This window comes from Lissotriton vulgaris, unplaced genomic scaffold, assembly GCF_964263255.1.
Source record: "Lissotriton vulgaris unplaced genomic scaffold, aLisVul1.2 SCAFFOLD_246, whole genome shotgun sequence".
NCBI classification, from domain to species: Eukaryota; Metazoa; Chordata; class Amphibia; order Caudata; family Salamandridae; genus Lissotriton; species Lissotriton vulgaris.
The window spans coordinates 1-1,063,222 of record NW_028249872.1 but is presented as its reverse complement, the minus strand read 5'-3'; the positions used below and the strand labels follow the sequence as shown (position 1 = coordinate 1,063,222).

At 44.2% G+C, this 1,063,222-nt stretch overlaps 1 protein-coding gene across 1 annotated transcript; it reads right to left on the bottom strand.

Moving 5' to 3' along the window:
* Window positions 1-110,457: 110,457 nt before the first annotated feature.
* On the bottom strand, window positions 110,458-649,521 carry LOC147663463 (vomeronasal type-2 receptor 26-like). Its single transcript, XM_086950432.1, has 4 exons — window positions 649,378-649,521; window positions 210,684-210,911; window positions 175,307-175,430; window positions 110,458-111,365 (listed from the first exon to the last, which is right to left on the bottom strand). The coding sequence occupies exons 1-4, from the start codon at window positions 649,435-649,437 to the stop codon at window positions 110,458-110,460; spliced, it is 1,320 nt and encodes a 439-aa protein (XP_086806558.1). The 5' UTR covers window positions 649,438-649,521.
* Between the last annotated feature and the right edge of the window lie 413,701 nt (window positions 649,522-1,063,222).

The window sequence follows — 1,063,222 nt, the reverse complement described above, 5'->3', positions numbered from 1 at the left end:
CCAGCTGTATGCCTGCATCGCACACTGCGTATCTGGACATTGTGGGCCTGGAGGATGACCAGAAGGACACTTGACTTTTTGACTGAGACATTTTGTTGACAAAGATTTCATTTACCCTTTGTAAATAGACTGGTTTCCTTGACGCTCCCTGACATATTTTTTTTTGCCCCATCCCAATGGAGATTTCTGTGGGCCACCCCCTCCTTGCCCCAAGAGGCCTAGATGGGCAGGGTGTTTCTACCCTTCCCCCTTTTTTATTGTTTTTTTCTTCTGACTCAGTTCTAATAAGTCACAAGATGGCTGCCAACACTTCCTGGGTCAAAGGGTTGGCAGCCAATCAGATCTCAACACAGGATTGGGAGGGGTCTCAGATCCACAGCATCTCCATATATACCATTAGTATTTTTTTTTATTTCTCAGCAAGTCCTGATCGGATTTACACCAAATCACAAAAAGGCACTTCCTTGAACCAACGTCTACTTTTCTGACAAATTTACTGTAATTCCGTTCAGCAGTTTGGGCTGTAGCTGTGTCTAAAGGTCCTATGGGAATTTACATGGGAAAACACGCTTTTAAGCACCCCCCTATTCTCGCCCCTTCAAAACAGTTGAAATATCAGCGGAAGGGAGCATTCTATGAGTTTTGAAAACTTTGTGAAATTTCATCAAATGGCGCCAAGGTTATTGGCAAAACAATATACTGTTTTCCTGTGGAAACTAGGTCCTAAGTATACCTACATACCTCTATGTGCACAAGAAAGTTTGCCATCAGACGAAGGTGCACTCTCAAACATGTTCTAGTCATTTATTCTGGAATGCAGCAAAGCCAGCAACATACAGAGAATTCTTATTTTCAGAGGCCTAACGTGTTTCAGACTTCCCCAATCCTTGCTCACACGCCAACTGCATGACAGTACAGCAGACTGTTTGTGGGCACCTGCTCACCAAGTTCCTCCCTGAAGAGGGCCTCTTGAGTATCACAACAAGTGGAGGCCGGTATAAGTAGTCCTGTGTGACTTTATATATTTTGTCAGATTAGGAACAACAGGTGCAGGAGAGTCCCAGCAAACCCAGTAATGTTACTTTGAATTTTCACACTGGAGGGAGATGAACTGTGTTTTAATTTCATGTTTGGCTTCAGCAAACCCACCTGGGATAAAATGAAATGTGTGGGACTACTTATACTGACATGCTTTTGTTGCCTCTGCCTCCTTCAAATTACCTGTAAACACAAATGATAGATAATCTGCTTTCAGTCACCATGAGCCGTGACACTCACAGGCCACACTGAGCCTGTTTGCGCCCTGGTGCACCTTCAAATTGGTGCATAAAGTGCAGACAGGAACAGTGCCCTCTATCACTGATATCTCACTGCTCCCAGGGCAGGTGCAATCTACCTGCTGCCCTGGGGGCAGGGATTTGTGATATACCGGGCAATAGGAGCAGCCTGTCGCCTCTCACAGTGGAAGCGGCACCTGCCTGAACTTCTAAGGGGCGAGAGATGCCCACCTTCAGAAGTAATTTTGGAATTAAGGGCCTCATTTAGATCTTGCTGGCCGGTTACAATGTTTTTGTACCCAAAACCCCAATACTCCTAGCCCCCATGAAGAGCTTCACCCAAACTCACCATATGTCAATGCTATCTGTGATAGGGAATGCCATTTGCCACATGTTTATTAATTATCTTTTCTTCTTCACATGCCCAGAATAAGGGCTTGATTTTGACTTTATCGGGCAGGTTACTCGGTCACAAACAAGTTAGATATCCACCCACCCACTGGTGTAACAAAACCTCTGGGCTCAATCAGGTGCTCTCCGGCCAGGGTGCTGCGTGGAGGGGGCCCCTTTATTTTGGCTACCCCACACCACGGGGGCAGCGGGGGCCTGTGAAACACCCCTGCACCCACCTTATTACAAGTGACATAAGGAATATCAAGGATAAAGTACCTCCTGCTGTACCCTATAAGGATATTGCAGGTCACCTAGGAGTTACATAATCATACAAAGGAACCGGGCTGAGGGCTGAGTTTCTTTAGAAAGTCATGGAACTCTGAGGTGACTTGCAATATCCTTATCGTATACACCAGGGGGTAATTTATCCCATATAATACTTGATCACACCATCACCTTTACCACAAACCACTTAAAATCTTGGTGCACAGCTATTTCAGATGATAGAATGTGCATGTTTGCATCACGAAGTTTAAAAATTAAACCTCTGGTCCAAAACTAAACACATCAAAACCTGTTAGACTCTTTTGCAAACAGACAATAAAAACAGTTCAATGCAAGCCAGTTTTTAAAAAAGCATAAATGCTGCTGTAGCTCAAAATGTGTTCGCGCAGGTAGATTCTACCTTTTCTCTAACTATCCAAAGAGTACATAAAATAAACATCTTCTCTCTCCTCGTCGTTGTGAACTAGATAAATAAGCTGTAGGAAAAGCTCTGATTTGCCAATCAACTCTGCTGTGGCAGCAGGCAGTGTCACATCAGAACTCGACTGTAATAATTGAATGCTAGTTGTTACTTCTTTACTTTATAATCAGCGACTGAGGGCGCCACAAGTTGCTGAGTATTACGAAATTAGAGACTGATGTTTATATAGGGAATACAGAATTGCATGAATTATTAGGAGGTAAGAGACTGTTGTTTATACAAGTGTTACAGAATCTGACGAATTCTAAAGAAAGACCGACTGCAGAATCCTATGTATTAAAAAGGAATTAGAGACTGGTGTTTAAACAGGTATTACACAGTGCCATGCATTGTAAATGAATGAGAGACCGGCGTTATACAAGGATTACAGAGTGAAATGTATTATAAGGGTTTGTTTCTTTCATACTATTTCTTCTGGACGGGGTTTTTACATGTGCTGTAATGTCAGTCTCCACTAGAGGCCAGTATTGCACTGAGAAATGTAAAATACTGGGTGGATAATTACTCTAGTTGAAACGGTTGGTACAAATGTGTGTAATGTGCTCAGGTCTGTTGTGAGTGCATTTTACATATTTAGGGCCTCATTGACAATAATATTAACAATAATAAAACATCTTGTATTGCGCCTGGTTACAGTAGGAACAGTGTGTCCCCACGCTGTATAGACAAAGGACTGGTCCGCACCAGAGAGAAGAATCAAAGAGAAGTTGGGAGGCAAAGACATGAATCTCATAGCTTCGGGAACAGATAGGTTTTTAGTTTTTGACAGAAGCTCCTCTCCGATGGCTCCATCCGAAGTTAAATGGGTAGGGAGTTCCATTGTTTACTGGCCAAGTATTTGAAAGACCGACCACCCATACGCGCCCGGTAAATTCTAGGCACTTGGAAAAGCATACAGCCCAGGGATCTCAAATGGCGTTTGGGTTGATACTTGGTCAGTAATTTTTGGAGATATATTGGCCCTTTCCCTTGGGCAATGCGGTGAGTTATGCACATTGTTTTGAATACAACTCGCTCCCGTATGGGCAGCCAATGGAGAGTGGCTAAGGCACGTTTCCCTGAGGACTTTCTAGACAGGTTAAGTGCCAGTCTGGCAGCTGCGTTCTGCATGCATTGCAGACGATGAATACCCAGGCCCATGTACAATGAATTACTGTAGTCAAGATGGGGAGTTACAAGGGTATGGATTAAAGTGTTCCTACTAGTTGCAGGGAGGGAATCCAGGGTCTTATGCAGGGTCTTAAGGATGCCGTAGCATTTACCTGCTATCCCTCTAGTGTGGTGTTCGAAGGACAGAGTTGCGTCTAAACTGACCCCTAAATTTTTCACCTGCTCTGAGGGCTTTGGGATGGCGCCAAGTTCTGATGGCCACCATGCCGACGACCAGATGGATGGAGTCTTCCCAACACGAGGAGCTCCGTTTTATTCGCATTAAGGCGCAAACAGTTGGTATTCATCCATCCAGCTAATTCACTAAGACATGCCGAGAAGTTAGCTGAGGCTTCTTCAGGACGCCGAGACAGTGTCACTACCAGCTGGGTGTCATCCGCGTATGACACTATCTCGACCCCATAAGTCTCAACTATCTTGGCCAGGGGTGCCACATAAAGATTGAATAGCGTAGGGCTTAAGATTGAGCCTTGCAGTACCCCGTGCCTGAGTGATCGTACTTCCGATTTAAAAGGTGGGCAGTGGACTTGAAATTGCCTAGTTGCCAGGAACGCGTGCATCCATTCATGAGCCAAGCCCTCAATTCCAGCCTCGCTAAGACGAGAGAACAGTAGGGGGTGCGAAACAGTATTGAATGCCGCGCTCAGATCTAATAGGAGTAGCGCAGCTGTCATCCCCTCATCTACTCTACCTCTTAATAGCTCGGTGGACAAGAGGAGAGCTGATTCAGTAGAATTATGTGCTCTGAACCATGACTGCGAGGGGTGGAAATAATGGCCCTCTTCTAAGTGTTTTATCAGCTGAGCATTAACTATCTTTTCCACCACCTTGGCACAGAAGGGCAGAAGCGATTTAGGGCGATAGTTATCTAGCTGGGTTACAATGAGATTGGCCTTTTTCTTTATAGGGATAACCTGCGCTGTTTTCCAGTCTTGTGGTACGTGGCTTGTCTGGAAAGATAATTTAGCCATATGGCTTATATGATTTACAAGAAGTTCAGCCTGATTCCTGAAGATCTTGGGACAAGCTACATCTTTAGGAAAGCCCGATTGGATACTGCGAATAATTCTCAGCAACTCAGTATTATCTGGCACTGTAAAGTGATTGATGCGACAAGTGTTTGTCAGCTCAACAGTAGTGGTGTGGTCTGTGAGTGGGCCATCCATTACCTCCAGAACATTTTTCTATATATTCTCAACTTTTTGTACAAAAAAGTCCGCAATTGCTTCGCAAGTTGCTATAGAGTGCGTATCTGGGGCTATGGTCCTCTCAGATGAGGTGATTCCTTGTAGATAACATAGAGTTCCTTGGCAGAATTCTCGGCCAATTCAATTCTTTTATTTAGAAAGTTTCTTTTGGCTATTCTGATCATCCTATGATAATTTTTTATGCTATTTTTATATTCGAGTTTGGCTGTTTCTTCACATTTACTGCGCCAGATGCGCTCTAGCTTTTTGCACTTCGATTTTGTTGCTTTTAAATCAGCATCAAACCATTGTGCCGAATTAGAGCCCCTTACTGGCGCCTTGGTTGTCCATGGTGCAGCTGCGTCCAGCGCCCTTGTTAGCCAATTCTCGTAATCCATCCAAGCTTCCTCCACACTTTCTTTCAGTGGGGGACTACCTGCCTTTAGGGCGAGCTCTAAATCAGCTTGCTTAAGTTTCCCCCATTGTCTGCGCTTAGATGCCGTCGGCTTGGTTCGTGGGGGTTGTTTAGGCCCTCCTGGAATAGTAAACTTGATCAAGAAGTGGTCTGACCATATTACCTGGATAGGAGGTTGGACCACCACTCCCTCCCTTGACAAGCCCATTGTGCCACTGGTGCATCGCGGTTTTTTATGCACCAGTGGCGCAATCGGCTTGCCTATATTCATAACGACACGTGAAGTCACCCTACGTGACTATTCATGGCCCTGTAAATATAGGCCCCTTTCACGTATTACTCGGTGTGAAAGTGGCCTTCCATGAGCATTCCATGTGTGTTGCTGTGAGTGTTCCCATGCAAGATACATGAAACCTGACACATTCCTTGATTTACAATGATTTGTAAAGCTGGGAATGCGTCAGAATCCTACGCCTCTCCAAGGGAAGTGTACGAAGGGTGCAACAAGGAAAAATATTTGTATTTCTCTTGGTTTCTAGTGAATTGCACAAAGAAGGATTTGTTTACACCTTTTAGGAAGCCACGCCCCTTTCTCCACCACTCTGCAAATGCACCTTCTGTCACAGTACTAGCTGGGAGATGAAGTCCTCTTCGCTCTGGGTGGCTCCTGGGAGCCAACTAGCCCTCCTGTTACCTCTAGTAAGACCCACGCAGCTGGATTTCAGAGCGGTTGTCAGAGGCTATGCCTCCTTCCTCTCCTAATCTGCAAAGACACCTCCTGGCACACTCCTTGTTGGGGAGGAAGTCCATGTTGGTCCTGAGGCCCTCAGGAGGCAAGTGGACCTCACCCCTCATCAGCAATGCACTGAGAGGCATGTTTACAGATTAATAGAGAAAGGGCATGTGGCCTCCGACCAAATCTCAGCAATCCCACTGTGTAGGGTTTACTGGAGGTAACTGCAGGCCTTATTGGCCCCTACGGACTCTCAGCAGCGAAGGGTACTTCATCCACCAACCAGCAGTGTGCCAGAAGACTCATTTGCAGATTAGGGAAAAAAGGAGGCCCGTTCTCTGGTGAGTTTCCAGCTTTTTTTCCCCAGTGTATTTTTTGGGGAATGGTGGCTGTGTGGCCCCTCCTTATCTAGGCACATTCCCTGGGGCCAGACCCTTTTTTTAATTAAAAAATAGGGGGCCATGGGGCCGCCCCTCCTGGTCTTATTTCGGTCCTGGAGACCCCATACCACAGGACCTTTCTTTTAAAATATAAAAAAAACGGGGAACATGTGGCCCTCCTTCCCTGGGCCATTGCCTGGGGTCCAGCCTTTCTTTTAAAAAATAAAATGTTTTGTTTAAAGGGAAGGGGGCCAAGTGGCCCAAATCCCAGGCCATGTTCTGCTTGGGGGACCTCATCCCCTGGGGTTTGGCCTGTTGTGTGGGTGCTATGATCCCACTCAGGACACCTACATTTAATTCATTGGGGACCATGGGGGTGTCTGAAGACCCCGATGGCCCCTGACAGTTCCCTACCTATTGCGGGAGCCAGAATTGCTTTGAAACCCAGAGAGCAGCTCCCGGAACCCAAAAGAATGTTCTTTACTCTGCTTGCTTCACAGCGGGCAAGGAAACAGACACATGCTCTTCTTTCAGCAAGCAAGCTCATTTTGTGCTTTCGAATTTGTTGAAGTAAAGCCAAAGGGGATGATGGATGGAGTGTTGAACATTGCAAGCACTCACCCCATGCCAAGTAATCTGGGTTTAATCCATCATCATTCTTTAGCTCACTCCACCACCGCAGTTCAGACATGGCCATATGCAAATCAGTCCGACCCTGTGCCTCATGGGAACAGTCCAGCCCTAACTGCCAAGCCATGTCTTCCCTGGACCAGAAACAAGCATGCTGGGACCGGTAGCCGTCATCAGCCAGGCTAGCTTGAAACCAGTGGCAAAGTGAGCAAGGGACCCAAGTCTGGGCATACCCAGCCAACTTAGGGCAAACAAAGCAAAACTAAAGGGGATGATGGACGGAGTGTTGAACAATGGAAGCACTCACCCCTAGTCAACTGATCTGTGTTTAATCCATCATCATCCTTTAGCTAATTCCACCACCCCAGTTTAGACATGGCATATTGAAACCAGTTTGACCCTGTGCCTCATTGGAAAAGTCCAGCCCAAACTGCCAAGCCATGCCTTCCCTGGACTGGAAACAAGCATCCTGGGACCGGTTTCTGGCTAATCAGCCGTCATCAGCCAGGCTAGCTTGAATCCAGTGGCAAAGTGAGCAAGGGACCCATGTCTGGGCATACCCTGTCAACTTAGGGTGAACAAAGCAAAACCAAAGGGGATGATGGACGGAGTGATGAACATGGCAAGCACTCGCCCCCAGTTAACTGATCTGGGTTTAATCCATCATCATTCTTTAGCTCACTCCACCACCCCAGTTCAGACATGCCATATTGAAACCAGTTTGACCCTGTGCCTCAAGGGAACAGTCCAGCCCAAACTTCCAAGCCATATCTTCTCTGGAACGGAACCAAACATCCTGGGACCGGTTTCGAGCTAATCAGCCATCATCAGCCAGGCTAGCTTGAATCCAGGGGCAAAATGAGCAAGGGACCCACATATGGGCATACCCTGCCAACTTAGGGTGAACAAAGCAAAACCAAAGGGGAAAGCAGAACTGAATGTGCTGTGGCATGTCGGGAGCTATGGTCCAGCCAAGCCATAGCAAACTGCAATGTCTTCAGGGAGGGCACCCCCAGACATTTTTGGAGTCGGCCCATTATGTGGTCGTCCCTAGGGCTGGGGGTTTGCACCGAACCCCCTTCCTTGTTGTGTTTTTTTACACCTGGTAGGTGGTGGCCTCTGTGACTATGGGGGTGGCCGTAGGGTCTCCCCCTCATTTTTTAGGTCAAGCCTAGAGTCAGTGCACAAGCACTGCTCTAGGGAAGATCTCTGGTAGTTCATTACGTGAGGTAAGCACGCCCATTACCCCGTTCATATTTTTAATTGGCTTGTGTCTCTGTCATTTGTGAATGCTGCCTTCGGATTCGTTTATAGGCTTGTTCGTCCCTCCGTATTACACCCATGTACTCATTTGTATCCTCCCATGGCTACTGGCCCCTTTACTTCGAGTGTTACACGGTCCATGTTATTTACACTGTGAGCACTATTTTCTGTAATGAGGTTTCCTACTCCCCCTCCCTCCCCTTGTCCATGCCATCTCACCCCCTCCCCCACCCGCAATCCAGTTGTCAGCGCCTTTTCGCACCCTTCTCACCCACCCACACTTCCATTGTCCGTGCCTTCCCACCTCGCTCCCATTGTCCGTGATGTAATGCAATAGGTGTTGCATAAATGTGAGTCCCATTACATTGCAAATACTTGTTTGATTTGTCACTGATTGTTAACTCTATCACACCTCATTATCTAGTCTTTGATCTTTCTCTGTCTGCCCTACTCATTCTTTGCAGTGTGATCTGTTTTCCATTTTTATTGCATGTCTTCCTCTCCTTGTGGTTGTTGTCCGTCTTTTCTGTCCATAGGATTGCCTCTGGTTCTCCCTGTTCAGCTCCTCATATTCAGCTCTGATTCTGGCAGGAAGTGGTGTTGGATCGATATACTCTTGTGCCTTCTCTTCCCTTGGATAGATCCCTTCATAGCATACACAGGCAGAAGGCCAAGGCTTCCATGATGGAGGGCCGTGCCTAACCGGGGAACAGCAGATCCAGAGCCTGGAGGATGGCAGGAATTTAGCATGACTGGTAGCCTGCACTACACCCAGCACGAATGGGTGCGCTTTGAGGCTGAGAAATGCTGTTAGGAGGCAGAACGGGCCGAGATGCAAGAAAGCTTGGAGGAAGGGTGGTTGCCTCGAAAGCTGCCCTGTAAAGTACAATTATGGGTAAGATCGGTTGGGAGCCCCATGTGAGGTAAGGTGTTAGACCTGTTGACCCTAGGGTGGTCTTTCCCTATTTTTTTCACCCTTGCCTCATTTTTTCCCACCTTATTTTTGTTGGTCTTAGGTCTCCAGGCACCTTCCCATTGCTAAACAATGCTACAGATCAAGCGCTACTTAAAAAGTTTGGCCTCAACCCAAAAGGTATCGCCAGAAGTTCATAAACTGTCCACACAGAATTGGGTGGATTTTTTCCATTATGCCCGTAAGGCTCTGGATGGTTGGGTGCGTGGCAGCGAGGTACATGATTACGACGGCCTGTAAAATCTTTTTTTGAGAGGGCACCTCTTGGATAAGTGTTTTCCAGAGCTGCTCCAACATCTGGTGGACCGCAGGCTGACTGATCCCCCTGAGCTTGCGGAGGAGGCGGATACTTGGGTTAGCACCCAGGTGTCTCACAAGAGCCCCGGGGGAGATGGCCCGAAAGGCGGAAAGGGTTTCCCCCAGAAGAAAGAGGGGGGAGATAAAAAGAAGGAGTCTCACGAGGCCTAAAAAACAGACAGTTTGGAAAAGGAGTAGGTACCCCACCTCAGTCCAGTTCCCCAAAGCCCACTTACCCTGACAAGAGTCAGCAGCCAAGAATTGTCCGGTGCTACGAATGCAGGGAGGTTGGACACTACAAGGGAGATGCCCAGTGTCACAAATGACCCCCAGGCCCCTAAGGTGGCAAGAGTCCCAGGGTGGCTAGTGTAGCGCTTGGGATGGAGCTGCCCCTAGATAGGGAAGGGGAGTGGACAGGCCTGACCCTGGTTTCACTCGGGGACAGAGAGATGGTCCCAGTGACGTCCTTACCATCGAACACTGCTAAGTACCAGCAGAGGGTGAAGGTTAACGGAGAGGAGGTGGAGGCTCTGGGGGACACAGGTGCCAGCATGACCACCGTAATGAGGCGGCTGGTGTCCCCTGAGCAAGTAGTACCTGATGTGTTCCATCCGGAAGTGTTGGCTGACGGCAGTCTGAGCTACTATCCTGTGGCTCAGGTTTCCTTTGAGTGGGGGGGAGTTAAAGGCCAGTTTAGAGTTGCTGTGAGCCCTGCCTTGCCTGTGGACTGTCTGCTAGGAAATGACCTGAAACATACCGCCTGGAAGGAAGTGGAGTTTAAGGCCCATACTGAGATGCTGGGGTTACCAGGATGGACTTGCGTGGTCACAAGGTCCTTGGCTGCCCAGCAAAGAACTCAACCTGGTTTGGAGCCTGAAACTACGGCCCTAACCAATGCCAGTCCAGAGGAGAATGGAGTGGAGAACACACCCCACATGATGGATTGGGAGCCCACAGAGAAAACCCCGGAGTCCGTGTAGGTGGAGGTTGTTCCCGTTGGGGACTTGCCGACCCTTACCGAGTGGCATGTGGAAGGAGGGCCTATGCGGGCGGAATTCTGTCTGGTGCAGAAGGAGTGCCCTATGCTTGATGGTATGCGGTGGCAGGCCAAAGCCCAAGCAACCAGCCAGGAGACCGGCAGTTTTCATGTGTGCTGGGAGGATGGCCTCCTTTACAGTGAACCTAAGGTTCCGGTGCATGGATCTTCGAGGGCCTTAGTAGTCCCCCAATGCTACCGGGCCTTCCTATTGGAATTGGCGCATGAAATACCTTTGGCTGGACACCTGGGGCAGGACAAGACCTTTGCGCGGCTAGGCCCGCATTTTTATTGGCTCAGGATGAGAGTTGCCTCTGAAACCTATTGCAAGACCTGCAAGACTTTCCAGGTTAGTGGCAAGACTGGGACTAAAGTGAAGGTCCCTTTGGAACTGCTCCTGGTGGTCGGGACCCCTTTTGAGAGGGTCAGAATTGACATTCTTGGGCGGTTGGACCCTCCGACCTCTGTGGGACACCGGTACATCTTGGTGTTAGTGGACCATGCCACTCAGTACCCGGAGGCCATTCCTCTGAGGACCGTCACTGTACCTGTGGTGGCACAGGCTCTTATGGGGATATTTACCAGAGTGGGATTCCCCAAGGTCGTGGTATCAGATAGGGGCACGAACTTCATGTCGGCCTACATGCAGGCCATGTGGAAGGAGTGCAGAGTGACCTATCGGTTCTCCACTCCTTACCACCCCCAGACTAACGGGCTTGTAGAGCACTTTATTAAGACTCTGAAGGGGATGATCCGGAGCCTGCCAGAGGACTTGAGGCGGAAGTGGGACGTCCTTCTCCCTTGACTGCTGTTTTCATACCGCGAGGTACCACAAAATGGAGTTGGGTTCAGCCCTTTCGAGCTGCTTTATGGCCATCCCATTAGGGGGCCCCTCAGTCCTGTCAAGGAGGAATGGGAGAAGACTTGGAAGAAGCTTCCCTGTGATGTCGTCAGCTACATGCTGGCATTCCGCAGCCAGATGGCCAAGCTGTGAAAGGAAGCCTCAGACAACTTGGAGGCTAGCCAAGCCATCATGAAGGAGTGGTATGACCACAACGCTCAGACGGTGGAGTTGGACGCTGGACAAAAGGTGTGGATCATAGAGCCTGGGGAGCTTAGCGCCCTCCAGGACTGGTGGACTGGTCTGTACGAAATTGTGGAGCGTCGAGGCCAGACCACCTAGGTCGTTGACTTGAAGACCCCAGTCAGCCCCATTGGGTGCTCCAAGTCAACCACCTGAAGCCTCACCATGAGCGATCTGAGCTTGCTTTCCTCATGGTGACGGATGGGAGTGAGGAGGTAAAGAGTGAACCTCTTCCTGACCTTCTGGCGGCCCAGGAGAAGGATGGATCGGTGGAGGGAGTTGTCCTCTCCCCATCCTTGACTCCAGAGCAACAGAGGGACTAATGCCAGGTGTTGGAGCAGTACGCCTCGTTGTTCTCCCTCATGCCTGGAATTACACATCTGTGTACCCATGATGTGGACACAGGGGACAGTACGCCTGTAAAAACCAAGTCTTACTGGCTGTCTGATAAAGTTAAGAACAGCATCCAGGGTGAGGTGGCCAAAATACTGGAGCTAGGGGTGATCGTACCTTCCAGCAGCCCTTGGGCTAGTCCGGTTGTGTTGGTGCCGAAAGCGGCCCCACCGGGCACCACACTAGAACTTCGGTTCTTTGTGGACTATCAGGGATTGAACTCTGTCACCAACACAGACGCTCACCCGATCCCACGGGCAGATGAGCTGATTGACCGGCTGGGAGCAGCCTGGTACCTCAGCACCATCGACTTAACATCAGGGTACTGGCAGATTGCCATGGCCGATGGAGCAAAGGTGAAAACAGCGTTCTCCACCCCCGAGGTTCACTTTCAATTTAGAGTGATGCCCTTCGGGCTCAAGAATGCTCTGGTCACTTTCCAGCGGTTGGTGAACCAGGTGCTGTCTGTCCTGGAGTCCTTCTCAGCGGCGTACCTGGATGACATAGCTGTCTTCAGTAGAACCTGGGAGGACCATCTGCAGCATCTCCAGGAGGAGCTGCAGGCTTTGCAACGTACTGGCCTGACCATTAAGGCTAGCAAGTGCCAGATTGGACAGGGATCTGTCGTCTAGCTGGGGCATCTGGTGGGCGGGGGTAAGGTGCAAACCCTCCAGGCCAAAATTGAGACCATCTTGGCCAGGGAGCCCCCCAAAACCCAGACTGAGGTCCGAGCTTTCCTCTGCCTCACTGGCTATTACCGCCGGTTCGTCAAGGGATATGGTACCATCGTAGCCCCCTTGACTGAGTTGATGTCCAAGAAGCAACCACGAAAAGTGATCTGGACGGCTGCTTGCCAGGAGGCATTCGAGACAATGAAGCACGCGATGTGCACCGCTCGGGTGCTTGCAACACCTGACTTCTCGAAAGAGTTCATCGTGCAGACGGACGCTTCTGAGCATGGCATAGGCGCGGTGCTTTCGCAACTCAACAACGATGGCCAAGACCAACCTGTGGCCTTTATCTCCTCTGGAATGACGATGTAGTACCATCGAGCGAGAAGCCTTCGCTGTGGTCTGGGCCTTGAAGAAGTTGAGGCCATACCTGTTTGGCTCTCACTTCCTGATTCAAACAGACCACCGACCCCTTCGCTGGCTCATGCAGATGAGATGCGAAAATCCAAAGTTGCTAAGGTGGTCCATTTCACTACAGGGGATGGACTTTAGGGTGGAACATCGACCCGGAGTTGACCATGCCAATGCTGATGGTCTCTCCCAGGTTTTCCGCCTTGGTGACGAGAACTCCCTAGAGTTTGGGTAGCTCTCCCCACTTTCAGCTGGGGGGGACGCATGTTACACCTGTCAGCCCTAGGGTGGACTTTCCCTATTTTTTTCGCCCTTACCTCATTTTTTCCCACCTTCTTTTTGTTGGCCTTAGGTCTCCTGGCTCCTTCCCATTGCTAAACAATGCTAAGGTGCAGGAGCTCTCCCCTACCAATATGGTTGCCACAGGCCCCTGCTACTGCGTAGTGGACTTGATAGTAGCACCCTAGTTGCCAGGAGCTGGCTGGAACCCCTAAACATTATTGCCATACGAGCCTGCCTTCCCTGCCCACAGCTAGAGTGAGGAAGCTCCTGGAACCTTCCGGAATAGGGGAGTGGTCACCAACTACCATCTCAGAGAGTGGTCACCTGACCTGGGACTATAAAATAAAAAGGAGGGAAACTTTCCAGTCAGTTGGGGCATCGCTGACCTGGGGGACCCTATGCAGGAGACTTAGGTGGTAGGGCCTAGTCAGAAACCTATACTACTGGGGGTGACAGGGTTTAGGCGCTGCCCACCAAGCTGTGTGAGCGACACTGAACTAGCCCACTGATCTGGCCCAGCGGGAGGGAAACCCAGGGACCACCTACAATGACCTGCTGAGGAAACCTGTCAGCAGCCTTCAACTCAACGCCCCCCTCTTCAAGCAACCAAGAATCTGCTTCCACAAAAAGGGTACCAGAACCACCAAGCACCAAGAAGAAATCTAACTGACCAGGACTACTGGGGATCAACCAGGTACTGGGCTGTGCCATCTGTGCCCCCTCTGTTTGCAACTGTGGCCCCTGCACTGTCCTGCCTTCACTGCCTACCCAGCGCTACCCTACTGAGCCCCCTTGAGAAGCGCTGAGGTCCTGGAAGGTATGGTGCCTTGAAGTGCTGTACCTGAGAAGCGCTATACTCAGACTGCCTGTCCTGCTAGAACTGCTGTGACTGCCCCCATAGCGCGTGTCACCCAAGCCCTGGGCCCCCAGGAGAAGCGCTGCAAAGCCTTGCTAGCTCTGTGCTTTGATGCGCTGAGGATAAGCGCTGGTGGCCCCACTCACCGCCGCGGCCCTTGCCGCCCTGCCAGAGCCTCAGGTGCCGTTGGCGGCCTCTGCCGGCTCAGGAGCGCCGACCTCATCACCCCCACGATGGCCCTCGGGGGCCAAGAGAGGGCTGCCGTAAATCTTAGTCAGGTGGCGATCTAAGGAGAGGACCACGAGTTGGTGGAGGCCCTGAAGCCTGCCTCCACCAACACGTGACGGGGGTACCGTCCTGGATCCCGCCCCCTTCAAACGCCGCACAGCCATTGGTCCTGGCTGGTGCACCCCCATTATCTGCGCCCCTATTGGCCGTGAGAGCTAGGTCCCTCTTATAAGCCTTCCCATTGGTCCCCCACACCGCTGACATCACGACAGGCCCGGGAACCAGCAGCTTCACTATCGGAGGGCTCCGGAAGAGCCTGAGAGCCCCTCTGAGCTGTGACGCTCTCGGGCCGGCCCTACCATCAGTGCGGCCCCGTGCCGCTCTGCTGTGCCTGCAGCCGGCCCCTGTCACCCCGAGGCCTGCTGATATCGCCGCAAGGTGCCGAGGAGACCTGAAGAGACCAGGTATCCCCCGGGGAGTAGGGCGAAAGGCTACAGGAGGCCCCGAGTTCGCCCCTCCCCTGTTGTTGGGCCCCGTTGGCCCAGTGAAATCCTTCCAAAGTACTGGAACTGGGCCGGAACCCCAAGAGACACCTTTGAGGCCTAAGTTGGTCCAAGTTCACCCCTGGTTGGGGAAAGTACTTGGTTACAGGCGACTGTTAGACCCTACTACCAGGAGTGTGGCGATTGCCTTACATAATGTTACTCCTGAGTAAGGAAATGTTTATACCTGCCGTAAGAGGAGGTTCACTCTGCTTTAAGGATGTTGCCTGTTTTTTAATGGAAATGTCTATCCTGGCCTGATGAAATGTTCATACTGCTTATTGATTGAGAAGCTGATTGCGACCTCATGTACCAGATCTGCCCCTGCTAAATGCAATATTGATGGAGGTTCCCACTAGTGAATTCCTTGCAGGGGTGATACGATATAATTTTGACAAAGAGGTTATTACCATTTATTTTCTTACAGGTGCTGACTAGGAGCAAGGCTGATGCCAGGCCTACAGTTACTTACTATGTATTATTTATTTATTTATCTATTGATGGCTGAGAAATGAAAAGTATACTCTTTCAAGGAAATGAGAATGGAGTTAATGCTATCTTGATTACCTGATCGCCCCAAATGGTCTATCAGCCGTGACCTTAATCCAGATAAAAGTACATTGTTTTAATCAATCTCATTGGTGTGGTCACAGTCTTTGTGTGTGTTACCTGTCTCAGTGGATGTGTGTGCTGTGTGGTCACTTTACACCTAAGCTTCGGGTGCCTACCTGCTCGAGCCAAGCTACCCCCGGGGGAACTGGTGACCCCAGTTCCTACATAAGGGTTGGCAGACGTTGGCCGACCACAGACCCAGGATATATCTGATGGCACCTCCCACAGTTATATGCAGCCAATGTGTTACTTTAGCAAGTTGGCATGGAGATTTGGAGGCCATTGGGGATTGCTTTACATAGTCCTTGTGTTGACACCTTAAGGTACGGAAGACAGGGAATAGGATCTCATCGATCCAAATATAAGTAGTGGCCCCGCAACCTGCCCCCGCATAGCAAAACACCATCCACTCTCTCACTGCTTGTGCACAGTTCTGTACAGCAGCAGACTTACCCATCGCCATCATTAAATATAGTAATTCTTGTTACCAGGGATCAGAGCCTTATACCTCCTCCACTGTCTGAGCGAGAAGAGGCTGATGCACTTTAGCATTTATGGATTGCAGTCTGCACATCCAAAGTAATCTATGGGAGGGGAGTGATACCTATATCTTGGTCAAATTTGAGCTAAAGTCCTCAAGCAGAGAAAGATGGTGGTCATGCTTCATTCTCCAGCAGCAAGAGATATGAGATGTTGTGAAGGTATCCATAAATGTAGTGCCCCCCCCACCAGTAAACTAAAAACTCAGTGCTGTGTTGTAATATCTGGTGGCTGGAACCACCCAAATGTGTTGAATAGAAGGAGAAACATCAGTCTTTGAGTAAATTTGTCGGGTCTGAGAAGTGTATATGGATGTGAAAAACTCAAAGTTTTGTATGAAACATGTACATCCTCCTGCTCCCCCAATACACAAGCATTTGCAATGCATTTGGTCTTGCATTTACGCGAGTTTAAGCTATTTGCATTGTAAATGACAATGCCTTTTATTTATGCTTCAAAATCCAAAACGTTAATAAAAGACATTGTCATTTACAATGTCAATATCTCAAACTCTTGTAAATGGGAGACCTTTTGCATTGCAAATGCTTGTTAAAAGAATGTATGTGCCCCAAGGAGGTGACGGTACCTGGGGCTGCAGGAGGGCTGGGCATACCCCCACATTCCTAATGTTAAGTGCCCCGGGAAGATGGTGTCACCCTGGGCTGCGGGGAGGCAGCATGCCCCTGCATTAGTTACTATTGAAGTCCTGGTAAGGTGGTGGTCCCCGGGTTTGTGGGGGGGCCCTACAGCCTCCCCCACATTATTTTTGTGTTTCATCTCTGCCCCTGGGAGGGAGCAGTACCCGGGGAAGCGAGGGAGCTGCATGCCTCCCCCACATATAGTTTTATGACTACACCAGGGCAGTGGTGGTGCGTCCATTGTGGGCGTTGGGGCGTTGCCCCACTATCCATGGACGACCGTCACATCACGCAATCGGGCGATTAACAAACAATCGAAAAATAAATTATTGAGCACACAGCGCACTCACACACACCGTCTGTACAGAGCTGTACTGGGACAAGCCCAGAATCATTGGACGTCATTGTCATCGTCATCATCACGGAAGGGTGGGGGGGGCCTTCAGCAATGGGTGACAGTGACAGCAGAAGATAGCGCAGCAGGCAGGGCGCAGCAGTGTGTGCGCATTTTGGACTAGTCATTTTTAGGATTTGCCCACGCATGCACACACACGCAGTAGTACCTTCCCTCCTCCTTCTTCCCTAGCACTCAGACAGCAGGGACCTGGGTCCCCGGGTCTCATTATGGGCAGTATTAGCCCTGCTCTTAGCCAATCCTGGCGCAGTGGCGCTGTTAATGCTGCACCAGGATTGGCTGAGTTACAGCAGACTTCAGCAGGATGGTGCTGCACGTGGGTGGTGGCTGTGCTCAGTGCTGCCGCACTGTATGGCCAATCACATGTGGATATTATGGAAGCCATGAGCAGTGATTGGCCACTGTGGACATGTCACCGCGCCTGGCGTGCCACACAACAACATGAGTCAGAGTCATGAGGAGAGTGAGCGTAGTCGAAGACCTCGTGACTCGTGCCTGCTGCAGTCAGACAGTGAGTGTCTTCTTCATCATCGCACTATTGTGTATACTATCGACTTTGACTCGAGTGACCGTAAGTATTTTAACACAGTCAGTGACTGTGTTTCAGTTCAATGAGTAGTAGAGTGCGTGTGCCGTGCGGTGTGTGTGTGGGTGTGGCTGTACTGTACTTCTGTAAAGTCTCCACTATGAATGGATGAGTAGATGGATGGGTGGATAAGTGAAAGGGGGATGGAGAGAGAAAGGGAGGATGAATGACTGAAAGGGTGAATGGGCGGAAGGATAAGTCACTGGGTGGATGGATGAGTAAGTGAATGGGCGGATGGATGAGTAAGTGAATGGGTGGATGGATGAGTAAGTGAAGGATGCCTGGATGGGTAAAAGGGTAAATTGCTGGATGGGTGAGTGAATAGATGGATGGGTGAAAGGGTGGGTAGATGAATAATGGATTGATGAGTGAAAGGGTGGATGGAGGGATGGATGAGTGAAATGATGGATGGAAGGATATATGGTCGATAGGTTTGAAAATGGTTGGATATGTTTGGATATAGATGGGTACACAGATGGAAGGACAGAATGAATGGTGAAAGACTGAATGATGGATGAAAGAATGATTACACCTTGTAGCACCCATTATCTTAAGTAAGATTTCCTATACATTGACTTTCATGTTAATATGAGTCATTGTCTCTATATAATGTGTGTGTGATGTAACGTACTCCGACACCCTGCCCTACATAATTGGGATGAGTAACACTATAAAAGAAATTAAATACACATGAGATACCGTCTAAGTGAAGATGTAGGGCACCATTGGAGGGTGGTAGCAAGGCCGGACCGGGCATCGGACGTTTCCCTAGGAGGCTGGAACTGGGGAGTGGTTCTGTTCCTGGGGGCTGGCACTGCAAAGTTCCTTGTATATCCAGTAGTTTTCAATCAACAATAAAAGCGGCCTCGCTTATATTCAGGTGTGGTTCACCATTCTCTGGTGACTAATGTACCTGCTGGAGCGAGATGCGAATTTTGAATCGTCTAAGGTAGCAAGCTGCGGCCATACTGAAAAAACGTGAAGTGCATGATTCTCTCAACCTAAAATAAATTTATTTAGACTTGTATTTAGGTGGTTGTTTATGTACTTACTTATATACTATTGCACGACCACCTCTAATGTGTCTGTTAAACGTACATTTTGTCCCGATGTTTTGTCCTGAATTTTGACCTTTTGTCCTGAATTTTTGTCCTGAATTTAGTCCCTTTGTCCTGAACTTTTTATACTCACCGTCCTGAATTTGCACCTATGTTAGTTGGTCACCCTAATGCCATTGCCAATGCCATTCATGTGCTCGGCCTATACCAGCAGCTTCGCTGTTGAGTCGCACAACCATGAGGGGCCGTGACGCCTTCGTGTCTGGCCAGTGCCAGCTCCTGTTGTCTAATAGCCATGGCTCTCCTCTTGTTGATGGCTTGTGCTTTGCTAGGTCACTGTTTTTGGGTGTGTTTCTGGTGTACGGATTTTCCTGGTCCTGGGGTCACTCACTAATACAAGTCCTGCCACTCGGGGGAAGTGCTCCTTTCGATATGTGATGTCTGAAATTTTCTTTCAACTTAAGGAGTCACAGTACAGATGCATACAACAATTTCCCTAGCTGTGTATAACTACTTGTCAGTATCAAACCAACATGTCATGCTCTTCTGAGCAGCGATAAGACACCATTGGGTAGATGCTGAACCCAAAATACAAAAGGTTTTGGGGAGGATAACAATATTTCTGGATATTTATGTATGTTCTTTGGTGCCCGTGTAGACAGGGCACTTAAGGGGCCCTGGCTGCAGACATAATTTTAGGCCATTTATTCATAATATTTAGATTTTGTTGGTGTTAGAAATTACGGAGATGTGTGTGTAGAATAGAAGAACAATTTGAGATATTTAAGAGTTTTGGTAATTACATTATTTTAAAATGCAGGATATATTCAGGACCACTGGAATTTGCGCTATTCTCGGGCTGAGTATATCATGCATAATCTTGGATTTACCACAAATGCCACCTCACTAAAGACTGGATCCATAAAATGCAGATTTCACCCAAAAAGGGTTTTATCTAAAGCAGACCAAAGGTTACTAAGCAGTAAGCACGCTTCACGTGGAGTGCAACAGTTTCTGACATATTTGTGTAAGTCAACTGGCCACCTTACACCACTGTTTTCTCTATTCAGACACAAAAAGTCACCTATATTAATCAATTCAATTTCATTTTATTGTTTGGTTAATAAAAATTGTTACAATATTCGGACAGGTTAAAAGTTACACATTTTAACCCCTTGTCTGCTGATGACGGAACTGCTCTGTCATCAGCTGCGGTGGCGCTGTGCTGATGACGGAGCGGTTCCGTCATGGCCCGCTCGGAGCGCCTGCGCGGCGCGAATTCCGCGCCTGCACTGAGCGTACCATTGAGCGGGGTGGGCCATGACGGAACCCCTCCGTCATAATCACAGCGCCACCGACGCTGGAGACGGAGCGCTTCCGTCACCAGCATGTGGCCGACGCGCGGCCGCCCGCCCTCTTAGCACTGCGGCGGAATAGCCGCCGCAGTGAAGGGGTTAAAAAGATAGGAGAATAAATATTCTATCCCTGGTAGGGACAACACTGATCGTATTTCATCCATTATAATACATTGTTAAGTTCATTAGCAAAGTTTTCAGTATTGTCCTTTCTACCACCACAGACTTCCTTCCTTGAAGCACTATTTGCGCTATGCCTTAGGAGCCTTTATCAGTTCAATTTCTTGTATCAGTTTTGTTACCTTGGTCATAAATTTAACTCCCCAACATGCCAAGATGGATGATGTGCCTCCTAGCCAGTGAGTCACTGCTTGCCGGCAGGTGCGGATGTTTAACGTAATAAAGATGGCCTGTAGGTACCGTCTTTTTAAAGCCAGTAGAGCTGGACATGCACATAGCAGATGCATCAAAGTTTCCTTCTGATATCCACACAGTCTACAGTTGGAACTTTCGACTTGATGTTTCCAAGAGGGCCTTAAGTCCTTTGAGTAGTGCATGCCCATTCGGTAAGTTACAAAAGCTTTTTTTTAAATGTTGACTATAATGTGAAGCTAAATATCCCTGTGGTTTTTGGTGGGTGTAAGAGTTGACTACTGTCCATGCGTGGCGCCGTTTCGTTAAAGATGTTTTATCTTCTAACAAGGAATTCCTTTTTGCTGACCCGTTGGCTACTTTACAGAAGTGCACTTGGTCTATTTTTTTTTCCATACTTCTTGTAGATCCAATGTGGCCAAACAGGTGCTAAGGTAGCTTCTCCATAAGGTGGTGTTAGGCTGGTTTTCCTGATAATTTATTTCCTTCCAGCAGATGTTGTCCGTTGACTTGCTTGGGGTAGAACGAATTTTATGACACAGCTTTGCAAATATGGACATTGACCGGAATTTTTCGTTCTGTAGGCCAAATTCGAGGCGGACTTGGGCGGGCGCGGCTGAGTGCGGCAGATTAAACACTACTTAGTAGTTTTTGTTTTGTAGGTTGTTTAACATTTTTGCCTCCCCTCCTAGCCACGTGGTTAACCCATATGACAAAGTAGGTATGATTTGTGAAGCCATTACTTTCAATAGGTGAGCATAATTTCGGCCGGCCATTTTTTGTTGCAGTTGCCTATAGGCGTAGATAATGATTGGGCCTTCCCTTTTAATACCAGAAAATGCTTCTTTTTTTAATTCCCTTGCTCAAGGGTCATCCCCAAATACTTATATGAGTCCTGTTCTTCAAGGACTGAGTTGTTGATTGACCATTTAAAGTTCAATTTCTTTCCCTCCACTAGCCGTAGCACTTTTGTTTTTTCTTTGTTCAGCTCCAAATTTTCTTGTGCTAAATAAGACGATAACATATTTACTAAGCATTGCAGGCCTATTGGTGTTTTGCTTAGTAGTACTATATCGTCTGCATACTGCAGAATTGGAACTGAAACGTTGCCAAGTTTCGGGGCGTGACTCTCGATTTTTTCTAGATTGCATCCGATGTCTGCAAGGTATAAGTTGAAAAGGCTGGGGGCTAGGACACAGCCTTGTTTTAAGCCGTCCTGGGTCTCGTTTTTTTTTTGTTAGACTGGTCCCATTCCCTTGTTTTACCTTTGCCCATGTGTCACTGTACAGGCTGATTATTGCGTTTAATAATTTGTCCGGCAGCCCCCATTTTCTTAACTATCCCCAGAGTCTTGACCTACTTACGTGGTTGAAAGCTGCTTTTATATCGACAAAACACCCGTATAGTCGTTGGTTCTTTTTTTTGCCGTTCTCCATTAGCAGGCCCAAGGTGGTCAAGTTTGTGATCGTCCCCATCCCTTGTCTAAATCCAATTTGGAAACTAGGGATTATGTTAATGGATTTTGCCCAGTCTTGCAGCTCTTCCAAGAGGCATGAAGCGTAGAGCTTCGCTTCGACATCAATTAAGGAAATCAACCTGTAATTCCCTGGATTTTTTCGATCCCCTTTCTTATGAATTGGGTGAATGATGTTTCCTTTCCATGAAGCAGGTATGTTTCCCTTTGTAAAAATGTGGTTGAATAACACTGTTAAGTGTTCGGCCCAAAATCTTCATTGGTTTTGAATACTGCAGTTGGGAGACCATTTGGTCCAGGAGCCCCCTCAGCTTTGAGTTTTTGAATTAGCATTTTTATGTGGGTGCGGGTAGTCAGAATGTCTTGGTGGAAAATGTCTTTTTCAGGGTTAGCGTTTTTGTGCTTTCTATTACTAGTGCCTATGACTTTTAGTTTATCATGTTCGGTATTAGTTGATAGACCTCGGCTATTTTTGTTTCTATGTGGATTCTTTTTTAGATAAAGGTTCTTCACATAATCTCCCCAGGTCCTGTTCCCGGTTCTGGGGTCCTGTTGCAGTACTATGCCTGAGTTTAGATCATTAATGATGGCCCAAAAGTCTTGAGAGTTTGAATTTTTGCTTGTAAACAGTAGTTTTTCCCAGATCGATTCTTTATATTGTGCCTTTGCCATCCATAGTTTTTTCCTGTATTTTTTCCTCATGCTTCCAATGACGTTATTATTTAGTTTGTTTCCCTGTGCAGCCGATCTTTGTTGGGTCTTTAGTGCCCTGGCTAGTTTTCTCTTTTCTAGTTTTAATTCGGAGTCGAACCATGGTGCTGACTTTACTTTTCAATCTCTTTTCACCCCTGGCAGAACCGAGTGCTTTTCCTTCAGGTCCTCCAATAAATTTTCAAAGTTGTTCACAGGGTCTCCATGTTCTAAGCTCCCGAGTTTAGTCACAAAGTTACTGGCTGTGGACTGGATGTTCTTTGTTTCTCCTCCCTTCCACTTTATTTTCCGGAGGTTACATTTTTCTGGTTTTTGCTGCAGCGAGCATAATTTTTCAGCTCTTGGAACTGCGAAGATCATCCGTATGATTTGGGGGAAATGATCACTTTCCAAGCGCTGAACTATTGAGTAATCCACTATAGAGTTTGTTTTACAGGCACCTACTATTGTAAAGTCTATAGTAGATTTAACCTTTCCACTCATATAGGTGGGTACCGGCAAAGACTGGCCATATTTTTGCTATTTAGAATTGTTACGCCCATTGATTTTATATTGCTCAGTGGAACTTGTTTGGACCCGTGTGCTGCTCTTTTCTCCCTGTTGGGTCTACCTTTGTCGGCGCTCAGTAGGTTACAATTAAAGTCTCCCTATTTTATTTTTTTTTTTTTTTTTATTTTGATATGCTTCTATAGCGCCTGACTAGATCCCCGAAAGGATATCTCTGCGCTTATGATGGAACAAGTATATTTGACCCCTGCCTGATCATAAACAGAAATAGTAAATCATAAGCTGATTAGTTGGAAGAAAAAAGGTGGGTCTTAAGGTGTTTGCGAAAGGATAAATGGTTGGTAATCGAGCTTGATTCGTTGGTTTTTTGAAGGGTTTTAATGAGTTTGATTAGCAATCCCATTTTTTAATTTTTTGCTTTTGGGTCTGGATGTATGTAGATGTTTAACAGTAGAAACTGGTACTGGGACTTTATTGTGATTTTTGTGGCTTGAACCCAGTTTAGCCCGACGTCCAGTTCCTCTTGTTCCCAGTTACATTTTTGTGACGCAAAAGTTGATAGCCCGCCTCGTGGATGCCCATGTTTTGACAGCCTCTCTGTTAGTATGTGATAATAGGTGAATCCTGGAATTCCTGGGTGGGTCGAGTTCCAGGTCTCTTGTAGGAGTATTATATCTTTTTCACCAAAAAATTATTGGGTTTCGTGGTCCTGCTCCATACTACTAAACCCGTGCACATTCCATGAGCATATTCTAATCGTTGCCAGGTTTATTTCTTCCTTGTGTCGAACTTGTATTTTAATCAGATGTTATTAATATCCCCGTGATATACCAAATAAAGGGATTTTGCATGAGTGAAGAAACGAAAAACATATATTTTAAATGCAATTTAATCAGGGCAGAATAGAAATAGTGATTCTTTATCATAATAAACATGTTCTCTTTCACTATTTCAGCAACATTTTGTTTACAACACACTTTACCCAAAGGGCCAGTTATTTTAAAAGGGCACTCACACTTTAGATTAGATGAACCCCAAATATTTTGCATCTCTTTTTATTGTCTAATGTTACATACTCTCCTAACAATTGTGTAGTGTTGAAGGACTGGGCTATTCTAAGGCCCAGCGGTGCCAGGGGACAACACCTGAAACCTTCGTGGGTTACCTGTTCCGGCGTACAAATGACAGAGACACGGGACACTTCTTTCGGCGTCAAAGATCAAGGTTTATTTACTGCAGGGAACACAGAAGTCACAAGAAGTACAACATGTGTAGGTTCTAGGAGACTGCTTCAAATTGCTAAAGTGGATCGCTCCTTTTATACAGTTTTTAGTCATTACACAACATGGTGAACAAACTTTACAATTCAGTTCCCACAGTAAACTTCGAAGGGTTGCTTTCATGTATTCAGGGGTCCGGAACATAATTACAGTAGCATCGTCGGTTCCCAACTGTAAAAGTGCATCATCTCACCATTAGTACATTCCATTCCGGCTGTAAACGAATTAAGGAAGAGTCAGAAAACAGGTGCAAAGGAAGACAAAGATGAATAACAGATTGAAAAGAGTGTAGGGGGGGGTGATATCGGAAACACGATTGCTGATAAACTTTAAAACATATACACTGAAAGAAAGACTACTTAGTGAAGGTCTAAAACAGGGTACTTTGAAAGAGGACAACTGGTCCTTCAGGATTCGCTCAGACATATCCAAGACTACCCAAGACAGACAGTGGGAGTTAGGACAACATATGCAGGAACTAAAATCTCTTGGAGCCAATGTCCAGATGAAATTTCCTGCCGCATTAAGGATAATGTGGAAAAATAAGATGCACAACATCAGAGACCCCAGAGAGGTAGAAACCTTTATTGAGCAAATAAAAGATCAACTACGAACTGAAACAGAACCCCAAGCAAGATGAATATCACAAAATCTAGGCAAAGCAACGAGCTTGAATAGGGCGAAGAATACCGCCCCAAAAGAAGAAGGGAGGCTTCCTCAGGGTGGGAAACAATGAACCCCACAAAAAACGCAAATATCTCATAAAAAGAATGCACGGGTGGGGAGCAAAATAGGGAAAAAAATTGAAAAAATGTCCTCAGCGCTCACAGTAAAAGGAATTATTGGGACCCATAGAACACGGAGAAAACAAGATGCTCATAACAGGAATGGCGACAAAATATAAACAATTCAAGGTACTCTCTTGGAATGTTAATGGACTCAGGACAACTAGCAGAAGGAGAAGGATTCTTGAATATCTGAAGGAAGTAGACAGCGAGATAATTATCCTACAAGAGACGCACCTCCTAAGTACGGAATGGGAACAAATAATGAAGAATTTGAAATGGGTTGACACCTATGTTTGCACAAATCAAGAATGCAATATCAAAGGCATAATAATAATTCTTAAAAAAACACTTAAAGCCAAAATTGAGCACAAATCAGTTGATAACAAGGGAAGATGGGCTTTTATTAAGGTAAGAATATACGAAAATGCATATACCTTGGCAGGGTATTATGGCCCAAATATGGATGACCCAACCCCCCTACAAAAACTGTACACAGAACTACTGTCAACAACTGCCCCGATAATATTAGGTGGAGATTACAATATTTTAATAGATCCGAGCCTAGACAGACATCCCCCAGGGAAACAGTCAAATCTCCCAAAAATGAGAGAATGGCTAGGTAATTATAAAAATGACCTGGGTTTGCTGGATATGTGGAGAGAGAAAGGAGACAAAAAATATCCCTACACTTTTAACAATAAAAAACTTGGTCATAGATCACGAATTGACTACTTCTTAATAAATGGTACATTGCGAGACAAAGTCAAGAACATAGAACATTTACCAGAACATCTATCTGATCACTCGGCGGTACAACTAACCATGCAAATAATGAAAAACAATGTACAATCAAGATGGACAGTAGACCGCACAATATTACTAGATCCACAGGCAGCAGAAGAACTGGAGACAACAACAGCCAATTTTTTTAAGGAAAACCAAACTGGTACATCAAAACAAAATATCTGGGACACATATAAAGCGGTTATTAGAGGCAAGTTATTAAGTTTGGGTTCACACAGAGCCAGGACTGCAAAATTGGAAATTGGAGGTATGGAAAGTGATATTAAAGAACTTGATCTCAAGATAATGTTGGACGCTACTCCAGATGTAAAAGAATCGATAGAGAAACAAAGGCAAGAACTAAAGGAAAGACTGGTAAATCTCCTGGAAAATAAAGTAAAGACTAGATGGGAAGCCAGTAAGTTATCTAATCATGAATATGGAGAAGGATGTGGAAAACTGTTGGCCTGGAAGACAAAAAAAGAGCAAACTAGAAACAAAATAATCTGCATTCAACGAAATAATATAAACGAAACTGAGGACTCCATAATAATGCAGGAATTTGTGAAGTTTTTCTCTAATTTATATAAGGAGGATGTAAATCCCACAGAGGAACAGATCCAGAAGTACCTAGAACATATACCCCTTCCACAACTAACCGAAATGGAAAAAGAAGAGCTAAATAAAGATATCACAGTAGAAGAGGTTAGAACCATCATAAAAGGCCTAAAAAAGGTAAAGCCGCTGGCCCGGACACCTTACCAAATGAGTTCTACCAGATTTTAAGAGACTCTCTGGCGTCACCATTAACAGATTTGCTAAATCTAACATATAAAAAAAAAGAAAACATCCCAGATTCCTGGAACGACGCAACAATTAGCATTATTTTAAAGCCAGGAAAAAACCCAGCAATATGTGAGTCATACAGACCCATCTCACTGCTTAATTGTGATTACAAAATTTATATGCAGGTCATGGCGCAAAGACTAGCAGTGATAATGACTAAACTGATAAATCCTGATCAAAAAGGCTTCATAAAGGGTAGGCAAATACAAGAAATCACACACAAACTTTTTGCCGCAATAGATATAGCCATCGCAGAAAAAGTACCACTAACCATAATCACCTTCGACGCTGCCAAAGCGTTTGACAGAATAAACTGGTCATTCCTTAACAAAGTCATCAATAAATATAATCTAGGAGAAAATTTCGGCAACATGGTGGCAGAGATATATACCAAACCAAGGGCTAAAATATTAGTCAACGGGAACCTCACAAACAACATTGACATACAAAGAGGGACAAGGCAAGGATGCCCACTGTCACCCCTGCTTTTCAATTTATATATTGAAGCCCTTGCAGTCTCGCTAAGAAATCATGCCACAATAACCCCATTTCAGCATCAGGATTGGTCGAAAAAAGTGGCACTATATGCCGACGACTTGATGATTTTTACAAATGACTATAATAGCTCTTCGGTTGCAATAGAGTCCACAATAACCAAGTTCGGAACAGTATCAGGATACCTTACAAATCAAGAAAAAACCGAGGCTATGAGCTGGAACACAACTGTCAACAATCCATATACAAAAGAAAAAATAAAATACTTAGGTATCACATTAGTGAAAGACATAGAAAAAATACCACAGATAAATCTGAATAGAATCACCATTGAAACCACGAAATTACTCAAAGTATGGGATGGGCTACCTCTTAGTTTCCTGGGGAGATCAAATATAGTTAAAATGTCTATTGTGCCTAAATTCACCTATCTATTTAATACAATTCCACTGGAATTCAAGAGAGATGCCTTGAAGAAGATACACGGAAAAATCACAAGTTTTATTTGGTCATCGAAAGGAGCAAGGATATCTTGGAAAAAACTAAGGAGAGGAAAACTTGAAGGGGGAATAGCAAGTCCTGATCTTATTGAATACTGTAAGGCATTCCAATTTAAAAATATGAGACCACTTCTTAAGACCTCCCAGTTTCTCCCTGAATATATGCAAATCATGACTGACAGGTGTGATCATTTCCTATATAAATTTGGACATCCAAAATTCTTCAAGAAAATAAAACTGAAGATATTAATTAATGCAGCAAAAATATGGTACCAAGTTAGAAGCACCTTAAACATACCATACCATACTATAGCTCACATGCCCCTATCTGGGATTCGCCAGGCACTCCAGAATGTGTAAAAGACTCCTTGGCCCTCCCTTTAAAGGAAAATGGAATTGTGAAATGGGGTAAACTGATGATAGGAAGTATCATAATCCCCTGGAACCAGTTAGCTATAAATACAAACGAAACAGTGTCCAAATTTAAGTACTATCAATTGACAAGCTGGGCAAAATCAATCACAGATAAAAAAGAAGGAAATGAAAACATGGAGAAAGAAATGCTGAAATCCTCCCCAATAAAAAAGGAAATATCTAGGTGGTACTGGGCTTTAATCACAGCAGGAGAAGAAGATGTACAGATTCCAGATACATTATGGAGAAATGACATACCAGATGTAGATGTATATAACATTTGGACAAAATCGTTGGAAAAGTGTTGGTCTCACATAAAACCAGCCGCGCTGAAGAGAAATCATCTTTTTACAATACATAGGGCATATTGGACCCCTAAAAAATTATCTAAATTCAAGGGTGCCACCGTCAAAGCTTGCCCAAAATGCGGACTGGAAAGGGCAAACGATCTACATATGTTTATAGACTGCCCCATGATAGACACCTTCTGGAAAGAAGTGGGTAAGATGATATCATTGGCTCTGGGAAAACAAGTAAATGTAAGTATAACTCTTATTATTTTTGGGATTGACTTGAATAACAAATTGGTTAAGTTAACTAAAAACCAAGAAAGCCTATTGTTTGTACTGATACTTCTGGCTAGACGTCAAATTTGTATAAATTGGATTAAACCAACACCGCCTCAGCATGGGGATTGGCTAAACTCAGTAATAAAAACTAATAGAAATGACAGACAAGGGAAACCGGGTAAAAAGTTTAATTTTTGGGAAATCTGGGAAAACTTTTATAATTTGGAGCAGGACTCTTAATGAGCGAATGTGGTCTCGAAAAACAAAGTCCTTTGATTAAAGCGAAGACAATAATTCAGACTGGAATCATTCCCGTCGAGTAGCCAGGAAGGCTAGCTCATTCTCACGTAACCAGAATTATTGATTATGGTAAAGGTCACAGGAGCTCCCAAATCCTAAAAACAACGGATGTGAGAAAAACCCCTCCTCAGATAGACCAATAAGGGGTCGTGAAGGTATAAAATGTTTGGATGGAATGGGTTCCCGAGTAAAACCTTAAACATATATGTCGCAAAATGAGGACAAAAAAATAAATAATAATAATTACAGTAGCATCGTCGGTTCCCAACTGTAAAAGTACATCATCTCACCATTAGTACATTCCATTCCGGCTGTAAACAAATTAAGGAAGAGTCAGAAAACAGGTGCAAAGGAAGACAAAGATGAATAACAGATTAAAAAGAGTGTAGGGGGGGTGATATCGGAAACACGATTGCAGGATCAAAGGAGACATGCCTAATGTATGCACGGCTGAAACAATAGACCGGCACGGCAAGATGAGCCTCGAGCGGGGCCATCTGCCTTTACAGTGCCATCCCCCTCGTCATAAAGACACCCTCAAAGGAACACGTGTCTTCCGCAAGAGTTTAGAAATCCCAGGGTCACGAAGCGGACAGTGTCAGTTCGCTGGCTACTTGAGGGCAAGAAACAAAATGGATGCAGTATCTAAAATGGAACCCGTGGGCTCAGATGAAGAAACCCACAAATAAGATAAACGGTTCAGACTAGCGTAGCGAAAACGCGTACACCCACTAAACTCATCATTTGCGGTTCATAGATACCAAACTCGTTCATTTTCGAGCAAGTAAAAAACACCACTTTAATTGTCACGGAACCTCTGACGCTCCTTTTGCCCTCATGTAGGCAAGCACTAGTCGATATCAGAATCGATCTCGATATAATCATCAGATCATCCAGATGCTGCTGCAACATTATTCTATCCATCAATGCTTCCTTGGTAACAGATGGCCGTCTTATACACGTCGTAGCACAGAGGCCACATAAGGCAGGACCACACTGTACACAAAGACAACACGTGAACAGAAACGCTACAACAACGCCAATGATCATCAGAATCTTCCAACCCCAAGTCGACATCAGGCCCCAAAACCATCCTAGTAGCGTCCAATCACCTACGTCCACGTGTATGGACACGGAGATCTTATGCAACTTCGAAATGGCTTGATAGACAGTTGGAGCGTTATCAGGGATGAAAATGCAGCAACTCGAATGGATCACCTTACATACACCAGCTCTATCTGCAAGAACAACGTCTAAAACCATACGGTTTTGCAACGTCATAAGCCTGTCCGCCTAAAGCTCTGCTGTTATATTACCAAGGGCACTTGCAGTTATATTAGCAGTCGATTCCACCACGCGAGTCAACTGTCTCAGGTTCCTACTATTGATCATAGGTCCCCAAAACGACAAGAAACCCTTAAAGAAGTCTCCTGCTTCTTGACCGGCAGTGTCTTCTTCGCTAATAACACCTCTCACAACTCTAGTCTTGTGATAGTCTGACCCGACTGTGAAGGTCGGTGGCAACAGATTTGCAATATAACAGGTGCCTGAGAAGTCATGAGGCAACCATGCATATGCGCGGTCATAACATACAAAGTATGTACCCTTGGCAGTCAAAAGAACAGGGGAAGAGGCCGTTGGTAAAACATACGTTTCAGTACAAGCACTCCTCCGAAGCTGAGCTCGCGGGCTTTGGCCAAGGCCTTTCAAACAGAAATTACCGAGATGGGGTACGATCCAGATCGGAGACGAGCTTTTAAGCTGCCTATCACCCACTGACATACTATACTCAGCCTCACTCAGATCTCTGTATGCTCGCACCTCTTCCTCTGGAATAAGCGATGCGTCAAAAATATCTCTATCTAAGTCGGCAATCGCTCTTGCCAAAGGTTTGTGGTACAGGCCAGGACCATGATCTGCAGTGCGTGGCTCTCAATGGGGGTAGGAATCTAGTGCGATACCGAACATAGTTTGGAATGCTCGAGCTGACCCCTGGGAACTATAAGGAAGCACCAAGTACGGAATTCCCCTATCCATGGTATGTGGCATTAAACCACACACCCAACAGTTAGTAGTATTCATCACCAACTGATGTTGATGAAGAAGCTGGACAAAGGAGTTATTCATGAATTCCGCACGTCTAACCTGTTCGTTTTGAGGCAGAGGGTGAAAGGAATGTGGAGAAACAGTGGGAGTAGATTTTGGTTCAGAAGAAGAAGTAGGTAAAGCAGAAGGCAATAACGATTGTATTCCCAAATATACTCCACCCACTAATAACATGGAAACAGTCAAGAACAACAGGAACACCTGAAACAGAAAGCATTTAGTTCGGACAACCCTATGCAGTCTAGATCTTTGAGCTAGAGTCTTCTCCACTTCCGACAACTTTGAGAATTCCATCCTCTAAAAACCGTCCGCAATGTTCTTGACGCACTTCGTTCTGAGTAGCGATTATCAATTCCCAGGAGTTCCTAGGAATTGACAAAAGTACCGACCTAGTGTCAGGAACCTGCTAAACAGAAGGAAGTACCCGCGCGGCCCTACAGTCAACCCGGATGTGAGGTTCTTTAATCAAACATTCAAGTGTAGTACAAAATCTCCTAGCTGCGGAAAAACACACGTGGAAAAGAACTCACGAATTAATAGCTGCTACAATGGTTCATAATGTTCAGAATTACAATAAGGGGTAATGTGAATTTCACAAAGGGAGAAAAAGGCAAAAAGTGCTTTATTAGTCTTTGTTGTGAGAACGAAGAAAATATCTGCTTCTCCCATGACGAGTCTGCTCTTCGAATAATTGTTCAGGTTGTGGAACAGAGTCCTGTCGATCAGATGATAGTTCAAGTCTTGAGTTTTCCAATGATGAAGGTTCAACAAATTTATCTGATTGCACTGAAGTGTCTCCTACAGGCTGAGCATCACTGAACGGCACAAATTTCACCGGATTTTCTGTTTCTGTTGCGGCAATGCCTGTTCTCACCCACGAGTCTGCTGGTAAAGGTATTGGTACCTTTTTTGTATGAGTGGCATGCACCCAATTTTTCCGGCCTTCCAAACGAACTGCAGTTCTCGTGGCGAGAAGTACCTGACAAGGGCCCACAAATCTCGGCTCCAAGTTGTGCTTCCTGGCGAAATATCGGGTGACAACTCAGTCACCCGGTTGGAGCCGATGTCCAGGACCCTCTGTCTGTGCCGGCAGTGCTTCAAAGACCTGTTGATGAATTTACCTCAGTTTAGCAGTCAGATCATGAAGATAATCAATTAACATTGGGTACTCAAGACTATCGAAGGACTTAGGCCTAGGAACCCCCCAAACATTCGCAGGACGGCCGAACACAATCTCATATGGGCTAAGCCCTACTCGAGAGTGTTCAGTCGCCCTGGTTGACAAGAGAGCCAGAGGCAAGGCATCAGGCCATGCTAAACCAGTAGTAGCATGAATCTTAGCAAGTTTTAGCTTCAGAGTGCCATTGTACCCTTCCACTAAATCCGCTGACTGGGGATGGTTGGCGCTGTGGAATTTTTCTCTAATTCCAAGGCCTTTACACACACTCTGCATCACACTCCCCACAAACTCACTTCCGTTATCTGACCATACAATCCGTGGCATTCCATACCGAGGAAAGTGTTCCTTCAGTAGGACTTTCGCTGTGGACAAGGCAGTATTATCTTTCAGAGGATAGGCTTGGATCCATCTAGAAAATGCGCAAACCACAACTAAAACGTACTTCAGGTTATTACATCTCTCCATATGGATGAAGTCCAATTGGATAACCTCAAAGGGACATGTAGGAGGAGCAAAATGGCCAGGTGGTGTAGGGGTGCCCTTGCCGGGATTGTACATCATGCATACCATACAATTCTTAACCGCTCTCTCAGCACATTTAGCGATACCATCATTCTTCCATACAGGGGACAGTAACTTGCATATACCTTTCGCACTAATATGCGATAAGCCGTGCGCCATAGTCACAACAGCTAGCACATATGCATCCGGCAACATCCACTTCTGACTTTCTGACAAATCAATCCAACATCCGTGCACATCCAACTTTCCTGTGCTCTCTTTCCACTTAGTCTTTTCAGTTTCGGTGGCCTCATTCTGAATCGCTTTCACACTCTCAACAGTGTCCTCACACATACCAGTCTCTGCAGGCCACATTACTGAACTCGTCACGTACATTCGGGTTGCAAGGTTTCTAGCTGTTTCTTTAGCAATCTCATCCGCAAACGCGTTACCACGACCAACATCATCTGTCACCTTACGGTGCGCACTACATTTAATAATCGCCACCTGCTTGGGCAATGTAATTGCATCCAAAAGATCGTTCACAAGCTGTCCGTGTTGGATCTTCTTGCAATGCGATGTCATAAAGCCTCTTTCTCGCCACAATCGACCAAAGCTATGTGCAACGCCAAATGCATACTGGCTATCGGTAAACACATTCACTCGCTTTCCCTTCGACAAAACACACGCTCTCGTCAACGCAATCAACTCTGCCGCCTGCGCAGAATTCTGATTCAATCTCGCAGTTTCCACAACCGTATTCAACGTTACCACAGCATACGCAGTCATCACATCACCATTCGGCAACTTAAAACACGAACCATCAACATACAAAGTACCATCGGGATCTGCCAATGGAGTTATTTTTAGGTCAACACGACCCTTCGTTTCTTCCTCAGTTCGCAAATAACAATCATGTGGTGGTACATCATCTGACTCCATATTAGTCGGCAACAACTGCATGCGGAACCATCACCGTAAGCATATTATCCATGACCAACCCTGCAGATTGTCGAATGGACACCTCAGCCGCCGCTGTCGCTCTTAGACAACTCGGCAATGCTCTAGCTACCGGATCTAAGGTCGAGGAAAAATATGCACATGGACGCTGCTTACCACCAAATTGCTGCGTCAAAACACTCAACGCGCAACCCTCTCTCTCGTGAACGTATAGTGTAAACGGCTTACTGTAGTCAGGAGTACCTAACACAGGAGCCAAACACAACGCATCACGCAATTCAGAAAAACTTTTCTGACACTCTTCAGTCCATGGCAAAGGAGTAGGAACATCCTTGCACGTGAGGGCTACCAATGGCTTCGCTAGCAATGAAAAATTTGGAATCCATTGCCTGCAGTACGACGTGATACCTAGGAAGGCACGCACATCTCTCTGAGTTGTTGGCACAGTCATTCGAGCGATCGCTGCAATTCTCTCTGGGGTCAACCTTCTTCCCTCCTTTGACAATAAGTGACCTAGATAGGTTACTTCTTGACAACAATATTGCAGTTTAGAAGGTGACACCTTGTGATGCAAGTCACAGAGATGCTGTACCGTAGCAGTTTTACAGATCTCCTTTGTGTCAGCAGCCACCAGCAAGTCATCAACATATTGGATCAAGGCAGCACCAGCCGGTAACACAAACGCATCAAGTTGACTCTTCAGGGCTTGGCTGTATATCGATGGACTCTCACAGTAGCCCTGAGGAGCGCGTTTAAACCTAAAGCTCCGACCACCTAATGAGAAACCGAATAGATCTCTGCTTTCCTCAGCAATTGGAATGCTAAAGAAAGCATTCTTCAGATCGATCACTGAGAACCAAGAAGCAGAGGCTGGAATCAGAGTCAGTAAAGCCGTAATGTCAGGCACCACAGGAAATTGTGGAATCACAATTTTGTTCACCTTCCGTAAATCAATAACGAAACGGTAAACAGGAGGCTTGGATGGATCAGTACATTTCAAGATAGGTAACACAGGACTATTACACACGTTTCCCCGAGTTTCCTCGATAACATCTTTCTCGATCAAATCATAGATGATCGCTAACAACGCTCGTTCTCCATCAAGGGAGATACGATATTAGGGAATACGTGGCAATCGCACATTCGATTTCAACTGAACAACATAGGGAGAGATGTCAAGCAGGCCCACGTCATTGGGACCTGTTGCCCACAAAGATGCAGGAAGAGAACTCAATTCCGGTGGGAGCTTATCAGATGACAAATACATAGGAGAGATCACTCTCTGACCCAAAGTAAGCTCCACTCCCGCAGGAGAACAGTACAAGGTCGCATATAACCGTTTCAGCAAATCCAGGCCCAAAAGATTTTCACCACAACCAATAGTCAAAATCAAAGGAGCTTTCAGCTCGCAAGGCCCAATTGTAAGGGGCAAAGGACTAGAAACTGGATTGCTAACGGGGGCGCCAGAGAATCCAACGGAAACATTCGTTAAGCCAGACAAAGGTGCGCCAGGGAGTTTCGAATACATGATGGAACTTTTCGCTGCACCAGTGTCCAACAGAAAAGGCTCAACTACGCCCGATGTGGCAACTGCGACGTAAGGCCCTCTCTGATCAACCGGAACTGATAGTACTCCCTCTCTTTGTCTGTGGCTGTCCTAGTAGTTACCGTCATCAATATCCTGCTCGACATAATAATCATCCACATGATACTGTGCGGATCTACCTGATGATGAACCATGCTGATCAAAGCAATTATTGGAATGAGACGAATTATTAGAACGCTCATTTTGATTCTGAGTAACACCGCGACCTCTACCACGTGAAGCCTGTTGGGGACCACTACGACCTCCTCTAGCTGAACCACTACTATTTCTGTCCCGCAAAACCGGACAATCAAACTTTAAATGGCCCTCACCTCTACAGTATGAACATTGATTATACCCGAGCATAGATCTCTGCGTGGAAGAGTCATTACGCGACTGTGACCTAGCAGATTGTGATTGCGGTCTATTCCGCTGCTGAGAATCATTTTGATTTGAGCGCGGAGGATACGCTTGCTGTAACAGAACTTTTGTTTTAAGATCTTTTGTTTTCTTATCTGCACAATCATTTTCCTCCTTCTCCCTATTTTCATAATATTGAGCCGTGGCTAATATTTGAGCAGAGGTAGAAACAGCCCACGAACTCTCAGAATTTTTCAATTTGTTGCTAAGGTCAGGCAACAGATTCAATACGAAATTATCTACAAACAACCTCTGACCTCCCTCTGTGCTCATATCCTGACCACTGTGATCGATGAATGCCTCCTCAAATCTCGTAAAGAAATCGGAGACACTCTCGTCCTTCTTTTGCTTGCACATAGACAGTTTATCCCAATTAACTTTCATAGCCGGCATAAGTGTCTTCATAAGGGTAATGATTCTTTGAGGCAGTGCCGTGATTAACTGCTCAGGCTTAGCCCCACCAACCTGTAATGCATCGGCCGCTACAAGTGCAGCCCAATCACCACCTAACTCAGCTGCATGATTTTCTTGGCGAATTTTCACCCAGACCGGTTGAGGTACTACGTTTCCGAACAACATGTCGATATCGGCAAAATTCATGATAGTAGCATCCACTAATTGGGACAACTCTTTAAAGTATCCTGCAGGATTTTTGCGGGGGTCGGGCAAAGATTGTTTCACCTGCAAGACTTCCGACCGCTTCCATGGGAGGTGTATCCAAACCCTCTGGAAGTGTGGCAATATAGCAGGATTGACAGTCGCATCACCTGGCATCCTCACTGGGGGGACTTCTCGCATGGGATACTGACCAGGCGTTGCTATCCACTCCTCAGTGTCATCTTTAAACAATGCTCGAGGTATTACAGTAGGACAAAAAGATAGAAGATGTTCTACAGAACATTACTACCCACAATCATACCACTCGAGAACTGATGCTGAAGTTCAGTTACGTTGGGAGGAACATTGTTTACCTCATCATTATCTATCGCTTCACGAAAACATTTACACATTTCCTCAAACACAAATCTCTGTGTTTTTTACGGGATACAATCCAATTACGCGCCATTCTAATTAACGTATCACGTTCCCTACCACCAGGAAGTTGACTTCGTTGTTGGGTAACATCACAAACATCGGACCCAAGAATCGGTCCAAAAGGGGAGTAAAGATTAGCGACAGTGTTAGGAATGTGTCTCCAAACAGACAGGGAAGAGGAGAAAAGGGGCAACAACATGAGGACTAAACACAGGAGCAGCAGGAGCAGTAGGAGTAGCTACAAGGGCAGAAGTAGTGGGAACAGCAGACTGAGAAGGTATAGGCAGTGGAGCAGTAGGAACAGGAGTAGGTAAAGGAATAGGGACAAGAGGATTCACAAGAACAGGACCAATGGCAGGCTGACCAGCAGCTGCCGGAACAACAGGTTGAGGAACAGGGCGAACTACAGGAGCTGTAGTATCCTGTGCGTATGGAGGTGGCGACTACTGTAGGTAGGACAACAAAGTGTCCTCTACTGCTCCCTCTCCCTTCTTATCAGCACTCAACGGGTAAAACGAGATATCACTTATCCACCGCCATACGTTGCAATCTATCAAAGACTTCCTTTTCCTTCTCTTCTTTGTCTCGCTGAAACTGCTCTGCATTTCTCATCGTCGTAACGATACCTTCTCTCCTATTTTTCTTAAGCTGTTTGATTTCTTTCTGCTTGGACTCTTTACGCCATAACCGAAAGGAATCAAACATGGCCGGCCTTGAATTCTTCTTGAACAATTTTGTTTCTAGATTATCCAAAATTGCTGTTTCGAAACTACCATGAGGTGGCCAACTAAGGACACCGTCATCTTTAGTGTAGCGGACCCAGCAATCATTATATGCAATAGGACCCACTCCATGTCGACTATATAACTCATAGACCGGAGTTCCAACTGGAGGTATTGGACATGAGTCCTCCAATCGGGAATCCGCACCACAACCATTAAAGCAACTAAACAAAGTACTATGGCCAGGCATCGTGCACACTAACCGAGTTTCACAAACTTCAAGGGTTATCGTACTATGATATCTTTGCAAAAAAAAAATGCAAAACCCTCGGTTTTTGGCGATTGCAATTGTCAAATAAAACAACTAAGAACCAGATACTAAGAACCACAAATGCAATGGAACCATGCAACAACTAAGCACCAACAACAACTAAGGACTCTGGGAGCGACCCACAAATACTTAACTGAAAGAACAATGGCGTCACCAGGAAGGCCCGTCAATCGTCTCGCTGTACAAAGGACTATGCCAGGAGCCAAAAACAGGTCGACAGTCAGGGCATCAGTCCGTCGCAGCCGTCAGGAGGCGGGGATCTTCGCGGGAAAAGTCTTCGGGCCACTTGTTTCGACAACAGGATCGATGAAGCGGGGTGCACCTTCCCTCGGAGATTTAACACGAAGTTCCTCACGATCGTCGGGCTTTGGACCGGTACCGCTGATGTCGTCCCACATTGGGCGCCAACTGAAGGACTGGGATATTCTAAGGCCCAGCGGTGCCAGGGGACAACACCTGAAACCTTCGTGGGTTACCTGTTCCGGCGTACAAATGACAGAGACACGGGACACTTCCTTCGGTGTCAAAGATCAAGGTTTATTTACTGCAGGGAACACAGAAGTCACAAGAAGTACAACGTGTGTAGGTTCTAGGAGACTGCTTCAAATTGCTAAAGTGGATCGCTCCTTTTATACAGTTTTTAGTCATTACACAACATGATGAACAAAAGGTTACAATTCAGTTCCCACAGTAAACTTCGAAGGGTTGCTTTCATGTATTCAGGGGTCCGGAACATATTTACAGTAGCATCGTTGGTTCCCAACTGTAAAAGTACATCATCTCACCATTAGTACATTCCATTCCGGCTGTAAACGAATTAAGGAAGAGTCAGAAAACAGGTGCAAAGGAAGACAAAGATGAATAACAGATTGAAAAGAGTGTAGGGGGGGTGATATCGGAAACACGATTGCAGGATCAAAGGAGACATGCCTAATGTATGCACGGCTGAAACAATAGACCGGCACGGCAAGATGAGCCTCGAGCGGGGCCATCTGCCTTTACAGTGCCATCCTCCTCGTCATAAAGACACCCTCAAAGGAACACGTGTCTTCAGCAAGAGTTTAGAAATCCCAGGGTCACGAAGCGGACAGTGTCCGTTCGCTGGCTACTTGAGGGCAAGAAGCAAAATGAATGCGGTATCTAAAATGGAACCCGTGGGCTCAGATGAAGAAACCCACGAATAAGATAAACGGTTCAGACTAGCGTAGCGAAAACGCGTACACCCACTAAACTCATCATTTGCGGTGCATAGATACCAAACTCGTTCATTGTCGAGCGAGTAAAAAACACCACTTTAATTGTCACGGAACCTCAGTGTGGAACAATTTTCTGGAGGGCAGAGTCTTACTCTAAAGAGGTATCTCACGCAGAAACACGTGGCTCTCTCTTGAAATTTGAACTTTATTGTTTAGTTAGTTAAAACGATAACAATTTCGTTAGCAGCGCACAACCAAATAAAAAGAAAACTTTCAAGATATTCGTTAAAACAAAAGACTGTCACATAAAAAATGTAGTATAGACGACAATAAAAACTAAAAGATTTTCTTCAAATTATTCAAAAAATAATTCAAACAAAAATGAGGTGTGATATACGAGTATAGTCTTCCCAATGTTTGGTTTTTTAAGCCAAATTTGAGGCGCATTTGCGCAGGTGAAGCCATGTTGGGTAGTCGATGTACCTTTTTATAAATTTAAGTAATTAAGCTGTTTAATAGGTCTGCATCCTTTCCATGCATTGCTACACTTGCATATGTTAGCGTGGGAAGAACCTTATTCGCCATCACAATTAATAGTGGTTTTAATGATGGTCCTTCCAGTTTCTTTGACAGAGTGCTTAGCCCAAATATTAAAGCTCCCGCTCTTTGCGTCAGATATTTTTTGTGGCCCATTAAGTTGAGCTTATTGTCGATATAGTAGCCCAGATATTTATAATTAGAGACTCTCTCCAACGGTTTACCTTCTAACCAGATAGAGTGTTGTGATACACGGCGGTAGGTTATTAACATTGTTTTAGTTTTTGTAACATTTAAAGCCAACTTGTTTACCGACAGGAAAGCTGAAAGTTCTGTTACTAGTCTAATTAGTCCCACCTTCGTTAGACTCATAAGGACAATATCATCGGCATATGCTAAATGTGTAAGCTGCAAATCGCCTAATTTCGGAGGATGTGCCCGACAGTTGTTCAATTTCCCGGAGAGGTCCGAGATGAAAAGGTTGAATAGATGAGGCACAAGGACACACCCTTGTTTTAAGCCAATCGATGTAAAAACTTTTCTCGATAGCCGGGATCCATCCCCTATTTTGACTTGAGACCAGGTATCAGAATAGAATAGCAAAAGGCCCCTTAATATGTTCTCTGGTATAGACCATGCTCTTAATTTTGACCATAACAGGTTTCGGTCCACACTGTCAAAGGCCGCTTGAAGATCTATAAAACAGAAGTTCAAGTCCTGTTTACTGCTCAAGAATTTTTCCGCTATTATGCTGATGGATAGTATATTTGATGTTGTACCAATCCCTTTTCTGAACCCTGTTTGATTGATAGGGATCAATTCTCTTTCACCTGTCCAAGCTACCAAATCGTTTAAAAGTAGCGATGCAAAATATTTTGCCTCTACGTCCTGCAGTGCTATTAATCTATAGTTGGTCGGATTTGATCTTTCACCACCTTTGTATATTGGCATAACTATAGATCCTTGCCAACTTTCAGGGACTTGATTGCAATTTTGCACGTCTGCAAACAGTTTCGCTAGTCGTGGGCCCCAAAATTCTGGTGCATGTTTATATACTGCTTGTGGGATGCCATTCGGGCCTGGCGCCCCATTTGTTTTGCCCTTTTTAATTATTTTGATTATCTCTTCTACTGTATATGGATTAATCGAAAGATCTGTACTTAATGCATTGCAAAGATTACTGGTAGAAGTCTGACTCCCTTGTTCGTTAACTGTGTAGATTGTATTATGATTTTTTGAGTAAGGATCAATACCTGGAATTTTTGTAGAGGTATCAGTAAATTTTGTCGCAGAAAACCTGGACCACTCAGATTCCTGAACGTTCGATGTAAGTGCATTACAGGGTCTTATTAACTGATTTATAATTTTCCAAAATGTATTTTGAGTTCTGGAGTTTTGAACTAAAAAGCAGTTTGGACCAAAAGCTCTCGTTAATCCTCTTTTTAAATTCCCAGACCTTATTTTTGTATATATTTCTTTGCGCATGAAAGGTGACCAACTGACATGCACCATTGTCGGCTGAATGCAACTTCTTGCGGGTTCTTCGCAGAATCATTTGTATATCTTGAAGTTCTTTCCAATGTTTTCCCTCCGAGGCGTCAGTATTTGTTTTCATCACGGGTAACTTCATTTTTAATTTTAATTTCTCCAAAAAGAGAGACCATGCTTGGATCATATTCAAAGGTGCATTCCCTAGACAATTCAACGTATCCTTTATTATCCTGAACCACTCGATTTTATGTGAGTTGGACCAGTTTATATGTTGTAGATTAGCTGAACATAGATGACCCTCTAGTATATACGAAGGTTGCATTCTTTCCGTGTTAAGGTTACATTTGGTATGTTGCATTGCATGATCACTCATCGGGGTGTATTCAATATAAAAGGTGATCACTAACGGGATTAGTGAAAGACTGCCAATTGTAAAGTCCAAGGTCGATTGCGCCTGTGGACCATGATAAGTTTTTCTTGGGGGTTGGTCTTCCGCTATCCTCCCGTTCAGGACACGCTTACCCAGAAACTCTAGTTCAGTCACTAATTGGGTTGCTAGATGATCCTTCCGAGACCCTAGTCCACCATCTGTCTGTAGAGGAACACCCCAGTGGATGTTATCAGCTGTTAATATGTCCTCTTCCTCTGGAGTTAATATCAGGTTAGAATTGAAGTCACCAGTTATTATAATATTAGACAGTGGTTCTGCAGTGCGTAGGTCCATAATTACGTTACACAATATCGCATTCCTTATCTTTTTCACCTGAAATTTAGGTTGCGTATAATAATTAATCAAGAAGGTTGACTTGATATTGGTAACATTTTGATCTGTTAATTTGATTACTTGAATACTTGGATCGGGGGATTTTAGTTGTTCAGAATTAATTTTTAGAGATGTTGACACATATACTGAAAGGCCACCGATGGCACGGCCATATGTCTTACATTTTTCTGCTGCTACACTAAAGAGTATATAGCCAACAAGTGCAACTTCTTCTTGTAGCCATGTTTCCTGTAGCGCGATTATGTCACATCCGCCCCATTCATCCAATGGAAATCCTCCCTCCAGTAATCTTTTTGCGCCTGCAATGTTCCAAGATAACACATGGATGTCATTACTAGCAGTTTTTTTCGGTTTATCACTAAACGGTCAAATCTTCTGTTTTTTATTTAGGGTACTGGGCAGCCATTTCCGGATATCCTTAGAATGTTGAGTGTCCCCCGATTTATCAGGTTCCGTTTCTGCCCAAGAGGGAGGGGCTTCACTTCTGCCCTTTGCATTATATAAAACTGAGAAGACTGGATTTCGTAGGCTTGAGTGTGCGTCAGAGATTTTCCTGATAAGTTGAACACTGTCCGGCTTCTTCAGAGGAGATGGATAGCATGGGGAAGTGGGCTGTGATATTTGAATGCCCCAACTTTGAAAAAGATCTGATCTACCCAAGATTGCTTTTACTACAGCTGGCATTTTCCAAGTTGTCAATGTTTGTTCATTTATTGTATCCTTAGGGCCTTTAAGAAATTGTACCTGTTCCAGGTCGGTTGATTTAATATCTTTTAGGTCCTCAAATCCAGCCATGAGTTTCAGGATATTGCTCCTATTTAATATGTTGTGGCTTCCCTGTGACTTGTACTCATGAGACCAAATAATTTGGTGTAGTTCTTTGCCGATTTTAGAATTATTTGTACATGACACGATGCCTGCTCCCTCCTTTGCTTGTATCACCTCTATATTCCTTACACAGAATCTTAAAATTTCCTGTGTCGGAGTACTTGGTGTTTCTGAGTTCAATCCTTTGCACTCACAGCGAACATTATCCATGATTACTTGTACGTCCGGATCTGATATTGTTTGTGAAGAAGAGACTGTCATTACCTTTGCCTCATCTTCACTGCACAATGATTTTCGTGCTTGGCTGATTATATTATCAAGAACTGCATTTTTACCTCCTGGGTGGACTTCAACTTGCAATGTTGGGGGTGCTGATTTCAATATAATGCCACTTGATTGCAATCACCCCTCCTTGTTATCATTATCCGAGCCTTGGGCTAAATCTTCCAAAGAGTTGTTCTTATAATTTACTGCTATCTGCGTACCCTGTTTGCCGCTTATATTGCAGTTTTTATCATGTGTTGAGAAGGACAAGTGATTCGTTCTTAACATCTCAGATTGCTGATTTTTTGCGGTGTGTGAAGGGCTAGTCACAGTGCTGGATAATTGTGCGCCTTGCAGGACTGTTTTGGACATCAACTCTCCTTTGTTAGACATGTCATCATTTATTATCATGTCAGAGTGACTTTCACTGATGCAAACATTTTTGGATCTTCCTTGGTTTGGATTGGAGCTGCTTCGCTTTTTTTATTTCTGGCTTTCCGCTCTTTCTTCCTTTGTCTCTTAGTTAGAATTAGCTTTAAAGGCTCTTCATTTCTTGACTCTATTTCGGGAGATGCATTAGTGTCATCATTCGTTTTAGTCTTCCCAAGTGCCGGGTTCACTTCTTTCGTGGATAAATCAGGTGAGGTATTTTTATCAGCCAGTAAGTCTTGGTCAGGTTTGGAACTGTTCGAACCGTCCAACTTCAGATTCGTATTGATAAGTCTTTGGTTTAAAGTGAGAATCTGTTCCAGAATTATAGGAAGTGAACTTAATTTGTCCAAGACTGGTCCACAGGTGCGGGAGGATTAAGGTTGATATGTGTGTGCTTGTGCTCTAAGTATTAAACTATTCAAAGTGTCCAACTTTGTATTTATCCCTGCAATATAGGAAGAAATAATATTCATTAAATCAATTTGAATGTCCTACTTATCTGATTGCATTATCAAAGTTGTTGTTGACGTTTGCAAAGCGCAACCAGATTCACAGACGCCGCATCCTTCAGGGCATTAGACATGAGTTTATCTTTTGATGGGTCATTATGACTTGTAATAAGTATTGGTGATCTGACCTCACTGGAGCCCTTTGGGCTTTGTAATTGCTCAATGAGAGAGGCACTGCCCACTTGCGTAGCCTCTTTAATACACCCCTTTGCGGCTTCTGCAGCTACATCTCCGTTGCCTCGGTAAAACTCGGCCAATACATCCTTCCCTTTATTTTTGTTAATTGATTGGCTTAGGTTGGGGTGGGATAGGGCCAACTCATCTAAGCTCAATTCAATGGGAGCCGTAGAATCATGATCCGATTTTTCTATTGTAGCTAATGGAACTGAGTTTAGATTGTCAAATGTGGAATTTGTTAAAAACTGCGGTATTGTAGATAAGATGGGAGTGTCCTAGGGGGTAATGTGTACTATTGCTGCTGTTGTTATTCCACATTTTGACCCCCTAAGACCTTTTATATTATCGGTATTTACCAGTTGTTCTGTTTGCTTAAATGGGTCACAGGTTTTGATTGTATGAGGACTTTGGTTCCGCGGGGCAGATGCAGATGTAGATGAAGATGTTAAAAAGGCTTCATCTCTCTCAATTAGAGTTTAGCAGCCCTGATGACTAAGCATGGGCAAAATTTGCATATTCACGTTGCGCGAATTCAGTGATTTCCCTGTGAATTCGCGAATTTTCCAGCGAAATCGCTGATTTTTTTGCGATTTGCCCTGGAGTACTTTCTACTGGATAATCCAGTAAGTGCTCCATCATTGGGTAAATGTATAGTGCTTTAACTACACTGCAGCTGCGTAAAGGGCCATAAGATGTGTCTCCAGTGACCATGTGTGCCTGTAAAACAGGCGGTACAAAAGGGGGTGGCGATGGACTGAGCATCTGAATCAATCAAACACTCACACCCAGTCAAAAGATCTGGGTTTAATCCATCAACGTTCTTTAGCCCATTCTGCCACCCCAGTTCAGACATGGCTATATGCAAATCAGTCTGACCCTGTACCTCATGGGAACAGTCCAGCCCGAACTGCCAAGCCATGTCTTCCCTGGACCGGAAACAAGCTTCCAAGGACCGGTTTCTGGCATTCCAGCCGTCTTCAGCCCGGCTTGCTTGAATCCATTGGAAAAGTGAGCAAGGGACTCACGTCTGAGCATACCCTGCCACACTTATGGCGGCCAAAAGCGGTACAAAAGGGGGTGGTGATGGACGGAGCATCTGAATCAATCAAACACTCACACCCAGTCAAAAGATCTGGGTTTAATCCATCACTGTTCTTTAGCCCACTCTGCCACCCCAGTTCAGACATGGCTATATGCAAATCATTCTGACCCTATGCCTCATGGGAACAGTCCAGCCCGAACTGCAAAGCCATGTCTTCCCTGGACCGGAAACAAGCTTCCGAGGACCGGTTTCTGGCATTCCAGCCATCTTCAGCCCGGCTTGCTTGAATCCAGTGTCAAAGTGAGCAAGGGACTCATGTCTGAGCATACCCTGCCACACTTATGGCGGCCAAAAGCGGTACAAAAGGGGGTGGTGATGGACGGAGCATCTGAATCAATCAAACACTCACACCCAGTCAATAGATCTGGGTTTAATCCATCACCGTTCTTTAGCCCATTCTGCCACCCCAGTTCAGACATGGCTATATGCAAATCAGTCTGACTCTGTGCCTCATGGGAACAGTCCAGCCCGAACTGCCAAGCCATGTCTTCCCTGGACCGGAAACAAGCTTCCAAGGACCGGTTTCTGGCATTCCAGCCGTCTTCAGCCCGGCTTGCTTGAATCCAGTGGCAAAGTGAGCAAGGGCCTCACGTCTGAGCATACCCTGCCACACTTATGGCGGCCAAAAGCGGTACAAAAGGGGGTGGTGATGGACGGAGCATCTGAATCAATCAAACACTCACACCCAGTCAATTGATCTGGGTTTAATCCATCACCGTTCTTTAGCCCACTCTGCCACCCCTGTTCAGACATGGCTATATGCAAATCAGTCTGACCCTGTGCCTCATTAAACAGTCCAGCCCAAACTGCCAAGCCATGTCTTCCTTGGACCGGTAACAAGCTTCCGAGGACCGGTTTCTGGCATTCCAGCCGTCTTCAGCCCGGCTTGCTTGAATCCAGTGGCAAAGTGAGCAAGGGACTCACGTCTGAGCATACCCTGCCACACTTATGGCGGCCAAAAGCGGTACAAAAGGGGGTGGTGATGGACGGAGCAACTGAATCAATCAAACACTCACACCCAGTCAATAGATCTGGGTTTAATCCATCACCGTTCTTTAGCCCACTCTGCCACCCTAGTTCAGACATGGCTATATGCAAATCAGTCTGACCCTGTGCCTCATGGGAACAGTCCAGCCCGAACTGCCATGCCATGTCTTCCCCGGACCGGAAACAAGCTTCCGAGGAGCGGTTTCTGGCATTCCAGCCGTCTTCAGCCCGGCTTGCTTGAATCCAGTGGCAAAGTGAGCAAGGGACTCACGTCAGAGCATACCCTGCCACACTTATGGCGGCCAAAAGCGGTACAAAAGGGGGTGGTGATGGACGGAGCATCTGAATCAATCAAACACTCACACCCAGTCAAAAGATCTGGGTTTAATCCATCACCGTTCTTTAGCCCACTCTGCCACCCCAGTTCAGACATGGCTATATGCAAATCAGTCTGACCCTGTGCCTCATGGGAACAGTCCAGCCCGAACTGCCAGCCATGTCTCTCCTGGACCGGAAACAAGCTTCCGAGGACCGGTTTCTGGCATTCCAGCCGTCTTCAGCCCAGCTTGCTATAATCCAGTGGCAAAGTGAGCGCATGGGACTCACGTCTGAGCATACCCTGCCACACGTATGGCAGCCAAAGCGGTACAAAAGGGGGTGGTGATGGACGGAGCATCTGAATCAATCAAACACTCACACCCAGTCAAAAGATCTGGGTTTAATCCATCACTGTTCTTTAGCCCACTCTGCCACCCCAGTTCAGACATGGTTATATGCAAATCACTCTGACCCTATGCCTCATGGGAACAGTCCAGCCCGAACTGCAAAGCCATGTCTTCCCTGGACCGGAAACAAGCTTCCGAGGACCGGTTTCTGGCATTCCAGCCATCTTCAGCCCGGCTTGCTTGAATCCAGTGTCAAAGTGAGCAAGGGACTCATGTCTGAGCATACCCTGCCACACTTATGGCGGCCAAAAGCGGTACAAAAGGGGGTGGTGATGGACGGAGCATCTGAATCAATCAAACACTCACACCCAGTCAATAGATCTGGGTTTAATCCATCACCGTTCTTTAGCCCATTCTGCCACCCCAGTTCAGACATGGCTATATGCAAATCAGTCTGACTCTGTGCCTCATGGGAACAGTCCAGCCCGAACTGCCAAGCCATGTCTTCCCTGGACCGGAAACAAGCTTCCGAGGACCGGTTTCTGGCATTCCAGCCGTCTTCAGCCCGGCTTGCTTGAATCCAGTGGCAAAGTGAGCAAGGGACTCACGTCTGAGCATACCCTGCCACACTTATGGCGGCCAAAAGCGGTACAAAAGGGGGTGGTGATGGACGGAGCATCTGAATCAATCAAACACTCACACCCAGTCAATTGATCTGGGTTTAATCCATCACCGTTCTTTAGCCCACTCTGCCACCCCTGTTCAGACATGGCTATATGCAAATCAGTCGGACCCTGTGCCTCATTAAACAGTCCAGCCCAAACTGCCAAGCCATGTCTTCCCTGGACCGGTAACAAGCTTCCGAGGACCGGTTTCTGGCATTCCAGCCGTCTTCAGCCCGGCTTGCTTGAATCCAGTGGCAAAGTGAGCAAGGGACTCACGTCTGAGCATACCCTGCCACACTTATGGCGGCCAAAAGCGGTACAAAAGGGGGTGGTGATGGACGGAGCAACTGAATCAATCAAACACTCACACCCAGTCAATAGATCTGGGTTTAATCCATCACCGTTCTTTAGCCCACTCTGCCACCCTAGTTCAGACATGGCTATATGCAAATCAGTCTGACCCTGTGCCTCATGGGAACAGTCCAGCCCGAACTGCCATGCCATGTCTTCCCTGGACCGGAAACAAGCTTCCGAGGAGCGGTTTCTGGCATTCCAGCCGTCTTCAGCCCGGCTTGCTTGAATCCAGTGGCAAAGTGAGCAAGGGACTCACGTCTGAGCATACCCTGCCACACTTATGGCGGCCAAAAGCGGTACAAAAGGGGGTGGTGATGGACGGAGCATCTGAATCAATCAAACACTCACACCCAGTCAAAAGATCTGGGTTTAATCCATCACCGTTCTTTAGCCCACTCTGCCACCCCAGTTCAGACATGGCTATATGCAAATCAGTCTGACCCTGTGCCTCATGGGAACAGTCCAGCCCGAACTGCCAGCCATGTCTCTCCTGGACCGGAAACAAGCTTCCGAGGACCGGTTTCTGGCATTCCAGCCGTCTTCAGCCCAGCTTGCTATAATCCAGTGGCAAAGTGAGCGCATGGGACTCACGTCTGAACATACCCTGCCACACGTATGGCATCTAAAGCGGTACAAAAGGGGGTGGTGATGGACGGAGCATCTGAATTAATCAAACACTCACACCCAGTCAAAAGATCTGGGTTTAATCCATCACCGTTCTTTAGCCCACTCTGTCACCCCAGTTCAGACATGCCTATATGCAAATCAGTCTGACCCTGTGCCTCATGGGAACAGTCCAGCCCGAACTGCCAAGCCATGTCTTCCCTGGACCGGAAACAAGTTTCCGAGGACCGGTTTCTGGCATTCCATCCGTCTTCAGCCTGGCTTGCTTGAATCCAGTGGCAAAGTGAGCAAGGACTCACGTCTGAGCATACCCTGCCACACTTATGGCGGTCAAAAGCGGTAGATAAGGGGGTGATGATGGACAGGGCATCTGAATCAATCAAACAATCACACCCAGTCAAAAGATCTGGCTTTAATCCATCACCGTTCTTTAGCCCACTCTGCCACCCCAGTTCAGACATGGCTATATGCAAATCAATCTGACCCTGTGCCTCATTGGTACAGTCCAGCCCGAACTGCCAAGCCATGTCTTCCCTGGACCGGAAACAAGCTTCTGAGGACCGATTTCAGGTGATGCATTGGTGTCATCATTCGTTTTAGTCTTTCCAAGTTCCGGGTTAACTTTTTTCGTGGATAAATCAGGTGAGGGATTTTTATCAGCCAGTAAGTCTTGGTCAGGTTTGGAACTGTTCGAACCGTCCGACTTCAGATCCGTATTGATAAGTCTTTGGTTTAAAGTGAGAATCTGTTCCAGAACTATAGGAAGTGAACTTAATTTGTCCAAGACTGATCCACAGGTGCAGGAGGATTAAGGTTGATATGTGTGTGCTTGTGCTCTAAGTATTAAACTATTCAAATTGTCCAATTTTGTATTTATCCCTGCAATATAGGAAGCAATAATATTCGTTAAATTAATTTGAATGTCCAACTTATCTGATTGCATTATCAAAGTTGTTGTTGACATTTGCAAAGTTTTTAAAAGAGGCGCAACCAGATTCACAGACGCCGCATCCTTAAGGGCATTAGACATGAGTTCATATTTTGATGGGTCATTATGATTTGTAATAATTATTGGTGATCTGACCTCACTGGAGCCCTTTGGGCTTTGTAATTGTTCTATGAGAGAGGCACTGCCCACTTGCTTAGCCTCTTTAATACACCCCTTTGCGGCTTCTGCAGCTACATCTCCGTTGCCTGGGTAAAACTCGGCCAATACATCCTTCACTTTATTTTTGTTAATTGATTGGCTTAGGTTGGGGTGGGAGAGGGCCAACTCATCTAAGCTCAATTCAATTGGAGCCGTACAATCATCATCCGAATTTTCTTTTGTAGCTGTTGGAACTGAGTTTAGATTGTCAAATGTGGAAGATGTTAAAAACTGCGGTATTGTGGATAAGATGGGAGTGTCCTCGGGGGTGATGTGTACTATTGCTGCTGTTATTATTCCACATTTTGTCCCCCTAAGACCTTTTATATTATCGGTATTTACCAGTTGATCTCTTTGCTTAAATGGGTCACAGGTTTTGATTGTATGAGAACTTTGGTTCCCCGGTGCAGATGCAGATGTAGATGTAGATGTTAAAAAAGCTTCATCTCTCTTAATTAAAGTTTAGCTGCCCTGATGACTAAGCATGAGCGAAATTTGCAAATTTCCCCGAGAAATCGCAAAAAAAATCTGCAAATTTGCGCATTTTCACGTGAAGTCGCAGATTTTTTTGCGGTTTGCCCTGGAGTACTTTCTACTGGCTAATCCAGTAAGTGCTCCCTCATAGGGTAAATGTATAGTGTTTTTACTACACTGCAGCTGCGTAAAGGGCCAGAAGATGTGTCTCCAGTGACCATGTGTGCCTGTAACACAGGCACAGGCACACATGGTCACTGGAGACACATCTTCTCACCCTTTAAGCAGCTACAGTGTAGTAAAAGCACTATGGGGCAGATTTACAAGCCGCTTGCGCCTCTTTTGCGCCGCAGTTGCGTCACTTTTGTGATGCAGCAGCAGCACAAAAGATGCGCCATGGTGCTGGGTATTAACAACGTGACGCATCTGAGAGATGCGTCACGTTGTAAAGCCCTGCGCCATCAGGAGGCGATCCGGCGCAGGGGAGGGCGTTCCTGCGCAGGAACGCCTCCTAAAAGTGGCTGAGTGAAATCTACAAGATTTCACTCAGTCAGTTTTAGGCCAATGCTACGTCAAAAACCTGTGCCTGCTTGAAGCAGGCGCAAGCCTTGACGCAGCATTGGGGAGATAGGGCCCCCCAGAGCATTGCTGGAGCTGCGTCGCGCTTGCGATGCAGCTCCAGCAATGCGCTGCTTTTACGGCACAGGTACGTGACGCATCTGTGCCGTTTTTGCCACATGGTGTGCGCATTGTAAATGCGGCGCACCATGGGTGGCGGTGCTGCGGCGCACAATAACTGGCGCATCCCTGGGGATGCACCAGTTATTGTAAATCTGCCCCTATACATTTAGCCAACGAGGGAGCATTTACTAGACAGTAGAAAGTACTCCAGTTGAGTAGAGGTATTGCACAAAAAGGTGGCATCTTCGTGGACAAACACGCAGGGCGGGATTCATTCTGCCCCCTGTTAGACTTGTTTTTTGTGCCCTTCTGCTCTCTGTTAGACTTGTTTTTCCCTTGTTTTTCTGCCCTTCTGCCCTCTGTTAGACTCATTTTCCCCTTGTTTTTCTGCCCTTCTGCCCCCTTTTAGACTTGTTTTTCTGCCCTTCTGCCCTCTGTTAGACTCATTTATTGTGCCCTTCTGCCCTCTATTATTCCCTTGTTTTTGTGCCCTTCTGCCCTCTGTTTGACTCGTTTTTTGTGCCCTTCTGCCCTCTGTTAGACTTGTTTTTGTGCCTTTCTGCCCTATGCATCATCACATCATCACTCAGCGCTACCCCAGCATCACTCAGCACCACCACATTATCACTCAGCACAACCACATTATCACTCAGCACCGCCACAGCACCACTCAGCACCACCACAGCATCACTCAGCACCACCACAGCACCACTCAGCACCACAACAGTACCACTCAGCACCGCCAAAGCACCACTCAGCACCACCACAGCACCACTCAGCACCACCACAGCATCACTCAGCGCCACTACAGCATCACTCAGCACCACCACAGCACCACTCAGCACCACCACAGCACCACTCAGCACCACCACAGCACCACTTTGCACCACCACAGCATCACTCAGCGCCACCACAGCATCACTCAACGCCACCACAGTATCACTCAGCGCAACCACATTATCACTCAGCACCACCACAGCACCACTCAGCACCACCACAGCATCACTCAGCACCACCACAGCATCACTCAGCACCACAACAGCACCAATCAGCACCACCACAGCACCACTCAGCGCTACCACAGCATCACTCAGCACCACCACAGCATCACTCAGCACCACCACAGCATCACTTAGCACCACCACAGCATCATTCAGCACCATCCCAGCATCATTCAGCACCATCCCAGTACCACTCAGCATCACCACAGCACCACTCAGCACCACCACAGCACCACTCAGCGCCACTCCAGCATCAATCTGCGCAAACATTCAACAACAACTGGTTCAAATATGTTCTCTCAATGTTTCAAGCTTTATTACAAATGTCACAAAAAGATGTTAATATTTCACTTCTGTTCGTGGATTTTCGTCACAATAAAATATACTGAACATAATCTTCATAAAAGTTATTTACAAAAGTTTAAGCTATTGCCATTATACATTAAAATCACTTTTGTTTAAGTATTAATTATTTTTAAAAATTAAAAGCCATTGTAATTTGTAATATCAATACATCTAAGTCACGTAAATACAAAACATTTTGCATTACAAATGCTATAGGTGTCTCATTTGCGAAAGTTATACCTATTGGCATTGTAAATGACAAAGCTATTAATTTAGCTATTTTCAAAACCAACACATAAATAAAAATAATTGTCATTTAGAAGACCATTAGCTCAAACTTTCCTAATGCGAGAGCTATTGCATTGCAAATGCTTGTTTTTATATCTGTCAGTGCTTCCTGTTGAGGTTTAATTTTCGTGACCCCTCATTGCCTACTTGTAACTATTTTCTGACCCTGCTTCAAGGGTCAGAGCAGGGTCAGAGAATAGTTGCAAGTAGGCAACGAGGCGCCAGGAAGCACTTACAGGTCTTACAGCAGCAGGTGCCCAAGTTGAAGTTAATTTCTTTGTAACCCTTTTGTAAAAGGTTACAAAAAATTAGCTTCAACTTTTGCACCTGCTGCTGTAACCCTGTAAGTGCTTGGCTGAAAATTCTTCCCCGCTGATTCGCGGATTTTACCGCGATTTCGCGAGGTTCGCGGATCGCGAAATCGCGGAAAATTTTCAGCCCATGCTTACTGATGACAACTGCTGGCACTCTCTGATTTAAAGTATGACATCCTGGCTGAGAAGTGTTGATACTGTCTTATTTAAAGTATAGCAGCCCTGGTGAGAACGGTTGGTACTGTCTTATTTAAGGTAGAGCAGCCCTGGTGAGAAGTGTTGGTACTCTGATTTATAGTATGAAAATGCACCATTTGTCCACTCTCGGGGCTAGAACCCCCCGAAACCCTTGGTAAGTTGTTCCGGCTTGCTAGCTACGCGCGCAATCCTCAGTGCAGTATGACAATTATTCTATGCCATACCATTTTCAAATGTCACTAGCCGCCCTGCCCCAGGGAGGTGGCAGTCCCCAGGGCTTTGAACAGCCCAAGGACGGGCTCCCTTGCACCACTTACTATATTTTCATGATGCCCCCGCCACCTGCAAGAGTCAGTTTCCTTTGTGACCAAGGGAGCTGCTAGCAAGTAATGCCGTTTTCCCTGCTCGCTTCATGGCGGGTGGGGAAACAGTCAAATTCTCTGCTTTCAGCAAGTGAGAGCATTTTGTGCTCTTGTTTGCTGAAAGCTAAGCTGAGTTTGCTAAAACATCTACTGCCATGCTATAGCAAACTGTAATGTCCAGGGGTCGGGCACCCTGGGACATTGCTGGTGCAAGACCAGGGTGGTGATGGTTCCCGGGGGCAGAAGTCTACAACAAACCCCCTTCATTGTTGTGTTTTTGTGCCCTGGATAGATCACAGTCCCTCAAACTGATGGGTTGGCTGAAATGCCTCCTCCACATTTTTAGGTCTTGCATAGGCAGCGCATGCTGCCTCTATGAGGCATGAAGTAGTTAGTATTAGTGGTGAAACCCGCCCATTGCGTTTATATTTGTATTTTCGCTTGCCTTTGGGTAAATCTGGCATTGCTGTTTTTATGTAGCTCATTGATTGGCTGGTGATCTGAAACGTCACTTCCGTTTTGCTGCCGTTTTGCAGGAAGCAGCACTGACCAACTACAGTTTAGTTCCATAGCCTGGGGTTATCTACTCATTTAGGGACTACTGCCTTGTTGGCTTTAACGTAATGTTCAATGATTGTAGGTGAATCACTTCATTTTCCGCTGCTAGTTTATAGTCACTGCTGCACCTTTATTTACCATGACTTTCCTGGGGTTCATCCCCTGTGCCCCCGTCCGCCTCCCTTCACTTCCCTTCTCGCTGCTAACTGCTTCTCGAGCACGCCGGGCTTCGGACTAGTTTCCCCCCTCTTGAGAGGAGGGGAGTATATTTAACCTTGGGCGATTTCCCTTTGTTTCACTTGCGATGACTGCATTCGTGCTCTAGTTTATCATGTTTGCAGAGTTATGATGTCGACAGTAACTATAGTTGTGTAAATCAGCTTTCCCGTGAGTCATTTCTCTCTTGTCAAAGCTAATGGCACCGCGGAACAAGGCGTTCCCGGCTGTTCTGAACACGCACACTTAAAGATCCGGCGTGGCTGCACTCGTCCAACACGACCAACTTCTATTTGTTGAAAATGCAGTGGTTGGCTTAATGCGCCAAGGTTGGAACTAAATTTTAACAGCTCCCCGGGATACTGCATTTTTCTTAGACTGCATATGCATATAGATTATCACTTGCAAGTTAACCTGCTGGTAAAAACGCGCACTTACGTTCTATTGTCTGGCCACTGACCACAGAACTTCTGTCAAATTTACGCTGTTTTTATTGATCACTTAACGTGCCACTCTACATTTTTTTTCTCCCAAATTATCCTCCTTTTTATGTGACGCTGAAAGTGAATTTGATTCCGGTGGGAAGATCCGGAACATGTTTTTCAGATAGCTATGGCAGCATGAAAATGTCTCGATATTTGTTTGTAACTATTCGAAATTCACTCTTGGCAGCCGGCGCTCCCGAGTATTATACAGTAAATAAAGTGTACTCAACATAGTGGAATCTCGAATGCGGAAGCGATGTATCAATCTGATAAACGTCACGGGAACAAAGTTAAAGAAAACGGAACTTGCAAAAGTGTTTGTTGGAATTTCAACATTAGTTCCCCTGTCTTGAGATATATGGGGCACCAGGTATGCGAGAGCCTTTTTGTTTTCTGCCATTTGCTACTTATGCTTTTTACAGATTGTAGCCCAGAGCTGCGGTGGACCCGGAGGTCATGCCGCAACATTGCGGTATGATGATTTTGTTTTTTAGGGCATCTGTTGTCTCGAGGCATCTCTGACTTTAAATTCAGTTGGCAGCCTGTGGGAAACACAGCAATAAATTTGTGCTCAAAGACAAAAATCCCCTTGTCTCGCTGTCCTAATAAGATATGCAGTTTGTCTTTTTGTCTAGTATGTGCAATGTTCTGCTCGCTCCCTCTTTCTCAGTGGGGGTGGAATGCACGCTCCCTGTCAATACTCTTCGCCTAGTATTACTACTTCTCTAGTTTGACATATGGTTAGCAAGCAGTGTATAAGCTCTACTGTTTATGCTATAGAATAAGATACTAGCTATCTCCTTTCATCGGCACAGGCATGTTCTTAATCTGAATGCGCCCTTCATTTTCCGCAGGCTGGCTCGAGCATGGATCCAGACTTGGCTTGCATTTTTTCAGTCAGCATATGATGTGCAAACTCTGGAATGAGAGTTTACTACACAGAATACAAAGACTTCGCGTACTGGAACCGAGTAGGTTTACAGTCTTGGAACAATCTTCATTGAAAGGACGGAGAATCGCCGTCTTGGTTCAACCGAAGCCATGAAGCGAGAGATACCGCTTTGAGTGTTTTTTCCTGAATTCAGGATTAAATACACCTTTTCACATTCAGACCATTATTTGCGGTCTGCAAATTACTTGAGGGTAGGCCGCACCTTAGCGTGTGCGTACCGCCCCTTGTAATATACACGGTCCTGACGAAAACCATAGAATTTTTTTATTGGTTGAAACATGTAGACCTAGTTTACTTTATTATTTCATGTCACATAGCACACTTGGCTATTTTTATAACGGTTTTTAATATAACACTTCTCTAGACACCAAAGCCCTCCTAGTTGGGCAAAGGTGCCACACTTGTTTTTAATTAGGGTTCAGACGCTCAAGAATAAAGTCTTGAACGGAGTAGTACTGGCCCTTTTTAATATACCCTCACACATGCATAGTTAGCACATATAAAAAAACAATATCCCGCTCCACTGTAATCAGGTGTCGTAGCACACCCTGTAGGCATTCGGCCTATGGGGTGGGACCCCGATGATGAAGCATGTCACCAACCAGGTTGGTGAGTGAGGGGTCTTTTTAAAGGACTATTACTGTCCTGCGAACGGTGTTGGGGCACTAATGCGCTTCTGTTAACACATATCTTTGGGAAAAGCGAATCGCCTTTTTCCTCACTGTCAAGGAGGCACTCCTTCTTTGTTATTATATGCTTTTCATGTGGCCCTTTGAAACACCATAGGTGAATTAGTGTCCTTTGGAATACCCTTCAGCACAACAAGACCAGAGGCTGTGACCTTTACCAGAAATTAATAACTTTACCATTCAAGTGCACCCACTGAAGTTACAACCTGGAGTGCACCAATGATAATCCGAGCTAGCAAACATTACATCATTGGTGTGATGTTTAGCTGGTGGTATTTTTAGAATTTTTGTTTAGCAGGTGTTATTTTTAATGGGTGATATTTTTCTAACAGTGTTTAGTATTTATTCAAGAAATAGAATATTGCTTCATGCCTTCTGATGTTCAAAGACCACATGGATTTCTTAGTGCTTGATGCCAGACCACAAGTGCATGACAGAAGGAAAGGTACCCCCTCTAACCGTTAGCCCCTCAACAGCAATTGCCTGTTACATGTCTAAACTTTGTCCTTCTGAGCCTTAACAACAAAAAGTAAAGACTCTTAGTGTGAGAAAGTGTCCTTTTTCTGCATGGTATGCCCCCACTTTTTGCTGGATTGCTGATGTTCATTGACTAAGTGTGCCCCAGGCTCCTGCTAATCAGGTACCCAGGGCCTATATTCCTTCCCTAAAATTGCATTGAAGCCTAAACGCAATTGGGATCTCCGGCCACATGTCAGGTCCTGGTAAATGGTACCAGAGGTACCAGGGCAGTGTCACCAGAGAAGGCCTCTCAGGGCTGCTGCACTTATTGTGCCACCCTTAGAGGTCCTGCACCCTGACACACACACACACACTGCCTTTTCAGGCTGTGTGTCTTGGTGCAGAACAAAGTGAAGAGTCGACATGGCATACCTATCTATGTGCCATGCTCACAAACTACGGCCCTGGCATAAATCAGTCACCCCTCTGGTGAGGGTACAGGTGCATGACCCCCGTACCCCTACAGTGTCCAAGTCCATTCTTCAGCATTGTAAGTGCAGTGCTGCATCAAGAGTATATGGTGCTGGAACTCCACAACAATCAATCATGAAATTTGTATAGCACGCTACACACCCGGAGGGTCTCAAGGCGCTTGGGAGAAGGGGGGGTCCGTTACTGCTCGAACAGCCAGGTCTTGAGTTGCTTCCTGAAGGAGAGGTGGTCTTGGGTAAGACGGAGGTGGAGGGGGAGGGAGTTGCACATTTTGGCTGCCAGGAAGGAGAAGGATCTTCCCCCCATGATGGCTCTTCGACTGCATGGGACGGCGGCAAGGGCGTGGCTGGTCGGTCGTAGCTGGCGGGTGGGAGTGTAGAAGGTCAGGCGGTTGTTGAGGTACCTGGGGTCCAGGTCGTGGAGGGCCTTGTGTGCGTGGGTAAGGAGACGGAACGTGATTCTCTTGCTTACGGGGAGCCAGTGCAGGTCTCTCAGGTGTCCGGAGATGTGGCCGTGTCGGGGGATGTCCAGGATGAGTCGTGCGGAGGCTTTCTGGATGCGTTGGAGTATTTTCTGCAGTTTGGCTGTGGTATCGGTGTAGAGGGTGTTTCCGTAGTCCAGTTGGCTGGTGACGAGTGCCTGGGTGACCGTCTTTCTGGTTTCGGTGGGGATCCATCGGAAGATCTTTCGGAGCATGCGGAGGATGTTGAAACATGATGATGAGACGGCGTTGACTTGTCTGGTCATCAAGAGGGAGGAGTTCAGGATGATGCCCAGGTTGCGTGCGTGGTCCGTTGGTTTGGGTGCGCTTCCCAGGGCAGGGGGCCATCAGGAGTCGTCCCAGGCAGATGGTGATGATCCAAGGATGTGGACTTCCGTCTTGTCTGAGTTCAGCTTCAGGCGGCTGTTCTTCATCCACTAGGCTACGTCTTTCATCCCTTCGTGTAGGTTGGTTCTGGGGGTGGCGGGGTCGTTGGTGAGGGAGAGGATCAGCTGGGTGTCGTCTGCATAGGAGATGATGTTGAGGTTGTGTTGGCTTGCGATGGCTGCGAGGGGGCACATGTAGACGTTGAAGAGGGTCGGCCGGAGTGATGAACCTTGTGGTACGCCGCAGATGACTTAGGTGTCTCTGGATCTGAACGGGGGGAGGCGGACTCTCTGCGTTCTTCGGGCGAGGAACGAGATGATCCAGTCTAGTGCCTTCTCCTGGATTCCGACGTTGCTGAGGCGTTGTACTAGGGTGCGGTGGCAGACAGTCTTGAACGCTGCAGAGAGGTCCAGGAGGATGAGGGCCGCTGTTTTCCCATTGTCGAGCAGGGTTCGGATGTCGTCAGTGACTGCGATGAGGGCGGTCTCGGTGCTGTGGTTGGCTCGGAAGCCTGACTGTGAGTGGTTGAGGGATCCGTTCATCTCGAGGAAGGCGACAAGCTGTTTGTTGACGGTCTTTTCGATGACTTTGGCGGGGAACGGGAGGAGCAAGATGGGGCGGTAGTTCTTGAGGTCGGTGGGGTCTGCTGATGGTTTCTTCAGGAGGGCGCTGAGTTTGGTATGCTTCCAGCTCTCCGGGAAGGTGGCGGTATTGAAGGAGCAGTTGATGATGTCCCGGAGTTGGGGTGCGATGACGGAGTCGGCCTTGTTGAAGACGTGGTGGGGGCATGGGTCGGTTGGCGATCCGGAGTGGATGGTGTTCATTGTGTGGATGGTGTCTTCGGTGCTGACTGGGGTACAGGCGTGGAGGGTGATGGTGGGGGGCATTGGTTCTGTGGTTGGGATCGTGGTCTGTTCGCCCAAGCTGTTGTGTATGTCTGCGATCTTGCTGTGGAAGAACGAGGCGAGTGAGTCGCAGAGGTCTTGTGAGGGAGTGATGTCGTTGTTTCCTGCGCTGGGGTTGGAGAGCTCTTTGACGATGCTGAAGAGTTCCTTGCTGTTGTGTGCGTTGTCTATCCGATCCTTGAATGCTGTCTTCTTGGTGGTGTGGATTAGCTGGTGTTGATTGCGGGTGGCATGCTTGAGGGCGGTCATGTTGTCTGTAGTCAGGTTTTTTTGCCAGGCTTTCTCGAGGGTGCGGCAGTTCTTCTTGGAGTTCTTGAGATCGTCATTGAACCAGGGGGCTTTTTTGCTTCTGTTGGGGTGGTTTTTCAGGGGTGCGAGGTCGTCAGTGCAGTTGATGATCCACTGTGTGAGGTTGTCGGCTGCTTAGTCGGGGTCCGTTGATCTGGCGGGAGGGTTCCGGTTCAGGGATGTGGTGAGCTGGTCGGTGGTGATCTTGTTCCAGCTCCTGCGGGGAGCCTGTTGCGGGTGGTGGTGAGTTGTGGTCCTTCTGTAGTTGAAGTGGACGCAGCTGTGGTCTGTCCAGTGGAGTCCGGTGGAGTGGCTGAAGGAGACGTACTTGCTGGAGGAGAAGACTGGGTCAAGCGTGTGTCCAGCGTAGTGGGTGGGGGTGTTCACCAGTTGCTTGAGTCCGAGGTTGGCGAGGTTGTCCAGTAGGGTGGTGGTGTTGTTGTCGTTGTTGTTCTCCAGGTGGAAGTTGAGGTCCCCTAGGAGGATGTAGTCAGCGGAGGCGAGGGCGTGTGGGCTGAAGAAGTCTGCAATGTCTTCGCTGAATTGTGTGCGGGGTCCTGGGGGTCTGTAGATGAGGGTGCCTCTGAGAGTGGTATTGGGGTCGGTGTGTATCTGGAAGTGAAGATGTTCGGCGGCTGTGAGGGTATCGTCGGAGTTGGTCGTGATGCGGATGGTGTTCTTGTGGACAATGGCGATGCCTCCTCCTGTCTGGTTGACGCGGTCTCTCCGGGTGATCTTGTATCCGTCCGGGATGGATATGGCGATGTCGGGCGCTAAGGAGGCGTTCATCCAGGTTTCCGTGAGGAAGGCGACGTCTGGAGCTGTGGTGTCGAGCAGGTTCCATAGTTCCACGGCGCATTTGTGGATTGAGCGGGTGTTGAGCAGGATGCACTTCAAGTGGTTGCTGTTGGTGCTCGGCTTGGCGGGTGCTGGTGCGGTGCATGTCCTGAAGCAGGTGAACTTGCAGGATTGGCAGGTGAAGGGTCCGTGGGTGCATCCTGGGGTGGCTCGGTGGCAATCCGGGATCCGACCGGTGTTGAGTGCGTTGAGGGTGGCGGCGTCGTATGCCCGGCGGGAGGGATGGCATCTGCGGGTGCCAGGGGGTCTGACGATGGCGCGGTCCCGGCGTGGACGGGCGCAGACGGGCTTGCCTTTGGCGCGCCTTCGGCGCGCAAAGGGCGCGCCCGCTGCACGTGAACGCTGCGTGTACGTGCGGACTCTGCCATAAAGGGCGTAGTGGGAGGGAGGACCAGCTGTGAGGCGGGAGAGGGGTGGCGCGGGGAGGGGATCGGGTACTTGGCAGCAGGGGGCGTGGGGGCCACAAGGGAGCAGCGGCAGGGAGCGGGGAGGGTGAGGAGACGGCGAGAAACCCAGGGAAGAACCAAGGCAAAAAACCAAAGAACAACCAAGGAGAAACCAAAAGACTAGAAACAAGCTCAGGGACAGAAGCACTGGGAGCGAGCAGGGACAGGCAGGTGGGGGCACCGGGCACACTCACGGGGAGGCGCGCGGCGGGTGGAGTGACCTTCACCGACCACAGTCTACACTGAAGACTGGGAAGTTTGGTATCAAACTTCTCTGCACATTAAACCCACACTGAAAGATGAGGTGTGCCCACCTCTGCCAACTCTACCCCTCAGGTGGGGGAGGCAAGGTGAAGCACGACTCTGAGTCCCAGTCATCTAGCGGCTGGGGAGACTTAGCCGACCAGGGAAAGGCTCCTGTCCCCCCCTTCCCCCACGGGAGGATGGCAAAATGGGAGTGTAACTACCCCTGGGAAGGGACCCATTGGTCCCTGCCCTTTATCTACCTGTGACGCCCTTAAATCTAGTATGTACAGGCACCCTGAACCTTGCTTCCTCAGATCCAGAAAAGACAAGAAGAAAAGAAGAAGAAGGACATAACAGCTGTGCAGCCAGCTAACAAGAGCAAGACTCCCACTGACTTGCCTCATCCTACCAGGCCTGTCTCTCCTCGAACCTACTGTTGTGAAATTCCGGTGTGTCCTGCAGCCAGCAACCTCAAAAACCCTAGTGGACTTGTCTGCCTTCACTTCCAAAGATTGCGTCTCCCATGAACACCCGTTCGACTGCAACCTCTGGCAGCAGCCGGAGACCTTGAATCCAGCCCACTCTGCACCCACTGAATCTGTCTGGAGCTTGAGTGGAAAAACACCACAAGGAGGTCACCCCAGTGATCCTGACCCAAGATCTGGCCAACTGTGACCTGCCTCAAGCCTCTAGCCGACGCCTGCAGCCTAAATCCAGAAGGACCCTCTGACCGCAACCCTGAGCTGGTAAGAAGATTCTGCCCCAAAAGGCACCCCTGCATCCGGTGCCCCACAGCCCTGTGTGCCCAAACCGACGGTGCCTAACCAACCCTTAACTTCCCAACTTACCTCTTTAAGTTGTGGTCGCACCCAGAAGTCCTTTGTCTCCCTGCCTGCAGTGCTTTTACAAATTGGAGGTTCTCCATAGAAAACAAGAGGGCGCCCGAAGTCGAAATAACACTCAGCACCTGGCCGCCTCAGTGCTGCTAATGGTGCACCTTTTGTGCTACTTTGTTTCCTCATTTACCCTGATCTAAACCCTAGGAGCTTTGCTCCCAGAACCCAGTGGCCTGCTTGCCAGCAGCCACCAACTGGAGGTCCCCCATCGCCCATCGGATAACATTGGGCCTCAATACTCTGCACCCGGCCACCCTAGTGCAGCTGAGGGTGTAACAGTACTGAATCTAGGTATCCAGCACTGAGTTAGAAAAGTAACGTAAAAAGTAACTTACCTGTTGTTAGAAAGGGGTTACCAATTCTAAAGGGGGTAGCATGGAGCAGAGCGGGCAGGCCAAACTCCTGAGGACATGTGTGTAACATCCACGCAATACCCACAGACGACACACCAGGCACAGCACAAAAAGAGGCACAACACCAGTTTGGATGAAAATGAGTAACTTTTGTATTATCTCCAACCTGCAAACGTAAGACACAGTAATCACAATGGGGCACCAACTGGCGCCAGGGCTATGTACACCAGGGGGATTATTTACAGGGGTAATCAGAGAAAGAATAAAAAGGTAAGTCCATGGGTTTCAGGGCTGAAATAAAAAGAGCGTTAGCAATTGACAAGAACCATCAGCAATATCAATGTGAGGGAAAGAAACACTAGGCAGGAAAGCCCATTATGCATAAAATTCGTTAGGCCAGCAACACTCTGCGCATAAACCTGGTGTCAACAACATTAGCAACAGGCCTGAATCACACTAGGCGCAACATCTTGGACATAGCAGTGCACTTAAACTAGTACCGGGCAACAGCCATGAGCCCAGGTCCCCTTCTGGGTATGCTAACACAGGTGACAGTATCCTTAGGCAAAGACAACAATTGATGGACAGAATGCAGAACAATGACATTCATTCACCCCAGTACAGAAATCTGGGCCTAAATCCATCGTTTTTTTTGCACTCCACACCACCCCAGTTCAGACATGGCCAAATGCCAATTAACCTTGACCCTGTGCCTCATGGGAACAGTCCAGCCCGAACTGCCAAGCCATGTCTTTCCTGGACCGGAATCAAGCCTCCTAGGACCGGTTTCGGGCTATCAGCCGTCTTCAGCCAGGATAGCTTGACTCCAGTGGTGTGGAGAGCATGGGACTCACATCTGAGCATACCCATCCCACTCGGGGTGACAAATGCAAAAACAACAATTGATGGACAGAATGCAGAACAATGTCATACATTCACCCCAGTACAGAGATCTGGGCCTAAATCCATTGTTTTGTTGCACTCCACACCACCCCAGTTCAGACATGGCAACATCTTGGGCATAGCAGTGCACTTACACTAGTACCGGGCATCAGCCGTGAGCCCAGGTCCCCTTCTGGGTAGGCTAACACAGGGGACAGTATGCTTAGGCCCAAAACATCAGGCAAGAACGCATTAGGTGGGCACCTATCAGGCCACTACATTAGGTGCGAAACCAGGAGTGGGCATAGGCCTCCGCACACTGCACTAGGCATAAAACCCATAACAGGAATTATATCTACAATGGGGGGATCATGCCCTACACAAAGACATTCGCTAAGGTCCACCTGCTTTATTCTGGCTGAATTGCATGGGGCATCCACAACACTTAAGTAGGCCAAACAACAGTTCACCCTTCAGGCTATTGCCCAGTTCCGGGGCCTTAGTTCCTTTTAGGCCGTCCTTGACTCAGCAAGAGCCAACGGGGCCCGACAACAATTTCCAGTAGGGGCAGGGGTGTCCTGTACAATAATTCAGGGCCTGGGAAAGCCCTATCAGCCAAACACAGGTCCCGGGGGCGGGCACCGACCCTGTGCCGCAACACATCCCCAACTCTGCCACATGCCCCACTCACCAGGATTCCTGCGGGGGGGGCTCCAGCTCCTCGGGTGTCTCCTTTGCAGTAGGGGGGGCAGGCACCGACAATATGCCTCGAGGCCCCCCTTCGTGTACTCCAGTCATCCTCGGGCTCTGCTGTTCCCACGGGGCTCCCTCGACTCCACGAGGGCCCCGCAACACCACCTCTTGGTTCCAGCTCTTTGGGTGGCTCTTTACTTCAATTCTGGCCCCTCTGTGGAGGGGGGGGGTGGTCAGGGGAGGCCCGCGCGGCTCTGGCGCTCTTCCCTGGGCCTCCCTGCTGTCCCCGAGTAGCTCCGGGTCTTCCGGGACTCTCGACGGCCCCGCAGCCAATGGGGCCGCAGTTCTGTGTAGGTGCGGCAACACCTCCCAATCAGGATGCGCCTACGGCCGGTGCGGCAGCCAATCCATGTGTGACGGGCTGGGGGTGTGGCCGGTGAAGTCACCGGTGCCCCAGCCACCTGACGGTGGATTGGGGATTCCAAGGCCCAGCGCAGCCTTCTATAATCCCGCGGCGGCCCTCCCCAGGCTCCGGGGGCCGCAGCGGAGGCCGCAGACAGCAGCAGCACTTTTCCTTGACCCCATGCCGGGCTGAGGCGGTGATTCTGGACCACGGTACTCAATGGCAGGTACCGGCCGTGGCTGGGATGTCGGGCCACTCTCTTTTTATGGTCAATACGGGGTGTGCACCCGTTACATCTGTATCCTGCGGGGTAGGCTCCCGCTTCTTCACTCTCTCCTCGGGCGACACCCCAGGCGGCGGCGGTGATCTTGGGCAGTGCACACGCGGGGTAGGCACCCGCAGCCATCTTAAGCCCACAGTTCTTCCTGGCGCCACAGCGCTCAGCAGACACAGCGTGTGAGGGGGCAACAGCGCTTCCAGGCAGCACAGCGCTACTTCACCGAGGCCAACTCTGCAACAGGGTGCTTAGCAGGTACAGCACTCCAAGATTATAGGGCTTAGCAGGCAGCACTCATCCAGGGCCAGGCAGCGCTTCGCAGGCACAGCTCCTCACGCACAGCGCTTTGACACCCAGCGCTTCTTCTAGGCCCAGTGCTTCCAGGCACCCAGCGAAAGGGGGGCGGACAGTCCCAGCAGCAAGCCCCAGGGTAACACTCCTCACCTCCTGGGGGGGTCCAAGGTGCTCCTTCCCTTCTAGGCACTTTCAAATATGGCGCTCATGTAGCGCAAGGTCCCCGCAGCTTCAGGGACCTAGGCTGGCCCTCCTTTCTTCTCCAGGGGCCAGAGCAGTAGGCACTACTGGGCCAGGTCAACAGTCAGTGGGAGTTTCATCAAAACAGGGCGGTAGGCTGACACCATCCTCCACTGCAGCGTGGCTCTCCTCCTGAACAGCAGCCTGAACTCCTGAAGTGGGGCTTCCACTAGCCCTGGGGACAGTAAGGTGTTCCTAGATCGGTGCAGGGTCCAGCAGACAGGCCCAGGTGGCGGTATCCCCTGGCAGCAACTCCCCTCACGTTCCTGACCCAGCTCTGTCTCAGCACTTGGTGGTACATCCCCCTTATTTATAACCCCCTCACCCCACCTACCAGACAGTGCCAGAAGCTTCTGGAATTCTCTGGCGAACTGGTTCAAACTGGCTCAAGGGGAGGAGTAGAGCACCCTGGGTGCCAGGCTTTCCCTCCAAAAGCAGGGATGGCTGGGTGCCTAACATCTAGACCGCTAACCTACTGCAGTCAGGTGGCACAACGCATAGCCATGGCATCCATTTTAAATACGACATTTCAACAGGGTACATTTTCTTGATGGGGGATTGATAACTGCTCAGCATTGCATTGCGTTAACACATTAACATGGTGTTTCACACCACACATGGCCTATACAGTAACCTTTACCATGGGGGAGACATCCCCAAATTAGGGGGGCGAAAAGCAAACATTTTTGGGGAAAAGGGGCCAAGTCCAACACCTGTAATTTACTGAAAAAGACTATTCATTTCAATGTATTGTATTTGCTAAGTGTTGCAACCTACTGCATCCCCTTCTAAATCAAACAAAGTACAAGTTCTATTGCATTTTCAAACTGTTATATATTCAGCAACGTATTATTGTAAAGTATTTAATGCTGACCTCTGCCAGGCTCGCTTGATTCTAAAAATTGAACAACAGTATATATTTTTATACAAAAACAATTGGCCTAGAGTTCATTTCTTGAGTGCGTGAATTAATTTGCCGACTGAGTGTGCACATCAAATGCTTAACACTGTCCTCTGATACTGCCTTACTTCTCGACCACTCTACCACAAATAGAGAGTAAGGTTCTAACGTTAACCTCTGAATACCTCTGGGGTCACCTGGACTCTATACACACTATACCTCATATTGGTGTAGTATATATAGAGCCAGTTTCCTACATTGGTGGATCTGCGTATGGGGTACACTACTTGCATTTGTTGAACTACTTGGTTTCCACCTGATCACACAACAGAACTCCTTAATTGCCTCAGAATTCTGATTTCTTCAAATTGGCTTTTTCCCAAACTACTTAAAGTCTTGTTAGGGCCTTGCTTAAGTCCCTTTAGAATTTTAGGAAAGAAAAAGTCTCTGTAGTCGAAAGTAGAGGGGTTAGACATTTTTTGTCAGAATGTCTCAAAATAAGAACCCAGCTATTAGTGAAGATAACCATAATGACATAGAGAACATGGTTGAGGAGTTGGAACCGACCCCATACCTTCACTTGTCTTTCAAGGAAGTACTAAAATGGACATCTTTATTTAGTGTGATTCCAGTGGTTACAGCGGTATTCATTTACCATTCAAATATAGTATTTATTTAGTATGCATGAAGACTATGTAGTATGCCCACAAGCCGAAATATGCAAATGAGGGAATACTAGTTCTACTCAACTAGCCTTCAAATACATGATGAACAATTGAATTGATTGATAAAAGAAGACTAGTAGTACTGTGGAAGAGTAGTATTTGAAGTTTAGTAGTATTCTGTTAGGGTTTATTTGCAGCTCTTTCAAGAGCAAAATGAAGGCTGGTCTCATTGATTGCGACCACAGTTTGAAGACTAGTGGTATTCTTTGTGAGCAAAATCTGAATACTAACGGCAATGTTTGTGAAGAGGGTGGGTCGGGGAGGTGACAGGGGGTGCGCGGGGTGCATGCAGGGAGGGTGGCAGGGGGTGTGGCACTGGGGTCGTGCATGGGGGGTTGCGGGGGGTCGCATGGGGGGTCGTGTGGGGGTCATGTTGAGGGTTGCACGGGAGGGTCACCTGGGGAGGGTTTGTGTGGGGAGGGGTTGCATAGGGGTCACGAGGGGGGTCATGCGGGGGTCACACAATGGGGGGTCGTGCAGTGGGGGGGTCATGCAGGGGGCCATACAGGGGGTCATGGGGGTTGCCCAGGGGGGTCACACGGGGGGTCATTTGGGGGGGTCACGCGAGGGGTCATGTGGGGGATGTTGCTCATGGGGGTCGCGTGCGGGGGTTACGTAGGGGGTCACGTGGGGGGTGTCGCACGGAAGGGTCGTGCATGTGGGGTCATGTGGGGGTCACATGGGGGTCACATGGGGGGGTCGCGTGGTGGGGGTCACATGGGGGGGTCAAGTTGGGGGGTTTCGCAGGGGGTTGTGCCGGAGGGTCACGTGGGGAGGGGTTGTGCGGGAGAGGTTGCATAGGGGTCACGAGGGGGGTCATGTGGGGGGTCACACAGTGGGGATTTGTGCAGTGGGGGGTCATGCAGGGGGCCATACAGGGGGTCATGGGGGTTGCCCAGGGGGGTCATGCGGGGGCGGTCATTTGGGGGGGTCACGCGGGGGTCATGTGGGGGATGTTGCATGTGGGGGTCGCGTGCGAGGCTTATGCAGGGTGTCGCGTGGGGGGTGTTGCACGGAAGGGTCGTGCATGTGGGGTCGAGTGGGGGGTCACATGGGGGATCACATGGGGGGGTTGCGTGGAGGGGGTCACGTGGGGGGGTCAATCGGGGGGATATGCAGGGGGTCACATGGGGGGTTGCGGGGTGGGCATGCAGGGGAGGGGGTCACGCAGGGGTGGGGAAACCAACCATTTCTCACAGCAGGCCCTTTCTCCCAACTGGTACTTAGGGGACATGAGAGATCCAGAGCTGCCGACCCTGGAGAGAGCCGTCCTAGTTGAAGGGGTCAGCTGGAGCCATAGTCCATCCTTGCAGTCCATCAGGTTGCTTCACCTTCCAGCTGGGTGTCACTCTCATGTCTTCTCAATAATCCTAGGATGCCACATCCTCCCTTCACCCCTTTCCTAACCCATCTGCACAGCATTTTGGAACAATCCATAATGGTAACTTCGAGTTGTCTCTGTTAAGAGCTCCCCTGCGACCTTCCACCCAGGTTGACAGAGCTGCCTTATCCCTTTCCATCAAAACCTTAAAGTGAGTCCCTCCTGTGTTCCAGAGGGTTTGGCTTCTTCCTTTGTTGTGGTGAGCCTGGGCCAAGCCCAGGTGTGGTGTGACAAGCTAATTATCAGATGCCGATTTCTTCCCCACACCTTTTCTTTCCTAAGCACTGGGCCAAGAATTATTAAAAACCCCTTTTGTGTGTGGAGACCTTTCATCCCACTGTTGTGGACCAGAGAAATTAACTTGGCCTAGTAGGGGAGACAAAGATTTAGAATGTGATAATGAGCTGACAGAGAAATATGACAAATCCTGAAGGGCCATAAGGTGTGTTTGTGGGTAATTGAGAACAGTAAAATCAAACTCAGGTGCATGTTCTTCCCAAGATTGAGACCCTGTAGACCTAAGTGCAGCAAAACTGTACTTGCAGAGGGCAGATTTGGACCATAAAGTGTACACACTGAAAACACCACCACCTTCAGTAAGCACTACAGACCAACACTACGGGCGCCCACTCACATTATAAGACCTACCCCATGTCAATTCCAACCCTGAAGAGTCCCTTCTTCGACAGGCTCTCTATGCACCGGTACTGTTGCTGCATATAACAGTAGTCTCACACGAGCAGCCTGCACAGTGTGCACCAGTGTGTACTCACCTGTTCACATGCGGAGGGAGGGGCTTGGTCTACAAGTAGTCATGCACTTTAAGACGCGTAGCGGCCACGCGCAGCGGGCGCGCCGAAGGAGCGCCGAAGGAGCGCCAAAGGAGGGCCCGTCTGTGCCCGTCCGTGTCCCGGACGTGCCCAGTACCAGCCCCCCTGCTGGTGCACCACGGATGCCCTATTGGACCAACGCCCGATACTCCCGTGAGTACCTTATGGCACTGAAAGTCAGGACCTGTATGTGCAATGCTATATGGGAGGTGGCAGACAGTACATCTCGGGTTTGTCATGCGTGTAATTTTTGCTTCCAACCCACTCTAAATCACCCTGCTCGAAGTCCTGTTGATTCCTCACTCATTAGAGCAGGTTTGATTAATGCAAGGTCACTGGTCAAGGATGCAGCAGATATTTTTGAATTGTTGAGTGAGAATCAGCTGGACTTACTTTTCATTACTGAAACCTGGCTTAATGAGACTTGTGCCCCATCAGTTGAACTTGCTATTCCACGGGGTTACAACATTTCTAGGAATGATCGCCCACTGGGTAGAGGAGGCGGTACTGCTGCTGTCTATTTGGAACAATGGGCCTTTTCCCGTGACCCTCAAGACCAGCTGGCTGACGCCGAGGTGCTCCACTTCTCTTTAGCATTTAATTCTCATCTTACCGTAGGCAGTACACTGGTATACCGGCCTCCGGGATACTCTGGAAACTTTGTGGGGGCACTGGAAGAGGTTATAATCCCACGGGCACTAAGATACTCTAGATATCTCCTCCTGGGGGATTTTAACATCCATGTCGATAGTTTGGACTCTCCGGAGGCTGCCCGCTTAAACAAAGCTCTCTCCATGGCCCAGCTAAAACAATGGGTTATGGCTCCTACTCACTCGGGAGGACATATCCTTGATCTGGTATGCTCCAAATTCGACATTGACATGGCCTGCCCTGAGATAGTGACCTGGTCAGATCATAAGCTGATTAGGTTTGCTTGGTCTCTGACTATTTCTGCTGAGAGCAGTCCTCAAGTTGCTCACGCACAGAAGATTAATTTAGATATCCTGTCAGATTGTCTAGCCGCCTCCCGCCCACTACTTCCCTTAGAAATTGAGGCAGCAGTCAATTCGTTTAACTCATGGGTTGAACATGAGACCGCTGCCTCTATTAAAAAAGGCCGGGTTTGTAGACTACGTACTACCCCCTCCAAACCCTGGTTTTCACATTCTCTCCGCGATCTTAAATCGGATTGTAAGAAACTTGAACGGATTTGGAGACAAGCATATCTGCCTGAGGCAAAGAAGGATCTGCGGGTGGCGCAAAAAAAGTATTATGCGGCCATCAGATCTGCCAAAAGCTGCTATTATGCAGGGCGAATTAATAAAGCTAATAACAACAGCAAGGACATTTTTACCATTCTAAAAAGCTTTGTTTCACCCTGTGCCGCTCAACCTCAGCTGCCCTCATCTGAGAAATGGTGCGAAGAGCTCTCTGTGTTTTTTGTTGAAAAAATTCCCAAAATTCAAGATGACCTGCTAACTGTTTTTAATGGCTTCCCCTCTCCCCTGGCGGCTCCCGCCCCCTGTGATGCCAGAATACACAGAGCAGTTCGCCAACTTTGCCCTGTCATCGAAACTGGACATCGTCGCTGTCCTTGCGGCCTTAAAATCAGGATCCCCCTCTGACCCCTGTCCTGCTAGAGTCCTTGCGGGACTAGCGGAAATAGTTGGAAACGAGGTTACTCAGATTATTAACCTCTCTTTTCTCACTGCAACCGTTCCAGCCTGCTGGAAGCAAGCAAAATTGCTTCCACTCCTGAAAAAAACCGGACTGGACCCTGCCGTCCCCTCCAATTTCCGGCCTATATCATTGCTGCCAGCTTTTGCCAAAATTTGAGAAAATATCGCTTTCAATCAACTGGATAAGTTTGTTGAAACCACTCAGGCACTTCATCCAGCTCAATCTGGTTTCAGAGCGGCCTATAGCACCGAGACTGCCCTAGTTGAAATATCTGAGGCTATCCGGGAATGTTTGGATGGAGGTGGCAGAGCGGCTCTGATTTTATTAGATCTCTCTGCTGCCTTCGATACGGTACCCCACTCCCTTCTGCTTTCCAGACTAGCCGCTATTGGCATTACTGGCCCTGCACTTGACTGGTTGACATCATTTCTAGATAACAGGACGCAACAAGTCTGGATGCCTCCCTTTGCCTCTTCCCCTAAGAAACTTACTACAGGTGTCCCACAAGGCTCCACTCTGAGCCCCATACTTTTTAACATTTATCTTACCCCTTTAATTTACCTTGCAGAACAGTTAGGGGCAAAAATGATGGTTTACGCCGACGATACCCAACTTTTGTTCACCTGGCTTAAGAACAATTTAGAAACGTCGGCGGCCCAACTTTGCCTATCATCTGTTTTCCGATGGTTAGCACTTGCCCAGCTAAAATGTAATGAAAGTAAGTCTGAGATTTTGTTGTATGGCTCCTTTCCTGACAATTTTAGTGACCTCCTCTGGCCTGCTGACCTGCCTTATCCTAAATCCATTGGCGGCCTCGCAAAAAATTTAGGAGTTTGGTTCGGAAATTACCTCAAATTTGAGGATCATTTAAAAAAACTTACGGGGGTCTGTTTCTCCACTTTGAAAACTCTACGTAGGTTTTTTCCCCTTCTCCCGAGAGAGGCTAAAGAGACTGTTATTTGCGCTCTCATACTCTCCAGGTTGGATTACGCGAATGGCCTGTTTTGTGGACTACCGGCCTATCTGATCCACCGTCTTCAGGTCATACAAAATGCCGCGGTGAGACTCCTGTTCAACATACCTAGGAGCTCCAGTGTTCGCCTCCTACTTCGTGACCTCCATTGGCTCCCAGTTGCCCATAGGATTATGTTTAAAATTCTTGTCCTTTCCTATCGCGCTGTCCATCAAACTGGCCCAGTCTACCTGAGGAAAAGGTTTTCCCTATATGTCCCTAACCGCTCCCTCCGGTCGGCCAATCTGTGCCAAATGTCCGTGCCTAAATTTAAGTACTGCAGACTAGGCGGCCAATCCATCGCAGTCAGAGCCGCGAAAGCCTGGAATGTTCTTCCCCTCCACATTAAAGCAGCGCCCACCATCACTGTTTTTAAGAAAGGACTGAAGACCCATCTCTTTAACACCACTCTGTAGGTCTCTTTCCTTTCTCTGTTATTCACTCCAGGAACTCTTTTGCTCCGCCTTCACTTTTTCGCGCCAGGATACTATTTTTTAGTAATAGAGCGCGCTATAAAAGCCTTTATAATAATAATAATAATAACATGTAACCAGACCAGAGCCTCTGACAGTAATTGTACGGCAGTGGCCTTATCTTAAATGGGGGACGCCGCCTGTTAACACACTGCGACCCCAGAAGAATGTTCCAAGGTGTCGTAGACGCGGGCGTGCCGCGCAACCTATGTATCAGCTTCCTTATTTTGTATTCAAGAAATGTTCTTTACCAGCTTTTAGAACTCGCATGTATGTGACTTTAAATGCATGAACCATAGCTTATAATTCTTGATATGCCGCCCTATTTCATTTTACCTTACATAGTCTGGGTCCAACTGAAAAAATGATTAAATGCGTATTTAAAAAAAAAGATATTAACGAGAGTATAGCCATGTGGAATGAAATTCCTGTCAGGTTTTTCGCCACTGCCAGAGCTGAGAGGTAATGACTCCGCATCTTTGGGAAAAGAAAGCAAATATTAAAGAATGGAGTGCACAAGTATATTAAGAGGTAATAAGCTAAGCTCCACGTGTCCCTCAAGCAATGAAGAGCAGATGCAAGCTGAGAACATAACTGTGTGTTTTCTGAACACAGACAAAACGTAGAGTGAATGACCTGATATGAGTGTTGCTATTTTGAAATGAGCCCCTGCTAGAGATGGAGAAATATGGCCAGGCTTAGCATAGAGCTGCAGGTGAGGGAGAAGAAAAGAACCCAATGCAGCAATATTGGAGAGAGAAAGAAAGAGTTCTAGGAGATAAAGACAGAAACTATGAAGTTATGGAAAGATAGGAAAGAGTGACAAGAAGAGGGAGTTGCTTCATTTAAAAAAAGTACAAATATCGATGACATTTTGTGTAACACCAAGATTAAGAAGAGTTGGTAAAGATGTGGGAAAGGGCTCCTCTAGTTCATCGTACAAACATAACACATATTGATGTGTGTATCACTGATCCAAACAGGAAACTGTGTACAATCTGTAATTATATGCACCGTTAGAATAAAGATACAGGGGCATATTAGCAAGGGCTCTATCGCCGCTTTAGCTGGAATTTTGCCAGCTATAGCGGCGATAATTTTATCCCCCTATTAGCAAGCTGTCACTAACAGCAGTTAGTGGCAGCTTTTAGGCGCTAGCAACCAGTTTGGCGCCCACTTTGCATGTCAGCGATATTTATCGCTAATGATATGCAAAGTGGGCGTACCCAACCTGTACGCGACTGAAAGCAGTCGCTAACATGGCTATTGCCTATTAGCAAAGCAGGCTTAGCGATTAAAAATGTTGCGCTACGCGCTATTATCACCAGAACCTAACGCCTGCTCAGACCATGACTTAACCTGTTCATCCAATGGAAGGTGGATATTCAGGTTAAGTCCCGATTAACATTAATGCCTGAATATCGCTGGATTTCCAGAGATATTCATGCATTGAGCCACTATCGCCGGATATTTTATCGCTTTGGAGATTAACGTTGCTAATAGCATGTTATGTCTGCGATAATATCCGGCAATAGACAGCGATAATAAAAATGCGCTAAGCGCATTTAGCAATAAATATCGCTATTTGTTGCTAATATGCGCCAGAGTTTTACAATGCATGGAATGCATAGCCTACATTTGCCACACTTCAGTCAAATATCATCAAGATCTGGGTCCACTGTTCGCGCAGCCTCTCCCCTGCAAGTGATATTTTGTCCCACACCGTCACATGGTGACCTCTCAGGTGAGGTTGACATGTTTTCTTGCGGGACAAATACCTGGTTACTTTATAATTCCAGACCCCCTTCAGGTGTTCTTTCCCCTTACAGCAAGAACAGAAGTGTCTGACTGCAAAGATGTAACTAAACTGCATCAGATGTGTTTGATGGGCTGGTATATTATATTTTAACTTTAGAAACATTAGAAGCAGGTTGAAACTGGAATTCAAGGCCTTTCAGCATGTCGTACAGCCCGTGCCCTGAGTGTAGCCAAATATTCCATTTCTCAAACGACAGTCTGTCTGTAAAATACCTTCTTCGTGGCACCACCATAGAAATGAAATTCAACGTATGCAAAGCATGTCGTTAGTCAGAGTATTGTCTCTCTATATTAGGATTTCCATCACTTACCTGGGCCTGTTCTGAAATAAGCAGTTTAGGATGGAGGAACCTCTCAAACTCGACGGAGGAAAAGATTGCACTGAAAGTGGTCCATGGGTTGTCTTCACAATACTCTGTGTGCCTAGGCTTGCAATCTTGTTTGTGAATCGCCCTCACCCTCTTGTTACGCTTGCCTCGCAGACCTGGTAATGCGCAGGTCAAAAGGTGGCATTTCATCATATGTCCCTACTGTTCTTTTTTCGAAATAGGCCTTGCAGGGCTGTTTATGCAAAGGCCTCGCACAGCTGTTTATGCAAAGCCTCGCAGGGCTGTTTATGCAAAGGCCTTGCAGGGCTGTTTATGCAAAGGCTTTGCAGGGCTGTTTATGCAAAGGCCTCTCAGTGCTGTTTATGCAAAGGGCTTGCAGGGCTGTTTATGCAAAGGCCTCGCAGGGCTGTTTATGCAAAGGCCTTGCAGGGTTGTTTATGCAAAGGCCTCGCAGGGCTGTTTATGCAAAGGCCTCGCAGGGCTGTTTATGCAAAGGCCTCGCATGGTTGTTTATGCAAAGGCCTCGCAGGACTGTTTATGCAAAGGCCTTGCAGGGCTGTTAATGCAAAGGCCTCGCAGGGATGTTTATGCAAAGGCCCCTCTGTGCTGTTTATGCACAGGCTTTGCAGGGCTGTTTATGCAAAGGCCTCTCAGTGCTGTTTATGCAAAGGCCTTGCAGGGCTGTTTATGCAAAGGCCTTGCAGGGGTGTTTATGCAAAGGCCTCGCAGGGTTGTTCATGCAAAGGCCTCGCAGGGCTGTTTATGCAAAGGCCTCGCAGGGCTGTTTATGCAAAGGCCTCGCAGGGCTGTTAATGCAAAGGCCTCGCAGGGATGTTTATGCAAAGGCCCCACTGTGCTGTTTATGCAAAGGCTTTGCAGGGCTGTTTATGCAAAGGCCTCTCAGTGCTGTTTATGCAAAGGCCTTGCAGGGCTGTTTATGCAAAGGCCTCACAGGGCTGTTTATGCAAAGGCCTCGCAGGGTTGTTTATGCAAAGGCCTCGCAGGGCTGTTTATGCAAAGGCCTGGCAGGGCTGTTTATGCAAAGGCCTCGCAGGGTTGTTTATGCAAAGGCCTCGCAGGACTGTTTATGCAAAGGCCTCGCAGGGCTGTTAATGCAAAGGCCTCGCAGGGATGTTTATGCAAAGGCCCCTCTGTGCTGTTTATGCAAAGGCTTTGCAGGGCTGTTTATGCAAAGGACTCTCAGTGCTGTTTATGCAATGGCCTTGCAGGGCTGTTTATGCAAAGGCCTTGCAGGGCTGTTTATGCAAAGGCCTCGCACGGCTGTTTATGCAAAGGCCTCGCAGTGCTGTTTATGCAAATGCCTCGCAGGGCTGTTTATGCAAAGACCTTGCAGGGCTGTTTATGCAAAGGCCTCTCAGTGCTGTTTATGCAAAGGCCTCGCAGGGCTGTTTATGCAAAGGCCTCGCAGGGCTGTTTATGCAAAGGCCTCTCAGTGCTGTTTATGCAAAGGCCTCGCAGGGCTGTTTATGCAAAGGCCTCTCAGTGCTGTTTATGCAAAGGCCTCGCTGGGCTGTTTATGCAAAGGCCTTGCAGGGCTGTTAATGCAAAGGCCTCGCAGGGATGTTTATGCAAAGGCCTCGCAGGGCTGTTTATGCAAAGGCCTCGCAGGGCTGTTTATGCAAAGGCATTGCACGGCTGTTTATGCAAAGGCCTCTCAGTGCTGTTTATGAAAAGGCCTCGCAGGGCTGTTTATGCAAAGGCCTCGCAGGGCTGTTTATGCAAAGTCATTGCAAGGCTGTTTATGCAAAGGCCTCGCAGGGCTGTTTATGCAAAGGCTTTGCAAGGCTGTTTATGCAAAGGCCTCTCAGTGCTGTTTATGCAAAGGCCTCGCAGGGCTGTTTATGCAAAGGCCTCGCAGGGCTGTTTATGCAAAGGCCTCGCAGGGCTGTTTATGCAAAGACCTCTCAGTGCTGTTTATTCAAAGGCCTCGCAGGGCTGTTAATGCAAAGGCCTCGCAGTGCTGTTTATGCAAAGGCCTCGCAGGGCTGTTAATGCAAAGGCCTCGCAGGGATGTTTATGCAAAGGCCCCTCTGTGCTGTTTATGCAAAGGCTTTGCAGGGCTGTTTATGAAAAGGCCTCTCAGTGCTGTTTATGCAAAGGCCTTGCAGGGCTGTTTATGCAAAGGCCTTGCAGGGCTGTTTATGCAAAGGCCTCGCACGGCTGTTTATGCAAAGGCCTCGCAGTGCTGTTTATGCAAAGGCCTCGCAGGGCTGTTTATGCAAAGGCCTCGCAGGGCTGTTTATGCAAAGGCCTCGCAGGGCTGTTTATGCAAAAGCCTCGCAGGGTTGTTTATGCAAAGGCCTCGCAGGACTGTTTATGAAAAGGCCTTGCAGGGCTGTTAATGCAAAGGCCTCGCAGGGATGTTTATGCAAAGGCCCCTCTGTGCTGTTTATGCAAAGGCTTTGCAGGACTGTTTATGCAAAGGCCTCCCAGTGCTGTTTATGCAAAGGCATTGCAGGGCTGTTTATGCAAAGGCCTTGCAGGGCTGTTTATGCAAAGGCCTCGCACGGCTGTTTATGCAAAGGCCTCGCAGTGCTGTTTATGCAAAGGCCTTGCAGGGCTGTTTATGCAAAGGCTTCGCAGGGCTGTTTATGCAAAGGCCTCGCAGGGCTGTTTATGCAAAGGCCTCGCAGGGATGTTTATGCAAAGGCCCCTCTGTGCTGTTTATGCAAAGGCCTCACAGGGCTGTTTATGCAAAGGCCTCTCAGTGCTGTTTATGCAAAGGCCTCGCAGGGCTGTTTATGCAAAGGCCTCGCAGTGCTGTTTATGCAAAGGATGATGGCCGAGGGTGGCCAGGGATGGCGTTTCCGTATGAGAACAGCATTTTTTCCCATTCCTTTGACTCGAAATAGGAAAGATCTTTCTCAACTATCTCTGCTTCTTCTGTGATTTCCTCAGGTGCAGGTTCTCTGATTGTGCGGTGTTCCTGTTGGGCCGAATCTGTTTTGCCATCTCCAAGAGGAATGTCAACTACTTCCTCCTTTGTATCCATTACACTAACCTTTTTAGGATAGATTGCAAATTTATCATTTTGACTGCACGAGATGCTAAAGCTGACCTCATGAGGGAGATGCTACCAAACCTTCACAGAAGTTACAGACAACTAAGGACTTGAAGCAGGGTGTGTTCTTACCTCAGTGTTGTTCAAAATATAAATTTCAGACCTACCACATTCTCTAAACACCTTAAAAGCTCACCCCTCCAAAACTTGCTGGTTCACCCTCGATGCACATCCTGCTCGCCGACGACTTGCTACTAATGAGTCCAACCCCAGTAGACTTTCAGCGCCTTTTAAACATCATTTTTTCTTACACACAGCAGAAGAAATTAGAAGTGAGCATCTCAGCAGTTGCGCGAGCGTGCAGATCAAGACGGCCACCTCCCGCTGAGCTGCAGCGTAGGTGCCCGGTATTGATGATTTTGTGTGGAAGGTAATGACTGCAGGTTATATTTAGAAAACTAAGTACCTGGTCTTTTACGTATACCATTTCTTGAAAAATGTTACGTTGATAAGGCACATAGAATTCTTTCTCATCGTAATGCAAGACAAGATAAGCCTTGTCAAATGATTTTCAAAGTTTAGCATCATCACCATTTAGTTTTGAAATGAAAGACTGCCAGAGACATTACTTCTTTGAAGGGGGGATAAATTCATCAAGATTTTGCTAAGGAAACTGTCACCATTCTCAGGGATTTCACTGATCTTCAACTGAGAAATTCTGGTTATAAATATGGTTTATTTGATCTGTCCACTATGCAAATATGGAAAGATGGGACTTCTACGTTTTTTCAGCACACAGATGATCTTTGTTGCTTCTTGGATCAACCTTCACATTCCTCCAGGAAAACAAATGAGATGGATACCTGACCTTAGTGATATTTGAATATCTGTTTTGCTAGCCTTTTGATTAGAGTATTTTATAAGGGCATGCAAAGTAAGGTTATTCTTGGCATGCGTCAAGGCCTCGCAGGGCTGTTTATGCAAAGGCCTCGCAGGGCTGTTAATGCAAAGGCCTCGCAGGGATGTTTATGCAAAGGCCCCTCTGTGCTGTTTATGCAAAGGCTTTGCAGGGCTGTTTATGCAAAGGCCTCTCAGTGCTGTTTATGTAAAGGCCTTGCAGGGCTGTTTATGCAAAGGCCTCGCAGGGCTGTTTATGCAAAGGCCTCGCAGGGTTGTTTATGCAAAGGCCTCGCAGGGCTGTTTATGCAAAGGCCTGGCAGGGCTGTTTATGCAAAGGCCTCGCAGGGTTGTTTATGCAAAGGCCTCGCAGGACTGTTTATGCAAAGGCCTCGCAGGGCTGTTTATGCAAAGGCCTCTCAGTGCTGTTTATGCAAAGGCCTCGCAGGGCTGTTTATGCAAAGGCCTCGCAGGACTGTTTATGCAAAGGCCTCGCAGGGCTGTTAATGCAAAGGCCTCGCAGGGATGTTTATGCAAAGGCCCCTCTGTGCTGTTTATGCAAAGGCTTTGCAGGGCTGTTTATGCAAAGGACTCTCAGTGCTGTTTATGCAAAGGCCTCTCAGTGCTGTTTATGCAAAGGCCTTGCAGGACTGTTTATGCAAAGGCCTCGCAGGGCTGTTTATGCAAAGGCCTCTCAGTGCTGTTTATGCAAAGGCCTCGCAGGACTGTTTATGCAAAGGCCTCGCAGGGCTGTTAATGCAAAGGCCTCGCAGGGATGTTTATGCAAAGGCCCCTCTGTGCTGTTTATGCAAAGGCTTTGCAGGGCTGTTTATGCAAAGGACTCTCAGTGCTGTTTATGCAATGGCCTTGCAGGGCTGTTTATGCAAAGGCCTTGCAGGGCTGTTTATGCAAAGGCCTCGCACGGCTGTTTATGCAAAGGCCTCGCAGTGCTGTTTATGCAAATGCCTCGCAGGGCTGTTTATGCAAAGACCTTGCAGGGCTGTTTATGCAAAGGCCTCTCAGTGCTGTTTATGCAAAGGCCTCGCAGGGCTGTTTATGCAAAGGCCTCGCAGGGCTGTTTATGCAAAGGCCTCTCAGTGCTGTTTATGCAAAGGCCTCGCAGGGCTGTTTATGCAAAGGCCTCTCAGTGCTGTTTATGCAAAGAACTCGCTGGGCTGTTTATGCAAAGGCCTTGCAGGGCTGTTAATGCAAAGTCCTCGCAGGGATGTTTATGCAAAGGCCTCGCAGGGCTGTTTATGCAAAGGCCTCGCAGGGCTGTTTATGCAAAGGCATTGCACGGCTGTTTATGCAAAGGCCTCTCAGTGCTGTTTATGAAAAGGCCTCGCAGGGCTGTTTATGCAAAGGCCTTGCAGGGCTGTTTATGCAAAGTCATTGCAAGGCTGTTTATGCAAAGGCCTCGCAGGGCTGTTTATGCAAAGGCTTTGCAAGGCTGTTTATGCAAAGGCCTCTCCGTGCTGTTTATGCAAAGGCCTCGCAGGGCTGTTTATGCAAAGGCCTCGCAGGGCTGTTTATGCAAAGGCCTCGCAGGGCTGTTTATGCAAAGACCTCTCAGTGCTGTTTATTCAAAGGCCTCGCAGGGCTGTTTATGCAAAGGCCTCGCAGGGCTGTTAATGCAAAGGCCTCGCAGTGCTGTTTATGCAAAGGCCTCGCAGGGCTGTTAATGCAAAGGCCTCGCAGGGATGTTTATGCAAAGGCCCCTCTGTGCTGTTTATGCAAAGGCTTTGCAGGGCTGTTTATGAAAAGGCCTCTCAGTGCTGTTTATGCAAAGGCCTTGCAGGGCTGTTTATGCAAAGGCCTTGCAGGGCTGTTTATGCAAAGGCCTCGCACGGCTGTTTATGCAAAGGCCTCGCAGTGCTGTTTATGCAAAGGCCTTGCAGGGCTGTTTATGCAAAAGCCTCGCAGGGTTGTTTATGCAAAGGCCTCGCAGGACTGTTTATGAAAAGGCCTCGCAGGGCTGTTAATGCAAAGGCCTCGCAGGGATGTTTATGCAAAGACCCCTCTGTGCTGTTTATGCAAAGGCTTTGCAGGACTGTTTATGCAAAGGCCTCCCAGTGCTGTTTATGCAAAGGCATTGCAGGGCTGTTTATGCAAAGGCCTTGCAGGGCTGTTTATGCAAAGGCCTCGCACGGCTGTTTATGCAAAGGCCTCGCAGTGATGTTTATGCAAAGGCCTCGCAGGGCTGTTTATGCAAAGGCCTTGCAGGGCTGTTCATGCAAAGGCCTCTCAGTGCAGTTTATGCAAAGGCCTCGCAGGGCTGTTTATGCAAAGGCATCGCAGGGCTGTTTATGCAAAGGCCTCTCAGTGCTGTTTATGCAAAGGCCTCGCAGGGCTGTTTATGCAAAGGCCTCTCAGTGCTGTTTATGCAAAGGCCTCGCAGGGATGTTTATGCAAAGGCCTCTCAGTGCTGTTTATGCAAATGTCTCGCTGGGCTGTTTATGCAAAGGCCTCGCAGGGCTGTTTATGCAAAGGCCTTGCAGGGCTGTTTATGCAAAGATCTCGCACGGCTGTTTATGCAAAGGCCTCACAGTGCTGTTTATGCAAAGGCCCCGCAGGGCTGTTTATGAAAAGGCCTCGCAGGGCTGTTTATTCAAAGGCCTCACAGGGTTGTTTATGCAAAGGCCTCGCAGGGCTGTTTATGCAAAGGCCTCGCAGGGCTGTTTATGCAAAGGCCTCGCAGGGTTGTTTATGCAAAGGCCTCGCAGGACTGTTTATGCAAAGGCCTCGCAGGGCTGTTAATGCAAAGGCCTCGCAGGGTTGTTTATGCAAAGGCCTCGCAGGACTGTTTATGCAAAGGCCTCGCAGGGCTGTTAATGCAAAGGCCTCGCAGGGATGTTTATGCAAAGGCCCCTCTGTTCTGTTTATGCAAAGGCTTTGCAGGGCTGTTTATGCAAAGGCCTTGCAGGGCTGTTTATGCAAAGGCCTCGCACAGCTGTTTATGCAAAGGCCTCGTAGTGCTGTTTATGCAAAGGCCTCGCAGGACTGTTTATGCAAAGGCCTCGCAGGGCTGTTTATGCAAAGGCCTCGCAGGGCTGTTTATGCAAAGGCCTCGCAGGGTTGTTTATGCAAAGGCCTCGCAGGACTGTTTATGCAAAGGCCTCGCAGGGCTGTTAATGCAAAGGCCTCGCGGGGATGTTTATGCAAAGGCCCCTCTGTGCTGTTTATGCAAAGGCTTTGCAGGGCTGTTTATGCAAAGGCCTCTCAGTGCTGTTTATGCAAAGGCCTCGCAGGGCTGTTTATGCAAAGGCCTTGCAGGGCTGTTTATGCAAAGGCCTCGCACGGCTGTTTATGCAAAGGCCTCGCAGGGGTGTTTATGCAAAGGCCTTGCAGGGTTGTTTATGCAAAGGCCTCGCAGGACTGTTTATGCAGAGGCCTCGCAGGGCTGTTAATACAAAGGCCTCGCAGGGATGTTTATGCAAAGGCCCCTCTGTGCTGTTTATGCAAAGGCTTTGGAGGGCTGTTTATGCAAAGGCCTCTCAGTGCTGTTTATGCAAATGCCTTGCAGGGCTGTTTATGCAAAGGCCTTGCAGGGCTGTTTATTCAAAGGCCTCGCACGGCTGTTTATGCAAAGGCCTCGCAGGGCTGTTTATGCAAAGGCCTCGCAGGGCTGTTTATGCAAAGGCATTGCAGGGCTGTTTATGCAAAGGCCTCTCAGTGCTGTTTATGCAAAGGCCTCGCAGGGCTGTTTATGCAAAGGCATCGCAGGGCTGTTTATGCAAACGCCTCTCAGTGCTGTTTATGCAAAGGCCTCGCAGGGCTGTTTATGCAAAGGCCTCTCAGTGCTGTTTATGCAAAGGCCTCGCAGGGCTGTTTATGCAAAGGCCTCTCAGTGCTGTTTATGCAAAGGCCTCGCTGGGCTGTTTATGCAAAGGCCTCGCAGGGCTGTTAATGCAAAGGCCTTGCAGGGCTGTTTATGCAAAGGCCTCGCACGTCTGTTTATGCAAAGGCCTCGCAGTGCTGTTTATGCAAAGGCCTCGCAGGGCTGTTTATGCAAAGGCCTTGCAGGGCTGTTTATGCAAAGGCCTCTCAGTGCTGTTTATGCAAAGGCCTCGCAGGGCTGTTTATGCAAAGGCATCGCAGGGCTGTTTATGCAAACGCCTCTCAGTGCTGTTTATGCAAAGGCCTCTCTGTGCTGTTTATCAAAGGCCTCTCAGTACTGTTTATGCAAAGGCCTCGCAGGGCTGTTTATGCAAAGGCCTCGCAGGGCTGTTTATGCAAAGATCTCGCACGGCTGTTTATGCAAAGGCCTCACAGTGCTGTTTATGCAAAGGCCTTGCAGGGCTGTTTATGCAAAGATCTCGCAAGGCTGTTTATGCAAAGGCCTCGCAGGGCTGTTTATGCAAAGGCCTTGCATGGCTGTTTATGCTAAGGCCTCTCAGTGCTGTTTATGCAAAGGCCTCGCAGGGCTGTTTATGCAAAGGCCTCGCAGGGCTGTTTATGCAAAGGCCTCTCAGTGCTGTTTATGCAAAGGCCTTGCAGGGCTGTTTATGCAAAGACCTCTCAGTGCTGTTTATGCAAAGGCCTCGCAGGGCTGTTTATGCAAAGGCCTCTCAGTGCTGTTTATGCAAAGGCCTCGCAGGGCTGTTTATGCAAAGGCCTCTCAGTGCTGTTTATGCAAAGGCCTTGCTAGGTTGTTTATGCAAAGGCCTGGCAGGGTTGTTAATGCAAAGGCCTCCAGGGCTGTTTATGCAAAGGCCTCGCAGGGCTGTTTATGCAAAGGCCTCGCAGGGATGTTTATGCAAAGGCCCCCCTGTGCTGTTTATGCAAAGGCCTCTCAGGGCTGTTTATGCAAAGGTCTCTCAGTGCTGTTTATGCAAAGGCCTCGCAGGACTGTTTATGCAAAGGTCTCGCAGGGCTGTTTATGCAAAGGCCTCGCACGGCTGTTTATGCAAAGGCCTCGCTGTGCTGTTAATGTAAAGGCCTTGCAGGGATGTCTATGCAAAGGCCCCTCTGTGCTGTTTATGCAAAGGCCTTGCTAGGTTGTTTATGCAAAGGCCTGGCAGGGTTGTTTATACAAAGGCCTCGCAGGACTGTTTATGCAAAGGCCTCGCAGGGCTGTTAATGCAAAGGCCTCGCAGGGATGTTTATGCAAAGGCCCCTCTGTTCTGTTTATGCAAAGGCTTTGCAGGGCTGTTTATGCAAAGGCCTTGCAGGGCTGTTTATGCAAAGGCCTCGCACAGCTGTTTATGCAAAGGCCTCGCAGTGCTGTTTATGCAAAGGCCTCGCAGGACTGTTTATGCAAAGGCCTCGCAGGGCTGTTTATGCAAAGGCCTCGCAGAGCTGTTTATGCAAAGGCCTCGCAGGGTTGTTTATGCAAAGGCCTCACAGGACTGTTTATGCAAAGGCCTAGCAGGGCTGCTAATGCAAAGGCCTCGCAGGGATGTTTATGCAAAGGCCCCTCTGTGCTGTTTATGCAAAGGCTTTGCAGGGCTGTTTATGCAAAGGCCTCTCAGTGCTGTTTATGCAAAGGCCTCGCAGGGCTGTTTATGCAAAGGCCTTGCAGGGCTGTTTATGCAAAGGCCTCGCACGGCTGTTTATGCAAAGGCCTCGCAGGGGTGTTTATGCAAAGGCCTCGCAGGGTTGTTTATGCAAAGGCCTCGCAGGACTGTTTATGCAGAGGCCTCGCAGGGCTGTTAATGCAAAGGCCTCGCAGGGATGTTTATGCAAAGGCCCCTCTGTGCTGTTTATGCAAAGGCTTTGCAGGGCTGTTTATGCAAAGGCCTCTCAGTGCTGTTTATGCAAATGCCTTGCAGGGCTGTTTATGCAAAGGCCTTGCAGGGCTGTTTATTCAAAGGCCTCGCACGGCTGTTTATGCAAAGGCCTCGCAGTGCTGTTTATGCAAAGGCCTCGCAGGTCAGTTTATGCAAAAGGCCTCTCAATGCTGTTTATGCAAAGGCCTTGCAGTACTGTTTATGCAAAGGCATCGCAGGGCTGTTTATGCAAACGCCTCTCAGTGCTGTTTATGCAAAGGCCTCACAGGGCTGTTTATGCAAAGGCCTCTCAGTGCTGTTTATGCAAAGGCCTCGCAGGGCTGTTTATGCAAAGGCCTCTCAGTGCTGTTTATGCAAAGGCCTCGCTGGGCTGTTTATGCAAAGGCCTCGCAGGGCTGTTAATGCAAAGGCCTTGCAGGGCTGTTTATGCAAAGGCCTCGCACGGCTGTTTATGCAAAGGCCTCGCAGTGCTGTTTATGCAAAGGCCTCTCAGTGCTGTTTATGCAAAGGCCTCGCAGGGCTGTTTATGCAAAGGCATCGCAGGGCTGTTTATGCAAACGCCTCTCAGTGCTGTTTATGCAAAGGCCTCTCTGTGCTGTTTATGCAAAGGCCTCGCAGGGCTGTTTATGCAAAGGCCTCTCAGTGCTGTTTATGCAAAGGCCTTGCTAGGTTGTTTATGCAAAGGCCTGGCAGAGTTGTTTATGCAAAGGCCTCGCAGGGCTGTTTATGCAAAGGCCTCGCAGGGCTGTTTATGCAAAGGCCTCGCAGGGATGTTTATGCAAAGGCCCCTCTGTGCTGTTTATGCAAAGGCCTCACAGGGCTGTTTATGCAAAGGCCTCTCAGTGCTGTTTATGCAAAGGCCTCGCAGGACTGTTTATGCAAAGGTCTTGCAGGGCTGTTTATGCAAAGGCCTCGCACGGCTGTTTATGCAAAGGCCTCGCTGTGCTGTTAATGTAAAGGCCTTGCAGGGATGTTTATGCTAAGGCCCCTCTGTGCTGTTTATGCAAAGGCCTTGCTAGGTTGTTTATGCAAAGGCCTGGCAGGGTTGTTTATGCAAAGGCCTCGCAGGGCTGTTTATGCAAAGGCCTTGCAGGGCTGTTTATGCAAATGCCTCTCAGTGCTGTTTATGCAAAGGCCTCGCAGAGCTGTTTATGCAAAGGCCTCGCAGGGCTGTTAATGCAAAGGCCTCTCAGTGCTGTTTATGCAAAGGCCTCGCAGGGCTGTTTATGCAAAGGCCTCTCAGTGCTGTTTATGCAAAGGCCTCGCAGGGCTGTTTATGCAAAGGCCTCTCAGTGCTGTTTATGCAAAGGCCCCGTAGGGCTGTTTATGCAAAGGCCTCTCAGTGCTGTTTATGCAAAGGCCTTGCTAGGTTGTTTATGCAAAGGCCTGGCAGGGTTGTTTATGCAAAGGCCTCGCAGGGCTGTTTATGCAAAGGCCTTGCAGGGCTGTTTATGCAAAGGCCTCGCAGGGCTGTTTATGCAAAGGCCTCGCAGGGCTGTTTATGCAAAGGCCTCGCAGGGATGTTTATGCAAAGGCCCCTCTGTGCTGTTTATGCAAAGGCCTCACAGGGCTGTTTATGCAAAGGCCTCTCAGTGCTGTTTATGCAAAGGCCTCGCAGGGCTGTTTATGCAAAGGCCTCGCAGTGCTGTTTATGCAAAGGATGATGGCCGAGGGTGGCCAGGGATGGCGTTTCCGTATGAGAACAGCATTTTTTCCCATTCCTTTGACTCGAAATAGGAAAGATCTTTCTCAACTATCTCTGCTTCTTCTGTGATTTCCTCAGGCGCAGGTTCTCTGATTGTGCGGTGTTCCTGTTGGGCCGAATCTGTTTCGCCATCTCCAAGAGGAATGTCAACTACTTCCTCCTTTGTATCCATTACACTAACCTTTTTAGGATAGATTGCAAATTTATCATTTTGACTGCACGAGATGCTAAAGCTGACCTCATGAGGGAGATGCTACCAAACCTTCACAGAAGTTACAGACAACTAAGGACGTGAAGCAGGGTGTGTTCTTACCTCAGTGTTGTTCAAAATATAAATTTCAGACCTACCACATTCTCTAAACACCTTAAAAGCTCACCCTTCCAAAACTTGCTGGTTCACCCTCGATGCACATCCTGCTCGCCGACGACTTGCTACTAATGAGTTCAACCCCAGTAGACTTACAGCGCCTTTTAAACATCATTTTCTCTTACACACAGCAGAAGAAATTAGAAGTGAGCATCTCAGCAGTTGTGCGAGCGTGCAGATCAAGACGGCCACCTCCCGCTGAGCTGCAGCGTAGGTGCCTGGTATTGATGATTTGGTGTGGAAGGTAATGACTGCAGGTTATATTTAGAAAACTAAGTACCTGGTCTTTTACGTATAACATTTCTTGAAAAATGTTAAATTGATAAGGCACATAGAATTCTTTCTCATCGTAATGCAAGACAAGATAAGCCTTGTCAAATGATTTTCAAAGTTTAGCATCATCACCATTTAGTTTTGAAATGAAAGACTGCCAGAGACATTACTTCTTTAAAGGGGGGATAAATTCATCAAGATTTTGCTAAGGAAACTGTCACCATTCTCAGGGATTTCACTGATCTTCAACTGAGAAATTCTGGTTATAAATATGGTTTATTTGATCTGTCCACTATGCAAATATGGAAAGATAGGACTTCTACGTTTTTTCAGCACACAGATGATCTTTGTTGCTTCTTGGATCAACCTTCACATTCCTCCAGGAAAACAAATGAGATGGATACCTGACCTTAGTGATATTTGAATATCTGTTTTGCTAGCCTTTTGATTAGAGTATTTTATAAGGGCATGCAAAGTAAGGTTATTCTTGGCATGCGTGTGTGCAATTCAAGAGGACTATTTATGTTACTATGTTATCTAATGTTTATTTTTTGTGTCAGTTTGTGTCCTTCTTTTCTTCTCTTTATTGATGTTAGAGCTAATTTATTGTTTCGGTCAATCTTACTCGTCAATCTTTTTATCTATCTTTGTTCTTTTTTCATAATGTCTAGCATTAACGGTATTAATATTGTTTCATTCAATGTTAATGGTTTACTGCACCCTGTTAAACATACTAAGGTTTTACATTTTTTAGCTAGGCATAAAGCAGATATATTTTTACTTCAAGAGACTCATGTAGATGATACAGTTTTTTTCTTACATGAATAAAAAATGGGTGGTTTCTATTATTTAATCTCTGGCTCTCATTAGGAAAAATGCGGTTGTGATTCTTTTTGTAAAAAAATAACATGTTCAGATTTTGCATAAACGTTCTGTTTCATTACAGCCAATATTAAAATTGACACTAAGGATTTACACCTAATTAATGTATATGGTTCTACAAATTATGATTCTGATTTTTGGTCCAGATTTACTTCAGAAGTTCTAAAATTGGGTAATGATCCTCTGATTATTGGAGGGGATTTTAATCTTATTTCTGAACCATTACTGGATATAATCTCCCAAAACAAATTCCGTCTTCCAAAAACTTTTATAAATATCAAATCCTTCTTTAAAACTACTTAAATGGTAGATGTTTACTTTTTTTTCGAATCTACATAATTCTTATTCTTGACTTGAATATTTTTAAATTTTTTGTAGTCTAATATCCTTAATTTTTAATCCCACTGTTCAGAATATAGATATTTGTGACCATGTACTATTATCATGCATTTTATCCATCAACATGGTCAAGGTCGTTGGTGCATGAATACCAATATTGTTCATATTGGCTAAAATAAGCCAAAGTCTGCAATTGATGAATATTTTTCATTCAACCCTGAAGGTTCTACATCTATCACTAATCAATAGGATGCATTTAAACATATTTCAGAGGAGAAACTACTTCCATTATGGCACATGAAAATAAATTATTTAATACTAAAATTAAAGACTTGGATAAACAAATTAGCCAAATATGAACGTCTATATATTACCTCTAACAACATCAAATATAAGGTACAATTGCAGAAATGTCTTTATGAATTGAACTCTGTTTTAAGCAATAGAAAAGGCATACAAATCTCTAATAACAAAGGTAAATTTTGCTTTAGTGCCTATAGATCTGATAGAGCTCTTGCAAACTATCACTGTATAAAAAAAAGAAATAATGCTATTCACCCTCCAAATGGTTCATTTTATTTATCTCACAATTACATAATTAAGGAATGTATTCAATATTATTCAGATGTATATAACAAACCATCTTCTAATAATATAGTGCATATTGATAGTTTTTGAAAGTTTGTGGTTTACCTAAGATTTCGCAAGCAAATGCAACTAAATTGGATCTTCCTATTACTTTAGATGAAATATTTTCAGCAATTACATTTCTGAAGACAAACAAATCTCCAGGTCCAGATGGTATTTCAGCTGAATTTTATAAGGAATTTTCACCTCAGCTTTCATCGCATCTGCGTTCTTTGTTTTCTTAGTTTAGTAATACAGGGTCTACTTTGAGGTTGTTCACGGATGCGATAATTAAAGTCTTCTCGAAACCGGATAAAGACCCTTCGCTGGTTACAAATTATTGCCCTATTTCTTTAATAAATCAAGATTGTAAACTCTATGCAAAAATGATTGTACTAGATTAGCTATTGTACTTCCTCATATTATACATGTGGAAAAGTCTGGCTTTATGAAAAATAGACATTCAACAAATAATGCTAAATTATTACCTTATGCAATTGATGAATGAATGAATGATTAAAATTTATAATGCGCAAACAATAACCCACAGGTATCAAGGCGCCTAACAGAAAGAGGTCAAAAAAGATTATTGCTTTGCTACAGGTACGCTTGCGTGAAAACGTGAGTTTTCAGAGCCCTTTTAAAAGCCTGAAGGGTAGACAGTGATCTTATTTCCAAAGGAAGTGCGTTCCACCATGTAGGGGCTAAGGTGGAGAAGGCCCTACCACCCCATTTCGCTCTCCTGAAGCGTGGGATCGTTAGCAGAAGTCTACCGGAGGATCGTAGAGTTCTGGTGGGGAGATAGCGGAACAGGATGGAGCCTAGACCAGAGGGGCTGTTTCTGGCCAGAGCCTTGTATGTCAGACTTAGGATCTTAAAACGGATCCGGGCCTCTACGGGGAGCCAGTGTAGCAGCTTTCTAGCTTCTGTGGCTGAGGAACGCTTGGGGAGATCCAGAACGAACCTGGCAGCGGCATTTTGGACTCCCTGCAGGCGCTGCAATAGGCCTTTTTCAGGCCCGCATACAGTGCATTGCAATAGTCGATCCTAGAGCCTATCAGAGCAACTGCTAGTTGTTTCCTGGCCCGAAGGGAGAGTTAGTTCCTAATCCTTCTCAGGATATGAATAATGCCCCAGCAGGTGGAGATGGTACGACTAACCTGCTTGCTCATGTCCAGGGCGGGGTCAATCATGACCCCCAAATTCTTGGCAGAGGCAGTAGGGGTGGGACAGGTTCCCAATGACTCTGGCCACCAACTAGACGACCATACTTCCTCTTTCCCTCCGAACACCATCACCTCAGTCTTCTCTCCATTTAGTTTAAGCGAGTTTGTTGTCATCCACTTGCCGACTGCCTCCATGCAAGATCTAAAATTGGAGGCAGTTGGAACGCTAGCATGGGAGAGAGAGACCAGGATCTGGGTGTCGTCAGCGTAGGAAATTATCTCCATCCCATAAGATCTAATCAGCCTGGCAAGTGGGGTCACGTAGATGTTAAAGAGGGTGGGACTTAAAGCCGACCCTTGCGGGACCCCACAATGCACAGGGAGGGATGGAGATAAATAGTCCCCCAGCTTCACTCTTTGTTCTCGGTGGATGAGAAAAGATGTGAGAAGATCCAGGGCTGCTCCATGCACCCCAATCTCCCTCAGCCGAGTTGTTAGTCTAGAGGGGGAAAGGGTATCGAAAGCTGCTGTCAGATCTAAAAGGATCAGGTGGGTGGTCTGGCCCTCATCAACCTGTGTGCGTATGTTATTCAACACAATGGTGAGGGCAGACTCCGTGCTGTGATCCCTCCTTAACCCGTGTTGTGAGAGATCAAGACAGTCCGAGCTTTCGATAAAAGCGGCAAGATGGGAGTTGAGGTGCGCTTCTAGCATCTTTGCTGGGGCAGGGAGAAGGGTGATTGGTCGGAAGGTTTTTAGAACTAATGGGTCCAGGGTGGCCTTTTTTAGGAGAGGTTTTACCACCGCTCTTTTCCACTGCATGGGAAAGACCCCGTCTCTCATGGCTCTGTTCATGATGTCAACCAGAGGAGGAAGAAGGGTTTCTCTGCATTGTTTGAGGATCCTTAGGGGACATTCATCCAGGGGAGAGCCAGACTTCGTTTTGTTAAGTAGGCCGTCGAGAATGTCCACAGAGAGAGGGGGAAAGGAGTCTAAGGTACTCACGCAGGTTGATACTGTTGGGGCGAGATCAATAGGACCTGGGAAGGGGGGCCCATTCATAGTTAATTTTTGAAGTTCCAATGCTGAGTGTATATCAGATATCTTGGTCTGAAAGAAAGAGGCAATGTTGTCGCAGAGCTCTTGAGACGCTATTACCGGATCAGGGGATTGAAGGGTTATGAGTGAGTCTACCACCTTAAAGAGCTCCTTAGAGGAGGTCAAAGAGGTGGTCAGAGTGGTGAAGTATTCTTGTTTAGTTTTGATAACTTCGGCCTTGTATTTTCTGAGCAAGATCTTGTTGGCGTCCTTATCTTTGAAGTTCCATCCTGTATGCCAGAGCCTCTCCTGTCTCCTGACCTCCTGTCTGAGAAGTCTCAGATGTTCTGAGAACCAAGGAGCAGAGGGCTTTTTTCTGGTACAGCGGCAGTATTGTAAGGGGGCTAGTTCGTCTAAGGCTTCTGTCATGGTACGGTCAAACTGCGTAGCAGCTGAAGAAGCAATCTCCTCCAGAGGCGGGCACCATTTGGATGTCCACTTGGAGAGGGAGCTATTAGAAATAGCCTTGAATTTTCTGCGAGGTTCCTGTATGCTCGGAAAGTTAGGAGGCAGAGGTAAGGTAGGATACTTAAGTAAAAATGGAACTGCCATATGGTCAGACCAAGACAGAGGGATGGAATCCTCAGTCGATAACCTCGCATCATTAGTGAAGATGCCGTCAAGGGTATGACCAGCTTGGTGAGTGGAACCCTTGACCAATTGGTCAAAGCCACATGCTGACATGGTGTCCAAGAGGGAGATGGTATCTTTGTTATCGAGCCTTTCTAGATGAAAATTAAAATCACCTAGTATGGTGAAATCTTTTCGGCCGAAGAAAGGTTCAAGGACATGGAATAACTGTTGACCGAAATTCGAACGGAGGCCTGGGGGACGGTACACCAGAATTCCATTTAGAGGAGTTCTGTGGCCACCTTTTATAGAGAAAGAAAGGGCCTGAAAGCTGTCTTCATGGTCCGTGATAGCGACTGTGTGACAGTGAAGATTGTCCCTGCACAGAATGGCGAGTCCTCCACCCACAAAACCCGGTCTGTCGAAACGGGACAGGTATTAGCCCTCAGGTACTGCATCAATAAGAGCCGGACCAGAGGATTCCTTGGCCCATGTTAGACGGGGACTGGGAGGGTCGGCCGAGGACAAGGGAAGAGGCCTCCGGTGAGGGCCGTCTCCAGCGATCGTACAGACAAGTAACTTCCCCCCCACAGATGGACACCACACATGGATAAAGTTAACGTTCTTTATAGGCAATTCTTGAAGTACGGTGGTACGGGACAATGAGCTCAGGACACGAGGATACTCTCAATTCTAGTCTCTGACAGGGAAAAGGGGTAGCGGGACAGTCTTTGTTACCAATCTGGTACTGCGATGAGACGATGGTAGCTCACAATCCTCGAGCTCGGCGTTCGAGAAGGACGGGCCGCGGCAGCGCCAGCAGGTCCCGAGGTGGTCGTAGATAGGAACGGGCCGCGGCAGCGCCAGCAGGTCCCGACGAGGACGAAGGTTGCAAGAAGGCCGCGGCAGCGCCAGCAGGTCCAACGAGGATGAAGGTTGCAGAAGGCCGCGGCAGCGCCAGCAGGCAGGACGACAGTTCACAAGGCAGGGCTGCGGCAGCGCCAGCAGTCCGTCAAGGATGAGTTCTTCACGGTGTCTCTCGACTCCAGGATACAACTGCCTTCCTTTTCTGGAGCTGCCCCAGTTATAGGTCTGGTGCCCTTTGATGTCCGGACCCTCGCACTTGGAGGTCGGGAGGTCCGGGATGAGGGAGTCCAGACACCCAGAAGGGGGGAGGAGCCAGCGCCCGGGGAGGCTGGGGGCGATCGGCACCTGCCGGGGGAGAGCCATCTACACTCCTTTCTCCCATTGACCTGCCAAGTGGTCCGTTCACCTCCTGGGTGAATGGTGGTGCCGGGATGTCGGGGTCTGGCCAGGCCCAGGGTTAGGGTCGAGCTGAGGCCACGCGGCCTCGTGGTGCAGTGTCCAAGATTGCGGCCGGGCCGGGCAATGGTGCTGGCAGTGGCCCGGGCCAGTGATACAGAGATGTCCGGGAGCAGGAGTCCCGTAGGGGACGGTTTGCGGGTTGCTTCTGTGGGTAGCACCTGGAGAGACGGTGTCCGGGCCCTGTCTTGCGGGGAGGTAGCGAGCCCTTCATGTGGCCAGTCCAACATGCGTCCCCCCCAGCTGAAGGCGGGGAGAGTCACCCATCCTCTTGGGGACTTTCCTCGTCGAGGCGGAAAAAGCGTGACAGGCCATCCGCGTTGGCGTGATCCTGGCCAGGTCGGTGCTCCACAGTGAAGTCCATCCCCTGCAGGGAGATGGACCATCGCAATAGTTTGGGATTTCCCCCCCGCATCTGCATTAGCCATTGCAGGGGGCGATGATCTGTTTGCACCTGAAAGTGGGTACCGAAGAGGTAGGGCCAGAGCTTCTTGAGGGCCCACACTACTGTGAAGGCCTCCCTCTCGATGGTGCTCCAGCGCTGTTCTCGGGCCAGTAGGCGTCTGCTGATGAAGGCCACTGGTTGGTCAACTCCATCGGGGTTCAGCTGGGAGAGGACGGCCCCAATGCCATGGTCGGAGGCATCAGTCTGGACGATGAACTCCCGGCTGTAGTCGGGAGCCTGGAGCACAGGGGCGGTGCACATGGTGGCCTTCAGCTTCTCGAAGGCCGCCTGACAGTATGGAGTCCAGTGGATCATTTTTGGGTGCTTTTTGGATGTGAGCTCTGTGAGGGGCCCCACAATGCTGCCATAGTCCTTCACAAACCGCCGGTAGTATCCAGTGAGCCCCAAGAAGGCTCGGACCTCGGTTTGCGTTACGGGGGGCTGCCAGGACTGGATGGCAGCGATCTTGGGCTGGAGGGGGGCCAACAGACCGCTTCCCTCTTGGTGTCCGAGGTAGGTCACGGACCCCTGGCCAATCTGGCATTTGCTGGCCTTGATTGTGAGGCCGGCCCGTTGGAGGGCCTGCAGGACCTCTCGGAGGTGGCGGAGGTGGTCTGACCAGTGGCGGCTGTATACCGCGATATTGTCCAGGTAGGCGGCGCTGAACTCTTCAAGGCCCGCCAATACCTGGTTCACAAGTCATTGAAAAGTGGCTGGAGCGTTTTTCATGCCGAATGGCATCACTTTGAAATGGTAGTGTCCATTCGGGGTGGAGAAAGCGAATCGTTCTTGGGCCCTGGGGGTGAGGCCGATCTGCCAGTAGCCCGCTGTCAGGTCGAAGATGCTGAGGTAGCGGGCAGCCCCCATGCGGTCAACCAGTTCATCTGCCCGGGGAATGGGGTGAGCGTCGGTTCGGGTGACAGCGTTCAGGCACCGATAGTCGTCGCAGAATCGGAGCTCAGGGGTGGTGCCTGGGGCAGCAGCTTTGGGGACCAGCACGACTGGGCTGGCCCAGGGGCTGTCCGAGGGCTCGATGACTCCGAGTGTGAGCATTTTTGATACTTCTTCCTGGATGCAGGCGCGTACCCGATCTGGTACGCGGTACGCCCGGTGTCGGATAGGGGGGCTGTCGCGAGTGTCCACGTCGTGCAAGCACCAGGGGGTGACCCCAGGGGTGAGGGAAAAGAGGGTCGCAAATTGCAGCAGGAGGGCCCGACAGTCTTGGCGCTGCTCCGGGGTCAGGGCATCGGAGAGGCGGACCCCGTCCACTGAACCATCTTTCTCACGGGTCCTCAGTAGGTCAGGGAGGGGCTCGGAGTCTTCTTCCGCTCCACTGTCTGTAGCCATCAGTAGGCTGAGCTCCGAGCGCACAAAGTGGGGTTTGAGTCTGTTGGCGTGGAGGACCCGGAGGGGGTTCCGGGGAGATTCCCTGTCGATGAGATAGGTGACGGGGCTCTTGCGCTCGACCACCTTGAAGGGCCCTGTCCATTTGTCCTTCAAGGCACAAGGTTCGATGGGGGACATCACTCATACTTGCTGGCCAGGTTCGAACTCGATGGAGGAGGCATTTTGATCGTACCATTTCTTCATGTCCTCCTGACTGGCCTCAAGATTGACTTTGGCGATCTCTCTGAATCGTCTGGTCTGATTGCGGAGGGTCAGGAGGTACTTGTAGACGTCTGGAGGGGTTTTCAGGGGGGCCATTTCCCAACCTTCTTTGACTAGGCTGAGGGGCCCTCGAACGGGGTGTCCGTACAGGAGTTCGAAGGGGCTGAAGCCGAGGGACTTCTGGGGGACTTCTCGGTAGGCGAAGAGGAGGCACGGGAGTAGCACATTCCACTGGCGGCGTAGGGGCTCTTCCAACCCCATAATCATTCCCTTGAGAGTGCGGTTGAACCGCTCAACCAGTCCGTTTCCTTGCGGGTGATAGGGGGTTGTGAATCGGTAGGTGACCCCGCACTGCTGCCTTAGGGATTTCATATATTTTGAAATGAAGTTCGTCCCCCTGTCGCTGACGACTTCCCGGGGGAAGCCTACTCGGGAGAAGATCCCCATTAAGGCTCGGCCGACCACTGGTGCTGTTACAGTTCGAATGGGTACGGCCTCGGGATAGCGGGTGGCGTGGTCCACCAGGACTAGGATGAATCGATGCCCTTGTGCCGTTCGGGGGTCCAGGGGCCCCACAATGTCTATTCCCACCTTTTCGAACGGGGTGGTAACAACCGGGAATGGTTGCAGGGGTGCCTTGAGTTTGCGGCCGCTCTTCCCGCTGGCCTGGCAAGTGGGGCAGGACCGGCAGTGGTTGAGGACATCATTTCTCATTTTCGGCCAGTAAAAGTGGGTCACCAGGCGGTTGTAAGTTTTGTCCTGTCCCAAGTGTCCAGCCAGGGGGACATTGTGTGCCAAATTCAACAGGAAGTCTCTAAAGCAGCGGGGCACCACCAACACTCGACCGGCTCCCAACTCCGCGATTCTTTGTTTGCTGTACAATAGGTCATTGTCCCAATAGATCCAGTGGGCCCCGGCGGTATCTCCCGCGCTCTGGGCGAGAGCTTGCTGTCGCAGTCCCTCGAGGGAGGGACAGGTATTTTGCTCTTGCCGGAATTGTTCCTGGGAGGGTCCCCCTTCTTGACGCCACTGAGCCAGATCTGGAAGGTCTTGGGGCTGAGCGAGCTCTTCTTGGGTTTGTTCCGGGGGGTCGGTATGGTCGGCGTCTCCCACTGGAGCGATCGGGGGGGGAGGTGCTGGCCATTCGGGTTCTTCAGGTCTGGGGATTGCGCGGGCGGCCATGGACCGGGTGGTTACGCATGCCCAATCCGGGAGGCCCAACATCCCCAGGTGCTCTCTTCTTTCCACGGCGGCCCACGGGGAACTCTCGAGATCGTTCCCCAGGAGACAGTCCACGGGGGCATCATCGCGGACAGTCACTTTCAACATGCCGGATACTCCTCCCCATTCGAAGGGGACGCAGGCCATCCGACACAGGCTCTCAGAATTGTCGGCTGAACGGACAGGGCAGAGGACGTTCGGCAGGATTTGTTCCGGGGTCACAAGGTGACAGCGGACAGCCGTCACACTGGCCCCCGTGTCACGCAGGGCTTCAGCCTTGCGCCCATTTATGTTCACCCACTGGCTGTATTTTCTGGTGTTGGCGGGTAGGGGAGCCCGCGGGATCATGTCTCTTCCCCCTAGGCACGCCAGGACCATGGCGGCCGGTTCCCACTCTGGTTGCTCCTGTTCGTATTCCTCAGGCTCTTCGGAGACTTGCTCTTCTCCTAGGGCGGCAGCAGCTACCTGGCGGGGCCCGGGAGTCTGGTTCTTTGGGCAGTTCGGGTCACTGGCGTAGTGGCCGACTCGCTGGCATCAGTGACAAGTGACATTGGCTCGGAACCCCGGGCGCATCGGGGGGTTACCCCAGCCGGAAGGGGGCGGGGTGTTGGTAGCGGGAGCGGCCGGGACGGCGTCTCTGCCCCGGCCCTGGCCTCCTCCTCCTCCTCGGGGACAGTGATGACCTTGGTTGTTTCTGTTCTGTTTGTTTGGCCCACTCCGGCCCACTCGGGTGCTCTCCCATCGGTCAGCCTCGGCGGCGAGCTGCCGTGGATCAGTCAATTTACTGTCGAGGAGGTGCTGCCTGAGCTCGACAAAGCAGTTGTTGGAGAGGTGTTCCCACACAATGAGGTTGAAGAGCTGCTCGTAGGTCGTTACGTGGCTTCCCTTGATCCATCCCTCGAAGGCTCGGCTGAAATAGTTCACATATTCCACCCAAGTTGTACCCGGGATTCGGGTGCAGTCGCGGAACCTCTGGCGGTACATTTCGGGTGTAAGCCCATATCGAGTGAGGAGGGCGGCCTTCATGTGGTCATAGGACATCATTTGATGGTCCGGGAGCTGTAGCAGGGCATCGCGGCCTTCATTGACGAACCTCCCCCATAGACCGGCTCCCCAGTCACTTCGATCGATCCGGTGGGAGGTCATGGCGATCTCGTAGGCCTTGAACCACTGTTGTATGTCGTCGTTTCGGAAATATTCTCGGACGACATCTTGGGGGATGTGGACCTTTGGTTCGGTAGCTCCTGGGGTGCGCGGTTGCTCGAGCACCCCCAGGTCTTTGTTCTGCTTCCGTAGTTCTATCTCTGCTAGCTTGCGCTCGTGTTCGTATGCCAGTCTTTTTTCTTCAAGCTCTCTTTGTCTTTGCTTTTCTTCCCGCTCTTCTCGGAGCCGTAGATGTTCTAGGTTCATTTTTTGTCCCTCTAGTTTTAGTTCTCCGTCCAACTTGAGCCGTGCCAACTCTAATTCGTGCAGTCTGCTTTTTTCTCGTTCTTGGATCTCTTCCCGGGAGAGACCCGCTCTCCTTTCTTCGGACGGAGCGGTGCTCGTCTCCGGTGCTTCGATGTTTTGGTCCCGGGGTCCGGCGGCATTTGCTTCGGCCCAGGATTCTAGGGCGTGTTTAAAGTCATCTTTTTTACTCAGACCGGTGGTAGCAATGCCCAGTTCCATACAAAATTGTTTTAATGCTCGATGGCTGTACTCCTCCAGTTTTTCCATTTGGAATTTCTCCGTAGATCCGCTCTCTTTGGTCGACATTGTGGTTTAGTCGTGGGGTGAGTTACTTTCTGTACGATTACGCGTTGGTTCGGATCACGCCGCTGGCCACCAATGTTAGACGGGGACCGGGAGGGTCGGCCGAGGACAAGGGGAGAGGCCTCCGGTGAGGGCCGTCTCCAGCGATCGTACAGACAAGTAACTTCCCCCCCACAGATGGACACCACACAAGGATAAGGTTAACGTTCTTTATAGGCAATTTTTGAAGTACGGTGGTACGGTACAATGAGCTCAGGACACGAGGATCCTCTCAATTCTAGTCTCTGACAGGGAAAAGGGGTAGCGGGACAGTCTTTGTTACCAATCTGGTACTGCGATGAGACGATGGTAGCTCACAATCCTCGAGCTCGGCGTTCGAGAAGGACGGGCCGCGGCAGCGCCAGCAGGTCCCGAGGTGGTCGTAGATAGGAACGGGCCGCGGCAGCGCCAGCAGGTCCCGATGAGGACGAAGGTTGCAAGAAGGCCGCGGCAGCGCCAGCAGGTCCAACGAGGATGAAGGTTGCAGAAGGCCGCAGCAGCGCCAGCAGGCAGGACGACAGTTCACAAGGCAGGGCTGCGGCAGCGCCAGCAGTCCGTCAAGGATGAGTTCTTCACGGTGTCTCTCGACTCCAGGATACAACTGCCTTCCTGCTCTGGAGCTGCCCCAGTTATAGGTCTGGCGCCCTTTGATGTCCGGACCCTCGCACTTGGAGGTCGGGAGGTCCGGGATGAGGGAGTCCAGACACCCAGCAGGGGGGTGGAGCCAGTGCCCGGGGAGGCTGAGGGCGATCGGCACCTGGCGGGGGAGAGCCATCTACACTCCTTTCTCCCATTGACCTGCCAAGTGGTCAGTTCACCTCCTGGGTGGATGGTGGTGCCGGGATGTCGGGGTCTGGCCAGGCCCAGGGTTAGGGTCGAGCTGAGGCCACGCGGCCTCGTGGTGCAGTGTCCAAGATGGCGGCCGGGCCGGGCAATGGTGCTGGCAGTGGCCCGGGCCAGTGATACAGAGATGTCCGGGAGCAGGAGTCCCGTAGGGGACGGTTTGCGGGTTGCTTCTGTGGGTAGCACCTGGAGAGCCGGTGTCCGGGCCCTGTCATGCGGGGAGGGAGCGAGCCCTTCATGTGGCCTGTCCAACAGCCCATGTTTCGGTAATGAAAACCATAGAAGGCTTTCTGAGGGAAACAAATTCTCTGAATATAATGTTATTTTTGATGAGAGAGCGGGCATTTAAAAGGATACCCCTTTCGGACTCAGGAGAATCGACCAGATTGGTCTTAAATATTTTGGGTCGGGGTCTTTTTTCTAGAAGGGATGTGACTATCCCTATTGAGAGTCCTGCAACTACAAGTAAGAGGGCAAAGAAGGTCCTCAGGGGAATAGGTATGCGAGCATATGCGACTTGGGGGTTTAAGAGCGAGTAGCGTTTTAAGGGCATACTTCAGAAGAGGGGGATTGGAGGTGACTTGGGCAGCCATCCAGCTGTCCAGCCCGTCCTCAGCGCGGACGGGCGCAGACGGGCTGGACTCTGGCGTGACTCCGGCGGGCATCCGGCGCGTCCGCAAAATGCGTCCGCTACGCGGAGAAGCCCTTCCCCTTATGTAGGCAGCTAGAGCGCGACAGGGCGGGCCTACCTCCAATATGGCCGCTGTTACACCCTCGCCTCCCCGGGACCAACTCTCAGCGTCAACACTCAGCTGAGAGTGGCCCAGGCGGTAGAGGGAGGAAGGAGGGGTCAGAATGTGAATTCTATCGCTTTTTAAAATCAAGCGCGCGTAATACACAAGTCAAATTACACAGTTTTAAAATGCTTTTTCCTACGAGCGTAGCTCTGCTAGCAATGCAGATTAAAAGGAAGGGCGAGAGAACCTCCAGCTTCCGCCTCAAAGCGTGAAAAGGAAATTCAGCGCGCGAGCTGCAAGCCCCCTTATATAGGCAGCTAGAGCGCGACAGGGCGGGCCTACCTCCAATATGGCCGCTGTTACACCCTCGCCTCCCCGGGACCAACTCTCAGCGTCAACACTCAGCTGAGAGTGGCCCAGGCAGTAGAGGGAGGAAGGAGGACCCAGAATGTGAATTCTATCGCTTTTTAAAATCAAGCGCGAGTAATACACAAGTCAAATTACACAGTTTTAAAATGCTTTTTCCTACAAGCGTAGCTCTGCTAGCAATGCAGATTAAAAGGAAGGGCGAGAGAACCTCTGGCTTCCGCCTCAGAGGGTGAAAAGGAAATTCAGCGCGCGAGCTGCAAGCCCCCTTATGTAGGCAGCTAGAGCGCGACAGGGCGGGCCTACCTCCAATATGGCCGCTGTTACACCCTCGCCTCCCCGGGACCAACTCTCAGTGTCAACACTCAGCTGAGAGTGGCCCAGGCGGTAGAGGGAGGAAGGAGGGGTCAGAATGTGAATTCTATCGCTTTTTAAAATCAAGCGCGAGTAATACACAAGTCAAATTACACAGTTTTAAAATGCTTTTTCCTACGAGCGTAGCTCTGCTAGCAATGCAGATTAAAAGGAAGGGCGAGAGAACCTTCGGCTTCCACCTCAGAGGGTGAAAAAGAAAATGCTAGATCAGATCTGGTCCACTAACCTCGACATCCCCTCTCCTTTGGTCTATTCTTGCCCCTGGTCTGATCACTTTTTTATTTCCTTCCCCTTGCATTTATTCTTGCCTACCCGTCCTCCGATCCCCCATAACCTTCAGGTTCGAAATTGGAAACAGGCTGACATCCCCCATTTCCACTCTATTCTTGCCTCATCATCTCTCCCTGACTATTCTGATTTGGATTCCCAAGCCACCTTTCTTGATCAATGGCTGTCCTCTGCCTGTGATGTCATTGCCCCCATCAAAACTGTTAAGTCCAAACGCCCCCACGACGCTCAGCGCTGGTTTACCTCCACTCTTAAGGCGGACAAACTCCGCCTTAGACAGGCTGAGCGCCGTTGGCGGCGGAATTATGACCCTTTACTCCAAGTCACGTATTCTGATTTATTAAAGGCTTACAAACGGTCGATCATTTCGGCCAAATTATCTTATTTTTCTCAGAAGGTCTTGACCTCGGCATCCAAGACCAAAGAAATTTTTTCTATTGTAGCCGAGCTCTCCCTTCCTGATCGGGTCACCCCTCAGCCCCTTCCCACACAAGCCCTGTGTAACTCTCTTAACTCTTTTTTTTCCGACAAAATCTCTGCGATTAAAAATAACATCCCCCTCACTACTCTGCCTCATGATTCTGTTCTCCCCCCCCCGAATCCCCACTCGTTCTCTAAATTTCCCCCCCTCTCCCTGGATACTTTTCTCTCATTGCTTCAGACTGTGAGCTCCGGCTCGCCTAACGATTGCTGCCCTACGTCCATCTTAAGAGCTGCCTTCGCAGCTTGCCCCGGCCCCCCTCTTGATCTCTTAAACCAATCTCTTCTGTCAGGCTCTGTCCCTAATGCTTTTAAAAGCACTGTGGTGGTTCCCATTTTAAAAAAACCAGGCCTTGACCCCTCCACGTTAGCTAACTACCGCCCCATCTCCCTCCTCCCTTACTTAGGAAAGGTCTTAGAGACCTATGTCACCCGCTGCCTCAGTGCCTTTATCGAGGAAACTCATTTCCTTGACGACCGACAGGCTGGGGTTAGACCCGCCCATTCCACTGAGGCAGTTGTGGTGGCAGTCATGGATACACTGAAACAGGGAGCTGACAGGAATCTGTCCCAGGCCCTTGTACTCTTAGACCTCTCAGCCGCTTTCGACACGGTCGACCATGGTATCTTGGTCGACTGTGTCAGAAATGCTGGCATTTCTGGCTTGGCCCTGTCATGGGTGGTATCTTTTCTTCATTTTCGTTTTCAATCTGTTCGGCTTTCTTCTTTCTCTGCCCCTCTATCCTCTCTTTCCTGTGGTGTCCCCCAGGGTTCTGCTTTGTCCCCGCTTCTGTTCAATTTTTATATGCAGCCCCTTCTTGTCTCCCTTCGTCAGTTTTCACTTATTGCTTTTAACTATGCAGATGATCTGCAGCTTATTTTTCCTCTCAATTCTTCTCCCTCCTCCTGTTCTAATTTTCAAAACGCCATGCTCTTCATCTATGAGTGGATGAACCTTAGTCAACTTAAGCTCAACCCTAGTAAAACAGAGCTGGTGGTGACCGGTGGTTCTCTTACTCCCTGGTCTCCCAACTTCTGGCCTGTAGCTTTGGGTTCCCCTCCCTGTCCAGTGAACACAGTGAAGAGCCTGGGGGTCACTATTTCTAGTGACCTCTCAATGCGGCCTCACATCAACACCATCACTTCGGCTTGTTTTTTCCACCTCCGCCGAATCGGGAAGATTCGCAGGTTTCTATATCAAGAGGCCCTTATTCTTGTTATCCTTGCCCTCATCACCTCACGTCTAGATTATGCCAACTGTCTATACGTGGGGGTCCCTGCCTGCCATCTTTCCCGACTCCAACTGGTCCAGAATCAGGCAGCCAGACTAATTTTTCGGCAGCCTAAGCATCAGCATGTCACCCCTTTGCTGAAAACTTTACACTGGCTCCCAGTTGCATAGCGGTGTGTTTTTAAAATGGCCTGCACCATTTTCAAATCCCTGTTTTAATGCGCTCCTGCCTTTATCTCTTCCTGTTTACTTGCCTATGTCCCTTCCCGTCACCTCAGATCCTCGGCGCATAACCTTCTGATCACCCCTAGGTTTAACCGCAAGAAACATGGAGGAGCTTGCTTCTCCTTCCTTGCTCCGGCTACCTGGAATTCCCTCCCTCTTGCCATTCGTCTGTCTACTGATTATCGTTGCTTTCGAAATTCTCTAAAAACTTACCTGTTCCGTCTGGCGCATGGCTAGCGGCCCTGCCCCTGAATGTTCTCCTTCTATCCGGTCTCGAGCGCCAAGAAACCAATTGGTGTATGTGCGCGGTACCAAATCCTTTTTAATAATAATAATAATAATAATTATTGCCGTTTCCAGCAGGAGCTCTAGCATTAGATTCGGAAAAGGCTTTTGATAAAATTCCTTAGGATTACCTTTTTTGCACCTTGTCTGCTTTCCATTTTGGTATATTGTTTGTTCGTATGATTTCAGCTCTCTACTCTAGTCCGTCTGCCAAACTTTTTATTAATGGTCGACTCTCCCAACTATTTTTCCTCTTTAGAAAAACTAGGAAATGTTGGGCGTTATCTCCCTAAAGTTTTCTTCTTGCAATTGAACCCCTATTAACTGCTATTTTAAATTGTATAGAAAAAAATGGTCCTTCTTGTGTTTCTCATGGTGGGGAATATTGGATGCAATTAAAATGATTGTAGCTTCTTAACTTTTTTATCTTTTTTCAATGCTACCTATTCAACTCCCTCTTAAATGTTAGAAGACCTTTAACACATGTTTCTCTAAATTAATTTAGAAGAACAAATCTCCTGGGTTAATTTATAAAAAAAAAAAATTGTCTAAAAAATGGTGGGTTTGGGTTACCAGATTTACTTGTGTATAATAAAGCTTTTATGTTAAAACAATGTTTTTTATGGTTACAACATTTATAAACCTAATAAATAATCTTAACGGCTTTGTTACAAAAAAAGATTTCATTTGCAACCGTCAGATATTGTTAAATATGAATTGCTCTGTAACTCTATTCTTTATTCATTCCATAATGACTTTCCTTCAATAGTTTCTTCTGATTTAGAAGTCTATTTTCAAACAATTGCATCTTCAACCCACATGGTGTCCTTGTTATATAAAAAATTAAAGAATTCTGATTGGGGTAATGTCAATTTTCTTCCTGCCTTTTGGAATGAAGAATTAGATTTGTCTTTATCTATGGGTATATGGAGGAAGATTTGGTTGAATTTTGTCTCGGGATGGAAGCATGTAACTTTATAATTCCTTTATATTTTTTAATTGTCTATGGACCCTCTTAAAATTATATAATAGAACACTTTTAAATTCTTCCACTGTTTGTTTATTCCCTCCTTGGTCGTCACCTTCCCAGTCGGTCTTTAGAAAGACTTCCTTTCGTCTCTCCTGTCGCCTCTTCCCGCAGCCTCTATCTATTTAAGTCTCTCCTTCTCTCCTCTCTCAATGTATTGAGACTGAACTATTTTGTCTGATGCCCGATGGAGCTACCTGGTTTAGCTATAGGGGAGATGGGCCGTGGATTCCCTCCTTGGTCGTCACCTACCCAGTCGGCCTTTAGACAGACTTCCTTTCGTCTCTCCTGTCGTCTCTTCCCTCATCCTCTGTCTATTTAAGTCTCTCCGTCTCTCCTCTCTCAATGTATTGAGACTGAACTATTTTGTCTGATGCCCGATGGAGCTACCTGGTTTAGCGATAGGGGAGATGGGCAGTGGATTCCCTCCCTGGTCGTCACCTACCCAGTCGGTCTTTAGACAGACTTCATTTCGACTATCCCTTTCATCTCTTCCCTTATCCTCCCTTTCTCACCTCCCCTGTCCCCTCTACTACTTTTCTCTCTCCTTTCTTCCTCTCATAATGTATTCCCTATTTTTTGATGTATTGTGTAATTGTTGATCTCTTTCTGTTACATTGTTAATTCTCATGTAAAGCGCTCTGATACCTTCGGGTCTAGCCAGCGCTATATAAAACTCTTTCAATAAATAAATAAATAAATAAAGGTTTGTTAAGACATATTTTATATGAGTGTCATAGTGTTAAGAAGTTCTGAGATGAAGTTTGGTAGATAATTACTCATATATTGCATGTTATAGATACTTTATCATATACAATAGGTATTTATAAACCCTTTTCTCTCTGCACTCAAATGTCTCTGCTGAACAATGAACTTTTTGATTTCCTCATTTCTACAGCTTTAAAGTAAACTACTACTAATTGGAAAGATACCTTATTAATATCAGTTCATAGGTGATGGGATTGGATAATTTTTACTAGAAGTGGTGCTAATTTGACATTATCTGGTATCTTTCATAATACTCTGAATTATTAAAATGTTCAATCAATCAGGGAGGAAATTATAAGTGCGCTACTCACCCATGAGTACTGTGAAAATCTATTGATGATTATTTGAATTTGAATTGTTAGTAAGTGTTGTTATAGTATAACTTTCTAAGGTTTGGCTTAACACTTAACTTAGTAGCTATATTAAGCTGCAGATATAGAATTATAATGTTGTCCTTTTCATTTATTTTACAGTGATATGATTTTTGTGTTATAGGTACTTTTTAAAAATATTCCTGATGTTTATTTATAAATTATAATGTTTATCTACTTACATATTGTTTTATTGGATTAACATTTGTACTTTTTCGCAATTCTTTTGGGTATGTTTTCTGTTAGCAAAAACTGAATAAAAAATATTTTGAACACATAAGTGATCCTCTATAAAGCTAAAGTAGTAAATTTCACAATAAAATGTTGACCTCCAGAGCCTAGTCCAAGGCTGATCTCTCCTTGAGTGCACCTCACATTATAAATATCTTGGAGGGATTTGATTCTGGAGGGTCCTCCATCCCACAGAGGGAGAGCATGGAGCTAAAGTCTGCCTCTTTAACAACAGGATTTCGGCAGCTCGCAAATCCTTGCATGAATCTATCCTTGGTCCTCTGCAGAAGGTGACAGTAGCCAAACTTCTGTACACCTTAGCCATATGGATTCAAAATTGTGGGAGGAAAAAATGGGGTTTTTTTTAGATCTACTAACAGTTAAGACCTGCCGCTCAGTTGTTAAATTGCCTAACCACATCTCACTCGCCCAGGTGTGCCTTGAATGTGGCCTCAAAAAGCCTTCTTGAAAATCTGTCACTCCTTCCACCATGCTGATAACAACACTGAGACATCTCGGGTGATACATGCAGGAAATACATTCAGGCAACTCAAAAGAGGTGCTCTTAATGCTATAATATAATCTCGCCTTGAAAAAATCATATGGAACTTGAAAAGCGTGTCTAAATAATTCAAGAGCAATATCAATTCTAACACCAATGCACTTTCCTTCCAGGACAACAAAGCACTCTGGCCATGAAGCAGCACACCTGACAAGTTATTAACTCCTACAAAGTTTTAAAACCTCAGTCTTACTACAGCCAAGGATACCCTTTTCATTTGAAGTTGTCATTCATGCAGATGGTTTTTTGTGACCAGTCCTCCTGGGATCAGATGCCTGTGTGGTCCAGGACAAAATATGGGGACAAATGCAGGCCTTGGGGGGAGTACAGAGCTGATTGTTCACCTGTAACTGTTTGCCCGGTGTTACCAGCCTACAGGAAAAAAAACAATAAAGAGGTTCTTTTAACCAAGTCGGAGGTAGACCTTGTAGACAAGCACTCACACAGGCCCTGAAAATACCACTTTGAACATAAGGGTTGTTAAGTTTGCATATTCGTCTCAGATGACGGCAAAGGACCAGTTGGTGAGTGTAAACAATTACAGGTAAAAGAGACACAGGTAATTAAGCAGCTACCCCATTGGAAACACTGTCCCTACTGATATAATATGAAAAATTGTTGTTCTGAAAGAATTGATCTTTTTTAGCATATACATTTTGGTGTAATGGTTTTAATTAACTATGCACTTTACTGATACATCTAAATCTGGGTAGAGAGGGTTCCTTTGCAAGGGATAATTTCACTTGTTTATGATCCATTCAGTGCCAGAAGAGAAGGGGAGAGATAGAGAGGGAAAAAGAGACGGAGCAAGCTAGAGTAAAAGAGAGACATAGAGAGAGGGAGAGGGAAAGAGAGCTAGAGCTAGGGAGAGAAAAAAGAGAGGGAGAGAGATGAAGAGAGACAGAAAAGAAAAATAGAGAGAGAGAATAAAAAGATATATGGAGAGAGAGAATGAAAAGAGGGATGGAGACAGAGGAGGAGAGAAAGTGCTACTCTCTTTTTATGTGGCTCTTGACATGATCAGTGCCACTGTTTCAATTACCGCTGGTGGTCGCCAGGTGGGGAGTGTGCTGGTCCACCATTGTAAGTCCCCTTTGATTACAAAACTCAGTGACTTCTCATGTATAGTGCGTGTAATCAGTGCTGTGAGAAGGCTCTGCAGGATATGTCGCTTACAGGTCTTGGTGGAGTGTGGCATGTGGACAGCATTGTGCAGTGCTTACCAGGTTGCTCTTTGGACAGACCATGGTGTCTGAGCTGCAGTATAGTCAGCAGATGCTGTGACAGTGAAACACAAGAATACACAATACCTAGACAATAGTTGTTACACTCTGTCATCAGTTTTGATGTTCACCCTAATGCCTTCAGGAAAGAGCAGAGGAGGCAGTGATTTCAATGTCCTCGTGGGTCTACAGTATCATCACCCAGTAACTGTGCTTCCCTAAGGCTGGCCAACTCAGCATCTCACTAAGGGGGTTATTACGATGGCGGAAGAACAACCACCACCGGGCCGGCAGTGGCGGTCCTTCTGCTATCACACAGGACTTTCTCACCACCCAATTAGGATGGCGGTGGGTACCGCGGCAGACTCAAAGTCCGTCCGCCACTTCACCGCCAAAGGCAATCGGTCCGATTGCCTGGCGGAAGGTGCAGGATGGCTAAAATGGTGACAGTGCCTAGCAGGCACCGTCCACCAAATTAGGATGTGTGTTCAAAAATGCCTTTCCATGATGGCGGTGCCAACGTAGAAAGGCTGGTGGGGATTGTGTTTGGGGGCCCATTGCTGGCCCCCTCTGTGTGGGGGGGAGGGTGGTTGTGTACTGACCCCCTGCATTTCCCTGCACAGAGTGGCAGGCACTGCAGGGAAATGCACTACGTGGCACTTTCACACTGTGAACGGTGCTGCAGCCAGCAGCACTGTCAGTAATGTTCAGGGCCCAGGATGTTCCCCCCTAATGGGGGGCACATCGTAATTCACTAAGCGAGACCACTGCCTTACCGGCACCTGGTCCCCAGCATGCACTGATGGCCGGCGGGCTGATGTCTGCCCGCCATCCTAATGAGTCCCTGAGGCAGGCTTAGATGAAGGAGCTTCTATTGGGTTTATGAAGCACCACAGATGGTACCTCCTCATGGACAGCAGGGTCTCATGCTTTTGTAACATCATTGAACCTCAACTTCGAGATACAACCCATGCCATCCGCCGGCAACAATATGCAGGTAAGGTGGTCTCTAATGGACCTCATGTTTGAGAAAGTGTTGACGCCATCTTATCAGATAATCTAGGACTCAGCACCTGTGCAGTATCGGAGATGGTGTTAACCTCAAGAACATATGAGTCTATGTCCCCAACAGATGACAGTGTGGCAGCAAATACATCAGCATTGTTTATCTTACCTTATCTTAACCAGAATTTATACAGCGCACATTCACCCGGGGGTTTCATGGCGCTCACCAATAGGTCTAGAAACTGAACCCAGGGAAGAGAAATGGAGTACTAGGCCAGCGTCTGAACAAGCAGCCAAGTTTTAAGCTGCCGCCTGAACTGAAATAGAGTGGTAGAGGAGCGGATCTCCAAAGTGAGGGAGTTCCACAGTTTAGTGGCAAGCGTGGCAAACCTGCGACCTCCCTTCCGTTAGAATTTAAAACCGGGGACATTCAGAAGAATCTGAGAAGCGGACCACAGGTTGCGAGGAGGAGTGTACTTGGGCAAAAGATCCTGGATGAACCTAGGACTGCGTGCTGGAAGAGCTTTAAACGTCATGCAGGCAGTTTTAAAAAGTGTACGCTGTGTAATAGGAAGCCAGTGAAGTTTCTTCAGCAGCGGTCTGGCAGATTGCCAGCGTGGGAGGCGATAGATAAGTCTGGCTGCTTGATTTTGGGCCAACTGGAGGCGTTTACTGAGAGCCACAGGGAGGCCCAGGTAGATGGCATTAGCATAATCTAAGTGTGATAATACCAGTGGCATAACAACCTGGGTCAAAGCGGACTGAGTAAGCATTCAGCTGATCTTTTTTATTTTCCGAAGCTGAAAAAAGCAGGATGACACCACTGCGTTAACCTGAGGCTTTAGTGAGAGCTCATCATCAATAAGTTCCCCTAGACTTTTGACCAATTTGGACGGAGTAGGGGACCGACCAAGTTTGGAGGGCCAATAATGTGGCCCCCAGAGAAGTTTGCTTTTCCCGAAGAGGACCAGCTCCGTCTTTTCAGGATTCAATTTAAGATGGTTACTGTCCATCCAGTGACCTATAAAGAGCATGGCGGACTGAAATTGGCAAACAGATTCTGGGGAGTCATCAATGGTGAAAGTGAGTTGCAGATCATCTGCATAATTAAAAGTAGTGACTTTGAAATGTTTTAATGAGTGCAACAAAGGAAGCATATAAATATTAAACAAAATATGATTGAATAAACCTGCTACAAGGCTTTGAACCCATGAAGGTTTATCTAATAATAAAGTGTGATACAGAAGCCACATTTAATAGTTACTCAAAATGCATGGTACATCAATTCAGGCAATTAGCATGAGGCTGAGTCAAAGGCAGCAAAGAGAAGGACATGAAGGCGCATCTCAGAGTAAACTACTCTACGTCGTAATCAGTGCAAATCATGTTCCACTTACACACTTACAATCTCAAACCATAAAGTCCACTGCAGGAGTACAGACAAGGAGCTTTGAAATGAAGTAAATTCTTCCTTCGGCATTCTTAAATAACAGCATGTCAACGCATGATGCGCATTTTGTCACATGTGATGAAAGAAGAAATGAAAACACACATCATGGCTGCTTTACAATTCAAGTTTAGGCCTGGTTTGCACCTAGATCTGAAAAGCACAGCAAAATATAATTTTTCCAAGTGCAGTGTATTTCTTTTAGCGCAGAAATATAATGTTAGGCACACATTTACTTAAATCACAATTATCGCTCTCAACAGTAAAGCTTTGATCACTAGAACAACAAGCTGATAACGTATTCAATAAGGATCACATGTTCGAGTCAGTAAAACTTTGCTGTGTACAATACAAAGCTAATTGTGTGTAAATTACCAACTGTGACAATACACCAGTACAACGTGAAACCTCTTTGCTTTTTATACATTGGGCTCTGGTGGATTTTCTACCACAAAACTGAGTGCAGAATATTGGCAGCAAAAATATCAAGTCAGAACAGCATCTGCAGCTGTAAAGTCAAGGTAAGTCCATTGGTAAGTCAAGGTATCAGTGTTGCACTGCACTGTGTGATGGAGTAAGGGCATGAATGTGGCACACTTAACAATATATGTTGTATTCCTGTCATTTCTCTGCACTGGCACACAATGCTCTGGCTAGCACCAATGCAGGCGCCCTTGCCCCATGGTGCAAGGGTGCCTGTGTGTTGAGCAGGGACTCTCCCTGCACAAAAACATTCCTCTCAGGAATGTTCCTCTTTCTGTGTGTGCCGCCGAGTACAGCACACAATAAAGATGAAGCAACAGGGGATACACTGATATTTCTCCTTGTTTCGCCTCACCTGGGAAAGCGTGGCAGTTCTGATGTATTCCCAGGTCTACAAGTATTGGTAAATCTGTGAATGCTTCAGCATCCATGGGTGGATACTTGGGAACAACCACTCATCCACCCCTGGAACCCCTTTCCCAGGGCAGAGTAATGCAACACTACGATTTGAGTTGTGATTTATCGTGCCACTCAGGCCCACGTAAGGTGGCCTTGCATGGCTTGATGAATCCCACCTATAATTTACATTGCCCTTGCACCTACTTGCGTGGCCCAAGGGTGAATAAAAACCCATATAAATCTCCCCTAATATTTTTACCTCCACACTGATGTGCCTTGATGATATAAATGTTGTCAAGACACTTAGGGGCTGATTAGGATGGTGGAGACACTGCCACTGACAGGCTGTTATTGGCAGTCTCCCCGTCATCCAGTGCAGCTTTTCCACCAACCATATTTTGATGGCGGGCGGGGTGCAGATGTGTGGAAATCCCAACTGCCATGCATCCGACGGGCTCCTTGAGCCCACAGATGCGGTGAAGGCCGCCCAATCCCTAAAATGGTGGCGTTGCACACCAGGCACAGCCGTTTGGATTAGGATGTTACCTCCCTGCCAGCCTTTCCTATGGCGGTTCATCAGCCTGGTAACGAGCCCCCCCAACACCCCAGACCCTTTTCTTTTGGTGTGGGGGCCACCTATGGTGTCCCCAAATAGATCCCGGTACCAAGTGACTGGCACTGCATGGAGCCTGTCACGTAGTACAGGGATGCGTTGCACATGAGTCTGTCCGCCCTCAAAATTAGATCCATAGATGTGAAGTTAAGAATAGTAAATCTAAATACACACTTATATATGCCTAACTTGACGATATAGTGCTATCCAATAATCTGCACTTGATATTGTTGCGGAACGATGATTTGTCGCTCAGTATTGTGAGATACAACTATCCCAGTCCTGTAAGTCTCAGGGGGTCCCTTGTCTCCCCATTAGATATTCCTTGGTGTTGAGCTCAGGCCTAAGGAGGATGATGTAGACTTTGGGGATGAAGATACAGCCCAGTAATCCAGCACTGGATGTCAGGATGGCGAAGATCTCCACGGCCACCATGTACCTGCCCTTGGTGCTCAGGTACGCTGGGATGAAGGAGACCCAGACGCTGCAGAACACCAGCATGCTGAAGGTGATAAACTGGGCCTCGTTGAAAGTAGCCGGCAACTTTCTAGCTATGGAGGCGACAACAAAACTCAGAAGAGCCAAGACTCCCATATAACCAACCGCAGCATAGAAGGCAACAGCAGAACCCTCGTTGCACTGTAAGATCATCTTCCCAGTTTCTGATCTGGTGTCAATGTCTGGGAACGGGGCAGAGCTGAGGAGCCACACAGTACAGATCACCACCTCCCCCAGTGAGCAGAAGAGCACCAAAAAGCTGGACACTCGTGGGTCCACCCACTTTCTGAGCTTGCTGCCCGGCTTAGTGGCGTTGAAGGCGATGATCACTGTGATAGTTTTGGCTAAAACCGAAGAAACAGCAATAGTGAAAATGATCCCAAATGCAGTTTGCCGGAGGAGACAGGAAGTCTTTGAAGGACGTCCAATGAACAGAAGACAGCAGAGGAAGGACAGCAGGAGGGAGACAAGGAGGATGTAGCTGAGATCTCTGTTATTGGCTTTAACGAGAGGTGTGATCCGGTATTTAATAAAGATTCCCAGCACTCCAGCAGTGAGGAGGGAGAAGAAACTTGTAATAGAGGTTAAGGCAACTCCCAGCTGATCCTCATAGGCCAGGAACTCTATCACCCGTGGAATACAAGCATCTCTCTTCTGATTGGACCACTGATCTTCAGGGCATGCTAAGCAGTTTGCCATATCTGCAGGAAAAGAAAATTGTTCAGTATTACAGAAGATGCTTTCAAGTAGGGAGAGATGAGTGGAATGTGACACATTATAGTTATTCAGACCTGTCCTGCGGCTAGATGTGTACCTGTGTGAGGGTGTACTGTCTGTGGAACATGCGCACTGGGCCTTAGAAAGCCATTACTAAAAATGGATATTGATCCGGCATCTCCATTGAGGTGTCCAGAAGGACAGACATAGTCACAACTGCCAGCTTGCAGGAGTTACCATACTGCGCTTGAGTGCCATCCCAAAACTAGGAGTAGTATCAACATATTATTGACGTGATTGGCTGAAAGGGGGTGGATACACTCATCCTGTCTACATACAAGTATGTATTAGTCGTCAATGGGTCATGCACATGGGCAACAGGAAGATGCTCCTTTTCTCAGAGACATGTCCTCAGCCAATAAAAGAATATCCTTAGAGAAGGGATCATCTAGCAGCACCTGTAACGTAAGGGTCTGGCCCCTGCTTGGAAAAAGTCTCCTTATTGTATTTACCCTGGTGCTGCTGGGTTGGAAATGCAGCCCCTTATGCTACATTATGTGAATTTTTCAATGTTTTAATCTAATCTCCAGATCTTAAATAAGCCTCATTAACTTCAAGACCCCTCCTCTGCAGTATCCTAAAATGTCTCCTCTCTCTGTTCTTGCGTCCCAATACCTCCATGTACAGCTCTTTGTTCTCTAATTAAGGTTTCCACTGTCAAATTTTGAACTATAAATAGACTAATATCAAACTGTAAACAACAAAACAGTATTTAATACTTTAGTCGCAGCCGTTTTTTTGCGGCAGTGCAGCAGTTGCGCGGAGTGGGTGGGGCCGCATCGGTCGTTGGACATTCGCAGCACCAGCAAGGTAGTGCTCCCGACGGTGAATCACCCACAGCAACACCCATTTCACACCCCTTTCATGCAGATACCTACATAAAAGGGTACCATATTTACAAAGTGGCGTTAAGCCACAAAAAGTGACTTAACGCCACTTTATAGATCTGATGCAGGGCAATGCACCACTGGAACATTGGTAAAAGTGACGTTCCAGTAGCGCAATCCCCTTGTAAATATTCCCCATGGTTGATTGATCAAATCAAATTTGAATCAATCCTATTATGTATTTCCCAGAATAAAGAGTGTTGCTTTTTTGAAGAAACACATCTTATTCTAGTCGATTTAGAACCAATTCCTTGGATAATGTTTGAATGCCATAGTGCAGAAGATTGTGGATTGACACATGTTGTGTGCTAGAGCCTGTCCCTTAGACACACAGGTGGGATACTCTGTTCTAACTGGTGCACATGAAAGCTTTTCTTCAGAAGGGGTTGTTTAAGGCATTTTCGGGATGTCTTCTGCGAATTATTGTATGGTTTACTTAAGTAGCATGGACAAAGTCACAACTGACGTTTAAGTTTAGATCTAAAGTCTATCTTTAGACCTGACGTCAACGTTTAGACCTCAACTCTATGCTTAGACCTGAAGTCCTACTCTACATCTGAATTCTAACTTAAGACCTTAAGTCTGAGGCACAAATTTAAAATATTTTTGCATAGGGCAGCGCCACAAGCCTTCTGTCTGTGCTGCTCTACAGCAAAAGATAAGGGGAGGAGTGCACCGTATCTACAAGATATAGCACATTCCTGTCCTTTCTGTCAGCGCTGACACACAAACTGCAGCCGAGCGCCAATGCATGCGCCCTTTCACAATGGTGTAAGGGAGTCTGTGTTGTTGGCATGATTATTTTTGAGCAGGAAGGGACATCAACGGGGACATTGTTCCCGTTATATGTATGCTTCGGAATGCAGCACACATGGAAAGAGGGAAAAATGAGTAATAAACACATTTATCCTTGTTACGTCTGCTTTGGGAAGGCATCAGCTTTGACACTGACCCAGATTTACGCTATGTTGTAAATCTGAGGCAGTGTCAAAGCCCATGGGTGTTGCGTGGGAACACCCACAATAACACCAATGGAACGTCCCTTTCAGGCAGAGTAAGGCATTGCCTTAATGCATATTTACAAAGCCATGAAAAGCCACACAGGGTGGCTTTGCTTGGCCTTGTAGCTATAGGCCCGCACACTGTGCCTCTGTAGTATCACAAAACTGACACTCAGTAAAAGTGCCACAGGGGCATTGTAAATATGTCCCTGAGTTTAGATATAAAGTCCATCTTTAGACCTGAAGTTTAATGCAGCCGGACCACATATGCGAAGAGGTCTTTGATTGCCATTTAAGATGTTCCGTAAATGAACTTCCAGTTACATGTCTGCAACTTAGGAGCTCTCATCTTTGATCTGTAAACTGAATACCTGTGCCCTGAGTGTGCACGGTAAAGCGCTGTGCTGCAGAAAGTGAGATCTGTCCCTGAGTGTGCACAGTACCATGCTGTGCTGCAGACACTAACATCTGTGCAATCAGTGTACAATGTACTGTACTGTTCTTTGCCTGAGTGTCTACAGTAGTGTAGAGTACTGTCGAAACTGAGATCTGTGGCCTGAGTGAGTAAGATAATTTACTCTACTGAAAAAAATGATGTATGAGCCTTGGGTGTGCAAGGTACAGTACCGTAATGCAGAAAATTAGGTCCTTGCCCTGAGTGTGTGTGGTAGAAAAGGGGTACCATCCTGAATATCCTGGGGCAAAGAATTTGTACAGGTCATACTCGCCCTCCTTCTGCCTTCTTCAAGCATGATGCTCCCATTTACATTCAGAGAAGGGCACACCAGGGGTCTAATTCACAAACTGCACTTTGTAGTACATATTGCAGGTTCTACATATTGCAGGTCAAAAGCCTTCGGTTCGAAATCTCCACCACCAGCTGTTGTATATTTTACATGCATGTCTTTCCTACTAAGGGCTCAATTACGATGCAGGCTGAAACAGCTCAGACCGTCGGTTGGAGCCCTTCAGACCTCATCCTAATCGACTGGTTGGATTCCTTTCCAACTGACCGATGTTCATAGGGTGAGTCGGAAGGGAATCTGAATAGGATTTCCAAATGGCCTCCGATGGGCTCAGAGAGCCTGTTTGCCATTCGGAAGCCTTCAGTAATTCCTCGGCCGGCTCTTTCCGACTGAGGGATTACAATGGCCGATTCCCACAGCCTTTCTTTGCCGGCCTTTTTGACACAGAAAGGCTTCGGAAATCTGACTTTGGGGGCCACCAGCAGGGCTCCCATGGGTGCAAGGCCGCCAAATGGCAGCCTAGGGGGCACTTATCATGCCCTCCTTTTGATCCCTGAACCCGGTGACAGGCACTTTAAGGTGCCTGCCTCGGGGAGCAGGGATGAACTGCACCTCTGCTCTTTGCAATAGAAGCATGCATTCCATTCAGAATGCATGCTCCCATTGTAAAGAATAGGATTGTGACAGACCCTACTTGCGGGGCTGGAACCAAAGACAGGAGGTCATTCGGTTCCAGTCTCAACTGATGTTGGATGGACTCCGCCCGTCCAACATCGGAATTGGGCCCTTTGTAATTAATGTAAAAGGGAATCCTGGAGCTGTGCAAAAATAGGGAATAGCTGCAGGTAAATGGGAGTAGTCACCCAGGCCCTCGTCACCAGCCGACTAGACTTTGGGAATGCCCTATATGCCGGAACCACAGTCAAACTTCAGAAAAGACTCCAACGCATACAGAAGGCATTCGCACGACTCATCCTCGACATCCCCTGCCACAGCCACATATCAGCCCACCTGAGAGACCTGCACTGGCTCCCCGTCAACAAAAGGATCATGTTCAGGCTCCTCACCCACACACACAAAGCGTTCCACGACATAGGCCCTGTATACATCAGCAACCGCATCACATTCTACACTCCAACACGCAAAATCCAGTCCGCCAGCCTCGCCCTCGCCACCGTCCCATGGATCCGCAGTACCACCGCCAGAGGAAGATCATTCTCCTACCTGGTGGCCAAAACGTGGAACTCCCTCCCCGCCCACCCACCTACGACTGACCCAAGAGCACCACACATTCAGGAAACACCTCAAGACCTGGCCCTTCGAGCAGTAGCGGCACCCCCCCTCCCCAGCGCCTTGAGACCCAGACGGGTGAGTAGCGCGCTCTACAAGTGTATTGATTGATTGATTGAGTAGTTTAGGGAGGAGCAGGGAGGGGATTAGGATGAGGTAAGGAGAAGTTTATTAATGAACATGCTAATACCAGCCACCACCCACAAATAAATAGGACCATTGTTATTCACAAGTTACATGCCTAATGTTACTACTGCCCTAAAGGTGACAAAATAGTAGCAAATGGGGTCATGGCTAAGATGGCAGTCAGGAAGGAGGCATTTTAAGGAGCTTTGTTCATGGCCTGGCCCATCATCATAGATATACCAGCCCCCCTCCACAATGTGCCCCCAGAGTGGCTGGCATCTGTAAGCACAGTGGAGGGGGCCGCTGAAACGGGCAAAAGCTTGATCCAACATAGCCAGGAGAGAGGCAAAGACAAAAGGTGGTGACCAATGGACAAAGTGTGGGGCCGGCTGGGTGCCTTTGCCACTTAACCCCTTCGATGCTCATGGCGAGCTGAGCTCGTCATGCAGTACACTGCTCGTGTGCTCATGACGAGCTGAGCTTGTCATGAACAATGGTAGTAAATGAGAGTCAGCACAGAGGGGGAATTGCTGCAGCACTGATGGTGTTAAAGAACCCTGATTGCTCTAGCGGGACAATGGAGGCTGGGGGGCTATGAGATTTGGGGCTCTGACTGATCAAACAGCACAACGACATCCAGGTGGCTTGAGGGCCTGTGGGGCCCCGGATTTGATGCAGACCACAGGAGGCCATAGAAGGGACCAACTGGAGCACAGTAGACTCTGGGAGGTCAGGGAAGGCCCCTGTATTGCGACCAGCTGAAGAATGACCTCTAAAGAGGTTGACTAGAAACAAGGACCATAAAGAGGCACCTCTGAGCACTGTGAAGGGGCCGGCTCAGGTGGTGTCTACATGGGAGTACTGAAGTACCTGGTGGGACTGCAGAGCTGCCCCCCTGAATTATACTTGTCCCTCTTGGCTGTGAGCAGGAGGTGTGATGCAAAAGAGTGGAGACACGGGGTATAACGAGAGCTGTAGTTGAGAATTATGCAGTGACGTGCTGTGGAACTAAGAGGTAGGTGGAGGGTGCTTGTGCCTAGGTGAGGGGCTGTGGGTTGACGTCCTGCTGGGCGTGCACTGTAAACATTGCAGCTACATGGTTGGCCCCAATGGGGGTAACGTTGGGAGGCCCTGATGGGGGCAGAAGAAGACGGTGTTTGACCAGACATCAGACCTCACACTGCAACCCATCCTGAATGATGGATGACCAAGGGGTGCCCCCGAGACCTAGAGAGGATGTCCCGCCAAAGCCAAGGAATATGTGTCCCATGTCAAACCCTCCTAGACTCCCTTACAGTAGGGATGGATGTAGACCACCAGAGAATGGACTAAAGAATCACGCAGGCACTATCAAGCAAATAAGAACACAGAACTAGCCCCAGAAAACAGGAAGAACGCATTAGACTTGGATCTTGGTCTCCTGAGGACAGACAACAAGAAACTGGTGGAGAGAGTGGATGGAACAGAGCAAATCTTGGGAGATCTGGGGCCTGGTTTAGGGGTAGTGATGCAGAATTCCAGACCCTACTACAAACAGTTGCCCATCTTTAGGAAAATGTCGAAGACGCAGAAGGCCGGTCGAGACAGAACAATGTGAGAATAGTGGGAGTCACAGAGTTAAAGGAGGAGCCATGCATGTTTCTGGAGGACTGGCTCCCCAGGGAGGTTCTCAAAGGCAAAGCAGCCAAAATACTGATGATTAACCAAGCCAAACTATCTCAACCAATAGTGGCATTGCCGCACAACTTCCGCGACAGGGACCATATCCTGCATTTGGCACGGACACACAGACCCTGGCAAATGGATGATGCCAAAGTGAATATTTATCCCAACTATGCCAATGCCATCCGCAAACAAAGAAATAATTCTGTGTGGTAAAGCAACACCTCCACAAAACCTTAAATACACTTTTTCCACGCGACTGCAGACGCCTGGGAGTGGGGTTGCTACCCCCTCCTGGATCAAGGCAAACAATCTACTAATCAAAAGTGCAGGAGGCAAAAACCGAGGCAGAGAAGACCTTGGGGGTCAGCGTTAGCTCCAATAAGATCCCAGGCAGAGGCGGAATGAGTCAAGGTGATTGCGGACATCCAGAGCTTCAGATTTTGGGGGTCAAGCAACAAAAAGGCGGCCTTGATGAATGACTCAGAAGGGAATTAAAGCGACTATGGGGACAAAGGAATGCTCAGGAGAAACTGACAGTCCAGTAGTCCACTCCAATTACGGCGGGCACAATAATTTGAAGTTACCGATGGCTCGTACAGGCCGATGAGAGACTGTTGAGTGGCCTACGACTTATTCCAGATGCTGGGCTGGCTAGATAAGAAGAGTGAATACAGCAAGGGTGACAAGAAGGGTGACTACAGCCTACCCAGCACCACTATAGTTCTGGAGTAAGATTCCTGAGTGAAAACTTGTTATTCATAAATGCAATGTTGGTATTGTTGTTGGTGGGCTACAGATACCCCGGGCATTGGGGGCACAGGACATTTTGAAACCACAATGTGAGGCGCTTGGGTGGGGGTCATTCAGGGGATGGTTAATGGTACACTGAGATACCTACAAAATTGAAAAATATGGGCCCAAGGGAGACACTCTCGACAATGGTCACATATCGCCTAACAGACAAGAGTCTTCTGCTTAAGGTGTTATCCTGTAACATAAGTTGGCTAGGATGCAAATGGAAGTGGGTATAACGTGGAAATACTTGACACAACTAAATCCAAATATTCTCCTCCAAGAGATGCATCCTACAGGAAATGCTAGTAGAATACTTCACCATGGCAGGACACTCCACTAGTGCATGACAGATACTCACCAAGATCAAGAGGGGTAGACATTCTGGTTCACTGATCGCTACCCCTCAGGGTATCAAACACATGGACAGATAAGTTGGGATGCCAAGCAGCAGTGAGTGGTCAGTGGACTGGGCTCTCCCTCATACTGGCCACTTGGTTTTTCCTGCGGGTTTACAAACAATTGGGCTAGACAAAATGTGAATGTGACTAGCGGAAGTGGTGGGCCCGGTCCTGCTGATTGAGATGTCCTAAATTTAATACATCATGGATAAAGAGATAAAATGACAAAATCAGGCGATCTACCAAGACCAAGACACAACCCACTCCTAGAGATTTTCCTAAAGACCATGGGATTTGTACACCTGTGCTGAGAGGAACATCAGGAAACCCACCAAGACACCTGTAACTCCAATTAGACTCCTTCTACTATTCCTCTGCCATTAAACACCAAGTAGGATTATTTGGGCACTCAGAGATACACTCACAGGGCATATCTAACCACTCACCACTGACAGTACTTCAGCAGAAAAGCATTTAAGAGATCAAGGGAGGAGTGGAAATTGGACCCCTAGGACCTAGCAGCCTGGTAGAATGAGAAACTCATGATGGAGAATAGCCCCTAATACTTCCAGAAGAACTGGTGAACAGCTGCCTCGTAGGTCATCCTGTGAGAGACATACAAGACAGTTTCAAGAGAAATCCTGTTTGCACACATTATGGGCAAACACAAAGAGAGAGATAAAGAGGTGGCAGCTCAAGAGGCACAGATGGCTCAGGGGGAGGGTCATGAAGAGTCAGCTAGAGACAGGGAATAATGAATTGAGGCACCCGCTCTATCAAGAGGTGGTGAAAAGATACAGGGCAAAGAAAGGCAAACTGTATGCGAAGGAAAGCAGACATTTGAGGGGATTCTGGGTCCAGGGCAGAGATCCTGGGTTTACATAGCATGAGCCTTTGTGACACATTTGGAGATACTTTATTACCAGGCTAGAGGGAGTTGACCAAAGGGCCCTTTCTGACTTTGTGGGAGAGGAGCTGGCGCCTACGTTAAGGGGAGATTTGAGTGATTCCATGGAGGCAGACATCTCTGGTGAAGAGTTAGCTGAGGCAATCAGCCAAATGAAAATCAGAATCACTCTGGGGCCAAACAGATTTCCCCCAGCATTGTTCAGGTGTGCAAAAACGCATCTAAGAGGCCGACTCCAATTGATGTACAACAGAGCCCACGGAGTGGACTTTGCATAGGGACATCCATAGAGCAGCACTCATACACAAACAGTGAGGGTTTATGCCTTTTAGGGGCACCAGACACAGTCTCCACAGATTGGTGGGGTGCCTGGTGCATTGCAATCATATTGCTGAGCTGAAGCTCTTCCTTTCTTTAGACGCCAGGAAGGTGTTTGACTCTGTCTAATGATAATCCTCCAAAAATGGGACCCAATGGAAGGGCTTGACATGGGTGAGGATATTATACAAAGATCCATTGGCCAGGGTGAAACTAAATGATGGCTTTTCCATAGAATTGGGCAGGGGCACCAGACATGTCTACTCTCCCTCCTGCTGTTTGAGATGGCGATCAAACCCCTGTCATGTTGGTTGCGAACAAATTTGCTAATACACGGGTTAGGGAGTGACACTGATTGGGAGGAGTTCATATCCCTATTTTTGGATAATATCCTGCTTTATATCTCTGACCCAGATCGATCGGTTCGGAGGGTTTTTGAAATCCGTGAGGTTTTTGACTTGTTTTCATGGCTCTTCATTAACTGTAATACATCAATTGCATTTATATTGTTTTGGAAGCTGATGGAAGCAGACTGGTGGAAATCCCTTGCTGGGAAGCCCTGGGGGTCAAGCACCTCGGCATATTCATAGCATGAGCTTGCATTTAATTCCTATCAGAAAACGCAGAGAAAAAAATATAAAACAGCAGCTGACCATAGGAGCAAGCTGCCTCCCTGCCCATGGGTAAAGGAGCACTTTACACAACTATATATACCTTCCGGAGTTCCTGAAGGTCCTATAGAACACTCTGTTTCCTGTGCCCAAGGGCTTTTTTTAGATCAGCAAATGTAGTCACAAGAGGTTGGTTTCCAAGAATAGGATGTATGACATAGGCATGCATGGCTAAACCACACGTGCCTCTACTATGAGACCCCAACAACGAATGCATCTAACCAACACATTTATTCACCCTGCATGCCTTTACCATGCATGCCTTTACCACACATGCCTTTACCACACGTTTTTGTGGTAAAGTCAAGACCGGTAAAGGGATGTGTGGTAAATAGCACACTCTTACCCCCATTCCCTGAGCCCTAACCACTACCCTGACCCCTCTGAGCCCTAAACACTGCCCAACCCCCGTAAGCCCTAAGCACTACCCAAACCCCCTGAGCCCTTAACACTATCCTGCCTGAGCCCTAAACACTACCCTGACCCCAGGTCCTAAACACTACCCTGACACCCCCCTGAGCTCTAAAACCTACGCAAACCCCCAAGCCCTAAACACTACCTTATCCTAAGACCTAAACACTGCCCTGACTCCCCATGAGTGCTAAAACGACCCTAAACCCCCTGAAACTAAAGACTACACTGCCCCAATGAGCTTAAGACACTATCCAGAACCCCCAGCCCAAAAAACTATCCACACCGCCTGAGCCCTAAAACTATCCTCATCCCTTAAAAAACTACTCCAGCCCCCAAAACCCAGACCCAGCTCCACTTACCTCAACGCGCCCTCTCCCGATCCTTCCAGCTCCTGGGCCTGTCCATCCCAGCATCTAGAGATGCTAGAACAGGGGTATAGGGTAAGACACTTGACTGCACTCTATTCTTTATGTCTTGGTCTAGTTTTATTTATGGGTGCCAGAAACCAGAGGCCACATAACCCTAGACCTCCAAAGTCAATGCCAAAGGCACTATATACAATTCAACACAATGGTACAGCACACCACACTGTATGTAATAACAATAATAAGAATATCAATAAGCCATGGAATTTCTCTTTTCTTGTTTTTATTCCAAATCTTCATACATAAGTAGCCAACGCGTTTCGTCCGAAGGACTTCTTCAGGGCGAATGATTATCAGAATTGCGTCAGGGATTATGTTTTCCAAAGCTTTAACAGTAAGAACCAGTCTTAGTCTGGCTACTTATGTATGAAGATTTGGAATAAAAACAAGAAAAGATAAATTCCATGGCTTATTGATATTCTTATTATTGTTATTACATACTGTGTGGTGTGCTGTACCATTGTGTTGAATCCCAGCATCTATACCTTGCACTGCTATAACCACATATATGCGCTGTTAAGGCATGTGCGTGGTTAAGGCATGGATGGTTGAGCTTGCGGGGAAACTGAATGCGTGGCTCAGCCTGCATTGTTAAGGCTGAATCCCCCAAGCATAGCATAGGCATCCCTTATGAGGAATGTGTTAGATGGGGGCATAGCTCTCCTGTGGAGGGATTCTTCTCAGGTACGGAACTATGCTTGGGGCTATAGAACATCGGTATGTAGGGAATGAGTAACCATACCACCTCAGTGTCTATAAGTTTGAGTCTGACTAGATATAGTGCCTCACTTGCCCTCCTAAGCTTACCAGAGGAACAAGCAAATTGGCATCCCAGAACTCAGCACTCTCGACCCTCTCAGGGATCACAGTAACAGGACACATATTTTCACTCTCTCACTCACACTTGTCCGCAATAAGATAAACAAGAGACACAAAGGAAATTTTGAATATTTATTTAAACTATTGTGCTCTGAAGTGCAGTACTCGGGCCACAATTATAAAACAAATGCAAAGTAAAAATACTGTTAGGATGGACAATAAACTTTATACCATGAAAAGCCCTGTCATGTTATATAACTGAGTAACCTAAACCCCTACCCTTCTACAGAAGATAAATGATTATAAATCAAAGATCTCTTGTACCAGACCCCGTACCTTAGCATACACAGATTCACGTTCTGGTTCACTGACAGAATATCGATGAAAATAGAATTGAAGAAAAAAGGTAAGTACGAAAATATTGAGAACAATATATCATTTACAATAATATAGTTGCATTATATATCGATTTTTAAATATATATTTAATTTAAAATATATTTTACCAAATATAACAAATTAACTTACTGTTAAAAATACATAACAAACTAATATTTAAAATAATAATATAATTAAAGAAAATGTAAATAATATATTATCAAAAAATATATGCATACATATTTAAATACACCATAAATGTAAAATATTTAAGAAGAAAACCAATTTAATAAAAATAAAAAGTAAACAAGACTTTTGTTTTACAATTTAATTATACATAATTTACAAACAAAAAATATTAACATTTTAAAATATTACTATCATAATAAAACAAACACATAATTATATAAATCACAACACGGAGAAACTGTTACCGAAATAGCCGGCGCTGACTCCTTAACGAGCCACGGTGTTCCCCTCTGCTCAGCCAATCACTAAGGGCGGGGCGGAGAATTAGGCGGGGAACTTGTATTTGAATGGTTCTAGCACAGGAGTGGGCACTCTGAAAACTGCGCAGCTACCTTGCGGAAAAAAATTGCTTGTGTTGCACTATGTTTTTATTCTTTTGTTTTAAAAACCGCTGTGTCGCACCTTAATGCACCTTTTAAAATTGTGAATTTGAATTGAATCTCGAAACTGAGAAACTGTTACCGACATAGCCGGCGCTGACTCCTTAACGAGCCACGGTGTTCCCCTCTGCTCAGTCAATCACTAAGGGCGGGGCGGAGAATTAGGCGGGGAACTTGTATTTGAATTTCCAATGCCGCGGGAGTGCAGCGGACCCACGCAGCGGGCACGCCAAAGGCAACCCCGTCTGCGCCCGTCCAAGCCAGCACAGGGCTAGGGGCTAGTCACTCTGCCCGATTCCTCAATTTTACCTCAGAGGAACTTCGAGGGCTTCACCGGGTGTCGTTCCCACTAGACCCTGCCACTAAAATCTACCTGGACAGGAATAGGATCTATCAGCCACGCAATAGCTTTCAAGAAATTTCAACCAGTATGGAGCGGAAAGTTGATGCCATCTCTTCTGAGCAGGTATCGCTTCGCGTACACTATTTAAATACACGCTCCCTAGTTAAACATCAGTTTGAGGTATTCATGCTATTGGTAACTGATCGACCTGATATTTTGATTTGAACTGAAACCTGGTGAACCTCGGATTCTTCACCTGATATCCTGGCTGCACTACCTAATGATTATTATATTCTCCATGCGGACCGTCCATCCGGTAAATCGGGGGGGAGTGGCTGCAATTATCCATCGCAACCTAACATTTACCACAGTCTCTTCTTCGAACCTTGTGGCAGTGGATAATTCGGTCATTACATTGGAATCAGATTCTCCTTCACTGATGTGTGTTGTAATCTATAGGCCTCCTCAGTATATGCCATTATTTCCCCTTACACTGAGTGAGCAATTATCAAATATCACTAAATCAAAAGAGAGAGGGAGGACTAGGTAAGCTAGTCTGAATCCCCGCTTTTATATGTCAAGAAATCAAGGAAGACTAGCTAGGTTTATACAGGTTAGACTCAGTGGAGTACGTATACGTACTCCACTGAGTCTAACCTGTATAAACCTAGCTAGTCTTCCTTGATTTCTTGACAATTATCAAATATACCAACCAACTACACTAATATTATACTAATTGGTGATTTTAACTACTGGTTTAGCGACACACTCGGTGGCCCTCACTCACATGAACTTACAGAGTTACTAACTAACCTTAACCTTATTCAGCATTTGTCCTTGGCGACACATAATAAGGGTCATATACCATGAATCTTAATATCTCTGCCCCTATGATACTTCCATGTTTATGGTCCGACCACTATCCTATAACATTCTCGATTAACAGTACCTCCCAGTATTAAGTCTCCCCCGGTTGAGGGGGGCATGATAAGAAGCTGGGGTACCCTCAATAGAACGGAGTTCATGAACTCCTTAGCTGGCTCAATCCCAATGCCTACTCAGTATCTAAATATCCATGAAGCCCATATCACATCATGGCTCCAAAATGTCAGTGATAAGTTCATTCCATATAAGAAACTTAGATTCAATCGACGGGCTAACGCGCATAAATGGTTCTCCAATGAACTAAGAGAACAGAAGCTAGCACTTCGACAAAGAGAGCAAAAATGGAGACTAAAATACACTCCTGAAGATAAGCTCCTTTATATAGAGGCGCAGAAAAATTATCATGAAGCCATTAATGCGGCAAAGGTAGCTCACTTCTCTACTAGGATTCTGAACTCCAGTAATAAATCAAAGGAGATTTTCTCGATTGTGAATAAGCTATCAAATGCCGAAAGAGTTTTGCTCGAATCTACTCCTACTCAGGAGATTTGTGACAATTTGAATAACTTTTTCTTTGAGAAAATAGCCACAATTAAAGCCAGCATCCCTTGCACTTCTCCCAATGAACCTCTCCTGGCCACACCCACAAACAACTCACTGCTAGAACAGTTCCCTGCGATTAGCCCGAATGCGTTCTCCTTCCTATTGTTGAAAGTAAAATATGGCTAACTGCGGGACTGCTGCCCGCCATATATCTTGAAAGAAATTTTTTCCACCTTCCCGCAGCCTGCTATGTCTCTCCTGAATGCATCACTGTCACAGGGCTGTGTCTCTAAACCATTTAAACATGCAATAGTGGGCCCTTTGGTTAAAAAACCTGCAGCAGATCCATCTAATCCCTCTAACTATTGTCCAATATATGCACTCCCATACCTAGCTAAAATATTTGAGGCACATGTGGCTAAATTCCTATCTAATTTTATGGAACAATCTGGTTATTTGGACCCCCATCAGGCAGGATTTTGTCCTGCCAACTCCACGGACTCAGTCATACTGGCAGTCCTGGATGATATATGTAGGAAAGCTGATTCAGACACCCCTCAGTCTTTGGTGCTCCTGGACTTATCGGCCCTGTTTGACACGGTTTGTAGTGTAGTTCCTATATTCCCAATAGGCTCTGCGCATTGAAATAATATATTCAGCAGTGTAGACGTAGGACTGAGGTCGACTAGGTCTATACTGACTATATTAGACTCCAGTTTTGCCATCTAGCTCAGAGGTCACTAGAAACGTTCTCAAATAAACGAGGAGGAGTTTAACCTCCCTGGAAAGACAAGAAGGGATTAGCTTCTGACAACCATATAACATGACAACTTTGCTCCCTCAGAATAAGAGTGTATCTCTAGAGTTGTGTGAAAACAATAGACAGCTATTTCACTCAGTCAATTGTGCGTACTTAGTTTCACCAGAGTGCAGAGAAAAGAGAGACGGCGTTCTGAATAAAAAGGTATAATTTATTGAGCAGTCTTCCTTCTCATGCAAGAGAAATGAATTGCCACAATTGCAATACTTAATGTAAAGTAAAGTGCGTACAGTAAAAGAAGTATTATGAAATAATACCGTAAAAGCATTGATATGGTTTCTTAGCCATAAGATACTTAAAATGGATAAAATCTATACGTATATATATACATTGACTAACGTACTCAACTGGTGCTTCTAAACTATGCCTATCCCGGTGTACCTGACCTAAGCCTAATACGTGGGAAGGAGTAAGGAAGTAGCAGTTTAAGTTAAGTTTGTTTTGCCAGGAATCTGAATCAAGAATTCTCTTAGAGGGTTTAGTCAGCTCCGTAACTTGGTATTAGAAAGCCGGAGGTCTGGTATCTCTTTGTCAGGACTCGATATCCCAGCAACCCACAAGGGTGGGCTGGAAACGCCGGAGCTGGATTTTCTCGGCTGGAGAAAAAGACAGTGTCTTTCTCAGTGCGTCAAGGAGGAGGGGCAGCGTCCGTGTGCTCTCGCATCAGCTGGGCTCTCGGGCAAGTAGATAACTGCTCTGCTCCAAAACCACCACCATGTGTTTGCTTAAGGCAACGTTGGTATATTTATACCTGAAAGGTGCCGGGTCTGACGTAAGGGTGGACATAAGACGTCAATAAAGATGTCCCCAAGAACTGGCCGTTCTTACAGTGCTCGCAGGAGTTCTATGAAAAATCAAAACAAAAGCAAATGGGGATTTCCCAGGTTGCTGGAGGTTTGGTGTGTTTAGAGAACTCGTTGTGCTTTCTAGGAGTCCGGGGAAGTAGCCTTGCTTAATGTGACTGCATGGGCTGCAGTTAGATATGGATATATTTCTCATGCCATTATAGGGACATTATTGATTATACCCAGAAAAAGGCATAAAATAGGAATATCGATATAGGTTCCTAGATAAAAACACAATAGGTTGACCATAGGATACTGGGGGACCATGTCAGACAGGCTGGTATCCAGGGCCCTGCCCTATATTGGATTGAATCCTTTTTAGAGGGCCGCACCCAAGCAGTACGCCTGGCTAATTTTACCGCACCCAAGTTGACTACTTCGTGCGGGGTCCCACAGGGTTCCTCTTTATCCCCTCACCTGTTTAATCTGTACCTCCAACCCTTAATCAAGTCCTTAAAAGACAGGAATGTGACGACATTCAACTATGCCGATGATCTACAGCTCACATTCATCATAGACAACTCCCTCAATTCAATCACTAATTTTCAGGAAACCATGTTATACATCCGTCATTGGATGGACTACAATCACCTGAAACTTAACCCAGGCAAGACTGAGGTGCTACTGATAGGGGGAAGCCAGGTCTCCTGGGGTCCTCACTATTGGCCAGCAGAACTTGCCCCCCGCAAGCCCTCTACCTCTCTAAAAAGCCTCAGGGTGACCATAGACAGAGATTTATTTCTGAAGACCCAAATAGGGACAATGGTCTCAACCTGCTTCTTTCAATTGCAAAAGATCCGCCACCTGCTTACTAATGCAGCACTAATACAGGTGGTGATAGGTTTGGTACTGTCCCACCTGGACTATGCCAACTCGATCTATTTAGGGTTACCACTCTGCCTGACTAAGCGGCTCCAGCTGGTGCAGTATCAGGCAGCAAGATTGATCCACCAGCAGCCCAGGTGGCAATCTGCCAGACCTCTCTTAAAAAAATTACATTGGCTCCCTCTGCCTCAACGGTCTGCTTTTAAGACAGGCTGTCTAACTTTTAAATCACTAAATAGCCACAGTCCCATATTCCTTAATAATTTGTTATCTAGGTATATCCATACCCGGGATCTTCGCTCCGAACATCTCCACCTGTTAGTCACTCCAAAATTCAACTTGAAACTACATAGAGGCTGTCGTTTTGCATACCTGGCCCCACAGCTGTGGAACCCGTTCCCCTTGGAGATACAGTCTTGCACAGGACTATTGTGTTTTAGGAAACTTCTCAAAACATGGTTATTCAAACAAGCACACGACTAACACGTTTTTCTTTTTGGCTGCGACCAGTTCAGAATAGCGCCATGAAACCTTGGTGTACATGCGCTTTATACATTTTTTATAACATAACATAACATAAAATAACAAAATAAAGTACATTATTAAAAATAAAAATAAATAAACATAAATTTCCCATGTAAAATAAAATTAAAAAAAATACTTTAAATCACACAAAAATAGGATGTTCTACAATAAATATAACATTTATTAAAATATAATATTTGAAAATACTACCATTTACTATTCCCAAAACAATTAACACGACAAAAAATATTATAATTAACAACAAAAAATTATATTCCCGCTCCAGTCAGCGCAACAGTAGGGAAAGTGTTGGATTGCGGAGGGGTAAAATGTACTATCCCCACTCCAGTCAGTCTAACAGTAGGGAAAGTGTTGGATTACGGAGGGGTAACATTTATTATTCCCTCTCCAGTCTGTAGAACAGTAGAGAAAGTATTGCATTGCAAGGGTTACATTTACTATTCAAACTCCAGTCAGTGCAACAGTAGGGAAAGTGTTGGATTGCGGAGGGGTAAAATTTCCTATTTCCACTCCAGTAATTGCAACGGAAGGGAAAGTGATGGATTGCAGAGTGGTAAAATGACCTATCCCCACTCCAGTCAGTCTAACAGTAGGGAAAGTGTTGGATTATGGTGAGGTAAAATTGACTACTCCCACTCCCGTCGGTGCACCACTAAAAACAAGTAAAATATCTTGAACAAAATAAAAAATAAAAATAAAAAAAGTAAATACAATAAAAAACATGTTGAATAAAAAACACAAACCCAGCCCAATATTGTTTTTTAAAGTTGCACAATAAATATAATTATTTAGCAAATAAATAATTATCAATTAATTATTAATTACTAAATGATAAATTACTTCCCACCCTTTATGCCAAAAATACCACATCCTGCACCTAAAACAATTAATTGTACAATTAACATAATTAATTATCAATTAATTAATGATTATTAATTAACAACCAATTATTAACGAATTAAAAAACAATTACTTCCCACCCTTTACCTCAATAATCCCACAACCAGCCCCTAAAAAACAAAAAATACACAATTAACATAATTATCAATTAATTAGATAATAATTTACAACTAATTATTATTGTATTCAAAATAAATTACTTTGCTCCCTTAACCCCCATAAATGCCACACCAGCAAAAACATTTACATAAAAAAACTAGTAATACAACTAACAAACTTAAATGTCCATTAAACACATAACATTAATTTTAAAACAACATTACTTTATTATAACTAAATTACTTCCCACCCTATATCCTTATTCCCCTATAAAGCCACAACCCAATACAGAACTAAAAAAGACAACATTTAATTACATTAAATTTCACAGCTACTAATAATGTAACTAATATAGTAAGAAACATAACCAATAGATAAACAAAAAAATTATGTCATATACATTTTTTAAATATATGCTATAAAACATGACTAATTAAAAAAACAATCAGTTAGTCATTCATTCATAAATACTTTTATTTGATTTCATTAAAAAATCATAAACGGGTGGGTGACCACCATGAGTAAAAATACATTTTAATTTTAAAAACAAAAGAATTTGAAATGTTGAGACAATGGCATTAATGGGTATGCTGGAACTTATTAAATTAGTGAATGATTTCCTTTTTTTCCAGTTCTATTGCAGCCATTTTGAGAAATGTGATTGCTCTGCAGGACAATTGGATTGATAGCCCCCCGAGGCATTGGACGACAGCAGCTCTGCATGTCCGTATTTGTTCCTTCAGAAAACTTCCCGGAGGACCGTTCTTCGGGTCACTACCAGAGAAGGGCATATGCATAATAAGTGTAGGAAGGACTCGTCCCAACCTCCGCATAGGCAACATTCCTTGGGTTGCCAGGGGTATTTCCTTTTTGGTGTCAGATCTTTTGATGAGAATGACCCCAGCCGCAATAACGTTGAGTAGTGTTTTCTCTTCTGGGAGAAGTGATCACGTAAATATGATTGAGGTTTCAGCCACTGATAGCCTTGAATCATGGTCCAGGCGTGTTTTTTTTGTGAGCCTGCTGTTTTGTCCATTAGTAGGGAGGTACTTTTAATTGCGTTGTTCCCTACTGTTTTGAAACTGGAGTAAGTGGGGAGGGTGAGCCAGGCCTCCTCTGCTTGCAATGCCGCGAGGGAGTCTTTCAGTACACTGAGCGTTGAGTTACTTTGCCTGGATTCATTTTCAATTTCCTTCCAGCAGTAGTGTGCTAGGGTGTTGTCCTCTGTGTCCCTCATTTTCCAGTAGTATTTAACTAATGCCCCTTGTCTATCGGGGGTCTGGTTTCTCAGGCCATATTCTAGACGAATTTGGGATGGTGAAATGTGTCGGGGGATTGAGAACAGGACCTTAAAAAGGGTTGATTGTGCTGAGTTTAGGGGGATGACATCTTTCATGTTTAGGATTTCCGAGCCGTATGAAATCAAGGGTAAGAATTGTCCTTAAATAGCTTAAAGGCAAATGGCCTGTGGAGCACCCTGTAAGTTTTTTCTTTAGGACTCTGAAAGCGAACTGCAGTTGTTTAGCTCTGGTACGGGCTTGCCCCAGTTGTAATTTGAAGTTGAGGTTGCGGTCTGTTAGGAAACCTAGATATTTTTATGAGTCTACTGGGGACAGAGGTTGCCCATCCAAGTACCAGGTGAATTTGCGATAAGCCTTGATTTTAACACGTCTGGCAAAACACATCACTTTTGTTTTTTGATGGTTGATGGTTAATTGGGCATTGGTGGTATAAGCTTCTAGTTTGGTGATGAGTCGCTGCAGACCCACAGGTGTTAGAGCGAGGAGCACTACATCGTCCGCGTATTGGAGACTGGGTGTAGGGACGTTACCCAGTTTTGGGGGTCTGATGGAATTGACCATAGTTGATTATCTAGGTCCGCCATATAGATGTTAAAGAGGCAGGGTGCCAGCATACACCCTTGTTTTAATCCGGTAAGGGTTTGAATCTTTTTGGTTATGCTGTTCCCGTCTCCTTTCCTGACCTGGACCCACATCTGGGAGTACAAGTTGATTATGGCGTCCAGGAGTTTGGTTGGAACACCCCAGTTGTGCATTTGTACCCATAGCTTGGCACTTGGGACTTTGTCGAAGGCTGCTTTCAGGTCTATGAAGCATGCATACAAAGGCCTGGACTTTTTGAGAGCTTGGTTGGCGAGCATGGTGACCGCAGAGATGTTAGTGAGTGTGCCCATCCCTGCCCTGAATCCTGTTTGGGTGTAGGGGATGAGGTTACTGCTTCCGACCCAGTCCTCCAGGTCTGCCAGCAAGTTTGATGCATACATTTTGGCCTCTACATCAATTAAGGCTATCAGACGATAGTTGGAGGGGTCAGAGTGGGCACCCGACTTTTATATGGGATTTAGAATACTGCCCTTCCAAGAGTCTGGGATGGAAGAAGAAGCTAAAATTGAAGAAAAAAGTGGCGTGAAGAGATCAGACCAAAATAGGGGATTATGCCGGAACAAAGTGTTTGGTAACCCGTTGGGTCCTGGAGCTCCCTCGGGCTCAGTTTTTTAATTATTTTTAGTACTTACTCCTTCCGGATGTGCGGAGAATATTAGAATGCTTTAGGGTTGGGGGTGATTCTACTATGGCCTGCAACAATTGACTTCTCGCCTGGTTCTGATCCGTGAGTTGCCGGAAGAACCATTGACATATTGTTATATAGGTAATCAATGTGGGCACTCCAGGAGTCCTCCATGATGTCAGAGTTGTAATGCCAGTTTTTGCCATTTGCTAACAGGTTGATTAATGCCCAGAACTGCCTCAAGTCCCTTTGTTTGGTAGACTGGTGGAGTTTGGCCCAGAATTGTTCTTGGAACACTTGTTTTGCTGCCTTGATGGCTTTTTTAAGTTTTTTTCTGGCTTTGGTGATTAGTTGCAGGAGGTCCTGGGAGGGAGCGGAGCACTGAGTGCGTAATCTCCTGAGGTATTTGTTCAGTTGTTGTTTTTGCATCCTGAGGTTTTTTGTGAACCATTCAGCCCCTTGGTGACTATTGACTTTTTTTCCTGTGGCCTGCTTGCAAAATTTTTAATTTAATTCTAGGATAAAGCGCTCCCATGCCTGAGTGTTTATGGGTTCTGTTTGAAGGCTTTCTAAGAGGTTGGTGCAGGTTCCCATGATGACGTTGATTGAATCTGATTTCCAAGCCAGACGTTTTAAATTAAAGCATTGCGTTTGGTGTGATAGTACTCTCGGTGGCACTGGGTTGTCTGTGTTATTTAGTAACATGAATGTTTGCGGTTGGTGGTCGCTTTCAGTCCTATCCAATATTTGGAAGTTTGTGATAGTGGTGAAGAGCTCGTGATCTGTGAAAGTGTAGTCTATTGTTGAAGCAGATTTGTGAGCAATCCCGGTGTGTGCAGATGGACAATCTGTCGGGCTGCTCCCGTTTAGCATTCTCATTGAAAGCTCCGCCAGACTGACCGCACACCTCTTGCTGAGCGTAACTTGTTGTTTAGGTGCGTGTATACACTCATTAGTGGCTTGCAGTAAGTTCAAGTTAAAGTCCCCTGACAGGATGATGTTTGCATCCCGGTGGGCGAGTTTTAGGGTTGTCATTGTTGCTGATAAATGGTCTATACATATATTTTTCCAACTAAACGCTGGATGGATAAAGATGTTAAGTATCAGCAGACAGGTTAGAAGTGGGGCTTCGAGTTTGACACATTGCAGCCAAGAAGACTCGAGGTATATTATTGAAGCTTGCCATGGAATATCGATTGAGACAAACGTTGAAAGACCTCCTTTGACTCTCCCTAGTTTTCCTGCCTTTTAGGAAGGGCTCTGAAATTCTTGTATCCAGTTATGTGGGTAGGGTTAATCATCCAAGTTTCCTGGAAGAGAAGAATTTTATGCTTTAAAATAAATTCCATGAAGCCTGGATCTTCAAGTTTTGTGCTGAGCCCGAACACATTCCAGGAGCAGATGTTACAGCCTTGAAGTCAATTGGGAGCTGCGTAAGAGTTGATTCATGCCATGTCTTGAGATGGTATGGCTCCGATTCGGTCCCAGGGTCCAAGGGGCTTAATGGATTCTGGCTTAGCAAAGGTGATAGTAATGTTCTTAGTTGTGCACTCGTTTCTTTTTTGGGAAGTTTGATGGTCTGATCCTTTTGCCCCCTTTAACAGGCCCTCTGGTTGGTAGACTGGTTGGAGCAGGTTGGGGTAGCAGGGTGGGGTCGATCTTTTTTAACTTGATGCCCCACTTTGCGAATTGGTCCCTCTGCTGCCAAATTTGTTCAATAAAGGAGGTGGCTGAGAACGAGGCTGTGGTGATTTCTTGTCCCATGAAGTACGTGTTCTGTTTAAGTGCAATACTGACAATGTCGCTGGTGGTTATGTGACTCAGGGGGGCAGAGCTTTAAAGAGTTTAAGTAGGATACTTCTATTTAGAATGTCATGGGTTCCCCTTGATACATAATGGGGGATGAAGTCTAATTTATTGGAATTTGGGAAGGAGTCCTGGTGCGATGCTAGATGTATTGCCTTTCCCAAGAAGTTATCGGCCTAGGATGACTCTGTTATTCTCTAGGAAGTGGTCAAGGTTACATCTGCGTTGTTTTGGGTTGGATGTTTGTGTACAATTATCCGGGTTGCTTGGTTGTTTCCCGCATTAGGGTTATTGCCTGTGTCAGTGTGACAGATGTCTCCCCCTAGATTTTCGGTAACTGAAGATGCTATACGTGGACTTAGTGTACTTATGTCTGTCGTAGGATTCTTTAGTTTAATTGCAGAGTTCTCTGGGTGTATTGCCTTGGTGGATTTGAGGTGTTTTTCTTTCAATCGTGGTTTAAATATACTGTAGAATTTCTCTGACAGCAGTAGTTCTCTTTTGATGTTATTTGGACGGTTTGCGTAGGTGAGTTGTGTGGATGAATGGTTCAATTGGTCGTTATATGGAGTTGTGTCCGGAGGAGTGAGGGCTGCATTGTGGTCACTCTGTTTCAGTCCCTGATCGGTTTGGACAGGGAATAAGTTGGTTGCCTGTCTAGATTGCCTTTTGTTTCTTGTTTTTCTTAGGCATTTTCTCTCATGCTTGGTTAGTAACTTGATTGGTGTGAGTGGCTCGGATAGTGGTTGCTCCCCATTTTCAGTTGGATGAAGGGCTGGGGTGTTTGAATTGTTCCGAAATGGAAACAGCGCCGCTTTGTGTCTGTTCTCCCACGTGGCTGGGTGGTTCGGGGTCAGTCGCCCCTAGTGCATTGTTATCTTGCACTGTTTGCGGGGCGTTTTTTTCTGTGGCTTCCCTGCTTGTGACAAGTAGATCTGTTTGGATGGTGGGGACCTCCGCTACTTTGTCTATTATTTGGGTGCAATGGCAGTTAGACGTTTGATATGTAGTTTCCTGGTCTCGCTGCACCCTCAAGACCATCTTGTTGAAAGTTTGCAGTTTCTGTTCTACCCCCTGAACGTGGATTGCTATGATGTTTAAAAGGTCCACTTGGGTATCCAGCTTGTCTGCGTGGTACGACATTGCTTTGGCAATTGTGTCCATTGTTTGTAGCAAGAGCTGCCAGGCTGATGGAATTGAGTTACTGCCAGGTTCGGTAGGAGAAGCCTGGACGCCGTTTGTCCTTTGTATTGAGCGCACTGACCGAGGGGAGTGTAGAAAGGACGGAGTCCTGCTAAGTGATTCCCTGGTTGGGGGTGATTGCTGAAAAAGATTTAAGTCCTGCATTGCCGGGAGGGGAGATTGCGCCTCCTGTTGGATTACCTGACGGGGGGACTGAGAGTGATTCTGTTCTGCTTGTGCTTCATAAAAAAGTGGAGAAAAGGGAGGCTTGTTAATGGGGTTAGGGTTGGCGAATCCCTGGGCCCAGATGTTCCCAGTTGAGTGCGAGATGTTTGTGGTCGTCTCCTCTGCAGGGGCCCCTTCATTGTGACTTTGGGGTCAATCTATACGTGGGGAAAATGAGACAAAAGAAAATGATGTCCAATGTTTAGGATAATCAACTAAAGTGGGGGGGTTGTGTATTTGTGCCTCGAAGACTTGGTTGTGCTGCTTATGTCTGAGTTCGAAAGGAATAAGGGCATTGGACGATAGGAACTGAAGGCTTGGGATGCCAGTAAGTCCTTAATGGGGGGCTTCCAGATGTTTTGGTGACTGGGAACCTTTCCTACCACTCTCCAGGTTCGAAGTTTTCCCACTAGGGGTGCGTGTTGTAACCTCGCTCGCTGGGGGGATGCTGGTTTCGCCTCTTGTGTTGGGGGCGCCGGGGTTACTGCGGAGTCGGTTAGATGAGGTGGATTCTATTACAACGTTTAAAAAGTCAGTGATCAGTGCCCGTTTACTGTTGTTTGGTACAGAGTGGTGCCTTGGGGGGGCTATTGAGATGGTCTTGGTGCTGCCGCCCTGGTTTGCCAGTCGCCACCATAGGTTTTTTTAGTGCGGCAGTTAACCAGTTTCTTGTGGTTGCTACAGTTGTTGCTTTTGCTTTAGTAAGCAGTGGCTGCTTATCTATTGAGGCTCCAAGTTCTGGCCCCTGATGTGTTTCATTTTTGACAGACGGACAGGGGCCGGGGGAGGTCATACATTGGGGTTCTTTGGCTGCTGCCTTGTTCTTTGGTGGAGGTGTGCTTCTTACTCTCCCTGACCGCATCCTCCGTTACACCACTCCTTGGGGAGGGAGTGGGTATGGTTGTGGGAGCAATTAGATAGGGGGAATTAGGAGGTGATGCAAGTTGCACAGGATGTGCGAGGCAACTGGGATCTATTTTCCGTGGCGCAGTGGCAACGTGGCTGGATGGCAGTTGGTTACAGTGGCAGTGATGTCAGAGATGACAGATGGTGGCGGGGGGTGAAGACAGCAGGTGGCTGGTCTATTTGGCACTTCAGTCTGGGGCCTCCTCCTGCTCGCCTTTCTATGCACTTTGGAGAACCCACCAGTGACCCACCAGCACTCCTGCCCACTTGCCTATGTCTTAGCTTGGCTGCTTGGCTGCCACTCTGCTTGCTGCTTGGCTGCCACTCCTCATGCTGCTTGGCTGCCACTCCTCGTGCTGCTTGGCTGCCACACTACTTGCTGCTTGGCTGCCACGCCTCGTGCTGCTTGGCTGCCACGCCACTTGTACCTCTACCTCCTGAGGCACCCCTGACCCGACCCCCACTCACCCCTGCGCGGCCCTCTTGTGGAGGGGGAAGCAGCCGTTATCTGTTGTCTGTTGGCCATGGAGGCAGGGGGCAGAGACAGAAGGAGCAGGGAGGGAGGGGGCAGCAAATGGGGCTAATGAAGCTGATGAGGCGAGCCTGGGAAGAGCGCTCAAATGCTCGAAGAATGTTCAAGTAATTCTCGCTGGACCCCCCTGGTAGAAAGTCCAGGGGCCTGGGGCTCGTGAGGCTGAGAAGGTTGAAAAGTCGTAAAAAGCCACGAAAAAAGCTGCGGCCAATGTCGTGGTTGTTCCCCACTGCGGGCTGCAAGCAAGCTCAAAAAAACAATAATTTATGGATACAATATTAATGACTTCTACATTTTAAAAATGTATATTATTTACCTTCAAATCCATATTCATGACAACTTTATTCTGGCACTTGATATTTCCATGCCATGATTTTTTTCACTCGATATTTTGGTGAGTCGAAATTTGTTCCTCAATATTCTATCTGAACGGTTTATATCTCAACTGATGCGATGCTCTTGCCTCAAAACTCTTGCTTCATGTATGTTTTTGGACTCCTGTGCTCATCTATATGACTAGACATGCTTACTCACAAACAACAGCAGCATGCTCATGTTATGCCTAGATGTTAGTGTCTGACCTGTTACAATAACAAGGGACATTGTTGTTTGCCCTTGTAAGTGCTGTTCAGACTAAATTACAAGAAAATAAGAGAACACAAAAACATCTGGAGGTTCTTTGAGAAAATAATTGTGGCACAAAAGCAAGCGTGTTAATATAGTAACATGTGCAAAAGAAAATGAGGCCCATTACGTCCACAGTTAGGCTGACCTAAGGAAAAGTACAATGGGCCACGCAGGAACCACCCAAAACTCCCTGACCCCCATTTACACTACTGGGCGACCCAACTTCAGACAATCAATGACTGGGTTTATGTATCTCAAAAGGAGCCATTGGTGATGGCAGACAGGAGAGTAAGCTTGAGCGGAAAATCCGTTCCGCTCGCGGATTTTGCGGATTTTCGGGAAATTCGCAATCCACGAACGCTCGCGAATTTACCAAAAATCCGCAAATCGCACGCAGCAGATTTTTTTTTCTTGGTGATACAATTTTGCGGCGCGCGCAGTGCACTTACCGTCATTCAGCGTTTGCTGAGTTGTTTTTCTCGATATTTTGCGAGTGCTGCGCCATTTTGGATCTTGCTGCGGGATCCCGCGGGAGTTTGGCGACCGCGATTACGTCATCGGGCCCGCAACCTTGCACAGAGAGAGTTTGTCAGCGCGAGTACGCCGTGATCACGTATCGCGGGAGTTCGCAATTGCGAACCCGTACATGCGGCGGGCAGCAACAATATCGCACTCGCGAAAATACAAAATTTGCAATTCTGCACAAGAAATCTACCAGCAAGCAGCATAAACCTTCTGAAAATGATGATTTTTATCAGAATAACTCCTCAGGTTGACCTTTGCCTGCACTTTTTTTTGCAAGGAGTCGATTTTTGGGGGGGTGTGGGAGGAAGGAAGTGCCCAACAGTCTCCAACTTCCTGTTCCTGTCCAGCAGGCTCCTCCCAGTGCTTTCTTCATGTGCTGGTCACTTTTTCTCGGATTCTTCACCTGGAAGGATTACTTTTTGTGGATGCTGCTGGATATTTGGATTTGAGGCCTTTTTAACTTTCTTTGGATCACTTTTGGATTAGAAATTTCACAAGTAAGTTTGTTTGGGGCATTACAGTTGCTGCAACTACAATTTTGTAATTTTTTGGGCTGTTGTTGGGGCCTTTTGCCCAGGGGTACTCAGTGGTGGGTGGACTGAGTCTTTCTCTGGGGTCTCTTTAATAAAAAACATCATGGAGGGCCTGGATGGCTTGGGATTGTGCTGATTTTTCTGTGATTTTCGTTTTTTTTGGGCTGTTGTTGTGGCCTTTTCACCAGGGGTAGTGAGTGGTGCATGTGCCTAGTCTTTCTGTGGGGTGTCTTGAATTTAAACATCATGGAGGGCCTGGATGGCATGGGATTGTGCTGATTTTTCTGTGTTTTTCGATTTTTTGGGGTGTTCATGGGGACAGGCCATGTGGGTGGGGGCCATTTTGAGTGCTGCTTCAGGCCCTGGCCATGTGCTGGGAGGGAGGGGGCCATTTTGAATGCAGGCAGTGTTCTTAGGTCTGCAACCATTTTGCCTAGCTTTCAACCTTTATGCCCAGGGGTAGTGAGTGAGGCATAGGCCTAGTCTTTCTGTGAGGTGTCTTGAATTTGAAAATCATGGAGGGCTTGGGATTGTGCTGATTTTTCTGTGATTTTCGTTTTTTTGGGCTGTTGTTGTGGCCTTTTCACCAGGGGTAGTGAGTGGTGCATGTGCCTAGTCTTTCTGTGGGGTGTCTTGAATTTAAACATCATGGAGGGCCTGGATGGCATGGGATTGTGCTGATTATTCTGTGTTTTTTCGATTTTTTGGGGTGTTCATGGGGACAGGCCATGTGGGTGGGGGCCATTTTGAGTGCTGCTACAGGCCCTGGCCATGTGCTGGGAGGGAGGTGGCCATTTTGAATGCAGGCAGTGTTCTTAGGTCTGCAACCATTTTGCCTAGCTTTCAACCTTTATGCCCAGGGTTAGTGATTGGTGCATAGGCCTAGTATTTCTGTGGGCTGTCTTGAATTTAAACATCATGGAGGGCTTAGGATTGTGCTGATTTTTCTGTGATTTTCATTTTTTTGGGCTGTTGTTGTGGCCTTTTCACCAGGGGTAGTGAGTGGTGCATGTGCCTAGTCTTTCTGTGGGGTGTCTTGAATTTAAACATCATGGAGGGCTTGGGATTGTGCTGATTTTTCTGTGATTTTCGTTTTTTTGGGCTGTTGTTGTGGCCTTTTCAACAGGGGTAGTGACTTGTGCATGTGCCTAGTCTTTCTGTGGGGTGTCTTGAATTTAAACATCATGGAGGGCTTGGGATTGTGCTGATTTTTCTGTGATATTCGTTTTTTTGGGCTGTTGTTGTGGCCTTTTCACCAGGGGTAGTGAGTGGTGCATGTGCCTAGTCTTTCTGTGGGGTGTCTTGAATTTAAACATCATGGAGGGCTTGGGATTGTGCTGATTTTTCTGTGATTTTCGGTTTTTTGGGCTGTTGTTTTGGCCTTTTCACCAGGGGTAGTGAGTGGTGCATGTGCCTAGTCTTTCTGTGGGGTGTCTTGAATTTAAACATCATGGAGGGCTTGGGATTGTGCTGATTTTTCTGTGATTTTCGTTTTTTTGGGCTGTTGTTGTGGCCTTTTCACCAGGGGTAGTGAGTGGTGCATGTGCCTAGTCTTTCTGTGGGGAGTCTTGAATTTAAACATCATGGAGGGCTTGGGATTGTGCTGGATTTTCTGTGATTTTCGTTTTTTTGGGCTGTTGTTGTGGCCTTTTCACCAGGGGTAGTTAGTGGTGCATGTGCCTAGTCTTTCTGTGGGGTGTCTTGAATTTAACCATCATGGATGGCATGGGATTGTGCTGATTTTTCTGTGTTTTTCGATTTTTTGGGGTGTATAACTGAACTGATGTTCCTCTGTCTTCCATTGCTTTTAGGTGCACAAGACTCAAGAGAACCACCAGTGCCAGGAAGAAGTCCTGCAGCGGTGTGTGTGTGCAGCATAACGTCACGCGACGTCACGTCTGGCCACAGACAACTCTGCAACTCGTGCAACTGCGGCCTGCTGTTCTGACCTGCTCTGAAGAAGATGGCCCCCAAAAAAGTTCCCCGTAGCTCCTCTAGCAAGAAAGTTGCCAGTAAGGAGCAGAAGAAGCAAGTTACCAAGGAGTCTGGTGTGCCGCCCGCCACATTTTTTGGGAGTAAAAAAAAAAGTACGCCTGCAGCAGCAGGATCTGCTGGGGACCAAGCTGGGAGCAGCACCCCCGCTCCATTGGGTTCAGTGCCTCCACCACCACACCAACTTAAGTCAAAGCCCTTGAGTGCTTCAGAGGCAGTCAGTGTACTTCTCCAATCACCATCGACCAGTGATGTTGGCTCATCGCAAGAAAGTAGCAGCAATGTCCCTCAATCAACACAGGTTGTTGTAACTCATCTGACAAGTGTTAAACAACCACAGCCGCAACAACAACCACATGTGCAAGTACAAGCCCAAGTACATGTGGAAGGAGAGGCAGCGCAAAGAGATGCGCAAGCAGAGGTGCATGGAGGGTCACAAGTGCCCACAATAGTTGTTCCTCCCGAAGTAGGGGCACATCAGGAAATCGACAATCAAGCCGAGGTATCATTGGAAGCCACTCCTCCTGATGATCATTCATTGTCTTCCACATCCCTAGCAAGGAAAAGATCAAGGGTGGTGTCTACATCTTCTTCAAGCCCACCTCCTTCTGATGATAGGGATCTAAATTGGGAACCATCACTGCCGTCTGAGAGTGAGGCACACCATGATCTGACAAAGGTAGTTAAGCGTACAAGGAAGGTCGTCGAAAAACTCATAGTAATGGAGTGTGATGAGGCTTAACAAGAAGTGGCGGATACTGCTGCTGATGAAGACTGTCATGACGACGACCCAGTCATCATAAAGGGCACTGCAGCCCCAGCGGGCATGCAGCAAACAGACATTTTGACCCTAGCCCGAGAAGCTGCTGAGCGTGATGATGTTGTCGACGAGGAGGCAATGGAAGAAACACCACAATCATTGTTAACTAGTACACCAACACCTACCGCTTCCATATTTCTTCCTCGCCAGAAGGGACCTCCATCCACCTCGACCTCAATTAGTGGTGGTGAAAGTGCAAAACGTACTAAAGTTCGGCAATCCACATCCTCCACTTCATCTGGCATTACCAGCAGGACCACCACCACCAGTATCGCCGCCTCCTCCAGCCCCCAAAGACATTTGAAGTCCGCAGTTTGAGACTACTTTAGTGTTTGCCCAAAAAAGGAGAACCTCGCCATTTGTAGCATTTGTAAGCATGCAGTTAGTCGTGGTAAGTTTGGTACCAACTATGGTACCGGAGGCCAGAGAGGTCATCTTGAGAGACAGTACGCTGTCCAATGGTTTGCGCACCTAAAGGAGATCGAGGAAGCCCGAATTGCAAGTCAAGAAAACGTTAATGTTTCATCTGATGCTGACGAGGAGGAAGAAGACGTGTTAAACACTTCACTTACAGCCAGTACCCCTGTCAGCAGCACACCCCATGTGAGCCACACTAAGAGTGTGGGAGAGAGTGAGACACCAATGCGAAAAAGTTCATCAGCGAGCGTAACTGGGTCGAAGAAATCATCATCATCCCGTAAATGCTTGGTCCAGGGCAACATTAGAAACATGTTGTTTACAGAAGCGCCATATGAACGCAACCACCCACTGACGCGTCTGTATAACACTAAGCTGGCTGAAATGCTAGCTCTGGACCTTCTCCCTTTTTCTTTTGTAGAAGGGGTTGGTTTTCTAGAATTAGTGGCAGCGCTCTGCCCTAAATGGAAGGTTCCTAGCCGGTTCTATTTTGCCAGAGTTGTGGTTCAAGCACTACATGAAGATGTGCTGGAGGTGATTGGGCCAGCTTTGCAGAAGAGTGCTGTTCACACTATACATCTGACAACAGACATGTGGACCAGTGGCGCAGGCGCTGATTACATGTGCATCACTGCACACTGGGTCTCTTTTTCAGGGGTTAAAGCAAAGCTAAACGCAGGTGTTGACCCGGACCAAGTTTTTAAAGCTGCTCGGGAACATGCAACACTAGCCATGTTTGGCTTGGAGAAACGTCACACAGCACAAAACATTTTGGATGAGTTTAACACAAAGGTCTTTCACTGGCTGTCCCCAAAAAAAAGCCAGATTGGTTATGTTTCCACGGATAATGGAGCCAATGTAGTTAAGGCCATGGAGCTGGGTGACTATTTCAGAGTGCCGTGTTTGGCGCACTGTATAAACCTGGTTGTTAAAAAATTCATGAGTGATGAATACAGTCCAGCGTTCGAGGTAGTGGCCACCTGCCGAAAAATGTGCAACCATTTCAGCCATTCTTTTAAGGCCCGGAAGCATCTGAGGAGCCTGCTACATGAACGTCAAATGCCAGTGAAAGCACTCATCCAGGAGGTGGCAACACGTTGGAACTCAACCTTCTACATGCTTGAGCGTCTGTATGAGCAGTATATGGTACTCAATCACTATTTCTTAAAACAGGGTACAGCTCAGAAGGACCTGAGGATGGATGCGGCGCAATGGGACCTAGTTAAAAGCCTGACAGACATGCTTCGTCCTTTTGAGGTCTTCACGCGTTCAGTCAGCAAGGAGGACTGTAATTTGGGAAAAGCTATCCCATTGTTGTACATGCTGGAGCACCAACTGAAGGCGGTGTCTTCTGTGTTTCAAAAAGATGAAAAAAACCAAGACCGTTTTGTTTTGGCGGAGAAATTGTTAGAGCGCCTACAAGGTGATGAACGTCTTAAAATGATCCACTCAGAACAGCATTACATTTGTGCTACTATTCTGGCGGGTGGGTTGGCGGGTCTTGGGGCATTCCTGAGAAGGTCTAATACCGGATAGAAGTGGTTTGGACAAAATCCATTCAGAATTTTTTTTCCTATTTCTGACATTTTGCTCAATGTAGCGTTTTCGGGGGCCTGTTTGGGGGGCTTCCTGGTGTTTGTGGGTGGGTTTTGGGGTCTGGCAGCACTGCTGGCTATGGATAATTTAGTTTGCAACAGGTTTGAAGCAAATCCATGGTGGCAGAGGGGAGTTAGGGCCTAGCTGCAGAGCGCGAGTGGAGTGATTTTGGAAATTGGCAAGAAAATGACTAAGTCCCCATTTTTGTACTTTTGCTTTTTGGCTGTTTGGGGGTCTTCTACTAGTTTTCCCCTGGGTTGACGGCTCTGGGGCAATTGCTGGGAAGCTCTAATACCGGATAAAAGTGGTTTGGACCAAATCGGAGGCGGAAATTTGTTTGTGTTTTTGCTGACTTGCTTGCCTTTGAGGTGCTCTTTGGGGGTGTTCCGGGTGGTTGTGGGTGAGTTTTGGGGTCTGGGAGCACTGCTGGGACAGACTAATCTTGATTGCATTTGCTTTTCAGGAAATCTGTGGTGGAAAACGGGTGTTATGACCTAGCTGCACAGCGCGTTTGGACCGAAGGCCGAGAAATATTGTAAGTATGAGATTTTCCTTTTTGGCTGTTTGGGGGTGTTGTGCTTTTTGGCGGGTTGGTTGGCGGGTCTTGGGGCATTCCTGCGAAGGTCTAATACCAGATAGAAGTGGTTTGGACAAAATCCATAAGGAAAAGCCTTTTGGCACTTTTTGTAACTTAGGGTTCGTTAGGGTTAGCCCTAGCAGCAGGATTGCATGTGTTTCGGGATGTTCTAGATTTTTGCAACTGAGTTCTGGGGTCTTAGAGCACTCGTGAGAATGTGTAATTTTGGTTGCAAGTCATTTGAAGAAAATCCATGGTGGGAAGGGGGGGATTTGGCATAGTTAAAGAAAGCCTTTGCCACTATTCTTAACTTAGGGCTTGTTAGGGTTAGCAGTATTTCTATTGCATGTGTTCGGGTGGGGGGGGTTTCGAGTCTTGGAGCGATGCTGGCTATGGATACTTTTGTTTGCTTGCAAGTGGTTTGAATACAATCCACGGTGGGTAAGGGGGTATTTGGGCCTACTTTTACTTTCAAAGTACGTTTTGTCACCAGTTTGCTGCTAGGCCTCGTTTTTTGAGATCTGATTGGGGGTCTTCTACATTTTTGCGACTGGCTTTAGTAAGGGTCTGGGTGGGAGCACTGCTGGGAAGGTCTAATTTTGTTCTAAAACACAGTTTACAGTACACCTAGCTTGAGGGGAAAGATCCGCTAAATTAATTTGCCCATACTTATTTATCCTTCAAAAGGTGACTCAGACAGAGTACGCACTTTCAAAAATATTGTACTGTCTATTAGGAAAATCAAAGTGTGACTTTTTGCACTACACAGCGTACATACCTTATATTTATTTATCAGTGGTGTTGTAATATATCACTTCCTGTTTTTCGTTCAATAATTTCAGGCCGGGTTTCAGTCTGTGTAATGGGGAAAAAAGGATGGAGTCAGGCTTCACATTAGCAAGCCGCAATTCAGCATCCGCCAGGCAGGCAGTGGAGAGGGTGTCTTCTGGTCACCAACATTGATGGACGAAGCGTCAGCTGGAAAGGAGGAGTGCCGCTAATAAGAGGAATTGTTTGCTGCATGCAACTTACTTACCAAATTCAACAGGACAACTACAACAACATACAGTTACAGTATCCATTGTTTTCTTCTATGAGTGTGACTGCATTTCTTGGATCTCTCTCTGCTTCTAAATTGATTCCTACAGCCATTCTATAGGTTTTACTTCGGCTATTTTTTAAACCTAATTTAATGTAAGAAGTGTTTCTCTGAATGCAGCGATAGGCAAGTGAAAACGCTGCAGCCCTGTACTGTCGCATTCTAGTACTACTTACTTTTCAGTAACAATGCATGCAGTAGTGCATGCACTTCCTTTATGTAATTTAAAAGATTTATGGTTAGCCTTGTACCCAAAGATTTCTTTATCTTCAATTATTGTTTGTCCATGCTGTGCTTTTTTTTCTTCTCTCAACAAAACCTACCCAAAAAGAAACCCCCATTCCCATCCATTTTCCAACCCTAAGCCTCTTCCCCCGGGCTGTGTGGTTTTGTTTGATGTGTGACTAAATGACATCAATAATTCCACACACTTGCTGGGGAGGATAAGGTCATAGCAACAGGCTGGTGAAGGAATCCGATTAAATATTCTAGACTTACTCAGCTTCAGTACTATTTCTTGTAGTAGTAGCCAATGTCAAAGAAATCCAAAACAAGTACAAGTTATACTTTCAATACTTTACCATTTGTTAGGCTACATTGTGGCACTGTTCTAGTGTACTGTCACCTGCTATATTCTCTATCGTACCATTGTAATGCTACAGTAAGGACTAAGGACAAACCAGGTTTCATTTTCTTTTTTTCCATAGGCATGCAACTGCAACTGTGTCACACCACTAGTACCACCGCAATGAGGAGGACATTTCATACGCCCAGGATTGTAAACCTTAATCGCCATTTCCCATGGAGCCAGCCCTGGGCCTAGCCCTACTTTCAAACACAAATTACAGGTAAGATAAGCGTTTGGTTGGAGGTAGGATAATGGAGTATTAGGAGAGACGAGAGATTGACGGTAGTACTACTAAAGTCCTAGGACTATTCAGGAAAACAAACTTACTGTTAAACCCCCACCCACCAGACTCAAAAGCAGTAGAAATCAGGTATGGTCAGATAAAGTTTCAAAAAGTATATTTTTGTAGCCCTAACAAAATAATCTCCCGCAAGACCCTCCCTAATCCCAACGATTGTCCTTCAAAAGTCCAAAAAACAACCCAACTCCCAATTCCCACCCCCCAAAAATCTCTAAAAAAAAGGGGCAAGGGACACTACGGCAGGGTGCTGTTGACTTTAGCAGCCATGGCATCATACTCCTTGCGGAGGGTGGCATGGTCGAAGCGGAGGGCCTCTACCAAGTTCTTATAGGTTAGGACCTCCTGCTCCAGGTAGGACACTGTGAGGCATAAGCGGCACTGTCGTGCCTTGCAAATCCTGTGGGGGGCAGCTGCTGTCTTTACTGCTTGGCGGTGGCGGTTGGCTTTGGTAGCCCGGCTCCGTACGGCTGGAGCACTGCGCTGGCTGGCAGCCCATGGGGGCACGGAGGAGGATGCAGCTGTCCCAGTGGATGTTGTTGTTGTACCTCCTCCAGGGCCACCAGCTGCCGATATTCGGTGACAGTGGCATCCAGCCTCCGTTGCCGGGCCATTCGAGCCAGCTCCCTCCTTGATGGTCTGTTTGATTTGGAAGGAGCAACTATATGAAGAAAGAAAGACATAGTCTGTAACCAATGCTCCTTAAGATTAACACAAAATGATTGAGCGGAAAGTTGTGTCACAGTACAAGTAGCAAATTGAAAGCACAGTACATAACTATTGAGGACAGTATCTATGTAACCTCCGACTTCTTCATCCTTGCTCTAACATTAGTGGGAGTTTAAGGAACAAATTCTACGAGCACTATGGACTTCCATTACAGTCGACTATGACAGTACACCAGTCTTATTCTTCTTCTTCTTTCTTGTTTAGGAGAATTGGTACATTATGTTATGCAAGCAGGCATAATGCCAGCGCAGTGAACTTGCATCCGAGAAAAACAGACGCACACCATGATGAGTGACACGGACTTGCGTTACTGTACCGGTCCAGTACATGCAGGTGGTGAAGCTCTTACTTTTCTATTACGGGTGGCACTGAGAATACTCTGTTAAAAGGGCTACTGCTTAATTAATTTAGCTTTCACCCTACAGTGCAAATGAGTACTAGAAAAGGAAAATGAAGAAGCTAAATAATCTGATTATCTATCACTTCACATGGGATGTATTTGATGACATATGGGATGACTTTAGGTGCTTTGCTTATTATTGAGTGAACAGTGATACACCCACACATGAATGACGTACTACTACTAAACTCAAGTTATTAAGAGAGGTAGGGAGTGTCCACCGTAATAACCGGATATATGCTGTGCTTGCAGTTGCAATACAAACTACTGCTACTATTCATGGTAGTATTTGGACAAAATTACAACTTCTTTTCCTTGCCTTTCCTACACTGGAACGGACGTGCGGGTGCGGTGTTACATGCTCTTCAAAGTAACACTTAGTTCATCCAGTGACCGTCTACTCTCTCTAGATACACATATGCTATCTAAGAGTCAGATAGTACCATGATCCAGGCATCCATCCATTCAAAGTATATGCACACATAAAGTTTCTGTTTCACCCACCCAGGCTGTTCTCCTTCCACCCATCCTTGCTTCATCATTCACCCAGCCATGCACCATATCATATTCTTTCTTTCCCAGCCACCTCGGGGACCAAGCAAGCACATATCATTCTTCTTTGCCAGTCATCAATACATTTCTCGTCCTTCCACACTTACTTACACCCTTCTTTCGCTTTTCGTTCATCGCATCCATCAAGTTCATCTCAGATCTGATTGGGATTCTTCTCGCCAAAAACTTCACAGCTAAGTCGAAGTACATTTAGAGGAGGCTACTACCTGGTTGATTTATAATACACCTATGCAGAAAGCACACTCTGCAGTCTTCAATCTCAATAAGTAAGGAATATATAGCTTACCTCTGCCTGCCACCACCGTGTTAACCCTCACAGGCATGTCCGGCACTTGCACCGCCTCTTCCCCAGAGTTGTTCCCCTCGTCCAAAACCACCACCTCCGCGCTGGCCCCGCCTCCAGATGTTCCACCTACAAAGTACATTTAAGAATGTTAGAATACACCACTCACTACTATATAATATTTGGTCTAGGAGGAATACAGAAATGTGAAAAAAACAGAATACAATGTAATAATTTGTGACTGGCTACTCTAAAGTAAAAATGTCCCTTTTTCCAGGGAAGGCTAATGTCTTGCTGCATTTTTTGGCACAACTGATGAATGCTTGCTTTTTATTTTTAACACGCACCACTTTTTCTCCTAGCAGACAGAAGCTTGACTTCTAAGAACATGAGCAGGATCAAGTTCAAACCAGGTGAGAGCTCGGCTCGACCACAAGAAATGTGTCCAATTATTCGTCAGCACTAAGCACTTTTCCATTTTCAGTTAAACGTTTAGTTTTATGACAAACTTGATTTTAATAAATGTGTTTACTTTTAATAAAGCTTTTAAACTTAAGTAGACTCTGTGGTTTTTGGTCCTCCAGACTAGAGTGGATGAGCTAAACGTTTTGGAATTTTTGCAAGCATGAGTCCATGCCTCTGACACTTCTTGACTCTGACTCCGTACTCTTGTCCTGCGTTGGATAATCTAATCATCATTGGGGATCAATCATCGGTGACTTTGGGAGCTATATGACTCTGCCACACTATCTAGTCAGTAAGGAGATTAGGGGTTCAACTACAAAGTCTGTTATCACTGAGGTATGTGGAAAGTCTAAGCGCACCTATTATAATTGATAAGGTAAGCAATGCATTATTTAGTGTCCATAGTTCTGTTTGTGCAGATTTGTCCCTGCAACAGCAGTAGAATGGATTGTCCTACTATCCAAACCAAAAGTAAAGTAGTATCTTATACTTTCTTGGTGGTCATTCACCTTTTTATTGTTGGCAATTGTCAAAGCATAAACATTTAGAAGACTTGAAAAGACATTATGGACAATCCCAGAGGACTGCACTCAGTGCATAGAGCTATTGCTGACTAGAATGGGAGTCCAATGGAATTGCCAAATGTGCAATCTTAGTTAGCACAGACAGACTAATAAGAATAATCTAGTAATACCACAGGGAGTCAAAGTCGAGGCAGGATAAGAATTTAGATCCAGTCTACACGAAGATCAAAGACGATTTAGAAAAAATCGAATGAGGAACGCTAGGAAAAAATAAGTACTCTATATTAAAATCAAAACTTACTGGGGCCAGCAAAGGAGCCATCGCCTGCCCGATCCTGGCCTGCAGCCTGCATCCTGAACAGCACCCTCCTCCTCCTCCTGTGTCCTCTTGCCCCTGGGGGGAGCTGATGTACAACATGAAATAAAGAAAGACCAGAAAACATGGATGATATTTGTCAACCAAATCAAACATTTCAAAAGAACAATAACAAAATATTTTGGAGAAATAGCAAATAGACAACTATTCCATGGGATATATTGACCGATCTCATGTGGTCTACTACGTTATTAGTATTGCTTGATTTGCGAACCGTCAAATTGGAAAGTTCTTATGTAACTCACTAAACAAAGTACTAAAAAGGTTTGCCTAGGATTGGCAGGCAGCAGTCCGCAGCACGCGTAGTGACAGACAAAGTCCATGGTGATTGCAGATCAGCGACAACATTAAAGTTTCCTACTACATTAACCAGTCATTAAAATACTCAAACTATCAATCCACCACCACTATTTCTTCTTATCGCCATGTGTACAAAGGAAGGACTGGACTGAGTCTGTATGGGCTGATTTAGAAGCCCCTTGCGGTTCTTTTGCTCCATTGTTGCGTGACTTTTGTGACGCAGCGGCAGAACAAAAGAGGCGCAATGGTGCAGCGTATATCAACAACGTGACGCATATGGGAGATGCATCACGTTGTAAAGCCTTGCGCCATCTGGGGCCCTCCGGCGCAAGGGAGGGCGTTCCTGCGCAGGAACGCATCCTAAAAGTGGCTGAGGGAAATCTACAAGATTTCAATCAGTCACTTTAAGGACAATGATGCGTGACTCAAACCCTGCGCCTGCTTGAAGCAGACGTACGGCTTGACGCAGCATTGGGGAGATAGGGCACCCCAGAGCATTGATGGAGCTGCGCCATCGTTGCGACGCAACTCCAGCAATGCGCCGCCTTTACGGCACAGATGCGTAACGCTTTGGTGACGTTTTGGGCCCATGGTGCGCCGCATTGTAAATACGGCGCACCATGGGTGGTGGTGGCGGCGTGGCACACAATTACTGGCGCATCCCTGCTACTTTTGCAGGGATGCGCGGTAATTAAAAATCTAAACCTTAGTGTCTAGCATTACGCAGTTCTTTATACTACACTCATACATAATTTCACAGGCCAATGAAATGAACACAACATCGACAACAAATAAGCATAGTAGCAACACTACTGAGAAGGAGAGCAGTGCACCTGAAATGCACAGAAGATTTTGAAATATAATTTACCTACAATGTAATCAGCAGCATTATTGCTCTTGGTAAAAAACAAACATTTGCAATATAATAACACACAGAGCAGGAGAAAACAGAGTAGTAAAGAAATACCAACTACTACTCACCAAGCCCGGGGATCTCAAGGCCAAGCAGGTCGAGCAGATCGCGTTCACGGTCCAGGACATCCGTCCAGCTGTGGGTGGCCTGGTTGTAGGTGCGCCGGACCCAAGAGTGGTGGTACATGGCCCGGCACACCTTCTCCCACCGCTTCCGGCTCTCCCAGATCCCGTACCCGCTACCGATCCTGCCGCCTGCCATGATGGCAAAAATGAAGCCAGTGTCTGGGTTCAGGGACCTGTCTTGTGTGTGGGCTATCTACCAGCAGTGTGTAGGTGTAGCCATTCAGAAAGAAAAGAATTTTTCTTTCTTGTTATCCCCTCACTCACCGGAGTTTCCTCACGGTGACATGCTTCATCATCGGGGTCATCCCAGTTCTCTACGAAAAGGGGCGTGCTGCGACTATCGAGCTACGAAGGAGCACTATGAAGTGAAGGACTATGTGTGGTGAGAGTAAGTGGAGTGGATGTATGTGTGAGTGTTAAAAATACCGTGCTAGTGGGCCTCAATGTTTTATTCTGCTCCTAGACCGGTATGTTAAAAGTGGGGTTTGTACTGTGGACCAACCTGTGATGTGGGTTGGTTCAGTATCTGGTCAACATGTTTCACGCTACCCCTAGCGTTTCGTCAGGACCATACAGGGACCAGCCCTGTATAATACCACTCCTAAAAAACCTAGATTTAGGATTCAAATATTAAATTAGTGTGAAAAAATATTTACAGTGATTGACGCTGTTCCAACTTGGTACACGCGTTGTTTTTTGTTCATTGGTGAACCTGTAAAAGATATGAACAGAACAATGTTAAAAGTTACATTGCCCCTATCTCAGCCGAGATCGGGGTCTTTTAGTCCCTCAGGACGTGCAATTATCCATGCACGTTCGTTCATGCACGTGGTTTATATGGTGTGAGTTTTTCCATACAAGGACGTGCATACTTTGGAGTCTGCTGTCTGTCGGCGATTGACACTGGAAGTGAAACTACCGTGAGAAATCGTGTCAAACATACAGAAAGTGACTTTGCAGATAACAGTGAATACACAAAACAGACACACAAAAAGAGAAAAAGTATTGTCAATAATTACTTTTGTTGGTGCAAAATGGCACATCATGGTCTCATGGGGGGCGGTATCGCCTCGTTGGAAACAATGCTACAAAGTTATTAAAGGTGTAAAAACAGAGTTAGTATTCTAAAGTTTCTACTCTTCAGAGTACGAGTCTCATGTGCCCAAAAGAGTTCTTAGGTATGGATGGATATAACTCACTTCCTGATCAGCAATGCCGCATGGTTTTACCTAGCTGCTTCCCCTTGGACCGCATCTTAGGGAATGGTCCGTGGGTCTGGGTTTTTATAGGTCTTGACTTCCGGTTAGGAGAGACTAGAATGTTGTAGCGGCCATCTTTGGAGGATGTAAATTGACCTAGTTTGGGTCTTTTTACTATTCCCATTTTTCAATAGGCCTAGTCACTAGTTTTCATTGTTTACATGGGGATTTTTGCAGTTACATGTGGGGATTCTCAAGGAGTTCTAGTTCCAGATTTAAATGGTTTAGAAATGTTATCTATTTAAGACACCCCATGGTATGTCATCGTTCAATCCTCTGGTATCCGTCTGGAGTTTAAAAACCCAGCGCTGTTCACGTTCGTGAAGAATTTTGTCAAGATTTTCTCTGTTTTTTACACATTCCAAGACAACCCATCTCAGATCGTTCGGGGTATGATTTCTCTCGATGAAGTGGTTGGTCATTCGGGTTGTTGACTTTTTACAGCGGATGTTGCTTCTGTGCTCTACAATCCTGGTGCTTACTTTCCTTGTTGTCATGCCAACATAGTGCAGGTTGCATGTGCATGTGATCAAATACACCACTCCACTTGTGTTGCAGTTAGAGAATTCCTTGAGTTGCCATGTGGTGTTGTTGTTAAAAGTGATTTTTTTGGTTACTGAGGTTAGATGACATACGCTACAGTTGTTGCACGGGTAGTGTCCGTTCGGAAGTGGTTGCAGTCTGTTCGTGTTTTCTGTTTGTTTTGGTCTCGTGTGTACCAAATAGTCCTTCAGATTCCTTCCTCTTCTGTGACTAAACATCGGTTTAGGAATGTTTAGTTCACCACTGTTCAGAATTGTCCAATGTTTATTCACGATCTTGCTCACTTGGTTGGATACTTTGTCGAAAGTCGTGATGCAGATTGGTCTCTCATTGTTAGTTGGTTGTGCTGTTTTCGGTTCCAAGAGAGCCTCTCTGTTGTTGTTGCTCGCTCTTTTGCATGCCTTTTGTACCATTTTCTTCGGGTAGTTTCTTTGTTGTAGTTTTATGCTTAGTTCATCTGCTTGGGATAGATAGTCTGATTTATAAGAACAATTTCTTCTTAGTCGGAGAAATTGTCCGAAGGGGAGGTTTTGTTTGAGGTGTCTCGGATGAAAACTGTTAAAGGTAAGGAGGCAGTTTCTGGAGGTAGGTTTGTGATGTGTTGTAGTTATCAACATTCCATCTCTTGCCCAAATATTCAGATCCAGAAACACCAGATGGCTCCTGCTCATGGTGTTGGTGAATTTTAAGAATGGATCTTGTTCATTTAGCCATTCGCAGAATCTCAATGCCTCTTCCTCATTGCCGTTCCATATCAACAGAATGTCGTCGATATAACGTTTCCATAATTTTATGTGGTCCATGTCGGGGTTGGTGGCGATTAGGATTTTCTTTTTCTCTAGTTGATGGACATACAGTCCCGCTATGCTCGGCGCAAAGGTGCTGCCCATACTGGTCCCGTGTTGTTGGCGATATAGGGTTTCCTCAAATTGGAAGAAATTTTCTGTGAGCGCTAGTCTGCAGCATTCCAGTACCACATGTCTGGGTGCGTGATATGTCCACTCCTCCTCAAACAGAACTTCTTCCAAGATTTCCAATGTCTCCTTGTGCGGTAAGCTCGTGCAAAGACTCTCCACATCTAGACTTATCAAAATGCTAGATGTGGGGTCAAAAGATGTTTCTTTCAAAAGGCATAGTACGTCTTTAGTATCTTTCAGATACGTATCTGTTTTCTGAACAATGGGACGGAGAAAGGCGTCCGCATATCTTGATACTGGTTCCAATATTGACCCTATACCAGAGACTATTGGCCTTCCTGGGGGATCTTCCAAGCGTTTATGGATCTTCGGGATTGTATAGAAGTATGGGATGACTGGTTTACTGTTGACTAAGAATTCGGATTCTTTCTTATCCATCCAGTCGTTTACCAGACTTTCCTCAATGAGGTGTGCTATGCTGATTCTTATTTTCTCTGTAGGGTCTTCCTTAATGATGATGTAATTCCTTGTATCGGCCAGGAGTCGAAGACATTCCTGTCTGTATTTTCCGGTGTCTTGTAAGACTATTGCTCCTCCCTTGTCCGCCGGTTTTATTGTTATTGAGTGGTTATTTGATAGTTCTCGAATCGCTTCGAACTCCAGATTACTTGTGTTTTTGAAGACTTTTACGGTGTTAGGATCCAATTCTCTTACATCCTTCATCACAGCTTTTTCGAAGGCCAGTAGTTCTACTGGTAGGTTTTGAGGTGGTGGAACAAAAGTAGATTTCCTTTTCAGTCCCGTGTCCGACCTCGAGGTTTGTGTTTGTTCGTTGTCTTTGAAGAAGACCTGTAATTTTAATTTTCTCAAAAACTCTTTCAGCTCTGCACACAATCTGAACTTGTCCGTAGTAGGTGTTGGTATGAAACCTAGTCCTTTGTTTAATACTTGTTTCTGGATTTCCGTCAGAGCCAGAGTTGATAGGCTTACTACTAGATCTGGGGGTTGCTCGTTGACGGTTCTGGCGGCCCCTTGCTCCGTGTGTGGCGTTTCGAAACTTCCACGGGCTCTGCCCATTGCACTTGCTGGCCGGTTTTGTTCTTCGCTCTCTGAGTCGTTTGGCCTCTTCCTAAAAAAGGGCGAGATTGGTTGCTTTGGTTACTATTCCAGTTCTGGAATGGTTGTTGGGGGTACATCGGAGGGAACTGTTGTGGTCCATAGAAGAATGGAGGTGGAGGGCCGAAAGGCGGCTGGTAGGTAGGCCACATTTGAGGTTGATTGCCTCGGTGTCTCCCTGCATTTCCTCTACCTCTCCTTTGCTTTCTATTTGGAGGGTAATTATAAACTTTTGGCGAGTTTGCCGAATCTGAGCCACTATCGGATCCGTCACTATCTGTGTTGTATCCGGGGTTTCTATTGCTTGGTTTGTAGTCGTCCCGTATGTATGGATAGACTACTTCATGAGAAAAAACTTTCTTGTCTTTATCCAATTTTGTGTATTTTGAATCTTTGAGACTGATCTCAAATTCAGTCATTGCTTTATTCAATTCGTCTAGTCTTTTTTTGAGTTCAGCTGGAGCTATGTATGTCTTCAGGTGGACCTCCAATGTCTGAATTTCTTCCTTTAGTGTTTCGGATAGGCGAGCCGCTGTTTTTATAATCAGGACTAGCCAGTCCCTGGTACAGTGCCATGATATTAATGACCAGTCTTTTTTTAATTGTTTGTCGTTTTGGAAAATGAAAGGTTCATTACGGACTATTAGGCCTCTTGGTGCAGTACTGACTTTTAGATATTCTGCCATCATTACGCCATGTATCAGGGTCTTAATTTGTAGTCTTTTGAGTTCTGTTAGTTCATCCCAATCTTTGTTGGAATCCCCACTTGGTTTGTTAGGCGCCCCGGTGTGTGGTAAGATGGAGGCCATAACTCTCTCGATCTCCTCTTCCGAAAACGAGAGGCCGGTGATCTCTGCCATCTTAGTAAAAATTGGTAGCCTTTACTCTAGAGTGTGTCCAAGAAAAGTGTGCTTCACTGTTCTGTGGGGACCAGGTATCGGAAAACCTGTCCCGGAGTAGGTTATATTCCCGCAGCCTGAGGCTGCTTAAACCACAGAGTAGAGGGAAAAGGAGGTTTACTAAAGACCAGGTCGTCCTCCTAGGTACAATTACAAAAATTAAGCCAGTGTCTGGGTTCAGGGACCTGTCTTGTGTGTGGGCTATCTACCAGCAGTGTGTAGGTGTAGCCATTCAGAAAGAAAATAATTTTTCTTTCTTGTTATCCCCTCACTCACCGGAGTTTCCTCACGGTGACATGCTTCATCATCGGGGTCATCCCAGTTCTCTACGAAAAGGGGCGTGCTGCGACTATCGAGCTACGAAGGAGCACTATGAAGTGAAGGACTATGTGTGGTGAGAGTAAGTGGAGTGGATGTATGTGTGAGTGTTAAAAATACCGTGCTAGTGGGCCTCAATGTTTTATTCTGCTCCTAGACCGGTATGTTAAAAGTGGGGTTTGTACTGTGGACCAACCTGTGATGTGGGTTGGTTCAGTATCTGGTCAACATGTTTCACGCTACCCCTAGCGTTTCGTCAGGACCATACAGGGACCAGCCCTGTATAATACCACTCCTAAAAAACCTAGATTTAGGATTCAAATATTAAATTAGTGTGAAAAAATATTTACAGTGATTGACGCTGTTCCAACTTGGTACACGCGTTGTTTTTTGTTCATTGGTGAACCTGTAAAAGATATGAACAGAACAATGTTAAAAGTTACATTGCCCCTATCTCAGCCGAGATCGGGGTCTTTTAGTCCCTCAGGACGTGCAATTATCCATGCACGTTCGTTCATGCACGTGGTTTATATGGTGTGAGTTTTTCCATACAAGGACGTGCATACTTTGGAGTCTGCTGTCTGTTGGCGATTGACACTGGAAGTGAAACTACCGTGAGAAATCGTGTCAAACATACAGAAAGTGACTTTGCAGATAACAGCGAATACACAAAACAGACACACAAAAAGAGAAAAAGTATTGTCAATAATTACTTTTGTTGGTGCAAAATGGCACATCATGGTCTCATTGGGGGCGGTATCGCCTCGTTGGAAACAATGCTACAAAGTTATTAAAGGTGTAAAAACAGAGTTAGTATTCTAAAGTTTCTACTCTTCAGAGTACGAGTCTCATGTGCCCAAAAGAGTTCTTAGGTCTGGATGGATATAACTCACTTCCTGATCAGCAATGCCGCATGGTTTTACCTAGCTGCTTCCCCTTGGACCGCATCTTAGGGAATGGTCCGTGGGTCTGGGTTTTTATAGGTCTTGACTTCCGGTTAGGAGAGACTAGAATGTTGTAGCGGCCATCTTTGGAGGATGTAAATCGACCTAGTTTGGGTCCTGGGGAGGCGGCGCTGAACATAAAAAATTAGTGCGGCCACCTCCTCCGGGCTGAAGATCTCCCGGGGTGCGACTGTCTACCCCCTCAAATGCCGGCACGGGAGCCGGGCACGGGGTGCGGGACCCTTACCCTTCTCGGGATGCTTCCCGACTCCCTTCACCATGGTCTGGGCGGAAAGGAAGCTAAATAATAAAGAAAATAGAATAGGCAAGAGAAGAAAAGAAAAGAGTTTAAAAAAGTAGTTTAAAATTAACCAAAAGTAGCAGAAAACACAAAAATATAGAGCTAGAAAAGTAGAGGGATAAATGATAAGTATAATAGATCAAAAAAAACTTCAAACAAGCAAAGGATGTCAGAGATTCAGAGAGGATACAAGAAGCATGCCCAGAACCATAGCAATGAATGAGAAACAAGATGGCCGCGCCCGTTCACGACCGCGTGGGTAAGTTCGCGCAAGATTTTCCTCGCGATCACATGCGAAATTGTACTAGCGAGCCGCACACTTTGCGAGATTACACATCGCGCCCGGAAACGGAAATACGTCATGCAAACAAGATGGCCGCGCCCGTGAACGACCGCGAGGGTAACTTCGCGCCGTTGCGCTACAAGCGGCTCACTAAAATGCACAAAACCTTGCGAACTAACACGCCGCAAAGAAACAAATCGCATATACGCACGAATTTGCGGCTTCCGAATTCAATCTCGCGCAAGTTCGCGCCCCGCGAATCCCGCGAAATTGCAGAAAAACGAGCTTTGCAAAAGTGAAAGCACTCAGCAGGTGCAAAAGTTCAAACTCATCATTAGTAACTATTCCCTGTAGTGCTTCCTGACTGGGGCCCCTCCAGAGTTCAGTTGCTAGTTGCAACAATTGTATGACCCTGCTCTGACCCTCACAGCAGGCTCATAGAATAGCGACAAGTAGGCCATAAAGGTCCTGGAAAAAAAAGCACTGCAACAGAAAGCAAATTACTAAGGAAGCAGGTGCCAAACTGGAATTTTAAAACAGTGACACATTAATAAACCAACCCCAAATTAATTCATGTCAGTTGAAGCAGGGCAGGTGTGCTTGCTTTTCCCCCCCATAATCTACAGTGATGATGAACCAGAGGGTGGCATGATGTACCAGAGGGTGGCATGGATGAAACAGATGGTGGCAGTGTTGAAACAGAGGGTGCTGTGAACCTGTGATGATGAACCAGACGTAGAAACAACATAGTTGCGACCGTTGCGTGCCGACAAGTAAGTTCGCAATTGCGAACTGGTACAAAACCCTCGCGAACTGGCAGAAACCCTTGCGAACACAAAAAAAACAAAAAAATCCACAAATTTGCGAGAATTCGTGGATTTTGCGGATTGCGAGTTCGCAAATACGCAAATTCGCGAACGCCAGATTCGCAAAATTCGCCCATGCTTACAGGAGAGCAATAGAGCCAGAAAGGTATGCTGGGGTCTGTAGGACAACAAGGGACTACCTCTGCTGCCTGTGCTTACAGATGTGTTGGCTAGAGACATGGAAAAAAGCCACCAGTGTCCTGGGCGGGAGGCATAAATTGACAATGGAGAAAGTTTTCTGCAACCACCCCTTTCTTCAATGGGAGCCTGTGTTGTTGGGCAGAACACAGGCTCCCATTGAAGTCAATGGGAGTCCGACTGAACGGTGTTTCGAACCATCGTAATCGGTCAGTCAGACTCCCCAAAAAGGAGTCAGTCAGCAACGATTCAGACAAAGGGTCGGTCTGATTGCTTTCTAACTGACATTGTAATGAAGCCCTACGTTACCTCCTGCACCCGCATGTGGAGGCCCTGATACAGGCCCCAGCTGAATCTCCATTGGAGTACAGAGTGTTAGGCCCCCCTTACCAGCCATGCAGTGTCTCAACTATGTTCCATCCTACTACAAAATACCAACCCCTTCCCCCACTGGATAGCCTAAGGGAGAAGTGGGAGGTGGTCCTGGGTAAAATGGAGGATGACAACTGAGGGGACAACCATCAGATACCCATGAGAAGTAGCCATTCGGGACAGTTTCAGCTAATACATCTAAAGCTGTCCCACCAGGCTTATTATATCCATTTTAGAGTGTTCTGAATGGTGAAGATTGGATCATACAGGGGTAGGAGAGGCTGTGGACGGAGAGAAACCATAGTTCACATTTTGTTGGACTGTCCATTCCTCTGGAAATACTGGGGAGGGTGTATTTGAAGGTGGCTCTCAAAGTTTTAGACTGTACGATCGAACTGTCCCCCCCCCAGATGGTAGCCCTGGGCATATGGAGCAACAAGTCCCCAGACAGATAAGCCCTGCTATTTTTCAGAACAGCTCTTATGGTAGCCAAGCGGGATGTCATTAGAAGGTTGGGGGGGGAGTAATAATTTGGGGTGAGCGGAACTCACAGAGTTTTTATGTAATGATGCAGACTTTTGGGAGCAGTCTGAATTCGGGACGCTGTGCTGCTTATCTGGGTTTTTAGCGCTGGGAGCTTGTTCAACATTGTAAATTCAGTGTGAGTGGCACCACATGGTGTGCCAGAGGGTGCTGCTTCTTTCTGCAGCTCAAGTAGATTTTCGACTCGAATGGTACTTTTCTCAATGTGAACCTTTCGCCACCGTCCGTGTTGACAAAATTGCACCAGGGGTTGCAAATTCCCAGACGCTCTCGCCAACTTAAAGTTGAGGAGCCGCAGATGAGAAAAACCTCCACCACACTGCAGTTGACAGAGTTTTGTCTGAACTCCACATTCCAAGTGGAATGCACAGTGAGAAAAACTCTGCAAATTCTCCAGCCTAGCAGAATTTATCACCCACCCTAGTAGTGAGGTCCTAAAGTGGAGAAGTTGGGAGACCAACATGGATTGGTGTACAAACTACTGCAATGTCCTATGAAGTGTGGGGAGTCTGGAGATAAGGAATGGATGACATTCTCTGATGAGGAAGGTGGTCAGGTACGCAGGGCAAGTCTGAGCTGCATCTAAATTGTGTTGCTATTACTGCCTACTGTTACTCTCGGGAGTGTCTGTTTCTCTTCAACATTGGTCTCTTTATGACTAACGTAGTGCTATTAGGGAGTGATACTGCATCAAGTGATGTAATAATAAAGCCTCAAGTTCATGCTCGTTTTTTGTGATAGGCTGTCTGCTTTCCACCCAGATGTATAAAGATAGTGACTTTCAAAAGTACAAAAAACATAAACAACAGTAGCAAACGAACGCCAGCCAAGCCTTGAAGTAAATTCAGCGCCACAAAAAAGCCACTCACACTTTTTGCAAAACACCCCTATAGAAAGTATTGGAGTCAAAGACGCAATAAAACACCCTGTAGTGTAGTGTAGTTCCTAGTTTCCCACTAGGCCCTGCGCATTGGAATGACATAAACAGTAGTATCGACGTGGAACTGCTTATATTCCAGGCCTCCACTGACTATGCTAAACTTAATTGGGTTGTGTTACCAACTAGCTCAGAGGTCACTGGAAACTTTCTTCTCTGCATAGGAAGTGATCAGCTTCCTTGGCACAGACAAGAAGGGATTCAGCTTTCCAACAACCGTGCAACATGACAACTTTGCTCCTCAGATCAAGAGTCGATCTCTAGGGTCGTGTGAAACAATAGACATAGATTTCACTCAGTCAGTCTAGTGCAGTTTACTTTCACAGTATGTAGAGAATAGAGAGACGGGCGTGTATCAATAAAGCGTTAACATTTATTGAACAGTCTTTCTTCTCATACAAGAGAAATGTATTGCCACAATTGCAATAACTGTTATTATAAAAAGTACGTACAGTAAGATAAGAATAGCGAAATAGAACTGTAAAAGCATTGATATGGTTTCTTAGCCATACAATGGTTTAAAAGTAATAAAACATTTATACAGTCATATATACATTAGGCTAACATACTCAACTGGTGCTTCTAACTAAGCCTACCCCAGTGTGCCTGACCTACGCCTAACACGTGAGAAGGGGGAGTAAGTAAGTAGCTTAAGTTAAGTTGGTTTTGCCAAGGTTTGTTTCAAGAATTCTCGTCTAAGGGTTTAGTCAACACCATACCTCTGAATAGAATGATGGAGGATTGGTATCTCCTTCAGGGGTCTCTCTCGATATCCCAGTCACCTCCGAGGGTAAACTGGAAGCGCCGGGACTGGATTTCTCTGCACGAGAAAGGCAGCGGCTTCTCTCAGCGCGTCGAGGAAGGAGGGGTGACAGCGTCCGCGGGCAGCTGGGCTGGATGTCTTCGCAGAGGACGGCTGCACGGCTCCTCAAGCGTACTGCACCATAGGTCACGCTGTAGCGGCGATAATGGTAATCAGTAGCTTCACCACCACAGGATAGCAAGCTGCAGCGACAGAGTGCTAGTTTTTACCAACACGGGGTCATGCAGGCAGCTGGCATCAGCAACAGGCAACGCACTCGCTTAAGGCAACGTTGGTAATATTTATACCTGACAGGTGCCGGGTTTGACGCAAGTTTGCTGGACATAAGACGTCAATTAAAGATGTCACTAGGAAGTGATAGTTATCAGTTGCTCATTAGAGTTCCATTACTAATCAAAACATAGCAAGCGGGGATTTCCAGGTTTGCTAAGTTTTTATCTTGTTGAAGAACTCGGAGTGTTATCTAGGAATATCAGATAGTGACTGCTGCTCTGTCATTGCACTAATTGGTCGCAAAGGAAGTAGCAGAGAGTCATGCTGGAATGTGGCTCTGTGGCTCTGCTCGTGTGAGGCCAGAGATGACTTTTCAGAAAATCGCACTTGAACGGTTATGCCAATATAGGGAATAAATGGATTTATAGCCGAATAGGGGCATAAGGTCACAGTATCGATCAGGAACCTAGATAAGCACATGACACCCACTCCACGAATTCATGTCCATCAAAATTACTAAAACTAAGCAATTAGATGCATGTGTAACATTGTGTAACATAGCCCACCCCAAAATACATAAATGCATTCGAAATAGGCGTACTTGTAATACATGGAATTTAGGTACTGTACGTAGTTTTAAAAGCATAGTAATCATTCAAAAAATTATTGCATATGAAATCAATGAACGATTATGCATAAAGAATTACACATGAAGTATCTCTGACAGAAGAAATGCGAGATAAATCATCACATAAAAAAGGATTGTAATAATATGTGTGCTAGAGGCTGGTGTTATGTTGTTATGTCTCTAGATGTGTTTTTTTAGAAATAGAAGTGTGAAGCTTCTGTTCTCTAAGAATAGTTTTTACGTTAAGCAAAGAATTGTTCGTGCCAAAAAGAAAGGGTCAATATTAAAAAATTGTCCAATTCAAAGAAAAATCAGTTTACCAAAGCTCCTGGCAGTTTTATGTTGATCAAAACTGAAGGCCGAATTCAGAGTTCATGGGAACGCCGTGTGTCGGAAAGCTTCTCAAAAGTTATTGTTTCTCTGTGGGTGAGAACATCGTATCAGACAGGCTCGCAAAGAATTGGTCTACAAAATCAGGTGATAGTTCAACCAAATTAGATAGCGCTGTAACTTGGCAGGTGTGAGAATGATTGCTGTCATCGAAGGCAGGACCAGCAATGCTCACAGAACGTTGTACCTGGATGATGTTGCTTTTGTCACTCGCTCCACTGTTACCACTTGGCTGTAGTACAGGAGTCTCCACGAATGCCGTCATCAGGATTGGTAGCCGCTGGGGACAACACAATGCGTGAGCCGTTATTGGACTTAGCAAAGTATCGACGTCCATTGGTACTGCTGATGGAAGTGAAAGACAGATGTCCAACACGCATTCATCGCCGCAAAGCATACACCGTAGCACAGGTAAAATGCAATTTTGCCATATTGGTCTGAATGAAAGGAACCAGGTCATATTTAGATCTCTCAGCCTGGCCAATCCGAGGACGTTAGTTATCCTGTCCCTGTAGCGCATTGCTAGGATTGTCTCTTCCATTCCCATGGGAGCTATGTCTGAGCCGAGGCTTGCCATAACGTAGTAGAAGGGTCAAAAATAGAATCCCTGCGATGAGTCCAAAAAATAGTGGAATACCACCAAAGATGGAGTGCACAAAATTAGGAAAGATTCCCAAAATTGCCTGGAAGGGTGTTAGCAGTCCCGTAAAGACTGTCTTAAATATGCCTGGGATGCTTGTAGCACTAGACATGTTAAGGAGTTGGACGAGTATTTGTACGAAATGCACGGGGCAATTTGTAGATAAAAGGTCATGGACCTCAGTAGCCGTCCTTGCGACTAGAAGATCATACGTCTCTTTAGATGACGTTATAGGCACTGTTGTCTGTAAAAGCACAGATTTCATTTTGCTTAATGTATCAATTCGTATAGAATAGAGATTCAGACGAGGCCAGAGGGGAGTCACTATGTCTGGAGGCCCGCTCGGAAACAATGCTTGCATACAACATTTGACCATGGACGTTACTTGTACTAGATAACTTTTTCCGGGCGCGAGGCCACAGCACCTGTGATCCGTTCTAAGAATGTAACTCCCGTTTGCGAGTTGCATAAAGAAGGGCTCTATCTGAGTTGCAGGTGTGACTAGCTGGTGGCATGAAAGGTTGTTTGAATTTCCATCACATGCTCCGTGTAAATTAATACCCTGACACAAAAGTATACCGCTTAGTGAGTGTTTACAGTTGTCACCACTAAGAAATACATTTTTGTCGCTGTCACTATAGCAAGAATGAGTGTATGGTAATTTCCATTCGGATTTTACATATCCCTTACCCAATTGTTCATATTGGCCAGCAGGTATGTACTCAAGGCATTTATGAAATCGGAAAGTTGTTATCGGAATTGTGATAATTCCGTGTATTATCCATTCAATGACAGGGCTCTCTGACATTGTCAATGGTAATCTCTCAAGTTTCTCGATGCTCAAGATTGTATAGTCTGCTCCTTTCTGTGCCAAACTGATCTGTTTATCAGTAAGGTTAAAAATGGAAAATAATGACGTTGTGTTTATCAGACGCCAAGGCACATAGCCTGAACGAAGATTTTGCAGCGTCCAGCCTAGTTCTATAATAGAGCGTAATTGAGACTGGCCATGTTGTAACATTAGCAAATCCCTGTCTATCACATCAAAGGCAGAGGATACAATATTGTCCAAAGAATATATTCTGGAAGACAGAGTCATTAACCCATTGTCTACTACAGAAAGTGATTTCTCCAAATTAATACGATCAATTTCTCGTATTTTTTCAGCAGTTTCAATTTGCTTTACTTTCCAAGCCTCGTTGTAAGCAGCATAGATGCTGGTCGCTATGAAACGCTTTTGACGCTGTTTGCGTGGTCCAAGAATGAAGTCGCGCAAATCAGCACCATCTTTTAATAAAGACAAATGTTGCTTAATTTCAGCCAGTGTGGATGTAGTTAGCCATTCTAGGCAGAGTTTGCCTACACTGTATGTGGTTATAATTCCTGGATGTTGTCTCTGGGAATATCTTGAGTCTAATCTGGTCATTTTTAAACCCTGTGTTTTATTCAGGAACCTATCTTGACAGCTATTTGTGTCTGTAGGCCAGATTAACCACTTTTTCCAATCAGGATGTGTTCTGTTGAAATTTAAAATGTGTGACACGTCTAACTCATTATCTGCAGTTGTATTCTCAGCTATTGGCTTTGGTATAGACGGTGTTTTCAGGTCTTTGTTCTTGGCTAGGCCAAGACAAGATGTTTGGTGTACAGTGTCATTTAAAAATAACATTTGTTCTGGTATCATGCAGGTTCTAAACAGTGCTTCTATGCCTTGCACCTGCCAATCTTTTGTACCCCAAATTGTTTTCGTTTCAATATTATTTTTCCAATAATCAAAACCTAATGTCATCATTTTGTCATAAAATGCTTCTGAATATATCAATTTAGAATTTGTCAGCATTGTTTTCATTCCTGTTTTATCTAACAGTTTATAATAAAACGTTTCTGCATCACTGGTATTAAACCCTGAGAAGTATTTGAATTTCTCAAAAAATGCTCTCGAACTGCTTTTAGGTGGTGTAGAACAATGTTCCCATTGATTATACATAAAAACATTTCTAGGCTGTGCAGATTTATGCAAGTAATGATCCCCATAGTGGGTGTAACAGAATAACTGCTCATAACTAGATGAACCTTGTAAATAATCATGATCTGTGAATCTAGCTGACATTACTAAATCAGACATCATGTCATTAATACTGTTAAAGTCCCAATCATCAGAGAATGTACTTGGTGTCACAAAGTCACTTAAGGAAACCTTTAGTTGATGAGGATACTTCAGGATTTCGACCGGACCATAGATCTCATAGTCTGTTTTCTCCCATACTACCCCACCAGGTATTGGAATTGCTGTGACATTTACTGTTGACAGTTCTCTTTTCTTCACGTGGGATGATCTGTGTGGTTTCAGGACTAGGTTGATGTTCTGACTTGCTGTGTCCATTGTAATATATTTTCCTTCAATGAATTTTCCCAAACACAGTACCATGATGAGCCAAAGCAGGAGGAAAAATACACCTAGACCGAACCAGAACTCTAGCCAAGGGGAAATGAGGTAGATTTCCTTCAGTTGATGAAAGAGTTCCGTTGCTTTTTCTTTAAAAGACTTTTTTGTTTCTGGCATCACTTCCGGGTCATTTAAATCTTCAGAGAAGTTGTCGAAGTTGATGAAATAACCAGAGGCAGTTCTGTCAATTGATGGGATTGTTCTTTCAATTTGTCTCTCGGTAGCACTTTCTGATGCCACATTATTGTAGACTGGTGTTGTTTCTTGACGAACTGTTTCAATCTGTGTTTCAAGAGGCACGAGTTCCATGGCATTATTGCATAGTCCTTCATTGTGCACTGCAGGCTGATCGAATGTGATTAGTCTTTCAGTTTGAACCTCTTGGATTGTTGCAAGTTTGGGTATTCTGTTGTTTCTTGGGAGTCCACTGGGCCTACTGTTGATTATAGGCCACATGCTTGTGGTTTTACCAGATCGATGGACACGACTCTGTTCTCCTTTTTACCAGCAAGGGGCGGTAGCACAACTGATCTTGTTCCGGTGACTGCTAAGACAGGTACTGCTTTTCTGTAAGAAGGCCCAAATTCCTTCTTAACCGCGATCTTTTCTCTGACTAGATCCCCAACCTTTGGAATCCAGACAGGCCTTGCTGGGGCTGTTGCGGGTGGTGCCTCGTCAGTGGTATTTGGCTGTTGCTTTAACTTTATGTTGCTTAATGATTTTCTTGTTTCATTCAGTTCCTGTAAAACAGCCAAACGGTCTTTTACTTCAAACTGCTTTGTTTCTGCTTGTACCACTGACATCTGACTATCGAGGTCCTGAACGTTCATTCTTATTCCGAACAATAGTTCGTATGGGCTGAAACCTTTTAGAGAATTTCTTGGCATGTTGTTAAGACTAGTCTGGACACTTATTAAATGTTTGACCCACCCAGCGCCTGAACCTAATACCTTCGCTGTTATAGATTGCTTTATGTCCCGGTTTTTTCTTTCTACCACACTTGTGCGACGGACAAGAATACCGCAACCCAATTCCCATGCTGGCCATGGCCTCCCTATAAGCTCGAGAGCTGAAGGCAGGACCCTGGTCAGAATGGAACGTGGTAATTGCGTATGTGCCGATATGGACTCGCTAATCTTTTATAACAGTTCTAGGCGTCAGCCGAGTGCTGGTGGCCTCATTTTTTAAGTGCATTTCGTCTTAACTATTAATAGGACGCAGGATGGGGTGTAGGCAGCGTTACGCTCTTTCTTATTGGTAGCCGGTAGCAAGGTTCGCTACTGCGATCCCTATTGCAGTTTTCACAGTTGTTTTCATATATTTGGTGTTCTACACTCATTCCCGGCCACCAGAATACTGATTGTAATTCAGTCAGTGATTCCTTGATCTTTCTGTGCCTAAGACCCAAACCCATGTGTGCGTCTGCTATTAAAAATATTCTCCTGTTCATGTTTGGAATTACTCTATCCCCCACTCCAGGGATTCGAGCAAAAGGAACGGAGTTTGCATCGATTATGTATGCATAATTGAGTGGATAGTTTATGGGTAGTGCTGCACAGTCGCCTTTTACGGTCGTTCTTACTGCTAGCATAGTTTCCCCGTCTATATACTTATCTGTACGCTTTTTTGTGGCTACGGAAGCCGGTTTAGTTGCTTCCGCGGAGGCTGTATTAGCCAATGAATTCCCTGCAACGTGAACGCCATCACGTTGAAGACTCTGTGCGTGAATCACGTGAGTCTTTTGTAGTTCTTTGTGTAAAAGAGCTACTTGTTCCCAAAGCAATTTATGCTTTATTGTGGCACCTGTGTCATCTTTGTAGTCGTTTTCGATCCAACTCTGCAGTTTGTTGTTGTAAGAATTGACGCAAAAATGAGAATCGCACACGATAAGTGTGGGGAATTCGCGTTCTGCATTTTCGAGCGCCATCTTTAAAGATCTGATTTCAGTTCTTTGAACCGAACAGTTTCTTACAGATTCAGTTTTTGTTACTTTCGGTCTGAATTTACCGCACAGCCAACGACCTTTAATAATCGCACATGCTGCATCGTAGGATTTACTCTCTACATTAAAATGCTGTACAAAGCTATCTGTATAGATTATACAGGCGTATTGTGGGAGAGGCAGGATTTCGATTGGCAGAGGATATTCTTCTTCATATTCTAAATCATTCAGCTCTTTGTATTGCGGGGCGAAATAGTACTTCACATCTTCCGCTCCTAGAGGATCTATGCACTGTATCCATTTCGGGTCCAGTGACATTGTAGGCAGGTTTACTGGGCTGAATAGCGCTTCGAAGGCGGATTCCGCTGTAAGGATATTAATCCGTTTGCCGTGTGCTAGTTCTCTTTCATTTGCTAATGCGATTTGCACTGCGTTCACAGTTCTTTCTGTGTGACTGAATGTTTTTTCTGCTTGTGTGTACAAGTGAGATTTAATTGAAATAGGTACCTTTTCTCCCTCATTAGAGGTCAGGTACGTGAATCCGCATCTTCCTGGGATGACTCGGATTACAAGATCGATCGTGTTGTCACGTGTATCTAATTTTGTTTTTGCTAACATGTCTGTTTGCAGTGATCTCAAAATTTCTGTGTGTTTTTGAGTCCAATTGATTTGTTTTAAATCAGGTTTTATTAGTTCGTAGAGAGGTTTAACCCTCTCTGCGTAATTTAGAATGTAAGTTCTTCCGAAATTCAGAAAACCTAGTATTGATTGTAAATTCTTCAGCGTTTTTGGAGCTTGGAGTACAGCGCACTTCTCTAAGAAGTTGTCCGCTAGGCTTTTCCCTTCACTTGATAATTCGTACCCTAAAAATAGTACTGTCAGATGGGCAATTCGGGACTTTTTAAAGTTGAATTTGTAACCCTCTGCTGCGAACCCAAGTATAATGGTGTTCACCCTTTTCAAGTGAGTATCCAAGTCGTCGTCTGTGAGATAAATATCATCTACGTAAGATAATGCTTCATCATCATAGATTTGTAGTAACTCTGTTACCCTAGCTGAGAATAGTCCTGGGCTGTTCTTGAACCCCTGTGGGAGTCGACAGAATTTTTTCTGTGACCCAAATGCGGAGAAAGCGGTCAAGTATCTGCTTTCTGGTGCAATGTTTTGACAAAAGAAACCATTAGAAATGTCTAATGTCGTTTTGTATTTTTTCCTAACTATATTATTCATTAGGGCTGCACTATGCGAGTTTTGTACTGCAAAAGTTTTGCAACATGTATTAAGGTGTCTGTAGTCCAAAACTAGACGATATGAATTGTCTGGCTTGGAGACAGGAAACAAAGGATTGTTCATTTGAGAGGTGCATGTTTCAATCACCCCCTGGTACTCAAGTTGATCTAAGATCTCCCTGACCTGTTTTTTAGCTTCTTGCTTAATGGGATACTGCCGTTGGGCAGTTGGTTCACTTTTTAGTTGGATTTTGTGAGGCGGAGAATCCTCATCCCATCCTACATGATTTTTATACAATGCAGGTGCCTGGGCTACTGCCCATTTCCTTGCATATGTGTATTTTTTGTGAATCGGAATGTGATTCGAGAAGGCAGGCATAATTACCTCTTCGCCACGAGGGCACTCCCTGACAAACTCCGGGGGCCAATCTTTTTCAGCTAACAGAATATCATAGCCTTTTGAGAGCTTATCCCAAAACAGACCTCTTATTTTCCTAGTCTTATCACCCTCCATACGCAATGTTATTTCGTATATTTTATGGGGCTCGCTAAGCCTGGCGTCGGCAGTTTCAACCTGAATGTATTCATTCGTGTCCACTGTCTCCAGATGACTCATCAAGATCTTGCGCGCTATACTGATCTCTGCTGCACTGTCCAACATTGTCAATGCCCACTCCCCGTTTTTCAACTGTGTCCTCAGTATTCTCGGCATGGTTGATTACTCTAATACTGGCTACCTTCTTTTTAGGAAATTGAGATTTCTTATTTTGAGCAGGTTCCTTGTCTTTGGACTTGGTGTGCTCTCCTGGGTCTGACCGTCCTCTTCTTTCCGAATTCTGTGGAAAAGATCGAGAGGGACGTGTATCAATACTTTGATATCTATCAGGTTTTTTTATATTATCCCTATTTCTAAGGTTATATCTTTTCTCAGAGGGCTCCCGTTGGGGAGACTGGCGTTCTCGAGTCGGAGTTCTTTCCCTCCGTCGAGGAGACCTTCCTCTGGAATGGAAAACTATTTCCTTGGGAGTGGATTGTTTATTTCCATCCCAGCTCTTTTTAGGAGTGTTTGAATTATTTTTAATAAATAATTTCTCTGGATTTTCGAGCAGTTGGGGCTTAACTGGTTTCCCACCCAAGCTGTCTCTACCTAATGCTTCATAGCATTTTTCTATGATTTTTGCAAGCTCAACAGGATCTTTTATATCTGTTTCCCTCAACTTCTGGCGAATCGCCACAGATGCTGCTTCTCCCTTTACATTGGCTAATAATATAGCCGTGACCTGCTTGAAGTCTTTCAGTAATTTCATACCTAGATTTAAAGCTGGTTCTGGACCGAATTCATTTTGAATCTGTTTTAGCACGTCTGGTATTACCGCCATAGACGGAACACCGTGTGTTTTTGTGTAAATGGAAGCAAAGACTGTACCCCAAGTGTCACAGTCCTCCACGTGTGGTGCGATTCCCATAGGAAGGCAGATGGTCAAGATTCTGTGTTTCTCAATAGGGGTAGTATCAGGAAATACTGCCTCTATTTGAGTGATTTTCTGGGCTAACCAGAAAGGAATTTGTTCCCGTTTTACGGGTGTTTTACCAAGACATGACTGTATGTTCTGTGGTGTAATTTTATTTGTGTTCCCCTGATGAGGGGTCAGCTGGTGTGAATTAACAGCTGGCTGGACTGTTGCAGTCCGTATTACATATTGGACTAATTGCCTATGTATTTTTATTAATGTGTTTAGCTGTACTAACAGCTCTTCTCTAGACATTTTTGCAATGTCAGGATGTGGTGTGTAGCTGGCTAGAACCGGCCACGTGGCTCCTGGTCTACCTAGTGGACCGAGCCTGGTTATGTGATCATTGTGTTTTAGGGCGCCATTAAACCAGAGCAGGTGCTCTTGAAATTTAAGTGGGATTTCAACCTCCTCGAAAGGAGCGTACTCTCCCGGAGGTTCCTCTATTTTGTAATAGTGAAACTCTTGTGTTATAGCGTTTACCGCTGGAAAGTTTATCCATGAATAGAATACCTCTGTCTGCCGATACTCGTGAGCCTCTATCACGAAAATTACTGTACCACCTTGAGGTGTCAGTCCGTTTTCTATAAGTTTTAAAGTTATAGATCTTCTTAACTGGACCGGGATGATAATAGCATCCGGGTCTGCCTGTAGGAGACTCGAGTCTTCCTCTATTAGTATGGAAGCCAGCCTAGCTGCTTCTTCATTGTCTGACATTTTTTAAAAATGCAGTTTTTGCAGAGTAGGTCTCCAAGGAGACAAAGATTAGATGCACAATATTTTGGAACACTGTATCCTTCAACGTTGAATAAACCAGAGCTTTACATAGGAATCTCTTCCTACTAAGGTCGGGCGGATTTTAACCTTTCACCCACTCCAGACGTCTATTGGAGTATTTACGGGAGAAAGGGGTGTGAAATATGCACGACTGAGTTACTCTACAAGTCTTACGTTAGTTTATCGCCTTACCAAACGTTAGGGCGCCATGTAGTGTAGTTCCTAGTTTCCCACTAGGCCCTGCGCATTGGAATAACATAAACAGTAGTATCGACGTGGAACTGCTTATATTCCAGGCCTCCACTGACTATGCTAAACTTAATTGGGTTGTGTTACCAACTAGCTCAGAGGTCACTGGAAACTTTCTTCTCTGCATAGGAAGTGATCAGCTTCCTTGGCACAGACAAGAAGGGATTCAGCTTTCCAACAACCGTGCAACATGACAACTTTGCTCCTCAGATCAAGAGTCGATCTCTAGGGTCGTGTGAAACAATAGACATAGATTTCACTCAGTCAGTCTAGTGCAGTTTACTTTCACAGTATGTAGAGAATAGAGAGACGGGCGTGTATCAATAAAGGGTTAACATTTATTGAACAGTCTTTCTTCTCATACAAGAGAAATGTATTGCCACAATTGCAATAACTGTTATTATAAAAAGTACGTACAGTAAGATAAGAATAGCGAAATAGAACTGTAAAAGCATTGATATGGTTTCTTAGCCATACAATGGTTTAAAAGTAATAAAACATTTATACAGTCATATATACATTAGGCTAACATACTCAACTGGTGCTTCTAACTAAGCCTACCCCAGTGTGCCTGACCTACGCCTAACACGTGAGAAGGGGGATTAAGTAAGTAGCTTAAGTTAAGTTGGTTTTGCCAAGGTTTGTTTCAAGAATTCTCGTCTAAGGGTTTAGTCAACACCATACCTCTGAATAGAATGATGGAGGATTGGTATCTCCTTCAGGGGTCTCTCTCGATATCCCAGTCACCTGCGAGGGTAAACTGGAAGCGCCGGGACTGGATTTCTCTGCACGAGAAAGGCAGCGGCTTCTCTCAGCGCGTCGAGGAAGGAGGGGTGACAGCGTCCGCGGGCAGCTGGGCTGGATGTCTTCGCAGAGGACGGCTGCACGGCTCCTCAAGCGTACTGCACCATAGGTCGCGCTGTAGCGGCGATAATGGTAATCAGTAGCTTCACCACCACAGGATAGCAAGCTGCAGCGACAGAGTGCTAGTTTTTACCAACACGGGGTCATGCAGGCAGCTGGCATCAGCAACAGGCAACGCACTCGCTTAAGGCAACGTTGGTAATATTTATACCTGACAGGTGCCGGGTTTGACGCAAGTTTGCTGGACATAAGACGTCAATTAAAGATGTCACTAGGAAGTGATAGTTATCAGTTGCTCATTAGAGTTCCATTACTAATCAAAACATAGCAAGCGGGGATTTCCAGGTTTGCTAAGTTTTTATCTTGTTGAAGAACTCGGAGTGTTATCTAGGAATATCAGATAGTGACTGCTGCTCTGTCATTGCACTAATTGGTCGCAAAGGAAGTAGCAGAGAGTCATGCTGGAATGTGGCTCTGTGGCTCTGCTCGTGTGAGGCCAGAGATGACTTTTCAGAAAATCGCACTTGAACGGTTATGCCAATATAGGGAATAAATGGATTTATAGCCAAATAGGGGCATAAGGTCACAGTATCGATCAGGAACCTAGATAAGCACATGACAGTAGAAAAAGAAAATGTTAAAATAGTTAAATTAGGTTTACGTTTAAATTATGTGCATATGTGTGTATGTGTTTTTGTGTGTGCGCCTTAAAAAGTATACACAATTAATAATGAATTAGTTAGTTAAATAGTTTAACAATTAGCAGTTATTTTTTTAATATTCAAAATTTAAAACAAATCTATTAATTATTTTTTTTAATGTTATTTAATAATTATGATGTATTAATATTACATTTTGAAATGGTGAATAACCAAATGTAGGAAATTCACAAATGAGAAAATCCACACATTTAAATGTACTCTTACACTTTGTAGTAAATGTTTTCAATTTGGATTTTCACTATTTTCGAGTGTAAATTTACTACATAGGGAAGAATTCCTTTCGCCTGACACTAACTCGGTCCTGGGACTGACAGACACACAGTCAGCGGTCCCACTCCCATAATTAGGACACAACTGAACAATGTTCAGTCGCATTCCTACCTTTCACTATGGGAGCATGCATTATTGCTGTAAACCAAGGCGTAATGCATGCTCCCAGAGGGAAATGGGCGGGTTGGTTCATCCTTGCACCCCTTGGCAGGCACCCAAAGGTGCCTGCCAGGGGGTCCAGGTTAGGAGCCTGCCAAGGGATGCAGGGAGCAACAGGGGGCACCTTGGGTGCCCTCTTCGGCCCCCCAGAAGTCTGCACACTCAGGGGGCCCCGTGGTGGGCCTACAAACATGCTTTCTGATATGGTTTCCATGTCGGATAGGCTGGCATGGAAACCTTGCTGAAAACTGTGCATCATACTCTCAAGGGCGGAATGGCCCACCCTTGGAATTACTAGCTGGCTTCATACTGGCCATAGAAAGCCAGCCGGATTGACCAGCTGGTTTACTTTCTGACCACCTAGAACTAAAATCAAGCAACCCATTATGATGCGACCCTGAAGGCTCCAAATGTCAGTCAGAGCCTTTTCGAGCCTCATTGTAATTGGACCCATAGTGTAAACGTATGTTGGTGTGGAGAGCCTTGTACTGTACTGGGGTGAATGTTGACATTGTTCTACATTCTGTCCATCAACTGTGTTTTTTACAATTTTCACCCTGAGTGTGCTGGGGTTGCTCAGACGTGAGTCCCAGGCTCTCCACACCACTGGAGTCAAGCTATCCAGGCTGATGAAGGCTGATAGCCAGAAACCGGTCCTTGGATGCTTGAATCCGGTCTGGGAAAGACATGGCTTGGTAGTTCGGACTGGACTGTTCCCATGAGGAACAGGGTCAGAGCTGATTTGCATATAGCCAGTGTCTAACCCAGGGTGGTGTGGAGTGCAAATAAACGATGGATTTAGGCCCAGATCCTTGTACTGGGGTGAATGTATGACATTGTTCTACAGTCTGTCCATCAACTGTGTTTGTTGCAGCTTTCAGGGAGTCCACTCCTTCTCTTTTTAAGGCAAGGCAAAGACCTTAAATCTGTAGTTCAAAAAGTGTGCAGCAGTTGCGGTCATTCAGAGTGCAATCCTCTTTGTGCAGGCCAGACTTCCAGCAGGTCAGTCCTACTTCTTCTTGTAGTTTCAAGCAGGGATCTAACTTGCTGGGCAGCCCTCTCATATGTAGTCAGTGTTCATGGGTGATAAGCATGAGGGCTCTCCTGATCAATGGGGTGCAGGGTGCCGTCCGCAGGTATGATCACTTCCTCCAATGTGTGGCATGTTCTTGTTCCAGAAACACTATTTCTTAAAAATCCTAAATGGAGAATTATCTCTGGAGGTTAAGATCTGGCTAAGCCCAACCACAGGCATGGCTCAGTTCCTTAACACTTCCCTTCAAGCCCCTCTGCGAATTCACTTATTGGGGCTCCTGTCTGGCTTGGGGTGCAGGGAGTGAGTGTGAGCTTGTGCCCTGACCTAACTGTCATTCCCACTTTAAAGACCAATTTAGCTATTCCACGCCCACCCTGCTTTTTGCTCAGCAGCTTTCAGATCTCCTCCTACCAGATGCCTTTTGTCCTAGCTCAGGCCACTTTTCACCTCATCTGAGCAATGTGGACCAGCCTGTCAAAGGCTGGCCAATCAGGAGAGACTGATGGAAGGCTGGCTTGTTACTATATCATAAATATAGTTCTATAAGTATTTTTCAGTGATAGTTATATTAAATCTAAACATGACAAGTTATTGGATTTAATCTAATGATCAGTTTAATATTTGAAGTACATTATTAGCTGGCTTCTATCAATAGTTATCATTTATTAAAGTATTCCTATGTTATCCTTTGGAGCCTATGTGCTAAAATGGGAAACTATGCAGTTTTTCTTACACCTGGGCATATAAAACATCTCTTATATAATGTTCCTGTTTATAGTTGCAAGGCACCCTACCCCTGGGGCACCTAAGGGTGACACAGACTACTGGCCCTGGGTCTGGTTCTCATGGCCCCGGGCACAACCAGAGTGAGTTACCACCCGTATCAATCAAACAATGAGGCTGATCGGGGTGAAAAGGATGACTTTCTCACAGGTAGGCATTTCATTTTACAGTGCTTGCCATGGAGAAACGAAGGGGCACTAAGATAGGATGCTGTTGCTCTCTCCTCCAGTGTTTGCATACTTTAGGCTGCCTTGCACCAATGCACACACACTTGCACAAGGGTGCAAGGGAGTGCAGGTGATTTCAAACTTAGGTTTTATACTGGAAGGGTGCCCTTCCGGCATAAAATTCTATATTTGACAAAGTGCAACCCTTTACCACTTTGTATGTGAGTTGTACTCTGCAGCACGTATGTAAAGTTTGAAAGGTTTGGAGAAACGAATTCCTTCTTTAAACTTTATGTCTGTTTCATGGATGCGTAATTTGTTTATGTCAATCCCTTCATACCAGCGTTAGTAAATGGAAATCAAAATCTATGGGTGAGTGCAGGGGAAGGTCAATATGCCACCCATGGTAAGCCCCAAAGCAATACTTTGCACCAGGTTTGCATTACTTTTCTGAAGCAGCCCATGCACAAAGTCTTTGTAAACCTGGCCATAAATGTAATACATGATCGAGGATGCAAGCTAATAAAATCGCATTGCCCCCCAAAGGATGCCTTTTTAGCAATGTTGGAATAACAAAAGATTGAGAAGAAAAACAATAATGATCTAAACTTCTGCCTTTCAATTTGCTTGCAAGATGTTGAGGCCAGTTCATAGCTCAATGCGTTATATCTGAAGGATTGCCACTTTTGAACTCCAAGTACAGAAGGATCTATGTGATAAAAGCGATAACCCAGTAAGCTATCTACATAAAACACTAATCTGTAATCTGCATGTCACATGTTGTGCAGCAGGAACATTAACCCTCTATGCTACTATATCATGAGTCAAAACTGTGATAGACATATCTAAGATCCTCCCTCAAGTGCATTTACCACCACAGTTGTCATTCTCTTTAAAATACCCCCTGAAAATGCTGCCCACACAAATCTCTCTGCAGGATCCTCTTATCTCAGTTCAGTCTGCCATGCAGAGGGCACTTCCTTGACATTGGCACCGAGTGCCACTGTACCAGTGGCAGCACCTCAAAGCCATCATTCGGTTGGGAGAATGGAGAGGGAGAGATAATAAAAGAAAGAACGGTGTGGTTTAGTTGATGACCATGGACTAAATCTAGCTTTGGCGGATCCTTAAATTATATTATCATTCTGTTCAAATAACTTTATTTACATGTGACTGCCATGGTGAACATTTGTAAAGTAAATATTTCAAATGAAGAGGGCTATTTGCCAAGGTAACTAACACTAACACTCATGAGGAAATTGAACATCTTCTCATTTGGGCGTTTGAAAAGGATCCTTGGTTGTCACGCAAAGCTTTACCACCTACCGCTCTTGTTGGTAATCTCTCCTTCTGAGCAGAGGGTGCAGTCATAGCAACAGACAGGTTTCTCCTTTATAGGGACCTTCCTGTATCCAGGAGGACAACTCTCACTGCACACAGAGGTTGGGATCTGTTGAGGAAGAGATGGAGATGTGTGAGACATCAACAGGGGAAGAAAAAAAGGGGACAAGTCAACATTATCACACATCCTGCGGACTGAGAAAGAATGTATATAGTTTGTCACGTGAGAGATCAGAGAATAAAGAAATAAGGGGCTGATGTCATAGGTTCAGTGGGAGCAGGTAATTGCATCAGTGTGAGGGATCCAGGGAGTGAGAGATGTGGAGCACATGTGATAACATCAGCCTGGAATGACCTCCGTCAGCAAGCCCAACTAAGAACCCTTTTTATTCTCTTGCTTCCACTCATTGGTCACCACTCCTTGCGTAACATGAGGAATGCTGGAACCTGCTTTCGGTTTCATTCTCTGCAGCTAACTTCCATAGGAGATATATACCCAGAAGTCATCTTTGTCAGACCACAGCAGGCCATCCTGGGCACAAATGAGACCTTGCTAGACATATTTACAAACAAACAGCTCAGAGTGGCAATTAGGTTGATGCACAATTCTTTCTTCAAGCCTCCCCCACATTTCAAGTCCTTGAGTCAACCCTAGAACCCCCTCCTGCGGAAACTAGTCAAAAGGCTTTATACAAGGATGCAGGTTGCCACACCTGTATGTCAGCCCCATGCCAGCGCGGAATGGGAAGCAGATCTGAGGAGCCCTTCAAGGAAGAGCAAGGTAACATTTGCTGCACTCAATCGAATGCCCTCTACCCTAACTATCTCCTGTGTCTGGGTGCATTTTAATTTCCTGCATCACCCATACTGAAATCCTGTAAGACTGCATAAGATGGGCCAGCTTGATGAGGAGCGCTGTGTGTATTGTTCCATGCCCAGTGCTTGTTTCCTTCATTCTGCATCATTTTTTCGCCGAACCCGTTTGGAGCCAGCACCACCGAGACCGAAGGACGGACGCATTATTGTTTCCATCACTCAAGGAAAATAACGTTGACAACAGTTAAAACGGCTTCCGTCAAGCTTTGACATGTGAAACTCGGCGCCAATCATCAGATTTTTCAAACTTATCAACTTTAAGACTCAGATAACCACTATTTATCGCTTGAAGGTCACTTGGTACATACCGTGGTAGCTGGCTCTGCGGCCGTTCGTGGAACCGCATGTGAAGAGTATTCCTTATCTTTATTCACACTGAAGTTACGAGAGACGGTTGCCTAATTCCATCAGGAATTCTAGGATATACTCTATAAAATTGAACTTTCCCAACTATATCTTCATGCTTTTATATTTAAGTCAGCTTTATTTATTGTGATACCTGCACTGAGCTGAAATCACAGTATATCACCAACCTTCACCCTGTTTTTGAGTAGTGGACGGCTACCTGATGAAGGCATGCTTGCCGAAACGCGCGTTGTAGACATCTGCCGCACTGCCTGACTCAACGTTTCTCGTCTATCACATAGGATTTGTATATATTTATGTTTGTATATGAATTTACTCGTATGTAATAATGCAGAATCAAATCATTGTTTGACCTAATCAAATATCAACTCTATAAAATTTGAAAAGCAGAAAACAAAAAAAAAATCTCTGTTTTAAAAAAATGAATAAATATACTGATCTATTTGTGTTTTCTGCCTATTATGCTACTATAGAGTGCTTGTCTTATTTGTGTAGATATCTTAGACAATGAAGGGTATTTCACCGGATAGATTTTATCCATGACCAATCTCTAGCTATAACTTTCTCCGAATGGGTTTGACCTGGCATGCAGAGATTCTGCCAGATGGTTTTTGATGCTATTGTGGCAATCCCAGGATTTACTTTGGACCACCTGCCGAGGGCTGCATTAGTAAGCTATGTAAAGGATGTCCCATTGGACTTGTGCAAACGTACGCCTATGCTCCTGTTCCTTGTAAAGTGACAAGTTCCGAAGCAAAGGGAAAGGCGGCCACTGCCGCTGGAGGTGACATGGCTTCTACTGACGGTGACGGCTATCCACCTATTGGAACTTAATGCCTGCAAAATCTAGACCTTAAGATATCTGGTACCCTCTAGAGCTATACCTGGGCACGCACAAAGAGAATGGAGGTGATGCAACTGTTACCAACCCAGAAGAGGGCGCCTTGTTGGAAATATCCGATCTGGAGCCTCTGGCCACTCTGAGCTGTTGGTTTTGGGCGCAAATGATGCCTGCAAAAGTGATCCTTAGGCAACAACTAGAGACTATTAGGGACTTTTATAAGTCACTAGCTCACCCGTCGCACGTTGCTGCGATCTCAGAAGAAAGTAAATTTAAGTAAACTTGTTATGATAACATTCAATGTACATTATGTAATTTTTATTGAAAGTTATTCATTTTAATATGGAAAACATTTCAAAGTGTCTGTGACCAGGCGGACCAGGCGGACACGGCCCAGGTGTTTTTGGCCACTATAAGTGTGGCAGGGTATACTCAGACATGAGTCCCTTTCTCACTGCACCATCAGGATTCAAGCAAGCTGGTCGGAAGAAGGCTGAAATGCCAGAAACCGGTCCCCGGTAGCTTGTCTCCTTTCTGGTGAAGAATTGGCTTGGTAGTTTAGTCTGCCCTGTTCCCATGATGAACTGGGCCAGGGACAGACTGATTTGCATATAGCCAGGTTCTGAGCTGGGATGGTGCAGTGAGATAAATAACGGTGATGGATCAAGCCCTGATCTTTTGGACTGGGTAAGAATGGTCTGCTTAATTCAGACACTCTGTTCATCACCACCCCCTTTTCTGAATCGTTTTTGGCCACTATAAGTGTGGCAGGGTACACACAGACATGAGTCCCTTTCTCACTGCACCATCAGGATTCAAGCAAGCCGGGCCGAAGAAGGCTGAAATGCCAGAAACCGGTCCCCGGTAGCTTGTCTCCTTTCTGGTGAAGAATTGGATTGGTAGTTTAGTCTGCCCTGTTCCCATGATGCACTGGGCCAGGGACAGACTGATTTGCATATAGCCAGGTTCTGAGCTGGGATGGTGCAGTGAGATAAATAACGGTGATGGATCAAGCCCTGATCTTTGGACTGGGTAAGAGTGGTCTGCTTAATTCAGACACTCTGTTCATCATCACCCCCTTTTCTGAATCGTTTTTGGCCACTATAAGTGTGGCAGGGTATACTCAGACATGAGTCCCTTTCTCACTGCACCATCAGGATTCAAGCAAGCCGGGCCGAAGAAGGCTGAAATGCCAGAAACCGGTCCCCGGTAGCTTGTCTCCTTTCTGGTGAAGAATTGGCTTGGTAGTTTAGTCTGCCCTGTTCCCATGATGAACTGGGCCAGGGACAGACTGATTTGCATATAGCCAGGTTCTGAGCTGGGATGGTGCAGTAAGATAAATAACGGTGATGGATCAAGCCCTGATCTTTGGACTGGGTAAGAGTGGTCTGCTTAATTCAGACACTCTGTTCATCACCACCCCCTTTTCTGAATCGTTTTTGGCCACTATAATTGTGGCAGGGTATACTCAGACATGAGTCCCTTTCTCACTGCACCATCAGGATTCAAGCAAGCCAGGCCGAAGAAGGCTGAAATGCCAGAAACCGGTCCCCGGTAGCTTGTCTCCTTTCTGGTGAAGAATTGGCTTGGTAGTTTAGTCTGCCCTGTTCCCATGATGCACTGGGCCAGGGACAGACTGATTTGCATATAGCCAGGTTCTGAGCTGGGATGGTGCAGTGAGATAAATAACGGTGATGGATCAAGCCCTGATCTTTGGACTGGGTAAGAGTGGTCTGCTTAATTCAGACACTCTGTTCATCTCCACCCCCTTTTCTGAATCGTTTTTGGCCACTATAAGTGTGGCAGGGTATACTCAGACATGAGTCCCTTTCTCACTGCACCATCAGGATTCAAGCAAGCCGGGCCGAAGAAGGCTGAAATGCCAGAAACCAGTCCCCGGTAGCTTGTCTCCTTTTTGGTGAAGAATTGGCTAGGTAGTTTAGTCTGCCCTGTTCCCATGATGCACTGGGCCAGGGACAGACTGATTTACATATAGCCAGGTTCTGAGCTGGGATGGTGCAGTGAGATAAATAACGGTGATGGATCAAGCCCTGATCTTTGGACTGGGTAAGAGTGGTCTGCTTAATTCAGACACTCTGTTCATCACCACCCCCTTTTCTGAATCGTTTTTGGCCACTATAAGTGTGGCAGGGTATACTCAGACATGAGTCCCTTTCTCACTGCACCATCAGGATTCAAGCAAGCCGGGCCGAAGAAGGCTGAAATGCCAGAAACCGGTCCCCGGTAGCTTGTCTCCTTTCTGGTGAAGAATTGGCTTGGTAGTTTAGTCTGCCCTGTTCCCATGATGCACTGGGCCAGGGACAGACTGATTTGCATATAGCCAGGTTCTGAGCTGGGATGGGGCAGTGAGATAAATAACGGTGATGGATCAAGCCCTGACCTTTGGACTGGGTAAGAGTGGTCTGCTTAATTCAGACACTCTGTTCATCACCACCCCCTTTTCTGAATCGTTTTTGGCCATTATAAGTGTGGCAGGGTATACTCAGACATGAGTCCCTTTCTCACTGCACCATCAGGATTCAAGCAAGCCGGGCCGAAGAAGGCTGAAATGCCAGAAACCGGTCCCCGGTAGCTTGTCTCCTTTCTGGTGAAGAATTGGCTTGGTAGTTTAGTCTGCCCTGTTCCCATGATGCACTGGGCCAGGGACAGACTGATTTGCATATAGCCAGGTTCTGAGCTGGGATGGTGCAGTGAGATAAATAACGGTGATGGATCAAGCCCTGATCTTTGGACTGTGTAAGAGTGGTCTGCTTAATTCAGACACTCTGTTCATCACCACCCCCTTTTCTGAATCAGGTGTTACCAGGAGCATCGAGGGACTGGTGGACTGCCTTACCTCCGTCACTCTCTCTCTCCCAACAGGAGACCTGGGCATGGAATACCGAGCCGGATGATGAAGAAGAAAAAGGACACGGTTCCTTTAACTGGTCTCTGTTCTGTGACGAGACTCCGCCCCAAGTGAGTCCCGCCGGATGGACATTGGATATAAGCCCAGAAGCCCACTTCCAGGAGAGTGACGTCACTGACACGGAAGAAGAGAGCTGGAGAGACGAGACCGGAACCAGAAGGAGGGAAGGACCTTTTGGCAGTGGAGTGGAGCCGTTCGGTGGAGGAAACACAGGGCCTGCAGGCGTAAAGCCAGGAGGCCAATGACCCAATCTATCCCCGAGTCACGCTCACGGGAGAGCGTGGCTAACCCAGGTATGTGAAACGTATAGAGGGTTTGGTAGGGGGGCGGGGCCGCCCTTAAGCCGTTACTCAGGGTCATGGCTCAAAGCACCCGTCAACCCCCTGTAACTATCCCTCACGCCCTGTACCCTTGTGAGAGACACAACACGCCTCACCCCAGCCCCGTTCTTTGCTGTAAATAGAGTGCACATGCCACGAGTGCCCTAGGTGTTCCCTCACTCCCGGCCCCTTTTTGGGGATTTAGAGTATCGGATAGCAGCATATTAAACCTATCCTTTGTGTCCTTTTTACTTTGGGGCTAACATACGATCTCCGGACTGAAGGTAGTTCGAGACCCGGCCAGCTAGCTGCAGAGCAGTACGGTCTGAAGGAAGTTCGAGGACAAGTCAGCTAGCTGTATAGAAGTACCGGAAACCTCCCACCACCACGGACCCCTCTAGCTTTGCAGCTGATAGACTAACCAGTAGATACAAAAGAACTGTAAAGAAAATAAAACCCTATTTACCCAGAACCAGTGTGCGTCCTGGTTCTTCCGAGTTGTTACAGTGTCGTTTTAATTCTGTTTATTTATCCAAGTGCTTGTGGATACACGGTATTTTTTGTTTTTCCGTCTGGTGCGTACACAAAAAAAATCAGAATTTTTTCAGACGCGTGAACTGGCCACACACAGTTGTCCATGTGAGAAGCACGGATTCTCCAAATCTAGTCCACACACTTGCAGCGATTGTCCTTGTGCTTTGTTGATGGTCACTGCAAAAGCGAGTCGCACCGGGAACGGCAAACGCTTGAATTCAAATGGCTAATCTGTTGGGATCATTGGAATACGTGGCAACAGTACATCTTCTCCCTTGAATTTCCCATTCAAAATTTTAGCTTCGATGACATTGTTCATCATCTTTTTCACCAAAAGTCTTGTATCGTTGCAAAATTGTGGTTGCAAATTCAGTATTCGAAAGATTATGAGGGCCCTGGGGGGCTGATCTTTAAAGCATTTTTATGCCACAAACCTTCGCGGGAGTGTACTTAACAACTTCCCAAAGTTTCATGGCGATCAAATGAATGGTGTAGTAATGCATAAAGGACAGACAGACAGACATACATTCGTTTTTATATATAAAGATTATACACTTAGTTATTATTGACTGAGTGGCTCCTCCTCCCACTTCATCCCTTCCTTCTCCTTCCTTCCCTTCACTTCTTCTTCTCCTCCCCACTTCCCCCTCTCTCTCCCTGTTCCTTCTCAGTTCAACAGAATAAGGTACCACAAACTGTAACAGCATTGCTATGAATATTAATGTGACTCAATGCACACTGTATGCTGCAGTATTGTAATCTTTTATGTCTTGTTTTTTAGAATAAATTCAATAAAAATATTTATGAGGGCTTGTGTGTAAGAAAACCTGCTGGCAATGAAACAGGTCCCCCCACAATGAATTCTACTAGGGGTGCAGTTTGCAAAAATGTACAATACTGCTGTTTCCCTTTGTGCTGGTTGATATAGTGGCCAATATCCGTGGCTAAATTTCAATAAACCACAAGTAGCAGTGATACCTAGCTGGGTATTACTGTCCCCCTGGGCACCGATTCGTGCTGAGCAACCAGCTCTAAATGTTCAATCCGAAATTAAAGTTCAAATTAATTACAATGATGCTTCTTCAAAACATGTTTTGTTATCCATAATTTCATTTATTCCTCATGAAATCCAATGCATTTCGGCAGTGATTACTGCCTTCATCAGGGAAATGAGTTCTACAATAATCAAAAAATCAAAAAATCATCATCAGTGATGTCATAAAACTCATTGCATATACTGTTATTAATCATCTTAACTCATTTATATTAGCGCTTGGTTATATAAAGCTCTAGGTTCATTTGGTGCGCGTTACATGTTGTTCATCTCTCATAGAAAAGTGTATAACTGAACCGTGTAAACAATTGGACTATCAAAGGTAACAGTGAGTGGCTTTCGCCGAGCGTTTACTTCACGGGGATTTTGCTATTAACTTCTCTGGCGGGTGTCCGCCGTCTATATACTTGCTACTAAGTCGCCGCTGATGTTCTACCCTCGTAACTAATAATGGCGTTTCAACCTCCCTAGTGCGCGCTGCCCTTTCTGATTAAACAACTGGTGAGATACTGCTCAAACGTCGTATCTACAAACAATGTTGGCATCTTGGTTGCAAAGCTGCTTACGCGCTCTCTATTTAGAGCCCCCCGGTCTTTAAGATACAATTCGCTCACCTCGGCGTATTTTACGCCCTGCTCGATGGTTCAAACGACCCGCTACCTCTCATCTCTTCCGATAAGCGTTGAGAGAAGTTCATGCCTGCGCACGGATATCGCCTCCACGATTTTTTGCTTACAATGTAACTTTATTGTTCGCTAAGTTAATGCAAGGGTTACCTGTTCGATCCCTCTGGTGCCCGCTACCACCTATGATTAGTACTGCCTAGAGCAGGTGCCCAATTCACAATGGTTAAATAAATAGTTTAAACTGGAACATGTGTATTTATAAGTAACATAGAAACTCAGTCCGTTCATTGAGTCCGCCTGGTTCCAGGCTGCAGAGATTATATATCCAATAATTCTCCTGTTTTAACACTGTTTTTATTGGAAATTCCTTCTTTTTTGGGCAATATTTCCAAAACGCATACTTTTAGTTGGCTGACGTTATGCTGCTTCTGGGTGAAATGTTCTGCAATACTGGTCTTCAAGGATTTCAACCTTATGTTGCTTTTGTGCTCATTTATACGTGTTTTCAATTTTCTTTCCGTGTGTCCTACATAGACATCACCACATGGGCACTTTATCATGTAGATTAAGTTAGTGGAGTCACATGTCGCATTCACTTTTAATGATATTGGATGCCCCTTTTGAGGATGTGTTATGGTGGATCCTTTTATAATGTTGTTGCATGTATTGCAGTTATAACAAGGCACTGTGCCCCGAAAGGTGATTTTGCTGGTTTTTTCGCTTCTTGGTTTAAGGAAATCTGCAACGTTTTTTGCACGAATGTGTGCAAAAATGGGTTCCTGTGCGAATATGTCTTGGAAATCAGGTTCCAGCTTTAACATCGGCCAGTGTTTTTTGATGATGTGTTTAAATTGTGTGCTAACTGTGGAGAATTTACTCACGCATGTGATGCGGTTACTGGATTTTTTCTCGCTCCTTTTAAGGAGGTCTTGCCTCGGTTTTGATTGAGCTCGGGTTAGTGCCTTTTGCGTGACCTTCTGTGGGTATCCTCTCTCACTGAATCTCTTTGCCATGTTGTTTAGTTGTTCTGTGCATTGTGTTGCCTCTGAAACCACTCTCTTGACCCGTAACATTTGAGAATATGGCAGATGTTTCTTGAGGGCTGGAGGATGGTGGCTGTTGTATTGTAATAAATTGTTTCTATCCGTGCTTTTGCAGTACAGATTGGTGGAAAATGTATTTGTTTGTTTGGTGATCTCTACATCTAAGTATTGTATGCGTTTTTCATCCATATTCCATGTAAATCCTATTCGGTCCAACCTAGTGTCCAAAATTTGTATTTGTTCTTCCAACGAGTCTTTGGTGCCCCTCCTTATGACAAAGATATCATCTATGAATCTTACATACATGACTATGTGGTGGTTCCAGATGGGGGTTTGGTAGACGTGTTCTTCCTCGAATGCTGCCATGAACAGGTTGGCATGCGCCGGTGCGGCGCAATTTCCCATTGACGTACCATTCTTTTGGATATACCATTTATTTTCATGTTCAAAGTAACTATGTAACAGAGTGAACTGCATGAGTTCTAGTAAAAAAACTTGTAATTCTTGTTGGTACTCGCTATCCAAAAGCGCTCTTTCTATGGCTTCCAGCCCTTGTTGGTGAGGTATCGAAGTGTAAAGGGCTTTTACGTCAATAGTTCCCATGACCATGTTTTCTTCGGGTCGGATGGTAGATAGTTTTAGTAGGAAATCTGTGGTGTCTTTCAGATATGATTGAGTTTTTAACACTAATGGCTGAAGGTATCTGTCCAGATATTTACCCACTGGTTCGTGGATGCTTTGTTTGGTGGACACGATCGGTCTATAGGGTGGTCTTTGTAGGTCTTTGTGTACTTTAGGTACAAGGTATATCGAAGGTGATTTACAGTTTTCTTGAATTAGGTATTTTTTTGTTTTGTCCGTTATGATGCCTAGATCATAGGCCTTGCCTACTATTATTTGCAAAGTTTTTTTGATCTCCTCTGTGGGGTTAAGCTCCATCTCCATGTACAAGTTTGAGTCCTTGAGGTGTTCTGCTATAGTTTCTTGATAGTATGTTTTATTGAGTATTACAAGGGCTCCTCCCTTATCTGCCTTTTGGCAAATGATATTCTCATTAGTCGCTATTGATCTTAAGATGCCAAACTCTTTTTTTGTCATGTTCATTTTGTGAGCCTTTTTCTTGGTGTTCAATTGCTGTAGTTCTTTACTGCAAAGTTGTTCATAAAGGTCTATTGTCTTGTGGCTTATTGGTGACATGTACGTGCTACGGGCTCTTAGGCCCATCAGTTCAGCAGGTTCATCTGTTTTCTGTTTTTCCACTACATTCTCAAAAAAGTGTCGCAAACGCAGTTTCCTATGCGAAAGAGTTCCTTGCTGTTATGGGTGTTGTTGTCCAGTCGTTCTTTGAATGTTGTCTTCTTGGTGGTGCGGATCAGCTGGTGGTGTTTGCGGGTGGGGTTCTTGAGGGCGGTCAAGTGTTCTGCTGACTGGTTGTGGCGCCAGGCTCTCTCGAGGGGGCGGCAGGTTTCCTTGGAGTTTTTGAGGTCATTGGTAAACCACGAGGCTTCCCTGCTGCCGGGTCTGCTGGGAGGATTTTTCAGTGGTGCGAGTTCGTCAGTCCAGTTGGTGAACCACTGTGTGAGGTTGCGGGCTGCTTCGTTTGGGTCATTCATGTTGGCGGGCGGGTTCTGGCTGAGGGAGGTGGTGAGCTGGTCGGCGGTGATCTTGCTCCAGCTTCTGCAGGGAACCTGTTGCGGGTGGTGGTGAGTCGTGGTTCTCCTAAAGTTGAAGCGGACGCAGTTGTGGTCTGTCCAGTGGAGTCCGGTTGAGTGGCTGAAGGAGATGTGCTTGCTGGAGGAGAAGATGGGGTCGAGCATGTGGCCGGCGTAATCCTATATCAATAACTCACGAGAAAAATCTATGCAGTGTTTCCATCAAAAATCAAAGGCAATTTTGAACCGTTTCAAGTGCTTATCTTTTGAAAAACCCCTTTTTTATATTTTATTTTGCAATTTTTCAGAATAAGAGTAAAGATGTGTTTTCTCTTTTTCAACATATGTATACAAACATATACATTACATCAACATTTATATATATACAATATATATATATATTTAAACAAACAAACATACCTTTTTGTTTCCTTTTTTCTCTTCACCCTAGTTAACCAAAAAAAGCATTTCTTTACAGAAGATCACCCTCTATACGAGACCAAAGGTTTAATACTCCAACCTCTATTTTTTGTAGAGCTCCTAAATTATTTTTACACTATTTAGATTTTCTTGGGTGTCTTCAAAATAACTGTTGACGCATTTCAGCCCCTTTGTTTCTTGGGCCTGCTCAGACTAGGGCAGATGAGCGCTTAAATTTCCAAAGATCCACCTAGGTTCTGTTGTTCAACCCTCATGCATTTTCTAATTTGTGTACATCACGGAGCCCAAGCACGCAGGATATACAGACTCTTGCAGCCTCAATTATATGGTTCTGTTATAGGCAGCAGAGCTCTCCCTCACTTTCGCGTTCATCCCGCCGCGTTGTAAACCGTCGCCATACCGCATCCACAACGTGCAAGTACCACAAACTGTAACAGCATTGCTATGAATATTAATGTGATGCAATGCACACTGTATGCTGCAGTATTGTAATCTTTTATGTCTTGTTTTTGAGAATTAATTCAATAAAAATATTTATGAGGGCTCGTGCATAAGAAAACCTGCTGGGAGTGAAACTGTTCACCCCACGATGAATTCTATTAGGGGTACAGTTTGCAAAAATGTACAGGACTGCTGTTTCACTTTGTGCTGGTTGGGATAGTGCCCAACATCCGTGGTTAGGCAGATTGCAAAAAAACGAGTCCGATTTCAGTGGAAAAATGTGATATGTCCATGTTTTGTTTTGGGGCCTTTTGTGTCACAGATAACTTGCCCTAGCAAAACAAGTGAGGTACCATTATTATCTGGATTTTTGGGTAAATGGTAGATGGTAGGAAAGTAGTTGATTCCTGCAGATTCCAGAACTTTCCATTACAGAAAGATGAGGACAATATATTTTTAGTCAAAGTGTGATGTCTGCAAGGGCTTATGGGTAGGAAAACATGGAGGGAGCCACACAAATCACCCCTCCGTGGATTCTCCTAGGTCTCTAGTATTGCAAAATGTACGGGTTTGCTAGGTTTCCTTAGGTGTTGGCTGAGCTAGGGCCTAAAATCCACAGCCAGCTACATTGCAAACAAAATAAAAGGATACGTTTTTAGAGGAAATATGTGATGTGTGTTTGTTGCATTTTGGGGCCTTTTCCCTGTCCCAGGAACTAACTCTACCCACATGAGGTAACAGTTTTATTGGGAGACGTAGGGGAATGGTTGATGGTAGGAAATGAGTTGCTTCTTAACGATTTCAGAACATTTCATCCCAGACGTTTTAGTCAAAGTTTGATATTTGCAAGGTAAGAGTGAGTAAGAAAACCTGGTGAGAGGTATGCAAGTCACCCCACACCAGATGTGCAGGTTGCAACTTTCAAAAATGTTTCAGTGGCAATATGGGATGTGTCTATGTTATGTTTTGGCACCTTTCCTGTTACAGCCACCAGCCCTATCCACACATGTGGGGCACCATTTTAATTGGGAGACATGGGGGTGTGGTAGGTGGTAGGACATTAGTTTCTGCCTACACATTCCATAACTTTCAATCACAGAAATGTCAGGAAAATGTTTTTTTTGTCAAAGTTTGATGTTTGCAGGGACTTCTGGGTAAGAAACCCTTGTGAGAGACACGCAAGAAGTCACCCATCTGTACATTTTTCCGGATATCTACTTTTGAAAAATGCACAGAATTTCTAGGTTTACTTAGGTGCCAGCCAATGTTAGGTTCCAAAACCCACAGCTAGCCACGTTGCAAAAAAAAAAGGGTCCGTTTTCAGTGGAAATATGTGATGTGCCCATGTTGCGTTTTGAAGTCTTTCTTATCGCAGAAACTAGGTCTACCCATTCAAGTGTGGTAACATTTGTGTTAGAAGATTTAGGGAAACATAGAATAGAAGAACAATTGCTATTACAAATTGTATTTTCTCTGCATTTGTGCCTTCCAAATGTAAGCTAGTGTGTAAGAAAGAAGACGTTTTGAGAATTGCCTTCTAATACACCTGTTATTATAAGGGTTTCATTGATATCTGTTTTTCACTCTTTATAATTTTACATTGTGAATTGCTCTATACTTATTAAACAATGAAAAAACATTGCAAGATGCGGCTACGTTATTGGTTCTGGGATCTTTGAGTTCTTGGAAAAGCCACAAACCCTAAATTTCCCCACAACCAGAAGTCTCCAGCAGATTTAATGGCATATTGCTTTTGTAAATTGGCCATCATGAGGAGAAGTTACAAATGAAAATGTTGTCAAAAATAAACATTTTTTCCTTCCAATTTTCATTTTCTTTTATTTTAACTGTTAGCTACTATGAGAAAAACATTGAGGCATTTACACAAAGGCTGTATGTCAGAACAACAAAGGCCATAACAACAGGCGGTCGCCAGTAGGTAGTTATAGTTAGGATTTTTTTCAATGTTAAATCTCAAAATTCTATTTGGAATAACTTTGGCACCGGTTGACGAATCTGCCTGAAAATTTCCTGAAAATGGCCTCGTCGAGCTCCGGTCCTTCCTTGAAAGTTTGGGGGGGATACGTCAAGCGGGGGCCGAGATAAAAGGGGGGTCCCAAAACGCGTTTTCCCCATGTAAATTTCCATAGGGCGGTCGATTTTACTTTTACCCCGAACGGCTGAATGGATTTCCACCAAACTTGGCAAAATTGAAGGGACTGGTAGCCCGATGTGCCTTTGCTATGTCTCAAGATATGTGCTGCAGTGGATTTTGAGTAATTTAGGTGCCAAAAAATATATATATCTATAGGAGCTCCCCGGTGCGCGCACCGGAGTGCGCTCCAGGCGCGACACGCGACTTGCGCGCAGGAAGCTGATTGGCTCTTGGGTTTCTGTAAACATTCTAAACAGTCTGGAGCGGCCGCCATCTTGTGTCTCGGTAAAATCGAGACACAAGGGGTTTGAAAAAAAAAGGGGCAAATGACCATAAGGGGGAAGAGTAGACCCCCTCTGACCCCCTAGGTTTGATGTAGGGGCTAAAATAGGGTCCTGCGGGGCATTACATTTTTTATTTTTTTTTTCGTTTTGAGCGGGGGAAGCGCATGGTACGCGCACCGGCGAAGCACGGGGAAAATCCAGGACCATATTTATGAAGGCCTTGCGCTGCCAGTTTTGCGCCTCCTGTGCGTCAATTTTTGTGACGCACCAGCGGTGTAAAAAAATGCGCATTGTTATGCAATATTTAAAAAGTGACGCATCTATCTAGATGCGTCACTTTTTAAATATAGTGCAACGAGGCACATTTTTTTACACTGCTGGTGTGATGCGTCACTTTTCTGTGCGCACTCCTTATGACATTCCAGATGTGTCATATTTAATGTATGACGAATCATGTTGCAAGGAGTTACAGATACATCAGTATTTCTGACATATCTGTAAACATAAAAGTGACGCGAGGCAGGTGCAAGATTTTGACGCAACAGCATCCTAAAAGTGACGCAGAGAAATCTTATAGATTTCAGTACGTCGTTATTACCAAGCTTTTTGCGGGGGAATGCCCCCTCTGCATACATTATACCTGACGCAGATATAATGTGGCGCAGAGTTTTAAAAAGTGACCCATGTACCTAGATGCGTCACTTTTTAAAAATAGCGTCAGGTATAATGCATGCAGAGGGGGTGTTCTCCCGCAAAAAGCTTTGTAATAGCGACGCAGTGAAATCTTTGAGATTTCACTGCGTCACTTTTAGGATGCTGTTGCGTCAAAATCTTGCGCCTGCTTTACAGCAGGTGTTAGACTGACGCAAGACCTTTCACATGGTGCTTTTTCCATGTGAAAGGACACATTACTGGAGTTGCGTCACTTTTGTGACGCACTCCAGCAATGCGTTACTTGGAATGTCATAAGGAGTGCGCACAGAAAAGTGACGCATCGCACCAGTGGTGTAAAAAAATGTGCCTCGTTGCGTTATATTTAAAAAGTGACGTATCTAGGGAGATGGGTCACTTTTTAAAATCAAGCGCCACATTATATCTGCGTGAGTTATTGAGGTTCCGTGACGATTTGAACCCGTGTTTTCAATATTGTCGGAAATACATAATATTGGTATCAGCGAACCGCAAATGATCCATTTAGCATATCCTGGTGTTTCCGCTACGCTACGAGCAAGAGTACTCCTATAACAAACACATTTCTGATCTACCCATGGCATCCATCTTAGATCATGGCAGCCATTTTGTGTTTCTTGCCCTCACATACGCAATAACCTTTGATTACTTCATTTTGATTAAGGACACGTAGCTTTAGCCGGCGATTCACCTCTCTAGTGACACGTGCACCTTAGACCAGATCACGCTGTGGCTGCATGACTCGGCAAAGGCTGCCTCCTCTGCCCGAGGCCAGCCCTGCTGAACTGGTTCTCGTGTTCGTTGGCCTGATCACGATTAGGCGGCCGAAGCTGGTAGCCTTGCCCATTTACAACCCACAAACATCTCTTATCCTGCTTTTCTATCTTCTGCACCTGGCTCTGCTCCTTTGCTTCTGGGCCTTTATTAGGGGGAGGTAACGAAATTTACGATGAGGCGGTCCGGGTCCTGAATGAAAAGTTGACATGAGATTATGATGGAAAAGTGGGAACCTCTCATTCGTAATGTTGTATCATCAGATATTGTCGACGATTCCTGTGCAACGCCAAATATTTATTGTTTAGGACACAAAGGTTTTGGAATGTAGTAACATGTGAAGAATTTGCCCGAAGCCCAATTTTCAGTATATAAGGAGCAGCCCTTTTTGTACAAATCGAACAGGCTCCTAGATACTGCCCATGCGTAGTTTCTGTGACTTCTGTGTCCCTGCAGTAATAAACCTTTGGTCTTTGACGCCACCATCGAGAAGCCCGTGTTTCTGTTTATTTGTGCACCAAGACAGGTGGAACTCCGGGGTCTTCGGGTGTTGTTCCCTGACACCTCTGGACGGAACCAAAAAGTCCAGAACTCCAGTATAATGCATGCAGAAGGGGTGTTCCCCCGCAAAAAGCTTTGTAATAGCGACGCAGTGAAATGTTTGAGATTTCACTGCGTCACTTTTAGGATGCTGTTGCGTCCTTTAAATATAGTGCAACGAGGCACATTTTATTACACTGCTGGTGTGATGCGTCACTTTTCTGTGCGCACTCCTTATGACATTCCAGATGTGTCATATTTAATGTATGACGAATCATGTTGCAAGGAGTTACAGATACGTCAGTATTTCTGACATATCTGTAAACATGAAAGTGACGCGAGGCAGGCGCAAGATTTTGACGCAACAGCATCCTAAAAGTGACGCAGAGAAATCTCATAGATTTCAGTACGTCGTTATTACCAAGCTTTTTGCGGGGGAATGCCCCCTCTGCATACATTATACCTGATGCAGATATAATGTGGCGCAGAGTTTTAAAAAGTGACCCATGTACCTAGATGCGTCACTTTTTAAAAATAGTGTCAGGTATAATGCATGCAGAGGGGGTGTTCCCCTGCAAAAAGCTTGGTAATAATGACGCAGTGCGTCACTTTTAGGATGCTGTTGCCCCAAAATCTTGCGCCTGCTTCACAGCAAACCTTTTACATGGTGCTTTTTCCATGTGAAAGGACACATTACTGGAGTTGCGTCACTTTTGTGACGCACTCCAGCAATGCGTTACTTTTGTGTTTACAGTTACGTCAGAAATACTGACATATCTGTAACTCCTTGCAAATTGATTAGTCATATATTAAATATGACATATCTGGAATGTCATAAGGAGTGCGTCCACAAAAGTGACGCATTGCTGTTTTCACGTAGCGATGCGTCACTTTTCAGAAATGAGGCCTCCAGTTTATTCACTGTGTCATAACTTTCTTTTCTAACACTCACCTTCTTTCATTCCTCCTACTTCACTTCCTTTCACCTCTCATACCTTTCTGTTCTTTCTTACTCATTCTCCTTTCAATTATCAATGCACTATATTTCACTTACTCTTCATTTTTTTAAGAATATAGCTCTTTGATGAGAATTGGAGGTAGTTCTGAAAAGAACTTTTGGTTTTCTTCTTTTAACTGAACAGGAACAAAAACAGGGAATGGAAACTGCTCAACAGGAGCAAAAAGAAAACAAAAAAATTAGGGGTGGGAAGGGCAGCGATGGTTCTCCAATGCTCGAACCATGAGCAGGACACTTTGCTCCCCATAGGTGAGGAGTTGATTGCAGTATCTGCATTTGACGACCCCATGGTTAAATGCAGGTTGTATGTTTGCCACCTGCTCCTGCGATTGCTCTCTCCCAGAAGAAGTTGCTCCTCGGTTGATGTAGAGGCCCCATCTCTGGGAACCTCTTGTGCCAGAGCCCTGACACTTTCCCGGGCAAAATTCTGGGGGTGCCTCCTCTCCACATGGCGAATCATGGTAAAGTTGCCAAAAGAGTACTTTTTTTTGGGGTTACCCCGTGACAGGACCTGTTTGCAGATCCTGCACTCTACTTTTGGTGCATTCACCTTTTTCTGGTCTGCTGGAAACTTAAAAAATTTCCAGATGAAATGCTCTTTGACCTTCGGCTGAGGAGGCTCTTCATCAATGAATTCAGGCTCATCTTCACTGCTGGATGGTCTGGCAGCCATGATTATCCAAGAAATATGCAAGAGCAAAAAGGCAGGTCTTTCAGTCACAAAAGTGAAAGAAGAAGTGAAGGAAATGGGTGGGGATTTCATTCATTGTAAAAAAAAACTGTTAGCAACCAATGAAAAGTGTTATTTTAGGGTCACATGACCCGACGGGTTTACGCTGCGCGCTCCGGAGCACTTCCGGTGCGTTTACGCAGCGCGATCGTAGGCGCTTCCGGGGCGCAAACGTGGCGCGATCGTAGGCGCTTTTGCGTGCGTTTATGCGCCGCGAACGTAGGCGCTTCCGAGGGCACTTACGTTGCGCGCGGAAGTGACGTCATCAAACTTTTACAGAAATGCATATTCATTTTCCTTATTAAAAAAAACTAATTTTATTTGTATGGTACGAAATGTTTTGCATTATTATTAACTTTTCATTCATATTTTTTTTCACGAACGACAGTTGCGCTCTGGGTGCGCTTTCAGATGAGCTCACGGAAAAGCTTACCGGAGAGCTTAGCTGAAAGCTTCCCGGAGCGCGCACCCAGAGCGCAAAAGAAAAAAATTATATTAAAAAAAATGAATACTTTAAAAAAAACAGCAAATTTAAAAAAAAAAAAAGGTTAGAAACTCGATATACAAAGGAATTAGCATTTAAAAAACATATGAAATTCACTGAAAAAACCATAGGTTTCACACCAGTTATAGTTAGCTGGAAATTTTACTGATATAAAACCATTGAAATTCCCACGTTATAGTTAGATGGACTCACTATAACTTGCGCGTGCAATGCACTGCTGATGATGTCTTAATAAGCCAGTTAACCAATCAATTTTTAAAAACCATCCATTTAGACACTTATTTAAACATTTATTCTTCCATCAACTTTTACATATACATATATAAAATATATTTATTTTTCAGAAAGACACACATTCACTGGATGGTGTCATCAGTGATGTCATGAGTGATGTCACTGACCATGTCATGAGTGATGTAATATATGACGTCATCAGCAGTGCATTGCACGCGCAAGTTATAGTGAGTCCATCTAACTATAACGTGGGAATTTCAATGGTTTTATATCAGTAAAATTTCCAGCTAACTATAACTGGTGTGAAACCTATGGTTTTTTCAGTGAATATATATATATATATATATATATATATATATATATATATATATATATATATATATATATATATATATATATATATATATATATATATATATATATATATATATATTACCTACTGGCAATAGCCAGTAGGTATATATAGTTAGGATTAATTCCCTATGGGATTTCTGAAAATTCTATGCCTAATAACTTTGGCGTTTGAGGACGGAATCGGCTGAAATTTTCAGGAAAATGGCACATTTTGTTTCTGAGCAGCCCCTGAAAATTTGGTGGAGTTTCGTCAAGGGGGGGCTGAGAAAAAAGGGGGGTCCCAAAACGCGTTTTTTCCATTCATTTTTCCATAGGGCGGTTGGACTCACTTTTAGCTCGAACGGCTGAATGGATTTGCACGAAACTTGGCAAAATTGTAGGGACTGTTAGCCCGATGTGCCTTTGCTAGGTCTCAATATATGTGCTCCAGTAGTTTTTGAGAAATTAACGTTCAAACCAAGATATATATCTGTAACAGCGCTCTGGGCAGCGATCCGGTCCGCTTACTTTTCGCGAAACGGAACTTTGCGCGCAGAAAGCTGATTGGCTCTCCGGTGTCTGTCAACATTCTAAACAGTCCGGAGCGGACGCCATCTTATCTCTCGGTAGGATCGAGAGAGAAGAGGTGAAAAACGAAGGGGGAATTTATTGAAAGGGTGCAAGGTATACTCCTCTTGACCCCCTAGGATTGTTGTTGGGGTTATTAAAGGGTCCCGTGGGGAAAAGAAAAAAGAATGATTTTTCACGGTAGAAGCGTTTCCCGGGCCGCGAACTGGGCCGCAAACTGGTAGCGAAACGGGAATTCGCCATTTTGTGCTTCGTTTTAATTGTTTAGAGACAAAAATTATCGCCGCACATCGGCCACAATGCATGAATATCGTTGAAAAGTCAGCGATATTCATGCATTATCGAGCAAATGCTCTTAGCCATGTTATCCACCTTCCATTGGATAACAGAAAGCTGATTGGCTCTCCGGTGTCTGTCAACATTCTAAATAGTCCGGAGCGGCCGCCATCTTATCTCTCGGTAGGATCGAGAGAGAAGAAGAGGTGAAAAACGAAGGGGGAATTTATTGAAAGGGGGCAAGGTATACCCCTCTTGACCCCCTAGGAATGTTGTTGGGGTTATTAAAGGGTCCCGTGGGGAAAATAAAAAAAAAATTATTTTTCACGGTAGAAGCGCTTCACGGGCCGCGAACTGGGCCGCAAACTGGTAGCGAAACGGGAATTCGCCATTTTGTGCTTCGTTTTAATTGTTTAGAGTCAAAAATTATCGCCGCACATCGGCCACAATGCATGAATATCGCTGAAAAGTCAGCGATATTCATGCATTATCCAGCAAATGCTCTTAGCCATGTTATCCACCTTCCATTGGATAACATGGCTAAAAACCGCTCTGTGCGTGGTTTTTTTTTTTTTTTTTTTTTTTTTTGCTGCGTGACGTTTGTTAACGTTCGATTCGATGGAAATCAGGAAGTGTTGAACACCATTTTGTCACTGCGAGTAAATATTTTGTTATAAATGAATCCTTATTGATAAACATTGTCTGCGCCATCTTGCGTTTTTGTCCAATGCCACAATTTTGTCGTGCTCGGCAGCTATTTTAGATGCCTTGACCAGACCCACTCTCTGCACGCCGTCGATTCTCAGCATGGCTCCCCACCCTCGCACGCATCTCCCCCACGCAATGGTCACCCCCGCTCTCTCTCTCTCATGCATGGGCCATATACTTCCCCCATCTGCGCTGCTCTCCTCTGAGAATCACACCCTGTGCCCGTTCGACACCTCCCTTTCACCCTATTCACTACCGCACCCTCTGACACTTCTCTTCCTCTGTGTCCGATTGTCCAGGCCGGACCTAGGCTATCACCTAGCCCTGCGGATGTAGTGTATGGCTCCAGCTGTAGAGTATCCAGACATGCCAACCCTCCCGATTCAGGTGTGAGACTACTGATTTCAGTGCTAGTCTTTCGCTTCTCGATTCCTGCAAGGAAAAACCCGGGGGCATATTTCCAACAACTAGCGGTAATTTTTGTCTCTAACTTGTTTAGAGACAATAATTATCGCCGCACTTCGGCGAATTTTATCGCACATAAACCTTGCTATTAGCAAGGTTTATCGCAAATGCGATAAAAAACGGCCGCAATGCATGAATATCGCTGAGAAGTCAGCGATATTCATGCATTAGTCAGCAAATGCTCTTAGCCATGTTATCCACTTCCCATTGAACAAGCGCATGGTCTTTTAAAGATTTGTGAAGTACTCGGGGCGGGGGGGGCACTGGCACAATTTGCAGGCCAGGCAGTGTTCAACACGTGCATCACCCTTTCTCTGCCTGCTATTGCGCTCCATGTTTCGGAAAGGTAAGAAAATGAACGTGCATTTGAGTTTGAAATGTCCGATCTTGTAGCAGTACACTTGCAAAGCCCACACATGACAATAACCCGATTCAAGGCCCCATTCACCCGATTTTTTAAAAAAATATAGTACTCCAAGACAGTTACATTTTAAAACTTTATTAATATTTAAATATAACGAACGCAACAAAAACTGTAAATATATTTAACCATTTTTTTAAATTAACCAGAACTATAACGATAACAACAACAACAACAATAATATAACTTTTATGTCTAAATTACGCAAACATTTAGCTAATCTGCTAAAGGGGGGAGTCGCCATTTCTTTACAATAAGCAATAATGAAAAATCCACATCAATAGGGTTGCCCGTTTTGTCGATGCAGCACTATAGTGCAATATACACAGCACGTGGGGTGTCAAGAGTGAACAGGTCTTTCTTTGTTCCTTAAGATGTTATCTCCGAGAATGCTGATGCATTGGTGTCTGTACACTTCTTTGTCAATTCTGTCAAGATGATAACTGCTTTATAAACAGACGATATCTTTGTTTCGTCATTAGTGTTAAGTGTGTCTGAAACTACAGTGCCCTTCTGGTTTTTTTTCTTCAGGCTCTACAGAGTTTTGTGTGTTGTTCTTTTGAGCGACAATTATTCCAGAGGTTTCAGGTTCACTTGTTTTGTTCTGCAGTGAGTTAACAGCTTTAGAGAGTTCATGTTTATTTGCTATGTCCTGCTGTTCGTGAACTGCTTCAGAGACGTCAGCCTCATTTTTTATGTTTCAGTAGATCCTGGACCTGCCCGGCCGCGCCCAAAATGGCGCCGGTGTAAATGGGACTCGTAACTGCTTGTTGTGTACTGGTTGCCCAACCTTGATATCACGAGATACATATGCAGTTTTGAAGCACATGGCGGAGGCTTGTCTGCTGTAGTGGGGCGCCCCTTTATCGTTTCAGTCGCCATTCCGCCCGCTTTTGCTACACTGTGCCTCATCCGCCATTCAGCTGTTTACCGCCCGCTCTTACGGCTACAGCGTCTCGCTCACCATGTAGTTGAGTTGCTCCCACTCTTGCGGTGCAGCGGTAGGCGGCTTCCACAGGACTCTTAAAATGGCGGCAGGCTCTTCGGATTTGGGCCTGGTCCAGTAAAATGGCCCTGGGACACCTTGGAACTCGGACGCTTGTCTGCCAGGGCTTGGGTTCCATTCTCGAAAGCGTCCCCTCAGCCTTGAAGATTGTACAAAAGTCTTGGGGGCCCTCGACTCCCGCAGGCTTCCGGTGGGGAGCGGCTGCCATGATTGCTTGCGGAATGGCCACGACGGAGCTACGAGATGGTGGTGCTCTCATGGTGACGCCAGCTTCAGTCTGAAACATCCAGAAACAAGGTGGGGCTTTTATCGTTTGGGGAAAAAAAATGTTTTAATCCAATGAAAAGTGTTATTTTTAGGTCACATGACCTAGTCTTACATAATTAGGAAAAGAAAAGTAAAATGAACCAATGAAAAGTTTTATTAACAAGTCACATGACCTGTTATGCTTACGTTACGCGCTGCGCGGCGCGCTCTGGATCGTTTCCGGGAAGCTGCGCCTTGCGCACCGGAGCACATCCGGGTGCGCTAACGCGTCGCGTCATATGACGCATTACGCGACAATGCAGGTGCAGAATATAGTCAAAATGTCTCCACCAACCAGCGGTCGGAATTCCACCGCTTTCAGCAGTCCAAAAAGTTCGGTCAAATCTTAAGAGCGGGAGCAACTCAACTACATGGTGAGCGAGACGTTGTAGTCGCAAGAGCGAGCGGTAAACAGCTGAATGGCGGAAGAGGCACAGAGTACCAAAAGCGGGCGGAATGGCAACTAAAACGGTAAAGGGGCGCCCTGCGACAGCGTGTCTTCAGGTGAAACGGATTGTGGGACAAGGTCCAGAATGAAAGATTCTTCAAAAGGGAAAAAATTCCGCCGGACCCCGGGAGCCGGCCACCTATGCCGGGGGCGATCTCAGGCCTCACCAGGGCAACACGACTTGGGGAGGGGGCAGGAGCCAAGCGCCCCCTCTCAGTCCGCGCCATCTCACCGCCCCTCGGGAGCCTCCGTCAAGCGGTTTAGGGAGGCACCGTATCACATTGTTTTCCAATGCAGTCAGGTCCACAAATGGACCCCACTACTTTGAATAGTGAAGCTGCAGCAGGTGCAAATAAGGTTTAAACAGTGTTACAAGAACTGCTTAGAACTCTGAAGTATGGCACTCAATAACCAGGACTTATGCCATTTATGTAAGGCAGTGACATGGAAGCAACTCTGGGACAAAAAGCATGAACGAACATTCACGTATGAAAATCTTATTTGGAGAAGGGGTAGAATCCAAACGCCCCCTGCCAGTTCGCGCCACTACACTGTATGTGGAAAATCTGAAGACATCATTCTACAAACTCTCAACGCTTGTTATCAGTGCATGACTTTCATGCTCGATCGATTGAGCTAGCCGGATCGGGCAATAAAAAGTATAAAATAGTTATGTAAATAGTTATTTAATAAAATGTTTTATTCTGTTTCTTTGGTGGTGTGTTGTGTATATTTATAATATTTGCATAGGGTTTGCCGTTATTTTTGGCGGTGTGGGTGGCGGAGTCGAGCTGTTTTGCAGCCCTCATGGTGTGGAGCTCAATTCATTTCACTATTTTCGTATTTCTCATGAAGGGTTATTCCTAATGTTTGTATTTTACCGAGGTTAAAAAGAGATCGAATTAGTGGTCTACTGATTTTGCTCGATTACTTTTATTTTTTTACACGATTTTTCACTATCTGCAAAGACTAAACAGAGTATTGCGACTTTGTGCTTGTTTGTAAATAGAGAATGATCCAAAGAGAACCAATTGTAAAACAGTAAATGCTTGGATAATAATCAATCAAATGGAGAGACAAGCAGGTACGACGGATTACAACAGGGGTAAAGGTCTGCGTTAACTACCGTTCACTATCTGCAAAGAGAGAGTACTACTAAGAGAAAAGAGGGGAGTGGGGGGGGGGGGGCAGCGTTCAAAGCACATCAGCGTGCATAAACACGAAAACGTTTTTACCTATCACGTACTTGACATTTGACAGCTTTTGATGTTTGCTATTAAAAAACCATTGAAATTCACAGAAAAAACCATAGGTTATACTCCATATATAGTTAGGAATTTGCATTTACAAAACCTTGAATATTCAATGAAAAAACCATTGGTTTTAGGCCATATATAGTTAGGGATTTGCATTTAGAAAACCTTATTTTACTCGCATAAAACCATTGAAATTCCATATATAGTTATAAGCGCTAACTATATATCGCGCACCCGCAATCCACTGCTGATGATGTCACATATTACATCATTCATGACATGGTTAGTGACATCACTGATGACATCACTGATGACATCTCAAATGACATCACTGATGACATCACTGATTACAACATCCAGTGACTGTATGTTTCTGTAAAGTTAAAATATGTTTTACATATTGATGAATGTGTGGATATATAAGTGTCTGGATGAAGGATTTACTAGGTGCATGACTGACTGATTGAGTGAGTGATTAAATGTGTCTCACTGAGTGCATGGGTTAGTGACTAAACTGTTTTAATTTGTGCATCATTATATCTGTTGTTCTACAAACTGCTGCATATGTTGATCAGTAGCTATATGAGTAACTGTATGGGTTGATTGGTTGTCCAAGTATTTGTATGGGAAACTGAGTGTGTGTGTATGGGTGGCTGGAAGGTGTGTGACTCTGTACATAGATGTGTGAGTAGTTGATTCACTATATGTATAGATTCAAAACTGCATGTGGAAACAGCTGTATGGGCGGTTGACTGTGCATGAGTGTATTAGTGAGTGAATGGATATCTCAGTGCTACATGTCAAATTAAGTACATATGTAAAACACAGTACATGTGAGAGTTGACATCTATAAATAACTGTGCAGAACAGCTAATGAATGTGTGAGTGGCTGTATGGATCATTGTGAACATGTATCAGAGATTGTATAAGAGAGTAAAGTAAATATGTGTTAGTATATGTTTGAATAAGTAAGGTGTGTATAACTGTATAGTTGAGAAAATGGAGGTGTGATTGATTTTTGGCATAACTGACTAGGTGTGTGAGTAACTCCATGGATGAGTGACTGTCTGTTTACACTGATTGTATCTAAGGTTATATTAGAGTCTGAAGAGGTTCATGGTATTATCACATGAATGATATCATCAGTGATGTGATCAGTCATGTCAAATGAGATGTTATCAGTGATGTCATCAGTGATGTCATTTGAGATGTCATCAGTGATGTCATCAGTGATGTCACTAACCATGTCATGAATGATGTAATATGTGACATCATCAGCAGTGGATTGCGGGTGCGCGATATATAGTTAGCGCTTATAACTATATATGGAATTTCAATGGTTTTATGCGAGTAAAATAAGGTTTTCTAAATGCAAATCCCTAACTATATATGGCCTAAAACCAATGGTTTTTTCATTGAATATTCAAGGTTTTGTAAATGCAAATTCCTAACTATATATGGAGTATAACCTATGGTTTTTTCTGTGAATATATATATATATATATATGTATATTACTATTCTGCTCCTTTACATTTCCTACTCCATGGACAAAACAGACATGGACCTTAATCGTTGATGCCTTTGCCCCCCTGTGTTGTGTCTGGAGTCAGGGCTCACACTGAAAATGAAGGTTGTTGTGCACTTGCAAAGTGTCCCCCAGAACTGGTTTGGACAGGGCTCAGAGGCCTGGGCCCAAAAGAGAACAAATACATTTACTGTATAAAAAGAGGGTCTCAGACCTCAGACTTTTAGATCACTTCTGGGAATCAAGAGGAACCTTTGCCAAGGAAAAGTGCTGTAGAAGCTGAGGAGGAATACTGCCCCTGGGCTGTTTACAGTTTGGGGTTGGCCTGCAGTGGCTAGTTGTTGCCACGGAAAGGAGAAAGGACTTTGCTGTGTCCCTTGCTTGAGGAAGATCTCCAAGGGCTTGACCCTGAGCTTGATTCCTTCTGAAGTCTCATTGACAAAAAGACTTCACCACCAGTTCCCCTGAAGTTCCTTGCTGGGATTTCGCTCCTGCTAGGAGGTGCCAGCTATTGTTTCGGACCTCTGCAGGCTGTTTGCCACTGGAAGCGGGGAAAAGTAACTCTACTTTGAGAAGCACGACGCATCCGCACCTGTTTCCCATGCATCGCCAAAGAAATTGTCGCAGCGCCTTCCCACGGCTCAATAAATCACCTCACGGTGCATCAAGTGCACCGATCTCCGAAGTCCGAGATCACAGCACCGATTTTGACACAAGGCCTGCTGTGTGGCTGCAAGAACACACGCATCATCACAGATCATTGCATCCCATCGAGGCGCCAAGTCTGTCACATCATTGGGGAACGCAGTAAGAAACTGACCCATCACCTCCTCTGGGCAGCAATAAGGAACTGGTGCATTACCTCCCCCAGAGCAAGAAACGTACGCATCCCCTTCCCTGAGTGTAAGGAACCAACACATCACCTTCCCTGTGACCCTTTTTGTTTGTGTGCGTGACACATTCAAGGTACTTTGTGTGAAAACTGCAATTTGGTTTGAACTCCAATATTTTTACCATTTGAAAGTCATATTTTTTATACTGTATTGTGTATTTTTTACATTTTGCTCTTGTTTGGTTTAGAAAAAGATTACACATTTTTCTAAACTGTTGTGGTGTCCTTTTGTAGTGTTTTCACTGTATTAGGGTAAGTGTTCACAAATGCTTTACACACTGCCTCTGAGATAACACTGTCTACTGGTGCCAAGCTACCAAGGGGGCGAGCAGGGGTTATTTTAGAAGTGTATCTACCTTACCCTGACTAGAAGCAAGGGTCCCTAATAGAGATGCCCATTTCTAACATTGGTGATTAGTGGTGAATATGCTGTGAATATGGTGGAATTTGGTTGTTGGAACTCTGGTTAATTGTTGCATCTGTTGGGCCTTGTCAAAATGGAAGCCAACTGTTGGCACCTGCCCATCTACAAGATGAGGGAACTAAAAGTATTTTGTAAGGAGAGGGGGCTACCTGTGAAGAGGTGATCCACAAGGCAGGATCTTGAGGCAGTCCTGCATAGCTATGAGGTACTACGCTGGAAAGCAACACTAGCAGATGACTCTGAGGAGGAGGATACCCAACCAGGATACCAAGGGGGAAGTGGTCCTGAGGAGGAAGCATTGGGAAAAATGGTCTCATGAAGTGAGGAATCTGATTCGTGCTTGTGACCAGAGGCTGAGGCTGCTGCACCGGGAGCGCGAGGAGACAGATCAATCAATCAATCAATCAATCAATCGATCAGGGATTTCTGAAGCACGCTACTTACCCGTGAGGGTCTCAAGGTGCTGGTGGGGAGGGGGCAGCTCAGGTTCAGTCAAAGAGCCAGGTCTTGAGGCTCCTCCTGAAGGCATGCCAGGTGGGGGATCGTCTGATGTTGACTGGCAGCTCGTTCTAGGTTTTGGCTGTGACGTAGGAGAAGACTCTTCTACCTGCTCTTGTTCTGCGGATGTGGGGCATCTCTGCGAGGGCGAGGTGGGCGGAGCGTAGGTTTCTCTTGGGTACCTGGAAGGAGACACTCTAATTGAAGTATTTGGGTCCGATGTTGTGGAGGGATTTGTCGGTGTGGGTGAGCAGTTTGAAGGTTACTCTCTTCTCAATGGGGAGCCAGTGGAGGTCTCGTAGGTGTTGGGTCATGTGTTTGTGTCGTGAGTTTCTGAGGTCGAGTCTGACTGTGGTGTTCTGGATGGTTTGAAGTCTGCCTTGGAAAGTTCTGTTTATTCTGCCATAGAGGGTGTTGACATACGCCAGTCTGCTTGTTATGAGAGCGCGGGTGACAGTTTTACTGCATTCGGGGGGAATCCATTTGAAGGTCTTTTGGAGGATCCAAAGGCAGTTGAAGCTGGTGGAGGCGATGCCGTTGATCTGGCGGGGCATGTGAGGGAGGAGTCAAGGATGAAATTGAGGTTCTGTGTGTGGTCTGTAGGGGTGGGTGGGCTCCCGAGGGCAGAAGGCCACCAGGAGTTGTCCCAGGTGGAGGTTCCGAGGATGAGGATTTCATTCTTCCCAGAGTTGAGCTTCAGGCAGCTCTTTGTCATCCATAGAGCGAGCCTTTGCTGAAAAAGAAATGTGTGTAGCTCTGGAAGTAAGCTTTGCTGGGCTGGAGGTGAAGTCCAGCACAGATGGTGGCAGCAAAAAGGTGGTATGTAGTGCTGAGGGAACAGTACACACACCCAGAGATGTGGCACCTGACTTGATGTAGGGGGTTGACATACAAAAGGGGGTTCAGGTTGATGAAGTAGCTCCAGTGGTGCGCAGTGTCCCCGAAGTGAATTGGAGAACTGGCACGGGGATCATATTCCTAGTAGTGGGAGGGACACTTTACTGACACTAGATGAGAGATGCAGGGAAAAGGGTTCCCCCTTGCTAGAAATCCTGGTCTGTGAGTGTGGAGACCACCCAGAATAGTGTAGGTTGAGTGACAGAGACAGTCAGACACTGTCATACCAATCTCAGGAGAGTTATGTGTGGTACTTTTGCGAGGCACTGAATGGTGAGGCAAAGGGTATCTTGGTTAACACCAGTGTTGGAGCTGTGTGATTCAATTGGTGGAGAGCATATTTTAAGTCCCTGTTTTCCCGAGCTATGCCAATACCTGGTGGAGCGTGAGTTCTCTGATCCCTGGGAGCTCACTCTGGAGGCAGACCTTTTGGTGGATTCTATAGGGTGACAAGAAGCATCTGGAGGTGGTCCTGAAGGAGGTGGCTCAGGTTTGCCCCAACCAAGTGAGGTAGGGGAGGGTTGTGATGGCACAGATAGGTCCCAGAGTAGAGGGAGGGTGTGATGGGCCCCATGTCTTGACTCAGAGGAGAAGGAGTTGGAGTGGACTGTGTCCTGAGGTGACTGAAACCCAGTCTCAAGGCGTGGTTGGTTCCATAAGGGAACACCAGGAGGGGGCCTAGTCTTTACCGGGAGGCCATAACCTGAGGCTGATCCAAATGTGTAAGTTGAGCTTTGGGATACTGCTGTAACTAGCATTCTACCAACTCTGTTGACTGGCAGCCCCTCTGCATTTGTGGGGGTGCATGAGTTCAGAGAGAGGGGTGAGGGGGATGCAGTCCCCAGTGGAAGGACCAGTGGGTCAGAGGTTGCCAGCTCTGATATCAGAGCCCCCAGGACTAACCCTGGTGAGGCCACGTCCGGCCTGGGGAGTCTTCATGCTCTGTCAGGTGGACAAGAGGCAGGAGACCTGCACCAGGCACACCTTTACACAGAGGAGTGTGTTTCCCTTAGGGGGTGTTGGTGTTTTCCCCCAGAAGTCCTGGGTTGCCAGGCAAAGGTCCAGCCTAAGGGTACAAACACTGGGTTGGAGGGCCAGTTTCAGGGTGTCCCCACTGACTTGAAGGAAGGAGAGACTGCTAACAGTACCCCGACTGGGTTGTCTTCTCTGGGAACCGGTCTAGGTGGGAGGGTGCAAGGCCCCAGTATGGGTTCAGGGAGAGAGAAACCTCACCCCTGACCTCTGCCCAGTCTAAGGGCACATACCCTAGGCTGGGATCCAAGTTACAGGATAGAACCCCTGAACTGGGGGTCGAATTGTGCAGGACACCTGCCACAGCTGCCCTGACAATTTTGCAACAGGGTACCGCTCCATGGGTCTGGACAAATGTACATATCTCTGCCAACTAGAGACTCCCATTTCTAACTGATTCGAACCTAAGGGCCTCAAACTGGTGGTCACAAGAATTTGGTATTGCCCCAACCACAAAGATGATTCTTAAACATCTTAGAGTGTTCCTGGGCCAATCCCTGTCTATGGAAGTTCAGGACTGAAAAACTGTGGAACCTTGGTTTTAAATGTTACGTTTGTGAAGAAGTGCCATCCTGCTTCTTCCTTTGTCCAAGCCTTAGTGGTGAGTCACTTGGATTATGGCAATGCTTTACTCACTTCTATCAATGAGTCCTAGTTGGCAAAACTACAGGTGGTGCAAAAGCAGCAGCTCTCATAGCTACAAAGCTCCTGCAAAGGCCTCACCCGCTTCTCTTTTACAATCTTTACACTGATTGCGAGTTCGTAAGAAGATTGTCTTTAAGATCTGTTGTATGACTCACATAGTCCTAATACGGAAGGGCCCAAAATGCTTAACCTCGAGGCACACTCTATAAAGTCCTAAAAAGGCTCTGTGCTCACGTGAAAAAATGGTGCTTGTAATACCTTGGATTAAAAAGTCTCGCTTAGAGGGAAGAGCTTTCTCCTCTCTAGATTCTCTCTACTGGAATACTCTCCCTGTTCATTTATGTTTCTGTACTTATCATCTCAAATTTGGTAAATCACTTAAAACTGAACTGTTTTAGGGATAGTTTTTGTGGTGACAGCGGTATGGTGTCAGGAGGTCCTTGTGCCGAGATAACCCTCTGGAGGTGATTTGTGTGCAATATTAATTATTGCAACATAATATGTAGAATTTCATAATGACACCATCAGGTCCAGGGCATTCCCTACTAGGCTGTGTTTATTAGTAGAAACAACTTTGTCTAGACCGACCTTTGTCTCTGAAATGACTTTATCAGTACATTCAATTGTTAGATTGGAGGTTCAGAGTAGTATTTGTTAAACGTGTCACCCAAGGATGTGGACAAGCGTGAGTGTTGAGATAAGAGAGCCCTCTAGTTAAAAAAGTAAACTGAACCGAAATGAACACATGCCTGAATTTAGATCGGTGTTCTACATCACAAGCCTGATTTTCTACTACCCCAAGATAAAATGTATTGTTCTCTGATTTTCTGCCTTTTCTTCCTTTTCCAGATGAATTGGTCCCAGTGTCTGTACCTGACCCAGTCAAGCCAAACTGGCTATGTAACCGGAACAGCTTTCAAAGGCAGAGAAAATTGATGCACTGTCTAGCATAGTGCATGTACGTGGCTGTCCAATCATAAGACATCACCGTCATCCCCTGTGCCGATGACACCCAACTCATCCTCTCCCGGATGGGCAATCTAACTGCTACTAGAACTAACTTCACCAAGTGCATGTCCATGGTAGCAGCATGGATGCAAACCATCTGTCTTAAGCTCAACTCTAACAAGGCAGAGGTTCTGATCTTTGCAACCAGGACCTTTTCATAGGGCTACAACATTCGCCCATTGGAGCTAGGACCAACATCTACCAACCAAGCAGAAAACCTGGGGGTCTTCCTAGAGGAAACAATGATGGCACAAGTCAATGCAGAGAGTGCCTCCTGCTTCCACATCCTACATATACTATGAAATACTTCGAGGTGATGCCCCAGAACACCAGAAGGACAGTTATGCAAGAATACTTTGCTAGCTGGCTTTACTAGCTTAACCACAAAGTCCTGCGCACACAGATTCAATATAACAAGTAGATTGCTACTTTATGTGTCAAAACAAGAACAATTGTCCAATGTTGGTTTCTGGAGTTTATGATGTATATCTCCTTTTATTAGAACATCACATCAATGGTAATATACAGCCAGCTGACACGTGTTTCGTCAAAGCTCTGCACAATTACAGATGCTGTAACTCTTCAGGGCTCAATGGCTGGATCCTTATTTGTTTAGGGCCCTGGTCCGGTGATAATTCCAACCCGGCACGGTGACGATGTATTATTTCCAATGTTTCACGTGTTGCAATATACGTAGTGGTTGCCAGTATTCCAAACCTATGTATAGTAATTGTAAAAAGCGGTCCAAATCACAAGGCGGTATAAATTCCTTCTACTGAACAGGTACGTGCGGTGTATGGGCTCTAAGGGTCGAATCACCCTCGTTGCACTGGCGTCCACGGACCTGGCTTTACTATCTGTCTAGACTACCACAACGCACAATACATCAGAATCTCCAAATACCTTATTCACAGATTTCAGATCATCCAGAACACTACTATAATACTGAAATGTAACCTCTCACACTGCACCCACATCGCATTTCACCTCAAAGAGCTTCACTGGCTCCTTATGCACAAGCACATCTAATTCCAGCTTCTCATGCACACATATATTTTAAACAATACTGGACCAACTTACTTCAAAAGTCACATACACTTCCACCAGCCTGCCAAACAACTTTGCTTTACTTCACTCTTACTTGCACGCACCATGCATATCCGCAAAAGCAAAGCAGAAGGTCTCTCATTCTCTTGCATCCCACAAAAACATGGAACAACCTCCCTCATCACATCAGAACCTCTTCCTTAGTTCTTGAGTTCCGTAAGAGTATAAGACTTTGCTGTTTGAAGTCCTTCCTTGATTTCCTTGGGTAGTTGTAATGACAGTTCTCTCCACATACACTCAACCCTAGATTTACAGACCTCCACTCACCTATACGGCTTAAACAGAAGATTACTTCCAAGTAGCCCTCTAGTAAGACCCGTGCGTAATTGCAGCCCTGGCCCCACAAGGAGCAAAACCTCATGATGAATCATGATACCCATCGGGTGTTTGAGAGCTCGGACTTCCATGTAGGAAGACCCTCTCCTTAATTGAATCATTTCCACATACACTTTATATTTGACAATGTTTCTTCCTATAGAAACACGTACCCCTTGTTTTGTATTTATTTATTCTTTGAATAAAACTGCAGGGACTACATGCTTACATGTCTGCTCAAGAGCCTCAGTACCCTAATGGGTGATAAGTGCACTATACAAATGAACATAACATAAAATAACGTAGCATAACATAGCATAACAAAACCTTAAATAACATATCATAACATGCATCTCTATTCCAAAGTGCAGTAGTGATTGTATTTGGTATCACCTGACAGCTAGCCAGTTTTATTTGGACAAAACTGCTGCCTGGCATCCAACCCAGATGCTGAGCTCAGCTTTGTGTTTTAATAAGGATTTGCTGATTGGTCTTTGAGGCATGGAGCCACATTGTCTCAGTCCACTCAGATCTTGTGAGAAGTCAACCAGACTACTGCACCTCAGTATTTAATCTGTAAGACTTCTACCCTGATTAGAAGGTAGCAGTCCCATAAACACCTACTATTCTACAGAATGCACAGAAAATAAAGCTGCTACTTCCAGTCACATAGGGCATAGGATCTTTGCTGGACTGTATCCCCGTGCCCTCGGAGAGGAATCACCACTTTACATTACCTAAACGTAACCTTCTTAGGAAACAAGAAGAGTGTGATTCTTATGCACTCTCAATTTCTAACCCCCCAAATCTCCGACTGCAAGAATTTGTTGTTTCCAAAACATTTGCGGATCTGGTTCCTTGGGTGAATCTCTGAAAAAGAACTGAGCAGACCCACCCTGGTCTGGACTCTTCCTGCACCCATCAAATCGTTGGATCTTTGGTATGAAACGAAAGCTTGACAGCTAAAGATATAGCCCAGGAAGTGTTTCTCAAATATTAGCTAAGCATTATAAATCATAGTTGAAGCTTAAAATTAAGTAATTAAGTTTATTTGGATGCAGTTACAAATGGCTCATTGAAAGAGTAATTTACAAGGACTAGATGTTGGCACATGTGCGACCATTTTTAGCTGTTGCAAATGGCGATTCAGCCCATTTGCCACCGTTAAAATGGCTTTTGCCATGTACCAACCCTCAGTAACCTATTTCTGACTTGGTAAATAGGGTGTATTAGTTGCTATTAGGAAGGAGCGTGCCAAGGGTGTCCTTTCTTAACAGCGGGTCACAGGGGTATGTGCACTTGTTTTGTGACCGCAAAATATTTTCAATTTACTGCCTACTTCAAGTAGGTAGTTAGCCAGTTGCAAACAGTAAGGGGAGCCCTTCCCCCTAGTGAATGGCAGCAATTATTTTTCTTAAGAGCAGGCAGTGGTCCCCTACTCTAAAATGAAAAGTACACCTTTTGTTTTTCTTTTTTAAGTACATCCTGTTTTCCTTAAAGGAAAATGGGCTGTATTTAACTATAAAGAATATTGCTTTATTTATAAAGCAACCACACTCATGGTGGTCGGCTGACCCTAGTAGTCCACCATCCCTGTGATCACGGGCCATACCCAATGGGTCACAAATTGCAACCTACCTCATAAAAATGAATGAGATAGGTCACTGCAATCCCATTGGAATTGCTAGATGTGTCTGATACACAGCACTTTTCATTTAGCAACTTGCAAATTGTGATTTGAGAGTCACAACATGAATTGGTTTTACTTGTGGCACTTAGTGTGTTATTTTGTTAACAACAACCATTGTACGTGGTTAGTACACTTGATTATATTAGCAACGTCCTCAGCATGTGGTCCATCCTGCACACATGACAACTGGCATTTAGACTGTGGTGGAAAATGTGCTTACCCATGAGGTTAGAACAGGCTACAGTCTCTGCTCCTCTGATAAAGTGCTGCGCCTTGCTTTTAGAGACCCCCGCATTCCTGGTGGGGACCTCTAAGCCTTCAGAGCATCCACTGCAGTGGTGTTTGCTTTGAAGGCATAAGAACTTGCAAGACACAAGCTTTTGTGTTTTATATTATAGTTCATGAGCTAGAGTTTTTTCATGAAAAACAATAAAGTAAATGGTGCTGGAATTTGAGGAATGTTGTCCTTGAGTGTGGGCATCATTTGACAATTTCCCTGCCATGGGTCGCCAAGCCTGACATGGTAGCCCAGGGCTGGGAAACATTGTGACCTTCATTCTGCCCAATACAGTCCAGGCATTTGCTACTGTAAGCTGGCGGTCAAGTGGAAGACAAGCTATCAGGTTAAAGGTCTCTGCCACTTGAGAACACTTAGGCTCTACCGGTAGAAAACTCACATTGTTTGACCTCTGTCTATGATCCTCATTTACCTTAGATTGACACACTGCAGCACAGCAAGCCTTCCTGCTGCGCTGCCGTGCGTCAAAAGATAAGGGTAAGAATGCGCAATATCTACAAGATACGGTACATTCCTGTCCTTCTCCCCTGCACTGGTGCACAATGGGAAGACATGCATCAACCCAGGCGCCCTCATAGATACTGCACATTCCTACCCTTTTATTTGGATGCACAGTAGCGCAGCAGGGAGGCTTTCTGTGCTGCAAGGCATCAAAATATTATATAGAAAAAATTAGGAGAAATACAAGTATTACTACTCTTTGCACCACATTAAGTCCTCCTTTTGAAAGGCACATGTTTAGCGCTGCCTCAGATTCACAGATCCTTGTACATCTGGGGCAGAGTCAAAAAGCCCTGGGTGTTTCTGGGAACGCCCACAGCAACACCCATTGCATGTCCCTTTACTGCAGAAAACAGTGTTGCAGAGGGCTAGAGTAGCAAGTCAGTGTTAAGCCATGCACAATGGCTCAACGCAGCCTTCTAAATATGGGCTTGCACGGATCACCAATGAAGCTTAAAAAAAAGTGACATTCCAGTGGTGCTAAGGGCTTGTAAATATGTACCTGAGAGGTAAGTGAGGCAACTGAACCGTGATAGATTGTGGTTCACCTGCTGATACAAGCTCAAAATGAGGCAACAATAGCTTCTCTGTTGATTATTCTTATTCTTGCACATCCATATGGTTCTCACCTTTTTTCCAAGTTTGTTCCCAAGTCATACAGGCCATTACCTGCTTAAAGTCGGGGTGCCAATGAATGGCTCTGTCATCAATGATGAGTTGTTCCTCCCCAGAAGGGCTTCGATGGAAGCTTCCCACTTTGATTCTTGTAGAATTACCCCAATCAAGGTAATGCCAGTTAAATATGTGAAAGTGCGTGGGCGGGTCCCCGAGATCATCAAAGTAGATTTCATCACCAGAGGAAGTTTTAAAATGAAGATCCCTCATGTAATGATGTAACTGGAAGAAAACAGAGAAACAGAAAGAGGACACAGCAAATAAATAACCACACATTGCAATAATACCTACAGTAGAATGTACTGGGTCCTGACTAAGCTGCTACTTTCATTTTTGCACTGGAGGTTGTGATTAAAGGCTGCTTGGTGGGTCACCGGTCATAAAGGTTCCAAATGAATTCACCACATGGTAAGTGCATTGTCCAGTTTAGTTATGTAGACAGAGCATGCAGGGAAAGAGCTGTTGCACTAGGTTTGAGGCAATGAATGTGCTATTGATACAAGATGGATATCAGTGGTAGAGACCACACCGCCCCTGTGGAAGAGCGTTGGATACTGGCACTGGGAAGACAGGTCAGAGTGAAGTGAGTGGTGTCGCAGGAGTTGGTCATGATGGCAGGCCATGAAGGCAATAACTGGAGCTATTCATTCAGTGGACAGTGTCTATTAATGAATTTTCAGCAACATATTAAAATTGAATGGATTCTATTTTTTAAGAAATTTTTTGTTCTAATGCTGATATATGATTATTCTCCTGCATGAGGAGGCATGTTGGGCTGTTTATCAATCAAGGGATTCTCGAACATACTGGGTTCCCTGCTCCGAGCTTCAGTGTCATCACCGGTCAATCTCTGATAATTTTTAGGGGTGAGCACAAAATCCGTTCCGCTCGTGGATTTCGCGGATTTTCGGTAAATCCGCAATCCGCGAACTCCCGCGAACTTACCGAAAATCCGCGAATTCGCGAGCGGCGGATTTGGGGGGTAAAAGTTCAAGTTGTAACTATTTTAGGATGGCGCCGGCAAGCTGCCGGCGCCATCCTAAATTAGTTACAGGATGATGGGCACTGGGCAGCTCACTCGAGCGACCCTGGCGCTCTTTGGTGTGATGGCAAAGTTATTCAGTCCCCCCAAAAATGTGTGTTTGGTCGAGGCTGGGTAGGTGTGCGTTCTCCCCATATCTATCATCGAAAATTAGCTATGATGCTTGATGGAGGCCTTTGCATAATTGACTTTCACAAGCTCAATCCCTGTGCAGTTCCTGTGACCACGAGCTTCTCTGATCCATGCCTGTCCTTTTATACACACAAGAGGCATGTGAACTCGCATATAAGCCCCGTCCGTTTGGCCCCTCCCCACACACTAGTGGTGTGTGCACCGTCTTCGCGCCCTTTACCCACTTGATGGACAACTCACTCGAGGGACCCCGGCGCTCATTGGTGTGATGGCAAAGTTAATCAGCCCCCCAAAAATGTGTGTTTTGTCGAGGCTGGGTAGGTGTGCGTTCTCCCCACATCTATCGTCGAAAATTAGCTATGATGCTTGATGGAGGCCTTTGCATAATTGACTTTCACGAGCTCAATCCCTGTGCAGTTCCTGTGACCATGAGCTTCTCTGATCTGTGCCTGTCCTTTTATACACACAAGAGGCATGTGAACTCGCATATAAGCCCCGTCTGTTTGACCCCTCCCCACACACTAGTGGTGTGTGCACCGTCTTCGCGCCCTTTACCCACTTGATGGACAACTCACTCGAGGGACCCCGGCGCTCTTTGGTGTGATGGCAAAGTTAATCAGCCCCCCAAAAATGTGTGTTTTGTCGAGGCTGGGTAGGTGTGCGTTCTCCCCACATCTATCGTCGAAAATTAGCTATGATGCTTGATGGAGGCCTTTGCATAATTGACTTTCACGAGCTCAATCCCTGTGCAGTTCCTGTGACCATGAGCTTCTCTGATCTGTGCCTGTCCTTTTATACACACAAGAGGCATGTGAACTCGCATATAAGCCCCGTCTGTTTGACCCCTCCCCACACACTAGTGGTGTGTGCACCGTCTTCGCGCCCTTTACCCACTTGATGGACAGCTCACTCGAGGGACTCCGGCGCTCTTTGGTGTGATGGCAAAGTTACACACATACCCCCCCACATTCAAGAAATCCGCAAAATTCGCGAATCCGCGAATTCGCGGATTTTGCGGATCCGCGAATACGCAAAATTGCAAATTTGCGGATCGTGGATCCACGAAATCTGCCCATGCCTAATAATTTTATCTTTAGAAAATACTACACCCATATGACAACAGTACACAGCAAGTGCAAAGAGTTTTAACCCTTTCGCTGCTCGGCCTTTTCCCCCCGTGCCAAGCCTTTTTTTGGCTATTTGGGGTAGTTTGCGCTTAGGCCCTGTAACTTTTTGACACATAAGGTATCCACACCATATTTTTTGTCCTTTTCTTCCAACACCATGCACATTCTAAAAGTACCCAGGGTTTGTGTATTCCCCTGGAATGGACCCAGAATATGCCAAAATACAGCAATTTATTTTAATGGGGAAAAAAGTGCTGCAGATGAAAGCGTCTGTTTTTACCCCTCCAAATGGTATCAATAAAGGGTTTGTGGGACAGAAATAACATTGTTTACAGATTTCAGGGTCTGAGAGACGTTTGTCTGAAAACCAAACATTTTTGCACAGTTTTTGCATGTTACTGGGCCATGGCCTATTTTTGCAATTTTTGTTTTTTTAACCTTCTTCCAGTTAATGATAGAAACGGGTATGAAAGCAATGATGGATCCTGGAAAGCTACACATTTTAGAAAATGTGTCAAAAATTCAGAATTCATAAAGGGGTCTTTAGTGTAGATCCTTCAAACTTTCTTCATAGAAACTAAAAGTTGAAAAAAGGAAATATTGAAAATGAGTTGAAAAAAAACAGCCATTTGTGCCAAAGCTTTCACCTGGAACTTCTTCTAATTATGACAGATGTTTGAAACAAATATACCTTTACATCCACTAGACCTTCCTGGTTTTGGGGGTATATATAACTTGTAGGTTCACTGAGAACCCGACGAACCCAAAGCCAATAACTGAGCAGCGTCTTGCAATGGTTTATTATGTGCCGGGTATATAGCAATTCATTTGGGAAAAGATATGCAGTGAAAATCGGGATGAAAGACACATATGCATTTATGAAATTGGAACAAAATATAGAGTTTATAAACAGTAGCTATTTGCACATTTCTGAAAATGTAAGTACCCATAGTAGCATGATAATAAGTGACTTCTTTTTTGCACATTGTCTTTCATTTGAAAGGCAGTAATGCATCAAAGTCAATAGGTAATAACAGTTGCTTTACAATTCTGTGTTACCCTAAGTCTACTAATAAAAATGGTACCTCACTTGTGTGGGTAGGACTAGTACCCCCGCGAAAGAAATCGTCTCAAAACCCAACGTGGACACACTTCATTTTTACAGTGAAAACTGAGCCTTTTTTTCTCAAAGAGCCTAGCTGTAGATGGAAAACAGGGAGGGGGTGCTTAGGGGCGACCCGGAGGAGGGGCTAGTGGTGTGCAGTCCTTTGCTGTTTTTTCTGCCTAGCTGTAGTTGTTGACCCCTAGCTCTGCAGGCACCTTTTTGAAAATTTGACACACAGGGGAATCCAGGATGGGGTGACTTGTCTGGCTCTCACCAAGGTCTGTTACCCAGAATTACTTGCAAACCTCAAATTTTGTAAAGAAAAATCACATTTCCCTCACATTGTGTTGAAACGTGGGTAGATCGAAGCAACTAGCAGATTCTAAATACACATTTATTTAATCCTCTTTCCTTATATATTCATTTAATCTATGCGCTCTTATGAGAAAAAGCACTGTCAAGTTGCCTGCAATCATTATCAAAACCTAATAAAAGCCTACATTACACACATTCTATGTTTTGTTCCTGTAGTGCTAGGTGAGGTGAATGCATGAGGACATGAATGATGGGATGTTTGAGTAGTTAGATTATTAATATTTATATGTGTACAAGGGTATTTATACAACAATGATAAGGAATAATATGTGTTTTTAAAACCTTGGTAATTATAATTGAAAGATTTGTATGATATTCACCCTGCACTTGTGTTATTGTGAGCCCTTGATATCTTACAATATATAGTGGAAGTATGTCTTTTTAAAACTATTTTGAGTTGCCTTTGATTCCTTCACATTCATCCAAGGCACCCTACCACATACAATAGAAAATGTCAGACTGGGTCACCTCAGTAATGAGGAGGTAACATGGCCAGTCCTAGCCAGCTATAAACCATATCCGCAAATAGGAGTTTTCACAGCAGCAGAAATTTGTAGACTTTATACAGCTGTAATTACACTATACAGACAACTAATACAATTTGTTATGCGAGACATAACATCAGCCCCAGCAAGGGCTGTTCAATCTGCACAACCACAATTGTAGATGCCCATAATTAGTCCAGTGACTGTTAATGCAGTTATAGGTAAGGTTCCCCTTAGACTGGAGCAGATTCTGTTCTGGATTGCACAAAACAAATCAGCTTGAAGCAGTGTTTCCCCATACAGGACCTCAAGATAAACATAGAATTCTCACAACGTGCCTTCCTTTGGAGATGGTTCCCCCGGTAGAAAACTGCGCCACGTGGGGCACAGTAATTGCTGCTATTTATACAACATCAATAGCTGTTGCCCATGCCCTGGATCAGGGAATAAAATGTATTAGTAATTACGCTACAGTCTCCTGAATTATTTCTAGTTTTATTAAAGAGGAAGCAGCAGCATTCGGCGGTATAGCAATGTCTCACCCAGATACCATTAGTGAATCAGGAGTGAGAACTGCCAAAAATGATTATTGCTCAAGCCTATACATCCAGAAGTTGAGATAATTTGGGAGCCAAGCCTAACAAACCACAAATTAAGTGTAATTCTGAAAAGGATAACCCCAAAATACGCAGTCTTTAAAAGAATGCTAGGATAATAAGAAAAATAAAGGCAAGATTAAATTACAAGGCGGATCTCCTCCACAGGAGTCTTCTGAGATGAGCTACAATTTGCATAACCATGAAACAATTAAACAGCTTTAAAGGTGTCAGGCCACTGATACACATCCTTCTCGTTCGTTTCAGGAGTCATCCAAAAAAATGCTCGGAGAGAGGAGGTCGATCAGAGCACAGATTGGAGGAAAACAGGAAACAGATGAAGGAGTCACAATGCTCTTCTGACTTCATTATAAAAAAGAAAGAAAAATATCCACAGTAAAAACCTCAATTTGAAAAGAAGAAGGTGGCTGAGATAAAAGACATGCCACACATATTGAGGACTCTGCTTCAGAACAGAGTGGGCTCTGACTCTGCTAGACAGCAAAACAGAAGTCACAATAATTTGCTAAAATCATCTAGAGTGTCTGGCGGCAGTAACAACTTGTGACTATATTCAGGTACAAACACCGGACCAGAGGCTAAGGGGCTCAGTACGATGGCGGAAGGACCGCCACCGCCAGCCATGTGAATTTCCCCCGCCACATTACGATGGCGGGGATCTAGACTGCGACCATGGCAGACGAAAAGACCGTCCACCACGGAACCACCACAGGTAATCAGACCGAATGCCTGGCTGAGCGGTCTGCATGCACGTCCACCATATTATGATGCAGGCTGTGAGCCAGCCTTTCCATGGTGGCGACACGTCATGAAAAGGCTGGTGGAGATCCTGTTTGACGGCCCATTGCAGGCCCCCAATGGGGGGATGTATGTGCATTGGTACCCCTCTACATTTGAGTACAATAAAATGCGAGCTGCGGATCTCCCCAGGAATGGATGGCCTCACTGTCTTTTTTTACAAGACATATCATGAATTGCTCCAACTCCACTTATTTACATTATACAAGAAGATGGGTGATGCTAATGGTATGCCATCTTCAATGCGGGAAGCATTGATTTTCACTCTTTTTAACCATGTAAGCAATTCAACTAATGTTCCTCCTATAATCCCCTGTCACTTTTAAAATATTGACACCAAGATTTTTGCTAAAATCTTGGGCAAATAGACTTGCTTTTTTGGTGCCATTTATAGTCAGTCCCACACAGGCTTCATGCCTGGCCATAGCATAAAGGGTAATCTTAGAACCCTATTCTTTGTAATACAACGCGTTGACCATGAGGTAAAGGCAGCTGCTGTTTTTTTAGATGCCAAAAAGGTGTTCAACTTCGTGGAAAGGGCCTTTATGAGGACTGTCCTGCGCCGCATTGAAGTTAGGGAAATATTTCTGCAATTAGTGAATGTGCTAAATATGGCCCCTTTGGCTTAGGTTTGCATTGGTAATTTGGTTACAGACCCCTTATTATTACTGTAGGTACGCAATAGGACTGCCCGTTATCACCTTTGCTATATGTGAATAATTCAGAGCTACTGGCCTGTGCTTTGGGAGAATGTCATTGCCATTGGGGGCTGCATTTTCCTGGTTACCACCTCATCATATAAGATTAGGCGGGAGACACTATGTTGTATATTCACAAATCAGAGATGAATCTTTCTCCTGTTATCAGAGAGGTGACTCGTTTTGATGGCCTTTCTGGATTGTACATTATCTGGGAGAACACAATAATATTTCCTCTCACTCCATCCACAAGTCTCTCGACATTTGAATTTCCCTTGCAATGGAAATCTGACTCAGTGCCGTACCTTGGCATCCAAATACATACGGACCTGGTTATAGTAATGAATGATAACTATGTCACACTGATTCACACACTAGAGACTGATGTTGATTGCTGGACCAGGGTGCTGGTATTTTTAAGCCCTTTACTGCTTATGAAGGAACCCCGCCATCATGAGCCATGGGTGGAGTGTGCTCATGATGGCGTGGTTCCGTCATGCGACTGCAGCTTTGCCCATGCAGCATTAATTCTCCACCTGTACGGGCAAATTAATGAGCAGGCGGAGCAATGACGGAACCACGCCGTCATGAGCACAGCCCGCCCGTGAATCATGATGGTGTGGTTCCGTCACGAGCATGGTGGTGCCGCTCTCACCCCCCACTCCCCAGCGCCATGGCAAAATTAGCGCCACGGCCAAGGGGTTACTGAGGTGTATAGCCCTAATGACAGTGGTTATACTTCCTAGGTTCCTGTTTCTGTTTCACAATATTGCAATGTTACTCGTGAGGTCATTAATTGCTACCCTTTGCTCACTAATGATTGGGTTGGCCTGGATTAGTAAAAAACCCAGAGTTAAGTGGCACATTCTTACTTTGCACATACAACAGCGAATCCATGCACAGAAAAGACGCCCCAACTCTAGACAACACTATCCGTCACGCATACATGGCAATATTCCATCTACCCACCTACACATCGCCTGCTCAAATCTGCCTCGAATTTGGGCTACAGAAACAAACAGTGGCGGAAGAGGCGCATATATAAAAAGTTGGCGGGAAATCAGAGATGCTGACCATGGATCCCTAAACGCCCAACTTTGGACTGAACTATCTACTAGAGGTCACTCACCCGCAAAACATTACTTAAAAGAATCACTGGAGACCTTGGGATTAACAAACCTCTGGGAGTCATCGACAGACCTCAAAACCTTCAAAAAAGTGGTAACGAAAGTAACCAAAAAGATTTCATCCAGAGAGGATAAATACACCCTGGATAAGAAGGCCCATGGATGGGCAGTGTTGAAAGATTACAACGCTCTGAAGCCACAAGAATACCTAAAAATGGGCCACAAACAGACAACAAAAAACAAGTTTTTAAACATGCGCCTTGGCAACATATCTATCCTACTCCATTTGGCACCTTGGAAAAGGGAAAGCTCAGCAAGCTGCTGCCGACTCTGCTCATCAGGAAAAGAGGACCTTATACACATCATCTGTATCTGTACAAACCTCATGGACATAAGACGATCCCTACTTCGGGTCCTATGGAACAAGAAGGATGTAACAAGTTGCAGACAGGTTGTGATGCTGTGTTTTAATCCTGAAGAGACTCAGTTAAACTGTAGACCAGCAAAATTCTTCAATATAGTGGAAAGGAGACTGATGAAACAGTCACACATCTCACCTAAAGTACCAGCCAAGCCAAAGCTGTGCTAAGTCCCTCGGAGTACTTTGTTGCCTTCAACTTTATGGCCTTTATCAAAATATATTGAGACTTTTATGATCTTAATAAGTGAGCCTACCCGCTCTTCTTATATTTTAATTGTACTTATGGTTTTCTCTTATACATTTGTAATTTTTTATATTGTGAGTTTTTATTAACTGTACAATAAACAAACCTTACTTTGCCTATAAATATGGGGGGGTTGAATGCACCAGACCTGGAACTGTACTATAGGGCAGCTTAGAATTTGCATGCTCACTATTGGCTTTATAGCCCATATAACTTGCTGCATCTGTACTTTGAGAGGGAAGCAGCTGCCCCCCGTTACCTCTCTCTGGCTCTTTTCTTTGACCCTTTGAGGTGTCACAGTGCACTTGGCTCAATTAATTCAACAATACATGCCAGGCACAATTTAGTGTCCAAAGTACACCACGTACGTGCATTTTAAATTATTATGCACAGACTAAGCATGGGTGTAAAATCCGTTCCGTTCGCGGAATTTGCGGATTTTCTGCTATTTCGCAGTCCGCGAATCTCGCGAAATTGCAGAAAAATCTGCAAAATCGTGTTCGGGACAGATTTTCAAAAACTGAAGTACATGAAGCGCTTACAGGGTTACAGCAGATGCCCATGTTGAAGCTAATTTCTTTGTAACCATTTACAAAATGGTTACAAAGAAATTAACTTCAACTTGGGCACCTGCTGTAACCCTGTAAGTGCTTCCTGAGTGGCGCCTCCAGAGTTGTTGCCGACTTGCAACTATTCTCTGACCCTGCTCTGACCCTCGAAGCAGGGTCAGAGTATAGTTACAAGTATGGCACAATGCTCCAGGCTGTCACAAAAATTAAACCACAACAGGAAGCACTTACAGATAAGGAAGCAGATGCCGGACTTGAAGCTCAAATTCATTAACACATTAACCAGCTCCTGGTTGAGGCTCGGCAGGTGTGCTTTCTCCCCATAATCTACAGTGGTGAACCAGAGGGTGCTGTGATGAACCAGAAGGTACCGTTGTGAACCAGAGGGTGCTATGATGAACCAGAGGGTGGCAGTGGTGAACCAGAGGGTGGCAATGGTGAACCAGAGGGTGTCAGTGGTGAACCAGAGGGTGGCACTGATAAACCAGAGGGTGACAGTCACAAACCAGAGGGTGGCAGTGGTGAACCAGAGGGTGGCAGTGATGAACCAGCGGGTGACATTGATGAACCAGAGGGTGGCAGTGGTGAACCAGAGGGTGGCAGTGATGAACCAGAGGTTGGCAGTGGTGAACCAGAGGGTGGCAGTGATGAACGAGAGGGTGACATTGATGAACCAGAGGGTGGCAGTGGTGAACCAGAGGGTGGCAGTGATGAACCAGAGGGTGGCAGTGGTGAACCAGAGGGTGGCAGTGGTGAACCAGAGGGTGGCAGTGGTGAACCAGAGGGTGGCAGTGATGAACCAGAGGGTGGCAGTCATGCACCAGAGGGTGGCTGTGATGAACCAGAGGGTGACAGTGGTGGATCAGAGTGTGGCAGTGGTGAACCAGAGGATGCTTTGTGAACCAGATGGTGGCAGGGGTGAAATAGAGGGTGTCAGTGGTGAACCAGAGGGTGTCAGTGGTGAACCAGAGGGTGTCAGTGGTGAACCAAAGGGTGCTCTGATGAACCATAGGGTGGCAGTGGTGAACCAGAGGGTGGCAGTGGTAAACCAGAGGGTGGCAGTGATGAACTAGAGGGTGGCAGTGATGAACGAAAGGGTGGCAGGGGTGAACCAGAGGGTGCTGTGATGAACCAGAGTGTGGCACTGGTGAACCAGAGGGTGGCAGTGATGAACCAGAGGGTGACAGTGATGATCCAGAGGGTGGCAGTGGTGAACCAGAGGGTGGTAGTGATGAACTAGAGGGTGGCATTGATGAACCAGAGGGTGGCGGTGGAGAACCAGAGGGTGCTGTGATGAACCAGAGGGTGGTAGTGATGAACCTGAGGGAGGCAGTGGTGAACCAGCGAGAGCTGTGATGAACCAGAGGGTGGCAGTTGTGAACCAGAGGGTGGCAGTGGTGAACCAGAGGGTGCTGTGATGAACCAGAGGATGGCAGTGATCAACCAGAGGGTGTCAGTCGTGAACCAGAGGGTGGAAGTGATTAACCAGAGGGTGGCAGTTATGAACCAGATGTTGGCAGTAATTGACCAGAGGGTGGCAGTGATGAACCAGAGGGTGGCAGTGATGAACCCGAGGGTGGCAGTGGTGAACCAGAGGCTGGCAGTGATGATTCAGAGGGTGGCAGTGGCAAACCAGAGGGTGGCAGTAATGGACCAGATGGTGGCAGTGATGAACCAGAGGGTGGCAGTTGTGAACCAGAGGGTTCTGTGATGAACCAGAGGGTGGCAGTGATGAACCAAGGGTGGCAGTGATGAACCAGAGGGTGGCAGTGGTGAACCAGAGGGTGGCAGTGATGAACCAGAGGGTGACAGTGATGATCCAGAGGGTGGCAGTTGTGAACCAGAGGGTGGCAGTGATGAACCAGAGGTGGCAGTGGTGAACCTGAGGGTGGCAGTGATGAACCAGAGGGTGGCAGTGGTCAACCAGAGGGTGTCAGTCGTGAACCAGAGGGTGGAAGTGATGAACCAGAGGGTGGCAGTTATGAACCAGATGTTGGCAGTAATTGACCAGAGGGTGGCAGTGATGAACCAGAGGGTGGCAGTGATGAACCCGAGGGTGGCAGTGGTGAACCAGAGGCTGGCAGTGATGATTCAGAGGGTGGCAGTGGCAAACCAGAGGGTGGCAGTAATGGACCAGATGGTGGCAGTGATGAACCAGAGGGTGGCAGTTGTGAACCAGAGGGTTCTGTGATGAACCAGAGGGTGGCAGTGATGAACCAAGGGTGGCAGTGATGAACCAGAGGGTGGCAGTGGTGAACCAGAGGGTGGCAGTGATGAACCAGAGGGTGACAGTGATGATCCAGAGGGTGGCAGTTGTGAACCAGAGGGTGGCAGTGATGAACCAGAGGTGGCAGTGGTGAACCTGAGGGTGGCAGTGATGAACCAGAGGGTGGCAGTGGTGAACCAGAGGGTGACAGTGGTAAACCAGAGAGTGGCAGTGATGAACCAGAGGGTGACAGTGGTGAACCAGAGGGTGGCACTGCTAAACTGCCCGGGAGCCCAGTGGGGTGAGCCCCCGCGCTGCTGAGCTGCCCAGGGGTTGTGAGCCCATGCGCTACTGAACTGCCCTGGGGCCCAGTGGGTGTGAGCCCCCGTGCTGCTGAACTGCCCCGGAGCCCTCTCAGTGTGAAAATCATTTGTGCTCATTTGCCTGGGAGCCCTCTGGGTGTGAGCACACATTGTGCTAAGTGTCCCCCTGCCCCCAGTACATATATAACTGTACCGCACAGCACTATTATTCTCTTGCACCATGAAGTCTGGTGCCTGGATTCTCCTGATCCGTGTAGGTAGTACCACCGTCTGGTGCATTCAAAATGTAAAGTCATAACTTGCTACACAGCACCAATAAACATGTGTCCCCCCTGGCACCGGTATGCGCATGTACCAGGCATCGAGCACCCACATGCCACTGCACCCTACTGCCCAGCGCCAGCATATGCCTGTATCGGGCAGTTTAGTATGAGATGGGACATTGTCCAGCAGCAGCAGATGCATGCGCCTGAACCCACTGAGCAGGATAAGAATGGCTTTGTACCAGCACGCACAGCAGAGCTATCTTGGACAACTGAAGGATTCTGGGGTCCTGTGCCAAACGTATTTTTGCATCCATGAGTTTCCCGAGCGCCATCCCTGTGTAGCTCCTGTGACCAGGAGGCTGCTTTCTCCTCATCTGCTGCTCTGCTCGGGCTCTGACCCTTTATAAACAAGATGTATGTGAACTAGCATAGAAGCCCCGCCCGTTTGGCCCCATCCACCACACACTAGCGGTATGAAACGTCTTCCCGCCCGTCCCCACTATAATGGCCAGCTCACTCAAGGGACTTCGGCGCCTTTTGGGGCGCTGGCAAAGTTACAGGCACACATGGTCACATATTTGTGCAAATGGCACAAAAATCCACGAGTTCGCAGGAAAATTCACGAACTCGCGGACTATTTTTGCAATTTCACCCGAATTCGTGGACCGCGAATTCGCAAATATCGCCCATACTTAGCTCAGACGTGGGTCCCTTGTTCACTTTGCCACTGGATTTAAGCTAGCCTGGCTTATTGTTTCCGTTCCCGGGAAGACCTGGCTTAGCATTTCGGGCTGGACGGTTCCCCTGAGGATTGCATATGGTTGGGTCTGAACTTGCGTGGTGAAGTGAGCTAAAGAACGATGATGGATTCAACCTAGATCTTTGACTGGTGATGAGCATCTGAAATGTTTCAGCGATCCTTAAAACATTTCTTCACCCTAAGTTGGCTGGGTATTCCCAGACGTATGCCCCTTGTTCGCATCACAACTGGATTCAAGCTAGCCAGGCTGATGTGGGTGTTACCCCAAAATTGGCCCCAGGATGCTTGTTTCCGGTCCAGGGAAAACCTGGATTGGCAGTTCTGGATGGACGGATCCCGTGAAGCACAGCACCAAGACTGATTTACATATGGTTGGATACAAACTGGGGTAGCGAAGTGTGATAAAGAACGATGATGGATTCAACCCAGATCTCTGACTTGGTGTGGGTGTCTGATGAACTTTAGCACTCCATCCATCATCTCCTTGTGTTTCCTTGTTTGTCTTAAATTGGCAGGCTATGCCCAGACATGGGTCTCTTGCTAACTTTGTCACTGAATTCAAGCTAGCCTAGCTGATGAGAGCTGTTACCCTGAAAGCAGTACCAGGATTGTTGTTTCTGGTCCAGGGATTACCTAGCTTGGCTGTTCGCACTGGGCTGCTCCCATGAGGAACACGGTCAAGACAGATTTGCATATGGCTGGCTACAAACTGGGGTGGCAAAGTGAGCTAAATAATGATGATGGATTTAAATCCAGGTCTGTGACTGAAGGTGAGTGTCAGAAAAGTTTCAGCGCTCCATCCATCATCTCCTTGTGTTTGCTTTGTTCGACCACAGTTGAGCAAGGATGCACAAACTCACCCAAAATACCAAGTAATGCACCACAGTCCACCAAGCACCACAAATTTGTTCCCATCATCCATTTGTACAGGAAGTGAGGCATTACTTGGGTTTCCATTATCCATTATCACTGGATTTACCATTATCCATCCACACTGGAGGTGACATCACTGGTTGTTAAATTTTGTTCATTGAAATTTTCATAGAACAGAACCATCAGAGATATCATGAAACCATTACATATCACACAGAATACAGAAAAGCCAATCATCACATGTGTACACACTGTCAAGGTGGTCACAAATAAAAATAAAAAAAAATACATTGATGATCAGAGAAATCACATGGGTACAATAGCAAAGATGGCATTAATCAGCAGTGTTAGCCAGCAGGTAGGCGGTAAAGGGGCCCCAAATGTCCCACGGACGGGATGCGCTGGGCAGTTCCTCCACATTACACGTGAGTTGATCCCGACAGTAGGTTACATCTTGCAGCCAATGTGCCAACTTAGGAGCTGGGCAGACCATCCCAGTGCAGCGAGACCCTGCGCTTCGCAAACAGTAGCGCCAGCACCACAGGTTTGCGGTTCACATTCTTAATATGCAGTACATGCCCCAACAAACAAACTTTCATACTACATTCGACTACCTCACCCACTATGGTTGACAACGTTGTTGTGACTTCACACCAAAAGTCTGCTACTTTGCCACAGGCCCAGGCTAGATGCTGAAAAACGCCATTCTCAGCACCACATCTTTTACAGCAAGGAGAATCTCGCAAACCAAATGTATACAATTGTATTGGGGTATAGTATACTTGATGGAAATATTTATAGTGAATATATTTAAGATTACCGTTTGCAGAAAATCGACCCGTGAGACGGCAACTCGTTTCCCACTCTTATCACGTGATCCAGTCTCACCAGTCACCGATATATCCATATGATGGACTAGAGGCAACACCGGTAAATACAGTGGTAGTTTTTTTGCCCAACGTTCCAATTCTTGCCATGCCTGATATGTACACTTCACCATGTCAAATTTGTCCTTTTCAAGAACCGTAGCGTTATTCACTATCATTGCCTTAAGAGGTATGGGATGGGTGGTACCCCTCTCTACTGCAACGTGCGGTGTATACGGTGGAGCCTTTTGCCATAATAGGCATAGTGCTCCTGGGCACAAGATAGTATAGCTGCACATCAGGTACAGCAAAACCTCCCATTTCATACTGTCTTGTGAGTGACTCACACTTTATCCTTGGCTTGTTGCCCCTTCATGCCAATGCAATTAACAGTGACCGTAACATAGAAAAAAATGTTGCGTGAGGCGTATAGATATTTTCACAAGAAAATATTAAAACCGTTGTAGCACCACCTTTTTATTGATCGCCACTCTGTCCGCAAAAGTAAGCGTCAGTTTGATCCATCTAACAACTTGGACTTCTACCGTAATTGGAGCTAACACAACTTGAGAGTCCCTATGAGCCCAGATACCCAAGTACTTGACTGGCTCAGTTGTCCATGCTAAATGACATTCCAACTCAAATGGCGTAGTACTGTCCGACAAGGGTAATACTATCGATTTGTTCCAATTCATGGCAAGGCCAGAATACAATTCAAACCATACATATTCACGAGTCAACATGTCTAGATGCGCTGACGGTTCTCGCACATATAGGCCCATGTCATCTGCATACATGGATACTGTTATGGGCGTTGTAAAAAATGCAGTGCTGCATCGACATTACTTTGCCGCAGAATACAGGCCAGGGGCTCCATAACTAACGCAAAAAGTAAAGGCGACAGTTGGCACCCCTGTCTTGTGCCGGGCCTAATCGGTATCGTGCCTGAGGTCTGCCCATTAACCAGTATTCGGCCCACTGAGCTCGTGTACAATAATTTATTCCAATTGGTATAAAAGTAGGGAACCCCCATGCGGTGCAGTACTGCAAACATATAAGTCTAAGTGATGGAATCAAATGCTTTTGCGGCATCCAGCAGGACTGCAGCCGCAGACATTTCAGGTTTCAGGAGGTACAACACTGCGAATAGAGTCCTGAGGTTGTGAGCAGTGGAGCAGGCCGGGATAAACCCTGACTGGTCAGGTAAAACCATAACCGATATTAGTAGGTGTAGTCTAGTCACTAGCAATTTCATGAGGATCTTGACATCCGTGATCATCAGTGATAAAGGTCTATTGGAGTCTCATTTGTATGGGGCGTTCCCTGGTTTTGATAGTGTGATAATGGGAGAGTCGCACAGTGTATACGGGAGACGCTGCTGTTCATGCGCCTCATCAAACATGGCCTGCAGATGAGGCACCAAGATATCCACATATTCTTTATAGAACTCTGCCGGAAGCCCATCTGTGCCCTAGCTCTACCATTCGGCAGTGCTGCAATAGCATTTCTATTCTCACCCGCTGTCAGCGGATGCATCAGGAAGTCCTGTTGCCCCTTTGACAGCCACACTAGGGCAATGTCATCTAAGTATTGAGCAATGTCTTCCTCATTCGCAGTATGCCTAGCCTCATACATATCGCAATAGTGTTGTGTAAATATTCCCAGTATCCCCAGCGTATCCCAATGCATATTCTCACTGTCTGCAATTGACTGGATCAGGCAGTGTTTGGTCCATGACCCTGTAATCCTCCTCAATATTGCACAACCAGGATGGCCCCCTTCCCCATTATATCGGGCTTGCCAACGTCTGCACATATGTTTCACCTCTCGCTCTGCTAACTCATTGTATTCAGTAACTTTTGAACGTGTAGCGGCGAGCAGGGTCACCTCAGTCGTCTCTCCATACTGCCATTCTAGTTGACCCAATTCCCTTTCTAGCTGTGTCATTGAGCCACGGAGAGATTTGATCACCCCAGCCTGCAGGCCTATGCGCACAACCTGTATTGTGACCTTGAAGGCCTCCCGTAGAGTGCCGAGACTCTACACTGATCCAACATTTTCAGCGAAGTAATTGTCTATAACTTCACGCACTCCTCCATGAACACTTGATCTAGCAGCGCTGAGGGTTGCTGTCACCACTGAAATTGGGGTGGTGTGTAAGTGGGTATTGTCATAGTAAGTTGTACTGGGCTATGGTCTGTTAAGGTACAAGGAAGGGTCACAGCCCAAGTGATCCACGTGCTAACATCCACAGTAGTCAGCCAGTAGTCAATACGGGACCAAGAATTTTGAGTATACGAAAGGCATGTACCCTCCTGCACCCCAGGGTGTCTCAGTCTCCAAACATCTAGAAGACCTAAATCTTTCATACCAGTGTGAATTGCCTGTGTGGCTCTTTTGTGGATGGGGTCTGAAGCAGTGCGGCGGTGCAGTGCAGGATTTAAAATCGCATTAAAATCCCCCCACATATAAGTGCAGTAGGTGGTAACTGATATATTTTGTTCCATAACCCTGCATAGAAATCAGGGTCATCCATATCCGGCCCATACACATTGACTATTGTAACTAGCTTACCACACAGTTTGCCTTGAATGAGTACATAGCGGCCAGTGTCATCAATTTCCTCTTACGTACTAACAACAAGGTGAGGAGTTTGCTTAACGGCTAGGGCGTTCGACCTCAGACCTGGGGAACTGGGTTCGAGTCTCAGTAACAACGCCGAACATCCTGTGATTCTGGGCAAATCACTAATTCTCCATGCGCCTATCAAAAAATGTATGTGTGTCCTCATGTAACGTAACTGGTGCTATGTAAAGCGCTCTGATACCCGATTCTGTCAAGTTTGCACTATATAAAACTCTGCAAAAATAAAAAAAGAGAGTATTCTTTTTTATTAAGACCATAACCCTACGCACATACAAGGAATAGGGGGAAGTAAATCGAGCACCCGCCCATTTAGTGGCTATGGAGGATGCTGCCGCCTTGGTGAGATGGGTTACCTGCAGCAGTGCCCCCTGTATGTTATGGCAGTCTAGGTACACCAACACTTGCAGTGCTTTCTTTGGATTATTGAGCCCTCTAAGGTCCCATGTTACCCAGTGCAGTCTACCCACTGCTTGAGTCATTCGCACTTGTCATAACAATATACTCAACATATATAGTACGTGACCTGTATACTCCAATCACCCACCATCTTTGTATTATGTTTGTCAAGAGTGGATGGCTGAACAATGCCCCAACAAAAACCCCCACCCACCCCAGCATCACAATCACACTGAGGAAACCCACATAACTGAACAGCAAAACTATACTCCCCCACCCGGCCCACAGCAAGCAGCTAGTCCACTCACTGTGGAGAACTGCAGTTAGTAACTGTGCAGGGAACACCCTCATTGAGGACACCAGTCGCCCAATGACCCCCTTGATGTGAAAAAGGGGGGTCAGGGCACACTCGACGTTCTCTCTGTAATAAGTCCTACCAGCATAGGACCTACATCATGTTATCGTAGAGGTCTCCAGGCAGGAAGCATTAAGTTGCGTCACCCACGCTACCAGTTAAGCAACAATATCAAGAGCACATACAATCAATCATTGCAAGACAGCTATCAATTCAGTCTTGCATGCAATACGGCTGTGTGTGGAAGTCAAATTGTAACAGCCATTGATGGCAGGGACCACTTTAGACAAAGTATGGTTTACCATGGTGCCCACCGTATGGAAAAAATGACAATAGCATGACATATCAACCTCAGTCTCGAGTCAGTGAGCCATCAAAACATCGCATCAATCACAAATGGGGGTGACATAATGACATCCCTCTACATTACTTTACCAGTTCAGCCAAGACAGTCGCTCAGTTTATCAGTCTTAGTTGTCCACCTCATCTCCATACACTCTTGCTGGTTCTTTGGGCTCAAGCTGCTTGATGACATGTAAAGCATCCTTTGGAGTCGTGAATAATTTGGTCTTACCGCCATGTTGGATCCGGAGGCGCGCTGGGTAAAGCATGGCGTATTGCATCCCCAGAGCTTGCAGCCGCTTTTTTACCGGTTGGAACTCATGCCTTGCCTGCTGTACTGCTGTTGTGAAGTTTGGCAGGAGCTAAACCTCCACCCCTTGGTATTTGTTAGTGCCCTTCTCCCTCACCAGCCAACGTGCTGCGTCACGATCCTGATAGTTAAGCAGCCTGGCGATTATTGTTCGGGGGGTTTCCCCCGGAACAGGCCGCGGCACCAATGATCCATGTGCCCACTCAACCACCAACATGTTGGATAAGTTCTCTGCGCCAAACATCTTCCCAACATTGGTGGAATCCGAGACCCCAAGAATGCGCAGATTATTACGCCAGGACCTGGCTTCCAAGTCCTCATTCTTCACATTTATCACTCAGAGCAACTTCTCCATCTGTGTGCAGGATTTAGCAGTAGTGTTCACTTTGTCTTCAGTGTTGGAGATACGTTGTTCCACCTCTGCTAAGCGTACTCCAGGCTTGTCCAGTTTGGACGCCATGGTGTCCATGCGGAGGTTGAGTGTGTCTATTTTGCCATCAATAGTTTGTAAACTCTGTTGCATTGTCAACAACATACGTTCCAGTTTACTGGTGCCCCCAGCCTCCAATACTGTCTCTGTGTCAGATGCTGCTTGTGTTAAAAAAAAATTGAAGCGCTTTGATTGAAAAAAAATAGCTTCAGCTGTACTTGCTTATCTGGTTTTCCCATCTCAGCAATGAGGTTGCACGGTGTGCCGTCGCTTTGCAAGCACGATTTCACTAGATATTGGTCCGGTCTCCCACCGCGCTCAACTCAGTGTCCACAGGCCAGTAGCGTGCTGCAAGATCACATCCTCACTGATGTGAGTGGTTTAAGCTCCGCACCCCCGATTGTACTTATTCAAGGGATAGTAGCCCCCTGGAGTGCCTCGCTGTCCCTCCCTGACCCACACTACTCCAAGGGAGGCCACCAGAAGCTTCTATGTCGGCATTTTATATTAGTGCGCAGGGGAGATGAACATAAATGTCAAAAACCATCACTGGCATGCCCCTGCAGTCAGGCAAGTCAAAGCGAGTCCCTGAATTCACTGTGTGTAGTGTAAGTGGCAGGCAGATGTATAATGTGCGACCTTGGGCGCAGGGAGCAAACGTTTATATTGGCCATGTTCGCCCGGTAGCAGAGACCGCCATTTCCCGCTGTGTGTAACGAAAATGGTGGGTGGTGGGTGCCGGGAGCGCTGTATCTCTTCATAGGAACCCCCAGCAGGTGCGCGCCAGCCGTTGTATCATGCAGTGGCGTCAATCAGTCTTGCCGGTAAGCCGGCATTCACCCAAAGCGGTGGTCTGGGCAAACAGAGCGCAGAGGCTCTGCGATCATGCCGCTCACATCGGCGGCCTCGGATCCCTCAGCACCGGAGCCAGGGCGCACACTCCTGGCCAGCGCGGGGCGCTCTCTCCTTGCTCTCCTAACCGGCCATGATCCACAGCTGGGCCGCTTCAATATCCGTACCTCAGAGCGGGTCGCCAATCTGCCCCGATCTTGTCGCACCTTGCACTGCACTCCCTACCGCAAGAGCAGTGCATGGAGCGCAGCAGCAATCCTCCGTAAGCGGCCACAGCAATCACAGGGTCCCGGTCGCCATTTTCTGTAAGTAACGCGCGCTAGAGCTGACAGGCAGATTAGAGTGCGAATAGCTCACCAATTTTCACTGCAGGGACATCTTTGTGCTGCCCACAGCTAGGGGAGTCAGAGCCGCCGCAAAGTACCAGCAGATGCCATAGAAAGAAGCAGGATAAATGTCGGATTATGACCCTGGCCAGAAGAGCTGCACTAATTATCAGCCATCTTGCTTTGGGCTCTATAGCGCCCCCAAGGTGACATCACTTGTGTCTCATCAAAACCATTGATAAAAGAAGATACCAGGCAAGAGGAATTCATTTCCCATCATCCATCATCAAAGAAAGTGACAACACTGCATTTACTATTAGAAATCTGCACCGGAAGTGACATCACTGGAGTTCCTATTATCTATCTGTACAGGAATTGATATCACTTTCTGTCTCCTCCCTTTTCAGTCGACTGTTCAAGGCATTCCAGGACCTTGGGAAAGATCCTCTCTACCTTTTAAACTTACAAGATAACATATAATCATCTGCCTTAACCAGCACACCACACTCCCAATCTAAACAAGCACACCTAGATGAAGATAACCCAGACACTCACATGGCATATACCCATCACATAGACCCACCATTCTACACATCCAATAAATTCCCACACCCTCAAACTACAGAACACATATTCCAACTTATGCTCCTCAATGCTCACTCTACAGTACCTCACATAACAGACATTGCAGACATCTGTCACAAGCGTGATGCCCTGTTCATCACAGAAACATTTCTCACACCCACAGCTTCGCATATGCTTGTTGTCCATCTTCACACAGGTTACAGCATCTGTTGTTTGGACTGTACACATAAGAATCTATGAATCCTGCTGGTCCTATTCCCTTGGCAAGCGAGTAACACTCAACTCCATATAGCTGCTGGCATGACATTTCTCACTCTCTGCAACTCATAGTGCCTTTCATTTCTTCTATAGACCTAATCCATCTGACATAAAGAAGGACAGAACAGTTTTTAGATGTCAATCTAGCACTGGGCGCACGGCCTATATAGAATCACTAACAAAGAATTTTCGTGGTGCAACTGGGTGAGTGGAAAACAATATAACCACTCAATGGTTAGGTCAGCAAGCTGGCAAAACCCCACAATGTCAAAATAGAAGTACCCTATGCACACACACAATATTGCTATATACGTAGGTGGTAGTACACAAAATTATTTCAAAAAGTAATGATGGCAGAGAAACAGTTACTATTCAGACAACATCGAAAAGAAGAGGGTGACGTAAGGTGATCCTTTGGTTCTTCTAATTTCTCAAAGCTTTACAACAGCCAGCCGACACATGTTTCATCGCTTACGCGAATCTTCAGGGCTCTAGGTAGCTAAATTTAAGCCAAAGGTCGCTCTGCCGATGATATTTCCGAACCGGTGGGGCCCAGACCATCTTAAAAATCAAATAAGGATGAGAGGACGTGGACTTGAAGCTCTGTACACTTCTGCCTTATGCCCGGGAGCGGTGACGTATTTCGTAATAGGAGCGGATAACTTCAATTAAATCGTGGTCTCACTATGCAATGTGGAGGCGGGAGGTTCAGAGGTCGCTCTGTACCCTCTCGATGGTTTGTATTTGTATCTGTATGTGTTCCTTCAGAGGTGCTGCTCCCGGGTCGTCGTGTTCCTGGTAATCCATCTGACATGCCCACGCCACCATTTTGGGTGACTTTAATCTCCCAGAAAACATAGTTGCACCTTGTCCCAGCCTGATACAGTGATACCACCATACCTGAGTTTTCCTGCTCACTGTTCTTCCTGCAAGCAGAAGCCCTGCCCACCCCAGGACCTACATAATGCAGACTACAGTGCAACCGCTCAGCAGATGCGTTCAGTGGGCATCCAGCTGGTATAGTGAAGGTGCTACAAAGGTAAGCCCTCACTGTATTCATTTGTACCTGGACCATGCCCAGCATCATAACCCCTGGCCCTGCAGCCCCTGAAGATATACCATCACTGAACTATACATCCTCAACTCTGGACACCATAGCAAACAGTGCCACTGAGCTGACCCACACTCCATTGTAGGATCTTTCACCTCCAACCACTGCCACTTCACATGTCATAGCACACACACCAGCCCACTGACCAGCCCGACCGTGAGCACACCACAGACACCACCTGAACAACAACACCATCTTGCATGCGTCTTTGTCAACACACACTCACCATGCAAGCACACTACTGAACTTTGGGACCTCATCTCCACTCTTACACCCAATGTCCTCTTCTGCACTGAGGCCTGACTCAACCCCACTTCTGCACCCAACAACAACACCACAATACACAAAGGATACAAGCTCACCCGCCACCACTTCAACAAGCCTGATGGAGGGATCACAAACATACACAGGAAACCATCAAATGCACCACTACAATGACAATATCATCCCAGCAATGGAACACCTCAACTTCTATCTTGACGTCCACAATGACATTACCGTTTCCAAACTTCGGACAGCATTGATAAGATCAGACTAACCTAGCTCAACCAGGACTCCATGCACACTGCAGACCCCATGCTAGACCCCATCTTCACTATCAGAGACTGCATCAGGTACAACCACACCATGAAACTCACTTGGACCGATTACTCCATCATCCACTTCAACATCACCAGCTCACTGACCTTCGCCCCCAGTCTACCTGACACCCCCCCCCCCACTACAGCTGAAGAAAATTCTTAAAGGACACATGGATCAATGCCTTCAAGACCACCCACTCCATCACAACAAACTGTCATCTTCCTGAGCAAAGATCCTCTGCTACCTGCTGATGTGGTTGCATGAAAACATAATACAGATACTGGAATGAATGGGGTGGGATGCGCAGTGGAGTGCTTGCATTGGGTATGAAGATCTGTGGGTAATTCTGTTTATGTTTACCTTTATTTCATAGTGTACAACGCATCTTCAATGCTCACCTGTTATTACATCAAGGACATGCCTACCTGGCAACCACAGGTAAGGGTATCCATTGAACCAATAGACATGATGTTGTTTCTTTATTATTATTTTGCCCCATTCTCCCATCCCCTTCATTGTGACACAGGCCATCAGAAATGCGGTCCACATAACAGTGAGGGGCATGGTGGAATAATTACAAATATCGCTCCTGCTGGGTTCAGGATAGCTCAGGGTACTGCATCTGACACAATCTCTGGTGTATTGTAGCACACCCGGGGCCATGACACCATTAGACTACAGATTAAGAAGTGTAAAGAAGGAAAAAAAGACGACAGGCCTTTTCCATCTATGTACACAGGATGTGAAACACCATCCCTTCTTCCAATTTGGGAAAGAGTTGATGAATCTCATATTTAAAGACCCCTATATCACAATGCAATAACAGCCCCCGAAACTGCCACCTCTTCTATCAGTTATTGACTTCATGCTTGGATATGCCCTTGTACAGTGCTGCACTGTCTTTTGGATAGGTTTGCATTACAGAAATACCACATACGTACATACATACATGCATATATACCTACATATATGAGTGTTTGTCAACGGGAGTATGGTAGATAAAAAATATGGCCTGTATGAGTGTTTTTGAGAAGCAGAACTATGCTAGCTTGTTCAGAACTCTCCCATCGTGTACCACTATTGACCTTCAATCTGTGTGATTTTCTGGGTGAAAGCAAAGTAATAGTTGCTGACAAGATTTATGAATCCCTAACTCCTTAGTATGACTCACCAGTAGCACAATAATATGTTGCCTGATACGTTTTACTTTAATTAGAAGTTGTTGTGAAAGAATTACACCTACAATGTTTCAACTTCAATGTACTCTCTCTATTTCTCCTGCTCTCTCTTTCTCTTTTGATTAAGCCATACTTTTTGATTTTAGTCTCACACTGGGGTACATGTTGGACATCTGCAGTAGCCATTCTTTAACCTGTTACTGCTCTTCTCTGGGTGAGTCTATAAAGTTGCTATGGAGGCCGTGCTGATCTGATGATATCACTATGAAATAATTCCCCCAGCCAGAACATTCACAACTTTGGCGGCCATTGGGTCCACTTGGGCTTAGTGTGAGTAGGGGCTGATGGCGTGGAAGATACTGTAAGCACTTTTCTTTTTAACACACTGCCCATGCAGGTTTGAATGATCCCTTCATGGCCCTGGGTAGAAGCAAACTCACTGAACTCTACTCTTGGTGTAAAACTGAGTTTGTTTGATCTAACTGAAGGGCTAATTTCAAGACATGTTGAGGGTAAAAAAATCAAGCAATAAATTGAGTCAGGGAGTGGAAAGTGAATGAGTGATCAAATGATTGAGCATATAGGAGGGAGGGTGAGTCAGTGAAGTAGGCTGGGGGATAATAATTGAGATGTCAGGTAAGTGAGGTACCAAGTTTGAGGTACAAAGTTGATAAGTATGTTTGTGATGTGGGGGTCATATAGAGTTTGGAAAAGCTAATGAACAGCCATACATTTGGTGGTTGACCCATCTGCCAAACTCGCTGATCTGCACCATTTCAAGTAATCAAGTTCTTAGATCCTTCTGGCTGAATTTCCTGAGATGGGATAAGTCCCCTTCCTCATCACAATATATCCTCTCAACAAAGCCAAATCTTTTGTTTGCTCTTCGGGAGCTGTTTTCAGATCTCGTTCAAGGAAGGCATGGGCAAGCCATCTGCCAGTAGGGTAATGCTAATTAACCTACTGAAGGCTTAGGCAGGTTAAGGTAACTTTCTGAAAATCACTTTTCCTAAATATTTATTAAAACATCTACTTCACCACTGAATTGGATTTTTTATGTACATACATACCATCTCAGGGGGGGGCGCGCACTCCACACTAGCATCAGAGTCTTTTTACTGTCCGAGGCGAGGCGTGCAAGTCTTCATCCTTTCCAAATGTTTATTTTCGAGCTCCGTTAACTGAGAGCTGGAGGAGGGGGGCGGGAAGGGAAATAGATAAGGCACGACTTGCGCTTTTGTCATGTATAGAGGGAACAGTTAACCTTCCTAGGAGGGGGTTAATTGGTAGAGCTGGGCTGCTTCAGCTGCAGTGGGAGGAAGGGTCTCTGTTAAAAACGAAAACAAATGAACAGACAGTTATGTTCCTTTGCGTTTGATTTCATAGCAGAGGAGACTCCTTGCCTCCCACTGCAGCTGAAATTACCTCTGTTCCTTGCTTTCAGTTTTAGCAAAGGAGACATCCTGCCTCCCAAAACGGCTGAAGCATTTCAGCTCTACCAGTTTAACCCTGAGGAAGCTGTTAGCAGAAAGGAGACAAAGTTTCTATTACATTTACACAGGCAGGCGCTGCAACGCCCACAGGGCTTCAAGTTACCAAAAGCAAAAGAAATATGCCAGCCAGCCATGTGTTTTTTAAACAGCCTGCAAATTACTTGTTTTGACACCAAATATGCTTATAAATAAATATGTATACATTAGTAAAGTGACCTTTTTGTCTTTGTTCCATTTTAATATCAGTCATGGACCATTCAGGCAGACCTAAAACACAATTAAAATTGCTACTATTTATATGTGCTGTTCAAAGTATGCACAGAGAAGTACTGACAATGCAGCTTAAGGTGACTATTTTGATGGCCCTGTTGGTACAAAAATAAACAATGAGCTGGCAACCCTAACCATAAAACTGGAAGTTTGTTGCAAGATCAGCACATTCATTTCCTCCACCCTGATCCTTGGTTAATGCCATAATCGCAATAGTTTAACATATCTGAAACCCTATGCTGCTGTCAATGACCTGATGTGTTAGTTCGAGTGTCTGGGAATGCACCCTGCATTCAGACCACTCACTCCTCATTCTTGCCCTTCACTTTCATGCTCACAATGCACTCATTGATCACAATGCACTCACACTGATCACCATGAACTCATACAATTCACCCTCTCACCCTGCACTCACAGCGATCACAATGCACTCACACTGATCACCATGCACTCACACTGATAACCATGCACTCACACCATTCACCCTGCTCTCACAGCGATCACAATGCACTCACACTGATCACCATGCACTCACACCATTCACCCTCACACCCTGCACTCACAGCGATCACAATGCACTCACACTGATCAGCATGCACTGACACCATTCACCCTGCAGTCACAGCGATCACAATGTACTCACACTGATCACCATCCACTCACACCATTCACCCTCACACCCTGCAGTCACAGCGATCATAATGCACTCTCACTGATCGACATGCACTCACACTGATCACCATGCACTCACACCATTCACCCTGCACTGACAGCGATCACAATGCACTCACACTGATCACCATGCACTCACACCATTCACCCTCACACCCTGCACTCACAGCGATCACCATGCACTCACACTGATCACCATGCGTTCACACTGATCACCATGCACTCACACAATTCACCCTGCATTCACTCTGATCACCATGCACTCATTCTGATCACCATGCACTCACACAGCGCAGAGGTTTAATGTACCTGCTACAAGAATGTGTACCATTCAGATCAAATAACTGAGTGTGGGAAAACTATAGGTAGCACTATAAAAAAATGAAATGTTTGCCAGAAAGGTGCTATAGAGAGTTGGGGTACATTGTTGGTGAGTGGTAGTGAGGAAATTCATGGAGAAGAGGGAAATGGGGGAGAGGCGCCAAAACAGACCGTTGCACAATGTGCGACCAGTGCTTGGGCCAGCCCTGGATGGGAGTATTAGCCCCCCCGAAGTTCGTGTCTAGTTGCGCCCCTGTACACAAGTATGGGCATGTTGTGCCCCATCAAGGTTTTCGTCTTAAATTACAAAAGGACCTATTTACGTGCACTGCAATCCAGCCTTTCAGGGGTTCCCTTGATAGAGGCAGCTCTGTTTTTGCCCTGATGGCCTGGAATACTTCCTAAACAGATTCTTTTTAATGTGATTGATGTGAGAGAGTCTATTACTATTTGCAGAGAAATGTTTTAGTTTCATGCAATTTTAGATCAAAATGGGTCCACACATTTATGTTGGTGGTGTTATTACTAATCTAGGTCATGTGTAAAACAAAGCATCCTAGTAAAAAGAATTCGCGCACATTTTATCTTGGAAAGTTGTGTTTTGAGCTGTGTAATAAGCCTCTGTCATCTCACGACACCCATTCACAAACCTGCAGTTTACTAAACACTCTTATTGTGTTAAACATTATTTGCCGAATGTGGCCCGTGATATGCACTTGGCAGTCGATTATGTAGTGTACCAGATTCCAGAAATTTCTGTCGGGTTGTGGGGGGCCCAACATCTAAAAAAATTCAACTGGGGGGGCTCAACCTACAAACGTTTGAAGACCTCTGCTGTAGAAAGATGCAAATATTAAACCCTTGCTTGTTCCACTTTTAAATACCAGATACTCTGCCTTGTGGGCTAAGTGGCCTAATTAGAAGTGACATTTCATTTACAAAAGTAAGGTTTCTACCAGTCAAAACGAGTTATTTTGTCAAATTCACTTACATATTTAAAGGGTGCAAATTAGTGTATGGAACAAACTGTGCTGCAGCCCGTGAGCAATATTTTACCTTTCCCATGCCATTGGTATATTGGGGCGCTGCATATGTCAAGTAGGATTTAGACAATTTGTCATGTTTTAAGACAATAGCACATACACTGGACATATTTGCTTTAGTGTGCAGTGTTAATAATCAGCAGCATTAGTTTAAAAGAAATGGGAGAAACCAGGCAGAAAGCACAATGTCTTGAATTATGTAAAAGCTTTAGAAGAGGGAGGGAAGGATTACCAACCATGAGTGCCAGCCTGGTTTCAAATCACATGGCAGCAGCAACACTGCTCCTTTACACATTGAGCCAATGCCCTATTAACATCATTTGAAGATGACCTTTCCTTCTGATATTGTTAGACTCCTTAGCTGCCTTTGACATCCTGAAATATCGAATGGGATTCAGAAGCAGTGTCCTTCATTGGTTCTCCTCCTATCTTTCCTCCCCACACAGGGTTGTTCACATGGGTACCTCCATGTCTTAACAGATCCCTATCACACATTGCGTGCCGAGTCTTCCATGCAGGTCAATGTTATCTTCAAATTTTACGTGGAACTGCTTGGCACTGTTCTCAGAGATAACATCAAGATTCCTAGTATGCTGATGAAATATAACTTGAAAGTCTCCTCTTCTTTAGACATCCAAAGTCTCAAACGCTGCAGGCTCGGTATAAGTTGATTCGATCCCACTGAAGGGTTAATTTCTAGACATATTGTGGGTAACAAATCAAGTGAGAAAAGTGAGTAAGTGAATGATCAGATGATTGAGAATGTAAGAGAGTGAGTGAATCAGTGTGGAAGGGTAGAGGTTAGGAATATGAGTGTCCTGGTGAGTGAGCTAACAAGTATATTTGTGAACTAGCGGTGCCATTTAAAGTTTGGAGAAGAAAATAAACAGCAATAAGTTGCCAGTTCACCCATCTGCCAGATTCACCGTTTTGGTACCATGTATAGGGGTGAGCGAACATCTGAGTTTCTACTAGTGGATATTCTGCTGGCTCCTCTAGACTTGGCATATATGTGTTTGAAACCTTCATTAGGTTGAGGCTATAAGCACTAGATTTCCTTGGGCCCGATTCACAGAACTAACTTAAGACAAAATCCTAAACTTATTACCATTTTCGTATTCACAGAAGGCACTTACTCATTTTGGTATTCACAGAAGAGACTCATTTCGGTATTCACAGATGTTAGGAGTCCTAACTTTAGGACTCCTAAATGCCTTTTGTGAATACCGAAATTCTTAAAGTTAGGATTTTTCTCAGTTTAGGAGTAGTAAAGTTAGGACTCCTAACTTTAGGACCCCTAAATTCCTTCTGTGAATACCTAAAGTCTTAAAATTAGGATTTTTCCTAATTTTACTACAACTAAATTAAGAAAAATCCTAATTTTAAGACTTTCGGTATTCACAGAAGGCGTTTAGGAGTCCTAAAGTTAGGAGTCCTATTTTCTGTAAATACCGAAATGAGTAAGTGCCTTCTGTGAATACTAAAATGAGTAAGTGCTTTCTGTGAATACCAAAATGGTAGTAAGTTTAGGATTTTGTCTTAAGTTAGTTCTGGGAATCGGGCCCCTTTCCTCTGTCCTCCATGGGAAGCATGATGGACCCAGGTAGGATATCCATTAAATAACCCCAAAGTGCGGGAAGAATTCTCACTCTTTATCAGTGTTGTTGACTATTTGTTTTACTCAATCTACCGCATGGAAACAAGCAGAGGGGATGGTGCTGATGTGTTGCCTCATGGTTAGCTGGGTGTCTAGGATGATTCCGAGGTTGGATGAGTGGTTGGAGGGTGTGGGGCCGAGTGTGGTGGACTGCCAAGTGTCACTCAACAAGATGGCTTGTTCCTGAAGATGACAACTTATGTCTTGTCTGAGTTGCGCTTGCACCAATGCCCTTTTCCTGTTCCAAAGAAGACTCTAGATGACCAACATTATAAAAAAAAAGATTATAAACAATATTGAGGAATAGAATGTTAGAGGCGTATTCTTAGCAACCAACTTTGAATTGTGCTAAATGTAGGGGGCAGAACTGTATCAAATGTACACATATTTAGTGCTGTTCCTCTCTCCCTATGTGGTACCAAAAATTTGGATGCCTTGTGCCAATATACACACTCTTGCACTAGTGTGGGTGTGTGCTTAATGTTAAGTATAGTGTTTATTGGAAGGATATCTTCCTGTAAAAAACACTGTGCTTTTGACAAGTTGAACACTTTTTGAAGTTTCTATTTGTATAGTTCATCACACATGCAAAGTTGAAAGAGGTCTGAGAAAAGAAAAGTTTCCTTAAAACTTATTCCTTCTTCATGCAGGAGAACATTTTAGGTTAAAAGTTTTGTTTATCGTTTTCAAAAAATTGTCATTTGCGTCCAAATCCATGAATTGGTGGCCTGCCTCATAGCACAAAGCACAAAGTAGCTCACAGCACTAGCATTCATTACTTTAGGACTATTTTAAAACACAAATGCAGGTCTGTACTGTACAGTAATCCCAGATCAAGTCTTTGGACTTGTTTGCATCAAATGCTTGATGAATAGCTGCATACTGTCGTTGAATTATAAACCTATCTTTATTAGTTGGGACCGGGGCTCAGAAGTGACTTCATACTGACAAACCACACTGTACAAAATGCCTAATTAGGAAATGAGTTTATCTCTCGGAGAATGACATCAAATGTGCACTATGTGTGTCAAATTATATTTGATTGACATATATATTTAGAATTAGAAAGTGACTCTCCTACCTGCCATGGTTGGAAGTCCTTCTCTAGACTTTCACTCCTTGAGGGGTGTCCTGAGTGGGCCTTGGATGAGATCATATTGTGTAAGGCGTGAGCCACGGCGTAGACCGCAGTGTGAACACTGTAAGTAATGTAGAAATTGTGAGCATCATACAGAAGGGGGTCCGCATCTCTCATTGTCTCGTTCCCTTTACAACGAGGGAAGTAGGGGTTATAGACAACAGTCCTATCCAGTAAATAAGGATTACAATGGAATGTTAGCACCCAAAGCCACACAACCATGAAATTGTCTGAGAAATGTAAAGGGTTCACACTGTACAAGAAATCTGTCAGTCCAGGAATCTGTCCCTTAGGAATGGAAAATTCCAGTGCACCACTGAAAATATTCATTCCAGAGTAATTTATAAAATCTTTCAGATGTGATGTGACTGCTGAAGTGATCCAAACTATAGTAGGCAGACCTTGCAAGTGCTCCAGGAGGCGTGATAACATGTAAGCAAAAGAACAGTGAACTATCACCACATTGACAGAAGAATTACTGATTGTTTTAGCAATCTGTTCCTGCTCAAGGTCCCAGGACTTGCGGACCATTAGTAAGAAGGCCACACAGCCCCCACTGTTGCTGATCTCTCTCTCCAGATCCTCACCAGCCCTCCTACCACTCTCATCATCTGAAATAAGGATTCCAACCCAGGTCCATCCGAAGTGCTGGAGCAGCCGAGAGATGGCATTTGCCTCGTGGATCTCATTGGGGACAGTGCGGTAAAAGGATGGGAAGCGATGTCTGTCACTGAAGATTGGATCCATGGCACCATAGCTGACCTGAGGAAGACATAGACATGAGCTGTTAGACAAATTGCATCACCCTCCACTAAAGAGCTTCACTGGCCAATGGTGTGTGGCTTGTGGATCCCATTGGGACAGAGCTGTAAAAGGATGAGAACTGATTTCTGTCATTGAAGACTGGATCCATGGCACCATAGCTGACCTGAGGAAGACATAGACATGAGATATGAGACATATTGCACCACCCTCCACTAAAGAGCATCAGTGGCCGATGGTGGGTATCTTGTGGATCTCATAGGGTACAGTGCAGTTAAAGAATGGGAACTGATGCCTGTCATTGAAGACTGGATCCATGATACCATAGCTAACGTGAGGAAGACATACACATGAGCTATGAGACACTTTATATAGCGATGGGTGTTTCAAGGTGTTTTTCACAGAAGTGCTGCAGTTTATGCGCCTACAGCAAATCCCTTCAGTTCCAAAGTGTTTCTCATTCCAGTACTAGATACCTCCTCTGTGATACCTCCTCACTGTGAAATGGACACCCTGCAGAAACTAATCATGTTTCCTTTTAACATTTTTGTTTGATTGTGCTGTTTGCTGTTTTTACTCGTGTTAAGGATACAGCCTTAAAAATCCCTGCTAAGTGAATTGCTGAAATCTTGCCCTCTGCACTAAAAATATGCACTTGGAAATTACGAGCCAGAACATCAGTTGCTACTTCGAATAACCAGCTGCTGATAGACTGTTTCACATTTGCCTGAAGCAAGGCATTTTCGAATGGGCAACTATTTTTACCCCCGCCAGAAGCACTCCCACTAGAAACCATCGTGGTAGGTGTAGTTTATTTTGCACACTGTTTATCCCACCCTATGTATTGGGAGATGGTTTGAAGCATTCAAGAGAGCTATCAGAGCTTCCACTGAGGTAGGGAGCTCCTGGAGGCGAGTGTGGATCAGAGAGGTAGTGAGGCAGCAAGGCTGGAGGCAGAGTCTGGGAACACGGCGGATCAGCAGTGGAGGAGAGTGGCACTGGGGTTACGGAGGCAGTATCGTGCTGCTGTCAGGGTCCTCTTTCGAGGTAGTGGTGGAGGGGCCAGTGGGCTGAGTGGGGCCAGCGAGGAGCATGCTTGTAGGAGTGGAGTCGAGCATTCATTGCCTGCTAAAAATGCTGAGGTACAGTTTGCCCATTTTCTTCAAACGGCCCAGGAGCAGGGGACTAATGGAAAGAGTGGATGTAAGGTTGGTGAGGTGGCCGGGCTACTTACTGGTTCTTTAAGGTATTCACTGAGAAGTGTGGCGAGAGGAGGTGAAGCGGATTTCCCGGAGGTGATGGATCTTTTGCCTAGGTCTGGAAAAAAGCAGGGGTGAAGAAGGTGGAGGAGGAGGTGAAGGTGGTGAAGCCCATGGGCCGATGATGCAGTAAGGGGTCCAAGGTACCTACCAAACTGGCAAGAGGGGGTTCTTTGGAGTATAATATTAAGTTGACACCATCCCCTAGGACCTGTTTTAACGCATTTTAATCCCATGTCAGCAGCAGTGGTGGACCTTCAACAAAAACAGAAGTATAGTGATTATTCAGGAGGTGGAGCAGCCCTGAGGGGATAACAAATCTGGAAGACTGGTCTGCACATTTAAGCCCAAACCGAATTCAAGTGTTGTCTGTAGAGATGGGGGAGGTAGTGGGCGCAATAAGGGATGAAGTTAGTCTGAATGAGCCAGAGGGTAGTTTTAATCCCCCAGTGGATTCTATTTCGTAAGAAGGAGGGAAATGCAGGTATCGGTGAGGTACAAAGTAAGTCAGTGCCCGGGAAGGACTATACATTGGGGCAAGTGGCTTTGGAAGAAGAGGGAGCAGCCTCAGGGAGTCGAGATCCTTCAATAGGTACATTGTTCAAAACCCTTACCCTTGAGATGCGAGGAAGATTCGAGACTTCAGAGCTGAATCAGAAAGGCATCAGGTCTGCATGTGAGGTGTTAGAGAAAAAAATGGATGACCTGAGAGGAAGAACATTGGCGGTAGAGGGCAAAGTTAGGGACGTAAAGGAGGAGATAAAGACCAACAGGAAAGAGATCGAAGGGCTTAGAGTTAGGGGGAGAGAGCAGGAGGAAAGAGTGGAATGATTAGAAAACTTTCAAAGAAGGAACGATTTGAAGGTTTTAAAAGTTCCTAAGGGTAAAGAAGGAGAAGATATTAAAAGCTTTGTGGTTCAGTTGCTGAAAAGTGAGCTTCTGACTGAGGAGGAAATTTCCAGAGATATTGAGAGGATTCATAGAGACCTTTTTTGGTTAAATACAAATATATTCAACCCTAGGAGAATTGTTGTTAATTTCCTAACTTATTCTTTGAAGGAAAAGATCCTAGCGAAAGTTCTGAAGAAGAAAGTGTTGGAGGTGGATGGAGTAAGAATTAAAGTAAGATCAGATCTGTCAGTAGTAAGAGCTAATAGGCAGTGGGAGCTGGGGAAAAGAATCGAGCCGCTAAAGAAGCTAGGTGCTTGAAGTGATGTTGAATGATAAGAAGCACTCCTTTCTGTTTGTTGAGGAGGTTGATAGCTTCATTAAACAGATCGAGGCTGGGATTCGTTAAAACTTCACATTTCTGGAAGCAGTAAGATGGGTCTCTAGGTTATGTGGTATATTTTATAGATAAAGATTTACTGCTTTGTGTATGTTTCAAATTTGTATGAGGGTGTATAGGTGTGCATGTAAGTGCACTGCACGCTGAAGGGTAACTCATCGGGCTTTTGCCATGGGAAGTTGGTTAGGGTTTTCCAAGGGAGGGGGGGTGCGGTGTGGGCTGAACAGGGAGGGGCGTTTAGGGGTAAAAATGTGTCTGGTTTTCATCAATAGTTTGTGGGCAGAGAGGAGATGACAGGGAATGGATTTAAGTTGTTTAAAATTATGTTGTGAAATGTAAATGGGTGAAGAGTAGGAGAGGTAAAATAATGCAATATCTGAAGGACTCTCCTGCACAAATCAATATTCTACAGGAGACACACTTGACAGAGGACGAGAGCAGGGAACTCTTTAAGGCGCAGAGATGGGTTGCACATGCTATGTTAATTAATGCTACCCGTAGGTTTCCTGGCGCTGTATAACGCTGGGGAACCCGTTCTGGCTTTCCCTGTGAGATGGTTCCTATTGGGCACCGCCAAGGTGAAGCCAGGCATCCCGGCGTTGATGGGGCTGTTTGTGTAGATTAAGCAAGCTACTGCCCAGAGTTGCTGAGTGGAACCCATGGTTAGAGTGGTACTGAGGCGAGACTTATCAAGCCCACTGACATTGGCCCAACACCCTGCAGCGTCAGGAATTAAACCCTGGTCCCGGGCCGATCTCTGCTTCTGCTTCTGCTTCTGTGTCTGCCGCCTCTAACCAGTGAGCCACACCACTCCACAATGTTATGTTATGTTAATTTATTTTTCTAATGCGCACAGCTACCCAACAAGGGTTTTCCAGCGCAGGCCATAAAAGAGACTCTGGAAACTCAAAAATTTGAATTGTTGAGTGAAAAGCCAAGTTTTTAATTGCTTGCGAAAATTGGGGTACAGCTTCTCCTTCCGCAGCACATCAGGTAGAGAATTCCACAAAGTTGGCCCAAGAAGAGAGAAGGAGGATCCTACCATTCTCTTTAATTTGATTCTGGGAATTTTTAACTTCACTTCCGAGGAGGAGCAAAGTATGGTACGGGCGTACCAGAACTTGTAGGTATTTAGGAGCTGAGACAGTCTTAATTCTGAACATATAGCACAGGGCTTTAAATTTAGTACGCTGTTCCACCCTGAGCCAATGTAATTCTCTCAGGGCATTAGCCAGACTGGACATTCTAGGAAGACCATACAGCAATCTGGCAGCAGAGTTCTGCACCACCTGTAGCTTAGGCAGCACATCCTTGTTTGAGCCCAGAAAAAGGACGTTACCATAGTCCAGGCGAGATGTTACAAGTGCCTGGACTACTGTCCTTTGGGTATCAACAGGGAGCATCCAAAATGATTTTTTTAACCATTTTAGGATGGTAAAACAGGTGGCTGCGGTTTGTACTGCCTGTTGTTTCATTGACAATTTATTGTCAATAATAAAGCCTAGATTGCGGACCTTAGAGGAAGGCGTGGGTAAGGGCCCCATTTCAGCTGGCCAATGTTGAGGGCCCATACAATTTACACGAGGCAGATGGCAGTTACCAAAGGGGTTGCAGTACTAGTTAAGTACGGCATGAATATTTTGGAGAAATTATGTTTTTTTAGATTTTTTATTCAAATGTGATATGACTTTATGTGACGCTCTATGTTTTTTCCTTATATACAGCCCTGATGATGTCCCAGATGGGGACGAAACGCGTTGGCTGTTATCTGGTAATTATTGTATAGAAAATGATGACATTTCTTCTGGAAGCTGACTGACACCTACAAAAGCTTCAAAATAAAGAAAATGAACTTCAATATTTATGCCTGAAAGATTACTTTCTGGAATCATTGTAATTTGTTTGTGTAAAGATATTAAGAAATAGGAATTTGACAAATTCTAGTTGTAATTTCTACGCTCCCTCCATGTTGAAGTTTTTTTCTACGTTTATCAGGGGCTTTTGACAGTGTGCCCTTAGTGAGGTTGAGCGTACACTTCATCATTTCATTTTTTAGGTGCTTACTTTGATTGAATAGTCTTTTGGTGCACACAGCAGTAGACCCTACACCGTTTGTGGTTGAGAGTACAGAGCATTGAAAGAGCTGACATTTTCTCCTATTGGCTCCATAGACATGGCTATGCTTAGAATCTTCCGCTGACAGTAACAGAATTAGATGCTGCCAAAGCATTTAATCATGTTAACTGGGTGTATCTGCAAACCCTGCTCAAACATCTTAATGTGAGGTAACATTTTTACAGAATGTTAAAAGGTATATATACTGCTCCAAGGGCTAGAGTACTGGTTAACGGGGTACTGACACAGCAGGTGCAGATTATGAAGGGTACATGGCAAGGGTGCCCCCTGTCCCCATTTTTGTTTGATCATTATATTGAGCCACTGGCAAGGAAAATAAGGAGCTGTGAGGGTATACTGCCTTTTAACTTCTAGTATTGGAGCAGGAAAATCAGGCTCTATGCTGATATTTTAATTTATACAACCAATTTAAAACAAACCATGAGTTGTCTATTGAAAATAACGAACACGTTTGGAAAAATATTGGGGTATGATATTAATCGGCAGAAAACGGAAGTGATGGCATTGAATATGGAGACAGAGGGCATTGAATGCAAAAAAGAAATGAGAAAATTAGGTGTCAGAATAATCCAGAACATCGCAGAACTCACTAAGGCAAATTTTGATAGGGTTTAAAAGGAAATTAGTGCTAGTGTACAAGGTTGGATGCAACTCCCAGTTACACTATATGGGAAAGTACATTTGGGGAAGATGGTGGTTCTTCTAAAGCTAACTTTTCTGTTTGAAACAATCCCTTTAACCTTTAAGAAAGAATGGTTGATAAAACTGCAAGGTGAAATTAGTTCTTTTATCTGGGCATCAAAAGGTCCCCAACTAGCCTGAAAAAAGCTGAGAAGGAGGTTAGGGAAGGGGGGTTTAGCTCTTCCAGATTTGTTATTTTACAAGTGGGGATTTCTTTTGAAAAATCGAAGGATGTTATTAGGTACCCCTACAAATACAGGGATACGTAAGATGTTTAAGGAGATGCTGAGGAAAGAAAAAGGAGCAGAAAGCAGTTTTATGTTTAAGTATGCAGATCCGAAATATTTCAAGAAAGTTAGATTAAAAGTGTTCGTGGCATGGCGGAGGCTTGGCATAGAAACAGAATGTTCATAGATATTCTGTTTTTTAGTCAGTTGGCTCCGATTTGGAATCCACCAGGATCTCCGTCTTGGACAAGAGATTTATTGGCTAGACCCTTAAAGCAGGCAGGCTTTTTATTGAATAAGCAGTTATTTCCAGAGGGCCATTTAATTTTGTGGAGTTGGTGCAAACAGGAACTGGGCCTGAGATTTTCAAGATTTAAGTATCTCCAGATTCAAAGTTGGTATCTGGCGTCAGGGGAAATAATAGGAGGACCAAATGAATTAGAGGAAGAACTTATGTTCCATGTCATGTTTAAAAAATAAATTGTACTATGGTACTGGCTGAAACTGGAGCCTGGAGGCGGAGGATGGTGCTTTCACTCTACCAGACGATTTAGTGGAGAGGTGTGGCTCACTGGTTAGAGGCGGCAGACCCGAGTGCAGAGAACGGCCCGGGACCAGGGTTCGATTCCCGACGCGGCAGGGTCTTGGACCAGGATCAGCGGACTGATAATTCTCGCATCGGTGCCTACTCCGACCAGGGATCACACTCGGCAACTCTGGGCATTAGCTTGCCTCATCTCCACAACGGCCCCACACAAACGCCGGGGATGCCTGGTTTCACCTTGGAGACCCCCAGGAGGGACTATCTCACAGGGAAAGCCAGGACGGGTTCCCCAGCGGTCTATAGCGCTACGAGGCCTCCGGGTAGCAGTGCGCTTTACAAGACACAACAATTTACAATTTACAATTTGTGGGGAAGAGGCTTGCCAGAGACTACGCTGGAAGACCAATGGCAAGTATCAATGTCTATGCTTTATAAAGCAGTTAAACCGGCATATCTGAGGAAGAACCATTTTTTTTACATTGCACAGGGCATATTGGACTCCACAGAGGCTGTCTAAATTTGGCTCAGGTGGAGCGGTGGCATGTCTTAAGTGTGGCAGTCCAATCGAAGATGACTTACATATGTTCCTGCATTGCCCGAAGATACAGTCTTTCTGGGAGGCTGTGAGTAATTGCCTGTCAAGTGTTTTAAGCCTGCATATCAAGGTAAGCAGTGAGCTGGTTACATTTGGAAAGCTTGATCTGCATGGTATTATTACAAAAGATATTGCAAAGTTGGTATTTTATGCTGTGCTGATGGCCCGCAGAGAGTTTGTAAATCATGGGTCTCTTCAGCCTCCCCAACAGAGGGTAGCTGGATACAATCGATAACATTTATTGCAAAGTTGGATATTTCAGATCGGATTAAAAAGAGTCAGTCCAATGATTACGTCTTTGTATCCCTCGGCTGGTGATATTTTTCTTCCTGTGTATGCAGGAGGATAAAGGAGTTGGTTTTCGGTTGTTGGTGGAAGAAGGTCACCCAGTAAAATACAATGGCATCTAATTTTCTGGGGGAATTTCTCCACACTCTTTGTTTCATCCATTTTTCCCAGCAAAATGTGGTTTGAGAACCCAGGGTGGAATATTTAGAAGAAGAGTGGAAACAAGGCAAATGAGTACAAAAAAAAAGAACTTCTTGGCTTGAGACCCGCTTTTTTTTCTTATTTACAATGCCATGATCCAGGAGTGTAAACCACCAATGAGATAATATCCACAAAACCTATCAAATGTAAAAGGGAAGGGAGTCTTCCATTGTGGACTCACTAATGCTAAATCCACCCGTAAAGACACCATAGTAGTTACATTCCTACTGAAGGACCCAGGAACAGATATTCAAATCATTATGGAAACATGGGCCTCATCTGGAATAAATCCAGAATTTGGGGAGGCTTGCCCTGAGGGATATGGGATACATGTACCCAGAAAGGGAATGTTAGGAAGTGGGATAGTAGCGATCTTCAGGCATACTATAAAGGAAACACCACTCTCTCTGGCTCCCCTGCCAAACTGTGAATTAATGGCCCTTAATATTCAGCTGCCTGACAATAATCATATCCTAGTGATATCATGATATCCTGATTCTAATTTTGATTACAACTTAGTGAACTTTATTTTAATTATTTTTTTTTTTTTATGGCAATTTGTATACAAAAGCGCAACTAAACCCGTAGGCATCAAGGGGCTGAAGATGGTAACCAGAGAGCTCAGAAATCAACCAGGGGGGGGAACTTAGAGATAAGCTGCTTGGAATAGCCAAGTCTTAAGTGCCTTGCGGAACTGAAGGTGAGAGGAGATCAACTTGAGATCACTAGGGAGCGTATTCCAAAGTCTAGGCGCAAGAAAGCGAAAAGACCTTCCTCCCCACCGGACCTTGGATATACGAGGAACCACAAGCAGGTTTTTGTTGGAAGAGCGGAGTGCTCTGCCAGGGACATAATGGGCCACCAGGGCACGAATAGCCTCCGGTCCAGATTCATTAAGGGCACGATGAGTAAGGCATAAAGCCTTAAAGTTGATCCTTGCCTGCATGGGGAGCCAATGCAGGTCTTTCCTGATGGTAGTGCCCAAGGAACGTTTAGGAGCACCTACAACAAACCGGGCGGCCGCATTCTGCACGGTCTGGAGGCGCTGAATGAGACCACTGCTAATGCCAAGGTATAGGGCATTGCAATAGTCCAGTCTGGAGGCAATGACCGCTATTGCTACCTGTTTGCGTGCCTCAGGGGAAAGGTAGTGAGAAATCTTCCTTAAAATCCTCAGGGCATTACAGCAAGTGGACACCGTCCTACTGACCTGTTTGTCCAAGGAAAGAGAGGTGTCCAGTATGATCCAAAGGTTACGGGCAGAAAATGTGGGCGTAGGACAGGCCCCGAGGACAGACGGCCACCAATCCATAGACCAGATCTCACTTTTGCCTCCGAAAACAAGGACCTCCGTTTTCTCGCCATTTAACTTAAGGAAGTTCTTAAGCATCCATCCGGCGACCGCCTCCATACAGTTTTTAAAATTGTATGCGGTTTGGCTCACAGATTGGGAGATGGAAGCCATAATCTGCGTGTCGTCGGCATAGGAGAGAACTTCCAACCCAAAGAATCTTATAAGCCTGGCGAGAGGGGCGACGTAAATGTTAAAAAGCGTCGGGCTCAGTGAAGAGCCCTGGGGGACCCCACACTTCACGGCCTTAACAGGTGACATATACTCACCAAGCTTGACCCTTTGCTTCCGTTGGTCAAGAAAGGAGGCAAGAAGGTTGAGTGCAGAACCCTTGACTCCCAGCTCACTGAGTCGGTTAACAAGAATATTAGGAGACAGGGTGTCGAAAGCTGCCGTAAGGTCCAGTAACACCAGTAAGGTGGTGTGACCGGTGTCGACCCTAGAGCGAATGCTATCGACTACCACTGTAAGTGCCGACTCAGTGCTATGGGTCCTCCGGAAACCATGCTGTGAGGGATCAAGAGAGTTGGTACTGTCAAGGAAAGAACTCAAATGGAGGTTGAGATGAGTCTCCAAAAGCTTAGCAGGGGCAGAAAGAAGGGAGATGGGACGAAAGTTATTTAATGTCCGCTCACTGACCTGCTCATCTGTTTTGACCCGAGGAACTGCTTCTTTGTCCACGTCTCAAACCGCATTCCCTGTGGCAGAGGTCGGCTGGTGGGAGCGTTACTGCAATCGGCAGTTTTCCACCTCGCTCTCAGCGCGACCCGCCCAGGTTGCAGTGCATTGGCTGTGTCCTGGAAAAGCCTACCGGGGGACTGCGTGGCCCAGAAACCACCGCTCTTTGCAGCCGGCGCCTCTTCCCCCGGCGGCCACGCCCACTGATCTGAACGCTTCCATACAACCTTTCGCGCCACCCGCTGCGCGGGTGCCGCTCACTGACCTGCTCATCTGTTTTGACCCGAGGAACTGCTTCTTTGTCCATGTCTCAAACCGCATTCCCTGTGGCAGAGGTCGGCTGGTGGGAGCGTTACTGCAATCGGCAGTTTTCCACCTCGCTCTCAGCGCGACCCGCCCAGGTTGCAGTGCATTGGCTGTGTCCTGGAAAAGCCTACCGGGGGACTGCGAGGCCCAGAAACCACAGCTCTTTGCAGCCGGCGCCTCTTCCCCCGGCGGCCACGCCCACTGATCTGAACGCTTCCATATAACCTTTCGCGCCACCCGCTGCGCGGGTGCCGCTCACTGACCTGCTCATCTGTTTTGACCCGAGGAACTGCTTCTTTGTCCACGTCTCAAACCGCATTCCCTGTGGCAGAGGTCGGCTGGTGGGAGCGTTACTGCAATCGGCAGTTTTCCACCTCGCTCTCAGCGCGACCCGCCCAGGTTGCAGTGCATTGGCTGTGTCCTGGAAAAGCCTACCGGGGGACTGCGAGGCCCAGAAACCACCGCTCTTTGCAGCCGGCGCCTCTTCCCCCGGCGGCCACGCCCTCATTACTTCCCCTACATCTAGCCAGTCACTAACGCGCCGCGGGTCGCGCGCGGGTCGCAGCCTGGGGCGAAGACCGGGCAAAGACCGGGCCGTTTTAGGCCGTTAGAGGCCGGTAGAGACTGGACTGGGCCACCCCTCTGACATCTATATCTGGCCCTCTCCTATTGTCCCATTCTACGAACCTCCTCGGACCCATAATCCAACAAGAACAATAATGGTTCTTACGAGGGGAACTAAAACCAAAACCAAAGCCCCCAGCTCTGTGGGTAAATTGCTTGGCCCTATGGACGACTTTTTAGCGAAGGCTAACACACTTATAGATGAAAGCATTTCAATGATGGAAGAAAGGGTCTCCTTAGATCTGGCATTCGCCAAAAGATCCTCATTAGGCATCCTGGCGGAAGCCAGATCTCCAGCATTAGGAGCCCCAAACGCTGAGACAGTGCCAACTAGAGAGAGACGCAGTCTACCAAACACAGTAGACCTGTCAGTATCCCAGCTAGCGGACTCTCAACTTAGCTTCGATTTAGAAAAAACTCCAGAACTGCTTCCAATAACACCTTTACAAATCTCCTCTACAGATAAAAGAACAGAAAGGGGTAGGAGGGAGGGAGCAATTAGCAAGAAAAGGGCGCCCAGAAACCCCATCACACCAGAAAATCTGGCAATACCACCAACCATCCCACAAAACCAAGATGATAGGGTGGCACAAATTGAGATTCTAGCGTCAGTCCACCAGGGAGAGAAGCAACCATCTCCCCCGAAAGTCTTGGACCCTCATCCCACCAAACAAGCCCAAGTGGACTTGAATGTTATCGAGGCCCAGGAACTAACTCTCTCTAGCATAGCCAGTGTAGTTAAACAGGCATTACAACCCTTAGAACACCGGTTAGCAACTCTAGAGTCACAAATTTCCAAACTTCTAAAAAATCAACAGTTAACTCTCCCATCATGCCCTCAAAAACCAGGAGGAAATAATATCAAAAAAACAACTAATACTAACGCACCTAACGCTAATCCATCTTTGCCCAACCCACAACAAAAGACTCTCCGGATAACCACTCCAAATGTGCCCGTTAACAAAAATACCTCAAATTCGACCAAAACAATAAAAACCGTAGCAGCCCCAAGCACCACCAACAATTCACAACAGATAATTACTTTGACCTCCCCAGGTGCGGCACCTACAACTGCCGCGACCCCGACGGCACCCAGTAGCTCCGCCAATAAAACCCCAGGCAAAAAACGTGAATAAAACAACAACGAAAACCTTACCCCCCCCCCACCCGTACCACCAAAAACACCTGCGGATAGGCCCAAGAGAAATACTGCGAGGAATCCTGGCCCTCCAAGACTCCCAGCAGATTTCCCTCCTGAGGCCTCACCCTACGTGGTGGTCATGGCTGGAGTTCCCGAATTAACAGATCTCACCCCAGAACCGGTCTGGTCCTTAAAAAATAAGGCCCAGCATTGGCTCCAGACCAACCGCCCGATTCCATCTTCCTGGCGTGGAAGAATCAGATCTGTAGCTAGGGTACCGTGGGTGGGCAGTACTAGAAAAACCATTCCTGGGGATTGCATAACAATCACATTTGAGGACCCACGAATAGCGGATTATGTCTGCGCTTGGGAAGATATCACCCCAAATGGAGGAATTAAGATCAAGTCACTCTCCTTCTTCTATCCCTTTAGGCAAGTGGACGGCTACATACAGGAGCAGGAGCCTCCTTGGTCCGTTCCATTCCCCAGGCAGGACGACCTATTAAATTCCAGATATCATGGTCCCCCTAACTTATATGAGCCAGATTACTCCTGGCACACAGTAAGACAACGTCACCAGGGTGGAAGGTGGGACGACAGAAGACCTTACACACAATGGCCCCCACACAGAGATCAACCCCGATGGGACCCATGGCATAACATCCCGCTAAATAATAGGTATAGTGGCCTAGAAATGGTCGACTGACCATCAACAGAAATCTCTCCAATTGACCTTCAACTATCCTCCCCTTCACAGCTCCTCATTACCTCCCCAGTTATCTGTAACAAGGAACCCATAATCTCAAAAGAAGAATCTGGTGATGACTCTTCATCTATTATAGCCTCTTATTGGAACATCGCGGGCCTCCGAAATAAAATCGAGGATGGATCTGCGCAGAAGTTCCTAACCCCATATCAAATAATTTGTCTCCAGGAGACATGGTCTGTAGAAGAATTACACCTACAAGGCTATAAAACCTATTCTGTTCCAGCACTAACCAGCACAATGGGTAGACCAAAAGGCGGGCTAACAATTTACATTTCAAATTCCCTACCTCTCAACAAAGTGGTCCCAGGACGCTAATCATCAAATCCTCTCACTCACCCTGCCCAACAAAGATACAATCATTTTGACCAATATATATAATAACCTATCGGAAGAAAACTTCACAATTCTTCTCACTACCTTAACTGACAAACTGAAACAAGTTTATCACTGGAGATCCGTAAACAAGGCAACCCACTTAATTTGGGGAGGTGACTTCAATCTCCACCCCTGCACAGCTCCCAACCTATTGTGCTGTGGGATAGTGGACGAATTCAACGTCCCACTAGCGCACCTCGCTCACACTAAACTGGGAAATATTATTAACACCGTTCTATCAGACCTGGATCTCCACATTGCTAACCATCTAAAAGCAGACCCAAACAAATTTATTCCGACCTATGTGGGCAGAGGTCATCAAACCACAGTAGACTTCATATTCCTTTCCCAAAGTCTCATGAACAAACTTAAAGATTTTGAGGTCATTGTCACTCCCCTCAGCGATCACTCAGCCTTAATAATAAAACTATCTATGCCATCCAATTCCTCCCACAAATTGGAGATGGCGACTACCCTCACACAGAACAAGATCCAGGTTGGTAAACGTAACAGACTCACAATCAAATGGGCTAAAATTAACCCATCTGACATAACGAAAAAACTAATAACTCCTACCCAAATATTGTGAAATGCCTGGATCTCGCAACTAGTCACAAGGAAGTCCTGAGAAATTTTAACTTAATATTAGATACCATAAAGGACCTACTCACCTCAAAACCCAAATTAAACCGCCCTACAAAACCAAAGTGGTTTAATCATAATTGCACAGCGGCTCTATCAAAATTAAAATCCGCACTCAAAAACAACCCACGAGATGCAGCCCAGATCCAACTCCTAAGGCGCCAATACACAGGGGAAAGAAAGCTGAGAACTGCCCAACTTAAGCAAAAACTATGGGATGATCTCCACCAAGGTGCAGTCTCAAAAAACAGCGAGCTTTTCTGGCGCACAGTCAGAACCCCATATCTCACCGAAAAGGATACCCCGAAAATAGAAGTCGCTATCGACGAAAATACATGGGTTTCCCACTTCGAGGAGATTTTCAAAAACACTTCACCAACAGAATCCCCTCCCCCTAAGGCTAACTATCCCATTTTGGTTCCTTTTGATATCCCAGACCTCATAGACGCTCTGCAGAGCAGCAAACCAGGCAAGGCACCAGGACCTCATGGGGTCTCAGTGGACTTCTTTAAAAGCAACCAAGACCTTTGGGCCCCCATTTTAACTAGAGTCTGTACAGCGGCAGCGAGTGAGGGAATCCTAACCTCCTGGACAAAATCAATAATGGTTCCCATCTTCAAAAAGGGGGACCGGCAAGACGTAAAATGTTACCGGCCCATATCACTGCTGGATTCGCTCGGGAAAGTAGTGGGGAGAGTGATCCTAGAGCGCCTTCAGCAGTGGAGTGAGGACCGGGGCATAATTTCTGATATCCAATTCGGCTTCCAAGAGGGCTTTGGTACACTAGAGCAGGTCCTCAATCTTACCCTAATAATGGGGAAATACACACAGGCCATCCCTACTAAGATATATATGGTCTTTGTCGACCTTTCCGCAGCTTTTGACTGCGTCTCGCACACAAAGCTGTGGAAGGTCTTAGCGCAATTGGGAGTAGATCCACCCCTTTTAGATTTTCTAAGAGAGCTCTATACCGGGGCAACAGCCAGAGTGCGCTTTGGCGTAAATGGAGAGCTGACGTCACCGTTTAGCGTAGGGCGTGGGGTCAGGCAGGGATGTGTCCTGGCCCCCTTCCTCTTCTCACTCTACACCAACGGCTTGGAGGAGGAGATGTTGAGGGGGGCTCAGGACCTCCCACGCATAAATCGCCGCCTAATCCCAGCCCTGCTCCACGCGGATGACGCTGTTATCCTAGCACGAACCCCCAGAGAACTCCAGAAAGCAGTAAGCAGGTACACGTCCTTTATGGGCAATCTAGACTTAAAGGTGAACGTGAAAAAAACGTTCGTAATGACAGTTGGTAGAGGCCAAAAAGAACACATCCCACACTGCTCAACAATCAAAAGCTTGAAGTTACCCCCCACTATCCCTATTTGGGGGTCATGATAGACGACCAACTCAGCTGGAAGCAAGCAGTGAACACATGGGCACTCTTATTCAGGAGGTCAATTGCCGCTCTTATAACTTTCTCTCAGAGATTAGGCAAAAGACCACCAGTAGAGCTCCTCAAGATCTATAACGCCAAATGCCAGGCAATCGCAACATATGGTGCGGGAGTCTGGGGGTACACTGACATCAGTCCCATCCAGAAGGCAGAAAACACCTTTTTAAGATTCTTGTTAGCCACCCCCAAAGGCACCTCAACTTACGCAATGCACCTAGAATTAGCCATACCCTACTTAGAGGACCTAATTAAAATAGAACCTCTGATGTTGTGGCGCCGCATTTGGAAGTCAAATAAAAATGCTCTGACACAAGCCATCATTGCAGACTCAATGAACATGGACAATTCTGCAAAAATAAAGTGGCTCCTATATGTTAGGAACTTTTTTAACGATCTAGGCTTTGAGAACTACTATTTGGACCCGGCATCTATAATGGACATCTCAAAAAAAGATCTTAAACAGAAAGCACTAAGTCATCTGGAATCTTTAAGACTTGCATCCAATTCCTCAAAAACGGCAGTGATCCATGCAAACATGATCCAAGTAGCCTTTGACATTCACCCGTATCTGGCACTCCAAACATCAACCTACGAGAGAATGCTAATCACAAGATTCAGGCTAAATACCTTCTTCAGAATGGTCACCTTTCCGTCACAAAACTGTTGGAATGCCATACTCCCGCCCTGTCCATGTGAAGGTCTATCAACGCAGTCGAACCTGCATGTGATCCTGCTCTGTAAATACCATCAAGCCCATAGAAAGATCTGGCTTTTACCGATATTAAGATCTTGGGGGTTGAGACAGTGCAGACCCGCTCTCTTAAGATTGCAAATGCTGGAAACGGTAAATGTCTGTTATTTTGTTAGTAGTTTCTTAAAGTGTATCATGAAACATAGAAAGAACCTCTAAAAACCTCGTCAGATCTACTTTAAGCGGCTCCTTGTACATTTTGATTAACTCCTTTTTAACTATGAAATTAATTTTATATGAAACATTATGTAACATATGTACTTTTACATTGTATGATATTTTTTGCTCTTTTATGGTTTTTCCACTGTGAATAAGCCGAATAAAGATTTTATATATATATAATGTCCTAGGGTAGGTTTTTTAAGTAGGGGCTTGACAGTGGCCTATTTCCAAGAGAGGGGATAAATCCCCTCTGAGATGGCCAAGTTCATCACTTCCATCAAAGGGGGAAGGATAGTCTGTCTGCAGTCTTTGAGGACCTTAAGGGGGCATGGATCAAGAGGTGATCCAGACTTAAGCTTGTCAAGCAGAGAGTTGAGATGAGCGGAGGTGATGGCGGGGAACTGGGAGAGAGAGTGGACAGGGGTAGGGACAGGGATATCAGGGAGGATTAAGGAAGAGGCAAGGAGAGGACTGGAATTCTGAGTTTCCAAGTCTGTGTAGATATCCATGATCTTCTCATGGAAGAAAGTGGAGATCTGATCACACAGGACCTGTGAAGCTGTTATGGGATCAGGCATCTGAATCATGGAGAGATTATCCACTATCTTAAATAGATCACTGGATGATTTGAGAGAGGATGTGAGTTTGGAGAAGTGAGCCTTTTTATCTCTGAGTACGGCCGATTTGTACTCTTTGAGAAGGGTTCTATGTTTTTCCCTCTCTATAGGATCAAGATGTGTCCTCCAAAGCCTTTCCTGCCTTCTACATCCTTGTCTAAGAATCCTGAGGGATTCAGAGTACCAGGGGGCTGAGGGCCGTTTCCTAGCCGAGTAGTGGGGTCTGGAAGGGGTGAGTTAGTTGACAGCCTCCGTCAAGGAATTGGAGAAGTCAAGAGCAGCCGTGTGAACATCACCAGTGGAAGAGGGCTTAAGTGAAGCCAGATAAGGGGCAAGGGAGTCATTAGTAATCTCCCCAAAATTCCTTCTTAAGACCCACTTGGTATGAACGGACTGGAAGCGGCTGGGGGGAGGAGGGGTAAAACGAAAAGGGACAACAAAGTGATCTGACCACGACAGAGGGAAAGGGATACCAATAGAGAGACGAGAATCATTACTGAAAATTCCATCCAAGGTATGGCCGGCTAGATGGGTAGGCCCAGTCTTTAGCAGAGGTACGTTATAGGAGGATAGGGCGTCTAATAAATGGGAGGTGTCAGGGGAAGTATGCTTCTCCAAATGGAAATTAAAATCTCCTAAAATGGTCAAGCAGGGCCCAGCGATGTAGGGCTCTAAAATTTTAAGAAATTCAGAGCAGAAAGCCGACCTAGGACCAGGGGGTCTATAGACCAGTATCCCGGTAAAGGAAATAGTAGGGGAGGGGGTGAGGGTGAAATGCATTTCTTGCAATTTCTCAGAGGGGGAAGACAGATGGACAGTCCGGCATTTGATGGAGCTGAGATAGAGTAACCCCAGACCTCCTCCCACACGACCCACTCTGTCCATCCTGGCCAGCAAGTACCCTTCAGGAAAAGCATTTATCAAATCCGGCTGAGAAGACTCTGAGGCCCAAGTTTCTGTAATAAAGGCCCAGGAGGGCTTTTCCTGTGAGATAAGGTCTCTAAAGGAGACATTATTTTTGACCAATGAGCGGGTGTTCAAAAGGAGACCCGTGTATACAGTGGGAGAGGGGGAAGGCCCTATAGGAGGGGGGCGATGGATAGCCTTATCCAGCGAAGGAAATAAAGTGGAATTGTTACAGCAGCCACATACAGGGGTAGTAGCCAGAAATTCAGGGGTTAAGGAGTAATGACAGGGCAGCCTAGAGGGTTTTAAGCGTCGCAGGACAGTAGATAAATCTGATGAATCACTAGATAGATATTATGGCTGGCCCCTGGCGCTTACCGGTCGCTGACGGGCGCAGACGGGCTGGACTCAGGCTCGACTCCGACGCGAATGCGGCGCGACCGCTGATCGCGTCCGTTGCGCGGAGCCATACCCAGTTGTTTAAGTACTGGCGACTAGAGCACCTGAGACACAAATGCCCAATCAAAGATGGCCGCTGCCGAAAATGCGGCGCCCTGGAGCCTCAGCCCGTAAATCGGCCGATAGTCGCCCAAGCTAGGCAGTAAGTATCAGTAATGTCAGTGAAACCAGGTCCCTCACATCACAAAGTAGAATTTTAAAATTACTAATCGCCACAATAAGCTCCGTGGACGCTGGGAGGAGGGAGGGGCGGACACAAAGGGCAAGGAGCAGTAACAGAGTAAAATAAAGACAAGGAAGTAGTTAATTTTAAAAAGCGCTGTCTAACAATGCCTCCCGGCTTCCGCCTCAGGAGATATACGAGCAGCAATCACTGGGATGCTCTCGTAGGCTGCTTAAGTACTGGCGACTAGAGCGCCTGAGACACAAATGCCCAATCAAAGATGGCCGCTGCCGAAAATGTGGCGCCCGGGAGCCTCAGCCCGTAAATCGGCCGATAGTCGCCCAGGCTAGGCAGTAAGTATCAGTAATGTCAGTGAAACCAGGTCACTCACATCACAAAGTAGAATTTTAAAATTACAAATCGCCACGATAAGCTCCGTGGACGCTGGGAGGAGGGAGGGGCGGACACAAAGGGCAAGGCAACTTTCTCAGCTCACTACTTATCACACAGTCTAGTTTGATCGTGCTTGAAAACTTTAACTTCAGAGTTCACAACAGCTGAATTACTTAACTCTATGGAAGCAATAGGGCTTAATAAACACAAACAGGATCCTACACATAGACCTGGTCATACTTTGCATTTGGTGTATGCTAATACTAATATCATATCCAAAACAGAAATAATACCATTAGTTTTGGTGTCATTCTGTTTAAATACTTGTTTGATCTGGTACCCTTGGCATGGTTTCCCTTGACTTTCTTGCTTTCTGACCTCCTGTTTTGCTTACTTTATTATTGCTGGCTTTAGGATTCTGGGCACTTTACAACTGCTGGCTAGTGCTAAATTGGCTGTGCTGTTTCCCAAAACAAGGTAACATTGGCTCATTCACAATTGGCAAACTTAATCTACATATAAGTCCATAGTAAATTGTACTAAATGTGCCCTGGGTCTGAAAATTAAATGCTACAAGTGAGCCTGCAGCACCGATAGTACCAAGCATGTGTAAGGTCTGTTGTTCCAGAGCCTGGGTGTGCAGTTTAAACTGCCATGTTCACCTGTCAAGATAATCCACATTCTATGCCTAAACCTCCCCTAAGGTTGGCCCTAAATAGCCACCTTGGCAGGGTGTAGTATATTTAAAAAGTAAGATAAATACTTTTAAGTTTTATATGACCAATTTGAATCAATAGTCTCTGCTCTTCATTGGCATTTTTTCCCTTCTCTTTTTGTTTTTAAATTTCACTGATTAGCATTTATTCCCCTAAAATAATGTCTCCAACTTGAGTTCCTGTATCTGCACATGCAACCATGGAGTGTGAGCTGGCCTTGTTGGAGAGTTGGAATGCCACCCAGCTCAAAACCTTCTGCAAGTGGTTTAGGGTTTCCATGAGCGGCTTCACCAAGAAGTTGGAGCTATAAAAGTCTATGAGGGCCTGTTTAGAGGGCCCAGGATTTATCTGTGACCCCTAGAGGAAGAGGATGCAGTGATAGAGGATTATGACATAGAGCTGGATTCACTGGCAAAGGGAAACATCCATTACATTGCAGTCATTACAATGACCTACCTTTACAATGCAACTGTTACAATGCAACTGCCTTTACATCGCATGCCATTACAATGCATGCTATTACAACATGTGCCATTAAAATGCATATAAGGTAAGTAATGGAGATTTTATTATTAGGGTGGTATTGGTTTTGGTGTACATGGGCAGTAATTTTTACCCCCACACTCTCCAACACTTTCCCTACTGTTGCACTCACTGGAGTGGGAATAGTACTTTTTATCCCTACACTCCCTAACTTAGTAATTTTTACCCCTAAACTATCCAATATTTACCTTACTGTTGCACTCACTGGAGTGGGAATAGTAATTTTGACCCCTACACTATCCAACACTTACCCTACTGTTGCCCTAAAAGTATTATGCGTTGTAATGGTATGTTTTGGAATGGTATGTGTTGCAATGGAATGAGTTGTAATGGTAGTTTTAAAAAATGTGTTGTAATGGCATGCGTTGTAAAATCGTGCAATGTAATGGTAGTTGTTATGTAAAGACTGGTCTGTGAAAGCATGCGTTGTAATTGCATGCATTGTAACATCATATATTCACTGGTGACTCTGGATCTGCCTGTGGGGCAGGGAGCCAATTGAGTCGAGGTTCCCACAGAGCAGGGAGTAGTGTACATATTAAAGGCCTGACCCCTAGGGAGCTGGAAGACAGAGGGAGGAGAACAAACTCAGATTGGAGTTAGCCGAGCTAAGTTTTGAGGAAAAGCAAATGAAATTGGCTATGGAGGAGGAAGAGAAAATGGAATAGTTGGCCTTGGAGCAGCAAAACTGGCCATGGAGGAGAAGCGTATACTAGAGTGTTTGGCTTATGAGAGAAGCCTAAAGGAACTGGACTTCAAAGCTAAGCAAGTAAAGTCCAGTTGTGGCCACAATACTGTAGTGTCTACTGAGAGAAGGGTCCGCATTCCCAACGATTTTGTGTCTGATTTTTGTGGTGGGAGGCAACATAGATACATGGTTTGAGGACTATAAGATTACTCCGCGGACGCACAAGCCTCCTGGTGTTAATTGGGGATTTAGTGTGTGGAGTTATTTTCCTATCAGGGGAGAGTCACCCTGCTGGCCCTAGAGGGGTGAGAGGATGTGGTTTCCCATCATGAAGGAGACCCTAATCAGGAAGTGTGTCCTAGCCCCACAAAAAGTACAGACAGAAATTAAGGGATACTTAGAAGCGTTCCTAATAGACCTAGGAGGATTGTGCAGATTCCTTTTTCAAGGCACTGGATATTTGGGTGAAGGGTAGTGATGTGAAGATAAACAGGTAATGTACAATATGATTGCACAAGTGCATCTGTTCAGTCATTGTTTCCCAGATCTGTGCAACCACTTTGTGGATAGTAAGTTCACTGACCCGACCGAACTTGCTAAGGAGGCATAGTGATGGGTGAGAAATAGGGTTCATACGAAGGTATCTGAGAGGATCGCCCCAAGGGTGGGCAGGGTTTTCACCAGAAGGCGAAGGACAAAAACAAGGAATTCTCTAAATGGTCACAAACTAGTTATGTTTGTCAGGTTCTCATTCCCTTCCTTGAAAGAAGAATTGCTTCCTCAATAGTAAGTCTGAGGGAAGGAACACTTGAAGTGCTTTGCGTGTAAGCAGGAAGGGCAGTTCAAGCGAAATGTCAAGTGTCCCAAGCGGGCAAACACCCCAATGATAGACATGCCCCAGTACAGTCCTCCACAGCCTCCCCTCTGAGCCCCTCAGATGGTTAATGCAGATGAGGAGTGAGAATCCTAAACTTTTGAGGTGGTCCATCCTCCTACAGGGAATGGACTTTACGGTGGAAAATCATCCTGGAATAGATCACTAAAATGATAATCGTCTCTCCAAGTTTTTCTGCCTTAGTAAAAAGAACTCCCCAAGAGTTGGGTACCTCTCCCCATTTTCAGCTGAGGGGGACCCGTGTTAGCCTGGAGTCCTTGGTCTAATTTCCACTGACTTTCTTACCTCCTGTTTTTCTGATTTCATTTTTGCAAGCTTTAGGGTTGTGGGAACTTTACCACTGCTAAACAGTGCTAAAGTGCAGGTGCTATATCTCGAAAACAACGTAACATTGGCTTATCCATAATTAGTATATTTAATTTACTTATAGGTCCTTAATAAAGCGCACTACATGTGCCCAAGGCCTGAAAATTAAATGCTACAGAGCAATGATTGTGCCACCCACTTTAGTAGCTCTGTAAACATGTTTCAGGCCTGCCATTGCAGAGTCTGCGTGTACAGTTTAAACTGCCATGTTGACATACAAGATTATCTGCTTGACAGGCCTAAACCGTCCTTTCTGATATATATTAGTCATTCCAAAAGTCAGCTGTAGACTGCACCAACAGCAGGGTGTATTGTATTTAAAAATTAGGATATGTACATTTAATTTTTACGTGTTCTGATAATGAAAAAATATTACATTATTTTTTCACTTTAGCAGGGAAAATATTACCCGTAGATTAACATTGGAATTAAGTTAATAAATTAGTTCAGTTCATTAAGTCTTTATTTCGATTATAAAAATCATAAAATGCATTACAGTCAGTTAAAAGTTAAAACAGGTTGAAAATACAAAAATTAAAAAAGCTCAGGTCAAATACAGAGCTGACATTAATGTAAGGGGACCACAATATTAAGTGCATGAATTAATATATTGATACATCAAATCTAACATGCGCTAATACAGTATAAAGCCCATAAGGTTAAAATGATGTGATGTGAGATATATCGACTCAGCAATAGTTTGTGGACAGAACGGTTTGTAATGCCAGAATGCCTATGGCAAAGGTTTAGACATAAACCTGCCTTAGTATTTAGTGAGGTCACTAGACCCTACAACAAAACTCAGCAGGATGGCAAGAACAACCTTCCACACATTCCTTTAGGTTGGTAAAAAATAAAGTTAAAGAAAGTTAATGTTCCTTAAATTATTTAGCCCGAATGGCCCATGCCCAACTCAAAAATGTTGCCATAGCCACAACAATAGATTCCTGGGTACATGTCTGCAGGATCCTTAGTGCCTCCATAGCAGATCTTGTTCCCAGACTAATACAAGTGGGCTTGAGCCATTTCGCAACCTGTAGGCGGGATAAACAAACAAGATGCGTGCAATTGATTCAATCTGTGCTAAACACAAATAGCACATTTCTATCGTAGGCAAATACCATCTGCTTGTAAAAGCTTTAATCGGAAGGGAACCTACCCTAAACTGTTAATATAGCTTTCTATCGAATGGTTTTAAGATAAAATCCCAATATGGTTCAAACCTAAGCTCGTGTTTGATCATCAGGAAATTCCTGGACGAAGTGGGCCTTGTAATAGAGGAAAAACGCTTTATCTTGATCATGTACAAATAAGCTGCCTTGATCTCCTTTTTTGACAGAAATGGGTTGACTTCTGGATACTCCCACAGAATACACATCCCCATTTCAGTCAGGGTGTTTTCTATGTTCTGAAGCCATTTGATCTTACCTAGGTAGCCAACCCCCCTGAAATCCAAGAGAGATTTGGCATACAGGAACAGCTCAGGAGTAACCTAAAGACTTCTCCAAAAAGCTATAGACCTGAATCGAGCTAAATCCTCAATGCAAAAGCAACCCGAGTCCAAAAATAAAGGCAACAATGGAGCGGATTGTGGCAAGCCCGTTAGTGCCCTTATAACTTTATTTTGAGCAGTAACCAGGTGGGTTATAACTTCATGTCCCCAGAGTTCAGTGCCTTATAGGATTGCACTAGTGACTTTAGAGTTATATATCTTGAGGGCGGGGCTATTGGCTTAGTAAATGAAAGCCTGTGCTCTTTTATAAGAGCCCCAGCCAGCAGAGCATGTTTTAAAACTAGTATGTAGATTTGGGGCTTTCAGTTTAACTTCCTACTAAAGGTTATCCCCAGATAAGTGAATTCTTCAGTCTGTTCTAGAAGGACATTCTTTATGTACACTTTACCCTTTTTTATTGTAACATCGCTTTTTATTGCAGTACCAAAATAATTGCACAGACAACATATTGATGAATAGCAGAGCAACATAGCAGTAAGGCACATAATCATTTTGCCCCCCCTAACATGCTATTCACGTCTCCAGGTAGAAGACTGATCAACAAATATAATGGGTCCATTTCCTGCTTCATGGTCCAATGTCCATAGCCATAAACACAGGAAGACGTGGACTGCTTTTAAATTTTCGCCCCTCCCCCACCGCCTATCAACCACCCCCCCCCCCAACTCCCCACACTCCCGAACGCCCCCCCGCCCCCGTGGCAGCGCTATAGTAGAATCCTAGAGAAAAAATAAGGTCTGGTGTGTGCAAGGAGGAGTTAAACATTAGCTAAAGTTGTGCTCCTAGGTGCGCTAATGGGGTCGGCCGCTTCAGAGTCCGCATCCTCTCCTTCCTCCTCATCATTATCATCCCGGAGTGCCTGTACCATCATTTCCCATGCCGTTGCCCTCTCCATGGCTTTCTCATCATCGGTCCTCCTAGCCATCTGGTATCGTAAAGTGCTTTCACAGGCTGCCCACCTCAGACATTCACCATACCAGCGCTTGTATGTGGGCCCCAATTTTGATTTCCAATTCCTGGTTATTTCCCTCTTCGCCAATATCAGCCCCATATCTATGAATCTGCTGGTTGTCTTATTTTTGGATGTGTGCGGGAACCAGTGCAGCACCCCCACTGCTTTAGTGTACTGTATCTCCCTATCCGTGGCGTTATTTAAATCCTTCCCAACCTCCTGCCAGTATTCCCCCAAGGTAGGGCAATCCCACAGCATGTGTCCCAGATCCGCCCCCAGTGTGTTGTACCTAGGACAGGCTGCTTGTTCCACTCCAAAGTACTGCCGTAGTTTCCCTGGCGTGAGGTATGCCCGATGAATAATATAAAAATGTATGAGTTGGAATCTAGCGTTCCTCATGCTCTTCCGCGCCCTCCGCAATAGTTGACCCCAAGTGGCGTCAGGAATCTCCATTTGGAGGTCCAGTTCCCACTTAGCTTTTAGAGCTGTGTGCGGCTGCAAGGCCTCCCGCAACATTCTGGAATACAGACAGGTTACCGCCTTAAAGGTTCCGGCCGCCATCATCGCATATTGGCACGCCATCGAGGTCGCAGGTTCCTGCAATCCCTCTCCCCAGTGGTCTAGCATGGTGCCCGTTATCGCCGCATGTAATAAATAATCGCCTCGTGGAAGGTCGAACCGCTCCTGTAGCTCTTGAAACGGAAGCAATGCACCGTCTTCATACAGATCGCCCAGCATCTGAACCCCAGCCTCTTCCCAACCTAGCAGTCTCCACCAGTCTTCACCATGAGGTAGGGCTGTGACCATTCCCAGCGGGATCTCCGGAGCATACATGCGGCGGATTCCCGCTCGTTTGCGCGCCCGGTTCCAGCAAAGTCGGAACGTCTGCTCTTCCACTGTCAGATCTCTAAGCAATAACTTCTGATGTTGCATGATATCCTGGAAGACTCCCCCTGGCCATACCACACCCCAAGGAGCTTCGTACTGGCCTGTGCAACCCTCGCCCTCAAAGAAAATTATTTTGAATACGACAGCAATTTTTATCTGCAAACAAATGGAACATCAATGGGCAGCGTTTTCGCGCCCAGTGTGGCTGGACTGTATGTCCATTAATTTGAAAGCATCAACATTGCTGCAGAATCCAACCCGTTCAGACATCATATCCTGAAATGGCACAGGTATATTGATGATATACTGGTAATCTGGCAGGGCTCACAGCATGAGATAGACACCTTTTTGAACTGGCTTAACAGTAGAGACCCTTACTTGAATTTCACCAGCACAGCCAGTAACCGCCAACTCCCTTTCCTAGACCTGGAAATTACGGCTAAAGATGGAACCCTCATCACCACCACTTACCACAAACCAACAGCGAGGAACTCGCTACTTCATTACACCAGTTTCCATCCTCGTCCTCTCAAAGAAAACCTACCATATGGCCAGTTCCTTCGGATTAGAAGGAACTGTACGAATGTGAGTGATTACAAATCACAATCAGCAGAACTAGCCAAAAAACTAGGAAACCGCGGTTACCCGAAGGCCATCATTAAGAAAACACAGAAAAGGGCCAGAAACCAAAACCGTGAAGCACTACTGGAAGACATCACCAAAGTGGATGAGGAACAACCCGCAACCTGTGTCACCACCTACAACACTGCCTCCAATGAGGTAGCAAAAATAATCAAGAAACATTGGAGAATCATCAATTCAGGACAGAGGAACTGGGAACTACCCAGGTTTGCTTACAAAAGGTGCCACAACCTGCGAGACCAACTAGTCAGCACCCGACCCAAACCACCCCCAAAACCTCCTGAGAACACAATACTCAATGCATGGGGCCTGCCTAGGGTAACAGGACACTACCCCTGCAACGACTGCAGTGTGTGCCACCTTACATCCCAAACCAAAACTTTGAATCTAGAACCCAACAAAATCTGGTCCCAAAAGAGCCACACCAACTGTAACTCACGCAATGTGATTTACTTACTCACATGTACGTGTGGCCTGAGATATGTGGGGATGACCACATGTAAAGTCAGAACCAGGATAACTGAGCACCGTAGTACGATGCGATGCAAGAAAAACATCAGTAAACTGACTAACCATTTCATCACCCACTACCACACACCCAATGACTTCACCTGGACAATCATTGAGCAAATACCAGAAAGCCCCGTCAACAATGACAAGAACCTACTCAGCAAAGAGCAGAGATGGATATACCGTCTCTCTACGGCTACACAAGGTCTGAACGATGCCATCCCCTGGAACTCTCTAACCAACCTGTGAGTCCAGGTTTCATCTAACTGTCCCCTGCTAGTGAATTAATCAAATAACAACCCCATTAACAACCCCCTGAGCCTCTTAGTCCTCGATGTTGCATTGCCTTGCCCATTAGGTTTACCAAGAACTGTTCACCACTGGCCTTGGTAATGAGTATCTGCTGCCTTCCTGCGCAATCTAGGCCAACTACATCGCCCCCCAATAGCATGTGCCCTTCACACCCAGAGCTCTCATGTTGACAAACTGTATCAATTTATCTGCTGCCTTTCTGTGCAATTCAGGCAAAATACACCGCCCACCAGCAGCACGTGCCCTTCACACCCAGAGCTCTCACGTTGACAAACTGTATCAGCGCTAATCACATTTACACGTGTAATAATGATAGATGCGCGATAGCCAGCGCACACAGATCGGACTCACATTGGCAGCGTTCGAACCTCACGCATGCGCGGCAGACTTAATCCACCGCGCATGCGCCGGATGAATAAACCGCACCGCGCATGTGTAGATTTCGCCCACTACACTGCGCACTAACGCGGAGCAACCGGCACTCACCTGAGCGCGATTATGACTCGAGAAACCAGAGTCTTTCCACCATTTCTCTATCCTCCAGGTGCCCCCGTTCAACCAATCAGCCTCAGTATATAAACCGGCAGCCCAGTCCATTACTTACCGGTTCGTCGAAGGAGGCACAACAGGTCCAAAGCTGGCGTTGAGCAGAAATCCTGTGAGTATGCTGAAACCACCACCTCTACCATTGGTAAGCGCTTCCACCCTTTTCTCCCTACAGGTCTCCTAACCCAAGTGGTCCACCTTTTGTCTCCCACTTAGGGTCAACCCATTGCCACTTCAATAACCTTGAAGAGAAAACAACATAAAACTAGCGTAAGCCTTAGTTCTTACGCCTCATTTCCTCACCCCTTTTCATCACTGTTGTTAATACCATTTTTTTAAACCACTTCACTGATGAAGTTCTAGTGCGATCTGTCACCATAATGGTACCACCAGTACCATTACACTTGAGCTGCTTATAGCCTGCACCTTACCGCTATAAACCCGGCTGTCATTGCTTATGATCAATATCTCCTAGTGACTCTTTTTCCTCTGTACGTTTTGTCTTTGTCCTTTATGTTATATGTACAGGTGATCTTGAGAAGGGAATCCCCCCTCTCACTGTTAGATACACTTTAGGGCATGTAGACACATAGTCTTCACTACACACCCACTAGTTTTAAGTACACACACCCTTTTTATCAGTCCTGAAGAAAGCCAGCATATTAATAAGGCACTGGCTGAAACATGTTGACACTCTAAAGGACGTGAGAGGTCATAACTCGCCTCTTACGTCCGACAGCCTTATTTTTAACCGCTGACGGAGGCCCAGTTAATAAAGCTTCCTTACCCACATGGTACTGGGACCCCCGCCAAGCTGTTTTAAATTCACAACTTCATTCACCCTTCACCGCACACACAGTGACATACCTGCTCCGCTGTAATCAGGCGTCGTAGCACACCCGGGACACGCTAGGTGTCACTGGGTGGGCCCGATGATGAAGCATGCCACCAACTAGGTTGGTGGGTGAGGGCTTTCTAAAGACACCCAACAGGTGCCACCACTAATTGACAAAACTAAACTGAGTCACAGTGATCCTTATAATATAAGCATCATATCAACCCCATCCTTAGCTAGTCCCTTTTTGATTAATTGGCAGCGTGATATACGCCAGCACATGCCGTGAGGTGCCCTCATCTCTAGCATGCTCCGGGCCTCGATACACCCTCACGACCTCCTGTGTGATAGTCTGCAGTTGAGCCGCCAGGTAATAGCATTCGAAATCAGGCACCGTCATGCCTCCCTCATCTTTGGGTCGCAAGAGGGTATCCAGTGCTATTCGCTGCCGACCCGTGCCTCATAAAAACGCTATGACCAGCGATCTCAGGCGCCGAAAGACTGAGCCCGGCACCCATATCGGGAGAGTTCTAAAATAATATAGTAGCCTAGGCAGTGCCACCATCTTAAGCAAGGAGACCCGACCTGCCAGTGAGAGTGGGAGAGTAGCCCAGAAATCCATACACCCTTTCAAGGCATTAATACAACGAGTGATATTACCATCCAGCATATCTGCTGGGGTGTGGTATACATAAACGCCGAGGTAGTGCAGGCAATGAGGCTCCCATCGGAGTTCCCGCGCCGTGAGGGGGCACGGCTCTCCCCGTCTCAGCGGGTACTGACAAGATTTGGCCCAATTGACCTACAGGCCCGACATCCGCCTGAATAATTCCAGCAAACGTCTCGCTCCCAGCAACTCCTCCTCCGCATCGGTCAAGAACATCAACAAATCGTCCGCATGCAACGAGATCACATGCGGCTTGGCCCTGTTGACCAACCCCTTATAGTAGCGGCCGGACCTGGCCTCCGCTGCAAAAGGCTCCATTGCCAACGCGAACAAAAGGGGGGAAAGGGAGCACCCCTGCCTAGTGCCGCGTCGTACCGGATATTGATTCGAGATCAGTGGACCCACTCTAACTCTAGCCGTGGCTTCCGTATATAGGACTTTGGTCCAGTTAACATAGCCCTCTCCTAGTCCGAAACGCCTCATCACTTCATGCAGATATTCCCATTCAAGACTATCGAAGGCTTTCTCGATATCTATGGAGAGCACGAATGGAGTAGTCCCCTCCGATAACCGAGCCCCCAACAGCCTAGTCAGCCTGCGAATATTGTGGGTTGTATTTCGCGTTGGGATGAAGCCGCACTGATCTTTATGAATCAAGCCTGTCATATGAGTCAACAATCTATTCGCCAGGATTTTGCTTAGTATCTTGTAATCCGTCGTGAGCATAGATAATGGACGGTAAGATGAGAGGGCATCACTCGCTCTACCAGGTTTTACCAACGGGATCATAAGGGCCTCGCACATTGATCGCGGGAGTCTACCTCGCGACTACGCCTCGTTGTAGACCAGTTGCAGTTGTGGGGCCAGGTACTCCAAGTATTTGCTATAGAACTCTATCGGCAGACCGTCAAGCCCTGGGGCTTTATTCCTGGCCATCTGTTTTACCGCACTCCCTATCTCTCCGACCGTTATAGGCCGACCCTTCTCCTCTGCTTCCGATACCTCTAGTTGTGGTAACTGCAACCCTCCAAGGAAGGTCTCCAATTCTTCCGCCCTGCCCGTCAGCCCGCTCTCATATAAGCATGAGCGAATTTTGCGGATCTCGCGTTCGCGAATTTTGCGGATTTGCGGATTCGCAATCCGCAAAATCCGCGAATTCCCGCGAATTTGCGGATTTTTTTTTTTTTTGTGTTCGCCCGTGTTTCTGCCAGTTCGCGAGGGTTTTGTACACTTTCGCAAATTGCGAACTTACCTGTCGGGTCGCAAGTTTCGCGAACTTGTTGTTTCTACGTGTCCAGCCTGTTTGGGACACTCTTCTTCATCACTGCCACTCTCTGTCACCACTGCCACTCTCTGACTACTCATGCCACCCTCTGGCCCACCCATGCCACCCTCTGTTTCATCACCACACCCTCTGGTTGTCCAGTGTACATTATTTTCGGCAAAGCAAAGCACACCTTCCCTGCCTCAAGTGACCTGAATTAATTTGGGGCTGATTCATGTGTCACAGAATATTTTTTTAGCTGGCACCTGCTTCCTTAGTGCGCTCTGATTAGTGATCTTTTGCACTTGCTAAGTGCTTTCATTGTTGCAAAATTAGTTACAACACCTGCCCTGCCCCAACTGACAATAATGAATTAGGGGCTGATTAATGGATTTTAACTTCCAGCCTGGCTCCTGCTTGTCTCCCTTAGCTGTAATTCAGGACCTTTGTGGCATATGTGTAACTATTCTGAGGTTCAGAGCAGGGTCACATAATAGTTTCAACTGGCAACTGAACTCTGGAGGGGCCCCTCAGGAAGCACTCCAGGAAATGGCTACTAATGATGAGCCTGAACTTTTGAACCTGGTAAGTAGTTACTTTCAGTTTTGCTAAGATCGTATTTCTGCAATTTGGCACTTATTCGCGGGGCGCGAACTCACGCGAACAGTGCGCGCAGTGCGAGCAAAATCCGCTGCTCGCGGATTTGCGGATTTTGCGGGAAATTCGCAAATCTCGCGGATTGCGGATTTCCCGAAAATCCGCAAAATCCGCGAGCGGAACGGATTTTCCGCCCACGCCTACTCTCATACAGACCCTCATAATATGCTCTGAACCTATCCAGGAACCCGGCTTGGGTGTGGCAAAGCCCGCCCCCCTCCTCCTGAATCGCCATGATTGGAGCACCCCGCCTGATCAGGTTGGCAAGCCACGCCAGCATCGACCCTCCTTTATCGCCCTCCGCATGCGCTCTCGTCAGATATACCTTGTGGTCGAAACTACGCAACCGCTCTAACTCCACCGCCAGCGCTTCTCTGACGCCACTAACCCCCTCTTGGAGCTCAGGATGATTCGGGCGCTCTCTCTCCTTCTCCCTCAGCCACCACTCCACTCTTTCAAGATCATCAAACAAAGTCTTACGAGCACCTGCAGCGCTCCCGATACAGTGACCCCTGATCACCACCTTAAACGCATCCCACTCCACAGCCCTAGTGGAGGCGGAGCCACTATTCTCCTCAAAATAACGTGTCACTCGCTCCCCCAAGGCCTCCCTAAAAAGCAAATCATCCAATGTATCAGGTTGCAGCCGCCATGTTGGGACACAGTTGATTTCCACCATCCAGTTCAGGGACAACAACAGAGGGTTGTGGTCCGACAACGTGCGGTCCAAATATTCCGCGCTTCCCACTGCTGAGAGCATATGCGAAGAGCACAGAAACACATCCAACCTAACATGCAGGTCATGTAAAGTAGAATGAAAGGAGTAATCCCTCGTGGTAGGGTGTAGTGCCCTCCAGGCGTCCCCCAGGTCCCAGCTCTCCTGCCAATCTAGTCGGCGTTTTGCTACTCTGTGTACTGGGGAGCCGTGCAATGGGGGATGGGATCTATCCAATTCAGTATCCACCACCGAATTGAAATCTCCTCCCATGACCATCGGCCCTGCCAAATAACTCGCCAGTTTGCCCGAAAGTGCTGTCAGGAAAGCGGGCAAATCTACATTCGGAGCATACACACTACAAAGGGACACTATCCGGCCCCTAAGTCTCCCCTCCACAGCCACAAATCTACCCTCTGGATCTACTACTTTTTTAGTGACCTGGAAGGGAATGCCTGCCCATATCCAAATCAATGCCCCCCTCGCAAAGGTCGAATACGTTGTGTTAAATAGCTGCCCCCTCCACCTCCTCTTTAGCGCTAGTCCCTCCTGCTTGGTGAGGTGCGTCTCTTAAAGAAAAGCTATATGCACACCCCTACGTTTCAGATACGCATGGACCTTATGTCTACGCACCATAGTATGGAGACCCCGCACTTTCCAGGTCACACATTTCAAAGCCCCCGTATTAGCCATACCCCCCTGCACCCGCAGACAGAACAATAACAGCCATCGACCATGCGCTCGTGCCAACATAATGCTGCCCCCCCTCCCACTCCAAACAAATGAGCCCCACATCCCCCCAAAACCAACCTGAGCATCCCCAACTACTCTCGGTTCCCACCCCCCCAGGACAGGCCCCCCCGCAATTGGAAGTGAACCCATCCAAACTGTCACAACTAAATATCCCCTCAAAGAAAGGCACTAATACTCGCAGTCTCCACTGCGATGACCGTAAGGGCCAGTAGGGCGCGGACCGATGCCGAAGGAGTTCGTCAAAACAAATCAGTCCCGCATATCCCGCCCCGTGATCCCCCCATGCAAGACTCACGAAGTCCCATATAGTGGTAAACTGCGCACACGGGCATAGCGCCCCAGTGTCTGACCATCAGGTCGCTCCTCAAGTCCAGCGTTTCATGCCTCGACTATCTCCCCAGATGTTTGAGGCGTGACGATGGGGCCCTTGGCTCCTCCGAATTCCGAGAGTTCCGTCTCCGATCCCGTGCCCTGCTCCTCCGAGTCCGTGCCCTTCCCGGACTGGCTCCTAGTCGTGCCAGAGAGGTCCACCACCGCCTGTAGGGCTGCCTTCCTCTCTGTCTCCGTCTGTGACACCTATGGTTTCCCAGTTCTCCGCCGATTCTTGCGAATACGTTGTGACTTCCTGATCGGCTGTTTCTCTCTAGCCTCCTCCACCCTGACCCTAGCTCCGACCGTACCAGCCTTGTACGTATCGCACCAGGCCCAAGCGTCCGCCGAGGTAGTAAAGAAAAGCGACGTGTCGTCTACCACTACTCTCAACTTCGCTGGAAAGAGAAGGGAGTATTTTATGCCCTCCCCACGGGGCTCACGCTTGAGCGACAGGAAATTGGCCCTGAGTCGTTGGGTCTCAAAAGAGTAGTCCGGGAACAGGGTGACTCTGTTATTGTCAACTTGAAAGGGTCCTGCTTCCCTCGCCCTCTGTAGTAGCCAGTCTCGATCTCTGTAGTGAAGTAGCTTAATCACCACCGGGTGAGGCGGCAGGCCCCGGGCCGGAGGTCGGGCTGGAACCCTGTGGGCCCGCTCCAGGGAAAAGAAAGGAGATAGTCCCTCTGGCGCCAGTTCGGTGTGTAGCCAATTATCGAGGTAGCCCACCATGTCATCGCCCTCAATTTTTTCCGGAAGGCCCACGAGGCGAACATTGTTGCGCCTACTCCTATTTTCCGCATCCTCGACCCTCCTCTCTAACACCTTCAGCCTGTCCAAAGCATCCGCCATCTGTGCTTTCACCAATTCCTGAATAGATATCTGCATATTCTTAACTCTGTCTTTAAGCTTGTCATGGTCCGCTTTCAGGAGACCTAAGCCCGTCGCCACCTGGGCGATGTCCTGTTGCAGGGCGTCTTTCGTGGTCGTGATGGCCTCTAGTATACGGTCCTGCATGCGATGGAGAGCAGAGTGGTCTCGATCCGCTCCATCCATCGTTTCCGATTCAGCCGCTCCGTCCCCCTTCCCTTTTGGTTTCACCATCCTGGCTGCGGTAGGCACTGGCTCCCAGGACCCCTTCTGTTCTCCTCGCTGTCTCCGCACTGAAGGACCTCGCCACCGGATGGCCCCCCGGGCGATAGGATCAGGGATCTAAGACACCTGTATGGCACTGGACGCTGCTCTGATCGCACCCGTGGGATCAGTTCCCGGAAGTCCTCTGTCACAACTGGGTCTCGAGATGCCAGTCTATGCGCGGAGAGTCGGGGTCATCGTCACAAAGCCGCCGCCATTTTGGGGTCTCCTCAGAGAATTAGCTTGCGGTCGTGTGTCCCCGTAGCTCACCACCAGAGCAAGGAAAAGCCACCTGTGCCTGCCGATAAGGTTAGGGGAGGCCCTCCGGTCTGGTAATCACCGCTAGTACTGGATCAACCGGAGATTCAGGCCTCAAACCACCTCCGCCGACTGCGACAATTGTCCAGGCCTCAGGACGCCATCTTAGATCGATGGCTATCACACCCGATGCATTTACTCGAGGTCGATTTTCAGGACGAGGAACAGCTCCAGTTCGTCTACTCTGAACGCCGCTGCCTCCGTGATGTCTTTAAATCATGTATTTTCCAAGTTTTACTGGAATTCGCGTGGATAATCAGGATGATATCTGGGATCGGGCGCGGAGCTCGGGGCTCACGCAGCCTACCTCCTCGGCATCCAAGCCACGCCCCCCATGTACACTTTACCCTTAAGGGCTCTATTATTGTGGAGAACCATGAACTTTGTCTTATCCACATTGACCACCAACTCTGGTCGCGACAAAACTCCTCGAACCGAGACAGGGCAACCTGTGGCCCTGTTTGGCTCTTAGATAGGATCATGGTGTCATCCGCGAACATGAGTGGGGAGATCTTCAAGCCCGCCAAGGTAGGAGCATTGGTGGGGCATGTGGAATAGTACTGAACAACCCTGCCAATGAACAAAGATAACAGGGTGGGAGTGAGGACACATCCTTGGTGCACATCCTTTAAAACTGGAAATCTATCCGTTTCTTCACCATGTGTTCCCTAATTAACCTGTAATTGGTGTCATGTAGTTTGACTAACATTGCTAGTAACTCCAATGGCACCCCCACATCCATAAAGTCTCTCCACATTTTGTTGCGAGAAACCAAGTCAAAAGCGGAGTTAAGATCAATAAAAGCCGCATATAGTGTGCCCCCTCCTATACTAACTACCCGCCAATAGATATTCACAAACCTGCGCACATGATCTATGGTGCTGGATGGGGGCTGAAACCGGCCTGCAGTGGTGATAAAATCTCAGACTCATCTATCCACAACTGGGTTCGGGACAGTACCAACCTGGCAACTATTTTTTGGATGGAGTCTATAAGGCTGATAGGCCTATAGTTGCCAGGTAGTGCACGGTCCCCCTTTTTATATACTGGTATTATAACTGCTCCAAACCAGGTGTCAGGGATACACACCCAACTAGCAATGGCATTGACAAGATAAGTGATGTAAACAATCCAGTTGTCCTTATCATAAACAAACAGGTCAGCTGGTACACAATCGAGGCCCGGGGACCTACCTCTCGGAATCAAAGGGAGGACTGACTTGACCTCGCAGTTGGTAAATGATAGGGTAGGTATCGAGGGGGAATTTGGAAACATACCAGGTTGTTATTGGAGGTAGAGAACTGGGCCTTATAATGCGAGGCCCACTGTTCAGTCGGAACATAATTAATAGGTTTATGAGGTGTTCCACCAGTCCCCCACTTGACTAACTGCCAGAATTTTACCATGTCTTTCTCATGTCTGTCTATAAGCAAGTCAAGCTAGCGGTTGTCATCCCTTTCCTTTTTTGCTTTTAATTGAATTGCTTTATACCTTCTCCTTTTGAGTTTGATTTCTCCCATGTCTTTAGATTTAATGGCCTTTGTCAATAATCGATGTGCCTCTGTGCAGGATTTATTATACCAGGTAGCTGTTGTTGTCCCTGACTTTGCCTTCTTTTGGCTGGTCTTGATAAAACATGTTTATAGATTTAAAAACAAGTCACTATGAACCTGGCGGCAATGAGGTTAAAATCCTCCTGAGAGTCACAACTTTGTAGACAAGATATTGAGTGGGCAACCATAGCCTTCATCTTGCCCTGGTCCCCTTCACTTCTAATAAGCCTAGACCATCCTACTCTCCTTGTGTCATTTGAGAGCAGCACTTCTGGAGATATGTTCTCAGTGACCTTTTTGTGGATGTTTAATAAACCCGAAGCCTTAATTGTCAACATTAGCGGGTTGTGATCCCTTTCTATGCGTTCCTGTACCAACATGTCATGGAGGGAAGACCAAAATTCTCGATTGAGATTAATAAATTCTATGCGACTACTCCTTATACCGTTATTAACAGTGTGCGTGACCTTCTGGTCTGAATGGGACCTCCCATTTACTGCTTGCACTTCCCTTTCCAAGCACAACTCCTTGAGTTGCAAAGCAGCTTCTGTTCATTTTTAAATTGTGCTCAGATCTAGGGATGGGATGTTCCACTGTGAATCCTCATCAGTACTTAGATTACCATCTTCTAAATCAAGCGGTTCAAAATTACAGTTAAAGTCTCCCACAATCATCAAGTTGCACCCACTCCTCTGGCTGTCCAAGAAACTATCAAGGAGAGCAACTGTCTCGGAACACCTCTCACCCGATGCCCTCTTGCATAGATATTAAATATCAAAACGTCTCTTGCTTGAGCCGTCCGGAAACGAGGGGCCATAATATCCGGACTGTCAACAGGAACCACCTCGACCCTGTAACACATTTGCTGTCTCACCCAACATGTGAGACCACAAATTGGTCTACCTTTCCGTCCCCCTTGGGCAGGTTTAAAGAAATTTAAAGACCCGGGGTAATGTACCTGATCAATAGACCAAGTCTCCTAGAATGCCCAGAGGTCTTACTGTTCAATAAAAGCTGCCCAATCGCTTGATGCGGTTTTGGGCAGAAGCCCTGCAATATTCCAGAAGCCCACTGTCATAACAGACTTTAAATGCCCTTGTAATGAGCTTGCAAGAGATGGATAGGGATGAGGTGCATTCACAGCCGCCTTGGCATGCAAGCCATAGGAGTGGTCGAGTGGAATGAATCCTACTGGGAGAACATTACCCATGCCTTACAGCCTCTCCTCCAAGCACAATTCCACCTTAGTTATATGGACACTTCAAGATAGCCAGGGCTATTACCTATTGCATCCTGCTCTTTTAGGATATCCTAGGTTTTAAGAGGGTCAGGTGGGTGACAGGTTGGAGGACCATTACCAGAGCCCGTGTGACCTCTAAGTATGCCTGGTAAAGTCAGTTAATGTCTTTCAGTGAAGAATAAACATCGAGCCCATTGTTTAGGGGGACAAAATAGTTATATTGGCCAAGGGATTGAGATGTCCCTCTCAATCCGGCGCATCTAGTGATATTTGTGGATAGATAGAAATACCCCAAGGGGAGAACAGAAATATCATCCCTGCCAACAAGGTCCCCTGCCCTCTCCAGAATATGCTCGACCAAACCATGAGACCTAAAACGTAGGACCACGCAGTCACCATTGGTGGAATTTTTGGACTTCCCTACCCAAGGTACTCTGCGGACCATTTTAAATTCAGTGAACAGTTGGCTTTTGATCCCTGTCTTGGAGCTCAGCAGATGTAGTGCCTTGTTTGCCAGGGTTGACTGATCCTCTTGTGCCTGCAATGGTAACTCAGGGACATTACTTAGGACTACAGTGTAGGGAGTAGCTTGCGGGGGTAGATGTAAAAAATTGAGAGCATGCCGAGTACCTGCAGGACATTGTTGAGGAGAGTGTGTGCGAGTTTCACTCAAGACATGCTGCGAGCCCGGTAAGCTAATGCCTCCCCATAGCAAGGAGGCGTGATGACTATCAGCGGGGCTAGCTCAGTGGAATTGAGTAGGTTTGTTTCAGACCATCTATTAAGCGAACCTACCACACCTGTCTGGGATGTATTGCCCCTACCTCCCATCTGTTCATTGGAATGACCCTCTTCCTTCAAAATGTTGACCCACATTCAACCAAATGGTCATCCCCTATTGGACTAAGATAATACATGAATCGCTAGCCAAAGGATCTGTTCCTGACTGTCTAAAAATGGGCGAGGTCATCAGTCTTTTAAAAAACCTACTGAGTACCTCTCAGACAGAAACAACTTAAGGCCGGTAACAACCATTCCCTTACTAGCCAAAGTACTGGAAAAATGTGTCCAACAACAACTGAGTCAACACATTACTGAATTTAAGCTGCTAAACAACTGCCAATCAGGGTTGAAATCAGATAACAGTATGGAAACAGCTATTCTACACATATCAGATGACGCTTTGCTTGCACTCGACCAAAACAAAACCTGTCTTCTGATCCTTCTTGATCTATCATCTGCATGTGACACCGTGAACCATCTCAAATTATTAGACCGCCTGGAGAAGGGGATGGGCTTATCTGGAACAGTCCTGAAATGGTTTTATTCCTTCCTAGAGAACAGATCACAAAGATTCCTGGTGAACAACAAGCTATCCCCACCATCTCTGATTCAAATTTAGGTTCCATAAGGGTCAACTCTATCCCCTTCACTATGGAAAGCTGTATATCGAACCATTAACAGAAGTATTACAATAGACTAACATTTCCTTCCACATGTATGCAGACAACACTTAGCTGTTTATGAAGATTACATCACCAGAAGAGATCAACATAATGAACCAAACACTACAGAGAACTGTTGAATGGCTAGCTGGAAATCATCTTTAGCTTATCTTAGAGAAAAAAGAATTCCATCTGATCTCCTCTCCTATAGGTTCCGCCAGGATTAAGGAATGGACCAATATGATCACTGTGCTAAACGGTATCCCGATTCTAGTGGAGTCAACTAAGTCCCATCAACATAAAGGCAAAAAATGCCCATTTCCATCTGAGTTACCTCAGAATATTAAAGCCGTTCATCGATTCATGTGATCCTGAAAAGGCAGTCCTGGCGCTGGTCATATCAAGATTTGAGTATGGATGTGTGCAACTCTATCAGGGCTTCCTAAGATTTCAACAGCTCCCCTTAAAGCTTGTCTCAATGTAGCAGGTATACTTATAACAAAATCAAAAAAATTTGACCACATCACTCCACATTTGAAAGGGCTTAATTGGCTACCGTACAAGTAAGAATACAGCTAAAGATTGCATGTATTACACGCAAGGCAATACACCTCAAAACTTCATTTGACCTGGCCTAGAAAATTACGCTGTCTGGAGGCAGTATATCCTCTAGGGGATCAGAATATTCGTTCCGCTCGCAGAATTTGCTCGAGTTGAAGAAAACTAACTTTGTAACCATTATATAATGGCGCCGGCAAGCTGCCAGAGTTGCAACTTGCAAGTAAGCAACTCTGGCAGCTTGCCGGCGACATTCTCAAATGGTTACAAAGTTAGCTTCAACTCGGGTACCTGCCTTAATTAACTCTGTAAGTGCTTCTTGAGGGCCAAAAACTAAACCTCAACAGGAAGCACTTACAGATATAAATAAAGCAGGTGCCCGAGTTGGAGCTCAAATTCAGTAACGTTTTAATCAGCCCAAAACATTAGTGAGCACGGTTGAGGCTGGGCAAGTGTGCTTTAACTCCATATCTGCCGTCGAAAATTAGCTGTAATACTCGAGGGAGGTCTTTGAATCCCTGAGTTTCTCGAGTGCAACCCCCGTGTAGTTCCTGTGACCAGGAGGCTGCTTTCTCCTCACCTGCTGCCCTGCTCGCTCTCTGACCCTTTATACACAAGATGCATGTTGACACGCATAGAAGCCCCGCTCGTTTGGCCCCACACCACACACTAGTGGTATCAAATGTCTTCCCGCCCTTTCCCAACTATGATGGACAGCTCACTCAAGGGACCACGGCGCCTTTTGCCTTTTTCCAGCTGCAGTGTAGGAAAAGCAATATACATTTACCCAACGAGATAGCACTTACTGATTAGCCAGTAGAAAGTACTCCAGTTGAGTGAAGTGGAAATCGCAAAAAAATCCACGATTTTGCGGGAAACTCTGTGAATTTGCGGATTTGTTTGCAATTTCGGGCATATTCGCGGACCGCAGATCCGCAAAATTCGCCCATACTCAGATAGAGCATTCATGGGAGCTGCACCAAGGATTTGGAATTAAATCCCTCTGAATATTAAAAGAATCACCTACACTCCACAATTCAAAAAGGAGACTAAGTCCTTTATGATGGGTACATGTCTCCCATAACAAACAACAGGGAATACTTAGTCTTTTCTGATAACTGCAGACAACCCGTTGTTCCTCTACATTCAGCTGTTCGAGTAGGCTACTGTAAGCAGGATTAAAGTCCTGCTATTAACCGAACAAAGAAACTGGTCATTGCACAAACCAGTTTACTTGCTTTGATTGGACTCTACTGGCTATATTCAGCTAAGTTGCATACATTTAGTCCCCTCAATTGTCAACAGGGATTTTGTCTATGGACAGTTACCTCAATCAATCCACATGTATATTTGATTAGACTAGCAATACTATAACCAGTGTGGATATCTATGATCTTCAGTAGTGGTTCTATTTTGAAATGTAATTATGATATGGCACGTTTTACAGTAATCTAGTGATAGCTAGCAATCTTCATGTTGTGTGATGTGTGTAAGAGTGAGCCTGTGCCAATGTTATTAGAATACTTATACTTTGTACTGGACATTAAATATTGGGTATCTGTTGATTTTGAAGGTGGTTGTAATGTAAAGTGCTTTGACACCCAAACTTTCGGTCTTGTTCGTGCTATTGAAAACACTAAATAAATAAATAAACTCTGATACCATCAACTCAGTTAAATCTTGTTGCTCAATTATGTATTTACCTTAAATAAATGAAAAGACAAAAACAAGTTGATTTAAATAAATGCAGTGGCCAGGAGAGGATCAACAGAGGATGAATCTGAAGACAGTCCTAAAGTACATACGTTTTTGCCTCAGATGTATACATTTTGTGGGTACAATAAACATTGACATTCTTTGAAAAGCAACATAGTCATAAACAACAAGCACAACAATCTGATAAGGGGGAAACAGATGGCTCTCGACCCTGGGGAGAGGTAGTGTGTGTGTGTGGTTCGGTGTGGTGAGTGAGTGATCAACCCGCATGGTGTACATATATTGTCCTAATTGGTTGAGTGTTCCTAACAACTTGTGGCAGTTAACTTTGTGATAGTTTAGGAATACGCACCTTTGGCCAAATGTGTTATGTTGGAGCCAATCTCCTTTCCTTGGTTCTGTTTGTGGTTTGACTACCTATCTGTGAAATCGATCAGGGTTTTCCCTTTGTACGCTTTTTTGTCTGTGCACTATGTGTAACCCCAACAGTGATCTGTCAATCAGTAGGCTTGGGTTTGGGTCACAGGGCCTGTCTGACCAAGTATCTCTGATTCATAGTTGACGGAAATGTCATCTTGGATAAATCTGACATCAATTATACAAATCCATGAGTGTGTGCTGGGTAACATGCCGGTCATTGATAACATATTTAGTAACATTCACACTATTATGCATACAGTTATTACATCGTACATCAACATTGCGTTCACTGATATTGACTTCAATCCATGTGCATAAGATAATGTGTACATCAACATGGTATTTACTAGAATTTACATCACTATGCATTCATAGTTTATAGATTACATCAGTATTGCAGTTATTGGTACTGTCGCTGCTATGCAGTCATGCGGGAAACAGCCTTTACAACAAAATATTTACACCAGAGTACAATTACTACATTTTTTTTTACCATACAATTCTTTACATTGCATTTAAGGTAAGTATAAAGGTTATATATATATATATATGTATGTATACATGTATGTATATATATTACCTACTGGTGGTCGCCAGTAGGTATATATAGTTAGGATTTTTTTGAATAGGGATTTCTGAAAATTCTATGTTGTATAACTTTGGCTTTGAAGGACATAATTGGCTGGAATTTTCTGGAAAATGGCACATTTTGTTTCTGAGCTTCCCCTGAAAGTTTGGGGGGGTTTCGTAAAGTGGGGGCCGAGAAAAAACGGGGGTCCCAAAGCGTGTTTTTAACATTGAGTTTTCCATAGGGCGGTTGGACTTACTTTTAGCTCGAACGGCTGAATGGATTTCTTTTTTTTTTTTTTTAAACGTTTTTATTGTTTGCAAGAAGTGACAACGTTCGTGGTAAATCATTTCCATAATTAACATACAGTTATACATTCATAACATAGAGGAATACAAACATAAAACAGTGTTTCTTAAATCAAAACTACACATTACTTCTAAAGAAAGAAAGAAAAGAAAAAAAAAAAGGGAAAGAAGAAAAAATAACGGATTAGGCCTAATCATGGCTCTTGACTATCGAAAAATTTCTTCCATATCTTTTCCTTCTTCAAAAGGGCTTTAGGGCCTCTAAGTTTTGCTAGGGAGAACTCCATAGTTCTGATTTCGTATACCAATGCTAACCAGTCGGTAACCATTGGGGGTTCCTTAGAGATCCAAACCCTGGCTATAGTTAATCTAGCACATGCTATCAAGATCGTTAAAAGATCTTTGTTGGGACAATTCATATCTTGAATATCTAACAGAACCCATTGTGCCGTGAAATCCATTGAGCTAATTTGGTAAAATTGAAGATAGTAGGATATACGATTCCAAAAATTTGAGAGTGCCGGACAATAAAATAACATATGTTCAATCCCGGCCGCAGCAGTATCACATTTAGCGCACTTGGATTTATCTGACAAGGAGTTACCTTGTGACCAACTAGATATCCTTTGTGGCGTATAATATAGCTCCGTAACAGTCCTGTAGAGTTGCATTTTCAAATTGGATGAGTGAACTATGTCATTTATGTGAGATAAGGCATTTCCAATGTGAGCAGAATTAATGTTTTGGTTTAATCTACGAGACCATTTAGCTGCAATTTGGGTTGTGTTTTCATCCTTCACCTTAATGAGCCATTGATATCCCCATTTAATCAATGATTTAGTTTTTCCTGAGTAAATACCCTCAAGAATTTCAGATTGTCCAACTTCCATTATCTTCAATTTGTTCCAAAAAAAATCTCTAAGCTGTCTATATTTAAAATGCATATCATCAGTGAGCCCATATATAATTTTTAAATTATCGAAATCCATCAAGCCATTAATATCATACAAGTCTCCTAGCGTATTTATACCTAATCTCCTCCACCGATTTCCCACACCATCCGAGAAGATACCAGGCAGGCCCGGATTGTTCCATAGTCTAAGCTCAGCGTTGTAAAATGAGGAGTTGCTAGTGTGCAAGATTTTGTCCCAAATCCTGATAGCATGCTTAGCCGTCTTAAACTTAACTCGTTTAAAGTAGTTAGGGTCATGAACCCGTAGTAAAAATTGGTTGGCCTCTGTACCCAGCATATATTGATGAAAAAATAAAGGAGGAGTGCTCTTTAATAGACTCCTAGTGCGCAAAAAGAAAGTAGCCAGAAAATAAAAATTAAAATCCGGAAAAGTAAGTCCCCCTTTAGATATCGGTAATGTCAGAAATTTAATCGCCCTCCGTGCCTTTTTGTACCCCCAAATAAAACTACTACAGATCCCATCCAATTTCTTAAAAAACAGTTTATTTGGCAGTAACGGTATAGCTCTGCACAAATAAAGTAACTTAGGTAAGATTTTCATTTTAATCAGGTTGACTCTCCCTAATAGGCTCATAGGTATCTTATGCCATTTTTTAAAACTTGCAGTTGTCTCTTTGAGAAATGCCCCATAGTTTATTTCAACAATTTTCTCCACATTAGCCATAAGCTTTATACCTAAATATACCGCTTCTTTGCTGGTCTTATAAATACATGCAGCCGGGGTGTAATTAAGTATGATTTGGGTTTTGTTGACATTTAATTTATATCCAGAGATTTCCCCGAACTTGTGTGCTTCCTCTATAATTGCTGGCATAGCTTTACACACATCCGATGTATATATTGCGATGTCATCCGCAAAAGCTGTTAATTTAAGGGTTATGTCCCCATGTTGAGCAGGTATTATATTTGTTTGGGTATTTAAAGCATTTAAAAAAGGTTCTAAAGATGAAGCAAATAATAATGGTGAAAGGGGGCATCCCTGCCTAGTACCTCTAGAAATCTTAAAATTATTAGAATCTATCCCTCCGTAGCTGATTACCGCCCGTGGTTCATCATAGATTGACATAACCCAATCTAAGTAAGGACCTTTTATACCCATTTTTCCTAATACTGTCCATAAATAATCCCACCCCACTCGGTCAAATGCCTTTTCCGCATCTAACATTATCATACCGAGTGGGGTGTTGGTAGTTTTTGCTACATCCAAGACCGTTATAGAAGTATTAACATGCATGGTGGTGTCTCTACCTATCACAAAGCCATGCTGTTGGGGATTAACGATATCTGGCATATGGGGCGCTAATCTATTAGCTAAGATTTTAGCAAAAATTTTCACATCCGAATTTAATAGAGATATGGGCCGATACGATCCACACTCTTTTTCTGGCTTCCCCTTTTTCAAAAAAAATATGATTTTAGCGAGTTTCCATGAAGAAGGGGCTTGTTTGGAAACAATAATAGAGTTAATAACTGTTTGTAATAAAGGAGCCAACTCTTGATAGCAAAGTTTATACATCTCCCCTGGTATGCAATCTTCCCCAACTGCCTTACCTAAGGGTAAATGATCAATAGCTATCTTAATCTCCTCCATAGAGATATTTGAGTTTAAATGTTGGATTGTTTCCTGTTTAAGTTCTTGCGTTGCGTTCAAGTGTTGGTCAAGGTATTTTTCGATATTTAATTTGCTCGGTAGCTCCTCTGGGGTATACAGATGCTGGTAGAATTTAACAAATTGAGTTAAAATTTGATCCTCCTGTTCGTATAGCACTAGATCTGACCCCATTATTTCTTTTATTCTAGTTTTCGCTTTCCTGTCCGTGGTTTTAAAGGCTAATATCTTTCCAATACGGTCTCCCCCTTCATATTGATCTAATTTGTACTTATGTAGTCTAACCGCATATCTTTCCCTTAGCGTTTTCCTGAGTCCCGCTTGTATCCCTGCTAGTTGTAATCTAATATGATCAATGTTATTTTTTGATTGCAGTGTTGCATCCGCCAGTTGTGCTTCCAAATCTGATAATGTAGAGGTCATATTCTTATTCTGATTGCGATTTTCTGTATTGAGCCTATATACATACCTTTGGACACAGCCTCTGATACTACACTTGCAGGTGTCCCATACAGTATTAATACTCGCTGTGTTAATATTTAGCTTAATGAATTCCTGTATATGATTTTTGATTGATATGATGAAAGTTGGGTCACTCAATAAGTGTCTAGGAAAGGTAAATTTTCTTGATTTTACGTTATGATTATCAATATTAATTTCCATAAGAAGAGGATTGTGATCCGATGTTACTTTGGGACAGATTTCAATCGTGCATTTTTCTAAGATATTTTCTGAAGCCCATATCATGTCAATCCTAGAGCATGATCTGTGCGGGGCAGAATAATAAGTATAACCTGGTGTCTTTGGGTGTTTAGACCGCCATATGTCTCTAATGTTGTTGAGTCTAGCCAATTCTAGAATCGCCATTCTAACTTTGTGCATTCTTTTAAAATTCCTTGGCCCCGTAGAGTCCATTTTATAATTCATCACACAATTAAAGTCCCCAGCAATAATAGTTTCCCCTTCCCATTCTAGTAATTCTATGCTTAGATCTTCATAAATTTTAGGCTTATCAATATTTGGGCCATAAACCACACAGAATACTAATTTAGTTTTAGCTCCTTGAATCTGTGCTATTGCCCATCTGCCTCTATTATCAGTCGCAGTCTTCATTATATCTAATTGCAGTGTTCTTTGTTTTAGGATAGCAACCCCCCTTATGGTCTCATTCAGCGAGGTACAGATAACCAATTCATAACCTAGTTGTGTGAGCAATTTTTTATCCTGATATTTTATATGCGTTTCTGACAACAGCACTATGTTCGGATTATACATTTTTATCTCTTCTTTTACTAGATTCCTTTTGCTTTTATTATTTAGGCCATCTACGTTCCAGCATAAAATTCTTAGCTTAAGCATTTATTAACTATTAAATTCATACATAATAAACTCCTATTCCTCTTTGTTCTAATCTTCATTAGCATTACATTGTCACCTCCTTTAAACCAAAATAAAGCGTCAAAACTTGCAAACACATTTTTGCTTTTAATCACCACCCCCCACCCCTGACTCCCGTTGCCACCCTTGCCCTTGTGGCAACCCCACCCCCTCCCTTGCAGCACCCTGTTTCTAGGGGGGGAGCTCCCCTCTAGCGTTGCTGCCGCTGGAGTGGCAGCTCTGTGAAGAAGCATGCATGAGTGGTTGCTCAAACCTAAACTGAATCATACCTTTAGTACCTTCAGAAACTATATTCAACTCATCTTACGTTAGAGGAAGAAAAAGAAGGGGGGAAAAAAAAAAAAGAGTGTACATACATATGCTTGTATCTAACCTGCCTTCTTTTATATTAGAGATTAAAGAATTACGAAAAGGACAAAGAAAGAAAAAGGTATAGCACTAATTCTCTTTTTCTTTTTGCTTTCTTCTTTCATTATCACATGAAAATTTTTCCAAGCATTGTTCCGCAGTTAAAGGATCGGTAAAAAAGACCACTTGTCCCTCCCGAATAACTTTAAGGCGGGCAGGTTCTTGCAAATAGGCCAGGCATCCTATATTTTTGAAGGCATCGATTAATTTCCGAAGCTCCCACCGTTTATCCATAGTTACTTTAGTTAAATCAGATTTCACAAAAAAAGTGAAATTATCAACTGTTACAGGATTATTTGGTTTAGCTTTTAGTGCAACTGCTTGTCGCAAAAGAAAGTTGCCAAAGTATATCAAAAAAGGTCTTGGGAACTTGCTGTTTGTATTTCTTTGAACTAACGGTAGTCTTTGTACCCTTTGGAGTTGGGAGTCCCAATCCCAGTCTGCGAGATCTACGAAGGCCCTTTGAAAAAGTTTGACCACAAATGCTCTCGGGTCAGACCCCTCAATACCTTCCGGTATTCCAAATAATCTAAGATTTTGTCTTCGGGCCCTATTTTCCAAATCTTCCACTTTGGTTTCCAGTAGGGTCAATCTAGAAGTATTTCGTTTAATGGTTGAGGAAGCATGATTAACATCTTCTTCCACCTCCACTATTCGTGTTTTAATGTCTTCTATTTCTTTGCTTATTCCTCCTAGATTTTGACAAATGTCTCTCATAGTTCCTTGTATTTTAGTGTTATCCTCTCTCAATTGAAGGTATTGTTGTTGACTCTCAACCCTCTGCTCTAACAAGGTCTGCATAATTGCTTCCATTGATATGCCCTGTGGTGGTATAGAGCTGAAAGTATTGAAGGAACTTGGCTGAGAGGAGCTCCCGGCTAGCAGTATAGACCCTCCAGGTATTGATTCGTGCAGATTTAGATGTGTGCCTATTGGCGCTGCAACCGAAGAGTCCAATTCCACTACTTTTCCTGGGCTATTTTCAGAATTCCTAACAGTTTGATCTAGTTGTATCTGTATTTTTCTCAAACTAGATACGATAGTTTCCTCGGGTACGTTTATCACCTCACTATTTGGATCCAACAGCTCAAGATTAGGTTCCATATTCAATTTCTTGAACTCATTTGATATAGTTTGCAGCGTAGAGATATCTAGAGTATCAGTAGAAATAAGAGAAACTCCAGGGGTCTCTGCATGTGTCTCTGAGTGTGACCCAACATTTAAATCATTATTCTCCCCTTCAGAGACTACGATCGTATTATTTGAGACCACTTGGTTCAAAGGGAGTGCGCTTCCATTAACATTGGTAAGGGGGTCCGTAGGACTGTCCACATTTAAACATGTATTATTGCTTAGCTTATCCTCTTGAATTTTGCTCAGCTGCCCATTGAGCTCATCCGGACTGGCCCCCGAGAGTCTTAAGGCCATACTCTTTACTCCGCCTTTAGCTTCTATCCATCTTCTCAACGGACTGTCATCAATTAAACGACTTTTTTTATTTTCAGACATATCTTTACCTGTTGCTTTTAATAGGAGGAGTTTTTGCTTCGTCTTGACCTTTCTCTTAGCTTTCTTTGGTACCAATTTTATATTAGTTTTATTAGCTATCACTTTAGAAGTCTCATTAAGCCCTTCTTCTTCTTCCGATAGTTCCTCATAGTCAACATTTGAATCTTCGTCTGTCTTAGTTCCAGTTCCAGATTCCTGACTCAAATCAATCTCTCCCTCTTGTTCTTTTTCTTTTGGCTTATTTTTATCAACCTTCTCACATATGATATTGCTAGTATTAGAAATCTCGGTGCCTCCCAGTAGATCTTGTAACATCTGTGGTGTTTTATTGGTTTGATCAGTTTCGATATTGTTCTGGACCAGCTTTGATTCGCTAGCTCCCTTAGTTTCCTTAGTTTCCTTAGTTGCAGAGTTTATCATCCCCTTGTCTATAGATACTTTATCTGATCCTTTCTTACCACTACATCTCTCGATAATAAGCCCAGTATCCTGGATGATTTCCGGCTGAATGGATTTCTATGGAACTTTGCAAAATTGTAGGGACTGGTGGCCCGATGTGCCTTTGCTAGGTCTCAAGATATGTGCAAAAGTGGATTTTGAGTAATTAAGGTTCAAAAAAATATATATATCTGTAAGCGCGCCCCGGTACGCGCACCGGGAAGCGCTCCGGGCGCGCTACGCAACTTGCGCGCGTAAAGCTGATTGGCTCCCTGGTGTCTGTAAACATTCTAAACAGTCCGGAGCGGCCGCCATCTTGTGTCTCGGTAGGATCGAGACACAAGAGGTGGCCAAAACAAAGGGGGAAAGGACCATAAGGGGGCAGAGTAGATCCTCCCTGACCCCCTAGGTTTGATGTGGGGGCTTTAAAAGGGCTCCGCGGGGCAAAAAAAAAAAAAAAAACATCTTTTTTTGCGGGAGGAGCGCCCGGTACGCGCACCGGGAAGCGGTCCGGGGAGAGTAATATGGGGAAAAAAGAATGATAGACTTTTCAAATATTGTATGTTTATTGATTGTTCTTTTTGTTGTTTTTATTTTTTTATTTTTATTTAAGTAGCAACATGTAGGTACCAATGCAGATTCAAAAAATTAATATACTCCGTCTCCTTTGTAGATATCTTGCATGTTGTTTAAGAAGTTATTGTGGGATATGGAATTCATACCATAGTCTGTCAGGAAAGCAGAAACAATATGGAGGCAGGAGATGATAATGACATGATAAATAGACTTTTGAGATAATATAGTTGGAGAAAGGAAGTAACTATGAGCAAACTTACTATGTAACACAAAAAAGTTGCACAGTATATTTTAAGTTTCACTTTATATTATATCTTTTTGGGTACTATTTCATAATTTTCATATAAAAAAGAATAATGTCTCAAACAATTTTAACTTTTAAAAATTAAATTTATTGTTCTGATTTTTCAAAATTTAAAATAATTTGTAACATTAATTCATCTGGAATGTCCTCCTTTTCATTCCACGATTCACATTCTTCAACACATTTAATTAATTCTTGGTCTAAAGTGTCATCCAAAAACTCAATTTCTTCATTTTCGTCCTTAGGATTGTTTTCAATCTTAATTTGAAAGGAAATATTATTTTCTTTCTGGTGTGCTTCCACTTTCTTGCTGTAAATTGCATAAAAATAAATATATCAGTAGAGATAGGGCACTGTTGGGTTTAATTTCAAACAGGTACTTGTGAGTTTTTAACAGTGAAGTTATCTTTGGTCAATGTATGGTTTCAGGCAGGATGTAGAACTATTAAATAGTGCCTGTGATGAAGCCTAAGTAAATTAATAATTATACCAGAGAAGCCTAACTCAATCCATAATTATAACAGAGAAGCCTATCTCAATCTCTAACTCTTACAGAGGGACAGTATATACCTATCTGAAAACGTTTTCCCAAATTAGCATAACATAGTTCTCCTTTCAAATTTTAAAAATAACATCTTACCTTTCAAAAAGAAGTTTAAGTTGTCAGTGAAAATGCTCTTGAAATGTACTTCAGGAAGTAGTAGTCAAAATGGCTGTGTTTTTCTCTCTTTCTTTATATATATTCAGATACATAACCAATCAAATGTCATGAAATATTAGTAGAAAATGAAAGTAACATTTTAATTGGTTGTCAATTCTAACACTTCATATGTGTTTTGTCATGTAATTTACCTCAGGATATTTAGTCAGTTCTACAGCATAAATGTCTCAATGGAATTCCATCAAATTTGGGTAAATGGTAGGGACTGCTACGTAGTAGGGCCTATTCTATATTTGATGAAAGAGTCTCCAGTGGTATTTCTGTAAATTAATTTCCCACCTTTTTTCATCGAGCGCTTACCAGTGCACGCCCCGGTACCGGCAGCGTTACGGGAGTCCTCCATTTTGTGTTTCGGTAGAATTGAGACACAAGATGGAGGGCAAACAATGTTCGGAATGGGTAGAAGGGGGCACGGTAGACACTTCCTAACCCTCTAGGTTTTCTGAGGGGGGCTTAGGACGCTCAAATAGGCAAAAAAAAATAATAAATAATTCACGTGGGGAGCGCCCGGTACGTGCACCGGTAAGCGTACAGGGAAGCGTACTTTGGTGAAAAATAGTGAAAAAAGTTAGAAAAAGATAAACGTTTTGAATGATTAGAGGTAGGGTAGCTCTGAAAAGAGCTATTGGGTTCTGTGGCTGATTTAGGTACCTACAAGTATGTTCCAATGCACAGTCTTAAATTCAGGAGGAATATTCTATTCTCCTCATCTGACAAGTGCACACCATCTCCTCTGTAGATGTCTTGCATGTTGTAACGCAAGTTATTGTTGAATATTGAACCCATTCTAAAGTCTCTCATATAAGTAGAAACAGATTTATTCACATGTTTCCGTGCTTTCTCAAATTGTGGACAAAATTGGTTGGACCAGTTCCATTTCTGTCTTTGGCATATATTGGAATATACCAAGGCAGTTTGTGGAAAAAGTGTCATTAATTGATCAAAGGTGTCCTTTAAAAGCATTTCCAGACCAACCCCAGTCATAGTGCCCAAATCATTTCCACCACAGTGCACTATTAGGAGGTTCAGGGTTTGGAAGATGCATAAAAAAATTAAAATAAAAACATATAAAATATATTTTTCCTTTAAAAGAATAATACATTTTACAGCTTTTGATTTTTGCTACTTAAAAACCATTGACATTCACTGAAAAAACCATAGGTTATAGACCATATATAGTTAGGAATTAGCATTTACAAAACCTTGAAAATTCACTGAAAAAAACATCGATTATAGACCACATATAGTTAGGAATTAGCATTTACAAAACCTTATTTTACTCACACAAAACCATTGAAATTTGCATATATATTTAGTTGCACTAACTATATATCGCGCACCCGCAAACCACTGCTGATGATGTCACATATTACATCATTCATCAGTGATGTTGTCAATGATGTCATTTGAGTTGTCAACAGTGATTTCATCAGTGATGTCACTTACCATGTCATGAATGATGTAATATGTGACATCATCAGCAGTGGATTGCGGGTACACAATATATAGTTAGTGCAACTAACTATATATGCAAATTTCAATGGTTTTGTGTGAGTAAAATAAGGTTTTGTAAATGCTAATTCCTAACTATATGTGGTATATAATCTATGTTTTTTTCAGTGAATTTGTATATATATATATATATATATATATATATATATGTATATATATATATATATATTCACTGGAAAAACCATAGGTTATAGACCATATATAGTTAGGAATTAGCATTTACAAAACCTTGAAAATTCACTGAAAAAAACATAGGTTATAGACCATATATAGTTAGGAATTCGCATTTACAAAACCTTATTTTACTCACACAAAACCATCGAAATTCCATATATAGTTAGTTGCACTAACTATATATCGCGCACCCGCAATCCACTGCTGATGATGTCACATATTACATCATTCATGACATGGTCAGTGACATCACTGATGACATCACTGATGACATCTCAAATGACATCACTGATGACATCTCAAATGACATCACTGATGACATCTCATTTGACATTACTGATCACATCACTGATGATATCATTCATGTGATAATACGATGAACCTCTTCAGACTCTATTATAACCTTAGATACAATCAGTGTAAACAGACACTCACAGACTGTCACTCATCCATGGAGTTACTCACACACCTAGTCAGTCATGCAAAGAATCAATCACACCTCCATTTCCTCAACTATACAGTTATACAAACTTTACTTATTCAAACATATACTAACACATATTTACTCTCTTATACAATCCCTGATACAAGTTCACAATGATCCATAAAGCCACTCACACATTCACTGGCTCTTATGCACAGTTATTTATATATGTCAACTCTCACATGTACTGTGTTTTACATATGTACTTACTTTGACATGTAGCACTGAGATATCCATTCACTCACCTATACACTCATGCACATGTCAACCGCCCATACAGCTGTTTCCACATGCACTTTTGAAACCATACATCTAGTGAATCAACTGCTCACACATCTATGCACAGAGTCATACACCTCCCAGCCACCCACACACACACTCAGTCTCCCATACAAATACTTGGGCAACAAATCAATAACCCATATAGTTACTCATATAGCTACTTATCAACACATGCAACAGTTCACAGAACAACAGACATAATGATGCACAAATTAAGACAGTTTAGTCACTAACCCATGCACTCAGTGAGACACATTTAATCACTCACTCATACAGTCAGTCATGCACCTACTAAATCCTTCATCCAGACACTTATACATCCACTCATTATTCAATATGTAAGACATATTTTAACTTTACAGAAACATACAGTCACTGGATGTTGCCATCAGTGATGTCATCAGTGATATCATTTGAGATGTCATCAGTGATGTCATCAGTGATGTCACTGACCATGTCATGAATGATGTAATATGTGACATCATCAGCAGTGGATTGTGGGTGCGCGATATATAGTTAGTGCAACTAACTATATATGGAATTTCAATGGTTTTGTGTGAGTAAAATAAGGTTTTGTAAATGCGAATTCCTAACTATATATGGTCTATAACCTATGGTTTTTTCAGTGAATTTTCAAGGTTTTGTAAATGCTAATTCCTAACTTTATATGGTCTATAACCTATGGTTTTTTCAGTGAATTTTCAAGGTTTTGTAAATGCTAATTCCTAACTATATATGGTCTATAGCCTATGGTTTTTTCAGTGAATATATATATATACATACATATATAAACATATATCATCTGTCTATCTATATAAATACAAACATAAATGCATGCATACATATACTTATATGCAGACAGATGCATGTTATTTACATGAAAGTTGAAAAAACACTAATAAAAGCAAAGCTAAAAAGCCACCTCATTACAAACAGAATGGCTTTAACTTAAACGAGGGCGAGATCTATTGCATTTTCAATGCTTGTTTACTTTGGTTCCATCAAGAAGGCCTTCAGATGTGTCACACATTTGCCATACATTCTGAATGTTAGCACTCTAGTTGCACATTAGATCACTGTAGTAAAGCTACTGCTCACCAGGGACGGCTGCTGCTGGTATTCAAAGTGCATGTTTCAGTCTGCATGTCAGAATTTTTTTTAATGAAATAGAAGAGGATTTCAGAAGTCACTCAAAATGATCCCTAATTTTTCTTTCTGAAGCACTAATCATACTTTCTATGGCAAAATTAACCCCCTCATGTTGTTCCTTTTTAAATTGAGTGTTTTCAGACTTACCACTTCATTCCAATCAAGATGGCTTCTGGTGTGCCATACTTTTGTCATAAGTAAGACTGTTAGCGCTCTAGTTGTTCTTTAGAACACTCTGGGACATTCTGTCATTGGGCTATACTTGGGGTACATCTGGGTGATATTTGGGCTACATTTAGGCTCTTTTGTCTCTGGTGGCCATCTTGGGAGACTGTATGTCAGAATTTTTTAATGAAATTGAAGAGGGTTTGAGAAGTCACTCAAAATGTGCCCTAATTTTTCTTTCTGCAGCACTAATCATAATTCATATGGCAAAATATACCCCCTCATTTTGTTCCTTTTTAAATTAAATGTTTTAAGAGTTACCACTTTATTCCAATCAAGATGGCTTCAGGTGTGCCATACCTTTGTAATAAGTAGGACTGTTAGCGCTCTAGTTGTTCTTTAGAACACTCTGGGACATTCTGTCATTGGGCTATACTTGGGCTACATCTGGGTGATATTTGGGCTACATTTGGGCTCTTTTGTCTCTGGTGGCCATTTTGGGAGACTGCATGTCAGAATGTTTTAATGAAATAGAAAAGGATTTGAGGAGTCACTCAAAATGTGCCCTAATTTTTCCTTCTGCAGCACTAATAATACCTTCTATGGCAAAATATACCCCCTCATGTTGTTTCTTTTTAAATTAAATGTTTTAAGAGTTACCACTTTATTCCCATTACGATGGCTTCAGGTGTGCTATACCTTTGTAATAAGTAGGACTGTTAGCGCTCTAGTTGTTCTTTAGAACACTCTGGGACATTCTGTCATTGGGCTATACTTGGGCTACATCTGGGTGATATTTGGGCTACATTTGGGCTCTTTTGTCTCTGGTGGCCATTTTGGGAGACTGCATGTCAGAATGTTTTAATGAAATAGAAAAGGATTTGAGAAGTCACTCAAAATGTGCCCTAATTTTTCCTTCTGCAGCACTAATCATACTTTCTATGGCAAAATATACCCCCTCATGTTGTTTCTTTTTAAATTAAATGTTTTAAGAGTTACCACTTTATTCCAATCAAGATGGCTTCAGGTGTGCCATACCTTTGTAATAAGTAGGACTGTTAGCGCTCTAGTTGTTCTTTAGAACACTCTGGGACATTCTGTCATTGGGCTATACTTGGGCTACATCTGGGTGATATTTGGGCTACATTTGGGCTCTTTTGTCTCTGGTGGCCATTTTGGGAGACTGCACGTCAGAATGTTTTAATGAAATAGAAAAGGATTTGAGAAGTCACTCAAAATGTGCCCTAATTTTTCATTCTGCAGCACTAATCATACTTTCTATGGCAAAATATACCCCCTCATGTTGTTTCTTTTTAAATTAAATGTTTTAAGAGTTACCACTTTATTCCAATCAAGATGGCTTCAGGTGTGCCATACCTTTGTAATAAGTAGGACTGTTAGCGCTCTAGTTGTTCTTTAGAACACTCTAGGAGGCTGCAGTAGAACACAAAGGAATCAACTGACAGTCTCTGTCCTTGTCGGATGTACATGTTTTACTGAGAATGTCAGACTTCATTTTCACATGACTGAGAAAGATAATGTGAATTTACAGAAAATATGCTTTCAGTTTAGCTTATATATCCCCTTCCAAACCACTGTGGGAAAATCATGAGATATTAGTTTTCTTTCAAACAATATTCATGATATCACAGCAGAAGGTTTTTTCACATGGTAAAATCACCTTAGAACCCACCACAATTCCTAAAACCAGTTTGGTACCATCAACAAATGATTTATAATGTAACTAAAGTCCTAAAACCCTCTATTAACTACAATGCTTTTTAATTAGGTGCTATCATGTATATTGGTCCCAAGATGGCTGCCAACACTTCTTGGATGAAGTGCTGACAGCCAATCAGATCAGATGTGTGGTTAGGCTCCGCCCAGATATATATCTTTTTTTGAACCTGAATTACTCAAAATCCACTGGAGCACATATATTGAGACCTAGCAAAGGCACATCGGGCTAACAGTCCCTACAATTTTGCCAAGTTTCGTGCAAATCCATTCAGCCGTTCGAGCTAAAAGTGAGGCCAACCGCCCTATGGAAATTAACATGGGAAAAACGTGTTTTGGGACCCCCCTTTTTTCTCGGCCCCCCCTTGATGAAACCCCCCCAAATTGTCAGGGGCTGCTCAGAAACAAAATGTTCCATTTTCCTGAAAATTTCAGCCAATTCCGTCCACAAACGCCAAAGTTATTAGACATAGAATTTTCAAAAATCCCATAGAGAAAAAATCCTAACTATATATACCTACTGGCGACCGCCAGTAGGTAATATATATATATATATATATATATATATATATATATATATATATATATATATATATATATATATATATATATATATATATATATATATATGATGAAAGAGGAGGACAAAGTCGCAAAGCAGGTCCAATATACTCGTTGAAGGAAGAACTTGCCCTTTTTTGCGAGGACAGGAGACAAACCTTTCGCCCTCGGACACAGCGCAAGTATTACACCACAACAAAAACTGGAAACGCAATCAACGGAGGAAAGCCAGCAAACGCCGCAACAAACCGCAAAAAGAAAGGGGGTTGGAACAAAAAATAAGAACTACTACAGATCTGGACAAGACGATTGTTAATCTATCCAACGTGCAACTAAACCAAACGGAAAAGGAAATTTTAAGTTTGGGACTTACGTATAGTCCAAAAAGAGATTTCAATTATGTCAACACCAGATTGGACATTTTCAAAAGCACACGCAAATTAAAACTTAAAAAATACTTTGTGCTAAACAAACATACCAAGGGTCAAAAGTCTGCACAAATTGGTACTTCCAATCTTGTTCTCTCGCAAAACACGGAACTACTCATGGAAGAGATAAATGAACTTTGGGCAACAGACTCTGTACATGATAATGTAGTTCCATCAATTACCCGAACAACTCAGACAACAGGATCTCGGATCAAACAACCAATGACTGAGTTCAGGGCAAAATCAACGTTTAATCCGATCATGTTGAAAGATGGCATCGATCTTTTTCACGACCAAGTATCCAAACAACTGAAAGACCTTAACATCAAAACTCGCAGAAGTAAGTACAAAAACAATAAGGAAACAGCCAACTATGATGCTCTAATAACAAAATTACAATCAAACAATAAGATAGGTATTAGAGCCTCTGACAAAGGAGTAAATATTGTTATTATGGCTAGGGACATGTAAATCAAAGAGGCACATGGCCAATTGAATGACACTTGCTGCTACAGCAGATGCACGGGAACTGATCTAAAGACAATGTACACTAACTGTTATAAAAAACTGTACAAATGGAAATCGGAGGGATTAATTACGGGAGATGAATACAAATTTTTGAAAAATGAATACCCAGTGACTCCGACCATATACTTCTTACCCAAGTTACACAAAGATGCCAGGAACCCTCCAGGTCGTCCTATAATATCTGCCAGGAATGGATGCCTGGAACATATGTCCCAGTATGTGGACTTCTCTTTACAGGGTGAAGTCAAAAAACTTCCATCTTTTGTTTGTGATACTAGCAATTTTCTCTACAAAATTAAAGACAGTAAATGGGAAAATCATTATTTGCTGATTGCTTTAGATGTAAGTGCACTATACACTAGCATTGTACACCCTGATGGATTGAATGCACTTAACTTTTATTTGCAGAAATCTTTGGGCGATATGTTGAAGCACAAACAAATGCTATTGGAAATGGTGGACTTTTGTCTGAATAATAATATATTCATTTTCAACAATGTGTTGTACAGAAAATTGCAGGGTGTTGCCATGGGGGCCAGCTTCTCTCCCAGCTACGCCTGCCTCCACATGGGCTGGTGGGAGGAGCTGGTCCTCATGGTTGAGCACCGTACAATCATGGAGTGTCACGTAATCACATGGTTACATTTTATAGATGATTTATTCGTGATTTGGGATGGCAATATGGAATCAGCTGAAAGATTTATTGAGGATATTAACAACAATGAACGTAATCTACATTTCACTGCCACCATTAGTAACTCATCTATAAAATTTTTAGACACCGAGATATTTATTGAAAATGATAAAATCGAAACGAGACTCCACCGAAAACCCACAGCGGGCAATTCAACCCCACATGTCAAAAGTTCTCATGTGAAACATCTAATTAACAGCATCCCATATGGGGAGATGTTGAGACTTAGGCGAATTCACAGTGGGGAAGATGATCTGATCTTAGCTCAAAAAGCGAGTAAAACTAGATTTTTGGAGAGAGGCTACTCAGAAAAAATGGTCAACACTGCCATCTCCAAATCAATGACCAAGAACAGATCAGAAGTCTTACAGAATTACCCTAAAAAATCAAGGACTGATGAGGTTTGCCTTGAAAATTCGACTGAATTCAGAATCATCATTCAATACAGTGCCCAACATAAACAAATTTAATCCATCATTAATAAAAATTGGCCATTGGTCCTCTGTGATCCTGTAATTGGAAAGGATCTCCCCAAAAAACCATCTATTACTTATAGTAGGGGTCAATCAATGAAAGATGTACTTGTAAAAAGTAGCCCTGAGGTCATTGAATCCAATAATTGGCTTCAAACGCGTGGTGGGTTCTTCAATTGTAAGGTCTGCAAAGCCTGCTCACAAGCAGTAAACAAAACTTGCTATTTGTCACCTTTTGATTTAAAGGAGCACAAAATTACTTACATGTAAGACGGAGTATGCTGTCTATGTCTTGTCTATGTCTTGTCATACCCTTGTGATCTGCTCTACGTGGGGAGTACTAAACTCCCCGCTCCTCCTCACGGTCGGAGTGGTCGCTCCCTGGCAGACACCTGGTATTGTAGCGCTGCTCCGTTTCAGAAGCTCTCTCAAATTTGCATTGATTTTCGCCTGCTGTGTGCCTGTATAGCGCTTTGCCTAAATAGCGCTGTAACTTTTCATTTCTGCTTGTTTACTGATTTAATTTCTGCTTGTTTACATTGACTGCGCATTTGTCAATAGCGCTCCGCTCTGCTCCTCCCCCCGCCTCCATTTTACGTGTTTGTTGTCGTCCTCGTGTGCCCGACCCGCCTCCCAGCTGAGACGCCCTCCCACTAACTGGTAGTAGCGTTCCTCGCCCTGCAGACCCTGTGACTCGCTCCTCCTCACGGTCGGAGTGGTCGCTCCCTGGCAGACACCTGGTATCGTAGCGCTGCTCCGTTTCAGAAGCTCTCTCAAATTTGCATTGATTTTCGCCTGCTGTATGCCTGTATAGCGCTTTGCCTAAATAGCGCTGTAACTTTTCATTTCTGCTTGTTTACTGATTTCATTTCTGCTTGTTTACATTGACTGCACATTTGTCAATAGCGCTCCGCTCTGCTCCTCCCCCCGCCTCCATTTTGCGTGTTTGTTGTCGTCCTCGTGTGCCCGACCCGCCTCCCAGCTGAGACGCCCTCCCACTAACTTGTAATAGCGTTCCTCGCCCTGCAGACCCTGTGACTCGCTCCTCCTCACGGTCGGAGTGGTCGCTCCCTGGCAGACACCTGGTATCGTAGCGCTGCTCCGTTTCAGAAGCTCTCTCAAATTTGCATTGATTTTCGCCTGCTGTATGCCTGTATAGCGCTTTGCCTAAATAGCGCTGTGACTTTTAATTTCTGCTTGTTTACTGATTTCATTTCTGCTAGTTTACATTGACTGCGCATTTGTCAATAGCGCTCCGCTCTGCTCCTCCCCCCGCCTCCATTTTGCGTGTTTGTTGTCGTCCTCGTGTGCCCGACCCGGCTCCCAGCTGAGACGCCCTCCCACTAACTTGTAATAGCGTTCCTCGCCCTGCAGACCCTGTGACTCGCTCCTCCTCACGGTCGGAGTGGTCGCTCCCTGGCAGACACCTGGTATCGTAGCGCTGCTCCGTTTCAGAAGCTCTCTCAAATTTGCATTGATTTTCGCCTGCTGTGTGCCTGTATAGCGCTTTGCCTAAATAGCGCTGTAACTTTTCAATTCTGCTTGTTTACTGATTTCATTTCTGCTTGTTTACATTGACTGCGCATTTGTCAATAGCGCTCCGCTCTGCTCCTCCCCCGCCTCCATTTTGCGTGTTTGTTGTCGTCCTCGAGTGCCCGACCCGCCTCCCAGCTGAGACGCCCTCCCACTAACTTGTAATAGCGTTCCTCGCCCTGCAGACCCTGTGACTCGCTCCTCCTCACGGTCGGAGTGGTCGCTCCTTGGCAGACACCTGGTATCGTAGCGCTGCTCCGTTTCAGACGCTCTCTCAAATTTGCATTGATTTTCGCCTGCTGTGTGCCTGTATAGCGCTTTGCCTAAATAGCGCTGTAACTTTTCATTTCTGCTTGTTTACTGATTTCATTTCTGCTTGTTTACATTGACTGCGCATTTGTCAATAGCGCTCCGCTCTGCTCCTCCCCCCGCCTCCATTTTGCGTGTTTGTTGTCGTCCTCGTGTGCCCGACCCGCCTCCCAGCTGAGACGCCCTCCCACTAACTTGTAATAGCGTTCCTCACCCTGCAGACCCTGTGACTCGCTCCTCCTCACGGTCGGAGTGGTCGCTCCCTGGCAGACACCTGGTATCGTAGCGCTGCTCCGTTTCAGAAGCTTTCTCAAATTTGCATTGATTTTCGCCTGCTGTGTGCCTGTATAGCGCTTTGCCTAAATAGCGCTGTAACTTTTAATTTCTGCTTGTTTACTGATTTCATTTCTGCTTGTTTACATTGACTGCGCATTTGTCAATAGCGCTCCGCTCTGCTCCTCCCCCCGCCTCCATTTTGCGTGTTTGTTGTCGTCCTCATGTGCCCGACCCGCCTCCCAGCTGAGACGCCCTCCCACTAACTTGTAATAGCGTTCCTCGCCCTGCAGACCCTGTGACTCGCTCCTCCTCACGGTCGGAGTGGTCGCTCCCTGGCAGACACCTGGTATCGTAGCGCTGCTCTGTTTCAGAAGCTCTCTCAAATTTGCAATGATTTTCGCCTGCTGTATGCCTGTATAGCGCTTTGCCTAAATAGCGCTGTAACTTTTCATTTCTGCTTGTTTACTGATTTCATTTCTGCTTGTTTACATTGACTGCGCATTTGTCAATAGCGCTCCGCTCTGCTCCTCCCCCCGCCTCCATTTTGCGTGTTTGTTGTCGTCCTCGTGTGCCCGACCCGCCTCCCAGCTGAGACGCCCTCCCACTAACTTGTAATAGCGTTCCTCGCCCTGCAGACCCTGTGACTCGCTCCTCCTCACGGTCGGAGTGGTCGCTCCCTGGCAGACACCTGGTATCGTAGCGCTGCTCCGTTTCAGAAGCTTTCTCAAATTTGCATTGATTTTCGCCTGCTGTGTGCCTGTATAGCGCTTTGCCTAAATATTGCTGTAACTTTTCATTTCTGCTTGTTTACTGATTTCATTTCTGCTTGTTTACATTGACTGCGCATTTGTCAATAGCGCTCCGCTCTGCTCCTCCCCCGCCTCCATTTTGCGTGTTTGTTGTCGTCCTCGTGTGCCCGACCCGCCTCCCAGCTGAGACGCCCTCGCCCCTCCCCCTCCACCATCCATATATGACAGGAGTTCCCGCGCGCAGCGTTTACGCGCAGCGTCCGCGCCCAACCCGCGCCGAAGGTGCGCCAAAGGTAAGCCCGTCTCCGCCCGTCCGCGCCTGGACCGTGCCCAGCGCCAGACCCCCTGCCCCTCGTGCTGCCCAGCCCCCCCGCATTACCTACGATGCCGCCACCCTCCTAGCCCTTAACCCCGGTCGCGCCCCCAACTGCGTCCAAGCCGCCCCTGGACTAACCCATGGACCTTTCTCCTGCTTCTCCTGCAAATTCAGCGGCACCGTCAACATCTCCGCTACGACCACACCACAGATTCCCGACCCCAACCACCTACAATGCATCCTTCTCAACACCCGATCAGTCCACAGGCACGCCATTGACCTATGGAATCTACTAGACACCATTTCTCCGGACATCGCCTTCCTCACGGAAACATGGATGAATGCTTCCTCCGCACCAGACATCACCATTGCCATCCCTGAAGACTATAAGATCACTCTCAAAGACCGTACCAGCCACACAGGAGGAGGAATCGCTATCGTCCATAAGAAATCAATCCGCATATCAACCAGCTCTGACGCCAACCTCGCCAACTCCGAACACCTTCACTTCCAGATCCACATCGACCCCAAAACCACACTCAGAGGCACCCTCCTCTACAGACCACCAGGACCCCGCGCAAAATTCAGTGAAGACATCACGGACTTCATCACCCCACACGCGCTCCCCTCCAAAGACTACATCCTTCTGGGAGACCTCAACTTTCACCTCAAAAAGATCAACGACCGCAACACCGCCACCCTCGTGGACAACCTCGCCAACCTCGGACTTAAACAACTAGTCACTTCCCCCACCCACATCGCAGGTCACACAATCGACCCCATCTTCACATCCAGCAACCATGTCTCCTTCAGCCACACCACGGACCTCCTCTGGACTGACCACAGCTGCGTTCACTTCACCTACAACAAACCAAAACCCAGCATCCACCTCCAACCTACCCTGCAAAGAAACTGGAACAAAATCACCACAGACCAAATCTCCGCATCGCTCCTTCAAAACACCCCAGCCCTCTCTTCTAACGCTAACGAAGCCGCCGCCAACCTCACCCTATGGTTATCCAACACCGCTGACACCCTAGCACCACTGAAAAAACGTCAAAACAAACCTGGCAACAAGAAGGCCTCATGGTTCAACGATGATCTCAAGAAGTCCAAGAAACTCTGCCGCTCCCTTGAAAAGGCCTGGAAAAAAGACCCACGCACCAGCACCAGGACGCCTTCAAAAACGCCACCCGCACTCACCACCAACTAATCCGAAAAGCCAAGAAAACAGCATTCAAGGATCGACTTGACAACAACGCTCACAACAGCAAGGAACTTTTCAACATCGTCAAGGAATTTTCAAATCCCTCGGCCAACTCCAACGACATCACCCCCTGTCAAACCCTCTGCGACTCCCTAGCCTCATTTTTCCACAACAAGATTGCAGACATCCACAACAGCTTTGACAACCAACCCGGAAAGCAACCCACCCTACCATTTGCTGATCATCTTCCCCCCGTGAACACCCTTAACGACTGGAACCCAATCTCCACTGAGGACACCATCCGCCTGATGAATTCCATCCACTCAGGATCCCCCACAGACCCATGTCCTCACCACATCTTCAACAAAGCAGACTCCGTCATAGCACCGCACCTCCGAGACATCATCAACTGCTCCTTCAACTCCGCCACCTTCCCGGAAGACTGGAAACACGCTGAACTCACCGCCCTTCTGAAAAAACCCACAGCGGACCCCACCGAACTCAAAAATTACCGCCCCATCTTGCTTCTTCCATTCCCGGCCAAAGTCATCGAGAAAGCTGTCAACAACCAGCTCGCCGCCTTCCTCGAAGCCAACAAATCCCTCGACCCCTCACAATCTGGCTTCCGAGCAAAACACAGCACTGAGACCGCCCTCATCGCAGCAACAGACAACATTCGAACTCTACTGGACAATGGAGACACAGTCGCCCTCATCCTCCTTGACCTCTCTGCAGCATTCAACACAGTCTGCCACAGCACCCTTTTACAACGCCTCAATAACATCGGAATCCAAGGAAAAGCACTTGAATGGATCACCTCGTTCCTCACCGGAAGAACCCAGAGAGTCCGCCTTCCACCATTCAAGTCCGAGGCCTCTGAAGTCATCTGCGGCGTACCACAAGGATCCTCACTCAGCCCCACCCTCTTCAACGTATACATGAGCCCCCTCGCGGCCATCGCACGCCAACACAACCTCAACATCATCTCTTACGCGGATGACACTCAACTGATCCTTTCTCTCACCAATGACCCCAGCACCGCCAAAACTAACCTACACGAAGGAATGAAAGAAGTTGCCGAATGGATGAAACAAAGCCGTCTGAAACTGAACTCAGACAAAACAGAAGTCCTCATCTTAGGTACATCCCCCTCTGCATGGGACGACTCCTGGTGGCCGGAAGCCCTCGGAAAAGCACCCACCCCGACAGACCACGCACGGAACCTAGGCGTCATCCTGGATTCTTCACTCTCAATGAACAGACAAGTCAGCGCCGTATCCTCTTCCTGCTTCAACATTCTTCACATGCTCAGAAAAACATTTCGCTGGATCCCCTCCGAAACAAGGAAAACAGTCACCCACGCTCTGGTCACGAGCCGACTGGACTACGGAAACACCCTCTACGCAGGTACTACCGCAAAACTCCAGAAGAAACTCTAACGAATCCAAAACGCCTCAGCCAGACTCATATTAGACATCCCACGCAACGATCACATCGCTGGTCACCTTAAAGACCTCCACTGGCTACCCGTCAATAAGAGGATCACTTTCCGACTGCTTACCCACGCACACAAATCACTCTACGACATCGGTCCAGAATGCCTCAACTCACGACTGTCCTTCTACACCCCCTCCCGCCAACTACGTTCTTTCAGCCAAGCCCTCGCCACTGTACCTCGCATCAACAAGACCACCATGGGAGGCAGATCCTTTTCATACCTGGCTGCTAAAACATGGAACTCACTCCCCGCTTACCTTCGCCTTACCCAGAACCACCTAGCATTCAGAAAGCAACTTAAAACGTGGATATTTGACAAGTAATCCTCCTCCCCTTCCTAAGCGCCTTGAAACCCTCTGGGTATGTAGTGCGCTATACAAATTATATGACTTGACTTGACTGACTTAAAAGGATTCTACAGCACATCAGGGCAATAAATAATAAAGATAATACATATCCGGTGGCAAGACATTTTAAGGCCAAGCATTACTCCATAAGGGCAGAATTAAAGTACTATATAATAGATTGTGTTCTCCCAAACAAAAGAGGCGGCAACAGAGAAGAAAAATTACACCGACTAGAGACCCGTTACATTCTAGAACTTAATACAAAACAGCCTTCAGGGTTAAATAACACGGAGGACCTTTATACTTGCCTTTAATACTTTCTCCCTCAGAAACAACTTAAAACTTTGAATGTAAACCTTGCCTCAGGGATGTGTAAATATACAATGATCTAATATATTTTTATGTCTTTTAGATATTTATTTATATATTTATATATTTATAAATGCAATTTTAAGATTGATTTTTTTTTGTACGCATGTAGCCCTTTTAGATATTTTATGTGGTGAAAGAATTAAACATTTTTAGTCGTCATCTAACCAATTTTAAGGTTTTATTCTTATGACATGAACTTTAATTGTTTTCTTTGCACACAGGGATACATTTTTAGGAGCATACATGCCTACATAAGAGATATTTGTTATACTCATCCCGAGACAATCATGGCAAAGCTACTTCAGAATTTTATTCTTTATCCTAATTGTGTAAATTATGCGAGACTGCAACCCATGTATTTGTACCGACAGATAATTCAAGTATTTGCACTGACATATACATATAGCTGCTGCCCCCTCCCTCTTTCCTTGGAAGCACATGGCACTTTATAATACTGTTATGCGGCACATCAAATTATCACTGGGGATCCGGTCGGTAATTAACAGGTTCACTCGGTCACTTTAATTAGAAAATAATTCCATAAAAATTGAAATAGTGAAAAAGTAATAAAAATAAAAAAGAATACATTAATTATCAGTAATTTAAGACAAAGAATGTAATGAGCTGCTTTTAAAATACACAAAATTATCTTGTGGAATTTCAACAAAAGTTTTTTGTTCTATGCACTTGCACTTTGACTTTTATACAGGAATTTGGCATTTAAATTTGGAGTTGTTTTTAGTTATCTAAATAAACATCTTAAATGAATACATTTTAATGTTGATGCTGTAAATCAAAGGTAAATGATGTGTAGTTCTATTGAACTACAAAACTCTTCCATATCCATGCTTGATTCAGGCTGTAAACATGTGACCTTGCCAATGTGATTATTTAAGCGAATACCTGTTTGTGTACTGTGTCATGTGATCAAGCGCTCTGTGAAGCGCGAAACGCGTCATGGTGATTTTGGATTCCAGCACGAAATAAAGATTTAATTGTTGCACCTACTTTGGGCCCGTATCTGTTTCTGCAGTCTTGCTGAATTCTGCGCGAGTGATTCGGATATCCTTGGATATTTTTATATTATATATATATATATATATATATATTCACAGAAAAAACCATAGGTTATAGTCGATATATAGTTAGGAATTTGCATTTACAAAACCTTGAAAATTCAATGAAAAAACCATTGGTTTTAGGCCATATATAGTTAGGGATTTGCATTTACAAAACCTTATTTTACTCGCATAAAACCATTGAAATTCCATATATAGTTAGATGCGCTAACTATATATCGCGCACCCGCAATCCACTGCTGATGATGTCACATATTACATCATTCATGACATGGTCAGTGACATCACTGATGACATCACTGATGACATCATCCAGTGACTGTATGTTTCTGTAAAGTTAAAATATGTCTTAAATATTGAAGAATGAGTGGATGTATAAGTATCTGGATGAAGGATTTAGTAGGTGCATGACTGACTTTATGAGAGAGTGATTAAATGTGTCTCACTGAGTGCATGGGTTAGTAACTAAACTGTCTTCATTTGTGCATTATTATATCTGTTGTTCTATGAACTGCTGGATGTGTTGATCAGTAGCTATATGAGTAACTATATGGGTTATTGATTGGTTGTCCAAGTATTTGTATGGGAGAGTAAGTGTGTGTGTGGGGGTGGCTGGGGGGTGTGTGACTCTGTGCATACATGTGTGAACAGTTGATTCACTAGATCTATGGGTTCAAAACTGCATGTGGAAACAGCTGTATGGGTGGTTGACTGTGTACGAGTGTATTGGTGAGTGAATGGATATCTCAGTGCTACATGTCAAAGTAAGTACATATGTAAAACACAGTACATGTGAGAGTTCACATATATAAAATACTGTGTATAAGAGCCAGTGAATGTGTGAGTGGCTGAATGGATCATTGAAAACTTGTATCAGTGATTGTATAAGAGAGCAAATATGTGTTAGAATATGTTTCAATAAGTAAGGTGTGTATAACTGTATAGTTGAGAAATTGGAGGTGTGATTGATTCTTTGCATGACTGTCTAGGTGTATGAGTAACTCCATGGATGAGTGACAGTCTGTGAGTGTCTGTTTTCACTGAGTGTATCTAAGGATATATCAGAGTCTGTAGAGGTTCATCGTATTAACACATGAATGATGTCATCTGTGATGTTGTCAGTGATGTCATTTGAGATGTCATCAGGGATGTCATCAGTGATGTCATTTGAGATGTCATCAGTGATGTCATTTGAGTTGTCATCAGTGATGTCATCAGTGATGTCACTGACCATGTCATGAATGATGTAATATGTGACATCATCAGCAGTGGATTGCGGGTGCGCGATATATAGTTAGCGCATCTAACTATATATGGAATTTCAATGGTTTTATGCGAGTAAAATAAGGTTTTGTAAATGCAAATCCCTAACTATATATGGCCTAAAACCAATGGTTTTTTCATTGAATTTTCAAGGTTTTGTAAATGCAAATCCCTAACTATATATGGCCTAAAACCAATGGTTTTTTCATTGAATTTTCAAGGTTTTGTAAATGCAAATTTCTAACTATATATCGACTATAACCTATGGTTTTTTCTGTGAATTTCAATGGTTTTTTAATAGCAAATATGAAAAGCTGTCAAATGTCAAGTACGTGATAGGTAAAAACATTTTCGTGTTTATGCACGCTGATGTGCTTTGAACGCTGCCCCCCTCCCCTCTTTTCTCTTAGTAGTACTCTCTCTTTGCAGATAGTGAAGAGTAGTTAACGCAGGCCTTTACCCCCGTTGTAATCCGTCCTGCCTGCTTGTCTCTCCATTTGATTGATTATTATCCAAGCATTTACTGTTTTACAATTGATTCTCTTTGGTTCATTCTCTATTTACAAACAAGCACAAAGTCGCAATACTCTGTTTAGTCTTTGCAGATCGTGAAAAATCGTGTAAAAAAATAAAAGTAATCGAGCAAAATCAGTAGACCACTAATTGGATCTCTTTTTGACCTCGCTAAAATAGAAATATTATAAACAACCCTTCTTGAGAAATACGAAAATAGTGAGATGAACTGAGCTCCACACCATGAGGGCTGCAAGACAGCTCGGCTCCGTCACCCATCCCGCCCAAAATAACGACAAACCCTATGCAAATATTAAAAATATAGACAACACACCAGCAAAGAAAGAGGGTAAAACATTTTATTAAATAACTATTTACATAACTATTTTATACTTTTTGTTGCCCGATCCGGCTAGCTCAATCGATCGAGCATGAAACTCATGCACTCTGATAGCAAGCGTTGCTACTGATGCTATGCAGACCAAAACTGGTTTTCAGTTTGTACATTTTTCTAGATTTTTCAATCCAAGGTTGGTTGACTTTGTAGAATGATGGCTTCAGATTTTCAACATACGGTGTGGTGGCGCGGACTGGGAGGGGGCGCTTCGCTCCTGCCCCCTCCCCAAGTAAGATTTTCATACGTGAAAGTACGTTAATGGTTTTGGTCCCTGAGTTGCTTCAATGTCACTGCCATTCTCAAATGGCATAAGTTCTGGATGTTGGGTGCCATAGTTCAGAGTTCTGAGCAGCGCTTGTAACACTGTCTGAAGCTTATTTCCACCTACTGCAGCTTCACTATTCTCAAAGTAAGTGAGTGTCGTTTGTGGACCTGACTGCATTTAAAAAGAATGTGATATGTTACCTTACTAAACAGCTTGACGGAGGCCCCCGAGGGGCGGTGTGATGGTAATGGACTCGGAGAAGACGCTTGGCTCCGACCCCCTCCCCAAGTCTTTTAGCACTGGTGTAGCCTGAGATCGCCCCCGACATAGGCGGCCGGCTCCCGGGGTCCGGCGGAACTTTTTGCCTTTTGATGACTCTTCTATTCTGGACCTTGTCCCACAATCCGTTTGACCTGAAGACACGCTGTAGTGGGGCGCCCCTTTACCGTTTCAGTTGCCATTCCGCCCGCTTTTGCTACACTGTGCCTCTTCCGCCATTCAGCTGTTTACCGCCCGCTCTTGCGACTACAGCGTCTCGCTCACCATGTAGTTGAGTTGCTCCCGCTCTTGCGGTGCAGCGATAGGCGGCTGCCACAGGACTCTCAAAATGGCGGCCGGCTCTTCGGTTTTGGGCCTGGTCCACTAAAATGGCCCTGGGACACCTTTGAACTCGGACGCTTCCCTGATAGGGCTTGGGTCCCATTCTCGAAAGCGTCCCCTCAGCCGTGAAGATTCTACAAAAGTCTTGGGGGCCCCCGACTCCCGCAGGCTTCTGGTGGGGAGCGGCTGCCATGTCTGCTCGTGGAATGGCCACGACGGAGCTACGAGATGGTAGTGCTCTCATGCTGACGCCAGCTTTAGTCTGAAACATCCAGAAACACTGTAGACTACCAATTCGATCAGTTCTAGTAGCGCCCCAACATGACCCGGAAGAGAAGAACTTGCCCTCCCCTCTTTGACTGATGGTTCTTGTTGCCTGTCCCCTCTGTTGTCATTTAACAGAACTTTTTGGACTGCTGAAAGGGGTTGTGTTCCGAACGCTGGTTGGTGGAGACATTTTGACTATATTCTTGACCTACATTGTCGCGTCATGCGTTATATGACACGCCGCGTTAGCGCACCCGGAAGTGATCCGGGGCGCGGCGCGCAGCGCGTAACGTGAGCATAACAGGTCATGTGACTTGTTAATAAAACTTTTCATTGGTTCATTTTACTTTTGTTATTTTAATGATGTAAAGCTTGGTCATATGACCTAAAAATTACGCTTTTTATTGTTTTCGAACATTATTTTTTTTAAAACATATATGTTATAATATTCCAGGCTAATGTACTTTCCCGGAAAATTTACAACTGTCCTGCAAGTAAAATATATTCCTTTTTCGAGAAAAAGGGCGTTTCTTTGTTCCATGACGGAGCCGTTGAGTAAAAGAGACTCGGCCTGCTGTCTTAGTCGCCGATACGCCTGATTATCAGATTCTTATCGATCACTTTATGTTGCAGAAATGAAAAACACAACTGCCCTTGACCATTTATCTTTACTGCGTTCCTACATATTATACCTTTTATCCGTCATGTAATTGGACTACTTTATTTCACTTGCCTTTTACTGATTCGAAAACAGTGACTAAAAGTAAAAACTTTACCAATGTAAATACTAATACCATGTTTTGTTTTAAAAAGCTTTATTGTGAAAATGTCAGTATACAAATACGGGCCTATAACCACGTGGGCCGGCCACGGAGCAAACTGGAATCGTATATGATGAGGAGACATTTACATTATGGAGGAACGTAACGAACGAGCCATTAGTTTGCAAGAACTAAGGTGTCTAACAATTGTGGAATCGGTGGACGTACATTTTATAATTAAAATACGACAGGGCCACTTACAAAAAAGTTATCTAGATATACATTTGCGTGCAAGTACCATGGGTGACGTTAATTCGAACTTTCAATAGTACAGTAATCAATAACACATCAGAGCTTAATATCAATAGGGATGTCGAAATATTCAATCAATTCTCGTCCCCGCCCGCCATGAGCATAAAAACTGCATTCATATCTCGTGATATCAAGGTTGTTCAACTAGTACACAACAATGAGTTACGAGTCCCATTTATACCGGCGCCATTTTGGGCGAGGCCGGGCAGGTCCAAGATATAGTCAAAATGTCTCCACCAACCATCGGCCAGACCAGAACCCCTTTCGGCCCTTTATGCTACAAGATGGTGTCTTCCATTCAGAAAATATTATTGGCAGCATTTTGAAAGGAAAAATAAACAGCCGTTCTCCTAGTGAGTTTCACATTGTTACATTTAGGAAGAATGTTGAAGAGTAGTATGTGGAAAATCTGAAGCCATTTTTCTACAAACTCTCAATCATCCTTGGATGGAAAAAAAATCCTGAAGAATGTACAAACTGAAAACCAATTTTTGTCTGTATAGCATCAACAGCAACGCTTGAGTCAGCTTTGTGTCAAGCCGCCATTTTCATTCACTCAATAGCGTCCCCCTGCACACATTCAGGGACCTGGTTGTGTTTTCAGATGAAACGGATTGTAGGACAAGAAGCAGAAAAGAAAAGGAAAAAAGTTCTGCCGGACCTCGGGAGCCGGCCGCCTATGTCATGTGCGACCTTTGGCCACACCAGGGCAATAGTGAAGCTGCAGCAGGTGCAAATAAGTTTCAGACAGTCTTCCAAGCACTGCTCAGAACTCTCAACTATGGCACTCAACATCCAGGACTTGCCATTCGGATCTTGGCGCCTTGTGCTGGTTCCGACCTATTCACACATCGGTCCACTACTGACATCACCTCATAAGCCAACGGGACACCCCACGCCGACTTTCGGCGCAGCATTGTAGGATGGCCACACCAGTGCGGCAACTTGCTGGACACCACCTCGGTGCCATCCGGATCTCGGCGCGTTTGAGTCACTGTGCCGGAAGAGTGACCGGAACTCAGCTGAACACGCCGTCTTTCGGCGCAGCATTGTAGGATGGCCACACCAGTGCGGCAATTTGCTGGACACCACCTCGGTGCCATCCGGATCTCGGTGCGTTGTGCTGCCTTCGGCCTACTGTAGCCGCAAGTGCGGACGCAACTCAGTTGGACGGCGAGTGAAACGCTAAGGGGCGCCGCACTGCAGCCGTTGAGGCTCCATCTTGGGGGAGACGCACAGCCCCCACTGACTGACGCGACCTCACAGGCCAACGGGGCGCCCCACGCCGACTTTCGGCGCAGCATTGTAGGATGGCCACACCAGTGCGGCAATTTGCTGGACACCACCTCGGTGCCATCCGGATCTCAGCGCGTTGTGCTGCCTTCGGCCTATTCGCACATCGGTCCGCTACTGACGCCGCCTCACGTGCCAACAAATTTTCTACGCTTTTTGTAGCCCTTTGCCGCATAACAGGTCATGTGACTTGTTTATAAAACTTTTCATTGGTTCATTTTACTTTGGGTTTCCTAAAGATGGAAGGCTTGGTCATATGACCTAAAAATAACACTTTTCATTGGTTTATAACATTTTTTTTTCCCAAACGATGAAAGCCCCACCTTGTTTCGGGATGTTTCAGACTAAAGCTGGCGTCAGCATGAGAGCACCACCATCTCGTAGCTCCATCGTGGTCATTCCGCGAGCAATCATGGCAGCCGCTCCCCACCGGAAGCCTGCGGGAGTCGGGGGCCCCCAAGACTTTTGTAGAATCTTCACGGCTGAGGGGACGCTTTTCGAGAATGGAGCCCAAGCCCTAGCAGGCAAGCGTCCGAGTTCCAAGGTGTCCCAGGGCCATTTCAGTGGACCAGGCCCAAAACCGAAGAGCCGTCCGCCATTTTAAGAGTCATGTGGCAGCCGCCTATCGCTGCACTGCAAGAGTGGGAGCAACTCAACAACATGGTGAGCGAGACGCTGTAGCCGCAAGAGCGGGCGCAACTCAGCTGGATGGCCGCCACCTGGGGAGGCCCGTTCAAGCCGCCTCCCCCACGCCCCCCCCCCCGGGCCGCCCCACGCCAATTTTCGGAGCAGCATTGTAGGATACCAAAACCAGTGCGGCAGTTTACTGGACATCACCTGGGTGCCATCAACATCTCAGCGCGTTCTACTGGCCTTGGGACTATTCGCACAACAGACCACTACTGACGAGGCCTCCCCCCGCACCACCCGGGACGCCCCACGCCAATTTTCGGAGCAGCATTGTAGGATACCAAAACCAGTGCGGCACCCAGGCGACATCACCTGGGTGCCGTCCAGAACTCAGCACGTTGTGCTGCCTTGGGACTATTCGCACAAAAGACAGCTTCTGACAATTGTTGCTTTTTTTGGTGAAAAATGTTTAAAAGTTTTTACAGTTTTTGTTCCGTTCATTATATTTTAAAGTTAATAAAGTTTTATAATCTTACTTTCTTGGAGTACTATATTTTTTTTAAAATCGGGTGAATGGGGCCTTGAATCGGGTTATTGTCATGTGTGGGCTTTGCAAGTGTACTGCTACAGGATCGGACATTTCAAACTCAAATGCACGTTCTTTTTCTTACCTTTCCGAAGCATGGAGCGCAATAGCAGGCAGAGAAAGGGTGAGGCAAGTGTTGAACACTGCCTAGCCTGGAAGTTGCTGGCAGTGCCCCCCCCCCGCCCGCTCCTGAAAGAGGACACACACACACCGCCGCCCCGAGTACTTCACAGATCTTTAAAAGACCATGCGCTTGTTTATGAGGCTTAAATGGTTTATCACCCCTTCTAGAACCCCTGCATCGACCCTCTGACGTTTCCTGGAAGAATTACCACGTAACACAATACCAAGCCCTGTCAGCTGAAACCCCCGAGGAATCATGGGGCATATTATCAAGGGGGTTTATCTCCGCTTTTTTGGCTTTAAAAGCCAAGAAAGCGGAGATAAAATTATCTCCCTATTACCAAGCTGTCGCTAACACCAGTTAGTGACAGCTAAAAGGAGATAGCGACCATCGTGGGCCCCGCTTTGCATGTCAGTGATAGTGCCCTGAGCAGTTCTTAGCCATGTTATCCAATGGGAGGTGGATAACATGGCTAAGAGCATTTGCTCGATAATACATGAATATCGCTGACTTTTCTGCGATATTCATGCATTGCGGCCGTTTTTTATCGCATTTGCGATAAACCTTGCTAATAGCAAGGTTTATCTGCGATAAAAATCGCCGATGTGCGGCGATAATTTTTGTCTCTAAACAAGTTAGAGACAAAAATTATCGCTAGTTGTTGGTAATATGCCCCCGGGTTTTTGCTTGCAGAAATCGGGAGGCGGGAGACTAGCACTGAAATCAGTAGTCTCACGCCTGAATCGGGAGGGTTGGCATTTCTGGATTCTCTACAGCTGGGGCCATAAACTACATCCGCAGGGGTAGGTGATAGCCTGGGACCAGCCTGGCATCTAAAATGGCTGCCGTGCACGACAAAATTGTGGCATTGGAAAAAAGGCAAGATGGCGCAGACAATGTTTATCAATAAGGATTCATTTATAACAAAATATTTTATCGCAGTGACAAATTGGCGGTCAACACTTCCTGATTTCCATCGAATCGAACGTTAACAGACGTCACGCAGCAAAAAAAAAAAAAAGCTCATGCACAGCCGCTGGAACACATGTATCAACATATATGAGCCTCCTCAGCCACCCTCAGAAAATATAAGGGATTAGGATTAGGCATGAGCGAATTTTGCGGATCTCGCGTTCGCGAATTTTGCGGATTTGCGGATTCGCAATTCGCAAAATCCGCAAATTCCCGCGAATTTGCGGATTTTTTTTTTTTTGTGTTCGCCCGTGTTTCTGCCAGTTCGCGAGGGTTTTGTACACTTTCGCAAATTGCGAACTTACCTGTCGGGTCGCAAGTTTCGCAAACTTGTTGTTTCTACGTGTCCAGCCTGTTTGGGACACTCTTCTTCATCACTGCCACTCTCTGTCACCACTGCCACTCTCTGACTACTCATGCCACCCTCTGGCCCACCCACGCCACCCTCTGTTTCATCACCACACCCTCTGGTTGTCCAGTGTACATTATTTTCGGCAAAGCAAAGCACACCTTCCCTGCCTCAAGTGACCTGAATTAATTTGGGGCTGATTAATGTGTCACAGAATATTTTTTTAGCTGGCACCTGCTTCCTTAGTGCGCCCTGATTAGTAATCTTTTGCACTTGCTAAGTGCTTTCATTGTTGCAAAATTAGTGACAACACCTGCCCTGCCCCAACTGACAATAATGAATTAGGGGCTGATTAATGGATTTTAACTTCCAGCCTGGCTCCTGCTTGTCTCCCTTAGCTGTAATTCAGGACCTTTGTGGCATATGTGTAACTATTCTGAGGTTCAGAGCAGGGTCACATAATAGTTTCAACTGGCAACTGAACTCTGGAGGGGCCCCTCAGGAAGCACTACAGGAAATGGCTACTAATGATGAGCCTGAACTTTTGAACCTGGTAAGTAGTTACTTTCAGTTTTGCTACGATCGTATTTCTGCAATTTTGCACTTATTCGCGGGGCGCGAACTCACGCGAACTCACGCGAACAGTGCGAGCAGTGCGAGCAAAATCCGCTGCTCGCGGATTTGCGGATTTTGCTGGAGATTCGCAAATCTCGCGGATTGCGGATTTCCCGAAAATCCGCAAAATCCGCGAGCGGAACGGATTTTCCGCCCATGCCTAATTAGGATACGTCTCCCGCACCCCCTTATACCTAGTAATTTATTTAACCCTTTCGATGCTGATGACGAGCTCAGCTCGTCATGATGCACAGTTGAGCTGTGCTGATGACGAGCTGAGCTCGTCATGAATATAGCCAAAGAGTAATTTCCAGCACAGGGGGGGAAAACGCCTAGCAGCCAAGGTGTTAAAACGAAGCACAAAATGGCGAATTCCCGTTTCGCTACCAGTTTGCGGCCCAGTTCGCGGCCCGTGAAGCGCTTCTACCGTGAAAAATCATTTTTTTTTTATTTTCCCCACGGGACCCTTTAATAACCCCAACAACATTCCTAGGGGGTCAAGAGGGGTATACCTTGCCCCCTTTCATTAAATTCCCCCTTCGTTTTTCACCTCTTCTTCTCTCTCAATCCTACCGAGAGATAAGATGGCGGCCGCTCCGGACTGTTTAGAATGTTGACAGACACGGGGGAGCCAATCAGCTTCGCATCGCAAAGTTCCGTTTCGCGAAAAGTAAGCGAACCGGAGCGCAGCCTGGAGCGCTGTTACAGATATATATCTTGATTTAAACGTTAATTTCTCAAAAACTACTGGAGCACATACATTGAGACCTAGCAAAGGCACATCGGGCTAATAGTCCCTACAATTTTGCCAAGTTTCGTGCAAATCCATTCAGCCGTTGGAGCTAAAAGTGAGTCCAACCGCCCTATAGAAATTAACATGGGAAAAACGCGTTTTGGGACCCCCCTTTTTTCTCGGCCCCCCCTCGACAAAACCCCCCAAATTTTCAGGGGCTGCTCAGGAACAAAATGTGCAATTTTCCTGAAAATTTCAGCCGATTCCGTCCACAAACGCCAAAGTTATTAGACATAGAATTTTCAAAAATCCCATAGGGAATAAATCCTAACTATATATACCTACTGGCAATAGCCAGTAGGTAATATATATATATATATATATATATATGCCACAAGAGATTCTTGAGTATGAAGATCCGGAGGGACACAGCAGGGAATGCAGGAAGGATCTTTATTACACGGGAGCAATGGCATGACGCGTTTCGGTCTGTGCCTTCATCAGATGCCTGCTCCAACAGAGTTCTCCTGCCAAATCTCTCACAGAAATAATCCTCATCTTTCCGCCATTGGTGGCAGTTCAGGTGGGCGGAGATAGAGTCCCAAACAGTACTGCAGCCACGTTGGCAAACTACAACTAACAGCATGCACCTCTCACTGCTTGCAGGTAAGTTACTCCACTCCTGTCCAAGTGTCCCGAGGGGCCCCGAATCTGAATACGAACGTGGACTGTCGTCTTTGGCAGAACAAAGTTGGTGAAACAAGTATCCCTCCTTGGTCCCCAAGATGCCTCAACCGCATGGATCCTATTACAGCTGACCTGGAAACGCAGATATAGTAATCCCGGTTCCTCCGTGCAGCCAAGGACTGCAATGTAATGAGCAGCAGCACACTCTCTGAGCAAGGATGAGGTGGGATCTGAGCCTGACCAATAACTTGGAAAAACGAGAAAAGGCTGAAGCTGTCCTATATATATATATATTCAGAGTGATCATGTTTTGAACTCTAGACTACCAGATAGTCCCATTATTACTTTTAGAATGGCCAGAAGCATGGGTACCACTCTAGACATAGCAGCCCCTGAGCCGATATCCCAAAAATATTGTCTGCAACCCTCTAAAGAGTTTCACAAGTGCTCTAGCTGCCGAGCTTGTAAATTTGGAATAAATACTTCTCACTACTCGACCCCCTTTTGTGCTGATCCTAGGCCGATCAATAGAAACTATAATTGTAGGACTGATCATGCCGTTTATGTCCTGATATGCACCTGTGGCTTAAAGTACATTGGGGGTACCAAGCTACAGGTGCATGTCAGGATATTACAGCACCTACGTGAGATCCTGCACAATGATCCGGCCTATCCAGTTGCCCGCCACTTTAAAAGAATGCATAACAACGATTTATCATGCTTAAAGTACTTTGTGGTTGGAGATATCCCACGCTTAAAAGAGGGGGAGACCGTGAATTGCTGCTAAGACAGCTAGAAAACAAAATGATATTTGAATTCGATAGTAGGTGGCCCAACGGATTAAATAATATAGAAGAGATGCACCACTTTTTGTAAAAGCTATATATTTAAATGATGCATCTATGTCTTGACTCTCTGACATTGGTCCTCAGGTGTGCACCATTCTTGGTATACTAAATTCTCTCTTAGCTAGGTTTACTACTTTGAGGTTATAAGCTCTACCATATAATTGAGAAAGTGGTTTACAGTGACCGATTGGCTCTATTTTTCTCCGCTGCTAATGAATCTATTGATTGTTTCCCAACAGTATCTATATTTGTTTGAAAACCTTACTTGTGTATATAGTAGACATTTTTGGTACTGATATTTGTAATTTGTATTTTGTATAATCTAAGATAGGATGAATTTTCTGACTACTTTTTTATATATATATATAAAACTTATTTTTATATAATGTATCGATTTTCAGATTGTGTTTTGTACATATTCATGACTATATTTATATATTATTATAGGTTGTGGGTTTTAACTTTTTGATACTCTTTTTACTGATCCTTTTAAGAGGTAGATGAAATTCATTGAAATAGAAAGTTAGTGTATCTCAGGGATCTGAGACAACTATATTATGAATATGACTATATCTCTTGATGTCGTTAGTATTGCACTTATCTTTCTGCTTACTTTGTACATATATTTGCACAGTCTTATTGCACTTTATCACCAATTGCTGCTTTGCTAAGTTTTGCACATGTAGCTTATCAGCGTCAAAAGCTTGAGCGTAAATTGATACATTATGAATTTAATCAGGTATATGTTCTTTAAAGTGATGTCATCAGTGATGTCATTTGAGATGTCATCAGTGATGTCATCAGTGATGTCACTGACCATGTCATGAATGATGTAATATGTGACATCATCAGCAGTAGATTGCAGGCGCGTGAGTTATAGTGAGTCCAACTAACTATAAAGTGGGAATTTCAATGGGTTTGTATGAGTAAAATGTTCAGCTAACTATAACTGGTGTGAAACCTATGGTTTTTTCAATGAATTTCTAAGGTTTTTTAAATGCTAATTCCTAACTATAACAAACGTGAAACCTATGGTTTTTTCAGTGAATTTCAAAGGTTTTTTAAATGCTAAATCCTAACTATAACGATTGTGAAACCTCTGTTTTTTTCACTGAATTTCAAAGGTTTTTTAAAAGCTAATTTCTTTCTATATCAAGTGTGTGACCTACGATTTTTAGTGTTTTTTTGTATTAGCTGTTTTGGATAAGTATTGAATATTATTTTTTTATTTTGTAAAATTATTTTTTCAATGTATTTTTCTTTTTTTAATCATTTTTTCCTGGTGCGCTCAGGGGGCGCGCACCGGTAAGCTCTCCCGAGAGTGCAGTGAGAGCGCTATTTCTGCGTTTGTAAAAAAAAATATGTGTGAAAAGTAAATAATAATGCAAGACATTCAGTACCATGCTTATAAAAGTAGTATTTTTGATTTTCCGAATGAAAATGAGTTTGCATTTCCGTAAAGCTACCAAAACGTCACTCAGGCACGCCACGTAAGCGCCCCCGGAAGCGCCTACGTTCGCGCCACGTAAGCGACCCCGGAAGCGCTCCAGTTCGCGCATCGTAAGCGCGTCAAGTCATGTGACCTTAAATCAACACTTTCATTGGTTGCTAACAGTTTTTTTTTTCAAAGAATGAAAACCTCACCCATTTCCTTTGCTTATTCTATCACTTTTGTGACTGAAAGACCTGCTTTTTGCTGCTCATCCTTTTTGGAATTATAATGGCTGCTAGACCAACCAGTAGCAGTGAGGACTCAGATGGTTCATACAGGAAGAGGCTCCTCAGCCTAGAGTTAAGGAGCACTTCATACGGAAGTTTTTCTCAATACCACAAGATAAAAAAAGGTAAATGCTCCAAAGGTGAAGTGCCAAATTTGTAATACTGTCCTGTCACGGGGTGACCCTACCAGGAAATACTCTTTTGGAAATTCGACCATGATTCGGCATGTTCAGAGGAGGCACCCCCAGAACTATGCCCGGGAGAGTGTCAGGGCTCTGACACAAGATGCTCCAAGGGATGGTGCTTCTACTTCGACTGGAGGAGCAACTGCATCATTGGTGAGGGGGTGACCAGAACAGCTGATTCCAAATATTCAGCCTGTTTTCGACGGAATCGCAATGAAATGCAAAGATTGTGATGAATTACTTTGTTATGGTGAACAAAGTATTATGAACATCGTCCGAACCAGAGAAAATCACCGCTGCAGTCCCCAGCCCTAATTTTGATTCTTTTTTTTTGCTCCTTTTGAGCAATTTTGCATTCCCTGTTTTTGATTTTGTTGAAAAAAAATGAAAAAAAAAAGTAATTTTTACAGAGATGTATTCTTAAAAAAATCAAAAAGAGTAACTGAAGTGGAGTGCAGTGAGAGAGGAGAGGAAAATGAGTGAGAAAGCAAAGAAAGGGACGAGAGGGGAAGGGAAATGAAGTAGGGGGACTGAAAGAAGGTGAGTGTGGGAGGTGAATGAGGAGAAGGAGAGTGAACATGAGGAATGAGGATAAGTGAAGAAAATGTAGTAAAGGAACGGGGGTGTGAAAGGGTAAGAAAAGAGCAGTGATGTTTAGGAAAGAGTGGAGATACAGACTGGATAAACACAAGTGTGTGTGAGACATGGTGAGTAAGGGAGTGAAGAGACAGAGAAAGTAAAAGAAAAAGTGAGAGTAGAAGACTGATTGAGGGAGGAAAGAAACATAAGTGAGGGAGTGTGGCTGTGTTATAGGGAGTGAGCGTGTTAGAAGAGGAGTGACAGACTAAGGGGTCAGAGAGAATGAAGCAAACAGAGAGAGAAAGAGGGAAGGGGTGTGCAGCACTAAGAGGACAGAGGGAGTAAGAGAAGGAGTTAGTGAAGTGGAGTAAGGAGAGTGAGGAAAGAGAAAAGAGTGAAGGAGCAAAAGAAGGAAAGAGACAGGAAGGAAAGTAAAGGTTAAGGTCTGAAAGAAGGTGAGTGTGGGAGTATGGCTGAGTTATAGGGAGTGAGTGTGACTGAAGAGGAGTGAGAGACTAAAGGGACAGAGAGAATGAGGCTAACAGAGAGAGAATAAGGGAAGGGGAGTGTAGAAGTAAGAGGACAGAGGGAGTAAGAGAAGGAATTCGTGAAGGAGAGTAAGGAGAGTAAGGGAAGGGAAAACAGTGACGGAGTAAAGGAAGGGAAGTGAGAGAAAGGAAAGTAAAGGAGAAGGTCTGAAAGAAGGTGAGTGTGGGAGTATGACTCAATTATAGGGAGTGAGTGTGATAGAATAGGAGTGAGAGACTAAGAGGACAGAGAGAATGGGAGTAAGAGAGAGAGAGTAAGAAAAGGGGAGTGAGTAAGTTAGAGTACAGAGGGATTGAGAGAAGGAGTTCCTGAAGTAAAGTAGGAAGAGTAAGGGAAGGGAAAACAGTGAAGGAGTAAAGGAAGGGAAGTGGGAGCAAGGAAAGTAAAAGAGAAGGTCTGAAAGAAGGTGAGTGTGGGAGTATGACTCAATTATAGGGAGTGAGAGTGATAGAATAGGAGTGAGAGACTAAGAGGACAGAGAGAATGGGAGTAAGAGAGAGAGAGTGAGAAAAGGGGAGTGAGTAAGTTAGAGTACAAATGGATTGAGAGAAGGAGTATCTGAAGTGGAGTAAGGAGAGTAAGAGAAGGGAAAACAGTGAAGGAGTAAAGGAAGGGAAGTGAGAGGAAGGAAAGCAAAGGAAAAGGTCTGAAAGAAGGTGAATGTGGGAGTATGGCTGAGTTATAGGCAGTGAATGTGAAAGAAGAGGAGTGGGAGACTAAGAGGACGGAGAGAATGAGGCTAACAGAAAGAGATTGAGGGAAGGGGAGTGTAGAACTAAGAGGACATAGGAAGAAAGTGAAGGAGTAAGTTAAGTGGAGTAAGGAGAGTAAGGGAAGGGAAAAGAGTAAAACAATGAAGTAAGAGAAGAGCGCAACAAGAGAACAGATGTGTGAGAGTATAGGGAAAATAAATTTTATACATCAAACTTACCTTATAAGTAATGTTAACTTAATTTCATATTTCCATTAAAATTTATATCTGTGAAAGACAAAAAAAAGTTAGAATACTTATAATATATATTTTACAATACAAGAGACAAAGTAGGACATTAAAAGTCATAAAAGGTTAGTAAGAGATAAAGTAGAAGTGAAGTAGTCAGAACAAAAAACCGAGGAATGGGGAAGGTCAGAGAGTTAAAAAGAAATGGAGAGAAAGCAAATTGCTAAAAGGATAATGACATAGATACATTCAGTGACAGTGAACAAGAGCAGGAGAGAGGAATAAACTGAAGGTGCAAAAAATCCTAAAGGAATAAGCATTATGAAAACTAAAGGCAGAAATGGGAGTAAAGAAAGGGGAGTGAGTAACAGAGAAGCAGGAGTGAATAACAGTGGATTAATGACAATGAGGCATGGAATTTGAGTCAGAGTGAATGTAGGCTTGTTAGACAATGAGGACACAATGGGAGTGAAGGTAACCGAGAGGGAGTGAGGGAAGACCAGTGAGAATATGAGAGAATATAGGGAGTAAGACACACAGTGAGTAAAGAGCAGTAAGGTGAGTAAGGGAAGGAGAATGACTGAGAGAGCAAAGGAAGGGAAGAAAGGGAAAAAAAGGGAAGCAAAGGGACTGGGAAAAGGTGAGTACGTGACTAAAGAAAGAAGAAGGGTAGTTAAAGATGATGATTGCGGATAACTGAAGGAACTGAAGTAAGGAAACAAGGGTTAGGGAGGGTGAGTGCAGGAAAGTGAGGTTGATAAAAAAGGAAAATAAAAAGAGGATAAAAGCAAATCAGCTTGAGACAAAGGAAGTGAAAGAGTGAGAACATGGAGGTAGTGGAGGAAAGACTGGCAGAAAGAAACTGAGTAAGAGAGCAAAGAAAGATAAGTGAGTGTGGGTGAGTTTTAGGGAGTAAGGATGACGGAAGAAGAGTGAGAGAGTAAGAGGATCGAGAGACTGAAGCTAAGAGACAGGGAGTGAGGGAAAAGGAATGAGAATGTGAGAGGACAGAGGAAGTGAGAGAAGGAGTGAGTGAAGTGTAATAAGGTGAGTGAGAAAAGGGGAATTATTGAAGGAACAAAGAAAGAAAACAAGGGGAAGGGGAGTGAAGTAGAGTGACTGACAGCTGGAAAGTAGTGGATGGGAGAGAGGGAAAGGCAGTGACGGAGTGGTTAATGAGAATAAGTGAGGAAAGTGGAATAAGGTAAGAGAGGTGAGGGAGAGTGAAAAAAGGCCAGTGAGGGTGAGTTAAGAGGAGTAATAAAGGTTGGAAATAGGTAAGTGAGCATAAGAGAATGGGAAAATAATATATATTGAATAATACAAAATACAAAATAATTTCAACAATATGTTATATGGTTTATTTTTGCTGTTCTCAGAATATATTGAATTTCACTTAAAACAGTGATTTTAATTTTACTCATCATATAACAGCGGGCAAAAAAAACACAATGAAAATGATTGTGTTTAAAAAACCCATAAAATCTTTTCTTAAATAATGTAAAATTTTGAAAAAAACATATCTAAACTCACTTTTGATCCATCCACTTTTCCACGAGGCCAAATAGTATATGGAAAGTCCTTTTCTTAGGAAATTAGTCTAGACTATTCTTAATTTCTCATTTACCTGACTTTCTGAAAGAAAAGCTCCAACATTTTTTACATTATGAAACAAGAGTTTTATTTCCACCTCTAGCTTCCTTTTTATAAATATTTTGTATAATTTTCACAGCACACTCTATATGATATACATATACTATCTTTATGAGAACTACATGTTTTTTAATTTTTTCATCACTCTCATTCAGAAAGTAATTTTGAACAGCAAACTAAGTTATATTAACTGCTGCAATCTTCATAGGCCAATTACCTTCCCTAAAATTTTGGTTGTAAGAACACTAGGTAAGAATTTAGTAAGTCAGAAGGTAAACGTTGTTTGAAAGTCAATTGAGTATCATTACAGTGCTTCCAACCTTTTTCACATTTTAAATAGGATGTGTAATGTCCTGATGTTGTTCAAGGACCATCATGGTAAATAATTGCTGCAGTTGTAAGGGTTCTTCCTGAAATTGATATTTGAGAAGCCACAACATTTTTAATTAATGTTGTCAATTTATTTCCATCAGGTCTACATCGTTGGAACATTAAAACAACATACTGTCCATAACTTCGTAAAAATAAAGTTGATAGCATTGCAGATTTACATTGAGTACAGACCATGTTGTGATTTGCTTCTCTAACTAGATTATTAAAAGACACTGATTTGCAGTCTGGTAAAGTCAAATATATAAATCTTTCAGTGTCTACTGTAGTACTTGAAAAGGAGCAATTGTCGCAGTCATGTTGCCATTTATAGGAAAGGCCAAAAAGATTTTCTACATCTACACCTTCATTTTGCAATACAACAAGCATATACAATAGAAATTCCTGACAATCTTGCTGAATATTCCGTGAAAATTGATTTAGACCAGAACATATGTCTAAAACCTTTCGAATTTCAGAAACACTTTGTATTTTTGTTCTATTACTACTACATTTCTCTAATACAGAATTTAATAAACAACAAAATGTTTGATCACAATTTTCAGCAATCTGTTCTTGTACAGTTTGTAGAAAGAAAACAACATTAACCACTACATTAGCATAGCAGTTGACACCAGAACTATTTTCAAACTGAAATCCAACAACATCTTTAACTGAATCCATTTAGTTTCTGCTTACAATTACTGGTTCATCTACATTTTTCTTTTTGCTACAACTTCACTACAATTTTTCTCATTTCTTCTTTTTCGGCCTACCACACGCTTTTCAAACAGAGGATATAGAGGTAAATTTAGAGCATACTCTCTTCTTAACCTATTATATTCTTTTACACAATTTAGATCTGCATTGATCTTTGTCTCATCAAAATCAATCAAGTACAATCCTGATAAAGTTCTGACTCGAGATAAAGCAACAAATGCCATACCCTCCTTGAACACAGAATTTCCAATATTCACCAAAGCTCTATCAACACTTAAACCTTGAGATTTATGAATAGTTACTGCATATGTCAAAGAAACAGGAAACTGTTTTCTGCGGACATATAAATCTGTCACTAGCAAAGAATGGGCAGAACAACAACTGATTTGTAGTACTTCTTCAATACCATCAAATTTAATTTTTATAATTTCAATTCCATCTTTATTTCGGTAATTCACAAAATCCACAACATGACCATTGCTCCATTTACTAGACCTCTTTCCACATGTAAATTACATCGTAAAATTATACGACAATTTAAAGATGCCTACAGAGTCCTTTCCATACCAGCAGTTTTATATATTGTCTTCTCTAAAGAATCCAATTTTGATTTCAACTTTTCTGACAAAATAATAGTTGCTCCTTCATGTTCAATGTTATCAAGCGCTTCCAATTTCACAATCTCTTGATTTTCTAACTTTAACATTTTGTTGTTGAAGATTGAACATTCTTGCAGAGTTGGCATCAAGCATATGACAGATTTGTTTTCAGGAATTTTCTTAAAAATATTCTCTGGGAGAATATTTTCATTTGGAAAAAAAATTGAAATTAATTATCCATGTAAAGCTTCTTTGTTAGTTTTCCAATTCTTACATCTTGTAGAATATTTTTATAATCTTCATCCTTTGCCTGTCGCATATTTTAAAGCAGTTCTGCATATTTGAAATATAACCAGATATTCACATTTCCAATGCTTCCTAAGCACTTCCTGGTATCTTCATGTGTAAGCATTTTAAACACTGGCTGTCCTTTCACTGGAGTTAGTTGCAGTAAATCTCTAAAAACAATGATGTGTTTGCCTCCAAATAACACATCATAGTCTTTTTTAAGAATTTCTTGCATTCTTAAATGCACAAAAGCAAGCATTACATTTGATACCATGCTTACTTCATCAATGATAAGAAGTTTCATTTTCTTTAGGACTCTTGAAACTTCACAACAAGCTTCTCCAGATAGCTTGTGGTATTGTAATTTGTTATCATGCTCCACTGGCAGCATCAATAAGTGATGTAAAGTAATCCCTTTAAAGTTGTGTGCTGCCAAGTCAGTTGGAGCAGTAACAACACAAGAGAGCAATGACTCCGTTGTTTTCTGCAAATATGTTGCAATCGCTTTAATCAGAAAACTTTTCCCAGTTCCTGCTTCTCCACTCACGTATAGTCGGACAGGTACAAATGATGTACATGAGCACTCTTTTTTCTCATGAGATAAACCATGCTCAATGTGTTCTGTGACTTCTTCATATATTTGTCTCTGCTCAACATTTTGTTAGTTTTCCAAATCTTCTAAGTCAACTCCATTCTCCTGAGCTTGTTCCATGGCTCTTTCAACTTCATCCATGGCAGTAGCAGCTTCATTTGGTATAATTGGTCTTCCTAGTGGATCCTGACTCAATGATGCAGAACTCTGACTATCTTGAGAACTTTCTCTAGCAATCTCTGCTGCAATTGTAGCTTCTTGCTGTATTTCCTCGTTCAACATTTGCAGATAATTTGAAAAAACAGGACATTCTATGGTATCCTTGGTTGCATTGCATGAATCTTCATAAGTAAGAAAATCTCCAAGTAGTTCCTCTTCTGTACGCCAAGGCTTAAAGAGTTGCAAAAGAGCTAAGTAACAAAATTTCCTTTTGTCTGGAGAATCACAACTCAATTTTCAATGATAATCAAATGGCCTTTTCTTTGTTTCACTAGACAGCCTTCACATGCAATTGCAGCATACACACCTTTATTGATGTCTTCTGTGACGTTCTTTTTAAAAATATTGGTTTGCAGAACGTCATAGAGACAAACATTCTCAAGGTGAGTACTTCTATTTGGATAGTATGTATCCAACATGTTTGTCTTCAAAATATCCAAATACTCTGTTTCTTGTACAGATTTCAAAACTCGGTTTCTTGTTGCAGCAAGACCTAGACTCACCCAAATGATGGTGCCCTTTCAGCCTGGGAGCGAGACTTGGATTTTCTGTCTGTGACATTTGCCTGCTTTTCTGCTACCTCTCGCGGCCCCCGCTTCGCGGGCGCCGCTCGTAGAGGTGAACTCTGCCAGTCTTGTTGCTGCTGTGAGGGGAGGTGAGCTGACACTTGGGAGCTGAACATTAACATCGGAGGCGCTCCACGGGACTGCGAGGACCAGCCTGCATTGCAGCGCTTCATCAGCTGCAGCTGGTCCTCTTCCCGTCAACGCCCGTCTGTCAGGTTAAATCCCCCTGCATTGCCCCTATTGACTGGTGCCCTTTCAGCCTGGGAGCGAGACTCGGCTTTTCTGTCCATGACATTTGCCTGCTTTTCTGCTACCTCTCGCGGCCCCCGCTTTGCGGGAGCCGCTCGTAGAGGTGAACTCTGCCCATCTTGTTGCTGCTGTGAGGAGAGGTGAGCTGACACTCGGGAGCTGAACATTAACATCGGAGGCGCTCCACGGGACTGCGAGGACCAGCCTGCATTGCAGCGCTTCATCAGCTGCAGCTAGTCCTCTTCCCGTCAACGCCCATCTGCCAGGTTAAATCCCCCTGCATTGGCCCTATTGACTGGTGCCCTTTCAGCCTGGGAGCGAGACTCGGCTTTGCTGTGCGTGACATTTGCCTGCTTTTCTGCTACCTCTCGCGGCCCCTGCTTCGCGGGCGCCGCTCGTAGAGGTGAACTCTGCCCATCTTGTTGCTGCTGTGAGGAGAGGTGAGCTGACACTTGGGAGCTGAACATTAACATCAGAGGCGCTCCACGGGACTGCGAGGACCAGCCTGCATTGCGGCGCTTCATCAGCCGCAGCTGGTCCTCTTCCCGACAATACCCGTCTGCCAGGTTAAATCCCCCTGCATTGCCCCTATTGACTTGTGCCTTTTCAGCCTGGGAGCGAGACTCGGCTTTTCTGTCCGTGACATTTGCCTGCTTTTCTGCTACCAATCGCGGCCCCCGCATCGCGGGCCCCGCTCGTAGACGTGAACTCTGCCCGTCTTGTTGCTGCTGTGAGGGGAGGTGAGCAGACACTTGGGAGCTGAACATTAACATCGGAGGCGCTCCACGGGACTGCGAGGACCAGCCTGCATTGTGGCGCTTCATCCGCCGCAGCTGGTCCTCTTCCCGCCAACGCCCGTCTGCCCAGTTAAATCCCCCTGCATTGCCTCTATTGACTGGTGCACTTTCAGCCTGGGAGCGAGACTCGGCTTTGCTGTGCGTGACATTTGCCTGCTTTTCTGCTACCTCTCGCGGCCCCTGCTTCGCGGGCGCCGCTGGTAGAGGTGAACTCTGCCCATCTTGTTGCTGCTGTGAGGAGAGGTGAACTGACACTTGGGAGCTGAACATTAACATCAGAGGCGCTCCACGGGACTGCGAGGACCAGCCTGCATTGCGGCGCTTCATCAGCCGCAGCTGGTCCTCTTCCCGACAATACCCGTCTGCCAGGTTAAATCCCCCTGCATTGCCCCTATTGACTTGTGCCTTTCCAGCCTGGGAGCGAGACTCGGCTTTTCTGTCCGTGACATTTGCCCGCTTTTCTGCTACCTCTCGCCGCCCCCGCTTCGCGGGCGCCGCTGGTAGAGGTGAACTCTGCCCGTCTTGTTGCTGCTGTGAGGGGAGGTGAGCTGACACTTGGGAGCTGAACATTAACATCGGAGGCGCTCCACGGGACTGCGAGGACCAGCCTGCATTGTGGCGCTTCATCCGCCGCAGCTGGTCCTCTTCCCGCCAACGCCCGTCTGCCCGGTTAAATCCCCTTGCATTGCCTCTATTGACTGGTGCACTTTCAGCCTGGGAGCGAGACTCGGCTTTTCTGTCCGTGACATTTGCCTGCTTTTCTGCTACCAATCGCGGCCCCCGCATCGCGGGCCCCGCTCGTAGACGTGAACTCTGCCCGTCTTGTTGCTGCTGTGAGGGGAGGTGAGCAGACACTTGGGAGCTGAACATTAACATCGGAGGCGCTCCATGGGACTGCGAGGACCAGCCTGCATTGCGGCGCTTCATCAGCCGCAGCTGGTCCTCTTCCCGCCAACGCCTAACCACTATTTAAGCTACCTCCTCTCCGCGCACGCGGAACCCGCACGGGATAAGCCCGGGCCAAGGGCAGGCCTGTTTGTGCCCGTTCGTGACCGGGCTTGACCGGACCGGGCCCCCCCTCTTCCATCTGCCTTAACCCCTCTCAGTATCAGTGACAGGAGATGGCCGGTCGCGAAACGAGGAGTAAGACCTCTCTAGCTGGAGGTGCTACAGTTGGATGTATGGAAAAGTTCCTCATTAGAGCTAGCACCCTAATTGACACTGAAATTAATGTCCTTGAAAAACACTTCTCTAAGGAACTATCGGCTATAAAGAGATCATCCCTTGCTAAAACCCCTGGTTTGTCCACTGATACAGTTATTAGCAATGTGGTTGGTCAAGCTCTAACACCTAAGGAGGACAATCTGGCTGCACATGATTTGGACATTCTGGTTAATAAAATTCTCCCAGAAATCGATTTAGTCCTTGACAATAATGTGTCCATCTCTTCTGAACCCGATGATACTAGTAACAACATTTTGTCTAATGGGGTTAAAGAAGGGGCCGCTACTAAACGTAAGAGGTCCTATAACAAGAAATCTGGTGGAAAGTCTAAATCAGCTAAGCTTAAACATGACACCATCAATTCCCCAATATGTTTAACCCAACGCCTTAGCAAAGAGGTATCAATCGAAAACCTGGGAGCTCTATTCAAATCGCTGCAATTCCCTATAGAGGCCAAAATGGAACGAACAGAACTCCGACTAACTAACATTGAGAAAGTCACAGCTGCCATACTGGCTAAATCTACCAAGTCTAATATTTTGAGTAATCCGCCAACTACCCTTACTATCCCCGGTCCCCTCTTAGTGAAAGAGGCCCCCAATCCATCTGGCCCTCCCATAGGCCACCAGGTCCCTATCCAGTCTAATAATAATAACATACCCCCCCTGCTACCATCTGGGTTTGTTCCAACTACTGCGAATGTAAATGGGTTAACGGTTGATGGCCAAATAGACTCCTCAAGCCAAGAACTTAGAGCCCCTAGACCACGCTTGCCAGACCTGCTGCGTTGAAAGCCGGGGAAGCCGAAACCTTTAAATCTCTAAAAAGTAAAGTTGTCAGATGGCTCAATTGGAACAGACCCCTCCCGGCCCATATTCATAACGTGCCCTGGTTGGGTAAAACTGTAAGGACCATAAATGGGGACTGTATAACGGTCAGCTTTAGAGACCCTAGAACGGTCTCGCATATTTGTGCAGGTTTCAATAGATCCTTTGACTCCACCAATCAGACGCTCCTTTTTCTTTCCTCCTAATCACATGTACCATGATAGAGGTAGAGACGACTGGACCAGGGTTGAGAGGAGGGGTAGACACAGAAAATCTGATGTAAGACCGGTTATGATGCCCCCGTATGCCCCCTTCTGTGATTTCAATCGGTTCAGTTGTTTAGATGGTCTAGACAGAGTCGACTGACTACCCCAGCCCATGTTTCAAGTTTCTTCTCTTCCTGGCACCGAAAATAGTATACCGGCTGGTAAGGTCGAAACTAATGTAAAAACCCCTGCAAATTGTATGCCAATGGATGTAGTCCCTATAATGCTTCCTTCTGTTACCCCCTTTACACTCATGGACCCTTCGGTCACCCGCCACCAAACAGCCTCTATGGTCAACCCAGACGAAATACTACCATCGATAGTGCCGCCTAGTGCCCTTGAGATTGTAGAGCCTGCCCCTTGTCTCCCTGGTTTCAAACTTGCTAGCTGGAACATTGCTGGTTGGAGACAGAAAGCATTGTCTCTAGGTTGGAGGGAATCCCTTTCCCAGTTTGACATCCTCTGTTTACAGGAGACCTGGGCAAAGTCAAATATCCTTTTTGATGGCTTTTTGTCCTATAATAACCTTGCACAAGAGTCTAACATGGGAAGCAAAAGGCGGGCTTGTAATTTTACTCTCTGTGAATTTTCCTGCACGTGTGAAATCTCATTCTATCGTGGGCTTCCACTCACAAATTCTAAGGCTGTAATGTAAAAGGGTCCGCGATACTTTGTTGATTAAGCACTACAATAACATGTTTGATGCCACAAGTACTTGTGTAGTGGATGAGCTTGAAATAGCTGTGAGGAAAATCTGTAGAGATACCTACAAGATCTATGATATCATTTGGGGTGGGGATTTCAACATCCGCACTTGCCCCCACTCCTTTACTAATGTATGTGGGTTCGACGGGGACAATGGGGAGAACCAGGCCCATTTTACCCACACTCCTTATGGCGAATCTCCTAACACTCTTATGTTTAATATTGATTTACTGATTCAACAACAGGCCACGGATAATGAGGGTAATATTGGACCAACCTTTGTTGGGAGGAACTCTGCCTCCGTCATTGACCACCTATTGTTTTCAGTACATATTGCCACACTTTGTACACTCCTGATTATTGTAGACTTTGGTAATAGTGACCATAATGCCATCACAATGTCAACCTCTATCTGGGGGACTAAGACTAGTGATAAGCGCATGATAGTTGACGAGATCGCCCCTGGCAGGCAAAATGGTATCCGTATTAAATGGTGTGGGGATAACTCGGAGAAACATATGCGGAAAATTGTGGTGGCAGGGTCCGCAGCGATACTCAACTGTCTTGACTATGATGCGACCCCCCGGTGTATTATTGCCGATTTCGAGAAACTGGGTGTTATAATTAAAAGGTCCCTTACCATTAACAAGGGGATACCCAAGAGGGCAGCCATGGGCTGGTTCGACAGTGCCTGCACGAAATCGTTACAAGAATTAAAGTGGGCTCTGTCGAGACAACCCAGAGATAGGGAGGCTATCACACTCCTCAGGACGACTTATAAACAGCAGCTGTTCTGTAGAAAACAAGAGCTAAGGGAGCAAGGGAGCAAGCCTGGGACAACCTGACTAAGGCGGCGCAGCTGCGCAACAGTAAGCTATTTTGGAGCACGGTCAATAGCCCTTTCCTTCAAAAGGAAGAATTCCCAGTTCTAACTGCCTATGTTAGTGAGGACAGTTGGGTACAATACTTCACAGGAATCTTTGATCCGGCCAGGGAGGTTCAGGATAGTTTTAGTGTCGATTCCATTGAACTTAAGTAACTCATGGGGATTACTCTCCAAAAGTAGATATTGCCATCAGTAAGAGTAAAGGGGGGAAGGCACCGGGACCGGACGGGGTCCCAGTCGACCTGTATAAAACCGATCAGGCACTCTGGAGCCCCCTCCTGACCCAGGTGTTTAATGCATCTGTTAGTGATAGTACACCATCTACTTGGAGTGAATCCATAATCCTGCTGATCTATAAGAAGGGGGATAGAGGAGAGGCCAAGAACTACCGCCCTATCTCCCTTCTGGATTCCTCATTAAAAATCATGAACTGATGAGATTGGAGGAGTGGGCAGAAGCCAATACTATCCTTGTGGATTCCCAATTTGGTTTCCGAAAGGGTCACAATTGAGCAGTGCATTAACCTAGATCTTATCATAGGGAAATACACTAGAGCTAAACAGGGCTCATTATTTCTTTGTTTCGCAGACCTCTCAAGTGCTTTTGATCTGGTGGACCATACACTCTTATGGTCCACCCTACTTGAAATGGGAGCTCCAACAGTTATAATTTATTTCCTGACCAGACTCTATAATAAGCTGTCAGCCCAGATTCACTTTGGCCAGGCGGGGGAATGCACTAAAAAGATCAGGGTTAAATCAGGTATAAGGCAAGGATGTGTCTTGGCCCCGTTACTTTTCTCCCTTTTTATAAATTCTATGGAGTCCGAACTGAAGAGGGTTCAAGCTTTAGCCCCTCAAATAGAGGGCCAACCAGTACCGGTACTGCTATATGCATACGATACGGTCCTTCTCTCGCGAACTCCAATAGGTCTTCAAAAACTTATGAATTACTTTTATGATTTTATTCAGGGGAGGAAATTAAAAATTAATAATTCTAAGACTGTGGGAAAAAAGTGAAACAACTTAAATCATTCCAGTTCAGGGAACATCGAATAGAGGTTGTGGATACATTTTGTTATCTTGGCATAACTTTTAATAGTAGTGGGTCGTGGGCATCTGAGATTTTAAATGTCAAGGCGAAGATGGGTAAAGGGTCCGCAGGAGTATTTCGCTTTGCTTCTAAGTTGGGCAGTCGTCGCATCCCTGCTATGTTAAATGTCTATCGGCATAGATGCGCTTCTATTGCCATATATGACTCAGGAGTATGGGGCCATTGTAACCAAGGGGATATGCAAGTAACTGAGAACTCCTTCCTTAAGAGACTTCTTTGCCTCCCCCCCTCGGCATCCACCGAAATGATTCATAAAGAGGCCGGGTTGGAACATTTGACAGATCTAACGGGATTGCGACACCTTATGGTTTGAAGGTCAATCTGGGCAAAGGACAAAACTGGATTTACCAGGCAAATTATTCAAGATTGTCTTCGTCTGGACAAAGTCTGCAAGATCCCCTGGCTAAAATATGTTTTAACGTCCTATAAGGAAATATTTGATTTGGATATTCACAATGACCCCCTATGTGTTATTAATATACCCAAACAGGAGGTTAAAATGTTTTTTGGGGATCAAATCCAATACACATAGAGTTCAATGTAGCAATTTTACAACCCATGTTTTTTATACCTCTAACACGGAGGAAGGTCATGGCATGCCTATGTATTTAAAAGCATTTACCAAACAGTCACATCAGTTTGTTCTCACAAGGTTGAGATTAGGCATTGTCCATAATTTGGTGGCATTTCCACAGATGAAAATTTATAGTTCAAGCCCTTGTCCGTGTGATGGTACCACCAAACAGAGCACATTGCACTTCATGCTAGTTTTCCCACTGTATTTGCACCTTGTTTGTGTTATCTTAAACCTGTTTTTATGAAACACTCTGTGTCTACAACTGCTCATGCCATGAAATTACTATTTGCACTCGATACCCTAGATATTTGCTTTTTAACCGCTACCTTTATTCTAAAAGCTGTGTTCCATAGAAAAAGTCTGGAATTTTAACACTGTTTTTCTACATTTTGCATAACTCAATAGTCCGGTCGAATACTTTCCCTCTATTAAATTGTTCCAATTATTGTAACATATGTAATTTTGTTGTTGTTTCTTTTTAACACTTTTTAAGTGATATTTTTAATGCTGTATGCTTTTATGATTGTTTATGAATAACCGAATAAAGCTTATGAACTGAACTGAACTGATGGTTCTAGATTTGGCATATAGACTTGCTGATGACAACCAATCAGAACATTCATATGCTCCAATTTTCGATGCAACATCTTCAGACTGTAACTGTATAATTTCTTGCTTAGACTCTTTTCATGTGAAATTTCCTCCCACATTTCCTTCAGTTCCGTCTTTTCTGATTTTGTGATGTAAGATGTCACATATCGAGCCACAGCAATAGAAATGTCAGCCACATATTGAATATCCATGTTAGCATTCCACATGGACAAAATGACTGGGTTGTAGTCATTTATGAATTTGGACTCCTCATTTCTTCTTAGGTTGTATGTATTTCTGTGTGATTTTCTTGCCACAGTATGTCGCAGAGAAGACATAAAATTGTTGACTCTTTCTTTCAATGTTACTGGACGTGGAAATGCAAAACAACATTTTGTGTAGAATTTGTCCTTGGATTTGTATTTTCGACAACAGTATTTCCCACAACGATGGCTTTGAAAGCGGAAAACTTGATGTCTTAAATTGTTTTCTTCTGTACTTTTCGGAACAGCACATGTAGAATACTGCTCAATGAAACTCATCACTTTCTCATCTGAATCTATTCCAAATGTTGGTGCATCTTTAATCCAAAGCAGCATATGTATATGAGGAGCACCTCTTGCTTGATACTCCTTTCTCCAAAAGAAATCCAACACCTCTCCAAGCGGAGGATTTTTTTTGTTTGTAATAAAAGACATCATAGCTTCAAACCTATGATTGAAATACCTGCATACATTAACTGGATCCAAAGAGCACAGTTCTCCAGGAGTATTCAATATTTTCAATGTTTTTATTTGCCTCTCGTAGAAATTCAAGTAAGTCTTCCCAAGCATACTCAGCACAGCTAAGAGTGAGGAACCATGTAGGAGTTCCTAAATTTCTTAGCATACATTTCAATTCCCCATGACGATGGTACCAATACTCGTTAGTACCACGCTGACATGCCATGAGATTAATTAGCTGAGATTCCAAAACACTGTCTTGCAGTTTCACTTTATCTATAAAATCCCTTGCCGAAACATTTTGTAGATGTGTTCAACTTTTCAGTATATGGTTTACTGCATAGGAAAGTCCAGACAAGTCACTCTCAAACAGTAGATGGAACAAATATGGAATGCATTGACGAAACCTTGGATCTTCTGCATATGATCTTGAAGTCCGGTATTCAGATGCAGGAATTTGAACAGGTCGGTCGTCATATCGTCCACCTTCACCTGTTGGAAATAACTGTGGAAAACAAGGAGCTTCCAAAGTTTCTTCCCATACACTAATGGGACTTCCTTTGGCTTTTTTCATCTGAAACAAGTCAATAACATTCCCCATTACTTCTTTGGAATGCAATGGATGAACACTATAATGTTCGTAAATTTCTTCACTTCTAGAGACATCAACGTTTTCTATTTGCCCAGCTGACAAATCAGTGTCCTCTTCTACAGTTGTTTCTTCTTCTCCAACATACACATTTCTATAGTACTGATTATTTTTTACCAAATGCAACGTTGCCTTTTTGACTTTCCTAACATCCACTAATTCTTGCCAGGTTTTCTCACTTTTTGTCGGAGCACCATTGACTAGAATAACCAGAGGTTCCTCTTCTACTTTTTTGACACCAATTGTATCAATATTTTTCTTAAAATCTAGAGGCAAATAAACAACTCTTCCCTTTAATTCTCTCTGTAAATCTGAAGGAGGCAATTTCCCTGTCTTAGGCTCCAAGCGAGCAACAGCCTGAAAAGGATGTAGACATTGAATCAGAATAGATTCATAGGTATTTAAATACATCAATTCAGAAGGAATGTCTACCAACTCCACATTATTATGAACAGCTCTAGCAGGCATTCTGTTCTCAATTAATTTATTATAACAATATTTACAAATACGTTGATCAGAGCCGAAATCAAAACAATTTTTAACCAACAAATAAGGTGCAAAATACTTCCACTCATTAATATTTATCTTTTCGCTTTTTACATATAAATCAACTAATCTAGTCTGATGCTTATAATGAGTTCGTCGACAACAAACACAAGAAAAATTAGGCCTTTCACTTGAATTGACCTTAAACTTTGTAATTTCATTTTCAAAAAATTCTGTACTTAAAATCTCTACATTCTCTTCTACATTACCTTCTATTACTGTATCAATTTCTGCACTAAGCTCTTTTTCACCAAAGTAACAAAACTCAATTTTATCACAAATGTTTTTGACATCTAATTCAGTTCCATGCAAAAGAGCACTGTTTAACTGTTTTAGTTTAAGTGCTGGACTTTTTGCATAATACAACCTTCTCACTAATTTCCTCACTTTATTAGGATGCACTGCTAACATCCTAAAATGGTGAAAAACACTCTGACATACTTTTCTTGAAAAACAAGCCAGTGAATGCCCTTGCAAACCTGTTTTTCTCTCACTCTGCAAGGATCTATCTCTTGTAAAATTTTAATTTTTTGTTTCACACTTTTCTTAGTATATGTCCATAAGAAAGTGAGGAACAAATCAATTGATTCCTGACCCACACTACAAATACTACTACAATTCCATGTATACACTGGAGCCTTAGGACATCACCCTAAAACTTCATGAGCTAACACCTCTTCTGTATTTCTAGGCACAATCTCTTCTTTTTCAACCGGACAACCGTCCTTCACCTCATATGCTCGACCACTGGTGTCAACTGCATGCACCAAATCATTATCCTGAAAGTAACTTTCTTCATTAAAAAATGGCTCACAACTTGAACTATGCTTCCATTCACCAGAAAAAACATCACAGAAATTAGTCCGATTAATTACTCTCCTCCACTTACATTTTGATTTAAACACACATTACCTTATCAAGTGTACGAATTCTATTCATTACTAAACTAAATAATTTATTTTTAATTTTAAATGCTTCATCCACAATCTTAACTATGTTTTTATCTTGTGAATAGCGGTCTTTTTTTGATACCTCTTTACATTTTTTAATAAATTTGATACTATTCTGTTGTAAAACATTCGTCTACGAATTTCAGTAAATTGGTTGCTCCTTCTTTTGTTATACAAAATATCATCTCCTTGTACAGGTCTAAAATTTTTAGAAGAACATCCTGTTGTGTTTCTAATTACAGGTGTTTCATTCTTGTTTGCAAAAAAAGTTTCTTTTCTTGACATTTCAATAAGTTCCTGAGAAGATTTTTAGTTTGCTTACCAGGAGCATTTTTTTTTCTCTGAAGATTTTATTTTGGTTGGTTTTTGATTTTCTTTTTCCTTAGACCTTAATTTTCTTTTATAAACTTTTTCACGTCTTGCTTTCAAAGTCATTTTTTTCTTTGTTTGTATAGATGATTATAATCTGTGGTAAACAAAAAATAACATATTATAGGCCATTACAAACATATTACATAGCAATTACAAAAAGTAAACAATATAAACACTTGTATACAACAAAAGGCTTATTAGCATTACATCTGCTTTGCTTTGTGTCAAAAACGATTTACTAATTAATGTTATGTCTTGCTTATATATAGGAGGCCTGTTTTTCGCCTGTAGAGACAGTGAAATATTATGAGCAGAGACACACATACTGTTGGCAGAGACAGACATGGTACATTATATCTAACATTCCGATCATGTGCCTAAGATCACACTGTGACTGAAGCTGGAGTCACCCATCAGTGTGATCTTAGGCAGAGTCACACATAATGTTGGCAGAGACAGACATGGTACATTATATCTAATATTCTGATCATGTGCCTAAGATCACACTGTGACAGAAGCTTGATTCACTCATCACTGTGATCTTAGGCAGAGTCATACATACTGTTGGCAGAGACAGACATGGTACATTATATGTAACATTCTGATCATGTGCCTAAGATCACACTGTGACTGAAGCTTGATTCACCCATCAGTGTGACCTTAGGCAGGGTCACACATACTGTTGGCAGAGACAGACATGGTACATTTTATCTAACATTTTGATCATGTGCCTAAGATCACACTGTGACTGAAGCTTGATTCACCCATCAGTGTGATCTTAGGCAGAGTCCCACATACTGTTGGCAGAGACAGACATGGTACAATATATGTAACATTCTGATCAGGTGCCTAAGATCACACTGTGACTGAAGCTTGATTCACCCATCACTGTGATCTTAGACAGAGTCACACATACATTGCGCAATTGGTTGTAAATATGCCAATGAAACCATTACACTATCTCTATACCAGCATTAATGTCAAACATTGCGTAAGGGGCTTGTAAATGTGCCAATGAAAGCATTACACTATTTCTATACCATTAATGTCAAACATTGCGCAAGGGGCTTGTAAATATGCCAATAAAACCATTACACTATCTCTATATCAGGGAAGAGGTGTGGCACCGCGGCCAGGGCGACTGACTCCGGAATTTGGGGATCGCGGTTCGATCCCCGGCACTGGCGGCAGATTAGCCCAGCACCTTGTGACTCTGGGCAATAGCTTGCTTAATCTTCCCGACGGCTCTCAGCGCCTAGAGACCCTACCGGGTGATTGTGCGCTTTACAAATGTGGATATTATTATTATTATTATTATACCAGAATTAATGTCATTCAGTGTGCAAGGCACTTGTAAATATGTCAATGAAATCATTACACTATCTCTATACCAGCATTAATGTCATTCATTGCGCAATGGGCTTGTAAATATGCCAATGAAACCATTACACTATCTACATACCAGCATTAATGTCAAACATTGCGCAAGGGGCTTGTAAATATGCCAATGAAACCATTACACTATCTCTATACCAGCATTAATGTCAAACATTGCGCAAGGGGCTTGTAAATGTGCCAATGAAACCATTACACTATCTCTATACCAGCATCAATGTCAAATATTGCGCAAGGGACTTGTAAATATGCCATTGAAACCATTACACTATCTCTATACCAGCATTAATGTCAAACATTGTGCAAGGGGCTTGTAAATATGCCAATGAAACCATTACACTATCTCTATACCAGCATCAATGTCATTCATTGCGCAATGGGCTTGTAAATATGCCAATGATACCATTACACTATTTCTATACCAGCATCAATGTCATTCATTGCGCAAGGGGCTTGTAAATATGCCAATGAAACCAGTACACTGTCTCTATACCAGCATTAATGTCAAACATTGCGCAAAGGGCTTGTAAATATGCCCCTCTTTATCTTATATTCCATCTCAATTGATGCCATTACTGAAATACTTTATGCATCTCCCACACCATTTCATATGGTTTTCTATCTGCTATTCCTATCCCTCTCCATACATTCACTGCTTCCACCCATGTTAAAGGTTGCACAAGGCGCTTCTTAAAAAGGAGCATATTTACAAGTCCAATAAAACCATTACACTATCTCTATACCAGCATTGAATCCAAGCACAAAAACAATTTAAAAGGAAGTCTACCTTATAAACTAAAAAATACAAACTGTAAGCACACACAGCTAACATTATGGAAAAAGGTAAAAATATAATTCCTTAATTCACACAGACCCTCACTGAGATACTTGTCAAAACTCTTTAAGCCCTCTATCTTTTTGAAAAGAATCATTACTCACCTTTAAAAATGCTTTGGAAGATGTAAAACAGTGTCAGTCACACTCAACAGATATTCTTAACCAGAATCTCTGAATAATGCTTCTTTCACTTGAGCCTGGGAATAATGGCACAGATTCTATCTCATTTCAGACCCGTATTCTTGTACCTAACCAATTAAAATTGTTCCCACACAAATTCAAAACAAAACTGCACATTTTAATTGGTTGTACATTTCAAGACTTTGAAACTCACATAACATTCACCCATCCCCCCAGTGCTCATTCACCCTGTAACCATAGTAACTCCCTCCTAGCCCAGCACACAGTTCACAAGTTCATCAGACTATGTTGCAAAAGAATCCATCAACTGCAATGTTTGTTTAAATGACTTTTTCTCAACTATTGAAATGACTTTTTACAAAAAGAAAAACATGCACCCTAATTTTCAGTGGAGGTTTTTAAGAAAGCACCAATCATTTCTGGTTTTTCAACTGCACTGATTCTCAATCAGTTTTTTTCATAATCAAACTGCCATTTAATTTCCACAACTCATCTGACTAGAAGCACATCCACCTTCAAGATGCAAAAAATCTGGTTTGTGGGTCATAGCTATGTCCACTGGAGCCAAAAATACGCAGCTAACAGAGGTATTTACAACCTTGATTTATCAAATGTGGACATTGTATGGATTGGACAGAGAGGATTGAGAAGTCATCAATTGATACCATTGGTAAAATCCTTTATGCATTTACCACACCCTGACCTTATAATTGTGCACTGTGGTGGAAATGACCTAGGCACTTTGACTGGGGTAGGTCTGGAAATGCTTTTAAAGGACATCTTTGGGCAATTGATGTCACTTTTTCCAAAAACTGCCTTGGTATTTTCTAATATATGCCAAAGGCAAAAATGGAACTGGTCCAACCAATTTTGTCCACAGATTGAGAAAGCAAGGAAACATGTGAATAAATCTGTTTCTGCGTTCCTCGGAGACTATGGTATGAGTTCCATTTACCACAACAACTTGCGTTACAACATGCAAGACATCTATAGGAGAGATGGTGTGCATTTTACAGATGAGGGGAATAGAGTTTTCCTCTTTAATATAAGACTCTGCATTGGTACCTACTTGTAGGTACAAAAAACACCCACATAACACAACAGATCTTTTCAGAGCTAACTTACCTCTAAACACTCTACATTATTTCTTAATCTATTTTTTTACACTTTTTTTCCCTGTGGTGCGCTCAGGGTGCGCATACCGGAGAGCGTACCCGGGAACGCACCCAGCGCTTACCCCGCAATTTAAAAAAAAAAAAATAGTTATTGGGCCCTTCAGATTCCTTCTAGGCCCCCTCAGAAAACGTAGGGGGTCAGGGGGTGTCTACCCTGCCCTCTTTTAATCAGGCCCTACTACATACCAGTACCTATCATTTTGCCAACTTTGGTGTAATTCCATTTATCCATTCAGGCTGTAGGTGTGTCTACTGACCTATGGAAAAATGCATAGGGAAAACACATTTGAAAGTATTGAAATATAGAACCATTCAAAATATTCCTTAGATTTTGAATTTGTATGTGATGAAGTTTGATTGGTTATGTATATATCTTAAATGAGAGGAAAACACAGCCATTATGTAATACCCCAGTCTGAGGTACTTCTGAGAGAAAATGTGGGTGCTCAATTGCTGGACTTAGAATAACACAGTACTAACTCTTCTATTTTCAAAAAGGTGAGTTGTTAATTTGTAAGGGAAACTATGTTGTACACTTTAAGATAATTTTGAAAATGTTTTCCATTAGTTATTTACAGTCCTTCTGTTATAATTATTGTTTAAGATTGGCTTCATCACAAGCAGTGCTTTAAATTTCTATTTACAGTCTGATACTATACACTGCCCAATTAATTTTAAAGAACTAAATACTTGATTAAGCTACTTTTATGTTATGTATTACTAAAAACGATAATTGAAAGTGATTACTTTTTTCTGCAATTTACAGCAAGAAATTTGAAATTAAAATGGAGGACAGCAAGGAAATTTCTTTTGGAATGACATCAACAAATCTTGAAAGTGAAAATGGCATTGACATTGAAAGCACCATTTCATCACAAAGAGAAGATGACTTAAAAGATTTTTTGAATCAATCCATAGATGAAGAATTAATTCAATGTTTGGATGAAATAGAATGCCAACAAACATCAATGAACAATTTTCATGAGGACGTTAAATATATGAATGAAGATGAAATACCAGATGAGGACATGCTATAAGTTCTTTTAAATTATGAGAAATCTGAACAATAAATTATTAATTACAAATGAAAAATTTGTTTTTCATATTATTCATTTTTATTTCTAATTTATGAGGTAAAAGCAAAGTGATTGTAGAATAATGAAATACTTATAGTATAGAGTGTACAATTTTTATGTTACATAGTAAGTTTACTCATATTTAATGCCCTTCTCCCACTGTTTACCAATGTATATTTGATATCTCTTCTTCATCTTCTGCCTCCTTTCTCTCACTATCTGTCTCTGATACGCCCTATCACCGCCATGTTGTGTAGTTTCAGAAAAGAGTGAAATGTAGTACTTCAAAACTTGAAAAGAGAGAAGGGTAGAGTGCCCCTCACCCCAATTCTTTTTCAAAACTATTTTCTTTCACTGTTTTCCCCTTGGTGCGCTCAGGGTGCGCGTACGGGAGAGCGCACCTGAGAACGCACCCAGCGCTTACCCCGTGAAAATTAAAAAAAAAAATGTTTTTTTACCCTTCTGGGTCCTTCTAGGCCCCCCTCAGAAAACCTAGGGGGTCAGGGGGTGTCTACTCTGCCGCCTTTTAATTATTTTCCCTTTCTATTTCACCTCTTGTGTCTCGATTCTACTGAGACACAAGATGGCAGACTCTCTGGACTGTTTAGAATGTTGACAGACACCCGACAGCCAATCAGCTTTCCGCTCCCGCACTCCGTAGCGCGCCGGGTGCGCTCCCTGGTACGCGTACCGGTGAGCGCTCGGAGCGCGCCTATAGATACATATGTGTTTTTCACCAAATATAGCAAAGGCACATCTGTGTACCAGTCCCTACAATTGTGCCAAGTTTGGCATAATTCCATTCAGCAGTTCGGGCTGTAGACCTGTCAGACAGTCCTATGGAAATTAACATGGGGAAAACACGTTTTGGGATCCCCCTTTTTTCTCAGCCCCCACTTCACGAATCCCACCAAAACTTTCAGGGAAGGAGCTGAGCGGAGCTGGCCAAAATTTTGTAAAATTACACACAAATTCCTCAACCGGCACTTGATTTATTCCCAATAGAATGTTGCGGATTTCCTATGGTAGCTAGGTCCTAAATATAACTACCTACTGGCGACCGCCAGTAGGTAATATATATATATATATATATATATATATATATATATATATATATATATATATATATATATATATATATATATATATATATATATATATATATATATATATATATTACCTACTGGCGGTCGCCAGTAGGTATATATAGTTAGGATTTTTTCTCTATGGGATTTTTGAAAATTCTATGTCTAATAACTTTGGCGTTTGTGGACGGAATTGGCTGAAATTTTCAGGAAAATGGAACATTTTGTTTCTGAGCAGCCCCTGACAATTTGGGGGGGTTTCATTAAGGGGGGGCCGAGAAAAAAGGGGGGTCCCAAAACGCGTTTTTCCCATGTTAATTTCCATAGGGCGGTTGGCCTCACTTTTAGCTCGAACGGCTGAATGGATTTGCACGAAACTTGGCAAAATTGTAGGGACTGTTAGCCCGATGTGCCTTTGCTAGGTCTCAATATATGTGCTCCAGTGGATTTTGAGTAATTTAGGTTCAAAAAAATATATATATCTGGGCGGAGCCTAACCACACATCTGATCTGATTGGCTGTCAGTACTTCATCCAAGAAGTGTTGGCAGCCATCTTGGGACCAATATACATGATAGCACCTCATTAAAAAGCATTGTAGTTAATAGAGGGTTTTAGGACTTTAGTTACATTATAAATCATTTGTTGATGGTACCATACTCGTTTTAGGAATTGTGGTGGGTTCTAAGGTGATTTTACCATGTGAAAAAGCCTTCTGCTGTGATATCATGAATATTGTTTGAAAGAAAACTAATATCTCATGATTTTCCCACAGTGGTTTGGAAGGGGATCTATAAGCTAAACTGAAAGCATATTTTCTGTAAATTCACATTATCTTTCTCAGTCATGTGAAAATGAAGTCTGACATTCTCAGTAAAACATGTACATCCAACAAGGACAGAGACTGTCAGTTGATTCCTTTGTGTTCTACTGCAGCCTCCTAGAGTGTTCTAAAGAACAACTAGAGCGCTAACAGTCCTACTTATTACAAAGGTATGGCACACCTGAAGCCATCTTGATTGGAATAAAGTGGTAACTCTTAAAACATTTAATTTAAAAAGAAATATGAGGGGGTATATTTTGCCATAGAAAGTATGATTAGTGCTGCAGAATGAAAAATTAGGGCACATTTTGAGTGACTTCTCAAATCCTTTTCTATTTCATTAAAACATTCTGATATGCAGTCTCCCAAAATGGCCACCAGAGACAAAAGAGCCCAAATGTAGCCCAAATATCACCCAGATGTAGCCCAAGTATAGCCCAATGACAGAATGTCCCAGAGTGTTCTAAAGAACAACTAGAGCGCTAACAGTCCTACTGTTTACAAAGGTATGGCACACCTGAAGCCATCTTGATTGGAATAAAGTGTTAACTCTTAAAACATTTAATTTAAAAAGAAACAACATGAGGGGGTATATTTTGCCATAGAAAGTATGATTAGTGCTGCAGAATGAAAAATTAGGGCACATTTTGAGTGACTTCTCAAATCCTTTTCTATTTCATTAAAACATTCTGACATGCAGTCTCCCAAAATGGCCACCAGAGACAAAAGAGCCCAAATGTAGCCCAAATATCACCCAGATGTAGCCCAAGTATAGCCCAATGACAGAATGTCCCAGAGTGTTCTAAAGAACAACTAGAGCGATAACAGTCCTACTTATTACAAAGGTATAGCACACCTGGAGCCATCGTGATGGGAATAAAGTGGTAACTCTTAAAACATTTAATTTAAAAAGGAACAAAATGAGGGGGTATATTATGCAATAGAAGGTATTATTAGTGCTGCAGAAAGAAAAAGTAGGGCACATTTTGAGTGACTTTTCAAATCCTCTTCTATTTCATTAAAAAATTCTGACATGCAGTCTCCCAAAATGGCCACCAGAGACAAAAGAGCCCAAATGTAGCCCAAATATCACCCAGATGTAGCCCAAGTATAGCCCAATGACAGAATGTCCCAGAGTGTTCTAAAGAACAACTAGAGCGCTAACAGTCCTACTTATTACAAAGGTATGGCACACCTGAAGCCATCTTGATCGGAATAAAGTGGTAACTCTTAAAACATTTATTTTAAAAAGTAACAAAATGAGGGGGTATATTTTGCCATATGAATTATGATTAGTGCTGCAGAAAGAAAAATTAGGGCACATTTTGAGTGACTTCTCAAACCCTCTTCAATTTCATTAAAAAAGTCTGACATACAGTCTCCCAAGATGGCCACCAGAGACAAAAGAGCCTAAATGTTGCCCAAATATCACCCAGATGTACCCCAAGTATAGCCCAATGACAGAATGTCCCAGAGTGTTCTAAAGAACAACTAGAGCGCTAACAGTCTTACTTATGACAAAAGTATGGCACACCAGAAGCCATCTTGATTGGAATGAAGTGGTAAGTCTGAAAACACTCAATTTAAAAAGGAACAACATGAGGGGGTTAATTTTGCCATAGAAAGTATGATTAGTGCTTCAGAAAGAAAAATTAGGGATAATTTTGAGTGACTTCTCAAATCCTCTTCTATTTCATTAAAAAAATTCTGACATGCAGACTGAAACATGCACTTTGAATACCAGCAGCAGACGTCCCTGGTGAGCAGTAGCTTTACTACAGTGATCTAATGTGCAACTAGAGTGCTAACATTCAGAATTTATGGCAAATGTGTGACACATCTGAATGCCTTCTTGATGGAACCAAAGTAAACAAGCATTGAAAATGCAATAGATCTCGCCCTCGTTTAAGTTAAAGCCATTCTGTTTGTAATGAGGTGGCTTTTTAGCTTTGCTTTTATTAGTGTTTTTTCAACTTTCATGTAAATAACATGCATCTGTATGCATATAAGTATATGTATGCATGCATTTATGTTTGTATTTATATAGATATACAGATGATATATGTTTATATATGTATGTATATATATATATTCACTGAAAAAACCATAGGTTATAGACCATATATAGTTAGGAATTAGCATTTACAAAACCTTGAAAATTCACTGAAAAAACCATAGGTTATAGACCATATATAGTTAGGAATTAGCATTTACAAAACCTTGAAAATTCACTGAAAAAACCATAGGTTATAGACCATATATAGTTAGGAATTCGCATTTACAAAACCTTATTTTACTCACACAAAACCATTGAAATTCCATATATAGTTAGTTGCACTAACTATATATCGCGCACCCGCAATCCACTGCTGATGATGTCACATATTACATCATTCATGACATGGTCAGTGACATCACTGATGACATCACTGATGACATCTCAAATGACATCACTGATGACATCTCAAATGACATCACTGATGACATCACTGATGACATCTCATTTGACATTACTGATCACATCACATCGAGTCGCTAAATGAAATGTACAACAGTGTGTTTAACACTGTTTGGGATTCCCAATGGGGTCGCAAATTGTGAGGTTCATTAATATTAATGAGCCTCTCGCAATTTGCGAGCCCATTGGGAATGCCAGCCCTCCCAGCGATGGTGGCCTGCTGGGCTCTGCAGGCCACCATGTCTCGGACTGCGTTTAAATAAAGCAGTATTAAAAAAAATTCAGCCTGTTTATCATGCATTTAAAAAAAAAAGAAAAAAACGTTTTCATTTCATCTCAAATGACATCACTGATGACAACATCCAGTGACTGTATGTTTCTGTAAAGTTAAAATATGTCTTACATATTGAAGAATGAGTGGATGTATAAGTGTCTGGATGAAGGATTTAGTAGGTGCATGACTGACTGTATGAGTGAGTGATTAAATGTGTCTCACTGAGTGCATGGGTTAGTGACTAAACTGTCTTAATTTGTGCATCATTATGTCTGTTGTTCTGTAAACTGTTGCATGTGTTGATAAGTAGCTATATGAGTAACTATATGGGTTATTGATTGGTTGCCCAAGTATTTGTATGGGAGACTGAGTGTCTGTGTGGGTGGCTGGGAGGGGTATGACTCTGTGCATAGATGTGTGAGCAGTTGATTCACTAGATGTATGGTTTCAAAAGTGCATGTGGAAACAGCTGTATGGGCGGTTGACTGTGTGCATGAGTGTATTGGTGAGTGAATGGATATCTCAGTGCTACATGTCAAAGTAAGTACATATGTAAAACACAGTACATGTGAAAGTTGACATATATAAATAACTGTGCATAAGAGCCAGTGAATGTGTGAGTGGCTGTATGGATCATTGTGAACTTGTATCAGGGATTGTATAAGAGAGTAAATATGTGTTAGTATATGTTTGAATAAGTAAAGTTTGTATAACTGTATAGTTGAGGAAATGGAGGTGTGATTGATTCTTTGCATGACTGACTAGGTGTGTGAGTAACTCCATGGATGAGTGACAGTCTGTGAGTGTCTGTTTACACTGATTGTATCTAAGGTTATATTAGAGTCTGAAGAGGTTCATCGTATTATCACATGAATGATATCATCAGTGATGTGATCAGTAATGTCAAATGAGATGTCATCAGTGATGTCATCAGTGATGTCATTTGAGATGTCATCAGTGATGTCATTTGAGATGTCATCAGTGATGTCATCAGTGATGTCACTGACCATGTCATGAATGATGTAATATGTGACATCATCAGCAGTGGATTGCGGGTGCGCGATATATAGTTAGTGCAACTAACTATATATGGAATTTCAATGGTTTTGTGTGAGTAAAATAAGGTTTTGTAAATGCGAATTCCTAAATATATATGGTCTATAACCTATGGTTTTTTCAGTGAATATATATATATATACATAACCTACTGGCAGTCGCCAGTAGGTATATATAGTTAGGATTTTTTCTCTATGGGATTTTTGAAAATTCTATGTCTAATAACCTTGGCGTTTGTGGACGGAATTGGCTGAAATTTTCAGGAAAATGGAACATTTTGTTTCTGAGCAGCCCCTGACAATTTGGGGGGGTTTCATCAAGGGGGGGCCGAGAAAAAAGGGGGTCCCAAAACGCATTTTTCCCATGTTAATTTCCATAGGGCAGTTGGCCTCACTTTTAGCTCGAACAGCTGAATGGATTTGCACGAAACTTGGCAAAATTGTAGGGACTGTTAGCCCGATGTGCCTTTGCTAGGTCTCAATATATGTGCTCCAGTGGATTTTGAGTAATTTAGGTTCAAAAAAAGATATATATCTGGGCGGAGCCTAACCACACATCTGATCTGATTGGCTGTCAGCACTTCATCCAAGAAGTGTTGGCAGCCATCTTGGGACCAATATACATGATAGCACCTCATTAAAAAGCATTGTAGTTAATAGAGGGTTTTAGGACTTTAGTTACATTATAAATCATTTGTTGATGGTACCATACTCGTTTTAGGAATTGTGGTGGGTTCTAAGGTGATTTTACCATGTGAAAAAACCTTCTGCTGTGATATCATGAATATTGTTTGAAAGAAAACTAATATCTCATGATTTTCCCACAGTGGTTTGGAAGGGGATCTATAAGCTAAACTGAAAGCATATTTTCTGTAAATTCACATTATCTTTCTCAGTCATGTGAAAATGAAGTCTGACATTCTCAGTAAAACATGTACATCCAACAAGGACAGAGACTGTCAGTTGATTCCTTTGTGTTCTACTGCAGCCTCCTAGAGTGTTCTAAAGAACAACTAGAGCGCTAACAGTCCTACTTATTACAAAGGTATGGCACACCTGAAGCCATCTTGATTGGAATAAAGTGGTAACTCTTAAAACATTTAATTTAAAAAGAAACAACATGAGGGGGTATATTTTGCCATAGAAAGTATGATTAGTGCTGCAGACTGAAAAATTAGGGCACATTTTGAGTGACTTCTCAAATCCTTTTCTATTTCATTAAAACATTCTGACATGCAGTCTCCCAAAATGGCCACCAGAGACAAAAGAGCCCAAATGTAGCCCAAATATCACCCAGATGTAGCCCAAGTATAGCCCAATGACAGAATGTCCCAGAGTGTTCTAAAGAACAACTAGAGCGCTAACAGTCCTACTTATTACAAAGGTATGGCACACCTGAAGCTATCTTGATTGGACTAAAGTGGTAACTCTTAAAACGTTTAATTTAAAAAGAAACAACATGAGGGGGTATATTTTGCCATAGAAAGTATGATTAGTGCTGCAGAATGAAAAATTAGGGCACATTTTGAGTGACTTCTCAAATCCTTTTCTATTTCATTAAAACATTCTGACATGCAGTCTCCCAAAATGGCCACCAGAGACAAAAGAGCCCAAATGTAGCCCAAATATCACCCAGATGTAGCCCAAGTATAGCCCAATGACAGAATGTCCCAGAGTGTTCTAAAGAACAACTAGAGCGCTAACAGTCCTACATATTACAAAGGTATAGCACACCTGGAGCCATTGTGATGGGAATAAAGTGGTAACTCTTAAAACATTTAATTTAAAAAGGAACAAAATGAGGGGGTATATTATGCAATAGAAGGTATTATTAGTGCTGAAGAAAGAAAAATGAGGTCACATTTTGAGTGACTTTTCAAATCCTCTTCTATTTCATTAAAAAATTCTGACATGCAGTCTCCCAAAATGGCCACCAGAGACAAAAGAGCACAAATGTAGCCCAAATATCACCCAGATGTAGCCCAAGTATAGCCCATTGACAGAATGTCCCAGAGTGTTCTAAAGAACAACTAGAGCGCTATCAGTCCTACATATTACAAAGGTATAGCACACCTTGAGCCATTTTGATGGGAATAAAGTGGTAACTCTTAAAACATTTAATTTAAAAAGGAACAAAATGAGGGGGTATATTATGCAATAGAAGGTATTATTAGTGCTGCAGAAAGAAAAATTAGGGCACATTTTGAGTGACTTTTCAAATCCTCTTCTATTTCATTAAAACATTCCGACATGCAGTCTCCCAAAATGGACACCAGAGACAAAAGAGCCCAAATGTAGCCCAAATATCACCCAGATGTAGCCCAAGTATAGCCCAATGACAGAATGTCCCAGAGTGTTCTAAAGAACAACTAGAGCGCTAACAGTCCTACTTATTACAAAGGTATGGCACACCTGAAGCCATCTTGATTGGAATAAAGTGGTAGCTCTTAAAACATTTAATTTAAAAAGGAACAAAATGAGGGGGTATATTTTGCCATATGAATTATGATTAGTGCTGCAGAAAGAAAAATTAGGGCACATTTTGAGTGACTTCTCAAACCCTCTTCAATTTCATTAAAAAATTCTGACATACAGTCTCCCAAGATGGCCTCCAGAGACAAAAGAGCCTAAATGTAGCCCAAATATCACCCAGATGTACCCCAAGTATAGCCCAATGACAGAATGTCCCAAAGTGTTCTAAAGAACGACTAGAGCGCTAACAGTCTTACTTATGACAAAAGTATGGCACACCAGAAGCCATCTTGATTGGAATAAAGTGGTAGCTCTTAAAACATTTAATTTAAAAAGGAACAAAATGAGGGGGTATATTTTGCCATATGAATTATGATTAGTGCTGCAGAAAGAAAAATTAGGGCACATTTTGAGTGACTTCTCAAACCCTCTTCAATTTCATTAAAAAATTCTGACATACAGTCTCCCAAGATGGCCTCCAGAGACAAAAGAGCCTAAATGTAGCCCAAATATCACCCAGATGTACCCCAAGTATAGCCCAATGACAGAATGTCCCAAAGTGTTCTAAAGAACGACTAGAGCGCTAACAGTCTTACTTATGACAAAAGTATGGCACACCAGAAGCCATCTTGATTGGAATGAAGTGGTAAGTCTGAAAACACTCAATTTAAAAAGGAACAACATGAGGGGGTTAATTTTGCCATAGAAAGTATGATTAGTGCTTCAGAAAGAAAAATTAGGGATCATTTTGAGTGACTTCTCAAATCCTCTTCTATTTCATTAAAAAAATTGTGACATGCAGACTGAAACATGTACTTTGAATACCAGCAGCAGACGTCCCTGGTGAGCAGTAGCTTTACTACAGTGATCTAATGTGCAACTAGAGTGCTAACATTCAGAATTTATGGCAAATGTGTGACACATCTGAATGCCTTCTTGATGGAACCAAAGTAAACAAGCATTGAAAATGCAATAGATCTCGCCCTCGTTTAAGTTAAAGCCATTCTGTTTGTAATGAGGTGGATTTTTAGCTTTGCTTTTATTAGTGTTTTATCAACTTTCATGTAAATAACATGCATCTGTATGCATATAAGTATATGTATGCATGCATTTATGTTTGTATTTATATAGATATACAGATGATATATGTTTATATATGTATGTATATATATATATATATATATTCACTGAAAAAACCATAGGCTATAGACCATATATAGTTAGGAATTAGCATTTACAAAACCTTGAAAATTCACTGAAAAAACCATAGGTTATAGACCATATATAGTTAGGAATTCGCATTTACAAAACCTTGAAAATTCACTGAAAAAACCATAGGTTATAGACCATATATAGTTAGGAATTCGCATTTACAAAACCTTATTTTACTCACACAAAACCATTGAAATTCCATATATAGTTAGTTGCACTAACTATATATCGCGCACCCGCAATCCACTGCTGATGATGTCACATATTACATCGTTCATGACATGGTCAGTGACATCACTGATGACTTCACTGATGACATCTCAAATGACATCACTGATGACATCACTGATGACAACATCCAGTGACTGTATGTTTCTGTAAAGTTAAAATATGTCTTACATATTGAATAATGAGTGGATGTATAAGTGTCTGGATGAAGGATTTAGTAGGTGCATGACTGACTGTATGAGTGAGTGATTAAATGTGTCTCACTGAGTGCATGGGTTAGTGACTAAACTGTCTTAATTTGTGCATCATTATGTCTGTTGTTCTGTAAACTGTTGCATGTGTTGATAAGTAGCTATATGAGTAACTATATGGGTTATTGATTGGTTGCCCAAGTATTTGTATGGGAGACTGAGTGTGTGTGTGGGTGGCTGGGAGGTGTATGACTCTGTGCATAGATGTGTGAGCAGTTGATTCACTAGATGTATGGTTTCAAAAGTGCATGTGGAAACAGCTGTATGGGCGGTTGACTGTGTGCATGAGTGTATTGGTGAGTGAATCGATATCTCAGTGCTACATGTCAAAGTAAGTACATATGTAAAACACAGTACATGTGAGAGTTGACATATATAAATAACTGTGCATAAGAGCCAGTGAATGTGTGAGTGGCTGTATGGATCATTGAGAACTTGTATCAGGGATTGTATAAGAGAGTAAATATGTGTTAGTATATGTTTGAATAAGTAAAGTTTGTATAACTGTATAGTTGAGGAAATGGAGGTGTGATTGATTCTTTGCATGACTGACTAGGTGTGTGAGTAACTCCATGGATGAGTGACAGTCTGTGAGTGTCTGTTTACACTGATTGTATCTAAGGTTATATTAGAGTCTGAAGAGGTTCATCGTATTATCACATGAATGATATCATCAGTGATGTGATCAGTAATGTCAAATGAGATGTCATCAGTGATGTCATCAGTGATGTCATTTGAGATGTCATCAGTGATGTCATTTGAGATGTCATCAGTGATGTCATCAGTGATGTCACTGACCATGTCATGAATGATGTAATATGTGACATCATCAGCAGTGGATTGCGTTTTGTAAATGCGAATTCCTAACTATATATGGTCTATAACCTATGGTTTTTTCAGTGAATTTTCAAGGTTTTGTAAATGCTAATTCCTAACTATATATGGTCTGTAACCTATGGTTTTTTCAGTGAAAATATATATATATATATATATATATATATATATATATATATATATATATATATATATATATATATTACCTACTGGCTATCGCCAGTAGGTATATATAGTTAGAATTTTTTCCCTATGGGACTTTTGAAAATTCTATGTCTAATAACTTTGGCGTTTGTGGACGGAATCGGCTGAAATTTTCAGGAAAATGGCACATTTCGTTTCTGAGCAGCCCCTGAAAATTTGGTGGGGTTTCGTCAAGGGGGGGATGAGAAAAAAGGGGGGTCCCAAAACGCGTTTTTCCCATTCATTTTTCCATAGGGCGGTTGGACTCACTTTTAGCTCGAACGGCTGAATGGATTTGCACGAAACTGGGCAAAATTGTAGGGACTGTTAGCCCGATGTGCCTTTGCTAGGTCTCAATATATGTGCTCCAGTAGTTTTTGAGAAATTAACGTTCAAACCAAGATATATATCTGTAACAGCGCTCTGGGCAGCGATCCGGTCCGCTTACTTTTCGCTTATCGGAACTTTGCGCGCAGAAAGCTGATTGGCTCTCCGGTGTCTGTCAACATTCTAAACAGTCCGGAGCGGACGCCATCTTGTCTCTCGGTAGGATCGAGAGAGAAGAAGAGGTGGAAAACGAAGGGGGAATTTAATGAAAGGGGGCAAGGTATCCCCCTCTTGACCCCCTAGGAATGTTGTTGGGGTTATTAAAGGGTCCCGTGGGGAAAATAAAAAAAAAATGATTTTTCACGGTAGAAGCGCGGCCGCGAACTGGTAGCGAAACGGGAATTCGCCATTTTGTGCTTCGTAAATTAAATTACTAGTTATAAGTGGGTGCGGGAGACGTATCCTAATCCCCTATGTTTCCTGAGGGTGGGTGAGGAGGCTGATATATGTTGATACATCTCTTCCAGCGGCTGTGCGTGAGCTTTTTTTTTTTTTTTGCTGCGTGACAGTCCGGAGCGGCCGCCATCTTGTCTCTCGGTAGGATCGAGAGAGAAGAAAAGGTGAAAAACTAAGGGGGAATTTAATGAAAGGGGGCAAGGTATCCCCCTCTTGACCCCCTAGGAATGTTGTTGGGGTTATTAAAGGGTCCCGTGGGGAAAATAAAAAAAAAATGATTTTTCACGGTAGAAGCGCTTCACGGGCCGCGAACTGGGCCGCAAACTGGTAGCGAAACGGGAATTCGCCATTTTGTGCTTCGTTAATTAAAGTACTAGGTATAAGGGGGTGCGGGAGACATATCCTAATCCCCTATGTTTCCTGAGGGTGGCTGAGGAGGCTGATATATGTTGATATATCTCTTCCAGCGGCTGCGCCATCTTGCCTTTTTTCGAATGCCACAATTTTGTCGTGCACGGCAGCCATTTTAGATGCCAGGCTGGTCCCAGGCTATCACCTACCCCTGCGGATGTAGTTTATGGCCCCAGCTGTAGAGAATTCAGACATGCCAATCCTCCTGATTCAGGCGTGTGAGTACTGATTTCAGTGCTAGTCTCCCGCCTCCCGATTTCTGCAAGCAAAAATCCGGGGGCATATTACGAACAACTAGCGATAATTTTTGTCTATAACTTGTTTAGAGACAAAAATTATCGCCGCACATCGGCGATTTTTATCGCAGATAAACCTTGCTATTATCGCAGAAAAGTCAGCGATATTCATGTATTATCGACCTAATGCTCTTAGCCATGTTATCCACCTCCCATTGGATAACATGGCTAAGAACTGCTCAGGGCAGGTGTTAGATTTTGGAGGTATTCGCGCTTAGCGCGAATATCTCCAAAAGTTGGTAATAGAAGGTAGCGATGTTAGGGACTGTTTCCAGTCGCTAACATCTTGGCACGCCACTTTGCATGTCATTAGTGATAAGTATCACTGACATGCAAAGCCGGGCCCAAGATGGTCGCTATCTCCTTTTAGGTGTCACTAACTGGTGTTAGCGACAGCTTGATAATAGGGAAATAGTTTTATCTCCGCTTTCATGGTTTTTAAAGCCAAAAAAGCGGAGATAAACCCCCTTGATAATATGCCCCACGATTCCTTGGGGGTTTCAGCTGACAGGGCTTGGTATTGTGTTACATGGTAATTTTTCCATGAAACGTCAGAGGGTCGATGTAGGGGTTCTAGAAGAGGTGATAAACCATTTAAGCCTCATGAACAAGCGCATGGTCTTTTAAAGATTTGTGAAGTACTCGGGGCGGCGGTGTGTGTGTGCCCTCTTTCAGGAGCGGGCGGGGGGGGGGGCACTGCCAGCAACTTGCCAGGTCAGGTAGTGTTCAACACGTGCATCACCCTTTCTCTGCCTGCTATTGCGCTCCATGCTTCGGAAAGGTAAGAAAAAGAACGTGCATTTGAGTTTGAAATGTCCGATCCTGCAGCAGCACACTTCCAAAGCCCACACATGACAATAACCCGATTCAAGGCCCCATTCACCCGTTTTTCAAAAAATAGATAACACTCCAACAAATTAAGGTTATAAAACTTTATTAACTTTTAACGATAATGAACAGAACAAAAACTAAAAACATTTAAACATTTATTAACACAAAAAGCAACAATGCTTAGAAGCTGTCTTTTGTGCGAATAGTCCCAAGGCAGCACAACGTGCAGAGTTCTGGACGGCACCCAGGTGATGTCGCCTGGGTGCCGCACTGGTTTAGGGATCCTACAATGCTGCTCCGAAAATTGGCGTGGGGCGTCCCGGGTGGGGCGGGGGGAGGCCTCGTCAGTAGCGGTCTGTTGTGCGAATAGTTCCAAGGCAGCACAACGTGCAGAGTTCTGGACGGCACCCAGGTGATGTCGCCTGGGTGCCGCACTGGTTTAGGGATCCTACAATGCAGCACAGAAAAACAGCGTGGGGCGTCCCGGGTGGTGCGGGGGGAGGCCTCGTCAGTAGCGGTCTGTGTCCAGTGTCACATGGCTGACACAACATGTACGACAGGCACCCAGGTGATGTCCAGTAAACTGCCGCACTGGTTTTGGTATCCTACAATGCTGCTCCGAAAATTGGCGTGCGGCGGCCCGGGGGGGGGGGGGGGGGGAGGCGGCGTGAACGGGCCTCCCCAGGTGGCGGCCATCTAGCTGAGTTGCGCTCGCTCTTGCGGCCACAGCGTCTCGCTCACCATGTTGTGGAGTTGCTCCCACTCTTGCAGTGCAGCGATAGGCGGCTGCCACATGGCTGTCAAAATGGTGGACGGCTCTTCGGTTTTGGGCCTGGTCCACTGAAATGGCCCTGGGACACCTTGGAAGTCGGACGCTTGCCTGCTAGGGCTTGGGCTCCATTCTCGAAAAGCGTCCCCTCAGCCGTGAAGATTGTATAAAAGTCTTGGGGGCCCCCGACTCCCGCAGGCTTCCGGTGGGGAGCGGCTGACATGATTGCTCGCGGAATGACCACGACGGAGCCAAGAGATGGTGGTGCTCTCATGCTGACGCCAGCTTCAGTCTGAATGATCCAGAAACAAGGTGGGGCTTTCATCGTTTGGGAAAAAAAAATGTTCTAAACCAATGAAAAGTGTTATTTTTAGGTCATATGACCAAGCCTTCCATCTTTAGGAAACCAAAAGTAAAATGAACCAATGAAAAGTTTTATAAACAAGTCACATGACCTGTTATGCGACATAGGGCTACAAAAAGCGTAGAAAATCCGTTGGCACGTGAGGCGGCGTCAGTAGCGGACCGATGTGCGAATAGGCCGAAGGCAGCACAACGCGCCGAGATCCGGATGGCACCGAGGTGGTGTCCAGCAAATTGCCGCACTGGTGTGGCCATCCTACAATGCTGCGCCGAAAGACGGCGTGTCCAGCTGAATTGCGGTCACTGTTGCGGTACAGTGACTCGAACGCGCCGAGATCCGGATGGCGCCGAGGTGGTGTCCAGCAAATTGCCGTACTGGTGTGGCCATCCTACAATGCTGCGCCGAAAGACGGCGTGTTCAGCTGAGTTCCGGTCACTCTTCCGGCACAGTGACTCGAACGCGCTGAGATCCGGATGGCACCGAGGTGGTGTCCAGCAAGTGGCTGCACTGGTGTGGCCATCCTACAATGCTGCGCCGGAAGTCGGCGTGGGGTGCCCCGTTGGCTTATGAGGTGATGTCAGTAGTGGACTGATGTGTGAATAGGTCGGAACCAGCACAAGGCGCCAAGATCCGAATGGCAAGTCCTGGATGTTGAGTGCCTCAGTTGAGATTTCTGAGCAGTGCTTGTAGAACTGTCTGAAGCTTATTTGCACCTGCTGCAGCTTCACTAGGTCCGGCGGAACTTGTTGCCTTTCCCTTTCTGCTTCTTTTCCTACAATGCGTTTCTTCTGAAGACACGACCAGGTCCCTGAATGTGTGCAGGGGGACGCTATTGAATGAATGAACGCGCCGAGGTCTGGATGGCACCGAGGTGGTGTCCAGCAAATTGCCGCACTGGTGTGGCCATCCTACAATGCTGCACCGAAAGACGGCGTGTTCAGCTGAGTTCCGGTCACTCTTCCGGCACAGTGACTCGAACGCGCTGAGATCCGGATGGCACCGAGGTGGTGTCCAGCAAGTGGCTGCACTGGTGTGGCCATCCTACAATGCTGCGCCGAAAGTCGGCGTGGGGTGCCCCGTTGGTTTATGAGGTGATGTCAGTAGCGGACCGATGTGTGAATAGGTCGGAACCAGCACAAGGCGCCCTGCACTGTTGAGCCTTTTTCAATGTCTGTTTTTTGTTCTTTCCCCTCCATCAAAAACAAAACAAAAATACAAGGCGCCAAGATCCGAATGGCAAGTCCTGGATGTTGAGTGCCTCAGTTGAGAGTTCTGAGCAGTGCTTGTAAGACTGTCTGAAGCTTATTTGCACCTGCTGCAGCTTCACTAGGTCCGGCGGAACTTTTTTCCTTTTCCTTTCTGCTTCTTTCCCTACAATGCGTTTCATCTGAAGACACGACCAGGTCCCTGAATGTGTGCAGGGGGACGCTATTGATTGAATGAAAATGGCGGCTTGACACAAAGCTGACTCAAGCGTTACTGTTGGTGCTATACAGACAAAAATTGGTTTTCAGTTTGTACATTCTTCAGGTTTTTTTTTCCATCCAAGTCTGATTGAGAGTTTGTAGAAAAATGGCTTCAGATTTTCCACATACTACTCTTCAACATTCTTCCTAAATGTAACAATGTGAAACTCACTAGGAGAACGGCTGTTTCTGTTTCCTTTCAAAATGCTGCCACCAATATTTTCTGAATGGAAGACACCATCTTGTAACATAAAGGGCCGAAAGGGGTTCTGGTCTGGCCGATGGTTGGTGGAGACATTTTGACTATATCTTGGACCTGCCCGGCCTCGCCCAAAATGGCGCCGGTATAAATGGGACTCGTAACTCTTTGCCCGCAAATGTATATCTAGAAAATGTTATTGTAAGTGGCCCTGTCGTATTTTAATTACAAAATGTACGTCCACCGATTCCGCAACTGTTAGACACCTTTGTTCTTGTCACCTAATGGCCCGCTCGTTACGTTCTTCTACAGTGTAAATGTCTCCTCATCATATACGATTTGAGTTTGCTCCGTGGCCGGCCCACGTGGTTATAGGCCCGTATTTGTATACTGACATTTTCACAATAAAGGTTTTTAAAACAAAACACGGTAGTAGTATTTTCATTTGTAAAGTTTTTACTTTTAGTGACTGTTTTCGAATCAGTAAAAGGCAAGTGAAATAAAGCAGTCCAATTACATGACGGATAAAAGGTATAATATGTAGGAACGCAGTAAAGATAAATGGTCAAGGGCAGTTGTGTTTTTCATGTCTGCAACATAAAGTGATCGATAAGAATCTGATAATCAGGCGTATCGGCGACTAAGACAGGAGGCCGAATCTCTTTTACTCAACGGCTCCGTCATGGAAGGAAGAAACGCCCTTTTTCTCGAAAAAGGAATATATTTTACTTGCAAGACAGTTGTAAATTTTCAGGGAAAGTACATTAGCCTGGAATATTATAACATATGTTTGAAAAAAAAATATTGTTCGAAAATAATAAAAAGCGTAATTTTTAGGTCATATGACCAAGCTTTTCATCATTAAATTAACAAAAGTAAAATGAACCAATGAAAAGTTTTATTAACAAGTCACATGACCTGTTATGCTTACGTTACGCGCTGCGCGCCGCGCCTCGGATCACTTCCGGGTGCGCTAACGCGGCGTGTCATAAAACGCATTACGCGACAACGTAGGTCAAGAATATAGTCTAAATGTCTCCACCAACCAGCGTTCAGAACACAACCCCTTTCAGCAGTCCAAAAAGTTCTGTTAAATGACAACAGAGGGGACAGGCAATAAGAACCATCAGTCAAAGAGGGGAGGGCAAGTTCTTCTCTTCCGGGTCATGTTGGGGCGCTACCGGAACTGATCGAATTGGTAGTCTACAGTGTTTCTGGATGTTTCAGACTAAAGCTGGCGTCAGCATGAGACCACTACCATCTCGTAGCTCCGTCGTGGCCATTCCACGAGCAATCATGGCAGCCGCTCCCCACCAGAAGCCTGCGGGAGTCGGAGGCCCCCAAGACTTTTGTAGAATCTTCACGGCTGAGGGGACGCTTTTCGAGAATGGGACCCAAGCCCTAGCAGACAAGCGTCCGAGTTCCAAGGTGTCCCAGGGCCATTTTAGTGGACCAGGCCCAAAACCGAAGAGCCGGCCGCCATTTTGAGAGTCCTGTGGCAGCCGCCTATCGCTGCACCGCAAGAGCGGGCGCATCTCAACTACATGGTGAGCGAGACGCTGTAGTCGCAAGAGCGGGCGGAAAACAGCTGAATGGTGGAAGAGGCACAGTGTAGCAAAAGCGGGCGGAATGGCAACTAAAACGATAAAGGGGCGCCTCACTACAGCTTGTCTTCAGGTCAAACGGATTGTGGGACAAGGTCCAGAATTGAAGAGTCATCAAAAGGCAAAAAGTACCGCCGGACCCCGGGAGCCGGCCGCCTATGTCGGGGGCGATCTCAGGCTACACCAGTGCTATAAGACTTGGGGAGGGTGTCGGAGCCAAGCGTCTTCTCCGAGTCCATGGCCATCACAGCGCCCCTCAGGGGCCTCCGTCAAGCTGTTTAGGAAGGTAACATATCACATTGTTTTCTAATGCAGTCAGGTCCACAAACGACACTCACTTACTTTGAGAATAGTGAAGCTGCAGTAGGTGGAAATAAGCTTCAGACAGTGTTACAAGCGCTGCTCAGAACTCTTAACTATGGCACCCAACATCTAGAACTTATGCTATTTGAGAATGGTAGTGACATCGAAGCATCTCAGGGACCAAAACCATTAACGTACTTTCACGTATGAAAATCTTACTTGGGGAGGGGGCAGGAGCGAAGCGCCCCCTCCCAGTCAGCGCCACCACACCGTATGTTGAAAATCTGAAGCCATCGTTCTACAAAGTCAACCAAAGTTGGATTGAAAAATCTAGAAAAATGTACAAACTGAAAACCAGTTTTGGTCTGCATAGCATCAGTAACAACGCTTGAGTCAGCTTTGTGTCAAGCCGCCATTTTGATTCAACAAAGCACAGGCATTGAAAAAGGCTGAAATTCAGAACTCTAAACTATGGCACCCAACATCCAGGAGCTTGCTATCCGGATCTTGGAGCCTTGTGCTGTTTTCGATCTATTCACACATCGGTCCACTACTGACATCATCTTATAAACCAACGTTATGTAAATAGTTTTTTAATAAAATGTTTTACCCTGTTTCTTTGCTGGTGTGTTGTCTATATTTTTAATATTTGCATAGGGTTTGTCATTATTTTGTGCGGGATGGGTGATGGAGCCGAGCTGTCTTGCAGCCCTCATGGCGTGGAGCTCAGTTCATCTCACTATTTTCGTATTTCTCAAGAAGGGTTGTTCCTAATATTTCTATTTTAGCGAGGTCAAAAAGAGATCCAATTAGTGGCCTACTGATTTTGCTCGATTACTTTTATTTTTTTTACACGATTTTTCACTATCTGCAAAGACTAAACAGAGTATTGCGACTTTGTGCTTGTTTGTAAATAGAGAATGATCCAAAGAGAACCAATTCTAAAACAGTAAATGCTTGGACAACAATCAATCAAATGGAGAGACAAGGAGGTACGACGGATTACAACGGGGGTAAAGGCCTGCGTTAACTACCCTTCTGTATCTGCAAAGAGAGAGTACTACTAAGGCAAAAGAGGGGAGGGGGGGGGCAGCGTTCAAAGCACATCAGCGTGCATAAATACGAAAATGTTTTTATCTATCACGTACTTGACATTTTAAAGCTTTTCATATTTGCTATTAAAAAACCAATGAAATTCACAGAAAAAACCATAGGTTATAGTGGATATATAGTTAGGAATTTGCATTTACAAAACCTTGAAAATTCAATGAAAAAACCATAGGTTATAGGCCATATATAGTTAGGAATTAGCATTTACAAAACCTTATTTTATTCGCATAAAACCATTGAAATTCCATATATAGTTAGCTAACTATAAGCGCTAACTATATATCGCGCACCCGCAATCCACTGCTGATGATGTCACATATTACATCATTCATGACATGGTCAGTGACATCAGTGACATCGCCAGTAGGTACTTATAGTTAGGATTGTTTTCCATAGGAAATCCTCAACATTCTATTTGGAATAACTTTGACCCTGGTGGATGAGTCTTTGCGAATTTCTCTAAGAAGATGGCTAGGTCCGCTGTGCTCCTTCCCTGAAAGTTTGGGGGGGATTGGTCAAGTGGGGGCTGAGATATAAGGGGGGTCCCAAAACGTGTTTTCTCCATGTTATTTTCCATAGGACCTTTAGACTCGGCTACAGTTCGAACGGGTGAATGAATTTATAAGAAATTTGCCAAAACTGTAGAGTCTTGTTTGCAGATTACGCTTTTTTTGGAATGGTGTAAATCCGTTCAGTAGTTGTTGAGAAAATTAAAGTTAAAGCCAATTATATATCTATAGGCGCTCACACGTGCGCGCACCCAAGCGGCTGCGCGTGAGCGCAATTTTTTTTGGCTGCATGACGTCTGTTAACGTTCGATTCGAAGGAAATCAGGAAGTTTTGTCCGCCATTTTGTCACTGCGAGTAAATATATTGTTCATTTCAAAGCGTTGAAACATGGAAAGGGGAGAAGGTAGAGATTGTCTTGCTGCGTAGCTTTTCTCGGGGTGTGCAGTAAGGCCCTTAAATGCAAAAAGATATAATTTTTCCCCGAAAAAAAAAAACTGGGTGCGCGCATCCGGTCGCGCACACCTATTTACAAGAGTGTGAAAATGGAGGTAAATCAGAAGTTTGAGTGCTTAAATATAAGGTGGCTCTGAAAAGAGCCCTTGTGTTAATTGAGTGTTTTCTGCATTTATAAGTAAATACCGATGCAGAGTCTGATGTTGCAGAGGAAGATTCTGTTTCCCTCATTTGTGAAATGAACACCGTCTCTCCTATAGACGTCTTGCATGTGGTATCGCAAGTTGTTGTGGTAAATAGAACCCATGCTATAATCTCTGAGGAACGCAGAAACAGATTTATTTACATGTCTCCTTGCTTTCTCAAATTGTGCACAATGGTGATTGGACCAATTCCATTTCTGTCTTTGGCATATATTGGAATATACCAAGGCAGATCGAGGAAAAAGTGTCATCAATTGTCGAAAGGTGTCTTTTAGAAGCATTTCCAGACCTACCCCAGTGATTGTGCCTAGATCGTTCCCACCACAGTGCACAATTATAAGGTCTGGTTCTGGGAGATGCATAAAAGTTTTCACCAATGGAATCAATTGGTGACATTTCAATCCTCTTTTGGAAATCCATGTTATGTGTACATTTGGTAAGCTGAGGTTGCAAATTCGTCTGCTTACTGCATATTTTTCACTCCAGTGAATATAACTGTGTCATATTAGCCAGACCTTCATTTTCAAGGGATTTGTAGTCGTCCTCCGATCGGTTCTTGAAGTGGAATGGTAGTTAGAAGTTGAAATTCTAAATAAAGAAAAAGAAAGAGGCTGGGTGTGGTTTAAAAAATAAAAATGATTGGTTGATTGTAACAAGTGGAGATTGAACAGGTTAATGTTTATGTTAAACGAAAAGTACTATTGGGTGTGAAAAAACAAGATATGTAACAGAGCTGTGTATTGGCAGGTGTTTCTGGAGGGAAAATAGTGTTCTTAGTTTGTTGTAGAACGTTAAGACATGAACTTTTGACCTGTGCCTTCAGCAAGGTGCAGAATGAGGTGTAACCATGGAAACAGCCGGAGATGGCAGTTGGTGATGGGTTCACGCTTTGGGGCCTCTGCATCTGAGTCTGTTCTCTGGTGGCAGGCGGACAACTGTTTGTTATTGTGGAGATGAAATGGTGATAAGGAGAGACATACGACATAGCGTCTGGCCTGTAGAAGCGTGGGAGCAGTGATTAACTCTGAGTGAAGCGGAACTGTGTCGGTGCTTAGTAACAGAAAAAAAAAATGTTAACAGTGGTATAACTGTCTTTACGGTGCGCGACCTATTAAGAAAGAGTTCACGGGCCGTAATTGGCTTGCAGGTTCTAGTATCAGTAAGTGAGGTCGAGAAAAGAAAACATTCAGGACTTTATTTATGAAAGGCTTGCGCCACCGGTGCGTTACTTTTTCCCATTTTAAAAAATGAGGCACCGGCGGCGGAAGGTCTTCATAAATAAGGTCCTCAGTGTCTACAGTTAAGGTTATGTGGAACCCATGAATAGTTTTTCAATATGAAATCATTTCAGTTGAGATTATGGATTAAAAGAGAAACCGTGAATATTTGAAATGTTTATTTAGAAATGTACTATTTCAAAGGCAAATCATTATGTAATATGAGTACAGAAATTGCAAAAAACACAGTAATTGGTATTGTCAGTAGTACATGGAATACAAACGCTATAGTTGAAGAAAAATGAATATAGTTTGAAAAAAACATTGTACACTTTTATAAGGAAGTATATTATATTTTAATAAATAGAAGAAGGTGTCTGGCCTTTCAGTTTAGGAACGATATATGAAAATGCAAGTGGTTATACATCATTACTTTATGAATCAGCTGTCTAACAACACGAAATCATAATGTCCACTGTTAGTAAAGGCAATAGGTCTGTTCTTCAAAAGAAAATATGGAAAAGAACGTGAAGAATATAGAAAACCAAAAGGAAATGAGGACGTCAATGGCTTGTTTGAGAGTTATTGAAGCATTGTTTAGGCAAAATAGGTAGCTTCTGCTTGTAACAGGAAATCAGTTTTATCATTTGAAATTATGTCAGCTATCCCATGGAAAAGAGTAAAGCAGTACTGATGATCTGTTATAATCGGAGCCTCTTTTACCATCAGATGGCAGCTCGGTGGGTTTTCGATGTATCTTGCTGTTAGGAAAGAGTTAACCGTCCATTGTGTAGGCAAAGTATGCAGCAAGTGCCTCTAACATAAAATCATTGTTATCATCGGAAAACATGTCAGCCATCCAATTGAGAAGATGAAAGGAGCATTCATGATCTGTCATTATTGGGGCGTCTTTTACCATCATAGGGCAGCTCGGTGTGTTTTCGATGTAGCTCTCTGTTAGGAAATCTTGCGCCGCTGCGAATATATTCCAATGACCCAGAACTCCTTGTATCGCTGCAAAGGCCATAAACCCTCCGTTGTAACAAAGCTGTTCATGATCAAGTAACGGATTCATGAGGTGATTGTAATTCGGTTCAGGAGGTACCAAATTGCAGAGATATAATCCAGGGCCCACGTGAAATCACAGCTCAGGCAATGAAATACAGGCTGCACACAGGTGAAATACGAATATCGAAATGATAATCGATATGAAGTATTCAAAGTTGAGAGTGGTAAGGTGCCGTAGTATAGAAGCATTCTCTGCCGAAATAGTTCTAAGTGGCCCGGCTCGTTTGCGAAGGCAGGAGGGACATCCATTTTGAATTTCCCAAGATGGTACAGGAAACGGCGCAGCACTGCCGGTTGTATAGCAACTCCACAGAATTAGGTCGCCGGCTATGCAGTGGAGAGGAGCAGTATGACTTGATACATTTTCTAGGAGTCTAGTCACTTATATATTGCTTAGTGGTTATTAAAAAAGTAGCTTTTTTTGAACTGGAGGATGCGTTAAAAAATAAGGGAGTGATTTGAGGGAGTTGTAAAGCAAGGTAAATGTTTTTTTACATCAATGCTGTTTTCTGTGAATGTTAGCTTAGTGAAAGATATGTGTGTGAGCAGATGCAACGTTCAGTTTTAAATGTGACAATGGCGCTCTTGTTCATGTCTTCCGATTCAAGGTCGGTATTCGCTGCCAAATACAAAGATTAAAAAAAGCATGCGTGGGGTACATATTGTGCATTCTTAAAGGAAAGCAAATGAAGGGTTATTTTTACCGCATTAGCATTGTCGTTTAAAAAGTTATAGTGATTTCTATTATATGTGGAGAAAGTGTTACTGATGAAGACTGAAAATAAATCCTTATAAATGATACGGACTGGTGTATTTTAGAAAAGGTGTGTAACATTACATGAATTGTGGAAAAAATATAATGTAATTGAAAGTGTATGGTTTGAAAATGAAAAGTAGAGGTTTATAGTTCACGTTTTGAAAGCAGTTCTAGAGGGTCAGATGCATGATAGATTTATAAAAAATAGAACATGTTTTTAAATAGTATTTTGGAAAAAATATGTGCCTTTATGTACTATTTACATTATCTGCCTGTTGCGTATTCTTTGAGTTTTAGTAATCCTGACGGACTGGTGTATTTTAGAAAAGGTGTGTAACATTACATGAATTGTGGAAAAAATATAATGTAATTGAAAGTGTATGGTTTGAAAATGAAAAGTAGAGGTTTATAGTTCATGTTTTGAAAGCAGTTCTAGAGGGTCAGATGAAAGTGTATGGTTTGAAAATGAAAAGTAGAGGTTTATAGTTCACGTTTTGAAAGCAGTTCTAGAGGGTCAGATGCATGATAGATTTATAAAAAATAGAACATGTTTTTAAATAGTATTTTGGAAAAAATATGTGCCTTTATGTACTATTTACATTATCTGCCTGTTGCGTATTCTTTGAGTTTTAGTAATCCTGTGTCTTATAAGATTTCTAGGGGCGGTTTGAGGTTCATGGTGGGTTTAGGCAGGGAGGGTAGGTTGGGGGTTTGTAATAGGGGGTTCGGCTGGGGTGGAGTGCGGAGTTTAGTGAAAAGTGAGGGGGGCGGGGAGTTACGGTGTTTGGTAATGGAGCAGAGTCAGAGGACGCCACATTTGTGTTATGGGGTGCCACGGAAATATGTATTTATTCTCAGAGGTTTATTATATTAAGGATATATATCAGCATGGTGGCTCTTGTCGTTTTGTAGTTCTGTGTATGTTTATAATCCTGGCCCTGTAGTTTTTGTTTATGGACCTTATTACAACACACAGGGGAGCTACGTTGCACAGTTGGAGATCAGAGACTTAAGAAATAAAACTTTATAATTGTAAGGACTGTAAGCGATAGAAATCGCCCGTTCTCGGTGTAAAAAATATCACCGCTATTGGTGGTATTTTCTACGGTGTTAGTACTCGAAGGAGAATAGTAACATATATGTGAAATAAAATTATGTAATAGGCTCAGCATTTCACATTATCTTGGAAAACAAAAGTTGCTTTTACATAGCAATAAGTATCTTATAATTAAGGGACGGAGTGTATATAGTGCTATTTAGTACTCTGCTATGTGATTGACTTTGAATATTTCATAAGAGGAGGCTTTAAAAGTTTTACGATAAACTGGTTTTCTAGGGAAGTGGGTGGAGTGTTCCGTGTAAATTGCAGAATAGAAACAAGTAAGAACCAATTGGAAGTGTTGTTTTAAAGTCACATGACTGCACATGCGTGTCTCGACGCCTGTACGCGATAGGTGGGTGCGTGCACCCGGTCGCGCACTATACGAAAGCTGCGAGAAAATATCAGCTAATATGCTCTTGAAGCTTGTTTTGGTGGAAAGAGTTAGTTCTGAAAAGAACTTTTTTTTTTTTTTTTTTTTTTGGAAACAAGTGTTTTGATGCTTTTGATTTCTTAAAGTTGCTACGACATTTTTCGGTATGTCATACTATCCAAATAAAGTGAAGAAATTTAACTTTTCTTTGAGCATTTATGACTCTCAAATATTTGTTTAATTAGAGTATAGCTTTGCTCTCCGTATACAAGAAGTTCTCCACAGTTCGTGCATTTCATGTGCACGTTCGCCAGATATGGTCTCAAGTCCATCTCAGCACTCGATGGAGATACAGGTCGTCCACCAGAAGATGTGTTGATTACTTCTGATGGTAATAGCATGGCCTCCGTTTTTCTTGTCAAAGTTGGTCGCTCATTTTCATCAGATTTGGAAGATGAATGCGGAACGGTAGCCATTGTCCCGAAGTCTTCGGGAAGATGTTCGACGTTGTTGTCTCTTGAGAGTAGAAAAGAAAGTGATGGAAGTGGGTGGAGTGCTGCGTGTAAATTCCAGAATAGAAACTACCAAGAACCAATTAGAAGTGTTGTTTAGAAGTCACATGACTTCACATGGGAGTGTCAGGTCCTGTACGCGATAGAAGGGTGCGCGCACCCGGTCTCGCACTAAAATAAAGCGGCGAAAAAACATCTTATATTATGCTCTTGGAGCATGTTTTGGTGGAAAGAGTTAGTTCTGAAAATAACTTTTTTTTTTTTTTTTTTGGGAAATAAGTGTTATGATGCTTTCGATTTCTTAAAGTTGCTACTACATTTTTCAGTATGTAATAGTTTGAAAATGAAGTGAAGAAATTTATCTTTTCTTGGGGCATTTGTGACTGTCAATTTTGAGTTTAATAAGAACGAGGCTCTGCTCTCCATACAAAAGAATTTCTCCACACTTGTTGCATTTCATATGGAAAGGGGCGACCACTCGGTCCCCCCGAACGTATGGCGGAGTGCCTCGATCCCCCCGGGAAGCCATTTTGGGGCGGGAAGCGCGTCTCGGCTGGTATGCCCGAAGCGGCGTAGCCGGGGCGCGCTTTTTCCCGCCCTAGAGTGGGCTGGCCTAGACACCGACGTAGCCAGCCCCGCCCTAGGGGCAGGCAGGGGCGGGTTTTCGCCCGCCCTGAAGACGGATAAAAAGAGACGCAAGACCAGAAGACGTCCTCTTGTTCTTGTGCTCCGAAGCTGCACCTCCTCGCTACACGTGAGCTCGGGACGGAACGAAGAGCCAATTTTGAGCGTTTTGATCTTTTTCTTTGTCTTCTAGATACTTCCTCGGAGAGATGCCCAAGAAAGGCGCAAAGAGAATGACGACCGACCAGATGGTGCGGGCCCTTTGCAAAGAAGTGTCCGACATAAAGAAACGGTTGGCGGAACGAGATGGGGAGGAGGGTTCGGGCCCTGCGCCGGCTGGAGGGAGACCTAAGAGGCCGAGAAGGGTTCCAGCCGGTGGGGACGTCCCGGTTCCCTCTGCCCCGCTCGAGGCGCCGACCCCAGTACCGATGGAGGGGAATCCAATCCCCGTTGTCGTCACCCCGACATCCAAGGAAGACATGCCCCCCGAGCTGGCAGCACAGCTAGCAGCATGGTTGGGGGATAGTAGTGATGGCGCCACGGCTGCCGAGGCACAGGCGCTGATAAAAGGGCTTCGTGAGAAGAGAGAGGCAGCTAGAGTGGCTGCGCCGTTGGCGGGGATAGACAAGCCGCAAGCGGCAGAAGCTGCGTCCGGTTCAGGTAAGCGGCCATTGCCGATTGCAAGGGACGAGTCAGCACCCTCTCGTAGAGAGAGATTGGGACAACATGTGCCTTTAGCTATAAAGGAAAAGATCTGGGCAGGGGAGTACGTGAATATTTTTTCCTTGCTTGTTGATCATTATGATGTGGAGCATGTGAAAAGTCAGAAGGACCTAATGCATCCGAGTGTTTGGCGCGCAAAAATGGCCGCCTTTAAGGTAAATGAGAACATTGGCAACTGGGGCAATGCATGGGGTATTTTCACATCGATTTTGGGGGAACGTAGGCCCGAGTTGCTTCCTGAGTTTCCCGTTTATCAATCACGAATTATGGGTTACTCGACAGCGTATCAAGGTAACCATTGGTTTTGTTATGACAATCTGTTCAGGAAAGAAAAGGAACATAACAAGAGTTTGACTTGGGATTGTTACGATTCTTTAACATGGGATAAAATGAAAGAATCGGGAATGTTAAGAATGCCATTGGTCGGGAGCAATGTTGTTGATTACTCCCGCCAAAATGTGGGGACGCCCTTTCGACCAAGTACGAGCACCGACGACCAGTCGAGGCCCGCAGGCAATACAGGGAGAAAGGGTTTCTGTTTTAATTTCAACAAGGGGAAATGTACCAGGCCTCCGGGATCGTGTAAATTCAAACACGAATGTAGTACGTGTGGGTCATCCCATCCTGAGTCAACGTGCAGAGCCAGAACGAGTGAGAATGGGGGTAAGGGAGGCGCCAAACAGGTCTAAGCTAGGCCGAGGGGCGCCTTTACCAACCCCGATTGATACCTTGGCAATGATTCCCTGGCTCAGCGAATACCCGGATCGTGCTTCTGCCGGGGTGCTGCGGAACGGTTTTACACATGGTTTCCGCATCCCGGTAGGGGACTTTCAGGGTGTAGGGATGTGCAAAAATCAACTTTCCGTTTTACAACATACATCTGTAGTTCAAGAGAAAATTCAGAAAGAGGTTAGCCGGGGACGGGTCGCCGGCCCGTTTAGTGTACCCCCGGTACCGGATTTCGTTTGTTCTCCGTTAGGGGTGGTCCCCAAGAAGGACCCGGGTGAGTTTCGTTTGATCCATAATCTGTCTGCTCCACATGGTCTTTCGGTGAACGACGCAATTGATCCAGAAGTTTGTTCGGTGCGATACGCATCTTTTGATGAGGCAGTAGCCATCTTGAATCGCCTGGGGCACGGGACGTTGATGGCGAAATCTGATATCGAGTCAGCGTTCCGGTTGCTCCCGGTACACCCAGACGATCAGCGTCTTCTGGGATTCGGGTTCCAGGGGTCATTTTACATGGATAGGTGTATGCCAATGGGATGCTCTATATCATGTGCTTACTTTGAGCAATTCAGTACTTTCCTGCAATGGGTGTTCACTAAGAGAACGGGTTTCCGAAATGTAATGCACTACCTTGACGACTTTTTGTTCCTTGGCCCCGCCGGTAATCTCGAATGTGCCCAGGCCTTAGCTGAATTCTGTGTGTTGATGGGTCATCTTGGCGTGCCATTGGCACCGGGTAAAACTATGGGTCCCACGACTTGCCTCGAGTTTTTGGGGATCGAGTTGGACTCAAGGGAGGGGTGCTTCCGTTTACCAGCTAGCAAAGTGTCGAAATTCAGGGCAGCCCTCCAAGTATGTTTAAATGCATCCAAAGTTACACTGCATCAGTTGCAACAATTAGTGGGAAAGTTGAACTTTGCCTTGAGGGTGATACCAATGGCTCGCCCTTTTTCCCGCTCAATTGCCCAAGCGATGGTTGGCCTAAAGGAGGGTCATCATCGCACAAGGTTATCGGCTGAGGTCCGCCAGGACATGCGGATTTGGTTAGCATTCTTGGCGGACTTCAATGGCCGAGTCGTCTGGAACAAGCCAGCCGTGTCCTCCGAAGAGCTTGGGCTATGGACAGATTCAGCAGGAAGCGTAGGTTTTGGCGCCATCTTCGGCACAAAATGGTCGGCGCAAAAGTGGCCCCTATGGTGGCACGAGAAGGGGCTGACGAGTAACATCGCTTTCCTTGAACTATTTCCCATTCTGGTGGCCCTGAGAACCTGGCCAGAAGGGTTCAGAGATCATTCTGTTGTGTTCTGGTCCGACAATATGACCGTGGTAGAATGCATCAATAGTCAGGCAGCTCGTTGTAAATTGATTTTGAGGCTGCTCAAAGAAATTGTCTTACTGTGTATGCAACTGAACGTGGTATTCAGAGCAAAACATGTCCCAGAGGTGATGAATCGTTTTCACATGCAGGCTTTCTCGGGTTTCCTTCCTTCAGCGGACCCGGAGCCGGCACCCTTCCCCGAAGCTCTCTGGTCTCTCGGTGCCCCGAACTTCGTCACCTCGTGGGAGAGAGTCTAGCACCCAGGACAAGGAAGGCATATGAAGGGGCGTTCCAGGCCTATTTAGCCTTTTTGGGGGCAGAGAGAGGGGGACTTTGGGGTCAGGAAGAGTGGGTAGTACTTTTTCTGATGTCCTTACGTAGGGCTGGGAAATCGGTGGCTACGGCCCAAAGGCATCGTGCCGCCATTTCCTTTGTTGCCAGGGCCCATGGCATCCTGGACCCAACAGCGTCTTTTACAGTACAGAAAGCGCTGCGTGGGTGGCAACGCCTAGAGGGTCGCAGAGTAGACGTAAGACGACCGATAGGTCTAGACAGGTTGTCCCAGTTACTGGCCACACTCCCTAACACATGCTCGTCCCCTTTCGAGACCTGTTTGTTCCGGACTGCATTTACGCTGGCATTTCACGGGGCTATGAGAGTTAGTGAGCTAGTTGCAAGGAACAAACAGGATGTGTCGGGGGGCTTGTGCAGGGAACATGTTCAGTTCAGGGGTGATGCGATGATTGTCTCCTTTCTCAGGTCCAAGACTGACCAAGATGGGAGAGGGGACTGCACGATCATTCGCAGGAACCCCGAGTCATCCATGTGTCCGGTACGGTGCTTAGAAGATTACCTAGCACGAAGGGTGGCATCATGGGGGGGGACATTGTTGAGGCATGCAGACGCCACCCCGCTGACGAGGTTTCAGTTTCAGCGGGTGCTTGCAATGGCCATTGCCGCAGCGGGCTTGGACCCGGGCGAATTTGGGACCCATTTCTTTCGAATAGGGGCTGCCACTGAAGCTACAGCCAGGGGTCTTAATGTAGAACAAGTGAAACGTGTGGGGCGCTGGTCCTCCAATTGTTATAAGAGGTACGTGCGATTGCACATGTTGTGAAGCTGTAATCATGTTCTCACGCTTCTTGTCTTTTGTTTGTTTTCAGTTGCGCAAGCCTACGCGGCAGGGCGGACTGTGCAGTCGACCCAACACCAGGCCAGCGGTCGCACGTCACCGGCTGTGAGGAAGGAGGTGTGGGTCGTGGGCCACTCATACGTGAGACGGGCCGCAGACGTATTCAAAGCAGGTGACATGATTCACGTACCTGGGGAATACGGGTACAGAGTGTCCTTCTACGGAAGGGGCGGTCTCTGTATTGACCAGTTTCAGAAGTTTTTTGAGGGTTTGTTAGAGCGGATGAGGTCACCGCCGTCCATAGTCATAGTGCATTTGGGGGGCAATGATTTGGTCACCACCGGTAGACGACTTCTCCTGGAGGCTATGCTTTCCACGGTAAGTTGGTTAGCAAGGAGAGTTCCGGGGTGCATAATTGCGTGGTCTCATGTGATCCCACGAAAAGTGTGGCGGGGGGCTATCTCGATCCCTGCTTTGAATCATTCCGTTAGAAAATTGAATAACAAAGTGAGTAGGTTGTTCCGTTCCAAGACATTGCATTCGATCTCGCATAGTTGTATTAATGATGACAGTATGTATTTGGGGGATGGTGTGCATTTGTCGAGGGTGGGGAATGAGTTACTCATAGGAGACTTCCTAGCTTGGTTAAAATCGTTAAAACATGACCTTTAGGTAGGAGTTTTGTGGGGGGTCCGGATAGCCGGTCAACTATCCGGACCTGTGGCGGTAAGGTCATGATCGGTGAGCACTAATTGGTAGATCCCTATGAGTGGGCGTCACCCAACACGGATGGGAGCGCTCGGGAGAGGTGGCCATTGGCCCCTCAGTGGGGAGGCGGTCCCGTCTAAGGGCGGGTCGCCGGAAGTAAAGGAAAGGCGGTCAAGGCCCCTTCCTTTGTAGGAGGGGTTACAGCCCCCTCCTGGGGAATTTCCCGGGGCCAGTGTCATCTGCGACGGCAGATGCGGTAAGTTGTGTGGGGTGGGGGGAGGTCCACGATACCTTCTAGATACCACACACAAGTCTTCGAACGACCTTTAAATGGCGTCGAGTCTTAAGTGCCCCCATCAAGTCAAGGGAAATTGTTAGTAGTTGCACTTGAGGTAAGCCTCTGTGCTGTCGCCCCTCCCAAGTGGGAGGGGTAAGTCTGGTTAGGGATCTTGACACCGGTTATGACCTTGCCGTTGGCCCTTAAACGTTAGGATGTACAATTTCAGTGTTTCTAGAGAATGTTTTTTGTAGGATGCTAGTTCGGCTAGGAGAACCTCTGTATTAGAGAATATGTTAAGGTTAGCCAAACATCGCAATGTGATAACGAAATTGTACATAACATGAAACGTTTAATGTTTTAATTTTTTGTTTTAATAAATACGGCCGGGATGGTTACTCCATCCCACATCCAAAAACTTTAAGAACTGTTTCCGGTTTTCCTCCTTTCGGGGATTGTGTTGAGAGGGGGTGGCGGGTATCTCAGCCATATGGAAAGGGGCGACCACTCGGTCCCCCCGAACGTATGGCGGAGTGCCTCGATCCCCCCGGGAAGCCATTTTGGGGCGGGAAGCGCGTCTCGGCTGGTATGCCCGAAGCGGCGTAGCCGGGGCGCGCTTTTTCCCGCCCTAGAGTGGGCTGGCCTAGACACCGACGTAGCCAGCCCCGCCCTAGGGGCAGGCAGGGGCGGGTTTTCGCCCGCCCTGAAGACGGATAAAAAGAGACGCAAGACCAGAAGACGTCCTCTTGTTCTTGTGCTCCGAAGCTGCACCTCCTCGCTACACGTGAGCTCGGGACGGAACGAAGAGCCAATTTTGACCCACCCACCAGCCCCTGAGGACAGCAAGTTGTTGTGCAATAAAGTGAATTTATAAGTTTGTTCTTTCCATTTCGTTTACAGGCTGTGAGAGTATCAGTTTGTTGTTGATCTTAATAAAGTATGGTGAATATCGTGTAGGTTGTTATGATTAAAATGATTTGATGTAGTGTTGCATTTTATGCATGTTCTTTCGGTCGTAGCGACCAATGTTTTCATAGGTTTAAGTAAGAATTGTCGTATTTATTTTTTGGTAGGCGGTAAGGTCATGATCGGTGAGCACTAATTGGTAGATCCCTATGAGTGGGCGTCACCCAACACGGATGGGAGCGCTCGGGAGAGGTGGCCATTGGCCCCTCAGTGGGGAGGCGGTCCCGTCTAAGGGCGGGTCGCCGGAAGTAAAGGAAAGGCGGTCAAGGCCCCTTCCTTTGTAGGAGGGGTTACAGCCCCCTCCTGGGGAATTTCCCGGGGCCAGTGTCATCTGCGACGGCAGATGCGGTAAGTTGTGTGGGGTGGGGGGAGGTCCACGATACCTTCTAGATACCACACACAAGTCTTCGAACGACCTTTAAATGGCGTCGAGTCTTAAGTGCCCCCGTCAAGTCAAGGGAAATTGTTAGTAGTTGCACTTGAGGTAAGCCTCTGTGCTGTCGCCCCTCCCAAGTGGGAGGGGTAAGTCTGGTTAGGGATCTTGACACCGGTTATGACCTTGCCGTTGGCCCTTAAACGTTAGGATGTACAATTTCAGTGTTTCTAGAGAATGTTTTTTGTAGGATGCTAGTTCGGCTAGGAGAACCTCTGTATTAGAGAATATGTTAAGGTTAGCCAAACATCGCAATGTGATAACGAAATTGTACATAACATGAAACGTTTAATGTTTTAATTTTTTGTTTTAATAAATACGGCCGGGATGGTTACTCCATCCCACATCCAAAAACTTTAAGAACTGTTTCCGGTTTTCCTCCTTTCGGGGATTGTGTTGAGAGGGGGTGGCGGGTATCTCAGCCATATGCACCTTCGCAGGATATGGTCTCAAGTCCATCTCAGCACTTGATGGAGATACAGGTCGTCCACCAGAAGACGTGCTGGCCACCTCTGATGGTAATAGCGTGGCCAGGGCTCTTGTTGATGCTTTTGCATAATGCTCAGGATGCCTTTGTTTAACATGCCACTGCATGGTGTGTATAGAAAAGGAATATTTTTTATTTGGATTTCCCCTTGAGAGCTCCGAATTGCATATCGTGCAGGTTACTTTTGGCGCATTCACTTTCTTTTGATCTTCAGGATAAGTGAAAAATTGCCAAATGAAAGATTCCTTTTTTCTTCTTAATGGTGGTCGCTCATTTCCTTCAGATTCGGAAGATGAATTCGGTAGGGCAGCCATTTCAGCAAAGTGTTCCGGAAGATGCTCGACGTTGTTGTCTCTTGAGAGTAGAAAAGATTGTGAGGAAAGTGGGTGGAGTGCTTCGTGTAAATTCCAGAACAGAAACTACTAATAACCAATTGGAAGTTTTGTTTTCAAGTCACATGACTTTACATGCGCTTCTCAGGACGTGTAGGCGGTGACACTATCTAGTTAGAAACGTGATTACATACTTAGGAACTAGCATTCAAAAAAACTATGAAATTCACTGAAAAAACCATAGGTTTTACACACGTTATAGTTAGGAAGTAGCATTTGAAAAACCTATGAAATTCACTGAAAAAACCATAGGTTTGACACCAGTTATAGTTAGCTGGAAATTTTACTGACATAAAACCAATGAAAATCCACGTTATAGTTAGTTGGACTCACTATAACTTGCGCGTGTAATGCACTGCTGATGACATTACATATTACATCACTCATGACATGGTCAGTGACATCACTTATGACACCATCCAGTGAATGTGTGTCTTTCTAAAAAATAAATATGTTTTATATATGTATATGTAAAGGTCGAGGGAAGAATAAATGTTTAAATGATTGTCTTAACGAATGTTTTTTTCAAAAAGAAATGATTGGATAACTGGCTTATTAAGTGTACCTTAGTGAATACATATATTAGCGAGTAATGTTTAAATATTTAAATATATGTATCAGTGTTTCACTTTGTGAATAACTGGCTGCATGGATTGATGAGTACCTACATGTGTAGGTATTTGGGTTCTTACATGTTTTTTTAGTATCAGTATGAGTGTTTCTATGGTTTTATGGGGGTATTACTAATCACATAGATGCATGAATGAGTAACTCTCTCTTTGTATGTGTTTAGAAGACACCATATGTGCAGGACTGTATGGGTGGTTGAGTGTGGATAGTTTTATATGCAAATAAATGGATGTTCAATAGTTTATTTGCATGTGTGAGTATGTGTGTGAGTAACTTTTGGATGATTGTCGGTGTGTAACAGGATGTATAGGTGTATCACTACATATGATGAGTGAGTATATGTATGAGTGACTATATAGAACTGTTGGTGAATGAGAGAATGTGTATATAGATGGTGGAATTACTGAATTGGTTGTTGTAACTGGTATGGGTATCTCCATTTTTTTGAAAATGTTAATTTCTATTTTCCAATATGTGTTTTAAGGGTTACATTACACTTAAATGAGGTCTGTCATCAGTGATGTCATAAGTGATGTCACTGACCATGTCATGAGTGATGTAATATGTAATGTCATCAGCAGTGCATTACACACGCAAGTTATAGTGAGTCCAACTAACTATAACGTGGAATTTCATTGGTTTTATGTGAGTAAAAGTTCCAGCTAACTATAACTGGTGTCAAACCTATGGTTTTTTCAGTGAATTTCATAGGTTTTTCAAATGCTACTTCCTAACTATAACGTGTGTAAAACCTATGGTTTTTTCAGTGAATATATATATATATATATATATATATATATATATATATATATATATATATATATATATATATATATATATTCACAGAAAAAACCATAGGTTATAGTGGATATATAGTTAGGAATTTGCATTTACAAAACCTTGAAAATTCAATGAAAAAACCATAGGTTATAGGCCATATATAGTTAGGAATTAGCATTTACAAAACCTTATTTTACTCGCATAAAACCATTGAAATTCCATATATAGTTAGCTAACTATAAGCGCTAACTATATATCGCGCACCCGCAATCCACTGCTGATGATGTCACATATTACATCATTCATGACATGGTCAGTGACATCACTGATGACATCACTGATCAAAACAACCAGTGATTGTATGTGTCTGTAAAGTTTAAATATGTTTCACATATTGAAGAATGAGTGGATGTATAAGTGTCTGGATGAAGAATTTAGTAGGTGCATGACTGACTGTATGAGTGAGTGATTAAATGTGTCTCACTGAGTACATGGGTTAGTGACTAAACTGTCTTAATTCGTGCATCAGTATGTTTGTTGTTGTGTAAGCTGCTGCATGTGTTGATCAGTAGCTATAAGAGTGGCCATATGGGTTATTGATTGGTTGCCCAAATATTTGAATGGGAGGCTGAGTGTGTGTGTGGGTGGCTGGGAGGTGCGTGACTCTGTGCATAGATGTGTAAGCAGTTGATTCACTAGGAGTATGAGTTCAAGAGTGCATGTGGAAACAGCTATATGGGCGGTTCACTGTGCATGGGTGTGTTGGTGAGTGAATGGATTTCTCATTGCTACATGTGCAAGTAAGTACATATGTAAAACACAATACATGTGAGAGTTGAGATATATAAATAACTGAACATAAGACCCAGTGAATGTGTGAGTGGCTGTATCGATCACTGTGAGCTTGTATCAGGGATTATATAAGAGAGTAAATATGTGTTATTATATGTTTGAATAAGTAAGATGTGTATAACTGTATAGTTGAGGAAATGGAGGTGTGATTGATTCTTTGCATGACTGACTAGGTGTGTGAGTAACTCCATGGATGAGTGACAGTCTGTGAGTGTCTGTTTATACTGAGTGTATGTAAGGTTATATTAGAGTCTGAAGAGGTTCATTGTATTATCACATGAGTGATGTGATCAGTGATGACAAATGAGATGTCATCAGTGATGTCATTTGAGTTGTCATCAGTGATGTCATCAGTGATGTCATTTGAGATGTCATCATTGATATCATTTGAGTTGTCATCAGTGATGTCATTTGAGATGTCATCAGTGATGTCACTGACCATGTCATGAATGATGTAATATGTGACATCATCAGCAGTGGATTGCGGGTGCGCGATATATAGTTAGCGCTTATAGTTAGCTAACTATATATGGAATTTCAATGGTTTTATGCGAGTAAAATAAGGTTTTGTAAATGCTAATTCCTAACTATATATGGCCTATAACCTATGGTTTTTTCATTGAATTTTCAAGGTTTTGTAAATGCAAATTCCTAACTATATATCCACTATAACCTATGGTTTTTTCTGTGAATTTCATTGGTTTTTTAATAGCAAATATGAAAAGCTTTAAAATGTCAAGTACGTGATAGATAAAAACATTTTCGTATTTATGCACGCTGATGTGCTTTGAACGCTGCCCCCCCCCCTCCCCTCTTTTGCCTTAGTAGTACTCTCTCTTTGCAGATACAGAAGGGTAGTTAACGCAGGCCTTTACCCCCGTTGTAATCCGTCGTACCTCCTTGTCTCTCCATTTGATTGATTGTTGTCCAAGCATTTACTGTTTTAGAATTGGTTCTCTTTGGATCATTCTCTATTTACAAACAAGCACAAAGTCGCAATACTCTGTTTAGTCTTTGCAGATAGTGAAAAATCGTGTAAAAAAATAAAAGTAATCGAGCAAAATCAGTAGGCCACTAATTGGATCTCTTTTTGACCTCGCTAAAATAGAAATATTAGGAACAACCCTTCTTGAGAAATACGAAAATAGTGAGATGAACTGAGCTCCACACCATGAGGGCTGCAAGACAGCTCGGCTCCATCACCCATCCCGCACAAAATAATGACAAACCCTATGCAAATATTAAAAATATAGACAACACACCAGCAAAGAAACAGGGTAAAACATTTTATTAAAAAACTATTTACATAACGTTGGTTTATAAGATGATGTCAGTAGTGGACCGATGTGTGAATAGATCGAAAACAGCACAAGGCTCCAAGATCCGGATAGCAAGCTCCTGGATGTTGGGTGCCATAGTTTAGAGTTCTGAATTTCAGCCTTTTTCAATGCCTGTGCTTTGTTGAATCAAAATGGCGGCTTGACACAAAGCTGACTCAAGCGTTGTTACTGATGCTATGCAGACCAAAACTGGTTTTCAGTTTGTACATTTTTCTAGATTTTTCAATCCAAGTTTGGTTGACTTTGTAGAACGATGGCTTCAGATTTTCAACATACGGTGTGGTGGCGCTGACTGGGAGGGGGCGCTTCGCTCCTGCCCCCTCCCCAAGTAAGATTTTCATACGTGAAAGTACGTTAATGGTTTTGGTCCCTGAGATGCTTCGATGTCACTACCATTCTCAAATAGCATAAGTTCTAGATGTTGGGTGCCATAGTTAAGAGTTCTGAGCAGCGCTTGTAACACTGTCTGAAGCTTATTTCCACCTACTGCAGCTTCACTATTCTCAAAGTAAGTGAGTGTCGTTTGTGGACCTGACTGCATTAGAAAACAATGTGATATGTTACCTTCCTAAACAGCTTGACGGAGGCCCCTGAGGGGCGCTGTGATGGCCATGGACTCGGAGAAGACGCTTGGCTCCGACACCCTCCCCAAGTCTTATAGCACTGGTGTAGCCTGAGATCGCCCCCGACATAGGCGGCCGGCTCCCGGGGTCCGGCGGTACTTTTTGCCTTTTGATGACTCTTCAATTCTGGACCTTGTCCCACAATCCGTTTGACCTGAAGACAAGCTGTAGTGAGGCGCCCCTTTATCGTTTTAGTTGCCATTCCGCCCGCTTTTGCTACACTGTGCCTCTTCCGCCATTCAGCTGTTTTCCGCCCGCTCTTGCGACTACAGCGTCTCGCTCACCATGTAGTTGAGATGCGCCCGCTCTTGCGGTGCAGCGATAGGCGGCTGCCACAGGACTCTCAAAATGGCGGCCGGCTCTTCGGTTTTGGGCCTGGTCCACTAAAATGGCCCTGGGACACCTTGGAACTCGGACGCTTGTCTGCTAGGGCTTGGGTCCCATTCTCGAAAAGCGTCCCCTCAGCCGTGAAGATTCTACAAAAGTCTTGGGGGCCTCCGACTCCCGCAGGCTTCTGGTGGGGAGCGGCTGCCATGATTGCTCGTGGAATGGCCACGACGGAGCTACGAGATGGTAGTGGTCTCATGCTGACGCCAGCTTTAGTCTGAAACATCCAGAAACACTGTAGACTACCAATTCGATCAGTTCCGGTAGCGCCCCAACATGACCCGGAAGAGAAGAACTTGCCCTCCCCTCTTTGACTGATGGTTCTTGTTGCCTGTCCCCTCTGTTGTCATTTAACAGAACTTTTTGGACTGCTGAAAGGGGTTGTGTTCTGAACGCTGGTTGGTGGAGACATTTAGACAATATTCTTGACCTACGTTGTCGCGTAATGCGTTTTATGACACGCCGCGTTAGCGCACCCGGAAGTGATCTGAGGCGCGGCGCGCAGCGCGTAACGTAAGCATAACAGGTCATGTGACTTGTTAATAAAACTTTTCATTGGTTCATTTTACTTTTGTTAATTTAATGATGAAAAGCTTGGTCATATGACCTAAAAATTACGCTTTTTATTATTTTCGAACAATATTTTTTTTTCAAACATATGTTATAATATTCCAGGCTAATGTACTTTCCCGGAAAATTTACAACTGTCTTGCAAGTAAAATATATTCCTTTTTCGAGAAAAAGGGCGTTTCTTCCTTCCATGACGGAGCCGTTGAGTAAAAGAGATTCGGCCTGCTGTCTTAGTCGCCGATACGCCTGATTATCAGATTCTTATCGATCACTTTATGTTGCAGACATGAAAAACACAACTGCCCTTGACCATTTATCTTTACTGCGTTCCTACATATTATACCTTTTATCCGTCATGTAATTGGACTGCTTTATTTCACTTGCCTTTTACTGATTCGAAAACAGTCACTAAAAGTAAAAACTTTACAAATGAAAATACTACTACCGTGTTTTGTTTTAAAAACCTTTATTGTGAAAATGTCAGTATACAAATACGGGCCTATAACCACGTGGGCCGGCCACGGAGCAAACTCAAATCGTATATGATGAGGAGACATTTACACTGTAGAAGAACGTAACGAGCGGGCCATTAGGTGACAAGAACAAAGGTGTCTAACAGTTGCGGAATCGGTGGATGTACATTTTGTAATTAAAATACGACAGGGCCACTTACAATAACATTTTCTAGATATACATTTGCGGGCAAACAGTTACGAGTCCCATTTATACCGGCGCCATTTTGGGCGAGGCCGGGCAGGTCCAAGATATAGTCAAAATGTCTCCACCAACCATCGGCCAGACCAGAACCCCTTTCGGCCCTTTATGTTACAAGATGGTGTCTTCCATTCAGAAAATATTAATGGCAGCATTTTGAAAGGAAACAGAAACAGCCGTTCTCCTAGTGAGTTTCACATTGTTACATTTAGGAAGAATGTTGAAGAGTAGTATGTGGAAAATCTGAAGCCATTTTTCTACAAACTCTCAATCAGACTTGGATGGAAAAAAAAACCTGAAGAATGTACAAACTGAAAACCAATTTTTGTCTGTATAGCACCAACAGTAACGCTTGAGTCAGCTTTGTGTCAAGCCGCCATTTTCATTCAATCAATAGCGTCCCCCTGCACACATTCAGGGACCTGGTCGTGTCTTCAGATGAAACGCATTGTAGGAAAAGAAGCAGAAAGGAAAAGGAAAAAAGTTCCGCCGGACCTAGTGAAGCTGCAGCAGGTGCAAATAAGCTTCAGACAGTCTTACAAGCACTGCTCAGAACTCTCAACTGAGGCACTCAACATCCAGGACTTGCCATTCGGATCTTGGCGCCTTGTATTTTTGTTTTGTTTTTGATGGAGGGGAAAGAACAAAAAACAGACATTGAAAAAGGCTCAACAGTGCAGGGCGCCTTGTGCTGGTTCCGACCTATTCACACATCGGTCCGCTACTGACATCACCTCATAAACCAACGGGGCACCCCACGCCGACTTTCGGCGCAGCATTGTAGGATGGCCACACCAGTGCGGCATTTTGCTGGACACCACCTCGGTGCCATCCAGATCTCGGCGCGTTCATTCATTCAATAGCGTCCCCCTGCACACATTCAGGGACCTGGTCGTGTCTTCAGAAGAAACGCATTGTAGGAAAAGAAGCAGAAAGGAAAAGGCAACAAGTTCCGCCGGACCTAGTGAAGCTGCAGCAGGTGCAAATAAGCTTCAGACAGTTCTACAAGCACTGCTCAGAAATCTCAACTGAGGCACTCAACATCCAGGACTTGCCATTCGGATCTTGGCGCCTTGTGCTGGTTCCGACCTATTCACACATCAGTCCACTACTGACATCACCTCATAAGCCAACGGGGCACCCCACGCCGACTTCCGGCGCAGCATTGTAGGATGGCCACACCAGTGCAGCCACTTGCTGGACACCACCTCGGTGCCATCCGGATCTCAGCGCGTTCGAGTCACTGTGCCGGAAGAGTGACCGGAACTCAGCTGAACACGCCGTCTTTCGGCGCAGCATTGTAGGATGGCCACACCAGTACGGCAATTTGCTGGACACCACCTCGGCGCCATCCGGATCTCGGCGCGTTCGAGTCACTGTACCGCAACAGTGACCGCAATTCAGCTGGACACGCCGTCTTTCGGCGCAGCATTGTAGGATGGCCACACCAGTGCGGCAATTTGCTGGACACCACCTCGGTGCCATCCGGATCTCGGCGCGTTGTGCTGCCTTCGGCCTATTCGCACATCGGTCCGCTACTGACGCCGCCTCACGTGCCAACGGATTTTCTACGCTTTTTGTAGCCCTATGTCGCATAACAGGTCATGTGACTTGTTTATAAAACTTTTCATTGGTTCATTTTACTTTTGGTTTCCTAAAGATGGAAGGCTTGGTCATATGACCTAAAAATAACACTTTTCATTGGTTTAGAACATTTTTTTTTCCCAAACGATGAAAGCCCCACCTTGTTTCTGGATCATTCAGACTGAAGCTGGCGTCAGCATGAGAGCACCACCATCTCTTGGCTCCGTCGTGGTCATTCCGCGAGCAATCATGTCAGCCGCTCCCCACCGGAAGCCTGCGGGAGTCGGGGGCCCCCAAGACTTTTATACAATCTTCACGGCTGAGGGGACGCTTTTCGAGAATGGAGCCCAAGCCCTAGCAGGCAAGCGTCCGACTTCCAAGGTGTCCCAGGGCCATTTCAGTGGACCAGGCCCAAAACCGAAGAGCCGTCCGCCATTTTGACAGCCATGTGGCAGCCGCCTATCGCTGCACTGCAAGAGTGGGAGCAACTCCACAACATGGTGAGCGAGACGCTGTGGCCGCAAGAGCGAGCGCAACTCAGCTAGATGGCCGCCACCTGGGGAGGCCCGTTCACGCCGCCTCCCCCCCCCCCCCCGGGCCGCCGCACGCCAATTTTCGGAGCAGCATTGTAGGATACCAAAACCAGTGCGGCAGTTTACTGGACATCACCTGGGTGCCTGTCGTACATGTTGTGTCAGCCATGTGACACTGGACACAGACCGCTACTGACGAGGCCTCCCCCCGCACCACCCGGGACGCCCCACGCTGTTTTTCTGTGCTGCATTGTAGGATCCCTAAACCAGTGCGGCACCCAGGCGACATCACCTGGGTGCCGTCCAGAACTCTGCACGTTGTGCTGCCTTGGGACTATTCGCACAACAGACCGCTACTGACGAGGCCTCCCCCCGCCCCAACCGGGACGCCCCACGCCAATTTTCGGAGCAGCATTGTAGGATCCCTAAACCAGTGCGGCACCCAGGCGACATCACCTGGGTGCCGTCCAGAACTCTGCACGTTGTGCTGCCTTGGGACTATTCGCACAAAAGACAGCTTCTAACCATTGTTGCTTTTTGTGTTAATAAATGTTTAAATGTTTTTAGTTTTTGTTCTGTTCATTATCGTTAAAAGTTAATAAAGTTTTATAACCTTAATTTGTTGGAGTGTTATCTATTTTTTGAAAAACGGGTGAATGGGGCCTTGAATCGGGTTATTGTCATGTGTGGGCTTTGGAAGTGTGCTGCTGCAGGATCGGACATTTCAAACTCAAATGCACGTTCTTTTTCTTACCTTTCCGAAGCATGGAGCGCAATAGCAGGCAGAGAAAGGGTGATGCACGTGTTGAACACTACCTGACCTGGCAAGTTGCTGGCAGTGCCCCCCCGCCCGCTCCTGAAAGAGGGCACACACACACCGCCGCCCCGAGTACTTCACAAATCTTTAAAAGACCATGCGCTTGTTCATGAGGCTTAAATGGTTTATCACCTCTTCTAGAACCCCTACATCGACCCTCTGACGTTTCATGGAAAAATTACCATGTAACACAATACCAAGCCCTGTCAGCTGAAACCCCCAAGGAATCGTGGGGCATATTATCAAGGGGGTTTATCTCCGCTTTTTTGGCTTTAAAAACCATGAAAGCGGAGATAAAATTATTTCCCTATTATCAAGCTGTCGCTAACACCAGTTAGTGACACCTAAAAGGAGATAGCGACCATCTTGGGCCCGGCTTTGCATGTCAGTGATACTTATCACTAATGACATGCAAAGTGGCGTGCCAAGATGTTAGCGACTGGAAACAGTCCCTAACATCGCTACCTTCTATTACCAACTTTTGGAGATATTCGCGCTAAGCGCGAATATCTCCAAAATCTAACACCTGCCCTGAGCAGTTCTTAGCCATGTTATCCAATGGGAGGTGGATAACATGGCTAAGAGCATTAGGTCGATAATACATGAATATCGCTGACTTTTCTGCGATAATAGCAAGGTTTATCTGCGATAAAAATCGCCGATGTGCGGCGATAATTTTTGTCTCTAAACAAGTTATAGACAAAAATTATCGCTAGTTGTTCGTAATATGCCCCCGGGTTTTTGCTTGCAGAAATCGGGAGGCGGGAGACTAGCACTGAAATCAGTACTCACACGCCTGAATCAGGAGGATTGGCATGTCTGAATTCTCTACAGCTGGGGCCATAAACTACATCCGCAGGGGTAGGTGATAGCCTGGGACCAGCCTGGCATCTAAAATGGCTGCCGTGCACGACAAAATTGTGGCATTCGAAAAAAGGCAAGATGGCGCAGCCGCTGGAAGAGATATATCAACATATATCAGCCTCCTCAGCCACCCTCAGGAAACATAGGGGATTAGGATATGTCTCCCGCACCCCCTTATACCTAGTACTTTAATTAACGAAGCACAAAATGGCGAATTCCCGTTTCGCTACCAGTTTGCGGCCCAGTTCGCGGCCCGTGAAGCGCTTCTACCGTGAAAAATCATTTTTTTTTTATTTTCCCCACGGGACCCTTTAATAACCCCAACAACATTCCTAGGGGGTCAAGAGGGGGATACCTTGCCCCCTTTCATTAAATTCCCCCTTAGTTTTTCACCTTTTCTTCTCTCTCGATCCTACCGAGAGACAAGATGGCGGCCGCTCCGGACTGTCACGCAGCAAAAAAAAAAAAAAAGCTCACGCACAGCCGCTGGAAGAGATGTATCAACATATATCAGCCTCCTCACCCACCCTCAGGAAACATAGGGGATTAGGATACGTCTCCCGCACCCACTTATAACTAGTAATTTAATTTACGAAGCACAAAATGGCGAATTCCCGTTTCGCTACCAGTTCGCGGCCGCGCTTCTACCGTGAAAAATCATTTTTTTTTTATTTTCCCCACGGGACCCTTTAATAACCCCAACAACATTCCTAGGGGGTCAAGAGGGGGATACCTTGCCCCCTTTCATTAAATTCCCCCTTCGTTTTCCACCTCTTCTTCTCTCTCGATCCTACCGAGAGACAAGATGGCGTCCGCTCCGGACTGTTTAGAATGTTGACAGACACCGGAGAGCCAATCAGCTTTCTGTGCGCAAAGTTCCGATAAGCGAAAAGTAAGCGGACCGGATCGCTGCCCAGAGCGCTGTTACAGATATATATCTTGGTTTGAACGTTAATTTCTCAAAAACTACTGGAGCACATATATTGAGACCTAGCAAAGGCACATCGGGCTAACAGTCCCTACAATTTTGCCAAGTTTCGTGCAAATCCATTCAGCCGTTCGAGCTAAAAGTGAGTCCAACCGCCCTATGGAAAAATGAATGGGAAAAACGCGTTTTGGGACCCCCCTTTTTTCTCAGCCCCCCCTTGACGAAACCCCACCAAATTTTCAGGGGCTGCTCAGAAACAAAATGTGCCATTTTCCTGAAAATTTCAGCCGATTCCGTCCACAAACGCCAAAGTTATTAGACATAGAATTTTCAAAAGTCCCATAGGGAAAAAATTCTAACTATATATACCTACTGGCGATAGCCAGTAGGTAATATATATATATATATATATTACCTACTGGCGATAGCCAGTAGGTATATATAGTTAGGATTATTTTCCATAGGAAATCCGCAACATTCTATTGGGAATAACTTTGGCCCTGGTTGATGAATCTTCGCAAATTTCTCAAAGAAGATGGCTCGCCCCGCTCCCGCTCCTTCCCTGAAAGTTTGGGGGGGATTCGTCAAGTGGGGGCTGAGAAAAAAGGGGGGTCCCAAAACGTGTTTTCCCCATGGTAATTTCCATAGGACCTTTAGACTCGGCTACAGCTCGAACGGCTGAACAGAATTATTTGAAATTTGGCAAAATGGAAGAGACTGGTTCGCAGATTACGCTTTTTTTTAAATGATGTAAATCCGTCCAGTATTTGCTGAGAAAATTGCATTTAAAAGCAATTATATATCTATAAGCGCGCACGCGTGCACGCACTGTCCCCGCCTGCCTGCCTGAAATGGGGCCGCCGCGCTGCCCGCGGCGACCCGGAAGTGCTGGGGCCGGCCAATCCCAGCGCGGCCGGCTGGAAATGCCCGCCCCCACCGTGAGGGGGAAGAAGGAAGATGGCGGCACTGCGGCGGCCCGTTCTCTCCATGGGGGACTACGGCTTCGGCCTCCTGCCGAGAAAATTGCATTTAAAAGCAATTATATATGCCAATTATATATGCCTGAAATGGGGCCGCCGCGCTGCCCGCGGCGACCCGGAAGTGCTAGGGCCGGCCGGCCAATCCCAGCGCGGCCGGCTGGAAATGCCCGGCCCTGCCGCGAGGGGGAAGAAGAAAGATGGCCGCACTGCGGTGGCCCGTTCTCTCTATGGGGGACTATGGCTTCGGCCTCCTGCCGACGGCTAACCTGCCTGGCAGCGGCGGTTTCAGATCAGCATATCCGCTATCCGCCTCGGGATCTGCCCTCTTTCCTGGTGGCGGCGGCATCTCCTCGCTCTTCCTGCCTGCGGCACCACCAGAACGGTGAGACGCCCATGCGGGACGAGCCGCTACTGAGCCATGAGACACCTCACAAAGCAGGGGACTATCGGCCGCTGCGGCCCCGCGTACACCCCTCGCCCCCGCAGACCGAGCCCCAGGAGCTGGGTAAATCCGGGACAGGGCTTCAGTACCTGCCCGTCGCCTCCCCTTAGAGCGGCGGCCCCGCCGATCTGCTGCTGTCCACTGAGGAGGGGGTCGACCCCCATCCCATGCTATGCCCTCGCCTCCCCGCATCCCCGGCATGGAATCTCGCTCTGGAGCCGCACAGTCCGGGCCTGCCACAGGATCCTTCGCAGGCTATTCGCCGCCTCCGCTGCCAGGCTTCGGAACTCCCTGGTCTGGCAGACCTCCTCGCCATCACCGATGCAGCACCCCGGGAATGGCGGAGGTCCACTGCTGCAGGAGTGGCAGGACACCTACTACCCTCCTCAGCCGGACTGAGCCTTCTTCCAGAGCTTCCCGCACAGCGCCCTGCAGGCCCCGGCTGGCTTCAGGGGACCCTTCTCCGGACTGCAGATGAGTGTTCCACCGCCGCAGAACCGGCGCTCCCCGGCTAGTCCACAGCTGCAGCAGCAACAGCACCAGGCTGCGGCCGCCTTTCTGCAGCAGCAGCAGAACAACTACAACCAGCAGCAGGTGAGTAACTGTGGAAAGTGGTTGGCATAAGATGTTGTGGTCAATACAGCCACCAGCATGTGAAGGGCAACTAGAACGATGAGCTACGTTAGTGGGTGGAGGCGAAGGGATAATCCGGTTCCGTAGGGCCCAGAACCAGCTGAGGTGTGAGTTATGGGGGAGGGAATCAGTGATGTCATCAGTGATGTCACTGACCATGTCATGAATGATGTAATATGTGACATCATTAGCAGTGGATTGCGGGTCCGCGATATATAGTTAGTGCAACTAACTATATATGGAATTTCAATGGTTTTGTGCAAATAAAATAAGGTTTTTTAAATGCTAATCCCTAACTATATATGGTCTATAACCTATGGTTTTTTCAGTGAATTTTCAAGGTTTTGTAAATGCAAATTCCTAACTATATATGGTCTATAACCTATGGTTTTTTCTGTGAATTTCATTGGTTTTTTAAAAGCTAATATCTATAGCTGTAAAATATATTCTTTATTAAGTGACGTATCACGTAGCCCGTGAGACGCCTCATGATGCATCGCATAACCGTGACGTATCGTCTCTGCAGCGCAAACCAAACCCAAAACGTAAGCGCGCCAGAACACGCTTAAAGATATATATATATTTTTTTTAACCTTAATTAGACAAAATCCACACGTGCACATATCACAAACGTTCAAAAAACACAATATGTCGGACTCCCGTTACGCTGCCGGTTAGCTGCCCAGTTAACGTACCAGGAAGCACCTTTACCGCGAAAAATTGCAATTTTTTTTTCTTATGCACCGCAGGGAACTTTAATAGCCCCCTTATCAATCCTAGGGGTTCAGGAGGGCTCTGCCTTACCCCTTTCATTCATTTACACCTTTTTTTTTCCACCTCTTGTCTCTCGATCCTACCGAGAGACAAGATGGCGGCCGCTCCGGACTGTTTACAATGTTGACAGCCAATCAGCTACTCCTCAGACTCCCGTTACACTGCCGGTTAGCTGCCCGGTTCGCGTACCAAGACGCGTCTCTACGGCGAAAAAAATCGGATTTTTTTTTTTTTTTTTTTGGGCCCCGCGTGGATTTATAATATCTCCCTCATCAATCCTATGGGGTCAGAAGGGGTCTACCTCGCCCTCTTTCCTTCATTTCCCCCTTTGTTTTGGTCTCCTCTTGTCTCTCGATCCTACCGAGAGACAAGATGGTGGCCGCTCCGGACTGTTTACAATGTTGACAGCCAATCAGTTTAATTCGGGAGTCTCCTGAGGCGGAAGCCGGGAGTGAATCTTAGCATTTTAAAATCTTTGTTGTGTGATACTTTGCCTTAACTTCACTCACCTGTGCACTTTAAACAGCGCTCCTAGCGCTGCAACGAACGCCATCTATCGCCATCACTGAGGGCGAGGCGCCACGGCGGACACGCCCACCTCAGCTGGCCACACCCCCATGTTCCCTCTCACACGGACATAAAGGATGTGCCTCGCCAGGAAGCGCAGCGGACGGGCGCAGCGGGCGCGCCGTCAGCGCGCCGAAGGCGCGCCAAAGGCAAGCCCGTCTGGGCCCGTCCGGGCCTGGATCGGGCCCAGGGCCAGTCCCCCTGCCTCTTCAACCAGCCCCACCCGCATCTGCTGGACTTCTGCCCAGCTACACCTACTCAATTCACATCTATGCCCGACCTGCCCCCGCTGCATCCCGAGTCATCTGGAAGCCGCTCATTATCTCTGCCCACAATGCAGCTTTACACTCCCGCCCTGTCAACCCCGTCTCTCCCCTCGCTCACCACCGCATCCCTCTTCCTCTAATCAGTACACCTTACGAGCAGGTCTGATTAATTGCCGATCTTTACCCCGTCACGCCAACGACATCTGGATGTCCATTTCGTCTGAGGAATGGGATATTCTTTTCCTAACCGAGTCCTGGATCACCGACTCCTCCTCACCAGATATCTATCTGGCCATCCCCCCAGGTTATGACATCAAATGCCTGAATCGGACCGGAGGTAAGTCTGGTGGTGGTCTTGCCGTCATACTTAAATCCTCCTTCCAGTTGACTTTCACTAGACTCAGTGCAATAGGCACAATCGAAGCTATGTACTTCTCCATCTCCGACAATGCATCAGCAATCTTAGCTGGCACACTAGTCTACTGTCCCCCTCCTGTCTCCACGCCCTCCCTCAATGCCCTTGTCCACTTATTGGCTGATCTTTCTATTAAACATCAAAATTTCATTGTCCTGGGCGATTTTAACCTCCACATTGACAACCCGCTATGCGCTAAGGCTACTAACCTGGTTGACACCATGGAAAGCCTCAATCTTAAACAACTGGTTGCAGGTCCCACCCATGTGGCAGGCCACACCCTGGACCTTATCTTCGCAAATTTCTCGCTCATCACTGCCCTTCAGCCTCTCCCTCTAACCTGGACCGATCACTTCCTCGTCCCTTTTCTTCTTACTTTAGGACGCAAACCTGCCCAACTGGCCCATAGAAAGGAATTGGGAAGAAAGTGGCATAAGGTCACCTGCGCTACCCTGGATCCCATATTCCACTACCATTCGGAGTACCTCTCCCCGGACATTGATGAAAATGTCTCCAGGTTAAATTCTACTCTCCTTAAGGCTATTGATTCTATTTCCCCCCAGATAACCATCTCCTCCACCAGGTCGCGGCCCTCTGCTCCCTGGTTCTCCACCTCCCTTCGGGAGGAGAAAAGCAAATGTAAGGCTCTTGAGCGCAAGTGGAGGCTCAACTACGACTCTGAAGCCAAACATCTTTACAGAACGGCACTTAAACAATTTCTTAAACTTAAAAAAGGCGCGATGAAAGACCACTTTGCCGCTCAAATTAATAAAGCCAAAAACTCTTCAAAAACGCTCTTTAGCGTCGTCAAAGACTTTATTAACCCTCCGGCTAGAGCCCCCCAGAACACCGCCAGTCAGGCCCTTTGTGAGGGACTCTCAGATTTTTTTCTAGAAAAAATAAACAAACTGTGTGTCTCCTTCCCCACTGAGTCAGTCACTCCATCTCCTACTTCTAGCCCCCCTGAGTCTCCATCTCTCCTTGCATTCAACAAACTAAACATGGACGAGGCTATTAGACTGCTCATCGCCTGTAAATCTGGCGCCCCCTCTGATCCCGTTCCCGCCAAAATCATGGGAGAACTGGCACCTTCACTGGCCTGCCCTTTCCTTACCGTCTGGAATGCCTCCCTTCACCATGGCTTCTTCCCCACCACCTGGAAGGAGGCACTGGTGATCCCTATTTTGAAAAAGGCAGACGCAGACCCCACTGTCTTCTCTAACTACCGTCCCATCTCTCTCCTTCCCAAACCTGCCAAAGTCCTGGAAAAAGCAGTACAGCTCCAACTTATGGACTATTTAGAAAACCACTCTCTGCTTCATGGATCCCAATCCGGTTTCAGAGCAGGATTCAGTACCGAGACGGCCCTGCTGGAGGTATCTGAGACCATTCGGGAGTGTGTGGACAGGGGCGAGGAGGCCATGCTGGTTCTCCTCGACCTGTCCGCAGCTTTCGATACGGTCTCTCACCCCATCCTCCTGGACCGCCTCAGGCAGATAGGCATCGGTGGCTCTGCCCTCGGCTGGATCGAGTCCTTTCTCTCATCCAGAAGCCAAAGAGTACTACTACGCCCCTTCAAGTCAGAGGAAAAACCTCTGTCATGTGGGGTGCCACAGGGTTCCGCCCTTAGCCCCCTATTCTTCAACGTCTATCTGGCCCCCCTGGCTGACGTCGTTGAGTCCTACGGAGTCAGGGTGGTATCCTACGCCGACGACACACAGTTGGTGTTTTCTTTCCGGGACCACTCGGACTCCGCATTCCTCAACTTTCGCCAATGCCTGAATAACATCAGCGGCTGGATGACTACGAACCACTTGAGATTAAATGCAGATAAAACGGAGGTCCTGTTTTTCAATCAGAAAACCTCTATTCCCTCTTCTTGGTGGTGGCCGACAGCTCTCGATCCTGCCCCTACCCCGGTTCGCTCGGCGCGGAATCTGGGCTTCCAATTTGATGACTCCTTGTCATGTAAAACCCAGATCAATAAGGTTACCTCCGCCTGCTTCATGAAACTACGGATGATAAAAAAGATCCTCCCGTACCTTCCCACGGATTCCCGCCGCACAGTCACCCAGGCCCTTATTACGTCCCACCTGGACTATGCTAATAGCCTCTATGCAGGGGCTCCGCAGTACCTGATTGGTCGACTGCAGATTGTCCAGAATGCTGCAGCCAGACTGATCGGTAACATCCCTTACCGTCAATCTGTCTCTGCATATCGAAGGCAACTCCACTGGCTCCCTGTGGCTAGCCGCATCCAGTTTAAGGTTCTCACCCTTACATATCGAGCCGTCAACAACGTCGGCCCTACTTACCTGAAAAATCGGGTTTCGATATCCTGCTCCACCAGATCCTTGAGGTCCAATGACCTCCGCCTCCTGATCTCGCCCCGTTTCAGACTGTCCAGAACCGGAGGCAGAGGTTTCGGTGTCATTGCTGCCAGACTTTGGAACTCCCTTCCACTTGAGCTGAGGTTTTGCCCCTCTGAAACCATCTTCCGAGCCAAACTTAAAACCTGGCTCTTCTCCGGACTTTAGATTCCCTTGCATCACATTTTTTCTCTCCCCTTTTCCACTCAGTAACCCCTGGATTTTAGCGCCGGGACACCCCTTCGGGGGTAGCTGCGCGCTTTACAAATTCCATAAAATAAAATAAAATAAATAAAAATCAGCTACTCCTCAAACTCCCGTTACACTGCCGGTTAGCTTCCCGGTTCGCGTACCAAGACGCGTCTCTACGGCGAAAAAATCAGATTTTTTTTTTTTTTTGGGGGCCTGCGTGGCTCTATAATATCCCCCTCATCAATCCTAGGGGGTCAGAAGGGGTCTACCTTGCCCCCTTTCCTTCATTTCCCCCTTTGTTTTGGCCTCCTCTTGTCTCTCGATCCTACCGAGAGACAAGATGGCGGCCGCTCCAGACTGTTTAGAATGTTGACAGACACCGGAGAGCCAATCAGCTTCGCTTCGCAAAGTTCCGATACGCGAAAAGTACGCGAACCGGAGCGCAGCCCGGAGCGCTGTTACAGATATATATCTTGTTTTAAACGTTAATTTCTCAAAATCCACTAAAGCACATATATTGAGACCTAGCAAAGGCACATCGGGCTAACAGTCCCTATAATTTTGCCAAGTTTCGTGGAAATCCATTCAGCCGTTCGGGCTAAAAGTGAGGCCAACCGCCCTATGGAAATTAACATGGGAAAAACGCGTTTTAGGACCCCCATTTTTTCTCGGCCCCCCCCTTGCCGAACCCCCCCAAATTTTCAGGGGCTGCTCAGAAACAAAATGTGCCATTTTCCTGAAAATTTCAGCCGATTCCGTCCACAAACGCTAAAGTTATTAGACATAGAATTTTCAGAAATCCCATAGGGAAAAAATCCTAACTATATATACCTACTGGCGACCGCCAGTAGGTAATATATATATATATATATATATATATATATATATATATATATATATTACCTACTGGCTGTTGCCAGTAGGTATATATAGTTAGGATTATTTGTCTATGGAACTTTTGAAAATTCTATGTCTAATAACTTTGGCGTTTGTGGACGGAATCGGCTGAAATTTTCAGGAAAATGGCACATTTTGTTTCTGAGCAGCCCCCGAAAATTTGGGGGGGTTTCGTCAAGGGGGGGCAGAGAAAAAAGGGGGGTCCCAAAACGAGTTTTTCCCATGTTAATTTCCATAGGGCCTTTGGCCTCACTTTTAGCTCGAACGGCTGAATGGATTTGCACGAAACTTGGCAAAATTGTAGGGACTGTTAGCCTGATGTGCCTTTGCTAGGTCTCAATATATGTGCTCCAGTGGATTTTGAGAAATTAACGTTCAAAACAAGATATATATCTGTAACAGCGCTCCGGGCTGCGCTCCGGTCCGCTTACTTTTCGCGAAACGGAACTTTGCGAGCAGAAAGTTGATTGGCTCTCCGGTGTCTGTCAACATTCTAAACAGTCCGGAGCGGCCGCCATCTTATCTCTCGGTAGGATCGAGAGAGAAGAAGAGGTGAAAAACGAAGGGGGAATTTAATGAAAGGGGGCAAGGTATACCTCTCTTGACCCCCTAGGAATGATGTTGGGGTTATTAAAGGGTCCCGTGGGGAAAATAAAAAAATATATATTTTTCACGGTAGAAGCGCTTCCCGAGCCACAAACTGGGCTGCAAACTGGTAGCGAAACGGGAATTCGCCATTTTGTGTTTCGTTTTAATTAAATTACTAGGTATAAGGGGGTGCGGGAGACGTATCCTGACCCCTTATGTTTTCTGAGGGTGGCTGAGGAGGCTCATATATGTTGATACATGTCTTCCAGCGGCTGTGCGTGAGCTTTTTTTTTTTTTTTTGCTGCGTGACGTCTGTTAACGTTCGATTCGATGGAAATCAGGAAGTGTTGACCACCATTTTGTCACTGCGAGTAAATATTTTGTTATAAATGAATCCTTACTGATAAACATTGTCTGCGCCATCTTGCCTTTTTGTCCAATGCCACAATTTTGTCGCGCACGGCAGCCATTTTAGATGCCTTGACCAGATCCACTCTCTGCACGCCGTCGATTCTCAGCACGGCTCCCCACCCTCGCAAGCATCTCCCCCACGCACTGGTCACCCCGCTCTCTCTCTCATGCATGGGCCATATACTTCCCCCCTTCTGCGCTGCTCTTCCCTGAGAATCACACCCTGTGCCCGCCCGACACCTCCCTTTCACCCTATTCACTACCGCACCCTCTGACACTCCTCTTCCTCTGTGTCCGATTGTCCAGGCCGGACCCAGGCTATCACCTAGCCCTGCGGATGTAGTTTATGGCCCCAGCTGTAGAGAATCCAGACATACCAATCCTCCCGATTCAGGCGTGAGACTACTGATTTCAGTGCTAGTCTTCCGCCTCCCGATTCCTGCAAGGAAAAACCCGGGGGCATATTACCAACAACTAGCGATAATTTTTGTCTCTAACTTGTTTAGAGACAAAAATTATCGCCGCACATCGGCGAATTTTATCGCAGATAAACCTTGCTATTAGCAAGGTTTATCGCAAATGCGATAAAAAACGGCCGCAATGCATGAATATCGCTGAAAAGTCAGCGATATTCATGCATTATCCAGCAAATGCTCTTAGCCATGTTATCCACCTTCCATTACGTGCTAATTCTTCCAGGAAACGTCAGAGGGTCGATGTAGGGGTTCTAGAAGGGGTGATAAACCATTTAAGCCTCATGAACAAGCGCATGGTCTTTTAAAGATTTGTGAAGTACTCGGGGCGGCAGTGTGTGTGTGCCCTCTTTCAGGAGCGGGCGGGGGGACACTGCCAGCAAGTTGCCAGGCCAGGCAGTGTTCAACACGTGCATCACCCTTTCTCTGCCTGCTATTGCGCTCCATGCTTCGGAAAGGTAAGAAAAAGAACGTGCATTTGAGTTTGAAATGTCCGATCCTGTAGCAGTACACTTGCAAAGCCCACACATGACAATAACCCGATTCAAGGCCCCATTCACCCGATTTTTTAAAAAAATATAGTACTCCAAGAAAGTTGGATTATAAAACTTTATTAACTTTTAAATATAACGAACGCAACAAAAACTGTAAATATATTTAAACATTTTTTGATTAAAAAAAAACAACAATGGTCAGAAGCTGTCTTTTGTGCGAATAGTCCCAAGGCAGCACAACGTGCTGAGTTGTGGAAGGCACCCAGGTGAAGAACCATCCCTTCTTTAAACCCCATGGTGACCAACTATAGTTTTAATGAGTGCTATGTCCCAGGTTTTACATAAAGTAGTGTTTACCTAGAGTGGTGCTGTGTAGGACACTCTGAATGGAAATTAACCAGAACTATAACGATAACAACAACAACAACAATAATATAACTTTTATGCCCAAATTACGCAAACATTTAGCTAATCTGCTAAAGGGGGGAGTCGCCATTTCTTTACAATAATCAATAATGAAAAATCAACATCAATAGGGTTGTCCGTATTCCCGATGCAGCACTATAGTGCAATATACACAGCACCTGGGGTGTCAAGAGTGAACAGGTCCTACCTGCTTAACCAATGACTGACAAATGCTATATTAAACACTTACTATGCATAATACTTGCGTTCACAATAGTTTTACTTTACAAAACAGAACAAAAGATGTCCCCTGTAAGTAAACCCATATTAGCTGTTTCAGTTATTGAACATCCTAAGGTTTTATGACATGGGGAACAGTGGTGATATCCTGGGCCACCCATCCGTAGCCTCTCTAATCTCCATTACAATGTGTTTTTTGCTAAAATTAGCCAGAACTATAACCATAACAACAACAACAACAATAATATAACTTTAACGTCCAAATTACGCAAAGATTTAGCTAATCTGGTAAAGGGGGGGAGTCGCCAACTCTTTGGATAATTTATTCATCCATCCGTAACCTCTCTAATCTCCATTACAATATGTTTCTTGCTGTCGCTAGCTGATGAAAAAACTAAAGTGATAACTTCCTCATCCTTATTTTGTCTTTCTTTGTTCCTTAAGATGTTATCTGTGTCAACCTCTTCCGAGAATGCTGATGCGTTAGGGATTTCCTTGTGTTTCTTAATAGCATTGGTGTCTGCACACTTCTTTGTCAATTCTGTGAACATGATAACTGCTTCATAAACAGACGATATCCTTGTTAAGTCATTAGTGTTAAGTGTGTCTGAAACTACAGTGCCCTTCTGTTTTTCTTTCTTCAGGCTCTACAGAGTTTTGTGTGTTGTTCTTTTGAGCGACAATTATTCCAGAGGTTTCAGGTTCACTTGTTTTGTCCTGCAGTGAGTTAACAGCTTTAGAGACTTCATGTTTATTTGCTATGTCCTGCTGTGCGTCAACTGCTTCAGAGACGTCAGCCTCATTTGTTATGTTTGACTAGATCCTGGACCTGCCCGGCCGCGCCCAAAATGGCGCCGGTGTAAATGGGACTCGTAACTGCTTGTTGTGTACTGGTTGCCCAACCTTGATATCACGAGATACGTATGCAGTTTTGAAGCACATGGCGGAGGCTCGTCTGCTGTAGTGGGGCGCCCCTTTATCGTTTCAGTCGCCATTCCGCCCGCTTTTGCTACACTGTGCCTTTTCCGCCATTCAGCTGTTTACCGCCCGCTCTTACGGCTACAGCGTCTCACTCACCATGTAGTTGAGTTGCTCCCACTCTTGCGGTGCAGCGATAGGCGGCTGCCACAGGACTCTTAAAATGGTGGCCGGCTCTTCGGATTTGGGCCTGGTCCAGTAAAATGGCCCTGGGACACCTTGGAACTCGGACGCTTGTCTGCCAGGGCTTGGGTCCCATTCTCGAAAGCGTCCCCTCAGCCTTGAAGATTGTATAAAAGTCTTGGGGGCCCTCTACTCCCGCAGGCTTCCGGTGGGGAGCGGCTGCCATGATTGCTTGCGGAATGGCCACGACGGAGCTACGAGATGGTGGTGCTCTCATGGTGACGCCAGCTTCAGTCTGAAACATCCAGAAAAAAGGTAGGGCTTTCATCGTTTGGGAAAAAAAATGTTTTAATCCAATGAAAAGTGTTATTTTTAGGTCACATGACCTAGTCTTACATCATTAGGAAAACAAAAGTAAAATGAACCAATGAAAAGTTTTATTAACAAGTCACATGACCTGTTATACTTACGTTACGTGCTGGATCGTTTCCGGGAAGCTGCGCCTTGCGCACCGGAGCACTTCCGGGTTCGCTAACGCGGCGCGTCATATGACGCATTACGCGACAACGCAGGTCCAGAATATAGTCAAAATGTCTTCACCAACCAGCGGTCAGAACACAACCCCTTTCAGCAGTCCAAAAAGTTCTGTTAAATCTTAAAAGCGGGAGCAACTCAACTACATGGTGAGCGAGACGCTGTAGTCGCAAGAGCGGGCGGTAAACAGCTGAATGGCGGAAGAGGCACAGAGTACCAAAAGCTGGCGGAATGGCAACTAAAACGGTAAAGGGGCGCCCCACTACAGCGTGTCTTCAGGTCAAACGGATTGTGGGACAAGGTCCAGAATGGAAGAGTCATCAAAAGGCAAAAAATTCCGCCGGACCCCGGGAGCCGGCCGCCTATGTTGGGGGCGATCTCAGGCCACACCAGGGCAACACGAATTGGGGAGGGGTCAGGAGCCAAGCGCCCCCCTCCCAGTCCGCGCCATCTCACCGCCCCTCGGGGGCCTCCGTCAAGCGGTTTAGGGAGGCACCGTATCACATTGTTTTCCAATGCAGTCAGGTCCACAAACGGACCCCACTTACTTTGAATAGTGAAGCTGCAGCAGGTGCAAATAAGGTTTAGACAGTGTTACAAGCGCTGCTTAGAGCTCTGAAGTATGGCACTCAACATCCAGAACTTATGCCATTTGTGTAAGGCAGTGACATCGAAGCAACTCAGGGACCAAAAGCATGAACGAACACTCACGTATGAAAATCTTATTTGGGGAAGGGGCAGGATCCAAACGCCCCCTCACAGTTCGCGCCACTACACCGTATGTAGAAAATCTGAAGCCATCGTTCTACAAACTCTCAACGCTTGCTAACAGTGCATGAGTTTCATGCTCGATCGATTGAGCTAGCCGGATCGGGCAACAAAAAGTATAAAATAGTTATGTAAAAAGTTATTTAATAAAATGTTTTACCCTGTTTCTTTGCTGGTGTGTTGTCTATATTTATAATATTTGCATAGGGTTTGTCGTTATTTTGGGCGGGGTGGGTGACGGAGCCGAGCTGTCTTGCAGCCCTCATGGTGTGGAGCTCAGTCCATTTCACTATTTTCGTATTTCTCATGAAGGGTTGTTCCTAATGTTTGTATTTTAGCGAGGTCAAAAAGAGATTACAACGGGGGTAAAGGTCTGCGTTAACTACCCTTCACTATCTGCAAAGAGAGTACTACTAAGAGAAAAGAGGGGAGTGGGGGGGGGAAGCGTTCAAAGCACATGAGCGTGCATAAACACAAAAACGTTTTTACCTATCACGTACTTGACATTTGACAGCTTTTGATATTTGCTATTAAAAAACCATTGAAATTCACAGAAAAAACCATAGGTTATAGTCCATATATAGTTAGGAATTTGCATTTACAAAACCTTGAAAATTCAATGAAAAAACCATTGGTTATAGAACATATATAGTTAGGTATTTGCATTTACAAAACCTTATTTTACTCGCATAAAACCATTGAAATTCCATATATAGTTAGATGCGCTAATTCACATATTACATTATTCATGACATGGTTAGTGACATCACTGATGACATCACTGATGACATCTCAAATGACATCACTGATAAAATCACTGATAACATCTCATTTGACATGACTGATCACATCACTGATGATATCATTCATGTGATAATACCATGAACCTCTTCAGACTCTAATATAACCTTAGATACAATCAGTGTAAACAGACAGTCACAGACTGTCACTCATCCATGGAGTTACTCACACACCTAGTCAGTTATGCAAAAAATCAATCACACCTCCATTTTCTCAACTATACAGTTATACACACCTTACTTATTCAAACATATACTAACACATATTTACTTTACTCTCTTATACAATCCCTGATACATGTTCACAATGATCCATACAGCCACTCACACATTCACTGGCTCTTATGCACAGTTATTTATAGATGTCAACTCTCACATGTACTGTGTTTTACATATGTACTTACTTTGACATGTAGCACTGAGATATCCATTCACTCACTAATACACTCATGCACAGTCAACCGCCCATACAGCTGTTTCCACATGCACTTTTGAACCCATACATATAGTGAATCAACTACTCACACATCTATGTACAGAGTCACACACCTCCCAGCCACCCATACACACACACTCAGTTTCCCATACAAATACTTGGACAACCAATGAATAACCCATACAGTTACTCATATAGCTACTGATCAACATATGCAGCAGTTTGTAGAACAACAGATATAATGATGCACACATTAAAACAGTTTAGTCACTAAGCCATGCACTCAGTGAGACACATTTAATCACTCACTCATACAGTCAGTCATGCACCTACTAAATCCTTCATCCAGACACTTATACATCCACTCATTCTTCAATATGTAAGACATATTTTAACTTTACAGAAACAAACAGTCACTGGATGTTGTCATCAGTGATGTCATCAGTGATGTCATTTGAGATGTCATCAGTGATGTCACTAACCATGTCATGAATGATGTAATATGTGACATCATCAGCAGTGGATTACGGGTGCGCGATATATAGTTAGCGCATCTAACTATATATGGAATTTCAATGGTTTTATGCGAGTAAAATGAGGTTTTGTAAATGCAAATTCCTAACTATATATGTTCTATAACCAATGGTTTTTTCATTGAATATATATATATATATATATATATATATATTCACTGACAAAACCAGTTATAGTTAGCTGGAAATTTTACTGATATAAAACCAATGAAATTCCACGTTATAGTTAGTTGGACTCACTATAACTTGCGCGTGCAATGCACTGCTGATGACGTCACATATTACATCACTCATGACATGGTCAGTGACATCACTCATGACATCACTGATGACACCATCCAGTGAATATGTGTCTTTCTGAAAAATAAATATTAGTGAGTAATGTTTAAATATTTAAATATATATATTATTGTTTCACTTTGTGTATAAGTGGCTACATGTGTTGGTAAGTAGCTACATGCGTATGTATATGGGTTATTAGATGTTTCTCTTAGTATCAGTATGAGTGTCTATATGGTTTGGTGGGGGTATTACTTAGCACATAGATGCATGAGTGACTGACTCGCTGTTTGTATGTGTTTTGAAGACAGCATATGTGCAGGACTGTATGGATGGATGAGTGTGTATATGTGTTTGTTAGTGAGTGAATGACTGTCTCACTAGTGTCTTTATCAGTAACTACATATGTTTTAATCTAGTATATGTGAATATTGATGTATATAAGTGAGTATATGTGAGAGTAAGAGATTGTAAGAGTTCCTGTTTAAATAAGTATGTGTTTCTATAAGTGATTGTTTAAGAGAATAAATATGTGTAATTTTCAATACAAGTAAGGTGGAAGTGTGTGTATAACTCTATATTCAAATAAATGGATGTTCAATAGTTTATTTGCACGTGTGAGTATGTGTGTGAGTAACTTTTGGATGACTGTCGGTGTGTAACAGGATGTATAGGTGTATCACTTCATATGATAAGTGAGTATATGTATGAGTGACTATATAGAACTGTTGGTGAATGACTGGATGTGCATATAGATGGTGGAATTACTGAATTGCTTGTTGTAACTGATATGGGTATCTCCATTTTTTTTAAAATTTCAGTTTCTATTTTTGAATATGTGTTTCAAGGGTTACATTACAGTGAAAGGAGGTCTGTCACTATGTCACAAGGATGGTGTCATCAGTGATGTCATGAGTGATGTCACTGACCATGTCATGAGTGATGTAATATGTGACGTCATCAGCAGTGCATTGCACGCGCAAGTTATAGTGAGTCCAACTAACTATAACGTGGAATTTCATTGGTTTTATATCAGTAAAATTTCCAGCTAACTATAACTGGTTTTGTCAGTGAATTTAATAGGTTTTTTAAATGCTAATTCCTAACTATAACTGGTGTGAAACCTATGGTTTTTTCAGTGAATTTCAAAGGTTTTTTAAATGCTAATTCCTAACTATAACTGGTGTGAAACCTGTGGTTTTTTCAGTGAATTTCAAAGGTTTTTTTAATGCTAATTCCTAACTATATAAGACCTGAAAGCCCACCAGGAATCTCCAGTATGCGCCAGGGGACTGCATTGCAGAGAGGTGTAATGAAGCCACAACCCTTTTTACACCTCTCTGCAACGCAGCCCCCGTGCATGTTTGAAGAGGGGAAACTAATTCCCCTTGCATACTGGGGGCCCCTGGGGGCCTATTAGCCCACCTGGAACCTCCAGTATGCGCCTGGGGCTGCATTGCAGAGGTGTAATGAGACTATGCCCCTTGTTACACCTCTCTGCAACGCAGCCCACTGCCGCGTTTGCAGAGGGGGAACTAATTCCCCTTGCATACTGGGGGTCCCTGGGGTCAACTAGTCCACCAGGAGCCTCCAGTATGCACGAGGGAGCTGCATTGCAGAGAAGTGTAATGAGGCCACACCCTTGTTACACCTCTCTGCAATGCAGGCCACTGGCGCCTTTGCAGAGGGGGGACTAATTCCCCTTGCATACTGGGGGTCCCTGGATCATATCTGCCCAAACACCGATATTCCGAACGATTGTAAATGACTTTTCTTGAGAAACATTTGGATTTGGATTATCATGTCCTATACTTTGGAATTTTTGAAAGACTGACTTTGAGGATGCTATAAATTACTCAAGTCTGCCCGAATTGTGTGGGTAAAATTGATACCTAGTCACTTTGAATAGGAATATACTTATGTCTCGTCTAACATTTGGAAGAAATATCTAGTTATATGACAACGGGATACCGACATAACTTGAAGGAAATAAGAACGCCCTGAAGAAGTTCTGTTGTACAGAACGAAACGTTTCGGCTGGCTGTGGTACATAAACTTAAGGAAAATAAAAGCATTTGAATATACACCAAGATTCAGCGCTTCAATAAGTACTCTAAGTGATATGATTTGATTGGACTCATTGTGAAAGTGGTGCTGTGCCAAACTTTGGAATATTCTCCACTACTCTCTACTACTTACTCTCTCCCACTCTCTACTACTCACTCTCTACTGCTCTCTACTACTCACTCTACTACTTACTCTCTACTACTCTCTACTACTCAGTCTCTACTACTCACTCTCTACTACTCTCTACTACTCACTCTACTATTCACTCTACTACTCTCTACTACTCACTCTGCTACTCTCTCTACTGCTCTCTACTACTCTCTACTACTCACTCTCTACTCTCTATTACTCACTCTCTACTCTCTACCTCTCTACCTCTCTACCTCTACACCTCTACCTCTCTACCTCTCTCTACACGCACACATATAGACATATATGCATATATATATGTGCATATGCATTTATATATATGTATGTGTATATATAAAAAAAACAACTAAACATTTTTTTTTCTAATCAGCTACTTTTAAAACTGTCATTCTTTTTCCCCATGGTACACTCCCCGGTACGCTTACCGGTGCGCGTACCGGGCGCTCACCCCGCGAAAATCAAAAAAATTTTTTATTTTTTTTTTGCCCCGTGGGGCCCTTTTATGGCCCCCACATCAAACCTAGGGGGTCAAGGGGGGTCTACTCTGCCCCCTTATGGTCATTTCCCCCTTTGTTTTGGCCACCTCTTGTGTCTCGATCCTACCGAGACACAAGATGGCGGCCGCTCCGGACTGTTTAGAATGTTTACAGACCCCCCAGAGCCAATCAGCTTTCTCTTGTACAGAACGAAACGTTTCGGCTGGCTGTGGTACATAAACTTAAGGAAAATAAAAGCATTTGAATATACACCAAGATTCAGCGCTTCAATAAGTACTCTAAGTGATATGATTTGATTGGACTCATTGTGAAAGTGGTGCTGTGCCAAACTTTGGAATATTCTCCACTACTCTCTACTACTTACTCTCTCCCACTCTCTACTACTCACTCTCTACTGCTCTCTACTACTCACTCTACTACTTACTCTCTACTACTCTCTACTACTCAGTCTCTACTACTCACTCTCTACTACTCTCTACTACTCACTCTACTATTCACTCTACTACTCTCTACTACTCACTCTGCTACTCTCTCTACTGCTCTCTACTACTCTCTACTACTCACTCTCTACTCTCTATTACTCACTCTCTACTCTCTACCTCTCTACCTCTCTACCTCTACACCTCTACCTCTCTACCTCTCTCTACACGCACACATATAGACATATATGCATATATATATGTGCATATGCATTTATATATATGTATGTGTATATATAAAAAAAACAACTAAACATTTTTTTTTCTAATCAGCTACTTTTAAAACTGTCATTCTTTTTCCCCATGGTACACTCCCCGGTACGCTTACCGGTGCGCGTACCGGGCGCTCACCCCGCGAAAATCAAAAAAATTTTTTATTTTTTTTTTGCCCCGTGGGGCCCTTTTATGGCCCCCACATCAAACCTAGGGGGTCAAGGGGGGTCTACTCTGCCCCCTTATGGTCATTTCCCCCTTTGTTTTGGCCACCTCTTGTGTCTCGATCCTACCGAGACACAAGATGGCGGCCGCTCCGGACTGTTTAGAATGTTTACAGACCCCCCAGAGCCAATCAGCTTTCTCTTGTACAGAACGAAACGTTTCGGCTGGCTGTGGTACATAAACTTAAGGAAAATAAAAGCATTTGAATATACACCAAGATTCAGCGCTTCAATAAGTACTCTAAGTGATATGATTTGATTGGACTCATTGTGAAAGTGGTGCTGTGCCAAACTTTGGAATATTCTCCACTACTCTCTACTACTTACTCTCTCCCACTCTCTACTACTCACTCTCTACTGCTCTCTACTACTCACTCTACTACTTACTCTCTACTACTCTCTACTACTCAGTCTCTACTACTCACTCTCTACTACTCTCTACTACTCACTCTACTATTCACTCTACTACTCTCTACTACTCACTCTGCTACTCTCTCTACTGCTCTCTACTACTCTCTACTACTCACTCTCTACTCTCTATTACTCACTCTCTACTCTCTACCTCTCTACCTCTCTACCTCTACACCTCTACCTCTCTACCTCTCTCTACACGCACACATATAGACATATATGCATATATATATGTGCATATGCATTTATATATATGTATGTGTATATATAAAAAAAACAACTAAACATTTTTTTTTCTAATCAGCTACTTTTAAAACTGTCATTCTTTTTCCCCATGGTACACTCCCCGGTACGCTTACCGGTGCGCGTACCGGGCGCTCACCCCGCGAAAATCAAAAAAATTTTTTATTTTTTTTTTGCCCCGTGGGGCCCTTTTATGGCCCCCACATCAAACCTAGGGGGTCAAGGGGGGTCTACTCTGCCCCCTTATGGTCATTTCCCCCTTTGTTTTGGCCACCTCTTGTGTCTCGATCCTACCGAGACACAAGATGGCGGCCGCTCCGGACTGTTTAGAATGTTTACAGACCCCCCAGAGCCAATCAGCTTTCTCCGCGCAAGTCGCGGTAAGCGCCCGGTGCGCGTACCGGTGCGCGTACCGGAGCGCGGCTATAGATATATATATTTTTTTGAACCTTAATTACTCAAAATCCACTGGAGCACATATCTTGAGACATAGCAAAGGCACATCGGGCTACCAGTCCCTACAATTTTGCCAAGTTTGGTGGAAATCCATTCAGCCGTTCGGGCTAAAAGTGAAATCGACCGCCCTATGGAAATTAACATGGGGAAAACGCGTTTTGGGACCCCCCTTTTATCTCGGCCCCCGCTTGATGAATCCCCCCCAAACTTTCAGGGAAGGACCGGACCGCCATGAGACCATTTTCCTGAAAATTTCAGGCAGATTCGTCAACCGGCGCCAAAGTTATTCAAAATAGAATGTTGAGATTTAACATTGAAAATTATCCTAACTATAACTACCTACTGGCGACCGCCAGTAGGTAATATATATATATATATATATATATATATATATATATATATATATATATATATATATATATATATATATATATATATATATATATATATATATATATATATATATATATTACCTACTGGCGGTCGCCAGTAGGTAGTTATAGTTAGGACCTAGTTTCCATAGGAAATCTTCAACATTCTATTTGGAATAACTTTGGCCCTGGTTGAAAAATATTAGCGAATTTCTCAAAGAAGATGGCTCGGTCTGCTGCGGTCCTTCCCTAAAAGTTTGGGGGGGATTGGTCAAGTGGGGGCTGAGATAAAAGGGGGGTCCCAAAACGTGTTTTCTCCATGTTATTTTCCGTAGGACCTTTAGACTCGGCTACAGGTCGAACGGGTGAATGGATTTATAAGAAATTTGGCAAAACTGTACAGTCCGGCTCGCAGATTACGCTTTTTTTGGAATGGTGTAAATCCGTTCAGTAGTTGCTGAGGAAATTAAAGTTAAAGTCAATTATATATCTATACGCGCGGACACGTGCGCGCACCCTAACGGCTGCGTGCGCGAGCGGAATTTTGCTGCGTGACGTCTGTTAACGTTCGATTCGAAGGAAATCAGGAAGTGTTGACCGCCATTTTGTCATTGCGAGTAAATATATTGTTGATTTCAAAGCGTTGGAATATGGAAAGGGGAGAAGGTAGAGATTGTTTTGCTGCGTAGGTTTTCTCAGGGTGTGCAGTAAGGGCCTTAAAGGCGAAAATATATATATATATTTTTTTTTTAAAGTTGCGTGGTGCGCGCACTCGGTCGCGCACACCTTTTTACAAGAGTGTGAAAATGGAGATAAATCAGAAGTTTGAGTGCTTAGATATAAGGTGGCTCTGAAAAGAGCCATTGTGTTAATTGAGTGTTTTCTGCATTTATAAGTAAGTACCGATGCAGAGCCTGATGTTGCAGAGGAAGATTCTGTTTCCCTCATTCGTGAAATGAACACCGTCTCTCCTATAGACATCTTGCATGTGGTATCGCAAGTTGTTGTGGTAAATAGAACCCATGCTATAATCTCTGAGTAACCTAGAAACAGATTTATTTACATGTCTCCTTGCTTTCTCAAATTGTGCACAATGGTGATTGGACCAATTCCATTTCTGTCTTTGGCATATATTGGAATATACCAAGGCAGATCGAGGAAAAAGTGTCATCAATTGTCGAAAGGTGTCTTTTAGAAGCATTTCCAGACCTACCCCAGTGATTGTGCCTAGATCGTTCCCACCACAGTGCACAATTATAAGGTCTGGTTCTGGGAGATGCATAAAAGTTTTCACCAATGGAATCAATTGGTGACATTTCAATCCTCTTTTGGAAATCCATGTTATGTGTACATTTGGTAAGCTGAGGTTGCAAATTCGTCTGCTTACTGCATATTTTTCACTCCAGTGAATATAACTGTGTCCTATTAGCCAGACCTTCATTTTCAAGGGATTTGTAGTCGTCCTCCGATCGGTTCTGGAAGTGGAATGGTAGTTAGAAATTGAAATTCTAAATAAAGAAAAAGGAAGAGGCTGGGTGTGGTTTAAAAAATAAAAATGATTGGTTGATTGTAAGAAGTGGAGATTGAACAGTACGTTGCATGTTAATGTTTATGTTAAACGAAAAGTACTATTGGGTGTGAAAAAAAAAGACATGTAACAGAGCTGTGGATTGGCAGGTGTTTCTGGAGGGAAAACAGTGTTGTTACTTTGCTGTAGAACGTTGAGATATGAACTTTTGACCTGTGCCTTCAGCCAGGTGCAGAATGAGGTGTTACCATGGAAACAGCCAGAGATGGCAGTGGGTGATGGGTGACTTTTATGTGACATTGAAAATATTGTGAGGGAGAACCAACTGAAATGTAAATGCTTACGTTACGCGCTCCGCATTGCTTCCGGGAAGCTGCGCTTCGCGCCTCGCACACCGGAGCACTTCCGGGTGCGCTAACGCGGCGCGTCATATGACGGATTATGCAACAACGCGATACGTCGTTGGGGCTCCACCGGAACTGATCGAATTGGTAGTCTACAGTGTTTCTGGATGTTTCAGACTGAAGCTGGCGTCAGCATGAGATCACCCCGTGGCTACGTCGTGGCTATTCCGCGAGCAATCATGGCAGTCGCTCCCCACCGGAAGTCTGCAGGAGTCGGGGGCCTCGGTGACTCTTGTAGAATCTTCAAGGCTGAGGGGACGCTTTTGGGAATGGGGCTCATGCCCTAGCAGTCAAGCGTCCGAGTTCCAGGGTTGCCCAGAGCCATCCTTGCAGGCCAGGCCCAAGTCTGTGGAGCCGAACGCCATTTCCTGAGCTCCGTGGCAGCCGCCTGTCGCTGTATCGGAAGAGTGGGTGCAATTCAGCCAGATGGCGGGTGAGACGGTGTAATAGCAAGAGCAGGCGTAATTCAGCTGGCCGAGCGAGGCACTGTGCCGCAGGATCAGTCGGAACTCAGCTGGCCGAGTGAAGCGCTAGGGTGTAGCTAAGAAACCTCCACCTGGTGAGGTGGGAGAGGCTCGTTCGCGCCGCCTCTCCCTTCCAGTGCACCCCACGCCGTCTCCTGGCGCAGGTATATGTGATGGTCGGACCAGGGCACCGCAGGACGTGTCTTCAGGTCAAACGGATTGTGGAACAAGGTCCAGAATGGAAGAGGCATCAAAAGGCAAGAAGTTCCGCCTGACCCCGGGAGCCGGCCGCCTATGTCGGGGGCGATCTCAGGCCATACCAGGGGAACAAGACTTGGGGAGGGGGCAGGAGCCAAGCGCCCCCTCCGAGTCCGCGTTTCTTGGACCCTGAAGTATGGCACTCAACATTCAGAACTTATGACATTTGTGCAAGGCAGGGACATCGAAGCCTCTCAGGGACCAAGTATATCCAGAGTCCTTCCTACAGAAGGTGGTGGGGGTGGCGGCATTAGCAAGGCATCCCCCCACACAATTTGTCGGACCCTGAAGTATGGCTCTCAACATCCAGAACTTATGACATTTGTGCAAGGCAGGGACATCGAAGCCTCTCAGGGACCAAGGATATCCAGAGTCCTTCCTACAGAAGGTGGTGGGGGTGGCGGCATTAGCAAGGCATCCCCCCACACAACTTGTCGGACATGACCTCTGGATGTACTGGGTGTTCAATTTCAGAATTGAAACTACTAAGAAGCAATTAGAAGTGTTGTTTCATGTTGCAGTAGGCTGCCATGTAAATAGTTATTTAATAAAACGTTTTATCCTGTTACTTTGCTGGTGTGTTGTATATATTTATAATATTTGCATAGTGTTTATCGTTATTTTGGGCGGGGTGGGCGGCGGAGCCGAGCTGTCTTGCAGCCATCATGGCGTCGAGCTCGGTTCCTCTCTCTAGTTTCATGTTTTTTCTAACGATTTATATGTTATAGTTTGCTACCACGATACAGCGGATAGTCCGCATTTTATATATATGTCCTTTTTATTAGGGGGGTCCTCCGGTGGAGTCGGACGATCTACCTCTAATAAACGGTCCGGGTTGAACCAACTACCAACAAACGGGGCAGAGATAGGCATGACGGGTTACAAAGGGGACAAAAGTGTGCACTACCTATCCTTCACTATCTGCAAAAACTAAACAGAGTATTGCGACTTTATGCTTATTTGTGAACAGAGAATGACCCAAAGAGAACCAATTTCGAACAATCATAGGCTATTGGCAGTGGGCAGAGAGGCCATGACACAGAAAATGGCTGTTACTTACGTGCATGATGGGGCCTAAAAGGGACTAGATGGCGTGGCCACTGTTTCGTGACTTTCACTTTACTTTTAACAATGGCTGTGGTGAACATAAATGAATGCCGCTTATGTATACCTAATTTTAGTCATTTTTCACAAAAAAGCTTTTGATATTTGCTATTAAAAAACCAAAGAAAATCACTGAAAAAACCATAGGTTATAGACCATATATAGTTAAATATCTGAAGTCCATCTCTGCACTCGATGGAGATACAGGTCGTCGATCAGAAGATGTGCTGGCCACCTCTAATGGTAATAGCGTGGCCAGGGCTCTTGTCGTTGCCTCTGCAAATTGCAGAGGGTGCACTTGTTTGACATGCCACACCATGGTATGTATGGAAAAGGAATATTTTTTTGCTGGATTTCTTCTTGAGAGAACCAAGTCACATATCGTGCAGGTTACTTTTGGTGCATTCACTTTCTTTTGATCTTCAGGATAAGTGAAAAATTGCCAGATTAAAGATTTATTTTTTCTTATTAAAGGTAGTCGATCATTTTGGTCAGATTCGGAAGATGAATGAGATATGGTAGCCATTTCACCAAAGTCTTCCGAAAGATGTAGGACGTTGTTCTCTCTTGAGAGTAGAAAAGATAGTGAGGGAAGTGGGTGGAGTGCTGCGTGTAAATTCCAGAATTGAAACTATTAAGAACCAATTGAAAGTGTTGTTTTCATGTTGCAGTAGGCTGCCATGTAAATAGTTATTTAATAAAACGTTTTACCCTGTTACTTTGCTGGTGTGTTGTGTATCTTTATAATATTTGTCGTTATTTTGGGTGGGGTGGGCGGCGGAGCCGAGCTGTCTTGCAGCCATCATGGCGTCGAGCTCGGTTTCTCTCACTAGTTTCATATTTCTCATGAGGGGTTGTTCCTAATTTTTCTATTTTAGCGAGGTCAAAAAAAGATCTCATCAGTGGCCTACTGATTTTGCTTGATTCCTTTTGTTTTTTCTAACGATTTATATGTTATAGTTTGCTAGCACGATACAGCGGCTAGTCCGCATTCTATATATATATGTCCTTTTTATTAGGGGTGTCCTCCGGTGGAGTCGGACGATCTACCTCTAATAAACGGTCCGGGTTGAACCAACTACCATCCTGATTTTGTATATCTTCTGAGCTGGATTTAAGCACACAATTGTTAAAGTATGAAACGTTTTATATTTCTAAAAAAAATACCAAGGTGTGTACATCCGGTAACGCACGAAAGTTTAAAAAGACATTCGGCTCCATTTACTGAAAAGTTTCATAAGAATAAAAAAGAAGTCTAGGTACAGTCTCTTTGACGTACTATAAGTTCTTTGAGGGGTGTATGTAGAAATTCAATAAGTTCAAATCGCAAGGTTTTTACGAAATATATAGGCCGGTGCGCGCACTCGGTCGCGCACGAAAGCCTGTAAATGCGATATCCATTTTATTGACAACTGTTGCCGAGAGTGCGCACACCGGGTCGCGCACAAAAGTTTAGTAAGGCTATTTTTATTTACAGACAAATTTTAATGTGTTTAAAAAAAGGCAAGGTACAGACTTTCGAATTCTGTATTGCTTTACAAGGAGTCTCTATGCAACTTGAACAGTGAAGAAAACGGCTTGTTTTCGAAAAAAATATTGCAAGAACTTTATTGCCAAAAGTATAGGTTGCATACACGACATTTTTCTGAATTAGCATTTTAAAAACCAATGAAATTCACAGAAAAAACCATAGGTTTTACACACGTTATAGTTAGGAAGTAGCATTTAAAAAACCTATGAAATTCACTGAAAAAACCATAGGTTTGACACATGTTATAGTTAGCTGGAAATTTTACTGACATAAAACCAATGAAATTCCACGTTATAGTTAGTTGGACTCACTATAACTTGCGCGTGCAATGCACTGCTGATGACGTCACATATTACATCACTCATGACATGGTCAGTGACATCACTCATGACATCACTGATGACACCATCCAGTGAATATGTGTCTTTCTGAAAAATAAATATTAGTGAGTAATGTTTAAATGTTTAAATATTTAAATATATATATTAGTGTTTCACTTTGTGTATAAGTTGCTACATGTGTTGGTAAGTAGCTACATGCGTATGTATATGGGTTATTAGATGTTTCTCTTAGTATCAGTATGAGTGTCTATATGGTTTGGTGGGGGTATTACTTAGCACATAGATGCATGAGTGACTGACTCTCTGTTTGTATGTGTTTTGAAGACAGCATATGTGCAGGACTGTATGGGTAGTTGAGTGTGTATATGTGTTTGTTAGTGAGTGAATGACTGTCTCACTAGTGTCTTTATCAGTAACGACATATGTTTTAATCTAGTATATGTGAATATTGCTGTATATAAGTGAGTATATGTGAGAGTAAGAGATTGAAAGAGTTCCTGTTTAAATAAGTATGTGTTTCTATAAGTGATTGTTTAAGAGAATAAATATGTGTAATTTTCAATAGAAGTGAGGTGGAAGTGTGTGTATAACTCTATATTCAAATAAATGGATGTTCAATAGTTTATTTGCATGTGTGAGTATGTGTGTGAGTAACTTTTCGATGATTGTCGGTGTGTAACAGGATGTATAGGTGTATCACTTCATATGATGAGTGAGTATATGTATGAGTTGATGTGTATATAGATGGTGGAATTACTGAATTACTTGTTGTAACTGATATGGGTATCTGTATTTTTTTTTTAATTTCAGTTTCTATTTTTGAATATGTGTTTCAAGGGTTACATTACAGTGAAAGGAGGTCTGTCACTATGTCACAAGGATGGTGTCATCAGTGATGTCATGAGTGATGTCACTGACCATGTCATGAGTGATGTAATATGTGACGTCATCAGCAGTGCATTGCACGCGCAAGGTATAGTGAGTCCAACTAACTATAACGTGGAATTTCATTGGTTTTATGTCAGTAAAATTTCCAGCTAACTATAACATGTGTCAAACCTATGGTTTTTTCAGTGAATTTCATAGGTTTTTTAAATGCTACTTCCTAACTATAACGTGTGTAAAACCTATGTTTTTTTCTGTGAATATATATATATATGCATATATATATATATATATATATATTCACTAAAAAAACATAGGTTTTAGGCCTTATATAGTTAGGAATTAACATATAAAAAACCATTGAAATTCCTCCTATATAGTTAGCTGGACATTTTATTGACATAAAACCCAATGAAATTCCATATATAGTTAGTTGCAATAACTATATATCGCGCACCCGCAATCCACTGCTGATGATGTCACATATTACATTATTCATGACATGGTCAGTGACATCACTGATGACATCACTGATGACATCTCAAATGACATCACTGATGACATAACTGATGACATCTCGAATGACATCAATGATGACATCATGACACACCAATACCAGTTACTACATACGCACTCACTGATTCCTACGTCTACGCACACATTCACTCATTCACCCATACAATCACTCGTACATAAGTCACTCATTATTACAACACTGTCATATGCACTCATACACCTATGCAGACACTCACACACTGCCACTCATCCATGGAGTTACTCACACGCCTAGTCAGTCCTGTAAAGAATCAATCACACTTCGATTTCCTCATCTATACAGTTAAACACAGAACACCTTACTTTAAAAATAAGGTTTTTTAAATGCTAATCCCTAACTATAAATGGTCTATAACCTATGGTTTTTTCAGTGAATTTTCAAGGTTTTGTAAATGCAAATTCCTAACTATATATGGTCTATAACCTATGTTTTTTTCTGTGAATATATATATATATATATATTCCTCCTATATAGTTAGCTGGACATTTTATTGACATAAAACCCAATGAAATTCCATATATAGTTAGTTGCAATAACTATATATCGCGCCCCCGCAATCCACTGCTGATGATGTCACATATTACATCATTCATGACATGGTCAGTGACATCACTGATGACATCACTGATGACATCTCAAATGACATCACTGATAACATTATCTGGATGAAGGATTTAGTAGGTGCATGACTGACTGTATGAGTGAGTGATTAAATGTGTCTCACTGAGTGCATGGGTTAGTGACTAAACTGTCTTAATTTGTGCATCATTATATCTGTTGATCAGTAAACTGCTGCATGTGTTGATCAGTACGTATATGAGTAACTATATGGGTTATTGATTGGTTGCCCAAGTATTTGTATGGAAGACTGAGTGTGTGTGTAACTGGCTGGGAGGCGAGTGACTCTGTGCAGATCAATTTGTACTTGTATCAGTAATTGTATAAGAGAGTAAGTATGTGTTAGTATATGTTTGAAAAAGTAAGGTGTTCTGTGTTTAACTGTATAGATGAGGAAATCGAAGTGTGATTGATTCTTTACAGGACTGACTAGGCGTGTGAGTAACTCCATGGATGAGTGGCAGTGTGTGAGTGTCTGCATAGGTGTATGAGTGCATATGACAGTGTTGTAATAATGAGTGACTTATGTACGAGTGATTGTATGGGTGAATGAGTGAATGTGTGCGTAGACGTAGGAATCAGTGAGTGCGTATGTAGTAACTGGTATTGGTGTGTCATGATGTCATCAGTGATGTCATTCGAGATGTCATCAGTTATGTCATCAGTGATGTCATTTGAGATGTCATCAGTGATGTCATCAGTGATGTCACTGACCATGTCATGAATGATGCAATATGTGACATCATCAGCAGTGGATTGCGGGTGCGCGATATATAGTTATTGCAACTGACTATATATGGAATTTCATTGGGTTTTATGTCAATAAAATGTCCAGCTAACTATATAGGAGGAATTTCAATGGTTTTTTATATGTTAATTCCTAACTATATAAGGCCTAAAACCTATGTTTTTTTTTGTGACTTTCATTGGTTTTGTAAATGCTAATTCCTAACTATATATAGTGTATAACCTATGGTTTTTTCAGTGAATTTCATTGGTTTTTTAAATGCTAATATATAGATATGTAAGGGCAGAAACCTATGGTTTTTTCAGTGAATTTGCAAGGTTTTGAAAATGCTAATTCTATTAGCGGATAACGTTTAAATATGTTACTATCCTTGTGGGACCACCTGAGCAGCCCTAGGGATCCGATTTTTGATGCATGAACGATGGTTGGATGCATGATGGATGAATGATTGTTGGGTGGATGCATGGATGGATGCATGCATGATAGATGGGTGAATGGATGCATGAATGATGGATGGATGCAGGATGGATGGATGGGTGGGTGGACAGCTCTGATGATGCACCTCACGTACGGGGCTGACGCAGTTATTATTCACACAGCTCTGATGATGCACCTCATGCACGGGCTCACAGCTGTTATTATTCACACAGCTCTGATGATGCACCTCATGTACGGGGCTGACGCAGTCATTATTCACACAGCTCTGATGATGCACCTCACGCACGGGGCTGACACAGTTATTATTCACACAGCTCTGATGATGCACCTCACGCACCAGAGGAGGATGGAGTGCTCATTGAGGGTACAATTGCACACACTTGAACTAGATATTGCCCCACTTGACAAACCGCCTGAAAGTAGTGGTGAAAGGGCAGCCTGGGTAACCCTTCAGCAGAAACAAACCCCATCTAAAAAAAAAACCACAAACACAACTTCAAGATACCAAACTTCAATAGCAAAGGCATAGATAGCGAACTCGAGGTGGCCTATGTAGTTGTAGCCTCATTACAATATAGGAGAGTAAGGCAACTAAAATACAAGTGTAGGAGAAAATATCTAGAACTGACAGTCTGAGGGCATAGTTACACAAGAGATATGTAGATAATCTAGTGCTGCATGCCGCGGTGACAGGTGCAGCTCGTGTGCAGGGGCTACGCCACCTGTCAGATTCCCTATACTGAGGGGGGTTCTGTCGCTATAGCTTCCCCCCGCTCCCCCCCCCCCACACACACGACACCGACTTATTTAAACAGGGAAGGCGTCCTAGTTCTTGCCGGAATAAATATATTTTCACCATTTTGCCCCAATTCCACCTTTTTCCCTGAGTTCGAACAGTCCATCCACCAACCGTTTCTGATCCTCTGTCTCCCGGTGACAGTGACAAGACGCCTCAGCCCCTCGCCCACTTCTACTGAAGCTGCTGACCCTCAGTGTGTGCGTGTTTTGGGGTGCAGGCATCCCCAGGCATCCCCAGGCTATATCCATAGTCTAACAGATGCCATTCCCTCGCCTACAACAACCCCCATAACTCACACCTCAGCTGGTTCTGGGCCCTACGGAACCGGATTATCCCTTCGCCTCCACCCACTAACGTAGCTCATCGTTCTAGTTGCCCTTCACATGCTGGTGGCTGTATTGACCACAACATCTTATGCCAACCACTTTCCACAGTTACTCACCTGCTGCTGGTTGTAGTTGTTCTGCTGCTGCTGCAGAAAGGCGGCCGCAGCCTGGTGCTGTTGCTGCTGCAGCTGTGGACTAGCCGGGGAACGCCGGTTCTGCGGCGGTGGAACACTCATCTGCGGTCCGGAGAAGGGTCCCCTGAAGCCAGCCGGGGCCTGCAGGGCGCTGTGCGGGAAGCTCTGGAAGAAGGCTCAGTCTGGCTGAGGAGGGTAGTAGGTGTCCTGCGACTCCAGCAGCAGTGGACCTCCGCCATTCCCGGGGTGCTGCATCGGTGATGGCGAGGAGGTCTGCCAGACCAGGGAGTTCCGAAGCCTGGCAGCGGAGGCGGCGAATAGCCTGCGGAGGATCCTGCGGCAGGCGCCAGACTGTGCGGCTCCAGAGCGAGATTCCATGCCGGGGATGCGGGGAGGCGAGGGCATAGCATGGGATGGGGGTCGACCCCCTCCTCAGTGGACAGCAGCAGATCGGCGGGGCCGCCGCTCTAAGGGGAGGCGACGGGCAGGTACTGAAGCCCTGTCCTGGATTTACCCAGCTCCTGGGGCTCGGTCTGCGGGGGTGAGGGGTGTTACCGGGGCCGCAGCAGCCGATAGTCCCCTGCTTTGTGAGGTTTCTCGTGGCTCAGTAGAGGCTCGTCCCGCATGGGCGTCTCACCGTTCTGGTGGTGCCGCAGGCAGGAAGAGCGAGGAGATGCCGCCGCCACCAGGAAAGAGGGCAGATCCCGAGGCGGATAGCGGATATGCTGATCTGAAACCGCCGCCGCCAGGCAGGTTAGCCGTCGGCAGGAAGCCGAAGCCGTAGTCCCCCATAGAAAGAACGGGCCGCCGCAGTGCCGCCATCTACCTTCTTCCCCCTCGCGGCGGGGGCGGGCATTTCCAGCTGGCCGCGCTGGGATTGGCCGGCCGGCCCCAGCACTTCCGGGTCGCCGCGGGCATCGCGGCGGCCCCATTTCAGGCATATATAATTGGCATATATACTTACTTTTAAATGCAATTTTCTCGGCAGGAGGCCGAAGCCGTAGTCCCCCATGGAGAGAACGGGCCGCCACAGTGCCGCCATCTTCCTTCTTCCCCCTCGCGGCGGGGGCGGGCATTTTCAGCCGGCCGCGCTGGGATTGGCCGGCCGGGCCCAGCACTTCCGGGTCGCCGCAGGCAGCGCGGCGACCACATTTCAGGCAGGCAGGCGGGGACAGTGCGCGCACGCGTGCTCTCTTATAGATATATAATTGCTTTTAAATGCAATTTTCTCAGTAAATACTGGACGGATTTACATCATTTAAAAAAAAGCGTAATCTGCGAACCAGTCTCTTCCATTTTGCCAAATTCCAAATAATTCTGTTCAGCCGTTCGGGCTGTAGCCGAGTCTAAAGGTCCTATGGAAATTAACATGGGGAAAACACGTCTTGGGACGCCCCTTTTTTCTCAGCCCCCACTTGACGAATCCCCCCCAAACTTTCAGGGAAGGAGCGGAGCGGAGCGAGCCATCTTCTTTGAGAAATTTGCGAAGATTCATCAACCAGGGCCAAAGTTATTCCCAATAGAATGTTGCGGATTTCCTATGGAAAACAATCCTAACTATATAATTATATATATATATATATGTAGATCTAGAATGTCGCTGGTGTTGAGAGTGCTCTGTACAGGAGTGATTTCCACCTAAACTTGAGAACTACCCAGAGTCCTATTCTTCTTTTTTGCATAAATGATGCATCGCTCTAAGCCCGAAAGGTTATTGTTTTGACTTATACTGGGTGCTCCCTTGTGTCTGGACAAAGCTATAACTCTCTGAGGAGCTCTAATTAGAGCGAAACACTGTGTCAGGGTTTGGTTTTACTCATTTCAGGTTGGATTGTATTTTCCCAATTCAAAGCTGTAATACTGTGCCTGTAGTGATAAATGGCTTTTGTCATTTTGCAGCTCGACATGAACAGCACTGTGCTAGTTCTATGCTTTGAGGTAATTGAAATTTTTATGGTCAGTTGTGTCCCCTAACGTGTACCCCAACGGCTCCATGTGCAAGTTTTAAGTACATGTAATTTCCCTCCACAACCGAATCTGAAGACGCAAATACATTTGCGTCCAACGTTAACATGTCCTCTATCAGATCCACCATGGATGGATCGATAATTCAGTTCCTAAGTATGCCGTGCCACCGTCTTTACATGGTGCACTTTCACGTTTTTTCCTGGCTCTGCCGAGCTAGGCCCTGATTTCTGCCTCGAGCCACTTCTGTCTCTGCCTCTGAAAGCTGCAGCATGGAGATGCATCCCTGACCTCTGCCTTACTTCCTGCCAAGCGAAGCAGTGCCTGGCTCGGCCTGGCCTGCCTGCCAAAACAGTATTTTGCCTTCAAGTTATCTGTCCAGCCTCCTCGAAAACACATTCCTGTCTAGTGATCTAGGTAAACATATCCCCGGCTGCAGAGCAAAGAGCAAGTCTTCCTGTCTCCGTGCAAGTAATTTACAGTTCCCGTTGCCATAGTAGGCCCATGGCCCCGCACGTAGACACGCAGACACCTATGCACGCACTAGCATTCAGTATAGTATAGCCTCTGCCCGAGAGACCTTTTACTCCCGATAAAACATCCTCCAAACATGAGATACCAGATATGTTTTAGGTTCAGTTCATACTGACATCCCAGACTTCTGTCTCCCTTACTAGTGTTAAAGTTCTCCCCAGTTACACGTCTATATCGCGTCATACTAGTTGCGCGCGCATCCGCACTTCCTGCTGACTTTGCAGAATTCTCTATGCATACACCCACTTATGACACTTTTCTGTGACGTTTCTAGTACACGCCTTTGTGCACACCCCTGTACACGCCTTTTCTGCTATGCACATGTGTTCTTATCATATACATTTCACTTGTCACGCCTACTGTATTCACTGCCATTGTGTCATTTTACTATATATGTCATGTACTGTTAATAAATCGTTGACATCTTTCTGCCATCATTGCATACCCGACCCCTTGTATTGATGGAATTGCTTTCCATGACTCGAGTCATCTTTCTTGATTAAAGCCCTTATGACTCAGACACCACGGACTCTGCCTCTCATTTGGTTGAGCTATTCTTTACTTGTCCGAAATTATATGGCAAACTCGTATACGGTAAAATATTTACCACATAATTTGGCGCCCGAATAGGGACCCCTCCCCCACCCCACGCGCCGGAGATGCGTCGCAGGCTTTGCCCCCTGCCACAGCCGTGACGGACCCCATGCGCATCTGCAGGTTTTCCTGTATCTCCCTCAGGCCTACGGAGGTGACGGAGACTGCGGTCGACATCCAGACGAGGCGGTGAGGAGTGCGGAGGATCCCGACCAGAGCCCAGCCGAGAGAGCAGTGTCCGAGATATCGAGATTCCCACCTGTAGCGTTGAGGCGCATGCGTAGTGCGCAGCAGCAGCAGTGACGTCGTAGCGGTCCAGTCCAGTCGAGTTTCCGAGGCCTTCCGTTCCGTGCTTCCTGGTGAGTACCGTTGCTGGGGACATATCAAGGTGGGTGCATTAATTTGTGTCCGGTCAAGACGGGTTTGGGTACACAGATCCGGTCTGCACTGTTTTAGCAGTGTATCTGTACTGTTTAGCAGTGCATCTAGTATTCAGTTATTCAATGTTTCAATGTGTTTTAATGTTGTGGTATGAGTGATTGTTTGCATTTCTATACTGGGTTTATTGTGTTTGCGTCTAGATCGAGGTTGCAATGCCTCTGTTCTCAAAGTTACGACAGATAGGGACTAGGAAAGGGATCCTTGAAGAAGCAGTTCCCATCCCGCCTAGGGACACTCCTGGATATTTTATGTACCACAAGCATGGCTTAGATGCCATTCTATACTTAGACTTGTGGGTGGACTATACCAAAGACTTGGGAGAGAATCAGAGATGGCCCGTTACAGGGACATGGGATGCCGAGTGCATCATGAGAGTAGAGGAAGCATTGTGGAAAAAGAAAGCCAGACAGTCACAGAAAGATGCCATTGAATTATGGTGTAAAGAATCACCTAGACGGACAGAGAAAGCACTCAGAAAAACAGAGAAAAGTAGAGAGGATTCCGAAAAAGCTAAAGAAAAAGAACTGCTAGTAGAAGGACAGCGAGTCAGAATGGAACAACGCGAAAGACAGAGCAATGCAATTATAACAGGACTGTATCCAGTTCTGGTCGAGGGCCTGCCCAAGGCGACCCCGGAAATACCGAAAAATCTGCCCCCTCCATTGGTTCCGACTAAATTACGTCATAAAAATACTGCAGCAGACGTTTTCCTTTCTTCTTATTTAGACGATGTAGCTCCCGCATATACCAATATGCCCGTACAACCTGTTAATGATAATCTGCTCCCACCTGCTAATAATCTGCAACAGCAGATCCCTGCTGACCAAGCCGCGACCCCTCCACGTCACCCACTTCCCGCACCTGTTGTCACTTCCCCTCCTGTTCCCCCTGTTATTAATCCGCTTAATCCCTTTGGGCCCGCTGCTACTCAGGGCTCAACCCCGTTACGGATACCGACCCTACAGTCAGGTTATGCTCAAGCTTCCGCCTCAGGAGGTGCTACAGGAGGTTATCGCACCCCGCCACATTTACAACGAATGACAATGAGAGAATTAGCAATGCAGCGTACACCTAAAGCAACCCCAGCCGAAAAGCTTAAAGAATATCTTACAGATTGTAGATATGATACAGTACCTGGCAAGACAGGACCCATGATGTTAGCCTCATTACGTTTAAGACGTGTTACAGATTATTTGATGTTATTACCAGAAATGCCAGAACATCTAGACAATATATATCATTTTATCAGAACAGGAGAGAGACCAGAGAGTATTCGTGAAGCCATGGCACATCAGAAAGTTGAGACGCAAGGTTTAATTATGCGATTTTTGATTAATTGTTTGATCAGGGAACAAGACCAGCCCAACTTTTCGCAAGAAGAGATGGAGGGTTTGTCCAAATGGAGTCAGAATATTGCAGAGTGTAAACACGATAAAGAGAAATGTATAGAGGCTATGACTAGAAAAATCCGTAAAGTAATAGTAGCAATACATGCCCGACGAGAGACTGAAAGACATCTCGAGTCAGACGATAAAGAAACCTCAGATGAGGAAGAACCAGAGGATACCGCAGAAACTAGAGACCTGATAGCGTACGTAGGTAGAGAGAAACTCCCTAGACAGTATCCTCTTGATAGGCCCTTCGACAGACCCGTTAGTTTAGAAAACAAGAAACGTTACCTTTTGTCCGATACCAGAGCGATGTTCCCTCGAACATACTTTCCAAATTACTGATAAAATCCTGAAAGAAAGAGTAGGTTATCATGAACTCAATACTTTACGAGATCAGGAACTAGCCCGGTCCGCCGTCCAGTGGGCCGGGGATGACAGCATATATAAAGACGATTCAGTAGTGCAAACATTTTTAAGCCTTACTCCAGAAGAACAGCGACTAGCTGGTATATACATGACCCAACATCTCATTGTACAGTATGAAAACCAAGCATCTAATCCAGGTCCGTTATATAATTTATTACAAGACTTACTCCTGAGAAGATGGAGAGGTCTAGGTACAGATTTAATTGACATCATTTTAGAACAACGTCACAAGTACAGAACTTTCCTTACTCCACATCTTGTTTCTGTTCCACCCCCAGTAAGACAATCATATCACCCAGACAAACAGAACCCTTTACGAGAAGTACATCCAGTCAGGAAACCAGATAATACATTTGAATGTGTATTTGTATACACGCCCATAACTAAAATGGAATTATTGGAAATGAAGAAAATAGTGCCAAGTCATGATAAAGACCCTGCAGGTTTCCACCGTGAAATAAAAGACATGTTACTCATGGGAGATTACACCTATCCCGACATTATGAAAATATTGAAAGTGTTATTGCCTGACGGTATTTACGAGAAACTCAAAGAAAAAGAATGGGAGGTGGGAGATAAAAAGATCAATTGGACTGAATTAGAAAACGAGGAAACTGGCCGAACCCCAGGTTTAGGTCTTGGGGACAAAACTAAAGCATTACCAGGATTATTAGTACAAGTTTTGCCAAGATTGTTGGCAACTAAAAAGGAGGACTGGGATGCAATCTCAGCCTGCAAACAGAAACACGACGAAGATACTAGTGATTTTTACTCCAGATTCGAGAAATGTTTTATAATCAACAGTGGCCTGAAAACAAGTAGCGAGTCATACCCACATCTTTTTGTAACCAAATTAGTCGAAAATTCATTGCCCCAGGTTAAGAACCGTGTATTAAAGGTCGAGAGCACATGGCAAGCAAATACGCCTTCCCAAATGTTACAGATGTTACAGTATCACCAGAACAGAATCAGAGAGGAACATGAATCACGAACAGAGACGTAAGAGAGACACGAAAATGAAAGTGCTAGTTGCTCAGTCAGTTCCAGCTGATGGTCATAAAAGGGGTACGACACAGTCCAACAATTTAGCAGCTCCTGTTAAAGGGACATGCAACTATTGTAAACAGCCAGGTCACTATGTAAACGATTGTACAGTTTTGAAACACAACATAGCCACAGGTAAAACTAAAGAGAGACCGCGTCCTCCCAGACAGGACCAGGTCCAACAACACGTTCCGCAGAATATTCAGCCTATGCAGATCCCACAACAGACCGTAGCGGTACCACAGCCTCAGCCCATTGCCGCAACACAACATGTCACACAGCAGATGTACCAGTATGCACAATCCGACTACCCCGATTATCAGCAGTACACATGAAACAGCCTAGAGAGGGAGGTTGGATTGCCTCTTATTGAGGTTCCTGTAGATCAAGAGGGTCCTTATGTACATAGTCAGGTATTAGGAAAGGATAGAAAATTTTTGATTGACACAGGGGCAAGCAGAACTACCATCAGTCATGACGAGGTCCCAGGGGCACCCCTCTCAGGCTCACAGAATGTTTCCCTTGGATTTTCAGGAAAGCCTATAGTTAATGAAGTTTCGAAACCAGTTCCCCTTGCAGTTGGTCCATTATCCCGTACTACAGATTTATTGCTCACGAAATCATGTCCAGAAAACTTGCTTGGTATAAAGGCCTTGAAAGCTCTAGGAGCTGTAATTTGTTGTTCTCCGGAAGGAGTAAGGTTGTTCCTTCGTGATTTTAAGGGACATTATGTATTGAGAGATTTTGATCCTAGGTTACAGAATGTACCTGCACATTTATGGGCAAAAGGCCCCACTGATGTAGGTTGTATGCACATTACTCCATAACGTGTCACACTCAAGCCAGGAGTTGTACTACCACGAATCCGACAATACAAGTTACCACCTGATGCTGTAGTGGCTTTACTGAAAATCATTGACAAACTCATTGCACAAGGAGTGGTTGTAGAAACCGACTCCAATGTTTGTAACTCCCCTATCATTCCGATTCTTAAACGCACTGATCCAAAAGCACCTCCAGTCTATCGATTAGTTATCGATTTGCGAGAGTTAAATAAATGCATTGTACCACAGTATCCAGTGGTCCCAGACATTTCGTCACTATTGACAGCTATTGATTCTGAAGCGACGTTCTTTACTGTAATAGATCTCAAGAACGCCTTCTTTAGTGTCCCCATTGATCCGGAAAGCCAATACCTTTTCGGATTCTGTTTAAATGGCCGAAGCTTCAAATTTGCACGCGCACCTCAGGGATTTACAGAAAGCCCCAGCATCTACAGCCAAGCATTGAAACGACAACTTGACAGTATTCACATGCCTGCCAACACTGCCCTACTCCAATACGTCGATGATCTACTGATCACCGCCCGTAGTGAACCAGAATGTGAACAAGCATCACTGACAGTTTTGCATTTCCTGGCGGACAAGGGACACAAGGTGTCTCCTTCGAAGCTGCAATTTTGTGCCCAGCAAGTGGTGTACCTTGGGCACTTGCTGTCCAAGTGGGGTAGGCAGCTGACACCTGATCGTATTCAGTTGATTGCACAATTACCGCAACCCAAGACACAGAAAGAAGTTAGAGCCTTTATTGGACTCACTTCCTACTGCAGACAATGGATTCCACAATATGCATTTCTAGCGAAACCACTTATACAGTTGACAACACAGGAGGCAGAGTCTTCGACTGTCCTCCCTTGGACTTAGGAACAAACACAAGCTTTTGACGAATTAAAGAAAGCCTTATGTCAAGCACCAGTTTTAGCAACACCATGTTACAGTAAACCTTTTACACTTTTGTCACAGAACGTGATGGCACAGCGTTGTCAGTTCTCACTCAGCTTCAAGCAGACAAACACAGACCGTGTGCTTATTTTTCGAGTACATTGGATCCTGTAGCCCAGGCTTTGCCCGCGTGCTTAAAGTCAGTTGCAGCAACAGCTCTAGCAATCAGACAAAGTGACTCCATTGTATTAGGGCATCAATTGACAGTACAGGTTCCACACTCTGTGGAGGTTCTCCTAAACAGAACACAGACCCAACACTTGACTTTAGCACGACTGAAAGGTTATGAATTGACATTATTCCAACCACACATAGAAATCAGACGCTGTAATACACTAAATCCTGCTACACTTCTACCATCGAGCACAACAGATCCTACTCCACATGATTGCGTGGATGTCGTTGACACAATTACGAAACCCACACAAGACTTGACAAATGTTGCATTATCCGATCCAGACCTGACACTTTATGTGGATGGTTCATGTTTAAGAACTAGTACAGGAGAATTGGTGGCCGCATATGCAGTGACAACTGGAACTGAAGTCATAGAAACACATCGCATCGACACCTTGTCTGCTCAAGCGGCAGAGCTCATTGCTCTGACTCAAGCTTGTATACGAGCCAAGAACCTGAAAGTAAACATATACACAGATTCCCGTTATGCAGTCGTACATGACTTCGGTGTCCTCTGGCAAGAAAGAGGTATTCTGACCTCTCACGGAGCCAAGATCCAACATGGTCATTCAAGCTCTTTTGGAAGCAATACATTTGCCTACAGCCATAGCCATCATGAAGTGCAAGGCACTTACGAAGGTCACAGACACTATTTCTCAGGGTAACGACTTTGCAGATCGAACTGCAAAACATACAGCATTGACTCATACTCAAACGACGGACATGACAAAGACTGACGCAACCTCACTGACACATTGCATGACAGTTAGGGACCCCACACAAGATGTCATTGACATACAGACACATGCTACTCCAGATGAAAGAAAGAAATGGGCTGAACAAGGAGGGGTCCAGACAGACCAGGGATGGATGACGAAGGGAAAGACCACATGGTTTCTACCCGACTCTATGGTTCAGGTTATCATCAACACAGCACATAGTCCAGCACATTTGGGAGAGAAAGACATGTTAGACAGTTTACAGAACCTTTGGTTCAACAAACATTTACGAGCAGCAGCGAAACAGAAAGTGCGTACCTGCATGATCTGTTGTCAGTTCAATCCCGGAAAAGGAATTCCCGTAGAGCAAGGTGGATTTCATCCTCCCGATCATCCTTTTGAAGTCCTCCAGATGGATTATATTCAGATGGAAAGATGCCGAGGATTCAAATATGTTCTCGTAGTTGTATGTGCCCTATCCCGATGGACAGAAGCATATCCCGTCCCTGATTACACTGCCCCGACCACTGCCAAGCAGTTGGTTCGTGAGTTTTTCCCTCGATACGGTTTGCCCCGTGTCGTGTATTCAGATAACGGACAGCCATTCTCATCCGAGCTTATGAAGCAGGTTTCACTTCTCTTGGGGTATCAGTGGAAGTTTCACTGTGTCCGACATCCCGAGGCAGCAGGTCTCGTGGAGCGACACAATCAGACCCTGAAAACTCGCCTTGCCAAAGTGTGTAAAGAGAAAGGAGTAGATTGGATAGTAGCCTTGCCAGTTGCTCTTTTTTTATATGAGAATGGTAGCCCATTCTAGGACAGGGCTATCCCCGTATGAGGTGGTCTTCGGTAGACCTCCTAATATGTGGGGGATGCCTCTGCCACGCAAAATAACCGATGTTGATAGTAATATGCTGACAGATTACCTTGCTTCTTTGATGTCTGCACTACAATCATGTCGTTCACAGGTTGCGGCCGCCTTCCCAGACAATACCGAGGTGAAGCCACATGAACTGGTCCCGGGGGACGTCGTTGTAATACGGAATTTCGACAGGTCAAGCCCTCTGGGGCCCCGCTGGAAGGAGCCGAAGATTGTTTTGTTAACAACCAGGACTGCAGTCAAATTAAAGGGGAGGGAGGGCTGGGTACACTCCAGTCACGTGAAACGTTTTTTTGGACTTCCGCCAAAGACTGATTCCCATAACTCTCACATACCCGAGACTGATACCAAACTCCCCCTTTTAGAGAAAACTCCCCAGGAGGAGTTTCGAATGAAATTGAGGTCTAGTAAGTCAGACAGTTTAATTGTTTAAGTCCCCTCCTAGGTGAAGCGGTTAGGCAGTTTCTGACATGTACAAGTTAGACCCAAATAGAGAGAGAGATAGACAGGAGATCAAGAAATATTGTAAAAATCTCCGGAGCAGATGCGTCTGCACACTACTTATTATGCTTTTTCTGAGTCTTACAATTATTATTATGAGTTGGGTGTTTTACATGTATTTTCCTCTTGCACATTCTTTTTCTAATGACACTGTCGAGCACACGTTTAGTGCTCTACCTCCACACGAATTGTCTTATCGACTTGCGCTGCGCAACAATACATTCATTCGTATGTTACACCATTCTCACCAGATCAATAATGCTACTAATTGTTGGAAATGTGGCCGACTCCCTCCCTATCAGAACTACAAGGGAGCTCTGCCTCTTTTTCCTTACCCATTTACACATAATGGTTCCTGTGGTGTATGGTTTAGTTTAATATCTTCTATAGACACAGAATCCAGAGTTTCCCAAGGCAATTGGATATGGGGAAATCTGAACTCAGTCATGAACAAAGCATGTTTCCCAAACGAGGAGGGTCTTCCACAAATGACAGGGACAGATCTAGAAAACGAAGTGTATGGATTAGGCAATTTTACACTTAATCTCATGATTCTAAATGTTCAGTCAGAAACCAGTCCAGACTTGCCATCCATATCAGTCCTACCAGCGAAAGGTGTATTATGTGTCAGAAAGAATGGTTCAGTACATCTAGGTCACAGTGACTGTACTACTGTGGTCGAATTCAGTGATAAAGGCAAATCTACATTCAAAGCTTCCAGACATTCCTATTTTATATGTGGTCAGACAGCTTATGTCCGTTTACCTCCAGACTGGGGTGGTACCTGTTTCATTGCATTCCTATTGCCACCAGTTTTCCTAGCCCCATCTGACTATCACAGGAATTCCCGCCTTGATCTCGTTAGACACAAGAGAGGTCTCCCAATAGTTGATCAGACTGAAACTACATGGGAACAATATACAGATTTCAATAAAGGATTCTTTCCCTATCTAGGCACTGTCTCCAATAGTAAACTGATACACAAATTAACCAGAATACTTGAAGCAGTAGTGAATGAGACTACTTCTGCTTTAGTTTGGGCAACTTAACAGAGGAGCAGTCTGCTATGAGACTTGTTGTTCTTCAGAACCGCCTTGTCCTTGACGTCATCCTAGCCGATAGGGGCGGAGCTTGTAGAGTCATCGGATCCAGTTGTTACGTGTTTATTCCTAATAACGCGCCATCAGTCTATAAGGCCATTACCCGACTTCACGAGATTGCCCATCTGATACACCAGAATCCAGGCTCCTGGACTTGGTCCGGTTGGCTCTGGGGTGTAGTCACAACCTGGGGATGGAAGCTACTGTCATTCCTAGGAATCATATTGGCCATAGTATTCAGTTGTTGTCTATGTCTACAATGTGGGCAAGCGATTTGCGGCTTGTGCACCACATCATGTATTCCCCGTCCAAGTTCACGTTCCCATTCTCGAATCAAGAAAGAAAAACAGATTGATGGTCTCATGAAAATCGACATATCTTGAAGGGTCCGTAGGGGACAAGGAGGGAATGAGGTGATTGAAATTTTTATGGTCAGTTGTGTCCCCTAACGTGTACCCCAACGGCTCCATGTACAAGTTTTAAGTACATGTAATTTCCCTCCACAACCGAATCTGAAGACGCAAATACATTTGCGTCCAACGTTAACATGTCCTCTATCAGATCCACCTATGCAGATCCCACAACAGACCGTAGCGGTACCACAGCCTCAGCCCATTGCCGCAACACAACATGTCACACAGCAGATGTACCAGTATGCACAATCCGACTACCCCGATTATCAGCAGTACACATGAAACAGCCTAGAGAGGGAGGTTGGATTGCCTCTTATTGAGGTTCCTGTAGATCAAGAGGGTCCTTATGTACATAGTCAGGTATTAGGAAAGGATAGAAAATTTTTGATTGACACAGGGGCAAGCAGAACTACCATCAGTCATGACGAGGTCCCAGGGGCACCCCTCTCAGGCTCACAGAATGTTTCCCTTGGATTTTCAGGAAAGCCTATAGTTAATGAAGTATCGAAACCAGTTCCCCTTGCAGTTGGTCCATTATCCCGTACTACAGATTTATTGCTCACGAAATCATGTCCAGAAAACTTGCTTGGTATAAAGACACTGAAAGCTCTAGGAGCTGTAATTTGTTGTTCTCCGGAAGGAGTAAGGTTGTTCCTTCGTGATTTTAAGGGACATTATGTATTGAGAGATTTTGATCCTAGGTTACAGAATGTACCTGCACATTTATGGGCAAAAGGCCCCACTGATGTAGGTTGTATGCACATTACTCCATACCGTGTCACACTCAAGCCAGGAGTTGTACTACCACGAATTCGACAATACAAGTTACCACCTGATGCTGTAGTGGCTTTACTGAAAATCATTGACAAACTCATTGCACAAGGAGTGGTTGTAGAAACCGACTCCAATGTTTGTAACTCCCCTATCATTCCGATTCTTAAACGCACTGATCCAAAAGCACCTCCAGTCTATCGATTAGTTATCGATTTGCGAGAGTTAAATAAATGCATTGTACCACAGTATCCAGTGGTCCCAGACATTTCGTCACTATTGACAGCTATTGATTCTGAAGCGACGTTCTTTACTGTAATAGATCTCAAGAACGCCTTCTTTAGTGTCCCCATTGATCCGGAAAGCCAATACCTTTTCGGATTCTGTTTAAATGGCCGAAGCTTCAAATTTGCACGCGCACCTCAGGGATTTACAGAAAGCCCCAGCATCTACAGCCAAGCATTGAAACGACAACTTGACAGTATTCACATGCCTGCCAACACTGCCCTACTCCAATACGTCGATGATCTACTGATCACCGCCCGTAGTGAACCAGAATGTGAACAAGCATCACTGACAGTTTTGCATTTCCTGGCGGACAAGGGACACAAGGTGTCTCCTTCGAAGCTGCAATTCTGTGCCCAGCAAGTGGTGTACCTTGGGCACTTGCTGTCCAAGTGGGGTAGGCAGCTGACACCTGATCGTATTCAGTTGATTGCACAATTACCGCAACCCAAGACACAGAAAGAAGTTAGAGCCTTTATTGGACTCACTTCCTACTGCAGACAATGGATTCCACAATATGCATTTCTAGCGAAACCACCTATACAGTTGACAACACAGGAGGCAGAGTCTTCGACTGTCCTCCCTTGGACTCAGGAACATACACAAGCTTTTGACGAATTAAAGAAAGCCTTATGTCAAGCACCAGTTTTAGCAACACCATGTTACAGTAAACCTTTTACACTTTTGTCACAGAACGTGATGGCACAGCGTTGTCAGTTCTCACTCAGCTTCAAGCAGACAAACACAGACCGTGTGCTTATTTTTCGAGTACATTGGATCCTGTAGCCCAGGCTTTGCCTGCGTGCTTAAAGTCAGTTGCAGCAACAGCTCTAGCAATCAGACAAAGTGACTCCATTGTATTAGGGCATCAATTGACAGTACAGGTTCCACACTCTGTGGAGGTTCTCCTAAATAGAACACAGACCCAACACTTGACTTTAGCACGACTGAAAGGTTATGAATTGACATTATTCCAACCACACATAGAAATCAGACGCTGTAATACACTAAATCCTGCTACACTTCTACCATCGAGCACAACAGATCCTACTCCACATGATTGCGTGGATGTCGTTGACACAATTACGAAACCCACACAAGACTTGACAAATGTTGCATTATCCGATCCAGACCTGACACTTTATGTGGATGGTTCATGTTTAAGAACTAGTACAGGAGAATTGGTGGCCGCATATGCAGTGACAACTGGAACTGAAGTCATAGAAACACATCGCATCGACACCTTGTCTGCTCAAGCGGCAGAGCTCATTGCTCTGACTCAAGCTTGTATACGAGCCAAGAACCTGAAAGTAAACATATACACAGATTCCCGTTATGCAGTCGTACATGACTTCGGTGTCCTCTGGCAAGAAAGAGGTATTCTGACCTCTCACGGAGCCAAGATCCAACATGGTCATTCAAGCTCTTTTGGAAGCAATACATTTGCCTACAGCCATAGCCATCATGAAGTGCAAGGCACTTACGAAGGTCACAGACACTATTTCTCAGGGTAACGACTTTGCAGATCGAACTGCAAAACATACAGCATTGACTCATACTCAAACGACGGACATGACAAAGACTGACGCAACCTCACTGACACATTGCATGACAGTTAGGGACCCCACACAAGATGTCATTGACATACAGACACATGCTACTCCAGATGAAAGAAAGAAATGGGCTGAACAAGGAGGGGTCCAGACAGACCAGGGATGGATGACGAAGGGAAAGACCACATGGTTTCTCCCCGACTCTATGGTTCAGGTTATCATCAACACAGCACATAGTCCAGCACATTTGGGAGAGAAAGCCATGTTAGACAGTTTACAGAACCTTTGGTTCAACAAACATTTACGAGCAGCAGCGAAACAGAAAGTGCGTACCTGCATGATCTGTTGTCAGTTCAATCCCGGAAAAGGAATTCCCGTAGAGCAAGGTGGATTTCATCCTCCCGATCATCCTTTTGAAGTCCTCCAGATGGATTATATTCAGATGGAAAGATGCCGAGGATTCAAATATGTTCTCGTAGTTGTATGTGCCCTATCCCGATGGACAGAAGCATATCCCGTCCCTGATTACACTGCCCCGACCACTGCCAAGCAGTTGGTTCGTGAGTTTTTCCCTCGATACGGTTTGCCCCGTGTCGTGTATTCAGATAACGGACAGCCATTCTCATCCGAGCTTATGAAGCAGGTTTCACTTCTCTTGGGGTATCAGTGGAAGTTTCACTGTGTCCGACATCCCGAGGCAGCAGGTCTCGTGGAGCGACACAATCAGACCCTGAAAACTCGCCTTGCTAAAGTGTGTAAAGAGAAAGGAGTAGATTGGATAGTAGCCTTGCCAGTTGCTCTTTTTTATATGAGAATGGTAGCCCATTCTAGGACAGGGCTATCCCCGTATGAGGTGGTCTTCGGTAGACCTCCTAATATGTGGGGGACGCCTCTGCCTCGCAAAATAACCGATGTTGATAGTAATATGCTGACAGATTACCTTGCTTCTTTGATGTCTGCACTACAATCATGTCGTTCACAGGTTGCGGCCGCCTTCCCAGACAATACCGAGGTGAAGCCACATGAACTGGTCCCGGGGGACGTCGTTGTAATACGGAATTTCGACAGGTCAAGCCCTCTGGAGCCCCGCTGGAAGGAGCCGAAGATTGTTTTGTTAACAACCAGGACTGCAGTCAAATTAAAGGGGAGGAAGGGCTGGGTACACTCCAGTCACGTGAAACGTTTTCTTGGACTTCCGCCAAAGACTGATTCCCATAACTCTCACATACCCGAGACTGATACCAAACTCCCCCTTTTAGAGAAAACTCCCCAGGAGGAGTTTCGAATGAAATTGAGGTCTAGTAAGTCAGACAGTTTAATTGTTTAAGTCCCCTCCTAGGTGAAGCGGTTAGGCAGTTTCTGACATGTACAAGTTAGACCCAAATAGAGAGAGAGATAGACAGGAGATCAAGAAATATTGTAAAAATCTCCGGAGCAGATGCGTCTGCACACTACTTATTATGCTTTTTCTGAGTCTTACAATTATTATTATGAGTTGGGTGTTTTACATGTATTTTCCTCTTGCACATTCTTTTTCTAATGACACTGTCGAGCACACGTTTAGTGCTCTACCTCCACACGAATTGTCTTATCGACTTGCGCTGCGCAACAATACATTCATTCGTATGTTACACCATTCTCACCAGATCAATAATGCTACTAATTGTTGGAAATGTGGCCGACTCCCTCCCTATCAGAACTACAAGGGAGCTCTGCCTCTTTTTCCTTACCCATTTACACATAATGGTTCCTGTGGTGTATGGTTTAGTTTAATATCTTCTATAGACACCGAATCCAGAGTTTCCCAAGGCAATTGGATATGGGGAAATCTGAACTCAGTCATGAACAAAGCATGTTTCCCAAACGAGGAGGGTCTTCTACAAATGACAGGGACAGATCTAGAAAACGAAGTGTATGGATTAGGCAATTTTACACTTAATCTCATGATTCTAAATGTTCAGTCAGAAACCAGTCCAGACTTGCCATCCATATCAGTCCTACCAGCGAAAGGTGTATTAAGTGTCAGAAAGAATGGTTCAGTACATCTAGGTCACAGTGACTGTACTACTGTGGTCGAATTCAGTGATAAAGGCAAATCTACATTCAAAGCTTCCAGACATTCCTATTTTATATGTGGTCAGACAGCTTATGTCCGTTTACCTCCAGACTGGGGTGGTACCTGTTTCATTGCATTCCTATTGCCACCAGTTTTCCTAGCCCCATCTGACTATCACAGGAATTCCCGCCTTGATCTCGTTAGACACAAGAGAGGTCTCCCAATAGTTGATCAGACTGAAACTACATGGGAACAATATACAGATTTCAATAAAGGATTCTTTCCCTATCTAGGCACTGTCTCCAATAGTAAACTGATACACAAATTAACCAGAATACTTGAAGCAGTAGTGAATGAGACTACTTCTGCTTTGGGCAACTTAACAGAGGAGCAGTCTGCTATGAGACTTGTTGTTCTTCAGAACCGCCTTGTCCTTGACGTCATCCTAGCCGATAGGGGCGGAGCTTGTAGAGTCATCGGATCCAGTTGTTGCGTGTTTATTCCTAATAACGCGCCATCAGTCTATAAGGCCATTACCCGACTTCACGAGATTGCCCATCTGATACACCAGAATCCAGGCTCCTGGACTTGGTCCGGTTGGCTCTGGGGTGTAGTCACAGCCTGGGGATGGAAGCTACTGTCATTCCTAGGAATCATATTGGCCATAGTATTCAGTTGTTGTCTATGTCTACAATGTGGGCCAGCGATTTGCGGCTTGTGCGCCACATCATGTATTCCCCGTCCAAGTTCACGTTCCCATTCTCGAATCAAGAAAGAAAAACAGATTGATGGTCTCATGAAAATCGACATATCTTGAAGGGTCCGTAGGGGACAAGGAGGGAATGAGGTAATTGAAATTTTTATGGTCAGTTGTGTCCCCTAACGTGTACCCCAACGGCTCCATGTACAAGTTTTAAGTACATGTAATTTCCCTCCACAACCGAATCTGAAGACGCAAATACATTTGCGTCCAACGTTAACATGTCCTCTATCAGATCCACCATGCATGGATCGATAATTCAGTTCCTAAGTATGCGTGCCACCTTCTTTACATGGTGCACTTTCACGTTTTTTCCTGGCTCTGCCGAGCTAGGCCCTGATTTCTGCCTCGAGCCACTTCTGTCTCTGCCTCTGAAAGCTGCAGCATGGAGATGCATCCCTGACCTCTGCCTTACTTCCTGCCAAGCCAAGCGGTGCCTGGCTCGGCCTGGCCTGCCTGCCAAAACAGTATTTTGCCTTCAAGTTATCTGTCCAGCCTCCTCGAAAACACATTCCTGTCTAGTGATCTAGGTAAACATATCCCCGGCTGCAGAGCAAAGAGCAAGTCTTCCTGTCTCCGTGCAAGTAATTTACAGTTCCCGTTGCCATAGTAGGCCCATGGCCCCGCACGTAGACACGCAGACACCTATGCACGCACTAGCATTCAGTATAGTATAGCCTCTGCCCGAGAGACCTTTTACTCCCGATAAAACATCCTCCAAATATGAGATACCAGATATGTTATAGGTTCAGGTCGTACTGACATCCCAGACTTCTGTCTCCCTTACTAGTGTTAAAGTTCTCCCCAGTTACACGTCTATATCGCGTCATACTAGTTGCGCGCGCATCCGCACTTCCTGCTGACTTTGCAGAATTCTCTATGCATACACCCACTTATGACACTTTTCTGTGACGTTTCTAGTACACGCCTTTGTGCACACCCCTGTACACGCCTTTTCTGCTACGCACATGTGTTCTTATCATATACATTTCACTTGTCACGCCTACTGTATTCACTGCCATTGTGTCATTTTACTATATATGTCATGTACTGTTAATAAATCGTTGACATCTTTCTGCCATCATTGCATACCCGACCCCTTGTATTGATGGAATTGATTTCCATGACTCGAGTCATCTTTCTTGATTAAAGCCCTTATGACTCAGACACCACGGACTCTGCTTCTCATTTGATTGAGCTATTCTTTACTTGTCCGAAATTATATGGCAAACTCGTATACGGTAAAATATTTACCACAGCTTAATGACTTTGCTGTAGAAATGGCAAAAGACTTTGTCCCTTTCTATCTCGGTGTGGTTGGCACAGTGGTATTCCTATGCTTAAAGACTTTGATAGAAAAGCAGACATTTGAGATAAGCAGATCTAGAGTGTCACTGGTGTTGAGAGTGCTCTGTACAGGAGGTTCTTTCCACTTAAATTGAGAACTACCCAGAATTCTCTGCTTCTTTTTTTGCATAATGTATGCATCACTCTGTGCCTAAAAGGGTATTGTTTATGGTCGCCAGTAGGTAGTTATAGTTAAAACGTATTATCCATAGGAAATTCGTAACATTCTTTTCCAAATAACTTTGGCGCCGGTTGACAAATCTTTGCCAAATTTTTAAAACTTGAGGGCTGCTTTGGTCAGATCCTATTTTGGAACTTTTGGGGTGATTCGGCAAGCGGGGGCCAACAAAAAGGGGGATCCCTTGTTAATTCCTATAGGAAACTTTAGAAAGGGCTACAGCCCGAAGTGCTTAACGGAATTACACAAATTTTGGCAAAAAGGTAGCCCTTGGTTCAGAAACGACTTTTTTTGTTAATGGTGTAAATCTGTTCAGTAGTTCCGGAAATAAAAAAAGTGCTAAAAAATGCATTTCACATGGCAAACTTTAGACACAGCAACAGCTCGAATTGCTGAACGGAATTACACCAAATTTGGCAAAGAGGGAGCCCTGCCTCAGAAAGAACTCTTTATCTTAAATGATGTAAATCTGTTCAGTAGTTGCTGATAAGATCAAAAAATAAAGTTTCAATATATATAGAGGTGTGGTGGATCGCGTACCCTGTCGATCACGAGCTTCATGCTAATTGGCTGTCAACACTCCAGACCAGGAAGTGTTGGCAGCCATCTTGTGCCTCGGTAGAACCAAGGCACAAGAAAAGAGAAAAACAAAAGTGCAAAACAAGTAAAAGGGGCAGGGTAGAAACACCCTGACCCCTAGGCCTGCTCAGAGGGCCCCCCAGGGCCAAAAAAAGCATTTAAAAAAAAGAAATGGCAAGGTGCGCGGAGGATCCGCGGATCCGGACGCGAGAATAAAGAAATGAAGTGCGGTCTCCGGCGCTTCATTTAATTTAAGCCCCTCGGTGGCCAAGGTCCTGGGGGCAGTTAAAACATGTGTGGGGGCCCCCATCCCCCCAACACTGCCCCAGGGACCCCCACCCCCATGGGCTTTTCAAAAATATTCATGGGGGCACATGGCTGCCCGCAGCCCCCGGGACGACCACCCCCGTAGCTTCTATTTTAATCTGTGGGGGGCCATGTCCCCCCCCAAACACCGGGAACCCCCACCCTGGGAAATCGTTAATTAATTAGTGGGGGCAAACAGTCCCCCGCTGCCCCAGCGACCGCCACTCAGGGGCTTTTTAAAAAATAAAAAAAAAATCCTGTGTGGGGGGCTTGAGATCCCCCCACGCCCTGGGGATACCCACCTCCCCGGGGCACTAATATTCTAATTTGGGGGTCCACTACGGACCTCTCAGTCCTGGGGAACACCACCCCCTGGGGCTGTTCATTGGTTGAGAGGGAAGCCACGCGGCCCCCCTCATGGAGCCAGTAATGGCCCTGGGGACCGCCACCCCCTACGGCCGGCTCCTGCAGTGTCCCTGTGTGCCCACCCCTGGAACACTGCTGTTTGCAATGACAGAGTGCCGGCCTCATGCCTCCCACTCTGTCATTCATTGAAGCGAGAGCAGGCAAAACTGCTCTTGCTTCAATGAAGCAAAGTAGATTGCTTTTCCACAAGGGGAGCTGCATGTCCCCTTGTGGAAAAGCAATGCTGGTTCCCGTAGGATGTGGGGAGCCGGCAGGAGCTTGGGGGGATTGGGGACCACCCCACAGTCCCCAAAGGAGAGGGCTAGCCCCAGGGGATAGGGGCCCGGGGCTGGCCCCGCTCCCATGGCCCCACCCCCTCCCACGGCCCACCTCCCCTGTGCATTTAATAAATACAAAAAAGAAGAGGCTAGGCCCCGAAGATGGGGTCCCCGGGGCCATATTTGGCCTAAGAAGGGGATCCATGCGGCCCCCTCACAAAAAAAGGATGGCCAGGCCCCCGAGATGGGGTCCCCAGGGCCAGAAGTGACTCGGGAAAGGGGCCACATGGCACTCTATCCCTTAAAAAAATTAAAATATAAATGCGGGCCCGGGGATGTAGGCCAGGGCCAAAAAAAGACCTTGGGAGGGGGGCATGCAGCCCCCCCTTCCTATAAGAAAAAATATGTTTGGCCATGCCCTAGGGGATAGGGTCCCTGGAGCCGGAATTGGCCACAGGAGGGGGGCCCACGCGGTCCTCCTCCTATTTACTTTTTCATCTTTTTTAAAAAGGAGACAGGCCCTGGGGGATGGGGTCCGCAGGGCACAAAAAGGCCAAGAGAAGGAGGGTAACGCAGCCCCCCTTCTTAAAAAAAAAATGTAAAAAAGATTGCATCACGGCTAGGCCCTGTCACCTCCCTGCAACACTCAGCAAATGCGCCCCCTGGTGCATTTAAAGTTGGGGAATTAATTCCCCTTGAATACTGAGGGTCCCTGTTGGGCAACAAGCCTACCAGGTACCTCCAGCATGCGCCAGGGAGCTGCTTGCAGAGAGGTGTTTGGAGGCCACGCCCCTTTTTACACTTCTCTGCAAGGCAGCTCTATGGCACTTACTGGAGTTACCTGGTGAGCTAGTTGTACCCCAGGGATCCTCAGGATTCAAGGGTACTTTATCCCCCAGCTCAAAATGCACCACAGGGTGCGTTTGCACAGTGGTGAAGGGAGGGGGCGGGGCCTGAGGTGACATGTGTGCAAACACACCCTGTGGCGAGTTTTAAGTTGGGAATTAATTCCTCTTCAATCCTGAGAGTAACTGGGGGCCAACTAGCCCCCACTTACCTCCAGTAAGTGCCAAGGCGCTGCGTTGCAGAGATGTTGCCCAGGCCATGCCCCTTTTTACCCCACTATGCAAAGTGCTGCGTGTGAAGGGACCGTATTTATAATGACAGGAAGTCACGCAGGGTGGCTGTTCCTCTCCTTGTAAATATGGAGGAGCCCCTCAGTGCCACCACTATGTCACAAAAAGTGACGTACTGGTGGTGCAGGGGGCTTGTAAAACTGCCAAATAAGTGCTTAGGTATTGGCGTAGTGATACGATAAGAACATAGTAGTACTTCAGTATTTAGCGGAGTGTACCAATAGTATATATGTGCTTAGAGGTTTGTAGGGATTGTGCACATAATATTGTAAGTGTGTTAGTGGCGAGGCCATTCTATGCGAACATCACTAGTAACTAAAATGATTACAGAGCTGCAAACAGAGTGCATGGTGAATTTGTAAGTGTTTAGATATTGGGGGAGCGATAGAATAAGTAGATAGTGCTGGATGAATGATTGGAGAAGTGCATGGGACTGACAGGAGGATTCCTAGTCTGCATGGGTAGTATCTTAGTATTTACAAGAGTGTACCAATAGTATGCAGCTAGTTAGAGATTCCTAAGTGTAGTGCATAGAATATTGTAGGTGTATTTGTGTTAGTGGCTAGGCCATTCCATTAGTACATGACTAGTAATTAGAATAATGACAATGCTGTAAACAGAGTGCCTGGTGAATTTATAAGTGCCTAGGTATTGGTGAAGTAATAGGATAAGTAGATAGTGGTGCATAAGTGATTGAAGAAGTGTATGGGAGTAACAGGAGGATTGATAGGCTGCATAGGTAGTAAGTGGGTATTGCAAAAGTGTATGAATACTATATACCTGGTTGGAGGTCTGCATGCATACTGCACAGAATATTGGAGTTGTTCTTGTGTTAGTGGCTAGGGCATTACATAAGTACATGACTAGTAATTGGAATGATTACAGAGCGTTTGATGAATTTATAAGTCCTTAGGTATTGGTGGAGTGACAGGATAAGTATATAGTAGTGGATGGGTGATTGGAGAAGGGATTGGGACTGACAGGAGGATTCCTAGGCTGCATGGGTACTACTTGGGTATTTAGTGCAGTGTACCAATAGTATGTATGTGATTACAGGTGTACATGCATTCTGAACAGAATATTGTAGGTGTACTTGTGTTAAAGGCTTTGTCATTCTATTAGTACATGACTAGTAAGTGGAATGATTACAGTGCTACAAACAGGGTGCCTGAAGAATTTATAAGTGGATAGATATTGGCGTAGTGATAGCATAAGTAGATAGTGGTGGGGAGGCGTGGCTAAGCGCGCGATGCAGCAATACGTGCGAGGGTAGAGCTCCGGCGTGAGCTCCCCTTCCCGGGGCAATTATCCTGCTTTTGCCCCACACCAGTGGGCCACAAACTCGGAGGCCGATTACAGAACCCAGGACCTCCCTCCCAGCCGAGTGCGGCGCTGCTGGGACCCGCCGAACCGCAGCAGGAAATCTGACCAGAGGCGAGCCGGGAGATTGCACGCCAGGCAGGCGGGGCGCCACTACAAGAAGCCGTGGCTTGTGCCGGAAGTGCAGGCCCTGTGGAAGAAGACATCGGAGGGCGGACGAGGCGCCCCCTGGATTGGGTGCCGACCCCGGGCGGGGGACCCGCGAACAGAGGTGCATGCTGGTAGGGGAGGATCGCGCCTACTGGTGGAGGGAAGCGCCGGGTGTTGGTCCCATACGCCGCACCTTGGCCTGTAAGACGCCCGGCCGTGGGGACATCTACTACTTGCGAGTCTGTTGTGCGGCATTTGGGGGAAGCTGAGGTGAAATGGTGAGGAGACCCTGGCCTGGGGGGCCGCTGCCCTATCGGACTCTGCAACAAACATGAGAATACCGCAGACATTGGGGCTTGCGGGCCTGACACCGGGGCGCCACGGAACTGGAGGCTACCTGGGACGCCATCTTGGAGCGGGCTGGGGGAGGCAACTAAGAGGCCCACTATCGGGTGGAAATGCCCACCCTGGGCCAGGAGTGAGACCGGCTGGTTGCTGGGTGATCCCCCCCTGGGCGGGCTGCGGTGGTGACCCCTAGGGTACGGCTCAGACAGACACTGTGGCCCAGGGTGCGTCAGGCCATAGACAGAGAGGAACACTAGAATGTTGGGACTTGCACCAGAGTTGAGACACAGGCCTCCCCGAGGTGCGCTCCCCGGTGGAAGCGGCAGCCAGCCCTGAATCACAGACAAAAAGACCTAGGGCCCTACACGGATGGCGTTGCAGAGCCGGCTGCCGACCCCCTGCCACCACAGCTGCAATTGAGTGTCTGTGAGGATTGGTGAACACGGGGGCGAGGCGAACAGCCCTCACGGGACACAACACAGGGAGTCAAAACACGCACGCGCACGGGCAGGACGGGAGGGGCGCAGTCCAGAGACAGGATGAGCAAGCTCTCAAAGCAAGGGGAAGCTGACCTAGTGTCGGCCAAGCTGGACACTGTATTGGCAGCGATGGAAAGAATGGAGGAGTCGCTATTGACCACACGCACATCCCTGGAAGCGAAAATAGACGGAGACGCCATTGACCTCACACACCTTAAAGCCGACCACAGGAAGCTCACAGACCGCACCTCCGCCTTGGAGACCTCTGTGTCGGATATAGAGCCTCGAGTCACTCAAACTGAGAAACACGTGAGAGACCTTCTCAATAGGGTCTAGTTCCTGGAGGACCGAGCGGAAGACGCGGAAGGGCGGGCGAGGCGCAACAACATTCAGATAGTGGGAGTGCCGGAGAAATGGGAGGGGTGAGACCCCACGGCGACTGTGGAGAACTGGCTACATGCCCTGCTCCCAGAGGGGATGCTGTCGCCCCACTTCGTGATCAAGCGAGCACACCGCGTCCCAACACGGCCTCTCCCGATGGGCTCGAACCCCCGCCCGCTGCTGATCCGTATTCTGAACTTTAGGGATCGAGACTCAAAACTGAGGGAAACACGTAAATTCCAGAACAAACTAAATTGATAATGCCCACGTCATGTTCTTCCCCGACTACACGATCCAGATACAGCGCCAGAGACACGCCTTCCTGGTGGTGAAACGACGCCTATGCAAATTGGGACTCAAATACTCTTTTCTATTCCTGGCTAAGCTCCGAGTGGTGGCACAGGACAAAACACATTTATTTTCTAACCCAGAGGAGGTGGAGTCTTGGCTGGACAGCAGCATTGATAAAACACCACCGAGGCATACAGACGCCTTCCACTCGAGGCACACCAGGGGCTCCAGACGGAGGCGTAGAAACAAATCACCATTGGCGACTGAGAACCGAGTGCAGCCGGGCGCTGGCCCGCCGGAGGAAGAGATGCATCGGGAGCAACTCGATGCACTTCGTGTGGTTGCAGAGATCAGTGGCTCACCGGCCGCCCGGTCTCCCCTGGCGACGGACCCCGATGCCGTGCAAAGTGAGGATGAGGCAATATATGGGATATCGGACTCGCAGCAATCATCGGATCTTCCGGGCATCACACCCCAGACGGCGGACCTGTTTGGCTGAGGAACCAGTGCATTACCACCTGCCTCCTGCTTGCTCCAGCTCACCCCTCCTCCCGCTACTAGGCCGGACGCTGATCATTGAGAACGCGACACCTGACTACTGGAGGCTGGCGGCCTGAAGATGCAGGAACTCCGTGCCGTGATTTGCTTGCTGGAGGAGTCAGCTACCGACAGAGAGACACAGTGAGTACACCCTTGCCAGTATAATAGAGAGCGGATGAGCTGCGGGCCGACTGCAGAGACAATAATAAACAGCGGGCCTGTCTTGCTACCCCACTTAGACAGTCGGGTCTCACCTGGATGCCGGTCTCTCGCGTGGGAGACTGGCATACACTGGGGATGAGGTTCCGTGGAATACTTTCATCCTACTGATTCCTAACTGGCCCACCACACAGCTTTCTGTCACTGACAATTACCTCCCCGGGGGGGAAACTTTTCACTCACATCTGCTGCCTGATGCTGAACTTCTTGATCTGCTAAGCGAAAAGCAAACCCCCTAGACTTGAATGTTGATTATCTTACTAGAGTGTTTGGACAGCTGCGCAGTTGACAGCCGCCCTTTTGGTATTCTATCCTGTATTTGTACCCCAAGTTCCACTGATGTTGATACGCTCACTATAGACATGCTGTACCTTTATGTCCTTAAAACGGGTGATTGTGTTTGTGTTTCAGAGGTGGGAGGCGGAGTGCTTTGGGAGTGGGGTTGGCGCACTCCCTCAGCAGGTATAGCAGGAGACACTTAGGCTACCTTAATGACAGAGTCCAAGATATGCACGTGGAACGTGCAAGGCATGCATACACCCTCTCGTAGGTATCAGATATATGCATACCTGCAAAGACACAAAGTCCAGATAGCGCTCCTGCAGGAGACCCACTTGAATGACACCGAGACACACGTGCTGAGGCGCAGATGGTGTGGGCAACTCTATACCAAAGGTTACTCCTCGTACTTCAGGTTAGCGCTCATATGGATCCGGCCTGGGACCCCCTTTGAAGTAGACCATACCCATTTAGACCGAGAGGGACGCTTGGTGGTGATACAGGGCGGATTAGACGGGTGCCCCATAGTGTTGGTATCGATATATGCTCCTAATGTAGACCAGCAGAGGTTTCTCGCGGATCTCTCAGAGGTCCTTTCCCCATGGCATGGTCTCCCTTGGGTCTTAGGTGGAGACTACAATTGCATATTAGACGCCACGCTAGATCGCTCAGTCCAACCTCTCCCGGGGGCACCCATAATAGGGGCCATGAAAGCATTCAATTCCTGGGCAACCCAATGGGAGCTACATGACATTTGGCGCAGTAGACACCCTGACACCCGCATGTATTCCTTCTATTCAAGCGCACACGACCTACATGTGCGACTAGACAGGTTCATGCTCATGACTGACTTACTTCCGCAGGTGACAGACACACATTACATGGGTCGCACTCATTCGGACCACAATCCACACATCCTAAGCTTTGCATGGACGTGCGCACACCCACCCATCCCCACCTGGAGATTGCAGCCAGACCTATTGTTAGACTCCCCGTTCCGGGACTCCTTGTCCGCTCAGATAGGGCATTTCTTCGAGGACAATACGGGCACGGCATCCACCCCCCAGGTGGAGTGGGATGCATTCAAGGTAGTGATTCGGGGGCACTGCCTGGGCACGCAGGTAAATCTTAGGAGACAGTTGGAGAGAGACTTAACAAAGATTGAGACGGAACTAATGCGAAGGGAGCTAATTGCAGCCGAGGATGGAGAGGGTGGCCCGCAAGAGTTCAGGGAACAACATGAGCAGTTACTAGAGAAGTTACGATGCCTAAACTATGCAGCTCATTCGGCACGCACTCACCACAGGGGAGACAAGCCAGGCAAACTATTAACCTGGCTAATTACACGCCCGGTGACGGCAATACAGACGGATAGGGGAGACATGCTTTATATACAACATGAAATCCACGACGCCTTTACCACCCATTATAGCATGCTAAATTGTTCCTACCTACAGGCCCCTATTCACAACATTGTTGATTACCTGACGGCCATACATAACCGATGTTGAGTGATGCACAACATGAAGAATTGGCGACACCTATCACGGCAGACGAACTCCCAGAGGTCATAACCGCACTCTCCAATGGCAAATCCCCAGGCCCAGATGATCTGCCAGCGGAGTTTTATAAGGCGTACTCGGCTCTGCTTATCCCGGAATTGATCAAGATGTACACGACGGCGATAGATGACTCATCACTCCTACCCACTCTTAACGAAGCTACCTTGATCTCCCTCCTTAAACCTGATAGGGATGGAAAGAAGATGGGGTCATACCGGCCCCTTGCTCTCCTCAATACCGATTACAAAATGTGAGCGTCTACTCTAGCGCAGAGTTTGGCCCCTCTCACTCCAACTCTAGTACACACGGACCAAAATGGTTTTGTGCCCACACGTAGCACTTCTTATAACATTTGCCGGCTATTTAGGGTACAGACATACGCCACGACCCACTGGCCAAGATCGGGATCCTTGGTGCTAGACCTAGAGAAGGCCTTCGACTCCGTGGAATGGCCTTATCTCAGAGAGGTGATGCTGAAGTTCGGATTGGGAGAAGACTTTACGGACATGGTTAGTCTGTTATACCAGGCGCTGACGGTTCGTGTGTGCACCAGAAGTTTGCTGTCCGCAGCGTAAGGGTATGAAGGGGCACGCAACAGGGCTGCCCACTGTCACCATCGCTTTTCTCCCTGGCGATTGAACCACTGGCGGCACTACTGAGAAGTGGAGGTGACATGTGGGGTAGCCCATTGGCGGATGGGACCCATGCAATTTCTTTGTACGCTGATGACTTGCTGATTTATATAAATGATCTCACACAGATGCCACAGGGACTCGCAGACACGCTGCAAGTCTTTACTACCCTTTCGGGTCTTAAAGTCAACTGGAGCAAATCCGGTGTGTATCCCGTCAATCCCGACATGCAGGAATGGGAGGTACGACTCGGCGGGGAACGGCTGGCCTGGCACGCCACCACGTTCCCCTACCTCGGAATACACATTTACCGCACCCCTGAAGATATACTGGAGGGCAAACTGGTCAGGGCCATTTCCTCCCTACGGGCTCAGATGGCCTTTTGGAGAATGCTCCCCCCGAATGTACCGGGCCGGATAACCCTAACAAAGATGATCGTGTTACACCGACTCCTGTAACACTATTCCAAATTACCAGAATATGTACCCAACCGCATTTTCCGGGAACTGGAAATTATGACACGGGGACTCATTTGGAATGCAGGACGACCCAGAGTGGCGTTACGAAAGCTTTATGCCCCCACCAAAGCGGGGGGCTTGGCGGTCCCTAACCAGGAGCTCTATTACCTAGCCGCAATGCGTGGCCGGCTGGCTAGCCGGAAGACATCTGGAAGACACGTCCTCTATTGGCCCGGCCCTGACACATACACAAGCCTCGCGTTATTCCACCCCTTGACCAGGGCCCCTAGCCCTACACAGCTGCATTTAGCTGTCACATACAGATGTTATTAGCGATACTTGTGGCTCACACGAGCGGTACTGTCCTATGCCCCTGCCCTTCCACTATTGAGAACCCCCAGCAATAGAGGGACTGTATCGGCACCCATGTTGGAGCACTGGGTGCAGGCAGGGATCGAAACGATAGCTGACTTGTATACAGATGGCGTCCTTCTTACATTTGAAGGGCTGCGAGCAGACACATGCATACCAGCAGGGCAGTTCTTGTTACACGCCTCCATAGTGCACACCTACATGGTGACTTGGGGAGACATGACAGAAGAACCGCAGACTCACCTCTTAATACAATACCTACACTTCATGGGTGGTGGGACACATGTAGTACACTGGTTAACACAGGCGCTGTTGACGCACACTGTTTGAAACCTTCAGTCATTGCAAGAGAAATGGACAACTGATAGAGGCAGGGGCTGGTCAGACAAGGAATGGGAAAGGATCCTGGAGGGACCAAGCAACATCCCCCGTAACTCCCGATTCAAGGTCATTCAGCTTTACATTGTGCATAGAGCATATCTGTCGCCGGACAGAATAAACAAATACTTTGATATTGATACATCGGAATGCCCCGCGCTGCTCCCTGGTAGGTGCCGATATACTCCACATGCTCTGGGCCTTCCCCGGATTACACGCTTATTGGCACTACTGAATGAGGGGGCCGGGGCGGAGCTACCAAACACGTGGGAGGCCTGTTTACTTGGGTTATTTAGGAGAACGAAGCACAACAAAGTCCACTCGAGATTCTTGGACTTAGGCCTTATCACCGCCAAGCAACTAATCACCAAGCGTTGGAAACACAAAGTTCTACTACAACTCCGACATGGTACACCTCTTTTCATAACTGGGCGATGGCCGAGGAGGTGACCCTGCGCAGAGAGGAAACAGCAGGCCTGAGAGCCATACCTATAGCGCAGTTGTGGGGGGATTTCCTGAAGACTTTCCGCCAGGCATACACCGACCAAGACAGCGCTCAACCACCGCCCACCCCTGCTGCTCCTCCCTTGATAGCAACGCCATAGAGTTGGAGGACCAGAATGTATGATGCGACAGGGAGGAGCACTGGTGTGCTGCATCCAGGACACGACTGCTGACTCCTGTTCGCTACCACCCTGAGCTGAAAGGTCCCCCCCCAGATGCACCACATAGCAGAGCCACTGCGCTCTGCCCCTGCCCCGGAGTGAGGCCCCCTTCCTGATTGTTAAACATCAGCCTATGCGGATACACTCACCCGCCCACACCGCGACACGCAGACAAAGCACTCACCCTTACACCACACCAGACATGTCTCAATAGCGTATCCCCCTTGCTCTTTCCCTCCCTCCTTTCAAGCCCCTTTTCTTTTTCCCCCTTTGGCTTACTTGTTCTCCAACATGGTAGGGAGCCTCACCCCGAGTTTCCACCTTTGTTGTTCTTCCCCTTCCCGTTTGCCTAGTTCTTATTCCTGATTCTCCTCCCAAACTACCCCAGTTGGATGATAAGCAAAGAATTGATTTCAGGACGCCATGTTTGCCCTGGTGAATAAACATTAAGACAGACGCGAGATATCACTGGCAGTGACTATTGGCACACGTGACAGAGGTCACGGGGGAATCACACATACTGGCTTTGCAGGACGCATTTGTGACAAAGGCACATAGCGTGGCGTGGATGGCCCGAGACGCCTGTCTATAGGAGTGCCTATGTAATAGTATAGTTGGGAATGCAGCCACTGCTACATATCATTGACAGACACAATAGTGCATTTCACATAGAGGCATAACTACATAATAAATGTTATGAATCAGACAGGTTGGAAATGTCAGCCTCATTAACACTAGCACAACACTCAGTGGAGATAGCGAGCATGAGCTCATATTGAAAAAATGAGGAGTTACTGTAATGTATCTATGATTCCTTAGTTCCAGCACTGACATCTAGGGCATGAGACTATGGCACTATGTACTATGGATGTTGTATACGATTTTCATGATGCCTGATATGATATTACCTCCAGCTGTCTCACTTGAATGGTTGTAATGTGTGACGTTCTTGTGCTATGTCCTCAATAAAACATATTCAAACAAAAATAAATAAGTAGATAGTGGTGGATGGGTGATTAGATAAGTGCATGGGACTGACAGGAGGATTCCTTGTCTGCATGGGTAGTATCTTATGGCCATTTGTAGGGAATCACTATTTACCGATTTTTAATAACCAAATTTTACTGATTCAGTATTTGAAAATCAGTAAATAGTATGTGGGTAGCAATTCTGTGAATTTTACCGAATCGGTAATATTCAGTATTACCGATTCGGTATTTACCGATTTTGTAATTCCCATTCATTTCTATGGGCCTGGAGGCCATTCACTATTACTGATTCCGTAAATACCGAATCAGTAATAGGGGAAACATATTCAAGGGTGGCAGGTTGTCACATTAACACCCTGTTGCACACCTGAATCGTGCATGTGTGCACATGTGGCACACATACATGTCCTAAGGGCATGTATGTCTGCCGCATGGCACATTTAAAAAAGCACAAAATTGCTTTTTTAAAGGTTTTTGATATTTACCACCAACTTGTAGTTGGTGGTAAATAACGAATCCTTACATGAAAAATACACTCAATTGAGTGCTCCCTACATAGGATATCAGCATTCAGTAATTTACCCATTCGGTATTTTTAGGATTCAGTAATTTACCGATTCCTTAAAATACCGAATTGGTAAATTACCGAATGCTGATATCCTGCCACCTACATCTCAAATCCCTATATACCGGTCTGTAACGGTGAAATTTACAGAATTTCACAGTTACCGACCAGTAATACCCTGCCTACATATGGCCATTAGTGTTTACAGGAGTATTCCAATAGAATATAGCTTCTGAGAGATCTGGAAGCATAGTGCATAGAATATTGTAGGTGTATTTCTGTTAGCGGCTAGTCCATTCCATAAGTACATCAGTAATAATTGGAATAATGACACTACTGTAAACAGAGTGCCTGGTGAATTTTTTAGTGCTTAGGTATTTGCGGAGTGATGTGATAAGAAGATAGTGCTGGATGAATGATTGAGGCAGTGCATCAGACTGACTGGAGTAACCCTAGACTACGTGGTACTACTTCAGTATTTAGTGTAGTGTACCCTTAGTATGTATGAGGTTAGAGGTTTGTAGGCATGGTGCACAGAATATTGTAGATGTATTTGTGATAGGGGCTAGGCCATTTCATGAGAACATCACTAGTAATTAGAATGATTTCAGTGCTGAAAACAGGGTGCATGGTTAATTTATAAGTGCTTAGGTACTGGCGGAGCAATACGATAAGTAGATAGTGGTGGATACGTGATTGAAGAAGTGCATGGGAGTGACAGGAGGATTGCTAAGCTGCATGGGTAGTAGGTGGGTATTTGCAAGAGAATATGAATACTATGTACCTTTTTGGGGATCTGCATGCATACTGCATAGAATATTGGAGGCTTACTTGTGTTAGTGGCAAGGGCATTACATAAGTACATGACTAGTAGTTGGAATGATTAGAGTGCTGCAAACATAGTTTATGGTCAATATATAAGTGGTTAGGTATTGGTGGAGTGATAGGAAAAGTAGATAGTGCTGGATAGATGATTGGAGAAGTGCATGGGATTGACAGGAAGATTCCTAGGGTGCATTGGTACTACTTGGGTATTTAGTACAGAGTACCAATAGTATGTATCTGGTTAGAGGTCTACATACATTCTGCACACAATATTGTAGGTATACTTGTGTTAGTTGCTAGGCCGTTCCATAAGTACATGACTAGTAAGTGAAATGATTACAGTGCTACAAACAGGGTGTTTGGTGAATTTATAAGTGGATAGAGATTGTCAAAGAGATAGCATAAGTAGATAGTGCTGTATGTGTAATTAGAGAAGTGCATAGGACCGACAGGAGGATTCCTAGGCAGCATGGGTAGTATCATAGTATTTACTAGACTGTTCCAATACTATGTATATGGTTAGAGGTCTGCATGCCTAATGCATAGAATGTTGTATGTATAGTGGCTAGGACATTCCATAAGTACAATTGGAAAGATTACAGTGATGCAAACAGACTGCATGGTGATTGTAAAAGTGCTTAGGTATTGGTGGAGTGATAGGATAAGTAGATAGTGCTGGATGGGTGATTGGAGAAGTGCTTGGGACATACAGGAGGATTCCTAGACTGCATGGGTAGTACCTTACTAAGTAGCTGGTGAGAGGTTTGTATAGATTGTGCACCTTAATCTTACCTTGATAGTAGTAGATATCAAACATTCTAAACATTTTTTTCAGTTGTTTTTTATCATTTAAAGTTTTTTTTAAAGTTGAACTTTAGAATTAGGATTTGTGAAAGAGAAGATATATAATAATATAATTTTTGAAACAGAACATAATTTTAGCATAATATACATTATTCAGTTTACCTTTTTTGCTGTTCACAGAATATATTGAATTTCACAATAAATAGTGATTTCAATGTTACTCATCACATAACAGCAAGCAGTAAGATTGTTTAAAAAAACAAATCTGTGTCAAACACATTTTCAAAATAGTCAACTATCTCTGCACATTGCATAAAAATACCACCCTCAATAGCATAGCATATAATACAAATCACACATATATAAAAATGCTTTTTCTAAGAGAATTTTGTCACTAAAATATGAAAAAACTGAAACAATAATTCAATTCAATTTAAAATATCTTTATCTGAATATAGAATATCCAAAAAAGCACGATAAAAGGAAGAAAGAAAATCCATACATAAAATCACATTAAAACAAAGAGGTACAGTTCATTTGAAACAATGACTAAAATGGACCATAATTTGCAGGAAGTATCATATATTCAAAATCGATAGGGTACATTTAACAACATCACAATGATATGCTGTTCTGACGACCTTCATTGAGTACACATAGATCTGTGTGACCGTACAGCTGACTTCAGGAATGAACCAACACGGAAAATGAATTCATCTTTCATCCTCCTCTAGTTGAAGCACTTCCGTGTAGGATGCACTGAAGTCGAAAATGGTGAGTTTTTTAAGGAAAGGTATCAAAAAGACTTTTGTAAATTTAGAATAAAAACTACAAAAGAATACAAAATGCAACATTAGTTGATTACCATGTGCATTGCTTGGGCAGGGCAGTGCTTCAGGATCAGCAGTGTAACCCAGAGGGAAACATAAAAAATATTTCATAGTGCTTGCCCGTAAGCGAAATAACAGCCCCCTTTCCGAGTGTCCTATAAGTTTTAAAAGGTATCTGGGATGCAAGTGAGAACAATCCTCTATGGGAATTCTTTATAATTTCCATATACTCTAAATGATGTCCTTTAAAATACATGCTGTCAGAATATTTCAGGAAAAATGCTTAATTCATATTAATATCTTTCCTCTAGGCCAAATGATATTCCTGAATCCTTTAAGCTGAAATTGTTCAAAGTAATCGTATTAATACATTTTAACATATTCCCAATAGGTGGAATTATGTTCTTAGAACTTTGTCTTAAAATATTGGGTATGAAATTAGTAATTTGTTAGGCAAATGATATCTAAAAACCAAATGAGTATCATTACAATATGTCCATCCTTTATTACATTTTAAATAGACAGTGTAATGTCCAGATATTTTAGATGTAACATCGTGGAAAATAATTGCTACTGCTACAAAATGTCTTCCTGATATTGATAGTTGGCTTTCTACAAAATGTTTGATTAAAGTATTTAATTTTCTTCCATCACCTGTACAACGTTGTATCATTAAAATTATATATTGTCCAAATCTTTGTATAAAGAGTGTTGATAACATTTCTGATTTGCATTGGCTACACATGTTTTGATTTGCTGCTTTAAATAATTTTTTGAAAGGCACTATTTGACAGTCCGGTATTGTGAAATATATGAATCTTTCAGTGTCTATGTTAGTGGTAGAAGTAAATCTACAATTTTCACATTCATGTTCCTATTTATAAAAAAGTCCTAATAGATTTTCGAATTCTATTCCTTCATCTTCTAATACTGCAAGCATATACATTAGAAATTCCTGAGCATCTTTTTGCACAATCTGTATAAACTGCTTAGAACCAGAACATATGTACAGAAGATTGCGAATATCAGAAACACTTTGCATTTTACTTTTATCAGTTATCAATTTTTCATAAATAGAATGCAACAAGGAACAAAACCTTTTTCTCGATTCTCCATAATTTGCAGTTGCAGAGTTTCTAGAAAAAATACATTTACCACTTAACTAGTATAGCAGTTGATACCTGAACTATTTTCTAACTGATATCTGACAATCTCTTCAATAGTGTCCTTTTTCTTTTTGCTTGGAATCTCAACATTATCTTGATTTCTTTTCTTCTCTTTAACTTCACTACAGAAATTCTCATATCTTCTATTTTGACCTACTACACGCTTTTCATATACATGATATTCAATCTTCTTAACCGATTATACTCTCTTACACAATTTGCATCTGCACTAATCTTTCTGTCATCAAAATCAATTAAATGCAATCCAGATAGAGTTCTGACTCAGGACAACGCAACATATGCCATAACCTTTTTAAATAGGGTACTTCCAATGTTTACCAAAGCACTGTCTACACTTAAACCTTGAGATTTATGAATAGTCACCGCATAAGCCAAAGAAAGAGAAAAGTGTTTTCTACGAACATACAAACCTTTAACAAGCAAAAAACTAACAAAACAATGACACATTTGTTTTAATTCTTCTATCTGATCAAATTTGAGTTTCAAAAATTCTATTCCATCTCTATTTTGATAATTAACAAAATCAACAACTTTACCCATTGCTCCATTTCCAAAACCTTTTTCCACATCCAAATTACGCCGTACAATTACCCGACAGTTTACACATAAATATAAATTCTTTTCTAAACCAGCAGTTTTAGACATAGATTTTTCTAAAGAATCCTATTTTGTTTTTATTTTTTTCATCAAAATAATAGTGATTTCTTCATGCTCTATTTTATCAATAGCTTCCATTTTTAATATTTGTTAATTTTCCAGCTTTAAAAGTTCTTCATTGAATGTAGAACACTCGCACAGTATTGGCAATAAGCAGATTATAGATTTATTTTCTGCAATTTTTTAGTATATTTTTTCAGGAACTATATCTTCATTTGGAAACAAGTTTGTAAGTAGGTGACTTTGCAAAGCTTATTTGCCATGTTCTGTCAATACTCCAATTCGTATATCTTGAAGAATAGTTCCATTATCAAAATAATTTGCCTCTCACATAATATTAATGAGTTCTTTGTATTCAAAATATGACCAAATATTAACATTTCCAACACTTTCCGAAGACTTTCTGGTGTCTTCATGTACAAGCCTTTTAAATACTGGCTGTCCTTTTACAGGACTGAGTTGCAGTAGATCTCCGAAAACTATCACATGTTTTCCTCCAAATTAAGACACAACATTTAAGAATAATTTACTGCATTCTTAAATGCACAAATGCAAGAATTACGTTTGAGACCATGCTCACCTAATCAATAATCAGAAGTTTTATTTTCTTTAGCATTCTTGATACTTCAAAACAAGCTTCTCCAGATAGCTTGCTATATTCTAATTTGTTTCCATGTTCTACAGGTAGCATTAGCAAATTATGTAATATAATTCCTTTAAACGCTTCGCCGCAGCGGCTTTTCCCGCTGTGCGTGGCATTTTTAAAAATCCCGCGTAACGTGACAAAGCCAGCTCGTCATCCGCGCAGCGCAGGTAACGCCCATGACGAGCTGGCTTTGTCATCCGCGGGGAAGGGGTTAATGTTGTGTGCTACCAATCTAGTTGGAGCAGTTACAACACAAGACAAATGTGAGTCAATTGTTTTCTGTAGATAACTGGTCAAAACTTTAATTAAAAAACTTTTTCCTGCACCAGCTTGACCACTGACATACCTTTGGATAGGTTGAAATGGTGTGCATGTGTATTCTTTCTTTTCATGAAGAAAACCATGGTCAATCTGCTGTCTCACTTGCTGATATATTTCTTTCTGTTCGAAATTAGTTGTTCTTTCAAGTTTCCTAAGTCAATAATATCTTCTTGAGCTTGATGCATTGCTGTTTCCACTTCATTCATGGTGATCGCCACTACATTTTCATGAATAGGTTGTCCTAGTGCATTGTGGGAGGGCAGGTTTGATAAACAGGCATGGAGGCTGTATTAAGGGTTTAACAGAAAAAGGTTTATTGATTATTGGATGGGTTGAAAAGTGTTGTGATGAGTGTCTTTGGTGTTCTTCTTCTTCTGACGACTCAGACACAGCCAGAACCAACCTACACGAAGGCATGAAAGACGTAGCCGAGGGGATGATGAACAGCCGCCTGAAACTGAACTCAGACAAGACAGAAGTCCTCATCCTTGGATCATCACCCTCTGCCTGGGATGACTCCTGGTGACCCCCTGCCATGGGCAGCGCACCCAAACCAACGGACCACGCACGCAACCTGGGCTTCATCCTGGACTCCTCCCTCTCGATGACCAGACAAGTCAACGCCGTCTCATCATCGTGTTTCAACATCCTACGCATGCTCCAACAGATCTTCCGATGGATCCCCACCGAAACCAGGAAGACGGTCACCCAGGCACTCGTCACCAGCCGACTGGACTACGGAAACACCCTCTACACCGGAACCACAGCCAAACTGCAGAACAGACTCCAACGCATCCAGAACGCCTCTGCATGACTCATCCTGGACATCCCCTGACACAGCCACATCTCCGGACACCTGAGAGACCTGCACTGGCTCCCCGTCAGCAAGAGAATCACGTTCTGACTCCTCACCCACGCACACAAGGCCCTCCACGACCTGGGCCCCAGGTACCTCAACAACCGCCTGACCTTCTACACTCCCACCCGCCAGCTACGATCGACCAGCCACACCCTCGCCGCCGTTGTTCGCATTCGAAGAGCCACCATGAGAGGAAGATCCTTCTCCTACCTGGCAGCCAAGACATGGAACTCCCTCCCCATCCACCTCCGTCTTACCCAAGACCACCTCTCCTTCAGGAAGCAACTCAAGACCTGGCTGTTCGAGCAGTAGCGGACCCCTCTCCCCCAAGCGCCTTGAGACCCTCCGGGTGAGTAGCGCGCTATACAAATTTCTTGATTGATTGATTGATTGATTGCTTGATTGATTGATGAGCTTTAGGGGGTAGATATGGGCAAAGGTGTGGTCTTGCTCTCTGTATCTTCTGGACCTTGGTGGTCTCCCCGGAGGCTCATAGGAGGAGAAAAGAAACAAAATAGTGGAATCCGTAGGAATGAGGTTCTGGTAGTATACATTTGTTCTCCCTTCACCACACCATTGTGCTCTATCCAGTACTTGTGTGTCAAGTCTAGAAAGGAATGGGAACCAAGGGCCCAAAACGAGTTCCAGATGAGAGGAAGGGGGTTTAGAATTTACGTGCCTAGGAGAGAGAATGGAAGGGTGCGCACAGATTCAGCAGATGTTGACGAACAGTACTTTTATGTATATTCTGACCAAACTAGACTGTTGTAGCTCCAAAAGGAATCACAGTACCATTAATGCCCGAGGCACACCCACGGTTCCCTCCCGCTTCTTTCACCCCCTCCCACTCCCAACAACCCCGAGCCGTTAGTAATCACCGGCTCCGCCGTAACTCTCCTGAGTTACGACCGCTCCCCAGCATCCTCCGGACACCACCAGTCCTCGTACCAGCTTTCTTCTCCTTCTTGGTTTCCTGGTGTTCCGGTGTCCGGTAACACAGGTCCAGCCTCTTCTCCCTCGGGTCCCGTGACTTCTCCGTTCCTTTTGGGTCCCGTGTCTTCTTCTGTGTTCCTTCTCTTCCGTCCTCTCCACTCCGGCGTTCTCTGGCTCCTCTCGCGCCAACTCTCTCTGAACCTCCTCTTTGACCCTGCCCGTTTTTCATTGGTACGTGTTCGTCTCTTCCGGTTTGCATGGGCGGCACTTTCGGGTCATACCGTTTGGCGTATTCCTGTGGAAACATAGTAGATGCACATGTATTTTGTAGTCCAGTATGGCGTCGCTGCAATGACACCCGTGACTGTTGGTTTCCTGATGCCACTGATCCTAATCATTTTTGGGGAAACCGAGCGCAGGACGGACGCTCACGCCGCCACGCTTAACTTTTAAGGGCATTATCCTGCCTTTTCTCAATCTTTAGAGCTGCTGATTGCCATACGGAGTCTTTGAAAAGAAACCCCCGCTATACTGCAGCTTACCATTCTTTCCTGCGAGGCCAAGCTAACCTTAAGATTTTATTGCTTTTTGCTTATTCGTTGCATGAGGATTATCAGCTTCAAAGCATTCCTACAGAGCCCTAAGGATACACTTATAAGGAACATATTCAATTTGATGACCTCTATACCCTTCGCTTTTTCAAGAGATTTATCGCAGCCTCAGTCTATACAGCTTGGGCCTTTTTATAGAGAATAATTCATCACTTTTGTGTGCTCCTGAAGAAGGCGTCTTTACGCCAAAACGCGCTTCAAGTTGCACTCGCCACAGTGTGATTTTTATAAATTTAATGATATTGATTTCATATGTATGTTTATAAACTAATGAAATGTATGTTTTTTAAGCTTTATGTCCATATTGTATGATTATGATTATGTCATGTATCTATATGATTTTTAACTGTCTTTATTAAAATTTTGATTACTCTTTTTTAAACTTTTCTTTACCTATAGTTTTTACTGTCAATTGATAATACTTGTTTTGCCACTGCCTTGACTGCCTAGGGTGTTTGTTCACATACTAATCCTGTAAGTGTCTTTCCCCTCACCGTGTCATTCTCACATGGATCTTGACTCAGTGGAGCAGAATGTTGACTGTCTTGAGAACTGTCTCTATCAATCTCAGCTGCAATAGCAGCTTCTTGATCAATTTCTTCATTCAACATTTTGAAATAATTTGAAAAAACTGTGCATTCAAGTCTAACTTTACATGCATTGAAAGAATCTTCATAGCACTGAAAATCTCCAAGTAATTCCAATTCTGTACGCCAAGATTTGAAGAGTTGCAAAAGTGCTAAATAGTAAAATTCTTTTCTATCAGGAGTAAGACAACTTAGTTTTCTGTGATTAATCAGATTTCCTTTGCTTTGTTTCGACAAACATCTTTCTGAACCAATCACTGCATATTTTCCTTCATTTATGTTTTATGTAGTATTTCTACAAAAACTGTAATATTGCAGCACTTCATGGAGACATGTGCTCTCAAGATGACGACTTCTATTTGGATAGTATGTATACAAAATATTAGTATTGACAATATGTGTGCTTTTCGGTTCATTTACTGCTAAATATTTAATTTCTTGTATAGGTTTAAGTACTCGATTTTGCGTTGCAGCAAGACCTATACTCACCCAAATGATTCCTCTAGACTTTGAGTATAATCCTGCAGATGACAAGCGATCCGAACGTTCGTATGCTCCAATCTCTCGAAGGTATCACATCTTCAAACTAAAACTGTAAAATATCTTACTAAGACTCTTCTCTTGGGAAATTTCTTCCCACATTTCTTTCAGCTCTTTCTTTTCTAATTTTGTTATGTATGACATCACATACCTAACAACGGCAATGGAATTATCCGCAACACACTAGATATTAATATTAGCATTCCACATTGAGAGAATAACTGGGTTATAATTATTGATATACTTTGATTCTTCACTTCTTCTCAAATTGTACTTATTTTTGGGAGATTTTCAAGTGATGGTATGTCTCACTGCTGACATGAAACTGTTCACTCTTCTTTTGGATAAAACTGGACGTGGAAATCCAAAACGATATTTGGTATAAAACTTTTCCTTTGACTTCCGTCAACAGTGATTGCCACATCGATGACTTTGGAATAGAAACACTTGTTGCCTGAAGGTGTTTTCTTCTGTTCTTTTTGGTATAGCACATGTAACATAATCTTCAATAAAAGATAAAAGAGTGTCATCCGAATCAGTTCCAAATTTGGGTGCATCCTTGATCATAACAGCATATGTATATGAGATGCACCTCTAGATTGATCCTCCTCTCTCCAAAAGAAATCAATAACTTCTCCAAGAGGAGGATTATTTTTATTGCAGATAAAATACATCATAGCTTCAAACCTATGATTGAAATATCTGCATACATTCACAGGATCTAAAGAGCACAATTCTCCAGGTTTCTTGTATTCAATATTTTTAATATTTGAATTTGGATCTCGAAGAAACCCTAGTAAATCATCCCAAGCGTATTCAGCACAGCTTAGGGTAACAAACCACATTGGAGTTCCTAAGGGGCATATTATCAAGGGCACTATCACCGCTTCAGCGGGAAAAAATCCTGATAAAGCGGCAAAAAAACTATCGCCCTATTAGCAAGCTGTTGCTAACTACTTTTAGCAACAGTTTTCCGGCATAGCGACTAAAAAAATATCACCATGCATGGAAGTGATAAATATCGCTAATGATATGCGAGGTAGGTGTACCCTCGCTAAATCTCATGGAAAAAGTTGCTAATACACGATCGCACTATTAGCAACGATCGCCCGGACTTGCTTAGCGACAAAAAAATCAAGCTAAGGCCCCTTAACTGGAGATAAATAAGAACTGCTCAAACCAGTTCTAAAAATGAAAAACTGGAGATAAAAAGGATACTATATAAAGGGAGACCTATCCCAGCCCAACCCCGCCACATAGCTGAGGACCTGCAGATGCCATGGTGGCTGTAATCATACATCTTGGAGTCCCACAAAGGCCACAATTCCCACTGCCACCGCCACCGGCTCCTGGACCACGACCAAGGCAGCGCCAAAGATGACGGCGGCCAATGCCCACTTGAATCATCCTTGGACACCTACAACCACAGAATGTCATAGCACACTACAGGCTGAAACGGACATCAATTGACTACATTCTTAACCACATAGGCCACAGGCTGACACTACCAACCCAGCGGGTAACGAATATCCCCCTGCAAACAAAGCTGCTGGCTGTGCTGCATTTCCTTGCCTCAGGGACATTTCAAACCAACATCCAGACTCTGTGGAGTCTCACAGGCAGCTCTTTCAAGATTTCTCCCATTGTGTTGGATGGCATAATCAGCCTGATACCCCAGCAACTCTACTTCCCAAACACTGTGCGGGAACAGCTACTGGACAAGCAGGGTTTCCATGCCATAGATGGATTCCCACAAGTTCTGGGTGCTATAGACTGCACACATGTCCGATTAGTGCCACCTGCGGACAGTTCACACATATATAGAAACAGAAAGCCCACTCACTCAATGAATGTGCATGCGATAGTGGACCACCGTGGACTGTTCACAAATGTCATTAAAAAGTTTCCAGGGAGTGTGCAGGATTCGTACATCTACCAGCAGTCAGTCATTAACCAGCGCTTCCAGGATGAGACATATGGGAATGCAGTCCTAGTTGGTAAGTAGCCATCCAACATACCACTTGCATCAGTATTACACACATGCAAAACAGATTTGTTCTAATCTCAATGTCACAATTTGCATACAAGATGTCAAACAACATCACCCCACACCAGACACATTAACACCATGGAGTGTGGGAACTGCAGCTAGATACATTGACCAATAACTTTTTAAGTTGTACACCCCTGCACCCCCAGCAAATGTTGCAAGATGTGTGAAACAAGCATGTGTGATTGAGAAACATCACTCACAAATAAACTTAAAACACAAGTCCCACTGTGCTTGTCTTGTTCTGGACAGGCAGGATGAATACCACAGCATAGTTTGACATGTTGCCATATAGTGTGAAAATGTAGAACAGCATCATGTCACTTGCCGTCAGTGACCCAGTAGCACACAACAATGTGTGCAAACTTGGGAAGGCTGCATGGAGGATTCTGAGGCATGCGAGGCAGATGCAGACCGCCTGGTACACCTGTAGGTATATGGAGATTGAGCCTCAAATATGGAGCTGAGTCTGGACTAGCAGTGTTCATAAACATGTCCTGCTACTTCACTCATTATACGCACATATGGAATGTGGATTCATGCCATATGATAAAGTAAATCTAATCCCTTTTGTGATTTGTGAGTCAACAACGTTTCTGAAGCCACCAAGCAGATGTCCATACGAATGACACTCCTTCTATGAGCAGCACCTCTTTAGAACTGCCATTAACTGACAGAAATTGATTAACCCTCCATGTAGCAACTGCCTCCATACATGAAGCAAATTGTCATGTGATGAGGTCTGGCTATTGGAACAGTGTGAAGATAAGCAGAGTATCATCAGCGTACGATACAATTGCAACCCCGTGCACCTACAAACATGCAGGAAAGTGGTAACAAATATAAATCAAACTGTCTGGCGTCCAATAGCTAGCCATGAGGGTTCCAATGTAGGAGTGGACTAATTCCAGAAGAAAATCTGGCATGTACCACATGAACGACCCTTGATGTGATGAAACAACTCATCCATCTAAGGGCCAAGGTCTTTACTCCACATGACTCCAGTCACAGGAGAATCAGCCCATAATAGATGTTGGCAAATGCTGCACTGAAAAGCAACAGGATCCATGCATCAGTCTGACCCACGGCTGCTCGTTGTCCCAGAGGTAGACTAGGCAACAGCAACGCAGTTTAAGTCGAGTGTGTACTTTGTAAAAAAGATTGTGACATGTGTATCAGGCCCTTGTAAGTGCAATGGTTGCTGAACTGTAGATAACATTAGTTTTCATCCACAATCCTCCAAGAAAGGTAGTGTCAAAATGCTCCACAAACAAACATGCAGCTCATGGTCCCTGTGAGGTAACATCTCAATGTACAGACCAGCAAGACCACTGACTCATTGTCAGTGAAATTGCTCTCCCACCCTCGCAGCTCCACCATTAAGTGAGGTGCCCCTGCCCCTGCACTCTTCAGTGTTGGTGATCGAGGCCCTCCTCCACCCGCAGGTTTCCCTGCGCCTCATCCCTGGTGGTCCAGTGGACCTCTGTCTCCTTTCTTTCTTTCTGCTCCTTCACTCGTTTTTCTCCCCTTTCTATCTTTCACCTTTCTGCTCCTCTGCTCTTTTGCGCCTTATTTCTGCCCATTCTCCCTTTTTCTCCCTCTGCTCCTTCACTCGTTTTCACTGTTTTTTTTCCCCTTTCTATCTTTCACCTTTCTGCATCTCTGCTCTTTTGTGCCTTATTTCTGCCCGTTTTCCCTTTCTCTCCCTCTGCTCCTTCACTCGTTTTCACTCGTTTTTTTACCCTTTCTATCTTTCACCTTTCTGCTCTTTTCTGCATCTCTGCTCTTTTGTGCCTTATTTCTGCTTATTTTCCCTTTTTTCTTTATCCCTTCTTTCCTCCCATTAACTTTCCCCGCCTCTGCTGCCCCCGCAGCCCCTCCCCCCCCAGCATGACCGGCCCAATCCAGCTCCCCTTCCCGCCTCCCAGCTGTCCAGCCCTCCCCGGCCCCTACTTAATGGCGGCCACTGCGGGGACAGGCGAGCAAGACCACTGACTCATTGTCAGTAAAATTGCTCTCCCACCCTCGCAGCTCCACCATTAAGTGAGGTGCCCCTGCACTCTTCAGTGTTGATGATCGAGGCCCTCCTCCACCCGCAGGTTTCCCTGCGCCTCATCCCTGGTGGTCCAGTGGACCTCTGTCTCCTTTCTTTCTTTCTGCTCCTTCACTCGTTTTTCTCCCCTTTCTATCTTTCACCTTTCTGCACCTCTGCTCTTTTGCGCCTTATTTCTACCCATTCTCCCTTTCTCTCCCTCTGCTCCTTCACTCGTTTTCACTCGTTTTTTTCCCCTTTCTATCTTTCACCTTTTCTGCATCTCTGCTCTTTTGTACCTTATTTCTGCCATTTTCCCTTTCTCTCTCTCTGCTCCTTCACTCGTTTTCACTCGTTTTTTTACCCTTTCTATCTTTTACCTTTCTGCTCTTTTCTGCATCTCTGCTCTTTTGTGCCTTATTTCTGCTTATTTTCCCTTTTTTCTTTATCCCTTCTTTCCTCCCTTTACCTTTCCCCACCGCTGCTGCCCCTGCGGCCCCTCCCCCCCCAGCACGACCGGCCCAATCCAGCTCCCCTCCCCGCCTCCCAGCTGTCCGGGCTGCGGGCGCGCCGCTGGTGCACCGAAGGCGCGTCAAAGGCAAGCACGTCTGCGCCCGTCTGCGACCCGTCCGCAACCAGCACCAGGAACCCTGGACCTCCGCCCCGCCAACGCTTCGACCCAGCAGCACTCCACGCACTCAACCCAGGCTGCAACAACAACTGCAAGCTAGCATCACCAGCCGACACCCATGGACCCTTCAGCTGTCACCGCTGCCGGCACACCTGCAGCACCGCCAAGAACACGGATCCATCACATCCCGCCCACAAGAACACAACCGAACCGAAGACCCTGCAATGCATCCTCCTCAACGTCCGATCCCTCCACAAACACGCAACAGAAATCTGGGACCTCCTCGACAGCACCACCCCAGACGTAGCATTCTTCACCGAAACCTGAACAAACACCACCTCGGGACCGGACATCGCCATCCCCCAAGGATACAAGATCTCCAGGAAGGACCGCCCCATCCACCCAGGAGGAGGAATCGCCATCGTCCACAAATCCAGCCTCCGCCTGAGCACACTCCCTGACGAGTCCACAGAACTGATGGAATACCTTCACTTCAAGATACTGGCCAGCCCCACCGCCGCCCTCCGAGGAACCCATATCTACCGACCCCCTGGACCCCGATGACCCTTCGCCAACTCCATCACGGACATTATCTCCCCACAGGCCATTGCATCCACCAACTACACCCTGCTGGGAGACCTCAACTTTCACCTCGACAATCAACTGGACCCCAACACCACATCCCTCCTGGACAACCTCCACAACATTGGACTCCGCCAGATCGTGACCGAGCCCACGCACTCAGCAGGACACACCCTCGACCCCCTCTTCACTACAGGAAACTCCATCACCTTCAGCCACACCACCAAACTCCCATGGACCGACCATCGTTGCGTCCACTTCACCTTCAGAACACCCACCATCCACAGACACCAGCACCTGCTTCCACAAAGAAACTGGACCAAAATCACCGATGACCAGCTCACCTCCTCACTCAACAACTCCACCCCAACCATCGCAGTAAAAGGACGACCCCAACACCGCAGCCCTAACCCTGCATAGATGGATCTCGGACAGCACCAACACCATAGCCCCCCTCAAGAAAAACAATACCCGTTCCAAGAAAGCCAGATGGTTTACCACCGAACTTCGAGAGTCCAGGCACACATGCCGCCGCCTTGAAAAGGCCTGGAGAAACACCAAATCCACAGAAGCCCACAACAACTTCAGAGCCGCCACCAACGCCCACCATCAACTCATCAGAGAAACAAGGAAAAAAGCGATTGAAGACAGAATCTCCACCCACGCACACAACAGCAAGGAACTCTTCAGCATCATCAAGGAGTTTGCCCAACCCACCAGCGAGTCTACCGACATCCCTCCCTCACAAGACCTCTGCGACTAACTCAGCATCTTTTTCCACCACAAAATCAAGAGCATCTACGAAAACTTCGATGAAGACAACCAACACACTGAACCCTCACCAACCACCCCCGACACCCGGAAACCAGCGATTGATGACTGGACAGCCCTCACCACCGAAGACACACTGAAGACAATGAAGTCAATCCACTCAGCGGCCCCCACGGACCCCTACTCCCGCCACATCTTCAACAGAGCCGCCAACACCATCGCACCCATGCTCCGCCAAACCATCAACCGCTCCCTGGCGACCGCCTCATTCCCTGACGACTGGAAACACGCCGAGGTCAACCCCCTCCTAAAGAAACCCTCAGCGGACCTCACCGACCTCAAAAACTACAGACCCATCTCCCTGCTCCCGTTCCCAGCGAAAGTCATCGAGAAAGCCATCAACAGCCAAATCGCCACATTCATTGAAGAACACAACATCCTCGACTCCTCCCAATCCGGCTTCAGAAAAAACCACAGTAGGGAAACCGCCCTCCTCGCTGCAACAGACGACATCCGCACCTTACTGGACAAAGGAGAAACAGTAGCCCTCATCCTCCTCGACCTATCAGCGGCGTTCGACACAGTCTCCCACCGCACCCTAATACGCAGACTCTACGATGCAGGAATCCAGGACAAGGCCCTCGACTGGATCTGCTCCTTCCTCTCCGCCAGGACGCAGCGGATCAGACTCCCCCCTTTCCTCTCGGACCCCACACCGATCACCTGCGGAGTCCCCCAGGGCTCCTCCCTCAGCCCGACGCTCTTCAACGTCTACATGGCTCCACTTGCCCCCATCGTCAGAACCTACGGACTCAACATCGTGTCATATGCAGACGACACCCAGCTCATCCTCTCCCTATCCAACGAGCCCAACACTGCCAGACGCAACTTTCGAGAAGGCATGGAAGCCGTCGCCAAATGGATGAAAAACAGCTGCCTTCAACTAAACACCAACAAAACACAAGTACTCATCATGGGCCCAAACCCCGACGCCTGGAGCGACACCTGGTGGCCCACCGCCCTCGGAAACCCGCCAACCCCCACAGACCACGCACGCAACCTGGAAATCATCCTGGACTCTGAGCTAAAAATGGACCGCCAGATCAACTCTGTCTCATCTTCCTGCTTCCACACCCCCCGCCTCCTTCGTAAGACCTTCAAATGGATCCCCCTTGAACACCGAAAGACAGTCACTTACGCCCTGGTCACCAGAAGACTCGACTACGGCAACGCACTCTACGCCGGAATAAACAAAAACCTCATCAGCAAGCTACAGAACATCCAGAACGCCGCCGCAAGACTGGTCCTCAACCTGCCAAAACACTGCCACATCTCCCAGCACCTGCACACACTCCACTGGCTCCCCGTCGAGGCGAGGATCACCTTTAAGATGCTCACCCATGCACACAAGGCCCTCCACGGCACCGGACCAGCATACCTGAACAGCCGACTCAAATTCCACGCACCCCAAAGGACCCTGCGATCAGCCCAGCTTTCCTACGCCGTGGTCCCCCGCACCAGAAAGACCAGATCGGGAGGCCGCTCCTTCTCCTTCCTCGCGGCCAAAGCATGGAACGCCCTTCCGCTCCACCTCAGACAGACAACATCACTGGAGAAGTGTGGCTCAGGGGTTAGAGGCGGCAGACCCGGAAGCTGAGATCGGCCCTGGACCAGGGTTCAATTCCCCGCCTCGATGGGGCTTGGGCTCAATAATTCCACGGACTCGATAATTCTTGCTCCGGTGCCTACTCGACTCACGGGTTCACGACTCTGGGCAATAGCTTGCTTAATCTCCACAACGGCCCCTCGCGGCGGGATGCCTGGCTTTCACCTTGTGGATACCCTGCCGGGTCATCTCACAGGGGAATACCAGGACGGGTTCCCTAAGCAAGCGCTTAGATGCCTGCGATGTGGGTAATTTCCGCTATATAAATACATGTACATTTACATTTACATTTACACTCCCCATCTTCGCAAGAAACCTCAAAACCTGGCTCTTCGACAGACCCCCTCCTTGATGGAATGGAACCTGCACCCCTCACCCCTCACCCCCCCCCCCCTAGCGCCTTAAGACCCTTACGGGTGAGTAGTTGCGCTTTAACAAACTCCTGATTGATTGATTGATTGATTGAGACCATGTCTTGGTGACATTCAAAGGGGACTGTTCATAATTAGAATGAGTGGGAGAACATGAATGACATCAATGGCATGATGCAGTGACCTACCTGCATCTGAATTACTGTGTGTGATGGTTCCTGCAGTGAGCCTGTAATGCCAACAGTTGTTAGCTTCATAATCACATCTGTTGCAAGAGTTCTAAATTCGTCTAGATTAAACTTGACAGTAACCGCTTCCACCTCATCAGTCTCTAAATTGAATAATATATTACAGGACCCCTCAGATATGTGAGGGGTCTGACTCCATCTCACATCACATTGTAAGACTCCAAGTAAGCTAAACATGTTTGCAGATGAGTATTCCGACATATTGATTTACGTGTCTCTGGATCAGTTTGTAATTCTGGGATTGTCATTTCTTGTTTGCCAGCTTAACTGTAATACAATAGTTATAAGGCCATTGGGATGTCAGCTGTTTGCACCATTGCCAGTCCCTATTGTGAGTTTCTGTTGATTTTGGGTGTAGACGTCATAGCTGTCCTGGCATTGTCAGTGAACCATGGTGCTAACTCATTGAGTGTCAATGTGAAGCAGGTTTATACTTGTCTGTAGGCAATATCAATGTCCTGAACCAATATGCTTTCACAAAAATGTAAACCCAGAGCAAATGTGCTTGTCATAAATCATCCCACTGCCTGTGGGTCACTGTTTGATTTGGTTTGCATGTTGTTACAACCAGACATGGCATGTGAAAAGGGATACTATGTTGGTTGGACCCTCACTCCTTAGTACCTGAAGTATTGGATGCCACCTGTGTGTTTCGCTGCTGCTGGGGCTTGTGTTCGAGCCTTGGAACCGGTGCCCGCAATTGCCTGCCTTGCCGGGTACTCTACCATCAGTGTGCCAGTCCCGGGACTACATTTCCCATAGTCCGCTGAAGGGCACACACCACCCCCATCACTGCTAAGCACCTGGAGGCGAAGCACGGGCCAAGGGCAGGCCCATCCGCGCCTGTCAAAGCCCCGATAAGGATGGGCTGGGGCACATCTCTTGGACTTTCCCTATGGGACCTGAAGTAAGAGACTTGTTATATGCCCGGGTAATGACACTGATGTAATAGTGTTTCGTGGTAACAATATTATTTCTACATCAGATTGTAAGGAATTAGTTTCAATACTGTGTCCGTAACCCTCAGAAAGATGAACACACGTTCAAGCAAAGGAAGGAATTAGTTGGTGGGAGGGACCATCAGTGGGACGTTAGACCAATTTCTAACCATGGTTGCCTCGAAACTGGAGCATGAGATGACAATGACAGAGCGCCGCTTGTCCCTAGAAGTTCTCGATAACAAGCGTTCATCCCTGGGTTACACCAAAACAGCAATTACCCCACCTAAACATCTTTTAGAAGAAAATACAAATAGTGACACTAGTATCCCATTACTCCTACAAGATCATACAGTATCACCAGTCACCTAGGGGGGTACATACCAACGCTGTTAACTTGGACCTTTCATCAGAATCCACCTCGAAGGAGTCCTTACCAGTATCAGCAATGCCAACCCTAGGAATAAAAAGAACCACATACAACACAAATCACCAGGGCAAGGGGTCACACTTAAGAGAAAGCGGGGGTGGGGAAATGTCATCGGAGTAGACGTGCTAAAACATCTAGAACTCGTACAATCCCCTTAAAGGGCCAAATTACAGTAGTAAAAAAGAATCCGCCCGAACATCAATCCCCAGTACTCGTTTCCACTCAAGGTCTAGTAAAAAACATAGAACACTTAGTCAAATCCCTACTTTGACCCCTTATGGAAAGAGTAAAAAGGATGGGCGAACAATTGGGTACTATTGTGGAAGCGCCTGCTTCCAACAGTAAACTACTGAAGGAACTGGCAGTCCACAAACATAATCTCACCATTTGAAGGCAGAAATCCACCAACACCACCAACATGGGGACACTCTACCCCCATCTAACGAGACTACTCTGGCACCCAAAAAAAAAGACAGTGTCCCCATGACTTTTAGGGAAATAAGACAAGCAGGACTTACGAACAAGCTAGATCACAACAACGTAAACACTGCCAGGGTACATTCACCGGATTAAAATACAAAAGGATTCGGATAGCACATAGATTTGCCACCAGAGGCGGCCCCATACATTATAGTACTTACTGGGGTCCCAGAACTGGCAGTAGGGAAGACGGAAGGTTATATAGAACTTAAAAATAAAGTAGTCTATTGGTTAAGAAAGAATAGATCACTGCCCCCCAACATAAACAGTGAAATTGTGTTTGTGAAAAGATTAGCCTGGGTGGGGGACAGACCCAAAGACATAAAGGCGGATGTCATTACTGTCAATGTTAGTGTCCAGAGGGTAGTCACCCATATAGTAGACTGGTACCTAGAGAGAGGAGGTAGAGGAATATCGACTCGTGATTTGAGTTACTTTTACCCTCAATCTCTATTGACCTCTTCGACACTAGATTCACTCGCGAAACGTTTAAGAGCTCCAGACGTATCCCTCCAGTTCAAACCCCCACGTTTGCCAGAAGACGGGGGGCCTTTTACCAACCACAATCATATGCAGATAGGCCCCTCATCTATCAACGTGGCCGCACTTATCAACGTTGTAGTATACAGCAATCCACATATACTCCACAATGGTCCATTCCTTTAGACAACCGCTATGAGGTCCTAACAGGTCTGGATGATCGAGATTGACAGACGAGGCATTTACTGAAGTGTGAAACACAAACAACCGCCTCTACATCACTAACGGATTTAAACAGCACACAGAGGAGTGCACACTTAGGTCAGGGTGGAACTAAAAACAGGGACGATGAAAAGAGGGTTGCAGCGGCCACACATCACCTGGGTGAGAACAAACTAGACAATATACTTATGTATCCCCGGGCCAAAGCTGAACATCAGATAAAGACGGGCCTTCCTCCACTCAGGGGTGAAAATGTGAGTGATATCATAGATAGTATTCCCCTTAAGGGCATAAAACCCACTTATAACATCTTATCCTGGAATGTTGCCAGTCTGACAAACAAAGTGTCCCACCAACCTTGGTTAAACATAGCCACTAAGCATAACATACTTTGCCTTCGGGAAACTTGGATTATAGATGAATTGCATATAATTGGGTTCCAGACCTTTCATACACCCGCAATAGCAAGCCAACAGAGGAGAACAAAGGGGCCTGTGTACATATGTTTCCACCACAGGGGGAAGTAAAGTACTCAAGTTGATGACCACTGAGTTCTACCAGATCTTAACAATTAGTTGGGGCCACGTAAAGAACATGACCCTAGTAAACTTTTCAAATAATGTGCCAATACATTTTATGGAAAATATAAACAAACTCACGAGCAGCTTAACTACTCTTAAGGACCAGTTAAAAGAAGAGATGGTTTTGATTTGGGTGGGCGACTTTAATTGCACTGTTTGCCCGGATGGTTCGACTGGCATTTGCGGCCTTGGCGAACAAAGGGAAGACAACCCCACTCACTTCACCCACTCCAAACTTGGTAACATGCTGAATAATATGAAGTGATGTAGTGTGGCTCACTGGTTAGAGGCGGCAGACCCGAGAGCAGAGGACGGCCCGGGACCAGGGTTCGATTCCCGGCGCGGCAGGTTTCTGGACCAGGGTCAGCGGACTCGATAATTCTCTCGCCTCGGTGCCCACTCTGATCAGCGATCACACTCGGCAACTCTGGGCATTAGCTTGCCTCATCTTCACTAACGGCCCCACCAGACCGCCGGGGATGCCTGGTCTCACCCTGGAGATACCCATTAAGGGACCATCTCTCAGGGAAGCCAGGAAGGGTTTCGCAGCGGTCGAAGCGCCTTGGGACCCTACGGGTAAGTAGTGCGCTATATAAATGCCAATACATTTACATGATTTTCCATTTTAATTTGTCTTATGTCAACGAACTATGTAGCCCAACCATTCCGTTTCAGCCGACTTTCAACGGGAGGGGGAGCAATACAACAATTGATTTTACACTTTTATCTAGAATACACGCAGGGCTAGTATCAACATGGGAAACCCTTGAGGTGGCGATTAGCAACCATTATCCTATTTCTTTTAGTGTAAAAATTAAAGGGCGTAAACAGGTCCTAGAGGATAAGTCCTTATATAAACCTATGATTAATCTGGCAACCAGAAATGGATATTCAATTAAATGGAACAAGGTGGAGCCCGTGGGATTTCTGCAAAATTTAGTACTAACATCTTATGGAGACATGATTATTTGTCTGTCACAAAATGAGGAGCCTTTAAAAATCATGGACTCGTTTTTAAAAATTCAAGCAGAGACGAAAAAGCTATTAACCAGGGAATACCGACAAAGCTTAAACAAACCTTATAGCTGGTTTGATAACAGTTGTACAAAAGCATTCACAGCCCTGAAAAGGGCACTACATGCATTACCAAGAATCCCTGTAGAGATTTGGCAAGCCAGAAAGCTTTACTAAACGGCTATTAAGACCAGGAAAATATTATTGAAGAATGAGGCCTGGTCGGCTTTATGTGAAGCCTCCCAACGAAAAGATAACACCGCTTTCTGGAAAGCGTTAACGCCCCGTATCTACAGAGTAAAGAGGTAGATGTCATAGACCTTGCAATTAATAGGGAAACATGGGTGAATCATTTTAAACACCTTTATGACAAAGTTAATCCCTCTGACCCTGTGAATCTAACGATTGAGAAGATGGGTAGCCAACACGACAACAATCCAGCCAGGGAATTTCCACTAGGCATTACTTTTAACTGTGTGGAGGTCACTAAAGCACTCAAGGACAGCCCTCACGCAAAGCATCGGGCCCGGATGGAGTCCCAATAGACGTCTACAAAACTGAGATTGTCAGTCAGACAAAACTGAGATTGATCTTTAGGCTCCCATGGTAACAAACGTTTTAAGTAACGCAAATCACCATGGGTTTATATCGTCTTGGCTCGAAGCAATAGTTGTCCAAATTTTTTAAAAAGGGGACAGAAATGACCCCACTTGCTATCGGCGGATCTCGCTACTTGATGCAATAATGAAGGTAGCGGGCCGGATAATTTTAAATAGGATTCAAACATGGGCAGAGGAAAATGACGTTATTTTAAATTTGCAGTATGGCTTCAGAGCAGGCAAAGGTACAATAGAACAGGGATTAAACCTGGCCTTATTCATATCCAAATACACCCTAGCGAAGAAGGGAAACCTTTTTGTCACCTTCGTGGACCTTAGGTCCGCTTTTGATTGTGTTGACCATGAGAAATTATGGTCAACACTAAGTGACATGGGCATAGATCGTCAAATCCTCCTATTCATTAAAGAACTATATAGGGGTGCAGGGGCTAGGGTACGTTATGGCAGAATGGGTGAGTGCTCAGACAATTTTCCCATTAGGAGAGGAGTGAGACAGTGGTGCATTCTAGCACCCCTGCTCTTCACCCTATATATCAATTCCATCGGTCAACATCTCAGGGAGTCACAGCATGACCATCCAACCATAATGGGAATACCAGCGCCAATATTTTTATACGTTGACGACGCTGCCATCATGTCTCGGACTAGAATCGGCCTACAGAGGGCTGTTGTGAAACCATGTGTGGACCATGGATGATGAGACCAGTATGAAACCCCACCACCCAAGGCCAGAGGCAGTACAATGCGGCACACAGAGGCACACGGTCCATTGTTGAGTGGACATTTGGTGTATTAAAGTCAACGTTTCGGTGTTTGGATATCTGAGGTGGCAGCCTGCTATACAGGCCAGAAATGGTGAATAAAATCATCCTGGCAAGCTGTGTGTTGCACAACATATGTGTCCGTACTAAAGCCCCATGGATCCAAGTGCCAGAACCACCTGATGAAGATGAGGATCAAGAAGAGACTGGTGCTGTACACCCCACATCAAATGCTGCAGGACTTGCACGGAAGAACCAGATCATTACCAATTATTTCGACTGAGACAGTGAAATTGTGAAGCTCATCCTCTGATGCATGTCATAGCCAAATTACCACACAGGTGGTATCAGTCAAATAAATAGTTACAAAAACATACCATGTCTACGTGTCACTGTCTGCCATGGGCACTGTATCCATTAAACAGTTACGTGGCTCAACAAGTGGTTATAGAAAACACTACTCCATGGAGGTTGGGAGTGTGTCCAAAGTACAGAAATGATCTTCAGTGTGTAAAATGTATGACACCATACTTGTCATGGTGCTACGTAGGTTACACTATGTTAAACGGTTGTGTCACTTGATTTCAATACAAGCAAACTAGGGTGTTGTTTGTGATGAGGATGAGATTCATAATCTGCTGACATTGCCCCAATCCAGGTATAATGTTGTGTGTACGTTGGGTGATTCTCCTCAATTAGGACTGTGTGAAATGGTGTAATGAGGCCAATAGTGCATGCAAGATCCAAATATACAATGGTGCATATCATCCAGACACTTGTCAAAAATATGTCGGTCTTTGCGGCCGTAAACTGTCCCTAAAGATGTGAAAAATGGTCTTGATTATCTCCATATTACAATTCCTATAAAAGCCTGCACAAGATGTACAGGATTGCTAACCTGTGATCGAATACGAAATATATCCTGCATATTGATAAGCTCATTGTTAATGTATAATTGCCAATTAATATCTGCACTGATGGCCATACTGTCAATGAGGTTCCTGAACATATGCCTCAAAGATGCATGTGTATGATGGGGGAAGAGCTGCAAAGAGGCCATGTAATGTCAGGAAATATGGATATGGACCGTGAAATGTGGCACCATATGAAATTGGGGCATCAAGTTGAAGGGCAAAGATGGAAATGAGGCGTGAAATGTTGACCAATAACAAATATAGGGGACAAATTGGAGTAACACATACATGTTGCGTCTAATGTGGTTACAACATGCATCTGTCTGTCACAAGACATCAGCCAGGAAAAAAGTACCACATACAGATCAGCAAGGGCAACCATTACTATGCTAACAAGCAACGTACCTAAACCAATGGACCACCACCACCACCACCAAGACACGCACAATAGCAACATCTAAAAATTAACACCATGCATGGGTGAAGACCCCTCCTACAGCTGGACAGACAAGTATATGAGGATACACACTGACACTTGGCTCATTCTTAGCTACCAGTGAGACACATCTGCCATTGCATAGGAACCACTACGTAATATCGATATCTGACAATACACATGCAGGTACACACACCTGGAAGTGTACAGAAAGAATGCCCCTATGTCATGTGTCCCGCATGGGTGAGTAGCACATGCGGCAGCCCATAGCACAATTCAATGGCAATTAAAGGCATGCGCATTGCACCTCCGAGCCACGGACTCATGAATCACAGACTACACTCATAACAGATGTGAGGTGCAGGTCGTGTGGGGGCAGGGATTAGCTCTGCCCCCCAGGCTGTGGCAAGTGGTGAAGTTACCAGTACCATGCCACTAGGAGGAGGACTAGGGACACAATGCACAGGTGATTGCAAAATTTGCCATGGACATTGGATCCACAGAACAGGAACATTGTAGCTACTTGGACCTTGATGCCAACCCTTGGTGTGCCTGTGTGGTCCCGCACAATGACGCATAATCTCAGGGGGATGACCCAGATGGTCACACACTACATCCTGTGATGGAAAACTAAGCTCACAAATTTGGTTAAGAGAGAGCCAGATGGACTATGGCGTATTCAAAGAGTGCTGCAGCAAAAATGTTGATTGGTGAAAATGGGGACGCAGACATAGGATAAACTTGTGGTGTGTCACAATGACTCGCACTGCATCTGGATATCCCTGATGGCCTTCCCAGAAAGAACCCCACACACCCCTGAGACCTCCTGAGCTCACAAGGTCTGATCCTGGCCACTCTGGATCTAGTGGACTGTGCAGGGAGACAACAGAAGGTCTGTTTTGATGGAGTGGTGTGGTTGTGCCTCTGCTGGCCCAGATGCATTACACAGTCTCTGCTTAGCCCCACTTCTACCTACTATGCTCCCCTGTGCTGTGTGGACTAGCTATGACTGCGTCCATGTCCCTGCACTCACCAACTGTTGTGCCTTTGGCTTGGCTGCACAAGTGTGATGTGAGTACTCAATCTGTGAGAAACATTGATAGGTGTGTCCACAGACGCTCAGCACCTGTGACATACTTAAAATACAACCCAAGTAACTTTTAATGGACACTTTGGCAGCCACCCCTACTCACACTGCAGATGCGCAGCACACTGTTGCACACACAGATGGGAGCCCTTGCATGTTCATCATTACATAGTAGTGCACGTAAGACCTCCACCCCTGTGATACAGAGGCAGGCAGATAGGACAACCCGCACAATTGCACCATGCTGAACTGTGACTTAGCAAACAACCTCCCACTCTCAAGCTGGACACTGTCCACCAAACCCAAAACTGGTAACATCTGCAATGTAGCTCTACAGTTGCCCTACACTTCAGCCTGCGCTCCATGCTGAATGCTGCTGCCCTTGTGTGGCTGATACACCTGGAACGGGTGGCCATCACAAAGCCCCACCCAGTCCACACCAGGTGGCATTATGTGGCTGAGACCCCAGCCACATGTCACACGCCACTCATGCGGACACAATGCTATAATGTATGCATGGTGGGCTGGGAAGAAGGGCAGGAGTGTGAAGATTCGGATGTCTACACTGCAACTTCACCAAAATAGATGCTACCGTAAGTCACTCTCTCATCATGCGTCATAGTGGAAGGTTGAAACAGGGTCCCCACCCGACCACTTCCAACAGGATTTAAGCCACCTACGTTGTAGATCAACATCATCAACTCCAAGGACAGGGAAGCCATAAAGCAATTAACTTCCCAAATAAAAGACATACAGGTTGTCAATCATTCTAAATTTCTTCATGGACTACACATCACCGGTCGCTAAACCTAGATACACAATCCTGACAGGCAAGGATCGTGTTAGGCAAGACAAGCTTCTGGAGCCTATCCTGTTTCCAGCATGTCTACTTGTATTAGCAACGTGAATTACTCACTTTGTTAAAACATCCATGACAGGCTGAATATTGGATGGACTAATACGCCTCTGCAAACACTGACACTGTGACCACTTATCAGCAACTGCATTTGCACAATTCTTCCTCCCACACAACCAATGCTGGTCAAACACGGAGCCAATATCACACCTTACAATCTTCATGACCGACATAGATCCAAGCGCTGATTTAATCTTGCAAGGTACCCAAAGCCATAGCGGACTTCACAGGATCTCAACTGGACCACCTGGCTCTACCATGAGCCCACAGGACAAGGTCAGCCACATTCATTCCTCCAAAGAGCCACAGGCATCTCAATACTCTCACCATCTGCCAAATGTCACTCCACAAAGGTGCAGCTACATTGCCCATAAAGCAGAACTTGTGCACCACTTGGGTGACACATGGACCAGCAGTCATGGCATGCATATCCTCAACTGTCTCGTCTCACAATCCATGTGAACTCACACATACCAGTTTTTTGACTGTGTCACGATCACTGACTCCATGACGAGCCAGAGTGCCCTCTCACTCCCAAGCTGTGCTCCCGAACATTTCACATTTGTTGGTATGTATCTTCAGGCTGGGCTGTATCACCGTGTGGCACATGCCCATTTGCAACTGTCTGTCAGCTGTGAATTTCACAAGAACCAGTTAAGAGACTTGCATATCATTGGTCCATAATGCGGTGCGTTGCACACACACCTCTGTCATTGTGTGAATCTCGCCTTCGGACAAGATTTGGTGTATGTATGTATGTATGTATAGGCATTTATATAGCGCACTACTTACCCGGAGGGTCCCAAGGCGCTTCAACCGCTGCGAAACCCTTCCTGGCTTCCCTGAGAGATGGTCCCTTAATGGGTATCTCCAGGGTGAGACCAGGCATCCCCGTTAGTGAAGATGAGGCAAGCTAATGCCCAGAGTTGCCGAGTGTGATCGCTGATCAGAGTGGGCACCGAGGCGAGAGAATTATCGAGTCCGCTGACCCTGGTCCAGAAACCTGCCGCGCCGGGAATCGAACCCTGGTCCCGGGCCGTCCTCTGCTCTCGGGTCTGCCGCCTCTAACCAGTGAGCCACACTACTTCACTTGGTGTTGGATTGACTGTAGAACATTTGCCGGGTTGTGTTCACTTATGCGTTTGGAACTGTTTGCATTGACATCTAACATCAGTAGAAGTCCAACTTACAAACTTTCAGTGCTATGGTAGGCAACATTGTGACCACATTTAATCGTTTCAATGTCTACATGCACATGTTTTCTCAAATTGAACACATTCTTCACCTACTATGAACTCCCTCAAAAAGAGGCACATGGAATGTCCGGGGCATACACACTCCATCATGTGGCTAGTAATTTTACTCCTATCACAACCAACACCATAGAGAGCCAGCACAGCTACATGAAAATCATTTGTCTAAAAGCAGAAATGACACATCTACATTGTCAGTGTCAGTGACAGTGGGATGTCACTGGATACTAAGTGTATGCAGGAGTGGAACAAATATGGGTCAGACTGGGGGTACCCTTTTAAATTCGTGGACGTCAATATAGAGATCATACCCTGGTATGTAGCAGTGCATGACATACTAGACAGGAAGACAATAGTACTTGCCATGCTGCATCCAAACATGGATCAGGACATATTTTCCTAACACATTCTGCTAATACTCCCTCACTGGCATGTCCCAATAGATAACTTTGCATGATGGGCTATTGAAATCATGACATTGTTATAGCATTGCATTGGTGCAATGGTGGCACCTCATATTTACACATATCTACCTATTTTTCACCATCTCTGGATCTGTTTCAACATGTACACTGCTCGTATTTACATTGGTGTACATTCTGGATGTATCAGTCTCTAGACCCTATATTCCAAGTTTGTACATTTACGACATTTGACAAAAGCACGTATGTGTGATTAAAGTGTTATTAATTTACAATATTTACAAATGTGGTGAGCATATAGGGCAAGTGCAGAGGCTGCCTGTTGGAGGGCCAGACAGAGACAATTGATGTTATTCGGTCCAAGGGAAGAGGCATAGTTCAGTTCACAGGCTGGTTGAAGTGGCAAGGAATGGAGTGATATGGCAGTCCATGGGGGGGTCCAAGGATGTTCCATGGGACAGTGTAAGTAAGTGCAAGAAGTCCTTGTTTGGCACGATTCAGAGCACAGCAAGACACAAGAAACTGGGCTGTGGCACAGAGGGATGCTAACGCTTCCTCCTCAGCAGAAATGTGCTTTCATCCTCATCTGCATCATCTTGTGTGCCATATGCCTCACAGGTGTCAGTTGGTGTTGTGCCTGCAGCACTGTGAGGCACTGACACACCTGGTGTTGGAGCTAAAGATGTTGAGGCCGCTGCAGCATCCATCTGCACCAAACCCTGTGGAAGCAAGGAGGCAACAAGAAGGTGCGGGGCATTGTAGATCCCAGCAACGTGGTGCATGTGATCTGCCCTGGCAGCCAAATCTTGGGCCTACATCCGCTCCATGATCTCCATGTTCTTGCTGATGTTGTCAAGATTCTTGCTGACACTGCTGTAACTACCCTGAGCAGACAATGTCTGTTGCCTTATTGTGTTTTTATCTAGGAACCTGAATCAATATTGCTATTTTATGCCCTTGTACAGCTATAATCAATAATATACCTATAATGGCATAAGAATCAGATCCATATTTAAGTAAATAGCCCTTGCAGTCCAAGGCACAGCAAAAACTACTTCCTTGGATTCCTAGAAAGCACAACGAGTTCTTTCGACACACCAAACCTCCAGCAACCTGGGAAATCCCCATTTGCTTTGTTTTGATTTGTAATAGAACTCCAGCGAGCACTGTAAGAACGGCCAGTTCTTAGTGACATCTTTATTGACGTCTTATGTCCAAACTTTACGTCAAACTCGGCACCTTTCAGGTATAAATATGCCAACGTTGCCTTAAGCAAACACGTGGTGGTGGTTTTGGGGCAGAGCAGCTATCTACTTGCCGAGAGCCCAGCTGATGCGAGAAGCCCACGGACGCTGCCCCTCCTCTTTGACGCGCTGGGAAAGACGCTGTCTTTTCTCCTGCCGAGAAAATCCAGCTCCGGCGTTTCCAGCCTACCCTTGCGGTTTACTGGAATATGAAGTCCTGAGGAAAGAGATACCAGACCTCCTACATTCTATTCCCAAGGTACGGTGCTGACTAAACCATTAAAGAGAATTCTTGAATCAGATTCTTGGCACAACCAACTTAACTTAAACTGCTACTTACTTACTCCTTCCCACGTATTAGGCTTAGGTCAGGTACACCGGGGTAGGTGTATTTTAGAAGCACCAGTTGAGCACGTTAGTCAATGTATATATGTATGTATATATTTTATCCATTTTTAAGTATCTTATGGCTAAGAAACCATATCAATGCTTTTACAGTATTATTTCATAATACTCCTTTTACTGTACGTACTTTACTTTTTATTAAGTATTGCAATTGTGGCAATTCATTTCTCTTGCATGAGAAGGAAGACTGCTCAATAAATAATACCTTTCATTGAAAACGCCCCGTCTCACTCTTCTCTGCACTCTGGTGAAATTAAGAACGCACAATTGACTGAGTGAAATAGCTGTCTATTGTTTTCACACGACTCTAGAGATTTACTCCTATTCGGAGGGAGCAAAGTTGTCATTTTATATGGTTGTCGGAAGTTAATCCCTTCTTGTCTATCCAGGGAGGTTAAACTCCTCCTTGTTTATTCGAGAAAGTTTCTAGTGACCTCTGAGCTAGCTGGCAAACCTTAAGTCTAATATAGTCAGTAGAGACCTAGTCGACCTCAGTCCTTCTTCTACACTGCTGAATATATTATTCCAATGCGCAGAGCCTATTGGGAAAATGGGAACTACACTACATGGCGCCCAACGTTTGATAAGGCAATAAAAATATTGTAAGACGTTAGAGTACCTCAGTCGTGCTTTTTCACACATATCATTTTTCCGTAAATACTCCAATAGACGTCTGGAGTGGGTGAAAGGCTAAAATCCGCCGGAACTTAGTAGGAAGAGATTCCTATGTAGAATTTTGGTTTAGTCAACGTTGAATGTACAGTGTTCCAAAATATTGTGCACCTAATCTTTTGTTTCCTTGGAAACCTGCTCTGCAAACTTTCATTAAAACAATGTCAACTGAGACAGAGGGGCGTGTCCAAGATGGTGGTGTGATCGGTCGCAGGTCTCCGGAGCTCCCTGCCCGATCCCGCCGAAACGCCGTGATCTTCGCCTGAACCTCCCCCTAGGTACCGGGGGCCCTGCACGGAGAGGCGTGCCGCGCTTTAGGGGTGCACAGGAGTGAAATCGGCGCCTCAAGTTCCTTCATCGAGGAGCAGTACGGGGTTTGGCGCCCGAATGGTCCGCAACTGCGCCCGCACCCGAGATCGGAGCCGCTGCCCTGGGATCCTCGAGATCGACTGTGGCGCCAGGGGTGGAGCGGCGTGATCGGTGGCCCCTGCCATTGCTACTGGAGCGGTGAGCTTCTGCGGTGCCGCATTGCCGTCCTGCTGATCCGGTTGACGCACGGAGAGACCCGGCCGGCTGACGCTGAAATTGAGGTCCTGGCTCCGGGCCTGCCGGGATGGTGCGGACGCTGGCTACCGCAGGCTAAGCGAGGCTGCGGAGAGCGGGCGGTGCGAGCCTTGGTGAGGGAGACGACCTACTCTGCGCCTCCAGCTGACTGTGCCCGCAGGGGGGAAAGAAGACAAACTGCCACTCTCGCGACCCGGCCGGTGACCAGGAGAGGTCCGGCTGGCGATCGCGAAAATTGAGGCCCAGGCTTAGGCCTACCCATCGGACTGCCTGCACTCCACAGCAGATCGGAGTGACCGGGGAACACGAGAGACATCCGATCCACAACGGCCTACGTGAGTGGGCCCCCAGCAGCTTCTGGGAGCCCCAGGCGGTCTGGAACGGCCGCAGCACCATAGGGGACACCAACGCTAGAGAGGACTGATGGGCCTAGATCCCAAAGCACACTGCAAGCACCCCGGTGAGGAGAGCAGAGGTGGGCATGAGGGGAGGCTCGGGGGCACAATCGAGCCCTCGGCAGAGGGCTGGCTGGGGAAGCTGGATTTGCCCTGCGGGGGCTGCTGCTGCTGATCCGGATACTTTTTGCGGGTGCCGGGGGTCGCACTCAACTGACCCCGCCGCATTGCTCTACGCAGTAACCCAGTAAGGGACAGCTGATCGCCCGGAACAGACCTGCCTCACTGCCCCCCGGGCTGGTTGGTGCGCAAATTGCTACCTCTTTCTTTGCCCCTGGTAACTTGAACCGAACTAGTGGGCTTCCCACTCAACCCAACTGCGTCGCCATCTTCCTAAGTCTACCAAAATCCCGGGGCCCTACACTGACCGGTGTTCGGAGCTACCCACACCATGGCGGCACAAAGTGGGAAGAGGGGGTCACAGACGCTCCCTGAATTACTGGCCAAGTCGCAGCCCAAGCTTCATAAGGATCCACCATCACCAAGGACCGGGAAGTCACCGCCGACAGAGACGGACGACCAAGTGCCCATCACCAGATCCTTCCTGGTAACATTGTTTAACTCGCTGAGAGAGGACTTCAAATCCTTAAAACAAGACGTCGCGGGTAAAGTCCGAGAGCTTCGGCGCGACGTGGAGGACCTGGGTGACCGAGTGGTCGCTGTCGAGGAGGTGGACCAAACCAGGAGCAACGAAATTGAACAGCTCCAACAAGAGATCCTGCGACTCACAGACCAACAAGTGGACCTCCAAGCCCACGCAGAGGACCTTGAAAACTGTTCCCGTCGAAACAACATACGGGTCCGGGGGGTCCCTCAGAAAGAAGAGGGGTCTGATGTTACCGCACACCTGGAGCCCCTCTTCAGAAGTGTTCTGGGAGAATCAGCGGACTTCACCATTCGCATTGATAGGGCGCACAGGGTGGGGATGCCTTTTAAAGCTCCAGCTCCACCACCAGTCATCCTGGCGTTCCTTCCAGATTTTCCGTTCAAAGAGCGGATTCTCAGAGAGGCTCGGCGAGCCCAGCCCCTTCAGTTTCAGGGTCATCCTGTCGCCCTGTACCAGGATCTCTCATCTATCACTCTCCGGAAGAGAAAGGAATTCATACAAGTGACAGATTTCCTAAGGCAGAAAGAGATCCCCTACTCATGGGGACACACATTTTGGATTATATTTAAGTGGAATGGACGACTACATCAGCTGCGGTCACTCGAGGACACTTGTACACTCCTGGGTCTGGACCACGTCGAAACTGAACCAGCGCTTAGGAGCTCGCAAGGGGCATCCAGAGGGGGTTGGCAGACTGTAAACTAAAAGCGATCCTCACCTCACCGCCTTAAACCGGAAGCCTCTGTCATCTCCCGAGAGCGTGAAACCGCGGTGGTGAAGGTGGCCAAAGAAACCTCTCCCCGCTATTCAGAAGCACTTCAGACCCCTCATGCACCTTTACTCCTAGGCGGAGATCTCAACATTGTTATGGACACACACACTGACAGATCGAGGCACCGCTATGGAGGGACTGTTGCTCTTTCACCCAGTGGCCATCAATGGCTTAAAGATAGGGACTTAATAGACCTCTGGAGAGCCCAACATCCGACCACCCCGCAATTCACTTTCTTCTCCCATGTGCATCACACCTATGCCACTTCATAGGCTCCTCGGATATCCTCAAGAATCTTGAGGAGGTCACCATAGTGCCGGCGGCCATCTCTGACCATGACTCAGTAGAGCTCTCCCTCACACTTCGAGCAGCCCGCCGTCCCCAAGGCCCGTGGCGCCTCCGCGAAAATTTGTTGCAACGGCCTGAGGTCACTAAACAAATCAGTGAGTGCATCACTAGCTACTTGGCCACCAACGACACGCCCGACATCTCCGTGACAGCCCTCTGGGGAGCCCTGAAATCGGTTGTACGAGGGGAACTCATAGCCATATCGGCGGCAGAGGCCAAGGACCGCAAAAGTAAACGGGACGACCTCACGGCGCGCGGCGCGGAATTAGAGCGGGTTTACAGCCGCACCTGTGCCCCACGCGTGTTAGCCTGTCTAGACACAGATAGGGCAGAATTTGCAGCTCTCCGCCTTCGACATACTTACTATGTTGGGAGTAATAGAACGGGCCGCTTACTGGCCAGCGCTCTAAAGGCTAAGACCCAACGGGCCAAGATCAATAGCCTCGTGGGCGACGATGGGGCGGTGCTCACTACTGACACCCAGGTAGCCGAGGCGTTTCGCTCCTATTATGCTTCACTATATGGGGAAGAGGAGACGTTATCGGAGGAAATCGAGGCCTATCTGGCCACGACGGCTCTTACCGCGATCTCCAAAACCGATGCGGAGGCTCTAGACGCCCCCATTCGCCAAGATGAGGTCCTGGCGGCCATATCCCGATTGCGCCCGCTCAAATCCCCAGGGCCAGATGGATTCTCAGCGGGCTTTTACAAACTCTTTAGCCGGCAAATGGCCCCAGTGTTCGCCCGCCTTTTTAATTCCTTTGAGGGAGTAGGCGCCATAGCTCTGGACATGTTAGCCGCGGAGGTGGTGGTGCTGCCAAAACCCAGTAAGAAACCCACACACTGCTCTGCATTCCGTCCTATTTCACTGTTGAATCTTGACTTAAAGCTCTTTACAGGCATTCTTTCCGCGCGTCTTGGCCCGTGCCTTCCTGGTATCTTGGAGCCCGATCAGTACGGCTTTGTACCCAACCAACAATGTAGTGATAATACTAAGAGGGTACTTTACCTTATTGATAAGTCGCATTTTCAAGCCTCGGACTCTGAGCTGCTCGCTATCGACGCTGAAAAAGCGTTTGATCGCGTGAACTGGAATTAATTACAACAAGTTCAACGTCGCTTTGGCCTAAGCGACCACTTCTGATCTCGCATAGCGGGCTGTTACCATCACCCGCAGGCTAAGGTCCGCCTGGGAGGTTTGCACTCACAACCATTCGAAATCCAGCTCGGTACCAGACAGGGGTGTCCTCTCTCCCCCCTTCTCTTTGCCATGTATATAGAGCCATAGGCGCAGAAGGTCCGGGACAATCCAAGGATTAAGGGGGTTGACTTTGGGCGCAAACCCCATACTATCCGTCTCTATGCGGACGACGTCATCGCCGCCCTAGACCAACCTACTGACTCAATACCCGCCTTCATGGAGGAACTTGCCTCATTTGGAGCCGTCGAAGGGTTTCAGATCAACATTGACAAATCCTTAATTTTGCCATTGGGCAAAAATGCATGCTTGCGGGACCCTGTCGTAGGTCAGGGGAGTGGTCTTCAGCTAGCTACCCAGGTGCCATATTTGGGGATTACTCTAACTCCCTCTACAGACCTCACGGTGTCAACTAATTATAACACTCTCATCGCCCAAATTCGGTCGGACCTGGCGCGATGGTCCAAACAGCCTCTTTCCCTACTGGGGAGGGTAGCAGCGGTGAAAATGTCAATCCTGAAGTGGATCCTATACCTGTTTCAAACGATCCCAATTATGCCCCCGGCAGGCATTCTGAAAAACCCTACAGGACACCCTGTTTGCCTTTGTCTGGTAGGGAAAGCGAGCACGAATCCACAAACTACTGGCATATAGGAGCATGGACGAAGGCGGTCTCGGTGTACCAAATCTTATGCGATATTTCCAAGCATCTCAGCTCCGATATCTAGTAGAATGGTACAGACCCGAGTCAGAGAAGAGATGGCTCTTCCAGGACAGGGCCATGGCACAGACGCCACTTTGGAGGGTTCCATTCCGCGCTAGACAGCATAGGCCAAGGTACCTATTGAGGTCTCCTATCACATGCACGACTCTACAGATATGGGATAGGGTGGCACACAAACACAGGTTGACAACCTTTCCCTCCCCGTTCACGTCCATACTGGATAACCCTGATTTCCCTCCGGGGGATGGCGCAGGCACATTCCCACAATGGCGAGACACGGCATGTCGTGCCGCGGGCGACCTTTTTGACTTGCAGGGATTTCTCCCCTTCGCGGACATTAAACAGGGGTATGGCATAGAGAACCCTCATTTTTTCCAATACCTCCAACTTAGGCACTGGCTCACTGGCCCGGATATCGCTGCGTTGGTGAGCCGTCCCATGTCAACCTTCGAAAAATGGCTACTTACTAAAGATACGGATAAACACTAAGCATGGGCGTATTTTGCGAATCTGGCGTTCGCGAATTTTGCAAATTTGCGAACTCGCAATCCGCAAAATCCACGAATTCTCGTGAATTTTATATAAAAATAAATAAAAAAATCAGCACAATACCAAACCATCTAGGCCCTCCATGATGTTTAAATTCAAGACACCCCACAGAATGACTAGGCCCATGCAACCCTCACTACCTCTGGTGAAAAGGCCACAAAAACAGGCCAAAAAAAACGAAAATCACAGAAAAATCAGCACAATCCCAAGCCATCCAGCCCCTCCATGATGTTTAAATTCAAAACACCCCACAGAAAGACTCAGTGCACCCACCACTGAGTACCCCTGGGCAAAAGTTCCCAAAACAGCCCAAAAATCGAAAATTCCAAAATTGTAGTTGCAGCAACTGTAATGCCCCACACAAACTTACTTGTGAAATTTCTTATCCAAAAAGTGATCCAAAGAAAGTCGAAAAGGCCTCAAATCCAAATATTCAGCAGCATCCACAAAAAGTAATCCTTCCAGCTCCAGATCCAAATGAAAAGTGACCAGGAGATGGACAAAGCACTGGGAGGAGCCTGCTGAACAGGAACAGGAAGTTGAAGACTGTGGGGCACTTCCTTCCTCCCACCCCCCCCTCCCCAAAATGGACTCCTCGCGAACAAAGTGCAGGCAAATGTCAACCTGAGGAGTTATTCAGATAAAAATCATAATTTCCAGAAGGTTTATGCTGCTTGCAGGTGGATTTCTTGTGCAGAATTGCAAATTTTGTATTTTCGCGAGTGCGAGATTGTTGCTGCTCGCCGCATCTACAAGCTCGCAATTGCGAAGTCCCGCGATACGTGATCACGGCGTACTCGCATTGACAAACTCTCGCTGTGCAAGTTGGCAAGCCGCGATTACGTAATCGCGCTCGCCAAATTCCCGCGGGATCCCGCAGCAAGATCCAAAATGGCGCAGCACTCGCAAAATATCAAGAAAAACAACTCGGCAAACGCTGAATGACGGTAAGTAAACGCCGCGCGCCGCAAAATTGTATCACCAAGAAAAGAAAATCCGCTGCGTGCGAATTTGCGGATTTTCGGTAAATTCGCGAGCGTTCGCGGATTGCAAATTTACCGAAAATCCGCAAAATCCGCGAGCGTAACGGATTTTGCGCCCATGCTTAATAAACACCTAATTTCTGAACTTTACAAAATGCTCACACCACCACAAGCCCAGGTTAAAACGCCAGGCCAGAAGCATTGGGAGGCTGAACTGGGTAGGGCTTTGACATTCAAAGAATGGGGATACGTCTATTACAGAGCTTCACACACCACACGCAACACCACGGCGAGGGAGACAGCAGTTAAATTGGCTATGTACTGGCACCTCACCCCAGTCTGACTACTCAGGGGGAACCCGGCACGCAGCGAACTTTGTTGGAGGGGATGTGGGGAAAAGGGCACTCTGACTCACCTCCTTTGGGAATGCTCGGAACTAGCAGACTTTTGGAAGGTGGTCCTGGACGATATCGACTACACCTTCGGGACTGAAATACTGAGATTTCCTGCATATGCTTTGCTGGGTCTACCTAACGCACTAACATTCCCCTTAAAGTCCTTGCGGGGCCGGCAAATGGGCATTGCCATACAAGCAGCCACGCAGCACATACTATCACTGTGGGGATCCACGACTAAGCCTACACACACGGGATGGCTTCATAAGCTTTGGTTTACCCTTGGGATGGAGCGCATTCACGCCACACTCACTAACTCTACAGATGCCTTTCGGAAAACGTGGCTTCCTTCACTGACCCTCCCGTCCAAAGAATTCAATGAAATCACATGCCCCAAATATCTTCGGGTCCTTACCACTGCCACCGAAGACCCGCGGTGACTTCCCGGACAGCCACACTAATCCTTACCGGCACATAGATGGACCTCTAGACACTTCGTAGCACACTGGTGGGGGTGGGGGTGGGGGACTCAGGAGGGGGGGAGTTCTTGGTTGTTGTTGTTCTTCTCATGTCCTATGACTGCACCTCAGATCCTTCGCACTCAGGATGTCGTAATGTTCCTCTGGCATATTTATCTTGCTTTGTTACTTCATGCTAGAGAAGACATGCTTGTCTGTCCCGTCCGCTACCTATGCCTCTTGCTTGTACAATCTGCTGAGATGTCTCGATATATGCCTGTTGAAATACTCAATAAAATACATTTGAAATTAAACAATGTCAACTAACGGCGACAGCAACGAAACCGGTGAAGCCGCAGTAGATGCGAATCAACGGGGTTTCGATGTTACAGGGTTTAATGAAAATGAACCGGGTGCAATTATCATCCCGGCAAATTTATTTATTTTTTAAAAATATTTTTATTCATATTTTTCCCCCCCGGTTTATGTTTGTACAGGGCACATCCGAGTGGATGGCGGAGACATGATGGGGCAAGATGGCCGCTGACAGACCATAAGGAGCAGTCGCTATCCGCCCAGGCTCCTGCTCGATGGTGAAAGCAACAGGAAAATGCGGACGATCGTCGCCTTTATAAAGATAGTATGCAGTACTCTATAAAACTTCTAAAGCTGCTGTTTTTCTGGATAGTGAGAAGCGGATTGAATCTGTCAAGTGTGCTTTGCTGGTTTGGATCTCAGGGTAAACCTCCACTCGCTTCACGAGCCCTGATGCAACGTATGGCCCCACGCTGTCCAAGACCGCAGAAAGATGCTCAGTGAGAGAAAGAAAAAGACAACGCTGCTTTAAGCGATCCCGGCGCAGCCCCAAGCTCTAATCTTCGGTCGATGACACAGAGCTGAACCCGAAGAAATATGCTGAAAGATAATGTAGACAATGCAGACTACGCAGAGGAGGACGAGAATATAGAAAAAGTACAAAAAAAGAATGAACCAAAATCAAAGGAGAAATCAAAGGAAAAAAAGGAGAAGGCTCAACTAAATAAAAAAGGAATAAAGCGCCAGAACAATGAATCCGCTGGTAAAACTGCTGGTAAAGAGGGAAGTATGCGCCAACCTACCCTCCACGAATCCTTTGCAGCGCCCGCTTTGACACAATCTTCAGCTACAGCAGCCGTGGTAGGGTCGGAAGCAGTAACAGCCTCACTACTGGCAGACTCGGGGGCTGGCGGAGCTGGCGGAGCTGTGCATGGGCTGGCGGAATTGAGGGCGGAGCCCTGAGAGGCTCGGATGGAGAACGCAGGTGAAACTGACGCATGGACAACAGATGGAGCCTCACGTTCGACGACTACACAGCTGACTGTTTTGGAGACTGGGAGGACGCCGCAGCACGAGCAACACGAGCAACGCAACCAGCTTCAGGATGGGAGAAGGCAGGCTGCCGCTTTGCCTGAAAATCAAAATCCCACGGAAGTCTTGGATAGGAAACAGCACCCTACGACTCAAGCATTACTCGCTGGTATGGAGGGCAGTGAGGGCGGCGAGGGTGTTGACAATGTGCTTAGCAGTGACAAGACACAACCGATAGAACTTGTGGATGGTGTAGAGAAACCTACGCTCATACAAAATATAACTGCTACAGTGGAGTTAACCCCCGATAGGGTAAATGACGCACAGACTGTTCCCCTTGCTACTGAGTCTAACTTATCCCTCTTTGAGTACGTTGAAGAGCGCACTGGAGCCTTACTCACAGAGGAGGGGGTATAACGCAACAAGGAGACTAAAATGCTGGAGAACAGGGATCGGGGGTAACCATGAAAGAAGGCAGACCAGTATCTAATATACAAGCCCCGGTTGGCTCCACTATGAATCTGCGATCCCCAAGTGACGAATGCTTTTATTCGGTCAATGACGAGGAGGACAATGATGAGAGTGTGGACTCAATTTCTGAAAGTGACATTGGGGTTTCGGAGACAGAATCGGAGCTGGAATCTGAAGCTGTAACCTCGGATAGTGGGGAAACTCATAAGGTGACCACTAAAAGAAGGGGAAAAAGCTTGAAAAATAGATTTCGCAGTAGGTCAAAAACCCATATGAGTCCCTCACATACAGAAGTCTCCAAAAGGCTAGACTGGGATTACTCAGCAACCTCACAGCTTTATCAGGAGGGGGCTGCAGCTGTGCATGACTCCCAACCCAACTCATCTGCACAAGCGACAACGATGGATATGCTGTATACAACATTAAAACAAATGCAGGGGGAGGCTAGAAGTGAGTCCCGAGGGCAAAGCATTCTAACCAAAAAATACAAGGATCTCTACGAAAAGTTATTAAACTATATACAGATATGGCATCAAGGGTGACTGAAGTAGAAACAAGGACTGAGAAATTGTAGGAAGAAGTTAGGAATTGGAACGAGTTTCGGAGGGAACAGGAAAAGATAGCAACTGATGTGCACTGGAAACTCGAGGACTATGAGAACCGCCAACGGCGTAACAATATAAGATTACTGAGCGTGGCGGAAGGAAGGGAAGGGCAGGATGTGTGGGCATTTGTAATTGAGTTGCTTAAGGGGGCCTTTCCTGAATTAACAGGCTGGGCATGGGAAAGGGAGATACAAAGAGCGCACAGGTTCCCTATGGTTCAAAAAAGGGCCTCACCTACTGATAAACCTAGGGCTATTTTGATATTCGTAGGGAATTTTCTTTTAAGACAGGAGATCATGGACAAAGCCAAGCCTGAAGCTAGACGATCATAGAATGGTACGACTTTCTTTGCCCGTCCCGATTTCTGTCACGCCACGGTGGAAAGGAGGTGGCGGATGAGGCAAATGATAACCCCTTTCCAAAACATGGGCAGCGAAGCATATCTGATGTTTCCATCTCGCCTTAAGGTAATTGATAAGGGTCAGACCAAGATATTTTTCTCTGAGATTGAAGCTCAGGCATACCTTGACAAAATCCAACAAAGAAAAGGGGGCACAAAAATATGGTGGTTGCACTAATCCAGACAAAACAAAAGGTTTAACAATAATGTGAATAACCTGAAAGGAAAAAGCTAAAACGTGTGTCCTAAACAAAATAATATCGGCATTATGGCATTAAGAACTAGATGGTAACTCGAGCAGGGGAGGGGGAGTGGGTGGCACCTGGGGCTACAGCTGTCACGGATAGGTCAGGACTGACCTTTTTGCCTGTAAGGGGGGGTGGTGGAATGAGGAGGGGGGGAGGGGTACAGGGCCCCTGGATGTTTTTTGTTTAAATATCTATGTACAGGGAAGATTTCATGAAATATGTAAAACTCAGAGGGTGGATAGATCACTTCAAGGAGGAGATGATAGAACATTGTTTGCTACTGATGTTAACTTGCTGGGACAGATAACTGATGTACATTAATGGGTACTCGTATAATCACTGTAAATGTTTGCAGATTAAATGATCGAACCAAGAGACAGCGGGTGGCAACGTGGCTAAGATTTTAAATGTGGACTTGGTGTGACTCCAGGAAACTCATATAGCGGGAGAGCAGGGTCATTTGTTAGACCAGTTGGGATATCAAGTACTAGCCTATACTAAGCAGGGTGCCAAAAATAGAGGAGTGGCAATTTTGGGGATCTTACAATAAGGAGAAAACTTGAAGATCGATGGGGCAGATGGGTCCTTATAGAGTATAAAGTGAATGAGGAATGGATTACTTTAGGGTGTGTATATGACTCAACAAAGATGGTCCTGATATCTTCGATTTTTTGGATTTGGAGTTGTCCACATGTTCACCAACTGTTATCTTAACTGGAGATTTTATTATTAATGGGGCAGGTGGGCTTGGACTGGTCTCTAATAGGGGGTATCAGGGTAGAAAAAGGAGAGTTTGGTGTTCACTATGTAACCTTGCAAGGAATAATGCCCTGATGGATGTCTGGGGGACACTTTATCCGGATAAACAGGGGTTCACTTACTATTCGGCACCTCATAGGGTATGTGCTAGGTTAGATTACTTTTTTGTTTCAAACTCTCTTCAATCAAAAGTAAAAATTGAAAAGCTCCCACGTATAATCTCTGACGATAACCCTCCTATTTTAACAGTAAGCCTTAGCAGTAAAAGACCAGACCGTATTTGGACATTCGAGAGGGGGCTGCTAAAGGATGAGGCATATATTACCCATATGAAAGAGTGGATTACTGATTTTTTAAATATCAATAGAGGCAGTACGGAAGCTGGGAACGTCAGGGATGCATTTAAGGCAGCTATTCAAGGGGAGACAATAAGCTATAGTGTAGCTAGTCGGAGGAGGGAAAGGCAAAAAGATGAAGACCTCATTAAAGCGGTGATAGAAGCAGAGGATGAGTTAACTAACAACGTCATAAGGGGAGCATCTCTAGATCAAGTATTAATAAAACTAAGGCAAAGATGGAGGCGCAGGAGAGCATAGCTAACAAGGCTGCTCAAACATATTTAGCAAATAGAGAGAGATGCTACGAGTTTAATGAATCTGTGGGGCGTACTCTTGCTATACGAACTAGGCAAAATATCTCTACCGGCCAAGTGTGCGGGGTCCAGGATGAAGCAGGAATAATAGTCTCCAATACATAGGGAATAAGAGAAGTATTTAGAAAATTCTATATCTCACTAAATGACCAAGAGAACCCAACTGATGCCTCTAAGATAAGTTATTACCTTCGAGATATTCCAGTAACAACGCTATTGGAGGACGATGCAAAGGAACTGGAAGACCCTTTAAGTTCTGATGAGATTTTGATTGCCCTGACGAGTCTACCCTCTGGGAAGGCTGCAGGACCTGACCAGATCCCAGTGGAATTTTTTTAAATTTTTTGGGACATAACTAAACAGGATCTGACAACTATAATGCAGCAGGCGCAGGGAGGGATATCGATCCCAAAAAGCTGGGCAGGGGCAGACATTGTCATAATTTTGAAAAAGGGCAAACCCCCTAACCAACCTGGATCGTACAGACCCATAACATTGATGAATGCGGCTACAAAAATATATTCAAAGGCATTGGCGCTTAGAGTTGCCAAGGTAATCAATAGACTTGTGAGTATTAATCAACACGGGTTTATACTGGGGAGAGGCACCACCCATCACATACGAAAAGTCATTACCCTTCTTGATGCTGCAGAGGTAGCAGGAGACCCGATGGCGATTATGTTATAGGACGCAGAAAAAGCTTTTGATCGGGTCTCCTGGGACTTTCTATGGTTTATATTGAGGAGGCTGGGCTTTGGAGGGGGACTGGTGAGAGCTCCGCAGGTATTATATGAGGCCCCAACCGCTCGTATTCGAGTAAATGCTGGATATATGCTCCCATTTAAAATCAAAAGGGGAAAGCGACAGGGGTGCCCCTGCTCCACACTCCTGTTCGCTCTTTATATGGACCCGTATATACAACGAATAGAATTAAATAATAATATCTGCCCAGTAGACACTTACAGGGCCCAATGCAAAATCCTGGCCTACGCCGACAACGTAGCGATTGTAACTCCTAAGCCCATGGAAGCCATGGCATCGGTTGAGATGGAAGCCCAGCAGTTTGGAGAAGTGTCTGGTTACGCTCTCAACACTGCTAAAACACAGAATATTAAAAACAGCAAAACACACTTCTTAGATAATCTGGTGGTGGAAAGTGGAGTATATTTAGGGGTAACAATCACAGCGGATTTAGACAAACTAGTGGAGGCAAACATAGCACCTATAATAAGTAAAGCCAAGAAGGATCCGGACAGGTTACACAATATCCATTTTTCAATAATAGGACGAACTAATATAATTAAAATGATCTTCCTCCCAAAAGTTTTGTACCTATTTAGGGCTATACCTTTATTATTTGAGGTGAAATGGTTCAAAACTCTGGAGCATATGATAAACCGGTGTGTCTGGTCGCATGGAAAGATGCGAAGGGCATTGAGATTTATGGCACAACCTAGGGAGCGTGGTGGGTGGGCCTTGCCAGATTTAAAACTATGTTACTGGGCGGCATCCCTTCAATACATGGCAGGACTATTAGGAGGGCGAGAAAGCGAAGGACAAGATGACTTAGGAACCCTAGCAATTTATACATTGGCCTTAGGAGATCACGCTGAGAATCTTTTCTTGAAAATTACTGATCATAGTTATTTTAAGAGGACTAAATTTAAAACAGTCAAGGCAGCAGATAGGATTTAGATTTCATTTGCGAAAAAGTTTGGCCTTGGTAGATATAACGCCTACACTAGGTAAAAAAATAATCCTAATCTCCCTGATGACATATTCTCAGGGGTGGTCTTCAATGATTGGACGCGGGATTACGAAGATGGGTGATATGATGGGGGCACAGGGGGTAATGCAGTTTAGTGCTTTGCAGGCAATATATGGTTTGGATTCAACTCGTTTTTTTAAGTATTTGCAAATAAGGAGTTTTATGACGACAAAAACTGGAGGGTTGGCGGGATTTACTTCGAACCCCATCTTGGATATTATAGAGAATGGTATAGAGGGTACAATAAAAAGATTTTACTCTGAATTGATAGAGCATCAAACAGATGATTTGGAAAAGTTTGAGAATAAATGGACACAGAAACTGGGGGTTGAGAAGAAATGTTTTCATAGATCATTGGAATTAGGTCAGAAACTCCTGTGCTCAGCACCACTTCAGGCACAACACTATAAGACTCTCTATTTATTATATCACACACCCGCCAGGATAGCGCAATGGGGAGGTACAGCTGGAACTACGTGTCCAAGATGTGACAGTGATGAAGCTGATCTAGTCCATATGCTTGCGACGTGTACCCATTTAAAAACCACCTGTGATGAAATTGAATTGTTTCTTAAAAACTCATTAAGGATAGAGATTACACTTACTCCAGCAGTGGTGATGTTTGGAATAAATCATAATGCTACCCAGGTACATTATGAATATTTTGTATTCTTGGCTATGGCTGTTCTGAGACTATGTATTGCCACAGCCTGGCTGGACCGTATACCACCCACATTCCATCAATGGTTAATGAAGCTATTAGCCACGTATGATCTTGAAAAAGCAATTTATGCTAGGAAAGGCGCAAATGGTAAGAAACTAGGAAAGGAAATATGGGAACCTATTCAAAAATGGAGAGACATAGATCCAGGGTAGGAGGTACTAAAAGTAGTGCTCCAAGGACTTAATTTACTTGTTTGATTTATGATTCTCTATGTTTTTATTATATTTGATTAAGATATATTAGGATTGTAATGTGATTGGTTATGCCTCTCTATGCCGTATTGCTCAAGATATACTGAAGGATTGTATGATTTGGAGGATCTTTTTATGTTGTATTACCTTATGTGTTATTTCTATTACCCTACATGTATATGTGTGCCGGCAAATTTAAGAAGAACTATTACTCTTAAACTTATAGAAAATGGACTGACATCACGAGGTGGTAAAGTCATATTCGTGATAGAGCACACAAATATCAGCAGACAGAGGTATTCTATTCATGGATAAACTTTCCAGCAGCAAACGCTGTAACACACAATTCCACTATTGCAAAATAGAGGAACCTCCGGATGAATACACTCCTTTCGAGGATGTTGAAATCTCACTAAATTACCAAGAGCACCTGGTCTGGTTTAAAGGCGCCCTAAAACATAATGATCACATCACCAGGCTCGGTCCTCTAGGTAGACCAGGAGCAACGTGGCCGGTTCTAGCCAGCTACACACCACATCCAGACATCGAAAAATTGTCAGACCGGGAACTTTTAGCCCAGCTAAAAGTACTAATTAAAATTCATAGACAGTGAGTCCAATATGTAATGTGGACTGCAACAGTCCAACCAGCTATTAACATTCCACAGCTGACCCCTCATCAGGGAAACACAAACAAAATTACACCACGGAACATACAATCATGTCTTGGTAAAACCCCCGCAAAACGAGATCAAATTCCATTCTGGCTAGCACATAAGATAACTCAAATAGAGGCAGTATTTCCGAATACTACCCCTAGTGAGAAACACAGAATTCTGACTATCTGCCTTCCAATGAGGGTCGCACCACATGTGGAGGATTGTGACACTTGGGGCACAGTCTTTGCTTCCATTTACACAAAAACACATGGTGTTCCGTCTCTGGCGGTGATACCAGATGTACTAAGACAGATTCAAAATGAATACGGTCCAGAACCTGCTTTAACTCTGGGTATGAAATAACTGAAAGACTTCAAGCAGGTCTCGGCTATATTATTAGCCAACATAAAAGGAGAAGCAGCATCTGTGGCGATCCGCCAAAAAGTGAAATAAACAGATATAACAAACCAACCAATTGAACTTGCCAGAATCATAGAAAAATCCTATGAAGAACTAGGTAGAGATAGTTTGGGTGGGAAACCGGTAAAACCCGAACTACTTGAAAATCCTGAAAAGATATTTATTAAAAATAATCTAAACACTCCAAAAAAGAGCTGGGATGGAAATAAACAATCCACTCCCAAAGAAAAAAGATTCCAGTCCAGAGGAAGATCTCCTCGGCGGAGGGAAAGAACTCCGAACCGAGAACACAAGTCTCCCCAAAGAGAGCCCTCTGAAAAAAGATACAACCTTAGAAATAGGGATATTTTGAAAAAGCCTGATAGATATCAAGATATTGATACACGTCCCTCTCGATCTTTTCCGACTTCCTCGCAGAAATCGGAAAGAAGAGGACGGTCAGAACACAGGGAAGAGTACGTCAAGTCCAAAGACAAGGAACCTGCTCAAAGTAAAAAAATACAATTTCCAAGAAAGAAGGTAGCAAGTATTAAAATAATCAAACATGCCGAAGATACTGAGGACACAGCTGAAAAATGGAGAGTGGGCACAGACAATGCTAGACAGCGCAGCAGAAGTGACCATAGCTCGCAAGATCCTGCAGAATCATCTGGAGACAGTGGACACGAATGAATACATTCAGGTGGAAACTGCAGATACCAGAGTTAGCGAACCTCATAAAATATACAAAATAACATTATGTATAGAGGGAGATAAGACTAGGAAGGTAAGGGGTATGTTTTGGGATAACCTCTCAAAAGGCTATAACATCCTATTAGCTGAGAAAGACTGGCCACCAGAGTTTGTCAGGGAGTGCCCTCATGGCGAAGAAATGATTATGCCTGCCTTCTCAAATCATATTCCAATACATAGAAAATACATATATGCGAGGAAATGGGCAGTAGCTCAAGCACCTGCATTATATAAGAATCATGTAGGATGGGATGAGGACTCTCCTCCTCACAAAATCCAGTTGAAATGTCAACCAACTGCACAAAGACAGTACCCAATTAAGCAAGAAGCTAAAAAACAGGTCAGGGAGATCTTAGATCAACTTGAATACCAAGGGGTGATTGAAACATGCACCTCTCAAATGAACAATCCTTTGTTTCATGTCTCCAAACCAGACGATTCAAATCGTCTAGTCTTGGACTACAGACACCTTAACTTATGTTGCAAGACATTTGCGGTACAAAATTCGCACAGTGCAGCACTAATGATTAACATCATTCGCAAAAAATACAAAACAACATTATACATTTCTAATGGAGTCTTTTGTCAAAATATCACACCGGAAAGCAGATATTTAACCGCTTTCTCAATAATGGGGTCACAGAAAAATTTCTGTCGACTCCCACAGGGATTCAAGAATAGCCCAGGATTATTCTCAGCAAGAGTAACAGAGTTACTACAAATATATGATGATGAGGCATTATCTTATGTCGATGACATCTATATCACAGATGACGACCTGGATACTCACTTGAAAAGAGTGAACACCATAATACTTGGGTTCGCAGCAGAGGGTTACAAATTTAACTTTAAAAAGTCACGAATTGCCCATCTAACTGTCCTATTTTTAGGATATGAATTATCAAGTGAAGGCAAAAGCCTAGCAGACAACTTCTTAGAGTAGTGCGCTGTACTCCAAGCACCAAAAATGCTGAAGAACTTACAATCGATACTAGGCTTCCTGAATTTCGGAAGAACTTATATTCTAAATTATGCAGAGAGGGTAAACCTGATTTTAAACCGATCAATTGAACTCAGAAACACACAGAAATTTTGAGATCATTGCAAACAGACATGTTAGCTAAAACAAAATTAGAAACTCGCGACAATACACGCAACCTTGTAATCCGAGTCATCCCAGGAAGATGCGGATTCACGTATCTGACCTCTAATGAGGGAGAAACGGTACCAATAGCTTACAAATCACATTTGTACACAGAATCTGAAAAACATTCAGTCTTACAGAAAATACTGTAAAGGCGGTTCAGACTGCTGTAGAAAAAGAAAGAGCCCAAGCCCAAGTCAAAGAATTACTGTTTCTACAAAAGAATCAGCCTTTGAGGCATTATTTAGCCCAGTTAATCTAAAAACGGTGGCACTAGATCCAAAATGGATACAGTGGGAAAATTCTCTTGCTGCAGAAGACGTGAAATACTATTTTGACCCGAACATGAACAAACTGAATGATTTGAAATATGAAGAAGAATATCCTCTGCCAATCGAAATTCTGCCTCTCCAACAGTTTTCTTGTGTAATCTATACGGACAGATTTGTACAACATTACAATGTGGATAATAAATCCTACAATGCAGCGCGCGCGATTGTTAAAGGTCGCTGGCACTGTGGTAAATTCAGACCTAAAATAACAAAAACTAAACCACTGAGAAACTGTTTGGTTCAGCGAGCTGAAATCAGATCTTTAAAGATGGCGCTTGAAAATGCTGATCGTGAATTCCCGACACTAATAGTGTGCGATTCGCATTTCTGCATCAAATCTTACAATAATGACATGCAGAACTGGGTTCAAAATGATTACAAAGATGACACAGGTGCCACAATAAAGCATAAGAAGCTTTGGGAACAGGTAGTTCTTTTACAGAAAGAACTACAAAAGACTCACGTGATACACACACTGAGTCATCAACGTCATGGCGTTCACTTTGCAGGGAATTCACTGGCTAATACAGCCACAGCGGAAGCAACTCAACCGGCTTCTGTAGCCACAAGAAAGCGCTCAGAAAAATGCATAGACGGGGAAACCATGCTGGTGGTAAAACCGTCTTCAAAAGGCGACTGTGCAGCACTACCCGTGAACTATCCACTCAATTATACATACGTAATTGACGCAAACTCCGTTCCTTTTGTTCGAATCCCTGGATTGAGGGATAGAGTAATTCCAAACACGAACAGGACAGTCTTCTTAATAGTGGACGCACACATGGGATTGGGTCCGAGGCACAAACAGATCAAGGAATCTCTGAAAGAATTACAATCAGAATACTGGGGCCGGGGATGAGCCTGCAACATTATAAATTTGCAAAGAGCTGTTCAAACTGCAACAGAGATCGCAGTAACGAACCAACCGGAGTATTGTCATGGCCATTTCTGTAGTTAGCATAAGGCTATCTATACGTGAATTCCAGCACCGCATTACTTTCATTTTAAGACTAGATTCACTTAAAAATATAGGCCCCAGAGCTCGGCTGACGCCAGAACTGTTATAAAAGATTTGCGAGTCTTTATCGGCACATACGCAATTGGCATGCTACATTCTGACCAGGGTCCTGCTTTCAGCTCTCGAGCTTATAAGGAGGCCATGACCAGCATGGGCATTGAATTGCGGTACTCTTGTCCCTTCCATCCTGAGGGAAATGAGATTGTGAAAAGAAAAAACCGAGACATAAAGCAATCTATAACGACAAAGGTATTAGGTTCGGGTGATGGGTGGGTCCAACATTTAAAAAGTGTCCAACGTAGTCTTAACAATCTGCCAAGAAATTCTCTAAAAGGTTTCAGCCTGTACGAGCTATTGTTCGGAACTAGAATGTATATTCAGGATTTAGATAGTCAGACTTCAGTGGTATAAGATAAGAAAAAATGCTTTGACATCAAAGATTGTTTGGCTGTTTTACAGGACTAAAATGAAACAAGAAAAGCCCTGAGCAACATAAAGTTAAAACAGCAGCCAACAGCCACTGAAGATAAACCACCTGTCCCAGCAAGGCCTGTCTTGATTCCAAAGATTGTGGATCTGGTCGGAGAGAAGATCGCGGTGAAGAAGGAATTTGGGCCTTCTTACAGAAAAGCATTACCTGTCATAGCAGTCAGCGGAACAAGATCAGTAGTACTACCGCCCCTTGCTGATAAAAAGGAGAACCGAGCTGTATCCATCGACCTGGTAGAACCACAATCATGTGGCCTATAATAAGTAGTAGGCCCAGTGGACTCCCAAGAATTAGCAGAACTCCAAAACTTGCTACAATCCAAGAGGTTCAAACTGAGAGACTAATCACATTTGACAAACCTGCAGTGAATAAAAAAGGACTATGCAACAATGCTATGGAACTTGTGCCTCTTGAAACGCAAATTGAAACAGTTCGTCAAAAAACACCAGTCTACAACGATGTAGCCTCAGACTATGCTAGTGAAAGAAAAATTAAAAAAGCAATTCCAACAATTGACAGAACTGCATCTGGCTACTTCATCAATTTCGATAACTTTTCTGAAGATCCAAGCGAACCGGAAGAAACGCCAAAAACAAAAACTTTTAAAGACAAAGCAACAGAACTCTGTCATCAACTCAAAGAAACCTATCTGATTTCTCCATGGATTTAATTTTGGATTGTGTTAGGTGTACTTTTCCTCCTGCTTTGGCTCATCATGGTACTTTGTTTGGGAAAATTCATTGAGGGAAAATACAGTACAATGGACACAGCAAGTCAGAACATCAACTTGGTCCTAAAGCCACACAAGTCATCTCACATCGAGAAAAGAGAACTATCATCAGTGAATGTCACAGCCATTCCAATACCCGGTGGAGTAGTTTGGGACAAAACGGACTACGAATTCTATGGCCCGGTTGAACTCTTGAAATATCTACATCAGTTTAAGGTTTCATTAAGTGACTTTGTAAAACCAAGTACATTCTCTGATGATTGGGTCTTTGAAAGCATAAATAATATGATGTCAGATTTAGTAATGTCAGCAAAATTTACAGAACCTGATTATTTACAAGGTTCATCGAACTATGAACAAATGTACTGCTATAACCATTTCGCACATCACTATTTGCATAAGTCTGCTCAACCTAGAAATGTTTTTAAGTATAATCAATGGGAACATTGTGCAACTCCACCTAAATGCAGTTCAAAAACATTTTATGAGAAATTCCCATACTTCTCAGGGGTTAACACAAGTGATGCAGAAACATTTTATTATAAACTGTTAGATAAAACAGGGATAAAAACTATGTTGACAAATACTAAAATGATTTATTCGGAAACATTTTATGAAAAAATTATTACATTTGATTTTGATTTCTGGAAAAACAACATTGAAACAAAAACCATCTTGGGTACAAAAGAATGGCAGGTCCAAGGTTTAGAAGCATTGTTTAGAGCCTGCATTATCCCAGAACAAATAATATTCTTGAATGACACCATTCAACAGACTACTTGTCTTCGCATAGCTAAGATTAAAGGCCTAAACAAACCGTCTATTCTAAAGCCAATACCTGATAATACCACCACAGATATTGAGATAGACTTATCCCATATTTTACACCAAAACAGAACACATCCTGATTGGAAAAAGTGGTTAATCTGGCCAACAGACACAAATAACTGTCAAGATAGATTCCTGAACAAAATACAGGGGTTCAAAATGACCAGACCAGACCCTAGATACTCCCAGAGACAACATCCAGGCATAGTAACAACATACAGTTTAGGGAAACTATGCCTTGAATGGCTACAGACATCCACACTGGCAGAAATTAAGCAACACTTGACTTTACTTAAAGACAGTGCTGACTTGCGTGATTTCATAATGGGACCACGCAAACAGCGTCAAAAACGTTTCATAGCAGCCAGTAAATACGCTGCGTACAACGAAGCTTGGAAAGTAACTCAAATTTAGACAGCAGAGAAAATACGAGAAATTGATGGTAATAATTTGGAAAAATCGCTTCCTGTTGTGGACTATGGGTTAATGACTCTGTCCTCCAGAATATATTCACTGGACAGTATTGTATCATCTGCTATCGATATAATAGATCAGGACTTGCTAATGTTACAACACAGTCAGTCCCAATTACGTTCTATTGTACAGCTAGGCTGGACGTTGCAAAATCTGCGTTCAAGCTACGTGCCAAGGCGTCTGATAAACACAACATCATTATTCTCTATCTTTAAACTTACTGATAAACAAATCAGTTTGGCACAAAAAGGAGCAGACTATACGATTCTGAGCATTGAAAAACTTGAGAGATTACCATTGACAATGTCAGAAAGACCTGTCATTAAATGGCTAATACATGGAATAATCACAATTCCGATAACAACTTTCCAATTTAAAAATTGCCAGGACTATATACCAGCAGGCCAGTATGAAAGGTTGGGTAAAGGGTACATTAACTCATCATGGAAATTACCTTACACACACACACGTTATAGTGATAAGAACCAGAATGTATTTCTTAGTGGTAATAATTGTAAACAATCACTAAGCGGTATACATCTGTGCCAAGGTATTAATTTGCATGGGGCCTGTGACGGGACTTCAAATAACCTTTCATGCCACCAGCACGGCACACCTGCAACACAGATAGAGCCATTCTTTAGACAACTTTCTAACAGGAGTTACGTTCTAATAACGGACCACAACTGTTGTGGCATGGTGCCAGGGAAAGCATATCTCGTAAGCGTTAGTTCCATGGTCACTTGCTGTATGCAAGTATTGTATCCAAATGGCCCTCCCGATACAGAGGCGACGATTTGGCCTTCTTTGAATATCTCTTCTATACGAATTGATACTTAAAGCAGAATGAAGTCTGTTCTTTTACAGACAAGCGTGCCTTTAAAGTCATCAAACGAAACGTATGATCTTCAAGTTGCAAGGACAACAGTAGTGATACATACACTTTTGTCAACTAAATGCCCCGTGCATTTTGTAGAAATGCTAAGCCAAATTCTAAATATGTCAGCTACCAGTGGCATCGCACATGTATTTAAGACACTTGTTTTCGGGACTGTTAACACCCTTCGAAGCAGTTCTGGGCATCTTTCCCAATTTTGTCCATTCTGTCTTTGGCGGCCTACCACTACTTTTGGGACTCGTAGCAGGAATTTTATTTTTGACTCTTCTGCTCCGATATGGCAATCCAAAACGCAGACAAGACTCCAGCAACGATGGAAGAAACAATCCTAGCTATACGCTATCGGGACCGCATAACTGAAGTCCTTGGATTAGCCAGGCTAAGAGATCTAAATATGACCTGGTTTCTTTCATTCAGTCCTATATGGCAGAACTGCATCTTACCTGTGCTTGGATGTATTTATTTATTTATTTTTTTAAACTTATAAAGCGCAACAAATACCACAAATGGTGTCTCGGCGCTGGGCAGACAGAGAGGCACCTCCTGTGCATTATTGGATGAATAGCCATGTCTTTACTTGCTTTCTGAAAATCATCAGTGAGGAACTGCTTTTTATATGGTGGGGCAAGGTATTCCAGAGCTTCGAGGCGGCTACCAGGAAGCGTCTGTCTCCCCATGTAACCGTTCTCACCCGTTGAATGCATAGAGATGCGGATGAGGCAGATCTTAAAGCTCTATTAGGGACATACACCAACAGTGATTCCCTAAAAAAGTCAGGTCCTAGGCTGTTCAATGCTCTATAGATGATACATAAAGCCTTAAATTTGGTTCTCTTTTTACTGGGAGCCAGTGAAGTTGGTGGACAATAGGAGAGATGGATGCGAACTTGGGAGTTTTGGTCAGAATTCGTGCAGCAGCGCTCTGCACCATTTGTAGTTTTTTAAAAACCTGCTCCTGGGCATTCAACAGAAGCCCATTACAGTAATCCACCTTTGATAACACCAAGGAGGACATAAGGGTTTTTCCCGCAGACAGGGGAAGGAAAGGTAACAACTTTTTCACTTTTCGTAACGTGAAAAAGGAAGAGGAGACTACCGCATTAGCATGACTGGTAAAACTTAGTTTGTTGTCAAACAACACTCCCAGGTTTCTAACCTTTGAAACTGGGGTGGGTGGGTTACCCATTTCTGGTGGCCACCAGATCGGGGACCAAGATGGTTTTAGGTCTCCAAACACCATTACCTCGGTCTTATCGGTGTTTAATTTTAGACAATTACTGTCCATCCAGTGACTAATGGCTCTCATACCTGACTGAAAGTTGGCTGCCACCTCACTCCCATTTTTATGCACCGCTAGCACCAACTGAGTGCCGTCGGCATACGAAGTCACTCCTATTCCATGGGTTTTAATGACCCTCGCCAAGTCCGACACATAGATGTTAAAGAGTGTCGGACTTAGCGAGGATCCCTGGGGGACTCCGCAGGGCAGCACAAACGTTGGTGAGTAGAAGCTCCCCATCTTTACCGACTGTTCTCTGTTACACAGGAAAGAAGCCAGGAGCTCCGCAGCTTTACCCTGTATGCCCATAGCAGTGACACGGTCGATCAGGATGTTATGATCGACCATGTCAAAGGCCGCTGAGAGATCCAGCAAGATCAGGACTGCCGTGCCACCCTGGTCCATGATCTGTCTGATCTCCTCAGAAGCCTTTATGAGCGCCGTCTCCATTCCATGGCCTCTCCTAAACCCGAACTGAGTGTTATCTAGCAGGTTATTATAGCCAATGTAGTTGGCCAGCTGTTTATAACTTTTTCAAGTATTTTAGATTGAAATGGGAGCGCTGCTATAGGGCGATAACTTTTTAATTCCAAGGTGTTAAGGGTGGGTTTCTTTAGAAGTGGCTTTATTATAGCTGTTTTCCATTTTTGAGGATAGTTTCCTGATTCGCAGATGGTACTGCAGATGTTTTCCAAGATTGGAGCTACCACATCAGTTGTTGATTTTATGATGGTCGGTGGGCAGGGATCCAGGGGGGAACCCGACATTGTAGATTTAATGAGATCTTTTATTTCTGACAGTGATGGGGGGAGGAATTCATTCAAAGAGGAGGATGTGAGTTGTGTGTTCTTGAGGCTTTCTGATGATTCCCCTGTCATGTTGTTAAATTTATCAAAGATTTCTGTGACCTTGGTCCTGAAAAAATCAGCCATTTGATTGCAGAAATCTTGGGTGGTATCTGTAGTATTAGCTGTCGGTACATTTGTTAATGTTGCCACTACCTGGTATAATTGCTTACTGGAGTTCTGGGTCTTCTCTATCTGTTCACAAAAGTATTTACTCTTTTCCAGTCTTAACAGCTTCCTGTAGCCTGAGAGTGCTTGTTTGTACCTTTCTTTATCGTTATTATCATAATTAGTTCGCCAACATCTTTCTAGATTGCGGCATTTCTGTCTCTCCAATCTTAAAGGTTCAGAGAACCAAGGGGCTGATGGTGTTGTGCGATTTGGACGCATTTTCTTTGAAGGCGCTACCTGATTAAAAGTGTCTGTGAGCCATTGGTTGTAGTTATTTGCTGCTAATTGAGAATCTAACGCTTTAAATGGTTTGTTATTTTCTAGTTTCTCAGATAGTCTTTTTATATCTATATTTTTCCAGTCCCTGCACATCCTAAGTTGCCTTTTAGGCGAGTGTTGATTTTTGTGTTTTTTCACACAGATATAAAAGACCACCACTGCGTCATCTGACTAAACAATTGGAACAACAGTAGGGGGAGTAATGGCCGGGTTATTCGTGAATAGGCCGTCAAGAACATGACCTGCTTTATGCGTGGCTGTAGTAACTAATTGGTTTAGCCCAGCTGCCTTAAAATCCTCAATAGGGCTCAATGTATCTTTGTCTGTTATTTTTTCTAAATGAAAATTAAAATCTCCAAGTATTGTAAAATCGGAGGCTTCTGCCACTGGTTCTAGTAAGGTACTAATGGATTGGAGAAAAGGCGCTCGAGCCGCTGGGGGACGATAAAGCAGAACACCATTAAACATTTGGATGGGAGACAAAGTAATGGAGAAGGCTAGTGTTTCTGCGGGAATGCTATCTGGTGTTCCTGCTTTTAATGCTAGTTCTAACTGTAAAATTATGGCGAGGCCGCCCCCTTTTTTCCCTGTTGGTCTATCTTGTCTGACGATGTAGTAGCCCTCAGGAATGGCTGCCACAAGGTCAGGGTCGGAAGCCAAATCGGCCCATGTCTCTGTTATAAACAGGATATCTAGTTTGTGTGCCGAGATTAATTCGGCCACATCTTCTCTATGTTTGCACATAGATCTAGCATTCACCAGAGCGCATTTAATGCGTTTGGCCTCATTAAAAGAAGCCCCAAGGGCTGGTGGTATCTGAGTGAGGGAACGAGTGAATTTAAAATTACAGTTTGAGCAAGCTACATGAGACATGTTAGAGCACTCTTCTAAATTGAAGTATGTGCATTTTTCCGAGGCCATCGTGTTTTTTATATCTAACAGGTCAGATGATGTGAATTTCAATAACTTACTGGGATGGTGTAGTACCCGGCCAGGAATTAAGGCACTAGGCGCGGGTCCGGCGCAGACTGGCGCAGACTGGCACCCCTTTGGCGCGGCTTCGGCGCGCTGGAGGTGCTCCCGCTGCGCTGGTCCGCTGCGCTTGGTGAAGCGCATCTTTATGACGAAGCGAGGCCCCGCCCCCAACTCGAACGCTAACTCGTTCGGTTGAAGCGGGAGCCTGCGAGATCAGTTTGAGACCCTGCCCGCCACTCAAACGGCACACGCCGCGGTGGATCGGTGCAGGGGAGCACAGAGATAAATTACAATGTAAAAACAATGCTTCCTGTGATTTTAAAATAAATTCTCAAAATACACTCTCTGTCCAATACAATTCTCAAATTATGTGGGTCAATTAAATTGTGTGCGCTAAATATCCGTGGCAGAGGAGGAGCCCCTCGCAATCTGCCAAAAACACCAAGCGTAGTAATGGAGCTGCCACCATGTATGCTATGCGGAGAAGAATGCGTGTTGGACACCTGTCTTACACTACAATCAGCAGTACCAATGGATATCGATACTTTGCTAAGTCCTGTAACGGCTTATGCATAGTGTTGTCCCCAGCGGTTACCAATCCTGATGACGGCATTCGTTGAAACTTCACCACTACGATTAGGTGGCAGTGAAGCACAAGATGAGAGCAACATCACCCAGGTACGACATTCTGTGAGCATTGCTGATCCTGACATCGATGATAGCAATCATTCTCACGACTGCCCCATAGCAGCATTTTCAACCATGGTCGAACTTTCACCTGAAGCTGTTGACTGATTTTTTGCACATCTGTCTGAAATGATGTTCTCCCCTGAACAGAAAGAATAACTTTTAAAGCAAACTGGCACTCAGCGTTCCCCTGAACTCTGAATTCGGCCTTCATCTTTGATAAACAAAAGCTACTGAAAGCATTTGGAACTATTTTCTCCCCTGAAAATGAAATGATTTTTTTCCGAAATTCCAAAATATTTACCCTTTTTTTTTGCACATGTACTCTGCTTAAAGTAGAACTATTCTTAAAGAACAGAGCTTCTATTTTTTTAAATTCTAGAGACAAAATATTACCTCAGGCTCTAGCACACTTACAAGCAATTGTATTTATATGTGATGAAATAGTCTCGACCTTCTTTACTGTATTAAGAGACATTTCATGTGTAATTTTCGCAAATCGTTCAGCTAAATACATATGCATCCTTTTTACTGAATGATTACACTTCTTGATAAACGTACAGTACCAATAATCTTTCGTGTATTTCGCATACACCATTTCAAATGCAAAACATTTATTTTGGGGTGGTTTGGAATACACATGGTCCTTTAAAAGTTTGCTATTGCTTAGTTTTAGTAATGATGGACATTAGATCGTGGAGTGGGTATTGTGTTTTTATCTAGGAACCTGAATCAATATTGCTATTTTATGCACTTGTACGCCTATAATCAATAATATCCCTATAATGGCATAAGAAACAGATCCATATTTAAGTAAATAGCCCTTGCAGTCCAAGGAACGGCAAAAATTACTTCCTTGAATTCCTAGAAAGCTCAACGAGTTCTTTCGACACACCAAACCTCCAGCAACCTGGGAAATCCCCATTTGCTTTCTTTTGATGTGTAATAGAACTCCTGCGAGCACTGTAAGAACGGCCAGTTCTTAGTGACATCTTTATTGACGTCTTATGTCCAAACCTTACGTCAAACTCGGCACCTTTCAGGTATAAATATACCAACGTTGCCTTAAGCAAACACGCGGTGGTGGCCTTGGTGCAAAGCAGCTATCTACTTGCCGAGAGCCCAGCTGATGCGAGAAGCCAATGGACGCTGCCCCTCCTCTGAGACGCTGTCTTTTCTCCTGCCGAGAAAATCCAGCTCCAGCGTTTCCAGCCTACCATTGCTGGTTACTGGGATACCAAGTCCTGAGGAAAGAGATACCAGACCTCCTACATTCTATTCCCAAGGTACGGTGCTGACTAAACCCTTAAAGAGAATTCTTGAATCAGATTCTTGGCAAAACCAACTTAACTTAAGCTGCTACTTACTTACTCCTTCCCACGTATTAGGATTAGGTCAGGTACACCGGGGTAGGCGTATTTTAGAAGCACCAGTTGAGCACGTTAGTCAATGTATATATGTATGTATATATTTTATCCATTTTTAAGTATCTTATGGCTAAGAAACAATATCAATGCTTTTACAGTATTATTTCATAATACTCCTTTTACTGTACGTACTTTACTTTTTATTAAGCATTGCAATTGTGGCAATTCATTTCTCTTGCATAAGAAGGAAGACTGCTCAATAAATAATACCTTTTATTGAAAACGCCCCGTCTCTCTCTTCTCTGCACTCTGGTGAAACTAAGAACGTACAATTGACTGAGTGAAATAGCTGTCTCTTGTTTTCACATGACTCTAGAGATTTACTCTTATTCTGAGGGAGCAAAGTTGTCATGTTATATGGTTGTCGGAAGCTAATCCCTTCTTGTCTATCCAGGGAGGTTAAACTCCTCCTCGTTTATTCGAGAAAGTTTCTAGTGACCTCTGAGCTAGCTGGCAAACCTTAAGTCTCATATTGTCAGTAGAGACCTAGTCCACCTCAGTCCTTCGTCTACACTGCTGAATATATTATTCCAATGCGCAGAGCCTATTGGGAATGTAGGAACTACACTACAGCCTCAGGATCATGACTCCAGCAATGTCAGCCATGGACCGCTGGAGAGCATTGAGGGGGCTGTAGGTGTCTGTGAGTGTCTGCATGCAGTCCCTAATGGGACCTAGACACCCACGTAGTCCGGCAATTTGGTCTGCCATTTGCTGAAACCCCACCTGCGCCCTTTCCCCCAACCGCTCCTGGAGCTCGATGATCGGCAGTTGGAATGCGCGGGTGGTGGGATCTAGCTCCTGGGAACTAGCTGGGGCGGTAGGTGCCTGCTGCTCGTTGGTGTGAGCCGGGGGGTGGAGTCTGCCGAGGGCTTCTGGGTTGCCCTGTACCGGAGGCTGGTGAGGCGATGTTATTGAGCAGGAGTTTTAGGCTGTCGATGCCGATCTCAGCATATACGTCCTTGTCATTAGCGGGTGCCAGGCCAAGAAGCTCTTCAGGAGGTGCTGTCTCGCCCTCTGAAATGTGATATGGGAGATGAATTACATCACTGTTCATCTGAAACAATCATGCATTTGTTCATTTCACTTTAAGACAGCAGGACAATGTCAGATCATACTGATTTGTAGGAGAGGACATGTTGACAAATGGTGAAAGATTTGATGAGATTGCGCATGTTAAGTAGTATTGGTACATGGTGGTCTCACAGTGCCCTATTTGCAAGAAGACATAGAAAAATGGCTCTGCTTTAGCACAAAGAAATGGCCATTTGAGTGGAGATTATGTAAACACCATGCTTGATTATATGCCCTGTGATGTTAATTGACACAGGCAATTGGGCAGCATTTGTGAGACATCGTCGCATATGCTCATCCATCCACAGAATACTGTTATGAACCTCTCCTCCCCCTTAGTGGTTGGCTCTTCTTAGTACCGCTTTAGATTCATGCTGTAGAGCAAATGGATTACAGACAGCTATCTCGACGCACAAGCCACATTCTTAGTGGGGACAGAGTAATGGAAGGCTGGTACGTGTCCTGATGTCATGGGGCCTTTCTGCCAGCCTATCAACCATTCTGACTTCAGTATTCCAATAGGGGAGTTGCTATGCGTCCTGCTAGCCGCAATGCCTATGATATGGTTGTTTGCATAACGTAATGGCGTCCTACATGTCTCCTATAGCCCACAGTGTCAGACATTAAGGGGCAGAATTCTGATAACTGTTGCCTCCCTGCATATCTGCAGGGATGCCACAGTTATTGTGCAGAATGCAGCAGCCAGCATGGATGTGATGGATATATAATGCGGTGCAACATGGCCCAGAAATTAAGACGATGTGTGAGCCATCTATGCCGTAAATGCGTAGCATTGCTGGAGTGGTTTTGCAAGTGCTACGCAGCCAGCCGCAGCCGCCAGTTGGAGTACCTGCAGGGCGGTGACGTGGGCAGGTTGGGTGGTTGTAATGACCGGTTACTCACTGGTAACATTCATTAGTCCGAGGCATAGCCCTCCCCGTCCCATGTCCTTACTAATGAGCTAATAGCAAAGCAAGATTTGCCTTCACACAGTAGAAAAACAGACTCAAGCAGTACAAGCAGAAAGTCACAACACCCAAGCAGAACGCAACACTGCGTACACAAACATAGGAGACACAGTCCCACAAGTCACTCAATGACCGCAGGACATAAAAGTGTGTGGAGAACACCCAGCAGCATCCTCGCTGAACACGAGCACGGAAGCTCCCTAGAAGCAATGCCCAATAAGCAGCCACCCCCGACGCAATCAACCTCGAACCGACCCAGGTGCAAACACACCAAAAGCCGAAAAGCAAGCCGTAAAAGCAGGCCACCACAGCCACTGATGGAGAGTAGCCACAGAAGTCCCCAGCAAGCTCAAAGTAAACAAAAAGGGAAAATCACCATACAAAAAAGGCACTCCAGGAAGGAGGCACTCCTCCAGAGTACGCACAACCGCCAAACAGAGCAGCTGCACCTAAACCCCAGAAAGAGGAACAGACGGAAAAAAGGCAGAACATGAAACTCGAACAAGGAGCAAAGGAACGAAAGAACGGCCCCAGGAGGAAAATACTCCACAACCACCTGGACACCAAGGGGCACACCGGCTCAACGCACAAACCCCGAAAGGCCTATACAGCTGCCCACAGAGCTCACAGGGAGGACACAGGCCAACCCAAGTCGAAGACAACCACCAAGAAATCCAAGACACGCACAGGAATCCAATGCAGAAACACCCCGTGTCGGACAATAATCAAGGAAAGAAAACGCCATGACTGGCATAGGACAGGAGAGGCGAAGGGCTCCCGAACCAAGAAAAATACTCAGCCACTGAAGGAGAACACCCAATAGTCAGGAGAGCCAGAAAAACCACAGCCACCCCGCAAGTAGACCAGACAGCCAGAGACAGATGGGATAGAACAAGGGACCACTGCAATCACCAGCAAGGCCCCACTGCAAACCACAATAGAGGGAGCCAAGGCCACCCAGACAAAACCGGAGCCACTAAGAGATACGAGGACCAACCCAGTCCAACCCACTGCAGGATCACGGATCCAGCACAATCGGGGGAAAAGCACACAGCAGGCCTCCGTACAACAGAAATACATGGCAACCACCCCCCAGACAGCGTCTGAGCAAACCAGACAACAACCTCAACCCAAGGCAATCCCTGGAGATGAAAAGCAGGTCCGACCACTGGTCCCCGAACCAGGTCAGCAAGAGGCTCAACTCGGATAGGGAGGGAAACCCCCCACCAGGGCGACCCCCTCCAATAACAAAGTAAAATGTGCAGCCGAAAGCAAAGGCAGCCCACTTACGAACTGGCACACACAGCACTAAATACACAAGATGCACATTGAAAATTGAAAGCATAAGTTAACACTGATCCAAAACCCACTTTCTGAACCAGGGACCATTCAGATCACCAGTCAAACGCTCCACCAACTGAGGATCTCAGACAGCTCAGACAGTGAATGTCCTGTGGCAGGGTAAAGAAGCCCGATGAAATCAGGGCTACACAGCCGTGGTATACAGCACCCCGCCATCCCAAAGCACTGACCACAAGCATGAAGCACTAGGCTAAGCACTAGGTGCAGACCAAGAAGAAAAAGCATTATTAAGTAGAAAAGAGGGTCAAAATTAGTTGAGCACCGAGCCCTTCACAAACACTTCCAAGGAGTAGCCAAACTGCCACGCCCCCGGCGCACAGATAAGCCAGTCGGGCCAATAAACAACCACTCCCACACCGGGGGTTCCCGCTGCACCTTCTCCAAGCAAGTGCATGAATGTGACGCAGCATGGGACCAAAAGTGAGTGGCTGGTATCTAGTAGATTTAAATCAGCCAATAGAATGAGGCGTAATAACGCCGGAACACAACCTCCTGTGCATGACTGCCTCCCCCGGTGCCAGCCTTTTGTGACTTTACATATCTCAAATAGGCATTAGATTGAGGATAGCCTCCACTATTGGGCATCCTTTGCGCCACAGCTGACTCACAAAAAGAGACGAAAGTGCAGACTTTAAGAGGCGCAAGGGACTTGTAATTCTGCCCCATGATGTATGTTTTTTGGCATTCTGATCTCCCCTAATGTGTGCAGCCTATCAACACCTGCATGCTGCTGTTTCACGTAAAAAAACATGCATCAAATGTACATGAAAAATGTAAAATTTGACCAGTAACGTGAATTAAAATGGTCTTAAAGTGATTCCATTAACGTTCTGGCATACTTTTAAACATCACCATAATGATACACCATTGTAGCATTCAGTTAATATATTGGGCCCTTTGCGACTTATTAGCATGCATTTTTTTGTCGAATTTCAAAAAACGGGCCGCATTCACATCAGATTTTTACTATGTAAACCTTAGCGACATATTTGCGGCCATATTATCGTCGCTAAAGCTAAATTTTTGCCGCTAACACACAGGAATTACTGCTTCCTGTCACAGGGGTGTGTTTTTTACATTCACTTTCTCTTTTTAGCACATTGCTTGTGTTTGTGCTGAAAGGAGGAGGTGTTTGGTGATTGCTGTGGTTGGAATAGGATTTGGATGACAGGCCTACAGGGTGGTAAGTACTAAACCCATTATTTTAATTCAATAAACATAGGCATCTAAGTGAGTAACGTGTGTGACATGTGTGTAAGACATCTACATGCTGACTCACAACTGCGATACTGTGACAACGTGTTACTGACAATGTCATTAGCCTAAAAGATTTGCGCATGATTCACATCACTTAGGATTCTGAAGAACTACCTCTTCCAAACACATCGTGGCAGATTTACAAGCCCCTTGCGCCTCTTTAGTGCCACCATTGCATCACTTTTGTGACACAGCGGCAGTGCTAAAGATGCGCCATGGTGCGGGGTATTAACAACGTGACTCATCTGTGAGCTGCGTCACATTGTAAAGCCCTGCACCTTCAGGAGGCGTTCCTGCACAGGAACGCCTCCTAAAAGTGGCAGAGTGTTATCTACAAGTTTTCACTGAGCCACTTTGGGGCCCATGCTGCGTCAAAACCCTGCGCCTGCTTGAAGCAGGAGTAAGGATTCACGCAGCATTGACAAGATAGGGCCCACCAGAGCATTTCTGGAGCTGATTTGAGCCTGCAATGCAACTCCAGCAATGCGCCGCCTTTACGGCATAGATGGGTTACGCATCTGTGCCGGTTGTGCCCCATGGTGCGCCACATTGTAAATGCGGTTCACCATGGGTGGCAGAGGCATGTTGCACAATTACTGGCGCATCCCTGCTGATTTGCATGGATGCGCCAGTAAGTGTAAATCTGCGCCTTTGTGTGCAACAGTAGAGTAGGTGTGTGAGCAGTCAATCCAAATAGCGCTATTTGTATTGCACCATGAAGTGCCAGTTGGAGTGAGTAGTCCCCTTGTTATTGAGCTGTGAACACATATTTGCGCTGTGAAGACCACATATGGGACTGAGGTCTCCTGTGTGTCACTTGCCAAAACATTACGATGTAATGATGAGTGCACACATGGCAGTAAGGGTGGCAAGGCACAGAGGGTATTAGCATGTATAAGTCCATCACAGGTGTTGTCATTCGAAGAGATGTGAGCTGAGACTGTGTGCAGGATGCTGTGTGTGTGTCCACTATGGGTAACTGTACATATCTGATCAGAGCCATTGTGTGTGTTAACTATGTGCAGGACAGGACACAGTGTGTCAAATGCTCAACTCCATGAGCAGCAGGACTGTACCTACATGGCCCCTGTACATGGGTCATGTGCAGAGATGTCCTTGTGAGGTGAAAACAGCACTACAGGAGTTTTACTGGTCCAGAGTGACTTACATCCCAAAGGACTGCGTATCAGTCTCTTACAAACTGCTTTGTTGCCCTCATACGCAGTACAACTTAGACATGATGCCTGTGTGGACATGATGCATTGAAATTGCATTACACAACTCTTATGTGCATGTATCACAGCACTGATGTTATGTGTGGGCCACCACTGCATTTGCAGGGCATGTGTGCATGGCAGTCAAAGCGAACAGGGTAATGCGTACAAATTGTCAGTCACCTACACAGTGATGTTGTTTTTCCTGTGACTCAAATGTTGTTCCTCATGTTTATGTAAAGTTTCTGGATGCCATGTAATGACACATTTACATTTGTTAACTCAAAAATGGTCGACATCCCATCACACAGGGTGACATTGATCAATTCAAGGACTCAAACGCCACTGGTGAGTATTTGCATTTGAAATTTCCATGTTGTGGTGCCTTGAATGTCATTACCAAATGGTACACATGGTTGTTTGGCCATATGGGTGTGTACCGCATGTCAGTCTGCCACAATGTGCAGATGTTATTTATGAATCAGAATTGTATGCAAATAGGTATTTGGATGTGTGAAAATGCATATCATTCTCAGTTGTGACTTTGCCCACCAAGGGACAATGATACTGCTTAGATTTCCTGTGCATGCCATACAGAACAGATTCTAGTTAACTAGACAATGTTCCAAGGATCCTGCAGGCAATACACTACTTGATTCTACTTGATTTTCACACTTGGGCATATTATCAAGAACAGGCGCAAGATTTATCCCCACTTTATCTGCAGGAAAATGCCACTGAAGCGGCGATAAAGGGCTTGAAACAGTGCCAAGGATGTTCCAGGCAATGGCGAACATCATATTGGGAACAGCCAGGTATTAAGATTTGCACGGAAGAGTTTGTGTTCACAGATGGATAACAGGTGAGGGGGCAGTTTATTACACAGCCAAGGGGCAAGATGAGAGAAAGAGCGGTGACCATTTTGAGAGATACGAACACAAGGCTGGATCAGGAATTATTTATTGCTAGATCTTAGTGATCGATTTGGTGCATACCAGTTAAGCTTCTTTCTGAGGTAATTAGGACCAGAGTTATACAAGATTGCATGCGTGAGACTCAAATTCTTGATGTGGCTTCTCTAGCGGATGGGGAGCCAGTGGAGTATTTTCAAGGTAGGGGCGAAAGGAGTACTAGGTAGAAGGTAGAGAGTCAGTCTGGCTGCCACATTCTGCAGGGTCTGCAGTTTAGCAAGCAATTTTTTGTTTAGTCCAAAAAACAAAGATTTGCCATATTCAAGCCGGCTGAGGACCAAGCCCTGCACCAAAGGATTCCTGGCTTCAATAGGAAGCCATTTGCAGATATTCTGGAGATTATGCATATTCCCGTAGCAGATGCCGATTACCTGGCCGACATGATTTTTCATGGACAGGGCATGATCTATTGTTAGTCCTAGTTTGCGGATTGCAGGTTTGCGAGGGGGACATGAGCGCAGTTCCAGCGGCCAACATTCATGTGACCAAAATTCCTCAGCCTTGCCAATCAGAATGATGTCTGTTTCACTGATGTTTAGTAGGAGTTTGTTGCTGCTCATCCACTTACTTATATCAATCATGCTGTTTTTAAAGCAGAAACGTGTGTCAGAGTAGTGTGGGCCGCACATACAAAGTAACTGGGTTTTGTCAGCGTACGAAACGGTTTAGTAACCGTACGATTTAATGCCGTTGGCCAGCAGGCTCAAGTATAGATTGAACAGCATAGGATTTAGGATAGATCCTTCACACCTGACCTGGACAGCAATGACAATTCTCAAGGGCATATTATCAAGCCCTTTATTGTAAGTTTAGCAGCTGTTTACTGACGTAGATGGCAATATTGTTTTGCACTTTCTTGATATCATAGCCCCCCGTTGTTAGTAGGGGTGTCCCAGTCTTGTTCCTGTGCATGCAGGCTGAGCTTACAATCAGTTGCCATTGACACCTGCACACAGCCACACCAGCACCCATGTAACTGAGTGCCAGTCTTGTCACTGACTACATGAACTGTACCCATTTGCATGTAGACACACATGTCTGCACATGTGCATTGTACAGAAGTAGCAGCAGTGTGTCACAGGATCAGATGAGGGTGGTGGTGGCCATAGAGGGGTAATGCCGCCCTACTAATATGAATTGGACCATTTGCACACACTCACAATGCACAATGGTGACATGTTATGACAGTCTTTAATCAGATTTGTCAGTACATCACACCTGCCATACACTGTGATGTCACTATCCATATCCTGTATTGAGCAACAAATGGTTTGACATTTATGTGGTCAGGCCACTTAGAGACGTTACAGGATGTCACTTGTATGTTGGCTTCCATGTTGTATAGGATCTGTGCAAACAATTGTTAATTGGCAAATGACCCAGTGTCCTTGTGTGGGAATTAACATTTATTTTCTTTTTCAGACAACTTGACTCCTGAAGAACTGCATGCGTACCAGGTGGCAAAGGACAGGTGGCAGCATGTACATCGTGTTAAGAAAGGGTACAGGGATATAGCCCGAAAGTACCTGTCTAACAGGAAGGCAGGGAGGTGGCACTCTATGCCAGAGTCTGTTATAGTTACGGAAAAAAGCACCACCTCCAGCCCTGGTGCCAGGGCTGGACCAATTTCTTTTGCAGAGGCATTGGTGAGACCTGTCACAAGGCCTGTTAAAATACCAACCAGTCAGGATACAGTTCAGACGGCAATCATTCTGGCGGACATTCCAGGAACAAGCAGCCAGGGGCGGTTACGAGAGAAGCAGCCAGGGGCCGGTTACAGGGACAAGCAGCCAGGGGCCAGTTCCAGCAGCAGGCAGCCAGGTCCCAGGGCCAGTTGCAACAAGTCAGGGTAGAGGCCAAACCCTATCCAGCCAGGATCTTGGACCAGCCACCACTCTGCCTTAAATCTCCGAGACACTGATGTTGCTGTTAAAGGAACAGCAACGTAACAACAACTTGCTCTTGGATGTCAAAAACGAGTTGCTGACCCTGAACAAACACATCCATGCGATCTGTGAGAAACTGGCTCTTCCCTGAACATTCCTTTGTTATCCCCCACACCCCTCGTCTGCCTTCCCTCCATGTTCCTTTTTCTTAGATGTGTAAATAGTGTTTTTTGTTATTAGATGTAGATTAGTTATAGTTAGTTTAGTATAGTAACATATTTATTGGATAGGTTAAGATAGTGTTTGGGCTAAATTTCTTTTCTCTTTGGGTGGAGGGTTGATGTCCTTTTTTAGTAGTGTATAGTTAGTATTACATGTGTAGTTTAGTTTAATATGTGTTTAGGTATTTTAGATATAGTGATAGTTGTAGCGATTAGTGTAGTTTTTGACAAGTAATTTTTGTAAAATAGATACAGTTAATTTCATTACTGCTTGCAATGATGTCAGGTAGGATGCAGAGTGTGTGTCTTGATACATTGTATGCTACTCAGGCCATCTGTGGAGTAATCCCTGACTGGGTGACTATGGATGCGACCTGTTACTCCGATGCATGTATAGTGTTAAGTAAACCTTAGCTGTGGGATCTGTTGACTTGAATGGTTGTCAGATGACATAGGATTTTGAATGGCCTAGTCTATTGACATGTAATTTTTAAGGCACAACATATGGAGTGTGATGTGCAGAGTTTCACAACACAATGTTTCACATTAGAATTAGTACATAGGAACATGTCATTGTGATTGTCATATCCAGGGAAAGTGGATGAGTTTGCTGTGCGATAGTCAATGAATGGTTAATTTTCTGCTAATCCATGAATGTGTCCCAGGTGAGTGTTTGTGGACGTTGCAGGACAGTGGAATAAGGTCTTCAGTGTAATGAGGTTAAACAAACTGCTAAGGTGAGACACGCCTTTGTACATGACTGTCTGCAATTTTGATAGGCACACACTGAATCTTGGATGCAATTCTATGTGGGAATTCAATACTTTATTACCATTTTTGTACTGCAAGGCTGGGATGATTTTGTCACCAATCTGGGTAATGTGGCCACACATCTCATAGAATGTCCCAGACGCTCATTGCATGAGATTGCTGGTGTTGACTTAATCTTCTATTATTGTAATCACCACACACGTTTGATGTGTCTACACACAGACACATGCAACTGTGACTGTCATGTGCTTATCTAGGTTCCTGATCGATACTGTGACCTTATGCCCCTATTCGGCTATAAAGCCCTTTGTTCCCTATATTGGCATAACCGTTCAAGTACGATTTTCTGTAAAGTCATCTCTGGCCTCACACGAGCAGAGCCACAGAGCCACATTCCAGCATGACTCTCTGCTACTTCCTTTGCGACCAATTAGTGCAATGACAGAGCAGCAGTCACTATCTGATATTCCTAGATAACACTCCGAGTTCTTCAACAAGATAAAAACTTAGCAAACCTGGAAATCCCCGCTTGCTATGTTTTGATTAGTAATAGAACTCTAATGAGCAACTGATAGCTGCCACTTCCTAGTGACATCTTTAATTGACGTCTTATGTCCAGCAAACTTGCGTCAAACCCGGCACCTGTCAGGTATAAATATTACCAACGTTGCCTTAAGCAAGACCGAAGCTGTGAGCGAAGCTGTGAGCTGTGAGAGCGAAGCTAACTGCTGTTGAGCACTCTGTCGCTGCAGCCTGCTATCCTGTGGTGGTGAAGCTACTGATTACCATTATCGCCGCTACAGCGCGACCTATGGTGCAGTACGCTTGAGGAGCCGTGCAGCCGTCCTCTGCGAAGACATCCAGCCCAGCTGCCCGCGGACGCTGTCACCCCTCCTTCCTCCAGACGCGCTGAGAGAAGCCGCTGCCTTTCTCGTGCAGAGAAATCCAGTCCCGGCGCTTCCGGTTTACCCTCGCAGGTGAACTGGGATATCGAGAGAGCCCCCTGAAGGAGATACCAATCCTCCATCATTCTATTCAGAGGTATGGTGTTGACTAAACCCTTAGAAGAGAATTCTTGAAACAAACCTTGGCAAAACCAACTTAACTTAAGCTACTTACTTACTCCCCTTCTCACGTGTTAGGCCTAGGTCAGGCACACTGGGGTAGGCTTAGTTAGAAGCACCAGTTGAGTATGTTAGCCTAATGTATATATGACTGTATGAATGTTTATTACTTTTAAACCATTGTATGGCTAAGAAACCATATCAATGCTTTTACAGTTCTATTTTGCTATTCTTATCTTACTGTACGTACTTTTCATAATAACAGTTATTGCAATTGTGGCAATACATTTCTCTTGTATGAGAAGAAAGACTGTTCAATAAATGTTAACCCTTTATTGATACACGCCCGTCTCTCTATTCTCTACATACCGTGAAAGTAAACTGCACTAGACTGACTGAGTGAAATCTATGTCTATTGTTTCACACGACCCTAGAGATTGACTCTTGATCTGAGGAGCAAAGTTGTCATGTTGCACGGTTGTTGGAAAGCTGAATCCCTTCTTGTCTGTGCCAAGGAAGCTGATCACTTCCTATGCAGAGAAGAAAGTTTCCAGTGACCTCTGAGCTAGTTGGTAACACAACCCAATTAAGTTTAGCATAGTCAGTGGAGGCCTGGAATATAGCCAGTTCCACGTCGATACTACTGTTTATGTTATTCCAATGCGCAGGGCCTAGTGGGAAACTAGGAACTACACTACATGGCGCCCTAACGTTTGGTAAGGCGATAAACTAACGCAAGACTTGTAGAGTAACTCAGTCGTGCATATTTCACACCCTTTCTCCCGTAAATACTCCAATAGACGTCTGGAGTGGGTGAAAGGTTAAAATCCGCCCGACCTTAGTAGGAAGAGATTCCTATGTAAAGCTCTGGTTTATTCAACGTTGAAGGATACAGTGTTCCAAAATATTGTGCATCTAATCTTTGTCTCCTTGGAGACCTACTCTGCAAACCTGCATTTTTTGAAATGTCAGTAGAAAACAACGGCACCACTGGGGCCGCAGTAGATGCGACTCAGCAAGGTCCCGAATACACAGACCCGGATGCTATTATCATCCCGGTCCAGTTAAGAAGATCTATAACTTTAAAACTTATAGAACACGGACTGACACCTCAAGGTGGTACAGTAATTTTCGTGATAGAGGCTCACGAGTATCGGCAGACAGAGGTATTCTATTCATGGATAAACTTTCCAGCGGTAAACGCTATAACACAAGAGTTTCACTATTACAAAATAGAGGAACCTCCGGATGAGTACGCCCCTTTCGAGGAGGTTGAAATTCCACTTAAATTTCAAGAGCACCTGCTCTGGTTTAATGGCGCCCTAAAACACAATGATCACATAACTAGGCTCGGTCCACTAGGTAGACCAGGAGCCACGTGGCCGGTTCTAGCCAGCTACACACCACATCCTGACATTATAAAAATGTCTAGAGAAGAGCTGTTAGTACAGCTAAACACATTAATAAAAATACATAGGCAACTAGTCCAATATGTAATACGGACTGCAACAGTCCAGCCAGCTGTTAATTCACACCAGCTGACCCCTCATCAGGGGAACACAAATAAAATTACACCACAGAACATACAGTCATGTCTTGGTAAAACACCCGTAAAACGGGAACACATTCCTTTCTGGTTAGCCCAGAAAATCACTCAAATAGAGGCAGTATTTCCTGATACTACCCCTATTGAGAAACACAGAATCTTGACCATCTGCCTTCCTATGGGAATCGCACCACACGTGGAGGACTGCGACACTTGGGGTACAGTCTTTGCTTCCATTTACACAAAAACACACGGTGTTCCGTCTATGGCGGTAATACCAGACGTGCTAAAACAGATTCAAAATGAATTCGGTCCAGAACCAGCTTTAAATCTAGGTATGAAATTACTGAAAGACTTCAAGCAGGTCACGGCTATATTATTAGCCAACGTAAAGGGAGAAGCAGCATCTGTGGCGATTCGCCAGAAGTTGAGGGAAACAGATATAAAAGATCCTGTTGAGCTTGCAAAAATCATAGAAAAATGCTATGAAGAATTAGGTAGAGACAGCTTGGGTGGGAAACCAGTTAAGCCCCAACTGCTCGAAAATCCAGAAAAATTATTTATTAAAAATAATTCAAACACTCCTAAAAAGAGCTGGGATGGAAATAAACAATCCACTCCCAAGGAAAAAGTTTTCCAGTCCAGAGGAAGGTCTCCTCGACGGAGGGAAAGAACTCCGACTCGAGAACGCCAGTCTCCCCAACGGGAGCCCTCTGAGAAAAGATATAACCTTAGAAATAGGGATAATATAAAAAGACCTGATAGATATCAAAGTATTGATACACGTCCCTCTCGATCTTTTCCACAGAATTCGGAAAGAAGAGGACGGTCAGACCCAGGAGAGCACACCAAGTCCAAAGACAAGGAACCTGCTCAAAATAAGAAATCTCAATTTCCTAAAAAGAAGGTAGCCAGTATTAGAGTAATCAACCATGCCGAGAATACTGAGGACACAGTTGAAAAACGGGGAGTGGGCATTGACAATGTTGGACAGTGCAGCAGAAATCAGTATAGCACGCAAGATCTTGATGAGTCATCTGGAGACAGTGGACACGAATGAATACATTCAGGTTGAAACTGCCGACGCCAGGCTTAGCAAGCCCCATAAAATATACGAAATAACATTGCGTATAGAGGGTGATAAGACTAGGAAAATTAAGGGTCTATTTTGGGATAAGCTCTCAAAAGGCTATGATATTCTGTTAGCTGAAAAAGATTGGCCCCCAGAGTTTGTCAGGGAGTGCCCTCGTGGCGAAGAAGTGATTATGCCTGCCTTCTCGAATCACATACCGATTCACAAAAAATACACATATGCAAGGAAATGGGCTGTAGCCCAGGCACCAGCATTGTATAAAAATCATGTAGGATGGGATGAGGATTCAACGCCTCACAAAATCCAACTAAAAAGTGAACCAACTGCCCAACGGCAGTATCCCATAAAGCAAGAAGCTAAAAAACAAGTCAGGGAGATCTTAGATCAACTTGAGTACCAGGGGGTGATTGAAACATGCACCTCTCAAATGAACAATCCTTTGTTTCCTGTCTCCAAGCCAGACAATTCATATCGTCTAGTTTTGGACTACAGACACCTTAATACATGTTGCAAAACTTTTGCAGTACAAAACTCGCATAGTGCAGCCCTAATGAATAACATAGTTAGGAAAAAATATAAAACGACATTAGACATTTCTAATGGTTTCTTTTGTCAAAACATTGCACCAGAAAGCAGATATCTGACCGCTTTCTCTGCATTTGGGTCGCAGAAAAAATTCTGTCGACTCCCACAGGGGTTCAAGAACAGCGCAGGACTATTCTCAGCTAGGGTAACAGAGTTACTACAAATCTATGATGATGAAGCATTATCTTACGTAGATGATATTTATCTCACAGACGACGACTTGGATACTCACTTGAAAAGAGTGAACACCATTATACTTGGGTTCGCAGCAGAGGGTTACAAATTCAACTTTAAAAAGTCCCGAATTGCCCATCTGACAGTACTATTTTTAGGGTACGAATTATCAAGTGAAGGGAAAAGCCTAGCGGACAACTTCTTAGAGAAGTGCGCTGTACTCCAAGCTCCAAAAACGCTGAAGAATTTACAATCAATACTAGGTTTTCTGAATTTCGGAAGAACTTACATACTAAATTACGCAGAGAGGGTTAAACCTCTCTACGAACTAATAAAACCTGATTTAAAACAAATCAATTGGACTCAAAAACACACAGAAATTTTGAGATCACTGCAAACAGACATGTTAGCAAAAACAAAATTAGATACACGTGACAACACGATCGATCTTGTAATCCGAGTCATCCCAGGAAGATGCGGATTCACATACCTAACCTCTAATGAGGGAGAAAAGGTACCTATTTCAATTAAATCTCACTTGTACACACAAGCAGAAAAAACATTCAGTCGCACAGAAAAAACTGTGAACGCAGTGCAAATCGCATTAGCAAATGAAAGAGAACTAGCACACGGCAAACGGATTAATATCCTTACAGCGGAATCCGCCTTCGAAGCGCTATTCAGCCCAGTAAACCTGCCTACAGTGTCACTGGATCCGAAATGGATACAGTGCATAGATTCTCTAGGAGCGGAAGACGTGAAATACTATTTCGCCCCGCAATACGAAGAACTGAATGATTTAGAATATGAAGAAGAATATCCTCTGCCAATCGAAATCCTGCCTCTCCCACAATACGCATGTATAATCTATACAGATAGCTTTGTACAGCATTTCAACGTAGAGAGAAAATCCTACGATGCAGCATGTGCGATTATTAAAGGTCGTTGGCTGTGCGGTAAATTCAGACCGAAAGTAACAAAAACTGAATCTGTAAGAAACTGTTCGGTTCAGAGAACTGAAATCAGATCTTTAAAGATGGCGCTCGAAAATGCAGAACGCGAATTCCCCACACTTATCGTGTGCGATTCTCATTTTTGCGTCAATTCTTACAATAACAAACTGCAGAGTTGGATTGAAAACGACTACAAAGATGACACAGGTGCCACAATAAAGCATAAATTGCTTTGGGAACAAGTAGCTCTTTTACACAAAGAACTACAAAAGACTCACGTGATTCACGCACAGAGTCTTCAGCGTGATGGCGTTCACGTTGCAGGGAATTCATTGGCTAATACAGCCACCACGGAAGCAACTAAACCGGCTTCCGTAGCCACAAAAAAGCGTACAGATAAGTATATAGACGGGGAAACTATGCTAGCAGTAAAAACGACCGTAAAAGGCGACTGTGCAGCACTACCCGTAAACTATCCACTCAATTATGCATACATAATCGATGCAAACTCCGTTCCTTTTGCTCGAATCCCTGGAGTGGGGGATAGAGTAATTCCAAACAGGAGCAGGAGGGGCTTCCTCCTACTGGAAGCACACATGGGGTTGGGTCTGAAACACCAAACAATCAAAGCCTCTCTGAAAGAATTGCAATCAGAGTACTGGTGGCCAGGAATGAGTATAGATATTCAATGTTTTGCTCAAAATTGTGAAAACTGCAACAGAGATCGCAGTAATGAACAGGCCAGTGTAGTTTCAGGATCCCTTCTAGACAGCATAAGGCGGTCTATCTGCGCAATCAAAGAAGAGAAGCGCGTCCCAGTGTACAACGTTTAAGACGAAAAGCACTTAAAAAATGAGGTCACCAGCGCTCGGCTGACGCTAGAACGGTTATAAAAGATTAGCGAGTCCATATCGGCACATACGCAATTACCACGTTCCATTCTGACCAGGGTCCTGCTTTCAGCTCTCGAGCTTATAGGGAGGCCATGGCCAGCATGGGAATTGGGTTGCGGTATTCTTGTCCGTCGCACAAGTGTGGTAGAAAGAAAAAACCGGGACATAAAGCAATCTATAACAGCGAAGGTATTAGGTTCAGGCGCTGGGTGGGTCAAACATTTAATAAGTGTCCAGACTAGTCTTAACAACATGCCAAGAAATTCTCTAAAAGGTTTCAGCCCATACGAACTATTGTTCGGAATAAGAATGCGCGTTCAGGACCTCGATAGTCAGATGTCAGTGGTACAAAAAGAAACAAAGCAGTTTGAAGTAAAAGACCGTTTGGCTGTTTTACAGGAACTGAATGAAACAAGAAAATCATTAAGCAACATAAAGTTAAAGCAACAGCCAAGTACCACTGACGAGGCACCACCCGCAACAGCCCCAGCAAGGCCTGTCTGGATTCCAAAGATTGGGGATCTAGTCAGAGAAAAGATCGCGGTTAAGAAGGAATTTGGGCCTTCTTACAGAAAAGCAGTACCTGTCTTAGCAGTTACCGGAACAAGATCAGTTGTGCTACCGCCCCTTGCTGGTAAAAAGGAGAACAGAGTCGTGTCCATCGACCTGGTAAAACCACAAGCATGTGGCCTATAATCAACAGTAGGCCCAGTGGACTCCCAAGAAACAACAGAATACCCAAACTTGCAACAATACAAGAGGTTCAAACTGAAAGACTAATCACATTCGATCAGCCTGCAGTGCACAATGAAGGACTATGCAATAATGCCATGGAACTCGTGCCTCTTGATAAACAGATTGAAACAGTTCGTCAAGAAACAACACCAGTCTACAATGATGTGGCATCAGAAAGTGCTACCGAGAGACAGATTGAAAGAACAATCCCATCAATTGACAGAACTGCCTCTGGTTATTTCATCAACTTCGACAACTTCTCTGAAGATCAAAATGATCCCGAAGTGATGCCAGAAACAAAAAAGTCTTTTAAAGAAAAAGCAACGGAACTCTTTCATCAACTGAAGGAAATCTACCTTGTTTCCCCTTGGCTAGAGTTCTGGTTCGGTCTAGGTGTATTTTTCCTCCTGCTTTGGCTCATCATGGTACTGTGTTTGGGAAAATTCATTGAAGGAAAATATATTACAATGGACACAGCAAGTCAGAACATCAACCTAGTCCTGAAACCACACAGATCATCCCACGTGAAGAAAAGAGAACTGTCAACAGTAAATGTCACAGCAATTCCAATACCTGGTGGGGTAGTATGGGAGAAAACAGACTATGAGATCTATGGTCCGGTCGAAATCCTGAAGTATCCTCATCAACTAAAGGTTTCCTTAAGTGACTTTGTTACACCTAGTACATTCTCTGATGATTGGGACTTTAACAGTATTAATGACATGATGTCAGATTTAGTTATGTCAGCTAGATTCACAGATCATGATTATTTACAAGGTTCATCTAGTTATGAGCAGTTATTCTGTTACACCCACTATGGGGATCATTACTTGCATAAATCTGCACAGCCTAGAAATGTTTTTATGTATAATCAATGGGAACATTGTTCTACACCACCTAAAAGCAGTTCTAAAGCATTTTTTGAGAAATTCAAATATTTTTCAGGGTTTAACACCAGTGATGCAGAAACGTTTTATTATAAACTGTTAGATAAAACAGGAATGAAAACAATGCTGACAAATTCAAAATTGATATATTCAGAAGCATTTTATGACAAAATGATGACATTTGGTTTTGATTATTGGAAAACTAATATTGAAACGAAATCAATTTGGGGTACAAAAGATTGGCAGGTGCAAGGCATAGAAGCACTATTTAGAACCTGCATGATACCAGAACAAATGTTATTTTTAAATGACACTGTACACCAAACATCTTGTCTTGGCCTAGCCAAGAACAAAGAAATGAAAACACCGTCTATACCAAAGCCAATAGCTGAGAATGCAACTGAAGATAATGAGTTAGACGTGTCACACATTTTACATTTCAACAGAACACATCCTGATTGGAAAAAGTGGTTAATCTGGCCTGCAGACACAAATAGCTGTCAAGATCGATTCCTGAACAAAACACAGGGTTTAAAAATGACCAGATTGGACCCTAGATATTCCCAGAGACAACATCCAGGAATTATAACTACATACAGTGTAGGCAAACTCTGCCTAGAATGGCTAACTACATCCACACTGGCTGAAATTAAGCAACACTTGTCTTTATTAAAAGATGGTGCTGATTTGCGCGATTTCATTCTTGGACCACGCAAACAGCGTCAAAAGCGTTTCATAGCGACCAGCATCTATGCAGCTTACAACGAGGCTTGGAAAGTGAAGCAAATTGAAACTGCTGAAAAGATACGAGAAATTGATCTTATTAATTTGGAAAAATCACTTTCTGTGGTAGACAATGGGTTAATGACTCTGTCTTCCAGAATATATTCTTTGGACAATATTGTATCATCTGCCTTTGATGTGATAGACAGAGATTTGCTAATGTTACAACATGGCCAATCTCAATTACGCTCTATTATAGAACTAGGCTGGACGCTGCAAAATCTTCGTTCAGGCTATGTGCCTTGGCGTCTGATAAACACAACGTCATTATTTTCCATTTTTAACCTTACTGATAAACAGATCAGTTTGGCACAGAAAGGAGCAGACTATACAATCTTGAGCATCGAGAAACTCGAGAGATTACCATTGACAATGTCAGAGAGTCCTGTCATTGAATGGATAATACACGGAACTATCACAATTCCGATAACAACTTTCCGATTTCATAAATGCCTTGAATACATACCTGCTGGCCAATATGAACAATTGGGTAAGGGATATGTTAAGTCCGAATGGAAATTACCATACACTCATTCTTGCTATAGTGACAGCGACAAAAATGTATTTCTTAGTGGTGACAACTGTAAACATTCACTAAGCGGTATACTTTTGTGTCAGGGTATTAATTTACACGGAGCATGTGATGGCAATTCAAACAACCTTTCATGCCACCAGCTAGTCACACCTGCAACTCAGATAGAGCCCTTCTTTATGCAACTCGCAAACGGGAGTTACATTCTAAGAACGGATCACAGGTGCTGTGGCCTCGCGCCCGGACTAAGTTATCTAGTAGAAGTAACGTCCATGGTCAAATGTTGTATGCAAGCATTGTTTCCGAGCGGGCCTCCAGACACAGTGACTCCCCTCTGGCCTCGTCTGAATCTCTATTCTATACGAATTGATACATTAAGCAAAATGAAATCTGTGCTTTTACAGACAACAGTGCCTATAACGTCATCTAAAGAGACGTATGATCTTCTAGTCGCAAGGACGGCTACTGAGGTCCATGACCTTTTATCAACAAATTGCCCCGTGCATTTCGTACAAATGCTCGAGCAACTCTTTAACATGTCTAGTGCTACGAGCATCCCAGGCATATTTAAGACAGTCTTTACGGGACTGCTAACACCCTTCCAGGCAATTTTGGGAATCTTTCCTAATTTTGTGCACTCCATCTTTGGTGGTATTCCACTATTTTTTGGACTCATCGCAGGGATTCTATTTTTGACCCTTCTGCTACGTTATGGCAAACCTCGGCTCAGACATAGCTCCCATGGGAATGGAAGAAACAATCCTAGCAATGCGCTACAGGGACAGGATAACTAACGTCCTCGGATTGGCCAGGCTGAGAGATCTAAACATGACCTGGTTCCTTTCATTCAGACCAATATGGCAAAATTGCATTTTACCTGTGCTACGGTGTATGCTTTGCGGCGATGAATGCGTGTTGGACATCTGTCTTTCACTTCCATCAGCAGTACCAATGGACGTCGATACTTTGCTAAGTCCAATAACGGCTCACGCATTGTGTTGTCCCCAGCGGCTACCAATCCTGATGACGGCATTCGTGGAGACTCCTGTACTACAGCCAAGTGGTAACAGTGGAGCGAGTGACAAAAGCAACATCATCCAGGTACAACGTTCTGTGAGCATTGCTGATCCTGCCTTCGATGACAGCAATCATTCTCACACCTGCCAAGTTACAGCGCTATCTAATTTGGTTGAACTATCACCTGATTTTGTAGACCAATTCTTTGCGAGCCTGTCTGATACGATGTTCTCACCCACAGAGAAACAATAACTTTTGAGAAGCTTTCCGACACACGGCGTTCCCATGAACTCTGAATTCGGCCTTCAGTTTTGATCAACAAAAAACTGCCAGGAGCTTTGGTAAACTGATTTTTCTTTGAATTGGACAATTTTTCAAATATTGAACCTTTTTCCTTTTGGCACGAACAATTCTTTGCTTAACGTAAAAACTATTCATAGAGAACAGAAGCTTCACACTTCTATTTCTAAACACATCTAGAGACATAACAACATAACACCAGCCTCTAGCACACATATTATTACAATGCATTTTTATGTGATGATTTATCTCGCATTTCTTCTGTCAGAGATACTTCATGTGTAATTCTTTATGCATAATCGTTCATTGATTTCATATGCAATAATTTTTTGAATGATTACTATGCTTTAAACTACGTACAGTACCTAAATTCCATGTATTACAAGTACGCCTATTTCGAATGCATTTATGTATTTTGGGGTGGGCTATGTTACACAATGTTACACATGCATCTAATTGCTTAGTTTTAGTAATTTTGATGGACATGAATTCGTGGAGTGGGTGTCATGTGCTTATCTAGGTTCCTGATCGATACTGTGACCTTATGCCCCTATTCGGCTATAAAGCCCTTTGTTCCCTATATTGGCATAACCGTTCAAGTACGATTTTCTGTAAAGTCATCTCTGGCCTCACACGAGCAGAGCCACAGAGCCACATTCCAGCATGACTCTCTGCTACTTCCTTTGCGACCAATTAGTGCAATGACAGAGCAGCAGTCACTATCTGATATTCCTAGATAACACTCCGAGTTCTTCAACAAGATAAAAACTTAGCAAACCTGGAAATCCCCGCTTGCTATGTTTTGATTAGTAATAGAACTCTAATGAGCAACTGATAGCTGCCACTTCCTAGTGACATCTTTAATTGACGTCTTATGTCCAGCAAACTTGCGTCAAACCCGGCACCTGTCAGGTATAAATATTACCAACGTTGCCTTAAGCAAGACCGAAGCTGTGAGCGAAGCTGTGAGCTGTGAGAGCGAAGCTAACTGCTGTTGAGCACTCTGTCGCTGCAGCCTGCTATCCTGTGGTGGTGAAGCTACTGATTACCATTATCGCCGCTACAGCGCGACCTATGGTGCAGTACGCTTGAGGAGCCGTGCAGCCGTCCTCTGCGAAGACATCCAGCCCAGCTGCCCGCGGACGCTGTCACCCCTCCTTCCTCCAGACGCGCTGAGAGAAGCCGCTGCCTTTCTCGTGCAGAGAAATCCAGTCCCGGCGCTTCCGGTTTACCCTCGCAGGTGAACTGGGATATCGAGAGAGCCCCCTGAAGGAGATACCAATCCTCCATCATTCTATTCAGAGGTATGGTGTTGACTAAACCCTTAGAAGAGAATTCTTGAAACAAACCTTGGCAAAACCAACTTAACTTAAGCTACTTACTTACTCCCCTTCTCACGTGTTAGGCCTAGGTCAGGCACACTGGGGTAGGCTTAGTTAGAAGCACCAGTTGAGTATGTTAGCCTAATGTATATATGACTGTATAAATGTTTATTACTTTTAAACCATTGTATGGCTAAGAAACCATATCAATGCTTTTACAGTTCTATTTTGCTATTCTTATCTTACTGTACGTACTTTTCATAATAACAGTTATTGCAATTGTGGCAATACATTTCTCTTGTATGAGAAGAAAGACTGTTCAATAAATGTTAACCCTTTATTGATACACGCCCGTCTCTCTATTCTCTACATACCGTGAAAGTAAACTGCACTAGACTGACTGAGTGAAATCTATGTCTATTGTTTCACACGACCCTAGAGATTGACTCTTGATCTGAGGAGCAAAGTTGTCATGTTGCACGGTTGTTGGAAAGCTGAATCCCTTCTTGTCTGTGCCAAGGAAGCTGATCACTTCCTATGCAGAGAAGAAAGTTTCCAGTGACCTCTGAGCTAGTTGGTAACACAACCCAATTAAGTTTAGCATAGTCAGTGGAGGCCTGGAATATAGCCAGTTCCACGTCGATACTACTGTTTATGTTATTCCAATGCGCAGGGCCTAGTGGGAAACTAGGAACTACACTACATGACAGAACATTGTGGATGCACTGTGTACGTTAATGTTCAAGTGCAAAATTAGTCATGGTGCCTCAGACATTGGCACACAGGTGACATTGTGTACAAGTGCTTGAGTAGTCTGCAGGCAAGTGTGTATGTGTCAGGCTGGCAATGGTTGCAAAAGCTTGGACACTACTCAGACACATGTGTGCAATGCTGCAGGCATGTAGACGTTGGTGAAGGCATGCCTGATTGTGCACAGGGGCCTTGACATTTGCTGCACATACACAATGTGGCATCGGAGTGACATGTGTAGTTGTGCATTCAATTTGTATGTGCATGGTGATGTTGCAAGGGGTCCATTTTGTAAATGTTGTACATGTAATGTTGTAGTGCCACTGTGTGTTTTCCAAATGCACTCTGACCCTGCTTGCAGGCAGTTTGCTCTACCCGCCATCCCACAGCGATCAGCTGCCTGGGCCTTCTCCCTGCCGCACGCCTGTGTGGGTGACGTTTTCCGCTCCTTCATGCCGCTGCATCCCTGCGCCTCCGCAACCATCTCCCCATTGGACAGCCCGCTCCCGCCTCCCAGCTGCTACTCCCTCCCTCTCCCTCTCTTATGTAGTGGGCACAGCGGGTGGGCAGCTGTTGTGTGTAAAATGCAACAAAGGCAAGCCAGTCTGTGCCTGGACCGCACCCAGCACCAGACCCTGGACCACGCTAACATCACGAAACCAGAGTCCGCTACGACGCCAGCACCCTCCACACACTCAACCACATCAAGTTCAACACAGCTTCCAAGCCACCAAAAACTGACTCACAGACCTTTCTCCTGCCACACCTGCAGCTTCACCTGCAACAGTACCATCAAACCTCCTAGGACTGGACACAAAAACCTACGCTGCATACTCCTCAACACCCACACAACACGCAAACACACCATATATCTCTGGGATCTGCTCAACACCTCCACCCTAGACATGGTCCTTATGACTGTGACATGGGGGTACAACTCCTCTGCGCCTGACATTGCCATAGCCATCCCGGATGTTTACACGATCACCCACAAGGATCACACCGACTGAACCAGAGTATTAATATCCATCATCCACAAGTCTACCCTCAAGCTTACCACCCACGCAGACAACATCCTCAACACGGCCAAAACACCTGCACTTCCAGATCCACACCAACCCCAACACCACCCTCAGAGGTACACTCTTCTACAGACCCCCCAGAGCCCAAAAACATTTCAGCAACTACATTGGCAACCTCACCAGCACACACACACTCACCTCCACAGACTAGATCCTCCTCAGGGACCTGAAATTCCACCTCAAAAAAACCAAAGACACTAAATCCACCACCCTGATTGACAACCTGGACAGTCTCCGCCTCAGACAACTCGTCAGCCCACCAAAACACAACGCTGGTCACACGCTGAACCGCATCTTCTCCGCAGGCACCCACGTCAACTTCTACCACACAACCTAATTCCACTGGACTGACCACCACTGCATTCATGTCTCCTTCAAGGAACAAACCACACAGCAACGCACATAACAGCTACCTCGCCACTGCTGGAGCTAATTCACTGAAGAGCAGCTGATCACCACACTCACCCAAAACCCACACACCGACTACAACAACCCAGACACTGCAGCCTGCCACCTCAGACAGTGGATCTACGACAGCGCCAATACCCTTGCCCCACTGAGGAAAACCTCCAACATCCACACCAGCAAGAGAGCCACCTGGTTCACCAACGAGCTCCAGAGCTCAAAACGTGGATGCCGGAAAATGGAAAAGATATGGGGCCATGAACAAACTCCGGACAACCAGGCATCCAACAAGGATGCCCTCTGCAAATATCACTACATCATCTGGTTAGCCAAGGGATCCTCATTCAAAGAGCATCTGGATGACAATTCACACAAGAGCAATGAGCTGTTTAGCATCGTGAATAAACTCTACAAAACCAGCACCAACACCAACAACATACCTCACTCACAAGAACTGTGCAAGTCACTAGCCATCTTCTTCCAATGCAAGATCGCTGACATCCATGACAGCTTCAACACAAGACACGCACCAAAAATGCCAGATTCCACCTCCACCACCAGCGCAAACCTCCTGACCTCTTGGTCCAACGTCAACAATGACAAGATCCACAAGGTCTTGTACTCCATTCACTCAGGCTCTCCCTCAGACCTGTGACCACACCATGTATTATACAAAGCAGATGCTGCCATCACACCCCAACTAGGGAACAACAATATTTCCAGTAAGCTGGATACACCCCAAAATCAATGCCCTCCTCAAGTTTACCAAAGCGGACCCCAAGGACCTCAAGAAATTCCAGCCCATCTCCCATTGAAGCTCACCCAGTATAACATCAACATGCAACAGGGTCGCCACATGGGAGACAGCAACATCCTGGACCCATCCCAGTCCAGGTTCCTGACAGCCATCATCGCCACCACAGATGACATCAGGCATTAATTGGTGAATGGCAACACATCACCCCTCATCGGTCTGGACCTGTCAGCCGCATTTGACATGGTCTGCAATCACACTCCAAACACATGCCTCCTATGAGCCGGAATCCCAGAGAAGGCCCTTGACTGGAGCACGTCCTTCCTCTCCGGCAGGACCCAGACCATCCACCATCTGCACTTCGGATGCAAGCACACATACATCATCTGCAGCATCTCCCAGGGCTCATCCCTCAGCCCAACGCTGTTCAACATCTACATTGCCCCACTCGCACAAGTGGCCCACCAACACTACCTCAAATTCATCTCCTACGCTGATGACACCCAGCTCATCCTCTACCTCCCCGAGGTTCAGCACCCCTACATAACCGACCTCCACAAGAGAATGTAGGCCATCGCCGACTGGATGAGGAACAGCCGTCTGTACCTGAACATTGGCAAGACAGAGGTACTCATCCTCAGAGCAACCCCATCAGCCTGGGACTACTCCTGTTGTCCGACCACACTGGGAACAGCACCCCTAATACCCTCTAACGATGCACACAACCTAGTATTTATCCTCAACTCCTCCCTCTCCATGTTTACACAGGTCAACGCCATCTTCTTCTCATGTTTCAACACACTCCACATGCTCCACAGGATGTACAAGTGTATCCCAAGCTAAACAAGTAGAACAGTGACAAAGGCCCTCGTCAGCAGCAGACTGGAATACGGCAACGCCCTCTACACATGAATCCCAGACATGTACCTACGGCATCTACAACGCATACAAAATGCCTACACCCGACTGATCATCCACATCCTCCACCACTGCCACATCACCCCCCATCCGAGAGACCTACACTGGCTCCCTGTCGACAGGAGGATCAACTTGGGGCTCCTCACACACACACACAAAGCACTTCACAACACCAGACCTGCCTACCATAACAGCTGAATCAGCTTCTACAGCCTCAACCGTGAACTCCGCTCCACCAGCCTCCCCATCACTGCTGTCCCCCGCATCCAAAAGACAACCTCCGGCAGCAGACCCTTCTCCTACCTCGCCGCCATGACCTGGAATACCCTCCCTACACACCTATGCAGACCCAAGACCTACTTGCCTTCATGAGACTCCTCAAGGCCTGACTCTTTGACAGTAGGGACACACCCTTCCCTCAGCACTTTGAGACCCTCACGGGTAAGTAGTGTGCTTTACAGGCTGTCTGATTGATTGATTGATTGGGGTGATCTGGCATTGTGATTTGACTATGTTTGCCTAGCTTTTTGGTGCACCTTCCGGGTTCTGTCTGGCTTGCACAATGGTCCAAGATATGACATGTGTTCACCAACATAGTATTGGCTTTTTCATGAGGGAGATGCTTCTTCTTAAACACAACAGTGCTTGCTGATATGCGCTATTGCATTCAAAAGGCAAACGAGGATTCTGGTGTGCCCCCGGCCTACTAGTTACATTCAATTAATCATATTGGCATGCCCCTCCTCAGTGCTTTGTGAGCTGTTACTTCTGCTAATGCATCGTATACACTGCCGTCATTCATGTAACTGTGGCCCTATGGGGCATATTATCAACAAAGTGGTGCAGAGAGGCGGTAGCCATCTTGGCTTGACGGCTGTCTTAGCAAATTCAGAAACGATAGCCTGCAGAATATTACCAAGGATATCGTGCAGCCTAGTGATTCACCCTGCCATGGTGGTAGTTTTTGCTACTTATCGCGAGCACAGGCAGCCTTGCACCAGTGTGCAAGGGTGTGTGTGCAGGGAGGTTTGTTTATGTTCAGGCAGGTGTTCCTTCATGCACATAACCAAGGAGTAAATGTCATTTGGTAATTAACATGTGTGATGCTTTATACAGCACACATGTAAGTGACAAATGTGCAATTTTTTGATGTTGTTTGTTTATGTACAGGAAGAGACACATTCCAGGACATAAACAGGCTGTGGCATTTTCGTTTTTCAATTGTTCTGCACGAGGCAGCACACATGGTAGAAACAAAAAGTAGGAGATATGACGCATTTCTCCTTGATTCAAAACCTTCAGGACAGGACATGCCACCTGTTGTCACCAAGCTTGATGTTAGTTGTCAGTGTTAAAGTGAATGAGTGTTGCAGTGGATCACACACCACAACACCCACTGCACAGCCACTTTCAGGATGGATTTCTTGTGATAGTGGCCCTATTACAATGGCAGCATTAAAACTATTTACAGGGATTTGAGCACAGTTAATTGACTTAACACTGCCTTGGTAATAGTGGCATGCAGATATTGCAACATTATCAGCAGGAAAGTGGCAATGACGCAGCAATGAGGGCTTGGTAATATGCTGCTGTGTGTTATGTGAGTTTCTGTTTGCGATTGGTGATATGTCCCTATGCCAACGTACACAGGGGTATCCAGTACTTGTTGTACAGTTCATGAGATTATGCAATACAGTGACTTTCATAGTACATGTGTGCCACTGTGCCCTTCCAGCCCTTTCCCCCCGTCTCTGGTTGCTGCTCACCCTGGTGTTGGTTTGGGCATTCCAAATCAGCACTATACTGGCCTGTGACTCCAACTACAGTCTCCTCACTGATAACAAGGGACACCTGCTACTCCAGCTCATCCAGCTCCTCCTGTGGAGCTGGTTGAGCCTCCGGTCTCCCTCAGTGCCCTAAGGATGGCTCCCAGTTTTTTTTGTCTTGCTCTTGGTATTGGGCCACCGCTTCTTGCACTCGTCCACTCTCCTCTTTCTCTCCCCCATGGCAATGACTTTGGTCATGATGTCCTGCCATATCTCCTTCTTCCTTGCCATGGTGACGGTGGAACTCACAAAGAGTTCCTGCTGGTGTTGCGTCACCTCTTCAACCAGTACCTGGTTCTCCATCGGACTGAACTTTGGGTTCATCTTCCTCTTGGACTTTCCTTGGGTCTCTGCCTGGCCTTCCTTGGTGTTGTTTCTGCCCTCTGCACTTGTCCGTAATTGCTCACCATCATCTACAATGTTAGGCATTTTTCCTAGTTAATTTTTATGCTTAGCGGGCGTTTTTCGGGTCTCTAACGCGTTTTATGAAAGCTTGGGGCCTATTGGTTTGCGATATTTATTGCTGATTGGCTCAACGTCCTTTTTTTCAAGTTAGCGTGCATCGCGTTAGCAACTTCACGTTAAATGTATTGCCTACTTTTATCTCAATTCTTGGGAAATATCGCTGGCTAGCGACGTATTGATAATACGTCGCTGCAGCGGCAATAAATACAGGTGATGCGCGACGATAATAAAATTCAGGCTAAATGAGTTTAGCGATAATTTCCGCCTCTTGTTGGTAATATTCCCCTAAGTTCCTTAGCATACATTTTAGTTCCCCATGACGACAATACCAGTACTCATTAGTAACACGCTGACATGCCATCAAATTAATCAGTTGAGATTCTAAATGATTGTCTCTCTGATGTACTTTATCCATAAATTCCTTTGAAGAAATATGTTGAAGGTGAACTCCTGTTTTCAATATATGATTGACGGCAAATGAAAGTCCAGACAAGTCCCTCTCAAACTAAAGATGAAATATATATGGAATACATTATCGAAATCTTGGAGATTCTGCATCCAATCTTGTTGGCCGATATTCTGATGCAGGAATCTGCACTGATCGTTCGTCATATCGACCACGTTTTCCAGTTGGGAACTTTTTTCCCATACACTCATGAGAGTCCCCTTTGCTTTCTTCATTTGGAATAATTCAATAGTATTCACCATCACTTCTTTTGAATTAAGTGGATGTAAACTATAATGTTAAAAAATATCTTCACCTTTGGACAAGTACATTTTTTCAATTTGACCAGTTGACGTTTCACTATCATCTCTTAAAATGATTTCGTCTTCTTCCACATACACATTTTTGTAGTATTCATTGTTGTTTATAAGATATAACGTTTCCTTTTGCACTTTCCTGACATCCACTAATTCCTGCCAGATTGTCTTACTCTTAGTATGAACACCATTATTTAGAACAACTAGTGGTTCACTTTCTACATTTTCTACACCAATAGTTTCAATATTGTTCTTTAAATCTAGAGGTAAATATACAACTGTTTCTGTTTCAATTTACCTGTTTTAGGCTCCATACGAACAATAGCCAAAAATGGGTGCACACATTGAATCAGAATAGAATCATAAGTGTTTAAATCTATTAGTTCTGGAGAAATAGTTACCAAATCAAGATTATTATGGTCAGCTCTAGCAGGAATTTCATTATCATCTAATTTGTTATAACAATATTTACAAATACGCTTATCAGTCCCCAAATCAAAGCATTCCTTCACCAACAAATAAGTTGCAAATTAATTCCACTCATCATTATTTTCTCTTTCACTTTATAAATATGGATCAACAGTCCTAGTCTGATTTCTATAGTGAGTTGGTCGGCAACAAATAAAAGAATAATTTGGCCTTTCACATGAAATTAACTTTGTAATTTGTACTTCAAACCTCTCTGTAGTACTATTTTTCACATTTTCTTCAACATCTACATCTATTAATGTCTCACTTACTCCACTCTCTTTTTCAGGACTAAAGTAACAACACTCTATTTCATCACAAACCTTTTTTACATTTGATACTGACCCACGCAAAAGAGCACTGTTTAATTCATTTAAAATTATTGCTGGACTTTTTGCGTAATACAATCTTCTGACTAACTTCTGCATTTGAGAATGATGTACTGCTAACATTCTAAAATGATGAAAAACACTTTGACATACTTTTCTAGAAAGACAAGCTATTGATTGACCTTGCAAACCAGTATTTCTTCTCCCTCTGCAAAGATCTGGGGGCAGATGTATCAATGTATTTTTCAATCGCAAACGCTGCGAATAGCAAAAAAATTACGTTTGCAACGAAAAAATAGGGAAATGGTATGTATGTAGGAATTCGCCTCGCAAAATAAGTAATCGCTATTTTAGCGATTACTTATTTTGCAAGAACACCTTTTCTGCGATTTTATTGTGATTCCTTTTTTTGCGTGTATCATAATTTGCAAATTTCGCAATCTAGAAATCGCAAAATAAGAAATCGCAAAGAGATGTATGAAAAATGTGCAAATTGTGATAACCTCAAAATCGCAATTTAAGAAATTTCAATTACCACCAACCACTTGCAGGTGGTAACCATTTCAAAAGTATAAAAATGAACCCATAATGCATTGTGAACTTAAAAAATGGCGGGACTGTACCTGATAGCAAGGAGGCTGCAAATCCAAGGACTTGCACAGAGGAGACAAAGACAGGAAAGAATATTTAGACTGCGCATCACGCTGTTCCAGCAGACTGCAGAGGACATCTATGAGAAATACAGACTTCATCCACGCACTATTTTGGATCTCATTGAGGAATTGAAACCTTTATTGGAGCATCACACACGTAGGACACAATCAATTCCTACTCATGTGCAGGTATTGTGCTCACTGCACCTTTTGGCGTCTGGGTCTTTTCAAAGCATCATTGCAGAGGTTGGTGGGGTGTCACAGAGTGCTCTGTCATGCTTTTCCCATGCCTTCCTGGGTGCAATGCTGAACCGGCTTCAACATCACATCCACTTCTCAAACACTCAACAAGCTATGCAATAGACTAAACTGGATATTTTTCAAATTGCACGTTTCCCACATGTGATTGGTTGTTTTGATGGCACCCATATTGCCATAACTCCACCAGCTGCCACAGAATATGTGTATAGAAATAGGAAAAGTTACCATTCACTCAACATTCAGATTGTGTGCAATGCAAAATACATCATTAATGATATTGTGGCAAAGTAACCAGGCAGCACACATGATTCCTTCATTTTTCACCATAGTGCAATTCATAGACGTCTGAGTGCAGGACAGTTTGGAGAGGGATATCTACTAGGTAAATGACCCTCAAACATACAGTCATTCACACATGAAGTACTCATTGATGTAATACACACTCACTCTTTCTTTTTCATCATACAGGTGACAGTTCCTACTCAGTGCACGATTTTATTCTGACGCCATATTTGAATCCATCTAATGCATGTGAAAGAAAATATATTAGGGCACACCGGTCAACTTGTGGCGTCATTGAACGCGCATTTGGAATTTTGAAAAGCCGTTTTCGACGCATTCACAAAAATGGAGGTGCATTGCAATACAATCCAGAAACATGCTGAAAGATTATAACTAGCTGTGCAATGCTACATAACATGGTTATGAGAAAAGGAGCAACAATTGAAGTGAGTGACTCAGACACATCTGATGATGGTGACATGCCTCCACCTAGAAGGGCTACAGCAGGAGTAGGAGCTGCGGCTGGCCGCCAAAGACGGTCTGAGATAACACAAAATTACTTTTAGGTAAGACAAGGTATTTCAATACATGTATTTCCTTTTGTAAGTGAATGTTTTATTTTGACAAAAATGAACTCAATATTGTATGGTTACATGACATGTTTCAGCACAGTCATATTCATGTTTACTGAACAACAAAGATACCCTATATGAAGAACATTTGGTAAGGAAAAATGATTTAAATGCATAATGTCATTTTTTACGCTGGCGCCTTTGAGCAGTGCGCTGCTGGCATTCCATGCTCCCCATAGTTGCTGCATTTCCTGCATTTCTCCTACTTCGGCGCTGCGTCAGCTGTGAAGTAGAAGTGGGGTTGCTGCTACTTCTGCTGGAGGTGTCCTCGCTGTCTGCTGCTAAAAGTGCGCTGACGCCAGAGTTTGCTGTTGGAAGTATTTCCACAGCAGATGTGACCTTGTCAAGGTCTTTGGCTATGTTTTGAGCACAGTCACTCATTTCTCTTTGCATGTTAATGCTGCGCCTTGTAAAATTACATGTGCCAGTACATAATCTGTTTATGGCTTTGGTGTATCCATGCATCCTGCCATGTACATGATGAACTGCCTTGTTGCTTAAGCTTTCTGTGTGTTCCAAAGTAAAACACAGTCTGTCCATTGATGCTGCCATTGCTTTTATTCCATCTCCCATGCTTTCTTGGTTGTGGTTTAATTTTGTCAGCTGCCTATTGATGGAACAGAGGGCCTTGTGTTGCAGGCGCTGCACATGAAGCATATCCTGCTCTAACCTGGAAATACTGATGGATTTTCCACATGACTACTGCTGCTCCGTGATCTGTGATCTCTGCACGCTAAAAATACATGGCCTTCTTTGTGTTTGGTCTTGGTCTTCAGTACCATGGGGGACCACTGTGTGAGGACCACTGTCTTTTGTGCCACCATCATTATTGTTATCATCTTCTAAAGGAGGCATAGGGGCTACATGTCTGCACTTTCTACGGACTATGGGAGTGGAGAAAGTGTCATCACTGCTCACGCCTTCTGCAGCAGAAACATCTTGGATAGGTGATTCATTGCCTTCACTTTAATCTCTGCAATGCCTTGACTGTGCTGTGGATGTAGTGTGAGACATATGAGTTTGTTGTATGATGTGCTTTATGAAAATGGTAAAGTGCTTATACTTCAAAATTTAAAAACATTAAAGTACATTTAATTCTACTTTTGAAAAGCAATATGTGGGTCTGTGTTTATTTGATGAGAAAAACTAGATGTGAATGGTAAACTACAACAACCATGATGCATTGCTCTCTGTATGGGAATCTGTGTACCAGGACTTAACCAATCCTACCACTGTGTACTTCTACTACACCATTCCAAATACATTACGCAATTTTTGTTTTTAAAATAAAAATCATGTATCTTACCTTGTGCAATTTGTGGCTACACCACTCACACTCTCGGGCAAGACAGTGGCTTCCACTAGTTCCTCGTGTAGTGTGGGCTGCTCAGCAGTTGAAGTGCCTCCGCCAGTCTTGTTTGCCTCCTTCAGTCTTTCAGCAACCCTTTATTTCGACCTCTGGTGCATGTCGTACCATCTTTTGCGTAACTCCTCAATGGTACGATTGGTCACTCCCACAGAATTTACTTTCTGCTGTGTTTCCAGCCAGATTTTTCTTTTCCTTGCTTCTGGCACTTTCAATGCTTTTTTGCCAAAAAGCAACTCATGGCTGCAAGCCATCTCTTCAATGAGTATTTCTTGCTCCTTTTCAGAAAACTTAAGTTTGCGGTTTCTTTTCTCCTCAGCCATTCCCTCCTGTGTATTTTGAGGCTCCATTTCAGTGCAAGCAGGTCTGCTCAGGCTCCAAACAGTCTTCAAACTGCCACTGGGTGTGGCTCAGGCAGGCAGGTGCAGGTAATCAGTCCCACTTCCTGACTGTGATGTCATCAGCCTGTTCCTGCATTGCAGATTCCCTTTTTTTGCGCTTTCTTATTTTGCGAATTTCACAATTTAAGAAATCGCAAAATATTCTGAGAATTATTTGCTATTTTTAAGAAATCGGAAAAAAATAGCAAAATCCTACATACATCGCGTTTTGCGAATCTACAATTGTGAATCGCTATATCTCGCAATTATAGAATCGCAAAACACATTATTGATACATCTGCCCCCTAGTCCTTGCAACATCTTAATCTTTTGTTTAACACTTTTTTTTACTATAAACTCATAAAAAAATGCATAAAATATCAATAAATTCCTGTTGTATACTAAAAACACTACTACAGTACCAAGTATATACTGGGGCTTTAGGACATCTTCCTAGAACTTCATCAGCTATCACTTCTTATACATTTCTGGGAACCATCTTATCTGCCTCAATTGGACAGCCATTTCTAACCTCATAAGCTCGACCACTTGTATCAACTGCAAGCAATAATGTATTGGTTTGAAAATGACTCTCTTTATTAAAAAAAGGCTCTGAACTTGAACAGTGTTTCCATTCCCCCCAAAAAATATCACAAAAGTTACTTCTGTTAATTAATCTCTTCTTTTTACTTTTGGCCTTCATAAAATGTATTGCCTTATTTAGTGATCAAATTCTGTTTAAATCTAAAAGGAATAATTTCCTATTTAATTTAAATGCCTTCTCAACAGTAGTTTCAATCTGTTTCTTCTTTTTATAAACTGCTGATCTTCTTTTATATTTCTTCACATATTTCAAGAAATTTAAGACAACTCTATTGTAGAACATTCTCTTTCTAATTTCTACATACAGGTTCTTTCTCCTTTTAAAAATACATTTTTTCTTTAGAACAAGATTTCCCATTATTTTCAGTTTTTATCTTCGTATTCATTTTTGTTGTTGAGGCATTCTTTCTACTTTCCACAATGTGCACATTGTTTCTAGCCTCTGAAAGTTTTCTAATAAATTATTTTGTTCTCTTACACCAAGACTTTTTCTTTTTCCCCACATGTGGTTGTTCATCTAATTCTTGCTGTTGAGCTTTCTTCAAACAATAGTCCTTTTTTTGTTGTTTCCTCTTTTCTGTTTTTCTACCCATGATAATTTTCTTTTAATTATGATGAACACTATCTGTAAATATATATATATATATATATATATATATATATATATATATATATATATATATATATATATATATATATATATATATATATATATATATATATATATATATATATATATATATATATATATTTTTATATATATATATATATATATATATATATATATATATATATATATATTATTATTAAAATTAATCTATACCATTTACTAATTCACTATTCTACTACTAAACAAACACATTCTACATAAAAAACATTTAAACTCTCTTTTAAAATCACAATAAATTTACTGCAGTACACACCTACAAATTGGATAATTGTTGGAATGAATAAGTATTGTACAAGTACACGGACAGTGACTGTATAGTTAGAGTACTGGTAGTTGACAGCAGGGTGAGTTTATAAGTGCTTGTGTTTTTGCACAGTGATTGAATAAGAATATTGTTCTGTCAGAAATGAGTGAGTGGACAGAGAATCACAGTGTGATTACTGCCTTGCATGGCTACTACCAGGATTTTTGTAGAACTGACTCAGTAGTCTACAGGGGGTTAGGGGACCGCATACATTTTGCACATTTGACTGTAGCATGGATTGTCTCAATGCATGAGTCATTGTACAAGTGGATAGACAATGACTGGGTACCTTCAGTGCTAGTAGTTGGCACCAGGATGAGTCTATAAGTGCTTATATTTCAGCAGAGTGATTAGATAAGGACATGGTTCTGTCAGGATCATAGCAGGAGTGTACAGATAATGACAGTGTGATTGATGACTTGCATGGCTACTACCAGGATTTTTGTAGGACTGTATCAGTAGTTTGCAGGGGGTTAGGTGACTGCATACATTGTGCACATTTGACCATTGCACCGCTTGTCTTAATGCCTGAGTCATTTTATAAGTGCATGGGCAGTGACTGGATAGGTGGAGAGCTAATAGTTCACAGCAGGGTGAGTTTAGAAGTGCTTGTGTTTCAGACTCAGACTCAGACTCAGAAATCTTTATTTCGGCTACTTTAGCCATTAAAGATACATATTTAAAAACACAGAGCCATGTCGTCTTACACATACAAGTCTAAAAACAAATAGAATCTTATCCATTAGTTACAGAATTCGTAATAATCATCCTCAATAAGAAATACGTACCTAAATGCATTGGAAACACAGAGCTTCATGGCAGTTGACATCTAAGGTCTGGGCATATATCATAATTAGAGGGAGAATCATACACCATTATCATATAGAAGCAACTATAACGTTATAAACCAACAAAAGTTTAGCGGCTCAAAGTAATTGACCAATCTTCCTGCGAGCAATATACACAGAATAAAGGAATCTACTAATGCTGAATACAATAGATTGGGAAGTGTTTGTTTTAATAATTCTATATGCCATGATACAAGATCTTATTCCTAGAAGATTGCACAAGGGTTTGATCCACCTTTTTCTTGCTTTAGTATATGCTTGACAAAAGAACAGGATGTGGACCTCATCCTCCTTGTGAAAACCTGTGCACATGATACACATCCCCTGTGTAACGTTGGGCCCTTCCAATTTTCTCTTGGACCAACGTTCCAGGTTAGAATTTATCATGAGATTCCCATACCTGAACTTCAAAAATAAGGACTTCGCAAGGGGAGGCTCTATCTCATCTAGAAATACCTCAAAAAAGGGTTTGTCTTTGAAGCCTAGAAAATTATAAGTTAGAGACCCAGTTCTATTTCCATTTACTAACTGGTTAGTTATGAAGGACCAGAAGGCTCATTTCACCATAGATTTTGCATAGTGCGGTTGCCTTTCCAAAATAATCGGTCTCCCCGGAGGCTTCGTGGGGTCTTCGTGCACTTTTGGGATCAAATAGAAGACCGGAATTACCGGGTAGTTTGTCTTTAAAAACTTAAATTCGTCCCCACTGATCAATCTTGCACTCTTCCTAGATAGTAATTTGGAATTTAAGTTTTTCCAAGCTGTTTTTACCGTGGGCCAGTCACTCCGGCCATAACATTGTCGGTCGCTGAGATGTTTCATTGCCTCCTCCATATACATGTTTTTAGGCCACAGAACAATGTTGCCACCTTCGTCCGATTGTCTTATTATTACATTGTTGTCATTTTGTATTTTTCGCATAAGGCTCCCATAGGCGCTGTTCTGTCTACGATTCCTGTTGACATTTGCCATTGTGACCTTATGTAAGTTCTTAATTTCAGTGGTCACTAATTCATTAAAGACATCTATGTTGTCATGTACGAGAACAGGATTAAAGATGGATTTGGGTTTGAAGTGAGTTGACCCTAGGGTATTGATGTTCAATTGCAGTGTGCTGTCCGAGTTGTTCCCCTCCGTGTTTCCCTCTATGTGTAACTCATGTAGATCACAATATAACTCGTAATCACCTACTAACACACCGGGAGACCCTTGATTCGCAGTATGTCTTGATTGCACTGTGTTGTGTGATCTATTTTTATTAAGAAGGTGAAATTTCCTTAATTTTAACTTCCGGGTATATTTAAACAGATCCAGTCTTGTTCGGGCATTATTGAAATTGCTGGGAGGACAGTATGTTAAACCCAGAGAAAGTGTTGCTATTTCTTTTGGGTTCAGATGTACATTTGATAGATTAATTATGGATAAGGAATTGCGCACAGGACCGCTTAGCGGCGCTTCCACTTTTTCTGTGCCTTAGGTAGTTATAGTTAGGACCTACTTTCCATAGGAAAACCACAACATTCAATTTGGAATAACTTTGGCGCCGGTGGGCGAATCTTCGTGAATTTCTCCAAGAAAATGGCCTGCTTGGTTGCGCTCCTTCCCTGTAAGTTTGGCGGTGATTTGTCAAGTGGGGACGGAGAAAACAGGGTGATCCCAAAACGTGTTTTCCCCATGCAATTTTCTATAGGGACCTTTAGCCAGGGCTAGAGCCTGAACGGCTGAACGGAATTACACCAAATTTGGCAGAGAGGTAGAGTTTGGTTCGCAGATTGCGCTTTTTGTTAAATGGTGTAAATCTGTCAAGTAGTTTCTGAGAAAGTTACAAGTAAAATCATCCCGATATCTAGAGACAGAGTTCTACACGCGTACGGAGATCCGTTCAATTACGAGCGCGAGCTGCATGCTGATTGGCAGTCAACTGTCTGTCAACACTCAAAACAAGGGAGTGTTGGTGGCCATGTTTTGCATCGGTAAAACCGAGTCACAAGAAAACAGTAAAACAAAGTTGAGAAATAAGAGAAGGGGGCAGGGTAGAACCATTCTGACCTTCTAGGCTTGCTCAGGGGGTCGTACATGGATGTTTAGGCTATATATATATATATATATATATATATATATATATATATATATATATATATATATATATATATATATTTTTTTTTTTTTAAATCACGGCGTACGTAAATTTGTACAATTACGAGCACGAGCTGAATGCTGATTGGCTGTCAACTGTCTGTCAGCACTCCAAACCAGGAAGTGTTGGCAGCCATCTTGTTCGTCGCTAGAACCGAGTCATAAGAAAACAGTAAAACAAAGTTGAGAGATAAAGAAAGGGGGCAGGGTAGAAACATTCTGACCCTATAGGCTTGCTCAGGGGGTCGTACATGGATGTTTAGGCTATATATATATATGGGTACAATGCTGTAACATGTACCATTGTATCTACGATACATAGATGATTTGTTCTTAATTTGGCGAGGATCAATGACAGAAGCACAAGAATTTGTTGGGGAACTTAACAAGAACAGTTTAAATCTGCAGTTCACCTCATACACAGATGACAAGTCAGTGGTGTTTCTGGATACTGAGGTCTATGTTGCAGATAATGGGTTAGCCACTAGAATGCATAGGAAACCTATAGCCGGAAATACAGTATTACATGCCTCTAGCCAGCATCCTTATCACCTAATAAACAGTATTCCCTTTGGGGAAATGCTGCGAATTAGGCGGATATGCAGCTCGTCGTTTGAGTGCCACAAAATACAGGAGGAAAGCAAAGAACGTTTCTTGGTTCAAGGCTACTCAGTTAAAACGAAACAACGAGCATTTAATAGGTCTCTAACAATATCTAGAGAAGAGGCTTTAACTGCTAAGGAGAAATCCAAAGAGGGGTTATCCAAAGAAACAGTGATTACACCCAGAGTTATCACAACTTCTAGTAAACAGCATAAGGAGATTCGGCAAATCTTCTATAAAAACTGGAACTTAATAACAGGGGACCCTGTTATTGGTGAGTTCGTAGTGAGAAAACCAAACATCACGTTCAGAAAGTCTGTATCTATGTCTGATAGACTAGTGAGCAATTTTTTAGAAAAACCTATTTCAGATACCTGGGGGGCCCTCGGAGGTGGTTTTAAAAAATGTGCTGTATGTAAAGCCTGCAAAAATGGGTGTAGTAAAACTCAATATACAGTGCCTTTTAACAGCAAACCTGTACTAATCAAAAAACGCATGTCATGCAGAACTGATTTTGCAGTCTATGTGCTGCAGTGCCCGTGTGAATTACGATATGTAGGCAGCACTCGCTTGCGGGTACACAAAAGGGTACTGCAGCACATTATAGCAATAGTGGGTAAAGACCAATCTTATCCCGTGGCAAGTCACTTTGAAAGTGCACACAAAAGTGATCCATCTGGCCTCTTATATTTTGCAATTGACTGTGTTATGCCTCTGAAAAGAGGAGGTGACAGGGATGCCTAACTCTGTTTGTTGGAAACCAGATATATAATCGAACTTGACAGTAAGGCCCCACGGGGCCTAAATGCAAGTGAAGATTTGTACACATGCTTATAGGTATCTTGAATAAGAAATAATATGGTCTATCAGAGAATTAAAAATCGGAGATATCAGATTTCAAGTGATAATCCAACTGTGATTTCCATATACTAATTGACGTGTCTTAAATTGTGGGACTTACAACCGTTTTACATCTAGGTTGGTGCGTTCAAAATGCTGCATTGAGTAGAAGTAATAACTTACAATCATAAATTATGAATTAACTTCCTCCCACTCCATAAAATTTGAAAATGAGTAAAAATCTGTTTTCAAAAATACATGTAACAAAAAGAAAGTAAAATAATTGAATGACACTGTTGTATAATTTGCACAATATGCACTTAGGTCTTTCTTTTTTCTGGGGTCACGATGAAATATGGTACTTTAGCTAATATGAATTAAGATATTTGAAGTTGTTTTATACAGCTTGAATGTACTCGTTTTTGAAATTTGAAATGGTGTTTTCGAATTATATATTGACATTTCCTCTATACAAACTTCTGCTTATAAGATTGGCTTATGAAATACATAAGAAATAAGTTTCGGTAATAATCTATACTAAAATTGCTTTAGTTTGCACAATATAAATGCAGCTAGAATGAAAGTTAAAGAGGATTATTTAATTAGACACTGTGTCTTTTATTGTAAATAAGATGTATATATCTTGAATTTTAGATATTTATGAAGTATTATATATGTTTCTCCTCAAAACCTGAATTTTAGCTATATGTGCACAAAACTATTTTTCTACTGTGTATAGAAGGTTGAATGGATTGTATATATACTCTTTTGTATGATTAGAAATGGGAAAAAATAGGGCACTGTGCCCTTTATTTAAAAAGAAAACACCAAAGTTTTACCATGTACAAAATGAGAGACATTAATGAGTTAATGTGGGTGGATCGTTTTCATCAGGTTCCGCCTCTGTGGAGGTCACGGAAGCAATAAGTACCCTCTTTTATTTCCAGTAACATATCATGTGATCAAGCCTCTGGCTAGAGGCGAAACGCGTCATGCAGGACTGCTTGGGTGTTAAACGTTTGATGGAATAAAACACCTTTTTTGCACATAGCTGGGTCTGACTTGATCGTTCTGAGTCCAGTTGGAGTAGCAGAACTGGGATGCAGCAGCGTCGAGCGATATAAGTAGAATATATATATATATTTTTTTTTTAAAGAAAAATTGCGACATGTGCGTACGGAAATCTGTACAATTACGAGCACGAGCTGCATGCTGATTGGTTGTCAACTGTCTGTCAGCACTCCAAACCAGGAAGTGTTGGCAGCCAGCATTTATTTTGAAGTATGAGGGGGGCTCACGGCTCTCCTACATTCTTTGGGGACCGCCACCTTCCTAGGGCAGTAATATTTTAAATAGGGAGGTCCGTGATGGCACGGATTTCCCAGCTCCGGGGACTTCCACTTCTCAGGACTTTTTAATGTTGGGAGGGGGTCGCGCAGCCTTCCTACTGGAACCCTTGATGGCCCTGGGCACCATTATTTCCCAGGGCCGGCTCTTGCAGTGTGTCGGGGTGGTTATCCCCGAGACACTGCTGTTTGCTATGGTAGGGCAGGAGTGCCGCGGCTCCCACTTTAGCACAGCAAACTGGTTTACTATTTGAAAGAGCAAACTAATCTGCTGTCTCTTTCAAGTAGGAAGGAAGATGGTTTTTCGTTACAGAGAGCAGCATGTAAGCTGCTCTCTCTGAGAAAACTATTACTCCAGTGACTTTGTCATCCATGTATCTTTTTTACTTTTTCTTTATTTGAATTCCGCTTTATTTACAGTATGTTTCTACCTTTCTTCACAATGAGTTCCACAGCGTAGCGTCCATTGCAGTGTTCTTAGCCTTTTTGTTCTTTTGGTGACTTACTAGTTTGTGTTCAAGATTCGGTGACCTATTTGTGTTGCTTTCCTTTGTGTATCTTTTATGCAGCCTTTTTTTGTGTATGTTCTTTTGTATCTAACTTTATTTATTCAGTGCTTCATGCAGTGTTCTAAATATAGGAGTACATCTGTAGACATGTAGTTTACTCCTTTCCTTTGCCTCCCTCAACCCTAATTGAGAACGTAATGGGGTGAGCCTAAGTAAGGCAGTGCTGTGGGCATTATTTTAATGTTTGCAAAACAGTAGGTAGTATAAATAAATAAATAAAGCACTTGACACAATGCAGAGTGACACTGTATTAATTGTATTTAATTTTAGAATATGTTGACAATAATATACACTCATGTAGAAAATGATGTTGCTTTAATTGTAAGATATATTTTTAAGATATTTCATATGAATCACCACATATGCTGATATTACAGTGAACATACAATTATGGGTTTATGTTTTTGTACAAGGACCTACAACACAAGAAATTCAGTACGGAAAATCAATAAAACAATTTGGAAGGCGGTTTTGAAGTTAGTAGAAGAGCTAAACATAATTTTTATAAGGAGGAAGATATAAATGCTGTAGATATCAGCTGTGATTTCCTAGACTAAACTTTAGATGCTGATTTTGCAGAAGCATTAGATGACATCGAGTATGATGACATGAGTTTTGAAATTGATAATGAGAAACATGAAATACATGATGAAATTATTTTAGAAGCTCCATTCAGGTATTAGAGGTTATATTCTTCAGTCTTCAAACCACTTTATTTGATTAATAAAAATCATAAGAGTACAAATACAAAACACGAGACAATTCAATAAATATAGGCGATATAAAACTGTAGATCATTAGTACACAGATATATATAAATGATTTAAAACTAGAAAGATATATAAATTAAAAGAAATTCATGGTATTTAAAAATTTAGGAGGAATACACAGTTCAATCATCAGTGGGAATCTTTGTTTCCTAAGGCGAACAGCAGCAATAAGAAAATGAGCAATGTTAAAAATGTTCCAGGTATTGTCTAACAATTGAAGGTACATTAGTGCTGGTCCAACCTGAAGAAAGCCCTTGCCCCTCAAAAGTGGAATAAAGTCTTCTTCCTAATTTCAGTATAAAAATCAGAGAACGTTATAAAGTGGATAGTGTTTTTATTTGAGAAACTATCACAGTTGTGTTGTATTTAGCTGAGGTAGTAGCTATAATAAAAAGGCTTTATAAAAGGCATTGACTTTGAATCAAAATATGAAATTCAGGAATAATTAATAACTCCAGTCAAAGTCAAAAAAGGCAGCAAGTAGGTGTGTATATTTTTGGATGATGTGTTAATTGAATGGAAGATGAAAAAGGTGAAAATTAAGAAAGGCAGCAGATGTTGAAACTATGCACTGCCTTGTAAAAGAAGTGGGTGTTTTGTTTTTCAGGCCATTATAGACTGTGAGTCGGATTCCGTGTGGGACCCTGAGAAACTCTAAGTAAATCTAAGGAGGGAAGCAACTGTTTAAATTACATACACTGTGCGGTAGAAAGGGTGCAATAAAGGACGTAAGTGTGCAAATTATGCACTGTCATTCATCGGTAGTAGTTACCAAGATGGCTCAATAAAGGGTCTGCACTTTCAATTTGTATTACGAGAAGAATTGATAACCACAGCCAAGAAAGGCAGCCATTGTGCACATTTTGTACTGCTTTCGGCCGGGGGTGTAGCTACAACAAAAAAGGCTCGATAAAGGGCTTGCACTTTGAATACGAATATGATATAGAACAATAGTTAATAACTACAGCCAAGAAAGGCAGCCTGTAGGTGTGTGTATGTTTAGATGATGTGTTGATTGGTTGGAAGATGAATAATGTAAAAAGTAAGAAAGGCTGCAAGTGTGGAAATTACCTACAGCCTTTAGGAGAGGTAGTAGGTGCCACAAAAAGGCTTGGTAAAGGGTCTTGACTTTGAATCAGAATATGAAATTAAAGAACAATTGATAACTCCTGCGAAGAAAGGCAGCAAGTGTAAACTTTTCAACTGTCTTCTGCCGGGGTGGTATGTACATGAAAAACGCTTGTTAAAGGTTCTTGACTTTGATTCAGAATATGAAATTGAAGAGTAATTGATAACTTCAGCCAAGAAAGGCAGCAAGTAAGTGTGTGTATGTGTGGATGATGTGTTTATTGAATGGAAGATGAATAAGGTAAAAAGTAAGAAAGGGTACAGACGGGCAAAGTAACCCCTGTCTTAGCAGGGAAGTAGATCATTGGATTCCCAGCACATTACACAGACTGTGCGCTGGAAGAAAGGATGCAAGTGTGGAAATTACCCACGGCTATTCCAGGAAGTAGTTATCAAGAAGTCTCAATAAAGGGCCTGTACTTTTAAAGTGTATTACAACGAATAATAATTGATAACCACAGTCAAGAAAGACAGCAAGTGTGCATCTAAAGCAACAAAGTTCTGTGGAGTGTGCGATGATGTGTGGTCCAAGCAGGACGCATTGGTAGCAAAATGTTTAAAATCAAGTTTTCTAATACATATTGGTTGTCCATTCACAGAAGTAAGTTGAAGTATATCTTCAAAAAGAATGATGTATTTTTTTCTAAATTAGTCATCTCATTCAATACGGTCACATGGTGATGATTTGTGGTGCACTGAGTGAATAATACCTTTGGCGCTGAGCTTGAACGTATTCTGTGATGATGTGTGGTCGGGGGGGGAGGTACAGTAATTGAAGTAATGTCTTTTGTTGGTTGAATTCTGCATCAACTCCATTTAAGAGGGACAGTATGTCTCACTGTGTTATAAAAGTGTTCACTCTTGTTTGTGATTATTTATGGTGCGCTGAGTAAGTAGTATCTTTGGCGGTGAGCTTGTATGTTCCCTGTGCAGTGTAGATTGAAGGTAGTTGTTAACAGACATAGACAAATGGTTTTTGTCACTTATTTAAACAAAATGTGAAACACATATAGTTGAATTTTGTCTGCATTAAATAAATAAAGACTGAACTTCCTAGTGTTCAAAGTTTAAGAAAATGTGAGGATATTGTCTGTGTTTAAGTAAATCAAGATTGTATTGAATGTTTTTTGTAGTGCTGGCACTCTTGGTATCTAGTTGTGAACTCTACTGAGCACAGAATTGATTGAAGGCACTTTTCAGCCCACATAGTGCAGAGAAATTTACATGGAAAACTGAATTGAAGTTCTGAGCCCTGCTGTCTGTAATGTAGATTGAAGGTACTAATCGATAGAAACAGTGATGAATGGTATTTTGTACAGTTAACAGAATCTTAGGACAGAGTAGAATTGTATCTGCGTTAAGGAAACAATGTTGAATGTAATGCTGTCCTTAATGTAGAAGGAAAGCTGAATTGAAGTTGTGAACACAGCTGTCCGCAGTGTAGATTGAAGGTAGTTGTTGACGGAAAGATCGGCCAATGCAAGTTGTGAACCCAGCTGTTCGCAGTGTAGATTGAAGGCAGTTGTTGACACAAAGATCGATGAATGCTATTTTGTCACAGTTAAGAGAATCGGAGGACACAGTATAATTGTCTCTGCCTTAAGGAAAGCAAGGCTGATTGCAATGCCGTCCTTAATGTAGATGGAAAGCTGAATTGAAGTTGTGAATACAGCTGTCCCCAGTGTAGAGTGAAGGCAGTTGTTGACACAAAGATCGATGAATGCTATTTTATCTTAGTTAACAGAGTCTGAGGACACAGTATAATTGTCTCTGCATTAAGGAAAGCAAGGCTGAATATAATGCTGTTCTTATTCTAGAAGGAAAGCTGATTTGTTAAGTTGTGAAGTGAGCTGTCTGCAATGTAGATTGAGGGCAGTTGTTGACACAAAGGTTGATGAATGCTATTTTGTGAAAGTTAACAGTATGTAAATGTACAATTATACTTGTATAGCACACTACTCACCCGCACGGGTCTCAAGGCGCTTGTACGAATACCGCTGTGGAACCCATCCTGGCTTTCCCTGTGAGGCGTCCACTCCTGGGCACCCCCAAGGTGGAGGCCAGGCATCCTTAGCGTTGTGGGGGCCGTTGTGGAGATTAAGCAAGCTATTGCCCAGAGTTGCAGAGTGGGACTCCATGATTGGAATAAGCACCGAGGTGAGAATTATCAGGCCCATGGAATTTTGAGCCCAAGACCCGCCGAGGCGGGGAATTGAACCCTGGTCCCGGGCTAGACCTCTGCATCAGGGTCTGCCGCTCTAATCATTGAGCCACACTTCTCCACGAGGACGCAGTATAATTGTGTCTGTCTTAAGGGAAGTAAAGCTCATTACAATGGTGTCCTTAATGTAGAAGGAAAGCTGAATTGAAGTTATAAACTTAGCTGTCCGTAGTGTAGATTGAAAGCTGTAGTGAGCAGTTATAGATGAATACTTTTTTGTGACATTCTTTTATAAAATCGCAAGACATAAAATCCATTAGTCTCTACCTTGAATAAAGCGAGGCATAAATTCAATGTTTTCTGTAGTAGTGCAGCTCTTGCTATGAAGTTTTAATTTTTACTGACCGCAGAATATTTTGAAGGTTGTTGTAAGGACAGATATTGAAGATAATTTTAGTTCTAAAGCTGAGTCGAAGTTGTGAACCCTTCTTACCGCAGTGTAGATTAAAGGCATGTGTTGACACAAAGGTTGATGAATGCCATTTAGTCACTGATAATAGAATCTTAGGATACAGTATAATTGTGTGTGCCTTAAGGAAAGCAAGGCTAAATGCACTGCTGTCCTTAATGTAGAAGGAAGGCTGAATTCAAGTTGTAAACCCGGCTGTCCGCAGTGTGGATTGAAGGCAGTTGTTGACAGGAAAATCGATGAATGCTATTTAGTCATAGATAACAGAATCTGAAGACATAGTATAATTGTCTCTGCCTTAAGAAAGCAAGGAAGAATACAATGCTGTCCTCAATGTAGAAGGAAAGCTGAATTGAAGTTTCGATCCCAGCTGTCTGCAGTGTAGATTGAAGGTAGTGTTGACAGAAAGATCGGTCAATGCAAGTTGTGAACCCAGCTGTCCGCAGTGTAGATTGGAGATAGTTGTTGACAGAGCGGTTGATGAATGCTATTTTGTCACAGTTAACAGAATGTGAGGATACATTACAATTGTTGCTGCCTTAAGGAAAGCAAGGCTGAATATAATGCTGTCCTTTTTTTTTTTTAGAATTGTAATATTTTCTGCAAGGAACAAGTCCTTCGAGACATAAACAATACAATATCAAAGAACAAAATAAGGTTACAATTTCAAAGAAGGTTGTTATACAGTAAAATCTAAATTTTTTCATTCATACATGAAAAAACAGGGATATAACGGGCTCCTTTCTTGACAAAATACAAGGAACTAAAATTACATCAGCTGGAGAATAAAAGAAAAAAGAAAGACATAGCCAAAAAAGAAGGAAGACAACATAAATCAGAGTATATGTACATTATATCCATTCTATAATGGGAGCCCATATTTTATGACCTTTAGTCCTTCTACAGGTATTATTAGTCTTATAAATTGCAGCCTCTACATTATATGTAGCGAGGAGCTGTGCTCTCCAGGAAAAAAATGATGGAGGATCTGGAGAGATCCATTCCCTCGTGATGCAAGCACAAAAGATTGCCATACAAATAAAAAGAAATGATACTATTTGTCTAGGTCTACCTTGAGTATTGGACTCCACTCTTACCATCTCACCCGAAATAGCAATTGGTGGGCCCATTATCTCTATCAAGAATCCTGGGATTAAAGTTAACACCTCTGTTAATTTTGGACACAAGTAGATCATATGTAATGCATCTGCCGCGAATAGGCCACATCTGCTACATTTTGCTCCTACTCCTATACTCCATTTTGATACTTGTTTTGGTGAATAATACAAGTCATAAAGGGCCATAAAATGTTGTGCCCTCGTTCTGCCGGATATCAAAACCTCTTTTGCCAAAACAATAGATGTATTTATCTCGATATCAGGAACATTAAGAAGCTCCCACCATTTATCCTGGCGGGTCTCTAAATCATCTGGCAGCAACTCCATTAAGATTTTATAATAAAAGCCAATCGAATTTCATCTACCCATTTCCTCCATTAACACATTTTTGCTAAACTGCATATTATTTCGCACAAACGTGTTACAGAAGCTGCAAATTTGTAAGTATTTTACAAAATCCTGTCGTTGTATACCAAATTTTTCTTGCATTTCTGCAAAGGACAAGAACTTTGAATCCGGGATTAGCTGCCCTAAGCAGCTAATCCCTTTCTGACTCCAACCCATTGTGATATGATCCCTGAAAATCAAAGGTAAAATACCGGGTGCATCAAACGGAGTGTAATAATTTATATTAGTTATACCTAATGATTTCTTTAAACACTTCCAGATAGAATATGCTGCCTTAAGACCTTTAAATGTGTTTTTTTAATAATAACTTGCTTCCACAATTTTTAGAAAACAATTATTGGCCTCTATGCCAATCCAAAAGTTATATATTGAAGGGTTCAAGTGCACTGGAGACCTAGCTATTTCACAAACCACTAGAGGAAATATAAATTGCAGTGCTGCGGCCCAATAATAAAAAAGAAAATATGGGGCATCCCAACCACCACTATCTTCTGGAATAACCATTTTTTGATGTGCACGTTTTTGCCACTTATAGCCCCATAAAAATCTGCTTGATATATCTTCAAACCGCTTAAAATATTTAAGTGGAATCTCCAGTGGGATTGTTCTACAAATATACAAAAATCTGAGGAGCACCATCATCTTCAACACATTTTTTCACCCAAAAAGAGATTAATGCAGATGGTTCAGTCGCTCCAAAGTAGATTTCACCTTATCCAGAACTGGACTAAAATTGATTTCAGGATTCTTAGATAATGGTGCAGTAAGTTTGATTCCTAGATATGTTGCCTCTGAGACTATAGTAATATCTTTAGGTGGAAGGCCCCCTACATGCAAAATCGGAGTTTTTGTAATATTAAACCTGTACCCTGAGAAAGAGCCAAATTGTAATGCTAGATCTTGAATTGCAGAGAAAGCAGGAACGAGGTTAGCTGTTACAATGCTGTCCTTAATGTAGAAGCAAAGTTGAATTCAAGTTGTGAACTCGGCTGTCCACAGTGTAGATCGAAGGTACTAATTGACACAAACATTGATGAATGCTATTTTGTACAGTTAACAGAATGTGATGACAGAGTAAAATTGGCTCTGCCTTAAGTAAAGCAAGGCTGGATTCAATTCTGTCATTAATGTAGAAGGAAAGCTGAATTGAAGTTGTGAACCCTGATGTCTGCAATGTATATTGAAGGTGTTACTCGACACAAACATTGATGAATGTTATTTTGTACAGTTAACAGAATCTGAGGACATAGTACAATTGTCTGTGCCTTAAATAAATTGAGACTAATATGTCGTACTCTGTTTTAAGAGTTTGCAGCATTCTTCAATGCACAAAGGCAAGCATTAAGTTTGATACCATGCTTATGTCATCAATAATGAAAAGTTTCATTTTCTTCAAGAGTCTTCACAACAAGCTTCTCCAGATATCTTGTGGTATTGCAATTTGTTGTTATTTTCCATAGGTAGTATAAGTAAATTATGTAATGTAGCATTGGTAATGTTAACATTTGGTTATATTTCTAAAATAAGGAAGTTATTACAAATATGCAATGAGGAAATGATGTTGAATATGGAACTATTCTACAAGAAATAAGAATTGTAGAAATGACTGAACATGTCAAATAGGTTTTACAGAGATGATTAGTTTGAAATTTGTTTCCAAATGAAAATATAGTTGCTAAGCTTGTAGGTACTTTTAAAATAATTGACAATCCCCGTGAAAAAAAGCAGCAAGTGTGAAAATATCCTACTTTGTTCGGCCGGGGTATTAGCTACAATAAAAAGGTTCGATAAATGTCCTTGACTTTGAATCAGAAAATAAAATTTGACAATAATTGATAACCCCTAGCCAAGAAAGGCAGTTAGTGTGCAAATTTTCACTGCCTTCGGCCGGAGTCGTAAGTACAAACAAATAGCCTCAATAAAGGGCCACGAGTTTGTATCAGAGTATGAAATTCATGAACAATTGATAACCCCAGCCAAGAAAGGTAGCACATGTACAAATTTCCCACTGCCTTCTGCCAGTGCAATATCTATATGAAAAAGGCTTGATAAAGGGCCTTGACTTTGAATCAGAATATGAAATTGAACAATAATTGATAATCCCAGTCTAGAAAGGTAGTAAGTGTCCAAATTTGCGACTGCCTGCGACTGGGGTAGTAGCTACAACAAAAAGGTTCAATAAAGGACCACGAGTTTGCATCAGAAGATGAAATTGAAAAATAATTGATAACTGGAGCCAAAAAAGGTAGCAAGTTGGTGTGTGTTACGTGTAGATGATGTGTTGATTGATTGGAAGATAAAAAAGGTTAAAAATAGAAAGGCAGTAGATGCGCAAACTAGCCTCTGCATTGTCGGGGAAGTGGATCTTTGGATTTCCAACTCATTATATGGATAGGGCATCAAATTTTGCAGTGGGAGCATAAGAAATGGCTACGACATCGAAGGAATCAATGTAAGTGCATAAAGTTACAATTGTGGGCGGTAGGGCTGAAAAATTACAACACCGGGCCAATTTCAGGGACTCTACTTTAAATTAGAATAATACTTGGCAAAGGTTGCAAGAAAGTTAGGAGGTAGGTGTGATTCAGGTAGTAGATGCAGAATAAGGTCAAAAGGAAGAAAGGTAGCAGATGCGGAAACAACCCACTGCCTTGTAAAGGAAATGGGTGTTTTGTTTTCCAGTCCATTACAGACTGTGAGTCAGATTCCACGGTGGGAACCTGAGAAACGGGTATCTCACCTAAGGAGTTAAGCAAGTGCACAAATTACACACACTGTGTGGTAGAAAAGACGCAAGTGTGCAAATTACCCACTGTCATTCTCAAGTAATAGTTACCAAGAAGGCTGAATAAAGGACCTGCACTTTGAATTTGTATTACAAGAAGGATAATTGATAACCGCAGCCATGAAAGGCAGCAAGTAGGTCTGTGTACGTGTAGATGATGTGTTAGATGAATAATGTGAAAAATAAGAAAGGCTGCAAGTGCGCAAATTACCTACTGCCATTCACGGGTAGTAGTTACTAAGAAGGCTCAATAAAGGGCCTGTACTTTGAATTACAATAACAAACAAAAGATTTGATAACCAAAGACTATACTGGCTCTTTTTTTAATATTGGTAGACTTTTGTTAACCTTTTTTTTAGACAAAAACGGCAGGAAGTGTGCAAATTACCCACTGCCATTCACGAGTAATAGTTACCAAGAAGGCTCAATAAAGGTCCTGCACTTTGAATTTGATTTAAAAGAAGGATAATTGATAACCCCAGCCAAGAAAGGCAGCAAGTGTTCAAATTTCCAACTGCCTTTGGCCGTGGTAGTTGATTGAAGAAAAAAAGGCTTGATAAGGAGCCTGCACTTTGAATAGGAATATGAAATTGAACAGTAGTTCATAACTCCTGTGAAGAAATGCAGTAAGTGCGCAAATTTCCCACATCCACCTGGCACTGCAGTATCTACATGAAAAAGGCTTGATAAAAGGCCTGCACTTTGAATACAGATATGAAATGGAAGAATGGCTGATAACCATAGCCAAGAAAGGCAGCAGGTAGGTGTGTGTACATGTAGATGATGTGTTGATTGAGTGGTAGATGAATAATGTAAAAAATATGAACGGCTGAAAGTGTCCAAATTACCCACTGCCATTCACGGGTAGTGGTTAGCAAGAAGGCTCAATAAAGGGCCTGTACTTTGAATTACAATAACAAACATATGATTTGATAACCATAGACTATACTGGCTCTTTTTTAATATTGTTAGACATTTAAGCTTTTGTTTATACATGAACGCAGGAAGTGCGCAAATTACCCACTGCCATTCACGGGTAGTAGTTACCAAGAAGGCTCAATAAAGGGCCTGTACTTTCAATTACAATAACAAACAGAAGATTTGATAACCATAGACTACACTGGCTCTTTTTTAATATTGTTTTAAGATTTTGTTTATACATGAATGGCAGGAAGTGTGCAAATTACCCACTGCCATTCACCAGTAATAGTTACCAAGAAGGCTCTATAAAGGGCCTGCACTTTGAATTTGTATTACAAGAAGGACAATTGACAACCCCAGCCAAGAAAGGCAGCAAGTGTGCACATTTCCCACTGCTTTCGGCTGGGGAAGTAGGTACAACAAAAAGGCTCGATAAAGGGCCACGAGTTTGAATGAGAATATCAAATTCAAGAATATTTGATAACCCCAGCCAAGAAAGGCAGCAAGTGTGCACATTTTCAACTGCCTTCGGACGGGGTAGTTTTTACAACAAAAAAGCTTGATAAATGTCTAATTACTAATGTTGAGGACAGCAATGCTCCTGTTTCTTGTTTCTGATGAGGTTTATATACTGTTTGCATAACACAAAAGTTCATCACAATAAATGCATAGAAATTTAAGTTTACGAAACTCAAGATCAATATGCGAGTATGGACTGTTTGCTAAAGATGGTGTTGCAGCTGCTGATGTGTTTGTTGCAGCAGCAAGTGGTTGTCCTGCAATGTCTGGGTTGCAGCTCAAGCAAACTTGTTGGGGTGCAAGTGGTTAATGTGTTTTGTACTATATTTGATGTGCCAAAGGAGTGTTTCTTGGATTGATCACACCTGGAAAGAGTTGTTTGGCAAATTTTACAGGTTACTAATGGTTGGTGTGTTTCAGTTAGTATGTGTTTGGACTACGCTTGAATCTTTAAGAGACGCATTAGGGCTTCCATAATACAGACATGCTTTGTACTTAGTGACATCCAATTCTATTTTACGAAGAACGGTTGAATTCTACATCCACCTCTAGGACTAGTGGGAGGGTAGTATTTCAAAGTGTTTGACAGGTTACACTACATGTTTCTATGTAGTTAAAGAAAAGTTAGCTTGGTTATGTATGGGCATCCTCTCACACAAAACTCAGCACTCAGCATTCAGGATTATAAAGGCTTACCATAGGAGTGACTGATGAGTTTAGATATGGCAGTGACAAAAGAAAAAACAATTATGATTGTTTTACATTAGAGATATACAGACCTGAAAGACTATGCATGTAAATCGATAAAATACTTTTTGAACGTATGGTAGAAAACAGTGAAAGGGTGTTTAGAAGCAAAACTGTCCAGCATAAAAAGTGCATAAGTATGTTTTTAAGTAACATATGATCACATGCAAGATATCTAATTAGATATTTGGACACTCCTGCAATCTTGTCTTTTATCCAAATTATCTTAGAAAGTAATGTTGAGACACACTTTTTTGACCTGTTACGATTTGCACAATCCTTTTAGAGTTGGAGCAGACTTCGTCTAACATTCCTACTTAATTTTCTTTTTGAAATTGAGTAATTATTTTGTTTACCTGTTGAAATATAAATTTAAAAATAAATTTAAATCTTCCTCTTTGAAGGTGAAGAAGCAACACCGCTCCTCTACACATTATTGTTGAATAGTTGTCTAAAAAGTAGTGGTAATTCCACTATCACCAAGGTAGATATCTGACAATAGATTGAATTATATTTTTATACCACTATTCCATAGTCCTAATCCAAAAGGTGTGTTTCGACTCAACAAAATTAACACATTTTTTAAATATACAGGCATTAAAAGGTAAGTATGATTTACATTTGCTTTTATGAATTGAAGGTGGAGTCATCTGCTGCATTAGAAACATTGGGCCTGTTGAGATGAAAGGGAAAAGTACGTTGTAATTAATATTGCATTGTTTAAAGGTGAATAGCTTTTTGAAATAAAAACGTTATATGTATTTACATGATAAACATAGTTCCAGGGTCAGAATCGCCTTTTGAGTCTGTGCAAACCCACAAACTTCCATGTTTTAAAGGTTTTTACCAACTCTTCTCTAATCTTTTGTCATAGTGAAGAATGTTGAAAATTTCTTCCTGACAATGGCAGACATCAACCTTCTTCCTGAGTTGGGAAAAAAGGGGTTGGAGGAAAAGTGAAATTGAAAACATTCAGATTTTTGCATGAGCAAATCTACACATGTTAAAATGTAGTTCACAAATAATTTCAAGGCGTACTATTTCTTGTCCTATTTGTATACATTGTTGGGAATTCACAAAAGCTGTATAGCTGCCCTTAATGCTAGGACATATACCATGGGTGCACTTTTGAGACTTTCTTGAATAATTGGGCCCCTAATTTGGTCTTGCATTGACCATGACCTTTTGTGTTTATTACATCTCTCTCCCTCTCTCTCTCTCTCTCCTCCACTCTCATCCACTCTGCTCTCTCTCCTCTCTCTCTCTCTCTCTCTCTCTCTCTCTCTCTCTCTCTCTCTCTCTCTCTCTCTTGTATCGGATGGCTTCACTGTGAGTCACAGAATTATGCTGTTTAACAAGGAGCATATCGGCACACAAAGTAGTTTTGTTCAGTGCCAGTAACTACTGTGGAAGTTTGTGATTTTTAAAACCAAAAATATTTTTTGCTTTTGCCAAAGTTTGTTATAATAGTGAGGGTCCAGCAGCTTACATGCCAATAACGTTTTACAAACACAATGACAAAAGTAAAAAGGTGACCATCAGTTTCAGAATTACTGTGTTTGCCAATGCTTGTTGAATTTTGTGTCCCATAATCTTATTGAAACTAGTTATAGAGATTTTCCATAAAGAATTTTTTGGGGAAATACTAGCATGGATGAACACGTTATTAAATGATGCTGCAAAAAAATGGTAACTGAAATTTTATAGTAGTTTAGCAAAATGTTTTTGTTCCTGCTTTCTCTTTTTTATGAACAATTTATTTTGAAAGCAAAGTATTATCAAACTTGCTTTTAAGCTTCTGCAATTATTTGCATCAAATCGCAGAGCATTCTGGGAGCAGTATACATAGCCTCATAGTGCTAAACTTTGGAAATGTGTGTACACTTTTTTTACTACAAAAACTGTCAGTAGTGCAGTCTGAGCTTACAACATTTATTTGGAACACTCACTCTAACTAATAATAATGACTTTGCATCAATGTTGTATAAGTTTGAAGGTCATTAACATATGGACACAAATATTACCTCGGCAGCAGACAGTTCCCATTCCTGCTCTAGGACGTTTTACTGTAAATTGGCAGCTGAATGATTTGTGTTTTAGGGCCTGGGACTTGTTCCAGAGACAAAATAAATGTGAAATCTTGATGGCACTGGCCCCAATAAATATATGATGCTGAACATTGAGCGGTGCAAGAGTTTCTGATAAGCATACGTGGGTCAGGTGTGTTTCAGAGCTGCACACTTTTGTATACTGGAGCCACTGACAGTAGTGCAGTGAGAGCTTACAACATTTACTTAGAGTGCGCACCCGAGTAATAAAGGCATTCAATTAATGAAGCATAAATACAGGTTTGTACAGCATTAACATATGGGCAAACATATTACGTTAACTGCAGACAGTGCCCTTCTCTGACTCATCATGTGGTACTGCTAACTGGTATCCATAGGGTATGTGCTGCTGGGAGTTGGACCTTCTTGTGCCAAGGACACAATACACATGAAACCTTTTTGCCCTTGACCCCAAACAATATGTACTGTGCGTCGAGCTATAGGAATTCCACATCCCTGATGGTGCATAGTCAGCTTTCCAACATAGTGAACGCAACTCAGAAAAGATCCTTACCATAAGGTTTCTGTATAAGTTGCTGAAGCTTTATGGTTGAAGACACCACAATACTTTTTCAATAGACTGTAAATGTAAAAAAGATGTATATTAGGGCATCATAATAGCAATGGTAACCATTGAAAAGTTAGTTTGCAAATTATTGTACATGTTGCAAGTGTTTTAAAATGAAAGCAATGGGGCTGTCACAGCTATTCAAAAGAATAGTAATTGTTTGTATTAGGATTGGGGTTGAAAACCAATCATAGGTTTCAGAGCAACCGTGCTAGGACCATAGTAGTGCTGAGACAAAATGATATGCAAATCGCAATATCCTTCCGACAGGCATTATAGATTAGTTTGGTAGACGTTCATAAATGTTATCCTTGAAAACCCTCTTTGGTGTTTACGAGTATTTTAAAGTAGTTGCATCAAGCAAAAAAACGGTCGCAAGCGGGCAGATTCTCAGAATCTGCCCCTTTGTGACTGGTATTTTTGTATTTGGGATGCATCATCCCAAATGCAAAAATCACAATTAAGGAATCTCTAGATAGAGATTCCTTAAATTGCGATTGCATTTAAGGAATCCCAAATTGAGATTTCTTAAATGCAATGCTTCAAACCAAAAAGAAAAGCGATTTCGCTAATAGGAGTAGCAAATTACCATGAAGTTGAACTTCATGGCAATTTGCAAAAACATTGAAAAATGCACTAAAGTGCATTTTTCAAAGTTCCACTTTTACACACACACATGCCCTTAGGGCATGTGTGTGTGCAAGATGTACCCATATGTAGATTTCAGGGGTGCAACAGGGTGTCTTTTGGACACCCCGGCACCCTCGAACTTTGCGAGTTCTTCATGCATGCCATTTTGCTTTTCCTTATTAGCGAATCCTTATTTTTCATTAATAAGGAATCTCAAAATGGATGCTTGATGCATCTGGGGGTCAGCTATTAAGAGGAGTAACTGCCATTGGTCATAGTCGGAACTGTTCAATTGCTGTAGGAAAACCTTTTAGAGAGATATGAATGGTTATGTTAAATATTTTGCTTTTTTAAATTTCATAAAGAGAAATTATATTGGTAAGTTTACATTTCTGCAACATAATAATAAAGAGATAGGGAACATATTTTGTAGGGAAAAGTTACCTTCAATATAATAAAAACTCTTGATAGGTCTGAATTTTGTTACTCCGGGAATCATGAACGATTGTCTTTGTTAAAGGTTTGGAAATCTATACAAAATATTATAGAAATATGGGGCCTTATTTATGAAGGCCTTGTGCTGCCGATGCGTCACTTTTAACATGGGAAAAAGTGACGCACCGGCGGCGCAAGGCCTTCATAAATAAGGCCCATGATTTTTAGTATGGAGAGTTTACATTTTACGGTACAGATGTCTACTTTAGGTACATTACAAAATCATTTTAAAAGGTTAGACTTTAAATTATTTGATAAAAAAATGTAGACAGTTTAAACTATTACAAGCAGTTATATTTTTGAACAATAACTTTGAAAACAGACTAATAAATGTTGAAAAACTTGCACTTACCAGAAGTATCCTATGACAGCCATATTTCGCGGACTAAGACGAATGACCATTTTCTTAAAACGTACCTGTAGAGTTAAAATGCAATCATGAATAGGTTTACATTACAACCCACCTACCATCCACGGCTCGTGCAGGGCGTTACGCCGGGCGGTGACGTCAGGCAGAGGAGCGGGACGGTGGAGGTTTGTAAAATGCGGGATATGGACGATGTCAGGTTGGTGGCAGCTCCTGGGGTCCTTTTGGAGAACGAACCACAACACTCAGCGCTACACAGCGTGCATTACCTCTGTAAAGCTTTAGGCAGTGCGTGCATGAATACGATGCTGATGCCGCCTCGATAATTTTAAAAATAATTTTTAAATCACTACTTACTATTTTGGGCACTCTATTGTTTTCAAAGCTTGCATACCACTGTACCTCGCCCCGTTCCACCACGGCTGACTGTGCCGCTTGTGTGGAGGGCGAGGCGCCATCTTGGATTGGGCCAGACCGGAGCTAGCGGTCTAGCTCTTCTGGGGAGGAAGGGATAAAGCGAGTGGAAGCGCAGTATTCTCCGAGGACTCTCAGGTTGGTGGCAGCTCCTGGGGTCCGTTTGGAGAATGAACCGCAACACTCAGCGCTACACAGCGTGCATTACCTCTGTAAAGCTTTAGGCAGTGCGTGCATGAATACGATGCTGATGCCGCCTCGATAATTTTAAAAATAATTTTTAAATCACTACTTACTATTTTGGGCACTCTATTGTTTTCAAAGCTAGCATACCACTGTACCTCGCCCCGTTCCACCACGGCTGACTGTGCCGCTTGTGTGGAGGGCGAGGCGCCATCTTGGATCGAGCCAGACCGGAGCTAGCGGTCTAGCTCTTCTGGGGAGGAAGGGATAAAGCAAAATGTGCATCCTGGAGCCCAGCGGGTGCGCCTACGGCAAGCCGTCTGCGCCTGTCCACGGCCGGCCGGGGCCAGGGGCCAACCCTTATGCTCAAAAACATCGTTATACCACGGATGAATTGTTCACTCTGAGGCCCCCAGACCATCTCTGCCCCACCCTACCCCTGCACGTATTAAATTGTACCTCATTATACTGTCTCTCTAAAAAAAATGATTTCACCGCTTATAATCCCACTTCTAATCAGCTTACACCTATTGCTAGTCAGTTACCCCAAAATCCTCAGGTCAAACTTCGCTGTATATATCTTAATACACGCTCCATGGCCAAACACCAAGTGGATATATTTTTATTATTAACATCGGAGAAACCTGACATTGTGTTTCTATCTGAAACCTGGCTTACCCAGGATTCACTGCCAGATATCCTATACTCCCTTCCAGCGGATTATTATATCCTCAATGTCAACAGACCTGCTGGAAAAAAGGGTGGAGGAGTGGCTGTCATTATTCATAAAACACACAAGTTTACAATACTCCCCTCTCTGGCTTTGACCTCCACGGAGAACATTGTTTTAAAGACTGATACAGATAGTGGAGCAATATTAGTGGTCTTGTTCTATCGGCCTCCTCAACCAATGCCCAGCTTTCCATTACAACTGGCGGAACAAATGGCTACTCTCGTAACAAATTACTCCAAAGTCGTTCTAATCGGGGACTTCAACCTTTGGTTTGATGACATTGAAGCAGACCCACAGGCAGCTGAAATGAAAGACCTACTCTCTGACCTTAACTTAATTCAACACATTCACTCTCCTACCCATGAGAAGGGTCACCGTCTAGATCAAATATGGTCTTATAATACTTCACTAACTGCACCTCTCATTAAGCCTTGGTCTGGTCTGATCACTTTTTTATTCATTTTACAATCACAGTTGAGTTGAGCATGAAACAGTCATCCCAGTCTGGTGGGAAAACTAGGAAATGGACGGGTATTGACATATCGGCTTTTCTTGATACCTTGGCCACCACCCAGCCCTCATTGACTAAAGATATTGAGGTCATGGAGGAGTCTTTCTCTCACTGGATCCAAACGTCAGCGGACATTCACGCACCTTGCATGAATTTTTCTCGCTCACGCCCCAACGATGCACATAAATGGTTCACCTCGCAACTGAAGACTTTGAAACTTGAAGTCCGCCAAAAAGAAAGGAAATGGAGGTCTTACTATCTACCACATGACAAAGCAATCTATTTAAAAAACCATTTTAAAACATAAAGTTACCTATTTCTCAGATAAAATTTTAAACTCACAGAATCAATCTAAAGACATCTTCAATATAGTGAATAATTTGTGTAACAGCGACAGAACAACTCCCTCAGTCACTTCTTCACAAGATCTTTGTGACACTTTAAACCTCTTTTTCACTGATAAAATGACCACTATAAAAAAGAGCATATTTAATCTCCCTATCCCTGTTCCTATGGACGACAGCTACCATAACACTACTACATTAGACTCATTTCCTCTGATCGACACAAAAATATTGTCTGACCTTTTAGTGCGTGTTAAATCTGGATCACCCGGTGACATCTGTCCCCCACATATATTTAGAGAGGTAGGACTAGCCATTCTCCAAGTAGTACTTTCATTGTTGAATAAATCACTCACACAAGGCAAGGTCCCTGGTAGTTTTAAGAATGCCCTGTTCATTCCACTGTTAAAAAAACCTGGTGCAGACCCACTCGATCCGATTAATTATAGGCCCATATCCCTCTTACCTTATGCATCTAAGATTCTGGAAGCCTATGTCTCCTCTTGCCTGTCCAAGTTCATTGAAAAATCTGATTACTTGGAACCAAATCAGGCTGGTTTCCGCCCCTGTCACTCAACGAGGCCGTGATTCTGGCTGTCCAGAATACTTTAAGATCCAATGCTGACAGAGGCATACATCAGGCCCTTGTACTTCTTGACCTGTCGGCCGCGTTCGACACGGTTGACTACACCATCCTTGTCAACAGTGTCGAACAAGCCGGTTTGAGAGGTTCTGCCCTAAATTGGATCACCTCTTTTATAACAGGGCGTTCGCAGTCAGTAAGACTTGGCAATTTTATAGCTCCTAAAATTCCAACCACATGTGGGGTCCCTCAAGGTTCCTCATTATCACCTTTATTATTTAATCTTTACCTTCGCCCATTACTTTATTCTTTGCAGAACTCCAAAGTTACCATCTACAACTATGCGGATGATCTCCAGCTTGTCTTTCCACTCAACACTGCTGACTCCGTGACAGAATTTCAGAACACGATGACACACATACAGAGATGGATGAACCTCAACCATCTAAAACTTAACCCAGCAAGACAGAGCTGATTTTGCCTGGGAAAAGTGAATTGAGTTGGGGCCCATGTTTTTGGCCATCTGACATGGGAGCCCCACCCACAAAATCCCTCTCTGTAAAAAGCCTGGGGGTCACGTTGAGCGCAGATCTATCTTTGAAGGGACAAGTTGGAACAGTAGTCTCCGCTAGTTTCTTCCAACTTAAAAAAATTAAAAAAATAGCCCAGTTCCTCACACAATCTGCTCTTCTTCAGGTAGTCATTGCTCTTGTTCTTTCCCGACTGGATTTTTCCAACAGCCTTTATCTGGGACTCCCAGTTGGCCAGTTGAAAAGACTTCAGCTTGTCCAAAACCAAGCAGCCAGGCTGATTTGTAAACAGTCCAAATGGCAGTCCATCAGACCCGGCTTGGAAAGATTACATTGGCTACCTGTAAAACAAAGAACTGAGTTCAAAACTGGATGCATTATTTTCAAAGCCTTGCAGGACACTGGACCAAAATTCATTAGGAATCTTGTTTCTTGGTATAACCCATATTTAAACCTTCGCTCTGCGCATAAAAGCCTTCTGACTGTCCCCTCTTTTAAGAAAAAACGGTTGGGGGGTAACTGCTTTGATCACCTTGCAGCTACCTTTTGGAATTCCCTTCTCCTGCCTATTAGACAGAGCCCTGATCTTCTTACTTTTAGACGCTCTTTGAAGACCTGGCTTTTTAAACAGGCTTACTGTTAAAATATTTGGTTTCTTAAACAGGCTCACTGTCAGAGTAATTACTAGTGTTATGTTCCTCTCCGATAGCGCCATGAAGCCTACGGGCGTACGAGCGCTTAATAAGTAATTTTTAACATAACATAACGTAACATAACTGGTAAGTACAAAAAAAAAAAGAATTTCATTACCCGCGCTGCATTGCCAAATGTGATGCAGCGCTGGCAACAAAATCAGTTTTATTGATTTTTTTCGGCCCTTACCTGATTGACACACTTCAAAAATACGATACAGAAATTCATGGAAGCTCAAATGATTAAAAAAAGCGTAGGAGTGCTCCGTAAGACAGAAGCAAATATTAGGATCAACAAAGGAAGATCAATAAGAATGGAGGTCTGGGACCAGGCGGACTGGGAGCCAAAACCGGCCCAGGCAAAAAGCTTGGCCGCCCCCCCACGCCCTCCCTCGGGAGGGGGGGGTTGGGAGTGCAACCGAGCTCTTTGCCGGGGCCGGTTTTCGGCCGGTTTTGTTACAGGGCTGACTTTGCAGCTATTAATTGTGCTTCCATCATGGACGCACAATTAATCAAGATAGAGGCCTAAGCACGTGGCGTAGTACAGAAATACGACATTTATGCACGCATATGCACGCATAATTTATGAAATTAGAGGTGTATAGGATCTCGTGACGCAGAAAGAAACTTGTATACTATGTGCATACAATTTAAAACCATTGAGGGGTAGGTGAGCCATATGATGGAGAAAAAAATAGCATCATGCATACACAATTTACAGCGGAGGCTGATGTTGTGACGGCTTCTCTTACCTTTGCCTTTGTCGTCTTTGTCGTGTCTTCAAAAGCTGCGGTTTCTCTGGGTCTGGGGAGTATTGGGTGCAGGTGCCGCCGCCTTCGCGCCTATGGTATTGTGGCTGGGCGGCAGCAGTAGTGACACCACGTCAAGTGTCAGGAGTCCTCATCTGCTCGAGCAATGAGTTCGTAGTAAAATCGATGATGAAACTCTGTCTGTCACCGCAGCACAGGCAGGCAAAAGAGAGCGTGCTCGCATCAGTGCCCGGATTATATGGGAACCACGGGGGCTGAGCAAACTAAGCCCAGGGCCATCATTGGTAGCGTTTTAGCGGTCTATAAGAATAATGGCCTTGGGGGACATGTATTGGTTTCCAGGCCTACTGATAGCAAGCATGTTAGGTGGTGGCATGTGGGGAGTGTGGGCGGGCGTGCACCTGGCATGTGCAAGTGTGAGTGTGTGCACCAACAATTAACAACAGAGAGATATGGGGCGGTGTTATCATGTGCGCAGAGGCAGGCCCAGAATCAGATCTCCAATGAGTGACCACTTCTAATCATTCTCCTTAGCACGCCCTGAGCACTGAGACGGTGATCGCAATATACTTTGTACTGCTAATCATACTGAGCGTGTACCCGCGCATAGTGTACGAATATGGTTTGACATTACGCGTCGCAATGAAAGCTTCCATGTGACGTCATTTGCGGCGTTCTGTACGCGAAAGGCGCCAATGTTTCTACATGGTTAAAAACATATATTTATGTATTTATTGTACATACTAAGGGAAGATATTATTTGGGATTACTATGAACATTTTTTTCTATAGTTTTAACAATCATATATTACTTTTAAAAACAATTACACAAATCGGGGTAGAACATCATGCGTACTGTATCGAAAGAGCTGCGTGAGCGCATCATAAGCGTACGCAAAGCCATGTGACTTTAAAAGGAGAGAATTAATTGGTTCATAACTTTTCCTATTGCAACTGTTGAAAGTTCCGTCCCATTATAATCATTCGACTTTGACTTTCAAAGAAGATGCATTTCTTCTGAGAATTTTCTCAAACAGAAGGAAGATCATCATAAGAGCAATGGACTCATCTTCCAGCAGTTCTTTAGAGGGAGGTTTCATTCCTGAAGAACCTCCAAAGAAGAGGAAAGAACCTCTAATTTGGAACTTTTTTACTTTTCCAGAAGGGCAAAAAAAGGTAAATGCTTCAAAAGTAACCTGTAAAATTTGCCAAACAACTCTTTCAAGGGGTGATCCATCTAAAAAACACTCCTTTGGCACAGCAAATATGGTGCGACACGTAAGAAACTTGCAACCCAATAACTTTGCTCGAGCTGCAACACTGAGGTTGCAGGAGAACCCATCTGCTTTGGCACCAAGCACATCAACTACTGCAGCAGAATTTTCAGCAAGCAGTCCACATCCACAAATAGATCCTGATTGTGCTGACGTTAAAATTGTATGCATTCATTGCGGTAAACTTTTCTTTATAGGGAACAGTCTATTGATCTGACAAAAAGCAGGATGCAGGAGCATCGCAGTCCTCGACATTAGTTTTTTTTTTCATTATATTGTTCCTGTTGGATACTTTTTAGGTTCCAGTTCAATTTTTTTGGTTTAAAAAAAAACTTGTTGACAAAACACAAAAGAAAATGAAAACTAAAAACAGAAAAAAAACCAGTTCTTTTTAGAACTACCTTCACTGGTCAAAGAAAAAACTATATTTCTTTGTTAGTGTGTAAAAGTTTTTCAGAATGAATGTCTAGTTCATAAACGAATGAAGGAATATATTACAAGTGTATGGAGAATGTGAAAGTGCAGAACTATAAGGAAGTGCTACAGCATAAATCTATAAGGTGTTCACCTATAGTATACTGTAGTATGTCCGAAGCACTTGAATGTACACAAATATGTTACAAGTCTATGCTTCAATTTGTGCTGCTGGTGAAACTGCCTGGGTGACTTTGTATGTGTTAGGGGCGGATTTAAAATCCCCTTGTGCCTCTTTTACACAGCCTTTGCATCACTATTGTGACACAGAGGTGATGCAAAGGATGTGCCATGGTGTGTGCAAATAAGAAAGTGACGCATCTGGAGGGTGCATTACATTGTAAAGCCCTGCGCTGGAAGGAGGCTTTCCTGTGCAGGAGGGCCTGCAGCAACGCCTCCTAAAAGTGACTGAATAAAATGTATAAAAAATTTTTTTTGATAATCAACTTTATTGGCATTTATAGGCAAAACAAGACAAGTCATTAGCAGCAGATCAGCAATCAAAGGTACAGTGGGGGGAAAAGAAAAATCAGGGAATGACACACGTCAGACTAACAGCACAGACTCTGGGGGCAGAGCTATTATCAGTGTTCATGGTGGCAGCAGATTGAACCACTTCCCCCAGATTCTGGTGACCTGTTCAGGCGACCCCCGGGATTCGCAGAGGGCCTCCTCTTGGACCCCGTACCAGTCCACCCCTCGTCTCCATCCTTTTACCGTGGGAGCCGCGTCTCGCAGCCAGTGACGCGCAATATCCCACTTGGCCACGGTCTCCGCCGTCCCCAGGAGGCGTTTATCCGCTCTAGTACCATCCAGACCATCAAAGATCCCCAGGAGTAGCCGAAGCGGGTCATGGGGAACCTCCCAACCCAGGGCTCTCTCTCCACCCCTCTCCAAAACCGCTCCAGCCCCGGGCACAGCCAGACCATGTTGTAGAAATCAGCCGGGGAGTGTCCGCATCTAGGGCAGTCTGGGGAGGTTCTCAAATAAGCACAAAAGAGCCTCTCCGGGGTGAGATAGGACATGTGCAGGTAGTAGATCTGTACCAGCCATAGCCTGGAGGACGTGGTCAGGGTACGTGGGGAGACCTGTTTTTGCTGTGTCTACATTTCCCCGGTGTTCCTGCCAAACTTTGAGGAGCTGCCAGCATTTGAGAACGCGCTATTGAAAGCGACCGTGAGTTCTGACACTTCCGCACGTTTCCTTCGTATGCAGTGCTAAATGCAGGACTGGTTTAAAGCCCGCGTCTCTGTTCAAAGGAGCCGAACAGGAGACGCTTAAGTAATCACGCTGCTTGGGAGCGTGGCGGAACACTCCCTTCAGTCGAAACTCTGACATGCCAGAAGCACCTATGGACAGACGGGTGCTATAAGTCTCGGTTCAGGAATTGAACCGAGGAACTACATTCATTTCGATTTACTTTGTTTTCTGGATCCTGGAATTGCGTGGGGTATCCAGGGAACTGCAACGCCCCTTATCTAGTGATACGAGTTCACTCCAGAGTGAAGTGAGCAACGTGAGAGTCGGAGATTGCGCATAAAGGCGCTCTCCTCTCACAGCACGCGTGGATCATCCCTGCAGTCATCCGTCAGGAACCTCCCAAACCTACAGGTATTCAGGTACCCCTCGAGAGTCGGAGACTGCGCATCAAGGCGCTCTCCTCTCGAGGTATCCTCAAACTTTGACCAGAGTACTGGTGAAACCTGAGGGTGTGCGTACTTTTTATGGGCATACTGACTAGTCCTCTGGAGAGAGATCCTGGAAGTATTTCTAGTAAGTGTGATAGGGGTTGTATTCTACAGCACGTTTGTGAGAAGTGTGATAGAGGTACCTCTCATTCTGTTCTTGTCTTCTTCTAAATACAGGGATCCCAGAGAGTGTATAGAAGACGGTTACCTATCCCTGTGACGAAACAGGATGTCCTTGTTATTTTGTCCCATTCCTCTTTTCCCTTGAACACTTCTCTACCCATAGTGTGGTGATAGCATCGTGGTGAGATTAGTGTTTAGGGGGCATTGGGAACTGCTCTTCACAGCATCGTTCCTGCTGGCCGTACTTAAGGTTAGTGGTATTTTATTCTTGGTGCTACTGACTCCTGACAGATTATCAAGCCCAAAGTTAAAAACCAGCCCGAGCGATGGATACTAACACGGTACTCACCTCGCTCTGAGAAAGCTTCAATGCATTGCAGCACGAGGCACACTCCTCCAGACTAGAGAATCAAGAACTCAAGAAAGAAATGGGGACAATTAGAAGAGAGGTTGCAGGTATCTGGAGACACGGAGGTAGGTCTTATATACGTGAAGCAACCTTACCCCCTCCTTCTCAGGCCACACAACCCTCAACCTCTACACCACCCGACGGTGGGTTCTTTACTCCTGGTTCTGTTGTCCCTCCATCTGCTGGTGTAGTCCCGACGTTGCACATTCTACAGAACACCGGAATACCCTTAGCACCTCCAGAGTGGTTTTGCAGGGATCTGAAGAAGTTTGAAACATTTCTGCACCAGTGTTGCTTACATTTCTAATGCAAACCTGCGGTTTTCCAAGAAGTAGCAACCAAAACCGCGTTTATGATGTCCTATTTAGGTGGGAATGCGGCGAGATGGACCATTCCTCTAATGGAACGAAATGATCCAGTGTTACATAATTTTGCAGGTTTCTGCCAGGAGATGCGAAAACTGTATGATCGCAAGTCACATATGCTAACCTTAGACTGTGAGTTGCTAACCCTTCGTCAAGGCTCCCAAGATCTCCTATCCTACATCACCACCTTCAACCGACTAGTGGTAGAATTTGATTAGCCTCCAGCAAAACGGACCTCCCTTTTTTATCAAGGGCTGCGGGGCGAACTAAAAGATGTCCTCTCCCAGGTGGTGCAATTGCCTCAGATGTGCGAGGAGATGATTGATCTTACGGTACAACTGGATCACCGCTTACTCGAACGGAAAGGAGACCGATCCAAAACGGGCGTTCGTTTCTTGCCTCCCAGGCTGAGACCCCATCCGGAAGAACCTTCTAAACAGAGCGAGAGACCTGAACCCATGCAAATTGGGGGTATCAAGGGTCCCCTTACAGCTGAAGAGCGGGATAAACGGAGAAAAATGATGCTCTGTATGTATTGTGGGAAGGCAGGCCATTTTATCAACGACTGCCGAGCTCGAGCCAAAGTGCCTACGAAAAAAACATGTCAAAAGGGACAAGCAGTAATCAGAGGATTGTAGGAGTCGGGAAACGAACAGGCATGAACCAGGGGGAGGTCACTGGTTCAATAGGCGCCTGGACAATGATCTCTTCGGTGATGGCGAGTACCCTCCTGAATACGGCGGCCCATCTCACTGTGGACGTACAGTTGGATCTAGAAGATAACCATCACATTGTGGTAGGAGCCTTGATAGACTCCTCAGAACGTGAAAGCCGTCCAGTGTTGACCGGGATTCACGAATTGCTACAGACGTTTCATTAAGGATTTTTCAAAGATCATCCAACCCATCTCAAGTCTCCTAAGAAAAAATACCCCCTTTCTATGGGGAACGGAAGCAGAGACCACATTTGAGATACTCAAGGAACGATTCACACGAGCCCCAATCCTATGACACCCACACACACAGTTGCCTTTCATCTTAGAAACTGACGCTTCCCAGTATGCACTAGGAAGAGTGTTATCACAGAGACATCCCTCCACAGGGCAACTACACCCAGTAGCCTACTTTTTGAAAAAACTTTCTCCCAGCGAAATCAATTGCTCCAAATCTGACAAGGAGTTGCTCGCGATAAAGAGGGCATGTGAAGAATGGAGACACTATCTTCTAGGGGCACGGCACGTAGTCGAAATTTACACCGACCACAGAAACGTGTTGTTTCTAAAGACAGCAAAGGCATTGACACCTCGGCAACTGAGATGGACACTATTCTATGCCGACTATGACTTTGTGATCAAGTACAGACCGGTGCCCCAAAACGGTAAGGCAGATGCCTTGCCGCGTATCGATGATGTACAAGACTCAGGCCAGGGGGAACAACCAGATCTACCATATATCCTACCTGAAACCTGTTTTCCTGGAACCCTGCTGGCGTTGCTTGATTCTCATGACTTCCTGGACGACCTGAACGTAGCTATATCAGACATAGACAGCGACGCCTGGATCCAAGAGAGTTCTGAAAATCGCACCAAAACCAATGACTTGTTGTACCATTTTCGGGCACTATATGTCCCACACTCCGCTCTCCAGTCAAAGTCAAAAGTCAAAAAAGTTTATTTGTACTGGTACTCAACCGAGGACCACAAATATATATCAACATGTTACATAATTAAAAAGAATTTCAATTTCTCAATACAAAGATAAAAACAGTTTCAAGAATTTATACAAATTATAGCAGATGAATTCATTCGGGGGTTGTTTGCACAGACTTATAAGGTCTCTCACCGTCAAGATTCTACTGGAACGATATATGGGCTCTAGAAATCTTGTACGGGCTAACATTACGTTCTGGTTTGGGCATACAGATAGTACATGCTCCAGAGTCTGATCGCCGCCTGCGCACAAAGTACATAAAGGAGATCCTCCCGGAAGCCATCTTGAAGTATATGAGAGTACGGGAAGGATGCCCAGTCGAAGCATAGCAATTGTTCTCCTTGCACCATGGGTCAAGGTTAAACCGATGTAAGACCGACATTGTTTATATTCTAATAGGTCAACAAAAGGTTTATAGGTGGGTAGTTTATTGCAATACCTAGAGTCCATCTCGTAGCTTAATTTTGGGGTGAAGCATTTTAAAAACAGTTTTAATTGTGCTGGTGACCAAGTAAGCAACACTTCAGTTCCAATATTTGCAATTCGAAATGCTTCGGTCACATTCGCTTGGAAAACTTGCTTTTTAGTATCAGTCCCAAAGGTTTCTTTTTTCAGCAGAGACCTTAATGTATTCTCTTTTGCGTGCAGTAGATAGTATGCCCACCTAATGATATTTGCAATTGCTACAGCATATGAGCTAGTGACAGATAATTCCAGTCTTAGTGCTTGGACTGGAACTGCGTCTGACAGTTTCAAAATTTTCCTCAATACCTTTCCCTCTTTGCGGTCCATGAAAACCCATTGTTTGATGGGTATATACTCCGTTGCGTAAGATAGTACAGGTGGTATTTTTGTTTTATAGACATTTATTAGAGAAGAAAAATGTCTGTTTCCTGTTGCGCTATAGAGTTTCTGAAGGGCCGCAGTGTGTATGTCTGTTTTCCTTTGTAAGTTATTTATCTGCTTTACATTAGTAAGATTTTTAGAGAGGGTCCTGCCAAGGTAGGGATAATCCGACACCTCTTCTATTTTAACTCCTCCTAAGTTCCAGGAATATCTTGCGCTTTGTTTCCTCCCAGAGAAAGCTAGCACTTTTGTTTTTTTGATGTTTGGAACTAAGAAGTTCTCTTTGGAGTAGTTGTACAGCAGATCCAGAGATGTTTGTAAGCCAAAGGGGGTGAGGTCCAACAACACGATATCATCCGCATATAGCAATGCATTTATTTTTTGATTTGCTATTGTCGGAGGTAGGTTGGAACCCGATTGCAGAAAATGACACAAGTCGTTTAAGTAGAGGGAAAATAGGATTGGGGCTAAAAGGCACCCTTGCTTTAGTCCATTTTCGGTTTTGATTTTTTCTGTATAGCCTTTTACTCCTCCCATTTGAACTTGGCACCACGTGTCGGTGTGTAGGCTTACAATAGATTGTAGCAGCTGTTCCTGTATACCAAGCTTCTTCAGTTTCCTCCACAACGTTGGACGATCTACGCGATCAAATGCTGTAGAGTAGTCTATGAAGGCGGCATAGACAACCTGGCTTTTTTGGGATACGTATTTGTCAAGAATGACCTGGATAACAGCGATGTTGTCTGTTACCGCGTGATTGGGTCTAAATCCTGCTTGGAACATCGGGATCAGGCCTGATGAAAAAGCCCATTCTTTCAGACGGTGTAAAATTTCTGCAGCGAATACTTTGCCCACAGCATCTATGTGGAGAAGTGTGGCTCAGGGGTTAGAGGCGGCAGACCCGGAAGCTGAGATCGGCCCTGGACCAGGGTTCAATTCCCCGCCTCGGCGGGTCTTGGGCTCAAAAATTCCACGGACTCGATAATTCTCGCTCCGGTGCCTTCTCAACTCATGGGTTCACACTCTGCGACTCTGGGCAATAGCTTGCTTAATCTCCACAACGGCCCCTCGCGGCGGGATGCCTGGCTTTCACCTTGTGGATACCCTGCCGGGGTTATCTCACAGGGGAATACCAGGACGGGTTCCCTAAGCAAGCGCCGGGAAACCCTTTGTGGGTAGCTGTGCGCTATATAAGCTCAAAAATACATACATACATCTATGAGTGCTATTTGGCGATAATCACAAGCGTTGGTTTTGCTTCCCTTTTTGTGGATGGGGATGATGATACTTCCCTGCCAAGACTTTGGAACCTGGCCAGAATCTAAAATATAGTTAAAGAGGGGATATAGCAGTCGACTCCATTCCTTCGGGGCAATTTGCAGTGCTTTGATTGGAATCTGGTCAGGGCCAGAAGCACCCGTGGTTCTTGCCTTGCGTATGTTTAGTTCGACTGATAATGCTGTTGTTTTGTATATTGGACTTTTATCTTTTCCTTTGTTATTATCCTCGTTACTTTCTGGTAGGACAGTTGGGTTTGACTTATAAAGATCTGACAGAAAAACTGCCCAGTCGTTTGGAGGGACCGGAATTGGCTGTAAGTTCTTTTTTGATCCAGTGAGTTTTCCTATTAAATACCAATATTTGCGTTGGTCGTTATTTTTCGCTGCGATCTGGATGTCAACCCAATTGCTATCCTGTAGAGTTTTTTTATTTCTTTGGTTCTCGCGTCTCAGTTGATTTTTTAGTTTATTTATTTCCTTTTTTAAGTATGGTGTAGGACTCATATATTGAGCGCGTATATATTTATTTAATTGTTTCTTTACTTCAGAGTTCTTAGAAGAGCGCTTTTTGTTATCATCATTCTTCTTTCCAGTTCCAACTGCGTCCTTTGTTGTCATATTTAAAATTAGATTTCTAAAATCTTTTATGATGTGTTCAAAGTTTTCAACTGGATTTTCAGAAGATGTTTTTGTTAAGATTTGGGAATAATCAATCTGAGATGTAATTTTATCAATGGTCGAGGAATTCCAGTAAATACGTCTTTTTTCTCTGCTTATCACTATATTGCTTTTGTGATAAATGATGTGACAGGCTGCAGAGGATTTAGGAAGCCAATCTGTTGTCAAAAGCATTAGAGCGTGATCGCTTTCCTGGCCAAACTGGCTAAGCAAGTGTGTAACAGTTGTGGGACACCCCCGCGCCGCACGGCCACCAGCTGCTGCGTGTGTTCCCCTCTGCCTGCCTTCTGCCTCGCCGCCGGCCTCGCTGACGCCGTGGTCGCTCCCCTCTGGTTTCCCAGTTGTTTTGCCCTAAATTTGTGCTTGTCTGTTTCTGCCGTCTGCTCGCGTATTTTGCTGTTTTTCCTTGTTTTGCCCGTAATTTTTGCTTGTCTGTTTCTGCCGTCTGCTCGCGTATTTTGCTGTTTTTCCTCGTTTTGCCCTAAATTTGTGCTTGTCTGTTTCTGCCGTCTGCTCGCGTATTTTGCTGTTTTTATTTGTTTTGCCCTAAATTTGTGCTTGTCTGTTTCTGCCGTCTGCTCGCGTATTTTGCCGTTTTTATTTGTTTTGCCCTAAATTTGTGCCTGTTAATTTCTTTGTATCCCCTGTGCCGTGTCCAGTTTCCTTCCTGATTGGCCGCCTACCTCGCCGCCCTCCGCTCTCGCTTCCCGCCACCGACATTGGCCCCGCCCCTTTTTCTCTTCTGTTCCCTCCCCGCTCCCGCCTCCCAGCTGCTCCGCCCACCCGCGCACTTCGCCTTAAATGGCGACCGTGCGGACGCGCAGCGGTCACGCGCAGCGGGCGCGCCGATTGTGCGCCGAAGGCGCGCCAAAGGTAAGCCCGTCTACGCCCGTCCGCGACCGGATCGCGACCAGCGCCAGGACCCCTGGCCCCCGTAGACCCCGACCGACCCGCCTGACGTACTCCGCCGCCACCCTCACCGCTCTCAACACCGGCCGACTCCCAGAATGCCATCAAGCCTCTCCACGACGTACCCACGGACCCTTCAGCTGCCACGCCTGCAAGTTCACCTGCATCCGGACCTGCCTCGCACCAGCACCCACCAAGCCGAACACCAGCAGTACCCACCTCAAGTGCATCCTGCTCAACACCCGCTCCATCCACAGACATGCCATCGAACTCTGGAACCTCCTCGACACCACAGCTCCAGACGTTGCCTTCCTCACGGAGACCTGGATGAACGCCTCTTCAGCTCCCGACATCGCCATCGCCATCCCAGAGGGCTACAAGATCGTCCGGAGGGACCGAAACGCCAACCAGATGGGAGGAGGCATCGCCATCATCCACAGGAGCACCATCCGTCTCACGACCAGCACCAACAACTCCCTGACCACCGCCGAACACCTGCATTTCCAGATCCACACCAACCCGAACACCACCCTCAGAGGCACCCTGATCTACCGACCCCCTGGACCACGCACACAATTCAGCGAGGACATCGCCGACTTCGTCAGCCCACATGCCCTCCCCTCCGCTGACTACATCCTCCTGGGAGACCTCAACTTCCATCTGGAGAACAACAACGACCGCAACACCAGCACCCTGCTCGACAACCTCACCAACCTGGGACTCAAGCAACTGGTGTCCACCCCCACCCACCTCGCCGGACACACACTCGACGCTGTCTTCTCATCCAGCAAGGACATCAACTTCAGCCACACCACAGAGCTTCAATGGACGGACCACAGCTGCGTCCACTTCACCTTCAAGAAAACAACGACCCACCACCACCAGCAACAGACCGCCCGCAGAAGCTGGAACAAGATCACAGCAGACCAGCTCGCCACCTCCCTGAGCCAGCACCCTCCTGCCAGCTCAGCGAACCCCAGCCAGGCCGCCGACAACCTCACGAAGTGGATCAGCAACTGCGCGGACGAACTCGCCCCACTGAGGACCCCGCCCAGCAGACCCGGCAGCAAGAAAGCCCCATGGTTCACCGACGAACTCAAGAGCTCCAAGAAGAACTGCCGAGCCCTCGAGAAAGTCTGGAGAAGGGAACCGACACCGGACAACAGGACCTCCTTCAAACTTGCCACCCGGAAACACCACCAGCTGATCCGCGCCGCCAAGAAAACAGCATTCAAGGACCGGTTGGACAACAACGCACACAACTGCAAGGAACTCTTCAACATCGTCAAAGAGCTTTCCAACCCCAGCGCAGGAAACAACGACATCACCCCATCGCAAGACCTCTGCAACTCCCTGGCTTCATACTTCCACAACAAGATCGCGGACATACACAACAGCTTCAACAACCAACCAACGCACACCATGACCGAACAACCACCCCCCACCACCACCCTCCACGCCTGGACCCCGATCAGCACCGAAGACACCATCCGCACGATGAACTCCATCCACTCCGGATCACCGACCGACCCCTGCCCTCACCACGTCTTCAACAAAGCCGACGCTGTCATCGCACCCCACCTGCGAGACATCATCAACACATCCCTCGACACCACCATCTTCCCCGAGAGCTGGAAACACGCCGAACTCAGCGCCCTACTCAAGAAACCAACATCGGACCCCACCGACCTCAAGAACTACCGCCCCATCTCGCTCCTCCCGTTTCCAGCCAAAGTCATCGAGAAGACCGTCAACAAGCAGATGGCCGCTTTCCTCGAGACGAACGGATCCCTCGACCCCTCACAGTCCGGCTTCCGAGCCAACCACAGCACCGAGACCGCCCTCATCGCCGCCACCGACGACATCCGAGCCCTGATGGACAATGGAGAAACAGCGGCCCTCATCCTCCTAGACCTCTCCGCGGCATTCGACACGGTCTGCCACCGCACCCTAGTACGGCGCCTCAGCAACGTCGGAATCCAGGACAAGGCGCTGGAGTGGATCACCTCCTTCCTCGACGGGAGAACACAGAGAGTCCGCCTACCACCGTACAAGTCAGAGGCCACCGAAGTCATCTGCGGCGTCCCCCAAGGATCATCTCTGAGCCCCACCCTCTTCAACGTCTACATGAGCCCCCTCGCGGCCATCGTACGCAAACACAACCTCAGCATAATCTCCTACGCCGACGACACCCAGCTGATCCTCTCCCTGACCAACGACCCCGCCGCCGCCAGAGCCAACCTGCACAAAGGGATGAAAGAGGTAGCCGAGTGGATGACGACCAGCCGCCTGAAACTGAACTCGGACAAGACGGAGGTCCTCATCCTGGGCCCCTCTCCCTCTGCCTGGGACGACTCCTGGTGGCCTCCCGCCCTGGGCACCGCACCCAAACCGACAGACCATGCACGCAACCTGGGCTTCATCCTGGACTCCTCCCTCTCCATGACCAGGCAAGTCAACAACGTCTCCTCGGCATGCTTCAACATCCTACGCATGCTACGGAAGATCTTCTGGTGGATCCCCACCGAGACCAGGAAGACCGTCACCCAGGCCCTCGTCACCAGCCGACTGGACTACGGCAACGCCCTCTACGCCGGGACCACCGCCAAGCTCCAGAAGAGACTCCAGCGGATCCAGAACGCCTCAGCCAGACTCATCCTCGACATCCCACGAACCAGCCACATCTCCGGACATCTGCGAGACCTTCACTGGCTCCCCGTCAACAAAAGAATCACCTTCCGCCTCCTCACCCACGCACACAAAGCCCTACACGACCAAGGCCCGAGCTACCTCAACAGCCGAGTCAACTTCTACGCTCCCAAACGCCACCTCCGATCAGCCAACCACGCCCTCGCCGCCGTCCCCCGCATCCGAAGAGCGACTACAGGAGGAAGGTCCTTCTCCCACCTGGCCGCCAAGACCTGGAACTCCCTCCCGACCGACCTGCGCCTGACCCAAGACCACCTCTCCTTCAGGAAGAAGCTGAAGACCTGGCTGTTCGAGCAGTAGCGGCTCCCCCCCCCCCCCCCAGCGCCTTGAGACCCCACAGGTATGTAGCGCGCTTTATAAGTGTCACTGATTGATTGATTGCTTAACAGAGTCAAGCGAGTCCGCGCTGCTGATTATGTAGTCAATAATGGATGGAGTCCCATTGCCTCGCCTAGTGTAGTTTGCAGGAATATCCCCTTCCATATTACCGTTCACTATCACTCCGTTCAGTCTTGTCAATGTTGACAGTAATAGATTTCCTCTTTTATCACTAAGTATACCCTCTGGGAATTGCGGAGTTGTAATTTCCCTGCCTTCTTCAATCTGTTGTTTTGCCCAAATATTGATTGCTGTGTTCAAGATTTTACTGTTAAAATCACCAACAATTAAAAAGGATGAATGAGGATGATTTTCGGTTATGAGCTCAATTTTTTCCATGATGTTAAGGAATATTATGTCATGTTTTTTCCCGGGGGAGCGTAGACGTTGAAGAGTAGAGTTGTATTGGGGTGGGCCGTGCTGTGTTTCATAGTGGAGATCTTGATGCACTGTAAATTTTTTAGGTTAGTTTCTACTAATTCCTGTGCCCAAAGAAATTCTTCACTCAGTAAAATGGCCAAACCACCTTTAGCATGACCTCTACAAGAATTTATAGCCGGGATTTCATACACAAAATAATTTTTGCAAGTGATAGATTCGACTGCCCACGTTTCTTGTAGAAACAGGATATCCGGATGATTTCCCATGGCAGTGGACAGTTTGTTCTTTATACCACCTGCGATATTCCAGGAGGTTATTTTTGTGCCAATGCTAAACAGAATGTTGATGAGTAGTTTTGGTTTTGTTACTGTTCAGAGTTTCTGACACCCAAGCCCAGGATTTAATATTATTGTCATTGTCTGATTTTTTTGGAGCTTGGTACCATACTGCTCGTTGTCCTTTATTCACCAGAATTTTTAATTTTTCTTGCCCTGTAGTAAGTTGATCGGAATATATCGTTACTTGATCTGCTGTCGCCTCAGGATTTCTTTGGAATTGCTTCCCTTGTGAGTTGGAGATAGCGTAAATTTGAGCATTGTACCCCGTTATTTCTTTACAGACCGTTTGTTCCTTTTTTTCCACTACATCATAGCCGTGTTTGTGTAGTGTCTCTTTTTCTTTAAGTATAATCTCCGGTAGAACAGACGACCAGAAAATTACCTTTGTTAGTTTAACATTGTCTTTGCAGGGAAAGGAGACTAGATCTAGTTCGTTGCTATTCAATGAGTGTAATGGCTCGATGTGTCGTAATAAATGTATTAACCTTCCTCTATTGAGCGGAGCCGGGTCACTTGGAAAGAGTTCCTCAAATTGTAAAATTTTGGAGGAAGGTTCTTTATATCTGTGATTATACCTATTTATAGCGTCCCTACTTTTTTTGTTATTAGTTTGATCAAATTCCTCTGGGTGTTTGATGGGGACATATTCTTTAGCTCTTGGATCCAGTTGTGGTGTTATTTCTGCGAAGTTTTTGCTGAAGGCTGACTTTTCTGCGTTTGCGGATGCTGTTAAGTTATCCTCTTGGTCCTCTTCTAGATTCTGCTTTATAACTGGTTTTTGAAATTTTAATTTGTAAGATTTCTTTTTCTGAATCCTTCTTAATGGTTTTTTCCTCCTTCTTTCCCTTCCTTCTGGGTTATTTTCCGGTTTCATTTTGGATATCCTTTCTCCTTTTTCTTGATTTTTTATATTGTAAGTTTCCTGAATTTCGAGTATTGTATCTTTAACGGGAGTGATTATTTCGCTTCTTTTTGAAAATATTGGATAGTGCTTAGTTTTTTGTTGATGTTTTTCTTTGAAAAGTTTTTTTAGGGAATATACAACTGAGTCATTTGAGTTATCCAGATTTTGTTTTTGTTGTATTTTAATCTCGGAAGTCTGAGTACCAAAGTCGCGTGTTCTGTTCTTCTGATCTTTATTGTGATCTTTAGATAAGTCTTTTTGATCGTGATTGGTTGACACTGGGTTTTTATTTTCCCTTGGTATGAGGAGATCTTTTTTCTTTTTCTCATCTACTAGATGTTTTAAAATCCCTATTTGAACATCCAATGTCTGATCGGAATTTTCTAAGATGTTTCCCAAGAAGGAGAGGACTGATTCCAGAATCTCTTGCAACGAAAACAAGGCTTTAGATATGGGTGGAGTTGTATTAATATTGTTATTGTTTGTGTTATTATTGAAGAGATCCATAGAAAGCTCAGGTAAAGTAATGGGAGGAGATATTTTTTCTTGCGTGTTATGGCTTGTTGTATGATCCAAATTTTGTGAGCCTTCGTTTGTTTTAGTAACTTTTAAGTCTCCGAATAACATTGAAGTCCCTCTGTTTTTTAGAGGTGTTGAGGTTATTAGGGTAGACAGATCTCGTTCGAGGTTTTTTAGATCTTTTGGGGTATATAGTGATTTGTTACTTAAGTCGGTGTCCAGTTGGCCCATTTGCAATTGTGCATTAGGCAACTTAGGAGTGCTTTCAGTTTCCTTAGTAATTGCAGAAACGTTGAGAGAGTTTTCTTGGGCTGTGGTATTCAGAGTTTGCGTAACTTTAGCTGTTAGTGAAGTGAAGTATGAACTGATTGCCGGTGTTTGAATTAAACGGCCAGGTTTTATGGCTTTGTCAGTGGATTTACGTATAGCATTTTCAGTCCCCATTCTTTTCATAAAGATTGTACGGGAGCGTATTTTTTTGAAGCCCATTTGTTGATCTTATTGTTGTTTTTATGTAGGTTATCACGAGAGAACGTTTATTATTTCTAATGATAGTTGTAGGCAATTTGGGATTGCTCTTATTTCTTACCTTAGAGCGGTGAGTTACTGTGCAGGAGGGCAAGATTAAGGAGGGGTGGCCCGTCCCGTCCTCAGGCGTCCCCGGACGGCCACAGACGGCCCGCCCTTTGCCCGGGCTTCTCCTCGCGCGCGTCCCGCGTTGCGTGTGATGTGGTCCGCTTTATGGGAAGGTTGGTACACGGGGGCGTTACCGCCGGGGGAAGAGGCACCAGGTGTTGGAAGCAAAGGCTTCTGGGCCTCGCAGTCCCCCGGTGCAGGTAGCCAATGTAGATGGGGTCAAGCGCTTGCTGGGAGCCGACAGCCTCCGTCGATCACAGGAGAGCTCCCACCAGCAGCGCGACCTCGCTGGAAACAAAATGCTGGGGAAAAGCCTTCACCAAATGCGCTCCTCGCCTCAGATGCTGCAGACGCTCCCTCGCAGGCAGTGGTGCGTTTGTGTGAGTGGCACCCGCGGAGCGGGTGTCACGAAAAGTTATTGGCGGCAGGTAGGGGGCGTCACCGCCGGGGGAAGAGGCACCAGGTGTTGGAAGCAAAGGCTTCTGGGCCTCGCAGTCCCCCGGTGCAGGTAGCCAATGTAGATGGGGTCAAGCGCTTGCTGGGAGCCGACAGCCTCCGTCGATCACAGGAGAGCTCCAACCAGCAGCGCGACCTCGCTGGAAACAAAATGCTGGGGAAAAGCCTTCACCAAATGCGCTCCTCGCCTCAGATGCTGCAGACGCTCCCTCGCAGGCAGTGGTGCGTTTGTGTGAGTGGCACCCGCGGAGCGGGTGTCACGAAAAGTTATTGGCGGCAGGTAGGGGGCGTCACCGCCGGGGGAAGAGGCACCAGGTGTTGGAAGCAAAGGCTTCTGGGCCTCGCAGTCCCCCGGTGCAGGTAGCCAATGTAGATGGGGTCAAGCGCTTGCTGGGAGCCGACAGCCTCCGTCGATCACAGGAGAGCTCCCACCAGCAGCGCGACCTCGCTGGAAACAAAATGCTGGGGAAAAGCCTTCACCAAATGCGCTCCTCGCCTCAGATGCTGCAGACGCTCCCTCGCAGGCAGTGGTGCGTTTGTGTGAGTGGCCAGAAAAAGGTTTTAACCTGGGTTCATGACTCCAACCTGGGAGGACACTTGGGACGATTTAAGACAATTGCTAATATAGAACGTTCTTTCTGGTGCCCGTCTCTACGTAGTGATGTGGAGAAGTATCTACTGGCCTGCGCAATATGTGCACAAGGAAAGGCAAGTCATGCACGGCCAACAGGACTTCTATGCCCTTTCCCCATTCCTCCCAAACCATGGCATACAGTCTCTATGGACTTTATTGTAGAAATGCCACCCTGTGAAGGGTTTACTACTATCCTAGTTGTGGTGGATCACTTATCAAAGATGGGCCATTTCATACCGCTCAAACGGTTACTCACGTCTTCAGAACTAGCGTTCGTCTTTCTTCAGAACATCGTGAGGTTACATGGGATACCTAGCGTATTAATCACCGACAGAGGGTCACAGTTTACATCTCGCTTCTGGAAGGCTTTGTGCAAATCCATGTCCATAGAAGCAAAACTGTCATGCAGTTATCACCCCCAAACAGATGGAAAAACGGAATGCTTGAACCAAGCCCTGGAAAAGTACCTCCGTTGTTTTTCCCTACAGAATTCCACCGAATGGTATCCTTTATTATGGACTGCGGAGTTCACATACAACAACGCGGAACACACTACACTAGGGTGCTCCCCTTTCTTTTGTGTCAACAGATACCATCCTAACATGCTCCCTTTTGAATGGCCTATCCGGTCCCGTCTGCCAAGCAACAGCGAAAATAATGCTCACCTTAAAGCAGTGTTAGTGGATGCAAGGCAGCATTTGCTCACTGCCCAACTATCTCAAAAACAACAAGCAGATAGGAAGAGGACTCCTGAGCCCAATTAACAGGTGGGAGATAAGGTCTGGTTGAGCACAAAGAACCTACCTCTGAAAGGAGTGAACAAACTTAGACCTCGATATGTAGGCCCGTATGGCATTGAAGAAGTAATCAATCCAGTATCCATGTGTCTGTCCTGACCAGTCTCCTGGCGCATACATCCTGTCTTCCACGTCTCTCTCCTCCAGCCTTGCACGTCGGATATGAGATTGCCAACACGTCCTTCCCCCGTTGAAGTGGAGGGGTGGGATGAGTATGATGTTCAATCAATCCTAGACTCCAGATTGGTGCATGGGAGGGTTCAATATCTGGTGGATTGGAAAGGGTTCAGGGTGGAGGACCGAACCTGGGAGCCTGTAGGGAACCTTCACTGTCCAGATCTGTTGGAAGAATTCCTTAGGGCCAATCCTGGGAAACCTGGTCGACCACCGAGTCGGCGGTCCTTGAGAGGGAGTTCTGTCACGATCACGGGTACACATAGAGGCACCCATCCTCACCTTTCCCAGTTTCGCCTGTCACGTATGAAAGAACTACGCATCCAACAAAGCTTAGGGGCATAGCAGAAGGACAGGAAAGAGTGAACACCTAATTAAGCCCCGCCTCCAGGAGGATCAGTGCTTGACAAACTGCCTGCGGAGCCGGAGACCTGTTTTTGCTGTGTCTACGTTTTCCCGGTATTCCTGCCAAACTTCTAGGAGCTGCCGGCATATGGGAACACGTTATTGAAAGCGACCATGAGTTCTGACACTTCCGCACGTTTCCTTCGTGTGCGGTGCTAACCGCGGGACTGGTTTAAAGCCTGTGTCTCTGTTCAAAGGAGCCGAAGAGGAGATGCTTAAGTAATCGCGCTGCTTGGGAGCGTGGCGGAACACTCTCTTCAGTCGAAACTCTGACATACCAGAAGAACCTATGGAGAGACGGGTGCTATAAGTCTCGGTTCAGGAACTGAACTGAGGAACTACATTCATTTGGATTTACTTTGTTTTCTGGATCCTGGAATTGCGTGGGGTACCCAGGGAACTGCAACGCCCCAAATCTAGTGATACGAGTTCACTCCGGAGTGAAGTGAGCAACGTGAGAGTCGGAGATTGCGCATAAAGGCGCTCACCTCTCACAGCATGTGTGGATCATCCTTGCAGTCATCCACCAGGAACCTCCCAAACCTACAGGTATTCAGGTACCCCTCGAGAGTCGGAGACTGCGCATCAAGGCGCTCTCCTCTCGAGGTATCCTCAAACTTTCCTATTCTGAAAACCAAGGAGAAAATCATTGACCAGAGTACTGGTGAAACCTGAGGATGTGCGTACTTTTTATGGGCATACTGACTAGTCCTCTGGAGAGAGATCCTGGAAGTATTTCCAGTAAGTGTGATAGGGGTTGTATTCTACAGCACGTTTGTGAGAAGTGTGATAGAGGTACCTCTCATTCTGTTCTTGTCTTCTTCTATATACAGGGATCCCAGAGGGTGCATAGAAGACGGTTACCTATCCCTGTGACGAAACAGGATTTCCTTGTTATTTTGTCCCATTCCCCTTTTCCCTTGAACACTTCTCTACCCATAGTGTGGTGATAGCATCGTGGTGAGATTAGTGTTTAGGGGGCATTGGGAACTGCTCTTCACGGCATCGTTCCTGCTGGCCGTACTTAAGGTTAGTGGTATTTTATTCTTGGTGCTACTGACTCCTGACATTGGCTCAGTGAATGGATTAGTACATGGGACTGAACGGGTCATTAAAGTAGTGCCAGTGGAGAGACAGGGCATTTGCTGGAGTGTATGGATACAGACTAGGGAATTGAAGTTCTGAAAGACAAGTGTGTAAGTGGTTAAGTGTGGCTCAGGGGTTAGAGGCGGCAGACCCGGAATCTGAGATCGGCCCTGGACCAGGGTTCAATTCCCCTCCTCGGCGGGTCTTGGGCTCAAAATTCCATGGACTCGATAATTCTCGCTCCGGTGCCTTCTCGACTCACGGGTTCACACTCTGCGCCTATGGGCAATAGCTTGCTTAATCTCCACAACGGCCCCTCGCGGCGGGATGCCTGGCTTTCACCTTGTGGATACCCTGCCGGGGTTATCTCACAGGGGAATACAAGGACGGGTTCCCTAAGCAAGCGCCGGGAAACCCACTGCGGGTAGCTGTGCGCTATATAAGCTCAACTACATTTACACATAAGTGGTTACAGGTGACTGCATGCATAGTGCATAAGAGATTGAAGCAGTCCATGTGCTAAGGCTTGGTTCGCTGCAAGAGTACTTGGATACTGACTGAATTATTATTACAGTACCGCAAGGACAGTGCCTAGGTAAATTTATTAGTGCTTGGGTTTTGTCGCATTAAATGGATTAGTACATTGTGCTGAATGGATCAGTAGAGTCGGTGACTGGGTTTTTACGGGAAGTGTATGGATACTGACTAGGGAATTGAAAGTGTGAAAGACAAGTGTGTAGTTGATTAGAGGTTTGCATGCATAGTGGATAGGGGTTTGAAGCAGTCCATATGCTAAGGCCTTGCTCAGTGCATGAATACTTCGGTACTGACTGAATGATCAGAGTCCTGCAAGGAGAGTGCCTGGGTGAATTTATAAGTGGTTGGGTTATGGCTCAGTGAATGGATTAGTACATGATGCTGAATTATTGACTAGAGGAGTGCATGGGGAGTGACAGGGTGTTTCCTCGAAGTGTATGAAAACTGACTGGGGAATTGAAGGTGTGAAAGACAAGAGTGTAGGTGCTTAGAGGACTGCATGCATAGTGATTAGGCATTTGTTAAGCAGTCCCTGTGCTAAGGCCTAGCTCAGTACATGAGTACTTGGGCACTGACTGAATAATTAGAGTACTGCAAGGAAAGTGTCTGGATAAATTTATAAGTGGTTGGGTTTCTGCGCAGTGAATTGATTAGTACATGGTACAGAATGGGTCACTAGAGAAGTGCAAGGGGAGAGACAGGATGTTTGCTGGAGTGTATGGATACTGACAAGGGAATTGAAGGTGTGTAGGTAGTTAGAGGACTGCATGCATAGTGGATAGGGGTTAAAAGTAGTCCATGTGCTAAGGATTGGCTTGCTGTATGAGTACTTGGATACTGACTGAATGATTAGAGTACTGAAAGGAGAGTACCTGGGTGAGTTTATAAGTATTTGGGTTTTGCTGCAGTGAATGGATTAGTACATGATGCTGAATAGGTCACTAGAGAAATGTAAAAAGAGTGACATGGTGTTTGCTGGAGTGTATGGATACTGACTAAAGAATTGAAGTTGTGAAAGTCAAGTGTGTAGGTGGTTACAGGACTGCATGAATAGTGGATAGACGTTTGGTGGATGAGGAGTTGGTTTTGGTGCCGTCGAACTTGCAGGAGTTGCAAGAGAAGGGTCCATGGGTGTGTCCAGGAGCGGCTTGGACGCAGTTGGGGAGTAAATTGGAAACTAGAGGAGTGCCAGGGTAGTGACAAGTTGTTTGCTGGAGTGTATGGATACTGACTCTGGAATGGAAGTTGTAAAAGACAAGTGTGCAGGTGGTTACAGGACTGCATGCATAGTGGATAGGGGTTTAAAGCTGTCCATGTGCTAAGGCTTGGCTGGCTGCATGATTTCTTGGAAACTGACTGAATGATTAGAGTACTGCAAGGAGAGTGCCCGGTTGAATGTATAGGTGTTTGTGTTTGGATCAGTGAATGAATTACAACATGGTGCTGAATAAGTAGAGGATTGCAAGAGGAGTGACAGGGTGTTTTCTGGACTGTGTGTACACTGACTGGGGAATTGAAGGTGTAAAAGGCAAGTGTGTAGGTGGTTAGAGGACTGCATGAAAAGTGGATAGACGTTTGAAGCATTCCATGTGCTAAGGCCTGGATTACTGCATGAGTACTTGAATACTGACTGAGTGATTAGAGTACTGCAAGAACTGTGCATGGGTGAATTTATTAGTGTTTGGGGTTTGGTGCAGTGAATGGATTAGTACTTGGTGCTGAATGGGTCACTGGAGGAGTGCAGGGGGAGTGACAGGGTGATTGCTGGAGTGTATTAATACTGACTGTGGAATTGAAGGTGTGAAAGACAAGTTTGTCGGTGGTTAGAGGACTGCATGCATAGTGGATAGGGGTTTGTAGCAGTCCATGTGGTAAGACCTGGCTCACAGCGTGAGTGCTTGGTTACTGGCTGAATGATTAGAGTACTGAAAGGAGAAAGAGGAGTGAGAGTGTGTTTGCTGGAAGTATATGGATGCTGACTAGGGAATTAAAGGTGTGAAAGACAAGTGTGTAGGTGGTTAGATGACTGCATGCATAGTGTAAAGGGGTTTGAAGCAGTCCATGTGTATAAGAAGTTGGCCTGGTATATGATGTCCACTATTCTAGTGGCCACCTTACACCAGTCCAAATGACCCTTACTGATAGAAGGTTTAAGACAACTTTTAGAGAAAGCTATCCTAGTGGTAGCTGTGGAGAGCAGCCTTCAGGCTAAGTCTTGAAGGAATGTAAATCAGCTTGATTTACCCGTCTATAATCTCTTGAATGATCAAATGAAAGAGCATCACACCAGGTATATATAAAATATATATATATTTATTCCAAACACAACCCCTCTAGTCTCTTTATTAGGCTAGAGGCAAAAGTACAATACAAGAACTTTAAATAGCACACAGTAAATAGCACAGTATACGTTTTGCCCTAAGGGCCTCACAAACTATATACTAAAATAGTAACCATGTAAGGGATGGAAGTTAGGCCTAGGGCCTGTAGAACCACTGGGGCAGCCAGGAACCACACAAGGTAGGGATGCAGGAGACCCACGGGGGACACGTGCAATGTCTAAACACAGCCGCGAATCACCATGGACTTCTATGAGAAAAGTTTGAGTTACTATTTTACAGTTTAAGGACACTTAGCAGTGGACTACATTAAATCCCCTTTAGACTAGGACACTTCGAGAGTCAAGACCCACGGGAACACTGGATGATATGCGATACCTCAACCAGGGAAGCCAGGTGCATTAGCGTCTTTTCGTGTCGTGTTTCGTCGTCGATTCCCATGGAGAGCTTGAAGAAGTGCTGCAGGCGACCAGAGGAAAAGTGTCAAGGTAGATCCAAGGGTGGATCAGAGATCTGAAGAATCTGAAAACAGAGTCTATGTCACTAGCCAGTGACCAGAATAGCGACAAAAAGATGCCAACTGATGTTGGGTGCTTTCAAGTGAAGTAGGTAAAGATTGACTCTTCAGCCACGAGGACCAGGAGGCGTAGACGACAACTAGGAGCTGGATTTGAGCTGCCCCAGAGAAGATTTCGAGTGCTGCACCGTCGGAATCCAGATTGTACCCAACAAGCCTTGGCAACAGCAACCCTTGCAAGATGCAAAAATTAGCTTTGGTGCAGAGCAGGAAGGTCTGAGGGACTCACCCTATGGAGTGGAGTCTGAACATATGAGAAGCAACCAGGAAAGCCAAGATACCAAGGATTGTCATTCCTGGGGACCCACTGGTCAATGCACTAGTAATCCTGAAGGAGCCTTGAGCTGCGGTAAAGAAAGCAGGCCCACGGAACACTCACGTAGTGTAGGCCTTTTAGCTTCAGTGCAAAAGGTGCTTGGCCAAGGGCAACAAATAGCCCAGTGCACATCTTTGGTAAACTTTGGGAAGTAGATGCACTTGCAAACTTACAGGATGTCCAGGAGTTCCGGTCCCACGTCCCTCATCTTGGCTGCTGGTCTCAGCTTTGCTGAGATCTTGTGTCGGCCTCAGAATTGTCTAGAAGTCTGTGTCCTATGTCACAGATTCATCGGGATCCAGCGGGAGCCTCGAAAATACAGACCGGCAAGATGCTCTTAGGTGCCTGTTTAAAAAGGGAGGTCAGTCCTTGACCTCAAGGGAGATTTTTTCCATCCTTCAGTCGATATGGAATGTCAAAGATCTAGGATTTAATCTTTAGAGTTTTGTCCAGGGTAATCTAAAACCTCAGTGACTGGGTTCCTATACTTATACTAAGTTTAGAGGTTTGGATAAGGTCCCACCTATGGGATGACATGTGGAGGGGGTGGTTATACATACATACAAAAAGGGGGAGAGGAGGGCCCAAGGGGATATTTAAAGACCACTCACTGCTACGTCCCCTTAACTAATCAATACACAGAAACAAGTAGCAGTGGGTCAATTGAAACAGTTAGTTCCCAATATATGTCTGAAAAAAGAAGAACGCCCCAGCATGGAGAAACTCGTGAAGTGACACTATCCCAAAGTGAGTATCTTTCCAGTGTTGAAAAAATACCCATCAGTTGTGGATCCTGAACGCCCTATTCATCATTTGGGTTCCTTCACACCGGGAAGGTAGGTGTTTTTAAAAAAAAAAATCACCATCAGTTTGTGTTTAAACAACAGAACCCAAAATGTGTTAGTGCATCTTAGGGTGTGAGGGGGCAACTGTAGAGCAGTGCTAGTGAGAAGGTGGAAAAGGGTGAAAAGTGATATGTACACTAAAATTGGGTCGTAGAAAGGATAACAGACTTTATTAAACACCTTAAGACTCCCAAATCAATAAAATGCGTGCGATAATAGTGGCTTGAACATATAACCACTAATCATTCAATACGGTCAACATGTTTCTGCAGACTTGAAAATGGACCCTGCTAGGTATCCTGCTGCATTCTTCAGGACCATAATCGCGACTGCCCGTTAAAAAAGGTGAAAAGAAGAATATCACCTGGGTATTTTAGTAGCTCTTCATTCTCCTTGCTTTCCAAATCACAAGAGGCGAGAGGTCCAAACAGACATATAAAGGAAGACAAACAACCACAAAACAAATAATGAATTGGGTAGCACATCCATTAATCATATCCATTAATGATCGTTTTAAAGCAGATCCCATGTCATGGTTGACACGCACACTATCAATAATGTACAGTGGCTGCTCTCACTTACCCAAATGAAAGGAGAGAAATGCTCCACCCCACCTGGCCACAGCTCAGGTAAATGGAGCCCCGCACTAGTGAGCAAAGAAAAAAATTATAAAAGGTTACTGGACATGTCAGCAAACTGACTTCATTACCCCACCTTAGTCCAAGCACTCACGTCAGTAATAGTTGGTCTGTGTAAAACCACTTTAGCTCTTACGCTAACGGTCTATATTCACTGTTTACTGACAATCGTTTAGTATTTTCTGAGAATATTGTGCAAATATTATTCAAGTCTCTTATCTACGCACAGATTCTTAACATCACTCCTTCGTTATCACCCATTTAGAAATCAAAATGTTGTTAAGTTTAAGGCGCCTTAATCAAGCGTCTAGCCTGTCTCATATATGTTTAGAAAACATGCATCTGTCGATATTTCGTATCGCTAGTGATTGCGAGTCTGCCGATATCTAGTATCGTCCTCCCTCGCAACCTTGCACCGAAGTTGTTGAAAGCGGCACATTTTTCTCTTGTGAGACATTTTTCTCTAGTGAGACAGAGTATTCTTAGTCAGACCAAAGCGCCCAGATCTTTTTGCCCAAATTTTACAAGAGAAACAACTTTTTCTCTTGTCAAGCCGAGTGCCATTAAACTGATCAAAACGCCCAAAATGTAACGCCCAAGGTAAATAAGAAAAGAAAACGAAAAGGAGGAACACAGCACTCGCTCCCTTCAGCTCTCAGTGCCCCGCCCGTTGATCTTACCTTCCGGTTGGTACTCCAGCGTCCCTCTGGGCGGTCTCGGGGAGGTACCGATCGGATCAGGAAGTCGAGTTAAATGCCTCTCTCTCTCTCCCTTTGGATCACATGGAGCGCGTCATCATAATGCGCTCAGTCACGTAGGCGCGTCATATCAGTGCGTTCCCCTGAGGTCTGCTGGCAAATGTAGTTCCCTCATCGCGTTTTTATATTGCGGGCACATACTCCAGTTTATTTCAGCGCTAAACATTTACATGATTTATGGCTTCACGAGTGTCATTAGAAATAACTTGAGTCCATCATGATTACTATTTTGTTTAAAAATTGGGGCAAAAACAAATATCCCAATGACATTAAAAATACCAGGGCATTGAGCATCGGTCTTGTGGGTAATATAGTTCGCTATGTGTGTGTTTATACTGTGAACATAGAATTCAGTTTTATTTAGCTTTCAAGGTTCTTATTTGTTCCATTACAGTACATATACAGTACAGTCAATAATATCTACAACCATACTTTCATATCAATAGAACGATATTTCAATTCAGTTTAGTGCCTTATTCACAATGACATCCATGGGATGTCTTCATTCAATCCTTTTCTATCTGAATTGAGTCTATACACCCATTTCTGTTCAAGCCTGAACAGAAACTTCTTCACATCTGTGACATGATTGGGAATAATAGGTTGCTCAATTACTGTCCAGTGTATATCTGTTGGACCATGACCTATCTCTATAAAGTGATTAGTCATCTTTGTTGCTTGTCGCTGGCATCTGATGGAGCTTTTGTGCTCTGAAATACGGACCTTTATTCGTCTGGTGGTCATTCCTACGTACCTCATATTGCAGGGGCACGTAATGAGGTATATCAAGTTGGCACTATTACAGTTGGTAAACCGTCGTTGCTGCCACGGACGGTCGGTGCCTATATCAATACTTGTTGTTTTTTTGGTCTGTGGACAGGCAGCATAATTGCCACAGGGATGGTGACCCTTTACTGCTGGCATGTCCCACAGAGTTCCCACTTCGCGGGGTAACGGTGTTTTTGGTCTAGTATGGACCAGCCGGTCCTTCAGATTCTGACTCCTTTTCCATGCAAAAAGCGCAGGGGGTAGTTTGTCAGTCCCTGTATTTAGAATCGCCCAGTGCTTCCTCACTATTTGCTGAACCTTATTTGATTGTGTTGAGAAGGTGCTGACACATGTCATACGATCATGTTTCTCCTTAGGCGGATATATCTCTAATAGGCATGGGCGGAAAATCCGTTCCGCTCGCGGATTTTGCGGATTTTCGGGAAATCCGCAATCCGCGAGATTTGCGAATCTCCCGCAAAATCCGCAAATCCGCGAGCAGCGGATTTTGCTCGCACTGCTCGCACTATTTGCGTGAGTTCGCGTGAGTTCGCGCCCCGCGAATAAGTGCAAAATTGCAGAAATACGATCTTAGCAAAACTGAAAGTAACTACTTACCAGGTTCAAAAGTTCAGGCTCATCATTTGTAGCCATTTCCTGTAGTGCTTCCTGAGGGGCCCCTCCAGAGTTCAGTTGCCAGTTGAAACTATTATGTGACCCTGCTCTGAACCTCAGAATAGTTACACATATGCCACAAAGGTCCTGAATTACAGCTAAGGGAGACAAGCAGGAGCCAGGCTGGAAGTTAAAATCCATTAATCAGCCCCTAATTCATTATTGTCAGTTGGGGCAGGGCAGGTGTTGTAACTAATTTTGCAACAATGAAAGCACTTAGCAAGTGCAAAAGATCACTAATCAGGGCGCACTAAGGAAGCAGGTGCCAGCTAAAAAAATATTCTGTGACACATTAATCCGCCCCAAATTAATTCAGGTCACTTGAGGCAGGGAAGGTGTGCTTTGATTTGCCGAAAATAATGTACACTGGACAACCAGAGGGTGTGGTGATGAAACAGAGGGTGGCATGGGTGGGCCAGAGGGTGGCATGAGTAGTCAGAGAGTGGCAGTGGTGACAGAGAGTGGCAGTGATGAAGAAGAGTGTCCCAAACAGGCTGGACACGTAGAAACAACAAGTTCGCGAAACTTGCGACCCGACAGGTAAGTTCGCAATTTGCGAAAGTGTACAAAACCCTCGCGAACTGGCAGAAACACGGGCGAACACAAAAAAAAAAAAAATCCGCAAATTCACAGGAATTCGCGGATTTTGCGGATTGCGAATCCGCAAATCCGCAAAATTCGCGAACGCGAGATCCGCAAAATTCGCTCATGCTTAATCTCTAAGAGACTCGCCCGATTATTATTAGAGGCTCTCTTTTTAGCCCTACAGATAAGGTGTTTGGGGTAGTTTTTCTCTGCCAGGTTTGCCTCTAGACTACTTGCATGTTTCTCATACGATGTTCTTGTTGAGCAGTTTCGCTGCAACCTCAAAAATTGCCCAAAAGGCAAATTATCCAGGAGGGCTTTAGGATGGCAACTTTGATAGTTCAACAGAGAATTCCTGGCCATTGGTTTACGGTACAGTTCTGACTGTAAGCCAGATTCAGTGGATGTAATAAGTATGTCCAGAAAAGCTAATTGCTGTCTACTGTGTTCTACCGTGAACCGTAAAAATCGATTCCTCTCATTTAGCCATAGATGAAAACTCTCAAGAGCCTGTTCAGTGCCCGCCACACTACCAGAACATCATCTATATAGCGCTTCCAAACACGCAGATTACTGCGGTATGGATTTGTTTCACTCAGGACATGTAGCTGTTCGAAGTGATGGACATACAGGTTAGCGAGACTAGGGGCAAAAACGCTGCCCATACTGGTCCCGCTAACCTCAGGTAGAAGGTGTCCTCAAACTGAAAATAATTTTTAGTCATTGCTATTGTGGCTAGAGTCATGATGAGACTCACTGGTGTGATAGAATCAAGTTCCCTTGTGGATAAAAGGCCCTCTACTACTTCCAGAGTCTCTGTCTGTGGTATTGAAGTGTAGAGGGACTCTACGTCAAAAGAGACGAGTAAGTCCAGGTCCCTGTTGAACTCAATCTCTGGTAAGATTCTTAGGACGTCTTTAGTATCCTTTAAAAAGGTTGGCATCTCCCTCACAATTGGTTTTAAAAAGAAATCCACGAAGGAAGATAAAGGTTCCAGGATAGATCCAATCCCCGAAATGATGGGGCGGCCAGGAGGAGGCCGTTGTACCTTATGTACTTTGGGTAGTACATAGAAGTACGGAACCACTGGGTTCAATGCACATAGGTACTGAGCCTCCTTGGTCGTTAACCATCCTTCCGATAGGGCCTCTTCCACAATGGTATTGATCACTGTGGAGAGTCTCTCAGTGGGGTCTTCTTTCAGTTTGCGATATGATTTTAGATTGCCTAGCTGCCGGAGACACTCTTCCCGGTAGGTGCCAGAGTCCAGAAGGACAATGGCACCGCCTTTGTCTGCAGGCTTTATTACAAGATTTTCATTTCCTGTAAGACTCTTAAGGGCTTCTTGTTCTTTTTTTGAAAAATTAAAAAAGGGCTTCTGTTGTTGTTGAAACAGAATCCTTAGGTCATGGTCAACTGCCTCCTCAAATGCTGTAACTTTAGCAGGAAGTCCTACATTAGTGGAATTGAAAGTGGATGCTCTCTTGAGGCCTGTGTTTATTTTTGTGGATTCATGGGCATCTCCGTTGTCTTTTGAGAAAAGAAAATTGTAACCGTATCTTTCTGAAGAATTTCCCCATTTCAATTTGTGTTAAAAAGGGGTCTCCTGTATTTGTAGTCACAAAACCTAGCCCTTTGTTAAGGACCTCTTCTTCATGGTCAGTAAGGACATAGGAACTCAGATTAATCACTAAACTGCTCCCCCTGATGTCCCTGGTTGGTCCTGCGGGATCTTTTTCCTGCTCCTCAGGTCCATTGTCTTGGGTGGCACGTTCCATTGCACATGCCCCTGTTGCTGACTCCGCCTCCTGCCTCTCACTCTCCCATGGCCAAACCCTAAAAAAGGCGGTTGGTTGTAGTCAGGGTGGAATTGTTGGGAAGCAAATGGACCCATGGGTGATGGAAAAAGTGGCGCCCCAGCGCCCCATGGATTCGGTTGCCACCAGCCGGGAAAAGGAGGCTGTGCAAAGTTTTGATTGAATCCCCTCCAATTTCTCCTGTTCCCTCGCCCTCTATAGGTAGCCTGTCCATTTCCTGAATTGGATGAGTCAGAGTCACTGGATTTCTCTTCTGAGCTCGAGGTGCCGTATGTTGAGCCACCCCTGCGGCCATTTTTATTAAAGGGTGTGGGTACAAAGGTGTCACTGGTGTAGGGGTAAACTTTTTCAAACGCAAAATTAGCCAGATCCTTCTTAAATTTTTCTAATTTGGTGAATAGGATTGTATCTTTAAATTCCTTGCTTGTCTTATTGCCCTCATCCTGATTCTTAGAGAAGATTTTGCTAGAAATCGTTGTCTTTATCTGGCCTTCTAAAACCTGGATTTCTATCAGGATTTTGTCTGCTGCTTTTTTTGCTGTCTTAATTATTAGGACGAGCCAATCTTGTGTACATTTCCAGGCGACCAAGGACCAGTCACGCAGGAAATCTTTGTCGTCCAGAAAAAGGCAAGGTACATTAGTGACTATCAAACCACTCGGGGCACAATTGCCTCGCAGGTATTCAGCCATTGTTATTCCATGCACGTAAATCCGGGCATGGCTTTTCTTCATTCCTAAGATCTTAACCCAGCCTTCATCCCCATTTGGTTAAATAGTGGGCATGAGATCTAATATGCTTGGGTTTTCAGACAATAATGACTGAATCTCCGCTTCGTCAAAAGCCAGACCCAAGTTGGTAGCAATGTCAAGAAGATTTCCTTGATTGTGTACTTAGTAAAAAGGTGGTTATACCCCTTCCCCTTTGTCCAGTTTCTTGCAAGAGCTGGGGCTGAGTGCCCCAGCAACCCGTTTGAACTGGGAAATGCATGGAGCACCTTGTGTGCCCCAGGCAGTGTCTGAAAAGCATTCACTAAATGCAACCCACCGTGCCCCAATACACTAAAGCCTGTCTGGGGAGGTGCTATCACCTCCCTGGGCAGGAAACCTATTGTACAGGCCTCCCCTGCCTGAGTTTCATCCAGCAGCAAGAGGTCAGACTCGTGTTTGTGGCAGCAGCATCCATTTGTGGTGCTGGGTCTCTTTTAAACTCTTACTGGGAAAGTAAGTGTGCACATGTCTTCTCCCTCTAGAAGGGTGTAATGCTACCCCCGCCACCAGAACTGATGGAGGGGGTAGTATTCCAAAGTGTTTGACACCAAATACGACATGTTTTGATAAAGCCAAACCAAAGTTAGCATTAACCACGAGAATTATAATGCACTTAAGAGTATAGTGTATGGCCGCATCACAGAAAAGCTATAAGGAAGGGATTCTGAAAGCTGCATAGGGGATCAGCTCATGCTAGGTCACCCTCTCACACAAAAGCAAGCACTCTGCCTACAGGATTGTCAAGGCTTGCCATAGGAGAGACTTATAGGTTAACATGTGTCTATTTTAATCGGTGAATATAGGTATACTTTATCCCAGTAAGGGGTGCTTACACCACCTTACTCAGGTTGCAAGTGCAGACCTGTGGTGTCATTTTAGAAGGCTTCCCAGGGGTGGCATAATACATGCTTCAGCCCCTGGTAGGCCTCTGGGGTACCTATGCCCTTGGTACCTAAGGTACCATATACCAGGGGCTCACAAGGTAACTCAGTAACCATCTGGTATATTGCAATCAATTTATAGAGAAAACAGCTAGGCTGTGGTCATGATTAGCAGGGCCACAGCCAGACTAATGTCGAAAAAAAGGTGAAACACACCAAAAATTGGAGGTAACCATAGGAAGCAGACCCTACTCTCCTACGCAATCCCCCACCCCTCCCCCCAATGCAGGGGCAATAAACTAACCTTGACCAGTTGAGTCTTCATGTTCTAAGTGGAAATATCTGGAGAGTCCATCTGCCTTGGCATGGTTACTCCTAGGTCTATATTTTAGCCATAAGAGGGGCATATGGACTGGCTGAACTGTGAAGTGAGTGTCAAACAAGTATGGTCTCAGCTTCTTCAGAGCCCAAACCACAGAAAAGGCTTCCCTCTCAATAGATTACCAACGTCACTCTCCAGGGGTCAGCCTTCTGATAATAAAAGCTACTGGCTTGTCCTGACCTTCATCATTTAATTGTGATAGCACAGTCCCTACCCCTTCTTAGATGCATCTGTTTGGACAATGAATTCTTTGGAGTAGATAGGACTGTGCAGAATTGGTGCAGTGCACATGGCCTGCTTCAGGTCATCAAATGCCTTTTGACAGCTGACTGTCCACTGAACTTTCTTAGGCATTCTTTTAGAAGTTAAGTCATTCAGGGGTGTTACGATGAAACCATACACCTTGAAAAATCTCCTATAGTACCCAGTCAGGCCCAAGAAAGCTCTGACCTGAGTCTGAGTGGTTGGAGCAACCCAGTCCATTATGGTCTGGATTTTGTTCTGCATCCTGAGTCTGCCCTATCTGGAACTTATTAGCCTTGATAGTTAGGCCTGTCTTCAACAAGACTTCCAAAACATTTTGTAAGTGGTTCAGGTGATCGTCCCAGGTGGAGCTAAAGACAGCAATATCATCAAGATAAGCTGTACTATAGGATTCAAGGTCTGTTAGGACTTTATTCACCAACCTTTGAAATTTGGCAGGTGCATTTTTCAGACCAAAGGGCATCACCACAAATGTCCACAAGGGGTTGAAAATGCTGTGTTTGGCTTTGCATTATCAGCTAGTCTGATCTGCCAGTAGCCAGCTGTTAGATGAAATGCGCTCAGAAATTTGGCAGATGCCAACATATCAATGAGTTCATCTGCTCCAGGAATTGGATGTCATCTGTCCTAGTGACTGCATTGAGACCTCTGTAGTCTACACAAAACCTCATCTCTCTCTTACCACCCTGGCTGTGAGGTTTGGCTACTAGGACTACTGGACTAGCCCAAGGGCTATCTGAAGGTTCAATCCCTCTCAGATCCAATATTTTCTGGACTTCTGTCCTTATACAGTCGCTGACATGATCAGTTTGCCTGTAAATCGTATGTTTAACAGGCAGCCCCAATGTCCACTTAATGAGTGCACCAGGTAGTCTGATTTGGAGTCAGTGAAAACATATGTCTGAACTGTTGGAGAACTTGTCTGCAATCAGTTTGCTGCTGGTCAGTGAGGCTGCCTGCCAAGGCTCCTCCATTAACTAACCCATCATCAGGTTTTTGAGAGAGCAGGTCTGGGAGAGGGTCACTCTCTTCCTCCTGTCTTTCATCATTAGCCATGAGCAAGCCCATGTCTGCCCTGTCAACATATGGTTTCAGTCTGTTGACATGAAGCATCCTATGTGGGCTCCTGAGAGTTCCCAGATCTACCAAATAGGTAACCTCTCCCTTCTGTTCAACAATAGTGTGGGGCCCACTCCACTTGTCTGGGAGAGCTGCTGGGGCCACAGGCTCCAACACCCAGACTTTCAGTCCTAGTTGGTAAGCAGTCAGTGCAGCCTTTTGGTCATGCTAGGCTTTCTGTAATTCCTGGCTAGCCTCAAGGTTTTCCGATAACTTTTTCATGTACTCATACATCCTGGAGTGGAGACCAAGTACATATTCCACAATATCCTGTTTGGGGGGTTTGAGAGGGAAATCCCATCCCTCCTTCACCAGATAAAGTGGTCCTCTAACAGGGTGCCCAAACAGAAGTTCCAATGGGCTGTAGCCAACTCCCTTCTGAGGAACCCCCCTGCATGCAAATAAAAGGTAAAGTAGCAGGATATCCCATCTCTGCCTGAGCTTTTCTGGGAGACCCTTAACCATGCCCTTTAAGGTCTTGTGGAACCTTTCAACTAGACCATTGCACTGTAGATGATAGGGTGTGGTGAACTTGTAGTTCACTTCACACTCCTTCCACATTGCAGTCAAGTAGCAAGACATAAATATTGCACCTCTGTCTGATACTACCTCCTTAGGGAAAAAACAAGTCAGGTCTCGACAGCAGAGAGCAGCAGAGAGTTGCAAACGTGACCCACAGAGCAAGAGAGTTGCAAGGAGGAGTGAAGGAGTGGAGGAAGAAGCAGTGGCTTAGGAGGCTCTGGTTAGTTTGCCCGCTTTTAACACTTTTAACGCCGTGAAGCGATGAAGCAATTAAACCACTGTGCAGAGAAGAAACTAACGATAAAACTGCAGCATAGCGACGCCGTGGTGTAGGAAGTGCTGCGAGTGTCCGGATGCCTGGATGACATGACTGCCGCGAGTGCGGTAAAAACAGCAGCGCTAGAGAGTGCTGCGAGTGCTGAGAGTCCCAAGGGAGTCCCAAGAGTTCCGCGAGTGCAAGCGCCGGTGGCACTAAGTGTTACGTTGTTGCTGCTTGGAGTGCCGGGAAGCCCAGCACAGTGGACACAGTGGAGAAGTTGCTATCAGTGAGGGCTGTAATAGCTGTGAAGAAGAGGACGCACTGCTTTTGAATTAGTGCTGCTGCAAGAGTCTCTGTCTTGGTAGGCCTGCAGGTCAGTTGGTGCATACTGCGATTGCAATTACCCCGATTACCCCGAACGGCGGGAGTACTGGGGGAAGTTAGAACAGAGATTGTTGCTGCTGCTGTGGGTGTTGGTGCTGCGTTAGAGTGGCGCAAAGCTGCAGTCCTACGGCGGCTTGTGGTTTTGAGCTTTCCCGTTCCCGGTCCTGGTTGCCGGTTCTGTTGCTATATCCTGGGACTCAGCCATACTGCCACTGCCAATGAAATTTCCGCTGTCACTGGTGCCGCGGTGGGAGAGGTGTTTTCCCCCTCCCGCTTTCTTTTGGCGTGGGTTGCGGCGTTTGGCGAGATTGGGGCAAGAGACAGGAGTAAGGCTGGGACCTGGAACCTGAAGAGAAGAGCTGGCTTAGTTGAGTCACGTGGAGCCTCTGAGTGGCTGGGGTGCCTCTGGGGGAAATCTGCCACGAAGGAACTTGGTGTGGCTGGGCTGCCTAGTTGGTTGGATTGGAGTGGGAGCCCAAACCTGTACTGCAATTGGTGGCTTTAAATAGCAAAAGTGGAGGGATGCAACCTGAACTGAGCCCCTAATACTGTGAATAAGGATTCCTTATAACTTGCAAGTCACCTGTGAGTTGTGATCTGCACTATCTTATTGCCTGGGTGCCAGTGGTGAGAGTGGGTGAATAATCTTGAGAAGAAAAAATAGAAGCAAAAAAGCAACAAGGAGAAGGAAGAGGGGACACAGCTTGACATCTGGGACCTGATTGTAATAGACACCAGTCCGTTGTCTACTTGTTTTAACAATTTTTTTTAACAGTTGGACTAATAATTGGATTGCTGTATTTCCCTTTGCTAAAGGGTTCGTAGAGAGAGTTGCTGCTTCAGGGGAATGTTGGAATTAAAGATTAAGAACAGAAGAAGCGATAAGCCAACAGCAGTCTCTAAAATCACGGAATAAAGTTGAGAATTATGCGCTCAGGCAAAGAAAGGGTGATGGGTCCATCTACAAGACGTACAAAGAAAATACAAATACCCAAAGCAATAAAAAAGGTAAAAGCCAACTGTATAGGCCTAAACCAGTCACTCATATCCCGATAGCTAGGATGTTCGAAAATCAATAAAAAATCTAGATAAATTCGATTTTATGAAGGATCCAGCAGGTGCCATAATGACAATGAAAATAAAAGCAGAATCAATGAAATTACAAACCCCAATTAAACCCACCAGTAATTAAAGATCAGATATACAAGGCATATAAATTACTCAGCAGGAGGATGAATGCCGCTTCCAAAACAAAACCGACCAAGTGGTTGACAATGAATTTGAACTATCTCAAAAGGAAACGCAAAAGGAATTGGACTTATCAGGGACATGTTATGACGATATATATCAGACTAGAATAAATGAAAGAAAATTGCCTCCAAGGCCCATATTACCTATAGAAGTAAAGGTAGAAATTCTGAAATAAACACAGATAACTACTGGGATCTCAATACCTAACCAACTAGTTTACCAAAATTGTGGCTCAGGAATTACTACTTATGAAAAAGAGGACCTTGAAGGCACAAAACAAAATACACTAAAACAGGATATACAAAACTTAGAGGAAGTTTTAAGCAATTAACTAATTGAACTAAATGGAGGGCCTAATCCGAAAATACTCAATGAGCCAATAAAGGAATACCCAACTCAATTGCGTATTGAAGAACAAAGGAACCAACTGATACAAGATATTAGAGCAGAAACAGATGAGCAGGATATCAGGAAACTTATGGAGAGTGATAAACTCAACGCACTGATAGTAGAATATGAGAACAACCCGCCCAAAGATAATATATATTCAAAGATGACACATAAACAAAATATACATAGTGATGACGACCAGATAACCGAACAAAAGATGCAAATAACAGGAGATCAAGACAAGGGGACGATCTGGGATATTTTCTACCAAACCTCATCATTGACGTTAGAAGCACTAACGTATCAATCAAATAAGATGGATATACAAATAGATCTTTTGAAAGTTATGGCAAACGCAGTTGCGGGGATTGATCAAAAACTTGCGCAGCTGAATGGATTGATAGTTAGAGCTCAAAGCGATAGTGCTATAATAAGCTCAGATTGCTTTTGTGCACCTATCATAGATAAATTATCAACAATACCAGAAGTTTTGTATACCATCATTTTAAGATGCTAAAAAGAATCTACGAAAAGAAAGACAGCAAGAAAACCAAAAGACAAAGGAAAAGCCCCATACGAATATGAATATTGACAAGGAATATGTCAGTGGCCTTGAAAACTTGGACGGGTTGGAACAAATAGCCCCAAAAAAATTACAGAAAATGCAACAAAGAGAGGAAGAAAGAACTACGCCGGTAAACCAGCATATATGGGATCAGGAAGAAGATGAGAGGACAGGTATAGAAACATTGCCTGCCCCAACAGAAAACCAAATGGAAGATCAAGAAGCTAAAGATCTAGACAACCGTCCATTTACATTGTCAAAACGTCATAGAAAAAAACAATGTAAAGCAAGAAAAAAGGTGAAACTACTAAAATCCATAGCAAAACATCCAGTTGAAGAATTCTCAACATCCATGGACACACAAGGAAACAAACTATGGAATGAGAGACCAATGGAAGAAGAAAATGACTCAAAAGAAAAGAGCGTACCCATAGAAAGAATTGTAACAACAAATAATATGCCATATTTGAAAAAGAACAGACGACTGAACAGTAAACCTCACAAAATAAAACAGCTATTAAGGCAGCAAAATCAAAACATATGGGGAATATACTTAAAGTTTTAGAGAAAGGGAAGAATCTGAGGATTCGGAATATAATGAATTCAACAGAAACCGGGTCAAATGCAGACCATGTGCCAATATACAAAGAAAGTGAGCAATCTGAAGAGTTAGCAAAAACTTTCCCACTTGAACTTAAAAATAAAATTCAGGAAAATGAGGAGGAAAAAATTGCTAATTGCCCGACTGTATGTAGAACACAGGTAGGGGACGATGACATTCCTTTTAGGGCAAAGCTAAAAACAACTTATTAAGAAATTCAACAGATTGTCGAAAAAGCAGAAAACCAAAGGAGATTACCTCAAATTACTGTGGGTAGAAGAAGTATATTGGAACAAGTAGAAATGGAAAATCAACTCGCAGACTGGTGTCAACTGCTCATTGAAAAAAGTGAGGGGGTAAAGCAAGTTACATTTAAGCCTATACAAAATAAGGAAAGAGATAGGTATGAAGATCTCCAAGCTAATCGAATGGTGCAGCTGATTTTTAAACCTGAATTTGATTCAAGAGGTAACCTAGATATATTAAATAGAGGGAACATTCTTCGCCTGTTTAAATCAATTCCATCTTTAGCTAAAGTGTTGAGTAAAGACATCGACTCTATAGGATTTATAACTAATAAGGATGGCTCGCGGGCATCAACGTTGATTACTTTAAACTCAGTATTAATAGCCGATCAAGTTATAAACAAAAGGGAAATATTTAACAACTGGGGTATAGTGATTAGTAAGCTACCACCGACGGTATATCCAACACCTCTTATCAATGATGAAGGTCAGGCACAAAAGGTAAAATCTATTATACAAAGTTGCAGTGTATTAACCTCATCGCTGCTAATAGAATTCCCCTCCTGTGCTGCCCCTCATTGAAATGTGCGTGTTTGTGACGGAACCATTCCGCCATCAGCACAGCCCAATCGTGACTGATGACGGAATGGTTCCGTCACAAGCATCAAAGGGGTTAAAAAACGCCCTTGGTGGATCTGCCCAAAAGGCTCAGGTAACATCAGTACAAAGGAAAATAGAAATCAAACTGGGATAAATGAAAAATGGATTACTCTTGCATTACATGTCAATAAGGACTCATGACGGAACACAGCTACTAACCCGATAAAGGATAAAAAAGATTTCGATAAACTTACGATGTGTTCTTGGAATATAAATGGAATAGGGAATAAGATCAACAACGCACATATAAACTCTATCCCTGACACATGTCAAATTATCCTAGTACAGGAAACATGGGAAACCAACCCAATTATAATACAAGTAGTCCTTCTCCCCAGCAGAACTGGTGGCAGCGTTCTAGCTGGGGGAGAGAGGACTCTGCATACATTTAGCTGAGGCTGTTAGTCTTTGCGGTGTCTTTGGGTGGTGGCAGCTCCCTTTTTCCTCCGCTTTGCTTGTGGCCATAATTCCGAACAGTATATATATGAAAAAGCTATTGAATGAATTTTTATCATGCAAAGATCGTTTTTTTAAAAACTTGGTGCATTTCACTCTGTTAATCTTTTTTGTTGTGCAGGACTATTGCGGGGGTATTTTAACTCCTTCACTTGCTCTCTAAAGCCTCTCCTGGCCCCTCTCACCTCGGCTGGTGCTCCGGTCGTGGCGAGGGTTGGTGGCCATCTTACAAGTAGTCCTTCTCCCCAGCAGAACTGGTGGCAGCGTTCTAGCTGGGGGAGAGAGGACTCTGCATAAATTCAGTATGCCTTCATCAGCGCGCAGCGGTTGCGCATGGCGGGCGCGCCGAAGGTAAGCCAAAGGTCAGCCCGTCTGCGCCCGTCCGCGCCTCGAACGCGGCGGACGCTGGTCGGGCTGGCAAATAGGCCCAGACCACGACTATAACTAATATTAGTTATACACGTTCGTCTTTGATATCCTTACGCCCATCATTAGATAAAGGTCTGCCATGTGCTACTATCGACCCAGTTAGGCTCAGCTCTTGCCCAGCCTGCGGTTTTGCATGTGGTATCAATAACTCTACTTCACTGAAATCCAGCTTTGATGTAGCCTCTATTTCAGCAGCCCTTATAAATGCACGATCAATGTGTAAACATGCCTTAGAAACCTTTTCTTTGTTGGAAGAAGGTACCCTGGACCTGCTATTTATTACGGAAACTTGGTTGGATGGTTCAAGTGCTCCTGACATCGAACAAGCCATTCCAAGAGGGTTCAAGATCCATAGGAAGGGTAGGTCTAGTGGTAGAGGTGGAGGGTTAGCAATCATTTTTAGAGAGTCTTGGGAGCTTAATGTGAAAGATTTAGATGATCTCGAGGACGGCGAGATTATGAATTTCTCGTAAGTTTTGTCCCCTCATTTCACTCTGGGTGGCTCCCTCATTTACCGCCCCCCCGGCCCTGCGGGACGATTCCTTAAAGCTCTCTTGGAGACTCTGGTCCCTAGAGCAGTAAGATTCTCTCGTTTCTTGCTGCTCGGTGATTTAAACATTCATGTAGATTGTCAGGAACGTCAGGAAAGTAAGCTCCTATCCGACTCCTCTGACCTGGCCTCTCTTACCCAATGGGTTTCCTCCCCTACTCATTCGGGCGGTCACATTTTGGACGTCATCTGTTCTAACTTTTCATTGAAGGTTGAAGTCCCCCAAATACTCACTTGGGCTGATCACCAGCTTATTAGATTTTCTTGGTCAGCCTTGAAAGACTCACCTAAAGTCTACCTGAATACATGCCCCCCAAAAATCAACGTGGGCAATTTTTCTGCTTGGCTGGATCAGAATAGGCCCCAGTTGGGAGGAGATTTAGATTCTGCTGTGGAGATTTATGATAGGTGGATTCGAGCAGCCCTGTCTGTGTCTTCAAAGGCGATGGACCCCGGCAGAAGCAGGATGACTCCTTCACAACCATGGTATTCGCCCCATCTTCGAGCTGGTAAATTAGTCTGTAAAAAACTGGAGCGAGCTTGGAGGGTGGCTTATTGCCCACAAGCTAAGGCAGCTTACCGCTCTGCTCGGCGGGAATATTATGCCAATATCAAGCTGGCCAAAACTGAATATTTTGCCAGAAGAATTGAGAAGGCGAATAACAATAGCCGTGAGATCTTTTCTATAGTAAAACGTTTAGCCCTCTACGGAATGGTGCGAAAGCCTTTCCTCCTTTTTCTTGACTAAAATTGCCAAAATCCAGCAAAGTCTCAGAGCTATCGGTGGAGGGAGCTGGACTGAGGATAGGGTTGGATCTAATGTCGAACCCACACACACCATGGAGAGCTTTGTCCCACCTTCGGTGGAGGACACCTTAGTGGCAATCAAATCGTTAAAATCTGGTGCCCCTGGTGACACCTGCCCGGCCAGGGTGTTGGCTGAAGTGGCAGAAGCAGTGGCACCTGAGGTTTCTCAAATAATGGGTCTATCTTTTACATCATCCAGGGTTCCTAACGAATGGAAACAGGCTAAGTTGCTTCCTTTGTTAAAAAAAGGTGGATGCAGATCCTACTGTGCCTAGTAATTATAGACCTATATCTCTACTACCAGCTATGGCAAAAATTGGGGAGAAACTAGCTTTCGCCCAGCTTAATGCCTTTGTAGAAACCTCGGAGCTCTTACACCCTGCCCAGTCTGGCTTCCGTGCAGCTTATAGCACTGAGTCGGCGCTGGTGGAGATTACTGAGGCCATTAGGGAGTGTCTGGACAGTGGCGGCAGAGCGGCTCTGATTTTATTAGACCTCTCTGCCGCGTTTGATACTGTCCCTTATTCACTCCTTCTTACCCGCCTAGCGGAGATTGGTGTGGTGGGCTCAGCATTGAAATAGGTAGAATCCTTTTTATCGGACAGGTCTCAGCAGGTCTGGATCCCACCTTTTTCATCCTCGGTCAGGCCCCTCACTACCGGGGTTCCTCAAGGCTCCACATTGAGTCCCCTGCTTTTTAATGTTTATCTTACCCCCCTCATTGTGCTTGTCGAACAAATGGGAGCAAAAATCATAGCGTACGCAGATGATACGCAGCTTTTATTTACCTGGAAGGATGCAGCAACTAACACAGAGGTTGTCCGTTCGTGCCTTTCCGCTGTGTTTAACTGGTTAGCAGCTGCACAGCTGAAGTGCAACGAAGACAAGACAGAAATGTTGCTGTATGGCCAATTTCCATCCAACTTCAGAGACCTCTTGTGGCCGTCTGATTTTCCCCAACCAGGCTCAGTTACTATCGCCGCCAAGAATTTGGGAGTCTGGTTTGGAGAGGATCTGAGATTCGAGGCACACATAAAAAAACTTACTGCTGTGTGCTTCGGCTCTCTAAACGCCATGAGAAAATTCTTCCCGTATCTGCCATCATCAGCTAGAGAGTCGGTTGCTAGAGCTTTAATTTTATCTAGGCTCGACTATGCCAACTCTCTTTTTAGCGGCACTCCAGCTTTCTTAGTTGCCCGACTGCAGATTATCCAAAATGCGACAGCACGGCTGCTGTATAACATTCCTAGCAGAGAAAGCGTGCGAGCACACCTAAAGGAACTTCATTGGCTGCCGATTGCTCAAAGGATAACTTTTAAAATTCTCACTTTAGCATTTAAGGCAGTCCATGACATGGGACCATCCTATCTAAGAAAAAGATTCAGCCGCTATGTCCCCACACGGCCGCTACGTTCAGCCGGCTGCAACCTCTTGAGTGTGCCCCGCTTCCAGCGAGTACGACTAGGAGGCTACTCGCTTGCTGTTGTCGCAGCTAGGACTTGGAACGCCCTTCCCCTCTCCCTGAGATCGACTAAAAATTTTGTTTCATTTAAGAAAGCACTAAAAACTCATCTTTTTAGAACAGCCTATTAGTGTTATTTTTCCTTTAGATGGCCACTTGCTTGTTTTCCTTTTTCGCGCCAGGATACTCTGGAGTAATGGAGCGCGTTATAAAACAGCAAAATAATAATAATAATAATAATAATAAATACGGACGCCCGAGTGGGGGGCTAGCAACATTTATTTCTATTGATCTATTAGTTGAGCATGAGCAATTGGACTTAATTAGCCCTAACATCCTAATAGTCAAGCTGAACCATAAAATAGCAAAGACCCTAATTCTGATTAATGTATATATACATCCTACACAAAGTAGCAGAGAATCAATATGTGCCACCTTTAATAGCTTGGTGTTGGAGCACATTTTTAATAACCTATTAGCAGACTTCATTTTGACTGGGGATTTTAATTTAAACGTAGTAGTAGCATTTACTAGAAATGACATTATGCAGTCCCAAGATCACCAATGGGCTATCCCTCATCAGGAACTAGGAAAGGAGACAAATCACACAATCAATCAATCAATCAATCATAACACTTGTATAGCGCACAACTCACCCGGCAGGGTCTCAAGGCGCTTGGGGAAGGGGTCCGCTATTGCTCGAACAGCCAGGTCTTGAGTTGTCTCCTGAAGGCGAGATGGTCCTGGGTCAGCCGAAGATGGATGCGGAGGGAGTTCCGTGTCTTGGCCGCCAGGTAGGAGAAGGATCTGCCACCGGCGGTGGCTCTTCAAATGCGTGGTACGGCGGCGAGGGCGAGGCTTGTGGAACATAGCTGGCGAGTGGGCGTGTAGAAGGTTAGGCGGTCATTGAGGTACTTGGGGTCCAGGTCGTGGAGAGATTTGTGTGCATGGGTGAGGAGCCTGAATGTGATCCTCTTAGTGACGGGAGCCAGTGCAGGTCCTTCAGGTGGCCGGAGATGTGGCTGCGTCGGGGGATGTCCAGGATGAGTCAGGCGGAGGCGTTCTGGATGCGTTGGAGTATTTTCTGTAGCTTGGCTGTGGTTTTTTTTGCCAGCAACCAAACAAATGCTAGAGAATTTTGGAAAACCATTAACGGCTTAGTGTGACCAAACAAATTGGTAGTGTCATCAACATTATCGGAGCAAGAATGGGTTATATTCCTCAAAAAATATCCAACTTTGGACTTCAAAGCGAAAATTAGTATAAAGGAGGACACTCAGCCTACAAGAAATTAACCAGAATATGACAACTATGGTCAAATTGATATATCAAAAACTCAACTAATGAAATTAATTAAGAAACAAAAAGATGGGGCTCCAGGAACAAACGGAATTCCATTTGCCCTCTATAAAGAAAATCCGGAATTATGGTCACAATACCTTGTAAAAGTCTTTAAAGATATAGTACGGAAAGATGCAATTCCTGAATCATGGAGAGGGTCCTTAATTTCACCTATTTATAAAAAAGGAAACTGGGCACTCCCTGAAAATTATAGGCTCATCACCTTACAAGATACAGATGCAAAATTGTTTGCAGGGATACTCCTTAACAATCTTACAGAATGGGCATTGGAAAATAAGAGATTACCTCTGAATCAGACCGGCTTCATTAAAGGACTTGGAACAACAACAAACATCTTAGTACTGTCATTATTAATTGATAAAGCAATTAGGGCTAAACAGCCGTTGTATTTATGTTTTGTAGATTTTAGATCTGCTTTTGATTGCGTCCAAAGAATTCCCCTATGGAAGAAATTGCAGCAAAACAATATACCTCTACAATTGCTAAACATGATTCAACATCTGTACAGTAAAACATGGATCCGAGTGAGAATGGGGGGATTGCTATACGCTAACAAAAGAAATCATCAACAGTAGGCCTCAAACAGGGATGTGTTTTGGATCCCCGCTATTTAATTTATTTCTAGCAGACTTACCTGTGTGCTTAGAAGAAACAAATGCACACCCGCCAAAACTAGCTTCCAAACATATTTCTAATCTGCTATATGCGGACGACGCCATCCTTTGAAGCCACACTAAAGTGGGATTAAAACGGCTAATAAACCGAATAGCCATATACTCAAAAGAAAATGGAATGGTGATAAATGAGACAAAAACTAAAATCATGGTTGTCACTAAAAATGTAAGTTTAAAACATAATAATAAGTGGTATATGGAGAACACCCAACTTGAGCAAGTGGAAGTATATAGGTATTTGGGTTTCATATTCGACGAAAAGGGAAACTATCGCCCACAAAAATTGAACATTCAAAGAAAGTTAAATGCCTTGACGGCAGCATTTAGGATTCTGCAGAAATCACTCGAAAATCTCACTTATCGTCCCCTTTTAAAGGTTATAGCGGCAAAACTATTTCCCACACTTACATACGGTAGTGAGGCATTAATTGGGAAAGATTCTGAAATAATAAATAATGCACTCTCAAAAACTTATAAATCCCTTTTTTATCTTCCCAATAATGCTTCACCAGCACAAATCAGACTGGAGTTTGGCTTTAATAATCAGCACTATGCAAGGAAGGGCCACTAAATTAAAACATGGAATAGAATAAAAAATTACCAGGATAACCAGCTGTCTCAATTATTATGGCAAGAAATAAACAACAACGCAAAGTCACTAGCCTGGAACAATCTTAATAGTGCGCTAGAAGACTTTGCTGTCAAGCCAATTTGGAACAATACAATAAAAACGGCATCATTTGAAAAGGTAATTAATTGAACAACAAATCATCTGTCGATGGTACATGATAAAGATATATTGGCAAAAAGAAAACATGCATGGCCAATAATAAACGGGTTAAAAAAAAGCAGGTACAAGCGTATTTGGAAACACCTTGGTCAGAAAAAAATAAGCAAATATTCATTAAAGCAAGATTTGGTGTACTTCCGGGACTTAGTCATCTCTCCCCTTGGATAAAAACGGAGGAGTCTATAGTTTGCAGACTGTGTAAGAGCGGTGAGGAGAACATTGTCCATGTGTTATGTATTTGTCCTGAACTTCAAGGTCAAAGGAAAAGTATACTCAAATCATATTTTAATATTCGCAAAATAAGGACATGTTGGCAAGCTCTGATAAGGTAGTAAAACAAAAAGAGAGAGTAAGGGTATTTCACTACAATGTGTGGTAGGAACTCCTAGTCCCCTAAAGGAGATATATAGCAAAACAAGTGGAGGAGTACCCCCTTTAGGCAAAACAGAGAAAGTCTCTGTGCCAAAAGCTAAAGGCTTAATCAAGCAATTGTGCCCAACCTTTACTTAGGACATAGCATATCCTTTTTGAATACCCCTCTCTCACCAACCTAGTTGGTGACATGCTTCATCACTGGGGTCCCACCCCGCATGCCGAGTGCCAACAGGGTGTGCTACGACACCTGACTACAGTGGAGCGGGTATTTTTTCTTTTATATGTGCAGTGATAAAAAGGCACAATTGCTTGATTAAGCCTTAAGCTTTTGGCACAGAGACTTTCTCTCTTTTGCCTATAGGGGGTACTCCTCCATTTGTTTTGCTATAAGCTCTGATAAGGTGTCTGCATTCTAATGACATAAGTGTGAATTATCGAGAGTTAAAGCAAAATTGGGAGATTATCATTGTGAAAATATTATGAAACTATTTTAAAATCTTGTAAGATCAATTATAATTGGTGCTATAGTTAGTGACGCGTTTTATAATATCCTGTTGCATTAATTTTTAAAATTATTATATGTACATATATTTGTGATATTGTAAGATTTTAAGTAATCAAAGAATAAAGAATTATTTAACCTCCTTAGGGAAACCCACTTTTGAGAACACTCCCAAGAGGGCTCTTGCCACAATAGGTGAGGTAGGTTTCCTAAGGGGAATTGCCTCTGGGTACCTGGTTGCATGATCCACTACCACCAGGATAAACCTGTGCCCAGATACAGTTTGGGGATCCATTGGTCCAACAATTTCAATCCCTACATGTTCAAAGAGGGCCCCCACCACACATAGTGGTATAAGGGGAGCTTTTGTAGTGCCACCTGCTTTGCTATTGGCTTGGCAAGTTACACAGGAACAACAAAACTCCTTTGTGTCTTTTGACATGTGGGGCCAGTGAAAGTGAGGGACAATTCTGTCCCAAGTCTTGTTCTGGCCCAGGTGTCCTGCTAAGGGAATATCATGGGGTAGTGTCAATAGGAAGCCCCTGAATGCCAAGGTTTTGACCAGCCTCCTGGCTGCACCAGTCTGGGGGTATCTACTCTCTAAATACAGGAATACATTGTCCCAATAGATGTTATGGGTGCCACTAGCATTGCCATCAGCCTCAGCAGCAGCTTGCTGTCTGAGGGGTTCAAGAGAAGGGCAGGTCAACTGCGCCTGACTTCGATCTGCCTTGGAAGTGCCCCCTGTCCCCAGAAACTCAACCTGATCAGGTTTGAGCTCTTCTGGGACAGTTCCTTCTTCAGGCTCACAATCAGCTTCCTCAGAAGGTTGATCCTCACTCTGTGTGAGGGGGGGAGTCACTGCCTTAACCCTACTGCTCCTTTTCCTTGTAGGCAACTGGTCCATTATTCCAGAATCCAGTGCCTGTCCAATGCTAGACTTTCTAACCTGTGACCTAGTCACTGCAAGGACATGTGCTGAGATTCCTAACATTTCTGCATGGGTCCTAAACTCCACTTCAGACCAGGCTGAAATCTCTAGGTCATTTCCAAGCAAGCATTCCACAGCGAGGTCTGCACTTATCACAACATTGTTAAGGCTAGTTACCCCTTCCCAGGAAAACCTAACAACTGCCAGCCTATGAGTGGTCTTGACATTGCTAGCGTTGATCACTTGGTAAGTCTCTCCAAATATGACTTGTCCAGGGTGCACAAAGTCTGGTATCACCATTGTGCCCCTGTGTCCCTGTAGGCCATAGCCTTTTTCTCATTAATTAAAGGTGTTTGTCTGTACTTGCACAGATTACTGGGCCTCACAGAGGAGGTCATATCTATGCCCCCATCACAGACCAAAACAGCTTGGGTTGGCACTCTGACTAGACCAGAGTCCATCTCAGATCCCATGGTTAACCCTACTACACCCTTCTACTGGGAACCACCACCTGTAGCTGTCCTAGAGGGAACAGTTGCCTTAGGGGCAATGGTTGCTGGACCTGTCTCCTTTTTGGTACAATCCCTATTCCAGTTGTTATTATTCTTACAAACTTTGCACCATGGTTTCTTTGGGCCTACTTTCTTTTTACACTCGAGACCCCCCCATTAGAAGCTTTTGGGGACCTTCTGAAGACTTCTCATCTTTACCCTTCTCCCCACCCTTTTGGTCTTGCTTCTTTTGGTCACCACCTTGGTTCTGTACATTCTGCTTCACCGTGGTTCTGATCCATTTGTCTGCGTTCTTTCCCAATTCTTGGGGAGAGGTCAGATCAGAGTCTGCCAGGTGCTGATGCAACAGCTGGATATGACTGTTATTAAGAATGTGTTCTCTCTTGATCAGATTATACAATCCTGTATAGTCAAACACTTTACTGCCCAACAACCAGCCCTCCAGAGCCTTAGTAGCACAATCTACAAAGTCAACCCAGTCTTGAGTCTGTATCTTCTGGGTGTCTCTGTACCGTATTGTGTACTAAGCAGTGGTTAAGCCAAAGCCATCTATCAGAGCACTCTTCAGGACTTTGTAATCATCAGCATCTTCTTCTCTTACAGTAAGGAGCTTATCTCTACCTTTGTCTGCAAAGGAGAGCCACAAGATTGCTGCCCACTGCTCTTGTGGTACCTTCAATCAGACCCACAGCCCAGCTGTTCTCTCTCTATATTGTTACCATGTACTTTAGGTACATACCAGATTGGTTACTGGGTCACCCTTGTGAGCCCCTGTATAGTGTACCCTAGGTACCCAGGGCATAGGGGCACCTTAAGCCTACCAGGGGCTGCAGCATGTATTATGCCACCCCTGGCTTGCCTTCCAAACTGACACCACAGGTCTGTTCACACAGCCTGGGTAAGGTGGTGTAATCACCCCTTACTTAGATATAGTATACCTATATCTATATGGATCACTGACATAATATCGAATACACAAATATAGAATTACTAAAATATCAAAGAAAAAATATAGAATGCAAAAATATTGAATTCCTATCTACAAACATGTAAGTACAAAAATATTGAATTAAAAATATTGTTTTAAAAAATATAGTTAGTCAAAATATCGAATTTTTAAAAATGTCTTAAAATTAATTTAAAATTAATGAAATAATAAATATAATTAACCAAAACATACTTAAAAATACTTAAATAACCTTAAAACTATTAAATAATTAATGTAAGTTATAAAAAATCATACAATTTTCTTTTTTAATACATATATATATATATTTTAACATAATATTAATAACAAACATAAAATATTTTTACCGTAGGATAACGTAGGGTAATATTTACTATTACCACTCGAGTGAGTGGAACAGTAGGAAACACATTGGATTGCGTAGTGGTAAAAATTACTATTCCCACTCCAGTGAGTGCAACAGTAGGGAAAGTGTTGGAAAGCGTAGAGGTAAAAATTACTATTCCCACTCCAGTGAGTGCAACAGTAGGGAAAGCATTGAATAGCGGGAGGGTAAAGATTAATATTCCCACTTCAGTGAGTGCAACAGTAGGGAAAGCGTTGGATAACGTAGGGGTAAAAATTACTATTACCACTCCAGTGAGTACAACAGTAGGGAAAGCGTTAGATAGCGGGAGGGTAAAAATGACTATTCCCACTTCAGAGAGTGCAACAGTAGGGAAAGCATTAGATTGCGGGTGGGTAAAAATTACTATTCCCACTCCAGAGAGTGCAAAAGTAGGTAAAGTGCTGGATAGCAGTAGGGTAAAAATTACTATTCCCACTCCAGAGAGTGCAACAGCAGGGAAAGCGTTGGATAGCGTAGGGGTAAAAATTACTATTCCCACTTCAGAGAGTGCAACAGTAGGGAAAGCGTTAGATTGCGGGAGGGTAAAAATTACTATTCCCACTCCAGAGAGTGCAAAAGTAGGTAAAGTGCTGGATAGCAGTAGGGTAAAAATTACTATTCCCACTCCAGAGAGTGCAACAGCAGGGAAAGCGTTGGATAGCGTAGGGGTAAAAATTACTATTCCCACTCCAGAGAGTGCAACAGTAGGGAAAGCGTTGGATAGCGTAGAGGTAAAAATTATTATTCCCACTCCAGAGAGTGTAACAGTAGGGAAAGCGTTGTTTAACAGGAGGGTAAACATTACTATTCCCACTCCAGTGAGAGCAACAGTAGAGAAAGCGTTTGATAGCGTAGGGGTAAAAATCACTATTCCCACCCCAGTGAGTGCAACAGTGGGAAAAGCGTTGGATAGCGGGAGGGTAAAAATTACAATTCCCACTCCAGAGAGTGCAACAGTAAGGAAAGTGTTCGATAGCGGGAGGGTAAAAATTACTATTCTCACTCCAGAGAGTGCAACAGTAGGGAAAGCGCTGGATAGCGTAGGGGTAAAAATTACAATTCCCACTCCAGAGAGTGCAACAGTAGGAAAAGCGTTGGATAGCGTAGGGGTAAAAATTACTATTCCCAATCCAGAGAGTGCAACAGTAGGGAAAGCGTTGGATAGCATAGGGGTAAACATTACTATTCCCACTCTAGTGAATTTAACAGTAGGGAAAGTAATGATTTAATATAATAATAAAAATAAATTAAATATCAATACCAATAAAACATTAATTAAAATGAATTGCCAATTTAATATTATATAATAATCAATCAATTATAAATACAGATAAATATTAGTTATTACAATTATTCACCTATTCATAATTAATTAACAACTAATTAATTTTCAACAACAAAAACTAATTAATAATAAACATTAATACCAATTAATAATTAATAGTAAATTAATTATCAATGCACACAAATTATTTTTAAGGTCTATTTAATTACAATTAATTACTTCCCACCCTATTCCCCTAAAAACCTACAATCAGCCACAGAAAATAAATTAATACAATTATCATAATTATCAATTTATAGATTAAAACAAATTAATTACGAATTAATAACAATTAATTACCAATTACCAAATAATTACCAATAAATAAAAATCAATACCAATAAATAAATAAAAACGATTTACTTAATTACAATTAAATTACTTCCCACCCTTTTCCCCTATAAACCCACACCCCCGCTACAGAAAAAAAATTAATACAATTATCATCATTATCAATTATTTAATTAATAAAAATTAATTACCAATTAAAAATTAATTAACAATTAATTCAAAATGAATACCAATAAATAAATACAAATGTTTTATCAATCACATTTAAATTACTTCCGACCCTATTCCCCTATAAGCCCACAACCCGCTACAGAACTAAAACGATAAATTAAATTAAAAATAATTAGTAATATCTAAAAATGTATATTTAATTTAATATAATTAAATTACTTCCCACCCTATTCCCATATAAACCCACAACCCGCTACAGAAATAAACTAAGCAAAAATTAGATAACATAAATTTAATTCCTTAAAATAAATTACAACAATAATACACACTATTCACTTACATACTAACTAGCTGACCCGTCGCGCATTGCTGCGATCTCAGAAGAAAGGAAATTTAAGGAAACTTGTTATGATAACATTTAATTTACATTGTGTCATTTTCATTGAAACGTATTCATTTTATTATGGAAAACATTTTAAAGTGTTGTTTTAATTCTGCTTATTTATTTGAGTGCTTGTGGAAACATGGTATTTTTTTTTTCCGTCTGGTGCCTACACAAATAAATCAGAAGGTTTTCTGATGCGTGGGCTGGCCACATACAGCTGTCCATGTGAGAAGCACGGATTCTCTAAATCTAGTCCACACATTTGCAGCGATTGTCCTTGTGCTTTGTTGATGGTCATTGCAAAAGCGAGTCGCCCCGGAAACTGTAAACGTTCAGTATTGGACAGATTATGAGGGCTTGGGGGTCCTCAGGTCCAAAATTTAACACAAGTTTCTTTTTTTTTTTTGCCAGAAACCATTGCGGGAGTGTACTGAACAACTTCCCAAAGTTTCTTGCCAATTGGATGAATGGTGTAGTAATGCATGAAGGACAAACATACATACTTTCATTTTTATATATATATATAGACATACAAAATACTTTCCAAAAATCAATATTATTAAATAATCGATATATTTTAATACCTATATTATATACTTTGATATTTTGACTTTCTATATTTTAAAACATCGATATTATATTACTTACCTTCAATTCGATATTTTTCACCGCTATATTCTGTCCATTCAATATTTTTTTCATTCTGTATTTTGACTTCGATATTTTGGTTATTCTATATTTTGAATTTGATATTTTGTCTTGTTACCATCTATATATACATATAGGCTGTACAGTTTATTCTTCACCCAAAATAAACAGACAAGTGTCTGACTCAGACCCGTTTCGATCGTCTCCGTGATCTTGATCACCTGACTCGCTGAGACCGGACCACCATTTTAAACCAGTGGGCAACCAATGATACAAAAGTGTGTAGAGATGTGCAATAAATAAAGAAGACATACATAGTCAAGTCAAGTCAAAACTTTATTCGGAGACATGTAAATCATGTCCATAAAAGTACATACATATAATACATGTTAAAAGAAAATACACTTTACAATCGCAATCCGCAAAAAAAGGATACAGTATGATACATATAACAAATCAAATAACACACTTTAAAAAGTTTCCAATGAATAAATTATTTTAGAAATTATTTTAAAAATTCATGCTTTTCCTAGAACTAATTGCCTTGAGTAAATAACTAGCCGTATAAAAACAGATGTCAGGGTGATGCAAATTAAAAAGTAATTTCATTGCCGCTTTGATGGTTCTTGCTCCAAATTTAATAAATAAAGTTTTTAAAAAGAATTTACGATATTCACTATACAGGTTACATATAAGTAGAAAGTGCTCTATGCTTTGTTCTGAAATGTTGTCGCACCGACATGGACCTGTAGGGCGCATCTTAATCTCAGGGAATGCAACCAATAGGTGGACCGTACCCATCCTCATCCTGGTAAGAACAAACCGATGTTGCCCTTTAGTTACCTGGAAGAGGTCAGGGTGTAGGCCCACAGATTCGTTCAATTGGTTATAACGTATACAGGTGGAAAGTTTGAGATCATCCGTGGCTCGTCTTTCTGCACAGTGATTTAAAAAGATTGATTTCAGACTGTCTTTAGAAAGATCCGAAGCAGAACAGTGATCTAATGTAACGTTTAACCCAAACACATTAGAGAAGGATTCAATTGTGTATTTAATCCATGGGATTTTGAGAAAATAGTCTAGACGTAAACAATCCTCAATGATAGCCCTATTAAATGAGGTTTCGTCTTTCATCCAGACCGAACGCCATAGTATCAGAAGTCTCAACAGTAATAGTTCATTTAGATGATGTAGTCCTAGTTCTTTGTGGACCAAATTATTAGCAGTGGATGTCGGGAGACACAATAATTTTTTCAGAAATTTATTCTCTTCTACCTGTAAAGGTTCTACCCTGGATACCCCCCATACCCCTGCTCCGTAGAGAGCAGCCGAAAGACACCTAGCTTCAAAGATCTTAAGCATTTCTTTGTGCCTTCTACTACCTAATTTGCTTGTAAAAGCAAATATTCCATTGGCGCTCCTGATCATTTTGTCGCGCACCACCTTATGCTCGACATCCCAGCGACCATTTTTGGAAAAGGTAACCCCCAGGTAGCAGAAATTTTCCACACACTGCACCACTTGGCCATCAATAAGAAACCTATAGGGTTTTTTAGTTTTAACATTTCTAGCTCCACACTCCATCACATATGTCTTGCTCTTGTTAATGACCAACTTTCTTTTTTCAATAAAGGCCACAAAGTTGTCCATCAAAAGCTGTAGACCCCGAGGAGTCCTAGAAAGCAACACAGCGTCGTCCGCATAGAGTAACACGGGGATGGTACTTGTGTTTACTCTAGGGGCGTCCGCTGGTGCCTTCTTAAGGATCGAGTCTACTTCATTAATAAACAGAGTGAAAAGCAGGGGTGCCAAAACACACCTTTGTCTGATACCTCTCCTGACCCTGAATTTGTCTGTACATTCGCCCGAAGGCCCGTACCGAACACTCGAGCTGAGCCTCTCGTACAAACGGGCCAAAAAATATATAATTTCCCTAGGTGCTCCCATTTCTAGCAAGGTAGTCCATAGTATGGCATGATCAACCAGGTCAAAAGCGCTGCTCAGATCAGCGAAACAGAGGTAGAGTGAACCATTTTTTGCTCGGGTATATTTCCCTATCAGGAGTTCCAGGTTTAAACATTGTTCAATGCAACCTCTTCCTTTCCTGAACCCATATTGGCAGTCTGTCATTATCTGATTAGACTCTGCCCATTCTTCTAATCGAACGAGGAGTACACGGCTCATAATCTTGACGGACGAATCCAGCAATGAAATTGGCCGGTAATTTTTAAGGTTTCCTCGGTCCCCTTTCTTGTGAATGGGGACTATTATTGATTCAGACCAGGTACACTGAATAGTATAGCGAACAGCAGCATTACTAGTACTAGCCCCCAAGTCTCAGGTGCGGATTTATACACATCAACTGGAACACCGTCGGGTCCCTGGGCCTTTCCGCCCTTACTAGCCCTGATACTACTTAGAACCTCCTGTACGGTGATATCTAGGCTAAGTACTGGCCAAGAGCAACTTGTCGGCAACATTACCATATTGGAATTAAAAATGCCGGAGAAATGCTGTACCCATGATTCCTTACCTACGTTTGAGGTTAACACGGGGAATTTATCATCTTTTAAAAAAGGGCTGTTTACTACTGTCCAAAAAAGGGTACAATTTTTCAAAACAGCCGCTAGATCAAATCTCTCCCAAGCTTCCTCTCATAGTTCGGCTTTCCTTTGCTTAAGAGCTAAATTATAGTCAGATCTGAGCTTGGCTACAACCGTTTTGTCTCTAGGTTTGGTGGATAATGCCTTTTTTAAGGTTTTCAGGGCCACAGTACATGCATTATTGAACCATCCCCTGGCTTTATTGTTAATATTTCCAGCAGCCCTAGTAAACTTACCACTAATAAAAACATTGATTTTAGTAAAGTGAATAATACAGGCCTCCATATTTGACTTCTTATCAATGATTGATGTAATGTCATTTGAGCAGCATGAGATAATGCAATTAGAAGTTACTTCAGCTTTATCCCCAGCCCACCTTATTCTAAATCCGTTCGGCCTATGTACATCAATGTTTGTGATAGGGCTACTATCTGGAATTATGCAAACTTTCCAAAACCTAGTTTCAATAACAAGACGGTTATGATCACTAACCATATAGTCTACAACCTTGACATCAGAACTAAAATGAGCTAGTTCGGAAGACATACAAATAAAATCAATTACAGTGTTCGCCCCCCTCCCTACAAAAGTTGGCAAGCTATCACCCTTCCCATCCTGCTCAATCTCTAGAACCTCCATATCATAGGCGAGTAGGAAGGAGTTCAAAGTTTCTCCATATGTATTGTGTGGGAAATGTGTAGCTGGCTCTCCAACACGGTTCAAAGTGCCACACAACTTTTGATTAGAGAGAGGGAAAACAGAAATATTAAAATCTCCAACATATATGAGCTCAACAACTGTATTAGAAGCTTTCATCAATTGTTTGATTGCGATGTCTAATTCTAAAATAACCATGTGTCTGCTAGCATCAAAAACATTATTATACATATTAATCAGTAGAATGTTTTTGTCTGCCTCATCAGCTAACCACAGCAGTTGGGAATTATTGCCCACGGTGATATGCTCCTTCACCCTAATTCGCATTTTCGCAGAAATCAAAATTAGCAAACCACCTTGACATACATAGTCAAAAAGGAAGCACTGAATTGAAAAACAATTGTTTGTTAATCAGGCAAATTGATTGTACATATTCTAAAGGCAGGCCAAAGTATGCATATATAATACATAGCATAAACAGGTCCATATCATTTATAGTGGCGACATGTTGGAGGACATATGAATATTTGCAGGACAGATCTATGGCTAAAATTAAGGCAAGTGCCTAATAGTGCCATGCAGTCATACTTGATATGTCATGTGACTCTAATGTAATGAACCATTTTTTTAAACCTATGGCAAAAGTCATAAGATAATGACAGGCTGCCAATAAATAGATGAATAAATACAAAAACTTCTCCTAAAATTGTCAAATAATGTTCAAAAGAGATATGTAAAGCCACCATAATAAAATAAGGTAAAATTACCCACAGACAGTGGGGCTAGTGCAAATAAAGGCTGGATAATGTAAACAATTTGTGATAAAGTGCTAGTGCTGGCAAATGCCCTACCACATAAGAAGTCATAGATAAATGCAAATTCGCAGTATCAATAATAGCACAAATCAGAAACAAAGTCTAGGAAAATAAGTTTTTATTTTTCTTTCATAGAATTTCTACACATTGATTGCAAGTATAAACCACTATGGTTTTAAAACAGTAGACAAATAATACACTTTCGCAAAAGGATTAGACACAGATTTATAAAAAATTATGGAGATTTTCGCTGGAGTTTAATCCATTAGGTATACTAGTATCTAACGACAAAATAAAGAAAGACTCCAACTGGCGTAACTTTTTCTCCTGATTGTCCCCACGAGTGCAGGGAGGGACAGCTCCTATTAAAAAGTAATTGAGATCTCAGACTTTGTTGGAATGGACAGCTTTGAAGTGTCGAGCAACTGGGTAATTGGGATCCGAGTTAATAATCGCAGGTAGATGTTGTAATATGCGATTACAAATTGGTAGCTTAGTGCTGCCAATGTATTTGAGATGGCAAGTGCACTCAAGAACATACACTGCAAAGTCTGTACGACATGAAAATGGCTTTTGATGGAAACCACAGTGTTACTAAAAGCTGTGCAATACTCAGAAACATTTCTCCCAAATTTACATGCCCGACAAGATGAGCATTTGAAGAAGCCATATCTGGTTAACCATGTAGATTTACAGGTAAGCTCTGGGCTGGATCTCACTAGGGCGTCCCTCATGGAGGGTGCTCTCCTGAAAGTAATAGCAGGGACAGTAGGTAACAAAAATTTGAGAGTTACGTCAGTTAAAATGTTTGCAAATAATCTTGCGAACAATTTTTATCCTGTTTACAGTACATGGTGATGAGTCTAATGGATTTCATTTCTTCTGTTGGGGTCTCACAAGTACTGATTGCATCACGTTGTGGCTTTGTCATAAGGCAAGATTCACAAGAACGGATATTAGCCTTTTTCAATGCTGTCTCTAGATCACATATTTTGTAACCTCTGGCTAAGAAGCAATGGAATGCTTCTTTCTGACAACTTTCAAGATCAGTCTCACGGCTGCAGATGCGCTGCAAATGGAGGAATTCACCATAAGGGATATTGCGAATCAAGTGGGGTGGGTGGGCACTGCTGTCATGCAGTATAGAATTGCCAGCAGTGGATTTGTGATGTAATTTCGTTTCCATATTATCACCCAAGATGAACACTTCCACATCCAAAAACTCTACCCTCTGGGAGCTAATGGTAGCTGTAAACTGCAAATTCATGGCGTTGTTGTTAAGCGAAGTTACAAATAGCAGTGCCTCTATTTCAGTGCCCTCCCATATGATAAAAATATCATCTATGAACCTGACATAGTATTTGATGTTTTGGTCCTAAACTGTCTTGTGCGTCACTTAAGGACGTGCTCCTCCCACCAAAAAGCAGGCATAGGTAGGAGAAAAGCACACCCCCATTTTAATCAAATAAAAATACATTGTTGTGCATTCTAAGGTCAATCATCTGGAGAAGCATCTCATTGTGGTCATGGAGGTAAATTGCACGTGAACTTAGGAAGCGTTTGACAGTTTAAAGCCTTGTGTGTGGATAATGCTAGTGTATAGGGACACTATGTCAAGAGTGACCAAAAGATAGTTGGCTCTCCATTCTATGGTTTTCATCTTGTTGAAAAAATCTCCTGTATCTATACTACTATAATAAAGGAAGAACTTTCAGCCTTTGAGGCGGGTAAACTCGGGAACCACAGCGCCAATCCATACACCCGATACACCGTTGGAATCGTCAGGGTGTGTAGATGGTTATAGGCTATATATATTTTGTTTTAAAACGTTATTTCAAAATTTACAGTAAAAAAAAAAGTAGTCCCTCCGAAGTAGCGCCGGCCGCGACGTGCGTGCTCACGTCAGGAGCGCGGGGAGGAGTGGCGTCCAGGAGCCAGGCGAGGAGCGGCGGACATGGCGCGGTGGAGGAGCGGTGACGTGAGGAGCAGTGGACAGGCCAGCGGCGGTGAGGTGATGAGAAGCGGTAAACTGAGGAACGGACAGGCCAGCGGCGGTGAGGTGACGAGCAGCGGCGAGGAGCGGTAAACTGAGGAGCGTGGGGGAGGATTAGCGGCTGAGGTAAGGGGACCCATGTCGGGTCGGGCGGGGTTTGGGGCAGGCGGGGGACGGGTCGGGCGGGGGACGGGCTGCTGGAGGGGCAGGGTGGGGTTTGGGCAGGTGGGGGATGGGCCGGGAGGGGGCTGGGCTGCTGGACAATGTCGGGGCGGGCGGGGGGCGGGGAAGCCTGATTGCTTGTTTGGGCAGGTGGGGGACGGGCCGTACTTTACTTTACTTAACGCGCTCCACTAATAGTGTGAACAGTCAAGATTGTTTAACTTCTAGCGACAGAGGTTACACACTATGAAGCCACTCAATACATCACGAAACAGTTTGTGGGCCATACATAAGGAATGGTGAGGTGATCCTATGGAAGCCATGTGTTTGAGCTCCGCTTCCGTGTCGTTGCTAAGGGGACCCATGTTGGGGCAGGCGGGAGACGGGCCGGGCAGGGGCCGGGCTGCTGGAGGGGCAGGCGGGGGTCGTGGCAGGTGGGGGAGGGGCCGGGAGGGGGCCGGGCTGCTGGACAATGTCGGGGCGGGCGGGCGGGGGGCGGGGAAGCCTGATTGCTCCCAGACAAGGTCGAGACGGGCTGCTAGTCTTCAATAATAGAAGGCATGGACATCATATGGGGCTGGAGAAAGTAATCAACATATTTTGACATGGCCTCCTTAAGATGGTTTCTAGCTGATATTATAGGTCTACCATGTACTGGGGAGGTGCCCTTGTGGATCTTTGGAATGAAATACATGACAGCCGTCGTAGAAAAATCATTTTTAAGAAAGCGAAATTCATTTTTTGACCAAAGGCCCTTTCTTTTCCATTGAGACAGCTGAGTGGAATTAACCTGGTTTAAATATTCACGGCCAACCTTACATTAGCAGTTGGAATCAGTAAGATGGTGTTGTGCCTCTAAAAGATAATCACATTTAGGCCACAAAACAATGTTTATCCCCTTATCAGCACTCATCACAACAATATCATTTTTCTCACGTCGTTTTTTAATCAGTGCCCAATAGCTTCTCATTCTGTATGATTGTTTGCGACCTTGGGATCGAACTGATACATTGAGTTTCTTTAAGTCTTCAGTGACCATATCATTGAACACATCCACAGAGTCTTTGGGCATCATGGGATAGAATGAAGAGGGAGGACAAAATGGACTGGCAGCTGCCATACCCATATTGATTTCTTCAGCGCCCCCTGAAATCATGTCTGATGCACCACAGTCCAAACTCTCTTTTGCAAGTGAGTGTAAGGTTTGCAACTCAACAAGATTGCGAACTTGTAAACTGTCATGTGGAGTTTCCTCAACATGGGTGACATTGGTGGTTTTGTTCAGTTGGAAAAACTTTCTTAGCTTGATCTTTCATATAAATTTGTAAATGTCAATGCATGACTGCTCATAGGAAAAGTTGGACTCTGGACAAAAAGACAAACCTAAAGTTAACAGTTGGTTCTCTGATTTAGTTAATGTTGTATCGGTAATGTTGATGATAGTGTTATCCTGTCTGTCTAGCAATTCCATCTTGGCTTCCCGTTTCCTATTTTTGATGGATTTGAGCTGTTGTCTATGCCTCAAAACCGGACTCCAGAAAATGTTCAACTGGATGACTACCAACCAGTTGAAACGGAGATAAAACGGAGGTACTCCTACTGGGAAGAAACAAGGAACTCTGGAACCCATCCCACTGGCCGCCTGAGCTGGGTAACATTCCCCCGCCAGCTACTCAGGTGAGAAACCTAGGGGTCATTATAGACAATACACTGTCTATGAAACAGCAGGCAAACAAAGTCGCAGGGCTCTGCTTCACCATAATAAAATGGTTAAAAAAAATCATTTGGATGCTGCCCCCTGACACGCAAAAAACCGTAGTCAACGCACTAGTAACATCGCGTATTGACTACGGAAATATCCTCTACCTTGGCTCTAACTTAGGAGTAATCAAGCGACTCCAAATGATTCAGAATTCCGCTGCAAGACTCTTGTGTAGGATTCAAAAGTCTGAAAGAGTATCAAAACATCTGAACGAATTACATTACATTGGCTCAGGGTCGAACATCGGATCAGCTTCAAAACCCTGAGCTACATGTTCAAAATTAAAAACAAAACGGCCCCCACTTATCTACAAGCCTTAGCCTTCCCCTACCTGCCAACAAGAAACCTCCACTTCCAAACGGCCTCGAACTTTGCCGTCCCCAGATTTAAATTACAAAGAACTGGAAATACGTAAAAACCTGGCTGTTTCAGAAACAACTGTGCTAAACATCCAACTCAGCATTATCCTTTGACCAATCTTTTGACCAACTTAATGTCAAGGCGCCGGGAAACCCTTGTTGGGTAGCTGATCGCCTGTAATGGCTAGATTTTCTGAGTAGGTGGGATCAGCCCCCAGGGGCCCCTCCAACCCAGCCAGAACGTAATCACATCCCTCCTCAGGACCAACTATCCAGGCACCTGGTACCTACCTGAGGATGGGGAACTCGCAATATACAAGCTCATATTATTAAAAACACCACTAAATCTATAGGGATACTAAGAATACTCACTGATTACTAGGGATATCCATACCCTACACCACACTTATTCACATCAGTTGGTCTCGCAGCCACCCTGACCCAGACCGTTCTACCCTAGGGCAGATATGACACACAATCCGGTGCGTCTACACACGGGCCTGCAGAACCCAATGCTCTCTTTTCCAAACTGTTTGCAATCCTGCAAAACTACACGCTAGTTCGACCTCCTAGCGCTCTCATTTATTCAAGCCACAATCTAGTGGGTATACACACTGATCTCCTACTCAGTGCTCTCATTAACGCCGCATATCAACGACGACCACATTCCTATGAACACCTATATATATATATATATAGTGGGAGGTCTCTTCACTAAGGGTCTGCTACTACAATATTAGGAGTTAGCCAATTAATCTCATATATCTCCTACTCTTGACATCATAGGTCCACTCACTCCCTATTTATGTGATCACCATTTACCTGACTGGGATTACTCATCCATTCATGCAAAACTAAACACCTAGGAGTGTTGTTTACCTGGATTGAACAAGAATACAAGAGATACACGCCAGTTTGTTATAAACTGGGGGGTTATTTTATTACAACAATATAAACCTTTATACAGAACTGACAAAGACTATAGGTAGAACACACCGCTGAAAGAGAAAAGATTAAACATAACAGGAACACTCCGCTGAAAGAGAAAGGATTTAAACATACAATGGCTTAGGGAATAAGGACAAGATTAAGATGCAAGTGTAAAGTAAACTAATGTGATGAAAACAATATCACCTGATTAGTGTGAAGTCTTGTTCTAGCTGTCATCTGGGTTCCTCTCTCGTCTGTGCCTTGGCTCATCTCAGACTCCCTCTCTCTCCTGCACTCTTGGGTACACCTCTGCGCTGATCACTCTGTCTCTGGACTCCTCTCCCCCACACGAACTGTCTCCACCTTCCATCTTCAATCTTAATGGTTCCTGCCGCTCTGATCACCGTTCATTCCACTAGCTTATTCACTCTGTCTCTGCGCCAATGTCCAATTAACTCCATCTGCTCCCATAGGTTAGTCCACGATCTCTCCTCCGTCTCTTCTAAAAGGCATTACTTCAGACTCCAGCTATTCACACCTCCTCCTGATAAGCAACTGCTTCTGACTGCTTCCTTCAGTTCCAGCTCACTATTCAACTCAGCTCTTCTCCAGCTTGAACCCTCTCTCTCTGCCAACTCCACTCCACTGCTTTCCACTCCTCCACCTTAACACGACCCTCTGGCTTCGCCACCTTCACTCGACTGCCTCTCTGCTTGACTCCCTCTGCTCGACTCACTGGCTCCGCCTTTGCACTTCACTGATATAGAATGCTGTTTCCTCATGGAAAGTTCCAGCCATCAGCCTGCCGCCCACCAGATCTCTGCACCACTTCGCATCAAGGACACACACCCAGCTGGCCAGCCTTTTGTGGTGTCTTCAACACAGAGAATAATACAGCCTACCGATAAGGGCTGGCCCAGACCGGTTCTCTCAAAGTGAAAAACAGCCTTAACTATAAACTTTGCCTTTGCCCTGAAAAGCCTCTCAGCTTCATCAAGATGGAGTCCCTCTAGCTCTAGGCCTGTAGGCCTGAAAGGGGTGAAATGCTCCTTAGCTCTGTCAGAATACCTACATAAACCATACCAATGTGTCTAATATGTCAAAGCCAATAGGCAATAGACAGGTTAAAGTCAAGAATAAAGGCATATTAAGCAGCTATCCTCTTCTAGGTCTGGAAAAAGGGCTTAAAAGGGCCAACACAGGCTAAGAATACCTATCCTAGATGCGAGCAAGATTAATGATCTATATCACTGCTAAATAAAGCCAAAAACTCTGCCATTACAGCGCCATACAAATGCAAAAAATAAAATATCTTTCCTGCACTGGCTGCTACTGTGCTCATTGGGTTTTGAGGTTTTCTGGGGCAAAGAGTGACATACCTGTCCATGGTTAGAAAATTGAGCTCCTCCCTCAATGTGTGTTTGATTGCAATCCTATTCAGGTTACTCATGGGGGGCTCTTCCATCATCAGATTCACCACTAGTTAATGAGATTGCGTCAAAGTCCTCTTGGACAGTGCTGGTACTGGCCCCATCAGTTGCATCCTTGGGTGATAGCTGACTGGTCAAAGCTTTTCTTCTTACATTGTTATATTTGCGTGAAAAGGTGAACACCCTTCCTGCCGCATACTCATCGCGATCTCTGGTGAATTTTGAAAGATTTGCGAGTCTTGATAGTTTCCTCATACTGTTTTAGTCTAGTCAGAATATCCTCTCGCCCCTTGGCAATCGAATCCTTTTGGTCACTAGCATTGATAGTGCAATTCAATTAATCTATTTCTTTGATGATTTTGTCTCTATCAATGATTGCGTATTTGATGAGGATGTTTACCATGTTCATAGATGATTGAAGATTATTAGTGGCCTATTCGGAAAGCATGTCGAGGTGTGGGTTTTCGTATGAGGGTGCAATCATCACTCTTAAACCCCAAGGCACTCTACCCACATCGCGATATTTTTCTAGCGATTTGCTTTCCCACCACTTGCTAAGTTCATATTTTTGTCGCTTTTTTCAATTTTCTTAACAGACTTCTGAAGTCATAAGTATTGCTGTTGTTTGTTTGCTTCTTGACTTAGGTATTGGTGGTAGGCAAATTATCAAACAGTGCGTCAGCCTCCTGGTTATGCAGCGCGTCATAGGCTGACATCGTGAAAGGGGAAGACTTGTGGAGTACGTGAAAACCAGCTTCTCAAACAAGTTTGTGGAACAGTCCTGAGGTTAATTCAATCCCCACACCAGTACAAATTCTACTTCAATAACTGCGGGCAGTAGTCGCTCCTTACCAGCGGCGGATGGCATAATCCAGGGTCCTCCGACTCCAAACGCCAACAAGCTCCAGCCAGATACTCGGAGAAACAGGAGCCCTCTGCTACAGAGAGACGGGGTGTGTAGCAAATAAAAACTCCTTCGGAGTTAGTTTCATTCGCTTGCTGAATACATGTAGACACATATACACCTATAAGTCACTCCTATGGCAGGCCTTAACAATCCTGGAGGCACAGTGATTGGTTTTATGTGAGAGGGTGCCCTAGCATGAGGTGAGCCCCTCTGCAGCTTTTGGAACCATCTCTTTATAGCTGTTCTATGATATAGCCATACCATATACTCTTAAGTGCATTATAATCCTCGCGGCTAATTCTAACTTTTTGTAGGTGTCAAACACTTTAGAATACTACCCCCCACCAGTCCTGGTGGCGGGGGTAGCATTCCACCCTTCTAGAGGGAGAAGACATGAAGTTACTGGTTTACCTGGTTAAAGTTAAACAGAGCCTCAACATCACAAAATGGATGCTGCTGCCACAGACATGAGTCTGACCTCCTGTTGCTGGACAATAGGTTTCCTGTCCAGGGAATTGCCATCACCTCTCTAGACAGGTTTTTAGTGTATTGGGGCAGGGAGTGCTGCATTCAGTGAATGTTTTCCAGACACTGCCTGGGGCACACAAGGTGCTCCATGCATAGCCCTGTTCAAACCAGTTGCTGGGGCACTCTGTCCCAGCTCTGGCGTGAAACTGGACAAAGGGAAGGGGTGTAACCACCCCCTGCCCCAGGTCCACCCATAGGAGGGACCTTCCAGGTAGTCCAGCTCACAACCTTTGTCTAAGAAAATGAGCTGTGTCCCTAGGACTTTAGATTACCCTGGACGAATCTTTGAAAAACATATCCTGGACCTTCGACGTTCCATTCTGACTGGAAGACGGAAGATATCTCCCTTGTGGTCAAGGAGTGATCACCCTGTTTAAACAGGCACCAACAGCAACTTTGCTGGTCTGCATTTTTGAGGCTCCCACCAGATCCCGAAGAATCTGTGACATAGGACATGGACTTTCAGACATCTCTGACATCGACCCACACCCACAGAAAAGCTGAGACACGTGGCGGACACAAGAGACGTGGGACCGGAACTCCTGGACATCCTTCATTTTGCTACTTGCACTCCTTTTCTGAAGCCTCAGTGTCTTGTGCATTGGGGTACAAGAATCCCCAGACCCGAGCACCATTTGCACCAAAGCTCAGGCCTCCACACTCTAGGAGTGTCCCGTGAGGCCCTCTCCTGCATTTCAGCTTGATGAGTCTTCCCAGTTCCTAGTCCTTTGGCTTAGGAGCCCACTAAAGACTCCAATTTCCATCTAACATGCTTTCCTAGTTGCTCCAGGCTTGCTCCAGATTATCTACAAAAGAGAAGTGCCACAGACCTTGCTGGTCATTCTCGACATCCTGCGTGGGTTGCTTTTGCCAAGGTTTGTTGGGTCCAGTACGGATACCGCTACGGCAGTCAACTAGATCCTTCTTGGAACAGCTTAAATCCAGCTCCTGGTTTGTTGTCAACACCTCCTGGTCCTCATGGCTGAAGAGACAAACTTCACTTCTCCACATGAAATCACCCAACATCGCCTGGTTCCTTCCTGGTCACTGCCAAGTGACCCAGACTCTGTCCCTTCTGCTTTCAGGTTCTTTGGATCTTCGATCCACCCTTGGGGGCAGAGACTTGGTCACTAGTCAGTGACCAGGATGTTGACAAGAAGATGCCAGCTGATGTTGGGTGCCCCCAAGTGAAGTAGGTGAAGCTTGACTCTTCAGCCACAAGGACCAGCTACATCGACAACAACCAGGAGCTGGATTTGGGCTGTCCCATGGAGGATGTCGAGTGCTGTAGTGTCAGAATCCAGATTGGACCCAAGAAGCCTATGCAACAGTATCCCATGCAAGATGCAAAGGTTGGCTTTGGTGCAGACCAGAAAGGTCTGAGGGACTCACCCTTTGGATGGGAGTCAGAGATCATCTAGCGTAACCAGGAAAGTTCAAGAAAGAAAGGGTTGTCCTTCATGGGGACCCACTAGTTAATGGACTAGAGATCGCAAAGGAGACTTGAGCTGCCGTGAAGAAAGCAGGCCCACGGAACACTTGTGGAGTGTAGGCCTTTTAGCTTCAGAGCAAAGGGCGCTCGGGCAAGGGCAACAAATAACGCAAGGCATAACTTCAGTAAAATTTGGGAAATAGGTGCACTTGCAAACTTGCAGGATGCCCAGGAGTTCCAGTCCCACGTCTCTCGTCTCGGGTGCGGGTCTCAGCTTTGCTGGGATCTCATGTCGGACTCAGAGATATCTGAAAGTCTGTGTACTGTGTCACAGGTTCTTCGTGATCCAGCGGGAGCCTCAAAACTGCAGACCAACAAGATGCTCTTAGGTGCCTGTTTCAACAGGTAGGTCACTCCTTGACCTCAAGGGAGATTTCTTCCATCTTCCAGTTGATATGGAATGTTGAAGGTCCAGGATTTCATCTTCAGTGTTTCATCCAGGGTAATCTAAATTCTCAGTGACCGGGTTCCTATACTTATACTAAGTTTAGGGGTTTGGCAAAGGTCCCACCTATGGAAGGACTTGGGGAGGGGGTGGTTACACCCTTTCCCCTATGTCCAGTTTTGTACCAGAGCTGGGCTGAGTGCCCCAGCAACCGGTCTAGGGTCCCACCTATGGAAGGACCTGGGGAGGGGGTGGTTACACCCCTTCCCCTTTGTCCAGTTTTGCACCAGAGCTGGGCTGAGTGCCCCAGCAATCCATGAATTGGGAAATGCATGGAGCCCCTTGTGTGCCCCAGGCAGTGTATAAAAAGCATACACTGAATGCAACACACCTTGCTCCAAAACACGAAAGCCTGTCTGGGGAGGTGCTTGCACCTCCCTGGGCAGGAAAGATATTGTCCAGGCCTCCCCTGTTGGAGTATCGTCCAGCAGCAGGAGGTCAAACTCGTGTCTGTGGCAGCAGCATCCATTTTGTGATGCTGGGGCTCTTTTAAACTCTTACAGGGAAAGTAAGTGTGTACATGTCTTCTCCCTCTAGAAGGGTGGAATGCTTTCCCCGCCGCCAGAACCGGTGTTGTATTCCAAAGTGTTTGACACCAAACACAACATGTTTTGAGAAAGCCAAACCACAGTTAGCATTAAGGAATACATAACTCATTCCTTTTTTTACGATTGAATAATATACGAAAAACTCAATAATGAAAGCTTCAATGGGTCCTAACTAGCTATAATGATTGTACCTCGAACTATCGCTTATGTAAAAGGATTGTCGAGTAAAGTTTGTTGACATCTAGCCCCATTTCCTATCCTTATAAAAAACTGTAGAATTTGTAGAGCACATGACGACTATCAACCAATGAGGTATATGTTCAATTACGTCCAATCACGCTAGCCGTTCTATTTAAAGGGCAAGATAGCTGAGACATGTGATAATTTTGATCTACAAACAGAAACCCAAAACGCTGACTGTGGAGGAGCGGGGAGACTGACATACTGAGACCGTGTAAGATTGGCTGAAAGCGAATTGTATTTGCGCTTATAGTACTAGTGACCGGAGATAAATATGGTTTTAATTTATAAAAGCAATCGTTATGATGAGTCCATTTTTGAATGGGCAATCTGAAGTTAAATTAACGAGGCATATTTCCCCAACATTTTTTCGCCATTAGTTACACCATACATGTTGTAATGAAAGTTTGTAGAATAATAGTAACATAGGTAAAATTATGATGCACATTTCAATTAACTAGCACAATATCATATGTCAGATGCACGCATCTCTAAAGCACTATACATTTTTGCATTATTCGCCCTGATGATTTGCATAATTAACGTCTCCTGGTTTATAGATAATTTAGGAATATTGTGATTTGTAAGACTATCACCATTAATGAAGAGGTCATGAACACCTACTTAATGTAGTGGCACCAGATAAGGGCGCGCTTAGTGATCCGGTTTAGTTAGGATTCCAACAAACAATAGTGGCCTACATTAGATGATATACAACTTCCACAAAATGTCAGATTAATGTTATTAATAATGTACCCTTTATGTAAATAACAGTGCTTGCGCCAAGTCGTAGCATAGTGACAATGTGTAATCTCAGAAATTCCGACATTAATACACACGCGGAAACTATACATGAATCGTATTATACATGAATGAAATGATACAAAATTGGCCCACTGTTATTATAATATACTGGGTGCCTAACATTGTCACTTAGATTGGAGCCATAAGCTGTTTATCCTGACCTCTAAACATTTATTAACAGCAGAAATTATACTTCAATACGCACTTAATATTGTATACACAATGGAGTCACAAGCAATATGGGTCACGGATAGTACTCATTATTGGTAGAAATAGCGATGAATATAGACTAAAAACTGATTGTCTAAAATCCTTAAAACTGATAGCCAGATTAGATATAGCAATAGGCTGTTTTTCTGCACTATTTGCTAATCTAGCTAGATGATAATAGTTAAACATCTTCCTCTTTTCAGATCGCCTATAAACCTGGGACAGCCCAGAGTTTATTATTGCCTATTATTCCAGCATTGCAGGTCCAGCAACAGTGATTCCAATTGAGTCAGGAAATTGGAAGGTAGTTGATCTTATTATAAAATTTGGGTTACGGATAGTACTCACTATTGGTAGAAATAGCGATGAATATAGACTAAAAACTGATTGTCTAAAATCCTTAAAACTGATAGCCAGATTAGATATATCTATAGGCTGTTTCTATGTGCGATTTGCTAATCTAGCTAGATTATAATAGCTAAACATCTTCCTCTTTTCAGATCGCCTATAAACCTGAGGACAGCCCTGAGTTTATTAATGCCTAGGATTTCAGCATTGCAGGTCCGGCAACAGCGATTCCAATTGAGTCAGGAAATTAGTGTGTAGTTGAGCATATTATAAAATTTGTACATAATAGATAATGTAATGTGATCAATAGAGGACTTAGTTTGATATATGTACCATCCTCACATACCTGATAGCCGTATCACGATTGGCGGCTCCTCCCAGACAGTAGACACTATATATGAGTATCGATACAGGTATTTAAAAGTAGCAACATTATGTGACTCAGTTTCTGTATGGAATTAATTCCAGAACCTCTGGAACTTCATAATATAATACCATTTAGAACCTTTTGACGTGTACTGAAAATATAGGGGTATAAACTAAAATCTGAATTGTATAAAACAACTAGTTAATTGTTCATTTCTAGAACAAGGGATCTATAAATGAATGTATTAATGAACTATTAGCTGGACAGAATTCTTTAACTTAGGCATGTACTATTTAATTTTGCAACTATTATGTTGCTGTATTGTAATTGTGTGTCTCTTTATAGAGAAACAGTCCTGAAGAAGTTGCTCATTATCTACACCGAAACGCTGCGTCGACATTTGTTCTCTTGAACAACTTTTAAATCTGAATGTGTAAACTTTTTTATTCTAATATTTTTTTGCTGACCATTGTGATGTATTAATTATTATGTATGTATGTAATTTTTATTGAATATGATTAACTGCATGTAGCATAATAAACAAATTGTTTTATACATTTTAACTGAATACTTTTGTGAAGACGTTCTTATTTTCTTTTTGTTTCCATATTTGCACATCTAGAGTTCTGTCTATTTGCATTGATGTATTGTCATTATTATTGATTTATGTACTTTATAGTTGTTTTACCCACATATGAGTAAGTTCACAGTAATGGTCATTGTCAGCTTGACTCAAAAATTAGGGTTTCTTCCAATTTCCATCTTGGAGGCAGATATTGTTCTGGTCTACATCAGCTGTCCAGTAGATATATGCTTTAGGGACCTTCTAGACTTTGTCCAGTATCTTTTCCCCTGGTCCCTTTATTGCTACCTAAGGGGACCTCCTGCGTTTTCTTTGTGGTAGTTAGATGACTGCATGTGTAGTGTATATGGGTTTGAAGCAGTCCATGTGCTAAGGCCTGGCTCACTACATAAGTACTTGGGTACTGACTGAATGATTAGAGTACTGCAAGGACAGTGCCTGGGTGAATTTACAAGTGGTTGGGTTTTGGCGCAGTGAATAGATTAGTACATGGTGCTGAATGGGTCATTGGAGGAGTGCAAGGGGAGTGACAGGTTGGTTGGTGCTGTGTATGTATACTGACTGGGTAATTAAAGGTGTGAAAGACAAGTGCGTAGGTGGTCAGAGGACTGCGTGCATAGTTAATAGGCGTTTCAAGCAGTCCATGTGCTAAGTGCATGAGTACTTGGGTACTGACTGAATGATTAGAGTACTGCAAGGAGAGTGCCTGGGTGAATTTATAAGTGTTTGGGTTTTGGCGCAGTGAATGGATTAGTACACGATGCTGAATGGGGTCACTAGAGGAGTGCAAGGGGAGTGTCAGGTAGTTTGCTGTAAACGTATGAATACTGACTGGGGAACTGAAGGTGTGATAGACAACTGTGTAGGTGGTTAGAGGACTGCATGCATAGTGGATAGGCATTTGAAGCAGTCCATGTGCTAAGGCCTGGCTTACTGCATGAATCCTTCGGTACTGACTGAATGATTAGAGTACTGGAATGAGAGTGCTTGGTTGAATTTATAAGTGTTTTGGTTTTTTGCGCAGTGAATGGATTAGTACATGATGCTGAATGGGTCACTAGAGGAGTGCAAGGGGAGTGACAGGGTGTTTGCTGGAAGTATATGAATTCTGAGTGGGGAATTGAAGGAGTGAAAGACAAGTGTGTAGGTGGTTAGAGGACTGCATGCATTTTTCCATTCTTGACCGGGGTTGCGATGGAATAGCTCCTTCTTGTCTGCACAGAGGCACTGAACTGCTTGTTCTTGGGCAGTCACCCAAGTGTCACCATTAGGAATTCTTGTAGGCAGACTTGAAGGTATAACAATGGCCATTGTTACATTAGAATGGGCACCTCTCATGCCAGATCACTCCATTCATCCAGGAATCTCCTTACATCCAGCTTGGGCATCCATGCGGTGCTGTGAGGCAACTGCCTCAAGGCACCTCCTAGGGGTCAGCTGCAGGTGAAGGACTGAAACTGTAAGATGCAAACAGGTCTAATTGTAAGGGTTGAGAATGAAGGCAAAAATACATTCTAACCTGTCTCAAACATGCCCCTTGTACCCCCTGCTTACTTAACAATAATTAAATGTAAGGTTGGCAGTGGGATATTACTGGACAGGAGGCTGCGGATCACAGGGCCTCCATCTCCTCAAGAAACTGCAAGTTTCAGCCACACACCATTATGAGTATAATCTGATATGTTTTGTTTCAATTCAACTGGAATGATTGCATAAGCAAACGGTTACCAGCATGTATTCATGGGGAGCACTCTGATACGCTCAGGTCATGCTAGCACTATACAAAACTCCAAACAAATAAATAGATAATGAATGTATAAACCTCCCAACTATAGAGGCATCTTTTCCCTTTCCACTCTTATAATCCGTGCTGCTCTCCCTCCCTCACAGCTCCACCATCAAGTGAGGCCTTCCCCCGAGCCCCTGCACTCTTGAGTGTTGTGTTCAAGGCCCTCTTACACCCGCAGGTTTAACCTGAGCCTCATCCCTAGTGGTCCAGTGGACCTATCGCTCCATTCTTTTTCTCTGTTTTCACCCGCACCTGAAAGGCCAGGCACCAGCAACAACCACCTCAAGTGCATCCTGTTCAAAACCCGCTTGAAGGACTGGGTTCTTTAAGACCCAGCGGTGCCAGGGCACAACACCTGAAACCTTCGTGGGTAACCTGCTCCGGCGTACGAATGACAGAGACATGGGACACTTCCTTCGGCGTCAAAGATTCAAGGTTTATTTACTGCAGGGAACACAGATATCACGACAAGTACAACTCGTGCAACTTGGGGAGACTGCTTCAAATTGGTTCTGTGGATCGCTCCTTTTATACAGTTTTTACCCATAGGACAAGCATGGTACACAAAGGTTTACGACCCGGTTCCCACCATTATCCCCCAGAGGGGTCGCTTTGGTCACTTTGATACACATAAGGTCCGGAACATAAGTGCGGAAACATTTGGCGGTTCCCAACTGTAAAAACCCATCTTCCCAACATTAGTGCATTCCAATCGGCAGTAAAACAGATCGAAATAGGAACAAAGACAGGTGCAGAGGAAGACGGAGACAGTGGGGAGATCGGAAAGGGTGTAAAAGGGGAGGTATCGGGAAACACGAGATACAGGCATCAAAGGGACGTGCCTAATGAGATGCACGGCTGAGACAATAAACCGGCACGGCGAGATGAGCCTCGAGCGGGGCCATCTGCCTTACAGTATCATCCCCCTCGTCATAAAGACACTTACAAAAGACATGTGTCTTCCGCAAATATCTTGGGAGTCCCAGGGTCGCGAAGCGGACAGCGTCCGTTCGCTGGCTACTTGAGGGCAAGAGACAAAATGGATGCCGTATCTAAGATGGAACCCGTGGGTACAGATGAAAAACCCACATAATAAACGAACGGTTTAAGTTAGCACAGCGAAACTGCGCACACTTACTAAACTCGTTATTTGCGGTTCATAGATACCAGACTCGACCATATTCGTGCGAGTCGAAAACACCACTTACAATTGTCACGGAACCTCAGACGCTCCTTTTGCCCTCATGTAGGCAAGCACTAGTCAGAATCATATTCGATATTCATCAGACCATCGAGATGTTGCTGTAGCATAGCTCTGTCCAACCGAGTCCCCTTGGTAACAGGTGGCTGTCTCATACACGTTGTAGCACAGAGGCCACATAAGGCAGGACCGCACTGCACACAAGGCAACACGTGAACAGGAACACCACAACGACTCCGATGATCATCAGAATCTTCCAACCCCAAGTCGACATCAGGCCCCAAAACCATCCAAGTAGCGTCCAATCCCCTACATCCACGTGTATGGATTCGGAGATCTTATGCAACCTCGAGATGGCTTGATAGACAGTTGGAGCGTTATCTGGAATGAAAATGCAGCAGCTCGAATGGATCACCTTACATACCCCACCTCGATCTGCTAAGATGACATCTAAAACCATACGGTTTTGTAACGTCATAAGTCTATCCGCCTGAAGTTCAGTGGTGATATTACCAAGGGCACTGGCAGTAATATTAGCAGTCGATTCTACCACTCGAGTCAACTGTCTCAGGTTCCTACTATTAACCATAGGTCCCCAAAACGGGAGGAAACCCTTGAAAAAGTCTCCTGCCTCTTGACCGGCAGTATCCTCTTCGCTAATTACGCCTCGCTCAACTCTAGTCTTATGATAATCGGCATCTACAGTGAACGTCGGAGGCAACAGATTTGCAATGAAGCATGAGCCCATGAAGTCAGCGGGCAACCATGCGTATGCACGATCATGGCAGATAAAGTATGTACCCTTGGCAGCCAGAAACACAGGGGACGAGAACATCGGCAGAATGTAATTTTCAGTGCAAGCACTTGCTCCAAGTCGGGCTTGCGATCTTCGGCCACGACCTATGAGGCAAAAATTACCAATGTGGGGTACGACCCATATCGGAGGCGAGCTTTTAAGCTGCTTTTCACTGGTGAACACACTATATTCGCCTCTACTTAGGACCCTATAGGCTTGTACCTCTTCTTCAGGAATAAGCGAGGGATCATAGATATCGCTATCTAGATCCTCTATTGCTATCGACAAAGGTTTTTGATACGAGGTAGGACCAGAGTAGGGGGAACGTGGTTCTCGAATGGGGTGGAAACCCAGTGCACTTCGAAACATTGTCTGAAATGCTCGAGCAGACCCTTGGGAACTATACGGTAACACCAGATATGGAATTCCCTTATCCGTAGTATGTGGCATCAACCCACACACCCAACAATTAGTAGTGTTAACCACTAACTGATGCTGATGAAGGAGCTGAATAAAGGAATTGTTGCGGAATTCTGCACGTCTAGCCTGTTCGTGTTCGGGTAAGATATGAAAGGAATGAGGAGAAACAGTGGAGGTAAGTTTAGAGTCAGGAGTAGGAGTAGGTGTAGGTGTAGCAGAAGGTAAGAAGTAAGACATCGTGTAATACACCCCACCCGCCAAAAATGCAGAAACAGTCAAAAACAATACGAATAATTGGAATACAAAACATTTAGTACGACTGAGTTGCTGCAGCTTGAATCTATGAGCCTGAGCTCCTTCCAAATCCTTCAACTTCGAGAATGCCATTCCCTACGACCGTCCGCAACGTTTCTTGACGCACTTCGTTCTGTGTAGCAATAGTCAATCCCTAGGAGTTCCCAGGAACCGACGGCCTTTGACCTAGCGTCAAGACCTACTATCCAGAAGGAAGTACGCGCGCGGCCCTACGGCCTTCAATGCACAATATATATGCAAAAACAATGTCTCTCAGCTGTGAAAGCAAAAAGTGTAAGGAACGAAGCTCAATGAATATATACAAAATAATTACAATGGTACGAATGTTCAAAACTGATCGTGGAAAACGGGATAATGCAGTTGTCAATACAGCAAAGCAGGATCTTTTATTAGTCTTTAGTGCTAGATCGCAAAAAGTATCGGGTTTTCCCAGGACGTGTCTGTTCGTCAAACAAAGGATCCGTTGAAGGGACAGCGTCCTGTTGATCAGCTGAATGTTTTGGTCTTGAGTCTTTTGCTGACAATTGTTCAACAGTGTCTCTCTGCTGCACTGAGGATTCCCCGACAGGTTGTGCGTCGCTGAAAGGTACAAACGCCGGCAATCCTTCGGTTTCAGTTGATGCAATGCCTTTCCTCACCCACGAGTCTGCTGGCAACGGGATGGGGACTTTCTTCGTGTGGGTGGCGTGCACCCAATTCTTCCGCCCCTCAAGACGAACTGCAGTTCTCGTGGCAAGGAGGACCTGGTAGGGTCCGGTGAACCTCGGGTCGAAAAGTTCTGCGTCACCACCCAATCTCCGGGCTGGAGCTGGTGGCCTGGACCCTCCGTCTGCGTCGGCAATGCTTTGTGAACCTGTTGGTGAATTAACCTCAGTTTAGCAGTCAAGTCATGGAGATAATCGATCAACATTGGGTACTCAAGATCACAGAAAATACCTGGCCTAGGAACCCCGCACACATTCGCAGGACGACCGAACACTATTTCATAGGGACTGAGCCCTACTCGGGAGTGTACAGTCGCCCTAGTTGACAGTAATGCTAAGGGTAAAGCGTCAGGCCACGAAAGACCAGTCGTAGCCTGAATCTTCGCTAGCTTTAGTTTAAGGGTGCCGTTATACCCTTCAACCAAACCAGCTGACTGGGGATGATTGGCGCTGTGGAATTTCTGATTAATTCCAAGGCCCTTACACACACTCTTCATCACACTACCCACAAACTTACTTCCGTTATCTGACCACACGACTCTAGGCATTCCATACAGAGGAAAATATTCCTTCAGTAGGATTTTCGCAGTAGACAAAGCAGTATTGTCTTTGAGAGGATAAGCCTCGATCCATCGGGAGAATGCGCAAACCACAACTAAAACGTATTTCAGGTTATTGCATCGCTCCATATGGATGAAGTCCAATTGAATCACCTCAAAGGGACATGAAGGGGGAGCAAAACTGCCAGGAGGAGTTGGGGTTCCCTTGCCAGGATTGTACATCATACACACCATACAATTCTTCACCAAACGTCCAGCGCATTTCGTAATACCATCATTCTTCCACACAGGGGACAGCAATTTGCAAATACCTTTCGTGCTAATATGTGCTAACCCATGCGCCATTGTCACAACAGCCAGCACATACGCATCCGGTAACATCCATCTTTTCTGATCAGACAAATCAATCCAACAACCATTCGCATCCAACTTTCCCGTACTTTCTTTCCACTTCGTCTTTTCAGCGTCGGTGGCCTCATTCTGAATTGCTTTCACACTCTCGATAGTGTCCTCACACATACTCGATTCTGTAGGCCACCTAACCGAACTCGTCACATACATTCGAGTGCTAAGGTTCCGGGCAGTCTCCTTAGCAGTCTCATCCGCAAACGCATTACCACGACCAACATCATCCGTCACCTTACGATGCGCACTACATTTAACAATCGCTACTTGTTTAGGCAACGTCAGTGCATCCAAAAGATCATTCACAAGCTGGCCATGCTGAATCTTCGTACCATGCGACGTCAAGAAACCTCTCTCTCTCCACAATCGTCCAAAACTATGTGCGACACCAAATGCATATTGGCTGTCGGTAAACACATTCACACGTTTCCCTTTCGCTAACACACACGCTCTAGTAAGAGCAATCAGCTCTGCAGCTTGGGCAGAATTCTGATTTAATCTTGCAGTCTCAACAACAGTATTCAACGTTACAACAGCATAAGCAGTAGTCACATCGCCATTCGGCAACTTAAAGCATGACCCATCCACATACAGTGTACCATCCGGATCTTCCAATGGGGTGTTTTTAAGGTCCACTCGACCTTTTGTTTCTTCTTCAGTCCTCAAGTACCAATCATGTTCTGCTACTACATCTGACTCTGTGCTAATTGGTAACAAAGTTGCCGGGTTCAGAACATTACAACGTTTTATTTGAATGTGGCTTGCCAACAGCGTCAACTCGTAACCAGACAACCTCGCACTCGTCAAGTGCTGAGTTTTCGTACGATTCAAAAGAGTATCGACTGCATGCGGAACCATCACCGTAAGCATATTATCCATAACCAATCCTGCTGATTGTCGGATGGAGACCGCGGCTGCCGCTGTTGCTCTCAAACAACTCGGCAATGCTCTAGCTACCGGGTCCAAGGTCGAGGAAAAATATGCACATGGACGTTGCTTACCACCAAAAGGTTGCGTTAAGACACTCAACGCACAACCTTCCCTCTCGTGAACATATAATGTAAACGGCTTGCTGTAGTCGGGAGTACCCAACACAGGAGCCGAACATAATGAATCACGCAGTTCAGAAAAACTTTTCTGACATTCTTCCGTCCATGGTAAAGGAGTCGAAACATCCTTGCACGTAAGAGCCACTAATGGTTTCGCTAGCAATGAAAAATTTGGAATCCATTGCCTGCAGTACGATGTAATACCTAGAAAGGCACGCACATCTCTTTGGGTTTTTGGCACAGCCATGCGTGCAATTGCTGCAATTCTCTCTGGGGTCAACCTCCTTCCCTCCTTTGACAATAAGTGACCTATATAGGTTACTTCTTGACAACAATATTGGAGTTTAGAAGGGGACACCTTATGATTCAACTCACAGAGATGTTGCAGCAACGACACCGTAGCAATTTTGCAAATGTCCTGAGTATCAGCAGCTACCAATAGGTCATCGACATATTGGATTAAGGCCGCACCAGCCGGCAACCTAAACGCATCCAGTTGACCCTTCAAGGCTTGACTGTAAATCGATGGACTTTCACAGTAGCCCTGAGGAGCGCGTTTGAACCGGAAGCTGCGTCCACCAAGAGAGAAACCGAAAAGGTCTCTGCTCTCTTCTGCAATCGGGATGCTGAAGAACGCATTCTTCAAGTCAATCACCGAAAACCACGATGCAGAAGCTGGAATCAGAGTCAGTAGCGCCGTGATGTCAGGCACAACAGGGAATTGAGGAACCACAATTTTATTCACCTCCCGTAAATCGATAACAAAACGATAAACAGGCGGTTTTGAAGGATCAGTACGTTTGAGAATATAGTACAGGACTGTTGCACACGTTTCCCCGAGTCTCTTCAATAACATCTTTCTCGATCAAATCATAGATGATCGCTAACAGTGCTCGTTCACCATCAAGGGAAATACGATATTGGGGAATACGTGGCAGCCGCACATTAGATTTCAACTGAACAACATAAGGGGAGATATCAAGCAGGCCCACATTGTTGGGACCTGTCGCCCACAAAGACGCAGGAAGAGAACTCAATTCCGGTGGAAGCTTATCGAGAGACAAGTACATGGGAGAGACAACCTTCTCTCCCAACGTAAGTTTTACACCCGCAGGAGAACAATACAAAGTCGCATACAAACGTTTGAGCAAATCCAGGCCCAAAAGATTTTCACCACAACCCGTGGTTAAAATCAACGGAGCTTCGAGCTCACGTGGCCCAATTGTAAGGGGCAAAGGGCGCGAAACTGGATTGCTAACAGGGGCACCAGAGAATCCAACGGAAGCATTTGTTAAGCCAGACAAAGGTGCGCCAGGGAGTTTCGAATGCTTAATGGAACTTTTCGCTGCACCAGTGTCCAACAGAAAAGGCTCAACGACGCCCGATGTAGCAACTGCGACGTAAGGCCCTCTCTGATCAACCGGAACTGATACCACTCCCTCTCCTTGTCTATGGCTGTCCTAGTAATTACTGTCGTCAGTTCCCTGATCGACGTAATAATCGTCTACATTGTACTGCGCAGATCGTCCTTGCGACGATCCACGTTGATCGAAACAATTATCAGAATTTGATGAGTTATCTGAGCGATCGTTCTGAGCACCACGACCTCTACCACGTGGTGCCTGCTGCGAACCACCACGACCTCCTCTAGATGAGTTACCACTATTACGTTTGTTTAGAACAGGACAATTGAATTTAATGTGACCCTCTTGTCTACAATAAGCACATTGATTGTATCCTAACGAGGATCTTTGGGAAGAGGAGTCATTACGAGTTTGGGATCGGTTCGATTGCGGTTGCGATCTATTTTGTTGCGAATTATTCTGATTTGAACGTGGAGGATATGCTTGTTGCAACAACACCTTAGTTTTTAGCTCTTTCGTCTTTTTATCAGCACGGTCGTTTTCCTCCTTCTCTCTATTCTCGTAATATTGTGCCGTAGCCAATATCTGAGCTGAAGTAGAAACGGCCCATGCACTTTCTGAATTTTTCAATTTATTGCTCAAATCGGGCAATAAGTTTGAAACAAATTTATCCACGAACAACCTTTGACCACCCTCAGTGCTCATATCCTGACCACTATGGTCAATAAATGCCTCCTCGAACCTCGTAAAGAAGTCGGAAACACTCTCGTCCTTCTTCTGCTTACAAGCTGATAATTTGTCCCAATTTACCCTCATAGCTGGCATAAGAGTTTTCATTAATGTTATAATCCTTTGAGGAAGATCAACAATCAGCTGGTCGGGTTTAGCAGCAGCCGTTTGTCCGGCATCTGCCGCTACAATGGCAGCCCAGGCACCACCTAATTCATTTGGATGGTTTTCATGGCGAATCTTAGCCCATACCGGTTGCGGTACGACATTGCCGAACAACATATTGATATCGGCAAGATTCATTACCGTAGCATCTACGAGCTGCGATAATTTTTTGTAATACCCTGTAGGATTTTTGCGAGGGTCAGGCAAAGATTGCTTCACCTGTAACACTTCTGATCTTTTCCATGGGAGATGTATCCATACTCTCTGGAAGAAAGGCAAAATCGGAGGGTTAGCTACAGGATTACCTGGCATCCAAACTGGCGGAACTTCTCGCATAGGGAACTGACCAGACTCGTCTGGCTGTCTTTCAATATCCTCAACAAACAAGGCTTGAGGTATAGGAGTGGGACGAAAAGATAGCAACCGTTCAACGGCTCGTCGGACGTTAGTATCCACTATCAGTCCAGCCGAAAACTGAAGCTGTAAATCAGACAACGCGGTCAGCACCTCGTCAGGTGCGTCGGCTGATATCTGATCACGAAGGACCTTGCACATTTCCTCGAACACAAATCTCTGGGTTGGTATATTGAACTGACAAAATGTGTTGAGTACAATACGGGGTGGATTTCTAAGGGGGTGCGTCATCCAACCCATCGCCATATTATATAGCGAAGCACGTTCCCTATTACCTGGAAGCTGACTACGTCTCTGAGGACCATCGGAACCAGCGGACCCATAAACAGGTCCGAGCGAATGAAAGAAGCTAGCCGCAAGAGGAGAATTACGACTACGAGTAGAGGGAGAAGTATAAGACACAGGACTAACAAGTGAAGGAGTAGAAACAGAAACAACAGCAGGGGTTAACAGAGCAGGAGCAGTAGCGGAAACAGGAGTATGTGGAAGCGGTGGAGCAGTAGGAATAGCAACAGACGAAGGAGCAGGAACAGTCGGAAGAACGGGTACAGGTTGAGGAACAGGCAAAGGAAGAATAGGTGCAGGAACAGGTACAGGGGGAATCACAGGGGCTGTGGTACCCTGTACGTACGGAGGTGGCGATTTCATAAGATAGGACATTAAAGGATCCTCAACTGACTCATCCTTCTTTTCCGGCTCCGTAGGCAAAGCAGGATAGCATTTATCTATAGTCATACGCTGTAACCTGTCAAACACTTCCTTTTCCTTAACCTCCTTATCATGCTGAAACTGCTCTGCTTTCTTTACAATGGTACCAGCACTATCTCTCTGATTTCGTTTAGTCTGTCTGATTTCTTTCTGTCGGGCTTCTTTACGCCACAACCGAAAGGCATCAAACATGGCCGGCCTTGACTTTTTCGCGAACAATTTAACCTCTAGATTATCTAAGATCGGGGCCTCGAAGCTACCATGTGGTGGCCAGCGAAGGTCACCATCTTTCTTTGTATATTTAATCCAGTAATCATTAAAAGTAATCGGGCCTAGCCCATGTTTGCTGTACAATTCATAAGTGGGAGTTCCAACCGGAGGTATCGGACACGAGTCCTCCAGTCGGGAATCCGTACCACAAGGTCTGAAACAACTAAACAAAGTACTACGACCAGGCATCTTGCACACTAGCCGAGTTTCACAAACTTCAAGGGTTACGGGATTTACCAAGTCCCAGCAAAGAACAAAACCCTCGGTTTTTGGCGGCTGCAGTCGTCAAACAACACAACAAAGTACCAAGAACTACAAATGCAATGGAACCATGCAACCACTAAGTAACCACAACCAAGAACTCTGGGAGCGACCCACAAATACTTAACTCAAAGATCGATGGCGTCTCCAGGAAGGCCCGTCAATCGTCTCGCTCTACCAAGGTCTACGCCAGGCGCCAAAACAGGTCTACAGTCAGGGCAGCAGTCCGTCGCAGCCGTCAGGAGGCGGGAATCTTGGCGGGAAAAGTCTTCGGGCCACTTATTTCGACAACAGGATCGATGAAGCGGAGTGCACCTTCCCTCGGAGATTTCACACGAAGTTCCTCACGATCGTCGGGCTTGGACCGGTACCACTGATGCAGCCCCACGTTAGGGCGCCAACTGAAGGACTGGGTTCTTTAAGACCCAGCGGTGCCAGGGCACAACACCTGAAACCTTCGTGGGTAACCTGCTCCGGCGTACGAATGACAGAGACACGGGACACTTCCTTCGGCGTCAAAGATTCAAGGTTTATTTACTGCAGGGAACACAGATATCACGACAAGTACAACTCGTGCAACTTGGGGAGACTGCTTCAAATTGGTTCTGTGGATCGCTCCTTTTATACAGTTTTTACCCATAGGACAACATGGTACACAAAGGTTTACGACCCGGTTCCCACCATTATCCCCCAGAGGGGTCGCTTTGGTCACTTTGATACACATAAGGTCCGGAACATAAGTGCGGAAACATTTGGCGGTTCCCAACTGTAAAAACCCATCTTCCCAACATTAGTGCATTCCAATCGGCAGTAAAACAGATCGAAATAGGAACAAAGACAGGTGCAGAGGAAGACGGAGACAGTGGGGAGATCGGAAAGGGTGTAAAAGGGGAGGTATCGGGAAACACGAGATACAGGCATCAAAGGGACGTGCCTAATGAGATGCACGGCTGAGACAATAAACCGGCACGGCGAGATGAGCCTCGAGCGGGGCCATCTGCCTTACAGTATCATCCCCCTCGTCATAAAGACACTTACAAAAGACATGTGTCTTCCGCAAATATCTTGGGAGTCCCAGGGTCGCGAAGCGGACAGCGTCCGTTCGCTGGCTACTTGAGGGCAAGAGACAAAATGGATGCCGTATCTAAGATGGAACCCGTGGGTACAGATGAAAAACCCACATAATAAACGAACGGTTTAAGTTAGCACAGCGAAACTGCGCACACTTACTAAACTCGTTATTTGCGGTTCATAGATACCAGACTCGACCATATTCGTGCGAGTCGAAAACACCACTTACAATTGTCACGGAACCTCACGCTCCGTCCACAGACACGCCAGCAAACTCTGGAACCTGCTTGACACAACATCACCAGACGTCGCCTTCCTGACGGAAACCTGGATGAACGCCTCCTCAGCCCCGGCATCGCAATAGCCATCCCAGACGGATACAAGATGACCCGGAGGGATCGCGTCAACCACACTGGAGGAGGCATCGCCATCGTCCACAGGAACACCATCCGCATCACGACCAACTCCGATGACACCCTCACCGCCGCCAAGCACCTTCACTTCCAGATACACACCGATCCCAAGACCACCCTCAGAGGCACTCTCATCTACAGACCCCCTGGACCACACACACAATTCAGCAAAGCCATCGCAGACTTCATCAGCCCGCACGCCCTCACCTCCTCTGACTACATCATCCTAGGGGACCTCAACTTCCACTTGGAAAACAACAATGACAGCAACACCACCACCCTACTGGACAACTTCGCCAACCTCAGACTCAAACAACTGGTGAACACCCCCACCCACTACGCCGGCCACAGGCTTGACCCCGTCTTCTCCTCCAGCAAGCACATCTCCTTCAGCCACTCCACCGGACTCCATTGGACTGACCACAGCTGCGTTAACTTCTACTTCAGGAGAACCACGACCCACCACCAACCTCAACAGGTTCCCCGCAGGAGATGGAACAAGATCACCGCCGACCAGCTCACCACCTCCCTAAGCCAGAACCCTCCCACCAGCGCAATGGATCCCAACAAAGAAGCCCGCAACTTCACATAGTGACTCACCAACTGCGCCGATGACCTTGCACCTCGGAAGAACCCACCCAGCAGACCCGGCAGCAAGAAAGCCTCGTGGTTCACCAACAAACTCAAAATATCCAAGAAAATCTGCCGCGCCCTTGAAAAAGCCTGGCGCCACGACCAAACAACAGAAAACATGACAGCACTCAAGAACGCCACAAGCATACACCACCAGCTGATCTACACCACCAAAAGAACAACATTCAAAGAACGACTGGACAACAACATCCACAACAGCAAGGAACTCTTCAGCATTGTCAAAGAGCTCTCTAACCCCAGCGCCGGAAACAATGACATCACACCCTCGCAAGACCTCAGCAACTTACTCGCCTCATTCTTCCACCAAAAGATCGCTGACATACACACCAGCTTTGGCGCACAGACCACGCACCCAACCACCGAACCAATACCCCCCACCACCACCCTCTGCAACTGGACCCCGGTCAGCACCGAAGACACCACCCGCACAATGAACACCATCCACTCCGGATCCCCTACCGACCCCTGCCCCCAACACGTCTTCAACAAGGCCAACTCCATCATCGCACCCCAACTCCGGGACATCATCAACATCTCCTTCATCACCGCCACCTTCCCGGAGAGAGCTGGAAGCATGCCGAGCTCAGCGCCCTCCTGAAGAAGCCAACAGCAAACCCCACAAACCTCAAGAACTTCCGCCCCATCTCCCTCCTCCCTTTTCCCGCGAAAGGTCATCAAGAAGACCGTCAACAAACTGCTCGCCCCCTTCCTCGAGATGAACGGATCCCTCGACCCCTCACAGTCCAGTTTCCGAGCCAACCACAGCACCGACACCGCCCTCATCGCAGCCACCGACAACATCAGTTCCCTGCTCGACAACGGGGAAACAGCTGCCCTCATCCTCCTGGACCTCTCTGCAGCGTTCGACACAGTTTGCCACCACACACTAATACAACGCCTCAGCAACACCGGAATCCAAGAGAAGGCACTGGAGTGGATCATCTCGTTCCTCGCCGGAGAGTCCGCCTCCCCCGTTCTGATCTGTGGCCACCGAAGTCACCTGCGGCGTACCGCAAGGATCCTCGCTCAGCCCCACCCTCTTCAACGTCTACATGAGCCCCCTCACGGCCATCGCACGCCAACACAACCTAAACATCATTTCCTACGCCGACACCCAGCTGATCCTCTCCCTCACCAACGACCCCGTCACCACCAGAGCCAGCCTACACAGAGGAATGAAAAATGTCGCTGAGTGGATGATGAACAACAGCTTGAAACTGAACTTAGACAAGACGGAAGTCCTCATCCTGGGCTCATCCCCTTCCTCCTGGGATGACTCCTGGTGGCCCCCTAACCTGGGCACCACCCCCAAGCCAACAAACCACACACAAAACCTGGGCTTCATCCTGGACTCGTCCCTCTCGATGGGCCAAACAAGTCAACGCCATCTCGTTATCCTGTTTCAACACCCTGCGCATGCTCCGAAAGATCTTTCGATGGATCCCCACCGAAGCCAGGAAGACAGTCACCCAGGCACTCGTCACCAGCCAACTGGACTACGGGAACACCCTCTACGCGGGAACCACAGCCAAACTACAGCGCATACAGAACACCTCCGCACAACCTGTCCTGTACATCCCCCGCCACAAACACATCTCTGCCCACCTGAGAGACCTGCACTGGCTCCCCGTCAGCAAGAGTATCATGTTCAGACTCCTCACCGACGCTCACAAGGCTCTCCACGACCTGGGCCCCAAGTACCTCAACAACCACCTCACTTTCTACACGCCGACCAGTCAGCTGTGTTCGACCAGCCTCGCCTTCGCCACCATACCATGCATTCGCAGAGCCACCGCCGTAGGAAGATCCTTCTCCTACCTGGAGGCCAAGACATGGAACTCCCTCCCCATCCACCTACGGCTGACCCAGGACCATCTCTCCTTCAGGAAGCAACTCAAGACTAGGCTTTACGAGCAGTAACGGACCCCCCCAGCGCCCCAAGACCCTAGCAGGTGAGCAGCGCCCTTTATTGTTTTAATTGATTGATTGATTGATTGATTGACACACTGAACCCTCAACTACCACCCTGACACCCTGAAGCCAGGAATCAACAACTAGCCAGCCCTCAACACCAAAGACACACTGAAGACGATGAAGTCAATCTTTTCCGGGGCCCCACGAACCCCTGCCCACTCCACATTTTCAACAGAGCCTCCAACACCATCGCACCCATGCTCTGCCACACCATCTACCACTCCTTGGCAACCGCCTCATTCCCTGACGACTGTAAAGACGCTGAAGTCAAACCCCTCCTGTAGAAACCCTGAGCGCCCCCGACCTAAAAAACTACATTCCCATCTCCCTGCCCCCATTCAAAGTGAAAGTCATCAAGAAAGCCATCAACAGCCAACACACCACATTCATCGAAGAGCACAACATCCTCAACTTCTCCCAATCCTGCTCCAGAAAAAACTACAGTATGGAAACCGCCCCCTCACCACAACAGACAACATCCGCACCCTACTGGACAAAGGAGAAACAGCAGTCCTCATCCTCCTCGACCTCTCAGCGGCGTTCAACACAGTCTCTCACTGCACCCTAATGCGCAGACTCCACAACACAGGGAACCAAGACAAGGCCCTCGACTGGATGAGCTCCTTCCTCTCTGGCAGAATGCAGTGGGTCAGACTCCCCCCTTTCCTCTCGGTCCCCCAGGAGTCATCCCTCAGCCCTACGCACTTCATCGTTTACATGACTCCGCTTACCCCCATTGTCAGAACCTACGGTCTCAACATTGTGACATATGCAGACAATCCCCAACTCATCCCCTCCCTATCCAACGAACGCGATACTGCCAGACACAACTTTTGAGAAGGTATGAAAGTAGTCACCAAATGGATGAATAACAGCTGCCTACAACTAAACACCAACAAAAGAGCAGTACTCATCATGGGCCCAAACATGAATGCCTGGAATGACACCTGGTAGTCTCCCTACTCTCGGAAGCCGAACCACCCCCACGGACCACACACGCAACCTTCGAATCATCATGGACTCCAAGCTAAAAATGAACCACCAGATCCACTCTGTCTCGTCTTCCTGCTTCCACAAACTCCGCCTCCGATACAAGACCTTCAAATGGATCCCCCTCGAACAAAAAAAGACAGTCACTCATGTCCTGGTCACCAGCAGATTCAACTACGGCAATGCACTCTACGCCGTAATAAACAAAAACTTTACTCACAAGTTACAGAACACCACCGCAAGACTGGTCCTCGAGCTGCCAAGACACTACCACATTTCCCAGCTTCTGCACACACTCCACTGGCTCCCCTTCGAAGCTAGAGTCACCTTCAAGATGCTCACCCACGCCCACAAGGCCCCCACAACACCGGACCAGCATACCTAAACAGCTGACTTAAGTTCCACGAACTCCAGAGGACCTTACAATCATCCCAGATCTCCTACGTCGTGGTCCCCTGCATCAGAAAGACCAGATCGGGAGGCTGCTCCTTCTGTTTCCTCGTGGCCAGAGCCTGGAACACCCTTCCGCTCCACCTCTGACAGACAACATCGCTCCCCATAACTGGCTCCCCATCTTCGCAAGAAATCTCTAAACCTGGCTCTGTGACAGCCCCCCCTTCATGGAATGGATCCTGCTAACCCCCGCTAACCCTCCAGGTACCTTGAGACCCTTACGGGTGGGTAGTCGTGCTTAACAAATGCCTGATTGATTGATTGGAGATTGAACCTGATACATTGTGCCGAAAGGAAACATAAATGCACTTTGTATTGGTTTCAGAATAAAGAATGTCCAAGGCGTGTCTTATAAGTAAGCTTCTTACCTGCAGGTGCCTGTAGAGCCCAGTGATGGTTGCCATGGCAGCGGATGTGGTTGATAACATGTCACCAATAACAGCAGCCAGGACCCCTCTCGACCAACATCTGTAGTTAGGGACTGTGACCGAATCTTCTCTTCTTGATAATAACCCAATGGTGCTTAGGGTCACTTGGGCCACGCTGAGAAATGAACTAAAGACCTCAAAGCCCAGGGTGATGTTGGGCAAAAGGTCAGGGTTCTTGTTAATCTCCTCAATGGCAGAAACAAAGGCGAAGAAATGTCGAAAGTAACGGTGAGTAAGGCTGCAAGGAAAATACATTACTTTGAGTTACTTATTATTCAGGTGGCTTTTGAAGACAATGTTCTCTTTTATAGAGGTGTCATTTTTGATATAACAATATAATAATCAACCTCACTCTTCATCATCCCTTTTATCCCCTTGTGATTAGGACTCTGTAAACACCCTTCGGGGTTCCACAAGGATCTACCCCCCATCTCTTTTAAATTCTATCTGGAACCTCTTGTGGATTTCTTCAACTTATGGAGTCTCCCTTCCCATCAATATGCAGAAGATATGCAGATTTATATAAGACTTAAAAAAACAACTTGTTTGACCGGATCAAAGACTACCACTCAAAAATATAAAGCTGAGTGTCCTGACAGTATCTGAAACTGGATTAAAACACAACCGACCTTTTGATTTCATTAGCTGGGACCCTGAAACGACACAGCTAAACAGAGGCAGTTTCTCATCAAGGGCAGCAGAGCTCTGTCTTTTTTACTTTTGCCTCCGTTGCCAAAAAGCAAAGTTGTTGTTACAAACGTAAAAAATTCCATGCAGTGCTTTTTCTTGCACAGGCCATGGACGCTGCACACCGCCATTTAAGTAATTGTATTTTCTATCTTGTAAGTGTTGGTAATACAGTTATTTTGTACAGGAACCACTTTATGCTTTGATATTTGAGCTAAGTGATGAAATCTGACTTAAACAGAAGAACAGGTCAATATATGAAGCAGTTAATTGATTTATCCTATCATCAATGATCCGATGGAACTGAAGCATAGATCATGAGAATGGTAGTATGAGTAAGTCAAGCATTGTATTTACACACCTACACCTAGAGTAAAGATGTGGTATATTAGTAAGTGTGGTGAGTATATGGTTCTCAGTGGCATTGCTTTATTTTAATAGTGTTGGATTCCAGCCCCCCATCTCTGAAGTGGACTGAACCCAGTTTTGCACTGCACACTGCCAGTATGCTTCTCACCGTGAGTCAATGACGCTGAGTGACGCTTCTGTTCTAGCAAGACCCAAAGTCATCAGCTCAGCAAACACATAACCTAAAGGACCAGTTTCCACCGCCTATTGACATAGGGATACAATTAGTCACAGGTGTTTAGACTGAAGCCTTGTAGTACTGGGGCTTCACGTCAATCAGGGAATGGAGACATGGTCATCCCACCCTTTCCCAACTTGTCATAGGGGTCGGGTTTTCCCAACTTGTTCCAAGGGGTGGGGTCCTACCCGGTGATGAAGGGGGAGAGGGAGCGATAGAAGCTGCAGGCAGACGGGAACCTGAGAAATCAAGCCTGTGCTGTTTGTCATCAGGGCTTTGAAGACCCTGTGAAGATTAGGGTGTCTGCTTTAAGTGCTGTACTTTGTGGGGGACACTATTAGCTCTGGAGCACCATACATGTATGGTACTGCACAGTGACTGACTGTCTAGCAGCCAGGAGCAGGCATGTAGACCTTGTGGTGGTGTGGAACAGAGGTAGAGCTGGTACACTCTGCAGGTGTGTGTGACATGCTTGGAGTCTCCTGACAGTGCCCTGCAGCCATCAAACTTGTGAACTATGAGGTGAGAGGTTTATGCTTTATGGGTGCGCCTGTCCCTGAAAATGTTTGAATCACCAATTGGGTGTGTTTTGGTTTTGACTTCTTTGTGCATTGCTATGCAGTTTTTTAGTGAGTGCAAGAACTCTACCAGTCTTTGTCCAAACTGCATTTGCAAACATATTTGGAAGTGCTTTCATATGTTTACGATAATAGTTTTTTGTGCAGATTGTAGCCTGAACTCACATATTTTTTCTGTCAAATGTGCTTTATTTTCATAATAGACCAGTAAGTCATCCACATCACATAAGAATATTTTTTTTAAATGGTAATATTTTACAAGTTGATTAAAAAAAATGAATACATGTCAAAACAAATTCTTATCATAATTCTGCTGCATATCACAAATATTTGGTTTAGTACTTTAGAGAAACATCATGTGGTATTAGCAACAAGTTACTAGGGTACTCGAATGCTGTATTGGTGAGCTCAATTTGAAGCTGGTTTCTCATTGCAGTATCTTGTCATGTTATGTTATGTTATGATAACAAAGTTTTATATAGCGCTCGTACACCCAGAGGTTTCATGGCGCTGACTGACAGATAATCTAGAAACAGGGGAAGATTAAGCATGAGCCTGGACGAACAGCCAGGTTTTAAGTTGTCTTCTGAATATCAGGAGGTTGGAACAGGAGCAGATTTCTGAGGGAAGGGAATTCCATAACTGGGTAGCAAGTATTTCAAACCTGCAGCCTCCCTGGCGTTGGAGTTTGTAAGGGGAATGTTCAGGAGATTTTGGTTGGCAGACCGGAGGCTGCGGGAGGGGGTGTATCTAGGCAAAAGGTCATGGATGAATTGGGGGCTGTGGGCGTGAAGGGATTTGAAGGTGATACAAGCTGTTTTAAATGTGACACATTGAGAGATGGGAAGCCACTGAAGTTGTTTTAGTAAGGGCCTTGCTGATTGCCAGCATGGCAGTCGATGGATCAGTCTGGCTGCCTGATTCTGGGCCATCTGGAGGCGCCTGCCAAGGGTGATAGTAAGGCCCAGATAGATAGCGTTTGCATAGTCCAAGTGTTATAGTACAAGAGCTATCACCACCTGGATCAGGGCTAGCTGGGTGAGCACCCGGCTTATCTTCTTAATCCTCCGGAGCTGAAAAAAGCAGGTGGACACAACTGAGCTCAATTGGGTTTTTAATGACAGGTCTTTGTCAATGAACACCCCCAGGCCTTTAACCGAGCTGGAGGGAGTGGGAGGGGAGCCAAGCTCTGGTGGCCAATAGTGCGGGCCCCAGAACAGTTGGCTTTTACCATTAAGAACCAGTTTGGTCTTGCCGGGGTTTAATTTCAGCTGGTTAGAGTCCATCCAGTGGTGGATATGGAGCATTGTGCTTTGAAAATCCTGAATCGATTCAGAGGAATTGTCAATGGTGAAGATGAGTTGGAGATCGTCAGCGTAGTTGAAGGTGACGTCTTTAAATGTTTTTAAAGACTGAATCAGAGGGGACATGTAGATGTTGAATAAAATAGGGGACAGCGAGGGGCTTTGGGGAACCCCGCAGGAAGTGCGGGGTTTGGGGGCTGAGAAAGGGGCCAAGCAGACGGCTTGGGTACGGTCACTAAGGAAGGACCTGATCCAGTCATGAGCTGAGCCACAGATGCCGGCTTGTTTGACACAGTCGAGAAGGATGTTATGGTCTAATAGCACCAGGACCGGGAGAATCCCTCTGTCAGAATTATGACGGAGGGAATCCAGGACAGCAGTGATAACTGTCTCAGGGGAGTGAGCAGGTCGAAATCCAGCTTGGAAGGGGTCCAGAAAGTTGGATTGCTCAATGAAGTTTGAAAGGTGTGACATAACGTGGGCCTCCAATACCTTAGCCAGGTAGGGGAGGAGGGAGATTGGCCTATAATTGGATAGAGTGGAGGGGTTGGCTCCTGTTTTTTTAAGAGGGGTACAATGACTGCCTCCTTAAAGGTTTTGGGGACCACGCCTTGAGATAGTGATGCATTGAGAAGTCTCAAGATCGGAGGGAAAGTGCAGAAAATATATTTTTTTAAATGTAGGTGGGCCAACATTCTCGAGGAGGGCCAGTTTTTACCCGGGTCAGGAGGGCTTGTAAGGAAAGTGCATTGAGGGGTGGAAAGTGATTGAGGGAGCAGGTGCTGGAGGCAGCTGCAGGCGGAGGAAGTAAAGGATCCATGACAGGGATACTGGCTTTGATGGTGACAATTTTGTCGAGAAAATATTGATTAAGGAAGTTGCATAGGTCCTGGGTAATCAGTGGCTTGGGCAGGATTCTTTCAGAGTTGGAGAGTTTGTCATTGATAGCAAAGATATCCTTGGATTTATTACCTGAGTGTTCCATTATGCTGGAAAAAAGGCAGCTTTAGCTTGCATGATGGCTTTCATATAGTCTACTCGAGCAGTTAAGTAACAGGTTTTTTCAAGTGGGTCGTAGGCTCTCCTCCATATCCGTTCCTTTTGGCGGGCGACTAGTTTTTAGGCCCTGAGGTCATGAAAAAAACATTTATGGGCGTCCAACCGGCGGATGGTTTTGAGCTTTTTTAATGGGGCATGTGTATTACTTGCTGCTAAGAGCCAGTTAGAGATATCTGCCTCGGACTGATCGAGGTCTGCATTGTAGGCGGGCATAGAATTCTCTAGATTATCCAAAAAGGCTTGTTTGTCGAGGGTGCCCCATTTTTTAATGAGGCCCCCCTTAGTATTTATGTGTTTGCTATGCATACAGATGGAAATACTAAATGTAATCAGACCATATGCAAGGAGAGATGATGGGCAAGGAGATAGTGAGGTTAGTGCTCCAGACCTGATCTAATATGTGTCCCTTGGTGTGGGTAGCAGAGGTAATGTGATAACTGAAATTGAGGCCCAATTTCGCTGGCCTGAGGGCCACCTAAGTCACTGTCAAACCAATAGTTGAAGTCGCGGACTAATAAGATTTAAGTATAATCGGTAACCATAGCGGCCAATTGGTCATGACAAGAGCTATATGAGATTAAGGACAAAATACATCACATAAAACTCTGGTCTCTAAAAACACATATAGGAGTCCACTCAAAAATTCTATAGATTGCAGAGCAAAATGTATTATAATTGTGTCCATCCATTCATGATCATAGCCTGCTAGCCAATATAATATTACGAGATGGTTACTAGATTGTTATGGTGGTCACAGACTAACAAGTCAAAGAAGCCTCAGAAATATAAAAGGGACTCATATTTAGGAAGGAGAAACCCTCCTATCGAACAGCGTTTTGTTACATGTCCCATGTTACATACGTTTTGCCTGAAAGGCGTAATACCCAATATTAAGGGCCAGGTGTCTGCTCACATATAATATACCAAAAAACAAAAGAGGGAGTGAAGAGGGAAAAAAAAGGTAGAATCGTCCTCCCCCAAAATATTTAAAACAACTAAAAAGATTCTACCTTTTACTACTAACGTTAACGTATCCTTCCTTATCGGAAACTCTTATATATAGATGGATGGTGGGAATGAGTGTAACCCATTGAACTGACCAGGGAAACACTATGGGCCCTATTAGGAAGGCGGTCAAAAAACCCCTCCGACTGCCATGGTAGCGGAAATCAACTGTCCGCTGGTACTGCGGCAAAATTCTGATTAGGATCAACCGCCACAAAATTCGACCACTCCTTAAAGAGGTCACGAAAGACCACCTTGTTGTGGGCAGGGCTTGTGAAACTCCAACCGCAGCGGTTGGATTTGCAGTGGAGACCCACAAACCCGCCGCGAGGCCAGCGGAGTGACAGCATGGAAAATTAGGATTCCATTGAGGTGACAGCAGGACGATCCGCTGTTCCAGACTGCCGCAATCGCAAACAGTGATGAATGGGAGAAATGGCGGAAGGGCAGTTGCAAACCCAACGCCGCGGATGCTCCATGACAAATATAGCAGTCAACACCAAAAGCATACATCAAGGCCACCAAGTGAACACATCAAACTTACTCAGCCCCCAAAAACACCTAACACGCCATTACAACCAACTAAACACAAATCCCATGACAACCCACACAACACTTATAACAACATATATATCGGAGAGTCTAACAAAGAAGTACGTACAATATACCCCAAAAGGGTACCCTAAGACAACCTCAACCTAAGTGTATCCAAAAGGGGTCACCCCACAGTGGTCAGAGAAGGATGCCCATCTGTCACCACACGGAACCGCCCTTCATCATTTGGGATTCCGTCAAGACCACCACTGGGATAGCCAGTCAACTACCACAGGCGGGGGTCCAGATGTAGAAAGGAACTCCACCGCCGATCAGTAAGGTCTAACTGTGGTCTTGCTACTCAAGTTCTGAGGATTCTAGTATCAAAACGGGGGGACTGATGTTGCAGTGCTCAAAAGGTGTGAACAATTAGAAAAATAAGTGATAGTAAAATAGGATGGGGGTATTAATAACTTTATTCAGGTGTTACCCACCCTCCCAGTGTTAAAAAGTAGTCAGTGACAGTCACTAGTATAACGACTGTCTGAATGTTCTATGTGGTTGACATGTTTCAGCAATTTAGTGACAGTTTCGTCATTGCTTTCTTCAGGACCATAATAACTGGAAGCTACTACAAAATAGTGATATATAAACAAATGGGTGCTCAAAATCAAAAATAGATACAGAGATCACCTGATATCACTAGGTGTTCTACTCCCTCTTTTCAAGTTGATTGGCTTGGACGCCGGTTTTGAAGTACCAACGGACAGAGCGGTGCTTCCCCTTTCCCTGAGCCGTGACCAGGTGGGGTGAGGTCCATACCTCTTACAAGTATGCACAACTTGAAAAGAGGGAGTAGAACACCTAGTGATATCAGGCGATCTCTGTATGTATTTTTGATTTTGAGCACACATTTGTTTATATATCACTATTTTGCAGTAGCTACCAGTTAATATGTTCCTGAGGAAAGCAATGACAAACCTGTCACTAAATTGCTGAAACATGTCGACCACATAGAACATACAGACAGTCCCTATACTAGTGACTGTCACTGACTACTTTTTAACACTGGGCAGGTGGGTAACACCTGAATAAAGTTATTAGTGCCCCCCATCCTATTTTACTATCACTTATTTTTCTAATTTTTCACACCTTTTGAGCACTGCAACATCAGTCCCCCCGTTTTGATACTAGAATCCTCAGAACTTGAGTAGCAAGACCACAGTTAGACCTTACTGATTAGCGGTGGAGTTCCTTTCTACATCTGGACCACCGACCGTGGTAGTTGACTGACTATCCCAGTGGTAGTCTTGACAGAATCCCAAATGATGAAGGGAGGTTCCGTGTGGTGACTGATGGGCATCCTTCCCTGACCACTGTGAGGATGACCCCTTTTGGATACACTTAGGTTAAGGTTGTCTTAGGGTACCCTTTTGAGGTATATTGTGCGTACTTCTTTGTTAGACCCTCCGAGATATATGTTGTTATAAGTCTATGGGGAACATATTGGAGCCTGGCCTTTAAAATTCCCCCTGGTCCTCATTACTTGTTGTTTGCTTTAACCCACACAACACACTTGCCAGCAACACTCCCATTTAACACACCCACACAGCTGACTATAAAACCAGCCCCTTCCCTTACCAGAATCCTTTACAATACTCCAGGCCTGAGGGAACTAAACCCTGCAGCACATTGGATAGGCAAAACACCACCCATCTCACACCTGTACCTCAAACCATTTGCACATCACACACCATGGCACAACATAAAATACCAAAATTCACCGAGAGGGAGTTGTCAGTGTTGTTAGCTGAGATAATCGGAGTGGAACCACAAGTTTTGGGTGCCCTGGTCTAACAGACACCATTATCCACCAGAGCTGAAATGTGGGAAAGGATAGTTGTCAAGGTCAATGCAGTAGGGACCACCCCGGGCTCCAAACAGGAAAGGATGGTGAAAGAGAAGAATAACAAGAACCGTCAGCTGGCTCAGATGCCTGGCGGTGGCCCTCCCATTCCACCAAAAACGTTCACTGCATAGAAGGAGAACGATCTTGCCATACTGCATCCAGAGAGTCTCACAGGAATACCCGGGGGAGTGCAGGCTGATAAGTACAAACAAATGTCTACCATCACACAGCCATGTACTGTCTTGCACAACTACAAAGCCACACCTCCTAGGACCAATCCCATTTAACTGTATCGCCACACTCAACACAGGTCTCACAGATGTAATATTCACCCCTTCTGATTCACCCCAAAGGTAGCCAGCCACATTCCCAGCGTTGTATGTTTACAGGCAGCCAGCACTACAACTCCCAGTAGGCCTCCTATCCCTCTCCTGAGCAAGATGGAGCACTCCCCCCACGCATGTTGCAGCCACTGTATCTCACCAAACAAACTTACAGGTAGGTAGCCATCTTCCCAGGAATGGATGTGTGGTGGTGGGAGCCAAGCACCACAACTCAGTAACAGGCTTCCCTGTCCCACCCCTGAGCAGGATGAACCATTCTCCCACACCCAGAAGCATGTGGCAGCCAGTACATTGCCCTCATCAAGGGTAGGTAGCCATCTTCCCAGGCAGGGTTTTCTGTGGATGGGAGGCCTGCACTACAACTCTCACCAGGCACCCTTCTGCCACAGAACAGCAGGATGGAGCACTCCCCCACCCAGAAGCATCTGGCAGACATTGCGTTGTTCACCTTCACCTAACAGGTAGGTAGCCATCTTGCCAGGGAGGGGTGTTTGGGGGTGGGAGGCCTGCACTACATCTCCCACCAGGTCCCCTGTCCCACCTCTGAGCAGGATGGAGCACTACACCACCCCCAGAAGCTTGGGGCAGCCATTGTATTGGTCACCTTCCCCAAACAGGTAGGTAGCTATCTTCCCAGGGAGGGATTTTTGGGTGTGAAAGGCCAGCACAACAACTCCCAACAATCCCCCTTGTCCCGCCCCTGAGCAGGATGGATCACTCCCCAACCCAGAAGCATGTGGGAGCAATTACATTGCCCTCATCAAACTTACTGGTAGGTTGCCATCTTAACAGGGAGGGGTGTCTGTGCGTGGTAAGCCAGCACCACAACTCCCACAAGCCCCCCTCTCACACCATGAGCAGGATGGAGCACTCAAACAACCCCCCGAGAGATCTGTCAGAATATCCACCCCAATATGAGAGGACAGGTAAGTAGGCAGTGCATGTACCCCAGCATTTCCCTCAAAAAGCATGGAGCCATATGACCACAACAACACTCACATCCCACCAACATTGGCATAGATCAAATATCCAATTACAGTGTGCAGACAGCCAAGCATATGTAACAGTCACAGAAACCAAAGTGTGACTCACCAAATCTGACGTTGAAGAAATTCAGGTCACAATTATGCACAACACTGTATGCTATCTGTAAGTTCTATGGGGGCAGAGCATGAAGGATCATATGAAGACAAAGCATGCATGGTCTGTAGAGCAAATGAAGGAAAGCACAAAACATGACAAAGGTATGCATGAGAGAACAATGGCTAGTTCATGTATAGCCGTTACACCTGCCAGGCAGAGTACTCAGCAAATATGCTTCACATCAAGGCATAGCGCCGCTAGTCGTTAGAAGACCCATTATGAAAATGGGGTACAACCCAGATAAAGTCAAAGGACCTGGGTATCGGATAGCATAGAAAACAAAAGGGTCCCAGACACAATTTATTCAACACATTTTGATGTAATACTCATTATGAATGTGAGTAGGTTCTTTGGATTTGATCCTGAAATATGAGGAGAAAAACAACATAGAAAACCAAATGCGCTTATAGTTCTATGAATGATACTCAAAACACAGCAAATTACTAACTTAGACACAAGTGTGTATGGTAATTCAGTTAGTAATTTATTTCATATACATATATACATATTTATAAACAACAAGAGGTTGGGAGAATTCTGCAAAGTGCAGTAGAAAGTGCAAAAGTGCCTGCTCAAGTGAAGCAAAAGGAATAAATGAAGAAAATAATCCAATGATTAGAGAAGCTAAGGTACTATTCCCTTAGTGTAGAGCCCGCCCCACGTATATCAATCATACGATTTGTTCATAGTCTTTCAAAGCAGGGACGGGGGAAGGGGTGCAGGCATCAAAAATGGGGGGAGATCGTCGACGTTTCTACCCTTACGCTGCAGAGGGAGGATCAACACCTCAGCTACGGGTCTTCCTCAGGACGGAGGTTGGGGAAGGGGGAGGACCTAAGGGGAAAAACCCATACGACGAATCAGACAACCAAGGTCTATTAGGTAAAAATACTCCGAAGGGGTGGGTATCTTACCTACACTTCAGAAATAAAACACCCCAGAAATGAGGTAGGCCACCTAAAGACAGAAAAAGCGCATAAGGCTGACATGCCCATAAGCTAATTACTGGCAATAAAAATGTACAATTGCTTGGCATAGAGTCCAAGAAGTACAGAAAATAATAAAAACACACAAAACAGACTCACCAGTCAATGGTGTCTTCCAATGTTCCAAAATTAATTAAACGGTCTACTTCTCATCCACAGAACGGAGAGGTCACAAGATGAAATGTATTCCAATTGCTACAAACAAACATGAGCACACAATGAGACAGGTTTCCACCGTAAACAACAACACACTGTACAACATATAAGCTCCTAACATCCAATGTCACTCACCAGTAGGTGAAACTTGATAAAGGCAATCACGGAGATGAAAGGATTGAGCAAAAAACACGTCCTCGATTACAAGGAGTGGTTCTGAAAATCAAAAAACCGAGGTACTGAAGTAAGCTCTCATGTGTTCTCAATCACACACACAACATAGCGCCTCGCTCCTCGCACCTGCCCAAGCCTGCGCCGCTCGTACGTCCAAATAAAAGTCCTTAGGATCTGCGAGATGCTTTCAAAATAGCAGTCGGGCTATGGAGTTAGCGGTTAGCGTGCTGGAGAGAAGGTTTAAAGACAGCATGCCCGAAGGTATAAGTGTGACACGGAATACGAGGCAAATATTCAAAGAATATCAAATAACAGAACGAATTACATATTTTAGACATTTGATCATTCAACCTGAGGCATGCTCACAGAGCATGTGAAGTTCCATTTACAAACCAGATTATATTCCGGTTGGATAATAATGACCACTGCAAAGATCACAGACCCCAGTGATCCAAGCAGGAGGGGTCACAATATCATGTGCTGGAAAACATTAAGGTACCTCTATATATATATAAATGCAAGCCAGTGTTCACAGTAATAATACATGCATTTATACATAGCCAGACATATGTATACACAGCAATAACACATGAAATGATACAGACAGGGTGAACCATGATGTAAGGAGGCCATCTGTCTGGTGACTTCAGGCCCCTGCTTACTGTGTCAAATGCATGAATCCATTTGCATTCACAGGTGCTCAAGACGCTGGCAAAGTTTCCACCACGTGGATTCCTGGTAACCTTCTCGATTACCCACCATTAAAGACTTTCGGGGGGATGATCAAACTTCACGAAGTGTTCCACAAGGGGAGCTCCCTGCACCTTACAGCGTACTCGACTACAATGCTGCTGAATACGTGTTTTGACCTTCTGCACCGTCTGCCCTATGTACATGAAACCAGAAGGGTAAAGTATAGCATATGTGACTCCCATGGAATTAGTGTGATGTTGTAACACATGGTCATGGTCATTATAGGCAAAACTTTTCAGCTCCACAGCCATAGTGCAGGCCTTACAGGACCCGCATTTGTGATGTCCTACCACTGGGGGCATATTCCAGAGGGTTGTTTGATTATCCATACTCTTTTTAGGCAGGAGCGACTGTACCACAAAGTCCCTCACACTCCTACCCTTGCGGAAGGCGTGCATCGGGGGTTCAGGTATACCAATTTCATCTGCAACTAAATGCCAATGGTTATTAATGAACCATTTTATCTCAGTACTCCGGGTGTTAAAGGTGGTAACACATGTCATCCTTTCATTGTCCTTAGCTTTCTCAGGTTTTGGTTCAAGAAGGTGTTCTCTATGGCAGAGCCATGCTCTTTTCCTGGCTTTTTTCAAAAGGCTCTTAGGATAAGCTCTGTCCAGAAGGTGATCCATTAGGACCACTGATTCCGTAAAAAAATCTATTTTCCTGCTACAGTTCCTACGCAGCCTCAGGAATTGTCCAAAGGGAAGATTGTCCCTGAGGTTGCGAGGATGATGGCTAGAGTATCTCAGCAGTGTGTTTTTTTCTATGGGCTTTCTGAGGAGAGTCGTGTACAATTTACCTTCCTCCTCCCTGATTGTGATATCTAGAAAGTTAATCACCTTATTGCTGTAGTCAGGAGAAAACTGAACATCTCTGTTTCTGTTATTGAGCCAAACATGAAAAGACGTAAGTTGTTCTTTTCTGCCGTTCCATATCAGCAGCACGTCATCTATATATCGACGCCAGAGCCTTATATTCTCATGGTAAGGGTTACTGTCATTAAGGACATGTTCATGTTCAAAAGCATTCATATAGATTATAGCCAAATCTGGGGCAGAACTTGCCCCCATGGCTACACCATTTGTCTGCACATAATGATCCTCCTCGAAGTAGAAAAAGTTTTTCCGCATGGCAATCTCAAGGAGATCAATCATGAAACTTGTGGGGATTTTATGTGGTCTAGGCCTTTCATCCAATACTTTTTTATCACATCAAGTGCTGCTTTCTGTAAGATGTTCGTGTACAAGGACGTGATGTCCATAGTGACTAACAGGTCCTGTTCATGATTAAAGCATAGTTCATCCACTAGTTTGATAGCCTGCATGGAGTCTCTCAAATAGCTTGTAGTGTTTTCCGCAATAGGTTTGATGAAGATATTGATGAACTTACACAAAGGCTCCAAAACAGAGCCACACCCGAATATAATAGGTCTGCCGGGGGATTATTCGGTCTTTTATGAACTTTAGGGGGTGTATATATTGTGGGTAATCTAGGATAAGTGTTGTTCAAATACTCCTGTTCATGTTTGGTGATGTAGCCCTAATGTAATGCTGCCTCAGTGATAACCTTAATAGAGGCAGCAATTTCCTTTGTGGGCTCAGCCTGCAGTTTCTTATAGTTACCTTCAACTGCAAGTTGTGATAAGATTTCAGACTTATAGTCATCCCCATTCTGAATGACTATTGCTCCCTGAGGTTCGTCGGTTTCTGACTTTGTCCCGTATTTAGCCGCCATTTTGTGTCTCGTGGCCATTTTTTGTTGCCCTCACTCAGGCAGCATGGCGAACAAAGTGTTTTTGCTTTTCTCAGCTGCTACGTGTCCCTTCAGTTAAAGAGTAACTCCCTGTCCTTGTTTACAAAACTGATGTCAAGGTCTGGTCGAGTTCGCTAATCCATATCTGGGTTGATTGATCCCTGTCTCGACTGACTATTTGGCTTCCCCTATTCTTTCCTTACATTATCTTATCCGACTGGCCTTCTCTATTCTCTCCTTGTGTTCTCTTGTTACATATCTATCCTTTGAGGCACACAAAAACGTCCTGCCACCTGCAAAGTGGATTGTCGGTACTTGCACTGATTAATTTGATGGGAGCCGGTAACACACAAGGTGTTAGAGATGGGCGTGTTTGGGACATCTGATAGCTTGTTTTCCAACTTTTCCCATTGGCTTGCTTTGTGTGTATTGGGAGTAAACTTTTTAAATACAGCGGCCATATTGGGTCGGGCTGCGCCGTGACGCGCTCCAGATTGCTTTAAAAAGGGGTTGGGCCTCTCCGCGTAGCAGACGAGCAGCGGATGCGCCGGATGCCCGCCGGAGTCACGCCAGAGTCCAGCCCGTCTGCGCCAGGCCGGGCTCTGGGCTCTGGCATACTCTTCTTTTGGTGAGTAAAGCCACTATTTCCATCATGGTTCTCTCATACTCCTTTGAAGAGTTACTTGCATTACGTGGCACTCCCAATAATAACTGTTCCATCTACCCTTCTCATTAAAAACTCCTCCCATGTGTAGATCCCTGCGCTACCAAGGGAGACGAAATAGACAGGTATGCCCCAGGATAGTCTCCCCTCGACCCCCGCTAAGTTTTTGGAGTATAAACTGTAGATCCCTTCCACAACACAGATACAATATCCATGACTTTCTTGTTGAACATCAACCTGATGCGATATTCCTGACCGAGACTTGGCTCAGGGACTGCTCAGGTCCGGATATTGCAGATGCCATTCCCTCCAATTAAGCCATTCTTCGCCAGGATAGAATTTCTGGCAGGGGGGGTGGAATTGCTATCATCTACAAGATCATATATACTTGTAAATTGGTGGATGCCACCCAAAAAGACTGCGAATCAGCTCTATTTCAACTGTTCATAACTCCTCAATTTACGCTGTCAGGTTTATTGGTATACCGTCCCCCTGGGACAGCTAGTTCATGGATAACTTAATTACCGGACCTCTTAGCTCCGGTTATGCTCAAAGCGTCTAATTTTACTATTTTAGGGGACTTAAATATACATTTAGATGATAACGAATGCCCTCACAGGAATCAGCTCCTCTCTACCCTGGAAGCTTTTAACCTCCAATTACACAACACAGGTCCTACACATTGCGCTGGACATTTACTTGACCCAATTTTTTCCAATTTGCTCCTAGACTGTTCCTGTGATGCTCTACAAATTGCCTGGTCCGATCACTCAGCTGTCCCTTTTTCCTTAGACATGGCTGAAACAGCAACAAGATCTGAGAAAGAAAAACTGAGGCCATCTCGGAATTGGGGGAAGGTTAGCATTCCAGAACTCAATAAATTACTGATTAAAACACTCCCGTCCATTGACGCACCGGTCACTGCTCTCAACAGTGCTACTGAACTCTGGCTAACCAATGCTGTAAATCGGGCGCTACCAATGACGTCAAAGCCCGCAGTTTCACACCATCCTCCGGCCCCATGGTACTCGGAACAACTTAAGAGTCTCCGCTCACAATGTAAGACCTTGGAGCGTAAATGGAGACAAGGCTACTCTCCTTCACGTAAAATCATATATAAAGAAGCCTTAAAAAAGTACCACAATAGCTGCAAAACTGCTAAAGCAAACTACACTACAAAAACAGTGACTGATGCACAAAACTGTCCTATGGTGTTATTCTCCGTTGTGAAGAAACTGACCGGTGTAAATTCCACTCCCCCTCCTCCGGCTCTTGATGCCGTCCAGTGTAAGTCCTTAGCGGATTATTTTATAAACAAAGTGGATCCTATTTATGATCATTTTTCTCCACCTCCAGAGACCACTTTCACCGCCCCCATTACGGTCCAGGAATTGGCGAATACCACCACTGATGCAGTAATTACTACCTGGCAGCCTCTAGACGCCGCTTCTTTTGTGTCCTGTTTAAACAGCGTGCGATCAGGTTCCCCACTGGATGTTCTCCCGGCCAAAATATTAAAACAACTGGATCCCCTTACTCACCCCATCCTTATTAAATTACTAAACACCTCTTTGAGCGAGGCCCAGGTCCCCCAACCTTGGAAACACGCCATGGTGGTACCTTTACTAAAAGAATCGGGTGCAGACTCTTCCAACCCTGCCAACTTTTGCCCGATATCGATGTTGCCAATCTTTTCGAAGATATTGGAGAGACATATAAATTCCCAGCTCTCTAAACTGGTCGAAAAGACCGCCTTTCTCCATCCTTCTCAGTCGGGTTTCCGGCCTAGGCACTCAACTGAGACAGCGCTCCTGGGAGTAACGGAGAGTCTGAGGCATGGTGTCGACCAAGGCAACACCATGGCGCTCATCCTGCTGAATTTGAGCGCAGCGTTCGACACCGTGTCACATTCCATCCTCATTGACTCTCTGAAATCTCTAGGTGTGGCTGGCCAGGCCTTGGCCTGGCTGGTGTCTCTCCTCAATGACCGAAATTTTCCAGTGTTCTCTCCTAAAGCAGCTTCCACCATCTGTCCATCTACCCGCGGCGTTCCCCAAGGTTCAATCCTTAGTCCTTTATTATTTAATATTTACGTTAAACCCTTGGCATCTATTGTTGAACAGGCTGGGCTAACCCTGTTTTCCTACGCAGATGACACCCAGATTGTCTTCTCCCTATCAGGGAGAGACGAGAACAACATCTCCGCACTCAAGTCAGGCCTCATTCTTGTGGCCGACTGGATGCGGAGAAACTGTCTCAAACTGAATGGGGAGAAGACTGAGGTGGTCATCCTGGGTCGGAATAAACATCTCTGGGGTCCCCGCCATTGGCCCATCGAACTGGGTAATGCGCCAATACCATCTACCGCAGTTCGTAACCTGGGTGTCATTATAGACGACAGGTTATCTATGAGCCAACAGGCCACTAAGGTTGCGGCCATCTGCTTTTCAACGCTGCGGTGGCTTCATAAGATCCTGTGGATGCTTCCACTCTCCTCCTGCAGAACCGTAGTCCAGGCGCTTGTAACATCACGCCTGGACTATGGTAACATTCTTTACTTGGGTGCAGATAAAGCCACCTTACAGGTGTTGCAGGTAGTGCAAAATGCGGCTGCGCGCCTGTTAAAAAACATCCCCAGACGCACTTCTGCCAAGGCCGCCTTACGTGACCTTCATTGGTTGAGCATCCCTGAACGTATTAAATTTAAGGCACTCTGCTATATGTTCAAGGTTAAGCATTGCAGTGCCCCAGCCTACCTTCAAGGGTTGATAACACCTTATAGACCCCTACGTCCACTAAGGTCATCGGACATGGGGAACTTCACTATGCCAAGATGGAAGCTGACAAAAATGGGAGGTCGCTCCTTTTCTACTCTGGGCCCCAAATATTGGAACTCTCTCCCACTGGCTCTAAAACTAGAGATTTGCTTCGCTTCCGTAAGGCTTTGAAGACTTTGCTTTTTACTCAACGTGCCCAATAGCCTGCTGTGGCTCAAGTTAGGTGAAACTCCCTCCTTTCTTCTACAGTCTATCCCTAGCGCTGGGAAACCCATTGTGGGTAGCTATGCGCGATACAAGCTTAAATAAATAAATAAATAAATAAATAAATAGTATAAGAGATTGTGCGCCACGGACTGAAATAGTAGTCGTCTTAGAATTTAGATTCTGTATGTACTTCTGGACAACTGTGCTTAGCTGCAGCTAATAAACCTGGTATTCTACGCCCAACAGAGTGTCTCGGGTCTCTGTCTGACAAGGCAGGTGAACTCGGGGATTTAAGGCGTGCCCTGCGCCGCTAGGCCCATAAGGCCCGGTTCTCCATCCCCCTTATCCGCGGGTTTGATGACAATGTTAGTATTAGTTTTTAAAGACTCAAGGGCCTGTCGTTCCTGTCGTGTAGTGTTGTACTTAGTGTATTTTCTTTCAGTCAAAAGTTTATTCACATCCCTAATGACCACTTGTTCGTAAACCAGAACCTTCTGGGGCATCATGTGTGATGGTGGCGTAAATGTTAATTATGTTAAGTTATGTTATATTGGTATTTATTACGCGCGCAACTACTCTTGAGTATCCTGGCGCGGAGCAGAACCACAAAGAAATTGAGAGAAAACAGCATTTTTTGTAAGTTTGCTTGAAGAGGTGAGTTTTAAGGAGCTTTTTGAAGCAACTAAGGTCTCTGGTATCCCTGAGAGTGAATAGAAGGCAATTCCAGAGGAAAATGTGGATGGTGGTCGAAGCCCAGTGCTACTGAACATTGGCTGGTAAGGAATCTTAAAGTAGTATTTTAATCTGACCTTACGGAAGAACTGTTGGAGTTCAATCCTCAGGTTGAATGTGTTGGGTAGGCTGGTTGGTACGAAAGATAGACCCTTGCCTAGAATTTTCTCTTCCTCAATCGTCAGATTATAGTTAGACAGGTTAATCAGAGGGCTATCTGATCGTATCCCATTCTGCGGGGTCACCACCTGTAGTGTTGTTTGCGGGTCCTGATGTCCCCGTGCACCTCCTGTTAGAAGACAACATGTTCACGTATTCACAAAATATGCAAGTGGGGCATGGTATCCATTGACATGTTACACCATGGACAAGTAATGTATGTACCTTCACATCATCTTATGAGGTACATCACTGTGCAGACATACAATGTGAGAACTAGGAAACTGTGGTGCATAACCTGCAAATAAGATACATTAAACACCAAGCTTGAGGTGTGCACATCAATGACCATTTCCCCTCTGTCCCACAGGTGACCAAGAACTGACTGCAGAGGATGACAACACCAACCTGCAGATCCAGTCTCCACCCCCGGAACATGCACTCTGATGATGACTCCCTGGATTTTGAGGATGCAGAGAGTCATAGCCAACTGGACACTGAGACAGAAGCCCTAGACAACAACACCAGAGTCCTTGGGGCCTATGAACGGGCCCAGGGACAAACCGTCCAGGCTCAGGAAGATTCCCATGAGCTCCGCCTGCTGCTGAGGTCCATAGACACCCACATGGGCAAAATCATGGACCTCCTGGGCCAGCCTAGAGGCCGTCCTGAGGGACAGGCATGAGGCCCAAACAACACCTCCACCTCTCTCTGGTGGCCCGTAGGATGACATTTCCACATCTTCCCCTAAAGCCACAGAGAGGGGGGACTCCTCAGAACCCCCTGTAAAATGACCAAGGGGCCATCCTAAGAAATTCAAGGAAGGATCTTGTGGCAAAGCACCTGCCAAACGCCAGTCAAGAAGCCAGCGATGATTGCACACCTCTTCGCCATTGCATTGAATTTGTTGACTATCCTTCCCCACACTGCCATGTTAATGGCATTCGTCTATTTTACTGGGTCACCACATCAATGTGATGACTACTCAATTGTCTCAACTTCCATCAATGACAATTCATTGATTCACTATTCACTTTATTGTAAATATTCAAACCCCTGCCACAAGTACCCATTGCAAATAAACACTCCTTACACACCTAGGTTGTTGTGTCTCCTGTTTATTAAAGGCAGTACAATACTCACCATGATTACAATGTACCAGGAGCACAGATTGTTTGTAGGCAAGGAGAACCTGAAGGTACCTAGGAAAACAGAAAAGAACAATATTCACTAGGTAGGCGGTGGCATCACAACCATCACACAACACTTGTCATCAAGGTACCCCAAACTGCACACATAACAATGAGCAACTGCTTTTCAAAAAAAAAAAAATTATCCTCATTTGCGTTCAATGGCTCCAATCTGTCAAGACAGAAAACTACCGCGGAGCAAAGAATCAGGCAATGCCTCTGTACTGGCTCAGCATCAGCTGGCGGGGATAGCGTAGGAGGGGTGGTGAACCAAATCCCTTCAGTATCAACTGGCAGGCCTTAAGATTCTTGCAAGCGGGCTGTTCTGTTGGACAATAATGCCCGGAATACCGAGGCCCTTAAAGAGTCGACTCAACTGTGACGGAGCCAAAAGGTGAGCCATGACTGCATCAATCATTGGACCTGGGGGGAAAAAAAAACCCCAGGTATCAATCCAGCAGCTTCCAAAAGAAATATTTTGAAATCCCTTCTAAGTTAATGAAAGCTGTCGGTTCTCCCAAAGAAAAGTTAAGCCAAGGTAAGGGCAAAGATTTAACCAAAGGCCCCGGGAAGGCAAAGTGTCCTCGCAAAAAGAAAGGCAAGAGAGCAGAGACACCTTCACCGGAGAAGCTTTCAAGCAGTGCTCTAACAGCATCAGATCCTCCAGAGGTGCCGGGTTCTGTTTCTGGTGGGGTTTCACAAGTTTTTACTCATTTACCCCCCAGCTTGAATCTAGAGAAAGCTTCCTCGTACCTCTCACTTGAAGTAAAGCCCAAAAGGGGGAGAAAGTGTAATAAGACTGTTAAACCACCTCCTGTTTCTTCATCCAAAATAACCCCCTCTCTTCGTTCATATTTTAAGGTGGTCCCTCAGGTGCTGGAAATTGGTCAAGAACGTTCATTGAAGGAAATTAGTTCTTTAGAACCACAGCCTGTAAATAACATAATGGCGTTAACAGAGCAAGGCCAGGAGTTAGATCTGATGCAGGAATTACACAAAAGTCCAGAGGGGGGAACACAGGATAAGGTCTCTGACGCCTTTCTGCACCTTAACGAGGGGCTTACAGAGGGGCTATTAGCTGTATCAGTTCCAGAACCAGTCCACGAGATGAATGATTTGGATATAGCATTGGTTCCTACTTCAGCTGTTTCACCTCCATTCCCGTCTACATCTTCTCAAGGAGAATCTTGGAGTGAAGATCACTCAAAAAAAACAACGGACACAGACAACATAAGTAGGGAAAACAATGGGGTAGCGGATAGGACTTTGCCTTGTAGGCCCTTCCTAGCCCCCAGCACTACTGAAGGTACTATCCCCGAGGAAAGCAGGGCCTTAGATTCCAGCTCCGTTCCCATCTCCGTAGCTTCTATACAGCTGATGTTCGCAGCACTATCAGCTGAGATTAAGCGCGGTTTCGAGGAGTCCGCCTCAAATCAAAGAGAAATAAGAACCTTTTGTGAGTCTTTGGACGAAAAGATTGTTGGCCTCTCAGCAAGAACACAATCCTTAGAAGAGACTGTGGGGCAGATATCTATGCGCGCAGAGAGTGTTCAGGACGACATATTGAAATTAAGAAAAGAGGATACCGCGCTATCAAAGAGATTGGAGATTGTGGAAAACAATGCTAGGCGTTGCAACATCCGAATATTAAATGTACCGGAGGGTAGTGAAGGCATGGATATCAAAGGCTTCATTATTCTGCTGCTATAAAAATCTCTCAACCTTCAGCTCTCAAATGAGGATCTCGCCAGGGATATACAGCGTATCCATATGGACCCATTTAGGCGCAACCCACAGAGAACGAAACCAAGGAAAGTCCTGGTGAATTTCCACACATATACCCTGAAAGAACAAATTTTGAACCTAGCACTAAAACAAAAATCGATACCAGGCAAAGGGTTCAACTACCAGATTCGCTCTGATTTGTCCAGATTTACTCTAGACAAACAATGGGAGTTGGGTAAAAGAATGGATGCTTTTCATGGCCTGGGCGCCACCGTGCAGATGGGCTTTCCCGCTTCCCTTAAAATAATGCATGATAATAGAATGTATAACATACGTTCAGTTCAGGCAGCAGACGAGCTGCTATTGTCCTTGGGAAGTAGAAAGTAGAAAGTAGAAGTATCTGAGTTAACAGGGTTAATAGGGTCCCACAAGGACTAACAAGTTCCCCTTCCTACGTCTTCTACCACAACAATGGTGGAGAAGAGAAAAGGGGGAAAAAATTCTAAGAAAGATTAACTTCTAATATTGTCCCGAAATAACATCAACATTTCTAAAATTTGAAATAGAGTATACAGGAGCTAAAAGTAAAAAAAAAAAAAGGATGAAAATATAAAAAAAAATAATAATAATAATAAAAGAAGAGGAAAAAATAAAAAACAAGATAACAATAAGGGAGCGAAAAGGGACACATTAAAGTAAAAATGGAGGCACTCACTAGGGGGGTTCTGGAGGAGTAGGGGCACTTACTTCCGGTATTCCGGATAGTGAGTACAAGGGTTTCCCATGGGAGGGAGAGTGGTGTGGGGAGGCACAGAGGGGTGGAGGGGTGGGGTGATAAAGCAAAAAAATACTTATTCTCAATAGTGCTCCAATCATTACTATTTTCTAGGGTTTCTAACTCTAAGCAACAGTTAAATGGCGGTTTGGATAAGCTGGCGGTATTTTCTATCATCATCTATTCCCAGGGTTATGACGAAGCTTAACATTTTTTCCTGGAATGTTAATGGTCTCCGAACCAAACAGCGTGCAAATAAATTCCTTCAGTATTTGCGGGATGTTGAAGCGGACATTATCATTCTGCAGGAGACACACTTAGTGGAGGGAGAAATTCTTGAGCTGGTTAAGAAGAATAGATGGTTAGACACTTCTGTTTCCACCTCCCAAACACTGAATATAAGGGGTGTATCTATCTTGTACAAAAAATCCTTGACTATGAAAATCACCCAGCAAAAGGCCGACACTGGAGGCAGGTGGGTCATTGTGGCAGTCGAGATAGGAGGTGCAGTGCTAACATTAGTTGGGTACTATGGGCCGAATTGGGATGACCCTTCGGTGTTAGAATCTGCTGCAATTTCCCGAGCCAGTTATAATTTCCGGCGATTTTAATATAGTACTGAATTCCTCACTGGACAAGTCTCCAACTAGTAGACAACAACCCCTTTCTAAATCTAGAAACTGTTTACTCAGATGCATGAATCAATATGGCTATGTTGATATCTGGAGGGTAAGAGAGGGGCAGAGGCAGAGTTTTTCTTTTAGGAATCTTAAATATCGTCATCGGTCGAGGATAGATTTTTTCTTAATCAGCCGAGAGTTGGCCAACTTAGTCAAAAATGTAGATTATTTTCCGTCGCATCTCTCCGACCAGGCAGCCATGAAGTTGGTACTTGAGTGGGGAGGCAAACCTCCTACAAGGACGTGGTCTTTCGATCGATCTTTTCTTACCTCATCTGAGGACATAGAGCACTTACAATCAGAAGCAAGGGCTTTTTTTTTAATTAATACAGGTTCAGCATCTCTGGGTGTTGTCTGGGATGCTTTTAAGTGCACATTAAGAGGGATCATCAAGAATAAGACCGTATACCAAAGAAGGCAGTACTTGGAAGAGGTGTCTTCTATTGAAGAGAATATCAGAGCTACCCAGGCAGATATCGAAAGCTGTAGTGATGTCAGTAATCACAATTTATCTCAGAAAAACACTAAAATAATGGAACTGAAGAATGCATTGACATCAGTATTAGATAAACGAATTATGCAGAGATGGGAGGCGAGCAAACTAGCTCATTTTCAATACGGGGAGGGGGCCGGTAGGCTCCTGGCTTGGAAACTGAAATCGGACCGAGTACGTAATCATATCGACTCGGTGATAACCGATCGTGGCACTTTTACAAATGATGCTGACATTAGGGAAGCCTTCAAAGATTTTTTCCAAACAATATATCAGGAAGACTTAAATGTCACTTCCGAAGATGCTGTCAATTGGTTGAAAGATCTTTCCCTACCATCTTTGACGGATGAACAGAGTATGTTGTTAGATGGTGAAATTACTAAGGATGAGGTAGAGCAAGCTATACAGCGAGCCAAGGGAGGTAAGGCAGCAGGAACAGACGGCCTACCGTCAGAAATCTACAAAAACCTGTTATTGGCGGTGTCTCCTGTTCTGGTGGAACTGTTCAATAAGATCTTGAGGGAGGGAGAGGCCCCCCCATCTTCCTGGGATAGCGCCTCTATAACACTAATCCTCAAGCCAGGAAAGCCCCCATCTGATTGTGGTTCGTATCGGCCAATATCAATTTTAAATGCCGATTATAAGATCTTTGCGGCAATATTGGCTAGAAGACTCGGTCAGGTAGCTCCAGATATATTGCACTCTAATCAAAAAGGTTTCGTAAAGGGGAGGCAGTTGTTTGAGCTCACATATGATCTGGTGGGAGCTATAGATCTGGCGACTAAGGAGACTCTGCCCCTCTCTGTCCTCACCTTGGACGCCACCAAGGCCTTCGACAGGGTAAACTGGCAATACCTGTCGGAGGCCTTGTCGAGGTTCAATGTGGGAGACAAATTCCGCAGAGCAATAAGACTGCTATATGGTAATGTATTTGTAAATGTAAATGTATTTAAGCTTATAAAGCGCACAGCTACCCGCAGTGGGTTTCCCGGCGCGTGCTTAGGGAACCCGTCCTGGTATTCCCCTGTGAGATAACCCCGGCAGGGTATCCACAAGGTGAAAGCCAGGCATCCCGCCGCGAGGGGCCGTTGTGGAGATTAAGCAAGCTATTGCCCAGAGTCGCAGAGTGTGAACCCGTGAGTCGAGAAGGCACCGGAGCGAGAATTATCGAGTCCGTGGAATTTTTAGCCCAAGACCCGCCGAGGCGGGGAATTGAACCCTGGTCCATGGCCGATCTCAGCTTCCGGGTCTGCCGCCTCTAACCCCTGAGCCACACTTCTCCACCCTCTGCCTCTATTTTGATCAACGGAGGTTTGTCTGAGCCATTTAGGATAACGAGGGGTACGTGACAGGGTTGTCCCCTGTCCCCCCTACTATTCGACCTGTATATAGAGCCATTCACACAGAAACTGAGAGAAAATCAACAAATCAAACCATTTGACTTCCGCGATTGGATCAAAAAAGTGGCCCTCTACGCAGATGATATTATGATTTTTACACCAGATATAAATACTGCGTTTCCAGAGGTATAGATCTTGCCTTGAAGTTTGGAAAGGTGTCAGGATACGAGGTGAACGCCTCTAAAACAGAGTCAATGTCATGGAACGATAACTTAAACACACATAGTGCGACATCGAGGGCCAACTTGAGATATTTGGGGATAGTCATAGACAAAAATATAAACAAGATAGCCTCTCTAAATTTTGCAAAAGTTGCAGCGCAGTGCCGAAAATTGATAAGAGCATGGACACATCTCCCTCTTACTATTTTGGGGGAGACAAATCTAGTTAAAATGTCTATACTGCCAAAGATTTCATTTTTATTTAATTCAATACCGCTGTTTTTTTACCCTAAATTAATTGTAAAACTGCAGAGCGAGATATCCTCTTTTATTTGGAACAATAAGAATTCAAGAATTGCTTGAAAAAAGATAAGGCGTCGGAGGGAGAAGGGCGGGCTGGCAGGCCCAGACCTTCAGATTTACGCATGGGCATTCCAGCTAACACATGCACGTACGCTCTTAAAATAACCACTGATTCAGGCCTGGGCCCAATGTTTTCCACTCTGCTGAGCTGCGAGGGAGTCGGGCAGGCTAACTTCCTGTTTAAGTTTGGAGATCCCAAATTTAAAAAAAAAATAACGTTGAAGATACTACAGGGGATGGCCAATACATGGTTCAGAGTGAGATACTCGATTAATCTTGGTTATTTTTCAAGCAGAGCTCCAATATGGGACTTACCTACACCCCCTCCCTGGGCAGAAGACGCACTAGTCCTACCACTTAAAGAGACAGGAATTACATCTTGGGGAGACTTATTTTCAGATGGATCTCTGCTTCCGTGGAACTATTTGTCTAACAAAATCAGACCGAGATTTTCAAGATTTAAATATCTACAAATCTCAAGTTGGGCTCAGGCACAAAGTACATTGCCCTCACGCAACAGCAGGCTTCCTATAGGGGGAGTGAGTGAAGTAGAAGCATGACAAACCATCTATAAAAAAAGAGATCTCGCTATGATATAACATGATCATAGAGGAATCAGATGGTACATATTGTCTTCCAACGCAATTGTGGGCGGAGTTCATGCCAGGAGAAGACGTGGAAGAACTTTGGTTAACCTCATGCAGGGTATTGTGGGATTTGGTTAAGCCCGCTTGGCTACGAAGGAACCACATATTTACAATACATAGAGCTTATTACTCCCCGCAGAGACTGTCAAGATTCTCCCAGACAGGGCCTGTTTCCTGCCCGAGATGTGACTTGGTGGCGGCCTCAGACATTCACATGTTTTTTGAATGCCCACAAATCACTTTATTTTGGGATTCTATAAGTAGTAAATTGTCTTTGATTTTGGAATGTCAGGTTACCATCGACTTGGGCTTAGTCATCTTTGGCTTCAGTGGAAAAACTCACAAATCTGCCTCCAACTTAGTGTTCTATTCCATCCTAGCAGCCCGCAGGGAAATCTGTATACACTAGAAAGACGCATTGCCTCCCACTTTCTACGAATGGCGTTCTTCAATCCTCCAGATTTCTAAACTCGACTTAGCAAGGGGAGGAAATCAGGTGAAAAAAACAATGAGCAACTGTTGTACAGTGTTTAAGGACCCTAGTTTAATTTTCCAGATTCATGCCCTTATATAGGTATAAATCACATTCCCCTTATATAGGCATTGAAAACATAATCATTTTAGACATAACCCATCCAGTCCAAGTACGGCATAGCTACTTCCACTAGTTCCAAAAAGCCACAACGATTTCTTGTAACACTCAGCTTCAGCAGTCAGGGACATCCCCTTTCTTAAATATTGATTTGTCCTAGCAATCATAGTGTTTGCAAAGAACTACTATTCCCTTGGGATTCTTTGGTGAAGTTATTATGTCCGACTTGACGTCAAACAAGGCAGCTTCAAGGTATAAATATGCCTACACTTGCCCTTGCAAACACACAGTGGTTTGGAGCAGGTACACTATCTACTTCCCCGACGCAGCTCACTACAGCAAGTGCCGAAGGAAGCCGACCCTCCAGCTGACGCACTGACAGAGAAGCTGTCCTTTCTCTCGCTGATATTCCAGCTCCAGTGTTTCCAAGCTCCCCTCTCTGGGTGTTGGGAAATTGATTCCCGAGACAGAGATACCAGACCTCTTACACTCTAAAATCAAGGTATGGAGCTGATTAGACCCTAAGAGAAATCTTGGATAGATTCTTGGCAAAGAAAAACTAAAACTATGCTATACCTCACTTACTTCTTCCCTCGTACTAGACTTAGGTTGGGTACATCAGGGTAGGTGTGTATTAGAAGCACTAGTTGAGTACTTTTAGCTTTGTTATTTATGTATGTATTTTTATATGGCTTAAAAATATACAATGTTTTTACAGTATTATTTTATAATACTCTTTTTACTGTACGCATTATACTTTGCAACCAGTATTACGATTGTAGCAGTTCACTTTACTTTCTTGAGAAAGAAGACTGTTGAATAAACCTTTTTATTGAAAACGCCTGTCTCTCTATTTCTCTGCAACTCTGATGAAACGAAGCATGCATGATTAACTGAGTAAAATATCTATTTATTGTTTCCATGACCCTGAAGATCAGTTTTTATTCTTGGGGAAACAAAGTTGTCATGTTTATGCCGTCTTTCGGCGCAGCATTGTAGGATGGCCACACCAGTGCGGCAACTTGCTGGACACCACCTCGGTGCCATCCGGATCTCGGCGCGTTCGAGTCACTGTACCGCAAGAGTGACCAGAACTCAGCTGGACACACCGTCTTTCGGCGCAGCATTGTAGGATGGCCACACCAGTGCAGCAACTTGCTGGACACCACCTCGGTGCCATCCAGATCTCGGCGCGCTGTGCTGCCTTCGGCCTACTGTAGCCGCAAGTGCGGACGCAACTCAGTTGGACGGCGAGTGAAACGCTAAGGGGCACCCCACTGCAGCCAAGGAGCCTCCATCTTGGGGGAGACGCACAGCCCCCACTGACTGACGCGACCTCACAGGCCAACGGGGCGCCCCACGCCGACTTTCGGCGCAGCATTGTAGGATAGACACACCAGTGCAGCAACTTGCTGGACACAACTCGGTGCCATCCGGATCTCGGCGCGTTGTGCTGCCTTCGGCCTATTCGCACATCGGTCCGCTACTGATGCCGCCTCACGTGCCAACGGATTTTCTACGCTTTTTGTAGCCCTATGCCGCATAACAGGTCATGTGACTTGTTTATAAAACTTTTCATTGGTTCATTTTACTTTTGGTTTCCTAATGACGGAAGGCTTGGTCATATGACCTAAAAATAACACTTTTCATTGGTTTAGAACATTTTTTTTCCCCAAAAGATGAAAGCCCCACCTTGTTTCTGGATGTTTCAGACTGAAGCTGGGGTCAGCATGAAAGCACTACCATCTCATGGCTCCGTCGTGGTCATTCCGCGAGCAATCATGGCAGCCGCTCCCCACCGGAAGCCTGCAGGAGTCGAGGGCCCCCAAGACTTTTGTAGAATCTTCACGGCTGAGGGGACGCTTTCGAGAATGGAGCCCAAGCCCTAGCAGGCAAGCGTCCTAGTTCCAAGGTGTCCCAGGGCCATTTTAGTGGACCAGGCCCAAATCCGAAGAGCCGTCCGCCATTTTAAGAGTCCTATGGCAGCCGCCTATCGCTGCACCGCAAGAGTGGGTGCAACTCAACTACATGGTGAGCGAGACGCTGTAGCCGCAAGAGCGGGCGATAAACAGCTGAATGGAGGATGAGGCACAGTGTAGCAAAAGCGGGCGGAATGACAACTGAAACGGTAAAGGGGAGCCCCAGTACAGCAGACGAGCCTCCACCTGGGGAGGCCCGTTCACGCCGCCTCCCCCACGCCCCCCCCGGGGCGCCCCACGCCGTTTTTCGGAGCAGCATTGTAGGATACCAAAACCAGTGCGGCAAGTTACTGGACATCACCTGGGTGCCATCCACATCTCAGCGCGTTCTGCTGCCTTGGGACTATTCGCACAACAGACCGCTACTGACGAGGCCTCCCCCCACACCACCCGGGACGCCCCACGCTGTTTTTCTGAGCTGCATTGTAGGAAACCAAAAACAAGTGCGGCACCCAGGTAACATCACCTGGGTGCCGTCCAGAACTCAGGACGTTGTGCTGCCTTGGGACTATTCGCACAAAAGACAGCTACTGACCATTGTTGCTTCTTTTTTACAAAAAATGTTTAAATGTATTTACAGTTTTTGTTGCGTTCTATATATTTATATGTTAATAAAGTTTTATAATCCTACTACTTTCTTGGAGTGCTATATATTTTTTAAAAATCGGGTGAATGGGGCCTTGAATCGGCTTATTGTCATGTGTGGGCTTTGGAAGTGTGCTGCTACAGGATCGGACATTTCAAACTCAAATGCACGTTCTTTTTCTTACCTTTCCGAAGCATGGAGCGCAATAGCAGGCAGAGAAAGGGTGATGCAAGTGTTGAACACTGCCTGGCCTGGCAAGTTGCTGGCAGTGCCCCCCCCCGCCCGCTCCTGAAAGAGGGCACACACACACCGCCGCCCCGAGTACTTCACAGATCTTTAAAAGACCATGCGCTTGTTAATGAGACTTAAATGGTTTATCAACCCTTCTAGAGCCCCTGCATCGGCCCTCTGACGTTTCCTGGAAGAATTAGCACGTAACACAATACCAAGCCCTGTCAGCTGAAACCCCCGAGGAATCGGGTTTTTGCTTGCAGGAATCGGGAGGCGGGAGACTAGCACTGAAATCGGTAGTCTCACGCCTGAATCGGGAGGGTTGGGAGGGTTGGCATGTCCTCATTGATTGATTGATATTTAAGCTGCGCACAGCAGCGGGACTATATATCCTGAGTATATTGAAACTCTAAATGGAGGGAAATCTTGGTTTGAGCTTTGATGCGAGTGATATAGATGAAATTTTGGCAGGCCAATCACTCTTACAGAACACTGAACTTACGGAAGCATTAGCACAGGCAGATGACTGGGACAAACTGACGGAGAAAAAAAGAGAAGAGATGAGAACATCTATACACGGAATTATAATGACAGAATATCTTAGAGTAAAAGCAGCCCCAAGAGGCCTTTGGGTCACCAATGCCCCACGTATCTTCTTGAGCGACCTAGCCTTCCGACGAGATTGGTCCTCAATTTCGTGGAAGTGTACTCTCGATTACCTGGTACTAATTGTGAAAACTGCGAAAAGATTATCAGATAAGCTCCTAAAAGAGATTGAGGATTGCGAAAAAGAGCTTAAGAAGGGCATTAACCCTGCAGTATACAAACAAAGGCTAGATGAAATCAACAAGGAATTGGAGGAAACCCGAGAATTTCTCACACAAAGCAAACTAAACAAACTTGGCAAAGATTTAAAGAAATTCAACCAAGAAAAGATGCACCCCTATACCGTGGAGGAGTATTCCCCGCAAGACACAGGATCTGATAACGAATCTAACAATTCCTCCAATAATTCCTTCAACAGTACAGATGGTTATTTCCCCAAGAGAGGCAGGAATAATTATAGACAAAACCGCCCAAGGAGAGGAAATAGATGGCAGAGACCATTTTTTCACGGGTACAACATGCCTTACTACCAGCCTTTTGTTACACCTTACGGTGGTTGGATGGATCCATACAATCAAGGCATGCAACAAATGCCAAACTCGGGAGAACATCAAATGGGGCACAATCAGCACACCATCCAACAAGAACCTCATTTTTTATCGAGAGGCCAAAACCAGCCAAGAGGCAAGAAAAAATCCCTCAGATGGCAAGACCAACAGAGGAATGTGCAGACACGCAGCATGGCAGCCTCACACCCCTCTACCAGCAAGACCAATCCCTCGTAATTAACCTCTCGGGTTTGGATTTACCACAGGAACAGATCGAAATCCTTAATAAGGGACTGGGCTTTGTTCCTACCCCCAGGCTTGATACTTTCAAATTAAAGAGTGAATTAGCTGAATTTTGCAGGACATTGAAATTGAAGGCTTTCTTCTCCAATCATAATTCCAACATGGGGACGACAGAACAGGGTGATACTAATTTGAGGAATAAATCCACTTTTAATCCACCAGCCTCAACTATACACCCAGAACTGCAGACGTTCGAACAGGCACTCCTCAACGGGGTAGACAAATTGCAATACAAAAAACCCTACCAAAACCTCAGTAAAAACGAACGCTTGGCCCTAGAAGCATTAAAAACTAATGAAAAAATAGTGATCAAGCCAGCAGACAAGGGTGGTGGAACTGTTATCCTAAGCAAAGAAGGATATGACTCACAGTGCTTAGCTCTGTTATCTGACACAAGGTTTTATCTAAAGATAGACTCAGACCCCACTGAGAGACTCAGGAACACCATTGCGATTATGGTCAATGAAGCCGAGACGAGAGGCTGGATCACCCCGAAGGAGGCTGACTTTTTGATGGCGAAGGAACCCATTACCCCCTATTTTTATTCTTTGCCAAAAACTCATAAAAATAGAAGTCCACCGCCAGGACGTCCGATAGTTTCGGGCATCGGTTCAATATTGGAACCACTCTCCAAATTTGCCGATGAATTCTTGAAGCCTCTTGTCCAACAAACACCGGCATACCTAAAAGACACCAGAGACCTTTTGGTACAAATAGATAAAAAACCTTTCAACCCACAAACTATGCTTCTTGTGGGCTTAGATGTTGAAGCCCTCTTCACTAGTCTGCCTCAAAACGATACCATGCAAGTTTTAGAAGACGTCTTATTCTCGAAAAACTGGGAATTCAAAACACCAAGACATTTCATTCTAGAGTGCTGTAAGTTAGCACTGAAAGAAAATTTCTTCGCTTTTGGAGACGATATGTACCTTCAAATCCATGGAACTTCCATGGGGAGCGCCTTCGCTCCCTCGGTGGCTGGGCTCTATGTGAGTCACTTTGAAGAACTCAACATAATCAATGTAAACAACACCTTCTCTTCCAGTATTTTATACTGGAAGAGATACATTGATGATATCATTATGATTTGGGACACTAAATTGGACCTACAGACTTTCATGAACTGGCTTAACAGCCTTGACCCATGGCTTAAATTCACACATACAGCCACCAACAGCAACCTCGATTTCCTCGATATAACCATATTTGTAAAGGATAATGAGTTACACACAAAAACATACAGGAAACCCACGGCCAAGAACAGCATTCTGTCCTATGCAAGTTTCCATCCCAAACCATTGAGGGACAACCTTCCCTACAGTCAGTTCCTCCGTTTGAAGAGGAACTGCAGTAACAACTCAGATTACAGACTACAAGCGAATGAATTATGTGACAGACTGAGACAAAGAAACTATACAGAGAAAACAATCAAACTCTGCAAAAAAAGAGCAACAAATCAACCAAGAGAATGCCTCCTACAAACATTCGAGAAAGAAACAATACCTGATCTAACCACCTGTGTGACAACATTCAGCCAGGCATCTTACGCAGTAAAGAAACTAGTTACCAAGAACTGGCATATCCTTCACACCGGACAATTCAATTGGCCCAGACCAAGGTTTGCCAATAGGAGAACTAAAAACATCAAGGACGTCTTGGTACATACTCGACCGCCACCAAAAAAACTACAAGTGAGTCTGCCCAGGGATATAACTATGTCACCAGTAACTGGACACTACCCGTGCGGTTCATGCGTAGCATGCAAAACTACAACTGCTACAAAAACACTACAGCTCTCTGACACCTTTGTTTGGCAACAACGTCAACACACGAATTGTAATTCGACTCATGTCATCTACACAGTGACTTGCCCCTGCGGAAAACGTTATATCGGGATGACATGCCGAAAAATAAAAACAAGGATTGGCGAACATCGCAGTAATATAAGACTAAAGAAGAATACCACAAAACTGTGTACCCATTTTGTGCAAGCAGGCCATTCCTGCGATGACATCCACTGGTCAGTAATTGAAATGTTAACCGACAAATCCCAGAGATGTGAAAGAATTTTATTCGAAAAAGAACAGAGGTGGGTGGAACGCCTCAGAACTTATGAAAATGGCCTTAATGATTCTATTCCGTGGCATCAATTTTCCAAATGATGATTCTTCAATTCCTGTGTACTGAATCGCTAAACGATGTACCATCTACACTACAAGAGACTGCCTTATTCATTAACAACACTCGCCAAAATTCATTGATGCAAGCTGTAAAAAAATTTTTTGTTCAAGAAAACCAATCTACCTATCAACGCTAGCTAAAATGTGAGCCCAGCAAATCTGTACAATCCATAACACAAGAGACTGCCGCTTTTAACCACACTTGTAAACCTGCTATTTTCTTTTGTTGCGAGCAATAAAGTTTTGCTTACAAAAAACAATCCACCTAGATACGCTCGCTAACACGTAAGCAGAAAGTGTCTTCCCTTTAAAAACGCCTGCCCAGCCGGATTCACTAACTTCCGGGGGCAGAGTCAGCACAAGACGTGAGCACCAGTGCACGCGGGTAATGGCGGAGTCGTGCAGCATCTCCGACTGAATTGCGGTAAGGTGACCAACTGAATACTGATTAACCCAGATATTTTTTGAATACAGCTCTGAGTCCCGAGGGCCCCCCGACGCAAGCAAGTACTCTCTGTTAACAAGGTACGCGAATGCGCAGCGTCTAATTTAACTCGCCCATTTTACCTAATAGGTTCCTTTCTGGAGGCTGCTTCCACACGCGCTCTTAGAGGCTGCTTTTTCAATAACATATTTGACCCGCTCTGCTTGTTTACAAGAGGCCAGCGTGCACTACTCTCTATTCCCTCTTGCGGAAGATGCTGGCAATGTATGTACATTTCCCTTTTCACAGCGCGATAAGCTCGAACCAGTTCCTTAACCCTCCTTACTTTAGAGACGAATATGCCTGATTGTAGCTATGAATAATAATGTTATTCTATTCGTTGTACTAGCCTAAATTAGGATTGAATATAAAGAGTGTGTCTTTCTCGATGTTTTCTCCCTTCTCTTTTCAGAAAACGGAGGAGTTACAACCCTACAAAGTGTACAGGGTATAAATGCAATACTACACAAAGAGGTGTGAGTAATTCGAACATTGTTTGTCCATTTGTAGTTAGTCCTGACGAATGCTCTATAGACCCCTGCGGGCCGACAGAGCAGAAACATGTCGACGTTTGTGTGATAAATGTTTTTCAACTACTATGATCTAGTTACTCGATCAACCTAGTAGTAATAGATCCTTTTTAACAACCTGAATAATCACACCATTAAATAAAATCACTTAGGGTGATTTTTCAGCTTTTAAACCCCTGTTTTGGTTTTTTTCTATACCCCTTTTCCTTTGACACACTTTTTTCCTGCTTCTCTGGACACTGCACTATATGCCAGAGGTGCCTCAGGTTGAGGCTGGCAACATCACCAATTTAGAGTAACCGATGATAACTGCCATCAACCCATATGCGGGGCGGATGAACCATATATACCGCAAGACTCACATGTGCATAGGGTTTTTGAGGTTACTCTAATTTTACATGACCAATGGCCTAGTGTTACAAGTGTCTGTTTCCTTTTTGATAAACCTCGTACTCTCCCTGGGGAACGAAACAGACCTTCCAAATCCCTAGTCCCTCCTCATTGATTGATTGATATTTAAGCTGCGCACAGCAGCGGGACTATATATCCTGAGTATATTGAAACTCTAAATGGAGGGAAATCTTGGTTTGAGCTTTGATGCGAGTGATATAGATGAAATTTTGGCAGGCCAATCACTCTTACAGAACACTGAACTTACGGAAGCATTAGCACAGGCAGATGACTGGGACAAACTGACGGAGAAAAAAAGAGAAGAGATGAGAACATCTATACACGGAATTATAATGACAGAATATCTTAGAGTAAAAGCAGCCCCAAGAGGCCTTTGGGTCACCAATGCCCCACGTATCTTCTTGAGCGACCTAGCCTTCCGACGAGATTGGTCCTCAATTTCGTGGAAGTGTACTCTCGATTACCTGGTACTAATTGTGAAAACTGCGAAAAGATTATCAGATAAGCTCCTAAAAGAGATTGAGGATTGCGAAAAAGAGCTTAAGAAGGGCATTAACCCTGCAGTATACAAACAAAGGCTAGATGAAATCAACAAGGAATTGGAGGAAACCCGAGAATTTCTCACACAAAGCAAACTAAACAAACTTGGCAAAGATTTAAAGAAATTCAACCAAGAAAAGATGCACCCCTATACCGTGGAGGAGTATTCCCCGCAAGACACAGGATCTGATAACGAATCTAACAATTCCTCCAATAATTCCTTCAACAGTACAGATGGTTATTTCCCCAAGAGAGGCAGGAATAATTATAGACAAAACCGCCCAAGGAGAGGAAATAGATGGCAGAGACCATTTTTTCACGGGTACAACATGCCTTACTACCAGCCTTTTGTTACACCTTATGGTGGTTGGATGGATCCATACAATCAAGGCATGCAACAAATGCCAAACTCGGGAGAACATCAAATGGGGCACAATCAGCACACCATCCAACAAGAACCTCATTTTTTATCGAGAGGCCAAAACCAGCCAAGAGGCAAGAAAAAATCCCTCAGATGGCAAGACCAACAGAGGAATGTGCAGACACGCAGCATGGCAGCCTCACACCCCTCTACCAGCAAGACCAATCCCTCGTAATTAACCTCTCGGGTTTGGATTTACCACAGGAACAGATCGAAATCCTTAATAAGGGACTGGGCTTTGTTCCTACCCCCAGGCTTGATACTTTCAAATTAAAGAGTGAATTAGCTGAATTTTGCAGGACATTGAAATTGAAGGCTTTCTTCTCCAATCATAATTCCAACATGGGGACGACAGAACAGGGTGATACTAATTTGAGGAATAAATCCACTTTTAATCCACCAGCCTCAACTATACACCCAGAACTGCAGACGTTCGAACAGGCACTCCTCAACGGGGTAGACAAATTGCAATACAAAAAACCCTACCAAAACCTCAGTAAAAACGAACGCTTGGCCCTAGAAGCATTAAAAACTAATGAAAAAATAGTGATCAAGCCAGCAGACAAGGGTGGTGGAACTGTTATCCTAAGCAAAGAAGGATATGACTCACAGTGCTTAGCTCTGTTATCTGACACAAGGTTTTATCTAAAGATAGACTCAGACCCCTCTGAGAGACTCAGGAACACCATTGCGATTATGGTCAATGAAGCCGAGACGAGAGGCTGGATCACCCCGAAGGAGGCTGACTTTTTGATGGCGAAGGAACCCATTACCCCCTATTTTTATTCTTTGCCAAAAACTCATAAAAATAGAAGTCCACCGCCAGGACGTCCGATAGTTTCGGGCATCGGTTCAATATTGGAACCACTCTCCAAATTTGCCGATGAATTCTTGAAGCCTCTTGTCCAACAAACACCGGCATACCTAAAAGACACCAGAGACCTTTTGGTACAAATAGATAAAAAACCTTTCAACCCACAAACTATGCTTCTTGTGGGCTTAGATGTTGAAGCCCTCTTCACTAGTCTGCCTCAAAACGTTACCATGCAAGTTTTAGAAGACGTCTTATTCTCGAAAAACTGGGAATTCAAAACACCAAGACATTTCATTCTAGAGTGCTGTAAGTTAGCACTGAAAGAAAATTTCTTCGCTTTTGGAGACGATATGTACCTTCAAATCCATGGAACTTCCATGGGGAGCGCCTTCGCTCCCTCGGTGGCTGGGCTCTATGTGAGTCACTTTGAAGAACTCAACATAATCAATGTAAACAACACCTTCTCTTCCAGTATTTTATACTGGAAGAGATACATTGATGATATCATTATGATTTGGGACACTAAATTGGACCTACAGACTTTCATGAACTGGCTTAACAGCCTTGACCCATGGCTTAAATTCACACATACAGCCACCAACAGCAACCTCGATTTCCTCGATATAACCATATTCGTAAAGGATAATGAGTTACACACAAAAACATACAGGAAACCCACGGCCAAGAACAGCATTCTGTCCTATGCAAGTTTCCATCCCAAACCATTGAGGGACAACCTTCCCTACAGTCAGTTCCTCCGTTTGAAGAGGAACTGCAGTAACAACTCAGATTACAGACTACAAGCGAATGAATTATGTGACAGACTGAGACAAAGAAACTATACAGAGAAAACAATCAAACTCTGCAAAAAAAGAGCAACAAATCAACCAAGAGAATGCCTCCTACAAACATTCGAGAAAGAAACAATACCTGATCTAACCACCTGTGTGACAACATTCAGCCAGGCATCTTACGCAGTAAAGAAACTAGTTACCAAGAACTGGCATATCCTTCACACCGGACAATTCAATTGGCCCAGACCAAGGTTTGCCAATAGGAGAACTAAAAACATCAAGGACGTCTTGGTACATACTCGACCGCCACCAAAAAAACTACAAGTGAGTCTGCCCAGGGATATAACTATGTCACCAGTAACTGGACACTACCCGTGCGGTTCATGCGTAGCATGCAAAACTACAACTGCTACAAAAACACTACAGCTCTCTGACACCTTTGTTTGGCAACAACGTCAACACACGAATTGTAATTCGACTCATGTCATCTACACAGTGACTTGCCCCTGCGGAAAACGTTATATCGGGATGACATGCCGAAAAATAAAAACAAGGATTGGCGAACATCGCAGTAATATAAGACTAAAGAAGAATACCACAAAACTGTGTACCCATTTTGTGCAAGCAGGCCATTCCTGCGATGACATCCACTGGTCAGTAATTGAAATGTTAACCGACAAATCCCAGAGATGTGAAAGAATTTTATTCGAAAAAGAACAGAGGTGGGTGGAACGCCTCAGAACTTATGAAAATGGCCTTAATGATTCTATTCCGTGGCATCAATTTTCCAAATGATGATTCTTCAATTCCTGTGTACTGAATCGCTAAACGATGTACCATCTACACTACAAGAGACTGCCTTATTCATTAACAACACTCGCCAAAATTCATTGATGCAAGCTGTAAAAAAAATTTTTGTTCAAGAAAACCAATCTACCTATCAACGCTAGCTAAAATGTGAGCCCAGCAAATCTGTACAATCCATAACACAAGAGACTGCCGCTTTTAACCACACTTGTAAACCTGCTATTTTCTTTTGTTGCGAGCAATAAAGTTTTGCTTACAAAAAACAATCCACCTAGATACGCTCGCTAACACGTAAGCAGAAAGTGTCTTCCCTTTAAAAACGCCTGCCCAGCCGGATTCACTAACTTCCGGGGGCAGAGTCAGCACAAGATGTGAGCACCAGTGCACGCGGGTAATGGCGGAGTCGTGCAGCATCTCCGACTGAATTGCGGTAAGGTGACCAACTGAATACTGATTAACCCCGATATTTTTTGAATACAGCTCTGAGTCCCGAGGGCCCCCCGACGCAAGCAAGTACTCTCTGTTAACAAGGTACGCGAATGCGCAGCGTCTAATTTAACTCGCCCATTTTACCTAATAGGTTCCTTTCTGGAGGCTGCTTCCACACGCGCTCTTAGAGGCTGCTTTTTCAATAACATATTTGACCCGCTCTGCTTGTTTACAAGAGGCCAGCGTGCACTACTCTCTATTCCCTCTTGCGGAAGATGCTGGCAATGTATGTACATTTCCCTTTTCACAGCGCGATAAGCTCGAACCAGTTCCTTAACCCTCCTTACTTTAGAGACGAATATGCCTGATTGTAGCTATGAATAATAATGTTATTCTATTCGTTGTACTAGCCTAAATTAGGATTGAATATAAAGAGTGTGTCTTTCTCGATGTTTTCTCCCTTCTCTTTTCAGAAAACGGAGGAGTTACAACCCTACAAAGTGTACAGGGTATAAATGCAATACTACACAAAGAGGTGTGAGTAATTCGAACATTGTTTGTCCATTTGTAGTTAGTCCTGACGAATGCTCTATAGACCCCTGCGGGCCGACAGAGCAGAAACATGTCGACGTTTGTGTGATAAATGTTTTTCAACTACTATGATCTAGTTACTCGATCAACCTAGTAGTAATAGATCCTTTTTAACAACCTGAATAATCACACCATTAAATAAAATCACTTAGGGTGATTTTTCAGCTTTTAAACCCCTGTTTTGGTTTTTTTCTATACCCCTTTTCCTTTGACACACTTTTTTCCTGCTTCTCTGGACACTGCACTATATGCCAGAGGTGCCTCAGGTTGAGGCTGGCAACATCACCAATTTAGAGTAACCGATGATAACTGCCATCAACCCATATGCGGGGCGGATGAACCATATATACCGCAAGACTCACATGTGCATAGGGTTTTTGAGGTTACTCTAATTTTACATGACCAATGGCCTAGTGTTACAAGTGTCTGTTTCCTTTTTGATAAACCTCGTACTCTCCCTGGGGAACGAAACAGACCTTCCAAATCCCTAGTCCCTCCTCATTGATTGATTGATATTTAAGCTGCGCACAGCAGCGGGACTATATATCCTGAGTATATTGAAACTCTAAATGGAGGGAAATCTTGGTTTGAGCTTTGATGCGAGTGATATAGATGAAATTTTGGCAGGCCAATCACTCTTACAGAACACTGAACTTACGGAAGCATTAGCACAGGCAGATGACTGGGACAAACTGACGGAGAAAAAAAGAGAAGAGATGAGAACATCTATACACGGAATTATAATGACAGAATATCTTAGAGTAAAAGCAGCCCCAAGAGGCCTTTGGGTCACCAATGCCCCACGTATCTTCTTGAGCGACCTAGCCTTCCGACGAGATTGGTCCTCAATTTCGTGGAAGTGTACTCTCGATTACCTGGTACTAATTGTGAAAACTGCGAAAAGATTATCAGATAAGCTCCTAAAAGAGATTGAGGATTGCGAAAAAGAGCTTAAGAAGGGCATTAACCCTGCAGTATACAAACAAAGGCTAGATGAAATCAACAAGGAATTGGAGGAAACCCGAGAATTTCTCACACAAAGCAAACTAAACAAACTTGGCAAAGATTTAAAGAAATTCAACCAAGAAAAGATGCACCCCTATACCGTGGAGGAGTATTCCCCGCAAGACACAGGATCTGATAACGAATCTAACAATTCCTCCAATAATTCCTTCAACAGTACAGATGGTTATTTCCCCAAGAGAGGCAGGAATAATTATAGACAAAACCGCCCAAGGAGAGGAAATAGATGGCAGAGACCATTTTTTCACGGGTACAACATGCCTTACTACCAGCCTTTTGTTACACCTTATGGTGGTTGGATGGATCCATACAATCAAGGCATGCAACAAATGCCAAACTCGGGAGAACATCAAATGGGGCACAATCAGCACACCATCCAACAAGAACCTCATTTTTTATCGAGAGGCCAAAACCAGCCAAGAGGCAAGAAAAAATCCCTCAGATGGCAAGACCAACAGAGGAATGTGCAGACACGCAGCATGGCAGCCTCACACCCCTCTACCAGCAAGACCAATCCCTCGTAATTAACCTCTCGGGTTTGGATTTACCACAGGAACAGATCGAAATCCTTAATAAGGGACTGGGCTTTGTTCCTACCCCCAGGCTTGATACTTTCAAATTAAAGAGTGAATTAGCTGAATTTTGCAGGACATTGAAATTGAAGGCTTTCTTCTCCAATCATAATTCCAACATGGGGACGACAGAACAGGGTGATACTAATTTGAGGAATAAATCCACTTTTAATCCACCAGCCTCAACTATACACCCAGAACTGCAGACGTTCGAACAGGCACTCCTCAACGGGGTAGACAAATTGCAATACAAAAAACCCTACCAAAACCTCAGTAAAAACGAACGCTTGGCCCTAGAAGCATTAAAAACTAATGAAAAAATAGTGATCAAGCCAGCAGACAAGGGTGGTGGAACTGTTATCCTAAGCAAAGAAGGATATGACTCACAGTGCTTAGCTCTGTTATCTGACACAAGGTTTTATCTAAAGATAGACTCAGACCCCACTGAGAGACTCAGGAATACCATTGCGATTATGGTCAATGAAGCCGAGACGAGAGGCTGGATCACCCCGAAGGAGGCTGACTTTTTGATGGCGAAGGAACCCATTACCCCCTATTTTTATTCTTTGCCAAAAACTCATAAAAATAGAAGTCCACCGCCAGGACGTCCGATAGTTTCGGGCATCGGTTCAATATTGGAACCACTCTCCAAATTTGCCGATGAATTCTTGAAGCCTCTTGTCCAACAAACACCGGCATACCTAAAAGACACCAGAGACCTTTTGGTACAAATAGATAAAAAACCTTTCAACCCACAAACTATGCTTCTTGTGGGCTTAGATGTTGAAGCCCTCTTCACTAGTCTGCCTCAAAACGATACCATGCAAGTTTTAGAAGACGTCTTATTCTCGAAAAACTGGGAATTCAAAACACCAAGACATTTCATTCTAGAGTGCTGTAAGTTAGCACTGAAAGAAAATTTCTTCGCTTTTGGAGACGATATGTACCTTCAAATCCATGGAACTTCCATGGGGAGCGCCTTCGCTCCCTCGGTGGCTGGGCTCTATGTGAGTCACTTTGAAGAACTCAACATAATCAATGTAAACAACACCTTCTCTTCCAGTATTTTATACTGGAAGAGATACATTGATGATATCATTATGATTTGGGACACTAAATTGGACCTACAGACTTTCATGAACTGGCTTAACAGCCTTGACCCATGGCTTAAATTCACACATACAGCCACCAACAGCAACCTCGATTTCCTCGATATAACCATATTCGTAAAGGATAATGAGTTACACACAAAAACATACAGGAAACCCACGGCCAAGAACAGCATTCTGTCCTATGCAAGTTTCCATCCCAAACCATTGAGGGACAACCTTCCCTACAGTCAGTTCCTCCGTTTGAAGAGGAACTGCAGTAACAACTCAGATTACAGACTACAAGCGAATGAATTATGTGACAGACTGAGACAAAGAAACTATACAGAGAAAACAATCAAACTCTGCAAAAAAAGAGCAACAAATCAACCAAGAGAATGCCTCCTACAAACATTCGAGAAAGAAACAATACCTGATCTAACCACCTGTGTGACAACATTCAGCCAGGCATCTTACGCAGTAAAGAAACTAGTTACCAAGAACTGGCATATCCTTCACACCGGACAATTCAATTGGCCCAGACCAAGGTTTGCCAATAGGAGAACTAAAAACATCAAGGACGTCTTGGTACATACTCGACCGCCACCAAAAAAACTACAAGTGAGTCTGCCCAGGGATATAACTATGTCACCAGTAACTGGACACTACCCGTGCGGTTCATGCGTAGCATGCAAAACTACAACTGCTACAAAAACACTACAGCTCTCTGACACCTTTGTTTGGCAACAACGTCAACACACGAATTGTAATTCGACTCATGTCATCTACACAGTGACTTGCCCCTGCGGAAAACGTTATATCGGGATGACATGCCGAAAAATAAAAACAAGGATTGGCGAACATCGCAGTAATATAAGACTAAAGAAGAATACCACAAAACTGTGTACCCATTTTGTGCAAGCAGGCCATTCCTGCGATGACATCCACTGGTCAGTAATTGAAATGTTAACCGACAAATCCCAGAGATGTGAAAGAATTTTATTCGAAAAAGAACAGAGGTGGGTGGAACGCCTCAGAACTTATGAAAATGGCCTTAATGATTCTATTCCGTGGCATCAATTTTCCAAATGATGATTCTTCAATTCCTGTGTACTGAATCGCTAAACGATGTACCATCTACACTACAAGAGACTGCCTTATTCATTAACAACACTCGCCAAAATTCATTGATGCAAGCTGTAAAAAAAATTTTTGTTCAAGAAAACCAATCTACCTATCAACGCTAGCTAAAATGTGAGCCCAGCAAATCTGTACAATCCATAACACAAGAGACTGCCGCTTTTAACCACACTTGTAAACCTGCTATTTTCTTTTGTTGCGAGCAATAAAGTTTTGCTTACAAAAAACAATCCACCTAGATACGCTCGCTAACACGTAAGCAGAAAGTGTCTTCCCTTTAAAAACGCCTGCCCAGCCGGATTCACTAACTTCCGGGGGCAGAGTCAGCACAAGACGTGAGCACCAGTGCACGCGGGTAATGGCGGAGTCGTGCAGCATCTCCGACTGAATTGCGGTAAGGTGACCAACTGAATACTGATTAACCCCGATATTTTTTGAATACAGCTCTGAGTCCCGAGGGCCCCCCGACGCAAGCAAGTACTCTCTGTTAACAAGGTACGCGAATGCGCAGCGTCTAATTTAACTCGCCCATTTTAACTAATAGGTTCCTTTCTGGAGTCTGCTTCCACACGCGCTCTTAGAGGCTGCTTTTTCAATAACATATTTGACCCGCTCTGATTGTTTACAAGAGGCCAGCGTGCACTACTCTCTATTCCCTCTTGCGGAAGATGCTGGCAATGTATGTACATTTCCCTTTTCACAGCGCGATAATCTCGAACCAGTTCCTTAACCCTCCTTACTTTAGAGACGAATATGCCTGATTGTAGCTATGAATAATAATGTTATTCTATTCGTTGTACTAGCCTAAATTAGGATTGAATATAAAGAGTGTGTCTTTCTCGATGTTTTCTCCCTTCTCTTTTCAGAAAACGGAGGAGTTACAACCCTACAAAGTGTACAGGGTATAAATGCAATACTACACAAAGAGGTGTGAGTAATTCGAACATTGTTTGTCCATTTGTAGTTAGTCCTGACGAATGCTCTATAGACCCCTGCGGGCCGACAGAGCAGAAACATGTCGACGTTTGTGTGATAAATGTTTTTCAACTACTATGATCTAGTTACTCGATCAACCTAGTAGTAATAGATCCTTTTTAACAACCTGAATAATCACACCATTAAATAAAATCACTTAGGGTGATTTTTCAGCTTTTAAACCCCTGTTTTGGTTTTTTTCTATACCCCTTTTCCTTTGACACACTTTTTTCCTGCTTCTCTGGACACTGCACTATATGCCAGAGGTGCCTCAGGTTGAGGCTGGCAACATCACCAATTTAGAGTAACCGATGATAACTGCCATCAACCCATATGCGGGGCGGATGAACCATATATACCGCAAGACTCACATGTGCATAGGGTTTTTGAGGTTACTCTAATTTTACATGACCAATGGCCTAGTGTTACAAGTGTCTGTTTCCTTTTTGATAAACCTCATGTCTGGATTCTCTACAGCTGGGGCCATAAACTACATCCGCAGGGCTAGGTGATAGCCTGGGACCGGCCTGGACAATCGGTCACAGAGGAAGAGGAGTGTCAGAGGGTGCGGTAGTGAATAGGGTGAAAGGGAGGTGTCGGGCGGGCACAGGGTGTGATTCTCAGGGAAGAGCAGCGCAGATGGGGGGAAGTTTATGGCCCATGCATGAGAGAGAGAGCGGGGCTGACCAGTGCGTGGGGGAGATGATTGCGAGGGTGGGGAGCCGTGCTGAGAATCAACGGCGTGCAGAGAGTGGGTCTGGTCAAGGCATCTAAAATGGCTGCCGTGCACGACAAAATTGTGGCATTGGAAAAAAGGCAAGATGGCGCAGACAATGTTTATCAATAAGGATTCATTTATAACAAAATATTTTATCGTAGTGACAAATTGGTGGTCAACACTTTCTGATTTCCATCGAATCGAACGTTAACAGAAGTCACGCAGCAAAAAAAAAAAAAAATGCTCACGCACAGCTGCTGGAAGACATGTATCAACATATATGAGCCTCCTCGGCCACCCTCAGAAAACATAAGGGATCAGGATACGTCTCACGCACCCCCTTATACCTAGTAATTTAATTAAAACGAAACACAAAATGGCGAATTCCCGTTTCGCTACCAGTTTGCGGCCCAGTTCGCGGCCCGGGAAGCGCTTCTACCGTGAAAAATCATTTTTTTTTATTTTCCCCACAGGACCCTTTAATAACCCCAACATCATTCCTAGGGGGTCAAGAGGGGTCTACCTTGCCCCCTTTCATTAAATTCCTTCTTCTCTCTCGATCCTACCGAGAGACAAGATGGCGGCCGCTCCGGACTGTTTAGAATGTTGACAGACACCGGAAAGCCAATCAGCTTTGCATCGCAAAGTTCCGTTTCGCGAAAAGTACTCGAACTGGAGCGCAGCCCGGAGCGCTGTTACAGATATATATCTTTTTTTGAACGTTAATTTCTCAAAATCCACTGAAGCACATATATTGAGACCTAGCAAAGGCACATCGGGCTAACAGTCCCTACAATTTTGCCAAGTTTCGTGCAAATCCATTCAGCCGTTCGAGCTAAAAGTGAGGCCAACCGCCCTATGGAAATTAACATGGGAAAAACGCGTTTTGGGACCCCCATTTTTTCTCGGCCCCCCCTTGACGAAACCCCCCCAAATTTTCAAGGGCTGCTCAGAAACAAAATGTGCCATTTTCCTGAAAATTTCAGCCGATTCCGCCCACAAACGCCAAAGTTATTAGACATAGAATTTTCAAAAATCCCATAGGGAAAAAATCCTAACTATATATACCTACTGGCGACCGCCAGTAGGTAATATATATATATATATATATATATATATATTACCTACTGGCGGTCGCCAGTAGGTATATATAGTTAGGATTATTTGTCTATTCCATCTTTAGGAAACCAAAAGTAAAATGAACCAATGAAAAGTTTTATAAACAAGTCACATGACCTGTTATGCGGCATAGGGCTACAAAAAGCGTAGAAAATCCGTTGGCACGTGAGGCGGCGTCAGTAGCGGACCGGTGTGCGAATAGGCCGAAGGCAGCACAACGCGCCGAGATCCGGATGGCACCGAGTTAGTGTCCAGCAAGTTGCTGCACTGGTGTGGCTATCCTACAATGCTGTGCCGAAAGACGGCGTGTCCAGCTGAGTTCCGGTCACTTTTGCGGTACAGTGACTGGAACGCGCCGAGATCCGGATGGCACCGAGGTGGTGTCCAGCAAGTTGCCGCACTGGTGTGGCCATCCTACAATGCTGCACCGAAAGTCAGTGTGGGGTGCCCCGTTGGCTTATGAGGTGATGTCAGTAGTGGACCGATGTGTGAATAGGTCGGAACCAGCACAAGGCGCCCTGCACTGTTGAGCTTTTTTCAATGCCTGTTTTTTGTTGTTTCCCCTCCATCAAAAACAAAAAAAATATATAAAACTGTGCAAAAATACAAAAAAATGTTTAGAAAAGCAGTGCTTGTAAGACTGTCTGAAGCTCTTTTGCACCTGCTGCAGCTTCACTATTGCCCTGGTGTGGCCAAAGATCGCCCATGACATAGGCGGCCGGCTCCCGAGGTCCGGCGGAACTTTTTTCCTTTTCCTTTCTGCTTCTTGTCCCACAATCCGTTTCACCTGAAGACACGACCAGGTTCCTGAATGTGTGCAGGGGGACGCTATTGATTGAATGAAAATGGCGGCTTCACACAAAGCTGACTCAAGCGTTGCTGTTGATGCTATACAGACTAAAATTGGTTTTCAGTTTGTACATTCTTCAGGATTTTTTTTTCCATCCAAGGCTGATTGAGAGTTTGTAGAAAAATGGCTTCAGATTTTCCACATATTACTCTTCAACATTCTTCCTAAATGTAACAATGTGAGACTCACTAGGAAAACGGCTGTTTATCTTTCCTTTCAAAATGCTGCCAACAATATTTTCTGAATGGAAGACACCATCTTGTAGCATAAAGGGCCGAAAGGGGTTCTGGTCTGGCCGATTGTTGGTGGAGACATTTTGACTATATCTTGGACCTGCCCGGTGAAATTCACTGAAACAACCATAGGTTATAGGCCATATATAGTTAGGAATTTGCATTTACAAAACCTTGAAAATTCACTGAAAAAACCATTGGTTATAGACCATATATAGTTAGGAATTAGCCTTTTCAAAACCTTATTTTACTCACACAAAACCATTGAAATTTCATATATAGTTAGTTCCACTAACTATATATCGCGCACCCGCAATCCACTGCTGATGATGTCACATATTACATCATTCATGACATGGTTAGTGACATCACTGATGACATCACTGATGACATCTCAAATGACATCACTGATGACATCTCAAATGACATCACTGATGACATCTCAAATGACATCACTGATAAAATCACTGATAACATCTCATTTGACATGAATGATCACATCACTGATGATATCATTCATGTGATAATACCATAAACCTCTTCAGACTCTAATATAACCTTAGATACAATCAGTGTAAACAGATAGTCACAGACTGTCACTCATCCATGGAGTTACTCACACACCTAGTCAGTCATGCAAAAAATAAATCACACCTCCATTTTCTCAACGATACAGTTATACACACCTTACTTATTCAAACATATACTAACACATATTTACTTTACTCTCTTATACAATCCCTGATATATGTTCACAATGATCCATACAGCCACTCACACATTCACTGGCTCTTATGCACAGTTATTTATATATGTCAACTCTCACATGTACTGTGTTTTACATATGTACTTACTTTGACATGTAGCACTGAGATATCCATTCACTCACTAATACACTCATGCACAGTCAACCGCCAATACAGCTGTTTCCACGTGCACTTTTGAACCCATACATATAGTGAATCAACTACTCACACATCTATGTACAGAGTCACACACCTGCCAGCCACCCATACACACACACTCAGTTTCCCATACAAATACTTGGACAACCAATGAATAACTCATACAGTTACTCATATAGCTACTGATCAACATATGCAGCAGTTTGTAGATCAACAGATATAATGATGCACAAATTAAAACAGTTTAGTCACTAACCCATGCACTCAGTGAGACACATTTAATCACTCACTCATACAGTCAGTCATGCACCTACTAAATCCTTCATCCAGACACTTATACATCCACTCATTCTTCAATATGTAAGACATATTTTAACTTTACAGAAACATACAGTCACTGGATGTTGTCATCAGTGATGTCATCAGTGATGTCATTTGAGATGTCATCAGTGATGTCATCAGTGATGTCACTAACCATGTCATGAATGATGTAATATGTGACATCATCAGCAGTGGATTGCGGGTGCGCGATATATAGTTAGTGGAACTAACTATATATGAAATTTCAATGGTTTTGTGTGAGTAAAATAAGGTTTTGAAAAGGCTAATTCCTAACTATATATGGTCTATAACCAATGGTTTTTTCAGTGAATATATATATATATATACATACATATATATATATATATATATATATATATATATATATATATATATATATATATATATATATATATATATATATATATATATATATATATATATATATATATAAAAACCAAATCCAGGATTGAATAAAGCAAACTCCTTCACCAGGAACGGACCACCACAAAAGGTTTGAAGTTCAGTGCAATTTATTGACCTGCCAGGAGAAAACACCACCCATAAATACTATGAGACATTTTAAAACCCTCCCATTTTTTGCATGGAAAGAGTAAATAGACTATCAGTCATTTAGAAAGTGCATAATGCAATCGTACATAATCAAGTCCTAAAGTCTTATCAAAACTGTAGTTCAACAATTAAAATTGTACATTGTTAAACATGATTAAATATTTCTACAAATATTTAGAAAAAGGAAATTACAAAATTATTTCATTATAATCAGGAATATATATATTACCTACTGGCAGTCGCCAGTAGGTAGTTAAAGTTAGAATTATTTTGTATAGGGAATTCGCAACATTCTATTGGGAATAACTTTGGGGCCGGTTTAGGTATCTCCCTGAAAGTTTGGGGGGGGATTCGTCAAGCGGGGGCCGAGATAAAAGGGGGGTCCCAAAACGTGTTTTCCCTATGTTAATTTCCATAGGGCGGTTGGACTCACTTTTAGCCCGAACGGCTGAATGGATTTCCACCAAACTTGGCAAAATTGTAGGGACTGGTAGCCCAATGTGCCTTTGCTATGTCTCAAGATATGTGCTCCAGTGGATTTTGATTAATTTAGGTTCAAAAAAATATATATATCTATAAGCTCGCCCGGGGACGCGCACCGGGGCACGCTCCAGGCGCGCTACGCGAGTTCGCGCGCGGAAAGCTGATTGGCTCTCGGGTGTCTGTCAACATTCCAAACAGTCCGGAGCGGCCGCCATCTTGTGTCTCGGTAGGATCGAGACACAACAGGTGGCAAACACAAAGGGGGAAATGATCAAAAGGGGGCAGGGTAGACCCCCCCTGACCCTCTAGGTTTGATGTGGGGGCCATAAAAGGGCCCAGCGGGACAAAAAAATTATCTATTTTTTTTCAATTTTCGCGGGGGAAGCGCCCGGTACGCGCACCGGGGAGCGTATCGGGGAGCGTGCCATGGTGAAAACCCAGTGAAACAGTAAAATAATAATTTAAAGTGCTTAGAGGTAGGGTAGCTCTGAATAGAGTTGTTGTGTTGTGTGGGTGATTTAAGTACCAACATGTAGGTAGCAATGCAGAGTCTTAAATTTAATGTACACCGTCTCCTCTGTAGATATCTTGCATGTTGTTACAGAAGATATTGTGGTATATGGAATCCATACCATAGTCTGTCAGGAAAGCAGAAACAGATCCTTTAAGCACTCCTTGAGAAGGCCTAGGGGATCATGGGTATTCTATCCTGCTCCCTTATGATGCAAAAGAGATGTGAAATACACATATTTAATGTATGACGCATTATGTCACAATGAGTTACAGATATGTCAGTATTTCTGACGTATCTGTAAGCGCAAAAGTGATGCATTGCTGGAGTGTGTCACAAAAGTGACGCAACTCCAGCAATGCATCCTTTCACATGGGGCCAGCCCCATGTGAAAGGGCTTGCGTCAGTCTTGATAACTTAATTGTATTTTAACTTTACAGAAACACACAGACACTGGATGATGTCATCAGTGATGTCATTTGAGATGTCATCAGTGATGTCACTGACCATGTCATGAATGAATGATGTAATATGTGACATCATCAGCAGTGGATTGCGGGCGTGCGAGTTATAGTGAGTCCAACTAACTATAACATTGGAATTTCAATGGTTTTGTATGTTGTGTTGTGTTGTGTGGGTGATTTAAGTACCAACATGTAGGTAGCAATGTAGGTAGCAATGCAGAGTCTTAAATTTAATGTACACCGTCTCCTCTGTAGATATCTTGCATGTTGTTACAGAAGTTATTGTGGTATATGGAATCCATACCATAGTCTGTCAGGAAAGCAGAAACAGATCCTTTAAGCACTCCTTGAGAAGTCCTAGGGGATCATGGGTAGTCTATCCTGCTCCCTTATGATGAAAAAGAGATGTGAAATACACATTGGAGATAATATAGTTGGAGAAAGGGAGTAACTATGAGCAAACGTACTATGTAACACAAAAAAATTGCACAGTATACTATAAGTCTCACTTTATATTATAATCATTTTGGTACTACTTTATGAATTACATGTAAAAATGAATAATGTCTCAAACTATTTTTAATTATTAAATATAAATTTATTCTTCAGATTTTTCTAAATTTAATAAAACTTCCAACATTAGATTGTCTGGAATTTCCTCATAATTTTCATTGCAGGATCTATTTTTTCCAAACAGTCAATTAATTGTTAGTCCAGAGAGTCATCCATGAAATCCAAGTCATCTTTTTTTTCTTCTGGATTGTTCTCAAACTTAACTTCGAAAGAAATAATATTGGAATCTTCTTTATCTTTTTGCTCTTCTGGATTTTCCACCTTTACTTCGATAGAAGCAACATTTGCTAATTTTTCTCCTTCCATTTTCTTTCTGTAAATTGGATAAAAAATAACTATATCAGTAGAGTTAGGGTACTGTTGGGTTTAAGTTCAGACAGGTACTTCTGAGTTTTTAACAGTGAAGTAATTTTTGGGCAGTGTATGGTTTCAGGCAGGAAGTAGAACTATTAAAAAGTGCATGTGATGAAGCCTAAGTAAATTCATAATTATACCAGCGAAGCCTAACTCAATCCATAACTATAACAGAGAAGCCTAACTCAATCCATAATTATAACAGAGAAGTCTATCTCAATCTATAACGATAACAGAGGGACAGTATATAACTATCAGAAAATGTTTTTCCAAATTAACTTAAAGTGCACAACATAGTTCCCCTTCCAAATTAACAACTTACCTTTGTCAAAGCAGTTGAAGTTTTGAGTGAAAATCCTTTCCAAATGTACCTCAGGTAGTACTAGTCAAAATGGCTGTGTTTCCCTCTCATTTTTCATATATATTCATGTACATAACCAATCAAATGTCAGCACATAAAAGTACAAAATGAAAGTAACATTTTAATTGGTTGTAAATTCTAAAACTTTCATATGTGTTTTTGTCATGTAATTTACCTCAGGATATTTAGACAGGGTTACAGCCCAAATGGCTCAATGGAATTCCACCAAATTTGGGAAAATGGTAGGGACTGGTATGTAGTAGGGCCTATTCTATATTTGATGAAAGTGTCTCCAGTGGTTTTTATGTAAATTAACTTCCCAAATTTTGGGGAGCGCTTACCGGTGCGCGCTCCGGTACGCGCACCGGGAGCGCTTCGAGAGTCCGCCATTTTGTGTTTCGGTAGAATTGAGACACGAGATGGAGGACAAACAATGTTGGGAATTGGTAAAAGGGGGCACGGTAGACACCCCCTGACCCTCTAGGCTTTCTGAGGGGAGTTTAGTAGGCCCATATAGGCCAAAAAAAAAAAAATATTAAAAAATTTTGCGGGGGGAGCGCCCGTTACACGCACCGGGGAGCGTACCGGGGACCGTACTTTGGGGAAAAATAGTGAAAAAAGTTAGAGTAAGATAATCATTTTGAGTGATCAGAGGTAGGGTAGCCCTGAAAAGAGCTTTTGGGTTCTGTGGCTGATTTAGGTACCTACAAGTAGGTTCCAATGCACAGTTTTAAGTTCAGGAGGAATATTCTATTCCCCTCATCTGAGAAGTGCACACCATCTCCTCTGTAGATATCTTGCATGTTGTAACGCCAGTTATAGTTGTATAATGAAGCCATTCCAAAGTCTCTCATGTAAGCAGAAAAACAGATTTATTCACATGTCAAAATGTGACGCACCGGTGGCGTAAACGTGATGGATGGCCTCATAAAGGAGGCCTTCAGTCTTCTACTCATGCGTCATATTTAATGTATGACGCATTATGTCACAAGGAGTTACAGATACGTCAGTATTTCTGACATATCAGTAAGCGCTAAAGTGATGCATTGCTGGAGTGTGTCACAAAAGTGATGCAACTCCAGCAATGCATCCTTTTACATGGGGCCAGCCCCATGTGAAAGGGCCTGCGTCAGTCTTACGCCTGCTGGGAAGCAATCGCAAGATTTTGACGCAACTGTGTCCTAAAAGTGACGCAGTGAAATCTCGTTGATTTCACTGCGTCACTTCTACGACCCTTTCTTGCGTCAATACGCCCCCTTTGTATACATTACACCTGGCGGAGGTATAATGTGAAAGGTCTTGCATCAGTCTTTTCTTACCCTCCCACACCACCGTTCTTTTACTACATTTTCTTCACTTATCCACATTCCCCATGTTCACTCTCCTTCTCCTCACTCTCGTTCCCCACACTCACCTTCTTTCAGTCCCCCTACTTCACTTCCCTTCCCTTCTCGTCCCTTTCTTTGCTTTCTCACTCATTTTCCTTTCCTCTCCTCTCTCACTGCACTCCACTTCAGTTACTCCTTTTGAATTTGTTAAGAATATAGCTCTTTTTTGAGACCTGGAGGTAGTTTTAAAAAGAACTGTTTTTTTTCTTTTTTTTATGTCTTTTTCAGAACAAAAACAAAAACAGGGAATGCAAAACTGCTCAACAGGAGCAAAAAAAAGGGTAAAAATTAGGGCTGGGGAAGGCAGCGGTGTTCTTGCCTATTGCGTGCAATGTGCTTGATGCTCTGCTCACCATAGCAAAGCATTTCATCGCATTGCTTGCACTTTATAGTAATGTCACTAAAAACAGGTTGAATGTTCGGAATCATCTCCAATTCCGCTGCACGTCCTCTCCCTGATGTTGTGGCTCCTGTAGATGTAGAGGCACCATCCCTTGGGAGATTACGTGCCAGGTCTCGGACACTCTCCCGGGCATAGTTCTGGGGGTGCCTGCGTTGGACCTGGTGAATCATTGTCGAATTGCCAAAACTGTACTTCCTTCTTGGGTCTCCTCGGGAAAGCACAGTTTGGCAGATTTTGCATTCAACTTTGGGAGCATTCACCTTTTTCAATCCTTCAGGTATTGAAAAAAACTTCCAAATAAAATGCTCCTTGATCTTGGGCTGAGGAGGCTCTTCCTCAATGAAGCCATCTGAGTCCTCACTACTGCTCGATGGTCTAGCTGCCATTCTTTGCACAAAAAGGTAGGACAGAAAAAAACAGGTCTTACTGTCTCCAAAGTAAAAGAAGAAATGAAGGAAATGGATGGGGTTTTAATTAGTTGTAAAAAAATGGATAACAAACAATGAAAAGAGTTATTTTAAGGTCACATGACTCGACGCGCTTATGCTGCGCGCACCGGAGCGCTTCCGGGGGCGCTTACGCGGCACGAACGTAAGCGCTTCCGGGGGCGCTTACGCGGCAAGTACGTAGGCGCTTCCAGGGGCACTTACTCGGGCGCTGACGCGGCGCGTCTAAATGACGTTTTGCTAACATTACGTAAATACGTTAAAAGTTGTAATACGGGTATTTACAATCAAAAATACTACTTTTATAAGTATGCTACTGAATGTCTTGCATTATTATTTGGTTAAATACATACTTATTTTTTTCCACACGAAGAAATGGCGCTCACGCTGCGCTCTCGGGTGAGCTTACCGGTGCGCGCACCCTGAGCGCCCCAAGACAATATGATAAAAAAAATGAAAAATAAATTGAAAAAAATATTCTTGTGAAAAAAAAAAATAATAATAATAGTTATAAAAATCAGTTTAAAAACACAAAGGAATTAGCTTTTAAAAAACCTTTGAAATTCACTGAAAAAAACATAGGTTTCACACCAGTTATAGTTAGGAATTAGCATTTAAAAAACCTATTAAATTCACCAAAAAAACCATAGGTTTCACACCAGTTATAGTTAGCTGGAAATTTTACTGACATAAAACCATTGAAATTCCCACGTTATAGTTAGTTGGACTCACTATAACTTGGCGCCTGCAATGCACTGCTGATGATGTCACATATTACATCACTCATGACGTGGTCAGTGACATCACTCATGACATCACTGATGACACCATACTTGTGACAGACTGACAGACCTCCTTTCAGTGTAATGTAACCCTTGAAACACATATTCAAAATAGAAACTAACATTTTCCAAAAAATGGAGATACCCATACTAGTTACACCAACCAATTCAGTAATTCCACCATCTATATACACATCCACTCATTCAGCAACAGTTCTATATAGCCACTCATACATATACTCACTCATAATATGTAGTGATACACATATACATCCTGTTACATACTGACAGTCATCCAAAAGTTACTCACACACATACTCACACATGCAAATAAACTATTGAACATCCATTTATTTGCATATACAACTATACACACACTACCACCTTACTTCTAAGGAAACTTACACATACTTACTCTCTTAAACAATCACTTATAGAAACATATACTTATTTAAACAGGAACTCTTACAATCTCTCACTCTCACATATACTCACTTATATACATCAATACTCACATATACTAGATTAAAACATATGTAGTTACTGATAAAGACACTAGTGAGACAGTCATTCACTCACTAACACACACATATACACACTCATCCACCCATACAGTCCTGCACATATGCTGTCTTCAAAACACATACAAACAGTGAGTCAGTCATTGATGCATCTATGTGCTAAGTAATACCCCCACCAAACCATACAGACACTCATACTGATACTAAAAAATCTGATAACCCATACACACACACATGTAGCTACTCACCAACGCATCCAGCCACTTATACACAAAGTGAAACACTGATACATATATTTAAATATTTAAACTCTACACACTAATATATGTATTCACTAAGATACACTTAAAAAGCCAGTTAACCAATCATTTTTTTTTAAAACATCCATTTAGACACTTATTTTAAAATGTATTCTTCCATCGACCTTTACAAATACAAATATAAAACATATTTTTTTACAGAAAGACACTCATTCACTTGATGGTGTCATCAGTGATGTCATGAGTGATGTCACTGACCATGTCATGAGTGATGTAATATGTGACGTCATCAGCAGTGCATTGCTGGCTCGCAAGTTATAGTGAGTCCAACTAATGTCAGAGTCCACGAATTCCAACTCTTGGGTCTCTCTTGTCGACTTGCACAGGAACAGATGATGCTAACTTTCCGACTCCCTCTCTCCAATCGGTCGGAGTCAGAATGTAATCATAACTCCAAGCAATCAGAAAAAGGGAAGGGGAAACGTGGAGAAAATAACCATAAGACAATAAAGCACAGAAGAGACTGGTCCAGGTCCCTTGATACTCCAGCGAATCTTCCTCAGGCTTCTAGACAGCCTACCGAGATTCCTGTGAATACTAAACACATACAAGATACTATAAGTCTTAACAATTCCTCCCTGGTCTACTTTTTCTTCCAAAGTCTTTTACACATACCCATGGGACTAAGTTGACCTGCTCCTCTTCTTATTACTCTGGGAGGTTCCCTTTCAGGATTGCTTATAACGTCTTAATCTCACTGTAACAAAATTAATACCTTATTAGTACTCTGCTCTACTCTCTCTTCTTTGGCTCTAGTATGGAATAAAGTTTTAATTAGCCTACCGCTATTTGCAACTCCATATCTTTAAATATTTCTCTGGTAGTGATGTGTAAATGTAACCTCCTCAGATATAGTACTGTCTCTGGTTTGAATGGAATTCAATTTGAAAACTTATGAGTTCCTTTAGGGATACTGCCTTTACAGTTGAAGTGATTCTGCTCACTACATTCAGCAAGCGTCTTTATCCTCTGAAATTTGCTTCTTGGTTCAACTTATTTACAACTACTTTCACTAGTAGACTTGAAAAGTTCTTGTAGACGATAAGCAAGAGAATTTTCTGTCTGAGCTCTACCCAGACTACTTAATGCTATAACATTGCACTGTACAGTTCTATGATTGATTTTCACTTAGCTCTCAAGTACTGCTTCTCTCCGACTCGCATGTCTTCGTGTAGTCTCTGCGGCAACCGGCTCTCTCAACGAAGTTTCTTTCGGTCACACTGCAGACGCTGCGATCTTGTCGGATACGATGACTGTATCTCTTGACATGTTTTTCCAGTCAGAACTTTCTTCATTTACGACGTTAGTCGCTATTGGAATAATAGCACATGAATCTCCCACTCGCAGATAGCTTACGAACTCCAATAACTCTTAACTAAATGTTGCTCGAGGTTTTTCTTTGCTCACTAAGATTCCTCGACTGACTCGGGCAAGATACGCGGTGAAGTGCGCAGTTCTGAGAGAACGCGCGCCTCACCTGAGCTCCGCTCTAGAATGTCCTGAAACACTAGACTGCTAACTCCCCGATGCCGTTCGCCATCTTGGAGTTCCACGAATTCCAAGCTTCAGACCAGGAAGTGATTGGGGTCCCACTCTGTGTTCTTGACCTTAGCACACTTGCTGATCTTGTGTTAGGGAGAATCCTGACAGTACCCCCCACCAAGATAGGCCCTCCCAGTCTGGGCTTGGTTGGATACCTCTGGTGAAAAAGCCTTACTAATCTGGGTGCATGAACATCTGACTCTAACTCCCAGGAACACTCCTCTGGTCCATAGCCCTTCCAATCTATCCAATAGTACAGGTTCCCTCTCACTATTTTTGAGTCTAGGATTTCCTTTACTTCGAACTCCACCCCCGTTTCCAGCTGCACTGGTGGTGGAGCACTCTCTCGTCTCAAACCTGGAACTGCCTTCTTTAATAAAGATACATGGAAAACTGGGTGAATTTTGAGTTTTGTGGGTAGTGTCAATTTATAGGTTACTGGATTAATCTGTTTCTCAATTGGATATGGACCAATGAATCTTGGCTGGAACTTCCTATTCCCTCTTAATCTCAGGTGCTTAGTATTTAACCAAACCTCACTTCCAATTTCTAATTGTGGGCAATCTCTCCATTTCCTGTCTGCATAACCCTTATACTTTTTCTTGGCCTGTTCCAAATGTTTAGATGCAGAATCATGTACCTGACACAGATGAGTAACTAAATCCTGAACTGCAGGCACGGGTAGAGAAATATCCAGCATGGTGAAATTTGGGTGTTTCCCATAGTTCAAATAGAACGGTGAGTAACCTGTGGAGACATTTATGGCATTATTATGAGCAAATTCTGCTGCCCACAAATAGTCCAGCCATTCTCCACCCTGTTTTAAGGTGAATAACCTCAAGTACTGTTCAACTTCTTGGTTAACTCGTTCAGTCTGTCCATCCGTTTCCGGATGTTAACTGGTGGAAAATCGTGTCTCAGTTCCAAGGGCCCTCATGAAGACCCTCCAGAAGTGAGACACAAACTGGGTTCCTCGATCAGAAATGACTACCTTAGGAATTCCATGCAACCGCACCACCTGTTCACTAAAATGAGTTGCTAGCTGTTTAGCAGTTGGTATTCCTTTCATGGCTACAAAATGCGTCATCTTTGTGTAAGCATCAACCACTACTAGAATGGTATTGTAACCCTGACAGGAAGGAAGGTCTGTAATTAAGTCTAAAGTGATTGTGTGCCAAGGACTAGGATGGGTGGGTAAGGGTTGTAACAATCCTTTGGGTGCCTGTCGTTCTGCCTTTCCCTGCGCACATATCTCACAGGTTTTCACGTACTGTTCAATGTCATTATTCATATGTGGCCACCAGTAACTTCTCCTCACCAAATCTGTAGTCTTCAATTCTCCTTTATGGCCAGCCAGTAAATGATCATGACATTCTTTCATGACTTGGTTCTGCAATGTGTTTGTTGGTATGTACAAGGCTCCCGAGTGGTAGGGTAGGCCACCTATTATCTCTCTGCCATCTTCCTGTTGAGCCCACTTTAACATGTCCTCTGCGGTCAAGGCCCGAGTTATCTGTTCCTTCACACTCAGTGTTTCCACGACGCCTATAACCTTGGATTCAGGGATGATTGGTTGCGTCTTAATTTGGTTCTTCTCCTCTCCGGTTCCCATCCGGGACAAGGCATCCGCCTTGCCATTTTGTGCCCCTGGTCGATACGTTATGACAAAATCATAATCAGCAAAATACAACGACCAACGAAGTTGTCTTGGAGTTAAGGTACGGGCGGACTTCAAAAACTTTAGATTCCGATGGTCAGTGAATACCGTGACAACATGATGAGCACACATCAAATAATGCCTCCATTCCTTGAAGGCGTCTTTTATTGCCAACAGCTCCTTTTCTGTGATCGTGTAATTGATTTCTGCAGGCGACAACTTCCTTGAACTATAGGCCACCGGATGCAATTGCCCAGTCTCCTTGTTTCTCTGAGAAAGAACTCCCCCAACTGCCAGATCTGAGGCGTCCGTTTCCACATAAAAGGGCTCTGATGGATCTGCATGAAGAAGGATTGGAGCTGATGTAAATTCTTCCTTCAGAGCCTTGAATGCTGCCTCGGCTTCTCCTGTCCACTGAAACTGCACCCCTTTCCTCAATAGCCGTGTGAGAGGAAGAATCCGCAGAGAAAATTCGCTGATAAATCTTCGATAAAAATGTGCAAAGCCAATAAACGCTTGTACTTCTTTCACACTAGTTGGAGACTTCCACTCCAGGACTGCTTGAATCTTTCCTTGATCCATGTGTATTCCAGCCGGTGAAATTACAAACCCCAAGAACTCCACTGCGGTGACATCAAAGGCACATTTCTCCAACTTGACGAACAACTTATTTTCTCTCAGTTTTTGTAAATTTCTTCTCACTTGTCCCTGATGTTCTTGTGTGTTGGTTGTGTAGATCAAAATATCGTCTATATAAACGATAGCGCACTGGTCTATGAATTCACTGAGGACATCATTTATAAAATGCTGGAATGCAGCTGGGGCGTTGCATAGCCCATAGGGCATCACTTGGTATTCAAATAGTCCAAATCGAGTCCTGAAGGCTGTCTTTCATTCGTCACCAGCTCTTACTCTAATGAGGTGATAGGCCCCCCTCAAATCCAGTTTGGTAAATATTTGAGCCCCTTTTACCTGGTCTAGCAAGACTGAAATGAGAGGAAGAGGATATCTGTTCTTCTTTGTGATTCGATTTATTGCACGATAATCTATGCAGGTTCTCAACTCACCTTTTTCCTTCCTTGGCACAAAAAACAAAGGCGAGGATACCGGAGATTAAGATAAACGGATAAATCCGTTGGCCAGGTACTTGTTTAAATATTCCTTTAAATGATCATGCTCCTTCTCCGTTAGGGCATAGACTCTGCTACATGGCATCGTTGCTCCTGGTTCAAAGTCTATTTTACAATCGTACACCCGATGAGGTGGCAATTGCTCTGCTTCCTGTTCATCAAATACATCTCTAAAATCTTGATATTGCGATGGTATGGATTGGGTATTAATTACGCACACTACAGCATTCGCGAAACACAGGGCTTGAGCTGGATTTTCCTGGTCATTTTTCTTCTGATCTCCAAAGCAACAATTCTTACAATAGTCTGAAGTCATCTCGATTGTTCTTGCTGCCCAATCCACAGTCGGATTATGCTCGGTGAGCCAGGGTAGACCTAAAATTAGCTGGAATTGAGGAGCGTCTATTAGGTTAAACTGGATTTCTTCTTGATGTCCATTTTCCCTCACCATCTGCACCAATTCGGTATGACTGATGATGGGTCCTGAAGATAGGTTTGTTCCATCAATGGCTCTAACTGGTTCGCTCTTCTCTTTTGGTATCGCTCTCAAACCTATCTTGGCTGCAAATCGTTGGTCACAAAAATTTCCTGTCGCCCCGGAATCCACCATCACCATCACGCCTTTCGAACCTCCTGGCGGAATTTTATGGTCATAGATAACACAAGATGAGGAGACGATGATTGCAAGGTATTGGCCAGTTGATGTTCTAGTGGAGTTGATTCTTGACTCGCAGCCACCTGTACAACTCCTTCTACAGGTGGTGCAACTAGTTTTCCTTCGGCCTGTATGTTCCTTTTGGCTTCTTTGGACAATTTCTCACAAAATGTCCGCTCGAACTGCAATACATACACAAATTATTGGTTTGTCTCTTCTCTTTTTCTTCTTTAGTAAGCAGACCCCTTATTGCTCCTATCTGCATTGGTTCTAAGCCGTTTGATCCTTCCGCTACCTTTCCAACCTCAGTCTTGACTCTGTCATAACGAGGCACTGTGCTTCGAAATTCTCGTCTTCTCTCTCCTTGTCTTTCCCCTTGCCGGAAATCTAACTCGAGAACCAGGTCTACAAGGGCTGATATCTCTGTCGGTCGGTTAGGGATTTGTGCCAATCCATCCTTTAGTTCATCTCTTAAACCTCGATAAAAAATTGCTGTCCTTTTATTTTCCGAACAGTCCGTTTCCATTACCAACTTATTAAATTGGGCCAAGTACGCCACCAGATCTCTGTTTCCCTGCTTTAATTCCAGAAGCTCATTATCTACAGCCTGAGAAATTCGCCTTTGGTCAACGATACGCAAAAATTCCTTCTTGAATTCGTCATAATTTTGCAGGAGAGGGTCATCTCTAGAAACGATGGGCATTGACCAAGCGGCAGCGTCTCCACTCAGATAGGACAAAACAAAGGCCACCTTGGATTGTGCGTCGGGAAAGACAGAAGGACGACACATGAAGTGTAAAGTGCATTGTGAAATAAACACTTGTGCCTTCTGTGGGTCCCCACTAAATCTCTCTGGTGCTGCTAAAGGAATAACTGGAGACAGTGAGTGTATCACTTGCGTGGTTAATCTATTCGTTTCTCCGGTGTACGTTGTGGGAGTCTCTCTATTGCCAGGGAGTGGTTGTCTAATTCTCTGCGCTAACTCTGCTGTCTCCTTTCTAGAATTTATTACCTCTTGTCTCAGACCTTGATTCTCTTCTCTAACCGCCACTAATTCCTTTTGTATGGCATCTAATACTGCCCCCAAGGTCTGCAGATTAACCCCTTCAACCATTCTGTTCGGGTGCAAATTTACAACGTGGGCACTTCACTCTGTCAGAGTCCACGAATTCCAACTCTTGGGTCTGTCTTGTCGACTTGCACAGGAACAGATGATGCTAACTTTCCGACTCCCTCTCTCCAATCGGTCGGAGTCAGAATGTAATCATAACTCCAAGCACACAGAAAAAGGGAAGGGGAAAAGTGGAGAAAATAACCATAAGAAAATAAAGCACAGAAGAGACTGGTCCTGGTCCCTCGATACTCCAGCAAATCTTCCTCAGGCTTCTAGACAGCCTACCGAGATTCAATCAATCAATCAATCAATGACATTTATAGAGCGCACTACATACCCGTAGGGTCTCAAGGCGCTGTGAATACTAAACACATACAAGATACTATAAGTCTTAACAATTCCTCCCTGGTCTACTTTTTCTTCCAAAGTCTTTTACACATACCCATGGGACTAAGTTGACCTGCTCCTCTTCTTATTACTCTGGGAGGTTCCCTTTCAGGATTGCTTATAACGTCTTAATCTCACTGTAACAAAATTAATACCTTATTAGTACTCTGCTCTACTCTCTCTTCTTTGGCTCTAGTATGGAATAAGGTTTTAATTAGCCTACCGCTATTTGCAACTCCATATCTTTAAATATTTCTCTTGTAGTGATGTGTAAATGTAACCTCCTCAGATATAGTACTGTCTCTGGTTTGAATTGAATTCAATTCGAAAACTTATGAGTTCCTTCAGGGATACTGCCTTTACAGTTGAAGTGATTCTTATCACTACATTCAGCAAGCATCTTTATCCTCTGAAATTTGCTTCTTGGTTAAACTTATTTACAACTACTTTCACTAGGAGACTTGAAAAGTTCTTGTAGACGATAAGCAAGAGAATTCTCTGTCTGAGCTCTACCCAGACTACTTAATGCTATAACATTGCACTGTACAGTTCTATGATTGATTTTCACTTAGCTCTCAAGTACTGCTTCTCTCCGACTCGCATGTCTTCGTGTAGTCTCTGCGGCAACCGGCTCTCTCGACGAAGTTTCTTTCGGTCACACTGCAGACGCTGCGACCTTGTCGGATACGATGACTGAATCTCTTGACACGTTTTTCGAGTCAGAACTTTCTTCATTTACGACGTTAGTCACTATTGGAATAATAGCACATGAATCTCCCACTCGCAGATATCTTACGAACTCCAATAACTCTTAACTAAATGTTGCTAGAGGTTTTTCTGTGCTCACTAAGATTCCTCGACTGACTCGGGCAAGATACGCGGTGAAGTGCGCAGTTCTGAGAGAACGCGCGCCTCACCTGAGCTCCGCTCTAGAATGTCCTGAAACACTAGACTGCTAACTCCCCGATGCCGTTCGCCATCTTGGAGTTCCACGAATTCCAAGCTTCAGACCAGGAAGTGATTGGGGTCCCATTCTGTGTTCTTGACCTTAGCACACTTGCTGATCTTGTGTTAGGGAGAATTCTGACAACTAACTATAATGTGGGAATTTCAATGGTTTTATGTCAGTAAAATTTCCAGCTTACTATAACTAGTGTGAAACCTATGGTTTTTTCAGTGAATTTAATAGGTTTTTTAAATGCTAATTCCTAACTATAACTGGTGTGAAACCTATGTTTTTTTTAGTGAATATATATCTATACTACTATAATAAAGGAAAAACTTTGCACGTTTGAGATAGGTAAACTCGGGAACCACAGCGCCAATCCACACACCCGATACATCAATGTAATCGTCAGAGTGTGCAGATGGACATAAGCTATATAAATAAAAAAAATATATGGTATTTAAAAAATTGACGACAAAAAAAAAGTAGTCCCTTGCAAGTAGCGCCGGTCGCGACCTGCGTGGTGACATCAGGAGCAAGGGGTGGAGGGGCGTGCAGGAGCGGAAGAGGAGCGGCGGACATGGCGCGGGGGAGGAGCAGTGACGAACAGCGGAATGGCGGGGAGGACCAGCAGACAGGCGGGAGGAGCGGTAAGCGGCGAGGAGCGGCAGAGTGGTAAAATGAGGAGCGGCGGCTGAGGTAAGGCTCCGGGCAGGCGGGGATCGGGCAGGTGGCGCACGGGGCGGGCAGGGGCCCGAGCTGTTTGACAATATCAGGGCGGGTGGGGGGCTGGGCTGCTGCACAATGTGGGGCGGGCGGGGGTCCGGGAAGCCTGATTGCTCCCGGACAAGGTCGGGACGGGCTGCTAGTATATATATATATATATATATATATATATATATATATATATATATATATATATATATATATATATATATATATTACCTACTGGCGGTCGCCAGTAGGTAGTTATAGTTAGGATTTTTTTCAATGTTAAATCTCAAAATTCTATTTGGAATAACTTTGGCGCCGGTTGACGAATCTGCCTGAAAATTTCCTGAAAATGGCCTCGCGGGGTTCCGGTCCTTCCCTGAAAGTTTGGGGGGGATACGTTAAGCGGGGGCCGAGATAAAAGGGGGGTCCCAAAACGCGTTTTCCCCATGTTAATTTCCATAGGGCGGTCGATTTCACTTTTAGCCCGAACGGCTGAATGGATTTCCACGAAACTTGGCAAAATTGTAGGGACTGGTAGCCCGATGTGCCTTTGCTATGTCTCAAGATATGTGCTCCAGTGGATTTTGAGTAATTTAGGTTCAAAAAAATATATATATCTATAGGCGCTCTCCCGTGCGCGCACCGGAGTGCGCTCCAGGCGCGACACGCGACTTGCGCGCAGGAAGCTGATTGGCTCTCAGTTGTCTGTAAACATTCTAAACAGTCCGGAGCGGCCGCCATCTTGTGTCTCGGTAAAATCGAGACACAAGGGGTTTGAAAAAAAAAGGGGCAAATGACCATAAGGGGGAAGAGTAGACCCCCTCTGACCCCCTAGGTTTGATGTAGGGACTAAAATAGGGTCCTGCAGGGCATTAAAAACAATTTTTCGTTTTGCGCGGGGGAAGCGCATGGTACGCGCACCGGCGAAGCACGGGGAAAATCCAGGACCATATTTATGAAGGCCTTGCGCTGTTAGTTTTGCGCTTCTTGTGCGTCAATTTTTGTGACGCACCAGCGGTGTAAAAAAATGCGCATTGTTATGCAATATTTAAAAAGTGACGCATCTATCTAGATGCGTCACTTTTTAAATATAGTGCAACGAGGTACATTTTATTACACTGCTGGTGTTATGCGTCACTTTTCTGTGCGCACTCCTTATGACATTCCAGATGTGTCATATTTAATGTATGACGAATCATGTTGCAAGGAGTTACAGATACGTCAGTATTTCTGACATATCTGTAAACATAAAAGTGATGCGAGGCAGGTGCAAGATTTTGACGCAACAGCATCCTAAAAGTGACGCAGAGAAATCTTATAGATTTCAGTACGTCGTTATTACCAAGCTTTTTGCGGGGGAATGCCCCCTTTGCATACATTATACCTGACGCAGATATAATGTGGCGCAGAGTTTTAAAAAGTGACCCATGTACCTAGATGCGTCACTTTTTAAAAATAGCGTCAGGTATAATGCATGCAGAGGGGGTGTTCTCCCGCAAAAAGCTTTGTAATAGCGACGCAGTGAAATCTTTGAGATTTCACTGCGTCAGTTTTAGGATGCTGTTGCGTCAAAATCTTGTGCCTGCTTTACAGCAGGTGTTAGACTGAGGCAAGACCTTTCACATGCTGCTTTCCACATTTGAAAGGACACATTACTGGAGTTGCGTCACTTTTGTGACGCACTCCAGCAATGCGTTACTTGGAATGTCATAAGGAGTGCGCACAGAAAAGTGACGCATCGCACCAGTAGTGTAAAAAAATGTGCCTCGTTGCGTTATATTTAAAAAGTGAGGTATCTAGGTAGATGGGTCACTTTTTAAAATCAAGCGCCACATTATATCTGCGTGAGGTATAATGCATGCAGAGGGGGTGTTCCCCCACTAAAAGCTTTGTAATAGCGACGCAGTGAAATGTTTGAGATTTCACTGCGTCACTTTTAGGATGCTGTTGCATCCTTTAAATATAGTGCAACGAGGCACATTTTATTACACTGCTGGTGTGATGCGTCACTTTTCTGTCCACAGTCCTTATGACATTCCAGATGTGTCATATTTAATGTATGACGAATCATGTTGCAAGGAGTTACAGATACGTCAGTATTTCTGACATATCTGTAAACATAAAAGTGATGCGAGGCCGGCGCAAGATTTTGACGCAACAGCATCCTAAAAGTGACGCAGAGAAATCTCATAGATTTCAGTACGTCGTTATTACCAAGCTTTTTGCGAGGGATTGCCCCCTCTGCATACATTATACCTGATGCAGATACAATATGGCGCAGAGTTTTAAAAAGTGACCCATGTACCTAGATGCGTCACTTTTTAAAAAATAGTGTCAGGTATAATGCATGCAGAGGGGGTGTTCCTTGCAAAAAGCTTGGTAATAATGACGCAGTGCGTCACTTTTAGGATGCAGTTGCGCCAAAATCTTGCGCCTGCTTCACAGCAAACCTTTCACATGGTGCTTTTTCCATGTGAAAGGACACATTACTGGAGTTGCGTCACTTTTGTGACGCACTCCTGCAATGCGTTACTTTTGTGTTTACAGATATGTCAGAAATACTGACATATCTGTAACTCCTTGCGAATTGATTAGTCATATATTAAATATGACATATCTGGAATGTCATAAGGAGTGCGTCCAGAAAAGTGACGCATCGCTGTTTTCACGTAGCGATGCGTCACTTTTCAGAAATGAGGCCTCCAGTTTATTCACTGTGTCATAACTTTCTTTTCTAACACTCACCTTCTTTCATTCCTCCTACTTCACTTCCTTTCACCTCTCATACCTTTCTGTTCTTTCTTACTCATTCTCCTTTCAATTATCAATGCACTATATTTCACTTACTCTTCATTTTTTAAGATTATAGCTCTTTGATGAGAATTGGAGGTAGTTCTGAAAAGAACATTTAGTTTTCTTCTTTTAACTGAACAGGAACAAAAACAGGGAATGGAAACTGCTCAACAGGAGCAAAAAGAAAACAAAAAAATTAGGGGTGGGAAGGGCAGCGATGGTTCTCCAATGCTCGAACCATGAGCTGGACACTTTGCTCCCCATAGGTGAGGAGTTGATTGCAGTATCTGCATTTGACGACCCCATGGTTAAATGCAGGTTGAATGTTTGCTACCTGCCCCTGCGATTGTTCTCTTCCAGAAGAAGTTGCTCCTCCTGTTGATGTAGAGGCCCCATCTCTGGGAACCTCTTGTGCCAGAGCCCTGACACTTTCCCGGGCAAAATTCTGGGGGTGCCTCCTCTCCACATGGCGAATCATGGTGAAGTTGCCAAAAGAGTATTTTTTTGGGGGGTTACCCCGTGACAGGACCTGTTTGCAGATCCTGCACTCTACTTTTGGTGCATTCACCTTCTTCTGGTCTGCTGGAAACTTAAAAAATTTCCAGATGAAATGTTCTTTGACCTTCGGCTGAGGAGGCTCTTCATCAATGAAATCATTGGAGTCATCTTCACTGCTGGATGGTCTGGCAGCCATGATGAATCCAGGAATATGGAGCAGCAAAAAAGGCAGGTCTTTCAGTCACAAAAGTGAAAGAAGAAGTGAAGGAAATGGGTGGGGATTTCATTCATTGTAAAAAAAAACTGTTAGCAACCAATGAAAAGTGTTATTTTAGGGTCACATGACCCGACGCGTTTACGCTGCGCGCTCCGGAGCACTTCCGGTGCGTTTACGCAGCGCGATCGTAGGCGCTTCCGGGGCGCAAACGTGGCGCGATCGTAGGCGCTTTTGCGTGCGTTTAGGCGCCGCGCACGTAGGCGCTTCCGAGGGCACTTACGTTGCGCGCCGAAGTGACGTCATCAATCTTTTATAGAAATGCATAATCATTTTCCATATTAAAAAAAACAAATTTTATTTGTATGGTACGAAATGTTTTGCATTATTATTAACTTTTCATTCATATTTTTTTTTCACGAACGACAGTTGCGCTCTGGGTGCGCTTTCAGATGAGCTCTCGGAGAAGCTTACAGGAGAGCTTAGCTGAAAGCTTCCCGGAGCGCGCACCCAGAGCGCAAAAGAAAAAAATTATATAAAAAAAATGAATACTTAAAAAAAAACAGCAAATTGTAAAAAAAAAAAAAGGTTAGAAACTCGATATACAAAGGAATTAGCATTTAAAAAACCTATGAAATTTACTGAAAAAACCATAGGTTTCACACCAGTTATAGTTAGGAATTAGCATTTAAAAAACCTATTAAATTCACTGAAAAAACCATAGGTTTCACACCAGTTATAGTTAGGAATTAGCATTTAAAAAACCTATTAAATTCACTGAAAAAACCATAGGTTTCACACCAGTTATAGTTAGCTGGAAATTTTACTGATATAAAACCATTGAAATTCCCACGTTATAGTTAGATGGACTCACTATAACTTGCGCGTGCAATGCACTGCTGATGATGTCTTATTAAGCCAGTTAACCAATCAATTTTTAAAAACCATCCATTTAGACACTTATTTAAACATTTATTCTTCCATCAACTTTTACATATACATATATAAAAATATATTTATTTTTCAGAAAGACACACATTCACTGGATGGTGTCATCAGTGATGTCATGAGTGATGTCACTCACCATGTCATGAGTGATGTAATATGTGATGTCATCAGCAGTGCATTGCACGCGCAAGTTATAGTGAGTCCATCTAACTATAACGTGGGAATTTCAATGGTTTTATATCAGTAAAATTTCCAGCTAACTATAACTGGTGTGAAACCTATGGTTTTTTCAGTGAATTTAATAGGTTTTTTAAATGCTAATTCCTAACTATAACTGGTGTGAAACCTATGGTTTTTTCAGTGAATATATATATATATATATATATATATATATATATTGCAGATTTCCGTTTTCATCCTCAATTATGCAAGAAACGGAGATGGACCACTTAAATAGGGGGCAAATTGTATATATATATATATATATATTGTTCAGCAAGGAGCGCAAGCGCTTTGATGAGGGCTCACCACAGCGGCCCGAGCCTCCGGCTTCTTTGCGGCACCCAATGCAGAGTTTCGATTCCCTCCGTGTAAGAAGAGATAAGTCCGACGCGTTTCGGGGCCTAAACACGCCCCTTAATCATGGACCGTGGAAAGAAGATGCCAAGCTCGCCTTGCAATATTCAAACACATTTTAATTTGATCATTTAGCGTCGTCCGCCCTAAGTGGGAGGAATTAGCAGCGCCAGGACCTCTGGGAGATGTAGTCCTATAAGGTGAGCGTTGCGTTATGCCCTTGAGTAGGTTGGCATTTCTTTGTGTTTAATTGTCCGTTCAATCCTTGAGTAGGAAGGGAGGGAGATCTTCAAATCTGCTTCATGTTCGGGGGTCGTTGTGCTGACATGCGAATGCAGTTTCCTCGCCTCAGCCTTCAATGGCAGGAAAACCTTGATCCGCCCTCGAAGTGGAGCTCCTCATCCCGACCATGGCGGGCCGTTAGTAATTTTGTTCAGCAAGGAGCGCAAGCGCTTTGATGAGGGCTCACCACAGCGGCCCGAGCCTCCGGCTTCTTTGCGGCACCCAATGCAGAGTTTCGATTCCCTCCATGTAAGAAGAGATAAGTCCGACGCGTTTCGGGGCCTAAACACGCCCCTTAATCATGGACCGTGGAAAGAAGATGCCAAGCTCGCCTTGCAATGTTCAAACACATTTTAATTTGATCATTTAGCATCGTCCGCCCTAAGTGGGAGGAATTAGCAGCGCCAGGACCTCTGGGAGATGTAGTCCTATAAGGTGAGCATTGCGTTATGCCCTTGAGTAGGTTGGCATTTCTTTGTGTTTAATTGTCCGTTCAATCCTTGAGTAGGAAGGGAGGGAGATCTTCAAATCTGCTTCATGTTCGGGGGTCGTTGTGCTGACAGGCGAATGCAGTTTCCTCGCCTCAGCCTTCAATGGAAGGAAAACCTTGATCCGCCCTCGAAGTGGAGCAAACAAAAGGAATCAAGCAAAATCAGTAGGCCACTAATGGGATCTCTTTTTGACCTCGCTAAAATAGAAACATTAGGAACAACCCCTCATAAGAAATACGAAACTAGTAAGAGGAACTGAGCTCGACACCATGATGGCTGCAAGACAGCTCGGCTCCGCTGCCCACCCCGCCCAAAATAACGACAAACCCTATGCAAATATTATAAATATATAGAACACACCAGCAAAGTAACAGGGTAAAACGTTTTATTAAATAACTATTTACATGGCAGCATGCTCCAACATCGATCCAAATGCATGCCGCCATTCCCGGGATTTTTCCTACCCCCTTCTCCAGTCTTGTTGCCCTGATGTGGCCTAAGATCGCCCCTGACATAGGCGGCCGGCTCCTGGGGTCAGGCGGAACTTTTTGCCTTTTAGTGACTCCTCCATTCTGGACCTTGTCCCACAATCCGTTTGACCTGAAGACACGTCCTGCGGTGCCCTGGTCCGACCATCACATATACCTGCGCCAGGAGACGGCATGGGGTGCACTAGAAGGGAGAGGCGGCGCGAACGAGCCTCCCCCACCTCCCCAGGTGGAGGTTTCTCAACTACACCCCAGCGCTTCACTCGACCAGCTGACTTGCACCCACTCTTGCGACACAGTGCCTCGCTCGACCAGCTGAATTGCGCCTGCTCTTGCTATTACAACGTCTCACCCGCCATCCAACGGAATTGCACCCAATCTTGCGGTACAGCGACATGCGGCTGCTACGGAGCTCACGAAATGGCGGTCGGCTCCACAGACTTGGGCCTGGCCTGCAAGGATGGCTCTGGGCAACCGTGGAACTCGGACGCTTGACTGCTAGGGCATGGGCCCCATTCCCAAAAGAGTCCCCTCAGCCTTGAAGATTCAACAACAGTCACCGGGACCCCCGACTCCCGCAGACCTCCGGTGGGGAGCGACTGCCATGATTGCTCACGGAATGGCCACGACGTAGCCACGGGGTGCTCTCATGCTGACGCCAGCTTCAATCTGAAACATCCAGAAACACTGTAGACTACCAATTCGATCAGTTCCGGTGGAGCCCCAACGTGACCCGGTAGAGAAGAACTTGCCCTCCCCTCTTTGACTGAAGGTTCTTGTTGACTGTCCCTTCTGTTGTCATTTAACAGAACTTTTTGGACTGCTGAAAGGGGTTCTGTTCCGACCGCAGGTTGGTGGAGACATTTTGACTATATTCTGGACCTGCGTTGTCGCGTAATGCGTCATATGACGCGCCGCGTTAGCGCACCCGGAAGTGCTCCGGTGCGCGAGGCGCAGTTTCCCGGAAGCGATCCAGGGCGCGGCGCACAGCGCGTAACGTAAGCATAACAGGTCATGTGACTTGTTAATAAAACTTTTCATTGGTTCATTTTACTTTTGTTTTTCTAATGATGGAAGGCTTGGTCATATGACTTAAAAATAACACTTTTCATTGGTTTAGAATTTTTTTTTCCCCAAATGATGAAAGCCCCACCTTTTTTTCTCACTCTGACTTGTAAAGCAAAGGACCCAGATGCATTTACAGTTTATCACTAACAATGTTCCAGACTAATGTATTTTCCCGGGAAATTTACAACTGTCCTGCAAGTAAAATATTCCTATTTCGAGGAAAAGGGCGTTTCTTCGTCTCATGAGGGAGCCGTTGAACAAAAGAGGCTCGACCTGCTGTCTTAGTCGCTGATAGGCATGAATATCGGATTCTTATCGATCACTTTATGTTGCAGGAGTGGAAAACACAACAGCCCTTGACCATTTATCTTTACTGCTTTCCTGCGTATTATACCTTTTAACCGTCATGTAATCGGGCTGCTTTATTTCACATGCCTTTTACTGATTCGAAAACAGTGGCTATTATTCAAAACTTTACCAATCTAGGTACTACTACCATGTTTTGTTTTAAAAACCTTTATTGTGAAAATGTCAGTATACAAATACGGGCCTATAACCACGTGGGCCGGCCACGGAGCAAACTGTAATCGTATATGATGAGGGGACATTTACACTGTAGAAGAACGTAACGGGCGGGCCATTAGGTTGCAAGAACTAAGGTGTCTAACAGTTGCGGAATCGGTGGACGTACATTTTATAATTAAAGTACGACAGGGCCAGTTACAATACAATTATCTATATATACATTTGCGGGCAAGTACCATGGGTGATGTTAATTTGAACTTTCAATAGTACAGTAATCAATAACACATCAGAACTTAATATCAATAGGGATATCCAAATGTTCAATCAGTACTCGTCCCCGCCCGCCATGTGCTTCAAAACTGCATACGTATCTTGTGATATCAAGGCTGGGCAACCAGTACACAACAAGGAGTTACGAGTCCCATTTATACCGGCGCCATTTTGGGCGAGGCCGGGCAGGTCCAGGATATAGTCAAAATGTCTCCACCAACCAGCGGTCGGACCAGAACCCCTTTCGGCAGTCAAAAAAAGGTTCCGTTAAATGACAACAGAAGAGATAGGCAACAAGAACCTTGCAGCCGCCTATCGCTGCACCACAAGAGTAAGCGCAATTCAGCTGGATGGTGGGCGAGACGCTGTAGCCACAAGAACGGGCGCAACTCAGCTCGATGGCGAGTGAGGCACTGTGCCGCAAGAGCGGGCGCAATTCAGCTGAAAAGTGGGTGAGGCACTGTGCTGCAAGAGCGGGCGAAACTCAGCTGGATGGAGGGTGAGGCACTGTGCCGTAAGAGTGGGCGGAACTCAGCTGGATGGCGGGTGAGGCACTGTGCCGCAAGAGCGGGCGAAACTCAGCTGGATGGCGGGTGAGGCACTGTAGCCGCAAGTGCGGGCGCAACTCAGCTGGATAGCGAGTGAAATGCCAAGGGGCGCCCCACTGCAGCTGAGGAGCCTCCACCTGGGGAGGCGGGAGAGGCCCGCCTCCCCCCCTCCCCGTGACACACCACGCCGTCTTTCGGCGCAGCATTGTAGGATGGCCATACCAGTGCAGAAACTTGCTGGACACCACCTCGGTGCCATCCGGATCTCGGCGCGTTGTGCTGCCTTCGGCCTACTGTAGCGGCAAGTGCGGGCGCAACTCAGCTGGATAGCGAGTGAAACGCCAAGGGGCACCCCACTGCAGCTGAGGTGCTTCCACCTGGGGAGGCGGGAGAGGCCCGTTCGCGCTGCCTCAACAACCCCCCCCGGGCACCCCACGCCGTCTTTCGGCGCAGCATTGTAGGATGGCCACACCAGTGCGGCAACTTGCTGGACACCACCTCGGTGTCATCCGGATCTCGGCGCGTTGTGCTGCCTTCGGCCTATTCGCACATCGGCCCGCTACTGACGCCGCCTCACAGGCCAACGGATTTTGTAGGTTTTTATAGCCCAAAGCCGCATAACAGGTCATGTGACTTGTTTATAAAACTTTTCATTGGTTCATTTTACTTTTGGTTTCCTAATGATGGAAGGCTTGATCATATGACCTAAAAATAACACTTTTCATTGAATTGGAACATTTTTTTTCCCAAATGATGAAAGCCCCACCTTTATTTTTCTCACTCGGCAGTCCAAAAAGGTTCTGTTAGATGACAACAGAGGGGACAGGCAACAAGAACCATCAGTCAAAAGAAGGGAGGGCAAGTTCTTCCCTACCGGGTCACGTTGGGGCTCCACCGGAAGTCAACGCATTGGTAGTCTTCAGTGTTTCTGGATGTTTCAGACTGAAGCTGGCGTCAGCATGAGAGCACCACCATCTCGTGCCTCCGTCGTGGCCATTCCGCAAGCAATCATGGCAGCCGCTCCCCACCAGAAGCCTGCTGAAGTCGGGGGCCCGATGACTTTTGTTGAATCTTCAAGGCTGAGGGGACGCTTTCGGGAATGGGGCCCATGCCCTAGCAGGCAAATGTCCGAGTTCAAATGTGTCCCAGGGCCATTTTAGTGGACCAGGCCCAAATCCGAAGAGCCGGCCGCCATTTTGAGAGTCCTGTGGCAGCCGCCTATCGCTGCACCGAAACAGTGGACGCAATTCAACTGGATGGTGGGCGAGACGCTGTAGCCGCAAGAGCGGGCGCAATTCAGCTAGATGCCGACTGACACGCCAAGGGGCGCCCCACTGCAGCTGAGGAGCCTCCACCTGGGGAGTCGGAGGAGGCCCGTTCGCGCCGCCTCCCCCCCCCCCCCCCCCCAGGGGCACCCCACGCCGTTTTTCAGCGCAGCATTGTAGGATGACCAGACCAGTGCAGCAACTTGCTGGACACCACCTGGGTGCCGTCCGGATCTCGGCGCGTTGTGCTGCCTTGGGCCTATACGCACAACGGTCCGCTACTGACGCCACCTCACAGGCCGACGGATTTTGTAGGCTTTTTATAACCCAAAGCCGACTAAAAGACAGACCAAAGCAGCCCATTGTTGCTACTCCAGGGAAGGAGGGGCAAGGACAGTATCAAGCGGACGGTGAATGCTTTGAGATGGATGTTGCAGCAGGCTGCCATGTAAATAGTTGTTTAAAATGTTTTTTTTTAACATGTTTACTTTGTTGGAGCGTTGTATATATTTATAAGTTATTAAAGTGTTATAATCCTACTACTTTGTTGGAGTGCTATATATTTTTAATGTGACACATAATTGTGAAGACTTTGATGTGCAAAAAGGCATCCCTGGAATCTTTTGCTTCAGGCTCGGTCCCACACACCCTTACAATGAGAATCCCCTCCCCAATCACAATACAGGATCGTTATCAGATAGTAGGAACGCGTGTGGTGTGACGGATCTCATGGGGTGGGGGCCTTGATCTACTGTAACTCCTTTGAAGAGGGGTGATTATTTACAGTTGGGGCCATAAACTACATCTGCAGGGCTAGGTGATAGCCAAGGACCGGCCTGGACAATCGGACACAGAGGAAGAAGAGTGTCAGAGGGTGCGGTAGTGAATAGGGTGAAAGGGAGGTGTCGGGCGGGCACAGGGTGTGATTCTCAGGGAAGAGCAGCGCATATGGGGGAGGTTTTTGGCCCATGCATGAGAGAGAGAGCGTGGGTGACCAGTGCGTGTGGGAGATGCTTGCGAGGGTGGGGAGCCATGCTGAGGATCGGTGGCGTGCAGAGAGTGGGTCTGGTCAAGGCATCTAAAATGGCTGCCGTGCACGACAAAAGTGTGGCATTGGAAAAAAGGCAAGATGGCGCAGACAATATTTATCAATACGGATTAATTTATAACAATTATTTTTAACAATATATTTACTCGCAGTGACAAAATGGCGGTCAACACTTCCTGATTTCCTTCGAATCGAAAGTTAACAGACGTCACGCAGCAAAAAAAAAAAATCCGCTCACGCCCAGCCGCTGGAAGACATGTATCAACATATATGAGCATCCTCAGCCACCCTCAGAAAACATAGGGGGTCATGATACGTCTCCCGTACCCCCTTATACCCATTTCCCAAATTGTTTTTCCTCAATCTTGTAATTTAATTAAAACAAAACACAAAATGGCGAATTCCGTTTTTTTTATTTGCCCCACGGGACCCTTTAATAACCCCAACATCATTCCCAGGGGGTCAAGAGGGGTCTACCTTGCCCCCTTTCATTAAATTCCCCCTTCGTTTTTCTCCTGCTCTTGTCTCTCGATCCTACCGAGAGACAAGATGGCGGGCGTTCCGGACTGTTTAGAATGTTGACAGACACCGGAGAGCCAATCAGCTTCGCTTCGCAAAGTTCAGTTACGCGAAAAGTACGCGAACCGGAGCGCTACCCGGGACGCTGTCACAGATATATCTGTTTTTGAAAACGTTAATTTCTCAAAATCCACTGGAGCACATATATTGAGACCTAGCAAAGGCACATCGGGCTAACAGTCCCTACAATTTTGCCAAGTTTCGTGCAAATCCATTCAGCCGTTCAAGCTAAAAGTGGGGCCAACAGCCCTATGGAAAAATGAATGGGAAAAATGCGTTTTGGGACCCCCTTTTTTCTCGGCCCCCCCCCTTGATGAAACGCCCCCACATTTTCAGGGGCTGCTCAGAAACAAAATGTGCCATTGTCCTGAAAATTTCAGCCGATTCCGCCCGCAAACGCCAAAGTTATTAGACATAGAATTTTCAAAAGTCCCAAGAAGAAAAAATCCTAACTATATATACCTACTGGCGACCGCCAGTAGGTAATATATATATATATATATATATATATATATATATATATATATATATATATATATATATATATTTATAGTCAAATGGAGGTTGACATGCCCCTCGCGGTAGCCCAATGCATAAATGAAAATTGCAGTAGGCGTGCTCTGCCCCCCCCAGGGTCGGTCATTGGATGCATTTGAAAGATGCACGACTGCGGTCGCGACTGCCTGGCTCCTATGGTGTGTCTCCGCCAATGCCCAAGCCCTTATAGCAAATGGGAACCACGATCGCTGTAGCATAATTCAATTTTAAAAATGATGGTAGGCGTGCTCTGCCACTGCGGAGGCGGTCATTGGATGCATTTGAAAAAAGCAGACTTGGAACACCAATTGCAACAGGTTAAAACTACTGACACTACCCCAGGGGGCTATATATGTGTGGGAGAGAGCCTCACATTTCCACTGCGTCCAGACACTGCTCCCTGACACCTCTCACCACCAACTGCTGCCACTCCTGTCTCCTGGGCCTAGTGATGGCGAGGACTGAGAACATCAGGGCCCATCCATTCACCACAGAGGAGCTGGAGGTCCTGGTGGACGAGGTGCTCACACAGTAATGAGGCTATATGGTGCTCCAGATGTCATGATAAGTGTTTCAGAGTGGGAGTGAGAATGCAAAGGGTGTACACATGAAGTTGATCTGCTGCAGTATGTGCCTGAGAGTGTGGGGTTGTATCATACACTGCCTAGCATGCTGACTGCATGAGAAAGGGGAGTGTAGCCTATTTTACACGTTTCCCTGGCTGCAAATCAGAATCGGAGGGACATGCATTGTTTTTTTCAGCCATACAATGGCACAGAAAGTTTGTTAAGTAGGAACCCGGACGGAAATTGCCTGTGTGAATGGATGTGTGGGTCCATTATGTTTTTCACAGACTCATCTTTGACATTACCAAGGGTTTACGTCCAGAGGGTACTGATGGTTTCATAGCAGTTCCTGAATTTGCTGCTACGGGGGAACCCTGCAACCCTTTAATTCCTGCATTTAGACCTTATTTCAGACTTTGTTTTAAATTCGATTACCCTGAACACCTATCTAATTTTGTTGCATACTCGTGCATCCCGGTCAACCGCACCCCTGTGGCTGATTGCTGTGGAAGGCAGAGAAGAGAGCGAGGACCGGAATTACTCACTTCGGGTAGCGCACATTCAGCCACCATTTTGGTCGGCGCTCTAGTTGTTTCACGCCCCATGTCACCTATTACAGTCCAAAACAGTGTGATCAATGAAGCATTGATGACATCCCTTAGGCACACAATCTGGTGTATTCCTTCATTATTCACAAAGAGATGAGTACATTTCAACAGTTTTATTTTCACTTCAGTAAATGGTATTCATTTCATATCCATTTGCGATAAAGTTTTTCCAAATAATCCAACTTCACAAGTATATGTTATTGCATCCAGCTCCAAAGCATTTTGGGCCACTGCCCTTCATCGGGGAGCATCTAAAGTAAAGACGATATAGGTTGTAACCATCATAGAAGAAGAATAGGCAATGTAAAAGACGTAAGAAGTTCCTTAAGAAGTTCCTTAGCCCAATCGAGGCACCAAGGTGATTATTGGCGTGGTATGGTAAAGTCGATGTGACTTAACAGATAAATCGACGGTGAATAAACCGAGGTGTATAACGATTCAAAGTTATATATATAACGGGGTGAAATAAAGTAGCGTGCAGATAAAATGAAAGGTAAAGAGTAAACGGCTAAACAAACAGTGACAGCACGCAGAAGTGCGGTGCTCTGAGTTAGCCATTACTTACGATGTTAAGAGTTTCGTGAAGTTCCGAGACCGGCAATGGTTTGACCGGAAACTTAATCCGGGCTTTATAAACAGAAGCCGGGAAGTGTGTAGGTCATGTGATCGGAGGGTATAGAGCAAGAAAGAGGACTGGTATGAACGTGAAAGAAAGAAAGATATACCTGAAAGATATGCTAGTAAAACTAATAAGTATTAATCCATATATTTAAATAAAACAAAGGAACAAATCATTGGATAAAGAGACAGTATGCATAAAATCCAAAGTATACAATTATAGATGATTAGTCACAAAAAGGAGTCAGTTCAGAACCATGTAGCTCAAAATGAGCTGTCATTCAAGATTACAGTAAGTTTATAAATAACATGAAAACTCAATCCATTCATTTAAACCATATGGCTTAATTGAATTAAGTTTGTTAATCCAGTGATTCTCTCATTGTAATAACATCCTGTTATTATCTCTTCCCTCTGTCTTTTTAATGATTTCCAATGCCATGAACTTAAGTTGGGCTATATTGTGATTCATTTCTATAAAATGTGACGCTACTGATGATTTTAGGTTCTTGGTTCGGATGTTTGATTTATGTTCATTAAGACGGGTCTTTAGCTTGCGTTCCGTCTTTCCGATATAAACCTTCCCACACGGGCATTTAAGTAGGTAAATGAGATTGTTAGAATCACACATAGCCGTGACTTTCAGGTTTATGTTGTAACCATTCATGGGATGAGTTAATTTGCTGCCAGGAATTATATTGTGACAGTTATTGCAGTTGTTGCAGGGTCTGGTTTCTTTTGAAATGGAAAGATGTTCCGTAGGTTGTTTCTCCCCCTGGTATGGGCAAATATAGGTCTAGCTTTAAACTTGTCTTTAAAGTCTGTCTCCAACTCTAACATTGGCCAATGTTTTAGTATGATGTTTTTAAACATTGAACTGACGTTGGAATATTTTGATACTATGACCATCCGGTCACTCTCCTTTTTCTTTTTAGGTTGTTGTAACAAATTGTATCGGTCTAGTTCATCCACCTCATTTTTCGCTTGTTTAAGTAAATCTTCTGGATAGTCTCTCTCCTAGAAACGATCTATCATTTCATTCATTCTTATTTTTGCCAAATTAAGATCAGAGGTAATTCGTTTGACCCTAAGTAATTGGGTTAATACTTATTAGTTTTACTAGCATGCTTCATTGATCACACTGTTTTGGATTGTTTACTACTCGCCCTAGGGTGATAGGCGATACCTAAAGAGCACCTACAAAGTTGAAATTTCCGTTTGAAATTAATACTAACAGCTTGTGCATGACCCAACTTACTCAATACCTATTACAGTCCGACATGGCGTGCGAGCACAGCGGACGCGCAGCGGGTGCACAGCTGGCACGCCGCGCTCCAAAGAGAAGCCTGTCTGTACCCGTCTGTGCCAGTACGTCGCCTCTCGCCAGAATGTCTGGTCGAAAACCATCAGGAAGATGTACTTATTCTAGAGAGGCCTTATTAAACTTGTGCCCTCTACCTCACCGTTGCAACAATCCATTATTTCACCCCCTGAGTGGCCCTACCAGCAGCTTGTGTGGCATGATTGTACTCCCAACACCTGTTCCTCTTCCTGTCCCTCTTGTCACGCCCCCCCCCGACGTCGGCTAAAATGCTGCAGCTGAATGTAAGGTCATTAGTCAAACACCACATCAAAATATACGGTCTTATCATTGACAAAACCAATGATATATTACTTTTTGACGAGACATGGCTTAATTATGATTTGATAGCCGAGCCTAATCTGGCTGTACCCCCTGACTACTCTATGTTTATGGTAAATAGAGCGACTAGGGGAGGTGGCATTGCTGTGATCACCAAATCCTGTTACTCCTGTCTCCTTAACAAAATCAAAATTGAGAGATGTGAATGCGCTCGTTTTAGCATTTCTGTGAATACCCATCTTACCCTTTCTGGGTTATTGATATACAGGCCGCCTGGACCAGCTACCGGTTTTAAAAATGCTCTTTTAGAGACAGTTGGAACGTTTGCTGCGGGGACTGCTAATTTTAGACTTAGAAGCATTCCAACTCTATCAATTGGTCGCAAGTCCTACACACAGAGGGGGACATCTATTAGATCCCATATTCACAAACATTGAGGCTGCTACAATTATGACTCCAATCACTATGGCTTGGTCTGACCATCTTCTGGTCAGAATGACCCTCCCCATATCCGAACCATCACGTAATAACACTCAACGTTCTGTCTATAAACGACCTTGGCGAAAGATTCGACTTGAAGACTTCCACACATTTTTAAGAGTTGACCCATTTGGTCCTTTAACAATGCTGAGACAGGCTGTGAGTTGTTCTGCGCTTGGATCACCCTGGCACTTGACTCCCTTATCCCCGCGACATGGAGTAAAGGTCACTCCCAGGAGTCTAGCCCCTGGTACAATGACACCCTGACTCTACTGAGGAAGGTGTGTAAAAGAAGTGAGCAAGAATGGAGGAAAGAATACGACCCTGGAAAAAAAGTTCCTTACTTGGCTGAACTTAAATCATATCATAGAGCCATTTGCGGGACCCGAGTGGCTTACTATGCCACTGATATGAAACTGAGCCCCAATCCTGCCAAATTCATTTTTAAAGTTCTTATAGATCTCGGTGCCAAGAAAATCTTGGTGCTTATACCTACTTCTGAACTTCATTGTGAAGAACTAGCCTCCTTCTTTGTGGAGAAAGTACGCGCAATACACCGATCCTTTCCTTCCATGACTACTTCTTGTGCTCTTAATCCCACTAGACCAGATCCGGCCTCTAACCTGATGGTTATCCCGAAGATATCTTTTGAGGAACTAAGTAGGCTGCCTGTAAAAATTAAATCCGGCTCTCCTGCCGACCCACTCAAGCCTGCTCAGTTCAGAGAGTCCTCCCTGCTCTGCATGAAACCTTTACACAAGATAGTCAATGCCTCTTTTTTATCCGCCACTGCGCCGGCGAAATGGGAACAAGCCTGGGTCTCTCCCATTCTTCAAAAACCTTGTTTAGACCATTCAAAGCCTGAGAATTTTAGGCCTATTTCTCCTCTCCCCTGGGTAGCGAAAGTCACGGAAGCACATGCTAACCATGTACTTACCAACCTCCTGCTTTCCAATAACATTCTGGACGCAACGCAACATGGCTTCCGCACCGGTCACAGTACCGAGACCGCACTCCTGGCTATAGCGCAACACCTGCGGACCATCCTCGACCTTGGTCAAACGGCGGCACTGATCCTGCTGGATCTCAGTGCCGCCTTTGACACGGTGTCTCATAAGGTTCTGCTTCACCGTCTGGAGGAGGCAGGGATCTCTGACCTGGCCCTTGCATGGTTCATATCTTTCCTAACTGGGAAGTCCTTCTGTGTCTCCACTTCACCATTCTTATCTCAGGCACATTCTATTGACCAAGGTGTCCCCCAAGGGCTCGGCACTGAGCCCCACATTGTTCAATCTTTATGTTCAGTCACCAGCTGCTGTCGCCAGGCAGTGTGACCTCCCTATCGTCTCATATGCGAACAATATGCAGCTGGTGGTTTCCCTAACTGAAGGCTCGACCCGAATGTCTCCAGGTTTAAAAGCAGCCTCACGGCCGTGGCAGACTGGATGACGTTTAACTGTTTGCAATTAAATGCAAACAAGACGAAAGTTCTGCTGGTCTGTAAGAACACTGACCTACGGGGTGACCACTGGTGGCCTAATCCTTTGGGTAAAGCCCCGGAACCAAAGAGAGAAGTTCAGAACTTGGGAGTGGGTATGGACTCCTCTCTTAGTTTCTGTTTCCACACTAAAAAAGTGGCTGCTACATGCTTTGGCATTTTACGAGGTCTTAAACCTATTTTAAAGTTTTTCGACTCATCCACTAGACAGCTGATAGTCCAGTCCACTGTTCTTTCTTGACTGGACTACGCTAGCTCCCTGCTTTTGGTGGCCAATCAAGCTGAGATCACTCGGATGCAGCGCATCCAAAATGCAGCAACCAGAGCCCTAGTTAGTCTTCCCCGGTTTTGATCTATCACTGATACCATCCGGATGCTCTATTGGGTCCCTATGGCTCAGTGAAGTTAGTTTAAAACACTATGTCTCTCTTTTAACCACATCGCTGCTAGAGAGATTTTCCTCCGGTGCTGGAATTCATTTATTCCCATTGTTCATGACGGGCTCAGCTCGTCATGAGCACAGGAGCGCTGTACTGCATGACGATCTGAGCTCGTCATGAGCATGAAAGGGGTTAAAATTAAAAAATGTGCCACTCCCAAAATGCTCTGTAACCTTTTGACTCCATATGTCCCCAACCGTGCATTACGTTCTACGGGACAACACCTGGTCATGGTACCTCGGGTGAAACGCTGCCTAGCGGGATGTCGTTCCTTCCGCTATCTGGCAGCAAAGCTGTGGAACTCGCTACCGGCACAAATACGAGAACTGGACGGCCTGTTGGATTTCAGGAAGGAAGTTAAAACTCACCTTTTCCCTCTAAAATAAGTTTTCCTGGACATTGTTTTGCTGAGCTCCAACGTAGGCATTTGTTTGTTGGCTGCTAGAAGCGTCGGGACGCTCCTTTGCTGTGGCAGCTGTGCGCTATATAAGTTGCTTTAACATAACATAACATAACATAACATGGAAGTGTGTCTGACTCAATAGTGCCACTATGTATAGGTCAACACTATGCACAATTCTTAAATGCCAGAGGGTGACACTCTTGGTGGTAATTCACCTATGCCACAGCAGATTGTTGTACCTTTGCACATCACTGAATGTACAGAGTGGGACATATGGGTTGATTGCTAGACTATCCATCAAAGAGCTGTCTCAGCCCTGTAGATTGCACATGACAGACCTTGTGAAAAGAGTGTGAGATTGTTAGATGATGCCCCTAAATGTGAGCTCCATGACACAGTGAGCCATTCACAGGGCAATGACTTACTCCTGTCCACCTCACTTTTGTCTTGCCCATTTATTGTCCTCCATTGCTGCTGCCATCTGGTATGTGTATGTATTTCAGTGTGGGGTGTGTCTGTTTGGCTTGACAGGCATTGTGTGCAGTTAGGTGTGAGAGGGGTGGCGTTGCCGTAGTGACGCGTCCGGGAGGTGGACAGGCACAGCAGCAGCGCTGACGTTTGATGGTAATTGGTAGGAGGAGAAGAACGTAGTGCTTCATTGCCATGGTGATGCGGCCTAGAGTGACGGTGTAGTTAAAACAACGGGTACCAACAAGGCATTCATTGGACACCAAAGAACGTACATTGATAATAGTTGGGAACAGTTTTCCTGGATTAGCATCTTTGGGAATTAAATCCGCTAGGCTCTTTTCTGACAACCGCCCAGGTATTTCGACAGCCAACAACAGACCTCCACCCCTGATCCCGGCTGTTTTTTTTGGGATGAGGCCGCTGTGCCTGTCCACCTCCCGGACGCGTCACTACAGCAACGCCACCCCTCTCACACCATATGACCTATCACTGTCTTCCTATGTCAGCACACCCCCACTGACGCCCTTTCCCCGCCCCACACCCTCGGTCCTGACTTCGCCTCAACGCGGAAGTTAAACAGCAGTCCTCGCCCGGTCCAGTTCACAAATGCCTTCTGACTCGTGAACGCCGCGGACGCCTATTAATTCAGGTACCCTTCGGTACCGACCCGAATCCTTCGCCCACCTCATTAACTCCAGTAAGCTGCTAATACTTACCCTTCCCTTCCTGCGCACGCGGAGCACGGCTGATTTCCACGGCCGGCGAGAGCACTGAGTCAATCAGCAAGGTACGTGATTGAGATTCCTGACCTATTGTGCTTTTACTTTTCTATGCAACACGAGGTGTGCCTATCACTCCTTATCCGCTCACCTAGCAATGCCCTTCTACCTCCTCTCTCCCCAGCTCCTTCCTGCAGCCCACAGACGACCCATTCTGGGGCTCCAAAAGTCACCCTGACATCTCCCAAGACTGTTGCTTATAAGGATTCTACTCAACCAGGATCCTCCCAGGTACCTTGAGTACTCCCTTTACCTGCTCTCCTTCCTTGCACCCTGAGCTCCCTCCCTAAATCTCCTCCCTTTCTTTACAGCACTCCTTCCTCCAGACAACCAGTCCTGATGAAGATCCAAACTAACCCGGATCGAAACGCCGTCAACCTAACAGCCTGATCAATAGGTGCACTTATTACTTGTGGCTCTACATTTAAATAAAATTAACGGTGCCTGCTGTGATATCACATTGTCACATGCGCCGTTAAGCCACTCACCGTAAATAGTTTGCACCTTATGCACAGTGCGCCACCAACGCTGTTCACTTTTCACTTGCGTCGCCATTTGCACTTTTGTACACGTTTTTTGCACCAAGTTCCATGTGGTTGTCACTAACTTAATTTATGCCTTGCTGTTCTTAACTGTATACGTCCGACCTTGGAACTAATGTAACTATATAAAGATGAATAACTATCTTTTGACTTAAAAAATGAGTATTCTCCTTCTTTTCTGCCTAAGTAATGCTATGTTCCTGCTATTTGTAATTGTCTACTGACTCCCACCTTTCAGGACACTGTGTTCTTGTTGCATCTTACCTACCCAGTCCTGAATTGGTCTATGGGTTATACTCCTGTTAATCGTACAAAATCAAAGTAGGCCAAGTCAGGCCTCTGCTAAAACAGCCAGGGCTAGACACCGAAGATCTAAACAACTTCAGACCTGTATCGAACCGACTTTTTTTGTTCAAAACCATGGAAAGATATGTACTCTCTCAGACCCAACGCTTGGATAACATCAATTTCCTAGATCCCCATCAATCTGGTTTCAGAAAGGGCTGCAGTACTAAATCCGCAATCCTCAATGTCATAGACGACCTACTCAGTGCACTTGACTCGGATCAATGCTGCCTTCTCATCCTCCTAGACTTATCGGCCGCATTCGATACAGTTGACCACAAATTGCTCATCAAGGTGCTACAAGAAAGGGCTGGTCTTCAAGAGACGGTCCTCCACTCTTTCTCCTCCTTTCTCCACAACTGCTCACAAAGAATAAAAAGTAAAAACTTTGAATCCGACCTCCACCCCGTTCCTCAAGGATCAGTGCCCTCCCCTCAGCTTTTCAACATCTACATTGAACCCCTTACCACTCTACTCAGGAAATCCAACATCCGCTTTCACTTATATACTGACGACATGCAGCTTTATCTAGAAACCACCTCCATTGATGACATCCAGGGACTTAACACCATGCTCAAGGAGGTTCAACAATGGCTTTCAAGTAATCACCTGAAACTCAACCAACAGAAAACGGAAATACTCCAACAAAGACGAAAACCCCCAAATTGAAGAATGGCTCAAAGGCATTGGCACCCTCAATTGTGACCTAATCCTGGCCGATTCTGTAAAATCTCTAAGGATCTCCCTAGACCCGAAATTGGACATGAAAAAACACATTTCAAGATCGGCTAAAAGTGCCTTTCTCAAACTGAAATTACTTTACAAAATAAAACCCTTCCTCCAACCCAAAGACCTTCAACAAGCCAACCAAGCACTGGTGCTCTCCAGAATTGACTATGGGATTGCAGCCCTGACTGGAACAGCAAAATGAAACCTCGCCCCCTGAAGACAACCTTCAATGCAGCTGCTAGGATGGTCACTGGGACCAGGAAATTTGAACACATCTCTCCGGCTGTCAGAGAACTTTAATTGCTCCCAATTGAGCTATTAGCCAGCTTCAGTACAGCCTGCCTCACGCACAAAGCCCTGCACACAGGCAAACCAGAATACTTGGCCAACAAACTCAGAAGGGCCGGCCGTCCAGAAACCTCAGGAGCTCCAACACTCTGCTACTCATCCCACTGAAAACTAGTAAGCAAAAAACAGCAGCCAAATCATTTGCTGGAAACGCCCCAAAAATCTGGAATACCATACCCCCCCACAACAGAATTACCTCCTTGTTTCCAAAATTCAAGAACCTACTCAAAGTCCTCTTCCTCGACCGCTCTAGAATAAACTGATAAGAGACAAGGAAATACCTCTTCTGACGCTCCACTGTACCTTCAACTGGGAGACTGAAGACACTGACTCAGAACAAGAAGGCTTTTAGTTTTATTTTTTTGGACTCCCGCCCATTTGAACAATGAATCTGCTTGGATGCTCATCTGGTTTGACCTGCACCCCCTCCCCCTTTTGCTCCTTCCCTTGGGTGTTTGTTCATTTCCTGGATAGAATCCTCTAGTTCTACCAACTACCTGTACCGTCTATCTGCACATTATTGTATTTGTTGTGAAGTGCTCTAATACCCTCGGGTCCAGCCATCGCTATATAAAACTCCAAAAATAAATAACTAAATATTTCTATAGTCATGCAGAATAGGATTTCCTATAATGGAATGACTGCCTTGAGATAATAGAGAGGGTGTGAATTAAATTTGGAAGTGTCTTTGAAGGAGGAGAACTTTGAGGTCAGTTTTGAAGGCCTGGGAAGAGGTGGTGGTCTGGAGATGAGGCAGAAGTGAGTTCCAGCTTCTCACCGCGTTGCCTGAAAAGGAATGGGCCATCGATCTTTTCTTCTTAAAGTGGGAGGTTCATGCAATAAATGTTCTGCATCACGTGATGGTCTAGAGCCTCCAGAGAGTTTCAGATTATTCACCATGTAACGAGGAGAGGCGGAATGCAAGACTTTGTGGGTGATACAGGCAGTCTTGTAGATAGATCTTGCCTCAATGGGAAGCCAACGGAGGGTGGATAAAATGGGTGTGATGTTGTCGCTTCTTTTGGCCCCATAGAAGAAACGAGCTGCTGAATGGAGAACAGATTTAAGGGTGGAGAGGTGGGATTTGAGGAGGCCAGTAAGAAGAGAATTGCAGTAGTACAGTCTGGAGAGAACCAGCAATTGCTCCGGGAAGGAGCAACAAATCCAGCAAAGAAGACGCAGTTAGTATCGCGCAGTCTTTGCAATGGAATTGATGTGGGAGAGTAGATTGAGTTTTTTGTCAAGTATGACACCAAGGGACTTTGCGCTGTCGACAAATATGGGTTTATTGTTCAGTAGATTAATCGGATCCATTAATGATTCAACCGAGGTAGGAGATAGTGAGGAGGAGAGGAGGATTAATTCAGATTTGGAGGGATTCAGAATCAGTTGATCAGTTTTGAATGGAGTCGAGAGTTGAGCTTAGGATGGAGAGATCGTGAGTGGAGGCCACGTTAGGTAGATTTGAGTGTCGTCTGCATAGAGATGATAGTGGATCCTGGATTTACTTAGAAGATTTCCCAGTGGTTCTGAATAGAGATTGAACACTGTGTGTGCAAGTATAGAGCATTGAAGAACACCTTGACCTACCGCCGAAGGAGATGAAAGACTGTTTGCTATTTTGATCATTTGGGATCTATCAGAGAGGTAGGAAGCAAACAATTTAAGCACAGTGCCCTCCATGCCCATTCTCTGTTGAAGAGTGTTGAGGAGAGTGTTGTGATTGACAGTGTCAAAGGCTGCAGAAAGGTCAAGGAGAATTAGAAGAAAAGACCCCCTCAAATCGAGTATCCACAGCACGTCATCAATCACTTGCAGCAGGGCTGTTTCAGTGCTGCAGTTTTGAATGAAGCCGGACTGGAAATTGTCACGAAGATCATTTATGGTAATTTATGACCATGTATGTAGGGCATTCTACAATTTGTATGCCAAAGTGGCTTCTTCTTTAACTGGCTGCTCTTTTCGAAGGTTCTGAGTCGGTTAGTTGCCAAGGACTGTATTGTTATGTTCGCTTAAAGTATCTGGTCCGAAGGCTGCGTGCGTGCCACAGCACAGTGAGTCAGCCTTGTGGGACAGATTTGGGGTCTCAGAGGTTTGAGCAATTGAGGGCATTCTTTATGTAAAGGGTGCCCCTTCTAAAAACAAAACAGAAACTTTGTACTGCTGTCATGCATGAATTATGTGATATTGAGTGTGGAAAGCATTTATAAACGTATTTGCATAAGGCTAGAACACACAGAATGTTTGCTGAATCATTCCCTTAGATTAGGAAACGTATACCATATTTACATGTTGGTTCCCACAGAGGTCAGCTAATTCCTTCGGCATATGCAGGGCCATTGTAAAATGTCATAACACTTACCCATTGTTTACAGATTGATTCTCAGTTTTGAGAAAATAGAAGCTATATTTGCAGGTTCAGTTTTGTAGGTAGGAACGTGCATACAGCATTCACATGCAGATTCCTGCAGAGGTAAGGCAACTTCCTCTTCATTTACTGGACCGTTTTCAGTGGTCAAAAGCTCATTCAGCATTTACAGATTCAAATCGGAGAACGTAACAACGTGTTTACTGTATTTACATGTTCAGCCCTGTAGGGGTCAGTCATGTACACTGCATTTCAGATGAATTCCAGAGTTCAGAAAAAAAACTCAGTTGACAGATTTAGTCCTGTAGGTTAAACATCATATGTACACATATTTTTCATGCATTCCACACTGCATGCACAGGCCCTTTCTTTCAGGTTAGAAAACTCTTTAAATATTTACAGTTTAATTAAAAAAATGGCCAGAAAAATAGAGTACAATTACAGATTCATTCAGAGTTAAGAAAAATCGCACTGAGTTCACTAATTTAGTCTCACTTAGTTTACATGCGCATTCTATGTGGCTAGGCAACTCTTATAGCATTTATGGACAGATTCAGTTTCTCCAAGAGTAGAAAATGTATACTCCATGTACCCGGGCATTCCCATCAGGTGTTAGAAAATTCACCTTGCAAGTGTAGATTCGTTCTCTAAATCATCCGAAAATGACCACACATTCAATTGATTCAGACCCAGAGTTTAGGACAAACATTATCAGCATATAGGTGCATTTGCATTGTTAACCCTGTTTCAAAATTCAGTCTCACGGAGGCAACACAACTAGTTCTGTTACAGCCTCCTCGGCAGTGAAGTGACATTATATTCATGGATTTACTCGCATTAGTTTTGACACAATCTCTGCATTTTGTTACCTTTTGCTACCATTGGTTCATGAAACGAGGGGAAGCCATGCTGCCTGACCCTGGCATGGAGGAAAGACTGGCCTGGTTTTCATCAGTATTTCCAGGAATGCCCAAGTGAACAAACTAGCAAGATCAAGCTTTGTCACTATAAAAATGCTGCAAATTAAATTTTCCCTCATTTGGGATTTTCACACAAGGTCCAAGCTACCATGTCCCTTGTTCTGTCCAAACTTGGTTACGCCAAAAGCCTGTACCACAGATCACCTTTAATGATCATGAAAAGACTACAACGGATTCAGAACTTGCCTCAGACTACTCTTGCATATCAAACCGCGAGACCACATCTCACCTGCCTTCAAAGCCCTGCATTGGTTACCGGTTGCCAGAAGATTCACGTTCAAGTTTCTTTGTATCACCCACAAAGAAATACATTGAATTGGACCGCTATTCAGCAGGAATAAAATCACCAAACACATTCAACCAAGGAACCTCCGCTCTAAAGGGGCATCTTGCCTCAAAATCCCAAGATATATGAAAAAAAAAACGGGTGGCACATCCTTCTCTGTTCAAGCAGCCAAACTATGGAACTCTTTAACCCCAAACATAAGATCCACTGACAACCACCTTAACTTCAGAAACCTACTCAAGAAATGGTATTTCCCCACATAAGCACCAGATGCAAACAGAAATGTAGAGCAAAAAATAAAGTTTGGTAACCCAGATACAAGGGCGCTCTGCAAAGTAAAGGGGAAATATCCCAACAGTTACTAAATTCAGGTGCTACTAGGGAGGAAGGTGTGGTTACTACACAACACCCATCTGGACCAACAAAGTGAATCTGTTAAAATATACAATTCTCCCCGAGCACTCAAATGTACATTCCAATATCTGCCCAATGTCTGAAAAAATGAAAACAGTAAAGAGGCACAGTAACAGAAATCAAAAGTCTATACAATGATCCAAAGTCCCAGATGTTGATGTTGTCAGAAGTTGATTTATTTCTCCATGCAGCCTTTCAAAAGTATCACAAAACATATTTCATAGTCATTGAAACCCTATTCAATATTACATAGTCTGGTGGTTGTATTATTACAGACAGATTAGCGAAAAAACACATTCCACACTGACAAGTAGGGACATTATGTATACAGATGATCCCTTAGTCTGAACCAATCAATAAGTCATGACATCAGTCTTGTCCCAAGAAATATTGAAATTCATTATCAATATTCATTCCGAGTTCCACAGCTCGCTGTTTCATCAACCAAAGAGCCTCCCTGCGTCTAAGTTTCAATTGTCTATTGCCACACTTTCGGTCCTGATTGATGTGATCAATTCCATGAAAACAAAAAACATGTTCATCCCTTTTATCATAATTCTGGACAGCGTGTGCCGCAATGGGATATCTTGTATCACCATTCTTCCATGCCCTGAAGTGTTCCATCATTCTGTCTCGCAGTCTCCTAATTGTGCTACCCACGTAGATTTTACAACATGAACAGGCTATCACATGCACCACATATGTTGTGTCACAATTAATAAAACCATCAATTTCATATGTACTAGTACCATTGTAGCTAAAGCTTGTTACTTTCCTCTTTGCCCACCTGCAGGAACTACACCGTCAACATTTGTAAAAGCCCTTCATTTTATTGATTAGCCAAATATTTGAACCCTTAACGGGGTAACTATGACTCACAGTGTTAGCTAGTGTTTTACCTTTTCTGAATGTAATACTGGTCCTCTCACCAATAAAGGGCAAAAGGTCCTTATCCGCTTTAAGTAAATGCCAGTATTTATTTACAATAGTGTAAAGTTTGAGGCTTTCCACACTGTAGTGTGTAATCAGGTGTACCCTCTGCTCTTTCTTCTCTTCGGTATCTGTCTCCTTAGGTAGAAGAGTTTGCACTTGTTTGAGACTAAATGCTCTCTTCCTTGCCTTATCCATAACCCTCTGTTCATAGCCCCTTGCCTTGAATCTACGTGAAATGTCAAATACATTCCACTGAAAATCAATGTCCTCGGAGCAATTCCTTCTAGCTCTCACCATTTCACCGAAAGGTATCGTGTTAATTTGGCTCCTAGGGTGACAGCTTTGTGCATGTAGTAATGCGTTGCAACTTGTTTCCTTCCTATACATCCTACTACACAGTTTATTCTCACAGATATACAGTTAAATATCCAAAAATGCTATTCTCTCTTGATTGTATTGAATAGTAAAGCATAGGTTGACATCATTATCATTTAGATATAAAAAGAACTCTTTCAGTTTCTCCAGAGTTCCAGGTCATATCATCAAGCAGTCGTCAATAAAACAACACCAGTATTGGATATATTCTATCCATCTATGCCCGCGGCGGCCCCAGATCCACTCCGCCTCGAACCAACCCATAAAGAGGTTAGCAAAAGATGGAGCGAATCTGGAACCTATCGCTGTCCCAAAGCACTGCCTGTACCACTTGTTCTTGAACAGAAAAACATTATTTTCAAGTACCAAGTCTGTCATTTCCAGAAGCATCATTGCATGGTCAAAGAACTCAGCCGGCCTTTTGTTGAGAAATGTCTCAATAGCTTGAATCCCCAGATGGTGTTGAATGTTAGAATATAAGGATACCACATCAAAGGTTACTAAGTACATTCCTGGTTCCCAGGTTAAGTCACTCATAACATTCAACACATGTTTGGCATCCTGAATAAACGACGGGAGATTGTGTACATAAGGTCTAAGAAAAGTATCTATGAATTCCAACAATCTCTCCGTCGGACCCCCTATGCACGAAATAATGGGTCTCCCATGTGGTCTCTCTACTTTTCTCGGTGAACCTCACTCAGGGAGAAGCCCTCCAACAACCACACCAAAAGTTTTTCGACTACAAGAGGCTGTGAATAACAGACAAAAGATACACAAGGAGCTACAGAATGACACTCAACGGGGGACAATGCAAGACTATAATCTCTGTATTGCTATATATCCTTTTGCTGCTATAGATGTAGACTCTGGGGGGCTTACTTGGGGGGGGGTCAGGGAACCGCAGGATCGCATTCTGACGACGGAAAAGCTGAAATAGAAAATGTGGGAATACTAATATTATCAAGGCTTCCATACTAACATACAAGTTCCCGGGGGGGGGGGGGGAGGGTGGAACAGGTATCTCGTCCAGGTAGGCACGTCCAGTACACGAGGATTTGGGGTAGGGGGAAGAGGGGAGGAGAATGGATGAGGAAGGGGGGTGTTATCTTAGTCTGTCTTGTCTGTCCCTCTTACATACTACAACACTATCCACTGTCTTCTTCCCTACCTTCACCCGTCTAGATACCTACCTGCACACAGGTAGATACCCTGAATCAGGATCTAGTGAGTTACAAGACGGAGTAAAAAGGGGTAAGCCTAGGGGAGGTCCTGGGGTCTCACAGCGATTACACTGAGAGTAAGGAAGGGCAGCGGACCCCCCTTAACCATGACACAACATAATTTGACCTCATTACTAGCGAACCTGAAGATAGTCTCCCTTAATGTGAAAGGCCTCAACCACCCAGTCAGAGGAAGAAAATTCTAGACTATCTAGCAAAGACCAAAGGAGATGTGATTTTGCTACATGAAACCAAGCTCTCCCTTGAAGATGCTGTGCGAATTAAAGCAAGGTGGATAGGCCAGGTAGTCTGCTCTCCTGCAACAGGGAAAAAACGAGGGGTTGTCACGCTGATAAACATACACAGATGACACCGCATACTGGGAGGGAGTAGCAAGGAGACTGGAATTAATCTCCAAAATGACCTAACGATACTGGCAGGTGACTTTAACATAGCTCTAGATTACACACTTGACAGACAATCTTATTTATTTATTACTTATTTATTCTATAGTTTTATAGAGCGCAAACCAGACCTGTGAAGGTATCAGAGCGCTTTACAGTATTAAGGGTGGTGTACAAAGCAAGGGAAAGGAGGGATCAATTGGGTAAAAAAGGGGATACATAATGCAAGGAAACACAGAGTCTAAAATCCCGGCTACACGTGGGAGGAAATTGAAACAGGTAGATACATTGTACAAGAAGGTACATAGTCTTGATTCTCGGCGGAATGCCCAGGAGTGCAGGAATCAATATCGTCCAAAGAAAGATAATAATGAAACATGTTCATTAGGCAACGTATTTACCCATTAAGAAGGCTTTTATCTCCTTCTCAAAGTGTGCCTAGGACGGAAGTGTTCTGATGGTTGGTGGGAGAGAGTTCCAGATCCTTGGCGCAGCTCCAGTGAAGCCGGAGTGTAGGTTTCTTTTTTTCGGAAACGTGCAGGTTGCAGCAGTAGGTCTTTGGCAGAGTGTGAGTTTCTGAAACCTCCTAATATCCTGAGTTTTTTTGTGCCAGGAATGTAGGGGAGTTGTTATAAAGAGCTTTGTGAGTAATGCAGGCCAGTTTAAATTGGATTCTGGCCTCGAGTGGAAGCCACTTCAGCACTTTGAGGTGGGGAGAGATGTGTTTAAATTTCTTTGAGCCGGTTAGTAGTTTGGCGGCGGTGTTGAGGCAGGCTTTCAATGGGGCCAGAGATTTCTTGGGTAGCCCTACAAGAGTAGAACATCCGTATTCTAATCTGGAAATCACTAGTGCCTGTACTGCCGTTTTAAGGTTGGACACATCGAGGAAGGGTTTTAGGTTTCTTAGCTAACTCAGGTGGAATCTAGCCGTTTCTGGCCATCGGGTTTATATGGCCACGCATCTTCAGGCTGCTGTCCAGGGTTATTCCAAGGAATTTCGCCGAGTCGACAATGGTAGGAGGGCAGTATAATGCTGAGATGGTCTTGATCCATCCCTGGATGTCTGGAATGGGTTTGGGGGGAGAGATCAGAAGGAATTCAGTTTTATTTGTGTTGAGTTTAAGCTGGTTTGCAGTGGGCCATTGGACTTCCAGCTTCAAGGCCTCATTCAGGGAGACAATGTCCTCAGGGGAAGAATTTTTTTGTAGATTCGTGTATCGTCGGCATACATATGGTAGAAGATATTGGCGGCACGTAGAACCTCGGTGAGGGGTTCAAAGTAAAGGTTGAAGAGGGTAGGGGAGATTGTTGATCCTTGGGGGACTCCAACCATTACCGGAGAGGGGGTGGATAGATTACCGTTGATGAGGACTCTCTGTGAGCGGTTTTGGAGGAATGATTTAAACCATTCAAGGCGGTGCCCTCCAAACCCATCCTGAGTTTGAGGCATCCAATGAGAAATTGATGGTTAACCGTGTCAAAGGCGGAGGAGAGGTCTAGGAGGATTAGGAGACAGGTTTTACCTTGGTCGAGGGCTTGGTGAGCGTCATCTACAATGTGGAGGAGGGTGGTTTCCGTGCTGTGACCCGATCGGAACCCAGATTGGAAGTCATCTAACAGGTGAAATCTGTTGATGTGTAGGCTCAGTTGCTGTTGCACACATGTTTCCAGACCTTTGGCTAGGAGTGGTATGGAAGGTCCAGGAAGGGATGATAGCTTGAGAGGCTGCAGCTAGGCAGTTAGATGGGAGAGGATCATTGAAGTGGTTGTTCGGGTTTAAGGAGGCAAGAATTTTTGAGATAGAGTGTTCGTCATAGATTTTGAAATTGGACCAGTGTGCTAGCTTTTTGGGTGAGGTTTGGGAGGACACTGTGGGGAGAAGAGGTAGAACAGGCAGATTTTGAATTTGGTGTTGAGTTGTGGATTTGAGTTTGTTACCTCGGGCAGAGATTTTATCGCAGAAGAAGGAAGAGAATTCCTAACTTGTTATTAGGGGTTTAGGAATTTCTTTGAAAGTTTTCACTAGTTTGTTGGATTGGTGTTTGACCAAGTCGAATAGCTTGCGAGGTATGTTTTTGGCGTTCTCCAGTTCTGTTATGAAGAATTATTTTTTTGAGTTGAGGATTTTCTTGTTCTAGTCATTCTAGGCCTGGCAGAGAAGCTTTAGATGTGCTGCTGAAGGGTGTTGTTTCCAGTTATGTTCAGTCTGTCGAAGGGATCTTGTCTCCTTGTTGAGGGATCCGCTGAACCAGGGATTTCGATCTTTGTTCTGGGTTCTTTTTAATTTTAGTGGTGCCAGTACATTTAGAATGTCGGATATGGTTGAGGAGTAATGATCCACCAGGTTGTCGACTGAAGTGCACTGAGGTGGGGAGGTCGTCTCACAACGCGCTGCCAGTTTCATGTGTTCAAGGTTCTTGGTGTCTCCAACCCATCGTTTGGAATCACGGGTTGCGGTGTCCATATCTTGTGGGTGCTGGGCATGAGGATGGTGAGGGCGTGGTGGTCTGACCAATCACAAAGGTCAATAAAGATAAGTTTGACCGCTGCTGCTTTAGCAATGATCCAGTCTAGGGTGCCACCTTTCAAATGAGTAGGGAGGGAGCAGGCTTAGGTAAGGGCTTGATCAGCCAAGAAGTCTCTAATGGCAATGACCTTTGGATCCTTAGGGTCGTTCCCTTGCAAGTTGAAGTCGCCAAGGAAAATGTCATTAGAGTTTGGAGAATTCTTTGCTGTGATGATTTCCATGAGGAGGTCCGTAAAGGTGTCGTTCTTGCCTGGGGGTGGTAAAAGATGTGCAGTTTGCACAGCTGTGAGGTGTTGTTGGAGATGGAGAGTGCAAGGTATTCGCAGGAGTCTGTAGGGTCCAATGGCAGTTCCGTAACAAGGAGTTTGGAGCGGTAGATGCAGGCAATGTCACCCCCTTTTTTCTTTGAGTGCCTGTCCATCCTTACAATGTTATAGTTGGGTGGTATTAGGAGGTCTAGGTAGGGCGATGAGGATTCCTTGAGCCAAGATTCAGCAAAACTCGCTAGGTCCGATTTGTGTCTCAGGATGAGGTCGGCGACATCAGATGCATGTTTTACAGCTGATCAGCAATATATTAGGAGGCCGGCTAGGGACGGGCCGGAGTGAGTGTCAAGGGTAGAAGCCGAGATGGGAACTCTAGCAAAGTTGCTATTCACCACCCCTCCGGTACGGAGGGTAGCAGATCTGTTAGGGTTAGGTGCAACCGTGTTGATAGGGAGTATTTTCCTCAGGTCTGAGGGGCATCGAGTGGTCAAGGCAGAGTTGTAACCACTGAGGAGGTCAGCCACTTCTTCCTCCGAGAGTTCTGAAGAATTAGGCGTGCCAGGGAGGGGATTGTAGGTATAGAGGAGAGGAAGAATATCATCCTCCGAGAGGTGGCAGGGTTGCTAGCGGGGCCGCAGGTGTCTAAGGAAAAGTGGTTGGGGGTGAAGGAGGGGATTTGTGACGAGGATGTGGGTCACATTCTGCGAGAGCCAGAGATTGGAGAAGGAGAGTTTGGTGATGTGAAGACGGTGTTTAGGTCCAGAATGGACTTGTGGATGCCCAGGGTTAATTCTGTGGTTCTGCGGTGCAGATTATCAATGTCTCTAAGAGAGGTAGGATCAGGCCGGCAGGGGGCCAGTATCAAGGGAGTGGGCCTGAAAGAGTGTGCTGGTAGCCTGAAGGTGGGTTTAGGCGGACTGCGGGGCGGCAGCAGGCGCGCTATTCAAAAGGAGTGAGGGGGGCTAGGTCGATTGGTGTTATTATGAGAAGGAAAATCTTGTGGGCAAGGGGCCGAAAGGGGGTAACAATTTCCTCTGACTGGGTGTGTGGCCTAGTGGTGGGGCTGGTTAGACCAAAGTTCTGGGCTGTACTGGGTGTTTCCATACCAGAGTGGTGGGCCCTGGTAGGAGTTTCCATAACCCGGAGTGCAGGAAGATTCCGCGTGCAGAAGGTTGAGGGTTTAGGTACGCTTTTACGGGTATGTGCTGGATGTGTGATACTGGGGCTGGGTTGGCATGTGAAGTGAGCCCTAGGGGGACCTTCAGAAGCCAACGGGACAGAGATCGCTTGAAGGTCAAGGTTCGGTGGTGTGGGCGCACAGTGGTTGGCATGCATGGTTGACAGGGTGTCGGGCCGGAATGCCCCGTGACGAGGTCACTGGCAGGAGTGTTTTGTGCATGGCAAGGCACACTAGGCGGATTGGGTATGAGGTGGAGCAGCGGGAGAGTGGACTGAGACGCGTTGTGAACATGTTTTTTAAGGAGGGAGAAGAGGTCTGCAAATTTGATGAGGTTTTTGGGGAGGCCTTGAATTAGGATAGTGCCGCTGTTGTATAATGTGATGGTAAGGTCAACACGCAGCGTTGCAGATAGAGAGACTGAGAGTTTTTTACCATGCAGGATGTTCCTGGTTTCCTTTACTTTGAGGAGGCTCAAAAAGGCAATGCGCCAGAGGGACGTTTTACTGGAATAGAAGATGAGGTCGTTGATGATAGTACCCTGGCTCACGCTGAGATGATGGTCAGAGATCAGGGTCTCGGGACAACTTTTCAGGATGGAGTGTTCAAGGGATTTGGAGGCAGATTTAGAGAACTTAGGAGGATAGATAATGGTATAGTAATTATCCCCTGGGGCGGTCAAGCAAGGCTCTGCCATGTTGGGGGAGTGATGGGAATGCCGCTCAGCGCTTGGTTTGCACTGTGCAATATATCCGCAAGTCTGACCTACTGTCGCGGTTATCTGACGGAAGGTGCAGCCGAGCCAAGATGGCCAATTTGAATGTGCAACTGAAAACAGGTGCAAGGGCTGTTAGACAGACGCTGAAGCAAGGGTGGGGATTTACCAGGTCACATTCAGTAGAGTAGAGTGTGAAGGAGGAAGAACACAGCCCATATTATGATGGCCACAGTAATGGTTTTCTTTCAGCTATTGGAGGTAGCTTCTGGCCGAGTCTTCTTTTTATTGTTGTGAAAGTATGGGACAGTCTTCTTTCATTTACTATGAGTAGGGCAAACTAGGGCAAGTGAGGGGGTTTCCCAGGTCACATTCAGTAGAGTAGGTTGAGAAGGCGGATTACAAAGCCCATATTAAGATGGCCACTGTAAATGTCTTCTTTCAGTTATTGTAGGTAGCTTCTGGCCCAGTCCTCTTTCTATTGCTGTGAAAGTATGGCACAGTCCTCTTTCATTTCTTATGAGTAGGACAAAGTAGGGCACGTGAGGACAGCTTCAATTGTGTGAAGTGAGCATCATTAAGTGAGTGAGCCCGCCCATAAAGGTGAGATGGCTGTCTCAGACAGTTACAACCCTAGGGTGAATGCAGGGCAAGCGTCATTCAAATGGTAGAAATATAGATCACTTTTGCAAACAATAGCCTGCATGGCGCTCACCTTTCATTAGAACATGCAAGCTTGTTGGCAGTTGTTATTGTTATTTTAATTTTATACCGCGCCTAATCACCTGCAGGCCTCTAAGCGCCAGGAAAAGATGGTACAGGACAACAACATAACGAAGTCAGAGCAAAGAGCAGCATTCCGATTATGCTATGCTCAGGCTTCTCCTAAACAATAGCGTTTTTAAGCTCTTTCGGAATCAAGTTATCTCACGCAGGCGAGCTAGGAACCGAAGTTAGGATCTTATGTGATACGCCCCCAGCCAGGCGCTCCCCGCTTCCATGAGGTATTTAAGTTTAGAGCGGTCGGCGTGAGATATAAATCGCAGGGCTCGCTCGTCGGTACCCCTTCAGCAACCAATGGCCAATCCGCATACCAGCCCACTGTTTCCTGGGACGCCATGAGGAAAACGGCATCAGGGGTGGGTGGATGGTGGGCTCAACATCGGCGTCTAACTTCGGTGTCAGACCGCGATTCTGTGCATGCGGGAAGCTCTACATTGGCTCGGCTCTACATAGGAGCACTGCAGGCAGGCAGGAGGCGGGCTCAGGCGGCATCGCACAACAAACATCACCGAGTGCTCAGAAGTTGGTGCCGTACACAGGCAGAAGAAGGGCACAAACAGGCATCCGAGGAAGGCTGGAACACCGACACCCAGACACAGCATCAGATGCAGGCAGAGGGTGGGCTCCACATTAGGACCCACTCTGGCAGCGGACCTCACAGCAAGCGTTCTCCCAGCACTCCTCACCAGGGCACCACCAAAGTCCAATTCTACGATCCCTCCAGCAGAGCACGCTAGGGTCCGCTCTTCAGTAGGGCGCCGCTGTGACTCAGCAAGCGGCAACCAAAGATGGTCGGCGATGGGGGAAAGCAGCAGCCCTCTCCAAGAGATCTTCGAGATAGGTAAGCTCAGTATCGAGAGACTTGAAGCTCAGGGATCGCATCTTGCAGTGTTTTCGTAGAGTGCTAGAACGCAAAGTAGATAGCAGGGTTATCCAGGGATAAACACCGATTTGGTGATCCCCAACCCGGGAGCTCTGAAGCAGAGCTCCTATATGGCGGCCATCCTGCTGCTGGATGAAACTCCAGCAGGGGAGGCTTGGACAATAGGTTTCCTGTCCAGGGAGGTGCCGCACCTCCCCAGACAGGCTTTAGTGTATTGGGGCAGGGGGGGTTGCATTCAGTGAATGCTTTTCAGACCCTGCCTGGGGCACACAAGGTGTTCCATGCATTTCCCAGTTCAAACCGGTTGCTGGGGCACTCAGCCTTTGCTCTGGTGTGAAACTGGACAAAGGGGAAGGGGTGTAACCACCCCACCCCAGGTCCACCCATAGGAGGGACCTTAGGGTTAGTCCAACTGCTAAACTTACTATAAGTATAGAACCCCAGTCCCTAGGACTTTAGATTATCCTGGACAAAACTCTGAAACATATATCCTGGACCTTAGACATTCCATTTCGACTGGAAGATGGAAGACATCTCCCTTGTGGTCAAGGAGTGACCACCCTGTTCAAACAGGCATCAAAAGCATCTTTGCTGTTCTGCATTTTCAAGGCTCCGCCAGATCCCGAAGAATCTGTGTCACAGGACATAGACTTTCTGACATTGCTGATCCTGACCTTCACTCACAGCAAAGCTGAGACCCGTGGCAGACACAAGAGATGTGGGAGAGGAACACCTGGACCTCCTGCATTTTGCTACCTGCAACAACTTCTCAAGGTATCCAGAAGTTGTGCAGTGGGGTGCTTGAAGCCCCATACCCAAGCACCTTTCACAGCAAAGCTCAGAGCTCCACACTCCATGAGTGGCCCATGGGCTCACTTTGTGAATTTCCACTCAATATGTTTTTGCAGTTCCTACTCCATTAGATAGTGAGCCCCGAAGAAGACAATCCTTTATTTCAATTTGTTTTCCTAGTTGGTCCAGAATTGCTCCAACTTCTCTACAAAGGAAAAGTTCTACAGACCTTGCTGGTCTGCATCGAAGCTAATCTTGTTATCCTGCGTAGATTGCGTTTTCCAAGGCTTGTTGAGTCCAATCTGGATACCGGCACTGCAGTCCACTAGATCCTTTGTGGGACAGCTCGAATCCAGCTCCTGGTTGTCATCAATGCCAACTTTTCCCCTGAAATCAGCCGACATCTGCTGGCATCTTGCTATCGCCCCACTGGTCACTGAAAAGTAGCCCAGACTCTGTCTCCTCTGCTTTCAGGTTCTTCAGATCTTCAATCCACCCTTGGATCCACCCGGACACTTTTCCTCTGGTCGCCTGCAGCACTTCTTTGCAGATCTCCATTGAAATCGACAACAAACCCCGACACCAAAGGAGACCTATGCGTACAGCTTCTGTGGGTGAGGTAACACGAGTACTCTGGTAGTCTCTAGGGTATTGGCCCCCCTAGTGTCTAAGTCTAAAATGGTTCCATCGTAGTTCATTTCATTCCCATAGAAAGTAAATGGTAACCCGCAACTGTGTTTAGACACTGCACGCATCTCCCACGGGCATCCTACATCCTAACCTTTGGTTGTTTACAGTAGCCCCAGTGATTCCAGGTGGTTACTCAATTTCAGAGTAAGGGCGCTCAAGCATATATTATGAATCCCGCCAAACTTAAAACGGAAACGCAGCACTATACCAAGTAAAATGTACCGGGTACACTGCACTGGTAAAACTGTAGTGTTAACTTTATTTGTGAAACGAGAGAGGGTCATATTATCAAACCTTGGCGACAACATTATCGCCACTTTATCTGCAGCAAACTGCCGCTAAAGTGGCCATAATAGGTTTGATAATATACTCTATTGAATTCCAATCGAAACTCATGTCAGATGTGAAGGACATCTAACATGAGCTTCGATTTGAATTCCATAGAGCATATTATCAAACCCATTACTGTCACTTTAGCGACACGTTCCTGCCGATAAAGCTGCGATAATTATGTTGCCCAGGCTTGATAATATGGCCCAGAGTGCGTAGTGTACAGCAGCTTCTCTGTAAAATCTATAATTACTTTCGAGCAGTGACAACAGATATGTTACAACAGTTTGACAAACAGATCCACAAAGAAGTGTGGCTCAATGTTTAGAGCGGCAGATCCTGATGCAGTAGTCTTGCCGGGACCAGAGTTCAATTCCTGCCTCGGCGTGTTTTGGGCTCAATTTTCTCAGACCTGATGATTCTCGCTTCGGTGCCTATTCTAATCATGAGTCCCACTGTGCACCTCTGGGCAATAGCTTGCTTAATCTCTACAACAGGCCAACAACGCTGAGGATGCCTGACTTCACCTTGGGGGTTGCCCAGGAGTGGGCTCCTCACAGGGAAAGGCCAGGAAGGGTTTCTCGGCGGTATTCATACAAGCGTCGAGATGCCTACGGGTAGTCGTGCGCTATACAAGTGCGTAATCATTTCATCATCATTTCATTTAATTTCATCATCATTTCATTTCATTATCACTCCACTTTTGAGTCACTTTTAACACGAGTAAAGTGAGGCAAAGAAAAAATCTCAACTCCAGGCTCTGCGACATAGTTTTAATGTTGTTTTCTCTCTCTTTCTCTCTCTCACTCTCTGTGACATAATTTCTCTTTCTCTCTTAAACTTAGACAATACTGTCTTGGACTTGTAAACGTGTAGAAGAATTGTTCTGAATAAGTTGTGACACCAACTGCCTGAAATGTTTACCCGCAAGGTTTATACAACGGTAAGCACAGAGGCCTAGATCTACAAATCCTTCATAGGAATGCATCAGAAATAAGTCGCCATAATGGGCATCAGTAACGCACTAGGCACTTGCATATAGACACCACTTGAATGGGGCACTATAACAGAACTGGAATGTACGAGTCACACTGCACACGCAAAACCGTAGAGTTATCAAAACTTGTAGGGGCATAGTATCAAGTACGGCGATAAAATTATCACAGTTTCAGCCTCAAGAAACTGCCGGTAAAGCGCCGATAATGGGCTTGATAATATGCCCTTGTGAATTCCCATAGTAGCCCAGTTTAACACCAGAACCTGGACTGCTATGGGAATTCACAACAGCATATTATCAAGCCCATTATCGACGCTTTAGCTGCAGTTTCCTACCGCTGAAACAGCGATAATTTTATCGCTGCTCTTGATAATATGCCCGTAATGCTTCAGCTCATTTACTCACACCTACATAATTCTAAACTCTAATTTTCTTTTTTATTTTGCAGATGACTAATCGGACACCTTTTGGAATCCATTTCACAATTTGTTTATAACATTTTTTAAGTTATTTTTCCAGTTCTAATATAGTTATTATTGAGTTTTGTTTATATTTATTGTTTAATAAGAGTTAATAAAAAAAAACTACATACTTCTTTTATTTTGTGGGGGAGGGGTATGGCGGCCCACAATAAAAATAATGTTCAAATACTATAGTAAGATATTCAAGACTAGGATTGAAGACTACTGAGTTCTAGCTAACAGATATAATAAAAACAACGGTGAGAAACTACTAAAATGTCGGTGGACGGAGTACGTAATCAACGTTTGGCACCTCGGCACTACCTTTCAAATAAATATATAAAAAATAGGACTATTAATACTGTACAAAAGTACAGTAGCAGATGACACACAAACCAGGAAAAGAAAGCGACAGATTTACTAACTGATATAAAGAAAGGTTTGCTTGTTGAACTTGAAGAAAAAAAAAACGTGGGCTTCGAAATGATGCTGAGCATGTGAAGAGAGTACAACTGCTACACCAAAAAAAAGGAAAGCTTTACAAACTATCTAGTAAATGAAGGAGCATATTATCCACAAAAGGCGATACATTATTGCCGCTTTTATCGACAGGAAATTGCCGATAAAGCAGCGATAATGAGCTTCATAATACGGCCTTGTTATTTCCCATAGAAGCCCATGTTAATATTAGAACATAGGCTTCTATGGGAATTTACAAGGACGTATTATCAAGCCCACCCTCCCAAAAAGACCATAGGCCCATGTAAATTTCCATAGCAGCCCAAGTTCTGATGTTATCCTGGGCTGCTATGGTTATTCACAAGGGCATAATATCAAGCCCATTATCGCTGCTTTATCTGCAGTTTCCTGCCAATAAAAGCGACAATAATGTATCGCCTTTTGTTGATAATATGACCCATTGCTCTTTTTTTGATCAGTAAACTTAGGTGCATATTATCAAGGACCGGTGTTAAAATTATCACTGTTTCATTAGCAGTAAACTGCCGATAAAACAGCGATAATGAGCTTCATAATACGGCCTTGTTATTTCCCATAGAAGCCCATGTTAACACTAGAACATAGGCTTCTATGGGATTTTACAAGGACATATTATCAAGCCCACCCTCCCAACATTAATAAAAAACTCCAGACAATGCAGGTACCTGGAGCTGTAAGATCATTTTACATATCACTGGCCCAGAAATGTGGCGTTCCCCGCAACGTGTATGGGGAGGGAGAGAGAGAGAGAGCTCAAAACATATATTTTTTTAAAAAGACCCAAGGGGTGCCGCTCATCGAGACTGGTGGGAGTAGGACCGTAACCCCACCCCCGCATACTTCAAAATAAAAGCAAAGGAGTGCCATTCCCCAGTCTTCGGGGCGACTTACAAGCCCCCATTATATAGAAAAATTGCCCCCGTAATTTGCCCTCCCTGGACCTAATGAATGAAACTGACTTCTACTTTTTTTCACCTTTTACACCGTGTACTGCACAAGTACCCCGCCATTTTTTATTTAAAAAAAAATAAAAATTGAGCCTAAAGATCCATGTACCACCCCCTGACCAAGACTATAGGCTCAGAATGTTTCTACCCTGCCCCATTTCCTTTTTTCTCAACTTTGTTTTACTGTTTTCTTGTGACTCTACTCTCCCGACAAACAACATGGCTGCCAACACTTCCTGGTTTGGAGTATTAACTATCAATATCAAGAGACCCTTGTACCCTGGACGTTGGCTAGTACTCCTCTAATAAGTGTAAAAACTTCTATAGCCTGAAACAGTACGATATCTGAATCCAGTTTTACAGCCCCTCAATATGTAGCCGGGTATGCTATATCTATGCCTATACCGTCCAAATCAAACCATTGTTTGCATGTAAAAGGGGATATTCTGGACGGAATTCAACTCGACAAATCCATTATAAATAAACTGATGTCTGCTTCACTGAAACAGTACATCCACCCACACTTGCTATATAAGTGAAAGAATGCAAAAAATGTGTGGCGAAAAAGGATGAAACCTCACGGGCGAACAACCCTCGGGGCAATTGGCAGATGTTACCGATTTATAGCCCCTTTCTCATCATCGGTTGTCATTCCTTTTCAGAAAAAGAAAGAAAAGATAAAGTGCCCAAAACAAACCATACGTGTTAAAAGTAAGACAGGTGCAAATTTGGAGATCAAACAATCGCTCCCTGATGTGACACAATAAGTGATTAAAATCAACAGGCACACCAATGGCACAACTTTATTCCTAAATCTGGTGTGTACTGGTGAACTAAAAAGGCTGGTAGCTTAGTTTTGCATACCAATACCTGCAGCCGACATGTGTCACTGCCTTTTATATCTTATGGCAGACTCGTCAGGGCTCACCACTCAGTCACTGCACCAATGTTGGACATCGTAACTCTGGGAACCTCAGCCAGCCACGTCATCTCATACCAGCTGGTGAGGGAAGAAGTGGCTCTCAATACAAGCCTGTTTCAAAGATTGAAACTCATCCCCTGTCGATTGTCGCATCAATCGTACACGGACTCTACCGCATTCTGAATCATCCCAGAGTATTAAAATGCCAATCAGCATGCATCTCCTGCTCGTAATTGTACATATTTCCATACGTGTACGCCACAATTTTTCTTTAAAATAAAAATAAAAAATAGAGCCTAATCATCCATGTACGACCCACTGAGCAAATCTAGAGGGTCAGAATGTCTCTACCCTACCCCCTTCCCTTATTTCTCAACTTTGTTTAACTGTTTTCTTGTGATTCGGTTCTAGCGAGGCACAAGATGGCCGCCAGCACTTCCTGGTTTCGAGTGTTGACAGCCAGTTCTCAGCCAATCAGCATGCAGCTCCCGCTTGTAATTGAACAGGTTTCAGTATGCGTGCTGAACTCCGTCTCTAGATTTCGCTATGATTTTACTTGCAATTTTATCAGAAACTACTGAACTGATTTACACCGAACAGAACTGTACCTCTCTGCCAAATTTCGTGTAATTCCGTTCAGCCATTCGGGCTGTAGCCCTGGCTAAAGGTCCCTATGGAAATTGCATGGGGAAAACACGTTTTGGGACCCCCCTTTTTTCTTGGCCCCCACTTGACGAATCACCCCCAAACTTTCAGGGAATGAGCGGTACCGCGCTGGCCATTTTCTTAGAGAAATTCACAAAGATTCATCTAGCAGCGCCAAAGTTATTCGAAATAGAATGTTGTGGATTTCCTATGGAAACTAGATCCTAACTGTAACTACCTACTGGCGACCGCAGTAGGTTTTATATATATATATATATATTCACTGAAAAAAAATAGGTTTTACACACGTTATAGTTAGGAAGTACCATTTGAAAAACCTATGAAATTCACTGAAAATACCATAGGTTTTACACACGTTATATTTAGGAAGTAGCATTTGAAAAACCTATGAAATTCACTGAAAAAACCATAGGTTTGACACATGTTATAGTTAGCTGGACATTTCACTCATATAAAACCAATGAAATTCCCCCGTTATAGTTACTTCAGCTAACTATAACTCGCGCGCCCGCAATGCACTGCTGATGATGTCACACATCACATCACTCATGACATCATCTATTAAATGGGTTAGTTTTGAAAATTACATATATTTTATATATGTAGATCAGAAAGTTGGTTGAAAAAAAATTGTAGTATATAAGTGTATAAACGGTTGCTTTTCTGGTGACAAATAGATTCTATAACTGACTGATTAAATATATCTTAATGAGTACATGTTTTACTGAGTAATATTTAAATATATAACTATCTGTGTTTGTCTATCAATTTCTATTTTAGTGGCTAAATGTGTTGATGAGTAGCTTTATCACTGATACATTATATCTATATAGGTTATTGTTTCTTTATTATTGCCAAACGTGTCTCAGTGTCTAAGTGTTAATATGCTACATTAGGAGATTTTACATATTCCATACATGCAAGAATCAGTGACATACTATTGGTATATGTTGTAGGCAGCATATATCAGATACTAGATATTATCAATGATATCAAGAGTAATGTCACTAACCATGTGATGAGTGATGTAATATGTAACATCATCAGCAGTGCATTGCGGGCACGCAAGTTATAGTTAGCTGAAGTAACTATAACGGGGGAATTTCATTGGTTTTATATGAGTGAAATGTCCAACTAACTATAACATGTGTCAAACCTATGGGTTTTTCCAGTGAATTTCATAGGTTTTTCAAATGCTACTTCCTAACTATAACGTGTGTAAAACCTATGGTTTTTTCAGTGAATTTCATAGTTTTTTTGAATGCTAGTTCCTAACTATAAAGGATATACCTGAAATAAATATCACCATACCAATCTTACGTGCGCGACCGAGTGCGCGCACCCACCTATATATTTCGTGAAAGCTTTGCAATTTGAACCTAATGAATTTCTTCATAGACCAATGAAAGAACTTATAGTACGTTAAAGACACTGAACCTAGGCTTCTTTTTTTTCATATAAACCTTTTAATTAAATGTAGCCGAATTTCTTTTTAATCTTTCGTGCGTGACTGGATGTACACACCTTAATATTTTTTTAAAAAATATAAAAGGTTTTATAGTTTACCAATTGTATACTTAAATCGAGCTCTAAAGATATGTAAAATCCGTATGTGTTTGAATTCACTCCTTTTCACGTTTTCAAACTTCGCTGAAGAAGATCGCTACTTCCAAATCACGTATGTAACTAGATACTGTCACCGCGTACACGTCCTGAGAAGCGCATGTGAAGTCATGTGACTTGAAAAGAACACTTCCAATTGGTTCTTAGTAGTTTCTATTCTGGAATTTACACGCAGCACTCCACCCACTTCCCTCACTATCTTTTCTACTCTCAAGAGAGAACAACGTCCAACATCTTTCGGAAGACTTTGCTGAAATGGCTGCCGTTCCGCATTCATCTTCCGAATCTGAAGGAAATGAGCGACCACCTTTAAGAAGAAAAAAGGAATCTTTCATTTGGCAATTTTTCACGTATCCTGAAGATCAAAAGAAAGTGAATGCGCCAAAAGTAACCTGCACGATATGCAAATCGGAGCTCTCAAGGGGAAATCCAAATAGAAAATATTCCTTTTCCATACATACCATGCAGAGGCATTTTAAACAAAGGCACCCTGAGCATTATGCAAAAGCATCGACAAGAGCCCTGGCCACGCTATTACCATCAGAGGTGGCCAGCACATCTTCTGGTGGAAAACCTGTATCTCCATCGAGTGCTGAGATGGACTTGAGACCATATCTTGCGAAGGTGCACATGAAATGCAACGAGTGTGGATAAATTCTTTTGTACGGAGAGCAGAGCCTCATTCTTATTAAACTCAAAATTCAGAGTCATAAATGCCCCAAGAAAAGATACATTTCTTCATTTCATTTTGATGGTATGACATACTTAAAAATGTCATTGTAACTTTAAGAAATCAAAAGCAACATAACACTTGTTTCCCAAAAAAAAAAAGTTCTTTTCAGAACTAACTCTTTGTACCAAAACGAGCTCTAAGAGCATATTATAAAGAAAAGTTTATCGCCGCTTTCTTTTGGTGCGCGACCGGGTGCGCGCACCCACCTATCCTGTACAGGACCTGAGACGCGCATGTGAAGTCGTGTGACTTGAAAACAACACTTCCAATTGGTTCTTAGTAGTTTCTATTCTCCAATTTACACGGAACACTCCACCCACTTCCCTGGAGAAAAAGTTTATCGGAAAACTTTTAAACCCTCCTCTTATCAAACATTCGACATCGTTCACATAACAGTGTACTAGATCCACTCCGTCCCTTAATTACAAGGGACATATTGCTGTGTAAAAATAACTTCTGTTTTCACGCGATAATGTGAATTACTGAGCCTGTTTCAGGATTTTCTTTCACATATATGTTACCATTCTTCTTCAAGCACTAACACCGTAAAAAATACCACCGATAGCGGTGATATTTTTTAACGCCGAGAACGGGCGATTTTTATCGCTTAGAGCCCTTGCTATTATATCCTAAGTCTCTGATCTCCAACTGTGCAACGCGGCTCCCCTGTGTGTCGTAATGAGGTGCTAAGAGCGCCACGCACACTCTACTGTGACTAAGCATCCATAAATTCCACGTACATCTCTACCCTGCTATCTGCAATTGTAAACATCAAAAGGAGCTACGCTGCACCCCTTGGAGATGCCTCACTCCCACTGCTACAACGGCTTGGCAGTCGCCAAGATCCACAAGAAGAGCGTCTCGGATCCATTGAACTTCTGTAACAGTCTCAATGAAAATATGCACTGTAGAATATTCAAGTATGTAGTAGTCCTCCTGCTACAGCATACAGAATGCATTCTGTTAGATATAAAGAAGGGAAACACCCACGCCACAATCATACCGAACACTTCCTGTAAAGAAGCCTGTGATTAACTTTAAAAAAAAGGTTAACCTTTTTTCACTCTCTCATCATTGTTTAAGATAAGTATTTTTAATACTATATTAAACAATGCCATGGTTCTTGCTTTTTTATTTGAAGAATCTTGCAATCATTCACAAATCCAATACTCATGCCTTCTTTTTCGTGAGAAAAATCTTGCAACATTATATATCTACGTAGAATAACAGAAAAAAAACATAACACTGCAAAGGCCGAAATCTCTAGTAAATGCAGATTTGTAACGTAAAGGGCACATTTATGTTAACTACTTCGTTCCTAGATATCCACCAGTTAATGTACACCACAGTATGCTGTTGCTCCGTAACCCATGGTGTGCCACATTTAAAATGAGGCGCACCATGGCAGAAAGCAGCATACATGCGTAACATATCTGTGCAGTAAAACCAATACATTACTAGAGTTTTATGGCAAATGTAATGCAGCTACAGCAAGGCTCACCAGTGCACTTTGGGGCATATTATCAAGCAATAGCGATAATTATCTCTATTGCTTGGTTATAGACTAAAAATGTACCGCAGCGCTGCGGCGATTTTTACCGCAAATAAACCTTGGTATTGACAAGGTTTAACGCAAATGTGGTAAAAATCGTTGCAAAGCATGAATATCGCAGAAAAGTCAGCATTATTCATGCAATGCCGACCTAATTTTATTAGCCATGTTATCCACCTCCCATTGGATAACAAGGCTAAGAACTGCTCAGGGCAGGTGTTAGCTTTTAGAGATATTCCCGCTTAGCGCAAATATCTCCAAAAGCTGTAATAGGAGATAGCGATGTTAGAGACTATTTTCAGTCGCTAACATCTTGGCACGCCCACTTTGCATCTCATTAGTGATAAATATAAATGACATGCAAATTGGGGCCCAAAATGGTCGCTATCTCCTACTAGCTGTCACTAACTGGTGTTAGCGGCAGCTAGGTAATAGAGAGATAATTTTATCTCTGCTTTCATGGCTTTTAAAGCCAAAAAACAGAGATAAACCCCCTTGATAATATACCCCTATATTCAAATTGCTGCGTCAAGACCTACGCCTGCTTCAAGCACATGCACAGTTTTGAAATAGCATGGTCCTGAAAGTAAAATCTCATGAATTACAGTCAGCCACTTTCAAGACGCATTACTTCAGAGAAACACTTCTTTATGATACAGGGCTTTAGAATGTCACATATCTCCTCTTTATAGAGACCCCTCAGGTTTTTTTAACAGCTGTTAAATCCTTCCATACTCATCACAAAGCCGCTCCATCACGAACATTGCCTCAGCTGTCCTCAGGACAGACGACATTTGTGATGAACTTGCCGCTGTGCTTGCGCAACACTAACATTGCGCTTCCTTGACACGTTCTATTCACTAAGCAGAACCATGACGGAACCACTCTATCATAAACACACCTGAACCATGGCTCATAAAAGGAGTAGCTCAATCATGACCATACAAGTACCACTAAGCCCCCCAGCCCCCTAATCTTGAGGCAGAATTAGCACTGCAACACAGGATTTAAAGTCCTGCAAAGAACAACATTTAATATCATTTTCCACCATTGTTTTCATATATCAGTATTGCTAAACTCACTCAGTGAAATGTCGCTCATTTTATTAAATCACTTTTAAAGCATGCCTTATAACAATGCACCCAATCCTATGTGGAAGTGTTTAATATAAAAGATGACATTGCTTTAACGAGGATAGACAAAGAAATAACACAATGATGTAAAAATTTCTTTATTTTATATACTTACCTAAAAAAAAAGAAAAAAAAGGTAAATTTCTTTTTAAAACGTAGTACCTGTGGAAGAAAATTAAAAGTAAGATCATAAAGTACATTTTATTAAAGAAAAAACAATAGGAGACAATAAGAGAGATGCAGAGAAAACTCTCAGATATTATTAATTGAACTTACCTTATAAATATAATATCTGTGGAGGACAGTAAAAAAAAATCTGTTATAATACATATTTCTGAATGCAATGTAACAAAATAAGTCAAACAACATATTAAATGGTTTATTTTTGCTGTCCTCAGAATACATTGATTTTCACTATCAAGAGTGATTTCAATATTAATCATCATATAACAGCGGGGGAAAAAAACACAATCAAAATGATTGTGTTTAAAAAACCCATACAAAATCTGCATACATATTATAAATACCTGAAAAAAACATGTCCTAAATGTTTTCCTCAAATTCGCAATTTCTTGAGTAAGCACACTACATCTTCCACAGTTACAAACTAATTAAAGTATACCACTTATTTTTCAAGATATCTCAACAAAGCCCCGTGCAGGTATCTCCTATAAAAAATCTATTTGAAAGACACAGTTTCTTCTCTCATACCTTTCCGCGTGGCCAAATTGTATAAGCTAACTCATTATCTTTTAAATACCTCTCCCAAAAACTTGCGTCCATATAAGTTTTAAAATAATTTTCAAAAGTACTCATTTTCTTCTCTCATATTTTTCCACGTGGCCAAATACTATGAGTTAAGTAGTTTTTTTCTGAAATTATTTAATCTTAGTCTTATCTATTGTTTTCTGAACCTTCACAATTAAAATTTGTAACATGTTTTATACCATAAAACATTAAGTAAATTTGTACCTGATGTTATCACTATGCCAAACACAAATTTCCTTTATAGATTTGTACACCCTCATTTACATGATAATTGTAAACTAGTACATTTCAGATCTTTACAGTATACATCTTCCTGCAGCAAGTCATTCTACTGAAATTTGGGTTCCAAAAATAACAAATAAGAGTTAGTTAAGGCAAAAGGCAAACGTTTTTTAAAAGTCACTTGGCTATCATTGCAAAGCGTCCAGCCACTAGCAAACTTCAAATAAGCTGTATAATGTCCTGATGATGTAGAAGGCCCTTCATGAAAAATAATGGCTACAGTTACAAATGTTCTTCAAGAAATAGAAACTTGAGAAGCCACAAAATTTTAATTAAAGTTGACAATTTACTCCCATCAGCTCTGCATCGTTGAAACATTAAAATTACATATTGTCCGTATCTATGGATAAATAAAGTTGATAACATTTCAGACTTGCATTAAGAACAGACCATGTTCTGATGCGCATCTTTAACTAGTTTATTAAAAGGCACTTCTATGCAGTCTGGTAATGTCAAATATAAAAATCTTTCACTGTGTATCTCAGTACTACTTAAAAAGGAGCAATTATCACACTTATGTTCCCATTTATAAGAAAGGCCAAAAAGACTATCAATATCTACACCTTCATCTTCCAAAACTGTAAACATATACATGATAAATTCCTGACAATCTTGCTGAATATTCTGAGAAAATTGATTTACTCCTGCACATATGTCTAAAACATTCCTTAGTTCGGAAACACTTGCTACTTCACTATCACCACTACTACATATTTCAAATATAGAATTTAAAGAATAGCAAAATGTTTGCTCCTGATTTTCTATAATCTGTTCCTTAACATTTTTCAGAAAGAAAACAACATTAACTACTACATTTGCATAGCAGTTGACACCAGACCTATTTTCAAACTTAAATCCAACAATCTCTTCAATACTAACAGTTTTGCTTCGGCTACCAACAACAGCTACATCTTTTTTTTGTCGTTTCTCGACTACTTCAGCACATTTGTCCTCATTTTTCCTTTTCTGACCAACTATACGCCTTTCAATTAAAGGATATTGAGGTAAACTTGGAGCATATTCTCTTCTTAACCTATTATACTCCTTCACACAATTTAAATTTTCACTAAACTTTGTCTCATCATAATCAATTAGATAAAGTCCACATAAAGTTCTAACTTGCGATAGAGCAACATACGCCATACCCTCTTTGAATACAGTGCTTACAATATTTACCAAAGCACAATCTACACTTAAACCTTGAGAATTATGTATAGTCACTGCATATGCCAAACAAATTGGAAATTGCTTACGACGGACATATAAGTCTTTCACAAGAAAAAAACGAGTTGAACATCGACTAATTTGTTGAACATCCTCAATTCCATCAAATTTTATCCTCAAAAATTCAATCTCATCTCTATTTGTATAATTGACAAAACCAACAACATTACCCATTGCTCCATTTACCAATCCTCTTTCTACATGTAAATTTCTCCTTAAAATTATCCGACAATTTAAACATACATACAGATTTTTCTCTAAACCAGCAGTTTTAGATATGGTTTTTTGAAGAGAATCCAATTTTAACTTCAACTTTTCAGACAAAACAATAGTACTACCTTCATGCTCTATTCTATCTTTAGCTTCCAGTTTCTTAATTTCTTGATTTTCTAAATTCAACATTTTCTCATTAAAAACTGAACATTCTTTCAGAGTTGGCATCAAGCATATCACGCACTTATCTGCTACCTCTTTACTATATATTTTCTCAGGTACATTATCTTCATTAGGAAACAGCTTGGAAAGTAATCAGGTTCGTAGAGTGTGTTTCGCATCTTCAGTTAGTTTTCCAATCCTAATATCTGGAAGAATACTTCCATATTTAGTATCCTTTGCCTGTCGCATATTTTGAATCAGTTCAGTATATTTGAAATGTGACCATGTATTTACATTTCCAATACTGCCCAGGCACTTTCTGGTCTCCTCATGTGTAACAGTTTCAAATACAGGTTGTCCTTTCACAGGAGTTAGCTGCAGTAGATCTCCAAAAACTATGACATGTTTACCTCCAAATAACACATCATACTCTGTCTTAAGTGTCTGTTGCATTCTTAAATGCACAAAAACAAGCATTAAATTGGATACCATGCTTACTTCATCAATAATAAGAAGTTTCATTTTTTAAGGACTCTAGAAACTTCAAAACAAGCTTCTCCAGATAGCTTCTGATATTGTAATTTATTTTCATGTTCAACTGGCAGCATCAGTAAACGATGTAAAGTAACACCTTTAATATTATGTGCTGCCAATCCAGCTGGAGCAGTAACAACACACGACAGTGTTGACTGAGTTGTTTGCTGTAAATATGTAGTAATTCCTTTAATTAGGAAACTTTTACCAGTCCCAGCTTCTCCACTTACATATAATCGAATAGGTTCAAATGACATACATGAGCAATCTTTTCTCTCATGACGAAAGCCATGCTCAATGTGCTCTGTCACTTCATCATATATCTGTCTTTGCTCAACATTAAACTGCTTCTTTAATTCTTCTAAGTCGATTACTTCCTCTTGACCTTGCTGCATTGCTCTTTCCACCTCATCCGTGGTGGCTGCTTCATTTTGGATAATTGGTTGTCCCAGTGGATCTTGACTTAATGAAGCCGAACTTTGACTACCTTGTGAACTATCTCTAGCAATCTCCGCTGCAATTGTCGCTTCTTGCTCTATTTCATCATTCAACATTTGGAGATAATTACTAAAAACAGGACATTCAATATTACTTTTAGATGCGTTGAATGAATCTTCATAACTATCAAAGTCTCCAAGTAGTTCCTCTTCTCTACGCCATGGTTTAAAGAGTTGCAAAAGAGCAAAATAATAAAATTCTCTTTTATCAGGTGTTTCGCAACTCAGTTTCCGATGATTTATCAAGTGTCCTTTTCTTTGTTTTACCAGACATCCTTCATGTCCAATTACAGCATGTACACCTTTATCAATGTTCTCCATAACATTCCTTTTAAAAGTATAATTTTGAAGTATTTCATACAGACAAATGTTTTCAAGCAGAGTACTTCTATTTGGATAGTATGTATCCAACATATTTGTTTTCAAAATGTCTGTACTGTTTGGTTCTTTCTGGGCTAAATATTCAATTTCTTGCACAGGTTTCAGAACACGGTTTCGTGTTTCTGCTAGGCCCAAACTCACCCAGAGAATAGTCCTTTATTTCGCATAAAGACTTGCTGATGATAATCTGTCACAACATTCATATGCTCCAATTTCTCGATGAGACAGCATCTTCACACTGTACGTATACAATTTCTTGCTTACGCTCTTTTCATGAGAAATGTCTTCCCACATCTCCTTCAGTTCCGTCTTTTCAGATTTCGTGATGTAAGACGTTACATATCGAGCCACAGCAATAGAGTTGTCTGCAACATATTGTATGTCCATGTTAGCATTCCACATGGACAAAATGACTGGGTGATAGTCATTTATATATTTGGATTCTTCACCTCTTCTTGAATTGTACGTATTTTTAGGTGACCTCCTTCTGATATTACGTCGCAAACATGACATCAAATTGTTGACTCTTCCTTTTGAAAGTACCGGTTGTGCAAATCCAAAGCGACATTTAGTGTAGAATTTGCTCTTTGATTTGAATTTTTGCCGACAATATTTTCCACAACGATGACTTTGAAAATGTAACACTTTTCCTCTTAAGTCCTTATCAGTTGTACTATTAGGTATGTCACAAATGGCATACTGTTCAATAAAAGACAGTACAGTCTCATCCGAGTCTATTCCACATTTAGGAGCATCCTTGATCCATAGCAGCATATGAATATGAGGAGCACCTCATGCTTGATATTCTTTTCTCCAAAAGAAATCCAGTACTTCACCAAGAGGCGGATTTTTCTTGTTTGTAATGAAAGACATCATAGCTTCAAATCTATGATTAAAATATCTGCAAACATTAACTGGATCTAATGAACACAGTTCTCCAGGTGTCTTGTAGTTTATGTTTTCTATGTTTGCATTCGCCTCCCAAAGAAATTCAAATCTTCCCAAGCATACTCTGCACAGCTTAGAGTTAAAAACCATGTTGGTGCTCCTAAGTTTCTAAGCATGCACTTCAAATCTCCATGACGACGGTACCAATACTCATTAGTACCCCGCTGACAAGCCATTAAATTAATTAGATGTGAATCCAAAACACTATCTTTCTGTTGCACTTTATCCATAAATTCCTTTGCTGAAATATTTTGCAGATGTACACCACTTTTTAAAATATGATTTACTGCATAAGACAGACCAGATAAGTCACTCTCAATCAGAAGATGAAACAAATATGGAATCCATTGGCGAAACCTTGGATCTTCTGCATATAATCTTGTTGTCCGGTACTCAGATGCAGGAATCTGCATAGGTCGATCATCATATCGTGTACCTTCACCTGTAGGAAATAACTGTGGAAAACAACAACCTTCCAAACTTTCTTCCCACACACTAATAGGATTTCCTTTCGCCTTTTTCATCTGAAATAATTCAATAGCATTCCCTATTGCTTCTTTGGAATGCAGTGGATGAACACTGTAATGTTCATAAATTTCTTCAGATCTGGATACATCAACTTTTTCAATTTGTCCACTAGACAAATCACTATCCTCTTCTTCACTTACATCTTCTTGTTCTACGTATACATCTTTGTAATACTTATTATTTTGCACTAAATACAACGTTGCCTTTTTCACTTTCCTAACATCCACTAAATCTTGCCAGATTTTCTTACTCTTTGTAGGTACACCATTAACTAGAATAACTAGAGGTTCCTCTTCTACATTTTCAACACCAATTGTTTCCATATTTTTTTATAAATCAAGTGGCAAATACACAACTCTACCCTTTAATCCTCTTTGTAAATCTGAAGGATTTAATTTACCGGTATTAGGCTCCATACGAACAATAGCCTGAAAAGGATGTACACATTGAATCAGAATAGTCTCATAAGTATTTAAATCCATCAATTCTGATGGAATATTTTCCAACTCTAGATTATTATGAATAGCTCTAGCAGGCATTTTATTTTCATTTAATTTATTAAAATAATATTTACTAACACGTTGCTCAAAACCCAAATCAAAATAGTTTTCCACCAACAAATAAGTTGCAAAATCTTTCCATTGACCATTACTTTCATCTTCACTTTTTAAATATAAATCAACTAACCTAGTTTGACTTTTGTAATGAATGCGTCGACAACAGACACAAGAAAAATTTGGTTTCTCACCTGCAATTACCTTAAACTTTATTATTTCCTGTTCAAAATTTTCAATATTAACATTTCCAACATTTTCTAACACATTTCCTTCTATAATTATATCAGTTTCTGCATTATCTTCCTCTGGACCAAAATAACTTACCTCAATTTCTGCACAAATCTTCTTAACATCTAATTCACATCCATACAAAAGAGCACTATTTAACTGTTTAAGTTTAAGTGCTGGACTTTTTGCATAGTACAACTTTCTCACTAATTTTCTCATTTTAGTATGATGCACTGCTAACATCCGGAAGTGATGAAAGACACACTGGCATATTTTTTTAGAAAGACAAGCCAGAGAATGGCCTTGCAGACCTATTTTTTCTCGCACTCTGCATTGATCTAATTCTTGCAACATTTAAATTTTTTTTGTTAGACTTTCTTTAGTGTACTTACGTAAGAAATTGCGAAAGAAATCAATTGAATCCTGTCGTACACTACAAATGCTACTACAATTTCAACTGTAAACAGGAGCATTAGGACGTCCCTCTAAAGCTTCTCTAGCCATAACATCTTCTGCATTTCTAACCACAATTTTCTCTTTCTCTATAACACAACCATCCTTCACCTCATACGCTCGACCACTGGTGTCAACTGCATGCAACAGATCGTTACTTTGAAAGTAACTCTCTTCATTGAAAAATGGCTCAGAAGTTGAAGTATGCATCCACTTCCCAGAAAACACTTTACAAAAATTACTCCTATTTATGTGTCTCTTCCATTTACTTTTACCTTTTAAAACTCTAATCGCCTTATTTAAAATATTTATTCTATTAAGTATTAAAATAAATAATTTTCTTTTTGTCTCAAATGCGCGCTCAACGATACCCTCTATATATTGTTTCTTCTTAAAAAAAGCAGATCTTCTTTTAGAAACTTTCTACTTTTGTAATAAATTCAAAACTACTCTGTTGTAAAACATACGCTTCCTGATTTGGCTGAATTGATTACTCCGGGTTTTACTGTACACTCTTTCATCTCTCCTAATTCCAGAAACATTTTTATCTTTGATTCCATATCTCCTTTTGGATACTGATTTCGTTTTCTCCTTTTGGACTTCAATATTAACAATTTTCCTTCCCAAAATTCCTTTCAAAAACTTTTTCGTTTGCTTACCAGGAGCACTCTTCTTTGTATCTGTCCTCTCTTTCTTAGAAAACATTTCAATTATTTTCTTCTTCAAACTGTAAGTCCGTTTGTAGAGTTTCTTTTTTTCAATTCTGGTCGGCATCTTAATTTAAAATTTTGATGAAATTGTCAATCTGTAAAACACAAAAATAACAAATATTATAGTTCACTACTAGCATATACCGTACAAATTAAAACTACAGATTCATTTTCTAATGAAATACAGATAATAACAGGAAATCTCTGAACAAAGTAGTAAATCCTGTAGTGAATGTTTGTTGTAAATTTATCACACTCCATATCTGTTTTAACATTATAGACAATTTTTAAAAAAATTTTTTAAAGCATACAGACAGTACACTTTTTTCAAGAACTATTGGTCATCATAGGTGTTTTAATCTTTTTTACTACAATCTCTTTTACACTTCATGAGAACATATCTTAGCACTCTCATAAAGCACATCATCGACGAATATATCAAGAAAACTGTCGTCACGAATGCTTTGCTATCAATATTTTTTTTATTTATTCAGAAATTCATAATTTAGAAGAACTTCCAACATTAGTTCATCTGGGACTTCTTCAAGTCCATTGTCCTCATCTTCTTCTATCAGCTCTAAATAAGCTGAATCTAAAGATATGTCCATGAAATCATTATTTTCATCTGTTTCCTCTTGAAACACCGCGTCTAAAATTTCCTCCATCAGTTCATTAATGATGTCAAAATTAATTTGATTCTCTTCTGACCAATTCTCCATAATTAGTTTGTTTTTATTCTTCTGTATCCTTTTAAAAAAATATAGAGACTAAATTATATCTTTTTCCATAAGTGTATAACTGAAAAGTACCTTTACTAATTTTTAAACTACATATATTTTTGTAATCTCTAACTTATTAACTCTATATATTGTAAGATACCACATTCCTCTTGTTTTGAAAAAGAAATTGGCAATATAACTCTAAAATTTTACACTAAGCTTTTTTTCCATTAAATAATTACTGTTGTTAAAAGACATTTCACTGTAAAATTTATTTTTAGATTTTCTAGATATCTGAAATATTTATTAACTGTACAATAATTTTTAGAGACCCATTTTTTTAGTTCATCACTACAAAGTGCAATATAAATTTATGCACTCTGAGGAAAAGGATCACACTATACAAACCATGTCATTCACTTAACAGATTACTACTTCCCACAGAGACAGTTCCATTTATGTTACAACAGCATACTCACCATGTAAATGTCTTATCATATGCAAAATGTCATACTAACCATGAGGAACCACCTCATAATAAAGCTCTACATTAATATGTAAAAAAGTGCCTATACATAGTATAATCACAGATATGCAGGAAACATGAGCATTACATTTAGATCCATATCATAATACCTCTCTGTAAATAAAGGTGAAACACTGCAAAACATAATACAACAAGATTTCAAAAATAAGGAGCACTTTGCAAGAATTAATTAAAAGAAACCTGAAAGAATTAGACTCCAATGATTTCTAAATCTGAACTCCTTCCAAAAGAACACATGCACCAAGCTCATTAAAAGATCATTTGAACTGTCAATGGAGAACATCTCAAAATACATATGTAGTATAAACAGATAGAACCACATGTGAAAAATTTAAGATAAAATCATGTTCCAAACATTTCAAAAAATATTCTTTATTATTTTCATCACCACTCACAGAAATTGCCAAAGCAAAAAAAGTAACTCACCTGGAAAAAAATATATATTCTCTCAAATTATATAATTCAAAAGGCAGGTTGTTGCTTTCAGGCACCAAACACTCTAAAAAGGGAAATAATAAAATTTTATTAATTTATTACAAGCTTATTTCCTACACAATATACAGTCATTATAGCATTGAACAAGCATAACTAATAAATTCCCCAAAATCCTCTGCATTAAAACCAAATACAAAATTTCTCATTAATAAAAGCATTGCGCCACAGATATGTCACTTTTCCCCATATTAAAATTCATGCACCTACAACAGTAGGCCTTCATAACTAAAAGGCCAAGTCACAAAAAAACAAAAGCCTTATTTATGAAGACCTTGCGCCGCCAGTGCGTCACTTTTAGCATGGGAAAAGTGACGCACCGGTGGCGCAAGGCCTTCATAAATAAGGCCCCATGCCCATAGACAAAAAATACAGGGCCAGCATTATACACATGCAAGCAGTACACTTGCACAGAACCACCAAACCCCAAGGGCCACCATGTTAATATATATCCTTAATATAATAAACCTCTGAGAATGGATACATACTTGCGTGGCAGCCCATACCAGAAATTTGGCGTCCTCTCACTCTGATCCACTACCAAACACCTTGACCCCCCCCCCCTCTTCACTGAACTCCGCACTCCACCCCACCCAGACCCCCTACTACAAACCCCCTACCTACCCTCCCTGCCCAAGGCCACCATGAGCCTAGAACCGCCCCTGGTAAAGTTATAAGACACAGCATTACTAAAACTCAAAGAATAGGCAACAGGCAGATAAACTAAATAGTACATAAAGACACATATTATTTACATAATCCCATTGAAAAACATGTAGTATTTTTTTTAAATCTATCATGCAACTGGCCCTCCAGAACCGCTTTCAAAACTCCTGCTTTAAACCTTTACATTTCATTTTTAAACCATACACTTTCAATTACATTTTTTATTTAATTACAATTCCTGTAATGTTACACACCTTTTCTAAAATACACCAGTCCCTGTTATTATAAGGATTTTTTTCATTCTTCATCAGTGATACTTTCTTATCATATAATGAAAATCACTGTAACTTTTTAAGCAACAAAGCTAACGCAGTAAAAATAACTCTCCATTTGCTTTCCTTTAAGAATGTAGATTATCTACCCCACGCATGGGATTCTTGATATTTGCATTTGGCAGCGAATACCGACCTTGAATCGGAAGACATGGAAAGGGGCGACCACTCGGTCCCCCCGAACGTATGGCAGAGTGCCTCGATCCCCCCGGGAAGCTATTTTGGGCGGGATGCGCGTCTCGGCTGGTATGCCCGAAGCGGCGTAGCCGGGGCGCGCTTTTTCCCGCCCTAGAGTGGGCTGGCCTAGACACCGACGCGGCCGGCCACGCCCTCGGGGCAGGCAGGGGCGGGTTTACGCCCGCCCTGAAGATGGATAAAAAGGGACGCAAGACCAGAAGACATCCTCTTGTTCCTGTGCTCTGAAGCTGCAAGCGGCAAGAGCCAATTTTGAGCGTTTTAATCGTTCTTGTTTGTTTTACAGTTACTTTGTTGGAGAATGCCGAAGAAGGTGGGAAAACGCATGACTACTGACCAGATGCTGCGTGTTCTCATGAAGGAGATGTCCGAGCTAAAGAAGCGGGTGGACAAGAACGAGGAAGGGGGACCAAAACGTCCTTTGGCGGGAGCAGCCCCGGGAGGGAAAAACAAGAGGCCCAGGAGGGGAGCAGCGGGTGAAGACATCCCGGGTCCCAGTGCCCCGCTCGAGGCACCAACTCCTGTGCCGGAGGAGGGGAATCCGATTCCCGTTGTGGTCACCCCCATGTCCGAGGATGATATGCCGCCCGAGCTGGCAGCACAATTGGCAGCGTGGTTGGGAAAAGGTAACGAGGGCGCCACGGCTGTCGATGCACAGGCGCTGATAAAGCAATTGCGTGAGAAACGGGAAGCAGCCAAGGTGTCCGTGCCGGCTGCAGTAGGGGACAAGACACCAGGGACGATTGCGACCACAGAGGCAGCGTCAGGTGCAGGTAAGCGGCCATTGCCGATTGCGAGGGATGAGTCAACACCCTCTCGGAGAGATAAGTTGGGGCAACATGTTCCTTTGGCAATTAAGGAAAAGATTTGGGCGGGGGAGTATGTGAACATTTTCTCATTGCTTGTTGATCATTATGAGGTAGAGCATGTAAAGAGTCAGAAGGATCTCATGCATCCGAGTGTTTGGCGCGCAAAAATGGCCGCCTTTAAAGTGAATGAGAATATCGGCAATTGGGGCAATGCTTGGGGAATCTTTACATCAATCTTGGGGGAACGTAGGCCTGAGTTGCTTTCCGAGTTTCCAATCTATCAATCACGAATCATGGGGTACTCGACATGGCACCAGGGTAATCATTGGTTCTGTTACGATAATCTTTTCAGAAAGGAAAAGGAGCATAATAAAAGTTTAACCTGGGATTGTTATGATTCCTTGACTTGGGATAAAATGAAGGAGTCAGGAATGTTGAAAATGCCGTTGGTGGGAAGTAATGTTGGCGAATCCTCCCGGCAATATGCGGGGACGCCCTTTCGATCAGGTACGGGTGCCGACGATTACTCGAAACCTACCGGCAATACTGGAAAAAGGGGTTTCTGCTTTAATTTCAACAGAGGTAAATGTACTAGACCCCAGGGATCGTGTAAATTCAAACATGAATGTAGTGGTTGCGGGTCGTCCCATCCTGAGTCCTCGTGCAGAGCCAGAACGGGTGATAATGGGGGGAGAGGAGGTGCCAAACAGGTCTAATATAGTCCGAGGGGCGCCTTTACCTACCCCGATTGATACCCTGGCGATGATTCCCTGGCTCAGTGAATACCCGGATCGTGCTTCTGCTGGGGTGCTGCGGAACGGTTTTTCGTATGGTTTCCGCATCCCGGTAGGGGACTTTCAGGGTGTGGGGAAGTGCAAAAATCAACTATCCGTCCTGCAGCATACGCCCGTAGTTCAGGATAAGATCCGTAAAGAGGTTGCACGAGGTCGGGTCGCCGGCGAGTTCAGTATACCTCCGGTTCAGAATTTTGTTTGTTCTCCCTTAGGGGTAGTCCCCAAGAAAGACCCCGGTGAGTTTCGACTGATTCATAATTTATCAGCTCCACGAGGTCTTTCCGTAAATGATGCAATCGATCCAGAAGTGTGTTCGGTGCGGTACGCATCCTTCGATGAGGCCGTAGCCATTTTGAATCGCCTGGGGCCCGGGGCGCTGATGGCGAAGTCAGATATCGAGTCAGCGTTCCGATTGCTCCCGGTACACCCAGACGACCAGCGTCTCCTAGGATTCATGTTTCAGGGTTGTTATTACATGGATAGGTGTATGCCAATGGGGTGCTCTATATCCTGTGCTTATTTCGAGAAATTCAGTAGTTTTCTACAATGGGTCTTCACAAAGAAAACAGGTTTCCAATATGTAATGCACTACCTTGATGATTTTCTGTTTCTTGGGGCAGCCGGGGATCTTGAATGTGGCCGGGCCTTGGCCGAATTTTGTGTGTTAATGAAACAGTTTGGTGTGCCATTGGCGCCGGGTAAAACAGTGGGTCCTACGACTTGCCTCGAGTTTCTGGGGATCGAGTTGGACTCCATTGAGGGTTGTTTCCGTTTGCCAGCTGAGAAAGTGTTGAAGTTCAGGGCTGCGCTGCAAGTGTGTATAAATGCATCGAAAGTTACGCTGCAACAATTACAGCAGTTGGTGGGACAGTTGAATTTTGCCCTGAGGGTAATACCAATGGCCCGCCCCTTTTCCCGTTCAATTGCCCAAGCGATGGTCGGCCTTAAAGAGTGCCATCATCGCACGAGACTATCGGCCGAGATCCGCCAGGACATGCGTATTTGGTTAGCATTTCTGGCGGACTTCAATGCTAGAATCGTCTGGAATAAACCAGCCGTGTCCTCTGAAGAGCTGGGGCTATGGACAGATTCAGCAGGAAGCATAGGTTTTGGCGCCATCTTCGGCACAAAATGGTCGGCACAAAAATGGCCGACATGGTGGCATGAGAATGGTCTGACGAGTAATATCGCTTTCCTGGAACTGTTTCCCATCCTGGTGGCCTTGAGAACATGGCCCGATGGGTTCAAGGATCACTCTGTCATATTTTGGTCTGACAATATGACCGTGGTCGAGTGTATCAATAGTCAGGCAGCACGTTGTAAACTGATTTTAAGACTGCTTAAAGAGATTGTTTTACTGTGTATGCAATTGAACGTGCTATTCAGAGCAAAGCATGTTCCAGGGGTGATGAATCAGGCGGCTGACGCACTGTCTCGTTTTCAAATACAGGCTTTCTCGGGTTTCCTCCCCTCAGCGGACCCAGAGCCGCAGGTGATATGATTCACGTAGCTGGGGAATACGGGTACAGGATGTCCTTCTACGGAAGGGGCGGTCTCTGTATTGACCAGTTTCAAACATTTTTCGAGGGTTTGTTAGGGCGGACAAGGTCACCGCCGTCTATAGTTATAGTACATGTTGGGGGCAATGATTTGGTCACCACCGGTAGACGACTACTCCTGGAGGCAATGCTTTCCACTGTAAGTTGGTTGGCGAGGAGAGTTCCGGGGTGCACGATTGCATGGTCCCATTTAATTCCACGAAAGGTGTGGCGGGGGGCTATCTCTATTCCTGCTTTGAACCATTCTGTTAGAAAGCTTAACAATAAAGTGAGTAGGTTGTTCCGTTCCAGGACATTGCATTCGATTTCTCATAGCTGTATTAATAATGACAGTATGTATTTGGGGGATGGTGTGCATTTGTCTTGGGTGGGGAATGAGTTACTCTTAGGAGACTTCTTAGCATGGTTGAAGTCGTTGAAACATGACCTTTAGGTAGGAGTTTTGTGGGGGGTCCGGATAGCCGGTCAACTATCCGGCCTGTGGCGGTAAGGTCATGATCGGTGAGCACCCTTTCCCGAAGCTCTCTGGTCTATCGGTGCCCCGAACTTCGTCACCTCGTGGGAGAGAGTCTAGCACCAAGGACGAGGAAGGCATACGAAGGGGCGTTTCGGGCCTATTTAGCCTTTTTGGGGACTGATAGAGAGCGGCTTTGGGGTCACGAGGAATGGGTAGTGAATTTCCTGATGTCCTTACGTAGGGCTGGGAAATCGGTGGCTACGGCCCAGAGGCATCGTGCTGCCATTTCCTTTGTTGCCAGAGCACACGCTATCCAGGACCCGACAGCGTCTTTCGTGGTACAGAAAACGCTGCGCGGGTGGCAACGCCTTGAGGGTCGCAGAGTAGATGAAAGGCGCCCGATAGGTTTGGATAGATTGTCCCAGTTGCTGGCCACACTCCCGGCCACATGTTCATCTCAGTTTGAGGCGGTGCTGTTCCGAGCCGCTTTTACGCTAGCATTTCACGGGGCAATGCGGGTAAGCGAACTAGTGGCAAGGAACAAACTGGATGTGGCAGGGGGTTTGTGCCAAGAACACATTCAGATCAGGGGAGAAACAATGACTGTCTCCTTTGTAAAGTCCAAGACTGATCAAGATGGGATGGGTGACTGCGTCATCATACGCAGGATTCCTGGGTCCTCCATGTGTCCGGTAAAGTGTTTAGAGGATTACCTAGCACGAAGGGTGGCATCATGGGGGGGGACTTTGTTGAGACACGCTGACGCCACCCCACTGACGAAATTTCAGTTTCAGCGGGTGCTTGCGATGTCAATTGCCGCTGCGGGCTTGAACCCGGGCGAATTTGGGACCCATTCCTTTCGGATAGGGGCTGCTACGGAAGCTACAGCCAGGGGTCTTAATATTGAGCAAGTGAAACGAGTGGGGCGTTGGTCCTCCAATTGTTATAAAAGATACGTGCGGTTGCACATGTTGTGAAGCTGTAATAATGTACTCACGCTTCTTGTTTTTGTTTGGTTTTCAGTTACGCAAGCCTACGAGGCGGGGCGGACTATGCAGTCGACCCTACACCGGGCCAGCGGTCAGACATCACCGGCTGTGAAAAAGGAGGTGTGGGTCGTGGGCCACTCATACGTGAGGCGTGCCGCAGACGTATTCAAAGCAGGTGATATGATTCACGTAGCTGGGGAATACGGGTACAGGATGTCCTTCTACGGAAGGGGCGGTCTCTGTATTGACCAGTTTCAAACATTTTTCGAGGGTTTGTTAGGGCGGACAAGGTCACCGCCGTCTATAGTTATAGTACATGTTGGGGGCAATGATTTGGTCACCACCGGTAGACGACTACTCCTGGAGGCAATGCTTTCCACTGTAAGTTGGTTGGCGAGGAGAGTTCCGGGGTGCACGATTGCATGGTCCCATTTAATTCCACGAAAGGTGTGGCGGGGGGCTATCTCTATTCCTGCTTTGAACCATTCTGTTAGAAAGCTTAACAATAAAGTGAGTAGGTTGTTCCGTTCCAGGACATTGCATTCGATTTCTCATAGCTGTATTAATAATGACAGTATGTATTTGGGGGATGGTGTGCATTTGTCTTGGGTGGGGAATGAGTTACTCTTAGGAGACTTCTTAGCATGGTTGAAGTCGTTGAAACATGACCTTTAGGTAGGAGTTTTGTGGGGGGTCCGGATAGCCGGTCAACTATCCGGCCTGTGGCGGTAAGGTCATGATCGGTGAGCACTAATTGGAAGATCCCTATGAGTGGGCGTCACCCAACACGGATGGGAGCGCTCGGGGGAGGTGGCCTTTGGCCCCTCAACGGGGAGGCGGTCCCTTCTAAGGATGGGTCGCCGAAAGAAGAGGAAAGGCGGTCAAGGCCCCTTCCTGTGTAGGAGGGGTTACAGCCCCCTCCTGGGGAATTTCCCGGGGCCAGTGACATCTGCGACGGCAGATGCGGTAAGTTGTGTGGGGTTGGGGGGAGGTCTACGATACCTTCTAGATACCTCACACGAGTCTTCGAACGACCTTTAACTGGCGTCGAGTTGATAGGTGCCCCCGTCAAGTCAAGGGAAATTGGTAGTAGTTGCACTTGAGTACGCCTCAGTGCTGTCGCCCCTCCCAAGTGGGGGGGGTATGTCTGGTTAGGGATCTTGACACCGGTTACGACCTTGCCGTTGGCCCTTAAACGTTAGGATGTACAATTTCAATATTTCAAGAAAATGTTTTGTAGGATGTTAGTTCGGCTAGGAGAACCTCTGTATTAGAGAATCTGTTAAGGTTAGCCAAACATCGCAATGTGGTATGAAATTGTACATTAATATGAAAATGTTTAATGTTTTAATTTTTTGTTTTAATAAATACGGCCGGGAGGGTCACTCCCTCCCACTTCCAAAAACTTCAAGAACTGTTTCCGGTTTCCCTCCTTTGGGGATTGTGTTGAGAGGGGGTGGCGGGTATCTCAGCCATATGGAAAGGGGTGACCACTCGGTCCCCCCGAACGTATGGCAGAGTGCCTCGATCCCCCCGGGAAGCCATTTTGGGCGGGAGGCGCGTCTCGGCTGGTATGCCCGAAGCGGCGTAGCCGGGGCGCGCTTTTTCCCGCCCTAGAGTGGGCTGGCCTAGACACCGACGCGGCCGGCCACGCCCTCGGGGCAGGCAGGGGCGGGTTTACGCCCGCCCTGAAGATGGATAAAAAGGGACGCAAGACCAGAAGACATCCTCTTGTTCCTGTGCTCTGAAGCTGCACCTCCTCGCTGCACGTGAGCTCGAGACAGAACGAAGAGCCAATTTTGACCCACCCACCAGCCCCTGAAGACAGCCAGTTGTTTTAATAAAATTGATCGATAATTCTATTTCGTTTACAGGTTGTTTTAGTGTTGTGTTGATGTTGAATGTGTAATAAAGATTGGTCTAATTTTACAAGTTTTGTGATTAAAGAAATTCGGATTTAGGGTCCGTTATAAACACGCTTTTTCGGTCATAGTGGCCAATGTAGTTTCGTTTAGTTAGCAGTTGTCGTATTTATTTTGGTCGGGCGGTAAGGTCATGATCGGTGAGCACTAATTGGAAGATCCCTATGAGTGGGCGTCACCCAACACGGATGGGAGCGCTCGGGGGAGGTGGCCTTTGGCCCCTCAACGGGGAGGCGGTCCCTTCTAAGGATGGGTCGCCGAAAGAAGAGGAAAGGCGGTCAAGGCCCCTTCCTGTGTAGGAGGGGTTACAGCCCCCTCCTGGGGAATTTCCCGGGGCCAGTGACATCTGCGACGGCAGATGCGGTAAGTTGTGTGGGGTTGGGGGGAGGTCTACGATACCTTCTAGATACCTCACACGAGTCTTCGAACGACCTTTAACTGGCGTCGAGTTGATAGGTGCCCCCGTCAAGTCAAGGGAAATTGGTAGTAGTTGCACTTGAGTACGCCTCAGTGCTGTGGCCCCTCCCAAGTGGGGGGGGTATGTCTGGTTAGGGATCTTGACACCGGTTACGACCTTGCCGTTGGCCCTTAAACGTTAGGATGTACAATTTCAATATTTCAAGAAAATGTTTTGTAGGATGTTAGTTCGGCTAGGAGAACCTCTGTATTAGAGAATCTGTTAAGGTTAGCCAAACATCGCAATGTGGTATGAAATTGTACATTAATATGAAAATGTTTAATGTTTTAATTTTTTGTTTTAATAAATACGGCCGGGAGGGTCACTCCCTCCCACTTCCAAAAACTTCAAGAACTGTTTCCGGTTTCCCTCCTTTGGGGATTGTGTTGAGAGGGGGTGGCGGGTATCTCAGCCATATGAACAAGAGCTCCATTGTCACATTTAAAACTTAACGTAGCATCTGCTCACACACATATCTTTCACTTAGCTAATATTCACAGAGAACAGCATTCGTGTAAAAAAAATTGACCTTCCTTTACAATTTGCTCAAATGACTCCCTTATTTTTTTAACGAATCCTCCACTTCAAGACAGGCTATTTTTTTGATAACTACTAAGCAATATTTAAGTGACTAGTCTGCTAGAAAATGTATCAGGTCATTCTGCTCCTCTTCACTGCATAGCCGGCGACCTATTTCTGTGGAGTTCCTATTGAACCGGCAGTGCTGCGTCGTTTCCTTTACCATCTTGGTAAATTCAAAATAGATGTCCCTCCTGTCTTCGCAAACGAGCCGGACTACTTAGAACTATTTCGACAGAGAATGCTTCTCTACTACGGCACCTTAGCACTCTCGACTTTGAATACTTCATATCGATTATCATTTCGATATTCGTATTTCACCTGTGTGCAGCCTGTATTTTATTGCCCGAGCTGTGATTTCATGTGGGCCCTGGACTTATGTCTCTGCGATTTGGTACCTCCTGAAGCGAATTACAATCACCTCATAAATCTGTTAATTGATCATGAACAGCTTTGTTACAACGGAGGGTTTATGGCCTTTGCAGCGATACAAGGAGTTCTGGGTCATTGGAATATATTCGCAGCGGCGCAAGATTTCCTAACAGAGAGCTACATCGAAAACCCACCGAGCTGTCCTCTGATGGTAAAAGAGGCTCCGATAATAACAGATCATGAATGCTGCTTTCCTCTTCTCAATTGGATGGCTGACATGTTTTCAGATGATAACAGCGATTTCCTGTTAGAAGCACTTGCTGCATACTTTGCCTACACAATGGACGGATAACTCTTTCCTAACAGAGAGCTACATCGAAAACCCACCGAGCTGTCCTCTGATGCTAAAACAGGCTCCGATAATAACAGATCATGAATGCTGCTTTCCTCTTTTCCATTGGATAGCTGACATACTTTCAAATGATACCAGTGATTTCCTGTTAGAAGCAGAAGCTACCTACTTTGCCTACACAATGCTTCGATAACTCTTATGCAAGCCATTGACGTTCTCATTTCCTTTTGCCTCCCTATATTCTTCACGTTCTTTTGGATATTTTCTTATGAAGAACAGACCTATTGGCTTTACTAACAGTGGACATTATGATTTCGTGCTGGTTAAATTTTGGACTTTTATGTCCAAATCTCAACAATTCTATTGCATATCTTATCTTATGTTATTTCAAACGTACTCGATGCAAAACTTGCTAATATATGATACATGTGCCCTAATTAATGTGTAAATATAAAACGAGTTTTTTATAACTGTAAACGCCATTTCGCCTCTCAACTGCTTATTTCCGCCTCACACGCCTCTGCTCCTTTAATTTTCCATAAAAATATTTTTTTTAAATACATAAGAGAAAAATATGTTCTTTCAATAATATTTCCATTGTTTTTCGTGCTGTATTTCAAATGCAATACTGTAACCTTCAAAAGATATCTCAATACAGTAGTTCTACTCAATAGTGATTTGCGCACCATCCAACAGATTACATACATGCACCTCTCGCCATTTTGTCGCTTTTGGCGCCTTTTTTTCCCCTCACACAATAACATAACACAAACTTGATAGTGCTTCGCATGTAGACAGCTGATTGATAAAGTGATGATGTATAACCACTAGTATTTTCATATATCGTTCCTAAACTGAAAGGCCAGAGACCTTCTTCCATTTATTAAAATATAATATACTTCCTTATAAGAGTGTACAATTAATTTTGCAAACTATATTCATTTTTCTTCAACTATAGTGTTTGTATTCCATGTACTACTGACAATACCGATTACTGTGTTTTTTGCAATGTCTGTACTCATATTACATAATGATTTGCCTTCAAAACAGTGCATTTCTGAATAAACATTTCAAATATTCACGTTCTCTCTTTTAATCCATAATCTCAACTGAAATGATTATATATTGAAAGACTATTCATGTGTTCCACGTAACCTCAGCTGTACTAACTTAATGTTTTCTTTTGTCGACCTCACTTACTGATACTACAACCCGCAAGCCTATAACGGCCCGTGAACTCTTTCTTAGAAGGTCGCGCACCGTACAGACAGTTGTACCTCTGTTAAAAAAAAAATTATTACTGTTACCACGCTTCTACAGGCCAGACGCTATGTCGTATTTCACTCCTTATCACGCTTTCATCTCCACAAAAACAAACAGTTCTCCGCCAGCCACCAGAGAACAGACTACAGATGCAGAGGCACCAACAAGTGAAATACGACATACCCTCTGCTCTGAGAAAGCAACCAAGCGATAATTCTGAAAGAAAACATTCAGTAGTGCTTTAAAAATAGCAATGCAATTATATAATTATTTTTTTGAAAACGTTCCAATTACTTTGATAGGACTATCTGTGTGTGCCTCCACAGCAAACTTCCTCAGCTCGGACTGAAGGCAGACACAAACAGACACACACAATAACATAACACAGGGCAACGGAGACGGAAAACAGAAGGGACATGAAGATGCAGTCAAACAGCAGGACTGAGAGAGATATTTTTATACTCCGTTTGCTACCTCAATGTACGAACACATTTACTGCACAAATCTGTGTACAACCTCATGGTCAAAACTTTTCATTTTATTTCACTCGACCACCTCCCTTTCTCACCCCACCAGTGCAAGCCGCGACCAGAAACCGCACTATAATTGTGTCGTCTAACAGAAACTTTGTGAATACCTTAATCATTAGCACTTTAGCCCCCTTCCCCCTCCCTCTCGCCCCACCCCCACCAGTGCAGGCCACGGCCACCAACCAGCCTGAAATTTTGTCGACTGAGAAAAAGTTTACGAATTCATTAACCATTAGCATTTTTTGACGACGGTATCAATAGTAATTTACAATTTCTCTCTCTTTCTGCATTATCTGTCTCTCTGCTAATATCATTTTTTCACTTCCTGAACAACTTCTCTCATTATATATAAACGCTTCAAAATCTCAAAAATAATTACTCTCTATATTAAAAATATTTTATACTGCGTATTCAACATTTAAATGAAAAAATTACTTTTAGGAATACAACACATTATGACAGCCAAAAATTAGTTTTATTTCAAGCTACGAGGAAAATCAATCAATGTTTGTGACTAAACTATATTTTACTGTACATGACAAAATAAACTGTTACAGACTTCCCTTTACCAATGCTTTGTACGATGTACAACAGTGACAGACACAAAACAGATATTCGTTTGACGGACTGTCTATTAAGCTTCTATCACTGCAACCAAAATTCAATGGCACAGATATCCAGTCAATACACAATCATATAACTCTCTTCAGCCAATCACATTTCGTCACGCAAAATTGAAAAATCAAATTTACATTTCAATTAGTTGTCCTTCACAATATTTTCAATCTCACGTGAAAGTCACCCATCACCAACTGCCATCTCTGGCTGTTTCCATGGTAACACCTCATTCTGCACCTGGCTGAAGGCACAGGTCATAAGTTCATGTCTCAACGTTCTACAGCAAACTAAGAAGACTGTTTTCCCTCCAGAAACACCTGCCAATCCATAGCTCTGTTACATGTCATTTTTTTCACACCCAATAGTACTTTTCGTTTAACATAAACATTAACATGCAATGTAGTCTTCAATCTCCAGTTATTGCAATCAACCAATCATTTTTATTTTTTTAACCACACCCAGCCTCATCCTTTTTTTTTATCCTGACTTTCAGCTTCTAACTACCATTCCACTTCCAGAACCGATCGGAGGACGACTACATATCCCTTGAAAATGAAGGTCTGGCTTATAGGACACAGTTATATTCACTGGAGTGAAAAATATGCAGCAAGCAGACAAATTTGCAACCTTGGTTTAACAAATGTACACATAACGTGGATTGGCCAAAGAGGATTGAAATGTCACCAATTGATTCCATTGGTGAAAACTTTTATGCATCTCCCAGAACCAGACCTTATAATTGTGCACTGTGGTGGGAACGATCTAGGCACAATCACTGGGGTAGGTCTGGAAATGCTTCTAAAAGACACCTTTCGACAATTGATGACACTTTTTCCTCGAACTGCCTTGGTATATTCCAATATATGCCAAAGACAGAAATGGAATTGGTCCAATCAACATTGTGCACAAATTGAGAAAGCAAGGAGACATGTAAATAAATCTGTTTCTGCTTTCCTCAGAGATTATAGCATGGGTTCTATTTACTACAACAACTTGCGTTACCACATGCAAGACGTCTATAGAAGAGACGGTGTTCATTTCACGGATGAGGGAAACAGAATCTTCCTCTGCAACATCAGGCTCTGCATCGGTACTTACTTGTAGATGCAGAAAAAACTCAATTAACACAAAGGCTCTTTTCAGAGCCACCTTATATCTAAGCACTCAAACTTCTGATTTATCTCCATTTTCACACTCTTGTAAATAGGTGTGCGCGACCGGGTGCGCGCACCCCGCAACTTAAAAGAAAAAAATATATATATCTTTTCGCGTTTAAGGACCTTACTGCACACCCCGAGAAAACCTACGCAGCAAGACAATCTCTATCTTCTCCCCTTTCCATGTTTCAACGCTTTGAAATGAACAATATATTTACTCGCAGTGACAAAATGGCGGTCAACACTTCCTGATTTCCTTCGAATCGAACGTTAACAGACGTCACGCAGCAAAAAAAACATTCCGCTCACGCGCAGCCGCTTGGGTGCGCGCACCTGTGCGCGCGTATAGATATATAATTGACTTTAACTTTAATTTTCTCAGCAACTACTGAACGGATTTACACCATTCCAAAAAAAGCGTAATCTGCGAACTGGACTCTACAGTTTTGCCAAATTTCTTATAAATCCATTCAGCCGTTCGACCTGTAGCCGAGTCTAAACGTCCAATGGAAAATAACATGGAGAAAACACGTTTTGGGACCCCCCTTTTATCTCAGCCCTCACTTGACCAATCCCCCCTAAACTTTCGCAAAGATTCTTCAACCAGGGCCAAAGTTATTCCAAATAGAATGTTGAGGATTTCCTATGGAAACTAGGTCCTAACTATAACTACTGTACTGTAATATATATATATATATATATATATATATATATATATATATATCTATATATATATATATATATATATATATATATATATCTATATAGAGGTATATATAGTTAGGATTTTTTCTCTATGGGATTTTTGAAAATTCTATGTCTAATAACTTTGGCGTTTGTGGACGGAATTGGCTGAAATTTTCAGGAAAATTGAACATTTTGATTCTGAGCAGCCACTGACAATTTGGGGGGGTTTCATCAAGGGGGGGTCGAGAAAAAAGGGGGGTCCCAAAACGCATTTTTCCCATGTTAATTTCCATAGGGCGGTTGGCCTCACTTTTAGCTCGAACAGCTGAATGGATTTGCACGAAACTTGGCAAAATTGTAGGGACTGTTAGCCTGATGTGCCTTTGCTAGGTCTCAATATATGTGCTCCAGTGGATTTTGAGTAATTTAGGTTAAAAAAAGATATATATCTGGGCGGAGCCTAACCACACATCTGATCTGATTGGCTGTCAGCACTTCATCCAAAAAGTGTTGGCAGCCATCTTGGGACCAATAAACATGATAGCACCTCATTAAAAATCATTGTAGTTAATAGAGGGTTTTAGGACTTTAGTTACATTATAAATCATTTGTTGATGGTACCATACTCGTTTTAGGAATTGTGGTGGGTTCTAAGGTGATTTTACCATGTGAAAAAACCTTCTGCTGTGATATCATGAATATTGTTTGAAAGAAAACTAATATCTCATGATTTTCCCACAGTGGTTTGGAAGGGGATCTATAAGCTAAACTGAAAGCATATTTTCTGTAAATTCACATTATCTTTCTCAGTCATGTGAAAATGAAGTTTGACATTCTCAGTAAAACATGTACATCCAACAAGGACAGAGACTGTCAGTTGATTCCTTTGTGTTCTACTGCAGCCTCCTAGAGTGTTCGAAAGAACAACTAGAGCGCTAACAGTCCTACTTATTACAAAGGTATGGCACACCTGAAGCCATCTTGATTGGAATAAAGTGGTAACTCTTAAAACATTTATTTTAAAAAGGAACAAAATGAGGGGGTATATTTTGCCATATGAATTATGATTAGTGCTGCAGAAAGAAAAATTAGGGCACATTTTGAGTGACTTCTCAAACCCTCTTCAATTTCATTAAAAAATTCTGACATACAGTCTCCCAAGATGGCCACCAGAGACAAAAGAGCCTAAATGTAGCCCAAATATCACCCAGATGTACCCCAAGTATAGCCCAATGACAGAATGTCCCAGAGTGTTCTAAAGAACAACTAGAGCGCTAACAGTCTTACTTATGACAAAAGTATGGCACACCAGAAGCCATCTTGATTGGAATGAAGTGGTAAGTCTGAAAACACTCAATTTAAAAAGGAACAACATGAGGGGGTTAATTTTGCCATAGAAAGTATGATTAGTGCTTCAGAAAGAAAAATTGGGGATCATTTTGAGTGACTTCTCAAATCCTCTTCTATTTCATTAAAAAAATTCTGACATGCAGACTGAAACATGCACTTTGAAATACCAGCAGCAGACGTCTGTGGTGAGCAGTAGCTTTACTACAGTGATCTAATGTGCAACTAGAGTGCTAACATTCAGAATTTATGGCAAATGTGTGACACATCTGAATGCCTTCCTGATGGAACCAAAGTAAACAAGCATTGAAAATGCAATAGATCTCGCCCTCGATTAAGTTAAAGCCATATGGCTGAGATACCCGCCACCCCCTCTCAACACAATCCCCAAAAGGAGGGAAACCGGAAACAGTTCTTGAAGTTTTTGGAAGTGGGAGGGAGTGACCCTCCCGGCCGTATTTATTAAAACAAAATTAAAACATTAAACGTTTCATGTTATGTACAATTTCATTACCACATTGCGTTGTTTGGCTAACTTTAACATATTCTCTAATACAGAGGTTCTCCTAGCCGAACTAGCATCCTACAAAACATTCTCTAGAAATATTGAAATTGTACATCCTAACGTTTAAGGGCCAACGGCAAGGTCATAACCGGTGTCAAGATCCCTAACCAGACTTACCCCTCCCACTTGGGAGGGGCGACAGCACGGAGGCTTACCTCAAGTGCAACTACTACCAATTTCCCTTGACTTGACGGGGGCACTTAAGAACTCGACGCCAGTTAAAGGTCGTTCGAATACTCGTGTGAGGTATCTAGAAGGTATCGTAGACCTCCCCCCAACCCCACACAACTTACCGCATCTGCCGTCGCAGATGTCACTGGCCCCGGGAAATTCCCCAGGAGGGGGCTGTAACCCCTCCTACACAGGAAGGGGCCTTGACCGCCTTTCCTTTACTTCCGGCGACCCATCCTTAGAAGGGACCGCCTCCCCATTGAGGGGCCAATGGCCACCTCACCCGAGCGCTCCCATCCGTGTTGGGTGACGCCCACTCATAGGGATCTTCTAATTAGTGCTCACCGATCATGACCTTACCGCCTACCAGAAATAAATACGACAATGCTAATAAAACCTACGAAAACATTGGTCGCTACGACCGAAAGGGCATGCTTAAAAATTCACACTATATCGAATCATTTTAATCGTAAAACCTACACAACATACACCAGTCTTTATTATAACCAACATCAACATGATACTATCACAACCTGTAAACGAAACAGAAACAAAATTATCGATCAACTTTATTATAAACAACTGGCTGTCCTCAGGGGCTGGTGGGTGGGTCAAAATTGGCTCTTCGTTCTGTCCCGAGCTCACGTGTAGCGAGGAGGTGCAGCTTCAGAGCACAAGAACAAGAGGACGTCTTCCAGTCTTGCGTCCCTCTTTATCCGTCTTCAGGGCGGGCGAAAACCCACCCCTGCCTGCCCTGAGGGCGTGGCTGGCTGCGTCAGTGTCTAGGCCAGCCCACTCTAGGGCGGGAAAAAGCGCGCCCCGGCTACGCCGCTTCGGGCATACCAGCCGAGACGCGCCTCCCGCCCAAAAATGGCTTCCCGGGGGGATCGAGGCACTCCGCCATACGTTCGGGGGGACCGAGTGGTCGCCCCTTTCCATATGGCTGAGATACCCGCCACCCCCTCTCAACACAATCCCCAAAAGGAGGGAAACCGGAAACAGTTCTTGAAGTTTTTGGAAGTGGGAGGGAGTGACCCTCCCGGCCGTATTTATTAAAACAAAATTAAAACATTAAACGTTTCATGTTATGTACAATTTCATTACCACATTGCGTTGTTTGGCTAACTTTAACATATTCTCTAATACAGAGGTTCTCCTAGCCGAACTAGCATCCTACAAAACATTCTCTAGAAATATTGAAATTGTACATCCTAACGTTTAAGGGCCAACGGCAAGGTCATAACCGGTGTCAAGATCCCTAACCAGACTTACCCCTCCCACTTGGGAGGGGCGACAGCACGGAGGCTTACCTCAAGTGCAACTACTACCAATTTCCCTTGACTTGACGGGGGCACTTAAGAACTCGACGCCAGTTAAAGGTCGTTCGAATACTCGTGTGAGGTATCTAGAAGGTATCGTAGACCTCCCCCCAACCCCACACAACTTACCGCATCTGCCGTCGCAGATGTCACTGGCCCCGGGAAATTCCCCAGGAGGGGGCTGTAACCCCTCCTACACAGGAAGGGGCCTTGACCGCCTTTCCTTTACTTCCGGCGACCCATCCTTAGAAGGGACCGCCTCCCCATTGAGGGGCCAATGGCCACCTCACCCGAGCGCTCCCATCCGTGTTGGGTGACGCCCACTCATAGGGATCTTCTAATTAGTGCTCACCGATCATGACCTTACCGCCACAGGTCCGGATAGTTGACCGGCTATCCGGACCCCCCACAAAACTCCTACCTAAAGGTCATGTTTTAACGTTTTTAACCAAGCTAAGAAGTCTCCTATGAGTAACTCATTCCCCACCCGCGACAAATGCACACCATCCCCCAAATACATACTGTCATCGTTAATACAACTATGCGAGATAGAATGCAATGTCTTGGAACGGAACAACCTACTTACTTTGTTATTAAGTTTTCTAACAGAATGATTCAAAGCAGGAATCGAAATAGCCCCCCGCCACACTTTTCGTGGGATCATATGAGACCACGCAATTATGCACCCCGGAACTTTCCTCGCTAACCAACTTACAGTGGAAAGCATTGCCTCTAGGAGAAGTCGTCGACCGGTGGTGACCAAATCATTGCCCCCTAAATGTACTATGACTATAGACGGCGGTGACCTCGTCCGCCCTAACAAACCCTCAAAGAATGCTTGAAACTGGTCAATACAGAGACCGCCTCTTCCGTAGAAGGACACTCTGTACCCGTATTCCCCAGGTACGTGAATCATGTCACCTGCTTCGAATACGTCTGCGGCACGCCTCACGTATGAGTGGCCCACGACCCACACCTCCTTTCTCACAGCCGGTGATGTCTGACCGCTGGCCTGGTGTTGGGTCGACTGCATAGTCCGCCCTGCCTCGTAGGCTTGCGCAACTGAAAACCAAACAAAAGACAAGAAGCGTGAGTACATTATTACAGCTTCACAACATGTGCAATCGCACATATCTCCTATAACAATTGGAGGACCAACGCCCCACTCGTTTTACTTGTTCAACATTAAGACCCCTGGCTGTAGCTTCAGTGGCAGCCCCTATTCGAAAGGAATGGGTCCCGAATTCGCCCGGGTCCAAGCCCGCTGCGGCAATGGACATCGCAAGCACCCGCTGAAACTGGAACTTCGTCAGTGGGGTGGCGTCTGCGTGTCTCAACAATGTCCCCCCCCATGATGCCACCCTTCGTGCTAGGTAATCTTCTAAACACTGTACCGGACACATGGAGGACCCGGGGATCCTGCGAATGATCGTGCAGTCTCCCATCCCATCTTGATCGGTCTTGGACCTGACAAAGGAGACAATCATCGCTTCACCCCTGATCTGAACGTGTTCCCGGCACAAACCCCCCACCACATCCTGTTTATTCCTTGCAACCAGCTCACTTATCCTCATCGCCCCGTGAAATGCCAGCGTGAAAGCAGCTCGGAACAAACACGTCTCGAACTGAGACGAGCATGTGGTAGGGAGTGTGGCCAGCAACTGGGACAATCTATCCAGACCTATCGGGCGCCTTTCATCTACTTTGCGACCCTCAAGGCGTTGCCACCCACGCAGCGCCTTCTGTACCACAAAAGACGCTGTGGGGTCCTGGATATTATGGGCCCTGGCAACGAAGGAAATGGCAGCACGATGCCTCTGGGCCGTCGCCACCGACTTCCCAGCCCTACGCAAGGACATCAGAAAATGTACTACCCATTCCTCCTGACCCCAAAGCCCCTCTCTCTCAAACCCCAAAAAGGCTAAAGAGGCCCGGAACGCCCCTTCATATGCCTTCCTCGTCCTTGGCGCTAGACTCTCTCCCACGAGGTGACGAAGTTCGGGGCACCGAGAGACCAGAGAGCTTCGGGGAAGGGTGCCGGCTCTAGGTCCGCAGAGGGAAGGAAACCCCAGAAAGCCTGCATTTGAAAACGAGACAGTGCATCAGCCGCCTGATTCATCACCCCTGGGACATGTTTTGCTCTGAATATTACGTTCAGTTGCATACACAGCAAGACAATTTCTTTGAGCAGCCTTAAAATTAGTTTACAACGTGCTGCCTGACTATTGATGCATTCTACAACGGTCATATTGTCAGACCAAAACACTACAGAATGATCTCTGAACCCTTCGGGCCAGGTTCTGAGGGCCACCAGGATGGGAAACAGTTCAAGGAAAGCAATATTACTCGTCAGCCCCCCTTCATGCCACCATGGGGGCCACCTTTGTGCCGACCATTTTGTGCCGAAGATGGCGCCAAAGCCCATGCTTCCTGCCGAATCTGTCCATAGACCCAGCTCTTCAGAGGACACGGCTGGTTTGTTCCAGACGACTCGACCATTGAAGTCCGCCAAAAATGCTAACCAAATACGCATGTCTTGGCGGACCTCAGCCGATAGTCTCGTGCGATGATGACCTTCCTTTAGGCCAACCATCGCTTGAGCAATGGAACGGGAAAAGGGGCGGGCCATTGGGATCACCCTCAGGGCAAAATTCAACTTCCCCACCAATTGTTGCAATTGATTCAGCGTAACTTTAGATGCATTTATACATACTTGCAGGGCTGCCCTGAATTTCGACACTTTGGCAGCTGGTAAACGAAAACAACCCTCACTAGAGTCCAACTCGATCCCCAGAAACTCGAGACAAGTCGTAGGACCCACAGTTTTACCTGGTGCCAATGGCACGCCAAATTGCCCCATTAACATACAAAATTCAGACAAGGCCTGGCGGCATTCGTGATTTCCGGCGGGCCCAAGGAACAGAAAGTCATCAAGGTAATGCATTACATTTCGGAAACCCGTTTTCTTCGTGAATACCCATTGCAGAAAAGTACTGAATTTCTCGAAATATGCACAGGATATAGAGCATCCCATTGGCATACACCTATCCATGTAATATGATCCCTGAAACATGAATCCCAGAAGACGCTGGTCGTCTGGGTGTACCGGGAGCAACCGGAACGCTGACTCGATATCTGATTTCGCCATCAACGTCCCGGGCCCCAGGCGATTCAGAATGGCCACTGCTTCATCAAATGATGCGTACCGCACCGAACATACCTCTGGATCAATTGCATCGTTCACCGAAAGACCATGTGGAGCTGACAGATTATGAATTAATCGAAACTCACCTGGGTCCTTCTTGGGGACCACCCCTAACGGAGAACAGACAAAATACGGTACCGGGGGTACACTATACGGGCCGGCGACCCGTCCCCGGCTGACCTCTTTCTGAATCTTATCTTGTACTACAGATGTATGCTGCAAGACGTAAAGTTGATTTTTTGCACGTCCCGACACCCTGAAAGTCCCCTACCGGGATGCGGAAACCATATGAGAAACCGTTCCGCAGCACCCCAGCAGAAGTACGATCTGGGTATTCACTGAGCCAGGGAATCATCGCCAAGGTATCAATCGGGGTTGGTAAAGGCGCCCCTCGGCCTATATTAGACCTGTTTGGCGCCTCCTCTACCCCCATTCTCACTCGTTCTGGCTCTGCACGAGGACTCAGGATGGGACGACCCGCAAGTACTACATTCGTGTTTGAATTTACACGATCCCGGAGGCCTGTTACATTTACCTTTGTTGAAATTGAAGCAAAAACCCCTTTTCCCTGTATTGCCGGTAGGTCTCGAGTAATCGTCGGTGCTCGTACCTGACCGAAAGGACGTCCCCGCATTTTGGCGGGAGTATTCAACAACATTGCTACCCACCAACGGCATTTTTAACATTCCTGACTCTTTCATTTTATCCCATGTCAAAGAATCATAACAGTCCCAAGTTAAATTTTTGTTATGCTCCTTTTCTTTCCTGAAAAGGTTGTCATAACAGAACCAATGGTTACCCTGATACGCTGTCGAGTAACCCATAATTCGTGACTGGTAAATTGGAAACTCAGGAAGCAACTCGGGCCTACGTTCCCCCAAAATAGATGTAAAAATACCCCACGCATTGCCCCAGTTGCCAATATTCTCATTTACCTTAAAGGCGGCCATTTTTGCGCGCCAAACACTCGGATGCATTAGGTCCTTCTGACTCTTAACATGCTCCACTTCATAATGATCGACAAGCAAGGAGAAAATATTCACATACTCCCCCGCCCAAATCTTTTCCTTTACTGCCAAAGGAACATGTTGCCCCAATTTCTCTCTACGAGAGGGTGCTGACTCATCCCTTGCGATCGGCAATGGCCGCTTACCTGAACCGGACGCTGTTTCCGCCACTTGTGGCTTGTCTATCACCGCAGCCGGCGCGGGCACCTTGGCTGCATCTCTTTTTTCTCGCAGCTGTTTCATCAGTGCCTGTGCCTCGGCAGCCATGGCGCCCTCACTACTATCACCCAACCATGCTGCTAGCTGTGCTGCCAGCTCGGGGGGCATGTCCTCCTTGGATGTCGGTGTGACGACAACGGGGATCGGATTCCCCTCCATCGGTACCGGGGTCGGCGCCTCGAGCGGGGCAGAGGGAACCGGGACGTCCCCCCCGGCTGGAACCCTTCTTGGCCTCTTTGGTCTCCCTCCAGCCGGTGGATGCCCCGATCCCTCCTCCCCGTCTCGCTCCGCCAGCCGCTTCTTAATGTCGGACATCTCTTTGAAGAGGACCCGAACCATCTGATCAGTCGTCATTCTCTTTGGGCCTTTCTTGGGCATCTCTCCGACGAAGTATCTAGAAGACAAAGAAAAAGATCAAAACGCTCAAAATTGGCTCTTCGTTCTGTCCCGAGCTCACGTGTAGCGAGGAGGTGCAGCTTCAGAGCACAAGAACAAGAGGACGTCTTCCAGTCTTGCGTCCCTCTTTATCCGTCTTCAGGGCGGGCGAAAACCCGCCCCTGCCTGCCCTGAGGGCGTGGCTGGCTGCGTCAGTGTCTAGGCCAGCCCACTCTAGGGCGGGAAAAAGCGCGCCCCGGCTACGCCGCTTCGGGCATACCAGCCGAGACGCGCCTCCCGCCCAAAAATGGCTTCCCGGGGGGATCGAGGCACTCCGCCATACGTTCGGGGGGACCGAGTGGTCGCCCCTTTCCATTCTGTTTGTAATGAGGTGGCTTTTTAGCTTTGCTTTTATTAGTGTTTTTTCAACTTTCATGTAAATAACATGCATCTGTATGCATATAAGTATATGTATGCATGCATTTATGTTTGTATTTATATAGATATACAGATGATATATGTTTATATATGTATGTATATATATATATTCACTGAAAAAACCATAGGCTATAGACCATATATAGTTAGGAATTAGCATTTACAAAACCTTGAAAATTCACTGAAAAAACCATAGGTTATAGACCATATATAGTTAGGAATTAGCATTTACAAAACCTTGAAAATTCACTGAAAAAACTATAGGTTATAGACCATATATAGTTAGGAATTCGCATTTACAAAACCTTTTTTTTACTCACACAAAACCATTGAAATTCCATATATAGTTAGTTGCACTAACTATATATCGCGCACCCGCAATCCACTGCTGATGATGTCACATATTACATCATTCATGACATGGTCAGTGACATCACTGATGACATCACTGATGACATCTCAAATGACATCACTGATGACATCACTGATGACAACATCCAGTGACTGTATGTTTCTGTAAAGTTAAAATATGTCTTACATATTGAAGAATGAGTGGATGTATAAGTGTCTGGATGAAGGATTTAGTAGGTGCATGACTGACTGTATGAGTGATTGATTAAATGTGTCTCACTGAGTGCATGGGTTAGTGACTAAACTGTCTTAATTTGTGCATCATTATGTCTGTTGTTCTGTAAACTGTTGCATGTGTTGATAAGTAGCTATATGAGTAACTATATGGGTTATTGATTGGTTGCCCAAGTATTTGTATGGGAGACTGAGTGTGTGTGTGGGTGGCTGGGAGGTGTATGACTCTGTGCATAGATGTGTGAGCAGTTGATTCACTAGATGTATGGTTTCAAAAGTGCATGTGGAAACAGCTGTATGGGCGGTTACCTGTGTGCATGAGTGTATTGGTGAGTGAATGGATATCTCAGTGCTACATGTCAAAGTAAGTACATATGTAAAACACAGTACATGTGAGAGTTGACATATATAAATAACTGTGCATAAGAGCCAGTGAATGTGGGAGTGGCTGTATGGATCATTGTGAACTTGTATCAGGGATTGTATAAGAGAGTAAATATGTGTTAGTATATGTTTGAATAAGTAAAGTTTTTATAACTGTATAGTTGAGGAAATGGAGGTGTGATTGATTCTTTGCATGACTGACTAGGTGTGTGAGTAACTCCATGGATGAGTGACAGTCTGTGAGTGTCTGTTTACACTGATTGTATCTAAGGTTATATTAGAGTCTGAAGAGGTTCATCGTATTATCACATGAATGATATCATCAGTGATGTGATCAGTAATGTCAAATGAGATGTCGTCAGTGATGTCATCAGTGATGTCATTTGAGATGTCATCAGTGATGTCATTTGAGATGTCATCAGTGATGTCATCAGTGATGTCACTGACCATGTCATGAATGATGTAATATGTGACATCATCAGCAGTGGATTGCGGGTGCGCGATATATAGTTAGTGCAACTAACTATATATGGAATTTCAATGGTTTTGTGTGAGTAAAAAAAGGTTTTGTAAATGCGAATTCCTAACTATATATGGTCTATAACCTATGGTTTTTTCAGTGAATATATATATATATATATATATACTGAAAAAACCATAGGTGTCACACCAGTTATAGTTAGAAATTAGCAACTTTATAGTTAGTTGGACTCACTATAATAAGCGCGCCTGCAATGCACTGCTGATGACGCCACATATTACATCACTCACGACATCATCAGTGACATCACTCATGACATCACTGATGACACAGCCAGAGAATGTGTGTCTTTCTTTAAAATTAATATGTTTAATATTTGTATTTGTAAAGGTTGATAGAAGAATAAATGGTTAAATAAGTGTGTAAATTGATATATATTTTTTTCAAATGCTTGGTTAACTGCCTTATTAAATGTATTTTATTGAATACATATATTAGCGAGTAACTTTTAAATATTGAAATATATGTATCAGTGTTTCACTTTGTGTATAAGTAGCTGCATGGGTTGGTGACTGACTCACTCTTAGTATGTGTTTTGAAGACAGCATATGTGCAGGACTGTATGGGTGGATTAGTGTGTATATGTGTGTGTTAGTGAGTGAATGACTGTCTCACTATTGTGTTTTTTAGTAACAACATATATTTTAATCTGGCGTATGTGAGTTTTGATGTATATAAGTGAGTATATGTGAGAGTAAGAGATTGTAAGAGTTCCTGTTTAAATAAGTATATGTTTATATAAGTGATTGTTTAAGAGAGTAAGTATGTGTAAGTTTCCTTAGAAGTAAAGAGGTAGTGTGTGTATAGTTTTATATGCAAATAAATGGATGTTCAATAATTTATTTGCATGTGTGAGTATGTGTGTGAGTAACTTTTAGATGACTGTCGGTGTATAACAGGATGTATAAATGTATCACTACATATGAGTGAGTATATGTATGAGTGACTATATAGAACTGTTTGTAAATGAGTAGATGTGTATATAGATGGTGGAATTACTGAATTGGTTGTTGTAACTGGTATGGGTATCTCCATTTTTTTGAAAATGTTAGTTTCTATTTTCGAATATCTATTTCAAGGGTTACATTACACTAAAAGGAGGTCTGTCACTCTGTCACAAGGATGGTGTCATAAGTGATGTCATGAGTGATGTCACTGATGATGTCATGAGTGATGTAATATGTGACGTCATCAGCAGTGCATTGCAGGCGCGCTTGTTAAAGTGAGTCCAACTAACTATAACGTTGGAATTTCTATGGTTTTATGTCAGTAAAATTTCCAGCTAACTATAACTGGTGTGAAACCTATGTTTTTTTCAGTGAATTTAAGAGGTGTTTTAAATGCTAATTCCTAACTATAACTGGTGTGAAACCTATAGTTTTTTCAGTGAATTTCAAAGGTTTTTTTAAATGCTAATTCCTAACTATATATAGGGCCTAAAACCTATGAAATGTATTATTTTTATAATGAATCCTATATTGTATATTTATATAATATATCATTTTTTTTTGCCCTGGTGCGCTCTCGGTGCGCACCCCGGTGTGCGCACTGGAAAGCGCATTTTTTTGAAGCGCCCGGAATCGCGCACCGGTGAGCGTCCTGTTAGTGCTATTGCCGCGAACAAAAACATCATGATGTATCGCGTAGCCGCATCCGCGTGATACGCACGGCGTAAGCGCACCCAAAAATACTCGAGCAAATCCGATCGTGCAATGTCATCATCTGACGCGCTTACACGACACGCCCCGTGACGCGCCCCGTGGCGCGCCCCCTATCGCACCCAGGGGCACGACGTGTAAGCACGTCGGGTCATGTGACCTAAAAATAACACTTTTTATTGGTGCAGAACAGTTTTGGTGTCTAAATGATGAAAGCCTGGGTCATGTGACCTGAAAATAACACTTTTCATTGGTTCAGGACAGTTTTTTTTCCAAATGATGAAAGACCCCACCTTTTTTCCTTATTCTGACTTTGTCCTTTGACTGAGGAAGACCTGTTTGGAAATCTATCAGAAATATTTTGTACTTTAAAATGGCTACAGTAGCAGCAGCATCTGGAGCATCTGCACCACCACCACCACTACCACCACCAAGAGGACCACCACAACATTACATTGGTGGTCAAGAAGAGGAGCAGGAGGAGGAAGAGGAGGAGGAGGGGAGAAGGTGGCTGCAAGATGACAATACCCCATACAATACAAGGCAGCACATGGTATGGGAGTTTTTTTCTATCCCAGAGGGCATGAAGAAAGTCAATGCGCCCAAGGTGACTTGCCTAATCTGTGACATGGAACTTTCAAGGGGGAACCCTAACAAAAAATATTCTTTTAGTAACAATACCATGATTAGCCACATGCAGCGCAAGCATCCAAACAACTATTCTGCCGCAGAGGTGAGAGAACTGGCCAGTAACCCTCCCCAATCTTCAACTACCACCTCTAAAGAAAGCAACCCACTCCATCGGGACCAGAGACAACGGAGACAATCCCTTGCATACTACCATGGTTTGGGGAATTCAGAATTACATGCATTTTTTGTGGTAAGACCATCTCCTATGGTGAACCGAGCATAAAGCTCATCCTCCTTGCTGGTGAAAACCACAATTGCCCCAAAAAAACCTAATTTTTTCCCGATTTTATTTTGCTCCAGTTGAGCCATTTTCAATTCCCTGTTTTTTGTTTCTCCCCATAAAAATAACAAAAAAAACAAAATAGTTCATAAAAGCCAAAAAAAGTACAAAATGTTCAAAAAACATTAAAAAAATATAAAACAACAAAAAGAAGAAAAAAAACAGCTCTTTTTAGAACTACCTCCAATTTTTTAAAAAAGGCTACATTTTTAAAAATCTCTATCATTCTTTTTTCCCCATGGAACTCTTCCCGGTACGCTCCGCGGTGCGCGTACTGGGTGCTCCCCCCACGCAAATCAAAAAAATATTTTTTTTTTTGCCCCGGGGGGCCCTTTTATAGCCCCCACATCAAACCTAGGGGGTCAGGGGGGGTCTACTAATCTTGCCCCATATGGACACTTCCCCCTTTGTTTTTGCCACCTCTTGTGTCTCAATCCTACCGAGACACAAGATGTCGGCCGCTCCGGACTGTTTGGAATGTTGACAGACAACCAAGAGCCAATCAGATTTCCGCGTGCGAACTTGCGTAGTGCGCTGGTAAGCGCCCCGGTGCGCGTACTTCGGCGCGGCCTAGATATATATATATTTTTTAACCTAAATTACTCAAAGTCCACTGGACAACATATCTTGAGACATAGCAAAGGCACATCGGACTACCAGTCCCTACAATTTTGCCAAGTTTGGTGGAAATCCATTCAGGCTAAAAGTGAGGTCGACCGCCCTTTGGAAATTAACATGGGGAACACATGTTTAGGGATCCCCCTTTTATCTCGGCCCCCGCTTGAAGAATCCCCCCCAACCTTTCAGGGAAGGATCGGAGCACCGCAAGGCAAATTTGAGGAAATTTTCAGGCTGATTCCTCAACCGGCGCCAAAGTTATTCACAATAGAATGTTGAGATTTTGCATTGAAAATAATCCTAACTATAACTACCTACTGGCGACCGCCAGTAGATAACATATATATATATATATATATATATATATATATATATATATATATATATATATATATATATATATATATATATATATATATATATATATATATATATTACCTACTGGCGGTCGCCAGTAGGTAGTTATAGTTAGGATAATTTTCAATGTTAAATCTCAACATTCTATTTTGAATAACTTTGGCGCCGGTTGACGAATCTGCCTGAAATTTTCAGGAAAATGGTCTCATGGCGGTCCGGTCCTTCCCTGAAAGTTTGGGGGGGATTCGTCAAGCGGGGGCCGAGATAAAAGGGGGGTCCCAAAACGCGTTTTCCCCATGTTAATTTCCATAGGGCGGTCGATTTCACTTTTAGCCCGAACGGCTGAATGGATTTCCACCAAACTTGGCAAAATTGTAGGGACTGGTAGCCCGATGTGCCTTTGCTATGTCTCAAGATATGTGCTCCAGTGGATTTTGAGTAATTTAGGTTCAAAAAAATATATATATCTATAGCCGCGCTCCCGTGCGCGCACGGGAGTGCGCTCCAGGCGCGACACGCGACTTGCGCGCAGGAAGCTGATTGGCTCTCAGTTGTCTGTAAACATTCTAAACAGTGCGGAGCGGCCGCCATCTTGTGTCGCGGTAAAATCGAGACACAAGGGGTTTGAAAAAAAAAGGGGCAAATGACCATAAGGGGGAAGAGTAGACCCCCTCTGACCCCCTAGGTTTGATGTAGGGACTAAAATAGGGTCCTGCAGGGCATTAAAAAATTTTTTTCGTTTTGCGCGGGGATAGGCGCTCTCCCGTGCGCGCACGGGAGTGCGCTCCAGGCGCGACACGCGACTTGCGCGCAGGAAGCTGATTGGATCATAAGGGGGAAGAGTAGACCCCCTCTGACCCCCTAAATCCAGGACTATATTTATGAAGGCCTTGCGCTGTTAGTTTTGCGCTTCCTGTGCGTCAATTTTTGTGACGCACCAGCGGTGTAAAAAAATGCGCATTGTTATGCAATATTTAAAAAGTGACGCATCTATCTAGATGCGTCACTTTTTAAATATAGTGCAACGAGGTACATTTTATTACACTGCTGGTGTTATGCGTCACTTTTCTGTGCGCACTCCTTATGACTTTCCAGATGTGTCATATTTAATGTATGACGAATCATGTTGCAGATACAATATGGCGCAGAGTTTTAAAAAGTGACCCATGTACCTAGATGCGTCACTTTTTAAAAATAGCGTCAGGTATAATGTATGCAGAGGGGGTGTTCTCCCGCAAAAAGCTTTGTAATAGCGACGCAGTGAAATCTTTGAGATTTCACTGCGTCAGTTTTAGGATGCTGTTGCGTCAAAATCTTGTGCCTGCTTTACAGCAGGTGTTAGACTGAGGCAAGACCTTTCATATGCTGCTTTCCCCATTTGAAAGGACACATTACTGGAATTGCGTCACTTTTGTGACGCACTCCAGCAATGCGTTACTTGGAATGTCATAAGGAGTGCGCACAGAAAAGTGACGCATTGCACCAGTAGTGTAAAAAAATGTGTTGCGTTGCGTTATATTTAAAAAGTGAGGTATCTAGGTAGATGGGTCACTTTTTAAAATCAAGCGCCACATTATATCTGCGTGAGGTATAATGCATGCAGAGGGGGTGTTCCCCCACAAAAAGCTTTGTAATAGCGACGCAGTGAAATGTTTGAGATTTCACTGCGTCACTTTTAGGATGCTGTTGCATCCTTTAAATATAGTGCAACGAGGCACATTTTATTACACTGCTGGTGTGATGCGTCACTTTTCTGTACACAGTCCTTATGACATTCCAGATGTGTCATATTTAATGTATGACGAATCATGTTGCAAGGAGTTACAGATACGTCAGTATTTCTGACATATGTGTAAACATAAAAGTGATGCGAGGCCGGCGCAAAATTTTGACGCAATAGCATCCTAAAAGTGACGGAGGGAAATCTCATAGATTTCAGTACGTTGTTATTACCAAGCTTTTTGCGGGGGAATGCCCCCTCTGCATACATTATACCTGATGCAGATACAATATGGCGCAGAGTTTTAAAAAGTGACCCATGTACCTAGATGCGTCACTTTTTAAAAAATAGTGTCAGGTATAATGCATGCAGAGGGGGTGTTCCTTGCAAAAAGCTTGGTAATAATGACGCAGTGCGTCACTTTTAGGATGCAGTTGCGCCAAAATCTTGCGCCTGCTTCACAGCAAACCTTTCACATGGTGCTTTTTCCATGTGAAAGGACACATTATTTGAGTTGCGTCACTTTTGTGACGCACTCCTGCAATGCGTTACTTTTGTGTTTACAGATATGTCAGAAATACTGACGTATCTGTAACTCCTTGCGACATGATGCGTCATACATTAAATATGACGCATCATTGGTCAACATATCTGGAATGTCATAAGGAGTGCGTCCACAAAAGTGACGCATCGCTGTTTTCACGTAGCGATGCGTCACTTTTCAGAAATGAGGCCTCCAGTTTATTCACTGTGTCATAAATTTTTTTTCTAACACTCACCTTCTTTCAGTCCTCCTACTTCACTTCCTTTCACCTCTCATACCTTTCTGTTCTTTCTTACTCATTCTCCTTTCAATTATCAATGCACTATATTTCACTTACTCTTCATTTTTTAAGATTATAGCTCTTTGATGAGAATTGGAGGTAGTTCTGAAAAGAAGTTTTGGTTTTCTTCTTTTAACTGAAGAGGAACAAAAACAGGGAATAGAAACTGCTCAACAGGAGCAAAAAGAAAAGAAAAAAATTAGGGGTGGGAAGGGCAGTGATGGTTCTCTAATGCCCGAACCATGAGCAGGACACTTTGCTCCCCATAGGTGAGGAGTTGATTGCAGTATCTGCATCTGACGACCCCATGGTTGAATGCAGGTTGGATGTTTGCTACCTGCCCCTGAGATTGTTCTCTTCCAGAAGAAGTTGCTCCTCCTGTTGATGTAGAGGCCCCACCTCTGGGAACCTCCTGTGCCAGAGCCCTGACACTTTCTCGGGCAAAATTCTGGGGGTGCCTGGTCTCCACATGGCGAATCATGGTGAAGTTGCCAAAAGAGTATTTTTTTTGGGGGTTACCCCGTGACAGGACCTTTTTACAGATCCTGCACTCTACTTTTGGTGCATTCACCTTCTTCTGGCCTTCTGGAAACTTAAAAAATTTCCAGATGAAATGTCCCTTCACCTTTGGGGTAGGTGGCTCTTCATCAATGAAGTCATCTTCACTGCTGGATGATCTGGCAGCCATGATGAATCCAGGAATATGGAGCAGCAAAAAGGCAGGTCTTTCAGTCACAAAAGTGAAAGAAGAAGTGAAGGAAATGGGTGGGGATTTCATTCATTGTAAAAAAAAACTGTTAGCAACCAATGAAAAGTGTTATTTTAGGGTCACATGACCTGACGCGCTTACGTTGCGCGCTCGGGTGCACTTCCGGGTGCGTTTACGCAGCGCGATCGTAGGCGCTTCCGGGGCGCACACGTGGCGCGATCGTAGGCGCTTTTGCGTGCGTTTAGGCGCCGCGCACGTATGCGCTTCCGAGGGCACGTACGTTGCGCGCCGAAGTGACGTCATCAATCTTTTATAGAAATGCATAATCATTTTCCATATTAAAAAAAAAAAATTTTATTTGTATGGTACGAAATGTTTTGCATTATTATTAACTTTTCATTCATATTTTTTTTTCACGAACGACAGTTGCGCTCTGGGTGCGCTTTCAGATGAGCTCTCGGAGAAGCTTACAGGAGAGCTTAGCTGAAAGCTTCCCGGAGCGCGCACCCAGAGCGCAAAAAAAAAAAATTATAAAAAAAATGAATACTTAAAAAAAACAGCAAATTGTAAAAAAAAAAAGGTTAGAAACTCGATATACAAAGGAATTAGCATTTAAAAAACCTATGAAATACACTGAAAAAACCATAGGTTTCACACCAGTTATAGTTAGGAATTAGCATTTAAAAAACCTTTGAAATTCACTGAAAAAACCATAGGTTTCACACCAGTTATAGTTAGGAATTAGCATTTAAAAAACCTATTAAATTCACTGAAAAAACCATAGGTTTCACACCAGTTATAGTTAGCTGGAAATTTTACTGATATAAAACCATTGAAATTCCCACGTTATAGTTAGTCGGACTCACTATAACTTGCGCGTGCAATGCACTGCTGATGACATCACATATTACATCACTCATGACATGGTCAGTGACATCACTCATGACATCACTGATGACATCATCCTTGCGACAGAGTGACAGACCTCCTTTTAGTGTAATGTAACCCTTGAAACACATATTCAAAAATAGAAACTAATATTTTCAAAAAAGTGGATATACCCATACCAGTTACAACAACCAATTCAGTAATACCACCATCTAATACACATCCACTCATGTGTATGTATATGGGTTATTAGATATTTTTATTAGTATCAGTATGAGTTTCTATATGGTTTGGTGGGGGTATTACTTAGCACATAGATGCATGAGTGACTGACTCTTTGTTTGTATGTGTTTTGAAGACAGCATATGTACAGGACTGTATGGGTGGATGAGTGTCTATATGTGTTTGTTAGTGAGTGAATGACTGTCTCACTAGTGTCTTTATCAGTAACTACATATGTTTTAATCTGTGAGAGTAAGAGATTGTAAGAGTTCCTGTTTAAATAAGTATGTGTTTATATAAGTGATTGTTTAAGAGAATAAATATGTGTAATTTTAAATAGAAGTAAGGTGGAAGTGTGTGTATAACTCTATATTCAAATAAATGGATGTTCAATAGTTTATTTGCACGTGTGAATATGTGTGTGAGTAACTTTTGGATGAATGTCGGTGTGTAACAGGATGTATAGGTGTATCACTTCATATGATGAGTGAGTATATGTATGAGTGACTATATAGAACTGTTGGTGAATGAGTGGATGTGTATATAGATAGTGGAATTACTGAATTGCTTGTTGTAACTGATATAGGTATCTCCATTTTATTAAAAATTTCAGTTTCTATTTTTGAATATGTGTCTCAAGGGTTACATTATAGTGAAAGGAGGTCTCTCACTATGTCACAAGGATGGTGTCATGAGTGATGTCACTGACCATGTCATGAGTGATGTAATATGTGATGTCATCAGCAGTGCATTGCACGCGCAAGTTATAGTGAGTCCGACTAACTATAACGTGGGAATTTCAATGGTTTTATATCAGTAAAATTTCCAGCTAACTATAACTGGTGTGAAACCTATGGTTTTTTCAGTGAATTTAATAGGTTTTTTAAATGCTAATTCCTAACTATAACTGGTGTGAAACCTATGGTTTTTTCAGTGAATATATATATATATATATATTACCTACTGGCGGTCGCCAGTAGGTATATATAGTTAGGATTTTTTCCCTATGGGATTTCTGAAAATTATATGCCTAATAACTTTTGCGTTTGTGGACGGAATTGGCTGAAATTTTCAGGAAAATGGCACATTTTGTTTCTGAGCAGCCCCTGAAAATTTGGTGGGGTTTCGTCAAGGGGGGGGCTGAGAAAAAAGGGGGGTCCCAAAACACGTTTTTTGCATTGAGTTTTCCATAGGGCGGTTGGACTCACTTTTAGCCCGAACGGCTGAATGGATTTTCACGAAACTTGGCAAAATTGTAGGGACTGTTAGCCCGATGTGCCTTTGCTAGGTCTCAATATATGTGCTTCAGTGGATTTTGAGAAATTAACGTTTAAATCAAGATATATATCTGTAACAGCGCTCCGGGCAGCGATCCGGTTAGCGAACCTTTCGCGTATCGGAACTTTGCGATGCGAAGCTGATTGGCCCTCCGGTGTCTGTCAACATTCTAAACAGTCCGGAGCGGCCGCCATCTTGTCTCTCGGTAGGATCGAGAGACAAGAGGAGGCCAAAACAAAGGGGGAAATTACCATAAGGGGGCATAGTAGATCCTCGTTGACCCCCTAGGTTTTATGTGGAGGTTTTAAAAGGGCCTAGGAGGGTCCAAAAAAAAAAAAAAAATTTTTTTTTTGCGTGGTAAGCGCCAAGTTCGCGAACCGGAAAGCGTTCTGGGCAGCGAACTTTATGGATAAAAGAATGAAAGACTTTTCTAATACTGTATGTTAATTATTTGTTGGTTTTGTTGATTATTTTTTAATTTTTTAATTTTTTAAGCAATTTTTTATTGTTGTGATTGTGTTTCAAAATTTAATAACATTTCTAACATTTAACTAGTTTATGAGTTACATATAAAAATGATTAAAGACTCAAACAATTTTTTAATATTACATACAATTTTATTTTTCGGATTGTTTTTCGAAATTTAATACAACGTCTAGCAGTTCACTGTCTGATATGTGTTCTTGTTCAGTGAACATAAGTTCAAACATTTGACCGTCATCATAATGAAGTAAATGATCCACTGATTCTACACATTGAACTAATTCATGGTCCCGTGATTCATCCATGAAATCTGAGTCATCATTGTCCGCAATAACTTTTTCTGTGTTGGTCTCCAGAACAATTTCGAAGGAAACATTCTGCTCACCTTCCATTTTATTGCTGTAATTCGCATAAAAAATAAATATATCAGTAGAGATAGGGCACTGTTGGGTTTAAGTTCAGACAGGCACTTGTGAGTTTATAACAGAGAAGTAATCTATGGGCACTGTATGGTTTCAGGCGTGAAGTAGTACTATTAAAAAGTGCCTGTGAAGAAGCCTAAGTAAATTCATAATTATACCACAGAAACGTAAATCAGTCCATAATTAAAATAAAGAAGCCTTTCTCAATGTCTAACTCTTACAGAGGGATAGTATATAACTATCTGAAAAAGTTTACCATATTTACTTATAGTGCACAATATACTTCAGTTTTAAAAATAACAACTTACCTTTAGAAACAAGTTGATGTTATTAGTGATATTCTAAATGATATATACAACAACAAGTAGTAGTCAAAATGGCTGTGTTTCCTTCTCTCCCTTTATATATATACAGGTATATAACCAATCAAATGTCAGGTAATAAAAGTAGAAAATGAAAGTAACATTTTCCTTGGTTGTCAATTCCAACAATTCAGATGTGTTTTGTGAAGTAATGTACCTCACGGTATTTGGAGAGGTCTACAGGCTAAATGGCTAAATGGAATTTCAATGAAATTTGTGAGAATGGAAGGGATTGTTATGTAGTATGAGCTAATCTATATTTGGTGAGAGTGTCTCTAGTCGTTTTTCTGTAAATTACTTTCCCGCCTTTTTTTAGGACCGCTTTCCGGGAAGCGGCCCGGTTAGCGAACCTTAAGCGTCACGGGAGTCCACCATTTTGTGTTTCGGTCGCATTAAGATACAAGATGGAGGGCAAATAATGTTTAGAATGGGTAGAAGGGGTCATGGTAGACTTATCTTGACCCCCTAGGTTTTCTGAGCGTGGCTGAGGAGGCTTATATGTGCGGAAAAAAAAACTTTTTTTAAAAAAATTCCGCGAGGTTAGCTTTCGGTTAGCGAACCGGGTAGCGCTCCGGGGAGCGAATTTTGTGGAAAATTAGTGAAAAAAGTTAGAGAAAAATAATAATTGTGAGTGATCAGATGTAGGGTAGCTCTGAGAAGAGCTTTTGGGTTTATGGTACATTTAGGTACTTATAAGTAGGTACCAATGCACAGTCTTAAATTCTGAATGAAAATTCTGTTGCCCTCATCTGAGAAGTGAACTCCATCTCCTCTGTAGATATCTTGCATGTAGTAACGCAAGTTATTGTTCTACAGAGAGCCCATTCCATGGTCTCTCATGTAAGCTGAAACAGATTTGTTTACATGCTTCCTCGCTTTCTCAATTTGTGGAAAAAATTGGTTGGACCACCTCCATTTCTGTCTTTGGCATATATTGGAATATACCAAGGCAGTTTGAGGAAAAAGTGCCATTAATTGCTCAAAGGTGTCCTTTAAAAGCATTTCCAGACCTACCCCTGTCAAAGTGCCCAAATCATTACCTCCACAGTGCACTATTAACAGGTCAGGTTTTGGCAAATGCATAAAGGTTTTCACCAATGGTATCTGTCAAGAGGACTAACCTGAACTCCTATGGTCTGTGGGGGCGATCAACGAGGGCCTTCAGAAGATAAGTTCCCAACTCCCAATTGCCCCTGCACCCAGAGAACTCTGAGCCCAGGAACGAAAGGGAAAGGGGAAGTGGATAACAAACAAGAGAGGCTGCCACACCCTGGTGTCGTCTAGGCTTGATGGAATTGAAGACACCTGCAAGAGTAACCACAAATTAATACGTCCCTTCAAGGAGTGGAATTACCATTCACAGCACAGTTCAAGCAACTTTACACTTTTAAGATATCACAGTTCCAAGTTGTACCTGATAAGAGTGCGGGTTGAGCTGCTCTCCTAGGACGCTCGGATGACAATGGTAACGGCGTCTTATTCTGCTGATGCTAGGACCTTGCTTGGTGTGTGCGTGAGTAAGGGTATAACCTATATGCGCATATATTATAACCCCTAAACACTTCTCCGACTGGATACAGTTCAAGGATGAAGTGGAAACACTTGATGGCTTTGAACATCCCAATTAGGTCTGACAGAATAATTCTTATGTCTTTGTAGGTTCGGTTGAAGCTCAAGTGAAAGGAACAACTAAGTCTCCAATGACTCTAGACACAGAGTTCACGAATTGGCTGCTGACTGGAAGCTGAAGGAACAGATCCGGAACCCTTGCTGACAGGAATTGACTAAGCAATCAGTTCCGACAAGTCTCTAAATCCAAATTAGCAATATCAGATTGATGTACAAGACGAACTTGATCGAGGGACCAACCAACGCTGAAGGATCTTCCGCTAGGAGCTGTCCGTAGCGGCTTACCTCACAACTACTGAAGCGGAGGGTCCAAAACAAGGCAAAAGCTGTGAATCCGGAAAGACCAGAAACAGGATGCGAGGAGCTGTCCAAAACAAATCCTCTTCGGAAGGACAAAGTTCCGAGGAACGACAACCAAAATGAGAATCTGAGGAGACTCTCCGGAATGCTGCCGCTCGCTTCAGTATGACGGTTGAAGTGCGCAGTCCTCAGGGATGGAGCGCACGAAATGGCCGCCCGCATTGTGAAAGACTAGAACGCTAACCTTGCGCTAAAGCGGCACAGCGCTGCCTTGACCTGCCGGGTATACCGTTCTCGCCTCAATGAATTTCTGCACCCCCAGGAACGGTAATACCACGGAAATTCTTTGAGTCTTATTCCTGGCAGTGGGGAACAGCGGGTTGACACCAGGGCGGGCTTGACAGTACCCCCCACCAAAACCCCCCTTCCAGGTTTCAACGGGAACGTCTTGTGGAAAGCTGTCACTAATCTGGGAGCATGCACGTTATCACTGGGCTCCCAAGACCTCTCCTCAGGACCATAGCCTTTCCAATCTACTAAGTAGAACAACTTTCCCCTCTTAATCTTGGAATCAAGGATTCTTTTGACCTCAAACTCTTCAGAAGACTGGATTGAAATGGGTGCTGGAGGGGTTTCCCGCCTTAGTTGGGGCGGACTTTTCTTGACCAAGGAAACATGGAAAGTGGGATGGATTTTCATCGAGCTGGGAAGGGAGACTCTAACACTAACGGGGTTTATCATCTTGACCACCGGGAAAGGGCCTACAAACCTCGGTTGGAACTTCTTAGTCCCCCCAAGCCTCATGTGTTTGGTAGAGACCCAAACCAACTCTCCCGCTTTAAACTGAGGACTGTCCCTTCTTTTACGATCTGCTGACCTTTTATAATTAGCTTTAGCTTTGGAAAGATTAGCAAAGGCCTTCTGATAAGCTTGTTGTAAGTTCGATAGTACCTCTTGAGCCGCTGGGACCTCAACATCAGCTTTTCCTACCCTCATGTTTGGATGCCTACCGGAGTTCAAAAAGAACGGGGAGAAACCTGTGGCTGAATGGACAGAATTATTGTACGCAAATTCCGCAGTACTGAGTAAGGAGGGCCAGTCGCCTTCCCGATCCATAAGGTACAAACGGAGGTATTGCTCCAAATCTTGGTTCACCCGCTCAGTCTGTCCATCCGTTTCCGGATGGAAACTGGTAGACAGGCGAGAGTCCACCCCCATTCCTTTTAAAAAAGATCTCCAAAAACGGGACACAAATTGAGGTCCACGGTCCGAGATCACCACCTTGGGAATCCCATGTAACCTGACTACATGTTGGACAAACAACTCTGCTAGTTGAGGAGCTGTTGGTAGGGATTTTAACGGAATGAAATGACTCATCTTGGAAAACTGATCTACCACCACCCAAATAGTTGTGCTACCTTGACTGGAGGGGAGATCAACGATAAAATCCATGGAGATGGTATGCCAAGGAGAAGGGGCCACAGGGATGGGTTGGAGCAGACCTTGTGGAAGTTGTCTCATGACTTTGCCTTTGACACATTGCTCACAAGTGGCTATGAACTGTCTTACCTGAGCTTCCATGCCGGGCCAAATGAATTCTCTCTTGATCAACTCCGACGTCTTCGCTACTCCCTTATGGCCGGCTAACAGATGGTCATGAAATTGCTTAATTATCCGGACTCGAAGATCTTCACTGGGAACGAACATCTTCCCTGACTGGTAAGGCTTCCCTTCTTTGACTTCACGATCAGGACCTCCTTTCACCCAACCTTCAAACTTCTGCTGTGAAAATTCCACCCGAATCTTGTTTTCCAGGTCGTCTTCCACTGCGGTGGCCACGATTTTCTCGGTGGGAATAACAAAACCTTTTTCCTGATGCTCAGCCTCACTTCCAAACTCCAACCGAGACAAGGCGTCTGCTTTCGCATTTGCAGCTCCAGGCTTATAGGTTAGGACAAAGTCATAGTCTGCAAAGAATAGAGACCATCTTAATTGTCGCGGAGTCAAGGTTCGAGCTGACTTCAAAAACTGGAGATTTCTGTGGTCTGTGAATACTGTAATGGGATGCTTGGCTCCCAAAAGGTAATGTCGCCAAACCTGGAAGGTATCCTTCACTGCTAATAACTCCTTATCAGCAATCGAATAGTTAATCTCAGCAGGAGTGAGTTTTCGCGAATGGTAAGCTACAGGATGGAGCTGACCCGTGTTCTTGTGTCGCTGGGATAAAATCCCTCCAATGGCCAGATTCGAGGCATCTGCCTCCACGAAGAATGGAACATTTAAATCAGGATGCTGAAGGATCGGTGCGGTGGTGAATGCCTCCTTCAAAGATTGAAAGGCCTCTTCAGTCGCTGAATTCCACACAAATTTTTCGTTCTTCCGTAACAGTTTAGTGATTGGGCTCACCTTGCTGGAAAAATCATGGATGAACCGTCTGTAGAAATTTGCAAATCCAAGGAAACTTTGTATCTCCTTGACGGATCGAGGAGCTGGCCAACCCTTGATAGCTTGCAATTTGGTGTCATCCATGAACACTCCTTCCGGAGACAGAATGAATCCCAGGAACTCTACCTTGGATGAGTGGAAGACACACTTCTCAAGTTTCACAAACAACTGATTTTCGAGTAATCTGTTCAGAATGGCTCGCACATGGGTGACATGTTCTTCTCGGCTGTTAGAAAAAATCAAAATGTCGTCAATGTACACGACTGCGAAGCGATCCAAATATTCCCGAAGGATATCATTCACAAAGTGTTGGAACGCAGCCGGTGCATTACAGAGCCCGAAGGGCATCACTTGATATTCAAATAGGCCCAGCCGGGTGCGGAATGCAGTCTTCCATTCTTCTCCTTCTGCGATGCGAACCAAATGGTAAGCTCCTCGGAGATCGAGTTTTGTGTAAATACATGCTTCCTTGACCTGGTCCAAGAGCTCCGAAATGAGGGGCAAAGGATAGCGATTTTTCTTTGTGACCAAATTGAGTGCTCTATAGTCAATGCAGGTCCGCAGAGATCCATCCTTCTTAGGAATGAAAAAGAGCGGAGACGACACCGGGGACTGGGATGGCCGTATGAATCCATTGGCCAAATGCCGCTCAATGTATTCCTTGAGGTGTTCGTTCTCCGGTTCTGAAAGGGCATAAATGCGACTGCACGGAAGTGCTGCTCCAGGCTCCAATTCTATGCGACAGTCGTAAACACGATGAGGAGGTAACTTCTGTGCCTCCTGTTCATTGAACACCTCCTTCAAGTCTAGATATTCTTCCGGAATCTCAGGTATCTCCAGAGAACAAATTGTTTGGGCTTGACCCGCCAGACTAGAGGACAGGGACTGCTGAAGTTCCCCCGGAGAGGATGCCTTACAGTGTTCTAGACAATATTCCGATGACATCTCCAATGTACGCTTGGCCCAATCGATCTTGGGATTATGTTCGGTGAGCCAAGGCAGTCCAAGGATGAGCTGAAACTGCGGGGCATCAATCAAATTAAATCGCACCAAACTCCGATGGCTCCCTGGACCGAATACGGTAATGGTCTCTGTATCTGCTACGATGGGTCCTGAAGACAGGTTAGTTCCGTCAACTGCTCGCACCAACTCTGGCTTTAATTTCTTCTCAAATCGAATTCCCAGAGATTTAGCAAATTGAATATCGCAAAAATTCCCAGTGGCTCCAGAATCGATCATAATTGAGACGTGCTGATGAACATTTTCTCCAAACTGAATCCTACTGGACAAGATAAGATGTGGTGCTGCACATTGTAAGGTATTTGCCAAAGACTGCGATTTTGGGGCCGACTCTTGTGTCGCTTCCACCAGGGCAACCCCGTCTACTGGTGGAGCCGATCTTTTACCGTCGTAGACTTCTTCAGTCTCTTCGGGCACTCACGAACAAAATGGCCCGGTAAACCACAATACATACACAGTTTTCCCGCTCGACGCTTCTCTCGTTCTTCCATACTGAGAGGGCCTCGTACTGAGCCGATTTGCATTGGTTCCTCGGCCTGGGTGCCTTCAAGGCTCTTACTGGCCTCAGTTCGAGCTCGGTCCAACCTTGGCGGGGCTGATCGGAAATCCTTGCGTCTCTCACTCCGCCTCTCAGACTGGCGCTGGTTGATGTGTAAAACTAAGTCGATCAACTCCGACAAATCTGTGGGTCTCTTAGGAATTTGAGCTAAAACATCCTTGAGCTCATCTTTAAGTCCTCTGTAAAAAATAGCTGCTCTCTTGGCCGCGGGCCAACTGGTTTCTACGATGAGTTGATTAAATTGTGCAATATAAGCAACTAACTCCTTATTGCCCTGTCTGAGATCCAGCAATTCGTTGTCGGTGGCCTGTGAAATGGTCCTCCTATCGAAAATGCGTAAGAATTCTGCTTTGAAATCTTCAAACTTGTAGAGTACCGGATCATTAGCAGAGACCAAGGGTAGAGACCACGCTGCTGCATCTCCACTCAGATAAGACAGAACAAAAGCCACCTTTGACTGGTCTTCCTTAAACAAAATGGGTTTGCACAAAAAATGCAACGAGCATTGTGTCAGAAAAATTTGGGCCTTATGTGGGTCCCCTTGAAACCTCTCTGGAGGAGCTAATGGAATAGTGGGGGACATGGCATGTACCACTTGGGTTGTTAACTCTGAGGAAGATGAGGGGGAAGCAAAACTCTGAAACTTCGATCTTTCAAAACTGGGGTTGGTACTAGTAGCTAACTCATCTAATCTTTGCCGTAGATAACTAGTCTCTTGATTGGATTTCTTAATCTCCTCCTGAGTGTCGCTCAACTGTTTTTGCATTCCCTCTAGCACTGAGGTCAAGGCCTTCATATCCAAACCCTCAGTCATCTCGCCCAGACAGAAGGCACAATGTGTCTATTGGCACTTCAATCTGTCAAGAGGACTAACCTGAACTCCTATGGTCTGTGGGGGCGATCAACGAGGGCCTTCAGAAGATAAGTTCCCAACTCCCAATTGCCCCTGCACCCAGAGAACTCTGAGCCCAGGAACGAAAGGGAAAGGGGAAGTGGATAAGAAACAAGAGAGGCTGCCACACCCTGGTGTCGTCTAGGCTTGATGGAATTGAAGACACCTGCAAGAGTAACCACAAATTAATACGTCCCTTCAAGGAGTGGAATTACCATTCACAGCACAGTTCAAGCAACTTTACACTTTTGAGATATCACAGTTCCAAGTTGTACCTGATAAGAGTGCGGGTTGAGCTGCTCTCCTAGGACGCTCGGATGACAATGGTAACGGCGTCTTATTCTGCTGATGCTAGGACCTTGCTTGGTGTGTGCGTGAGTAAGGGTATAACCTATATGCGCATATATTATAACCCCTAAACACTTCTCCGACTGGATACAGTTCAAGGATGAAGTGGAAACACTTGATGGCTTTGAACATCCCAATTAGGTCTGACAGAATAATTCTTATGTCTTTGTAGGTTCGGTTGAAGCTCAAGTGAAAGGAACAACTAAGTCTCCAATGACTCTAGACACAGAGTTCACGAATTGGCTGCTGACTGGAAGCTGAAGGAACAGATCCGGAACCCTTGCTGACAGGAATTGACTAAGCAATCAGTTCCGACAAGTCTCTAAATCCAAATTAGCAATATCAGATTGATGTACAAGACGAACTTGATCGAGGGACCAACCAACGCTGAAGGATCTTCCGCTAGGAGCTGTCCGTAGCGGCTTACCTCACAACTACTGAAGCGGAGGGTCCAAAACAAGGCAAAAGCTGTGAATCCGGAAAGACCAGAAACAGGATGCGAGGAGCTGTCCAAAACGAATCCTCTTCGGAAGGACAAAGTTCCGAGGAACGACAACCAAAATGAGAATCTGAGGAGACTCTCCGGAATGCTGCCGCTCGCTTCAGTATGACGGTTGAAGTGCGCAGTCCTCAGGGATGGAGCGCACGAAATGGCCGCCCGCATTGTGAAAGACTAGAACGCTAACCTTGCGCTAAAGCGGCACAGCGCTGCCTTGACCTGCCGGGTATACCGTTCTCGCCTCAATGAATTTCTGCACCCCCAGGAACGGTAATACCACGGAAATTCTTTGAGTCTTATTCCTGGCAGTGGGGAACAGCGGGTTGACACCAGGGCGGGCTTGACAGTATCAATTGGTGACATTTTAATCCTCTTTGGCCCAACCACTTAATTTCCACATCTTGTAAATTGAGGTTAGGTAAATTTCTGCTCTCAGCATACCTTTGAGCCCAGTGGATGTAACTATGTCCAACAATCCAGACCTTAAACATGGTGGGAGAAGGTTGTTCTGCAGTCAGATGAAGTGTGGTAATGAAAGGGCAGTTGAAACAGTAGGAGTTTCTAAAGAAAAAAAACTGTGGATTTACAATGCTAATGATTCATTAGCAGTGATTGGTGCATTTCCATTTCTGAAAACAGAAAGTTAGGGTGCATGGATGTGTTCTTTGAAAGATGTAATTTGAATGGTCAAGGAAGAAACATTTAATGAAAGATTGCACTGGATACGCAGGTGCACTGAGAGTTCAGAGTTCAATTGAAACATTGTTGTGTGAATTTGCAAACATGAGAGGTCTTCCAGGAGGTGGTTGCTATGGAAACAAGGCAGACAGGGCAGAGGGGGGAAGGGTTTTGATTTGAAAAAAGTGAGGGAAGAGGTATGATTGGCTAATATGAGAGATATGTGAAAAGAATATCTGTATTTCTGTGCTTTCAATAGCTGCAGCCTTTGGAGTGCATCCTTTTTCTTCTGCTGAAGACAATTTGGTGTATTTCTTAGACTGTTTTCAAAACTCAAAAAATATTTGCTAAGGTGAGAAAAGATTTATTTAATTTAGATAGAGAATAGTATGATTTAAGGAGAAAATGATGAAGAAAGCTGTGTTTTTAAAATGTGGTTTTGTCTCTAGTGATATACTAATAGAATTAGTTTCATAGAGAAATTGTAATTGCATATTTGGTGTAACATTCTGGCATGCAGTAACACAAGTTATTGTGGTACATGGAGCCCATTTTATGGTCTGTTATGTAAGCTGAAACAGAGATGTTGCTTTTAAAAACGATTTAAGAAATCAATTTCATTTCTGGATATGTACTGCTAGAGCTTCATAGGTTGTTTTGAGCCATATTTATAAGGTATTTGAGTGTCTAAGATGTTATGTTTTCCTTTTAAAATGTAAAGTGTTCCTCATGGGGCAAGTGTCTTGTAAATACGCTCCCACTTGTGCTTGGCAAATTTAGATTTTGATTATGGGAGTTACCTAGCCATGTTAATAGTGTCCCAAAAATGGTGCTAGGGAATTGCAGAAAACACTTTCATGTGTCTCAAGGACATTTTTAGTCATTTCTTCATGAATGCAGGTACACAATTGATTTATATGCTGTGTTTAAAAACGAATTTTGAAATCAATTACATTTCAGGATATGTACTGTTAGAGCTTCATAGGTTGTTTGGGGTCATATTTAGAAGGCATTTTAGTGTCTTTGATGTTATTTTTCCCTTTTTAAATGGAAAGCGTTCCTCATGGGGCCCTGAGCAGTTCTTAGCCATGTTATTTAATAGGAAGTGGATAACATGGCTAAGAGCATTTGCTGGAAAGTGCATGAATATTGCTGACTTTTCTGCGATGTTATTTTTCCCTTTTTAAATGGAAAGTGTTCCTCTTGGGGCAAGTGTCTTGTAAATACGCTCCCACTTGCGCTTGGCAAATTTAGATTTTGATTATGGGAGTTACGTAGCCATGTTAATAGTGTCCCAAAAATGGTGCTAGGGCATTCCAGAAAACACTTTCATGTGTCTCAAGGACATTTTTAGTCATTTCTCCATGAATGCAGGTATACAATTGATTTATATGCTGTGTTTAAAAACGAATTTTGAAATCAATTACATTTCAGGATATGTACTGTTAGAGCTTCATAGGTTGTTTGGGGTCATATTTAGAAGGCATTTTAGTGTCTTTGATGTTATTTTTCCCTTTTTAAATGGAAAGCGTTCCTCATGGGGCCCTGAGCAGTTCTTAGCCATGTTATTTAATAGGAAGTGGATAACATGGCTAAGAGCATGTGCTGGAAAATGCATGAATATCGCTGACTTTTCTGCGATATTCATGCATTGCGGCCGTTTTTTTTCACATTTGCGAGCAGTTCTTAGCTATGTTATCCAATGGGAGGTGGATAACATGGCTAAGAGCATTTGCTGGATAATGCATGAATATCGTTGACTTTTCAGCGATATTCATGCATTGCGGCTGTTTTTAATCGCATTTGTGATAAACAATTACATTTCTTGATATGTACTTTTAGAGCTTCATAGGTTGTTTGGGGCTATATTTAGAAGGCATTTTAGTGTCTTTGATGTTATGTTTACCTTTCTAAATGGAAAGCGTTCCTCTTGGGGCAAGTGTCTTGTAAATACGCTCCCACTTGCGCTTGGCAAATTTAAATTTTGATTATGGGAGTTACCTAGCCATGTTAATAGTGTCTCAAAAATGGTGCTAGGGCATTCCAGAAAACACAATCATGTGTCTCAAGGACATTTTTAGTCATTTCTTCATGAATGCAGGTATACAATTGATTTATATGCTGTGTTTAAAAACGAATTTTGAAATCAATTAAATTTCAGGATATGTACTGTTAGAGCTTCATAGGTTGTTTGGGGTCATATTTAGAAGGCATTTTAGTGTTTTTGATGTTATTTTTCCCTTTTTAAATGGAAAGCGTTCCTCATGAGGCCCAGAGCAGTTCTTATCCATGTTATTTAATAGGAAGTGGATAACATGGCTAAGAGCATTTGCTGTAAAATGTATGAATATCGCTGATTTTTCTGCGATATTCATGCATTGCGGCCGTTTTTTTTCACATTTGCAAGCACTTCTTAGCCATGTTATCCAATGGGAGGTGGATAACATGGCTAAGAGCATTTGCTTCAAAGGTTGTTTGGGGTTATACACCATTTTTGGGAAATTAGTAACATGCCTATCTAACTCCCATAATCAAAATCTAAATTTGCCAACCGCAGGTGGGAGCATATTTACAATAAATTTTTACCAGGAAGAACGTAAAATAGCATACTAGATACTCAAATGCCTTATAAATATGACCCAAAACATCTTATGAAGCACTAGTAGTGCATATTTCCAGAAATGTATTGGTTTTCATTTAATGATTTACTTCATTGGTAGGCCTTCACATGTTTTTTTATTTTGATATTTTTCAGTGAAAATCTTATCTGCAACCATGTGTTGGCCTCACCTCAAATAAACAAAACAGGTGATGGACTGAATGTGGATCAATGACACACATTTACCCCAGTCTAAAGATCAGGGCCTAAACAAATCTTTAGATAGGCTACATCTTATCGTCATCCTGAATTAATGATTTAAAATATTAGGGAGTGATTAATGAGTGTTGTATGCCTTTTTTGTACCATTGAGTGTCATTTTTGTGATGCAGTGCTGGTGGAAAACATTTGCTATGTTAAATAATTAGTACGGCATTAAGTTTTAGATGACTGTTATTTATTTACTGTTTGGTAATAGTGGTTAATAACATTTTATATTATATTTTTCCACAGATTCAACTGCAGATTCTTTCATAGTTTGGAAAATGCCTTCCAAAAGTCGAATACGAAAGGCTAGAAAACGTCAAAGACAGCAGGATGATGTTTTATTGCAGCAGTCCTCTTCCCCAAATACTTGTCAAAACACCAAGAAAGGTCCGGGTAAGAGCACGAAATCATTCTTAAGAAATATTTGTAGTAAAAAAAGTTTTGCTCAAAAAAATGTTTCAGTTCACAAAAAGAAAAGTAATTTAAATGGAAAGGAGAGACCCATCACAAATGTTACTGGTAGAGGAAGAGATAACTCTGTGCATGATAGTAGAAGGAAACAACAGTTTAGGGACATTCGAAATCGAATGTTCCGTAATAGGATATTAGTTAATTTATTGAAAAGTATTAAAAAGAAAGGCCAACAGAAAGCGGCATTTTATAAGAAGAAGAAAAATGTAGAGAAAATTATTGATCATGCTTTTGAAATTAAGCGAAAGTTGTTTATTTTGGTAATCAATAGAATTAGGAAACTAAGCAAGGTAATTTCTGATTTCAAAACAAAAAGTAGATGGAAGAGAGTAGTAAATCGTACTAACTTTTGTGAAGTTTTTTCCGGAGAATGGATGCATAGTTCAAGTTCTGAGGCATTTTTTAATGAGGAGACTTATTTTCAGGATAATGATTTGGTGCATGCAGTTGACATCAGTGGTCGAGCTTATGAAGTGAAGGATGGTTGTCCAGTTGAAAAAGAACAACTTGTGACAACAGAGACAGAAGAGGCGCTAAGTGATGAGGTTTTAGGAAGACGTCCTAAGGGTCCTGTGTACATTTGGAAGTGTAGTTCTATTTGCAGTGTGCGACAGGTTTCCATCAATTTGCTTTGTGATTTTATACGGACATTTAATAAGAAAAGTTTGAAGCAGAAAATGAAGTTGTTGCAAGATTTAGATCCTTGCAGAGTGAGACAAATGACAGGTTTGCGTGGTCATTCACTGGCTTGTCTTTCCAGGAGAGTATGCCAGAGTGTTTTTCATCATTTCAGGATGCTAGCAGTGCATCATAATAAAGTGAGAAAATTAGTGAGAATGTTGTATTATGCTAAGAGTCCAGCAATTATGCTTAAACAATTATGTGCTGCTCTTTTGCATGGTTCTGAAATAGATGTGAAAAATATTTGTGAAGAAATTGAGTTTTGTTACTTTGGTAGTAAAGATGAGAATGTTCAAATTGACCCTGAAGTAGAGGGTAATGTGGAAGATAATGTACAGGTTTCCAGTACAGATAATTTTCAGAAGGAAATTGCCACGTTTCAGATGAAATCAAGTGAGAGGCCTAATTTCACTTGTGTATGTTGTCGACGCACTTATTATAAGAATCAGACTAAGGTAGTGGATTTATATGCAAAAAGTGAAAGGGAAAATAATAGTGAATGGAAGGATTTTGCCACATACTTGATGGTAGAAAATTATTTTGATTTGGGATCGGATCAACGTGTGTGTACTTATTGTTGTAATAAATTAAACCAAAACCAGATGCCTGCTAGGGCAGTTCAAAATAATCTGGAATTGGTTGAGATTCCTTCTGAATTGAAGGATTTAAATACTTATGAATCTATTTTGATTCAAAGTATCCATCCCTTTCAGGCTATTGTAAGAATGGAGCCAAAGACAGGGAAGTTGCCTCCAGCAGATTTACAGAGAGGATTAAAGGGAAGAGTTGTTTTTTGCCTCTAGATTTGAAGAAAAACATTAACACAATTGGAATAGAAAAAGTGGAAGAGGAACCTCTGGTTATCTTGGTTAATGGGGTTCCGACAAAGAATAAGAAAATATGGCAAGATTTAGTGGATGTTAGGAAAGTCAAAAAGGCAACAGTGTATTTGAAGAAAAATAATAAGTACTATAAGAATGTATATGTTGCAGAAGAGGAAGTAAGTGATGAAGAGGATAGCGATTTGTGTGCTGGCCAAATTGAGAAAGTAGAGGCCTCTAAAAGTGAAGAAATATATGAACATTATAGTGTTCATCCTTTGCATTCCAAGGAAGTCATGGGGAATGCTATTGAGTTGTTTCAAATGAAACAAGCCAAAGGGAGTCCCATTAGTGTTTGGGAGGAAAGTTTGGAAGCTCGGTGTTTCCCACAGCTATTTCCCACAGGTCAAGGAGGAAGATATGATGAGCGACCTCATCAAATTCCTGCGTCTGAATACCGGACTTTACGATTGTATGCAGAAGATCCTAGGTTTCGGCAATGCATTCCCTATTTGTTTCATCTCCTGTTTGAAAGCGATCTGTCTGGACTGTCATATGCAGTGAACCACATCTTAAAAAGTGGTATACAGATGCGAAACATCTCGGCAAGTGACTTTATGCATAAAGTCAATGTCCAAGACAGTATTTTGGATTCTCACTTAATTAATCTCATGGCGTGTCAGCGTGGTACTAATGAGTACTGGTACCGTCGTCATGGTGATTTAAAATGTATGCTGAGGAACTTAGGAACTCCAACATGGTTCCTCACTCTGAGCTGTGCCGAGTATGGCTGGGAAGACTTACTTGAATTTCTACGAGAGGCAAATGGAAATATTGAAAACATTGAATTCAAGACACCTGGAGAACTGTGTTCTTTGGATCCAGTGAATGTATGTAGGTACTTCAATCATAGATTTGAAGCTATGATGTCTTTCATCACAAATAAAAAGAATCCACCTCTTGGAGAGGTGTTGGATTTCTTCTGGAGAAAGGAGTACCAAGCAAGAGGTGCCCCTCATATACATATGTTGTTGTGGATCAAGGATGCACCTAAATTTGGAACAGATCCGGATGACTTAGTGATGAATTTCATAGAACAGTATTCTACGTGTGCTGTTCCAAACGCAACGGAGAAGAAAAGTCTAAGAGAACAAGTTCTACGTTTCCAAAGCCATCGTTGTGGAAAGTACTGTCGTCGTAAATTCAGAAACAAGGACAAGTTCTACACCAAATGTCGTTTCAACTTTCCACGACCGGTGATTTCTAAAGGAAGAGTGAACAGTTTGATGTCTTCGCTGCGACATAATGTGACGAGGAAATCACCCAAGAATACATACAATTTGAAAAGGAATGAAGAGTCCAAGTACATCAATGACTACAACCCAGTGATTTTGTCCATGTGGAATGCCAACATGGATATACAGTTTGTGGCTGACAACTGTATGGCTGTGGCACGGTATGTGACATCTTACATCACCAAAAAAGAAAAGACCGAACTGAAGGATATGTGGGAGGACATTTCCCATGAAAAGAGCCTCAGCAAGAAGTTGTACAGTTTCAGTCTGAAGATGTTGTCGCATCGAGAAATCGGAGCTTACGAATGTTCTGATCGATTGTCTTCAGCAAGTCTCTATGCCAAATCCAGGAGTCTCGTTTGGGCGAGTCTTGGTCTTGCTGCAACGCGAAATCGAGTTCTAAAACCTGTCCGGGAAATTGAGTATTTGGCAGAAAAGGAACCAAACAGTACCGACATTTTGAAGACCAACATGTTGGATACATATTATCCAAATCGAAGCAGTCACCTTGAGAATGTTTGTTTATATGAGGTTCTCCAAAATTATATATTCAAGAGGAACATCAAAGAAGATATTGAGAAAGGAGTGTATGCTGTAATTGGAAGTGAAGGATGCCTGGTCAAGCAAAGAAAATGCCAATTAGTAAACCATCGAAAATTGAGTGGTGAATCTCCAGAAAAAAAGGAGTTTTTCTATTTAGCACTTTTGCAACTTTTCAAGCCTTGGCGTGCAGAAGAGGAACTGCTTGGAGATTTCCTCTGTTACGAAGACTCTTTCAATGCAGCCAAGGAGTCCATAGAATGTCCTGCTTTTTCTAAATATCAAGAAATGCTAACTTTGGAAATTGAGCAGGAAGCAACGATTGCAGCCGAGATTGCCAGAGACAGTTCTCAGGACAGTCAGAGTTCTGTTTCATTGAGTCAAGATCCACTTGGAGGACCTATTATCGAAAATGAAGCTGCCACTGCTATGAATGAAGTAGAAAGAGCCATGGCATATGCTCAGGAGGATTCAGTTAACTTAGAAGACTTGGAAAAACAACTCAACGTTGAGCAGAGGAAAATATATGATGAAGTTACCAAGGAAATTGAGCACGGATTAAGTCATGAGAAGAACAAGTGCTCATGTACATCGTTGAAGCCTGTCCGACTGTACGTGAGTGGAGAAGCGGGAACTGGAAAAAGTTTCCTCATTAAAGCAATCTCTTGTTATTTGCAGGAAAGGACTGAGTCATCGCTGTCTTGTGTTGTCACCGCTCCTACTGGACTGGCAGCACATAACATTAAAGGTATTACTTTGCATCGTCTACTGATGCTGCCGGTGGAGCATGACAACAAATTACAATACAACAAGTTATCTGGAGATGCATGCTGTGAAGTTTCAAGAGTCTTGAGGAAAATGAAACTACTTATCATTGACGAAGTAAGCATGGTTTCAAATGTCATGCTTGCCTTTGTGCATTTGAGAATGCAAGAAGTACTTAAAACTGAATATGATGTGTTATTTGGTGGGAAACACATCATTGTTTTCGGAGATCTTCTGCAGCTGACACCAGTAAAAGGTCAACCTGTGTTCAAAATACTCACGCATGAAGATACCAGGAAGTGCCTAGGGAGCATTGGCAACGTCAATATATGGTTAAACTTCAATTATGCTGAACTGCATCAAAATATGCGTCAGGCAAAGGATGAAGATTACAAGAATATTCTACAAGATATTAGAATTGGAAAAGTGACCGAGTATGGGAAAGAAGCTTTAAATGCACGATTACTGTCAAATTTATATCCCAAACAAGAGATTGAGCCTGAGAATATTTTTCAGAAAATTACTGAGAAGAAATCTGGGATATGTCTCATGCCAACTCTTGCAGAATGTGCCATCTTTAACAACAAAATGTTGAATTTAGAAAAGCAAGAGATTGTGAAACTTGAAGCTATCGACAAATTAGAGCATATGGGATCAACAATTATTTTGTCAGACAATTTGAAATCAAAATTGGATTCATTAGAGAAGACTATATCTAAGACAGCGGGTTTTGAAAAGACTTTGAATGTGTGTTTAAATTGCCGAATCATTTTGAGAAGGAATTTACATGTAGAAAGAGGTCTGGTAAATGGTTCAATGGGTAATGTTGTTGATTTTGAGAAATACAAAAATAGAGATGGAATAGAATTTTTAAGAATTAAATTTGATGGCATTGAGGAAGTACAGCAAATTGGTCGTTGTTCTGCTAGGTTTTTGCTTGTTAAAGACTTATATGTTCGCCGTAAACAGTTTCCTGTTTGCTTGGCATATGCGGTGACAATCCATAAATCGCAAGGTTTAAGTGTAGACTGTGCATTGGTGAATATTGGCAGTTCTGTGTTCAAGGAGGGTAAAATTTACAGCTAACTATAACTGGTGTGAAACCTATGGTTTTTTCAGTGAATAACATATATATATATATATATATATATATATATATATATATATATATATATATATATATATATATATATATATATATATATATATATATATATATATATATATATATTCACTGAAAAAACCATAGGTTTCACACCAGTTATAGTTAGCTGTAAATTTTACTGATATAAAACCATTGAAATTCCCACGTTATAGTTAGATGGACTCACTATAACTTGCGCGTGCAATGCACTGCTGATGATGTCTTATTAAGCCAGTTAACCAATCAATTTTTAAAAACCATCCATTTAGACACTTATTTAAACATTTATTCTTCCATCAACTTTTACATATACATATATAAAATATATTTATTTTTCAGAAAGACACACATTCACTGGATGGTGTCATCAGTGATGTCATGAGTGATGTCACTCACCATGTCATGAGTGATGTAATATGTGATGTCATCAGCAGTGCATTGCACGCGCAAGTTATAGTGAGTCCATCTAACTATAACGTGGGAATTTCAATGGTTTTATATCAGTAAAATTTCCAGCTAACTATAACTGGTGTGAAACCTATGGTTTTTTCAGTGAATTTAATAGGTTTTTTAAATGCTAATTCCTAACTATAACTGGTGTGAAACCTATGGTTTTTTCAGTGAATTTCATAGGTTTTTTAAATGCTAATTCCTAACTATAACTGGTGTGAAACCTATGGTTTTTTCAGTGAATTTCATAGGTTTTTTAAATGCTAATTCCTTTGTATATCGAGTTTCTAACCTTTTTTAATTTTTACAATTTGCTGTTTTTTTGTAAGTATTCATTTTTTTTATATAATTTGTTTCTTTTGCGCTCTGGGTGCGCGCTCCGGGAAGCTTTCAGCTAAGCTCTCCTGTAAGCTTCTCCGAGAGCTCATCTGAAAGCGCACCCAGAGCGCAACTGTCGTTCGTGAAAAAAAAATATGAATGAAAAGTTAATAATAATGCAAAACATTTCGTACCATACAAATAAAATTTGTTTTTTTTAATATGGAAAATGATTATGCATTTCTATAAAAGATTGACGACGTCACTTCGGCGCGCAACGTAAGTGCCCTCGGAAGCGCCTACGTGCGCGGCGCCTAAACGCACGCAAAAGCGCCTACGATCGCGCCACGTTTGCGCCCCGGAAGCGCCTACGATCGCGCTGCGTAAACGCACCCGGAAGTGCACCGGAGCGCGCAGCGTAAACGCGTCGGGTCATGTGACCCTAAAATAACACTTTTCATTGGTTGCTAACAGTTTTTTTTTACAATGAATGAAATCCCCACCCATTTCCTTCACTTCTTCTTTCACTTTTGTGACTGAAAGACCTGCCTTTTTTGCTGCTCCATATTCCTGGATTCATCATGGCTGCCAGACCATCCAGCAGTGAAGATGACTCCAATGATTTCATTGATGAAGAGCCTCCTCAGCCGAAGGTCAAAGAACATTTCATCTGGAAATTTTTTAAGTTTCCAGCAGACCAGAAGAAGGTGAATGCACCAAAAGTAGAGTGCAGGATCTGCAAACAGGTCCTGTCACGGGGTAACCCCCCAAAAAAATACTCTTTTGGCAACTTCACCATGATTCGCCATGTGGAGAGGAGGCACCCCCAGAATTTTGCCCGGGAAAGTGTCAGGGCTCTGGCACAAGAGGTTCCCAGAGATGGGGCCTCTACATCAACAGGAGGAGCAACTTCTTCTGGAAGAGAACAATCACAGGGGCAGGTAGCAAACATTCAACCTGCATTTAACCATGGGGTCGTCAGATGCAGATACTGCAATCAACTCCTCACCTATGGGGAGCAAAGTGTCCTGCTCATGGTTCGGGCATTGGAGAACCATCACTGCCCTTCCCACCCCTAATTTTTTTCTTTTCTTTTTGCTCCTGTTGAGCAGTTTCTATTCCCTGTTTTTGTTCCTGTTCAGTTAAAAGAAGAAAACCAAAAGTTCTTTTCAGAACTACCTCCAATTCTCATCAAAGAGCTATAATCTTAAAAAATGAAGAGTAAGTGAAATATAATGCATTGATAATTGAAAGGAGAATGAGTAAGAAAGAACAGAAAGGTATGAGAGGTGAAAGGAAGTGAAGTAGGAGGAATGAAAGAAGGTGAGTGTTAGAAAAGAAAGTTATGACACAGTGAATAAACTGGAGGCCTCATTTCTGAAAAGTGACGCATCGCTACGTGAAAACAGCGATGCGTCACTTTTCTGGACGCACTCCTTATGACATTCCAGATATGTCATATTTAATATATGACTAATCAATTCGCAAGGAGTTACAGATATGTCAGTATTTCTGACATATCTGTAAACACAAAAGTAACGCATTGCAGGAGTGCGTCACAAAAGTGACGCAACTCCAGTAATGTGTCCTTTCACATGGAAAAAGCACCATGTGAAAGGTTTGCTTTGAAGCAGGCGCAAGATTTTGGCGCAACTGCATCCTAAAAGTGACGCACTGCGTCATTATTACCAAGCTTTTTGCAAGGAACACCCCCTCTGCATGCATTATACCTGACACTATTTTTTAAAAAGTGACGCATCTAGGTACATGGGTCACTTTTTAAAACTCTGCGCCATATTGTATCTGCATCAGGTATAATGTATGCAGAGGGGGCAATCCCTCGCAAAAAGCTTGGTAATAACGACGTACTGAAATCTATGAGATTTCTCTGCGTCACTTTTAGGATGCTGTTGCGTCAAAATCTTACGCCGGCCTCGCATCACTTTTATGTTTACAGATATGTCAGAAATACTGACGTATCTGTAACTCCTTGCAACATGATTCGTCATACATTAAATATGACACATCTGGAATGTCATAAGGACTGTGGACAGAAAAGTGACGCATCACACCAGCAGTGTAATAAAATGTGCCTCGTTGCACTATATTTAAAGGATGCAACAGCATCCTAAAAGTGACGCAGTGAAATCTCAAACATTTCACTGCGTCGCTATTACAAAGCTTTTAGTGGGGGAACACCCCCTCTGCATGCATTATACCTCACGCAGATATAATGTGGCGCTTGATTTTAAAAAGTGACCCATCTACCTAGATACCTCACTTTATAAATATAACGCAACGAGGCACATTTTTTTACACCACTGGTGCGATGCGTCACTTTTCTGTGCGCACTCCTTATGACATTCCAAGTAACGCATTGCTGGAGTGCGTCACAAAAGTGACGCAACTCCAGTAATGTGTCCTTTCAAATGTGGAAAGCAGCATGTGAAAGGTCTTGCCTCAGTCTAACACCTGCTGTAAAGCAGGCACAAGATTTTGACGCAACAGCATCCTAAAACTGACGCAGTGAAATCTCAAAGATTTCACTGCGTCGCTATTACAAAGCTTTTTGCGGGAGAACACCCCCTCTGCATGCATTATACCTGACGCTATTTTTAAAAAGTGACGCATCTAGGTACATGGGTCACTTTTTAAAACTCTGCGCCACATTATATCTGCGTCAGGTATAATGTATGCAAAGGGGGCATTCCCCCGCAAAAAGCTTGGTAATAACGACGTACTGAAATCTATAAGATTTCTCTGCGTCACTTTTAGGATGCTGTTGCGTCAAAATCTTGCACCTGCCTCGCATCACTTTTATGTTTACAGATATGTCAGAAATACTGACGTATCTGTAACTCCTTGCAACATGATTCGTCATACATTAAATATGACACATCTGGAATGTCATAAGGAGTGCGCACAGAAAAGTGACGCATAACACCAGCAGTGTAATAAAATGTACCTCGTTGCACTATATTTAAAAAGTGACGCATCTAGATAGATGCGTCACTTTTTAAATATTGCATAACAATGCGCATTTTTTTACACCGCTGGTGCGTCACAAAAATTGACGCACAGGAAGCGCAAAACTAACAGCGCAAGGCCTTCATAAATATGGTCCTGGATTTTCCCCGTGCTTCACCGGTGCGCGTACCATGCGCTTCCCCCGCGCAAAACGAAAAAAAAATTTTAATGCCCTGCAGGACCCTATTTTAGTCCCTACATCAAACCTAGGGGGTCAGAGGGGGTCTACTCTTCCCCCTTATGGTCATTTGCCCCTTTTTTTTTCAAACCCCTTGTGTCTCGATTTTACCGAGACACAAGATGGCGGCCGCTCCGCACTGTTTAGAATGTTTACAGACAACTGAGAGCCAATCAGCTTCCTGCGCGCAAGTCGCGTGTCGCGCCTGGAGCGCACTCCGGTGCGCGCACGGGAGAGCGCCTATAGATATATATATTTTTTTGAACCTAAATTACTCAAAATCCACTGGAGCACATATCTTGAGACATAGCAAAGGCACATCGGGCTACCAGTCCCTACAATTTTGCCAAGTTTCGTGGAAATCCATTCAGCCGTTCGGGCTAAAAGTGAAATCGACCGCCCTATGGAAATTAACATGGGGAAAACGCGTTTTGGGACCCCCCTTTTATCTCGGCCCCCGCTTAACGTATCCCCCCCAAACTTTCAGGGAAGGACCGGAACCCCGCGAGGCCATTTTCAGGAAATTTTCAGGCAGATTCGTCAACCGGCGCCAAAGTTATTCCAAATAGAATTTTGAGATTTAACATTGAAAAAAATCCTAACTATAACTACCTACTGGCGACCGCCAGTAGGTAATATATATATATATATATATATATATATCTCCAATGTTGCTCTCTTCAGCCACCAACTCCAGCAGGGTTAGAAAAGAAAACGAGGCAGACCCATCTCGGTGCAGTTTAGTTTATTTCACCAGTCCTCACGACGCGTTTCGGCAGAACCCTGCCTTGATCACATGACAACACGTCAGTGAAGCACATCTCCTTTTAAAGTGCAAGTGCCCATTAATAAACATAGAAGAGATATTTACACATATAATAACGACAGTCTTTCTTTCTATGTCGTTTTGAAACTCCTTTTCATCTTTGTAATTATATGTAAAATACAATTATAAAACATGATTCCCACAATTAGTTTTAAAAAACACTTTAGTAAAAATGTTTAAAAACCAATTTCATGTTTAAACAGTAAAAGTTCAGATCCATTTAAAATTGTGAAACCTAATGTTTGATCACAAAAATAAAGAAATATTTTCAACAATTAATATTCCTAACAAGTTAAAAATATTATTAAACAATTGCATACATTTTCATATTTTACAGATCCACCTTATACAACGAGTTCTAATGTTTCTTTATCATTTTTTCATTTTTTTCATTTTTTCATTTTTCTATTCGGACAGTTTCTTCTATATGTAGGCTGATACAGTGCTTACATAGTGTATTGTCTCTTTCTAATCCAGGTATGTGTATAGATCTTCCCCCATATTCAACCCATTGGGTTGTTTACTGTCTAATAGCAGTATGTAATGGGTCTCAAGGCGGCGCAGTACCCCTCCCCTTCTTTGTACCGGTACACTGTCTATCAGGTAATACTTCAGATCTTTGGGTTTTCCACCATGATGTTCTTTGAAGTGGCGGGCTACCGGGTAGCTAGGGTCACTATTGGTTATTGCCCTGATGTGTTGCAGTATTTTTTGATACCCAGGCAACTTTGTGCTTCCCACATACCTGAGATTACAACTACACTCTAAAATGTATACCACGTATTCACTTCTACATGTTAGATGCTGTTTGATCATATTGGGTTTCGGGCTGAAGGCTGTCATATACGACGTTCTGTTTGTTCCAAATGTACAGGCTTTTCAGCTGATACATTTGCAAAATCATTTCCTTGCACTGAGCCAGTCTGTGGTATTTTTACATTCTGGACTACTCGTGACTAGAATATCCGCCATCGATGTTGACTTTCTAAATGTTATGGCGGGGTGTTCAGATAGGAAATTACCGATAATGGGGTCATCTTCAACAATATGCCAATTGTTCTTGATTATCTGGCTCAACGATTTATGCTGACGATTATATGTTAATATGAGCCTTGGGTTCCCATCTATCTCTGATGTTTTGGATTTCTGAGGATCTGATTCTGTGTTAATCTGTAACAGTAAATCCTCCCTTGGTCTGGCTCTAGGTTTTTGAATTGCGCTCTTGATTGTTTTGGCACTGTAGCCCCTTTTAATAAATCTCAATTTGCTTGCCTGCTGATTCCTAAATAACTCTGCCTCACTACTGCATATCCTGCGTAATCTAAGCATTTCCCCATAGGGGATGCTTTGGATTAGATGAGCTGGGTGAGCACTTGTTGCGTGCAAAAGTGTATTCCCAGAAGTTTCCTTCCTATATAGCGTAGTGTTAATGGTCAGGTTCTCTATTTTAATGAGGACATCTAAGAACGGGATTTGTTCCCTACTGATATGTGAAGTAAAATTGAGATTTATGTCATTGTCATTTAATTCTGTAATGAATTCCTCTGCTTCCTCCTTAGTCCCATTCCATATGATCATCAGATCATCTATATACCGTAGCCACGATATAACTTTGTCCTTATAGGTGTTGCCATGTTGTCTCCTGAGGACCAGCTCCTCCCACCAACCCATAAATAGACAGGCATAGGTGGGGGAGAAGCTGGCCCCCATCGCAACACCCTGTACCTGTCGAAACATTTGCTTTCTGAAGAGAAAGAAATTGTGCTCAATGCAGAAAACCAACAAATCCATAAGCATTTTGTTATGCATGGTGTACTCTATAGGTCTCCTTGCCAAAAAATATTCAACTGCTTTGATGCCATCAATGTTTCTTATGCATGTATATAGTGATGTTACATCTAGAGTAATCAACATGTATCCCTCCTCCCATTTGACTTTACCTATTTTACCCAAGAAATCTCCAGTGTCTTTCACATAAGAATCTAGACCTTGTACATGTTCTTGGAGAAAGAAATCTATGTACCTTGACACATTCTCAAGTGGTCCATCACAGGCCGTGATGATAGGGCGACCTGGAGGTTGTTCTTTATTCTTGTGAATTTTGGGGATAAAGTAAATTACCGGTGTTCTTGGGAAATCCTTTTTTAGGAATTTAAATTCTTCCAAACTTAAGAGTCCTTTGCTCTTACAAGCTAGTAGTTTACTCCAGAGTTCATCCTGCATCTGCTTATATTTAAGGGGCGTACTGTGGTGATAACATTGAGTGTCATTTAATTGTCTTTCCGCCTCGGTTAGATAGTCTTTGAGGGGCCACAGAACAATATTTCCCCCTTTGTCCGAGTTCCTTATCACAATGTTATTTTGCTTTTTTAGTTTTTCCATTAGTGCCCCATAATTTCTTTCTTGGATGGTAAGTTTCCTTTTTGAATTTGTTATTTTAATATTCAATTTCTTTATTTGTGAAACTACCACATCATTGAATACATCGATGGCGTCTTTTGTCATTATAGGCACAAATTTAGACTTTTTTTTGAAAGGAGTGTCTGGTTTTTTATTTCCAATGTTGTCTATTTCTTTGGTGTTCAAGATTGGAAAGTCCCCCTGGCTCCCTTGACTTCCTTGGGGGGTACTGACGGTCTGAGTAATTGATGTCGTATTCACAATAGATTGAACATCCCTTAATAGATCATAGTCTCCTGCCGATAGGTTTGGCATTGTTGTTATGTCCGCTGATGTTATGTTGAATTTGGCTTTGATCTTTGCCTGTTTGTGATATTTACACAATTTCAATTTCCTTATATATTGATACACATCAGCCCTGGTTTTTGTGTAGTGGAAATTTGATTCCGGACAATATGATAGGCCAAGGGATAGGAGCTGTTTTTCTGCAGTTGTTAGTTCGATTCCTGCCAGATTGACGATGGTGTTGGCATTACTGGGGGTGGTCGTAGTTTCCATTATTTGGTTTTCTTGTTTGTCCGCGACCCCCTGCCCCTGCCTACTCTCTTTGTTCCGTTGTTTGTTTGCGGTCCTCCTCGCCCTCCTCCTCTTTGTGCTCCGTTTTTTGCCGATTGCACGGTGCTTGAGCGTAGAGTTTCCCGCCGACTTTGCCTTACATACTCCAATTCCTCAGCCATGGTTAATTTAGCAACATTGTCCATACCCTCAGAGTCCGAGCTGTTTTCTACTATCCCACTGCCGTCCGACATAGATGAGATCTCTGGCTCTGATTCTTCCGCTTGTGCAGGTGACTTGTGGAAAGGGGCGACCACTCGGTCCCCCCGAACGTATGGTTGGGTGCCCCGATCCTCCCGGGAAACCATTTTGGGCGGGGGCGTGGCTCGGCTGGTATGGCCGAAGCGGCGTAGTCGGGGCACGCCTTTTTCCCGTCCAAGAGGGGTTGTCCTAGACACCTACACCGAAGCCCACGCCCAGTAGGCGTACCGGAGGAGGGTACACGCCCTCCCGCAGAAGAATAAATAGAGCGGAAATCCGAAGAAGCGTCCTCTTGTTCCTGTGCTCTGAAGGCTGCACCCACTCGTTGCTCATGAGCCCTCGACGGAACAAGCGGCAATTTTGAGAACTTGTAATCTTGTTCTTTCTCTTTCAGTTATTTGGAGTCGAAGAGTCCAGGACCTCGTTGATCGGCTAGGAGCAGAATACTCGAAACCATGGCTGGCAAGAAAGCAGGAAAGGGTTCCGAGACGGATAAGGTGTTACGCCTATTGTCGAACCGGATGGCTTGCATGGACCAAAAACTCATACAAGTCCAATCGATCGGTCGAGGTTTGACGGAGGTCAAAAAACAGCTGGCTGCACTGAGCAACCCCGGTAACCCTAAGAAGGTAATAGGCCCGGCCTTGCCGGGAGTCATCCCCGAGGGTAGAGGGAAGCGGGTCAAGAAGAGGGCAGTTTCGGGGGAGGTTCCGGTTCCAGAGGTACCCCCAGTCGCCCCTGTCATGCCGGCAGTCAACCCGGTACCAAACCCAGATATGGGGCAGCCGATCCCGGTTGTGATTACCCCCGCTAATGATGAGGAGATGCCTCCCGAATTGGCCATCAAGTTGGCAGCATGGCTCAAGAAAAAAGCAGGGGAGGCAGTGGCCCCTGGAAACCCGGCCGAGGAGGCCAGACTACTAATCGAGCAATTGCGGCAGTCGAGAGATGTCACAAAGGCGAATGTTCCTCTTGTGGCACCAGTAGGACCTGCAGTTGGTCACGAGAAAACGGCGGGAACAACGGCCGAACCTGGTAAGCTCGCATTGCCAATGGCGGGGGAGGGTTCATTACCCTCGAGGCGGGAGAAGGTGGCACAGCACATCCCTATGGCCACAAAAGAGTTAATATGGGGAGACAAATATGTTAACATGTTTTCATTTTTGACTGACCATCGGGAGATGGAATATGCTAAAACCCAGAAGGATTTGTGGCACCCGAGCGTCTGACGCGCAAAGATGGCGGAATTCAGGGTGGATGAGACAGTAACGAACTGGGTTAAGGCCTTTTCTATATTTACTGCAGTTATGGGGGAACGTAAACCCGAGCTGATGACTGAGTTAACTTGATACCAAAATCGTATTATGGAATTTTATTCAATGTATGAGGGGGAGGAATGGAAAGGTTACGATATGAAATTCCGGAAAGCAAAAGAATACGATGCTAGTTTGACTTGGGATTGCCTGGACTCGGTGTCATGGCACAAACAGCTCCTGCCAGGGGCGGCAGGTACGTCCTTGTCAGGCGGGAGTGGGTCAGGATTCGCCCGCCAAAAGCCCGCTGTGCCCTTTTGGGCGGGCGCCGGTGGGGATTACCAGCCCAAGTCCGGCGGGAATGGCGGCAAGCGTGGGGTTTGTTGGGGCTTCAATCGAGGCAACTGTAACAGACCGCAGGGAACATGTAGGTTCAGGCATGCGTGTGCGGGCTGTGGGATTTCCTCACACCCGGAGAGTACATGTAGATCTAAAAATAGCGGGGCAGGAGGTAAAGGCGGATCTAAGCAGGAGTGAGGTAGAAAGTTGTGACCGATTGCCTACACCCATTGATATCATGGCTTTGACTCCTTGGTTGAACAAATACCCTGATCTTGTATCCGCTGGGGTGTTGAGGAAGGGATTCTTACATGGCTTCCACATCCCGGCGGGGGATTTTCGGGGGGATTCCTTTTGTAAAAACCAGTTATCGGTACAGCACAACCCACGCGTGGCAGAGAAGAAAATCGCAAAAGAAGTCAGCTTAGGGCGAGTGGCAGGGCCTTTTCGTTGCCCGCCAGTGGCGGAGTTCATTTGTTCCCCGTTAGGGGTTGTCCCGAAGAAAGACCCAGGGGAGTACAGACTTATTCATAACCTGTCTGCTCCAAGGGGTTCCTCGGTGAACGAGGCCATTGACCCAGAAGTTTGTTCAGTGCGGTACGCATCGTTCGATGATGCCGTGGCCATGTTAAATCGCCTGGGCCCCGGGGCGCTGATGGCGAAATCAGATATCGAATCAGCGTTCCGGTTGCTCCCGGTACACCCACAGGATCAGCGCTTGCTAGGTTTTGCATTTCAAGGGAGTTATTACATGGATAAATGCATGCCTATGCGTTGCTCCATTTCTTGTGCCTATTTTGAAATGTTCAGCTGTTTTTTAGAGTGGGCATTCACCGAGGCCACAGGGCATAGGCATGTTATGCACTATCTAGATGACTTCCTGTTCTTGGGAGCAGCCAACGACACGAAATGTGCGCAGGCGCTACATGACTTCTGCATCCTGATGAGGGAGTTTGGAGTCCCATTGGCACCAGGTAAGACGGTTGGACCATTTACTTCACTGGAGTTTCTGGGAATTGAGCTCGATTCTGTAGAGGGATGTTTCTGGAAAGGGGCGACCACTCGGTCCCCCCGAACGTATGGTGGAGTACCCCGATCCCCCCGGGAAGCCATTTTGGGCGGGAGGCGAGTCTCGGCTGGTATGCCCGAAGCGGCGTAGCCGGGGCGCGCCTTTTCCCGCCCAAGAGGGGGTTGTCCTAGGCACCAACACCGCTAGCCACGCCCTGGAGGCGGATTGGAGGTGGGTTCACGCCCGCCCGAAGAAGGATAAAAGGAGCGACAAGCCAAGGAAGCATCCTCTTGTTCCTGTGCTCTGAAGCTGCACCTCCCCGTTGCACGTGAGCTTGAGACGGAACGAAGAGCCAACTTTGAGAATTAATCGTGTGTTTCTTCTTTCAGTGAGTTTGGGGCTTTCTGCTTGGGACCTTTGAGGAGTATTCGTGGACGATGCCTAGCAAAAAGGTCGGAAAGAGGATCGGGACCGATCAGATGCTCCGTATGCTGATGAAAGACATGGCGGATATGAAGAAGCAGATGGCGGTAATGAATGGTGCGGGGGGGGCCTAAGAGAGTCATCGGACCAGCATTGCCGGGAGTGGTCCCTAGCGGGAGAGGCAGAAGGGCCAAGAAGGGAGCGTCGGGGGGGGGGAGGCCCCAGTGCCCGAAGTACCCCCTGCGCACCCGGTCACCCCGATCGAGGCCCCGACTCCGGTCCCAGACGTGCGTCAACCGATCCCTGTGGTAGTCACTCCTGTGAACGGGGAGGATATGCCTCCCGAGCTGGCTGCCCAGTTGGCGGCATGGTTAGGCAAGGAAAACGAGGGTGCCATGGCTGAGGAAGCCAGGGCAATAATGAAGCAGTTGCAACAATCGAAAGATGCTGCGAAGGCACCGTCTCCTTTTGTTTCCCCGCAGGCTCCCGTGGAACAACCAGTATCGGGCGTTGGTTCCGCAGGAACTACGGTCACAGTGGCCGGTTCAGGTAAGCAGCCGTTGCCGATTGCGGGGGAGGGATCGGTACCTTCAAGGAGGGAAAAAGTTGTTCAGGATATCCCGATTGAGGTAAAAGAAAGGATATGGGCTGATAAATATGTGAACATGTTTTCCTTGTTGACCGATCACTATGAGATTGAGCATGTAAAAAATCAGAAAGAGTTTCTGCATCCTAGTGTATGGCGCGCCAAGATGGCCGCTTTCAGAGTTGATGAATCGATTGACAATTGGGGCAGAGCGTTTGGGATGTTCATTGCAATTATGGGGGAACGTAGGCCCGAATTATTGGTGGGATTAGCCGTGTATCAGACACGTATCATGGAATTTTTTGGAACATATGGTGGCAATCAATGGTTGTATTACGATAGCATATTTCGTAAGTCCAAGGAGCATGACTCATCCCTGACGTGGGATTGTTTCGACTCCATTTCCTGGCAGAAAATGGAGAAGTCTGGCATGGCGAAGTCGCCATCTTTAGGGGGGGTATGGTCGAGTTTTCCCGCCATTCGTCTGGGGTGCCCTTTCGGGCAGGATCAAGCAATGATCAGCACACAAGGAATAATGGCAACTCAGGTAAAAAAGGGGCCTGCTGGAGCTTTAACAGAGGTAAATGTACTAGGCCGCAGGGATCTTGCAGGTTTAGGCATGAATGTACTGGGTGCGGGCAGTCCTCTCACCCTGAGACCATGTGCAGAGCAAAAAATGGTGATCCGGGAAGTAGAGGGGGCGCCAAACAGGTCTGAAATAGTCCGAGGGGCGCCTCTCCCCACCCCGATTGATATCATGGCAATGATTCCTTGGTTGAACGAATATCCGGATCATATCTCAGCTGGGGTGTTGCGAGATGGTTTTTCATATGGTTTCCGCATCCCGGCGGGGGATTTTCAGGGTAAAGCGCAATGCAGGAACCAACTATCGGTTCTGCAGAATACGGCAGTGGTACAAGTAAAGATTAGGAAGGAGGTGACCCGAGGTCGGGTTGCCGGCCCATTCGACATGCCGCCTGTTGCTAATTTTGTTTGTTCGCCTCTGGGAGTGGTCCCCAAAAAGGACCCAGGGGAATTCAGGTTGATACATAATTCGTCAGCCCCAAGGGGTCTTTCGGTGAATGATGCGATTGACCCGGAAGTTTGTTCAGTGCGGTACGCATCTTTTGATGAGGCTGTCGCCATGTTGAATCGCCTGGGACCCGGAGCGCTGATGGCCAAGTCGGACATTGAGTCGGCGTTCCGGTTGCTCCCGGTACACCCAGATGATCAGCGTCTCCTTGGTTTCATGTTTCAGGGACGCTATTACTTGGATAAATGTATGCCAATGGGTTGCTCCATTTCTTGTGCGTATTTTGAAAAATTCAGTAGTTTTTTACAATGGGCGTTCATAAGAACAACAGGGTTTACACATGTTATGCATTATCTTGATGACTTCCTATTTCTGGGGGCAGCCGGGGACATGGAATGTGCACAGGCTTTGAATGAATTTTGTGATCTCATGACCCGCTTTGGCGTGCCATTGGCACCAGGTAAGACAGTGGGCCCGGCTACTTCGCTCGAGTTTCTTGGAATAAAGCTCGACTCCGAAGAGGGGTGCTTCCGTTTGCCTAAGGAAAAGGTAACGAAGTTTAAGACATCACTTGAAACATGTATCAGTGAGACAAAGGTAAATTTGCATCAGTTGCAGCAGGCTGTGGGTCAGCTGAATTTTGCCCTTAGAGTAATACCGATGGCTCGCCCCTTTTCCCGCTCTATTGCTCAGGCCATGGTCGGCCTTAAGGAAGGGCATCACCGCACAAGGCTCTCGGCAGAGGTCCGCCAGGACATGCGCATATGGTTGGCATTCCTGGCGGATTTCAACGGTCGTGTCGTTTGGACCAAACCAGCGGTCTCCTCCGTGGAGCTGGGGTTGTGGACGGACTCGGCAGGGAGCGTGGGTTTTGGCGCCATCTTGGGTAATCATTGGTCGGCACGAACCTGGCCGCTATGGTGGCACGAAAATGGGCTGACAGGTAACATTGGGTTTCTCGAACTGGTCCCTATCCTGGTGGCCTTAAAAACATGGCCGGAGGATTTTCGTGATCACTCTGTGGTGTTCTGGTCTGATAATATGACCGTGGTTGAGTGTATCAATAGTCAGGCAGCACGCTGCAAATGGATTTTGAGACTGTTGAAGGAAATTGTCCTGCTGTGTATGAGACTAAACGTCCACTTTAGGGTGAGACATGTGCCAGGGGTTTTAAATCAGGCAGCTGATGCACTTTCTCATTCCCGTATTCAGGCCTTCTGGGCTTTTCTGCCCTCAGCGGACCCGGTGGCGGCACCATTTCCCGAAGCTCTCTGGTCTCTCGGTGCCCCGGACTACAAGACCTCGTGGGAGAGAGTTTAGCACCCAGGACAAGGAAGGCTTATGAAGGGGCGTTCCATTCTTATTTGTCCTTTTTGGGTTCAGCTAGGGGGGAGCTATGGGGCCAAGAAGAGTATGTCCTGAATTTTTTGTTATCATTACATCAGGCAGGCAAATCAGTGGCTACGGCCAATAGGCACCGGGCCGCCATTTCTTTCATGGCACGGGCCCATGGCATACAGGATCCCACGGCGTCTTTCTTGGTGCAGAAGGCGCTGCGTGGGTGGCAACGCCGTGAGGGTTGCAGAGTGGATGAAAGACATCCGATAGGTCTTGAAAGGTTGGCCCTGTTACTGTCCGTACTCCCTGCGACATGTTCGTCTCAATCAGAGACAGTGCTATTCCGGGCCGCTTTTGCATTAGCATTCCATGGGGCTATGCGGGTAAGCGAGCTGGTAGCGAGGAACAAGCAGGATACGGGGGGAGGTCTGTGCCGTGAGCACATTCAAATTAAGGGGGAGACAATGGTAGTCTCATTTGTCAGGTCCAAGACCGATCAGAAAGCGATCGGGGGACAGTGTAGTGGTTCAGCGGATTCCGGGTTCTCCCATGTGCCCGGTAGCATGCGTTGAGGAGTATTTGGCCCAGAGGGCGGCATCATGGGAGGGAAGCTTGCTGAGGCACGCCGACGCCACTCCGCTGACTAGGTTTCAGTTTCAGCGGGTGCTAACAATGGCGATCGCAGCGGCGGGCTTGAACCCGTGCGAGTTTGGGACCCATTCTTTCCAGATAGGGGCTGCTACAGAGGCTACAGCCAGGGGTTTGAGTGTGGAAAAAGTGAAGCGGTTAGGACGTTGGTCCTCAAATTGTTATAAAAGGTATGTGGGGTTGCACATGTTGTGAAGCTAATGTCATGCACTCACGCTTCCTGTCTTTTGTTTGGTTTACAGTTTCGCGAGCTTACGAGGCGGGGCAGACTGTGCAGTTGACCCGACACCTGGGAACCAGCGGTCAAAGATCACCGGCTGAGAAAAGAGTGGTGTGGGTCGTGGGCCACTCATACGTGAGGCGTGCCGCAGACGTATTCAAAGCAGGTGACATGATTCACATGGCTGGGGAATACGGGTACAGGGTGACCTTCTACGGAAGGGGCGGGCTCTGTATTGACCAGTTTCAAAGTTTTATCGAGGGTTTGTTAGGGCGGACAAGGTCACCGCCATCTGTAATCATCTTGGGGGCAATGATTTGGTGACCACTGGTAGACGAATACTTCTCGAGTTGATACTATCCACAGTGAGTTGGTTGGCGAGAAGGGTTCCAGGGTGCACGATTGCATGGTCCCATATGATTCCACGAAAAGTGTGGCGGGGGGCTATTTCTGTGGCTGCTGTAAATCATTCAGTGAAAAAAGTGAATAACAAGCTTGGTAGATTCTTCCGTACTAGTACTTTGCATTCTATTCCGCATGGGTGTATACGGGGGGACCATATGTATCTAGAGGATGGAGTTCATTTGTCCCGGGTGGGGAATTCTTTACTCATAGGAGACTTCGTAGCTTTGTTAAAGAGTTCGCAGCCATGACCTTTAAGTAGGAGTTTTTGTGGGGGGTCCGGATAGCCGGTCAACTATCCGGCCTGTGGCGGTAAGGTCATGATCGGTGAGCAGGAATTAGAAGATCCCTAGAGGTAGGGCGTCACCCATTATGGATGGGAGCACCTGGGGGGAGGCGGCCATTGGCCCCTCAAACGGGGAGGCGGTCCCCTCTAAGGATGGGGACGCCGAAAGGGAAGGCGGCCATAGGCCCCTCCCTGGGGAGGAGGGGCTAGGGCCCCTCCTGGGAATTTCCCGGGGCCAGGACATCTGCGACGGCAGATGTGGTAAGTTGTGTGGGGTGGGAGGGGGGTCTACGCTACCTTCTAGACACCTCAAACGAGTCCTCGGATGACCACTAAAGATGGCGTCGAGCTAACAGGGGGCCCCCGCTAAGACAAGGGAAATTGGAAGTTGGCACAGAGGTACAGTCCACTGTGCGACCGCCCCTCACAAGTGAGGGGGGAGTTCTGGTATTGGGGATCTGACACCGGTTACGACCTTGCCGTTGGCCCGTAATGTTAGGATGTACAATTTCAAAGTTTGAGTAATGCATTTGCAGGATGTTTAGTATCGGCTAGGAGAACCTTTGTGTTAGAGATGTGTTAAGGTCAGCCAAGAACATCGTAATGTATAAATGAAATTGTACATGATATGAAACTGTTATTTTAACGTTTTAATTTTGTTTCATATTTTTAATAAATACGGCCGGAGGGTAACTCCCTCCCGCCTTCCACAAGTTCAGAACCGTTTCCGTCTTCCCATCCTTGGGGGATTGTGTTGAGAGGGGGTGGCGGGTATCTCAGTCATATGGAAAGGGGCGACCACTCGGTCCCCCCGAACGTATGGTGGAGTACCCCGATCCCCCCGGGAAGCCATTTTGGGCGGGAGGCGAGTCTCGGCTGGTATGCCCGAAGCGGCGTAGCCGGGGCGCGCCTTTTCCCGCCCAAGAGGGGGTTGTCCTAGACACCAACACCGCTAGCCACGCCCTGGAGGCGGATTGGAGGTGGGTTCACGCCCGCCCGAAGAAGGATAAAAGGAGCGACAAGCCAAGGAAGCATCCTCTTGTTCCTGTGCTCTGAAGCTGCACCTCCCTGTTGCACGTGAGCTGGAGACGGAACGAAGAGCCAATTTTGACCCACCCACCAGCCCCTGAGGACAGCGATTTGTTGGAATAAAGTCGAGTGTCATGATATTGTTTTCTTGCAGGTTGTTTTGAATAAAGTTGGTAATTTGGTGTGTAATAAAGTTGATAAACTTTTTTTATTTTCAGCATGTTCTATTCAGCAGAGTAGTTGCGCTGGATACCTGGTAGAGATTATACTTTGATTTGCTTAAGTATAGATTGTTCTTCTCCACTTTAGTCTTAGATTGTCGTATTTATTTTGGTCAGGCGGTAAGGTCATGATCGGTGAGCAGGAATTAGAAGATCCCTAGAGGTAGGGCATCACCCATTATGGATGGGAGCGCCCGGGGGGAGGCGGGCATAGGCCCCTCAAACGGGCAGGCGGTCCCCTCTAAGGATGGGGACGCCGAAAGGGAAGGCGGCCATAGGCCCCTCCCTGGGGAGGAGGGGCTAGGGCCCCTCCTGGGAATTTCCCGGGGCCAGGACATCTGCGACGGCAGATGTGGTAAGTTGTGTGGGGTGGGAGGGGTGTCTACGCTACCTTCTAGACACCTCACACGAGTCCTCGGACGAACACTAAAGATGGCGTCGAGCTAACAGGGGGCCCCCGCTAAGACAAGGGAAATTGGAAGTTGGCACAGAGGTACAGTCCACTGTGTGACCGCCCCTCACAAGTGGGGGGGGAGTTCTGGTATTGGGGATCTGACACCGGTTACGACCTTGCCGTTGGCCCGTAATGTTAGGATGTACAATTTCAAAGTTTGAGTAATGCATTTGCAGGATGTTTAGTATCAGCTAGGAGAACCTTTGTATTAGAGATGTGTTAAGGTCAGCCAAGAACATCGTAATGTATAAATGAAATTGTACATGATATGAAACTGTTATTTTCACATTTTAATTTTGTTTCATATTTTTAATAAATACGGCCAGGAGGGTAACTCCCTCCCGCCTTCCACAAGTTCAGAACCGTTTCCGTCTTCCCATCCTTTGGGGATTGTGTTGAGAGGGGGTGGCGGGTATCTCAGCCATACGTTTATCGATGGACAAGGTGGCCAAGTTTAGGGCTTCCTTGACACAATGCCTGGGCAAGGAGAAAGTGACCCTGCACCTATTACAACAAACAGTGGGTCAGCTTAACTTTGCCTTGAGGGTGATACCAATGGCCCGCCCCTTCTCAAGCTCTATTGCACAAGCTATGGTGGGTCTCAAAGAGGGACACCACCGTACGAGACTGTCGACAGAGGTTCGCCAGGATATGCGCATTTGGTTGGCATTTCTGGCGGACTTCAACGGTCGAGTCATGTGGAACAAGCCGCCAGCATCTTCAGATGAACTAGGTCTGTGGACTGACTCAGCGGGGAGCTGGGGATTTGGCGTCATCTTTGGTAATCGATGGTCGGCGCAAACATGGCCGACGTGGTGGCACACCAGAGGTCTCACAGGTAACATTGGGATCTTGGAGGTATTCCCCATTTGGGTTGCTCTGATGGCATGGCCAGACGACTTCAGGGACCACTCAGTGGTGTTTTGGTCTGATAATATGACTGTTGTCGAATGCATTAACCAACAGGCAGCACGCTGCAAATGGATCTTGAGATTGTTGAAGGAAGTTGTGCTGCTTTGCATGAGACTGAATGTACAGTTCAGGGCGAAACATGTGCCAGACGTACTGAATCATGCAGCTGATGCACTCTCTCCATCACATATGCAGGCGTTCAGGGGTTATCTGCCTACAGCGGACCTAGTGGCAGCACCATTCCCGAAGCACTATGGCTAATCGGTGCCCCGAATTACAAGACCTCGTGGCAGCAAGCTTAGCCCCCAGGACAAGGAAGGCATACGAAGGAGCGTTTTGTTCCTATTGCACATTTTTGGGTCCAACAGGGAGTCAGAGCTGGGGTCAGGAGGAATCCTTCCTTGGGTTCCTGGTAGCGCTGCACAGAGAAGGCCGAACAGCAGCAACGGCCAATAGGCATAGGGCGGCCATTTTATTCATGGCGCAGATGCATGGCATAAAAGACCCAACGGGTTCCTTTTTGGTTAAGAAGGCCCTTCGCGGCTGGTAGCGCCTCGAGGGCCGCAAGCAAGATGCGAGGCGCCTGATTGGCTTAGACAGGTTAGCTTTACTAGTAGCAAAACTAGACGAGACGTGCTCCTCCCATTTCGAAGCAGTTCTGTTCTGGGCAGATTTTGCATTGGCATTCCATGGGGCTATGCGAGTGAGCGAACTTGTCGCAAGGAACAAGAAAGAGGTGGAGGGAGGCTTGTGCAGGGATCACGTCCAAATTAGGGGTGATTCAATGGTGGTCTCGATAGCCAGGTCTAAGACCGACCAGGGGGCTCTGGGTAATAGTGTTGTCGAGCAGCGCGCGCGAGGGTCCCCCACGTGCCCAATAAAGTGAATAGAGGAATACTTGGCACTAAGGGCGGCTACCTTGGGGGGGACTTTGCTAAGGCACAAGGATGGCACCCCACTCACGAGGTTTCAGTTCCAGAGGGTGCTAGCACTGACAATCACTGCTGCGGGCATGGACCCGTGCGATTTTGGGACCCACTCCTTTAGGATAGGGGCTGCTACTGAGGCTACAGCCAGGGGTCAGAGTGCTGAGGAAGTGAAACAGTTGGGACGATGGTCCTCGAATTGCTTCAAAAGGTACGTGCAATTGCACATGTTGTAAAGATCAATTGACATGCACTCACGCTTCTTGTCTTTTGTTTGAATTACAGTTTCGCGAGCCTGTCACGCGGGGCGGAATTTGCAGTCGACCCGGCACCAAGAGACCAGCGGTCAAGGATCACCGTCTGGGGAGAAAGTGGTATGGGTCGTGGGCCACTCACATGTGAGGCGCGCCGGGGACGTTTTCAAAGCAGGTGACACGACTCACGCAGCTGGGGAATACGGGTACAGAGTGGCCTTCCATGGGAAGGGCGGGCTCTGTTTTGACCAATTCAAGTCATTTTTTGAGGGTCTCTTAGGGCGGCAAAGGTCACCACCATCTGTAGTCATAGTACACCTGGGGGGCAATGACTTGGTGACTCTGGGTAGACGGGTGTTGTTTGAACACATTTTGTCTGCTGTTCGCTGGTTGGCTAAAAGAATCCCGGGGTGCACGATTGCCTGGTCTCACATGATTCCCAGCACTGAATCATTCGGTGAAAAGGGTTAACAATAAAGTTGGTAAATTGTTTTGCTCTTCGCAGTTGCATAGCATTCCTCACGGGTGTATTCGGGGTGATCTCATGTATCTGAATGATGGGGTTCACCTGTCCAGGGAGGGGAATGAGTTACACATAGGAGACTTCATAGCATGGCTAAGGGGTTTGAGGAAGCATGACCTTTAGGAGGAGTAGGGGGGGCCGGATAGTCGGTCAACTATCCGGCCTGTGGCGGTAAGGTGATGATCGGTGAGCAGTAATTTCAAGGTCCCTAGAGGGGGGCGCCCAGAATGGATGGGAGCGCCCGGGGGGTGGCGGACATTGGCCCCTTCCACGAGGAGGCGGCACCCACTAAGGATGGGTCGCCTAGGGGGAGACGGCCATAGGCCCCTCCCAGGGGGGGAGGCGGCTAGATGCCCCTCCTACTAATTTCCCAGGGGCCGGATATCCGCGACGGCGGATAGAGAGTGTGGGGATGGGGGGAGTCCACGCTGCCTTCCTACAGATACCTCACATGGGAACTCGGACGACCTTTAAAAATGGCGTCGAGTGGAAAGGGGGCCCCCACCACGACAAGGGAAGTTACAGTTGGCAATGAGGGTAAAGTCCTCTGCGCATGCGCCACTCACACCGTGAGGGCGAGAGTCTGGTAGTAGGGATCTGACACCGGTTAAGACCTTGCCGTTGGCCCTTAATGCTAGGATGTACAATTGTAATTTAGAATGTATGCATTTTTAGGATGTTAGACTCGGCTAGGAAACCTTTGTATTAGAGATCTGTTAAGGTTAGCCAAAGAACATGTCTTCATCGAAATGTAATAAATATAAAATTGTACATAATGATGAAACTTTTATTTAATGTTTTAAATTTTGTTTCATATTTTAATAAATACGGCCGGTAGGGTGACTCCCTACCACCTTCCAAAAGTTCTAAACCTGTGTCCAACTTCCCATCCTTGGGGATTGTGTTGAGAGGGGGTGGCGGGCATCCCGGACATATTGCTGTTCTGTATGCCTTTCTTTGTTGCTGTCTTTCGCATGACATCAAACTTTCTTGCGAAAGTGAAGATCTTTCCATCTTCATGATCTTGTTTATCTCACCTAAATTTGTATTGTTTCCGAGCTTTGATTTTCTCCTCTTCCTTCTCTAATTTTTGTTCCATTTCCTTGTTATATTTGGTTTTCTGCTCTTGTGGGTCACTCATGGCTTCTATTTCTCTCCGTAGGTTTTCAATTTGAGGCACTAGTTCCTCCCTATCGCTTTCAGCATATTTAACTAGCAGTTCCACCAGTTTGCGAGAGGAATCTAGGTTGCACTGTGCCCATTCAGCCATTAATCGCAGGTTGGGGGTGTCGTAGCTTGGGGCAATCATTATTCGTAGCCCCCTCTGTATACGACCCACATCTAGATATCTTCTAAGTGATTTGGACTTCCACCATTTCGCTGTTTCCCTGCGAATGAGTTTTTCCAATTGTTTGTATTTGTCCCTCAGTCCTGCTCCCACATTGGTGTTACTTGTGCTGGCAGTCTTACTGGTATTTGCTGACTGCTGTGTCTCGTCCGAGAACATGTCAGCCGCCGCACTCTCCCTGTTCGTCAGTGTTGTCGCGGACATGGTGGTGATTTACTTTTAAGAAAACTTGTTGTTTGCCTACTACTGCAGTGAACCGCTCAGTGTTCTCGTACAAAATGCTTGACGTCACCGCTAGTCTAGGCACAGCACTCCTCCTCACCTGCCGTTTATCTTGGATTCGTCCTTCCGCCGACGCCGTCAGATTGTCCCGCCACAGAAGCTTCCTCGTCTCAGCTCTTTGGAACTGCACTCAGTAACTCTGGGTGTGTCAACTTCCGTTTTACTCAGCTGAACGTTATCCTTCCAAATGCAGCAGAGGGCTCCGTGTTTTATTCCGTCTCCGGTTCGTTTTGTAGCCGGCACCCTCCCGGAAAGCACTATCTCCGGAAGTCAGGTACCTTGGACTCTCCTTTAATTCCACTGTGCCAAATCTTACGAGGAGGGGGTCTTGCTTTACTGGGAAAAGTCAGCCAGTATAAATTTCCAATGTTGCTCGCTTCAGCCACCAACTCCAGCAGGGTTAAAAAAGAAAACGAGGCAGACCCATCTCGGTGCAGTTTAGTTTATTTCACCAGTCCTCACGACGCATTTTGGCAGATCCCTGCCTTGATCACATGACAACACGTCAGTGAAGCACATCTCCTTTTAAAGTGCAAGTGCCCATTAATAAACATAGAAGAGATATTCACACATATAAGAACGACCGTCTTTCTTTCTATGTCGTTTTGAAACTCCTTTTCAACTTTGTGTGTATATATATATATATATATATTCACTGAAAAAACATAGGTTTCATAGACTTTACTGTTAGAAATTAGCATTTAAAAAACTTTAGAAATTCAAAGAAAAGACATAGGTTTCAGGGGTGTCATAGTTAGCTGGAGATTTAACTCGTACAAAACCATAGAAGTTCCTCCGTTATAGTTAGGTCTGCTAACTATAACTCACGCACCCGCAATGCACTGATTATGATGTCACATATTACATCATTCATGACATGGTCAGCAACATCACTGATGACATCTCAAATGACATAACTGATGACATCAATGATTACATCATCCAGTGAATGTGGTTTAGTTTGAAATTTAATTATGTATTACATATATACCAATCTGTATTGAAGATTGAGTGGATACATAACTGTCTGACTGGAGGATTTAGTAGCTGTCTGACTGTCTGTTTAATTGAGTAATTAATAGTGTCACTTAATACATGGATTTGTAACTAAACTATGTGAATGTGTGCAGCACTTTCTCTGTTGCTGTATAACATGCTTCATCAGTTGGTCACTAACTACATGTGTGGGTATGTTAGTTATTGATTAGTTGGATGAGTATTTGTATGGGACACTGCGTTTGTGTGTGGTTGGATGGGGTGTGTGTAACTCTGTGTATAGATGTGTGAATGGTTGATTGACCAGGTGTATAGGTTTAAGAGTGCATGTGGAAAACATTGTTTGGGTGGATCAGTGTATTTATTTGTGTGTTGTTGGGCAGTATATGTTTTAGTTGTACTTCTTCAACACAGTACAAAAATAAAAGGCATTGTATGTGAGAGTTTGTGTATATAAATGAGTATATGTAAGAGTCAGTGATTGTGACAGTAACTATATGATTGAATATAATTGTAATGGTGATTATTTACCATATTAACTATGAATTAGGATGTGTTTGACTAAATGAGGTGTTGTGTGTATAATTGGGAAAGTGAGTAATGTAAGTGTGATAAAAAATGTTCATGAGGGAGTAAGATGACTGCATAACCAACTAAGATGACCGCTGATGTGTCAATGTCAATATATATATGTGTATAAGTGCATTTGATAGTGTTCTACTAATTAGTGACTGCATGTATAAGTGATTCTGTTGTTGAATGGGTAGTTGTGTGTGTAGACTTAGGAATCAGTGTGTGGGTATGTGGTGACTGGTATTGGTGTGTCAATGGTTTCAAATATGGTACTCTGTGTTTTACAGTGAGTAATGAAAGGTTGCACTAGTGTATGATGAAGTGTATCAGATATGCAAACTACTCTCTGCCTTGTCAGGGAAGCGGATCTTTGGATATCCTTTTTATTATACAGAGAGGGTGTCGGATTCTACAGTGGGAGGCTGAGAAATGACTACCACATCTAAGGAAGCAAAGCAAGTGTACTAAGTTCCCACTGTGGGCCGTAGTGTTTAAAGATCTCTACTTTGAATTAGAATAATAGTTGGCAAAGACAGTCAAGAAAGGCAGCAGGTAGGTGTGTTTGTGCTAGTGGGTGCAGAATAAAGTGAAAATTAAGTAAGACAGCAGACGTGGAAACTACCGACGGCTTTGTAAAGGAAGTGGGTGTTTGGTTTTCTAGTACATTACACAGACTGTGCGCCAGATTCTGTAGTGGGAGCCTGAGAAATGGGTATCAAATCTAAGCAAGCAGTGCAAGTGCAGAAAGTACACTCACTGTGCGGTAGAAAGGACGGAAGAAAGGACACACGTGTGCAAATTACACACTGCCATTCACGGTTAGTAGTTACCATGAAGGCTAAATAAAGGGTCTGCATTTTGAATTTGAATTAATTTTAGAATAATTCATAACTCCAGCCAAGAAAGGCAGGAAGTGTGCAAATTTTCCACTGCCTTTTGGATGGGGTAGTTTTGCAACAAAAAAGTTTGATAAATGTCTAATAACTAAAGTTAAGGACAGTGACGCTTCTGTTTGTTGTTTTTTATGAGGTTGATAGACTGTTTCGCGTAACACAAAAATTATTTGCAATAAATGCATAGAAATTTAAGTTTACCAAATTGAAGATCAATTTGTGAGCATGGATTGTTTTCTGAAGATGCTGTTGCAGTACTTGATGTGCTTAATGCAGCAGGAAGTGGGTTGTTCTGCAATCTCTGTGTTGTAGTGAAGCAAAGTTGTTGGGGTGCAAGTTGTTTAAGTGTTGCACTATATTTGCTGTGCCAAAAGAGGATTTTTTGGATTGATCACACCTTGAAAGAGCTGTTTGGTAAATTTAACAGGTTACTAATGGTTGGTGTGTTTAAGTTAGTAAGTGTCTGGACTTTGCTGGAATCTTTAAGGGACACATTAGAGCTTTCATAATACAGAAACACTTTGTACTTAGTGACGTCCAATTCTATTTTGTGAAGAACGATTGAATTCTACATCTGCCTTTAGAACTAGTGGGAGGGTAGTATTTTAAAGTGTTTGATAGGTTACACTACATGTGTGCATGCAGCTTAAGAAAACTTAGCATTGTTATGCATGGGCATCCTTTCACAGAAACCGTAGCATTCAGGATTGTGAAAGTTTGACATAGGAGTGACTGATGAGTTTATATATGTCAGTGACAAAAGAAAAACAAGTACGATTGTTTTACATTACAGATATACAGACCTGAAAGACTATGCATGTGAATCCATGAAATCGTTTTTGAAGGTATGGAGGGAAGCAGTGAAAGGGTGTTTAGAAGCAATACTGTCCAGCATAAAAAGTGCATAAGTATGTTTTTAAGTAACATATGATCACATGCAAGATATCTAATTAGATATTTGCACACTCCTGCAGTCTAGTCTAGTCTAGTCTTGTGTCCAAATTATCTTAAAAAGTAATGTTGAGACACTTTTTTCACCTGTTACGATTTGCACAATCCTTTTACAGTTGGACCAGAGTTCCTCTCACATTCGTACTTAATTTTCTTTTTGAAATTGAGCAATTATTTTGTTTACCTGTTGAAATATACATTTAAATCTTCCTCTTTGAAGGTCAAGAAGCAACACCACTCCTCTACACAATATTGTTCAATGGTAGTCTAAAAAGTAGTGTTAATTCCACTGTCACCAAGGTAGATATCTGACAATATAATGAATTATATTTTTACACCACTATTTCACAGTCCTAATGCAAAAGGTGTGTTTAGACTCAACAAAATGATTTTTTTACATATAAAGGCAGTAACAGGTAAGTATGATTTACATTTGCTTTTATGAATTGAAGGAGGTCATCTGCTGAATTCAAAACATTGGGCCTGTTGAAAAGAAAGTGAAAAGTAAGTTGTATTTATTATTGCATGGTTTAAATGTGAATAGCTTGTTGAAATTAAAACTTTATATGTATTTACATGGTAAAAATAGTTCCAGGGTCAGAATATGTGGTTTCATAAGACGGATATCGGCACACAGAGTAGTTTTGTTCAGTGCCAGTAACTATTGTGGAAGTTTGTGCTTTTTAAAACCAAAAATATTTTTTTGCTTTGCCAAAGTTTGTTATAATTGTGAGGGCTCAGCAGCTTACACTGCAATATCGTTTTACAAACACGATGGCAAAAGAAGTCATGAAATGACAAAAATAAAAAGCTGACTATCAATTTTAGACTTACTACCTTTGCCAATGTTTGTTTAATTTTGTTTTACATAATCTTTTTGAAACTAATTACAGAGACTTTCCAGAATGACTATTTTGGAGAAATACTAGTATGGATCAACACATTACTAAATGATTCTGCAAAAAAATTGGTAAGTGAAACTTTATAGTAGTTTAGCAAAATGTTTTTCGTTCCTGCTTTCTCTTTTTTATGAACATTTTAGTTTGAAAGCAAAGAATCATCAATCTTGCTTTTAAGCTTCTGCAATTATTCGCATCAAATCGCAGAGCATTCTGGGAGCAGCATACATAGCCTCATAGTGGTCCATTTTGCAAATGTGTGTACACTTTTTTTTTCTAGAAAAACTAACAGTAGTGTAGTCTCAGTTTACAACATTTATTTTGAACACTCACACTAATAATAATGACTTTGCATCAATGTTGTGGAAGTTCATTAACATATGGACACAAATATTACCTCAGCAGCAGATAGTTCCCATTCCTGCTCGAGGACGTTTTATTGAAAATTGGCAGCTGAAGGATTTGTGCTGGAGGGGCTGGGACTACTTGTTCCAAGGACAAAGTCAATGTGAATTTTTGATAGCCCTGGCCCCAATAAATATATCATGGTGATCATTGAGAGGTGCAAGAGTTCCTGATAAGTATGCGTGGGTCAGACGAGTTTCAGAACTGTATGCTTTTGTATACTGCAGCCACTGACAGTAGTGCAGTGAGAGCTTACAACATTTACTTAGAGTGCGCACCCGAGTAATAAAGGCATTCAATTAATGAAGCATAAATACAGGTTTGAAAAGCATTAACATATGGGCAAACATATGACCTTAACTGCATACAGTGCCCTTCCCTGACCCATTATGTTGTACTGCTAACTGGTAGCCAAAGGGTTTGTGCTGCTAGGAGTAGGGCCTACTTGAGCCAAGGATATAATACACATGAAAACGTGTTGCCCTTGATCCCAAACAATATGTCCTGTGTGTCGGGCTATAGGAATTCCCCATCCCTGACGGTGCATAGCCAGCTTTGGAACATAGGGGAGGCAACTTAGAAAAGATCCTTACCATAAGGTTTTCTGTATACATTGCTGAAACCATTTGGTTGTAGACAGCACAATACTTTTCAACAGACTGTAAATGTAAAAAAGATGTATATAATCGCATCATAATAGCAATGCTATCCATTGGAAAGTTATTTTGCAAATTATTGTAGATGTTGCAAGTGTTTTTAAATCAAAGCAATGGAACTGTCACAACTATTCAAAACAACAATAATTGTTCGTATTGGGGTTGAAAACCAATCATATGTTTCATAGCAACTGTGTTAGGACCATAGTAGTGGTGAGACAAAATTATATGCAAATAGTAATATGCTTCCGACGGGCACTATACATTCATTTGGTAGACGTTCATAAATGTAATCCTTGAAAACCTTGTTTGCTATTTTCGAGTATTTTAAAGAAGTAAATTATTAAGATGAGTAACTGCCATTGGTCATAGTCGTGGCACTTCAATTGTTATAGGGAAACCCTTTAGATAGATACGAATGGTTATGTTTAATAGTTTGCTTTTTGAATTTCATAAAGAGAAATTGTATTGGCAATTTTATATTTGTGCAATATAATAATTATTAAAGAGATAAGGAACATTTTTTGTAGGGAAAAGTTACCTTCAATTTAAAAAAAACTTTTGATAGGTCTGAATTTTGTTACTCCGTGAATCATGACTGATTGTCTTTGTTAAAAGTATTGGAAGTGTATAGAAATAGCTCAGCTAACCATAACTTGCGCGCCCGCAATGCACTGCTGATGACGTCACATATTACATGACTCATGACATGGTCAGTGACATCACTCATGACATCCCTGATGACATCTCAAATGACATCCCTGATGACATCAGTGATGACATCATCCTTGTGGCAGAACTCCTCTCACTGTAATATAACCTTTGATACACACTATCAAAAATAAAAACTAACATTTTCAAAAAATGGAGATACCAATTTCAGTTAGAACAACCTATTCAGTAATTCCAAAATCTACATACACATCCACTCATTCACCAACAGTTCTATATAGTCACTCATACATGTACTCAGTCATCATATTTACTCATACACCTATACATCCAGCTATACACCGACACTCATCTATAGAGTCACTAACACATATACTCACCCATGCGAATAAACTATCAAATATCCATTTACTTGCATATACAGGTATACACCCACCACTACACTAATTCTACAGAATCGTACACATACTTACTCTCTTAAACAATCACTTACAGAAACAGATACTTATTTATGCAGGAAGTCTTAGAATCTCTTGCTCTCACATATACTCACTTATATAAATCAATACTCACATGTACTAGTTTAAAACATATGTAGTTACTCATAAAGATACCATTGAGACTGTCATTCATTCACTAACATACCGATAAACACACTCATCCACCCATACAGTCCAGCACACATGCTGTCTTCAAAACACATACAAACCGTAAATCACTCATTCATGCAGCTATGCGGTGAGTAATTCCCCCCACAAAACCAAACAGACACTCATACTGACACTCAAAAAAACAACTAATATCCCATATAGACAGTCACATATGCAGCTACTTATAGACTAGGTGAGACAATGATACAGATATTTACATATATAAACATTACTCTCTAATACATGTTTTCACTAAGATACACTTAATAAGTCAGTAATGCAATCATTTTTACAAAAAAACATACATTTAGACACTTATTTACCCATTTATTCTTCCATCGACCTTTAGATATACATACATAAAAAATATCTATTTTTCGGAAACACAGACATTCACTGGATGATGTCATCAGTGATGTCATCAGGGATGTCGTTTGACATGTCATCAGTGATGTAATGAGTGATGTCACTGACCATGTCATGAGTGATGTAATATGTGACGTCATCAGCAGTGCATTGGGGGCGCGCAAGTTATAGTTAGCTGAGCTAACAATAACAGGGGAATTTAAATGGTTTTGTATGAGAGAAATATTCAGCTAACTATAATGTGTGAAACCTAGGTTTTTTCAATGAATTTGCATGTTTTTTTAAATGCTAATTCCTAACTATAACGTGTGTGAAACCTATGGTTTTTTCAATTATATATATATATATATTCCACACAAGATTCCCAAAAAAGTACGCTCTCAGGAACGACACAACAATCCAGGAGTAAACTTAGATCCTTAGTTTATTCACACAACGTGTTTCGGCGACTTGCCTTGATCACGTGTGACAAAAGTGAGTGAGAAAGTGTGCCAATAAATAAAGTTACAAAGTCAAAACAAAAGTAGGACTACAAGTTTACAAAATAATGTCGGCCATCTTGTAACAGTGTTGTAAACATAACAAAAAAATGACGAATTCATCGTAATTACGTATAGTGGATAAGCTTACTAATAGAGCTGTCACAACCAACAATGATAAATATACAATTATCGTTTCATGAGTGGTACGGAATTAGATCTCAGTCTAGCAGTGTGTCTCGGAGAAATACCAGCGCTAGAAGCAAGTAGATCATTCTAACATTATCAATATACTGTTCATTGACAAGTGTCCTGGATAGTAAGAGACAACACAAGTGGTGAGAGGATGTAGACATTATGATGCAATAAATCTGTAATGGCTTACAATGATAATATAAGCGTCAGAGAATTAAAGGATAGTTAGCAGCATGTCGAATCACAGTCAACTACAAAGTGCAACCTGCATACCTCCTATAAAGTAACTAGAAGGCAAATAAAATATAAAGTGGCATGTTAAAGCAATCAAAGTATTCTATATGTCAAAGAAATAAAAAAAGCCCAACAAAATACAGATTGCTGCAGTAGTCTCTCATCATCTAAGAGAGTATAGCAAGGTACAATTTAACTGTACTAAGAAATACTGTTGACAAGTGTCCATATGACGAAAAAGGGGGGCAGTATATCCCTACATCACATCCGATGTGATATAAAAGATGCTCAATCATCGGAGGCGTATTCATTCATACTTGTACCAAAAAAGGCGTGGTCCTACTCGAAAAAGTGACTTCAGTGATGTCAAACAGGTGCAAAGAGGAGGTGACTGACCGTGAATATGTGCCTAAAAAATGGAGAGGTGAAACCGGAACAAGTGCCAGAGACAGAGGTGCCCATTTGAGGAATCCATTCATACTGGGTGACCCTGCCTGTACACCTGTAAAATAAAATACAGAAAGAAGAAAATATATGTTAAAATATGTACCAGCACACATGAAAACATGTTAGAAGATGCAAGTAGACAAAACTAGATCACATGAAGGGCAACAGTAGTTGATAGTCAGACAGATTCGATCAATTAATTTCAGGGGGCATAGTCAATACATTCCCAAAGAAGGACTCAAATAGATCCCTACGTGTCCTACCTCAGGTGTACTTCCAGTTCTTCGTCCCAGTTAAGGCCACCCGGATGTTTATTTTGAAAATTGATGATATGTGTAGATTCATGTTGTCTAAGGGACAGTAGTCTGTCTCCACCCCTCGGACTAACATGAACCTGTTCAATGAGCATATAGCTTAACAGATTAGCACCAGAGTAGTGTTTTTCCCTGAAGTCTCGTGCTACAGGATATTTAGGGTCCTGGTTAGTAATTGCCCTCTGATGTTCAAGTACTCTTTTTTTCGCACTACACTTGGTACTCCCTATGTACCATAGGTGGCAAGGGCATTCAATAACATACACAACATAACTGGTACTACAGGTGAGAAATTGAGTTATTTTCCTCCTGACTCCATTGTAAACCAACTCATTTTTAAAGACACTATTGCTGCAGGCTTTGCAGTGACTGCACGGGTAAAAAACCTTGCAGGCCATGTTCAGTAGTATCTTTGTATTGAGTAACATCATTTCTTGTTACCAGATCCCTGATATTAAGATTGCGCCTGTAAGTTATGCTCGGTCGTTCTTTGACCACGTGACCTATGATGTTATCATGTCTCAAAATGTCCCAGTGTTTAGCAATCACCCTTTTGACACCTTCTGATTTAGCATTGAACGTGAGTATCAATCTGGTGGTGTCCTCAGTCTCTTCCAGTACAGGCTCAACATTGTCTAAGGTTTCTTTTCTGTCTACCTTTTCAGCTCTAACAATGGCTCGCTTGATGACCCAGTTGGGGTAACCCCTTTCTGTGAACCTATCTGCAATGATGTCTCGTTCCCTTTCAAATGCTTCAACCGTGTTGCAGTTTCTTTTTGCCCTCAACAGTTCTCCATAAGGTATGCTCCATTTGAGCACCTCTGGATGACTGCTGAGGGCATGCAATACACTATTGCCTGATGTATCTTTGCGAAAAAGGGAAGTGCAGATACGATTGTTTTTGATTTCAAGTCTGACATCCAGATATTCGACAGTGGTGTTACTGATGGTTCCTGACAGCTTGATGTTATATCTGTTAATGTTAAGATTGTCCACAAAGGTTTCAGCCTGTTCTTTGCTCCCTCTATAGACAATAAATAGGTTGTCTATATAGCGGAGCCATACCACTACCCTAAGGAAATCTTCCTTCAAGGTAGTACTGCCATGGATTTCTTGCTCCCTGTATCCCACGAACAAATTCGCGAAACTGGGAGCAAAGCAAGAACCCATGGCAGTACCATTAATCTGCCTGTAGATGGCGCCATCAAATGAGAAAATATTGTTCTTCAGGCAAAAGTCAATCATGGCCATGATCATGACATTGTGTTCAAAGAACTTGATCGATCTGTTGCGCAAGTAAAACTCGCAAGCCTCAAGTCCCTGTTGGTGGTCAATAATGGTGTATAACGAATGAACGTCAAGCACCATGAAGTTCCAATCGGTCTCCCACTTAAGAGTGTCAATTTTACTAAAGAAATCTTTGGTGTCCCTAAGATAGCTCGGCAGTGTGACCACGTAATCTCTGAGAAAATGATCTACACATTTGGAAATATGTTCACCAACACTACCTACAGAGGATACTATAGGACGACCTGGCGGTTGTGTTTTGTGTTTGTGGAGTTTGGGCAGCAAATACATTATTGGAAGAATAGGATGGTCTTTTTTAAGGTAACAATATTCTTCCCAGGTGAGTAACCCCTGGTCCCTCCACATATCAAGTTTTTTCCAAATCTCTGTGATGCTATTGCTATAGGCAGATCTCATGATCTGTATATAGAACTTGTCATTACCGAGTTGGCGCATGGCTTCTGCGATATAATCGCTTCTATTGAGTACCACAATATTGCCCCCCTTGTCTGTTGGACGTATGACAATGGAAGAGTCTTCTTGCAAAGATTTCAAAACATTTCTCTGTTTGGGAGTCAAATTGTCAGGTGTATTATTTTTACGATTGTTTTTACCCCCAGGTTTTGATCTTAATTTTAGTAGATCTTTCACAGCACATTCGTGAAATGTATCTATATTATCATGGAGAAGAGTAGGCATGAAAGTAGATTGTGTTTTGAAGTTGGTATTAGAAGCCGCTCCAACCTCAAAACCAGCTTCTCTGAATGTGTCAACCGATGTAGTTAGCTCATTACCATTTTCTGCTGATACAACTAATTGGGCAATGGCTAGGAGACTATCCACATCTCCCACAATAAAGTCACTGTTGTGACCATTATCTGAAAGGTCTGTATTGGGTCCACGCCCAAGTCTTTTAAGTTTGTACCACTTTTTCAATTTGATTTTACGTACAAATCTGAATAAGTCTATGCAAGTCTCGGTAAAATTAAAATAAGCAGTAGGACAAAAGGAAAGACCTAAACATAAAGTACGTTTTTCTAGTTCACTGAGTGGTCTTTTAGAAAGATCAACAATGGTACGATTTACCATTTTTGCATCCATTATTTGGCCTTGTTGGAGCGAGTGACACGTTTTCCCATGGCTCCCTTTCCTTTGTCTGGATTCCCAGCATTGTTGTAGTCTTTTTTTGCGGTTTCTTCGTTTTTTCGTTCCTGCTGTTGATACGTTGTCTGACCTCTGCCACGGCCTCGACCTCTCCCTCTGGATTTCTGTGGGGTGTCTGCTCTTGTTTTTTTTCTGTCTTTTTGAATCACTCGGAATTTGTTTAAAAAATTCACTTGCTTGGGTATTCGGTCTGGTCCTGATGTTTGTTCTAGCGAGGCCTCCGAGTCCGTATCACTAATGACTGGAATTTCCATAGAGATATTGGATGCAGCTGCTCCTGCTTGTTCATTCATCTCCTCTCGATAGAGGTGGTCATACTTTTTACTAAAAGTGAGAATCCGTCCACTCTCATAATCGGCATAGTCTCTATTCATCTTATGTTGTTTTCTCAGTTTGATATCCTCCTCATGCTTGTTCAGCCGTTCTTTCATTTGTTCCATCAGTATTTTCATAGTGGATTTCATCCACGGACGCTGTTAGTTCTTCCAATAAACTTTTAATTTGTTTCAGTAATTCTTCTCTGTCTTCCCATGCGTATTTTATGAGAATCTCCATCATGGCTTTGGAGCTTTTGGCAGAGTTGTTGGACCAATCTTGTAGCATGTTGGGATTTGGTGACTCATAAGTGGGAGTAATAAAGATCCTCCAACCTCTTGGTACCATAGATTGATCCACGTAGTTTTGTAGGGAAATTGCTTCCCACCATTTTGAAATTTCCGTACGTCGTAGTTTTTCCAATTTTTTTAGTTTATCTTCCATGGTGTTAGTACTAGCGTTTGAGCTGATGTTTCTGTTGGCATTAAGATTTCCACCAGGTTTTCTACTGAACAGGGCTTGTGCTGCTGTCCGTCTACTTGCTTCTTCTTCCATGTTAGGGTGCTACCAAGGATTAATGGAATAGTTGGATTGCTATTGTTCCCCTCCGGTTACAAACGCAAAACTTCACTGGTTACAAAAACAGTACAGGCTGCAGATCCGAGAAACACCACCGTGTGTTGCTGGCGGAGTACAGGTAAAGACGTATTATTGATTTATGAGTTCAACCCTCCGCCCATGAGATACTGCAACAAAGTAATCCAACGCATTTGAAAGTCAGGCGTCCCACACTAGAAAGGCAGTAACCACTCATTCCTGCTGCCCCGCGATTAGGCAAACACCGTCCGGAGTAACCCGAGCTAGTGGTGCCCTCCCGCAAAGGACGGAAAGTGAAACGTGGGCTTACCTCAAAAGTGGACGCTATGGAGATAGAGGTCTTGATTCACCGCTGCTCCTCCACTGCAATCTGTAAATTACGGCAGACCGGCCGGTCAAAGTGCGTTGCTCAATTTAATGTCCAAACAAAGCTGCTTCTGCTGCAATGCTGTGACCCGTTGAAAAGTGTTGTACGCTCCAGCGAAGCAACCGGAAAATTAGTATTCCACACAAGATTCCCAATAAAGTACGCTCTCAGGAACGACACAACAATCCAGGAGTAAATTTAGATCCTTAGTTTATTCACACAACGCGTTTCGGCGACTTGCCTTGATCACGTGTGACAAAAGTGTGTGAGAAAGTGTGCCAATAAATAAAGTTACAAAATCAAAACAAAAGTAGGACTACAAGTTTACAAAATAATGTCCGCCATCTTGTAACAGTGTTGTAAACATAACAATAAAATGACGAATTCATCGTAATAACGTATAGTGGATAAGCTTACTAATAGAGCTGTCACAACCAACAATGATAAATATACAATTATCGTTTCATGAGTGGTACGGAATTAGATAACCTACGGTATATATAGTTAGGATTTTTTTCCTATGGGACTTTTGAAAATTCTATGTCTAATAACTTTGGCGTTTGTGGACGGAATCGGCTGAAATTTTCAGGAAAATGGCACATTTTGTTTCTGAGCAGCTCCTGAAAATTTGGGGGGGGTTCGTCAAGGGGGGGCCGAGAAAAAAGGGGGGTCCCAAAACGCGTTTTTCCCATGTTAATTTCTATAGGGCGGTTGGACTCACTTTTAGCCCGAACGGCTGAATGGATTTCCACGAAACTTGGCAAAATTGTAGGGACTGTTAGCCCGATGTGCCTTTGCTAGGTCTCAATATATGTGCTTCAGTGGATTTTGAGAAATTAACGTTTAAATCAAGATATATATCTGTAACAGCGCTCCGGGCAGCTATCCGGTTAGCGAACCTTTCGCGTATCGGAACTTTGCAAAGCGAAGCTGATTGGCTCTCCGGTGTCTGTCAACATTCTAAACAGTCCGGTGCGGCCGCCATCTTGTCTCTCGGTAGGATCGAGAGACAAGAGGAGGCCAAAACAAAGGGGGAAATGAAGGAAAGGGGGCAAGGTAGACCCCTCCTGACCCCCTAGGATTGATGAGGGGGATATTATAGAGCCACGCCTGGCCCAAAAAAAAAAAAAAAAAAATCTGATTTTTTCGCCGTAGAGACGCGTCTTGGTAAGCGAACCGGGCAGCTAACTGGGCAGCTAACCGGGAAGCTAACCGGCAGTGTAACGGGAGTCTGAGGAGTAGCTGATTGGCTGTCAACATTGTAAACAGTCCGGAGCGGCCGCCATCTTGTCTCTCGGTAGGATCAAGAGACAAGAGGAGACCAAAACAAAGGGGGAAATGAAGGAAAGAGGGCAAGGTAGACCCCTTCTGACCCCATAGGATTGATGAGGGGGATATTATAAAACCACGCGGGGCCCAAAAAAAAAAAAATCCTGAGGAGTAGCTGATTGGCTGTCAACATTGTAAACAGTCCAGAGCGGCCGCCATCTTGTCTCTCGGTAGGATCGAGAGACAAGAGGTGGAAAAAAAAAGGTGTAAATGAATGAAAGGGGTAAGGCAGACCCCTCCTGAACCCCTAGGATTGATGAGGGGGCTATTAAAGTTCCCTGCGGGGCAAAAGAAAAAAAAATTGCGATTTTTCGCGGTAAAGGTGCTTCCTTGTACGTTAACCGGGCAGCTAACCGGCAGCGTAACGGGAGTCCGACATATTGTGTTTTTTGAACGTTTGTGATATGTGCACGTGTGGATTTTGTCTAATTAAGGTTAAAAAAATATATATATATCTTTAAGCGTGTTCTGGCGCGCTTACGTTTTGGGTTTGGTTTGCGCTGCAGAGACGATACGTCACGGTTATGCGATGCATCATGAGGCGTCTCACGGGCTACGTGATACGTCACTTAATAAAGAATATATTTTACAGCTATAGATATTAGCTTTTAAAAAACCAATGAAATTCACAGAAAAAACCATAGGTTATAGACCATATATAGTTAGGAATTTGCATTTACAAAACCTTGAAAATTCACTGAAAAAACCATAGGTTATAGACCATATATAGTTAGGGATTAGCATTTAAAAAACCTTATTTTATTTGCACAAAACCATTGAAATTCCATATATAGTTAGTTGCACTAACTATATATCGCGGACCCGCAATCCACTGCTAATGATGTCACATATTACATCATTCATGACATGGTCAGTGACATCACTGATGACATCACTGATGACATCTCAAATGACATCACTGATGACATCTCAAATGACATCACTGATGACATCACTGACATCTCATTTGACATTACTGATTACATCACTGATGATATCATTTATGTGATAATACATCTTCAGACTCTAATATAACCTTAGATACACTCAGTGTAAACAGGCACTCACAGACTGTCACACATCCATGGAGTTACTCACACACCTAGTCAGTCATGCAAAGAATCAATCACATCTCCATTTCCTCAACTATACAGTTATACACACCTTACTTATTCAAACATATAGTAACACATATTTACTCTCTTATACAATCCTTGATACAAGTTCACAATGATTCATACAGCCACTCACACATTCACTGGCTCTTATGTTCAGTTATTTATATATGTCAACTCTCACATGGAGTGTGTTTTACATATGTACTTACTTTGACATGTAGCACTGAGATATCCATTCACTCACCAATATACTCATGCACACAGTCAACTGTCCATACAGCTGTTTCTACATGCACTTTTGAACCCATACACCTAGGGAATCAACTGCTCACACATCTATGCACAGAGTTATACACCTCCCAGCCACCCACACACATACTCAGTCTCCCATACAAATACTTGGGCAACCATTCAATAACCCATATAGTTACTGATATAGCTACTGATTTAAACATGCAGCAGTTTACAGAACAACATAAATAATGATTGCCAAATTAAGACACTTTAATCACTAACCCATACACTCAGTGAGACACATTTAATCATTCTCTCATACAGTCAGTCATGCACCTACTAAATCCTTCATCCAGACACTTATACATCCACTCATTCTTCAATATGTAAGACATATTTTAACTTTACAGAAACATACAGTCACTGGGTGTTGTCATCAGTGATGTCATCAGTGATGTCATCAGTGATGTCATTTGAGATGTCATCAGTGATGTCATCAGTGATGTCACTGACCATGTCATGAATGATGTAATATGTGACATCATTAGCAGTGGATTGCGGGTCCGCGATATATAGTTAGTGCAACTAACTATATATGGAATTTCAATGGTTTTGTGCAAATAAAATAAGGTTTTTTAAATGCTAATCCCTAACTATATATGGTCTATAACCTATGGTTTTTTCAGTGAATTTTCAAGGTTTTGTAAATGCAAATTCCTAACTATATATGGTCTATAACCTATGGTTTTTTCTGTGAATATATATATATATCCACACGAAAAAGGTTGCCCAATATGGAAATGCCACACAGCGAAAGTCAAATGCCTTTAATGGGTGAACACAGAATGGCAGAGAGCAAAGGTCCCCCTCAAATGATGCAGCCTAACGCGTTTCGAGTACTCCATGTACTCTTGATCACAGGCAAAGAGTGAATCAGCAGAGCGGCAGTTGCAAAGGGCCATACGTTCAAAAAATAAACCCGCCCTCATGGGCGTGTGCAATCAAGCATTATGGTTGTTGTGGTCCTTTGTGGTTCAAACCCCAGTGGGTGCCGATTTGCTCAAAGTGTCTCATAGTTTTCCCCAGTAGGTTGAGTTGGGGCTCAGCAACTCGTCATTCTGTTAAGTGTGCATTCGTCCACACGGCTATTTCGCTCCTCTGTGCCTGGAGGTTTCCAAGCACCGGTTCCGTGCACAGCTCTGCAGGGCATTTCCGCGACCTAGGCCAGGCCGCTTTAAATCCACACGAAAAAGGTTGCCCAGTATGGAAATGCCACACAGCGAAAGTCAAATGCCTTTAATGGGTGAACACAGAATGGCAGAGAGCAAAGGTCCCCCTCAAATGATGCAGCCTAACGTGTTTCGAGTACTCCATGTACTCTTGATCACAGGCAAAGAGTGAATCAGCAGAGCGGCAGTTGCAAAGGGCCATACATTCAAAAAATAAACCCGCCCTCATGGGCGTGTGCAATCAAGCATTATGGTTGTTGTGGTCCTTTGTGGTTCAAACCCCAGTGGGTGCCGATTTGCTCAAAGTGTCTCATAGTTTTCCCCAGTAGGTTGAGTTGGGGCTCAGCAACTCGTCATTCTGTTAAGTGTGCATCCGTCCACACGGCTATTTCGCTCCTCTGTGCCTGGAGGTTTCCAAGCACCGGTTCCGTGCACAGCTCGGCAGGGCATTTCCGCGACCTAGGCCAGGCCGCTTTAAATCCACACGAAAAAGGTTGCCCAATATGGAAATCCAACACAGCGAAAGTCAAATGCCTTTAATGGGTGAACACAGAATGGCAGAGAGCAAAGGTCCCCCTCAAATGATGCAGCCTAACGCGTTTCGAGTACTCCATGTACTCTTGATCACAGGCAAAGAGTGAATCAGCAGAGCGGCAGTTGCAAAGGGCCATACATTCAAAAAATAAACCCGCCCTCATGGGCGTGTGCAATCAAGCATTATGGTTGTTATATATTGGTATATATTCACTGAAAAAAACATAGGTTTTACACCAGTTATAGTTAGATGTACATTTTAGTCATACAAAACCATTGAAATTCCTCTGTTATAGTTTGTTGTACTCACTATAACTCATGCGCCTGCAATCCACTGCTGATGATGTCACATATTACATCATTCATGACATGGTCAGTGACATCACTGATGACATCACTGATGACATCATCCAGTAAATGTGGTTTGCTTTGATATTTAAATATGTATTATAAATACACTACTTTGCATTGAAGAATGAGTGGATATATAAATATACATGTTTGGAAGGTGTATTTAGTAACAGTATCATTGATTGTTTCCTTGACTAATTTGTAGAGTCTCACTTTATATAATGTGTAGTTACCAAACTGTGTGAAAGTTTTTATTGCTTTGTCTCAATTGGTATGTTAAAGATTATATTTGTTATTGGTTTATTAACTGAGTATTTGTATGGGTAAATGAATGTCTATGTGGTCTGGTGGGGGTTTGTGATTGCCCAAAAATGTGTGAATATTTCATTCAGTAGGTATAGGAGGTTAGGACTACATGTTATAACAGTTTTTTCAGTGAGTGTATATGTTTATGGGTGTGGTGGTGATGACATTTCTCTCTCAATGGTACATGTTCAGTAACCTTAAAAAACAAAAGGCAGTGTATGTGACAGGTATATATAATTAAGTGTGCATAAGACTTAGTGATTGTATGAGTCAGTATAGGGATAACTGTATACTTGTAATAGTGATTTTATAACACACTAAGTGTTAGTTACTATCTATATAAATAGATAAAGGGGTGTTTGAATAAGTGTGTAGATGAGTAAATGTAAGTATAATCAATTGTTTGCAGAAGTCAGAAGGATGTCTTTATAAGTGAATACAATGTGTGTTGGTGTGTAAGGTTGAAATAGACGTATACTGTATTTGATAGTGTTCTGTTGATTTTTCACTGCATATAACACTGAATCTATAGGTAAGTGATTAGATGTGTGTATAGCTCTATGAATAACTGAGTGGATGTTTTGAAATTTCTATTGCTGTGTCAATGGTTTCAAATATGGCACTTACTATTTTACATTGATTGATGAAAGAATATACTAGTGTATGATGAGGTTTATTTGATTGTCACATGGATCATTTCATCAGTGATGTCATCAGTGATGTCATTTGAGATGTCATCAGAGATGTCACTGACCATGTCATGAATGTTGTAATATGTGACATCATCAGCAGTGGATTGGGGCGTGCGAGTTATAGTGAGTACAACTAACTATAACGGGGGAATTTCAATGGTTTTGTATGACTTAAATGTACAGCTAACAAGAACTGATGTAAAACCTATGTTTTTTTAGTGAATTTCCAAGGTTTCTAAATGCAAATTCCTAACTATAACATATGTCAACCCTATGTTTTCAGTGAATTTCAAAGGTTTTTTGAATGCTAATTTCTAACTATAACGTGTGTCAAACCTATGGTTTTTTTCAGTGAATTTCAAAGGTTTTGTAAATGTTAATTTCTAACTATAACATGTTTTAAAACTATTTTTTATTCAGTGAATTTGCAAGGTTCAATTCAATTCAAAATTCCTTTATTCGACTGTGTGCAATACAGTCATAAAAGTACAATAAAATACATATATATATATATATATACAAAACAAATATTAAAAAAGACAGTTCATCAGGAGCAAGAGATCACAAAATAGCATATAATTTCTCAGACAGATATAAGTGTACTATTTATCAGAAACATATTTACAGGGGGAGAATGATTTAAATGGGGATTAACCTTCCATGCTTTTTCTAAATTTCAGGGCTGTTTTTAAAAAATTACATATAAACAAAGTGCTTTCACAGTGCAGCATTTGGAGACAAAGTAGTGCTGGCCTTATTTGCACAAAGTTCAGTTGTTTAAAAAGAGGTTTTAAAAACATTTTCCGTGGTATCATATAATAGGAGCATATAAATAAAAAGTGTGCCAGATCTTGCGGAGACTTACTGTTGCAGCCGCAAGCTGGCAACACTTGTCCCCTGTGGGCCCCACTGGGCACAGCTAGCTTCAAATGAAATAGATCAAAACGAAATCTAGTCAACAGGAAGCGCTCATATCTGGAAATGGGCCAGGATAGGTATGGTTCAATTTGTAGACATGATTTGGTTAAAACATGTCTCATCACACTACCCTTTTTCAGCTCTAACTCTTCCCTAGCAAGCTGTCGAGTCAACAGCAAAAGTGTCCTTTACATATGTTACGTCATGCTTGGATACTTGCTGTGGTGTCAGGAAAAGATCCAGCCGACCCAGATCTTGAAGACAGTTTCTGATATATTTTAACCAGGGTATCTTGAATTTCCCTTCCCAGTTGAGTGCTTCGAGGAGAATGTTTTGGGTAAATGGTATTTCATCGTTCAGCCAGCAGTTTAGCCAACACAACAGGGGGTTTACAGCAATCTTGTCCCCTAGGTGTGGCATGCCCAGTTCCTCATGAGTGGAAAAATTAGCTGTGCTTTTTGGTAGACACAAAACTTGTTTTAAAAAATTGTTTTCGGTGGTTACAAGGTCGCCCACTGGGACAAAGCCCCAAAGATCACTCCCATAACAGGCCACAGCGGTGCTTTTAGCTTGATATAATTTCATCAGAGCAACCACTGGTGTGTTTCCCATTTTGCGCGCAAAATCAATTATTGCAGCATTGGTCCTTGTTATTTCTCCTTTCTTCTTTCTTATTGCGGGACCCCATGTGAGTTTATGGTCAAACAATACACCAAGGTATGAAAAAGTTTTTGTTATTGGTATTTTTTCCCCGTTAACAGAGAAGGGGTAGGACTTTTTTGAACCAGATCCTACCTTCATAACAAATGACTTAGTATTGTTCATACACAGGCCCCGTGATTTCATAAATTGGAAGAAAGAGTCAAGTAGTATTTGAAGGCCTAGTGCAGTTCTGGAAATAAGGACGGCGTCGTCTACATAAAGCAGAGCAGGTACGCCCTTTCTCCCTATATATGGGTAATCAGTATTTGTTTTTAAAAGATGCTCTTCAAGCCCGTTTATATATAAATGAAAAAGAAATGGCGCTAAAGTGCAGCCCTGCCTAACCCCCCGATTTATTTTGAAGTCTCTGGTAACTTTCAAGTCTTTAGTATAACGGACATTTGCTCGCGTATCACTATGGAGGTCGGCTAAGAAGTTAATCAGATTCAACCCCCATTTTTAATAGGACATCCCAGAGTTTATTTCTATCAACGCAATCAAAGGCCGATGAAAGGTCAATAAAGGCCTTGTTTAAGGTTCCATTTCTAGCCAAAGTGTACTTGCCACTAATTAGATATAGGTTCAGGCATTGAGTTATTGTTGAGTGCCCTGGTCTAAAGCCGTATTGAACGGGTGACATTACATTGTTGTTTTTGGCCCACGTGGTCAGCCTATTTAAAATAATCCCTCCCACTACTTTGGTGACTGAGTTTATCAAAGAGATTGGCCTGCGTTGCTTCTGTCACCCTTCTTGTAAACGGGTACAATAGTTGAGGCCCCCCAGGACTTTGGGGCCCCGATTACAACACCGGCATTGACAACCGCCGTGAGGATTGGGGCCCAGAATGGGATATTTGATTTAAATAAGTCTGGGGGAAGGCCATCTGGGCTCGGGGCCTTGTTACTGGTTAGACAACGGATCCTCTTTTCGACTTCTTTGACTGTGAAAAGCAAGGGTGCTTCTTCAGGAAGTTTGGTTGCTTGTATCATCTGAGGATCATCGCTCTTGAAGATTAAACTAAAATGGGAAATCCACTCATTCTCGGGTATAATAGTTCCAAGGCTGGCAGCGTTAGGATCATCAAACATCGGCTTGTTAATTATACTCCTGAACTTGGAACTATTGCCCAGAGTTGATGGGTCAAGCAAAGACTCCCAGATATTCGCTTTTATGTCCTTTTTGCGAGATGCCAAGGCTGATTTATATTCAGATCGTAGAATTTTAATATATGCGAAGTCCCTTGGCTTATTCTTGAGAGCCGTTTTCAGGTTACGACTAGCTGCTGAACAGGCGTGATCAAACCATCTTGGCTGATGGTCAGTTGGGCCTTTTGATGGAACAGAAAGCATTTGATCGATTCTTTGAGTTAGCACAGCAAAAGCAGATAAAATAGATTCAGGTGATGTGGATTCGGAGGCACAAAGATTGAGTTCCTGTTCACAGCTCATTTTAACAGACTCATGCAAAGTATCACTGTTTATCATGGTCCATTTCAGACGGCGATTTCTGCTGATCAGTTTTAAAACACCCGGGTCTTTATAGTTTTTCCGTAGTTCAAAAAGACCCTCTTCTAATTCCACTGAGATTGGATTGTGGTCGCTAAAGATGCTTTCATGTATTTTGAAATTTTAAGCTGAATTTGCCAGATCAACAGAGAGAAGTATATGGTCTATGAAAGAGCCATGCTCTGAGCCTTTATAGGTTGGTGTTTCAAAAATAAAGGAGTCATCTTTCAAAGACATTGCAACATTCAAGTTCAGGCCATCTATTAAATTGTCCATGTTTGTTCCTCGCGGACAATGTGCAAAATGAAGTCCTAACCTGTTCCCGCATCCCAGAGAGTCCAAGATTGTCGTAGTCGGGTTTCCACAGATATGTGCGTTGAAGTCGCCAACAATTATTTTATTCCGTTGTGATTTTACCAAATTATCTTGTAGGTAGTTGTGGAGCTTGATGATATTTCACTCTCCTGATGACGTTACAGAGTTGTAAAAATTAACCAGGATCTGAATGTTCCTGTTGTCCAGCTGTTTGTTTTTTATCTGGGAGATGAGAGAGAGGCTGATGAATGTTACCAAGCCACTCGTTGATCTTCCACTGGGCGATGGAGATGCTGGGACAAAGAAACTTTGGAACCCCTCGATGAAAACATTGTTGTCTGTGAGCCACGTTTCCTGGAAGCACAATATGGTATATTTCCTGACAAATGCTACCCACGTCTGATCGTTCACTTTTACGGCCAGTCCTGCAATGTTCCACGACACGATTTTTATGGTGTTAAGTTCATTATGATCACTCGGTAACTCTTGGGTCGGGTTAGGTGGCGAGTGCAAGTTTAGGTTAAAGTGACTTGTTATAACTGTCGGTTGATTTCTAATACTGTGTAACAGATTATGGACTGTAGTAGAGGAAGAGCTGCCTGCTTCAAGAATGGAGAGGGTAAATGCACTTTGTGAGGAGAGGTTTTCAGGACGAGGTGTTACCGGCTCTGTTATAATGATATCTGATACCACTCTTGGGAGGTCGAAAGTTCTAGCTGATTTATCAGTACTTATTAGTTTGATTTGATCTTGAAAGTTTGACCGATCAGGTGAAATACTAGGGGGCAGGACAGATGTCAGTCAATCCACCTCATCCAAATAATCGTAGGTATACAGGGCGTCATATCTGTTTGATGTTGGAATCCCAAATTGGTTTAGAAACAGATAGGGATGTATATGATCTCGTTTATATGTGTGTTGGACAGGTTCTATTCTCTCATACATTGCTTGAGGTGGGTGATTGTATGCTCTACCTTCCCATGAATGTACATATGATTGCGGTTCTAAGTCTAAGGTCATCCCCTGATTAGGAACAGATGGGGGTGCCCATGGGTGGAAATGGACTTGAGGCACCAGAGACCCCTCTTGACCATAATGGCGTTTAGGATTTTTCCTTTGGCCGTTTGTGTTATGGGGGTAAAAGAAGCTTAAGCCCATTGTGCGGATCAGGCTATTTGTCGAGGAACTCCTCCAATTTGCGATGAATTTCGCCGCTCCTCTATCTTTGAAGCTAACTACAATGCAGTCTCCCTCTGTTGATTTAAATCTTGAGCCCACCCAATCTACTCTCTTCACGTGAGAAATGGTCCCAATTATATGAGAGGGAAGTGGCCTGTGTGTGGTTAGCCATTGCATGACCTTATTTTTTAGTTCCACATAGGTTTCCCCCCTATTATCAGTCAGTTTAGGGACCCCAATCATGACTATTGTATATGCGTTAGACTCAGGTGGAAGATTTATATGGGTAGGTGTTTTTACCGTTGTAGATTAAAGCTGATTTACCCCTGCAGTCTTAGTGGGGATATTCGTCGTTAGTAAGGTAGGGTGCCTCAATGTCTCAGCGTTTGCTATGACTGCTTCTAAGGAGTGACCCTCCGCGGCCCATTCACTCTCATCAGTATCCTCACATATCTGTGAAATTTGTGTGTTGTTTGTGGGTGTAGCTATTACCTTCACTGGGTTGGGCGCTACCTGTGTGGTTAATACTGGGTCAGTGATGGCAGGAGATCCCTGTTGCTGTAACGCTATCTGTTTAACAGTACTGTTTGCTGGGTCACTGATATTTTTTACAGTTTTTGAGTTATTAACTTTGAGGGTTTTACTCGCTGGAACAAAGGTAGAAGTTGTATTAGGCATTTTTAGCAATTTAAGAATGCTAGAGGATACTTCATTTTGTGCTCTCTCAAATTTTCCTATAGCCTTCTCTATATTGACAATCCGTTTACTAACGGGCTGTATGAGAGATTTAACCATAGTTTCTATTTCACTCAGGGAGGGTATTTTCATTGTGGATATCTGATCTGTATGCCTTGTCTGCTCTTTGACCGAGGTACTCTCCACGTTTTCCTTTTCAATTCGGGATGTATCCGGGTCTTGAGAGGGTGTCGACAGGGGCCCTGTTATAGTGGTTGCAGAGGGTTTCCCCTGTATAAGTTTCTGCCACATAGCTTTAATTGAATGTTTCGGTTTGCCTAATAGGCAGTAGGTTTTTTTCGATAGGTGTTTTGTCTTTCGTTTTTTCTTATGGCGCTGGGTTTTACTTATTTGTTCAGGAGTTATCATTGGTGCCAATTGAGTGGCAGATATGTGGCTCTCGATTAATTGAACCTCAGAATCTGGTGGCGATATGTGCAGACAGTTTATGTTGCTACCATGACTAGTCGATACCAGAGGGCTGCTCTCCATTGTATTCCCCGTAGGGCATGTAAACAGGGGTTTTGATGTATTATCCTTAATATGCGACCCTGGCAGATCTGTGAATGATTGCATTAATAATGATTCCTGAGAGTTAGTTATATCGTCCATAATATGTGTGTTATTAGTAGTGTGCAGGGACAGATTTGGAAAACACATATCTGGGGTCAGGGAGAGTCGTCTCTCTGTGTCCTGGACGGCGTCCGCCACTACGCTAATCGTTTTTTGTAGCATGATATCAATGGCAGTTATAGTAGGTAGTGGTGTACTCACAGTTTTTAATCTCGTTGTAGATCTCGTTGCCATCGGGGTTTTCTGTACTTTAGTCATCCTCAAAAAGTGAACGTATAACCATGCACCTTGTATTTATTATGTGGATTACCTTGTTACAGGGTGTCCTCACAGAGGAAATTAAGGGGGTGGCCGGTCCCGGCCACTTCAGGCCCCTGAGGGCACCAGAGGGCCCGCCCTTTGCCCGGGCTTTGCTCGGCGCGTTTTCGCGGGACGAGGGACCTGCCAGAGCTTTATGCGCCGCCTGGCGCGCTGGTGGATGTCGTCGCCGCCTCCCCCTGGAGGCTGCTGGGAGATGGAGCCAAGCCCGGCCGGTCGGCGGTCCAAACAGAATGGGGGAGGCAAGCCCGGCCGCTGCACACACAGGTGCATTTCCTCGTTTCTCAGGGCGTCACACAAGCAGGTTATCCGGGTGCTGGGTGCAGTGGAAGACAAGGGACTCGGCCCCTGCCGGAGCTTTATGCGCCGCCTGGCGCGCTGCTGGATGTCGTCGCCGCCTCCCCCTGGAGGCTGCTGGGAGATGGAGTGCAACCGGCGGAGCCAAGACTGGCCGGTCGGCGGTACAAACAGAATGGCGGAGCCAAGCCTGGCCGCTGCACAGACAGGTGCGAATCCTCGTTTCTCAGGGCGTCACATGAGCAGGTTATCCGGGTGCTGCGTGCAGTGGAAGACAAGGGACTCGGCCCCTGCCGGAGCTTTATGCGCCGCCTGGCGCGCTGGTGGATGTCGTCGCCGCCTCCCCCTGGAGGCTGCTGGGAGATGGAGTCCAACCTGCGGAGCCAAGCCCGGCCGGTCGGCGGTCCAAACAGAATGGCGGAGCCAAGCCCGGCCGCTGCACAGACAGGTGCGTTTCCTCGTTTCTCAGGGCGTCACACGAGCAGGTTATCCGGGTGCTGGGTGCAGTGGTTTTGTATGACTTAAATGTATAGCTAACAAGAACTGATGTAAAACCTATGTTTTTTTCAGTGAATTTCCAAGGTTTCTAAATGCAAATTCCTAACTATAATATATGTCAAACCTATGTTTTCAGTGAATTTCAAAGGTTTTTTGAATGCTAATTTCTCACTATAACGTTTGTCAAACTTATGTTTTTTTCAGTGAATTTCAAAGGTTTTGTAAATGCTAATTTCTAACTATAACATGTTTTAAAACTATTTTTTATTCAGTGAATTTGCAAGGTTTTTTTAATTCTAATTTCTAACTATGAAGTGCGCGATACCTAAGGTTTTTTTCTGTAAATTTACAACATTTTTAAATGCAAATTCTTAACTATTATGTGTGTGAAAATGATATATAATGTATACAAAGTGCATGGTTTCATCTTTCTTGATATACGATGGTCGTTGGCATTTTGATGTCCAACAATCCTTTTACGAAAGTATGGTGCACATTATATAAAATATGATTATAAAAAATGAAATATATTCAGGTGTTTTCGTAGATAATAATGAAATAAAATATTAATAATAAAAATAGTTTTTTTAGGCGTGCGCACCCGGGTGCACGCACCTCGGGATCTTTTTTTTTTAAAAAGGCTTTTTTTTGCCCGTCGGGGTTCTTCTGGGACCTCCTGAGAAGGTCTAGGGGTTCAGGGTGTCTCTAGCTTGCCTCCTTTTCACGTTTTCTAACTTTTATGAAAATCGGGCAAAACGCCATTTTGAAGCGATGTGCGCGCCCGGGCGGGCGCGCTCCCGGTGCGCACATCAATTCATGTGACTCGAAAACAACACTTTTCATTGGTTCATAGTAGTTTCTGTCCTAGAATCTTCAAAAACCCCATCCACTTCTCTTACTATCTGTTTCACTCTAGTGGGAGAAGGAGCTTTTCCAGCTTTCCTGAGAATTTTCAGAAATGTCAGAAAGACAAAATTCATCTTCTGATTCTGAGGAAGAATATCACCTACCTCCAAAAAAAGGGAAGGAATCATTCATTTGGAAATTTTTTACTATACTAGAAGGGCTCAAAAAAGTGAATGCACCGAAAAGTCACATGTACTATATGTGGCACTGTTCCCTTCAAAAAATACTCCTTCTCAATACACATGATGATAAGGCTTGTTAGACAAGTGCAACCTGTGCAATTTGCACAGGCATCAACAAGAGCCCTGGCCACAAAAATGCCACCAGCTGTGGCCAGCACATCATCATCACAACCACCTGCTTCTCCACCACAGCAGAAATGGACTTAAGACCATTATTAACAAAAGTGCACTTGAGATGCAACAAGTGCTTTGAAATTATTGTGTATGGGGAGCAGAGCCTCACTCTGATCGAGCGGAGAATTAATGAACACCAATACTCCCAGAGAAGATGATTTTTTTTAAGTTTTTTTTTGTTCCTGTTGAACAGTTTTGCAGTTGAAGATTCCTGTTCGTGTTTCGAAAAAAACAAAAAAATAAAAAATATCTATAACAACAAAACAAAAAAAAGTTATTTTCAAAACTAACTCACTTCTCCAAAAAGAGCTGTATTTCTAACACAATGTGTCATTATTTGTTTGAATGAATGTATAGTGAATAAATGAATGACTGAACTGACTGAGTGTAAGGGAGGAAGAGACTGAGGGAATTAGTGTAGAATGGAGAGTATGGTGAGTAAGGAAAGGTGAGTCAAAGAGTGACTAAAATGAAGGGACTAAGGGTAGGGGAGTGAGTTAAGGGCATTTAAAAAAGTAAGGGAAGGGCACTAAGAAAAAGAGAGTAAGGGAGAGGGAGTGAAAGAAGGAGAGCGGGCAGAGACAGGTAAGGAGTTTTAAGGACGGAGAGAGGGAAATAGAGTAGGGTAAGGGGAGTGAAGGTATGAAAAGTGGAGTGATGGTAAGGGAAAGGGTATGAAGATGTTTAAAGGGAGGTAAGTGAAAGTGAGAAGTGGGTAGTGAGGGAGACAGAAATTGAGTGAGGGAATGGAGGGACTTTGGAAAGCGTAGTGAGGGAATGTGACTGTGGATTTAAATGAGTGAAGGAGAGGGGGTAGGGTGAGGGAAAGAGAGCAGAAAAGACAACAGGGGTGACTTAGAGACAGGAAGAAAGGTAGTAGGGGAAGGGGAGTGACAGTGAATAAAGGGTAGTGACAGGTACAGAAAGGGTATGAGGGTGAGGGAAGGAGAATACGGGAGAAAGAGAAGGAGAGCAAGTTAGTGAGAGGGAGTGAGGCGGTTAGACTGAGTGACACAGACGAAGAGAGGGAGAGTTAAATGGAGTGAAGGGGAGTGGGGGACTAAACGAATGGGAGTTACAAAAATGAATGAGGAAAATGAAGTAAGGGAAGAGGAATGATGCACAGAGATAAGAATATGAAGTAGGAGAAAATGAGTGATAGTTAGTGAAGGGCAGTGACAGGGTGAGAAAAAGAAGCATATTAAGGGACAGGAAACAGTAGTGAGTAAGAGAGAAGGATTTATGGAATGAGAGAGAAATTAAAAGGAAGACTTGTGGGCAAAGAGGAAGACAGTAAGAGAGACAAACAAAGAGAGAGTGAAGAAGTATGAAGGAGTAAATCAGTTATACTGACTGAGACAGAGGAAGAGTCTTAGAGGCGGATGAAGGAAAGGAGAATTAGGGAGACAATAAAGGAAGGGTAGTGTGGAAAAGGAAAAGAAAGAATGAGAGAAGTGGAGTGATTGAAGGTCAGTGAGGGATGATGTAATAGAAAGAGAGTAAGGGGAATGTGAGAACAGATTGAGCGATACAGCAACACAAGGTAGTGATTGAGGAAGATAGGAAAGAAAAGTGAGAGACAAGCAGTGGAAAGAGAGAGTTACACAAGGTCAGTTATGGTGAGCGAAGAATACTTTTAGGGAGAAAATGAGTGTAGAAGTAAATGAAAGGCAGTAATCACAACGAGAAAAGGTGAGTAACAGGTCAGTAAGAGAGAGATTAAAAAATGGGAAAGACACAAAGAAAAGTAAGTGAGTGATGAAAAAGTATTTTCTGTTTGTCAAACTTACCTTAAAAATAATGACAACTTTATAGTATATTTAAAAAAATATATACTATCTGTGGAAGAAAAGAAAACATTTAGTTATAATATACATTCCGTAATAGAAAAAAAGTAGAAGTCAAGGAAACAGAAACGGAAAGTGAGGAAGGGTGAGGGAGAGTGAAAGAGAGAGAGAAAGTGACAGAGAAAGAGAGGGAGAGCAAGTGACTAACAGGAAATGAAGTGATTAGACTGAGTGAGACAAAGGGAGAGAGAAAGAGAGAAATGAAGTGAAAGAAGTGAGAGACTAACGGAAAGGGAGTTAGCAAAAGTAAATGAGGAAAGAAGAGTAAGGGAAAGGGACTGACGGATTAAGTGAGGGAAAGAGAGTGAAAGAAGTGCAGAGACTGAAAGAGAGTGAGGGATGATTAGTAACGGGAGAGTGACAAGAGACTAATCAATACAGCAAGACAAGGGTAGTGATGGAGAAAGATAGGAAAGAGAAGTGAGGGACAGAGAGGGGAAAGAGGGAGTTGGATAAGGTACTTCAGGGTGAAGGAAGAGTACTGATGGTGATAGAAGGAAAATAAAGGTGAATATAGAGGAGTAAAGAGAATGATGGAAGAGGACTAACATAAACAAATGGAAGATGAGTAGGAGAGAGAGTGAAGAAAGGAAATAAGAGAAAAAGAAATAATAGAGTAATGAAAAGATACATTTTATTTGTCATACTTACCTTATAAATAATGACAAATTATATAGTATCTGTGGAAGGGTGAGGGAGAGAGAGAGAGGGAGCGAATGTGTAGTGTATAAATGAATGACTGAGTGAAGGAGAGGAAGGGACTGAGGGAATGAGTGTGGAAAGGAGAGTATGCTGAGTGAGGAAAGGAGAATATGATGAGTGAGGAAAGATGAGACAAACAGTGACTAAAAGAAAGGGACTAAGGGTAGGGGAGTGAGATAAGAGGAGTGAAAAAGTAAGGGAAGGGCACTAAGGGAAAGAGAGTGAGGGAGGGTGAGTGATAGAAGGGGAGCGGGACAGAGACAGGGAAGGAGTGTAAGGCACGGAGAGAGGGAAATAGAGTAGGGTAAGGGAAGTGAATGTTAAGAGAAGCAGAGTGAGGTGAGGGAAGGGGTATGAGGATGATAAAAGGTAGGTAAGTGAAAATGAGAAGTGGGGAGTGAGTGAAAGAAAAATTGAGTTATAGTGACTAAAATTATGGAAGAGATTTAGAGATGGATGAAGCAAAAGATAGTGAGAAAGGGAATTAAGGAAGGGTAGTGAACAAAATGGAGTGAAGGAAAGAAAGATGTGGAGTTACTGAAGTTCACTGAGGGATGATGTAATAGAAAGAAAGTTAGGGGGGAGTGAGAAGAGTTTGAGCGGTACAGCAACACAAGGAAGTGATTAAGGAATAAGGAAACATAAGTAAGAAACAGATAATGGTGAAGGAAGAGTACTTTTGGAGAGTAGAGGTGAATGAAGGACAGTAATGTAAACAAGAAAAGGTGAGTAATTTCAGTAAAAGAAGGTTAGAAAAAGTGATATTAAAGAATGTGAAAGATAGAAAGAAAAGTAAGAGACTGATGAAAAAATATTTTTTGTTTGTGAAACTTACCTTATAAATAATGGCAACTTTATAATATATTTTCTTTAAAAATATACTATCTATAGAAGAAAAGAAAAAATTGAGTTATAATATATATTTCATAATACAAAAGAAAGTATGAGTGAAAAAAATAGAAATGAAAAGTGAGGAAGGATGACAGAGAGAGATAGAAAGAGAGTAAGTAAAAGACAAAGAGAGGTAGAGTGTGTGACTGAAAGGAGTGGAAAGGGGCGACCACTCGCTCCCCCCGAACGTATGGTTGGGTGCCCCGATCCCCCCGGGAAACCATTTTGGGCGGGGGCGTGGCTTGGCTGGTATGCCCGAAGTGGCGTGGCTGGGGCACGCCTTTTTCCACCCAAGAGGGGTTGTCCTAGACACCTACACAGAAGACCACGCCCAGTAGGCATACCGGAGGAGGGTACACGCCCTCCCGCAGAAGAATAAATGGAGCGGGGATCCGAAGAAGCGTCCTCTTGTTCCTGTGCTCTGAAGGCTGCACCCACTCGTTGCTCGTGAGCCCTCGACGGAACAAGCAGCAATTTTGAGAACTTGTAATCTTGTTGTTTCTCTTTCAGTTATTTGGCGTACGAAAGATCCAGGACCTCGTTGATCAACCGACGCAGAGTACACGAAGCTATGGCCGGCAAGAAAGCAGGGAAGAGCTCCGAGCTGGAGAAGGTACTGCGCACCTTGTCGAACCGAATGGCGAATATGGACCAAAAATTCGGTAAAGTTGAGTCGATCGGCCGAGGTTTGGCCGATGTTAAAAAACAGTTGGCGGCCCTGAACAGCTCAGGCCGTCCTAAGAAGGTAATAGGCCCGGCCTTGCCGGGAGTCGTCCCTGAGGGTAGGGGAAAGCGGGTTAAGAGGAGGGCGGTTTCTGGGGAAGATCCGGTCCCTGAGGTACCCCAAATCGCCCCCATCACACCGGCGGACAGCCCGGTACCAAACGCAGATTTAGGTTTACCAATCCCCGTTGTAATTACTCCTGTTAATGATGAGGAGATGCCTCCCGAGTTGGCCATCCAGTTAGCGGCGGTGTTGCCATGGCTCAAGAAGAAATCAGGGGGGGCAGTGGCCGCGGGGGACCCGGCCGAGGAGGCCAGACTAATAATCGAGCAATTGCGGCAGTCGAGAGAAGCCGCAACGGCGAATGTTCCTCTTGTTTCCCCACAGGTGGCGCCGGGAGGACCTGCGGTTGGCCAGGAAAAGGCGGCAGAAACATCGGCCGGACCTGGTAAGCACACATTGCCAATGGCGGGGGAGGGTTCATTACCCTCGAGGCGGGAAAGGGTGGCACAGCACATCCCTATGGCCACAAAAGAACTAATATGGGGAGAGAAATATGTTAACATGTTTTCATTATTGACTGACCATCGCGAGATGGAATATGCAAAGTCCCAGAAAGATTTATGGCATCCCAGTGTATGGCGCGCCAAGATGGCGAAGTTCAGGGTTGATGAGACGGTAACAAACTGGGTTAAGGCCTTTTCCATATTTATTGCAGTCATGGGGGAGCGAAAGCCTGAACTAATGACTGAGTTGACTTGCTATCAGAATAGGATTATGGATTTTTATTCCATGTATGAGGGGGATGAATGGAAAGGTTATGATATGAAATTCCGGAAGGCAAAAGAGTTTGATGCTACCTTGACTTGGGATTGCCTTGACTCGATGTCATGGCACAAGCAGCTCTTGCCAGGGGCGGCAGGTACGTCCTCGCCGAGCGGGAGCGGGTCGGGGTTCGTCCGCCAAAAGCCCACGGTGCCCTTTCGAGCGGGCGCAGGTGGGGACTATCAGCCCAAGACCGGCGGGAATGGCGGCAAGCGTGGGGTTTGTTGGGGCTTCAATAGAGGCAACTGTAACAGACCCCAGGGGACATGTAGGTTCAGGCATGCGTGTGCGGACTGTGGGAACTCCTCACACCCGGAGAGTAGCTGTAGATCAAAAAACAGCGGGACGGGAGGAAAAGGGGGGTCTAAGCAAGAGTGAGGTAAGACTTTGTAACCGATTGCCTACACCTGTTGATATCATGGCTGTGACTCCTTGGTTGAACAAATACCCTGATCAAGTATCCGCTGGAGTGTTGAGGAAGGGATTCTTACATGGCTTCCACATCCCGGCGGGGGATTTTCGGGGGGACTCATTTTGTAAAAAACAGTTATCTGTCCAACACAACACAAGCATTGCAACAAAGAAAATAGCAAAAGAAGTCAGCTTGGGGCGGGTGACGGGGCCTTTTCATCGCCCCCCGGTGGTGGAGTTCATATGTTCCCCGTTAGGGGTTGTCCCGAAGAAAGACCCGGGGGAGTTTAGACTTATTCATAACTTGTCCGCCCCAAGGGGTTCTTCGGTGAATGAAGCCATTGACCTGGAAATTTGTTCAGTGCGGTACGCATCGTTCGATGATGCCGTGACCATGTTAAATCGCCTGGGCCCCGGGGCGCTGATGGCGAAATCAGACATCAAATCGGCGTTCCGGTTGCTCCCGGTGCACCCACAGGATCAGCGCTTGCTAGGTTTTGCATTTCAAGGGAGTTATTACATGGATAAATGCATGCCGATGGGTTGCTCCATTTCTTGTGCTTATTTTGAAATGTTCAGCTGTTTTTTACAGAGGGTATTCACTGCGGCCACGGGCCATAAGCATGTGATGCACTATTTAGATGACTGTTTTTTGGGTGCAGCCGGCGATACGAGCTGTACGCAGGCGCTACGGGACTTCTGCCTCCTCATGCGGGAGTTCGGAGTCCCACTGGCACCAGGTAAGACGGTCGGACCATCTACTTCACTGGAGTTTCTGGGAATTGAGCTCGATTCGGTGGAAGGTTGTTTCCGTTTACCGATGGTAAAGGTACCCAAATTCAGGGCTTCCCTAATACAATGCCTGGGCAAGGAGAAAGTGACCCTGCACCAGTTACAGCAAACAGTAGGTCAGCTTAACTTTACCTTGAGGGTGATGCCAATGGCCCGCCCATTCTCCCGCTCTATTGCACAAGCGATGGTGGGGCTCAAGGAGGGACACCACCGTACGAGACTGTCGGCAGAGGTTCGCCAGGATATGCGCATTTGGTTGGCATTTCTGGCGGACTTCAACGGTCGAGTTGTGTGGAACAAGCCGACAGCGTCTTCAGACGAAGTTGGTCTGTGGACTGACTCAGCTGGGAGCGTGGGATTTGGCGCCATCTTTGGTAACCGATGGTCGGCGCAAGTATGGTTGACGTGGTGGCACTCCAGCGGTCTCACAGGTAACATTGGGTTCTTGGAGTTATTCCCCATTTGGGTTGCCCTGATGGCATGGCCAGACGACTTCAGGGACCGCTCAGTGGTGTTTTGGTCTGATAATATGACTGTGGTCGAGTGCATTAACCAGCAGGCAGCCCGCTGCAAGTGGATCTTGAGATTGTTGAAAGAGATTGTATTACTTGGCATGAGATTGAATGTACAGTTCAGGGCGAAACATGTGCCAGGCGTACTGAATCATGCAGCTGATGCACTCTCTCGTTCACATATGCAGGCGTTCAGGGGCTATCTACCCACAGGGGACCTAGTGGCGGCACCGTTCCCCGAAGCGCTATGGCTAATCGGTGCCCCGGATTACAAGACCTCGTGGCAGCAAGCTTAGCTCCCAGGACAAGGAAGGCATACGGAGGAGCGTTTCATTCCTACTGCACATTTTTGGGTCCAACAGGGAGACAGAGCTGGGGTCAGGAGGAATCCTTCCTGGGGTTCATGGTAGCGCTGCACAGAGAAGGCCGATCAGCGGCAACGGCCAGTAGGCATAGGGCGGCCATTTCATTCATGGCACAGGTGCATGGCATAAAAGACCCGACGGGTTCCTTTTGGTTAAGAAAGCCCTTCGCGGCTGGCAGCACCTCGAGGGTCGCAAGCAAGATGCGAGGAGCCCGATTGGCTTAGACAGGTTGTCTCTACTCGTAGCAAAACTGGACGAGACGTGCGCCTGCCATTTCGAAGCAGTTCTGTTCCGGGTAGCTTTCGCATTGGCATTCCATGGGGCTATGCGGGTGAGCGAACTTGTCGCAAGGAACAAGAAAGATGTTGAGGGAGGCTTGTGCAGGGATCACGTCCAAATTATGGGTGATTCAATGGTGGTCTCGATAGCCAGGTCCAAGACTGACCAGGGAGCTATGGGAAATAGTGTTATTGTGCAGCGCGCGGGAGGATCCCCCACGTGCCCGATAAAGGTTATAGAGGAATACTTGGCACTAAGGGCGGCTACATGGGGGGGAGTTTGCTGAGGCACAAGGATGGCACTCCACTGACGAGATTTCAGTTCCAGAGGGTGCTAGCACTGACAATCGCTGCTGCGGGCATGGGCCCGTGCGATTTTGGGACCCACTCCTTTAGGATAGGGGCTGCTACTGAGGCTACAGCCAGGGGTCAGAGTGCGGAGGAAGTAAAACAGTTGGGACGTTGGTCCTCGAATTGCTTCAAAAGGTATGTGCGATTGCACATGTTGTGAAGATCAATTGACATGCACTCATGCTTCTTGTCTTTTGTTTGAATTACAGTTTCGCGAGCCTGTCACGTGGGGCGGAATTTGCAGTCGACCCAGCACCAGGAGACCAGCGGTCAAGGATCCCCGACTGGGGAGAGAGTGGTATGGGTCGTATGCCACTAATATGTGAGGCGCCCCGGGGACGTATTCAAGGCAGGTGACGCGACTCACGCAGCTGGGGAATACTGGTACAGAGTGGCCTTCCACGGGAAGGGCGGGCTCTGTTTTGACCAATTCGGATCGTTTTTTGAGGGTCTCTTAGGGCGGCAAAGGTCACCGCCATCTGTAGTCATAGTACACCTGGGGGGCAATGACTTGGTGACACTGGGTAGACGAGTGTTATTGGAACACATTTTGTCGGTTGTTATCTGGTTGGCTAAAAGAGTCCCGGGGTGCACCATTGCCTGGTCCCACATGATTCCAAGGAAGGTATGGCGGGGGGGGCCTTTCGGTGTCAGCACTGAACCATTCAGTGAAAAGGGTTAACAATAAAATTGGTAAACTGTTCCGCTCTCCACAGCTACATAGCATTCCTCACGGGTGTATTTGGGATGATCACATGTATCTGAATGATGGGGTTCATCTGTCCAGGGAGGGGAATGACTTACTCATAGGAGACTTCATAGCATGGCTAAGGGGTTTTAGGAAGCATGACCTTTAGGAGGAGTAGGGGGGGGCCGGATAGTCAGTCAACTATCCGGCCTGTGGCGGTAAGGTCATGATCGGTGAGCAGTAATTTCAAGGTCCCTAGAGGGGGGCGCCACCCAGAATGGATGGGAGCGCCCGGGGGGAGGCGGCCATTGGCCCCTTCCATGGGGAGGTGGCACCCACTAAGGATGGGTCGCCTAGGGGAAGACGCCCATAGGCCCCTCCCAGGGGGGAGGGGGCTAGATGCCCCTCCTACTAATTTCCCGGGGGCCGGATATCCGCGACGGCGGATATAGAGAGTGTGGGGATGGGGGGAGTCCACGCTGTCCTTCCTACAGATACCTCATACGGGAACTCGGACGACCTTTAAGATGGCGTCGAGTGGAAAGGGGGCCCCCACCACGACAAGGGAAGTTACAGTTGGCAATGAGGGTAGAGTCCTCTGCGCATGCGCCACTCACACCGTGAGGGCGGGATTTTGGTAGTAGGGATCTGACACCGGTTAAGACCTTGCCGTTGGCCCTTAATGCTAGGATGTACAATTTTAATTTAGAATGTATGCATTTGCAGGATGTTAGACTCGGCTAGGAAACCTTTGCATTAGAGATCTGTTAAGGTTAGCCAAACAACATGTCTTCATCAAAATGTATAAATGTAAAATTGTACATAATGATGAAACTTTTATTTAATGTTTTAAATTTTGTTTCATATTTTAATAAATACGGCCGGAAGGGTGACTCCCTCCCGCCTTCCAAAAGTTCAAACCAGTGTCATAATGAATTGGTTAGACTGAGAGAGAAAAAGAAAGAGAGGAAGAGAGAAATTAAGTGAAAAAAGTGAGAGACTCGAGGTATGAAAATTAGAAAAAGACATTGAAGAAAGGGAAATAAGGAAAAGGGATTGACAGATGGAGTGAGCGAAAGAAACTAAGTGAAACTTAGGAAATAGGAGCAGGAGAAAGAGAATGACAATGATGAACAGAGAAGAAAATATGAAGTGGGAGAATATGACTTAGATTGAGTGAAAGGCAGTGACAGTGACAGAAGTGATAGAAGGGTGAGGAAAGAGAGAAAGATAAGTAAGAGATTCTTAAAGAAGTTTTTTTTGTTTGTCGTACTTATCATATAAATATAATATCTGTGGAAGAGAAGAAACAATTCATTTATAATTAGGGCTCCCGGTTTTCCGTTTTTACGGATTTATACATAAAAATACAGACGGAAATCTATATTTCCTTTGTCTGTTTTTATATTTATAAACGGCAAAATACTAGCACATTTTGACATGCTGCCGTCTGGTACTCTGGCACTTGGAATGGAAGATAAGGCGAGATAAGATAAGGTGAGGGCTTTGGAGAGCAGGGCACTGAGTAGAAGCACTTGTGCTCCTAGCTGCGCTCGATGCATTGTGAAAATTCATGTCACTGCCAATTGCTGTCCTCAGGCTTCACAGCACCCATCCCGTTTCCTTTCAGACCAGGCATCTCAGGGCTGTGTTTCTTTTCTTTCGCAAACTGCACCACAACTGTTTCTGTTTAAATTTAAAAACAATGTATGGGGACGTAGCCCCCACCCGTGTCCTGTGTAAAAGGCAGCTCTCACAGGGGGTAGACACTTCCTGCAGTCTGGTAAGAAGGGGTGAAAATAAACAACAAAGCCTCATTAACATGTGAATGGTCTTTTTGAAGACCTGTTAAGTACTCGGGTGAGGCTTGTCAGCTTTGTTATCTCGCCTCCCGTGAGAGTAAATAGGCGCCACCTGGCCCTGACTGCGGCGGCGGATTCCTTGAACACTGGGGTTTAGAGTATGGCCCCTTCCTTTGGTGGCTCATGCTGCACAATTATCGTACAATAATTAAATAGTGAATAGAAATTGAAAACGACTTAAAACTTTTAAAAGTACAGTAAGACTCAGAAGAGACAGGGCCATGATAAAATACAAAGCTTATTTTTCAATCCTCTCATTGCTGGTGATAAATCACAATCATAGTGTTAATCGGTAGCCACGCTATATGTAAGACTTTTTTCAAAGCCATATCTTTATAACTTTTTCCATGAACAAGATCATCACAATGGGCCTCTAGGTAGCTTGCAATCCATGGTGAAATGTTTGTTACACTAGGGTAATGTTACATAATTTCCAGAATTCTATGTCCAGCTTGTTATGCGAAATTCTCGAAAAGACACCAGTTGGGCATATAGTGTAATTTCAAGTCCATTTGGGTAAGAATCCTTTGGGTAAGAATCATATCACGAGAGTACAGGAACAACAAAACGAACAGAATACGAGTGGCTGTTGCTCGCGGTGTGTTTTTTGGTACTTTTTTTAGCATGAAATACAAATCGAGTAAATAGCTGCCTCTAGGATCTGACGGCGGTGGTGGCTCCCTGCCAGGAAGCACACCGGTGTTTAGTGTATGGCCCCCTTCTTTGCTGCGGGGGAAGGGGCATACACTAAACATGTATGTCACACACATTTTGAAGAATACATCTAATTTATATTCAAGACAAATATGTTGAACTTACCGTGTCTGAATGATTAACTGTATTACATTAAAAAAGGAAATATGATGACTGTTGAATTAATGTATGCAGCTGCTGGCTGGCTGGGCTTTCTGCGCAGGCCACAAGGTCAAAAGAGGAGGCCATCACTGGCACATGACGGGAACTTTTAAGCAGAGGGTTGTAGCGCAGGACAATATTTTTATTCCAGGGCTGTCAGTGGTAGTACTTTCTTGTGCCACTACAGATTGATGTCCTTGTGATCAAACCCCACTTTGGATGGTGTGAAATTAAAAACTTTGGACACAGTTGAAATTTGCGCATGCGTCACTGTGCTCTGAGCCTCCTGTACCTCATGTGTGCCAGCCAACTTGGTGGTGGTAGGGGAGCCAGCAGACCTGCTGCTGGTACCACCACCTCCGTACTCCCCCCCCCCCCCCCCCCAGGGAGGACTAACTCTGAGGGTGGGGAAAGGCCACTGTGGTGTGGCTGTGCCACACTCAAAAAGCTCTGCATTGCTCACATGATTCATGCGCTGTGACAAAGTTGCATACATGCCAACATTTTATAGCTGCAAAGCGGCAGATTTTGAAAACAAAATTTGTAGAATTTATTTCCCAGACTGAATTTCATGGGAACAGAGGTAATTTTAGGTAGGAGGCAGTTAAAATAAAACTGCTTCGGGCTTAAAAAATTGGGAGTCTCCCATCTGAATTGGGTCTATTGCATACATACCAATATTTGGGAAGAGAGAGTTTTAAAAAGAAATAGGGGGTATTTATTTTACCCATTGACTTGTATTGATTGGGGACTATTACAGGAGGGCCTTTTTTGGCATGAAAAATCTGGAGTCTCCCTCCTGAATCAGGTCTGTCGGCACGTATGCTGTTGGCATGAATGAGCTGGTTCACATTAGTTGAGGCAAGTATGTTCTTAGCTTATTCACATTGAAATAACTGAGTGGTTGCAATTAATAAGTGGAAGGGAGGCCTGGCACAGCACGATAGCCTGATGCCAGTGCTAGCACAGTCCCATTTATTCATGTATCTGCCGCTTTCACGTGCACTTCCTTCCTATCTTGGCACCAACATAAAAGTGACCCCATTATCGAACCCTAAACCTTAACAACCATTGGCATAGTCAAAGGTCTCGCCTTTGGGACCTTATAAGTGTTTATCCATGCAACAGTTGTTGTTGCACCAAGGATATTGTGCTGCATAACTAAATACTTATAAGGTCCCAAAGGAGAGACCTATTGGCTATGCCAATGCTTGTTATTTGTTTTCTAGTACAATATAGACTATATTGTACTAGAAAAAGAATAAAATTGTCAATTTAAATAAATATGGAAAAATACTAGCTGTAGCGTCGTCTTTTGCTTGTGGCAAAAATAAATGTGGATAAATACAGAAAAAATGCCAGAAAAATAAATATGGATAAATACAGACGGAAATGGCAAAAAAATAAATACCATAAAACCGGGAGCCCTATTTATAATGTATATGTATAATGTATATGTCGCAATCCAAAATACAAAATAATGTGTACAATATTTTTATTAATTTATTTTGCTGTTCTCAGAATGTATTGAATTTCAAAACATTGTTATGTTATGTTATGTTAAAAATTCTTATACCGCGCACGTTCACCGAACGGTTTCTTGGCGCTCATAACAGATACGGCGGTCACGGGCAGGAGTTTCATTCATATGCTGCTGTGAAAAGGAACGTCTTCAGTGTCCTACGAAAGCTTTCATAGGGAAGACAATGACGAAAAGAGGAAGGGAGAGAATTCCAAAAAGTGGGGGCTAAGAAAGAAAAACGGAGACCACCGTGTTTCTTGCGTTGAATTTGGGGGATACACAAGATATTATCAGCAGAGGAACGTAGATTGCGAGTTGGTATATACCGCTTGAGGTTGGATGAGATGAAGGCAGGTGCAAGATTCTGAAGGGCTTTAAAGATAGTGCATCCAAGTTTTAAGGTGCAACGTTTGGCCACCGAGAGCCAATGAAGACTCCGAAGTAGAGGTGAAATGGGCTGGTGCTTTGGCTGATGGAATACTAGGCGGGCGGCCTGATTTTGGATCAGTTTTAACCTCTGGAGTTGATAAGAGGGAATCCCTACGTATAGGATGTTAGCGAAGTCGATCCTGGAGATGACAAGAGCAAGGATGACTAAGATGAGGGCATCTCTGGTGAGGAAACTACAGATCTTGCGAATCCTGAGCAGATGGAAAAAGCAGGACGATGTTACCGCCGAGATCTGAGCCTTCATAGATAAATCTCCAGAGATGACAACACCGAGGTTTTTCACAGTATTGACAGGTCGAGGAGGGACCCCAAGTGATTGGGGCCAGAAGCTGTCGTTCCAAGGATTGGCCGGCCCGCCCACCAGCACAAGTTCGGTCTTTGTGGGATTTAACTTGAGCTGGCTGTGAGCCATCCAGTCAGAGATGCCTAGCATAGTAGTTTGGAAGTCTGTGAGCGAGGAAGGGGAGGAATCAATAGGGAAAATCAACTGCAGATTGTGTGCGTAATTAAAAATTGTTGCAGGGGACTTGCGAAGGGAAACCATGAGGGGCAGGAAGGGGGATAATGCTGAGCCCTGGGGGACGCCACAGGAAAGGGAGGAGGAGGAGGCACAGAAAGTAGAAAGTTGAACAGCTTGAGAACGCTTGTCCAAAAAAGAGCGGATCCAGTCCAGAGCCGCGCCCTGGATGCCGGCGTTTCTGACACGGTCGATCAGTATAGAGTGATCGACCGTGTCAAAAGCCGCCGACAGATCCAGTAGGACAAGGGCTTGATTAATGTTGTTGTTGGCACCAGTTCTTAGAGTGTCCATGCAATAACTGCCTCAGTCGAATGGAGCGGTCGGAAACCAGCCTCCTGGGGGTCCAGAAAGGAAGAACTCTCAATGAATGGGCCCAAACAGCGAGTAACATAAGTTTCATAAGTTTCCATAAGTTTCCAAGATTTTTCCCAGATAGGGGAGAAGGGATATAGGCCTGTAGTTACTCATGACCAGGGGGTCAGCGTTGGCCTTTTTTAGAATAGGTAGCACCACTGCCTGTTTGAAGGAGTGCAATACTACTCATCATATGACAGCGGGTAAAAAAAACACAATCAAAAAGATTGTGTTTAAAAATAACCATACAAAATTTGAATACATAATGTAAATATTCGAAAAAAACATATCTTGAATGTTTTTCTCTAATTCACAATTTCTTGTTTAAGTATGCTACTTCTCCAACAATCACAAAGTAATAAAACAATATCACTTATTTTTTATACCCTCTAAATAAACTTCCATACAAGCATGTTCTAACAACATTTTCCCAAAGTAGTCATTTTGTTCTGAGATACTTCTCCTCTCGGCCAAATAGTATGTGTAAAGTCTTTAGTTTGCAAATTACTTAATTGTACTCTTAACCTTTCTTTTCCCGACCTTTAGAATCAAAAGTTCCAACGTGTTCTCTACCATCTAAGATTAGTAAAACCTCAACCTGATGCTATGATTATTTCAAATACAAGTTTTTGTTATAATTTGCTCATCCTCACTCACAAACTAATTCTGAACAACAGAGTATCCTTTCTTAATAGCAGTAATCTTCCTAGGCCAATTAATTTTCCTAAAATTTCGTTTGCAAAAACACTAGGTAAGAATTTGGTAAGTCAAAAGGCAAACGTTTTTTAAAAGTCAATTGAGTATCATTACAGTGTGTCCAGCCTTTTGGAGATTTTAAATAAGCTCTGTCCTGATGTTGTAAAAGGAACATCATGGAAGATAATTGCTACAGTTACAAAAGTTCTTCCAGAAATTGATAGTTGAGAAGCCACAACATTTTTAATTGAAGTTGTCAATTTTGTTCCATCAGGTCTGCATCGTTGGAGCATTAAAATTATATACTGTCCATATCTTCGGATAAATAATGTTAATAACATTTCTGAGTTACAATGGGAACAGACATTGTTTTGATTTGCTTCTCTAACCAGATTATTGAAAGTCACTGCTTTACAGTCTGGTAATGTTAAATATATAAAGCTTTCAGTGTGTATGTCAGTACTACTTGAATTCAAACACTTGTCGCAGTCATGTTGCCATTTATAAGAAAGACCAAAAAGACTAGCAATATCTACACCTTCATCTAGTAAAACAGCAAGCATATACATAATAAATTCCTGACAATCTTGCTGAATATTCTGAGAACATTGATTTAGTCCAGCACATATGTCTAAAACATTTCGAATATCAGAACCATTTTCTATGTTAGTGTTATCACTGCTACATTTCTCAAACACAGAATTCAATAAACAACAAAATGTTTGGTCCCGATTTTCAAAAATCTGTTGCTGTAAAGTTTCAAGACAACAACATTAACAACTACATTTGCATAGCAGTTGACATCAAAACTGTTTTCAAACTGAAATCCAACAACCTCTTCAGTAGTATCCTTTTTCTTTTGCTTCCAATCACAGGTTCATCTACTTTTTTCTTTTCTCTACAACTTCACAAAAATTTTTCTCATATCTTCTTTTTCGACCTACCACAAGCTTTTCAATTAAAGGATATTGAGGTAAACTTGGCGCATATTCTCTTCTTAACCTGTTATACTCCTTCACACAATTTAGATCTGCACTAATCTTTGTCTCATCAAAATCAATCAGATACAATCCAGATAAAGTTCTAATTCGAGAAAAAGCAACATAGGCCATACCCTCTTTAAACACAGTACTTCCAATATTCACCAAAGCACAATCTACACTTAAACATTGAGATTTATGAATAGTCACCGCATATGCCAAACAAATAGGAAACTGTTTTCGTCGGACATATAAATCTTTTACAAGCAAAAATCGAGCTGAACAACAACTCAATTGTTGTACTTCTTCAATTATATCAAATTTGATTTTCAAAAATTCAATCTCTTCTCTATTTGGGTAATTCACAAAACCAACTATATTACCCATTGCTCCATTCACCAAACCTCTTTCCACATGTAAATTTCTTTGTAAAATAATCTGACAATTTAAACATACACACAGATTCTTTTCTAAACCAGCAGTTTTAGATATTGATTTCTCTAAAGAATCTAATTTCTGACAAAACAATAGTACTTCCTTCATGTTTTATTCTATCTTTAGCTTCCAGTTTCTTAATTTTTTGATTTTCTAACTTTAACATTTTTTCATTGAAGATTGAACATTCTTGTAGAGTTGGCATCAAGCATATAACTGACTTATCTTCTGCCACTTTACTATATATATTCTCTGCCTCAACATTTTTATTTGGAAACAAATTTGAAAATAATAGTGCCTGTAAAGTTTTATTGGCATGTTCACCTAGTTTTCCAATTCTTATATCTTGAAGAATATTTCCATAATCAGCATCCTTTGACTGTCAAATATTTTGAATGAGTTCTGTATATTTGAAATGCGACCATATATTAACATTTACAATACTACCCAAGCACTTTCTGGTGTCTTCATGTGTAACAGTTTTAAACAAAGGTTGGCCTTTCACAGGAGTTAGCTGCAGTAGATCTTCAAAAACAATGACATGTTTGGCTCCAAATAACACATCATACTCTGTTTGAGGAATCTGTTGCATTCTTAAATGCACAAAGGCAAGCATTAAATGTGATACCATGCTTACCTCATCAATAATGAGAAGTTTAATTTTTTAAAGAACTCTAGAAACTTCACAACAAGCTTCTCCAGATAGCTTGTGGTATTCTAATGTGGTATTCGACTGGCAGCATCAATAAACAATGTAAAGTAATTCCTTCAATGTTGTGTGCTGCCAACCCAGTTGGAGCAGTGACAACACAGGAGAGTGATGACTCAGTTCTTTGCTGTAGATATGTTGCAATTCCTTTATTTAGAACACTTTTACCAGTTCCGGCTTCTCCACTCACGTATAGTCGGACAGGTTGGAATGACATACATGAGAATTTTTTTTTTCATGACGTAAGCCATGCTCAATCTGCTCTGTCACTTCATCATATATTTGTTTTTGCTCAATATTTAGTTGTTTTTCAAATTCTTCTAAGTTTATTACATCCTCTTGAGCTTGTTCCATTGCTCTTTCCACCTCATCCATGGCAGTGGGTGCTTCATTTTGAATAATTGGTTGTCCTAGTGGATCTTGACTCAATGAAGCAGAACTTTGACTGTCTTGAGAACTGTCTCTAGCAATCTCTGCTGCAATTGTAGCTTCTTGCTGTATCTCGTCATTTAACATTTTCAGATATGTAGCAAAAATAGGACATTTGATAATATCTTTAGTTGCATTGAATGAATCTTCATACCTGTCAAAGTCTCTAAGTAGTTCCTCTTCTGTACGCCATGGCTTAAAGAGTTGCAAAAGAGCTAAATAGTACAATTCCCTTTTGACATGAGTTTCGTAACTCAGTTTTCGGTGATTAATCAAATATCCTTTTCTTTGTTTCACCAGACATCCTTCACATCCAATCACAGCATATACACCTTTATCGATATCTTCTGTAATATTCCTTTTAAAAGTGTAGCTTTGCAGTACTTCATATAGACAAACGTTTTCAAGCTGATTACTTCTATTTGGATAGTATGTATCCAACATGTTTGTCTTCAGAATGTCTGTACTGTTTAGTTCTTTCTCTGCTAAATATTCAATTTCTTGAACAGGTTTCAAAACTCGGTTTTGTGTTTTTACAAGACCTAACCTCACCCAAATGATTGTTCTAGATTTCGCATATAGACTTGCAGATGATAATCAATCAGAAAATTCATATGCTCCAATTTCCCGATGAGACAACATCTTCATACTGTAGCTATACAATTTCTTACCTAGGTTCTTTTCATGAGAAATTTCTTCCCACATTTCCTTTAGTTCCGTCTTTTCAGATTTGGTGATGTAAGACATTACATATCCAGCCACAGCATTAGAGTGGTCTGCAACATATTGAATATCCGTATTAGCATTCCACATGGATAAAATGACTGGGTTATGGTCAATTATGTATTTCTTCTTAAATTGTAGGCATTTTTTGGGGATCATCTTGTGACAGTATGTCGCAAAGATGACATAAAATTGTTCACTCTTTCTTTTGAAATTCAAATTTATCTTTCGATTTGAACTTTCGTCGACAGTATTTGCCACAACGATGGCTTTGATATTGTAAGACTTTTCCTCTTGAGTCCTTATCTTTTGTACTTTTGGGTATATCACATGTTGCATATTCTTCAATGAAAGACATTACAGTTTCATCTGAGTCTGTTCCAAATTTGGGTGCATCTTTGATCCATAATAACATATGAATATGAGGAGCACCTCTAGCTTGATACTCTTTTCTCCAGAAGAAATACAGAACCTGGCCAAGAGGAGGATTGTTTTTTGTTTGTAATAAAATACATCAAAGCTTCAAATCTATAATTAAAATACCTGCATACATTAACTGGATCCAAAGAGCAAAGTTCCTGCCGATAAAGTGGCGATAATTGTATCGCCAAGTCTTGATAATGTACCCTATAATTCGTTAATGTATAAAGATACACCGCACAGATGCACTCCCATACAACTTTTCAACTCACCTTTCAAAATAAATTCTAGATTAAAAGGAATACCACTCACACAGTGGATATTCTTCTACAAAATCTCTGCAGTTCAGTGTTTGCAGCACAACCGTCAAATTGAAAATGTTCCCTCTCATTTTACGTATTACATATTTTACCCATTAAAATCGTGTGACATTAATTCAAAAGAAAACACACATTTTGATTGGTTTAACATTCCAAAGCTTTTGGACTAATAGAATTTTCAATCCTTCCCCTTTTCCAAAATCTGCCAGTTACCATAGAAACACTTAAGGGAACACCTAACTCAGCACACAGGTGAAAAGATCATCATACATTGTTGCAAATTAAAACACCAAGTGTGCTTGACTGGAGAATATACCAGCTTATCTCATGTAACGTTCTTTTCTATCACTTTTTCTTAACCAATATATATAAGGCTTTTAAAAAAGAGGAACATGAAAACTAGTTTTCTGTAAAATGTTGTCAAACAACCAATAACTTCTTTTCTTTTTTCAAAACTGCATGTTGTCCACCATTTTAGAAAAATCTTACTTTTGAAACTAGCATATCATTTACAGACGCCATCAGAGTGCATCCAGACCTCTCTTCAAAATGCTTACATTGTGGACTGTGGGACACAACTATATTTTCTGGAGTCAAAGGTAAGCACAACAGAAAATAATTCACAAAGTCCTAGGTTTACCAAATATAGACATTAAATGGATTGGACAGAGAGGTTTAAACTTGCACCAATTGATGCCATTGGTGAAATCCTTTATGCATCTCCAACACCATGACCTCATAATTGTGCACTGTGGTGGCAATGACCTAGGCACGTTGACTGGGGTAGCTCTGAAAATGCTCATGAAGGACACCTTTGCCCAATTGATGACACTGTTCCCGAAAACTGTCTTTGTATATTCTAATATGTGCCAAAGGCAGAGATGGAAGTGGTTCAACCACTATTGTCCACAGTTGAAAAAGCTAGGAAACATGTGAATAAATCTGTTTCTGCTTTTTTGCGAGACTACCAAATGGGGTCCATTTACAACAATAATCTGCGTTTCAATATGCATGGCATCTATAGGAGAGATGGTGTACATTTTACAGATGAGGGGAACAGAGTGTTCCTCATAAACTTAAGACTCTGCATCTGTACTTCTTGTAGGTACTAAAATCTCGCAATAAACACAACGGCTCTTTAGAGCCAAACAAAACATAAACAAATACACTTCATGAATATCTAAAATTATTTTTTGTTTTCTTAGTTACGTACACTTATGTGACGACTTTCAACATTACAGCTGTACGTCGTCGATATGTGGTTGGTACGCGAACAATAAATCTACCACCCCCTGAGCAATACAATAGGTTGAGAATGTTTCTATCGTGCCCCCTTTCCTTATTTGTCAACTGTGTTGTACTGTTTCCTTGTGACTCGGCTGCCGTGACAAATAATATGGCTTGCAACACTGCCCGGTTTGGAGTATTGACAGCCAATCAGCATGCAGCTCCTGCTCGTAATTGTGCATATTTCTGTAGGAGTACGTTGCGATTTAAAAAAAAAAAAATAGAAAGCCAAAACATGCATGTACGACCCCCTAACCATGCGTGATCGTCATCACAAAGCCAATAGCATGCATTTCGGGTCATATTATCAACAAAACGAGAAGGATTATGGTTGCTTTATCGGCACTATCCTGCTGATAAAAGCGCGGATAATGTGTTGTCGTTTGTTGATATCGCGTTTTGTTGCTAATATGGACCGAAATTAGTTTTATTAATGTAAATGTTTATTTACCTGCAATCAGGCAGATTCCGTTGTTGATCACCCCCCACCCTGCCCCTCTCCCGCCTGCCCTGCATGTCCAACCGCAACTCCCTCCACGGGCCGCGGCTGAAAGACGCAGTAGCAATCCAGTCATTTAACACAGACTTGTGGGAAATCCTTGGTGAGCCGCGTGCTCACTAACGTGTGCACACTTCACCGAGGATGTTCCGGAGTTCAGACCTGTTTTCAATTGCTCCTTAGACATTCCTAAAGAGAAAGTGGAAATATTTCTGTGGGAGTTAAAGAACGTTGTTTGACAAGTTAGTGAGTAAGTAAACTTACCTGACATTATAGACAATATTGAATGCAGTCAGTCGATGTATTTTCTCTAACTTAAAAGAAGAAACAATAAAATTTGTGATAAGCAAGGTCTTAAGGGAAAAGAAAACATTGAGTTAGGAATAGTAGAAAGACTTTTGAATTAAGAAGGAACATTAATGAAAAACACAAGATATTGAAGGGTTGACAGAATAGGTAACAAGCAACTGCATAATGAAAAGCTAGTAGAAGAACACAAGGAAATTAATAATATAAAAATTAGACAATAAAATGAGAGGCCTAGGTTAATGAATGTTACGTAATTATAGGTTAAAAGCAGTGAGAAAAATAAAGAACCGTAAGCTACAAGGTTGCAGATAAATACTAGAGGAGAGGCAAATTTGAAATTGGTAGGGGTAGGTAATTAGTAGGGTTAGACTAAGTTATTGAAGAGGAATAGAGATAGAGTAAACACATGAAGTATTCAAAAAGTAGTGTGATAATGATGTCTAAATATACACAGATACACAGTGTTGTTCACGACAATGAATACTATCTTTTCAATTATAGTAAAACACATTTACTATTTTGGATAGGGTAAAGTGAATAGACATATTCTACATTTTTTAGAAGTGTATTTTACTATAACAGCCTGAGTCTTTTCCCATAATCATAATGAGTGATTGCTTTCAAAATTTAAGAAAAGCTAAGAACCGGATATCCTTATAAGTAATTATAGATGTATAATTTTGCAAAGGAGTACAACTGTACTAATGGAATGTTATTAGATAATTGCATTCATATAGTATTTATTGTAGTCCAAAATAGGTGAAAACTGTAGTTTTGGATTATATATTATGAAAAGTGAAAAAAATTAACTGTTTATATTTTTATACAAGGAGCAAGAAAATAAAGGAAAAATTATGGAAAGAGAACAGCCTCATACTCAGGAGATTTTGGATATTATTTTGAGTATAATTGAAGAACTAATCGTATCTGTCACAGGCAATGAGAGTGAAGAAGGGGAAATTAGTGCTGCAGACATCAATTGCGATTTTGAAGACGAAAGCTGTGATGCAGATTTCGCTGATGTTTTAAATTATTTTGAAATTTTAGAACACATTAAATCAGAACCTGCTGATGGAGAAATTGATCTGAATGACATATCTGATGAAGTTGTATTGGAATGTCTGTTACATTATGAGATGTTACAAGAATACATTCATTGTTGCAAAATAATAAAGGTTTGAGCACTACCTAATAATGTATTTATTCTAGTAAAAGTGAAGCAGTTATAGATTTAGTTATATATTCTTTAAATGTTTGTATTGAATTAAAATATGCATAGTGGGTTTCAGGGTATTGATTGCTTAAAATCCGTATGGAGTATAGATGTAGTCTTGTATGCAGGTGCAAACTTGTGTTTTATGCCTTCAATTCCCCAGTCTGTATCCTTAGACTTCCACCAAACACCCTGACACTGCTGTTTTAGTATTGTAGTGAGCCACTCAGCAGTATGTTCTTTTTGATTGTACAGGGGTAAAACTGAAGCTGTAATAAATTTAGTGAGGGACTTCTTTGCAGAAGTGTAATGATCCAGTCAGCATCTAGATACTCATGGATTAAAAGAGGCCTTAGTGCATAGGTTGTTTCAAACCTCTATGGACTGTGGATGCACTGTACTATGTACCAGCAAACTTATGTTTTATACGTTCAATTCCACAATGTGCATCCTAATACTTACAACAAATATTCTCACACTACTGTTTCAATATTGTAGTGAGCCATTCAGCAGTATGTGTTTATCTGTGTACTGTGGTACAACTGAGGCTGTTATAAATTCAATCAGGTTCTTTCCTTGCAGTCTTGTAATCATCCACTCACTATCTAAGCACTCATGCTTTAAAATAAGGCTTTAGGGCATAGACTGCTTCAAAACCCTTATAGATGATGAATGCAGTCTTCTATGTACTTGCAAATTTGTGTTTTATACGTTCAATTTACTAGTTTGTATCATTACACTTCCAGCAAACACTCTGTCACAGTTGTTTTAGTTTTGTAGTGACTCATTCATCGGTATGTAGTAATCCTATCACTACATTAAAACACTAATGGGCACATATACAATAAATGGCATATCCCCAGGAATATGTCAGTTATTGTGCTCCATGACACCACCACCATGGATGTGTTGTATTTACAATGCAGTGTAAGTCAGTTATGCAATCTTTTTAAAAAACATCCATTCAGACACTTATTTACTTCCATCGAACGTTAGATATACATATATGAAAAATATTTATTTTTCAGAAAGACACACATTCAATGGATGATGTCATCAGTGATGTCATCTGTGATGTCATTGGAGATATCATCAGTGATGTCATGAATGATGTCACTGACCATGTCATGAGTGATGTAATATGTGATGTCCTCAGCAGTGCATTGCAGGTGCGCGAGTTATAGTTAGCTGAACTAACTATAACAAGGGAAATTCAATGGTTTTGTATGAGAGAAATGGGTGAATCCTATGGTTTTTTCAGTGATTATATATATATATATATTGTCACCAAACCAAACTTCGCATCAAAATAAGGCGCTGACTCCGTGAATCATAATGTAAACGATATTTAATGGCTCATTTGCTGGATAGACGTGTTCGGCGGCTTGCTCCCGCCTTGTTCATATATATATATATATTCGCTGAAAAAAACATAGGTTTCAGGCCTGATATAGTTAGGACATAGCATTTAAAAAACCTTAAAAATTCACTGAAAAAATTGTAGATTTTAGGGGTGTTATAGTTATCTGGACATTTCACTCATACAAAACCATTGAAATTCCTCCGATATAGTTAGTTGTACTAACTATATCTTGCGCGCCTGCAATCCACTGCTTATGATGTCACATATTACATCATTCATGACATGGTCAGTGACATCACTGATAACATCTCAAATAACATCACTGATGACATCATCCAGTGAATGTGGTTTGCTTCGTTATTTAAATATGTGTTATATATACATATATATTCAATGAAAAAACCATAGGTTATAGACCATATATAGTTAGGGATTTGCATTTACAAAACCTTATTTTACTCGCATAAAACCATTGAAATTCCATATATAGTTAGTTGCGCTAACTATATATCGCGCACCCGCAATCCACTGCTGATGATGTCACATATTACATCATTCATGACATGGTCAGTGACATCACTGATGACATGACTGATGACAACTCAAATGACATCCCTGACAACATCACAGATGACATCATTCATGTGTTAATACGATGAACCTCTACAGACTCTGATATAACCTTAGATACACTCAGTGAAAACAGACACTCACAGATTGTCACTCATCCATGGAGTTACTCATACACCTAGACAGTCATGCAAAGAATCAATCACACCTCCAATTCCTCAACTATACAGTTATACACACCTTACTTATTCAAACATATACTAACACATATTTACTCTCTTATACAATCCCTGATACAAGTTCACAATGATCAATACAGCCACTCACACATTCACTGGCTCTTATGCACAGTTATTTATATATGTCAACTCTCACATGTACTGTGTTTTAAATATGTACTTACTTTGACATGTAGCACTGAGATATCCATTCACTCACCAATACACTCATGCACACAGTCAACCGCCCATACAGCTGTTTCCACATGCACTTTTGAACCCATACATCTAGTGTATCAACTGCTCACACATCTATGCACAGAGTCATACACCTCCCAGCCACCCACACACACACTCAGTCTCCCATACAAATACTTGGGCAACCAATCAATAATCCATATAGTTACTCATATAGCTACTGATCAACACATGCAGCAGTTTACAGAACAACAGACATAATGATGCACAAATTAAGACAGTTTAGTCACTAACCCATGCACTCAGTGAGACACATTTAATCACTCACTCATACAGTCAGTCATGCACCTACTAAATCCTTCATCCAGACACTTATACATCCACTCATTCTTCAATATGTAAGACATATTTTAACTTCACAGAAACATACAGTCACTGGATGTTGTCATCAGTGATGTCATCAGTGATGTCACTGACCATGTCATGAATGATGTAATATGTGACATCATCAGCAGTGGATTGCGGGTGCGCGATATATAGTTAGCGCAACTAACTATATATGGAATTTCAATGGTTTTATGCGAGTAAAATAAGGTTTTGTAAATGCAAATCCCTAACTATATATGGTCTATAACCTATGGTTTTTTCATTGAATTTCAATGGTTTTTTAAATGCAAATTTCTAACTATATATGGTCTATAACCTATGTTTTTTTCTGTGAATTTCATTGGTTTTTTAAAAGCTAACATCTGTAGCTGTAAAATGTATTCTTCTTTAAATCCCAAAATATATTTAGATGTTTATTGATAATTTTTTTTTTAATATTTTTTTTCTTCGCTTCTAGTTCGCGAACCGGGAAGCTTTCCGTTAGCTCATCTTGATGCCGCGATCTAGTCCGCGAACCGGTCAACGTTACGTTAGCGGAACTGTGACGCGTCGCGGAAGCGCGACGTATCACGTTATCGCGTAATGCGTCTAATGACGCGCCGCGTTAGCGCTCCCGGAAGTGCTCCGGACCGCGAACCGGAAGCGATCTGGGACGCGGCGCGCGCCGCGTAACGTAAGCGGAACAGGTCATGTGACTTGTTTATCAAACTTTTCATTGGTTCATTTCACTTTTGGTTTCCAAATGATGTATGACTAGGTCATGTGACCTAAAAATAACACTTTTCATTGGTTCAGAACTTTTGCTTTCCCCAAATCATGTAAACCCCTCCTTATTTCCTCACTCTGCACTCTGACTTTCATCTTGGTGAGAGAAAGACCATTTAGCTAGAATTGAACAATGGCTTCTGTACTTGCTGCAGCTGGTGGAACCCCACCACCACCTCCACCTCCTCATAAGAAGAGAGGACCACCTAGTCAATTTATCACTAACAGAGAGGAGGAAGAGGAGGAAGAAGAAGAAGAGGACAGAGAGGAACAACAATTTGTCCAAGAGTTGCCCCGGGTTTCAAAGCGAAAAACAAGTTTCATCTGGCAGTTTTTCTCCATCCCTCCTGGATCAAAGAAGGTGAATGCTAAATATGCCACCTGCTTCATCTGTGATTACAGATTGTCGAGAGGCACAGAGAAGAAATACAGTATGGGCAACTATACGATGCATCGACACATGAGCAGGTGGCATCCCTTAAACTACAGCCGGGCTGAGTTAAGGGATCTTCAAGACAATCCCACGACAACTCCTGTGGCCAGATCTACCTCCACAATGTCTTTGACGGGAAGAGAGGCACAAGAAACTGTGCCAAACATTCAACCCAACTTCCAGCATATGAAGTTAACTTGTATATACTGTGGTGGTATGCTGTCGTATGGCAACATGAGCGTCAACCTGATGAACATGGCGTTCGAAAATCATAAATGCCCTAATGCACCCAAGAAGTAATTTTTTTTTTTGCTCCAGTTGAGCCGTTTTCAATGCCTGTTTTTTGTTGTCTCCCCTCCATAAAAAACACAAAAAAAACATAAAACAGTTCTAAAAATACAAAAAAATCAAAAAATGTTAAAAAAAAAAAAAATAAAATAAAACAACAAAAACAAAAAAAAACAGTTCTTTTCAGAACTACCTCCCCTTTCAAACAAAATTGCTAGAATGTTTATCACTCTGGCAAGCTCTATTTCTTTTGGTTCGCTTCAAGTTCGCTGACCGGTTCGCGAACTTTAAGCGAACTAAAAAAATATTTTTTTAAAAAAAAGAAGAGTTAGTATAAGGGAAGTAAACAGAGAATAATGTAAAAAGAAAGACAGCTATAGAGAGTAAATGAGAGATACTGTCAATGACATCATCAGCAGTGCATTGCGGGTAAAAAGAGTAGAAAACATTTACCTTATAATTCTTGTTACCTTTTTTAAATATTTTTTCATACTTTCAATCTGTAAAACAAAGAACAAACATTTCCAAAAATATTAAAACATGTATTTAAAAATTAGAAAAGACAAGGGAAAAGGTTCAAAAACAAACAGTTTTTCAACAACTTTGACATTTACAGAAGTCTCTGCTTCTCTACGTCCCCTACACAATCCTAAAGATATATATTCTAAAGAAACTGTATCTTGATGTTGATGAACTGAGGCCTATTTTGGAACATGATGTTTTTCTTGCACTGCTAATGTCTCACAATAGTGATGCAATAGCAGCGCAAAAAAGATGTAAAGCCATCATAAAATTGTGTCTAACATTGTAAATGCTTGATTTAGGATGCAAATAAGATGTGTGCTTTCAAGAGCTTTCTTTGAGGTGAGGCCTCTTTTCTTTTTTTAAAAAAAACACTACCCAGAAGTACAGCACTGAAAGCATTAAAATTGATATTTACAGAACTCAGCTTACCCATATGTACCTCACATTTCTAAATGTATATCATAAGGACAAAAAGCATAACATTAATTATACATGTTAAATGGTTTCTTTTTGCTGTTCTCAGAATGTATCAAATTTCACTTAAATCAGTGACTTGAAGGTATTCATCATGTAACAGCGGGGAAAAAAAAACACAATCAAAATGACTGTGTTTAAAAAACCCATACAACCTAAGAAATCTGATTTCAAAACTCCTTAAAATTAACTTACTTTCAATGACGTCGAACGATCTCCTATGAACAGCATCCACTCTGTTGTGCTACAAATATTTTCAGCCCGCCACTTTCTGAAAGAAAACCTCCATCGATACGTAAAATATGTTACATAGAAAAAAAGACTTCTCTCATTATATCACATGTTTCCACTAGGCCAAATCATGTTGCCGCGATTCGCAAGTCTTGTTATTCTTCCAATCAAATCCCGACATTTTCTATTTTCGCAACTTTCAAAAATAAAATATTTGAGATTATTTTCACAATCCTGGACTACTAATAACTTACTCTTCTTTGTCACTCATGTTCTCCTTTTCCTATGACACTGATACTGCTTACTATGAAGCAGACTTACTTGCATCAGGTTTATATAGTTGGATTTTTAATCTAGACAGCATTGCAGACTTACATTCCCTCTACTTAAAATTTTGGTTTTAAAAACACCAGGTAAGAATTTTTAAGGTCAAACGGCAATTTTTTTTTGAACGTTACAACGGAATCATTACAGAATGACCAGCCGTTTCCAGACTTTAAGTAAGCTGTATAATGTCCTGATGTTGTTGATGGACCATCGTGATAGATAATTGCTACAGTAACAAAAGTCCTCCCTGATATTGACAGCTGAGAAGCCACAACATTTTTTCTTAAAGTTGACAATTTTGATCCATCAGGCCTACAACGTTGGATCATTAAAATGACATACTGGCCATATCTACGTATAAATAATGTTGACATCATATCACATTTACATTGGCTACACTCCATGTTGTGATCCGCTGCATTTACTAGCTTATTAAAGGACACTGATTTACTGTCTGGCAAAGTTAAATATATAAATCTTTCTGAGTCTACACTAGTAGTACTTGATACCATACAGTTCTCGCAGTCATGCTGCCATTGATAAGAAAGCCCAAACAGGTGATCTACATCTACACCCTCATCTTGCAATACATCAAGCATATACATTAAAAACTCCTGACAATCTTGCTGATTATTTTCAGAGAAGTCTGTTTGACCTGAACATTCATCTAACAGATAACGAACTTCAGACACACTTTCTACTTTTGTTCGATCAGTGCTACATTTCTCTAACACAGAATTCAACAAGCAGCATAAACTTTGTTCTGAATTGAACACAATCTGTTCTTTTAAACTCTCTAGTGAAAAGAGAACATTAACAACTACATTTGCATAGCAGTTGACACCAGAACTGTTTTCAAATTGAAAACCAACAATATCTTCAACAGAATCCACTTTCTTTCTGCTAACAACTTTCGGTTCATTGACTTTTAGTCTTTTTGCAACAACCTCCCTACTGTTACTGATATTTCTACGTTTCTGGCCTACCACACGTTTCTCAAACAAAGGATATTGAGGCAAATGTGGCGCATACTCTCTTCTTAACCTATTGTATTCCTTAACACAATCTAGATCCGCACAAATGTTTGTGACATCACAGTCAATCAAGTACAATCCCGATAAAGTTCTAACTCGTGACAATGCCACATATGCCATACCCTCCTTGAACACAGAACTGCCAATATTCACCAATGCACAGTCTACACTTAAACCTTGCGATTTATGGATTGTCACCGCATATGCCAAGCAAACAGGAAACTGTTTACGGCAAACATATAAGTCTTTAACAAGCAAAAACCTAGCAGAACAACGACCAATTTGCTGTACTTCCTCAATGCCATCAAATTTAATTCTTAAAAATTCTATTCCATCTCTATTTTTGTATTTCTCAAAATCAACAACATTACCCATTGATCCATTTACCAGACCTCTTTCTACATGTAAATTCCTTCTCAAAATGATTCAGCAATTTAAACACACATTCAAAGTATTTTCAAAACCCGCTGTCTTAGATATAGTCTTCTCTAATGAATCCAATTTTGATTTCAAATTGTCTGACAAAATAATTGTTGATCCCATATGCTCTAATTTGTCGATAGCTTCAAGTTTCACAATCTCTTGCTTTTCTAAATTCAACATTTTGTTGTTGAAGATGGCACATTCTGCAAGAGTTGGCATGAGACATATCCCAGATTTCTTCTCAGTAATTTTCTGAAAAATATTCTCAGGCTCAATCTCTTGTTTGGGATATAAATTTGACAGTAATCGTGCATTTAAAGCTTCTTTCCCATACTCGGTCACTTTTCCAATTCTAATATCTTGTAGAATATTCTTGTAATCTTCATCCTTTGCCTGACGCATATTTTGATGCAGTTCAGCATAATTGAAGTTTAACCATATATTGACGTTGCCAATGCTCCCTAGGCACTTCCTGGTATCTTCATGCGTGAGTATTTTGAACACAGGTTGACCTTTTACTGGTGTCAGCTGCAGAAGATCTCCGAAAACAATGATGTGTTTCCCACCAAATAACACATCATATTCAGTTTTAAGTACTTCTTGCATTCTCAAATGCACAAAGGCAAGCATGACATTTGAAACCATGCTTACTTCGTCAATGATAAGTAGTTTCATTTTCCTCAAGACTCTTGAAACTTCACAGCATGCATCTCCAGATAACTTGTTGTATTGTAATTTGTTGTCATGCTCCACCGGCAGCATCAGTAGACGATGCAAAGTAATACCTTTAATGTTATGTGCTGCCAGTCCAGTAGGAGCGGTGACAACACAAGACAGCGATGACTCAGTCCTTTCCTGCAAATAACAAGAGATTGCTTTAATGAGGAAACTTTTTCCAGTTCCCGCTTCTCCACTCACGTACAGTCGGACAGGCTTCAACGATGTACATGAGCACTTGTTCTTCTCATGACTTAATCCGTGCTCAATTTCCTTGGTAACTTCATCATATATTTTCCTCTGCTCAACGTTGAGTTGTTTTTCCAAGTCTTCTAAGTTAACTGAATCCTCCTGAGCATATGCCATGGCTCTTTCTACTTCATTCATAGCAGTGGCAGCTTCATTTTCGATAATAGGTCCTCCAAGTGGATCTTGACTCAATGAAACAGAACTCTGACTGTCCTGAGAACTGTCTCTGGCAATCTCGGCTGCAATCGTTGCTTCCTGCTCAATTTCCAAAGTTAGCATTTCTTGATATTTAGAAAAAGCAGGACATTCTATGGACTCCTTGGCTGCATTGAAAGAGTCTTCGTAACAGAGGAAATCTCCAAGCAGTTCCTCTTCTGCACGCCAAGGCTTGAAAAGTTGCAAAAGTGCTAAATAGAAAAACTCCTTTTTTTCTGGAGATTCACCACTCAATTTTCGATGGTTTACTAATTGGCATTTTCTTTGCTTGACCAGGCATCCTTCACTTCCAATTACAGCATACACTCCTTTCTCAATATCTTCTTTGATGTTCCTCTTGAATATATAATTTTGGAGAACCTCATATAAACAAACATTCTCAAGGTGACTGCTTCGATTTGGATAATATGTATCCAACATGTTGGTCTTCAAAATGTCGGTACTGTTTGGTTCCTTTTCTGCCAAATACTCAATTTCCCGGACAGGTTTTAGAACTCGATTTCGCGTTGCAGCAAGACCAAGACTCGCCCAAACGAGACTCCTGGATTTGGCATAGAGACTTGCTGAAGACAATCGATCAGAACATTCGTAAGCTCCGATTTCTCGATGCGACAACATCTTCAGACTGAAACTGTACAACTTCTTGCTGAGGCTCTTTTCATGGGAAATGTCCTCCCACATATCCTTCAGTTCGGTCTTTTCTTTTTTGGTGATGTAAGATGTCACATACCGAGCCACAGCCATACAGTTGTCAGCCACAAACTGTATATCCATGTTGGCATTCCACATGGACAAAATCACTGGGTTGTAGTCATTGATGTACTTGGACTCTTCATTCCTTTTCAAATTGTATGTATTCTTGGGTGATTTCCTCGTCACATTATGTCGCAGCGAAGACATCAAACTGTTCACTCTTCCTTTAGAAATCACCGGTCGTGGAAAGTTGAAACGACATTTGGTGTAGAACTTGTCCTTGTTTCTGAATTTACGACGACAGTACTTTCCACAACGATGGCTTTGGAAACGTAGAACTTGTTCTCTTAGACTTTTCTTCTCCGTTGCGTTTGGAACAGCACACGTAGAATACTGTTCTATGAAATTCATTACTAAGTCATCCGGATCTGTTCCAAATTTAGGTGCATCCTTGATCCACAACAACATATGTATATGAGGGGCACCTCTTGCTTGGTACTCCTTTCTCCAGAAGAAATCCAACACCTCTCCAAGAGGTGGATTCTTTTTATTTGTGATGAAAGACATCATAGCTTCAAATCTATGATTGAAGTACCTGCATACATTCACTGGATCCAAAGAACACAGTTCTCCAGGTGTCTTGAATTCAATGTTTTCAATATTTCCATTTGCCTCTCGTAGAAATTCAAGTAAGTCTTCCCAGCCATACTCGGCACAGCTCAGAGTGAGGAACCATGTTGGAGTTCCTAAGTTCCTCAGCATACATTTTAAATCACCATGACGACGGTACCAGTACTCATTAGTACCACGCTGACACGCCATGAGATTAATTAAGTGAGAATCCAAAATACTGTCTTGGACATTGACTTTATGCATAAAGTCACTTGCCGAGATGTTTCGCATCTGTATACCACTTTTTAAGATGTGGTTCACTGCATATGACAGTCCAGACAGATCGCTTTCAAACAGGAGATGAAACAAATAGGGAATGCATTGCCGAAACCTAGGATCTTCTGCATACAATCGTAAAGTCCGGTATTCAGACGCAGGAATTTGATGAGGTCGCTCATCATATCTTCCTCCTTGACCTGTGGGAAATAGCTGTGGGAAACACCGAGCTTCCAAACTTTCCTCCCAAACACTAATGGGACTCCCTTTGGCTTGTTTCATTTGAAACAACTCAATAGCATTCCCCATGACTTCCTTGGAATGCAAAGGATGAACACTATAATGTTCATATATTTCTTCACTTTTAGAGGCCTCTACTTTCTCAATTTGGCCAGCACACAAATCGCTATCCTCTTCATCACTTACTTCCTCTTCTGCAACATATACATTCTTATAGTACTTATTATTTTTCTTCAAATACACTGTTGCCTTTTTGACTTTCCTAACATCCACTAAATCTTGCCATATTTTCTTATTCTTTGTCGGAACCCCATTAACCAAGATAACCAGAGGTTCCTCTTCCACTTTTTCTATTCCAATTGTGTTAATGTTTTTCTTCAAATCTAGAGGCAAATAAACAACTCTTCCCTTTAATCCTCTCTGTCAATCTGCTGGAGGCAACTTCCCTGTCTTTGGCTCCATTCTTACAATAGCCTGAAAGGGATGGATACTTTGAATCAAAATAGATTCATAAGTATTTAAATCCTTCAATTCAGAAGGAATCTCAACCAATTCCAGATTATTTTGAACTGCCCTAGCAGGCATCTGGTTTTGGTTTAATTTATTACAACAATAAGTACACACACGTTGATCCGATCCCAAATCAAAATAATTTTCTACCATCAAGTATGTGGCAAAATCCTTCCATTCACTATTATTTTCCCTTTCACTTTTTGCATATAAATCCACTACCTTAGTCTGATTCTTATAATAAGTGCGTCGACAACATACACAAGTGAAATTAGGCCTCTCACTTGATTTCATCTGAAACGTGGCAATTTCCTTCTGAAAATTATCTGTACTGGAAACCTGTACATTATCTTCCACATTACCCTCTACTTCAGGGTCAATTTGAACATTCTCATCTTTACTACCAAAGTAACAAAACTCAATTTCTTCACAAATATTTTTCACATCTATTTCAAAACCATGCAAAAGAGCAGCACATAATTGTTTAAGCATAATTGCTGGACTCTTAGCATAATACAACATTCTCACTAATTTTCTCACTTTATTATGATGCACTGCTAGCATCCTGAAATGATGAAAAACACTCTGGCATACTCTCCTGGAAAGACAAGCCAGTGAATGACCACGCAAACCTGTCATTTGTCTCACTCTGCAAGGATCTAAATCTTGCAACAACTTCATTTTCTGCTTCAAACTTTTCTTATTAAATGTCCGTATAAAATCACAAAGCAAATTGATGGAAACCTGTCGCACACTGCAAATAGAACTACACTTCCAAATGTACACAGGACCCTTAGGACGTCTTCCTAAAACCTCATCACTTAGCGCCTCTTCTGTCTCTGTTGTCACAAGTTGTTCTTTTTCAACTGGACAACCATCCTTCACTTCATAAGCTCGACCACTGATGTCAACTGCATGCACCAAATCATTATCCTGAAAATAAGTCTCCTCATTAAAAAATGCCTCAGAACTTGAACTATGCATCCATTCTCCGGAAAAAACTTCACAAAAGTTAGTACGATTTACTACTCTCTTCCATCTACTTTTTGTTTTGAAATCAGAAATTACCTTGCTTAGTTTCCTAATTCTATTGATTACCAAAATAAACAACTTTCGCTTAATTTCAAAAGCATGATCAATCATTTTCTCTACATTTTTCTTCTTCTTATAAAATGCCGCTTTCTGTTGGCCTTTCTTTTTAATACTTTTCAATAAATTAACTAATATCCTATTACGGAACATTCGATTTCGAATGTCCCTAAACTGTTGTTTCCTTCTACTATCATGCACAGAGTTATCTCTTCCTCTACCAGTAACATTTGTGATGGGTCTCTCCTTTCCATTTAAATTACTTTTCTTTTTGTGAACTGAAACATTTTTTTGAGCAAAACTTTTTTTACTACAAATATTTCTTAAGAATGATTTCGTGCTCTTACTCGGACCTTTCTTGGTGTTTTGACAAGTATTTGGGGAAGAGGACTGCTGCAATAAAACATCATCCTGCTGTCTTTGACGTTTTCTAGCCTTTCGTATTCGACTTTTGGAAGGCATTTTCCAAACTATGAAAGAATCTGCAGTTGAATCTGTGGAAAAATATAATATAAAATGTTATTAACCACTATTACCAAACAGTAAATAAATAACAGTCATCTAAAACTTAATGCCGTACTAATTATTTAACATAGCAAATGTTTTCCACCAGCACTGCATCACAAAAATGACACTCAATGGTACAAAAAAGGCATACAACACTCATAAATCACTCCCTAATATTTTAAATCATTAATTCAGGATGACGATAAGATGTAGCCTATCTAAAGATTTGTTTAGGCCCTGATCTTTAGACTGGGGTAAATGTGTGTCATTGATCCACATTCAGTCCATCACCTGTTTTGTTTATTTGAGGTGAGGCCAACACATGGTTGCAGATAAGATTTTCACTGAAAAATATCAAAATAAAAAAACATGTGAAGGCCTACCAATGAAGTAAATCATTAAATGAAAACCAATACATTTCTGGAAATATGCACTACTAGCGCTTCATAAGATGTTTTGGGTCATATTTATAAGGCATTTGAGTATCTAGTATGCTATTTTACGTTCTTCCTGGTGCAAATTTATTGTAAATATGCTCCCACCTGCGGTTGGCAAATTTAGATTTTGATTATGGGAGTTAGATAGGCATGTTACTAATTTCCCAAAAACGGTGTATAACCCCAAACAACCTTTGAAGCAAATGCTCTTAGCCATGTTATCCACCTCCCATTGGATAACATGGCTAAGAAGTGCTTGCAAATGTCAAAAAAAACGGCCGCAATGCATGAATATCGCAGAAAAATCTGCGATATTCATACATTTTCCAGCAAATGCTCTTAGCCATGTTATCCACTTCCTATTAAATAACATGGCTAAGAACTGCTCTGGGCCTCATGAGGAACGCTTTCCATTTAAAAAGGGAAAAATAACATCAAAAACACTAAAATGCCTTCTAAATATGACCCCAAACAACCTATGAAGCTCTAACAGTACATATCCTGAAATTTAATTGATTTCAAAATTCGTTTTTAAACACAGCATATACATCAATTGTATACCTGCATTCATGGAGAAATGACTAAAAATGTCCTTGAGACACATGATTGTGTTTTCTGGAATGCCCTAGCACCATTTTTGAGACACTATTAACATGGCTAGGTAACTCCCATAATCAAAATTTAAATTTGCCAAGCGCAAGTGGGAGCGTATTTACAAGACACTTGCCCCAAGAGGAACGCTTTCCATTTAGAAAGGTAAACATAACATCAAAGACACTAAAATGCCTTCTAAATATAGCCCCAAACAACCTATGAAGCTCTAAAAGTACATATCAAGAAATGTAATTGTTTATCACAAATGCGATTAAAAACAGCCGCAATGCATGAATATCGCTGAAAAGTCAACGATATTCATGCATTATCCAGCAAATGCTCTTAGCCATGTTATCCACCTCCCATTGGATAACATAGCTAAGAACTGCTCGCAAATGTGAAAAAAAACGGCCGCAATGCATGAATATCGCAGAAAAGTCAGCGATATTCATGCATTTTCCAGCACATGCTCTTAGCCATGTTATCCACTTCCTATTAAATAACATGGCTAAGAACTGCTCAGGGCCCCATGAGGAACGCTTTCCATTTAAAAAGGGAAAAATAACATCAAAGACACTAAAATGCCTTCTAAATATGACCCCAAACAACCTATGAAGCTCTAACAGTACATATCCTGAAATGTAATTGATTTCAAAATTCGTTTTTAAACACAGCATATAAATCAATTGTATACCTGCATTCATGGAGAAATGACTAAAAATGTCCTTGAGACACATGAAAGTGTTTTCTGGAATGCCCTAGCACCATTTTTGGGACACTATTAACATGGCTAAGTAACTCCCATAATCAAAATCTAAATTTGCCAAGCGCAAGTGGGAGCGTATTTACAAGACACTTGCCCCAAGAGGAACACTTTCCATTTAAAAAGGGAAAAATAACATCGCAGAAAAGTCAGCAATATTCATGCACTTTCCAGCAAATGCTCTTAGCCATGTTATCCACTTCCTATTAAATAACATGGCTAAGAACTGCTCAGGGCCCCATGAGGAACGCTTTCCATTTAAAAAGGGAAAAATAACATCAAAGACACTAAAATGCCTTCTAAATATGACCCCAAACAACCTATGAAGCTCTAACAGTACTTATCCTGAAATGTAATTGATTTCAAAATTCGTTTTTAAACACAGCATATAAATCAATTGTATACCTGCATTCATGAAGAAATGACTAAAAATGTCCTTGAGACACATGAAAGTGTTTTCTGCAATTCCCTAGCACCATTTTTGGGACACTATTAACATGGCTAGGTAACTCCCATAATCAAAATCTAAATTTGCCAAGCACAAGTGGGAGCGTATTTACAAGACACTTGCCCCATGAGGAACACTTTACATTTTAAAAGGAAAACATAACATCTTAGACACTCAAATACCTTATAAATATGGCTCAAAACAACCTATGAAGCTCTAGCAGTACATATCCAGAAATGAAATTGATTTCTTAAATCGTTTTTAAAAGCAACATCTCTGTTTCAGCTTACATAACAGACCATAAAATGGGCTCCATGTACCACAATAACTTGTGTTACTGCATGCCAGAATGTTACACCAAATATGCAATTACAATTTCTCTATGAAACTAATTCTATTAGTATATCACTAGAGACAAAACCACATTTTAAAAACACAGCTTTCTTCATCATTTTCTCCTTAAATCATACTATTCTCTATCTAAATTAAATAAATCTTTTCTCACCTTAGCAAATATTTTTTGAGTTTTGAAAACAGTCTAAGAAATACACCAAATTGTCTTCAGCAGAAGAAAAAGGATGCACTCCAAAGGCTGCAGCTATTGAAAGCACAGAAATACAGATATTCTTTTCACATATCTCTCATATTAGCCAATCATACCTCTTCCCTCACTTTTTTCAAATCAAAACCCTTCCCCCCTCTGCCCTGTCTGCCTTGTTTCCATAGCAACCACCTCCTGGAAGAACTCTCATGTTTGCAAATTCACACAACAATGTTTCAATTGAACTCTGAACTCTCAGTGCACCTGCGTATCCAGTGCAATCTTTCATTAAATGTTTCTTCCTTGACCATTCAAATTACATCTTTCAAAGAACACATCCATGCACCCTAACTTTCTGTTTTCAGAAATGGAAATGCACCAATCACTGCTAATGAATCATTAGCATTGTAAATCCACAGTTTTTTTCTTTAGAAACTCCTACTGTTTCAACTGCCCTTTCATTACCACACTTCATCTGACTGCAGAACAACCTTCTCCCACCATGTTTAAGGTCTGGATTGTTGGACATAGTTACATCCACTGGGCTCAAAGGTATGCTGAGAGCAGAAATTTACCTAACCTCAATTTACAAGATTTGGAAATTAAGTGGTTGGGCCAAAGAGGATTAAAATGTCACCAATTGATACCATTGGTGAAAACCTTTATGCATTTGCCAAAACCTGACCTGTTAATAGTGCACTGTGGAGGTAATGATTTGGGCACTTTGACAGGGGTAGGTCTGGAAATGCTTTTAAAGGACACCTTTGAGCAATTAATGGCACTTTTTCCTCAAACTGCCTTGGTATATTCCAATATATGCCAAAGACAGAAATGGAGGTGGTCCAACCAATTTTGTCCACAAATTGAGAAAGCGAGGAAGCATGTAAACAAATCTGTTTCAGCTTACATGAGAGACCATGGAATGGGCTCTCTGTACAACAATAACTTGCGTTACTACATGCAAGATATCTACAGAGGAGATGGAGTTCACTTCTCAGATGAGGGCAACAGAATTTTCATTCTGAATTTAAGACTGTGCATTGGTACCTACTTATAAGTACCTAAATGTACCATAAACCCAAAAGCTCTTCTCAGAGCTACCCTACATCTGATCACTCACAATTATTATTTTTCTCTAACTTTTTTCACTAATTTTCCACAAAATTCGCTCCCCGGAGCGCTACCCGGTTCGCTAACCGCACATATAAGCCTCCTCAGCCACGCTCAGAAAACCTAGGGGGTCAAGATAAGTCTACCATGACCCCTTCTACCCATTCTAAACATTATTTGCCCTCCATCTTGTATCTTAATGCGACCGAAACACAAAATGGTGGACTCCCGTGACGCTTAAGGTTCGCTAACCGGGCCGCTTCCCGGAAAGCGGTCCTAAAAAAAGGCGGGAAAGTAATTTACAGAAAAACGACTAGAGACACTCTCACCAAATATAGATTAGCTCATACTACATAACAATCCCTTCCATTCTCACAAATTTCATTGAAATTCCATTTAGCCATTTAGCCTGTAGACCTCTCCAAATACCGTGAGGTAAATTACTTCACAAAACACATCTGAATTGTTGGAATTGACAACCAATGAAAATGTTACTTTCATTTTCTACTTTTATTACCTGACATTTGATTGGTTATATACCTGTATATATATAAAGGGAGAGAAGGAAACACAGCCATTTTGACTACTACTTGTTGTTGTATATATCATTTAGAATATCACTAATAACATCAACTTGTTTCTAAAGGTAAGTTGTTATTTTTAAAACTGAAGTATATTGTGCACTATAAGTAAATATGGTAAACTTTTTCAGATAGTTATATACTATCCCTCTGTAAGAGTTAGACATTGAGAAAGGCTTCTTTATTATAATTATGGACTGATTTAGGTTTCTGTGGTATAATTATGAATTTACTTAGGCTTCTTCACAGGCACTTTTTAATAGTACTACTTCACGCCTGAAACCATACAGTGCCCATAGATTACTTCTCTGTTATAAACTCACAAGTGCCTGTCTGAACTTAAACCCAACAGTGCCCTATCTCTACTGATATATTTATTTTTTATGCAAATTACAGCAATAAAATGGAAGGTGAGCAGAATGTTTCCTTCGAAATTGTTCTGGAGACCAACACAGAAAAAGTTATTGCGGACAATGATGACTCAGATTTCATGGATGAATCACGGGACCATGAATTAGTTCAATGTGTAGAATCAGTGGATCATTTACTTCATTATGATGACGGTCAAATGTTTGAACTTATGTTCACTGAACAAGAACACATATCAGACAGTGAAATGCTAGACGTTGTATTAAATTTCGAAAAACAATCCGAAAAAAAAATTGTATGTAATATTAAAAAATTGTTTGAGTCTTTAATCATTTTTATATGTAATTCATAAACTAGTTAAATGTTAGAAATGTTATTACATTTTGAAACACAATCACAACAATAAAAAATTGCTTAAAAAATAAAAAAATTAAAAAATAATCAACAAAACCAACAAATAATTAACATACAGTATTAGAAAAGTCTTTCATTCTTTTATCCATAAAGTTCGCTGCCCAGAACGCTTTCCGGTTCGCGAACTTGGCGCTTACCACGCAAAAAAAAATTTTTTTTTTTTTTTTTTGGACCCTCCTAGGCCCTTTTAAAACCTCCACATAAAACCTAGGGGGTCAACGAGGATCTACTATGCCCCCTTATGGTAATTTCCCCCTTTGTTTTGGCCTCCTCTTGTCTCTCGATCCTACCGAGAGACAAGATGGCGGCCGCTCCGGACTGTTTAGAATGTTGACAGACACCGGAGGGCCAATCAGCTTCACATCGCAAAGTTCCGATACGCGAAAGGTTCGCTAACCGGATCGCTGCCCGGAGCGCTGTTACAGATATATATCTTGATTTAAACGTTAATTTCTCAAAATCCACTGAAGCACATATATTGAGACCTAGCAAAGGCACATCGGGCTAACAGTCCCTACAATTTTGCCAAGTTTCGTGAAAATCCATTCAGCCGTTCGGGCTAAAAGTGAGTCCAACCGCCCTATGGAAAACTCAATGCAAAAAACGCGTTTTGGGACCCCCCTTTTTTCTCAGCCCCCCCTTGACGAAACCCCACCAAATTTTCAGGGGCTGCTCAGAAACAAAATGTGCCATTTTCCTGAAAATTTCAGCCAATTCCGTCCACAAACGCAAAAGTTATTAGGCATAGAATTTTCAGAAATCCCATAGGGAAAAAATCCTAACTATATATACCTACTGGCGACCGCCAGTAGGTAATATATATATATATATATATATAGCAATTTGCATTGAAGAATTATTGGATATATAAATTTAAATATCTGGATGGAGGATTTAGTAGCAGTGTGATTGACTGTTTACTTGACTAATTTAAACTAAAGTGTCTCTCTAAATATATTGGATAGTAACTAAACTGTGTAAACATATGTATCACTTTGTCAGTTGTTGTAAAAACTACTTCTCCAGTTGGTTACTAGCTATTTCAAAGTCTATATTAGTTATTGATTAGTTAACTGAGTATTTGTATGGGAGAGTGAATGTGTGTATGGTTCGGTGGGAGGTGTGTGACTGCCCAAAGATGTGTGAGTAGTTGATTTAGTAGGTATATGACGTTAAGACTACATGTTATAACAGTTGTTTGGGTGAGTGAATATCTTTATGGGTGTGGTGATGAGCAAATATCTCGCTTAATGGTACATGTCCAACAAAGTACAAAATAAAAGGCAATGTATGTGTCAGTTGTTGTTTATAAATAAGTATACGTAAGACTCAGTGATTGTATGCGTAACTGTATGTAAATTGATACTTGTATAGCGCACTACTCACCCGCAAGGGTCTCAAGGCACTTGTACGAATTCTGTGGAACCCATCCTGGCTTACCCTGTGAGGCGTCTACTCCTGGGCACCCCCAAAGTGGAGGCCAGGCATCATTAGTGTTGTGGGGGGCCGTTGTGGAGATTAAGCAAGCTATTGCCCAGAGTTGCAGAGTGGGATTCCATGATTGGAATAGGCACCGAGGCGAGAATTATCAGGTCCATGGAATTTTGAGCCCAAGAGCCGTCGAGGCGGGAAATTGAACCCTGGTCCCGGGCTAGACCTCTGCATCAAGGTCTGCCGCTCTAACCATTGAGCCACACTTCTCCACTATATAGTCCACAGTATAGATAACTGTATACTTGTAATAGAGATTTTATAACACACTAAGTATAATTTACTATGCATATGAATAGATAAAGTGGTGTTTGTATAAGTGTATAGCTAAGCAAATCTAAGTATGATCCATTGTTTGCATAAGTGAATAGGATGACTTTATAAGTGAATAGGACGTGTGCATCATATCAGCAAGGCAACTAAGGGAGCTAATTTCCAAATCAATACTTTGAGGAAGCTTGAACCCATCCTCCCAGCCAAGGACTTCCAAACCGCAGTACAAGCCCTAGTTATCCTTCGAATAGACTATGGAAGTGTCACCCTCTGTGGTCTTCCCATTTCTACTACCGCACCACTAAGAGCCTCTATGAACGCCGCAGCAAGACTTATCACTGGATCAAAAAAACGCTCGCACATTTCTCCTCACCTAAAATCCCTGAACTGGCTGCCTAATGAAGCTAGAATCCATCTGAAAATCGCTTGCATGACACACAAGGCTATACACCACAACTCGCCCAGCTACCTCACTCAGAAACTGACAATCTCAGGTGGTTCAAGAGCCATAAGAAGCACACACAATCTTCTTCTGAAACCACAAAGATTCCACAAGAAAAAAACTATAAACGCTCCTTCTCAGGGATGAAACCCAGGATCTGGAATGACCTCCCTCCAGAAACCAGACTTATCTCCTTCAAGGCATCTTTCAAAAAAGAAGTAAAAGCAATCCTCATGGCTAAATTCACATGAATATAAGCTATGGAATTCTTGAGATCCGTCATCTATCCTTTTACTACATGTCTGGACTGATCTACTATGTACCCTGTTACCTTACCCTACTTTGCTCTCCACTGATAACCTTCTGCTCCTATGTGCACAAAAACCTTTGTTAATCACTCACTTGTTTTCTTACCCCATGTATTTGTAAAGCGCTCTGATATCTGCAAGGATCTTGTTCGCACTATATAAAACTTTCAAAATAAATAAATAGGTGTATAAGTATATTTGATAGTGTTCTATTGATCATTGTCTGCATGTATGAGTGAATCTCTAGGTAAGTGATCAGATAAGGGTATAGATCTAGGAATCAGTGACTGGATGTTTAGAAACTTGTATCGGTGTGTCAATGAATTTAAATATGGTACTCTTTATTTTACAGTGAGTGACGAAAGGTTATACTAGTGTATGATGAGGTGTATCGTCACGTGGATGATGTCATCAGTGATGTCATTTAATAAAATAATAATAATAAAACATTTATTAAGCGCATGGCTGCACAGCTGTGTATCCCCGCGCTAATTGCTGAAAACTCTCCTCCGAGAGTCGAGATAAAAGGGAAGAGTGAGGCAAAATTATTGAGGGAAAAGGTGGGTTTTCAAGTTAGCTCTGAAAAGAGTTTCAGAGGGTTCCATTCTTAGATGGATCGGGAGAGCGTTCCAGAGTTTCACTCCTAGATAACGAAAGGAGCGGCCACCGATTTTTGCTTTGTGAACACGAGGAAGTTTAAAAAGGGACATTCCTGCGGACCTCAAATGACGAGTGGGGCGGTGAATGGTCATGAGGCTTCTTAAGTAGGAGGGGCCCTTGTTGTGGGCTATCCTGTGGATGTAGCAGAGGCTCTTGAATTGTATTCTTTCCCTTACGGGGAGCCAGTGCAGTTTGAACAGTGCTGTCTTGGCAGAGGTTCTTTTCGGGAGACCTAATACCAGTCGGGCTGCTGCATTTTGTATACACTGCAGCTGGTGAAGAAGTTTTTAGTTAATGCCCAGAAGGAGGGCATTCCCGTAGTCCAGGTGCGGAGTTATAAGAGCATGGACGATGGTTTTCCTGGCATTGATAGGTATCAGGTCAATGATTTTTCTAAGAATTCTTAAAGTTCCGATGCATTTACCAATGATCTTGTGAACTTGGGATTTTCCTGAGAGATCGGAGTCGATCATGATCCCGAGGTTCTTGACTTTCTCGACAGGTAGAGGGCAGTCGCCAAGAGATGTGGGCCACCACGCTTGAGACCATAGGGAGGTTTTGTTCCCTATCACTAACACCTCCGTTTTGTCTCTGTTTAGCCGGAGGCAATTACTGTCCATCCACCTGGCAACAGCAGCCATGCACTCCGAGAAGTTAGAGGCATACTTGTCAGTATCCGGAGTAAGCTTAAACATGAGCTGAGTATCATCAGCGTAGCTAACTATGCCAACGCCGAAGTTCTCTATGATTTGAGCCAGGGGTTCCATATAGATGTTGAACAAAGTAGGGCTCAAACTAGAGCCCTGTGGAACCCCATAGCTCACGGCCCGAGAAGATGATTTAAAGGGCGGGCAATGAAGCTGGAAAGTTCTATTGGTGAGGAAAGATTTAATCCACTCCAATGCACAGTCTTTTACTCCAATGTCAGAAAGACGGGACAGCAGCGTGGCATGTAGCACCGTGCCGAAAGCGGCGCTTAAGTCAAGCATGACCAACGCTGCTGTTTCACCCTCGTCCACCATCTTGCGGATAAATTCCGTAGAGTACAAGACAGCTGTTTCCGTGGAGTAATTGGGTCTAAAACCGGATTGAGTGGGGTGGAGAATGTTTTCTTCCTCTAGAAACGCCATGAGTTGGATGTTCACTATTTTTTCTATTATTTTGGCGCATTGAGGCAATAGGGATATTGGTCGGAGATTTTGGAATTGAGTTATCGGAACATTAGGTTTTTTTTTCAGGGGAATGACTTGGGCATTTTTCCAAGCCTCCAGGACGTGGCATTCTTTGAAAGAGAGGGTAATGAGTTGGCTTATTTGATCCATGAGAGTGTTGTCCATGATATCTTTGCATTTGTTTAATGGACACACATCGTTAGGGGAGCCGGAGTGGATACTGTTAATTATGCTGGACAGTTTTTCTTTGTCGGGAGTGTGAAAATGGGTAAGGGTATTTTTATGGCGCGGGGGAAGTGTCTTAACAGGTGTGGGGGGAGCGGAGAAAGTGGTGTGAATTTTGTCTACTTTTTTGACAAAGAAGTCAGCAATTTCTTCACATAGCTCGTCCGAATACGTGTCCTGCGTGTCCAGGCTCGATGTGTCTGTAAGTTCTTTGTAAATCCGAAATAGTTCTTTAGATGGATTTATAGCCTCTTCTATTCTGTTTTGATAAAAGAGACTTTTTTCCTCTCTTATAAGTCTCTAATAAGCCTTTAGTTCTTGTTTGTATTTTTCCTTCAGTTCCATGGAGTAGTTCTTTCTCCATTTCCTTTTAACCGCTTTGCAATGAGCTTTAGCTGCCTTTAATTTTTCTGAGAACCACGGTTCAGATTTAGTACGCCTAGCTGGGGGCTTACAAGTCCAGGGAGCGATTTTGTCAAGTGCTTTGCCCAACCAGAGTTCATAAGAATTCCAGGTGTCTTGCAGGGATTGACCTTGGGGGGGAGGGTAAGTTTTTAATTCGTCAATCAGACGTTCTGGGGTGTAGTTTTTCCAGTTGCGCCGCTTGGCATACACAGGTTTTTGGGCATGATTCTTAGTCCTGGTCTTAGGTATGTTAAACATGATCATATGATGGTCTGACCAGATGATAGGGACCGGAGGTTGTATGTTAATGCCTTCCCAAGTCGCAAAGATAGGGTCGAGGAGGTGGCCATGTTTGTGTGTGGGAGCAGTGGAAAACAGGGAAATCCCCAGAGCATGAAGGGCAGTTTTCAGGAGTTGAGCTTCCTTGGCATGTAAATCTTCAAAATGAAGATTGAGATCACCTAGTATCATGAAGTTGTTGTATTTAATAGCTAGTTGCGTCGCCGTTTCTATAAGCTGATTGCAAAAAGGGGTGGCATTGCCAGGGGGCCGGTAAATGATAAGCCCAGTAATGGTCATGTGAGGGGTCACTTTAATGGTGAAAGTGCCACTTTCACTATTAGTGATGGCTTTGTTAGTAAGGGTACATTCCAGTTCTTTTTTAAAGATCATAGCAAGACCTCCACCGCGCTGTATGGGCCTGTCAATTCTCAGTAAGCTATAATGAAGCGGGACAGCCTCAAGTATTTCTGGGGATGAAGATTCTTCTAGCCAGGTTTCTGTTAAAAACAAAACATCAAAATCATGATGTAGTAAGAGGTTGTGGAGTTCCAGTTTGTGTTTGACCATGGATCTACAGTTGAGTAGCATCAGTTTAAGAATAGTTGCAGGACAGTTAGAGTTGGGGACATCAATAAAACGAAGGTTGCATGAGTTACATTGAAATAGCGGCGCATTGGGGTCTATGGAGTGATGACATGGTTTAATGGGGGTCTTACCGATTTCAAGAAGCGTCTCGCGAGTGTAGCGGATTTGCTGATTGGAGAGAGCTGTCTCGGGTGCTTGCGTGATGACATTGTGGCCAGAGTCTCCTGTCCCGCGTCCCGTCTGGTCGCGGACGGGCGCAGACGGGCAGGACTCTGGCTTGACTCCGGCGCGCGATCGGCGCGCCCGCAATGCGCGTCCGCTGCGCAGAGCCATGGACGTATGATTTTAAGCGCTCGAAGCGCGACGTGCAGCGCGAGCCCTCACCAAGATGGCCGCTGCCTGACTTCCCTGCCGATCTAGATGTCCCACCTGGAGCCGGTCTAACAGTCGACCGCTTCCAGGACAGGCAGGAGTGGAATGAAGCTAAAGAACTTGTTCCTAGCGCAGTTAGGGGATCGGCGCTAATGTAGCTGGTAGTACTGTTTCAATTTTCAATTTTAAAATAAAGTGCGAGGGGGAGCGGACACAAGGGAAGAAGTAAAGATACAGCACACAAAATTAAAATCAACCTCCCGGCTCAAGCCTCAGGAGGAAAATAACAGCAAACGAGGTCCCTGCTCTTGATTCCTGTTTTTAAGCGCTCGAAGCGCGACGTGCAGCGCGAGCCCTCACCAAGATGGCCGCTGCCTGACTTCCCTGCCGATCTAGATGTCCCACCTTGAGCCGGTCTAACAGTCGACCGCTTCCAGGACAGGCAGGAGTGGAATGAAGCTAAAGAAGTTGTTCCTAGCGCAGTTAGGGGATCGGCGCTAATGTAGCTGGTAGTACTGGTTCAATTTTCAATTTTAAAATAAAGTGCGAGGGGGAGCGGACACAAGGGAAAAAGTAAAGGTACAGCACACAAAATTAAAATCAACCTCCCGGCTCAAGCCTCAGGAGGAAAATAACAGCAAACGAGGTCCCTGCTCTTGATTCCTGTTTTTAAGCGCTCGAAGCGCGACGTGCAGCACGAGCCCTCACCAAGATGCCGATCTAGATGTCCCACCTGGAGCCGGTCTAACAGTCGACCGCTTCCAGGACAGGCAGGAGTGGAATGAAGCTAAAGAACTTGTCATCAGTGATATCACTGACCATGTCATGAATGATGTAACATGTGACATCATCAGCAGTGGACTGCGGGCGTTCGAGATATAGTTAGTATAACTAACTATGGGGGTCTTTAGGATGGCGGACGGAAACATGTTCCGTCCGCCATGGTCGCGGCAAAAATACTCCCGACCCCTCCGCGGATAATCCGTGGTAGAAATAAGGATATTACTGACATCAAATACCGACCGCGGCGGACGGATAACATGAAAGACCGCTGCAAGCGGACGGTACCACAGAAAGACCCACCGCCGCGGACGCATTCACCGCAGAAACAGGCCCAACTGCCGCAAGACCTGCGGAGGGTCCGGCCGCACGATTAGGATAACCCCGCAATCCCAATGGTACTCACCACTTCCCACGACCGCCACGGAAATAAATCATTGACAAATGGAGCATGACTGCGGAAGGATCAAACAAACATCACCCCTGCGGTCAAACTGATTCAAAAATGGCAGACGGAAGTAAATAGAAAACACACAAAACAGGACATACACCCACCTGAAAAACCCACCCCCAACAACTACACGCCCCAATGACAGACCCCCCCAGCACAAAAAAGAGCACCCAAGTCACCACACCCACAGAACACCTGCCTGGCAACAACCATTGGGACTAAGCATGGGCTGAAAATTTTTTTCCGCTCGCGGAATTTGCGGATTTTCCGCGATTTTGCGATCCGCGAATATCGCGAAATTGCGGTAAAATCTGCGAATCATCGCGGACAAATTCTCAGCCAAGCACTTATAGCAGGAGTACTCATAATACGGCTCACGGGCTGCCAGCGGCCCCCCAAGCCTTCCTGGGTGGCCAGCGAACCTTGCAGACACCTGTGTTTAAAAATAAATACATTAAATAGTGTTTGCAAATATAGCCGCAGCAGCGGACTCAGATTCTGCTCTGTGGGGGACGGGGGATTCCAGGGATTGTAATAGGGCAGCTGCAGGCTCTAAGAGGTGAAATTCAACAAAGCCTCATTAACATATAAATGGTCTTTTAAAGACACATGAAGTACTTGGTGGGGCTGTGTGTGCTCGAGCTGAGGAACCTGTTGCTGCCGGGCTGAGGGCTGACACACACACACAGGCGAGAGGACAGAGAGGGAGGGAGGGAAACAGAGAGCGGGAGGGAGGGAAACAGAGAGTGGGAGGGAGACACAGAGGGAGGGAGGGAAACAGAGAGTGGGAGACAGGGAGGGAGACACAGAGAGGGAGGTAGACACAGAAGGAGGGAGGGAAACAGAGAGTGGGAGACAGGGAGGGAGACCCAGAGAGATGGAGGGAGGGAGACGCAGAGGGAGGGAGGGAAACACAGAGGGAGGGAAGGAGGGAGACACAGGGAGGGAGGTAGACACAGAAGGAGGGAGGAAAACAGAGGGTGGGAGACAGGGAGGGAGACACAGAGGGAGGGAGATACAAAGGGAGGGAGACACAGAAGGAGGGAGACACAGAGGGAGGGAGGGAGGCATAGAGGGGGTAAGACACAAAGAGATGGAGGGAGGGAGACACAGAGAGATGGAGGGAGGGAGACAGAGGGAGGGAGGGAGCCACAGAGGTAGGGAGGGGAACAGAGTGGGAGACAGGGAGGGAGACACAGGGAGGGAGGTAGACACAGAGGGAGGGAGGGAAACAGAGAGTGGGAGACAGGGGTGGAGACACAAGGGAGGGAGACACAGAGGGAGGGAGACGCAGAGGAAGGGAGGGAGACACAGAGGGAGGGTGGGAGGGAGACACAGAGGAAGTTAGGCAGGGAAACAGAGTGGGAGACAGGGAGGGAGAAACAGAGGGAGAGTGGGACACATGGAGGGAGACACAGAGGGAGAGTGGGAGGCATGGAGGGAGACACAGAGGGAGAGTGGGAGACAGGGAGGGAGAGTGGGAGACAGGGAGGGAGAAAGTGGGAGACAGGGAGGGAGAGAGTGGGAGACAGGGAGGGAGATAATGAGAGAGTGGGAGACAGGGAGGGAGGGAGACACAGAGGGAGAGTGGGAGACAGGGAGGAAGACAGGGAGGGAGACACAGGGAGAATGGGAGACAGGGAGGGAGACACAGAGGGAGAGTGGGAGACAGGTAGGGAGACACAGAGGGAGAGTGGGAGACAGGGAGGGAGACACAGAGGGAGGGAGGGAGACACAGAGGGAGACACAGGGAGGGAGGGAGACACAGGGAGGGAGGGAGACACACAGGGAGGGAGGGAGACAGAGAGTGTGAGACAGGGAGGGAGACACAGAGGGAGGGAGGGAAACAGAGGGTGGGAAGGTGACAGAGGGAGGGAGGGAGGGAGACACAGAGGGAGACAGGGAGGGAGAAATTGAGGGAGGGAGGGAAACAGAGAGTGGGAAACAGGGAGGGAGACACAGAGGGAGGGAGACACAGAGGGCGGGAGGGAAGCAGAGAGTGGGAGACACGGAGGGAGGGAGGGAGACACAGGGGGAGGGAGAAACTGAGGGAGGGAGGGAAACAGAGAGCGGGAGACAGGGAGGGAGACACAGAGGGAGAGTGGGAGACAGGGAGTGAGACAGGGAGGGAGAGTGGGAGACAGGGAGGGAGAGAGTGGGAGACAGGGAGGGAGACAGGGAGGGAGACAAGGAGGGAGACCGGGGGAGACAGGGAGGGAGGGAGAGTGGGAGACACAGAGGGAGACAGGGAGGGAGACACAGAGGGAGAGTGGGAGACGGGGAGGGAGACACAGAGGGAGAATGGGAGATAGGGAGGGAGACACAGAGGGAGAGAGGGAGTTAGGGAGGGAGACACAGCAGGAGACACAGAGTGAGGGAGGGATACAGAGGGAGGGAGGGAGACACAGAGGGAGGGAGAGAGAGGGAAGGAGGGAGAGAGAGAAAGATGTGTGTATGCTGGGTCTGGTGGCTCAGTGGATGAATGCGTCTGCTGCAGAGACCTGTGTTTAACCTCATCGTCACAATTTTTTTTTGCTTTAGCCCTGCGCCCTCCTCCACTGCCCCCGCCCCCACGGGTGAGGCCCTCGGACACAAACCACACTGTAAATTTGGCCCCCGAGAGAAAGTTTGTGAGTACCCATGACTTACAGGGTTACAGAAGCAGGTGCAAAAGTTGAAGCTAATTTTTTGTAACCTTTTACAAAAGGGTTACAAAGAAATTAGCTTCAACTTGGGCACCTGCTGCTGTAAGCCTGTAAGTGTTTCCTGGCGCCTTTTTGCCTACTTGCAACTATTCTCTGACCCTGCTCTGATCCTTGAAGCAGGGTCAGAGAATAGTTACAAATAGGCAATGAGGCGCTTGTCAAGAAAATTAAACCTCAACAGGAAGCACTGACAGATATAAAAACAAGCATTTGCAATGCAATAGGTCTCGCATTAGGAAAGTTTGAGCTATTGGTCTTGTGAATGACAATTTTTTTTATTTATGTGTTGGTTTTGAAAATAGCTAAATTAATAGCTTTGTCATTTACAATGGCAATAGTTATAACTTCCGCAAATGTGACACCTATAGCATTTGTAATGCAACATGTTTTGTATTTACGTGACTTAGCTGTATTGATATTACAAATTACAATGGCTTTTAATTGTTTTAAATAATTAATACTTAAATAAAAGTGATTTTAATTTATAATGGCAATAGCTTAAACTTTTGTAAATAACTTTTTTGAAGATTATGTTCAGTGTATTTTATTGTGACGAAAATACAAGAACAGAAGTGAAATATTAACATCTTTTTGTGACATTTGTAATACAATTTGAAACATTGAGAGAACATATTTGAACCAGTTGTTGTTGAATGGTTGTGCAGATTGATGCTGGGGTGGCGCTGAGTGGTGCTATGGTGGTGCTGAGTGGTGCTGTGGTGATGCTGAGTCATGCTGTGGTGGTGCTGAGTGATACTGGGATGGTGCTGAGTGATGCTGGGGTGGTGCTGAGTGGTGCTGTGGTGGTGCTGAGTGATGCTGTGGTGGTGCTGAGTGATGCTGTGGAGGTGCTGAGTGGTGCTGTGGTGGTGCTGAGTGATAATGTGGTGGTGCTGAGTGATGCTGTGGTGGTGCTGAGTGATGCTGTGGTGGCGCTGAGTGGTGCTGTGGTGGTGCTGATTGGTGCTTTGGTGGTGCTGAGTGATGCTGTGGTGGTGCTGAGTGATGCTGTGGTGGTGCTGAGTGGTGCTGTGGTGGTGCTGAGTGATAATGTGGTGGCACTGAGTGATGCTGTAGTAGTGCTGAATGATGCTGTGGGGGTGCTGAGTGGTGCTGTGGTGGTGCTGAGTGATGCTGTGGTGATGCTGTGGTGGTGCTGAGTGGTGCTGTGGTGGTGCTGAGTGATGCTGTGGTGGTGCTGAGTGGTGCTGTGGTGGTGCTGAGTGATGCTGTGGCAGTGCTGAGTGATGCTGTGGTGGTGCTGTGGTGGTGCTGAGTGATAATGTGGCAGTGCTGAGTGATGCTGTGGTGGCACTGAGTGGTGCTGTGGTGGTGCTGAGTGGTGCTGTGGTGGTGCTGAGTGATGCTCTGGTGGTGCTGAGTGGTGCTGTGGTGGTGCTGATTGGTGCTTTGGTGGTGCTGAGGGATGCTGTGGAGGTGCTGAGTGATGCTGTGGTGGTGCTGAGTGGTGCTGTGGTGGTGCTGAGTGATAATGTGGTGGCACTGAGTGATGCTGTAGTGGTGCTGAGTGATGCTGTGGTGGTGCTGAGTGGTGCTGTGGTGGTGCTGATTGGTGCTGTGGTGGTGCTGAGTGATGCTGTGGTGGTGCTGAGTGATGCTGTGGTGGTGCTGTGGTGGTGCTGTGGTGGTGCTGAGTGATGCTGTGGTGGTGCTGAGTGGTGCTGTGGTGGTGCTGAGTGATGCTGTGGCAGTGCTGAGTGATGCTGTGGTGGTGCTGTGGGGGTGCTGAGTGATAATGTGGCAGTGCTGAGTGATGCTGTGGTGGCACTGAGTGGTGCTGTGGTGGTGCTAAGTGGTGCTGTGGTGGTGCTGAGTGATGCTGTAGTGGTGCTGAGTGATGCTGTGGTGGTGCTGAGTGGTGCTGAGTGGTGCTGTGGTGATGCTGAGTGATAATGTAGTGGTTCTGAGTGATAATGTGGTGGTGCTGAGTGATGCTGGGGTAGAGCTGAGTGATGATGTGGTGATGCAGAGGGCAGAAAGGCACAAAAAGCAGTCTAACAAAGGGCAGAAGGACAGAAAAACAAGCAAAAAATTCAAGTCTAACCGAGGGCAGAAGGGCACAAAAAACGAGTCTAACGGGGAAGAAAGGCACAAAAACGAGTCTAACAGAGGGCAGGAGGGTACAAAAAACAAGTCTAACAGGGGGCAGAAGGGCAGAAAAACGAGAAAAACGAGTCTAACAGAGGGCAGGAGGGCAGAAACACAAGGGAATAACGAATCTAATAGGGGGCAGCAGGGCACAAAACGAGTCTAAGAGGGGGCAGAATGAATCCCGCCCTGCGTGTTTGTCCATGAAGATGCCACATTTTTGTGCAATACCTCTACTCAACTGAAGTACTTTCTACTGTCTAATCAGTAAGTGCTCCCTCGTTGGCTAAATGTTTAGGGGCAGATTTACAATTACTGGTGCATCCCCAGGGAGGCGCCAGTTATTGTGCGCCGCAGCTCCGCAACCCATGGCGCGCCGGATTTACAATGCGGTGCACCATGTGGCAAAAACGGCACAGATGCGTCACGCATCTGTGCCGTAAAAGCAGCGCATTGCTGGAGCTGCGTCGCGCTTGGTTGGGTTAAGCACTACAACTCCCAACAGGCCCCAATGTCTACAGGGAGGGTGGGGCTGGGTGGGGTGGTGGGTCCAGCACTTCAACTCCAACAGGCCCCCAAGTCTACAGGGAGGGTGGGGGTGAGTGGGGGGTGCGTCCAGCACTACAACTCCCAACAGGCCCCATGTCTACAGGGAGGGTGGGGGGTTGGGTCCAGCACTACAACTCCCAACAGGCTCCCATTTCTACATGGATGGTAGGGGTAGGGGGGTGGGAGACCAGCACTACAACTCCCAACAGGCCCCCATGTCTACAGGGAGGGTTGGGGTGGGTGGGGGGTTGGGTCCAGCACTACAACTCCCCACAGGCCCCCTTGTCTACAGGGAGGGTGGGGGTGGAGGGGTGAGAGACCAGCACTACAACTCCCAATAGGCCCCCATGTCCCATCTCAGAGCAATATGGAGTGTGCCCACCATTTTCTGACCATTGCATCTCCTCCTTCAAACCTACAGGTAGGTAGACATATTCACAGGGGCAACATCCAATAGCAGGACCGGACCACACATATCCAAGTATTGTCTCCCCACCTCCACAGCACCATAACGCCCAGTACTGTCTACCACACCAACATGATGACACCAACAACCATGTCCTGATTCCAACTTGACAGGCAAACCAGCAATCGCCAGCACCAGTCGCCCCCCTCACAGCCAGGATTCTCCGGTGAAGATTCCATGGACACCTCGGGTGCAGAGGACGATGCAGACCCAAGCACACTATCAGGGCCATCAGACTCCCAGGACATCCCTGCCTCCACCACCTTGGCCAGTGTCACAACACCAACACCTGCCATTGTGAGCTGTGCAGCTACCACCACCACCACCACCAACACTCCTGCCTGTGCCACCCTGCCTGACCCATCGTCCAATGATGGGCCATCGACATCTCAGGATAGCAGGGAGAGGGGACGGGGAAGGACACAGGTGAGGCCACAGGTCACAAACAGGAGTGCAGGTGCAAGGCGAGAACTGGAACAACACCCAGCCCATCCTGGGACAAAGACCCTGGATGCCATTGCCAGAGTGGAAGCCTCCTACGAGCGTTCGCAGGCACAGGCGGATCAGGCACACCAAGACTCGCTACAGCCCGGCCAGCTGTTGCTGTCTCTGGACACCCGAATGGGACAAATTGTTGACCTCATGGGGCAGCAAACAGCTCTTTGGAGGGATTAGTTATCCAGCGCCACACCACCTCCCCCTCCACCAAGTGGCCAGCGGGACAGGACACCAACACCACCTCCCCCTCCCCCAAGTGGCCAGCGGGACAGGGCACCAACACCACCGCCACCATCACCTGAGGCCACTGACAGGGATCTTGTCACTGAACAACCCCTCCCCACAGCTGGTCCTGCTCTGGCTCCAATATGGAGGGGCCCCCGAGGCTGGATCCAGCTGAGAGCAGTAGCAATGCACCATCCACCCGCTCGAAGAGGGGCCACCACTGACTTCACCCTTCCTTGAGCCTGGCATTCACTCTGTGAACTATCTTGCCCCACAATGCCAAGCATTGGCACAAATCTGTTGGACTAGGTGTACATTACACAATGTGGTGTCCCCACAGTGTTTTCATCTGACATGACCTTCAACTCTTACTTCCCCCCAGCACCTATTTGTAAATATGCACAAACTGTAATCCACACCCTGTAAATAAACACCACGTAAACACTCAATGTGGTGTGAACTCCATGTTTCAAACACAGGTTTGTCTTAGTAGTTGTCATTACCAGGTGCAGGGCTCAATGCTCTTGAGAATCATGCCTCTGTGGGAATGACCTAGGGATAATGAGAGAACAACAAGCACAGGTCAGGAAACTGAATCACACCCATCACACCACACCGTACAGCAACATCCCACAAACCACACTCATCACTAATTTAGCGGATCACAGGACACACATCAGGGAGCATTGCATGTACACCATCTCCCACATCTATTAGTGAACAGAACATACCAGAACAGGCAGCATTCATACACCACATCAGCACATCACCAGCAAACATACATCACGCTTTGAACACCAGCACAAGAGGTAGTTACTCACATTGAAGGAAAGTAGCGAGCAATGAGCTGACACCTCTGGTCCACACCTTCATCCTCCCCACTCTCCTCATCACTGGACATGGGTGGTATGGGAGGCAGAGCAACCTGTTGGTCTACAGGGTCCATGATCAGTGCAATATTATTGCGTAAGGCCAGGTTGTGGAGCATGCAGCAGGCAATCACGATTTTGCATACTTTTCCGGGTGAATATTGTAGGGCCCTTCCTGTTCTATCCATGCAGCGAAACCTAGACTTCAGCAGTCCAAATGTGCGTTCCACCACTCAACTTGACCTCCCATGGGCCTCATTATAGTGCATTTCACCTGGGCTAGTAGGATACCGTAGAGGGCTCAGCAGCCATGGTCGGTTTGGGTACGCAGAGTCGCATAAGTGGGGGGATGACTAACACATACATCATTACCAGGATTGGCGGGAACAGCATGGCACTCATAAAACACAGTAGTCATCACAGCACACTCACCTACAAGCAATGCACATTCTTGACGCAGATTAGCCATCAGTTGGGGGACAATGCTGCTCCGCAGGATGTGGGAGTCATGTGCGGACCCAGGAAATCTTGTACAAACATGGGAGATGATGTTGTCAGCCAGGCACACCACTTGCACATTGATAGAATGGTAGTGCTTCCGGTTGTGATAGACGGCTTCACGTGCCTGGGGTGGAATCAGACCAATATGTGTCCCATCAATGAAACCCACTATGTGTGGGATCTGGCCCAGGGCATAGAAGTCACCTTTCACTGCAGCCAGCTCTCCCAGACATGGAAAATGGATGTAATCATCCTTGTAACACATCATGGCATCCAGCACTTCCCCCAGTACCATGCTGAACATGGATTGGGACATCCCCCCGGCATGACCAACTGTGTACTGGAAAGTGCCTGTTGTGAAGAAGTGAAGTGCCGCCATCACCTTTGCTATGTGTGTAATTTCTCCTGGATATGGCCTGCGTGTCTGCATATGAGGTGACAATTGGCTTACAAGTTCCTGCAATCTCCGTCTGTCCAGCCGTAATTTGTGGATTACCTCCTCTTCAACCATGTCCTCCAGCACAGTGTAGGTTCGATGCACATTTGGAGCCCTCCTTTGTGGGAGTGGATGGGAGCAGATGTCACTTAACCAACAACGCACAGCTGTGCCACGCTATCATATCTTGACCAACCCAATACAAATAATACATGTTGCAGACACTGACTGTATGTGAGACGTGACTGAAATATAAGGCACTACAGCTGACTACACACACAATGTTCAGCCACATACAACCTCCTGTGTTCAAAAATGTCAAATGTTACGTGCACACATGTTGAAAAAACAGCCATCATCACATGACTGAGTGCCCAAGTGTGGACAAGCGTCCCCACAGACACACATGGACGTGCACACACAACACGAACATGGACCACACCCTCCTTTTCATCCTGCACCCATGACCCCACCTACAATGTTCTGCATCCTCACATGACAGGCATGGGCATACAACAGGCGACACACATACGCATACACAGTATGCATGTATACCCCCATTAATACTACTTGCACACACAAACCAAACACTCACGACAGCTTCAGAATGTGGGTACACAGCCTTGATGTACTGTGTAGATGTGTACCAATTGAAACGTGTGACCTCAAAACCAAGACGTCCACACATAGCCATGCACATCTGACGCCCCTTGGGCTCACATCACTGGCCTTTGTTAACCACTGGCAAGGTCAATAGTATGACCACACATGTAAGTAATGGACATAACTGCGACACGTGTACATGGGCCATTGACAAGACATAATAATTCTTGACGCATTCCGGACATGTCTTGACACACGTGTACAACTATGAACATTACATGTGTGTGGAGACATGCAGTGTGTGTACACACACCATCCGGGTATGGCTTCCCCCAACACATAAGATGATCCTTGATACTGCAATAGTGCATAACATTTGCTGCATGGTCAAGGACCATCACGGTCACACCCCGCAAACCGCATGTGCGCACTAACAGGACGGTGCATCTTTTGAAAATCATCACTCACTGGCATCGCAATGGCGGAGCACGCATTCCGCGTGGGCGGGGCAAGCTAACACATACATTTGATTGTGCAAGTGGGAATGGCAGTTGTTACCCCCCCTTTCAGTCACATTGCAGCACCCACCGCAGACCACCGGTGACATTTCTGAGCAGGCCTCATTTTCAGGGTATTGCACTAGAAGCAGCCACAGGCAGCAAAGCAGGGCACGGAGGGTACAGACATCATCCCCTAGGACAGGGAAATCTTTCACAGAACACAACATCAGCTACCCTGGAGTTGACACTAAGTATGGGCGGATTTTGCGGATCCACGATCAGCGGATTTTGCGGATTTGCGGATCGTGGATCCGCAAAATCCACGGATTTTGCGGATTTGCAGATCCGCGGATTTGGGGCGGGGCTTACATGCGAGTGCACATGCCTCTTGTGTGTTTAAAAGGTCTGAGAAAGATCAGTTCAGCAGATGAAGAGAAAGAAGCCCCTGGTCACAAGAACAGCACGGGTATTGTGCTAGTGAAAGTCAAGGATGCAAAGGCCTCTATCCAGAATCACAGCTGATGTTCCACGGTAAATTTGGGATGAAGGCACACCTGCCCAGCCTCGACGACGCTCACGATTGTTTTTGGGCTAATGAATGAGTCACTGATTTTGAGCTTCAACTAGTTCAAGCGACCATGTGTGTGTTACTATGCAATCGCCCCGAAGGGCGCAGGGGTCCCTGAGTGAGCTGTCCATCATAGTGGGTAAATGGCCGGAAGACGGTGCACACCGCGAGTGTGTGAGCGGGACCAAACGTGCGGGGCTTCAATGCGAGTTCACATGCCTCTTGTGTGTATAAAAGGTCAGAGAAAGATCAGTTCAGCAGATGAAGAGAAAGAAGCTCCTGGTCACAGGAACAGCACGGGTATTGCGTTCGTGAAAGTCAAGGATGCAAAAGCCTCTATCCAGCATCACAGCTGATTTTCCACGGTAGATTTGGGAAGAAGGCACAGCTGCCTCGACGACGCTCACGATTGTTTTTGGGCTGATGAATGAGTCACAGGAAGGGCATGTTGTAACTGTTTTACGATGGCGCCGGCAAGCTGCCAGCGCCATCCTAAAATACTTACTAAATTAGCTTCAACAGGAAGCTCTAATAGATAAAATAAAGCAGGTGCGAGCACCTGCTTTATTTTATCTATTAGAGCTTCCTGTTGAAGCTAACTTAGTAACTATTTTAGGATGGCGCTGGCAGCTTGCCGGCACCATCTTAAAATAGTTAACACAGGCCAGGCTTCAAATTTTGCCCCCGGAATAATCCGCCGCTCGCGGATTTGCGAATTCTCGGTAAATTCGGGGGAGTTCGCGGATCGCAAATTTACCGAAAATTCGCAAAATCTGCAAGCGGAACGGATTTTCCGCTCATACTTAGTTGACACACAGGGTCCTCAACGGGTGTTGGGGGACAGGGATTCACATGTAACACAGGCATCCCCCTCAAAAGGTACTCCCAAGGCAAAAGCACCTCCCAAGGGCAGGGACACACCCAAGGACAAGGACACTGCAAAGGAAAAGGCACCTCCCAAGGCCAGGGACACTCCCAAGGACAAGTACACTGCAAAGGAAAGGGCACCTCCCAAGGACAGGGACACTCCCAAGGACAAGGACACTGCAAAGGAAAGGGCACCTCCCAAGGGCAGGAACACTCCCAAGGACAAGGCACTGCAAAGGAAAGGGCACCTCCCAAGAACAGGGACACTTCCTAGGACAAGGACACTGCAAAGGAAAGGGCACCTCCCAAGGGCAGGGGCACTCCCAAGGACAAGGACACTGCAAAGGAAAGGGCACCTCCCAAGGGCAGGGACACTTCCAAGGACAAGGCACTGCAATGGAAAGGGCACCTCCCAAGGACAGGGACAATCCCAAGGACAAGGACACTGCAAAGGAAAGGGACACTACAATGGATAGGGACACTACAAAGGACAAGCCAACTCCCAGAGACAGGGCACCGCCCACAGATCAGGCACATTCCAGAGGCAGGACACCTCCTACGGCCAAGGCACCTCCCAGGGCCAAGGGTTCTCTCATGGACATGAGCTCCACCAAGGACAGGCATACATCACCCCTGCATGCCCTGAGGCTGATGTTGGTGAAGGAACGTAAAACACATGCATCAGCAGTGGAGTCCCCCCATACCTCTACTCCCATCCACACCCCGCTGAAGCAGAGGAAGGAGTACACTATTGTTTCCTCACCCATTACACATGATGCAGTGTTGTAATTGGATCTAGGACCCTAATTAAATATTCCTGATTCATGCCCTTATGTGGTAATAACAAATCATATCCTTATAAAGGCATAAGAATCATATCCATATTTAGTCATAGCCAATGCAGTCCAAATAGGGCAAGGCTACTCCCCTAGACTCCTAGAAAGCACACCACGTTCTTTAAACAAACCAAGCCTCCAGCAGGGAATTTCCACTGCTTTTGTTTTGATTTGTCCTAGAACTCCTGAAAGAACCGCCAGTTCTTAGTGACGTCTTATGTCCAACCTTACGTCAAACTCGGCACCTTCCAGGTACAAATATACCAGCATCTGCCTTAAGCAAACACACAGTGGTTTGGAGCAGATCGGCTATCTACCTATCCGAAGCCCAGCTGATGCGAGAGCCGAAGGAAGCCTACCCTCCATTGACGCACTGAGAGAGACGCTGTCTATTCTCCTGCCGAGAAAATCCAGCTCCAGTGTTTCCATTCACCCTTGCGGGTTGCTGGTAGATCGAGTCCTGAGAAAGAGATACAAGACCTCCTTCATTCTACAACCAAGGTACAGAGCTGATTAGATCCTCAGAGAATTCTTGATTCAGATTCTTGGCAAAAACTAACTTAACTTAAACTGCAGCTCACTTACTCCTTCCCACATACTAGGTTTACTAGGTTTACCGGGGAAGGCGTATCTTATAAGGGTATACAGCAGGGATATCGACGTGAAAATTTCACTAGCAGAAATATCGAGGTAAGAATATCGACTTTGTTAAATATCGACAAAATAAATATCAATATTGTAAATATCGACTTTTTAGAATAGCAGAAATATCGACATTTAAAAATATCGTTTTATACAATATAGATGAGAGAAATAACGATGTATATAATATCGATATATAACTTTGTTGTGTTATATTTGTTTATTAAAATGCAATTATTATGTTAATTTTATTATATTTTATTGTTTTATGTTAATATTATTTGAATAAATTTAATATATTTAACAAAATGTTAGTACATTTTTTAGGAGCGGATTATTTGTTTTATAGGGGATAAGGGTGGGTAGTAATTTAAAAATGTTGTATAAAAATTTGTTTTTATTGTAAAAATCTAAGGACAAAAATTAATTAATTTAGAAATTTGAAAATGAAAAGTGAAAATAATTTAGATATTTTAAAAAATGTATTTAAATTAAGTATGTGAAAGATTTAGTAGCGGGTTGTTGGTTATATAGGAGATAAGGGTGGGTAGTAATTTAAAAATAGTTTGTTTATTTATTATAAATTTTTAAAAAAATCAAAATTTGAAATTAAGAATTTTTATGATTGATATTAATTTAAGCGTGTGATTTTTTTATTAGTGGGTTGTAGGTTATATATGTGCTAAGGTTGGGTACTAAATAAAAATACTGTGTGTAAATATTTATAAACATTTTATATTGTCATTAAAACAAATTAAAATAAAAAATGTGATTTTTAAATTCGAAATAAATTTAGAAATTTCAATTTTATTTTAAAATTAAGTGTGTGAATGTTTTATTAGTGGGTAATTTGGATTATAATGGATAAAGGTGGGTAGTAATCGTATAATTGTGTGAAAATCTATTATTTTAATACATTTTTTAGGGAAAATAATTCACAATTTTTTCGAAATTTAAAAGTAAATAATTTTAATATTATTTTAAATTTGATATTTAAGAAAAAAGAAAAAGTTGTAGGAGTTGTTAGTTGAGTTTATTGAGGAAAGGGTGAGTAAGATTAATAAATTATTGTGCTTTACTGTCCAGCACTTTCCCACAGTTACGTTGGATTGGAGTTAGAATAGTAAATTATTATGGTTTACTGTCCAGCACTTTCCCTGAGTTATGTTGGATTTGGAGTTAGAATAGTAAATTATTATGGTTTACTGTGCAGCAATTTCCCTGAGTTATGTTGGATTTGGAGTTAGAATATTAATCTATTATAGTTTACTGTCCAGCACTTTCCCCGACTTATGTTGGATTGGAGTTAGAATAGTAAATTATTATGGTTTACTGTCCAGCATTTTCCCTGATTTATTTTAGATTTGGAGTTAGAATAGTTTATTATTATGGCTTACTGTCCAGCACTTTCCCTGATTTATGTTGGATTTGGAGTTAGAATAGTTTATTATTATGGTTTACTGTCCAGCACTTTCCCTGAGTTATGTTGGATTTGGAGTTAGAATAGTAAATAAATATGGTTTACTGTCCAGCACTTTCCCTGACTTATGTTGAATTGGAGTTAAAATAGTAAAATATTATGGTTTACTGTCCAGCACTTTCCCTGAGTTATGTTGGATTTGGAGTTTGAATAGTAAATTTTTATGGTTTACTGTCCAGCACTTTCCCTGACTTATGTTGGATTGGAGTTAGAATAGTAAAATATTATGGTTTACTGTCCAGCAATTTCCCTGAGTTATGTTGGATTTGGAGTTAGAATAGTAAATTATTATGGTGTACTGTGCAGCAATTTCCCTGAGTTATGGTGGATTTGGAGTTAGAATATTAACTTAATATGGTTTACTGTCCAGCACTTTCACTGACTTATGTTGGATTGGAGTTAGAATAATAAATTATTATGGTTTACTGTCCAGCATTTTCCCTGATTTATGTTGGATTTGGAGTTAGAATAGTTTATTATTATGGTTTACTGTCCAGCACTTTCCCTGAGTTATGTTGGATTTGGAGTTAGAATAGTAAATAAATATGGTTTACTGTCCAGCACTTTCCCTGACTTATGTTGAATTGGAGTTAAAATAGTAAAATATTATGGTTTACTGTCCAGCACTTTCCCTGAGTTATGTTGGATTGGAGTTAGAATAGTAAATTATTATGGTTTACTGTCCAGCACTTTTCCTGATTAATGTTGGATTTGGGGTTAGAATAGTAAATTATTATGGTTTACTCTCCAGCACTTTCCCTGACTTATGTTGGATTGCTGTTAGAATAGATGGGGCATCTACACTTGCTTCCGGCATTCGCTCAACAATCCCATTAATAAATAGTGAGAAGAGTAAGGGAGCCATGGCACAGCCTTGTCGGACCCCCCTTTCCACGGGGAAGTCCGAAGTTGACTCACCATTCCCGCCCCACTGGACTCTTGCGAAATTGGATTCATGTAGACGCATGATTAGGGTGAGCAATTCAGCAGGAATCCCCAGCTTTTGCAAAACTAGCCATAACTTAAACCTGGGGACCAAATCAAATGCCGCCCGCAGGTCGACAAACGCGACATACAGGCAGCCCCTTCCAAGTAAAACCGTCTTCCACCGCAACTCAGTGACAAACGAACAGTTCATAGGTGGTGGAATGTCGGAGTGGGAAACTTGCATCTAAGGAATGATCTGATCCCAGTGCTGAGCAATGATGAACGTAGGCTAAAATGGCCGAGGGTATTGGCTAACGAGGAAATAATGACCTATATCAACCATGAGGTGGATAACGCAATTTCCGCCATGGAGGCGGTGGATTTCACATCTCCTGGGACTAGGGATATCACAGACATCCATAATAAGTTATTATTAAAACTCAGGATGTTGGCAGGTGGTTTAATCGTCAATGCAGATCCGCACGATTGGAATTGGGACAAGCTATTAGAAATAGGGACAAAGTTGCAATTAGAGAGACAAGGAAATTGTATAAATTGGCCATTTCCAAAGCCAAAAGGAAATGGGACGAAGACCACTGGGCTGAGTTAAAAGAGGCTTCTAGTAACAAGGATTCTAGGATCTTTTGGAAAATTATTAAGTGGGGTAGAGGAGGTAGCCCCGCAAAGCCTGATAACAATGTAGCTGAAGAAGCCTGCGTTGAGTACTTCAGACCACAATATGCCGAAGGCATGCACCCGGGGTAGGGGAGGGCATAACGCCAGTCTATGGTATTGATAATTTGTTCTCCCCTAAAGAAGTAGAAATTGCGATTAGCTCTGTGAAATGCGGGAGAGCACCAGGGTTAGACAGGATACCCCCGGATATCTTCAAGTATGATATGATGAGATGGGCGAGGTATATCTTCTTGTTAGCAAATGCTCTAGCCAAGGGTGGGGTGGTCCCTGAGCTATGGAAAGGAGCAATTATTATCCCCATTCGCAAGAAGGGAGACCGTTCACTAACTGCCAACTACAGGCCCATAAGCTTAATTGCAACCATGCAAAAAGTAGTGTGGAGAATGGTCACAAACCAACTTATGGATTGGGGTGACGACAACAACGCTCTCTCCCCATATCAGGCCGGATTCAGGCGAGCAACCAGTACCATTGACCAGGTTTTCCGCTTTACCATACTGCGGTGGAAGACGGTTTTACTTGGAAGTGGCTGCCTGTATGTCACGTTTGTCGACCTGCGGGCTGCATTTGATTTGGTCCCCAGGTTTAAGTTATGGCTAGTTTTGCAAAAGCTGGGGATTCCTGCTGAATTGCTCACCCTAATCATGCGTCTACATGAATCCAATTTCGCAAGAGTTCAGTGGGGCGGGAATGGTGAGTCAACTTCGGACTTCCCCGTGGAAAGGGGGGTTCGACAAGGCTGTGCCATGGCTCCCTTACTCTTCTCACTATTTATTAATGGGATCGTTGAGCGAATGCCGGAAGCAAGTGTAGATGCCCCATCGTTAGTGGACGTCAGGGTCCCGATCCTGATGTTCGCTGACGACACTCTGATCTTGTCAAAAACCCCTGCAGGGCTACAACGTGCATTAAATATTTTTGATATTTTTTGCAAAGAGCACGGCCTAGAAGTAAATGTGGGGAAAACGAAACTAATGGCTTTTACCCCACGCCGTAAAATTTACCCTAAGGTAACCCTGAATAATAGCAAGTTAGAGACTGTTAATGAGTTCACATATTTCGGGGTACAGATAGCAGAGGGCCCTGGCTGGTCACATCATTTGGAAAAAGCGGCCCTAAAACATCAACAGCTTTCAGGTGCATTGCGGGGTGAACACCGAAAATCTAAGACAAAACCGATTAAACCTGCCCTTATAGTATATGATGCAAAGGTCCTAGGTGCCACCTTATATGGTGCGGAGTTATGGGCTTGGGATAATCTTTCGGCCCTACAGTCATCCGAGAATAAGTTTCTCAGAGGGATTACAGGCCTCCCTCAGAGCACCCCCCTAATACCATTGTTCCTAGAGTTGGGTAGACGTCCAATTAGCGATAGAGCGCGATTGCGCCCTGTCCTCTATTGGAGACGTCTCTGGACAACTCCTGAGATTAGACAATATGCTGATGGTTTCCTTTCAATAATCAAGGAAGACAACTTCCACAAGATAAAATGGCTAAAAAATCTAAGGGCCATGTTAATTAACCTTGGGTTTTCAAATCTTTGGACCAACCCAGTGGAAGAAGTCTTCCCAAGCAAGGAAGCTCTCAAATTGCAATATTGGGACTGGGTGGGTGGCAATCTGTTGAGAGTTGTTAGGTCTGACTCTATGGCGGGTCGCTTCCTGGAGACAAAAATTTGTCCTATTTTGGAAAATTACTGGGACACTATTATAGTCCCTATGGATAGGAAGCTAGTATTTCAGCTAAGATCTGGTTCTATCCCCCTAAAAAAACTAACGGCGGGTTGGCAGAGGTCGACTAATAGGTTATGCCCAGTATGTGAAACAGCTGTGGAGAGTGTAGGCCATTTTCTGTTTGTATGTAAAGCCTACTCATCACCTAGGAGAGTATGGCTTACACCTGTATGCAAAAACCTTGGGACACATGACAGTGCAGTGGCATTAAGAATTTTGTGTACATCAACCCAGGAGTCGATAGTTATTGGGGTAGCTAAATACTTGGGGTGGGCATGGGCAATTAGGTGGCGATTTTTGGGGGGACCAGTTAATTATGTTTCTCTTTTTAATTGTCTATAAAACTTAAAACTAATTTGTTATATGTAAATTTTTTCACGTTGATATTGTATGAGCTCGCACAGAATGTCTATATGAATGTACCTGTTAAATGTTATGTTTTTTATTCTGTAAATGTTTGATTTTATGCTGTGCTTTTATGAGAAATAATCTCGAATAAAGCTTGTACAACCAAGAATAGATTATTATTATGGTTTACTGTCTAGCACTTTCCCTGAGTTATGTTGGATTTGGAGTTAAAATAGTAAATTATTATGGTTTACTGTCCAGCAATGTCCCTGACTTATGTTAAATTGGAGTTAGAATAGTAAATTATTATGGTTTACTGTCCTGCACTTTCCCTGAGTTATGTAGGGTTTGGAGTTAAAATAGTCCAGCACTTTCCCTGACTTATGTTGGTTTGGAGTTAGAATAGTAAATTATTATGGTTTACTGTCCAGCACTTTTCCTGATTTATGTTGGATTTGGAGTTAGAATAGTAAATTATAATGGTTTACTGTCCAGCACTTTCCCTGAATTATGTTGGATTTGGAGTTAGAATAGTAAATTATTATGGTTTACTGTCTAGCACTTTCCATGAGTTATGTTGGATTTGGAGTTAGAATAGTACATTATTATGGTTTACTGTCCAGCACTTTCCCTGAGTTATTTTGGATTGGAGTTAGAATAGTAAATTATTTTGGTTTACTATCCAGCACTTTCCCTGAGTATTGTTTGATTTGGAGTTAGAATAGTAAAATATTATGGTTTACTGTCTAGCACTGTCCCTGACTTATGTTGAATTGGGGTTAGAATAATAAATTATTATGGTTTACTGTCCAGCACTTTCCCTGAGTTATGTAGGGTTTGGAGTTAAAATAGTAAAATATTATGGTTTACTGTCCAGCACTTTCCCTGACTTATGTTGGTTTAGAGTTAGAATAGTAAATTATTATGGTTTACTGTCCAGCACTTTTCCTGATTTATGATGGATTTGGAGTTAGAATAGTAAATTATAATGGTTTACTGTCCAGCACTTTCCCTGAGTTATGTTGGATTTGGAGTTAGAATAGTAAATTATTATGGTTTACTGCGCAGCAATTTCTCTGAGTTATGTTGGATTTGGAGTTAAAATATTAATTTATTATGGTTTACTGTCCAGCACTTTCCCTGACTTATGTTGGATTGGAGTTAGAATAGTAAATTATTATGGTTTACTGTCCAGCATTTTCCCTGATTTATGTTGGATTTGGAGTTAGAATAGTTTATTATTATGGTTTACTGTCCAGCACTTTCCCTGAGTTATGTTGGATTTGGAGTTAGAATAGTAAATAAATATGGTTTATTGTCCAGCACTTTCCCTGACTTATGTTGAATTGGAGTTTAAATAGTAAAATATTATGGTTTACTGTCTAGCACTTTCCCTGCGTTATATTGGATTTGGAGTTTGAATAGTAAGTTATTATGGTTTACTGTCCAGCACTTTCCCTGACTTATGTTGGATTGGAGTTAGAATAGTAAATTATTATGGTTTACTGTCCAGCACTTTTCCTGATTAATGTTGGATTTGGAGTTAGAATAGTAAATTATAATGGTTTACTGTCCAGTACTTTCCCTAACTTATGTTGGATTGGAGTTAGAATAGATTATTATTATGGTTTACTGTCTAGCACTTTCCCTGAGTTATGTTGGATTTGGAGTTAGAATAGTAAATTATTATGGTTTACTGTCCAGCACTGTCCCTGACTTACTTTGTATTGGAGTTGGAATCGTAAATTAGTATGGTTTACTGTCCAGCACTTCCCTGAGTTATGTAGGGTTTGAAGTTAAAATAGTAAATTATTATGGTTTACTGTCCAGCACTTTCCCTGACTTATGTTGGTTTGGAGTTAGAATAGTAAATTATTATGGTTTACTGTCCAGCACTTTCCCTGAGTTATGTTGGATTTGGAGTTAGAATAGTACATTATTATGGTTTACTGTCCAGCACTTTCCCTGAGTTATTTTGGATTGGAGTTAGAATAGTAAATTATTTTGGTTTACTGTCCAGCACTTTCCCTGAGTAATGTTTGATTTGGAGTTAGAATAGTAAATTATTATGGTTTACTGTCCAGCACTTTCCCTGAGTTATGTTGGATTTGGAGTTAGAATAGTAAATTATTATGGTTTACTGTGCAGCAATTTCTCTGAGTTATGTTGGATTTGGAGTTAGAATATTAATGTATTATGGTTTACTGTCCAGCACTTTCCCTGACTTATGTTGGATTGGAGTTAGAATAGTAAATTATTATGGTTTACTGTCCAGCATTTTCCCTGATTTATGTTGGATTTGGAGTTAGAATAGTTTATTATTATGGTTTACTCTCTAGCAATTTCCCTGAGTTATGTTGGATTTGGAGTTAAAATAGTACATTATTATGGTTTACTGTCCAGCAATGTCCCTGACTTATGTTGAATTGGAGTTAGAATAGTAAATTATTATGGTTTACTGTCCAGCACTTTCCCTGAGTTATGTAGGGTTTGGAGTTAAAATAGTAAATTATTATGGTTTACTGTCCAGCACTTTCCCTGACTTATGTTGGTTTGGAGTTAGAATAGTAAATTATTATGGTTTACTGTCCAGCACTTTTCCTGATTTATGTTGGTTTTGGAGTTAGAATAGTAAATTATAATGGTTTACTGTCCAGCACTTTCCCTGAATTATGTTGGATTTGGAGTTAGAATAGTAAATTATTATGGTTTACTGTCTAGCACTTTCCCTGAGTTATGTTGGATTTGGAGTTAGAATAGTACATTATTATGGTTTACTGTCCAGCACTTTCCTTGAGTTATTTAGGATTGGAGTTAGAATAGTAAATTATTTTGGTTTACTATCCAGCACTTTCCCTGAGTAATGTTTGATTTGGAGTTAGAATAGTAAAATATTATGGTTTACTGTCTAGCACTGTCCCTGACTTATGTTGAATTGGAGTTAGAATAGTAAATTATGATGGTTTACTGTCCAGCACTTTCCCTGAGTTATGAAGGGTTTGGAGTTAAAATAGTAAATTATTATGGTTTACTGTCCAGCACTTTCCCTGACTTATGTTGGTTTGGAGTTAGAATAGTAAATTATTATGGTTTACTGTCCAGCACTTTTCCTGATTTATGATGGATTTGGAGTTAGAATAGTAAATTATAATGGTTTACTGTCCAGCACTTTCCCTGAGTTATGTTGGATTTGGAGTTAGAATAGTAAATTATTATGGTTTACTGTGCAGCAATTTCTCTGAGTTATGTTGGATTTGGAGTTAGAATATTAATTTATTATGGTTTACTGTCCAGCACTTTCCCTGACTTAGGTTGGATTGGAGTTAGAATAGTAAATTATTATGGCTTGAATCCCGCATTTTCCCTGATTTATGTTGGATTTGGAGTTAGAATAGTTTATTATTATGGTTTACTGTCCAGCACTTTCCCTGAGTTATGTTGGATTTGGAGTTAGAATAGTAAATAAATATGATTTATTGTCCAGCACTTTCCCTGACTTATGTTGAATTGGAGTTAAAATATTTAAATATTATGGTTTACTGTCCAGCACTTTCCCTGACTTATATTGGATTTGGAGTTAGAATAGTAAATTATTATGGTTTACTGTCCAGCACTTTTCCTGATTAATGTTGGATTTGGAGTTAGAATAGTACATTATTATGGTTTACTGTTCAGCACTTTCCCTGACTTATGTTGGATTGGAGTTAGAATAGATTAATATTATGGTTTACTGTCTAGCACTTTTCCTGAGTTATGTTGGATTTGGAGTTAGAATAGTAAATTATTATGGTTTACTGTCCAGCACTGTCCCTGACTTATGTTGTATTGGAGTTAGAATAGTAAATTATTATGGTTTACTGTCCAGCACTTCCCTGAGTTATGTAGGGTTTGGAGTTAAAATAGTAAATTATTATGGTTTACTGTCCAGCACTTTCCCTGACTTATGTTGGTTTGGAATTAGAATAGTAAATTATTATGGTTTACTGTCCAGCACTTTCCCTGAGTTATGTTGGATTTGGAGTTAGAATATTAATGTATTATGGTTTACTGTCCAGCACTTTCCCTGACTTATGTTGGATTGGAGTTAGAATAGTAAATATTATGGTTTACTGTCCAGCATTTTCCCTGATTTATGTTGGATTTGGAGTTAGAGTAGTTTATTATTATGGTTTACTGTCCAGCACTTTCCCTGACTTATGTTGGATTTGGAGTTAGAATAGTAAATAAATATGTTTTATTGTCCAGCACTTTCCCTGACTTATGTTGAATTGGAGTTAAAATAGTAAAATATTATGGTTTACTGTCCAGCACTTTCCCTGAGTTATATTGGATTTGGAGTTAGAATAGTAAATTATTATGGTTTACTGTCTAGCACTTTTCCTGAGTTATGTTGGATTTGGAGTTAGAATAGTAGATTATTATGGTTTACTGTCCAGCACTGTCCCTGACTTATGTTGTATTGGAGTTAGAATAGTAAATTATTATGGTTTACTGTCCAGCACTTCACTGAGTTATGTAGGGTTTGGAGTTAAAATAGTAAAATATTATGGTTTACTGTCTAGCACTTTCCCTGAGTTATATTGGATTTGGAGTTTGAATAGTAAATTATTATGGTTTACTGTCCAGCACTTTCCCTGACTTATGTTGGATTGGAGTTAGAATGGTAACTTATTATGGTTTACTGTCTAGCACTTTTCCTGATTAATGTTGGATTTGGAGTTAGAATAGTAAATTATAATGGTTTACTGTCCAGTACTTTCCCTGACTTATGTTGGATTGGAGTTAGAATAGATTATTATTATGGTTTACTATCTAGCACTTTCCCTGAGTTATGTTGGATTTGGAGTTAGAATAGTAAATTATTATGGTTTACTGTCCAGCACTGTCCCTGACTTACTTTGTATTGGAGTTAGAATAGTACATTATTATGGTTTACTGTCCAGCACTTCCCTGAGTTATGTAGGGTTTGGAGTTAAAATAGTAAATTATTATGGTTTACTGTCCAGCACTTTCCCTGACTTATGTTGGTTTGGAGTTAGAATAGTAAATATTATGGTTTACTGTCCAGCACTTTCCCTAAATTATGTTGGATTTGGAGTTAGAATAGTACATTATTATGGTTTACCGTCCAGCACTTTCCCTGAGTTATTTTGGATTGGAGTTAGAATAGTAAATTATTTTGGTTTACTGTCCAGCACTTTCCCTGAGTAATGTTTGATTTGGAGTTAGAATAGTAAATGATTATGGTTTAATGTCCAGCACTGTCCCTGACTTCTGTTGAATTGGAGTTAGAATAATAAATTATTATGGTTTACTGTCCAGCACTTTCCCTGAGTTATGTAGGGTTTGGAGTTAAAATAGTAAATTATTATGGTTTACTGTCCAGCACTTTCCCTGACTTATGTTGGATTTGGAGTTAGAATATTAATGTATTATGGTTTACTGTCCAGCACTTTCCCTGACTTATGTTGGATTGGAGTTAGAATAGTAAATAAATATGGTTTATTGTCCAGCACTTTCCCTGACTTATGTTGAATTGGAGTTAGAATAGTACATTATTATGGTTTACTGTCCAGCACTTTTCCTGATTAATGTTGGATTTGGAGTTAGAATAGTTTATTATTATGGTTTACTGTCCAGCACTTTCCCTGAGTTATGTTGGATTTGGAGTTAGAATAGTAAATAAATATGGTTTATTGTCCAGCACTTTCCCTGACTTATGTTGAATTGGAGTTAGAATAGTAAATTATTATGGTTTACTGTCCAGCACTTTTCCTGATTAATGTTGGATTTGGAGTTAGAATAGTACATTATTATGGTTTACTGTTCAGCACTTTCCCTGACTTATGTTGGATTAGAGTTAGAATAGATTAATATTATGGTTTACTGTCTAGCACTTTTCCTGAGTTATGTTGGATTTGGAGTTAGAATAGTACATTATTATGGTTTACTGTCCAGCACTGTCCCTGACTTATGTTGTATTGGAGTTAGAATAGTAAATTATTATGGTTTACTGTCCAGCACTTCCCTGAGTTATGTAGGGTTTGGAGTTAAAATAGTAAATTATTATGGTTTACTGTCCAGCACTTTCCCTGACTTATGTTGGTTTGGAATTAGAATAGTAAATTATTATGGTTTACTGTCCAGCACTTTCCCTGAGTTATGTTGGATTTGGAGTTAGAATATTAATGTATTATGGTTTACTGTCCAGCACTTTCCCTGACTTATGTTGGATTGGAGTTAGAATAGTAAATTATTATGGTTTACTGTCCAGCATTTTCCCTGATTTATGTTGGATTTGGAGTTAGAATAGTTTATTATTATGGTTTACTGTCCTGCACTTTCCCTGACTTATGTTGGATTTGGAGTTAGCATAGTAAATAAATATGGTTTATTGTCCAGCACTTTCCCTGACTTATGTTGAATTGGAGTTAAAATAGTAAAATATTATGGTTTACTGTCCAGCACTTTCCCTGAGTTATATTGGATTTGGAGTTAGAATAGTAAATTATTATGGTTTACTGTCCAGCACTTTTCCTGATTAATGTTGGATTTGGAGTTAGAATAGTACATTATTATGGTTTACTGTCCAGCACTTTCCCTGACTTATGTTGGATTGGAGTTACAATAGATTAATATTATGGTTCACTGTCTAGCACTTTTCCTGAGTTATGTTGGATTTGGAGTTAGAATAGTAAATTATTATGGTTTACTGTCCAGCACTGTCCCTGACTTATGTTGTATTGGAGTTATAATAGTAAATTATTATGGTTTACTGTCCAGCACTTCCCTGAGTTATGTAGGGTTTGGAGTTAAAATAGTAAATTATTATGGTTTACTGTCCAGCACTTTCCCTGACTTATGTTGGTTTGGAATTAGAATAGTAAATTATTATGGTTTACTGTCCAGCACTTTCCCCGAGTTATGTTGGATTTGGAGTTAGAATGGTACATTATTATGGTTTACTGTCCAGCACTTTCCCTGAGTTATTTTGGATTGGAGTTAGAATAGTAAATTATTTTGGTTTACTGTCCAGCACTTTCCCTGAGTAATGTTTGATTTGGAGTTAGAATAGTAAATTATTAAAGTTTACTGTCCAGCACTGTCTGTGACTTATGTTGAATTGGAGTTAGAATAGTTAATTATTATGGTTTACTGTCCACAGTGGAGGAGTGTGGCTCAATGGTTAGAGCGGCAGACCTGATGCAGAGTTCTGGCCAGGGACCAGGGTTCGATTCCCGCCTCGGCGGGTCTCTGGCTCATAAATTCCGCTGACTGGATATTCTCGCCTCAGTGCCTATTCTAATCATGGGTCCCACGCTGCAACTCTGGGCAATACCTTGCTTAGCTTCCACAACGGCCCCCTACAGCGCTGGGGATGCCTGGTTGTACCCCGGGGATGCCCAGGAGTGGACATTTCACGGGGAAAAGCCAGGACGGGTTCCCTAGCGGTATGAGTACAGCGCCAGGACACACTGCTTGCCGGGGTATCAGTGCGCTTTACAAATACGTCTACATTTACATTTACATTTACATTTTCCCTGAGTTATGTAGGGTTTGGAGTTAAAATAGTAAATTATTATGGTTTACTGTCCAGCACTTTCCCTCACTTATGTTGGTTTGGAGTTAGAATAGTAAATTATAATGGTTTACTGTCCAGCACTTTCCCTGAGTTATGTTGGATTTGGAGTTAGAATAGTAAATTATTATGGTTTACTGTGCAGCAATTTCTCTGAGTTATGTTGGATTGGAGTTAGAATAGTAAATTATTATGGTTTGCTGTCCAGCATTTTCCCTGATTTATGTTGGATTTGGAGTTAGAATAGTTTATTATTATGGTTTACTGTCCAGCACTTTCCCTGAGTTATATTGGATTTGGAGTTAGAATAGTAAATAAATATGGTTTATTGTCCAGCACTTTCCCTGACTTATGTTGAATTGGAGTTAAAATAGTAAAATATTATGGTTTACTGTCCAGCACTTTCCCTGAGTTATGTTGGATTTGGAGTTAGAATAGTAAATTATTATGGTTTACTGTCCAGCACTTTCCCTGACTTATGTTGGATTGGAGTTAGAATAGATTATTATTATGGTTTACTGTCCAGCACTTTTCCTGAGTTATGTTGGATTTGGAGTTAGAATAGTTAATTATTATGGTTTAGTGTCCAGCACTGTCCCTGACTTATGTTGTATTGGAGTTAGAATAGTAAATAATTATGGTTTACTGTCCAGCACTTCCCTGAGTTATGTAGGGTTTAGAGTTAAAATAGTAAATTATTATGGTTTACTGTCCAGCACTTTCCCTGACTTATGTTGGTTTGGAATTAGAATAGTAAATTATTATGGGTTACTGTCCAGCACTTTCCCTGAGTTATGTTGCATTTGGAGTTAGAATAGTACATTATTATGGTTTACTGTCCAGCACGTTCCCTGAGTTATGTAGAGTTTGGAGTTAAAATAATAAATTATTATGGTTTACTGTGCAGCAATTTCTCTGAGTTATGTTGGATTTGGAGTTAGAATATTAATTTATTATGGTTTACTGTCCAGCACTTTCCCTGATTTATGTTGGATTGGAGTTAGAATAGTAAATTATTATGGTTTACTGTCCAGCACGTTCCCTGAGTTATGTAGGGTTTGGAGTTAAAATAATAAATTATTATGGTTTACTGTCCAGCACTTTCCCTGACTTATGTTGGTTTGGAGTTAGAATAGTAAATTATTATGGTTTACTGTCTAGCACTTTTCCTGATTTATGATGGATTTGGAGTTAGAATAGTAAATTATAACGGTTTACTGTCCAGCACTTTCCCTGAGTTATGTTTAATTTGGAGTTAGAATAGTAAATTATTATGGTTTACTGAGCAGCAATTTCTCTGAGTTATGTTGGATTTGGAGTTAGAATATTAATTTATTATGGTTTACTGTCCAGCACTTTCACTGACTTATGTTGGTTTGGAGTTAGAATAGTAAATTATTATGGTTTACTGTCCAGCACTTTTCCTGATTTATGTTGGATTTGGAGTTAGAATATTAATTTATTATGGTTTACTGTCCAGCACTTTCCCTGACTTATGTTGGATTCGAGTTAGAATAGTTTATTATTATGGTTTACTGTCCAGCACTTTCCCTGAGTTATGTTGGATTTGGAGTTAGAATAGTAAATAAATATGGTTTATTGTCCAGCACTTTCCCTGACTTATGTTGAATTGGAGTTAAAATATTTAAATATTATGGTTTACTGTCCAGCACTTTCCCTGACTTATATTGGATTTGGAGTTAGAATAGTAAATTATTATGGTTTACTGTCCAGCACTTTTCCTGATTAATGTTGGATTTGGAGTTAGAATAGTACATTATTATGGTTTACTGTTCAGCACTTTCCCTGACTTATGTTGGATTGGAGTTAGAATAGATTAATATTATGGTTTACTGTCTAGCACTTTTCCTGAGTTATGTTGGATTTGGAGTTAGAATAGTAAATTATTATGGTTTACTGTCCAGCACTGTCCCTGACTTATGTTGTATTGGAGTTAGAATAGTAAATTATTATGGTTTACTGTCCAGCACTTCCCTGAGTTATGTAGGGTTTGGAGTTAAAATAGTAAATTATTATGGTTTACTGTCCAGCACTTTCCCTGACTTATGTTGGTTTGGAATTAGAATAGTAAATTATTATGGTTTACTGTCCAGCACTTTCCCTGAGTTATGTTGGATTTGGAGTTAGAATATTAATATATTATGGTTTACTGTCCAGCACTTTCCCTGACTTATGTTGGATTGGAGTTAGAATAGTAAATATTATGGTTTACTGTCCAGCATTTTCCCTGATTTATGTTGGATTTGGAGTTAGAGTAGTTTATTATTATGGTTTACTGTCCAGCACTTTCCCTGACTTATGTTGGATTTGGAGTTAGAATAGTAAATAAATATGTTTTATTGTCCAGCACTTTCCCTGACTTATGTTGAATTGGAGTTAAAATAGTAAAATATTATGGTTTACTGTCCAGCACTTTCCCTGAGTTATATTGGATTTGGAGTTAGAATAGTAAATTATTATGGTTTACTGTCTAGCACTTTTCCTGAGTTATGTTGGATTTGGAGTTAGAATAGTAGATTATTATGGTTTACTGTCCAGCACTGTCCCTGACTTATGTTGTATTGGAGTTAGAATAGTAAATTATTATGGTTTACTGTCCAGCACTTCCCTGAGTTATGTAGGGTTTGGAGTTAAAATAGTAAAATATTATGGTTTACTGTCTAGCACTTTCCCTGAGTTATATTGGATTTGGAGTTTGAATAGTAAATTATTATGGTTTACTGTCCAGCACTTTCCCTGACTTATGTTGGATTGGAGTTAGAATGGTAAATTATTATGGTTTACTGTCTAGCACTTTTCCTGATTAATGTTGGATTTGGAGTTAGAATAGTAAATTATAATGGTTTACTGTCCAGTACTTTCCCTGACTTATGTTGGATTGGAGTTAGAATAGATTATTATTATGGTTTACTATCTAGCACTTTCCCTGAGTTATGTTGGATTTGGAGTTAGAATAGTAAATTATTATGGTTTACTGTCCAGCACTGTCCCTGACTTACTTTGTATTGGAGTTAGAATAGTACATTATTATGGTTTACTGTCCAGCACATCCCTGAGTTATGTAGGGTTTGGAGTTAAAATAGTAAATTATTATGGTTTACTGTCCAGCACTTTCCCTGACTTATGTTGGTTTGGAGTTAGAATAGTAAATATTATGGTTTACTGTCCAGCACTTTCCCTAAATTATGTTGGATTTGGAGTTAGAATAGTACATTATTATGGTTTACCGTCCAGCACTTTCCCTGAGTTATTTTGGATTGGAGTTAGAATAGTAAATTATTTTGGTTTACTGTCCAGCACTTTCCCTGAATAATGTTTGATTTGGAGTTAGAATAGTAAATGATTATGGTTTAATGTCCAGCACTGTCCCTGACTTCTGTTGAATTGGAGTTAGAATAATAAATTATTATGGTTTACTGTCCAGCACTTTCCCTGAGTTATGTAGGGTTTGGAGTTAAAATAGTAAATTATTATGGTTTACTGTCCAGCACTTTCCCTGACTTATGTTGGTTTGGAGTTAAAATAGTAAATTATTATGGTTTACTGTCCAGCACTTTTGCTGATTTATGATGGATTTGGAGTTAGAATAGTAAATTATAATGGTTTACTGTCCAGCACTTTCCCTGAGTTATGTTGGATTTGGAGTTAGAATAGTAAATTATTATGGTTTACTGTGCAGCAATTTCTCTGAGTTATGTTGGATTTGGAGTTAGAATATTAATGTATTATGGTTTACTGTCCAGCACTTTCCCTGACTTATGTTGGATTGGAGTTAGAATAGTAAATTATTATGGTTTACTGTCCAGCATTTTCCCTGATTTATGTTGGATTTGGAGTTAGAATAGTTTATTATTATGGTTTACTGTCCAGCACTTTCCCTGAGTTATGTTGGATTTGGAGTTAGAATAGTAAATAAATATGGTTTATTGTCCAGCACTTTCCCTGACTTATGTTGAATTGGAGTTAGAATAGTAAATTATTATGGTTTACTGTCCAGCACTTTTCCTGATTAATGTTGGATTTGGAGTTAGAATAGTACATTATTATGGTTTACTGTTCAGCACTTTCCCTGACTTATGTTGGATTAGAGTTAGAATAGATTAATATTATGGTTTACTGTCTAGCACTTTTCCTGAGTTATGTTGGATTTGGAGTTAGAATAGTACATTATTATGGTTTACTGTCCAGCACTGTCCCTGACTTATGTTGTATTGGAGTTAGAATAGTAAATTATTATGGTTTACTGTCCAGCACTTCCCTGAGTTATGTAGGGTTTGGAGTTAAAATAGTAAATTATTATGGTTTACTGTCCAGCACTTTCCCTGACTTATGTTGGTTTGGAATTAGAATAGTAAATTATTATGGTTTACTGTCCAGCACTTTCCCTGAGTTATGTTGGATTTGGAGTTAGAATATTAATGTATTATGGTTTACTGTCCAGCACTTTCCCTGACTTATGTTGGATTGGAGTTAGAATAGTAAATTATTATGGTTTACTGTCCAGCATTTTCCCTGATTTATGTTGGATTTGGAGTTAGAATAGTTTATTATTATGGTTTACTGTCCTGCACTTTCCCTGACTTATGTTGGATTTGGAGTTAGCATAGTAAATAAATATGGTTTATTGTCCAGCACTTTCCCTGACTTATGTTGAATTGGAGTTAAAATAGTAAAATATTATGGTTTACTGTCCAGCACTTTCCCTGAGTTATATTGGATTTGGAGTTAGAATAGTAAATTATTATGGTTTACTGTCCAGCACTTTTCCTGATTAATGTTGGATTTGGAGTTAGAATAGTACATTATTATGGTTTACTGTCCAGCACTTTCCCTGACTTATGTTGGATTGGAGTTACAATAGATTAATATTATGGTTCACTGTCTAGCACTTTTCCTGAGTTATGTTGGATTTGGAGTTAGAATAGTAAATTATTATGGTTTACTGTCCAGCACTGTCCCTGACTTATGTTGTATTGGAGTTATAATAGTAAATTATTATGGTTTACTGTCCAGCACTTCCCTGAGTTATGTAGGGTTTGGAGTTAAAATAGTAAATTATTATGGTTTACTGTCCAGCACTTTCCCTGACTTATGTTGGTTTGGAATTAGAATAGTAAATTATTATGGTTTACTGTCCAGCACTTTCCCCGAGTTATGTTGGATTTGGAGTTAGAATGGTACATTATTATGGTTTACTGTCCAGCACTTTCCCTGAGTTATTTTGGATTGGAGTTAGAATAGTAAATTATTTTGGTTTACTGTCCAGCACTTTCCCTGAGTAATGTTTGATTTGGAGTTAGAATAGTAAATTATTAAAGTTTACTGTCCAGCACTGGCTGTGACTTATGTTGAATTGGAGTTAGAATAGTTAATTATTATGGTTTACTGTCCACAGTGGAGGAGTGTGGCTCAATGGTTAGAGCGGCAGACCTGATGCAGAGTTCTGGCCAGGGACCAGGGTTCGATTCCCGCCTCGGCGGGTCTCTGGCTCATAAATTCCGCTGACTGGATATTCTCGCCTCAGTACCTATTCTAATCATGGGTCCCACGCTGCAACTCTGGGCAATACCTTGCTTAGCTTCCACAACGGCCCCCTACAGCGCTGGGGATGCCTGGTTGTACCCCGGGGATGCCCAGGAGTGGACATTTCACGGGGAAAAGCCAGGACGGGTTCCCTAGCGGTATGAGTACAGCGCCAGGACACACTGCTTGCCGGGGTATCAGTGCGCTTTACAAATACGTCTACATTTACATTTACATTTACATTTTCCCTGAGTTATGTAGGGTTTGGAGTTAAAATAGTAAATTATTATGGTTTACTGTCCTGCACTTTCCCTCACTTATGTTGGTTTGGAGTTAGAATAGTAAATTATAATGGTTTACTGTCCAGCACTTTCCCTGAGTTATGTTGGATTTGGAGTTAGAATAGTAAATTATTATGGTTTACTGTGCAGCAATTTCTCTGAGTTATGTTGGATTGGAGTTAGAATAGTAAATTATTATGGTTTGCTGTCCAGCATTTTCCCTGATTTATGTTGGATTTGGAGTTAGAATAGTTTATTATTATGGTTTACTGTCCAGCACTTTCCCTGAGTTATATTGGATTTGGAGTTAGAATAGTAAATAAATATGGTTTATTGTCCAGCACTTTCTCTGACTTATGTTGAATTGGAGTTAAAATAGTAAAATATTATGGTTTACTGTCCAGCACTTTCCCTGAGTTATGTTGGATTTGGAGTTAGAATAGTAAATTATTATGGTTTACTGTCCAGCACTTTCCCTGACTTATGTTGGATTGGAGTTAGAATAGATTATTATTATGGTTTACTGTCCAGCACTTTTCCTGAGTTATGTTGGATTTGGAGTTAGAATAGTTAATTATTATGGTTTAGTGTCCAGCACTGTCCCTGACTTATGTTGTATTGGAGTTAGAATAGTAAATAATTATGGTTTACTGTCCAGCACTTCCCTGAGTTATGTAGGGTTTAGAGTTAAAATAGTAAATTATTATGGTTTACTGTCCAGCACTTTCCCTGACTTATGTTGGTTTGGAATTAGAATAGTAAATTATTATGGGTTACTGTCCAGCACTTTCCCTGAGTTATGTTGCATTTGGAGTTAGAATAGTACATTATCATGGTTTACTGTCCAGCACGTTCCCTGAGTTATGTAGAGTTTGGAGTTAAAATAATAAATTGTTATGGTTTACTGTGCAGCAATTTCTCTGAGTTATGTTGGATTTGGAGTTAGAATATTAATTTATTATGGTTTACTGTCCAGCACTTTCCCTGATTTATGTTGGATTGGAGTTAGAATAGTAAATTATTATGGTTTACTGTCCAGCACGTTCCCTGAGTTATGTAGGGTTTGGAGTTAAAATAATAAATTATTATGGTTTACTGTCCAGCACTTTCCCTGACTTATGTTGGTTTGGAGTTAGAATAGTAAATTATTATGGTTTACTGTCTGGCACTTTTCCTGATTTATGATGGATTTGGAGTTAGAATAGTAAATTATAACGGTTTACTGTCCAGCACTTTCCCTGAGTTATGTTTAATTTGGAGTTAGAATAGTAAATTATTATGGTTTACTGAGCAGCAATTTCTCTGAGTTATGTTGGATTTGGAGTTAGAATATTAATTTATTATGGTTTACTGTCCAGCACTTTCACTGACTTATGTTGGTTTGGAGTTAGAATAGTAAATTATTATGGTTTACTGTCCAGCACTTTTCCTGATTTATGTTGGATTTGGAGTTAGAATATTAATTTATTATGGTTTACTGTCCAGCACTTTCACTGACTTATGTTGGTTTGGAGTTAGAATAGTAAATTATTATGGTTTACTGTCCAGCACTTTTCCTGATTTATGTTGGATTTGGAGTTAGAATATTAATTTATTATGGTTTACTGTCCAGCACTTTCCCTGACTTATGTTGAATTGGAGTTAAAATAGTAAAATATTATGGTTTACTGTCCAGCACTTTCCCTGAGTTATATTGGATTTGGAGTTAGAATAGTAAATTATTATGGTTTACTGTCCAGCACTTTTCCTGATTAATGTTGGATTTGGAGTTAGAATAGTACATTATTATGGTTTACTGTCCAGCACTTTCCCTGACTTATGTTGGATTGGAGTTACAATAGATTAATATTATGGTTCACTGTCTAGCACTTTTCCTGAGTTATGTTGGATTTGGAGTTAGAATAGTAAATTATTATGGTTTACTGTCCAGCACTGTCCCTGACTTATGTTGTATTGGAGTTAGAATAGTAAATTATTATGGTTTACTGTCCAGCACTTCCCTGAGTTATGTAGGGTTTGGAGTTAAAATATTAAATTATTATGGTTTACTGTCCAGCACTTTTCCTGACTTATGTTGGTTTGGAATTAGAATAGTAAATTATTATGGTTTACTGTCCAGCACTTTCCCCGAGTTATGTTGGATTTGGAGTTAGAATGGTACATTATTATGGTTTACTGTCCAGCACTTTCCCTGAGTTATTTTGGATTGGAGTTAGAATAGTAAATTATTTTGGTTTACTGTCCAGCACTTTCCCTGAGTAATGTTTGATTTGGAGTTAGAATAGTAAATTATTAAAGTTTACTGTCCAGCACTGTCTGTGACTTATGTTGAATTGGAGTTAGAATAGTAAATTATTATGGTTTACTGTCCACAGTGGAGGAGTGTGGCTGAATGGTTAGAGCGGCAGACCTGATGCAGAGTTCTGGCCAGGGACCATGGTTCGATTCCCGCCTCGGCGGGTCTCTGGCTCATAAATTCCGCTGACTGGATATTCTCGCCTCAGTGCCTATTCTAATCATGGGTCCCACGCTGCAACTCTGGGCAATAGCTTGCTTAGCCTCCACAACGGCCCCCTACAGCACTGGGGATGCCTGGTTGCACCCCGGGGATGCCCAGGAGTGGACATTTCACGGGGAAAAGCCAGGACGGGTTCCCTAGCGGTATGAGTACAGCGCCAGGACACACTGCTTGCCGGGGTATCAGTGCGCTTTACAAATACGTCTACATTTACATTTACATTTACATTTTCCCTGAGTTATGTAGGGTTTGGAGTTAAAATAGTAAATTATTATGGTTTACTGTCCAGCACTTTCCCTCACTTATGTTGGTTTGGAGTTAGAATAGTAAATTATAATGGTTTACTGTCCAGCACTTTCCCTGAGTTATGTTGGATTTGGAGTTAGAATAGTAAATTATTATGGTTTACTGTGCAGCAATTTCTCTGAGTTATGTTGGATTGGAGTTAGAATAGTAAATTATTATGGTTTGCTGTCCAGCATTTTCCCTGATTTATGTTGGATTTGGAGTTAGAATAGTTTATTATTATGGTTTACTGTCCAGCACTTTCCCTGAGTTATATTGGATTTGGAGTTAGAATAGTAAATAAATATGGTTTATTGTCCAGCACTTTCCCTGACTTATGTTGAATTGGAGTTAAAATAGTAAAATATTATGGTTTACTGTCCAGCACTTTCCCTGAGTTATGTTGGATTTGGAGTTAGAATAGTAAATTATTATGGTTTACTGTCCAGCACTTTCCCTGACTTATGTTGGATTGGAGTTAGAATAGATTATTATTATGGTTTACTGTCCAGCACTTTTCCTGAGTTATGTTGGATTTGGAGTTAGAATAGTTAATTATTATGGTTTAGTGTCCAGCACTGTCCCTGACTTATGTTGTATTGGAGTTAGAATAGTAAATGATTATGGTTTACTGTCCAGCACTTCCCTGAGTTATGTAGGGTTTAGAGTTAAAATAGTAAATTATTATGGTTTACTGTCCAGCACTTTCCCTGACTTATGTTGGTTTGGAATTAGAACAGTAAATTATTATGGGTTACTGTCCAGCACTTTCCCTGAGTTATGTTGCATTTGGAGTTAGAATAGTACATTATTATGGTTTACTGTCCAGCACGTTCCCTGAGTTATGTAGGGTTTGGAGTTAAAATAATAAATTATTATGGTTTACTGTGCAGCAATTTCTCTGAGTTATGTTGGATTTGGAGTTAGAATATTAATTTATTATGGTTTACTGTCCAGCACTTTCCCTGATTTATGTTGGATTGGAGTTAGAATAGTAAATTATTATGGTTTACTGTCCAGCACGTTCCCTGAGTTATGTAGGGTTTGGAGTTAAAATAATAAATTATTATGGTTTACTGTCCAGCACTTTCCCTGACTTATGTTGGTTTGGAGTTAGAATAGTAAATTATTATGGTTTACTGTCTAGCACTTTTCCTGATTTATGATGGATTTGGAGTTAGAATAGTAAATTATAATGGTTTACTGTCCAGCACTTTCCCTGAGTTATGTTGGATTTGGAGTTAGAATAGTAAATTATTATGGTTTACTGAGCAGCAATTTCTCTGAGTTATGTTGGATTTGGAGTTAGAATATTAATTTATTATGGTTTACTGTCCAGCACTTTCACTGACTTATGTTGGTTTGGAGTTAGAATAGTAAATTATTATGGTTTACTGTCCAGCACTTTTCCTGATTTATGTTGGATTTGGAGTTAGAATATTAATTTATTATGGTTTACTGTCCAGCACTTTCCCTGACTTATGTTGGATTGGAGTTAGAATAGTAAATTATTATGGTTTACTGTCCAGCATTTTCCCTGATTTATGTTGGATTTGGAGTTAGAATAGTTTATTATTATGGTTTACTGTCCAGCACTTTCCCTGAGTTATGTTGGATTTGGAGTTAGAATAGTAAATAAATATGGTTTATTGTCCAGCACTTTCCCTGACTTATGTTGAATTGGAGTTAAAATAGTAAAATATTATGGTTTACAGTCAAGCACTTTCCCTGAGTTATGTTGGATTTGGAGTTTGAGTAGTAAATTATTATGGTTTACTGTCCAGCACTTTCCCTGACTTATGTTTGATTGGAGTTAGAATAGTAAATTATTATGGTTTACTGTGCAGCACTTTTCCTGATTAATGTTGGATTTGGAGTTAGAATAGTAAATTATTATGGTTTACTGTCCAGCACTTTCCCTGACTTATGTTGGATTGGAGTTAGAATAGATTATTATTATGGTTCACTGTCTAGCACTTTCCCTGAGTTATGTTGGATTTGGAGTTAGAATAGTACATTATTATGGTTTACTGTCCAGCACTTTCCCTGAGTTATGTTGGATTGGAGTTAGAATAGTAAATTATTATGGTTTGCTGTCCAGCATTTTCCCTGATTTATGTTGGATTTGGAGTTAGAATAGTTTATTATTATGGTTTACTGTCCAGCACTTTCCCTGAGTTATATTGGATTTGAAGTTAGAATAGTAAATAAATATGGTTTATTGTCCAGCACTTTCCCTGACTTATGTTGAATTGGAGTTAAAATAGTAAAATATTATGGTTTACTGTCCAGCACTTTCCCTGAGTTATGTTGGATTTGGAGTTAGAATAGTAAATTATTATGGTTTACTGTCCAGCACTTTCCCTGACTTATGTTGGATTGGAGTTAGAATAGATTATTATTATGGTTTACTGTCCAGCACTTTTCCTGAGTTATGTTGGATTTGGAGTTAGAATAGTTAATTATTATGGTTTAGTGTCCAGCACTGTCCCTGACTTATGTTGTATTGGAGTTAGAATAGTAAATGATTATGGTTTACTGTCCAGCACTTCCCTGAGTTATGTAGGGTTTAGAGTTAAAATAGTAAATTATTATGGTTTACTGTCCAGCACTTTCCCTGATTTATGTTGGTTTGGAATTAGAACAGTAAATTATTATGGGTTACTGTCCAGCACTTTCCCTGAGTTATGTTGCATTTGGAGTTAGAATAGTACATTATTATGGTTTACTGTCCAGCACGTTCCCTGAGTTATGTAGGGTTTGGAGTTAAAATAATAAATTATTATGGTTTACTGTGCAGCAATTTCTCTGAGTTATGTTGGATTTGGAGTTAGAATATTAATTTATTATGGTTTACTGTCCAGCACTTTCCCTGATTTATGTTGGATTGGAGTTAGAATAGTAAATTATTATGGTTTACTGTCCAGCACGTTCCCTGAGTTATGTAGGGTTTGGAGTTAAAATAATAAATTATTATGGTTTACTGTCCAGCACTTTCCCTGACTTATGTTGGTTTGGAGTTAGAATAGTAAATTATTATGGTTTACTGTCTAGCACTTTTCCTGATTTATGATGGATTTGGAGTTAGAATAGTAAATTATAATGGTTTACTGTCCAGCACTTTCCCTGAGTTATGTTGGATTTGGAGTTAGAATAGTAAATTATTAGGGTTTACTGAGCAGCAATTTCTCTGAGTTATGTTGGATTTGGAGTTAGAATATTAATTTATTATGGTTTACTGTCCAGCACTTTCACTGACTTATGTTGGTTTGGAGTTAGAATAGTAAATTATTATGGTTTACTGTCCAGCACTTTTCCTGATTTATGTTGGATTTGGAGTTAGAATATTAATTTATTATGGTTTACTGTCCAGCACTTTCCCTGACTTATGTTGGATTGGAGTTAGAATAGTAAAATATTATGGTTTACTGTCCAGCATTTTCCCTGATTTATGTTGGATTTGGAGTTAGAATAGTTTATTATTATGGTTTACTGTCCAGCACTTTCCCTGACTTATGTTGTATTGGAGTTAGAATAGTAAATGATTATGGTTTACTGTCCAGCACTTCCCTGAGTTATGTAGGGTTTAGAGTTAAAATAGTAAATTATTATGGTTTACTGTCCAGCACTTTCCCTGACTTATGTTGGTTTGGAATTAGAACAGTAAATTATTATGGGTTACTGTCCAGCACTTTCCCTGAGTTATGTTGCATTTGGAGTTAGAATAGTACATTATTATGGTTTACTGTCCAGCACGTTCCCTGAGTTATGTAGGGTTTGGAGTTAAAATAATAAATTATTATGGTTTACTGTGCAGCAATTTCTCTGAGTTATGTTGGATTTGGAGTTAGAATATTAATTTATTATGGTTTACTGTCCAGCACTTTCCCTGATTTATGTTGGATTGGAGTTAGAATAGTAAATTATTATGGTTTACTGTCCAGCACGTTCCCTGAGTTATGTAGGGTTTGGAGTTAAAATAATAAATTATTATGGTTTACTGTCCAGCACTTTCCCTGACTTATGTTGGTTTGGAGTTAGAATAGTAAATTATTATGGTTTACTGTCTAGCACTTTTCCTGATTTATGATGGATTTGGAGTTAGAATAGTAAATTATAATGGTTTACTGTCCAGCACTTTCCCTGAGTTATGTTGGATTTGGAGTTAGAATAGTAAATTATTATGGTTTACTGAGCAGCAATTTCTCTGAGTTATGTTGGATTTGGAGTTAGAATATTAATTTATTATGGTTTACTGTCCAGCACTTTCACTGACTTATGTTGGTTTGGAGTTAGAATAGTAAATTATTATGGTTTACTGTCCAGCACTTTTCCTGATTTATGTTGGATTTGGAGTTAGAATATTAATTTATTATGGTTTACTGTCCAGCACTTTCCCTGACTTATGTTGGATTGGAGTTAGAATAGTAAATTATTATGGTTTACTGTCCAGCATTTTCCCTGATTTATGTTGGATTTGGAGTTAGAATAGTTTATTATTATGGTTTACTGTCCAGCACTTTCCCTGAGTTATGTTGGATTTGGAGTTAGAATAGTAAATAAATATGGTTTATTGTCCAGCACTTTCCCTGACTTATGTTGAATTGGAGTTAAAATAGTAAAATATTATGGTTTACAGTCAAGCACTTTCCCTGAGTTATGTTGGATTTGGAGTTTGAGTAGTAAATTATTATGGTTTACTGTCCAGCACTTTCCCTGACTTATGTTTGATTGGAGTTAGAATAGTAAATTATTATGGTTTACTGTGCAGCACTTTTCCTGATTAATGTTGGATTTGGAGTTAGAATAGTAAATTATTATGGTTTACTGTCCAGCACTTTCCCTGACTTATGTTGGATTGGAGTTAGAATAGATTATTATTATGGTTCACTGTCTAGCACTTTCCCTGAGTTATGTTGGATTTGGAGTTAGAATAGTACATTATTATGGTTTACTGTCCAGCACTTTCCCTGAGTTATGTTGGATTGGAGTTAGAATAGTAAATTATTATGGTTTGCTGTCCAGCATTTTCCCTGATTTATGTTGGATTTGGAGTTAGAATAGTTTATTATTATGGTTTACTGTCCAGCACTTTCCCTGAGTTATATTGGATTTGAAGTTAGAATAGTAAATAAATATGGTTTATTGTCCAGCACTTTCCCTGACTTATGTTGAATTGGAGTTAAAATAGTAAAATATTATGGTTTACTGTCCAGCACTTTCCCTGAGTTATGTTGGATTTGGAGTTAGAATAGTAAATTATTATGGTTTACTGTCCAGCACTTTCCCTGACTTATGTTGGATTGGAGTTAGAATAGATTATTATTATGGTTTACTGTCCAGCACTTTTCCTGAGTTATGTTGGATTTGGAGTTAGAATAGTTAATTATTATGGTTTAGTGTCCAGCACTGTCCCTGACTTATGTTGTATTGGAGTTAGAATAGTAAATGATTATGGTTTACTGTCCAGCACTTCCCTGAGTTATGTAGGGTTTAGAGTTAAAATAGTAAATTATTATGGTTTACTGTCCAGCACTTTCCCTGATTTATGTTGGTTTGGAATTAGAACAGTAAATTATTATGGGTTACTGTCCAGCACTTTCCCTGAGTTATGTTGCATTTGGAGTTAGAATAGTACATTATTATGGTTTACTGTCCAGCACGTTCCCTGAGTTATGTAGGGTTTGGAGTTAAAATAATAAATTATTATGGTTTACTGTGCAGCAATTTCTCTGAGTTATGTTGGATTTGGAGTTAGAATATTAATTTATTATGGTTTACTGTCCAGCACTTTCCCTGATTTATGTTGGATTGGAGTTAGAATAGTAAATTATTATGGTTTACTGTCCAGCACGTTCCCTGAGTTATGTAGGGTTTGGAGTTAAAATAATAAATTATTATGGTTTACTGTCCAGCACTTTCCCTGACTTATGTTGGTTTGGAGTTAGAATAGTAAATTATTATGGTTTACTGTCTAGCACTTTTCCTGATTTATGATGGATTTGGAGTTAGAATAGTAAATTATAATGGTTTACTGTCCAGCACTTTCCCTGAGTTATGTTGGATTTGGAGTTAGAATAGTAAATTATTAGGGTTTACTGAGCAGCAATTTCTCTGAGTTATGTTGGATTTGGAGTTAGAATATTAATTTATTATGGTTTACTGTCCAGCACTTTCACTGACTTATGTTGGTTTGGAGTTAGAATAGTAAATTATTATGGTTTACTGTCCAGCACTTTTCCTGATTTATGTTGGATTTGGAGTTAGAATATTAATTTATTATGGTTTACTGTCCAGCACTTTCCCTGACTTATGTTGGATTGGAGTTAGAATAGTAAATTATTATGGTTTACTGTCCAGCATTTTCCCTGATTTATGTTGGATTTGGAGTTAGAATAGTTTATTATTATGGTTTACTGTCCAGCACTTTCCCTGAGTTATGTTGGATTTGGAGTTAGAATAGTAAATAAATATGGTTTATTGTCCAGCACTTTCCCTGACTTATGTTGAATTGGAGTTAAAATAGTAAAATATTATGGTTTACAGTCAAGCACTTTCCCTGAGTTATGTTGGATTTGGAGTTTGAGTAGTAAATTATTATGGTTTACTGTCCAGCACTTTCCCTGACTTATGTTTGATTGGAGTTAGAATAGTAAATTATTATGGTTTACTGTGCAGCACTTTTCCTGATTAATGTTGGATTTGGAGTTAGAATAGTAAATTATTATGGTTTACTGTCCAGCACTTTCCCTGACTTATGTTGGATTGGAGTTAGAATAGATTATTATTATGGTTCACTGTCTAGCACTTTCCCTGAGTTATGTTGGATTTGGAGTTAGAATAGTACATTATTATGGTTTACTGTCCAGCACTTTCCCTGAGTTAATTTGGATTGGAGTTAGAATAGTACATTATTTTGGTTTACCGCCCAGCACTTTCCCTGAGTATTGTTTGATTTGGAGTTAGAATAGTAAATTGTTATGGTTTACTGTCCAGCACTTTCCCTGAGTTGTGTAGGTTTTGGAGTTAAAATAGTAAATTATTATGGTTTACTGTCCAGCACTTTCCCTGACTTATGTTGGTTTGGAGTTAGAATAGTACATTATTATGGTTTACTGTCCATCACTTTTCCTGATTTATGATGGATTTGGAGTTAGAATAGTAAATTATAATGGTTTACTGTCCAGCACTTTCCCTGATTTATGATGGATTTGGAGTTAGAATAGTAAATTATAATGGTTTACTGTCCAGCACTTTCCCTGGGTTATGTTGGATTTGGAGTTAGAATAGTAAATTATTATGGTTTACTGTCCAGCATTTTCCCTGATTTATGTTGGATTTGGAGTTAGAATAGTTTATTATTATGGTTTACTGTCCAGCACTTTCCCTGAGTTATGTTGGATTTGGAGTTAGAATAGTAAATAAATATGGTTTATTGTCCAGCACTTTCCCTGACTTATGTTGAATTGGAGTTAAAATAGTAAAATATTATGGTTTACTGTCCAGCACTTTCCCTGAGTTATGTTGGATTTGGAGTTTGAATAGTAAATTATTATGGTTTACTGTCCAGCACTTTCCCTGACTTATGTCTGATTGGAGTTAGAATAGTAAATTATTATGGTTTACTGTCCAGCACTTTTCCTGATTAATGTTGGATTTGGAGTTAGAATAGTAAATATTATGGTTTACTGTCCAGCACTTTCCCTGACTTATGTTGGATTGGAGTTATAATAGATTATTATTATGGTTTACTGTCCAGCACTTTCCCTGAGTTATTTTGGATTGGAGTTAGAATAGTAAATTTTTTTGGTTTACTGTCCAGCACTTTCCCTGAGTAATGTTTGATTTGGAGTTAGAATAGTAAATTGTTATGGTTTACTGTCCAGCACTGTCCCTGAGTTATGTTGGATTTGGAGTTAGAATAGTAAATTATTATGGTTTACTGTGCAGCCATTTCTCTGAGTTATGTTGGATTGGAGTTAGAATAGTAAATTATTATGGTTTGCTGTCCAGCATTTTCCCTGATTTATGTTGGATTTGGAGTTAGAATAGTTTAAATATTATGGTTTACTGTCCATCACTTTCCCTGAGTTATATTGGATTTGGAGTTAGAATAGTAAATAAATATGGTTTATTGTCCAGCACTTTCCCTGACTTATGTTGAATTGGAGTTAAAATAGTAAAATATTATGGTTTACTGTCCAGCACTTTCCCTGAGTTATGTTGGATTTGGAGTTAGAATAGTAAATTATTATGGTTTACTGTCCAGCACTTTCCCTGACTTATGTTGGATTGGAGTTAGAATAGATTATTATTATGGTTTACTGTCTACCACTTTTCCTGAGTTATGTTGGATTTGGAGTTAGAATAGTTAATTATTATGGTTTAGTGTCCAGCACTGTCCCTGACTTATGTTGTATTGGAGTTAGAATAGTAAATAATTATGGTGTACTGTCCAGCACTTCCCTGAGTTATGTAGGGTTTAGAGTTAAAATAGTAAATTATTATGGTTTACTGTCCAGCACTTTCCCTGACTTATGTTGGTTTGGAATTAGAATAGTAAATTATTATGGGTTACTGTCCAGCACTTTCCCTGAGTTATGTTGCATTTGGAGTTAGAATTATACATTATTATGGTTTACTGTCCAGCACATTCCCTGAGTTATGTAGGGTTTGGAGTTAAAATAATAAATTATTATGGTTTACTGTGCAGCAATTTCTCTGAGTTATGTTGGATTTGGAGTTAGAATATTAATTTATTATGGTTTACTGTCCAGCACTTTCCCTGATTTATGTTGGATTGGAGTTAGAATAGTAAATTATTATGGTTTACTGTCCAGCACGATCCCTGAGTTATGTAGGGTTTGGAGTTAAAATAATAAATTATTATGGTTTACTGTCCAGCACTTTCCCTGAATTATGTTGGTTTGGAGTTAGAATAGTAAATTATTATGGTTTACTGTCTAGCACTTTTCCTGATTTATGATGGATTTGGAGTTAGAATAGTAAATTATAATGGTTTACTGTCCAGCACTTTCCCTGAGTTTTGTTGGATTTGGAGTTAGAATAGTAAATTATTATGGTTTACTGAGCAGCAATTTCTCTGAGTTATGTTGGATTTGGAGTTAGAATATTAATTTATTATGGTTTACTGTCCAGCACTTTCACTGACTTATGTTGGTTTGGAGTTAGAATAGTAAATTATTATGGTTTACTGTCCAGCACTTTTCCTGATTTATGTTGGATTTGGAGTTAGAATATTAATTTATTATGGTTTACTGTCCAGCATTTTCCCTGACTTATGTTGGATTGGAGTTAGAATAGTAAATTATTATGGTTTACTGTCCAGCATTTTCCCTGATTTATGTTGGATTTGGAGTTAGAATAGTTTATTATTATGGTTTACTGTCCAGCACTTTCCCTGAGTTATGTTGGATTTGGAGTTAGAATAGTAAATAAATATGGTTTATTGTCCAGCACTTTCCCTGACTTATGTTGAATTGGAGTTAAAATAGTAAAATATTATGGTTTACTGTCAAGCACTTTCCCTGAGTTATGTTGGATTTGGAGTTTGAATAGTAAATTATTATGGTTTACTGTCCAGCACTTTCCCTGACTTATGTTTGATTGGAGTTAGAATAGTAAATTATTATGGTTTACTGTGCAGCACTTTTCCTGATTAATGTTGGATTTGGAGTTAGAATAGTAAATTATTATGGTTTACTGTCCAGCACTTTCCCTGACTTATGTTGGATTGGAGTTAGAATAGATTATTATTATGGTTTACTGTCCAGCACTTTCCCTGACTTATGTTGGATTGGAGTTACAATAGATTAATATTATGGTTCACTGTCTAGCACTTTTCCTGAGTTATGTTGGATTTGGAGTTAGAATAGTACATTATTATGGTTTACTGTCCAGCACTTTCCCTGAGTTAATTTGGATTGGAGTTAGAATAGTAAATTATTTTGGTTTACTGCCCAGCACTTTCCCTGAGTAATTTTTGATTTGGAGTTAGAATAGTAAATTGTTATGGTTTACTGTCCAGCACTGTCCCTGACTTATGTTGAATTGGAGTTAGAATAGTAAATATTATGGTTTACTGCCCAGCACTTTCCCTGAGTTATGTAGGTTTTGGAGTTAAAATAGTAAATTATTATGGTTTACTGTCCAGCACTTTCCCTGATTTATGATGGATTTTGGAAAGGGGCGACCACTCGGTCCCCCCGCACGTATGGCAGAGTACCACGATCCCCCCGGGAAGCCATCTTGGGCGGGAGGCGTGTTTTGGCTGGTATGCCCGAAGCGGCGTAGCCGGGGCGCGCTCTTTCCCGCCCTAGAGTGGGCTGGCCTAGACACTGACGCGGCTGGCCACGCCCTCGGGGCAGGCAGGGGCGGGTTTACGCCCACCCTGAAGACGGATAAAAGGGGACGCAAGACCGGAAGGCATCCTCTTGTTCCTGTGCTCTGAAGCTGCACCTCCTCGCTGCACGTGAGCTCGAGACGGAACGAAGAGCCAATTTTGACCCACCCACCAGCCCCTGAAGACAGCAAGTGGTTTTAATAATGTCTGAATAAAAGTTTGATGGATAACTCTGATTTTCGTTTACAGGTTATGGTGATTATCGTGATGACTTTGAGTATGCAATAAAGTCTGGTCAAATTTGTGTTATGTTTTGCAAATAAAATATTTCTGCTTTAGTGTTTATCAGTGAGCATGCTTTTAATAAAATGGTTGTTGCTACTGTCTTTTCATAGTTAGTCATTTAGTAATTTAGTTAGCATTGTCGTATTTATTTTGGTCGGGCGGTAAGGTCATGATCGGTGAGCACTAATTGGAAGATCCCTATGAGTGGGCGTCACCCAACACGGATGGGAGCGCTCGGGAGAGGTGGCCATTGGCCCCTCAACGGGGAGGCGGTCCCTTCTAAGGATGGGTCGCCGGAAGAAAAGGAAAGGCGGTCAAGGCCCCTTCCTGTGTAGGAGGGGTTACAGCCCCCTCCTGGGGAATTTCCCGGGGCCAGTGACGTCTGCGACGGCAGATGTGGTAAGTTGTGTGGGGTTTGAGGGGAGGTCTACGCTACCTTCTAGATACCTCACACGAGTCCTCGAACGACCTTTAAATGGCGTCGAGTTTATTGGTGCCCCCGTCAAGTCAAGGGAAATTGGTAGTTGCACTTGAGGTACGCCTCAGTCCTGTCGCCCCTCCCAAGTGGGGGGGGTATTTCTGGTTAGGGATCTTGACACCGGTTACGACCTTGCCGTTGGCCCTTAAACGTTAGGATGTACAATTTCAAAATTTCAAGTCAATGTTTTGTAGAATGTTAGTTCGGCTAGGAGAACCTCTGTATTAGAGAATCTGTTAAGGTTAGCCAAACATCGCAATGTGGTAATGAAATTGTACATTAATATAATGTTTTAATTTTTGTTTTAATAAATACGGCCGGGAGGGTCACTCCCTCCCTCTTCCAAAAACTTCAAGAACTGTTTCCGGTTTCCCTCCTTTGGGGATTGTGTTGAGAGGGGGTGGCGGGTATCTCAGCCATAGGAGTTAGAATAGTAAATTATAATGGTTTACTGTCCAGCACTTTCCCTGATTTATGATGGATTTGGAGTTAGAATAGTAAATTATAATGGTTTACTGTCCAGCACTTTCCCTGAGTTATGTTGGATTTGGAGTTAGAATAGTAAATTATTATGGTTTACTGTCCAGCATTTTCCCTGATTTATGTTGGATTTGGAGTTAGAATAGTTTATTATTATGGTTTACTGTCCAGCACTTTCCCTGAGTTATGTTGGATTTGGAGTTAGAATAGTAAATAAATATGGTTTATTGTCCAGCACTTTCCCTGACTTATGTTGAATTGGAGTTAAAATAGTAAAATATTATGGTTTACTGTCCAGCACTTTCCCTGAGTTATGTTGGATTTGGAGTTTGAATAGTAAATTATTATGGTTTACTGTCCAGCACTTTCCCTGACTTATGTTTGATTGGAGTTAGAATAGTAAATTATTATGGTTTACTGTCCAGCACTTTCCCTGACTTATGTTGGATTGGAGTTATAATAGATTATTATTATGGTTTACTGTCTAGCATTTTCCCTGAGTTATGTTAGATTTGGAGTTAGAATAGTACATTATTGTGGTTTACTGTCCAGCACTTTCCCTGAGTTATTTTGGATTGGAGTTAGAATAGTAATTTTTTTTGGTTTACTGTCCAGCACTTTCCCTGAGTAATGTTTGATTTGGAGTTAGAATAGTAAATTGTTATGGTTTACTGTCCAGCACTGTCCCTGATTTATGTTGAATTGGATTAAGAATAGTAAATTATTATGGTTTACTGTCCAGCACTTTCCCTGACTTATGTTGGTTTGGAGTTAGAATAGTAAATTATTATGGTTTACTGTCCAGCACTTTTCCTGATTTATGATGGATTTGGAGTTAGAATAGTAAATTATAATGGTTTACTGTCCAGCACTTTCCCTGAATTATGTTGGATTCGGAGTTAGAATAGTAAATTAATATGGTTTACTGTCCAGCACTTTCCCTGAGTTATGTTGGATTAGGAGTTAGAATAGTACATTATTATGGTTTACTGCCCAGCACTTTCCCTGAGTTATTTTGGATTGGAGTTAGAATAGTAAATTATTTTGGTTTACTGTCCAGCACTTTCCCGGAGTAATGTTTGATTTGGAGTTAGAATATTAAATTATTATGGTTTACTTTCCAGCACTTTCCCTGAGTTATGTTGGATTTGGAGTTAAAATAGTAAATTATTATGGTTTACTGTCCAGCACTTTCCCTGAGTTTTTTTGGATTGGAGTTAGAATAGTAAATTATTATGGTTTACTGTCAAGCATTTTCCCTGAGTAATGTTGGATTTGGAGTTAGAAGAATAAATTGTTAATGTTTTTTAAAAAAATTATGAAATTAAAAAAATTATTTGTTAATATTATCTGTATTTAGTATTATAGATATATCTTAAATAACATTTTTATTAAAAAAACATACACTTTTATAACATTTTAACATTTATATCACAAGTTTATAAAATTATAAATTACAATAGTAAAAAAGTCTTGCGAAAAAAACAGTTTTTTGTTACAAATGTTTGTAGATGGAAACATTTAAACATTTGTATACTTTTTTTATAACATTTATTCGAATTTAACATTGCAGTATTTGTAACATATACATTGTAATTTTGTATTAATTAGCATACTAAATTTTAATGTTTTAAAATAAAATGTAGTATGTTAATTAATTTACATATACTTGGCATTTCCAAAAGTATATACCTAAAATTGTTCACATTTTTATATTATAAATTGTTTTTTTAATTAATAAACAATATTTTTTAAAATATATTTTTATATTAAAAAATTAATGTATATTTTACATTATTCATATGTTTAGTATAAACATTTAGAAAAGTATAACAATTTATGAAAACTATTTAGCAATTTGTAAACATTTTTTCATTCATTAATATGGAGAATAAGTCCTATTTTTGTTTTTATTATGCTGCCATTTTGTTTTGTGTTGTTCACTTTTTAGTTTATCTACATCTTTGTTTGGGTCATTTCTGAAGATGGAACCTCACGGTTGGGAGCTGCTTCGTGTTTGTTAGAGTAAGTTTAATTTTCATTACTTTTTAGTTAATTTAAAGAATTTATTTAGCTAGTTTTAGTGTGTATGTGTTGCTATGTGTCTTATTTAACTGTTTATGTGAAGAGTACGTGTTATTTAAGAACGTTAGTGATAGCGTACTTAGTTTGCTATTTAATATAGATGGAATGTTAGTGTTTTAATTAAAGTATTATTTTATGTATTTTACTACCTTTTATATGTTATTTCTTGGTTTTGTGGGTTTAGTATTTATTATGGGTGCCGCTTCGATTATGCCAATGCGTGCATTTGTTATTAACATTGTGGCGGGCGGTGCAGTGAGCACCGCCCACCACAATGTTAATTTTAAGAATGCGCCCGCCACTGTGGTGGGCGCATCCTAATGCCAATGTCGGGACCCCCGCCCTTTAGGCGGGCGGTCCCGATCTCCATTAGGGTGGCAGGCGGACTGTTTCCGCCCGCCATCCTAATGGACCACTTAGTTTGAATTTGATATCCGTTATTTTTAAATGAGGCTGTTTTATTAGTAATTTCATTCTAGTATATATTTAAATATGTTTTGTATGTGTTTCATATTTATAGTTTATAATGTTAAACATGTACAAATATGTGAAGTCTTAATAAAAGTATTCAAAAATGAGTATATTAGAATTATTAAGTAAGTTTATATTAATTAGTGTATTTAAAAATATTATATATATATTTATCAAATACATAGTATATATTTATATGTTTTTAAAGCATTATTTTCAGTTTATAATTATAAAATATTACATTTGTTGAGGGTATTGTGTATTTTAGGTCATAGAAAAAAAGTCGCTATTTTCCAGTAAAAACTCCAATAGACGTCTGGGGTGGGTAAAAGGTTAATATCCGCCAAAACTTAGTAGGAAGAGATTCCTATGTATTAGTTTTTGGTTTAGTCAACGTTGAAGGATACAGTGTATCAAAATATTGTGCACCTAATGTTTGTTTCCTAGAAACTTGCTCCGCAACAAATGAAAAGTGGGGGCCCTTGGCCCCCCCGCCCGCATGGCGGTGTGATGATCCCTTCTCCCCTTGCCTCCCGGTGGTTTGGGGGCGTGATCTCCCGGCGTCCAATGATTACGCAGGAGGTGGGCGCCACATCACCGGTCGGCCGGCGCCCAATCCCTGACCCGGGAGGCATTGTGCAGTCTTCCGGGTCAAAGGGGCAGGTGTTGGGGGGTGAGGGAAGGGGGCGGCCCACCCTCTCCCCGCATCCCCACGAATAAGGGGGGGGGAGCGCTCAGTTGGCCCTTCTTGTCGCCTGACGCTCCCCCACACTGGTCATGCCCCGCGCTCGGGCCTCTTAATTTTTTGTTTTATCTTTCAGGTCAAGGATTGCTGCTAGGAGTGTGTGGTAGCGCGACATTAGAAGCAGACAGACGGATCGTGGAGCGTAAAGGCTGAAGCGTTCACGTGGTATACCGGTGTACAGTGGATCTGTAGAGTGTGGGACGTAGGACACGCAAGACATTGACAGTAAGAGGAGAGAGGGGGTCTTTCATTTCATCGCTTTGTGTGGCCACCGGGTGGGTCTACATTAGAGTTTTGCCACCCCTAACATTCGGAATAGCTGGTGTTGCGGTCGCAGTTGCGTGGTGCTCATAGCCCCCTGCGCATCCTCCGTCTCGTGAAGCTACAGGGCGCATGGGTTGCGAATCCGAGCAGTAAGCAAATCGATCAATAGACAAAATTCCCGGGAGGTAAAAAATAGAGTTGATGTTGCAGGCCATGATGCGTAAAATGAATGCCATGGATAAGAGATTGAATAAGGTTGACAGCCTAGAGGCTCGTATGATGGAAAGGATTTATGATATCGCAGGCCCACGTGGTAGACCCAAGCGGCAGATTGCTGCGCCTTTGCTGGAGGGGGATTCCGACTCCTCACCTAAAAGGAGCAAGTCCAAGAGATCGAGACACAGTGCAGCCGCTAATGCACCTGTGGCTGTGCCCACTACCCCAGAGCCGGTACTCCCGGCTCCCATGGCACCGGCTCCCGCCTTGCCATCAGGGGCCCCTCCTGTCAGGCCGGCGCCGCCTGCCCCAGTTTGCCCACTTCCGTTGCCTACCGTGCTGGCACCCATGGGGCCCCCCCCGCCAGTGGTGCCGGCAGCAGTACCGGATTGCGAAGCTTCGGTCCCACCCGAGTTAACTGGGCAGATAGCGGCTATGCTTCCTTGGCTGCAGAAGGGGGTATGATGCCCTCAACAGTAGACCATGCCGCTGAGGTGGCCAAGATGGTGGAAAAGATTAGGGCGGGAACAGTTGTGAGTGCGGCTGCGGCCTCTGTTTCTCCTTCTTCTGCAGTTTTGGATGCCGCTCGACACAATGGAAGCGACGCGGGACCGGCCCTGGTGTCCGGTAATGGTAAGGAGGTAGCCCTGCCTCTCTTAGGGGATGGTAAGATCCCGTCTTGGAGCGAAGATTTAGCGCAACATGTTTCTCGGGTGGTGAAAGAGATGATTTGGGCGGGAAAGTTCATATATATTTTCTCTTTGCTATTAGACAATAGGGAAATGGAAAATGCCAAAATGCTAAAAGAATGGATGCACCCTAGTGAATGGAGAGTACAGTGTGCGAAGTTTAGGGTGGAGGAAACTCTGCAGAATTGGATCAGGGCCTTCTCCAACCTTACGGCTATCACTGTTGAACGCCCTGCAAATGTGCATGCAGCAATGGCTTGCTATCAGAGCAGGATTGTAGGGTGGAGCGAACAGTATCCTGGGGACTCATGGAAGGAATATGATGTTAATTTCAGGAAAGCAAAGGAATTTGACTTGTGATTGTCATGGGACAAGGTGGATTCGTAGTCGTGGCATAAACAGTTCGCAGGGAGCACGGCCCCTGCCCAGCCCACTAGCGTAGCCAGTGTGTTCCCTGCTAAAACCAAGCAGCCCTTTCGTGCAGCGCTGGGGAATGAGTTCCCGGGGAAGAATAGGGGAGGCGGTGGTGAAAGGAAAGGTGTGGCTAGGATCCAAAAGGAACTGTCCTTGGGCAGGATAGCTGGGCCATTCCAGGAAGTCCCAGTGCCCGATTTTGTGTGTTCACCATTGGGCATACTCCCCAAGAAAGAGAAGGGTGAGTTTAGGCTGATCCACAACTTATCGGCACTGAGCGGGGCGTCCTTGAATGATGCGATAGACAAAGGAATTTGTAGTGTGAAGTACGCTTCCTTTGCCCAAGCAGTAGAGCTATTGCAGGGGTTGGGGCGGGGCACTCTCATGGCCAAATCGGATATTGAGTCCTCCTTTTGTCTGTTGCCGGTGCATCCTTCGGACCACCACTTACTTGGTTTCGCTTTTGAGGGAAAATTTTACATTGACAAATGCATGCCTATGGGTTGTTCGATTTCTTGTGCATACTTTGAGACTTTTAGCTCTTTTTTGGAGTTGGTCATGAGACAGTCCACGGGACACAAACAGGTCATGCATTATTTGGACGACTTCCTTTTCCTGGGAGCGGCGGGGACTCGGGAGTGTGCCTGGGCATTGCAGGAATTTTGCGTGCTCATGCGGGCTTTCGCGGTTCCGCTAGCGCCTGGGAATACGGTTGGCCCGACCACCTATCTAGAATTCTTGGGTATCGAGATTGATTCATTGGAAGGGTGCTTCAGGTTACCCAAAGACAAAGTATTGAAGTTCAGGGTGGCCTTGCACCAGTGCCTCCTCAAAGAGAAGGTTACCTTGCAGCAGCTACAGGAGACGGTGGGTCAATTGAACTTTGCATTGCGAGTCATCCCAATGGGACGCCCCTTTTCTCGGTCGATTGCCCAAGCTATGAAGGGTTTGAGAGAGAAACATCACAGCACTAGGCTGTTAGCTGAGGTTCACCAGGATATGCGGATATGGACGGCATTCCTGGACGATTTCAATGGCAGGGTAGTGTGGCCGGGCCCCACCACGACATCAGCAGAGTTGGGTTTATGGACGGAGGCTGCTGGTAGCGTGGGCTTCGGCACCATCCTGGGAAGCAAGTGGGTCGCCCAGAAATGGCCTGTGTAATGGGGATCGTGGGGATTGACCACCAACATTGGATTCCTGAAATTATTCCCGATATGGGTAGCACTGATGGTCTGGCCGGAGCTCCTTAGCAATCAGTCGGTGGTGTTCTGGTCGGATAACATGAGCGTGGTAGAATGCATTAACCAGCAAGCGGCACTGTGTCCATTTATACTGCGCTTGGTAAAGGAGATTGTGCTACAATGTTTGACATGGAATGTGACTTTCAGGGCCAAACATGTGCCAGGCGTTCTCAACAATGCAGCTGATGCCCGTTCTCGCTTTAACATGCAGGTGTTCAGGGAGCAGCTTCCAGCAGCAGCCCCATCGCCAGCACCTTTTCCGGTTGCTCTCTGGCGGATTGGTGCCCCAGACTACCGTACCTCGTGGCATCTAGCTTAGCCCCCAGGACCAAGACAGCATACGAAGGGGCGTTCTTGTCTTACTGTACTTTCTTAGGGCACAGTTGGGAGGCTAGCTGGGCACAGGAGGACAGTTTTGTTGCATACCTAGAGTTGATGCACAAGGAAGGGCGCTCGGTGGCCGCCGGAAACAGGCACAGGGCGGCAGTTTCCTTCTTCGCACAAGCCAGGGGCGTTAGGGACCCTACAAACACATTTGTAGTGCGCAAGGCTTTGAGGGGCTGGCGTCGCATACAGGGACACTCGACAGATTCGAGAAAGCCGATTGGGCTGGTAAGGCTCACAGCCCTGTTATTAGCACTCCAGGGCGTCTGCAGCTCGACATGGGAGGTGCTGCTTTTTATAGCAGCGTTCACACTAGCGTTTTATGGGGCTCTAAGAATAGGCGAGCTAGTAGCTGCGTCAAAAGTTGACAAAATAGGCGGCCTTCAAGTGGGCTGTGTGGTGATCCAGGATGATACAATGTGGGTAACGATTCAAAGATCGAAGACCGATCAGGAGGAAAGGGGGGATACCATAGTGCCTCACCGGGCTCGGACCAACCCTTGTTGCCCAGTCTCGCATGTAGAGGCTTTTAGAAGGCAGCGGAGGGTATGCTGGGGGCACTATTGTGTCACATGGATGGTACACCTTTGACCAGGTATCAGTTTAGGAAAGTCCTGGATCTGGCGGTCACAAAAGCAGGCCTGGATCCCACGGAATTTGGCTCCCATTCTTTCAGAATTGGGCAGCAACTGAGGCAGTTGTAAGGGGGCTCCCCGCCGAAAAGGTTAAAAGGATTGGGAGGTGGTCTTCTGAGTGTTACAAACGTTATGTACGTATTGACATGTTGTGACATAGCCAGATGACTCACGCTTGGTATCTCTTGGTTTTGCAGTTTCTCGAACCTGTCACGCAGGAGAGGAACTCGCCGAATGTCGGCAGGAAACATCAGCTTCGCAACACAAGCAACAAGAAGATCGTCGGACAATGGTGACTTGGATCGTGAGACACTCTTATGTTCGGCGCGCAAAAAATGTATTTCTTTCAGGTGACAGGATGAGAAGGGCTAAGGAAAAGGGGTCTCCGTTTCCTTCTTCGGGAGAGGAGGCTTGGGCATTAGGCAGTTCAAGGACTACTTTGTGGAAATATTATCTCAGCAACCCGCCCCCCGTCAGTGGTGATACTTCACCTGTGGGAGAACGATTTGACCAAACTAGGGAGACGCATCCTGATAGACGAAATCATATCCACTGCGGGGTGGGTGTCTAGAACATGCGCGGGTTGCACGGTAGTCTGGTCGCAAATTATTCCTCGTTGGCAGTGGCGAGGGGGGGACTCTGTTAAGGCGTATAATCACTCAGTAAAGAGGATCAACACACAGCTGGACAAATTGTTTCGAGCCCCCCGGTTGCAGACGATTCCTAACGGGTGTATTTGGGGGGAGCATTTCTACCTGCGGGACGGGGTGCATTTGACTGAGGCTGGGAACGTTCTGTGGTCGAACAACATATTAGCATGGCTAGAGGGAGTTGCGAGGTGAACATGACCTTTCTGAGGAGTAGGAAGGGGGAGGCCAGATCGTATGGTAACAATGCTGGCCTGTGGCGGTAAGGTCATGACCAGTGAGCAGCTATTTTAAGGTCTGAGGGGGCGGCATCATCCTTTAGAGGTGTCCTCCCAGGGGGAGGAGGGGTCACTGGCCCCTCCTAGAACTTCAGGGGCAGCTGGTAACACAAGTTAGGGCCCTCCTTCACTGGTTAAATGAAGTTCACGGGGTGGACCAAGTAAATAACGGGCTCGGCTGCATGGGTGTACCAAGTAATTAACGGACTCGGCTGCATGGGTGGACCGAGTAATTAATGGGCTTGGCTGCAGGGGTGGACCGGGTAATTAACGGGCCCGGCTGCGCATGCGCACCTGCGTAAGGGCGCAGCTTGTAAGACCTGACACCGGTTAGCGACCTTTCCATATCGCCATAAATGTTAGTATAAAAAATGTTCAGATGAGGCCACGCCCCCCCTGTACGATAAATATGTGCATTTGTCGGAAGCGCAGCGGACGAGCGCCGTTTGCGCGCCGAAGGCGCGCCTAAGGCAAGCCCGTCTTCGCCCGTCCTCGCCAAGTCATCGCCTCTCGCCAGTCCCCCTGGTCGTACTCCATCAACACCCCTTCACTACGACAGGGAACAACTACTTGACTGGAACTCTGGTCGGACCTGCACCCACATACCAGGTACGCTTGGCCTCACCTGCCTTCAATGTAAAACTTGTCATTTCACTACAGCCAACCCCCACCACATTCGACAACTACAAGACTTACCCAATACTACCCCATTACGATCCTCCATCTCAATGTCAGGTCACTAACCAAACATCACCTTGAGGTCAATACCCTCATACTGGATGAAAACCCTGACATCCTCTTCCTCTGTGAAACCTGGCTACGGGATGGCACTTCAGTCATACCTAACCTCACGCTTCTAGACGACTACCTTATGTCGACCCGAAATAAGGATGGAAGAGGCGGAGGTATCGCCATAATCTATAAAAAAACTATTCTCCTGCTTATTCACCAAGGAAAAACTTCCCGACTGTGAATGTGCACATTTTAAAATCACTATAAATCCCAACTTCACCATGTCGGGCCTTTACATCTATCGCCCACCTGGACCTGCTTCAAAATTCATTGGAGCTCTTCTTGAGACAGCAAATTCTCTAGTGACAAAAAATGTAAACTTCACCATATTAGGCGACCTCAATCTTCACTTTGACCTGCTTAATGACTACACCATCAAAAATCTTCTTGCTGACCTCTCCACCCTGCAACTTAACTCTCTTATTTTAACTTCAACGCATCTAGCTGGTCACATCCTAGATCCAGTATTTACAAACATTGAGGGGATTAAAACAGAAGCACCCTTACCGATGGGATGGACAGACCACTACCTTATTAAACTGACTATTCTGGTCAATAAAACAATGCACAAAATCATACCTTCTCGCCGTCTAAAAAGACCATGGCACAAACTATCCATCAGCGATCTCCATGCCACCCTTGGGGAATTCCATCATGAGACCAACCTTGACATCAACTTAACCTATAGCACGTTTCTTGATTGGATCACGGTAAAATGGATGAAAAGACGTAAATCACCGTCCAACCCATTGGATAAAGATACCCTCAAAACCAAGCGCAAAGACTGTAAAAGAGCTGAGCGCTTATGGAGAAGGGAATATAACAACGAAGATAAAACCAATTACCTTCTAAAACAAAAAATGTACCATAAAGCCATCCACGCTGCGCAAAGCACCTTTAATGCAGATAAAATCAATTCTAGCCCTACCCCTGCCAAAGAAGTTTTTAAACTTGTTCAAGAACTTCAGAGCGGTAAATCCCCCCCCCCCTGCATTTCCTCTGCGCAACAATGCGAAGACCTAGCCATATTCTTCATTGACAAAGTACAGAAAATCTATACATTTTTCCCTCAGCACTCCCCCAGCGCCACTAAAAGCCCTATCCCCTATCCCAATTACACTACTCTGACCCACATCCCAGAAATTTCCATTGACAACCTCACCAAACTATGCTGAAAAGTTAAAACTGGTTCTCCGTCAGACCCCATGCGCCCGGCTCAATTCTTAGAGTCACTTAACTTCTTTCTACCTTCCCTGACCTCTATCCTGAACCTCTCCTTCTCCTCAGCGAGTGTACCATCTGCCTGGAAGCAAGCGTGGGTCTCACCCATCATCAAGAAACCCACCCTAGACCCATCTAAACCGGAAAATTTCCGACCAATCTCCCTGCTTCCATGGCTGTCCAAACTCGCTGAAGCCCATGCAAACAGTATTCTGTCCCAGCACATGGTCCAAAACAACATCCTGGACCCATCACAAAATGGGTTCAGAGCAGGCCATAGCACTGAGTCTGCTCTTCCGGCCACCACCGAGCACCTCCGGACGATCTTTGATACGGTATCCCACAACATCCTTCTTAATCGTCTGGAGACATTCGGAGTATCTGGCCTTGCATTGGAGTGGTTCCGATCTTTCCTCAAGGACAGATCTTTTTGGGTCTCAGCAGCCCCCTTTATATCTAAACCTCATCCCATTGCACAGGGAGTTCCGCAGGGCTCGGCATTGAGCCCATCCCTTTTTAATCTTTATGTGCAACCTCTTGCGACAGCGGCCAAAGAGTGGGGCCTGACACTGGTGTCGTACGCCTACGACACACAGCTGGCCATCACTCCGAAGGAAGGCCCTTCCATCTCAGCCTCCAGATTTAAAAACGGTCTCTCCGCAGTAGCCCAATGGATGACAGACAACTGTTTACAGCTCAATGCTGGAAAAACAGAAGTGCTACTCCTTGGTAAAAACACCAGCCTTTGGAATGAGCACTGGTGGCCGTCCTCCTTAGGCATCATCCCAAACCCCAAATCCCTAGTTAAAAATCTAGGAGTATGGATGGATGCCTCTCTTAACTATCAGACCCACACCAAAAAAGTCGCTGGCACCTGTGTCGGCCTGCTGAGGAGTCTTAGCCACATACTTGGCTTCTTTGACGCCAAGGTCCGCCAGCTCATCATTCAAGCTACCATCCTCTTGCGTTTGGACTACGCCAATGTACTCCTCCTTGGTGCCAACAAAGGAGAGATAGCACGACTGCAACGCATGCAGAACTCTGCGGCTAGAACCTTAGTCGGCCTCCCTCGCAGATGTTCGGCCAGAGCTACAATTCGAAAATTACACTGGCTACCTGTTGACTCCAGAATTAAATTCAAAACCCTCATCATGACCTTCAAAATTATCAAATTTGGAAACCCAACATTGCTGCGACCTCTTCTCACCCCCTACGCTCCGTCACGTAACCTGCGATCCTCTAGCCAGCACCTCCTGTGCGTTCCTCGCATAAAACTCTGCCGCATGGGCGGCCGCTCCTTTAGGGTCCTAGGAGCCAAACTATGGAACGATCTGCCACAAAACATCCGCTCCATAGACAGTCTACCGGCCTTCCGAAAAGCCATTAAAACGCATCTATTCCCTCTCCCGTAATCCTCCTCTCCACCTTCTACTCTCAGGCCAGGGTCTGTGGATTTCTAGCGCCGGGACGCCTCTTCGCTGGGGCAGCTGATTTGCGCTTTACCAAAACAATAGAATAGAATAAAATAGAATAGATTCGGTTAGGAAACAAGCTGTATTGGAATCTTGTTAAGGCTAGCCGATCACAATTGTCGATATGAATGTATCTTAATGTTCCTGAATATTTTTGCATAAAAATTGTATATTTTGTTTAACAATTTTATTATTTTGTATCTTAATAAATTCGGCCGGGGGGTCTTGCGACCCCCCGCCTTCCAAAGACAAATCCGTATCGTTGTGTTCTGGGTTGATGTGGGTATACAGGGAGAGGGGCGGTAGCCGTCACTGACCATGTTAAAAAGAGTGGGCCCTTGGCCCCCCCGCCCGCATGGCGGTGCGGCGATCCCTTCTCCCCTTGCCTCCCAGGGGTGTGGGGGCATGATCTACCGGCGTCCAATGATTATGCGGGAGGTGGGCGCCACACATCCGGTCGGCCGGCACCCAATTCCTGACCCGGGAGGCGTGGTGCAGTCCTCCGGGTCAAAGGGGTGGGCGTCAGGGGGTGAGGGGAGGGGGCAGCCCGCCCTCTCCCTACGTCCCTGGGAATAAAGGAGGGGGGAGCGCTCAGTTGGCCCTTCTTGTCGCCTGACGCTCCCCCACACTGGTCATGCCCCGTGCTCAGGGCCTCCTAATTTTCCCCACCCACCATCCCTGGAAAAAAGCTGTGTTGTGCATTATGGATACCTGTTTTGTTATTAATCAAGTGTTTCCCTTTTAGAATATATGATTGAAGCATAAATGTCTGTTAGAATGTTTGATGTTGACTGTATTTGTGTACTGAGTATTGGCTTCCCGTTTGGGGGAGAAGTGTTAAAACGTAATTATTAATGTTTGCTGTTTTGTTTAGGCCTTTTTTCCCATAGTAGCTTGATGATGGTATGTCATGTCATATTGTTGTAGATAGCGTAGCTGTCCTTTAGTTCTTTTTTGTTCCACAGGTCGTCATATTTATTAGGGTATTGGACATGCGGTAAGGTCATGACCGGTGAGCAGCTATTTTAAGGTCTGAGGGGGCGGCATCATCCTTTGGAGGTGTCTGCCTAGGGGGAGGAGGGGTCACTGGCCCCTCCTAGAACTTCAGGGGCAGCTGGTAACGCAAGTAAGGGCCCTCCTTCACTGGTTAAATGAAGTTCACGGGTGGACCGAGTAATTAACAGGCTCGGCTGCATGGGTGGACCGAGTAATTAACGGGCTGGGCTGCATGGGTGTACCGAGTAATTAATGGGCTCGGCTTAAGGGGTGGACCGTGTAATTACCGGGCCCGGCTGCGCATGCGTACCTGCGTAAGGGCGAAGCTTGTAAGACCTGACACCAGTTAGCGACCTTGCCATATCACCATAAATGTTAGTATGCAAACATTTTCAGATGAGGATGTTAGATTCGGTTAGGAAACAAGCTGTATTAGAATCTTGTTAAGGCTAGCCGATCACAATTGTTGAAATGAATGTATCTAAATGTTCCTGAATATTTTTGCATAAAAATTGTATATTTTGTTTAACAATTTTATTATTTTGTATCTTAATAAATATGGCTGGGGGCCCGCCTTCCAAAGATAAATCTGTGTCATTGTGTTCTGGGTTGATGTGGGTATACAGGGAGGTCGGCGGTAGCCGTCACTGACCATGAGCTTTTTAGTCAATAAAATGACAAAAGTGAAGAGGAAAGAGAAAGAGAAGCATTAGCAACTCAACTTTTAGCGAAAGACACAAGTCTCCGGCAAGATGACCCGAATGCTATCATCATTCCAGTCAATATAAGAAAAACAATAACTAAGAAACTTATAAAAAATGGAATATCACCAAGAGGTGGTACAGTCATATTTGTGGTAGAGACCCATGAATATCGGCAGACAGAGGTATTCTATTCCTGGATACATTACCCAGCAGCACATTCTGTGACACGCAAATTCCACTACTACAAAATAGAGGAATCTCCAGAGGAATACACTTCTTTTGAATACGTTGAAATTTCACTAACATACCAAGAGCACCAGCTCTGGTTTAATGGTGCCCTAAAACATTAAAATCAAATTACCAGGCTCGGTCCACTAGGTAGACCAGGAGCCACATGGCCAGTTCTAGCCAGCTATACACCACATCCTGACATTGAAAAAATGTCTAGCGAAGAACTTTTAGTTCAAATAAAAGGATTAACAAATACATATAGAAAATTAGTTCAATTGACAATTGACGTACAGCGATCCACCAACCTTTTGAACTTGCCAGAATAATTGAAAAATCCTATGAAGAATTAGGTAGAGATAGTTTGGGTGGTAAACCAGTAAAACCCCAACTAACTGAAAATCCCGAAAAAACCTTTATCAAAAATAATCTCAATACTCCAAAAAAGTGGTGGGAGGGTAATAAACAAACCACTCCTAGAGAAAAAGAGTTTCAGTCCAGAGGAATGTCTCCTCAACGAAGAGATAGATCTCCTGAACAAGGAGGCAAGTCTCCCCAAAGGGAGCCTTTGAAAAAAGATACAACCTTAGAAATAGGGACAATTTGAGAAAACCTGACAGATATCAAGACATTGATAAATGTCCCTCTCGATCATTTCAGACTTCCTCACAGACATCGGAAAGAAGAGGACGGTCAGAACACAAAGAAGAGCACGACAAGTCCAAAGACAAGGAACCTGCTCATCAAAGTAAAAAATTACAATTTCCCAAAAAGAAGGTAGCCAGCATTAAAATAAAACATGCCGAGGATTCTGAGGACACAACTGAAAAACGGAGAGTGGGCCCAGACAATGCTAGACAGCGCAGCAGAAGTGCCCATAGCTCGCAAGATCCTGATGAATCTTCTGGAGACAGTGGGCACGAATGCATACATTCAAGTGGAAACTGCAGACACCAGAGTTAGCATACCCCATAAATTATATGAAATAACATTACGTATAGAGGGGGACAAAACTAGGAAAATAAGAGGTCTCTTTTGGGATAACTTATCTAAAGACTATGATATCCTGTTAGCTGAGAAAGACTGGCCACCAGAGTTTGTCAGGGAGGGCCCACATGGCGAAGAAATGATTATGCATGCCTTCTCAAATCACATTCCAATTCATAAAAATACACATTTGCTAGAAAATGGGCAGTGGCTCAAGCCCCTGCTTTATATAAAAATCATGTAGGATGGGATGAGGATTCTCCTCACCATAAAATCCAATTAAAAAATCAACCTACTGCTCAGAGGCAATATCATGTTAAGCAAGAAGCTAAAGAACAAGTCAGAGAGATCTTAGATCAACATGAATATCAGGGGGTGATTGAAACATGCACCTCTCAAATGAACAATCCTTTGTTTCCTGTCTCCAAGCCAGGCGATTCATATAGTCTAGTTTGGGACTACAGACACCTAAATTCCTGCCGTAAAACCTTTGCAGTACAAAACTCACACAGTGCAGCACTAATGATTAATATCGTGTGCAAAAAATATAAAACCACATTAGACATTTCAAATGGTTTCTTCTGTCAAAACATAGCACCAGAAAGGAGGTTTTTGACCTCTTTCTCCAGTATGGGGACCCAAAAGCAATTTTGTCGTCTACCACAGGGCTTCAAGAACAGCTCAGGAATAATACAAATGTATGAAGATGATGCATTATTTTATGTCGATGATATCTATCTTGCAGACAACGACCTGGAGACACACTTGAAAAGAGTGAAAACCAACATACTTGGGTTCACATCTAAAGGGTACAAATTCAACTTTAAAAAGTCACGAAGTGCCCACCTAACAGTCCTGTTTTTAGGATATGAGTTATCAAGTGAAGGCAAAAGCCTAGCAGACAACTTCTTAGAGAAGTGTGCAGTACTGCAACCTCCAGAAACGCTGAAGAACTTACAATCAATTCTAAATTATGCAGAGAGGGTTAAACCTCTCTACAAATTAATAAAACCTTATTTAAAACCAATTATTTGGACTCAGAAAAACACAGAAATGTCATGATCATAACAAACAGACAAGTTAACTAAAACAAAACTGCAAACAAGCGCAAACGAACGCAACCTTGTAATCCGAGTCATCCCAGAAAGATGCGGATATACATACCTAACCTCTAATGAGGGGAAAAAGTACCAATAGCTTATAAATCACACTTGTGCACACAAACTGAAATAAAATTCAGTTCTAATGAAAAAAATTCTAACTGCGGCTCAAACAGCTGTAGCAAAAGAAAAACCCCTAGCTCATGGGAAGAGGATATCTGTTTTAACAGCAGTATCAGCCTTGAAGCAGTAACCAGACCGAGCATTACAAATGCTATGGCATTAGATCCAAAATGGATACAATGGGTTAACTCTCTTGATACAACTGACCGATACAAGAATTTGATCCCAAAATGAAAAAAACTAGAAAATCTGGAATACGAACATGAATGTCCTCTGTCAATCGAAATTCTGCCTCTTGAAAAGTACACCTGTGTAATCTACACAGGCAGATTTGCACAACTCTACGTTGTGGAAAAACAAATTTACAATGCATGATTGTTAAAGGTTGCTGGCGCTTAGGTAAATTCAGACTGATGGTCACTAAAACTGAATCAATCAGAAAAAATGCAGCTCAGCAAGCTGAACTACTAACTTTAAAGATGGCGCTTGAAAATGCCGATCGCAAATTCCCCACACTAATAGTGTGCGATTCGCATTACTGCGTTGAATCTTACAATAATTCCATGCAGACCTGGATTAAAAACAGTTACAAAGATGAGACAGGTGCCACAATAAAATATAAAAAACTATGGGAACAAGTAGTTCTTTTTCAGAAAGAACTACAAAAGACTCAAGTGACTCATACGCAGAGTCTTCAACGTGATGGCGTTCATGTTGCAGGGAATTAATTGGCTAAAAGAGCCACAGCGGCAGCTGTTCAATCGGCTTCCGTAGCTACAAAACAAGCGTACGAAAAAACAAATAGACGGTGAAACACTGCTAGCCGGAAAAGCCTCATTGAAAGGCAACTATGCGGCGTTACCTATAAATTATCCACTCGAAAATACATACATAATTGATGCAAACTCTGTTCCTTTAGCTCAAATCCCTGGAGAGGGGGATAGAGTAATTCCAAACACAAACCATTGGGCTTACTTGATTCAAGAAGCACACATGGGAATGGGTCTGAGGCACCAAGAGATCTTGAAATCTCTAATAGAATTGCAATCACAATACTGGTGGCCGGGGATGAGCATGCAAATTTATAACTTTGCAATGAACTGTCGTGAACTGAAACAGAGATCGCAGTTGTGAACCGGACCATAAACCTGCCCAGACACCTCTATTAGACAGCATCAGGCTAGCTATACGCAGACATCCAGACAGAAGAATGCAATCCCATAATTATTAAGACGAGACTCATTTAGATGAGGCCCCCAGCGCTCGGCTGATGCCAGAACTGTTATAAAAGATTTGCGCGTCTTTATCGGAACATACGCAATTGGCATGCTATATGCTGACCATGGTCCTGCATATAGGTCTCGGGCTTACAAGGATGTCATGGCCAGCATGGGCATTGCATTGCGGTACTCTTGACCATTCCATCCGGGGAAATGCGGTAGTGGAGAGGAAAAACCGTGACATAAAGCAATCTATAACAGAGAGGGTATTAGGTTTGGGTGATGGATGGGTCAAACATCTAATAAGTGTCCAACGTAGTCTTAATAACCTGCCAAGAAATTTTCTAGGGAGTATCAATCCGTACAAACTTTTGCTTGGTACTAGAATGATCTTCCAGGACCTGGATTGTCAGACTTCAGTGGTGAAATAAAAAACCTTTGATATCAAAGATCGTTTGGCTGTTTTACAGGACTTAAATGAAACAAGAAAAAGTCTAAGTAACGAAAAAACTAAAGATAACGACCACTGAAGGAAAACCACCTGTCCCAGCAAGACCTGTTTGGATTCCAAAGATTGGGGATTTGGTCAGAGAAAAGATTGCGGTGAAGAAGGAATTTGGGCATTCTTACAGAAAAGCAGTACCTGTCTTAGCTGTCAGCGGAACAAGATCAGTAGTACTACCGCCCCTTGCTGGTAAAAAGGAGAACCTAGTTGTATCAATCGACCTAGTAAAACCACAACCATGTGGCCAATAATAAGTAGTAGGCCCAGTGGACTCCCAAGAAGTAGCAGAAGACCAAACCTTGCTACAATCCAAGAGGTTCAAACTGAGACTAATCACTTTTGATAAACCTGCAGTGAATAAAAAAGAACTATGCAACAAAGCCATGGAGCTTGTGCCTCTTGAAACCCAAATTGCAACAATTTATCAAGAAACATCTGTCTACAACGATGTAGCCTCTGACTATTCTAATAAGACAAAGGAAGAAGCAAATCCAAAGATCAATTACAATCCTGATGCCATGCAAACAATTGACAGAACTGCATCTGGCTACTTCATCAATTTCGATGACTTTTCTGATGATCCAAGCGAACATGGAGACAAGCCAGCAACAAAAATTTACGAAGAAAAAATTACAGAACTCTTTCATCAACTTGGAGAAACATATCTGATTTCACCTTGGATTGAACTATGGATTGTGTTAGGTGTACTTTTCCTCCTGCTCTGGCCCATCTTAGTTTTAAGTCAGATCTTTTGACTGGGTGTGAGTGTGATTGATTCAGATGCTCCGTCCATCACCACCCCCTTTTGTACCACTTTTGGTCGCCATAAGTGTGGTAGGGTATGCTCAGTGGTGAGTCCCTTGCTCACTTTGCCACTGGATTCAAGCAAGCAGGGCTGAAGACGGCTGGAATGCCAGAAACCGGTCCTCGGGAGCTTGTTTCCAGTCCAGGGAAGGCATGGCTTGGCAGTTCGGGCTGGACTGTTCCCATGAGGCACAGGGTCAGAATGATTTGCATATAGCCATGTCTGAACTGGGGTGGCAGAGTGGGCTAAAGAACGATGATGGATTAAACCCAGATCTTTTGACTGGGTGTGAGTGTTTGATTGATTCAGATGCTCCGTCCATCACCACCCCATTTTGTACCGCTATTGGCCACCATAAGTGTGGCAGGGTATGCTCAGACGTGAGTCCCTTGCTCACTTTGCCACTGGATTCAAGCAAGCCGGGCTGAAGATGGCTGGAATGCCAGAAACCGGTCCTCGCAAGCTTGTTTCTGGTCCAGGGAAGACATGGCTTGGCAGTTCGGGCTGGACTGTTCCCATGAGGCACAGGGTCAGACTGATTTGCATATAGCCATGTCTGAACTGGGGTGGCAGAGTGGGCTAAAGAACGGTGATGGATTAAACCCAGATCTTTTGACTGGGTTTGAGTGTTTGATTGATTCAGATGCTCCGTCCATCACCACCCCCTTTTGTACTGCTATTGGCCGCCATTATTGTGGCAGGGTATGCTCAGACGTGAGTCCCTTGCTCACTTTGCCACTGGATTCAAGCAAGCCGGGCTGCAGATGGATGGAATGCCAGAAACTGGTCCTCGGAAGCTTGTTTCCAGTCCAGGGAAGACATGGCTTGGCAGTTCGGGCTGGACTGTTCCCATGAGGCACAGGGTCAGACTGATTTGCATATAGCCATGTCTGAACTGGGGTGGCAGAGTGGGCTAAAGAACGGTGATGGATTAAACCCGGATCTTTTGACTGGGTGTGAGGGTTTGATTGATTCAGATGCTCCGTCCATCACCACCCCCTTTTGTACCGCTATTGGCCACCATAAGTGTGGCAGGGTATGCTCAGACGTTAGTCCCTTGCTCCACCTGCCACTGGATTCAAGCAAGTCGGACTGAAGACGGCTGGAATGCCAGAAACCGGTCCTCAGAAGCTTGTTTCTGGTCCAGGGAAGACATGGCTTGGCAGTTCGGGCTGGACTGTTCCCATGAGGCACAGGGTCAGACTGATTTGCATATAGCCATGTCTAAACTGGGATGGCAGAGTGTGCTAAAGAACGGTGATGTATTAAATCCAGATATTTTGACTGGGTGTGAGTGTTTGATTGATTCAGATACTCCATTCATCACGCCCCCTTTTGTACCACTATTGGCCGCCATAAGTGTGGCTGGGTATGCTCAGACGTGAGTCCCTTGCTCACTTTGCCACTGGATTCAAGCAAGCCGGGCTGAAGACGGCTGGAATGCCAGAAACCGGTCTTCAGAAGATTGTTTCCGGTCCTGGGAAGACATGGCTTGGCAGTTCGGGCTGGACTGTTCCCATAAGGCACAGGGTCAGACTGATTTGCATATAGCCATGTCTGAACTGGGGTGGCAGAGTGGGCTAAAGAACGGTGATGGATTAAACCGAGATCTTTTGACTGGGTGTGAGTGTTTGATTGATTCAGATGCTCCGTCCATCACCACCCCCTTTTGTACCGCTATTGGCCGCCATAAGTGTGGCAGGGTATACTCAGACATGAGTCCCTTGCTCACTTTGCCACTGGATTCAAGCAAGCCAGGCTGAAGACAGCTGGAATGCCAGAAACCGGTCCTCGGAAGCTTGTTTCCGGTCCAGTGAAGAAATGGCTTAGCAGTTCGGGCTGGACTGTTCCCATGAGGCACAGAGTCAGACTGATTTGCATATAGCCATGTCTGAACTGGGGTGGCAGAGTGGGCTAAAGAACGGTGATGGATTAAACCCAGATCTTTTGACTTGGTGTGAGTGTTTGATTGATTCAGATGCTCCGTCCGTCACCACCCCCATTTGCACTGCTGAAGGCGCGCCAAAGGCAAGCCCGTCTGTGCCGGTCCGTGCCCTGCGCCAGACCCCCGGGCCCCCGCAGATGCCATCCCACCTGCCGGACGTACGACGCCGGCTTTCTCAGCACACTCAACAATGGCTGTATCCCCCGCTGCCACCGAGCCACCCGGGGACACACCCACGGACCCTTCACCTGCTAATCCTGCAAGTTCTCCTGCATCTGGACCTGCACCACACCCGCACCCGCCAAGCCGAGCACCAACAGCAACCACCTGAAGTGCATCCTGCTCAACACCCGCTCTGTCCACAGACACACCGTGGAACTATGGAACCTGCTCAACACCACATCTCCGGACATCGCCTTCCTCACGGAAACCTGGATGAATGCCTCCTCAGTGCCCGACATCACCATAACCATCCCGGAGGGCTGCAAGATCCCCCGGAGGGACCGTGCCAACCAGACAGGAGGAGGCATCGCCATTGTCCACAAGAACACCATCCGCATCACGACCAACTCCGACGACACCCTCACAGCCGCCGAACATCTTCACTTCCAGATACACACCGACCCCAAGACCACACTCAGAGGCACCTTCATCTATAGACCCCCAGGACCCCGTATACAATTCAGCAAAGACATCGCAGACTTCATCAGCCCACACGCCCTCCCATCCTCTGACTGCATCCTCCTAGGGGACCTCAACTTCCACCTGGAGAACAACAACAACAACAACACCACCACCCTGCTGGACAACCTCGCCAACCTCGGACTCAAGCAACTGGTGAACACCCCCACCCACTACGCCAGACATACGCTGGATCCAATCTTCTCCTCCAGCAAGTACATCTCCATCAGCCACTCCACCGGACTCCACTGGACAGACCACAGCTGCGTCCACTTAGCTTCAGAAAGACCACGACTCACCACCTCCCGCAACAGGTTCCCCGCAAGAGCTGGAACAAGACCACCGACCAGCTCACCACATCACTGAACCAGAACCCTCCCACCAGATCAACGGACCCCGACCAAGCAGCCAACAACCGCACACAGTGGATCACCAACTGCGCTGATGACCTCGCACCCCTGAAAAACCATCCCAGCAAGCCCGGAAGTAAGAATGCCTCCTGGTTCAACGACTACCTCAAGAACTCCAAGAAGAACTACCGCACCCTCGAGAAAGCCTGGCGAAGAAACCCGACTGCAGACAACATGACCGCCCTCAAGCACGCCACCCGCAAACACCACCAGCTGATCCACACCACCAAGAAGTCAGCATTCAAGGATCGACTAGACAACAACGCACACAACAGCAAAGAACTCTTCAGCATTGTCAAAGAGCTCTCCAACCCCAGTGCCGGAAACAACAACATCACTCCCTCAAAAGACCTTTGCGATGCACTCGCTTCATTCTTCAACGGCAAGATCGCAGACATACACAACAGCTGCGGCGAACAGACCACTCACCCAACCTCAGAACCAACGCCCCCCACCACCACCCTCCGTGCCTGGACCCCGGTCAGCACCGAAGACACCATCCACAAAATGAACACCATCTACTCCGGATTGCTAACAGACCCATGCACCCACCACGTCTTCAACAAGGCCGACTCCGTCATCGCACCCCAACTCCTGGACATCATCAATTGCTCCCTCAACACTGCGACCTTCCCAGAGAGCTGGAAGCATGCCAAACTCAGCGCCCTCCTGAAGAAACCATTAGCAGACCCCACCGGCCTCAAGAACTACTGCCCCATCGCACTCCTCCCGTTTCCTGCCAAAGTCATCGAGAAGACCGTCAACAGACAGCTTGCCGCCTTCCTCGAGATGAACAGATCCCTCGACCACTCACTGTCCGGCTTCCGAGCCAACCACAGCACCAAGACCACCCTCATTGCAGCCACTGACAACATCTGAACCCTGCTCGACAATGGGGAAACAGCGGCCCTCTTCCTCCTGGACCTCTCTGCAGCGTTCGATACTGTCTGCCACCGAACCCTAGTACAACTCCTCAGCAATGTCGGAATCCAAGAGAAAGCACTAGAGTGGATCACCTCGTTCCTCGCCGGAAGAACCCAGAGAGTCCGCCTCCCCCGTTCAGATCCGAGGCCACCGAAGTCATCTGCGGCGTACCACAAGGATCATCACTCAGCCCCACCCTCTTCAATGTGTACATGAGCCCCCTCGCAGTTATCGCATGCCAACACAGCCTCAACATCATCTCCTACGCCGACGACACCCAGCTGATCCTCTCCCTCACCAACGACCAAGCCACCGCCAGAACCAACCTACACGAAGGGATGAAAGAAGTAGCTGAGTGGATGAAGAACAGCCGCCTGAAACTGAACTCAGACAAGACAGAAGTCCTCATCCTTGGATAATCACCCTCTGCCTGGGACGACTCCTGGCGGCTCTGGCCCTAGGCAGTGCACCCAAACCAACGGACCACGCACACAACTTGAGCTTCATCCTGGACTCCTCCCTCTCGATGACCAGACAAGTCAACGGCTTCTCATCATCATGTTTCAACATCCTACGCATGCTCTGAAAGATTTTCCGATGGATCCCCACCGAAACCAGGAAGACGGTCACCCAGGCACTCGTCACCAGCTGACTGGACTACGGAAACACCCTCTACACCGGAACCACAGCCAAACTGCAGAAAAGACTCCACCGCATCCAGAACGCCTACCCACGACTCATCATGGACATTCCCCGACACAGCATCCGGACACCTGAGAGGCCTGCACTGGCTCCCCGTCAGCAAGAGAATCACGTTCCATCTACTCACCCTCGCACACAAGGCCCTCCACGACCTGGGCCCCAGGTACCTCAACAACCGCCTGACCTTGTACACTCCCACCCGCCAACTACGATCAACCAGTCATGCCCTCGCCGTCGTTCCACGCATTCGAAGAGTCACCATGGGAGGAAGATCCTTCTCCTACCTGGCAGCCAAGATGTGGAACTCCCTCCTCATCCACCTACGTCTGACCCAAGACCACCTCTCCTTCAGGAAGCAACTTAAGACCTGGCTGTTCGAGCAGTAGCGGACCTCCTCCCCTAAGCGCCTTGAGACCTTCCGGGTGAGTAGCACGCTATACAAATTTCTCGATTGATTGATTGATTGATTTGAAACAGCGAGCACACAGCATTCCCTGAACTTTGAACTCGGTCTTCAGTTTTGATAAACAGAACTCTAAAAAACATTGGAACTAATTTTTTCCCTTCCCAAGAGCGAAATGAATTTTTCTCCAGTTCCCAAAATATTTACCCTTTTTTTTTTTGGGCACATGGTACTCTGCTTAAAGAAGAACTATTCTTAGAGAACAGAACTTCTATTTTTGGGAATACTAGAGAGTATATTTTGATTTAGCCTCTAGCACATGTACAGTATTGCATATTATTTGATGAAATGGTCTCGATCTTCTCTTCTGTATTAAGAGCCATTTTCCATAAATGCTTTTCACTAATCACAGCCAACGTACCATATATGCATTATTTGAATGTTACCTCTGCTTAAAAATATACAGTCTGATACTCATTTTTCGTGTACATACCATTTCAAATGCATTTTATGTATGTTGGGGTGGGTTGGAAAACACATGCATCGTTATATGTTTAGTATTTAGTAATGATCGACATTATACAAGGGGTGGGTGCTGTAATCGGATCTAGGACCCTAATTAAATATTCCTGATTCATGCCCTTAGGTGGTAATAATAAATCATATCCTTATAAAGGCATAAGAATCATATCCATATTTAGTCAGAGCCAATGCAGTCCAAATACGGCAAGGCTACTCTATTAGACTCCTAGAAAGCACAACGCGTTCTTTAAACAAAGCAAGCCTCCAGCAGCCCGGGAATTCCCCCTGCTTTTGTTTTGATTTGTCCTTGAACTCCTGAAAGAACTGCCAGTTCTTAGTGACATCTTATGTCCAACCCTACGTCAAACTCAGCACTTTCCAGGTATAAATATACCAGCATCTGCCTTAAGCAAACACACAGTGGTTTGGAGCTGATCGGCTATCTACTTATCCGAAGCCCAGCTGATGCGAGAGCCGAAGGAAGCCTACCCTACCATTGACGCACTGAGAGAGATGCTGTCTTTTCTCCTGCCGAGAAAATCCAGCTCCAGTGTTTCCAGTCACCCTTGCGGGTTGCTGGGAGATCGAGTCCTCAGAAAGAGATACAAGACCTCCTTCATTCTATAACCAAGGTATGGAGCTGATTAGATCCTCAGAGAATTCTTGATTCAGATTCTTGGCAAAAACTTAACTTAATCTGCAGCTCACTTACTCCTACCCACGTACTAGGCTTAGGTTAGGTACACCGGGGTAGGCGTATCTTAGAACCACCAGTTGAGCATGTTTAGTCAGCATGGACACTATTTGAGAATTCAGAGGCCAGACACATATGCTGCTTAATTTAATTTTAATTTAATTTAATAACGATTTGTAAAGCGCCTGGTGACCCACGGCGCTGTAGGAATTGTAATCCAGTTGAGGGAGAGGGAGAGAGGAGAGACGTTTATTTAGGGAATAGGTGTGTCTTCAATTTTTTGCGAAATACCAGGTAGTTGGGTTCAAGTCTGAGGGAACATGGTAGGGCGTTCCATCCAGTGGCTGCTTGAACAGAGAATCGTTGTCCTCCTGTACGTGCCTTTTTGAATCTGGGAATCTGGGAATGTTGGCCAGGTGCTCATTCTCGGATCTTAGGGATCTGGGTGCTTTGTAGGGTGTGATCATGCTGCTGAGGATCGGGGGGCCAGATCCGTTGATAAGCTTGTGTGTCGTGCACATGGCTTTGAAATGCACCCTTTGGCGCACAGGGAGCCAGTGCAGAGCCTTGAGGGCAGGTCTGGCGGACACTCTGGAGGGAAGGTTGGTGAGCAGACGTGCTGCTGCGTTCTGTGTCCGCTGCAGTTTCGTCAGGGTGGCCTCAGGGGCTCCCAGGTAGACCATGTTGCTATAGTCCAGGCGTGACAGTACTAGTCCCTGGATAAGCAGTTTCCTGGAAGCAGGTGGCAGTAAGGGGAAAATCTTGCGGGTCGTGCGCATGAGCCCGAAACAGGTGCCCGAAGTTTTGGCTGCTTGCGTCTTCATAGAAAGCTCTGGTTCGAGCCACACGCCGAGGGTCTTGATTTCACGCTTCGGGGGGGGGGGGATTTCTCCGAACACGTCGTGCCAGAGTGCTGGGGGGATGGTCGTCCATTGTTTCCCCAGGAGCATCACTTCCGTCTTTGACCCATTTAATTTTAATGATGAGTCACTCATCCAGCTGTGGATTTCTGTGAGGCAGTTGGTCAAGTTGTTTGGGTGGTCGATTAGTTGTGATAAGGAGACAACCATGTTGAATTCAGTAAAATAAAGATGATGGGTCCTTGTTGTAATGTTAATGTAGTATATTTATTCTTGAGAGATAGAAGGTACAGCATTCAGGTAGGAATGTAAGATGGTAAGAAACCCCACCGGGAGCAGATAAATTCCTGCTCAGCCTCCAGGTAACTGATAAATCCCTTGAATAGCAACAGGTAGAATCATGGATGACATCACAGAGACATGACATAGACAAGCAGACACTAACACTAAGGAGGGACAAAGAGAGAGGAAGAGCAGGATATAACAAACCAGTTGAGTGTCATCAGCGTAGCTTACCATTTTTATGTCAAATGGTGTCACCACGTCTTCAAGGGGGGCCATATATGCATTAAAAAGCGTCAGGCTCAGGGAAGAACCCTGAGGGACCCCGCTTGTGAGGGGGAGGGTGGACGAGTGGTGATTGCCGTCCCATACCTGGAACGTGCGCCCAGTCAGGAAGGATTCAATCCAACTGAGTGCCGTCCCGGTGAGCCCTGCTGCCGCGAGTCGATGGAGAAGGACACAGTGGTTGACTGTGTCGAAGGCTGCGCTGAGATCCAGGAGGATCACTGCCACTGACCCTCCTGAATCCAGTATGCGCCTTGCCTCCTCGATAACGGCAAGAAGGGCGGTGTCTGTGCCATGACCCGGGCGGAATCCAGTCTGGGATTGCCGTAGTACGTTGTTAGTCTCGAAGAACTGAGATAGTTGTCCGTTGACCAATTTCTCGGCTACCTTGCTGATTCCGGGGAGGAGTGATATTGGTCGGTAGTTTGACATGTCCGCTGGATCGAGCTGGGGTTTTTTTAGAAGTGCCTTTACCACCGCACTTTTCCAGCTGTCAGGGACAGATCCCTGGGCAAGCGAGCTATTGATAAGCTCCATGACCATGGGAACGATGACAGGGGCCACGGTTTTGAGGAATCTGATGGGTGCCGGGTCCAGAGGTGATCCGCTTTTCATTTTAGTCAAGGTTCGTTCTACCTCTGTGCAGGTTACTGGCCGGAATGTCGCAAGTATGGGGCGTAAACTGCGTTTGGTCTGGCAGGGGGCTGAACGGCTGTCCATGTGGCTAGGGGGGCCGGGCGGTGGAAGGGAAGCCAGGATGCGGGAGATTTTGTCGTTGAAATAGGAGGCCAGTTCATTACTTCGGTCGACCCGGGGGGTGATGGAGGGAGGAGTGTTAGGTACTTTAAGCAGCTCCTTTACAATTAGGAAGGATTCCCTGTATGAGTTGGAGGATTCTTTTATCCGCGTGTCGTAGTGGGAAGCTTTGGCGTGCCTGATGGCCTCTTTATAGAGTCTGACTGTGTTATGGTATGCTTCCTTGCTGGCGTGCTGCCAGTCTCTCCTCCAAAGCCGTTCAGCTTTTTTGCAGTTTTTGCGAAGTAGTCGGAGGTCCGAGGTGTACCACGGGGCAGAGCCGGGTTTACCGTTTTTGTCCTCCCTAGTTCTAAGTGGGAGCACTGAGTACAGGGAGGTGGTGATCCACTCTCTAAATTTTTTGTCGGCGACAGGCGTGTCTTCAGCGTATGCAGGGGTGGTCATTTTTAGGATCCTGGCCCATTCTTCGGTGGGGAGTCTGGACCAGGTCCTGTCCCTGATGTAGGTGGGCGATTTTTGTGGTTTCCTGAATGTTCCTGGTAGTCAGAAGGAGAATAAGAAGTGATCTGTCCAAGGAAGGGGAAGGGCCTCCTTCACTTGCATCGAAGGGGAGCTGGTAAACACTGGGTCCAGTAGGTGACCCTTGATGTGGGTGGCTCCGGAGTTAAGGAGGCGGATGTCAAGTGCCGCCAGATCGAAGATCAGGTCGGTAGTCCTGGGTCTGCAGGGTCATCGAGATGAATGTTCAGGTCACCTACTATCATGTAATTTGATAGGAAGTGGGCCTGAGTTGTTACAGTGTCCAGGAGGGAACTAGCGAAAGGGCCTGGAGGGCCGGGGGGGCGGTACACAAGGACTCCTGTCAGTGAGTTGGTCGGGTCTAGTTTAATAGTAAACTGAAGGCTTTCAGAGTCAGGGATCTGCGCATCACTGGTTTTACAGTGAAGATAGTCCCAGTGAATAATGGCGACACCACCACCTCTGCCTAAGGGGCGGGGTAGGGACTGAATAAGGAAGCCCTGTGGGATTGCTAGTGCCATATCTGATTGCGAATGTGGGGCGAGCCAAGTTTCCGTGAGGAAGAGGATGTCTATCTCCAGATCCTCTATGAGATGGTTGATCTGTGTCGCATGTTTAGGGAGCGAGAGACAGTTTAGCGATGCAAGTTTGAGGGAGGCGGGCTTGTGAGGTTTTATAGGGAGTTTGAGCTGGACTGGCTTGCAAAGGGAGCAGCGAATGAAAGGTCCATTTAGATCATGGACATATTTACAGGAGGAGGCTGGGGGTCTGAGACTTAGTAGCTCTCGACGTGAGTAGCTTACCTTTGGGTCAGCTGTGTTCGGCAGGGGTTCTGGCCCTGGGCCCGGTCGTGCGCGGACGGGAGCAGACGGGCTTGCCTTAGGCACTCCTGCTGCGCTCGTCCGCTGCGCTGGTATGGCCGGCACATTTCTAGTGGGAGTTATGGGCGTGGCTTCCGCCTTGGGCGTTTCCCTGTATCAGCGCAGGGGTCGCTGTGTCAGCGGAGGTCTAGGAGGGCTGTGATAGCGCGTGTGGGTCAGCGCTTCAGTGCAGGTGAGCTCAGAGGTTTTTTTAAAATCAAACACAAAGAGAAAAGACAATTTTAAAATCAATTGTGGGCACAGTCCTCCGGCTTCCGCCTCAGAGGATTACAAACAAATAATAATGGGTACGCTTGTTCTCAGGGTTTTGTAGTGGTTTGAAAAGTGGGCGTGGCCTCGCAGTGGGCGTGGCTTCCGCCTTGGGCGTTTCCCTGTATCAGCACTGGGGTCGCTGTGTCAGGGGTGGTCTAGGAGGGCTGTGATAGCGCGTGTGGGTCAGCGCTTCAGTGTAGGTGAGCTCAGAGGTTTTTTTAAAATCAAACACAAAGAGAAAAGACAATTTTAAAATAAATTGTGGGCACAGTCCTCCGGCTTCCGCCTCAGAGGATTACAAACCAATAATAATGCGGTACGCTTGTTCTCAGCGTTTTGTAGTGGTTTGAAAAGTGGGCGTGGCCTCGCAGTGGGCGTGGCTTCCGCCTTGGGCGTTTCCCTGTATCAGTGCTGGGGTCGCTGTGTCAGGGGAGGTCTAGGAGGGCTGTGATAGCGCGTGTGGGTCAGCGCTTCAGTGCAGGTGAGCTCAGAGGTTTTTTTAAAATGAAACACAAAGAGAAAAGACAATTTTAAAATCGATTGTGGGCACAGTCCTCCGGCTTCCGCCTCAGAGGATTACAAACAAATAATAATGCGGTACGCTTGTTCTCAGCGTTTTGTAGTGGTTTGAAAAGTGGGCGTGGCCTCGCAATGGGCGTGGCTTCCGCCTTGGGCGTTAACCTGTATCAGCGCTGGGGTTGCTGTGTCAGGGATGGTCTAGGAGGGCTGTGATAGCACGTGTGGGTCAGCGCTTCAGTGCAGGTGAGCTCAGAGGTTTTTTAAAAATGAAACACAAAGAGAAAAGACAATTTTAAAATCAATTGTGGGCACAGTCCTCCGGCTTCCGCCTCAGAGGATTACAAACAAATAATAATGCAGTACGCTTGTTCTCAGCGTTTTGTAGGGGTTTGAAAAGTGGGCGTGGCCTCGCAGCGGGCGTGGCTTCCGCCTTGGGCGTTTCCCTGTATCAGCGCTGGGGTCGCTGTGTCAGGGGAGGTCTAGGAGGGCTGTGATAGCGCGTGTGGGTCAGCGCTTCAGTGCAGGTGAGCTCAGAGGTTTTTTTAAAATCAAACACAAAGAGAAAAGACAATTTTAAAATCAATTGTGGGCACAGTCCTCCGGCTTCCGCCTCAGAGGATTACAAACAAATAATAATGCAGTACGCTTGTTCTCAGCGTTTTGTAGTGGTTTGAAAAGTGGGCGTGGCCTCGCAGTGGGCATGGCTTCCGCCTTGGGCGTTTCCCTGTATCAGCGCTGGGGTCGCTGTGTCAGGGGTGGTCTAGGAGGGCTGTGATAGCGCGTGTGGGTCAGCGCTTCAGTGCAGGTGAGCTCAGAGGTTTTTTTAAAATCAAACACAAAGAGAAAAGACAATTTTAAAATCAATTGTGGGCACAGTCCTCTGGCTTCCTCCTCAGAGGATTACAAACAAATAATAATGCGGTACGCGTGTTCTCAGCGTTTTGTAGTGGTTTGAAAAGTGGGCGTGGCCTCGCAGTGGGCGTGGCTTCCGCCTTGGGCGTTTCCCTGTATCAGCGCTGGGGTCGCTGTGTCAGCGGAGGTCTAGGAGGGCTGTGATAGCGCGTGTGGGTCAGCGCTTCAGTGCAGGTGAGCTCAGAGGTTTTTTTAAAATCAAACACAAAGAGAAAAGACAATTTTAAAATCAATTGTGGGCACAGTCCTCCGGCTTCCGCCTCAGAGGATTACAAACAACTGTCCTAAGGAAGGACTTACTCCATGACTACATCGTTTGCCATATTTTAAAACTCACAAACAAAACAGGTGATGGACCGAATGTGGATCAATGTCACACATTCACCCCAGTCAAAAGATCTGGGCCCAAATCCATCGTTTTTTTGCACTCCACACCACCCCGGGTTAGACAATGGCGATATGCAAATCAGCTCTGACCCTGTGCCCCATGGGAACAGTCCAGTCCGAACTACAAAAGCCATGTCCTTCCCAGAATGGAATCAAGCATCCGAGGACCGGACCGGTTTCGAGGTAACACCTCTCATCAGCCCGGCTAGCTTGACTCCAGTGGTGTGGAGTGCCTGGGACCCAGGTCTGGGCATCCCCAGCGCACTTATGGCAGAATTTGCAAACAAAACAGGTGATGGACCAAATGTGGATCAATGTCACACATTCACCCCAGTCCAAAGATCTGGGCCCAAATCCATCGTTTTTTTGCACTCCACACCACCCCAGGTTAGACAATGGCAATATGCAAATCAGCTCTGACCCTGTGCCCCATGGGAACAGTCCAGTCCGAACTACAAAAGCCATGTCCTTCCCAGAACGGAATCAAACATCCGAGGACTGGACCGGTTTCGAGGTAACACCTCTCATCAGCCCGGCTAGCTTGACTCCAGTGGTGTGGAGTGCCTGGGACCCACGTCTGGGCATCCCCAGCGCACTTATGGCGGAATTTGCAAACAAAACAGGTGATGGACCGAATGTGGATGAATGTCACACATTCACCCCAGTCAAAAGATCTGGGCCCAAATCCATTGTTTTTTTTGCACTCCACACCACCCCGGGTTAGACAATGGCGATATGCAAATCAGCTCTGACCCTGTGCCCCATGGGAACAGTCCAGTCCGAACTACAAAAGCCATGTCCTTCCCAGAACGGAATCAAGCATCCGAGGACCGGACCGGTTTCGAGGTAACACCTCTCATCAGCCCGGCTAGCTTGACTCCAGTGGTGTGGAGTGCCTGGGACCCACGTCTGGGCATCCCCAGCGCACTTATGGCGGAATTTGCAAAAAAAACAGGTGATGGACCGAATGTGGATGAATGTCACACATTCACCCCAGTCCAAAGATCTGGGCCCAAATCCATCGTTTTTTTGCACTCCACACCACCCCGGGTTAGACAATGGCGATATGCAAATCAGCTCTGACCCTGTGCCCCATGGGAACAGTCCAGTCTGAACTACAAAAGCCATGTCCTTCCCAGAACGGAATCAAGCATCCGAGGACCGGACCGGTTTCGAGGTAACACCTCTCATCAGCCCGGCTAGCTTGACTCCAGTGGTGTGGAGTGCCTGGGACCCACGTCTGGGCATCCCCAGCGCACTTATGGCGGAATTTGCAAACAAAACAGGTGATGGACTGAATGTGGATCAATGTCACACATTCACCCCAGTCCAAAGATCTGGGCCCAAATCCATCGTTTTTTTGCACTCCACACCACCCCGGGTTAGACAATGGCGATATGCAAATCAGCTCTGACCCTGTGCCCCATGGGAACAGTCCAGTCCGAATAACAAAAGCCATGTCCTTCCCAGAACGGAATCAGGCATCCGAGGACCGGACCGGTTTCGAGGTAACACCTCTCATCAGCCCGGCTAGCTTGACTCCAGTGGTGTGGAGTGCCTGGGACCCACGTCTTGGCATCCCCAGCGCACTTATGGATCATCAACTAAGCAAATTGTTCTTCCACATGTTTCTGCAATGAAGGCTGACTCACACTGTGATCTTAGACACATGACAGTATGCCTTGCAATTCAGCAAAATAATTACTACAGTGAAAAAACTGTCTAACTAGGAGTGCTGTTTCACATTTTTGGTCAGTGCAGTGGAGTACAGGCAATGCAAGGGCTCAAGGTGGGACTAAGAATGTAGAAATCAGAATTCACTGAAATAATTTTTACATGCTACTGAAAAAGTCGGTATGCAATTCCCACAGCACACCCAGGTTCTTTACTACACAGCATGGAGACTTTTTGGGAATTCAGAGGCCTGACTCTCATGCTGCTTTCAAATTTATCAAAAGAACAATACAGTGGCCAATACTGGACCTGATTTAAAATATTCAGGTACTAACCTTTATGAATGAAACATAACGGTCTGATTTTGTCTTACGTCACTAGTTAAATTTTTATTTTCTTCACTAGTTGAACATTTCAATTTTAGATCATGTCAGAGAATATGTATGCATGTACAAACAATTATAAGACTAAACATATCAAAACGGCAAATTTATACATATTTACAAATTCTACACATCCTACCAACAACATTCGTACTTCACTCACACAACTATACATAAAAACAACAATGTGGCCCTTTGTCATGAAAAACTGAGTACTTTAACCTAATAGATGGTATTGTTTCTCCAGATTTATGGTTCAATTTCTTAGCAACTATATATATTGAAAACAAATTCTTGTTTTAACAAAATAAATCCTTTTAGTATTTGAAATTGATAAAGAGTCCAGAGAGGTCAGGTCAGGTCAGGTCAGGTTGATGCGTTTCAAACCCCTGATTGTGGGGTTCTCATCAGGACCAACATTTTCTACAACAAAAAACAAACAAATAATTAAAAATTCAGCTAAGGCTACGTCAGATTAACGTGAACATGCCACCAGTTGGCTAAACCACCATACCTTGTAAATATGGTCAAACACCTATGACAAAACTGATCATGGTGGATAACCATCAATTTCCGTAGTCACGCTAGACAGGAAAAACACAACATAAAACTTTGTGTCACAACATTTGTTTGAAATAGATCTGATGAGCTTTTGCGATGTCTCACAACAGTCACCTCTGTGATTGAAAGAGGCCGTTGCTCCTAGTGAACAGAGAAACACAACGTTTCGGAAACTTCATGGGGCAAAGGGTGTAATGCTACTGAAGCAGGCAAAAAGGTTTAGGATATAAGCTTACCGGGCAATATGGACGGCTTTGAATTGAACGCCCGTCTGGTTTTTTTTGGTGTGCAAATTTAGAGTTCCACCTAAAACAAAGGGATGGGAGGGTAAACCACTGTCAAAGGCTTACGCAATACAGAGCAAACTAGTCGTGGAAGCTGTTTGTCCTTACCTTCGTCGGAATCGCCGGACGCATCTAACAGTGTTTGGCAAGTTTACGCGACAAATGTAGCAGAGGATCAGCGGGGACACGGAACGTTTTTTTTTTGTTTCAGATTATTGTTCCATGGTCAAATTGACAAACACACTTCAGGGGTTGAAGGAAGAACTTAAAGGGATACAATTTGTTGGAAAATATGTTGAAGTGCCACATCGATAAATAGGACAAAACTAATCTCAGCAGAAGATAAACCATAAAATCAGTTGATAAAGGTTACAAATCGAGTGAACAATAATGCTGCAACATTGACAGATCATGGGTTCATTTTGAATATCTCAGAAATTTCATTCAGACCGGTTATTGCGGTATTATATTTCATTATAAATAAAGCTTTTCGCTGGCTTAGTCTTCCTTCAGTGTCTCCTCCTCGTGGGTCTGTGTCAATCTTTGAAATAATGGTCCATTTTAGATCGTCTTTCTGATGTTTCTGCACCTGCCAGTGTAAAACCAGTGGTGCATTCGGCGTTTCCTTCCTTATACGCGATTTGTGCTGCGTAATACGCTGTCTTGCCTCCTGGGTTGTTTTACCTATATACAGTTTCGGGCAGGGACACATAATACCATAAATCACATTTTTTGTCTGACAATTAGTGAATGATTCGTGTTTCCAATGGATCCCACTGAATGTAAATAGGGACCCCTCAACCGTTTGTGCACAGCATGAACAATTGCCACACTTGTGATGCCCTATTACTGGGGATAAACCCAGCATGCCTCTTAAGGTGAGTTTTGGAGTAGTAGGTAATGCTGCCCTGACAATGTGGTCAGCCACACTTTTTTCTTTCTTGAAAGCAAAATGTGGGGGGGTCAATAAAGTCACTGCACAGTTGCTGTGTCTGGGGTCCAAACGTGGTGACACAGACAATCCTGCTTTGTTCAGGGCGTTCTTTCTTTTGAAGTAGCATATCTCTAGGGGTCCACCAGGCTCTTCTAATTGAATTTTTTAAGAGTTTCTTTGGGTATCCTCTTAAACTTAATTGTTCCATTAGTTCATTGGCGTGACGGAAAAACTCCTCTTTATTTGAACAATTTCTCCTTATTCTAAGGAATTGTCCGTATGGTAAATTTTGTCTAAGACTTCTAGGGTGGTGGCTGGTAAAATGGAGCGCTTTGTTCCGGTCTGTAGGTTTGCAAAAGAGTGTGGTACCCAGCGTTCCATCCACGGCGTAAACTTGTACATCCAGGAAAGTAATGTTATTATTGGAGGAATTAAAACTAAATTGAATGTCTTCCATCCTTTGGTTCAGCCAAGTCATCCTTTTTGCATCTCCCACACCCTGACTTCATAATTGTGCAGTGTGGTGGCATTGACCTAGGTACTTTGACTGGGGTAGGTGTGGAAATGCTTTCAAAGGACACCTTTGGGCAATTGATGTCACTATTTCCACAAACTGCCTTTGTATATTCTAATATATGCCAAAGGCAAAAATGGAACTGGTCCAACCAATATTGCCCACAGATTGAGAAAGCAAGGAAACATGTGAATAAGTCTGTTTCTACTTTCCTCAGAGACTATGGTATGGGTTCTATATACCACAACAACTTGCGTTACAACATGCAAGGCATTTACAGAGAAGACGGTGTACATCTCACAGGTGAGGGAAACAGGGTCTTCCTCCTAAATTTTAGACTCTGCATCGACACTTACTTGTAGGTACAAAAAACACTCAATGAACACAATGGCTCTTTTTAGAGCCAACCAACGTCTAAACACTCAAACTTGTTATTTAACTGTATTTTTTTATTTTTAAAATAATAATATTTTTTTTTCCTCTTTGGGGACCTTCAGGGACCCATCCTAGGGGGTCTCTACCCCGCCCCCTTTTCACGTTCTCTACTTTTGTTTTTCTTTCACTTTTGCCTCGGGGTGCCTCGCTATTTTTATTTTAAACAAGTAAAAGTTTTTTTAGGCCTTCGGGGTCCTTCAGGGACCACCTGAGAAGAAAAGGGGGTCAGGGAGTCTCTACCTTGCCCCCTTTTCACGTTCTCCACTTTTTATTTTGACTCTCTTCTGCCTCGAGGGTGCGTGTAACGTGCGCGCACCTCGCGATTTTTATTTTTAAAAGTTTTGCCTTTCGGGGTCCTTCAGGGACCACCTGAGAAGACCTAGGGGATCAGGAAGTCTCTACCCTGCCCCCTTTTCATGTTTTCCACTTTTGTTTTGCCTCTCTTCTGCCTCGACACAAAAGGGTGGCCAACACTTCCTGATTTCGACCGATTGGAATGTTGACAGACATCTAACAGCAAATCAGAATTCCGCTTGCGCACACCCGATTCGCGCGAGCTCTGTGCGCTTATATATATATATATATTTTTTTTTCACTTATGATTTTCTCAGGAACTACTGGAGGGATATACACCATTTGAGCAAAAGCGTGATCTGCAAATCAGACTCTACCATTTTGCCAAATTTCTTGTAATTCCGCTCAGCCATTCAGGCTATATATATATTACCTACTGGCGGTCGCCAGTAGGTATATATAGTTAGGATTTTTTCAATATGGGATTTTTGAAAATTCTATGTCTAATAACTTTGGCGTTTGTGGACGGAATTGGCTGACATTTTCAGGAAAATGGCACATTTTGTTTCTGAGCAGCCCCTAAAAATTTGGGGGGTGTTCGTCAAGGGGGGGCCGAGAAAAAGGGGGGTCCTTAAACGCGTTTTTCCCATGTTAATTTCCATAGGGCGGTTGGCCTCACTTTTAGCTCGAACGGCTGAATGGATTTGCATGAAACTTGGCAAAATTGTAGGGACTGTTAGCCCGATGTGCCTTTGCTAGGTCTCAATATATGTGCTCCAGTGGATTTTGAGAAATTAACGTTCAAAAAAATATATATATCTGTGACAGCGCTCCGGGTAGCGCTCCGGTTCGCGTACTTTTCGCGTAACGGAACTTTGCGAAGCGAAGCTGATTGGCTCTCCGGTGTCTGTGAACATTCTAAACAGTCCGGAGCGGCCGCCATCTTGCTCTCGGTAGGATCGAGAGACAAGAGGAGGCCAAAACGAAGGGGGAAATGACCATAAGGGGGCATAGTAGATCCTCCCTGACCCCCTAGGTTTGATGTGGAGGCTTTAAAAGGGCCCGCGCGGGGCCCAACATTTTTTTTTTTTTTTCGTGGGAAGCTCTTGATTTGCAAACCGGGAAGCGGCCTGGGAAGCGTTCTATGAGGAAAAAAGAATGATAGACTTTTAAAATATTGTATGTTAATTGATTTTTTGTTTTGTTGATTTTTTTTATTTACTATGTAACACAAAATAGTTGCACAGTATATTTTAAGTCTCATTTTATATATTATCTTTTGGGTACTTTTTCAGCATTTTCAAATAAAAAAGAATAATGTCTGAAACAATTTTAACTTATAAAATTTAAATTTATTGCTCCGATTTCTCAAAATCTAAAAGTATTTGCAACATTATTTCATCTGGTATGTCGTCCTTTTCATTCCATTCTTCAATTTCATCAACACATTTAATTAATTCTTGTTCCACAGTTTCATCCAAAAAGTCTATTTCATCTTTTTCTTCCTTAGGATTGTTATCCATATTTATTTCAAATGAAATATTATTTTCCTTTGGTTGGGCTTCCATTTTCTTGCTGTAAATTGCATAAAAAATAATTATATCAGTAGAGATAGGGCACTGTTGGGTTTAAGTTTAGAGAGGTACTTGTGAGTATATAACAGAGAAGTTATCTTTGGGCAGTGTATGGTTTCAGGCGTGAAGTAGTACTACTAAAAAGAGCCTGTGAAGAAGCCTAAGTAAATTCATAATTATACAAGCCTTTCTCAATGTTTAACTGTTACAGAGGGACAGTATATAATTATCTGAAAATGTTTTTCCAAATTAATTTAAAGTGCATAACATACTTCTCCTTTCAAATTTATAAAATAACATCTTACCTTTAAAAAGAAGTTGAAGTTATTAGTGAAAATCCTATTGAAATGTACACCAGGAAGTAGTAGTCAAAAAGGCTGTGTTTCCTTCTCTTCCTTTATATATATTCAGGTACATAACCAATCAAATGTCAGGTAAAAAAAAAATGAAAATGAAAGTAAGATTTTCATTGGTTGTCAATTCCAACACTTCATATGTGTTTTGTGAAGTAATTTACCTCAGGGTATTTACAGAGGTCCACAGGTTAAATGGCTAAATGGATTTCCAAATAAATTTATGAAAATGGTAGGGATTGGTATGTAGTATGAGCTAATCTATATTTGGTGAAAGTGTTTCCAGTCGTTTTTTTGTAAATTACTTTCCCACCTTTTTTAATGGAGCGCTTTCCGGAAAGCGCCCCGGTACGCGAACCAGCAGCGTTACGGGAGTCCACCATTTTGTGTTTCAGTCGAATTAAGATACAAGATGGAGGGCAAATAATGTTCAGAATGAGTAGAAGGGGGCACGGTAGACGTATCTTGACCCCCTAGGTTTTCTGAGGGTGGCTGAGGAGGCCCATATGTGCGGGAAAAAGAATATTTTAAAAGAAATTTTGCGCGGTTAGCTTCCGGTTCGCGAACCGGGTAGCGCTCCGGGGAGCGTAGTTTGTTGAAAATTTGTGAAAAAAGTTAGAGAAAAATAATAATTGTGAGTGATTAGATGTAGGGTAGCTCTGCGAAGAGCTTTTGGGTTTATGGTACATTTAGGTACTTATAAGTAGGTACCAATGCACAGTCTTAAATTCAAAATGAAAATTCTGTTGCCCTCATCTGAGAAGGGAACTCCATCTCCTCTGTAGATATCTTGTTGACATGGAGAAGCTGAGGCTTCTGTAAGTGTCAAAGTTAATGCATACAGTGCTGCACTTCTGGGTACTGTTTTATTTTTAAACCTGAGTAGGCCTCACCTCAAACAAACCTCTGGATAGGATACATCTTATTTGCATCCTGAAACAATCATTTAAAATGTTAGGGACAATTTTATGATGGCTTTACATCTCTTTTGCACTGCCATTGCATCACTGTTGTGAGACATCAGCAGTGCAAAAGATGCACCATGTTCCAAAATAGACCTCACTTCATCAGCATCAAGATACTGTTAGTTTAAAATATGTATATTTAGGACTGTGTAGGAGGCCTGGAGAAGCAGAGGCTTCTCTAAATGTCAAAGTTGTTGAAAAACAGTTTGTCCTTCCACCTTTTCCCTTGTCTTTTCTAATTTTTAAATACATGTTTTAATATTTTTCAAATGTTTGTTCTCTCTTTCACAGATTGAAAGTATGGAAAAAAAGTGATTAAATTAACAACAATTATAAGGTAAATGTTTTTTACTCTTTTCGTTACATTTCTATCACATTCACCTAATATAGTGCTTCAGATTAAAGAGCTTTAAACAAAGTTTAACTAAATGTGGCAATTTGGAGCTGTGCCCGTGGCTTTTATGTCAATGCGCAAGAGCATTGACCTAAAATGCGTGTGCACATTACCAAATCGCCGTCTGTTCCCTCAGCCGCACTCCTCCCACACCTTTGAAGTGAAGATTAGCTTCACTTCAAAGTAACCCTGGGCGAAGAACTACGCTCCGTTCGCGGAGTTTGCGGAGTTTCGGCAACTCCGTGCTCCGTGGAGAACGCGAAGTTGTCGAATACTCCGCAAACTGCTGCGTAGCGTAGTCCTCGTGCGCTCAATAGCATTTTCGCGTGCGCGAGGATGCTTGTCGGTAAGATCGAAGTGCCGAACACGCAGAAACTGCAATCTGGCACAGAACAACTCGCGAACACGTTAGTAGTGACCGGAAATAAGGGGACGCGAGCGGGCGGGACAAACCTCATGGGTAACTTCGCGCGCTACACATCCCGAGCATACAGGCAATCAATCAATCAATCAATCAGGATATTTGTATAGCGCGCTACTCACCCAGAGGGTCTCAAGGCGCTTGAGGGAGGGGGGTCCACTACTGCTCGAATAGCCATGTCTTGAGTTGCTTCCTGAAGCAGAGGTGGTCTTGGGTCAGGCTAAGGTGGCTGGGAGGGAGTTTCAAGTCTTGACTGCCAGGTAGGAGAAGGATCTTCCTCCCATGGTGGATCTTCGGATGCGTGGCACGGCGGCGAGGGCGTGGCTGGTCGATCGTAGCTGTCGGGTGGGAGTGTAGAAGGTCAGGCGGTGGTTGAGGTACCTGGGGCCCAGGTCGTGGAGGGCCTTGTGTGCGTGGGTGAGGAGTTGGAACATGATTCTCTTGCTGACGGGGAGCCAGTGAAGGTCTCTCAGGTGTCCGGAGATGTGGCTGTGTCGGGGGATGACCAAGATGAGTCATGCGGAGGTGTTCTGGATGTGTTAGAGTCTTTTCTGGAGTTTGGCTGTGGTTCCGGAATAGAGGGTGTTTCCGTAGTCCAGTCGGCTGGTGATGAGTGGCTGTGTGACCGTCTTCCTGGTTTCGGTGGCGAGCCATCGGAAGATCTTTCGGAGCATGCGTAGGATGTTGAAGCATGATGATGAGACGGCGTTGACTTGTCTGGTCAACGAGAGGGAGGAGTCCAGGATGAAGCCCAGGTTGCGTGCGTGGTCCGTTGGTTTGGGTGCGCTTCCCAGGACAGGGGGCCACCAGGAGTCGTCCCAGGCGGAGGGTGATGATCCAAGGATGAGGACTTCCGTCTTGTCTGAGTTCAGTTTCAGGCGGCTCTTCCTCATCCACTCGACTACGTCTTTCATCCCTTCGTGTAGGTTGGTTCTGGTGGTTCCTGGGTCGTTGGTGAGGGAGAGGATCAGCTGGGTGTCGTCGGCATAGGAGATGATGCTGTGGTTGTGTTGGCGTACGATGGCTGCGAGGGGGCTCATGTAGACGTTGAGGGTGGGGCTGAGTGATGATCCTTGTGGTACGCCGCATATGACTTCGGTGGCCTTGGATCTGTACGGGGGAGGCGGACTCTCTGGTTTCTTCCCGTGAGGAACGAGATGATCCACTCCAGTGCCTTCTCTTGGATTCCGATGTTGCTGAGGCGCTGCACTAGGGTGCGGTGGCAGACCATATCGAATGCTGCGGAGAGGTCCAGGAGGATGAGGGCCGCTGTTTCCCAGGTGCCGAGCAGGGCTCGGATGTCGTCAGTGGCTGCGATGAGGGCGGTCTCGGTGCTGTAGTTGGCGCGGAAGCCGGACTGCGAGTGGTCGAGGCTGGTTGGGCGAGCGCAATTGGTGATCCACTGTGTGAAGTTGTTGGCTGCTTGGTTGGGGTACGTTGAGCTGGCGGGAGGGTTCTGGCTCAGTGAAGTGGTGAGCTGGTCGGTGGTGATCTTGTTCCAGTTCCTGCGGGGAACCTGTTGCGGGTGGTGGTGAGTCGTGGACGCAGCTGTGGTTTGTCCAGTGGAGTCCGGTGGAGTGGCTGAAGGAGATGTACTTGCTGGAGGAGAAGACTGGGTCAAGCGTGTGTCCGGCGTAGTGGGTGGGGGTGTTCACCAGTTGCATGAGTCCAAGGTTGACGAGGTTGTCCAGCAGGGTGGTTGTGGCATTGTAGTTGTTGTTCTCCAGATGAAAGTTGAGGTCCCCTAGGAGGATGTATTCGGCGGAGGGAAGGGCGTGCGGGCTGATGAAGTCTATGATGTCTTCACTGAAATGTGTGCGTGCGACCCACCACCACCTGCAACAGGTCCCCCGCCGAAGCTGGAGCAAGATCACCGCCGAGCAGCTCACCGCCTCCCTCAGCCAGAACACTCCCACCAGCACAATGGACCCCAACGAAGCAGCCAGCAACCTCACCAAGTGGCTGACCGCCTGCGCCGATGACCTTGCACCACTAAAGAACCCTTCCAGCAGACCCGGCAGCAAGAAAACCCCCTGGTTCACCGATGAAGTCAAGGAATCCAAGAAGAACTGCTGTATCCTCGAGAAAGCCTGGTGGCCTTACAGACCACAGACAACAGGACCGCCCTCAAACACGCCACCCGCAAACACCATCAGCTGATCCGCACGACCAAGTAGAAGGCACTCAAAGAGCGACTGGACAACAACGCCCACAACAGCAAGGAACTCTTCAGCATCATCAAAGAGTTCTCCAACCCCAGCGCCGAAAACAACAACATCACTCCCTCGCAAGACCTCTGCAACTCACTCGCCTCGTTCTTCCACCGCAAGATCGCCGACATACACAACAGCTTCGACGCACAGACCACGCACCCTACCACTGAACCAATGCCCGCCACCACCACCCTCTGCAACTGGACCACGATCATCACTGAAGACACCACCCGCACGATGAACTCTATCCACTCCGGATCACCAACCGACCCGTGCCCACACCATGTCTTCAACAAAGCCGACGCCATCATCGCACCCCATCTCCGAGACACCATCAACTCCTCCTTCCACACCGCCACCTTCCCGGAGAGCTGAAAGCACGCTGAGCTGACTGCCCTCCTGAAGAAACCAACGGCGGACCCCATCGACCTCAAGAACTACCGTCCCATCTCGCTCATTCCTTTTCCGGCCAAAGTCATCGAGAAGACCGTCAACACACAGCTTGCCGCCTTCCTAGAGACGAACGGATACCTCGACCCCTCGCAGTCCGGGTTTCGGGCCAACCACAGCACCGAGACCGCCCTAATCGCAGCCACCGATGACATCAGAACCCTGATCGACAACGGGGAAACAGCGGCCCTCATCCTCCTGGACCTCTCTGCGGCATTCAACACTGTCTGCCACTGCACCCTAGTGAAGCGCCTCAACAAACATCGGAATCAGGGAGAAAGCGCTGGAGTGGATCGTCTCGTTCCTCACCGGAAGAACCCAGAGAGTCTGCCTCCCTCCGTTCAGATCCTAGGCCACCGAAGTCATCTGCGGCGTACTACAAGGATCCTCACTCAGCCCCACCCTCTTCAATGTCTACATGAACCCCCTCGCAGCCATCGCACGCCAACACAACCTCAACATCATCTCCTATGCCGATGACACCCATCTCATCCTCTCCCTCACCAACGACCCCACCACTGCCAGAGCCAACCTACACGAAGGGATGAAAGACGTCGCCGACTGGATGAGGAACAGCCTCCTTAAACTGAACTCAGACAAAACAGAAGTCCTCATCCTGGGATCATCACCCTCTGCCTGGGATGACTCCTAGTGGCCCCCAGCCCTGGGCACTGCTCCCAAACCAACGGACCACGCACGCAACCTGGGCTTCATCCTGGACTCCTTCCTGTCAATGACCAGACAAGTCAACGCCGTCTCATCCTTGTGCTTCAACACCCTGCGCATGCTCCGCAAGATCCTTAGATGGATCCCCACTGAAACCAGGAAGACCGTCACCCAGGCACTCGTCACCAGCTGACTGTACTACGGGAACACCCTCTACGCCGGAACCACAGCCAAACTTCAAAAAAGACTCCAACGCATCCAGAACGCCTCCGCACGACTCATCCTGGACATCCCCCGACACAGCCACATCACTGGACACCTGAGAGACCTGCACTGGCTCCCCGTCAGAAAGAGAATCACGTTCAGACTCCTCACCCATGCACACAAGGCTCTCCATGACCTGGGCCCCAAGTACCTCAACGACCGCATGACCTTCTACACGCCCACCCGCCAGCTACGATCGACCAGCAATGCACTCGCCACCGTACCACGCATCCGCATAGCCACCGCCGGAGGAAGATCCTCCTCCTACCTGGCAGCCAAGACTTGGAACTCCCTCCCCACCCACCTTCGGCGAACCCAAGACCATCTCTCCTTCAGGAATCAGCTCAAGACCTGGCTGTTCGAGCAGTAACATACCCCTCTCCCCCAGCGCCTTGAGACCCTCCCGGGTGAGTAGCTCGCTTAACAAATGCTGTGATTGATTGATTGATTGACTTATTGATTCATCCTGATGTTACTCTGATGATCTGATTTTGGTCGTAAGACTGTTGATATTTACAAGGGGAAATGCTTATGATTTCTTCCTACAGGTCAACCCATGGTTTATGAGACTACCTTCTAGCCTGCTGAATAGTCTAACGTGACCAACTGTGTTATTTGGAGTTTTCCGCTTGACTGAAAGTTTTTAATGAAATGATTTGCAGTTTTCACCTGAAATGTATTTTGAAAGGTGTTCATGAAACGTTTTAAAGAGAGTATTTAATGAGATGCTAATGATTTGCTAATGCATTATTTGCCTTGATCTAAAGTCTACATAAAAGCACTTGATTTTCAAACACAACTACTGGAGTGGTCTACTTCATTGCACCCACTTGTGTCTCAGTGGATGAGTGTGTTGAGTAGCTGCATTACACGCAAGCCCTTGGCTGCCTTCCTGCTCGAGCCATGCTACCCCCGGAGAGCTGGTGGTCCCAGTTCTTACATTGGTGGCGAGCGGTGGGATCCAGGACCTGTAGCCACCTAACACCCTCCAGTGGGACAGAGTGCGCTGCAATTAATTGGATACCTGTGGTGCCTACAAGCTAACTCAATTGCCCACCACTGTCTAAGTCTGCAAAGTGTGTAGGAACCTGTGTTGACCCAGAATTGTGCCTACGTCCTAGAATTTTTCTTTCAGGTTATCTGGGTCCCCACCTGACAAAATGGAATTCCAGCTGGCTGACCTTGATAGGTACACAGTAGTGAAGTTAATTGAGTTTTGTCAGGGGATGGGGGTGCCTGTGGGGACGAGAGCTGTCAAAGAAGAGCTCCGTACTGCCTTGAGGGCATGGGTAAGGGCCCAACCAGGGGAGAGAGAGGATGAGGAACAGGTCACACAAGGGGAGGCGGACATTCAGGAAGACCCAGGTCTACTCAACATTGACATGTCAGACAATGTGCTGCCAGGAAGACGTTCCGGGGCGGGGAGTAGTGTATCTAGGGGGAGTGCATCGTCGCAGGAGGATATATGATGTTACAACGCGGACTTTTACTCCGCATACTGTTACAACGCGGTTTTTACAACGCGGGTCATGTAACAACGCATGTATTTACAACGCATTTTTTTACAACGCAGGTACCTTTACAACGCAGACCATTACAACGTAAGTATTGGTAAGTATATATAAATAAGAATAATATAATAGTAACTTAATTTTAAAAGTATAATTTAATGTAATTTTAAATAATTTAATTTCCGTAAATTAATTTAAATTTAAATTAATGTTACTTTATTTTTACCCTGTACCCCTGTACCCCAAAAACTCAAAACTGACCCTAAACCCCAAAAATAATGCAAATTGATTTAATTTAATTTATTTGCTATTAAATAATTTAAATTAAAATTAAATATAATTTTTTTTTACCCTGTACCCCAAAAACTAAAAACTGACCCTGAACCCTAAAAATACCCCTTTACCCTAAAACCCAAAACTGACCCTGAACCCTAAAAATACCCCTTTACCCTAAAACCCAAAACTGACCCTGAACCCTAAAAATACCCCTTTACCCAAAAACCCCAAACTGACCCTGAACCCTAAAAATACCCCTTTACCCAAAAACCCAAAACTGACCCTGAACCCTAAAAATACCCCTTTACCCAAAAACCCAAAACTGACCCTGAACCCTAAAAATACCCCTTTACCCTAAAACCCAAAACTGACCCTGAACCCTAAAAATACCCCTTTACCCTAAAACCCAAAACTGACCCTGAACCCTAAAAATACCCCTTTACCCTAAAACCCAAAACTGACCCTGAACCCTAAAAATACCCCTTTACCCTAAAACCCAAAACTGACCCTGAACCCTAAAAATACCCCTTTACCCTAAAACCCAAAACTGACCCTGAACCCTAAAAATACCCCTTTACCCTAAAACCCAAAACTGACCCTGAACCCTGAACCCTAAAAATACCCCTTTACCCTAAAACCCAAAACTGACCCTGAACCCTAAAAATACCCCTTTACCCTAAAACCCAAAACTGACCCTGAACCCTAAAAATACCCCTTTACCCTAAAACCCAAAACTGACCCTAACCCCTAAAAATACCCCTTTACCCTAAAACCCCAAACTGACCCTAACCCCTAAAAATACCCCTTAACCCCAAACATATAACATTTAAAATATAACTATATACTTACCAATACTTACGTTGTAATGGTATGCGTTGTAAAGGTACCTGCGTTGTAAAAAAATGCGTTGTAAAAACATGAGTTGTTACAGTATCCGCGTTGTAATGGATGCGTTGTAACAGTAGTGCGTTGTAAAAAATGCGTTGTAACGAGTAAACACCGTCGCAGGAGTACGAGGACAGAAAAGAGGAGAGGCAATTGAGGTGGGAGCTTGCCAAGTTAGAGCACCAGAGGGAGAGAGAAAGGGAGGATAAGAGGTTTGCTATGGAGGAAAGGAGGCTGGCGCACAAGCTTCAGCTCAAAGAAATGGAGCTGAGAGCATTACAGTTGGGTGTGCCAGGGAGTCCTAATGGTGGCAGCGTACCAGAGGCTCAGCAGGAGCCCAGATTCTGGTTACCTAAGGAGGTGATAGCGAGCTACACCAAGGGGGATGACATTGCCAGGTGGTTGGAGGCGTATGAAGTGGCCTTGACTGCCCATGGGGTGCCTGAGAAACATCGGGGAGGTGGTTTGTACCGGTATATACCTCCTGACGTCAGGGACACCCTCCTGTATTTGGATAAGGCAGACCAGTTTAGGTATTCCCCCATGAAGGAGGCGCTTATTAAGCATTTTGGCCTCAACCCCGAAAGGTATTGCCAGAGGTTCCATGGCAGCCATAAGCTGTCCACGCAGAATTGGGTGGATTTTTTTGAGGATGCCCATAAGGCTCTGGATGGTTGGGTACGTGGCAGCGAGGTGCGTGATTTTGAGGGTCTGTATAACCTTTTTTTGAGAGAGCACCTCCTGGATAAGTGTTTTCTGGAGCTGCGCCAACATCTGGTGGAATGCAAGCTTTCTGATCCCCGTGAGCTTGCGAAGGAGGCGGATGCTTGGGTTAGCACCCAGGTGTCACAAAAGGGCCCCGGGGGAGATGGCCCAAAAGGCGTATAGGGCGCCCCCAGAAGAAAGAGGGTGGAGATAAAAGATAGAAGTTCTCACGAGGCCCACAAACTAGACAGTTTGGGAAAGTAGTAGGTACCCCACCTCAGAACCGTTCCCCAAAACCCACTTACCCTGACAAGAGTCAGCAGCCAAAAGTGGTCCGGTGCTATGAATGCAGAGAGGTCGGACACTACAAGGGAGATGTCCAGTGTCGCAAACGACCCCCAGCCCCCACTGGTGGCAAGAGTCCTGGGGTGGCTAGTGTAGCGCTTGGGTTGGAGCTGCCCCTAGATAGGGAAGGGGAGTGGACAGTCGTGACCCTGGTTTCACTTAGGGATAGAGAGATGGTCCCAGTGACGCCCTTACCATCGAATACTGCTAAGTACCAGCAGAGGGGGAAGGTCAAAGGGGAGGAGGTGGACGCTCTGAGGGACACAGGAGCCAGCATGACCACCATAGTGAGGCGGCTGGTGTCCCCTGAGCAGGTTGTTCCTGATGTGTACCATCCGGCCGTATTGGCTGACTGCAGTACGATCTACTATCCGGTGGCTCAAGTTCCCTTTGAGTGGGGAGGAGTGTCAGGCCCGTTAAGAGTTGCGATAAGCCCTGCCTTGCCTGTAGACTGTCTGCTCGGTAATGACCTCGAACATACCGCCTGGAAGGAAGAGGAGTTTAAGGCCCACACTGAGATGCTGGGATTACCAGGGTGGACGTGCGTAGTCACGCGGTCCATGGCTGCCCGGCAAGAAGCTCAACCCGGGTTGGAGCCTGAAACAACGGCCCAACCCACTGCCGGTCCAGATGAGAGTGCTGTGGAGGACACACCCTGTTTGATGGATGGGGAGCCTGCGGATGTAACCCCGGAGTCCGTGGAGGTGGATGTCGTTCCCGTGGGGAACTTGCCCACCCTTGCGAGTGGCATGTGGAAAGAGGGCCTACCCGGGAGGAATTCTGTCGGGGCCAGAAAGAGTGCCCCACACTTGAAGGCATGCAGCGACAGGCCAAAGCCCAAGTGGTCAACCAAGAGACCGGCAGTTACCGTGTGTATTGGGTGGATGGCCTCCTGTACAGTGAGCCAAGGGTTCCGGTACATGGATCATCGAGGGCCTTAGTGGTCCCCAGTGTTACCGGGCCTTTTTGTTGGACCTGGCGCATGAAATACCCTTAGCTGGACACCTGGGCCAGGACAAGACCTTTGCGAGGCTCGTCCCACATTTTTATTAGCCTAGGATGAGGGTTGCCTCTGACACCTACTGCAAGACCTGCAAGACTTCCCAGGCTAGTGGCAAGACGGGGACCAAAGTAAAGGCCCCGTTGGAACCGCTCCCAGTGGTCGGGACCCCTTTCGAGCAGGTCGGAATAGACATCGTTGGGCCGTTGGACCCTCCGACCGCTGAGGGACATCGGTTCATCCTGGTATTAGTGGACCACGCCACTCGGTACCCGGAGGCCATCCCTCTGAGGACCTTTACTGCAACTGTGGTGGCGCGGGCCCTGATGGGGATATTCACTCGAGTGGGATTCCCCAAGGTCGTGGTGTCGGACAGATGCACAAATTTCATGTCTTTCTACATGCAGGCCATGTGGAACGAGTGCGGAGTGACCTATCGGTTCTCCACTTCTTACCACCCCCAAACTAACGGGCTCGTACAGCGCTTCAACAAGACCTTGAAGGGGATGATCCGCAGTCTGCCAGAAGACCTGAGGTGGAAGTGGGACATCCTCCTCCCTTGCCTGCTGTTCTCATACCGCGAGGTACCACAAAAGGGAGTCGGGTTCAGCCCCTTCGAATTGCTCTATGGCCATCCCATTAGAGGACCCCTCAGTCTGGTCAAAGAGGGGTGGGAGAAGACTTCGAAGAAGCTTCTCCTTGATGTTGTCAGCTACATGCTGGCATTCCGCAGCCAGATGGCCAAGCTGTGGAAAAAGCCTCAGACATCTTAGAGGCTAACAAAGCCGTCATGAAGGAGTGGTATGATCGCAACGCTTGGATGGTAGAGTTGGACGCAGGACAGAAGGTGTGGGTCATGGAGCCTGGGGAGCTTAGAACCCTCCAGGACCGGTGGACTGGTCCGTACGAGATTGTGGAGCGTTGATGCCAGACCACCTACCTAGTTGACTTGAAGACCCCCCGTCAACCCTATCGGGTGCTCCACGTCAACCGCCTGAAGCGTCACCATGAGCGATCGGAGCTTGCTCTCCTCATGGTGACGGATGTGAGCGAGGAGGAGGAAAGTGAGCCTCTTCCTGACCTTCTAGCGGCTCAGGAAAAGGATGGTTCAATGGAGGGAGTTGTCCTCTCCCCATCCTTGACCCCAGAACAACAGAGCGACTGCCGCCAGGTATTGGCGCAGCATGCCTCGTTGTTCTCCCTCACGCCTGGAATCACCCATCTGTGTACGCATGATGTGGACACAGGGGACAGTCTGCCAGTAAAAACCAAGTCTTACCGGCTGTCCGAGAAAGTGAAGAACAGCATCCAGGGTGAGGTGACCAAGATGCTGGAGTTGGGAGTGATCAAACCCTCCAGCAGCCCGTGAGCTAGTCCGGTCGTGCTGGTGCCGAAAGGGGCTCCACACAAGAACTTTGGTTCTGTGTGGACTATCGGGGGTTGAACTCTGTCACCAAGACAGATGCTCACCCGATACCACGGGCAGATGAGCTGATTGACCGGCTGGGAGCAGCCAAGTACCTCAGCACCATCGACTTGACATCCGGGTACTGGCAGATTGACATGGCCGATGGAGCGAAGGAGAAGACAGCATTCTGCCCCCCCGAGGGTCACTTCCAATTTCAAGTTATGCCCTTCGGGCTCAAGAATGCTCTGGCCACCTTCCAGCGGTTGGTGAACCAGGTGCTATCTGGCCTGGAGTCCTTCTCAGCGGCGTATCTGGATGACATAGCTGTCTTCAGTAGTGCCTGGGAATACCATCTGCAGCATCTCCAGGAGGCGCTGCGGGCGTTGCAACGCGCTGGCCTCACCATCAAGGCTAGCAAGTGCCAGATTGGACAGGGCTCTGTCGTGTACCTGGGACACCTGGTGGGCAGGGGTAAGGTGCAACCCCTCCAGGCCAAAATTGAGACCATCATGGCCTAGGAGCCCACTAAAACTCAGACTGAGGTCCGAGCTTTTCTCAGCCTCACTGGCTATTACCACAGGTTCGTCAAGGGATATGGCACCATCGTGGCCCCCTTGACCGAGTTGACGTCCAAAAAGCAGCCACGCAAGGTCATCTGGATGGCTGCTTGCCAGGAGGCATTCGAAACACTGAATCGCGCGATGTGCACCGCTCCGGTGCTGGCCACTCCGGACTTCCAAAAAGAATTAATCGTGCAGACAGATGCCTCAGAGCATGGCGTAGGCGCCGTGCTGTCGCAACTCAACGATGATGGCCAAGAACAACCTGTGGCCTTCATCTCCTGAAGACTCCTCCCTTGGGAACGGCGATGGAGTACCATCGAGCGAGAAGCTTTTGCTGTGATCTGGGCTTTGAAGAAGTTGAGGCCATAACATTTTGGCTCTCACTTCCTAGTTCAAACCGACCACCGTCCCCTTCGCTGGCTCATGCAGATGAGAGGCGAAAACCCTAAGTTGCTAAGGTGGTCCATTTCCCTACAGGGGATGGACTTTAGGGTGGAACCTCAGCCCAGAGCTGACCACGTCTTCCGGTTTTTCTGCCTTAGTGACGAGAACTCCCTACAGGTTGGGTAGCTCTCCCCACTTTCAGCTGGGGGGGACGCATGTTAGACCTGTCAGCCCTAGGGTGGTCTTTCCCTGTGATTTTTTGCCCTTGCCTCATTTTTCCCACCTCCTTTTTGTTGGCCCATAGGTCTTCGGGCACCCTTTTTAATGGCTAAACTGCGTTAGGGTGCAGGTGCTCTCTACTTCAAACATGGCTGCCACTGGCCCCTGCTACTGCAGCGTGGTCATTTTAGTGTAGCACCCTAGTTGCCAGGAACAGGCTGGATCCCCATACAATGTTGCAATGCCAGCCACCCATCCCCTGTCCATAGGTAGAGTGGGAAAGCTCCTGGAACCTTCCAGAAGGAAGGCGGACCTGCTTTTTGCTGCCTTAGTGGTGGTCACCTGACCTTGGCATATATAATCAAGGGAGGGAACTTTTTCTAGTCAGTTGGGGCATAACTGACCTGGGGAACCCAAGCAGGAGTTTTAGGCGGGAGGGCCTAGTTAGGAACCTATGCTACTGGGAGTGACAGGATTTAGGTGCTGCCTCTTAAGCTGGGTGAGGTGTCCTAGACTAGCCCCCTGATCTGGCCCAGCCTAGGGAACCCCAGGGTCCATCTGCAGTGACTGAGGAAAATTCATCCAGCCTCCAACTCACACCCCCCCACTCTCTTCAACTTTAGGAAACCAGCATCCAAGGGCGCAGAACCATCCAAGCGCCAAGAAGTTTACATTCCCTTCACCAGAGACTGCTGGGGGATCGACCAGGTACTGGACTGTGCTGCCCTGTGCACCCCCTGCCTGCAGTGGGCCCATCTTGCCCCATTTGTCTTCTCCCCTGACTGAACTGCTCTGCTGTCCCTGCTGAATTGTAGGAGAAACTCTATATTCTGCTCCCCCCGACCAGCGCTGAACATCATCCTGCCTGCCCCGAGCTAACTGGCGGCCCCCGTATGTGAGGAGAGGGCCGCCGCGTCCCGCACATCAGGCTGCGGTCGGCCCGAAGCCAAGCTGTCCCTGATCACGTGACCAGGGAGCTCCTCCGCCCCACCCCCGGGCGCCACGCTGCCATTGGTCCCGGCAGGCGCGCCCTCGAGGCGGGCGACGCAGTTGGCTGGAGCCGTCCCGGGCCCCGATCTGGACCGGCCCCGACCGGAGCTCTGCCTGTGGGCCTTGAGGCACCCGCAACCATCGTGGAGCCTCAGTGCCCCCTACTTTCAGCCCTGCACGTCGGCCTTGCCCCGGCCCCGGCGCTGGTGCCTGAAAGTTGCCCCTGCACCGCGCCGGACCAAGTGAGGCCCCGGGAGGGTCGCGGACCTCTTCCCGGCGCAGAGTTTTCCCAAGGGCCCCGGAGGGCCGTAGAGCATAAGGTAACCCCCGGGGAGGAGGGCGGTAGGGCGTGTGAGGCCCGAGGTTGCCCCTCCCCCGGGGTGAACTGAGATTGGGCCCCGTTGGCCACCCTTAATGTGCCTTGAGAATTTGGAGGCTTGGGGACAGACACCTACCCCACGGCATTGAACTGCCATGTTGCCAGTTTCCGGCCTGTAGTGCTTATGTTTATGCCCTATTTACAAGCCTGCTAATGGAATGGTGATCTTTTTCACAACACTGAATTTCTTGCAGGGGCGGGCATCTACAGTTCCTGATTGGGCTTGGTTGTGTTACTTATTGATTCATCCTGATGTTACTCTGATGATCTGATTTTGGTCGTATGTCTGTTGATATTTACAAGGGGAAATGCTTATGATTTCTTCCTACAGGTCAACCCATGGTTTATGAGACTACCTTCTAGCCTGCTGAATAGTCTAACGTGACCAACTGTGTTATTTGGAGTTTTCTGCTTGACTGAAAGTGTTTAATGAAATGATTTGCCATTTTCACCTGAAATTTATTTTGAAAGGCATTCATGAAACGTTTTAAGGAGAGTCTTTAATGAGATGCTGATTATTTGCTAATGCATTAATTGCCTTGATCTAAAGCCTACATAAAATCACTTGATTTTCAAACACAACTATTGGAGTGGTCTTCTTCATTGCGCCCACTTGTGTCTCAGTGGATGAGTGTGTTGAGTAGCTGCTTTACACGCAAGCCCCTGGCTGCCTTCCTGCTCGAGCCATGCTACCCCCCCGGAGAGCTGGTGGTCCCAGTTCTTACACTGGTGTTAAGGTAGATTAGTCTGGTGTTGTAGAGTATTTTGTAAGTGAGGGTAATTAGCTTGAAGGTGATCGTCTTGTTGATATTGAGGCTGTGTAGGTGTGTCAGGTGATGGGTGATGTGTCTGCAACTGGGGACATTGATGTTCACTCAGGTGGAGGTGTTTTGGATTTGTTGTGGTTGTTGTAGATGTTTGGCTGGAATTGCTGTGTAAAGAGTTTTGTCATAGTGTAGTCAGCTGCTGATGAGGGCCTGTGTCACTGTTCTTCTTCTTTTGGGTTGGATCCACTTGTAAATGTTGCGGGGTATGGGGAGTGTGTTATAGAATTACGAGGAGATGGTGTGGACTTGCTTACACATTGAGAGGGAGGAATTGAGAATGAATCCTAGGTTGTGGACATGGTTGGTAGGTTTTGGTACTGTCCACAATGTAGTCAGCTAGCAGGAGTCGTCCAAGGCTCAGGGGGTGGGTCTGAGGATGAGTACCTTCATTTTGTTTGAGTTCATGTTTAGAGAGCTGCTCTTTATGTAGTTGGTGACATCCTTCATTGTGTCGTGGAGGTTGCTTTTGGTGGTATGTCCCTTTTAGGTGAGGAAGAGGAAGAGCTGGGTGTTGTTGTCGTAGGAGATAATTGTAATGGTGGGCTACTTGTGTGAGGGTGGCCATGTAGATGTTGAATAGCGTCAGGTTGAGGGATGAAGACTGGTGGACGGAGCAAATGATGTTGGTGGTTTTGGATCAGAAGGCTGGGAGACAGATGCTCAGGATTACTATTGGACCGTTTGCAAAGTAGGAATTTGACGAATACTATTTGGCCGTGCGGAAAAGTATATGAAAGCAATAAAGAGTTTTTGTTGTATATTTTGTCAGCATATATTTGTAAGTAACATTATTTTCAGAGTATGGAAATTAATCATAATGCTTTGTTATTTTATGATTGCTTGAGATGTTTCATATTTACGTAAGAAATTGCTCTTAAAAAAACATAAGATAATCTTATTGATTGTCTTTTTTTTGCCCTCTGTTATGTGACGAGTAGTGTTGAAGTCACTGTTTCTAGTGAAATTCAATATATTCTGAGAACAGCAAAAAAGGCAAATGTAATTCTTTACAAATTATTTTGTATTGTTAAACATATATTGTAACTGTATTTTTTGGTGTCTTCCACAGATGGTAATTTTATAATATATAATTTTTTAATATTTATTATGCTTAAGGTAAGTACAAAGAACTGGTAAAAATGGTCGATGGAATGTGCTTCAACCGAGCTGAAGTAACAAAACAAGGATTGGAGAACATAAGTGAGTAAAGATGGTTTGTATTTTTTAAAGACATTTCAAAAAATGATATAGTGAGTGTAATTGTCAGAACCCCTAATAAATCAGTGGATACAACAATGGCTTATATAAACCTTAGCTGGCATAGGAGAAATGAAGAATCCGCAAGAAAATAGACTTGGAGTGCTTTAGTGCAACAGAGGAATTCAAATATGGCCGTGTCGAAGAAAGACGCAGTGGCTGTCTAGTCATTTATTACACACCTGTGTGGAATCCTTGGTGAGGCGCGCACTCCCTAACAAGTGCACACTTCACCCACAACGTTCCGGAGTTCAGACCCATTTTGAATTCCTTCAGAGATATTCCTGAAGAGTAAGCACAAAGGTTGCTGATAAACACTAGAGGAGAGGTTAGTTTGAAACACCAAGGAGTAGGTAATTAGTAGCGATAGAATACATTATAGATAAGGAATAGAGATAGAGTGGGGTAGGTTATTAAATAATTGTTCTTTGTTACTTTTCGTTATGTATCCATCTCAATGATACAAAGATGGTTTGTATCTTTTATATAGTTTAGAAAATCTTAAAATATAAATATACTGAGTGTTCCAGTATTCTTTGCGTTTCACTACAACACATGTACTAGTTTGAACCAGGTAAGGTGAATAGAGATATTGTACTTTTTTCGGTACTGTATTTTATATTAACAGCCTTTTTTTTCAGATAGTGATAAGGAGTGACTGGTTTGGTAATTTAAGAAATTTTAAAACTGAACGTTCATATAAATAATTTTAATTATATAATGTTATAAAGTAGTTGATAATGGTATTTATATAATATTTATTAAAGGGCAATTTAGTTGATAAAGCAAGTTTTGTGTTCTGTATTAGGAAAAAAGATAAAATAAAGTGTTTATGTTTTTGTAGGAAGTCAGCATAACAAATTTACAATTGAAAATCAAGAAAACAATATGGAAGACGATTTTGAAAATACTAACACTGTCGTAGAAGAGATGAACATAGCTTTTATGAGCAATGTTATTCAAGTGGAAGAAATGAATGTTGGAGATGTCAGGTGTGATTTTCTTGATGAAACCTTGGATGATGCTTCCGTGGAAGCATTAGATGAGATTGTGATTCATCAGACGACTTTTGAAAATGATATCCAGGAAAATGAAATTCCTGATGAAATTATAATGGAAGCTGCATTAACTTGTGAAATGTTACAAGAACAAATGTATTATTATATAATAATAATGGTTTGAGACACTCTGCTTCCAGAATTGTAATCATTTAGCTTCTACCCAAGTAGTCATGGTGCAAAGTGGGCCTTAGGGTATGGACTGTTTCGAACATACGTATTTTTTTATGCACCGGCAAACTTGTCTATTATGGGTTCTATTCCCTAGTGTGTATCATTAGACTTTCACCAAACACTCTCACACTACTGGTTCAATGTTCTAGTGAGTCATTCAGCAGTATGTGCTTATGTATATACTGTTCTAAAAGTGAAGCTGCTATACATTCAACCAGACACTCTCACTTTCACTTGGCAGTTTTACATTCCCCATACAATACTAATGTATTCATTTATTCATTTATGAACTACACTTTCATTTAGACAAACGTTCACAGACTTATATAGAAATATAGTTCTTTATTTGACCAGTGAAGGTAGTACTGATAAAAACTGTTTAATTTGTCTTTTTAGTTTTCTATTTTTGGGTATTTTTTCAACAAGTTATTTTTTTATAAAAAACAAAAAAAATTAACTGGAAAATAGCAATTCATGTTTTGGACAACGGTGCTCTTCTTTGGTCTTCACAATGAGATCAATAGACTGCTGATTGTAACAAAGTAATTTGTTGCAATATTTCCAATGAAATTTTAGATCTGGAAACTGTGGCACAATAATAGGATGCGGACTGCTTGGAGGAGGTGGTGGTGGAGTTGAGGTAGTAGGAACTGCAGGTTGAGCATTCTCCAGCAACCTATATGTTGCCATCCTTGCATAGTTATTTGGATGCAAATGTTTGACATAGTGAACCATGCTGGCTGTATTGAAAGAATACTTTTTAGTGGGATCAACCCTGAAAAGAGTAACCTCACAGATCTTGTAAGTTACTTTCGGTGCATTTACTTTTTTCAGTCCCTCAGGATATGTACAAAAATTTGCAAATCAAAGCTTCTTTTCTCTTTTTCTGAAGTTGCTCACTAACAAATTCTTCCTCACAAGAATGTTCTGATGAAGTTTCAAAAAGAGCAGCCTTTGTATAATTTGGTTCTAAAGGACTACAGCTCCACAGAATAGATGCTTCTCTTGAGAAAGTCCAAGTATAATGATCAAAATAGGAAGGGTCTTTCAACAGTTTAAATATGAAGTATTATGAACGAATCAAAACTTTCCTTTTATTCTCACATGGCTTTGCATACACTTACAGTGCATTTACTGTGCGTTTACGTTGCGACGTACAGTTGCATTTTTCGTGATTGCTTTCAAAAGTAATATACGATTATTAAAACTTAAAAAAAAGTATTTTCATGATTATCCCAGACAATGTCTTTCCTTTGTATTTACATTAAATACATAAATGTATGTTTTTAAACAATTAGAAACTTTTGCGCCGTACGCACACGGGGAGTCGTACATGACATCACACGGAAGCGTCGATGCAACGCGTAACGTAAAAACATATTCGTAACGTATGCATTGGTACGCGCAGTGTATGATTACATGTACAAAGTGTGTGCGATCACTGTATGCGTACAGTACGATTATACAAAAAGGATAATGGAAACATATCGAATTTGATTTTCATAAATTAGAAAAATAATAATTATTAGAAAAAATATTTTAGACTTTTGTTTTGTTATTATTTTACATTAAGACTATGAAATATAACTTAAAAAATAAAATAACTATAAATAATTATAATAAAAATGTGGGAAATTAGTATAGAAAGACAGAAATATAATAATGAATACCTTTAAAAATTATCATTTACAAAACCTTTGAAATTCCCTGAAAAAACCATAGGGTTCACACCCGTTATAGTTAGGAATCAGCATTTAAAAAACCTTTGAAATTCACTGAAAAAACCATAGGTTTCACACATGTTATAGTTAGCTGGACATTTCACTCATACAAAACCTTTGAAATTCCCCCATTACAGTTAGTTCAGCTGATGTCATTTGAGATGTCATCAGTGATAATATGAGTGATGTCACTGACCATGTCATGAGTGATGTAGTATGTGACGTCATCAGCAGTGCATTGCGGGCGAGCAAGTTATAGTTAGCCGAACTAACTATAACGGGGAAATTTCAAAGGTTTTGTATGAGTAAAATGTCCAGCTCACTATAACATGTGTGAAACCTATGGTTTTTTCAGTGAATATTTATATATACTCACATATAAATATATGTTGCATGTTATATATGTTATGTATTGGTGCACAAGTCAACAATGTGATTATGTATTTATTTAATGATCATGTAATTTTAGGGTCGCTGAGTTGGTGTGCCGTAGTCAGTATCAAGTTGCATAGTGTTTCCTTTCCCTTTCAAGGGGACATTAATGGAAGACCTAACTATAATTTCACATTTTAATATGCAAGATTGAGTGAAATGGAGGTGCCTCTTGCACTTAATCTCAACAAGACAAGGTGTTAGAATGCAATTTCTTTTACAAATCGGAAATCTATTTATAAATATATGCTTCTATACATAGTGCATGGATTCAAAGCTTTCATCACTCAGCTACACCAAACATGTAATGAAAGTTCAAGTCATCTTCGGAAATCAGTAGTCAGGGCTAGCCAGTTTTGGGAAACAGGTTGATAGGAAACCCACTCTGCACTGTTTATTTGTAGTGGAGCCAGGGCTACAGGTTGGGCACGTATTTATTCGCTGGTGCCCCATACTAATGAAGTTTCTTGGTCTCTGTGTCTGGGTTAATTGTACAGGCCCCCTTCAAAACTCATCTCCGACCTGCTAATGGATGTAACATTTGAAATAAGGGTCCAGGTAACAACAATGTCCTAACAATTTTGTTGGAAAATGTTTGGGATATTTTAGAAATTAAAGGGCAGCTGGTTTGATGGGTGGAAGTTCTCCAACGTGGTGGGGAGGGTAAAAGTAAAGAGGTCACTTGCCAGGGGGAGGATAGACGCCTCCATCTGTCCCATGAGAAGAATGAAGATTCAGGTGGGCTGTTTTTACGTCAGAGTGGGGCAGTGGAGGTGGTTCCCTCCGGGAAGTGGCACGACTAGACCTGACTTTTAGGGGGGACCTTTCAGTGGGGTGGGACAAGCATTTGTGAACAATGTAAGACGAGACATCCTTCGAGCCAATATGAGGGAAAGAAGTGCCAAACTGCAGTTTAAATGTATTATACAAATAATGTTTATCTGTAGATTCCTCCCTTAAGTTGAGTTGTTGGGTTGTTGGTTGCAGGCCTACTTGCTGAGGCCATATTTTTGATGAGTGATGTTTGATAGATTTACGGCATGAGGATATTTCGATGTGGGATGTGTTTGTTTTGGTGTGATTAGATATTATCCATTATTTGACTTTGAGATATTGTCTGATGAGTCAAAGTCAGATGAGTTTTCATACTTAAGCATGATTTGTTTATTATCTGCTTAACAATAACACTTGAAAATGAAGGAGCAGACTTGGTTCAAAACAGAGCAACGGTAAATGTGAATGAGGGGATGTTAGATTTGGGGGTCTTTGGTTGGCACAGGTAGGTACTTGTGACAAGCAGGGACCCTCTCCTCTAGTCAGGAAAAGGGGATTACCCTCCTAAAAAAACCCTGCTCATCCTCTAGGTAGCGTGGGTGCGAACAGCGAAGCCTTATTGCAGTGACAACACTACAAATGGACACCCCACCAGGTTTATATAAAAAATAAGTAGAGTTTATATAGAGTTACCACAAGACCATAAATGAAAAAATACACACTATGATTACTTTACTATGGTAGATTTAAGCTTAGTTCGGTTCAGTTCTTAGAAGCGACACTCTGCGTCAATGTACCTTAAGTTGCGTCGCACTTCCACGACAAGCAATGTCGCAGCAATGGGAAATGCGGCAAAGTTCAGATACAAAGAAATAAAGACGTGAAGATCTTCCAGATGTGACACACCTACCGGGAATGTGAGAAACTCTCGGTTTGATGCGTGGTCTGCAGCGGCGACAACCTTACGATGCGAGGGCAACAGCTCGAGCGGCGACGCTCTTCTGCACGATGCGTGAAACTTCCGCATGATGCCACAACTACAGTGGTGACATCCAAGATACGACAACAGCAGCTCCGATGGTGGCGCGCTTCTCAGGGATGCAAGGTGCTTTTGGTCAATGCTTTTGGTCGATGCGGTGCAATACGACAGTTCCAGTGGCGACACCCTCCTTCTTCGGAGTTGCAACGGCAGGCACAGCGATGGGGAAAAGCTTCTTCTTGTTGAGTCGCGCTTCAAGCTCCTTGCGACATGCGGCTCCTCAGAAGGCCCAAAACAGCAGCAGGCACTTCCACAAAAACTCTGGGGGGCTGGGGGGTGAAGTCTGTTGTCCCTGAGACTTCAGCTGGACGCAATCTCTTTTCAAAGCCCTTGGAGATCCTTCACAAGTTGAAAGTAAAGTTACTCAAAAGTTCCTTTCTCCTTTCTTTGGCAGTAAAGTAACCACTGCAGGCCAATCCCCCAAGCAGCACTTCAGCTTGGGAATAGTCTCTTCTCAGTTTCTTCAGGTTCCTCTCATCAGTCAAGGTTTCTTCTTGTTGTTCAGTGTGATCGAATTTCATGGGAGCAGGGTCCCAATATGTATATCCCAAAATCCTTTGTTCTCTGAGGGGAGAGGGGCCTTTGCCCTAGTCCAAACCAGTTCTGAAGCACTCTGTTTATCAGACTTTTCCTCTCCTTTCACAGTGCAAGGCAGAAATATCAGACGCCCCACAGGAGGAGGAGCCAGCATTGTGGAAGGCAAGTACCGTACCTTGAGTACTCTGTTGACAGTCTTCCTTCTCTTCTTTTAGTGTGCAGGGCAGAGACATCAGCCACTCCCCACGGGGTGGAGCCAGCATTGTGAAAGGCATGCACAGCCCTATTCAGAGTTCAGGTGCACTCCTCCCTCCCATCAAGATGCAGATCTCTCTATTCACCACTAGGTGACTCAGCATGTCTCTCTGAATTCCCCAGCCCTGTCACTCTCAAAAACCAGACATAGAAATACACAACCTAGCAGAGGCAGGTTTGAATGGTTAGACAAGCAAATAACTACTTGCTAAAAGTAGTATTTGCAAACACAGAATATTAAAATAAACTTTACTGAAAGATGTATTTTATTATTCTGAGTTCAGGCATACTAAGCTCGAATTTCTACCATGTTCTCTGAGCCTGTTAGGTTTATAAAATGTAACAATTCTAACAGCCCATTCTGGCCTATAGAGAACAGGTAGCCTTGCAATAGTGAAAAATGAAAATGGCTGTAATTCACTATTAGGGCACACACCATGGCTTGTCCTACCTTATACTTACAATGCACCCTGCCCTTGGGCCTACCATATGGTTGACTAATATGAAGAAAAGGGAAGGTTTAGGGAATGGCAAGTGGGTACACTTGCATTGTCAGCATGACAGTACCAGACACACTTTACAAGGCTGCTTCTGTGGGTGGCAACACCAGTGCTGCAGGCCCACCAGCAGGTTTTGGATTCCACGCCCTGGCACACTCAGTGCACTAGACTAGGGTCTGACAAGTAAACCAAATAGCCAAACATGGAACCACTGATTCATACATCAATTTACAATAGGGAGCACTTGCACTGTGGCACTGAATGGCAGTGGCACAGTGCCCAAAGCATCTAACACCAGCAAAAACACACAAGGCAACAGCAAAAATGGAAGGGAGGCCAACGCCAATGGTGCAAGGTCTAACACATGTCCCCTCCAGCTGAAAAGTGGGGAGAACTACTCTAACTCCTGGGATTTCTCTTCACTAACGTGGAGAAATCTGGACAGACCAACAGCATTGGCGTGTTCTGTACCAGGGCGGTGTTCCACCATAAAGTCCATACCCTGTAGGGAGATGGACCACCTCAACAACTTTCAATTCTCACCCCTCATCTGCATCAACCATCTGAGGGGTCTGTGGTCTGTCTGAACCTGCAAGTGAGTCCCAAACAGGGATGGTCTCAGCTACTTCAGAGTCCAGACCACAGCATATTCCTCATGATCAATAGCACTCCTCCTCTGTTCCCGTGGTAGTAACCTTCTACTAATAAAGGCTACAGGTTGATCTAGGCCCTCATCATTCATCTGTGACAAACCAGCCCCCACACCATGCTCTGAAGCGTCTGTCTGGACAATGAACTCTCTTGAGAAGTTGGGTGCCAGGAGCACGGGCGCCATGCACATGACAGCTTTCAGGGCCTCAAAGGCTTTCTGACAGGAGTCAGTCCAAATCACTTTCTTGGGCTGCTTCCTGGAAGTCAGCTCTTTCAGGGGTGCATTAATGTCGCCATACCCCTTGACAAACCTCCTGTAATACCCTGTGAGACCTAGGAAGGCCCTCACCTCTGTCTGGGTTTTGGGTGGCTCCTAAGCCAGGATGGTTTCAATCTTGGGTTGTAGGGGCGCCACCTGGCCGCTCCCAACTTGGTGTCCCAAGTACACCACAGAACCCTGCCTGATCTGGCACTTACTCGCCTTGATCGTGAGGCCTGCCTTGCGCAGAGCCAACAACACTTCCCAGAGGTGGCGCAGATGTTCCTCCCAACTGACACTGAACACTGCGATGTCATCCAGGTAGGCGGCACTGAATTCCTCCAGCCTGGCGGCACTGAATTCCTCCAGCCCAACCAACACCTTTTTGACCAGCCTCTGAAAGGTGGCAGGGGCATTCTTTGTCCCAAAAGGCATAACACGGAACTGAAAATGCCCATCAGGTGTGGAGAATGCTGACCTCTTCTTTGCCCCATCAGTCAAGGTGATCTGCCAGTACCCAGACGTCAAATCAAACGTGCTGAGGTACCATGCAGCCCCTAGCCGATCAATGAGCTCATCAGCTCTGGGGATGGGGTGCGCGTCAGTCTTCATGACTGAATTGAGTCCTCGGTAGTCAACACAGAACCAGAGTTCGGGTGTGGCACCCGGCGCTGCAGCCTTCGGGACCAAGACCACTGGGCTGGCCCAAGGACTGCTGGATGACTCAATCACCCCAAGTTCAAGCATCTTTGAGACCTCCTCTTTAATGCAAGCTCTGACCTGGTCAGTTACCCTGTAAGAATTGTGCTTCACAGGTAAGCTGTCTCCTGTGTCCACATCATGGGAGCACCACTCTGTGACACTAGGAACCAGGGAGAACAGATCAGAAAACTGTCCCAGCAACTGGTGGCAGTCATTCTGTTGCTCAGGGCTCAGTCTGGAAGAGAGGTTAACACCATCCACTGACCTATCTTGCTCTGAGGCTGACAGGAGGACAGGAAGAGGCTCAGTCTCCTTCTCCATCCCAGTATCTGTTGCCAAGAGCATGCCCACTTCAGACTTCTCTAAGTGGGGCTTAAGGCAGTTGACATGCAGGGGGTTCCTAGGAGACCACAAATCCACCAAATAGGTAACAGGACTCTTGCGCTACACAACTTCAAAAGGTCAAAAGGTCCAGTCCACTTATCTTGGAGTGCTCAGGGCTCCACTGGGGCCATGACCCACACCTTCTGTCCAGGCTGAAGCTTTACCAGAGTGGCATTCTGGTTATACCATTGCTTCATCTCCTCCTGGCTGCCCTCCAGATTCTCCTGAGCGAGTTCACTGAAGCGCCTGGTCTGGTTCCTGAAGGCCAGCATGTAGCTATATACATCCTGGGGAGGTTTCCTGGGAGATTGCTCCCAGCCCTCTTTGACCAGACTCAGAGGTCCTCTGACTGGATGTTCATAGAGCAACTCAAAGGGACTGAACCCTAGAGATTTCTGTGGCACCTCACATTATGCAAAGGGTAGGCATGGTAAGAGGAAGTTGCCTCATGGGTTCCTCAAGACCCATAATCATGCCCTTCAGGGTCCGGTTGAACCTTTCAACCATTACATTACCTTGGTGGTGGTAAGGAGTGATGAACTTTTTTTTTATATATTTTTTTTATAGCGCATCTGTCACCTAGCAGGTATCCTGGCGCTGAGAGATTACTCCTAAGGTGGTAAGTAGTGGGAAACTGGGAGCAGGTTGTCGGAAAGGGATTTAAGGGAAAAGCCAGGTTTTGATCCGCTTTCTGAATGGAAGGAGTTGCGATGTTTGGCGTGAAGTATCGAAACCAGTACCTCTTTTAGTTGGTCCGTTGTCTCGCACTACTCATTTGCTATTAACGAAATCATGTCCAGAAAACTTGTTAGGTATCAAGACACTGAAAGCTCTAGCAGCTGTTATTTAATGTTCTCCGGAAGGAGTAAGATTGTTTTTACGTGACTTCAAGGGTCACTATGTGTTGAGAGATATTGATCTCAGATTACAGAATGTTCCTGCACATTTATGGGCGCAAGGCCCCACTGATGTAGGTTGTATGCATATTACACCATATAGAGTCACACTCAGAACAGGAGTAGTATTACCACGAATCCGACAATACAAGTTACCTCCAGATGCTGTAGCGGCTTTACCGAAAATCATTGACGAGCTCATTGCACAAGGAGTGGTTGTAGAAACCGACTCGAATTTATGTAATTCCCCCATCATTCCAATTCTTAAACGCACTGATCCAAATGCACCCCCAGTTTATCGATTAGTTATCGATTTGCGCGAATTGAATAAATGCATTGTACCACAATACCCTGTGGTCCCGGATATCTCATCTCTATTGACAGCTATTGATTCCGAGGCCACGTTCTTTACTGTAATTGATCTGAAGAACGCCTTCTTTAGCATCCTCATTGATTCGGAAAGCCAATATCTCTTCGGATTCTGTTTAAATGGTCAAAGCTTCAAATTTGCACGCGCACCTCAAGGATTCACAGAAAGCCCCAGCATCTATAGCCAAGCACTGAAAAGACAACTTGACAGTATACACATGCCTGACAACACTGCTCTGTTACAGTACGTCGATGATCTGCTGATCACCGCCCGCAGCGAACCTGAATGTGAGCAAGCGTCACTGACTGTTTTGCATTTCCTGGCTGACAAGGGACACAAGGTGTCCCCTTCGAAGCTGCAATTCTGTGTTCAGCAAGTGGTTTACCTTTGGCACTTGCTGTCCAAAAGGGGGAGACAGCTAACACCTGACCGCATTCAGTTAATTGTAAACATGTCACAACCCAAGACACAAAAGGAGGTACGAGCTTTTATAGGCCTTACTTCTTACTGTAGACAATGGATCCCTCAGTATGCATTTCTAGCCAAACCACTCATACAGTTGACAACCCAGGAGGCAGTGTCTTCGACTGCCCTCCCATGGACTCAGGAACATACACAAGCTTTTGATGACTTAAAGAAAGCTTTATGTCAAGCACCAGTCTTAGCGACACCATGTTACAGCAAGCCTTTTACACTTTTTGTCACAGAACGTGAAGGTACTGCATTGTCAGTACTCACTCAGGATCAAGCAGGTTCACACAAACCGTGTGCTTATTTTTCTAGTACATTGGATCCAGTAGCCCAGGCTCTGCCTGCGTGCTTGAAATCAGTAGCAGCAACAGCTCTAGCAATCAGACAAAGTGATTCCATAGTATTGGGACACCAATTGACAGTACAAGTTCCACACTCCGTGGAAGTTCTTTTAAACCGAACACAGACTCAACACTTGACTATAGCAAGACTGACAGGTTATGAATTGACATTGTTTCAGCCACACATAGAAATCAGACGTTGCAACACATTGAACCCTGCTACACTTTTGCCATTAAGTGAGACAGACCCATTGGCACATGATTGTATTGAAGTCATTACCATTACGACGAAACCCAGACAAGACTTGACAGACACCGCATTACCAGATCCAGACCTGACACTTTATGTGGATGGTTCATGCATGAGAACAAGTACAGGAGAATTAGTGGCCGCCTACGCAGTCACGACAGAAACTGAAGTCATAGAAACGAATTGTATTGACACCCTGTCAGCTCAAGCAGCAGAGCTCATCGCTCTGACTCAAGCCTGTATTCAAGCAAAGAATAAGAGAGTTAACATATACACAGATTCACGTTATGCATTCGGAGTCGTACACGACTTCGGTGTCCTGTGGCGAGAGAGAGGTTTTTTGACCTCTCATGGAGCCAAAATTCAACACGGTCCCCTCATTCAAACTCTGTTAGATGTAATACATCTGCCTACAGCTATATCCATCATGAAGTGCAAGGCACATACAAAAGTTACTGATACAATTTCCCAGGGTAACGACCTGGCAGACCGAACAGCCAAGCATACAGCTCAGACTCAGACTCACGCAATTGACCTGACAAAGACAATAGTTCAGATACCGACACCTTGCATGACAGTTAAGGATCCCGCCTTAGATGTAATTTACATACAGACACATGCTACACCAGACGAAATAAAGAAATGGATTGAACTAGGAGGGGTCCAGACAGATCAAGGATGGATGACGAAGGGAAAATCTACATGGCTTCTCCCCGACTCTATGGTCCAAGTAATCATTAATACAGTACACAGTCCTGCACATTTAGGAGAAAAAAGCCATGTTAGACAGTATCCAAAACCTCTGGTTCAATAAACATTTACGAGCAGCAGCCAAACAAAAAGTGCGTACTTGCATGATATGTTGTCAGTTCAACCCAGGTAAAAGCATTCCTGTAGAGCAAGGTGGATTTCATCCTCCCGATCACCCTTTTGAAGTCCTCCAGATGGATTATATCCAGATGGAACGTTGTCGAGGATTCAAATATGTCCTCGTAGTTGTATGTGCACTCTCCCGTTGGACAGAAGCATATCCAGTCCCAGATTACACGGCTCCGACCACTGCCAAGCAGCTGGTTCGTGAATTCTTCCCCAGATATGGTTTGCCCCGCGTCGTATACTCCGATAACGGTCAGCCATTCTCGTCCGAGCTTATGAAGCAGGTATCTCTCCTGCTCGGCTATCAGTGGAAGTTTCACTGTGTCCGACATTCCGAAGCAGCAGGTCTCGTAGAGAGACATAATCAGACTCTGAAAATTCATCTTGCCAAGATTTGTAGAGAGAAAGGAGTCGACTGGATAGTAGCTTTGCCAGTCGCACTCTTTTACATGCGAATGGTTGCACACTCCAGAACAGGGCTATCCCCGTACGAGGTGGTCTTTGGTAGGCCACCGAATATGTGGGGGACGCCTCTGCCAAGAAAAATTACCGATGTTGATTGTAATATGCTGACAGATTACCTTGCTTCCTTGATGTCTGCACTACAATCATGTCGTTCACAGGTTGCTGCAGCCTTTCCCGACAACACCGAGGTGAAGCCCCATGAAGTGGTTGCGGGAGACCTCGTCTACATTAGAAATTTTGACAGGAAAAGTCCGCTGGAGCCCCGCTGGCAAGCGCCGAAGCTAGTACTTCTGACAACAAGGACAGCTATAAAAGTCGAGGGCCGCAAGGGTTGGCTCCACTTGAGTCATATCAAAAAATTCCATGGACTCCCAGCCCAGCCCTCCTACACAGACTGACTCTAAACTCCCCCTGGTCGAGAAAACTTCTTCTCAGAACTATAAATTAAAATTGAGGTCTAGCAAGTCAGACAGTTTAATTGTTTAAGGCCTCCCCTAGGTGAATCGGTTAGACGAGTTTCTGACATGTATCCCCTAGACCCCATTAGAGAGAGAGATAGACAGAAACAGCTCAAGAAACATGAATATTGTAAATCTCTTCGCAGCCACTGCATTGTGACACTATTGATTATGTTTTTTCTAAGTCTTTTGATTATTGCTGCAAGTATACTGTTACATGTCTATTACCCTATTTTCAAGCGTGCACATTCTCCCTTCAATGTCACTGCCGAGCATTCTTTCAGTGAACTACCTCCGCATGAGTTGTCTTACTGACTTGCGCTGCTCAACAACACATTCATTAGTATGTTACATCATTCCCATCAGACCAGCAATGCTACAAATTGTCGGATATGTGGCCGACTCCCTCCCTATCAGAAATACAAGAGAGTTCTGCCCCTCTTCCCGTACCCGTTCACACACAATGGTTCCTGTGGGGCATGGTTTAGTTTAATTAATTCCTTAGATTCTGATTCCGTAGTTTACCAGGGCAACTGGGTATGGGGAAATCTGAACACAGTTCTGCATAAAGTATGTTTCCCTGACAAGGAGAGTCTTCCAAAAAGGACAGGGACTGATCTAGAAAATGAAGTATATGGATTAGGTAACTTTACACTTAACCTCATGATTCTGAATGTCCTGTCCGAAGCCGATTCAGTCTTACCCGCCATGTCAGTATTACCAGTCAAAGGTGAATTATGTGTTAGAAAGAATGGTTCAGTACACCTGGATCATAGTAAATGTACTACTGTGATCGAATTCAGTGATAAAGGCAAGTCTACATTCAAGGCTTCCCGACATTCCTACTTCGTTTGTGGTCATACAGCATATACACGTTTACCTCTAGACTGGGATGGTACCTGTTACATTGCATTCCTTCTGCCACCCGTTTTCCTAGCCCCTCCTGAATATCATAGGGATTCCCATCTAGTACACAATAGATCCAAGAGAGATCTCCCGATTGTCGACTATACTGAAACGGCATGGGAGCAATACACAAACTTCAATAAAGGTTTCTTTCCCTACTTAGGTACTGTTTCCAATAGTAAACTGATACCCAAATTAACCAGAACCCTCGAAGCAGTAGTGAATGAAACTACTTCCGCCCTAGGTAACTTAACGGAGGAGCAGTCTGCTATGCGGATTGTTGTTCTTCAAAATCGTCTCGTCCTTGACGTCATCCTGGCCGATAGGGGCGGAGCTTGTAGAGTCATCGGATCGAGCTGCTGTGTTTTCATTCCAGAAAACGCGCCATCAGTCTATAGAGCCATAACCCGTCTTCACAAGATTGCAAGTCAGATACACCAGAATCCAGGCACCTGGACTTGGTCCGGTTGGTTCTGGGCCACGTTGTCAGCCTGGGGATGGAAGGTCCTATCCTTCCTAGGTACGTCCCTTCTCATAGTATTCAGTTGTTGCCTGTGTCTGCAATGTGGGCCAGCAATTTGCGGCTTGTGCGCCACATCCTGTATTCCTCATTCAAGTCCTCATTCAAAACGCCGTAAGAAGAAAGAAGAGCAAATGATGTTACATGAACAGATTGATAGATTAATGAGGATTGATATCTCATGAAGGGTCCGTAGGGGACAAGGAGGGAATGAGGTAATATGAATTTTCATGGTCAATTGTGTCCCCTATCGTAGACCCCAACGGCTCCATGTACGTGCTTCAAGTACATGTATGTTCCCTCCACTTCCAGCTATGAAGACACAAATACATTTGCGTCCAACGTTAACATGTCCTCTTTCAGATCCACCATGAATGGGTCAGATATTCGGTTCCTAAGTGTGCCTTGCCAACGTCTTTACATGGTGCACTTTTCATGTTTTCTAGCCCTGGTGAGTTAGGCCCTGATTTCTGCCATCAAGCCCTTTCTGCCTTCTGCCTCTGAAAGCTGCAGCCTGCCGCTTCCATGACCCTTGACTTACCCCCTGTGCGGCGAGCGGTGCCTGGCTCGACCTGTTTGCCTGCCAAGACTGTATTCAGCCTTCAAGTTATCTGCTCCGCTCCTCGAAAATACATTCCTGTCTAGTAGTTTAGGAAAACATCCTTCCCAGCTGCAGAGCAAAGGGCCCGGCCTCACTGTCTCCGTGCAAGTAATTCTCTGCTCCTGTTACCATGGTAGGCCCATGGCCCCCTTGCTTTACACATAGACACGTAGTCGCATATGCACGCACTAGCAGTCAGTATAGAATAGCCTCTGCCCGAGAGACCTTTCCTTCTAGATAATACAGTTCCTCAAACATAAGATACCAGATATGATTTGGGATTAGGTTGTTCTGACACCCCAGACTTCTGTCTCCTCATGTAGGGCTAAATGTCAAGTCCCCGTTCACCCTCCAGTTCTACGTCAATCACACGTCATGCTGCTGCACGCGCATCTCTGCCACATGTTTCTGCTGACACTGCAGGATTCTTCTAGGGATCCACCCACTTGTGACACTTGTTAAGTGACGTTTCTAGCACACACCTCCGTGTACGCCCTCATGCACGCCTTCTGTTACGCACATATGTCTTTATCTCGTTTTTCTCAGCTGTTACGCCTCCTGCATCTATCTCTACTGTAATGCATTGACTATATATATGATGTTCTGTTATTAAAGCATTGTACATGTCCATGCAATTCCCTTCCTGAACCCTTGTGGTGATGGAGCATGATACCTGGTTCGAACTAATTCCTTTTTAAGGAATAAAACCCCTTTTAAAACCTCAAATGCCACGGATTCTGCCTCTTATTTTTGACTGAGTTATTCTTATTGAACTTTACCGCATAAATTAAGTATAGGTAATTTAAATTTACCACATAATTGGCTAGACTAGGCTCTTGACAAGGCAGGCTGAGGCGGACTGGAGAGTTCTGGTAGGGGTGTACCAGGTGAACATATTTTGCAAAGATCTGGGTCCCACTCTGTGAAGTGCTTTAAAAACAAGGCAGAGTGCTTTAAAAGCTATGCGCTGCTTCAAAGGGAGCCAGTGCAGCTCAGCTAAAGCTGCTGTGGCCGAGGAGTCCAGCCAAGGGCTAGTTTGGCGGCGGCCGTCTGGACTCTTTGGAGTCGGTCCAACAGAACAGCTGGGGACTCGAGTAGCAGTGCATTGCAATAGTCCAGGCGACTAAGGATAGTACACCTGGCTATTAGCGCTCGGGACTGTGCGGGAAGAAGTGGCATGATCTTGCGTAGAGAACGCAGTAGGGCCGAGCAGGTGGACACTGTTTTTGCGACCTGCATTTCCATGCTAAACTTGTTGTCCATCATGACACCTAGGTTGCGGACAGTGGTGACCGGCTGTGGTTTTTCTGGGGCTTCCGGGGGCCGGAATTCGGCAGGAAACAGGCGAGGAATCCGGTTTCCAGCGCAAAACAGAACGTCAGTTTTGGCGGAGTTGAATTGCAAGGAGTTTTTGTGCAGCCAGCCAGCTGTGTCTCTCAGGCAGTCGTAAAAGATTCTTGAGGGATTGACTCTTCCCCCTCCCAAGAGAGGATGAGCTGGGTGTCATCCGCGTAGTTTATAGCTTTTAGCCTGTGGGATTTGATCAATGTGACCAAAGGTTTGAGATAAACATTAAAAAGGATGGGGCTGATGGATGAGCCTTGGGGCACCCCGTGGGGGACTGGGGAGAAGGCGGATTGAAAAGGGGGAAGGGACACAGCCTGCTTCCTATCTCACAGGTATGACTGGAACCAAAGCAGGGCGGTGCCGTCAACCCCTGCCTCTCTTAGTCCCTTCAGCAGAATCACATGATTGACCGTATCGAACGCGGCAGACAGGTCCAATAAGATCAAGGCCACTGCTTGGCCCCTGTCTGCACGCATACGAAGTTCCTCGATGGCCGTGAGCACAGCTGTTTCGGTGCCATGGGCTGGACGAAACCCAGAATGGATGTCATCCAGAATGTGATTCTGCTCCAGATGTTTCGAGAAACAAGAGCTCACCCAGCGTTCAACAACTTTCGCCGGGAAGGGTAGGAGAGACATAGGCCGATAGTTTGATAAACACTCAGGGTTCAGTGAGGGTTTCTTCAGCAACGGGGTGATGAGTGCTTGCTTCCAAGGAGTCGGAACAAATCCACAACGCAGGGATTGGCTACAAATCCTGCAGAGGGTGCGGAAGAGTTCTGTTCCACAAGCTTTCCAAGTTTTTGGGGGCAGAGGATCGAGGGGGGAACCAGAAGTGATTCCGGTGCCATTCGCTCGAGATCAGCTTCCATGATAGGGGAAAATAACCGCAGACATTCCCTAGGTGGGTGTCCTGGGCTCACCGGATCAAGGTTGATAGTGGTGGCCGCGGGCCGTTGAGACTATCCAGTGAGGGGGAAGTATTCAGGTTGTAGATAATGGTCTCAATTTTATCCTTAAAAAACAGTGCGAGATTATCGCAGAGTGTTTGTGTAGGCGGGATAGTTTTTTTGGCACAGTCGGGATGATTGAGGTTGTTTAGGATCTAGAAGATGCTTTTGGACCTATCAGCGGCATTAACTATAGTGGAGCAGAAGTAGGTAGATTTGCTACCTTGTAAGTCACACTGCACTCTTGCTACAGGGACTTCATATACTTGGAAATTAAGTGTGTCCCCCAGTCAGACACTACCTCGTGAAGGAATCCCACTCGGGAGACAATTCCCATCAGTGCTCGTCCCACCATGGGGGCCGTCACTGTCCTCAGAGGTATGGCTTCTGGGTACCGGGTGGCATGGTACACGAAGACCAGGATGAGCCTGTTGCCCATGGCTGTCTTGGGGTCCAGTGGCCCCACAATGTCAATCCCCACCTGCTCAAAGGGAGTACTGACCAGAGGGAATGGCTGGAGAGGAGCCTTGTGCTTCCTTCCACTCTTTCCACTTGCCTGGCAAGTCTAACAGGTCCTGCAATGAGTATCAGAATCTTGCACATTAGGGGCCAAAGAAAAGTTGGTGACAAGCCTTTCAAAGGTCTTGTCCTGCCCCAAATATCCTGCTAATGGCACATCATTAGCCAGCCCGAGTAGGAAGGCTCTGAACTTCTGGGGGACTACCAGCACATGGGCTGACCCAGGTTCAGCAACCTTAGGGCTACTATACAGGAGATCATTCTCCCAGTGAATCAAGTGTGATCCTGACTGATCCCTGGCTTGCAGCCTGTTGCCGCAGACCCACGAGAGAAGGGCAGTTGTTCTGCTCCTTGCAAAATTCATCCCTGGAGGGACCTCTTCTTGCTGACAATGGGTCAGCTCAGGAAGGCTTCCCAGTTCAGCTATCCGCTCCCCGTAGGCTCCAGGGCATACCCCTCAGGGTCTCCCACCTCCTGGGCAGTGGGAACTTCGGGGGCTGGTTTCCAGCGCCCCTAACCACTTCTCTCTAAGGCAGGTACCTGGGCCTCCCTCTCAGGCTCCAGGTCCTCTTGAGAATCCCTACTGGCAGACATTGACCGGGTGGTCACACACGCCCAGTCAGGCAGTCCAACCATTTTCAAGTGAGTGGCTTTCCAAATCATTCCCCAACAAACAGTCAACAGGCATGGCAGGCCTCACAGCTACCTGAAGAGTACGAGAGACCCCCCCACTCAAAGGGAACCTGAGCCATTGAACAATGACTCTCTGTGTTGTCAGCGTTAACTTCTCGGCAAAATGCATGAGGTACAATCTGCTCTTGAATCACCAGGTGACACCTGACAGATGTCACACTGGCTCCTGTGTCTCTAAGAGCATTCACCTTGTGGCCATTGATGATCACTTGCTGCCCATATTTCTTATTGTTCATGGGCAGCTCAGCTTCTGAGACCATCGCACTGTCTCCTAAAGAGACCAGGGTAATCTGTGCGGTGAGGAAATATAAATTTTATGGTCAAGTTGTGTTCCCTATCGTGTACCCCACCGTCTCCATGTACCAGCTTAAAGTGCATGTAACTTCCCTCCTGTGCCAGCTATGAAGACGCAAATACATTTGCGTCCAACGATAACATGTCTTCTTTCAGACCCACCCTGAATGGGTTGAATAGTCCGTTCCTAAGTATGCTATGCCAACGTCTTTTTGTAGTGTACTTTACACGTTTTTCAGCTCTGGCAAAGTAGGCCCTGAATTTCTGCCATCGAGCCTTTTTCTGGCTTCTGACTCTGAAAGCCTCAGCCCAGGCTGTCTCTGTACCCGTGAACTCTGACTTACTTCCAGCGCGGCCCACCGCGCTTAGCTCAGCCTGCTGCCTGCCAAGACTGACTACAACCTTCGAATTATCTGTTCCGCTCCTCGAAAATACATTCCTGCCTACTAGTTTAAGTAAACATTCCCCCAGCTGCAGAGCAGAAGGGCCGGCCTCACTGTCTCCGTGCAAGTAATTCATAGCCTCTGTTACCATGCTCCCATGGAAGGCCCATGCCCCCACGCTTCTCATGCAGACACTTAGGCGCTTATACACGCACTCACAGTCAGTATAGAATAGCTTCTGCCCCAGAGACCTTTTCCGTTCAGATAGTATGGTTCCCAAACATCAGATGTGATAGAAGTACGAGTTGATCTGACATGCCAGACTTCTGTCTCTTTCCGCTAGTGCAAATGTCAAGTCCCCTGCACCCTCCAGTTTCACGTCAATCACACGTCATGCAGCTGCGCGCGCATCCAAGCCTCCGATTTCTGCTGACATTGCAACATTTCTGTTTTGTGCCACCCACTTATGACACCTACCTGTGACGTTTCTAGCACACACCTCTAGTTCACGCCTAGTTCACGCCTTCTGATTACGTACTCCTAACACGTGGATGCTGTTATCTTGTCTTCTCTCAGCTGTTACGCCTACTATATTGGTTTCTATGATGTGATTTAAGTATATAAGCTATGTATTGTCAATAAAATATTGCTCTATCCCTTCCTGAACCCCTTGTGGTTGCAGGAACATGATATCCAGTTCCGGAACAATTCCTTTTTAAGGAATAAAACCCCTAAGAACTCTAACACCACGGACTCTGTTTTTTTCTTTCCGATTGAGTTATTATTGATTAAGTACTTACCTGCATAGAAATTAAGACGGTAAATTAAATATTTACGACATTTTGGCGCCCGAATAGGGACCCCTCCCCCACCCCACGTGCCGGTTGGTGCGTTGCAAGCTCTGTCCCCTGCCATCAGTTAGACAGAAACTACGCGTACCGGCAGGATTTCCTGTATCTCCCTCTGGCCCACGGAGGTGACGAAGACTGCGATCAGCACCCAGACGAGGCGGTGAGGAGTGCGGAGGATCCCGACCAGAGCCTAGCCGAAAGAAGCAAGGTCCGAGGTGTCAAGAGGCCCACCAGTTTTCCGAAGTACCCACGTGTTGAGTCGAGTCGAGTCCGGTCCAGTCCAGTCGAGTTTTCCGAGGCCTTCTGTTTCCGTTTCCGTGCTTCCCGGTGAGTACCATTGCTGGGACGTATCTAGACGGGTTTGGGTACACAAGTCCGGTCTGCACTGTTTTAGACAGTGTATCTGTACTGTTTAGCAGTACATCAGTTATTTCAAGTTCTTGCACTGTTCTTAGCAGTGTATCTGTGCTGTGTAGCAGTACATCCGGTATAGGGGGTAGTCATATATGTCTCAAATGTCTTTTCATGTGATTAATGTCGTGGTATGAGTGTGACTGTTTTTAATGTGCATTATTGTGTTCCTGTATAACTAGCTGTATTCAGTATTAAGTAGCTAGGAATGAGTACTCAGTACTAAGTAAACGAGATGCCGTTTTTCAACAAGTTAAAGCAGATAGGAACTAGGAAAGGGATACTAGAGGAGGAAATTCCTATCCCCCCTAGGGACACTCCTGGAAATTTTATGTACCATAAGCAAGGCTTAGATGCCATATTGTATCTAGATTTATGGGCCGATTATATTAAGCATCTAGACAAAAGACACAGATGGCCTGTTACCGGAACATGGGATGCCGAGTGCATCATGAAAGTAGAAGAAGCACTATGGAAAAAGAAAGCCAGACAATCTCAGAAAGACGCCATAGAGTTTTGGCGTAAGGAATCACATAAGCGTGCTGAAAAAGCACTACGTAGAGAAGACAGACTTAAAGAATCAGATAAAGCACGAGAAAACGAATTAGTTACTAAAGGGATCCGAGTAAAATCAGAGCAAATAGACCGCGCACGAAACAATCTCGTAAATGGCATGTATCTCGCGGCCGAGGGTTCGCCTGAGGCCACTTCAGAAATACCGAAAAATCTGCCGCCACTATTGGTTCCAACTAAAGTAACTCACAGGACCACTAAAGACATATTCCTGAATTCCTATCTAGAGGATGTAGCACCCGCTTACACCAATCTGCCTGTTCGCGTCCCGCCTACTGACGGTGACGGGGGTGTCAACCCGCCTCCAGACCAAAACCCGCCACAACTGCAACCAGGTTTCCCCGTTCGACCGCCCACCATTCCTCCACCTCCACCACTTCCCGCACCTAAAGTTGATCTACCGAAACCGCTTCTACCTGACCCTACTAAAAGACAAATCCAAGTACAGATTCAGACTCCACAGAGAGATAATGTCCAAGCTTCCGCCTCAGGAGGTGCGATAGGGGGTCTTCGGACCCCGCCATTAACACACAGGTTACACCTTAGGGATATGCAGAGTCCTTTCACGTTCAAATCACCCCGTCTCGACCTACTCAAAGAACCACTTGCAGTTTACAGATATGATCCAGTACCCGGCAAAGACGATAGAATGATGATGGCATCACTACGGTTACGATATGCTGCCGATTACCTGCTGTTATTTGCAGGAATGAAAGAGCACCTAGATAGAATATATCACTTTGTTCAGACTGGGAAAGACCCTGACAGTATTAAGGATGCTATGGAGCATCAGAAAGTTGACACTCAAGCATATATACTACGTTTTTTTATAAATTGCCTAATAAGAGAACGAGACAGGCCTGAAACAGAACAGGATGAATTAGATGCACTCAACAAGTGGGGCCAAAATATATCTGAAGGAAGACATGATAAGGGGACTTGTATAGCCAGTATGTACAAGAGAATAAGAAAAGCAGTGATAGAAATACACGAAAAAGAGAAAGAAAAGGCTTCCTCCGAGGGGGAAGAAGAACTTGAAGAACCAGAAAAGACTACAGATACGATAGCGTATGTAGGTAAGGGAACTTACCTTAGGAAAGGCATTCGTCCAGAAAGCAAGAGAGTTTTTCTCTCTGGCTTAACAAAACCGAATTCTCCTGAACATCAGTTCCAGGAGACTGATAAAAGGCTTCGAGACCGAATAGGGTACCATGTACTCAATTCTATGGATGAACAAGAACTAGCCCGGTCAGCAGTATTATGGGCTGACAATCCGGATATATACAATGATGACACCGTAGCGCAGACATTCCTGAACCTTTCCCCAGACGAGCAGAAATTAGCAGGTGTATACATGATTCAGCACCTCCTCACGTTATACAGAAACCAACATTCTGATCCAGGTCCCTTACACGATACATTAGAAGCACTACTCATGGATAGATGGAGAGATCTAAGTACCAAGTTAATACAAATAATTCTAGAACAACGACATAGATATAACACTTTCGTAAGCTCCGAATATGTTCCCGCTCCGCCACCAGAAAGGAAAATGTATCATATGGAACGTCTGCATGGCATTGAAAGTCAGAACCCCTTACGAGAAGTGCATCCAGTTATGGGTGCCGATCACAACTTGAAACGTGTGTATGTACACACGCCTCTGACTAAGTTAGAACTGTTAGAAATGAAGAAACTAGTACCCTGTCATGATAAAGACCCTGCAGGTTTTCACAGAGAACTTAAAGACATGTTACTGATGGGGGATTACACATATGAAGATATCATGAAAATGTTAAAGGTACTGCTGCCCACGGGCATCTACGAGAAACTGAAGGAAAAGGAATAGGAGGTGGGAGAGAAAAAGATTGTATGGGCAGAAATAGAAGACAAAGAGAACAAACGTATCCCAGGGGTAGGCCTTGGGGAGAAAACTAAAGCATTACCAGGTTTGATAGTACAGGTTCTGCCAAGATTATTGACAACTAGAAAGGAAGACTGGGACGCAATCTCAGCATGTAAACAGAAGCCAGATGAAGATACTAGTGACTTCTATTCAAGATTCGAGAAATGTTTTATTATTAATAGTGGTCTTAAACCAAGTAGCGAGTCGTACCCGCATCTTTTTGTATCAAAGTTAGTCGAGAATTCCCTGTTAGCAGTTAAAAACCATGTATACAAGGTTGAGAGTACATGGCAAGCAAATACGCCATCACAGATGTTACAAATGTTACAATACCATCAGAACAGAATTAGAGAAGAACAAGATCATGAACAGAAACGTATGAAAGACACGAAAATGAAAATGTTAGTAGCCCAATCAGTTCCAGCCGACGGCCAAAGAAAGGGTACGACCCAGACAGGTCACACCGCAGCTCCCGTTAAAGGGACATGCAACTATTGCAAGCAGCCAGGTCACTACGTACATGAATGTCCAGTTCTGAAACATAACATAGCAACAGGTAAAACTAAAGAGAGACCGCATCCACCGAGACAAGACCAGGCCCAACAACAGACCTCACAGAACGTACAGCCCATGCAGAATACGCAGCCTATGCATGCTTCATCTCATACAACACAGACAGTAGCGGTATCACAGCCACAGCCCATTGCCGCGACTCAACAAGTTTCCCAACAGATGTACCAGTATGCCCAATCTGCTTACCCCGATTACCAACGATACGCATGAAACAGCCTAGAGAGGGAGTTGGGCTTGCCTCTTATTGAAATTCCTGTAGATCAAGAAGGTCCTTATGTACACAGTCAAGTATTGGGAAAAGACAGAAAGTTTTTAATTGACACAGGGGCAAGCCGCACCACAATAAGCCATGACGAAGTCCCAGGGGCACCCCTCTCAGGCTCACAGAATGTTTCCCTTGGTTTTTCAGGACAGCCCATTGTAAATGAGGTATCAGAACCCGTCCCCCTGGCTGTGGGTCCGTTATCATGTGTTACAGACTTGTTACTTACGAAATAATGTCCAGAAAATCTGTTAGGAATAAAGACATTGAAGGCTCTAGGAGCCATAATATGTTGTTCCCCGGAGGGAGTTAGACTCTTTCTGCGGAATTTCAAGGGTCATTATGTATTACAAGAGTTTGATGTCAGATTGAAAAATGTACCAGATCACTTGTGGGCAAAAGGCCCAACTGATGTAGGTTGTATGCATATCACACCATACCGTGTTACACTCAAGCCAGGAGTTGTTTTACCCCGAATCAGACAATACAAGTTACCACCTGATGTTGTAGTGGCTTTACTGGAAATCATTGAAGAGCTCATTGCCCAAGGAGTGGTCGTGGAGACCGACTCCAATATCTGTAATTCACCCATCATTCCGATTCTTAAACGTACTGATCCCAATGCACCGCCAGTATATCGGCTGGTGATTGATCTGCGAGAACTGAAGAAATGCATTGTACCACAGTACCCTGTGGTCCCCGATATCTCTTCCCTATTGACTGCTATTGATTCTGAAGCAACGTTCTTTACTGTAATTGATCTCAAGAACGCTTTCTTTAGTGTACCCATTGATCCAGAGAGCCAATACCTCTTCGGATTCAGTTTAAATGGACGAAGTTTCAAATTTTCTCGCGCACCTCAAGGATTCACAGAAAGCCCCAGCATCTATAGTCAAGCACTGAAAAGACAACTAGATTGTATTCAAATACCAGTTAACACCGCTTTACTGCAATACGTCGATGATCTTCTGATCACCGCACGAAGTGAGCCCGAATGTGAACAAGCATCACTGACAGTATTACATTTTCTGGCCGACAAGGGACACAAGGTGTCTCCTTCGAAGCTACAATTCTGTGTTCAGCAAGTTGTGTACTTGGGTCACTTGCTGTCCAAAGTGGGGAGACAGCTCACTCCCGATCGCATTCAGTTGATTGTAAATATGCCACAACCTCAGACACAAAAGGAAGTGCGGGCCTTCATAGGCCTCACCTCGTACTGCAGACAATGGATCCCCCAGTATGCATTTCTAGCTAAACCGCTCATTCAGTTAACAACACAGGAGGCAGCGACTTCGACTGTCCTCCCTTGGACTCAGGAACACACACAAGCCTTTGAGGAATTAAAGAAAGCATTATGCCAAGCACCAGTTTTAGCGACACCATGTTACAGTAAACCGTTTACACTTTTTGTTACAGAACGTGATGGCACAGCATTGTCTGTCCTCACTCAAGACCAAGCAGGTTCACATAAGCCTTGCGCTTATTTTTCAAGTACATTGGATTCAGTAGCCCAGGCACTCCCTGCGTGCTTAAAGTCAGTAGCAGCAACAGCATTAGCAATCAGACAGAGCGATTCAATTGTTTTAGGCCATCAATTAACAGTACAAGTTCCACATTCTGTAGAGGTTCTTTTAAACAGAACCCAGACTCAGCACTTGACTATAGCACGACTGACAGGTTACGAATTAACGCTATTCCAGCCACACATAGAAATCAGACGCTGCAGCATTCTGAACCCCGCAACATTGTTACCTTCAATTATGACAGATCCAGCCCCGCATGATTGTATAGAGATCATTAATGCAGTAACAAAACCTCGACGAGACTTAACAGATGTTCCACTGACAAATCCAGACCTGACACTTTATGTGGATGGTTCATGTATGAGAACAAGTACAGGAGAATTAGTGGCCGCGTATGCAGTGACTACTGAAACCGAAGTTAAAGAAACACATCGTATTGACACATTGTCCGCTCAAGCGGCAGAGCTTATTGCTCTGACCCGAGCCTGTATACTAGCCAAGAACAGAAATGTTAACATATACACTGATTCCCGTTATGCGTTCGGAGTTGTACACGACTTCGGAATGTTATGGCAAGAACGAGGTTTCTTGACCTCTCATGGTGCCAAGATTCAACACGGTCCCCTCATTCAAGCACTGTTAGAAGCAATACATCTGCCTTCAGGCATATCCGTCATGAAGTGTAAAGCACATACTAAAGTTACAGATTCTGTTTCCCAGGGTAACGACCTGGCAGACCAGACAGCAAAACATACAGCATTGACTCACACTCAGACAACTGACGTGACAAAGACAATAGTACCGACAAATTGTATGACAGTCAGGGATCCCACACTAGATGTAATCGATATTCAGACACATGCTACCCCAGATGAAATAAAGAAATGGACTGAACTAGGAGGGATCCAGACAGATCAAGGTTGGATGACGAAGGGAAAATCTACATGGTTTCTCCCTGACTCTATGGTTCAAGCCATAATCAATACAGCACATAGTCCAGCACATCTAGGAGAGAAAGCGATGTTAGACAGTATACAGAATCTCTGGCACAATAAACACTTACGAGCAGCAGCAAAACAGAAAGTGCGTACTTGCATGATCTGTTGTCAGTTCAATCCAGGTAAAAGCGTCCCTGTAGAGCAAGGTGGATTTCATCCTCCCGATCACCCTTTTGAAGTCCTCCAGATGGATTATATCCAGATGGACCGTTGTCGAGGATTCAAATATGTCCTCGTAATTGTTTGTGCACTTTCCCGTTGGACCGAAGCATATCCAGTCCCAGATTACACTGCTCCGACCACTGCCAAGCAGCTGGTTCGAGAATTCTTCCCACGGTACGGCTTGCCTCGTGTCGTGTACTCAGATAACGGACAGCCATTCTCATCCGAATTAATGAAACAAGTTTCCTTGCTGCTAGGATATCAGTGGAAATTCCATTGTGTCCGACATCCCGAAGCCGCAGGCCTTGTAGAGAGGCATAACCAGACACTAAAGACCCGCCTTGCTAAAATATGTCAAGAGAAAGGGGTCGACTGGATAGTCGCCCTGCCAGTTGCACTGTTCTACATTAGAATGGTTGCTCACTCGAGATCAGGACTATCCCCGTACGAAGTTTTCTTTGGTAGACCACCGAATATGTGGTGGACGCCCATTCCTAAGAAAATTACTGATGTTGATTGTAACATGTTGACAGATTACCTTGCCTCCTTGATGTCTGCACTCCAATCATGTCGTTCACAGGTTGCCGCAGCCTTCCCTGACAACACTGATGTAAAGCTGCATGATGTCCGTCCCGGGGACCTGGTCTTGATTAGGAACTTCGACAGGAAAAGTCAGTTGGAGCCCCGCTGGAAAGCGCCGAAGACCGTCCTTCTTACTACGAGGACCGCAGTAAAGGTCGAAGGCAGAAAGGGGTGGATACACACGAGTCATATTAAACAATGCAACGAACTGAAACCAGACCCAGACTCGTCCACCTCTTCCAAAGACTGTAGTGACTTTAAAGTTTCCGAACGAGAGAAAACTCCCCAGGAGGAGTATAAATTAAAACTCCGATCTAGCAAGTCAGACAGTTTAATTGTTTAAGTCCTCCCCTAGGTGAATCGGTTAAATAGTTTCTGACATGTATCCCCTAGATCGAGATAGAGAGAGAGAGAGACAACTCAAGAAACGTACATATTGCAAATCACTGCGTAGTCACTGTATAGTGACATTATTAATTATGTTTTTCTAAGTCTTCTGATTATTGTTGCAAGTATACTGCTTCCTATCTATTACCCTATTTTCAAGCGTGAACAATCTGCTTACAATGTTTCTGCTGAACATTCTTTTAGTGAGTTACCTCCACATGAACTTTCTTACAGACTCGCGCTGCGCAACAACACATTCATTAGTATGTTACATCATTCCCATCAGACTAATAATGCTACAAACTGCTGGATATGTGGCCGACTCCCTCCCTACCAGAAATACAAGGGAGCTCTGCGCCTCTTTCCGTACCCGTTCACTCACAATGGCTCCTGTGGTGCATGGTTTAAAATAATTAATTCCTTAGATCCAGATATTGCTGTTTTCAAAGGGAGCTGGGTTTGGGGAAACTTGAACTTAGTTCTGCTCGATGTCTGTTACCCTGATAAGGAGGGACTCCCCACTAGAATAGGAACTGATCTAGAAAATGAAGTATATGGATTAGGTAATTACACAATTAACCTTATGATTCTTACTGTTGAATCCGAAGCTGCACCAGTTCTGCCCGCTATGTCAGTATTACCAGTCACTGGTGAATTATGTGTCAGTAAGAAAGGTTCAGTACACTTAGGTCATAGTAAATGTACTACTGTGGTCGAATTCAGTGAACAAGGTAAATCGTCCTTTAGAGCTACCCGTCATTCCTATTTTGTTTGTGGTCATACCGCATACATACGTTTACCTCCAGATTGGGATGGTACCTGTTATATTGCATTCCTTCTGCCACCTGCCTCCTTTCTAGCCCCTCCTGATTATCACAGAAATACAAATCTAGTAAAGAATAGGCTCCGAAGAGATCTCCCGCTTGTCGACTACACAGAAATGGCATGGGAACAATACACCGATTTTAATAAAGGATTCTTTTTCTTTTTAGGCCCCGTCCAAAATAGTAAACTAATACGCAGATTAACTAGAACACTTGAAGCAGTAGTGAATGAAACTGCCTCCGCCCTAGGTAACTTAACCGAAGAGCAGTCCGCCATGCGGGTTGTTGTCCTTCAGAATCGTCTTGTTATTGACGTCATCTTGGCAGATAGAGGTGGAGCCTGTAAGGTCATCGGGTCAAGTTGCTGTGTTTTCATTCCAGAAAACGCGCCATCCGTATACAAAGCTATTACACGTCTTCATAAAATTGCCAATCTGATACATCAGAATCCAGGCACCTGGACTTGGTCCGGTTGGTTCTGGACAACGATAACTGCTTGGGGATGGAAGATCCTATCCTTCCTAGGCATTGGCCTAGTCCTAGTATTCAGTTGCTGCCTGTGCCTACAGTGTGGGCCAGCGATTTGTGGACTGTGCGCCACATCATGCATTGAACATTCCAGTTTTCTCTCACAACGTCAAAGAAAGAAAGAAGAGCAAATGATGTTACAAGAACAAACTGATCGATTCATGAGGATCGATATATCATGAAGGGTCCGTAGGGAACAAGGAGGGAATGAGGAAATATAAATGTTATGGTCAAGTTGTGTTCCCTATCGTGTACCCCACTGTCTCCATGTACCAGCTTAAAGTGCATGTAACTTCCCTCCTGTGCCAGCTATGAAGACGCAAATACATTTGCGTCCAACGATAACATGTCTTCTTTTAGACCCACCCTGAATGGGTTGAATAGTCCGTTCCTAAGTATGCTATGCCAACGTCTTTTTGTAGTGTACTTTACACGTTTTTCAGCTCTGGCAAAGTAGGCCCTGAATTTCTGCCATCGAGCCTTTTTCTGGCTTCTGACTCTGAAAGCCTCAGCCCAGGCTGTCTCTGTACCCGTGAACTCTGACTTACTTCCAGCGCGGCCCACCACTCTTAGCTCAGCCTGCTGCCTGCCAAGACTGACTACAACCTTCAAATTATCTGTTCCGCTCCTCGAAAATACATTCCTGCCTACTAGTTTAAGTAAACATTCCCCCAGCTGCAGAGCAGAAGGGCCGGCCTCACTGTCTCCGTGCAAGTAATTCATAGCCTCTGTTACCATGCTCCCATGGAAGGCCCATGCCCCCACGCTTCTCATGCAGACACTTAGGCGCTTATACACGCACTCACAGTCAGTATAGAATAGCTTCTGCCCCAGAGACCTTTTCCGTTCAGATAGTATGGTTCTCAAACATCAGATATCAGATGTGATAGAAGTACGAGTTGATCTGACATGCCAGACTTCTGTCTCTTTCCGCTAGTGCAAATGTCAAGTCCCCTGCACCCTCCAGTTTCACGTCAATCACACGTCATGCAGCTGCGCGCGCATCCAAGCCTCCGATTTCTGCTGACATTGCAACATTTCTGTTTTGTGCCACCCACTTATGACACCTACCTGTGACGTTTCTAGCACACACCTCTAGTTCATGCCTAGTTCACGCCTTCTGATTACGTACTCCTAACACGTGGATGCTGTTATCTTGTCTTCTCTCAGCTGTTACACCTACTATATTGGTTTCTATGATGTGATTTAAGTATATAAGCTATGTATTGTCAATAAAATATTGCTGTATCCCTTCCTGAACCCCTTGTGGTTGCAGGAACATGATATCCAGTTCCGGAACGATTCCTTTTTAAGGAATAAAACCCCTAAGAACTCTAACACCACGGACTCTGTTTTTTTCTTTCCGATTGAGTTATTATTGATTAAGTACTTACCTGCATAGAAATTAAGACGGTAAATTAAATATTTACGACAGCGGGACCCCACCCACCTTGGACATCCATCTCCTCCCCCAAGGATACACTAGCCATCTGCCATGGCGGAACACCAGTGGGTGCTTTTTTACCAAACAGGCGGCACCTGGGATCACTCGCCTGGTGACCCAGATCACCACAATTGTAACATTTCAAGGGCCACTGGGGAACAGGACTACCTGTCGGGCCCCTTGCTTTCTCTCAGGGGGAGGCTGGGAATCTTTCACGGGGTTCCCTTGGGGTCTACTTTGGAACCCTTTGCAGAACTCCTTCTGTTTACCCTTGTCCCCCCCAATCTTCTGCTGGGGATCCTGCCCACCTTTGGCTAAGTCTCCCATGTGACCCTTGTGGACCCTGGTACTGACCCAGCGGTCCGCCTCCTCAGCAAGCTTCCTAGGGTTAGTTAGCTTGCTATCTATCAGATGCTGGTGCAGCTCAGGAAAACAATTATCAGACATGTGCTGTAGGAGAGTAGGGTCTGCTATCCTATGGTCACCCCAAATTTTTGCTTTTTGCTTCACTGGTTTATGACTTAATGTGGCTGTGGGCCTGCTAATCAGACCCACAGCCTGCTGTTCTCTCTCTAATTTAATGCCAATGCACTCTAGGTGCATTACGAATTGGAACTGGTTCACCTTATAGGCCCCTGTAACAGTGTACCCTAGGTACCCAGGGCATAGGTGTATCCAAGGCCTACCAGGGGCTGCAGCATGTATTGTGCCACCCCTGACCTGGCCTATATTTGACACAACTGGCTGATCAATCAGCTGGGGTAAGTTGGTGTAATCACCTCTTACTTAGATATAGTATACCTATATCTAACCTAACTGGACACATGTTAACCTATAACCCACTCCTATGGAAGGCCTCTACAATCCTGGAGGCAAAGTGCTTGGTTTCACATGAGATGGTGCTCTGGCACGAGCTGAGCCTGTCTGCAGCTGTCGGGAACAACTCCCTTAGCTGTTCCGGGATATTGCCATACCATATACTCTTAAGTGCAATATAATCCTCGCTGTTACTTGCTAACTTTGGTTTGGCTTTATCAAAACATGTCGAGTAAAGTGTCATACAAATTGGGATACTACCCCCTCGCCAGTTCTGGTGACGGGGGTAGCATTCCACCCTTCTAGAGGGACACAACATGTACATAACCTGAACCCCGGTTAAAGTTAAACTAGAACCTCAACATCACAAAATGGATGCTGCCACCACATACACAAGTCTGACCTCCTGCTGCTGGGAGTCCTTCCTGCGAGGGAGGCTTGGACAAAGGGTTTCCTGCCGTGGGAGGTGCTAGCACCACCCCAGACAGGATTTTGTGTATTGGGTAGGACAGGGCTGAATAGAATGAGACATGTCTGGGGCACACAAGGTGTCCCAGTGCATAAGCCAGTCCAAACCGGTGCTGTGGCTTTCCAGCCCCAGTCCTGGCGCGGAGCTGGACAAAGGAAAGGGGGTGTAACCACCCCCCCTTCCTGGTCCCACCCAGAGGAGGGACCTAGCAGGTGATCCGGCCCCCAGATTTGGAATAAAAGTAGGAGCTGTGTCCCAAGACTTCAGATCATCCTGAACTCGACTTGAAACTAAAAAGAAAACTGGACTTCGACATTCTGCTGCACAGAAGACTGAAGAGCAACTCCCTTGTGGCCAAGGAGTGACCACCCTGTGAATACAGGCACCATCCAGCAACTAGACATCTGCTTTGCCACCGCTTCCCGCCGGAGCCCGAGCCCAACAAGACCCTGATTCCCAGACATCTCAGAGCCCGATCCACAGTCCCTGAAAAGAAGAGACCCGTGGAGGCACCGAGAGACGTGGGACCGGACCTCTTGAACGACCACCGAGAAGCTGACTGCGCAGCACCCGAGGCACCCTCGATGCTGTGCTTTGAGGTTTGAGAAGCCACACCACCGAGCAGCATTTGCACCAAAGATCAGCCCCCCAGCATCTCCACGATCTGCGTGGGGCCCTTTTGCACTTTGCCACTCGACGCGCCATCCCAGCCACTTGCCACATGGCTAGTGGCCATCTTGGTGACGAAACCTACAAACAACATCACTGGTCTGGATGCTCCAAACTGGCCCTCGCTCTCCTAAAAAGGAGCACCCGCTCTGATCTTGCTGGTCCGAGTGAGAAGCTTGCATCGATTGCTGCGTGACTTGCATTAGCCAAGGCCTGTTTGCTCTGATTAAGAAGCTGACACCGCCATCAGCTAGAGCCTTCGTGGGACAGCTCATGACCAATGCCTGGATGTCCTTGACCTCTTCGTGTCCACGTGGCTGCAGAGACAATCTTCCCTTATTCCCCTGTTTGCACCCGACATCGCCTGGTTCCATCCTGGTTTCACGGTAGTCACTGGCAGGTGACTTTGAACATTGTCACTCTGCTTTCAGGTCTTCACCTCTTCAGATCCACCCTTGGATCCACCGGAACTCTTCTCGACAACCCGCCTGCAGCATCTTCATCTTCAGGCACCATCGACCTGCGTGACGAAACCCAACACTACTTCGCACCTATGTGTCCGCCACAGCATATGCAGTTTGTTGCAGAGGGTCATCTTGGCAGTACACTCACTTCCACCTACCAGACGGAAGCAAAGGCAGCGCTCTAGTCAATCTGGCCTCCCCTCCCTACTTAACACCGAGGGAGGCGCGGACGCGCACAGCGGCGCGCCAGAGGCGCACCAGAGGCGCGCCAAAGGCAAGCCCGTCTGCATCAATCCGCGCCAGAACGCCGCCAGATGCCTTGCCACCATTCCCTATTCAATCGGGTCCCTCTACTGTATCAGTATCCCGGAGAATGATCACAACCACTTCACCCCATATCAGGTACGAACGAAACGATTTGTTAGATTTGAGCCGGCTTTCCCCTAAAATATCAGAAGAACTATTAACTGATCTCAAGAAAGCCCCCTGTGCCTGTGTTAAGAGAGATAATGCTCAAACTGATTCTGCCAGCCCCCCACACGGTAAATACACAGCCATATATTTTAATGCTAGATATATTCCAAAACACGCTCTTGAGAAATGGAGTCTGCTTGATTCTGAAGAACCGGACCTATGTTTTATATCAGAAACATGGCTACATGAGCACGCCATCCCTGATCTTCAAACAGCGTTTCCCCCCCAGTACTCAATTATTAGGCGTGATAGAACAAAGGGAAAAGGTGGTGGAGTACTCATAGCAGCCAAGGAGAACATAAATCTCCAAATCATAGAAAGCCCTGTGGTAAATGACTCTAAAATCATAATTTTCAAAGCAAATAGGCTAGGAAAAGAAGAAATATGGAAGGGTGCTTTATTAAAGCAGACTTTGTTAACATTCTATTAGAATCCATTGACCCTCATGCACTGACAGCCGACAATTTTTTATTATTAGGTGATTTTAACTACCACATTGACGACCTGTGCAACACTGACATAGAAAAATTAATTTCTGCTATGAACACCCTTAATCTGACACAAAAGATTACAGGCCCTACCCATCAAGCTGGGCATACGCTTGATCTTTTATTTACTAATTCCCCTAATGTTTCACCAATTACTCCCATTCCACTATTATGGACCGACCACTTTCTTATAAAATTCTCCATAAGCAGCCATAGATCAGAAATCGCAAGAAATAAAAATCTAAAATCATGTAGGAATATGAAAAAAATTACTCTAGCTGCCTTTTCTGAGAATTTTGTGATAGATCAGAAAAACGTAAATGAAAATGTCAATCTCGGAGCCCTGTATCTAGAATCTGCTGTCCAAAAAACACTAGACAAGATAGCCCCACTTCGAAAGGTGTATTGTAGGGAGAAATTTCACCTTGGTTCACTGACCAGCTAAAACACCTCAAAACCTTAACAAGGAATGCCGAAAAAACATGGCGTAAGCATAAAGATCCTAAAAATCATAAAAATGTATCAAACCCTGCATACCAAATACATGAGGGAAATAAAATCAGCGAAAAGAACACACATAGCTGAACGAATAAACAAAGCTGAGAACTCGTCTAAAGAGCTCTACCATATTCTAAAGTAATTTACCTCTCTTAAAAGTCCGCAAGAAATGCCAACAACTAATGAATAGACGGAAAACCTTTCTAGGTTTCTAGATGAAAAAATTATGAAAATATGTAAATCCTTTGAGTCAAAGAACACATCCCTCCAACACCTGGAACAGGAGCTATATGCGACTCAAGCGGTACACCCGCATGATTCTTCTCCGAGCTGGTCCACATTTGATCAGCTGGATAACAAAAAAACTATGCTATTAGGATGTAAAATCAAATCAGGCTCCCCTAGCGATCAGCTGACTTCAAAACTATTTACCATTCTTGCACTAGTATTAACAGCTCCTCTTTCCCGCCTTTTAAATACATCACTGATAGAAGCGGAATTTCCCAAAATTTGGAAGACAGCCAGAGTCAAACCTTTATTGAAAAAGTCCGGTGCCGATGTGAACACCTTGTCTAATTACCACCCTATCTCCCTGCTGCCCTATCCAGGAAAAGTACTGGAGGCATTTGTAAACAAACAGCTGGTAACATACCTTGAGACAAATAATTTACTCGACTCCTCACAGTCTGGTTTCCGTGCTGCGCACAGCACGGAAATAGCCCTGGTTGAGGTTGCCGACAGCATCAGACTTGCTTTAGACAGACGCCAATCTTGCATTGTGGTGCTTTTGGATTTATCGGCTGCCTTTGACACCATCTCCCACCAGATCTTGATTAGTAGACTGTGGGAGTGTGGTGTCAAGGGGCAGGTTTTAAAATGGTTTATCAGCTATCTGTCTAATCGGACAACTACCTTACAAATAGGGGAGACCCTGGCCAGTACTCGGCTTGTTACAAGAGGTGTGCCGCAAGGCTCTATTCTTAGCCCCTCGCTTTTTAATATTTACACGGCCCCTTTGGCTAAACTGATCAGGACATACGGATTTGACGTGTTATCATATGCGGATGAAACGCAAATACTGGTTACCCTTGGCCCGGACGTAAATGACACCAAAAAGCGTTTTAAAATGTGCCTGACAGAGGTAAAAAACTGGATGAATTTAAACCATCTCCAGTTGAATGGCACTAAATCTGAAATATTGACCTTCGGGCAAGCAGGCGAACATTGGACCCATGACTGGTGGCCCACGGAATTGGGGGAGTGCCCCATCCCAAAAGAATCAGTCCGTAACCTAGGATTTCACATGGACAACAAACTGTCCATGAAGGACCATGTAAACCATACGGTAAGCACCTGTTTTGGAATCATGAGAAGTCTACGAAAGGTCTTTAAATGGTTACCAACAGAAGCATGCAGAACTTTGGTTAAGGGACTCATAATAAGCAGGATAGATTATGGTAACTCTCTTCTTCTTGCCATAAATGAGTGCCACATTAGGAAATTGCAAGTAGTGAAAAACACGGCTGCTCGCCTGATCCTGGGTTTACCCAGACGATCCCCCTCTATGCCATGCCTAAAAAGTCTACATTGGCTCCCTGTTAAAAAAAGAGCCATCTTTAAAACCATGTGCTTGGTACATAAACACATGTATGGCTCAGGACGAAAATATCGGAATCAAAAACTGACATGGTACTAGCCTGCTCGACAACTGAGATCAAGTTCCAAGTCACAACTTACTCCACTAAGAGTTCTAACTGCTAGAAATGGAGGACGCGCCTTCTCCTTTATGGCACCATCCCTATGGAACAAACTCCCCCTAGACATACGTACGACCACCGAACTCATGTGTTTTACTAAAAAAACTGAAAACATGGCTCTTCAGTTAAATTCTCATTTTAGACCTATCTTTTTTTCTGGGACTGTCTGCATGCGCCATGAGACTCCCTCGGGAAGTGATATGCTGCGCAATACAAATATCCAGACTAGACTAGACTAGACTATGCACCCGCTTCCTGTGGGTGAGCTAACTCAGCAACGCCGGTGTTCCTACACTGGTACACACCTCTAGTGTTCATCCTGAACAGCCCCAGTGATTCCCCAGGCCCTAGGCCTACTTCCTTTTCGATTGGTGGTACTTATACCACTATTTTAGTATATGGTTTAGGTGGCCCCTAGGGCTCATCCATGTTGTGCAACTTTTGTTTTAACGGATTTGCCTCTGTGCTCATAAAGAGTATAGGGGAGACTTGTAGTAAATAAATAAATATATATATATATATATATATATATATATATATATATATATATATATATATATATATATATATATATATATATATATATATATATATATATATATATATATATATATATATATATATATTCAATATATATCTGTGTGGTTTCCTTTCATTTGGTATTCAAGGGGATTGTGTATGGTAAAACAGCTTGCTTCAAATGCCTTTACAGAGTTTAGCCTAGGACTGCTTTGTCCACGCTACTAGGATAGCTGGTCTATAAGGTTGACTTACAACCAGTCATCATAAGGTTTGCTTGGCATGGTACAAGTTGATCACTAGAACTAGTGAGCATCATATACCAGGCCAACTTCTCACAAGTGCTTCCAAGCATTCAAATAAAAAAGACCTTGAAAATCATTAACCTTGCTGCCCTTTAGCCAACTACCCAATGCTCTGCAAAAGAAAGTGACATATTCAACCCAAGTACTGTTTTCTAACTTTTTGTATTTCCTGAACCTCTGTCTATAGAGCTCAGGTGTCAAACCATATCTAGACATCAATGCATCTTTCATGTGGCTGTATGAAGGCAAGTCTAACAATGTATTCCACCCCTCACTAAGGAACCTTCCCCACAACCCCGCTCCCCAATCTCTCTCAGGGACCTGGTGGGAAGACATGGCTACCTCATAGGCTCTGAACCACTGACCAATATCATAATTTTTATAAAACTCCTTTACCACATCCTTGGGAATATACACTCTACTTTCTGTATGTACTGACGGTTTGCTGCCACCAGAGGGAGTCATTTATAAACTTTTAGCTTTTAACTCCAACTCCCTCAAAACTTGTTCATGCTCAAACTGTATTTTCTTTTCCTCAAGATCTAATCTCCTATTTTCTATATCCAGTTGACTAGTCACCTTGAACTTGGTTATTTCCATTTCATGCCTTCTTGGTCTCTCTCTGTCCTCCAACTCTTCTTGAGTCAGACTGTTGTTAGAAGCATGGCTACTTGCAGGGGAAGGGGGCCTCTTTCCTCCTAGGCTCAATGGCCCTTCCTGTTGTACTTCTGCATTATCATCATCCTCAATCACAGGAGTTTTCCTTGCTTCTACCTAGGCCCTCAGCGCCTTGTAGAATTCTTCCTTCACTTTAAATCCAGAAGTGGAAACATTACATTTTTTGCAAAAGTACTTCATCTGCTCTACTGTGTAGCATTCCAGCCTATCTTCTTCCCATTTACAATTAAGGGAGACTATGGATTCTGCTCTCTCCACTGAATTAGGCATCTTTCAAAAATAGGCAATCCAAAAATTCAAAAAGAATCTACCAAAAAGTATGCGGTATCGTTATGGTCTGCAGTCACTAAGTAGTGTTCACCATTCACTGCACATGAGTCACAAATGTAAATCCATAATCCTCACTGCTGACCGCCAATGTTAGATTTGGGGGTCTCTGGTTGGCACAGGTAGGTACTTGTGACAAGCAGGGACCCTCTCCTCTAGCCAGGACAAGGGGATTAACCTCCTAAAATAACCCCTGCTCAGCCTCAAGGTAGCATGGACGCGAGCAGTCAAGGCTTATTTCAGAGACGTTGTAAGTTAAGCATTTGTGACCACATACAGTTAACCAGTGACAACACTACAAATGGACACCACACCAGGTTTATATAACAAAATAAGTAGAGTTTGTATAGAATTACCACAAGACCATAAACGACAAAAATACACACTATGATTACTTTAAGATGGTAGATTTAAGCTTAGTTCAGTTCATTTCTTAGATGCAACACTGTGTTAATGTACCTTAACTTGCGTTGCGCTTCCACAACAAGCAATGTTGCAGCGATGGGAAATGCGGCAAAGTTTAGATACAAAGAAATAAATACGTGAAGATCTTCCAGGTGCGACACGCTTCTCGAGGATGTGAGAAACTCTCGGTTCGATGTGTGGACTGCAGCAGCGACGTCCTTACGATGCGACGGCAACAGCTCCAGTGGTGACGCTCTTCTCCACGATGCGTGAAGCATCCACACGATGTGACAACTACAGCGGCGACATTCGAGATGCAACAGCAGCAGCTCCAAAGGCGGCGCGTTTCACGGAGATGCGAGGTACTCTTGGTCGATGCGGTAGAATGCGACAGTTCCAGTGACAACACCCTCCTTCTTCAGAGTTGCGATAGCAGGCACAGCGACAGCGACACGCTCCGACCTTGTTGCGAGATTCTTCTCCTGATGCGGTGCAGTACGACAGCTACAGCGGCGACACCCTCCTTCTTTTGAGCTGCGAAGGCAGCAGCAGCGACGGCGACGTGCCCCTTTTCGTTGCGGCACGCTTCTCTCTGATGCGGTGCAGTGCAACAGTTCCAGCGGCGACACCCTCCTTTCTCTGGAGTTGCGACGGCAGGCACAGCATCGGTGACACGCTTCTTCTCTTTGAGTCGCGCTTCCAGCTCCTTGTGATACGCAAGTCCTCAGAGGGCCCAAAACAGCAGCAGGCACTTCCACAAGAACTGTGTGCAGGGCAGACACATCAGCTGCTCCCCATTGGGTGGAGCCAGCATTGTGGAAGGCAGGCACAGACCTATTCAGAGTTCAGGTGCCCTCCTCCCTCCCATCAAGATGCAGATCTCTCTATTCACCACTGGGTGACTCAGCCTGTCTCCTGGAATTCCCCAGCCCTGTCACTCTCAGAAACCAGACATAGGAATACACAACCTAGCAGAGGCAGGTTTGAATGGTTAGACAAGCAAATACTAACTTTCTAAAAGTGGTATTTGCTAACACAGAATATTAAAATAAAGTTTACAAAAATATGTATTTTAATTATTTTAAGTTCAGGCATACTAAACTCGAATTTCCACCATGTTCTCTGAGCCTGTTAGGATTATAAAATGTAACAATCCTAACAGCCCATTCTGGCCTATGAAGAACAGGTAGCCTTGCAATAGTGAAAAACTAAAATGGCTGTAATTCACTAGTAGGACATGCCACACACACCAGGGCTTGTCCTACCTTATACTTACAATGCACCTGCCCTTGGGTCTTCCATAGGGGTGACTAATATGAAGAAAAGGGAAGGTTCAGGGACTGGCAAGTGGGTGCACTTGCCCTGTCAGCATGACAGTACCAGACTGCACACAGTCTCTGCAATGGCAGACGTTAGACACACTTTATAAGGCCTCTTATGTGGGTGGCACAACCAGTGCTGCAGGCCCACCAACAGCATTTGGATTACACACCCTGGCACACTCAGTGCAATAGACTAGGGTCTGACAAGTCAACCAAATAGCCAAACATGGAACCACTGATTCATACATCAATTTACAATAGGGAGCACTTGCATTGTGGCACTTAATAGCAGTGGCACAGTGCCCAAAGTATCTAATACCAGCAAAAAGACATGAGGCATCAGCAAAAATGGAAGGGACTCACGCCAATGGTGCCAGGTCTAACAGGGGATACAAATCTTTGCTACATCTTCTGAATTAAATTAATGGAGCTGACATGAAGGGAGCCGTGAGATGATGATCTGTCTGATAGAAAAGATTCAACCTGACTCAGTCATGCGCACTGCACTCTGATGTTGTCAAATCTCTGTAGAAGCTGGTAATGATGAACGATTTTAAATACAAGAAAGTGTTCAAGTAAAAGATCTGCCTGCGGTTTGAATCCACTGTTGTTTTATAATCATCTCCTGTGGAAATCACTGCTGCTTCTGTGCCTCAGCTATACTAGAATCTCTTTTGCAAGTCTTAAAGCAGGTCATTTTCTTTGAATGTAGGTATATTTTTTGAGGCACTTTGGTCTGGAAAAGCTTTCATGTAAGGCACATAGACTAAGCCCGAGCAGAGTTCATGGGGTTCTGCAATGTGGAATCATCGCCAACACCACCATGCACAGCACAAGTGGGTGCTTCTTCTTTTCTGCCACTTGAGTAGCAGCTTTTTAAAAGCAAGCAGACAGTTTCTCAATGTTCGCCAGTGCTGAGAAAATTATTTACACAAACTGTTGAAATATATAGTGTACATGACAATGACATGGACACTTGCTTTATGAATTGCAACTTTTTAATTTTTCTTTTTTTCTTGCAACCTATTCAGTTCTGCATCTTTTTGATTTTGTGCATGGGAATAACGCGGAGCTCCACCAACGGTAAGGAGCTCACTGCATGAATATAGAAGTCCTTTCCCAAAACTCCTCGGAGATGCCAGAAGGCTAGCGTTAACACACGCTTTCCATTTTTTGTTTTTGCAGAAACGACATTCCAACATAGAACCAGACCCTCGGGAGATTGTCCCCGACAACTTTTTTTACAGCGCAGGTAGGCGCATACATACACAACAAGAATGAATCAGAGCATGACAAGCGTGTATGTTTTAATGCAGTGCACTTATTGTTCGTCTTTCCCACTTGTTTCAGCATTTCCCCCCCCAAACCACTCCTTGCATTTTTGCAATACAATTACCTGTTGGAGCCATGACCCAACGCTAAAGGTAGGCTGATGGTGGCCAGGGTGCGAACTAGGTGTTGATCTCTTGCGAACATCATAGACATGATTGTTTTCCTTTTTCTTGTAGTTATTGTTTGGTCCTGAGGAGAACCCTGCCAGTCACAGGGCTCGAAACGCGTCGACCGACCAGATCCCGGGTCATTTCCCTGATTTGTTTGAAATAATCTTGAGGAACTTGTAGAAAGACTTTTTTGCTTGCCTTACAACTATTATAATTGAATGTTAGATAGGTCAAAGAACGGACTATTCATTTATTGAACAAAAAAGTTTATTTTGACACTGGGACCAGTGTGTATGTCTTGTATGAATGGATGGCCACGAATGTGTTGCATGTAAGTTGTGAACTCACTGTACATTCCTTATTGTGTGTTTATTTGTATTTCATGTTTGTATATATATGTACATAGAATGTTTTGTATTCCCATGCACAAAATCAAAAAGATGCAGAAAGCAAGTGTCCATGTCATTGTCATGTACACTATATATTTCAACAGTTTGTGTAAATAACTTTCTCAGCACTGGCAAGTGTGTTGTTTTGTTATAGTTTACATTGGCTCAGCCTTGCTGAGTTTAGGAGCCAAGACCCTTTTTTTGTCCTAAGTTTCTCAATGTTAGCGCTTGCTCACACTCGCCAACTTGATGTTGATGATTGCAAACGAGGAAAAATCTCGCCGGGAGGTGGATTTTTCTCACTTGCACTCACCATTTTGCGTTGATGAACGCGAGGGAAAACACTTTTCGGAACTCCACGAGCTCTGCGTAATGCAGAGTGCAAAAAACTCCACAAACTTCAATCGTAGTAGAGTTCACCACCCAGACTTAACTTAGAGTTCCTTTGCGAAAATAACTATACTCAATGAGTCGATTGTTCTGACTGGATTGGCTGCAGAGTCTATCATTGATATGGGTCTGCAGCAATTATGCTGGCCTAAAGGCATTTGCAACATTAATGAAGGATTGTTGAAGCCTTGATGAAATAAGAGGTGAGCGAAGGTAGATGTTTTTCTGTTTTGTTATCTGATAAACTATATTGAGCCTCTGGAATTATGGTTGAGCAGAGGGTAGGGATACAAGGAGAGTGAAATTGGTGGGTGAGATCCAATACAGGTTTTCCCTCCAAAGAGCATTGGATAGTGTTGCAAAAGCCTTCAGTTGTACTGCCAAGGAATAAGGATGTTATAAGGTACTACAACCTCAGATGTTATGGCTGACAGACCCTTTTTCAACTGAAATCTTCTAGTGGGTCTGTCATTTATGAACTTGAGGCCTCTCATCGGATCTGCATGCCCCTTACTTTCTCTCTCTATTCAAATTTTCTGCCTCATTTTAAAGGTTTGTGGCTACTCTCAGCTCTGCACGTTGTAGCTAAGCTCTCCAAGACATATGGTGTTATAAACGAAATTGAGGCTCTGTCTCAGAGGCACAAATCATTCGTGTCACAGAGACAGGCAGGCCCTTTCACACAGGCAGGCCCTTTGACCTAGATTAGCCCTCCCTTCACAATAATGAGCAACAGAGAGGCTGTCCCTTATCTGATCAGTGTGCTCTGGGCACAGAAGACGGTCCATCCTAAATACGTAATCTCCATGTCCAACAGTGACTACCCTAAGTCACAACAAATTCTTGGAAACAGGCCCTTTCTCCAAGAACACACATTCTTGGAAACAGACCCTTTCTCCAAGAACTCATCTTCCTCTGACCAGCTTTGCGTCAATCCAAGGCACCTATCGGGTATAAATATACCTCCCTTTGCCCAAGCAAACCAGTGGAGACCAAGACTTCCATGCCGGAGGCGCTGCAACCTGCATCATGCTACAGCTCCAACTGGCAGAGGTCCATCACCCATCTGTGGGTGTCCAGCGTGAGATCAGGATGAAGTCCCACTAAGGTAATAGGGTTAGACTAAATCCTAGGGGGACTCTTGGCTCTCTAAAGACCTGCACATATGCTAGGTACACTTAGGTACATCTAGTTAGGCATCATAGGGGTATAGGCTCTATCACAATGCATTCTGTATTTAATGTATGTGTTCATTTTTTTTGCAAAATGGTAGAACAATGCCTTTTTATGCACTGCTGGCCATAATTCTCTGCTACGGTCCAACAGTTGTCGCAGCACATATAACCAGTACTGTATCTTCTAAGTACTTCTCTGAGATGAATGATTGAATGAAAAGTAGTATATTGTTTCCACAATCCTGAGGGATCAGGGTCTTTTGTTATGTGGTTGCCAGAAGCTATTCTCTTCTTGTCTTCGAGAAGTTTCTAGTGGCCTCTGAGCTAGCTGGTACACAGTAATTAAGTTTAATATACATAATAGGGGCATACCGACCTCAGTCGTATGCCAAGCCTATTGTGTATGTTATTCCAATGTGCAGAACCTATAAGGGAAATAGGAACTACACAACATGGCGCCCATCCGTGATTGCGGCACTTATTTAATATTAGAAACGTAGTATTTCAGTCATGCTTACTCTCAGAGACCCCTACTCACAAAACGTCAGAGACGTCTGGAGTGGGTAGGCACAAAATTCCGCCACAGCTGAGTAGGCAAACTTCTGATGTATTGGCTGTTGGATAATCAAGCTTGAAGGAAAAAGTTCCCGAACAATTGTGCCTTTTTAAAACCTTATCTGAAAACCCTTTTTTAGGACATTTTGTTTTCACAACTCAATGTCTGCCGAGGCAGCTGCTTCTGTCACTGGGACACAGGTCTCAAACAACAAAGAGGAAGCAAATTCAATAAATTTTGCACCCAAAGTCAGGCATACACTCGCACAAAAACCCAACAGACATGGTTTAACAGACCGAGGAGGTACAGTGATAATTATAGAGGCACACGAAGATTATCAAACAGATGTGTTCTATTCTTGAGTTACATTCCCAGCAGTAAATGCAACAACTTCGACTTTTCATTCTTACATACATGATAAAGTCCCAGCGGTCTACACTCCTTTTGAGAGATTAGGATTCAGCTCACTAACCAGTACTACAATTTCTGGTTTAATAGCACCCTACAACGAATAAATAAAACACGGCTCGGTCCACCAGGTAGACCAGGAGCTACATGGCAGACATTAACCGGCTACACACCACATCCTGATATTGATAAAATGCCACAAGATGCACTGCTCTTACAACACAAAGAGTTGGTAAAACTCTTACAGAACCATGACGCAACTCGTCATGAGGACACTTGGTGTCCAGCCCACAGAAGCTACAAATAATACAGCTCCTACACAGAGCACTGCTACTAAAATCCCTCCACAAAACGTACACACAGTAATGGGTAAACTGCCCACGAAACATGAATAGATTCCTTTCTGGGTAGCTCAGAAAATCAGTGTTTCTAAATACCACACCATTTGACAGCATATAATGCTAACACTCTGCTTGCCCATAGGGACTGCACCAATGGGGTAAAGTCTTTGCTGCCATATATATCAGAACTCATGGTATTCCTTCCTTAGCAGTTATTCCAGATGTCTTACGGCAGACACAGAACAAGTATGGAGCTGAACCAGCTCTGAGCTTAGGTATGAAATTACTAGGTAATTATGACCAGGTATCAACAAGAATACTAGCTCACATTAAAGGGGAAGCAGCTTCAGTGGCGATCCGCCAAAAACTAAGAGAGGTCAGTCTTTGGACCAACCACAAGAACTTCCCAAAATAAATAAAACTGCTTACGTAGAACGGGGAATGAACAGTTTTGGTGGGAAAGCTTTTAAAAACCACAGCTTATGGGCAGTCCTGAGAAGGATACGTCTAAGTAGACACCTACTACTTCTAAAAAAGAAGTGGGAAAATAATAAAAAATCAACATTTTTCAGATAAGATTCTCAGTCCCGAGGTAGGTCTCCTTAACGGGAGCCCTCTGCAAAGAGGTATAACCTTTGGAATAGGGATAATAATAGGAAACTTGCAGTGCTTAATTTGTAAAAAACGTAGTACCGGGGATCTCAACAGGAGGACACTAGAGCTTGAACCATCCGTTGCCCCTGGCAGCACTGTCAATGACAGCACCAACACACTACTAATCATCACACTCTTAAAAGTGTGACAACTCATACTATTACAGGCCCCCAAAGCTACAATAATGGCTTTGGAGGCAAATACTACTAATTGCAAATTTAAATTTAAATAGTGAACAGAAGTTGGTGTGCTTGTACCTAAATTGGCAGACAGCACTACCATGTGGCAGACAGTATTAAGCCCCGGCACAAATTAAGCACTGGAAACATGACAGGTCACACCTCAGTCACACCTCAATTTAAAAAATAAAAAGAAGAAAGTTGCAGGTCTCAAAGTTAGACTTGCACAGAATCCTAAGGACTCAACTTTTGAATGGGGATTGGGCTCAGACAATGCTAAGACAGAGCGGCAGAAGTAACAATAGCTCACCCTAACCAGAAGGAATTTCTGGACAGCATAATTGAATGATTACATCACGGTGGAAACACCAGACAAAAGGGTGAGCGTCTCACACAAGTTATATGAAATAACACTACCCTGGAGGAGGACGAACACAGGAAAGCAAAAGGTCTCTTTGCGAAGAACCTATAGGTAGGTTTTGACATACTGTTAGCAGAATAAGATTAGCTGCAAGTATTTGTCAGGGAGCGCCCAAAGGAGAAAGTATATTTTTCCAGAATTCTCCAACCATGTTCCCTGTTCACCATAGACATATGCACAGGAGTGGGCAGTAGCCCAGGCTCCAGCATTGTATAAAAGTCACGATGGATGGGATGAAGGCTCAACCCACCATGTGATCACGTTAATAGTTTCAGCACATGCTCAAAGACAATATCGTATTAAGCAAGAAGCTAAAACACAGGTCACTTAGATCAACTTGAATCCAAGGGGATTGTTTGAAAATGCACTTCACAAATGAACAATCCCTTGCATCACTTATCAAAACCTGATAATACATTAGTCTAGTTTTCATTTACAGACACTTGAACACTTGTACAAAGACACATGCTGTCCAACATGCAGATAGTGCCGCATTAATGAATAACATTATGCAGGAGAAAACACAAATCAACACTTGTTGTCTCAAATGAATGTTTCTGTCAAACTATAGCACCTGAAAACAGGTACCTAACAGCATTTAGTATATTAGAGTCCCAGAGGCAATTTTTTGTCATCTCCCCCTTGGGTATAAGAACAGCTCAGGGGTATCTTCTGAAAGAATTACTGAATTGCTAAGTGTTGTCCTATATCATATGGATGATATTTATCTAACGGATGACCTATTGAGGAAACACTTGACCAGGGTGAGCACCATTATTATGGGATTGCCCTCTGGGGGCTACAAATGTAATTTTGAGAAATCAGAAATTGCCCACCTCAGTATTCTATTTTTGGGATATGATCTTTCAAGTGAAGGCAAAAGCCTGGCAGCTAACTTTTTAGAAAAATGTGCGCTGCTCCAGCCTCCAAATACATTAAACAACTTCCAATCAGTACTGGGATTCCTAGATTTTGGCAGAACATACATTTTTGATTTCACAAAGCGAGTAAAACCTTTCTACGATGTTTTTCAAACCTGACTTTCAGTCAAACACTGGACACAAGAACACACCAATATTCTTTGTTCACTCCAGGAAGATATTATTGCTTCCAAACACATGCACAAACGTGTAAACTTGCACCACTTGGTACTCAGTATCATTTTGGGTCAATGTGGGTACCATTAATTTACCTTTTAATAAAGGTAAAACTGTACCAATCATATATGATTCTCATCTGTACACAAACACAGAAATGAGTTTTAATTCAACAGAATAAAAAATTCTGACAACCATTCAGACTGCTGTAGCAAAAGAAAGAGAACTGGCTCATGGGAAGAGGCAATATTGTCGTCACCCAAGTACCGAGGCTAGCATTCCTAATGCCAAAGCCTTAAATCCAGAATGGATACAAAGGGCTATCTCTTATGCTGCATCAGACTTTGAATGCAGACTTGATCCAAGTTTAAAAACACAGGCATTCCTGCAATATGAAAAAGAACACCATCTACCAAATGAAATATTGCCTCTATATCAGTATGAATTTTAATTTACACTGATGGGTCTGCCCCACCGGCCGTCTTTGTTAAAGATCAGATGCTGGATGGCAAGTTTTGTCCTCATTGCACCAAAAAAACTACCTCTAGGTAATAGCACAGCTTGGTTGGAAGCTTTAAAAGCCCTGATACTTGCACCATTAAACACGGATTGAGAATTCCCCACACTCATTGTGTGTGATTCCTTTTACTGTGTGCAATGATATAATAAATATTTACACCATTGGGGACAAAATGGGTTTAAAAATGAAACAAGGTGGCACAATTAAACACAAAAATTATGGGAACAGGTAGTGGAGTTGAAAAACGACCTACCAAAAACTCACACGATTAACACGCTGAGTCATCAACGTGATGGCCTGCACGTTGAAGGGAATTCAGTGGCTGTTGAAGCCACAAAGGTGGGCTGTTCACATAGCTTCCATAGCTGTGCACACTCGTACTTCAACGAGAATAGACGGTTAGAATATGGTGGCTGTAATTGCTTCACGCAAAATCAGCGCAGCAGTGCCTAAGAAATTTCCACACAAATACTCCTACAAGTTATATGCAAACAAAATTCTATATGCTCTGATTCCTGGAGTGGGGGATAGAGTATTTCCAAATATGGATAGTAGGCAGGAATTAATCATTTAAAGCACACAAGGGCTTGGGCTACGCGCATTCAGGGGTAATAGCTACTATTTCTTCATTGCAACAGTGCTATTGGTGGCCTGAGATCAGAAGTCAGACTATTGGCTTTGTCTTGAACTGCAACATCTGCAAACGAATGCCAGGCTACACCATCACAACATCCGCGCAGGTCCCATTGCTAGACAGCATCAGACTGTCCACTTGATTGTGTCATGTAAAGGACCACTGCGGCCCCTCAAATTATGAGGTAGCTTAAAAATATATCTTAGTGGCAGTGGGTCCTTGCTCAAGTTTCCTATAAGTATGGCCTCAACGCTTGGCTGACGCTCAAAACTGTCCACAACAGTAGATACGCAATCAACGTTACAACTTGACTGTCGCCCAGCACTTGGCTCTCGAGCCTACTAAGAGGCCATGGAAGGGATGGACGTAGTATTGTGGAACTCCTCTACAACCCCATCCTGAGGGAAGTAAGGTAGAGGAGAGGAAGGACTGGGGCATATAGCAATCCTTTACAGCTAGGGTATTACGCGGGGCATTAGTGGGGTCAAACACTTATATGGATTCAGGGGGCAATACACACTAAGCCAAGAAGCTCTCCAGGAGGTGTCACCCCATTTACAAATGTGGAAACCTGATCATACATGTGAAGGCACAGTGACGGATGAAAACCATTCTGTATCTATGATCGTTTGGCTGTTTTACAGGAACTAAAGGAAACAAAGAAACAAACTAAGATTCTGTCAAAGTGAAACAGGCCGCCCCTGGGAAGTCCAGGTAATCACGGCAAGTCCTGTCCGAAACCCAAAAGTCTTGGATCTGGGCAGAGAGAGAAAAAGATCGCGGACAAAAAGGAATTTGGGCCCTCATACAGAAATACATGTGCCAGTCCTTAAAGAGAAAGGAACAAGAACTGTACTTTTGCCGCATCCTGCCGTGATAAAAGCACCAGATTAATTTCAAATAAAGGAATCAACCAAAACCTATGTGGCCAATACTGAGCAGTAGGCCTCGTGAATTCCACAATAGTAGACGTCCCTCTCACTACTATTCAAGAAATTCAAACTGAAAGGCTCATCAGGTTTGAGAAATCAAATCCATGGAGTGAGGGACTGCTCAACAATGCAATGGAACCAGTTCTCCTGGAACCAACCTTTCAAATTCAAAATAAAAGTCAAGACAACACTCAATTTGGCCAAAAACAAATGTGTACACCAACGTTTTTTCAACAAAAGCATCTATTAATAAAAGCTTCTATGTTTTTTCAACAAAAACATCAAATAAAAAATGCTTCAACGTTTTTCAACAAAAGCATCAATTAATAAAAGCTTAAATGTTTTTTCAACAAAAACATCAAATAATAAAAGCTTCAAAGTTTTTCAACAAAAAAATCAAATAATAACATCTACATCTGAACGTTTTTTCAGCAAAAGACATCAACTATTAACTTCAACATTTCAAAGTTTTTCAACAAAAACACAAGGAAATAACTTCAACTAAATACGATACAATTTCAACAATTGATCTTACAGCTACTGGCTATTTCATTAACTGTGATACGTTTTCCATGGCTCCACGTGAACAGGAAGCGACAGCCAGCCCAAAAAAACTAACAAACATGCAAGTACAAACTTTTAAACCTTTTCCTTTCCAAAAGATACAGACCTGGCTTCACCATGAGTAGAACTATGGGGTATTTCTGGGTTCATCTTTTTCTGTTCTGGCTTTGCTTAGAGCTAGCTTTTAGTCTGACTCTTAGTGGACACTTTCTACAACACAGGATCAACATAAAACTGAAGCCACGTCCATTTTCAATTCAAATGCAAAAGAGACTTATAAATGTATTCGACCTGAACAAACCTTTGTATTCTAAATGATGTACTTAATCATCCAGTTTTTAATTCTGATTAATGTATTTTGAACTTTCATTCATTTTCCTTTATTTTCATAATGCATTCAGTGATGTCATTACCTTCAGTACATTTTTCTGAAAATTGGGTTACTGATTCAGTGTATGATATGCTGTCTGTTTTAGGAATAATTGCTACATTTTCAGATCATGAAATGTTAGAGATTTATTCATATTGCAACGCTGTATAACTGTTACCTTCATTAAGGTTATCAACTCCTACAGAATTGAAATGCATCTAGAAATGTGGTTGTTTAAACACCAGTAGGAACGTTGCCAAACACCACCAAACTCCATTGCACGGGTGTGGGATAGTTGAGACACAACAGCAGGGGCAACATTAGATGCCATTTACAACACAACAGGACAAACCCAGTTAGGAAAGTATGGGTGGTTTGGCTTTTTGACACAAATACCTGTCACAAAAATGATTCCTGAATGTCACCATGGGACTCAGTATACATAGGCCAGGCTTAGGTTATATACAGATAACATCCAGAGGTAGTGAAATCCTACAGTGTAGGGAAGCTGTGCCTTTTTTAAAAAAAAGCCCCAACACTGACAGTAGTGAAACAAAAGTCCGATGATTTACCTCCCTTTGCCCAATCAAACCAGAGGAGATCGAGACTTCCAAGCCGGAGGCGCTGCAACCTGCGTCATGCCACAGCTCCAACTGGCAGAGGTCCATCACCCATCTGTGGGGGTCCAGCTCGAGATAAGGATGAAGTCTCACTAAGGTAATGGGGTCAGACTAAATCCTAGGGGGATTCTTGGCTCTCACCTGCACACATGCTAGGTAAACTTAGGTACATGTAGTTAGGCCTCATAGGGGTATAGGCTCTATCACAATACATTCTGTATTTAATGTATATGTTCATTTCTTTTGCAAAATGGTGGAACAATGCCTTTTTATGCACTGCTGGCCATAATTCTCTGCTACTGTCCAACAGTTGTCGCAGCACATTTAACCAGTACTAGAATAACAACTGTGCAATACATTTTATTGTAAACACACCCAACTGTTTCTTCTAAGTACTTCTCTGAGATGAATGACTGAATGAAAAGTAGTCTATTGTTTCCACGATCCTGAGGGATCAGGGTTTTTTGTTTTGTGGTTGCCAGAAGCTATTCCCTTCTTGTCTTGTATGTTATTCCAATGCGCAGAACCTATAAGGGAAATAGGAACTACACTACAATGGCAGGTCCCCCTTGAGGAAGGTATGTACCAGGTCTCAAGGAGCGTTAACTTTACTGGCTACAGTCAGCTTTCCTTGCTACCAACTCATAATTTGTGTGAAGAAAACAAGACATACAAGCTACTCAATATTAAGAGGGTGCGGAAGAGCTATTCCTGAATGTGTGCACTCTGTATAGATGGATAATGATCGGAAATAATGTATATTTACTAGCCCTGGGCTGAGTTGGCGGAGTGGGGCTTCACGGAGCTACGCGAAGTGGGCGAGAAACCACGCCCACCTCCGCACTCCGCGTAGCCCTACTCCACAAACACCACTGGCCGCCAGCCCCGCCACCCGCCTCCCTCCCGCCCTCCCTAAATACTTTCCGTCTTCTTTTCACAAGAAAATGCGCATGCGCGGCCGCCCGCACATGCGCATTAGTAAAGAAGACAGAAGATAGCGAGCCCCGGGGACGCGGCGGGCAGCGGCGGGCAAGGTAAGTACTTTTTAAATTATTTGATTCCTTTATTTGAAAGTATTTAGGGAGGGCGGGAGGGAGGCGGGTGGCGGCCAGCTACGCTCCGTCTGCGGAGCGTGCGTAGTGCCGCCTGGCTACGCCAGCTCCGCAAAATGGGGAGTAGGCGGCACTACGCACACTCCGTGCGCGGAGCGTAGCTGGCCGCCCACCCCTAATATTTACATCAATGATTATACACAAATATGCACCTATTTAGTACCCACAATATAGAAAATGTATAGGAAACAAGTAAACATATATGTACGGAAAAGACGTTAGGATAGCCCTATTAATCCCTGAGCATGCTCTGGGACTAAGATTGTTCCGTGTG

Bases quoted from the DNA above. Each gene is read 5' to 3' on its own strand.
- LOC147663463 (XM_086950432.1), bottom strand. From the start codon at position 649,437: ATGTTATCAACCACATCCGCTGCCATGGCAACCATCACTGGGCTCTAC. The intron at 210,912-649,377 runs GTAAGAAGCTTA...GTTTTCTTCCAG, and splicing joins GGCTCTACAGGCACCTGCAG to TTACATCATTACATGAGGGA. The intron at 111,366-175,306 runs GTAGGTGGTAAA...CTTTTCCTGCAG, and splicing joins AGAGATTACCAACAAGAGCG to ATATGGCAAACTGCTTAGCA.